The following is a 1,076,245-nucleotide window of genomic DNA, read 5'->3' on the forward strand; positions in this document are numbered from 1 at the left end:
TTTTTAAGAAAAACTGTTGTAGTTCTTCTGAGGTGCTCTTCCATATGGCAAAAATGTCGTCCACATATCTGAACCGAATGTTAGGTCTGGGTATAAAGTTGTCAAAGATACGCTGTTCGAAATGCTCCATGAAGTAGTTGGTAATAGCAGGAGATATTGAATTAACCATTGCTGTCCCTTCGATTTGTTGGTATAACTGGTATTTGACTGAAAAATAACCGGACTTTATTACAAATTCAAATAATTTGACAATGTACTATAAAAATACTAGTTCATAGAGTCCACTCCTTTTGTTCTTCAGAGAAACCTTTACAAAAAGAATTACAGTACAGTATATTAATTCTTCATTCATATCCAATGGCTATAAGAACTCCTTCATAAAAAGCACTTTAAGTAGTCATGCTCCAGCATCCTCTTCAAGTACAGAAGAACCTACACGTATACCTATCTCCTATGTACAAGGGATTAGTGAACGCATAGCTAAGGTGCTAAAACCACTAAATATCTGTGTGGCTTTTCGACCCATCAGAAAAATCTCCACATTCCAAATGTCTCCAAAGGACAAGCTCCCACATCTCAGCTATCCAGGTGTCTACCACATTCCTGCTTGCGTGGATTATCATATTTCCGACAAACAGGAAGAGCTGCTCAGGTCCGGTTAGAAGAACACCAGTCGTACATTCAGTACTTTGAACCCGAACAGTCTGGAATTGCAGAACATGCCATCAACACCAGACATAGCGTTAAGTGGAACAAGACAAAAGTCATTCAAAAAAGTCGGTTCCTAATGGAACGGCTATACAAAGAATCATGTGAAACATTATTTAACTCCCCTAACCTAAACAGATCCGATTGTCTGCATCTTTTCCCCTTGTGGGAGATAGTACTTTATAAAGCAGAAAATCTTTCCTAACATATAATTGTATGTATGTATATATATATATATATATATATTTAAAAAAAATGGAGGGAAAAACATTTTTAAAAAATTATTATAATTGAATAATTAAATAATTATTATTTAATAATTAACTAAATAAGTGAATAATAATAATAATTAAATAAATTTAGGAAATTTAACCTTAGCTACTTAGGTGGCGCTTTGGGAATATAACAATTATTGTTTAATTAGTACTGATGATGCCTGTGATACACAAGTTAAAATTCTACGGATAAAGAATAATTTACGTGAGTTAATTCCGTTATTGTAATATTTAGTAATAATCTTCTCACGGTATTTCCTTACTGAAACTTGCGTGTGTGTGTGTGTGTGTGTGTGTGTGTGTGTGTGTGTGTGTGTGTGTGTGTGTGTGTGTGTGTGTGTGTGTGTGTGTGTGTGTGTGTGTGTGTGTGTGTGAGTGAAAGAGCATTCAACCATGGATTATGAAGGCAGATAGGTTGAACAATTATAAGAATAACTTCGATATAATCCATGAAGCTCTTAAGTCTATAACATTCCAGAATGTCTTCTATAACCATAATGTTTTTATCCGGATAAAAGATTTTTATCTGGTGCTTTTTACGCAGATTCGTGTTCCAGTAGATACTCGGAATTCCACATTCAATGTGTTGGCCGACGAATGGCGGTTTTTACATATTATCCGTCGTAGCCTACGATCACGTTCGGGTGAGTGTGGTAGGTCGTCCACTGAATCACTTGCAGTCTGAGCGATTAGTAATACCATACTGAGAGAGTGCTCCCATCTCAGTATGGTATCACTGATTGTTGACTTGGGAGCATCATATTTCTCAATTTATACCGGCCACAAAAAGCACGTGACTCGTTACATGACACAATACACCTTGCCCATGGGGGATGCTCGTTCACTTCTTTCCAAGCAGTGTATTTTCCCGACGCTGATTGCACAATGGAGGCAGATGAAAAACATCAAAGTGCTCTTGTATCCTGTAATAAAATCAAATAAATATCCTAATGCCTTTTACTTTCAAATGCAGTAGGCCAGTGGTTTCCAAATGTGCTCTACTAGCTCAGATAGTTCACAGTTTCAACATTAGATCGCCGTACATTCCAGTCAATGACGTTCTACGATGTTTTTGTTTACTTCTACTTTCGGCTCTGCCAGTAACTTTCGGAATTTTCTCATTTCTTGGATTTTGTTTATAGATACCTGTCGACACTCCGGGTCCATCAAGAAGCGAAATATGTATATTATTCAATTTTACAGAGACATTAAGGACGCCATGAACCAAGAAATTTTGGGGACCACTGGGGTAATCGAAGTTCTATTAGTCATTAACTTTTTTTGAAGATTTTCTGTGAATAGTAGGGCGTCTTCAGCCATCATTGATAGTGAGCTCAAACTATCATTGAATCAAGACTTTCAGGGAATAGATTACTGCAGACAAGTATTTGTCATATTGTGGCCCTGAACCCTAACAGGTGTATATTTTGTATGAAAACAGTGAACATTCTATTAATTAATTTGAGGGGGGTGACGTTTAAACATCAGTTTCCGGAGGGAAACCCTACTTGCAGGGTTTGCCCTCCGGAAATCAACCAGCTGTGGTGAACTTAATGATAAACAAAAGAAAAGAGAACTAAAATGTATATAAAAGATGAAATTATAAGAATGACAGAAAGTGATTAAGAATGTAGTCGTTATGTCTTACCTTTTGCCAATAATTTCTTTAAATATCTCGATATTGAGTTAGTCAATCTGAGAATGAAATTATGGATTTCTTGATGCAAATTTTTATTTTTATTTTATTTTTTGAGGGGGAACGTTATCCTCACTTCACTATTAATTTGAAAATTTATATTAATTTTAAATTTTGATAATAATCTGGAAAGAAGACTTGTTAAAGTTTCCCTTCGAGAGGCAGGAGATAAATCAATAAATAAATGAGCTAACGCCTAAATTGTAAGTTATATTAGAAAAGATCTGAGTTCGATTCTCGTCATGATGAGAGGAATCTCTGTATGGGCGTTTACATTTGAAGGTGAGTTAGCCGATCTCATATGAAAATATCGGCGTTTTCCTTTCTGGAAAAGCGGGTTTCCCGGGAACTCCTGAAATCTGAAATATGGGCACATCGGCAAGAGAACACACGCAAATAACAGACAAAAATACTATTAGTAGTATTGTATAGTTCAATTTTAAGTTAAGGCATTAATTAATCAATCCTATCAACTTCTTTGCATAAGATAAAAAAAAATGCGCATGCACTTTTTTGTTTTTGTTTTGGGATGAGAAATTTATCTGTGAAATTGGAGAATATCGTCATCGTATATATAATAAAAAAAATCCTCTCTCACTGAAAATGAAAAAAAAAATAGAAAAAAAAATAAAAAACATTATTATCTTGATTATGTATATATTTTATTTATCATTATTTTTTTCTTGGTTCATTCAAGCACGCTCTAGCAGCTTTCATACTAACCACATTTACTTGCAAACTAATTTTAACGTATGTGATTATATTATAAATCATGTTGTGTAAGTTTCTTTGACGTAGTTTCACTTTAGAGTGCGATTACTTACAACCGTCTTTTGAACCAGCAGATCGTATACATAAGGCTATTTGATGTATGTTTCTAGTCCTTGAAAATAAACAATATTTGAATCCTTTTTATCTTGCAATTTAAAGCTTATGGCATTAACACTGCCATCTGGGAAAAGCTGATGCTGATAAAATATCTGTTGAGTAATACGAATATTCTTTCATATTCTGCTGGTTTTATGAAATTCATCTCTTAATTGTGAATGCGGCACGGACGAAAGGTGGCAAAAAAGTCACATTAATTTTGCACAAAGGGAAAACTATTATTAAATCACAGCAAAGGAAAATAAGCTGAAATGCAAAACAGCGTTACAGAAAACTGTAACGTACCAAGGCCTGATGAAGGATGGAGCTGGGTAATAGCTATTGCTTGCTGCTTGATTAATTTTATAACGTTCGGTATCTGTCGACTTTCAGGGATATTTTACGTGGCATTTATGAATGTTTTTAACTTAAATAGAGAAGACGCTTCAAAACCTTTTAGCATTTGTTACTGTCTGAGAAATGGGATAGGTATGTATTTATTCTTTGATTTTACAGATTAAAATTTTAAAATAATTAACATTATTTTCCTTTATCGCTCACTTATTGTTAGGAAATAATGTATACCAAGTTTTAAAAAAAGGATTGTAGCTATGAAGTTATTTTTTACATGAAAAAAAAATTAATGCTACGTTTTTTAACGGCATTGTTATTTCAAAACTAATAAAATAATTTACTCTTAAAAAAAACTTTTGTAATAATGTGATCGGGAGTATAAGGGAACTCTTTGCCCTTTATGACATATCAGTCAATAAAAGAAGGGGGGGAAGGAAATTCTTAGTATTTTCAAATTTCTTTTTTCTTTTCTTTCTTTCTTTCTTTTTTTTTTTTTTTTAAATCTTATCCTCACTATCTGTTTACATTGTCTGGTTGCTTTGTCTATTTACAGGGATGAGAAATCCGAATTTTCGGAAGGAAGAACCGCGCTACTTCCGTATGATATCGACTAACTCAACTTTAGCTGAAAAACCTTTAATAAGATCCTTTGCGCCCTAGACGGGAGTAAATATAGCCCTTTCCAACAGGAAAGGCGTTGTTGCTACCTTTTGATTCATTCATAGTGTTATTCACTTCAACGTCATCTCTAAATAGCGCTAATTTAGAAAACATATTCGGATATTTGCGGCATTATGTCGCTTAGTACACTTTCTAAATTCATTTTCAAATAATATGTTCATCTGGTGGAAGTTATTATTATTATTATTATTATTTATTTATTTCTTTATTTATTTTATTTTTTTTATTAACCTGACTCATGAGAGGTCATAAACTCTAATATAATAGTACAAGGAATGGGCAAGTGGTTCGAGAGAAAGAAGGAATGTGTTAGTATGTTTCTTGAGGAGTTGTTGGGGTTGTATTCATTGGGAAAAACGATATAGGGAAGATTGTTCCAAAGAACAGAGATAGATAGAATTAAGGAAGTGGATGGAGGCCAACGAAAACGTGGAGCTAGGTTCGTGGAAATAACAATAAAAAAAAAAAGCAGAAACAGTGTCTATTAAAAGGTAGTTGCAGGAAGTTTGTGAGACAGAGATTTTTCGGTGGACAAACACAAATATGAGATCAATATTATGAGATCCAGTGGATGTGGACTCATTTGGAGTTGGAGTTGTATAGAAGTAATCCTCTGAACGAAAAAGAATATCATGTTTATTGGAGAATAAATAGCTATGTATGCGATGTGTTCGTGCGATAAGCGAGCTCTGACAGCCAGTCCAATAAGAAAAAAACTGATTTTAACTGGTGATTGGAATGTCACCAAAAGTAAGATGGATCGAAGAATTTTTCTTTCAAGAAATAAAATAGGATTGCGTTTTGATAGCATCGTAATTCACTAGATTACCTTCACCCCACTTGGGCGATGAGAGTATTCAAGAAACATTGGCTTGTTGAATGAAGAGATGAACAAAATATAAGGTCATCAGTGAAACTATGGATAGGATTTGTGGTTAGTGAGAGAGGTTATTGATGGAAAAAGCACACACCCTAAGCACTGATACTGAAATCTGATTAGAGGAAAAAACGGGTCACCATGAAAGTAATGAACAACCAAAAAGAAAACTGGTAATCTAATAATGGGCAAGAGGGGAGAGGATTGCCATAAGATTGTTGCATTGATGAACTGGATATGGAAGTATATTTTCAAGGACCTTTGTTCTGTTTTGTTATTTTGGTTTAGTTTTTTGCATAAAAACTGAAGATATGAATATTCTAGATGTCGAGAGTCACTGTTTTGATAAACTGTTAAATGAGATAAGTCATAGAACAGTGCGACTGAAAATATTAGGAGAAATGAAAAAGAGTTCCTATCAAAAACCATCACAACTGTTAGTGTTTTCTAATGCTTTATGCCTTTTAATTATTACTTCTTCCCTTATTTTTAATTTCCTTCTCCGGACAAATCAATACTATCTCATACATACTTTTGTAAATATGGTTCATCGATAATGTCTGATGTTATTATTAATTCCAATATATCCGCTTTCCTCTAGTAGTTTCATGTGCATGTTGTTTCAAATAATCATCACGAAATTGTTCCAACAATTTTTCTTATTATTATCATTGCTTCTTCCATTACTGCAACACACTCATATATTACCGTAATGGAGGAGGTACTAATTTCAAAACTTCCACACTCGCTGAAGGAATTCAGGGTATATGAAACTTGTTTCTGGATGAGAAAATGGGGGTTTACATTGTTTTAATATACTTATAAAACAATCAGAATGCCTTTTATTGACGAATATTTAAAGATTTTACTCAATCATGATGGAGAGACTTGAATTTGAATCTTCTAGAATATTATTCTACAGTGAATGAGCTAGTCCTAATGATGGCTTGATATTTTTTTCCGTCCAGGAAAACTCACTTTTCTGTTGCAGACAGACATATTAGCGTCAGATCACTGTGCGATAACAGATATTACACCGCCGCTCAAAAACTGGAATTACTTTAATCCAACTAATTATATTGTCATTATCAAGTTCCTCTCCACTGCATACATACAATAGTAGCATTTTGTCGAGTCTTTCATCGCTCAACACATGAAAACTATAGAAATTCCAAAGGTGTATAATCATTCAAACACATATTTCAATATTAGCAATCTCGTTATCTTACATAAGTTATGAATCTAAAAAATAATTAAAAAAACTTTCAAACAATTTATATAATTATATGTGTCTCTTGGTAGGTCCTTTTGTTGGCGTGCTAGGTCATCACTACGGAATTCGAAAAGTTACCATGTTGGGAAGTTTCGTTAGTGCTATTGGAATGAGTCTGTGTTATTTTGCAACAGACTTGTTTGATCTCATTATGTACTTAGGGATAATATATGGTAAGAAAACATTTTATTATGAAAAATAAATCGTATTTTCATAGAAAACCTTTAGGATTTCTTTTTTCTTTATTATACAGAATTCGTCTAAAAATTGAGACTTTAGCGGAAGAATTCATCATAAAATATTAATATCAGAATCACATTTAATGTTTTTATTTGTAAAATTTCGGCTTAAGTTTCATAGCCATTGTCAATGCGTTATAGAAAACTAAAAAGAACAACTTAATTGAAAGCACGTGATATTATAGGCTGCAGGAGAATACCTCCATGCGCATTAATAGATGCATTAATAGATATTCAAATAAATCACAATAACTTAATTTAGTTAATTATTTTTAAATACAAGCAAAATTTAATTACAATTAAGGAACACATGAATGGTGAGTATTAATATAACTTCCCAAAATTGAGGAAATTTTAGGCCTTTTGTTCAGGTTCGTGTTGTGAATGGGTGCCCCACATCTTTCTTTGTAGAGTCTTTCCAGAAGAAAGTAACTTTTGTGTAACATTTAGGTTTGGTTCCACTGAATCCCGTATTTGTAGATAACACATTGCTTGCTAAACCGGATTTGTTGGGTTCTTTAAGAGAAATGTATTCTTGATGTTCTTCAAGACGAATTTGTGCAGATCGACCAGTTTGTCCATAATAACATAAGCCATAAGAGCTGGGAATTCTATAACTCCAGGATAAGATAAAGGAGGATATTTGTCTTTCAGCGAGATAAGGAATGTATTCAGTTTGCGAACTAGATGGAAAGCGACTTGTACGTTAATCTGTCAAAGGAATCTTGCTATTTTTTCTGAAAGTCCCTTAATATACAGAATACAAATTCTGGTAATTTCTTCTTGAGGGGGTTAGAACGATGCCATGATTATTATTTTCTCGATAGCTTTTTTCATCATAAATAATGATGAAACTTTATTGCTAATAACCATTAGCAATAAAGATGGTTATGATAATAAACATTTCTTTGTTTAGGTGAGAATCTGTAGAACAAATTTTATGAGCTCTGTTAACTAGACATTTGATTACACCTGACAATGGTGATGATGAGAGTTATCTAAAGAGCTAAATCAACGTATTTAGCAGTATGAGTTGGTGTTCTATATACAGAACTATAAACTACCATTTGCTTGACGTAGAAGAAAACACCCAGAAAAGGAAGACAATTGTTGTTTTCTACTTCCAGGGTTAATTTGATTTTGGGGTTTATTAAATTAATATTTTCAAGAAATTCATGCAGATCGGACAAGGAGAAGTTCCATACAGCAAACACTTTATCAAAATATCTGTACCAAACTGATAGATAAAGTGAAAAACGTCCAGAATATGTTCTTAAACCCACAGATTCAGTGAGTTTCGATGTAACCTTACCATTTACAAATATCCCTCTGACAGATACGATTGAATTCCTTTATAGACTTTCTTCCTGATATCGTAAAATTATTCCGACTTTGTCATTAATACAGAATATGGGATGAACCCTTTTCCCAACTTTAGCCAATTACTTTATGAAACATTTCGAACCCAAACCATCAGTTTGATACATCTATCGGAGGACTGAAGTAACTTGAAAATTTCCAAACCATTTTGGTCTCTTGAGCAAGCTTTCTGGAATATCTAATCTTTAGCTCATCCACAATACTAATTACAAGACTATAGGCTGGTATCCTATAGTTTTATAATAATGCAGGCTTAAAGGTGCGATCTTATCCCTTCTTAACAGGGATCTCATTCTCAAAACCCTTGGACATAAGGGACGGCATTGTCAAAAAAATATGCATTATTTTGCCAACATATTGGAAGAAAACCAGAAAGAACTCACAATGACTGCCAACATACCCAGGAAAGGAATAGGCTTGTTCACTTTCTACATTTCCAAGACATGAAGAATGTCTTTAAGAAACCAAATATTATACGTCGTGTTAATTTGCGATCTCTGTGCAAGGTACACAGAGTTTCGTTATTCCTGCGGTTGTTATATTCGCTTCTATAATGGAGAACTTAGCGGATTCTATAAAAGTTCTGGGACTTACAAAAGTTGTAAAGGTGGGTTGAAGGTGACTTTGCACCTTCAATGCCCAAGGGAGGTTCGCAGAAAGCTTATGGCTCAAGGAAGCTTAATAAAGTTATGCTGCTGAGGTAACTGAATAAGTTGATAAATATCACAATCAATGCTTTTCAGTTTGTGCAAAATGAAACACTGGACATTATCTATAACATTAAACGTTAGGCTGGGTAGAATGATTTCTTTCGCAGATTCACACTTCAGTACGTTCACTGTGTCATATTTATAACCCGGTGAACTATAAATTAAAGATGCCAAGAAATTATGTTCTTGGTTTTATCCTTTATCCAAGTGTTACCAATCAAACTTTGCGCCTGAAGATATGAAGGCAACGCGTATATAGAGACTAATGACTTCAGATCACTTGCCTTAGTATCCCATAATGCAAAGCACATATCCTTACGAACATGTATAATGCTATGCATTATGGGAAGGATGACCGGTTTCACTATACAAGTGAAGAGAGGTCTCCAAAAACTCAGTCGATCCTCCAGATCACTCTAAACTCAGCAAGTGCGAGCAACCCGAAGGATTATTTTACTCAGCGGTAGTTCCACTCAGTGACAGGCCACACTGCCACCGAGAGGAAACCTCAGCAGTGGCTCTGCCCAATGGCAGGCTCACTCCATAGCGGTGGCCACACTCAGAGCAAGTAAAAACCCGCAAAAAAAGTAAAAGTGCGAGTGATCAGAAGGATCGCTAACACTTACTAAGTTTAGAGTGATCTGGGAGATCGCCTGAGTTTTTGGAGACCTCCCTTCACTTATATAATGAACCCGGTCTGGGTAGTGACCCTTCCCATAACGCATAGCATTATACATGTCCATAAGGAATGTGTTTTGCATTATGGGATACTAAGGCAAGTGATGTGAAATTATTAAACTATATATACGAATTGCTCTGTCCTGAAAATACTTCAGGCGCACACTTTGTTTGCTAATACATAAAGGATAAATCCAAGAATAAAATTTCTTGGCATCTTTAATTTACAATTAAGTACGATTTTGTAATACAATGAACTAAGAACCAGTTCTTCGATGGTTATGTTGTCTCGAATCTCCTAATTTACTGAATCTTCAAAGATTAGGTTGAAAAATCTTGTTCTTGTGGAGACTATTTGAGGAGAGTCAACAGTGTTTGTTATCTCATATCATTTCATCTGTTTAGAGAAAATAATCCACAATTTGTCTAGTTATCAAATGTACATGATTTATCTTTTTGGAAGTATGAACGAACAGACAACTCGCTAAAACCAGGTAATATCATTGCATGACATTGCCATTAAAAAAATAAAAGGGCAATATCTAAAATAATTTAGATACCAAAATAAAGTCACCATTCAATCATAAAGTAACAGAAACGAAACTATTCAAGGTGCAAGACGTAGTCCGTCTTTGAACCTGCAATACACATGTTGATCAAATTTTAAAAATAAGAATAACAACAAGCAAAGCCTGTGTAGCGCAGTGGGAGTGGTTTTTGCATTCTCTGCACTAGACCTCCCGAAGAAAGTCTTAAGTTTGATTCTAGTGGGCGAATAGAGAAACTTTATCGAAGATTTTCTTCGACTGGTTCCTGAGTTAGTCGATCTCTGCCTCGGGATATCTGATTTTTTTTTCCCCCCGGAAATTCTGGTTTTTCGTCTCGTAAATTAAAGGAAGCAGCTGATACTATAATAGGAAAATTTCGCGGGATAATCAAACCCTGCATTACAAAAGACATTTTACAATTATGTGATCAAAGGAAAACATTAAAATCCACTACAAACAAGGATAAAGGTAGCAGGGAAAATATAAAGAACTAAACAAAATTAAAACAGCTAAAATCAACTGGATTCTGAATGAATGTGGAAATGTTTAAGAGGAACTATATAGAAACAACCCTAGAAGTGTAAGTAGATTAACAATGGATTACAATACATCTCATTGGGGAAAAATGATAAGGAGATTAACAAAAGCCTTCATTAACACAAATTGATCATTTAAGGAAGAAAATGGCAAACTTTTGACTGGAAAGGATGAAATCTTGCAGAATTTGCATGATTACTCAGCTAACCTTTCCTCAGCAAACAGCAGCCTTAATAATCAAAACCTTGAAGACATAGTACAAATGGCATTGGATAAAGGAGTGTCCTAGGTTCGATTCCCGTCAACGATGAGGAGCTCAAGGAGCTGCCTCAACCATAGCCAACTTAGCCAGTCTTGGGCGTGGACAGCAAGGTTTTTCCGCCAGTTTATCTGGTGTTTTTCATCCCGCAAGCAGGCAAACCGGTCCAAGGACACACACGGATTACAGCCTCTACCGGTTCCGGAGCCCGGATAAAATTTGGGGGGCCTAGATGATACCATGAACTCCCGTATAAAGGGTGAACGCTGTATTATCACACGGAATTAATTTATTTATCCGAGAACATATCAATAAGTAATTTAGTTACACTATCTCCACTTGGGGAAAGCAATCTTGTGGTCTTGACCTGGGAAATTTTAAGATGTGCTGAATATTCTGTTAAGAAGGGGTATATGTGGAAATACAAAGCTAGTGATTATAAGAAGCCGAGAAGTCAGCTTTCAGGTGTTATGGCATGAGAATTTAAAGGGGAGAGATTTTGATAGTGTGTGGGAGATTGTCAAGGAGTATTTAAAGAAAGCTATATCAGACTGTATTTCCAGAGTCAGAAGGAGAAATGAAGTAGGAATAAGATGGATGAATAATATTATTAAGCAAATAATATTATTTGCTTAATAATAAGTAAATAAGTAAAAGGAAGAGTAATCATGGAAGGATGACTTTAAAAAGTGTTGATGGTAGGGAAATTACAGAAGCAAATCAAATAGTTGAATTACCTTGTGATCATTATGCAAAAGTGTACCATCTTAGTTGTGATATTGCAGTGCGGAATGTGTCATTGACTGATGAGAGTCTAGAGATAGACGAAATAGAGGTGCTTAGTATATTACAAAACCTTAATACTAATACTGCTGTTGGGTAAGATGGCATATCGGTCCATGTGCTACGAGAATGTGCAAGAGAATTAGCACCCCGTCTAAGCAGGCTGTTTAATTTAAGACACAGTTCTGGTAAACTTCCAATAGAGTGGAAAGAAGGGAAAATAACTCCACTGCATAAGGGAGGCTTCAAGAGAGAGGTTGCAAATTATAGACCAATCAATATATCTCGAGTGGTGGTTAAGGATTTGGAGAAATTGGTAAAAATTAGAATTCAGACAGGGTGGACTGCAATATGATACTTTATAAGGCGCAACATGGTTTTGTGAAGGGTAAGTCTTGCCTCAGTAACTTGCTTACTTTCTATAATAAAGTAACAGTGGTGCTGGATAAAGAAAATCCTTACTCAGTGATACTGCTGGACTTTGCAAAGGCATTTGACAGGATTCCACACGGAACTCTGTTGCATAATTTAGAGCAAATGGATATGGATCCGAAGCTAGTGATTTGAATTAGAGGGTGGCTGGTGGATAGATATCAAAGAGTGGTTTATGGAGGAGCTCAGTCCAGGAGAATGCAAGTGACTAGTGGTGTACCTCAGTGCTTGGTCCTCAGTTGTATAATTTGTACATCAATGATATTGGAAATAATATGAAAGGAAATATCCACTTGTTTGCTGATGATGCAAAATTAGGAAGAGCGATAGTCAATTCAGATGATATAGATATCTTGCAAGATGACTTAAATAGGCGCTGATTGTATGGGCTAAGGTAAATGGCTGTCAGTATAACGTGGCTAAGTGTAAGATGATGCACTACGGGAGGATGAGATCACATGCTGCTTACTATATTAATGATACTGAACTGCAAGAAGTTGACGAGGCAAGGGACTTAGGAGTTATTGTATGACAGGGAACTTAAGTTTAAAGGGTATATTGCAAAGGTTGCCAAAACATCACATCAAATTACATGGTTGTTAAAGACCACAGTGACAAGCAGGGATAAGAAAGTTATTGTTCCACTTTATAAGTCAATAATAAGGCCGCATTTGGACTACTGCGCAAAGATCTGGTCACCTGGATTTATTGGTGAAGAAATGGTGGAGGGGATTCAGATGCGAGTTACAAAGATTGTTGCATTTCTGTGGGATGTTTCCTATGAGGATAGATTGAAGATCTGTGGGCTTCAAAAATTGGCTGATAGACGTAGGAGAGGAGATATGATAGAGGCATATAAATTATTAAAGGGATTTTATAGGATTGATACTGATGACTTTTTGAAGACCAGTGCAGGAAGGGAGAGAACGTGAGGCCATCACTGGAGATTGTTTAAGAGTGTGGTTAACAAGGGTGTTAGGACCAGATTTTTTGCTTGGAGGGTTGTGAATGGGTGGAATGCATTGCTAGAGGTGGTTGTGAATGCTTCGTCTGTGAATGAATTTAAGGAGAAGATGACCGGTATTGTGTGAATAATGGTTAATGTACCAACGTAGGTTCTCCCGCGATGAGTCTTTTGACTCCATGGTGATACCGTTATAATAATAATAACAATAATAATTAGTAAATGTAAGAATTGTGAACTCTATGCATCATATGTCAATGTAATGCAACCATCATAAATAACGCTCTATAATCCATTTAGGTAGAATAATTATTTTCAGAACCTATTAATATGATAATATACCCTTATTTCTTCAGTCAGCATGACTTGCTCTTAATGCATACGTATTGCATGGCTGAAAAAAGAACTCGCAATTGTAGGAAGGAACTTGTAAACAGAAAATTTCTTTGCATTAAAGATTTTTATGATGAATGAACAAGTAGTTAGTCATAGACCGTTTTTTTTTTAATTTTTTTTTTAAAAACTATTTTTGTAACTCGCTGGGTCCGGATAAGGGCAGTCAATTCGGAAGAAACCGATTCAAGAATTTTGACGAAAAATCAGTACTTGGATGCTCTAAAAACTGTTACAGATGATAACTCGCTCACCCCGATCCGAAGGTAGTTTGAAAAGGCACTCAGCCCATAGTTAATTCAAAACTTTGGAGGGCTAGGATTTTTGGAAAAGGCAACAGTTAAGTGTGAATGAGATAGAAAATTGGTTAGCTCTACAAGTTGTTTATGAAGATGTAAATGAAGTATTCTTTAGAGACACGAAAAGGAGCCTACCATTGAGGAAATTATCGAATTGGCAGAGCAAGAACTACTGAAGATGATACTGAAAAATCTAATCTACTCCTATTGACTCTAGTCAAAAACTATAAATGAATAAATAAAATAAAATAAATAAGGAATCTGATTATTTAATTTTGTTTAAAACAAATTTTGAATTAAATGAACAAAGGCCTTAGCCACGATCAGGATGCCAACAGCGAAATTATAGAGAAAAGAAGAGAGAGAGAAAAAAAAGGATATTCCTTAATTCAGAAGAATCGACATGTCGAATTTTATTTTAAGAAATTCTAAACAGTGAATCCTGTAGCAGTTTCACTTTCTACATTAAATAAATGCGTGTTTTATTATTTCATTATTTAAATACCACCTCAGTGTGGTATTATGTAGTTCAAACCTTTCAAAAATCGGGAGGGGGGGGATCTACTGTAGAAAGATAAGATGGTGAGGCTGTAATCTCTTCCATGTCGCAGTTAGTATCCGATGTCTGCAGATATCGTATGTTCACGTAGCCAGTTTACCTGTTCTGAAGGATGAAAAAATGGAGTTTCAAGGAGAAATCCACCACCTCTATATGAAATCGGTTACTTTTGAGTGAAAATCCCGACGAAGGTTCCTCGCGTCATGGATGGGATTCGAAACCATGTCTTTTCAACTAAAGGCTCCATCGAATCCAACTGAGCTTCGAAGGCTCAGGGTAGATGCTAGATGAATATGAAATCTTATATTAATGATATCGGATGACTGTTAATTCTGTAGCACAAGGTTTAGTTCAATTAAAGGGATAATACACAATTGTACTCTGCTTAGCATGCCTACTTTGAGAAGTGATCAGAGTAGGCATGTTGTGAGTAGAGTTTTAGTTTATGTGATAAACTAAAAAAAATTCTTTTTGAAAGTGATTTGAATAAACATTCGCTAGTCTTTTATTCCGATATAGAGAGTAGGTCAGGTCGTTTTAGTCCTAACGTTTGGAGACCGAGTGGACAGTTCAATCTCCAACGGTAGCCAATCTGAGATAGCTGGCCCAAGACTATAACTAATTTTAACAGGCATTCAGCGAAGAAACGGCAAACAGCACCGCCATCGCTTGGTCTCCATAATCCTAACATAATATGTTATTGTCTGAAACACTGTGGGTTCTACGGTCAATATGAGAACGGCTTACTTCAGATGCAAGAACCACTGCCACTGAATACACATTGAGAATTGTCAATAACAATTTTTACATTGAATTTTTCTATAATAATATTTAATTTATTATTCATTAGTATGATTATGATTTATTTATTTAGTGAATGATGATGATTTATGATTTTTTTAACTTCATATAATATAATTTATTTAATTTCATAGCTTCATATTATATTTCAGGAATTGGCTTTGGCTTGAATAGTATCCTTCCTCAGGTTAGCATTAACCACTATTTTGTGCGACATAGAGCAACGGCTTCTGGAATCGCCCTATCAGGTAATGGACTGGGATCGTTTATTCTTCCTTTCATACTGACTTTTGTCATCGAGAAATATGGTTTGAAAGGAGCATTTCTTGTGATGGGAGGAATTGCACTCAATGCTGTTGTGGCTTCTGCACTGCTTAAACCAGCACCTTGGATAAGAAAAGGTAAAGCGAAAAGGAACGAGCCCTCAAGAGCAATTCAGAATTCGCCAACAAATGAAAAATGTACAGTGGCAACTATTGAAAAAACAGCAAATGATATATCATTTCAGTGTTTATCGAATGACACCAACAGATCTAATCAGCAAGAAACAAGTTTTATTGAGATTCCCCAAAAGCAAATGGAAGAAATTCAAATAGCATCCCAGAATGCAATAAAAAATAATACGGCTACACAAACTGCTAGTCTATCCAATACAACTTCTTCTACGAACAGCTTATTAAATTATGGTCAAAAAATCTTTAAAGTTCTCCTAAATCCACTGTTTGAATTATTAAGTTTCACTCTTATTATAAACACGTTTTTATTCTTGCCATATATTATAATTATAGATTATGCTTTAGATGTCGGCCTTCAACTTCAACAAGGAACTTATTTGATTTTAGCCTTCTCTGCAGGAGATATTGTTGGTCGCTTGGGACTTGGATGGGTTACAGACAGACGATTTATGACGAGAAACAATTTTATAGCTTTGAATTTGACAGTTGCAGGTGTGATTTTAGCCTTGTATTCCATCATAATCACTTTCTCGGGTCTGCTGGCATTAACGCTTTCTCTAGGAATAGCAGAAGGCTCTGTAAATGTTCTAATACCCGTTTATCTTGCTGAATCAGTATCGCATGACCAACAGCTAATTGCTATGGGTTCTATGAATTTCGCATGCGGAGTTTTCAGTTTAGTAGTACCACCTATGCTTGGTAAGTAATATATATGTTTTTAGTTATGTATTAAGTATTGTTTGATAGTTGGTGATGTAACTTTATTCATACTACTTTTAAATGATTTATACTAATTACTACAAAGCACGATTTTTTTTTGGCTAACCTGCAACAAACGTTTGATGGTCATTAGATGTTGAAGATTTTTGGATCGGGTCAGTGAGTGCCACTGCTTATACGGTTTACCAATCTAGATTTTTCCAATTTATCTCTTTTTCTTTTATACTATTTAACAACTGATTTCTTTTTCTTCTTCCTCTTATCGTGGATTTATACCAAATGTACAGGGTCGTACTTACAGTTTTTTCCGAGGTGGGCGAGGTGCTAGCGTTCTCCACGGTCCATTCCTCATTGTTTGTGGCACCTTAATTTTTTACTCGGCCCCCTAGCTAGCGCCTCGTGCGCCTGTGAATATGTAGAGCCCTGCAAATGCATAACTATATATCGTATTTACTGTAAATACGATATATAGTTATGCATTTGCATAACTATATACAACTCGCAATACAACTCGCACTCTCCTCAAAATTAAATTGACGTTTATAATTAAATCCTCAGTATTTATTATAATTTATAATTGCTAACATTATTTATAAAATGAATGCATTTAAATTTTAATTATCAACGTTATTTACGCGATCGGCTGCTCACCTTCATCACACAACATATTTGAATCTTTGAATGACAATGCTTCTGTAATTAATTAGATAATTAATTAGGTAATTAATTAAAGGGTTGATTTAATTTCTGACGAAATTATGTCCCAAGCTCTCAAAATCCAGTTGCACAACACTTCTAATAATGGTCTCTTATTTTAATCAACTCCCGCGCAATCGAAGGTCGAATGCTCTCACTCCCACATTTCCTCTACTGATTGCTTGCATTTCTATGCATATGATTGGTGCGGTACGAATAAAAGATTGCACGACTCAACGACATAGGAAAGCCGACAATTGTTGGGTAGAAATGCTGCTTATTTTCAACCGAATTCCAAAATATATCTGAAACTGCAATAAAAACATTCATTATTTCTTAAAGATTTAAACTTTTTTTCTTGTGCGAAACTTTTTAATATTTTTTCGTGAAGTAAAGTATTGTCAGGAGTGTGAGATATAGGCGAGGGCGAGTTATTTTCAAATAAATACGGTGTTTTATATTAATTATATTCACTAATTGTCTATCCCACATGGTATATTCAGCTGTTTTTGAGGAATGTCATTTCTGCTGAAATCACTTTTCATATTGGTTCTTCATGTTTCATTTCCATATCATAGAGCTGGTTTAGATGAGTCATTGCAGTCTAATTCTAGTGTTTTTTGGAAGAGGGATGATTTAATGTAGATTTATCAATGACGCACCCAGGGATGGGGCCATAGGGCCCTGGCCCCTATGGCCCCATACCTGGGTGCAAAGACAACTTTCTGTGAGAGGAGCAAAGCGAGGATTTACAATGTGGAAATTTGCAATTTGTCTCTCTCGACTGTGGTACAAAACACATCATCCCATACCATGGACAATGGTCGAAATATTGACATAAACAGAGCACTAACCACAGGAAAAAAAAAAAACATATGTCATATCACGATTTGCAATCACAATGGCCAGTACTAAAGTAATACTTCCTATTTTTTTTTTCTTGGAAAATATAATTTAACAATGACGTTTATATGGATTAATCTTCCATCTTTCGCAAGCATTCTGTCATTTTCCAACATCATTTTCTATGCACTTTTGCCATCGTTATGTGAGATGCTATGTGCAGACCGCGTAGAAGTCCTTCCTCCGTTATAGATGATCTTTCATGAACAATTTCTTTCAGTTACTCGAGTGCAAAATGGCGTCCCCAGAGAGTCCTTCAGAAAGCTAAACAGCAGATAATTAGAGGGTACCAGTCCAGGCTATGGGCAGTATGGAGAATCATCCTATCCCATCCCATCCCAGCTTTCGTTTGTGTTAAGCTCAATGACCTATGAAGCAACCGGGTATTTTTGAAATCTGCTTGCTACTTATGATAAGATGGTTAATCCTACCTGCATGGGCTATTTCTGAAAACTGCTTGTGTTCTTCTGTCTAGTTTGCCTGTTTTGTGGGATAAAAAACTTGAGTTTCTTAGAGGAAAATGCTGCTATGTCAGTATGAGACTTACTAACTCACTTTCAGATGAAAAGCCTTGATAAAAGTTCCTTGCGTCCTAAATAAAATTCGAAAAACCAGGTTTTTAGAATTTCAACCAAAGAGCATCGATACCGACTGAGCTACGAAGGCTCTTTCAAGAACATCATTCACCACTCTTAAAGTTACTCCTCTGTTTTACCACTTTTATATTGTCAATCCAGCATCTTAATGTACCCATGCCAACTTTATAGCACCAAAGACATTTTTTGGATGGGTGTGAATTTGCATGTCTCAAACCTTCTGCCGTAAAGAACTCAATCACCATTCTGTGCTTCATATTTGTATCTCTCACTGTAGTGGAACTACATATGTTATTGTCGAATCAGGAACACGCGAAACTCTCTACCTGGATGGAATCGAAAGGAGAAAGTAAATAAATAAGAGTGCATCATGCTTGTTTGCCAACTATAATGTATGTGTTGTTGCAAAAAAAAAGTGACAGATTGTCCCCTGCAAAGAAGCAGAAACATTTCAATATATGATAATATATACTGCAATGAAGTAAAATAACTTTGGAGTGTAGTGAAACAATGGCAGCCACTGTTTCCTATCATAATTGAAAACATGATTCTGACTGCATGAAATGAAGCTATGTAGAGTACAGTCATTATTGCAACTATGCATGGAGTGGATGTCTCGTGTGCTTCGGAAAAATCACACAATCGGTCTATTCTTTTTTAAAGTAATTATTGTGAACAGGTAGGCTTATTTCCATATGCTGAAGAATTAAATTAACATATTCCTAACTGAGGTTCATTGACAGTAGTTTTTCAGCAAGACGGGAAACCCATCCACACCCTGAGGCTATATTTGAGAATTGTGAAAAGATTTTCCCTGATAGACGAATCAGAAGAGGTGGCCACCTTTACCCACCTAATTTCTCAGACTTGTCTGATAATCTGAATGAGTATATAAAAAAAATCAAAATCAACTAATGCCTTTTATTCCCTAATAGGGAGTAGGCGAGGCCTTTATAGCCTATCTAGCTTTTGGGGACTGAGTTGGCAGTTCAATCTCCAGCGGTAGCCAATCAGAGATAGCTGGTCCATGTCTATCACTAATTATAGCAGCCACTGATGAAGAGGCTGGAAAACAAGTGCTGCCAATCTCTTGGTACCTAACCCTAACAAGATATGGCACTGTCTGAAATAATGTGGGTACTGCGGTCGATTTTCTTGAGTTTACGGGAGGAAAAATTTGCTTGCCTGTGCCAGAGATCGACTAACTCGGGAACCGGTCGAAGATAGGCTTAGAAAAAGTTCCTCCAGTCAGCGACTAGACTAGAACCTAGGTTCTAGTCTAGTCGCTGACTGGAGGATATATATATATATGCACACACACTCATTGTCAGGCCTGTGTAATTCAGTGGAAGTGGCACTTGCATCCTCTGCGCTTGAACGGTAGTTTTCTTAATTGCTACATATTGTTGTAAGCTGTTAATTTTTATTTACTAATACAATAAAATACTGATATACTTATTTTTGCAGGTTACTTTCGAGATGAAAGAGGATCCTATGTGGCCTTATTTTATTTAGCAGGTGGTTTATTAGTCTTCAATGGATTATTATGGCTCATAGTTCCATCTCTTAGTTATTCAAAAAAATTGCTTAAAGCAATCCAAAAAGGTTAATTATTTTCATTTTCATATAAATTAACCATTTCAAAATTATGTGCGTAACTCTAAATACCGAAAGATTTCCTTTGGAATAACTAAATTTATCAGTTTCATAAACTACACATTTAAAATTGCAAAAACTTAAGTTATTTGTTTCCATTTTGATGAAAAAGAATTTATAAATACATTACTTAAAGGATAATAAATCTTCACCAACAATGTGAAACACAATCGATTTCTTCATATTGAATGTTAATAAAATATTTTCGATAAATGACTAAGTGCTAATATTGTTATATCATTACTATCTTCACCAACATGAGATATTTCTATAAATGCAAATACCTCTTTATTTTTTATTTATATTTATATAAATAAATATAATGCTTGCATTTTATATTTATATAAAAATGCTTGCACATTAAGTGAATAAATAAATATTGATATTTAATGGCTGAGTAAATTATGTCATATCATATTCCACATTATAAATTCCTCTCTACTTTTGAAGGAGATACATTCTCTCTCTCTTTATCTAATCATTGCTTATCTTGCCATAAAACTTTCTTTATGAAATAAACATGTTATGTGCTATCAACATTTACAAATAAAGTATATTTTTACATATTCTGGTATGCATGCATACTAGAAAGATAAATTAAAATTTGAACTGGTCATTAATCATATAATTTGTGGATTATTATTATTCGTGATACCTCCAAGGAGTCCGAAGACTCATTGCGGGAGGACACCCATTGTACAACTCTCCGTCTCTCCCCCCCACCACACTCAACCTCTACTACCAATCATCTACATCAGTTCCATCCACTGCCCACCTCCACAGCTAGTATTTTTACTGTAAATTGCGTGTTTTGAAGGGCCGATTTGTCTGTATGCAGGATGAAAAAACCTGCTACCTCTGTATGAGATCGGCTAACTCACCTTCGATTGAAAAAGTCCATCTAAAGGTTCCTCCCATCATGACGAGACTTGAACTTAGGCCTTTTCCAATTGAAGGGCGGGAGCAACGTTCTTCCAATTGCGCTATGGAGGCACTTATGATTTGGGACCATACTCTGTTTCTCAGAAAAAGGTAGTGAAAATAAAACATAAGGACTTTATAATCACAAACAAATTTCTGACAATCCACTTAATCGCTATTGCACCTTTAATAAATTTCATATAAATTCTGCAAACTTTTGTGCGAAACAAAAATTCCATTTATGCTGATTATTGCTTGTTACAATAATCAGCATAAATCAACTATTATGAGAGAGAAATGGAATTTACCTTTTTTCATCAGCATTGCAAAGTATACTGGCATGAAAAAATGAAATATATAAATATTACAATGTATCAGCCAGCCTGGTTGGCCGAGAGTTAGTGTATCTGCTCTCTAGCCAAGAGGCTGTGGGGGATCAAATCCTGCCTAGACATAGATATTTGTGATTTTCTTCCACTTCATACATTCATTCACCAAAGTATAAATACATTCTCCCAAATTGACTCAGTCACCACAGAAGTAGGCCCAACCCTCCTGCAAAGGGAGTGGCCTTCGCCCTGCAGTAGGTAGAAAACAGGCTAACCATCCTCATTACCGCAATGTATCAAATCTTGTCTTGCCAGTTATCAAGAATCATGACATCAACTCTTAAGTGATATGATAGTGAAAAATTGGCCTTGAAATTCGCACTATTTCAGACAATAGTATAAGTGTTAGTAACCACGAGATGGCAGTAGTTATATGCACACTCTTTTCCAGATGCCAGTGGCAATAGTCTTTGGCCACCAATCTGGAATTGGCATTCACTCCCTAGTTTCTAAAGGTTAGTTAAGGTTTCGTGGCTTTGCCTGCTTCAATTGAGGAATAAAAGGTGGGTGGATTGTTATTTGAAACAGTCAGGGCTGGCAGAAGCAAGAATACAGAGCATGTGGGTGCCGCTACGAATGGGGGAGCCACTGCCAGGGTACGGTGCATAAGTTCATTTTTAAGAAACAAAATTTTTATCATAAAAACAAAATTCTTTGAATGATCAATATTAATATAAATAAGGCTGGATACACCGAATAAAAATTAAAAAAATTGTATATTGCCTCCTCTTTGATCAGCTGGCTGGTTACAATTTTGCAGCGAGAGCAGGCTAAATGCTTGCCTGCAGAATGTGTTTACTGCAGTCTATCTAAAGTGAAACGGTAAACGGTTTTTATGTGCAGAAACGAATTTTCGTACAAAACATTTGTTGCTAGTTAACCAGTTATATGGTATGCATCTCAGTAGGCTACTGACAGTAGTGCAGTGCAGACTGTTATTTCATCTCTGTGTCATGTTGTGTAATAATTTCTTGTGGGTATAAAATAGAAATGGAATCAAAAATTTTAAAAGTTATCAGGTGGACAAAATCGCAAGCATCATGCTGTGAAAAAAGCAGATATTAAGAAACAAACCGGGGCTCTTAATTTCTTAGAATATTAAAATAATTATTAAATAAATTTGATAAAATAAATTTGTTAAAATATCCTGATGCAGATTGTAACCAACTTGATACATCCTAAATCAGAGTTGAAGAACCGTGCAGATCAGCCAGTTTGCATGAAAGTACTATTGCAATTGCAACTATTGAACAAAATAACAAGATGCAGGATTTAAGTGAAAAAGTTTGAAGATTAAGATTTAGTTGTAGTTGACCATGAAACTAACACATTGTTAGTCTCTGTAAATTTAGAAGATCCAGGTGAATGGGGAAATATATTGATGAAAAATGACAAGTTGTTTTAATTGAAATGGGGCCTGTTCAAAAGAAAAATATAATATATCCCAGAGATACATAGTCGTAAATTTGGCAACACGTATTATAATAGAAAAATGGAAAATGGGGGAGCTCGTGCCAAGAACATGGCTCATTTATTACGAAACTTTAAATTGTTTTTTGCTCTTGTTGCAAACTTTTTGCACCTACTGAATCAAGTAGTCTTGTAGAAGGTTATAACGATTGGAGAAATGTAAATACAACTTTGCCTAGACATGAGACTAGTTTAACTCATAAAAAATTTCTCAAAATGGAAGGGACTTTATAAAAATTTAAAAAACAAAATTACTGATTGCCAAACTCAAAGCATGTATGAAATGGAAAAGAAACACCAGACCGGACGAGTGTTTTAGAACGCTTGATTGAAATTATAAAATTCCTTGGTAGCCAAAATTTAGCTTGTCGCAGATCATCTGATAAATTATATGAAAGGAATAATGGCAATTTTTTAAAATTAGTCGAATTGTTTGCGAAGTTTGATCCCGTTATGGAAAATCGTGTTGAAAGGGCACTACAACGAAACAACAGAGTACACTATTTGAGTAAAGACAGTCAAAATGAAATATTGGAAACTTTAAGTAACACAATCAGGGATACAATTTTATTATCAATTCGAAAATCTAAATATTATTCCATAATTTTAGGCTGCACACCTGATGCAAGAAAAACAGAACAAATGACCATTATTATATGCTTTGTTTTCTGTGACAATGGAATTGTCAAGATCAGGAAAACGTTTTAGGTTTTGCAGATATCATATTCCACAGGACATGGTTTATGTGCAACAATAATGGAACTGGAAAAATGGAAGACAAGACCTATTAAGCCTGTCATCTCATTTTTCTACAACTAACCATGTCATTGAGTGGGATAAAAGCTGTTCCCCTTACATAGAAGACTATCACTCCCGAATGTTCAAAGAAGCAGCTACAGTTGCTCGCTCTGTTGATGACCTTAACAGGAACCAAGGTTTAATACTCCCAGAGATATGGAAAACCCTAATTAGCTCTCTTAACACACAGGAAATGAACTTCAATGTAACCTACAGAACATTCCTTAGCAACAACTAGTTATTCATGTACACGCGATACGTGTATCACTCACGTTCAATGCTATTTCAGTTTGCAACTATAATTGTTAGAATTTTACAGTTATTCATATTTGTGTAATGTTTTTTAACCTAAGCGCTTGTACCCTGAAGATGCCAATAGCTAAAGTTTGGTGAAACTAGTAGGTTTAATAAATATTTATTAGTTAACACTTGATCCATTGTCCAAATAATTACTCTAAAAGGCCGAATATTTTACTATTTAAAAATAGGAAGCTAACTTTGGATGGCAAAATGCAAAGAAAAATCGATTCAGTTATTGAAATTACAATAAAAGCAAATTACCAATTTGCTTGCTTTGCATGATGAAACTCAAGGAGTATCAGTAGCAGGCATTTCAAGAAGTGACGTGGACAAATCTCAAATTAAGAATTGATGGTCCCACGAATGTTTTACAAAGAAAAGAAGTGGGATAATTTTTCCAGTAATTAGAAGCCACTGAACAACTGTTAAAGACTCACTGATAAAAATACAAAGAAATATTGATTTAGCTGTTGTTTGTAATTGGTCAAAGCAAATGAAGCTAGAGGGCCTGAATATTATGCCTTATTCCTGTTAACTGCATCTATTGTTCGGACCAGTTTGCTTGTTTTGGAAGATGAAAAATCCAAGTTATCAAAAGAAAAAAATGCTGTCATTTTCACATGGTTGGTTTCACATGTTGTTTTGACTGGTTGTCAGCAAAGCAACATAATTTTCTTAGTGTTTTTTTTTTTTTCCGTGCTGGTTTGTCAATGAGATGAAAAAAATCTTTCTTTGGGGAGGGGGGGGGGGGGCTATGAACTCTGTATGAAACCAGCCTTCAAGTCCTTATAAAAGATTCTTTGCATCCTACAATATGATGTTGTTCAGAAGGATAGGAAAAATCCAAACTTCACAGCAGACTCCATAAGAAAAGAAAAGTAATTTTAGAAAAGTAATACCAAAGATTTCTAGCAAGTTGGTATATGCCCTGATTGGTTTAGTTTATGATTCATTGCTGCAAGAACAGCCAAGGTTACAGCACAAGTATGTGTCCTAAGATAATACAGAAGGGAAAAAAAAGCAGGAAAGCTATGCTTAAACATAGATAAACAAATGTCATGGAAAAGCTTGGAAAAATAAGAAAAGTAAATATATATAGCAAAAGTGACAAAATGTTCCTGAAATTTTTGAAAAAAAAAAAAAAAACACAGAAGTGGAAGACAGTTCTGTAAAAGGAATAAAATATAAAAACGACAAAAACTGAAGATAGGTATCCTTGAATCCTTAGTTAAAAACACTGTTACATAAAACAAGCAGCAACAGCACAATGGCAGGAAATATTCAAGAGAAATGCAATAAGTTGAAGGGGGGGGGAGTAAAACAATAAAATAAAACTGAAAAGGCAACTGTAGATTATATTCAACCAGAAATGTTTAAATATGGTAGTATAAAAGTATTAGCAGTATACTGCATAATTCAAATCTCAGCTGATTATACACTGGTTTGCATACAGGAAGAAAAAAAATCATGATAACTCAGGTTGGGGGGGGGTATGAAAGTCACACACACACATGTATACATGTATATATGTGTGTGTGTATATATACATGTATATATATGTGTGTGTATATATATATATATAAATAAAGTGATGCTGATTCAGTATCATATACAAATGAATGGCGCTAGCAATGGTATATGAAAAGAGCCACAATATCAAATTGGGTGTTTTGGAGTGGGTTTTCCATTTCGTGCCTGGGGTAAGAGCAAGATATTTTGTGGATATGACTGCATGTAATTCCAACAGTCACAAGCATCATCCTGAAGAGAAAGTGAATGAAGGCTGGTCTACAACCACAGTGGGCGACTGATGTTTCTTATCTGCTTCTGATTATCAAAACAAGAGCGCTACCCTGAATTAGCTATCTGAACTCGTGTTGGCTGCAGGAACATTGGTATCTGCTTCCACTGTCTCAGAAGGCTTCGTGAAAGCAGTCTGCATGCCCTATCTTCGACTACAGGAGAGAATGTTTAAAATGGGCCAGGCTGCATATCAACTGGACCCAAGAGATTTAATATTGTTTACAGATAAGTCTATTTGCTCTACAAAGCAACACTAGGCATGCTCTGATCTGAAGTTTACAAGGGACATGTTATCATCCCTCTAATATTCACAAAAAGGACTTATGGTGTGATGGTTTGAAAAGGCATCTCACTGGGTGCACACATTGACCTGTATGTGCTTACTAACAGAACCATAACTGCTGCAACTTATGGAAACGAGGTCCTATACACCTATGTTTGTATGAAGGTGTGATAGGGAGACATCTTATAAGACAATGCTCATCCTCATTGAGCAAAACTCACGAACCAATATCCCTGACTGGGATATTGGTTCGTGTTCTTTTTTTGCTCTAGGTAGAGATGTGTTGCTGTTCTGAACTATCCCCAAAACCTTGCACTTAAGAGCTTTGCAGGAGCAATGGTTGTTATTACTAACCGAGCATTTGTACACCATTATAAACAGTATGAAACATTGTTATGAGCACTGCATTGTGGTGAGGGGTGACCACTTTCCTTATTGATGCAGTTTAATAATCTAATTTTGACAATTTTCTTCGTGTACTCATGAATTAACTATTCATTTACAATTTTTGTGAGCATTTCACATCTCATATTGTTTTTTGGCAAATTGCATAAAAATACAGTTTTTATGTCATGATCAGTCATGATAGTTTTTCAGTTGCAGTATTGTGTAGTGGAGCAGTCATAATACCTATCTGTATTATGACAGCTATATCAAAATCAAAAAAGTGTTCAGCTTTATCAAAATTGCTCAATAAAACAGTGTTCATTGTTTTATTTCCTGAGCAACCCACATAAGATTTATACAAGCATACTTAAGAGGCTAAGAAAAATTATGAAAGAGAAACTTCTCGCAAAGTAGACATGATCAGGATCTCATTATCACTCATCTATACCACTTAGTAGTATAGTTGAGTGGTAGTGGAAATCATGGAAAATAAGGAAATGTATTTGTAGAGCTTTAAAAGGCACATAACAAGGTGCCAACCCCCATCCCATTAAAAATATGAATAATTTAAGTGGTAACTGCTAATTAGAACTGAAAGATATGCAGGAACATATGTTCAAAAATTAGGGTGCACACTAATCTCACTCTTATTCATCTACATGAATCACATTAAAATCAAAAGATATTGAACTAGCATTTTACTTTTTTGCAGATGTTATAATCCTAAATGAATTCAGCAAGTCTTAAGTGATGCTTTAACTAAATTGAATAACGACTAACAAATTGGCATGAAAATCAGTAACAGAAAAAAAAAAAAAAACTATGAAAGGACAGGAATAACTGCATTTCAGGAATTTAGTCAGGATGGGAAATTAAATTTGGAAATACAGTGAACATAAAACTAAACCAGTTGAATAAATTCATAAGGAATAACAGAATTTAGCTAGCACACTAAACAATATACAGGGTGTTCGGGATAAATTTGACATATTTATAATTAATTATATTTTTCCGTAAGTTACATGTATTAACACACACTTCTCTTCATTTAAAAGTTTGGACCCTTCTTCATTCATATACAAGATGTCAGAAAGGATGGATAGCTGGAACCCACCTGAATCATGGAAGAGAATAACTTGTATCATGATGATTCGTGCCCGCCATCAAAATAAGGATATTACGACTGCTGCCCAATGCTCCCTGAATACAGTAAAAACAATCAGGCATGAACTAGAGACTTGCAATGGTGACTACGAGGATGTAGCAAGAAGAAAGATCCCTAGCAGACGATCTGATTGCGTTCATACAGCAGAATTCCTCGCAAATCTGCAGGAACAGGTGTTGAAGAACCCTGGCATTGGAATTCGGGCTTTGTTCGTGGAGTTGCTAACTGTAGTCAAGCCCTGGATAACAAGGGTAGCCAATGGTAGGCCGTATGTATGGCAGCAGGATTCGGCCCCTTGCCACACCTCTGGGAAAAGTCAAAAATGGTTGTCTGAAAATTTCTACGACTTCACCAGTCCAAATGTTTGGCCTCCAAACTCCCCAGACCTTAACCCCATGGATTATTTTCTATGGGGCGCAGTTGAAAAAGACACCAATCGCACTTCCAGTAATACAAAAGCCCAGTTAATGGATAAAATTAAAACAGTTTTTGCGGCCCTTCCCAGGGAGACTGTAGCATCAGCTTGTTCGAGGTTCCGAAGCAGAATTGAAGCTGTGATCGATGCTAATGGTGGTTATTTTGAGTAAATCTTGTTGATAGTATTGTAATTAACTCTGCCTGTAATGTTTTTTTGTCAATTCATTAAATTTAATAGATACAAAGAAGATATTCTTTTTCCTTACGAAACTGTCAAATTTATCCCGAACACCCTGTATATATATATATATATAGTGTTTAAACAGATTTTAACTTCTGAATCTGAGTCAAGGATTAGAAATAAAAGCCAATTGAAAAAGACTAGGTAACATATATCAATTGAGAGAAATTAAAGGAATGAACATATATCAATAGCAGAATCATATTTCTCCTGCGATGAGTCTTAGGACTCCTTGGAGGTGTTACGAATAATAATATTTAAAATAAAGATATTACTATCTATTAGCATTCAAGAATGTGAGAACAGAACTAATCTAAAGTTGTGTTAACTTACATAGAATGCCACAAAGTTCAGCAAAACAGTAGTTTGATCCCAGGATAGCACAAAGAAGACCAAGATGTAGTTAGAAGTGTCTTAGAAACACAAAAAATATGACAATACTAGGTGGACTTAAAAAATTAATTTGGAAGGAAAATTATTGATAGGCAGCTAGTACTAATATAAACCAAATCACATACTCTATAGCAGAGTCCCATAGATCCAGTTGTTTGCTTAAATTTATTATTTATTACAGCACAACATCCACTACCTATTCTTATCTCTGATTTGCTATAGTAAAAGTCAACTTTAGTACTTAGCATGGTATCCTGTGTGTGTGTATGTATATATATATATATATATATATATATATAGTAGTAGTAGTCATATATTCTTATCTCTGATTTGCTATAGTAAAAGTCAACTTTAGTACTTAGCATGGTATCCTGTGTATGTGTGTGTATATATGTATAGTAGTAGTAGTCATATATATATATATATATATAAGGAATTTGATGACTTCATTTCCTTGCCACCACTTATGATTCATCTATTTCTATTGCTGGTTTTTCTCCCTCTCTCTTTTTGTTGTAGAAATTTAATAATGGTCTTATAAATTTAAGGCTGTTCTCCAGAAAAATCTGATTGCTGATTATTTATGCAAATTTTTCCTGTTTTGTCTTTTTTGTAATTGTCTTATACTTTCCAAGAGTTGCGAATGCTGATAATTAAGAAATTATCAGTGTCCACAACCCTTTTATTATGGCAAGAAATTACATCATAGGATAGATTACAATAAATGTTATCAACTGACATTAATTGAAATTAATGATTTAGCATATTTATATAACAAATATAATTAATTCCCCCACTTCATTTCAAAGTAAATTTATACTTGTTAAAAAATTAAATTTCTGTTTAATTCTTAATCCAAGTGCAAGCAAAGTTTACACGAGGTATCTCATCACAACTAGGCTACTCGTATAATTGCCTCAGTATCCCATAATGCAAAACTCACTCAACAGATTTGTATATTTAATAAGGATGGTAATATTAGCATACTGCTGAATGTTGGTATTGTTAATTACTGTAAATGAGTTATTAACATTGACATTTTTTAATAACTCACCAAATTTGTTTAATTTAATGACCAATGAGTTTATTAACATATATATATATATATATATATATATATATATATGTATAGAACTGGCAATGTTAAATATGTTTTAATTATAAAAAATGTTTATTGCTAGAAAGGGAGTAGATGGTACTTTTCAGCACTAAATTGGTTATCAAAATGGTTAGTAGCCAAATTCCATGACATTAGAGTGAAGACTATGGACAACAATTATCAGTTCTGAATTACCATACCATGCTATATGCCTGATTTTTGCAAGTTGTAGGATAAAAGTGTTTCTTCCACACATAACCTTAAGCCTGTTGAAAAATTTAGAAAAGGTTCCTCTAGTTATTAACTAAGATTCCAAGCAGAAGTTATAATCCCTCTGTGCACTTAATTTTCCTAAGGCATCTTTCTCTTAGCATCCAATCAAAATCAGAGTGATGAATGTTGATTGACTATTATCCATTTAATGGTGAATGTAATAAAAAAAAAAGCTAGATTGAGTAGTTAGCATTGAATATTTTGCTACTTTTTTTTTATGTGCATATATAAGTAGGGAAAAGAAAAATGAGTATGAAAGGAAATTAGCTTGAGAATGAATAAGTACCAACTATCTATAAGTGTATGCAGAGGGAGGAGTGAAATCTTGAGTGGCATATGTTTATTCTTTATCATACTAATGGTGATATGAATTATCTGCTCTTAATAGATTTCTCCTAAAAAACCAGCTTTGAATATTTCTATAATGTATCACTTCAGTACATGCTAGAATGGCAGTTCATGTGGTTTATTACCATATAGATGAACTGATCTTTTTGTGATAATGAAATTTCAGAAAAATAGATCAATGAAGACGCACTTCACAGCAAAGTACTTGCACATGATGGGAATTATGTTATCCAAAGAGGAGAATAGGGAAAAGTGCAGGAACTTTTTCCCTTAACTCACTGGAAGAGTTTGAGATAGTGTAGTGATGCTTACTAAGCATAAAGGTGTACAGTTGAAAATGGGAGCATACTCGAGTTAGTAGTGATATAAACCAGTCATATGAGATAAAACAAATTATTAATTAGCATTTAATAAGAGATATGATAGAATGAAATAGGTAATAAATTGTTGGTGTAACTTTGTGAGTTATTTGAAACATGTATTGTATATGAACTTGGTAGTGGTGGCACTTTCATACATAAAAAACAATCAGTAAGGAATCATGTCAATTATAGTTCTTTAGTAATCACTTTCCTTGGCAAGGTATTAACTTAAGGAGAAAGGTACAATTTATAAGCATCAATAACAGAATTTCAAAACTCTAAAGAAGTGTATGAAAAGAGAACTCTGGAATATTAGTTGGAGATGGGAGATTCATCCACTGAGAAATATCACCAAATGACTAACATTCTAGGATAACAAAATCTGTATAATAGTTTGTTGTTCATCTGCTATCTATAGGAGAGGTGCCACATTCTGAATAACATAACTGCCAGTTTGGTGTTATCTGTTGAAATTTTATTTTATTTTTTTTTTTTTTAGCATGTTTAGTTTTAGCATGTTGAAGTAATTTGTATGCATAATCTGCCCATATGCATACAAATTACTTCAAGCCTCTAGTTGGGAAGTTTTTTTTAGCATGTTGAAGTAATTTGTATGCATAATCTGCCCATATGCATACAAATTACTTCAAGCCTCTAGTTGGGAAGATTTTACATGAAAGTTGTTAATCATTACAAAGAATATTGGAATGTGTTCATGTAGTTCAGTTTTATTACAAGCAGTGATTATTTTATTTTTTTAATTGGCAAAATTCTTCAAACTTATTCTGCACTAACAGCTCTGACTAGAATTTAATGAAATTTAGGATCAATGTCAAAACTGATCACTTAAATATTTTTACCTTTGTCAAATAAATCTTGCAAAAAAAAAAAAAAAAAAATTCTGGATATTAAGCTATTATCCAATTTCCTGATGCTTTCAAGCATTGCCATGATAATATCACATACATTTACACTACTTACTAACTTCCTACCAACAATTACCTTTAACAGTTGCAACTTGTGACTCCCACCTACAAGATTGTAAATCTACTGTACATTAGTAAAATGGACAGGTTAAGGATTTTTTTTTTTTTTTAATTTGGAGATTTCTGCACATGAGAAAAACGTGCTAAAAGTTTGTCCAGATAATTGGCATAAATTCCATGATAACCCAACTAATAAACTTGAATAAAAGTACAAATATTTTGCATCAGTGTGTAGAAGCAACAACCAAATCAAAGAACTAGGAATACAAGATCTGCCAAACTTTTGGAGAGAGAGGGAGACAATCATTACAATTCAGCTTAGACCAATGTAAAAGGACTTAACAACTTTCTTTGAAAGGCATTTAAAATTGCTTCTATGGAGAAGAAGAACTTCATCCCACAGGATACTGTGTTTAATGTCAATGCTATGCTGTGCCAGACCAGACTTTTGAGGTTTCAAGTATTCAATAATATTGATGTTCATTAATTCTTATTTCCACAGAATGATCAATACTACATTGAATACACAAAACTCTGAATTCTGGTCTAGAACAGCATGATATATATATAGTAGTAACGCTTCCTGTGGAATGAAGCTAGTCTTCTCCATAGAAGCAGTTTTAAATATGAACCTCTTTTCAAAGAAGTTATGTTCATATTTCAAAGTTCAAAGAAGCCCTTTTACATTGACCTAACCTTAATCATAATTGCTCCCCCCCCCCCCCCCCCAACCCCAGTTTGAGAGATTCTAATTTTATGTAAACATCAAAAGCAGCTTTATTAATATTAATTTCTAGCATGGTGTCAATGGGGCATTATATCAAGCAATACTTAGTCTTTATTTGAGTTATAAGTCAGCAGTTAGAATTGAAGTACAGAAAGATGGTTTAATGTTAAATCTGGTGTGAAACAAGAATGTACATTATCCCATCTGTTATTCATTATCTATATGGATCACATTATGAAGGAAAGTGGTATTAAACATGATATCAGAATTGGAGATGTTAATGTCAGCTCTTTGCTTTATGTAGATGATGCTATACTTCTAAACAAATCTACTACAAGTTTGCAAGATTTCCTGACAAAATTGAATAACTGTTGTAATAGATATGGTATGAAGGTCAGCAATAAAAAGACAAAGACAATGAAAATAGGTAGAATCGTTGAAAACGTCAACTGCATTGTGAACGGAGAACCTGTGGAGCAAGTAAAACATTTCAGCTACTTAGGCATGATTTTTAGTGAAGATGGTAAATTAAATATGGAAATAGATAACAGAATCAACAAAGCTGGTATGGTAGGAAGTCAATTGAATAAATTCATATGGAATAAGAGAGAAATTAGTCGGAACACTAAACTAGCCATATACCAGTTTTAACTTATGGATCTGAGAGCTGGGTCAGAGGTACAACACTTGACCAAAGACTGCAGATATGAGAGTCCTGAGAAAGATTAGAGGCATGAACAGATGGCATCAATGGCAATATCATATTAAAAACGAGAATGTTAGGAAAGAACTCGACATTATCAGCATCCAGGAATGCGTTAGCAGAGCTAATCTCAGGTGGTATGGTCACCTAAACAGAATGGGATAGGAAAGATTAGCAAAACAAGTGTTCTCTGTCAAGTTGGCAGGAAAATGACCCAGAGGAAGACCAAGATATAGGTGGATTGATAAGGTACAAAGTGCCTTAGATGACAGAAATATAAGATCTGGTAATGTTGGAGTCTAGACAAGTAACAGACTGATTTGGAGGAAAATTGTAGATAGGAAGTTAGTAATGATGTAAATTTTTCATGTAGTACTATCATATCATATCCTGTACACCCCTTGAGGGTACACGTCAGGAATTTGATGAATTTCTAGCATGCAGCAATCATTTTTAATTGGTAACCCAATTCTTGTGTGTGCGCATTGTATTCCTTGTTTCTACACACTAATGTACTGTTATTCAGTACAAAATATTTGTACTTTCTCTAAGCTCATTAGTGTGGTTATCGTGTAATTTGGTTGTTTTATAGTTATGCCACAGGTACCTTTAAAGATTATCAAGTTTTAATCTACTAATATTGTGTGCATTATAGTTCGCTCCTTTAGGGAGTAAAATAAATTAACTGATATTACATTGAAGCCTTGTTTCTTGCAATGATTAAGGCATTTTAACATTAACTTGAAAATCTCTGCAAAGAAAATGTAATCTAACGTACATAATTTCTGTATATTCTATGGTATTTGGTTTGTTTGTTGTATGTGTTGCTGGTCCTGATTATTTTCTTTTATCCATGTCTCACTGTTCACTGTCTTGTAGCATTGATATAATACTAATATTTTATGAGAGATGGTGGCAAAACTCTGCACAAAGGTATCTTTCCCATTTTCCTGGTTTTTGGCAGACAGAATAGCTAAGTTTATTTTGTTTGGAGACCTCCAGTAAAGTTTAAAAAAAAAAACAGGAATGAACACAACAAAACCCCCCCAACTTACTAGCAAGCCTGGATATCAACTTGTTCACCAATTACCTTGAATAAAAACACTAGGCTACTACAAGAATTGGTCCAGTGGATGCTGTTATCTGAATAATGCATAAAGACCACATTCCTTCAATTCTAAGAAAGATTCTATAAGCAGAAAGAAGGCCTGACACTGGCTTATCACTATCTCTATTTTAAGCTAACTGTTTACTGAATCATTTGAAAAACAAGCCCTGGGGGATTATAACTTATGTGGAAGATGTATTCATATGGCTTGGCAAAACAACCACAACATTTAATTCCCTCATAAAGTTCATCAAAATTAGAAAACAACAGATCCTTTCCCCCCCCCCCTTTTTCCCCCAAGACATTCTTCTGGTGAAATCTCTAAACTGAATACGCTCTGCTATTCAATCAAAAACCAATACATGTGCAAAGATACCACCATGCAAAGTCCCACCACTATCTGTCACAAAAAAAAATAGTATTATAAAAATTAGACCCTAGGACAGAAAAAAAAAAAAAAAAAAAAAAGGAATACAGAGAGCAGTATTACTCCACATGATGTGTCATGGATATGATATCAAAGATGCAGCACAAGAGGTAGACTATGGGAGTGACAGAGTGAAATTGTTGGAATGCATGAAAATGAAAAGAGGAATATGCAGAGTGATATTGGATGTTTCATGGAAACTAATGAAAGGGTGCAAAAGAATAGAATGAAAGAAAAAAGAGTAACAGAGGTGATGAGTGATTCCGGAATAGCAGTGTATGGAGATTCCATCATTAGAGGATTAGTTGATGAGAGAGTCCATAAGGTCTGCTATCCAGAAGGGAGAATGAGCAAGATAATTCAGGCTTTGGACATGAGGAAAGGAGCAAAAGAATTAGTGGTGGTTGTGAGAAAAACTGATTTAAGTGGACATAAGGAGAATTGAAAAGAGAATATCAGGAGGTTATTGAGAAGAGCGAAAGATAACAGTATAATGGGAAAGACTGTCAGTGTATTGCCAAGGTATGACAAGTTGAGACGTAAAGCCAGAATCGTGAATGGTATGCTAGCGGAGCAATGAGAGAAGAAAGGAATACAGTTTGTGGATGCGCGGCATGTGCTTGAGGGAAGAATGGAATTATACAGGCATGATGGGTTGCATTTGAATGACTTTGAAGTGAGTGCACTAGAGAAAGTGTTGCTAGATGGAAGTACAGTGTGTGTGATTCAAGCAAAAGATAAGTAGTAAGAGGTTGTGAAAGATCAGGAGAGTGGTATTGAAGATACAGAAGTGCTTGGCAGTGGAAACGGTAGTAATGCAGGAGATGAAGAGAGAATGGGAATGCAAGACAAACAGGAAGGGGAGCCCAGGTGGATAAGGAGACATGGCCTAGGGAGAACGGGTGTTGAAAGTGGCAGTGAATGTGTGTATGGAGATGAAGCATATTATGATGTGGGTGGGGAAGTTGAGACTGAGCAGATATATGTGGTAAATGATGATAAAGGTGACTGGGCCAGGTGTAGGGCAGAAATTACCACCAATAAGTGGCTTGGATAGGACTGCTTATAGACCTAAAAGTGAACTGTTTGTTGACAAATGCCAGAAGTATCAGAAATAAGGGAGATGAGATGGTTTCACTGAGTTTATTCATCCCAAAATCATTAGAATAAGTGAAACATGGTTGAATGATGATATCCTAATGGGAATAGAAATGAAAGGATACAATATTTTTCACAAGGATAGAAAGGAGAGGGGAGTGCTACTGCTGATAGCAGGGAAATTATGTCGACATAAGATAAGCATGAAAGAGGGAAATAGTGGCAATGGTTATGAGGCAGTGCGGTGTAATGTGGAGGTTTAGAGGAAGACATTTAGATGATGTTATAGACCAGGGAATGTGGAGCATGATGAAGAAATGTATAAATCTTGGATTAGTTGAAAAAGGTAATTATGGGTGATTTTAATTATGGTAGTATAGATTACAATGAAGAGATAGCATATGGGAATAAGGAAAATGAATCTCTCAGATTCTTGAGAGATAACTATCTAGGGCAGCATGTAAAGGAGGGCATGTGAGGATCGAGAATTTTAGATCTGATCATTTCATTAGAGGATGTAACTGGTAACTGTGAGTGGAGTTTCACACTTTCCTCCAGTTGGTGAGAGTAATCATGAAGTGATCACCTGGGTTGTGGTCAGCCATATGCAGATTTCTGTGAGGAAAGGAAGTACAAAGCTGGTGATTATAACAAGCTTAGGAGACAGCAGGGAGCTATAGCATGGAATGAGGAGTTGAGCAGTAAGGAAATAAATGCTGCTGGGAGCTGACAAATACTTAAACAGCATTAATGTGTGAATGTATTCGAAAGACCAAAAGCTCAATAAAGCAGGTGTAAAATTAAAAAATGAGTGGCTTAAGCATGAAATCTGGATGAAGGCTGGTGTCGCCTTCCAAATTTCATATCATGGGATGACATGAAAATAAATAAATACAGATATAGAAACTTTGAAAGTTTCAAAAACTGACAGGAAAGCTTTTGAAAACAATTTTCAGCATCTGAGTTGCCTTAGCTTGCACTACTTAAGACGTGCACTGCTGAGGTGTCCATATATTAATTTTTTTAAAAGTTCTTTTGATAAAGGTTTCACTGGCTTGACAGCTGTTTTGATGAAAACTTGCAGTTTTCATCAGAGATCAGGCAGAAACATTATAACAAAAATTCTCATTCAATACCGAAGCAATTATTTTTCAGAGAATTGCATTTTTCATAAGTGAACAGCAGTCGGTACTTAAATATAATTATCAAAGAGCCTAAATGTATTCATTCCATAAATAAACAGATCAATTCATATTTCATACACTACTGAATTTGGAAAGTTTTTTTTAAGTAGTGTAAGCTAAAGCAACTCCGACGCCAGGGACTGCATTCTTATAAGCTCTCTTCTTTATTTGAAACTTTCCAAAGACGAAAGTAGTTGTACAGTTCATAAAAACATTTTATTTAAATATATTTTTTTTATCTCTCCGCTTCGTCACTTAATCTACTTCAAATATATATATATATATATATATATATATATATATATTGTGAAATGAGTTGAATGACTTAAACTGAGAGTTAGGTAAAAGAGGGTTTAATAGTAAAACAAGACTAATTTTGGCTTATAACAGCCTTCATCAGATGACATTATAAAAGAAAAAACATTAAACACTGAAGGTTAAAAAACTATGAACAACATAGTCTCTGTACATAATTAGTATGAAAACTTAGTTGTATTCAAAGCTTTTCTTTCGTTTGTTGCATTGTTAGGAGAGTGCGTGCTTGCAGCATCACGTGAACGCCAGTACATGATTACAGCTGAATGACTATCTGGGAGGTTGTAGCTCAAGTTATTATTTAGATGTTCAGGGTTGAGGATGATTTCCCTAGATTCTACGATTTTTCTCTCCAATTCATCATGGCAACGAAAGATCTGTCCCAGCAGACTGTATGACTTGGGGTTCATCGTTAGGATTAGCTGAGAAAAGGATATGGCTTGATAAGGCACTGGCTCGCTGTCTCTTGTAAGCAATGTCCCTCAGGTGTTCCTCCATGCGTAATTCAATAGATTTGTCTGTCTGGCCAAAATAAGGAATATCGCAATCACACCAAATTTTGTAGACACCAGGGAATTTAAGATGATGTGGTTTTGGGTGGCTTATTCAGGAGTAGATTTTTGGAAGTGGAGTGAACAAAGTTCTGATACTGTATTTTTTTAGAACCTTGGCTAATTTTGTGAAACTGAACTGATGTAAGGAATAGATATATATTGCCTTTAAATGTATTTATTTCTTCTGTGTGATGACTAGGAGGATTAAGAAGGAATTTTTCAATAATTCTTTTAGAATATCCATTAAGTACAAAAGTAGTTTTGAGATAGTTGATTTCTTTTTGAAGTTTATTTGGGTCATCAAGAAGAGAGCGAGCTCTATATCCCAAGGTAGAAATTATTCCAAGTTTTTGGGGAGGGAAGATGGGACTGACTATGAAGATATCTGTTGGTATGTGTAGGCTTTCTATACATCGAAATTTTAAGTTTACCAGAAGACCGGGTCAGTTTCACATCTAGGAAAGGCAGGGAACTATCAGTTTCAAGCTCTGCTGTGAACTTTATACTTGGATGTCGACTATTGAGATGTTCCAGGAAATCCATTAGGGAATGGATTTACCTCATTTGGAGCAATTTGTCCATTGCTCTAAATGAGGAAAACATCATCTACATAACATTTCCAAACGTTAGGTGTTAAAGCAAAGGAAGAGATAGCTTTGGCTTCAAAATCCTCCAAGTAAATATTTGCAAGAACAAGGGATAAAGGAGTCAATGAATCATCATACATATATATTCAATTACAAAATAAGCATTTATCTTTCATATATCCTATTTCTGTTTATTTTCCCATTGCAAAATGAAGTCTTTTAGGATCTTCTTTGATAAAAAAAAATATATATATATAATTTTGCTTTCCCTAAATACAACAACTGTCAAATTTTTAGGTATAGAGTCAAGACACTTCAATTTGAAATAAGAGATATTGTAATAGAGGATATCATGGATCCATCCATATTTTTAGCCAAAGGTAGAAAAAGTTAACTTTCAAAAATTTACCAGAGTTTGTAAAAATATATTCTTCTCATACGCATTCAGTTATTTTTCAAAAGAAAGGTTTCCTACATTTCTTACTTTTGCTTATTTCCACATATGCTATATAATATTCGAGGGTGGTCTGAAAAGTTCTTTGCCTAACAATAAAAAAAACGAATTTATAATTTCAAAATTATTTTTCAACATAATCTCCCTTAAGACAAATACATTTATTTCAGTGCCATTATCCCATCCCTATAGTGCTTCTCGGTAAGATCTGCAAAATACCCATCTACAGCTGCAATCACCTCTTGATTCAAAGAAAAATGCTGACCAGTGAGGAAGAGGAAACCCTTCCTCACTGGTCAGCATTTTTGGAAACTCTTCTGTTTGAATGGTTGCACAAGATACGGGGAGGGGGAGTAAGACTTTTCTCTGATTGGTTGTGTTTGTTATGATGAAATGTAATAGGACAGCTGAATAGCGAATTCTGATGATTTGCCTGAAGCTGAACATCTGAAAAACACGTCAAATCAGCCAAATACCAAAGCAAAACTGAACATTTGGCACATCCATAGTAATAGATGAATGGACTAGGTTGCTAGAGTCAGCTGTGAGTGCTCTGTCTGAAAATTAGATTAAGGAGAGGTATGAGGGTGGTCTGAAAATTTCTTAGCCTAACAATGAAAAAACGAATTTATAATTTCAAAATTATTTTTTATTTTTCAACATAATCTCCTTTAAGACTAATACATTTATTCCAGCTATGCTCCAGTGCCATTATCCTGTCCCTGTAATGGTTCTCAGTAAGATCTGCGAAATACCCCTTGTAAAGTTGCAGTCACCTCTTGATTTGAAGAAAAACGCTGACCAGCAAGGAAGAGAAAGAAGTAAAAGGGAGCCAAATCTGGGGAATAGTGTGGTTGTTCAAACAATTCATGGTACATATCCCTTAATTTTCCCATTGCCAAAAACAATTTTGTGGACAGGTGCATTGTCTTGATGAAAGATGATTTTTTTTCTTCTGCAAGCCAGGTCTTTTCTCATGAATTTTTTCTTCTAGTCTGGTTAAAAGATTGGAATAATATTCCCTGGTTATTGTTTTACCCTTTTCAAGATAATTAATAAACAAAATGCCTTTAGCATCCCAAAACACCAATGCCATGACCTTTCCTGCTGATGGAACAGACTTTGTCTTCTTGGCACTGAACAACTGGCTTCTGTCCACTGCTTGGATTCTGGTGTGTAATGGTGAATCCAAGTCTCATCCATAGTAATAAATCAATGCACAAAATCAGTTTTATTCTTGTTAAAATGCTCCAAGCACTGTTCAGAGATTTTCATGCAAGTGCGTTTTTGATATGCTGTGAGCAGGCACAGCACCCATCTTGTGCAAAACTTTATCATATGCAATTCTTCATGCAAAACATATCCTACACGTTCTTTTGAAATGCTTATAGTCTCAGCAATTTCACGCACTTTGACTCGCTGGTCATACAATACTATATCGTGCACTTCAATGATTTCTGATGTTGTTACACTTTTTGGACCTCCTTCACATGGATTATCTTCAAGCTGGTATGGCCACGTTTAAACTTGTCAGCCAATTTCTTAATTGTCGAAAATGAAGGAGAAGAGTGCCCATAAACTTTTATGAACTTCAAATGAATTTCTTATGGTGTTAAACCTTCTTTTACAAAGAATTTTATATCCACAGGATACTCAATTTTATCCATTTCAAGGGATACAGACAAAATTTTTGTTTTATACAGCTGTCTGAAGCAAACTACTTGATAGAATGACTTGCAATTTCACATGGATGCTTATGACAGATGTACCAACTTAGAAAAAAAAAATCTTGTCGATAGTGTTGCCATCTATGGTCGAGGTCAAGAACTTTTCAGACACCCTTGTACAATATATACTGTGTGGATAGTTTGGGATTTCTACGATGAGTCTCTTTGAACTCGGTAGAGGTGCCTGTGAAATAACATAATTATAGTTAGGATAGCATGCACGTGGTTTTACATCAGGCCTTATTTCTTTCTGTATATCCTTCAATTATAACTTTCTTAAAGTTATCACTACTAGCAAGTTAACATTTACAGCAATGTATTTATGTCTCATTTACATCATATAACTGAACATTTCAAAAAGCTGTTCTTTTGCATCATTTGCCTTTTCCAGTTATGCAGAATTTAAATATAGATCGCTACTATATTCTCATTATTTTGCACCATTTGCCCTGAAGGCATTTTGGACTGTACTATATGCAAACACTTAAGAGCCGACTATGACTAATTTAGTCTTATACCGTATATTATCGCGTATAATGCGATCCACATATAATGCGAACTAGAAATTTTGTTTGAAAACTAGCCCTAAAATGCCATGTCCACGTATAATGCGATCTGTTAATCTTGTTCCATAACGGTATAATACAATACGAATTAACGAAAGAAATATTTATTTTAAAACAAAATGTCAAAATCCTTTAAATTCTTCATCTTTTGAGTCGTCAAACATTTCATTTATAAATTCATCTGTAGGGATTGCGTCATCAGTGTAGCGGTTGTCATCATCGTCTTCATGCTCTCCAATTTGTTGTGCATCATCCTCGCTTTCGTATATGACGTGATCTTCGGATCCATGCATTGAATTACTTATTCCACATTTAAGAAAGGAGCATTGAATCATTTCAGATGGTATCGAATCCCATGCTTCTTTAACCCAGCTAGGTGACTAGGGTGATCTCAGGCTTCTGAAAATTCCCACCCTTTGTCATCTTCACCAAACCAGATGACATCCATTCTCTCCATTTTTCACGTAAGTGATCTTTAAATGGCTTATTCAAGCTGGCATCAAGCAGCTGCAAAACGGAAGTTAGACCACCCAGTATGACTGCTAGGTCTGTACGTAGCTCACGTGCTTTCTCTTTGCTTGCCTCTGTTAAATGCGCCCGGAACATCCCAGACTAGTATGCTTTGTTGATGTAACAAGCTACCTGGACGTATGTTCCATACTTGATCCAGCCACAATTGTACACCTTCTTCGTCCATCCAACCTTTCTGATTGGCGCGAGCAATTACACCTGGTGGAAATTTCATATGCTTCGGAATTTTCTTCCTTTTAAATATCACTGTTGGCTTTAATTTGGTTCCGTCTGCCATGCATGCTAGAACAACGGCAAAATGTGTTTTTTCATGTCCCATTCTTTTTATGAAGACACCTTTTTCACCAACTGAGTTTACTGTTTGATTCCCAGGCATATCAAAGTACATGGGTGTCTCATCCATATTGCCAATTTGGGCAAGTTCATATCCGTGACACTTCCATAATTTTATGATGAATTTATGGAAGGACTGCACTTTTTCTTCAAGTTGCTTTGGTAACTTCTGCGCAATTTTTGTTTGGTGTCGTAATGTTAATGCTTTGCGTTCCATAAATATGTTTTACCATAAATGTTTCGCATTATATGCGATAATATACGGTATATACAGAGAATTTTTTCTCTGTATATACCGTATATTAGTCAGCCATCAGTCATACTACAAGCATGACTGATGGCTGACTAGCCATCAGTCATGCTTGTAGTATGTTGAGCACAGTTACGCCTGGGATGGATTTCCGTGGTGGGTTGGCAACCTACAACACAGTCAAAAACTCTGATGGAACCGATATAGATGTGAGTGCCAATATTTCGGTGAAGTCTGGAGGGCAATACCCAGGAAGTCTTAGTATCATGCCTCCATGTGGACCTCCCTGGGAAACATGGTGTCGTAATGAGCCAATGCAAAGTTAATACTGAGCAAAGAGGTGGCAGAAAGCTAGAAAATGCATCTCTCTCAAGATGTTATGTGGTCAGCATGGGAGATTAGGCCACAACCCCCTCCACTACAATGCCAAGAAGAAGAAGAAAAAAAGGCCGTAAAGCCCATGGCCAAACACTGGATGTGACTGAATTTCCCGAACTATATGACTACTCTGATCGAACCCATTTATGGAGATCAGAGCATGATGCAGTGGGGAAGCTTTCCCTAATAATAAGCAATACTGGAATAGCCCAAAGAATTCATGAATAACAGTAATCAATACAATCCTCTTTTCGTCTATATAGAAATACTTAATTGTTGAACACGTAAAGAAGAGGAAGACCTTACCATCTTACAGCAAGAACTAAAACATTAAATGGGACATCATAGGTTTAAGTGAAGTTCGCAGGTAAGATGAACATTTAATAAAACTAAAAAATGGAGACTACTTATACTACTATGAGAAAACTAAAGAGCAATACGGAGTTGGATTCCTAATTAAGAAAACAAATGCACACCTTATAGAAAAATTTAATTATACAGATGAAAGAATAATAGAAATCACACTTAAAATAAACTCCAAACTTAAAATCGGGATCATCCAAATATACAGGGTGTTCGGGATAAATTTGACATATTTATAATTAATTATATTTTTCCGTAAGTTACATGTATTAACACACACTTCTCTTCATTTAAAAGTTTGGACCCTTCTTCATTCATATACAAGATGTCAGAAAGGATGGATAGCTGGAACCCACCTGAATCATGGAAGAGAATAACTTGTATCATGATGATTCGTGCCCGCCATCAAAATAAGGATATTACGACTGCTGCCCAATGCTCCCTGAATACAGTAAAAACAATCAGGCATGAACTAGAGACTTGCAATGGTGACTACGAGGATGTAGCAAGAAGAAAGATCCCTAGCAGACGATCTGATTGCGTTCGTACAGCAGAATTCCTCGCAAATCTGCAGGAACAGGTGTTGAAGAACCCTGGCATTGGAATTCGGGCTTTGTTCGTGGAGTTGCTGAATCATGGAAGAGAATAACTTGTATCATGATGATTCGTGCCCGCCATCAAAATAAGGATATTACGACTGCTGCCCAATGCTCCCTGAATACAGTAAAAACAATCAGGCATGAACTAGAGACTTGCAATGGTGACTACGAGGATGTAGCAAGAAGAAAGATCCCTAGCAGACGATCTGATTGCGTTCGTACAGCAGAATTCCTCGCAAATCTGCAGGAACAGGTGTTGAAGAACCCTGGCATTGGAATTCGGGCTTTGTTCGTGGAGTTGCTAACTGTAGTCAAGCCCTGGATAACAAGGGTAGCCAATGGTAGGCCGTATGTATGGCAGCAGGATTCGGCCCCTTGCCACACCTCTGGGAAAAGTCAAAAATGGTTGTCTGAAAATTTCTACGACTTCACCAGTCCAAATGTTTGGCCTCCAAACTCCCCAGACCTTAACCCCATGGATTATTTTGTATGGGGTGCAGTTGAAAAAGACACCAATCGCACTTCCAGTAATACAAAAGCCCAGTTAATGGATAAAATTAAAACAGTTTTTGCGGCCCTTCCCAGGGAGACTGTAGCATCAGCTTGTTCGAGGTTCCGAAGCAGAATTGAAGCTGTGATCGATGCTAATGGTGGTTATTTTGAGTAAATCCTGTTGATAGTATTGTAATTAACTCTGCCTGTAATGTTTTTTTGTCAATTCATTAAATTTAATAGATACAAAGAAGATTTTCTTTTTCCTTACGAAACTGTCAAATTTATCCCGAACACCCTGTATGCTCCCACCTCATCCCACACTGATGAAGAGATAGATACAAGCATTTTATGATTCACTGCAGCACACTCTAGACAAAAAAAGAAACAGCAATCAAAACTTTACTATAGTAATAGGCAATTTTAATGCCAAAGTAGGTTATCCCATTCACCAAATAGACACAATAGGACCATACGTATATGATACAAGCAGCGATTCAGGAATAGCTCTTACAGAATTCTCTATCAGTAACAAGCTTTACATTATGAATACATTTTTTAAGAAAGCCCTCAAAAGAAAATGGACATGGAGAACTAAAAAATGAAATAGATTATATACTGTGTAATAATAAAGAAATAGTTCAAGATACCTCAGTACTAAATCAAGTAAAAACAGGAAGTGACCACTGACTGGTGAGAGCCAAAATTAAAATAAACTCCAAATTGGAAAGAATAAAATGGCTAAACAACAAAAAAAATCAAGAAGTTTTGACTTAAAAAACCTATTGAAAACAAAAAAAGATTACAAAGAAAAACTCAATCAAAAACTAGATTTAATAATTATATTTGAATAAGAAGACATAAATAAAATAAGCAGAAACCTAATGGAAATCATCTCAGCAAGCCAACGAATCAAACAGCAACTAACAACAAAAAGACCATAAACTTTCAGAGGACACCTTACAACTACTAAAAAAGAGACTAAATATGAAACAAGACAAAAACTTAATTTCTAAAATAGAATATGCAGAACTATGCAAAACAATAAGGAAAAAGATGAGAAATGAAATAAGATCTTATAACACTAAAAAAATAAATAAAAGAAACAATTGAAAACAAAAATATGAAAATACTAACAAAACATTTATCAGTTGGCATAAATCAAATAACTGCAGTAAAAGATAAGAATGGAACTATAATAAGGAACCAAGAACAAATCCTAAGCAGGCTAGAAGAATTTTATAAAGAACTCTACAGTGATCCTTCAATAGATAAATCAAATATAAATAACTCTTCTCCATCACATATAGAATTCATCCAGATGAAATAAAACAAGCATTAAAGCAAATGAAAAATGTCCTGGTGAGGACCTAATTCACATATAATTAATTAAATGGGGGGAAACAATATAATTCACCATGTCACAAACTTACTAAATCTATGCCTAGAAAAGGGGAAGATACCAGAAAACTGGAAAAATGCTACTCAGATATTGTTATTTAAAAAAGGGTACAAAGAAGAAGTAAAGAACTATAGATCAATTAGTATTCTCTCCAATCTGTACAAAATTCTCAGAAAAGTAATAACATACAGGTTAACCTCTCTTCTAGACTCAAATCAACCAGTAGAACAAGCAGGATTCCATAAAGGCTTTAACACAATTGATCATATTCATGCAGTAAAACAAATAATAGAAAACGCAGAAGAAAACCAATTGCCTCTCTGTTTAGCTTTTATTGATTATGAAAAAACAAAAAAAAAAAAAGCATTTGATTTCATCGAAACTAATGTAATAATCAAAGCACTCTAGAATCATGGAGTTCCTGGAGAACATATGGACCTCCTCCAGGAAATATACCACAATGCAACAGCAACAATCCAACTTCACACAAGTAGCAATAAAATGTCAATTGAAAAAGGAATCGGACAAGGAGACTATCACCCAAAATCTTTACAGTAGTCCAAGAAATATTTAATAATATAATATGCAGATGATATCAAAATTTTTGCAAACACTCCAGAAGACCTTAATATAATGATAGAAGACCTATATATCATGAAAGCAGAAAAGTCGGTCTAAAAATAAAGAGAAAAAACTAAAATCATGTTTAATAATTTTGTAACACCAAAAAACATAATAATAGAAAACAATTTCTTGGAAAGAGTCTCTTCACATACATACACAGGTCATCTCATTGATCTAAACTGCAGACTCCAAAAGGAAATAAATAGAGTTCAAATTGCCTGGGGTGCATTCAGAAAACTGAAAAGCATTTTTCAAAACAATGATGTCCCACTCTAATAAACTAACAACAACTCAAAGAAAAATGGAGAGGTTGATGCTAGGCATCACATTAAAAGATAAGAAGCAAAACCTGGATAAGAAGCCAGACTCGCACCACTGACATCATTCTTCACCATAAGCGACTAAAATGGAAATGGGCCAGACATCTATCCAGAAGAGAAGATGAGCGATGGATCACCATACTAACAAACTGGATTCCAACAGAAGGGAAACGAAGCAGAGGATGTCCTAAAAAAAGATGGAGTGAGAAACTATCAAATCTTGTTGGGAAAAATTGGTCAACAATTGCCAAGAACAGAGAAAGGTGGAAAGAACTGGAGGAGACCTTTGTCCAGCAGTGGACAGAAAATGGCTGAAAAGAAGATACAAGGAGAGAATTTTCATTTAGGTTAATACCCTTTTTTTTTATTTAATTTTTTTTAAATCAGCAAAACAATTCAAAATGACACTTTCCCCCTGATTGATAGAATTAATGAAATTTGGTATTTAGGTCAGTCTCAAAATTTTGTTTTAATGGCAAAATAAAATTACGTCTACACTACATAATTAAAACAACTCCAGCTCAATTTGTGATGACAGTGAACAGCTGCATATTACAAGAATGCATTTTTTTTTTTTTTTTTTTTAAAGGCTCATCACTTGATATTGTGTTAATATATCAACAGCATGAGACTTAAGTTAGCATGTCATCTTCTTGCCATTCATTCTGGCATTAAACACAAATCAAGGATTTTTGAAGGAAAAACTTAAATATACTTAAGATGATTTTTTGAAATTTCTAGAATAGTATAAAGTAGCCTCTTATAATTTTTAAAAAGGAAGAGATCCTGATAAATACTTCTGAAAGAAAAATCAGCTGAAAATAATTTCATAACCCCTACCATATATCAATCAAAGATTGTCCAAAACTGAATGACAGATGAAAACAGTTCAAAAGTCTTTTAAAAAACCAGAATGAACTATTGTTTTCAACTGCACGGTAATATTCTAGAAACCTAGATAATCATTCTACAGCTCTAATTATGAAAGATGAGAGAATAACAATTTATACATATGCTTTTACACATTTCTTTTAACTCTTGAGCAGTTATGTGGAATACAACAATCTACCCTCCAATTTCACCAATTACCCATCATGATCTTCCTTTTTTTTTTTTTTTTTTTTTTTTTTTTGCGAATACTCACACCTAAATTGCAAAGTATAAAAATTATTACTTGCAGAATTTATCTGCTTGATGGCAATCTTCAATACAATAACAAGCAAACTAGAACACAATATTATTATTATTATGTGACACCTCCAGGGAGTCCAAAGACGCAAGGGAAAGTGTGCCAACAGCATCGAACGACTGATCCCCTTCCAACTATTAACCGCACTCTAACTTGCTATTGTTCGTAAATTTGTTCATAATTGTTCGAACTTGCTATGCAATTTTATTGCATAGCAAGTTCGAACAATTTTATTGCTATGAAGTTCATTTGAAAAATTCTATTCAACTCTGCTTGTTATTACATCTCAGTAACCTGTTTAATGAAGATTGTCATGAGACTTGGATTTGCTGGATTCAATGCAAGTCCAATCCAATTATTTTTGCTAATTCTTCTTTGAAAACAAATGTTGTAGAACAAATTAAGATTCATCTAATCTCAAACAGAAATAATCAATAAACTTTTAATTCCTTCACCTTTCTTTTTTTTCACGATACAAGATACTGTAAAAATGAATAGTATACAACTAGAAAAAAAAAGCTATAAAACAATAAGCTAAGCAATACTATACAACTATGATTTTTTTCATATGCATTTTTCATACATACTGGAAGGATGGGGTGGGATAATTGCTATACAAGAGGAATCACATATAAATAAAAAAATCTAAGAAAGAATGTAATATTTAAATATAGCATTCACATTCCACATATAACTTGCATTAGTATTTTCAGAATTACCATAACTTGTGAAATGGATACCATATTTACTTAAAACCAAGCACTTAATGACAAATGTCTTTAGAAGGATAAATATATATTCAGATCACAGGAGATTAAGATTAAATATCAAGAAAATAAAACACTGTCCGTACCACATTAAATTGGAAATTTGTTTAACCTTACAATACTTTCACACATTCTTTTTCAACCATCACTCAATGTTGTAAATAATGCTTTACATCCTCTTGCTAGAGATTCAGAAAATCCTGTTCTATATATAGTATATTTCCTGAGTATAGTAGGAGAAAACCAAATTCCTTACTGGACAATGCCAACTTTTAAGTTTCATCATAACTGATGAGCTTTTCTTAATAAACACTATTAGTTGTCAAAATCCAATTAGGTGTTTTCCTGGGATGTAAATCAAAAATAATTATGCAAATTTTTAATACAAATTATGAAATGCCCTTAGTTTCAAATAAATATGGTTCTTTTTATAAGTTGTATATCGCTGTGACAAGATAAGTTGCTCATTTATGTCCGATGCCTTACATTTAGTGTAGATACTGAAAATATACAAGAACTGCTGATATCACTTTAGAATTAGTATAGAGTATCATGATATAAATGAGCAATATCTATTAAGCTGTACACTTATATTAAATCTGCTAGGTGTGTATGTATATATAGATGGTTCATAGCAAAAAAAAAAATTCTTTCGGTTGAGAACTCTTAATTCAGTCTGAAATTACAAATGCAACCGAATTACAAAAAAAAAAAAAAACTTATTATAATTATACAAATTTCTCATTTAAATGTTCTATAAATGAACTATTCTTCTAATATCACTTCAAGATTGATATTAATACTTTAATCAGAAAGTTTAATTTTATACACCTGATTTGTGGACTGGCCATTAAAATGTGAATATTAAAAGTAAATAGTACATTTAATTCTTTTTTTTTCTTTTTTTTTGCATTAGTAGATAAAGGAAATACCATGTTTATCAAAATGTTATAAAAATAATACAATGCAATCTGCTAACTAATATTTGCTTAAAATTTAACAATTATGAAACCACTCTCTGCAAACTGCTTCAAGTCACTTAATAAATGGCACTACAATTTATGCAAATTGTGACCTCATGCAGTCCTAAATTGAAAACATCTATTACTCATTTCATTCCTTCCTAACAGGAATGAAAGTACTTAATATGGAGATACGAAAACAAAAGAATAGTAGCAAATGTTAAATTAAATTTGATACTGTCAATATATAAAAGTAAGGTGAATATTTATTGGAAGGAATCAATTCAGATTCTTACAAATGTAACGTGTGCTTAACAAAATACCAGAATGGAGCGTATAATACTTTTCTTGGTATGGATGCAAGTAATTTGTAAGATTTAGACATGCAATTTAATAAATTGCATGAAAATATAACTTTGAATTCCTGGTCATCCTGTAGATACATTGTACATGGTACAACAGTTGGTTGAAACTGACATATGATTTATACATATATGAGCTGAGAACAATATCACTTGGACAAATTGACATGATTACAATGTCTCACTAAACAATGTTTCAGAAAGAAGATCAAAGCTTGCTATTATAGAAAATGCAGCTTGGACTTTCTTCAGAAAACACACAGCTTAAAATTACATGTTACAATTGTATATAAAAAACCTGATTTATAGATAACGATCTTTAATGATCAACGTGACCGACAATCTTCCTTCAGTTGGCATTGCAAAGTTTTTATTTTACTGCTTAACAGCATACATCATAATTATCATAATGAAAAAAAGAAAAAAACATTTTTAAAATATATTCACCATTTATAAGATTAGGAAATATTTTATAGTTTACAGAGAGGAACAATTTTATATCTGATTATCGATGCTGAGGGAAACATTTGAGAATGGGAGACAATGAAAAAACCAATTGGAGCTCATGAAAGTAGATAAAAAAAAAAAGAAGTATTATAAGTACATGGGATTAGAACTAGGTGAAGACTAACATACCTACACATTGAGAGACTTCTAGAAAAATAAGAAACATCTAAAAATATTTACAAAAAAAAAAAAAAAGCTTGAATTCTGAGAGGGAAGGGAAACTGCCATTAATATAATTGTTTTTACAGAAGCTTTTTTATTTTTGAGTCCTAATACTTTATTCAATGTAGAAAGGTTTCCCATACTTCTTTAAATTTTCCAAATTATACCAAAAAAAAAAAAAATGTACACTTTATATTTAGAACAGATTAGGGAAAACCTTTCTACAAGTAAATTATTAGAATTTTCTTTCTCTTTTCAAAACAGACAATAACATCATTTACAATGATGGTAACTATACAAACAAAACTTACTGGAAGATGAAAGAAAAGCATTCACTAAGGATATATATTTTGATAAAATATTAAATGAAAATATAAAATACTCAGTGATATTTGACCCTGCAAATAAGCAGCATGATAGGAATACAGTATTTTTACTCATAACCCATTCAACTAGAAAAATCATTTATACAAAAACTATGCATATTTCAGAAATGTATCAACTTTTTTTTTTCTTTCTCTTTTCCAAATTTTTTAAAATATTTAGTATGCAACAAAAAATTCATTTATGCAGCACAATTAAGATTATAAAAACATTCTATTCACAGAATTGATCACATTTTTATAACACCAAAAAAACTGCACTGAAACTTAAAATTGCATTTTTTAAATGAAATATTTTGAAGATTAGACATGGCACAACCAGAAGAAACTATACCTAAATTACAAATATTTCCTCACATTTACATAATATTGATTGTTACAACCTGCCTGCCTTCCAGCTGACAACTATTATAGCCCTGTGGCCAGCTATATGCATATGAAAACATCATTATAACACTGGTCATGTCTCAACATCTTTGGTGCTAGGTCATATATAAAGTACATTATATACATAAAAATGTGACGCCTACTGCTTCCTTGGACACAACTGTAGTAAAACATGCTAGAAATTGGCAAATATGGATACCAGTCTTTGGGCTCTATAGCAAAGAAAACAAATTTCATGGCAAAGAGGCCCAAAATCTACACAATATAACTGGTGTGGTATGTACTTTGTAGTAAAGGTGCAGCCAACAGGTGATACTTGAGCTGTACTACACAGATGACTCAGGCACTTTCCTGACAATGATGAAGGTCTGATCAAAAGCAGAAGGGCCAAAAACTAGTTCTTTTCTTGTGAATGGAGGATCACATGACTGTGAGAAATTGTTAAATAAGAAATAGTTATTTATAAATTTTATCATATACTGATTCATAAATATATTATAAATTCAAATAATATCTGAAAGCAATGCTAGCAAAAATTAATACTTACTTTTAATATAGTTAATTCTTGTCTATTAACAACATTTTTTCTTTCCTCTTTGGGGGCCTTTCTGTAACTTCACAGTACTATCGTGTGACTGTTGCTGGCGTTCTCTTTGCTCCTTTTTTGTTCTAAGCACCATCCGTGTTATAGAATTAAACATCTATTTATAAATAAAGGAAATCAAATGCATCCTATACACAAAACAGCAAGCAAATTTCCTGTTAAGTTTCATAATTACTAGCTTCCTATTAACAATTTCATTTTAAATTAATATTGTCAGGTCTAATAAGGTCATCTTAAACATTTGGGTCTTCCTCTGGGTCATTTTTCTACTATTCATGTGTCAAGTATCTGATTTGCTTTTTATTCTGTATAAGTGATCATAACACTTCAAATTGGTTCTGCCCCATTGTTTAATACTAGAAGTCATGTTCTTTTCTAATATTTTACTTCTAATATGGTTCTGTCATTGATACCATCTGTTCAGTAATTTTTCTCAGTACTTCACTTGTGATCCTCAGTCTGCAATCAGTTCTAATCTTCACTCACACCTGTAAGTTACATGGTTTGAATACTGTTTTGTGTACTGCTTATTTGGTGTTTCAGTAATTTTTCTTTAATTCCATGTAAGATGATTCAACTGCTGTCAAGTTTTTTTTTTTTTTTACTGGTAATAATGAGTGCTATGATTTTAATTTTTAAGCTTGGTGGAAAGACATAATTTGAAAGGAAAAAATCAGATTATACACATAATAAAACCAAAGAGACAGATCATGGTATCTGGAAACTGACTATTAGCATATAAAATAATCTAAAGAAGACAAGTATAAAACTAAGAAATAAAACCAACAAAATATGAAAAATAAAATGAATTCTAGGATAACTATTCAAAATATTGTACATGACTAACTATAGTAAAGTTGTAGGGACCACAAAAACAATTTACTAGAGAATTTCCTTTAGAATAGTATTCTACTTGGTGGAATTTTCAGTAGTTTGTTATAATGGTGTGCTAGAGTGAGGTCTGTATTTGCTATACAGAAATATGAAGATTAATTAGAAATCAAAGAACTGAGAATATAGAAATATATCCATTACACAGAAATGTTGGGAAGAAACATTTAACTAGATTATAATACAATGAAGAAAAAACAGCAAGGCCTGAAAACTTGAATGATTATTTAGAAATAATATCACATGGTTCACTAATGGGCTAACAATATACAGCCTCTCCAGGTATGGTCCATCTCCACCACAGAGGCTCTTGCACTACCAGTGAGCAATATTGCTATCAAAGGATATTCTTAGTTGAAGGAAATGGTATCTAGACTACTAGGTGGAAGATGACTCATCACCTGATTAAACTGAAACCCTGCTTACTGGGGGGTCTGAAATGGCTGATGCTATTTTTCTGTCTCCCAAATCTCCATGTGAAAATTATTGAAAAAAGGAATTTTATGGATAGTAAAGAGACAATTGCTTCCATCTAAGTGATAGAGCCAGTTCATTTGTTTCAACAAAAACTGAGTAGGCAATGCATGAAAGGCACCAGTAGCTATCTGCACAGCTTGATGATGGATGGAATCCAACCATCGCAAGCAACTTTGCCTTGCAGAACCATACACTTGAGACCCATAATCTAACTTTGAACATTAGGGCATGATAAAGATGAAGCAATAAAGACAGATCCACATCCAAATCAGTAGAGGATAAAGTATGAAGGAGATTCAGTGCTCTCTTTCACTTTTCTCTTGGTTGACAAATGTGTGCAAAAAATGCAAGTTTTCTGTCAAAGATGAATCCCAAGAACTAACTTAGCTTCTGTTGCTACTGGAATAGCAGTTTGTTCCATTCTCAGGATCTGGGTGAAGAGTATGTTTGCAAGAAAAGTGTACAGACTTTTCTGTTGAAAATCTGCAATCATTATTAAGAGTCCATGGAGAGACATGATCACCTGTATGCTGAAGTCATCTTTCAATTACCTCATGTTACGAGAGTAACAATAAATTAAAAGATGACTTATGCCTACAATGGCATAAGCTGTTCAGTGAATGAGTTAACTATGACAGCAAACAGTGTCACACTCAAGATAGAGCCTCAGGTAATACCCTGTTCTTGAATGATATGGCTGGGATAGTATACTTCCTGCTCAGCATTGGAAGAAAAACTACACAAAGTTTTTAATAAATACAGGAAGATGCCCTCTAAGACACAGATTATAGAAGTCTTTTAATATGCCATATCCCCAGACTGTGTCATAAGTTTTTCCATTCCAAAGAACACTGAAATTAGATGTATAAGTGATTCATTCCTGAAACAAACATGTTTCTAAATGAACCAAGCGGTCCAAAGATGAATGATATCTATGAAAGTAACATTGTGTATTGAAGAAAATATCATCGCTTTCTAAATAGCAGAAAAGTCTGGCATTAACTATTTTCTCCTATATCTTATGAAGACAGCTGGTCAGAGCAACAGAATGATAATCGTTTGCTTGTATTAGATCCTATCATAGTTTTGGGATGACAATGACAATTGACTTCTGTTTTATAATAAGAGAAGAGGATCCATAGAAGTTGATAAAAATTGTTTTATCACATAATCATCAGGACCTATTCTGCTGAGGCGAGACAGTAAAAAAGGCTCATTTTTGTTCCTTAATGAATGCTGGTAGAAAACCAGTTTCTCTTGTTGCTCTTCTAATATTAAAAATTCAGGAGGATATGAAGCTGTTGATGATATTCTGGAAAAATTTTCTTCCAAAGTGTCTGCAATACCTTTGAGATCAGAAACAATACATGCATTATGTTCTGATTTCAATGATTTGCACCTTATTCTATAGATTGGGATCTCACCAACTCGCAAAAGAATAAGGTGAACAAAGACACTTCCTAGCCTAAAGAAACAGTTAAACTCAAGTCCTTCCACGTTAAAACAACCAGGATATATTGTGCACCAAAAATTCACAAACAAGGTACAACAACAACACCCTTATGCCCTATTGTGTAGTATAAACAGTCCCACATATAAACTTGCTAGACATTTAGCCAAGCTACTAGCCAATCTCACAAACACTCCCTCTTTTGTTAAAAATTCCACCTGCCTAAAAATATTTTAGAAAACCATACCTTAAAAAGTTCAGACATAATGGAGAGTTTTGATATCACCTCACTATTCACAATTGTACCATTAATTGAAACCCTTGATTTATTTAAGTCACACTTCCCCCCTGATATATTTCAACTATTTAAATTCACAGGTTATTTTATATGGAAAGAGAAAATATATAAACAATTAAATGGGATAGATGGGACAGCAATGGGCTCCCCCCCCCCTTAGCCAACTTCTACATAGAACACTTGAAAAGCTAGCTATCAATACAGCCAAGCTCAAACCAAGGCTCCAGCTATGCTATGTTGATGATGTGTTTGCTATTTGGTCACATGGTCCAGACACATTGGATGCATTCTTAGTGCACTTAAACAGCCAACACCCCAAAATCCACTTTACAATGAAACTGGAAGCTAATTGCTGTCTGCCCTTTCTGGATACAGTAATCACGTTTTCCAGATGGTTCCTTATCGGCTTACAGAAAACCCACACATACAGGGAGATATTTACACAAATAATCACACCATCACCCATCTCAACAATATGGTATCCTAAGAACACTAACCCACAGAGCGAGAGCAATTCGTTCCAATGACATTGCTCTGACTGCTGAACATGGCTATAATCCTCATAAGATAGACAAAATACTAAATGTTCCCCAGAAATCCCACACACACACACACACACACACACACTGTCTACCACAGAAGACTACACAAAACTGTCATCATCCCATACATTAAAGGCATATCTGAAAAGTTATATAGAGTGCTGAATAAACATCAACTATGCACCGTATTTAAACCGTATGTGAATTGGCAATGATACATTGCCAATTCACTCAAGGAGAGATCCTGTCCTTTATCACATCTTATTAATGTTATACATTTCAATCCAACTGCTGTTAGATTTTTTTTTTTGGATATTCTCTAGCGCATTTATTTTCCTGACAGCTTAGGGAAAAAACTTCACATTGCACCTGAATAACTAAGGAAAAATACTTACTTCTTCAACATTTATATTTTCCTTTGCACTTGTTTCAAATAACTGAATACCCATCTGATCAGCAAATCTTTGAGCATCTTCAGTCAAGACAACTTTTCTACTTGGATCATCATTTTTATTACCAACTAGAAAATATAACACACTGCATGTAAGTTATTTAATTTCCTATATGCATATTAAAAAAATGGTTTTAAATAAAAAAATAAACTGGGTTAAAAATTATTTTAGGCACAAAAGCCATATGACCCAGAAGAACAGCAAACATAGCTATAAAAACTACTAAAAATCTTAATCAGTGTCATGCTAAAAGAAATCCACTATAGAACTACTCTTGTAGTCTTCATGTTTACTGTAGTGAGAGCAAAATGTAACATAAGTAAATCAATTAAGTCAAATCTTAATGGACTGAAAGTCAGTTCTGAATTTAATTAATTTGTTTCCTATTTCAATATCAGCTTTAATAGCACTCTTGTGATATGATCCATACTAATAATGAATAACAGCAGAGAAATCACTCATTTCATACATCTGATTTCTGTGTAACGTCCATTTTCAACTATCTGGTTTTTTGACATTTTCTAATTAGCCAAACCTAGCTTTATATTTCTCCAAATCTCTCAGTTTCTTAGCTTCAAGAAAGCTTACCCAGACTGCCTAGTAGTGGAAAATTCCTCGTTCTCATCATTGCTTTCTGATTTTACTTATAGAACTATATGAAAGAAAAGAGATTAATATTATATGGATGATAATTAAGAAATATTTGATGGCAAAAACAGACTATGTGCCTTAATAATAAAAAAAAAAGAAAAAAAAAGGTAAATAGAGTAGATGTCATTTAAATAAACAGATAAAACAAGCAAGAATTATGGAGAAAATAAACCTGGAAGAAGTGAAGGGTTACATGAATCTATAACGTGCAGGCTAGAAAGTGACAGGTACAATAAAGGAGAATGAGAAGAGCAAAACACACTAGGAAAAAATCAGTTTTTCAATTATGCAGCTAACAAGAGAAAGAATAATTACAGGAAGATAACTCTGCTGCATCCAGACAGAGTAAGAGTGACCAAAGCAGAATTTGTAGTGGAAGTATTAAATGTAATTTCATGTAATCTTCATGCAGTTTACATTGCAGATAGACTGGATGGGATTTCACCGAGTCATGAAAGAATGCACTAAGGAGTTAATTTCCATTGACTTAACTGTTTAATGAGCAACCTGGGTCTACAATGATCTCTAATAAGCAGAAAGAGGGCAAGATTGTTTCATTACATAAAGGTAAAAGCAAAACAGACATTTTAAATTAGATATGCATTTCAGGAGTTGTTAAGGGTTTGGAGAGATTTAATAATAGGATACAAGATTGGGTACAAGATTCTGTACAGGGCATTTGTCAAAGGTCTTGTTATAACGTGTAATCTACTTACACTTTATAATAAGTGACTAGAATTGTGGATAGCAGCAATTCATATAAAGTGGTATTTAGATTTTGCAAAGGCATTTAACAGACTTCCACATAATTTCACATTCATGGCAAATGGGGTTGGACAATGAGTTGAATGGATAGGAAAACTGGCTTTCTAAGACATTAAAATATTGTTATCAGAGGAGCTGCATAAGATGGTTACAGGACAGAACCACTGTTTAATCTGATATTACATGCAATTTGCAAGCAGATATCCACTGTAGATGATGTAAAGCTGAGCAAAACTATTAAAAATAACACTGATGTATTGTTGCTTCAGTGAAATTTGAATAAACTGGTATGTGGGCAGATGAGTGGGGATTCAATTTAACACCAACAAATGTAAGTTTTGTACCTTCAAACCCAAAAATATAATGCTGTGTAACACACTGGTGTGTTACAGGTGTGGTGGTGAAAGTGAGAGAGACTTTGGGGTATTGGTGGATAGAGTAGAAGTTTAAAGGACATAACAGTGATGAAAACAGGACAAAAGAATGCCAATATAGGAAGAACATTGACAAGTAGAGATAAGAGGTGGTCATTTTACTTGTACAGGGCTTTTATTAGACCACACCTGGACTACTGTGCAGGTTTGGTCACCTGGATTTCTAATAGAGAAGCATGTCTCGAAAAAGGTTCAGAGGCAAATGGATAGGTGTAAGCCATTCTTGAAAATTGCATAATGTTGTAGAGTGCATAACCGTAAGGCATGTCTTTTTTTTTTTTTTTTTTGCATGGAGTGTGGTTAGCATGCAGACATTGAATTAATTTTAAGTCAAGACAGTATAGTATTATAGATTATTTCTGTTAGGATGTTTCTTACTGTTACCTCCCCCCTAATGAGTCCCAACTACAGGAGGTATTTGTATAATAAAGCAACTACTATCATCTGGAATTTATCTTTGGATGAAACTTTCTAAATTATTCAGTGTCAGCCAATATCTTCATAATTTAAGCATTTCTGCTCTGACAATTATTCCAGCTGTCTTTCCATATTTCTGATGGAGTTTATGAACTCTAATAGTGAAATGTACTCATGACTCATTGTTACACTTCTGTACAGGGGTAGATATTTTCTAACTTATTTTTCTAGTTTGCTTCATTATAAAAATCTCATTCAAATAAATGCTGCAGATGATCTGAACATATATTTTAAACATACCATAACTTAAAATAGATTAAGTGGGTTACAGGTTAATTTTAATATTGCAAATTATGTAGCTTAGTCTCACTACAAAAAAACTGATATGAACCACATTACTAGTTTGTTAAAATATATATTTTACCACAGTGAAATTTTAAAAATATGATTGTGTTTACAGGACTTTGGCCAGGACTTATTGGTTGTCTGTTACAGAGAATGAGATTGTTATAACAGTGTTTGCAGTGAATTGACTACTTATCACACACTTGAAGCTAAAAGTAACATTCTACAAAATAGAACATTACAGATCTTTTCAAACACTTTAATTTCTTGGCTAGAATTAAGTTTTCAACTGAAATGTAAAGCATTATAAACTTACTTTAATAATGCAATAAGTGCCATTTGTTATTCACTGTTGCTGTTATTCATGGATGATATATTTAGAAAATAAATGAATACTAATCAAACAAATAAAATATAGGTTTGCTAAATACTGAGATGTGCAAGGTTCTATGGAAATTAAAGGATATTATCTATGAAAATTTATCATAATCATCAAATTCCTGACATGTACCCTCAAGGGATGTACAGGATATGATAGTACTACATGAAAAATTTACATCATTACTAACTTCCTATCTACAATTTTCCTCCAAATCAGTATATTACTTGTCAAGACTCCAATATTATCATTATCAGATCTTATATTTCTATCATCTAAGGCACACTGTACCGTATCAATCTACCTATATCTTGGTCTTCCTCTGGGTCGTTTTCCTGCCAACCTGGCAGAGAACACTTGTTTTGCTAATCTTTCCTCACCCATTCTGTTTAAGTAACCATACCACTGAAGATTAGCTCTGCTAACATTCCTAGATGCCGACAATGTCAAGTTCTTTCCTAATATCCCCGTTTTTAATATGATATTGCCATTGATGCCATCTGTTCACGCCTATAATCTTTCTCAGGACTCTCATATCTGCAGTCTCTAGTCTTTGGTCAAGTGTTTTACTTCTGACCCAGCTCTCAGATCCATAAGTTAAAACTGGTTTGAACACTGTCTTGTATACAGCTAATTTAGTGTTCTGACTAATTTCTCTCTTATTCCATATGAATTTATTCAATTGACTTCCCACCATACCAGCTTTGCTGATTCTGTTATCTATTTCTATATTTAATTTACCATCTTCACTAAAAATCGTGCCTAAGTAGCTGAAATGTTTTACATGTTCCACAGGTTTTCCATTCACAACACAGTTGACATTTTCAATGATTCTGTCTAGCATATTGAATAGCTTCTCTCTTGGCACCTTGTCATATGCCTTTTCCAGATCGACAAAACTTAAATACAGATCTTTGTTATATTCCCATGCTTTCTCGACTATTTGTTTATAAGTGAAGATCTGATCATGACAGCCTCTATTTAGCTTGAATCTAGCTTGTTCTTCACCAAGCTTTTCTTCCACAATTCTTCTCAACTGTTTCTCAAGTATACTTGCATAGATCTTGCCAGGAACACTCAGTAGGGAAATACCTCTGTAATTCTAACATTCAGTTTTATTTCCCTTTTTATATATGGGCACTATTAGAGCTCTACTCTAATCATTGGGAAATCATCCCTCTGTCCAGGCTTTCTGAACTATGCAGTGCAGCCACTGTAAGACTTATATACCACCATACTTCAGCATTTCTGGTCGAATATCATCTACTCTGCTGCCTTTCCACATTTCAAGCCTTTGAAGGCTTTTTCTACTTCAAGTATGGATATGTATTCCTGACCGTATGCCTGTTGAGTGTTTTTTTTACCACTGTGCTATCACTGCTTGTTTCATTTAGCAATTTTTTGAAGTAATTACTCAATACCTCAAGGATATCTTTTTCTCCTGTTTTCATGTCACCTTTATCATCTCTAACTCCTTGTACAGCACTCTTTCCTCCATTTCTAAGCTTCTTCAACAACCTCCAGAATATCTTACCACCTTCTTGATATTTGTTTTCTATGTTCTTGCCAAAGTCCTCCCATGAGTTTTGTTTAGCTAGTTTTACACAGTGTTTTGCTTTCTTACATTTGTCTCTGTATTCTCTAAGAGCAAAAGCTGACTTATTTGCCAGGAACTTTTGATATGATTGCTTCTTTTCCTTCACTGCCTCTTTAACTTCCTGTGTCCACTGGAGTCCTGATTTTTCTATCCTTGCAGACAACCTCACCACATGCCTCTCTGGCTGAATCAATCAGGGTTTCTTCGAGGCTTGCCAATGAATCTCCAAGGTTTGGTTCCTGTTCTCAAACTCTTTCATTTTTTCTTCAATAATCTTTGTGTATGTTAGTCTACAGTTCACATCTGAGAGCTGCTCAACTTTTATTTGTTTTAAAACTTTCTTACATGTTATTCTTTTCAATATGAAATTCAATTTTATCCTGTTCAAGACTAAATAGCGATCGCTTCCAATTTCAAATCTCTGGTGTCCTGCACCAGGGAGAAAACATCACTATCAACAATAACATAGTCAATGAGACTTTTCTTATTCCTTGCTTCTTCTCTCCATGTGAATTTGTGCACATTTTTATATTGGAACATGGTGTTAGTAATAACCAGTCCATGACAAATCTATGAACTGCAATGGCTGACCAATGATATAGATCATATAAGATGCAAGGTCTCAAATGTGTTGGAGACTTCCTAGGAATTTAATATGCTTAGATAATCAGCTATACACTATATGAACAAACAGTTGTTAAGTATATATTTTATTAGTATAAACTGAGAAGGCAGCCGCTCAATCAGTATTGATGTCTTTCAACTATAAAGACCTGGGCTAAAATCCTATTAGGACAAAGAATCTTTATAAGGGTCCTTAATTGAAAGCGAGTTAGCTTGTCTTGGAGAGGTAACAAGGTTTTTTTCTATTCAGATATGATTAACTGCTCTATCACACTAGTGAGGTTTATATGAAGCCACATTCCTTTGCTGTGATAGGCCACTGAGCCTAACAAAGGGAAAATCATAGTACAAGATCAAATATTTAAAAAAAATAATTAAAAATAATACCTAACAAAGTTTAACTATGCACTGCTGCAAAAGATTACCAGCATGTTAAAACCAAGAACTTTCATGAAGATCACAATATAACATGGAGGGAAAAACAACTATGTCAATGTGGCAAAAGATTACCAAGTCATGCTGAAACGCACTAACTTCCACGCATCAAGTGGCAAATTAGTTAAAAAAAAAACATTAAGCATTGGTAACAACTTACTAGGGTATTAAGCATATTAATTTTTTAAATATATAGTTGAGAAAACTAATCACTCACCTAAAATTCTATTTACAACATCACAATTTTGGTCAATTTCATGAAGCCACCTTTTAACATTTGCAAATGACTCTCCATTAGTTACATCATACACCACTATAACACCATGTGTTCCTCGGTAGTATCTAAAAAAAAAAAAACACCTTCAGAACTCGCATGTTCGGGTACTTTATAGCTGAAATGGTGTAAGTATAAAACGATAAAGAGAAAAGCATTTATCATGACTGATGAATCATATTTAAAATGAAATATGATCTACATTTATGAAAATTTATATACACTAGAACCAAATACTAGTTACACAGACAAAATAGCAAAATAATGTTTCTCTTCTATTCCTTTCAGGTTTTCAAAGCACAAACTTTGTTCTAGTGTTTCTTTAGTGTAATTCTGTACTTAACTCACTCGTACTCTTCACTTCTGTGGCCCAGAGCAGCCAACCCACTTACTATAGGTAGGAATGAATAAGAAGCTCATGACTGTATCGATAAATACCATGTAACATGAATTTTAAAGCATGTGTCACACACACAACTACAGGGTGGTCATAAAATAACTTTCCCTCTTTGGAGGCATCTGTAGCTAAAACCAATAAACAGAATGACCAAATTTTATATTGAGACTTTTGAAGGCATGGGGAAATGATTTCTGCGAAAAAAAGATTTAGTACCAAAAGTCGCCGATGGGGGAAATTTTGGCACTGGCAGAGCCGAAAACAAGCGGATAATTACATTAAAGGCAGATAAAATGGAAAACAAGGGAATAATTACATTAAAGGCAGATAAAATGGAATAATAACATTTCTACGGTGTAAGCAACAGCCACCACGTCACTCATTCCAGCTGGATATGTGACGCATTACAATGATAATAAGAATAATAATAATTAAACTAAAACAACTTGCGAGAGCTACAGAAATTAATGTAGTGATTGAACTCACACGAAATAATGTTTTACTCATCAGAATCAGGGTCCCCTGGACCACATACACGATTTTCAATGTGCTGAGCTTTCTTGTGTACAACAAATTGCATCCAGTGTGCGACATGCTCTACAGCTGAGTGTAAGGAGTCGGATTGGATGTTCATAACAGCCCGTTTTATGTTCTCTTTCAAGACATACAAGTTGGGAATGTGAATCTGTTGTGAATGCCACCAGCATACACAACGGATTTCAAATACCCCCCACAGCCAAAAGTCACATGGAGTGATGTCTGGGGATCAAGGCAGCCATGTCATCAGAAAGAACTGACTGATAACCCTCTCATTACTGAAATGCTGGCGTAAAAGGCGCTGTACCGAACATTCAATGTGTTGCTGTGCTCCATCCTGCATAAAAATTATGGAGTCCAAACATTGTCTTTGCTGCAATGCAGGAATGACAAAATTTTCCAGCAACTTCTTAATCATAGCTCTCAGTGCTACAGCTGACATACGACCTGTACACAGGTTATGAAACCTTCTAAATTCCCGAAGGGCTGCTACGGCATTGCACTGTTTAAGGTAAAACAACTTAACAAGTAAAGCACACTGAGGGCAAGGTAGGGCACATATTGAGAACAATTCATCAGCATTCGAATAACTGGTTGAACATTCCCAATCCCTTTTTAAGTGGAACTGGTAGTGCTGCTGTCACGTACGCACAGTAAAATTTGCATAATCCTTTTTACCTGTGTTTACTGCAAATATTTGACTGCTTTCGGCTCCGCCCGTGCCAAAATTTCCCCTATCTGCGACTTTTGGTACTAAATCTTTTTTTCGTAGAATTCATCTCCCTATGCCTTCGAAAGTCTCAATATAAAATGTGGTCTCATTCCATGTATTAGTTTTAGCTACAGATACCTCCAAAGAGGGAAAGTTAATTTATGGCCATCCTGTATTTATCGGAAACATGCCATCATTTAACATACGAGATAACCGGTATATTGTGTATTTCAGCAGTATTTGAATAACAAAGTTATTTCATTATATGAATTGTAGGATCCAAAATAACACACACAAAGTTTTTGGGATGCTGAAGAGGCTATGTATCTAATGCTTGTCCCAGGAAAGGCTAGAGGTGCAAAAAGTTATTAACTCAATAAGGGAAATACGATCTTGTTTGGAGATGTGAAATAAGAACAGTCTTGTGGGAAAGGACTGTATTTTGATAGCAAAGAAGTTCACAAGGTTATCCTTGCCAAACTGGAGAATGGTAAAGAGATGAAAGATTCTGAATCTTTTTTTGATTACCTCCATTATTTGAGAAGACTAAAGTAAGGGCAATGGGATAAATAGAAGATCTTTCATGCTGGAGGATAGAAGCTGGATAAGATTGAAAAGATATAGAACAGGTATTAATCTGGGTCACAGTTTTTCATTTTACGTTACATCCAAGTAACTTTGCTTCGTAACCAAATCAATGCTATGCATCTACACAGCCTGCCATATCTACTAATTAAGTATATTCTCTGACCAGATGAAAAACATGAGTGTTTTGGAGATAAAACCTTTACACCTCTGAGATCAACTAATTCAACCTTCAGATAAAAACCCTTATAATAGGTTTTTCACATCCTATACAAGATTTGGGCCTGGGTGGTCACAATTAGCGAACATCATCACTACCATCTCATACGAAGGCTCTGAAACAAATATTCTGAACACAGCTTTGGGGGGGGGGGGGGGTAGAGATGCTACCATGATGACTAAAAGACACTGGTAGCCTCCAAGTCTTAAGAATTATTTGGACTTCTTTCTGATGAAAAATAGAAGAAGGCATGACAAGTTGTTCTTAGAATGTGGGAGTGAGTTGCCTTGGTAAACTATGAAGAAGATAGAGAATACTTCCCTAGAGGTTTACAATATCTTTGGCAGATGGTAAGATGTGAACAAGATGGAGCATGAAAAGGCAAAAGTTTCCTACACTGGTCTTGGCAAAGGACCAAAAGGCTCAGTGCTATCATTTCTTTGGTACATTCAAAAGTCTGGTTATTTTTTCTAAATTTTTTTTTTTTCCTCCAATGTAAAGATGGAGTTTTTCTCTCAAGCCATTTGAGACGTGTAAAATTTTTTTTTTACTGTTTTTAGCACGCCGATGAAGTATCATCTAAGGTTTGGACAGCAATCACATTGAGTAGGAATGAAAGTCTTATTACAGCTAGAACTGCTTTGGTTATCTGACCAGATTAAGTGTTTGCATCAGAAGAATAGAAACATTTATTAAATCATGGAAAGAAATAGAAATGTCATTCCATGTGTTACAATTTCTAATATCAAAGGACAGTGACAGAGAAGCTGTATGAAAGATGTCCTACAAAAAAAGAAATGTGGATGCAGTTATGATCTGAGTTAAAGGAGAAAGTTGATACCTGTGTATTTGGAAGGGAACCAAAGAATGCACACCATTCTCTCAACAGCGAAGGGTATCAACATGATGGTGCAGATTGGGTATTCTGTTACAATGATCTAACAAATTAACAGATTAACTTGTTAGATCATTGCAAACATATCAGCATTTCAGTGGGACTTGAAAAGAGAAGACAGTTTGAACTGTAAACGTTGAAGATGTCAAGATAGGTGACCTCACTATTTAGGTACTTGGATTGTAGAAAATCAAACTTCACATATAAAGAGATCAGAGTTGTTATCAGAATTTAGAAAGCAATAAAGACAGCAAATTAATGCAACAGAATGCAAAAAGAAAATTTTGAGCTAAACAGATAAAAAAAGGAAGTGGTGGCATTCTCACATCCCATGTCAGATTATATTATTATTAACGGCATCTCTATGGAGTTCAGACTCATCGTGGGAGACCCAAATCAACCATCATACACACAAATCCTATCATACCATTCTTTGAATCTATTCACCATCAGGAAATTGCCAACCAATTCTGGAAATCCATTCTACTCACTGACCACTCTCTGGTCTGCACCCACCCCCCCTGCTAACCACACTCTTACACAACTTCCATGGATGGGGCCTAATTCTGACTGTCATATATTGAAAAATTTTGCTTGCATCAATTTTATAAAACCCATTTAATATCTTAAAAGTTTCTATCATGTCTCCCCCCCCCCCTTCTTCTGCATATCAACTAAACTTTGTAACTCACAAACCCCCAACCAAACATATTGGTCACTCGTCTCTGAATCTTTTTAACCGTCCTGGTCCCCAAGAAACCAAGATGACCAAATCTTGTGTGCAGTATTCAAGATATGGCTGAATCACCAGAGGCATTTATTTTGAATAAGATCGGTTACAAATCCAAAACAAACCTATTTCTGAACAGTCCATGGATCCACACTTCAACATCAACTGGACTGCATTCAACTATTTAGCTTGAGTCAAATGATCTATTAAGAGAAATTTATCAAAATAAGCCAAGATCCTCAGTTAAAGACCAGCAGAGGGTGAAAAATTTATTTTCTGATGTCAAAGATTAACTTTTTTTCCAACAATGGTCTGATAATCCACAATGTTGATGGACCAAATAGTGTCTCTTGGCTGATTAGCTGGTTGACTATGGTTTCATTGTTTCAAGTAATATAGATGGTAAAATAAGTATGACAAAAGCATGCAAATAAAATATTTAACAACAAAAATTAAATAATAAAAAAATATATATATAAAACTGCCTGGTCAGAAATCAACTCCTTGTAAAAAGTTTAAGCTCTCACGTATCCTCTGTCAGAGTATTAACACCTGTAAACAATAAATCTCATTTTCGATTAAAGTAATGGCACACCAGAATATGAACAACTAATGTTTTTTTGTTTTTTTTTCCAAGTGCCAATGATCCACTTATTTGAAGCCCTAACACTCATATAGCCAATGTTTAATTTCAGATTTGATCTCATGTAATCTATTTGTGTTCCTTCCTGCCATAATGATTATGTGTTTTCTGGTAGTGCATGTAAAGCAGTACTACTACATTATGTAAATATTTATTCTTCAATGCCAATTATCCATGCTGTACACAAGAAAGAGCATATAAGAGAGTAAACTTGTATAACACTGATCTAATTGAAACACTGAGAACAAAGGGTTAACAAGAATTCAAGTAGGTAGATGTACACTTTGCATCAGGTCATTGTTTAATTGTAAAAATCTTCTGTATCACATCCAGCTTGGTCTGTGGTGTTGGAAAAGAGGAGCCAGTTGGAGTGAATATTAATGCCACCTAGGAAGATGACTTCACTCATAGGATAACTATATTGCAGAAGGTTGAGCCTTCGTGGATATGAAGACAAAGAGGTCAGAGCAGTTTTCAGAATTTGGAGAGCAAAGTCTATAGCAGATGAACATTACTAAGTAGGGAAAAGAAACCTTGGGCAAGAGGTCAAAAGTAGGTGATTCTAAATTAGGCACTCTGGCAGGTGATGTTGGATTTCACAAAGGCACAAGTACTGCCACCACCCTTATGGCAAAACAAATCATGAAGCATGTAATTTGGACATTGAAGGTGGAATGTTTAATGCATGCTTATACTATGAATACTGGTAAAGTGGATGTGAATTTTTTTTTTTTTTTTTGTAGGAGTTCTGGCATGTTTTGTATATTTTGTTAAGTTTGGAATTTCTGTTAGGACAGGTGTGAGGGAGATTTATCAATCATGGAAACAATCATTGTTTGTTGTATGTTCCATTTCTGATTAAAATTAGGTAAAAGGATAGAATAGGAAGATGCAATGTGAGGTGATACTCATGACAATCAGAGAGCAACCAGTCACCTTGCCATATTGTGGGTTCAAAAGGAGCTCAGACTTCAAAGTTGACTGTCATAAATGAAATGTTCCGGACTAACAATAACAGTTCTAATGCTATGTTAATCACTGGTTTCGCATATAGCTATCTTCACTCACATAGCATTTAAATGTCATTACATAAATTCTAAAGCCAAGATAGAAATAAAAGCAAAAAACTTAACAGTTTTAGAAAATTAAAACATTTAAATCATAAATGACATTAAGTGATAAAGTGTTAAGCATTTTCAAAGTATAATTAAATTAATTCACAGAACTAGGAAACAGTGATATTTATTTTGGCAATAGCTTTCTCTTCTTAGCTATATACAGTGCTTTCAATGTAATGTTAGCGATATATTTCTAAATTAATATACATATGCACAAATTAAAAGCTATTAACTGCCCCTTAAGCACTTTGCTATTTTTTTTTATTTTTTTTTTTTTTAAATACTGTGGGGACTAACACCACCTCTATGGGGTCAACAGACTCTTCTTCAGAACTCCAATGACAGGTGGTGGCTTTACAAAAGCAATTTCATATACATATTAATATACACATGCGTATATTAATATACACATGTGTATATTAATATTTCATATTAATATACACATGCACAAATTAAAAGCTATTAACTGCCCCTTAAGCACTTTGCTTTTTTTTTTTTTTTTTTTTTTTTTTTTTTTTTTTTTTTTTAAATACTGTGGGGACTAACACCACCTCTATGGGGTCAACAGACTCTTCTTCAGAACTCCAATGACAGGTGGTGGCTTTACAAAAGCAATTTGATTTGATTTAAATTATGAAGCATGATAATTGCACCATAGAAACTCATCTTCAGCTGAAAGCCCTTATAAAAGTTCCTTGCATCCTAGACAGGATTCAAACTCAGGACTTTCCAACCAAATGCCTTTGCAACTTCTATTAAAGGTTAGATAATTTGGGAACTCAGCTGTAAAGAGCAGATAGTAATTTTTTTCCAAGCTACTTCAGGCCTCCAAATAAGCACAGATGACATCCACATGGGCAACCAGGCCAGCAAAGTGACAGTCATTTTTTTTATTCGTGCTTTTTTGCTAAATATCTGAAATATCATTCTCCCCATACTTAACTATGTTAGAATTATGGTGTAAGAAACATTTAGTGAATGTCTAAATAATTGCATTTTCATGCAATTCAGACTTCCAATAACAGATGGTGGCTTCACAAAAGCCATTTGATTTTATTTAAATTATCAAGTATGGTAATTGCACCATACAAACTCATCTTCAGCCGAAAGCCCTTATAAAAGTTCCTTGCATCCTAGACAGAATTCAAATTCAGAACTTGCCAATCAAATGCCCTTGCAACTTCTCTATAAAGGCACTCAACACAACACAAGCCATGATTACTCTAACACCCAAAGATTTCCACAAACAAGAGTAGCATAGTAACTTGCTAGCAGGAAAGCAGAAATGCTATCCACTAAGCTCTAGGTTAGCAAGTTATTATTCAAACCATTTATGGAATGATATCTTAAACTATTAATTTTTTTTTTTACTACAGAAAAAAAAATCTTACGTGGAAGTAATTGTCCGAAATCTTTCTTGCCCAGCAGTATCCCATATTTGTAGTTTAACCCGTTCTCCATCTATTTCAACTGTCCTGATTTTGAAATCTACTCCAATTGTTGTGATGTAGTTACCTAAAAGAGAAAACGCTGTTATTTATGATCTCATTTAAAATCAGTGATTAACCATATATCATACCGCATACGCAATACATGCCATTACCAGACACTAAGTGAAACCATGTTCCAAAAACATTTTATTCTCAAAAGTAAAATAGATTTAATTCATGTCACTAAGTTACATAAAATAACAACGAACTTTCAAAATGAGTATCTTGTAATTATAAACAAAGAAACAATTGAAAACATTAATGATATCATTTAATGTTTCATAGAAGTACATAGTTTTTCCTTGAATAACAGCTGAAAGACATGTGGCAAATGCTGTCTTCAATATACTCAACTCACTATAGCAAACAACATTATTAGAAATTACAAGTCTAGCATAGTAAATTAACTGTAACAAAATCTGTCCATCTGCAATAAATGAAAAGTTACCTGTATTCAATTTCACAGCACTTAAAGGAACTGCTATTCCTCCAATTGTTATTAGCTAGGTACTTGATAATTTCCATTCTTCAACCTACAAGGTGTGGGTTCAAATTCCATTATACTAACAGATACTTGCAAATGTTTGTAAGTGCTAAATGATATTTAGTACCTGGTGCCGTTACCTTGCTTATTGGAATCCTAAAGTGGTTTAAAAGTTCTTTTTTATCCAATATTTCTAGATTTTACTCATTGATTACCCATAGCACTAAGTTTACAATTTCACATGGGGAAAGACTGACAGTTTTCGAGGCTCAATTTTATCTTATTTCTTTTTTTTTTTTGGAGGAAAGAAAAAAAAAAAAAAAGATTTCGTGTAAATGCCAGGTCCGGATCATATATTAAGGCAATACTTTAATTCAAGAATAAGTCTTGAGGATGGGCACTAGCATTGTCAAAGATCAGCAGTGCTTTCAAAGGCAAATTGTTGTCAATGAGGCACTTCTTCATGCTCGGCGAAAACACCTCAAAATCTAATCTTTGAAAACTTGCTGGTCTACCCAGGCTTTTGCACTGATTTCCACATCACTGGCAGTTTGGACTTTAATCATTTTCTTCTCAAAGCACCGAGGATTTTCTGAGTGGTAGACCAGAAGTGGCTTTAGTTTAAAGTCTCCGCTTGCGTTTGTTGCCCAGGACATAAGCCTATCTTTCATAGGCTTATGTCCTGGGAGCTTCACTTCTTCTTGTGTGATGCAAGTTCTATTTGGCAAGCGCTTCCAAAATAACAAAGTTTCATCCCCGTTAAAAATTTGCTGTAGCAGGTAGCCTTCCTTCCTGATTAAATCTTCAAATTTGTTCACAAACTTTTCTGCAACTTCTTTATCGGCACTAGCTGTTTTCCCCTGTCTGAATACTATGGATGCCTGTTCTACCTTGGAATCTGTGAAACCAGCCTCAACTTGCTTTGAATTTCTCAGTTTGATCTGAGGTACATCCTGGAGTTTTCTTCTGCAATTCTTCAAAAAAATTAACCTAGCCTTCTCACAGATCATTGCCTGAGTTACTGGATCTCCCTTCATCTGTCTTTCTCTAATCCAGGTGATAAGCAGCTTTCCCATCCCTTCACTGATTGAAGATCTATTCTTGCCAATAATCTTCACTGCACCAGCAGAAACCCTAGCATCCATAATTTTCTCTCTCTCGGTTGCCAAAAAGTTGCCACAGTTGACCTAGGAATGCCATACTCTTGAGCTACATCCGTAATTGTTCTACCTTCCTGCACTTTATCTACAATTTCTTCCTTCTTCTCTATGCTCAACCAAGTGTGCATCTTTCTTGAATTATTCCTCTGTTCACTTCACTTTTCTAAAATTTCACTCAAAAAAATAATAACTGCAGATGCACAAAATTTTTACTTTCTGAAAAATGCAGAATTTAAAATTAGCACAAACAACACAAGCAAACACCAATGCAGCCCAACAAGAAATGACAAATAACAAATGACATTGCACAGTTCCATGAAGCGCATGCACCAGCCATCGAAATTCAACTGTCGAATTGCAAGGCGCCACTGTATTCTGAACAGCAATTTTTCAATTAATAATGGAGCCCATGATAACTTCAATTCTTTCTCCATTAAGATACACTTGTTTCTCAGGAGCTTTCCTGTCTGTATTTCTTTTGAAAATCATAATCTTTGTCTTGCCTTAGCAAGTCCTAAAGTCCAAGTACTGTATCATCAGCATACCTCAGATTACTGATCAATCTACCACCTATCCTAATTCCTGTCTTGAGCTCATCCAATGCTACATGCATGATGTCCTTAGCATAGATACCAAACAAGTGAGGAGAAAGTAGGAATCCTTGCTTAACTTCCTTTTCAACTTGAAGACAAGTTAATCCAACACCTGTTCTTACCATGGCTTCTTGCTCACTGTACAAGTTAACTGTGAATCTGATAGCATGTTGAGGAAAGCCCATTCTTTTCATTACTTCCCACAGTTTCATATGCTAAACACAGTCAAAAGCTTCAGAGTAGTTTAAGAAACACACTGCCATAGGGAGACTAAATTCTTTATACTTTTTTATGCTCTACCAAAGGCACAGGTTTGATTTCTGGTAGCTAGCTTTACCTTTCCTAAAACCTGCTTGTTCCTTGGGCATCTCCACATTGACTTTTGCCTCAATCCTATTTAGGATGATCTTTAATAAAATGTTGCTTGCATGAGAGATTAATAGTTCTATAGTTTTTGCAATCCTTCATATCTCCCTTCTTATGTAGTGGTAAAACCAACTTCGTCCAGTTTCTAGGCCACAAGACTTCCTCCCATATTCTTGTAATCAATCAATGAAACACTATTATCCCTCCATCTCCTGGAGCCTTAACAAATTCTACTGGGATTCCATCTGTACCCAGGACCTTGTTGCTGTTAATCTGTTTAACTGCTCTTTTAACATCATGTCTAAGTGGAGATTCCAAATTGAAATTTTTCTCGTGAGAGGGCTCCTCCAAATTTTCTTTATCCTCTCTGTTGTAGAGTTTCTCATAGTATTCTTTCCATCTGCTTTTGATTTCCAGTTCTTCTGTTAGTACTGCTCCATTCCTGTCTTCAATGGCATTTAATCTGAGCTTAAACTTATGCTTTAGGCCACGAACCAAATGAAACATTTTATAATTGTGCCTCGTCATCTGAAACTCTCTCTCTTCACATTTATTACCATAAAAATTTTCTTGTGCTGCTTGACAGCTCTTCTGACTTCTCTATGTAATCTCTTATATTCTTCAGTCCCTGTATGTTTCTCCAACCACTTCTTCTTTCGATTAGATCCCACATTGAATCTGCAATCCATGGATCTCTTGGTCTTCTTGAGCTGAGATACTTTTGGCTGTATCCTGTATTATAATCGTGACCCCTTCCGAAAGCATTGTGATCCCAACCAAAAATTATCCAACTGAGTTGATGTTTCTTCTGTGAGCCCACTAGGAATTATTCTAACATTCAGTCTAGTTGGATGTGTCTAACTTGGAAGGTTTCTGAGTCTAAGACTTACTGTGGGTCTTACTAGCTGATGGTCTGTACTAGTCTGCTCCAGAACAAGTATGCACATCAGAGATTCTTGTCTTCCACTGTTGGAGAGTCAGAATGTAATCAATCTGGTGCCTTAATTTATCAATGTTAGATGTCCAAGTATAGGTCTGTTTGGTGCTTCTGGAAAGAGGTATTGTTAACAATAACTAATATATTAACATGGGCAAATTCCAACAGCCTTTCACCATGGGTGTTACGTTCACCCAGACCAAACATGCCACACTCAGGCCTAACTCTCATACTCTTTCCCACTGTCCCTTAAGATGTAAGGTAGATCTCTCCTTAGCAGGCAGTCCAAAACAATTTGCAAGTTTTCATAGAATTCCTCACTCTCTTCATCAGGCTTATCTGTATGGGGTGCATAAACTACCACAATTGACACATTGGTAGGAGAGCCTTAAGTCTAACATAAAGTATCTGTCATTAACAGAATTCTAACCAAGAAGGGTTCTTGCCTGAACTGTCTTCAGTATCACAGCCAGCTACCCCCATGATGCTTTGAATCACCATGTATAGTCTAGTCATAGACTAAGTCAGTAGAGACGAAGCCCTTTGGTTGGAAAGACCAGAATTCAATTCCCGACCATGATGCAAGGAAACTGTCTAGTCTCTTTCGAGAAAAGATGAGTTGGCCAGTTTTATATTTCATACAGAGGTAGGGTTTTTCCCCACCGGGAAACTTGGGTTTTTTCATCCCCCAGAACAGGCAAACTGGCCCCATGAACACACACGAATTACAGTCAGAAATACTTAAGAAATGGTCCCTCTTAGTCATACAGTCAATTCCCCCCCCCCCCCAATTTTTATCTGCTCAGGACCAGCATACAGTCAGAATGCTGGTCCTGAGCAGATAAAAATGGGGGGGGGGGGGAATTGAAATGGTGACATACCTCCCCTCCTCCACAGCCACATCATAAGAAATAAATAAAACCTCCTGAATAAACAACTAGCTTCTCATCTTATTTTCTGAAGTGACCTTCATTCCATCTGGTCTCTGTAATTCCCATGATTCAATTTTATACCTCTCTATCTCTTTACAGCCAATATCAAGTGTACCTATCCATGTGCCTTTTTTAAAATTCCTCTCTAGGATTAATCCTATACCATCCATATTCCTCGTTAAGAATATCACTGACTGGTTGGAGACTGTAATATACTTCTCAAACAGGACCCTCTGCCTAAGCCCTGAATATGCTCTGATTATTCTGCACAGCAACTGATGCAGCATGAGATGTATTATAAGTCACAACCATATTAGCATTCTGGAATGAAGTCACTGCAAGAAAATAAATGGTAGGGTTGCAATGGCTCGTTCCACATTTCTGGGGAGTTTTGGTCCAATTCATCCTATGTTGGCCAGGACTTTTATCTACTGTGTGAGGTAGACTTCCACTGCATAAAATAAAATGAAATAGCAAAATAGGAAAGATTCGGAGTACTATATATTGAATACTCTAACTGCATTTTGGGGGAGGAAAAGAGTAGGAAGAAAAGAAGGAAGGTAAGGACCAGTCTACAGATAATATAACAAATGTATATTACATGAAGTAAAGCATGGTGGTCCAGCATCAGGTACCTTGGGTTTGCCACTGAGCCCTTGAAGGAGTTTTTCTATTTGGCAGAGGTAAAAAAGAAAAAAAACTTGAAAAGATATAAATTATCCTAAATATTCACTAAATGGAGAGAATTGTCCTAGTAAGCATATAAAGTACACGACCAAAATGCATGTTTTCATGTTTAATACTTCATCAGGAAGCCATATTCATGAAGATGCTCTAATTCTGAATTAGAGATAGAAGCAGTAGTAGATATTTTTTCTAGCACTAGATTAAATATATAAGTGATATTGTGGTTTTCAACAGTATCATATTTCCTAATATGTGCATGCAGCATGGCAATTTGCACATGATTTTCAGATGCAAGCTTTAAATACATTATAATGGAGAGCAACATACTGAGAGAAAGTCAATGTAGTCACCCGATAATTCTTAATTTTTTTTTTTTTGTTTGTTTCCAAAATTTATCATTTAATATAATTTTGCCAACTGATATCTTCATACATTAGAAGACAAATTTAAATGAAATGTTAATTCATTTAATACTAATATCTACTTTGATTTTACCTGAGAAAGTATTGTCAGCAAATCTCAGCAGAAGACTACTTTTACCAACACCTAAGAAATATAAAACAAATTTACCAATTATTTCATTATCCACAACTAATGAAACAATAAATTACTGCTAATATTTCAACAATTTAATGTTTCATTATCCACAACTAATGAAACAATAAATTACTGCTAATATTTCAACAATTTAATGTTTCATTTTTCTAGAAATGTATAAATTAAAAGATTTTAAATGAAATATATATATTTCATTAAATACAAATTCCATGACAGAGAAATGGCATTTGGCACTTACAAAATCTGCCTTTATGAGGGCCAAATCAGTCTGATCATCATTCTCTCATTTAAATCACTTTTTTTCAGACATTTGTTTCCTGCCTTATGTATATGCGTTTCATGAACAATGTTTTGCTGAACTGGCAACGATTGTCTCCACTTTCTTCCAATATTTTAAGAGCATAAGGATCTCTTCATACCATTCCATAACAGCTGCAGCTTTGTTCCATGGGGCATTGTTATCTTGATAGTAACACAGGTCCATTCCATAAAAACTCCACAGTGCAGGTAGCATCTGATTATCCAGATATCAAGGTACTAAGCTGCCTTCATGGAACCACTCCAAACCAACTGAATGCACCCCACACCATTACTCCTTCACCAAACTTTACTGTGGTGTACAACACAATGTGATAACAAGTGTTCACCAGGCTGCCTCCACACCCTTCCATTGGACTAGAAACTGGTGAACTTTGATATGCTGCTCCAGAGTATCATTTTCCACTGGTCAATTGTCCAATTCACAGGCTCTCTGCACCAGGCCAGAGCCAACTTGTTCATTGTTGTGATGTTTGGCTTGTGTGCCACTGCTCTTCCATGAAAACCTAGTAAATGGAGTTCTTTTCATACAGTATTAGTGCTCACCATGGTGAGCACTAATACTGTATGAAATTATGGATGGTCTGTGCTGATTGTAGCCAGGTTTTGCATGCCTGTTTGAACATCCTCCTGTCCCTGTCAGTCATTTTCGATGGCTGCCCTGGGTGCTTTCCTGCACTAGTGATGCCAGAATGTCTCACGTTGCCAACCATTGATTTTAGATGCTCCAGTTAAGTGGCAAAGGCATGTATATACATACCGCCAATGTGATGAGAGTCCACGATGACACGCCTCTCGTAGTCACTAAGTTCACGTCATGTTGCCATAACACCTGTATTCAACTGCTATGATGAAATACTGCTTTCTATCTGTACACTGGTTTTTATGTTATTAACAAACCTGTAATGTTCTATAATTTCAAATAATAGGGGTCGGTCTCTGGACAATTATTGATAGATAATGTACAAGAAGATCTTGTTTTAGCAATTTAATTTTACAGTTAGTTGATATCTGCAGGGAACCTGAGAAATGCTTGTAATGAAATTTACTTATATAGGAATTTGACAAGCTGGTATTCAAATTAAAGAAACAGTAGCAGGCAATCAGATTTTAAATCCGATAAAGGAGTTCAGAAAAGATGGCAAGCACCATGCTGTATCTGTTCTTGATCCATTAATGTTTGTCCTAATATATTAATACAGAGCTACAACTTGCAGAAATATCCTTTTTGTTGTTCTCCACTCTGTGGAGGAGAACCAAAAATATCTCTGAAAGAGACATATAAAGGCAGAATATTTTTTTATTTATTTTTACTTAGAGATCAGTAAATTAATTGAAATGCTCCCAGAAAGCAAGTTTAAAACAGTATGGAGCATAGCTCGTAAAATTTATAACAGGAGGAGGCCCTTCTACGAGTAGTCCTGTAACCACATGGAGCTTGATGAATATAAAATAGTAAAGAAAAGCAAAAATTGAAGATTCCTATTTAAAAAAAAAAATGACTACAATCTATGAAAACAGGAAGCCCTTTAATTATGCTCATACAATGCCTTACATTCATTCAACATCTGTAAATTCCCTTCTCATCAGCAACATTTTAATAGCCAACACTGATATAACGCTTAGCATAACTTATTGAAAATATACATCTACATCATCTCTCCAGTTCAAGAGTGCAAAAATCATATGGTTAGTAAATTTAAAATGACATCCCTATAACGAATCCTTCAAATCCACCTGAAAAACAAATTCAAAACATTCTCCATAAATGTCTATAAGCAACCCTTCAAACTATATAAGGTCAGAAGTAGCAGTCCAAACACTGAACCAATGGAAATGAACTTGTGAGACCTTCCAGTAATACAGATACTGTTTTTGATTTCGAACACCTGATAATACAATCTCATGTCGAAAGTTTTTCCACTTGGTTATATTATAAATTAAAGATGACAAGAAATTATATTTCTTGATTTCATCCTTTATCCAAGTATAAGCAAACAAAGTATGCACATGAAGTAACTTCATGACAATAATTTCTTGGCATCTTTAATTTATAATATAACCAAGTGGAAAAACTTTCAACACCTATCTCTATTCCAGAGTATTTTAATAATAAGGTGCAACACCTTTTGGCTACTTATATATGAAAATATGACTTCTGTATTACCTCAACCTTAGTATCACTTATAGGTCTAGCTACCAGTAATGAGACCTCAAAATTCCATATATATATTTTTGGTATTTTGGAAAAATTCAGCAAAAGCAGTGGATTAACTATTAATGCAAATTAGACAAAATTAAAAGTTTTTGGAAAGTGCAATCTTGGAGGCATTCCTTTTGGGCTAACCGCCAAGAGAGAGAGAGAACACCCCTCACTATACTTGGAATTCCCTTTTTTCTTCTTTCCTTTTCTTCTAAAGCCATAGTACTCAAAACCATAATCTTTCCTGCTTAGCTGTACATAATAAATATTACAGACATCACAGAAGCTGAAGAAAAGCAATTATATAGTAAACCTGCCAAATTTTTTGGTCCAGTTGATAACAAGAAGTTAAAAAGGAATTTCTTCAACTATCAAAGAAGCACGGAAGATTAGGACTTCCAGTCTTAAAATTCTGCTATTTAAGCAATACAGCTTAAAAAATCAATAAAATATTGCAGACCAATCACACATGTGAAGATCTTCACAAGACTTCACATCGGATAATGGCAATGATGCAGAGGACACCGACATGCAGAAATAGAGAGGTTATGATGCCATTGTATAAGGCCTTGATCACCTCATATGGATTATTGTGCACAGATTTGGTTGCCAGGTTTTTATGGTGACAAGGATATGTTTGGAAAGGGTCCAGAAAAGATTCACAAAGGTGGTCAGTAGTCTTTGGAATGTGGAGTATGAGGAGAGATTGAGAGAATGTAAGTAACAAAGCCTCATGAATAGGAGGAAGAAAGGAGATACAATTGAGACATATAAGCCAGTCAGTGGTTGTTATTGGGTCAACATGGAAGATTTTTCATAGAATGGGAGGAGGAAGGGATTGAACAAGAGGCCATCGCTGGAAACTGTATAAGGAGGGTTGTGAGCAGAAGGTTCTTTGCATGAAGAGTGGAATGCATTGCTTGAATGGGTTGTGGGTGTAGACATATTGAATCAATTTAAAGCACATTTGGATGAGCATGTGTGTGTGCCTCCCATGATGAGTCTGACTCCATGGAGGTCAAATGTTAATATTTTTGGTCCAGCCGATACCAAGAAGTTAAAAAAGGAATTTCTTCAACTATCAAAGAAGCATGGAGGATTTGGGCTTCCAGTCTTAAAATTCTGCTCTTTAAGCAATACAGCTTAAAAATTCCATAAAATATTGCAGACCAATCACACATGTGCAGATCTTCTCCTGTACTACCTGGGTTTTCATCTTCCCCTGTTTGGAGTAAATGATTATAAAGGTTCAAAAGCTGAAAACCCAGGTAGTACAGAAGAAGATTTTTCCTGAATACTAACAACACTCTAACATTGACATTCCTTCCATTAAAAAAAAAAGAAGTAAAATTTGATATAAAGAAGTCTTTAATCTCTTTTATCACGAACTTCTATGGGTTCTTACTGACAACAAAATTTTGTTTCATAGCTTATTGAAGTTCCAAGGATACCCTAACAGGAGAGATCTTGCTTGGAGAATTGCATATGGCTGCCTTCCAGTCGATACCATCAAATGGAGGTACTTTAACATCAGAGATCCAATCTGTGACATCTGTTTCTGATTGGAAACAGTAGAACATGCATTCTACAGCTGCCCTCTTACCCTTCGTATTTGGAACAGATTATGTAATGTGTTGGATATTCCATTACTTACAACAGAACAGGTTATTTTTATAATTAAAATACCATTTATAGAAGATTAGAAAGAAACCAGCAATATGACATCCAAATGCTTCATAATATTTTATTGTGGAAATTTTATTGTTCAGTCAGACGATTTTTGTATTTAGAAAGAAGCATTCTAGGAGATAAAATTTTTGATTAGATGGTGTAGACCACCCACATTATGCAATAATCACCAGAGGGAGATAAAATTCTGTCTTTTCTTGATATGAGAGGTTTTTTAAATAGTTCCCATCATCTTAATTTAATGTGGTCTCAGTCAATTGCAGGAACAACTGGAGAGCAATCCCAGGCAGAGAAGGCCAACTCAAGGTGGTTAACTCAGATAAGGTTGACCATCTGGGTATCAGTCATCTTTGCACTTAATTTTCAATTGGTCTTTTGGTTGTTCATCTATATGAGACTGGTGAAAATGGGAAAACTGATAGCATTTGTCTGTCTGTCTTTTCTTTCTCCTAATACTATCTATACTACAACCCTGTACTAACTACTCTAGGCCTATGATGAGCACTCCTTTACTTTTTCACCTCAATAAAGGTCAAAACCTTTATTGGATAGTGGCCCATTCCCATAATGCATAGCATTATACATGTCTGTAAGGATATGTATGTGCTTTGGATTGTGGGATACTAAGGCAATTGGTGTGAAGTTATTAGCCTCTATATACAAGTTGCGCTGTCATGAAATTACTTCATGTGCAAACTTTGTTTGCTTACAATTGGATAAACGATGAAACGAAGAATATAATTTCTTGGCATCTAATTTACAATCACATGTTAAAAGTTTAATGGAGTTCACTGGAAAAGGATCAAAAATATTTTTTAATTCTTCCAATATTTCATCTGTTAGAGACATTGTATGGGAGTACAATGAGATTTGTAACACACATGCAACATGGATGAAAGACTAGTCCTAACTAGGTGGGGCAAACTAACAGGAAAAAAGTTATCTTTCTCTGTTTACAGAAAACCCACCACAACGGGAAGATTTTTGAATGATGCTTCACACCACCATCCATTGTAAAAAATAGGCATAATTAAAACTTTACAAGACAGGACATACAATACATCTAGCACACCAATTAAAAGAAATGAAGAATTACACTACTTGGCACAGAACCTTGCACTTAATGGTTTTGAACCCACGATGATCAAAAAAATTCTTAATACAGTTCCTGCAACTCCCTTACTTAAACAAGATTTCAAGGATGCAGTCACGCCGTCATACATCAAAAATGTTACAGACAAAGTGACTATGTTGCTACCGTGAGTACAACATAAAAGTGGCTTTTCTACCTTTACAAAATGTATCAAGATTCCTACATCTACCAAAAGTACCACACCACCCCATGAAAAAAACCAGGCATCTATGAGATTCATTGCTCTTGTGGCATTTGTTATGTAGGCCAGACAGGAAGGTCAGGAGAGATCCGCATGCCTGAACATGTAAAAGATGTTGAAAAAAAGAAAGGAGTACAAATCAGCATTCCACGCAGCTACTACAGGCCATCAAGTACTCTGGTAACAGACAAACATGTCATATATCGATAATAACTGTTTCACAAGAAAATTTAAACAAACCGCACAAATGCTTAGGATCCCCACACACTGCAATAAAAATCGCTGCTTGATTTTACATCAAGCGTGTGGCCTGCCTTCATCAAAAATTTAACTGTCACGGACCTAGGATACAGCACATGTGAGCCACCAAACGCAACAACTAGCAATGTTCCAACATGCATACAGTAATGAATATATCATTTGTATTCTGGTTTCTCAATTATTTAACAGTTGAAGTTCAAAAGAAAAATTCCGATATTGCGACCACGTTTATTGAGATCAAGATAATCAAAACCCGACAAGTTTCGTATATCATTTGACTTACTTCTTCAGGGGTTAAAGGTAACTAAACGTTTAAACACAATAAATGAGGAACTTACTCAAAATAGTCCATTTGATGTTATGGCCATCTAACTGTTCATCAAATTAAAAATTAAAAAATCCAAATGCAGAATCGATACATACATTCATGTATGCTATGTTTGAACAATGCTGGATGTTGTCACGTTCTGTTGTTCACATTCACACTGTCCTAGGTCTGACTTAGGTATATTTTTTATGAATGCTGATCAAACGTGGCTGATCAAATTAAGCCCTTGTTTTTGTTGCATTGGGATTCTAAGCATATTTGCAACTTCTTTAAATTTCCTTGTGAAAAGTTTTTTTCAATACAAGACATGTTCGTTTTATGCCAAAGTACATTACGGCCAGTGAAAGTTATGTGATATGCTAGGCCTGATTTATGTTCTCTCCTTTTTTTTTTTTTTTGTACGTCTTTTTGATGTTTGTTCATACGAATTTCTCTCGATCTTCCTGTCTGGCCTACGTAACAGATGTCACAGGAAACTTTTGAACTGCTAAACCACAGAAACCTATGTCTACAGTTGTGAAGTTATTAAAAACATCTAATATGTATAATTAATTGTCAATAAGCTTTTGTTGTGTAAAATTTTTATGTAACATTATTCCTGATGATGCAAGTCTTACGACGAACGAAACTTGTCGGAACTTTTTTTAATTGTTTATTTTTAATAAACTCTTTATATTAATATGTGGTCTCAATACCGAAAACTACTTACAGAATAACACGCCATGTCAGGACCATGAGATGGCAGCACTTGCTTGCCAATCTCTTCACTGGATGCCACTCAAAATTAGCGATAATCCTGGGCTAGAATTCTCTGATTAGCTACCGGTGGAGATTGGACTATCTCCAAAAGTTAGATAGGACTAAACCACCCTCGCCTACTCTCTCTAAGGGAATAAAAGGCATTAGCAGACAGCATAATTGCAGAACCTTAATGAGAACACCACTATGGGATTAGATGGTATGTCAGTTAATGTTTTACAAGAATGTGCAAGAGAATCAGCATCTCTGATAAAGCAGGCTCCAAGAAAGTAGCAGCAAATCATAGGCCAATTAATATCTCGGGGGGGGGGGGGTTAAGATATTGGAGAAGTTGGTTCAAGACTAGGTGGATGGTAATATTATATATCATAGGAGGCAACATGGCTATATGAAGGGTAGGTCTTGCCTTAGTAATCTGCTGGTCACTGAGTAGCTATTGCTGTCCAATTTAGTGACAGCTGAATTGGACAGAAACAACTACTGAGTGATACTTCTAAACTTAGCAGACCACATTGAACTTTGTTGTATAAATTGGAGCCTATGAAGATGGATATGAAGCTAGTGATTAGGATTAGAAAGCAGCTGATGGACAGATAGAGGGATTTATGGAGAAAGTGAGACCAGGAGAATGCAGGTGACTAATGATGCACTACAGGGCTCAGGACTTGGTTCTCTTCTGCTTAAGTTGTACATTAATTATATAAGAAATGATTTGAAGGAAATATTCTATTGTTTGCTGATGATGGTGCAAAACCGAGAAGAGTAATAGTCAAGTAATTCGCCCACACTGATAAGCAGGGATAGGGAGGTTATTTTCCTTTAGGTTACATCTGGACTATTGCATATGGATCTGGTCACTGGATTATGTGGGGATGAAGTGGTGAAGAGGGATGAGGGATTTACAGGAAAGAGTGACAAAGATTGTGCCAGGTCTGTGGAATGCTCCCTATGAGAATAGACAAAGTCTGTGGGCTTATATATATGTATAAAAAAAAAAAAACACTAATAGACGAAAAAGAAGGGACACAATAGAAGCATATAAGTTATTAAAGGGATTTTATAGGATTGACACAATACTTTTTTCAGCACATAGCAGATAAGGAAATAAGGGCTCACCCCTGGAAATTATATAAGTGGTGTAAATCAGCATGCCTAAACACATAAGAAATGTTGAAAAAAGAAGACAGCATAAATCAGGTTTGCCATTTCATACAACTATTGCAGGCATCAAGTAGTTTGATGACAAACAAAATTGCCTTATATTGATCACGATTGTTCTACAGGAAAAAAAAAAAAGAAGAAGCCTTGCAAATACTAAAGGATCTCCACACAATATAGCGAAAATTAAGGCTTAATCCTACACCAAGTTTGGTCTACTTTCATCAAAAATCTAACTGCTGCAAACCTAGGATATGACATACATAATGTTACAGAACATGATGGCAACAACTAGCATTGTTCCAACAGGTATACAGTAATTAATTAACATATTTATTCTGGTTACTTATTTATATGTACCAGATGTGTGTGTAACTGTTTCTAGTCTTTTTTGTACAACTTATGCTAATATCACTGAAGGTGTAAGAATTTTACTAAACTTGTTATTTATCTAAAAACATGTAGTTTCAATACTGAAAGCCTTCTAAAGAATTATATAACTGTTTAGTAAGGGTGGTTAGGACTAAGTCTTCTGCTTAGATCATGAATGGATAGAACAAGATGCCAGAGGTGACATTTTGTATTTTGTTAGTGAATGAGCTCAAGGCAGAGTATGATCAGTATTGTGTGTGAATAATGGGCCTCCCTTATGGAGTCTTCTTTAGGCTGGCAGCATACCCCATCCCATCCTGTTCCCAGTCTTCTCTGGAAATATTATATGCAGCAATCTCTCAATTAACGTGCCAATGTGTGCTTTAAAACAGGCACATTAATCGAATATAATAACCTATTGGAAAAAGTATAATTCATTCCTCAAATTTCTTTTTTGACCCATAATTTTTTTTTAAAAAAGAATTAGGGTATATCTCAGGGCCTAGTTAAAGGAAAACCATGAAGCTGAAAGACAATAAAACATAATCTGAATATAAATTTATTATTATACTTCTTAATGAAGAATTGAGCAACATCGTTTGTTGGGCTCTCTGTTTCTTTTTTTCATACAACTGATGGTATGGCCCTATTGCCTCTTCTACTACTTTTGCAAATTTTACTGCTTCTCTTTTCATCAGGGTCAGCTTCTAAGCAGTGCTGCTTAAAAACTTTGATTGTACAAAAAATGTTTTCAAATTGTTTCTGTGAAATCTCTTTGGGTTGTCAGTAATTAAATTTTCTTCATATTCTTCAACATCTTCCCACTGTGTATCTCAATTTAGCAGGACAGAATCATTTAATTTCTCAGAATGAGATTTAATTAACTTAGATTCATTTGAAACGACTCTAAAATCATGGCTTGCATATTACTAGCAGTAATCTCAATTGACTTTAAAACCAGGCTGAGATTTCTCTGATTTGACAGGCATTCGCTTCCAAAAAAAGGCCAGTTTCATTGACATTAAATATTTGTTGGTCACAATAGCTCCCCCCGCCCCCTTCTTCCACAATTTTCTTAAAAATCTCTGGATAATTTGCGGCCACCTCTTTATCTGCACTTGCAGCTTCGCCTGCGATTAGAATATTGGATTTTTGCAATATTCGCTGTGTATGTTTTGTATTGAATATAAATACAACAAATATTATAATAATATATGTCTGTAATACAATTTTCTTTTTCGATGGGGGATGTGAAATATCTTAATTTTTCCAAGGGAGCCTTTACATCCAAAAGTTTGAGAAGCACTGCACTATGCAATATTTGTCAATTGCATGTGTTTTCTGGACAATTTGCTGTTTCGTGAAACAAAAAATCCAAGTTTCCAGGAGAAAAACAATTCCTATTCACCACCCTCCCTTCCCAATGAGACTACCTACTTGATAAGCATTCCTCTTATGATAAAAATCAATCTCTTTTCCAATCAAAGAGAGCATGTCCTGTCAGTACAACTGAAAGAACAATAAAGGAATTCTATACTCACAAATTCCTTTATATATAACATATGCTACTGGATTATTTATTTTAGTATGTTGAAGCATACCCAATAAACTAATCTTTGATATAGCTATAAACAAACTATTCATCATTCTTCATAGATGCCACCACTAACAGAAAAGGCAATTCAAATTTTGTGACATCCAATATGAGGTTATTGTTGACCTTTTAAAGGATAATGAAATCTTGCAGCTGAGACCCCAAGACTTAAGCTTGTATTTTGGTAAGATTCAAATCTCTTACAAGATCATTTGTGCTGAGTCTCTCAATGTGATGCTCTCACAGCTGGTAGCTAAAAATATGAATCCAGTTCACAATGGATGCTTTGCCTTCAGATCCATTAATAGTTGTCTTCATCCACAGACCTCAGGTGTTGAGGAATTGATAACATACTATCATGAGACTAATAATGGATTTCATGACAGCATGTTCTGCCCACTTTAATTTCTTAAACAGAATTAGCAATCACTTGCATAGTTTATAAGGCTTCCTCAATAGCAAATGGAACTGACGCATACCCATTACCAAAACTATATGTTATGTAAAACATTTTTTACTTTGTTGGATACATAGTTGCACTATTCATATACTGCGACAACATGCAACTGCAGCGATGGCAGTATCAAAATCACTTAGTCCACCTTTTGCATAAAAAAAGCAATAACATATGAGAAATTATACCAAAATGTCCTCCACAAAGTCAGTTCACATATTATTATTATTATGTGATGCCTCCAAAGATTGTTGTGCGAGGGCACCTACTCTACAACTCTCCATCTTCACCACTCAATCCACTAACTACAGCAAACCACACCAATGCCATCTACTACCCATGACTGCCCCTAGTATTTTCACAAACAATCACAAAGATTCATGCCTACGGCAGGATTTGAACCTGCAGCCTTTTGGCTGGAGAGCAGAAATGCTAACCACTTGGAATAGGAAATGCATCCTACTCTGGTGGCACATGAACAACAATGTCACTATATAGTGACAGCAGTGCACATGACACATCATGTCAATCATCACTCACCTACAGACTCTGAAGAGCATTAACCTTGAATTAGTATAATTTAACAATGTGAATTTATGTCAAAGTTTTTTTTTTAAGTAGCATGTGGATGATAGAATAAAACAGATGTAATTTTTGTATTTAGCACATGGCCAGCCTAGTGACTGATAGAATATCTGCTCTTCTACCAACAAGCTGCAGGTTTGAATTCCTGTAGGCATGGATGTTTGCAGCTATTTTTTGGTGGAAATGAGTTTCACTGCCTGGTGAAAATACAAAAAATAAAAATTAATAAAAACAGAAAAAATCCTTAGTCCATCCACTGTACTAAGATACTACAAGCTAATACAACCTTCTATGGATGGAAGTAACATTAAAATAAATAAATATATATATATATAATTAAATATATACAGTTAGTGATCGACTTTTATCTAATGCAAATTTCAGTACTGCACAGTGTGGATAACCATAATTTGGACAAAGTTTCTCCCACATACACAACAAAATCTCAAAACACTGATCATGTCTTGATACAATATTTTAGAATGTGATGAAATTAAGAATATTAAGATATACTGTAGTTTTCAACACACATATATGCATGTCTGATGAAGTAATATAAAAAAAAAAAATCCATATTCTTGAACTCATATCAATAGACTGCTTATAACATCAATAAGCTTAACAGAGCTTGTAAGGCATATTAGAGTAACATGAAAAACATTGTCTTGCCAATGTTTTGCTTTTCGGTAATGGTGTGCTTCAGATTAAGTCAATGGTTGTTTTGGATGTTAATTGATTCCAGGTTACTAATAACTTGTGAGATAACTTTGACAGGTGTTACCAGTAAGACTAATAAACAAACAATAATCTAGAACCTCTTCTCAAGACCAAATATGTAATATTTGGTCAATTCAATTTGGGTCACTTTCAGTAAACAGGGTGGTGGTCTCAAAAGTAATCAAAACTAATACATGTCTTGAGGCTTAAGTGCTGTGAAGAATTCATGTTAGAGGTTTAATGGAATATTACAAAATGGAATTTTACAAAAAGTTTTTGTAATCCCTGAAGATGTCTCTGTGACGGAGATGAAATATTGGAAGTATTAAAATTCTCTTTCAGTGCCTGGTGTATACAGAGCACCTTGTTCCTGTAAACTTGCCTACTTCGGACAAACAGGCAGATCAGCATCCATCCGATTAGAAGAACAGTTCTTACATCTGCAAACACGATTATGGTCAGTCTGGCCATGCAGACCAGACTGTTTTGGATACATCCCACAGGATCTCCTGAAAAAAACTACCATGCTCCACCATAGTAAATTCAAAAAAGAAAGACTATTCTTTGAATCTGCATCTGCACTCAGGAATCAACCTAATTTAAACAAATATGGTTGCATTAAACTTCCCAAAATGTGGGAAACTTTAATTATCAGAGATCCCTCTTTATATCCCAGGCCACCTGCAAATGCCCATAGAGGGTGCATCACCTAGATAGGACTTTAGTTTCACTTTGTATTGTATGTGTGTGTTGTTACAAAAAGTTTTTGTAATCCCCAAAGATGTCTCCTTGATGGAGACGAAATATTGGTAGTATTAAAATTAGTTTTAATCCTTTCTCAGTACTGTTAATATTCCATTATACCTCTACCATGAGTAATCAAAACTGTTTACCACTGAAAAACATTCACCCAGCTAGCAAGGTCAGTTACATATTAGTTACATATCAGGAATTCAAATGGATGATGTGTAGAACAGTTTATAGAGGTGAATGTTTATTTATGCTAAAGAGAGAGAGTACAACTTCAGCTATTTAAGCATATTACCAATTAGTGGAGGTTTGTGTGTGTGTGTGTGTGTGTATTTTCACTACTTGTGTTTGACTCTGGTTTGCTTCTCTACATGCTGTAGTTTGATTCAAGAGCAAGTAATCTGTCTTTGGCTAGAATAAGAATAATAATGCTTTCTATTTTATTTATTATTTTTTTTTATGTTTTTTAGGCTGACAGTGATGCTAAAGTTCAAATCAGTTCACTACAAACGCAAAGAACATTGTTTATACCTTTGGAAGTGTCTGGTGCCATTCACTAATAGATTAGTTTAGCACTATTTCTTGCAACTATGGAGTTTCATTGTGTAACAATACACAGTGAAGAATAACAGATACATGCAGATAACTCTGCATCTATCTCTTACTGCTGATAATTAGGTTTTATTGCCAGAAAATGTAGGATATTTAATAACATTGTCAAGTGAGCCCCTTTCAGGCAGAAAAGGTTAGAATATTTGGCAGTAGGATAATACACCAGTTCATTGTGAAGCCTTCTGACTCCTTAGTGCATAGGCCTGTCAGTATCTAGAGATCAGCCTCAAAACAGAAGTTTGGGTCTCAAAGTATGTTTAGCATGTGTCTTGAAAGGTATCACTTGCACTGTATGAGAAAGATGTACAGAAACCAGAATTCTTGCTTCTGGAGATTAAACATGGTATTGGCCACTTAAGGCAATAAGTAAGGTGGAGGTGTTTCGATGGGCAATGAAGGTCATCTACCACACCTAGAGTAGTGGTGTCTATAATGTCAATCACAAATATTTGTAGTTGATTGCCAAGAATACATTCATATATTCCTTTTAAGACAATTATCACATATGTATATTGTTGAAACTGTATGGTAGAATTCAAAGCAAGACGCTGCTTGCATCCTAATAACATTACCAAAAGTACATCCATTCTTAGAAATAATTTTGCTTGAATGACTTCACTTGAGGGATGCAACCCTATTCGGTAACATGCACTGTGCTTTGCCTATTAGCAAAGCACAGTGCATGTTACCGTGCATTTCCTGACATAGTATGAATGGTAAAAATTTGCAACAGAGAGCAACATAGTGATGTGCTACACTGTGATTTAGTAGTTAAAAACATTTGATACCGATTTCTATGATGGGACAGATAGCTTTTAGTGTCCCAATGTGAGAAATGCATAGACACAAAACGTGATATGTACCAAACACTTATGCGCTGTGTGATAAGGCCTTTCATATATAAGCTTGTTATCTTTTGAAACATCCTCACAAAATGAGAAATTGGAAGTAGCATTACAGCCAAAGATGAAAGCTTAATTTGTAGACATTATTTGAAAATGCTCCAAGTTCTGATTAAAGCCATATGGGTGTGTGCATATACACAACACTGAAAAACTGTAAATCAGTCTTTCTTTCACTTTGCTAAGACTTTGAACTGGTCCATATAATTATTATTATTAATTAGTAATAAACCTCCATGGAGTCCCATGACTCATAGGAGATCCTCAATCACACACACACACAGCTCAACCATACCATGACTTTAATACATTCACTGTCTCCACAATCACCACACTTCCAAGCAATGCATTCTAACCAACTACAACTCTTCATGCAAAAAAAAAACAAAAAAACTACTACTTACTCTTGCTCACCTCCCTCGATGAGTCCAAAGACTCATCGAGGGAGGACACCTGCTCTATAACTCTCCGTCTCCACTAACCGCAACTACCTTCATCATCTACACCAGCGCCATCTACCGCCAACCACCACCACCACCACCACCATTTTCACAGACAATCACAAACATCTATGCCCACGGCGGGATTCAAACCCACAGCCATTTGGCTGAAGAGCGGATATGCTAACCACTTGGCCAACCCCTTACCAACTTATATGTCCCCCCCCATTGTCCTTTTACCCACTAGACCTGAAATTTTTATTTCTTTAATCTACTTTCACTCTACATTCCAGAGACCAGAAGCTTAGTCAATCATCTCTGAATTCATTCCAACATTACTTCACCATTTTGAAAACCTGGTGACTAAATCTGCACGTAATTCACATGCGGTTTGATCAAAGCCTTTTACAAAGGAATCATAACATCCTTACTCCTACATGTCAGTGTTCTCTGCATTATTCTAATAATGTACTTTGCTGTCCTCACAATTTTAGCAAAATGTGCCCTGAAATTTCAGATCCTTATCCACCAACATTCCAAGATCCCTCATCTCCTCTGCCTACTCTATATATATCTCTATCAATCTTATACTCTGCATCCCATCTGTGCTTTTCAAACTTTAAAACCTTATATTTTGCTATGTTGAAATGGTAACCTCAATCATTTGCCCATTCAGAAAGTCTATTCAAATTTCCTTGTAAGGCTACAACATCCATTGTACTCCTCATAGTTCTTCCGAACTTTGCATCATCTGCAAATGTGTATGCTGCTGTTTACATACAAATTAAACAGCAATGGAGCCAAAAAGACCCCTAGGGCATGCTCCTGGTGATCTGCCTTCTCTGGGATATCACTACACTACAAATCACTTATTTTTCTGAAAATCAAGATTTATTTACTTTAAAATTTGAATATTCACAACTTTGTCTCCAAACAAAATGATTGTTTTAACTGATATTTTATGTTCAACTATCTCAACCTTAAAATTATGGTTGCAATAATTATATATAAATATATATCAACAGATGCTGCTTATAATGGCTTCCACTTGTGTGCATAATTATTCCGTTTTTTTTTTTTTTTAATACTCAATAGTCTGTGTATTGACTACACTTTGTTGTATGCTTTTCCGAACAAAAATAATGTATAACGGATATCGTTCTTACGAAAACAGCCAACATTCACTGAAGCTTGGTTGTAGATTAGTTTTGGTACAAATAAGAACATAATGGATTTTATAAGTAACAGCGGACACCTATCTATTTTGTAATATATATATATATATATATATTAAAAAATAAAAATAAAATAAAAAAACATTGAGTTTCGCGGGAGTGAGGTGTGGGGGTACCTTTATTAACAGCCGCTTAGCATTCATAGGGGAGAATTTATGGAGATAAAAACACACGTGCTGGAGTAATTATTTTACTTATAAAATAACACTCGATGTTTTTGTCTCCATAAAATTTTCACTATGAATGCTGATCACCGTCTAACCTTAAAAGAAAGCAGCTTAGTATAGCGACTGAAAATCACAATGTTCCTCATAGCCATCAGCGAAATTTAACCCGTAGACCGTTCCCACTCGGATACACCCATCGTCAACTCTTATTAAATAGGAAATATTTTTCAAGTTAGAGTTCAGACTAACTTTTAGGTTTCGGGAGGGCGGAAAAAAACTGACTCCTCCCACTTAGAAAAATATGAATACAATAGTCAGAAAATTATCATGTTGTTATCTGTTCTATGAAATTCCTGATTGAGATAAATTATCTTTTTTTATACAGATTGCAATGTATAAGATGAGGTATTAAGGAACACTTTTTTTTTGGGGGGGGGGGAGGACTACGCGTATACCAGACTGAGTTGTGAATAGATTTGAGTGATTCATCACTTGAATGACAACCACAAAAAAATAATCATGTTAATATGTTTTCATGCCAGGAATATTTCACTAATAATTCAATTATAAGATTGCTTTTTAAAAGAAAGAAACTGCATTGATTTTCCTTGAATAAACATTCATCCTAAAGAAAAAATATAACTAAATTCTACAATAAAAAAATAACGACCTACAGAAGCACTTCTGCTATCCACCTGATTAGTATTATAACACTGATATGTAATTACAATCTTGTGACAGAAGCATACTCTCGCTTTACTTACCACTATCTCCAATAATTAACAGTTTAAATAAATGGTCATATTCTCGTGCCATACTATTCGAATTTCACTAATCACCGTTCAGAATTACTTGAGCAACTCAAACACAACTCTTCGAAACTAAATGTAAATCCCCACCTCTTGGACATCGGTCTAAACATGAACGATTGTGGCTCCATACCTGTCATGCTTGAAAAAACATAAACGTCTGGTTTATTTTGGTATATTTATTTAACATCAGAAAGGGAAATACATAATAGTGTTTACTTTTAATATTTGATTCCTAAGAGAACGCTGAGAAGGTAATTATTCAATAAATTATTAAAATTTTATTAAATAGTTTATTTTAATTATTTAAACTTTGTTAGATTAAATGAAGCTAACTTCCAGGTTTGCACCAAAAAACGGAATCTAAAGCTATAATATAAATTTTGTGAGGGAAAACATGTTTACTAATATACCAAAAAGCAAAGTCTGTGAAGGAATTTTGTGCCCATTAGTAAGATACTATTTCGGGGGAGTCATCAGAACTTTAGAGTCAAAAGTAAAATATAAAATATACCTGCGAAATTGGGGGTTACAGCCATAGCGCTAGGTCCGCGAAAAAAGCAGTTCTGACTTGGAATCTAGTTGCTGACTAGAAGAACTTTTCTGACCTTTTCTTCGACCGTTCTTGAAATAGCCGATCTTGAAAACAGGAAGGCAGGTTCTTAGTTTTTCTCCCAGAAACTCAAATTTTTGGTGTTCCTCCCAAAATTGAAAACAGTATTCAAAGGTTACAAGGATTTATAGAGTAAAGTTAGGAATTGTACAGGTGAGAAATAATGATTTCAGTAAGGTTTTTTTGGCGGCTGGTGGCGTGATCATGGATGTTGCCTGTTTGTGTTAGAATAGGTTAAATGTGAAAGACAGTCCGACAAAAGAAAAGAAAAGAAAAGAAAAGTAACCTTGATTGATATCTAAATAAAATCAAAAGTAATATTTATTATATTTTGTTATTATTATTACATGTCCGCGAGGTTAGCCTAGTGGCATTGCGCTTCGCAACCATATGCCTGGGGAAGGAGTGTCCTAGGTTCGATTCCCGTCGGAGACGTGAGGAGCTGAAGGATCTTCCTCAGCCATAGCCAAGTTAGCCGGTCTTGGGCGCGGGCAGTAGGGTTTTTCCGCCAGTTTATCTGGTGTTTTTCATCCCGCAAGCAGGCAAACCGGCCCCGTGAACACACAGGGATACAGCTAAGAATACCTTGAGGCACAGGAGTGACCATTCTATCTTCGTATTTCGGTTACGAAATCCAAGCATGCTTGGAAGGTTGTGGGCCTTAAAGGCCTGTTAAAGCCATTGGGATAGGATTATTATTACATGAAACTTCAATCGACCCAAGAACTCATTGTGAAAAAGAATTCCACTCCACACAACGCGATGTCGCAACTGTTCAACCTATTTACACAACGCCATCTACCTCCCAACAATAGCAGTTTTTGTCATAAATTACGTACGTATTTTCTTGTTGATTTTCCATTATTATTATTATTATTCCTGTGTATAGAGCCTGTGTAGCTCAGTGGATGTGGCGTTTACACACCACGGCGCTTGGCCGCACGAAGGAAGACTTGGTTTTGAGTCTAGTCGGCGACTAGAAGAAATTTTTCTAAGCCTTTTTTCGACCGGTTCCCGAGTTAGTCGATCTCTGGCACGGGCAAGCGGGTTTTTTCTCCCGGAAACTCGGGTTTTTCGTCCCGTAAACTCAAGAAAATCGACCGTAGAACCCACATTATTTCAGACATTAAATATATTGTTAGGGATAGGGACCACGAGATGGCGGCACATTTGAGCCGTCTCTCTTCACTGTCTACCGCTTAATTAGTGATAGCCTTGGGCCATCTATCTCTGATTGGTACCAGTGGAGATTGAACTGCCCACTCAGTCTCCAAAAGTTAGATAGGGCTAAATGGCCTCGCCTACTCCCCGTATACGGGAATAAAAAGGCGTTAGATGATTTTGTTTTATTATTATTATTACAGAACACCTCCAGGGAGTCCAAAGACTCATCAAGGGAGGGCATCTACTCTAGAACTCTCCATTTCCACCACTCCACCAACCGCAACTACTTTCATCATCTACTCCAATGCCATCTACCACTGACCACCACCACCACCACCACCACTAGTATTTTCATATACAATCACAAACATCCATGCCCACGGCAGGATTCGAACCGGCAGCCTTTTGGCTGTAGAGCGGATACGCTAACAACTTGGCCAACCAGGCCTGCATTATGTGAAATATAACGCAAGTTTCCGGGAGAAAAAGCCTTCTACAGAGGTAACAGGTTTATCTATGAGGCAGATACCCAGGGAGAACCCTAGGCTCACACAGAAACTTGGTATCCTCCACAGGAGAGACTGGTTAACTCATCTTCAGCTGAAAAAAAAATCCACATATAGATTCCTCTAGTCACGACAAGAATCGAACACTGAACGATTTTCCAATCGAAGGAATTCAATATTCCACAATTCTTCCAATTGCACTGGAGTGGCACTAATGAAGAGTGAAGTAAGATCATTCTTCAGGAATTATGTTTGGGTAGATTGGAATTCACGATTGTCTTTACTCCTCTAGAATAAACTGAAATGATCTGTGTATAAGACGTTAGATATAGATCTTGAAATTGGAATCATTAAAGCACTACTTTCTAGAATGAACAACAGAAGTGGGGAATACACTCCTTAACAGAACTATGAGGATTTGAAACTAGTGACAGGTTATTAATGTATGGAAGGAAGAGAATGTGTGAAAGTACAGAGCTGTGGGATAACGAGGCATTAAAAGAAAAGCATAATAAGAGGATCCATCTTCCATTTCATGCAGTCAACCAGGGAGGATATTTGCAATATAATTGTGCAGATCATAATACAGCAGCTTGGGAAGGCCTCTTTGTCAGGCTGAATTAAATGGACGTGAAATATATAGTAAGCCTCAGGTTAATAAAGAAATCTGTGATTGACTTTCCCTGTTATTTTCAAGAAGATTGTGGTGAGGGCAACTGTACAATCATTAAACAATAAAGGGACTCTGCGACAGTCACCGTAGTGATAAGATTAGGGAACACGAAATGGCAGCACATATCAGCTGCCTCTCTTCACCGGATGTCATGAATAATTAGTGATAGCCTTGGGCCAACTACTTCTGATTGACTACCAGTGGAGAATGAACGTCCCTGTCAATTTTCAAAAGTGAGAGAGGGCTGAAATGGGCACACATATTCCCTATATGGGAATAAAAGGAGTTACCTAATTATATTATTATTAAATAAAAAAATACGGGAATAAAATCTCGTTTTATTCCCGTATATAGGGCGTAAGTGGGGCCGTTCAGTTCGACCTAAGTTTTGGAGACTGAGTGGGCAGTTCAATCTCCACTGGTACCCAATCAGAGATAGCTGGTCCAAGGCTATCACTAATTAAGGGGCACGTAGTAAAGAGAGACGGTTCAACCAGTGCCGCCATCTCGTTGTCCCTAACCCTAACACTCTTATTTCATGTCTAAAATAATGTAGGTTCTGTGGTCGATTTTCTTGAGTTTCTGGGAGAAAAATCCAGCTTGCCAGTGCCAGAGATCGACTAACTCGGGAACCAATCGTTAAAAGGCTTAGAAAAATTTCTTCTAGACCGACGACTAGATTCGAAACCAAGAAGTCTTCCTTCCTGCGGTCAAGCGCCGTAGTGTACAAACGCCACATCCACTGAGCTACACCGTGGTTTTCTTATAGGGAGCAGGCAAGCCCTTTAACCCTATCTAGCATTTTTTGGAGACTGGGTGTACAGTTCAGTCTCCACTGTTAGCCACTCAGAAATAGCTGTTGACCAAGACTATCACTAATTATTGCCATCTCTTGGTACCTAACACTAACAATATATGTTACAGTCTGAAATAATGTGGATTCTATAGTCGCTTATCTAAAGTTCATGAGACAAAAAGCACGACTTTCCAGGAGAGAAAAAAATGCTTGTCCTTTGCCAGAGACTGACTAACTTGAGAGTGGGTTGAACAAAAGGATTAGAAAAGTTCCTCCAGTTGGCGACTAGACTTGTACATATGTCTAGCTTCGAATGGCCTAGTGCAGAGGATGCAAGCAACACTTCCACTGAATTTTTTTTCTGTGTAGTTTAGTCAGCTAAAAAAATCAGCTAACGCCTTTTTATTCCGGTATATAGAGAGTAGGCGAGTCCTAGCCTTTAGTGGAACTGTCATTTGTTTATTTATTTATTCATATGGAGTTTCCTCCCTTTTCTCCCCCTTCCCTATTGGGGCAAGTTGATCCCCCTCATGGGGGTTAAGTATTTATGGCTGTGGATCCATGTGTACACAGGGCCAGTTTGCCTACTTGTGGGATGAAAACCCCAGATACACTGGAGGAAAAAACCCTGCTGTCCACGCCCAATACCAGCTAACTTGGCTATGGCTGAGGAAGAATCTTAAGCTCCTCATGGCGGCGACGGGAATCGAATCCAGGACACTCCTTCCCCAGGCATATGGTTGCGAAGCACAAAACCACTAGGCTAACCGTCTGGACAAAACTGTCATTTGAATCCTCTGAACTAAGCTGCCTGAAGTGAAATGTAAGTTCAAGTATAGTCGCTGCCTACAGGAACTTTTTCTAAGCTTTTCCTAGACCGATTCTTGAGTTAGTAGAGCTGTTACACCAACAAGCAGGTTCTTTATCCCAGAAATAAGTATTTTTTGTCCATTAATGTAAAAAAAAATTGACCATACAACCCATACCATTTCAGACTATAACATCTCCTTTTAGGGTAAGTGACCAGCAGATGACAGATTTTGTTCGATGTCAGTTTCACATCCGTTGCCGCTTATAATTGGTGATAGTCTTTGACCAGTTATCTGAGGTGACTGAATTGCCCAATTGGTTTCCAAAAGTTAGATAGGACTAAAACAGCATTGCTTAATCCCAATAAAGGGAATAAAAAGAGTTAATCAATTTTTGATTTATTATTATTTTTTTTATTATTGTTGTTGTTATTGTTATTATGAATGTTATAACTATTATGAATTATATTATATATTATGATGAATAGTATGAATTAGAATTATTATGAATTAAGAGCGTAGCTCAGTTCGATCTCTGACACAGGCAAGCGGTTTTTTTTCCCTGAAACTTGAATTTTTCTTACCATAAACTCAAAAAAATTGACCGTTGACCCCACCCTATTATCAAACACTAAAAATATTGTGTTAGGGTTATGGACCACGAGAATTCGGCACTTGTTAGCCGTCTCTTCACTGTGTGCTGGTTAAATAACTGATAGTCTTGCGTCAGCTACCTTTCTAATTGGTTACCAGTGGAGATTGAACTGCATACTCAGTCTCCAAACGTAGGATAGGGCTAAAATAACCTTGCCTACTCCCTATACAGAAATAAAAGGCGTTTCCTGAATTTTTATGAATATAATTCGCAGTCAAATAGTAGAAGAATATGAAACAATATAATTACTTCTTTGACTGGAAAATGTGTCAAATTCCCGCCTTGTTCATAGAACTAGGAAACGACAGAGATACCAGAAATATAGGATATCCCTAATATAGTATATTACCCCTAACAGAAGCATCCATTACTAGTGAAAAAGCAAAAATAAAAAAATCTGCTAACGCCTTTATGTTCTCGTATAGGGAGTAGCGAGGACGTTTCAGCCCTATCTAACTTCTGAAGTCTGAGTAGGCAGTTTAATCTCCAGTGGTAGCAAATCAGAGATAGCTGGCCCAAGGTTGTCACTAATCACTAGGTTACGCAGTGAACAAGGCGGCTAACACGTGCCGCCATCTTTTCGTGGTCCCTAACCCTAACACAATATTTTTAATGTCATGAAAATAGTGTGGGTTCAACGGTCGATTTTCTTGAGTTTACGGGACAAAAACCAGAGTTTCCTGGAGAAAAAACTCGCTTACCCGTGCCAGAGATCGACTAATTCGGGAACCGCTCGAGAAAAGGCTTAGAAAAATGTTCCTCTAGTTAGTAACTTGATTCGAACAGAAGTCTTTCATTGTGTGATCAAATGTCGTAGAGTGGAAACGCCACTTCTACTAAGCTACACAGGCTAATAATGAAGAAGCAATTAGTTTGAAAATTCCAAATTTCTTACTACATGTACTCTGTTGATAAATAAAACTTTGAAATAATACATGCAGTTCATCAACAGTGCACAATATTCATGGCTGCTATTTATACTGTATATGACCAAATACCACCAAATATTTACAAAGCAAAACGAAAAAGGAAATTTTTACTTTAAATTAAAAAAAATCCGCTAGTCTTTAATTCCCTTATAGGTAGTAGGCGAGACTGTTTTACCCCTATCAAAATCTAGTGAGGAGACGGCAAATATGCCATCATCTCATAGTAATTGAACTAAACACAATATATTATTATTGTGAATTACACAATCGGTCGTTTTTCTAGAGTTTACCAGAGTATCAGGGAGAAAAAACAGAGATCAAGTAATGAAGAAATCAGTCGAAGAAAGAGATTTCTTCGACAGGTTTCCTTCATGTGGTCGTAAACGCCAGTTTCACTGAACTATACAGGTCTTCACTGTAAATATAAACATCCTGACACCATCTACATTGCAATAATGCATGAATTTCATCGACAGTACCTGATAACTAAATAAATGAAATAAATCAGCATTCACCATCCTTATCATCATTCAAATTAACGCTGTCTAGCTTTTAGAAACTGAGTAGACAGTTCAATCTCCAATGGTAGCCAATCACAGATAGCCAGCCCATGATTATCACTAAAGATAGACTGCAATCGATGAAGAGACGGGCAAACAGGTGTAGCCATTTCTTGGTACCTAACCCTAGCAGCACCCGATATTAAATGTTATAATTAGCATTTAATAAATGCTAGACACGTAAACTTGTTAGAATTCCTTCATGAAGTAAATAGTTGGCTTTCATATTTAGAACTATTCACAACTGAATACTGAATAATAATTAGTAACATGAACATAAACATTGCTACATATAAATATCATCATCTGTACTACACAATACACCATCAATGACTTCATATGCAGAGGAAGGTGCAGTCGGAAAATCACAGCTTCTTGTATCAAACACAAAAAATACAGTACCACCAACGCACTCATAAAATGCAATCTTTTTGATAAATATTTTAATATCCTAAATTTTGAAGTAGGACACAATCCTAGAATGCCATGAATCTGAGAAACAGTACTAATTAATAAATAAATAAACGAATGAAGTAGGTAACCAATTAATAAGAAGAACTGACCGGAAATAAATTGCATTGGTTGATTCTGTAGATTCTTTGTACTGGAACATTAAATTCACGCTTGTAAAAATATATAAGCAGCTACAAAGATTAACGTGGCTATGTAGGTAGCCATATAAAACGAAGTTTGCATTCGTGACACTAGACGGTCCGATAGACCTAAGTTCGATTCTAATAGCCAACTATAGATGCATTAAGAAATATTTTCTTTAACCGGTTCCAAAGTTAATCGATTTCTGGCATGGGAAATGGATTTCCTCTTGAAATTCGGGTTTTCAACTCGACATTTCAGGAAAATTGACCGTTGAAGCCATTCTCTTAGAGGAAAATAACACGAGGATTGGGAATTAGGACCACAAGAGACCAGCAGTTGTTCGCTATGTGTTTTCTCTCTCTTTCTCTCTCTCTCTTTCTCTCTCTCTCTTTCTCTCTGTCCATAAACGTTTTGATTTTCAGTTTGAGCTCACTGTTAGTAAATTTTGAGGATAGCGACTGGCTGCCCAATCGCAGACATTGTCCAAATAGTAGAGCCATACTTTAGATCTAAAGACAATCTGTAAAGGTACCAATCAGAGATAGATGGCCCAAGGCTATCACTAATTAAGCGGTACACAGTGAAGAGAGAGGGCTCAAATGTGCCGCTATCTCGTGGGCCCTAACCCTAACACAATATATTTAATGTCTGAAATAATGTGGGTTCTACGGTCGATTTTCTTGAGTTTACGGGAGGAAAAACACGCTTGCCCGTGACAGAGATCGACTAACTCGGGAATCAGTCGAAAGAAGGCTTAGAAAAATTTCTCTAGTCGCCGACTAGACTCGAAACCAAGTCTTCCTTCTTGCGGCCAAGCGCGGTGGTTTGCAAACGTCACATCCACTGAGCTACACAGGCTCCCCAATCCTACCCAATGAATTGGAATTTTCTAAACATTAGGTTTTCACCAGAAAATGAATTTCGTCCTCTCGACCTGCATGACATCTGGAACAAGAAGCTCTCTTGAACTGCAGGCTTCACAGCAGACAAGACACAGAATTTACACTATTTCAGACATTAATTTATAGTGTTAGTGTTAGTAAACGAGTAAGCTGCATTTCATAATCGATAGCTTTTAGGAAGTTATATCTGATTGGCTGTCTATTAATCCTCGAAGTAGTTAGATTTAAATACACCTGCCTGCACCTTCCGGGTAAATTGCGTTAAATAATCAACAAAGCATAGCATTTTATCTATATTAATTTCTCTATGCCTTTATGATAATATAAGAGAGAGAGAGAGAGAAAGAGAGTAACTGAGCTTTATTACTCTCTCTCTCTCCTCTTCAGCACAATTCTTGTTAAACTATTTTATTGTTTTTGTGTTCTTTAAGATAATGTCATAATTAAGAGAAAAATTTACGAAAAATAATAGAACTCAAAAGTGTGTAGATATATGGTATGTATCCCAGTTGCTCCATTTATATTTACACCTGTGGGTTTCCATCATTAATCGTAGTACTGCTATCTTGTAGTCCCTCATCCTAACATTATATATATTATCTGATATAGTTGTATTCTATGGTCGATACAAACAACAGTTAGAATTTGAATCATATTATTTATGATTCAAATTGCTCATGAATTAATGACAGTTTCGCTCGTTCGATTGCCCATTAATTACTGCATGTGAGGCGAAAGGTCCTGCTGTTACAGAGCTCCTGAAAGATTTTTGATTTTTGTTGTTTTATTAAGTGTTTTCTTAGATTTAATTGTGTATCTTTCGTATATTATTGTAGTTTTCAGTATAATTATTGTACTACAAGATTTTATAGCATAGTTGCAGAAATATTATTGGTTTTTGCTACTCTTAAAAATGGCACCGAAAACTCGTCGTAATAGGGCAGTGTCTAAAACTCAAGTTCTTGCTACTGAGGAGAGCGTTTGTCCTGATGAACAAAAGTACTGCTACAGTGATGATGATAATTTATCTGAGGATAAGTTGACATTAGAAATATTTCGAGTAAAAGAAATTATTAGATAATCGACCAGGGATTTGGAAAAGGTGGAAAAAGTTTGACTAAACTTAGACAGGTTCATAACGAGAGCAGGCAGACAAGTACTGAACCTGGTAATCAAAATATTAATAACAACATGGTAAGTCAGTTTAAATCTAAGAAAAAAGAGGTGATATGGTATGGCGACTCAATTTTATAATCTGCGCTTGTCGACGGAGTCACCACTTCTAGTTTCCTGGGAGCGAAAATTAAAAATATGACAAACGTAATTGAAAATCAAAAAGCAAAAAAGATAAGGAAAAGAGATTGTAGTTCTGGTAGGTACTAATAATTTAAGTAGTGACACATATAGTATGACATAAGATATGAAAGGTCTGTTGGAAGAAGCGAGAAAGAAATATGAGAGAGTAAACTCATATATGAGTTTACTCTCAGATATGACAGTACTGAGTTAAGAAGGAGGGCAACGATAGCAAATGATTGTACGTGCAGTTTGTGTAGAAGATATGGATGCGACTTTTTAGATGTGTGGGATGGGTTTGGCAGCAGAAAAGACTTGTATAAGAAGGATGGCCTGCATTTGAATTCATTTCTCATCAGAAGCCCGGAGAAATTACTTCTTGGTATGAGACCTAATGCAGAGAGTCGGGGAAATTAGATCATTAAGGGGGGAATTATCAAGGTAGAAGTTCAGTTATGATATGCAAACGTGATAAAAATATGAACTTCTTGAAACACAGTTATGTATGTGGCAAAGGGGTGAGAAAATATGCTTTGGGTTCACTCCTTTTAAGTATGTCTGGGGAGACTGACCCAAGACTTTCATTAATTATACACGAGACCAGTAAAGAGTTACGGCTGATAGATGTTTCCATCTCAACAGTGTTGGTTCTATGGTCGATTTTTTTGAATTTACGGCGCGAATAACCCAAGTTTCCCAAAAACCACTTGCACGTACTAGAAATCGACTAACTTGGGAACTGGTCGATAAAAAGGCTCTAGTCATCGAGTTGAAGAGAAATTGCGAAGTTCGTCCTCTAGGACCATGGACGACATTCATCACTTCCACTGAGCTAGCCAAGCGCTGCTAGTCAATCAATATTCAGATAATTCTTCTTCTTTTTCTTTTCCAGAATCATAGGCCAAGTGGCCTGTTTCGGACTTATTTCCTTTTTCAAAGTCTTCTTCTGCAACAGGTACCTTTTAGGTTGTAATTTAGAATTTGTTTAGGTTATCTGCTTCTATTCATTCTCAGTATGCGTTCTTTCCATTTTTCTGTAGCAAATAACTGTTTCATTAAGGGAGTTTGTAATTCCAAGTTTATTTCTGATTTCGCTGTTTTTCATTTTATCCATTATTGTCACTCCTTCAGTTCTGTGCAGAAATTTCATTTTGGATCATTCAATTCTTCTTTCTCTGCTTTTTTTTATTGTTCATGTCTCACTTCCATAAAGTAATGTAGGTTTAGCTACTGTATCGTAGATTCTTAATCGTGTGTTTTGTTGTACATAATTGGATTTGAAAAGCTCATTTATAATGCCTCTTCTTTTTAAAACGTTTGATAGCTTCGGTTCTATATCAGCTTCCTTTTCATATGTTGTCCATCCTAAATATTTAAATGTGTTTACTTGCTCTTTATTATTTTTATTTATTACTATTCTGTTTCTTAATGGATGAGCTTGGTCGCTCGAAGTCAGACTTAAGTTCAAGTCTAGTCGCCGACTGGAGGAACTTTTTCTAAGCCTTTCTTCGACCGATTCCCGAGTTAGTCAATCTCTGGCACGGACAATCGGGTTTTTCCTCCAGGAAACTCGGATGTTTTTATCATCCTGTAAACTCAGAAATATAGACCGTAGTACCCACATTATTTCAGACAGTAACATATCTTGTTAGGGTTAGGTACCAAGAGATGGCAGCACTTGTTTGCCAGCCTCTTCATCGGTGGCTGCTATAATTAGTGATAGACATGGGTTAGCGATCTCTGATTGGCTACCGGTGGAGATTGAACTGCCCACTCTGTCTCCAAAAGCTAGATAGGGTATAAAGGCCTCTCCTACTCCCTATAAGGGAATAAGGTGAGACTTTAGACAAGCCAAAAGTCCTTTTTAGGACTTCCAGGTAACAAGCAACAAATGGCAATGCTGTAGCCAATGAAGTTTTAACTGAGGTTTGGCTATTGCCGTTACCCAGCCACGACTAGAGCTTTTTAGCTCCATAACACTCCATCCACACAGATTTTCTTCATTCAGATGACGGGATAAAGAGTCAAGGACTCAGTTCATCGTCCAGTTCTTTTAAGAACTTTAAGAACTATAAGGGAATAAAAGGCGCTAGCTGATTTTATTTATTTTGGATTAGCACCTCTGAAGGCCTTGACTTTTGTTTTGTCTGTTGGTATTTCCATATAATATGTTTTTATCATATTATTTAGAGTGCATAACGATTTTCGATTAATTTAAGCCACTCAAAATACTCGTTTCGTTTACATGATGTTAATATGGCGATTCTTTTCTTAAATCCCAGCAATTAACCGTCGGGTCTGTGGTAACATCGCATATTTCATACTGTTTCCCTACACCTTCCACCTTATAGTTTCAAGCTTATTGTTACGTATGTATCGTTATTTATTGCTCCACACCACTGGCATCAACCAGAATATTGTCTAATGATATAGACCGCTGCATCTAAGTGACTGACTGTAGCCTTGTAGTTCGAAGTTGTGCATTATGTGGAACGATGTTTGGCTTGTACCCAGAAACACACCGAGTCTATGAAGCATGCTATGCCCTAACACGCACCTCGGTTTCAGTATGCACGTTTCTCACTTGAGAATTTTTGTGCTTCATTTGGTCTCTCTTAACTCAACGAAGTCACTCAAAAATTGACCTCATACTTGTTATTGTCTTGGGAAGGAATTAGTTTGGATAAATATCTCGGGGATTGGAGCCTCTCCAGGTGATTGTGTAAGAGTGTGGTTAACAAGGGTGTTAGGACTAGATTTTTTACTTGGAGGGTTGGAGGGCTGTGAATGGGTGGAATGCTTTGCCAGAACTGGTTGTGAATGCTACAACTGTGAATGAATTTAAGGAGAGGTATGTCAGGTATAGTGTAAATAATGGATAGTGTGTCAATGTCGGGTCTCCCGCGATGAGTCTTTTGACTCCATGGAGACACCGTTAAAATAATAATAATAATAATAATAATAATAATAATAATAATAATAATAATAATAATAATAATAATAATAAAGATGGATTATTCAGTTCTCTCTTTTGTTATGTACTTGTTGAGTAACAATGAATTATTGAGAGGTTGTTTTGAATTACATTAGAAGCAACTAAGGCTAAAGGGCCTGTATATTAATGTTAGATGTGTGTGGTCTCGCTTGGTTCATCTGTTTTCCAGGTGAAAACGTTTTTTTTTTTGGGGGGGGGGGGAGTGACAACAATTGACCCATCGTATAAAACCGACTAACTCACCTTCTCTGGAAAATCCCTTATAAATATTCTTCACGTCCTGGACAGATTCGATCCTAGGTCTTTGGAAGCAAAGGCCATCAATTCTACCGACTGATGTATACAGAGGTTCATTATTTGAATCAGCTATGTAAATTAGTTCATGTCAGTAAATTATTTATATTATTCGGTCCAGTTTGCTCGTTTTGCTCGATGAAAAAAAAAAGCCAATTTTCCAATAAGAGGAAAAATTCTTCGACCTCCGTGTGAGAGCAGCTGACACAAATTTGGCTGCAATATCATTAGGAAGGTTCCTCATGTCTAACTGTGGATTCGAAGCTAATCCTTTCCAACCAAAGAGCTGATGTTATGGAACTCTGCGTCTATGATACCAGAGATATACGCTGCGAGAAATAGCAGATTTGTAATACATTACCATTGTGTTTGTGTGTGTATGTGTGTAAAGGGGGGGGGCGGTTGTCATGGTACTAAAAGCATTTTTACTTCGAAGACCTCGGTTGGCTCTTGACAGTCTTGCTTTCTTTTGCATGAATTCATTGATGATAACATTGATACCTATAATAATATCTAGCGAGAAGTTGGTTATAGGTAAACCACAATCCATTAAATTTCCAGTATTTCGATAATAACAATCAGTAAGCTTATATACTGAGTTAGCTTTGCATTAGAAACACCCACCTAATAACGCGTTAGTCAGCTCTATGTGCAATCACTGCTCAAAGACGCCCAGGAACAGATTCTACAAGGCGTCGAACATCTATGCGTAGCTCGACCGATGTCTGCTTGCAGCAGTTCCGTCAGTTCCCACACATGTTCAATTGGATTAGAGTCCGGCATTTTTTGGGGGGTGGGGGGAAGGCAATCTGGCGAATTCGGTGTTGTGTTCCTTCAACCACTCAGTACTTGTGTGAGCCAGATGATAATGTGCGTTGTCCTGTTGAAAGATGGCACTGTGGTCGGAATAGACCTCCTGCAGATATGGATTGAGATGGACAGCCAACAGCTCCCTATAGCGTTCACCCTCCAGTGTTTGAAGCATGATAACCAACGGACTTAGGGCATGCCAAGAAAAAGCTCCCCCAGACCATAACACCACCTCCACTTACCTGTTGAACTCCACCTGTGCAACCAGGGCATAGGGTTTCATGCTGTTAATGCCAAATGTTAGCCAGCCATCAGAATTGTGCTGCAGAAAACGGGACTGATCACTCCAGTCGATCTTCTTCCATTTGTCATGGGTCCATCCCGACATTCCTTGGCCCATGCTAGACGTACTTTGCGATGCCTAGCCACATCATGGGCATCCTTGTTGGTCTCCAGCTGTAGGACTGTAGGCAAATCAAAGTAAGCCACATGGTGAATATGCATGTGGAGATGGATTGGACTGCCCTGATTTTGTACTAGTGGGTGAGCTGTGTGAATGTGTAGGATCAGGTACAAATGACTGACCAATGTGAGCCCTTCTGCTGGATGTCTGTTCATTGCTAATCCTGTCCTGCTACCCTCTTGATAGTAGTACGGGATCAACCAACAAGTGCGGCTGTTTCCGAAATACTGGCACCTGCCCTCTGGGCCCCGACTATCTGTCCTCAGTCAAGATGTCAAACTGGCTTACGTCGCTACGTTTTCTCATTACTGGAAATGTTTACTAATTAAATACCGAAGATACGCGTGTCCATTTATACTACCAGCACGTGACGTTGATATCATGTGGAATTTTTTATAGTGCCAAATATGTAATTTGGGAGGGGGTGTTCCTAATGGAAAGCTAACTGTACTCCTTTGTGTTTGTATTTGCTATACCAAGTTTTGTTACTGATATGCAGTATTTTCTGGAAACTCTTGCTGGTCACATGCTTGGCAGGTCAGTCCTATATTATTGCATGCTGGAAATATCAAACTGAAGGCTAAACAACAGCCTTATTATTAGTTTAACTGAAATTATCACCGAATTCAGCGAGGATGATTCTCGACACCATTTGCACATGTTTTGTCGAAGACAATTTATCTCTCATCACCTCTTATCTTTCTTCCTATCTTTCTTCAAAGCTTGTACAAAAGCAAATTTAATGACTGGGGTTTGGGTTATAGAAACGATGGATAACTAAAATAACACGTTTCATTAAAGAACGATAGTAGTGTTGTCATTATGACATGGGCACTTCGATAATGGTGCATTGACTGAAAGACTATTGGAATATACGCTAACCACTCAGCCAACCAGGCCGGTAATCGGTTATCCATTATGTCTACTAGTTGATTGCATAGGATTACCTACTTATTATTTGGCAAAATATCTTTCAAGACTTCTACGAAACTTTATTGGAAAAATCACCTCATATCAATAATAATTTCTTCTCGTGTCATCGGCACTAGACGTAGAGTTCACTGTAACCATATCAAAATGCTACACTACAGTAGGTTCAAAGTTAATCGTCAATTTTTTAAATCATGTAAAGCCATATGCCACCGTCTTAATCTTAATAGGACAGATCGGACTGTATGCCTATCTCTAAGTTTTGGGAAGTGATTGCTGTTAATTGTTTATAATTTTTTAATTAATTAATTATTCCTTTATATCAAAGTCTCTTCAACAACCATTTCATGTAATTGCAGCGAAGATGAGGACTCGACAGTTATTGTGGTCAATGCCATTAAAAAGTAGGAAACAATTCGGTCTCCAAGTATTATTCATGTATGCCATATAAATTGAAGCAAATGCTATTTTAGGCTATTGATTTTTCCTGTATAATATAATACAATATGACTAGATTTCTGTATCGAAATCATTGTTTGGGCTTTTCAGGAATTTGTTGCTGAATACGACATGAATATCCACCTGAAAATATAGGTTCTCGATCTATATTGTGTCTTTTTTTCTAGGTCTTCTCATCTCCCAGCTAAGCAGGTTGATTGAGATAGATACAGTCGCAAGAATAGAATGCAAAGGATATATTTCTTCAAAGGATAGAAGGAGAGGGATTGGGGAATGGCTTTACTAAAGATAAAAAAGAACTGAAGCCTGAAAGAGGAGCAGGAGAACAAGCTTTTAGAGGGCAGTTTATATGAGGCTATTTAGTGTGTGATATAGACTCCGACAGGACAAATGTATATTAAGTTGCTGCTATACGTCAGGAAGCATTTTTCTGTGACGAAGAAAACGTTGTGAATAAATATAAAGAAAAGATGATTAACATGCCTATGAGCAGGCAGGTGGTGTTCGTTACCTGTATATAGTCACGAACGCCAAAGTTAATTATAAGAGAAAGAAAAGCTGATGAGGCCAAAAGAAATCCTAAAAGGTTCCTAGGCTATGTGGCAAGTAAAATGAATGATTATAAAATGGTGATTTTATAAAGTGCTGAAGGTGAGTATAATAAAACATAATAATAAATCAGTTAACGCCTTTTATTCCCTTATAGAGAGTAGGCGAGGCCTTTATACCCTATCTAGCTTTTGGAGACTGAGTGAGCAGTTAAATCTCCACCGGTGGCCAATCCAATCAGAGATAGCTGGCCCATGTCTATCACTAATTATAGCAGCCACCGACGAAGAGGCTGACAATCAAGTGCTGCCATCTCTTGGTGGCTTACCCTAACAAGATATGTTACTGTCTGAAATAATGTGAGTACTACGGTCGATTTTCTTGAGTTTCCGGGAGGAAAACCCGCTTGCCTGTGCCAGAGATCGACTAACTCGGGAACCAGTCGAAGAAAGGCTTAGAAAAAGTTCTTCCAGTCTGCGACCAGACTTCAACCTAAGTCTAATTTCGAGCGACCAAGCGCAGAGGACGCAAGCGCCACTTCCACTGAGCTACACAGGCATCTGAAGGTGGGTAGGTAACAAAATTAGACCAAATAGAGGAATGTCTGTATTTTTCAGGGGTATGCCATCTAAGTCGTGTTTGCAATTTTGACTGATGGGAGAATAATGGTTGAAAAATGGAGGTGTGTAAATTACCACAGAACCTTAATGCGAACACTGTCATGGGATTACATGTTATATCATCCATGTATACGAAAATGTGCAAGGGGACTTTTAGCTCTTTTGATCAAGTTGTTTAATTTAAGCCTCAGTACTAGGAAGGTGCCAATGGAGTAGAAAGAGGGGGTAAATGGTAACACTTCAAAAAGGTGGGATCCAATTATTATTTCAAGAGTGCTGGTTAAGGTATTGGAAAAATTGATAAAAGACAGAATTCAAGACTGGGTGGACAGTAATATCCCAAATTATAGGGAGAACATGGTGTTATGAATAGGTTTTTGGTAGCAATCTGCTTACTTTTATAAAATATTCAACATCTGAGTTGGAAGAAAATGGCTAATCAGTTAAATTGCTAGGCTTTGCAAAGACATTTAAGAGGATTCCACATAGAACTTCTTCTTCGAGTGCCATTTCCTATCGGAAGTCGGCGACCACCTTGGCAAATTCTGGGCGAACCTCAGCCGCTCTGAACAGTTCCTCAGAGCTCATGCCAATTCACTGTCTGATGTCTGCCAGCCAAGATTTTCTTCGATTTCCTTGTATTCTTTATTAGTTTATCTTCCCTTTTATAATCAGTTGAAGTATCTTATATATTTCTTTACAAAGTAGGTGACAAGATATGCAGTTCATATTGATTTTATGTCATCTAAAGTTTCCACATTTGTTCTAGTACTTCTTCATTGGATGTTTTTGCTATTCATGGAATTTTTAACATTCGTTTGTATAACCACATCTGAAAGGCTTCAATTTTTTTTGTTCTTTTTTCATCGATGTTGTCTTCAGGGTCCAAGTTCCTGCACCGTACAGCGATACAAATCATACATAGCATTTATCCATGTGTACTGAAAGCCCTAAATTTAACTGCTGTTACACAGGGTTGGTTTCATCAGGAGAAATGTTTTTCTTGCCATTTCAATTCTAACTTTTATTTCCATTTCTGGATTGCATTCGTCATTTAACCAGCATCCGAGATATTTAAATTTTGTCACTCTTTCTATTTGTTTTTTTTCTAAAGAAAGTGCTGAATTAAGAATTGGTTTCTTGCTTATGACCATGAATTTAATTTATAGATCACATAGAACTATATTGCATAAATTGAAAGAAATGGAGATTGATATGAATCTCGTAATTTGATTTATAAGGTCTCTTATGAAGAGATATCAAATAAACGTTTACAGAGGAGTTCAGTTCATGGAGAGGACAGGTGACTATGGGATACCGCAGGGCAGAGTACTTCGTCCTCCATTGTTTAATTTGCACGTCATTGACTATATCAATGATGTCCGCTGTCACTTAATTGGTATATCAGTGATATAGTAAATGATTTGACGGGGAATATGCAGTTGGTTGCTGATGGTGCAAAGCTAGAAAGAGCGATGGTAAACGAAGATAATGTAGAGATCTTGCAGGAAGATGTAAACATACTTGCATTATGGACAAGGAGTAATAGTTGACAGATTAATCTGGTGACGTGTAAGGTGATGCACTTCGGGAAGAGAAGATATACTTCCAAGCGATGAACTACATTGGTGCAACTACGCTGCAGTAGACTGGGGGTGATGCAGACAGCGAGGGAGTTGATTTTCAGTATATATATATATCGCAAGGATAGCTAAAATAGCACATCAGGCTACATGGTTGTTGAAGAATACACTAACAAGCAGAGAAAGAGAGAGAGAGAGAAAAGAGAGAGAGAGAGAATTTGTTCCTCTTTATATCGCTTCAATATGACCATAGCTGGACTTCTGCATGTAGATGTGATCTTCCGGATTGGATTGAAATGGTGGAGAAGTACCATTTACAGATGCGAGTCATCGAGATTGTGGCAGCTCTATGGAATGCTCCTAATGAGAATAGATAGAAAGTCTCTGGGCTTCAATCTATTCTAATAGGCGAGTAGGCTAATAAGCGAAAAAGTAAAGACATAAAAAGAAGGATATAAGTTATTACATGAGTTTTATAGAATTGACACTATAGACTTTTTTCAGTTCATTGCAGGAAGGGAGATAAGTTAACTCAAAGATTAACTCATGGGAAATGTGTAAGATTGTGGTTAGCAAGGATTTCGGGAGTACACATTTGCTTGGAGAGTGGTGAATGGGTGGAATGGGTTGTCAGAAGGCTGTCGTCAGTGCTTCTTCGGTGAATGAATTTAAGAAGAGGCATAAAAGGTATTTTGGTAATAATGGGTAATGTGTGAATAATGGATCTCCCAGGATACGTTTTTGACTCCATGGAGATCCTCTTTAATAATAATAATAATAATAATAATAATAATAATAATAATAATAATAATAATAATAATAATAATACTCTCCATGAGGGACCACTCTGTCAGTATGGGGGGGGGTTCTGCTCTCTGAAGATGCTAGGGGCTATGCTGGCTGTACCTCACCCCCATTTTAAATCGTGAATAGAAGAAAGAAGTCATTCATATCGGATCTGTCTTCGCCCAGGTCATCAAAACCCGCGTTTGTTGCTATAGCTCCTTGGCATCATGCAAAAAATGGACTGCAAGGCTAAGACTCATCTGCTGGGAAAATGAGTCTGAGCCAGGGTAAAGAACTGAAATGTAACTGGAAGTTGAAATTAAAACAGAAGAAAATGGACTCTATCTAAAAACAAGATAATTATGCAATCTTATTATGAATCAAATTCAGGATCAAGAGCGAGTGTATGAAATTTAGCAACAGAAATTTCCTGATGTAGGAGCAAGTGAACAGCGATGAATGTACCAAGGAAAATTTATTGTAAGAAACAAAGAAGTTTTCAGTGATGTTGAACTTGAAGAATTGCAAAGCCAGATTGTCATGGAATCACAGGACGAACTTGGGTCAGCTGCAAGCCTATGGAAGAAGCCCTTCAGATAAATGTATTGAATATAGATAATCCAAATAATTACCAGCAGGATCACTTAAATGTTACACAACAGGAACCGAGACATATGACTGTAAAAGAAATACAGAGCACCCAATGAAAAAAGCGATCCAAGCTATCCCCAACACGAAAAAAAAAAAAAAAAAATCAAAGACAAGATCTAGCTGCAATATTGGACAATATCAACTTGGTAATATAAACAATTCACACAGAAACAATCGGGGGAACATATCAACTGATACAGCGTTGCAGTTGAGTTACAGGAGAACTTGATTATACAATGAAACAGATTAATAAACCAAAAAGAAGAACCAGGAAGTGGAAATTACGTTTAGAATCAAAATTAAACAAACTTCGAGCAGTTTTCAACAATTAAAAGTATTTAAAACAAGAAAAATTAAACAGGAAAAGAACAAGAGCAGTCTAGTAAAGCAATAAAACCTTGAAAAAAAAAACTGAAGTATCAGAAGGATTAAAACAAAGAATTGTGACTCCAGCAAAAAAGACTAAATGAAAACAAAATCAATTAACATAGGCAAAACATTCATAAACGAACTAACTAGTATCAGTTTTAACAAAATATTGATGGGGAAATCGAAACACAATGTTGAACACCTAAACGCAGAAGAAACACTGAAGTTTTGGAAGCAGCTCTAGGATAGTACAAAAGAACATAATAAACACACACATATATATAAACATAAATAAATACAAATACAACTTATATTAACTGGAAGATGTTGATGGAAATGTTGATGGAAGATGTTGAAAAACAATTGAACCTAACTTAGATGGAAGACCTTATGATAACCACAGAAATCATACAAAGGCAAGCATAGAAAATGAACTGGAGTGCACCAGGCAAAGATGAACTGCATCCATTTTGGCTAAACTACTTTCCTATTACTCATGCTTTATTGGCTCAACAATTTAACGATCTATTGGAAACAGGTTCAACTGAAGAGTGAATGACAACCGGAAGAAACGGTTCTGATTTTGGAAAACAAAGAAAAAGGAACTGTTCTAAGTAATTACCGCTTAATAACTTGTCTGCCAATAACACTTAAGTTACTTATTGGACTCTAGCAACTTTGAATAATCAATATTTATCACGGCACCAACTTCTGCATATTGTATAAAAGAGGTGTTACAGAAAATACACAGGAACAAACGCGAATTATTAATTCACAAAATGATTTTGAAAAATTCGAAAAGCCAACTTATATATGGCATGGATTAATTGCCAGAAGCATTTGACTCTTTTCCTTATAGTTGGATTAGAAAACGTCTAGAAAGTTTTGTGAGTAAAACATCAGAAAATTCCAAACAGCCGTCATGCTTATGTGGAAATCTCAGTTAATAGTTAATGGAGATAATTTGGGTACAGTGAATATCAAGAGAGGAATTTTTTCAAGGTAATTTTCTATCGTCTGTATTGTTTATCCTACATGATTGTTCTAAAATTAATTCTAAAGAAACCAGTTTTGGATATCAAACATAAAATTAAGCAGGAAAAATATCTCATTTATTATACATGGTTTACCTTAACCTATACGGAAAATCATCCAGAGAAGAAAATTGAGTCGCTGCTCAATATTGTCCGAATCTTCAGTGAAAATATTTGTATGGAATTCGGAATTTGAGGAATGTCCAACACTCTCCATACTTTTAGGAAAAACTATACAACAAGGATTCACATATCCAGAATGAAAAAAATCAGCTAACGCATTTTATTCCCTAATAGGGAGTAGGCAAGCCTTTATACCCTATCTAGCTTTTGGAGAACGAGTGGGCAGTTCAATCTCCATCGGTAGCCAATTAGAGATAGTTGGCTCATATTTTTCACTAATTATAGGTAGCTACTAATGAAGAAACCAGTAAATAAGTGCTGCTATTTCTTGGTGCAAAATCCTAACAGGATATGTCGTTGTCTGAAATAATGTGGGTACTACGGTCGATTTTCTTGAGTTTACAGGACGAAAAACCCGAGTTTCATGGAGGAAATACCCGCTTGCCCGTGCCAGAGATCGACCAACTCGGGAACTGGTGGACGATAGGCTTAGAAAAAGTTCCTCCAGTCGGCGACTAGACTTGAACCTAGGTTTAACTTTGAGCAGCCAAGCACAGAGGATGCAAGTGCCACTTCCACTGAGCTACACAGGCCTGATGGAAGGAAAATTAAAAACTTGCCACAGTCCGAATACTATAAACACGTAGGAATTCTTGAGGAAGACATTTTACGTTCAGAAGTAAAAATAAAATAGCGTGTGAATATCTGAGAGAACAGTTCTAATGTCGTCGAAGCTGAGTGGGGGCAATAGCAATTAATACGTGAGCGATCCCTGTAATCAGATACAAAGCAAGGATAATTGACCAGATTGGTCAATTATCCTGTGGGTCACATCACCCACAGAGTGATGTGGTTCGGTTATAACATAGCCTGGAAAAGAGGAGGACGGTGCGTTTTGGAAGTTAAGCAAACAGAAGAAGAAGAAGAAAAGCGAGTGTTCAATGATTACATCAAGGAAAGTGTATAAAATATGTTAATTGAAACTTACAAAGAAAAAAAAATAGCGAATATGGTAGACTCAAAAAGCAGTAGGAGGAGTAATACATGGCAAAACTATTAGAAGGTTGGAAAATTAAAGCACTCCATGGTCAATACTTGCAAGATATTGAAGGGAAAATCGACAGTAGCTTAACTTAGCAATGGCTTTAGTGGGTTAACATCAAGAGACAGATCTCATACTTAGTGCTCATCAACAACAAGCACCACAAACAAATGGAATAAAGGCAAAGATTGAAAAGATCTGTAACAATAGCAAATACCGCTGTGAAAGGATAAAGAAGAGACAGTGGACCATCTAATTGGTTTTTGCAGGAAGATTGCCCATGCAGACTATAAACAAAGGCAATTGGGTAGTAAAAGCTGAACACTTGAGCTTGTGCGGGAAATGTGGTTCTTAATTTGCAAAACGCCTTGGGAACACGCAGTTGAAAAAGTTATTGTAAATGAAAATGCCAAGATATTATATTATAGGACTTGAAATTTCAGACAGATAGACAGCTTGAGCATAATATGCCAGACATCAAATCAAGCAACATGTGCGGTTTATTGATGTGGCAATGTCAGACATGATGAGTAGAAGGAAACAGTGCATGAAACTGACCAAGTAGGGATATGGAGACTGAAATCGGTTTATCGATGTGGCAATATCAGGCATGATGAGTAGAAGGAAACAGTGCATGAAAACTGACCAAATAAGGATTTGGAGACTGAAATTCGACAACTTTCGAAAAAGAGAGTAACAACAGTTCCAAATGTCATAGGAGTGCTAGGAACCATACCACGAGCATTTATGAAATATATCCGGAAAAATTGAGCCTATTAGATATAACACCATCTCAACTCCAGAAAACGGCACTTTTAGGGACATATCAGAATTTACACATCTAACCGATTCCTAGGGATTTCGATAAGGCCCATATTGGACTCATTTGCCAGTCAAATATTTCATTATTTAATTTCATATTTCCTGTTACTCTTTGTCAGTGAACTCTGTTAACTGAATAATAATAACTGTCATCTGACACCAGTGCTCTTGGTAACTGCTTAAAAAATTTTGTATTTCTACGCCACTATGCACGTTCTCTATTTCAGTACTTATGTTTATATAAAGCACTATATTTAAAACAATCATTATGTAGCCCCCTATTTGCATCATTATGTCTGAACACATACGGATCTACAATCATAAAATACATACTTAATCCCTCATTAGGAGGGCTCAACCCGTCGGAAGGGGGATAAACTCATACGAAATAATAATAAAAAAAAATGTCTTAAGTCCTGGTCTGTACTGAGTTTCTCAATGGGAAATATATACGGTCAGTACTGAATGTGAAATGGAAAATACTGGCGTAGGACCAATTACTAGTGTAGTTGATTCTAAATCAGTATGATAATTAGGCTGACCATATGTACCGTTTGAACGGGACAGTACCGTTTTTTTTTTTATATTTCTCGGCCGTCCTGTCGTTTTAATAAAAATGTCAACTTTGTCCCGTTTTTAATAAAAACTATAAATAAATTTTAATATTGGTCAATCATAAATTATTATTCATAACCTATAATCGTTTGTGGATCCTCATAAAGTCTATAATTGTGAGGCAGTTGGATACATGAAATAAAGAAAATATTCCTGTATGTACAGATTTTTTATGAAATGAGCAATAAACGCCTAGACTTTCTAGACTTTTGCAATATTGTAAAGTTTATTCTTTGTCTTCAAGGAAGTACAGCACCCGTTGGGAGAATATTTTCTGTTATGAACAGTATGTGGTCAAAGGAGAAATCTAAGGATTTCTAAGGTCAAAGGAATAAGTGTTGAGACAATGAGGCTATGTTAGTTGTAAAACAAAATTGTATGGAGTGTGGGAAGTTTTATAAGGTGTTGAAAGACCAAAATTTGCTGTGTAAGATCACTTCATTGGAGAAATTCATGGTACGATCGTGGTGAAATACAGTCCCCTCTACGTCTACCTAAGTTTTTGTATGGGTTCTGTCACCGAAGAATAATGGTAAGCTCAATATAATAAAACTTTTTTTTTACTGTCTTACTTTTTCATGCATATACAGAATATTACATAACCCCGTCCCGTTTTTGTCTCAAGGAAATATGGTCACCTGATGATAATACATCCTATCATATTCCAAGGTTGTGCAAAGTGATCAGAGTAAATGGGAGAACAAAAGGTAAGACTTTCCAATCGGATCCTAAACAGTACTTATGAAATCAGAATGTGGATTGAGGGATGGAAAATACGTTCAATTTCAGTATAAATTCATCTCAATATAATTTAGGTGGTAGTAAAAGGCTTTTTTTCTTAATCAGCATTTAGTTGAAACCTATTATTATTATTATTTTTTTTTTTTTTGGAGGATGGAGACGATGATGAAACACTTGGTCTTGGTTTGAAATAACTAAGTTTAAATGCACGATAAAGAGCCAAGAGGCTATTTTTCCAGCAGCGAAAATTAAGTTAAGGGGATAATAAATCCCTCAAACCTCTTTATCGTAGTAATAATAATATATGGGTACACCGCTCTGGCAATTCGTTAGTAGGAGTATATGTAAGTTTGGTTCACTTAAACCCTGGAATACCAGGGTTTAAGTGAACCGAACTGATGAGACCTGGTCTGGGTAGTGACCTCTCCTCATAATGTAAAACAGTAATACATCTCCTAGGAGCTGCGTTTTACATTATGAGAAAATATTAAGGATAGTGACGGAACTTGCTCCACCTTTGCAACAAGTTGCCCTAATGTTGTACTACCCAGGTGATCACTTATGCCTGGACTCGCCGATAGTTTTCGGCATGAAACTCTTAGATTTCGATAAGTGGCGGCCCGTACATAAGCACTGCGACACCCACAAGGAAAAAATGAAAAAAATTAAATTTTGTTTGTGCTTATAAATAATAACAATGCTTACATTATATAAGTGCAGTACATGTTAAAGGTTGCAGCTTATGTTTTGACATTGATTGAATAGTTAATAATTGAAATTGTTCGATTAACGCTTTAGATTACGAAACAAATGCACTGCGATCTAACGTCGATAATCGTTTGCACTTGTCATTGCATGCTACGTCATTCCCAACTATAACTGCTCACGGGGCAGTGTATTTTTAGTATGCTTACGCGCCTTATTTCTGTGAGATATGAAACGTTTATTATTGGTGTGTGTGCATGGTGAACTATTTTTTGTAAATCTTATTTTATTTTGTTAAAATAACATATATTTATTATAGATACAACGCTGAATTATGACCAGTGTCACTGTTGAAAATATGAAAAGAATTATATTTTTTCAATTATCGTTACACGAAACAAATGCACTGCGATCTAATGGCGATATTCGTTTGCACTTGTCATTGACATTGATACGAAACTTTTATTATTGGTGTTTGTTCGTGGTGAGGATGAAATATTTTTAATAAAGCAATTTTTAATATGTAAATTTATTTATTAATAAATTCGTTCCTGATTAGGAAAAAAAAAAGTTTTTTTTTTTTTGTATACCCCCACCCCCCACCCACTTAAAATTTTCACCTGCCACCACTGATTTCGATCTCCGAGTTTCGTATCCGGCTTTAAAATAAAATATAACGAGGGATTTATTATCCCCTTAAGTTTAAATGACTTCGAGGATGGAAGGAATTTTTTCAGAACTTCGACTGAAGTTGATTGTTTCTTTCAAAAGTAAACATTTTTATCACAAAACGTTTTTCCCCCCTATCTCCACACACAGAAAAAATCTAAACATGACAAATTTAAAATAAATTATACTTAAGGAACTATATCGTTTTATATTTTACTCAAGTGTGAGCAAACAAAAGTTTACATGAGAAGTAAATTCTTGGCTTCACATCAAATTGTCCCAGTATCCTATTATGTAGAGCACACATCCTTTAGGACATATACTGATTTTATTTATTTTTATGGATTAAAGGAACCCTACAAAGGTTAGTTAGACCTTTATCGAGTTATCATCAGTGGGTTATATACCATAAATAAATCCTTTGAGATATGAACGCTGAATCAATGGTAGAAGTCATATTTCATATACGGGTTTCAGATTAAGGTACTAATATTCAGACCAATCTATAGAGAAAACCAGTAGATGAAATAAGCGCAAACTTGGTTGGTTCCCTAATCGGATCATGGAGAAAATATTTTCAAACACACACACACACACAAATTAAGTGACCGATATGCACTATGAGCTGTAGAAAATAACATTAATTCGAACCAGAATATGAAATGATTCAGAGTTAACGAAAAACGAAGTTATACGATTATGTTTATATCAGAAAATAATGTGATACATAAAACATCACACAGAGCTGACACGCTGCAAGGAGATTCGAATGATCAATAAAAGTGGCCTTTGTGCAGAACCAATAGTCCATATCACCATATAACATTGGGTACAGTGGAAGGCAACTGAATCTGTCGAAAATTTTCGAATATAGCGATTTTTGTCTTTCAAATTCGCCAGCTGAAAACACCTTTGCCTAGATACACCATGCTTTTGGGTAGGTTTATAAATATCTCGACCTACTACAATAACATCTATGGGTCAACTACAACAAATAATTTAAATAAAATTTTTCTTAACCAAAATCAAAAAAGAAATATTTTTTTTTTTTGCTTTTAGTTAGAACACACTAAAGTAACATTAATACAATGTTTGAGGAAAATAAGTATTTTGTCTGTATTTTAAAATGATACGAAAGAGAAGTATAAAAGGATTGAGATGGGATTAATTTTCTGTATTGAATTTTGATGGTTTGGTGAAATTTTGTTTGAGACATGAAAATAGCTAAGAGAGAGAGAGAGAGAATGTCCGATAAAATATTAATAAAATTATCCTTAACAGCACTAGATAATCATGTAACATTTGTACATGCTACATGATTATTTACACAGCACAATAAAAGTGATTATTTAAATCTCTAAATTTTGTGGTGGAATGGGGTAATGATACAAAGGATATCATTATCCTTTGTATCATTATGATGAAACACTATCGCATTTCCAGTGGGAAATGGTCAGATAGTGCAGGAGTCTTCCACATTACATGACTTCTAGAACAAGACTTGTATCGATATAGGTTACAAGAATTATAACACCGCAGTGCCAAGTACACCTATTCCTAAAAAGGGAAACAGCAATAAATGTAGCAACTACAGAACAATAATCCTTATTAGCCATCCAAGCAAAATCCTGTTAAAAATAGAAAGCAGACTATCAGATGAATAAGCGGGTTTCCGGAAGTCCAATGGACCATATTTTTACAATACACATACTAGGCGAAAAATACATAGAACATAACAAAATAATCTGTCACAACTGTTTAGACCTTCAAAAACCTTTTGATTCAATATGGCATGAGGCATTATGGAAAATTTTAGAAATTATGGTATTGACAACAAAATCATTAGGATTATTAAATCTCTTTATTCCTCATCTGATATGAGAATTGAAATTAAAATTTACAACAGTGAACTGTTCCGGGCAGAATGGAGGGTAAGACAGGGATGCTTCTTGTCCCCTCTTCTTTTTAATTGTTTTCTGAAATATGTCATAGATGAAGCTCTTCATGAATATGACACTGGAATAGTAGTTGGTGGACTAAGAATAAATAACTTACGTTTTGCAGACGATATTGATCTTCTGGCAGAAAGTGAAGAAGAATTACAAGAGATAACCAGCCACGTTTTCAGAACATTAAAAAAATATCGATTATACATAAACCTACAAAAAACAAAAACAATGATAACTTCCAAATCAGACATTGAATTCTTAAAGATACAAATTGGCAATAAACAAATTGAGAATGTAAACAAGTTCACTTATCTAGGAAGCACGTTAAGTCAAGATGTTCAAAATTTAATGTTCAAAAACCAACATTAAATACCGAATTGCTAAGGCAACCGTGGCCCTACAGAAGTTAAAACCATTGTGGGGAGATAACAGAATAGCAATCACAACCAGACTGACTAATTGACACCTTGGTGAATTCTATCCTCTCGTATGGTTGTGAGGCCTGGACTTTATCGAGGGAAGATGAGAGGAGATTCCTGTCTTTTGAAATGAAAACTTACAGACATATGAGAATTCCCTATACCGCTCACGAAACCAATGAAAATGTCCGAAAACTGATTGATTCAATAGACGGGAGAAGAAGGGGAAAATATTCTGACAGTCATCAGAAGACGACAAATGAAATGGTTCGTACATGTGGAGAGGGCTAATGGCATTCCAAAGCAAACATTAGAAGGAATCATTCTGGGACCAAGGGTTAGGGCCGACCTCGATTAAAATGGACTGATAACATCAAAAAATGGACAAATTCCTCCCTTTCCTCAACTGACATCAAGAACAAGAGACCGAGATGATTGGAGGAGGCTAACAAAGAATATCACCTACCAGCCATGAATGACCCCATGGTCCATTTAGGACTATGGGAGAGAAGAGAGTGTCAAGTACAATCAGATAATTAAGGAGAGAGAGAGAGAATAGAGGGATATTTGGGGAAAAAAAACAAAATGCGGTAAGCTATTAAAAGAAGAGGGGTAGATGGAATGAAGAAAGAAAATAAGAAGTTGGTTTTTGATACATTTGGAGCTGAACTGTATATAGATATTCACCAATGAATGTTAACATTTGTAAAGCAGAAACAGAATGCCTATATGAGGTGATTGGAGTGAGTCTGTGTGTGTGTGAGAGAGAGAGAGTGAGTCACCTATTAGGTGAACTGCCCTCTTCTGTATACAATCAAGAATTCTGCACCACTCCTAAATGTGTGAAAAGAATATTCCAATGTCAGTCAGATTTGAGTTGATCAGGAGAGAAAAGCAGTCGAATTAAAAAGATAACTTTTTGGAGCAAGGCTATGTTTATGCCAAGATATAGGATAAAGATATGAAAGTCAGCCAAAGAAAGGAAAACCAATCTTGAATGGAAATCATATGATCAAAATCAAGAGGTAGTATAGTAGAATCTCTTTGGGTAATATGAGAAACCCATGTTTGACAGTATTTAAATTCACTATTTTTCTTTGCTCTACTTGGGAATGGTGAGATCAGTGTTTGGCTACTGGAAGATCTTAAACTTGAATCATTTGGCTACAATGAGGCTTCTCAAATGAAGAAGAAGAATGGAGAGTACTATCACCAGCAGCAAAACTATTAATAGAATTTGAAGTTAGAGGTCATTAATGTATATGAGGAAGAGCATGAGTGAGATTACAGAACCTCGAGATACACTAACATTGATAAAGAAATCTAATTGAGGAAGTTATCTACCATGGATGTGCAGTGAATGACCAAAGAGGAAGCTGACATTCCCATCACAAAGGGTAGGAGGGAGACCACAGGATTGTAGTTTGCTGAGAAAGCCTCAATGCCAGGCACAAATGCCTTGGATCTGGACCACAAGTGTTTCTAAATCTTTCCATGGCCTGTGGCCAAAGATGGTAAGGTGAATGAACAGATCTGCTGTAGAACAATGATAGCAGAATCCATGCTTATTAATATGGGTCTTCGTGTAATTAAGAAGCTGAAATCACTATCAAGAACGGTGAGATAATGGCAATGGGACAATAGTTTAGTTGACTTTTATCTTGCTCTTTAGGGACAAGCTGGACTTGCTTCCATGATATTGGGTAGATGTCAGATAAGTATAACAGCTTATACAGGATGGGTGTTAATTCTGGAACAAATGTTTTGTACACAACTGGGCAGATAACATCTAGATCAAGAGCCTTATTAGTATAAGAACTAATGAGTCTTTTTCCTGATGTCCTTCTAAGGTTTATGGTATTATAGTGATTTATCTTGGTTGTCTGTACAAGAGTTGGAGGAAAAGACTGATGACAAGAGGTCTGCCTTATCTTTTAATGAATGGTACTATCAGGATGTGCAAGAGGTGGAAACAAACAAGGGTAGAAGCCATAGAGGACCAGAAAGCTTGAATGACAGTACAGTAGAGAAGACAAGCTTGTTGCATCTGACACTTATAAAGTCTACTTTCAATTTGTTAATGATTTCCTTACATCTGGTTTAGGCTGAGTGACAAACTGGAGTTTTGACTTGAGCCATTGAACATATATGCTGTATTTTTATCTTGGGCTGCAAATTTTTTTAGAGAACCTAGACCTGGATAAAGGTTAGGGATTTGCAGCAGAGTAGGGAATGATGGTCCTTGTTCCAGTAAGGTTTTTTCAGTTATTGGCTAAAGCAGCTTTTTGAATTAGGAGAGAAAAGTAATCAAACCATTGGAAAGAGGCATAGAAATACTAGAGGTCATCCCTCTTAACAAGGGTAAAAGTATAATTTGTATAGTGCCACAGGGAACAACCTTTATAGATCTACTGTCCAACAGGTCTATAAATACAGGCATAAATTTCCCAATAATAGAAATTTTACTTAATACAAAAAAAAAAAAAATGCAACTTTTCTTTTGTACATAAATACCTTATCTATCCTCTTTTTTTCTTCTGTTCACTTTGTATTCAATTCAGAGTAAAAAGGTCACTTTAGTAACATTATGAATCCTACGGGATGTTATTTATACAAATTCACTGTGATGGGCCATTTTTTCTCCCATCTTAAAGAATTGGGCATTAAAGAAGCTTTAGTAATGTTGAACTTCAGCATGTTTGAAAATATTTATTTCTTTTTTTTTTTTTTAATCCTACACCAAACATTATTACAAATTATCATTTTATTTTATTTTTTTAAACATATGATAAACTTCTGCAAAGCAGATATGAACTAATTAATAATTCATACAAGTAGCAGATTAACTTAAAAGAAACATCAGCGAAATAGTTTAAAACAAGGAGTTGGCAATTTGCAGTTTATCAGCTAAATTTCTTTGAATACTGGCTTTTTTCTTATATCAGAAACAAGACACACTTGATAACTAAATTAAAATGAATAGTAATTGATATGTGATATGAGACAGGACTTTGGATCATCTACATTTCTTTATAACTTATGAAATTTCTTAAAAGGAACTATGATGTGTTTTACTGGAATTAAAATAATTAAATCATGCTTACTAGAATCAAAAGAATTAAATCATGCTTACTAGAATCAAAAGAATCTGCTGATATAGGTAATTATAACAGATTTTCTTTGATCACAGTCACTGACTACAGAATGATAATATTAACACTATTTCCTGCTCTCTATATAACTGTATAATGATTGTATGGACGTCACCAGGAACAATACATATGCATACTGCAAATTTAATTCTAATGGACATCAATCAAACAAATTAGTTATTTAACCTTTTCCCTTGAATTTTGATTGAAGAAAGTATGTTATATATGCTAATTGCTTATGTGTTGCTCTTGAAGTGTTTTGGTCAAAGAAAAAATATCAAATAGTCTTTTTACTCTGTAAGGTTATCAAATCCCTGACTCATTAGACTAGAAACATTTACATACCGTATATTTTGTAAAACTTACACCAAGTTTTGGAATGTAAATATTATTATAAGGACTCATCGAGGGAGGCTGCAAATTACCCAACCTAGCTATCATACTGTCCCTTAAATTCATTTACACTAGATGCACTCACTAAGGGCAAATTATTCCACTCACTCACTGCTCTCTGGGAGAAAAACGTAGCTCTTACTCCTTTCTTGACTGAGAACAACCTTAACTTCCATGGATGCCCCCGTATAAATATAAATATGCAAAAGATTTAAAAATCACACCATCATTGAAATTAAGCTGAAAAACAATTTTAATTATGCTCACTGAATAAATATGAAACACTCAATACACAATCACAAGGGAATATTAGCATCTTTGACTCCCTGGAGGTCTAATAATAATTCTGTTTTCATTCTTATTCCGTTCTCAACTTTCAGGCTGTTTGGTGCTGAGGCAATCAGAAATATCATCATCATCATCAAATTCCTGCCATGTACCCTCAAGGGGTGTACAGGATATGATAGTACTACATGAAAAAAATTACATCATTATTAATTTCCTATCTACAATTTTCCTCCAAATCAGTCTGTTACTTGTCAAGACTCCAACATTATCAGATCTTATATTTCTATCATCTAAAGCACTTTGTATCGTATCAATCCACCTATATCTTGGCCTTCCTCTGGGTCGTTTTGCTGCCATCCTGGCAGAGAACACTTGTTTTGCTAATCTTTCCTCGCCCATTCTATTTAAGTGACCATACCACCTGAGATTAGCTCTGCTAACGCATTCCTGGATGCTGACAATGTCAAGTTCTTTCCTAATATCCTCGTTTTTAATATGATATTGCCATTGATGCCATCTGTTCACGCCTATAATCTTTCTCAGGACTCTCATATCTGTGGTCTCTAGTCTTTGGTCAAGTGTTTTACTTCTGACCCAGCTCTCAGATCCATAAGTTAAAACTGGTTTGAACACTGTCTTGTATACAGCTAATTTAGTGTTCCGACTAATTTCTCTCTTATTTCAGAAATATCAGAAAAGCATCAGAAAAGACTATACTCCAGAAAAGTAGCCCAGAAGATTACTTGGTTATTGAAGAATACTAATAAGCAGAGATAAGAGCGTTATCATTTCTCTTTATAGAACCTTATTTTGACTATCTGGATTACTATGTTCAGGCTGGTCACTTGGACCTTTTGGGGATGAGGAAGTGGTGGAGAGGATTCAGAGGCAAGTGACAAAGATGGTGAGTGGTCTGTGGAATGCTTCCTAGGAGGAGAGATTGTGGGTTTGTGGATTTCAAAAGTTGGTTGGTAGGCAAAAAGGAGGGATATGATAGAAACATTTAAGGTACTTAAAGAATTTTATAAGATTGATGCAGGGGAAATGTTTCACCACTTGGCTAGGAGGAGGAAAATAAGAGGTTATCCCTGGAATTTTTATTTTTTTTATTTATGACATACACAAGAGATACAAGTACAGTACCTATAGCACATCAATACTGTGTGTGAGGTGCAGATGAGGGTTGAGAAAAAAGAAACCTATTAGCATTCTTCTTGAAGAGCTGTAGGTTGAAATTGTTGGGAAACACATCATGGGGAATGCTATTCCAGAGGTAGATGGAATAAATGAGGAAGAGGAGAAGCAGGTTCAATGAGCCGGGTAAGAGTGTGGTTAGCAAGGGCATGAGGGCTAGATTTTTCGCTTGAAGAGTGATGAATGAATGGAATGGGTTGCCTGAATCAGTTAAGTGCTTTTTCTGTTAACAGTTTCAAGGAGAAGTATGATAGATATTGTGTTCATAGTTTGGGTCACCGATGATGAGTATTAGGACTCCATGGAGGTACCTGTGCAATAATAATAATAACAACATCTGAAAGATAGAGAAAAATTAGAGAGGATCTAGAGGCCTGGACTTTAAAATGTTGTGGAATACTCTGCAATACAGAACCTAGCAGATAAGAGGAGACAGTGTGATATGTTTGAAATATAAGCTGGTGAAAAGAAGCTGTCAGATGTAGGGGAAATATTACATATTTACTCGAATATAATTTGCACGTTTTTACTCGAAATTAAAGTTAAAAAATTGTGGTCCAAGATATATGCAGAGATTTTCAGAAACTGTTATAATTTTAATTGCTCATATAGAGCAATGACTCACCACAGCTCAGTTGGTATAGACGAAGCTGTTTGGTCAGAAAGACCTGAGTTCGATTCCCGTCCAAGACGTGAAGAACCTTTATCTCATCTCTTTCAACTAAAGGTGATTTAGCCAATCTCATACAGAGGTAGAGGGTTTTTTTCACCCAGAAACTTGGGTGTTTCGTCCCTCAGAACAGGCAAACTGGCCCCCATGAACACACACGAATTTACAGTCATAAAATACATACACTTAATCCTCATTAAGTGGACTCAACCTGTCCTAATGAACAGGGGAGAAAGGGGCAGGAACCCCATACGAATGAATAAATAAATTGCTCACATTATTTATAAAATGAATGCATTTAAGTTTTAATTATCAATGTTATTTATGCGATTGGCCACTCACCGTCATCACATGATATATTTGAATCTTTAGCTACGATGCTTCTGTAATTAAATTAATGCAGATTCGTTATTGCTTGTCCTTTTATCATTTTGGAATCATAAGATCACCATGATTAAAAAAAACTGAAACTGGGTATGACTCACCAAGAATCTCCTATTTGCTACTGCTACTTGTGGTCTCGAGAGCAGTTTTTTCGTGTGCATTGTCAATCTACTCAAATAGTTCCCATCTAGGGCATTAGAGATGTCAGTTTTTAAGAAAACTCTTGGCAATTATTTCTGATGAACTCATGTCACAAGCTCTCAAAATTCAGTTGCACAACAGTTCTAATGATGATCTCTTAATCTTCCTTGGCAGAGTAAGGTTATGGCCACCGGCTGCTGTCCAATCTGTGTAGAATTTTCATATGTAGTAGTCCTTGAATGGTTTGTTGAATGATGCATCCAAGGACTGTAGATAAGGTGTAAGACCACCAGGAATGGCCACATCGGTCTTCACATCCAAAGGTTTTTTTATTATTTCTGCCATAACAGCATTCACTATCTATTTCTTATAGTTTTAAACTTTTTTAGTGTGTGAGGTATATGCAAAACTTTTAATTTATTTTTTTGTAAAGTAAAATCAGGGGTGTGAGATATACGCGAGGGAAAGTTATATTTGAATAAATATGGTAATAATAGGAAGTCGGAACATTTTTTTGCATGTAGATTGGTGAATAAGTGGAATGCACTGCAGAGACAAGTGGTGAAAGCACTAATGCCAAGGTATGATAGATATTGTAGTTTGTAGAGTTTGGCTCCCCTTCCACTCCCCAATGAGCTTTGTAATTATGGGAATGCCTGGAATAATAGCATGCTTATTTTGTGACCTCTCTCTTTTCAGTTAATGGCTACAGTTACACAGTTTTTAAAAAATTGCATTTTCTGAAGTAAATTTATAGAAATGTACTTCATGGTTATATTAAATTAATTTCTTTTGGCAGAAAATAAATTCACATTTAGTAATGCAAAAATACACTACATTTCTAACACTATATTAAACATACTATGCTGAAAATCTTATCTCATATTAGTACTTACAAATTCTATTTACATTCAATATAAAAAGTACTATATAAATATATATAGTCTTGTATTTCATGTTTGTTTTGCATAAGACACAAGTTATATCATAAATATAATTTATAAACTTAATTCTCATTAAAATTTTAGCAACAGTCTACATATATTTTCTTTATCAAATATATATACATTTGCATACAGAAATATTTACATAAAAAGCAGATGAAGTGTAATAAATGCTTCACTTTCTATTTAATTTCAGTTATCATTCACATTTGAAATACAGATGTTTAGTTGAAAATTAAACTTGTAAATGAATCAAGTTTTAGAATTCATCACAAAAAAGGAGCTACTGCTTTTGCAATGCAATGTAATGGCTTTGTTATACCTCTCATAAAACATTCACACAGGATTTCATCAATATAAAGCTACATTTAATTCCTAACCTCCATTTTTCAGCCAGCATCTATTGTTATGTAAAAGGACATTCTAATGTAAATATAGAATAAAGAACTTCATGCCACACTCACTTGATAGAAATGGAAATACTGATGATCACTAATCATTTAGCATACTAATGATTAGTCAGATCATCAGCATGATTGACCACAGAAATGATCTGTTGTTGTATAAACTTGATGAAATACCTTATTCCATACTGGAATTAGGTATATATTGAAAACAATTTGAATTAGCCACATAGAAACAATAAAATAAAATAAAAAAATACTATTCATTAAGTCTAGCAAGTTTTGCATTACTGATTAGAATTTAGACACTCATTACTGAATGAGTGTCTAAATTCTTCTGAACTAAATTCTTCTGAATCAGAGCCAACTACAACATTCAAACAATGAAAATGGAATAAAATGCTTTTGTGCCTGGCAAGTACCACATGCAACTTTTTTTTGGTAAGAAATTACTATTTATTTACTAGTTTCATACAAGAATTTCTTGTACTTCTTCAGATTAAAAAAAAAATAGTACATTATTAATTCAGAGTTTTTTATTTTTTAGAGAGCCAACTGTTAAAAATTTATCAGCATGCTTCTGACTATATCCAATTTATGATGTTCTGCAATGTGGATGTCTCCAGAGTGGCTTGTTTGTCATACACAGCAGATATCACACGAGGAGTAAGTAGATTTTGTAAATGTTTTTTTTTTTTTTTTTTTTTTTAAAAGGTAGGATGTCACAATTTAGATGAATATAAAATTTTCAAGACCTTGTATAGAGAACTACCTTTATTTCATGCGGCTTCAAAATAACTGCTTTCTATCCATCACATTTTATATGATAGTGGAGTATTGTTTCTGTGTGGCTGATCCTGGCACATCTTTGACATGAATTCAAACTGCAGATGCCCAACAGATTTAAAAAAAAAAAAAAACACATTTATTTTATAGTTTTGTATTTCAAGTTATATCACAGATTATTTTAAGTTCTATCACAGATGTCAGGAATTTTTCAAAAATATTCAGCAGCTGCATCAGTCATGGACAAAGATGTATTTTCCCCATCTTGGTATTTTAAATCCTATCACAGATAAAAGAAATTTTCTAAAAATATTCAGCTGCTGAGGTGGTCTTGGACAGAGATGTTTTTCCCACATCTCCATATGTTATACTCACACCCCACAAATCCTTAGCAGGAGCATCTATATTGCAGCCCATAGAGACTAGGGTAATACTGCTAACCAGGTGATGAAAAATCACAATACATATATAAATAACAAAATGAAAGGGAACTGAACAAAACATAGACATCAGTTAAAAACACGATTATATTATTTAACTAAAATTAATTTTCATTAATATTCAGGTTAAATATTTCCAGCCTTGAAACTAAAAAGATTAATAATGTTTTTGAGAGAATATAACAAGTGTACATAGCAAAATATTCAATTAAATAGATTTCTTTAATAAGAATAGACCTTACAATGACTTGATTTTCAAAACATAAATATCTGATTAAAAACTTAACTTGTTTTCAGTAAGGAAACTTACAGACCAATTCAAAAAACAGCTAAAAATCTGAAAGGTTCTTTTTTTTATTTTTTATTTGGATAATAGGAAAATATACCAAATACTTTGGTATCCTAAAACAAATGAATATAAAACATTTGAATGAAAAGAACTTCTTGCGCACTTAACCAGTAAATCATATTCTGATAACTGAGAACGAATCACTCTCTCTCTCTCATTGAAATATAATGGTCAGACCATACAAAAGTAATTACTGAAAAGCTCAACATGGAATTTAATTTAGTGATTAACTTTTTTGTATTAACAACACAAAAACCAAGAAAGTAAGCATAAATATTTTGTATTAAGCTGTGTACTATATATATCGTTATATAGTATGTCTTAACAGAAATAGATTTATTCATCTGTATGCATATATTGTATTTAAAATTTACAAATATTTAAAATAAATATGTTACATCTTATTATCACTTTGTTTATAAAGGAAAATCATCTCCATAATCCAAAGAGCTTTGATTTAGTTCCAAATCTTCTTCTAATATGCTTTGTTTCCTCTAATTCATGATTTTTTAATTTTTTCTTCATTTGTTCTTCTAATAAAGCTTGCAAATCCACCTGAATGTACATGAAAACGTATTTTATTAGAATTCAAATGTTAAAAACAAACTCTTAAATTCAGAAATTTTTTTATTTATTCTGAAGGACAAATTTAAGTAAATCCCTTCATTTGGATCCATTAATACACTACACAGTAGCCAATTTATACATACACTGCTCGGAAAGAAGTCAGCGGATATAGTGAGAGGAACGAACAGCCATGGTGGCCACCTTATTGAGATGTAGGACCTCCTTTTACTATGATGAGTGCAGCAATTCTATGGGGCATACTTTCCATAAGCATATGATAGCAATCAATGGAAATTTTGGACTATTCTTCCTGTAGACAAATAATGAAGTCCTGGACTATTGTGGGCAGATGCCCTTGATCCTGCCTAATACTCCAGTTTATTCCACGACGTTCATGTTCACAAACTGTGTTATAAGGCTGCTCATGACATGGTGCACTGTCTTGCTGAAAGAGACAATGGTCAGTTGTGTAGAAATGCCACAAAGAAGGAAGCACTGTTGTCCAGAATGTTCAGATACCTCTCAAAATTCAGTGTTCAAGGTACCATAAACAGAGGGCCAAGGCCAAACCAGGCCCATACTATCACACTGCCACTTCCAAATTTCATAGTTCGAGTTATGTACTCTGGTAAGAGATATTCACCAGGCATCTGCCACACCCAAACCTATACAACTTGGCTTAGTGAGCAAACATAGGATCATGATAAGTGATTTCAACTACAGCAATATTAATTCGAATAAAGAGACAGCATTAGAGAATAATGGAGAATAAATTTTTGGAGTTCTTAAGGGACAACAATCTTAGCAGTACATAATAGAGGGCACTTTTCTTTGAGGCTTAGATGGTGATCAAAATACATTTTTGAAAATTATGGAGACAACTACTGTGTTTGAATAAAACTTTAGTTTAATATAAACCAAAATCAACACTCTAGAGTGTTGATTTTGGTTTATATTAAACTAAAGTTTTAATCAAACATGGTAGTTGTCTCCATAATTTTCCAAAATGTATAATAGAGGGCACACGAGGATTAAGTCTTAGATCTGGTTATATCATCACAGAGTGTGATTGTGAATGGAGTGTCTAATCTCCTCCTGGTAAGTGAGAGTGACAATGAAGTGATTACCTGGGTGGCAGTCAGTTACATGAGAACTTCTATAAAGAAGGGATATATGTGGAACCACAAGGCTGGTGATTATGTCCTATATCCCAAAGGTGAAAGGACTAAATAAGGTAGGAGTAAAATGGATGAATGAAGAGATTAAGCATGAAATCTGAAAGAAAGAGTCACTGTGGAGGTAACACAAGATGAATGGTAGTAATGATCAATTACATGAGGAGTACAAAGAGCAGGCCAGAAAGGTAACTCAGTTGGTAAAGGCAGCAAAAGTACAGTTTCGGAAGAAGTTAGCTAATCAAGCTAAGAAAAACCCTAGTGAGTTCTTTCAATATGTGACAAGTAGAAGGAAAAATGACTATGTGAGAATGATGCCAGTTGATAACACTTGCAGATGGTATCCAGAGAGTTCATCGAAAAAGCAATTAATCGAAAGACAATTCACCGAAAATTTTAACTTTTCGAAAATGTTATGATAAAAGTGATCCATTTAGAACAAACAGTGAACCGTGCAGAGTATGAAAGCAATGCTACTTTAATAGGGAATAATTATACAACAATATGGTTTCTTATTGTCTTTCTTGTCTGATAACTGTTTCATGTCTGTTCATGGAACTGATTTGCCTGTTTCCGGGAGGAAAAGCCCAGCCTACACAGGCTCCATGATTATTATTGTTACTAGTAGTAATATGCGACTTCAATACAGAATTATTATGGGATGAATAAAAATTTCGAATAGCGAATCTGATTCAGATTCGCTATTTGAAACTTTTACAAGAAAATGTCGAACCGTTCCAGGTTTCAGTTCAGCTATATTTGGGGCAACAAAGAAATAACGTGTCCAAATTATGTATTACAATAACTCTCTGACCTAGTAGAATTAGTAGAAGTTGCGGTACAAGAAGCTGTCTGCACGGTTCAGTTTTTGTTCTAAATGGATCAATTTTATCGTAACATTTTTGAAAAAAAGTTTTGAAATGATATTAGCAATTCTGTCTAGATCAATTTAATGAAATTTTAGTTAAAATTTTCGGTGAATTGTTTTTTTGATGAATTGCCTTTTCAATGAATTGTCTTTCGATTAACTGTTTTTTCAATGAATTTTCATGGAACCCTGGCAGATTGGTAATCAATACAGAGGATATAGTTGAATTATTCAGTGATCAGCTTATCAGTGTATTTTATCCTAGTGATGGCAACCTCAGGAGAAGCTGGAGTTTAGAGGGTATGGCAGAGGAGGGAATGATGGTGAATGAGCAGGAAGTATACTAGGAATTAACAACTTTGATATTAATAAGGATGTTATACTTTTGAATAAATCTAGTACAAGTCTGCAAGATATAACTCATTCATCTTCAAGGCAAACCTTTCCTAATTGGGTTGTGAGGCAGCAGCTGCAAGAGGAACTTCCAATGGTCACGATCCTCTGCCACCAAGCTCAGGTGTTCTGGTGGGCCTCCCAAACGTGGCCACCTAAGGTTTTGGATATAATCTATCTAACGAGTCCTTGGCCTTCCACCCTCTGGCTTGGCAAAGAGGGCCTGCTGGAGGAGCCTATCTTGTGTCATTCAGACCAGGTGCCTGTACCAATGTAACTGTGATCTCTCAACATGGAGAAGCAGTGGTTGAGTATTGAGGGTTTCCCGAATTGCAGAGCTTCTGACTCTGTTGAATCTTGTCAGCCCTGCAACCCCTCGAAGGAACCTCATTTCAGCCGCTTGGATTTGTGTCCACATTCTTTCGGTCATTACCCAACTCACATGACCATAGGTGAGGATGGGGACATAGACCGTATTGAAGACAGCCAGCTTTGCCTTCTGGCTTAACTCCCACTTCAATACTACCGAACGGCCAAGCTCCCACAATACTGCGGTTGCTGAGCCAATCCGAATATCTAGCTCTACGTCCCACTTTCCAATCCTACATCTTCCAATTCTGACACACTCACTGCCTCGGCTGTGCCTATCAATCCAGTCCATAATTATTATGAAAAGGAGGGGGTGACAAAACACACCCTTGGCAGAGGCCAACGGAGACTGTGAAAGGTTCAGACTTTGTGCTGTTTACCTTGACACAAAACTCCGGGCATTCATACAGGGACTTGATGGCAGCTAATAGCTGACCACCCACTCCATACTCCTGTACTACTTGCCAAAGCTTATCCCGAGGAACCTGGTTATATGCCTTCTCCAAGTCCACAAAACATGTGCGGACATTCTTGGCATATTCCCAAGATTTCTCTAAGACTTGCCTTAAAGTGAAGATTTGGTCAGTTGTGCTTTTACCAGGACGAAAGCCACATTGTTCTTCCTGGAACTTTGACTCAACTATGCTTCTGCACCTCCTTTTCAAGCACCTAGCATATACTTCCCCAGGCAGGCTGAGCAGAGAGATGCCTTGATAGTTGCTGCAATCTCTCTCTCTCTCTCTGGTCCCCTTCTTGAAGACTGGTATTATTATGCCTGTCTGCCATCACTTTGGTGCTCGCCCAGATATCCAAGCAGCCTGACACACTCGAGTCAGCCAGAGAACACCGTCTCGACTTGAGGCTTTTAGCATTTCGGGTCGCCCAATTTTAGCGATTTTATTGCTAAATGGACCTCTTCTGCTGTGACACTAGTCATCGCCACGATCTGCACCTCTTGGATGTCCACAACTGCTGGGCCACCTGGGTTAAGAAGGCTCTCAAAGTATTCCCTCTATCTGTGGAGGATATCCTTCTTGGTTGTTAAAAGTGCACCATCAGAGACGTTAATTGCCCTTGCTGTGCACAATTTCCTCCCTCGAAGGCAGCGGATGGTCTACCAGAATACTTTGTTTGCATTTGCATAGGATGAGTCTAATCTTTCTCCAAAGGATTCCCAAGCCTTCTGCTTTGCTGTCTTTACTGCCTCTGCAGCAGCTTTAAGTGCCTCAATGTACCAGAAATGCATCTCAGGTGACCTGACCCTAAGCCATGTTAGGTAGGCCTCCTTTTTTGCCTGGAGCTTTTTGGACCTCTTGGTTCCACCAAGGTGTCCTTTTCTCGTTGTTCATTGCCACGCCAAGCCACTTTCTGCCACAGCATGAGAGTGCAGATATAACTGTTGTAATAAATTTGGTATGAAAATCAGCAATATAAAGACAAAGAAAATAGACATAAATACCGAAAACATCAACTGTATCTTGAATGGCGAACCTAGAACAAGTAAAACATTTCAGCTATTTAGGCAATATCTTTAGTGAAGATGGTAAATTAAATATGGAAAAAGAAAGAAATTAGTCAAAACACTAACCGTATACAAGACAGTGTTCAAACAAATTTGTAACTTATGAATCTGATAGTTGGGTTAGAAATAAAACTCTTGATCAAAGACTGGAGCCCTCTGATATGAGAGTTCTGAGAAAGATTAATGGAGTGAACAGATGGCATCAATGGCAGTATCATATTAACAATGAAGATACTAGGAAAGAACTTGCCATTGTTAGCATTGAGGAATGTGTTAGTAAAACTAATCTCAGGTGATATGGTCACTTAAATAGAATGAGAGAGGAAAGATTAGCAAAACAAGTGTTCTTTGCCAGGTTGGCAGGAAAAAGACCCATAGGAAGAACATGTAGATGGATTAATACAGTAAAAAGTGCCTTAAAAGACAGAAATATAAGATCTGATAATATTGGAATCTTGACTGAGATTCCAATATATAAGATTAATTTGGAGAGAAAAATTGTTGATCGGAAGTTAGTAATAAATAACTTTTTCATATAGTCCTATCATAATTATCCTGTATCCCCCCCCCCCGCAATAGTACACATCAGGAATTTGATGACGATGGTATTAATAAGGCAATAGGATTTGACGGTATATTGGCACGTCTTGGGGAATGCTCTATGGAATTAATGGAGGTATCATTACCTTTGGAACAACTATTTAACATGAGTCTTGCAACAGGGTGAGTCTCAAAGGAATGGAAGGTGGGAAAAATTATTCCACTCCACAAGTTAGGAGATAAGACTAAGGCTAAAAATTGAAGACCAATCTGTGTGTCTGGAATTGTTGTCAAGGTTAGAGAAGTTGTTGAGGACTAGGATTCAGAAGTGGGTTGATAATAGCAGTATTCTTTATGATGGTCAGCATGGGTTTCTTAAGGGGAGGTCATATTTCGGCAAATCTACTTACATATTACAACAAGGTGACAAATTCACTCGATAAAGGAAATGCATATATGGTGGTATACTTGGATTTTTCAAAGGCCTTTGATAGACTGCCACATAACAAGTCAGTAGCTAAACTGAAACAGATGGGATTAGATAAGAGACTGGTAATTTGGATAGCTGATTGGCTGTCAGACATATATCAGCAGGTTGTATGTGGAAGGGTGGTATCCAAAAGAGGAAGTTGGAGTGCCACAGGGATCTGTTTTTGGGACCATTATTATTTAACTTGTATGTTAATGACTTTGGGACCAGCTTAACTGAAGATGTGCAGCTGTTTGCCTATGATATGGGCAATATGGGATATGGGATTGGAGCCTTTCAGGAGGATCTGAATAGACTATGTGAGTTGGTAAATGAGTAGAGCTATCAGTTTAATATTGCAAAGTGCAAGGTCTTGAAATTTGGTAGACAAGGATGGGACATCGAGTATACAATTAATGGTGAAGGTGGAGGAGATGAGAAATCTGAGAGTGAAGATGGACAGAGACTTGAAGTTTAGGAGTTATATAGTAAAACTGTAAGAACATCCCAATGGATTATAGCGATAATGAGGAAGATACTGACATGAAGAAGCAAAGAGGTTACAGTTTCCTTGTATAAGGCTTTGATCAGGCCACATATGGACTACTGTGTACAGATTAGGTTGCCTGGGTTTCAGGGGGATGAGGACGTATTGTGGAAGATCCAGAGAAGGTTACTAAGTGTCAGATATAGATTAAACAACTGTTGTTTAATCTATATATTAATGATACTGATAAGGGGCTGAAAGGAGATCTCCAATTGTTTGCTGATGATTCAAAGCTAGGGATGGCATACTGCTAATATACAACATTTACAGAATGCATTGAATATGATAATGGCTATCAGATTGAGGGAATGCAATTTACAGAGCCTTGTGAATAGAAGGAGGAGGAATATGAGACATATAAGTTGGGTGTGTAAGTGTGGTGAGGGGTTGTTATCAATTGTTATGTGAAGATATTTCATAGAATAGAGGAAGACAAGGAAAGAACTAGAGGCCATCCATGGAAGATGTATAAGGAGGGTATGAGCAGGGAAGTGGGAAGTAGGTTCTTTGTGTGAAGAGCAATTGATGAGTGGAATGCATTGCCTGATAGTGTGGTGAGTACAGAAACTAGGAATGGTTCAAGGCACAGTTTGATGCATGAGAAAGTATAAGACCTCCCACAATGAGTCCTTTGACTCCATGGAGGTCAGATGTTAATAATAATAATTTTTTTTGTTTTTAAGTATATTCTTTGTGAAGACATCTATTGACTGTTTTCTTGTTGTAGTCATTCTTTATTTTTGAGAATATGAAGATTTTAGAGAAGTTGGTAAGAACTTGCATACAGAAATGGGAACAAAAACAATGACCACTTATAGTCATGACCTCCCTTTAATAAACACATGCTGTTCTTTTGCAAGCAACAGCCTGAGTTTACTAAAGGGAGATCATGACTGATCAATTTGCTCATATTTTATAATATTATGGTGGGTTGGATAAAGGGAATGGATACACTATGATATTGTTGGACTTTGCTAAGACATTTGATAGGATACCACATGAAGGGCTGTTGCAATAAACTAGAGAATGTGGGACTAGAATATAAGTGGTCTAGATTTAAGGTGACCACTAGAGTGTCTCAGGAATGGAATCAGTCCTTAGACCACTGTTGTTTAATCTATATATTAATGATACTGATAAGGGGCTGAAAGGAGATCTCCAATTGTTTGCTGATGATTCAAAGGGATGGCATACTGCTAATATACAACATTTACAGAATGCACTGAATATGATAATGGCTATCAATTCGATATTAGTAAGTACAGTCATCACTTTACTTACGTCGAGGTTCCATTCCATCTGCCAGGATGTAAGTTGATACATTAAATCAACAGAGTTATAGGGATTATAGACTTAATAATAAGTATACTGTCATTTTAATTTTTAAACCTTATAAAGCTGTACTGTGCGTTACTGACACTATAAAACAGGAGAATAATTACCCAAATCTTCCTCCATAATCACATCTTCATTACCTTCCCTATGTGAAGGACCAAGCTGTGACGCTTCTGGTGTAACCTTTTTTTTTTTTTTTTTTTTTTGATGAAAATGTCTAATGTGCTTTGCTTATTCCTCTTCTTCTTTTCATCATAAATTTGTTTATAGCAAACAAGTACATAATGCATTTGTTTGTTTATAGCAAACAAATGCATCATGTATTTTCCTTTCTACTAATAAGTAGCATTCAACAATGGGATCCATACCTTCAGCCATTTTGAGAATATCACTAACTGCAGAGAACATTTCTGCAAGACCTTTCACTATGAATTGTTTAACTACCTCTTCTTATTTCTCTTTTCCCCTCTTCCTTTTCTCATTCTTCCTCTTCTGCAGCACGTTGTTCTTCCAGTTAGACCAATTCTTTGTTGGTCAACTCTTCAGGGGCACTTTCTATGAGTTGAACTATGTTGTCATCATTCACTTCGAGATTTGGATTGTTTGCTAGGTTGATTATTTCTTCACTCAATTTATCATGCACAAACCTTTTTAATGTCTTTTTCCATATGCTATTCATACATTGAGAGTTCACTCTGTCCCAAGCCACAACAATATTTTTAATAGTATGATAAATATTGAATGCTTTCCAGAATTGCATGAGAGTGATCATTTCCTTCAGTGGCAGAAATGGCTGGTGAAAAAGTTTTCCGTAGATAATAAGCCTTAAACACTGCAAGAACTCCCTGATCATCAGTTGGATCAATGGAGTAGTGTTTGGAGGGAGAAACATGACCTTCATCTTGGGATGAAGATCACTGATGTAAGATGGATGACCTGAGCATTATCTAGAATTAATAAAATTTTAGGGACTATGCAGAGATCTGGGGTTTAGGATTCTGTTCTATCTGGCTGAGTGCCTTCTTGCTTGGCACCATAGATCAAATACAGGTTATGTGTATCCGTCCCGTTAGCTAGATTATCACCATCCTGGTTGTTAGAGGAATAGCCCCACATGGTATGATGAGAGTTGAAGTCACCAACAGATAGCAGGGTGAGGTGGTGGCTGGTCCATCTGGTCAGGCCAGGTGGTTTGTAGACATTGTAGATGGTAGTATTTTGAATTTTAAACCTATTGAGTATTCTGCTTCAGGCACATGTTACATTATGTCCTTGAGACCAGGCCGAGTGTAAGTTGCCATTTGTAGTTATAAGAACAAGAATTGGGCCTGGGATCTTTAGTCTATTGAGAGCTGTGCCAGGCACATGGGTTTCCTGGAGAGCCAGGACGTCAATTGCTTTGTCTTTGGCTATTTTGTCTAAAGAAGACCATCCTCAAGAGATGTCTAAAGAAGACCAACAACCAGAACCATCCTCAAGAGATTCCCTAATAGCCAGCATTGTCCTACACTAACAGAGAGAGGCACATCAATCCCAATCATCAGTGGAACACCAATCGCTAGATGGAACTTTCGCAGATCCAACTGGAATCTATTTGAGAAACAAATTGAGTAAATAATTACAGCAATACCACCCACCCCTAATTGCTATTCCAGATTTGTTGAACTAATCAAAAATAGAAAGAAAAGATGGATCTCAACCATCCATGAACTTGACTTCACTAAATCTAGCCTAATGAGAAAATTAGGGGGGGGGGAAGAACAACAACAACAACATACACACCACCAGAGATAACTCCTGATCAAATGGCTAATCATTTACTGAAAACCTCCAAGATACGTTCCAGTTCTACCAGGAAAATAACTGCAATCTTCCATCAGAAAAAATATCTGGGCCCTGAGCTTCCTGAACTTGTATGCCCAGTATCTCTGGAAGAGGTACAGGAAGCCTTAAAACTCACCAAGAATGGCAAGGCTGCAGGAGTGGATGATATCCTCCCTGAGTTTCTAAAACATCGTGGCCAACGAGGTCAAACATGGCTGGCCGCCTTTTTCTCAAAAATTATAGCAACTGGAAAACTACCAAAACTGTGGCGGGAAGTCAAAATAATTGCTTTGCCCAAACCAGGGAAAGATCCAAATAATGTCAAATATCTATGACCTATATCTCCTTGCTTTGCTCAACCTTTAAGCTCTTTGAAAGAATTCTCCTTAAAAGAATTTCACTACTCGTCGAAAGAGCACTCCCGATTGAACAAGCTCACCTCAAGCCAGGAAGAAGTTGCTGTGACCAGGTCTAGGCCCTGACAACACAAACTGAAGCAGGCTTCCAGAAGAAACTTAAATCCGGAGTCACTTTCATTGATCTAATATCAGCTTATGACACAGTCTGGATCAGGGGTCTCCTCCTAAAGATTACTCTTAGAATCTGCAACACCCTCAAGAAACTTAAACACAACTGAATATTACTCATTTAAAAGGGTAATTTTACTTTCCACATTGTTCTGCAGAAGTGATTTTAAAAGGGGAGAGAATAAATGAGCAAACAGAAGTGGATAAATGAATGTTAATTAGACTAATTAATGCCATACTGTGTTCATATTTTTTTTTAATGGTGTTAACTAGGTGGTTTTAGAATAACTGTCTCCCAATTAATGCAACTTTACTTGTTGACATTATGGGAGTCTTTCACTGCTGATACTAATTCAAAAAACGGCTCCTTTATAGCACTGTTGTTTTCTTTCATTTCATATTATGAAAGTTGACCAAATTGTGGGGTGATTAGTAGTCCTGATCAACTTGCCATAATGATGGTAATTATACATATTCCTTATGTTTCTGAAGAACAGACATTATGTATTCTTCCTATCTGTCCAACAAAGCAGACCAACTTACAAGCACAAACATTCCCGGATGTTTAAGGAGGGAGTTTGCCTTTTAGAGAATGGACAAAGGCTGCTAGGCTGATGTGTGCTTTAAAAGTGGTGTGAAGATTACATTTGCATAGCACTTTGGTACACTTTGAATAACACAGAAGTGCTGTTCTTGAGACCAAACATGGTACTTTTTTGAAGCCAGCCACTTCAAGATACTATTATATTGTCACGTCTCTAATAAGAATTATACTGCGATATTTTTTAATTATGCAATGCCATGTGGAAAGGTAATTGACATATAAGTTAAAGTTTGTAAAGAAGGGGAGGTACTGAATAGTTCAGATAGGAGAGTAGCTGATCTGTAGTGTACTACTGTTGTGTTCATATGTTTGTATGCCTGTATAGTATAGCCTATCCTTCCTAAGAAATAAAAGCTTTCAGTGTTGTTAACTTGCTTCAATTTCATCATTATCAAATTCCTGATATGTACCCTCAAGGAGTGTACAGGATAGTATGATAGTACTACATGAAAAACTCATATCATTACTAACTTCCTATCAACAATCTTCCTCTAAATCTGTTATCAGTTCTTATATTTCTGTCTTCTAAGGCACTTTTTACTGTATCAATTCACCTTTATTTTGGTCTTCCTCTAAGTTTTTTTTCCAGCCAACCTGGCAGGACAATTGTTTTGCTAATCTTTCCTCTCCCATTCTGTTTAAGTGACCATACCACCTGAGATTAGCTCTGCTAACACATTCCTAATATCCTCATTTTTAATATGATATTGCCATTGATGCCATATGTTCATCAATTTTTAGTGAAGATGATAAATTAAATATGGAAATAGACAGCAGAATCAACCAAAAATTGGTGAAGTGTTTTATTTCTAACCCAGCTCTCAGATCCATAAGTTAAAGATGGTTTGAACACTGTCTTGTATACAGCTAATTTAGTGTTTTGACTAATTTCTCTCTTATTCCATATAAATTTATCCAGCTAACTTCTTACCATACCAGCTTTGTTGATTCTGTTATTTATTTCCATATTTCATTTACCATCATTATCATCATCAAATTCCTGCCATATACCCTCAAGGGGGGTACAGGATATGATAGTACTACATGAAAAAAAAATTTACATCATTACTAACTTCCTATCTACAATTTTCCTCCAAATCAGTCTGTTACTTGTCAAGACTCCAACATTATCAGATCTTATATTTCTATCGTCTAAGGCACTTTGTACTGTATCAATCCATCTATATCTTGGTCTTCCTCTGGGTCGTTTTCCTGCCAACCTGCCAGCCTAAGTAGCTGATATATTTTACTTTTTCTATAGGTTCTCCATTCACGATGCAGTTGATATTTTCAATGTTTCTACAAATTTTCACTGTCTTTGCCTTGTTATTGTTGATTTCCATACCAAATTTATTACAACAGTTATTCATTTTAGTCAGGGAATCTTGCAGACTTATACTGAATTTATTTAAAAGTAAAAAATCATCTACATAAAGTAAATATCTGAAATTAATATCTACAATTTTGATATCAGATTTAATACCGCTTTCCTTCATAATGTGATCCATATAGATAATGAATAACACAAAGGATAATGTACAAGGATATTTGACACCAGATTTAACATCAAACCATCTTCCTGTACTTCCTTGAATTCTAACTGCTGACTTACAACTCAGATAAAGACTAAGTATTGCTTGATATAATGCCCCATCGACATGATATAACTGTAGTGTTCTGAATAGCTTTTCTCTTGGCACCTTGTCATATGCCTTTTGCACATCTACAAAACTTAAATACAGATTTTTGTTATATTCCCATGATTTCTCAACTATTTATCATAAAGTGAAAATCTGATCTTGACAGCCTCTATTTGGCCTGAATCCAGCTTATTCTTCACCAAGTTCCCTTCCACAATCCTTCTCAGTCATTTCTCTAGTATACTTGCATAGATCTTACCAGGAACACTCAGTAGGGAAATACATCTATAATTCTCACATTCAGTTTTATTTCCCTTTTTGTATGTGGGTACTATGAGCTCTACATTAATTATCTGGAATTTGTCTCTCTCTCCAGGCCTTCCGAACCATGCAGAACAGCCACTGCAAGACTTTATACCTCCATACTTGAGCATTTCTGGTCGAATATCATCTACTCCAGCTGCATTTCCACATTTCATGCTTTTGATGGTTTTTTTCTACTTCAAGTATGGATATGCTTCCTGATTGCATGCCAGTTGAGTGTTTTTTTACCACTGGTGCTGTCACTGCTTGTTTCATTTAGCAATTTTTTGAAGTAATTACTCCATACATCAAGGATATCTTTTTCTCCTGTTTTCATGTCACTTTTATCATCTCCAATTCCTTTTACAGCACTCTTTCTTCCATTTCTGAGCTTTTTCAACAGCCTCCAGAATATTTTGCCATCTTCCTGATATTAAATTTCTTTGTTCTTACCAAAGTCTTCTCATGACTTTTGTTTAGCTAGTTTTACACAGTGCTTAGCTTTCTTACATTTGTGTCTGTATTCTCTAAGAGCACAAGCTGACTTATTTGCCAGGAACTTTTGGTATGCTTTCTTCTTTTCCTTCACTGCCTCTTTAACTTCCTGTGTCTATCATGGAGTTCTGATTTTTCTATCCTTGCAGACAACCTCATCACATGCCTCTCTGGCTGAATTACTAAACGTTTTCTTCAGGATTCGTCACTGAATCTCCAAGGTTTGGTTCCAATTCTCAAATTCTTTCATTTCTTCTTGAATAATGTTTGAGTATTTTAGTTTACAATTCATATCTGAGATCTGATCAACTTTTATTTGCTTTAAAAGTTTCTTAAAGTTTTAAACTTTGAGAAATTTTATCCTTGAGCAGGATAAAATTGAATTTCATATTTTCAATATGAAATTTGTCCTGCACCAGGGAGAAAACATCACTATCAACAATAGCATAGTCAATGAGACTTTTCTTATTCCTTGCCTCTTCTCTCCATGTGAATTTGTGCACATTTCTGTGTTGGAACATTGTGTTAGTAATAACCAGTCCACGTCCTGAGCAGAAATCCAACAGGTATTTGCATTATTATTAGCTTTGCTCTTTTCTCTAAATTTTCCCAACATATTTCTTTATGTCTGAAAATTATTTCCTACTCAGCTATTCAGATCCCCAACAAGGACCAACTTTTCCTTTTTCACTGTGTCAGTTGCTTTCTCTAAAGCCTCAAAATATTCCTCCAGTTCTACTTTTATAGAACCTTCTGTGGGACCATAGGCACAAATAAGTCTCATTGTCCAGTTCCCCATTCTGATATTTGCTCAAATCACCATACTTGATATTGCTTGCCTTTCAAGAAGATTAGCCTCATATTTAGTGTTGAATACTATAGCTACTCCTTTTATCTGACTATCATTGCCTGAATATAACATTTTGTATTTATTGTTTAGAAAGATCTCACCAGTTTTTGTCTTGTTTTTTTTTTTGTTTCAGTCACCCCTATTATGTGAATCTGCTATTTATCCAATTCTTGTGTTAGTTATATATCTTTGCCATTCAGGCTTCTTATGCTGATAGTACTCTGATCTTGAACTCTGGTAATGTTGAGTTGGGATGTGTTTCAGGATTTGTTCCAGTAGCTGACTTTTTGCTGTTCACCCTGGTTCTGTGGTGAAAACAATGAGGACCTTGTTTAACTAGGCGAAGCCCCAGCCGGCATTAAATACTGTCTTATTATACCATTGTTAGATCTGAAATAGGCGACTTCAAATTTTACATGACGTCACCATTCCAGAATCTAACAATTAACAAAAAATATATATATGCATACTTATCTTTTAGCGCAGTGTAACTATGTTTTTTTTTTGTAACAACTTCTTGTATGATAAACTGTGAATTATGTGAATTTAAATTAATGTATCTATATGTCCAGCATGAATGTAAGTCAGCAAAAAGGGGCAGATATGAGAGAAATCATTAGTGAAATATTATAATGAAAGGATGCGTATTATTCAGCAACATAGGGCAAAGATTGCCCTAATACTATAAGAGCAGCATAAGCACCCGCGGGCATCATATCTGAGAAGACATCATGATTCAGACGTTCCCGGAAACAAGAAGTCCTGTATGTTGATCAGTGAAGTCACCCAGCCTGAGACCAATGGGTAAGATGATAAGAGAAATTCAAACTCGGAAAGGTGGCGCTCTAGGGGAGCGTATAAAACCTGCGACACGGAAGTAAATCCCCCCCCCCCCCCCGTTTTTTCTTGTTCCTGCATTTCTCTTCATGTGCTCCAAGAGTTCATCGCAGTTCAGCTCTCAATTTTGAGGGCTGACTTACAAAAAGTTCTGGCATGACACCGCAGCAGATTTCGGCAAGATCAACCATAGGCCGTCAATGAGAAGGTCATCGACGTAAAACATAATGAGTTTAATAAACATTTTGATTCCTTACTTACATGTGTTTCTGATCATGATGACTGACCCTTCATAAAACATCGATCCTGTGATCGTGTGTGTGTGTGTGTGTGTGGGGATACCCCAATTGAAAATAGTAGGGCATGACTGCAAATAAAATAAGCCAGAGAACCCAAGGCTTCTAAGAATTCAATTAACATTATTAGTGGCACCTAATATTCTATGATTATCCTAAAAGCTGAGTTTATCTCTAACCTTAAGGCCCAGGCTGGTGCAGATAAAAAATAAATTTTGCCTGAGTGACCAGGATAACTCATGGAATTCAGGGAACAGGTAATTTCTGGTAGCCCTTAGAAGGTTAAATTACGTAAGAAAAGGTATAAGAGAAGCGAGACATAACGTTAAGATTAATATTAATGAAGATCACATAACAATGGCATAACCGACTTAACAAAGAGGTACATGCGATAGAATTTGATATAGCGGCTGAAGTAGGAAAGGATAAAGTTAAATATACTGCCTCGACATATCAATATCAGAGATATAAGACCTAACACCATCATTTTATATTGTGGTTTAAGCCCATAAGAATACAATTTGGATGGCTAAATCCCAAATTGCTAGTCCATCCTCGTTCGTTCAGTATCTAGGTATTTACCTAATAGGGTGCATCATGAGAAGGTGAGGATTGGACATTAAGTCAGTTTTCTGCATTCCTTTAAAGACTATCTGGAGGTCTCTTCTCAGTTATATAGCTTTGACCCGTCAATTTCTAGGTGAGTGAAACAAAAACAAAACATAATAAATGAAAAATGATAACTGAAAGTAGCATACTCACCCAGCTGCCATGTTAGAAACTACCAGACATTCTCTACACAATTATACTTTTTTTTTGGAACAGTATGCAAGGTACAGTGTACTCAGTCATGTTTTTTTTAACTAGCATTGACATAAGCTTAGTTATTTAATAAATTTGCACTTTTTGCTTATTGTTAAGATATTTGCTATATAAAACTTTACAACCATTTTTAGAATTTTATATGACTTTTATGTTTATATGTTAACATATACACCAAGCTGTATCTCATATGAGTTATGCACCAGGCAGAAACTTGCTTGACTATATATCATGTACCTTCTGTCTGCATTGGGCAGGCACATTTTTTGCAAATTGTTAAATATAAATAAATATATATATATGTATGTTTGTGTGTGTGTGTGTGTGTGGTCAATTTTTTCAGTAATTTTTTTTATTTCTAAAATTAGTGTCAATTTTTTTATTTTATTCTAAAACTAAAATCTTACAATTCTAGATCCTAACCCCCCCCCCCCCATATTTATGGACTCCCAAAAATCCTTTAAGAGAATGTAACAATACACCCAATTGTAGATGGTTTAGACTCACCCACCAACAAACAAGCAAACATTTAGTCAAAGTGCTTTCTCATACTACTGGCAATGCCTCATCAAATATAAAAAACTCAGCCCACTTTAAGTTCAGTATACAAAATCTCATCATTCTCAACAGTGACCTAATGATTAGTTTCTATGTCTCTTTCTTATTCACAAATGTTGCAGTAAAGGACACCTTGGCTCTGATCCAAGCAGAATTTCCTCCCAACATCTCGGTGTTGTTTCAATTCACTATGAAATCGAGCTATATTGTTTGACAAGGAAAATTCTAAAACAAATAAGAGGGAACAGCCATGGGCTCCACTCTTTCTCCCTTCCCCCAGTAAACACACTATTTGGATATGCTATGTGGACGTGTTTGCTATTTGGCCATATGGCCTGGACAACTTACACACTTTCCTATCCTTTTTGAACAGCCAACATCCAAGGATCCGATTCAGAATGGAAATATAAAGTAACAACAGTCTTCCCTTCCTAGATACCCAAGTACAAGACAACCAAATGGATGTTTGGTTGTCTTGTATATATACAGGTAAATACATTCATCAACGGTCACATCATTTCTCAATCCAAACAATAAGAAACTATAAAAACCCTAGTGCACTGAGCAAAATTAATTTGCTCAAATAATACTGTGCTCACCACAAAACTCTCCCTGCATAAAAAACATTTTTTTGTCCAATGGTTACATTTCCCACCCCAAAAAAAGTATTCTAACACCACATAGTTCTCCCCCCCCCAAAAAAAATAGATTACAGCAAATCCATCACCATCCCATATATTCGTGGTGTGTGGTGTCCCAGAAAAGGTGTGATCACTTATAAACCACACAGAAAGCTAACAAGCCTTATCTGTTCCCTCCCCTCCTCCCCCCAAAAGACCAACTACAACCGCTGGATTTACCTGGAGTGTACCGTGTATCTTGCAGAACTTGCAAGGTACACAGTACACTCCATTGCAACCATTCATACTATGGCCAAACAGGCAGGACAGCCAACATTCATATGTCTGTTCTGTTCCATCTTTGTTACTGAAGTGTGCCTGCTTGTAAGCATTTAATACCAATGTATTAATCCTTAAGATGCCAATTTAACTTTGACAAAATATAGGCAGTAATAATTATAATTTTTAGTTATTTTCTAGTTTTGTCAATTTCCTGAAACAACACAATGCACTGTGCAAGTCCTGCATATCAGCAGCACTCCTCATTACCTTACCTATCTCTGTCATCAGCAAATAGCTGATGACAGAGTATGTTGCACGTCAAACATTCCTAATGTCATTTGTGGGACACCACTGGTTACTTCGAATCTTGCAGACTCGCATCTCTCCCTCCATTTATACCACTTTTTGATATCTATCAGTCACCCATCCTCTTATCCATGCCAATAATTTATAATCCAATCCCATATTTTCCAATTTATGTAAGTCTTTGACACTGTATTTTGTCAAATACCTTAGAAAAATCCAATTATATAGCCTGGTCAAAGGAATAGCTACTTCAGATGAACACTTTTTCAGCATCTGTGCTGATATCCCATCAGTCCCTACTGCAGAATTCTTATTTAGTTTATGCAACAGCTCTAGTACTTCCTGCTCATACACCTGAGTTTCTTAATACAGTGAAGAAGTAGCAGTGAGCACAATGTTTATTCCACACCAGGATGATAGCTTTTAGCAAAATGGGCAATCATTATGTGAACAATCTCTTCTGCATCAGTCACTGCATATCATCTGCATTCAATAGTTATTCTTTCATATTCATTCTTTCTATTATTTGCAGCATAATGATAGAATTCATGTATTAGGGCTTAGGTGCTGGGAAAAACTCATGATAAAAGTTTAATGGAATGAAACGCACTAGGAAAATTAAAAGAAGTATTTAATGCTTCCAATATTTCATCTCAGTTACAGAATCATCGTCAGAGAGTGCAAAATGAGACTTGTAACACACCTTTGTGTGTTACAAGTCTCATTTTGCATTCCCTGACAATGTCTCTGTAACTGAGACAAAATATGGGCAGTATTAAATACTTCTTTTAAATGTTTCCTAGTGCTGTTTCATTCCATTAAGCTTTTATCATGAACAATAAATTCTTATGGATTGTTTCTAGCTTGCAGAGCCAATTTCTCTTCATACCCATATTAAATACAACAGTTGTAACTCTTCTGGCTTGCTGCTTATAATTTTCATAACTGACATCATCCTTATGCACACAGTATTCATTTGACATCATTATTTGTTACAAATCTCTTGCTTAATGAGATTACACACCCATTTCACTTGTACCAATTTGAATTCTAAGGACACGTTCTGATACTGCATCATTTAAGTATTTTTTTTAAACCCTACTCATGCACTGTCAATATCCGTCCCACCCAACAACTGATACCATGGTGCAGAACCCAGAATACACCTTAAGTGGTCGTAATTTCCTGCTTTCATAAATTTAGCCACCTCCTAAGTGAGTACTACACAATCAATGTCACCATCCAGAAGCAGTAAAAGTTACATCTTTAACTAAAATTTCCTCTGACAGTATCATCAGATCTAACACTCTTTGACCTCGAGTTCCTTCTGTCACATGCTGCTTGAAGAAGCTGTCTCACAACAACTCAATAAATTCAGTTTCAATCTTCTCATCTCATGAGATATCAAACTATCCAATGAGTATTCAGATAATTAAAGTTCCCCAATTATGATTACCAAAATCTCACCCATCATCTTTATTTGGTAATGCATTTCTTCATCAAGCAACATGTAATCCACTGGGTCTGTAACAACACCCCACTATGTATTTGATCCTGTTAGACTCCACCTCACAGCAGATGGCATCAAACTCACTGCTACATGAAAAACTGTTACTAGTATTTAAGTAATAGGTCTCAACTCTAACTGGATTCAAGTCATCTAACATCATTAACAGCCCCACACTCTCCTGTCTATCCTTCCTAAAAATACTGTACTCTTTACACTCAATACCAGTTAGTATGTCTGCTTCTGAAAGCCAGGTCTCACTAGTGCCTACAATATGAGATCCCAATATATTGATTACAGCAACAAACTCTACCCCTTTGTTTCTGATACTCCTAGCATTTGTGTACAGACATAATAAGTTACCAGCATGTTTTTTGGTATACTCTTGTCTGTTTATTTATTATTTATCAATAAAATATATTATGTATTAAATAATATAAAGTATATTATTTATGAATAAAAATGTAAATTATATATAATATTCATCTTATTTAGCTAATAATAATATATGCTAAAAGAAAACTATAAAGGAAATAACTATGAATGGGAGTTCTATTAAAATGACAAATAAGATGACTGACACCTATTGTTTTTTATTAAAAAAAAGTACTGGCCATAACCAACACATGAGCTTTACATTGTATTATATATATGTGCAAAAATGTAAAAACTGCTACCTGGAATTGAACAAACATAATTTTACCATAAAAGAATTCACACTTTCATAAAGCTTGGCAAGACAGTCCAGCCCACTTTGTCATTTTAAAACTGAATTAAGACATTTTAATTTATAAACAATAGACATAAAAACAATACAAAATAGACTTTTATATAGTCTTTTCAAATGAAGGTTAATAACCTAATATGGAGGTTGCCATTGCCATGAAACTTAGATTTTCATCCCACAAGACACAAATCAGTCTAAGAATATTAGGTTATTAACCTTCATTTGTTCAGTCTAAGAATATGTGTAATGTATTCTGAGACTGAACATTCATTGACACAGAAAGCAGACTATGCAGAAAGGATTAAATGCCTATCAGATCATTAAGTAGGTTTATATGAAGTCAAGTTATTTGGTCATGACAGTTCAGTGAGCTTAACATATTGTAACATGTTGTAGAATTTGAAAAAGGAATAGTTTGCAGTGGGAGGTTTACTATAATGAATTTCCTTAAGAAGAGCAAGGAGGCTGTTAAACGTGGACTGAAACTTTTCAGTAGTTTGTTATAATGAGTTAACTATTACAGTGTTTGCTACAAAAAGTTAACTGGATGTGTTTCATTGCAATTAACACCAACATGCACATATCGAAATATTTAATTTTTTTTAGAATAAAATAATGTTTAACATAAGTGACAGTTAAACAAGAAAAAGTAATTTTTTCACTATGTCACAGTTCCTTAAAACTACTTGAAATACTTATACATTACTTATAAAGCATACACAGAGCTCGACAAATTATGCAAAATCCTGCTTGCCACAAAAAAAAATGTACTCGCCCAAGACCTCCCCATCCCCATTTTTTTTTTTTTTAAAGATGTGTCTCAATAGTCAATAGAGTTTAATAAAGTGATTAGTGGTGCAGTAATAAAAACAGCCAGAACAGTAAAAACAATATTGTTTTTCTGGAAAATATAATTTGTTGCATTCATTTTTGTTACTAGAATGTCCCTTTATATTACACATATTCTGTGTTCTCTTAAAGTTAAAAATAGATTTTGTTCAGAAAGTTATTTTTTTATTAAATCAAAAATATTCTATTTTGTCCAGTCTGTAGCTAATTGCCAGCTGGCAAAATCTATTTGCCACAGGTGAGTGTGAGAGCATATTTGTCGAGCTCTGGACATGCCTCATAGCTTGGAAAATGTTATGTTAAATATGTGTAATAGTTTAGTTAATTAATAATAACTATAGTAATGAAGTTTCATCAGTACTGACCTGCCACTGCTCCAGCTGCTGAGAAAGTTCTATTTTCTGTTGCACAGCTTCCATTAACTGACTGTTAATATGCATTACATCTATTCTTGTTTTGGCTAATTCAATCTCAACTGTATTTTTTCTGTAATAAAGAAAAAGAAACTGTAACAAAAGATCAGCAAATATTTATTTAAAGTATAAATAATAAAGTATAATGCAATATGTTATACATTCTTTTATCTGTAATGATAGTTATAGTCTGAAATAATATAGTCAAGAATAATCTGAAAGATAAGACTTATAAGATGTCAAAAATCATGATAGAAATGGACTTGCTCATTGCAATGCTTCAATGAAGTGTCAGTTAAAAGTAACTTAAAAGCAATTTAAATTATTATCTCTGTCTTCCAGTTTTATTTATTTGCCACACACACAAATGGTAAGACACTAAATGAACATATACTATTCAAATAACTGTGAGAAATAATGTGCATCACTCACCAACTAGAAGTAGGACAAAAATTATGAGACTTGCATTTGATGGCAGTTAACAATATGCACAGACTGTCAGTTATGCACTTAGTGCATAACTGACAGACTGTATATACTGATCTGTTTTTAGGGTTACAAATTTATAACTTTAAATTATATATATAAATTCTTGATTTAAAGTTATAAATAACTTTATAACAAAGAATTTACTAACACTCAAGAAAATAAAATATAAAAGATGCTTTGAACTAGATTTTAAAAGAAACCTTAAGAATATAAAATTTTTATGTCTTCTTAGTTGAGTTAATGTCAAAATACACTCAATCTCAATTGAGCTCAGCAAGTTGCTAAAACTAAAAGAAAAATGTAGAGGCTGCAAATAAGCATTACTGGTGACAAGTTTTTCTTTCTCTCTCTTCCCCCATGTTTCTAATTACTACTGCTTTAGACAGCGAATACCATACATTTAGCTACAGCAAGAGCTTGGAGTTAAGTTGCTGGCCTTGTGTGCACCCCTCTCCCCCTACTTATTAAAAACCTGAAGTGGCTTGAAGTGCACAAGTTTCAAAATGGAGAACTAAACAATGAGACTTATTGTGCCTATGGTCCCACAGAAGTTTCTACTAAGGAGGATATTGAGGAATTTTTCTAGGCACAGAAGACAGCTAACACAACAAAAAAGGAAAAGTTGGTCCTTGTTAGAAATCTAAACAGCAGAGTAGGAAATGATTACCAGATATATAGAAATGTTTTGGGAAAACTTGGAAAAAAGAACAAAGCTAATAACAGTGGCAAGTACCTGCTGGATTTCTGTTCAGGACATGGATTAGTTATTATTAACACCATGTTCCAACATAAAAATGTGCACAAATTCACATGGAGATGCAAGAAATAAAAAAAAAGTCTCATTGACTATGTTATCATGGATAGCCATGTTTTCCCACTGGTTCAGGACAAAAGAGTATATAGAGGATTTGAAATTGAAAGTGATCACCATTTAGTTTTGAGCAGGATAAAATTGAATATCATATTGAAAAGAAAGGTGTGTAAGAAAGTTTTAAAACAAAAAGTTAAACAGCTTTCAGGGGTGAATTGTAGACTCAAGAAGAAATGAAAAAGATTAAAAACAAGAACCAAATCTTGGAGATTCAGTGGCAAATTGAAGAAAACGATTGATTCAACCAGAGAGCCATGTGGCGAGGTTTACAAGGATAGAAAAATCATAGCCCATGGCGGAGTCTGGCAAATCAGCCAGCTTTTGCTATGAGAGAATAAACAGAAGAATGTAAGAAAGTGAAGCACTGTGTAAAACTAGCTAAACAAAGGTCATGGGAAGACTTTGAGAAGAACATTTAAAAAATAAATATCAGGAAGGAGGTAAAATGTTCTGCAGGCTATTAAAAAATCTCAGAAATGTAAGGAGTGCTGTCAAAGAAATCAGAAATGGTAAATGTAAAATGAAAATTGAAGATATTCTTAGATGTCTGGAGTAATTACACTGAAAGATTACTAAATGAAACAAGCAATGACAGCATGGCAGTAGAAAACACTCAACAGGAATATATATATATTAGTAATAATATTTTTGGTTTATTCCATGCTCGTGTGGCTCTAGTTACATCGGACAGACTGCGAGAAGCTTTGAAATCAGGCAAAAAGAGCACATTGGCTATGTCAAAAACAACAGACAGGACATTTCTGGCCTATCATCTCATTTCTCCACAACTAAACATGTCATCGAGTGGGACAAAAGTTGTTCCCCTCACTTAGAGGAAGATTACCATTCAAGAATTTTCAAAGAAACAGCCACAGTCGCCTGTTGTACTCCCAGAGATATGGAAAACCCTAATCAAATCTTTAAAAACAAAAGAAATGAACTTTAATACAAACTACAGAAAGTTCCTCAGCAACAGCCAGCTAATCTTGTACACGCAATACGTGTTTCACGCATGTTCGATACTATTTTATTTGTAATTATTCTAGTCAGTTTTTTACAGTTATTCTTGTCAATTTTATAGTTACACATAATTGTGAGATTGTTTCAACCTATATGTAAGTACCCTGAAGATGCCAACAGTTAACGTTTGGCGAAACTAGTTGGTTAAGTTAATAAAATTGATCAACACTTGATCTGTAAACCAAAAATATCATTACTAATTCTCAGGATCAAGAAAATAAACCTTCATTATGAATATATATATATATATATATATCAATACTTAAAGCAGAAAAAGCCATCAAAAACCTGAAATGTGTAAAGACAGCTGGAATAGATGATATTTGACCAGAAATGCAGAAATGTGGAGATATAAAAGTTTTACAGTGGCTACACTGCATAATTCAGAAAGCTTGGTCAGAGGATAGAATTCCAGATAACTGGAGTAGAGCTCTCAAAGTACCCATCTATAAAAAGGGAAATAAAACAATGTGAGAATTACAAAGGAATTTCTCTACTGAGTGCCTGGTAAGATTTATGCAAGCATACTTGAGAAAAAGTTAAGAAAAATTATGAAAGGGAATGATGGAGGTACAGGAAAATAGAGGTAGCAGGATTCACTTTAAGACAAATAGTTGAGAAATCATGGGAATATAGAAAGGATCTATATTTGAGTTTTACAGATCTAGGAAATGCATATGACAGTTACAGTTATATGCTGTAAATGAGACATTTTATACATAGCATGTATTTGAGTTGCAAGTCAGCAATAAGAATCAAAGGAGGTACAGGAAAATGGTTTGATGTTAAATCAGTTGCAAAACAAAAGTGCGCATTAACTCCATTGTTATTCATCATCTATATGGATCACATTGTGAAGAAAGTGGTATTAAACTGATATCAAAATTGGAGATGTTAATCACAGCTCTTTACTTTATGCATATAATGTTATACTCCTAAACAAATCTAGACAAGTCATCAGGATTGCCTGACTAAACTGAATAACTGCTGTAATAAATTTTGTATGAAAACCAGCAATAAAAATACAAAGACTGGTAAAAATACAATGTCAGCTTGGTTGGCCAAGTGATCAGCATATCCATTCTCCAGCCAAAAGCCTGCGGGTTCGAATCCTGCCATGGGCATGGATGTTTGTGAATGTCTGTGAAAGTACTAGTGGTGGGCCAGTAGATGCCATTGGTGTAGATGATGATGGTATTTGTGGTTCATTGTATAGTTGGTAGAGTAGTTGCCCTCCCTCGATAAATCTTTGGACTCCTTGGAGGTGTCAAGTAATAATAATAATAAAAAAAAAGACAATGAAAATTTTACCTGTCGAGACTCCAACATTACCAGATCTTATATTTCTATCTTCTAAGGCACATTTTTAATGTATCAATCCACCTTTATCTTGGTCTTCCTTTGGGTCTTTTTCCTGCAGGCCTGGCACGAACACTTGTTTTGCTAATTTTTCCTCTCCCATTCTGTTTAAGTAACCATACCACCTGAGATTAGCTCTGCTAACACATTTCTGGATGCTGACAGTGGCAAGTTCTTTCCTAATATCCTCATTTTTAATGAGAATAGATTGATGGCATCTGTTCATGACATCAATAAATTTGATGGCATCTGTTCATGCCCCTAATCTTTCTCAGGACTCTCATATCTGCGGTCTCTAGTATTTGGTCAAGTATTTTACTTCTGACCAAGCTCTCAGATCCACAAGTTAAAATTGGTTTGAATACTGTCTTGTATACAGCTAATTTAGTGTTTTGGCTAATTTCTCTGTCTTATTCCATATAAATTTATTCACTTGACTGCCTATCATACCAGCTTTGTTGATTCTGCGGTCTATTTCCATATTTAATTTACCATCTTCACTAAAAATCGTGCTTAAGTAGCTGAAATGTTTTACTTGTTCTCCATTCACAATGCAGTTGATATTTTCAATATTTCTGCCTATTTTCATTGTGTTTGTCTTTTTATTGCTGACCTTCATACCATATCTGTTACAACAGTTATTCAATTTAGTCAGAGAATCTTGCATACTTGTAGCGGATTTATTTAGAAGTATAACATCATCCACGCGAAGCAAACAGCTGACATTAACATCTCCAATTTTGATATCAGGTTTAATACCTCTTTCCTTCATAATGTGATCCATATAGGTAATGAATAACAGAGGGGATAACGAACATCCTTGTCTGACACCAGATTTAACATTAAACCACCTTCCTGTACTTCCTTCAATTCTAACTGCTGACTCACAACTCAAATAAAAACTAAGTATTGCTTTATATAATGCCCCATTGACACCATATAACTGAAGCGTTTTGAATAGCTTCTCTCTTGCCACCTTGTCATATGCCTTTTCCAGATCTACAAAACTTAAATATAGATCCTTGTTATATTCCCATGATTTCTCAACTATCTGTCAAAATTCTGATCCTGACAACCTCTATTTGGCCTGAATCTACCACTGAGAAATATGAATGTGAGAAATACCTCTGTAATTCTCGCATTCAGTTTTATTTCCGTTTTTATATATGTGTACTATGAGAGCTCTACTCTAATCATCTGGAATTCATCCCTCTGTCCAGCACTTCTGAACTATGCAGTGCAGCCACTGTAAGACATTTATACCACCATACTTCAGCATTTCTGGTCAAATATCATCTACTCCTACTGTCTTTCAGGCTTTTAATTGCTTTTTCTACTTCAAGTATGGATATGTATTCCTGACTGCATGCCTGGTTAGTGTTTTTTACCACTGTGCTGTCATCACTGCTTGTTTCATTTAGTAATTTTTTAAAGTAATTACTCTGTACTTCAAGGATATCTTTTTCTCCTGTTTTCATGTCACCTCATCTTTAATTCCTTTTACAGCACTCCATTTCCTCCATTTCTAAGCTTCTTCAACAACCTCCAAAATATTTTGCCACCTTCTTGATATTTATATTCCATGTTTTTACCAGTCCTCCCATGACTTTTGTTTAGCTAGTTTTACAGTGTTTAGCTTTCTTACATTTGTCTCTCTATTCTCTAAGAGCACAAGCTGACTTATTTGCTAGGAATGTTTGATATGCTTTCTTCTTTTCTTTCACTACCTCTTTAACTTCTTGTGTCCACCATAGCAGTTCTGATTTTTCTATCCTTACATATCCTCACCACATGCCTCTCTGGTCGAATCAATCAGTGTTTTCTTCAGGGCTTGCCACTGAATCTCCAAGTTCTGTTATCACACTCTTTCATTTTTTCTTCAATCATGTTTGTGTATTTTAGTCTACAGTTCACATCTGAGAGCTACTCAACTTTTATTTGCTTTAAAACTTTCTTATATGTTATTCTTTTCAAGACATAAGACATATAAATTATATACTTCGGGTGGAGAAATATCAAGGAGATATGTAGTGTTCATTGTGGAGAAGAAAATTAGTAACAAAATCACTTATGTAATTAAAAAATCAGATCGAGTAATTGCAATTCTAGTGAATGCAAAGCCCAGAGATATGTTTATCATTCAGATATATACTCCTACAGAACAGAATGAAGAAGTAGATGATGATAACATGTATGATGAAATCGAGTGGTGTAAAAAGGTAGGAGGAGGCAAGAAAAATCAAGTTATTTGTGTTATGGGTGAATGGAATGCAAAAGTTGGATCAGAGAGAACATCTACACATGTGAGACCATTTGGACTTGGAATTCAGAATGAGAGAGGACAAAAATTAGTTGATTTCTGTAACAAACACAATCTCATCATAACTAACATTTATTTTGAACAAAAACCAGCAGCAAGACACACCTGGGAAAGTCTTGATGGAAGATACAAAAATCAGTTAGACTATACTGTAATCAGTAAGTGTTACTTCAATGAAATATGGAACTCAAAGGTCATGCCAAGTGCTGATTGTGGATCAGATATCATAGACAAGTTCTAATGATGATAAATATTTGTCTTAAATCAATAGAAATTAAAATAATACAAATCCATAAATGGAATTTACAGATGCTACAAAATGCAACAGCATGATTAAAATTCAATGAAAATGTTTCAGAACTACTGGCTTCACAGTTACAAAATGAAAGTGAATCTTCTCAATGGAACAAACTACAAACAGCTTTCATAACTTTTGCTAAGAACCAGATCAGTAAACATGAAGCAAAAAAATAAAAACCATGGATAACATAAAAAGTAACTGACCTTATTGATGAAAGAAGAGCATGGAAAGGAAGAGCAAATGAAGAAGAAAGATTAAGATATAAATCAATGGATAAGAGAATCAAACAATTATGCAGGAGATTGAAAGAAGAATGGATAAATAACCAATGCACCAAGATAGAAGTGTCACAAAAAAAAGAACAAAACCAGTGAAGCATTCCTGAAAGCGAAAGAACTTAATGGAAAAGCAAAACGAACACAATCTAACAACATCAAGAACAAAGATGGAAACATAATTATAATAAATTTAGTTTAATCCTTTATCCAAGTGTGAGCAAACAAAGTTTGCACCTGAAAGTATCTTCAGGACTGGGGTAAGGTGGTAAAACACCGGGCAACTCGTTGCTAAGGTGGAGCAAGCTAACATCACTCCTATCTCAGTACTCCCATAATGCAAAACACATCTCCTTGCGGATATGTATAATGTTATGCATTAAGGGAAGGCCCACTACCAAGACTAGTTTTGACCTTTATTGAGGTCTCTTCAGTGGGAGCCAGGCCCAAGTGGAGATACCAGGCAGAAGCATTAGCAAGGTCATCTCTACCTATAGGCTCCCACTGAAGAGACCTCAATAAGGTCGAAACTAGTCTTGGTGGTGTCCCTTCTCTTAATGCATAACATTATACATATCCGCAAGGAGAAGCATTTTGCATTATGGGAGATACTGAGATAGAAGTGATGTTAGCTTGCGCCACCTTTGCAACGAGTTGCCCGGTGTTGTACCCAGTCCTGAAGATACTTTCAGGGACAAACTTTGTTTGCTCACATTTGGATAAAGGATTAAACTAAATTTATTATAGTCTAACCAAGTGAAAAATAAACTTTCAACATCTTTCTCTAAATTGAGAGTAATTTAATAAAAAGGTGGCACACCGTTTGGCAACTCCTATAGGTAGAGATGACCTTGCTAATGCTTCTGCCTGGTATCTCCACTTGGACCTGGCTCCGACTGAAGAGACCTCAATAAAGGTCGAAACTAGCCTGGGTAGTGGCCCTTCCCTTAATGCATAACATTATACATATCCGCAAGGAGATGTGTTTTGCATTATGGGAGATACTGAGATAGTAGTGATGTTAGCTTGCTCCACCTTTGCAACGAGTTACCTGGTGTTGTACCACCTTACCCCTGTCCTGAAGATACTTTCAGGCGCAAACTTTGTTTGCTCACACTTGGATAAAGGATTCAACTAAATTTATTATAGTCTAACCAAGTGAAAAATAAACTTTCAACATCTTTCTCTAAATCCAGAGTAATTTAATAAAAAGGTGGCACACCGTTTGGCAACTCTTATAGGTAGAGATGCTTCTGCCTGGTATCTCTACTTGGGCCTGGCTCCCACTGAAGAGACCTCAATAAAGGTTGAAATTAGTCTGGGTAGTGGCCCTTCCCTTAATGCATAACATTATACATATCCGCAAGGAGATGTGTTTTGCATTATGGAAGATACTGAGATAGGAGTGATGTTAGCTTGATCCACCTTAGCAACAAGTTGCCCGGTGTTGTACCACCTTACCTCAGTCCTAATGAGATAAATGAGAGATGGGTGGAATATTTATCAAATCTCTATGATGATGAAGAGAACATGATCGATGATTTACAACATCTTAGGTTATGTGCAGCAACAGATACCACTTTACCTACAAGAAATGAAATACAACACATAATCAAGAATCTTCCTAATAAAAAATCCCCTGGGTGTGATAGCATCCTTGAAGATCTGCTGAGAAGCTTTGACTGGTTACAACTTACTTATTGGACACCATCCAGCACATCTATAAAACAATAGAATTACCTAAATCTTTTACATCACTCTGCATACCAATTCCAAAGAAAAATAATGCCCAAAATTGTGAGGATTACAGAGCTTTGAGCTTAATCTCTCATGCATCTAAAATCATTTTAGCCACTGTTAACAAAGAAATTGAAAGAGCCTTAACTGGTGAACTAAGTGAACAATAGAAAGGCTTCAGAAGAGGAATGGGAACCATTAATGCTATCCTGGAACTAAAAATATTACTAGAAAGATCACTTGAAAGGAACAGGAACATATACATATGCTTCAAAGACTTTCAAAAAGCCTTCAATCAAGTAAAACACAAACTGTTTAATATTCTAGAAAGAATAGACTTAGAAGATCATGTACATACACTTATAAAAATGATTTACTCCAAGCAAAAAATGCAGCTGTTTAACTCTGAGACTTATGAAGCAAAAATAAAAAGAGGAGTTAGACAGGGCTGCATCCTTTCACCAAATGTATTTAATATTTACAGTGAGATAGTAATGAAAAAGATTGAAAAAACAAAATATAGGAATCAGTATCAAGGTATAAAATACAACAATCCTAGATATGCTGATGATACCATTCTAATTAACAAATTAATCAAATTACTGCACGTACTAATTGAAGAAGGTAAAGATTTTGGCTTACATTTAAATGCAAAAAAAGATCAAATTTATGAGAGTCTCAAAAGAAAATAGATCCAGAAATATTCATAAATAATATAAAAATTGAGCATACAACAGAATGCAAATATTTAGGTACCTACTTTACTGCAGATGGAAAACAAGATAAAGAAATAAAAATTAGAACTGCCATAGCTAAAGATGCCTTTGGAATGTGGTGCTACAGAAGAACCATGCAAATCTCATGGGCATAGCACGTGACAAATACAGAGAATGAAAACACAGAAATCTTTATTGCAGGAAATGATCCAGAGAAAGATGAGATTGGCAGGACATGTACTGAGAGGATCAGCAGGACAGAGGACACTAACAGTTTTAGAAGGAAAGATTATGGGAAGAGGATCAAGAGATAAAAAAAAGGACATGGTTTGATGATAAGATCATGTGACTATGCTGAAACAAAAAGAAGAGCTGCCAACAGAGAGGACTGGAAGGACATGGTACTGCACCCTCACATTGAGAAAGCTACATGATGATGATGAAAGAGAGTCCAAAAGATGAGTGATGAGTGGTCTGCAGAATGCTTCCTAGGATGACAAGCACTTTGATTGCAAAATTTGGCTGATGGGGGGGGGGGAAGGCAACATGATGGAAAAGTTTAAATTACTAAAGGGTTTAATAGGATTGACGCAGAGGAAATAATCACCCGGACAGGTAAGTAGAAGAAGGGGTCATCCTTGAAAATTAAGCTAAAGTGTGATTAGAGTGGTGAATGAGTGGAATGTGTTGCCAGAGTCTGCTGCTATTGGTTAATGTGTTCAAGGAGAGGTTAGTGTGTTATTGGTTAATTTGTTCAAGGAGAGGTAGGTAGACATCTAATCAGGATTAACACTGGTTAGTGTAGGTCTCCTGCAATGAGTTTTCAAACTCCATGAAAGTTCCTGTGCAATAACAATAATAAGATTCAAAGCAACAAATTACAGCTTACATAATCTCTAAATATTAAATTAATAAAGGTATTACTATGTATACTTTCATTAAAAAGTTAGTTACATCACCAAGCTATAAAAACATTCATAATTCTTTCATGTACATTCTAAATTTATATTATATATATATATATACACACACACATATACAGGGTGTTCGGGATAAATTTGACAGTTTCGTAAGGAAAAAGAAAATCTTCTTTGTATCTATTAAATTTAACGAATTGACAAAAAAACATTACAGGCAGAGTTAATTACAATACTATCAACAAGATTTACTCAAAATAACCACCATTAGCATCGATCACAGCTTCAATTCTGCTTCGGAACCTCGAACAAGCTGATGCTAGTCTCCCTGGGAAGGGCCGCAAAAACTGTTTTAATTTTATCCATTAACTGGGCTTTTGTATTACTGGAAGTGCGATTGGTGTCTTTTTCAACTGCGCCCCATACAAAATAATCCATGGGGTTAAGGTCTGGGGAGTTTGGAGGCTAAACATTTGGACTGGTGAAGTCGTAGAAATTTTCAGACAACCATCGACTTTTCCCAGAGGTGTGGCAAGGGGCCGAATCCTGCTGCCATACATACAGCCTACCATTGGCTACCCTTGTTATCCAGGGCTTGACTACAGTTAGCAACTCCACGAACAAAGCCCGAATTCCAATGCCAGGGTTCTTCAACACCTGTTCCTGCAGATTTGCGAGGAATTCTGCTGTACGAACGCAATCAGATCGTCTGCTAGGGATCTTTCTTCTTGCTACATCCTCGTAGTCACCATTGCAAGTCTCTAGTTCATGCCTGATTGTTTTTACTGTATTCAGGGAGCATTGGGCAGCAGTCGTAATATCCTTATTTTGATGGCGGGCACGAATCATCATGATACAAGTTATTCTCTTCCATGATTCAGGTGGGTTCCAGCTATCCATCCTTTCTGACATCTTGTATATGAATGAAGAAGGGTCCAAACTTTTAAATGAAGAGAAGTGTGTGTTAATACATGTAACTTACGGAAAAATATAATTAATTATAAATATGTCAAATTTATCCCGAACACCCTGTATATAATTATAAATAATCAACATTGAATTACCTAGATACTGCTTGATCCCTCATGGTCCATACTTTTTTGACTATTTCATCTTTGGCCATTGTGCTACAGCCAACATCTTGACGAAGGTGATCTCTTTCTTCTCGAAGAGCTGCCAACTCAGTTTCCTGAACAGCTAACTAGAAATGGATTTTGATATGATATTTTAATAAATTTAGTTTAATCCTTTATCCAAGTGTGAGCAAACAAAGTTTGTGCCTGAAAGTATCTTCAGGACTAGGGTAAGGTGGTACAACACCAGGGCACTCCTTGCAAAGGTGGAGCAAGCTACCAACACTCCTATCTCAGTATCTCCCATAATGCAAAACCCATCTCCTTGCAGATATGTCTAATGTTATGTATTAAGGGAAGGGCCACAACCCAGACTAGTTTCGACCTTTGTTGAGGTCTCTTCAGTGGGAGCCAGGCCCAAGTGGAGATACCAGGCAGAAGCATTAGCAGGTCATCTCTACCTATAGGAGTTACCAAATGGTGTGCCACCCTTTTTTAATAAATTACCCTGGATTTAGAGAAAGATGTTGAAAGTTTATTTTTCACTTGGTTAGAGTATAATAAATTTAGTTTAATCCTTTATCCAAGTGTGAGCAAACAAAGTTTGCACCTGAAAGTATCTTCAGGACTAGGGTAAGGTGGTACAACACCAGGGCACTCCTTGCAAAGGTGGAGCAAGCTACCAACACTCCTATCTCAGTATCTCCCATAATGCAAAACCCATCTCCTTGCAGATATGTCTAATGTTATGCATTAAGGGAAGGGCCACAACTCAGACTGGTTTCGACCTTTATTGAGGTCACTTCAGTGGGAGCCAGGCCCCAAGTGGAGATACCAGGCAGAAGCATTAGCAGGTCATCTCTACCTCAAGGTCGAAACTAGTCTGGGTTGTGGCCCTTCCCTTAATGCATAACATTAGACATATCCGCAAGGAGATGTGTTTTGCATTAAGGGAGATACTGAGATAGGAGTGTTGGTAGCTTGCTCCACCTTTGCAAGGAGTGTCCTGGTGTTGTATCACCTTACCCTAGTCCTGAAGATACTTTCAGGTGCAAACTTTGTTTGCTCACACTTGGATAAAGGATTAAACTAAATTTATTATACTCTAACCAAGTGAAAAATAAACTTTCAATGATATTTTAACTTTTATAGCAAACATTTACTGATTGTAATTTGTGTAGTAAATTAAAGTGTGTCTGCCAATAGTTTTTGTATGACATTTATTATAGTGTTATAAAGATTTCTGAATCAGTAAAAAATATAAAAAAAAAATCTTAAAAGTGCTTTTCATTAATTTATTCCTGAAGGTGATGATATTATAATATCCATTATGACGTTCGTAACATGGTCTCTCCTGTCCTGTCCAGAAGAACATTGAAGTGACATAATTTTTCTGCAAAACATCACACCAAGTAACATTTATTGGCAGATATAAGGGCCAGAACATCTGTTCATGTTGGAAAATAAACTGATGGTGTAAGCAGCAATTCACACAGGCATGAACAACTGCCAAGAATGCAAAAAGATTTGATTGGTTGAGAATTTAGCATTTTGGAGAACAATATGTAGGATGCTGCTATTCAAAGCAATATGAGAAAATCAGACAATCATTGATGATCTTTATATTTTGTACAAAATTTTTTATGATATCATCCATGACTGTGTAGACATCTAATTGCCATGAGAGAGAACAATTAAAAAACTTGTGAAATAATAGGACAAACATCTTAATAAGGATTGGAGATAATCTTCCTCTTTCATTCATAAATTCTGATATGTTCATAAAAATGTCATACATTTAATAAAAAAAAAAAAAAAGTTGGCAAAGCCTTTTTGACTTACCTTGACACAACTTTCTAACATTCCAGAGGAATGCAAGCTGAGGTAAGGGGAGGGGGGGGGAATACCTGAAATTAGACTGAACATTAGGATGTAACTAATAAAAAAAGATTATGTGACAAGATTTTGGTAGGGAATAAACAGAAACAGAAGGTGAACATATTTCTTAAAAAAATATGTATTTAAATACATTCACTATCAAGTTTTGTTAATAAATAAAAGAGGCACCACTGAGATATAAAGCATTTTGCTATCTACTGAATCAGGAAAGAAGACTTAACCTCCCAACCGGCCGGTGTGGATGAAATATTCAACACTCCCTAGCTTTTTTCATGGATCAAAACTTCGTCAGCATTCTACCTTTTATCATGCCATTACCTTCCTCCGCCGTTAATCTCGTTACGGCTATTCTATAGCATTAGTGGATTAACTGTTGCTGAGTGACCTTTGTGTCCCCTCCCCCTGTCTTTACGTCTATTGTGTTGCTTAGAATTTCATTTACTGTCCTAAGTTATTTGACCTTTCTTGCCTCTAAAATGATTTATTGTATCTCTTCCCAAAAATTGAAACCAATTTCACATATACGAAAAAAAAAAATCAATCCTGAAATGCCCACTGATCAGCTTTTGCAATGAATCTATTTAGTGATAATGAATTTGGTGTATTTTATTCTACAAATCAGTGCACCGGAAGAGATGCACTGATTGTTCTTTCACTTTACATATAATAATTGAATAATTTTTTCTCGAATTTTAAAATTTTCAAATGTTTGCTTTGAAAATATTATGTCAAATATTTATATTTTTAAATAATATTTATTGAAATAAATATGTCCCTTTTCTTTCATTTCTAGCGAAATAGCATTATATGGATCATCACATTTCAGATTTAGAAACGATTTTTTGTTATTCATAAAGACAAATAAAAAAAAATGTTAAAATGCTAAATTGCCTTACTCGGTTTCCGATTGTGTCTTTTTGGTATCAAAAATTTATATCCAATGATATTTTAGCAATGATTCTTCCCCTTCGTCATTTATTTATTTATTTGTATTATGCATATTACGATAATATCTAGTGCATAACCTCGTAGATATGTTGAAAATATAATGTAAAAAATATCATATACGGAATGATTCAACATTTTTGCTCATTTTGAAGATTTTCTAATGCTTCCCCCCCTCCTTATTCTCTCCTGGAACTGAATTGCATAACTACTCTAAATTTCTACACAGGTTTGAAAGCTTTTCTAGACAGCATTCAAAATCAATTACTTCATTTTACCATTTTGACAAAAGCTATACGGCAATCAGATTGTATAGTGAAGCTTCTAAATCTGTTCTATTTATTTGCAATCTAAAACCAGCTGTTCTACTGCCCGCTGAAATTATGTGAAATTTTAGAAATAATATGCTATATTTTCACCATGCAAAATTGTTTATATGCATACCACACAAAAGAAAGTTCAGTAGTATTATTTGTGTTTGTTTTTCTTTTAAAAAAATCTAAATATTACTTCTGCTGCTGCTGGAAGCTATTTCTGAAATAATCTACGTCTTATAAATACTTGGTAATTCTACAAATCAGTGCACCGGAAGAGTTGCACTGATTGATCTTTCACTTTACGTATAATAATTGAATAATTTTTTTTCGAATACAGAATTTTCAAATGTTTGCTTTGAAAATATTATGTCAAATATTTATATTTTTAAACAATATTTATTGAAATAAATATGTCCTTTTTCTTTCGTTTCTAGCGAAATAGCATTATATGGATTATTTCAGTTTTAGAAACGATTTTTTGTTATTCATAAAGACAAAACAAAAAAAAAAATGTTAAAATGCTACATTGCATTACTCAGTTTCCGATTGTGTCTCTTTTTGGTATCAAAAATTTATATCCAATGATATTTTAGCAGTGATTCTTCACCTTCGTCATTTATTTATTTGTATTATGCATATTAAGATAATATCTAGTGCACATCCTCGTAGATATGTTGAAAATATAATGGGAAAAATATCATATATACGGAATGATTCAAAATTCTTTTTCATTTTGAAGATTTTCTAATGCTTCCCCCCCCCCCTCTTTATCCTCTCCTAGAACTCACAGGTTTGAAAGCTTTTCTAGACAGCATTCAAAATCAATTACTTCATTTTACCATTTTGACAAAAGATATACGGCAATCAGATTGTATTGTGAAACTTCTAATTCTGTTCTATTTATTTGCAATCTAAAACCAGCTATTCTACTGCCCGCTGAAATTATGTGAAATTTTAGAAATAATATGCTATATTTTCACCATGCAAAATTGTTTATATGCATACCACACAAAAGAAAGTTCAGTAGTATTATTTGTGTTTGTTTTTCTTTTAAAAAAATCTAAATATTACTTCTGCTGCTGCTGGAAGCTATTTCTGAAATAATCTACGTCTTATAAATACTTGGTAATTCTACAAATCAGTGCACCGGAAGAGTTGCACTGATTGATCTTTCACTTTACGTATAATAATTGAATAATTTTTTTTCGAATACAGAATTTTCAAATGTTTGCTTTGAAAATATTATGTCAAATATTTATATTTTTAAACAATATTTATTGAAATAAATATGTCCTTTTTCTTTCGTTTCTAGCGAAATAGCATTATATGGATTATTTCAGTTTTAGAAACGATTTTTTGTTATTCATAAAGACAAAACAAAAAAAAAATGTTAAAATGCTACATTGCATTACTCGGTTTCCGATTGTGTCTCTTTTTGGTATCAAAAATTTATATCCAATGATATTTTAGCAGTGATTCTTCACCTTCGTCATTTATTTATTTGTATTATGCATATTACGATAATATCTAGTGCACATCCTCGTAGATATGTTGAAAATATAATGGGAAAAATATCATATACGGAATGATTCAAAATTCTTTTTCATTTTGAAGATTTTCTAATGCTTCCCCCCCCCCCCCCCTCTTTATCCTCTCCTAGAACTCACAGGTTTGAAAGCTTTTCTAGACAGCATTCAAAATCAATTACTTCATTTTACCATTTTGACAAAAGATATACGGCAATCAGATTGTATCGTGAAACTTCTAATTCTGTTCTATTTATTTGCAATCTAAAACCAGCTGTTCTACTGCCCGCTGAAATTATGTGAAATTTTAGAAATAATATGCTATATTTTCACCATGCAAAATTGTTTATATGCATACCACACAAAAGAAAGTTCAGTAGTATTATTTGTGTTTGTTTTTCTTTTAAAAAAATCTAAATATTACTTCTGCTGCTGCTGGAAGCTATTTCTGAAATAATCTACGTCTTATAAATACTTGGTAATTCTACAAATCAGTGCACCGGAAGAGTTGCACTGATTGATCTTTCACTTTACGTATAATAATTGAATAATTTTTTTTCGAATACAGAATTTTCAAATGTTTGCTTTGAAAATATTATGTCAAATATTTATATTTTTAAACAATATTTATTGAAATAAATATGTCCTTTTTCTTTCGTTTCTAGCGAAATAGCATTATATGGATTATTTCAGTTTTAGAAACGATTTTTTGTTATTCATAAAGACAAAACAAAAAAAAAATGTTAAAATGCTACATTGCATTACTCGGTTTCCGATTGTGTCTCTTTTTGGTATCAAAAATTTATATCCAATGATATTTTAGCAGTGATTCTTCACCTTCGTCATTTATTTATTTGTATTATGCATATTACGATAATATCTATGCACATCCTCGTAGATATGTTGAAAATATAATGGGAAAAATATCATATACGGAATGATTCAAAATTCTTTTTCATTTTGAAGATTTTCTAATGCTTCCCCCCCCTCTTTATCCTCTCCTAGAACTCACAGGTTTGAAAGCTTTTCTAGACAGCATTCAAAATCAATTACTTCATTTTACCATTTTGACAAAAGATATACGGCAATCAGATTGTATTGTGAAACTTCTAATTCTGTTCTATTTATTTGCAATCTAAAACCAGCTGTTCTACTGCCCGCTGAAATTATGTGAAATTTTAGAAATAATATGCTATATTTTCACCATGCAAAATTGTTTATATGCATACCACACAAAAGAAAGTTCAGTAGTATTATTTTTGTTTGTTTTTCTTTAAAAAAATCTAAATATTACTTCTGCTGCTGGAAGCTATTTCTGAAATAATCTACGTCTTCTAAATACTTGGTAATATCCTCTTAGCTGGAGGAAAAGTTGAAGGCTTATTACTCTCAGTGCTATTGAGAAGAAAGGGGAGAACACTAAAGTGTCCCAGGCTGTAGTGCAGAATATGTCAAGAATGTCTTGTTTCCTTTTCGATTGTTGATTACCTATATTCTAACAGAAATTCTGATATTTCGTTTACATGCTTATACATTATTTATGCCAAAATAATTGCTTAATTTATAATGATCAGTTTCACTTTTATTATCAAAAATTAGAAATTAAATCATACAATTATCTTGAAAAAGAGGATTTGAATTATTTTCAAAGAAAAGGTGCACATGCGTTTCATAATCTTCTTTTTTTGGGGGGGGGAGGGGATATAGACCTAAGCAATCTGCGGATATTTCAGATAATTTATTTCATAAATCGTTCGCAAGACAGCTGTTACAAATGTAAATCACTTGGGGAACATACCCATTCATTTTAGTGTAAAATAGTAGCAAAGGTTCAGTTACTTTAGATATCTAATCTAGAAGAAAATGTTATGTCTGCTGAGATTAGAATCATACGTGAATAATTTTTCTGACATGATATCTCTATTCGTTATAATGTAACCAATTTCCAGATTTTTTTCCCTCCTGCAGACTTCATGTTATATGCAGTGATTTCTTCTTTGAACTATAAGAAAAAAAATCAGATAACAGGAGAAAAATATGTAGTATTTTCTTTTCCACTGGCTGAATTTACAATGTTCTTTCTTTGTGTTTTGAAGAGAAACTGCAAATGACTTTTTTCTTACTATTTTTGCCATTATAACATCTCGTATAATTATAAGAGTGACATTTTACCGTTTTTCTCCCACACGAGAAACAGAAATAAGGTGGTAATAATATTGTTGATTCTGCCAAACTTCATTGTAGCAGAAATTTTTATTACAAAACTTTGTAATATATATATATATATATATCTCCGAAACAAGAAATTTGGAACCCATATCACATCAATGTTGAGTGTTGGCAAGGTGAAAATGTTCCCGTTATTATTTATATATTTCATTTATTAACTAGGGGGGCTATGCCCAACCCCCCCCGTGTTCCGGTATGGTAGACCAGTTCTCCTTCAATTGTGATAACTCGAAAGGGGGTTCAGCCCCTGAATTCTGATGACTCGAATTTTGAAGACTCGACACTCAGGGTAGCCCCTGAGTTTCAAAACGTTTCGATAAACATGACATAAAAAAGCTTATCATTTTATATATATATAGGGTAGATTTTATTTCATTATTTTTTATTGTTTTGATGAAATACTTTACCTGGAATACTCTTTCCAGTTTCTCTGTGTCATAAAAAGAACTTAAAAATTAGCCTTCAAGATGAAAAAGAAACAGTGCATTCGGGTATCCCTCTATCAATATTTGTAGTCCTGAAAAGGACTGTTTTGATGGCCTTGAAAACAAACATTTTTTATTTCATACTGTTCAGAATTTAAAATTCTTGAACAGCATGAAAACAAACATTTTTTATTTCATACTGTTCAGAATTTAAAATTCTTGAACAGCGTGGAACACCTTGAAGCAAGGGTAAACACACAAAGCAGTTTTACACTCAGGGCACCAGATTTTTGTTTCCTTTCTGATATTTTTTTTATTACATACATAATATTTGCGTGGAGGTTTTTTTTTATTAGCCGTTGGTGGTAGATTTTCGGGATAATGGTTGGAGTTAGCAGCGTTCAACCTCAGATGTCTGACAGGATTTCCTGTTTTTCTGCTTGCTGAAGAAGGTGCATGTGCATGCAGCAATGCTTTCGCAATTTCTATTCTGTATTCTAGATATGTTATGGTAGACAAACATTTTTTCTTGTACAGGAGGAAACTGTTCCAAATAACAAAATCCAAACACTTCAAAATTCAAATAACATGTCCAAACACTTTTTTGTAATATTTTTTATGCTGTTTCCTCATTACAGAGTAGAATGATAGCTGCTGATCGCACCTGTTGACTCAACCCATAGTGTCGTTGTATGCACACACAGCAATGGGTTTTTCTTTCTTCAAACCATGCTTCTCCACGGATTCCGCTGATGGATTGTGCAGGGAAGATAGCAGAAAAACATCTTTTTTGTCTTTCCAACATAGTGCAAAGACTTTCCCTCGCTGATAAGTTCGGATTTCCCCCTTCGATAGCTTTCCTGAAGCCAGATCTGGAGGCATATCTCGCCTTTTTGCATTTACAGTACCATAACTATCTGTAAGATGCTGTAAAAGCAAATCAGCGAGTTCAGGACACATATATAGTAATTATCCATTATAATGCAGTAACCTTTTCCCAGTAAAGGGTCTAGTAACTGCATTACTGCACGCATCGACAAGGGGAGATCCGAATATTTATCGTGCTCGATTACAGTTTGCTTTCTCGTATAAGGTTTGAAATCCCAAAGATATCCACTTTCCGATTCGCAAAGCATAAAAAATTTTACTCCATACTTCGCTTTCTTTTTGGGAATATACTGTTACATTTCAGTCCACCTCTGAATGGCATAAGGCTTTCATCGATACTCAAGTCTCTCTCAGGAATGTAGAGTGATCTACATTTTTGACGGATTTTCATCAGAAAATCATAAATTTTGTTGAGGACTGGGCAAGGATGTGTTGCCTGATCGTATTCTTCATTATTCGGAAAATGCAAATACTTCATGATGAGACTGAATTGTTTTTCAGTCATAACATCACGAAACATTGGCGTGTTCAGAATCCAGTCTGTAGACCAATACATTTCGAGAGCGGGCTTTCGAAATGTATTTCGAAACTTCGGGTTTTTCACTTTCTTTATTCTGATATTGCATTTGAAGGATGACAGTGATTTTAAATATTAATTTCACCTGTATCCGAATATCACATAATTTCCTGATTTATAATAATCAGGAAATATGTATATTGTCTGATTTATAATTTGCTAATTTATAATAATCACCACATAGTTTCAGTATCGAAAAATTAAAGTTATGTGGAACAATTACTAGAGAAAAATAACGAATTAAATAAAAACTGTACCTATGTTTCATAACAGTTTTCGGGTGTGTGATAGTTATGCAATGGGGGGGGGGGTAAATTATCAGAGGCGAAATAAAGTTCAATTCTATTGTAAAAATATGGAAATGAAATTTCACATTTGATATACATATTTTGAATGATAAAAATAAGCAAATGTATCGCTTACTTTAAAAATTGGAGAATAAAATATCTGAATTATGCAGAAAATATAAATTTAAATCATAACTGTTAATTTCATTTTGTAATGACCAATTATACAAGAAAACCAAGAAAGTGAAAGTACAGATTACTATACAACATGAAGAAAAAATTTAGTAATATGATTAAAGAATTTCATGTTATTCTCTATAAAGCAAAGTTGCTCAAGCGTGTCCTAAAGGAAATCTGTTAAGTATTATTCAATTTCGATGGTTTTGTACAAAAATAAAATTAATATAACTTGGAACGTCGGCAGCCGGTTTTCTTTTCTTTTTTTAAAAGAATATTCCAAATAATTATCGTGAATTAATTTCTTCGAGAACAAAGAAAAATCTTTTGTCTAGTAGCGATTAGAAAAAAATTAGCGCAAAAAAAATAAAAAATTAAATTGGTTAAGTGAAGAAATTATGCAAGACCTTTATTTTGTCCAGAAATTAAAATTGTATTGTAGAATAAAAAGAGAAAACAAAAATATAAATAATTTCTCTATTTTTAGTCTATCATATATAACTAAAATCCAGTTCACCAGCATGGAACAAGAAAGTCCGTTTCTTGTTATAGGCAACTGAGAGGCAGCTACGAACGGGAGATAATCCGATTAACCTTTCTCTTCAGCGTGAGGGTTTATCACACCTTCTAATGGACATGACAGTCAAATTGCACTTCTTATCCAGGTTCTTTAAACAGGTGGGCTGAATCTTATCCAGATTTAGTTGGACGTCTATAGACGTCCTAGCCGGTAGGAAGGTTAAGGTAGGCTTGAATAATTTTAACATGTTCGCACTGGACAGTGTCTGCAGGTGTGTAAGCCACTGGTGGGAACTAGCTTTACCATACATATGCTGCTTCCATGTCAGAGGGTTGTGTTTTCACAAAGCTTATATGGCATATTAGTTGCAACATTTCCAGTAGAATTTTATTTGCAAAATTGGCATTTGTGAAATGTCTTAATGATAGAGAAATTCTCAAATGAAATTCAAACTGATTTCAATTTTTATGTGTGTGTGTGTATATATACGGGGGGGACAGGAAAGTTCTGATAAATACCTAGAACTTAAAGCAACTAATATAACTACAAGAAAGAACATATGAGGATATAATAATATAAGAACATAAGTAACCTTCAAGGGGTGCTTAAGGGTCAAAGCTGTATAACTGATAGGAGACCTCCACATAGCCTTTAAAGGAATTCGGAGAACCGACCAGGACTTCTGACCTAATGTCCAATCCTCACCTTCTCATGGTGCACCCTGTTGGGTATCTACTTGGATACTGAACGAACGAGGATGGGCTGACAACTTGGGATTTAGCCGACCAAATTGTATTCTTATTGGTTAAACCAAAATAAAAAATTGTGGTACAACATGACAAAATTTCCTACCGGCTGGGGCATCGCCTGGTTAAACAAGGCCCCCGTTATTTTCGCCAGGGAACCAGGGCGAACAGCAAAAAGTCAGCTACTGGAACAAATCTGAAAAGAAACCCCAACTCAACATCACCAGAGTTAAAGATCGGTACTATCAATGTAAGAAGCCTGAATGGCAAAGAAATGGAGCTAGCTGAGGAATTAGATAAGTACCAGATCGACATAATAGGGGTGACTGAAACAAAAAAGACAAAAACTGGTGAGATCTTTCTGAGCAATAAATACAAAATGTTATATTCAGGAAATGACAATCAAGGAAAAGAAGGAGTAGCCATAGTATTCAACACAAAATACAAGGCTAATCTTCTTGAATGGCAGTCAGTCTCAAGTAGAGTAATGTGGGCAAATATGAGAATGGGGAACTGGACAATGAGACTTATTTGTGCCTATGGTCCAACATAAGGTTCTACTAAGGTAGAAGTGGAGGAATTTTTTGAAGCTTTAGAAAAAGCAACTGACACAATGAAAAAGGAAAAGTTGGTCCTTGTTGGGGATCTGAATAGCAGAGTAGGAAATGATTGTCAGACATACAAAAATATTTTGGAAAAATTTGGATAAAAGAGCAAAGCTAATACTAATGGCAAATATCTGTTGGATTTCTGCTCAGGACATGGACTGGTTATTACTAACACTATGTTCCGACATAAAAATGTGCACAAATTCACATGGAGAGAAGAGGCTAGGAATAAGAAAAGTCTCATTGACTATGCTATTGTTGATAGCAATGTTTTCTCCCTTGTGCATTACACCAGAGTATACAGAGGATTTGAAATTGGTAGTGATTACTATTTAGTCTTGAGCAGGATAAAATTGAATTTCATATTGAAAAGAATAACATGTAAGAAAGTTTTAAAGCGAATAAAAGTTGAGCAGCTCTCAGATGTGAACTGTAGACTAAAATACACAAAGATTATTGAAAAAAAAATGAAAGAGTTTGAGAACAGGAATCAAACTTTGGAGAATCAGTGGCAAACTCTGAAGAAAACATTGATTGATTCTGCCAAAGAGGCATGTGGTGAGGTTGTCTGCAAGGATAAAAAAAATCAGAACTCCCTGGTGGACACAGGAAGTTAAAGAGGCAGTGAAGGAAAAGAAGAAAGCATATCAAAAGTTCCTGTCAAATAAGTCAGCTTGTGCTCTTAGAGAATATAGAGACAAATGCAAGAATGCTAAACACTGTGTAAAACTAGCTAAACAAAAGTCATGGGAGGACTTTGGCAAGAATATAGAAAATAAATATCAAGAAGGTGGTAAGATATTCCAGAGGTTGTTGAAGAAGCTTAGGAAAGGAGGAAAGAGTGCTGTAAAAGGAGTTAGAGATGATAAAGGTGACATGAAAACAGGAGAAAAAGATATCCTTGAAGTATGGAGTAATTACTTTGAAAAACTGCTAAATGAAACAAGCAGTGATGACAGTACAGTGGTAAAAAACACTGACCAGGCATGCAGTCAGGAATACATATCCATACTTGAAGTAGAAAAAGCCATCAAAGGCTTGAAATGTGGAAAGGCAGCAGGAGTAGATGATATTCGACCTGAAATGCTGAAGTATGGTGGTATAAGAGTCTTACAGTGGCTGCACTGCATAGTTCAGAAAGCCTGGACAGAGGGATGAATTCCCGATGATTGGAGTAGAGCTCTCATAGTACCCATATATAAAAAGGGAAATAAAACTGCATGTAAGAATTACAGAGTATTTCCCTACTGAGTGTTCCTGGCAAGATCTATGCAAGTATACTTGAGAAACGGTTGAGAAGAATTGTGGAAGAAAAGCTTGGTGAAGAACAAGCTGGATTCAGGCCAAATAGAGGCTGTCAGGATCAGATCTTCACTTTACGACAAATAGTCGAGAAAGCATGGGAATATAACAAAGATCTGTATTTAAGTTTTGTCGATTTGGAAAAGGCATATGACAAGGTGCCAAGAGAGAAGCTATTCAATACGCTGCAGTTATATGGTGTCAATGGGGCATTATATCAAGCAATACTTAGTCTTTATTTGAGTTGTGAGTCAGCAGTTAGAATTGAAGGAAGTACAGGAAGATGGTTTAATGTTAAATCTGGTGTGAGACAAGGATGTACATTATCCCCTCTGTTATTCATTATCTATATGGATCACATTATGAAGGAAAGTGGTATTAAACATGATATCAAAATTGGAGATGTTAATGTCAGCTCTTTGCTTTATACAGACGATGTTATACTTCTAAATAAATCCGCTACAAGTTTGCAAGATTTCCTGACTAAATTGAATAAATGTTGAAATAGATATGGTATGAAGGTCAGCATTAAAAAGACAAAGACAATGAAAATAGGTAGAATCGTTGAAAATGTCAACTTGTTGTGAACGGGGAATCTGTGGAACAAGTAAAACATTTCAGCTACTTAGGCACGATTTTTACTGAAGATGGTAACTTAAATATAGAAATAGACAACAGAATCAGCAAAGCTGGTATGGTGGGAAGTCAATTGAATAAATTCATATGGAGTTTATTCAATTAGTGTAATTGAATAAATTCCATTTATTCAATTAGTGTAATTAGAGAGAAAGAAATTAGTCAGAACACTAAATTAGCCGTATACAAGACAGTGTTCAAACCAGTTTTAACTTATGGATCTGAGAGCTGGGTCAGAAGTAAAACACTTGACCAAAGACTAGAGACCGCAGATATGAGAATGAGAAAGATTAGAGGCGTGAACAGATGGCATCAATGGCAATATCATATTAAAAACGAGGATATTAGGAAAGAACTTGACATTGTCAGCATCCAGGAATGCATTAGCAGAGTTAATCTCAGGTGGTATGGTCACTTAAACAGAATGGGCGAGGAAAGATTAGCAAAACAAGTGTTCTCTGCCAGGTTGGCAGCAAAATGACCCAGAGGAAGACCAAGATATAGGTGGATTGATACGGTACAAAGTGCCTTAGACGATAGAAATATAAGATCTGATAATGTTGGAGTCTTGACAAGTAACAGACTGATTTGGAGGAAAATTGTAGATAGGAAGTTAGTAATGATATAATTTTTTCATGTAGTACTATCATATACTCTACACCCCTTGAGGGTACATGGCAGGAATTTGATGATGATGAAGTTACCTTCATAGCTCTGCTACTAGTATGTTCTTTTGTGAAGTTATATATCAGTTACTTTAATATAATTTTTGTTCTAGGTGTTTATCAGAATTTTTCCATTCCTCCCTCCCACAAATATGGATCTTTATTTGCTTTATATAAATCATATGCTTTCTGTACCCAATGATAGCATCATAAACAGCTGTTACATGTATTTTCTACAACTGAAAATTTGAAAGAGGATGTTAGTACAAATATGTGTTAAGTCTATGTTTAGTGCTACCATAAATCTGTTTTGATTACTTGCATCTAGCATAGTGTCTGTGTCATTCCAGTTATCTCTAATTACACTAATTGTTGTTAAATATAGTACATGGACTAAATGTTCTGTAAATGTCTGTATTTAGTGATACAATAAAACAACTTGTTTTTCTTGCTTCTGCAGTATAGTGTCTGTTGAGGACAGAAGGTTAGAAATTTTTTTTATGCCACAGGCGCATTTTTATTCTACTGTTCAGAAAGAACAGACCGCAAAAATTCATCAATTTCTGAATAAAAATAAATCCTTCTATGTATTATTAGAAGTGGGCTGCATCTGTTGATCTCCAAAAAAAAAAAAAAACAACATATTTATTATTAATAAGACAGAAGAACCACCAAGGAAAAAAAAGTTATGTAATGTACTTAGGATTCACGAAAGGGTGGATAATACTGATTTGAAATTAGTTGGAAATTACTGATGCATCTATTACTATTTAAAATGTGTGTACTGATCATCAGTGAATGAATGAAAATTCTTAGAAAACAAAGTGAAATATAAATGAAACATAAAAATAAATACACGTAATAAGCACAACAAATTGTAAAAGATGATTTGTTGCTGCATTAATTCCCGTGTATTTCTGTGACACCTAGATGAATCACCTGATCAACATTATTTATTTAATGAGCCACCAAATATACATTTTTATATATACAATATATAAAAACTGAATAAAGCATAGAATCATTGAACAAAGCATAGAATTTAGAAGCCCATTATACCTAAATTTCATAGATTTTGCTTAAGCATTTAAGAGTATTAACAGAAACTTTATGGTTAGTTATTAAAAGTTATGGAATTCCTGACAAATATGAGAATAATCAAAGAAATATAAGGGAAGGAAAAGTTGTGTTATTAAGCTGCAACCAACATCAGAATGGTTTGAGATAAGATCTGGTGTAAAACATGTGTAATGCATGGGTTATTGTTTAATATATAAATTAACGATACCAAGAAATTATATTCTTGGTTTAATCCTTTATCCAAGTGTAAGCAAACAAGTTTGTGCCTGAATTATTTTCAGAACTGGGGTAACTCACATAAAGAAGCTAATGACTTCATGTCACTTGCCTTAGTATCCCATAATGCAAAGCACATCCTTACGAACATGTATAATGCTATGAATTATGGGAAGTGTCACTACCCAGACCAGTTTTGACCTTTATTGAGGTCTTAGTGTGAGCCAGACCCAGTGATACTAAGGTTGAGTAATGCAGAAGTCATATTTTTATATATGAGTAGCCAAAAAGTTTCACACCTTATTATTAAAATACTCTGGATTAAAGATAGTTGTAAGTTTTTCCACTTGGTTATACTATAAATTAAAGATACCAAAAAATTATATTCGTGGTTTTATCCTTTATCCATGACATGGATCCCAGAAGGAAAATGGAAAAGGGAAGATCTATATTAATTTGACAGAGAATGACAGAAAAATAAAGAATGGCTGGCTGGCTGGAGAGAAGCCAAACTGGTGACTCAGGATCTAGAAGGAAAGGATTGTAGTCTTATTTGCCATGAGGCATGAAGAGGATAAGTAAGTAGTAAATATATACAGCCACTATTTATTGTTGGTTATTTATATTTCACTAACAAATCTCTTTCACTCTCCTCATAAGTTTTTTTTCAATTATGCATGCCTGGAGCTTACAGAATCATATGATATTCACTCTGCCCAGCAACACATAGGATATAATAATACAAATGTTAATTATTAATAATTCCTTCCCCAGTGATGAAAGTATTTCTATTCACACCTGTTCTTTCTGTCCCTTATATTTCCCATTCTCAATGGATCATTAATGATGGTTGACATATTTACAGCTTTTAGTAATTCAAATATATCAGGCAAATATAGCATTCTCCTTAATTATTGTTTTCTAATATATAATAAAATAAACACATCAGTTAATCTCCCTATGCAGATTTGGTTACAAATGAAGAAATGTCATGATATGTTGAGCATTCACTGATGTGCAAATATGAAATTTCCTCAGAGCAAGGTGTTTTTTTTTCACCCTGCCAGATTGCGAGAGAATCTCAGTCACTGCAATGTAAACAGATTAAGGAAATAACATAATGGAAGAAAGCACTAGGTTAAATAATTTAAGTTATATTGTTGCACTGGATATATCATGATAAAATACCAGAGTATCATAAGTCCCTGTAAAATAGAAATAATTTATTTTATCACCTACCTAATTCTTAGTATATTTTATTATATTATATATAATATGCCAGCTGAGTGGCTAACATATCCACTCTCCAGCCAAGAAGCTGTAGGTTCGAATCCCACCAAGGGCATGGATGTTTTTGATTGTCTTTCTTCATACATTCATTCATCTAAGTATATACACACTTTCCCAAAATGGACTGGATCACCATGGGAAAAGCAGACCTAAAACTCCCACAATGGGAGAGTCCTTCATCCTGTAGTGGTTTAAAAAACCACTTACCATCATCATCAATATATATATAATATATATAATACATGATTGGAGTAAAGCACTAATAGTACCCACATACAAAAAGGGAAATAAAACTGAATGTGAGAATTACAGAAGTATTTCCATACTGAGTGTTCCTAGTAAGATTTATGCAAGTATACTTGAGAAACAGTTGAGAAGGATTGTCGAAGGGAAGCTTGGTGAAGAACAAGCTGGATTCAGGACAAATAGAGGTTGTCAGTATCGAATTTTCACTTGATGACAGTTCAGAAATCGCAGGAATAAAACAAAGATCTTTAAGTTTTGTAGACTAGACCTGTAAAAGGCATATGACAAGGTGCCAAGAGAAAAGCTATTCAAAACGTTAGTTATATGGTGTCAGTAGGGCATTATGAGGCCCAAGACAAAGACAATGAAAATAGGTAGAAACGTTGAAAATATCAACTGCATTGTGAATGGAGAACCTATAGAACAAGTAAAATATTTCAGCTACTTGGGCACAATTTTTAGTGAAGAAGATAAATTATATATGGAAATAGACAACAGAATCAACAAAACCAGTATGGAAGGAAGTCAACTGAATAAATTTATCATCTTCACTAAAAATTGTACCAAAACACTAAATTAGCTGGAATACAAGACATACAAGAATATTTGAATATACATTTGAATACAAGACAGTATTCAAACCAATTTTAACTTATGGATCTGAGAGCTGAGTTAGAAATAAAACACTTCACCAAAGAGTAGAGACCACAGATATGAGAGTCTTGAGAAAGATTAGTGGCATGAACAGGTGGCATCAATGGCAATATCATATTAAAAACGAGGATATTAGGAAAGAACTTGACATTGTTAGCATCCAGGAATGTGTTATCAGAGCTAATCTCAGGAGGTATAGTCACTTAAACAGAATGGGAGAGGAAAGATTAGCAAAACAAGTGTTCTCCGCTAGGTTGGCTGGAAAAAGACCCAGAGAAAGACCGAGATATAGGTGGATTGATATAGCAAAAAGTATCTTAGAAGACAGAAATATAAGATCTAATAAGAAAATTGGAGTCTTGACAGATAACAAATTGATTTGGAGGAAAATTGTTGATAGGAAATATATTATTATTTTCTATCAACCAAACACAAGAGGTAGCAAAATCTAAAGAACATCAGTACAATGCATGGCAGAATCTCTCACTTAAAGACATTAAAAATATCTGTCATTATTATTATTTCTTTTGGAGGAGGGGGCAGAAATAGCCGAAACATCGTATGAAAACCAATCGCAACACTACAGCTCATTATTATTATTTCTTTTGGAGGAGGGGGCAGAAATAGCTGAAACATTGTATGAAAACCAATCGCAACACTACAGCTTAAATGTGGCTAACTTGGTGTTGGATAGGAAGGGGAGAAAATCAGTCTGTAACAGATGTGCATATACTGACCAAAGTCTGACAAAATTAAAACATACAGCACAAGATTTACGTCCCCCCCCAATCTCACCCTCTTGGAGGATTGGCTTCTGCTTATTCATGCTCATAACAACTTCCTCTTTTGCTTAAAATGAAGTAAAGAGAGAAAGTAATTTCTTAATTTTCATTTTTAAAAAAATTTATATATTAAACTATCCATGCATGTTGTTGGAAGTTTTTTCACTTGGTTATAAATTTAATTAAATATACCAAGAAATTATATTCTTGTTTAAGCTCTGGCCAAAAGATTTACTTGGTACCTAAAAGAAGGAAAAATACCATAAAAATGGAAGACATCAGAAACAATTCTTCTCTTCAAAAAAGACATCGAGAATTACCATCCTATGTGTTTGCTATCAACATACATATAAGTTAATGACAATCATCCTTGAAGAAAATAATAGTAAAGAACAAGCAGGATTCAAAAAAAAAAAAAAAAAGGTTATTCTACAATAGACGATACAAAGAATACCAGATCATTCTTTGCTTTCTATTTATTGACTTTAAAAAAGCCTTTGACACCATAGAACATAACACAATTTTACAGGCACTACTAGAACAAGGTACTGATCTAATCTACATCAATCTAATTAAAGAAATTAACACTGGTGGCTCTACACAAATAACCTTATTTGATGACTCTATAACTATCACTATAAACTGAGGTGTCATATCACCAAACCTTTTTACATGTACTCTGGAAAGCACTTTAAGAAAAATTGACTTAAAAGGTGGCATAAACATTGATGGAGAGCTGCTTCAAATATGAATGTTTGCAGATGATATAATACTCATAGCTCAAGATCCTCTGCAACTTGAAATAATGCTTCATCAAGTGCAATGCCTGTAATAATATAGGACTAAAAATTCACCATGACAAAACCAAATGGAAGAAACAAATACTGCCAAACCTACAGCATCCTACCAAATAATTTCACCATAGAAAGTGTAGAATCCTACACATACCTTGGTCAAACAATAAATATGGACAATGATATTTCTGAAGAAATATCAAAAAGAAGAAGAGCTGCATGGACCTCCTTTAACCATATCAAATCTATGATCACAGATTCTAAGCTAGATATCAAAATAAGAGCTAGTATGTTCAACAGCTGTGTCGTTCCACCTTTAACCTACACCTCCAAAACTTGGAGCACCACACAAGAAGATAGCCACCCAGCATGCCATGGAAAGAAGAATCTTAGGGATAAGTAAAAAAGATCACATCACAAATACAACTACCAGAAAATTAACCAGAGTAAAAGAAGTAGCAAAAACCATATATGACAACAAGGCACAGTGGAGAGATTATATTGCAAGACTCAACGACAACAGGTGGACTTACCATGTCACAAACTGGTATCCAAGATCAACCAAGAGAAAACCCAGTAGCCCTCCACTAACCTTATAGGAAACAAACGGAGAAGAATGGCCCAAGATCGCCATTGCTGGAAACTTTGTGACCTGCATTCATGGAAACACCCAGAATAAAACAACATGCCCATCAAGATAATGTAGGAAATGTGACACCTGCATTACTCTAACTTTAGTATCTCTTCTGGGGGCTCCCACTGTTGAGAATGTTTGTCTGAGAATAGAGTGGCTCTGCTTGGTAGTGGTTTTTGCCTGTCACTGAATGGTGCCACCATTGAGTTTCCTGTCCTGAAGTGATTTAGTAGTGATCCTTCAGGGTCACTTAGCGAGATTTAGAGTGACCTTGTAGATCACTCAAAGTTTTTGGAGAGGTACCTCTGCACTCTAATAAAGGTCAAAACCAGTCTAGGCAGTAGCCTTTCCTATAATGCACAGCATTATAAATACATGCAAGAATGTGTGTTTTGCATTGTTGTTAAGGCAATTAATGTGAAGACATTAACCTCTATATACAAGTAGCCTAGTTATGAAGGTACTGCACATGCAAACTTTCTTTGCTTACACTTGGGATTAAACAAGAATATAATTTCTTGGAATCTTTAATTTAATTTATCCATGAAAGGAATAAAGTATCAAAAATTACAGATAATAAAACAAAACTTGGAATGTATATGATCTAGAACATGCAGAAAGCTGAAAAAATGACTAAACAAAAATAAGATATGCAATTTCACCACCAGAGGGGGGAAAAGTTACTAATTAATAGAAATATCAGGGTAACAGTTTTCTTGGGAGGGGGCAATGCTAGTCCAAAAGATATGTAAGGTATGAAAGCTTCTGTGTCACATCATGTCCTGGTAATAACAACCCACAGTCAAATTGGAGCCAGTGGTATCAGGACATGTAAATGAATTTCTTCAAAAATAGAATGATCAATAATGAAGGCGACTGCAAAGTGATATAACTTGCATATAATACATGCCCTGTTCCACTGGTTGTGTTTGGCAATTCAAATTAAGCAACTTCCTAAGAGCAAAGTCATCTTCTCTCAGCAGCTCTCAGGCTCATGTCCTTTGGCATTACAACAGTATCATGGAAGATAACCTCAGAACTTCAACTACTTCTTTCCAAGGTGAGACCATTTCTATTCTTTCCAAATACTTGCTCTGATCAAGTCACAGAAACCATCTATGTTGGAATGAAGACATTCATTCATTCCATACTTCAATCAAAATTCCCATCCAATACAGTTTTTTAATAGTTTTAATTTTCCAACCAGTGTGTTATAGAGTCTAGGGGGGGGGGGGGTTGTCTCAAGCCACTTGTTGCCACACAATAAGTGGCTTGAGACAAAAACTACAGGCTTCATTCTCATCCTACAAAGGGGCCCATTATATTGCAAAGCAACTATTAACAATCTTTTAAAAGAACTAAGTAAATGCAGAAAACTTGCCTCAAGGCAATCACTCACAAAACAAAACTGACCTTTTGGCATTATACTTTTCTGCCAGTTTCTACAAAGATGACCACGGCAAACCATACCAATAATAATGCACTTCATATTCCTGAATATTTGACAGAAAGTTATCAGAAGAATCTTGTATAATTTAGATAAACATATATATAAAAAAAGACTTTGGTATTGATGGTATTCATCTTGTGCCAACTGTGTTCAAAAGATGAGTGCCTGAATTAATACCTGTCCTATATCATCTTTACATTCTATTACACTCAGCTGGTATCTATTCTACAGTACAGAAGCAAGCCTATATTCAACCATTCTTAAAAAAATAGCAGTTTAAGTTTAGTCTACCATTGGAGTACTGACTTACCTTCAGTGTTCTCTCTAAAATAATAGAGAAATTTATCAACTACCAACTTTTCATCACCTGGAACCCCACCAATTAACCCACAACATATATATATATATATATATATATATATTATATTATATCTAACACTAATATACTAAAAAAACGGTACTTTTTTTTTGGAAAACATTAAGTGCTGGTAGGAATTCTTTGTTAGCAGGAAAAGATGAATAAAATGATCCAGCATCTGTATGTCACATGTTACTGTTAGTAAAGGTACACTGTACTGTTGCAGACTATTCCCCCTCCCCCCCAAAAAAACTGCTAAAATACTAAATATACTAAAAATATAGCATATACAACAAGATATAGTATTTTATTTGATCAAAATATTTGATATGATCAGAACTAAATCAAAATAGAAATATCTTTTCTGATTTGGTTTTGATTTTTGTCTCACTTAAGCAGTTTCAGGACAACCAGAGTTAGCGTGGAATGAGGAGTTAGCTGGAAAAGAGATCAATGCAGCTTGGGGGATTTTCAAAAACTATCTAGTAGATGCAATGTCAAAATGCATTCCAAGGGTGAGAAGGTTAAATAAGGTAGGTGTGAGATGGATGAATAAAGAGATTAAGCATGCATTACAGAGAAAAAGGGCATTGTGGAGGCAGCATAAGACAAGTGGAAATAACCAATTTCATGAGATCTACAAAAACTAGGCAAGGAGGGTGACTTGGTTGGTGAGAGTAGCTAAAGAGAGGTATGAACAGCAGTTAGCTAATGAAGCCAAAACGAATCCTAAGGAGTTCTTTCGATATGTAGCCAGCAAAAGAAAAAATAATTATGGAAGGATGACAGTGATTGGAGAAAATGGTATAAAGACAGCTGTTGCAGAATGTGTGGTGGAGATATTTAATGAGCAGTTCATAAAAATCTTTCAATCTTGTGAATGTGACTTCATGGAGAGATTAAGAGCAGTTGATGATGGGGAGGAGAGACTGACTGTAAGTGAGCAAGAGGTGTTTGGGGAGTTGAGTAAACTAGATGTAAATAAGGCTGTGGGACTTGATAATACATCACCACGTATTCTGAAGGAATGTGACAGGGAGTTGACTGCCTTGACATATTTTTTTAATACAAGTCTTGCACTTGGTCAAGTTCCTAAGGAGTGGAAGGAGGGCAAGATTGTGCCACTTCATAACGGAGGTGATCGAACTCAAGCATCAAACTATAGGCCTATCTGTGTGTCAGGTGTTGTGGTTAAGTTGTTGGAGAAGCTTGTGAGAACTAATATCCAGAGTTGGGTTGACAACGATGGTATTATCTTTGATGGACAGCATGGATTTGCTAAAGGGAGGTCATGTTTTAGTAATCTACTTACTTATTACTTATTACTACTGCTTCCTTGGACAGAGGAGAAGGATACACAGTAATATACTTGGATTTTGCAAAGGCTTTTTGATAGAGTACCTCATGATAAGTTGACAGTCAAACTAGAGCAGATGGGGTTGGATATTAGATTAGTGCATTGGATTGGAGACTGGCTATCTGATAGGTATCAACAAGTTGTGTATGGGGATGCGATATCCAGGAAAAGGAAAGTCACTAGTCCAGTGCCTCGGGGGTCTGTTTTAGGGCCATTACTGTTTAACTTGTATATTAATGATATTGGCGAAGATTTGGATGGAGATATTCAGTTGTTTGCAGATGATGCAAAGTTGGGACAAACCATAAAGAGCAGTGAAGATGTTGTGGCCTTACAAGAAGACTTGAATAAATTGAGTGATTGGGCACGGAAATGGGGGATATGAGTTCAATGTTGCAAAATGTAAGGTTTTAAAATTTGGAAAACAAAGATGGGATGCAGAATTTATGCTTGGTGAGAATATATTGTTGGAGGTAGAGGAAATAAGAGATCTGGGAGTGATAGTGGATAAGGATCTAAAATTTAGGGGACACATCGCCAAAATTGTGAAGACAACACAAAGGCTTCTGGGAATGATACGGAGGACATTGACGTGTAGAAGCAGGGAGATTCTTGTTGCGTTGTATAAGGCTTTGATTAGGCCACACACGGACTATTGTGCCCAGATTTAGTCACCGGGTTTTCAGAAGGATGAAGAGATGCTGGAAAGGGACCAAAGGTGACTGACTAAGGTAGTTTCTGACCTCTTGAATGTCGAGTATGAGGAAAGATTGAGAAGATGTAATTTGCAGAGTCTGGTGGACAGGAGGAAGAGGGGAGATATGATAGACACCTACAAGTTGGTAAGAGGTTGTTATAGGATCAATGGTGGAGAAGTTCTACAGAGAATAGTGGGAGATCAGGGGAGAACCAGAGGTCATTCCTGGAAACTGTATAAAGAGAGAGTGTGAGTAGGGGAGTGAGAAGCAGGTTTTTTCGTGCAGAGTTGTGAATGATTGGAATGCCTTGCCTGAGAGTGTAGTGTCTGCAAGGAGTTTGAGTGTGTTTAAGACACAGTATGATGAGATTTGTGTGTGTGATAAAAGGACCTCAGATGAGACTTTGACTCCATGAGGTCTTGGAGTAATAATAATAATAACATACCACAATATTAAAACCATCCAGTTATTGTGAAACTTTTACTTAGCTAGTGCTTTCATGTGAACCGAAAATTTTATTGCTATGGCAACTCCAACGTATGGCAGCTGGGCTAGTTTCTATCCTTTTCCTGACTTAACTGTAAGAAATACTATTTCTTGAAACTATTGGATTTGGACTGCATAGCAGTGTCAATAACATATATTGCAGGTGTTTTCAACATCATTTTCTTGAATCACAATTATGGCACTACTACCATCATAACTACCATTTTTGCAATTAATGTATACACTTTTGCAAGATGAAAGGCATTCTAATATATAAAATACATTATAAGGTGCCATGTTTGCTTGTGATGGTGGTGAAATACTATAATATGCTTTTGTAATTTTCTTCTAATGCTGGACTACACATGCATAAAAATGTTTAATATTATTCTGGACAGCAGCTTCTTGCCAGCCTGGTTGGCCGAGTGGGGCTAGCATATCTGCTCTCCAGCCAAACGGCTGTGGATTCTAATTCCACCATGGGCACGGATAGATGGCATTGATGTAGTTGCAGTTCATTGTAGTTGGTAGATGAGTTGTGGAGAGAGAGAGAGAGAGAGAGAGTTGTAGAGTAGGTGCAATCCCTCGATGAGTCTTTGGACACCCTGGAGGTGTCATGTAATAATAATAATAACTCAGCACTTTCTAATATTTATATACTACACCAATCTTTTCAAGGTATGCCAAAATTTTATTTCTTTAAAACAATCAAGGAATTCAGTAATATAAATAACTGAATGACCAGAGTGAATGGAAATCTTATTTCCAATAATTGATAAAAGAAAACTGCACCATAAACTTTTCCTTCTTTACTTATTGCAATTTTTTTAGTACTAAAACAACATACCTTCTTATTTAGAACAGAAATATCTTCTGATTTATTTCTTAGTTCTTCTGATTTTTGTTTCAATTGTTCTTGAAGAGACTCTATGGCATCTGTTTCTTCTACAATTGTCTGACATGTTAAGCAGTGCTGCTAGAGAACAGAAAATATAAAAGAATTAACGTACACAACAGTTTTGGTTACAAAGTCTATTCAAAAAATGATTTGTAGAAAAAAATGTATATTTAGAACTTTAAACAACATAATAATAATAAATAAAAGAGTCCTTAGAGCTAAAAAAAGAAATGATTACTGAGATACTAAAATACTATTCGAAACAAATAGTTTTTAAACCATTACTCTGTTTGTAGCTCGTGGTAAACTAGCATTATAATGCTTATGGAGACATACTGCAAAAAAATATAATAAATATTTTAATTATACCAACCTTTCCATGCTCATATTTGCCCAGGTTATAAATATCACTGGATATTCATCATCTTAATCATTTGTTGTATATAACAAGGAATGTACCAAATATCATGATAGTCTAATACAGTTAATATTCATTATCAGTTTTAATCAACAACTTACTTCAAATTGGTCTGTTGTTTGTCAAGTCTCTGATTTGATCAGCTCTTTATATGTTGATCTTCTAAAGAAAACATTAAAAAGTTTCTTAAAAATGCCACACTTGATGACCACCAGAAACAGTTAAAAAAACTCCAACTGTTTAGTTCTCTCACCACCTCAGATATATGGATTGCCAAAAATTCATAAACCCAATAAATCCTCTCCATTCCATAGGAGATGCTACTGACTACCCCCTCTTTTAAGTTAGTCAAACAGTTAATTAAATACTTAGCCAGGCTTACAGGTCATTCTTCATCTGACATTAAAAATTCAACATGTTTCAAATCTTCAATTCAAAATTTAGTTTCAGATAATAATGATATCATGGTAAGCTGTGATGTCAACTCTCTTTTTTATCAATATCCTTCTTTCTAATACTTGAAATTTATTAAACATGTTTTCTCCCCTGATACTGATCTTTATAATTTTACCATTCATTCAAGCTATTTCACTTGGAAAGATACCATTTATAAACAGGCTGAGGGTACAGCCATGGGCTCTCCTCCTCTAGCCAATTATTATATGGAGCATTTTGAAAACTATACTCTTGATACTGCTATTCTCAAACTTTCTATCTAGTCATAGATATATTGATGATGTGTTTTCCATTTGGCCACATGACTGATAATGCAGATAACCTTATACTCCTATATAAATCTAGTACAAGTCTTCAGAATTGCTTGACTAAAGTGAATAACTGTTGTAATAAATTTTGTATGAAAATCAGCAATAAAAATACAAAGATACTGAAAATGGGCAGAAAAATCGAAAACATCAACTGCATCTTGAATGGAGAACCTATAGAACAAACAAAATATTTTAGTCATTTAGAATACTAAAGATGGCAAATTAAATATGGAAATAGACAACAGAATTAACAATGCAGTTATTGTATGAAATCAACTGAATAAATTTATATGGAATATGAGAGAAATTAGTCAAAAACACCAAACTAGCTGTATACAAGACAGTGCTCAAACTAATTTTAACTTATGGATTTGAGAGTTCGATTAGAAATAAAACACTTAATAATTAAGGGGATACAAATCCCTTGTTGTTCAACTGCCAGTAAGCAAAACTCTAAGAACGAGAACTATGAATCTATGAGTTTCATATATACCGAAAAACTATCGGTGAATCCAAGTGTAAATGACCACTTGGTAGTACAACACCAAGGCAACTCGAAGCAAAAGTGAAGCAAGCTCCCTCACTATCCTTGATATTTTCTCATGATGTAAAAACACAGCCCCTAGGGGATGTAATACTGTAATTACATTATGAGGAGAAGTCACTACCCATACCGGTTTCAACCTTTTTTGAGGTCTCATCAGTGAGTAGGTAGACCTGGAAGATAACAAGGTTTAAGTGAAAAGAACTTACATACCTTTACTATACGAATGCCATAAAGATGTGTTTGTATATTATAACATAAATTGAAAGCCAAACGGCTATTTTTCTGGCATCCTTAATAATAATTAGATGGTCAGTCGTATTTTCAGGGAGCTCCTGAAAGCTAAGTATAATTTTGAATGAAAATTAGAATATAGGTTAAAATCATAACGTTGTATCTGTGTGATTTTGGTGTGAATTCCATTATTTAATTCAGTATTTAACGATACGTTTCATAGATTTGAATATGGCGGTAATGCGACATAAGATAATGGCGTCCAAAAATATGACGCCATTGTTCAAAAACTATAATGTGAGAGAATTTGTCCAATGCGATGTGTGTGGAATATATGCATTCCCGAATGAGGCTGGAGTTTGGATTGAAAGTGATAGTGGTGGGAGAATGTGCAGAAAGTGTAAGCAAAGTGAGGAGTTGAAGTATGTGTCAGGTTGTGAGACAGTTATGGTTGAAGAAAGCCAGAATGAGAGTGAAAATAGTGGCTTGATAAGGAATTGCAATGTACAAGATGGCAATGAAAGTGCTGATCTAAGAAAGAGTGAGAGCAACTATACAGAAAGAGAAAATGGTTTGAATGATAAAAAAAATGAGGAATTATTTGTAGGAAGTGAGATCGCTAGGTTGCGTGCAGTGATATAAAATGCGCTGCGGCAATTAGAGCACCTGCAAAACTCTTTTCAGAGTGATTTGGCTAATGTAAATAAACAGCGTAAGAGTGGGAGAGTTTCTGAAATGAAGGAAAGAGTGTTGTATGGTGACTCGTTATTAAGAGGAGTGATAGATGGGAGTGTAACTAAATCGCGGGTGCGAAATTTAAGGATGTAAGTGAGAGTATTAGAGTGCAAAAACAGAGGGTGAAAGAATTAATAATTGTGGTGGGTATGAATGAATTGAAAGGTGATAAATTTTTTATGAGAGAGGACTTGAAAGTATTGTTAAAGGTAGCGAAAGAAAAGAGTGACAGAGTTAAAATGGTGAGTCTGTTGCCGCAGTATGACAGAGAGGAGTTTAGAAGGAGGGCCATAATCGCAAATGACATTATGCGCAGGTTATGCAGATGGTGTGGTGTGGAATTCGTGGACATGTGGAATGAGTTTGATGGGCGAAAGGACTTATACATGATGGATGGCCCGTATTTGAGACTTGGTGTGCGGAGACTGGAAAAAGTGAAAATGGATGTGCAGAACCAGGGAAACTAGAACTACCAAGGAGGGGGGGGGAAGTGGATATGCAAACTTCAGTGAGACAGTTGAGTGTAAAAATGTATATAATGTACCTGAGCCAGCACTAAGGACAAAAAATGGGAATGGGACATTTAGAATAACGCATCAAGATAGGGGTGGAACAAAGGGATCACTGCATTTCATGTATACTAATGCCAGGAGTATTAGGAACAAGAAGGAAGAATTTTTGGCCTTGATTGGCTCTTCCTGGCCACAGGTTATTGGCATTAGTGAAACATGGCTGACAGAAGATGATATAGTTAGTGGGATAGAATGTGTGGGTTATAGTGTGTTTAGGAGGGACAGAGAGAATAAAATGGGGGGTGTTATTGATGATAGCTGATGAACTGCAGCCAAGGAGAATTGAAGTTGTATTGCAGGATAGTGAAAGGAGCTCATTTGAGGCTATTTGGTGTGAGATTGAGACTGGCAGAATAAAAATATACAGTTGGGTGCTGTTATAGACCAGGTGATGGAATAGATGGTAGAGATAGTATGCATAAACAAATTGATGAAATGAGTTGAAGAAGGGTAATTATTATGGGGGATTTCAACTATGGTAACATTGATTGGAAGGAGGAGAGGACACGTGAGGAAGGAAATGGATTTTATTCAGTTATTAAGGGATAACTATCTGAGTCAGCATGTAATTGAAAATACTAGGGGTGTGAGAGTGCTTGACCTGGTAATAGCATCTTATAATTTGACTGTAATGAATATGACCATGTTGCCACCTATTGGTGAGAGTGATCATAAGTCTTGACCTGGGAGGTATGGAATTTTTGATTAAGACAGGGTATATGTGGAATCACCATGCTGGCAAGTTTGACAAGCTTAGGAGATTGCTTGGATCAGTGCCATGGCATGTACAACTGCAAGGGCTGGATGTCGATAGAGCATGGGAAGTGGTCAAGGAGCATTTACAGGAGGTTATGGCTGATTGTATACCTAGGGTCCGAATAGTAAAACAAGTAGGGGTTAAATGGATGAATAACACCATTAAGCTTGAGCTGCAAAAAAAGAAACAACTGTGGAGGGAATTTAAAGAAAGGGGTGACCTGCAGGCACATGAATGGTATAAAGTGCAGGCCAGAAGGGTAACGAGTGTGGTAAAAACAGCAAAAGCCGATTATGAAAAGAAACTAGCTATGCAAGCAAAAGAGAATCCCAAACAGTTCTTTCAATATGCTGAAAGCAAGAAAAAAACTGTACATGGCAAAATGATTTTAAGGAATGACGATGGTAAGGAGGTCACTGAACCAGTCGATATAGTGGAGTTACTGAGCGCGCACTTTGCAAAAGTATATCACCCAGGTGGTGACATTGAAAAAATGAAGGAACCATTAGTTTATATGGGAATTGTGATGAATGAAGTGGAGGTGAATAGTCTATTACAGAACCTTAATGTGAATACATCTGTGGGATTGGATGGTATACCGGCACGGGTCTTGCGTGAAACGGCTAAGGAATTATCAGTGCCCTTGACCATGTTGTTTAATCTGAGTCTCGGGTCTGGTTTAGTCCCAAAGGCGTGGAAAGAGGAGAAAATAGTTTCACTGCATAAAGGAGGATCCAAGACTATGGTGGCAAATTACCGACCGATCAGCATATCAGGAGTCGATGTCAAGGTCTTAGAGAAAGTAGTCAAGAGAAAAATACAGGAATGGATTGATGAAAATGGGATACTGTACAGGGGACAGCATGGCTTTGTGAAGGGTAGATCATGCCTCAGTAACTTGCTCAGTAACAAGGTGACGGCAGAACTGGATAAGGGAAATGGGTTTACAGTGATACTGCTGGACCTGGCAAAAGCGTTTGACAGGATACCACATGGAATTCTAATCTGTAAAGTACAACATATGGGAATGGATATAGGGTTGGTGAGATGGATAGGTGGGTGGTTGATGGAGAGATATCAAAGAGTAGTTTATTCAGGAGTAGAGTCCAAAAGACGGCCTGTGACTAGTCGCGTGCCGCAGGGTTCTGTTCTTGGACCACTGCTGTTTAATCTGTTCATTAACGATATAGGGAATTATCTAAGTGGAACAGTTCATTTGTTCGCTGATGATGCAAAGTTGGGTAGGGCGATAGTGAATAAAGAAGATGTCAAAGTCTTGCAGGATGACTTAGATAGATTGAAGTTCTGGGCTAAGGAGAATGGATGTCAATTTAATGTGACAAAATGTAAGGTTATGCATTTTGGTGTGAAAAGATTAGCAGCAGTATACCACATTGGTGGAACTGTACTCCAAGAGATTGATGAGGCCAGGGACTTGGGAGTGTTGGTGGATAGGGAGATGAAGTTTAGGGGGCGCATTGCAAAAGTAGCTAAATCAGCTCATCAACTCACTTGGTTGTTGAAAAATACCTTGACGAGCAGAGACAAGCAAGTTATTGTACCTCTGTACCGAGCCCTGATAAAACCTCGTCTCGACTACTGTGCCCAGATTTGGTCACCTCGGTTCCTTCTTGATGGGGAGGAGGTGGAGAGGATCCAGAGGAGAGTGACTAAGATGATAGCAGGTCTATGGAATGAACCATATGAGAACAGGTTGAAGATTTGTGGGTTGCAGAAACTAGTTGATAGGCAGAAAAGGGGAGATATGATTGAGACATTCAAATTGCTAAAAGGATTCTAGGTGGGAGAACTAGGGGACACCTATGGAAGCTGGGCAAGAGTGGTTAGCAGGGGTGTTAGAGCTGGGTTCTTTACTTTTAGAGTGGTAAATGAGTGGAATAAGCTGCCAGAGTCTGTTGTGGGTGCTATGACAGTGAATGAGTTTCAAGGCAAGGTATGATAGATACTGTGAGAATGTCGAATAGTTGTGTGGACATGATGTTTAGGCCTCCGTCGATGAGTGTAAGGACTCCTTGGAGTCGCCCGTAGTAGTAGTAGTAATAATAATAATAATAATTAAGTTGAACAACAAGGGATTTGTATCCCCTTAATTATTATTAAGGATGCCAGAAAAATAGCCATTTGGCTTTCAATTTATGAAATAAAACACTTGTTAAAAGACTGGAGGGCAGCATAGATATGAGTGTTGAGAAAGATGGGGGGGGTAGGGATATCTTTCTTGGCCATTATCTGATGAACATGATGCAATTTTTTCTGAACAGATCTCATTAATGGCAGTATCATGTTAACAGCTAGGATATTGGGAGGGAACTTTACATTGTTAGCATTCAGGACTGTGTTAGCAGAACTAATCTCAAATGGTATGGGAATTTAAACAAAATGGGAGAGGAAAGGGTAGTGGGTGGGTGGGTGGGCTGAAACAACAAAAATGTGCTTCAGATTATAGAAATATAAGATATGATTATATTGGAGTCTTGGTAGATTGCAGATTAATCTGGAAGAAAATTATCAATAGGAAGTTAGTAATTTTGTAACTTTTTCATGTAGTACTATCATGATATCCTGAACATCATCTCAGAATACATATCAGGAATTTGATGATGACAAATAGTTTAGAAATCATGTGGTATGAGAATTATTTTATCTACAAAAATAAGTTAACTTAAGAAACTGAGTGAGAGACAAAGAAAATTCAATAATATCTTTATTTACAAACAAATAATGTTTGGGAGGGAACTTTAGGTATTGCATGGTGAAATAGTGCGTGAACAAAATGTCAGTTTTGCAAGTACTACACAATTCTGCATTATAAATAAAGACTTATCTAAAAAGAAAAGGATCCACATACAACATCACACATAAAGAATATAAATATCATACAAAGGTTTATTACTTATTCTCTTCAAGATCACAAGATTTAATGAGAACAAACAAACAAAAGCAGTTAACTTCAAACTTTTCTTTCAGTTTACAGTTTCTTTCACTCTCAACAATGGCTATTCAAACATAATTAGTTAACTTATACCTGTTTTTTTTGGAAAACAAGAAAATAATTTTTTGTGTGCAATTTCCTATATTTCTACATATTTCTTATTTCATATCTTCTTTAACATATCAGTTCCTTTATCTAATTGTTTGGAATACAAAGATAATGTTAAAGTTCCTTTTTTCTTTTGGAACTTCTTCCTTATCATTGAGCATGAAAAGTTCACCACTTTCAAGTTTACATCATTTAACTAGAATATGTTTGCTGCATAACATATCAAAAGAAACTGTCCATTGCTTCTAGAGAAACACTTATCTATACCACAACTTAGTTTCTTTTGAAAGAAATTCATCTGTTAATTTGGGGATAATTGTTTGTTTCCCTCATAATGCTCTTTTCCACCTTTTTGGCTTAAGAATTACTTTAAACTATATTTCTCCCCTAAATTTCCGAGTTTCAGAATGTCTTCTGTTCTAATCTACACAACAGCTGTTCTGTTTTTTCTTTCTTGCTATATAAACTTCCTTTTCCGAAGAAGTACAAACTTTGCGCAAATGCATTACTGGCTGGCATGGCAAAGTAAGGGTGGAGCCTACGTCTTCTATTAGTCCACACTAAGGCAACTCATGAATACCAGGAAGTGTATTCCCATAAGCTCTCTGGTCAACTTATTTTAAGAAACTTTACATTCAGTTTTGAAATAATGCTGGATTTAACATCCACTTTAATTATATAATTTTGCTAAACTAAAGCCTTTTGGTTCTTTATTTTAGAAAAATATTTATGATATAAAACACCACAGAATTGACATTACATAACTAAAACTGACAAGTAAACTTGTGATCCTGTTTTAATTGTCAACTAAAAATTCTGACTCGTCATGGACAAGCAGATGAGTGCATTTTTCAGACTCTGTGTATACACAAAGTCTGAAACATATGTTCACAACTGTATACTTAAAGTGAGAGTGTGTTAAATATTGTGGTTTGGGTTTATGATGCTTCTATTTGCACCACTTCAAAATAATGCTGATTGTTTGTAAAGAGAAAAAATATACCGTATTTTTCCGTGTATAAGACGATATTTTTTTTTTTCTAAAATTTTTAGACCAAAAATTGGGGGTCATCTTATATATTGAAGATAACCAGTTGAGAGACCTGCTGTTGCCATGGCGAAACTGCCAGTAGTACCTTGTCTCCACGAACAGGCTTCTGCAAATCACTAGCCTTTGTTAACTCTGTCAATTGATGTCATTAACAGCTGATTCTGAATAAACCAATCAGAACTCTGAAAGTATTCATACGTCTGCAACTCGTTGGTGGGGTAAGTTAATGCATTAATAATATTTTGAGCACTAGTCCATAAAAATGTCCGAAAATAAAAAAATGATTGTCATATTCTTCAAAATTCAAGTTAAAAGTCATCAATTATCACTAAATATCCTGTCCTCACACCATATGCTTTCAAAATCATTAGTGTTCACAGCCTTCCAAAGTCTCCACTCTTAGAGGACATAGGTCATCACTTATCATAAGCAGTACTCCACCACCATGCTTTTCCTTCCTATCCTGCCGAAAAATGCTGTACCCAACAACTTCTATTCCTGTTATTATATCCTCTTCTGTCAGCCACGTCTCTGTGATCCCAATAATCTTTGGCCAGGAATTGGTGGCACTGATGCTATCAGTGCCACCAATTCCTCTCCCTTATTCCGAATACTCCTGGCATTGGTATAAAGCATAAAAATGCCATTGTTTCTATACCCAGCATTATCCCCTCTAGACTCCACTGGGTTCAGCGTTACTTGATGTCATCCCCCTTCCCACAAGAGGCTACCCCTGCTACCATCCACACTAGGACACACTGACTCGTTCAGAACAGCAATCTCTCCAGATGCCTACGCCCTTCCTCATTCAAATGCAAGCGGTCTCTCGCATACAATTCCTCTCTGCTCTCAAACGCACTCCAAGTATCCACATATTCAAATCCTCTCTTCTAACACATTTTCACTATTTATGCCATTCAATATCACTGCTCTTCTGCTCAGCTCGACATTATCATACCTAGGCAACACACACATCTTTCCTCTCTGGGTCTTCTTTCGTACAGCCTCAAGCAAGAATCTCATATCTCTCACTGCCCTATTTACACCACCACTCATTACACCATTTACTTATATCCAAATTTACATACTACAATTTTTAATCTGTGTGTGTGTTTAAGCATTCATGTGAGTGAACTTATACACTTATGGTAACAGTATATACAGGATAAGGTCCAAGGAGACTGGCCACTTTCAGTTAAGAAAGGGAGGATCCAGGCCAACTTATTCATATAATCTTTCCCTCTCACTCAATCTTTGCCAATCATTTATACAGTAAATCATTTAAATGGATTTAAACTATTTCAGTTTTTAAGATGTTTAAAATACTCACCACATCTACATTATTTAATATCTCTTCCATTAGTTCCTGCAGTTCTTTTACAAGTGAAGAAAGCATTCCTATTTTCAAATGATTAGCTTGAATTTCTCCTGGAGTAGAAGATATTCCACTGTCAACAGAAAAACCATCTTTACGTCTTCGCAAATCTTCACACATTCTCCAGAGTTGATGGTAAATGCTTGCAAGTTCATGATGAAGCTAAAAAACACAAATCATCATCAATCATCATCAGATTATTTTCTTAATTTGAAAATAAAATTTTCAAATTAAGCATAATTTGAAAATAAAAGTTCTTTGAAATTAATTTTGCTGTCTTATCACAGTTTGTTCATTTTCCACTTAAATTTCTAGAATACATATGAAACTTAAATTAATACACCTCGTTTGTAGGGTGATTCTTGAAAATGAGAAATAACATGCATGGGAATCTTTACAGAGACCTTTTTTATTTTATTTTTTTAATTGCAAGAGTAGTTTTAACTGTTGATGTTTATTATTATTAAGAGAAACCTCCAGGGAGTCAGGGACTCACCAAGGGAGGCCACATACTACACGCACCAGCTATCATACTTATTCTTGAACTCATTCACACTGCTTACACACAAAACATCCAATGGCCATCTATTCCAATCACACACCACACTATGAGAGGAAAACCTAGCCCTTACCCCTTCTTAGTGGCATTCATTCCCAGCTTCCAAGGATGCCGTCTTGTCCTTTCCCCAAACTGAATAAAAAGAAAATTTCCATCGACTGAAATCCTGTATGACCCTTTCAGAAGTTTGTAAGTCTCAATCATATCATATCAATGTTTGCTAAGGTCTGCATTCCACAAATTCCCCATCTGTCTTCATAATCAGTATTCCATAAACCTGATATCATTTTTAACACTCTCTCCAATATAGCAGAATCACAATGGAAACCAGACTTGAGCACAATAGTCCAAGAAAGGTCTTATCAAGGACTTGTAAACAGGAAAAATGACATCCTTACATGCCAATGTTTGTTTCAACATTGCAATTATCTTTTGAGTTGTATTTGCAATCTTTGCTACATGGCCCATGAACTTTAACTTCCTATCTATTGTCACTCCAAGATCCCTAGCCTCATCAGTTTCTTCAAGCATAACCCCACCAATATAATACAACATTGAATATCTAATCATGCCTCATGTTGGAGGCTTAATGGATTGTATACAGCAGTGCTTCCCAAACTTATGGATGTCAAGGTCCCCTTTGAAAACATTTAAATATTTCACGGCTCCCATCAGAAAAAAAAAATCGTAATATAGACATATGTTATTATAATATTTATTGTATTTATATTCAATACAATTTATATTCAAGATTTTATGTTTGTAATCTTTTTTTTTTGTGTGTTTCTTATCAATACCTTTGAAATGAAACATGAATAGGCATATATTTACTAATATTCATTAATCCCGAAATACGCAAGAAGCAAAATTTGCGAACCAACACCAATGTGTGATTTTTTTTGCATTAAAGTATAAAAAAGAACAAAAAAGAAATAATAAATAATAAAAATTAAACACATTTCTTTTAAGATTAAAAAAAATCTACTTAGTCTTAAAACATTTTAAATTTGTTTTCATTATTTCATGGCCCCCCTCAACAAAACTTACGGCCCCTAAGGGGCCGTGGGCCACACTTTGGGAAGCGCTGGTATACAGCACTCAGAACAGATTAAAACAGAATTTAGTACGTCCTATATTTCGTCTTAGTCACTGAGACATCATCAGAGATTACAAAAAAACTAATGTAACGTATACACAAATACCACACAATACTAAGCCAATCAAGTAGGTGACTCTAAAGTCCTCTCTAGGTGGAGTGCCCTCTATGGGTGGTTATAAGTGGCCTGGAATGTAAGGTGGGATTTCTGAGAGCTGCTGCTGCTGCAGATTCTAAAAATAGTCTCTCTTGTTTGAATTTACTGTGGTGGAGCATGGTGGTTTTTTTCCCAAGAGATCCTGTGTGTTGTATCCAAGACATGGTCAGCCAGGCCTGACTGACCATAGTCGTGGTTGCAGAAGTATGACTTGTGTTCCTCTAGGTAGATGGTTGCTGATCTGCCTGTCTGTCCAAAGTATGCCAGCTTACAGGAACAGGGTACTTTATAAACTCCAGGCAATGAGAGAGTTGATCTTTTGTAGAACAGATAAGAGTAGCAAGTTTGCGATGCTGTGTGGAGGTTGTATTTATTTAAAATCTTGGCTATTTTTTCCAATGTGCCACAAATTTCTGAACTCTTTCTGAAGAGATAGACAGGGAATGGGAGAGGAAATGATTATTTTTTTAACACTATGATCACTGTAGCCATTGGAGAGGAAGGTGTTGTGTGTGGTCAAGCTTAGTTGTAAGGGTAGTTCCACTGGAACAAAGATTGTGGGCTCTCTTAGTTAGTTTTTATAATGCCATATTGTTGAGCAGGGTGGTTGGGGTGTTAGAGTTTGTGAATATATCTGCCTGTGTGTGTAGGTTTTCTGTATACAGTGAAGGAAAGTGTACCATTAGGAAGGCATGTAACTAAGGTGTCTAGGAAAGGTAAACTATTATTCTTTTCCTTTTCCATCGTAAACTGGATTCTTGGATGTAAGCTGTTGAGGTGACTGAGGAAGGAGCCTAATGTGTCTGGGCATGAGGCCAAATAGAGAACACATCATCTACATATCTTAGCCAGATAGAAGGTTTGAGAGGGGGCTGAGTCTATTGCTTGTTTTTTAAAATTTTCCATAAAAATATTGGGAAGAGGGGGGTGAGAGTGGGGAACCCATGGCAGTTCCCTCTATCTGCTTGTAGATTTTGTTCTTCCAAGAAAAATAACCAGAATTGATGGCAAAGGAGAAGAGATCTAAGATGTCAGAAGGAAAAATGTTTTCTAAGAGTGTTAAGGTATCAATTAAGAGAATATTGGTAAACAGTGCGGAGATGTCAAAGCTTACCAATATGTCTGTGTTATTTAAGGTTAGATTTTCTATTAGGGTTTTAAAATGGTTAGAGTTTTTTATATAGGATATGAAAAGTCCAGTGATGGAGGTCAGAGAGTTAGCTAGCTGTTTTGACTGTTTTGAGCAAGGTGCATTAGTGGCATCTACAATAGGTCTTATTGAGCAATTAGGTTTGTGGATTTTTGGTAAACCGTATATTCGGAGGGGACAAGAACAGAAAAGTTTGAGTTTTTTCGTAATGTCTGGAGGCCAGGAAGATACTTTTTTTAAGTAAGTTTTTTTTAATTTTTTTAACTTGTGTTTTTGTGGGATCATGCTCTAGCGGGATGTAGGAGTAGCGATCTCAGAAGATAATCTCCATTTTTCGATTGTATTCAGTGGCATTAAGGACAACTGTGGCATAATCCATTAAGCCTCCAACATGATGTCCTCACAGCACTTAAGCCTCAACACACAGAATCTAATCACGCCAAAGTGAGTAACTTTACTTTTACTGACATTAAACTGACATCCATTTTCCAATGCCCACAGTTCCAGCCTATTCAAATCATTCTGCAAGTACGAGGGTTGTTTGAAAAGTTTGGTAAATTTCCAAGAGACAGCATCACAATTCCTTCATTCATATCAGTGTCGGCACGTATCATCTTTTCATGACCTCTGGCAAAATTTTAGCCATGTGCGAAGCATAGTTCTCATTTGGCAAACATTTAAAATGGCTGTGTTTGCATTTTTCATAAAAATGGAGAAAAACGAGTTTCGTGCAGTGATAAAACACTTTTATTTGAAGAAGTGCACGGCAGCGCAGATCAAAGCCGAGTTACATGCAGTTCATGGGGACTCTGAACCAGCATTAAAGACTATTTATTTTTGGATAAATGAGTTTAAATGTGGTCATAAATCCATCGAAGAGGAAGCACGCGCCAGATGCCCGACTGAGGCCACTACGAAGGAAATGATTTACAAAATCCATGGTATCGGTATGGAAGACTGTTGAAAGTGTGTGAGATTGTAGGCATTTCAACTGAATGAGTGTATAATATCCTGTATGAAAAATTGTACATGGAAAAACTGTCTGTGCGATTGTTGACTGTTGATCAAAAACGCATGCGAAAAGACATTTCAATGCAGCGTTTGGCAATGTTTAATCGCATTTGCAGGATTTTTTGTGTTGATTCATGACTGTAGACGAAACTTGGATCCACCACTACACACCTGAGTCCAAGCAGCAGTCAAAGCAGTGGACCGCCTGGTGAAAGAGCACCAAAAAAAGCAAAGGCCGTTTTGTCAGCTGGGAAGGTGATGGCCACTGTTTTTTGGGAATCCCAAGGAATTATCATGATAGACTATTTGGAAAAGAGTAAGACAATAACAGGAGCCTATTATATGTCATTGTTATACCTTTTAAAAGAAGAGCTGAGAAAAATGGCCAAGATTGGCACACAAAAAAGTGCTCTTTCATCAAGACAATGCACTGTCCTACATATCAGCCATCATAATGACAAAATTGCACAAATTGAGGTTCGAATTGGTTCCCCATCCACTGTATTCTCTGGACTTGGTCCCGTGTGACTACTTCTTCCTCCTAAAATTAAAAATTTGGCTCAGTAGTAAAAAATGTTCTTCGAACGAGGATGTCATCAAGGCTGTCAATGACTATTTTGCACAATTTGACAAATCCTACTTTTTAGATGACATGAAAAAATTGGAAACTCGCTGGACCAAATGTGTAGAGACCTCGATGGAGACTATGATGAGAATTAAAGGTGATTTTTTCCAAACAAATGTGTTTAACTTATTTTTTTACCAAACTTTTCAAACAACCCTCGTATTGCATATCAGCAGCATTCCTGATTACCCTACCTACCTTTGCATCATCAGCAAATAGCTGTATGTCGCTTGTCAAATCCCTCCCAATATCATTAATGTATAACTTGAATAACAGTGGACCAAGCACTGATCCTTGTGTTACACACCCGGTTACCTTAAATCTTGCAGACTAACATCTCCCACATACCACTTTTTGGTATCTGTCAGCCAGCCATCTTTTTATCCACACTAATATTATATAATCCAAACAACCCATATTCTCCAATTTATGCAACCAATTTTTCTAAAATCTTCACTACCACTCCTGAGATACTAATTGGTCGATAGTTGGATGCATCGGTCTTTGCACCATCCTTGTGTAATGGAATTACCATACATTCTTTCCATTCCTGTGGAATCTTCCCTGTTCTGAGACTCATATTAAACACCCTGGTCAAAGGAATAGCCAGTTCAGCTGAACACTCTTTTAGCACATGTGCTGATATCCCACCAGTCGCTATTGCTGAATTCTTATTCAGTTTGTGCAACAACTCTAATACCTCATCCTCATACACCTGAGTTTCTTCATCCAGTGAAGAGGTAGCAGTAAGCTCAATGTCGCGTACACCAGGTTGATAGCTTTTAACAAAATGAGCATTCATTAGTTGAACAACCTCTTCTACATCTGTAACCCTCATACCATCTGAATTTAGAAGAGTTATTTTTTCATATTCATTCTTTCTTTTACTTGCAGCATGTCAAGAGAATTCTTGTGGGTTGTCTTTAGCATGCAGAGCCAGTTTCTTTTCAATATTCAGACTTTGCTTTCCATACAACAGTTTTGACTATTCTAGCTTGCTGCTTATAATTTTCATAATGCACATCATCTCCTTGTGCACACGGTATTCCTTCCACATCATTCTTTTCTTATGAATTTCTTGTTTAATAAGATTACACATCCATTTGACTCCTACTGTATTTATTCTTCTAACTCCAGGACACACTCTGATCGCATCATTTAAGTATTGTTTAAATGCTTCCCATGCACTGTCGATATTCTTTCCATCCATCAACTGATCCCATTCCACTGAACTCAGTATATTCCTCAGTTGGTCATAATTTCCTGCTTTGTAGTTCACAGCATGTAATCTTTTTTGAATAGGACAGTCATAAACTTAGTCACTTCCCAAGTGAGTACTGCATGATCACTGTCACCAACTGAAGGCAGAATAGTTACCCCTTTACCTGAAACACCATCTGACACTATAATCAAATCGAACACTCTTTGACCTCGAGTTCCTTCTGTCACATGCTGCTTAATAATTCAATAATAATGATAATTCATGACAACTATAAGCTCTGCTTCTCTGATGTAGAGAAAGCTTTGAGATTTCCATATTTAAAAGAATATATGACTACAATGAATAGGATAAATTTAAATAATTTAATTAACTGAACATTAACAAATATTTTCAGTATTAGGGCATCAAAAATAAGAGAACACCATGAATTATAACTATGTGTTATAACAATCTTTTTAATGAAATATTTGTTAATTAATTTTCAATGAAATACTTGATCCTTTTCCTCAGTCATGTATTTCTTTTCGATATGCACTTTTTTTTTCCCCTTTACTTGATTAAAAATCAAAGATGTGGAGATGTATAAAGTAAGGCATGTGTTTGTCAAATGAAGCCTTATTTTATAACTACCTAGAAGTGTTACTATTACGTAACACTTCTAGGTAGTTCAAAGTCTCATCGAGGGAAGGCACTTACTCTATAACTCTCCACCAACTATAACTAACCATAACTACACCAAAGACATCTACTGCCTACCACTACCACTGGTATTTCCACAGACAATCACAAACATCTATGCCCCCGGCAGGATTTGAACCCGCAGCCTTCTGGCTGGAGAGTGGATATGCTAACCACTCGGCCAACCAGGCCAGTAATTTTTTTTTTTTTTTTTTTTTTTTTTTTTTTTTTTTAAATAGGGGAGTGTCTAATCTTTAACAGCTGAGATACTATCACAAATAGTAATGGTCTGCTGTAACAAGAGCTGACAAACAGTTGGAAAAATGTCAATATAAGAAATGCTGACTTATAACAGATTTTAATTCCCCAGTGGGGTGCAAACCTAGCTCGCATCCTCATGGTGCACCCTGGATAAGGCTAAATGAGCTAGAGCAATCATGGCAGCCAGTCTATTTATGGATCTCCTAGCTACTAACTATATGCAGCAATCAGAAGTGAATGGTCTTTACAAGACCCATTTGAAAAACTGACTAGAAATCTCAGACCTCAAGTCTGAATTTGTCATTTTAACATCAAAGGAATTAGAAAATCAAAATGCGAATATCTTTCAAAATTCCTTCTTGACCAAAATATAGACATTGTACTCCACCAGGAAACAAGTCGCCAGTGAAGAATATTTGTACAGAAGCGGGATATTATTATGGATATCAGCTCGGAGGAGCAATCTACCATCACGCGTATGGCATAGCGACATATATCCGTAACAACATTGAGCAAATGAACTTGTTACTGTGTCAAGTGATAATGATGATATTAACCTGGTCGTGACGAAGCTGGGCAAACTAACACTTGTTAATGTCTATAAGCCACCAAACATCCAATGGCCTCAACAAGTCCTCCCTCTTTTGAATCATCCAACAATATACGTGGGAGATTTCAATAGCCATCATGAGTTATGGAAGTACACCCAGAATGATGAATACGATATAGCCCTTGCCGATTGGACTGAGGGCTTCAATATCCACTTGATCTTTGAATGCCAAAGAGCGTGGTACCAAATTCAGCATTATGGAGAAAAGACTATAATCCTGACCTCTGTTTCGTCACCTCTAATAACATAAATGAACCTCTACGTATTCAAAGAAGAGTTCTTAGTGACTTCCCATACAGCCAACACTGGCCGGTCCTCCTTGATGTAGGTATAAAAATACCTCTTGTCCGATCAATTCCCTGCCTGAGATGGAATTTCTGAAGAGCCAATTGAAAAAAATATGCCACTGACCTAGACAAGCGTGTTCGCTTCATATCTCCTGTACCCAATAAATACAACTGATTTGTAGGAGCTGTCATCTCTATAGCTAAATAACATATCCCTAGGGCTATAGAAAGGAGTGTATTTTTGGATGGAACAAATTGAGTGAACAACTTTATGAGAAAATTTTGGAGAGTGGTGATTTGAAAATCGCAAATGATCTCGTTCATAAATTGGATGCAGCAAGACAACAATGCTGGACTGAAACAATTGAGAGACTGGACTTTAGGCACTCCAGTAGGAAAGGCTTGGAGTGTGTGTTACAGAAGCTAGGAAGTGCCACAATGGTGACTACTAAAAAGACAGAAGTTACACCAAACCAAATTGCTAATCACATTATTAAAATCTCGAGATGCCAATGTGACAGAAATCATATCATTGAAGTTAAAAGAGAAGCCAGAGAATTAAAGGGAAAATTACAAGATGAATCAGAATATGTGAGACCTTTCAACGATGAGGAAATCAACAATGCACTAGCTGATACAAATACAGGAAAGGTCCTAAGGTTCGACGAAGTTCACCTGGAATTTTTTATTCATGCTAGCAAAAACAACAAAAAATGGCTTGCCCATTTCTTTTTGGAAATAATGAACACCCGCATGTTTCCGAAAGAATTTAAGAAAGCTAAGATAATAGCTCTTTTGAAACCTGGAAAATCAACTGACGTCAAGAGAAAAGTCATTTGTTGATATTCCTTTTGACCAGCTGGAGGTTGTTGTTGTCCTTGAGAAAACTTCATGACGAAACCTGCTCTATAAAACTGAGACATATGGAATGAAAGACAAATGGAAATAGTGGGTTCAGTGAGTCAGCAATTCAACTGAAAAAGAATGTTGGGCATCGTTACTCATGTTTGTAGTTTAGCAGGAATAGGGGCAGGGATGGGTACTAATTTTGCTGAATAGCACCCATGAATATTTGTAGAAAAGACAAAAGTGTAGAAACCGATCCTCTGTGAGACAACAGCTAGAGTCTGAGGGAGAGAGGGGTCTCTCTTTTCTCTTGACCCTTGCTCACACATTGCATTGATTGATATAAGCTTTGGCCTCTCATATGTATGATAAAAAAACATGTTTAGTAACATTAGCCAAAATGCTCTCTGTTGGAAAGTATGTACAAGAATTTTCTTTTAGATTTCTTAGCTGTGACATCAAAAATGTGAGAGCAGTATCCCAAGGTTGGGCAGATTAGTGTTTTGTAAAGAGTTAGTAGCTGGACAATGAAAAGTAATCCCTTGAGCAAAAAACAATGTCAAATGTTTTGGAAGCTGAGGATGCTATAGAAGTGATGTGTTTGTGCTAGGAAAGGTTAGGAGTAAATTTCAGTCTGAATAGCATCACGTTGAAAGGATGATATTTTATATTTCATATTATATAAAAAATGACAGTTCTCATTTCATTATAACAGCAAACTAGGGAGGCCATTTAGTTAGCCTAGTTTATACAGAGAATAGATGAATGACATAAACTGAAGGAACTCAAAATATTGAAAATCTTCATATAAGGACAAGAATGAATCATAGGTAAGAAGTTTTACTTGAGTTATAAACTGTTCATTCATTTATTTAGATGATGGCTATTAGTAAAACATCAAGTAACTATTAAATATGTTTCCAACAAAAATTAATGCCACATTCCATTGATATCACATCATTAATTATGCCACAGATTTCAGGTGAAATGCCTTTATTCATAAAGCAGACATTTAAAAATTATTTCACTAACAGATGAGTCTTTGACTCCACGAGGTCTTGGGGTAATAATAATAATAATAAAACAGGTGTGGTATTAATAAGCATTATCATTTGGTCATTAGTATGGCAGTGATCAGCAAAGTATTTGGTACAGAAGTAAATGGAATGTATACTTCTACCTGGTTGTGTGAATAGCATCTCCGCATTACAACCTACAGGTAGAATGTGGTTTCAAATTCCTCAGTGGTATGAATGCGAATGTCTTGAGGTAGATAATTTTCATCATCCAGTGTAATATCACTTCACTTACTGAAGCATTGAAATAGCTTGGGGGAAGGGAAGGAAAGCACCATTTTCAGTCTGTACAGTAAGATTACAAATCATTTAACTCTTATCCCACTCATGGTACTAATGTGCAATACGTTTACACCCTTTCATGGGTAGGACTGTCATAAAAAAAAAAACTTGAATCTTTTAAAATAAAATATTAAATAGCTTATATTCAGGAATTAACAGAAAACAATACACTATGTCAAAATGTAACGATTTTGTTACATGAACCATTTATTCAACAACCTAAACCTTCACACATTATTAAAATAAACAAAAGAAATACCTTCCACTGTTCATCTCCTTCAGACAAAGATGGGCCATCTGTGATATCTTGTTCACATCCATCATATTCAAAATCATTTGGAAAATTCTTAATCTGAAAACACCATATGAATAAAGTTCTCATATTCCGATACTGATAAAAATGCTACTATTAATAGGAAGTAGCATTTTTATGTATTTTCTAAACAGAAAATATAAACCTTAATAGTATTTAGTAGTACATTAACTACAAACAATATATACACACATGGTAATGTTGCTGGTTTAAAATCATTATCATTAAAAAAATGTGGGGAGAAGGCTCCACTCAAACACATGAGCATGAAATGTTCATGCATCACCTTCCATATAGTACTGGAAACTAAATAAATAACACAGCTCACAATGGTAATCCACAGATACAAATGAACCATTAATACCTTATTGTATGTATATGGTGCACACACACACATAGGTATCCTTTTATGGTTGACTAAGAAAAAATTTCTACAGTTCTGTTAAATATTAAAATCATTAGAATCTTGAAATTCTCTTGCTTGGGTATGTTCACAACTGAGAAAGCTTATCAAAACTATGTATACATACTTCATCAAGAGAAGAATATCAAGTATTCACTTTAAATTGCAACTCTAGTTTTTAACATTCAAATTTGTGGTGAATCATTATAAGCTAAACTATTTGTTTAGCTGGTTTCTGATACTATAATGCTATAATGTAATCACATCAAATGTCAGTATAGATACTGAATTAAATAGTTATTATATTAATTGCACTTAGTATTTAGCTATGTTTTATTATGTTGCTATTTCAGTGTAAAATCTCTTGCAGTAGATTTTTATAAAAATTTTTTGCGATCGCTTTTACAATGGTAAAATTTCTGATTTCTACATGTTTTAAAACATGTAGAAATCAGAAATTGTAAAGCTTTGAAACAAATGTAACTCTACTATTAAGTTGCAAATAACAATGTACATTGAAAGTCTATGTGTAATGGAAAATACGGGATTAGCCAGGATTATGTTTGACCCAGTAAGAACAAAAGTTCAAAAGATCATACAAATGTAGAAAATTGCCGCCAAAAACGAAGGTAGCCCAAGTGATGTATCATGTATGCAGAAGATCCGGGGAGTTATAGCCAAAGAACAAAGAACGAACTGAGATATAAAAGGGCTCTTGGAGCTCTCTCTCTCAGTTTTGTTCGTGTCAAGACTTTGGCTCCAGGTGTGTGTGACCACAGGCGGGGAATCTAGGAGAGGCCGCTACCATCCAATGTATTTCCAGTAGCTGCCAGATGTGCTATGAATGTGTGGAATTCACGCTGTCAACAGTGGCTCCAGTTTACCGAAGGAGATTCAATCTACACTGTCCCAGAAAAACTGCCACAGAAAGACTGCCAAGGGCCGTACAAATTATTGCTAGCACCCAGGAAGAAAGGCAAAGTGTAGCAGAACTTACGGACGTATCGTCCAAGTTGTTAGGACTGTATGTGAAATGCAATTGTGAGTAAGCTCTGATCTGTTAATGTTACAGTAGTTGTACTTGAGATTGTGTGTGTACTCACTGAGGTTAAATTGTAATTAGTTAATCATTAAGTTATGGGAATAGAGAGAGAGAGAGAGAGAAGGTAAATGTAACTTATGTATGCCTAAATAGAATGCTTATCTAAGTATAATGTAGAGGCAGCTCAAAATAGCTAAGTATTGTAAACGAGTTGATTACGTATTATATATGTGTTATGTCCAATTATAAATGTTGCATGTTGAGTAAGATGGGCCTTTAAGAACTTTTTTTTGGTATGTGTCTAATGCATTGTTCAATTGACTTAGATAAACATGTTTTGTTTGTGTAAATCTCTTGCCTGATCTATTAGCCAATGCACTGTTTCCAAATAAATATCAAACCTGCAAGCCTGATTGCTACGACTAGCTTTTAAGGAATTGAGTATATTAAGATTCAGATCTTACATATGTTCAAACTTAAATTCTCATGCTGTATACATAATTTAGAGTGGCACAGTCATAAAACAGTCCGCGCGGTTAGCCTAGTGGCTTTGCGCTTCGCAACCATATGCCTGGGGAAGGAGTGTCCTAGGTTCGATTCCCGTCGGAGACGTGAGGAGCTGAAGGATCTTCCTCAGCCATAGCCAAGTTAGCCGGTCTTGGGCGCGGGCAGTAGGGTTTTTTCGGCCAGTTTATCTGGTGTTTTTCATCCCACAAGCAGGCAAACCGGCCCCTTGAACACACAGGGATACAGCCAAGAATACCTTGAGGCATAGGAGTGACCATTCTATCCTCGTATTTCGGTTACGAAATCCAAGCCTGCTTGGAAGGTTGTGGGCCTTAAAGGCCTGTTAAAACCAGTGGGATAGGATAGACAGTCATAAAACAAATAAATTTCTCTAAATTATATAGTGTGGGAGTTGGTAACCTGTTATAGTGGACAGACTAAAACTAAGGGTCTTTCACTAATAGAACGAACATAGGTAAGAATAGAAAGGATTAATTGCGGGGCCTAAGATAAGCAGATTATTGCTAAATTAAATAAGGTATTAAATGTGCGCTATATGAAAACTGAATACAACCTAACGGAAATTTTAGAGGGCAAAGAAATAAAGCAAAAATATTTGAAAAATAGAATATAAATTAAAGAAGAGACAATACTTGACATCAGCACATTATAAATGAAAGTTTCAACATTAAAAGTCTATGAGCATATACACAGAGCGTTTCAAATTAAAGTACTCCTATACAGAGCAATTTGGAGAAGTAGACTAAATACTTTCAAACTTGGAGGGTAGTACCCTAACCAGATCGGTTTACGTAAAAGTCACCCCTCACATTTTCCCCCCTGTAGATAATGAGTAGGTTACAAAAATGTAAATACAGTCAACTCTCGATAACTCGAATTTTTATTTAAGTCCCAGCCCCTTCAGTGGAGATTTAATGTTAAACTCTCTCGATTACTCTAACTGAACTTCCGATAACTTTTCCGAACAAATTTTCAAAATTACATTCGTGTACAAATTGTCATGTAGCTTTTAAACTAATTTCTCCCCTTTTGTATGTCTTCAGGGTTCTCTTTCCATTGTGAAAGTATTAACTGGAACTGTTAATCCTTTCACAATGGAAAGAATACATACTCGACCACAAGGGCGATAATCACGTGGCTAGTGACGGACATGGGGGGGGGGGACTGTGGACAGCGCGTGTTTGCTGTTTTCGCCGCCTCATTATTGGCGGTGCATCACGTGAAAAAGCTGAGTGTTGCAGGCAGGGCAATATCTACATATTATTTTTGCATCTTGACTGATTAATCCTGTGTGTACAATAGCAAAAAGTGTTCCGTCAATAAGAGGCAAAAGAAAACTGGCAGATGATAACAACCACATTTACGTGTTTTCAACGAGAACTGTAGATGAACAACATGGAATCTGGGTTTGTGAAAAAATTCCACCTGCAAAAGGTGACAGAGAGAGTTTGGAAGGCCCAGTTGTGAAAGTCGTAACTTAACATAACCATGCAGCTCAAGCTGCAAGGTCAGAAGCATTGCAATTGATTGGTCAAATATGGCAACATGCAACAACAACGAACGAACGGCCACAGCAAATTGTTGCATCAGTAATTGCAGAGGCTCATGCCAATGTCACGGCATTACTTCCTAAAAAGGATTCACTTAAACGAACCATTAGTCATGTTCGATGCAACAATGGTACTCCTGCATTACCGAGTAATTTCCAGGACCTAGTAATTCCACAAAATTATCAAGAAATTATTATCGATGGCAATGTACAACAGTTTTTGATGTATGATTCTCAGGACGAACTGCTCCCGGGTCGCATGCTTATTTTTTCCACTAGTAACAATCTTCAGTTATTAGTGCACAGCCAGGAGTGGTTTTCTGATGCAACTTTTAGCACAGTACCCATGCATTTCCAGCAACTTTATACAATTCATGTGGTTCAATTCAATGCAGTTATTCCAGTGGTATATGCACTTCTGCCAAACAAAACTCGTGTCACATACGTCAAGTTGCTTCAAGACGTTAAAAATCTCCAACCGGATCTCCAACCCCAGAGACTTATGACAGATTTTGAACAAAGTTCGAATTCTTGTTGGAACAGATTTCCAACAAGATTCCAACAACAGATTTCCAACAAGAAACAACCGGTATTGTAAATACCGGTTGTTTTTTTTCATCTTTCCCAAAGCGTTTGGCAAAAGGTACAGAATGAAGGTTTAAAAGCTCGATATGAACAAGACCATGAATTTGCTTGTTGGATCCGAATGATTCCGGCATTGGCATTTATTCCTCCTGGTAACGTTATTCAACAATTTGAAGATTTAGTTGAAACTGATGACTTCCCCATTGAAGCTATGGTGATTGCAGACTACTTTGAAGATACATATATTGGAACGGAGAGGCCGGCAATTACCTATTTTTGCCATCGAATTGTGGAATGTTTACACATGAACACTGAATGATCAGCAACGTACCAACAATGCCATGGAGGGGTGCCACAGGGGATTTCAGGAAACTTGTGCTCCTTTATTCCCAAATATTTACTGATTCATTGATTCTTTAAAGAAACAACAAGGGCTGCACAATTTCGAAATTACACAACTAATTGCCGGTAATTCAGGCAATCAAAGAAACAAGAAGTATGCCGCAATTTCTGCTATAATCAAAACAATAGTCCAAGATTTTCAAAATCGTAATGTAATTGATTACCTTAGAGGCACTGCATACAACTTTGAGTTTTAAACAATAATAATGTGCATTTATTTTATTAAAACAAAATAAATTAGAATTATTAAAAAATTAGGTGTATTATTTACATTTTTGTAGCCTACTCATTATCTACGAGGGGAAAAATGCAAGGGACGACTTTTCTGGATCCCAACCAGATCATGAGGAAGAGATTTTCCCCACGAGCTCTGAAGATGACGCACTGTCAAAATGGCTCGCCTCCCATTATGGGGTGTGAGCCATTTCCCACCGCTGATCTTAGCCCATCATATCTTTCCCTTTCCCCAAAAATTTATATTTTCACCCCCCCCAAAAAAAAATTATTCTCTGCCCACCTTTAATAATAATAATAATAATAAAAAAAGGATTTTTCAAAAAGTTCACATATCCCTTGCCTCATCAATAATTCTCTCATCTCTAACCCCCACATTTTCCAGCCCCCCTTTTCCTTTAACAGCAGATGAATGTATATCGCCACATGCCGGGACAGCCAGCAACATCCTACAAAGGTATGTCTGAATTATTCCACCTATATATTCTTCATATATTTGTCTATATAAAACATCAGCGATGTCCTAAAATTTGAGTAAACAGCCAATGACATTATAAAAGGGGAACTCCTAAACAAAAATAGGCTAAATAGCCATAAAAATAATAGTTCAAAAATGATGATAAGGGAATATGGTGCTGTGAGTGGAAGAAAATTACATTAATGTTAACTGGATAGTATGTGATTGTGAAATGATTCAGAGTCAATGATAAAATTATTCAATGATTTTTTATTTTATTCATTTCATAAAACAATGTGATACAAAAAACATATCACACATATGACATGCTCCAAAGAGATCCAAATGATCAATGGAAGTGACGTTCGATGTATAGGACCTTCGTACAAGACAATAGCTTATATCCTCATACAGCACTGTTTAGAGCGGAATGCAACTGACCTGCCAAAAGATTTCACACATGATGTGTGATTTTGTCTTTCAAATCATCCAGGTGAAGAACTTTACCTGATACACCAAGCTTTTGAGGTAATCCCAAAGTTACAGGGGTTAAGATCTTGTGAATGCAGTGGCCAGTTGATAGAAAATGAGTAACTAATTGCTCTGTGAAATGATGATGGAATGATTGTGAAGCACCTCCCCCACGTCATACATGGGGACGTGCTCCATCTTGCATCAACAGTATTGTGTTCATGCACCCTCTTGCTACAGTTGTGGGATAACAACTGCTCAATATGTCCCAATAATGTGCGGCCGTGACTGTGCAAGGTCACGGGTCCAGTTTGATAGATTTCTTCAAAGAAAAATGGCCTATTCACCTTTAGTGAATGTCAGGAAACTTGTTGAAATGCATGGGAATTCTCTCTGTAGACTAGATATGGCAGTTTTAAGTGTTTACTGCTCTACAAACATAAAAATGTATTTCATCACTCCATAGGATGTTCCAAGGTAATCCTCATCCATTTCCATTCATGCTAGAAACATCAATGCAAACATTTCTCGGATGCTAGCAAATCCCATTTGCAACTCTTGGCTGTGGCTGAGTTTATACAGGTAGCAATGCAATACTTTATAGAAAGTTCAACATACCATTGTGTATGGCAAATCTAATTGTCTTACTACAGCACATGCACTGCATGAACCTAAAGCATTCTCATTTGACTATGCAATGACTGCAGTTGCAACATCTTCAGTCATTTGACAAGTTTCAGATTTACTCTCTCTTCCTGGTTGAACTGTGAAACTGCCTGTCTCTTCAAATCGATGAATCATGCAGCACACCATTTGGTTTCATTGGGCATTTTCACAAAATCTTTAGGATTCTGTATCCATGAAGTGCTGCTGCAGCATTTTCCCCATTCCTATTGAAACATTTCACAAGCAAGGCACATTCAGGCAATGTGAGACCTGTCACACAAAGTCAAATGATTGTAGTCTGTCTTGATGCTTCATTTAAATCGCTTTACGGCCTCATGTAGTATGCAAAATTCACTATCTTATCTCACTCACAGCATCATATTTCCCTTATTGGTAATTTTTTGAAGTTATTTTTTTGTTTTATTTAATGTAAAAATCTCTTCCCCATGATCTAGTTATGGTATCCAGAAGTTTGAGGTATTAAGGTACTTTAATTTGAAATATCCTGTGTATATAAATGTATTGAAAGGCTTAAGTGTTGTTGATTATTCATATTAGTGCTTCACAGTATTAACAACAACAGATGAAAAACTGAAATTAATTTATTGACACTTACTAAAATTTTGCTGGTTTTCTAACCAGCATTTTCAGAGTATAATGCAGATGGTGTTTTTCAATATGGAATGGTTCTCTAACAGATTCTAAACTACTTGTCTCAAAAATAAATATGTTTCATCCTAGAATTCAATTTACCTTGGAGCAGGAGAAAAATTATTAACCAGCCTTTTTAGATACATTAATTCTTCGTCAGCCATGTTTTCAGTTTTTCTAAAAGAAACACATACCGATCATAATGATCAGTATGTGTTTCTTTTAGAAAAAGTTTCTTTTATCCATGCTACTTTTTATCATCATCCCAGCCCAAAAGTTGGAACTATTAAGCCCTTATTACATAATGCCCATAACATATGTTTCACTAACAGCAAGAATTGAATTATATCAAATCTGCCTTTCTTTATAAAAATGAATTTAACAAGTCTTTTATCACGAAAGCTTTTAACAGCTTTAGGCTACCAGTCTCTAGATCTCCTGAAGATATCTTTAAGATTCCACTTCTATATGTTAAAGGAATTTCTGAATGTGCTGCTCAAGTTCTAAGACCTCTTAATATGTCAGTGCCCTTTCATTCTATCTGGAAGATTTCTATCTTCCTTTCCTCATCTAATGACAAGCTTTCTCTGCTCGCCTTTCCAGGAATCTATCAAATTCCTTGTTCCCATGGTGTGTCTTACTTTGGGCAGTCTGGCAGATCAGCAGCTATAAGTTGAGAGACATAAATCATATATCCAGTATCATGAACCTGAGCAGTCTGGCCTAGCAGAACATGCCATCTTGACTAAACACGGGATTCTTTGGAAGGAAACTGAACTCGTACATAAAAGTAGATTCCTTGTAGAGCGGTTACACACAGCTGTGAGATCTTTCTACACCAACCGAACTTAAACAGATTTGATAGCCTTTAGTTAACAACAAGAAGTTCTTACTACCCTCCTCTCCCCAGGTAGTCAGTGCAGAGTTACTTGCCTTTAACTAGTACTGAGATTTCTTTGTCAACTTCCTTCAGCAAATTGCTATATATTACTGCATTGATACTTCTTATTTTGAACTACTGGATTAACTTTCTCACAGCAAATGGTGGCTGAACTTCTATCTGTGAAGCTCATTAAACTTATCAGGCAGTACAAATATCCACAAAAATTGCTTAGACACTATAAATTATTACTAATTTTAATATATAATTTCTAAACATGATATATTGTGACTAATTTTTAATTTATTTATCTGGATATAATTTAATTTTAAGAGTTTATCCAAAATAAATAATCATATCAACAGTAATAATGACTCCTAAATTAAAAGTCTGAAAAAATAATCATGGCTACATTGCATACCTGATCAAAAACCAAATTACTTGAAAGAGAAGAGGAAGGAAGAGATCCCATCTCATTATAAAGGGATAAGAGATGAAGGCCAGCACCTTTACCAAGAACAGCTTCAAGTTTTTCTTGTAGATGACCATTGGCCTGCCGTAATTCTTCTAAATCTCTATGTTGAGTTCTCATCTATGAAATACGAATGGACTTTTATTTACTACGTCACTTATATTATTTATGTAGAGTACAATTATAGTAGATTTGTGTATTCAGTAATTTTGTTTACTTTGATTTCTTACAATCATTTTGATGAGAGTAAGAAAGTGAATTTAAGAATTCAGTTTTTCAGATAACTGATGTATTGCATTTATAATAAATTATTGAAAAGAGGCAGACATTCAGCTAATTTTCATTCTGAAAGTTAATGGAATGTTACTGGGACTTTTAACTGTTGTATACTATTTTTTTTCCCCTCTACATAACTGGATGGATGTGAGGAGATCTAAAACAGGATCATGGTTAAAGTGATAATTTCCTTACTAAAAAAAAAAAAAGGAAGAAAATGACAAAATATAGTAATTTTAAATAAAAAGGACGCTATCCCTTCACATCATATGATATGATGCTCAAATATACAAAGAAATATAACTGAAATAAATATGTATTTAAGAAAGTTATTAAAAGTTATAACAACACCCTTTTTCAATCTGAAAATACTTACTATAAGCTAAAAGAAGGATGCCATAGGTACATCAATTTCACTTTTTCTAGCTAACATAGAATCTTTTGAAAAGATAATACTCAAAAATATCACACTAAGTCCAAATTATGGCTATGTTATGTTGATATTTTCCTCATCTGGCCAAGGTCCAAAGAAACTCTTAATAGTTTAATAACTTCCTGAAAAAATTAAACTCTAAAATACATTTTACAACAGAAACTAAAGAAAATAGAAGACTTTCTTTCTTGTATATACTCATCTCTCAATCACCAAACAAAATAGATCAGCTTCCTAAGTGTATAAATTAAAAAAAAAAAAAATGTAGACTCTACTTCTCATAATCACTTTGCCCAGAAATGGAGTGGCCAAAGCATGCACCATGGGTACTGACAAAAAAACAACAACCACAAAAAGATTGTTTAAGAGAAGTGCTTGTTAAAAAATGGCTACAATCTAAAAACTATTAATGATAAATATATATATATATACAGTAAAACCCCGTTTTTACGTTTTCCTGCCATTTATCATTTTCCGTTGATCCCATCTTAAGGCCTATTCTTAAGATATATTGTTTTCCCGCAATTAACAACTTGATGTGGACGTTATTTCCATGCTTTGCGTTTTTTTATCGAGTGGCAACACTGATATTTGAATCGATTTCCTCTCATTCAAATCGATTTCTGTGCATTTCTGTTCCCAGATGGCATTTCTGCCATCATGGTGACTTGCATGCTTGCAGCAGTGATGTAGTGATGAGCGATACCTTGATTTTTCAATCACAGCACGAATTGATAGTTGCTTTCAAGTTGTGGTGGTGGATGATCCATGTTAGGAATATGGAGAAAGAAAGACAGAAAATGTATTTCGGCAGAAGATGCCAATTCTGCGACGTGTAGATTGGCATGCCGGAACACGTGTGCAATTAGCAAAAGATCTTGGACTCTCCGTGTCCACTTTGAACATGATAGTAAAAAAACAGGTCAAGCATTGAACTCAATGCAAAGCAATCTGGCACTATGTCAAAAAAATGAAAATATATCCGGACATCAACATACGATGAATTGGATAAATTTGAGGTGGAGTGGTTTGTTTCCTTCGATGGGAATACCCGACGAGAGCATCGGGTATTCCCATCGAAGGTACTATACTCCGATATAGTACCATCGAAGGTACTATACTCCAAGCGAAAGGCCTTGAATTTGCTGCGAGGTTGGGAATTAATGGTTTGCTGCGTCAAATGAATGGATTGATCGTTTCAAGACTCGTCACAATATTGTGTATAATCAAGTATGTGGAGAAAGTAATAGTGTTGCAGGGGAAACTGTAAACCAGTGGAAATGAACTAAAGACTATTATTCAGGACTACGAACCGAAAAATATTTTCAATGTTGATGAAACTGGGCTCTTTTATAACATTCTGCCAAGTAAAAAGGAGAGAAGTGTCATGGTGGAAAACTCAGCAAGCAGAGGTAATTGGTAAATTTAAAAAGTCAAGGTGTTTTAAGAATGTGAAAAATCTGCCTACTAAGTATGATGCCAACAGCACAGCATGGATGACCAGCAGCATCTTCACATCCACCATGCATGCTCTGGATGCTAAAATGGGGGCAAATCACCACAAAATACTACTATTGCTAGACAAATGTCCTGCATACCCTGAAGATCTGCAGCTCAGAAAAAAATTTTTCTTTCTATTTATTTTGTCTTTAGGTCTAAAAAAGCAAGAGTATCCAGTATTTTTCTGAAAAATACATTTCAGGATAGGAATTCTGAAATGATTAATTTTCAATGAATCATTTCAGAATTTGAATCATTCGTCATGTAATATGGGCTATGAAAGCCAAGAAAGTTAGTGATTCCAATTGGAATCACTAGGGCAGAAAGGGCTAATTGTACAAGTGAGCTTCAGCCATTAGATCTGGGCATCATCCATGCATTTAAATGAATGGATGATGCCCAATATAGAAAAATGCTTGTTGAAAAAGCTGTGTTTATGCATGATAATGGTATGGACCCAAAACAAATGACCATATCAATCCTTGATGCCATGCATTATGTGGCCAAAGCATGGTTGCATGTTACTCCTGAAACCATATCCAACTGTTTCCGGAAGGCAGGAGTTACGTTTGTGGAAGAGGCGGAACAACTACAGGAGGAAGAAGAAGAAGAAATGTCAGAGCCCAACAACTGGTATGTGATGGATGGGTCTTCCTCATTTCAAGACTATGTTGATGCTGGTGTGATCACATCAACAGTACCAAGTGTAGAAGACATCCTTTTCAACCACCTTGGTAAAGAAGACTGTGATCAAAAACCTACCGTCCCTACTAGTAAAGAAGCAATGGAAGCTATCTCTGTTTTGAGGCGGTATATTGCAAGTGCATCAGGAGACGATGGGGCATTTAATGCCTTATACACTGTGGAGAGGCAGGTGAAACTTATAAGAGTGCAGAAAAAGCAAAAACAATCTACAATTAGATTTTTTTAAATAGATAAATATAAGTAACTGTAAATTCATTTATTTTCAGTTATTAAAGTAATCTAGTATGTAGAGTCACATACTATCAGTAAGTCATCTTTTAGCCTTTTTTAATGTTTTTTGTTACATTTCCTGTTATTTACACTTTTTTCCATCAGTCCCCCCTGGAAAGTGTAAAAAAGGGGTTTTACTGTGTGTGTGTATATATATATATACATATATATATTTTTTTTAATATATTCCTAACATGACATGCTGCAAGGCCTATCAGGTTCCTTCCAAATATCCTCATTTTTAATATGATACTGCTATTCGAGCTTTTTTTTTTAATATCTGACCCACACGTGAATGGTCACATGACCTAAACCAGATAATGCTGTGTGTGTGTGTGTGTGTGTGTGTGTGCGCGCGCGCGTGTGTGTGTGTGTGTGTGCGCGCGTGCGTGTGTGTGTGTGTGTGTGTGTGTGTAAGAGGTGGGTAAGAGTGTGTAAGGGTAGGTGAGAGGATAAGAAGAAAGGAGGAATCTTATGTAAGTGAATATTAGATCCAGCATTATTTCAAAGCCAAATGTAGAAACTATGAAAGTTTCATAAAAATAAGTTGCCCAAAGAGCTTACAGGAATACACTCACTGGCATTCATGAGTTGCCTTAACACAGACTACTTAGAAAAAGTAGGCACCACCAAAGCGTCTATATATTCACTTTCTACTAACCCATTTTGATAAGGTTTCACTGGCCGGACAGCTGTTTTGAACTGGTTGGTTTTCCTCAGACACCAGGCAGAAACCTTAAGAGAGCAAAAACTCTCATTCAGTAATAAGGCTCTTTATTTTAGTAAATACTTTTAAACACCGACCGAGAGTTCACATACAAAAAATACACCTCTCCGACATTTCAAGTTCCTTAGTAATATTTTTGCTCTCTTAAGGTTTCTGCCTGGTCTCTGAGGAGGATGACCAGTTCGAAACGGCTGTCAGGCCAGTGAAACCTTATCAAAATGGACTAATAGAAAGCAAATATATAGACACTTGGGCGGCACCTATGTTTCCTAAGTAGTCCACACTAAGACAACTTGTGAATGCCAGTGAGTGTATTCCCATAAGTGCTCTGGTCAATTTATTTTTATGAAACTTTCATAGTTTCTACATTCGGCTTTGAAATAATGTTGGATCTAATATCCACTTTGCTTATATAATTTTGCATCACCAAACTGAAGCCTTTTGGCTCTTTATTTTAGTAAAAAAAAAGGAGGAATCCCTAAAGAATAGAAGTAGATAGAATGAAAGAGGAGGCAGTGAAATTGGTTCGGTGAGTTTCATGTTTGGACTGTAAAAAGTTGTTAGTTAATGGTGGCCTTGTTCTAATGATTTTGGAGGAAAGTACAAGAATGATAGTGACCAATTCAGCAGAGTAGTGTCCATGAAAGTATCTGTAGAAGAGACACAAGGCAGAAACTGAACGTTTGTGAGAGAGAGGGATTGAAGTGGATAAGCGAGAGAGATAGATCATTAATTAACTGTACTGCCCTCTTCTGGACAGAATCAAGCAATCTTAGAGGATTGTAGTGCATCACCCAAAATATGGGAGCAATATTCCATGGTTCGGATTTGTATAGAGTTAGCAGAGTTAGGCAAAAGCTGTAGTTTAAATGTGTTTGTGCCAGTAAAGGTCAAAGATATAGGTCAGTCCAAGAAGGGAAATTTGATTGTGTTTGGATATCTGGGTATTATTGAAGATGAGGGGGGGAGGGGTGCAAGATCTACTTGCAAGAGATTGGACAGGACTGAGTTTTGGTGGCAGCATTGAAGTTTACAATGTTATCCTTCCCCTGACTGGGATACAGCTAGGAGATCGGAGTTCAGGGAATTAGTGGTTGTGGATCTTGAGGATTCAATAACTGAACACTACAAGATATATACCATCATCAGCAAAGCTATGGATAGAATTGGAAGTATGTGAGAGCAAGTCATTTATATACAAGAATAAGAGAGTGGGTGAAAGAATGGAACCATGGGGGGTACTCCTTCATTGGTGGGGAAATCTGAAGAGATGAAACCATCCATCATGACATGTAGTGAGTGACCAGTGAGAAAGTTGACAATTCAGTTGGATGGCCATTACTAAGTGGCCCCTGTGCCAAACCTGATGAAATGCTTTTGAAATTTCAAGGACAACCATGTGAGTTTCTTAAAATTTCTCCATGGCTTGAATTCATTAAGCTAGAAGATCAACTGTAGATCATGAGTGGTGGAATCTGTACTGCTGGTCACTGATTAGTTGTAGGTCTCTAGGAGGTTCAAGAGTTGTTTGTTGATGACCTTCTCCTTAATTTTAGCAAGAATGGAACTGAGAGCAGTTGGATGGTAGTTTGTTGGTTGACTTTTATCACCTCCCTTTGGGATGGGCTGGATGTAGGCCTGTTTCCATGTTGTAGGGCAGATGCCAGTTGAATAGGATAGGTGTTAGTTCTGGGGCACAAGTTTTTGACGCAAGGTGGAATATAATCAGGACTTTGTTTGTGGAATATAATCAGGACTTTGTTTGTGGAATATAATCAGGACCAAGTTATTAAGGATTCTTCAGATTTCTTTCTGGCAGAAGATTGGATGATATGGAAAGAACCATTCTTGGTGGAGTGGAGGGAACTTTGTCCAGGTTATTAATACAGGAATTGGAAGAGTGATGCCAATAAGTTAGCCTTGTGTTTAGGTAGGTTAAATATAGTACCATCTGGATGTGAAAGTGGTGGAAAGCTAAGTGGGCAAAAGTTGTGCCCAATGTTTTCATAATCAATGTTTTCCTCAGAGTTTGCCACTGAATGTCCAAGTTTTGGTTCTTGTTTTCAATCTCTTTCATTTTTTCTTGAATAATACAATTTACCTCTGAAAGCTGTTCAACTTCAATTCATTTTAAAACTTTCTTACACATCCTTCTTTTCAATATGAGATTCAACTGTATCCTGCTTAACAACAAATGGTGATTACTTCTTTCAGATCCTCTGTATGCTCTTGTGTAGTGAACCAGTGGGAAAGCATCGCTGTCAACAATAACATAGTCAATGACAGTTTTCTTATTCCTTGAATCTTCATTCCATATGAATTTGTGCCATTTTTATGTTGGAACATTGTGTTAGTAATAATTAGTCCATGTTCTGAATAGAAATCCAGCATATACTTACCCTTATTATTTGCTTTGTTTTTTCTTCAAATTTTTCTAAAACATTTCTGTATGTCTGATAATCATTTCCTACTCTGCTGTTTAGATCTCTGAGGACCAACTTTTCCTTTTTCATTGGATCAGCTGCCTTCTGTAATGCTGCAGAAATTTCTCCACTTTTTCCTAGTAGAACTTGCTGTGGGACCATAGGCACATATAAGTCTCATTGTCCAGTTCCCTATTTTGATGCAACCAACAGGTTGCAGGTTTGAATCCTGCTATGGGCATGTATGTTTGTGATTGTCTTATCTTGTGTACTGCTATGGCTTTTGATATGGTATGACCTTTACTGTCCTTGTACCATTAAAACCATAAGTCATCACCACCATCATCACCCATTCTGATACTTGTCTACATCACTGTACTTGATATTGCCTGCCATTCAAGAAGACTATCCTCATATTTAGTATTAAATACTATAGCTATTCCTTCTTTTCCTTGATTGTTATTGCCTGTATATAACATTTTGTATTTGTTGCTTAGAAAGATCTCACTTGTTTTTGTTTTCTTTGTTTTGGTAACACCTATTATGTTGATCTGGTATTTATCCACTTCTTCTGCTAGTTCCATTTTTTTTCCATTGATGCTTCTTATGATGACAGTTCTTGAACTCTGCTGATGTGGAGTTGGGATTTGTTCGAGCAGCTGACTTTTTGGTGTTTGCTCTGGTCCCTAATGAAAATAACAGTGGCCCTTGTATAACAGGGTGATGCTCCAGCTGACATGAAATTCTGTCATGTTGTACCATCATTTGGCATAATGGTTTAAGCCAATAAGAACACAGTTTGGTTAGCTAAATCCCAAACTGGCAGTACATCCCCATTTGTTCAATATTCCAGGAAGATGACTAACAGGATGCACTACAAGGTAAGGATTGGACATTCGGTCTGAAGCTATGGTTGGTTTACCATACAGGTGATATGATTGAGACTTACAAACTTCTGAAAGGATCATACAGGATTTCAGTTGATGGAATTTTTCATTTGATGGAGAGTGGGGAAAGGACAAGAGGGCATCCTTGGAAGCTGAGAATGAATGCTGCCAAGAAGGGGATAAGGGCTAGATTTTTCTCTCAGAGTGGTACTTGATTGAAATGGATTGCCATTGAATCTGGTGTGCAAGCAGTGAATGAATTCAAGAACAAGTCATAGCTGGTGAGTGTAGTATGTGACCTTCCTCAATGAGTCCCTGACTCCCTGGAGGTCTCTCTTAATAATAATAATAATAAAATTCAAGTGCATGAGGGAGAAAAAAAATGAATAAAATAAAAAATAAATTTGACACTGAATATAATACCTATATCAAGAATTTTTTTTTTTGTGTGTGTGTGTGTGTGAAACTGCAAAAGCATAATGGTTGTTTCTCTCCAATAAAAGTTGATTAGCCCATATAATTAAATAATAAACACAGACATTTTGAGAGTGCCAACTGAAAAGAAGGCTTCAATCAGTCAAAAATATAGTAGTATCATCACTACTATGTGAGTAATGATACTACTATATAAAATCATGTAGCTGCTGGATAAAGCCAAAAAGTGATGGCCAACCAGAGAATGATTCTGAATATTTCCTGTACTGTATTCTCAAAGGATGGACAGGACAAAAATAAATGGAAACATTGGCACTGTTAGCAAACATCATAGATAATGTTTTAAATATTAAATCCTTTGTTTAAATATTTCAAAAAGTTATAATACATTCCTGTATATCCAATATGGGTACCATTAAAGATAGATAATAGATAACTTTACTGATTAATAATGAATTGATTTTTTTTAAAATTTTTTAATTAATTTCAGAATCAAAAATATATAGGAGAAAGTGCAGAATACTTTGCCAAACTAAATTCATTTTTGAGATAAAATTTCATCTGACCAATTTTTTAACTGAGTAACTTGGTAGTTTCAGAGATATCTACAATGATAGGAAAATTAATTTCTAACCTGCTGTTCCTGATCCCTATTATTTCTCTGCAGAACAAGGATTCTATTACTAGATTCTTCCAAGGACAAATTGAGTGTTTCTCTATCTCTGGCCAAGGTTTCAATTTTCTGCTCAAGATCTGCTTTTCTTTCCTCTAAAATCTGTATCTAAAATATATTGATATATGAAACCAGGAAAGTGAAAGAGCATCCCTTAATTATCCATACAATTAAATTTATTATTTTATTTATTTTTGTATATGTTTACAATCTCATCGATTAATTTAAATCTGTGTTTGGATATTCATAAGAATATTTGTTAATTAATTTGTTAAATGAAAAAAGTTTTTCTCAGCTTACCTCCTCTTTTAGACCTTCAAGCTGAGTTATGTGGTCATGAAGATTTGAGCTACGTACACTGAATTTATCTTTCAGAGATTGGATCTCAACTTGAAACTGTTTCTCAGAATGTGCAGTCTGAAGAGAATAATTAATAAAATTATACTGCATTAATAATATAAAATTAACTGGATTAACAGCAAAAATTTTATTATTATCATTATTATTATGTACTTAGTTTGCAGAGATGATCATGAGTTCTTCTGTCTCCCACGAGCTGCAAAATTTCACCTGTATCTATATTGTGAGTCCACTGGCCAACTTGTATATTTTTTGACATCTCCTCTCTTCCATATCTATTACTCAAACTTTGAACACACAATCCCTCAGCCTGTCCTCGCTGCGCACAATTTCATAGGCTAGATATCTTGGAACCTCTGCTGGATCATTTCAAATGTCTCATCTACTCTGAACCTAGATGACAATATCTAGGCACAGTAGTCAAGATGTGGTCTTATCAAAGCCTTGTACCCCCCACTACTTGCAAATTCTCATTAATATTATACTTTTCTTACAATGTCCTCAGTTTCAAAATGTATAACCTTAAGCTTGGCAATATTTAACTAATTCTTCTTCTTAGTGAACCTCCTTGTTCCAGTTAAAACATGAATTTGATTCAGACATCTCCAATATGGAGCTTGTCTCTTGAGATGCATAAGAAATATTTGAGGATTCTGTTCTCTACTATGTTTCAGAAAGTCATTTTAAGATTCAATTGGTCTCTGATATTTGAATTGGTTCTTTTCTCCGTCCAAGGAATTGAAAGTATCCATCTTCAGATTCACATTTCAAAAGCATTGGTCTTCTTAAATGCTTTGATTAACCACCCTAATCTTAACAATAATGGTGGCATAAAAATCCCAAGAATTTGGATTGCGCACATTCAGCCCACTTAGTTTTCCAGCAAACCCTGACTTTACAAACTCAACTTTTTTTTTGCCCACAATCCATACTGGCTTGTTGTAATTTACATGTATACTTATACTGTATAAGAGTAATTTTTTTTTGTGTGTGAACATGTTGCTCTTCTGCTTAATTTAATTTCATAACCTAATTGATGATAATAATAATAACAGGACTTGAGCTTTGATGTAGTAAGGTTATTATTATTTTTTTTTTCACCAGAGATCAGGCGAATAGGCTTAACAGTTGATCAGTAACTTTAGCATACCATGTAGATTGTAGTGCAGCTTGATTTTTTTTTTCTTTTGTATATACATGCATATACTACAGATGATGACTTTAATGTGAAGGCTGAAACGTTGAGTGTTTATTTTAGTTTATGTTAAACTAAAGTTCTACTCTAATGTGGTAGTTGTTTCCATAATTTTCATGATGTCTTCTTAATTGCCTTATTCAGTGTCCACGCACAGAACCCCAAGATAATATCAAGGATCTAGCTAGTTTGATCTTTGTACTGATAGATATTTTTCTATCCTTCCAAATCTTTATGAGCTGAGTCACTGTTGCTCTTCCTATTATAATTCATCTTCTTAACTTCCTTCATATGATTTCCACTGACAGTGCAGTGAACCCAAATAGATAAATTGATCAACTTTTTCTATCTTAATACACAGTCCTGAAGTGTTTTTTCCATATGGTTCCCATCAAGGTCATCAGTTTTATTGTACTGATGTTAATCTTAAGTCTGTATATCAAGTTATTCCATTCTATTCTTCCAATGAGTTCATTCATGTCATTTTCATTCTCTGTTATTAGTGCTATGTCATCTGCACATATTAAGTTATTGATTCTTAAGTTAACCATCAATATGCATCCATTCTGGTCTTCCAAATATCTCCTGATAATCTTCTCATCACTGATTTTGAAGACTTCAGGAAATAGAATACAATCTTGCCTTAATCCTTTTTTGGAAACAGAACCAATCTGATAGCATTTTATCAATTCTTACTATAGTTTTGATTACTGTTATAAAGCTGACTTATTAATCAGATAAGATGTTTGGGAAAAACTACACTTAGACACTATTTTCCCACATCAATATCCAATTTATGCAGCTTTGGTGTAGGCGATAAAGCATAAGTAAGTACCGACTTCTCTTGATTTTTCAATAAGACATCTAAGATTTGAGATCTGGTCTTTGGTGTCCCTTCTCATCACTGAACTAATATCCATTGTCATTTGACCATATAACCAGTTTGTTGAAGTCAAGCTGCAAAGATTTTATATCAGCTTTATCCCTTATTACTCTACCATGTCTACCTCTATTTTTTTTTCATCCAGTCCTCTTCCACTCCACATCCTGAGAGCTAATGGGTCTGCCTACATTTTTCTACTATCAGCATTCACTAGATCATTGTTCTTTTTAATTGCTACATACTTGCTCTGATCAAATTCTCTTAGATTTTCCTTGACCAGTTCAGCTAACTTCTTTTCATATTCTACTTTCATCTTTCTCACTATGGACAATTTACAATCTACGATTATAATCCAATTACAAAATAAAATTTTTTTTTATTATACATATGCAACTAGGAATGTTATCAGACCAATATGTACCTGAATCTCTAAGAATTAAAAATACAAATAATTTTGAAAATTATCAATCTATTCTTCTATTCTCCTCTTCGCCTTTAAGAATGGGACTGAAATGGATCAAAATAGCCTGGTTGGCGTATCAGCTCTCCAGCCAAAAGGATGCGGGTTCAAATCCTGCTGTGGGCATGGATATTTGTGATTGTCTGTGGAAATATCAGTGGTGATCGGTGGTAGATGGCATTGGTGTAGTTGCTGTCAGCTGGTGATTGAATGGTGGCATTGATGTTCTCCCCCCCGATGAGTTCTTGGACTCCCTGGAGGTGTCAAATAATAAAAAAGATCTGTGACAAAATTCTTTTAAAAATGTTTTTTCATCCTTTTTTATTTTAAAAAATGTCAGTATCATTCGTAAGTTTTGGAAAATCTAAATAAGAGATTATAAATTTTCTTTGTTATTTAAAGATGACCGATGAACCCAATTTGTTTCACTACCGTTAAGTGAAAATCAACAAAGTCTTAGCAAATTCATGCAATTTTATGAAATCAGACACTTTGTGAAAAGTGTTGACCATAGAGCAAATGTATATGTCTTTTAATTGCACATATGTTCTTTAACTAGGTTGTCAGTTTTGTCTATGTCGAAGTGGGGAGGGGAGGACAAATATTTTCAGCATTACCTCTATACAACATAACTTACTTTCAGCTGAAAAGCCTTTATAAAAGCACTTTACCTCCCAGACAGAGTATGAATCCACATCTGTATAACCAAAGGATACAGCTGATCCGACTACCCTACAGGTGTTTTCTACACAGACATGGTTGGAACCAAAATATGCTTCCAACCATGGGAAAGTTTAAACATTCTGTTTACTAAGTCAAATTACACAAAGCTAAGGTAAATATTTTCTGCAATAATTTCAGCAACTATCATATTTCTAATATATATGTTAAATTATGTGTGCAGGTAAACGTATGAAAGAAAAGGACATATATCATCTTACCTGTTTTAATTCCACTGTCAGACAGTGATTTTGCTCAATCAATTCTTGTATTATCCGGCCCTTTTCTTTTTCAAAATTCCTTATAAATGCATTCTGTTCTGTCAGCTCTTTTTGTAGCTCCAAAACATCACTCTGAAGTTCTCCAACACGACTTTCATATTCTCCTTCCAAAGAATCCAATTTTCTTCTCAAACCATGCTTCTGTTGCTCTAGTATCTATATGAGATATATTATTTTAAATAATTTTTATTTAAAAATTTGAAGTAAAATTTTAATATTAATATTTAGTTTATTCTTTCAAGCAGTTGATTGATCCTTTACAGAGCTGACTTTTGTAATTAGAGGCCCTGGCATGTAGTAATAGAGTAATTTTGTAATTAGAGGCCCTAGCGGTAGATGGCATTGATGGAGATGATTCGTAGTAGAGGTTCGGTGTAGTGATTGAGACAGTTGTAGGTGTCCTCCCGCGATGTCTTCGGACTCCTTGGAGGTGTCAGGAATAATAATAATAATAATGTATGGCCTGAATCCTAAAGCATATAGGAAAATATATAAGAAGATGTATATGATAAATAAGTTTTAAGAGAGAGAGAGAGAGGGGATAATATTAATGGTTACTTTTTAAGATAGACATGCCCAACACCAAAGCAAAAAAAAAAAACTATCAGTAAATTAGCATATACATAAAAACAATTCAGACTGCAGCCATAATGATTTAAAATTCAGCTGTGTTAATTGAATATTAGATTTCTCAGTTTTAAATACCAAATTCAAATATAGATTAAAATGACTGAGAATTTTATTGCAAAATGACAAAAACCTGGGTATTTAAAAGGCTACAGAAGAATGATGTATTCAATAAACAGAACAAATGACATCACAGAATATGCTTAAAAACAGATTGCATCCAGGCTATCCAAACCAACTAGACATTCTAGACTTGTTGGAAGATGTGAGATGACATTAAGACAAGGAAGTTGCTATTAAAATAAGGAAGGTGTTAGATACAAAGTATACACTTGGTAAAAAGTTTCTTACCAAGTGAATACTTTGTATCTCATTGTTACCTAACAAATTTTGGAAATTTACACTTTGCAACATTGAATTGACAGTTCCATACTGTTGCAAACTCATACAATCTATTCTTTCTTTTAAGGTTACACGGTGATCAGCACTCATATTTGTAAATTTAGGGACACAAAAATACACGTGTTGAACAGATTATTTTATTAATTGATGAATTAATTTTAATCATACAATCTATTCAAGTTTTCCTATAAGACCACAGCATCTGATTCCTCATCGCTCTCCCAATTTTGCATAACAGCTATATACCACCATACAAAATAAATAACAATGGTCCAAAAACTAACCCTTGCAGCACACCACTAGTGACTTTCCTCTTTTGAAATAGTGCTTCCCCTCCCCACATGCATAATTTGCTGATACTCATTGGATAGCCATTCACTTATCCAACTAAGTCTATCATCCAATCCCATCTGCTTCAACTTAGTGACAACTTGTGGTGTGGCAATCTATCAAAAGCCTTTGCAAAATCTAAGTATATGCATCTCCTGTGTCCAATATGTTTGTCGCCCTGTTATAGTACATAAGCAAGCGTGTAAAACACAACCTCCCTTTAACAAACTCATGCCAACAAGCACAAAGAATACCACTGTGATCAACCCACTTTTGTATCCGCTATCTTACCAACCTCTCCAAATACCTTAACTACAACTCCAGATAACCTCATCTGGAGTTGTAGTTAAGGTGTTGTTGCCTTAGCCTTATCACCTTTGTGAAGTGGAACAATTTTGCCTTCCTTCCACTCCTTTGGGACTTGTGCTGTTTGCAAGGCTTGTTAAACAGGTAGGCCAAGGCTGATGCTAACTCCTTGGAACATTCCCTTAAGACACGTAGTGATGTGTCATCATGTCTTATTGACATCTAGCTTGCTTAACTCCTCATATACCTCTTGCTCGCTCACCATTAAGTCTTCTCTAATTTCATTTTCTATACTTGAGCTTTTGATTTCACATTGAGGATGAAACACCCTGATGAACTGCTCACTGAACATCTCAACTATGTCCTCTGCAGTAGTCACCAATCTCCCACTTTCATCCATTAAAAGCATCTTACCATAATCATTCTTCCTTTGGCTTGCCATATATATCAAAAAACTCACTGGTTTTTCTTAGCCTAATTTGCTAATTTCTGCTCAAACAGCACTTTTGTTGTCCTTACCAACTGAGTCACTCTCCTGGCATGCTCTTTATACTCTTCATGCAACTGATTATTACTATTATTCATCTTGTGCTGCCTCCTTCCAGATTTCACACTTAATCCCCTCATTCATCCATTTTATACCTACCTTATTCAACCTTTAGCCCTTCAGAATACATTCACATTGATGCGGTTATGTATTTCTTTGTCAGTTCCCAAGCAGCATTTATTTTTTACTGTTCATCTCCTCATTCCATGCCATAGCTCCAAGCTGTCCTTTAAGCTTTTCATAATCACCAGCCTTATACTTCCACATATATCCTTTCCTCACAGAAGTCTTCATATGGCTAACCAGAACCCATCTAATCACTACATGATCATAACAATAACTGGAGGAAAGTGTGAAACCCGCACTCACAATTACATCCTTTGATGAAATGATCAGATCTGAAACAGTCAATCCTCACGTACCCTCCTTTACATATTTTTTACTACCTGAGATAGTTGTCTCTCAATAACTCAAAAAATTCATTTTCCTTATTCCCAAATGCTATCTCTTCATTCCAATCTATACCACCATAATTAAAATCATCCTTTTCTTGTTCACTAACTGAAGTTGCTCATACATTTTTTTCCTTATCACCACTCTCCACATTCCCTGGTCAATAACAACATCCAACTAAATATTTCTTCCTGTCAACCTACCTCCACCTTACACCACACTGCCATTATTTCTCTCTTGAATGCCTACTTATATGGATATAATTCCCCTGCTATCACCAGCAGCACACCCCCCTCCCTTCACAACCTTTCCCACTATACTATTATCTTTGACTCTCCTCAATAACCTCGTAACATCCACCTTTACATTTTCCTTATATTCACTTAAATCATTTGTCCCAACAACCACCACTATTTCTTTTGTATCCTCATGTTCAAAACATGAATTATCTTACTCATTCTCCCTCCTGGATAGCAGACCTTATGGACTTCCTCATTAACCAATCCTCTAACATTGTACCCTTCCATTTCCATTCTTGTTACGATATCTTCATTTAAACATGTTTCACTTATTCCAATGAGTTTGGGGCAAACAAACTCAATCAGTGAAAAAATTTCATCTCCCTTATTTCTGATACTTCTAACATTTGTAAAAAAACACAGGAGTTCAAATTTAGTTCTATAACCAGTTCTACCCAAGCCACTTGTTGGTTGATTTTCCCACCACATCTGTCCTTGCCCAATCATCTTTATTACTACTTACCACATATATCTCCTCAGTCTCAACTACCCCACTTGCATCCCAATCTCTGCTAATCTCCTTGTGCTGCCAAGCATTTCAGTCTCTTCTGTACCACTCTCCTGATCTTTTACTTCAGATCTCTTGCATATAACACACACTGCACTTTCATCTATCAACAATCTAACAGATAAGCTTAGGTGTTGACGGTTATTCATGAATTTTTTTAATGGTATTAACAGCGCCAAATGAATTATTTGTTATTTCATAAAAAAGATGCTTTATTAACTTGCTTATATTTTGTTGAATTTTAAATCAGCATAATCAGAGCACAACACAGCATGTATATGCAACAGTGAGTAAGTGAAACAATACAATTGTAATGGACAAAAGATCTAAAGTCCTATTTTGGCACCCTCTAACGTAAAAAAAAAAAAGAAAAAGAAAAAATTACAGCTATGTGGGAGGTGCTCTTAACACAACAGTCTCCCAAATTTTTGGCAAATTAATACAACCATATTTGTTCAGGTTAGGAGAATTCTTCATAGCCATGGGCTAACTCAAAATATAATCTTTCTGATCTATAACAATTCTGTAACATCTTTGTTCACTTGCTCCAAAGCCATTTAAATGTAATCTGTCACATCTGTATGATTCTATTCTTTCCTCAAATATATGCCATACATTCACAAACTTCACTTCCTTCTTTTCACACAGCTCTGCCAGCAATCATTCATGATTCTGGCTCTCTGTCTCAATTCATCACTGTCATACCTCGGCAACACACTGACAACCTTTCCCACTATACTGTTATCTTTCACTCTCCTCAATAACCTACTAATATCCACCCTTACATTTTCCTTATAATCACTTAAATCATTTGTCCCAACAACCGCCCCTATTTCTTTTGTTTGTTTCCTCCTCATTATCCCTCCTGGATTGCAGACATTATGGACTCTCTTTCATTAACCAATCCTCTAATAATGGAACCTCCATACACTGCCATTCTTGAATCACTCATCACCTCTTTTTTTCTTTCATTCTATTCCTTTGCACACTTCCATTTGCTTCACTAAATGTCTAATGTCACTCCACATATTCATTTCATTTTTCATTTTGCATAATAGTAATAATACAGAATGAATAACAATGGTCCCAGGACTAATTTCTAAGGTACACCATTGGTTATCTTAAATCTGGTAGATTTGCATCCCCCCATACCACTTTCTAATACCTTTTTTAAATAACGAAACCTGTAGTGCGATCATAATTAAAAGAAACACACGTATTAACCACGGGCGAATGATTACAATAGAATCTCATTAAACGTGCATAACATGTTACAGAAAAAAAAAATTAATTATTTGACACAATTTTGTATGACAATTTCCCATACTTTAGGAATAGTAAGAACGTCGTTGCAGTTTAAGTTTGGTCTGTGTAGTAGGGCTTCATAACTTTCTTTGTATAAACGTTCATGTTTATATACAGAGTTATGAACATCAAGACCACATTCGTCTTTTTAAACCACAGAAATCTGGCCTCTCTCAACACAGAATTGAAAATCCAAACCATAGGATCCATTGGGAAAAGTCTAAACTTTTACATAGATCTTTATATAAACATGAACGTTTATACAAAGAAAGTTCTGAAGCCCTACTACACAGAACAAACTTAAACCGCAACGACGTCTTACTATTCCTAAAGTATGGGAAATTGTCATACAAAATTGTTGTGTTAAATAATTAATTTTTTTTTCTTCTGTAACACGTTACGCATGTTTAATGAGATTCTATTGTAATCATTGGCCCTAACTGTATGTTATTTCTATTATTGTTTTAAACTACTGTACTGATGATGTCCTAAGATACTTAGGATGAAATATTTACAATTAAATAATTTTCACTGTGGTTAATATGCGTATTTCTTTTAATTATTTCTAATACCTGTCTGGGAGCTACCCACTTATCCAAGTCAGTAGTTTATTCCAATTCCATATTCTTCAGTTTATGCTACAACTTTGAATACTTTTGGCCACCTTAACATATGCCCTCTGAACATTTACAACCTCCACTCCCTCCCAATTTCTCTAGTTTCATCAATTTCCTGGAGCATAGTTCCATCAACATGGTACTTTGTTCCAAAATGCCTAACTTTACAATTTTTCACATTATATTGGCACCCATTGCACTTATTTTCAGCCTATTTATATCACCCCACAAGATCTTTGCATCACCCTAACAATTATGCTAACAAATTTTGCATTATCAGCAGAAAGAATTTTTCCTTCAAATCATTCCCTATATTGTTTATGTACAAATTAAACAGTAGTGGTCCAAGCGCAGAACCTTGCAGCACCTACTTTCTCTTGGATTATGCTATTTCATATCCTTTTTGGTATATTCCAATCAGCCACTCTTGTATCCATATCACCAGTTTCACTTCCTTTCCCATTTGTTCCATTTTGTGTAACAGAGTTCCACGTGATATCCTGTCAAACATCTTGACAAAATCCAGCAGTATCATTGTGTAGCCATTCTTTTTATCCATCTCAGCTGTCATGTTATTATAAATATTTACAATTAAATTTTTGACAGAAGCTTTAAAATGGACACAATCATTAATGTTAGAGGTATGACCAGTGAGGGGAAGGAAGAAATTTAGCTAATTGTTTGGGTAATCTATAAAAGGGATAGCATCTACTATAGGTATAAAGAAATATACCTATAGTAGATGCCCCTCCCTAAACTGCATATTTGGGGAGGGGCTTTAAATGCCTTAATTTGGTGGGAACATCCATTTTGCAATTACTACTGTCCAGAATTTGTCTGAAAAAATAGCCAGAATTTTTTTAAAATAAAATGTGATCTTTTTACTCTCAGTTTCTGGTGTGCATTGTGTTTCTTCTTACTATGGACAAACTGAAAGATCAACTGCCATCAAGCTTCCAATCACTGAGGGTGCCATATGTAGTTAGGACTAGACTTGTATCCACTGAACATCACTTTGTTTTGTATTGCACTCCCAATATTCTGTCTCTGTGAATGAGATGAAATACTGGAAGTAGCATTGTTTTCACTACATTTAAGTCCTTAACACGAGTTTTACCTGCATTTAAGCTTATATTTAGGTAACATAGTAAATATGTAGAGTAGAGTGCGTGTTTTCAACTGATTACTATAAAAGTTCTAGCAGGTGCAATAGCACATTCTTTGTCCTACAAATTCAATTATAAATTACACATTACCATTAATTAAGGAAACACTGATGAGTGGCAACTTTTATGATGCAATTCGACATGACATGTTCGAAAGGTACGGAATTGCTTGTAATTTTGAAATTTAATTTCAAAAAGGAAACATTATTCTGCATAAAAATGTGGTAATAACCATTAAATTAATAAGGAAAACATGTTGCTTTAATAACATTTAATACTTTTCTGCTAGCAAGATACAATTCAAAACACGCTTACTAATAATTAAAAAATCCTGCTAACACATATGCTCCTACTTAAACAGTTTCAAGCTCTTGAAATATTTATGAATTTCTTCTTTTGGATAAGGTTTTGTAGCTAAACACGTAGGAATATTTTCTGGCTGTTCTATCCATAATTTATGATCAACATTTGCTTCTTGCAAAGTCGCGTCAAGCTTTCTTAAACTCGATTCATCTTGGACCTCTAGCACTACTTTATGCATTCGATCTAAATTAGATGTATAGTTCTGTGTATTTTGATCATCATAAAACATATGGATGACAGCAGTCGTTGCATGACAGGCTTGCGCGATGACAGCACCAATAGGCCATTTTAAACTTTTTATTAAATCACTTCGCACCACTACATACTGCACTAGCAAAGCCATCATACACCACCACCGACGCAACATTAAGATAAGAGTATTATTTCATAAGGTTGGCATTTTGAAGTAGCTCCACCTAGTGTGCCTGTCGGTAAACTTTTATCAATGTCTAATTAACGCTACGTAGAACAAATCAAATTTTAAAATATTGAATTACCTATAAACAGAACTCAGTTTAATTTTAGGACTAGCTGCTGCAATAAACTTTGTCGAAATTCTCTTTTTCAACTCAGTAAAGAGGGTTTTTTTTTTTAATATGGCATCGACTGTATTTAAAACATGTACAATGGATATGGTAAAAGAAAAAAGAAACTAACTGAAAAGACCTGAGTTCGATTCTCGCCGTGAAGAGAGGAATATTTATGAGCTTTTTTTTTTTTTATTAATTGAAGGGGAGTTAGCCGATCTCATATGGAGTTGGCATATTTTTTCCTCCTGGAAACTAGGGTTTTTCATACAAGCAAATCGGTCATGATAAAACACGTAATTTACAAGTAAAAATACTATTGTTGTTGGCGGCGGGAGAGCGATAGATGGCGTTGATGTTGACGGTAATAATGTCGTTGTGTGTAGCTGGAGGATTACTTTTTATTGCATCACTTCGTACAACTGATACTGCATTAACCTGTACTGAAACTTGTACTCTTTGGAGATGTCACGTTTTTTATGACAATTTGTATGGAACTGCTGTGAGGGAGCATCTTATACTACAATACTCAACAACTTGCTACATAATATAAAATATCTGAACACGTATAGAACATTAAAAGCCGAGTTATGGAAATTGTATCAGCACACTTAGAACTGCAACACATTTCACATAAAACATATCAACTACAGTAACAAATGCTAATAAAAAAAGTTTAGTTAATCGTTATTCCCACTGGCTTCAGAAAAGCTAAGTCAGTGGATTACTCCACCTCATCATCCTTTTATTGCGAATATTAGCACCTACTAATTTTCATAAATATATCATTTCCATTTCTTACATCACATTACCCAATATCAGGGATCGGGAACCGGCGGCTCTTGGATGAACAAAGTGCGGCTCTTTTGTATTGAATTAAAAGATACATAATTAATACAAACAACTAAATATTGTTTTTTGATACGCCTGTTCGTGGCGCTAGATACTAGGCATGTGACTTGTGTTTCGCATGAAATTTTATGACACGAACGACTGACAACTACGTTACATTTGAAATAAGGCTAAATGTTAACCCTTCCTAAGGTAACTAGCGCCACGGTGAAAATTTGAACTAATTGATCAACTGTCCTGTCAAACACTACGGATTTTAACTGTCAAAATAAATATTCTATTAGTTAACTTATTTATTGTGGTACTAAACTGGTGTTTAATTTAGTGTCAGGTAATGTTATGCACAAATTAATTTTTATTATGTTATTATGTTGAATTTGTGTTTTTACTTCCAGGTAAATTTGTGATAATAACCCTCCTAATATGAGTTCAAGAAAGAAGAAAACAGAGGATTCAATAAAATGTGGATAGAGAAATTTGCATTTATAGAAGTAAATGGAAATCCGCAAGGTTTAATTTGCCATCTACGACTTCAAAATAACAAATCAAGTAATGTGGAACGATATTTTCGAGGAAAACAGTAACACTTCAGTAAAAAATATCCTGAGGGTAATAATAGAAAAAAAAAAAGCTATAGAAGAATTACAAAAGAAAACATTGCTTCAGCAAAGAAATTTGTCAACTTGGACGAAATCTTCGTCGAATACTACTGAAGCAAGTGTTTTGTTATTCCTTTAAATAGCAAAAGCGGGAAAACCTTTTACCGATGGTGAATTTCTAAAAAATTGCATGTATAATTATTAGATATATGAAGAGCCAAAGGCTTCAATTTGGCATGTATAATGCCTCCGAAAAGGCATGTATAATGTCTCTGAAATTCTATTTAAGGATATGAAAATTAAGGACGAGATACGTAAAAAAATTAAAGATTTATCTCTTTCGGCTGGAACTGTCAATGAACGGATTGTAACAATTTCTGCAGAAGTTTCAAATATGCAAATTATGGATATTAATTCTGCCGATTTTATATCTATTGCGGTTGATGAATCAAATGATATTTCCGATATGGCACAATGCTACGTGATGGTTAAATATATCACATCTTCCGGTATTTGAGAAGAACTTCTTGATCTGCTAACACTTAAAGGACACACTACAGGTGAAGATATTTCAGAAACCTTCTAACAAGTTTACAGAATAAAAATATAAATATCAGTAATACAGTATGCATTGCGACCGATGGCGCGCCTTCTATGATTGCGAAAAATAAGGGGTTTGTTAAATTATTCTCTACTCATATTCCACATGGAGTTATTTCATTTCATTGCATTTTGCATCAAGAGGCTTTAGTTGCAAATTCTTTAGGATTATTACCACAACTAAAAAGAGTGATGGATGTTGTTGTGCCAATGATCCATTTCATCCAATTTCATGTGTTGAATCACAGACTTTTCGACACATTTTTAGAGGAACTAGGTAGTCAATATGAAGATTTAGTGACATTTACATCTGTGCGATGGTTATCAAGAGGAAAAGCATTGAAACTTTTTTTTTTCAGTGCTTAAAAGAAGTAATAGTTTTCTTAACCACTAAAAATTATAACGTAAATCATGTGGAACTTCTCAGTAAATCCGAATGGATACAAAATTTTTGTTTTTTGCTTGATATGACAGAACATTTTAATTATTATTATTATGATGATGATTTAACACCCCCAGTGAGAGTGTGCCAACAGCATCGAACTATTGGACCCCTTCCAACTACTAACCGCGCTCAAACTTACTTAACTGAGCCATTAGTGGCAGAAGTCTACCAATCGACCAACCTTTGCCGGCTAAATAAGCTAAATTTGAAGTTGCAAGGAAAGGGAAACAAAGCCTTACAATTACTAGAGGAAGTCCTCACCTTTGAACAAACTAAGAATGTTTTTCGATGTTACTGAAGAAAAATTTATATATTTTGAAAATCTAAAAAATTATAGATTGAATTTAAATCAAGAAAACGTTGATTGCAAAATATTCGCTGAAATGATTACTGTAATTTTGGATTCATTTGCAAGCAGATTTCGGGATTTTAAAAAACATCAGGAGATGATGAAATTTATATTACATCCGTTAAATTGCAATTTAAAATTAATAGATATTGAAGCTTTTCCCGGAATATCAATTGCAGAAGTACAAATGGAGTTTCTGGAAATTCAGAATAAAAGCATCTGGGTACAAAAACTTCAGGAAATGGTAGCACAAATTAAAGAAAATGAGGAAACTTTGGAAGAAACACCACAGGAAATTATATTTAAATGTTGGAATTCTTTCCCAACTAATTATTCAAATGCCAGGCGACTTGCTTTTGGGGTTTTGACTCTTTTCGGTTCAACGTACAATTGCGAACAATTTTTCTCTTCAATGAATTACATTAAAATTAAGTATAGGAACAAATTGACTGATGAAAGTTTGAAAGCCGAATTATTATTAAAGTGCACGACATACAATCCAGATTTAAGTAAATTGGCTGAGAAGATGCAAAATCAAAAGTCTCATTAGTCAATTTTAAATTAAAACAATTAAATGTGTATTAAATTACATAATATTGTATTTTTGCTCGGATTAATTCTTTTTGCAATACAAATTCTGACTTTTTTTGCAATATTATTCTTACTTAAACATGTTTTGTGATTAAAAACTTAATCAAACTTAATGTTGTTTTATTTATTGAACATACAAAAAAATTTATATGCAAAAATAAAAGTGGTATTTGATATCTGGAAGTACTGATTTAAAAACAAATTTACCTAAGTTTGAACTAACTGCAACTTCAAGTCACCAGGAAAAATCGAATTGAAGTTGCGGTTCCCAAAATTTTGTTTTAATTATTTTTTTTGGTGGAATGGCTCTTTGGTTCAAAAAGTTTCCCGACCTCTGCCCTATATGCATATAATCTAATCTAAAATTATTATTATTGGAGCGACGTGGAGGGAACTCATTTTCATTAATATATCATTTCCGTTCCTTTACTTTAAGTAAGATACACAAACATACTCAAATATACTTAATTATTCAAATAATGTTCTTAGTCTTTTGTTGCGGTTATAGCCTTTCGGCTGTTAAGGGACAGCTATATATATATATGCCACCAGCCAGGGAAATGACTATGAGGGAGGTGGTTTCCCGTTGCCTTCCTTGCCGTACTATATCCTATGATTGGATCCTGTCCACGCCCAAGACCTGCTAACTTGGCCATGGCTGAGGAAAATCCTTCAGCTCCTCACGTCTCCGAAGGAAATCGAACCTAGGAAACTTCTTCCCCAGGCATATAGTTGTGAAGCACATAGCCACTAGGCTAACTGCGCGGACAGCCTTTCATAAATCTAATTTTAAATGAACCAAAATACGAAGTATTTATTGCACAAAACAATTAAATTAATACTAATACTAAAAATTGCTATATATAATGTAATAATATTACTAGATAAAATATGACTATTACTACATATAGTATATAATGCAATAATCTTATTATATATTATATCAATATTACTATCCAGATTATTAATACTATGCATGATGCAATCATATTACTTCGTAATATATGAAATACTGTGTAATAAAACATTAATATTACTAAAAATATTTATAAATAATGCATTTACTTTGTACTGTATGGTAATACGAAATAGTAGGAAAAATAATATTTTAATTGTAAATGTAAATACTGTATTGTGTATAATCATACATTCTCAAATTTTGAAGGGAAAAAAAAGTGAACTACGGCATGTATTATTAATTAATTTATGCAACTGTGAATTATAGATGGTAAATCATTATTGCGATTGTTATTAATAATAGCAATACATAAATGATATATGTATATATATATTTTTTTTTTTTTGCGAGTTGCCCGACATTGTACTACGTACTAGGACTACTTGCATTAGCTCACGCTAGTAATCGCCGATACTTTAATTTTATAGTTTATTATATTCGGCATGAAACTCTCCGATTCCAATCTTTGAGTTTCTTATTCGGTTTTAAAACAATGTGGGATTTAATATCCTCTTAATTTAAATAATGTTTATATCACCGAAATGAAGCCTATTGGCTCTTTATATTTAAGTAACATAAATGATTATTTTATAACAATTGTACGTTATGCAAATTATAAGGATATTATTTAAACTATGTACTGAACCACCACCACCATCAGATTCCTGACATTTACTCTCAAGGGGTGTACAAGATATGATAGTAGTACATGAAAAATTTACATTGTTACTAACTCCCTATCTACAATTTTTCTCCAAATCAGTCTGTTACCTGTAAAGACTCCAACATTGTCAGATTTTATATTTCTATCTTCTAAGGCACTTTTAACCGTATCAATCCACCTATATCTTGGTTTTACTCTGGGTCGTTTTCCTGCCAACCTGGTAGAGAACAATTGTTTTGCTAATCTTTCCTCTCCCATTCTGTTTAAGTGACAATACCATCTGAATTAGCTCAGCTAACACATTCCTTGATGCTAACAATGGCAAGTTCTTTTTTAATATCCTCGTTTTTAATATGATATTGAATAACAAAGAGGATAATGTACATCCTTGTCTGACACCAGATTTAACATTAAACCACGTTCCTCTACTTCCTTCAATTCTACCTGTCAAATATAGCAGGGTTTTTTCTTCCGGAAACTGTTGTTTTTCATCTAGCATACAGACAAATCGGCCCTTCAGAACACACGCAATTTACAGACAAAAAATACTAGTTGCGGTAGTGGTGGAGGTGGGCGGTAGATGGCGTTAATGGAGATGATTCGTAGTAGAGGTTCGGTGTAGTAGTTAAGACAGTTGTAGGTGTCCTCCCGCGATGAGTCTTCGGACTCCTTGGAAGTGTCACGAATAATAATAATAATAATAATTATAATAATAAATAAATAAATAAAGGCTAAGTATTGCTTGATATAATGCCCCATTGACGCCATAATAGTTTCTCTCTTGGCATCTTGTCCTATGCTTTTTTCAGATTTACAAAACTTAAATACCGATCTTTACTAAATTAAAGAGCCAAAAGGCTTCAATTTGGCGATGCAAAATTATCCACTTAAATTATTATATAATTTAAGTGGATATTAAATCCAACATAATTTCAGAGCCGAATACAGAAACTATAAAAGTTTTGTATTTGAAAGTTGACCAGAGAGCTTGCTGGAATACACTCCCCGCCATACTACGAGTTGTATAATTTAAACTATATGTATTATTTGATTATACATTTCATGGTCACTACCACCCACATTAACAGGTCTATAGCAGCACCGAGTATTTCATTCTATTCACCTCTGTGCCACATCATACCTCAAAACCACTGCCACTATTTCCCTCTTGCATCTCTACCTTGTATGAGCATAACTATTTTTCTATCATTAGTATCACTCCACCTCCCTTTTACCCTTTCTGTCTTCATGAAAAACATCATACCCTTCCATCTGTATTCCTGTCAGAATGACATCCTCCTCTAACCACGTCTCACTTATTCCGACAAATTTTGGGTACCAACTTAATCAATGCAATCATTTCATTTTCTTTGTTTCTTATACTTCTATCTAGCATTTGTATACAAGTACAGCAATCATTCCTGGATGTATAAAAAGTTTTACTGATACCAATTCCAGTAATTGGTATCAGTAAAATATGTGATCCATATTTTCCTCGAGCCATTTCTTTTTTTTCCTATTTCTCTCTTCTCCTTCTTACAATTGATACCAGCAGACAAACCCTAATATCGGTATGTCCACTTTTAGCTTTGATCACCCCCTGCACCCTTTGAGGGAGGCTTTCTACTAATGTGTGGCAGACATCAGGTGGAATTTGCTTCCAATCCTCCATCAAAGCAGCACTGAGTTCAGCAACAGATCGAGGACGTGCTGCTTTGGACCTCAATCGCTACTCCAATTCACCCCACAGGTGTTCGATGCGGTTGAGGCCAGGACTCTGTGAAAGCTAGGGCAGTCGTTTAACACCCATCTCTTCATACTATTCCATAACAGCTGCAGTTTGTGGCATGGGGCATTGTCATCTTGATAACACAAGTATCAAAGTAAAAACTCCTGTGTAAGCAGCACCTAATTATCCAGAATATCAAGGTACTGGGCTGCCTTCATGGAACCACGAACAATGACCAGTGGTCCCACTTCAAACCAGCTGAATGCACCCCACATCATTACCCTTCCACCACCAAACTTCACTGTGGGTACAACACACTGTGGTAACACACGTTCTCCAGATTGCCATCAGACTGGAAACAGACAAACCTTGATTCCTCGCTCCAGAGTAGTTTTCTACTGGTCACTTGTTCAGTTCACACGCTCTTCGCCCCAGGCAGACGAACCGCCTTGTTCGTTGTTGTTGTGATTTTTGGCTTATGTTTTGCTGCTCTTCCGTGGAAACCCAGTAAATGGAGTTCTGTTATAGTGCTCAGTATTAGTGCTCACCATGGTGTTACTGGCGCTGTGGAACTCATCACGGATGTTCTGTGTCGGATTTTGCATGCCACCCGTTTTAACATCCTCCTATCCCTGTTAGTCATTTTCGGCTGCCGCCCTAGGTGTTTCCCTGCACTGATGCTAGAAAGCCTCCATTGGTTGATCGCATCGCCAGCCATTGATTTTGGATGCTCCAGTTGAGCGGCAATGGCATGTATAGACCAATGTGACAGCCCACGATAACACCTCTCTCGAAGTAACTAAGTTCACGTCGTATTGCCACATCACCTGTATTCAACTTCTACGACAAAATACTGCTTCCTACTCTCTGTAAGCCGGTTTTTATGTTATTAACAAACCTGGAATTTTCCATAATGTCAAATAACAGGGGTGTCAAGACATTGGTAGGTAGCGTATCTGGGCAACATACTGACTATTTTTTCTATCACACTATTATCTTTTATCCTTCTCAACAACCTCTTGATATCCAATCTTACGTTCTCCTTGTTCCCAGTGAAGTAATTTGATTAAATAACTTTTTACGTGAGTTTATCTCCTTTTTTTATATTTCTGTTTATATTGATGTTTATTCCAGACCTCGTTTAGAGAATAATTTCTTGGCCCTGCACACACCCGTTTCAATTGTCTGTAGCTAACCGATAACTCTTAAGAAATTTTTGTACATATTGTCTCCGTTCACTTTTCAATCGGAGGACAGTGGACTTATAACAAACATTAAATTCAACACATTTTACACAAAATTTGGTAGTTTCAGTATTTAATAAATTCGTACAACTAAATCTCCTTTCTCATTCAAAAGAGCCACGAGGAATTATTTTAGAGCACGTCATTAATGGGATTAAAATGACGTTTAGTGTTGCCTATATACTCTCTGAATTCGTCTTTATAAATTCTCGATAATATATCGGCTTGCCAATGATCATGCAATACCTGTAACTGGGGAATAGTATTTAAAAACATTGGTCTGTAAATGTCTGGATTCGTGGAATGAAATTGTTATTAATAGTAATCTGCTCCTCATGATATTTACAAAACTAGCTGAACGTTTTCCGGATTTATTGACACATATTACCCTAATATATTTCTGTCAATTTTAGGGATTCAAATTACGCTTTCTCAAGTGCACTATCTGTTTCCAATATTTTCTTGCCTTTTTGATCTTTCACTGATTCTATAAACTTAATCGTTCAAAAAAATCAGTTTTTCAGTATGTAAATTTTCTTCTTATTGTAAGAGATGTAGAAAGAATCGGAAGTTTAAATAAACATTTTATATAATCGTCAGATCATCAAATATTACTTTGAGGAAATGCATTTAAAGCTTCGAATAAATGCACGGGGATCAGTTTCGGATTGATTTTTATCACTATTATCACTGACTCAAAATGGTGAAACAATGAAGAATGGTTTCGCTAAATATTAGAGACCTTACCTTACATCTGAGATTAACTTCGCATCTATGATTTATTTCTTAGCCAAGTTCCAAAGAGGAAATACACTAAAAATCTTTGAGATCTCTTTAACTTTTTGACGGTTGACTGTAAAATAAGTGCAGCCTAATTACAAAAATGTGGAAATTATTTATTTCTTATACTTCGAAAACTGAATAGCCGACTAAACGATGATTAAATGAAATACCATATTATAATATTAGACAACATCTGCAATAGCGTTTGCACAGCAATCGGGTAGAGGCTAAAGATAACACTTGTACCGCCACTAGTAACAACAAGAGAAATGCACGTGCACAGTGATACGTCAAAAAATATTCCTTTATACACAAACCAGCCACTGAATTAGAAACTTCGCAGAAATCAGTGGTTTCCGTAGAGGCATGCGACTATAATTACCGATTTTCTTCAATTTTTTGCTCGGCGAGATTCATTAAATGCTTCGGTCAATTGCTGCACACAGGCATTTCTTGTCTGTACAAGCCTTCTCAGATGACGGCGACTCGTTCCTGACAGATAGTCTTAGGATCACAGTTACGCCTCTTAGACAAGCAATGTGGGTTATTTTTACACTGATTAAATACCCAGGTATCTCACCTTTTTAGAAACCACTCGGCTATGTTTTCAAAATCGCGGCTCAAGCCAGACGGGCAATCACAATAAGACCTTTATCGAGTTCCAAAAAATCCTTTGTTGTTTCCATTGTGATCAACACTATTAACGATTATTTACCAGCAGTATTCTTAAATAGTTGCCTAAAATACGTAATGGCGCACGGGACCAAGTATTCTGCATTCTGCATATACGTTGTGACGTTTACGAACATCTGCATAAAGGTTGGGAATCAGAAGCTGCATATATTATAATACTATATTATAATAGACAACCGTATCAATGAAATGCTAAAGTGTAATGGTGATAGTCACCTTGGAAAATTCATCGTCTAATAATAACATCTTGACATTGAAAAATGAAGGAACCATTAGTTTATACGGGAATAGTGATGAATGAAGTGGAGGTGACTATTCTATTACAGAACCTTAATGTGAACACATCTGTGGGATTGGATGGTATACCGGCACGGGTCTTGCGTGAAGCGGCTAAAGAATTATCAGTGCCCTTGACCATGTTGTTCAATCTGAGTCTCAGGTCTGGCTTAGTCCCGAAGGTGTGGAAAGAGGGAAAATAGTTTCACTGCATAAAGGAGGATCCAAGACTACGGTTGCAAATTACCGACCGATCAGCATATCAGGAGTCGTTGTCAAGGTCTTAGAGAAAGTAGTCAAGGGAAAAATACAGGAATGGATTGATGAAAACGAGATACTGTACAGGGGACAGCATGACTTTGTGAAGGGTAGATCATGCTTCAGTAACTTGCTCAAGTTTTATAACAAGGTGACGGCTGAACTGGATAAGGGAAATGGGTTTGCAGTGATACTGCTGGACCTGGCAAAGGCGTTTGACAGGATACCATATGGAATACTAATCCGTAAACTACAACATATGGGAATGGATATAGGGTTGGTGAGGTGGATAGGTGGTTGGTTGATGGAGAGATATCAAAGAGTAGTTTATTCAGGAGTAGAGTCCAAAAGACGGCCTGTGACTAGTGGTGTGCCACAGGGTTCTGTTCTTGGACCACTGCTGTTTAATCTGTTCATTAACGATATAGGGAAGGATCTAAGTGGAACAATTCATTTGTTCGCTGATGATGCAAAGTTGGGTAGGGCAACAGTGAATGCAGAAGATGTCAAAGTCTTGCAGGATGACTTAGATAGATTGGAGTTCTGGGCTAAGGAGAATGGATGTCAATTTAATGTGACAAAATGTAAGGTTATGCATTTTGGGGTGAAAAGATTAGCAGCAGTATACCATATTGGTGGAACTGTACTCCAAGAGATTGATGAGGCCAGGGACTTGGGAGTGTTGGTGGATAGGGAGATGAAGTTTAGGGGGCACACTGCAAAAGTAGCTAAATCAGTTCATCAACTCACTTGGTTGTTGAAAAATACCTTGACGAGCAGAGACAAGCAAGTTATTGTACCTCTGTACCGAGCCTTGATAAGACCTCATCTCGGCTACTGTGCCCAGATTTGGTCACCTCGGTTCCTTCTTGATGGGGAGGAGGTGGAGAGGATCCAGAGGCGAGTGACTAAGATGATAACAGGTCTATGGAATGAACCATATGAGAACAGGTTGAAGATTTGTGGGTTGCAGAAACTAGTTGATAGGCGGAGGAGGGGAGATATGATCGAGACATTCAAATTGCTAAAGGGATTCTATAGGATTAATTCAGAGGATATTTTTGAGATCAGGACTGGTGGTGGGAGAACTAGGGGACACCTATGGAAGCTGGGCAAGAGTGTGGTTAGCAGAGGTGTTAGAGCTGGGTTCTTTACTTTTAGAGTGGTAAATGAGTGGAATAAGCTGCCAGAGTCTGTTGTGGGTGCTATGACGGTGAACGAGTTCAAGACAAGGTATGATAGATATTTTGAGAATGTAATCGCATAATTGTGTGGACATGATGTTTAGGGCCTCCCTCGATGAGGATAAGGACTCCTGGAGTCGCCCGAAATAATAATAATAATAATAATCTTCGAATTGTCTATTACTAACTATTAAGTTGTTTTGATTTCATAGCAGCATTCAGAAATGAACACACGTGTTTGCTAACTCTGCATATTTCTAGTGACTTTAAGATTCAAGAATGTGGGAGGGATTCGAATACTTCCTTCCAGCTAGTGTTTGATAGGTTTAAGTTTGTTTTTACGTCTTTTTGAATATATGAGGATCATTTTGTAAATAAGCATCCGGTCTTTTAGTTGTTGTTTTTTTAAATTCACCTCTTTTTCCGTCAGATAAATTTGATTATCTCATAAGTAATGGTATATCAAATACACCATGATTGCAGTAAATAGCTTAAACTTAGTTGGCAGGCATCTTATTGCACATTAGTTGCTTCAATCTGATAACTTGCCTTTTATGCAGAGAAATGTACGAGGGTGGTCTGAAATGCTCTCGGCCTAACAATGAAAAAACGAATTTATAATTTCAAAATTATTTTATTTTTTAACACTCCCTTAAGACTAATACATTTATTCCAGCGATGCTCCAGCGCCATTATCCCGTCCCTGTAGTGGTTCTCAGTAAAATCTGCAAAATACCCCTCTACAGCTGCAATCACCTCTTGATTCGAAGAAAAATGCTGACCAGCGAGGAAGAGTTTTAGTTTTGAGAAGAGATAGAAGTCAGAGGGGGCCAAATCTGGGGAATAGGGTGGATGTTCCAACAATTTATAGTGCAGATCCTTTAATTTTCTCATTGCCAAAACACCTTTGTGGGCAGGTGTATTCTCCTGATGAAAGATGATTTCTTTTCAAACGCGATCTTTTCTCACGAATTTTTCGTCTAGTCTGGTTAAAAGATCGGAATAATATTCCCCGGTTATTGTTTTACCCTTTTCAAGATAATTAATAAACAAAATGCCTTCAGCATCCCAAAACATCGATGTCATAACCTTTCCTACTGATGGAACAGACTTTGTCGCTGAACAACCGGCTTCTGTCCACTGTTTTGACTGCTGTTTACATTCTGGTGTGTAATGGTGAATCTAAGTCTCATTCACTACTCACAAAATCAATTTTAATCTTGTTAAAATGCTCCAAGCACTGTTCAGAGATTTTCATGCGAGTGCGTTTTTGATCTGCTGTGAGCAAGCACTGTACTCATCATGTGCAAAGCTTTTTCATTTGCAATTCTTCATGCAAAATATATCCTACACGTTCTTTTGAAATGATTATAGTCTCAGCACTTTCACGCACTTTGACTCGCCAGTCATCCAATACTATATCGTGCACTTGATCAATGATTTCTGGTGTTGTTACACTTTTTGGACGTGGGTTGATGCTTATGACAGATGTACCAACTTAGAAAAAAAACCTTGCCGATAGTGTTGCCATCTATGGTCGAGGCCGAGAACTTTTCAGACCACCCTCGTATGCCCAGATAACATTCAGTCTTCGAATAAGCATGACTGTAACAAATAATTAAATTGTTCTGCTATTTGACTATGTACATTGGACAGGTGCTTGAACGAAAGTGCTTGTAATTCGTCTTTGGAGGTGTGCTCTAGGTTTTCAATTTTTTAGCTTGTGCTAGGAATAACGACAGTTTGCATTCCATTACCCCCCCCACACCCTTCTGATTACATTTCCTTAACCCATGAGGCATTTTATTATGTACAATAGATTGTCCCAGACTGACTTCCAAAATTCGGGTATTTCTTCTTTTCTGGCGACTCATTATTTGCATTTTTATATTTCCATGTACAGATTGTGGGAAATGACCTCCGTTCAGACGAAATGGAATATTTTGTACATATTGGTTGATTATTGCTTTATATCTTTCCCACCAGATTTTCCATGGTGCAGATGGTTTCATCTTTTGCTTCTACTATTTCAGTTTGTAATGAAGCTTCGTTGTAATCGCAAATGTTGTAATATATGACTCATTTGTTTCCTTTAAATTTTTTGTTGTGAACGTTTCTGTTACAGTATTTGCGTCTAACAAATGCCCTGATTTATATGTTCATATGCTTCCTGAGTTCATATGTTCCAATATGGCTGACTTCAGTTTACATTTTTGCTGCAGAAAATAAACTTATTTTGATCTATGATCTAAGTCTTTGTTTTGTTATTGCAGATTCTGGTTTCCAAATCATGTGCCTACGGTTTCTGAAACTGATTTTCTAGTGTTGATTTGTAAAAAAAAAATATATATTTCATTACTTCCTTGCTTTCTTTGACAGTACATTTTGTCCGTTTAGTTTCTTCCAGCCGATTTTCAGCTTTCCAGTTTCCCAGCAAGGGCTATAGGTCTCCAAGCTGGAGGCCCGCAGCCACTTGCCTTATGCCCAGGTTCCCTGACATCTGATGCAGTCCTTGATGACCCGGACGTCAACTAATCTGGTATTACCTCCTTACTTTTCACCATCAAGACGAGGATGAAACACTGTCAGTCTGTCTCCTCGTTTGAGATTCGTCTGACTTGGGTGGCCCAAATCAGAAGGTAGCTCTGGTAGCTATGCCACTGCCAGCATAGTTCTCAACATCACCGAAGCATGCAATTCCCGCCCCCCCCCCACTCTCCATTACAAGGACATGTTCCTTTGGAAGGGAAAATAGTTGGGATCAGGAACCATGCGATAGCGCCACTTGTCTTTTTCATGTGGTTGCCATTCGTGTACTCTAAGCCTATAGTACATTAGTACCTTAAGTGGGCTAAAAGATTTTTATTCTATTTTTAAAAATTAATTAATTTTTTGTATTTTTTATTTATTATTACATAGTCCAGAAACATTAAAGATGAAACATACAGACTACAGACCTCCACTAAGTACGGCAGTGGTCTCACACCAGGCAATGAAATTCATCTCCCACCTAAAGACAATCACAAACATTCACAGCGAGATTCGAATTCGCCACCTATTGGTTGGAGAACAGGCACGCTAACCACTCGGCCAACAAGGTCTGCCATACTTTCTTCATGGGATGGCGTTAAAATTAGTGACAGTCTTGAGTCAGCTATCTGTGATTGGCTAATGGTGGAGAATGACTGCCTTTCAGTCTTCAAAATTTAGATAGGGTTAAAACTTGTCTAGTTTCTATGGGGAATATAAGGCGTTACTGGATTTTTATTTTTATTTTCCAGGATTGCTAGTGGTGAAATAGAGGAGTGATTTTGTAAAATATTAAACTAAAAATTCATAACTCCATAACTCCGTGTTTGGAAATAATATCAATATTTGATACAAATAAAGTATTATTACATTCTTGTTTTTTGCGAATGATACTGAAAAACTTCTACAGCGGCCTGAATAATAGATTGTTGCAGCAACAAAGAAAGGTTGAAGAAAATTAGGTTTCATTCTAGGATTGCCTGAAGAACATGCACTTTATCAGGAAAATCGGTTTGACTACTTGAGGATCAAAATCCAAACATGCAGGCTACGGTGGTGATGTAGAATATGCAGGAAGAAAACGAAATCGTCCAATACAATGGACAAAGACCAAAAACAAAACAAAACGGCTCAGAGAAAGATAACTTACCAGAAACATGTCATTTAAATTTTGATTTGAATGTAGAAAAGGGACATAACTTAAAAAAAAAAAAAAATCATCGAGAAACTTTTCACGAACCTCATGAAAAATATTACAAAAAAATAACAGCGTAGAGGACATCAACATAACTCAAAGGATGTAGATCGCGTACTGTAAATAGGTAAGCTAAATTTTTTTCAGACTGTTAAGGGACATAAAGAGAAATTATAATAATTTAACAGTATCGCAAACTAAACTTGTTAAAAAAAAATAGCAAATTGGTATATGGAACTGAATGTATTTTAGAATTAGAAACAGATCAACTAAATCAGGAAAATCTTAACATTAACCTACAGATAGATGACATACCGAACAATAGAAAACTTATTAGAAACAATAATGACAAATAAATAACGGATTATAAAATAATAAAGAAATTGAGGATATCAAAGCAAACAAAATAATATAAAAAACTCGAAGATATACAGAATAAAGAAACTCAGAAAATTCAAAAACTAGAAATCGTCCTTTGCCAATTATAATAAAGTTTACGCTTTTATTTGTTCTATAGCTTCCAGGCAAGCTGTAGAACAAATGCTAAAGAGAGAGCCAGTAAGCTGAAAAGACAACTGCGATGCATAATACTGGCGAGTAACTGCCATTCGACTCAGAATATTTAACGCCATATTTCAGATATCACTATTTTTAAAATGATAAATGTTTTTAAATGTTCAAAAAATGATGTTGTTTTTCAAATGAAAAACGAGATTACGTTTTATGGTTTCATCATAAATAGTTTTAGGTATAAAGCTATTTCTGAGGAAACAAGGGATGTAATTGAAAATCAAAACTGAATACCTTATATATACAAAAAAAAAGTCTATGCGTATAAAATTTTACATATCATGGTAAATTCTGCAGATCATATTCATTTTGGTAATATTATTAATTATTATTATTATTATTATTATTATTATTATTATTATTATTATTACGGGCGACTCGAAGGAGTCCTTAGACTCATCGACGGAGGCCTAAACATCATGTCCACACAACTATTCAACTATTCGACATTCTCACAGTATCTATCATACCTTGCCTTGAAACTCATTTACTGTCATAGCACCCACAACAGACTCTGGCAGCTTATTCCACTCATTTACCACTCTAAAAGTAAAGAACCCAGCTCTAACACCCTTACTAACCACACTCTTGTCCAGCTTCCATAGATGTCCCCTAGTCCTCCCACCACCAGTCCTGATCTCAAAAATATCCTCTGAATTAATCCTATAGAAACCCTTCAGCAATTTGAATGTCTCAATCATATCTCCTCTTTTCCGCCTATCAACCAATTTCTGCAACCCACAAATCTTCAACCTGTTCTCATAAGGTTCATTCCATAGACCTGCTATAATCTTGGTCACTCGTCTCTGGATCCTCTCAACCCTCCTCCCCATCATCTACTGATGATGGGGAGGAGGGTTGAGACAGTATTATCTGGGCACAGTAGTCGACTGTGAAGCATGAAACTCTAGCCCCGACTATTTTCAAGAATTTAAATCAAAATTTATTTTTATGGCTAATATAGCCTACTTTCGTTTAGAAGTGTCCCTTACAGCTGGTAAAGGGCATTCCTAATTAAAAGTAGGCTATATTAGCCATAAAAATAATAGTTTATTTCACAGGAGTAACATGGAAATTTTCCTAGAAATAATACCTCAAAACTTTATTATTCAGAAAATTGCATCAACCTGATTTGTGCAATATGCGAAGAAGTAAAAAGTGCTGGCTAAACCAGCATGCTTCTTTGTCCAATATTAAGGAATATGAGATATTTTAATCCTAAATGAAATCGCATGTACAGAATGGGGAAACAAGTCACTATTCACGGATCCATTACCAGCTGTATACTTACTGCAGAACAACAAAAAAAGGTGGAAGAATACGTGTCCATTTTAAATCAGTCTACAGTGAGAGATGGCACTGTTTCATTTCCAGCATATTGAAATTAGAGGAAAACATCAGATTTCATACAGAGAGGTTTCATAGTTTTAAAAAAATACTATGCAAGTAATCAAAGTAATTGTGTACGCAAGTAAATTAAATAATTAATTACATGTTTAGGGCATAATCCTAGATATCTTTCAAAACTTACTCAAATATCTTCATATTTGATTAATTACCATTGGTTTTATTTACATTATTTAAACTCTTGTAGGTTGCAGCTTGCAAACTTTCGTTTGGTAACATTTCCCTTACTTAGATTTACAAAAGCGGAAATACGAAACAATATTCTTATTTCCGTCAATTTTGAGTAAATGGTTGTTCTTGTTTCTTGAAGAAGAAGAAGAAGAAGAAGCTTTCCTGTCTAGTTGCTGGATAGGGGGAGGAGGGGGAAGAGCAAGGGCAGCACGGAAGAAGGACTTAGTACTGGCATGTAAGAAATATACATTGCTCCAAAGAAATCTTATCACTTGTTCCGATCATATTATTCTGCACTAGTGTCTTACTTCCTTCCTTAATATATTTTCACCCAACGTAAAACAGGAAATTCTGCACGTGCTTTTAAAATGCGCGTTACGTTTAGGGTTAGTCACCTGTCTCTACTGTAGTAGCGACGTATCAAAATTGTTTCAGTCTTGTATGTGGAACGAAAAGAATTTATTGCTACTACAAGGAATACAAATAACGACAGTTGTAAACCCGACATATTTACGTTCTGAAATGCACGTTTCTGGCCTCCGGAAATAAGTCAATAGGCAAGACAAGAGATCACAGACACCTCTATATAAAAAACAAACAAAAAAAAAACGGTTATTTGGGATTGATGCCAATATCAATAAAGTGGATCATGTCTATTGGCATGCATCCAAAGGCTAATTTGTCACTTTTGCGAAACAAAATCAATCCATCCCACGAAGAGGGCATTTCCAGTTGAAAATTCATAGAAAATCTTGAATCAGAACCACGGAGATTTGAATGAAAGAGACGCAGCCTCACATACACATGACTTACCGTATAGAATTAAGATGAAGACTTTGTGATTTCTCATGCCTCAGAAAATATAAACGAAAATAACATTAATCGTCACTTGGAAATGGAGTGAACCATATCATTCAGCTTATGAAAATCATATTTATAAATAAGTGTGATTACTTTCCTTGTCGAACAGTTCAAGGAAATCCGGTCTTCTGAAAACAACAATTTGAAACAAGGCTGTCGAAGCATCGTCAGTTGGATGTGCAATATCTCTGCATGACTATCCCCATGGCATCCTCGTATAAAGTGTATCGACTCATCATCATCAAATTCCTGATATGTACTCTCAATGGGGTGTATACAGAATATGATAGTACTACATGAAAAATTTACATCATTACTAACTTCCTATCTACAATTTTCCTTCAAATCAGTCTGCTAAATGTCAAGACTCCAATATTATCAGATCTTATATTTCTATCTTCTAAGGCACTTTTTATTATATCAATCCACCTATATCTTGGTCTTCTTCTGGGTCTTTTTCCTGCTAACCTGGCAGAGAACACTTGTTTTGGTAATCTTTCCTCTCCTATTCTGCTTAAGTGACCATGCCACCTGGTGTATCGACTCTGGATAGCTTAAATAGAGTAGAGCGAGAATGAAATCTCCGCTGGGTTCTAAAAACACCCATAGTTTGCAGTATAACCCAAAGTTTAAACAACAACAACAGACTTCGATGATGGTACCCTATTATGTTATTGCTATTCTGATCTTCTCGTCCAAAACTATTTGCCACTATGCAGAGAAATTCCTATTTCTATTTCACAGACTGTTTGTCACTTTGAAAGATTTTTTTTTTTCTATAATAACATGACAACCGATAAATATCCTTTGGACAGATTAAATTCGTAAAATTCAACAGTTCTGTTACAATGTGCTAATGACTTTAGTAAACTCTCTCATATTACGCACTTATTACCTTCGCTATATCAGGAACTGACAGTATTGTCTATATTTAATACTTCTAATACCCATAATGTGTCTCCCTTTAAATAGATTTCAAAGTAAGAAATGGCTATTACAAAATGACGAAGTTCTGCCATATTACAATTAATAAGTCAGTTGATTTAATTGTAAAAGAAGCTTTCTGAACAGATACAAATATGAAAGCGTGTGATAAGTACATTGTGCAAAATTTGGGCTTCTTATTCCTATGAAAGGTGGGTAAACATTTTAGTCAATCGATGTTCATGAACAGTAACTGACAGACCATACTATCATCATTCTTCCGATTCTATACAGTTTTCTTGTGGGTTTTTATTGTGTAATACACGAAAATCCTAAAACACAAAATCTTCAAAAAAGTTTCTTGGGCCGTAAAAGACTATTGGGCCTAATACGAAAGGGAAGATGGGATGGGAGGGATTTATGTTTGAATTGTTGTTAGAATATGACTTATTTGAAAGATGGAGGGGGGGGGGGGGGTTAAAGGCACAAACTAGTAAAGGCCTCCCTATACTTGCGGGGCCCTGTGTAGAACTATTTGGTTTGTGATATGAAAGCAGTATCTGTTGTCATTTCTTTAAATATGTTTGTTTGTTCAAAGCTTGATTTCATCTTAAATGTTTTAGTTCTCCAAGAAAGAAATAGTTTTAGATATTATACATCCCGCCTCTCCTTTACCAGAACACTATAAAGAGCGAAACCCAAACATCTGAATTCAAGTTGCCTGATCAGCATATAACTCTCCCTGTCAAAATTAATAGTAATTTAACTGGAAAAAAAAATAATAAGAAACATCAATGTATAATCAGCAATTATTGCTAATATGTAGATTTTATAACGTGTGTTTAAAGCTATAATTATATTACGACATATATAATTAAAATAATTTTAAAATTCCACCAGGTTATTATAAATACTGTATCTATATGTCCAATTAACCTCAGGAAAAAAAAAAACACTGCCATACATTTCAGATTTTAAGTCTTTCTCTGTTTGTTTATTTTAAAGAATGTACACGTTTCGCAGGCTTTATGGTTGTGCTGCCAGATAAATCACTCTTTTCTTATACAAGTTTGTTTACAAGCAACGGACAAGTAAAATTGATGACGTGTTGACTGAGGGAGTGTGGCTGTAGCAGATGATTATCGCATGTTCAGTAGTTTACATTTTTGTAATTATTCTTAAGAAAGAATAAACACATGAAATGTAACCCTAAAACAACAACACCAAAAAATAATATATATATATATATATATATAAACGTTGTTTAGTTATATTTTGAGCAAAAATTTCAAAGATATCCCGTTCAAAAGTAATTCAATTTGTTTTAGTAACTGATCAGGTACCGCTAACTACTCTATTAATTTGAGTACTGAGTGCAAACACTATTAATTTTTCACACACACACACACACACAATCCTTTGGCATTTGCCAGTCCAGCCATTTTTTTTATTTAGCTAAGAACCAATGTAGCATTGGACAAAGAAGTATATTGCATGGATTCTGGGGATGTCTCAAATCCGCTGGGAACACAATGTAAGTCATAAGCTGAAAATTCTTTGGAATTTCGTTAAAATAAATGACTGAGAAATAGAGTATATTTGCACGGAGAAAAGATGACTGTTGGTATTGATAATGAATAAGTATATAAGGAGAATAAAAAATCTAATAATACTGAAGATCATTACAACGAATATTCACGTGTGTTAAAAGAAATTATTATTATTATTATTATTGGCGGAGGAATAATGGACTTATTTGTCAGCAGGTAATGAATTTATCTCACCTGGAGTTAACTCATTGCAGTGTGAAAAAGAACAAAAGCTAAATGTCGCGCCTCGTTTGCACGCTCTCCTGCCAGAATGAACAATGGTAAAGAAGCAACAGTGCAGTAGGATGTATTACGAATTCCATTGAACTTTGAAAAGAGTATTGTGTGAAACAGGTTTTTTCCTTTCATTTATTCTTTCTGCCTTCTCTTTTCTTTGTGTTCCAGCTAAGTAAATTAATGAGAATGAAAAAGGGATTTAAAAGAATAAGAGCTTGAAAGGATGTTAAACAATCATTGGGCAGCACTGTAGGGATTCCATTAAAAATTATGTGCTGTGTGCCGTATAATTATTATATATCTAGCCTTTTGGCACGTGGGCGCAGCGGGCTAAAATTCCCCTCCTCCCACACACAGAATCCCAGGAATACTATAGATTTTTTAGCCTTGCATGCGCAAGGGTGTGCAACAAAAATATATAAATAATAATTTTTATAACTGTAAACTTTAGAACGAAAGGAATATTATTAAGAATAATAAATCCTCTACTGTCTTTTATTGCCAAAGGGAGTAAGCGAAGCTCCTTTAGCACTAACTTCTGTGAAGAAAGGTAAGAAGCCAATCTCCATTCTTCAGCCTTTACTGAGAGTAAGCTCAGGCTATCAATGAACCAAGGCTTTCCAGGAGGAGAGAGAACGACAACGTCCCCTATAAACTCTAAACCCGAATACCCGTATTATTATTTATAATACTGGGAGTTGTACGGTCGGTTTTTTTTTTTTTCGTTCTTTTTCTTTTTCGTTCTTTTTTTTTTTTTTTTTTTTTTGAGATGTGGAGTTAACGAAGTTTCCAGAAGGGAAAAAAAATCCTACTTTCCAAATATCAACTAAATCGAGAAAGGCTGAAAAAAGAGCCTAAAAAAAGGTTCCTCCAGTCGGCGACTAAAATCGAACACATCATAGGTTCGATTGATATCTAACCGTGAGGAGGGAGAGGAAATAGTATAATGTCGCTCTGTAATTCCACACAAAAAGATCCAGTTCACACTTTTCCATGCAGAATTTCTCAAAAAGAAACGCGCGATCAAGTAGTCTTGTGCGAGGATGATAGATTTTACTCATTAAAACAATAAAACTCATTCGTGGGAAATTCTTGAAGGGATAATGGAGAACGTTAGATTTCAACGAAATCTAAGTAAGCAATTATGACATATAGATCATTGTTATTTACAGCTTCCCTGTTGAAACTCAATATATATCCATGGGGATTAAGTTCATCGAGCACTGAGGCGTTTGGCAGGTTGGAGTTAACAATTCAGTGTTAGTTTCTTCTTTTTTGTAAGTCCGATAGGTTTTTAGTTTCCGTGGTTTGTGAAGTGAAAAGTTTGCTTAATGAATACAAACAATTTTCGGTGTTACTAGAATCTGGGTTGGGTCACACATGATGCAGATATTTGGTAGTGAGGCGGGGGTGGGAGGAAGCTGTACACTGTTCGTAATGGTGAGGACTACCCTTACGGAGGGTAGTCCCTCCGTAAGGATAGTCTAAACTAAAGATTTTCCAGTTCCCGGAGTAAATTTACAACCAACATTTACAAAAAAAAGAGACTGATATAGTCCAATTTTTATTTTGTTTTTTATCCGAAATATTTTAAAATATCTTCTCAAATTTGACGTATTATTCATAATATTTATTTCTTAGAATTTGATGATACTTCAATTACTTTTATATATTAATATAACTTGTTTTTTCTTATATTTATATATGATTGGAAGAAATATTAGTTTTCATTAGAATATTTCGTCGTAAGTAATTTACTATTTTTTATGAACTGGTTATATTTTCATAAAGAACAATTTTATCATAATGATAAAAATGTTCAGTTTTATTACATATATAATTATGCATGGTTGATTTATTGTTATATTTTTATCATTACATTTTAATTTTTATAATTGCATTATATGGTTTTATATATATTAAATGAAAAAAAGATTTATTTTTACCACTCTTTAACGTATTTTTTGTTAGTGTGTTTTACGTGATCGTTCATTAGCAGGTCTAATTATTGTTGGGGTGATGGACGATAGTAGAATGGCCTTCACGGAGAGAGGACGATGCGGTGGAATGTCTCTAAAATCGGACAATAAGAAATCAAACTCTCGTCTTACTCAACTGAAGCCAGTCCTACTGTTGTCTATCAAGAGGTGAGTGACGTTATTATAGCAGGCGTTTCGTTATCTGCCAAGTGCTAATGTTTCTCAAATGGAGATTAGAATTCGAAAATTGAATTAAATATGTAGAAGAATGCATTTTTTTTCCCTCAGAAAATTTGATTTTGACTTCCATTCATAAAGTTAGGAACACAAGCACAGGTGAGGTTTATTATAAGCAGGGGCAGCTCGTGCATAGGCACTGCGGAACTCCAGCACCCCCAACTTTTCTCGATATATAAATATATTAATTAATTTAGTTATATTTGCTTGTAATATTTAATTTTATCATCAACAATCCTATACAATTCTCTTATTTTGTATAAAAAATAATAAAAATCCATCTTGTAGCACTTAGGAGGGCGAAGGACGCTAGCAGCACTGCGTTTACCATAGTGTCATATTGCTAAGCGCGCAAGCATATGCACATCATAGTGAGATTCGAGCTATTAGCGTAATGCGACACTGTCCGTCGCACAGTTCCACTGTTGTTTATATGCAGTTTGCGCCAATAGTAGAGTGTTCGTAGTGCTTATCGTGTTTACTCCGTCTCTTTAAATATTTGGACATTACAATTAAAGAATTTAATTGTAAAGTCCAAATATTGATTTTATTTTTAAGTAATTTTGAATTATACCAAATTGTATAATTTTATCGATAATGAAAAATATTTTTTCATGTTTAATTTATTTTTTTAATTTTTACCATAATTTTGATATTTTATCCAAACACTATACTTAAGTGTATACGTAACAGATCTTACAGTGTGTATGTATATTTCGAAAGTTACAGCACCTCCACGATTTCAAGTCACGAGCCACCACCGATTATAAGCCCTATTATAAGCTGGCATCAGATTTCTAAAAGAGCTTTAAAGATTTGAAAAGAAAAGGCGATGTAATAGGCTTATCGTTACTGAATCTCAATTGATACACACAGCGACATAATTTTTACTGCGTTCATCACATTATTCTACTGGTCCAAGTCACAATAAGTTATTTTTTTATTTTATTATTGTTTTTTTTTTATGAATTTCGAATTAGATGTGGTTCCTTACTAGCGAAATCTTGGAACAGCGAACAGCTTTATCAATTACAACAAACATTTGTAAATATATGCATGGATTTTTGTTTTCTTTTCACTCCAAATGAGAGTCCACACTTGAATAGGACGAGGTACTCTCTTTTCAATAATAGAGGCAAGACCATTTAGAATCATTTAAAACTGCAGAGTGGACAGAAGAGCATTTTGTGTTTTGAAGACACTACGCTATTATATAAAATATAAAACAGAACAGGAAAATTACATTCTTTTTCGCAGTATTTACTCATGGAGATGAATATATTTTCAGATGGAATTCATACCATTTTCAGATAAGGTTATAAACTTATATTTCTACTATTCTCACAATCTAGGATGATTAAATGACGTACTACAGTGACGCTATTTTTTTTTTTCCATGATGGGAGAATTACTTCTTAATGTACGAATTAAATGAAGATGGATGGTCGTTTACTGTTCGTGGCCATTTTAGCTGATGTTGACTGATCAAATTATCCATGTGAAACATTTCTATGTTGTCTTTTCGTACTCGAGAATCGCTAATTGCATCATGAAGAATTTAAGATCTTTTATCCCATGGCAAACGACATATCGCTGAATCCTTTCCCAAGTGTTATATGCTCAGGAATGTGACTTATATTCTTATCTCCAGAAGAAAAATTGGGTTCCTTCCTTTCATCTGTAGTGCTGTGAACGTAGCATTGTAAATGTCTATGAACATACCATTATAATGCCAGCGAGTATAGCATATGTGAACCTCATGCTACTGTAACCTTAGCTATTGCATTCATTTTGTAGTAGCATAATAAAGAAATTGCCAGACTAGAATTAACTCACCTAACTGGAAAACCACTTTAAAAATCAGATGTTATTTAACGATGGCTTCGGATTTTTGAAATGCATTGAAGACCTTCAAGACCAACAAATGTTTTCTCCTGAAACAGATTTGTTATTGAAGTTCATCACTAGAAACTTCCACATAATTTTCATTTTGTGGATAGAATTATTAGGAACAGCTATCTCTTCGCAAGTGCTCCAAGTAACAGTAGTCTACTGGGCCACTGAAGCTAATAAAACAGTACATCGAAAGAAAGAAAATTTAAAAGATATAATGGAATATAACTTGATTAACTAGAGAAGTTAAAGAGGTCTGCATAAGGGAAGAAAATAATAATATAATATGCTCCTTATTACGGCTGACATCTGCTGAAAGGATGAGTGGTAAAAGTTTATTAAATTAAAAGCAGCGTGCTCCTAATATCAATATATCATATATAGAGCTTATCTGAAGGCCATATCGATATCTATCATTCACAAATATTAGCGTGAATTGATCTCTTTTTAGATCCCCTCCCAAGTGGGCTGCAAAAGCGATCATATTCGCATTTATATTTCAACATTGCGAAGAACTTTATTTCCAGTAGTAGATTTTTTTTTATTTTATTCAGAACACGATGGAAGAAAAATTCTCCCTCGTGATCTGAATAAAGTAATTCTCGGAAATGTCAGACGTGGTTTGAATTGCTTCGGAGAAATTAGAAACACCCAACTACACCTCTTTATTGGGGATAATACTGATTCTATCCTGGAAATATGATCTTTTGGACTGAAGAGCATTACTATCTTTCATAGTAAATAAACAGGACGAGTTTTCCTGCAGTATTTTTATGAAGACACAAGCTGATTTTCTACCCTCTTCAGAATGCAAGGAAATGCTGATTTTTTTTTTTTTTTTTTTTTTTTTTTTTTTTTTTTTTTTTTTAATCATGGTCTCCATTCTGATCGAGTCTCTGGGCTGCAATGGCGCCATCCAGTTACAATAGTGTCCAATTTAATAGAGTTAAACAGCTAGTCTTGACACCCAACAGTTTTATCTCTCCGGTTAACAATGGTGGTGCAAGAACAACATTTGAATTTGGTTGGAATTCTTTTCAAATCCTGCATAGAAGCCAAGGGCCTTTTCAATTCATTTCAGCAGGAGATAAATTTTCTGGTCTCCAACAGCTGCGACAGGGTTTTTCCTTCCTTTGCCCTCTGCCTTGAATTGCAATTCCCTATTCTTTTCATTTCTTCAGTGGTGCAAGTGGGGTATGTGGATTTGTTTCGTGGAGATGTTTCGAACCCTGTTTAGAAGCAAAGAGCCTTTTCAAGTTATTTCAAAGGAAGAAGAACTTTCAGTGCTTATGCAGCAGCGGCAGGGTTTTTTTCCTCCCTCGTGGTTTGAACTGTTCGGAGAAATTCTACGTACTCAGATAAACTTCGTCCGGATTAAACCAAATTCCTTTCACAGGCATAGGATTTCTCTTGCAAAAAACAATATGTAGTTGTATAATATCACTTTGAGATATGTTCAAAATAGTATTACAATGGTGATAAATAAATGAAGTTGAACCAGAATTTTAGCTGAAACAGTTGATGATGATGTCATATATTTTTATGCCCTGCTACTTCTATGTCTTTAATTTGATAGCTACACAAAAAATCATCATCAGTCATTAGAAAGGATATATAGAATTGAAATATTAAAAACACAGAGAAAATTTCTCATGTGGTCGAGTAGAATCGAACTTATAACGGACTTTCTTCGAGCCGTCTAGCGCTATGGACAATGATGCTCAAATCTATAAGGACGCCAAGATAATAAAATGTATAAATAAATAAAAAAGAAAGAAAAAAACGATAAATGCGAATTTAGTGATCAATGCAAACATTGCCATCACATTGTTCAAAGACCGAACTTTAATTTCGCTCTGACGATGGGCTGGGCCTGAGATGAACTTCTTGGAGCATCCCTTTTGGCCTTATAATAAAAAAAGTTCTTCGTCTATACTGCAGGAAGAATATTTAAGTAGAAAAAACGAACTGGTAATACATTCTGCAGCAATTTCCTGATAGATATCTAAAGCCACATGTACGAAAACCTGCTAGAGAGGACAGTGATCTTGGATTCTGTATAGATTTTGGATAGAGATCACTTGGAAGAAGATGATAATTAGAAATGTATCGTTAGCGAAATATTAAAACATTGCTCGCTTTGAAGAGTAAGAGAATTACGAAGTATTAATTGGAAGACATTATTTAATTGAAGGGATATAAATGCAAAATAGATAGTACCGAGGAACTCTCCCTAGAAGCAAGGACGTACTTACACTTTTCCTGAGGCGCTAGGGTGCTCCTGAGTCCTCTCCCTCAATGTTTGTGACCTTAAATTGATCCTAATATTTCGGATCCCCCATCTAGAGCCTCGTGCGCCTGTGCATAAGTACGACCCTGCCTAGAAGTCAGCTGGATGAGTAAGCAGGTTCTTAAGGAAACCTGCTTACTCTTTCTTATAAGAAAGAGTATTGAAGGAGCATCGATATCCGCTAAATCATAAAACTGGTCATCTGAAGAGAAAATACTGCTCTCCAGGGACAAGATTTAACTACTGACATAACACGTGTGGAAGATATTTTTGATATCATAAATTACTTAGCAATTAATAAGGTTGAAGGTATGAATAATTTCTTTCCTTTTTTAGTTAACAATGATAAGATTAATTAATCAACTTTTTATCATTTTTCAATGCATCAACGAGACTGGAATAGTGGAGAATTATAGACCAGTGTGTGCTTAGTTATTGACAAAGAAACACGCAATTTAGGAATCGTATCGATGATATTATTGACCAGGAGTATGGGTAAGCACTGTACAACATGATTTCATTAAAGATAGATGTCGGAAGTTTTTCCACTTGGTTATACTATACATTAAAGATGCCAAGAAATTATATACTTGGTTTAATCCTTTATCCAAGTGTAAGAAAACAAAGTTTGCGCCTGAAGTAACTTCAGGACTAGAAAACTCGTATGTAGACGCTAATGACTTCACATCACTTGCCTTGGTATCCTATAATGCAAAGCACATATCCTTAAGGACATGTATAATGCTATGCATTATGGGAAGGGCCACCGATGAGACCTCAATAAAGGTTGAAACTGGTCTGGGTAGTATAACGTGTATAATGCTATGCATTATACATGTCCGTAAGGATATGTGCTTTGCATTATGGGAAACCAAGGCAAGTGATTTGAAATTATTGGCTTCTATATACGAGTTGCCCAGTCCTGAAGTTACTTCAGGCGCAAACTTTGTTTGCTTTCACTTGGATAACGAATTAAATCGAGAATATAATTTCTTGGCATCTTTAATTTATATGATTTCATTAAGGGGAGATCGGTTATCATAAATCCACTTACTTTTTTTGTGTTGAAGTAACTAGAGAAATAGACAAGGTAATGGCTGGGATGTGATTTATTTAGATTTTATGAAAGCGTTTGAGAGCATTCCACCTAAGTCTATTCATTAAAAGGAGTTAAGTAGTTTTAGGCGATTATTACCTTGAGATGAGTAGGAAATTGGCCGACAAGAAGGGGTGTTCACAGGAGAATCCTCAAAAAAAACCCTGCTATTAGGAGCAAGGCTACTAGTATCATATCATTCATAAATGATATTAGTCTCAAATAACTTTTTTTTCCCTGGTGATGTGAGGATACTCTTTTGATGGAAAGACCTGGGATGCAAAGAACCTTTTAGGAGCCTTTCAAATGAAGATGATAGAGCTGATTTACTACGGAGATAGAAAATTTTCTTTCCGAAACACCAGTTTTACATCTAAAAAACCAGCAAGAACACTCGTGATCAACAGATATAATAAGTAGTATAATATTTTCTTATAGTCACGTTCGTTCTGCTGTAATTCGAAAGGACATCATCAACAGCAACCGTGTATAAATGATGGTCTTAATTGAGATTTTGCAGTATGTGGTTCATCTGGTGTTGGTGTGTTTCTTTCTGTTTTTAATTCCTTCATTGAGTTGCTCGATCTCAGAATGTGGCTGTTGAATTGTTTCGTCCAGGTACTCCAGAGTTTCCTTCACAAATATAAAAAACAGCCTCGAACTTATATGATAGTAATTATTATTATTTTTTTATCTGACCCACACGCAAACGGTCACAAGACCTGTAGCACATTAGTGCCATGTGTGAGCTGGAGGTTGTATTCTTTGGGAAGGGTAGAGTTGGGGGGAGGCGGTTCCAAAGAACAGAAGATGAAATGAAAGAGGCCGCAGTGAAGTTGGTTCAGTGTGTTTCAAGATGGACTAAAAAGGGTGTTGTTTAGTAGTGGCTCTTGTTCTAACGATTTTGGAAGAAAGTGGAGGAACAATAGTGGCCAATTCTGCAGAGTATGAAAGTATAAGAGGCCCAAGGAAGAATGTGAACGACTGTGAGAGAGGGGTCATTAAATATCAATTATAGCTACTATATAACTATTCTTAAAATTAATTTAATTTGGTAATTAATTTTAAATTATTTAATTAGAATTATACTAAAAAGTACTTTTCTAAATCAGCAAAAATGCAAACTATAATCCACTATAAAAGAAAGCGCATAAAATGTGTATAAAATATATACAATAATTATATTCATAATGGAATAATATTACAATGTACATGTGTTTATAGATTTTCATACACTTCATCGACATATGGAGCACACAAAAAACAAACAGATGCAATTAATTCACCATATAAGAGTGTTTATTTCAGTAAACATCAATATTCGCTTTCACAATGGAGAAGGGGGGGGGGAATCAAGTATGACATGGGAGCAGTTTCCAGACCTCGTAATTTTTTGAAGGTTATTTTAGTTACGTAATGCACAAACCGGAGAAACAGTCTTTAGACTTGAGGCACGTTCAAGCTTAAAATGATCCTCTCTGTGTGACCTAAATACTCAAGCTATGAATCATGTCTATTCACTGTTGTGTGCAGTTCAGTTCGCGAAAGAGGAAATATTCAATCCCTCAGTAGAAACGAACATTACTTTTCGCCTTTTAATTGCAATTCATCGCTTTGTTGATTACGTGATACACTTGAGTTAAGCAATGCAAGAATGATGACAACATCGCAATGCTTCACAATTTATTAAAATTGTCTAAGAAGAGTAAGAATGATATGGTCTGTGTGTTGCTGGCAACAAAAAGTGAAAAAAAAAACAAAAAAAGGAAACGATTTCACACTTGAAATGAATGAAAATTATTCATTATTATTCGTAACATAAATACGTATGGGCATTATTATTATTATTATTATTATTATTATTATTATTATTAAATAGAGAGATAAATGTTAAAATAATTATCCTACTTTGCTTAGAAATCCCATATTACATGATGCGATATCAAATCACGCTACAGGATCCATCGTCGACACTGCGCCATCTACTATCCAGGACATAGTATTTTAGTACGAAATATTAATTATTGTATAATAATTATAAAGAACCAAAATAAAATAAAGGCATACTTTTGTAAGCTTTATTTGGAACTGCCAGCATATTCACGAATTAATTTACTTGGATTAAAAAAAATAAATCTTCTGCCCATCTCCTCCTGGGTCTTCCTCTTGGTCGGTTTCCCTTTGGTTTATATTGCGAGGCAATATTCGGCCATCTGTTTTCATTCATTCTTTCTACATGCTTCTTTCAGTTCTTTCTATAGTTCGTGATGACTTCTGTTATGTTAATTATGCTTCTTTCAGTTCTTTCTACATGCTTCTTTCAGTTCTTTCTATAGTTCGTGATGACTTCTGTTATGTTAATTATGGATAATTGTTTTCTTATTTTTTCATTTCTTGTCTTGTCTATTCTTTAATAACCTGCGAGTTGTCTTAGGAACTTCATTTCTGCAGCTTCCAGTTGTCTTTTATCTCGTTCTCCCCAAGTTAATGTTTCAGAATTGGTTGGTTTGGCTATTGTTTTATATAGTTTTATTTCGTTGTTCTAGACTATTGTGTTTGTTTGTTCAATACGTGTAGATTTTTCTGTAATTGGTCTTAATTTTCACAAAAATAACTTGATCGTCAACATACAAAAGGCTGGTAAATTCTTTATTTCCTATTTTAATTTCTATGGTTTTGTTTTTCCTCCACTCTCTTGAAATTTTTTCCATATAAGTAAGCAAACAGACAAATAAGTCAAGTTGCGCCTGCAAGTGTTGCAAGTCTAGCTGACCCTACACGTAGTGCAAAACCAAGGTAACTCATGGTAAAAGTAGAATAAGCTCTGATCACTAATCTTAATATTTACCCTTAATGCAAAGCACATCTCCAGGAGGAGATGTATGATGCTTTGTATTAAAGGCAAGGGGCCACTACCCAGACCGGTTATATATATATATATATATATATATATATATATGTATGTATATATATATATATATATATATATATATATATATATATATATATATATATATATATATATATATATATATGTATGTATATATATATATATATATATATATATATATATATATATATATATATATATATATATATATATATATATATATATATATATATATATATATATATATATATATATATTTAAAATTATTAACTGACTTAAACACCGAGAAAAAATACAAGAGATTTAATAAGGTTTCACTACTAGTTTCATCGGAAATGCCGACTTCGTCAGGTGAATACAATACCATGGAGAAAACAACATCTTAAAAATATATTGTACTTTAGACAAAACAGAGTTTAGAACAAGTAGTAGTGTTTGAAATTGAGTCCGGGCGTTAGTTCTGGCGTGAAGCACTGTGCGTGTGAATGATATCATGAGTCCGCCAAAACTGGATTACAGCGCTATGTGAATCGGGCAGGCTGTAACTGAGATTGCTGTGTAGATGGGTAGAGTCTACAGCTATCTCTTTGGATTCCAAGATACGTCTTTCTAATTCATCGCAGCATTTATGGATGTTTGAAGTTGAGTTCCAGTCTATCTGATGTTGTTGTCCTTCAACATTAGTACTGGCCGAGAATAAACCTGGCTGTATAGGGCACACGGACTCTGTTATAAGAAATGTCACATTGGTGTTCTTCTAATCGGAGAGAGAGATGGACTTTTCTGTCTACCCATTATATTGTTTGCCGCAACTGCAAATGATTTTATATATTCCTGGGAACTGAAGAAGGTTGTGTTTTACTTTAGGTTGACTGAGGTAACATCGGAGTTTTGGAAAGGTGGAGAAATATGTTTTAACATTAAATTTCTTCAGGATTTTCGCTAGTTTAGGAGAAAGAGAACTTATATACGGTAAGGAGATGTAGGCTGTTGGGCTTGAGTTATTTTCATTACTATGTTGATTACGTACATTAAGACGATTATAGATATTTTTAGGAGAGTAACCGTTATTTAAGAAAGTCCTTTTGAGGTAACTAAGTTCTTGTTGAAGTTCCTCTTCTTCTGACAACAAGGATCTATCCCGATGAGCTAGTGTGGAAATAATTCCTAATTTCTGAGAGGGGGGGGGGGTAGTGGTGAGACGAAGCATGTAGGTATGTATCGGTGTGTGTGTTGGCTTTCTAAAGATAGACATCTTGAGACCATCCGTTGTTCTAGTAAGTTTTATATCTAGAAAAGCTAAACACCATTAACTTCTGGTTCGGATGTGAATTTTATATTTTGATGAAAATTATTTAAATGATCCAGAAAGGTTTGTAAGTTTTCTGGGCCGGGCTCCCAAATTAGGAAAATATCTTCTATGTAACGTAGCCAGATTTTAGGTTTCAGTGTCATTGAGGAAATGGCCTTTTCCTCAAAATCTCCCAGAAAAACGGCTAGAACCGGAGAAAAATTTCTCCGGTTCTAGCCGTTGTCTCCGGCTAGAACCGGAGACAACGCGTCTCCGGTGCTTCTGTTGATTTAATCGTATGCTCGTATGCATCAACATAGTGGATTTGTTGTGGAACAAAGAGAAAATTCGCTTGCATAATTGACGAAGTGAAAACAATCATAATTATAAAAACTTGTTAAATAAATGAAGTGGGATGACTTTCACAAGTGTGTGTGTGTGTGTGTGTGTGTGTGTGTGTAAATCAAAAAACAATATTAGAAAAGATACATTCTTCTGAAAAATCATAAGATACGAAAACATCAGCCACTACAGCAAATTTAAAAGAAACAGAAACTGCTGGGATTTCAGTTGAGAAAAGCGGTTGTTGTTATCATCATCATCATCTATGGCAAGGCTAAATTTTGAAATATTTATGTATTTTTATAGAAAATTCACTTTATTATTTTCAAAAAAATAATGCCAGTTTATGTTTTGTTTTATTTACCAATTTAACCCTCAATTACTTATGACTGCTTAATTTGTTGCTGCTACAAACACACGACATTACGTGGATATAATGTAACAGGCCACATAGGAGGCATTTTTAAATACCCAGTTTTTAAATTTGCATTAATGATTTTTATAGTCAAAATGGGACTTTTACTTGTTGAAATTTGTTTAGGAAATCTTAAATTCTTCTCCTCAACAGTTGATGTCCCATTTTTTTTTTAAATTATGGGTATTCTACATGTAGAGCAATGACGTCATAGCTGATAGAGAAGCAATAGCAAATTAAATACGTTATCTAACGCCTTTTATTCTCCAAAGAGAGTACGCCAGGCATCGTTAGCCCTAAATTTCTAAAGATCAGTGGGCAACCATATATTATCAACCTGAGCCATCATTTGATAGCTGGCCCAAACTATCAATGATTTCATAGGCATCTGAAGAGTAGTATAGCAGATAATTGTCGACTTACTGTCACCCATAATATTAAACTATATATTATTGTCTGAAATGTCAATAATATATAGTTTTATGATCGTTTTTTTTTTTTTTTTTTTTTGACTAGCAGGGCTAAAAATTCGAGTTTCCGACAGGAAAAACCGACAATGCCAAAGATTGAATAACTCGCGAAAAAGGCCGAAAAACGTTCCTATAATCGTCGATTAGAATATACTTATAACAGTCTTTCTAGTAGTAGTCTTGCACTATAGAGCTCCAGAGGAATTCATAAGAAAATGAACGATTTTTTTCTTAACTTCGTATGATGAAATGATGTCTCAAAAATGTTTGAGGCCAATGGAGAATTTTTGTTAAGTGCTTTAAATATTTAGATATTTAAATTAAACTGAAATTTTGTAATAATTCATTTTTTTGTTGTTGCTGTTATTATTATTATTATTATTATTATTATTATTATTATTATTATTATGAGGATGATGATCGTAACTTCCTGGAGTCCAAGATTCGTCGTCATTATGAGAAAATTCTAGTCTGTAAGTTTTTAAAATTTATTATCTCGATAATAAATTCTAGAAATCTAAATAATTATGAGTTTTCAAATTAGTATTGGTAACAAAGAACTGAATGCCAGGAATTATTATGAATTCTAGAAGTTGCAAGGACAGATCCTATCATTAGATATTTGTAGTGAAGTATCAAGAATACACTTTGGTTTATCACTAGGATTTTTTTTTTTTTTTTGGAAAGCTACTGTTCCATTCCACATATGATTATTCAAAGCAAATATTTGTGTTGTTTTGCGATAATATTCGCATTGCTAGATCGGTAGATATGAAATAATATCTTATAGATAGAATAGATTTTAGAACTTCTTTCTGGGCTTAATTTCTATCAGTTCCGAGTTGGCAGATCTATGGCACAACGAAATGGAGATTTTATTTTTCTCTGAAACCTAGATTTTTGATCCTACAACTCAGATTTAGGGACATATAGCGGAAGTCATATTCTCGTGCGCTTTCATCTATGCGTGCTTGGCCAGATATCTCACTAATCTTACCGCACAAAATGTTTGGTTTGGTCTGTCTGTTTGATATTATAAGCCTCAACTTAAGACTATGTCAGTGTATTATGTCTGTATGTTCTTCTTCCTGGTTTGCATATTTTGCAAGTGAAACATCCAAACCCTTCAGCCAAGTCATGAAATGGGCTAAGCTGCCTTCAGTTGATGATGAAGGTAGATGGTTATCTGGTTATCAAGTGATGTTCAAAACGTCAAAAATCAAAAATTTCCGCCAACTCTGTAATATCGTATTTTTTAAAATAATTTAATCATTTATTTTTACTTAAGCAAGCTGATAGGTGCTAAACAAGTAATCATCATGGGCGACTTTAATTATCCTAACGTTCATTGGGTAGTGGTGAAATTTCATGTGAAGAATGAAACTGAATTTATTGAGCTGTTGAGAGGAAACTTCCTCAAGTAGGATGTAACAGAAGGAACTCGAGGTGAAAGAGTGTTAGATCTGATTATAGCGTCAAAACGGGGGGAGGGGGTTCAGTTAAAGACGCTCACAAACATCTGTGCTACGATAGAATTAAATATTTCATCATTTTTGATCATACATCACTCCATTTTACTATTGGTGTATGATCGGTGTATAAACATCGATCATACACCAATAGCAAAATGGAGCTGTGTAAGAACAGACAGTGTAGATACTGAGCAATGGCCATATCATACAACGTGGAGCAATTTTAGCACATTTTTAATGTAATTCATCAGAAGAGAAAACATTGCAGCATGTATTTGTTAATCTATCAATTTTCTCTGGAACTAAAAATAATATAAATATGACACACATTTTTTTAAAAAAAATATTGTATTAATGTTATTTAATAAACATCGATCATACACCACTCCATTTTGCTATTGGTGTATGATCTGTGTATAAACATCGATCATACACCAATAGCAAAATGGAGCTGTGTAAGAACAGACAGAGTAGATACTGAGCAATGGCCATATCATACAATGTGGAGCAATTTTAGCACATTTTTAATGTATTAATTCATCAGAAGAGAAAACATTGCAACATGTATTTGTTAATCTATCAATTTTCCGGAATGAATATAAAAGAGATTTACTGCAGCAATCTCTACATTTCATGATGCAGTAATTGTTCTTGGATGAAGGGATGGGATCTTATTCCATGATAATGCTGCAGTCACAAAAAGTGTGGAACTACCGGTTGGTTTCTGGAGCATAAAAATTAACTTATCCTACTCCAATGGGTTTGTAATCATGTAAAGAATTTGTAAAACTTTCTGAAAAACTGCGTAGGCCAGCAGTTTCCACTTCCATTAAACCTTATAAAATTGATGGACTTTCCCATGGAAGTTTTATGGAGAATCAGAGCAATATATTCTTAGCGAATATTTAAATACTTTGGTTTATTCTATATATCATTGCATTCATGCAATCCCAAAAAGAGTGAGAGAGAGTATTCTATTATGGCATTATACTGTATTGCTGTGTTTTTTCAACACACACACACACACACACACACACACACACACACACACACACACACACACACACACACACACACACACACACACACACACACACACACACACATATACTGTGAGCTCCGTAACTCAGTCGATATCCATGACGTCCTTTAGTTCGAAAACTTGAGTCTGAATTATGTCTAGGACGCGAAGAATCATTAGCTTTTTCAAATGAAGGTGAGTCCCATAAGGAAGTGGATGATTGTCGTATCCCAAACAAGCCTGCAGGTAACATGAATGAACAGAATATCAAGTTTCATATTGGACATAGTCGAATGTGTATTATAAGAACATTGTTCAGAAAGCTTCCGTCACACAACACACACACACGCAAATATATGTGTGTGTGGGTTGCAGTTTGAAAAATATAAAAAAAAAAAAAAAAAAATACACACACATATTTGTCTGTGTGTGTTTTATTTATTTTATTTTATTTTTTAATTCTTATTTGTTCTTTAGGTTCTCCAAAATAAAACCTTTCAGGGAAGAACAGAGAAAAACACAGACATACAGACATGAGAATTTTGTGTGTGTGTGTGTGTGTGTGTGTGTGTGTGTGTGTGTGTGTGTGTGTGTGTGTGTGTGTGTGTGTGTGTGTGTGTGTGTGTGTGTGTGTGTGTGTGTGTGTGTTGCAGTTTGAAAAATATGAGACTACTCATAAATTCTCAAAGACATTATGCGAAAAAGTTTTGAATATCAATGAGCACTATTTGATCGGTTTCAAGTATCCAACTGTAATGCATGACATTCATAGTATGTCAATAGATCAATTAATAATTTAATATATGACGTAAATAGAATATTATTCAGACCATAATGCACAGTTTATACTGAAGTTGTAAGTATGCAGTGACAATTTGAGAAATAAATAGAGAAAGATAGTTTGATGTAAAATATATGTATTACATTATGAAGAAAAGTGGCATAAAACCTGTTATCAGAATTGGAGATATTTAACTTCGATCTTTACTTTATGCAAATAATATTATACGCCTGAATAAATTAACTACAAGCCTTTAAGAGTGCTTTGCTTTTTTTACTTTTATTTGTTATTTAGGTTCTTCAAAATAAAACATTTCAGCGAAGAATAGAGAAAAACACAGACATAAGAATTTAAAGTACAGTTAGGGGAGTGAACAGATAGCATCGATGACAAAATCCTATTAAAAATGAAGATATTAGAAAGTAATTTCAAATCAGTAATATTCATGTACGAGCAGAGCTAATGTAAAGTTTAGGATCACTTAAACAGAATGGAAAAAGAAAGATAAGCAAACAGATTTAAGTGTTTCTGAACTTCGTTTCTGAACTCAAAGAAGAGTTCAGAAACGAAGGGCAAGATTTAGATGGAGTAATGGTAATGCATTTAATAGTGCCTCCGGCACCAAAATATAAGATCTGACAATATTGGGCCATTAATAAATCACAGATTAATTTGAAAGAAAATTATTGATAAGACACTAGTAATAATTTAAACTTAAGTACTTGTGTGCAAACTTCATTATGTAAATAACGGCCACTTTGTTAGAATCCCAGTCCGGGAATCGATTTCTGTGTACGTCTTTAGGTGCTAGATGAATTTCATCATCCTGGAGTGAAACTATCGGCTTGCTTATTAGGAACCTGAAGTAAGTTGAAAAAAAAAATTCCATCATTGGTCTTTATTATTATTATTATTATTACGTGACACCTCCATGGAGTCCAAGGACTCATCGCGGGAGGGCACTCTACTCTGCCTCGCTAAATACATTTCACGCTCTCCACTACTACTACTTAATTCTCCTAATACGACGCTACTACCGTCAACAGTATTTTTTGTTTGCAAATTGTATGTGTTCTGAAGGCCAATATGTCTGTACGCGGGATGAAAAACCCGAGTTTACGGGGGAAAAAACTCTGCTCTCTCGGTATGAGATCGGCTAACTCACCTTTAATTGAAAAATCCATATAAAGATTCCATATAATCATTGATCTTTAGAGCAGGTTTTTCTTGATTATCTCTCTCTCTCTCGGATCTCCTCATGTCTGAGGACTCGTGACCTTACATCATCACGAAGGTTATCATGGGATAATAGTAGAGTGGTTTCCCGTTGCCTTCTCTACTGCAGTATCCTGGCCAGAGAGAGAGAGAGAGAGAGAGATTAATCGTTCGTCATAGCCCAAGGTTATCACGTTTGAGCCAAGTCAGTCCTCTGGATCTCCCCCTCATATAGCATGTATACTACAAGAGGTTACAACTAGTAGCGCTGCTGCCCACTACTAGATATGTTAGTGGTTAGGATGAAAAGCCAAAACGGCTATTTTTTTCTGGCGAGGTTGATATAAGTTAAGGGGATAAAAATCCCTTATTGTCTTTCAGCCAGTAAGCGAAACTAAGATCGAAAACTACGATCTGTAACGTTTCATGCCGACGAACTGTCAGCGTATCCAAGCGTAAGTGACCACTTGGTAGTGCCACACCACGGCAACTCGTTGCAAAGGTGGAGCAAGATCCCTCACTGTTCTTGATACGAGTTGCCGTGGTGTGGCACTACCAAGTGGTCACTTACGCTTGGATACGCTGACAGTTCGTCGGCATGAAACGTTACAGATCGTAGTTTTCGATCTTAGTTTCGCTTACTGGCTGAAAAACAATAAGGGATTTTTATCCCCTTAACTTATGTTAGTGGTTAGTTGGAAGAGGAGGAAACACCCCTAGCCCTAGAATACTCTAGTAGCTTCGGGGAGAATGGAGGATCTCCTCCTAGGGTTAGTAAGAGAGACAAGAGATAGATAGAAAGCTGAAAGTAAAGAACCTTCGTTAGGAGGAATGTTAGTATGATGGTAGAAGCAATGAGTGGTTCTTGATTATAAGCCTCGGCAAATTCATAGTATTCATGTATTCTGGTTTACAACCATTTGTCTGTGAGATTCATATCAAAAATTTGAAAGAAAAAAAAGTATTTTGTCATTTGCGTGATTAATATGGTTGTCCAATGTAATGATTTTTCATTTGATATTCGACTTGTTGATAAACTATCCCCCCCCCCGCCATAAGTGACAAACGATTCGAAATTATATTAATACCGACTCCCCCATCTGTACATGAATGAAATTTAATACAATATGTATCAAGTCATTTCAATTTTGGTATCAATGAGGCAATTTTAATGGCAAAAATAAACAAAACATAAAATAAAATAAAACAAAAAAATAAATAAGTTTATAGTTGTTACAATGAATGCTGTCACTATCCAAGAATGTGATTACAAAATACACCATTTGATGATTGTTTACAAAATTATTTCCTTATTTTTTTTTTCTCCATCGTTCAGTCACTGATGGTGATATGTAGAGTGTGCAATACTGCACACACATCAGATTTTTCTTAGTGTACAAATTCCACGAGGTTCGATTAACAGATTAACGTCTCATTTTGTTGTTGTTTTTGCTTAGAATTTGTGTGTGTGTGTGTGTGGTAATGCATGGTGTCGGTATCTTTAAGTGCTTTGTCATTCGTATGAGGGGGGGGGGATGCTTCTTTTGAGAAATCAGAACAGTAAGAATTCCCTTTGAACTCCTCTGGTCACCAAGTTCGAATTTCTTGTAGGATGTAGCAGGAACTTTTCTGTGTTTTCACTTAGCCTGAGTTCGGTCTCAGACGGAGGTCACATGATTTTGTTCTGAAAACTTCCTGACATAACTTTACTAGAAGATAATTGCAAACAACCCAGTCAAAAAAAAAAAAAAAAACCTTACGATTTGGCATCGTGGAGATATCTATTCCTTTCTCTAACCCTTGTCTATTAAACGACGTATTCTCCTTACTTTTTTTTAACTAAGATACACTAATGAAATAACTATTCATGGTAATAGCAGGAGCCTCCGTAGCTCAGTCGGTACAGACGAAGCCCTATGGTCGAATAACCTGGGTTCGATTCCTGTTTATCTGGTCTCTTTCGACTAAAGGTGAGTTAACCGGTTAAGAAATCAGAACAGTAAGAATTCCCTTTTAATTCCTTTGTTCACCAAGTTCGAATTTCTTGTAGGATATAGCACTAACTTTTCTGCGTTTTCACTTAGTCTGAGTTCGGTCTCAGACGGAGGTCACATGATTTTTTCATCCATCAAAACAGGCTAACCGGTCCCGTGAACACACACGGCTACAGTCATAAATGTCAATACTACGGCAAGGAAGGCATGGGAAACCACCTTGCTCACAATCATTTACCTAGCATGGTAGCATATAGCTACCCCCACCAGCCGTATGGCTGAGGGAATAGGATAGGATAGGTAGTAGCAGAATATGCAGTGCGTGTCATCCAAGGACTCGTGACCCTGAATTTCTCTTCTCTGGTATGTTATGACAGTACACTTGAACTTTTCACCCAAACTATTTCGCTTTTTTTTTTTATTTAAATAATGCAGCTATATATCGTTCAATTATGAAATTAATTAATGTGTGTGATTTCAGTGCAATATCCCCCCCCCCTCTGTAAACCAAAATCTTTATATCCTATACAATTTCGTATAATGATATTATTTAAAATAATTTGTTACTCATCAGTGTCAAGATAAAAAGAAAATAAACTTGAACAACGTGACGTAACAGCATGACGTAATAGGTTAAGTGCAATGAAGCATGTTTTAACCTTTGCATCTGATAACAGCTGATACAACAATTAGTCATGTTATGTAAGTAAGCAAATAAGATACCTATTTACGTGTAAGCTAGACGTTGGATACCACATGATGACAGAATAAATAACGTGAGGTGGAAATTAAGGTAATACGATAACAATCACGATTCCTTCAGAATGGAGAGGATGATAATGAAAACCTCTTTTATCACAGTTTTGATTGAAGTGTATTATAATGTTGGTAAATTTACCAAAAGATGCCGGATCGTTTAACAGTTATTGTTTTTTTAATAAAGAAAAAAAAAAGCAGCAGATACATATGCCACCTGGCGAATTATTCTAACGACAAGAATTAAAATAAAACGCAGACGACTGAATTTTTTTATACATCAAAACTAAATTATTATGTAGGCCAAAGCAGAAAAATATTCAAGAACTGTAATTGAGTTTAAATAATGCAGTTATTTCAGGATATCAACAGATAAAAAGAAAGAAAAAAATAGCCACCATTGTTCCAAAATTTAATTTATAATGTAATCCGTCATATTGTACTAAAAAAAAACTTCATAAAATCTAATTGAAAATGCAATGAAGAACTGATTTTGGTGAAAAACTACCCATGTTTCATGGAAAATTCTTGGAATTTTTAAATATCTTTAAAAATTTGTTCAAGACAACACTTTCTCTGGTGTTACTATAATCATCTTTTTGCATTTATCTGATCTTCAACTGCTAGAATTCTATTATTGTCTAACTGGTATAAAAGTTCCAGGTTATGTTAAGTCAAAATAGGTTCAATTTGTTCATGATACTGGTTATATTACGATTATGGTAGTTTATTGATTAGATATTTATCACGGTTTTGTAATAGCTTTTATAGACAGATTTTTTTTTCCTTCAAGAGGAGGCACACATATATTTCCGTTATTATTAAATTGCTGTGAAAATACTATTACTTTAAAATATTATTTGAATAAATAATATACTGTGTTATTCAAAATTTGCATGTATGATCGGGTCGTTATTTATAGACCTGAATAAATAAAATTGAAATAAATCAAATAAAAAGGGCGTAATTTGAATAGTTGCGCATGCCATCAAACGGTGTTGCAATAATATCCCGAGCCATATTTACCTTTGCAATCAGACTATGACATTGAGGCCACTGATGTGAGGAACGTTTCTTAGAGGGGGTAATCACACAAAACCTAATGCAGATAAATACATAGCTTTTGCACGACAGGCTACAACCTACTTTTCATGGTCGGATAATTTTATTTTTTTGTTATTTTTTTTAACGACGCATAACCTTGGTCAAGTAATATACGAAAAATATAAAAACACTTAACAGACGACAGAAGAATAAGAAGAATCAATTGCATACACATACTTTGCTAGATGTCGCTTCGCAACTTATTTTCGCTAAAACTGTAGTAAAGGAAAAATAAAATACCAAACAGAATTCAAAAATTATTAAATTTTATTGTCGATGATGCGTGTCGTTAAAAAAAACCACGCAAACAAATAAAAAAAGAAAGAAAAGAAGTTGGATTTGTTAATTTCATTATATTTAGGTGACCAAGATGGTGTCAGGCGTATGGAATGCTTTAATAGGCATAGAGTGAAGGTTTGTGGGTTAAAACTTGGTTGGCGGACGGAGGAGAAGGGGGGGGGGGGATATGATCGAAACATATAAGTTGCTTAATGGGGTTCCATACAGCAGACCACAGAAATTTTTTCAATACATGGCAAGAAGGGGAAAGAACAAGGTGGCTGAGTAAAAGTGTTAGCGTGGACTAGATTTTTTGCTTAAAGGGTAATGAACGAGTGTAGATTGCGGAGATGATGGTGAGTGCATTGGCAATGAATGATTTTTTGGAAAGGTATGATAAGTATTGTGTGAATAATGATGTTAGTGTGAGCCTCCAAAGATTAGTCTTGGAACTCTTTGGAGATGACTGGTTAATAATAATAATAATAATAATAATAATAATAATAATAATAATAATAATAAATTGCGTTTCACAATATATTCAGAATTTCTAAAATCTTTGGAGATTTTTCTTTTTTCGCAAAATTGAACGTAATAGGTTTCTAAACGATATATATATATATATATATATATATTTCAAAAAATAGATTTAATGACTCCAAGACCGAGATAACATATAAAGATTTTAATGATAAATACTACTAGTTTCGGCATATAGCAGCCTTCTTCAGGTATTTATAAAGGAAAGGAATACTAATAAACATTGAATTATTTAAATAAACAAACTGGAAATTACAGGTACAAATTGCCTCACATAATCGATACATAAAAACGTTGTATTTTTCAAGTTGTTCCAACTGGCGTGCCATTGTTTGTTGCAATTGTGCGTGCAAGTTCACGTGAACGCCAATATTGAATAACTGCAGCATGGCTATCTGGGATGTTATAACTTAAATTATTATTTAAGTGGACCGGGTTCAGTAGGATTTCCCTTGATTCTACGATTTTTCTTTCAAACTCATCTTCACAGCGAAAAATATTTTCTGATCTATTCCAGCATACAGAGTGGCTTTGTTGGTCATCATTAGGATTATTTGAAAAAAGAACATGACTGGATAACGCAGTTGCATGAGATCTTTTGTATGAGATGTCTCTCTTATGCTCTTCTATGCGTTGTTCAATAGCTTTGTTAGTTTGACCAAAGTATGGGATATTGCAATCACACCACAATTTATATACTCCAGGGTACTTAAGGTTGTGATGAGTAGGTTTTGGATGGCTGATTAGAGAGCGGATTTTTGGAAGTGTGGTGAAGAAGGTCCTGATATTATATTTTTTAAGGACTTTAGCTATTTTCTTAGAGACTGTGCTAATGTATGGAATAGAGATGCTACCTTTAAAATTAATAGTCTCTGTTGTGCACTGCTTAGGAGGGTTCAGAAGAAGTTTCTTAATTGTGTTTTCAGAGTATCCATTTTGTTTAAAAATAAGAGTGAGGTGATTCATTTCTTTTTGTAGTTCATCTTGTTTATTTAAGAGAGAACGTGCTCTGTGTCCTAAGGTAGATATAATTCCAAGTTTTTGTGGTGGAAAATGATGAGAAAGATTATGCAGATATCTATTGGTATGCGTAGGTTTTCTGTACATAGAGATTTTTAATCTTTCAGAGTATCGTGTAAGCATAACATCCAAAAAAGGTAAAGAGTTATTATTTTCTATATCAGCAGTAAATTTTATATTAGGATGTTGGATGTTTAGATGACGAAGAAAATCTGTGAGAGCTGTGTGCCCGTGATTCCAAATAATGAATATATCATCAACATATCTTTTCCAAACTTTTGGTTTAAATGAGAAGGAAGATATGGCTTTCTTTTCAAAGTCTTCAAGGAAGATGTTAGCTAGCACAGGGGACAAAGGGTTGCCCATTGCCAGGCCTTGTTTTTGTTGGTAAATGGAGTCCTTATATCTGAAGTAACCAGAATGAATGCAATGCTTTAATAAAGTGAACATTTTTTTGGATAATTTATCCTGTAGTAATGTAAGTACCTCGTCCGTAGGAACGTTAGTAAATAAAGATATAATGTCCAAACTAGCTAGAATATCATTATCATCGATGGGAATATCTTTAATATGAGAAACAAAATCTGTGGTGTTTTTGATGAAAGATGAAGATTTATTGGAGAAACACTTGAGGTACTTTGCTAAATATTTTGAAAGTTTATATGTAGGTGAATCAATTCCTTCCACAATTGGGCGAAGAGGGATGTTTTCTTTATGAATTTTTGGAACTCCATAGATGCGTGGGATAAGAGGATGTAGAGAGCGTAATGAGAGGCGAATATTATGAGGAAGTTCACTCGCAGTCTTTAACAAGTTGTTTGTACGGTTTTGTAATTCTCTTGTAGGATCTTCCTGAAGAATTGAATATATTGAACTATCTTCAAGTAATTGAAGCATTTTGTTGTGGTAATCTTCAGAGTTGAGGATGACCGTAGAGTTGCCTTTATCTGCAGGTAAAATAATAATGTTACTGTTCTGTTTTAGATTTTTTAGGGCTTTTGATATGTTATGTACCTAAAAGATATGTTGATGATATATTCATTATTTGGAATCACGGGCACACAGCTCTCACAGATTTTCTTCGTCATCTAAACATCCAACATCCTAATATAAAATTTACTGCTGATATAGAAAATAATAACTCTTTACCTTTTTTGGATGTTATGCTTACACGATACTCTGAAAGATTAAAAATCTCTATGTACAGAAAACCTACGCATACCAATAGATATCTGCATAATCTTTCTCATCATTTTCCACCACAAAAACTTGGAATTATATCTACCTTAGGACACAGAGCACGTTCTCTCTTAAATAAACAAGATGAACTACAAAAAGAAATGAATCACCTCACTCTTATTTTTAAACAAAATGGATACTCTGAAAACACAATTAAGAAACTTCTTCTGAACCCTCCTAAGCAGTGCACAACAGAGACTATTAATTTTAAAGGTAGCATCTCTATTCCATACATTAGCACAGTCTCTAAGAAAATAGCTAAAGTCCTTAAAAAATATAATATCAGGACCTTCTTCACCACACTTCCAAAAATCCGCTCTCTAATCAGCCATCCAAAACCTACTCATCACAACCTTAAGTACCCTGGAGTATATAAATTGTGGTGTGATTGCAATATCCCATACTTTGGTCAAACTAACAAAGCTATTGAACAACGCATAGAAGAGCATAAGAGAGACATCTCATACAAAAGATCTCATGCAACTGCGTTATCCAGTCATGTTCTTTTTTCAAATAATCCTAATGATGACCAACAAAGCCACTCTGTATGCTGGAATAGATCAGAAAATATTTTTCGCTGTGAAGATGAGTTTGAAAGAAAAATCGTAGAATCAAGGGAAATCCTACTGAACCCGGTCCACTTAAATAATAATTTAAGTTATAACATCCCAGATAGCCATGCTGCAGTTATTCAATATTGGCGTTCACGTGAACTTGCACGCACAATTGCAACAAACAATGGCACGCCAGTTGGAACAACTTGAAAAATACAACGTTTTTATGTATCGATTATGTGAGGCAATTTGTACCTGTAATTTCCAGTTTGTTTATTTAAATAATTCAATGTTTATTAGTATTCCTTTCCTTTATAAATACCTGAAGAAGGCTGCTATATGCCGAAACTAGTAGTATTTATCATTAAAATCTTTATATGTTATCTCGGTCTTGGAGTCATTAAATCTATTTTTTGAAATGTATAACAACCGAGTAAAAACTAATCGCCACATATATATATATATATATATATATATATATTATGCCAAAAAAAAAAAAGAGATAAATCTCGGATCACTTCCACACTAATTTTAAAATTAAAAAACTTTAATAATCCATGTAACATTCGGATTGTCGAAATGTATTCCATAAATGTTTTATGGAATATATCATTTGTATGTATTCCATAAATGTTTTTGTACGGCAAAAACTTATCCCATCGACATTTCATTTTGCTGATAATAATTTACGTTTTAAGTAGGTTGTAAGTGCACTTAAGCATTCATATGAAAATCAAATTAGTTTTGATGGCAGCTGTTGGTTTTCTACCATGACGAGAATCAAATGGTCTGGGAATTCTTCAAGTGAGAGACGGCGAGGTACAGCGTATGGTAATATTCTAGAAACTCTAGAAATTCTAGATATTCTAGAAACCTGGTCCTTTCAGTTATAAAAATTCCTAAAATTGAATTATTATTATTATCGCATTAACAAATAATTTCAGGGCTATTAGGAATGCCAGTGATTTGAATGTAAATTTAGAATTTTTGGGTTCAGGCAATTACTAATGTTATTATCTTACATTTAGGATCATCTTTAAACAATGACACAGTTTTGGGTAAGGAGCAGGTCTGGAAATTGTGACATTCCATGACAAGACGATATCTAAAATTATGCCAAATTATCAAGAAGTCAAAGCATCTTTGTGAAAGAGAAAAAAAAAATCCTTAACAAACAACAGAAATCCATCAAACCACCTCCGTAGATTAATATTGATCATTATGAGAGACTATTTCATGCACTACATTCCATTCATTAAATGCATTTTTGTCTGTAGACTGTACACGTGTGCTTCGACCAGTAGTATCTGTGTTGAGGGGGGAAAAAAGAGGTTCCAGACAGCGGTGAAAATCTTGTCATTTTCACATGAGACCACAGCCCTTTTATTTTTTTAATGTCATGTCACCCATGATATTATATTCTACGCATAAGCGTTAAAGTCCAGAAACCCTTCGCTTGAAACCAAACATGAAACTGCTAAATCAATTTGCGGTCTCCAATAAACAGGAAAACGGTCTCACACCGAGCCACGAAAATCGTCTCTCACCTAACGACTTTTAACAAAGATCCATGCTCCAGCGGAATTCGAAACTACAGCCTTGTTTTATGATTATAAAATATGAAAATATCGATATTATTACCTCTGAAATAAATTTAGAATGGATATTTTAAAGACAAAATTTTATATATTTACATATATTTTTTTTCTTTTCTTAATATGACATTTTTAATAAAGTGAGTTGAGGCGTGTTGAAAACTCGGCGACACACACATACAGTCAACAAATCTAAATGTAGTGAGTCGGAAGATCTGACAAGTTTAGAAAACGTCAGATAAATTTTAAAGAAATTGGTAATCTCCCTCTCCTTCCCGAAGCTAACAATTTAAAGCCCGAGCTGAATACTAATGAAATACGCAGTAAAACAGTTTAATAATAAGAATAAGAACACTAATAAAAGAACATTACGAGATTCATTACTGAGCAACCATTCAGTCATAAAGATAGCACGACAGATTTCAGACAGAAATACTTCAAAAACACTTATTATATGATTGTTTATGCTATACTAATAAACAATCTTTTGTGCATAACCATTTATCTTCACTGAAATTTAAGATGCAGAGTTCTCCTCCTCTTGTATATAAATGACCCGCTCTTACATCCTATTTCCAATTCTATCCATAGCTTTGCCGATGACGGTACACTCCATTCCTCCTTTTCATTTGACAAACCTTGTAGTGCTCAAGTATTAGAATCCTCAAGATCCACCACGACCAGTGGCCTGAAGTCCTATCTCCCAGATATATCACAATGGCGGGAAGGTCAACCTTGTAGACTTTAAAACTCAATCCTGTCTGATCTCTCGCATCCCTCCCTCTTACCTTCAATAATACTGAGATATTCAAAGACAGATTTCCCTTCTTGGACTGTTCTCAGAACAACTGTTCTACAGTTCTCAGTATATAGAAAACCAATTCATACTGGTAAGTACATTGATTCTAATACGCATCACCATTGTCAGAAATATGGTATCATCAAATCATTAGTCGACAGAACTCATAAAATATGTTCTACAGATTCTCTTCTAAACAAAGAACTGTTTATTATCAGAATTACCTTTATTACTAATGGTTATAATGCAAAAGCCACTGATGAAATAATCAATAATTATGGCCTATCTCAAGAAGAAATTACCAGATTTGTATTACGTATATTAAAGGACTTTCAGAAGACAAGCCTACTTCCACAGATTAACTTGCAAGTCTCTTTCCTGCCAGTTCACAAACTTAATACCTTCCTTATCTCACCTAAAGACAAATATCCTCCCCTTTCTTATTCTGGAATTTACAGAATCCGCTGCTCTTGTGGCTTATGTTATTATGGACAGACTAGTCGTTCTGCACAAATTCGTCTTGAAGAACATCAGGAATGCATTTCACTTAAAGAACTCAATAATAATAATAATAATAATTAGAAGCCAATGATATTCTCCACTTGAATGTTAAACAACAGGCGGCATCAGAATACATCAAAAGAGTTAGAAATATTCTGAAAACAAAACTAAATGAATTAAACACAATTAGAGAAATGAATTCTTGGGGTATACCAGTGATCCGATACACAGCTAGCATAATAGATTGGACAAAAGAAGACCTGGACAAATTGGAACGCAAAACTAGAAAACTGATGACTATGCATCATGCATTACATCCACGAAGTGATGTTGACCGGTTGTATCTACCGAGGAGAATAGATTGACGGGGTCTGTTGCAAGTCAGACAGACTGTGGAAAAAGAAGAAATTAGTTTAAGTAATTAAATGACAATAGCTCTGAGCCAATGCTTCAAGCAATTACACAAGAGGGCCTTCTAAAAGCAACAAGAAACAAATGCGATTACAAAAAGGAACAACAAAATAATCGATATGTGCGCTGGAAAAATAAACCCTTCCATGGCCAATTTCTTCGGGATATGGAGGACAAAATTGAAGTGAACAAGACGTGGCAATGGCTACAATACGGATACATTAAAAAAGAAACAGAAGAATTTATTCTAGCAGCTAAAGAATAGGCATTACAAACTAATGAGATGAAAGCAAAAATTTGGAACATCAATAATAACAGCAAATGCAGATTATGCAATTAGAAAGATGACACTGTAGAATATCTAATCAGTGCCTGCAGCAAGATAGCTCAAACTGATTATAAATACCGCTATGATCAAGTGTCCAAAATAATTCAGTGGCATGTATGCAAAAAAATATGGCTTTCCTTCTAATAACTGGTGGCAGCAAAAAATAGAGACTGTATTGGAAAACGAAACAGCAAAAATTCTCTGGGACTTTCGAATACAAACTGATCGGCATTTGGAACACAATAGACCCGACATTACAATTATCGAACATCGACAGGTTTGGATTATCATCGCAGTGCCCAGTGCTAATAAAATTAACAACAAATAACTGGAAAAAATTACTAAATATCGAGATCTGGCAATCGAAGTTGGCCGACTGTGGCTTAAACACACCAAAGTCATCCCAGTAGTTATCGGTGCATTAGATGCAACTTCAAAGAAACTATCCAACTATTTACAGCAATTAAACATCAACGAAGTGACCCCATATGAACTACAAAAAACAGCATTACTTGGAACAGTCCATATTTTACGACGCTACCTGACGGACTATTCTTAGATTTTTGGGATCTGAGTTGTTCTGTATCACCAGTCAAATTTTTGTTTACATGATATCTTGTTTTGACTGTGTATCAATTATGTGAATAAAATAATAATAATAATAATAATAATAATAATAATAATAATAATAATAATAATAATAATTAATGAAATAGAGCCAAAAGGCTTCACTTCGAGATGTTAAAATTGGCTCTTTATTTCATTAATTTATCTGTGCACCTTTTTGACAACTCGTACTGTAAAGTATTAAAGTTATTATCACTATATCTTGGTATTATTTGGTCTACCTACTCACCGATGAGACCTCAATAAAGGTTGAAACCGGTCTGGGTAGTGACCTATCTCTCTTAATGTAAAACAACATACATCTCCTAGGGGATGAGTTTTACATTAGGACAAATACTAAGAATAACGATCCTAGCTTTATCCACCTTTACAACGAGTTGCCCGGTATTGTACCACCCAGGTGTTTGCTCACGCTTGGACTCGCCGAACTTTTATAGTTTGCTATATTCGGCATGAAACTCTGATTTCTATCTTAGAGTTTTCTTATTCGGCTTTGAAATAATGTGGGATTAAATATCCCCTTAATTTAAATAATAATAATAATAATAATAATAATAATAATCATAAATTTTTTACATGTATACACAAATACAAGTGCGTGACAAACACCGAACATGCAAATACAAATACTGCAAGACATGAATAAACAGACAACGGATTCAGTTTATAATTTGCCACTATAAGTCACTAACAATAATGATCATTAGTTGCCACTAATGAACCCAAGTACAGAACAGTCAACTCAGTAGAGAATGCCCTGGAGCTATTTACAGTATAACACGGTGCAAGCAATGATAACGGTTTGTGCGTTCACAGAAAGTAGCATCAGCAGTGACAAAAAAAAAAAAAAAAAAAGGAAAAGCAAAGAAGGAAAGATTTTTTGACTGTTCATTCTTGAGAAGTTGAAGTGACAAGTACAATAAAAACGGAGGACTATTATAAAGTTGTCTAAACTGGTTTCCTCTTGGACTTTCTTCTATGACAGCGAATGCTTATTTTGAGTAGCATGGTGTTTATTTTAAGTAACACGTGCTTATTTTTTAGCTTGCTTAATATCTCCAGCTCATCTTTCCCTAAGTATTAAACTTAATGGTCTTTTAACAGCCAAGTCTTATTTTTTAAAGCTAATTTTAGGTTTATAAAATAAGAAAAATGCGTTTAACCTATCTACAAAGTTGCAATATCTCTTCACTATTGTGTTGGTGTTCGTAGTTAAGAGGATCATGTAATAATAGAGAACAATACAGAAGCTGGGAATGTTTTGAATCTGTTAGCGGTGCCATACTGCTGGTAATAGTCACAAATCATTGTCATTTGTGCTCATGTTTAGTCGTAAGTGCAACGTAAAATGAACCAATTAATAATTCACATTGCGATTTCACTGACCGCCGTATGGTTATTAAAAAAAAAAAAAACCCTCTCGTATATCATAGGGTTTTAGGAATGAAGTGTTCTGCTAGAAGAAGTAGTAGTAGGGTCGCAGATTCCTTTTATGCAGAGTCAATAGACAATCACAATGGCGGAATTCGAGTCAGAAGCCTATTGGCTGAAGAGCGGAGCCGCTAACCACTTGGTCAAGCAGGCTGGCAAGGAACTAATTCTTATGAAAATTCATTGCCAAAAACTTGAGGGTTTAAGCTACAGAAATCCATTAAAAGACTATTTAAATAATTAAGTAATTCATTTAAATAGCAATAATTTAAGCTAATAAGTATACTTTGATCCGAAAGTGGTCCGAATATACTGAATAAGGACTCGTGGACCAACAGGGCCATAAGGGGCAATCATCTTGATTGTAAGGGAAGCGGCACTCCCATGGACCCCTAGCTGGATCTATCCTCTCCTTCTTCTACTTTGAGGAAGACCCACTTACTTTAATCTTTCCTATAAGGCCTTATCAGCCAACTCTTCTTACTTTATGACCCTTGTGCTATTAGAGTACTCGAGGGCCATGGGGTCTTTTCATTTCTGGCCTTACAACTATGTCCTCTCTATAAACCTTACTATATTTCTTCTATAATCTACCCTTTCCCCTTCAATATACCCTATTCCTCCTATGGGTTTAAATTCGGAAGAAGGCCAATTCAGAAGCCTTAAGGTAGCAGCCCTACCACTGAACTATTCCATCGTCAGGCTAGTCCCCTGACATGGAGAACATAACCATACTTGTAAGCTGACAGAAAAAGATAATCGGATTGAATCTATGGGAAACGACCCTGGAATGGAAAAGGGAAAACGAAAATGGAAACGACAAAATATAATACACATAGCAAACTGGAATGTAAGAGGAATAGCATATAAAGAAATAGAATTAGACAAGTTATTAAATGAAAGAAATTTTAAAATATCAGTAATCACTGAAACAAAAAAGAAATGAAAAGGAACTATGAGAACTGAAAATTTTAATGTGATATACAGTGGAGTCGACAGAGACCAAAGAGCACAAGCAGGAGTCATGATTTGGATTCATAACTCCCTTTCAAAACAGTTAAAACATTATAAATTATGGAATGAAAGAATAATAGAAGCTAGAATAAAAATAGATAGAGGCTATTTAACAATAATTAGTTTATATGCCCCAGAAGAAGGAAGAGAACAGGATAATATTGATTTTTATAATCAGCTACAAAACATATATAATAAAATAAATAAAAATGATTACATAATTTTAGCAGGAGACTTAAATGCAAGAATTGGAAACACGAAAATTAATAATAATATAGGAATACATGGAGAACATACTCTAAACAGGAATGGTAAAAAATTGATTGACTTTGTAGTTTATAATAACCTAAAAATAATGAATTCCTTCTATAAACATAAAGACATACATAAATATACTTGGGCAGCAAGAGGATGGAAATCAATATTAGATTACTTCATCCTAAATGAAAAGACATCAAAATTTTCACTAGATGTTAGAGTTCACAGAGGATATGAAATAAGCAGTGACCACTTCCTTGTTAAAATAAAATTAAGATTACCACCTAAATGGCTACAAGTAACAAGAACAGAAAGAAAAATTGAAACATTTGTTTATAAAATTAGACTATTGAATGACACAAATGTACAATGGCTATATGAACAAAGAATTAACCAGTATCTAGATAAAATAAAACAAAATGAAGAAATAGAAATAGAATGGCTTAATATAAAAATGATACTAAATACAGCAGTAAATGAAAGCGTAGGAAAGACCAAACAATTCAATAAAAGAAAAAAACTGAAGATCTGGGATGATACAATCAAAGAAATAATCAAAAAGAAAAAAGAAGCCTATCACAAATGGTTAAGCAGTAAAAGATTAGGAGATGAAATAGAATATAAAAGAATAAGAGCCATAGCTAAAAGAGAAGTCAGAAAAAGACATAGAGAATCATGGAATAAATTTGTTTCTAATTTAGAACATGATTTATATAAAATAAGACCCAATGTATATAAGATTTTGAAACACCTAAATGCAGATACCAAAGAAAACATAAAATTAAACACTGAATTGAAATTAGAAGAATTTCTAAATTACTACACAGAACTGTGGACAGACAAATATTTTAAAAAAGACAACTGGCAAACAATTAACGAAAATGAAAAGGAAATAACTGAAGAAGAATTAGAAATCAGCCTGAAAGAAACAAGAAACGGAAAATCACCTGGAGAAGATAAGCTAGGTTCAGAACTATATAAATACGCAGGAACAAGATTCAAAGGAAGACTCTTATTATTTTTAAATAAAATTTACTCAACTGGTATCCTCCCAATAGAATGGAAAAAAGCAATTGTGATTCCTATCTTTAAGAAAGGTAATAGAGATGACCCTAAAAACTATAGAGGTATCAGTATACTAAATTCCTGTTACAAAATATACAGCATAATCTTAAATAACAAACTAATGAAATATTCCGAAAACTTTATTCTAGAGGTACAAAATGGATTTAGAAAAGGACGATCATGTATAGACCCAGCCTTCTGCCTAAAATTAATAATAGAGAAAAGAAGAGAATATAATTTAGAAACACATATTGCATTTATTGACTTTGAAAAAGCATTTGACAAAGTTAAAAGAAACATATTATTTAACATATTAAAAGAAAGACAAATACCAAATAATATCCTAAAAGCTGTCACAAGCATATATGAAAATAATCAAATACAAATAAGATTAAATCATGAGCTATCATATACAAGAGAGATAAACCAAGGGGTCCGACAGGGATGTCCCCTCTCAGCAACTCTTTTTAATATCTACTTAAATGAAATAATAATAAAATGGAGTAAAAATTTACATCAAGGAATTAAACTTTCACCTACAGTTAACTTAAACACTCTCCTCTTTGCAGACGACCAAATAATAATTACAAATTCTGAAGATAACTTACAGAAAGCTATTTTAAATCTAAATGAGATATCCAAAGATTATGGTATGATAATATCAACGGAAAAATCAAAAACTATGGCCTTTAAAGGACAAGATCCAGCAAGAACTAAAATAGTATTAGATAACAAGATCTTAGAACAGGTGAATTCATTTAACTACCTAGGATGTATGATCACTTATGAAAATGAAAAAGATATAAACAGAAAAATTACAAAATATTTAAAAATAACAGGAGTAATTAACTCTATATTTAAACCAAACCTAGTTCAAAAACAAACCAGGCTAAAAGTATACAATACATTAGCCCTACCGGTCTTAATGTATGGAAGCGAAATCTGGACAATAAAACAAAAAGACAAACAAAGATTAACAACAGCAGAAATGAAGTTTATGAGAAAAACTGCAAAATATACCTTATTTGATCACAAAAGAAACGAAGATATTATGAAAGAATTAAACCAAGAACCAGTAATTGAAAAAATTAAAAAATATAAACATAGATGGATGGAACACGTTCAAAGAATGAAAACAGAAAGATTACCAAAACAAGCCTTAAAGTACAAGCCATTAGGAAAAAGAAAACCAGGACGTCCTCTTAAACGATTCAACGATGACTTCTAAGGCCGGAACAGGCCATACTAGGCCTAAATCCTTGATACTTATGATGATGATGATGAAGTATACTTTGATTGCAAAATCTTAAAGAAATTCTTCGCTTTGTTGAATATCACTTTCCGGTCTTATTTACTAGTTGCAGCACTGAGAAAGATCTTTCTTCAGAGACATTTATTCAAATATACATTTCTCACTTAAATGACGTCCCATGTGAGAAAAATGCAGCATCGAGGCCAATATTATACTTTGAGCTAATTATCGTGTTTAATTTTATTATAAATCCGTTCATGACGTTATCCTTATTTAGGTAATTCCAGAAAAATATGAGAAACACGAAAAACAATCCTGACCTGAAAAACACTTCCCTCTATTTTTCACGGCTTATACTACCCGTATCAGTGTTGATTCAAAGAATATGGTAACTCCATGCAAACTGTAAATAGGTCGTCTCTTCTAAGTATATAAAATATCGATATGAAATTTGAAGATAATTTATTTTATTATCTCATAACAGAAGTAAAATTATGCAGCTTACTGTCAAAATCAAAATCAACTCCAAAATATATGTAACAAACAACAACAACAAAATACTGAATAGAATCGAAATGATTGCTATTTGATTGCCATCTGGTGGAGATTTTAAACTGACAACATCTTTTGATTTATTCATATCGTTTTAAGTCCTGTGTTAACAGACATATATATGAACCTCAGAAATCATGGTGGTATGCATATGCAAAGGCTGGTTTGATTAGAATTATTGCAAAAGCAGCTAAGGCTATGAGAACAATTTCACCTCTGTTTGAGAATAGCTCACCCATCCTCACTTTGAAAGCCTTTAATAGCCGTTTAAAAAGCTCCTCATATTAGCAGGTCTTTCCAACCGAAGGACTAAATATTGCGTCGTTCTCGTGACTACACTGAAATGTAAAGGGAAAGGGCATCTGGAGTAACAAATGAATAGAATATACCGCATATTCAGCATTTATTACTATTTTCTTTAATAGTATACAAAAACGGTCGGAGAACGACAAATATCCGTTCATACCTAGCCTAGTATCGTTGTATAATGATATCCAGCTCCCTGACACATTTGTTTTATTTTTATTTTTTTCAGGGATCACCAGGTGAGCTGTGATAATTTAGTTATCGTCTTTCTCGAAGAGGATTTCATTGATGAATATTCGGCTTCTAGAGTATGTAGTACAATTTCCGGAATGGTATCCATTTACATTTTCTTTGCGCCTCTCAATTTTTGTGCATAATTTGACTCATTCTATAACTTTCCAAAGCCATGATTCATTTTACCATTCATGTCGACATAGTAAACAAGGATCCTTCTTTCCATCATGTTTAGTATATATTTTTACCATCTCTCTCTTAAATGATAATAATAATAATAATAATCCGTGGTACTTACGGCCCACGACCTACTTAGAGTGGCTTTTGTAACCATAATTTTATGATATCATGGTTAGTTTTATGTCTAAGTATATATTCTTTTATGTAAATTGCGTGTGCTCCTGGCCGGTTTGAGGGAAGAAAAACAAAAATTGGATCAAGTTTCCTCCAGGAAACTTGATCCAATTTTTGTTTTTCTACCTTCACATGACACTAGCTAAATTGCCTTCAGTTAAAAAGTTCTTATAAAGGTTCTTCGATTCCTATACGGGATTCGAACCGAGATGTTTCCAAAAATAGGGCTTCGTCGAAACTTACCTAGTCTCTCCTTTCATAATACAGAATTTTACTTCACTGTAGTCTTCTTGGAAATTTCAGTACTGATTTCGATTTAATTTCTCTGGGAGACACACCTCAAGTACCTAGACTTTTCTATTCTTATTATCTCACTCACATTTAATAATTAGTCTCCTAGGTTCCCTCGTAAGTGGGAACTTGGGAGATGACGTACAACAGGACCATCCTCGAAACTTTTCCGAAATTGTGTGACAAGTATCTCATTTTAGCCTTATATGATATCATATATGATATCATATATATCTCGTTTTAGCCTTATATATATCATATATATATATATATATATATATATGACTGTGAATCAATCATGGGAGGGCGCTGGTGCGTAATGGCGGTTGCCAAGTGTATATGTGATCAGTGATTTAAATAGTTATGAATAATTCGGAGTGTTGATTCAGATTTTTGATATAAGCAGAAAGCGAAGGTAATCAAGTAGCTGATGATTATGTTGTTAATTAGTGATTGCGGTCTCGCGATAGTCCTTTAGTGTGTTATATTTTGTGTTTGTGCACTATACGGAAATCCTTGAGATCCAGCTCAGGTAAGCATATAAGCATATATTTGAATATTTCAAACATGACCAGTTTAAGTCCCGATGACTTTATCCAATCGTTGGATAAGAAGCTAGCGCTCGACCTCCTCAAAAAACTGTTGAAGAAATTTGAGGTAGAGTGGCCAGGGTTTCTAAACCTATATTCAGCGACAGACGACTCCACAGAAGGGGACAACTCAACATCAGGCGAAGAAGGGAAAATGAACCTGATAATCTCTGCTCCCACTCCAAAACATGATATACAGAAACCCATGCACGGAAAAAACGTAAAACAGCGGAGACTCAGATAAACGAGGGGATGGAAGAATATGCCCCCAACACTGACCTCCCCACGCCCAACAACGAAAAAGTTCCCCCAATTGTTCTACTATTTGTTGCAAAACCACCAAATTGCCTATTCTTGGGCAAAAAACGTAGACGACGGAGTTAAAATCCAGCCTACCACAGTAAGCGACTACAGACTCCTCACAAAAACCATGGACGAATCAAATATTAAATATCATACTTACTCACTGAAGTCGGAGAAAAACCTAAAAGTTGTACTCAGGGGAGTAACAGTAAACATCTGCACAGATGAAATTACTGAAGACCTCTGCCTCCACGATCTCCCACCTGTCAAAGTTAGCACAATGCTACGGGCTGACAAGAGTCCAATGCCCCTAGTACTCGTTGAGATACCTAACACACACAAGAATATACAACTTAACAACGATCTGTGGCCTGAAAATCACAACAGAACCACTAAGAAAAAGCCTCGTCAGGCCAGTGCTACAGATGTCAGAAGTACAGACATGCACAGAAACTCTGCAGAGCAGACTACAAATGCCTCAAATGTGGGCAAAACCACCCCACAGCAACCTGCTCAAAACCCAGGACCTCACCAGCCAAATGCGCGAACTGCGGGGGCCTCCCCCACCCGGCAAACTACAGAGGCTACAGTCACTACCCTAAGAATAAAACAGACAACAAAAGGAAACAGATCTCTGAACCCTGCCCACAGGCACCTGAGTTGACTGCTCCCCAGTTGCCTGACACGCAACAAAATACCAGCTCTCACAAGTGGAAAATACTAACAGTCTGGAAAGCCACCGTCGAAGCAGGACATATGCCGAAGTAGCTCGCTCATCCAAATATATCCAGCAGGACCAAATTCTTCCAAACATGACAACAGTCATCACAGCCTCATTGGCAAACATGCTTCAAGACTTCAGTAAGTCAAACCCTTCACCAAACTCCACAAAAAGATTTCTAAAAGAAACTCAAACCATATTATCAATGCTTGTTAATGAATAAAACTAGAATTAATGCCAGACTCACTACAGATCGCCGCTTGGAACGCCAATGGCCTAAAAAACAAGACTCTGGAACTTCAAGAATTCTCTCACAGATACAACCCTGACGTCATCCTAATTAATGAAACTCATCTAAGACCTGCAGACAATCCAAAACTGAGAGGCTACACACTATACAGTAAAGACCGACTGGACTACAGAGGTGGTGGTACAGCCATATTTATCAGGAACTGCATCAGGCACAATGGAATACTCACCCCTCCAACCTAGAACTCACCAGTGTCGAAGTCCACACAAATTCAACTGGAAGACTTAAAATCTATGCCGCCTACAACTCTCCTGCTAAGACCCTGCTATTTTCTGACTTGGATGCTGTTCTAGGCACAAATGAATCCATCATCGTCGCTGGGGACTTAAACTCCAAACATCCCTCCTGGAACAGCAGAACCACAAATAAAAATGGCCGTATCCTCTTCAGCTACACAGGATTAAACAACGCTGTCGTAATAGGACCCAGTGAACCAACCCACCACAGCCCAACTGGCACAGCCGACATCCTAGACATCGCCATTCTACACAACATCAAATTTCAGCACAGCATTCAAGCACTGAACGAATTATCATCAGACCACAACCCAATCCTACTTCACTTAGGGAACAAAGATCAGTCACCTCCCCCCCAAACCTCCATCATCTGGGAGAAACTCAAGAAAGTGCTACCAGAACACATTGGTCCGGTTCCCATATAAAAGCCAAGGAAGAAATAGACACGGCAATAAAGAACCTCACCAATCAAATCAATAAAGCCATAACAGCAGCCACAGTATCCACGATTACCCACAAACAAAATCGTCTCCCGGAAGAAATCATGGACTTAATAAGGGAAAAAAACAGACAAAGAAAAAGATATCACAACACTCGTGCTCCCCAGGACAAAACAGCCCTCAACAGATTAAACAAATCTGTCCGAGAAGCTCTTCAGAACCACAGGAACCAACAATGGGACAACAAGCTCACCTCCATCTCCACAGCAGATCATTCTATATGGAAATTCCTAAACAACCTCAGGATCAAGCGCAAATCCCTCCCCCCTCTGCAAGCAGAACAGCACCTTGCATACACAGATGCTGACAAAGCCGAAGCCATAGCAAGAAACCTAGAGAAACAATGCAGTCCTGCATATGATAACCTAAACATCAGCCACGTATACAAGATCCATCGTAAAGTCAGGTTCACAGTAAATCGTCCCGATGTCAATCCAAGTCCTATAATGCCTACCTCTCCTACCGAAATAATCGGCATCATCAACCATCTCAAGATCAAAAAAGCCCCAGGTCCGGATGGCATCACTGACCAAGTCATCAAAGCACTACCACGCAAAGCCATAGCACATCTGACAAACATCATAAACTCCATCCTCAAATGGCAGCACTTCCCCCAGTCATGGAAAATAGCTGACATCATCCCAATTCACAAACCAGGCAAAGACCCACACCTACCTAAAAATTACCGTCCCATCAGCCTGCTATCCAATTTAGGGAAAATAGCTGAGAAAATCATCCCCATCAGACTCCAAGATCATGTCAACCAATTAAATATTATTCCAGAAGAACAATTCGGCTTCCGTCAAAATCACAGCACCACCCATCAAATCCATAGACTGGTAGAATACATCACCACAGGATTCAATTGGAATCAACACACTGGAGCTGTCTTCCTAGACATCTCAAAGGCCTTCTCTACAAACTTATCATCGCTAACCTTCCACTAAACATGATACACCTGATCAAATCATACCTCTCCAACAGGAGGATGCAAGTCAAAATCAATGAAACAGTCTCAACCCAACGGAAAATCCTCGCTGGAGTTCCTCAAGAATCACTGCTAGCCCCGATCCTGTTCAACATCTATATGGCAGACATCCCTCAAAATCCTCTCACATCCACCATCGCCCTTTATGCTGATGACACGGCTATTCTAGCCAGATCTCGTCAACCACTTCTCGTCACCAAAAAACTACAAGACACCATCCTGAATCTAGAAAAATGGTTTAAAGACTGGCGACTACAATTAAACCTCCAGAAAAGTACAACGATACTCTTCGCAAGAAGACGAGCATCCCCCAAAGAAGACATCACCCTGTTCAACTCTAAAATTCCCTGGAAAACTGAAGCAAAATACTTAGGAATACTTCTCGATAAGCGATTATGCTTCAACAGCCACATCAAGAGCATATGCACCAAAGCTTCAAAAGTTATCGCCCAGCTATACCCCTTGATCAACAGACACAGCAAACTAAGCTCAACAAATAAAATACTACTGTACAAGACAGTGATCCATCCCACAGTCATATACGCCTCCCCAGCCTGGAGCCATACCTCCAAGACAAACATCCTCAAGCTACAAAGACTACAGAACAAATGCCTGCGAATGATTCTGGACGCCCCGTGGTTCATCAGGAACGCCCAGATCCACCGGGACATAAATATCCCCTACATCTCTCCACTACTACGCTCCCTAGCAGAAAAATTCTTTATGAAGACATCTATCCATCCAAACCAACTGATACAACAAGCCGGAAACTATGACGGTAATGACTACTGGAAACATAAAAGACCGAAAGCAATCCTAACACCCAACGACGAATAACCACTTCTGCCCACTCAGGGCGAGCTAAAATAGCTCACAAATCTCTCCCATCACTGCTCCCGAAACAGACAACAGGGAATATGAAAAGCATCAAGCTTCACCCTCTGCGCCATATATGTCCTGCGTCCTGCATCAATCTTGGTATCTCTCCCGGGTCTGGCTCCGACTGACGAGACCTCAATAAAAGTCGAAATTGGTTGGTAGTTTCATTCCGGGGAACAGAGTTTTTACTCTCTTAAGGTTTTTGCCTTAAGGAGCTTTTGAATATCCAGGGATTTGGATCCGTTGGGGTGGCCTGTATTAGGGCTTCCTTGGCTGATGCTTTTCCCTGGAATATGAGCAGTTCTGCTTGGTGATAGGATGAGCCTGTCAGTGAGCAGAGGCGCCGCTGAGTTAAATGATCCTTCAAGTCGCTCATTATTGGGTGATATGAGGGACTGTACAGGGGGATAGCTCTCCTTACGTAAACAGGGAAACCGGTCTGAGGAATGACCTTTCCAATTATGCATTGTATTATACATGTCCGAAAGAGGGTGTGCTTTGCTTTATGGGATACATACTAAGGCAAGTAATATGCAGTCATTAGCGGCTATATACAAGTAGTTCAGACGTGAATATATTTCACGCGCAAAACATTGTCTTATTTCCTCGGGAAAAGGATTAAAACCAAGTATAAAATTTCTTAGTATCTTTAATATCTATTCTATATATATATAAAAAGATAAGCCGAAATTTTGAAACGTTTTTTGTCTTACCGGCTTACCAGCCCGGAACTCGGGGGAGGGATCCCCCTAATATATATATATATATATGTGTGTGTGTGTGTGTGTGTGTGTGTGTGTAATCATGGACTTCTACTCGGTTGTTCTGATACATTTTTAAAAACTAGATTTAATGACTTAAACCGAGATAACTTATAAAGTTTTAATGAGAATAGTACAACTAGTTTCGGCTTATAACAGCCTTCATCAGGTATTCATTAAAGGAAGAGAATAGAAATAAACATTGAAGTATCTAAAAAACTGGGAATTACAGGTAAAAATTGCAACACATAATTGAAACAAAAACGTTGTATTTTTTAAGTTGTTCTAACTGGCGCGCTATTGTTTATTGCGTGTGTGCGTGCAGGCTCTCGTGAACGCCAATATTGAATAACTGCAGTATGGCTATCTGGGATGTTATAACTTAAATTGCTGTTTAAGTGTTCAGGATTCAGGATGATTTTTCTTTCTAACTCATCACCACAGCGAAAAATATTTTCTGATTTATCCCAGCAAACGGAATGACTTTGGAGATCATCATTAGGATTGTTTGAAAAAAGAACATGACTGGACAACGCAGTTGCACGTGATCTTTTATAGGAGATGTCTCTCTTATGCTCCTCTATACGTTGTTCAATAGATTTGTTGGTTTGTCCAAAATAAGGGATATTGCAATCACACCATAATTTATATACACCTGGATATTTTAGGTTGTAATGAATAGGTTTTGGATGGCTGATAAGAGAACGGATTTTTGGAAGTGTGGTGAAGAACGTCCCGATGTTGTATTTTTTAAGGACCTTAGCCAATTTGTTAGAGACTGTGCTAATGTATGGGATGGAGATGCTACCTTTAAAATTATTATTAGTTTTGTGGTTCACTGTCTAGGAGGATCCAGAAGAAATTCCTTAATCGTTTTTTCGAAGTATCCATTTTGTTTAAAGATAAGAGAGAAGTGATTTATTTCTTTTTGGAGTTCATCTGGTTCATTCAAAAGAGAGCGCGCTCTGTGTCCTAAGGTAGATATAGTTCCAAGCTTCTGTGGTGGGAAATGATGAGAATGACTATGTAGATATCTATTGGTATGAGTAGGTTTTCTGTATATAGAGATTTTTAATCTTTCAGAGCATCGTGTAAGCATGACATCCAGGAAAGATAAGGAATTATTATTTTCTAGATCAGCAGTAAATTTTATATTAGGATGTTGGTTGTTAAGATGATGAAGAAAATCTATAAGAGATGTGCGTCCGTAACGCCATATAATGAAAATATCATCAACATAACGTTTCCAAACTTTTGGTTTAAATGAGAAGGAAGATATAGCTTTCGTTTCAAAATCTTTTAGGAAAATGTTAGCTAGAACTGGGGACAATGGGTTGCCCATTACCAGGCCTTGTTTTTGTTGGTAAATGGAGTCCCGATATATATATATATATATATATATATATATATATATATATATATATATATATATATATATATATATATATATATATATATATATATATATATATATATATATTATAGTCATTATGACTTGTTTCGTATACACAAATAGAGGAGATTTACAGATACTAGGAGTTAGCTTAAAATGTGATTGTAGAAGATCACTATATCTTAGAAGAATCCATGAATATATATACATATTGAATTCGAGCTAGGATAACTGTTTCATGGAAAGACATTATGCTAGAAAAATCCAACTGTAGTAGCCATAGTAGAACCGGTGAATACAGTTCTTTACATATCTGGAGATGACCGATCAACCCTAATCAATTGTAATTTTGTCTAGGCAGTAGTCTTTCACCACTGATTCGTACAGTTTTTTTTTTTCTTCTTCTTCTCCAAAGAGAGAAAAACTATCCTCTATTACAAAATTATGTTATAGTATTTTTCAGATATTTCAAAACAAGGAACTGGAATAAGTATTTAGACATAACGAAAAATTTGCGCTTCCCTTGGTTCAGCATGTAATGCACATGCTAAGTTTCAAATAAGCTACGTGAGAGTTCCTCCCACCCGTGTCCCGTAAACTGAAGATTTATTTTGACTAAACATACAAATCGGATCTTAGAATATATGCAGTTTTTGGAGATTATATACACTCCCTATCACTGATATAATTGACGTTATACAGCATATGTTTAGAAAGCTTACTAGATGTGTTTTTTGCTTTCAGAAAATAATCTATATTCGTATCCAGATTTGAGGAAATCACAAGGAAAGTTTATTTAAAAAAGTGGAGACCAAGAATAAATAATAAATTTATGAAAGTTATTTTTGTTCTTCGACTTATTTTAAAGCATTATTTTTTTCGTCAAAAATGAAGCCTCCATAATTAATATGCTACTTTAGTTATTAATTCAATTATAGTATTTATTATATTATACGCATCTTGAGGAACAGGAAATTATTTGACACAATAACCAGTAACAAACCTAGTAATGGAACGCCGGTAGAGGGCGATGCAAGGATTACAGAATAAGTACCAGAAGTTTTCAGAATCAACATTTTCTTAAGTTGTTTGTGATCCGTGCGTAAGTTACGAAAGCGTCTATTTCTTACTACGGCAATATCAAGAAGCTATACGAAGAAAGTCAAGTGAATCTGAAAGTTTTCTCAAGATCTAATAAGGGATTATCGATGTTAATCAATACGATAAACGTATGCATATTTAAAACAATGTGTAACACTCGAAGACTAATGGTGCATGCCGCTTTCATTGTTCTGAAAGCTATATTATGTTTCAAACCGGTTTAAAAAATGTTTTTAGTAGAACAAGATCCCATTCTGGGTAGACTGGTTAGGCTACTCTGTAATCTGATGTGTGCAAGTATCGCTTTAATTCTATTCGTTTTAAATAACCACAGGAGGCTTTTAGGTCATGAGGTTTTCGTTGTCACTTTTTCTTTCTGTACGTTTAATGTACTCTTCAGTTTTCGATAGATATATTTGGAAACTTAAGCAATATCTTAAAAACTACATGACTACATTTAAGTGAAAAGTTTTAGATCTCCATCTATAACAGTAATAATAATAATAATTCCATGAAGTTGAACAAAACAAACCCGCCCATGAAATTAGCTGCTGTTTTCGTCAGCGTGAATGTTTCAGCAATGTGATGTGTCATGCTCTAGAAAACATGGAATTTTCCTATTCTGCGTCTGATAAAAACGGTAGTTCACTGTCCGGTGTGAAAAAAATATTTTTAAAAAGTTTATTCCCCTCCACATTGAAAGCACATCTAGGAAAGCAGAGCTAATTTAATATTTCAAGTGGTATCGACATTTTAAATATCAAAAAGAAAGATTACGTAACACTACGTAGATAACGCCACCTGTAATTAAAATATTTACCATATTAGGAATAATTTTATTAAATATTTAAATTATTTCTTGTTTATTTGTTTTGCAACTATATGTTGCTATTTATCGAATTAAAATATTAGTTAAATTATCACAGTGATCAACAGCTTTAAGAGTCCTTTTTTTATGAGGGATGAGGGGGACCCTTTAAAACTGTTTTTGTTCATCTTTTATTTAAAAAAAAAAGCGTTTTGGTCTTTAAAGAAATTTTGTCAACAAACACATTAACTATTTGCCGTTATTAAAGTTTCTAGATAAATTCATTATGCTGTATGGTCCTGTGAATGCTTACCTGCGTAGCGGTAGACTTGCAGAAGGACCATTATTCGATTATAGTCACTGACTAGAAAAAACTTTTGTTTTGTTCTGTTTTGTTTTGCCAGTACTAGAGTAAGTCTATCTTTGGCACAAGCAGGTACGATCCTAGCAGCCGAGAATTGGGAATTTACCTCCACAACTCAAAAATCGACACACTCTGTCAGACATATCTCGCTACCATTTCAGACAATAAAATATACAGTACCTGTTAGGGGGACAGGATGGTAGCAGTTTTTGTCGTACTTGGGATCTGATATTCTCAGGCTTGGCTATTAGTAACAGCTTCTATAACGTACTAGTATTAGTATGCGGGTTGGCTAAGTATTGCATAATTCAAAACCCTGCTTTCTAGAGATCAAATACGTAACTTCTTCTAGCAGGTAGTGGTAGTCTCATCGTGGGTAATGAAATTTACAAACATCCGCAGTAGGATTCGAATATATAAACTGATGACAGAGAATAAGTACGCTATCCACTCGGCAAACCGGTAAAAGTTTTTCATCATATAGTCATCAATAGATTGGTGAACAATAGTAGAGGACTGTCTCTACTAGGATGTCATGTAAGTTGTTGGAAAACCAAACTTTGGATAGTCTGGGCTTTTGGGTGGAGGAAGAGATGAAGCGTTTCCATTCTAGTAAGAATTATTTTGGTTATCCGGTTGGAGCAGATGTTTGAATCCGAAAACTGCAGTAAACTCAAGAAGAGAAGTAAAAGTCACATAGATCATCCCATTTCAAGCTATCATAGTGTCAAAGAACATGCGGTTGAGAATAACTGGATGAAGAGCTTTTTTTCTGGAAATGAGACTTGATAAGGTTATGGTGTGAATTACCAAAAGGAGAGCTGACATCTACAGTGTAATTATGAGGTAAAATGATTAAGAAGAGACAAGGGTGTTGAAGAAGTGAAGAGGATTACTGAGCATTCTGGTGGGCAGGTGGACAATTTGTGATTGTTACTGATAGCGAAAATCTCAGAATCTCTACCAGCCTGAACGGTTGGAATTGGAAACGAGAAGTCAATCTGAGTTATGAATGTTGACATTTCCAAGAAAGACGACCTCACTGTTTGTATATTTGGATTGTAGTGATTTATCTTCACAGATACATTGTGGAAAAGGTCAGTGTTTGTCAGAATTTGAGAGCAACAGAGACAGCAAATGAGTAAAACAGGATGGGACAAGGAAATTTTGAGCCACAGAAAATTAAAAACAGTATCTCTGGGGATAGACTAAAATAAAGTCGCCCTTCACAGAGTAAAGTATCTGCCAGTATCAGAAAAATCTTCTGGGCTTAGGTGGCGGCGTCCTGGCTGAGATCATTTTTGATTAGTGTCACTTTTTCCAAGATGGCCCCCATGTAGACTATTCAACCGACAGAATTCAAAATGGAATTTGCTTTCACTTCACATTTAATTGCATTTTTTTCTCATGGAATTTCTTCATATTCTAAATTCAATACTGAAAAAAAAAAAAAAAGTTTTATGCTGAATGTTTCTGTCCTTCCTCTATATCACTGACATATTGATCCTAGATTGTCAGTAATAGTGGCCTTCAGCAATGTTCGGGAAACTCAGTTCTGCAGAAGGCATTCTTGTTTGCATTAAAATAATTATACAGTGGTATGAAGTATGATATTACTGTGGTTTAATAACAAGCAAAAATAATTTACTTTATAAAAAAAAACATGATTAGGTTTGTTAAGTTATCGAACTTCGTCATCAGGAGAATGTTATATTAACATTAACAGGCATTAAGAAAGTATAATCACGCATAAAAAATTACGAACTTCAACAATCTAATACATATAATATTGTGAAAACAGTTGAATTAAACAGTATGCGCGTAAAAGAACAAGAGAATGCTGTCATGTTTTTCTGACATAACGCGTGTCATATTCAAGGTCCACGGATCAGATTTTTATTAGCTACAGACCATAACTATCATATCAGAAATTTTATGGAGGCTTCAGAAAGGCTCCACAAAGAGTAACCTAGTCGATTTTTATTTATTTGTATTTTTTAAATGAAGCTAATTCTCCTTGTTAAATATGTGTCGCTGTACCAGCATCCTAACGAATACTATAGTATGGTTGCGCATTAAATTCTAAATAAATCACTTGTGAAAATGATTGCAAAAACAATTTTTTGCAAAAATTATTTTTAATATATTTTTTATTTACTGAAATGTAAAATAAAAATCTTTGTCGTTAAACTAATTACCGGTCTATTTATATAAGTTATTCAAAATGTCTTTTGTCTACTAATGTTGTTTTGGAAAATAAGCAATAAAAAAAGAGAATTTATTTGATAAATTTTTATTGTTGCCTTTTTAACTCCCTAGAGTGCGCTTCAGAAATATCCACTCAGTTGCTTGGACTTTTGACGAGAACAGACGTGTTATTTTAGATTGAGCCTGATTAGATTTCATACAAGGTTTTTCGGGAATTTCACATTGCACTGGCGGTGACACAGTTTGATTCCTACTGTCCCCCCCCCCCCACCTCTGCATGAAAAATTCATGAGGTCTGATGGCCTTGTAGGTTCCATCCAAAACGAGGACAGCAGCGGATTTATGGTATTTTAGGGAGGTAGGTTTTCACTCTGTGGCCAAGTGAGTTCTTGACACTCCTTTCCCCTTTCAGTAAGGCATTACAAACTTGTTTTACTTAGCTAGTAGACTTCCGCGTGAGTCTACAGGATCTGATCGTAGGATACAGGCCTACAGGATTACCTGAACTGAACTGAAAAAGAAGTATTTCTACCAAGGCGCTCTTTATCCCAGTATGGACATCACGGACGACATTGTTCCAGCCTTTAGCAAAGAGAATTTGCTTGACCTGTTCAAGAAGATATTAAAAAGGTTTGATACAGAATTCCCAGGATCTATAAACATATACGCCCAGGTCAATGATCAAGAAGGAGAGGATGAGGATACAGAGGGCAAAATCACAACGGTCCCATAGCCGAAGAACCCTCGACAGATTGATTTCCAGGGTGCACAGGCAACCAAAAGACGGAGGACATCTGAAGATCATATGGAAGAAGATTTAACACAAGTTTCAGAAGATAAAAAGGAAAAGGTCCCACCAGTGATCCTCCATGACAAAGAAATGTGGACATCAGTTTCAAGGATCCTCGGTGAACAAAACATCAGCTTCCTCCAGGGCCAGTAATACAGATGAGGGAGTTAAGATTGATCCCGCTACTGTCTCAGATTATCGCAAAATGACAAAAATGCTGAACAATTCCAAATTGCCCTTCCACACCTTCGCACTAGCAAGCGAGAAAAATCTTAAATTGGTCCTCAGAGGGGTTGTCGAGGGCATCGCAACAGATGAGGTCACTGCCGATGTCATCACTTACCCCAATCAAAGTTAGCAGAATGCTGAGATTTGACAAAAGGCCAATGTCTTTAGTATACTAGTAGAAATCACCAATACCCAGAAAAGGATATATGAGTGACAGATATCTGCAGGCTCAAAATAACAACTGAGCCTCTTAGGAAAAGGGCATCGGCAGGCCATGCCCAAAATCTGTAGTAAAAGTTTGGGCATGCCCAAAATTCGTAGTAAAAGTAAAAGTTTGGGCATGCCCAAAATTTGTGAAGAGCAGCCTACAGATGTCTAAAATGTGGTGAAGGACACCAGACCAATTCCTGCACCAAGCCAAGAACTACACCTGCCTGTTGTGCTAATTGTAGAGGACCTCACCCCGCAAATTACAAGGAGGTGCCTTTTCCAACCAAAAAATCGTGGGTCAGCAAGAGTGAACCCTGCTCCCCCACGTAATGACATCATAATCAACCAAGCAGGTTGCCTTCCTGTTCGAAATACCTCACCTTCAGCAGCACAGGAAAGAACGCGATCTAAAACATACGCAGAGGCGGCTCGAACTCAGATTCCTTCATCTCATGAGTAAACAAGCTCCAACTTAACATCAGTTCTAACAACTTCTCTTGTCATCATGCTGCAGGAATTCAGCAAAGCTAGTTCTTCACCATCTTCCAGAAAGAGATTCTATCTAGAAACCCAATCCATACTGACAGTTCTATACACTGTATAAAAAATTCAAACCGAACTCACTCTTGATAATAGCATGGAATGCTAATGGTCTGTTAAACAAAATCCTTGAACTGCAAGAGTTCACTCACAGATACAATCCTGGCATAATCTTAGTTAATGAAACACATCTTAGCTCAGCTAATAACCCTAAATTACGGGGCTTCGTGATGTATAAAACAGACTCACTGCCAGTGGAGGAGGCACAGCCGTATACATCAAAAATCATTTAAGCCATAACGTCCTGACTAACCCAGAAACCAAGAACCTTGAGATAACAGGCATTGAAGTTCATACTAACAATACCGGCAGCATCAAAATCTACGCCGCATACAATCCACCTAGCGTCCCACTGTTGGCATCTGATTTGGATTCCATTCTCAGCTCTACTAACTCCATTATTATGGCTGGAGATCTTAATGCCAAACACACAGCTTGGTTCAGCTCCACAATGAACAATAAAGGTCGTACACTAAACAATTACTCAACCCAAAACTCAATAGTTATAGCCGGACCTAAAGAGCCCACTACAGAGCCCAATGGAAACTCAGATGTACTTGACATGGTCATCCTCAGAAACAGATATCAGTATCAGCTGGAAACACTAAATGAACTGTCTTCCGATCACAACCCCATCCTGCTTAAGCTCGGTACGCTCAAGCAACTCATTACTCCGCACTCATTTATATCTTGGGACAAACTTTCTAGAATTCTCTCAGAGCACATTGGCCCACCCCTGTCAATCACAATAAAGAGGAGATAGACTATGCTGTAAACAACCTAACCAGTCAAACCAAAAAAAACAATAAATTCATTTATCCGATCTACAGTCTATCACCCGATCAGTCGGATCCCAGAGGAAATCATGGACCTAATAAGAGCAAAAAACAAAGCTCGCAAAAGATACCACAACATAAGAGCCCACAAGATAAAATAATACTAAACAGATTAAATCGCAAGTCCGCGAAGCTCTTCAAAAGCCCCGAAACCATGATTGGGAAACCAAACTGACCAATTGAAACCCAGACGACAACTCCATCTGGAAATTCTTGAGATCTCTTCTCACTAAAAGGCAACTTATACCCTCAATACAGACCAAGAAGGGAGTAGCCCACACTGACAAAGAAAAAGCAGAAGCTCTAATATACAACTTGGAAACACAATGCAACCTATCTTATGAAAATTTAAACATCAACCTTATCTACAAAATTCACCACCATGTCAAGCAAGTCTTAAGACAACAAGGGGACAATTCTGAACCTATCACACCTACCTCTCCAGCAGAAATAACAAATATTATAGCCCATCTGATCAACAAAACGGCTCCAGGTGCAGATGGCATCACCAACTGAATAATCAAATTACTACGCAGAAAAGCTATAATTCATTTAGTCAACATAATCAACGCTACTCTCAGATATCAGCACTTCCCACAACCCGGAAGACTGCCGACATCATCCCCTATCAAAAAGATTGGAAAGAACCCCCAACTCCCAGAAAGCTACAGACCTATCAGCCTTCTACCCTGTGTTGGTAAGGTCGCTGAAAAGGTTATACTCACAAGGCTTCAATCTGAAACAGTCAAGTTAGGAATCATTCCAAATGAACAATTTGCATTCCGTATAGACCATAATACTGTTCAACAGATATACAGATTGGTTGAGCAAATCACAAAAGGCTACAATTGGAACTCCATACAGCTGCAGTCTTCCTAGATGTTGCAAAGGCTTTTGACAAGTGTGGAATCAGGACCTGCTCTATAAACTCATAGAATTCAACCTAACCAATTAAGCTAATAAAAATAATAGATGCATACTTCAAAGATTTATGCAAGTCAAAATAAATGAAATCACATCAACTAGGCGCAAAATCCTGGCTGGAGTGCCTCAGGGCTCTCTCTCTCTTGCCCCCCCCTGTTATTTTCAATTTACATAGCTGACATTCCCCAAAACCCTAGTACAGCCATCGCAGCATTATATGCAGATGACACCGCTATACTAGCAAGATCACCCCGTCCCCGACTTGCAATCAGTAGACTCCAAAGCAGTATTCATATACTAGAAAAGTGGCTGATGGACTGGAGGATTCAAGTAAACCCCCCCAAAAAGTACAGCTATAATGTTTTCCAAAAAGAAGGTCCAGAGCAAGAAGGACATTCACCTATTATGAGTCAAGATTCCATGGCAGACCGAAGTTAAATACCTAGGCGTGATACTTGACAAAAAAACTTAAATTCAACAATCATATAAAACACATTAGCTCGGAGACATCTAAAGCAATCGCGCAACTCTACCCCATGATCAACAGAAGCAGCAAGCTGGATGTACGTAACAAACTACTTATATATAATTATGATGGTAATACGCCCAGTCATCACTTACGCATCTCCTGCACGGAGCCATACCTCGAATACAAATATTCAAAGACTGCAAAAGATACAGAACAAATGCCTGAGGATGATTCTGGATGCCCCATGGTTCATTAGAAACTCCCAGATTTACAGAGAAGTCAATATTCCTTATATTTCCTCCTTTCTCCACGATCTAGAGGAAAAGTTCTTCATCAAGGCAAGTAATCACCAAACCCGCTGATCAAAGAAGCTTCGGACTACAATGAAGCGGAATACTACAAATATAAAAGCCCAAATCAATCTTATGCTGAGATGAATACAGCTCATCTCCATGCCCTCACAGGGCGAGCCTAGAACTCAATAAGGCACCACTCAAAGAACCTCCCTCACAGACAAAGCAAAGGGGAATATGAAAAGTATTAGTGCTTCACCCATCATACCAGCAATGTTCTGCGTTCTGCTGCTCATAGCTAGACGAAATACAAGTGCTTAGGATAAGCTGTTATCTCCCATGCACCCATATAACACTTACAAAAATAAATAAATAAAAGCTTTCTGTGATTCATATTATAACATGCTAGTAAAATTCGTTAATAAGATTTTTTTTTTTTAATATTAATAAATCAGTGAAATTTGATTAACGGAAATGAGGTTTTCAACTTGCGTAATTATTAATTTTTCACTTTCGTCATATGAACACCAACTCTAGAAATATTGTATAGCAATTGAGGTTTAATTTGTCTTCGGTCATTGACAGTAAAAATCATCTTGGCCACAAGCAGTACACAATTTTCCGCCAAGTGACAATGTTTTATTTATCGTTTGAGTAAACAAACATGCTTCCTTTTCACCTATTTTTATTTATCAGTTTGAATAAAATTAAGTATTATTAGTAAGAATACGTTTTTTCTATTAGTGAATAGAAATGCTAATAGAGAACCACAAATTGCTTCCCCAAGTAAAGTAAAATTAGGGCAAAAATGAAGAAAATTTAATCTCTGCTTGTTTTTCAGATATAAGGATATTTTAGTTCGAAATTTATAACACTGTTAAGTGCAAATACGATTTTTTGATTTTATTCATTTGCTTATTTTTTCATTTTTATTTATTTTTTTAAAAAAATATTTTTGACACGCCTCTTAAGTCAGTCATCATGATTAATGAATTTAGGTCTGTTTAGCCAAGGGTTTTCATTTCAAACCAGTCGATGCTCATACTTCCTGATCTGCAATGCTCACAGATACATTTTGATGTTTTTTTTTCCCCCTTGTAGCATTATCACATTATTCCTTTTCTCAAAATCAAATTTATTTCCATTTCCACGTTGAAGGTTCTTGAACAGACACACATTTACTCCTCAGTGGTATTCAGCAGTGATTCAACGATGCAAACTCAATTATTGCAAAACATTTTAGCCTGGAAGGTTTCACAGCGGGTGACGAAAACTGTTAGACCCGTAAAGTCGTTCACAAATTCATGCAGTAGTGAGATTCGAACACACAGCACGTTGATTGAGGATGCTATAAAGGCGACCAACCAGACCGATTTACTAGCGTTTCAATACTTGAGGGGTTTTTAAGTAAAATTTCGCAAAATGACATATTACATCAAACATTAACAACCAAAAAGATAGTTAAATTCGCCTTCATTAATTAATAACATTAGTAAGGTCAGTGCCAAAATTTAAAATCCCTTGAATAGCGAAAAACTGTTTTCAGGTAATAACACGGAAACACTAAAGTTTTGTCATTTCTTCAGCTAATCGGAGCTTTATTTTAGGAAAGAAAGAGGGTAAAAAAGAAAAAAAAATAGAAGGAATAAAGTAAAAATTAGGAGAAAGAAATTACCCGAAGGGGGGGGGGGAATGATAAGATGATACTTTTCTAGAACAAGTAATCGAAAAAATATGCTTACTGTAATGTACACCTTTATAATGATGATAGTAGAAGCAGAAGCATTAAAACAATAACAAATAACAAAAAAAAACTACTGTTGTTTTTGTGCACTATTAACTTAGTGAAGATTTTATTTGTGGATAATTTATTCAGCACATTTTTATTTCATTATTGTCCATGTTCTTATTTCTGTGTTTTAAAGGGAAGCTGGATTTAGGAGTCGGAACATTCTGGAGCCCCCTGTCCTTACTACTACTACTACTAATAATAATAAAACATTCAAGGTTGAAAATTTAAAATCTGACGGCAAAGAACTGCACAGCAAACAATATATATTTGTTGTGTAGTTCATTTTGAGTTTTATTTTTCTCCGCGTAATATAAGTTTTTCGAAATTTAAGACAGATGAGGGATAAAACAGAGAATGTACTCTTCCTATTTTATTATTATTATTATTATTATTATTATTATTATTATCATCATCATCATCAAAGTATTCAGTAATGAGATATTGGTTTTACAACATGATACGTGGAAAACTAGTTGGAGTTTAAAATTACACCAGAGAGGCTTCTTTATTAAAAACCATATGTATTTAATTATTTTATTACCCATAAAACACAAAACGATATATCTACTATAAAATATAAAATGATAAGCCCTTTTATGTAACGTTTTTGTATCACGTTTCTGTGTCACGTTTTTTGTCAAGTTATTTGAAACTCAGGGGCTACCCTGAGTGTCGAGTCTTCAAAATTCGAGTCATCAGAATTCAAGGAGAACCGGCCTACCAGTCCAGAACTCGGGGGGGGGTGCCGTAGGCGCCAGGGGGAAAAACCCCCCTTTGAAGACTCGACACTCAGGGGCTACCCTAAGTGTCGAGTCTTCAAAATTCGAGTGTCATCAGAATTGAAAGAGAACCAGCCTACCAGTCCGGAACACGGGGGGGTTGGGCGCCGTAGGCGCAATCCCCCTAGTATATATATAAAAATAAGCCTCTTTATGTCACGTTTATATGTCACGTTTTTTGAAACGTTTTGAAACTCAGGGGCTACTTTGAGTGTCGAGTCTTCAAAATTCGAGTCATCAGAATTCAAGGAGAACTGGCCTACCAGTCCGGAACTCGAAGGGTTGGGTGCCATAGGCACCGGGGGAGACCCCCTTTTGAAGACTCGACACCTCAGGGTAGCCCCTGAGTGTCGAGTTTTCAAAATTCAAGTCATCAGAATTCAAGGAGAACCGGCCTACCAGTCCCCAGTCCGGAACACGGGGGGGGGGGGCGTATCTCCACTAGTGTGTATATATATATATACAGTATACACACTGGGCGATTGTTGGTTCTTTATAACCTTTAATACTAATTGGCTTTCAATACCAATCGATTTAGTTACGCACAGCGACTCTATCTAGCTATCTATCTATATGTTCACTGGTCATCCACAGATGCTGTATGGTCAACCCGATGCTCGGTGATGCGCAACACCAGGCCTCGCCATGTAGTCCTGTTGTTTGCTTTTCTGGAGGCTTAAACTTTCTGAAGATCAGTCACTCCATACACCACACACACACACACACACACACACACACACACACACACACACACACACACACACACACCATCCATCCGTCTCATTGATGGTCTGCCACTTCCTCCTTTTCCAGGAACTTTACCTTCTGTTACTGTTCTGAGAGGTCCCCTTCCATCCTTTCAAAATATTTTAACTTTCTTCTGTCAATATCCTTAAGGAGCCTTACAGTTCTACTGATCTATTCTAACACCCATTCATTTGTACGCCTTTCAGTATATGATATTCCTGTAACACTACATCTCAAAAGCAGATATCCGTTTCTTATCTGACTTCTTTAGGTTTCAAGTCTCACATCCATAAGTCGCTGTTGGAAAAACAACTGCATCAAAATCCTCAACTTTGTTCCCATGGAGATAGATCCATCCTTCCAGATTTTAGACAAGTCTCTGACTGTTGTTTTAGTCATTCCTAATATTCTTCTGGCGTCTTCTGAACAGCAATTCTTCACATTAATAATGGATCCCAAGTATTCAAACTTGCAGACTTCCTCAATTCGAGGAAGTACAGTAACTGACACTTGGAAACGATAGGTAAGAGTGCAACGTTATACCAAATCAGCAACATAACTCAGTTCTTATTGTTTGAACTATTTAAAGAAGGAAAAACTGAATTATTGTGATCGAAATGTTTCGAAGCAAACAGATATGTTTTCTCGTTGTGTTTCTTAAAGTACTTTAAGTACAATGGGCCCTTCTTCTTTTTTTTTTTTTTTGAACAGTTGCTAATCCTTAGTTAAACTTAATAAGAGAGAGAGAGAGAGAGAATAAATTAAAAATATTACACTCACGTGATCGGCACAATAGACAAATTCGTTGTCTATTAGATCATGTATTGGCTTCATGATGTCTTTCGTTCCTACCAATCCTAATCTCATTAACATCTTTTTTTTTGTACAAATTCTTTCACATTTCTGTTGGGTCCAACTTATAAAAATTTCAAAATGGCTGTGAATGGCGAGAGATAATTAATCTCAAACAAATTAGCAATTTTAATTTGTCTGGTCTAGCACTGGCTAGGTGGTCTCCGCGAAGTTCTACAGTGTATTTACTAGGGATAGGTTCAAATCTCGTCTGTGAAGTTCAGCTTGTCACAGGGGAATAAATACTTTTGAGAAAGAGAAGTTAATTTTTTTTCTTTTATTTTAAAAAAAATGCTAATACTATTTATAAATGGCAATGTGCTAATTTTCTTTGAATGATTTACTTGAGTTTTTTAAATTTACTTTGCAATAAGGGGATGACTTGAAATTTTTCCCCACCCCATGAGTTTGCCGTCAATGTTCAATACGAGATAATGAAACCAATCTCACGATGCTAGGATTTTAGAAGTAGATAGGAAGCTGAGGCCAGTTCATATATATATATATATATATATATATATATATATATAACGCGACGAGACCACTTGCTTTCGTCTTTTTTTTACGTTATTTTCTGTGATATTTCGTAGCAAAGATCACAGAAATCTTGACAATTTAGGTGACAGCCAATTATTTTATTCGATCGGTCTGATGTTAATTAAAGTGTTCTACCTTACTTAATATAAAACTAGCTATAATAATAATGACGATAAAAGAAAAAATTTTGAATATCGATAATAACAGCAAATTCAGATTATGCGATCAGAAAGATGACACTGTAGAATATCTAATCAGTGCCTGCAGCAAGATAGCTCAAACTGATTATAAATACCGCTATGATCAAGTGTCCAAAATAATTCAGTGGCATGTATGCAAAAAAATATGGCTTTCCTACTTCTGATAATTGGTGGCAGCATAAAATAGAGACTGTATTGGAAAACGAAACAGCAAAAATTCTCTGGAACTTTAGAATACAAACTGATCGGCATTTGGAACACAATAGACCCGACATCACAATTATCGAACATCGACAGGTTTGGATTATCATCGCAGTGCTCAGTGCTAATAAAATTAACAACAAATAACTGGGAAAAAATACTAAATATTGAGATCTGGCAATCGAAGTTGGCCGACTGTGGCTTAAACACACCAAAGTCATCCCAATAGTTATCGGTGCACTTGGTGCAATTTCAAAGAAACTATCCAACTATTTACAGCAATTAAAAATCAATGAAGTGACCCCATATGACATACAAAAAACAGCATTACTTGGAACAGTCCATATTTTACGACGCTACCTGACAGAATATTCTTAGATTCTTGGGTAGAATCTGAATTGTTCTGTATCACCAGTCAAATTGTTGCTTAAATGATATGTTGTTTTAACTGTGTATCAATTGTGTGATAATGATAATAATAACGAATACTACTATTGTTAAATAGCAGTACTCTCTTGAACTTATATTAAAGGAAGATATAGAGGATTATACAGAAGATATAGTTATGACATGTACCATTCTCTACTCGTTCACACTTCTGTTTTAGAGCATGAATGGAGTTCAGAATACATAATCATTTTTACAATAATTTGTAAAGATGATTTCTAAGAAGCAGGTCGATCTATATATAAAAAACAATTAAAAATGAAAAAAAAATGACTCACAATAATAATAAATTTGGATGAAAGCTCACCACTTCACATGGATGCATGAATTTGTAGTCATGTGAAGTGGTGAGCTTCACATGGCTGCAAATATCCAACTTTAGAATATTCAACCGGATATTCTAAAAAGCTGCATTCTACACCATTTCAGAATATCGCTTGGAAGATGAGGCTTCTGATTCACAAATGAATTTTTTTTTCCATGTCAAAGCTACCCGTGAAAGATAGTAAACGTTTAATACGTTTAATACAATAGGTAGGCTAACGGTGTTACATAATCTGGGAACTTTGCTTTTGAGAGCAACGTGAAACTTCAATCACTTCAGGCTTCCAAGTAAGCACGGTTGGGGTCTCACACCGGTCAATGAAAACCGTGTACCACTTTCAAAAAGACTTTTATAAACAATCATGCCTCAGTAGGGTTCGAACCTACAGTATGTTGGTTGAAAAGCAAAACTATTATCCGCCCAGTCAACCGGACAAGCTGAAGATCGATATTACCTCTGCAACGCACACCCAACAATGATCCACGCTGTAGATCATCGCCTGTAGTTCCCAAGTCAGGACGTTATACGAAGTATAACTTCGTGACAAGTGCTGTTAGCTGTGACAACATCCCCTGAATTTTATTATTATTATTATTATAACGGTGTCTCCATGGAGTCAAATGACTCATCGCGGGAGACCCAACATTGACACACCAACCATTATTCACACAATGCCAGTCATACTTCTTAAATTCATTCACAGACGAAGCATTCACAACCACCTCTGGCAAAGAATTCCACCCATTCCCAACCATCCAAGCAAAAAATCTAGTCCTAACACCCTTGTTAATCATACTCTTACGCAACCTCTAGGGATGGCCCCTCGTTCTCTTTCTTCCTGCACTGGTCTTAAAAAAAGTCATCAGTATCAATCCTATAAAATCTCTTTAATAATTAATATGCTTCTATCATATCCCCTCTCCTACGTCTATCAGCTAGTTTTTGGAGCCCACAGACCTTCCATCTATCCTCATAGGAAACATCCCACAGACCTGCAACAATCTTTGCAACTCGCCTCTGAATCCTCACCACAATTTCTTCATCACAAAGAAATCCAGGTGATCAGATCTATGCGCAATAGTCCAAATGCGGTCTTATTAATGCCTTATAAAGTGGGACAATTACTTCCCTATCCCTGCTTGTCAATGTGTTCTTCGACAACCATGTAATTTGATGTGATGTTTTGGCAACCTTTGCAATATTCTTCTTTGATTGCCATCTCCTATCGGAGGTCGGCGACCACCTTGGCAAATATTTTCTTCGTCTTCCTTGTCCTCTGCTTCCATTTATCTTCCCTTTTATAATCAATTGAAGTATCTTATATTTTTCATTACGAAGTAGGTGACCAAGATATGCAGTTTTCCTTCTTTTTATGGTATCTAAAAGTTCACGTGATTTCCCCATTTGTTTCAGTACTTCCTGATTGGACGTTTTTGCTGTCCATGGGATTTTTAACATTCGTCTGTGTAACCACATCTCAAAGGCTTCAAGTCTTTTTATTGATGTTGTCTTCAAGGTCCAAGTTTCTGCACCGTACAGCAGTACAGACCATACATAGCATTTAACCATGCGTACTCTAAGCTCTAAGTTTAAACTGCGGTTACACAGTGTTGATTTCATCAAGAGAAAATTTTTTCTTGCCATTTCAATTCTAACTTTTATTTCCATTTCTGGATTGCAATCTTCATTTAACCAGCATCCGAGCTTCATTTAACCTTTGCAATATGTCCTCTAAACTTTAGTTCTCTGTCCACAATAACTCCAGAGTCCCTTGCCTCGTCAACTTCTTGCAGTTCAGTGCCATTAATTTAGTAAACAGCATGTGATCCCATCCTCTCGAAGTGCATCACCTTATCATTTATCATTTGTTTATAGCTGCCCTATTATAGACAAAATCTTTTATTGATTTAATCATGCTATCATCGTGCTTTTTTGTTGTTGTTCAGAACGCATTCTTTTCTTAAATAAACGACAACAAATATATAATACGACAAGCGACATTGGTAACATGAATTTAACTATATATAATTAAATCAATACATTTTAGCACTCCTTCCCCGTGTAAAAAAAGAACCAAAAAGAAAACAAAATCCATGTCCACTTTTTTTCATTGCATGGAAAGTATCAACCCAAATCCCAATTTCTGAACCATTTTCTGGAAGTCATTATGTGGGCGGAGTAGCTATGCGTGGGAAGACAAGATAAATTACAATGGATACCAACAAGGTTGCTTTATATGTATCATTTGGGACGAAAGCGGTGTCTAATCATACTTCACTGAAAACCTACTTATACTCTCTCTCTCTCTCTCTCTCTCTCATGTATTTTCCTTGCTATAGCATCTCTTACATTAGTTTAAAGGAAAGGTAAAACATAATTACTGAACTGAGCAAAATCTCCGTAGCTATGAGACATACTAACATGACAGTAAGACATGCTATAGCAAGGACATTATCTAAGGAAAGAGAGAGAGAGAGAGAGAGAGAGAGAGAGAGAGAGATTGCTTTTCTTTTGCACACTATTTTATTTTATTTTATTTTTTGGCGTGTGGGAGAGATGCTGTTGGAATGTTACACGGAAATAAATGATGCATTTCAGGCTATATATGTCGAGAAGTAAGGAGATAAAATGTAACTTGTAAAGCTTCTTTTAAGTAAGTCAAGTGCATTTTACATATATTAAAATAGCTGATCAGTGCTTTTTTAAGGCTTCTAATAACTTTTATACAAATAAGAAGTTTTATGGCTTCCGTTTTGTCAAATAAAGCCCTTAATATAATTTACTCTTCTACTTCAGCTATTCTGAACACAGTACCAACCTAATTATAATTCCCCCCCCTTTAATCGTAATCAAATATGGAATCTAAAATATTCGCCACAGTACAGAAATCTGTTATGAAAAATAAATCATTGCACGCAAGAGAAAAGAATTATCAGAAAAATTTCTTATTTTAAATTGATCAGTTTCATGTAGATCTTAATTGCGTTCTTTCTTCCTATTTTACAGATCTGACAGAATAGGGTGGTTTATCTTTATTTCCGTTGTCTGTATATTAGGTGTGTTATTGTGGCCGGTTTATCTGTTTTCCGGAAGAAAAAAAACTTCCACCTCCCTATAAGTTCGGCTAACTCACCTTCAAATGAACAGTCCTTAAAAAAAAGGTTCTTCGCGTCTAATTCACATTTTCAATAAAGGCTAACTCACCTTTCATTGAAAAGCACTGATAAAGGTTCTTTTCGTCATAGACTAGGTTCGAAATCGAGTATTTCCAACCAAAGGGCACCGTCTAAACAAACTGAGTCTTAAAAAAAAAAAAATTCAAATCCGACATTGCAAGAGCCGCCCAGGCGTACAAAACATCTTTTCAAATGTCCCTTGGTCCTGTCCCCATTTCGTTTTGTAGTCTAGCAACTTTTCCGTCTGGTCTAGTCAGGATAGTTTCCTTCTCCTCCATGCTTCCATCTCTTATCTAAAATATAAAGCTGAGCTGGCCTCCTGGTATCATTCCTCTCCTCCTGCATGAGTTCCTGGAGGTCAAATCATATGGATACCACCACTTTCAATTCACAGCGGATCTCTTAGCCAACTTTACCCACCTTTTGAACATACGCCAAAGAAAGGTTTGAAGAAACTCATGTGGTATCACGCTTTTAGGATTTGATGGGATCTTATAGTCTGCCCTTTTACATTTGGATTGGCAATTTCCTTCCTGGTCGTTCACTGCACGTTCTAGTGGACGACTTCCTCTCTTCATATTTCCCTAAAAGTTTGCTAGAGTATCCAAAGGCTCCGTATGATTTCACTATCATCTTCCTCCTATACATAAATAGCTTTCCTTACTGACTTAAAATCCTATCCATTGTTTTGCTGACTGTAGTGCATTTCATTCTTCATTTGACAACTCTTTTAGCTCAAACGTTCTTTTCCTCAAAAATAGATCACCTTGCAATTCACCAATGGGGTGAAATAACCTTGTTAATTTTAGTATACCAAAAAGCAGTCTTATTTCTTCTAAGAAAGGTCTCACTTCACATCTCCTTACCTTTGATAAAGCCCAGATTTCTGGGGAGGATCAGATTTTAATTCTTGTACTGACATATACCTCTAATCTTTCCTGGTACAAAACACATCACAGCAGTGGTTTTCTCAACTTCCGAAAAACATGATATTCCTTTCCACTCAAGACATTTGTATAGCTGTTTTCAATCAGTACATTTGTATAGGTGTTTTCACATTTGGGGTATGTGATCTATTCGGAAGAGGATATTCCTGTTAATAGATGATCTCTCTCTCTCCCATATATATATATATATATATATATATATATATATATATATATATATATATATATATATATATATATATATATATATATATATATATATATATATATATATATATATATATATATATATTTTTTTTTTTTTTTTTTCAGGCATTCGCTTTTTCTGTTTTACTGATCTGTCTTCTAAAATATCTTCACTCTCCTCTAAGCCTAGACATCATCGCTTCACAGTTCAGTTTCAAACACTTACTGAACCAACATCTTCCTTTCCTTTCATTTATCCTTGTCTTCTGTAACATTCTTGACACTATTCCTTAAGGATTACAGTCTCCAGCTCTTCAAGAACCACACCATCGGTCCCTTCTTTCGTTTTAACCACGTCCACGTTTTAATCATCTGGCCTACACACGATAGTAATACGCTACGCATTTTCAAAATCTTACGTGCTGATTAATAAAAAATTCGGCCTGTGCTGACTAAGAAACTGTCTATTTGTGTAAATCAAATCAGCAATCTTTCGATAAGTTTGGAACTGTTCAACCGCAATGCGTGTAATATCATATAAGGAATGCTCAAACCTCATTTTTAGGCCGTATACAAGACACTCATAACTCACAGGGAACTTTATCTTTGTGTACGCTGATATAATAAATATATAGTATCATTTTATATCTTTCACTGTATATTCTGATAAAAGCTGACAATTTCGCTATTGATTTTAGATGGGCATATTTTCTGATAGTCTACCAAGTATTTATTTAAGGTTTATAGTTAGTTGTGGATTATTTATATAAATTACTTAGACTTTCGTGTAAATAATTGTTTTTTTTTCTTTCTTTTCAGAAATGGCAGTTATATTTAGCATGGACAATATGAAGTGAGTTCTGCGGGAGGAGCTGTGAATAAAAGAACACAGTTGTAAAACTGTAGGTCAATTAATCCTTGCCGAAAAATTCGATGTGAAAGAAAAAAGACAAGTGCAAAGGAGGGTGATGCATGCATAATTAAAAAAAAAACAAACTTAGGTATACCAAAAATAATAACTGAGTTCCGGAAGAATTTGGCTGGTGCTGGACTAAAATACATCTTCGACAGTTCCAGAAAAGAGAGTGGTTTCCAACAAAACTCAAACTCAAACTCAGCACGCACGCACGCACGCACGCACGCACGCACGCACACACACACACACACACACACACACACACACACACACACACACACACACACACACACACACACACACACACACACACACACACACACACACACACAAGGAAAAAAAGTTATGGAGAAAAATGGCATTAATACTCAGAGCTCATGAATTCTGCCATCTAGACCTATTAAAAAAAAATCCATGATCCATTTGTAAAGATAAACTTAAAAAAAAAAAGATTGTACAATCAAAGCCAAGATGACGTATGCATCAGTAGAACCATAGTTCATGACACCTACAAAAAGTTATGGACATATTACAGAGGTTATTTAAAATCTAAAAGCGGAAATGTGTGTGTGTGTGTGTGTGTGTGTGTGTGTGTGTGTGGGAAGATGTGGATGATATCATTCATTCTGCTTATGCTCCTTTGATAATATGAACGTAATTCACCTACCTTATAGCTGTACCATATCTGCCATATCGCAGATAGCATAACCGTAAGGTTTTCTGTTCTTAAAGATTTTCAAAAAAATATTTAAGGCCTAACATAAATAAAAACTCGAAACTTACAACATATTAAATGAAGGTTAGTCACAACAACAAAAGAGGCACAAATTGTAAATTACGAGTTATAAACGAATTAAAAACTATGAATGCAGACAATGTTACAAAATACCATCCAATGCAAAACAAATAGCTGATTAGACCAGCGAGGAATTGGGGCCTTTTATAACACACAGTGCGATCTTATGCATACGATAAGCGTAACTCGAAGATGCTCTCTTGAAAAAAACCTAGGTTCGAATTTCCTCTGGGATGCGAAAAACCTTTATAAGGGAATAAATTTCATATGAAGGTAAGTTAGTTGATGCTCCAAGAACTGCTAAGGGCCATGATGAGAACCGCGTGAACATCAACTTCGTTGCTTAAACGACAGATGGAAAGCATGGAGCTAAGTTAATTAATTAGATTCTTTAAAACGGACTTTTAATATTATTTATTCAAACATTTATTTTAAGACGTGTATTTACTTTTACAGAAATTTCAACTGGAGATCCATAAAACGTCATAAAAAAGTCAAAGAAAAGAACCAGAAGCCACATAATATTGCAACGACTTGGGAAGACAAAATCATATGTTTACTTTGTAATGCTATGATTGCAACAGTGAAGGGCTATAATACAAATTGGCATTATGAGATTCTCAGACATCACAAATACGCATCGTTGGAAGAAGAAGAACGAGAATTTGAACTTTTGAAATCAAAATATAAGAAAAAAACAACAGCAACATTTTTTTTTTTTTTTTTTTTGTAATAGTTACAGGACTAAGTGATCAAACTACTGAAGCAACTTATGAAGTTGCACATTCAGTGTTTGCACATGGTGAGAACCAATGGCTTTGCGTGCCATTTAGGTCGGGTGTGTGCTGTCGTGCGGCGTATGCAGCCCGTGTTACAAAATTCACATCAGTTTGACCGTATGATTGCATTATTATTGATGTATGAAAAGAGTGCATAGCGCATCGGCACTCATCTTAATTGGTCCAATGCAATTAACTGTAGCATTCTCCTTCATTATTGCTTTGAATACCTGAATTTATCAATTAATTGTAACCAAATCTACGCCGAGTTTGGGATAAGGTGTTTGTTTTATGATATATTAGATAACAATAATGAAGGAGAATGCTGCATGAAGCAGTGGACCAATTAAGATGAGTGCCGATGCGCTATGCACTCTTCTCATACATCAATTTTTACGAAAACAAATGACAACCTTTATCAAAGACGCGAACCTAGTGAATTATTGAAAGACGGATTTTGAAGAAACATTGTAATTTTGTGGGATAGCATATCATTTGAATACTTCTCTACAAGTGAATCAAAATATGAAATGTGTCGGCAAACTTAGTCATTCAGAAAAAAAAAAAAAAGATATTTTCAAGATTGGCCTTTGAAGATCATTTATTTCACTCGCATTTTCCTGAAGTGACGAAGGTAATTGATGAACAAAATATACACGAAAATTTAAGTTGGAAAACGAATAAATATATTCATATATTTATTCGTTTATGGAATGGGGAATACAATGATTCCATATTGAAAATTGCATTTTCAACCACATCTCGTTAATGTCCTTAATGTACCTAAAGATTTGCAGATAGCGTTGGCTGAGCTCAGAAAAAATAATTCTGAAATCTCAATTCGACAGTAAGAACCAGTCGACTGAAATATAGGAGGATGATTGAATAACTGCTCCAATGACTCGTCACTTATCCTCTTGTTTGGCCTAAATTATTGTTGTGTTTTTGCATTTACATTTAATCAAGACGTATCGAAGATCACAAAACAAAAAGCAGATACTTGGCTTCGTCCTTCTGAACTTCGTTAAGAAGCACGAAGCATGAACCAAATACTCATCGGAAAAAGTCACAAGTGATTGAATTATATTTGCTTCATTTTGATATATATGATGGGACGAGACATTTAAATTACGATTTTGATTAAGGTTTTACCTACGTTTTTCTAAATATTAATAGTGAAAACTTTTTTTTTTTTTCGTGGCTCCCACCTAATTTAAGGTTTTGCAAACTTATAGCACATTCATACTGCGGGTGAAATAAGTTTTTTTTCTTTTATTTTTATTAATTATATATTTTTAGAGCCTCCGTAGCTCAGTCGGTATAGACGAAGCTCTTTGGTCGGAAAAACCTGGGTTCGATTCCCGTCTAGGACGTGAGGAACCTTTATCTGGTCTTTTCGACTAAAGGTGAGTTAGCCGGTCTCATACGGAGGTAGGGATTTTTTTCTCCAGGAAACTCGCGTTCTTCGTCCCCCCAGAACAGGTGAACCAGCAAACCGTGAATACACATGGATTACAGTCAGGAATACTGCCTTTAGGGAATGCAGCAAGGAGTGACAATCCGGCTGCATTAATTAGTCGTAAGTCCCTCATTAAGAAGGGACTCAACCCGTCCTAGAATGGATGGATGAGTAGGAGGATATATTTTTTGATACTTTTATTTTTCCTTAGTCCGAAAACCCTACTCTATCGACCAAACAAATGGAACTTTTCAAGCCACTTTAGGTCTCCGATAAGACGGGTGGTGGTTTCACACCTGGCGATGAAATTCATTCCCCCCCCCCCCAAAAAGGCAATCAAAAACGCCCATGCTCATGGCGGGATTCAAATCCGTGGAGAGCAAATAACCTAGCTACTCGGCCAACGAGGCCAGCATTTGCAATAAACCAGCTAATAAAAACTTCAGTACGAGTATAACAAAAAAAAAAAAAGTGATGCGTTGAGTCCACTACTGTTCAATATTGAAAATGCAGAAGTATTTGAATGATTATTTTTCGCCAAACCACTTTTGATTTTGAAGAAAGTTTTTTTGAAGTGCACAAGCTATTTAATTATATTATTCTTCATCCGTTCCTTGATGATTCTCGAACGCCATGAGCTTACAATTCGAATTAAAATAAGCAATACTAAATTAGGAGGAAAGGTTATTTATTAATTACTTAAATAAATCTTAAAGTGCCTAAATTCTTTTCATATCAGTTTGTGTAAAAAAAAAAAGTCACATTTCACATCTCATTAATCTCTCGCAGAACTCAGTTTGAAAATTGATGTTCCGATAGATGAAATAATAAAATAACTAAAAGAGAAAAAGTTAAAGAAAATAACATTGATAATAATAAGCAAATCTAATATGGAGACGACATAGTTATAATTGTAGCAGACGTAGATATTCACAAGAACGTTTTATTTTCAACATCTTTATCATCATATCAATATATGTTCACTGGGCATCCACAAATGCCGTATGGTCAATCCAATACTTGGTGATGTGCCACACCAGGCCTCGCCATGTAGTCCTGTTGTATGATTTTCTGGAGCATTCAACTCTCTGAAGATAAGTCACTCCACACACACACCATCATTAATCTCATTGAAGGTCTACAGTATCCTCTTTTTCCAGGAACTTTACCTTCTATTACTGTTCTGAGACGCCCTCCGTTCAATGTGTCCAAAATATTTTAACTTTCTTCTGTCAATACCCTTAAGGAGCTTTAACGTTTCACTGATCTTTTCTAACACACATTCATCTATCCGCCTTTCAGTATATGATATTCTCAACAGCCTTCTGTAACACCACATCTCAAAAGCAGCTGCCTTTTCTTATCTGACTTCTTTAGGTTTCAAGTCTCACATCCATAAGTCCCTGTTAGGCTTCAAGTCTCACATCCATAAGTCCCTGTCAGATTTTAGACAAGTCTCTGACTGTTGTTTTAGCCATTCCTAACATTCTTCTGACGTCTTCTGAACAGCTAGCCATTCCTAATATTCTTCAGCAATTCTTCACATTAATAATGGATCCCGGGTACTCAAACTTGTTGACTTCCTCAATTCTTTCTCCATTATGGTACACTTGTTTCTCAAGAGCCTTCCCGTTTGTATTTCCTTTGAGAACCTTTGTCTTTCTAGGATTGAGTTTAAGTCTTCTGTTATTACTGATCTTGTTAACTTTATCAAGAATTTGTCCTAGTTCTTCCTTGTCATTACAGAGAAGTACGGTATCATCAGCATACCTCAGATTACTGATCAATCTATCACCCATCTTAACAGTGATGAGAAAGTAAACATCCCTGCCTAACTCCCTTTCCAACCTGAAGCCAATCAGTCGATCCAACACCTGTTCTTACCGTGGCTTCTTGCTCCCTGTACAAGTTTGCTATCAACCTGAATAGTGTGTTCAGGAAAACCCATTCTTTTCATTACTTCCCACAGTTTCACATGCTCAACACAGTCAAAAGCTTTAGGGTAGTCTAAGAAACACATTACCAGAGGAAGTTTGAATTCTTTATATTTTCTATGATCTGTCTAAGGCAAAGGATCTGATCTCTGGAGCCCTTACCTTTAATAAAACCTGCATGTTTCTCTGGGATCTCTGCTGCAACTTTGGCCTCCATCCTATTTAGCATGATCTTCAATGAAATTTTGCTTGCATGAGATATTAGATTAATAGTTCTTGCAAGACTTCCTATCTCCCTTCTTATGTAGTGGTATGAAAACCGACTTCTTCCGTCTCTAGGCCATGTTCCTGTGTTCCATATCCTTGTAATCAATCTATGAAACACTCTTATCCCTCCATCCCTGTGGCCTTAATTAACTCTGCCGGGATTCCGTCTGCACCTGGGGCCTTATTGCTATTAAGCCGCTTAACTGCTCCTTCAAGCCTAAATGGAGGAAGTTTCAAATCGGAATTTTTCTGGTGAGAGGACTCCAGATTTATCAAACATTTAATGTGAAAATAAGATTAAAAACATCAAAACACTTGTCATTAGTAGGCAACTAAATTATATACATACATATTTTAATATATCGAATATTGGCTATTTGGTTTTCGTTTTCTATACAGTTCCGTTTATTTTTATTTATTTTTTTTTTGAAATGATTTTACTTTTAATTTTCATTTCTTTCTCTCTCGATCTAGAATATATATATATATATATATATATATAAATGCCAAAAAGAAAATCCCACGATTGCTAGCTTAAAACTATACCAAAAACAAAGTTTTCTGGTACCAGTAGGGCGGTGTAATGAGGCGCTGGCACAATATATCCTAAATAATTCATTATAACTAGCCATACTGCTCATTCGTTTGCTTCTAGTTCCTACAAACATTCAGTGGAGTTTAGAAACCACTCAAATGATTCTTTATGCTATTTAGTTTCATGAGTAATCGACGTTGCCTTATTACAATCTTTTCTGAAACCACTCGTCCTTGGCACAGACTGCATCCTTCTGTGCACTTCGCTAGTTATTATTATTAATTTCAAAATTACTTCAAAGACTATTTTTTTTTAGTTTCAATTTATGTTCTTCGTTTCCTGGTGATTAAATGCTAATGAACACAACTCTAACATGTTTCAAATTTCTCTAAGGTCGACTGGTAGACAAACGGTACGTGAAATTGGGATATATCCCTTTCATAGACGATATGCTTTAATCCAAATACTCTCGCTTGATGTGAGTTTCTTTCCAGAGCAAATATCTACAGCCAATTCATGTTTAAGGGCTGGTCTTTTTACTTGCAGATTTTCACTAGACTTAAAACATCAAGATTGCTAGAATTTTTGGAGTAAATGACAAAAAAAAAAAAGTTATAAATTTCCAGAAGTGAATTACAATCATTTAAATATCTAGTTGCTGCGATGGATTGTTTAGAATTAATACTGAAACAAATAAGGCCAGGAGATATCAATGCGCGCGCATGCGTGTTTGGTTTTGAGAATTAAAAAAGACTGCCACATCAATCGAATATTAGCTTACTTGGTGGCGTGGTCAGCAGAATGGATATTGTTCACTTTCGAACCAACGAGTTGTGGATTCGAATCCGAAGTTGACATAGATGTTTCCGAGTCTTGATGTGGTGGAGAATTTTTGTCGCATAGTATGATTAAGGTTATCATCCTGTTTATTAGAGGTTCCCGAGTGCTTGAAAAAGTACTATGTTCGGTTTCTAAGAGTATATTTCCTAGATTACCTAACGCTAAACCCACTGAAGATATTAATGTAGTATAATTTACAGTCTTTCGTGAGTAGAATTGACATAAAAAAAAAAGTCCCACTGAAATGATTAGCCAACGCTCCTAGCATGAATCCATAAAGAACTATTAGTTAACTTTCAGTATTAATTCAGTCTAATCCCTTTCAAGCAACAAGTCATTCCAAACAAATGACTATGTTATTCAATTGTTTGCATAGGAGTTGAAATAACGACAGAATCCACCTGGAATCTAGTATCCGTATTTGTACTCTTGTTAACACAGTCCATCGTTCGTGGCAAAGAACTGAGCTGGGATTCAGAACTCTCTCTTTCTGCGGGGATTCGGTGCCCTTATTAGGTGAGACAGCCACCCTGCTTACTGGGGACCTGAAGTATCGTATGAAGTGAAGTATCGTGGAACTGGGGAATTACAGAATTATGTAACCAGTAGACCACCAATAATACCAATTCGCACTGTACATTTTAAAACTGTCGTGAGTGATGTTTAAAAAAGTAATAATATATAAATAAATAAAAATAGTTGAATTTTGAACATAGCTTTCTCTTAAGTTTTTTAATAATTTTCTCAAATACAGTACTTGTGATATTTTAGACCCCACTAAAACTACCCTTAGAGTTCATTTTTCCGTTTCGGAGTGGGTATTTGTGTTGATTAAAGAAATATTTAGGATCTGAATTGCAATCCGAGATTTAAATCTGAAGATTTAAAACTGAAGTATTTCAATTTTCTGAATTTTATCCAAATTCAAATAGTCAACTCATATTAGATAAATACAAACAACTGCGCATGACACTTGAGTTTCATACACGTGATCTCTGTATCTTGATATTTTAGTTCTCTGCTGAGTGTGCTGTAGATTTCGGTTACTTGAGAAAGTAGACTCAATGGGAGCCATTGCGCACGACATTTGAGTTACAGGTGATCTCTTTATCCAGATATTTTAATGTTTCTTTGTGGGCGTATGAGCTATACGCCACATACCTGATTTTTCCTGAAATTATAAAATAATAATTGAAAAGTAATATCTGCATGTAGTGTTATGATAATACTCACTTTTGGAAATAGTGATACAATGTTTGATCATTAAATAATAACAGTTCTTTATGCACGCTTCTAAATAATCATTCATTATACAGCATAATTTTCTAGGCCTTTTAATGTATTTAGTAATTACTTTAAGCATATTTTTCCTAAATTGCTTAAAGACCCTAGTATCGTCCTCGTTATGAAAGGTAATAGAACTTTTATGGATGGTAATAATGAAGGTTTCAAAACAAGCTGTACCTGTTATATAGGGCATTATTATAATTTCAACCTTGGATATTTCATATTTTAGTCCAGAAAAGCTGGTTTGGAAGGAAATCGCACATCAGTTGGGATGACTGGTTTGAAATATTTTGGATTAACTTTAAATATGGTCGCGTTTTTCTTTTTCTTTTTTTTTTTCAGAACTTTTTGTAACTCATCCCTTCTCCTCCCACCCCGTCATAAACCTTACCTCTTCTTCGCGTAATGTCAGTTCAGCAAACGACAGATTAAAAATCTATAGAACATTTAATATAACGGAAGTTAAGATTCACATGATCCAAGAGTGCTGCTCCACAAACTAAAATGGTAATTTTTAAAACACTTGATCTACAATAAATTGGAAAATAAAATGAAATATATTTTTTTTTTTCAAAAATTACGAGGAATTTTTGAAAAAAATGCTTATTTGTCCCCTTCCCCCACCCCAGAACTTGTACACACACGTTGACAGAAGTATTTGGACACCTTCCGTGCCATGCAAATTTTGGATCCTACTGCAAAGTTCAGGGAGGGTCTGCCAAAGATTGTCTGGCAATAAAAAAGTGGGATATGCTGCATGCTTTGCATTGTACTCGATGTTAAGATACCACGTTCAGCTGAACTGACAGATTTCCAACATGAGATAGTAATTAGATGTATCAGTGGCCTTTCTGCTGTGACATTGCTACCCGTGTCAGTATAGCGAAATCCATTGTTGCTTATGTCTTTCGTAGATGGAAAGTTGGTATCATCACAGCAGGAAAGGCCCTGAGAGGCTATCGACACTCACTGACCGAGATCGACGAGCTTTTTTCCAGAATGTGCGAGCATCCCGCACGTCATCAGCAGCTGGGGAACTCGTAGCCAATCTGGAAAATGTTGTAGGGACATCTGTCAGCACTAGAACTGTTCTGCAGAGAGTTGCATGCCTTAGGTTACCACTGCCGATGAATATGCTACACATTACCTCCCCCCCCCCCTCAACGCCAAACGACGTTTGGGCTGGTGTCTTTCACACTGTTCATGGAACGTCGATGATTGGAAAAGGGTTCTGTGGAACGACGAATGACGCTTCCAAATATTTCAATCTGATGGTCTTGTTTTTATTTAATTTTTTTTTTTTTTTTAATCTGGAGATTACGTGGACGGTTCCGGCAGGACTACATCATTCCGACTGTCAAGTTTGGTGAAGGGTCGGTAATGGTATGGGGGAGGAGGCAGGGGAGTTTCAATTGGATGGAGCTTGGTCCATTGGGGGGCATGCCCAAAACCATGACGTCTGATACCTACCTGGACAACTTGATGCTTCTGACGCTGAGGAAGTACTTCTGCAGTGACTCTTGCATGTTTCAGCACAACAATGCTTCATGCCATACTGCATTAAATGTCCGAGACTGGTTTCCACAAAACAACGTTGAAATGTTGGACTGGCCGGGTCAGAGTCCAGACCTCATCCCCATCGAACATCTTTGATAAGAATTAGAACGCCGAATTCGCTCCAGACCACAGCAACGAGCATCAGCATTCGGGGTAGCATTGAGCGAGGAATGAAAGAATATTCCTGTCGCGACGTATAAGAAATTGGTTGAAAGCATGCTCCGAAGGGTAGTTGCCGTCATTCCGGCCAAAGATGGTTCTATTCGTACTAGAAATATAATTAAAATGCATTCTCTGACCACAACTAAGTATATATGTAATTTTATTTTCAGCGTAAGACTGGCTTTGAGAGCTGTTACAAAATTCTTGCAAAATGCCGGCGTCGTACTGAGAACAAATGCAGATATTTTATACACTGTATTGATCTTTATTAATGCTCTTCGTTTTCATGAAATAATTTTACTAATATAAATTTAATTAATTTTAAGACTAAAATTATACTAAACTTTATGAACTTTAAAATTAATACGTCAATGTTTTACGCAATGTTAAAATTAAGACATTTAGTTTTATATCATTTATAATATTTAGTCTAATAGACAATTTTTTTTTTATATTTGAAAAGTACGTTTTTTATTTTATTTCATTTATTTTTATTTTTTGCACAACGTTTTCCATGTTCCTGGTGTGTTCTTAACTTGTAAATTTAGGTGTATAGTTTTGGAATTGTACTGAGTTGCAATATAACTGAACTTTACATTAAGCATTTCTTTGCTTCTCTTTCTCTCCCGCCCTCCGAAACTGGATATGAAAAGTGTGCTCTCCCAGTTATATTTTGGAAACCATTGCTCTGTTATTGGGTAGTATATAGCGCTACGAATAGATTGTCACAAGTAGAATCTTTTGGTATTCAACATTTTTTAAAACTGTGTTTAACGACTTCAAAGATTTTAAATTTTTTTTCTGAGAAAATACTTTGACCTCATTATGACAAAACATTGTTCTAGATACCTTCCTTTCCAACATAAAATGTCACATTTTCCTCAGTCTGCCTCCTCGATAAATGTGTCACATCTGAGGGTGACAAAGACTTCCTTGCCAAACCCACAATTGCCACTGTTTTCAAAGAAACATTGGGCTTCTGTGTGTAAACACAACTGTGTTTTCATAATATTAACTATGAAAATGCTGTCAGAATCCTTCACAACACAACAAATGCTCAGTCTACGGTTAAGAAGGTCGATCCCCGGTCTACTTCCTTCAGCTCAGGAAATCACGACACGGATGTCTGTGTGCTGTGACTCACCCAGTTTTATTCACAGGAATTTTCCTAATGTAGTGAAACTTGTTTAGGAGGAACACCTTTCTACAAGAAAAAAAAATCTACATTGAACAGGTTTATTTACATATATTTTTTTTTTAAATGCCTTTCCTTCTATACTAGCAAGGAAAGCATACAATTTATTATTTTTATACAATTGGATACTACTATAAAATGGGTATGGAACTAAAATCAGCAACTGGATGCCCATACCCTGCAAAATATTTGCAACTGGAAGCCGGAAGTTTTCATTACATTCTCAAATTCTCTTATATGCATGATACAGCGATATATTATGCCATAATTTCTTCTTACCATAAGCACAGAATGAAATTAACAGTCGGTACCAGCTGCAATTTTATTTTTATTAAATCCTTTATAGTAGCTGTGATATATGCAAGTCGCTTAATCAAGTACACTGCGCCACCTGCCACTAACACCTTAATTTAGTTGATCCAGAAAGGTGTGTGTATTTTGGTGGTGTTAGTTTTATATCACGTATATTTTAGTGATTATATTAATAGCATTTCAGTATTGATTTACAAATATATTTTAGGTGGTGAATAACTACAAGTATTATGGGTGAGCAATGAGTAGTTTTTAATGAATTTTATGAAATTCTTTGTAGTATCAAGTATTGGTATCGCCCAGCTAAGTCTAATTTCAGGGCGTTGCGATATGCACTTCTAATTAGGAATGATTACTGGGATTCTTCAGTACTACTTCACAATTTTTTTTGTATTGAAGGTAATTAAAGGCAGTTTGGTCTAGAGCTACTTAGTGTATAATATATAAAGTGATTAGCTGATTTAATCAATTGAGGTGGATTCAATATTGCTATTTAATCTAATGTTCTTAGTTAGGAACCTGCAAATTTAAATTAAGATTTGAATTGTAGTGCTAATATCTTAATTAGTTTTGATTTGAGATTTTTCAGGTGTTTATATTGCTTATGAAGATATGTGTAGAAATTGATTCATATCTGCATATAAGAGCATATAAAAATTAATCAGCTAATAAATAGCTGATTAATTTTTATAATATGGAATTATCAGCAGTTTTACTTAGAATAGAGAAAACAGGTTGGTTACCTATTTTGAGTATTTTCCAGTAATTTATTGGTGGATGTCATTACTCTGAGGAGTTGAGCCTAAAGGCTCACGTAGTTATCAACAAGTAGCCCGTGATTGTACAGTTTAATTTTAGGAAATCCTTGTAAACATCCTATTGTAATAATGAAAGGTATGGTATACAAGGATCTGAAAGCGGTTGTTGCCATATCATGGTAAAGTGAACGTTTTGCATGATTGTCTGTCTTCTCTTCTAAAAACAACCAAGACACTAACTTTGAAAAGTTTAACAGAAATATCTTATCGTTTGTTGTATGGCACCACAAGAGATAATTCCGTATGACTTAAACCACTCAGGTCTTAGCAACAGTGTAGAGCCGAATCGCAATTCTTAAGAAGGAAATGTATGAAGTACGAGGGTGGTCTGAAAAGTTCTCGGCCTAACAATGAAAACACGAATTTATAATTTCAAAATTATTTTTATTTTTCAACGTAACCTCCCGTAAGACTAACACATTTATTCCAGCGCCATTATCCCGTCCATGTAGTGGTTCTCAGCAAGATCTGCAAATTATTCCTCTAAAGCTGCAATCACCTCTTGATTCGAAGAAAAACTCTGACCAGCGAGGAAGAGTTTTAGTTTTGGGAAGAGGGAGCCAAATCTGGAGAATAGTGCGAATGTTCCAACAATTCATAGTGCAGATCCCTTAATTTTCCCATTGCCAAAATACCTTTGTGGGCAGGTGCATTATCCTGATGAAAGATGATTTTTTCCTAATGCAAACCAGGTCTTTTTTCACGAATTTTTTCGTCTAGTCTGGTTAAAATATCGGAATAATATTCCCGGTTATTGTTTTACCCTTTTCAAGATAATTAATAAACAAAATGCCTTTAGCATCCCAAAACACCGATGCCATGACCTTTCCTGCTGATGGAACTGACTTTGTCTTCTTTGGCGCTAAACAACCGGCTTCTGTCCACTGTTTTGCCTGCTGTTTGTGATTCTAGTGTGTAATGGGGAATCCAAGTCTCATTCATAGTAATAAATTGACGCGCAAAATCAGCTTTATTCTTGTTAAAACACTCCAAGCACTGTTCAGAGATTTTCATGCGAGTCCTACACGTTCTTTTGAAATGCCTGGTCTCAGCAATTTCACGCATTTCGACTAGCCGGTAATCCAATACCGTATCGTGCACTTGAATCAATGATTTCTGGTGGTGTTACGCTTTTTGGACGTCCTTCACATGGATCATCTTCAAGGATGGTACGGCCACGTTTAAACTCGGCAGACCATTTCTTAAATGTCAATGAAGGAGAAGAGTGCCCATAAACTTTTATGAACTTCGAATGAATTTCTTTTGGCATTAAACCTTCTTTTACAAAGAATTTTATAACCACACGATACTCAATTTTATCAATTTCAAGGGATACAGACAACACTTGCTAAAGCAAACTACTTGATAGAATGACTTGCAATTTCACATGGATGCTTATGACAGATGTACCAACTTGGAAAAAAAAAACTTCCCGATAGTGTTTGCCATCTATGGTCGAGGCCGAGAACTTTTCAGATCACCCTCGTAACATTCCCATGAACCCCTTCAAAATTAAAATACAGCAGTGATTTTCGAGAGAATTATATGAAATGAAAAAATCAATAAAAAAAAATGTACCAGAGTAGCCACAAATCTTTCTGAACCGAACTTTGTTCCATCTTCTGCCTTCGAAACAGAGGTGACAGTCATCCAAATCCCTCATAACTTACTAATGCAATCACTCACCAGTAGCCTAATTGGAACCACCGGCAGCGAATGTACAGTAATGTGGAGTAATCTGTTAGGCAACTCACCAGACAACGTGCATTCTTGTACAGTGACATCATTCGTTACCACAATAACAGCACCCCAAATATGTTTGAAGTATAATACTATAGTATAAAATTTTGTATGCGTTTGCATAATTTGGATATATTAAATCGCAATTAAATTAGCTATAAATTTCAGTGAAGATCCCAAATGCTTGGATAGACGGATTTCGATATCTAAGCCGAACAAAGCATCCATAATAGTACTTGCACAATGCAGTTCTAAAAATAGACGAAACTTCCAAATTCTTAGCAGCATTCTCACTGGTCAAGGATATGTAATTTCTTTCCTCACAAGTGAAATTTTAACATGATCCCATTTTTACATACTGCAATATTTGAATCATAATCGGAATAATAATCAGCCAGATTAGGATAGATGGCTATCCTAACCTCGGATTTTAATCCAAGTGAGAATGCACAGTATGTATTTAAAGTCGGAAGCCTTTAGTGGTTCTTAGCAATATATTATTTCTAATAAATCCATAATATCGGTGTCAGTGACTTGTAATGAGAATCTGTTTCGCTCTGAAGGACTCATCACGCCTTGAATGGCAATTTTCATTGAATTCAAAATTATGAAAAGTTGGTCGTTTACAATGCCCCTCCTTCTAAGTTCAGCGAAAGCAGGTCGTTGACTAGAAAATTGGATAAATCATGCTAGGAGAATCATAAAAAGTTGGTAAACATTAAAATACTCTCCCAAGCGGTTAACAATATTGAAAACGAGGTCACATATTTACCAATCGACAATTACCAGTTTGTTCGTGAAAACCATTTCACGAACAAACCGGTATTCAGAATAGTTGATAATAACATGAAATATTACCTACAGTTGAAATTCCTGTTTGGAATTTGTCTACATTTTGAAATTGTCATTCGGTCGAACAGTATACCACTATGACTACGTTGTTGTGTTGTTCCCAATGGAAGAATGATTAGTCATGTTTCCACTGCTTAATGCAAAGTTATGGGTGTGAAAGTTTATAGATATCTATGTATTTATTTATTTTAAGAATGAGGTCTCATAACTATATCGAAATATTTCCTTCGGTATGCATATCCTCACCTATGTTTTTTTCCAACAGAGGTTGAGAATGGTGTATATTGCAAAGCCAGCATAAAACAATACAAACTGGTAACACCATACTCTTAGGATATACAGTAATTAAGACTTCATACAATTCCGTTTTCTGATTTATATTTCCAAACGAATTTAAAGAGATGAAATATGTCGTTTTTAAAGTTCTCGACTTTTAATCAATTTGGAATCTTAGATATCGTAACCTTATCTTAATCTTGGATAAGGTTACAAAATTACAAAATTTCATTTTAAAATATTAGGACATGCTTGTTATTCATCTCGAAATCTAAGAATATCCTACGCTTTAGAACTCCAGATATGGTCAAACCATTTAATTCATTCATTTTATTTCTTATAAATGATAGAATGCTGGGTCTTTGAAACAGGTTTCAAAGATCCATTTCAAAGACGTATAGTCCAGTAACGCACTCAGGATTTAATCTTGAAGGGGGGGGGGGGTTGAGTAGGCGATTTGGGAATACACACTACGCATCGCATATGACCTATGACTGAGCATCTGCAATGATTGCTAATTCATAAGTAGTATAGAAATAAAGACGACATAAATTTAAAAAGAATTTTAATTAGGAAAAGATTTTTGGAAAATTTTCTAGTGCTTTTTTTGGGGGGGGGGCAGTGCGCCACTGGTATAGTCGAGTATTTTGAATGTGGAGTGGTCCAAAAATATTTCTCAATATTTTTTTTCAAGTTACCAAGTTTTCTGTATTTTCTTTTGTTAATCATTGCTCATTAACTGTAAATTAATACTCGACTTAAATATTTAGAAGTTTTTTAATTTTTCTCTCTGATAATATTCTAGAATTTTAAGAGGTCTGATTGCAAGGTATCCATGACTGGCACTCCCAGTTCTCTCTTCTATTTCTGATACATATCATTTAAAGCTGTTAAGATATAAGTTAAAGATATAATCATGAATGGCTAAATTGAGTTATTTCACGACTGGTCCTAGAAATATACACATTTAGTCTGGTCCTAGTTTATGACAAGACCCATTCGCTTACTTGGCTTATCACGTTAGACGTAGTTTTTATGATATCCTGATAAAGGTGTCTCCAAGGGTAAAAAATGTCATCAGCACATAAGGTCAATAAATGTTCATTAGGTCTTTAATGATTTTGGAAAGTCATTAAAGGCCTAAATAGTATCTCTTTGGGGGGAGTCCGAATCATATTTCTAAGCTGGATTAATATTCCTATTAATAATAATAATATTAATATTCTTGTAGAAAGTGTACTTTTGCACAGAATGTGGCGATTACTTATACGCCTGTTTATATCCCACAAATACTAGATGCAATTCTTTATCAAAAAGAGTATTGGAGTTTAAATTCATATAATTAATTTCAACAGTTTTTTTTTTTCCTTGAGGGGTAAGAACATCTGTCTAGTTGCCAAGAAAACTTATTGTGAAATAGATACATGGGATCACTCAGAAGAAATAGGCTGTAATATGTATGCGAAATAGCATTTATCATTCTTCATATACGAAGATTATTTCCCCAACATACTGTACCTTTATGGTTTTTCGTATTACTCACGCTCATGGTAGGGGAAGGCGCATGAAGTCCTTTTTGTAACAAGAACCTGTATTCTTTCATCTGTAAATCTCTTCCGGTAAAGTTAATACTCATAGGAAGTGGATGAAGTTTGTTCAGTTCTTTTTAAAATTTTACGTGGCTGTCACCTGCAGTCACGCACAAATAGACAAGTCACCAAGCGTGTAAAGAGAGCAAATAAAATACCTGATTATGGGATTGTTTTGTGCTGAGAAAAAGGAAGCAAGCAGACACTCTGTTATTAGATATTTTTTTTTTTTTTAGTTCAACAGGGTTAAATAAAGAATCCGTATAGTAGATCAAAAGGGTAAAAAAATTTTGAAACTACATTACACAGCGTTATTTTCAGCTATTTCTAGCTGACTAATCTTTTGCTATTTACTCCTTTTTATGATTTCAAGCCCTTATTTATTTTTCTCAGTGTTCCGAAATTCAAACAAATTAATGCAAGTGGAATAGAGTGCATATCGTTATTACAAATTTTCAAAACTAAATCTCTTATATATATATATGCATCGTTCTGTGTATTGTTTACGAATTGATTTTTTATTTTAATACAAATAAATAGTATTGTGTTCATCTTAACATCAAAAAGATTACCATAGGGTTTTTACAAATGACCATTACACTCTGAAACATTTATTAAAGAAAAACGGATGTAACTATTACGAATCGTGGATCCACGTGTTACTGCAAGTTCAAATCAATGAATAACTTGGTCACTGTTGATGGTTTTATTTTTATTTTTATTTTAAATATCGATATATTATAATAGCAAGTGACTGCTTTCCACACACTGTAGCCTTTGAATAAGCAAGCAACCGTTATCTGTTAAGTTAGAATCAAATGGAAAGTCTAGATGGTGGTTTTGCACTAAACAGTATTAAAATCAACTTTTGAGACATGAACAAAATGCTAATTATATGGCCCTCCACATTTTTGTAGACATGGTAAAAATTTATGCTCCCTCTAGTGGAAGGATGCCCCACAGTTTTTTTAGTTTTCGTTTCGAGATAATTTTTAACAAAGATACATTAATAAATATTAAAATATAAAATGACAAACATTTTATTTTCATTTATTTTCGATACTGAAGTTTGGTACAAATTGTTTTTCCTCTGTTATACTTTTCGCAGATTCATGAAAACACAATATAGAATGCTTTTGGTACAAATTTGGTTCCCAGGAAGAAAATCATTTTCTTCCTGGGAACCAAATTTGTACCAAAAGCATTCTATATTGTGTTTTCATAAATTTTCCTTTCCTTTTCGAATAATCGCATTCCTATGTTCATTTTTTCCTAAATTTTCTAGTTATAGTATAAATAACTATCCTGATAGTTTCTTAGTAATTAGTATATATAGTAATTAATGAATTTGTCCACTATTTTAGAGAACTTATCTGAGGACTGTGGGTTTTTAATAACTCGGTGTAGAACTGCCGTCTTTTAAATCTAGAGCACAGATTGAGAACAAATTAAAAGGGATGTCTGGACTAGAAGTATTTTTGGTGCAGTAGCTGATCGTGATTTTTTGGATAATGATATGTCTGACGAAACAGTAAGGAAAATATTAAATCCAATAGGATGATAACTAAAATGTTTACCAACAGTCAATGCTAAAGTCCGAAGAGAAATAAGACACAAAATATCTACGTTGTCTTTTAACAATAAAAAGTGTCATAATGTAAAAAAATGGCCAGGTTTACCTGAAAACATAAGTTTCTGATAGGAAAAACACTTTCGCCTCCGTATGAGACCGAGAAACTCACTTTAAGTCAGTCCTGAAAAAGGTCATCACGTCCTAGACGAGATTGAAATCCAGGACTTTTCAAGCAAAGGGCATCGTCAGGAGAGAGAGAGCTGAGTCGATCGTGGTATAATTTGATTTCTGTGAACTGACTTTCATCAACTTGTTAGAGGGCCAGGAATTGGATCAAAGGACAAGACTTTAAAGTGAAACAAAAGATAAAACCACAAACAGTTGAGAATGGTTTTGGTATGCCTTCAAAACAAGTTCTGGAACTTGAAGATTGAAACAACATTCTAAATAGAAAACGTACACATTCATGAAATTGTCTTTTAATATTATGAAAAACTTTCCAGAAATCTTTTTCTCTATATATAATCTTATTCCATTAAAGGTATGAAGATGTGAAGCGGTTGAAATGTATATCGTCTTATACAAATGAGTACATCTCTCGATTACCATCAAAAAAATTACTTAAAATACAACATCCACCAAAACTATTCTACACTCCAGTTTAAAAAAAAAAAAGATAGTGTGGTTTTTTCATTAGTCGACCTTTTGATCTTGAATGAAATAAACTACATTAATTTCTATCTGCAGTAAGATTTAGCCAGATTAGCATAGTAATATTCTACAAAACAAGTTATAAATATATGAAGAAGCGAAATAATCACGTTACAAACTGAACTCGCGTTCTGTTTTATTTTTGCGAAATACATAGAATTTTGCGAAAGACTTTTACATATATATTTACTTTAGAGAGTTGATATTAGATTTCGAGAATCCAACGAATAGTACTGTATATGCAACAGAACGTCAATTCCGGTAATTGACGTACATTAGTTTCTTCAATTATTGAAGTGAATCAAATCAACAGCCATTAAAATAAATGAAATAATTATTGAAAATTGTATGCGGTCATAAAAACTAGTTTTTATGACCCAAGTTCGAATAAAGCTGGTAAGACCCAAGTTTGAATCAAGTTCAGAAAGCGAAGAACCTGCATGATTTTTTCCCCCTTTCTTCTTTCTTTCTTTTCAATTGAAGGTGATTTAGTCAGTCGACGGAGTGATAGGAATTTCCCTTCCAGAAAATAGTTTTTCATCTCACAAAACAGCCCAAAAGAGCGCGCATGCACACACACAATTTACATAACACTCGTCTCCATAGCCTTGCCTGTAATTCCAAATAATCATGCTATGCAAAATTTCCGTTTCACAGAAATAAACAAAAACAGATGTTCAAAGTGGTCCAGCAATCCTTTGTCCGAATTCTCTTGCTTACATCGTAGGTGGTCCTTGGCTTGTGAATTAGCACTGCCCATTCCCATGAGTCTGCAAAATATAATTTTGAAAAATAATTAAAATGAAAATTACTTGCTATTGCTGAAAGACCGACATCTCAATCTCCTGCATCTTATTTTCTGCTTCCCCACCTTCTTCCGGTTAGATGAAGGGGAAAAAAAAAAAAACTACAGTACAAAATGTAATGTTCTTATTAGCAGAACCTAGACCATGACACAAGCATAGAATAGCCTTGACGATGTGGACTTCCTTGAATAAATTATCAAATGCATTTCAACTACTGTTGCTGTACTCCAATTCGGTTATTGTAAAGAGCACAAACAAAAATACTAAATTTTGTTGTTATTCTTAAGGTCAAGCCACTTTACTTACTCCTGCATGAATTCTTCCACTTTACTGTACATGTGTTGCAAAACGCAATATAATAATAATCAAATTACGCCCCAAAGTGCAATTGGTAACGGAAATTGTTTCGTCAACGGAATGCGTCCGAAGAATTCTTCGAAGCGTGAAGAACGAGGTATTCACAAATGTTTTGCCGTCAAATGACGATTTCTTATTATGAAACATTCAAAACGCATGTACAAGTATCTCAGGGTTGCCTTAAAAAAAATCGCACAAAGCTGAAACGATATTTCTGGGGAAAAAAAATACACACACATACAGCACTATAATATATGAATATACTCTAGAACAACAAATATAACGTTACTTTTTTAAAACGAATACTATCCCCAAATGGATTTCAGTTTTTAGTATATTAATATTCGTACTTCGAGTGGAATAAAGTTTAGATATGGAGAGACTTTGCTCTGCAGACCAAATATGGAACTTTTTCTAAAGCCATTTCACGAGATTCCAACAAACGGAGTAGTCTCACACCGGACAATGAAATTCATCTCCTAACCTAATGACATTGTCAAAGCATCCATGCTCACGGCGGGATTCCAATCTACAGCTTCTTGGTTGGAAAGAGAATATGCGACCCATTCGACCAACAAGGCAGGGGTGAAGATTCGCATTTTTTTTTTTTTTTTTAAATACTGTTATAACCGATCCTCAAAACTACATGATTGCATACTAAGGTAGTACATGAGTGTTTCAGAAACTAATATACCATTTACACATCTTCTGTAGCTATTCCAGATTGCCGGTCTTATAGAGACTGACTTTCCACTAAATGTTTGATATATTTTGGTCTACTTGTCCACTAAAATGAGTCATATCACATGCTTGTTTCCTCCTTGATTAGCATTTTTATTCTTTCCACAGATGTTTTCTACAGAGTTGAGATCAAGACGCTACTGGATAGCTAAACCTTTGCACATTCATTTCATTTACACTCCTCACTTTCATTTGATAAACCTTACCCTACACAACTTACCTCAACCTACAGAACATTAACCACTACCATCCTCAATTCCGATCTTCAAGCCATCCTACAATGGGGTTCGGATAACCTCATCAATTTCAATGCTAATAAAACCTAGTTCTGTCCTATTTCCCATAAAAAAGAACCATTCTTTTCCCAGTATCCTTTTTGATGATATCCAAATTTCCAGACAGTTTGAGATATCTCTTCTTGGAATTACCCTCGATCAAACCTCTCCTGGCATAAACACATAACAATCATTGCATCCTCAGCTTCAAAAAACAACAACAACAAAAAAAAAAAACAGGATTTCTCTTTCGCTCAAGACGTTACTTCACCCCTGAACAGCTGTTAACATTATACAAATCACAAATCCGCTCAGCTATTGAATACTGCTCCCACATATGGGGTGGGTCCCTAAAAGCTCCCTCAAAATGCTTGCCTCGATACAGAGGAGAGCAATTAGACTTATTAATGACCCATCCCTTACCAACTCTCTACCCCACTTTCACACAGACGTTTGGTTTCTGCAATATGTATATTCTACAAGCATTTCCATAGGAAATGCTCATCTGAAATAACATCAGTAATTCCATAACTCAGTACTAAGCTCGTTGGAACACGCGCAGATGCTGCTCAACACCCTTCATAGTACACCTAGAAACAAACAAAACAAGTTTCTTTTCCTCCTCCTTCATCCCTGCACTGTGGAACAGTCCCCCCTGCTGTGTTTCTCAAGGAATACAATTTAGTCATTTAAATCAAATGTAAACAAGTTCCTCCTTTCCCAACCCACTATCCGTACACGGTACTAACGTACTATAGTTTGATCAACCAACCTCTTGTTTATGGGCACAACATAAAAAAATATGCAAATGATATGGTGTGCATTATCATGATCATATTATGAGTTGCTTTCATAGAACTGTCACATCACCGACAATATAGAATTGTCTAGAATATCGATGCATTGTTCGATTATCATTGCTAGACTACGACAAGATTCATAGTCGGAATAGGGGATTCTTCTCCTAGCAGCTATCATACTAAAATTCGTCTATCATATTTGATGCCAAGATGTCATCATCCATCTCATAACTTTCCAACAGTATTGTCCAATGACAGTAAGCTCTACACCACGCAAGTGGAATTGAAACACTATTTGGAGTGATTTAGTTTGCATACACCAACTGTTTTACGAAACTAAGACTGTGAAGTTCAGCACGTAATTTTCTGATACAGACCTCTACAGCTGCGGACATCCTGAAATTGTGGTTGAAAGAATCGAATGAAGCAGTGACCAGAAAAATGCACAATCCTGTTTCTTTTCACCGTCACTTTGACATCCATTCAGTTGATTTTGGATGCTGTACTTGTTCCTTAATTTCACAAATCGAATGATGTCAATTAACGAGAAACGACTGAACTCAAACCCCATTTTCAGTATATTGCATACATTAGTTCCTGTGACACGTGCTTGTTACAGGTAGTTGGGAGTTGAGAAAGATAGGAATGTCCGTATAATTTTTAAAACATAGGGTATAATTGTGTTCCATTCTCGTATGCTGGACTTCATTGCGCTGACAATTTATTTTAAGCAGGCAATTTCTTCTTCTTTTTTTTTTTTTTTTTTTTTTTTTTTTTTTTCCCTAGACTAGTTTGTCCAAACTTACTAATTCATTTTTGGAAGGGAGGATAGGTTCAAAAAGGTGACTCTGTAAGTGAAGCTTACAAAATGGAAGAAAATGGAAAAAGAGAAAGAAAGATTTCTTAATAACTCGTCTTTCTAAATAACTATATACTCCTAAAATGTTTAATCTCAGTGACCTTGTTCAACAAGTTTTCATTTTGCCGATGAATTTTGTCAAGTCTGATCAGATCGCAGACTTACCTACCTAAACTGTTACACAAACACTGAAGTTCTCACAATTACGTGCAATCTTCTCTGCTTGGATGCTAATAATACACAACGCCCCCCCTCTTGAACTGAACGATGTATAGTCATGATTATTTTGGGCAGAGATTTTTTTTCCCCCATCCTGAATGCACATTCTGACCGAAGAGCATCACACACTATAGGTTAGGGTTCTCCAACTTTTTCTACGACGGAACACGTTGGCTATTTTGTAATGTATTAATTAATAATTAATTGGTAATTTAGAATATTTTTATTAATGAATAATTGATAAGTAATTAATAATTAATTAAACAATTAAACCATCATGAAATTAATTTGTGCTGATTTTCATTGACATATCCTATCTGATCACAAAAATTTATATTTTTAATTATAAAAATGTATGATAACTATCAGCACACAGGAGACTTTTTCTCCTGTGTGCTGGTAGTTTTCCCCTCCTTTTGTACATCCTGGAGATCTTTGTAGGCTGGTGGTAGATGACTCACTATCTGTTCCGTCACAAACACCTTCAATAAGAGATTTCTTAATATCAAAATTAAACAAAGTCCATTGTCTCTTATTCATATTAGAATTTAAATCTGTATTCCTATTACTTTTAAAAAAATCACGGCACTCCGGTTTCAGAACAAGCACTTACACACTGCAATACGAACTTGCGAAAAAAGTATTCAGTATTAATAGATTTGAGAACCGGATACAGACTACCTTGATCTTCAATTTTAGTGGAAAATTTTTCTTTATACTTCCTTGCTGATTGGTCACTGACATTCGTAACACAGATGTTATTTCGTTCAGTTTTGAGAACACGCCGCCCATTATTGTAATCGGCTTGCAGGCAATTTTTATGATCGATCATAAACGGCGGTATTCTCTTTCCCGATTGTTGAAAGATTTCGATGCGTGAAAATTAACAATAATTCATGAATATTTTCATGTTTAAAAATATGCTGCTTGGTCATTGACATTTGCTACACAGATGTCATTTCCTTCAGTTTTGAGAACAGAGGATATGCCACCCATTGTTATAATCCGCTTGCAGGCAATTTTTATGACCCGTCATAAACAGCGGTATTCCCTTTCCCAAATGTTGAAAGGTTTCGATCTGCGAAAATTAACGATACACAGGTGTTATTAGGCGTTCTGGGTCTGAGCTTTTCGATATATTCACGAATATTATTCTCCTCAGAATATTTCTACTATAAAATATTTATTCATGAAAAATGCTTAGAAAACTAACTAAAATGACAAATTCCAGAACTTCTCGCGGAACACAGTTTGAGAAACTCTGGGTTAGATGATATGCTTACTGGTAGTACCGAAACTGCTATCACTCGAAAAAGAAAGCTACAACGCCATAAACTTAATTTTCATTACCTTCCACAGTTTTTTGAGATCAGTATAAAAAAAAAAAAAAACATTAAGGAGAGGGTTTATAATAAAGGGAATAAGAGAAATTCTTTCATTCTTAACCCGGTTATTTAAATACAAATCTTTATGCATTATATCTAGGCTTTTAGTGCCCTCAACAAATTCGTAAGCAAACGCCTTTCATAGTGTGAAAATTTCCATAACTGATGAAATATCCTGCCACTGGGCCATTGCGATACTTGGGCCCTTGGCAGCTTTCCCAGTACCAAGCGTTCTTAAGCCATTGCTTCTTTTGCACAAGCTATTTCCTAAGGCACCCACAATTAAAGTTATTACTCCTTTAAGCTAAAAACAAACAACAAGAATGACATATTCTAATCCGTTCTTTCATAAGTTGGATGTTATTTATTACTGCTTTGTTTATAACAAAATTAAAATTCACCGTAGGCTCCAACTTTGCGCGCGCGCGCACACACACACACACACACACGCACGCATAACCTTACAGATACATGTTCAAATAGACATACTCAAGATGTTTTGTAGTACACCATCAAGAACATAATGGATTTGTTAAGATCAATGATTTCTGGTTTTGATAGCCTCTGTAGCTCATTTAGTATCGACGATGCTCTTCGATTTGAAAGACGGTGGTTTAAACTCCGTCTAACATGCGAAGAACCTCTTGAAAGGGTTTTTTTCTTTTTCAAATGATGGCTGGTCTCATATAGAAATGGATGGATTTTTGGTCCCTGAATTTTTTTTTTTTTTTCCCACAAGGCAGAAGCCAGTGAGAAGAACACGCAGTTTACAGACACAATACATATTCTTTGTTCCGGTCTTAATTCCAAACAATTTGAATTTCCGTCTTTCTTCGAGATCAGTATGTAAATTACGTACAAAGTGTCTATTTCTCCTCTTCACACACACACACACACACACACACACACACACACACACACATTTTCTGATCATCTGAGATAGGTATTGTTCACTGCTTATGGCATCTCAGCAAGTGCGGTTAAGTGGATCGAGCTCATTTCACACCGGATTGTTACTGTACTTTGAGCAACAAAGACTGATTTCTTCTCTATCTCATTTTAATCATAATCAATTATGGTTGTAGTCATTAACAAATGGAAGGCAACTTCGTCGAACTACATAATGTACATTTTAATGCATTGTTCTTTCTTCGATACAATTTTCCAACTATTATTTCTTACTATTATAAGCTTGCGATAGAAATGGTGTTAGCTATGCTTAAAGCAGGAGAGAACGCTTACAATATTTCATTTTATTTAATGAGTAATCACGCTTTATAAATAGAAATGACTAAAGACATTCTGCATATTATAAATTCTTTGGTTTTGGTCTAATTTTTAAATTTCCAAAATAGTGTCATTTTGCATATTTCGCGTACCAAATTGTCAAAACAGATAAAATGGCCAAATTTTAATGAACTATATTAAATTTCATAGCACATCCGCAGTGCAGTGGATTTTAATGACCAGGGTTCGAGTCCTACCTAAGATTCATGGAAAATTTAAGGATTTTTACACTGAGGTGGTCGATCTCATACGGGTGTAGCGGATTCTCCATGATCACATGTAACAGATGCAGCACTCTCGACAGGTGGCCTGAGTTGTGTCAATGTAATGTAAACAAACCAAATTTCATAAAAATCCATCCATCCAGAATTTGTTTTATATTCCAACAGACAAAGCGATCCCAACGCGTACTTACGAGTTGTGACGAAATTCACCGAGTCGCTTTTGTTTTCTAATATGGTAAAGTCCGTATTTCAGAGTTACGCCCCCGTATTTAGACAAGCCGATGAAATTGTACGAAATCATAATGCGGCAAATTAATCTGACTACTACTGTTTCGAATCAGCCGGTTTAGCAAGTTATGAAATAATATAAGGGTGTGCTGAGCCGCATTTAAGAACTTTTTTTTATTCTGATAAAGAGCCAAGAGGCTATTTTTCCGGCGATATAAATTAAGTTAAGGGGATAATAAATCCCGTATTATTTTACAGCCGGGTACGAAACTCGGAGATCGAAATCCATCGAAATCTAAGAGTTTCATGCCGAAGAACTATCGGCGAGTCCAAGCGTAAGTCATCACTTGGGTAGTACAACACTATGGCAACTCGTGTCAAAGGTGGAGCAAGCTCCGTCACTCCTTAATATTTTCTCATAATGTAAAACGCAGCTCCTAGGAGATGTATTACCTTTTACATTATGAGGAGACGTCACTACCCAGACCGGTTGCGACCTTTATTGAGGTCTCATCAATGAGCAGGTAGACCTGACATACTAAGGTTTAAGTGAACCGAACTTACATATAAGTTCGGTTCACTTAAACCTTGGTATTTCAGGTAAAACAGTAATACATCTCCTAGGAGCTGCGTTTTACATTATGAGAAAATATTAAGGATAGTGACGGAGCTTGCTCCACCTTTGACACGAGTTGCCCTAGTGTTGTACTACCCAAGTGATGACTTACGCTTGGAATCGCCGATAGTTCTTCGGCATGAAACTCTTAGATTTCGATCTCCGAGTTTCGTACCCGGCTGTAAAATAATACGGGATTTATTATTCCCTTACCTTAATTTTTGTTTATTCTGTTTAAACACCGTTATTTTATAGAAGAACAACTTAACATCTAATTGATACGTTAAGTTACGTGGTTCTCAGTGAATATGTTTACTAATACTAAGAAGAGAAACACTGTTTTAATATGTATGTCAAGAAGGACAAAGAACAATAGACAATACCAAAGCCTTACTGCCTGTATAGAGTTTGTTTTCCAAATATTTTCAGTACTAAAATTCTTCTGAAACTAAGGATGTATCTTTGATGGATATGAAAAGTGTTTTAAAGACTTATCAGCCATGTTTATCCCGTGGTTTCCTGCAGCTTTTTGATTTCTTTCCCCCGTCGCGGACAAAGACCAGTACACCCCTAGACTTCAAATAAGCGTTAATACTACTACCGAATCACAATTATATTCGGTACTTGTATTTATTGATGCATGGACAGGCCACCTGTTATTATAACGGTGTCTCCATGGAGTCAGAAGCCTCATCGCGGGAGACTCTACATTGACACACCAACCATTATTCACACAATACCTGTCATACTTCTTAAATTTACTAACAGACGAAGCATCCACAACCACTTCTTGTAATGCATTCCACACATTCACCACTCTCCAAACAAAACATCTAGTCCTAACGCCCTTGTTAGCCACACTCTTACACAATCTTCAGGGATAATTCCTCGTTCTCCCTCTTCCTGCAATATTCAGAAAAAAAAAGCATTAGTATCAATCCTATAAAAACCCTTTAATAATTTATATGCCTCTATCATATCGCCTCTCTGACACCTCTCAACTAGTTTTTGGAACCCACAGACCTCCAATCTTTCCTCATGGAAAACATTCCGTACTTGCAACAATCTTCGAACTCGCCTCTGGATCATCTCCACCATTCCATCACCAAGAAATCCAGATGACCAGATCTGTGCACCATAGTTCAAATGCGGTCTTATTAATGCCTTATGAAATGGAACTATAACTTCCATATCCCTGCTTGTCAGTATTCTTCAACAACCGTGTAATTTGATGCGATGTTTTGGCAACCTTTGCAATATGTCCTCTAAACATTAGTTCTTTGTCCACAATAACCCCCAAGTCCATTGCCTCGTCAACTTGCAGTTCAGTTTCATTAATATAGTACACAGCATGTGAATTTCATCTTCCCGAAGTGCATAATAATAATCAGATATTCTTGATTTACTACTAATATTTGCAGTTGTCTGCTATAGGAAACAGACGAACCTCATTGTGGATTCCTGCTCGCAGGAGAGCTGAAATGTCACGAATTATTTTATAAAGAAGTTTATCATCGGTTAATATTATGTTAACATTAATTAACATAATATCAACCCTATGAGATATTAACCCTATGAAAATTATGAGATAGAAATTAGTTTTTTCTATTAGTGAAATGAAGTTTGAATTTAATGAGTCAACCAATTAAGACCTAGCTTAGCTTCATTGAAATTTATTTATGTAAATGAGATTTTTTTTTAATATATTTTTTCTTTAATTGTATCTAAATACACATTTTTAACGTGTTCGGTAATTTATTTTCATTTTGAATTATAAAACTTTCAGTCGCTGTTTCCATAGCTACTCCATAACGGAACTAATTTTAAAATTTTTAATGGTTTTAAAATTAACACGCTGAGGTTAAAAGGTAAACTTCTTTACTTAGTGCCTGGGTTAACAGTTAAGTAGCTTAATTGTAGGTTTATCAAGAAGCATGATTGCTCTGTCATCCTGATATAAACATCATATCCGGAAGAAAATGCGACACGCGCTTTCTCTCGAGAATTTCGCTAAATCACCCGGAAATTTTTGTACAGCTACTAAAGCAGTGTTCAGCTACCAGGAAACGCTTGTTCATTGAGCTATTATTAACTATAACAATTCTAAAGATCGGCACAATTTTGAGTTAACTAGCTTTACAAGCAGTAGTTCGCTCGGATAGCGATTAAAATGTATAATCAATGAAAAAAATTAAATCAGTCCGGGTGATTAATACGTGCTTCGCGCGACTGAACTTCATTTATGATATGCTTATTTTAAAAGATGATAAAATTAAAGGCGCCAAATACTTAAATATCTTAAATAAGATATTTAACAACAGCAATTAAAATGGCCTTTTTTTCTCCATATAATACTGTATATTTTGAATTAAATGTTTTGCGCTTTCTAACAAAATAATTTTGTTTTGATATCAAATACGGCTGCGAGTTGATGTTTCCATGGCAACAATAGGTTTTGCTTAAGGATGTTATCTAACTTCAAAAGACGATAATTTTAGAACGGTAGCAAGAGGAATATTATTACTTTCCAAAGTTCAATGTTAAAATCCAACTTACCGATAATTTTTTAAATTAAAATAAAAACGAACAAAGAGATGTTTTAGTGAGCTAAGCGTTAGAATATAAAATTACATGTAAACAACTGAGGCAGAGAACATCAAAGACGACTATGATATGTATAGAATAACAAAACTGGCAGAAGCAGCTAGGCTCCGTAGTAGACTAAGAAAAGTAGAAAAAGAAATAAATCTAAAGCAACCACTGCCATCAGCCTTCATAGACAGTTCAAGGACGCATACGCAGAGGTGAAATGGAAAAAATAAAATCGTTTTATGAGAACCTTTACTCATCTAAACAGGTAGTCACAGCGCCGATGAATTAAAAATGAGTGGACAAGTACTCTTTAAAACTCTAGCAGAAAGATTTACTCGATATATACAATTAAGGAAAGCACCTACTGAATGGAAAACATCAAAGACCATAATTCTGCATAAAAAGGGTAATAAGGCATAAGTAATTACAGACCCATCTGTCTATTATCGCGCGCACACACACACACACAAAATATTCGCCAGAGTCATTCTAAACAGAATACAAACCTCCGTCAATGAAAATAGCTGCAAAGAACAGGCCGGTTTCAAAAAAGGCTTTTCGACAATAGATCACATTCAAACTATTACTCAACTAACAGAAAGATGCAGAGAATACCAAATTCCACTTTGTCTTCTTTTTATAGATTTTAAAAAGGCATTTGACACTGAACATAATGCAGTATTCCAAGCTTTAATAGAACAAGGGGTAGAAATAGCATACATCCAGCTCATAAAAGATATCTACAAAGAGGGTACAACAAATATCACTCTCAATCACCCGATTAAAATTAACTTGAGTAGAGGAGTACGTCAGGACGATGTCTTATCACCTAATCTCTTCACATCTACTCTGGACAGCATCATTCGAAAAACTGACATGAAAAGTAGTATAAATATTGATGGTGAAATGTTCAATATCCTATTATTTGCCGACGATGTGGTATTAATATCTGACTCCCCCGAACTATTAGAATCAGTGCTGAATGACATAAGCCGTAACTGCCAAAAAATTGGATTGGAAATACATCCATACAAAACAAGATGGATGAAAAACGAATACTGTAAAGATTACACAATCACTCTAGAATCCCACACCATCGAAAAAGTTGAAGATTACATCTACTTCGGACAGTCCATAAAAATGAATAACGACATATCATATGAAATAGCAAGGAGAAAAAGAGCTGTTTGGATAGCCTTCAACAAAAAAAAAAAAAAAATCAACAATTACCAACCAAAACATAGATATAACAGAACAAAGCTTAATAACAACTCATCGTGCAATAGAAAGAAGAATGTGCAATATAAATAAAATAGACCACGTAAGGCACACAGAAATCAGGAAGAAGTCTGGACTCACGGATATAATAAAAGCAATGTACAACAGCAAAAGTAGATGGACAGGACACCTCGCCAGAACGAGAGAGAACAGATGGACAGTCAGAGTAACAAATTGGCATCCGAGAGATACCAAAAGGAAACCTGGAAGATCAGCCTTAAGGTGGGAAGACCCATTGATTAAGAAACTTGGAAGAAAATGGAAAAGAAAGCCCCGAGACAGGAACAGCTGGACTCTTTACGACCTGCAGTCATGGAGGAATCCTGATTGAAATCACAGGTCCATCAAAGTGAAGTGCTTGACAAAAGTTTTTAGCAGACCGTGAAAATATATTTGTAGGTAACTTGACGGATCACGAGTTTTTTGACGTAGCCGATGAAAACTTGTAGCTAATATTAGTATATTGTGGATTAGATAATCCGGGGACCCTGCTCTGCAAATCAACCGTAATTTTTAAAACCACTTCAGGCCTCTCATAAGCAGGATTATGGTCGTACCACCAAATTCAACAAATAGTTTCAATTGTCATAATGTAAAAATACTGGAAATATAAAATAAATATATAAATAAATGACTATAAAATAAATGGGAAAATACTGGAACAAGTAATGAAATTTAAATTTCTGGGAACAAACCGTTTACAGTGAAAATATAACAGAGTGAAGTAAAAACAATTCTTGATGGTGATAAAATATCAGGATACCTAAATTTAACTATATGGATAAATAAAGATCTAACAGAAGAAATAAAAAGTAAGAATAAATAAATCAGTAGTCTGACCAATACTGGCTTATGCGTGTGACTACTGATTTTTATATTCAGTTGTTTGCACGTATGATATGCATTTGCAATAACAGTAATTAAGATTACTTTGTATATGAATAGATCGTCCAGCTATGCCTGATGGCTAGACCATATATTATACAAGCTAACCATTGTGTGTTATAACGGAAGCATTAAAAACCATTTAATTCTAATCCCTAAGGACAATACAGAACTGGTTAAGAACGACTGTTATACGAACATCTAAAACCATAACAATCTCCTGTGAAATAGTTGGGTAATTCTTGGATCCGGTGATCCTCAGAGATATTAAGGATAGTAAAGGCTTTTCCTTAACTTGCTGGGCCTCAAATAGATATAACTTTTTTGCTGTTGCCTATGAAGCAGAAAATTGGTAAATGAATACATGCAATTGACATTTCATGGCCTTAGCTGTCATGATACTAAACCTAAACAGCCCAACACAACCTTAACATGACATGTCGATTGACCTGAACCGACTGCAGGACATTCGAGGCCAGCAAAAAAGTGTTTACAGTTCCTGTAGTTTATTGTTCAAAGCCATTCTTCAAGGTCGCATTTCATTATCAAAGATACGTGACTCATGAAGCCTACTTTCCGTATAGCCCTTCAGCTAATTGAAACCGGATATTATTAGTGATAAAAACACAACTGCATCTCGCGACGTGTGCGCTGTACTGTATGGAACTTAGTAATGCAAAGGTGAGGGAACGATCACTCAGAAGAACTCGAGGGATTAGTGAGAGTCGTAAAGGCCTAATCAATGCTTAAATTCTAAACGAATAAGCTCTGGAGCCCTTAAAGTAAGGATCATAAATGTGAGACTATTGCTAGATTGGCTATCAGGCCTTCTCTTCCACGCCACCAGAAACATTAAATACAAAATTACAAATTAATATAATACGTTTAACATATTAATAGATAATTCAATTTAAGATAACATTAGATTATATGAACGATTACAAAACAGTAGGCCTATTCAGCTTGTAAATTTCTTAATAAATTCCTTAGTAATTACTAAGGAATTTATTAATTTAACTTTTTTAACTTATTTAGAATGTAAAACATTGAACAATTCTTGTCTTATTGATATTCAAAACTGTAAACAATTGTTGAATAATAACACAATAAGGTAGGCATACTTAACGTAAAAGAAGAAAAGTCACAAAACAGAAAAAAGTTCCGGGGTCGGACCCCGGCTGAATTTAACCACTGGGCTTAATGCATATGTTCGATGAGTGATTCATACGAAGAGAATTGTATTTTTAAAAAATACAATTTTTGCTATGCAAATTATTAAAAATAATTTGTATAGCAAAAATAAGAATTAAAATATACTAAAAGACTGCTTATGCATAATTTTCGAATTTCAATTACATTTAATAATTCATGTCTCAATTCATAATCCTTTTGGTGGTATTATGGTTCACGGCTTTCAAGTTAGCGAAATGGGATCTACCACAGGAATCTGATTGTTATCTGATTGTCTATTTTCCTAACAGAATAATAAAAGTTAACATGGCCAACGCCAGCCTGGTTGGCCGAGTGGTTAGCGTATCCACTCTCCAGCCAAAGGCTGCGGGTTCGAATCCCGCTGTGGGCATAGATGTTTGTCTGGAAATATCAGTGGTGGTTGGCGGTAGATGGCGCTGGTGTAGTTGTGATCAGTTGGTTGAGTGGTTGAAAGAGAGTTTGTAGAGCAGGTGCCCTCCCTCGATGAGTCTTTGGACTCCCTGGAGGTGTCAAATAATAATAAATCATATATCTGGGCTTAAAAAAAAAAAAAACAGAATTCGAATTTTTTTTTTATTTTTTACACAATAAGAATACTAAGTGGGCAAATACAATATTCTGTTTATAAAAGCATTGCCTGTTATTTTCAAATGAAGGCTTTTTTAAGGTCTTCTAAAATCGTGGTAATCTGTTACCGGTATCCGTTTGGCTGTGTCCAAGTATTCACCTCAGCACTTCCTCTCTCCGCGATCGCCTTACAGTGAGCCGTGAAACACTTCGGGAAGGGGGGGGGGGGCGGGGAGAGTGACCCAGAGTTGGCGAAAGCTTCTAGTTGTGTGAACGGGGGGGGGGGGGGTAAGGAAACAGACTACTTGTTCTGATTTCCATAGGTGGTACTATCGGGCAGCTACTTCACTATTAGGAACTTGGTTTTAGTATCATTTCATTAATTTCTTGCATGTCATAAGTAGTAAGACACTAAAATGCAATCGTGTATGTTAATTTGTATTAATTCGTTTTTGTCATTTATTTTTTATGATATCTAGGTAAGGTGGCCTGGATTCACTTAGGAAATGCCATGAATTCGTCCTAATTTTCTTATTTTATATATTGGGATTCTTGCTTATATATATATAAAAAAAGCTGATTCTTCTCTCATGAAAGTACCTTATTGAAAATGAATAACAAAGCTTTGATGCACAAATATAGATAGCAATTATTTTTTTATTTTATTTTTAAATGTATAAAATTTGCTGGATCTGTATGTGCGCACTATCTACCGAAAATTACTGTACTTTGATTTCTATTGAGAGCACGCTTACTGCGTACAAAACTGACTAAAACGTCCCAACCATTTAATGAAACAATAATAACTTAAGTACAGAAGCCGCGGAAAATTTTTCTTCTTTCAATACTAAAATGGAGAAACAAGACGAATTCTTATGGTAATCGTACAAATCTGTTCTAGTTTTCAAGACAGAGAAAGTAAGATAATACTTTATGGAACACTGTCGTTTTTGAAATACCTAACGATCATCTGCATTCATTTCAACGGAGTCTTTGTTTTGAATCAAAACACAGAATCTTCGATGTTTATAATCGTTCTTGTTTTAAAGGGGAAGTAGCAGTTTTTGAAGTAAAAGGGTCACTGCTCGGCTAATGCTGTCAAGCGTGCCGTCATCGCAAAGCGTGGCCTTATTCCCTTGGACCCCCCGGGCTATTTCATTTGCTTGGTTTATGAATCACGCTGATGGAATTCCAAGGTGTGAGTGTTATTTTTTATTTTTTTGGTTCTGTAATTGTCGTGACACACAACAGGTATTTCCATAACAGATTGTACTTGTTTCATGCATTTTCCTCTATCCCCCTTTCCTTTTCGATACTTTTGTTTTGTGTGGTATAAAACAGCGGTGCTTTTTCGAAGTTAATTAACAATAACAAATTAAACTAATACACATTGTCAAACTGTGTTAGATAGAAACTGTAAAATAAATAAATTCTGCTTCTACACCAACACAACACAAAAGGATAAGTAATGTATACTAAACAAGGATAGTTAGGTTAATTTAGTGCGCATTGATAATTGGGGAAAGAAAAAAAAAATAGACCAGCTATTTCAGGATTCGCTTTTCAATAGACCTAAATAATAAAAATCACACCAGTTTTGCTTAAGGCGTTTATTGAGATTAATCAACTTCCCTGAGCTGATTGATCTAACGAAATCTTGAGTTTGATTAATGAAATCTTTTAATAAAAAACTCAAATTTAGTTCGAAACATAAGCATTATTTAAATACACGCGTTTTTGAAAAATATTTACTGATTTTTAAATGGGGCAGCCCAAATAAATTTGTCTAATTTTCTTCTCACAATACAACACGATCTGGGAAGAATGGAGAAGAAAATTAAAAAAAAAAAAAAAAAAATCAGTCAATCCCTTAAACGATAATCTCCATACAATTTTCTGAGAGAGCACATCCTTGCAGGATGTCGATCCTACTAAAACTCCATTTGCCATAGTCCTTACTAAAAAGAATCAGCTCCGCTCAATCATATTCAAAATCAAAATAATATTTTGATGCAACAGCACACACGCACTACATACAAATAAATAGTGGTTCGTGTTGAATATCGTCTCGCAAAGGTAATGGACATTGCCTTAGTAATAAAAGGCAACAAATGGTGCTGGGCAGGACAGACGATGAGAATGTCTGACAGATGGACAAAGAGAACAGAATGGACACCAAGAACTGGTTATCGGAAACCTGTTGTGAGATGGGATGATGATATAACAAGATATTGTGGACATTTATAGTGGAGAGATGCACAACACGGGTTAAAATTGGAGAGGCATTCGTCAATCAGTGGAGTGAGGCTCCTATTATCTTTTTTTTTTTTTTATCACACTGCATATTGGAAGTTCGCTATATAAGGATATATACTGATAATGCCATAATCCAGAAAAGCACCATTCGATTGGTGCAAGATAATCGCTTCTCGCCATGCAGAATTTGAAGGAAAATTATAAAACATTCACAGAAATACACAGGAAGAAGTCTTGGCAACGAATTCCATTCCATAAATCAGTAAAGGTGCAGATCTGTTACTAAAACTCATTAGTTATAAGTTAAATCTTGGAATATTGGAACATCAGAGAATATTTTTAACTGCCACTTTGACAGTAATACGTTATAATGTACGATGAAATTAATTATATGCTGAGTGGCTAATTTATTAGATACTCATTTGACAAAAATTCACTGTCACTTGTCCATCTATTTCAGGCTCTCTGAAGCAGGTACGCAGAAAGGTGGGATTATGTGTCATGCACGCGTGAATTCTGTGCGATGTTGAACTCTGTATGATAGTTGGCTCCAGATTTGCCCACTGTGTAACAAGGAAAGACTCCCTCCGTCTTTATCCATAAGTATTGCAGAGTATAGCGAGAATGTTTCAACAGCTAGAAAACATCCTCCCAAATTTCTGGAGAATATCTGTGAGAGGTTAGTCTGCACGATAATTGTACCACTATCAACTCCTTCAACCCTCAGACCAATATTAATTCATGGCACATTGATTTTACCCCAAGATTAACTACGATACTAATAACATTTTGTAGATAGGATTGTCATTATTTAAATCATTTCAACGTCATTTTCGTTATGTTAGGTTTAACCACCCATTTCATTGTCAAATTAATGCTATGATCGGGCAGTTAATTCTATCTGCATAATCTATTATTATTATTACAGGAAGTGTATTCTTTGGCCAGTTTGTCTATCTTACGGGATAAAATCCCCCTCCCCACATTCACTTCCGTATACGACGTTGGAAGGGGAAGGAGTTAACCAAATCCAATAGTGGTTCTTCGCAGACCGTAATCAAACCTATGTCTTTCCAACTTATACAATATAAGTTCTGAAATATTTTATTTGCTTGTACAAAAAATAAAAATGCACGCGTTCCGGAAGTATTTCAAATAACCACAAGGACTGACTGGTACAGGAAATAAAAATTACGAAATATTTATTCATTATTTTTTTAATAACAGCTCCCAAATATTTTTTTCTCCTTTTGATATTCCTACTGGTTCAAAGCTTACATTTTATCTGTTATCAGTATAATAACAGTAGTGTTTCTATTTTAAAAATGAGTTCCCTATCTCTTATCGTTGAATTCACTGAACAATTCTTTCTATATTCTTATGTTGCTCTGTTTCATACTTTATCTTTCTGTTATTTGTATTCGGATTCTCAATGCTCTTCTTTTCCGTACTGTACACTTATTCAATAAGACTATTTCTTTCTCTTTGTATGTGTTTCCTCCTCGACTGTGTTCGGTATACTGTTCATATCCCTTATTTCTTTGGCATTCATTAATAAATTAAAAAAAAAAAAATTTATCGGGAACGAGTAAAGATTTTATTGTCTAGCGTGCCGTAGCGTGAATATCACAAACCGATGTTTGCATTGTGCAACTTTGATTTCTAGAGATCACTCGAATTTTTATTATACATTTTTAATTGTGTTTTCTTACTAGGAAGGCTATATTTTTTCACGGAATGAAAACAAAATGAACCGGAGAAGCTCGGTCTTTAAGAAATATATATATATATATTTTTTTTTTTTACATAAAATCTATGCAGTTTCGCTCGTGGCAATCAAACGAGCAACACTGATATGATAATGTCATCTTGAATATACGTGTAGATACAGGGCTGGATGTGGGTTCAGAGAAACTATGATACATATATCTTAATGTTGTTTTAGAACCCACAACATTAGAGTTAAAAGATATGATTCAATATGTCTTTTAACTATTATAAACAGCCGACTAGAACAAAGGATGATTAGTCACAAAGGAGCTAAATATCAGGACTGAGGTAGGCATAAGAAGGCTTGATCTTTTGGCATCAAGAGATGGTAATGTTGTCTTCCTGGATATCCTAGACTGCGGATCGAACAGAGACCGTGATCGGACATTTAAGATAAGATAGATTATGCTTTAATCCGGTATTAAGACATTGTTTAGAAGAATATGGCTCGCAACTTATTTTTGCTATAACCATCTCAAAGAGGCGTGTGTTGTGTAAAGTCCTATAAGGATTCACAAATGTTAGGTATTAGTGCCCAAGACATCAAAATACTTCCCCTCTAAGCCCTTTAAGGATGATGACAATGCTGAGTTAAGATAATGAGCGATGATAATGAATGATATGATTGCAAGAATGTGTAGAAAAACCGGAGCTTGCTCCACCTTTTGACACGAGTTGTCACAGTGTTGTACTACCCAAGAGATGACTTACTCTTGTACTCGCCGATAGTTCTTCGGCATGAAACTCTTAGATCTTAGATTTCGATCTCCGGCTTTAAAATAATGATGGATTTATTATCCCCTTAACTTAAATCTAGAACATGTTGATATTTGGTGGTAGAAGATCGCTGTGTACAAAGGATGGGTTGTATCTGAATAGAGAACGACATAAGCTTTTGGAGAGGTTGCTGTTCTCTAAGCAAGTGGAAGTGTTTGGACAGGGAAACTAGAATTGAAAAGGTTGAGAACAGGAAGTACAGCCTCATTTGGGGAAGATGATGGAAGAGATAAGGTAACGTTTAGTGCATTGGAGATTACTGACAGTGATATGGGCCAAGAGTAGTGACTTAGCTGGCGCTTGTAGAGAGGACTGAGGAGTTCCTTTGTCTATATGCCAGGAGCATTAAAAATAAAGGGAATGAATTAGTATTACTGACTGACTGCAATCTCTCCTAAAATTATGGTATTGGTGAAACATGGTTAACGGAGGCTGTCTTGATGAGGTAGAAAGATATACTATTTTCCGGCAGGATATGGGGGAGAAACAGGGCGGTGGAATATTGCTTATGATAAATGATGAGATGCACCCTCTAAGGATAGCGAGCCAGGAGAGATATAATGCGCATTGCTCAGAGGGTGTATGGTTTGAATTAGAGGTTGGCAGAATCAGATATATATAGTTGGATGTGGCTTTAGGCCAGGGAATGTAGAAGGAAATGAACAGGAAATGTTCAGACAAATTGGCCAGGTGGGTGGAAAGCGGATGATTTCAATTATAGAAATAGAGTTTGGACAGAGGAGTGAAGTAGCCTGTGGTATTAAGAAAACTTAATTTTTGATGGATTAAACAGCATGTATTGGAGGGAAAGTTTTTGATTGATTATAACGTCAAAGGATTTGATGGTGACTATTATAAGGCAGTGATTTTAATGGTCTTAGAAATCAATTTTGGGCAGTACCATGGATGGAGGAATTAAAGGGCAAAGAGGTTACTGGTGCTTGGAAGCAAGTTAAGGTCCATTTGTTAACAGCAGTAGCAAAGTGTATACCACGCGTAAAAAAATTGAAAAATTTGGGATAAAATGGATGACCAATGAGATTAAGAGGTTATAGAAAAAGTATAGAATGAGAGGATGGCGAAGAGTTGCATGAGGAATAAAAAGTTCAAGCAAGAAAGGTGACTAATATAGTCAGGAAGGAAAATCAGAACATGAAAGGAGGCTAGCACTCATTCAAGGGACAACACGAAGGAATTTTTTTTATGTGACTAGCAAAAGAAGGAATGACTGTGGATGAATGGTCTTTTTAGATGAAAAAGGTGGTCTGTTGGCCAAGGCGAATGATATTGTAGAGCTATTCAATGATTACTTAGTGTTTCATTCTGGGGATGCGAGTCTTATGCCAAAGAGGATGGAGAAGGTTAATGGATTAGAAGTTGAAATGGATGTATTTACAATAAGTACTCTTGATGTCAACAATGCTGCGGGACTGGATGAAATTTCGCAACGAGTCTTAAGGGAGTGCGCTAAAGAACTAACAGCTTCCTTGACTTGGCTATTCAATGAAAGCCTTGCAACTAGCCCTGGGGAAAATTATAGAGCAGTTTGTGTTACTTCTGAGGTTAAAGTTTTAGAAAACTTGGTAAGAGTTTACAGAACTAGGCAGATGATGATAACTGAAGGTCAGCATGGATTTAAGGGGCGTTCTTGTTTCAGTAATCTCTTTAACTCTTACGATTAAGCAACAAGAGTGGTGGATGAGGGAAATGCATACACTAATTCTTTTTAGATTTTGCAAATGCCTTTGCAAAATCTAAAAAGTACCACATGATAAACTGATCTTTAAGCTGGAACGTATGGGTTTATATATTAAGTTGGAGTATATTGGGAATTGGTTGTCTGATAGATATCAAAGGAATGTGCATGGAGGAGCAAAGGAGAGTTACTAGTGGAGTTCCACAGGGCTCTGTGATGGGACCACTACTTTTCATCCTTTATCAATGATACTGTCACTGAAATTCAAGAAGATATTCAACTGTTTTCTGAAGATATGAACGTGGGGAAGGTTGAGAGTAGTGCTGATGTAGTCGCTCTTCAGAAGAATCTGAATAAGCTCGATATGTGGGCAGATAAATGGGGATGCCAGTTTAAAGTTGCCAAATGTAAGGTTTCGATTGGGAACTGCAGATGGAACACAACACTGCATACTCGATGTGGAAGTATGCTGGAGGAAGTTGAAGCGTAGGATCTTGGGGTTATGGTGGATCGACATTTGAAATTTAAGGGGCATGTTGCAAAAGTGATTGAGACAACTCAGAGGATTGTTGCATTATTAAGGCGAACAATCAGCAGAGATAAAAGGGTAGTAATTCCACATCTGGACTATTGCGCCAAAATTTGGTCACCGGGGTTTAAAGGGGGTGAAGATACTTTGGAGAGGGTGCAGAGGCGGTTGGTAAAAATGATGTCAGGACTGCGAAATGTTAGCTATAAGGATATATTGACATAAATCTGCAGAGTTTGGTGGATAGAATTCGAGAGAGATTTCTCAGATTGATGGAAAATAAGGAAGGGACGGGAACTTTAGAGGCTATCCTTAGAAATTGCACAAGGAAGTGGTGAATAAGATGGTGAGAAGTATTTTTTTTATGGAGAGTAGTGGGCGAGTGGAATTCATTGCTTGAGTGTTGCGTGAATGGGTTTAAGCTTCAGTATGATAAATTATTATTATTATTGAGTGACACCTCCAGGGAGTTCAAAGACTCATCGAGGGAGAGTGTGCCAACAGCATCGAACGAATACCCCCTTTCAACTACTAACCGCGCTCAAACTTGCTTAACGTTTTGCTTGAGCCATTAGTAGCAGAGGCTTTAACAATCGACCAACCTTTGCTGGCATGTGTTACATGCAGGAGAGATTTTCCGTAAGTCTGGACTTTTGTAATATATGTATACTTATTCAAATTGTAATGTAATACTTATTCAAATTGTAATGTAATATAATGTACATTTTTTATTGTTAATGGTATAAACCTCTCTCTCCTTCCTCGAGTCTTTGACTCTAGGAGAGTTGATGTAATATATGTATCAGCGAATGACGAACAGGATACCCAGGGATGCAATTGATGCATGCTTTATAAATATATCTGGACACCAAACCATCACTGTATGTGTCTGTGTGCATGCAGATGTATGCTACTTATTGCCTTACCGTTAGGGTACTGTAACGCGAAGAATTAAAAAAAAATATATATATATATATACAGGGTGTTCGGGATAAATTTGACAGTTTCGTAAGGAAAAAGAAAATCTTCTTTGTATCTATTAAATTTAATGAATTGACATAAAAACATTACAGGCAGAGTTAATTACAATACTATCAACAAGATTTACTCAAAATAACCACCATTAGCATCGATCACAGCTTCAATTCTGCTTCGGAACCTCGAACAAGCTGATGCTACAGTCTCCCTGGGAAGGGCCGCAAAAACTGTTTTAATTTTATCCATTAACTGGGCTTTTGTATTACTGGAAGTGCGATTGGTGTCTTTTTCAACTGCGCCGCATACAAAATAATCCATGGGGTTAAGGTCTGGGGAGTTTGGAGGCCAAACATTTGGACTGGTGAAGTCGTAGAAATTTTCAGACAACCATTTTTGACTTTTCTCAGAGGTGTGGCAAGGGGCCGAATCCTGCTGCCATACATACGGCCCACCATTGGCTACCCTTGTTATCCAGGGCTTGACTACAGTTAGCAACTCCACGAACAAAGCCCGAATTCCAATGCCAGGGTTCTTCAACACCTGTTCCTGCAGATTTGCGAGGAATTCTGCTGTACGAACGCAATCAGATCGTCTGCTAGGGATCTTTCTTCTTGCTACATCCTCGTAGTCACCATTGCAAGTCTCTAGTTCATGCCTGATTGTTTTTACTGTATTCAGGGAGCATTGGGCAGCAGTCGTAATATCCTTATTTTGATGGAGGGCACGAATCATCATGATACAAGTTATTCTCTTCCATGATTCAGGTGGGTTCCAGCTATCCATCCTTTCTGACATCTTGTATATGAATGAAGAAGGGTCCAAACTTTTAAATGAAGAGAAGTGTGTGTTAATATATGTAACTTACGGAAAAATATAATTAATTATAAATATGTCAAATTTATCCCGAACACCCTGTATATATATATATATATATATGCAAAGCAATAATAAAACAAGGTATCCAATCAACAAGAATTGTTGTTAATGCAATGAAAATGATGAGATATTTCAAGATATAATATATTACAAGACGGCTTTCAAAAATCAGTTTTTGAATTAAATAAAACAAGTCAATAATACAATCTAAAGATGTCATAAAAAATTCACAGCATTTTAAAACCAAACATATTTTGATACCTAGTACAACTATTTTGGATCTAACAATAGATCCAAAATAGTTGTACTAGGTATCAAACATTAGATTTGATATAAAAGATGGAGTTACATACAGGTGGGAAAAAAAATGCAAACATTTTGCGGCAGTTTAGTAGATGTTGATTAATAATAAGAAACTTTGCTTAACATTATGTAAATGATAGTTCCGTATTGTTATATTTCAAAAATATACATATTACAAGTCATTTATAGTTAAAGGGAGAAAATCAAGGAAGAAGCGGGAAAAAATTTGTATAGAATAGAATGATATCGACTGTCAAAAGCAGATAAATATACAAGAGAGGAAGATTAATTTCAAGATGGAAAAACTTGTAAAACCGACAAAAGTAAATACTTAATCCTTGATTACAGCAAAAATCTTCTCTTTTTAGGTTGGTCAATATTATCTTACTATTAAACTATTAATTTAAATTAATAGTTTAAGTGTTCATTTAAACTCTTTTATGCACAAGAAGAACGTAAATTACTTCGATTTTTTTTAACACTGTCGAACGAGTTATTACAGTTGTATTTTATTTTTTAAGAGGACTGCTTGTAATATTTATATTCCCTAAATGCTCTGATTAATTGAGCACATATCGCTCGGTGTTCAAATTGATTGTTATCAGTATTTTCTCCTCTAATTTTTTGGCACATAGACTTATCATCTTTGTCTTATTAATATTATTGGTTTCAAATGCCAAAGTAATGATGAGGCAACTCAATTTTAAACTGTATATAAAAAACTTAATTGTTTGGAATACTTTTTTTTGATCATGTTGCATCTGAGTGGCAGTTGCATCATTTTGTGTCGCTTATATTTACTAGAAAAACCACACTGAATATACGCATGATTTATAACATATAAATTTGATATAGCTAAGTTTTTGTATGAAATCAAATAATTTACTCACTCAAAACTATCAGAAAGCAAATATTACTGACCCTTTTTGATAACATATATGGTGTGTGTGTGTGTGTGTGTATTACTTGGGATTAGGAGTTAAAATAACCAAGTTTATAAAATTACTTGGTTATCCTAATATGTGTGTGTGTGTGTGCGTGTGCGCGCCTCCCCCTTATGTTATTTGATTATCTGAAAGACTTCATTGTTCAGATCAGTCAACTAAAATTTCATTTTAATCTTTCATAACTGTTTTAAAAATTATCTAGTCGTTGTTTGCATCTTGTCATTTACGTTATGATTATAGGCCGTTTCGCCATTACTAATAATTTTTTTCTTACACGCTCTTTAATATCTCAGTCGTATGTTTTATATAAAAAAAGTTCTATTTATATACCTTTTGTTTGAATTTTTTAAAACTCCAAACAGCACACTTTCCTTACCCCCGCCCCCAAATAAGAATAAACTGGAGGATTAGACTTGCACTTTGACTTGAATTAGTCAATTTCTATGATATTTGGACTGGTTACCCCCTCCCCCCCTCCATGAATCTCCTTATAAATATGTTATGAATATATAAGAAAAGCATGTCAGTTATTAGAATTAAATCTAAGTTTTTTTTTTTTTTTTTTTTTTTTTTTTTTTTTTTTTTGACCAGCCGAAAGAACACACATAATTTACAGACAAAATTTACTATTGGTGGGTGGCGTTGTGTGTAGATTTTTTTTTATTTTTATTATGTGATTCCCACACACGCAAGGTTTTTAGTAAATCTATAGCACATTTGTTTCGTGGGTGGGGTAAGGATTCTCCCCATTTTTATATCTACTCTATAATATAATATGATAAGCCCTTTTATGTAACGTTTTTGTGTCACGTTTTTTGTCAAGTTATTTGAAACTCAGGGGCTACCCTGAGTGTCGAGTCTTCAAAATTCGAGTCATCAGAATTCAAGGAGAACCGGCCTGCCAGTCCGGAACTTGGGGGTTTGGCGCCGGGGGGAGCGGTATCCCCCTTTCGAATTTCAAAATTCGAGTCATCAGAATTCAAGGAGAACCGACCTACCAGTCCGGAACTCGGGGGGATTAGGCGCTGCAGGCGCTAGGGGGAGGGCACCCCCTTCCGAGTCTTCAAAATTAGTCATCAGAATTCAAGGAGAACGGGCCTACCAGTCCGGAACTCGGGGGGGGGGGAGGATTCCCCTTTCGAGTCTTCAAAATTCAAGGAGAACCGACTTACCAATCTGGAACTCGGGGGGTGAGGGTTGCCGTAGGCGCCAGGGTGAAGAACCCCCTGGCGAGTTCGAGTCATCAGAATTCAAGGAGAACCGGCCTACCAGTTCGGAACACTAGGGGGGGGGGGTTGGGCGCCGTAGGCGTCAGGGGGGGGGACGATCCCCCTAGTATATATATTTTGTAATTTATTTTTACATGGAGGATTAAGTAGTAATATAGACAGTGGAGTGTGTGGAATGGCATCCCATGATAAATCTTCATAATTTCTTGGTATTATGTAATAATATCAACAACGATGATGATGATGCTAATACATGAATTGAGGAAAGCTCAATTCATGCTATAATTTTTCTTCTGTGTTTGTCATATTAGATTTTTGCATATATTTTAAGCATTTCTTATATAATATTCAATAAAACGTAAAATATGTTAAATTTAATATTTGATATATTTAAGTTACTTGATTAAGTGTTCGCGCGGTTAGCCTAGTGGCTCAGAAACAGAAAAAAAAAGATAACAAAACACCAATGGCGGAAGACAGGCCATATCTCTGATGAATATGAAGAAAACATACAAATAATAGAAATAAAAGACCCACCATAAAGAAAAAACATGAAAACAAGCCAATACAATTCACTCTGAAAGGAAAAATAATGGAATAGAAAACTAAACACATAATGTAAATATGTATATATAAGTGTAGAAATATTGTATAGTAATGAATATATCTATTTGCATAAGAGGAAGTATATGTCTTATAATTTTCAGATAAGATAAAAATATTGTAATATTCCAATGGATGTTAAATGGCAAAATAACTGCCCAAAAGATTGCACAGGATTTTGGTGAAAATAGATATTGGGCATGTTATCATGTTGTAAATAAAAAATTGTTAACTGAAATAAGCGTGCCATGTACTTATTGCATATATGTTATTGTATATTGTATTATTTTATTGTATATATTATCATGTTGTAAATGAAAATTGTTAACTGAAATAAGCATGCTATGTACTTATTGTATATATGTAAATAGTTCGTCTGAATGTACATAGATGCTTTTGAGAAAATAAAATATTTTTGACTGTGAGCTTCGCAACCATATGAATGGGGAAGGTGTGTCCCAGGTTCGATTCCCGTCGAAGACGTGAGGAATTTGACGATCTTCCTCAGCCATAGCCAAGTTAGCCGGTCTTGGGCGCGGGAGGTAGGGTTTTTGCCACCAGTTTATCTGGCGTTTTTTCATTCCGCAAGCAGGCAAACCGGCCCCGTGAACACATCTACAGCCATAAATACTTAACCCCCCAAGAGGGTGCTCAACTCGCCCCAATAAGGGAGGAAACTCCATACGAATAAATAAACTTGATTAAGTACCATTTTTAAGATTTGGAATTTTAAAGTAATTTAAAAATTATACTACACAAAGATTTTTCTCAAAAACGTTGCTTGTGTAGTCTATATTTCCATTTCAACCTTTTCTACCTCAAAATATGAAATGTACAAATTATTCTAAAATTTTGAGTTTTAAAATTGTAACTGTATGATAAATTAATAAATATGACATATATTATTCATTAGCATTAAAATATATTTAAAATATTAACTCTTTCGATTATACATCTCTTTTCTCATTTATTATTTTTAATTGTGAAAGGAAAATTGTTTTACCTCTAACTGATGGGAATATTCTTCAGTAAGTCTTTCGTTGGTCCGGCTTAATTCTTCATTTTTTTCTAACAGAGCTTTTCCAAGCTCTGCAGCCAAGATCAGCTCTTTTTCTTTTTTAGCCAGTTGTGCGAAAACGTCATCGCTCTCTCCAGAACTATGTGCCTGTTGATGTTCTATTTCACTCACGTAATCTTCAAGATCACAGTAAAATCCACGATTTATTGACATTTGTTGCAAGTATTGCAGGTGGCACCATGAACGCATTCTTCGCTATGATCAGACCATTTCGAAGGATGGTTAATACATTTGTTTACCACCAGTCACAGATATATTATTCTTCATTGAGTATATTTCACATATACATTATTGCAAATGCGCATGAAGGATGGTTAAGTATAAACAACAGTATTAAACATTTAATATTATTTTGAAAGTTGAAGTTTTGCAATTATAATTTAAACAATCACTTTTATCTAGTTTTAAGTTATTTGTGAAATCTTCGTGAAGAAATATGATACAAGCAGAAAAACACTGAAATGCTTTCAGTAGGTCCAAATCGAAACTGTTGTATTCCAGCAAGATATCCTCTTTACTATAAATACTGTCAAGAGACGTCACTTGACACCGAAAATCTGAAGTGCAACACGAAACGCACGCAGTGAACTAACAAACAAGTAAAGCGAAACTTCATCACAGGTACACATTTTTAAGATTATAACTATGACGTCATATTTGTTGTTAGCCAATGACATAATTTTTCACTCTTAATATTAGTTGTGTGCTGCTCAAACTAGATGGCGTTATTCGGCGCTATTTATGAACGAAAGTCTTAGTCGCTGAGCGGTTTATTATTAACTGTGTTTACGTTAGTGGCATAGATAAAATATTGTCAAAGTGATAGCGAATGTTTTGAGAAAAGTGTTTTGAAGACACTTTCAGCACATGCTAATATGCTGTAATTGCTTCTGATAATTTTTCCTAAAAGGTAGCGTTTTTGGTAATTTTTATCGAATAAGTTATTTATGGGCGGAATTCGGTATGCATAATTAGTTATACCGTGTTTTCGATCATTCATATTATTAGTTTATAATTATTTTATACATAAAATTATTGAATTCAGTTTTGAAGTTCTAATTCCGAAGAAAGGAATAAAATTTTGGGCGCGTAATGTTTAAACATAATAACGAGAATTCCGTTAGGATACTGAAATAACGACATGGAAACAGTGACCCTAAGTGGGAGAAACTGCAGAAGAAGTAGAATATTTGGGAGTCTTGCATTGTTAACTGATATAAATTGCTTCATATGCCAATGCCGCTAGCTTAAAATTGCGAGTTAATGAAATTGTCGTTATCGTGGTTGGAAATGATTTTCCAACCACGATAACGACACATAAAATATATAATTTCCGAGAAGGGAAGCCACTGTACTTATTGAATTGGCTTCCCATGTGTAATTTGTAGTAGTATGATAGTTTAACTTGACTGGTTAATAATAGCGTAGCCCAGAGGGAAAAAAACAACTAAATTATAAGGATCTTATAGGTTACACATCGTACATTTAGTAATTAACAGCTGTCTTCTGTATGTAGGAAGGCAGATGAATTTTTTGCTAAATTTAACAATTCATGTAAATCATTATTACTACTACTATGTGACACCTCCAGGCAGTCCAAAGACTCATCGAGGGAGAGTGTGCCAACAGCATCGAACGATTGATTCCTTTCCAACTATTAACCGCGCTCAAGCTTGCTTAACTTTTTGCGAACTATTAGTAGCAGAGGCTCTACCAATCGCCCAAAAGCTAAGTATTTGTTCAAGTCAACCTAAGAGAAAATAGGTTAATATATCAATTGTGATTTTTAACACTGAAACAGGTTCTTATTATTGAATGAATATTAGAATTGAAAATAATACCGAAATTTTGGTTGATAGTTATAAGAAATGAAGTAGCCCTTGTGTGAATATTTAAGTGTTGTATGTCTCCACAGTGCTAGAAGACTCATCGTAGGAGATCCACACTAACCATTGTTTATACAAATTTACACAATGTATATCCTACCTCTCCTTAAACTCATTCACTGTCAAGCCACATACTACCTGTGGCAATTCATTCCAGTTGACTATTCACCATTCCCAAGCAAAAAATCTAGTTCACTCCACACACCCTTATTAACTACTCTTACACCGCTTCTATATATATATTGTATTATATTTATATTGTATGCAACATGATGCATAGTGCTAATGCTACATTGGATGATGAAATAAAAGCTTATGAGAATGAGGTTGAAGAGCTGCTGCATAACCTGAATAAGAATTGGGTAGTAAGGATAGACAGAATATTAGCACATATACTAAAGGAATGTTCAGCTAAATTGTCTAGGCCTTTGACATGTTTGTATAACTTGAGTCTCAGCTCAGGAAAGATTCCACAAGAATGGAAAGAATGGGTGATAGTTCCGTTGCACAAGGGTGGTGCAAAAACTGTTGGCCAACTATTGACCTATCAGTATGGAGTGATGGTGAAGACTCTGGAGACAATAAGAATTTTGCATACAAAAATGGGTTGACAGACAAGGTATACTCTGTAAGGAGCAGATGAGTTTATTAAAGGGAGATCATGTTTTAGTACCATAATAGCCGAGTTGGATAAAGGGAATAGATACACCATGAGGTTGGATTATTATGTGACACCTCCAGGGAGTCCGAGGGCACACTACTCTACTTTACTAAATACATCTCATCCTCTCCACTACTACTTAATTCTCCAACTACAACATTACTACCATCAATGCCATCTGTTGCCCATCCTCATCAACAACAGTATTTTTGTCTGTAAATTGCATGTGTTCTGGAGGCCGATTTGTCTGTATGCAAAATGACAAACCCGAGTTTCCGGGAGAAAAAAATCCTGCTACCACCGTATGAGATCGGCTAACTCACCTTCAACTGAAAAAGCCCATATAAGGATTCCCCTCATCAAGACAAGAAATTACTAAGACGAGATTTTACTAAGACATTTGATTGAATACCACAGAAAAGGCTGTTGTATAAACTGGAGATCATATGGTTGGAATATGAATTCTTGATTTCGATAGGTGGATGGTTGATGGGTATCAAAAAGTGGTATATGTGGTTGTGAATTTCCCAAATTTAAGGTGACCAGTGATATATCTCAGGGATGAGTTCTTGGACCATTTCACTGATGACATTAGGAAGGATCTAACTGGAGATGTTGGATCGTTTGCTGATGATGAAAAGATAAGCACCATTATCAAGGATGCTCTTGATATCCAGCACTTGATTTGAATAGCGTGGAAATTTGGGCAAATGGTAATGGCTCTGAGTTGTATTAGTGATGAGATTTCCAGTGGTATATTAGCATGGTTATGCTACAAGAAACTGATGAGGCTAGAGATCTTGGCATTATGATAGATAGGAATTTGAAGTTAGTTCAGATAGAAAAAATTACAAATAAAAATCAGGCTATTTGTGATATTGAAATGAACATATTGAGGTTCATTTCAAATCTACTGAGTGCAGAATTGGTGTCCTGGTTCCAGGGGGATAAAGATGCTGTGGAATGGGTACCAAGAAGAGTTAAATTATATTGGGATTATGGAAGTAGATTGAGGACAGATTAGCAGTATGTGGATTAGACTCTGGTTAATTAACAGGAAAAAGAGTGCTGTTATAAAAGGTAAGAGCTAGATTTTTCTCACAGAGCAGTGAGTAAGTGGAACAGTTTGCTCTTGTGGTGGTGACTGCATCTAATGTGAATGAGTAAGAGAAAGCATGACAGCTGGTTTAGCTGATGTATAGCCTCTCTTGATGACTCCTTGACTCTCTTGAATAATATTTGATAACAGATATTGCATAAGATGGCTAGAAACCAGACTGCCAAAACCAAGTAGAACATCTTGTTCATCATTGTGATAGTTTTAATCCAATATTCTGGAAATCTCATTATTTTTTTGACCATTTGCTAAAATTTGTACTGTTGTCTTTTAATAGTTTTTTCCAACCTTCTCTGTATCTTCATCTGAAATCTTCATCTGAAAAAAAAAAATTAGTTATCCTGTCATTGTCATAGTTAAATTTACAGTATTTCAGTGCTTACTGAGGTCACAGATTATTTTTACACTCAAAATTATACTAATTGGTAATGGCTTATAAAAAATATCACATAATGCGGTTTGATTAACATAGACTTTAAATTCTGGATAAGCATTGAGTTTGTATTGCATCACTAGTACAAATTTTTGCTGAATTATTTTGAGTTTGATTTAACTTGCATTTTTAATTAAATCAAGTTTGCCTAAAAGTTATTGATTTGCTTTTGTAGTAGCGATTACTTTTGTTATATGATTTTAGTTCAATTCTGATGTGCAAGAGAAATGTTTAACTTCTTGACTAAAGATGAGTTATCATAGGTGCCAAATGGAAGTGGTAGTCTTTCATCCCATATTGCATCTAGACTAGTTAGAGAACAAATGCAGTTTATAGGTATCTTTTCTTCATAGTCTTAATTGATTTAATGCAATTAAGTGAAACAGCTGACTAGTGATGTTATTGAGTATTAGATATGAATTAGAAAATGTGACTGCAATGTCCATTTTATACCTCTTTTAAATGCAAGATTAACTCTTACTGTATCACAATGTAACCACTTAGTGGACCCAGTTAATGCTATTTTTATTTTCTTTGGCTGGGTGTGAATCTCTCCCTTGGCAGAGTGGAATAGCCTCCAGATATGGAGGTTAGTTGTGACATAAGAATAGATCTCTCTGATAAATAGGCAGTCATGGACCAACAGTGGTAATTGCTACCAGAGTGTAGGGGAACAGAGTCAGCAGCTCTGCTCAACTTAAAACCTCACAAAAACCCAAGGACAGCACTATGTCATGGTGAGTCAGTGCCACCATAAAAGTACTTGTTCTAGTAGTGAGCAGAGCATTACCAGTACTGGATTGAGGTGGCTGAAAAATAATTCATCAAGGCTCAAGACTAGACAGATGTCATGGACAATGAGAGTCTTTAATATCTTCATCATTGTTAAGTGGAAGGAAATGGGAACCCACGACCTTCTTTTCCCAAGACCACATAGCATGGAAACTGAACTAAAGGCTTACCAAGTAAGGGAAACTAGCTCTCTTGAGAATTGGAAGGCTATCCCTGGCATGAGAGGAAATCATTGCAGGGTCTCTGTCTGTCAACCAGCAGAATAGGTACTTGGAATGCAAGATCTATCAAGCAATGTGGAATACTAGAAAACTTAAAGATGGAAATGACATGACTGAACATTGACATTCTTGGAGTTAGTGAAGTAAGATGGCCAGACACTGGAGATTACATAATGACCAGGTTCACCAAATGACAGAGGTATTAGTTTTCTGGTAAATAAGAAATTAGGACATACGATTAAAACTATTTTGGGATATAATGAAAGAATAATCATTATTAGAATTCAAGCAGAACCAAGAGACTTAGCCCTTGTACAGATATATATGCCAACAAAGATACTGTGATGAGGCAATAGAAATATATGAACAGATTGGAGAAGTCCTGATGAGAGTTCTGATAAATGATCAAGAAAACTTAATCTTGATGGGAGATTGGAATGCAGGTGTTAGCAAGGGAGAAGATTATTGGCAAATTTGGACTAGCCAAATGGAATGGCAGAGGAAAAACTCATTGAATTCTGTAAAAGTCACAACCTAACCATAGCAAATACTGTATGAACATCCAGATAGAAGATACACATGGATTGCAACATGAAACAATATCAATTAGACTGTAACCAGGTGAAAACATGTAAGTTATCTTGGAGCAGATCGTTATCCTGTGACACTTACAATATCCCGGTCATCATGACAAGTCAGTTATGATTTGATGATCATGCTTAAACAAACGTACAAAAAATTAAATATAGCTAAAATAAAAAGTGATAAATGCTTTCAAAGACTTTAGAGAAGAAACAGGCAAATTTAATAAATTCCCAGAAGCCACATTGAAAAGAAATTAATGAAAAGTGGGAATCTCTAAAGAGGAATAAAGTTGCAGAAAAACTTTTGAAAAGAAGAAAATACAATATGTCATGAATCACTGGAGAAATATTAAAACTAATGACACGAGGAAGAAAGTGCAAAAAAAAAAAAAAAAAAACAACCAAGAGGAGTATAAAAAATATAGAAACACAGTGAATAGAGAAGCCACGAAAGCAAAAAGCAAAATAGATTGAATAAACATGCAAGGCATTTGATATAAATATGAGTAGAGGTAACACAAAAGGCAGACAGTGGAAATCAACAGATATTCAGTGATGTGCCACACCAGTCCTCGCCAGGTGGTCCTGTTGTATGCTTTTCTGGAAATTTCAACTCTCTGAAGAGCAGTCACTCTAGACACACGCCCATCTCTTGATGGTCTACCCTTTCCTCTTTTTCCAGGAACTTTACCTTCTATTACTGTTTTGAGAAATCCTCCTTCCATCAAGACACCAGTGGGTTAATGCACTCTTTACAGATGAGTCATTTTAGTCTTTCCTGTGATTCTAGACACTTGATCTGATGTGACAATGGTACTGCTTATCATCCTGAGAATGTTCTTGAAAGGGATAGATTCAGAGGTCTGTGGGCTTATGGTGTAGTGGAGACATTATGCACTGAGCTACAATTGCTGGAAAAAGAGACTTGTTGCTTAATCCTCCCTATGCACACAAAAAGCCAGTTTAATGAACTTTTTTATAGACAATGTTCTGCTGAGCTAGCCACCATCTTTCTTTTACTTTCTTCTAAGGCTAATAATGAGTTGCTTGTTAACATCCATTTCCTTTTAAGTTTCAAACTTGCCAAACTAACTTTTCTTCTTCTTATCTTTTATTCCATACCTCCATCCAGAATGGCATCTTTCCCACTGTATTCCCTAAAGACCACCATCTCCAACTGTTCATGAAACATAAGAGTGGATTTCACTTTTTTCCTGAACCATTTTCCAACATAACTATAATGTAATTATAGGTTTTGTAAACTTGTTTATTGATTTACACATATATAAATCAATATATCAAGATTAGAAATGAGATAATGGCAGTTGTCTGCTCTATTGTTTTCTTTTTATCTTTATCAAGCTGTCATGTTGATATTGAACTTGTTATAATAATGGATGGAGATTAGCTGTCAAAAAAAAAAAGGAATAGCTGCCTTATTCCTCTTTTTTATTTTAATTTAAAAAAATGTTTTTAAGGATTAAGGAACGAAAGGGCATATATGGAGTTTTTAAATAAATATTAAAAAAAAGTTATTGTAATTATGTATTTTATATAGTATGTCTTAAGGTTGCCCCCCCCCACACACACTCCAGTGTTTATTTAAACACACTTAGAACTTTGTTTAAAAAAAAAAAAATAGTTTGAGGAAACATCACATAAGTAATATGAGATCTGTTAATTTTATGAGGAATTAATAAAGCATGCATTCATCATGCATTTTATAGGAAATTCTTTAATTCTCCATGCCTGAGGACTCATGACCTTACATCATTTGGATATAATTAATTGTTAAAAAATCAGTTGCAAGTCACTATCACCAAATTAGCAAAATTATATTATTATAATGCTTGACTCACAAAATAAATTATTCATAATACACTATAGTTGATAGCAGTAGCAAAAAACAATGTACAAAAAATAAACATGCTGTTAAATAATAAGTAAGCCATAAGCAAGCAACTGTTTATTTGCTGGCTTATATAGATAAGTGTATAGCATTTAATCCTGTGGATGTTGGTAAATTGTCTTAAGGTGGTGGATGACTTCTTTGTGTGATGGAAGGCTGAAGTGTCTTGAAAAAAAAAATACATTTTATATGTGGAGCAGGTTGAAATATACAATATTTTAGCTCTAGAATAGGATAAGAGTTAGATGTGGGTTTATTTAATCATATTTATCCTATTCACTAGTATCAGTGTTATAGGTTGCTGTCTGTTAAGTAGGATTGTTTTTCTAACTTTCTTTTGTTGTCAGTCGGGTATGACCAGTTTTCTTTACTCAGGCAATTTTGTTATTGCAGGTAAGGCTTTGTCATAATACATTGAATTATATCATTCAGAAATGTATATGAAAAACTCCAAATTTTCAAAGTTAAAAACAATCTTGCTTTAATTTCATTCATACACAAGAATGTTTCTCATCTGTATGATTTTGTATTTTTCAGATTGCAAGAAAATAGCAGTTAACTGAAAATGTCATCTGATTTGGTGCAAGATACTATAGCCAGTAGATTTACAAAACTGAACCAACTGATCCTGGGAAAAAGTGGCATTAGTATTTCTGGAAAACATCTTATTAGCAGGGATTGTTTACTAGATGCATTATTTGCACTGTTCGATGATTGCAATAATGATTATATGAGAAAGGAGAAACATATTGCATCCTTTGTAGATAAATGTAAGTATTCTGTTTATCTGTATACATCAGCTATGATCGGATAAGTCAATCATAAGTTTTACAGACTTATCATAATGATCATAGCATTATGGTTTTAAAAGTAAATTTTCATTGTGTGAAACATTCTAACTTCTGAAATCATTTCATTTGATATTTAAAACTACTATACTTGTTAAAATGGCTCAATGGCTTAATTATTATATATATGCTGTTTCAAATTTCTTAAAATTGGTTATAATTATGATTCCTCATATAAGAGGAATCATGATAAAGGAGGTATACTATGCATTACAGGATACTGATGCAGTCGATGTAACGTTGCCCTCTATGCAAGTAGCCTAATCAAGATGATACTTCATATGCAAACTTCTTTGTTTAAGCTTAAGATTTGAACGAGAATATAATTTCTTGTATAGTGTAATTTTCTAGATATCAAACTTTTTGACAGTATTTTAAATTTAAATATAAGCTGGTAGAGCAGTACATTTTATAAATAGGTTTATAAGTCTACAGTACAGTTTTTGTACTATGTGCAGGTTAAGGGTTAAATAATCTGGGAACACTGCTCTAGTGACCAAACATGGTATGTGAAATTATATATATATATATATATATATATATATATATATATTTTTTTTTTTTTTTTTTAAGTGACTTAAGGCTGCTTATAACCTGTTGGATCTCACTGCATAATGGTATCCAACTAAAGGTAGATGGGTCATTGTCCATGTGAATGTCATTTAAAGATATTTGCAAACATTGAAGTTTGAATGCATAGCCTGAGGTTGGAGAACAGAAGATACTATGCACTATTCAGTCAACCCGGCTTCCTGTTTAGAAAATTTGATAATCGTTTGAATAGATGATCGTTGCTCATCAAGTTATATGTTATCAGTTTAATAGGAAAGCTTAGAACTCAGAAAATCCAAATTGCTTTTTGCTCTTGAAGTGCAGACTGTTTTTACAACATATGTTTATTAGTATTTATGGATTATTAATTTGGATGTGAGAGATCATATTAATTGTATAAGATTTATGGAATCAACTACCATTTTGAGATAAATAACTTTAGTGTGCTTGATCTTTACACTGTCATCTTCAGGAATGTATAAAGCATTACTTCACATAAATTTCAAACAGTTATAATGCAATTTGTAACTATTACAAAATGGGTTGCAGTATATTTTATTGCAATTTCAGAAAGTCAATTGTATCAATTACATTTTATGCTAAGTTATGCATTGCATCTGGAGCAGCAATATGTTACAGAATTAAGGTGGAACATATTTTTTGGCATTCCAAAAGTTATTGAACATTCTTGTTCCTGTTTATTGCATTGAAATATCTAGTCATAGTTCAGTGTTGTAGTAAAGACATGGCTACTTTATAAACTTAACACTTTTATCTGCAAGTATGAGCAAGAAAAAGGAACTTAGAGGTGAAGAACCTAAGAAGTGTAAATGGTTAACATAAATGTTTAGAACACATTCACTAAAACCCATGTTAATGCTATGTTCAGTGCACTTTCAGTTAATACAATATAAAAATACTCTGTACTAACTGCACTACTTGAGGTATTGTTATATATATTCAATGCCACTAATACATATACTTTTCCAAGCCACATGTTTAATTCTGATTAGCAGCCAAGCCTGACCTCTTGTGATGGGGGGAGAGGAATTATGAATTTATTATCAGCCACACAAATTCCTTCCTTAAAATCCTTTTGTCAATCCTTGTAACTGGTCCTTCCACTTTATGTTAATGTAATAATTCATAGCTGAGACTTGCTTATCCTTTATTAAAGCTATCAATAGCTGATATGATCTTTATTTTAGTTGGTAAAGCTAGATGAGCCTGAGATAAGTGTTACTGTAGTTTTGATACTCAAAGCACTCCTTTGAGGGCATGCATTTTTGGCCAAATCTTTTAAAGAACATTTAAGACCATCATAAAAATCGTTTATTTTTATGATGGTTGGTAAATTTGCAAGATTTGGCCAACACAGGTCTGACCCTGAAAACCAGGTCAGATGTGTTTGGTAGAGTATCAAACTACAATAACACTAATGTTATGCTTATCCAACTCTACAAACTAAAATAATCACATTAACAATAGGCAGGCTTACAGCAGTAATAAAAGATGCCTATGATTTAGTAAAATTTCCCAGTTAACTAGACTTCAGGCAGAGGATAAGCAGGACTCTAAGCTATGAATTATTTCATAAAATGCCAGGACAAATGAGGATGAACAGAATGTCAAAAAAATTACGAATAGCAGTTATAATAAATTTGATTGTTTATTTTAGATCCTCCACAACTCAGTCAGCTTTGTCAGTGCTGTTTAGTTGTAAAGATGGGTGTTTGAAAGCTGTCTGGGATGTAAGCAACCTTTATCAGGGCTTTTTATTTGAATCTGACTTAGCAGGTCTCATATGAAAATGGCAGGGCCAAAAGAACATGAGTGACAACCATAATAAACTCTGCAGATAGGATTAACTGCTCTATCAGAGCACTAATTGCATTTCCAAGAAGCAAAGTTACTTGACAGTGACAGGTCACTGAGCCTGACATGCAGGGAGAAATGGAATTTATTTTTTCATAACAAGAGGTCAGGCTAGGCTTGTTAATTAGATATGTAGCATATAACAATATGGTGTCAGTTGCTCAAAACATAATCATTTTAATGTTATTCAAGTGGTTCTATGTTCAAATGGTAGTTCATTGCATCTATAAATCTAGTATGAGTGCTGTTCACTGTTTGGTTACACAGAAAGGATTACATTATTATAGAAACTAAATGAGATTTACATTAACAAGTGAGGTCATAATGCATAATGTCGTTCTTGATAAATTGTCACCTCAAGGTTTAAATATTATTTTTCAGTGGAATATTAGTACATAAAATCTGGATTACCTTCAGTATATGCAGGGAAATGTTGGTATTTATATGTATTCTTTGGGCTGTGTGTGTTATATACATACAGTATTTCAAGACTCATTTCATAACTAATTTTTTTTTTTTTTTTGTTAGATTTTTAGAAATAATCTGCCAATTATGCTAACACTTATTTAAGTTAAGGGATATTACATCCCATATTGTTTCTTAGCCGAATAAGAAACTCAAAGAGTTTCATGCCGAATATATAAACTATATAAAATTTGACGATTCCAAGCGTAAGCAAATACCTGGATAATGCAACTGACCCATTTTGGTAGTGCAACACTGAGGCAACTCATAGTAAGGGTGGAGCAAGCCCAGATCACTATTCTTGGTATTTTTCCCATAATGTGAACCTAGCTCCTAGGAGCTGTATTACTGTTCTACATTATGAGAGAAGGTCACTACTCAGACAGGTTTCAACCTTTATTGGGGTCTCATCAGTGAGTAGGTACACCTAGTTAATACCAAGTTTGTAGTGAACAGAACTTCCATACCTACTATGAGAATTTCCAAGAAAGTGTCCTAATAAATTACTAATTATATGAAGAGCCAAAGGCTTCAATTCGGCGACATGAACTTATTTAAGTTAATGGATATTATAACCCATATTGTTTCTTAGCCGAATAAGAACACTCAAAGAGTTTCATGCCGAATATAGAAACTATATAATGTTTGGAGATTCCAAGCGTAAGCAAATACCTCGATAGTGCAACTGACCGATTTGGTAGTGCAACACTGAGGCAACTCATAGTAAGGGTGGAGCATCAAACATGGACAAAGCTACCAAACAGTCAAACTAACAGCACAAAATAGACCATTATCAGCAACCCATGCTGCCCACAACCAGTAAGATGGAGAAAGAAGGGGTTGAATGTTATTAGTCAAGGTTGACATGAAGACTAATAGAAAGATATATGATGTAACAATAACTCTTAAAGCATCTTTATAATTCCCGTTAGATCATTTGGTTATTCATTCTTAGCAACTGTTGCATTTTAACATAGATTGATTATACTGCTATGCTGTCTGACTATTGATTATAGTCAGACAACATTAAAGTTACCTTCTATGACATGGTGATGCTTGATTATCTTTTTAATATCAGAATACAAAATAAGATTATTTCAATATTTCCTTCGGATTTTCTGCTACGGGTCTTTCCTGCTATCTTGGCATCAAACACCTGATTTGCTACCCTTTTCTCTTTCACTCTAAGTGACCATACTATCCTAGATAAGTGTAGTCACTCATTCCTGAATGCTAACAGTGGCAAGATCCATTCTAATATCTTCATTTTTAATATGATCCTACCACTGATTCTATCTTTGCTTTTCTCAGAATTCTCACATTTGTAATCTTTGATTAACAACTTTATTTCTAACTCAACTCTCAGATTCATATGTTAAAATCGGTTTTAATATTGTCTGTATACACTGGTATCTGAAACCTAAGGGCAAACTATTTCTGAAGATTACAACCACAAATTCAGACAAACTTAGGGCAATTTGTATAACTGATTTCTAGTAGAAAGTGAGTCGCTGTCGTCCGGTAGCATCCTCTAGCATGAGGGTTGCAGCTGATGAGCAGCTCTTCTCCATTTCTCTCTGTCTGTCGCCTCCGTCATTCTTAAACCAGTCCATTCCACGATATCATTGAACCACTCTCTAGTTGGTCTTCCATGTCTTCTCTTCCCCTCAACTTTCCCTTGTAATATAGTTCTTGCCAGGTGTCCTGAAGAACCTCTCAGAAGATGTCCTGCAAATCTGGTCTTTCTTTGCATAATATTCTTGAGCAGTGTTCTTTCCATCCCAACTCTTCTTAAAACTTCTTGATTTGATATTCTTTCCATATCTCTCTTTCTGAATGTCTATGACTCACTTCCATAACTTGCAATACTCCAAACTGTTGCTTTAACTATTCCAACTCTAACACCTATTTTAATATTCTTGTTTATTAAAATTCTCTTCATTTCCATAAATGCCGATTTAGCTTTGCCTATTCTAGTTGTAATGTCCAACTCTGAAGTTCCTTTCTCTGAGATCCAGCTACCTAAATATTAACAATATTTATTATTATTCAGGCCTCAATGGAGTCAAAAGACTCATCGCAGGAGGTCCTTCCTAAGAAACACAATCTATCAAGACTCATCGCGGGAGATCCCTTCTAGGAAACACAGTCTATCATACCACTCCTTAAACTCATTGACCATTCTCGCTCTCACCACTCCATCAGGCAATGCATTCCACGGTTCAACCACCCTCCATGCAAAGAAACCACTCCTCACCCTCTTGCTCACAGTTTCCTTTCATTACTTCCAGGGATGGCCCCTTGTCATCACTCTTTCCCGCTGTTCAACCAAGGGAAAGAACTCCCCAGTGTCAACCCTGTAGTAACCACCTCTCAACAGTTTAAAAGTCTCAATCATATCACCTCTCCTTCTTTTATCCACCAAACTGTGCAGTCCACATTCCCTCAGCCGATCCTCATAACGAACATTGTACAGTCCTGAAACTATCTTAGTTATCTGCCTTTGTTCCCTTTCCACAGTTAAAATATTCCCTTCAAATCCTGGAGACCAAATCTGAGAACAATAGTCTAAGTCTGATCAGAGGCTTGTACAGGGTGTCCCAAAATTCACGCAAGATGTAATTTTGATAGAAAACACAGGTTTTTAATTAAAAATTGTAATTTCTTATTGATTCATAAAGTATACAGTATAGGGTTATGCATGGAATAGCATATCGGGTAAATGGCCTCCACAGCTTTGCTGGCACATACGCACTCTTTTGTCGAAATTTTCCATGACCGTTTTGCATAAATGTGGCTGAATTTCATTGATACAGCGCTCAATTTCCTCCTTCAAGGCATGGATGGTCGTGGGCTTGTTGGCATAAACCTTAGACTTCAAAAAACCCCAAAGAAAAAAGTCCAACGGCGTTAAGTCACATGATCTGGGCAGCCAATTCTGATCACCAAAATGGGAGATTACACGACCAAGAAATGACTCATGTAATTGAATTGTTTCTCGGGCTGTATGGTATGTGGCACCGTCTTGTTGAAACCACATGTCGTCCACATCCATATCTTGCAATTTAGGCACAAAAAACTGGATTATCATGTCATTATCATAATAAGGCAATAACAGTTAGTGAGCACCATTAACTGTTATTGCCTTACTAGCCGCATTTTCGAAGAAGAATGGACCGATGATGCCTCCAGCCCAAAATCTGCACCAAACAGTGACACGTTGTGAATGCATTTGTTTCTCAACAATCATTCGTGGATTTTCTGAACCCTAAATGCGATAATTTTGTCGATTAACAAAGCCATCAAGATGAAAATGAGCCTCATCGCTAAAGATGATTTTGTTCGAAAAATAAGCATCCACTTATTGTTGTTCCATAATCCATTCAACAAACTCTCTTCGCTGTGTGTGTGGTCAGTAGGCTTCAGTTCTTGAGTCAATTGAACTTTGTAAGCATAAAGATGCAAATTGTTCGTGAGAATACGCTGTAGAGAGCGTCTCGAAATGCCGAATTCAAGACCACAGTGCCGAATTGATGTTCCTGGACTCTCGGCAACACTCCCACGAACTGCTTCAATGTTTTCTGTTGAAGGACGGCCAGAGTGTATAAGATCACTAATTCATCCAGTTTCCTTGAATTTTTTAATTAATCTTTTCACAGTTGATGAAGTTAAATCACTATTCTGACCATATTTTGTACAATAATTGTGAACTGTAGCTGCCAAACCTTCATTATTTTTAAAATATTGCTCAACAATGAAAATGCGTTGTTCTTTCATGTAGCGCTCCATTTTTAATAACCCTGAACTGTCAGCTGTCACGCAGTCTTTTTTTTCTCGTTGGCAGCACTTTACCGCACAAATGACGCTAAATTTAAATCTTGCGTTAATTTTGGGACACCCTGTACAACGGAATGATAACTCTTTTATCTCTGCAGGTCAATGTCCTTCTCGTTATTGCAGCAATTCTCTGTGTTACTTTCATCACCTTCGCAATATGTTCCCTAAATTTCAGGTTTCTATCAATCATCAATCCCATATATCTAGTCTCCCCTACTTCCTCCAGTATAACTCCTCCCATAGAGTATGCAGCATCCCATCGATGTTTCCCAAACCTCAAGACCTTACATTTTGCTGCATTAAACTGATATCCCCAATTCATTTGCCCATCTGCCTAGCTTATTCAAATCCTGTTGCAGGACTACCACATCTGTACTATTACTAATAACCCTTCCCAGCTTTGCATTATCTGCAAACAACTGGATATCCCCCTGCAATCCACTGACAATGTCATTGATATAAAGGTTAAGCAATATAGGTCCCAGTACTGAGTCCTGTGGGACCCCACTTGTAACCCTCTACCTCCTTGAAACTGCCCCACCATACACAACTCGCTGATACCTGTCAGACAGCCAATCCTGAATCCAGTTGACCAACTGACATCCAGACCCCCTCTGCTGCAACTTAAATATCAGCTTATCGTGTGGTACCCTGTCAAATGCCTTTGCTAAGTTTAACAAAATGGCAATATATGACTTTCCCTCATCTACTGCTCTTGTAAATTTATTATAAAAGGCTAGCATATTGCTAAAACAAGAGCGCCACCTTCACAAATCCATGTTGACTCTTACAAATAACATTACCCTCATCTGCCCAATGCTATATAAGGTCGCTCACTAATTTCTTTAAGATCTTAACAACTACTGATGACACACAAACTGGCCTATAATTAGACACTTCCAGTCTTCTTCCACCGTTATGCAATGTCACTATCTTACCTTCCTTCCATTCGCTGGGCACCTTTCCTGCAGCCAGACTTTCATTGAAAAGCCAGGTCAAAGGCTTTTTCAGTTCTTTAGCACATTCTTTCAAAACTCGTAGTGAAATACCATCCAGTTCTACTGATTTACTGACATTCAGAATACTCAGTATTTGGAACACACTCTCCTCCTGCACCTCTAAACCTTGAGCATGCGCTATCCCTCTAGTATTATTAAAATTTACTCCTCCAGGATGAAATACTCCAATAAAGTGTTCATTGAACAATTCCACTATGTCCTCTGCATCAGTCACTCTATTCCCATTTTTATCCCACACAAATGTCATTCTTTCACAGTCATTTCTCCTCCTACTGGCCACATAGCTAAAAAAATTCCCTAGGATTTTCTTTGTATCTTGGGGCTAATCTCTTCTCATATTCCAGTTTTGTCTTCCTTACCATATTAGTCACTCTCCTGGCCTGTGTCTTATATTCTTCATGCATCTTCTCTTCACCTTTCTCTTTATATTTCTTCCCTAGCCTCTTTTTCGCATGCAGTTCCTGTTTAATATGGGGGCTAATGGGGGTCTTAAATTCTTGTTCCTAACACTAGGAGTATTAGGAACAAGAAGGAAGAGTTTTTGGCCATGGTTGGCACTTCCAGACCACAGGTTATAGGTATTAGTGAAACATGGCTGACTGCAGATGATATAACTAGTGGGATTGAATGTGATGGGTATAGTGTGTTCAGGAATGACAGGGAGAATAAAATGGGGGGGGGGAGGAGTATTGTTGATGATAGCTGATGAACTACAGCCAAGGAGAATAGAAGTTGAATTGCAGGATAGAGAAAAGAGCACATTTGAGGCCATTTGGTGTGAGATTGGCTAGCAGAACTAAATATACAATTGAGTGCTGCTATAGACCAGGTGATAGAAAAGATGGTGGTGACAGTATGCACAAGCAAACAGAAGAAATGAGTGGAAGGAGGGTGATTATTATGGAAGATTTCAACTATGGTCGCATTGATTGGAGTGAGGAGAGGACACACGGGAGGAAGGAATTGGATTTTATGCGGTTATTAAGGGATAACCATCTGTGACAGCATGTAATGGAAAATACTAGGGGTCAGAGAGTGCTTGACTTAGTATTTACATCTGAGGATTTGGCTGTAACAAATATGACCACATTCTCACCAATCGGTGAGAGTGATCACAAGGTCTTAACTTGGGAGGTGGCTAAAGGTGTAGAATTTTCAATTAAGACAGGGTACATGTGGAATTATCAGGCTGGAAAGTATGAAAGCTTAGGAGTTTGATTGGTTCAGTGCCATAGCATGTACAACTGCAAGGACTAGAAGTTGATAGTGCATGGGAGGTAGTTAAGAAGTGCTTGCATGAAGCAATGGCTGACTGTATACCTAGAGTCCGAATAATAAATCAAGTAGGGGTTAAATGGATGAATAACACCATTAAGCTTGAGCTGCAAAAAAAGAAACAACTATGGAGGGAATTTAAGGAGAAGGGTGACCGGCAGGCACATGAACAGTATAAAGCGCAGGCCAGAAGGGTGACGAGTGTGGTAAGAAAAGCAAAAAAGGATTACGAAAGAACATTGGCCATGCAGGCTAAAGAGAATCCTAAACAGTTTTTTAGATATGTAGCAAGTAAAAGGAAAAATGTACATGGCAGATTGATTTTAAAGAATGCCGATGGTAGGGAGGTAACTGAATCAGTTGAGATAGTTGAGTTACTGAGTGAGCACTTTCCAAGAGTATATCATCCAGGTGGTGATATTGCAGAAACGAAAATAGATTATACGGGAATTGTGGTGAATGAAGTGGAGGTGAGTAGTCTATTGCATAACCTCAATGTCAATACATATGTGGGATTGGATGGTATACCAGCTCGTGTTGTACGAGAAGCAGCTAAAGAATTGTCAGTACCCTTGACCATTTTGTTTAATTTGAGTCTCGGGTCTGGGTTAGTCCCGAGCGGGTGGGAAGAGGGGAAAATAGTTCCACTGCATAAAGGTGGTTCCAAGACTGCTGTTGTAAATTACCGACCAATTAGCATATCAGGAATCATTGTCAAGGTCTTAGAGAAATTAGTCAAGAAAAGAATACAGGATTGGATAGATGAAAATGGGATATTGTATGGGGGACAACATGGTTTTGTGAAGGGTAGATCATGCCTCAGTAACTTGCTCACGTTTTATAACACAGTGACGGCTGAACTGGATAGGGGTAATGGGTTTACAGTGATACTACTGGACCTTGCCAAGGCCTTTGATAGGATACCACATGGAACCCTAATCAGTAAACTGGAGCAGATGGGGATAGATATAGGGTTGGTGAGATGGATAGGACGGTGGTTGAAGGAGAGATATCAAAGAGTGGTTTATTCAGGAGTGGAGTCTAAAAGACGTCTTGTGACTAGTGGAGTGCCACAGGGCTCTGTTCTTGGACCACTGCTTTTCAATTTGTTCATCAATGATATTGGAAAGGATTTGAGAGGAAGTGTTCACTTGTTTGCTGATGATGCAAATTTGGGTAGAGCAATTGTGAGTGCACAGGATGTCAAAATTTTACAGGATGATTTGGATAGTTTGGATGACTGGGCTAGGAAAAATGGATGTCAATTTAATGTGGCAAAGTGTAAGGTTATGCACTTTGGAGCGAAAAGAATAGCAGCAGTATATCGCATTGGTGGAACCATACTCCAGGAGATTGATGAGGCCAGGGATTTGGGAGTGTTGGTGGATAGGGAGTTGAAGTTTAGGGGGCACATTGCAAAAGTAACTAAAACAGCTCACCAAATCACTTGGCTTCTGAAAAATACTTTAACATGCAGAGACGAACAAGTTGTTGTTCCTCTGTATCGAGCCTTGATAAGACCCCATCTGGACTTCTGTACCCAGTTATGGGCACCAGGGTTTTTTCGTGATGGGGAGGAAGTGGAGAGTGTCCAGAGATGAGTGACCAAGATGATAGCAGGTCTGTGGAATGAACCTTATGAGAATAGGTTGAAGATTTGTGGGTTGCAGAAATTGGACGATAGGCGAAGGAGGGGTGATATAATTGAGACATTCAAATTACTGAAGGGTTTTTATAAGATTGATCCAGAAGATATTTTTGAAAATATGACTGGTGGTGGGAGGACTAGGGGCCATGCATGGAAGCTGGGCAAGAGCTTGGTTGACAAGGGCTAGGTTCTTTACTTGGAGAGTGGTAAATGAGTGGAATAAGCTTCCAGAGTCTGTTGTGGGTGCTACGACCGTGAATGAGTTCAAGGCAAGGTATGATAGATACTGTGTGAATGTTGAATAGTTGTTCTTGACATGATTTTAGGGCCTCCCTTGATGAGTCTGTTGACTCCTTGGAGTTTCCCGGAACAACAATAATAATTATAATATTGTTTGTCATCCACTTTACTCCAAATTGTGTCCTCTTCTTCACTCGTGGAATACAGCTTATTATTGCTGCTAACAAATATTACTTCACAATTTCCCAAGCACTGATGATATTCTGTCTTTCCAATTCCTCCCTCCATGAAACTTCCCCAAGTTGACGTCTAAGGCTATTATAATCACCTGTCTTATAATTCCATATACGTTTCTGTCCCTTTGATACTCCTCATGTCTATTCATTTTCCAAGTCAAAACCATATGGTCACTCTCTCCAACTGGTGGGAGAGATGTCATCTCAGTTATTATCAACTCTTCTGATGCTATGACCAAATCCAAAACTCTTGAACCTCTTGTTCCCTCTATTACATGTTGCCTAAGACATCTGTCCCTCAAGAATGCTAGAAATTCCATTCCCTTATTGCTACATGCATCTTCCTCTCCCCAGTTTATATAACTGTAGTTAAAATCTCTCATAACAATCATTCTTCTTGCCGTTGTCAAACTTAACTGTCTAAACATCTCCTGGTCCCCATCCCCTGTGCTCCTGGGTCTGTAGCAACATCCTACTAAATATCCTATCTTGCCCACCTCTTCCTCACACCATATTCTTTCAAAATCATTAGTGTCACTGCCTTTCAAAGCCTACACTCTTAGAGGACATAAGTCGTCACTTATCATAAGCAGTACTCCACTACCACGCTTTCCCTTCCTATTCTGCCGAAAAATGCTGTACCCAGCTACTTCTATTCCTGTTATTATATCCTCTTCTGTCAACCATGTCTCAGTGATCCCAATAATCTTTGACCAGGCTGATGCTATCAGCGCCACCAATTCCTCTCTTTTATTCCGAATACTCCTGGCATTAGTATAAAGGATAAAATTGCCATTGTTTCTATATCCAGCATTATTCCCTCTAGACTTTATTGGGCTCAGCATTACCTGATGTTGTCCCCATTCTCCTAAGTACCTACTCCCACAAGAGGCCACACCTGCTACCATCCACCCTGGGACACACTCACTCGTTCAAACAGCAATCTCTCCAGATGCCTGCGTCCTTCCTCATTCAAATGCAAGCGGTCTCTCTCATACAATTCCTCTCGGTTCTCAAATGCCCTCCAAGCATCCACATATTCCAATCCTCTCTTCTGACACATTCTAGCTATTATGTCATTCAATATTACTGGTCTTCTGCTCAGTTTGTCATTATCATTCCTAGGCAACATGCACGCTATTTTTCCTCTCTGTCTTTTTCCATACAGCCTCAAGCAAAAATCTCATATCTCTCACTGCCCATCTTATATTACCACTCAAGTCCTTTGTTCCTACCATCACAATCATCTCATCCACCCTTTCACCTCTCTTAATTGCCATAGCCACCCTTTCTACTGTTCCTCCTGGCAAACTCTCCTCACGCATCCTATCTTGAACACCACGGATCATTGAGTCCCCATACATTACACTTCTTACCACTCTATTCCTCAATTGCTCACATGCATCTCTCTGTCTCTCCCTCTAACAGTTTCTGTGTGTTCCCCTACTTACCTGCCCTCCTGACATCAATCTATCCCTGGTTCCAGTGCTCCCTTGCATTCCTCTCATTCCCTCTCTCCCACTGTTTCTATTCTCTCCTCTTCTTAACTGGTAATTAGTTTATGGAATTAACAACGCATATAAAGTATATTAATTAAAGGTAACTTTAATGAATAACTTCTATATTTCGGCAATGTCACATTGCCATCTTCAGGAACATAAAGATATGGTATGTGCACTCAGGAACTAACACAAAGCACAATTACACAAAGCACAAAATACAGGGGGGGAAGGGGGGTTGTGGTTTACAGGTTTTAGTATTTTTTGGATTTTTTTGGGGTTATAGCCATTGGCTAAGAAAGTGTTGAGGATGTGGTTTAGAAGTTATTCACTAAAGTTACCTTTAATTAATATACTTTATATGCGTTGTTAATTCCGTAAACTAATTACCAGTTATGTCTAACCAACGTATAAGTCTTACTACCAGAATCATGATCATCCACGGAGATGCAATTGCACGAAAGGCCCGTCAATACGGCAAATTGAGATTGAAGATATCGAGGCAAATAAATCGTCTGACGTTCCTAAAACGCTGCCGGGATAACAAAGCGATCCCTAATTGTGTCAAATTGAAGCACTGTTTCACTTCCGAGAAAGCTCTACGCATTTATAACCGCACTAGCTTTGCCCTGTTAAGAGAACAAATTACCGCGACGCGCGTTCTCCTTGCCGATGAAAACAAAACCTTACGGGTGCTAGAGGAAGATCTGTCGAATACACTCGGCCTTGATCTGTGGTCTATACTTCATGACATCTCATGCGCATCGGCAAGAAAGGAATTCGAAAAAATACGTAGTCGGCACGTGAAAAAATATGAAAACCTGACAAAGACTTCTACTTCCATACCTCAGCCACCACTCAACACTGTAGTCAACCTCTTGTCGGCAGTTTTAAAGCCTGAAGAACTCGCAGCACTTTCACGTGGTCACAATTTCGCCCTAGCTCCTAAAAGGATACCTGCTGAAGAAATCATGATCCAAATAGAGCGTGGAATTCGCAACCTGCCTAACCATATCGCCAACAATGTGAGACTGGATGTAGTCAGTGTTCTCACCAGAGCCAAACCTCCAAAATCCAACTTATCCAAAAACGAATATACAGCCCTACAAGAATTGAAAAACAACAAAAAAAAATAGTAATCACCAAAGCTGATAAGGGAAGCGCCACTGTGGTAATCAAAAAGACTACAAAGGTAAGCTAAATTCTTTAGTACTAGACCGTACTACTTACTTCCTCATTGAATATAATCCGACCAGCTCTCAGATTAGAACTATCCACAGACTCCTTAAGAAAGTCACTTCTTGGCCTGTGGAAGTCACCAACAAACTTAAACCTTATAACTCTAGACCCCCCCCCCCCCCGATTATATGGACTCCCAAAAATACATAAACAAAATGTGCCATTACGTCCCATAGTGGATGGCACTGATCTCCCCACATATAAGTTAGCCAAAACGCTCACACACTACACTGGCAACACACCATCACACATAAAAAACTCAGCCCACTTTAAAGCCAGTATAGAAAACCTCATACTCCAACACACTGACATAATGGTCAGTTTTGGCGTCTCCTCCCTATTCACTAATGTCCCACTCAAAGAAACCCTTGAGATCATCCAAGCCAAGTTTCCTCCCGATATCTCAGCCCTATTTCAGTTCACAATGAACTCAGGCTATTTCGTTTGGCAAGGAAAGTTCTACAAACAGATAGAGGGGACAGCCATGGTTTCACCACTTTCCCCACCCTTGGCCAATTTCTTTATGGAGACATTTGAAGAGAAAGCCTTAAACTCCGCCCCACAAAAACCCACTATTTGGCTTTGTTATGTGGATGATGTGTTTGCTATTTGGCCACATGGCTCAGATACACTCCACTCCTTCCTAACACACTTAAACAACCAACACCCCAGAGTCCAGTTCACCTTAGAAAAAGAGGAAAACAACACCCTCCCCTTCCTAGACACTTTAATCACCCGCCAGCTTGATGGATCTTTGGTTTTCTCTGTTTACAGAAAACCCACCCACACTGGCAGATACATTCACCAGCAATCCCACCACCCCCCCTCACAACAATATGGGGTGATAAAAACACTATATAACAGGGCAAAATTAATCTGCTCAGATGACAAGGCCCTGACTATTGAACTAAACCACATCCTCAACACTTTCTTAGCCAATGGCTATAACCCCAAAAAAATCCAAAAAATACTAAAACCTGTAAACCACAACCCCCCCTCCCCCCCTCCACAATAAAGATTACACCAAGTCTATCACCATCCCCTACATCCAGGGCACCTCTGAGAAAATAACCAATATCCTCAAAAAATATGACCTTACTTCCTGTTACAGACCATATAAAAGGTTGGTATCCCTTATCCACTCTACCAAAGACCAACCACTTCCCCTAGACCTACCTGGTGTATACCAGGTCCCTTGCAGCTGCAAATTGTCCTACTTTGGCCAAACAGGCAGAACAACAAATATCAGGATTTCAGAACACCAAGACTACTACATCCGGTTTCACCAGTACAGCCGCTCTGGGCTGGCAGACCATGCCTTGGATACCCACCATAAAATTCGTTGGAAGAAAACAAAAATAATTCATCGCAGCAAGTTTAAATACGAAAGATTATTCAAAGAATCTTCAGCAGCTTTAAAAAACGTTCCTAACCTCAACAAATTTGGGTGCATGAAACTGCCCCAAATTTGGGAGACTTTCATTACGAGAACTTCAGCCCAACTGCCAAGACTACCAAATTAGCCCGCAAGAGGGCACCATTAGGACTTTAGGAACAATATTAGTTTCTTGCTTTCTTCCTCATTTGCTTTGTGTTAGTTCCTGAGTGCACATACCATATCTTTATGTTCCTGAAGATGGCAATGTGACATTGCCGAAATATAGAAGTTATTCATTAAAGTTACCTTTAATTAATATACTTTATATGCGTTGTTAATTCCATAAACTAATTACTAGTTATGTCTAACCAACGTATAAGTCTTACTACCAGAATCTCTCCTCTTCTATCATTCCCATAACTCTCTCTCTCATTCCATCTCTTCTACTGTTCCTATTCTCTCCTCTTCTGTCATTTCCATATCTCTCATTTCCTCTTCCATTTATCCTATTCTCTCCTCTTCTGTCATTCCCTCTCTTCCACTTATCCTATTCTCTCCTCTTCTATCATTCACATAACTCTCTCTCATTCCTTTTCTTCTACTGTTCCTATTCTCTCCTCTTCTATCATTCCCAAAATTCCCATTTCCAACTGTGGGAATTTGGGGAATGATAGAAGGGAATGGGAATTCAGTGATAAGGAAAGAAGTAATAAATTGACCAACTCTAATAAAAGTACTGTAGAAAAATTTTATGTTGCTGATGTTTATTTACCACAATTAATGAAGATGAGATGTTTATTTACTTATTATCAGTTTTGGAAATATCACATATATTTTTTTAATCATTATTCACTGGATAAGATTTTTTTTAAGAAGGGTATGTAATATGCTCAAGTTTGAGATCCATTGTTATGAGTTAAATTGGCTTTTGAGATGTTCACTGCTTGTATCAGATGTTTGCAAGGATTTTAATTTCTGAAAAATATTTTTTTTCCAAAATCACATACAAATGGTTGATTAACCTATTGTCCATTTAATAGTGTGGTTACATGTTTTATCTTTTGAGGGAATCCTGCTCAAAGACCAGGCCAACATGGAACTTTTTGAAAATGTCTTTAGGCCTCCAGTAAGGAGGATACAGGTCTCACCCCTAGATGACAAATTGTTTATCACTTAGTTTCCCAGCTGTCCAAATGTGTCTGCTTGGTCAACTGGTTTCGTCATTTGGAATCTTCACCTTTTTATATTGCACTCCTAGAGAAGCATATGAATGTGATATTCAAAGCACATTGCTTGTTAACCTTGATCTACAATATGAATAGCTTCTCCATAGTTTCCACCGGAGCCAAACCAAGCACCTGTACAATTTTAATGCCTCTCCTCCCCAAAAAAACAATGTTTTTTTAAATGCTGAAATATGCAGTGTATTAAATGCATTTCTGCAGCAGAATTTTATTCTGCAAAAATCATACACAGAAAAATTAATTCTGCTTATAAATTCGAAATCAAAATGGATCAATTTAATTTTTTGTTTTAAAATTAGCAATTTAGAAATGTTTTTAAATATTGCTGTTATTTTACTACTTTATGATGTAAATTTTCTTTCTATTTCAGTTCGCAGTTTAATAATGGAATTGCGTAACATGCGTGTCAACATTGGCGATTTTGAAATAAAAAAAATCATTGGGAGAGGACATTTTGGAGAAGTTCAAGTTGTCCGAGAAAAGGTTTCAGGTGATGTATATGCAATGAAAGTTCTTCGAAAGAGTGATACACTTTCACAGCAGAATGTAAGTTATCAAGCATATTTTAAATATGTGTGATTGATTCATTCATTAAATTTGAATTGAGACAACAGTCACTACTTTGAGCTTTCTTGGAGCAAAAATTAGGGATATCTTGAGTACATTGAAGGAGGGGGGATGGAGGTGGAGAGAGAGATCATAGTACTCATAGGAACAAATGATTTAAGTAATGAAAGGTTATGAGAGTATATTGAAAGGATTGTGGGAAACAGTGAGAATGAAAATTCTTAGTCATAATGCTAAGATATAATAGTACTAAGTTAAGGAGGAGGGCTATTATTGCAAATAATTCATTGCACAGGCTGTGTAGAAGAAAGGGTGTGACTTTTTAATGTATGGATGAATTTGATGGTAGAAAAGATTTGTGTAAGTGGGATGGCCTGCATTTGAATAAATTTTGCACCAGGAATCAGGAGAAATTATTTATTAGGGTGAAAACCTAATTCAGTAAGTCAGAGAAACTAGATCATTATGGGAGAAGTGGTAAGAATCTAAGTACAGCTAAGGTATGCAAAAATGATAAATGCCATAGAAAGTTGCCCAATTGTATCAAGCAACCCGCACCTTTAAGGATATGAAAATTTAGGAAGTAACTTTTATACACACATATTATAGAGTATCTGGAACAAAGGGATTGAGATTTATTGCCTTGTTAATATATTAAGGGCCTAAGATTGTTAGCAATAATGAAACCTGGATCTCAGTCAAATGTAAACTGGAATAGTGATCATAGAATGAGAAGTAGTCTCAAATATGTGATTTTTGTTACCAATTGGTGACAGTGATCATGTTGTACTGACTTGAGAAGTGGTGGGGCATAGTCAGGGCCATTCCATGGGTTTGCAGCACCTGGGTGCAAAATTTTCGTGCCCCCTTCCATTAAAAATTAAACGATCCTGAAGTACAATAACATATTCCAAATCATTTTATTATACTGCACATTAAGAGGAATGTGCATTATAATATTCAAAAGTGAAAAAAAGTAATATCCAATTTGTCACATTCAAAGGTGACAAATATGCACAAACAATTCAGTCTATTATTTATTCCCTATTTTTTATGAACATATTCAATTATACTGCCCCTAAATTGTGCCGTCCGGGTTCATTGCATCCAGGTACGGAATGGGCCTGGCATAGTATATGGATGTTCCAGTTAGGACAGGTTAACGCTAAACTACAAAGTTGCTTTGTTCAATGGTGGAAGTTAATAAATAAGAATTTGGAGTGCATGGGAAGCTTGATAAAGGTACTTAAGTGTGGAAGTATTTAAATGCATTCCTAGAGTTCGAAGACCAAATACGGTGAGAGTGAAATGGATATGCAACTGTATTAACCCAGCGTTAGTAAGGTGGCGGTGTCACAGTTATTTCTTTCTGTATGTTTAGGGTCTGTGATACCCCACCTTACTAACACTGGGTTAAGCAAGAGATCCATAAAAGGAAGACGATGTGGAAGGAATAGTGTGAGAATGAGGGAGAGGAGTCATGAAATATATACAGCATGGACCAAAAAAATTAGGAGTATTATGCAAAAAGCTAAATTGGCTGGACAGGCTAAAAAATATTAAGCTGCAAGAAAATAAAAGAATTGTATATGATGTATCAACTTGTGTATGTGAGTGAGAGGGACTTAGCGCCATCACATTTAATGAAGAAATAGAGATGTATGAGGTTCTAGAGCTGTTGCATAACCTTGATAAGAATTTGACAATAGGGACAGATGGGTTACCAGTACATATACTACAAGAATGTTCAAGTGAACTGGTTAGTCCTTAGACTTGGTAGTGTAATCTGAGCTGAGGAAAGATTCTACAGGAATAGAAAAAATGTATGATAGTCCTTATATAAGGGTAGTGCAGAAACTGATGGTGTCTAATTGTTGACATATCATCTCTGGAGTGGTGATGAAGATTTTAGAGAAGCTATCAAAATTTCTTATATGAAAATGGATTGACAGACAAGCTATACTTTGCATGGAATGATATGGTTTGGGCTTATTAAAGGGGATGATATGTCTGAACAGTTAGCCCATTTATGATGATGTTAGAGCTGAGTTGGTTAAAGGAAATGGATACACTGATACTCTTACTTTGCTAAGGGAAAAGAATTTGATAGGATACCACTTGAAAGGCTGTTAGTATTAAAGTCAGTAAACCTTTTTATTTTTTCATTGATCTGTTTATTTTACCACATCTATTTATAAACCCTATATTTATGTTTAACTTATAGGTTATGTAGGTTAGGTTCATACGAGTATTTATCTATTTCTGGTTTCTTCCCAATATGTTCATTTACTGGAAAACAATTCTAGTTTTCCTTAAAACATTAAAACTCATTACATTCACTTTTATCTCTAAAATAAGACAAGAGAAAATGTAATATAAAAAACAAACGTTTAATTAAATAAATATACAAACATAATTATTTCAATTAAGAAAATTGAAAGAGATTACACTTCTCACACACTCATCCACTTGAAATTTAAATTCAGGAATAAAACAAATTCAACAGCAAACAAAGGAAATTCATTCCTTTTAAAATGCATCCCTATAAAACAAATATTTACACAATAGGTGGCATGAGTTAAACATAGCTCATTGTGTGAGCTGCAGCAAGATATTTAAATTTTATATTTAAATGTGTGCTGATAGTGTCTAAATTGTAGATTAATTATTACTGTGAATATTTGAATGTGGAATGCAGTGTTTGGATAAATTTCTTAGGTGATATTATCATAAATTCATTGTTTTTGTTAGTACACTGATGCAACATGGTGGTGAAAGGCAAATCGATGCGTAGGTCAGTGTGGAAGGCAAAGTAAACAGCGTGGAGTTCTCAAAAATGGGAAGGTGCCATGAATGTAATATGCATGTGGGAGATGTTGTGGATATTTATGTAGAGAGGCTAAATAAGAGAAAAGAATGAGTATGGGTATGTAGGAAGTGTGAGATTCTGATGGCCCATGATGCTTAAGTATGATTTTAAATAGTTTAAATATCAGTAAGGAACATGGCAGTTGAAGATTGTGCAAATGTTCAGACAGCTTGTGTGGAAATAGCGAGAAAAAAGTTAGATTGTTAATGTATGCTACATTGAAAAAAAGTATAATTAATGATAGAGTGGGCAAACAGTGCAATTAGCGGTAAGATGACAAGTGTGTGTGACTGGTAATAAAATGGAGTGAATGATAGCAAAAGGACACAAAATTTGAAAGCTGAGTTGAAGATGGAGCAAAAGATGAGGCAGATGTAGAGTGAAATGAAGTGAATTGGAGATATGTATGGAAGAGTGAAGAAGACGAAAACAAATGATGTCGGTATGAAAAAGGCGACAAAAGACTCAAATGGTGTTGTATGGTAACTCTATTATTATTATTACATAGCACCTCCAGGGAGCCCAAAGACTCATCGAGGGAGAGCATCTACTCTACAACTCTCTGTATCCACCAACCGCATCTACCTTTATCTACACCAACGCCATCTACCGCCGACCACTACCACTAGTATTTTCAGACAATCCATGTCATTTCAAACATCCATGCCCATGCTTGGATTCGAACCTGTAGCCTTTTGGCTGGAGAACGGATACACTAACCACTCTGCCAACCAGGCCGACTAAATTAGAGGTGTGGTAAATAAGAAGATGCACATGGTTCATTTTTCTGGAGGTAAAATGAATAGTGATTGAAACACTCGATGTGAGGAGAAGCGAGCAAAAGAGTTGGTAGTAGGAACAAGTGACTTGACTGGGAATAAGAAGAATGTGTAAGATTGCTATCAGGAGGTTGTTGAGGAAGATAAAAGATAATAGTGTGATAGGAAACTTACTCTGTGTGTTGCCCAGGTATGACAGATGAGATGAGGCAGAGAGCAAGAATTATGAATATGTTAGCAGAAATGTGTGAAGAGAAAAAGAGTGCAATTAATGTGTGGAATGAGTTTGAAGGACAAAGTGAATTGTATAAGCATGATGGACTGGATTTGAATGATTTTGGAGTGTGTCATTTGGTGACTGCTTCTGGAAGGCAGAATGAGTGCAGAGAATGAACGTGAACAAGCGAGTGATGCGATGAAAGAGTAAGAAAGGAGAGATTGAAGTGGTGCTTATGAAGAAGTGGGATGTTGTTATAAATGAGGTGTCAAATTTCTCTCCTATTGATGAGTGACCATGAAGTGATTACCTGGGTGGTTGCCAGCCTTGTGAGGACATCTGTGAGGGAAGGGCATTTGTGGAGCTATAAGTCTGGTTATTATGAGAAGTTCAGGAGACAGCCTACAGCTACAGCATGGAATGAGGAATTGGGTGGAAAGGAGATCAATGCTACTTGGGTGATATTCAAAAACTATCTAGTAGAAGCAATGCATAGATGTATTCCAAAGGTCAGAAAGTTAAATAAGATAGGTGTGAAATGAATGAAGAGATTAAATATGCAGTATAGAGAAAAAAAAGCATTATGGAGGTAACATATGAGTGGTAATCAATTCTATGAGGAATACAAAGAATAGGCAAGGATGGTGACTAGTTGTAAGGTGTTAAGTTTAGTATGAGCAGCAGTTAATTAATGAAACCAAAAAAAAATCCTAGTGAGTTCTTTTGATATATGGACAACTACTGCAGAGAATATAGTTGAGATATTTAATGAACAGTTAAAGATCTTTCATGCTTGTGAATGTGACATCATGGAGAGTTTGAAGCAGTGGGTGATGATGAGACACTGAGTTTAGAAGAGGTATATGGAGAATTAAGCAAACTTGATGTTAATAAGGCTGTGAGACTTGATGATGTATCATAGTGTATTTTGATGGAATGTGGCATGCAGTTGACATTTGCATTGACATATTTGTTTAATGAGTCTTACATCGGGTCAAATTCCAAAGGAGTGGAAGGAAGGCAAGATTGTACCGCTTCATAAAGGAGGTGAAAGAATTCAAGCATCAGATTATAAGCCAATCTGTGTGTCAGGTGTTGTGATAAGAATCAGGATCCAGAATTGGGTTGACAACAATGGTATTATCTTTGAGCAGCCCAGTTTTGCTGAAGAGAAGTCAGATTTTAGTAATCTACTTCATCATGTGCCATCTGTCTAGGAGGTTGATTACCATGATGTTACTCATGGTTGACTACGGGTGTAAGGAGAATGTGGTGAGGATCCTACCTCTTCCACATTGTTATAATAATTCATAATTGTATCTGTGTGTTCACCGGGCTAGCTTGCCTGTTCTGGGGGATGAAAAACCCAAGTTTCTGGTTGAAAAAAATCCCCTACCTCTGTATGAGACCAGCTAACTCAACTTTAGTCAAAAGAGACCAGATAAAGGTTCCTCATGTTATGGATGGGAATCGAATCCAGGTCTTTCCAACTGAAAGGCTTAGTCTATACCAACTGAGCTACAGAGGCTTCCAGTAATCTACTTATTTATTACAATAAGGTGACAGCAACATTGGATGTGGGAGATGGATACACAATAGTATACTTAGACTTTGCAAAGGTTTTGATAGATTACTTCATGATAAGTTGATTAGTCAAACTAGAGCAGATGAGATTGGATATTAGACTAGTGCATGGAGAGTTGTGAATGATTGGAATGCATTGCCTCAGAGTGGTATCTCAGAGAATTTGAATGTGTTTAGGGCACAGTATGATGAACTGTATCTTAAACACATGAACTGTGTTTGACAAAAGGGACCCTCTAAATAAGTTTGACTTCACAGGGTCTTAGGATAATAATTATATAGTAATACAATCAGTTCTCATAAGGAATCTTTTCACGCTGGCTCAAAGATAACTCATTACAAATTAAGGCACACATCTTACCTTTATAACTTGAGTACAAATTTTCTTCAGGAATATTTACCTCACTCCAAAAAAGTTCAATATGAAGACAAATTAAACTGTCTGCCCTACAGTTCTCTAAACACAATCTTCATTAGATGTATTCATTTCCTATCCTTATCAGAATAATTTTCTTCTCGTCTTCATCTCATCTTCCTTTTACCTTACAGTGTCAAGGGTTTATTCATCATCGGACCTCAAACCGTTCACAGGATAAGGTGGTTAGCTCTACACCCTGGAGTATCCTATGTCCTGTGGTGTTGAGTTCTCAAGGCCAGTTTGCCTGCTTTGCAGGATGAAACCCCAGGATAAATTGGGGGGGGGGGACCCTACTCTCCACACTCAAGATTGATTAACTTGGCTATAGCTTAAGATCTTTCAGCTACTCACGTCACCGATGGGAATCGAACCTAGGACGCTCCTTCCTCAGGCATATGGTTGCGAAACGCACAACCACTAGGCTAACTGCGCGGACTTCTTGTCTTCAGTATTCTGTAATTCACACACTATCACAAAGAATACAGTTTAGAAGAAACAGCATCTTTCTGCTCGATAATGTTCTGTCTTCATTCCATTCATTGATATGAACAAATGCAGGGTTATATAAACAAACAGTAGACTTACCTTGTAATGGACCTTGCTTTCTCTAAAAATAAAAGTACTGTTATTCCTTACAATAAAAACCTATATTCAAGGCTTTCTTCTAGATTATCTTCTGGTGGTCATACACTGTTTGAAAGAAATGAACACTTTAGATAAATGCATTGTTTTGTGAATATGTTCATATAACCCTTTCTGTCAAAAATGGCTGCCTTTTAAACACCTGTTATTCTGCCATGAGTTTTTTCCTTCTATTCTCTTAATTCTCAGTCTGTGTATATGCATACCAGCTTCAAATATGCTGTTGTTGGTTGAAAGTGCTACGCAGTACTTGAACTACACATGCTGCCAAATTCACACTTGTCGTTTGCGACAATTATGTAATGTTGCCAGAATAAGCAATACATCACAACAGAAAAACAGTTAAAATTCATTTTAAAAAATGAATTATGACTTTAAATCTCATTCAGTTGTTTGCTGATGTGAAATTGGGTATAATAATATGCATGTAAATATTATATATATTTAAATCTTCCTGCATGCTCTCATACATCAAAGTGATGTTGAGAGCTTACAGGAAAAAATATGGGTGTCAGTTTAAAATGTAAAGTTATGCATTTTGGGATAAACAGATTACAAGCTGTGTATCACATTGATGGCCCTGTACTCCAGGAAATAGGTGAAGCTAGATTATAGATTAAGATTACTCGGTTATTGAAGAACACATTAACAAGTACAGATAAGGAAGTTGTAATTCCTCTTTATAAGCCTTGATACGTCCGCATCTGGATTACTGTTCTCAAGTCTGGTCTCTTGGGGGATGAAGCAGTGGAGAAGAATCAGAGGCAAATGACCAAGATGATGGGTGAGTGGTCTGTGGAATCTTCCTTATGAAGATAGATTGAGGGTGTGTGGATTGCAGAAGTTGGTTGGGTAGAAGGAAGAGGGGGTTATGATAGAAACATTTAAGTTGCTTGGTTTTATAGGATAGATGCAGGGGAAATATTTCAGCACTTGACTTGAGGAACCAGAACAAGGGTCATCCCTGGAAGTTGAATAAAGGTGTGGTTAGTAGGAGAGGTTTGATGTCAGGGTAATTGCAAGAAGAGAAACCTCAAATTGTCTGGAAATTTGGGTATCATCAAAAGGAATACCAGGAAAAAATGGTTGTTTTTTATGAGAAATAGGATAGAACTGGGATTTATTAGCATTGAAATTGATGGTTATCTGAAAACCCCATTGGAGAATGGCTCAGAGATCAAAATTGAGGATGGTGCTGGTTGATGTTCTGTAGGTTGAGGTGAGTTGTGTAGTATAAGGTTTATCAAATGAAAGGGAAGAGTGCAATGTGCTGTTGTCTTCAAAACTGTGTATTGGGTTGGAGATCAACTGAAATAGGTCATTGATACATAACAGGAAGAGGGTTGGTGAGAGGACAGAACATTGTGGAACCCTGGCATTAGTTGAATGGTGCAAGGATAAGGAACCGTCCACCATCGCACAAAAGTGTGCATGCGGTCAAGCGCCGTGCACACCACGGCGCTTGACCGCACGAAGGAAGACTTGGTTTCGAGTCTAGTCGGCGACTAGAGGAAATTTTTCTAAGCCTTTTTTCGACCAGTTCCCGAGTTAGTCGATCTCTGGCACGGGCAAGCGGGTTTTTCGTCCTGCAAACTCAAGAAAATCGACCTTAGAACCCACATTATTTCAGACATTAAATATATTGTGTTAGGGTTGGGGACCACGAGATGGTGGCACTCGTTGAGCCGTCTCTCTTCGCTGTGCACCGCTTAATTAGTGATAGCCTTGAGCCATCTATCTCTGATTGGGTACCAGTGGAGATTGAACTGCCCACTCAGTCTCCAAAAGTTAGATAGGGCTAAATGGCCTCGCCTACTCCCGTATATACGGGAATAAAACGGCGTTAGCTGATTTTTTTTTTTTTGATTATTGGTGGTGACCAATATATGAAATAACAGCCAAAATTATTTAGTCCTGAAGCAGGAGTTTGCTGGTTTCCTTTTTTTTTTTTTAAGTAATGTGAGCCATCCATATCCTTGGGATTTTTAGGCCACCATTGTTTAGATTAGGATAGTTGATCAAAATTTCATAAGCTTCTTTAAATTTGTGTTCTTACCAAGTTTTAGTATGATGTAAGGGACAGATTCCTTTCTAATCAACTTGGTTTGGTGTTGAGAGCATGATCAAAGAGGCCTGATTTACTGAAATTGTTTAAATTTATGTTTGTGTTTTCCAGATTGGAATTGTGCATCATGTTTCACCAGTATGAGGTAAGTTATGTGTGCAGTGGATATAGTGTACCTCAGGGAGAGTGTGTGTGTGTGTGGGGTGGATATCCTTTGAAGAGTTGATTGTTTTTTAATTTTGTAGAAAGTTTAAAGGTAGCATTTTATTTTCTCTAATAACCCTTTAATGTGTGAATGGCTGTTTTAATATAATCCATATTTCCATTTTAATCTTTAAAGATACCTGTGGTATAACTAAACAATAAAATTACAATCTAACCAAAGTAATAAACTTTAATGAAAGTACAGATATTTTGTACTAAAGATATCAGTACATCACTGTGTAGAAACAAGCAAATCAAATAATAACAAACATGCAACAGTCAGTTACCAATTAAAAATGGTTGTTGAGAGCTGCTTCAGGACTAAATAATTTCAGCTCTTATTTCATATATTGGTCACCAAGGGTTCCAATCCCTTATTTCTAGGGTCTCTGAACCTATTGATAGAATTTGAGAAGTATCACCTTATTTCCACATTTTCCTATCAACCAAATTTCTCATCTGTTACCACACAAGACAAACTGTCACCTCTATTTTTGGATATTGTTTACCAAATTCCTTCTGAATGTAATTTGACATACTTTGGGCAATCAACAAACCACAAAAAAACAATCAACTGCAAAGGATTCCCCTCCTCTCTCTGCTGTTCTGTGGAAAAAAGAATTAATGACCATTAATACTACATTGAATACATGAAACCTCAAAAGTCTGGTCTGGAACAACATAGTACTGACACTAAAAACAGTATTTGGTGGGATGAAGCTAATCTTCTCTATAGAAGCAGTTTTAAATACAAACATCTTTTCAAAGAAAGTTATGAAGCCCTTTTAAACTGGTCTTACCTGAATTGAAATAATGTACTCTCCCAAAAGTTTGTGAGATTCTCATTTTATGTAAAAAAAACAATAGTTTTAATATTATTTATTAATTTCTAGCAGTTTGCTGGTGAATTTAAGTTAACTTAATTAATGGGGGCAAAATGTGTGTCATCCATATTCTTGGAATTTTTAGGCCACCATTGTTTAGATTAGGATGGTTGATCAAAATTTCACAAGCTTCTTTAAATTTGTGTTCTTACCAAGGACTGATAGAGGCAACAGTTTGTCTTGTGCATACAGATGAGATGTGGTAACTGATAAATTTTGTTGATAGGAAAATGTGGGAATAAAGTGATACTTAAAAATTCTACCAATAGGTTCAGAGAACTTGTTCCCTAAATATAAGGGAATAGGTTCCGTTCCCTTATATTTAAAAATATAAGGGAATGGAACTCTGCAGTCTGTAGAAAAATCCTTAGGTTTTGGAACTTTGGAGTTGGTTATCTGCTGGATTTGATGATCATAACCATTCAATTCCATTCCAGTTTTGATGGTGAGAAGTTCTTGTTGTAAACTTGAGGGAAAGCAGCATGCATTATGTGCTCTACATATTAATAATAATTATTATTACGGGCGACTCCAAGGAGTCCTTAGACTCGTCAAAGGAGGCCCTAAACATCATGTCCATCACAACTATTCGACATTCACGCAGTATCTATCATACTTTGCCTTGAACTCATTCACTGTCATAGCATCCACAACAGACTCTGGCAGCTTATTCCACTCACTCATTCACCACTCTAAAAGTAAAAAAGACAGCTCTAATACCATATTACTAACCACACTCTTGCCCAGCTTCCATGGATGTCCCCTAGTCCTCCCACCACCAGTCTTGTTCTCAAAAATATCCTCTGAATTAATCCTATAGAAACCCTTCGGCAATTTGAATGTCTCAATCATATCTCCCCTTTTCCACCTATAAACCAATTTCTGCAACCCACAAATCTTCAACCTGTTTTCATAAGGTTCATTCCATAGACCTGCTGTCATCTTGGTCACTTGCCTCTGGATCCTCTCAACCTCCTCCCCATCAAGAAGAAACCTAGGTGACCATATCTGGGCACAGTAATCAAGATGGGGCGTTATCAAGGCTTGATACAGAGGAACAATAACTTGCTTATTTCTGCTTGTCAAAGTATTCTTCAGCATCCAAGTGATTTGATGAGCTGATTTAGTCACTTTTGCGATGTGCCCCCTAAACTTCAACTCCCTATCCACCAACAGTCCCTGGCCTCATCAATCTCCTGGAGTACAATTCCATCAATGTGATATACTGCTGCTAATCTTTTCACCCCAAAATGCATAACCTTATATTTTGCCACATTAAATTGACATCCATTCTCCTTAGCCCATACCTCCAATCTATCCAAATCATCCTGCAAAATTTTGACATCTTCTGCATTCACTATTGCCCTACCCAACTTAGCATCATCAGCGAACAAATGAACCGTTCCTCTCGGATCCTTCTCTATATCGTTAATGAACAAATTAAACAGCAGTGGTCCAAGAACAGAACCCTGCGGCACACCACTAGTCACAGGCCTTCTTTTGGACTATACTCCTGAGTAAACTACTCTCTGGTATCTCTCTATCAACCACCCTCCTATCCACCTCACCAACCCTATATCCATTCCCATATGTTGCAGTTTACGGATTAGACTTCCATGTGGTATCCTGTCAAAGGCCTTAGCCAGGTCCAGCAGTATCACTGTAAACCCATTACCCTTATCCAGTTCAGCCGTCACTGTGTTATAAAACTTGAGCAAGTTACTGAGGCATGATTTACCCTTCGTAAAGCCATGCTGTACCCCGTACAGTATTTCATTTTCATCAATCCATTCCTGTATTTTCCCCTTGACAACGACTCCTGATATGCTGATCAGTCGGTAATTCGCAACTGTAGTCTTGGATCCTCCTTTATGCAGTGGAACTATTTTCCCCTCTTTCTACACCTTCGGGACTAAACCAGACCCAAGACTCAGATTAAACAACATGGTCAAGGGCACTGATAATTCTTTAGCTGCTTCACGTAAGACCCGTGCCTGTATACCATCCAATCCCACAGATGTATTCACATTAAGGTTCTGTAATAGACTATTCACCTCCACTTCATTCATCACAATTCCCGTATAAACTAATGGTTCCTTCATTTTATCAATGTCACCACCTGGATGATATACTCTTGCAAATTAATCCTATAGAAACCCTTCAGCAATTTGAATGTCTCAATCATATCTCCCATTTTCCACCTATAAACCAATTTCTGCAACCCACAAATCTTCAACCTGTTTTCATAAGGTTCATTCCATAGACCTGCTCGCTCAGTAATTCCACTATATCAACTGATTCAGTGACCTCCCTGCCATCGCCGTTCATTAAAATCATTCTGCCATGTACAGTTTATCTTTTGCTAGCAGCATATTGAAAGGACTGTTTGGGATTCTCTTTAGCTTGCATGGCTAATTTCTTTTCATAATCCGTTTTTGCCTTTCTCACCACACTTGTTATCATTCTGGCCTGCGCTTTATACTGTTCATGTGCCTGCAGATGACCTTTCTCCTTAAATTCCTTCCACAGTTTTTTTTTTTTTGCAACTGAAGTTTAATGGTGTTATTCATCCATTTAACCCCTACTTGATTTACTATTCGGACTCTAGGCATACAGTCCGCCATAACATCCTGCAAATGCTCCTTGACCACTTGCCATGCCCTATCAACATCCAGTCCTTGCAGTTTTACATGTCATGGCACTGAACGAAGCAATCTCCTAATCTTGTCATACTTGTCAGCACTGTAATTCCACATGTACCCTGTCTTAACTGAAAATTTCGCACATTTAGCCACCTCCCAGGTCAAGACCCTATGATCACTCTCACCAATAGGTGATAAAATGTCATATTCATTATAGTCAAATTCTCAGATGCTATTACTAGGTCAAGCATCCTTGAACCCCTACTATTTTCTTTTGCATGCTGTCTCAGATAGTTATCCCTCAGTAACTGAATAAAATCTAGTCCCTTCCTCACATGTGTCCTCTCCTCCTTCCAATCAATATTACTATAGTTGAAATCCCCCATAATAATTACCCACCTTCCACTCATTTCATCAATTTGCCTATGCATACTATCTCCACCATCTATTCCATCACCTGGTCTATAGCAGCACCCAACTGTACATTTTGTTTCGTTAGTCTCAATCTCACACTAAATAGCCTCAAACGAGCTCCTTTCACTATCCTGCAATACAACTTCTATTCTCCTTGGTTGCAGTTCATCAGCTGTCATCAATAACACTCTTTCCCCCATTTTATTCTCTCTGTCCCTCCTGAACACACTATACCCTACACATTCTATCCCACTAACTATATCATCTTCTGTCAACCATGTTTCACTATGGCCACAGGTTATTGGCATTAGTGAAACAATAAGGTCAAGGCCAAAAATTCTTCCTTCTTGTTCCTAATACTGGCATTAGTATACATGAAATGCAGAGGTCCATTTGTCCCACCCCTATCTTGATGCATTATACTAACTATCCCATTCTGATTTCTTGTCCTTTGTACTGGCTCGGGCACATTATAAACATTCTTACACTCAACGGCTTCACTGATATCTGAATATCCACTTACTCCCCTCCTTAATAGTTCTAGTTTCCCTGATTTTGCACATCCACTGTCACTTCACTCAGCAACACTTTTTCCAGTCTTCACACACCAAATCCATTCAAATGTAAGCCATCCATCTTGTACAAATCCTTTTGCCCATCAAACTCACTCCACACAAACTCCACACCACACCGTCTGCATAACCTGCACATAAAGTCATTTGTGATTATCGCCCTCCTTCTAAACTCTTCTCTGTCATACTGCGGCAACAGATTCGCTATCCTAACTCTGTCACTCATTTCTTTCGCAACCTCAAATAATTCCTTCATCTTCTCTCATTTCAAATTTATCTCCTTTCAAATCATTCGTTTTCCCGCTACGACTATAATTTCTTTCACCCTCAGCTTCTGTGCACTAATACTCACTTACATCCTTAATTTTTGCACCTGGTAAGTACGATTTAGTCAAATTCTCATCTATCACACCTCTTACTAACGAGTCACCGTGCAACACTCTTTCCTTCATTTCTGAAACACTCCCAATCATACGCTTATTATTCCTTTCATACATTTGTTTATTACCATTTGCTGGGGCACTCGGGAAAGAGTTTTGCAGTCTCTCCTACTGCCGCTTCGCCCTATGTATTACTCCAAGTAACCGTGCGATCTCACTCATTACTGCTAATTTCTCATTTTTTCCATCATTCAAACGATTGTCTCTCTCTGTATAATTACTTCCACTCTCTCTTTCATCTCTGCTCTCATTGCTATCTTGTACAACATCACAATTTACTGTCAAACCACTATTTCCTCTCGCATTCTAGCTTTCTTCTACAACTATCTCATGACCTGACCCACACTTGAATTCTTCACTTTCCTTGCACTTACGGCACAGTCTCCCACCGCTATCATTATCTATCCAAACTCCAGCCTCTTTCGGGAATGCATACATACCACACGTCACACTGGACGAATTCTCTTACATTAAAGTTCTTGAACAAAGATTGCGAAGTCTTGTTTGCCATTGTTTTTGGTCGCATTGGCGCCACGTGCTATCAATTGTATCTTTAAACTACTAGTTTAATTAAGGCGGAACACCAAAAATCACACACACACACCAAGCCACCAAAAGCAAACAATACCACGTCAAGATTAAATCAATATTGCCAATTTATTCTCAAAATATTTATCTTTGCGGGAGCTCTCTGCAAACACTACACACTGCGTAGCCCTCTAGCGGACTTGAATTGATAATGATTTGATAATGCCAATTTTTTGAGAGGTGTGATGAGCAGACTTTGAATGTTTGTCAGTAAAGGTAGGTTATCAATAAACATTGGTTAACAAAGTACTAGAGGCTGTGCAAGTAAGAAGGATGCCTAAGAATGTAAACTGCGAGCATTTTTGACTGAGTTGGCTGAATTAGTATACTTCAGCATATTATAGCTTGTCCATCTGTGTGTCTACTCCTGATGACCTTGATATGAAGGTCAGTCTTTGATATTTATTTTGATTTATATTAAATTGAAGTTATTACACAGTAGTTGCCTTTCATTATAATTAAATCATGGAGACATCTTGGTTTTACTGATGATTAGTTATTCATTATAGTCATTCATACTGACCCAGTGAAATCATGCAAAAATGTAATTATAAATTGAATAAATTGACTACTTTTAGTATAGGATGGAAGGCAAGGATTAAATTATTAGTGACAAAAATAATTACTGTCTTTGAAGATTTTTAATCATTTTAAATTTTAAGACTTGACACACTTTTACCATTGCAAACTCATACAGACCATAGGTGGATTGTAGTTAATAGTTTACTATAGTTAATTCCTGTATTTTTTGCATTTACAGGGTTTTTAGTCATGACTGTTTTTTTTTTTTTTTTTTTTTTGGTAATTTGTTTGCTGTAGTGAGTCATCTCATACTGATATACACTTATAAATGCCTTGTATTTCATTTAAGGTTGCATTTTATGAGGAAGAACGTGACATTATGGCAAAAGCAGAGAGCCCCTGGATTACTAGATTGCAGTATGCTTTTCAGGATCGGCAGCATTTGTATCTAGTAATGGAATTTCATCCTGGAGGTGATATGTTATCTCTTCTTCAGCGTTATGATAACATACTGCCTGAAGACACTGCCAAGTTTTATATTGCAGAACTGATATTAGCCATCAACAGTTTGCATAACATGGGTTATGTTCATAGGTAATTTTGTAGTATTTTTGAAAATGTTATATTAATTATATTATAATAAACAAGCAAATATCAATCTTTCTTGTCCCTTGCTAATAATGCAGCTGACTTGTTAATATCATGACCTTCACTCTTACAATGATAGCTTGGGAAATTTCTTTGCTAGAAATTTCCAGAAGCATGCATCATGATATTCCTGATATTATGATGCATACTAACTCACAATCACTTAGTGATATAGTATTCATAAGCAGTAGTGTTTATACCAAAATATCACAAAAAGTGAAATATTTCCAGTGGGGAAACAAATTTTAGTGGGACTTATTTGATAATGCCTTCATTTATCACAAAATACTTTTTGTGTTCAGTATTCAAGGTAACTTTTATCATTAAGTAACTATCTTTTGTATTTTCCCATACGTAAAACTGCTTTAATTCTTCATAAACTCTGCAATTTCACTTTAAATTTGTGGTTTACATCAAACCATTAATACTGATATAATATTCATTTATTGCATTATATTTCTTAAGTTTAGAAATGTCTGCACATGTGAATTTTCACAATGTGATTCATAGAATCTTTTTTCCTTTCTGTTTAGAGATATCAAACCTGATAATGTTCTTTTAGATAGAACAGGACATGTGAAACTTGCTGATTTTGGTTCTGCAGCTAAATTGAGTTCTCAGAAAACTGTAAGTACATAACTTTAATACTTATTTTAATATTCCTTAGCAATAAATGTAACTTGTTAATGGAAAAAATCAAAGAGCTGTATAAGTTAGATATTATAATATGTTGTGATGAATGTGCAGGAAGGTACAGGATATGCTATTTTAAGCTGGAAGAAGTATTAATTGCATGCAGTATTCTTCTAATCTGATTCTTAAAATGGAATGCTACATAAATACAAAATGGTTGAAGCATACATGTTAAATATGGTTTTCAGTGAAACACCTTTTATGTAAAGAATCAAAATTATGATCAGTTATAATTTACTACATCAAATTCCTGATATGTGCTGTGGGGTGGGGGTGTTCAGAGTGTTATAATAATATTATATAAAAGTTTAAATCATTACTAACTCCAATTGACAATCTTCATCCAAATCTTATCTGTCAGGATTCTGGCATTGTCAGATCTTTATATTTTCTCTTTAAGCCACTTCTTACTGTATCAATCTGCCTAGATATTGGTCTTCCTGTGGATCCGTTACTATCATCCTTGTGAAAAATAAACTGGTTTTGCTAATCTTTTCTCTCCCATTCTGTTTAAGTGATCATACCTACTGAGATTTGTCACACCTTTTGTATGCATTCCTGAATGCATACAAAACAGCTCCATTTCTTTGCCATTCAGGCTTCTTATGTTGATGTTTATGTTGGAGATAGAAAAGTTGACTTGAATAATCAAATCCTCAATTTTGATTATTCCAGCATTTCTCTATAAAACAAATAGCACTTACAGTTTTTTAATATGGTCATTTTCTCAAAAATCACCATTCCTGCTTTACTCCTTCATGGTTCAAGAATTTTTTCCCTCTTCTTATATGAAGGATTTCCAGGGAAAAATGAGAATTTAAAAATCAATTTCTATATCTATTCTCCGAAAAACAGCCACAAAATTCATTACTGTTCTGATAGAAATTTTAATATCTGTTAAACATTCTTCCTCCTATATGAAAAAACTTCATAATGTATATCAGATTCTGAAGTTTCTTTAAATTTTTTTCCAAGTGGTTTCCTTTGTAATGCAATAACTAAAAAGCTTTCAGATGTTTTTCTTTATGAAAGACTTCTAATGGCACCTTACACTAACTTGTTCCCAAAATTCTTCCATTTGTTTCTATATCTTTCTGACAGCTGTTTTCGTGTTGGGTATTCTCTTCATGCATTCCAGCATGCATAATACTTCCAGTTTCCTTTTTTTATGAAGTACGAAAAGAGCCACCATTACATGTTATCCTCACTTTCCCCACATCTTGCACTTTCAGTGTCATTAGCAAGTCTTATGTGTTTTAATGATCACATCTGAATATCAAATTATGTTCATTCTGTACACTGACATTTTAATCAAATAAATTTTTTACTTCATTCACTTCTTAAAAATTTAATTTTAAAAAATTTATTTTAATTTAATATTAAAATGCCCAATTATATATATAAAAAAAACAATTGTGCTTTTTTCCCCCACAATATATTTACATTGACAAAAGAATCTGGCAATTAGAAAAGTTTAAATTTACACACATTTAATGACATAAAAATATTGTAGAACATCTGGATACATATACTGATGTGTCATCTATCTTCAGAGCAACATGAACAAAAGAAACCTGAAGTAAAACTGATTTAATCCACTTTTGCATTAATTAGAACATAGTGTTATTAAATATCAGTGTACTTGCCAAAGCATGTCATCACTGAGCTTTGTATATCCCAACTGCATCTCACATTGTTTTATGTGCCTTTTTAATTTTGTACCTTCTAATGGCTCTGTTCTCTATTTTGCATGAAGATGAATATTACATAAAAAAAATATTAGCAATAAGTTACCAATATATATATGATTGTCTATTATGCTAGTTACTAATATCGACTGATTATAACATGTAAATGTATGTTGCATGCTAGTTTACATGAATATGTTGAGGAACTTAAAGTAGAAATTGATTACCACTACTTCAATTAAGTGGTGTTAATTTATAGCATCAAGTATGGTGTTTAAACATTTCCTCATTTAAGCAATAGTTTTTTGTATATGGGGAGAAAAGTACTTTATGATTTTTATTTTAATTCTGTTATTTTTAAATAAAATATTCTAGGTTATAAACAGAATGGCTGTAGGAACTCCAGAATATATTGCTCCAGAGGTACTAATGGCAATGAATGGTAGACCAGCTTCTAATGCTTATGGAATAGAGTGTGACTGGTGGTCCTTGGGCATTATTGGTTATGAGATGCTTTATGGTAATACACCCTTTTCAGGTGGTGACAAAGTGGCAATAACTTATAACAACATTATGCATTTCAAGGTGATTGTTTTAATTTTAATCATATAAATAATATTTTTTTTTTAAAAATTAGTTCTTTACTTCCATTATTCATGCTCAAGTTGCTCATCCAGCTTTAAACAGTCAGATGGTCTGTGGTACTAGAGAAAGGAAACTAATATTAAAAAGCTTGATATTGATTCCTTTTTGTATTGTGATAAAAAAAAAAAAATTCAAAATCATTATGTGAGTAAAGAAATTCAGTGTGAGATTTCCTGATCAAGATAAATACTTCATCCATCCACTAAATAATCATGATAGGTTATGTACTTTGTAGTACATAACCCCTCACCTCTATAAAACCAGTTTTTTTAATGATCAGTTCAGCATGACTTGCTCCATTCAATTTAGAAAAATAAACTAAATTCAGAATTACTTCTAAAATGTTAATTCGTACAGGATACACGAAGTTGAAGTTATGACCAACTTTCGATCAACAACTGTTTGCATATGCATGTACACTAATCCAGGAGATCCTAAAGTAGTCTGGATGGCCAGGTCTTTCTAGCTCTTTAGCATTATCCAGGGTGCACCACGTGGAAGCAAGCCAGAGTTACACCCCAGTTATGCATGCATATGCAAACAGGTTACAATGACGGAAACTAGGACCCATCCTGCTAATCAGAAGTGTCCGAACACTCGGTCCCTTGGACAACTGCTTAGTCTGCCAGCTGAATATAGAAAGTGTCAGCAGGGCTAAGAGTGAATGCCTTATTAGACTTCTTAATGACAACAGAATTAATATTGCCATCATACAAGAAACCCATGCTAGCAATGAATCGTAACTAAGAGAAAATGGCTCTATTCCAAGTTTCAATCTAATAGGAGCAACATACCATCAGATGTATGGGGTAGCCACCTATGTCTGAAATTCACTTTCTAAGGTTCGTTTCATTTCTGATTGTAATGTTTCAAACATATTTACCATTATTATAGACGTTAATGACTTAAAAATAATTGTCTACAAGCTGGCCTGATGAAGTTGTACTTGTACCAGCCTTGATACATCCTACTGTTTATATTGGAGACTTTAACAGTCATTATACCCAATGGGGTTTTAAAGAAACTGATGCAAATGGTGCCAAGTGCAAACAACATATAGCTGATTTTTGATCCCAAGGATAATTGCACTTTTAACTCTGCTAGATGGAACAGTGGCACCAGTCCTGACTTATGTTTTGTTACAACCAGTCAAAGGGGGCCTGGATGGAACCATTACATAAATTGGAAGGATGAATATGAAGTTGGTAATCTGGATAAGAAGAGTGGCTCGCAAACATCAGAGTAGAAATGGAGAAGTAGATATAATCCAGAAGATGCGTGACCAAGAGTGCCACAGGGTATTCTACTCAGGCTACTTTTTTGTATATTAATGATGTAGGAAGGGGTGCTTAAGGGTCAAAGCTGTATAACTGAGAGGAGACCTCCACATAGCCTTTAAAGGAATGCGGAGAACCGACCAGCGCTTCTGACCTAATGTCCAATCCTCACCTTCTCGTGGTGCACCCTGTTGGGTATCTACTTTGATACTGAACGAACGAGGATGGGCTGGCAATTTGGGATTTAGCCGACCAAATTGTATTCTTATTGGTTAAACCAAAATAAAAAATGATGTTACAACATGACAAAATTTCATGCCGGCTGGGGCGTCGCCCGGTTAAACAAGGCCCCATTGTTTTCGCCAGGGAACCAGGGCGAACAGCGAAAAGTCAGCTACTGGAACAAATCTGAAAACAAACCCCAACTCAACATCACCAGAGTTAAAGATTGGTACTATCAACGTAAGAAGCCTGAATGGCAAAGAAATGGAGCTAGCTGAGGAATTAGATAAGTACCAGATCGACATAATAGGGGTGACTGAAACAAAAAAGACCAAAACTGGTGAGATCTTTCTGAGCAATAAATACAAAATGTTATATTCAGGCAATGACAATCAAGGAAAAGGAGTAGCCATAGTATTCAACACAAAATACGAGGCTAATCTTCTTGAATGGCAGTCAGTCTCAAGTAGAGTAATGTGGGCAAATATGAGAATGGGGAACTGGACAATGAGACTTATTTGTGCCTATAGTCCCACAGAAGGTTCTACTAAGGTAGAAGTGGAGGAATTTTTTGAGGCTTTAGAAAATGCAACTGACACAATGAAAAAGGAAAAGTTGGTCCTTGTTGGGGATCTAAATAGCAGAGTAGGAAATGATCGTGAGACATACAAAAATATTTTGGGAAAATTTGGAGAAAAGAGCAAAGCTAATAATAATGGCAAATATCTGTTGGATTTCTGCTCAGGACATGGACTGGTTATTACTAACACCATGTTCCAACATAAAAATGTGCACAAATTCACATGGAGAGAAGAGGCTAGGAATAAGAAAAGTCTCATTGACTATGTTATTGTTGATAGTGATGTTTTCTCCTTGGTGCAGGACACCAGAGTGTACAGAGGATTTGAAATTGGAAGTGATCACTATTTAGTCTTGAGCAGGATAAAATTGAATTTCATATTGAAAAGAATAACATGTAAGAAAGTTTTAAAGCGAATAAAAGTTGAGCAGCTCTCAGATGTGAACTGTAGACTAAAATACAGAAATATTATTGGAAAGAAAATGAAAGAGTTTGAGAACAGGAATCAAACCTTGGAGATTCAATGGCAAACTCTGAAGGAAACATTCATTGATTCTGCCAGAGAGGCATGTGGTGAGGTTGTGTGCAAGGATAAAAAAATCAGAACTCCCTGGTGGACACAGGAAGTTAAAGAGGCAGTGAAGGAAAAGAAGAAAGCATATCAAAAGTTCCTGGCAAATAAGTCAGCTTTTACTCTTACAGAATACAGAGACAAATGTAAGAAAGCTAAACAGTGTGTAAAACTAGCTAAACAAAAGTCATGGGAGGACTTTGGCAAGAATATAGAAAATAAATATCAAGAAGGTGGCAAAATATTCTGGAGGTTGTTGAAGAAGCTTAGGAATGGAGGAAAGAGTGCTGTAAAAGGAATTAGAGATGATAAAGGTGAAATGAAAACAGGAGAAAAAGATATCCTTGAAGTATGGAGTAATTACTTTGAAAAACTGCTAAATGAAACAAGCAGTGATGACAGCACAGTGATAAAAAACACTGACCAGGCATGCAGTCAGGAATATATATCCATACTTGAAGTCGAAAAAGCCATCAAAGGCTTGAAATGTGGAAAGGCAGCAGGAGTAGATGATATTCGACCAGAAATGCTGAAGTATGGTGGTATAAGAGTCTTACAGTGGCTGCACTGCATAGTTCAGAAAGCCTGGAAAGAGGGACGAATTCCCGATGATTGGAGTAGAGCTCTCATAGTACCCATATATAAAAAGGGAAATAAAACTGCATGTGAGAATTACAGAGGTATTTCCCTACTGAGTGTTCCTGGCAAGATCTATGCAAGTATACTTGAGAAACGGGTGAGAAGAATTGTGGAAGAAAAGCTTGGTGAAGAACAAGCTGGATTCAGGCCAAATAGAGGCTGTCAGGATCAGATCTTCACTTTACGACAAATAGTCGAGAAAGCATGGGAATATAACAAAGATCTGTATTTAAGTTTTGTCGATTTGGAAAAGGCATATGACAAGGTGCCAAGAGAGAAGCTATTCAGTACCCTGCAGTTATATGGTGTCAATGGGGCATTATATCAAGCAATACTTAGTCTTTATTTGAGTTGTGAGTCAGCAGTTAGAATTGAAGGAAGTACAGGAAGATGGTTTAATGTTAAATCTGGTGTGAGACAAGGATGTACATTATCCCCTCTGTTATTCATTATCTATATGGATCACATTATGAAGGAATGTGGTATTAAACCTGATATCAAAATTGGAGATGTTAATGTCAGCTCTTTGCTTTATGCGGATGATGTTATACTTCTAAATAAATCCGCTACAAGTCTGCAAGATTCTCTGACTAAATTGAATAGCTGTTGTAATAGATATGGTATGAAGGTCAGCAATAAAAAGACAAAGACAATGAAAATAGGCAGAATCATTGAAAATGTCAACTGTGTTGTGAATGGAGAACCTGTGGAACAAGTAAGACATTTCAGCTACTTAGGCACAATTTTTACTGAAGATGGTAAACTAAATATAGAAATAGACAACAGAATCAGCAAAGCTGGTATCGTGGGAAGTCAATTGAATAAATTCATATGGAATAAGAAAGAAATTAGTCGGAACACTAAATTAGCTGTATACAAGACAGTGTTCAAACCAATTTTAACTTATGGATCTGAGAGCTGGGTCAGAAGTAAAACACTTGACCAAAGACTAGAGGCCGCAGATATGAGAGTCCTGAGAAAGATTAGAGGCGTGAACAGATGGCATCAATGGCAATATCATATTAAAAATGAGGATATTAGGAAAGAACTTGACATTGTCAGCATCCAGGAATGCGTTAGCAGAGCTAATCTCAGATGGTATGGTCACTTAAATAGAATGGGAGAGGAAAGATTAGCAAAACAAGTGTTCTCTGCCAGGTTGGCAGGAAAACGACCCAGAGGAAGACCAAGATATAGGTAGATTGATACGGTACAAAGTGCCTTAGATGATAGAAATATAAGATCTGATAATGTTGGAGTCTTGACAAGTAACAGACTGATTTGGAGGAAAATTGTAGGTAGGAAGTTAGTAATGATGTAATTTTTTCATGTAGTACTGTCATATCCTGTACACCCCTTGAGGGTACATGGCAGGAATTTGATGATGATGATGATGATGTAGGAAATGATTAGAGGGGAAATATCCCACTTTTTGCTGATGCAAAACTGGGTGAGGAAGTAGTTAATAAAGATGTAGAGATCCTGTGAGATGATTTAAATGGACTGACATTGCGAGATAAATTATAACTGTTGTCAGTTTAATGTGGCAAAATGTAAGGTTATCCACTTTCTGATCAAAATATAAGCTGCATATTACATAAATGGTACTGGAGGCAAGAAACTGAAGTTAGGGATTTTGGGGTGATGGCTGACAGGGAGTAAAGTTCAGAGCTTATTGTATAACTGACAGAATGATGCCTAAGGCCACTTTGATGCACTGACAAGCAAAGATAAGGTGTTTATTATCCTTTTGTGTAAGGCTTTGATATGACAACATCTGACTGTACACAGATTTGATTACCTAGGTTTCTTGGGGATGAGGTAAGAGAAGATTCAGAGGTGATGATTAAGATGATGACAGATCTATGGAATGCTTCCTTTGAGGATTGATTGAAGATCTGTGGGTTATAAAAATTTGTTGAGCAGAAAAGAGGTAATTAAAAAATTTAATTGGGTTTTATATAGAATTGATGCAGACAAAATGTTTCAGTACATGACCAGAAGGAAGACAACCAGAAGTCACTCCTGGAAATTGTGTAGAAGCGTGATTAGTAATTGTGGTGACTAGATTTTTTTTGCTTGGATATTGGTAAGTGAAAGTAATTGGAGTCAGTCATGAGTGTTCTGTCTGTGAATGGGTTTGAGAAGTATTGGTGGATATAGGGTGAATGAATAATGATTAGCATGGGCTTCCTGCATTGTGTTTGGATCCCTTGACAGTGCCTATGTTATAACAAATTACTGATTAATCCTGACTAAAGCCCTATAATGTTGTTGTATAACATCTTTCTGTAGTTCCTATAGGTGGCTATAGCAAGAGATAAATGACAAAGAAATAGAAAATACTGATATATTTTATAATTATAACAATGTTTTGGGTTTTCTGATATATTTATAATTAAGGTCTGTGTTATCTGCTAAAAATATTAAAAAATTAGAAGAGATTGTGCTTTTTACTGGGGTAAATTATTTTATTTTTTTTAGCAATCATTAGAGTTTCCTGAAGAGATTGAAATATCTGAAGTTGCAAAAAATCTGATCAAAGGGCTCTTACAGGAATCGTCTGTTAGACTGGGATATGAACAATTATGTTCTCATGAGTTTTTTTCTGATATTGATTGGAATGGCATACATCAAAGTAAGTATTTTTGGTTGTTTTAGATAAGTATAATCTCTACTGATACTTGTAAATGTAAGATATTGAAAATCAGAATGCAAAAAAACTTTGAAAATTAATATTTTTGGTAATGTTCATTTTCAAGTTCAGTGATGTTCATTAAAGTAAACCAGTATGGAGCAGTTTATGGCACAAAACTTACTATTGTGAATTTGGGAAAAATATTCCTCCCCATCAATTATTTCTTATGAACAACTCTCAGAAAGCACAGCATTCAGTAATGACAAGAGGCACAACGAAGAACTTCATGGTGTGATCATTAGTAGCTACATGATTGTTGCATAGTTGTAGCATTTTAAATATAAGGCTAAGTTTTGATAATTGCATATTTAGTATTATTCACATACAAATAAATTTTGAATATGAAATTAGCAACATTGTTTATTATTTTCTGATTTATTTAAATAAGAAATACAGTAATATCTTGTATACCATGATTAATAGGTGCCGAAAAGGTTCTGTGCTATGCAAAGTGCACTGTTTAAAATGCTTATTACGATGTAATGTTTCAAACAGACAATTAGAGTATTGGTGAAAAAATGTTATGCATTTGTTCACTGCAAGTTCACCAGAAATACTCATTAATGTGTACAGGATTACCGTAAAATGAAAAAATAATAAAATTTTTTTATTATTGATGATTGAACATGGTTTTATTTGGGAAAATTGTATTTAAACAATGTAGTTTGCACAGGGTTTGTTCATTTTCTCTGCATGCCTATCTTCATAATGCCAAACAGCATTTTGCAATGCTTGCTGAACTTTAATGCTTCCTTCATTGATAGGATTGGTATCCATAAAAAAAAAAAAAAAATCAGAAGCATAATGTGTTTTTCCATAGATTACAAGTCCTTTTCCTGTAATGCTTGAACTGTGAAGCAAAAAAAAAGTTGTAAAAAACCATTCTTCAAACATTTGTCACCCATGAAGAGCACTTTTAGCATAGACCTTAAGAGTCCATGGATTTTCAGTTCAGTAAACAAGCAAACACTTTAATTTGTAGAGCAACTACGACTATACTTTAATTGTTAAAAATTATACTGTAATATAGTGAAACCCATGCTATTCAAAATATTGTTATGCAAGTTATTGCTGTATGCATATCCTATAATTTAAATCATTAACAGAGTTACTATTCACTTGCTAAATGGGCCAACCAGAGAAATAACATGGTTGATTCCAATGAGTATTCTTCCTTCATGGATGGCATTACCATAATAAAAAATAATTTGGCAGAAATTTCATGTATAAGTTTTCTAGTATGTTCATGATTTAAATTCAGTCCAAGTTATATTTGTGAGTTTGAATTCCACTGTTCCTTGGATATTGGAGCAAATGGGGTTACAGTACAGATCCTAGTAAAGGTCCTAGTAAAGAACCTAGTAAAGGTTCTAGGTTTACAGGTCCTAGTAAAGAACCTTGAGTACCTCAAGGTTCTTTACTAGGACCACTACTCTTTGATTTGTATATCAATGATATAGGAAAAGATTTATGAGAGGATATTCAATTTTTTGCTGATGCAAAAAATTGAGAGCAATAGTTGATGAAGGTTGATGTAGATATCCTGCAGGATGATTTAAATAAATTGGCATTATGGGCAAAGGATAATGATTGTCAATTTAATATTGCAAAATGTAAGGTTATGCATATAGGTTGAAAAGGCTGCATATAGTGCATCAAATTGAGGCTAGGGACTTGGGGATAATGGTGGACAGAGAATTGATGTTCAGAGGATATTGCAAAAATTGGTAAAATGGCTCAAAAAATTATCTACATCAAAAAGATGCAGCCAAATCATAAGACTCTGATTTGGCTGCATCTTGACTATTGTGTGTAGATTTGGTTACCTGAGTTTCTTGGGGACAAAGAGATAATAAGAGATCACAGACGACTAATCTGATGACAGGTCTGTGGAATGCTCCTTATGAGGATAGGTTGAAGATTGTGGGTTACAAAGCTTAGTTGATAGGCAGAAAACAGGAGACATAATGGAAACTTTTACAATATTTAAAGGAGATTTATAAAATTGATGAAAAGGAAATTTGTCAATATATGACAAGTAATCAGAGAACTGGGGCTATCCAAGGAAGTGGTGAAGAATGTGGTTAGTAGGAGTGTGAGGACCAGATTTTTTGCACAGAGGAATGGTGAGTGGAATGGATTTCCAGAATTCAAGTTTCTTGACAGTGAATGAGTTTGAGGGGTATGATAGGTTTTGTGTGTACGATAGTTTGGGTCTCCCATGAGTCTCTGGACTCCATGTAGATCATCATCAAATTCCTGCCATGTACCCTCAAGGGGTGTACAGGATATAATAGTACTACATGAAAAAAAATTACATCTTTACTAACTTCCTATCTACAATTTTCCTCCAAATCCAACATTATCAGATCTTATATTTCTATCTTCTAAGGAACTTTGTACCATATCAATCCACCTATATCTTGGTCTTCCTCTGGGTCATTTTTCTGCAAATTGGCAGAGAACACTTGTTTTGCTAATCTTTCCTCGCCCATTCTGTTTAGGAGACCATACCACCTGAGATTAGCTCTGCTAATGCATTCCTGGATGCTGACAATGTCAAGTTCATTCCTAATATCCTCGTTTTTAATATGATATTGCCATTGATGCCATCTGTTCATGCCTATAATCTTTCTAAGGACTCTCATATCTGCGGTCTCTAGTCTTTGGTCAAGTGTTTTACTTCTGACCCAGCTCTCAGATCCATAAGTTAAAACTGGTTTGAACACTGTCTTGTATACAGCTAATTTAGTGTTCCAACTAATTTCTCTCTTATTCCATATGAATTTATTCAATTGACTTCCCACCATACCAGCTTTGCTGATTCTGTTGTCTTTCTATATTTAATTTACCATCTTCACTAAAAATCGTGCCTGAGTAACTGAAATGTTTTGCTTGTTCGACAGGTTCTCCATTCACAACACAGTTGACATTTTCAATGATTCTGCCTATTTTCATTGTCTTTGTCTTTTTATTGCTGACCTTCATACCATATCTATTACAACAGTTATTCAATTTAGTCAGAGAATCTTGCAGACTTGTAGTGTATTTATTTAGAAGTATAACATCATCTGCATAAAGCAAAGAGCTGACATTAACATCTCTAATTTTGATATCATGTTTAATACCACTTTCCTTCATAATGTGATCCATATAGATAATGAATAACAGAGGGGATAATGTACATCCTTGTCTCACACCAGATTTAACATTAAACCATCTTCCTGTACTTCCTTCAATTCTAACTGCTGACTTACAACTCAAATAAAGACTAAGTATTGCTTGATATAATGCCCCATTGACACCATATAACTGTAGCATATTGAATAGCTTCTCTCTTGGCACCTTGTCATATGCCTTTTCCAAATCGACAAAACATAAATACAGATCTTTGTTATATTCCCATGCTTTCTCGACTATTTGTTGTAAAGTGAAGATCTGATCCTGACAGCCTCTATTTGGTCTGAATACAGCTTGTTCCTCACCCAGCTTTTCTTCCACAATTCTTCTCAACCGTTTCTCAAGTATACTTGTAGATCTTGCCAGGAACACTCAGTAGGGAAATACCTCTGTAATTCTCACATTCAGTTTTATTTCCCTTTTTATATATGGGTACTATGAGAGCTCTACTCCAATCATCGGGAATTCGTCCCTCTGTCAAGGCTTTCTGAACTATGCAGTGCAGCCACTGACTTTTATACCACCATACTTCAGCATTTCTGGTTGAATATCATCTACTCCTGCTGCCTTTCCACATTTCAAGCCTCTGATGGTTTTTTCTACTTCAAGTATGGATATATATTCCTGACTGCATGCCTGGTCAGTGTTTTTTACCACTGTGCTGTCATCACTGCTTGTTTCATTTAGCAGTTTTTCAAAGTAATTAGTCCATACTTCAAGGATATCTTTTTCTTCTGTTTTCATGTAACCTTTATCATCTCTAACTCCTTTTACAGCACTCTTTCCTTCATTCCTAAGCTTCTTCAACAACCTCCAGAATACTTTACCACCTTCTTGATATTTATTTTCTATATTATTGCCAAAGTCCTCCCATGACATTTGTTTAGCTAGTTTTATACTGTTTTGCATTCTTGCATTTGTCTCTGTATTCTCTAAGAGTACAAGCTGACTTATTTGCCAGGAACTTTTGATATGCTGTCTTCTTTTCCTTCACTGCCTCTTTAACTTCCTGTGTCCACCATAGAGTTCTCATTTTTCTATCCTTGCAGACAACCTCCCCACATGCCTCTCTAGCTGAATCAGTCAGGACTTTCTTCAAGGCTTGCCACTGAATCTCCAAGGTTCGATTCCTGTTCTCAAACTCTTTCATTTTTTCTTCAATAATCTTTGTGTATTTTAGTCTACAGTTCACATCTGAGAGCTGCTCAACTTTTATTCGCTTTAAAACTTTCTTACATGTTATTCTTTTCAATATGAAATTTCAGTTCTAGTTCCTGACTAGAGGATCTTCTGCAGACTTAGTATAGCTGAAATCGACATTATGAAGGCATCATCTATTTCGGTAGCTTAGAGACCTTTCGACAGGAGAGAGTAACAAGTGCTTGCAGGGGAAAAATAAAGTAACTTTTTTACAGTTTGTTAGTCAACCAAATGTGATGACCCTAATGGGACAAATTAGGGACTTGCACAAATTTAATTCTGCTTCTTATGCATTCAATAATTAGCATAGTTAGACTTCATGGAAATCAGTTGCAGAATAATAATAATAATGGTATAGTATTTTAGAGTACTTATTTGTTCGGTGGTCAGTAAACTGGTAATGGCTAGGACCACCAAATTTGTATACAAAGGGGATTTTGCAACAGAAAGGTTTGTTTCGCATCTCACTAACCCACAGGCATTTAATTAGGTTCCCATACATGTGGGGGGAAACTAAACGAAACAATTTTATCCTATTAAAATTTAAACCATCGTAAGAATTTGCTTTAAGCCCTTCCTATGTAGACCTAATCAAACTCTTGCAGAAAATAAGTGCCACAATGCAAATTTTTAGTTTTTACTTTCATCCAATAATTATAAAACTTTTACGTAATAACTAATTTAAGCTTTAGATCTTTTACTAAGAGCTAGACTTTAACTTTCAGTCATTCTGAACCACTATGGAGAATGGAAATCTTAAGTAAATTTTACTGATTACAAGTTTAACCTAGTTATGAAGCTCGTCAGTTTTATCAGATGACCTTCAGATATCGTGACCATTGAAACAGTCTAAAAATACTGTTGGTTTTACAATTTGTAACAGCTGTCAAGCCAATGAAACCTAATAAAATGCAAGTATACAAACTCTGCGCAGAGTGTTTTAAATAGTGCAATCCAAGACAACTGATTCAAAGGTTCTATTCTCATAAGCTTTGGTAAACTGCAAATTTGTTTCTTTTCTTTTAGTGTTACATAGTGATCATCATTCATTTGAGAAAAATTATGGACTCTACAACCATGTTAGAAATAATTTTAATTTCCCGACGTTTCGACCTTCATATTAAGGTTATCATATCTGGACTACACACACGCATACACACACACACACACACACACACACACACACACACACACACACACACACACACACACACACACACATATACAGGGTGTCCCAGAATTCACGCAAGATTTAAATTTAGCGCCATTTGTGCAGTAAAGTGTTGCCAACGAGAAAAAAAAAGACAGCGTGACAGCTGACAGTTCAGGGTTATTAAAAATGGAGCACTACACGAAAGAACAACGTATTTTTATTGTTGAGCAATATTTTAAAAATAATGAAGGTTTGGCAGCTACAGTTCGCAATTTTCGTACAAAATATGGTCGGAATAGTGATTTAACTTCATCAACTGCAAAAAGATAATTAAAAAATTCAAGGAAACAGGATCAATTAGTGATCTTATACACTCTGGCTGTTCTTCAACAAGTCGTTCAACAGAAAACATCGAAGTAGTTCGTGAGAGTGTTGCTGAGAGTCCAGGAACATCAATTCGGCACCATGATCTTGAATTGGACATTTCGAGAAGCTCTCTACAGCGTATTCTCACGAAAGATTTGCATCTTTATGCTTACAAAGTTCAATTGACTCAAGAACTGAAGCCTACTGACCACACACAGCGAAGAGTTTATTGAATGGATTATGGAACAACAACAAGTGGATGCTTATTTTTCGAACAAAATCATCTTCAGCGATGAGGCTCATTTTCATCTTGATGGCTTTGTTAATCGATAAAATTGTCGCATTTGGGGTTCAGAAAATCCACGAGTGATTGTTGAGAAACAAGTGCATCCACAACATGTCACTGTTTGGTGCAGATTTTGGGCTAGAGGCATCATTGGTCCATTCTTCTTCGAAAATGCGGCGCTGGTAAGGCAATAACAGTTAATGGTGCTCACTAACTGTTATTGCCTTATTATGATAATGACATGATGATCCAGTTTTTTGTGCCTAAATTGCAAGATGTGGATGTGGACGACATGTGGTTTCAACAAGATGGTGCCACATGCCATACAGCCCGAGAAACAATTCAATTACTGCATGAGTCATTTCCTGGTCATGTAATTTCCCATTTTGGTGATCAGAATTGGCCGCCCAGATCATGTGACTTAACGCCGTTGGACTTTTTTCTTTGGGGTTTTTTGAAATCTAAGGTTTATGCCAACAAGCCCTCTTTTGAAGGAGGAAATTGAGTGCTGTATCAACGAAATTCAGCCACATTTATGCAAAACGGTCATGGAAAATTTCGACAAAAGAGTGCATATATACCAGCAAAGCCGTGGAAGCCATTTACCCGATATGCTATTCCTTGCATAACCCTATACTGCATACTTTATGAATCAATAAGAAATTACAATTTTTACTTAAAAACCTGTGTTTTCTATCAAAATTACTTCTTGCGTGAATTTTGGGACACACTGTATATACATACATACAGAGACAAGCTATATTACATTTCACACAGAAAGCTGAAGAGACAATGATTTGATCAACAGTTATTCTACTGGCCTGACCTCTAGTGAAAAATTTGATTAAATAACTACATCAAAGCTATATTCTATTTAAGACAGCATCAGAGAATTTTTTTTTCCCCTCTAGATTCATTAAAAAATGATATCCTAATTTAACATGAAAATTGTTACATTAGATTTAAGATCCTGGATTACCTATAATCCTATTTATAAGCAACTCTTAGGGAGAGAGAGTATGCAGGTAGAATATGCACCTTCCTTATTCTTGGGATTTTTAGACCATCATTTTTGTTTTGATTAGGGTGGTTGATGAGAGTTGTTATCACACCAAAACATGGTATGAACGTAAATTTAAGGAGGCCTGTGAAATTCTTATTAATCACCCTAATCTTAACAATAATGATGGTCTAAAAATCTCAAGAATTATGGAAGGTACATATTCTACCCACATACTCTTTCTCCCTAAGAGTTGATTATAAATAGGATTATAGGTAATCCAGGATCTTAAATCTAATGTAACAGTTTTCATGTTGATTTAAGACATCATTTTTGCTGTAATGAAACTATCTAGAGGAAAAAAAAAATTACCTGATTCTGTCTTAAATAGATTATAGTTTTGTAGTTATTATTGTTATTATTCAGGCCTCCGTGGAGTCAAAAGACTCATCGCGGGAGATCCCTTCTAGGAAACACAGTCTATCATACCACTCCTTAAACTCATTGACCATTCTAGCTCTCACCACTTATCAGGCAATGCATTCCATGGTTCAACCACCCTCCATGCAAAGAAACCACTCCTCACCCTCTTTCTCAGTTTCCTTCCGTAACTTCCAGGGATGGCCCCTTGTCATCACTCCTTCCTGTTGTTCAACCAAATGAAAGAACTCCCCATTGTCAACCCTGTAACCACCTCTCAACAATTATATCAACAATTAAGTCTCAGTCATATCACCTCTCCTTCTATCCACCAAACTGCAGTCCACATTCCCTCAGCCGATCCTCGTAATTAACATTGTACAGTCCTGAAACCATCTTTGTTATTCGCCTTTGTACCCTTTCCACAGTTAATTTATCCCCTTCAAATCCTGGGGACCAAATCTGAGAACAATAGTCTAAGTGTGGTTTGATCAGGGTCTTATACAACGGAATGATAACTCTTTTATCTCTGCATGTCAGCGTCCTTCTCATTATTGCAGCAATCCTCTGTGTTACCTTCACCACGTTTACAATATGTCCTCTGAACTTCAGGTTTCTATCAATCATCAACTCCAGATCTCTTGTCTCCCTTACTTCCTCCAGTACAGCTCCTCCAATAGAGTATGGTGTGTCCCAAACCTCAAGACCTTACATTTTGCTGTATTAAACTGACACTCCCAGTAATTTGCCCATCTGTCTAGCTTATTCAAATCCTCTTGCAGGGCTACCACATCTACACTATTACTAATAACCCTTCCCAGCTTCACATCATCTGCAAACAACTGAATATCTCCCTGCAATCCACTGACAATATCATTGATATAAAGGTTAAACAATATAGGTCCCTGTGGGACCCCACTTGTAGCCCTCTGCCTCCTTGAAACTGCCCCACCATACACAACTCTCTGATACCTATTGGACAGCCAATCCTGAATCCAGTTGACCAACCTGACATCCAAACCCATGTGCTGCAACTTAAATATCAGTTTATCATGTGGCACCCTGTCAAATGCCTTCAGAGTCAAAGAAAATGGCAGTATAGGCTAGCATCTTACTAAAACAAGAGCGCCCCTTAACAAATCTATGTTGACTCTCACAAATAACATTGCCCTCATCTGCCCAATGCTGTATACGGTCCCTCACTAATTTCTCCTATATCTTAACAATTACCGATGATATGCAAATTGGCCTATAATTAGACACTTCCAGTCTGCTACTGCCTCTATGCAATGGCACTATCTTACCTTCCTTCTGTTCCCTGGGCACCTTTCCTGTAGCCAGACTTTCATTGAAAAGCCAGGTCAAAGGAGTTGTCATTTCTTTAGCACATTCTCTCAAAACTCATGGTGAAATACCATCCAGTCCCACAACTTTACTGACATCCAGAGTACTCAGTATTTGGAACACACTCTCCTCCTGCATTTAATTTAATCAAAAATTTCACTAAAGGTCAGGCCAGTAGAATAACTGTTGATCAAATCATGTCTGTTTAGCTTTCTCTGTGAAATGTAATGTAGCTTGTCTCTGTATATATATATATATGTGTGTGTATATAGTCCAGATGTGATGACCTTAATATGAAAGTTGGGAAATTAAACATCAGGGAATTAAAATTATTTCTAACATGATTGTAGAGTCCATAATTTGTCTAAAATGAAAGCAGATTTGTTTCATTTCCATTTGGCTATAAAAATTGATTGATCTTCTTGCTAAACAGATTATAGCAGTAAAGTACTTATGTACAGTAATCCAGTTAAATTTTTGAAAAGCTGCAATGGAGAGACATTGTATCAGTTTTCTCAGCAGTTAATTTCAGTTGCCAGTCAGAATGTGCATTAGTGGAAGCTACCTTTCCATCTAAGATGGGAATGATTTCTTTTCAATTTGCTATTGCACAAGTATATCTCTAATTATGACAATTGTACTGGCTAGATCAATGCATTGAGGCTTAACAATTTCCAGTTGTGGATTTTGATATTATTTGCCAGTAAATTCAATTCACTGTACCACATTTTTCAGATGCCTATGCAATACAGAGTTTAAAAGTAACATTGCTGTTTATGTGGCTTTGGTCAAAACTTTCTGATAAATTATAGTGCTAAATTTCAGTTTTCTTTAGTGCAAGTTCGTTTTATTGGATATAAATGTCTCCAATGCATAAAAATTCTAGCTGCATATTTAATCTTATTGATAAGTTATGTTATGTCGTGTTGTCACTAAGTTTTCTAAGCAAATTTATACTTCTGAGAGGTTACTATCAAGAAAATGGTGAATTTAAACACACATGATTGAAAAATTAATTGAAAATGTGTTATATCAAGCAATTAATTAACACATTCATTATGTGAATGTCTTAATTGGTTACTGATTTCTAAAAATTAGGGTTAGTGCTTTGTTTCTTGGAAAGAATAGTTTTATGATAGAACAAAAAAAAGTGAAAGTGATTGTGGAAGAATAACTTGAGTGCTGAGTAGTGTGATAACAGAAGCAGGCAAAATAGTAGTTACTAAAGATTTTTTTAAGGCTGTCATTCAAGTGAAGATATTACCTTGATTTGACAAACTGATGTTGGAATAGTGAATTTGGAAGTACTTTGGATATTGAAAGATGTACAATCCATCGAATTAGATGGAATATCAGCTTGTGTATTAAATCGAATGATTTAATACTGATTATAAAAAAAAACTTATACATAATGTTGCATCTGTAATAATGCACATTTTAAAATAAAGTAATTATTGAAACAAGTCTGTAGCACATTTGGGAGGATGCTTACCTTTTTGAATGTGATGCACCTCTGTGTAGTTGAAAGAGTTGCTTGTTGGACAACTAAGATTTGAATTCTGTGGTGGGGTGGGGGAGAGAGAAATATTCAATTAATGTTTCAATTTCCGTTGAAAATCAGTTTCAATTAATGCTAACCAGCTGTGAAAATAAAATTCAATTAAAAAAAATTCTGCAGAGTCCCATCAAGTGTTATTGAAAATGATAGCTGGAGAACTAGAAAATACATTAGAAATAAAATTAAGGAAAAGTTTTTGCAATGGCATTTTAATCTAGTATTTATATTTAAGTGCAATAAAAAAAAAATCTTTCTTTTAAAATATCTTAACTGCATCATTGTATTTTAGCACCTCCACCCTTTGTACCAAATGTTACTGCTCAAGATGATACGTCAAATTTTGATGATTTTGAGTATGAAGCACCTCGCCCCTCAGTGAGTGATATTAAGCAAAAGAAAGAGTTTAGTGGAGAAAATTTACCTTTTGTTGGCTTTACTTATACATCATTTTTAGGTTCTAATTCAGATAGGTAAGTTTTAGATTAGGTGAATATTAATTTTAGTTAATCGATCAAAAATGATAATGTTAAATGGATTATAGTAATTATGCTAATATTTAGGAATAAAAAGGAAAGTTGGATTTTTCAAGTGTCAGAAAGCAGCTGATATAAAGAAAAAGCAGGTAATTATTGGAAATTTAAACATCAGAGTAGGAAATTAATACTGGATATAAAAATGTTTGTGGAAATTTTGAATAAAAGATAAAGCAAATAATGGTAAGTACCTGCTGGATTTCTGTTCAGGACATGGACTAATTACTAACACCATGCTCACATAAAGATATGCAAACACACAGAGAAAAGATACAAGAAGTTCTCACTATTATTGATAGCTGCACTGGTTCAGAATTTAAGAGTATACAAGATATTTGAAGCAGGAAGTAATCACAATTTAGTTTTGAGCAGGATAAATGTGAATATCATATTGAAAAGAAAAATAGGTAAGAAATTCTTAATCTGTCAACTGATTTTCAGAGATTAACTGTACTCATATACAAGTATTAAAGAAAAAATGAAAGACACAAGAAATAGTCTGATTAACTGCTACTATCTGATAGTCAAATCTTCCCACTTGTTTTCAGTATGCAGTAATACAAGATTTGAAATAGGAAGTGATTACCATTTAGATTTCAGCTGGATAAAATTGAATATTATATTGAAAAGTATATAAGAAAGTTAAAAAAAAAAAAAATAAAAATAAAAATAAATGGATGGAACACGTTGAAAGAATGAAAAACAGAAAGATTGCAAACCGTTAGCAAAAAGAAAACCAGGACGTCCTTTTAAGAGATTCAACGATGACTTAAGACTGGAACAGGCCACTCTAGGGCTAAATCCTTGACAGGCATGATGATATAAGAAAGTTTTAATTAGTTGAACAGCTTTCATCACAAATATTCAAGAATGAATATTCTTGAATTCAATAAAAGAATTTGCAAACAAGAACCAAACCTTGGAGATTCAGTGATGGATTCTGACAAAAACATTGACTAAGAAAATGTTGACTCATCCAGTCATAGACAGCGCATTATAAGCTGTTTTCAAGGATATAAAAATTAGAACTCCATGGTGGATTCAGGAAGTTAAAAGGGTGTTCAAAGAAAGAAAGCAAGTTGAAAGTTCTTAGCAAGTAAGTCAGCATGTGCTCAGAGAATACAGTGAAAAATGTAACAAAGGAAAGCAGTGTGTAAGACTAAATGAAAGTCCGGGGACAGATTTGTAAATGGAAAGTGGCAGAACAGTAGTTGAAAATATTCAAGACAGATAAATCAGGAATACATATCAATGCTTAAAAAAAAAAAAAAAAAAAAAAAAAAAGCCATCATAGCTGAAATGTGGAAAAAGCAGCTGGAGTAGATATAAAAACATACTCAAATCTGGGGATATAATAGTTAGTGACTGCATTGCATAATTGCAGAAGACTGGGTCAACCAGAATTAAAATTCTGGTGATTGGAATAGTTTTCATTATGCCTATCGAAAAAAAGAGTACTGAATGTGAAAATTCAGCAATCTTCTACTTAATATTCCAAGTGAGATTCATGCAAGTATACATGAAAAGAGGATAAGAAAAATTGTGGAAGAGAATACTTGGTGAAGAACTGGATTTTAATATATATATTATTCTTAAAATATATATATATATACATATAGTGCATTACATAATCTATATTTAAGTTGTAACTCTGTAATTGAAAGAAGGTATAATGTGTTTAAAATTAGGTATATGACAACTTGTTCCTCTATTATTCATCATTTACGAGGGTGGTCTGAAAAGTTCTGGCCTAATAATGAAAAAACAAATTTATAATTTCAAAATTATTTATATTTTTCAACATAATCTCCCTTAAGACTAATACATTTATTCTAGAGATGCTCCAGCACCATTATCCCATCCTTGTAGTGGTTCAGCTGCAGTCACCTCTTGATTCGAAGAAAAATGCTGACCAGCGAGGAAGAGTTTGTTTTAGGAACAGATAGAAGTCAGGGGGAGCCAAATCTGGGGAAATAAGGTGGATGTCCCAACAATTCATAGTGCAGATCACTTAATTTTCCCATTGCCAAAACACCTTTGTGGGCAGGTGCACTGTCCTGATGAAAGATCATTTGTTTCTTCTGCAAACTGGGTCGTTTCTCACGAATTTTTTTCATCTAGTCTGGTTAAAAGATCGGAATAATATTCCCCAGTTATTGTTTTACCTATTAATAAACAAAATGCCTTTAGCATCCCAAAACAGCGATGCCATGACCTTTCCTGTTGATGGAACCGACTTTGTCTTCTTTGGCACTGAACAACCGGCTTCTGTGCACTGTTTTGACTGCTGTTTGGAATCTCGTGTGTAATGGTGAATCCAAGTCTCATTCATAGTAATAAAGCAATGAACAAAATCAGTTTTATTCTTGTTAAAATGCTCCAAGCACTGTTCAGAGATTTTCATGTGAGTGCGTTTTTGATCTGCTCTGAGCAAGCATGGCACCCATCTTGTGCAAAGCTTTTCATTTGCAATTCTTCATGCAAAACATCCTACACATTCTTTTGAAATGCCTATAGTCTCAGCAATTTCATGCAATTTGATTCGCCAGTCATCCAATACTATATCATGCACTTGATCAATGATTTCTGGTGTTACACTTTTTGGGCATCCTTCACACGGATCACCTTCAAAGGCGTACTGGCTACGTTTAAACTCGCAGCCCATTTCTTAATTGTCGAAAACGAAGGAGAAGAGTGCCCATAAACTTTTATTGACTTCGAATGAATTTCTTTTGCCGTTAAACTTTCTTTTACAAAGTGTTTTATAACCGCACGATACTCAATTTTATCCATTTCAAGGGATACAGACAACACTTTTGCTTCAGACAGCTGTATATATATAAAGCAAACTACTTGATAGAATGACTTGCAATTTCACATGGATGCTTATGACAGATGTACCAACTTAGAAAAAAAAAATCTTGCCGATAGTGTTGCCATCTATGGTCAAGGCAAGAACTTTTCAGACCATTCTCGTATATGGATAACCTATGACGGAATTTGACATGAGATGTGATATCAAAATTTGAGATATTCAACTTAGCTTTTTTACTCAATCAAATTAATATAAAAACAGAGGAAAACTCACAATTTATTTAATGTGAAATTTTTGCCTAAGCATCTTCGTTACACTTAAATTAAAGATGCTAAGAAATTGTATTCTTGGTTTAATCCTTTTTCCAAGAGTAAACAAAGTCCATGAAGTAACTTCATGACTTGGCAACTCATAGAGGCTTCACATCACCTGCCTTAGTATCCCACGTTGCATCCTTACAGACATGTATAATGCTATGTATTATGGAAAGGATCACCATTCAGACCAGTTTCAACCTTTATTGAAGTCTCATCATTGGGAGCCAGACCTAGAAGTGATACTAAGGTTGAAGTGATGCAGAAGTCATATTTCCATATACACGTAGTCAAAAGGTATCACACCTTATTACTAAAATACAGTCATCCTTCAACTTACATTGGGGTTCTGTTCCATCTGGTAGGACGTAAGTCAATACATTATATCAGCAGTTTTACGGGTTAGGGACTCAACTGTAATAAGTATACTGTCGTTTTAATTTTTAAACATAAAACTGTACTGTGCATTACTGTTACTATAAAACAGGAAAATAATCGCCCAAATCTTCCTCCACAATCGCATCTTCATTATCTTTCCCACGAGAAGGACCAGGCTGCAGCTCTTCTGGTGTTACTTTTTTTTTAATGTTCAATGTGCTTTGCTTATTCCTCTTCTTTTCATCATAAATTTGTTTATAGCAAGCAAACGCATCATGTACTTTCCTTTCTACTAATAAGTAGCATTCAACATTGATTCATGCCTTCGGCCATTTTGAGAACATCACTAACTGCAGTGAACATTCCTGCAGGATAATTCACTGTGAATTGTTTAACTAACTACTTGTTTCTCTTTTCCTTTTCTTGTTCTTCTTCTGCAACACGTCATTCCTACAGTTTGACCAATTCTTTGCTGGTGAATTCTTCAGGGAGCACTTTCTATGAGTTGAATATGTTGTCATCATTCCCTTTGAGATTCAGATTGTTTGCTAGGGCCGCTATTTCTTCACTCAATTTACAAAGATCTTTATTTTTTTCAAAAATCTCAAAATCGTGCATAAACCTCTCATACCATTGAGAGGTCACTTTGTCCCAAACCACAGCAATATTTTTAATAGCATGATAAATATTGATTGCTTTGCAGAATTGCATGTGCGATCATTTCCTTCAGTGGCAGAAATGGTTTGTGAAAAAGTTCTCTATAGATAATAAGACTTAAACATTGCAGGAACCTCCCTGATTCATTTGTTGGATCAATATTAAATTATTAAACATTGTAATTTAGATATTTCTTGTGAAAATTTTGAGATGTTTTGTTGATTTTCAGTATCAAAATAAGTTGTTTTATAATTTAGGACTTTCCAGTGTTTGGATACTAGTGTCAACTCTCCAGCATTATCTGCAGGCTCAGATGTTGACTCTTATGCAAAAATGAAAGACTTGACAGTAGAACTTCAGCAGAAGTTAGTTCTGGTAGAGAGTAGTAAAGCTGTTCTAATAGAAGAAAATGAAAAGTTGAAAAGAAAGGTTAATGAATTGGAGAATGCCAACTCCTTGTTAGAGAAAGATTGTTATACTTTAAAAACGGCTGAATCTCAACATATATCTTACATTAAGGTATGCAGTGTTAACCACATATTGATATTTCTTTATTGATAATGTATTTAAAATTTGACAAATTCTTTTGAATAAATCAGTAATAAAAGAACAGCATTTTTGGATTTTTATACTATCATTTTTAAAGTTTTGCATTCTAAATTTATTGTATTATATATTTATAATGTAAATTTTATAAATATAATATTTCTAAATATATAAGATGTCCATAAATCTACAAATTTCATTTATGTAACTTATAAAAGAAAATGACTTTGCTTTATATTTATCTTACAGAAGATAAATTTAAAGTACGATTATAGTTTACTTGATTAACTTAATTTTGTGGTTTTAATATATCATTTCAGTTTGTGTTCTGTGTAACAATAGCTAACTCCTATATTCCTACCATTTTTTAGTGTTTCCTCACATGATCTGAAATCATTATATATAACACCAAGACTGATTTGTCTTTAGGAAGATGATTTAGTTGTTATTTGCTACATACAAAAGTGAGATGCTTCACCACCCATAACCACTGAATGATTATCTCCTGTGAGATAGCTTCATTCATATGCAGAGGTTGCACTATCATGAAGACTAAGAATAGGCAGTAATACAACTATGCTGAGTGCCATGTCTGATTGGAGAACATGTCATTTAGTATATGCTTTCTATTAGTCAGTGTTATGTGTGTTTAAAGTGACTTTGTGGAGAGCATCTTGGTGTAGTTGCTCATTTAATTTACAAAAAGTAGACTGATTTTGATTGCCTTTGGAAATTAGTTTGTACGATGTTTTGTAAGCTTATGAATAGTGCACGTTCATTTTGTGGTATGTGGGATGAAGTGACATTAAATTGTGCAAAACAAGTATTTGTGCTTCTGATCGGGTAAACATATGAATTGTACTTTGGATATAAAATGTGAGTGGACATTGGCTTCCTACATGCTGTAGCAGGAGTACAAAACATTTAATAAGATGATCAAATGATATGTTAATCAAGATCATGTGCTTTTCCAGTGGTATGGAGGGAACCTACAGATGCAAATGCGACTTCCGTTATAATAAATATTTTTAGGTCCTAAACATGCAATAAAATGCACAAATTAACCATGAAAATAGTAACTCATGGTTAATTTGTGGATGTTCCTGGATGTTGACAATGTGAAGTTCTTTCCTAATATCCTCGTTTTTAATATGATATTGCCATTGATGCCATCTGTACACGCCTATAATCTTTTTCAGGACTCTCATATCTGCAGTCTCTAGTCTTTGGTCAAGTGTTTTACTTCTGACCCAGCTCTCAGATCCATAAGTTAAAACTGGTTTGAACACTGTCTTGTATAGCTAATTTAGTGTTCTGACTAATTTCTCTCTTATTCCATATGAATTTATTCAGTTGACTTCCCACCATACCAGCTTTGCTGATTCTGTTGTCTATTTCTATATTTAATTTACCATCTTCAGTAAAAATCGTGCCTAAGTAGCTGAAATGTTTCACTTGTTCCACAGGTTCTCCATTCACAACACAGTTGACATTTTCAATGATTCTGCCTATTTTCATTGTCTTTGTCTTTTTATTGCTGACCTTCATACCATATCTATTACAAGAGCTATTCAATTTAGTCAGAGAATCTTGCAGACTTGTAGCAGATTTATTTAGAAGTATAACATCATCCGCATAAAGCAAAGACCTGACATTAACATCTCCAATTTTGATATCATGTTTAATACCACTTTCCTTCATAATGTGATCCAAATAGATAACGAATAACAGAAGGGATAATGTACATCCTTGTCTCACACCAGATTTAACATTAAACCATCTTCCTGTACTTCCTTCAATTCTAGCTGCTGACTTACAACTCAAATAAAGACTAAGTATTGCTTGATATAATGCCCCATTGACACCATATAACTGTAGCGTATTGAATTGCTTCTCTCTTGGCACCTTGTCGTATGCCTTTTCCAAATCGACAAAACTTAAATACAGATCTCTGTTATATTCCTATGCTTTCTTGACTATTTGTCGTAAAGTGAAGATCTGATCCTGACAGCCTCTATTTGGTCTGAATCCAGCTTGTTCTTCACCAAGCTTTTCTTCCACAATTCTTCTCAACCGTTTCTCAAGTATACTTGCATAGATCTTGCCAGGAACACTCAGTAGGGAAATACCTCTGTAATTCTCACATTCAGTTTTATATCCCTTTTTATATATGGGTACTATGAGAGCTCTACTGCAATCATCGGGAATTCGTCACTCTGTCCAGGCTTTCTGAACTATGCAGTGCAGCCACTGTAAGACTCTTATACCACCATACTTCAGCATTTCTGGTCGAATATCATCTACTCTTGCTGCCTTTCCACATTTCAAGCCTTTGATGGCTTTTTCTACTTCAAGTATGGATATGTATTCCTGACTGCATGCCTGGTCAGTGTTTTTTACCACTGTGCTGTCATCACTGCTTGTTTCATTTAGCAGTTTTTCAAAGTAATTACTCCATACTTCAAGGATATCTTTTTCTCCTGTTTTCATGTCACCTTTATCATCTCTAACTCCTTTTACAGCACTCTTTCCTCCATTCCTAAGCTTCTTCAACACCCTCCAGAATATTTTGCCACCTTCTTGATATTTATTTTCTATATTCTTGCCAAAGTCCTCCCATGACTTTTGTTGAGCTAGTTTTACACACTGTTTAGCTTTCGTACATTTGTCTCTGTATTCTGTAAGAGTAAAAGCCGACTTATTTGCCAGGAACATTTGGTATGCTTTCTTCTTTTCCTTCACTGCCCCTTTAACTTCCTGTGTCCACCAGGTAGCTCTGATTTTTTTATCCTTGCACACAACCTCACCACATTCCTCTCTGGCAGAATCAATCAATGTTTTCTTCAGAGTTTGCCACTGAATCTCCAAGGTTTGATTCCTGTTCTCAAACTCTTTCATTTTTTCTTCAATAATCTTTGTGTAATTTAGTCTACAGTTCACATCTGAGAGCTGCTCAACTTTTATTCGCTTTAAAACTTTCTTACATGTTATTCTTTTCAATATGAAATTCAATTTTATCCTGCTCAAGACCAAATGGTGATCACTTTGAATTTCAAATCCTCTGCACAGCCTGTTGTTCTGCTCCAGTGGGGAAAACATCACTATCAACAATAACATAGTCAATGAGACTTTTCTTATTCCTTGCCTCTTCTCTCCATGTGAATTTGTGCACATTTTTATGTTGGAACATGGTGTTAGTAATAACCAGTCCATGTCCTGAGCAGAAATCCAACAGATATATGCCATTATTATTAGCTTTGCTCTTTTCTCCAAATTTTCCCAAAATATTTTTGTATGTCTCACAATCATTTCCTACTCTGCTATTTAGATCCCCAATGGCAGTTTCGGATTTAGCTAACCAAATTGTATTTTTTTTATTGGCTTAAACCAAAAGATGATGTACAAGATGAAAAACTAGTCTGCTGAGGTATTGCCTGGACTTGAGGGACAAGGCCTCACTGTTTTCATCAAGGAACCAGAGTGAACAGCTACAGGAACAAACAACATCATTTCAAGATGTCCACAATAAACAGAAGAAGCATCAATAGAAAAGAAGTGGAACTAGCAGACGAATTTGTGATGTATCATGTTGACATAATTATTGTTACTGGAACAGAGAACACTAACTATAACAAGTAAGATTCTTCTAAATAACTACATGTTATATTCAGGGAAAAGGAGTAGCTGTATAATCTTCAACACTGAACATGAAAAACTTCTTGAATGGCAGGTAGCATTAAATAATGTGGATAAACATCAGAATGGAAAATTGGACAGTGAGACTTATGCCTATGAATTTCACAGAAGGTTAAAGTAAGGAATTTTTGCCATTAGAGAATGCAGCTGATATAAAGAAAAGAGAAGTTGGTCCTCACTGGGGATTTGAACAGTAGAGTAGGAAATGAATGACAGATATGCAGAAATGTATTTGGGAAAAGGGCAAAACCAATAATAATGGTAATTACTTGCTGGATTTCTGTTCAAGACATAGACTAGTTAACACTGACACAATGTTCCAACATAAAAATTTGGAGAGAAGCCACAAGGAATAAGAAAAGTCTCATTGACTATATTATAAATAGTGCTGGTTCCAGATAAGAATATACAGGGAACTTGAAATAGGAAGTGGTCGTTTAGTTTTGAGCAGAATAAAATTGAATATCATATTGAAAAGAAAAATATGCAAGAAACTTTTAAAAAAAAATCAGTTGAGCAGTTTTCAGAGGTGAACTGTAGACTGAAGTATAGCCATATTATTGTAAGAAAAATGAAAAATGCATGATAGAACAGGCCGGTCTCATCTGCATTGTAAACTTGAGATAAATAAGACCCTCAGATTCAATGACTTCATTAATGTATTTTCTGAATGCTCAACTTGTTCAATATCGGCACTTAGTGCTTCACCACATGTTTGCCTGTTTGTAATGCCATGGTGTTTACGAAAGCACCAAAGCCACCCATCACTTGTTTGGAACTATATGCCCAATATGCCAGCTGACCTTGGTTCAACACCAAGAACAGCAACGTCATTAGACCATTGTTGAACAAATCACTTGTAAACTCCTTCTTCTAAATTCTTATGCTTGGCCAACTTCACGTTTCTTATCTGCCACAGTGGAACAACTTTTGGTGCTCTCAATGCTATATTTTAGCAAAAACCAAAATATAGGTTTTTTTCAAAAAATACCTATATTTGAAATATAGGTATTTTTTTGATACCTATCAAAAAATACTAATATTTTTTATTATTAAAAAATATAATAAAGTAAGTTTGTCTTTATTTTTGTGTATGTCTGAAACTGTTTGCTTTTTCACTCCATAAGGTTCACAAATATGAGCAACACATGCACCGTTTTTCAACTTGCTTATTAACTCAAGTTTCTGTGCTATCGTGAAGTTTACTTGTTTTCTTTTAACACCAGACATTAACTGTTATTAATAATGATTAATAACGGTTTAACTAAAAATTACTCCAGCAACAGCCTAAACACCATGTTTTGCTCTAGCAATGCTACTGACACTATGTCGTCGAACCAAAGCACATGCACCATGCGAACTGTTACGCACGAATATATGCGAATGTATCCGAAGATGCAATTTATAAATGCTGCCGATCGCTTCTGATTAACCATCATATTATTTATTTTTTTATTAATTATTTCATTATCTGTACTTATTTGTCAAATTATGTTCATTAAATCTGAAGTCCGTTGAAGCAGGGTCCGTTAAATCGACATTTTACTGTATGTTAATTCTTGAGGTAGAAAAAGCCATCAAAAACCTGAAATGTGGAAAGGTAGCTGGAGTAGATATTTCCATAATACTGGAGAACAGAAGTACTCCAGTATTATGGAAATACAAGTTTTAGTTCAGAAGAGAGAATTCCAGATGGTTGGAGTAGAGCTCTCATGATACTCATCTGTAACAAGGGAAATAAAACCAATTGTGAGAATTTGAGTAATTTCCCCACCGACTTTCAGGTAAGATTTTACACTTATGCTTAAGGAAGAGGTTAAAAAATATTTTCAAAGAGAAACTTGGAGAAGAACAAGCTCAATTAAAGTCAAATAATGGTTGTCAGGATCACAGTGTAGCTAGAGCTTTTGCCGCCCCTCTCAATACACACGAAAAATACTACAAAAAGTCAAAACGACATATAGGGAAATAAATTAAAACACTATTTTTGAAGTAAAACTTTAATTTCAACGTTAAAAACGTTATTTTTCTTGCTTTTCTGTTCGCAAAATCATCGATGACATTTGCGAAGTCTATTTCATAGTAATGTAGGTAATTCTTAATCAGTTTTATTTAGAAAAACTCCTTCCACAACTAGCAACATTTACAGCAATTGTGAGGAAAATTCGCAGTAGCATTACAATATTTGGAAATGAGTTCTCGAGACTGTATTTTAGAATTAACTCCAAAAGTTCAAAAAGGTTCAAAGTGCTGCCCGAGGTGGACCGTCCCCCCCAGCTATGCCTCTGCAGGATCATAAGACAAATAATTGATAAATCAGAGAAATATAACAAGGATGTCTGCATTTGAATTGTAGAGCTGGAACAAACATATGACTAACTTCAAAGCATTATGATTATGTGGAATAGGACATTGTATCAAACAATACAGTTTATATTTAAGTTGTAAGTCAACAGGAAGATGGATTGATGCTATATTAGGAAGAGGATTTATTTTATTTTATTTTTTCATTGGTTAGTGTAACTTTGCCAAAAGTTCGACATTAGTGAGACTTTGCTAACAGCAGATGTAGTTACAGGGATAGAATTTTCGTTTTTTCGTTTTTTAATAGAATTTAGTATTTTCAGGAAGGATAGAGCAGAGAGCACAGTGGATGGGGTAATGATAGACAAATAGCAACCAACAAGAGTAGGAGTCAGTCAGGTAGACGGCAGTTTTTTTGAGTCAATATGGTGTGAGATGGGGTCAATAGGACAAATATAAAATTGATTTACTGCTATAGGCTAGGTGGTGGTGCCAGAGATGGTGTGGAAGACATTCATCAGCAGATTGGTACAATGAATACAAGTTGAATGATGATTATTGCATACTTCAACTTAGGAGACAGATTGGAAAGATCATTTGGCAGGAAGGAAATGGAATTTATACACTTACTGAGAGATAATTACTTGAAGCTGAATGTGATGGAGGAGATGGGGTACAAGAATGTTTGATCTAGTTATAGGATCATAAGACCTGTTCATAACTAAGGTGGCTACATTGCCTCTAGTTGGGGGAAAGTGATTACGTGGTCTTGACTTGGAGATATAAAACTTGTGGACATTCTAGCTAAGAAGGAGTATATGTGAAACTACATGACAGGTGATTATGATACTTAGGAGGCAGCTTGAAGCGGTACCATGGCATAAATATCTGCAAGGGAATGAGATTCACAGTGCATGAGGGATAGTCAAGAGGTATCAGGAGGAAGCAATATTACTGTATACACAAGGTCAGAAGGGTAAATCAGATAGGAGTTAAATGGATGAATAACATCTTTTTTTTTTTTGCAGCTCTTGCTTAAGCAAGAGCTGCAAAAAAAAAAAAGATGCTATAGAAGGTATATAAGGAGAAAGGTGACCAACTGACTCATGAATAGTACGAGGAATAGTCAAGAAAGGTGACCAACATGATCAGATCATGAAAAGTTAGCTGAGCAGGCAAAAAAATCCCAGAGTTTTCATTATGTGGCAGGCAGAAGGAAGAATGACTATGGAATGATAATATAACTTTAATATATAACAAACTTTAATTAACTTTAATGAGTGCAGATAGTAGAGAGGTAACAGGTAGACGAAATTGTTGAGCTACTGAGTTACCATTTTGCAAGAGTATATCATTCAAGTGAAGATATTATGGCAGAGAGGACAGGAACTGATGTGAGAACATGTGAAATTGGAGGTATTAGGATATTGCAGAATCTGCATGCAAATATAGCTGTAGGATTGGATATCAGGTCATGTTTTAAGAGAATATGCAAGGAAACTTGCGATACCTTTGACTAGGCTGTTTAATTTAAGTCTCAGTTCTGGCAAAGTCCAAGAGAGTGGAAGGAGGGCAAAATAATTACTTTGTATAAAAGATGACCTAAATCTGTGGTAGCAAAGTATAGACAGATCAGTATCTCAAGCATGGTGGTAAAGGTTATTGTTATTATTGTTCTGGGCAACTCCAAGGAGTCGGCAGACTCATCGAGGGAGGCCCTAACATCATGTCAAGAACAACTATTCGACATTGACACAGTATCTATCATACCTTGCCTTGAACTCATTCATGGTCGTAGCACCCACAAAATGACTCTGGAAGCTTATTCCACTCATTCACCACTTTCCAAGTAAAAAACCTAGCTCTAACACCCTTGTCAACCACGCTCTTGCCCAGCTTCCATGCATAGCCCCTAGTCCTCGCACCACCAGTCATATTTTCAAAAATATCTTCTGGATCAATCTTATAGAAACCCTTTAGTAATTTGAATGTCTCAATCATATCACCCCTCCTTCGCCTATCGTCCAATCTCTGCAACCCACAAATCTTCAACTTATTCTCATAAGGTTCATTCCACAGACCTGCTATCATCTTGGTCACTCGTCTCTGGATCCTCTCCACTTCCTCCCCATCACGAAGAAACCCTGGTGCCCATAACTGGGCACAGTAGTCCAGATAGGACTACTGTTGTTGTTCCTCTGTATCAAGGCTCAATACAGAGGAACAACAACTTGTTTGTCTCTGCATGTTAAAGTATTTTTCAGAAGCCAAATGATTTGATGAGCTGATTTAGCCACTTTTTGCAATGTGCCCCCTAAACCTCAAATCCCTATCCACCAACACTCGCAAATCCCTGGCCTCATCAATCTCCTGGAGTACGGTTCCACCAATGCTATATACTGCTGCTATTCTTTTCACCCCAAAGTGCATAACCTTACACTTTGCTGCATTAAATTGACATTCATTTTTCCTAGCCCAGTCCTCCAAACTATCGAAATCATTCTAAAATTTTGACATCCTGTGCACTCACAATTGCTCTACCCAACTTTGCATCATCAGCAAACAAGTGAACACTTCCTCTCAGATCCTTTCCTATATCATTGATGAACAGATTGAAAAGCAGTGGTCCAAGAACAGAGCCCTATGGCACTCCACTAGTCACAAGACGTCTTTTAGACTCCACTCCTGAATAAACCACTCTTTGATATCTCTCCTTCAACCACCCTCCTATCCATCTTACCAACCCTATATCTATCCCCATCTGCTCCAGTTTGCTGATTAGGGTTCCATGTGGTTTCCTGTCAAAGGCCTTGCCAAGGACCAGTAGTGTCACTGTAAACCCATTACCCCTATCCAGTTCAGCCGTCACTGTGTTATAAAACGTGAGCAAGTTACTGAGGCATGATCTACCCTTCACAAAACCATGTTGTCCCCCATACAATAGCCCATTTTCATCTATCCAATCTTGTATTCTTTTCTTGACTAATTTCTCTAAGACTTTGACAATGATTCCTGATATGTTAATCGGTCGGTAATTTACAACAGCAGTCTTGGAACCACCTTTATGCAGTGGAACTATTTTCCCCTCTTTCCACCCCCTCGGGACTAACCCAGACCCGAGACTCAAATTAAACAAAATGGTCAAGGGTACTGACGATTCTTTAGCTGCTTCTCGTACGACACGAGCAGGTATACCATCCAATCCCATGGATGTATTGACTTTGAGGTTATGCAATAGACTACTCACCTCCACTTCATTCACCACAATTCCCATATAATCTATTTTCGTTTCTGCAATGTCACCACCTGGATGATATATTCTTGCAAAATGCTCGCTCAGTAACTCAACTATATCAACTGATTCAGTTACCTCCCTACCATCGGCATTCTTTAAAATCATTCTGCCATGTACATTTTTCCTTTTACTTGCTACATATCTAAAAAACTGTTTAGGATTCTCTTTAGCCTGCATAGCCAATGTTCTTTCGTAATCCTTTTTTGCTTTTCTTACCACACTCGTTACCCTTCTGGCCTGCGCTTTATACTGTTCATGTGCCTGCCGGTCACCTTTCTCCTTAAATTCTCTCCATAGTTGTTTCTTTTTTTGCAGCTCAAGCTTAATGGTGTTATTCATCCATTTAATCCCTACTTGATTTATTATTCGGACTCTAGGTATACAGTCAGCCATTGCTTCATGCAAACACTTCTTAACTGCCTCCCATGCACTATCAACTTCTAGTCCTTGCAGTTGTACATTCCATGGCACTGAACCAATCAAACTCCTAAGCTTGTCATACTTTCCAGCTGATAATTCCACATGTACCCTGTCTTAATTGAAAATTCCATACCTCTAGCTACCTCCCAAGTCAAGACCCTATGATCACACTCACCAATTGGTGGCAATGTGGTCATATTTGTTACGGCCAAATCCTCAGATGTAATTATTAGGTCAAGCACTCTCTGACCCCTAGTATTTTCCATTACATGCTGTCACAGATGGTTATCCCTTAATAACCGCATAAAATCCAATTCCTTCCTCCCGTGTGTCCTCTCCTCACTCCAATCAATGCGACCATAGTTGAAATCTTCCATAATAATCACCCTCCTTCCACTCATTTCTTCTGTTTGCTTGTGCATACTGTCACCACCATCTTTTCTATCACCTGGTCTATAGCAGCACTCAATTGTATATTTAGTTCTGCTAGCCAATCTCACACCAAATGGCCTCAAATGTGCTCTTTTCTCTATCCTGCAATTCAACTTCTATTCTCCTTGGCTGTAGTTCATCAGCTATCATCAACAATACTCCTCCCCCCCCCCCCCATTTTATTCTCCCTGTCATTCCTGAACACACTATACCCATCACATTCAATCCCACTAGCTACATCATCTACAGTCAGCCATGATTCACTAATACCAATAATCTGTGGTCTGGAAGTGCCAACCATGGCCAAAAACTCTTCCTTCATGTTCCTAATACCCCTAGCATTAGTGTACATGAATTTAAGACCCCATTAGCCCCAACCCTACCTTGATGCCTTATATTAACTATCCCACTCTGATTTGTTGTCCTTATTCGCTCGGGCATATTATATTCATTCATACATTCAACTGCCTCCCTAAGAACTGTATATCAAATCCCCCCCTTTAATAAATCTAGTGTCCCTGAATTTGCACATCCACTACATTCAGCAAAACTTTCTCAAGTCTCCTTACACCTTACATCAAATGCAAGCCATCCATCTTATATAGATCGTTTCGCCCATTGAACTCGCTCCACATATCCACAAATTCCACGCCACTCGTCATACATAACCCACGCATAAAGTCATTCGCAATTATGGCCCTCCTTTTAAACATTTCACTGTCATACCGTGGCAAAAGACTAATCATTCTCTCTCACTCTTTTCTTTTGCTACCTCAAACTATTCATTCAGGTTTTCTATCATTTCCATTTTATCATCATCATCATCAAATTCCTGCCATGTACCCTCAAGGGGTGTACAGGATATGATAGTACTATATGAAAAAAATTACATCATTATTAATTTCCTATCTACAATTTTCCTCCAAATCAGTCTGTTACTTCTCAACACTCCAATATTATCAGCTCTTATATTTCTGTCGTCTAAAGCACTTTGTACCGTATCAATCCACCTATATCTTGGTCTTCCTCTCGGTCGTTTTCCTGCCAACCTGGCAGAGAACACTTGTTTTTGTTAACCTTCCCTCTCCCATTCAGTTTAGGTGACCATACCACCTGAGATTACGTCTGCTACCACATTCCTGGATGCTACCAATGTCAAGTTCTTTCCTAATATCCTCGTTTTTAATATGATACTGCCATTGATGCCATCTGTTCACGCCTATAATCTTTCTCAGGACTCTCATATCTGAAGTCTCTAGTCTTTGGTCAAGTGTTTTACTTCTGACCCAGCTCTCAGATCCATAAGTTAAAACTGGTTTGAACACTGTCTTGTATTCAGCTAATTTAGTGTTGCGACTAATTTCTCTCTTATTCCATATGAATTTATTCAATTGACTTCCCACCATACCAGCTTTGCTGATTCTGTTGTCTTTCTATATTTAATTTACCATCTTCAGTAAAAATCGTGCCTAAGTAGGTGAAATGTTTTACTTGTTCCACAGGTTCTCCATTCACAACACAGTTGACATTTTCAATGATTCTGCCTATTTTCATTGTCTTTGTCTTTTTATTGCTGACCTTCATACCATATCTATTACAAGAGCTATTCAATTTAGTCAGAGAATCTTGCAGACTTGTAGCGGATTTATTTAGAAGTATAACATCATCCGCATAAAGCAAAGAGCTGACATTAACATCTCCAATTTCGATATCATGTTTAATACCACTTTCCTTCATAATGCGATCCATATAGATAATGAATAACAGAGGGGTTAATGTACATTCTTGTCTCACACCAGATTTAACATTAAACCATCTTCCTGTACTTCCTTCAATTCTAACTGCTGACTTACAACTCAAATAAAGATTAAGCATTGCTTGATATAATATCCCATTGACACCATATAACTGCAGCGTATTGAATAGCTTCTCTCTTGGCACCTTGTCATATGCCTTTTCCAGATCGACAAAACTTAAATACAGATCTTTGTTATATTCCCATGCTTTCTCGACTATTTGTCGTAAAGTGAAGATCTGATCCTGACAGCCTCTATTTGGCCTGAATCCACCTTGTTCTTCATCAAGCTTTTCTTCCACAATTCTTCTCAACCGTTTCTCAAGTATACTTGCATAGATCTTGCCAGAAACACTCAGTAGGGAAATACCTCTGTAATTCTCACATGCAGTTTTATTTCCCTTTTTATATATGGGTACTATGAGAGCTCTACTGCAATCATCGGGAATTCGTCACTCTGTCCAGGCTTCCTGAACTATGCAGTGCAGCCACTGTAAGACTCTTATACCACCATACTTCAGCATTTCTGGTCGAATATCATCTACTCCTGCTGCCTTTCCACATTTCAAGCCTTTGATGGCTTTTTCTACTTCAAGTATGGATATGTATTCCTGACTGCATGCCTGGTCAGTGTTTTTTACCACTGTGCTGTCATCACTGCTTGTTTCATTTAGCAGTTTTTCAAAGTAATTACTCCATACTTCAAGGATATCTTTTTCTCCCGTTTTCATGTCACCTTTATCATCTCTAATTCCTTTTATAGCACTCTTTCCTCCATTCTTAAGCTTCTTCAACAACCTCCAGAATATTTTCCACCTTCTTGATATTTATTTTCTATATTCTTGCCATAGTCCTCCCATGACTTTTGTTTAGCTAGTTTTACAGTGTTTAGCATTCTTGCATTTATCTCTATATTCTCTAAGAGCACAAGCTGACTTATTTGACAGAAACTTTTGGTATGCTTTCTTCTTTTCCTTCACTGCCTCTTTAACCTCCTGTGTCCACCAGGGAGTTCTGATTTTTTTATCCTTACAAACAACCTCACCACATGCCTCTCTGGCAGAATCAATCAATGTTTTCTTCAGAGTTTGCCACTGAATCTCCAAGGTTTGATTCATGTTCTCAAACTCTTTCATTTTTCCTTCAATAATCTTTGTGTATTTTAGTCTACAGGTCACATCTGAGAGCTGCTCAACTTTTATTTGCTTAAAACTTTCTTACATGTTATTCTTTTCAATATGAAATTCAATTTTATCCTGCTCAAGACTAAATAGTGATCACTTCCAATTTCAAATCCTCTGTACACTCTGGTGTCCTGCACCAGGGAGAAAACATCACTATCAACAATAACATAGTCAATGAGACTTTTCTTATTCCTAGCCTCTTCTCTCCATGTGAATTTGTGCACATTTTTATGTTGGAACATGGTGTTAGTAATAACCAGTCCATGTCCTGAGCAGAAATCCAACAGATATTTGCCATTATTATTAGCTTTGCTCTTTTCTCCAAATTTTCCCAAAATATTTTTGTATGTCTCACAATTATTTCCTACTCTGCTATTTAGATCCCCAACAAGGACCTACTTTTCATTTTTCATTGTGTCAGTTGCTTTTTCTAAACCCTCAAAAAATTCCTCCACTTCTACCTTAGTAGAACCTTCTGTGGGACCATAGGCACAAATAAGTCTCATTGTCCAGGTCCCCATTCTCATATTTGTCCACATTACTCTACTTGAGACTGACTGCCATTCAAGAAGATTAGCCTCGTATTTTGTGTTGAATACTATGGCTACTCCTTCTTTTCCTTGATTGTCATTGCCTGAATATAACATTTTGTATTTATTGCTCAGAAAGATCTCACCAGTTTTGGTCTTTTTTGTTTCAGTCACCCCTATTATGTCGATCTGGTACTTATCTAATTCCTCAGCTAGCTCCATTTCTTTGCCATTCATGCTTCCTATGTTGATAGTACTGATCTTTAACTCTGATGTTGAGTTGGGGTTTATTTTCAGATTTGTTCCAGTAGCTGACTTTTCGCTGTTCGCCCTGGTTCCCTGGCGAAAACAACAGGCGGGCCTTGTTTAACCGGGCGACGCCCCAGCCGGCATGAAATTTTGTCATGTTGTACCATCATTCTATATTTTGGTTTAACCAATAATACAATTTGGTCAGCTAAATCCCAAATTGCCAGCCCATCCTCGTCCGTTCAGTATCCAAGTAGATACCCAACAGGGTGCACCACGAGAAGGTGAGGATTGGACATTAGGTCAGAAGCCTTGGTCGGTTCTCTGCATTCCTTTAAAGGCTATGTGGAGGCCTCCTCTCAGTTATACAGCTTTGACCCTTAAGCACCCCTTTTCCTTTCCATTTTCATTTCCATTTTATCTCCTTTCAAATCATTCGTACCTCCCACAACAATCATTTCTTTCACTGTTTCCTTTTGCTCTCTAATAGACTCAGTTACATCCTTTATGGTTGCACCAGGTTGGTACGATTTTGTCATATCCTCTACTAACACACCTCGTACTAACGAGTCTCCATACAGCACTTTATCCTTCATTTTGTTCATGTTCACACTCATACGCCTATTTTTTCTGTCATGCTTTTTATTATTGGCTGGTTCATTCAGTCGACTTTTGCTCATATGCTCTAGCTGCTGTTTTGCCCTTTGTAGCGCACCATTCAACAACGTGATCTCACTCATTGCATCTATCTCATCTTTTTTATTCTCTGTAAAACCATTAATACTATCATTCACACTTTCTACATTCACACTCTCACAATTCTCTGGTACAACCTCGCCGTTTCTTTTCATATCTCTATTTTCTTCATTCTGAAGTTTGACAAAAATATCATATGATCCGAAATACACTTCATTTCCTCATTCTTCCTACATTTTCTACACACATTCACTCCTTTATTATCATCTAACCACACTCTTACCGCACTCTGCAAAGCATACATTTTGCAGATAGTACACTGAATCATCTCCTTTACATTACCGTTCTTGAATGAAGATGGCGAACCATCATTACTGGCTGCCATTTTCCTTCGTACTGGAGCCATACTTACTAGTAACGTATTTTATCAAATTATAAATTATAAACACCAAAAACACACAAACAGACGCATTAAGATACGCAAGACAAACAAAACTACACAATATTAAAGTAAATTTATCAACGATAACTGAAAATAACGTTTATCTTATCAGGAGCTTTCACGAACACTACACACACTATGAATCCCTCTAACGGTGACTTCCCCAAAGTACTGGAAAAGTTGGTCAAAAAGAGAATTTAGGAATGGGTGGATAATAATGATGCTCTGAGGGGCGGCATGGCTTTGTGAACGGTCAGTCATGCCTTAAAAATCTAACTATTTTATAATAGTGACAACTGAGTTGAATAAAGGGAATGGCTACACAATGATACTGCTGGATTTTACAAAGGTGTTTGACAGGATCCCACATGAAACTATTATTCAAACTGCAACAAATGGGGATGGATAGGAAGCTGTTATATAAAAGTATATTTAGAAGGAGAAGGCAGGTGACTAGTAATGGGCTGCAAGGCTCTGTGCTTGAACTAGTGATATTTACTTTATACACTATTTACCAATAATTGTCCTGCCACTAGCAATTTACAATTGATACCAGCAGGCTAATCCTAATATTGGGTATGTCCACCCTTTGCTTTGATCACCTCCTGCACCCTTTGAGGGAGGCTTGCCACCAATGTGTGGCAGATACCAGGTGGGATTTGTCTCCATTCCTCCGTCAAAGCAGCACTGAGTTCAATGACAGATCGAGGATGTGTTGCTCTGGACCTCAATTGCTACACCAATTCATCCCGCAGGCATTCGATTGGATTGAGGTCAGGACTATGCACAGGCCAGGGCAGTTGTTTAACACCCATCACTTCATACCATTCCATAACAGCTGCAGCTTTGTGGAATGGGGGTATTGTCATCTTGATAGTAACAATGACCCATTCCATAAAAACTCCACAGTGTAGGCTGCACCTGATTATCCAGACTATCAAGGTCCTGAGCTACTTTCATGGAACCATGGGCAACGACCAGTGGTCCCATGCCAAACCAGCTGAATGAACCCTACACCATTACTCCTCCACCACCAAACTTTACTGTGGGTACAACACGCTGTGGTAACAAGTGTTCCCCAGGCTGTCTCCATGCCCTGCCATCAGACTGGAAACAGGTGAACCCTGATTCAATGCTCCAGTACCAGTTTTCCACTAGTCAGTTGTCCAGTTCACACACACTCTTTGCACCATGAGCTGCCTTGTTCATTGTTGTGATGTTTGGCTTTTGTGCAGCTGCTCTACAATGGAAACCCAGTAAATGGTGTTACTGGCACTCTAGAACTCATCACGAATGGTCTGTACTGATTGTAGCATAGCTGGTTTTTGTATGTCACCCATTTTAACACCCCCGCCCTGTCCCTGTCAGTCATTTTTGGCAGCCGCTCTGGATGTTTCTTGCACTAGTGATGCCAGAACGTCTCCATGTGTTGATCACATTGCCAGTTACTGATTTTTGATGCTCCAGTTGAGCAGCAATGGCACATATCGACATGCCACTTGTGTGATGGCCCCTGTATTCACCTGCTAAGATGAAATACTGCTTTCTGCTCTCTCTGTACACCATTGTTTGTTTGTTATTAACAAACCTGGAATGTTCCCTAACTTCAAATAACAGGGTGGGGTGTCTGGACAATTATTGGTAGATAGTATACATAAATGATATAGGAAATAATAATTTGTAGAGAGATATTTAGTTGTTTGTTGATGATGCAAAGTTGGGTAGAATGATAGTTAAATGATGGATTGAATAGGCTTACAGTATGGAGCAAAACATAATGAATGCCAATTTAATGTGGAAAAGTGGAAAGTTATGCATTTTGGGATACAAAGATCACAAGCTGTGTACTCCAGGAAATGGAAGCCAGGAATTTGGGGGTAGTAGTAGATTAAGTTTAGAGGACATATTGCTAAAGTAGCCAGGGTAGCTCACAGGATTACTTTGTTATTGAAGAACACACTAACAAGCAAAAATAAAAGAGTTACCTTTCCTCTTTATACAGTATTGATAAGACCATATCTGGATTTCTGTGCTCAAGTCTGTTCACCTGGGTTTTTTGGGGGATGAGAAAATGTAGAGGATCCAGAGGCAGGTGACCAAGATGGTTAGTGGTTTATAGAATGCTTCCTATGAAGATAGATTGAGAGTTTGTGGATTGAAAAGTTGGTTGATAGGTGAAAAGAGGCAGGTATGATAGAAAACATTTAAGTTGCATAAAGGATTTTATATATTGATGCAGGGAAATGTTTCAGCCCTTGGCTAGAGGGGATAGAACTAGAGGTCATCTCTGGAAGTTGGGTAAGCGTTATTAGCAAGGGTGTGAGGATTGGATTTTTTGCTTCGAGAGTGGTGAATGAATGGAATGGATTGTCTGAATCAGTTGTGAGCTTTGTCTGTTAAAGGGGTTTTAAGGAGAAGGAAGATATTGTGTTGATAGTATGGGTCTCCCACAATGAGTCTTAGGGTTCCAGAGGTGTCTGTGCAATAATAATAAATCAGTTGAGACAAGGGTGCATGCTATCTCTTCTGTTATTCATCACCTACATGGATCGAATTATGGAGTGGCATTAAACCTATATCAGAACTGGAGATGTTAATCTCAGCCCTTTATGTAGATATTATAGTATACTCCTGAATAAATCCAGGACAAGTCTATAGGAATTCCTAACTATATTGAATAACTGCTGTAATAAATTTGGTATGCTTTGAAAATTGGAAATAAAAATACAGGCTCAAAATGGGCAGTAACACTGAAAACAGGAACCGCTTCCTGAATGGAGAAAAAGGTAAAACATTTCAGCTACTTAGTCACAATTTTTAATGAAGTTGGCAAATTAAATGTGGTAATAGACAACAGAATTAACAAAGCTGGTATTGAAGGAAGTCAGTTGTATTCACCTGCTAAGATGAAATACTGCTTTCTGCTCTCTCTGTACACCATTGTTTGTTATTAACAAACCTGTAATGTTCCCTAACTTCAAATAACAGGGGGGTGTCTGGACAATTATTGGTAGATAGTATACATAAATGATATAGGAAATAATAATTTGTAGAGAGATATTTAGTTGTTTGTTGATGATGCAAAGAAACACTGAACTAGCAATAGATAGTGTTTAAGCCAATTTTAGCACGTTCATTGCCAAGCTGAAAATTGGAATTTTGTGTGGTGGCCAAATTTTTTTAATTTTTTTATTTAGTTTTTATTGTGCTCAAAATAAGTTAATATATTATTTATATGCTTTTATTATTATGTACATAGATATTTATGTACTCTAAATATCTATTACGTGATATCGCGTGATATGTAATTCGGTCAAATAAGTTATATATTTTACAAATAAAAAAACATTTAAATATAATAATTATAACTTTAATTATCAGTCTTTTATAATCACTTAGAATTTTTAAAAATAACGTACAAATAGAAAAAAATAATTATCAAAAATCAACATTTATAGGGAACTTACTAAAAAAAAAAAAAAAAAAAACAATACTCAAATAAATAAAAACCAAACTTCAAGCACGCTAAATCAACGAATAACTAAACAAAATCGTCGCGTCGTCGCCTTGTCCAAATGCCGCCACTGTGCGCACTGGCTAACATAAACAATAGACAATGGCTGGCGGCCATCCCCACTCCACGAAAGTCAATTCCTTCTCTAGTGGCCAATATAAATATTATGCGCCGTTTTGCTGTGGCCGCTATACTATTCCGCTTAGAAACTTGATAGCGACGTCCACGCGATAACGCATGATCGGCCGCTTGGTGAGAACTCGCACCACGTGATATCGCGTGATTGGCAATGAATGCGTTAACATACAGATCTAAAAGCTTGGTTCAAAATAATACTTGTTCAAAGACTGGAAATCAGAGATGTTAAGTCTTGAGTTAGGGGAGTGAAAAAATGGCATCAGTGATAGATGCATATTAAAAAAGAAGATATCAGAAAGGATCTAGACATTGTTTGCATTCAGAAATGTGTGAGTAGAGACAATTTATAAATCTCTGGTGGTCACTTCAACAGAAGAGGAAAGATTAGCCATTTAGGTGTTTGATGCCAAAACAGGGAAAGCCCCAGAGAAAGATAAAGATGAGGGTATGTTGATGGCAGTTAGAAATGCCTTTGAAATGGCTGCCAATATCAGTCTTGGTAGGTAACAGACTAATTTGGAGGAAAATTGTCAGTAGCAAGTTACAAGAGTGGTCTGAAAAGTTCTCAGCTTCGACCATAGATTGCAACACTATTGCCAATATTTTTTTTTTTTTTATTAAGTTGGTGCAATTTATGGGCATTCTTCAACTTCTTTTTCGACAATTAAGAAATGGGCTGCCAAGTTTAAACGTGGCCGTACCAGCCTTGAAGATGATCCATGTGAAGGACGTCCAAAAAGTGTAACAACACCAGAAATCATTGATCAAGTGCACGATATCGTATTGGATAACCCGCGAGCCAAAGTGCATGAAATTGTTGAGACTATAGGCATTTCAAAAGAATGGGTGAGATATATTTTGCATGAAGAATTGCAAATGAAAAAGCTTTGCGCAAGATGGGTGCCATGCTTGCTCACAGCAGATCAAAAATGCACTTGCATGAAAATCTCTGAACAGTGCTTGGAGCGTTTTAATAAGAATAAAACTGAAGACTTTTATCTCTTCCCAAAACTAAAACTCTTCCTTGCTGGTCAGCATTTTTCTTCGAATCAAGAGGTGATTGTAGCTATAGAGGGGAATTTTGCAAATCTTACTGAGAACCACTACAGGTACAGGATAATGGCTGTGGAGCATTGCTGGAATAAATGTATTAGTCTTAAGGGAGATTATGTTGAAAATTATATATGATAATTATAATTTATTTCAAAATAAATGATAATTTTGAAATTATACATTTTTTTTATTGTTAGGCCAAGAACGTTTTAGACCACCCTTGTAGTAATATAAACTTCTCATGCATATCATCCTGTATGATCTGTCCTTATCTTTTTAATTAACAGAGTGAATTTTCATTCTTAATTTTTTGGTGTGGCTCTAATTTTTTTTCATAGAACTAGAAATTATAGCTAAAACCTAAATCTACTTTTTCTTTATTGCAATATCTTATTTTCTGAAGATTTAAGATTTGAAAACATTTTTGAAATTTTGTCATGTTGTACCATCATTTTCTATTTTCATCATATTTTTTCAATTTTTTCATGTAGTACTGTCATATCCTGTACACCCCTTGAGGGTACATGGCAGGAATTTGATGATGATGAAACATTTTTGAATTTTTTTTTATTGGAAAATAAAATAAAGCAGCATTGCTAAATGTAGTAGAAATTTTTAATTTGCCAGCATTTCATTTTATGAATCTACTTATAGTGAATGAATTTACTTCATGTTGTCATTTAACCTTTTTTTAAATTTCACTTATCTTTTATGTGTCTTGTCTTATGTTGTAGGTTGTGTTTGGTTTGATTGGAATTATGACTGTATCAGCTAAGGATTTGAGCCTATCCAAATTGTTTTCTTAATTATGTGTTCTCTAGCTATTTTCTCTTTTGCAGAATTAAAAAAAAAAAAAAAAAAAAAAAAAAAAAAGAAGTTTCTGAGAGTGTGTGTGGGGGGGGGGGGGAGGGGGGCACAACTGTTGTCACCATAAAAGGTTTCTCATATCCTGGATAGGATTAAAATCCATCAGTTTTTCAAACTGAAGGGCAAATATCACTATCTTTCAGACTGCTACAGGAAGACTTATTTTGGATATCGCTGATTTGCTTGTTATGCAGGTGTCATTTCAAGAAGTTAAGCTGGTGCAAGCCATTGCAAATATATAATAAATTCATTAGTAAAGAACTTAGTTGCATATAGACATTTTATTATGACTTATTAATACTCATGTCTGCGCAGTTAGCCTAGTGGTTTTGCACTTCTCAACCATACCTGGGGAGGGAGCGTCCTAGGTTCGATTCCCGTCGCCGACGTGAGGAGCTTAAGGAGCCAAGTTAGCTGGTCTTGGGCAAGGACAGCAGGGTTTTTTCCCCCAGTTTATCTGGGATTTTTCATCCCGTAAGCAGGCAAACCGGCCCTGTGAACACACGCATCTACAGCCATAAATAGTTAACCCCCCATAAGGGGGGGGCTCAACTCGCTCCAATAGGGACGGGGAGAAAAGGGAGGGAACTCCATACGAATAAATAAATAAATACCCATTACAACAAATTTGCTGGCTATAATAAATGCTGAAAAGTTCTGACTGAGCACAGTGGTATTCTAAAGAAATAGTTTGCGAGTAGAGAGTAGACTGTCCTGTGAGTCAGCTGCAGTAAGTAACTTAACTGTATATGTGATATTTTGCCATATTACTATAATAATGCAGTGGCAAAGCAACTACTACAGAGGATGTGGTGGAACTGTTTACTTCTGCTCCCTAAAGCATTTATCTCCTCTAAAGGAAGCAAATCTTAAAGGGACAAGAAATGAATTAAAGTAGCATTTGTTTCCTTCCTAGAAAACAAATGTTAATAAGGCTTTGGTGTTTGCTGATATGTCACTATATTTTTGAAGCTGTGCAAAACAGTTAACTAATTGAAATCTGATAGTTCAATTCTTGCAATAGGGAGGTTATTGAGGAAGTAGAAGGAAGATAGAGCCACTGCATAAAATTGATGCATTTATGGACCAATCTGTACATGTGGAGATAACCAAAAAAAAAGTCTGTTCATGGAAAGTTCAGAAGTACTGTAAGAAGAATTTAAATCTGAACTTTCCTTAAACATATATTTTTTTTTTGATCATTTCCATTCTCAATCTTAAGTTTGGTAATTTCTCATTCTTAGCAAATATAAAAAAAACTATTAATCATTTGCTTGATATTACTTTTCTAGCAGCACTTATTTATGGTTTACTAATTGTTGTATTTACCTTATATTCATCTTACACTTATAAAGTTTAAGGTGTAAAATTGTTTGCTTTGTTCCATTAATGTATTATTATTTTCAATATAAAATATCAGTTGCTAATTTTCAATAAATGATTACTGTATTGAATGCATTTTTATAATCTGTTAGTATGTTATTAAAACTACAAATGTAGGACACCGATTAGGAATGGAATATAGGATTGTGTTGTGGTGATAGATTGGATGATTCTTTTAGATTATCAGTATGGGCTTGCACATTGTAGATAATGTATATAAATTTTTAAAAACTTATGCCGCTTTGGGAAAAAAAAATGGATAAAGGTAGGTTGGTGTATAATCTGAGATGGGGGATGCCTGAATAGATTAGTTTGTCTAAACAATACCATCTATTATCGTTACCACATGGTATTGATATGGATAGGGAAGCATGTCTGAGAGAAGGAAAGTAATGTTACAGAGTTCTGTTCTAGAGCTGCTTCTGTTTAATTTACTTTTTAATGATAGTTCATGTTGGTATCTATGTCTTGAAAAAGTTAAAATAAATATTGCTGTCACATGACAAGCTGTTAAATAAATTGAAACAGATGGGATTTGATAACAAATCAGACTTCTGAGTTGGATCAGTGACTGGCTGTCAGATACTTTTAAGAAAGTAGTTATGTGTGGTGGTGGTGCAGTATCCCAAAAGAGGAAAGTCACTAGTGGTATGCTTCAGGGGTCAGTTTTGGGACCATTGTTCAATTTGTATATTAATGATATTGAAATGGGTTTAACTAGTGATATGTAGATAATACAAAATTGGGAAAGCAATGCAGAGTCAAGCAGATGTTATGGCCTTACAGGATGACTTAAATAGATTGCATGAACCTGCAAGTAAGTGGAGCTGTCAATTCAGTGTTGCAAAGGGTAATGCTTTGAAATTTGGTAAGCAGTGATGGGATGAAAGTATACACCTGGTGGGGAAACTTGAAAGGAGGCAGAGCAGATGTGAGAGATCTGGGAGTGATAGTGGACAAGGACCTGAAATTCAGGTCCTTGTCCACAACATCGGATAACAGCAATGATGCAATGGACCCTGACATACAGAAGTAAAGAGGTTATGAGGTGATCAAAAGGTAATGTTACAATTTTATCTCTTAAATATTTGTCAATTAATTCATGATCTCTTGTATGTATCCACACTGTATTGTACTGTGTTTAGTTATATCTACCCAAGTAACTTTGTAGGTTTTAGTTCAATGAAATGTTATCATTTGCAATCTGATTTTAAAATTGAGTTAATATTGCAAAGGATTTTATGGTCCATTGATCTTTACATTTGTTTCACAACTAATATTTCATTCAGGAGGAAATTATTCTATTGTTATTTTAATAATAAGGTGCATTTATGACATCTCATATTTTTTAGTATACTGTGTTGTTATTATGTGATGCCTCAAGGAGTCCAGAGGTGCATTGAGAGAGGGCACTTACTCTACAACTGTCTCCACCACCAACTACAATGAACTGCAATTACCATCATCATCTACACCAATGCCACCTACTGCCCACCACCATAGTATTTTCAGACAATTGCAAACATCTATGTCCACGGTGGGATTCGAACCCACAGCCTTTTGGCTGGAGAGCAGATAATGTTGGCCACTTGGCCAACCAGGCTGGTGTGCTGCCTTTTTTTTTCTTCCCCATTTTAATGGAAACCATTTTAATCTAAGGTTGGCCTGGTAGCTGAGTAGATAGTGCTTATGTTCTTCTAAGTATACTATGAGTTTGAATTTTGCTGTTGAATTGCTTTTTTTGAGATTTGAAGTGGCATGTGAAAAGTTCAGTGTCTGATCTCTAGAGTAAGGTTCTGGACAGACATTCAGGAATCCTTGCTATAGTAAGCGTTCTAGATATTCAGGGATCTCATAGGGCTTATGTGACAGGTTTGCAATCTTTTATCGGTGGGATACATATTAAAAAAAAAAAAACTTCCAAAGGGGCTTTTAGTCTTCCCCCCCCCCACTTCCATTTCTCATTCTTAGTGAGTCTACAAAATTTTTGGGATCATTCTGGGGATTCATTTCTCATGTCCAAAAGAGTTACGGATAGATTTTTTTCATTTATGTGAATTATTCTAGAGAGATTTCAGTCTGTCCTTTTTACCAGATTGGCCATTTGTGACCTAGAGGCTTCTTACATTTACATTTTTGACTCCCACTTATGAAGATTAGCTTATGGTACAATTAGTACCATGAGTGGGCTAATGATTAAAAAAAAATATTTTTTTTCATTGATTTTTTTTTGCACAGTCTGGAAATTCTGCTTTAGTGACCAAACATTGAACTTTTTTCAAGCTAGTTCAGACCTTGAGTAAGTTGAGTGGTGGTCTCACTTGACGATAATGCATTTCCTTCCTCAAGACAGTCAAATATCCATTTCCACAATGGGATTTGAACCTGCAGACTGTTGGTGAGAGAGCAGATATGATTTACCATTTGGTATTTGCTAGCCAACAAGGCTAGCAAATACATAATGGCGCATTTAACTTTAAATATTTTGTATTTAGAGATTTGTCATTTTTTTTTGCAGCTAAGAATTTGAAGGTTCTCTCAGTTTGTTGTTTGAGTTTTAAGTTACTGAAAAATCTATTTGATGTTAAAAATTCCTTTAAAATGTTATAGCAAATACCATTATAATATTCACTCACTGTTATAATCTATTGGAACCATCCTGACCAAAGTCCCATGGGTACGATGTTTTTCTAAAATAAATTCAGTATAGTCCACTATGCACTATTTTTTTTTTTTTCCTTATGCATTTTATGTATTGAGAATTGACTTATTTAATACATTTGCATTTCAAATAAATATTATTAAGTGAAAACCAATTTGTATTGGAGTGCCATCACTCCCAAATATCCTCTTTTGTCCAAAATAAAAATGTGATCTACTGTCATATTAATGTATATCTTTTGTTTTCTTAAATCTCTTCATTAAATTGTTTCTTTATTAGAGTTTGAAGAGACGTCTTGAACAAGAAAGGAAGGAACGTGATACAACAGAGAAGAAAGCTGTTGACCTTACCAAAATTTATCTAGAACAATTTAAAAAGAAGGATGATTTGAAATCTATGAAGTATGTATAATGATAATGAATATAATTATAATGTTTATACATTGACATATTTGCCTTTAATGTGTTCAAAAAGAAAATGCAGCCCAATGAGAAGAAGAGCATAGATATTTGTTGGAAAATGGATATGCTATCCATTTTCCAACCAACAGGTCGTGAGTTTGAATCTCATTATGCACATAGATCAGTGGTTCCCCAACTGTGCACTACAAGCATCTCGGGGTGCAGCGGCACACAGTTTGAGAAATTTTTTGTCAAACTACTACTGAGTTTTTAGGATACAAATATTTAGTAAGTAGTCTGGACCTAAATAGTTAGTAAACAGAACTGTTACGTATTTCTTTTGGCCCAGGGATGCTGTGAAAAAATTGACACTAAGGGTGCTATGAATTGAGAAAGTTTGGGAACCTATTACATATGTTTGTGAATGTGTAGGTCTTAGATGAGTTTCATCACTTAAAGTTGAGATTGTCACCCTTCATGATGGATCAGATTAAAGTGGCATTAATGTGCAAACATTTATGCAATTGTTATACTCTTAAATAAATCCAGTACAAATCTGTGGCCTTCCATAACAAAATTGAATAACTGCTATAACAGGTTTGGCATTAAAATCAGAATAAAAGACTATGAAAATAAATTAGAATATTGGAAATATTAGCTGCATCTTCAATGCAAAACCTATATAAAATACCTTAGTTATTTGGACAATTTTAATTTTTTTATTGAGGATGGCAAATTAAATAAAGCAAAGCTAAGTATCATAGGAACTGAACTGTGAATAAGTTTATATGGAATAAGAGAAATTAATCAAAACACTAAACTGAACTAGCTGTGTACAACACCAGTTTTAACTAGTGTTATCAGACTAGAGACTGATATTGAAGTTCTGAGAAAAATTTAGTGTTGTGAACATATAGAAAAGCTTACATGTTATTCCAGATGGTGCTTGATGGTATATAAACAACACCAAGAGGGAAAAAAAAAAAAAAAATTTTTTTTTTTAATTACTTGGATGCCATTCTACATCCTCATTGTAACACTTTTTGCAGCAGTATAATGTAGGTTTAATGTTTGGGGTTATTTTAGTGAAATATCCTGTTTAATAAATAAGTGTTAATTTTGGTAAATCTAAAAACCTAGTTTTCAGTAAATTGAAATTGAACTATATCCTTAATAAAACATTCATTTACCTAGTGCATTAAAAAACTGAAAATCTATTCTAGATTTCTGTGCGGATTCATATGTTAATTTTTTTTAAAGAAATATTTTGGAAAATAACATTCTTATCTTCTCACTGTTGTCTCTTGCACACTGTACAATGCCATTTCCCTAACAAGCATTATATAATTTGTGGTTATGAATGCTTTACAGCCACCAGACTGATTTCAAATCTCACTGTGGCATTGAAATTTGCATGTCTTACATAGATGATTCACATTGCTGTGTGACCATCGCCTTATTATTATAAGCCTGAAGAAAAAAGTGGCATGTTAACTCTTTTAACATGGAAATTAGCTCTCTTCCATGCAGAACTAGTGTGAATGTTACTTTGTGTTCTAACATTATCAGTGTCCTAGAAGAATTTGGCAGCTCCTTTTGCCAAGGTACAAAAAAAATATATCAAAAATTATCATACAACATTGAAAATATTTGCAAATGCCAAGCAAAAATGAAAATATCAGTGTGATTTATCTTCAGGTTGTCTTTTTCTTTTTTAAATTCCTTATAATAGTTGCTTCTCTGAGAAAACACCTTCAGTAAATTGTTAATGATATAAGAATTGTGATATGTTAAGGGGGGTTGGCAACTTTTTTTAGCTGAAGATCCATTTTAGTGAAAAGGGCATTTAGTCAGATATTTTGAGGTGCACTTGAAAAAAAGCTCCAGTAATAGAAATAAGCGTTACTTCTGATTTTAATTAATTTATATATATTAACCTTAAAATAAAAGAATTTTCAAATAAAAATATAAAGATTATTGCCTAATTTTTTTTTATTAAAAAAATCAAATTTCTTTAGAGCTGCAAAAATTTTAATGTGCCATGTATGGCTTGTGAACCACATTTTGCCAGCTCCTTCATTAGGGCATACAGATAATGGACAAAAAAATGGAAAGCACTGAGTTATTGGTAATTGCAATGCAGCATCTACAAGTCACCAAACAGATGCAGTTGATATATAAGTATACTCCCAACATTCTTAGGGTGCCAGGGATTTGTGTATAAAGGCAAACAGAGGCCTGCTGCTGTTTATTGCGTGTTAGAATGGAATTCAAAGAGGACCTCAACACCTTTGAATGGGGCTTGATTGTTGGAGCCAGAGTGACAGGTGCATCTGTGACCAGAAGAGCTGAAATTGCACATTAGTTGAGGAACAGTCTCTAAGGTTATGTCAACCTGGCAGTCGATAGGCTAAGCATCATCAGTGAAATGCAATAGCAGATATAAATGCTTGCAAGAGAGAGATGTTCGAGCATTAGTGCACTGTATCACAAAAAAATAAGTGGGCTACTGCTGAGCAATTGCAAATTCAACACTGGTTGTGAGAAACCCATTTCAACAAAAGCTCTGTGCCAAGAACTACACAGTTGGATATCACGTTCAGGTTGCCTTACACAAGCCTTTGATCACTCCTGTCAATGCACATCATGTCCATATCACATCCCTCCACTACACAAGAGTGGAGGGATGTGATATGGTCCGACGAATTCACTTATTGCTGCAAACAGATGAATGTGTAGCATCAGCCGAAGGAAGCTTACTAGTCAGAGTTCTTTTTTTCAACTGTAAAAGTTTTTGGTGGTTCTGTAATGATCTGGAGCACATTCTCATGGCATGATTTTGGCCACTTATTGTATTGGAAGGCAGTTGATGTTACACGTTATCTTTCAATCATAAGTGATCATCTTCATCCCATGTTGAGACACTTTTCTCTTACGCAGCCAACAATGTTTCAACAGGATAATGCTCCCATTCATTGAGCAAATGTGGTCACCCAGTGGTTTTGCAGAACATGTTAACAGGACATAGTGAGGTGTCCTGTCTGCCATAGCCATTTCAATCAGCAAACTTAAATCCTACAGAACATTTACTGGACATTTTGGAGTGAGCTCTTAGGCAACGTTTCTTACCTTCATAGAACAAAAGCAAATTGATCCAGTTTCTGTGGGATGAATGGTGTAAAATGCTTCTTGTTGAGTTCCAAGCACTGATAGTCTCTCCCTCAAAGAATACAGGCTGTACTTAGATGCCCACAATGGACAAATCCCATTTTAATCAAAACATTCCACTATTTCCATTTTTTGTCCATTACTATATACACAGTTGTAATAGTAACACTGAATAGTAATAGTATCAGCGATCTGTATATTTTAGGTTCATTGAACAGTCTTAATTTAAATTGACATCTGATAAAGGGGAGGGATTGAGATTGAATGTATTTGTAAATTAACATGTTGCTCTTTTATACATATCTTAGGGTGGATGATCTGAACTCTAAGAATGAATCTTTAAAGACAGAATTGGAAAATGCACAGTCACAGCTGGACGATTGTAAGAAAGAAATAGTTAGCCTTACTGATGAGTTATCTGCTGCCAAAAATCTTATCTCCAAGTATCAAGAAAGTTTGAATAAAGTAATTGCAATTAATATGTATTCTAATATATGATTAGTTTTAAAATAGTAAAACTTCCATTCTATAAGTAAAAAACTTGGACCATTATCAAAAGATAATCCTTAAAGATATGCTATAAACTGATTTACTGTTTAAATGATATTAAATAATAATTATTTAAATAATTAATAATAATATAAATGAAAAGTGATTTATTTACTCATCTAGCATTCAAGGAGTGCTTGAGGAGAATAACTTCTTGTGTCTACATTGGGATTCTTATTTTTGTCTTTTCAGACAATTTCATCACAAATTTAGTCACTGTTATCTTCAAACTTTTTCAATCAACCTTTAAGATTTGTTCTTGTTTTTGCTTTTAAATTTTTTCCCCAAATCATATTTGCATATTTGTATCTACACTTCACTTCTGAGCACTATTCAATTTTATATTAAATTTCAGTACATGTTTTCTTTCAAAGAAATACTCATTTTATCTGCTCCGTGGCAGTCGCTTATTTCAAATCTTCTGTATACTCTTGTATTTTAGACTAATATGGAGTTATCACCATCAGCATTAATGTTTTCACAAGACTCTTGTGTTCTCCATGTAAATTTGTTTCTTTATTTTATTGTATGCTGTCTTTTATTTTTGTTTTATTGTATGCTGTATTGCATGTCATGGCACTAATGTGTAAAACAATGGTGATTTCAATATGTGTAATTTTGTTTGTTGCAGCATATGAGGAAAGTATGCACTTTGTAGAATGAGAGGTATATTGAAGAATTTATTTTATTTATTCGTATGGAGTTTCTTCCCTTTTTCTCCCCCGTCCCTATTGGGGCGAGTTGAGCCCCCTCATGGGGGGGGGTTACACACGGGGCTGGTTTGCCTGCTTGCAGGATGAAAAACATGAGATAAACTGCCAGAAAAAACCCTACTGCCTGCGTCCAAGACCGGCTAATTTGGCTATGGCTGTGGAAGATCCTCAAATTCCTCACGTCTTCGACAGGAATCGAACCTGGGACACTCCTTCCCCAGTCATATGGTTGCGAAGCGCATAGCCACTAGGCTAACCGCGTGGACTATTGAAGACTGAAACTAGAGTAAGAAGAATAAAACCAGTTAGTTGGAAATGTGATTGGCAAGGTTTGTTACAAGCAGTATGCATCACTGTAACAATGAAATGGTTGAAAATAAAGAGTGACCAGATGGTAATGGAAAAGATGTACACTTACATAGTTTTCAACAGAACAAAATGCAAGATTGAGTGGTTGGAAATACCTGGTGGATGATATAATACAGAAGTGAAAGGAGAGGAAGATGCAAGGGAAAAGAAAGCGTATGAAAGAGCAATAGCATGAGAATAAGGATTGAATTTTGTTTAATGATTCATTGATAAGAGGAGTGCTTGAGAAGAGTGTGACAATTGTGTTTTCCTTGTGCCAAGATTAAGGATGTTAGTAATTCTGTAAGATGCAGAGAGTAAAGATGAATGATCTTTATTTTGACTGATACAAAGAGTTGCTCATACCTGTGAAAAAGGATCTGTGTGATAGAGACAAGCTGAGACAGAGCTATGATTGCAACTGAGTCAGTGCACAGATTGTGCAGGATGAATCAGATGGAGTGAGTTTGGAAGGGAGGATTTACATAAAGTGGATGACTTGCATTTGAATGGATATGGGGGTCAGAATTTTGAGAAAGTGTTGTTGTTCAGTGAGAGTTTGAAAATGCAGAGTCAGGGTAAACTAGAATGTTTAGGGGAATGTAGATGAGCATGGATCCAGGCAATCTAGTGGTTAGTAAGTGGGAAAGTGAACACATGATGCTAAATGTAAAACCCCAGTTTCTTAACTTTAGTGGGCTAAGCAGCACAAGGTATAAGGGAAGTTGTGGGATGAAGATATTGCAGTTTGTGTGCTAATGCCAGAAGTATTTGGCATTAGTGAGACTTGGTTTACTGAGAATGATAGTCATAAGAATAGAATGCAAAGGATATATTATCTTCACAGAGGACAGAAGGAATAGGATGGGTGTTGTTCAGTTTTCAGTAGTGCCTAGGCATAATTTGGAGAGGAGTGATATTGGGGATTGCATGGGCAACTAAGAAAGCACTATTAGAATGTATACCAGGAGTCAGAAGGATAAATCAGATAGCAATTATATAGATGGATGAGTAGCAACATTAAGCAGGTGTTGCAGAAGAAGAAAAAATTTGTGGAGGAAATATAAAGAAAAAGATGATCAGCATGTTCATGAACAGTACAAGGCACAGGCAAGAAAGGTGACCTATATGGTAAGGAAGACCAAAGCTAATTATGAGAAAGCTAAATGATGAGGCCAAAAAAAAAAAAAAAAAAAAAAAAAAAAATCCTAGTTATTTTGCTATGTGAAAAGTAAAAGGATAATGACTATAGAAGGTTGACTTTAAAAAGTGCTGATGGTAGGGAGGTAACAGAAGCAAACCAAAGTAGTTGAGTTACTTAGTGATCATTTTGCAAGGATGTGCTATCTAGATTTTGCAGAAGATGCGACATTTAATGATGCAAGAATATTTCAGAATCGATGCTAACACAGCCATGGGATTAGATGGCATATCAGCCATGTATTATGAGAATGTGCAAGCAAATTATCATCTCTTCTGACTAATGCCTTAGTACTAGGAAGGTGCCAGTGGAGTGAAAGGAGGCAAAATAATCTCACTGCATAAATGAGGCTTCAAGATAGAAGTAGCAGATTATTGGCCAGTCAGCATCTCAAAATGGTAGTTAAGGTATTGGAGAAATTGATAAAAGACAGAATTCAATACTGGGTGGTTTAGGAATATGATATTTTAATGGTCAACATGTTTTTATGAAGGGTAGGTCTTCTCATAGTAATTTGCTTACTTTTTATAATAAAGTGACAATGGAGTTAGATAATGAAAATAGCAACTGAGTGATGCTACTAGACTTTGCAAAACCATTTGACAGGATTCCACTTCGAACTCCCCATAATTTGGAATGAATGGGGATGATATGAATCTGATTAGGATTAGAGGGTGGCTGATGGATAGATATCAAAGAGTAGTTTATTGGAGGAGTTGAGTCCTGCAGAAGGCAAGTAGTCGATGGGGTATCAGTATTTGATCCTCTGTTTAATTTGTGTATTAATGATAGAGGAAATGATCTGATGGGAAATATTCAGTTTGCTTATGATGCAAAATTGAAAAGAGTGATAGTAAATGAAGGTAATGAAGAGATCCTGCAAAATAACTGTAGTAGACTATCAAAATGGCAAAGATAAATGGCTGCATGTTTAATGTGTGTCATATATAATTTGATGCACTTTGGGAAGAAGAGATCACAAGCTGTCTACTATATTGATGGAACTGAACTGCACCAAACTAGTGAGATCAGACTTGAGGATGATTATGAGCAGGAAGTTTAATATCAGAGGGTATGTTGCAAAGGTAGCCAATACAGCACATCAAATTACATTGTTGTTGAAGAATACACAAGGATAGTGAAGTTATTTCCCATTTATAAGGCTATAAAGCCACATCTTTATTGCATGCAGGTCTAGATACCATGATGAAAGTGCTGGAGAGAATCCAGAGGCAAGTGACAAAGATTGTGGCCAGTCTATGGAATAGAATATGAGAATAGATTGCTCTTGTGGGCTTCAAAAACTAGCTGATAAGAAGAAAAGAGGAGTCATGATAGCTTTTAAGTTATTAAAGGGATTTTATAAGATTGACACTGAAAACTTTTTTTTCCAGTACATGGCAGGAAGGAAGAGAACAAGGGGGTCACCCATGGAAATTGTGTAAGTGTTTGGTTAGCATGGGTGTTAGGACTAATTTTTGGCTTGGAGGCTCATGAATGGGTTTGATAAGTTGCCAGAATGGTTGTGAATGTTTCATCATGAATTAGTTTGAGAGGTATGATACATTTTGTGTGAATAATGGATCTCCTGCAATAAGTCCTGACTCCTTAGAGATCCATATATAATAATTTATGGACATCTTTATGTTAGAGCATGGAGTTAATGACATTTCTTTCCTAAGCCACCAAGAAGCATCCTCTCCCACAAGAAATATGAATGACTGGCTGAGATGAGCAATGAAAGCAGATAAGGATAATCACTGCCAACGTGATTATACAGACTTGCCCCTTTACTTAAATAGCTCTGTACTTACCACCCTTGAATTATGAGTGTACTGACACACACACACACACACACACACACACACACACACACACACACACACACACACACACACACACACGCACGCGCGCGCGCGCACACCAGAGCCCTCCACAGGCTCTTTAACCACCTAACCAGCCATTATGGATAAAATACGCATCCTCATATGCTTCGTATCCATCATGTATTACAATTTTAATATGCACTTCACATCCATGATAACCTTGACGTCTATAGACGTCTTGGCTGGTAGCATGGTTAAAAAGGTTACCTGCTGTGGAAATTACGAGTAAACTTACACCATAAGTTTCAGACCTCCCTGTATATATGGGCTGCTTACAATCCACAAACACTTCCATTACACCCTATTGTGGATGGGCCAAAGTGCTAACCCAATATACTGCCAACACCTCTTCACACATTAAAAGCTCTATCTGCTTTGAACCTAACATATTAACATAATAGTCAGTTTTGATGTCTCCCCCCTCTATTCATTAGTGTTCTGTTGAAGGACACATTAGATCTTATCCAAGCACAGTTTTCTCCATTATATCTTAGCCTTGTTTTAGTTCACTATAAACTCAGGCTATTTGACTTGGCAAGGACAATTCTACAAACAGGAGACAGGCACAGGGTCTCTCCCCCCCTCCCCATAAAGTACTTCATAGAAAACCTTTGAAGATAGACTTAATCTCTTCCCACACAGACCTACAGTTTGGTTATGCTGTTGATGATGTTCTCCATTTGTTCACAAGACTGTAAGGCTCTTAACTAACCTTAAATAATAAGCACTCTAGAATTCAGTTTACCTTGGGAAAACAGAAAAAAGCAAACTTCCCTTCCTAGACACTTTGATTGTATGCTACTATGATGGATCCTGATCCTTTGCATTCTCAATTTACAGAAAATCCACACACACATTTATAACCCCCCCCCCCAAACAGTAAAATTATTAAAACCCTGTACAATAGGACAGAATTGAACCACCCTGATTATGCCTCGCCACTGAACTCAAACCCATTCACAACATCTTTTTAACCAATAGAAACAATCCCCACTAAATCTAAAGAATATTAAAACCACCTCCTGAACAGACTACACCAAATCTATTACTATCCCATATGTATGAGGCACATCTGAAAAACTAACAAAAATTCTAAAATGATACAACTTTCCAATACAAGCACTTACAGATCTCTCTCTCTCAACCGTGGCTAGTATTTTTATCCCCAAAGACTAGACATCTGTCAGGAGTCTCAGGTTCCAAGCAGTTGTAAGCTGTTCATTTATGGCAGAACAGCTGACATCAGAATTGCTGAACATAAGGCTACATCTGGTTCCACCACTACAGCCACTCAGGGCTTGCAGACGAAACCTTTTGATACCCACTGCAATATAAGATGAAAAAAAAAAAAAAGACACCTTGCTCCAGAGGAGCACATTTAAATATGAAAAACTTTTTTTTCTGGAATCTGCCTCAGGCCTTAAGGAACTACCTTGAACCTCAGTGAATTTTTTTTCTGTGAAACTCTCAAATCTGGAGCACTTAAAGCCAAGAGCACTCATCCTTGCCCACTAGGAGGTACTATTTAGAACTTTGGACTTGCCTTTGTTTCTTCTCTAATCATACCTTCCTTATGTAGTGTCTGAGCAGTTCAGCTTTGCCAAAATATTGGAAATATTAAGTTTTTTCAAATATATAGTAATGTTAATTTCTTTGAGTAATATTATGTTATGATAGCAAATATATCAGCATCTCTGCTGGCTTCATTGATAGAATTGGAGAATGAAAGGCATTCTGAATTGTAAATGTCGAAGACCACAAGAAAGATGTCCTCACTCTTTGGGCATTTGGATTGCAAATGATGAAGCATTTGGTTGAAAAGGTCAATCATCAGAATTAGAGTGATAGAGACAGCAAACGAATGTAACAGAATCAGGCAAGGAAATTTTGAGCTGCAGATCATGAAGAGAGGATTCGAGGTTTGTCATCCTTTGGTATCAGATGTCACTTCACCAATTGCACCCTTGTGATTGACGAAACTGTGCAAAGTGTAGTTAGGAAAGTTGAGGGGACGAATAGAAGTGGAGGCTACTAGTTGATTCTTTCAAGAATAGATCTGTGCTATAGATCTAAGTGGTAGTGTGCATTATTTAAATATGTTGATCCCATGACTTCTGAAGTAGATATGAATCCCTTATTGAAAGTTTTATTTTATTATTATGCATATGTACCAACTTAAAAAAAAATTCTTGCTGATAGTGTTGCCATCTATGGTCGAGGCTGAGAACTTTTCAGATCAGCCACTTCATGCTCCCAGCAAGCAAACTGATTGTGTTTCACTGGATTAAAGTATCTACTATGTTGAGGAGATTTAGATGGCATTTCCTCCAAAGCATACCTTACCACTAATAGGGTATGCTTTAAACAGTCCTGGCAATACTTGCCAGGGTTGCTTGAGCTCCATTTGTGAAAACAGGCCATGCCATCGGAAGGTAAAGCTGGCTTTGCTTGGAGAAGCTACAAGGCTGGTCTGAAAAGTTCTTGGCCTCGACCATAGATGGCAACACTGTCAGCAAGTTTTTTTTTTTTTTTTTTTTTTTAAGTTGGTGCATATGCATAAGCATCCATGTGAAATTGCAAGTCATTCTATCAAGTAGTTTGTTTTATGCACCTGTCTGTGTTGTCTGTATCCCTTGAAATAGATAAAATTGAGTATCGTGCGGTTATAAAATTCTTTGTAAAAGAAGGTTTAACTCCAAAAGAAATTCATTCGAAGTTCATGAAAGTTTATGGGCACTCTTCTCCTTCATTTTCGACAATTAAGAAATGGACTTCTGAGTTTAAACGTGACCGTACCAGCCTTGAAGATGATCCATGTGAAGGACATCCAAAAAATGTAACAACACCAGAAATCACTGATCAAGTGCACAATATGGTATTGGATGACTGGCGAGTCAAGGTGCGTGAAATTGCTGAGACTTTAGGCATTTCAGAAGAACGTGTAGGATATATTTTACATGAAGAATTGCAAATGAAAAAGCTTTGCGCAAGATGGGTGCTGCACTTGCTCACTGCAGATCAAAAACGCACTCTCATGGAAATCTCTGAACAGCAGCGCTTGGAGTGTTTTAACAAGAATAAAACTGATTTTGTGCATCTATTTATTACTGTGGATGAGACATGGATTCACCATACATGCCAGAATCACAAACAGCACTCAAAGCAGTAGATAGAAGCCAGTTGTTCAGTGCAAAAAGAAGACAAAGTCGTTTCCATCAGCAGGAAAGGTCATGGCATTGGTGTTTTTGGATGCTTAAAGGCATTTTGTTTATTAATTATCTTGAAAAGGGTAAAACAATAACCGGGGAATATTATTCTGATCTTTTAACCAGAGATGAAAAAATTCGTGAGAAAAGACCTGGTTTGCAGAAGGAAAAAATGATCTTTCATCAGGACAGTGCACCTGCCCTCAAAGGTGTTTTGGCAATGGGAAAATTAAGTGATCTGCACTATGAATTGTTGGAACATCCACCCTATTCTCCAGATTTGGCTCCCTCTGATTTCTATCTCTTCCCAAAACTAAAACTCTTCCTTGTTGGTCTTTGTTTTTCTTCGAATCAAGAGGTGATTGCAGCTGTAGAGGGGTATTTTTCAGATCTTACTGAGAACCACTACAGGGACGGGATAATGGTGCTGGAGCATCGCTGGAATAAATGTATTAGTCTTAAGGGAGATTATGTTGAAAAATAAAAATAATTTTGAAATTATAAAATCGTTTTTTCATTGTTAGGCTGAGAACTTTTCAGACCACTCTTGTATAAGTTGCAGGTTGCACTTGAATTGGGTGTCAGTATGTAATCTTGATTCCTGGAGGATGATTAGGGCATTCTAATCAGATTCACTTAGTTTTGCTTCAAAATAAAACATATCTTCAATTTGTTGAGTGTTGTTATTCAGAAATTTAAAGTTATTATAACCACAAACTGCATCACTGGATGCAGTTTGTGGTTATAATAACTTTATGTATGTACTGAATGTATTACTATATCATGTGTAGATATGTATCCCTCTCCCCCTCCCCTTTCTGTTTAGCAGATGAGCTATTTATGAGATTCTTATTCACTCTATGTATTAATGATCTTCAGAAATTAATCACTAATTTCTACATAGTGGAGCCTCTCTGAGTATCAACAATTTCCTTTGGTTGAAAAAAAAAAAACCCTACTTCCTGTGTAAAATGTGAAGAACCTTTATCAGGGCTTTCAGACTGAAGGTGAGTTAACCAGTTTTATGGAGGTGATAAGGTTTTTTCTCCTTGAAACTGGGTTTTTTATCCCATACAACATAGAGAGTAGGAAACATACAAATGCAACTATAATATTATTATTGTTACGTAACTCCTTCAGGGAGTCCAAAGGCTCATTGAGGGAGGACATCAACTCTACAACTGTCTCTACCCAATCCACTAATTACAACGAACTGCAACTACACCAATGCCATGTACCGCCCACCACCACTTCTACTACTAGTATTTTCACAGACAATCACAAACATCCATGCCCAAGGCAGGATTCAAACCTGCAGCATTTTGGCTGGAGAACAGATAGGATACAGATACTATAGAAATGGGATTTATCACCCTACAAGAGCATTAATTTAAGTTTCAAAGAAGCCAAATTACTTACCAATGGCAGGCCATTGAGCCTAACACAAAACAGAAGGTGGGATAGGATTTATTACAGGGCCAAATACAGTTCTTTAGGTTATAAATTTTTAACCACATTCTGTACCTTTTTAAATGTTTTCGAAAAATATTGGAGTATTATTGTAAATGCCATATGAATGCTAACAGCTTGATATTGAAGTTATAACAGCACTTTGCATCCTTGCATTTTTTCCCCTCAATCATAACATTAGTGGCTACCTGGTTCTCTTAGTATATTAGTCTGTATTAGTATATAATATAATATAATATATTAGCATATTCACACTGCAACCACAGTATGAATACACATTGCTATTGTAGAATGGATGAGAAATTGATCGTAATACATTTCCTGCAAGTTTTGATCAGAAAGAATAGGACTAGCTTTTGGATTGGCCTAGGTTATTATAGTAAACATAACAAGAATTGCTGAGCATAAATCCTATGGGCTTAATAGGCTAAGCTCAGATATACATTAATCATGACAACTGAAGTTTTAATATTAATTTTTTTAATTTAAACATCACCTTTTTCTACATATAACAGTTTGTTGAATGCAAATTAACTTCTTTTTTAACTGCTGCATCCTTTTTTAGACTAGACGAAGTGCAGAAAATGTGGAAGAGCTTCAGCAAAAGTTTTCAAAATTGACTGAAGATTCTCTTAATCAGACAGTAGAAATAAAATTGCAACTAACTGGGGTATGTTTTATTTTCTATATAGAAACTTTTATAGATAGTATCACTTCATATTTATAGGATAATTTTTAGAATTATCACCATCACTACAGCAAAAATTCTTTTTTCAGAGTTTGATCATTTAATAAGAATTAGGCAGTTTACTAGATAAAATATATATATACTTGTGTGTGTGTATATATATATATATATATATATATATATATATATATATTTTATATACAAGAAAATCCACAAACTAATCTTGTGATCAGAGACAGATTATGAAGAAAGTATTATATAGAGAATAAATCCAGTGTGTGTGCTTATGACCAAACTATAAATATTTGACAAAAATACACCTTTCCAAAGAAATTAAAATCAAAGATGAATTTTTAATGGAACTTGTGCCATTATAACATTATTATATATACACATCCACAAGAATATAGTAATTTTATTATTGCAAATATTTCAACCAGGAACTAACTGATCATCAGTGCATGCATCAGTAATCACAAGGTGAAGAGAAACCTATCCACCCTCTTGAGTAACAAAGCTAATAAACTCTGACTTGTAGTCTCTTCAGCAAAGGATAAGTAAATAAGATGTTAATCCTATTTACAGAGCTGAGCCATGTTCTGGTTGCCACTTAGTGTTGTGGTTGCCGCTTGGAAGCCAGTGGAAAAAATATGTAGAAAAAACTCAACAACTATCTCTAATCCAGAGTATTTTAATAATAAGGTGTTGACACCTTTTGGCAACTCTTATATCAAAAATATGAGTTTCAACCTTGGTATCAACTCTAGGTCTGGCTTCCACTTTTGACCTTTATTGATGAGACCTCAATAAAGGTCAAAACTGGTCTGGGTAGTGACCCTTCCCATAATACATAGCATTATACATGTCTGCAAGGATATGTGCTTTGCATTATGGGATACTAAGGCAAGTGATATGAAGTCCATACCACCTTTAAGAGTTGCCCCAGTCCTGAAAATACTTCAGGCACAAACTTGTTTGCTTATACTTGGATAAAGGATTAAACCAAATATATAATTTCTTGGTATCTTTAATTTATAGTATAACCAAGTGGGAAAAAACTTTCAACAACTTTGATTTTGTTTGAATGAATTCTGAATTTTGTAGATAATATATGGCTTTCTAAACCAGATTTCTTGGATTCTTTAGCTATAGACAGTGGTTATGAAACTTAACTGAACATTTTACAAATAAAGACATTTGAAATAAGCTTAAGTGATTCATATCTGGACATACCCTCACTTCTGAAGAAGCTTTTCATGAAAACATGATTTTGCTGGAGTGCCTAAAAGGAATTCCATATCTGGATTTCCTACATAACATTGAGAGAAACCTGTACACCCTCTTGAGTAATAATGCTAATAAACTCTGACTTGTAGTTCTCCTCGGTACTCTTCATAGCTAAACTTCCTTATTGAGATATAATCATTTCGCCATAACGAAAGCAGAAAAGGTAAAGCTGTAGTTATCATGGACACCATTGAGTACAACAACAAAAAAAAAAAAATTTCTTCTGTTACAAGATCAGTCCACTTACCAGGAGATTCCTCAGAACCCTACCAACAGCCATATGAACAAACTTAATTCCCTCCCCAGCAAAGTGATTAATTGGGATGAAAAAACTTATCAAAAAAATCGAAGATCCATTTTGGTAGGAATCCACATTTTTATGGGCTTCCAAATATGAGGTTATCACTAGATACCCTCATTTTTGGACTATGGGTCTAACTCAGACCCATAGTGAACTGCATAGATTCCCCTCACCTATTGCTTATCCAAAGTCCTAGCTCGTCTTTTAAGCTCCTGCATACTGGTCACACACAAACCTCCACGAAGAATTCATCAGATTCTTTGACAAAAATAAACTTAACCCTTCAACCCACAGACCTCATGATTAGCTTTGATATCCAGTCCTTATATACTAGTGTACCTCTGGCTGACCCTCTCCAACTGTTATCAGTTGAGTTTCCCTCAGATGTAGTTGAACTGTTAGACTGTCATGCACTCGGGCTATTTCATCTGCAGGAACCAATTGTACAAACAGATTGAAGGAACTGTTATTGGAAGCCCCTTTTTACCTCCACTTGCTCATTTCTGTTTAGAGCATCTTGAATTCCTTTTCTGTTCAATACAACCCCAACTTTCCTTTTGGATTCGATATGTAGGTGATGTGTTTACCATCTAGCCAGACTCTGAAGAATTTCTACTTGTCTTTTTAACCAAAATCAACAGCCTACACCAACACATCAACTTTATTATGGAAAAAGAAAAGGATGGACAATTAGCCTTCCTGGACATTTTCCTTTCCAGTACCCCTTCTGAAACACTTGCTACTTCTATTTACCATAAACCTACCTTCATAAGCCACTACATACAGCAAAATTCAATACATCATCTTTCTCAAAAATAGGCATCTGAAATCTTTGGTCAGTAGAACACATGTTATATACTCCATTTCCCAAGCTCTTAGACAAGAACTGAATACCATCCAGTGCATCTTATTACAGAATAGTGTCACTTCAAGGAAGTTTAAATGCATCTTACTCTTACAATCCCATCACCAAAAACTCTGAACCTGTATGGTAGGTCCCTATCTCACATATTGCAGGTATCTCTGAGACAATTACTAAGATCCTGAAAAGATATAATTTAGTTCCTTCTTTTTCCCTATCAACATCTCCTCTTGGTTACCATCCATAAAAGATACAGCTCTCCTTCTCCCCCCTCCCCTCCCAGTGTTTACCAAGTTCAGTGTGAGTGCCTCTGCTCGTACTTGGGACAATCAGGGTTTTCTGTTGAAAACTGACTACAAGAACACAAAACCTTATATTAACAACAACAAACCTGAAAAATTTGGCCTTGCTTAGCATGGAATGGACATAGACCACGATATCCTCTTTTTATATCAGTGCAGGTTTAGGTTTCAGTAGTTATTGAGTGCTGAAGCACTTTTACACCGCCCAAATTTAAATCGGAATGACTATCTCTCAACAAGATTTTGAAGAGTTTCATCCTCAAATGGCAAGCAATAATGTTTTCTCTCCCACCCTGTTTTAATTATCATTTTATTTTTAAATTTGATTTAATAATATAATTCCATTTTATTATGTAATTAAATTTAATTTTATTTCAAATTGCTTCATTCAAATTTGGACCTTAATTGTAATTTTATTTTATTGTAACCACCCACTAGGTGGTATCTGGCATGTTGCTGAGTCCTGTAAATAAAAATTAAAATTCTTTGTAGCTTCACCTTGTATTATGCTGATGCTCTGACGATGAATTAGTTTCTGGTTGAAATATTTGTAGCAATAAAATTACTATATTCTTGTGAATGTGTGTATAACGTTAAAAACAAAGTATATAGCTCAGTTGTACTCCCTGCAGTTCTCTATGGCAGAAACTGTCCATACAAAAGAACAATGATTAATAGGCTTTGAAAACAAGTTTTTGAAGAAAAATCAAACATGGGCTGAAATGAAAAACCAATGAGATAAGAAAAGAATTACACAACCATATTTCAATATCATCATCACGAACCATGGGCTCATTGCCTGTTTGTATTTGATGCCTCCTTCACTATCTTCTACCTTTCTTTGTCTAGTGCACAGTGTTGCAGTTTCTGTAAACTCATTCCACACCAGTCCTTTGTCATCTGTCCATTCTCTGTATGGTCTACCGCTTCTGTTAACACCATCTGCTATACCAAACATGAATGTCTTTATTTTCTGGTCCTCACTCATTCTGCAGATGTGTCTAAATAAATGTATCTTCCATAGTATACTCTTCTGCATTAGATTCTCCTTTGGTTGTATCTTCCAATAGAGCTCTTCATTTGTGATTTTCTGTACCCATCCTATTCTTAGAATCTTTCTGTAACAAGTTCTATCAAATACCAAAATTCTTTTTCTCGATTCCTTATTACCCACGTTTCAGATCCATACAGTACACTGCTAACGATGCATGTTTCCAGTACTCTTAGTTTTGCTTACAGGCTTTCCAGATGCTATCAATCGCCTTCAGATTTGTTATTCCCATTGCAATCCTGATCTTCATTTCTTTTTACAGTCCAAATCATATGTCATTTTATTTCCCAAATATGTGAATTGTTCTATATTTTCTGTATCAGTTCCATTCATTTATCTTTTGTTTCATGTTCTTCTCACCAAATACCATTATCTTTGTTTTTCCAAGTTCATAAAGTCCAAATCTCTTCCATTTCATTTAACAGTTTCAATGTTTCTTTTGTAGTTCTCTTTCATCTTCTTCAATAATAACAATGTTATCTACAAAATTCAGATTGTTAATTTTCATCTCATGTACTGATATTCCTTTTGTATCTTTCTTCATTTTATCCATTGCTCTTTCTAAATGTGCAATGAAAATGCTTGGTTTAGAACAAGCAGAGGTAGATGGGGGACTCAATATCACCATTTCCCCAAATCTTCGCTTATTTTAACTGCATTCTTATAAACATCTTTTAATATAGTTATTAGTTTTCTATCAATTCCATAGGATTCTAGCACGGCTGTCATCGTTTTCTGGTCGATACTGTCAATTGCCTTCTGAAAATAAACACAGCAAGTATATTCATTATTTAGATTATATTTGGTCATTCAAACATACAATTAACATGAAATATATATATTGATCTTTATGTGATCATGATTTATAAACATCTAATACCAACAATTATTAAAACAGTTAAGGAATTGAACAACGTAGTTAAGGATATAAATTAAATTATACTTTAATAAATATTTTCCGATATTTCGGCAACGTCACGTTGCCATCTTCTAAAGGAACTTACAAAAAAGTTATGTGCACGTAGGCACTACAACACAGAAACTGGGAATGAAGAGATGAAGCTATTGTTCTCCTAACAGTCCTGATGGTGCCCTCTAACGGGCTAAGTAGGTGTTCTTGGCCGTTGGGCTGAAGGTCTGCTGATGTAGGCCTCCCAAATTTGGGGCAGTCGCATACAACCAAATTTGTTGAGGTTTGGAGAATTTCTTAGGGCTGAGGCTGATTCTATAAATAGTCTTTCAAATTTCTATTTGCTACGGTGTATCACTGTAGCTTTCTTCCACCGTATTCTGTGGCGTGTATCCAGAGCATGGTCCGCAAGCCCAGAATGACTGTACTTGTGGAAACGGATGTAGCCCTTGTGTTCCGAAAGTCTGATATTCGCTGTCCTGCCTGTTTGGCCAAAGTAAGACAGTTTACAACTGCAAGGGACCTGGTATACACCAGGTAGGTCTAGGGGAAGTGGTTGGTCTTTAGTGGAGTGGATAAGGGATGCCAATTTTCTGTAAGGTTTGTAACAGGAGGTCAGGGCATGTTTTTTTAAGATTTTGGTAATCTTTTCCGAGGTGCCTCGCATGTAGGGAATGGTGATGGATTTAGAGTAATCCTTGTTGTGGAGGAGGGGGGGGGGAGGGATCTGTGGTTTGTAGGTTCTAATATTTTTTGGATTTTTTTTGGGTGGGGAGTAGCCATTGGCTGAGAAAGTGTTGAGGATGTGATTTAGTTCAGTGTTTAGGGCCAAGTCGTTTGAACAGATTAGTTTAGCCCTATTGTAGAGTGTTTTCATTACTACATATTGTTGTGAGGGGGGGGGAGATTGTTGGTGAATGTATCTGCCTGTATGGGTGAGTTTTCTGTAAACTGAGAAAACCAAGGTTCCATTAGGCTGGCGGGTGACTAGTGTGTCTAGGAAAGGGAGGCTGTTGTTTTCCTCTTTTTCTAGGGTGAATTTGATTCTGGGGTGTTGGTTATTTATTAAAGTATAATTTAATTTATATCCTTAGCTACGTTGTTCAATTCCTTAAGTGTTTTAATAATGCATAACCAACGTATAAGCCTGTCTACGAGAATCAACATCATCCACGGAGATACAATCGCACGGAAGGCCCGCCAATACGGTAAATTGAAATTGAAGCTGTCTAGACAATTAAATCGTCTAGCGCTCCTGAAACGCTGCCGGGATAATAAAGTAATCCCGAACTGTGTAAAATTCAAGCGCCGGTTTGTGTCACAAAAAGCTCTCCGAATATATAACAGCGCTAGCTATGTGTTGCTATGCGAACAAATCACTGCCACGTGGTCTCTCTTAGCGGACATTAACGAAGCTCTTCGTGCCGTCGAAGATGAGCTTTCGTGCACTTTAAACCACGAACTTTGGTCGATTTTACATGACGTCTCATGTACCACTGCCGAAAAAGAATTTAAAAAACTATGAGGCTGACAGATGAAAAAATTCGAAAAAATTGAAAAAGAACTCTACCGTCTTTCCAAAACCTGCTACCAACACCGTAATCAACCTTTCTTCAGTCACCGTGAAGCACTCAACGCGCTGTCACGTGGACACAACTTTGCCATTGCTCCCAATAAAATACCTAGTGAGGATATTATGATCCAGATCGAACGCGGAATCCGCCACCTTCCACATCAAGTCGCCAACAGTGTAAGACTGGATGTAGCCTGTGTCCTTTCCAAAGCAAGACCACCAAAAACCAACATATCCAACAACGAATATAAAGCTCTACAGGAAATGAAGAATAATAAAGAATTAGTTATCACCAAAGTGGATAAGGGAAATGCAGCTGTAGTACTTAACCAAAAGGACTACACAGGTAAGCTGAATGCTCTTCTATTAGATTGGGCCACTTGCCTCCCTATCAATTACAATCCCACCAACTCTCAAATTAGAAAACTTCACAGGCTTCTTAAGAGAGTCGCTTCTTGGCCTGTAGAAGTTACCAACAGATTAAAGCCGTTTAACTCTATACCCCTCCATATTTACGGACTCCCAAAAATACACAAAGAAAATGTGCCATTATGTCCCATAGTGGATAGCATTGATTCCCCCACATACAAATTAGCTAAACATTTGGCCAAAGAGCTCACACACTATACTGGCAACACACCATCACACATAAAAGAAACTCAGCCCATTTCAAAGCCAGCATAGAAAACCTTACACTCAAACATACTGACATGGTCAGCTTTGATGTCTCCTCTTTATTTACAAATGTCCCACTCAAGGAAACTTTAGAGCTAATCCAAGTTAAATTTTCTCCCAATATCTCACCCTTATTTCAATTCACAATGAACTCAGGCTATTTCGTTTGGCAGGGAAAATTCTACAAACAAATAGAGGGGACAGCCATGGGTTCACCACTCTCCCCACTCTTGGCTAATTTCTTTATGGAGACCTTTGAAGAAAAAGCCTTAGCCTCTGCCCCACAAAAACCAACCATATGGCTTCGCTACGTTGATGATGTGTTCGCTATTTGGCCACATGGCTCTGAAACACTTCTCTCCTTCTTAACACACTTAAACAACCAACACCCCAGAATCAAATTCACCCTGGAAAAAGAGGAAAACAACAGCCTCCCTTTCCTAGACACACTAATCACCCGCCAGCCTAATGGAACCTTGGTTTTCTCAGTTTACAGAAAACCCACCCATACAGGAAGAAACATTCACCAACAATATGGAGTAGTGAAAACACTATACAACAGGGCTAAACTAATCTGTTCAAACAACTTGGCCCTAAACACTGAACTAAATCGCATCCTCAACACTTTCTCAGCCAATGGCTACCCCCCCCCCCCAAAAAATCCAAAAAATATTAGAACCTACAAACCACAGACCCCCCCCCCCCCCCTCCACAACAAGGATTACTCTAAATCCATCACCATTCCCTACATCCGAGGCACCTCGGAAAAGATTACCAAAATCTTAAAAAAACATGACCTGAACTCCTGTTACAAACCTTACAGAAAATTGGCATCCCTTATCTGCTCCACTAAAGACCAACCACTTCCCCTAGACCTACCTGGTGTATACGAGGTCCCTTGCAGTTGTAAACTGTCTTGCTTTGGCCAAACAGGCAGGACAGCGAATATCAGAATTTCGGAACACAAGGGCTACATCCGTTTCCACAAGTACAGTCATTCTGGGCTTGCGGACCATGCTCTGGATACACGCCACAGAAGACGGTGGAAGAAAGCTACAGTGATACACCGTAGCAAATAGAAATTTGAAAGACTATTTATAGAATCAGCCTCAGCCCTAAGACATTCTCCAAACCTCAACAAATTTGGTTGTATGCGACTGCCCCAAATTTGGGAGGCCTACATCAGCAGACCTTCAGCCTAACGGCCAAGAACACCTACTTAGCTCGCTAGAGGGCACCATCAGGACTGTTAGGAGAACAATAGCTTCATTCCCAGTTTCTGTGTTGTAGTGCCTACATGCATGTAACTTTTTTGTAAGTTCCTTTAGAAGATGGCAACGTGACGTTGCCGAAATATCGGAAAATATTTATTAAAATATAATTTAATTTATATCCTTAACTACGCTGTTTTAATAATGCATAACCAACGTATAAGCCTGTCTACGAGAACTAATACCAACAAGTTTCGCTGACGGGGCTGTCCGGCTTCTTCAGGGCTTATAACGATAAGAGAAAAAACTCAAAATGGCTAGTAGAGAGAAAATGGAGTAACACTATCATATAAATTAAACATTAAAACAGAACACATAACATTACATGCATGGAGCGAGTTGTATTAGTCACTGATATGAGCGAAATTGAATTCTGGCAAACTGAGTGATCTTATTAAGTTTTTCCATATGTCAGCTATTATCATTCCCTGGTTTCTGTTAAGATTTTCTCCAGAACGGAGGACTACAATGGCTTCTTTGAAATTTCTATAACGGAAATCTTGTTCTAGGTAAGGCATGGAGCTGCTATCCCAAACAACAGTATAGTTAGTAATCGTGAAACGATGGGCTAGACCCGAGTTGTCTGTTCTGTTATTATTAACATCTATATGTTTTTTGGATTTCGAGGCTTCTCGATGTCTGTCCTATATAGTTTAGACCACAAGCACATGGGATGTCATACGCTCCAGCATGTTTAAAAAAAAGGATTGATGTCTGTGAAGAATCTTGTTGATTAGATTCTTTGGATAGCCATTTTTTTTATTAATGTCTCTGACATATGAGTAATTTCATGACATATGAGTAATTTCCATTTCTTTTTCTTCCGAAATGATGTTCGTAGCTCTATTTCTGAGCATATGTTTTATGCTGAGCTTCTGCGAAATATGGTGAGTTGATTTGAAATGAAGGTAGCGTCCAGTATGTGTTGGCTTCCAGTAGACTGTCAGTTTGATATATCTGTCTGCTAATTTCTTGATTAACGTATCCAAAAATGGTAATTGATTATCTTTTTCCAATTCCAAAGTGAATTATATTTTTTGATGGAGAGAATTAATTTTGGTTAATCCAAAAGAGCTGTTTTTGTGTGCCTACAAATTATGAAGACATCGTCTACACACCTTCACCACACTGAAGGGTTTGGGTCTAATTTTGAGAGGATGTCTGTTTCTAGCCTTTTCCATGAACAGATCTGCACAGGTTGGCAAAAGGGGATTGCCCATAGTTAAGCCATTTTAAGTTGCTCATATATCATTTCATTTCATTAGAAATAATTAGATTTAAAGCAGTGACGAAAAAGGTGAGCTGTATCTTCAGGGAAGAGATTGTGTAGGATACTGGTAACTTCTACTGGGATGTTGATAAATAAAGATACCACGTCCAAGCTAGTGAGATTGTCTGTCAATTTTTTAATAAAGTGCTTTGAATTCTTAATGTAAGTGTCCAATTTCTGATATGTCCTTTTAGGAGGCCGCAGAGGTGTTTGGACAATAAATGTGAGAGCATTTCTTCCATCAACGATCAGGCGTAGTGTAACTCCACTTTTGTGGGCTTTCGTGGCTCCATAAAATTGTGGTGTCAATGGGTGTAGTGACTTCAGATTCCTTTGCAAGTCTGTGGACCAACTAGTCATGTTCCATAATAAGTTGTCAGTGTCCTTGTAGTTTTTCCATGTTGGGTCCGACTGTAATATACGATACATTGATGGGTCTGATAGTAATTCTGCAATCTTGGCTATGTAGTACTTAGTGTTTAAAATGACTGTGTCATTACCTTTGTCTGCTTTTAAGATAGTTTTGTTTATCCTTTTTCAAGTTTGTGAGAGCTCATTTTTTCTTGGGGTATTATGTTTAGGTTAGGTGGCTTTGAAGTTGAAAGGATAATAGCACTTTTTAATCTCAGATCATTTGGCATTGTTTCTGGAAAGGATGAGAGTGTTTTCTCTATGTTGATGATGATGTCGAACTTAGGAATATGATCTTGGGTGATGGCGAATATTTCAATTTCTGGTTGTGTTAATATATGGTCCAAAAGGTTAAAAATCACTTTTTCATCAGGGAGGCTCGGTCTGGAGTTGTAATACTTTTCATATAGTGTGTTGAATTTTTTGATTTGAGTTTTTTTACTAATTAGAAAAGCTTTACTGAAACTGTTCTAAATCATCTTATCTAGAAGTGTCCATAAGTTGCTCTCTATGTTATTAGAAATAACTTCAAAAAGTCGGAAGCATGAAAGGTCTATTCTGTTAAGTTCAACTCTTACGTGTTGTATTCTTCCACTTAGTAGAGCCAGGGATGCCTTAGTATATATTCGTTTCGCTCTTCTTGAGTTTAATTGTTCTTTGAATGTTAAAAACTTGGGAATAATGTTAGTTTCTACATCTTTTTAAGAAAGTTAGATGATTAAGAAGTCAAACTTTTTTACATTTGAGTTTCTCAAAATAACGTACCATTTGCTTCATATCATCATCTAGTCTGTTCATTGTTTAGATTATATTTGGTCATTCAAACATATTATTAACATGAAATATATATTTCATGTTATCAGACCCATCAACGTATCACATATTAGAGTCAGACCCAAAATGAAAAACCACAAGAACACTAATAACTTATTATGAAACATGACTAGTTGGTCCACAGACTTGCAATGGAATCTGAAGCCACAATTGTATGGAGCCCCGAAACTCCACAAAAGTGGAGTTACACTGCACCTGATTGTTGACGGAAGAAATGCTCCCACATATTTGTTGTCCAAACACCTCTCCAGCCATTTGAAAGGACATATCAGAAAATTGGACACTTACATTAAGAATTCAATGTGCTTTATTGAAAAATTGAAAACATCTCGATCTTAAAGACAGACATTCTCGCTAGCTTGGACGTTGTATCTTTATTTACCAACATCCCTGTAGAAGAAGCCATCAGTATCCAATCTCTTCCCTGAAGATAGGTGCAGATCTGTTCATGGAAAAGCTAGAAACAGACATCCTCTCAAAATTAGACCCAAAACCTTTAGTGTGATGGAGGTATGTAGACAATGTCTTCATAATTTGGAGGGACACAAAAACAGTTCTTTTGGAATTTTAACCAAAATTAATTCTTTTCATCAAAAAATACAATTCACTTTGGAACTGGAAAAAGATAATCAACTACCATTTTTGGATATCCCAATCAAGAAATTAGCAGATGGACATAACTAAACTAAACTAAACTAACAGAGTACTGCAAACCAACACATACTGGACACTACCTTCATTTCAAGTCAGCTCATCATATTTCCCAGAAGTTTAGCATAATACATGTGCTCAAAAATAGAGCTATGAACATCATCTCAGAAGAACAAGAATTCTATCATGAAATTACTCATACCAGAGACATTAATAAAAAATGGCTATCCAAAGAATCTAATCAACAAGATTCTTCACAGAACGCCCCAACAACAACAACAACCTACCATCACTTTATATATATATGTATCCATAGTTATTCCTTATGCAGGTACAGTGTCCGAGAAGATCACAAAACATTTTAAACCCTTCAGTATCAGTGCTGCGTTCAAACCAGTCAAAACTGTCCGTCACTTTTTAAGATCGCCAAAATACATTAATACTTTTTTCAAACACTCTGGAGTGTACAACATCCTATGTGCTTGTGGTCTGAACTATAGAAGCCTCAAAATCCGAAAAAATAACATATAGGAGATGTTAATAACAATGGAACAGACAACTCGGGTCTAGCCCATCGTCTCACAATTGCTAACCATACCGTTGATTGGGATAGCAGCTCCATGTCTTACCTGGAAGAAGATTTCTGTTGTAGAAATTTCAAAGAAGCCGTTGTAGTCCTCCGTTCCAGAGAAAATCTTAACAGGAACCAGGGAATGATAATAGCTGACATATGGGAAAACCTTAATAAGATCACTCAGTTTTGCCAGAATTCAATTTCGCTCAAAACTACAGAACGTGCTCTCATAACAGTGACTAACACAACATGCTCCATGTATGTGTAATGTTATGTGTTCTGTTTTAATGTTTAATTTATACGATAATGTTACTCCATTTTCTCTGTTCTAGCCACTTTTCGTTTTTCTCTTACCGTTGTAAGCCCTGAAGAAGCTGGACAGCCCCACTGGCGAAACTTGTTGGTATTAGATGTTCATAAATCATGGTCAATTAAAGATCAACATATATTTCATGTTAAAGCAAGTATATATGTTTTGGTTTTTCTCCTACTTTTCTCTGCTATTAACCACATTGTCAAAATCTGAATTGTACTTCTATCTTTCCTAAATGTTTATCGTCTGTAAGGTATGCTTCCAATTGCGTTTTCAATCTTTCTATCAGTATCATCATTTATAATATCATCATTCATTTATAGAACAATTGCTTTTGTCAAAGCAATTGTTCTATAAATTTTACATTCTATCTTATTTCCTTTCTTATATAATGCCACTAATATCGATTTCATCCATTCCTCTGCATTTTCCTTCCTTCCATACCATATTACATAGTTGGTGCCTTTCAATAACCATACTTTTGCCAACATATTTAATCATTTCTCCAATGATGTTATCATTACTAGGACTCTTGAGTTTTAACCGTACTATTGCTTTTTCTACCTCTTCAAGTGTTCATGTCATACTCATTACCTGGTGGTGATATCTGCTTCAGTTTTTTAGTTTCCCAACACCTTATCTTGTTTTTCTTCATGCAACTCACTACAGTATCTTGTCAACTGCTGTATAATTTTCTTTATTCATCAATACTTTGCCTTTTTCATCTTTAGTTGCGATATGTTTTTGGTTGCTACCTTTTATTAATGGTTCTTTTCATTTTATACACTTTTAGTTTTATACTCTCCATAGGGCTGTTTTGTATTTTTGCATTGGGCTTCTAACCATCTCACCTTATCCCTTTTGACTGCTTTTTTCACCTCATTTTTTCTATACTGCTTCTCTATTTGTTCTGATGTATCCCTTATCTTCAACATTCTCTTCTCCTGTACTAACTTCAGTGTTTCTTTTTCTCCTTCAATAATTAGTATATCTTGCTTTGGTATCGTTTCTGTTGTCTCTGCCAGATCTTTGTAAAATAAGTTAGTATCCTCATCTGTGCTGTCAGATGTGAGTGCATATATCTGGACTATTTTAATTGCCAGAGGTCAGGCCATTAAAACTACTGGCCTGACCTCTGGTGAAAAAAAACTTTACTACATCAAAGCTAGTGTCCTATTATTATCTATTAGGTTGCAAAATTAACCTCCCCACTGGCTGAGGTGGATGAAATAGTGAGACCACTACTTATCTATGTTATTCAACAGATGTTACAGAATCATATCCAGATTTAGCTAGACGTCATGGCTGGTTGGGGGGTTAAATTAAGCTGGAGAATAACATGTTCTCTCTCTCTCTCACTCACTCACTCACACACACACACACACACACACACACACACACACACACACACACACACACACACACACACACACTAAAATAGAAATAAAAAAAAACTTTATATATAAATTACAACAAACTAGCATGGATAGTGGCCAATAAATGTTGAAACTTGCTTAGAGGTCAGGCCATTAGTTTTAACGGTTGATCAGTAACTTTAGCATACCATGTAGATTGTAGTGCAGCTTGTTTCTTTGTATATATGTGTATACTCCAGATGACCTTAATGTGAAGGTCAAAATGTCGAGTGTTTATTTTGGTTTATATTCAAATTTTGCTGTAACATGGTAGTTGTTTACATAATTTTCATAATGTTCCACAAGAATAGCATTTAAATTTCTTATTACTTATTCACTTCAAAAAGTAGTATTTTAATTGTGGGGGTGCCTTTTAGTTGGTTAGCTAAATGTTACATATCCAGGTGGTAATCTGAGTTAAATACTGTTAGTTATTTTTTAACTAAGTTTTGTTATATTTTAATATATGCATAATGAGTTTGCTCATTATAGGAAAATTAAAGTAAATTCTATGTGAATCTGGTTATGTCTTGTAATTGGAAAAATGGAAGCATAAATAGTCATTTGCACTGGTTGTGTCAGATTTAATGAAAGAAGAAACTAGAATTTTTTTTAAAAAAATTCATTGATACACTTGGAATTATGCTCACAAAACATTTCTTTTGGTGTTTTATGGTTGATTACAACAAACGGTGTGTAGTATTAATAAGACAGATTTTCTATTGATATGAGGATTCAAAAGTGGAAAAAAAAAAAAAAAGCATAACTGGAAAATTTTATTAGATTGAGGAATGGAGCAGGAAGAGAAATGCTAGTTTTAGTTTTGTGTTAAATGATTTCTTTATTGCAGACACTTGCTTTCAAAAACAGTGCAAAAAAAAAAAAATTGTATGGACTTTACCAAAAAGCATATACAGAAATTAGATATTTTTGGCAACAAGATCTAGAGAACTACTCTCAAAGCAGCAAAAATGGCTACCTGTTGAAGACTGGTACAGATCATGAATTACTGATTGCTAGAGTTGAATTTAATATAACAGAAAATAATTGAAACTTAATGGAAACAAAGGATTAGACATTTGACTGCTGATTTTCAGAGATAGGGTAGAATATGTAAGTAATCTAAACAAAAGATATAACGAAATCTAAAATAACATCAAAAGAACAAGAGATCTGTTCTTATTGTAATGAAAACTTCATTTATCTTTCTAAAAATAAAGATAAATGAAGTTATAAGTTATAAGTGGGGTGCTTAAGGGTCAAAGCTGTATAACTGAGAGGAGACCTCCACATAGCCTTTAAAGGAATGCGGAGAACCGACCAGGGCTTCTGACCTAATGTCCAATCCTCACCTTCTCATGGTGCACCCTGTTGGGTATCTACTTGGATACTGAACGGACTAGGAAGGGCTGGCAATTTGGGATTTAGCCGACCAAATTGTATTCTTATTGGTTAAACCAAAATATTGAATGATGGTACAACATGACAAAATTTCATGCCGGCTGGGGCGTCGCCCGGTTAAACAAGGCCCCCGTTGTTTTCGCCAGGGAACCAGGGCAAACAGCGAAAAGTCAGCTACTATAACAAATCTGAAAATAAACCCCAACTCAACATCAGAGTTAAAGATCGGTACTATCAACGTAAGAAGCCTGAATGGCAAAGAAATGGAGCTAGCTGAGGAATTAGATAAGTACCAGATCGACATAATAGGGGTGACTGAAACAAAAAAGACCAAAACTGGTGAGATCTTTCTGAGCAATAAATACAAAATATTATACTCAGGCAATGACAATCAAGGAAAAGAAGGAGTAGCCATAGTATTCAACACAAAATACGAGGCTAATCTTCTTGAATGGCAGTCAGTCTCAAGTAGAGTAATGTGGGCAAATATGAGAATGGGGACCTGGACAATGAGACTTATTTGTGCCTATGGTCCCACAGAAGGTTCTACTAAGGTAGAAGTGGAGGAATTTTTTGAGGGTTTAGAAAAAGCAACTGACAAAATGAAAAGTTGGGCCTTGTTGGGGATTTAAATAGCAGAGTAGGAAATGATTGTGAGATATTCAAAAATATTTTGGGAAAATTTGGAGAAAAGAGCAAAGCTAATAATAATTTCAAATATCTGTTGGATTTCTGCTCAGGACATGGACTGGTTATTACTAACACCATGTTCCAACATAAAAATGTGCACAAATTCACATGGAGAGAAGAGGCTAGGAATAAGAAAAGTCTCATTTACTATGTTATTGTTGATAGTGATGTTTTCTCCCTGGTGCAGGACACCAGAGTGTACAGAGGATTTGAAATTGGAAGTGATCACCATTTAGTCTTGAGCAGGATAAAATTGAATTTCATATTGAAAAGAATAACATGTAAGAAAGTTTTAAAGCGAATAAAAGTTGAGCAGCTCTCAGATGTGAGCTGTAGACTAAAATACACAAAGATTATTGAAGAAAAAATGAAAGAGTTTGAGAACATGAATCAAACCTTGGAGATTCAGTGGCAAACTCTGAAGAAAACATTGATTCTGCCAGAGAGGCATGTGGTGAGGTTGTGTGCAAGGATAAAAAAATCAGAACTCCCTGGTGGACACAGGAAGTTAAAGAGGCAGTGAAGGAAAAGAAGAAAGCATATCAAAAGTTCCTGGCAAATAAGTCAGCTTTTACTCTTACAGAATACAGAGACAAATGTAAGAAAGCTAAACAGTGTGTAAAACTAGCTAAACAAAAGTCATGGGAGGACTTTGGCAAGAATATAGAAAATAAATATCAAGAAGGTGGCAAAATATTCTGGAGGTTGTTGAAGAAGCTTAAGAATGAAGGAAAGAGCGCTGTAAAAGGAATTAGAGATGATAAAGGTGACATGAAAACGCAAGAAAAAGATATCCTTGAAGTATGGAGTAATTACTTTGAAAAACTGCTAAATGAAACAAGCAGTGATGACAGCACAGTGGTAAAAAAACACTGACCAGGCATGCAGTCAGGAATACATATCCATACTTGAAGTAGAAAAAGCCATCAAAGGCTTAAAATGTGGAAAGGCAGCAGGAGTAGATGATATTCGACCAGAAATGCTGAAGTATGGTGGTATGAGAGTCTTACAGTGGCTGCACTGCATAGTTCAGAAACCCTGGACAGAGGGACGAATTCCCAATGATTGGAGTAGAGCTCTCATAGTACCCATATATAAAAAGGGAAATAAAACTGCATGTGAGAATTACAGAGGTATTTCCCTACTGAGTGTTTCTGGCAAGATCTATGCAAGTATACTTGATAAACGGTTGAGAGGAATTGTGGAAGAAAAGCTTGGCGAAGAACAAGCTGGATTCAGGCCAAATAGAGGCTGTCAGGATCAGATCTTCACTTTACGACAAATAGTCGAGAAAGCATGGGAATATAACAAAGATCTGTATTTAAGTTTTGTCGATCTGGAAAAGGCATAGGACAAGGTGCCAAGAGAGAAGCTATTCAATATGCTGCAGTTATATGGTGTCAATGGGGCATTATATCAAGCAATACTTAGTCTTTATTTGAGTTGTAAGTCAGCAGTTAGAATTGAAGGAAGTACAGGAAGATGGTTTAATGTTAAATCTGGTGTGAGACAAGGATGTACATTATCCCCTCTGTTATTCATAATCTATATGGATCACATTATGAAGGAAAGTGGTATTAAACATGATATCAAAATTGGAGATGTTATTGTCAGCTCTTTGCTTTATGCGGATGATGTTATACTTCTAAATAAATCCGCTACAAGTCTGCAAGATTCTCTGACTAAATTGAATAGCTCTTGTAATAGATATGGTATGAAGGGTCAGCAATAAAAAGACAAAGACAATGAAAATAGGTAGAATCATTGAAAATGTCAACTGTGTTGTGAATGGAGAACCTGTGGAACAAGTAAAACATTTCAGCTATTTATGCACGATTTTTACTGAAGATGGTAAATTAAATATTGAAATAGACAACAGAATCAGCAAAGCTGGTATGGTAGGAAGTCAATTGAATAAATTCATATGGAATAAGAGAGAAATTAGTCGAAACACTAAATTAGCTGTATACAAGACAGTGTTCAAATCAGTTTTAACCTATGGATCTGAGAGCTGGGTCAGAAGTAAAACACTTGACCAAAGACTAGAGACCGCAGATATGAGAGTCCTGAGAAAGATTAGAGGCGTGAACAGATGGCATCAATGGCAATATCATATTAAAAACGAGGATATTAGGAAAGAACTTGACATTGTCAGCATCCAGGAATGCGTTAGCAGAGCTAATCTCAGGTCACTTAAACAGAATGGGTGAGGAAAGATTAGCAAAACAAGTGTTCTCTGCCAGGTTGGCAGCAAAACGACCCAGAGGAAGACCAAGATATAGGTGGATTGATACGGTACAAAGTGCTTTAGACGATAGAAATGTAAGATCTGATAATGTTGTAGTGTTGACAAGTAACAGACTGATTTGAAGGAAAATTGTAGATAGGAAGTTAGTAATGATGTAATTTTTTTTTCATGTAGTACTATCATATCCTGTACACCTTTTGAGGGTACATGGCAGGAATTTGATGATGATGATGAAGTTATAAGGTTTATTCTTAGTTTACTGGGAGTAGTAAATAGTAAATTTGGAAAGTTTAGAAAAAAAAAAGGATGGAAAGAGTATGTAGATGACTTGTACAAAGATTAACTTTTCACCACTAAACACAGGTTATCTTGAGCAGTTTAAAAATGGCCTACTTAAGTGTTGTTGAATGTGCTTTGCATTTTGCACTGAAATATCTCCAACAACTTGTTTAAATTTCACAGCCATATGCTAGTCACTATTATGAATATATTTCAGTTCAACTGAAGCACTTCTCTGTCTACACCTGTTGTCTGGAAGAAAATATTTGTACTGATGCATGTTGCAGAATAATTCTCCAGCTAATGTCTCATGATTCCAGAATGTGTGGTGGAGATACTTAATGAGCAGTTCATAAAGATCTTTCAATCTTGTGAATGTGACTTCATGGAGAGATTGAGAGCAGTTGATGATGGGGAGGAGAGACTGACTGTAAGTGAGCAAAGGTGTTTGGGGAGTTGAGTAAACTAGATGTAAATAAGGCTGTGGGACTTGATAATATATCACCACGTCTTCTGAAGGAATGTGCCAGAGAGTTGACACCTGCCTTGACATATTTTTTTAATACAAGTCTTGCACTTGGTCAAGTTCCTAAGGAGCGGAAGGAGGGCAAGATTGTGCCACTTCATAAAGGAGGTGATCGAACTCGAGCATCAAACTATAGGCCTATCTGTGTGTTAGGTGTTGTGGTTAAGTTGTTGGAGAAGCTTGTGAGAACTAGGATCCAGAGTTGGGTTGACAACAATGGTATTATCTTTGATGGACAGCATGGATTTGCTAAAGGGAGGTCATGTTTTACTAATCTACTTACTTATTACAATAAAGTGACTGCTTCCTTGGACAGAGGAGAAGGATACACAGTAATATACTTGGATTTTGCAAAGGCTTTTGATAGAGTACCTCATGATAAGTTGACAGTCAAACTAGAGCAGATGGGGTTGGATATTAGATTAGTGCATTGGATTGGAGACTGGCTATCTGATAGGTATGAACAAGTTGTGTATGGGGATGAGATATCCTGCAAAAGGAAAGTCATTAGTGGAGTGCGTCGGGGGTCTGTTTTAGGGCCATTACTGTTTAACTTGTATATTAATGATATTGGCGAAGATTTGGATGGAGATATTCAGTTGTTTGCAGATGATGCAAAGTTGGGATGAACCATAAAGAGTAGTGAAGATGTTGTGGCCTTGCAAGAAGACTTGAATAAATTGAGTGGTTGAGCACGGAAATGGAGATGAGAGTTCAATGTTGCAAAATGTAAGGTTTTAAAATTTGGAAAACCAAGATGGGATGCAGAATTTATGCTTGGTGAGAATATATTGTTAGAGGTAGAGGAAATAAGAGATCTGGGGTGATAGTGAATAAGGATCTAAAATTTAGGGGACACATCGCCAAAATTGTGAAGACAACACAAAGGCTTCTGGGAATGATGCGGAGGACACTGACGTGTAGAAGTAGGGAGATTCTTGTTCTGTTGTATAAGGCTTTGATTAGGCCACACATGGACTATTGTGCCCAGATTTGGTCACCATTTTTTCAGAAGGATGAAGAGATGTTGGAAAGGGTCCAAAGGCAACTGACTGAGGTAGTTTCTGACCTCTGGAATGTTGAGTATTGAGAAGTTGTAATTTGCAGAGTCTGGTGGAGAGGAGGAAGAGGGGAGATATGATAGAGACCTACAAGTTGGTAAGGGGTTGTTATAAGATCAATGGTGGAGAAGTTCTACAGAGAATAGTGGGAGATCAGTGGAGAACCAGAGATCATCCTTGGAAACTGTATAAAGAGGGTGTGAGTAGGGAAGTGAGAGGCAGGTTTTTTTCGTGCAGAATTGTGAATGATTGGAGTGCCTTGCCTGAGAGTGTGGTGTCTGCAAGGAGTTTGAGTGTGTTTAAGGCATGGTATGATGAGATGTATGTGTGATAAAGAGACCTTCCAGATGAGTCTTTGACTCCATGAGGTCTTGGGGTAATAATAATGATAATCCCAGTCTTCTGTGGAATAGTAAAAATAGCGAGAACTGACTACAAACATGCAAGTTGCAGGATTGAGAGACAGGCAGACCAGTCAGCTAGTGTCCATTGGATAACAGAATACATTAAGAATATTGGAGCATTTGGCAGGTTAGACATGCATTCTGCTGTGCATATGGTAAGTGGTATAGAAAGTTTTTTTTTGTTTCTTGCATATAATAGTTAAATTTTGAACAGTTTTCCAAGCAGATGTGATATCCAAAGATTCGCATGACATTTGTACAGTAGTTCTCCATACAGGTTGTGTAGATTTGTTTCTGAGTAGCTCTGTGAGAGAGATCTTCACATATGGGCAAGTCACTGTTTTTAATTTTATTCCACTGCTTGCCAAGATCATCTACTGAAATGGGAGGTGCATCACCTTGTGAACAAATTTTCATGTTGAAGGAAGACGCTTCCCATCTTTGGTTCTACCTGTAACAAAGAACAATCTCACAAGGTATTGCGATGTGTATTCGAACACTTTTTGAAGAAAAAGAGGGGGAAGATCTGTGAGAAATGTTGCATTGTCCTAGGTATATATCACTGCTTTGAAAAATATCATCATCATCATCATGCATATCAAGGATTTAGGCCAAGCATGGCCTGTTCTGGCCTTAGGAGTCATCATTTAAGAGAACGTCCTGGTTTTCTTTTTCCTAATGGCTTGTACTTTAAGGCTTGTTTTGGTAATCTTTCTGTTTTCATTCTTTGAATGTGTTTCATCCATTTATGTTTATATGAAATATATCATACAAAGACTAAATTTTGAAAGGATGGAGGAGGTATAGAATGGTCAGTATTCTATCAGAATATTGAACAAAGTTTTCAATAATACCTAAGTGTCACAATTTTGGTTAATGTTAATTTGAAAACACATCAGATGTATTATTTGTGAAAGTCAAAAGATTTGTAGAAGAAGAAAGAAACTGGTGAGTGAGTATGTAGTAAGTGTTTTGAGAGTGCCAGTTCGGTGCAGAGGACAAAGCAACATAATGGTAGAATTGACAGTAGACCTGAAAATGTTATTAGAGATGATGTTGAACATGCAGTGGGTAGGTGGAAGGTCAGGAAAATGAAGAGTACTTTAATGTGGAAGTAGCATACTTATGTGTAATTCTTCACAGAACATCATCATCATCAAATTCCTGCCATGTACCCTCAAGGGGTGTACAGGATATGACAGTACTACATGAAAAAATTACATCATTACTAACTTCTTCCTATCTACAATTTTCCTCCAAATCAGTCTGTTACTTGTCAAGACTCCAACATTATCAGATCTTATATTTCTATCGTCTAAGGCACTTTGTACCGTATCAATCCACCTATATCTTGGTCTTCCTCTGGGTCGTTTTCCTGCCAACCTGGCAGAGAACACTTGTTTTGCTAATCTTTCCTCTCCCATTCTATTTAAGTGACCATACCACCTGAGATTAGCTCTGCTGATGCATTCCTGGATGCTGACAATGTCAAGTTCTTTCCTAATATCCTCATTTTTAATATGATATTGCCATTGATGCCATCTGTTCACGCCTCTAATCTTTCTCAGGACTCTCATATCTGCAGTCTCTAGTCTTTGGTCAAGTGTTTTACTTCTGACCCAGCTCTCAGATCCATAAGTTAAAACTGGTTTGAATACTGTCTTTTATACAGCTAATTTAGTGTTACGACTAATTTCTTTCTTATTCCATATGAATTTATTCAATTGACTTCCTACCATACCAGCTTTGTTGATTCTGTTGTCTATTTCTATATTTAATTTACCATCTTCAGTAAAAAAATCATGCCTAAGTAGCTGAAATGTTTTACTTGTTCCACAGGTTTTCCATTCACAACACAGTTGACATTTTCAATGATTCTGCCTATTTTCATTGTCTTTGTCTTTTTATTGCTGACCTTCATACCATATCTATTACAACAAGTATTCAATTTAGTCAGAGAATCTTGCAGACTTGTAGCGGATTTATTTAGAAGTATAACATCATCCGCATAAAGCAAAGAGCTGACATTAACATCTACAATTTTGATATCAGGTTTAATACCACATTCCTTCATAATGTGATCCATATAGATATTGAATAACAGAGGGGATAATGTACATCCTTGTCTCACACCAGATTTAACATTAAACCATCTTCCTGTACTTCCTTCAATTCTAACTGCTGACTTACAACTCAAATAAAGACTAAGTATTGCTTGATATAATGCCCCATTGACACCATATAACTGCAGCGTATTGAATAGCTTCTCTCTGGCACCTTGTCATATGCCTTTTCCAAATCGACAAAACTTAAATACAGATCTTTGTTATATTCCCATGCTTTCTCGACTATTTGTCGTAAAGTGAAGATCTGATCCTGACAGCCTCTTTGCTTCTCTCTCTCAGAAACAAGAGAGAGAGAAGCAAAGATCAAATACTAAGAAGACTGCATGAACAAAGGAGAGAAAGAAGTTATGGAGAAAATTTTGTACAGGACTTCTCTGATGAGAAGTACTTAATGAGAGCATGAAAAAAAAAATCTTGTCTCCCTGGTACAAAAATTAATATTAGTGATGCTGTTAGGATGCAAAAAAGTAAGGCTAAAGAATTGATTGTTTTTTTGCTGTACTAATAACCTGAGGCAAGAAGTATTGTATGAGGGATAATGCAAAAGAGTTATCGGAAGAACCGAAAAAGAAAAAGGAGATAAAGATTCAGAGTTTCCTGCCATGCTATGATAGATAGGAGGAGGAGGAGGAAGATCTATAGCAAGTGAATCAATATGTAGGTTGGGTATAAGAAATATATAAATATGTACATGGCAATTTTCTAATTGCCCCCTCCCCCAAATATTCAAATCCACCCCCTATGGGGCATAGGCCCCCACATTGAGAAACACTGATTTAGAGGTATACTTAAGATATTGCAGAATCTCTTTGTAAATATAGCTCAGGGATTAGATGGGATATTAGCTCTCATTTTACAAGAATGTGCAAGGTAACTGGCAATGCCTCTGACTAGGCTGTTTAAGTCTCAGCTCTGGCGAAGTCCCAAGGGAGTGGAAGGAAAGCAGAATTATTCCATTGCATAAAGGATTAAGATTGCAGCAGTAAATTATAGATCAATCGGTTTCTCAGAAGTGGTGGTAAAAGTACTAGAAAAATTAGTTAAAAAAATTCAATAATGGATGTGATTCTCTGAGGGGCAACATGGCTTTGTGAAGGATTGGTCATGCTTTAATAATTTACACACTTTTTATTATAGTGAAAAATGAGTTGGATAAAGAGAATGGCTACACAATGATACTGCTGGATTTTGCAATAGTGTTTGGCAGACTACCACTTGGAACTCTGTTACGCAAACTGCAACAAATAAGAAGAGATGTGAAACTGGTGATATGGATAAATGGTGGATGATGGACAGATACCAAAAAGTAGTATATTTAGTAGCAGAATTCAGGAGCAAGCAGGTGAATAGTGGTGTACTGCGAAGCTCTATGCTTTGACCATTTAACTTGTACATAAATGATATAGGAAATAATACATGGTTTGGATAGTTTGTTTCATAGGTATTAAAATTCAAAATACCACCATCTACAACGTCTACAAACCACCATCGCAATCCTGTCCTGAACAGATGGACCGGCAGCCACCTCACCCTGCTATCTATGTTGGTGACTTTAACTCTCATCATACCATGTGGGGCTATTCCTCTAACAACCAGGATGGTGATAATCTAGTTAACTCGATGGATACATATAACCTGTATTTGATCTATGATGCCAAGCAAGAAGGCACTCTTCACTCAGCCAGATGGAACAGAACCTATACCCTGATTTGTGCATAGTCTCTAAAGACTCTGAAGACCACCCTCTGCCAACAACCAGAACCATCCTCAACAGATTTCCTAACAGCCAGCATTGTCCTAATAGAGACAGATACATCAATCCCAGTCATCAGTGGAACACTAATTGCTAGATGGAACCTTCGCAGATTCAACTGGAATATATTGAAAAGCAAATCGAGCAAATCGTTAGAGCAATACCACCCACTCCTAATTGCTATCCCAGATTTGTCAACGTAATCAAAACTGCAGCCAAAGCCTCTATTCCTAGAGGCTACAGAAAACAATACATCCTATGCTGGAGTAGGGATATGAGGAACTTCTAGCTACTATTGCTAAGGAGCTCATAGCAACGCTTGAAAAGAAAAATGGGTCTCAACCATCCATGAACTTGACTTCACCAAATTTAGCCGGAAAAGCTGGTCACTTCTGAGGAAATTAGGAGGTGGGCAGAACCAACAACATACAAACCACCACCAGAGGTAACTCCTGATCAAATGGATCAGGAGTTACCTAATCATTTACTGAAAACTCCCAAGATAAGTCCCAGCTCTACCAGAAAAATAACTGTGCAAACTTCATCAGAAAAAATCTGAAGATGGCCTCAAAGCTTCCTGAACTTGTACAGCCAGCTTCTCTTGAAGAGGTGCAGGAATCCTTAACTCACCAAAGTAATGCCTCTGACTAGAAGAATGACAAGGCTGCAGGAGTGGATGGTATCCTCCCCGAGTTTCTAAAACATCTCGGCCAATGAGTTCAAACATGGCTGGCTGCCCTTTTCTCAAATATTATAACAACTGGAAATCTACCAAAACTGTGGCTGGAAGCCAAAATAATTGCTGTGCCAAAACCAGGAAAAGGTCCAAAAGGGGGGGGGGGTGGGCAGAACCCGCCTTTCGAGTCATCAGAATTCAAGGAGAACCAGCCTACCAGTCCAGAACTCGGGAGGTTGGTCGCCGTAGGCATAGGGGGGCAGAGCCCCCCTAGTTAATAATAAAATAATAGAACAGATAAATACTTTTAATTAGCTTGGATGTGAAATGTCATGTAAAGGAGAAAAAGACATAAAATTAAAAACTTCAAAATTTTTACAGATTATAGGCCTGATAAATAGAACACTCAACCCAAATATAGTACAAAAAGAAACATGCATTGAAAATATACAATGCTTTAGAGTGCCCACATTATTATATGGCAGTGAAATTTGGGCAATAAACAAAGAATAAAAACAAGTGAAATGAGATTTATGAGAAGAACTGCAAAATACGCATTATTAGATCAAAAAAAGGAACGAAGACATTTTAAAAGAACTAAAAACAAAATCAATAGAAGAAAAACTAGACGATTATAAACAAAAATGGATTGAACGTGTAAACCGAATGGCTAACACCCAACATCCTAAACAAATACTGAAAGAGAAGGCAGGGTAGACCTCAAAAAAGGATATTGGATCGATAACGAGACTGGAACAGATCAATATGGTCTGTACCCGTGTTTAGTGTTATGATGATGAATCATTGAAAAAAGCAGTTATGTTTTAGAAGGTTGAGGCATGAAAAGGAGAGGAAGCAACAAAAGTTGGATATACAACATGAAAGAACTTGCCAATATGATATTGGCCTGCTGAAAGAGAATACAAGAAACTGAGTTCACGAGATCACTAGAAGCTGAAAACAGTTAAATGGCATATAACTTTTTTACATTTTTTTCTTTTGATATATTCAGATTTTTCAGATATTTTATTTGTATTCTTTCTGAATATTAAATAATATTCTGTTTTATTATCTTAGGTGGAACTTGAAAATGAAAAGCTAAAGGAACAACTAGAAGAGTTAAATAATGTAAATAAAACTTTGGAAACTCGGTTAGTGATTTCAGATAATGAAAAAATAGAAGTAGAAGAACAATTAGAAACCTTAAAGAAAGCTATGTTCATTTTGGAATCTAAATTGCATTATCAGGAGGAGAGCCAGACAAAAAGAAAGGACACCCAGGTAGTTTCGATATATTGTGTGTAATATCAATTTAAGTGAGACTTAAGTTGCATATCCTAGGTTTAAATGTTTCCTGAAAGTTATTGAGTGATCATTTGACATGTATCCCTTGAAAGAGGGATACGGAATATTACAATAATACTACTGTTAAATTATAATATTGGTTTATAATTGAATTGTTAATTGATGTAGACTGCACCAGTCTAATATTCTATGTCTGTTATCAACTTTGTATTTCTATCAAACATGCCTTTGTTATTCTTTTATATGTGCGCCTTAGGCCTAACTTACTTCTTCTACTCAGTCATAACTATAATCTTTATGTTCCCACTGTTAGTGAATGACCTTTGTTATTAGTCTGTCCATGATAAACAGGTTACCAACTCTCAAACTATGAATTAGAAAAATTTATTTGTTTAACGATTTACTTTATACAAACAGTTCTTTATACAAATTAGAATGGAGTATATATAACTTGATAATTAAAGTATGGAACACAGGCAAGATCAGATTTAACATACACAATCTCTTATAGCTAGTTGTGATGAATTTTAATCAAACAAGCTTGCTGGCTCGCTAATTTTTTTGGGAGACAGTGCATTGGCAATAGATCAGGCAAGATAGTTATACAAACAAAACATCTTATTTTGATATAATAAATTTAGTTTAATCCTTTATCCAAGTGTAAGCAAACAAAGTTTGCACCTGAAGTATCTTCAGGACTGAGGCAACTCGTAGTAAAGGTGGACCAAGCTCTCATCACTCCTTGTCTCAGTATCTCCCATAATGCAAAGCACATCTCCTTGTGGACATGTATAATGCTATGCATTAAGGGATGGGCCGCTACCCAGACCGGTTTTGACTTTCATTGAGGTCTCGTCAGTGGGAGCCAGACCCAGATGTGGTAATACTAAGGCAGAAGCAATGGAAAGGTCATATTTACCTATACGACTTGCCAACATTTTTTTCTAAGTCCAGAGTAATTTAATAATAAGGTGGTACACCTTTTGGCAACTTGTATATGTAAATATGACCTCTCCATTGCTTCTGCCTTAGTATCACCACTTCTGGGTCTGGCTCCCACTGACAAGACCTCAATGAAAGTCAAAACCGGTCTGGGTAGCGGCCCATCCCTTAATGCATAGCATTATACATGTCCACAAGGAGATGTGCTTTGCATTATGGGAGATATTGAGACAAGGAGTGATGAGAGCTTGATCCACCTTTACTACGAGTTGCCTCAGTCCTGAAGATACTTCAGGTGCAAACCTTTGTTTGCTTACACTTGGATAAAGGATTAAACTAAATTTATTATAGTCTAACCAAGTGGAAAATAAACTTCCAACATTTTATTTTGATCTTAGTATGAAACTACAAATCACAATGTAAGAGGGAGGAAATCTTTCTCAACCTAGTCTTATACACATTAAGTGCAACGTATAATTAACTTTCTCTTACATAACATAACACTTGCTTAACGCTTTATATTGTTAACTCATCTTAATTTAACCTACAGTTATTCCTTATGTGCTAACTTAGCTAATCTCCATTCATTCTATATACAAAATTTACATTTCTTTCCTTTCATGACCATAACTGTTTCATTACATACATAAATTTCAACAGTAAGCTTTTAAAACATAAACAAAACTTATGCTTACTTACAGTAGCCTTTATAGATACAGTCCAGTTAAAATGAACAGTTCTTCAGCTAGTTTTGTTTATCCTTGTGACCTTTTCCTGGAATATGACTGTTGACTGAATGATATGGTGGTTCTTCACTCTTGCAGTTGCCAGGAAATTTAGGTACACATCTCCGTTGGAAACAGGAAATGAACAACGATGTCTCCCGCTTTATTTAGCCCACTTAAGTTCAAGTTTTCTAGCAAACCCTTAATTTCAGCTCTTTTGGCCACCATCCATACTTTTTGTTCTTAATTATGTGAGAACATGTTTCTCCCTAGCTTAATATATCTCTTAATGATTTGTAACCAAATATATAATAGTAACAGGATTCTACATGTAGAAGTGTGCAAAGGTTACCCTCCCTTTTCAGATTTAAAAAAAAAAAACTTCATTTTTCTCAGATTGAACAGGTTTAAATTCTCAGTGCATAAAGAATATGAAGAATAATTTTACTTGGAATGGCCAAAATTAGTAGAATGGTTTGGTCTTGCAGAATTGTTTGCATAGGATGCCTCTGTATTTCCCCTTCATTTTTTAGTTTGATTTTAAATTTCTCAAGGAAACTTTAGTAAGATTAACTAAATTCTAGTTAAATTAACTAAATTTCAATACAATTTGGAATATACCTTCCAAATTGGATTGAAATTAGTTGAATAACTTGTCCTACAGGATAGAAGAAGAATGCTTTATAGGTATTTCTTACTATTTTTAAAAGGCTTCTTTTATTAACTGGATTTAACACTTCAAATTCAGCAAGATTATGTCCTGTTAATTACTGTTGTTCAAATAAACATAGCATATCAATAGAACAAGATTTTCCATAGGCTATATTTTTATTATTGTAATAAGCATATTTTGGTGATTTGCTGCAATATTTTGCTTTATTCACTACCATGACTCTTGATATTGGGATAAGACATATGTATCAGGTAATGATGCAAAATAACACCATCAAATTCCTACCACAACAGATGTACAGGTATGTAGTACTATGATTGTACTACATGAAAAATGTGCATAACTTCCTATCAGCAATTTTTGCCCAATTTAATGTTATCTATTAGAATCCAATATTATCAGATCTTACATTTTGGTCTTCAGGCAGTGGTCTCCAAAGTGTGGTACGCGTACCCCAGGGGATATGCAAGTCGATACGTGGGGGTACATCAAAAAGAGTTTTATATTGATAGGAAAAAAATTAAATAATTAACTAAAGATAAAGAATATTACTTTCTTTCATCAATTAAACATATATATAATATAGACAAAGACGTTATAAAGATCCTGTAAACTTAAATTTGCGAGTAGCGCACGGTGGGCGACTTTGCACACATAATCATCCGTGGCAAAGCCGTCATGTTTTTTAAAACTAGGGAGTAAATCTCTTACTTCTTATCATTGCCATTGTTTGTAAAACATCCTAGTGTTGACAAGCCCAACTAGAGAAGGAAAATTGCTTGGTTATCCTGCTATCTACAGATGACACCACAGTTGTATTAATTATTTGACTATTAGTAGTAAGTTTAATGATTTTTTAGTATACAGTGGTATCTCGCTAATCCGAACTAATAAAAACCGTGCTCGTTCGGATTAGCGAATTTCTCCCCAAGAGACAGCAATAACTAGCGTTTAAGACAAAAATAATCAGATTCTAATGGTATATTAATTTAATTCTGTAAATAAATTAACTGATAGAAAAAAGCTACTGTACTGTAATATAAAACAAAAAAAAATAATAATACGGTATACAAGTTTATTTTAGTAAAAAATTTAATTTGTATGTACCTGTATTGTTGAGGATTCTGATTTAATAAAATTGCATAGTTCAGTACGTAACTTAATTTACGTACAAAAATATCACTTTCTTGTACACAATACAAAAAAGTTTCACAAAATAGCACAAAAAAGTTTTTTTTTTTTATTTCTTTGTAAAAAAAAAAGTCCCTGATTTTCTTTTGCTTCTTTGAAGCTAAACTTTTTTTCGAATGCTTCTTCATGGAGCTGCATTAGCAACAAAATTTTGTGCAATGGCTTATCATTCTGCTTAGTCCATTCTATACCTCATTGTCTTCTAATTCATTCTGTAGCGTCATATTTATAATTTCATCATCTGATTTGATTTCGAATTCACTTTCGGTTCTATCTGTAATCCAGTCTGCAACATCTGTTTGTGAAATTTCAAAATCTGGATTTATATTTTTAACCAAATTATGCACGTTTTGAATTTCCTCTTTTTGTGTATATTTGTGATTCATGCCGAAAATACAGTACGTATACTGTACAGCATAAAAAAAGCAAACGTGAATACACAATAAATCAAAATAGTCCTCCAGTATTAACCGTACAATCGACAGTATGAAAAAAATACTGTACTGTAATAATAATAAAATAAATAATAATAGTTAAAATAATAATTAAAAAAAAAAAAAAATCAGCTAACGCCTTTTTATTCCCGTATACGGGAGTAGGCGAGGCCATTTAGCCCTATCTAACTTTTGGAGACTGAGTGGGCAGTTCAATCTCCACTGGTACCCAATCAGAGACAGATGGCCCAAGGCTATCACTAATTAAGCGGTGCACAGTGAAGAGAGACGGCTCAAATGTGCTGCCATCTCGTGGTCCCTAACACAATATATTTAATGTCTGAAATAATGTGGGTTCTACGGTCGATTTTCTTGAGTTTACAGGACGAAAAACCCAAGTTTCCGGGAGGAAAAACCTGCTTGCCCGTGCCAGAGATCGACTAACTCGGGAACCGGTCGAAAAAAGGCTTAGAAAAATTTCCTCTAGTCGCCGACTAGACTCGAAACCAAGTCTTCCTTCGTGCGGCCAAGCGCGGTGGTGTGCAAACGCCACATCCACTGAGCTACACAGGCTCCAAAAAATAATAATTAATTAAAAATAATAGTACACAAAATTATAATACATAATAAATAAAACTTTTTTCTTTCAAACCGCAGTTCGGATTACTGGAGGGTTCGGACTAAAGAGATATCACTGTATATTGCTTCTGTGCAATTCCAACGCCTTTTTGTGCTTACTTTTACGTTTACACTAGAAATAGTGAATTAATATTATCAAAATTGCTTGCATTCTTTAAAAGTGTTTGATATTATCAATAATAAATGAATTATATTTAAATTTTACAAATTAACCCTCACAAAATGGATAAATGGTTAAAAAAATTTCCTCAGAAGAAACTGAGAATTGAAGATAATTATGATAGTACTTCTACATCAGACGAACAACAATGAAAAGATAGGATTGATTCTTCTATTCAAACAAGTTTGTTATCAGTCAAATTAAGTGATAAAAACATTAATCTGAAACTTAACAAAAACTTGCCCAAGAAAGTTCAAAATTATCAAGAAGACTACTTGAAATGGGGATTTACATCGACGATAGTCAACAATGAACCTCGTCCTACATGTGTATTGTGTCATGAGATGCTATGTAATGGTAGTATGAAACCATTATTATTAGTAAGACACTTAAAAACTAAACATCCTGAACATGAACACAAATCTTTACAATTCTTTGAACGATGTTTGAAGACATGTAATTCTCAATCCAACAACTTAAAAAAATTCACTAAAATAAACGATAAATATTTGGAGGCATCTCTTGAGGTTGCATTCTCGATTGCAAGAGACCAAAAGCCACAGACCATTGGGGAAACACTTGTACTCCCAACCACCATAAAAATGGTAGAAATAATCTATGGAAAAGAATATGCAGATAAACTAAAATGTATTCCCTTATCAGCAAATACTATTGGTAGACGTATAGAAATCATTGCAGATAATTTAAAGAAGCAACGTTTCGCAGTATCAGAAGCCATCAAACCAGAATTTCAAGAAATTATGAAAGAAATGCAAGGCCATTGTTCACATTAAATATTATTGATGATGATGCTGTTAATAATAAAAATAATGAGTAAAAATATCTAGCATTTTTAATTATTATATGATGATACAAGGTATATTTCCTCTTTATAATACTTATTACAATAGATTTTTGCTCAATCAATTGGGGGTACGCGATCAAAAAAGTTTGGAGACTGCTGTTCTAAGGCAATTGTAACTGCATCAATCAACCTAAATCTTGATCTTATTGTAGGTCTTTGTTCTGCCTTTTTGAACTCAAACATCTGTTTTGCTAACCATTCTGTTAAAGTGACCAATACCACCTGAGATTCTCTTTACACATTCCTGAATGCTAACAATGCTGAGTTCCAACATCTTCAATTTTAATGATTCTGCAGGTGATGCAGCCTGATCATTCCAAAATTTTTCTCAGAAATCGCATATCTGTGGTCTTCAGTCTTTGAAGTGTTTATTTCTAATCTGTCCTCAGATCGAGAAATAAAATTAGTTTCAACACTGTCTTATGTACAGCTTCTTTAGTGTTTTCACTAATTTCTCTTATTCACTTGGCTTTCCATGATACCAACTTGCTTATTCTGTTTATTTCTATATAGTAATCTACTATTTATCTGACCTTCAAAACACTTCAATTAACTGACCATTGCATGTCAACTGACCTGGTATTGCACTATAGTTCTACTTTAATTATCCAACCCTTCAGTTATCAGAATGGCACATTCTCTTTCTAATGATGGATAAATGGTAGATTTTCTGTATTTAATTTTCCTTCTTCACAATTTTTAAATCGCACCTAAATAGCTGAAATGTTGTTCTTATTCTATGGTTCTCCATTCAGGATGCAGCTGATAATGTTTCGTGGGACTATTTTCATGGTCTCTTTTTTATTGCTGATTTTCATACCAAATTTATTACAACTGTTGTTCAGTTTAGTTAGGGAATCAAGCAGACTTCTACTGGAATTATTTAGGAATACATATAATAAATAAAGGTGCTTACCCACACCTTTATTAACATTGACATGACATACTGGGGTACATTTAGAAATTTGTAATATTCAATAATTTTTGTAACATTTATCTAGTGTGCATGTTATTTAATGAAATTTCTATCTTCATTTGCTATATAAAACTGTTATATTTTCTATATAAACTTGTTCAAATAATACATTTCACTTGTGACAAATTTCTACTAATACTGGGTTTAATAGGTTGTGATAATATAGATAGTTAAATAAGTGGTAATCATGAACCATTACTAAAACTGAACATGTAGGAACTGTTATGCAAAAGTAAAAAAACAAACACATGGAGCATGGAAGCTAGCACAGATCAGTCATTGTTCAATAGGTATGCATGATAGTTGGCAGAAGAGTTAGTCTGATGTGTGGAAAGATCTAATAAGTGACTTCCAAATATCACATGAAATCATTGCTCGGTTTCTGATAAGTGTGCCTTGTTCTAGCTTCCAAACTTCTAGATGTTTGCCCTATGTAAGTAAGGCCACAAGAACATGAAATATTGTAAACTACAGGATGTTTGATGAAAGGGTTGTCGTCCTTAAATGAACATAACAGAGCTTGAATAGTCACAGTAGGTTTGAAAGCCACTTATGTCATGAGATTTCAGGAGATTAGCAATTTTGAGAGAAAGTTTGCCAATATGAGATGGAAACTGAGGCTCTATAGCGAAATGTAATGGATCTGTTGTGGAGCAGTAGTAGAAAATATTCTTTGTACCATTTTTGTAGAATTGCTCACCAATAATTGAAAAAGAATGCAATTCTTTTAGTTTATTCATCTTCTGTAATAGTTTTTTTTTTCAGCACAATTTTTGTGATATGTGGTGCAATGAAGAGAAATGTAGGTAACGACCTGTATGAGTGGGCACAGTATATGCTAAGAAAGAGTCCTCCTGCTTTTTTCGAAATTAAAACATATAGGAAAGGTAACATTCCTTCATTTTCAAGTTTTAAAGTGAATTTAATTAAATTGTGTAACTTAGCCACACCGTGTTTCCAGATTATAAATGTCATCTAGGTATTGCCCACCAAAGTGACTGTTTTGGATTTGTAGATAGCAAAAAATCTTTTTTCAAACTTTTTCCTTGAATAAGTCAGCACATGGAGGAGATAGAGGGCTTCCCATTGCAAGGCCAAATAGTTGTTTGTAGATTTTCCGATTCCATCAGAAATAATTTTTGTTGAGACAATATCTAAATAGTTAGATGTCAGAAGAGAACAGAACATCTACAAGTTCCATAACTTCATCTACAGGAACATTTGTTGACAAAGGTACAATATCTAGACTAGTTAGAACGTCTGTTGGTAAGATAGAAATTTTTCTCCTAGTGTTTCTACAAAGTGTTGAGTTTTTGATTGATTCTGTGTGTCTGGTGTGCTCCTTCAGGAGATTAGCCAGATGTTTGGATAACAAATAAGTAGGTGAGCTAATACCATCTATGATAGGTTGAAGAGGAATATTGGTCAAGTGTACCGTGGGCATTCTATATAATCGTGGAGTTAAGGCAAAGTTAGGGCCAATAGATTTCATTCGTTTTTAAGACCCATAGGCCACAGTCATTTTGCATAAAAAGTTAGGATTTCTTCAGGGTTTGTCCAACTAGGATCATGATTAATGGAGTGTAAGTAGAAATATCAGTAGTATCTTCTCATCCTCCTTTTAGGAGGATGAGAAGACAAGAGAAGGATTGCAGTCTTTAATCTGATGTCATTCAAGGGCCTTTTTCACATTTCAAATAATATTTATTTTAGAAATGTGAATGTGCTCTGTCATGACAGCAAAATTGAATCCTTTCTTTCAAATGCTAGTTTCAAATGTTAAGTTATGATTGGAAATGTTGAATAGTATTTTTTCATCAGGTAAGGTAAAATCTTGGGACAAAATTTTCTTGTACATAGTGTTAAATTTTTTTTTAATGGTTATCCACCTACTGAGGCACACACCAGAAACCAAGGAATGAATTTGTTATATTTGGAAGTTGCTTATTAGATCTTTTCACATGTCAGACTTAACTTCTCTGCCAACTATCATGCATACCTACCAAACAATGACTAAACCTCTGTCAGCTTCCGCTATCCTTTTTTTCTGATTTTTTTACTTTTGTGCAACAGTTCCTGTGTTTGGTTTTAGTTATGCAATTATTTTTATTTATAGTGTATGATGACATAACAGCTGTGGGGCCCCTTTTACAGGGAAGTACAGCATCATCTCAATTACCTTCCCCAAATTTTATCCAGACTTGGGACCAGCATAGCTGATGAATCAGGCCTATGACTGGGACTTAGGTATTCCTGATTGTAATTTGCGTGTGTTCATGGGACCAGTTTGCCTGCTTGCTGGAGGAAAAACCCCAGATAAACTGGGGAGAAAAATCCTGCTGTCCACACCCAAGACAGGCTAATTTGGCTATGTCTGAGAAAGATCCTTAAGCTCCTCACGTTGGCGACGAGAATTGAACCCAGGACGCTCCTTTCCTAGGTATATGGTTGTGAAGCGCATAGCCACTCTACTAACTGCGTGGATGGTTCACGTTTACTGCTTATTGTATTTTTCTTCCTAACCCAGAAGAAGCCACTAGTATGTGACAAAACTAGTCGGTTTAGCTATGCATATTATCATGACCTATGAAACCCAGTGTTAGTTATTTGTCATGATTTTTTTGTCAAAAAATCTACATATTCATAATACATCTTATATATATATATATATATATATATATATATATATATATATATATATATATATATATACATACACACACACAGTCATCCCTCGATTTATGTCGGGGTTCCGTTCCATTCAGCTGGACATAAGTTGGTCGGGATGCAAGTCGATATATTAAATCAATAGAGTTATAGGGGTTAGGGACTAAAATACAATAAGTATACTGTAATTTTAATTTTTAAACTTTATAAAACTGTACTGTGCATTACTGCCACTATAAAACAAAGGTCTTCATTTTTTTTCAAAACTTCCAAAATCTTGCACAAACAAACCTTTTTGTCTTTTTTCCATATGCCACTCATACACTGAGAGGTCACTTCATCCCAAGCCACAGCAATATTTTTAATAGCGTCGTCATCTTCCTATCCAGGTTCTAGGTCACATGGCCTGTTCCGGACTCAGTCCATCTTCTTGGTCGTCCCCTATTCCTTGTTCCTCTAGAGTTATATGTTATGATCTTTTTTTTGGTAATCTTTCTCTCTGCATTCTTGCTATATGCTGATGAATTCTCTGTATATCTCTTTCTCAGAAGGTCCAGATCTCACTTCCATATAATAGTGTAGGTTTGGCTATTGTTTTGTAGACTCAGTCTTGTGTGTTTCTATATGTAGTTAGGTTTAAAGGTTCTGTTAATTACTCCACTGATTTTTATAGAGTTTTTCATCTTAAAATCAATATCTATTTCATTTATATTAGATAGTTTATAGCCTAAGTTATTCATGACTTATTTTTTCACGGTATTAACAACACCACAAACACTTTTATTAACAAGGATGTTTTATTAACGCTAATATTTCGCTGATTTTCAAATCAGCATCATCAGAGCACAACACACATGTAAACGCGACAGTGAGTGAAACAATATAATTGCAGAAAGACAAAAGATCTAAAGTCCTATTTTTGGCGCCCTCTAACGAAAAAAAAAAAAAAAAAAAAAAACGCAGCAGTTATCCAGGAGTTTTTCTTAGGATAACGGTCTCCCAGATTTTTGGCAAATTAATGCAACCATATTTGTTAAGGTTGGGAGAATTCTTCAAAGCCATTGCTGACTCAAAAAATAGTCTTTCAGATCTATAACGACTCCTAAATAGCACATTCGTTTTTCTCCATCTAATCCTGTGTGAAGGAGTGTCCAAAGCGTGGTCTGCCAGTCCCGACTTGCCATAGTAATAGTAGCGAATGTATCTTTCATGTTCTTCCAGGCGGATGTTCACTGATCTTCCTGTTTGCCCATAATAGGCCAAGTCACAGTCACATGGAACTTCATACACTCCTGGGTGTGCTAAAGGGTGAAGTTTATCCTTTGGTGAGCGGATCAGAGTTGCCAGCTTGGCATGAGGCTTGAAGGTGGTGCGAAGGCCATGTTTCACCAATACTTTGGCTATCTTTTCCGATGTACCTCTAATGTAGGGAATAGAAATGGTCATGTTGTATTCTTGTGTATTGGGGGGGGGGGGCAAGGTAATGGGCCTATGTAGTATTTTTTCTATTTTGTAGGGATTGTAGCCGTTGGCTAAGAACGTATGGCACAGGTACTGGAGTTCAGTGGTCAGAGCTGTATCGTTAGAACAAATGGCTCTGGCTCTGTGTGTCAGTGTTTTTAAAATGCCGTACTGTTGGACTGGATGATGATGTGATTGTTTATGTAGGTATCTTCCTGTGTGTGTAGGCTTCCTGTAAATAGAAAAAGATAGTGATCCATCTGAAAGGCGGGTGACTAATGTGTCAAGAAATGGTAAACAGTTATTTGATTCTTTTTCTACTGTGAAGTGAATTTTGGGGTGTTGGCTGTTTAGGTAGGTGACAAAAGCATCCAAAGTGTCTTGTCCATGGGGCCAGATGGCAAACACATCATCTACATAGCGCAACCACACTAGTGGCTTGTATGTAGCTGTGGTAAGTACTTTGTTTTCAAAGTGTTCCATGTAAAAATTTGCTAACGGGGGGGAGAGGGGGGAACCCATAGCAGTACCATTAATTTGTTTGTAGAATTTTCCCCCCCCCATGTAAAGTAACCTGCATTCATGGTAAATTGAAATAATTCAAAAATATCTGGGGGAAATTTAGACTTGATTAATTCAAGAGTGTCTATAAGTGGTACATTGGTAAATAGGGAGGTGACATCGAAACTAACCATTATGTCTGAATTTTTTAGGATTAGATTTTTAACTAGTGTTTTGAAATGGATAGAATTTTTTACAAAAGTAGAGGAGTTGCCAGTAAGAGGGGCAAGCGACTTAGCTAAATGCCGGGCCAGTTTATATGTGGGACTATCTATGCTATCAACTATGGGGCGTAGGGGAACATTAGTTTTGTGGATTTTTGGTAATCCATAAATGCGGGGTGTTTTAACATGAATTGGTTTTATTTTCCTGATGATTTCTTTGGGCCATGATGTCACTTTTTTTAGTAATTTTCGGACTTTTTTCTTTCGCGCCATTGTAGGGTCTCGATGTATACTTTGATATGTAGAACTGTCACATATGAGATCTTGCATTTTTTTGTCATACTCTTCTTTATTCATGATAACTGTTGCATTTCCTTTATCGGCTTTTGTAATAATAATATTTTTATTATTGTATAACTTTTTTAGGGCAGTTATTTGCTTATGTGGTATATTACTTTTTGGAGGCTTAGCTTTGTTTATAATACTTGCTATGTCTAGTCGCACGTTGTTGGCCATTGCTGGCGGAAGATCGTGGATACCCCGTTCTACTTTCATCATAATTTCAAGTTTAGGAATTTGTTTGGGCGCGACGGCAAAGTTATGTCCTAAACTGAGGGCGTTCTTGGCTTCTTCAGTGAGTGTTTCCGACGATAGGTTTACGACCACGTGGTCTCGTCGAAGTTGCGGTCGGGACTTCGTATGTTGGCGCTGTTGTAGTAGTTCAAATTTTTTTAGGTGCTTGCTTTTAACTTTTGTGAATTCTTTTTTTGCTGCAACTTCGGAGATCTGCTGTAGGACCGTCCATATTTCAGGATTTAACACGTTAGATAGTTCTTGTTGTAGAGCTGTGATAGAGCTGTTTAGCTTACTAAGCTCTATGCGAGTAGCGGCGATTTGTTCTCGAAGAAGCGCTAAACTCGCCCGTCGATAAATACGATGTGCCTTTGCCGATTGCAACTTTTCTTTGAATTTCAGAAAAGATGGAATAATATCGTTGTCGCGGCATCGTTTAAGGAAGGCTAACCGGTTCAATTTTCTGGACAATTTCAGTTTCAACTTACCGAACCATCGCGCTTTGTAAACAATATCTTCTCCGTGCAGAATCATTATTCTAACTGATAAGCTTAGGCGTTGCTGGTTATTCATGACTTATTTTTTCACGGTATTAACAACACCACAAACACTTTTTTTAACAAGGATGTTTTATTAACGCTAATATTTCGCTGATTTTCAAATCAGCATCATCAGAGCACAACACGCATGTAAACGCGACAGTGAGTGAAACAATATAATTGCAGAAAGACAAAAGATCTAAAGTCCTATTTTTGGCGCCCTCTAACGAAAAAAAAAAAAAAAAAAAAAAAAATGCAGCAGTTATCCAGGAGTTTTTCTTAGGATAACGGTCTCCCAGATTTTTGGCAAATTAATGCAACCATATTTGTTAAGGTTGGGTGAATTCTTCAAAGCCATTGCTGACTCAAAAAATAGTCTTTCAGATCTATAACGACTCCTAAATAGCACATTCGTTTTTCTCCATCTAATCCTGTGTAAAGGAGTGTCCAAAGCGTGGTCTGCCAGTCCCGACTTGCCATAGTAATAGTAGCGAATGTATCTTTCATGTTCTTCCAGGCGGATGTTCACTGATCTTCCTGTTTGCCCATAATAGGCCAAGTCACAGTCACATGGAACTTCATACACTCCTGGTTGTGCTAAAGGGTGAAGTTTATCCTTTGGTGAGCGGATCAGAGTTGCCAGCTTGGCATGAGGCTTGAAGGTGGTGCGAAGGCCATGTTTCACCAATACTTTGGCTATCTTTTCCGATGTACCTCTAATGTAGGGAATAGAAATGGTCATGTTGTATTCTTGTGTATTGGGGGGGGGGGCAAGGTAATGGGCCTATGTAGTATTTTTTCTATTTTGTAGGGATTGTAGCCGTTGGCTAAGAACGTATGGCGCAGGTACTGGAGTTCAGTGGTCAGAGCTGTATCGTTAGAACAAATGGCTCTGGCTCTGTGTGTCAGTGTTTTTAAAATGCCGTACTGTTGGACTGGATGATGATGTGATTGTTTATGTAGGTATCTTCCTGTGTGTGTAGGCTTCCTGTAAATTCTTCCTGTAGGCTTCCTGTAAACTGTTGGACTGGATGATGATGTGATTGTTTATGTAGGTATCTTCCTGTGTGTGTAGGCTTCCTGCTTTTGTCACCTACCTAAACAGCCAACACCCCAAAATTCACTTCACAGTAGAAAAAGAATCAAATAACTGTTTACCATTTCTTGACACATTAGTCACCCGCCTTTCAGATGGATCACTATCTTTTTCTATTTACATTTTCTATTTTCTATTTTTTTTTTTTTTTTTTTTTTTTTTTTTTTTTTTTTTTCACTTCACAGTAGAAATTCACTTCACAAATTCACTTCACAGTAGAAAAAGAATCAAATAACTGTTTACCATTTCTTGACACATTAGTCACCCGCCTTTCAGATGGATCACTATCTTTTTCTATTTACATTTTCTATTTTCTATTTTTTTTTTTTTTTTTTTTTTTTTTTTCCCGTTAGAGGGCGCCAAAAATAGGACTTTAGATCTTTTGTCTTTCTGCAATTATATTGTTTCACTCACTGTCGTGTTTACATGTGTGTTGTGCTCTGATGATGCTGATTTGAAAATCAGCGAAATATTAGCGTTAATAAAACATCCTTGTTAATAAAAGTGTTTGTGGTGTTGTTAATACCGTGAAAAAATAAGTCATGAATAACCAGCAACGCCTAAGCTTATCAGTTAGAATAATGATTTTGCACGGAGAAGATATTGTTTACAAAGCGCGATGGTTCGGTAAGTTGAAACTGAAATTGTCCAGAAAATTGAACCGGTTAGCCTTCCTTAAACGATGCCGCGACAACGATATTATTCCATCTTTTCTGAAATTCAAAGAAAAGTTGCAATCGGCAAAGGCACATCGTATTTATCGACGGGCGAGTTTAGCGCTTCTTCGAGAACAAATCGCCGCTACTCGCATAGAGCTTAGTAAGCTAAACAGCTCTATCACAGCTCTACAACAAGAACTATCTAACGTGTTAAATCCTGAAATATGGACGGTCCTACAGCAGATCTCCGAAGTTGCAGCAAAAAAAGAATTCACAAAAGTTAAAAGCAAGCACCTAAAAAAATTTGAACTACTACAACAGCGCCAACATACGAAGTCCCGACCGCAACTTCGACGAGACCACGTGGTCGTAAACCTATCGTCGGAAACACTCACTGAAGAAGCCAAGAACGCTCTCAGTTTAGGACATAACTTTGCCGTCGCGCCCAAACAAATTCCTAAACTCGAAATTATGATGAAAGTAGAACGGGGTATCCACGATCTTCCGCCAGCAATGGCCAACAACGTGCGACTAGACATAGCAAGTATTATAAACAAAGCTAAGCCTCCAAAAAGTAATATACCACATAAGCAAATAACTGCCCTAAAAAAGTTATACAATAATAAAAATATTATTATTACAAAAGCCGATAAAGGAAATGCAACAGTTATCATGAATAAAGAAGAGTATGACAAAAAAATGCAAGATCTCATATGTGACAGTTCTACATATCAAAGTATACATCGAGACCCTACAATGGCGCGAAAGAAAAAAGTCCGAAAATTACTAAAAAAAGTGACATCATGGCCCAAAGAAATCATCAGGAAAATAAAACCAATTCATGTTAAAACACCCCGCATTTATGGATTACCAAAAATCCACAAAACTAATGTTCCCCTACGCCCCATAGTTGATAGCATAGATAGTCCCACATATAAACTGGCCCGGCATTTGGCTAAGTCGCTTGCCCCTCTTACTGGCAACTCCTCTACTTTTGTAAAAAATTCTATCCATTTCAAAACACTAGTTAAAAATCTAATCCTAAAAAATTCAGACATAATGGGTTAGTTTCGATGTCACCTCCCTATTTACCAATGTACCACTTATAGACACTCTTGAATTAATCAAGTCTAAATTTCCCCCAGATATTTTTGAATTATTGCAATTTACCATGAATGCAGGTTACTTTACATGGGGGGGGAAATTCTACAAACAAATTAATGGTACTGCTATGGGTTCCCCCCCCTCTCCCCCCCGTTAGCAAATTTTTACATGGAACACTTTGAAAACAAAGTACTTACCACAGCTACATACAAGCCACTAGTGTGGTTGCGCTATGTAGATGATGTGTTTGCCATCTGGCCCCATGGACAAGACACTTTGGATGCTTTTGTCACCTACCTAAACAGCCAACACCCCAAAATTCACTTCACAGTAGAAAAAGAATCAAATAACTGTTTACCATTTCTTGACACATTAGTCACCCGCCTTTCAGATGGATCACTATCTTTTTCTATTTACAGGAAGCCTACACACACAGGAAGATACCTACATAAACAATCACATCATCATCCAGTCCAACAGTACGGCATTTTAAAAACACTGACACACAGAGCCAGAGCCATTTGTTCTAACGATACAGCTCTGACCACTGAACTCCAGTACCTGCGCCATACATTCTTAGCCAACGGCTACAATCCCTACAAAATAGAAAAAATACTACATAGGCCCATTACCTTGCCCCCCCCAATACACAAGAATACAACATGACCATTTCTATTCCCTACATTAGAGGTACATCGGAAAAGATAGCCAAAGTATTGGTGAAACATGGCCTTCGCACCACCTTCAAGCCTCATGCCAAGCTGGCAACTCTGATCCGCTCACCAAAGGATAAACTTCACCCTTTAGCACACCCAGGAGTGTATGAAGTTCCATGTGACTGTGACTTGGCCTATTATGGGCAAACAGGAAGATCAGTGAACATCCGCCTGGAAGAACATGAAAGATACATTCGCTACTATTACTATGGCAAGTCGGGACTGGCAGACCACGCTTTGGACACTCCTTCACACAGGATTAGATGGAGAAAAACGAATGTGCTATTTAGGAGTCGTTATAGATCTGAAAGACTATTTTTTGAGTCAGCAATGGCTTTGAAGAATTCTCCCAACCTTAACAAATATGGTTGCATTAATTTGCCAAAAATCTGGGAGACCGTTATCCTAAGAAAAACTCCTGGATAACCGCTGCGTTTTTTTTTTTTTTTTTTTTTCGTTAGAGGGCGCCAAAAATAGGACTTTAGATCTTTTGTCTTTCTGCAATTATATTGTTTCACTCACTGTCGCGTTTACATGTGTGTTGTGCTCTGATGATGCTGATTTGAAAATCAGCGAAATATTAGCGTTAATAAAACATCCTTGTTAATAAAAGTGTTTGTGGTGTTGTTAATACTGTGAAAAAATAAGTCATGAATAACCAGCAACGCCTAAGCTTATCAGTTAGAATATAGCCTAAGTATTTGAAATTATTAACTTGTTCAATTATTTTATTATTTATTACTATTTTGCTTCTGACAGGTTTGTTTCCATAAAAAGCCATGCCTTTAGTTTTCTCTGACATTTCTAGGCCATATTGTTGTATAATATTTAAAGTATGAACTGATTTCTGCAGTTCATCTTCAGTCTTTCCAAAGATGATCTGATCATCGGCAAAGAGTGAATACAGAACTAGTATATAGTTCTATATTTCTATTTTCTTTTGATTTTTTTTTCCTTCTCTCCCATCTTGATTTCCATTTTATTTTCCCTACCAGTAAGTAGTGGTCTGACTATCTTTACTCCTCTATATACTCTGGTGTCTATGATCATATTTGATAATTTCGTATTAACTATTATATAGTCTATAATGCTATTTGTATTTCTTGCCTGTCAGGTAAATCTGTGAATATCTTTGTTTAAAGTAGATATTTGTTATTCTACACTGCTCAAAACAATTAAGGGATATTTTAGTTTCTATTGGATAATTATAAATTTTTGCAAATAATTATAACTATTGGGTACTTTATATAAGAATAAATATTTCTTACTTATGGATAGGGCTTAATTGATGAGATATTGTTTAAATAATCAATATTTATTACAAATTGTGTTACATTTGTAAATTATTTTTATAATTTACAAGAAAACCAAAATATCTGCTAATCGTTTTGAGCAGTATATAATTGTTGTATAGGGTGAATGCTCTTAATCTCTTCCCATTATTATCATATGTTGGTTAACATATTGGTCCTATGTTATGTTTATGTTGAGGTATTACCAATTCTTGCATTTAGGTCACTCATTATTATAATTTAATCAGAAGGATTTATTTGATCTATAATCAAATTTTTGATTATAGATCAAAAATGTGTATATATGTATGTACACACACAGACAATCTGATCAAAAGTATCCTGACACCTACTTGAAGCTGTAATCAGACTTTCCCTGTGACACACTTTCCAGTAGTGGACATTAATATGGGGTGGTCCACCCTTTGCTTCTATGAAAGCTCTAACTCTGCTGTGGAGACTTTCTACCAAGTGTCAGAACATCTCTGGAGGAATCGCAGCCGATTTTTCCTGAAGAGCTGTAGCCAGAGCAGTTATTGATGTGGGTCATTGGGGTATGGAGTAAAGTCGGCATTCTAATTTATCCCAAAGGTGTTCTATGGGATTCAGGTCAGGGCTCTGGGCCAGCCAGTACATTTCTGGAACATTATTGTCCACAAACCCATTCCCTCACAAAATTTGTTTTATGGCAGGTAGTATTATCATGCTGATACAGACAATAGTCATCACCAAATTGATCTCTTACCATAGACAGTATACAGTGGGTCAAAATGTCCTTGTACCCTTCCACATTTAGATTTCCGTGTAGTGTTACAAGAGAGAGAGCCAAGTCCATTCCATGAAAAACATCCCCACACTGTAACGCCACCTCCAAATTTCAATGTTGGCACTACACACGCTTGCAGGAATCATTCTCCAGGCATTCACCAGACCCCTCCCATTGGACTGCCACATTGTAAAGCGTGATTCAGCACTCCAAATCGCGTTTAGTTGCCCACTGTCCGGTTGCATTGCTCTTCACACCACTGCAGGTGGCACTTAGCATTCTCAGAAGAAATGTTTGATTTATGGGCAGCTGCTTGACCATGTAACCTCATTCCTCTTAACGCACAGTCATGGTGCTGGCTGGACAGTTAGTAGCACTGGAACTCCCGTGTGATTGTTTCACTTGATATCTGGAGACTTCCACAAACTGCCTTCAATGCTCGACGGTCCCTGTCTGTCATTAAATGCGGCCTACCCGACCATGGTTTTATTGTGGTTGTGCTTTCACGTTTCCACTTCAAAATCACGTCACCAACTGTTGACTTGGGCAACTTGAGGAGGGTTGAAATGTCTGACAGATTTCTTACTGATGTGGCAACCAATAACTAGTCCATGTTCGAAGTCACTGAGCTCCCTTGACCTACCCATTCTGCTCATACTTATCACTGAACAACACACAGCTCTCTGCCTCCTTTTATACTGGTAAGTGAGGTCGTAGCGACATCTAGACATCAGTTTACAAATTAGAGGGGATACTTTTGATCAGATAGTGCGTGTATGTGTATATAAATGTGCAGAAAGGTTTTTTTTTTTTTATATCTTTGGTTTATTATACGTTAAAGATACCAAGAAATTTTATACTTAGTTTTAATCCTTTTCCCAAGGAAGCAAAACAGCTTTGTGAGTGAAATATATGCACTTCTGAGCTACTTGTATATGGAGGATAATGATTTCATATCACTTGCCTTAATATGTATCCCATAATGCAAAGCACACCCCCCTTTTGGAATTGCATAATGCAGTATAATGCAAACATTGCATAACTAATGCAATGCAAACAAACTGTTTTGCTTCCTTCCTGTACTTAAATTCTAATTGCCAACTCATAGTCAAATATGCTATGTATTGCTTGATATAATATCCTGTTTATATTGTATAAATTTGTGTTTTGAACAGTTTTTCTCTTACTTTTGTTATATTTCCATGATTTCTCAACTATTTGTTAAAGTGAATCTCATTTTGACAACCTATTTGGCCTGAACCCAGCTTAATAATTGTACAGTGTATATTGATTTAAGAAAGATTTAACTTCCTCTGCATATAAATATTTGTTCTTATATGCATACTTTAATTTCAGTATATGATTTTTACACTATATTCGTTTATGTTCTTTAGACAAAAAGCACAATGACAACTGAAGGTGAATTGAAAATAGAGGAACTAAATACTCAGTTGAAGGAAGAAATGGGAAAAGTATCAGCTCTACTAAAACAAGTCAATGTAGGGGAACAATTTTTCATTTTTATATATATACATACATACATACTGGTTTTTTTATTGTTTCTCTAAATTTACTTCCCTTATAAGATTGCAAAGTTCATTTTGATTTCTTTTCTGCAAAAAATTTATGAAAAAGAGTTAGCCATTAAAAATGGCATGAAATTGGAATAAATAAGATTGTAATATATGGTCTGACACAGAAAAAAACGAGACTGTGCCTGTATCTCTTTTTATTTAACAAATTGAGAAAATCAACTACGATCTCCTTCAAAATAGTTCCATTCTGAGTGTCAACTCAGAAGAGAACACACAGCTGCATGTGATGCAGCATTTCTGCAGATCATTTTCTTGAAAGGCCTTGATCTGTCATTTTTGCTTTCACATCTTCTACTGACAAAAAATGGGTTCCTTTGAGCACTGACTTGATCTTTGGGAAGAGGTAGAAGTCGCAGGGAGCCAAGTCTGGTGAACAGGATGGGTGCTCAAGCATAGTGATGTTGTGATTAGCTAAAAACTGCTTCACAGACAAAGCGTTGTGGACTGCGTGTTGTCTTGATGCAAAATTCAACCATTTCTCCACAATTCTGGTAGTTTTCGTTTGCACATTTTCAACAAGACTTCAAGGTAATACTGCTGATTTACTGTCTGGCTGCTGGGAACCCACCCTGCCATTATAATATCTTGGATATCAAAGAAAACAATCAACATGGCCTTGAACTTCAAATGACTTGTGCTTTTTTGGTCTTGGAGATGTTGCTGACTTTCACTACACTGTCGGTTGGTTTCCGGATCATACATAAATATCCAAGTTTCATCCCAAGTAATTACCAAATTCAACAAATCTGGTTCATCCTTAATGCATTGCAAAAGGTCCAAAAACACAGTTCCTTGTGACATTCTTTTTTTCATGTGACAACATTTTTGCACAAACCTTTCTCATGTTCAGTTCTTCTGTTAAAATGTGTCGAACACTTTCCCTGTCTAAATGAATTTTCTCAGCTACAGCTCAAACATCCGACCTTCTTCTTTTCCAATCATATCTCGCACTTTTTTAATGTTCATCGGTAACTGCTGTGCATAGGTGGCCTAGGTGATATCACGATTTCTGATTATCATCTTTCACGATTTCTCTGCTTTCTGAAAATCGTTCTGAATGTTCCATTCAAAAACACATGCTCGACATTCACTCTTCACCGTCAGCCTCAGTCAATAATTAAAAAGTTTCCATCGTGGATTTCTTTACGATGGAAACTTTATGTTAACTCACTGTTCAGTCTTGCACTCCAGCATTTTCCAACTGAGGGTAAGAAAATGTCTATATTTGAACATGCGTTCACTCATACTGACTAAAGCTATGGAGTTGAGCCTTGTCTTACAGTAACAGGTTAGAACATGCTCTATAACGATCCCTTTGGCTCTTCCCTTCCACTGTCTGTTTTAGTCTCGTTTTTGTGTCAGACCTCGTATTATGCATGTTTTGATATAATTGGTATGGCATCTTGATGAACCCTCCTAGACATTCTGTAGTTGCATATTTTCATATAGTTGTAACCATAACATTTTGATGCATACTCTCAAGGGATACTAGGTACTCTGACAATCTAATTTTCTAGTTTCCAGTGAACTTTCATCCAGATTTTGCCTGTTATTTCTCAAATCTCTGAAAATCGGCTCTTTCATTGCAATCTTCAAAAGTACTCCTAATTTTTTTTATTTTATTTTATTTTTTTTATCTAACACATGAGAGGTACAAGAACCTATAGCACGTTAGTTCTGTACGTATGTTTTTGGGAAGGGATAGGTAAGGATAGAGAAAGAAGAGGAAATCTGTTGGCTTTTTTGTTGATGAGCTGAAGGTTGTTAAAAAAGCACGTTATGGAGAATGCTGTTCCAGAGACAGTGGTTGATGAAATAAATTAGTAAGAGGAGAAGCAGGTTCAGTGTGTTTGCAGTGGTACTGAGCAGGCCTCGTTGCCAGACACAATCAGAAGCCATAGAAATGTCAAGGTTGATATTGCATGCTTCTCTGAACCTTTTTTGTGGCCCGTGTCTACTGGTTGGTGATGGAGATCACCTCTGGATCTGGATTCGTGGAATCCATACTGGTAGTTGCTGATTAACCATTCTCCAACCAAAAATAACTGCAGGTTCAAATCCCTCCATAGTCATGTTTGAGTGATTGCCTTTATGTGGGAATTGAATTTCTTTGCTCAGTGTGAGAAGACCACTGTAGCTTATTTTGGAGGTCTGAAGTGGCTTGGGAAAGTTCCATGTTTGGTCTCCAGAGAAGGGTTTCCAGATTATGTAAAAAGTAATAAATAAAAATACAAGAAAGAAATATAGATTTGTATATACTGTCACATCAGCTGGAACACCTCTTGAAGATGCATGCCAGGAAATTAATGATGATAGTACAGTTATTTCCATGGGTGGGCTAAGGATTTTATTTTTATTAATTTATATTTCCTTAGTCTACTCATGGAAATAACTGTACTATCATCATTAATTTCCTGGCATGTATCTTCAAGAGGTGTTCTAGCTGATATGATAGTACTATATGATTAAGTTTACATTATTAATAATCTCTTATCAACAATTTTCCTCCAAATTAGTCTGTCACTTGTCAGCATTCCAATATTGTCATATCTAAAATTTCATTCTTCTAAGGCACTTCTGAATGAATTAATCCACCTAGACCTTGGTCTTCCTCTAGTCTCTTTCCTTCCATCTCAGCATCAAACCTGTTTTGCTACCTTTCCTCTCCCATTCTTTTTTAAGTGACCATGTTCACACATTCTTGAATGCAAATAGTGCAAAGGTCCTTCCTAATGTCCTTATTCTTAATGATTCTCCCATTGATGCCATCTGTTGAGCCTCTAATTTTTCAAAGAAATCTATCCGTGACCTCTAATCTTTGATCAAGTATTTTATTTCTAGCCTATCTCTCAGATCCATAACTGGTTTGAATGCTGTCTTATATATTGCTAATAAATGTATTACAGATTTGTAGAATTTTTTCTGTGGGTGAGAGCCACATTAAAAAAAAAAAAAAAAAAAAAAAAAAAACCTAGTAGGTCTCTAGGTAATGGAGAAGTTCACTGTTAACCTGCTCCATTATATTGGAGAAGATTGAGGTGGTGATTGGTCAGTAGCTGGATAACAGGCTTTTTTTTTTTTTTTTTTTTTGAATCAGTTGGATATATGCTTGTTTCCATAAAGTTGGTAAGTGCTAGCTGAGTATAGAAGATCGAAGAGGCAGAGGATAGATACTGGTTAGCTCTAGAACATAATTGGAGATGCCATTGGTATCACAAGACTTTAGTGTTCAATTTTTTTAAATATTTTGGCTCTTTTGTTGTAAAAGCACAGGAGGAGTGCTTGATTTTTGGTATGGTAGTAGGTATTTTTCCTTGATCAACTATGCAGGAGTTGGAGGGAGTGAGGTCAAGAGCTCAGCTTTATTTTTAAGGCTTTAACAGTGTGCTGTCTGGTTGAGAGAGTTGGAAGTGCATGTGAGCAGACATTGCATGTGGTTGTCTTTGTAAGAGACCAGAAGGCATGGCTTTCATTTGGGCAGGAGGTGAGTTTTCTGTTATTGGCCTTTATGATGCTAGATTTGTATTGGCTGATGATTTTTAGCATTTATTATGTGTTTCAACATTGGCTGAGTATGAAACTGGGGGGTTCTTGTTACAAGCCATTTGCAGTAAGATGAGTTTTTTCCCCTTCGCTTTCTTTGGTACGTCTTCTGTTGAACCACGGCTGGGAAAGATAATAATTTTGGGTGGAATGGGAGATGAACTTCATGCTGGTAAAGATAATTTGTCTCTTATTCAGTGCATGTCTGGATCAGAATAGCAAAAGCAGAAGTCAAACCATGGAAAGGAAGGTAGTAGGTAGTTCCAGGAGGCCATCTTGCTTGGTACTTTGGCACTACCAAAGGACATGAATTTGGGAGGGTGCAATTCTCCATAAGACCAAATTGAACTAAGAGGATGGAACCATTTAAAAAAAAAACCTCTCACAGTGAAAATAGACAATTTTATTTCCCCCTGATGAATATTGCATAACATGGGTGTCTACACCAGTGCTTCCCAAGCTTCTGGATGTTGAAAAAAAATCGTAATATAGACATATATTATTATAATATTTATTGTATTTATATTCAATACAAAACATACACAGCGAATATTGCAAAAATCAAATGCAAATATTACATTTTTAGCATTTTACATACACATTTGACATGGCACATTATCTCATATTTTTATATAGATAGATATATTGTTATTGTACATTTGCAGTACAAGCACATGAAACGTAAAACGTTAGTAATAAAGAAAGAATTAAAAACATAAAAGAAGTTTAATAACAATTTAATGTGATAGATGTGTTTCAATACTGCTACACAAAAAGTCAATATCAGGTGAAATATTTGAAACCGCAATTCTTAGATTTCACATGAAAAAAATCACACATTGGTGCGGGATCACACACTTTGAAATGAAACTTATATGAATAAGTATATATTTACTGATATTCATTAAGCACCGAAATACGCAGGAAGCAAAATTTGTGATCCCGCACCAATGTGTGATTTTTTTCCATTAAAATATAAAAAACAAAAAAGAAATAAGAAATAAAAATTAAATACGTTTCTTTTAAGAAAAAAAAATCTACTTAGTCTTAAAACATTTTCAATTTGTTTTCATTATTTTCATGGCCCCCCTCAGCAAAACCTACAGCCCCAAGGGGGCTGCGGCCCACAGTTTGGGAAGCGCTGGTCTACACCACCTAGCGAAAAATTTATCTCCTAGAATGCTTCTTTCTAAATACAAAAATCATCTCACTGAACTGTAAAATTTCCACAATACAATATTATAAAGCATTTATATACCATATTGCTGGTTTTCAAATCCATGTTTCTTCTTAACTTTTCAGAAATGGTATTTTAATTCATTAATTATAAAAATCAAAATTCTCTTCCCATTGCTGGCAGGTGGTGGGTACTGAAAAAAAAAACTGTTCTAACCTTTATTGAGGTCTCATCAATGGGAGCCAGACCTAAAAGAGATACCAAGGCTGATTTAATGCAGAAGTCATATTTCCCATATACAAGTAGTCAAAAGGTGTCACCTTATTAATAAAGTACTCTGGATTAGAGTTAGTTGTTGAAAATTTTTCCACTTTTTAAAGATGGCAAGAAATTATATTCTTGGTTTCATCCTTTATCCAAGTGTAAGAACAAAATTTGCATGTGAAGTGACTTCATGACTGGGCTACTTGTATATTGAAGCTAATGACTTCGCATCGGTTGCCTCAATGTGAAGTCATTAGCCTCTGTATATACAAGTAATCCAGTGATGAAGTCACTTCACGTGCAAATTTTTTTGCTTACACTTGGATAAAGGATGAAACCAAGAATATAATTTCTTGGCATCTTTAACTTATGGTATAACTAAGTGGGAAAAACTTTCAACAAGTGTTCCAGTGTATTAATTTTTATTTAAACATCTACTTACTTTTCATTTTGGCAGAAATATTTTATGTGATAGAGATTTTTAAATAACAGTGGAGATAATCTACAAGCTCTGCCTTATGCTTGATTTTATTAAAAATTTTTCTGCATATCATTCAATTTACTAAAATTGAACGATATGTAGAAAGATGTTACTGATTTGCATCACAGATATTTGCAATGTGTTGTTTTCTATAAGGTTCCACTTGTATAGATATGTTTCAGTTTTTTGAGATTAATGACTTTGAGATTATTATTATATTTCCATGAATTCTTATTTCTTTGTTGAAACTAGAAATCTGATATTAGCAATTCCTATTTTGCCTAAACCCAGCATGTTCTTTACCATTTTCTCTCATCATAATTTTTTCTTAACCCTGTCCTCTATTTTTTTTACATGTATGTGCATAAATCTTTCTGGAAACATTTGGTACTGAAATTCATGTATAATATTTGCATTTTAGTTTCGTTTCCTCTTCTTATAAATTAGTAAAGTGAACGCCACTCTACTGAGATTCAAATTTCTGTGCTTTCTGAATTATGCAGTGTAATACTTAAAATGATCATTCCCCATTTCTTTCATATTGTCTTATCTTTCCACATTTCATTTTTTTCCCCTATAAATCAGTATGATTTATTAAATTCCTAGAGACCTTGAACAGGTTTTATAATTAATAATTTTCTGTGGTATTGTTCCACTGCCAACCAAAGATCAATAGGTATGCACTTTTCATTTAGTTTTAGAAAATTTTTGTTTGGTCACAAAGTAAATTTTACTGGACAAGAAATTATGTTGTTTTAATCGTTTAACTATGCATGAGCAAACGAAGGTTTGCACGAGAACTGTCTTTATAGTGTCATGAAGATACTCCATACACACTTTTGAGCGCTCACACTGGATTAAAAAAATGAATATGATTTCTTTTCTAGTATAACTGTTTTCAGTAAATGGCTATAGTGGAGTTTAATTTAGTGAAAATTGACTGTACTACCTTGTATATTAAAATACACTCAATTCCAAAACAGTTGCCATCTTTATGATATTTATCTTTTATATTCTTTCTAAAATCTTCCTATGATTCATTTAGTTTAGCTTTCCAACATTTTATCTGTATTCCAGCCTGGTTAGTCAAGTACATAGTTTCTGCTCTCAAACCATTAATAGTTCTTGGTTAAAATTCCACAATGGGCATGGATCTTTGTGAATCTCTAGGTGATAGAGGAATTGTCTAGAGTGAAATCACTTTTCTTATTGGAGGCCTGGAGCAGCTTGAGCACAGAGCATTCTAACATGATTGATCATTACAACAACCCATTCAAGTCCCAGTCCAGCACCATAGATCTATATCTATAGTGCAGGACTGGGCTAAATATCTATGCTTAAAAAGCATTAAACTGTAACAAACAATTTCTGTAGTCCCAAGTTTCTATAGTGTAATTCAGCTGTATCTAACCCTCAGCTTGCCCTGCTACTTATGTACAATAGCTCGTCTTTCATCAGCGGAATTCACATAAAACATGAGCATTTACTTATTCAATTTTCTATGATTTCTTTTTGTGACCACTAGGAGATTCTTATTCTTCTATCTCTGCAGAAAACTTCACTAAATCCTCTCTGCCTGAGCTAAGCAATATTCTTTAGATTTTTTTTTTTTTTTTTTTCATAATTCATCATCATCATCAAATTCCTGCCATGTACCCTCAAGGGGTGTACAGGATATGATAGTACTACATGAAAAAAATTACATCATTAATTTCCTATCTACAATTTTCCTCCAAATCAGTCTGTTTTTCATAATTCACTTTTTCTAAATATTTGGGAAAAGTGAAATAATTTATCATATATTTTCTTGATATTATCAAGTATAGGTTTGCATGCAAAAGTTGTTTAGCTTTGATTTTTCTCACATTTTGTATCCTTAACTAATCTGAAGATATCATTCTCTCAGTAATAATGTCATCAGTATCTTGCTCTTTTTGTATTATTATTACACCCTCCATGGAGTTGGTAAATTCATCATGGGAGGTTCATTCAACTGACAACATATTTATCATATAGAATCTTAAAATCCTCTCCTTCCATTAAAAACACTTTGCATTAACAACACATTTTGGTAATGCATTCATTCATTGATAGTTCTCCATGTAAAAAAATCTACTCCTTGCATCTTTCTTTCCCACACCATTACATGCCTTCCAGGGATGACTTCTGGTTCTTTCCCTCACCTTCTGCTCTTTTTAAATCCACTCTGGATTTAAAAAATCCTCTCACTAACATAAATGTCTCTATCATATCACCTCTCTTCTTAATATCCACCAAACTTTGTAGTCCATATCTCTTCAACCTCTCTCCATAGCCAGCATTCCAAACTCCTGACATTGTCTTAGTCACTTGCCTCTGGATCCTCTGCAATGTCTCTACATTGCATTGAAAACCTGGTGACCAGATTTGAGCACAATAGTCCAAGTGTGGTCTGACCAATGCTTTATACAGTGGCACAACCTTATCCCTACACATTAGTGCTTATCATAGCAACGTCACTACAATATGCAGCCTTTGCAACACTAGCACTATGCTCTAAACTTCAGTCTGTCGACCATCACTCCCTAATCTCGAATTCCACCTACTTCTTGCAGTATGGCACTGTCGATATAGTACTCTGCCTTACAGTGGCACAACCACTTCCTTATCCATACATGTTAGAGTACTTCTTATCATCGCAGAACTATGACGTGCAGCCTTTGCAATACTAGCAGTATGCCCTCTAAACTTCAGTCTACTGTGAACCATCACTCCCAAATCTCTAATCTCATCCACTTCTTGCAGTACAGCACCATCAGTATAGTATGCAGCCTTATATTTCTGCACTCCAAAATGCAACACCTTACACTTATTGATATTAGAACTATAACCACTCCTTTCTCCAAGTAAAAAAAAGTCCACTCAAACCTTCCTGAAGGGAATTAACATCAACAGTGCTACTTAATTCTTCCTAACTTTGCATCATCAGCAAACAACTGAAGACCCACTTTATCCACATGATATATTATTTACAAACAAGTAAACATCAGGGGCTCAAGAATAGAACCCTGGGGCATGCCACTGGTTACCCTCTTTTTTTTGAGACACTGCTCCATCATACACAACCTGCTGGTATCGTTCAAACAGCCAATCTCCAATTGATCTAACCAATCTACTATTTATTCCCATTCTCTGCAGCTTGTACACTAACTTATTATGTAGTAATCTATCAAACGTGATTGCAAAGTCCAAGAATATCACTGTATAAGTTTCTCCCTTATCTGACACACTTGTTACTTTATCATAAAATACAAGAAAATTTCTAAGATGGGACTTACCCTTTACAAATCCCTGCTGACTATCATAAAGAATGTTACGTACATCAGCCCAATCCTGTATTCTATTCCTTATCAATCTCTCCAGCACTTCGACTGCAACTGTAGTTATGCAGACTGGTCTATAGCAGACTTTTATCCTAGAATCATGCTTGTGGAGATCTATCTTGCCTTCTTTCCACTCCTTAGGAATCCTACCCACTGCAAGACTTTCATTAAATAACTAGGCCAAGTGCATAGCTAACTGTGGTGCACATTTCTCAGAATATGTGGTGACATATCATCCATTCCCACAGCCTTATTGATATCTAACCCAACCAACATCTGATACAACTGATTCTTTCACTTCCAATTCTTCTAAATTTGTCTCTCATCTATATATTGCACTGCATCATTTACACCAGTATGATATACACTGATCAAGTGCTCATTCAATAATTCCACTATACCTTTGCAGCTGTTATTCTGCTGCCATTGACTAAACACCAGTGTTAACCTGCCATAATTATTCTTTCTCTTGCTTACCATATAGTGGAAAAATTCCCTTGGATTAACCTTGGCCTGACCAGCCAATCTCCTCTCATACTGCATCTTTTTCTTTTACTATGCTTGTCACCTTTCTAATCTGCCCTTTATATCTTCATGGATCCAATTGATACCAACTGTCTTGTACCTCCTCCATAGCCTTTTCCAGCTCAGCTTGTTTGATTTCACTGTTCATCCATTTCACTCCTACTATATACTCGCTTAATCCTTGGTATGCAGTTATACATTGCTTTTGTCAGATACTGCCTTGTGAGCTTCCGTGCATTGTCAGCATCTTTTCTGCTCAGTTCATCTACCCAATGTACTGATGCTAACTGACTACAGAGCTTTCTATAATCACCTGCTGGATCACCTTTTTACATGCTCAACTTTTTCATGTTTCATCACTTTCCAAACAAATACCTCCTGATCACTCACCAACTGGCAGCAGTGTCAAAACCTCTTTAACAATTACATCTTGAGAAGTTACTAAATCCAAAACATTAAAGCCTCTGATTGCTTCAATCACATGCTACTTAAAATACTTCTCTCAAAAATTCCACAAACTCGCTCTCCTTGTTCCCATACACTGTCTCCTCCTTCCATTCCTAATTCCTAAAATTAGTCTCCCATCAGGATACCTTTTTACATGCCTAACTAATTTGCTTAAACATTTCACAATTGGCATTCTATGCATTTTCTGACCTACAGCAGCATTGCAGATATACTAACCTGTTTATTTCAACATTGTACATCGGTTGATAGTACATGCACAGATTCAAAATCTGTGCATGTACTATCAACTTCCACACTTTGCAGACACAACTCCTCTGCAATCATTAACAGCACTCTCCCTCTTATTTTCACATTGCTATCCTATTTCTATTCCCAACATCACATCCTCCTCAGACAACCAAGTTTCACTTATTCCGGTTATCTTTGGGCATTCTGACCTAGTCAATACCACAAATTCCTCTCTTCGAATACTCCTTACGTTTGTGTACAAACATAACAATCCCTGCATGTTTGAGGCCATTCTATACTAGCACCAACATTCTCTTTTGTATCTGCTATACCACACCTCTCTTTTCAGTCTGACCACTCCCATTTGCATGATCCTGATTGATTTCCATTGCTACCTGTCTCATCCCCACCTTTATGCATTCTGTCATCTTGTACTGCTGAAACCACATCTTCAACCTCATCCATTTTCCTCCTATCATACAATCTGTTTAGTTGTGCTATCCTGGTTCACAAGTAGACTCTGATCACTTACGTTAAATTCTTAAATCGGTGTCTTCTTAGAAAACAATAGCCTTTCTAAATGCCCAACACCAAATCCATTCAAATGTAATCCATCATTAAATGATTCAGACTTCCCTTCAAATTCACTCCACAGGTTTACGAATTGTGAACCCACTTTTCCTCACACAACTCAGCCATCTTACTATTTATCTCTGCTGTCCTTCTCAGTTCACTGTTGTCATACCTGGGCAACATGCCTACAACTTTCCCAACATTATTCTGCAACAACTTAGTCTCCATTAACATTCTTTTTCTCCCCAACCAAGTCATTTGTGCTCGCGACTGCCACTAATTTTGACACCCGGTCTCTCCTTTTCTGCAACGCATCAATTTGCTTCATTGTTCCACCGAGAAAGTATGTTATATGCCCTTTATTTGTAATTACACCTCTAATGATAGTCCCTGATACAATGATATACAACTATCCTTTGACTCTTTCTTCATAATACTAACTTCCTCCTCATTCTCATCAGCCATATAATAAATTTAGTTTAATCCATTCTCTCATCAGCCACCCTCTTCTTTAGATGTTTAGTATTCTCTTCCAGATGTTTCATTTTGCTTTTCATTTTCACTAACTCTTGTCTATGCTCTTCTACCATGGTCCTGATGCTTTCTCCCATTTCTAATCACCCTAATCTATTAAATCACTTTTCACATACATTAATGCTTTCCTTCTCGTTTACCCAAACAGTCCACTAATCTTTCACATTTTTCAGTGCATACACATAGCAATTTTTGCAGTGTATCCACTGCGAAAAATCCAAGGCAGAGCCAGACTTTCCAGAAGCCTTCTGTGCAACTGACATAAGTTTCTTTATGGACTCAATTTTCAGAAGCAGTATGAACAAACAAGTAGCAAAACTCAATATAAACAAAAATTTTCAACAACACTATCACTGAAGAACACTTGGAAATTTAGGTTTCTCTTGGAACATGGTGCTAGTAATATCCAGTTAGAGAGCAGAAATCTGTTAGACCACCTCACATTATTGTTAGTCCTACTGCTTTCCATTTCCCCATCAGTTTTCTGTGTGCGATTCACACAGAAAACTTTGGGCATACTCTGCTGCTTTGATATTCAATAAGAATTTGTCTTCATATCTGTTCTTTCTTTCTGATAACTCAGAATTTTCCTTGAGCACTGTTCAAGGTTCTGCTCACCTTTGGCTTAATGTAGTATGACCTTTGCTGTTCTTGTGACAAACTCATAATCAATCTTTTAATTCCATATAAATTTATTTGACTTCTTGCCATACTAGCTTTGATAATTCTGTTTCCTTTTTTTTTTTTTTACTATCTTCACTAAAAATTGTGCGTGAATCTTGCAGACTTGTACTGGATTTATTTATGAGGATAACATCATCTGATGTTATCCTCATAAATAAATATATATATCCCCATAAATGTCATGCCTCTGCATTTCCTTCATAATGTGATCCATATAGATGAATTAGTGGAGATTGTGTGCCACCTTATATCACACCTGATTTTACATCAAACTTTCTTCTTGCACCATTAACTTAAATGAGTCCCATTTTGCAATTCACCACATCACTTTTGTTTCTCTCATTCTTAGTGAAAAATCATGTTTTTCTTTTTTAGAAAAACTAGCCTGTTTTGGTTCTCTTTATCTCAATAATGCCACATGATATTTTTATAATTCTGCTAGTTCTGCCTATTTTCCATTGTTGCTTCATATAGAACTGAAGATAAACATCAGTTATGCCTGTCTTGAGTTCTATTTAAAGTTGTTCCAGTAACTGATTTATGTGTTCATCCCAGTTCCCTGAAGAAAATAATGGGTATATTTTTAAACAGAAGGATGTCCCAGCAGGCATGATGTTTGACTTGGAATATGTGCTTGTAGCCAATACATTTAGTTACCTTACTCTTCTTATACCATGCATCAATGGAAGATAAAAATTAGATGCTGGGCTAAAGCATGGTTGATTTTCTGCATTCTTTATAGGCTGTATTGAGGTCTTCTCTCAGTATATAACTTCTGACTCCTTATATGACTTAAGTTTTCTTTTCAGTATTAAGAAACTAATTTTCTTTGTTTTAAATATTATTGATTATAATGTCTCAACTTGTGTCAATTCATTGTCATAAAAAAAAAAGTACTCTTAGAGCTAGACTTATAAGAGCATTCCACACATGGAATAGAGAATTGTAAAATCTTCTGTAAGAGTTGAAACAATTTTGCAAGATTTTTTTTTGTCAGAAGTTATGAAAATTGTTTATAATGCCCAATTTTTTTTTTTTTTGCAGGCTTTTTTACTTATATTACAGTAGGATTTGATATTGCTTAGATCTCAATACCTCAGAAAAACTTATAGATAATTAACAAGTACATCTTTAGGCCCTCTTTTAAAACTCATACAAAAATCTGAATTTTTATCCATTATGTATGCATAGTATGCCACACAGCATTCCACGTTATTCAAATACTTATACACTAGATGAATACAAATATACCAGATAAATTTTTGTAACAGAAGTCTGATATTGCAGAACATATCTTCCTTTGATTACAATCAGCTAAACGTAAGCCAGGTAGCCATAATGTGTTTAAAGCAAATATAAATGAACTATACATAGAATGTTTATAGCAAAGCATCTTTTTAAAGTCATCGTCAGGTAGCATCCTCTAACAAGAGGGTTGCAGCAGATGAGTAGCTCTTCTCCATTTTTCTCGGTCTGTCGCCTCTGTCATTCTTAAACCAGTCCATTCCACAATGTCATTGAACTACTCTCTAGTTGGTCTTCCACGTCTTTTCTTCCTCTCAACTTTCAATTTTAATAAACAAGAATATTAAAATAGGTGTTAGAGTTGGAATAGTTAAAGCAACAGTTTGGAGTATTGCAAGTTATGGAAGTGAGTCATGGACATTCAGAAAGAGAGATATGGAAAGAATTAATGCATTGGAAATATGGTGTTATAGAAATATGGAAAAGATTAGCTATACAGAGAGAATATCAAATCAAGAAGTTTTAAGAAGAGTTGGGATGGAAAGAACACTGCTCAAGAATGTTATGCAAAGAAAGACCAGATTTGCAGGACATCTTCTGAGAGGTTCTTCGGGACACCTGACAAGAACTATATTACAAGGGAATATAGTTCTTGTCAGGTGTCCCGAGGACCCTTATAGATGTAGGTGGGAGAACCACCACACCTGTCCTGAAAAATTTCCTCTGAATTAATCTTGTAAAAAGGTTTATTCCATAGACCATCTACCATCTTGGTCACTCGCCTCTGGATCCTCTCTACCTCCTTTGCATCACCAAGAAACCCTGGTACCTAGATCTGTGCACAGTAGTCAAGATGGGTCTTATCAAGGCTCGATAAAGAGGAACAATAACCTGATTGTCTCTTCTTGTCAAAGTATTCTTCAGTAACCAAGTGATCTGATGAGCTGATTTAGCCACTTTTGCTATGTGCCCCCTAAATAACAATCTCTGGCTTCGTCACCTGGAGTACAATTCCACTAATTTGGTATACTGCTGCTAATCTTTTCGCCCTAAAATGCATAACCTTACACTTTGCTGCATTAAACTGACATCCATTTTCCTTAGCCCAGTCTGCCAATCTATCTAAATTATCCTGCAAAATTTTTACGTGTATTCACTATTGCTTTATCCAACTTTGCATCATCAGCAAACAACTGAACAGTTCCTCTCAGATCCTTTCCTATATCATTAATGAACAAATTAAATAGCAGTGGTCCAAGAACAGAACCTTGCAGCACACCACTAGTCACAGGCCCTCTTTCGGACTCTACTCCTGAATAAACTATTCTCTGATATCCCTCCATCAACCACCCTCCTATCCATCTCACCAACCTTATATCCATTCCCATGCGCTGCAGTTTACTGATTAGAATTCCATGTGGTATCCTGTCAAAGGTCTTTGCAAAGTTCAGCAGTATCACTGCAAACCCATTACCCTTATCCAATTCAGCCGTTGCTGTATTATAAAACGTGAGCAAGTTTCTGAGGTATGATCTACTCTTTACAAAACCATGCTGCCTCCTATACAGTATCCCATTTTAATCCATCCATTCCTGTATTTTGTTCTTAGCCAGTTTCTCCAATACTTTGACTCCTGATATGCTGATCAGTCAGTAATTTGCAACAGCAGTCTTAGTCTCCTTTATGTAATGGAACTATTTTCCCCTATAATAAATTTACTTTAATCCTTTATCCAAGTGTGAGCAAACAAAGTTTACGCCTGAAAATATCTTCAGAACAAGCAAGGTGGGGCAACTCGGAGCAAAGGTGGACCAAGCTCTCATCACTCCTTGTCTCAGTATCTCCCCACCATGCAAAGCACATGTCCTTGCGACATGTATAATGCTATGCATTGAGGGAAGGGCAACTACCCAGACCAGTTTCGACCTTTATTGAGGTCTCATCAGTGGGAGGCAGACCCACAGGTGGTGACACTAAGGCAGAAGCAATAGGAGAGGTCATATTTACCTATATGAGTTGCAAACTGGTGTACCACCTTATTATTAAATTACTCTGGATTTAGAGAAAGATGTTGGAAGTTTATTTTGCACTTGGTTAGACTATAATAAATTTAGTTTATTCCTTTATCCAAGTGTGAGCAAACAAAGTTTGCACCTAAAAATATCTTCAGGACTGAGGCAAGGTGGTGCAACTGTTGGCAACTCGGAGCAAAGGTGGACCAAGTTCTCATCACTCCTTGTCTCAGTATTTATTATAGTCTAACCAAGTGCAAAATAAACTTCCAACATCTTTCTCTAAATCCAGAGTAATTTAATAATAAGGTGGTACACCGGTTGGCAATTCATTTAGGTAAATATGACCTCTCCGTTGCTTCTGCCTTAGTGTCGCCACCTCTGGGTCTGCCTCCCACTGATGAAACCTCAATAAAGGTCAAAACTGGTCTGGGTAGTGGCCCTTCCCTTAATGCATAGCATTTTATACATGTCTGCAAGGACATGTGCTTTGCATGGTAGTAGATACTGAGACAAGGAGTGATGAGAGCTTGGTCCATCTTTGCTCCAAGTTGCCAACAGTTGCACCACCTTGCTTCAGTCCTGAAGATATTTTCAGGCGCAAACTTTGTTTGCTCACACTTGGATAAAGGATTAAACTAAATTGTAGTCTAGCCAAGTATAAAATAAACTTCCAATATTTTCCCCTCTACCCCTCTCAGGACTAACCCAGAGCTGAGACTTAGATTAATACAATATGGTCAAGGGCACTGACAATTCCTTTGCTGTTTCACGTAAGACTCAAGCTGTTATACCATCCAATCCCACATATGTATTCATATTATGGTTCTGTAATATGCTATTCATCTCCGTTCCCGTATAAGCAATCGATTGCCTCATTACTGCAATATCAAGTGTTCACTTAGTCACTCTACTGTTTTAACTGATTGTTACCTTCCTACCATCGACATTCCTTAAAATTATTCTGCCAGATACATTTTCTTTTACTTGCAGTATATTTAAAACATTGTTTGGTATTCTTTTTAGCCTGCATTGCTAACTTCCTTTCATGATCTACTTTTGCTTTTCTTACCACACTAGTTACCCTTCTGGCCTGTGCCTTGTATTTTGTGCCTGCAGGTCACCTTTCTTTTTAAATTCCCTCCACATTTTTTTTTTTTTTTTTTTTGCTCAAGCTTAATGGTGTTATTCATCCATCTAACTCCCACCCCTGATCTACTCTCTAGGTATGCAGTCAGCCATTACCTCCTTCAGAACACTCCTTTACCACTTCCTATTCACTATTAACTATAAAAGGAAATAAATTAGAACAGGTGCAAAAATACATATACCTTGGACACTTGATCACAGAAAATGGCAGGACAGATGAAATTAGAAAAAGGATTGAAATTGCAAGGTCAACTTTCAACAGGATGAAAAATTACTAACATCTAGAGAATTAAATCTGAAAATAAGACCAAGAATCTCCAAATGCTACATATGGTCTACATTATTATATGGAGTAGAGACATGGACACTCTCCAATCTTAGTGTGAAAAAACTGGAGGCCTTTGAAATGTGGATGCTGCAAAGAATAATGAGAATATCATGAAAAGACAAATGAAGAGGTACTAGAGATGGCAGGCATAAACAGGAACCTCATGAAAGAAATTAAAAAGAGAAAAGTCAGATATTTTGGACATATTCCGAGACATAACTGCCTACAAAGGACACTTCTTGAAGGAACTGTTGAGGGAAAGAGGAAGACAAAGACTGGAGTGGATTAAAAATATAGAAGACTGGACCTATCTCTCATATGAGGAATGCAGCAGAGAGGCGCAGAATAGGACATGGTGGAGACACATGATAGTCAATCTCCTGGAGGGAGAAGACACCTGACAGGACAGGATTCACTATCAACATCTGGTCCTTGCAGTTTTAAATACCATGACACTGATCCAAGCAATCTCCTAAGCTTGTCATACTTACCAGCCTGGTAATTCCACATATATTGCAACATTTTGCCACCTCCCAACTGAAAACCATGTGATCACTCTCGCCAGTTGGTGGCAATGTGGTCATGTTTGTTATAGTGAAATTCTCAGATGCAATTACTAGATCGAGCACTCTCGAACCCCTAGTATATTCCATTACATGCTGTCTCAGGTAATTATCCCTTAGTAACTGCATAAAATCCATTTCCTTCCTCCCATGTCTCCTCTTCTCCTTCCAATCAATGTTGCCATAGTTCAAATCTCCCATAATTACCTGTCTCCTTCACTCATTGAGTCTATTTGCCGATGCATACTATCTCCATCTGTTCCATCCCCCTGGTTTATAGCATCAACCGACTGTATATTTTGTTTTACCTGCCTCAATCTCACACCAGATAGCCTCATGTGTGCTATTTTCACTATCCTGCAGTCAGGCTTCTATTTTCTTTGGTCTCAGTTCATCGGCTATCATCAATAACACTTCTCCCCATCCCCAATCTTTTTTCTATCTTTTCTGAACACACTATACCCTTCACATTCTATTCCACTAACTATATCATCTTCTGTTAGCTATGTCTCACTTTTGGCTGGGATGAGTCAACCAAGGCCAGAAATTCCTCCTGCTTGTTCCTAATGCTACTGGCATTAGTGTACATAAAGCGCAAAAGCTCCTTAGTCGCATCCTTATCGTGACGCCTTATACTAACAATCCCATTCTGGTTTGTTACCATCGGTACTAAATCAGGCATATTATACACATTCTTACTCAACTGCCTCGCTGTCTGCATATCCACTCAACAGCTCCCCCCTCCCATTCCAAAAAAAAAAAAAAAAAGCGCTAGTTTCCCTGATTCTGCACTTTCACTTCATTCAGCAACAGCTTTTCCAGTCTCCATACACAAAATCCATTCAGATGCAAACCATCCTTCTTGTATAAGTCCTTTTGCCCATCAAACTCACTCTTCACATCCACAAACTTCGCACCACCCCTCCTGCATAACCTATGCATAGTCATTCACTATTATGTTTTTCTTCTCAACTGTCATACCACAGCAATAGACTCACTATCTTAACTCCCTCACTCTTTTCTTTTGCTACTTCCAGTAATTCTTTCAAGTCCTCTCTCATACCATACTTCTTTTAAATCATTGTTCCGGTCACTATGATCATTTGTCACCCTATGCTTTTGTGCTCTAATTGCCTTGTTTACATCATTAATTTTCACACCAGGAAAGCACGATTTTGTCAAACTCTCATCAGTCACACCTTTTATGATTGAATTTTTCTTATCTCGTAGTTCTTTTTTGTTAGCTGATCCACTCGGTAGACATTTTTGCAATTGCTCCAGCTGTCGCTTTGCCCTATGTATCACTCCGTGCAACTGAGCTCTCCCTGATTGCAGCTAACGCTTCATTTTTTCTATCAGTCAAACCATTCTCTTGTTCTACAATTTTACTCTCACTTTCAACCGTGTCGCATGTAATCTCACTCTCAATGCTATCTGGCATTACATCACAATTTTCAATTGCATACTGACTTTCATCCACTACGTCAGTCTCTCGACCTGAGACGCACTTTTTATCCTCGGTTTCATGACATTTTCGGCACACTTTCTCACTACTATCGCTCTCAAACCAAACTCCAGCTACTCTCGGCAAAGCATACATTCTGCAGACTTTACACTGGACGAACTCCCTTTGATTAAATTCTTTAAACAGTGACAACTTAGATGCCATTGCTGTACTTTGTCACATTAAAACCTTAAAATGGCTTTAATCTTGGCATTTAAATTATTTGAAAGGAAGGATGATAAAATATCAGTTTTTGATTGATTAAAAAATAATCCTCTGAAAATGTTTTTAGATTTCAGTGTCTTGAGATCCTTACTATATAAATAATTCTCATAGAATAAACATAATACATAAGTTATATTATGTTGGAATTTTGAAATTAGTATTAATTTACTTTTTTATTATTGAAATTCCTTATGCAGTTACAGATAGTGCTCATTAGACTAAACATCGTTATACCAAACTGCTACAAGGTGAAAGTTCCATAGTTGTATTTTAGTTTTATTTTAAAGGAAATTCACTAGTAAACTTTCCCTTATGATGAACTTGTTTCAATCCTCCCACAGTGAGAGTTAACTAATTTATTCTGTGTATGCCTTAATTTGTTCTGTACTAAAAATAAACTAAAATTTCTCTTGTAGACGTTACAGGATGAATTAGAAGAAGCTAAAGCAAGTAAGGACCAGCATGAACTAGATGCACAGGTAAATAATTTAATTTTAGTTAGTGTTATACATGTTATATATTTCTAACACTACTAACAATATGCATGTATAATACTGTTATTGTGTGAACACTAACCACTGCTGCTTTCCCCATAGTGTCAAATGCAGCAGAAAGGAGTTATTTCCTCTTATGAACAAGATGATAAACTTGTTAAGATTGTTTTAATGAATATTAGCCAGTAATATAAATTTCACAAAAACTAACTGAATTAAAACAGTTTCATTAGTACATATAGGGTGTTTCACTAGTAGGAAGCCCCAAGTTATTGTTCATTATAAACATACAAGATTGGCAAATGTATTTGTGGTACATACCTTGAGAGATGTCTAATGTATTGCACTTGACAACTTAGTGTTCCACGTTTGCTAATGTCTCCATTAGCTGAGTATGGGTGATGTTGTCAATTGCTGGAGTGTGTGTGTGTGGTTTATTGGCATAGACCTGTCCTTTCAACATGCCTCACAAGAAGAAATCTGGGGGACTGAGATCTTAGGAACCTTGGTGGCCATATTTCTTTGGAGAGTATGTGATCTTCGAAGAAGCTGGTTACAACTGACAGACCTTTTTGACACATTACAGGTCACTCCATCTTGCTGGAAGTAGCTGCGTTGTAACTCAGTGTTGTCTAACTGATTACGAAATGTGTCAATTTCGCAGTACACTTCTGTTTTCACCATTGTTTCAAAGAATATGGACCCTATGTAGCACGTGCATGCATGTCATAGGGCCCATGTGTGAGATGGGTCACCACACTCCAATCTTGAGGTCATGCAGCAGATGTTCATGAATCACATGTGGATTCACTTCAGCCTACAAGTGTGTATTCTATGAATTGACATACCCAGACAGGCAGAACCATGCTTCATCCAGGATGTTATTGTTTTCAGCCACGAAGGTCTGAAAGGTGCAATATGATTCTCTTTTTGCGAAAATCAGGCCCCTGCATTATAGACACTTGATGCAGGTGAATGCTTCCCCCCCCTTTTTTTTTGCTGCTCTGTGACAAGTCAAAGGTGACAAGCTAATTTCTCGGGACATTCATTGTAAGGACTTACTTGATGAGTTAAGTAAACTATTATGCACATCCTGCACTATTTCCTCAATCGTTGTGGGACTGCTGCCCCATGGGCATTCACCAGTGTGCCTGTTGTCCTCAGTTTTTTTCACCATCTTCTGTATCACACTTTTTCAGTGCACTGCAACATTAAACTGTTTTCTGAAATTCGAACACGTAACCTTGAATGAACCCATAGTCCCATATGATTTGATCAAGAACACTTTCTGCTCAATCTTGTATGTGTTTATTGCCCCAAGACTGGCCACGAACTGAGCTTACCAGGGTGTGGGGGAACCCAGCGTCGGAAGTTGGTGACATTTCCTATGGCAGCCGCAATGCGGCAGCATGCAGGTGAGACATGCCAGAGCTGTGTTGCATTTACACGTCTATCCATGTCGGTACTCCCATAGTTGCAACAGTCTTGCTTGTTTATTAGGTCTTTAATAACGATAACTCTGGGCCTCCTACAAATGAAACACCCGGTATATGGGTAGGTTGGTTTTCAGAAGTGCTATATGGTTTAAACAACACCAGAAGAAAAAATAATTTTTATTCTTATTGATATTTTACTAGATTTCTAACCAGAATCCTCAGAGCACAAAATTGCAAATGTGTTAGACACCTCACTTGAATACTAATAGAAACAATTCAAAAGTATATTATATAACTGCATATTATTTTGGTGGGATTATGCTTAAAGAAACTGATGTTATTATTATTATTTGGGCATCTCCATTGCGTTTAGTAGACTCATTGTGGGAGACCCAAACTATCCACACTATCTATTATTGATAGTATGGATAGTTTTAACCTCTTCTTAAACTCATTGGCAGATGAAGCACTCACAACTGAGTCAGTTGAGTGCTTCATCTGTCAGGCAACACGTTCCATTTATTCACCAATCTCCAAGCGAAAAATCTAGTCCTCAACCTCCTTGTTAACCACACTCTTACTTAATTCGGAAGGATGACCTCTTGTTCTTTCACCACTATCCCACTGAAATAGTTTCCCTATATCAATCTTATAAAAAACTATTGTTTTTGATATTACTCTATAAATTGATATTGATATTACTCTGTAAATGCTGTATATTAGTAACATCTTTGATTGCCCTGCCTGTCTTTGCATCAACAAACAACTGAAGATCTCCTGATCCTTTAATGACTGATCCCAGGGGCACTCACCACTGGTCACCTTAAATCTGGCAGATTCACATTCCCCATATACTGCTTTCTGATACCTGTCTATCAGCCCCACTTATCCAAACCAATAGTTCATATTCCAATCCCATCTTCTCTACTTTATGTGACAGCCTTACATGTGGTATAACTATCAAATGCCTTAACCAAGTCCACCAGTATCATAGTGTATCCATTCCTTTTATCCAATTCAATCATAACATTATTATAAAATATGAGCACATTGCTCAGACATGATCTCCCTTTAGTGAACCCATGCTGTTCCTTGCAGAGTGTATGCAAGTTCTTACCAACTTCTTTAAAATCTTTACAATTACTGTACTCAAATACTGATAGGTTGATAGTCAGACACCTCAGTCTTTTCACCACCCTTGTCCACTAGGATTATTAGACATACTTCCCATTAGTGGCAGATCCTTTCTGAGATGAGACTCAAATTATACAAATGTGTCAAGGGCCTAGCCAGTTTGGCTGAACATTCCTTTAGTACATGTGCTGATATCCCATCTGTCCCAATTACCAGATTCTTATCCAGGTTGTGCAGTAGCTCTAGAACCTCCCTGTCATGCACCTCTGTTACATACAGTTGATAGATCTCGGTAAAATGAACATTTATTATTTGAACTATCTCATCTATTTCTGAAGCTAGAGTACCATCTGAATTCTGTAAAGTTATTTTTCCACAGTGATTCTTTTACTTGCAGCATAATGATAAAATTCTTTTGAGTTGCCTTTAGCCTGTTCAGCCAGTTTCTTTTCACTCTCAAAATTAGCTTGTCATACAACACTCTTAACTTTTATGATTTTTATGGTCTGAGCTTTATATACTTCATAACTCCACTCACTCTTATTCTCACAGTATTCCTTCCACATAATTTCTTCTTATGGATCGCTTGTTTAAATGAGATTGCACATTCATTTGACTCTGATTATATTTATTTTTTGAACTCTAGGGGCACATTTGGATACCAAATCATTTAAGCATCTTTTCAAGGTTTTCCCATGCACTGCTGTCCTTTCCATTCAACAACTGATACCATGGACCCCCAAGACAATATTCTCCTAAGTTTTTCATAATTTCTAGATTTGTAGTTCAGCTTATAACTTGTCCTGATTGGAACATCCATATAGTTGGCTTCCTTCTAAGTCAGTACAGCATGATTGCTGTCACCAACTAGTGGCAAAATAGTCACATTCTTAACTGAGACACTTTCTGATGCTATGATTTCAAGCAGCAACTCGAGGAGTTGCTGCTTGAGAAAGTTGTCACACAACAGCCAGATTAATTCTCATTCCTCATCAATTTTTTCTGATATCCAATTATTGGGTGTCAGTAATTTAACACCTATAATAGTTACTTGTTCTGGGTAATTTGGCAATGCATTTTTTCATCCCCCTCCCCAGCAAATGAACTGCCATGCCTATAGCAACACCCCACCATATATTCCATCTTGTTAGCCTCCACACCAGACAGCTTTAAACTCAGTGCTACAGAAGAAATTCTTACTATTATTTCTTTCATGTGTTCTATTCTAACTGGTTTCAAGTCACCTGATATTATTAGTAGCACTCCACCCCCTCTCCTCTTCTGTCATTCCTAAAAATACTATTTATCCTTTGCTCTCGATTCCAGTTACATCTGACTCTGAGAGCCAAGCATTCACTAATGCCAACAATTTCAGGGCACAACTTATTCACGAAAGTAACAAACTCAACCAATTTGTTTCTAATGTTTCTTGCATTTGTTTATGGATAGAACAAGTTACCTTCTTGCTTTTTATTTTGCTTCAATGTGTCTGGTCCAGTTGGGCAACTTTCTCATTTCCCTTTCCACACTGAAAATGCTTGAACTCAGTATGTAATTCATCCATTCAGCAGATTCGTAACCATGCTCATTGACATTTCTGTCCCTTATGTCTATACGTTATAGTTGCAATCTTACACATCTTCATCATTCCTCCCAAGATGATATAATTTCCCTGACTCTCTGCATTAGGTCTCATTCCAATAATTATTCTACGCTTCTGATACCAAATCCATTCAAGTGCAGGCCATTCCTCTGCTACAAATATTTTTTACATTCAAACTTACTGCACACATCCAAAACCTCACAACTGTTGTTTCTACATAGCTTTCGCATTCATTCATTTACTATCATTGCCTTCTTTCTTAACTCATTATTACTGTATGTTGGTAACAACTTCTTTCTTGCTTCTTCCATCAAGTCTCATATCTTCTCTTAGTATTATATTTGTCACTCCTTAGCTCATTAGTGCTGACTAGCACTATCATCTTTTACTTTTTTTTTTTTTTTCTGTTTCATTGTTGCCTTTGTTACATCCTTCATTTTAGTTCTCGAAAGATTGATGTAGTGACTCCTTCGTCAAGTGCAGATTTAATTATCAAATCACCATACCTTAACTTCTTTTTTCTTAGATTTTAATTGACTTACCTTATTATTATCAGCATTATTACTATTGTTATCATTATTATTCATTCATGACTTATGACTTACCTTGCTTCCTTTCCTGTTATTTTTTTCCACAGTTCTCTTTTCCTGTCTTAGTTCTTGTGATTATTTTTCAACTTTCTCCAACTCTCTGATCAGTTTCATATTAATTTTAGTTCATTTATGTCATCAATATAAAGTTCTCTTTATTGGGTTCCTCACTATTGTTACCCTTGTCTTTCATTGCTGCTCTCTATTCTTCTGTGTTTTTGGTGCCATTTTTTAAAAACTACCTTAATTTAACACTGTCTTAAGATATTAGCAATGTACTAAATGCAATAAAAACCACAAGAAGAATATAGTAAAATACACAATGTAATCTAAAAAATATGCAATAAAAAAAATCGCCTGTTTTTATGGGAACTTCAAATCTAAAACACCTATTCTTGAGATATTTAGACCATCATTATTGTTTAGATTAGAATGTCAGGCATTCATTAATGGCAACAATTTTTGTGCTCATACCAGGCTTCAGAGTGATGGAAGGAAAGGAACTACACAGAACTGACTGAAAGGAGTACCTTTTCAGTCAGTTCTGTGTAGAGTATCCAGGGTATTATCAGAAATGCCAGATTTTCTATTATTAATGTTTTTTTTTTTTCAGGTAGAAATTGGGAATTGTGTATAAAGTTTCACCTATACAAGCAAGTTACTGGTGCAGTGAATGTGGTACACACAACATGATGCGCTGTGGGGAGGGGATCCTTTAAATTTTAGAGAACTTAATCAATTCATCTAATGATTTGAATAAGCCACCTTTTAAGTTTTAAGGGAGATTTAAAGATGGCATTAAGGTTATGTTTGTGTAATATTGTGCTTATTTTATACCAAATCATCCAATACTCTTTTAATGTATGGAATAGCTACAGTTTAGGTACAGTTTTGAATTTTGTTGATATTTTTACTGTAGCATTTAGAAAAGTATTGTTAATCATTTTAAATTCCATCTTAAGCCCTTTCTCATCGGAGCAAATCTTTATAGCTGTTTTTTTACTGTGAATCACACCTAGTTTTTACCTGTCCTATTCTCTGACCATTGGTTATGTTAAACAGGATATAGCTTTGATTTTTGCTGGGTAACACCAGCATAGTAATGGTTCATGAAATTAGTGTTACTTGAGCATACTGTTTGAACTGTAATGTCACTTGTTTCTCTCTGTATGTATTCCGATGATGACCTTAATATGAAGATAGAAATATCAGTAATTTTAAATGCTTACTTTTAACGTTGTATTAGTAGCACTCTCCATAATTTTACAAAAATGAATGTGATTACCACGTAAAATTAAAGAAAGGATTCTCATAATCCATAAATTTGCAATTATCACAGTAAATTTAAGATGCATTTCTTTTTTTATCACTCAGCTGACATTTTTTAAAAAAATGCAGACAGCAATCTAATTAACTGCACGAAGCTAAAATAAAAAAGAAAATCAACTTGAAAAAAGCACTCGGAATTCATGAATGTTTGGGGAAAGATACACTCGGAGAACAGATTCAAACTACTTCCAAAAAAGTTAACACAAGCCCCCAGTTCAGGTTCTGAATTTAAAATCAGAACTTTTCAGTTATATAAATTGATATTTGGGATATCCTTGAGAGCTTTCTTGATAACTCAGCTAAGCCTGTTATAGAAACAAAGTATAACTTAGTCAGATTTCTCAGATTGAAACAGCAAGATTTAAATGGCCAGCAGACATGTTTAAGCAATTTGAATATCTCATCATCACTGGATGACTTTGCCAACAAACAGGGGATAGGAGCAACCAACTGCCTTCAGTGAACAGCCATGTGATAACCTGTCAGGCCACAGCCTGAACAATAAACTCTTGCTAATTATAGGCTTAGAATTTACTGTGGCACCTAGGATAGTTAACAAATTGGATTTTACATGATTATTGAAAAAAAGTATAGGGTTTGTTTCATCTAACATAGCTGATAAAATACAATTAGAAACTAACATTTAAAAAAAAATATTAAAGCAATAACTAGCAACAAAATTAGCAACATTGAAATTATTAAAAAGCAAATCAGGATGTTATATTGCTGCAATTATCAGGATATTGTGATTTGTGAAAAGGGAAGATTATTGCAGGCGTAGACTTCTGTGGCTAATTGTTTCAAAAGATTATTTCGGCGATTACACCACATTTTTTTATTCAGTTATATAAAACACTGAAATAATAGTTCCCGACAAGTTTCGTAAATCGTAGGATTTACATCTTCAGGGGGTAAATTGTATAACTTAAAGTTTAAACAAGAGAATTAATAAACACAAATCATAACTGTCTGGCTATTCATAAAACTCAAATAACAGAATGCAGATATATAACATTGTTGACATTGAACAATACTGGACAATGTCACGTGTTCTTGTTCTCGTTCATACAGTCAGAGCTCAGATTGAGGTAGATTTTTTATTAGAGCTGACCACACTTGATGAAGAATTAAACCTTGATTTTTATTGCATTGGGTTGGGTTTTTTAGCATATTATCATATCTTGCGGGATTTGTTATGTAGGACAGACAGGAAGATCTGGAGAAATACGCATGGCTGAACACCAAAAGGACGTACAATACAAAAGAGAACAAAAAACGGGTCTTGCTTTCCATACCACTTCCACTGGACACGATGTACTCTGGCAAAAAACGACGATGTCATACATAGAAAACAACAGTTATATAAGAAAATTTAAAGAAGCTGCTAATATGCTAAAAAAAACCTAACCCAATGCAATAAAAATCAAGGTTTAATTCTCCATCAAGTGTGGTCAGCTCTAATAAAAAATCTACCTCAATCTGAGCTCGGACTGTATGAACAAGAACACGTGACGTCGTCCAGTATTGTTCAACGTCAATAACGTTATATATCTGCATTCTGTTATTTGAGTTTTATGAATAGCCAGATGGTAATGATTTGTGTTTATTAATTCTCTTGTTTAAACTTTAAGTTATACAATTTACCCACTAAGATGTAAATCATACGATTTACAAAACTTGTCGGGAACTATTATTTCAGTGTTTTATATAACCGAATAACTGAATAAAAAAATGTGGTAATCGCCGAAATATATCTTTTGAGGGAAGATTATGTCAAAACTGACTAATAAATCACTTTTTTGTCAAGTGTGATGTTTTTAAGTATGTTTGAGAAAACTGTAGAATTAAGTCAGTCACTTCCTGTTCCTTAGACACGATTAAACAAAAAAAAAATACTACTTTTGCACTTCAGTTGCTTCCTTAGAATTTATGGGTCACTAAGATATGCAAAGAAAATGTACTGCTTCTGCCGATGGAGGGTATTGACAGCCCAAGAAATTATCTTCAGCACTCAAGTTGGTAGGCTGTTTCCCCTTCCTATATAAAAAAACACAACATTTAAACATCACATGACTAAAATGTGATTTATTAGTCAGTTTTGACATATCTCCTGTTTTTACAAATATCCCAATCAGTGACACAGTTCTTCTTTTACAGGAGTTTTTTACTTGATACCGCAGGTCTTCCTTGCTCCTGTATTAAATTTTGTGTATTTATCATCATCAAATTCCTGATAGGTACCCGCAAGGGGTGTACAGGATATGATAGTACTACATGATAAACTTACATCATTACCAACTTCCTATCTACAATTTTCCTCCAAATCAATCTGGTTCCTGTTAAAACTCCAACATTATCAGATCTTATATTTCTATCATTTAAGGCGCTTTTTACTATATCAATCTGCCTATATCTGGGTCTTTCTCTGGATCTTTATCCCGACAATCTGGCATTTGTTTTGCTAATCTTTCCTTTCCCATTCTGTTTAAGTGACCATACCACCGCAGATTAGCTCTGCTAACACGTTCCTGGATGATAACGATATCAAGTTCTTTCCTAATATCCTCATTTTTAATATGATATTGCCATTGATGCCATCTGTTCACTCCTCTAATCATGACTCTCATATCTCTGGTCTTTGGTCAAGTGTTTTATTTCTAATCCAGCTCTCAGATCCGTAAGTTAAAATTGGTTTGAACATCGTCTTGTATAGAGCTAATTTAGTGTATTGATTAATTTCTCTCTTATTCCATATAAATTTATTCAGTTGATTTCCTACCATACCAGCTTTCTACATTCTGTTATCTATTTCCGTATTTAATTTACCATCTTCACTAAAAATTGCACCAAAGTAGCTGATATGTTTTACTTATTCTATAGGTTCTTCATTCACAATGCAGTTGATATTTTCAATACTTCTGATAATTTTCATCGTCTTTGTCTTGTTATTGCTGACCTTCATACCAAATCTATTACAACAGTTATTCAATTTAGTCAGGGAATCTTGCAGACTTGTACTGGATTTATTTAGAAGTATAACATATGCATAAAGTAAAGAGCTGAGATTAACATCTCCAATTTTGATATCAGGTTTAATACCCCTTTCCTTCATAATGTGCTCCGTATAGATAATGAATAAGAGAGGGGATAATGTACATCCTTGTCTGGCACCAGATTTAAATTAAACCATCTTTCTGTACTTCTTTCAATTCTAACTGCTGACTGACAAGTCAAAAAGACTGCGTATTGCTTGACATAATGTCCCATTAACACCACACAACTGTAGCATTTTGAATAGCTTCTCTCTTGGCACCTTGCCATATGCCTTTTCTAGATCTACAAAACTTAAATATACAGCTTTGTTATATTTCCATGATTTCTCAACTATTTGTTTTAAGGTGAAAATCTGATCCACACAGCCTCTATTTGGCTGAATCCAGCTTGTTCTTCACCATGCTTCCCTTCCACCATCCTTCTCAATCGTTTCTCAAGTATATTTGCATAAATCTTACCAGGAACACTCAATAGAGAACTACCTCTATAATTGTCACGTTCAGTTTTATTTCCGTTTTTATATATTGGTATTATGAGAGCTCTACTCCAATCATCTGAAATTAGTCCCTCTGTCAAGGCTTTCTGAACTATGCAGTGCTGCACTGTAAGACTTCTATACTACCACACAGGAGCATTTCTGGTCAAATGTCATCCACTTCTGCTGCCTTTCCACATTTCAGGTTTTTGATGACTTTTCCTACTTAGTATGGATATGTATTCCTGATTTCATGCCTGTTAAGTGTTTTTTTACTACTGTGCTGTCACTGATTGTTTCATTTAGCAATTTTTTGAAGAAATTACTCAATACATCAAGGATATCTTTTTCACCAGTTTTCATGTCTCCTTTATCTCTAATTCCTTTTACAGCACTCTTTCCTTCATTTCTGAGCTTTTTCACCCAACTTCCAGAATATCTTGCCAACCTTCCTTATATTTATTTTCTATGTTCTTAGCAAAGTCTTCTCATGACTTTTGTTTAGCTAGTTTTACGGTGTTTAGTTTTCTTAAATTTGTCTGTGTATTTGCTAAGAGCACAAGCTGACTTATTTGTCAAGAACTTTTGATATGCTTTCTTCTTTTCCTTCACTGCCTCTTAAACTTCCTGTGTCCACCATGGAGTTCTGATTTTTCTATCCTTGTAGACAACCTGATCACATACCTCTGACTGAATCAGTGTTTTCTTCAGGGTTTGCCACTGAATCTGCAAGGTTTGGTTCCTGTTTCAAATTCTTCCATTTTTCTTCAATAATGTTCGTGTATTTTAGTCTACAGTTCACATCTGAGAGCTGCTCAACTTTTATTCGCTTTAAAACTTTCTTACATTTTCTCCTTTTTAATATGAAATTTAATTTTATCCTGTTAAAGACTTAGATGTTGATCACTTCCAATTTCAAATCCTCTGTACACTCTAGTGTCCTGCACCATGGAAAAGTCATCGCTATCAACAATAACATAGTCAGTGAAACTTTTCTTATTCTTTGCCTCTTCTGTCCGTTTGAATTTGTGCACATTTTTATGTTGGAACATTGTGTTAGTAATAACCAGTCCATGTCCTGAGCAGAATTCCAACAAGTAGTTATTATTAGCTTTGCTCTTTTCTCCAAATTTTCCCAAAATATTTTTGTATGTCTGACAATCATTTCCTACTCTGCTATTTAGATCCCCCAACAATGAACAACTTTTCCTTTTTCATTGTGTCAGTTGCTTTCTCTAAAGCCTCAAAAAATTCTTCTACTTCTACATTAGCAGAATCTTCTGTGGGAGCATAGCACAAATAGTTCTCATTGTCCAGTTCTATCTCATAGCCTGGATTTTATACCAAAATATAAAATGATGGACAACCTGACAGAATTCGTTTATTTAATGAAAATATTTTTAACCTACAAATTACAAGACACAGCCATGGGCTTACCATTGTTCTCTCCTGTTGCTAACTTTTATATGGAAGCTTTTGCACCAAACATGCCCTTAGATACCTTCATTCTACGTACTTTTGTTAGATCTGAAATGGGCAACTTCACTTGCAGTGAGGTCACCCATCCAGAATCTAACAGAATATGCCCCACTAAGAAAGCATACTTGTCCTTTCAGCAATTAAGTTCATGTCATAGAAGAGTTAATATCATGATCAATAAGATGAAAGAAATATTTAGTATAAGTTTTGATGGATCTAAATTAGAATTGTAAGTGTAAAATAATCAAAGAGTATGTGTAAAGATAATTACTAGTGATTTATAACTGCACATGCGAGAATGTCAGTACACTGCCTAAGAGAGTGCAAAGGTCGCTCAAATGCTACCGTAGCATTGTAAGCACCCGTGGGTGCTAGTTCGTGAAAATATCAAGAGGGACGCGTTCCTGAAAATGGGAAAACCCCGTATGCCGGTGCGATGAGGTCACCCAGTCGGGGATGAATCGAAAAGCCGAATATGAAAAATCTAACTCAAAAAGAGGGCACTGGAAAGGGAGAATATATATGCAGCAACACTGGTCTGGATTGCCCCCTCATTTATTTGTTCCGGTTTTCTCTCCGTGTGCTCCTCAGTGGTCAACGATGTCCAACTCCTACGTTCCCGGAGTTGACTACCGTAAGTCCCGGCAAGGCATCGCAGCAGAGTACAGCAGATAAAAATGCGGGCCATCGGCAGAGAAAGTGCACCGATATAATTCGTGAAGAAGTGAGCGCCAGACTCGAAGAATACACGTGATTCCCACGTGGCAGCATACCTTGAACAACAAAGTTTTCCGCAACCTGTGCACTGTAGATAAGTACTTTACATATACTTTGTCCCTTAAACATTAGGATGATTGCGAACGGAAGAAATTTTGTGTTTCAGAATGAAAAGTGAACTTTGGAGATTAAGCAGATTATAGAACATTTTGAATCTCATTACACTGACTGTCTGAGAATCGTGAATTTGTTAAGAACCAGTGTTTTAACTCATACGAAAAGGAAACAAGATGTGTTTTGTGCTTAACGAGCACCTGATCAATTGTACATAGTATTTTAACCATTTGAAGGAAACATTCTATGTAAATGAGAAATTGTATATTTAAAGTATGAGAGAGTGAGTGAAACCTTAGATGATTTTAACTTAGTGTTGCTTACATTATATTTATGTCTTGTATTACTTATGAATTCATTAAATATGTTTTATAGTATCGTGTGTATCTGACCATATAGACTGACTCTTACCACTCATAAAAATTACGAACCTATTTATCTGTATATGCACACCAAAGTAAGTTAAGAGGAAGGGCTACGACTGCAAAATAAGAACACCTACGGTCTCTAATTTAGTTGTAACCACGTTAGTGGCATCTAATTTCTGTGACCCTCCCTAGGTTAAGATATACTCTGTACCTAAGCTCAGGCTGACACAGTATATAAATTCGTCTGAGAAAAAAGGGAATGCCTCACACAAGTTAGAGAGTAGGTAATCTAAGGGCCCTACATAGTATTTGATAGACAAAGTTTTAGAGAAAAGTTTTAGGAAAAGAATTAGAGCAAAGGGCCACGAACGACCATAGCGAAGGCAACATATTAAAAACAGACCATAACACTTTAAAACCCAAGTTCAGTAGCTTAGGAATAAGCTGCTGAACTTAAAGCATCTTCCTCAGCTACATGAATAAACAGAAGCACACACACCATTCATTGATGGAATTGAAAGTCAAAACACTTCCATTTCTGAATAAGCTTAATACAAATCTTTCCTTCACTGTTTACCATAAGCTACACATGCCAGCCAGCCAATGCATTAACACATAAAAGCAGCTATAAAAATTTGCTCCTGTAAGGAAGGACTTAAGCAGGAATTTAAAATTATCAGCAATACTTTCCTTAAAGCTATAATAAAAATACTAACGACAAAATTCAAGATGGCACCTGAAAATAAACTAATTACAATAAAATTGTAGCCATTTGGAGGGAATATTGAATAAAACAGAATACTACACAAATACCACCTTAATGCCATCTTTAAAGGTTGAATTAAGGTGTTTTTTTTTTGTTTGTTTTTTTTCAATAGTAGTAAGAATATAGAAAATATCAGGAAGGTGGCAAAATATTCTAGAGGTTTTCCATGACTTCTTAAGGATATGTGCTTTGCATTATGGTATACTTAAGGTAAGTAATGCAAAGTCATTAGCTTGTATATAGGAGTTGTCCAGTCCTGAAGTTACTTCAGGTGTTGTTTTCTTACATTTTTCTCTGGATTCTTTGAGTGCATAAGTTGACTGACTTGTCTTATTGTTAGTACTCAGTCTTTTTCTTTGACTGCCTCTTTAAGTTCTTGAGTCGACCATGGAGTTCTGATTTTTCTATTCTTGCAAACAACTTCATTGCATTCATCTCTGGCTGAATCAGTTGATGTTTTCTTTCAGGTCTACTACTGAATCTCTAGGTTTGGTTCTTGTTTTCATAATATTTCATTTTTTCTTGAATTATATTTGTGTATTTGAATCAACATTCCACCTCTGAAAGCTGCTCAACTTTTATTCTTTTCAAAAATTTCTTACACTTTTCTTTTCAGTATAATAGAGGAGTACTGTATTATACTGTACTGTAATATTCAGAAGAGTACTGTAGATTTAAATATACAGATATTGGAGAAACAGTAAGAGTTTGAGAACAAAAAGGTTGAAATTGTTCTGGATAGTGACCCTTCCCATAATGCATAGCATTATACAGGTCCGTAAGGATATGTGCTTCGCAGTATGGGATACTTAAGGCAAGTGATGTGAAATCATAGCTTCTATATAGGAGTTGTCCAGTCCTGAAGTTACTTCAGGTGCAAACTTTGTTTGCTTACACTTGGATAAAAGATTGAACAGAGAGTATAATTTCGCAGATATATATATATATATATATATCTGCTGATTCTGATCCAATAATGTGAAATGCTTTCAAGTAAAATGTTAGTATCATTTTACAAAATGGAAAACATTCTTAGAATGTGATGAGGATATATTACCAAAGTAGAATCCTAGCCTTTATGCACAAATATCAGCCATGCTTTTCAGTCTTTTGATAAAGTTTGATTATTTTTTCTACACTCCCTTTCACTTGTTTTTGCTTCCAAATTTTTCTTTGCTGCTCTTTCCCAAAGATAATATGTTGATCTTCACATATCTTACTTCTCTTCCAACTCCTTCCGTGATGTTAGTCATACCATCACGGAATACCAATTTATTCTATACTAGATGCTTCACACTTAGTGCTTTTTTCTTAGGAAATATGAAAATAGTATTTTTAACTGAAAAGTTGTTTGTGTTAATGTTCATCTTAATTTATCTTTAATTTTTATTTTACTTTAAATTGATCTGGAAGTGTATGCCTATAACTAACACATGGAATTTGTACATGCCTCATATTTTAATAAGATAATTTTCCTCCAAAAACTTGTTTTCAGAAACATAATGCATTTTAATTATTTTATTTTAATTATTTAATGCATTTTAGTAGTAAGACTTATACGTTGGTTAGACATAACTGGTAATTAATTTACGGAATTGACAACGCATATAAAGTAAATTAATTAAAGATAACTTTAATGAATCACTTCTATATTTCGGCAATGTCACATTGCCATCTTCGGGAACATAAAGATATGGTATGTGCACTAAGGAACTAACAAAGCAAATGAGGAAGAAAATAAGAACTAATTTTGTTCCTAAAGTCCTAATGGTGCCCTCTTGCGGGCTAATTTGGTAGTCTTGGCAGTTGGGCTGAAGTTCTCAAAATGAAAGTCTCCCAAATTTGGGGCAGTTTCATGCACCCAAATTTGTTGAGGTTAGGAACTTTTTTTAGAGCTGCTGAAGATTCTTTGAATAGTCTTTCGTATTTAAACTTGCTGCGATGGATTATTTTTGTCTTCTTCCAACGAATTTTATGGTGGGTATCTAAGGCATGGTCTGCCAGCCCAGAGCGGCTGTACTGGTGAAACCGGATGTAGTCTTGGTGTTCTGAAATCCTGATATTTGTTGTTCTGCCTGTTTGGCCAAAGTAGGACATTTTGCAGCTGCAAGGGACCTGGTATACACCAGGTAGGTCTAGGGGAAGTGGTTGGTCTTTGGTAGAGCGGATAAGGGATGCCAACTTTTTTTATGGTCTGTAACAGGAAGTAAGGTCATATTTTTTGAGGATATTAGTTATTTTTTCAGAGGTGCCCTGGATGTAGGGGATAGTGATAGACTTGGTGTAGTCTTTATTGTGGAGGGGGGTTGTGGTTTACAGGTTTTAATATTTTTTGGATTTTTTTGGGGTTGTAGCCATTGGCTAAGAAAGTGTTGAGGATGTGGTTTAGTTCCATAGTCAGGGCCTTGTCATCTGAGCAGATTAATTTTGCCCTGTTATATAGTGTTTTTATCACCCCATATTGTTGTGAGGGGGGGTGGTGGGATTGCTGGTGAATGTATCTGCCAGTGTGGGTGGGTTTTCTGTAAACAGAGAAAACCAAAGATCCATCAAGCTGGCGGGTGATTAAAGTGTCTAGGAAGGGGAGGGTGTTGTTTTCCTCTTTTTTGACACAGCCTGTGTCAAATTAAAGCACCGTTTCACTTCCGAGAAAGCTCTACGCATTTACAACCGCACTAGCTTCGCCCTGTTAAGAGAACAAATTACCGCGACGCGCGTTCTCCTTGCCGACGAAAACAAAAACTTACGGGTGCTAGAGGAAGAGCTTTCTAACACACTCGGCCTTGATCTATGGTCAATACTTCATGACATCTCATGCACATCGGCAAGAAAGGAATTCGAAAAAGTACGTAGTCGACACGTGAAAAAATACGAAAACCTGACAAAGACTTCTACTTCTGTACCCCAGCCACCACTCAACACAGTAGTCAACCTCTCGTCGGCAGTTTTAAAGCCTGAAGCACTCACCGCACTTTCACGTGGTCACAATTTCGCCCTAGCTCCAAAAAGGATACCTGCTGAAGAAATCATGATCCAAATAGAGCGTGGAATTCGCAACCTGCCTAACCACATCGCCAACAACGTGAGACTGGATGTAGTCGGTGTTCTCACGAAAGCCAAAATCCAACTTATCCAAAAACGAATATACAGCCCTACAAGAATTAAAAAACAAAAAAAAAAAATAGTAATCACCAAAGCTGATAAGGGAAGCGCCACTGTGGTACTCAATCAAAAAGACAACAAAGGTAAGCTAAATTCTTTAATACGAGACCGTACTACTTACCTCCCCATTGAATATAATCCGACCAACTCTCAGATCAGAACTATCCACAGACTCCTTAAGGAAGTCACTTCTTGGCCTGTGGAAGTCACCAACAAACTTAAACCTTATAACTCTAGACCCCCCCGATTATATGGACTCCCAAAAATACATAAACAAAATGTGCCATTACGTCCCATAGTGGATGGCATTGATTCCCCCACATATAAATTAGCCAAACATTTAGCCAAAACGCTCACACACTACACTGGCAACACACCATCAAACATAAAAAACTCGGCCCACTTTAAAGCCAGTATAGAAAACCTCACACTCCAACACACTGACATAATGGTCAGTTTTGACGTCTCCTCCCTATTCACTAATGTCCCACTCAAAGAAACCTTTGAGCTCATCCAAGCCAAGTTTCCTCCCGATATCTCAGCCCTATTTCAGTTCACAATGAACTCAGGCTATTTCGTTTGGCAAGGAAAGTTCTACAAACAGATAGAGGGGACAGCCATGGGTTCACCACTTTCCCCACCCTTGGCCAATTTCTTTATGGAGACATTTGAAGAGAAAGCCTTAAACTCCGCCCCACAAAAACCCACTATTTGGCTTTGTTATGTGGATGATGTGTTTGCTATTTGGCCACATGGCTCAGATACACTCCACTCCTTCCTAACACACTTAAACAACCAACATCCCAGAGTCCAGTTCACCTTAGAAAAAGAGGAAAACAACACCCTCCCCTTCCTAGACACTTTAATCACCCGCCAGCTTGATGGATCTTTGGTTTTCTCTGTTTACAGAAAACCCACCCACACTGGCAGATACATTCACCAGCAATCCCCCCCCCCTCACAACAATATGGGGTGATAAAAACACTATATAACAGGGCAAAATTAATCTGCTCAGATGACAAGGCCCTGACTATGGAACTAAACCACATCCTCAACACTTTCTTAGCCAATGGCTACAACCCCAAAAAAATCCAAAAAATACTAAAACCTGTAAACCACAACCCCCCCTCCCCCCCTCCACAATAAAGACTACACCAAGTCTATCACTATCCCCTACATCCAGGGCACCTCTGAAAAAATAACTAATATCCTCAAAAAATATGACCTTACTTCCTGTTACAGACCATATAAAAAGTTGGCATCCCTTATCCGCTCTACCAAAGACCAACCACTTCCCCTAGACCTACCTGGTGTATACCAGGTCCCTTGCAGCTGCAAAATGTCCTACTTTGGCCAAACAGGCAGAACAACAAATATCAGGATTTCAGAACACCAAGACTACATCCGGTTTCACCAGTACAGCCGCTCTGGGCTGGCAGACCATGCCTTAGATACCCACCATAAAATTCGTTGGAAGAAGACAAAAATAATCCATCGCAGCAAGTTTAAATACGAAAGACTATTCAAAGAATCTTCAGCAGCTCTAAAAAACGTTCCTAACCTCAACAAATTTGGGTGCATGAAACTGCCCCAAATTTGGGAGACTTTCATTTTGAGAACTTCAGCCCAACTGCCAAGACTACCAAATTAGCCCGCAAGAGGGCACCATTAGGACTTTAGGAACAAAATTAGTTCTTATTTTCTTCCTCATTTGCTTTGTTAGTTCCTTAGTGCACATACCATATCTTTATGTTCCTGAAGATGACAATGTGACATTGCCGAAATATAGAAGTGATTCATTAAAGTTATCTTTAATTAATTTACTTTATATGCGTTGTCAATTCCGTAAATTAATTACCAGTTAATGCATTTTAATATGACTGCAATTTTAAATCTTCATTATTATAGTAACTCATAAGTTATTCAAATTAAATGGATATTGAATCCAACGTTATTTATATCATAACTATTTCATATTAGCATTCCATTTTGTCTTGTTTATATCATTATTTTCATAAATTTATATACTCTTTCCAGAAACTTGAAGAAAAGTTACAATTAAGCCTTGGTCTAAGAGAAAAATTGGAGAAAGATTTAAAAAATACAGAAGAAAAAAAACTGAAGCATGAATTATTGTTAGATGAATTACAGTCAGTAAGCATCAACATTTTCTTTGCAATTAATGTTCTACCAAAACTGTTGCCTATCTTGTTTTTGCTTCATGATCGGATTCAGTTGATGTACTGTTTGTAGTTTCACAAAATGCAGATTTTTTTTTTTCATGAATTTCATAATTCCACACACAAAACTTAACAGTCACAGATGATATTGTGAATTTCTTTCAGCATAACATCATTATACTTATAGGCTTTTGTCATGACTTTTCATTGGTTTGTTATGGTGGGTCTCTATAGGTTTGACTATGTCATGCCATTCATTGGGTAGGCTAAGGGTTAGGTAATCTCAAAGTGTCCTGCTCTTGATCAAACAGAAACTTTTCAAGCTACATTAGGATCTGCAGTAAGCTGGATAGTGGACTCAAACTGGAAGTGAAAATCTGCCAACATGTAATAGCATTCTGTTCTGGCAGAACAGAATGTATTGTATAGATCTATTTGTATACATGTGTTTGTTTTCTTCTATTGTTTAATTAATTAGGCTGTGTTCTGTTTAAATTAAATTTGATATCTGTTGAATTGGATTTAAACAGTATTGATGCAAATACAGATTGATAAGAAAATAACTATTTATTAACTTAAAAAAAAAAGCTAATATTTTGCTGGTATTATATCCAGCATCTTCAGAGCACACAAACAAAGGTTGTTACAAATGCGAGACAGCCACAATCTGGTGTAACAGTGGGGCTAGTATAAGTTATTACTTATACTAGTCCCACTGTTACACCGTAACATAAGTTATTATACTAGCCCCAATCTGGTGTAACAGTGGGGCTAGTATAAGTTATTACGTATACTATCCCCACTGTTACACCGGATTGTGGCTGTCTAACATTTGTAACAACCTTTGTTTGTGTGCTCTGAAGGTGCTGGATATAATACCAGCAAAATATTAGCTTTTAAGTTAATAAATGGTTATTTTCTTATCAATCTGTGTTTACATCAATACCGTTTAAATCCAATTCAACATGTGTGACGAACACATAAGCCTATCCACGCAGTTAAATTTGATATCTGTATATAAAGATGTATACTAATGAGCATCATTATGACATGCTACTGAAAAGTCCTTACAGAAGGAAGTTCCATTGCAGTAATTCTATTTTCAGTACAATATTGTGAATGGCAACAAGTTGAAAGAAAATTTACTGTAGCAAATTTCACATACTACTGATAACATCACTGGTTATATGAATTTGATAACATCAAATTCCATGCTCCAAAATTGAGCTTTAGTAGCATATGTAAAAAGATTATCATATCTTACTTAGATGACATTATTCACTTAATGATTGCAGTAAATATCTGCTGAAAACTACTATTTTTGTTGAGCTTAGAACTAGAAACTAAAACAAAGTTAAGCATCATGCATAATTAGAACCATCTCAGTTCTTATGTGCAAAAGTTTGAGTGACACTCAGCTTTGTTACTTTATGATGAGAAGCAACTTTAAAGAAAAATTTGGTAGTTTGGTTCTTATGGGTTATACAATCAAAAAAAAAAAGTTTGCAACTTCTTTGTGTAGATAGGGTTCTAATCCTAATGGTCTTTTTAATATACTGATATGAAGAAATTGTATATCTAATTTGATAATCTTATCTCAGCTTACAAAATCCACTATTGTTCATTTTGGAAACCCAGTAGGAGGTCTCAGCCAAATTTTTAAGTTGCTTGGACAACAAAGCATCTTTAATCTGTGGAAGGAAACAGTTACAGTGCAAAATAAAGATAAATACAAACTTAAAACAAAAATTATGTTAAACATTAATGCTTTAAAATACTCATGAAAAATGTAATCTGATACATGAATGGTTATTGCACTCTGCAGAGTTAAAGGCTATCCTAAAAACAGATAAATATTTTTAAAATATGTTTAAAAATCTCACTTAAAGTTCTTAAAGACAGTATAAACAAAAATGGCTAGAACATTTAAATTGAATGGACAACAGCAGACTTCCAAAAATATTATACAGATACAGAATAAGTGGAAAAATAAGAATCGGAAGACCAAGAAAGAGGTGGCATGAGACCGGAACAGGCCACTTGGCCTAAAATCCATCTTAGGAAGAAGAAGACTTCAAGTTCTTAGCAAGGAACAAAAACTTAAGAAGTTTGTTCCATTGAAAGCTTGTGTGGGGGGCTAGTAATCCTCCTGCACTGAATTTTATACATCTAAGTATTCTTTCTTTTAAGGTTACACGGTGGTCAGAATTCATAGTGAAGAATTTATGGAGATACAACACGTGTTAGAATAATTACTTATCACCTCTGTATTGAGGTCATCAGGAAAACATATGTACATGATACAAGCTACATGACAATACACTACACAAAAGTAAGATGAATCTAAATGTTCATTTACTGTAGCCTTAAACGAAATTTTAGTTAGATATTAGGGTGTAATTATGATATTGTATGAGCTTTCCGATGTTGAATCGTTAGTACTGTTTTGTATCATAAGAGCAAGCCACTGTAATACATAAATCGATAAATTAAGTGAATTTACTTCATTGTTAATGTTGTGAATTTAAGAAATGTTAATTTCTACTACTTTCACTGAAACAGTAAAATTGTTGAATTTCCTACACTCTGAAGTGGAACTTATCACTGTTTCAAGCAAATTTCTGTAACCAGTAATGGCAGCCCACTGGAGTGAAGTTACTGTGCTGTTTTTCTGAGGATGCACATAATTGAAGAACATTATTATATGTTGCTTAGCATTCATCTATTCAGAAGGAAGGAAAAGAGATCACAGCAGGAGAGGATTGTCGAATTTGTATCTTCAATATATAAAGATTAAGCAGAAATTAGAAGAAAGGTTAGAAATGGAAGACTGAAAGGAAATCCTTTGAAAGAGAGATAAGTGAAAGTTTATTGTAGTAATTAATCCATATAGGACTTTTTCAGTTAAAACTAAAATGAACTTTATTGCTCTCCAGTTCATATAGAAATGAGCATAAAGTTTTTGTTTAGGATGCTCAGTCTGAAAGAGCAGTTTGAAACTATTGATATGGTCTTAGTTATTTCTTCTTCAATGAAGTATGATGAGACTTTCATGTATTAACTTTCAAATTAAAGTTAATTCATTCTTAAGTGATATTGTTAAGGTTTTAATAGTTAATTCAATTGAGCTTGCTATTATTTCATGTAGAAAATGAATAAGTTGTTCAAGTGTCTTGGATAAAGATGTATTTTATTCAGTGTTCTATGATTATGAATGCAGGAAGAATTTGGCTCACTTATTGTTGGAAGTTTTACCACTTAGTTATACTATAAATTAAAGATGCCAAGAAATTATATTCTTAGTTTAATCCTTTATCCAAGTGTAAGTAAACAAAGTTTGCACCTGAGGTAATTTCAGGACTGGGCAACTTATATATAGAAGCTGACTTCACATCACTTGCCTTAGTATCCCATAATGTAAAGCACATATCCTTACAGACATGTATAATGCTGTGCATTATGACATGGGTCACTACCCAGACTGGTTTTTGACCTTTATTGAGGTCTCATCACTGGGAGCCAGACCCAGAAGTGACACCAAGGTTGAAGTAATGCAGATGTCATCTTACTATTCAAATACTCTGGAATCGAGACAGATGAAAGCTTTTCCACTTGGTTATACTATACATCAAGGTTGAAGTAATGCAGAAATATGACCAAGTGGAAAAGCTTTCGTCTGTCTCTAATCCAGAGTATCTTAATAAGGTAAGATGACACTTTTAGCTACTCATATATGGAATATGACTTATGCATTATTTCAACCTTGGTATCCCCTCTGGGTCTGGCTCCTACTGATGAGACCTCAATAAAGGTAGACTGGTCTGGGTATCGACCCTTCCCATAATGCATGTCCATAAGGATATGTGCTGTGCATTATGGGATACTAAGGCAAGTGATGTGAAGTCATTAGCTTTTTCATTACTTCAGGTGCAAACTTTGTTTGCTTACACTTGGATAAAGGATTAAACCAAGAATATAATTTCTTGGCATCTTTAATTTATATTTGCTGATTTATATTGCTGTCACATAGGAAGCCGTTTCGAGCTATATTCTTTTGTGAATTCAAGAAAGAAAATAAAGTTCTTTAGGAGGCAAGAAACTAAATTTCCAGAAGTTTAATCCATAAAGGATAATAACTGATAAATTATATGGTTGAAAGGAAGTTGTGCACATTACCGTTTTCCTTGTTGTGATATGAAGAAAAACAATGGTGCTTGCATTGTTAAGCTATATTGTTTTTCTTCTTTCGCTATGCCTTTATCCCGTGTTAAACGGGGTCGACGTTCCCATCTTTAATCTTCTTCCTCCATATCCTCCGGTCCAGGGCTTCTTCCCAACTCCATCCTTTCTCCCTAAGATCCTCTGCCACTTTATCCCTCCACCTGAACTTGGGCCTGCCTCTTTTCCTCCTTCCCTCCACCTCCATGCACTCCACTCGTTTACCAACATACTCCTCCTCTCTACATGACCGAACCACCTCAGCCTGCTTTCTTGTACCTTCTTACTGATTGGTCCCACCTTGACCGTCCCTCTGATGTAGTCATTCCTTATCCTGTCTTTCTTGGTCACACCACGTATCCATCTCAACAACCCCATCTTCGCCACCTCCATCTTCCTCTCCTGTGCCTTTGTTATAGGCCACTTCTCCGTGCCATGAAGCATCGCCGGCCTCACCACGATCTTATACAGCTTTCCTTTCTTCTTACAACTCACTCTCTTGTCGCACAGGACCCCACTCATCTTCATCCATCCACATGTTATTTGATGCTGTATTTCCTCATCCAGGTCTCCATTCCTCTCGACGACCGACCCGAGGTACTTGAATTTCTTCCCTGAAGTTAACCTTTCACCCTGGAGTCGTATGACCATATCCTCGGCACTCCCCGTTGACATATATTTGGTCTTCACCCAGTTAATTCTCATGCCGCTCTTCTCCAATATCTTTCTCCACTCTTCCAGGGTCTTTTCAAGCTTCTCTCGGGATGATTCACAAAGAACAATGTCGTTGGCAAACATCATGCTCCATGGCACCTCCCTCTTAACCTCCTCCACTATTTCATCCATATATTTACATTACACACATATATATATATATATATATATATATATATATATATATATATATATATTTACATTATTATTACATTATATATTTGTATTCTATTTTATAAATTAGATTTTTATTTTGGTTATAAGGTTTGTGAAGACTAGATCTTTTAATGAGTTAAATAGTTAAGATTAATTAAGAGATTAAGTTATGCAATAAATTAAAGATACCAAGAAATTATATACTTGGTTTAATCCTTTATCCAAGTGTAAGCAAACTAAGTATGAGCCTGAAGTATTTTCAGGACTGTGGAAACTCATGGTAAAGGTGGTATGACTTCACATCACATAGCCTTAGTATCCCATAATGCAAAGTACATCTCCTTGTGGACATGTATAATGCTATGCATTATGGGAAGGGTCACTACCATGACCAGTTTCGACCTTTATTGAGGTCTTATCAGTGGGAGCCAGACCCAGAGATGATACCAAGGTTGAAGTAATGCAGAAGTCATATTTTTTATATACAAATTGCCAATAGATGTCACACCATATTATTATAATACTCTGGATTATAGATAGTTGTTCAAAGTTTTTCCACTTGACCAAGCATATAATTTTTTGGTATATTTAATTATAAGTATAACCAAGTGGAAAAACTTTCAGCATCTATCTCTAGATGAGACCTCAATAAAGGTTGAAACTGATCTGGGTAGTGACCCTTCCCATAATGCATAGAATTATACATCTTCACAAGGAGATGTGCTTGGCATTATGGGATACTAAAGCAAGTGGTGTGAAGTCAATACCACCTTTACCATGAGTTTCCCCAGTCCTGAAAATTCTTCAGGCGCAAACTTTGCTTACACTTGGATAAAGAATTAAACAAAGTATATAATTTCTTGGTATATTTAATTTATAGTATAACCAAGTGGAAAAACTTTCAACAACTAAGTTATTCAATATCTTGGGGTACAACTCTGTGGAAAAATTGGATTTGTAGTTTAGTAATTTAGTTGGTAATAGTTTTGTAGTAAACCACTGAGTTGAGGGAGAAATTTACTAATGGTGCAAATGATGGGATTACATGTATAATAAAAGAAGTTAAAAAAAAAAAAAAAATACTCCCTCCACCCACAGTATTCAATTCTTAAGAAGTATTCTCATAGAGGAAGTATTCCACTTCTAAATTTATTATAACGAACTTTATCCTATAATAAATGGGTTGTTATAGCATGGGTTCACTATTATGAAGACATAACTCAGCATTCAATAGGAGTTAAAAAGGAATGGGCTGAAATGATAAACTGATGCTTTACCAACATTTATGTAAAATATCTTTTCAGTCTGTAAATTTAAGGTAGCAATTAATGTTCCTCACTCAATAGATGTGAAGAAAGCAACATGCATTAGTTGCAGAGATTTGATGTTGCACATACAGAAAGAGTCTGACATGCATAAGAATTTTGTAGCAAATCATAATGTAACACAAATTTTATGTACGTTGGATTTAACTTACCCCACTACCTGTTAATCACAGCATATTACATTAGTATATTAACTTATTTTAAGTTATTTCTGTTAGTTTTATTTCTCGGGAAACTCAGAAATTTCAGTATGATGAAATTAATTTATTGCTGTTATTAATGCAGAGTAATATACATTATAAATAGACTATTCTATAGCTTTCTAGGATTCAAAAATTAGCTGATAGACAAAAAAAGAGGAGACATAATAGCTTTTGTTATTAAATTAGTTTTATAAGATTGATACTGAAGACTTTTTTCAGTACATGGCAAGAAAGGAGAGAATAAGTCACCAGTTGAAGTGTAAGAGTATGGTTTGCAAGGATGTTAAGACTAGGTTTTTTTGCTTGGAGGGTGGTGAATGGGTTGATAGAGGTGGTTGTGGATTCTTCATCAGTGAATGAGTTCAAGGAGAAGTATGATGTGTATTTTGTGTGAATTTTTTTAATGTTGGGCCCAACATTAACATGAGAAGTTGGTTGATCAACCTATAGTACTTTGGTACTGTATATGGATAGTGGGTTGGGAAAGGAGAAACTTGTTTACATTTGATTTAAGTTTGTATATTGTATTTCTTGGAAAATACATTAGAGGGAAGATTGTTCTACAGTACAGCAGTAGCAGGGATGAAGGAGGAGGAAAAGAAACTTGTTCTGTGGGTTTCAAGATGTACTGCGAAAGGATGTTGGGTAGCAGCTGTACACATTCCAATGGGCTTAGTACTGAGTGGGGGAATTATTGATGCTATTTCAGATGAACATTTGCTATGGAAATATTTGTAGAATGCACAAATTGCAGAGATCAAATATACACATTCAAAACTATGTGGAAGTGAAGAGAGCGAGTTGGTAAGAGATGGATTATTTATCAACCTAATTGTTCTCTGCATTGAGTCAAGCATATTGAGAGATCTTCTAGCATCCCCACTCCAAATATGAGAGCAGTATTCAATAGATGGGCAGATTTGTGATTTGTATAAGGTTAACACAGTGGTTAAATTCTAAATGAATAAGCTCTGTGGCCTTTAAGTAAGGGTCATAAATGTGAGGCTATTGCTAGAGTGTCACAACATTTTTAAAAATTTTATTTATATATTTATTCTGGTGGAGTTAAAGCTATCAGGCCTTCTCTTCCATATCACCAGAAACATTAAATACAAATACAGATACAAAATAATATAATGTACTTATCCATAGTTGAAATAGTAGGCCTACATAAACACAAAAATATTAAATGATTTTCTTTGTGCTTCTCGCAATCACGAGCTCTGATAAACAACTGTTAATCTGCTGTTTTGTTGTTGGTTGCTGACAGTGTTGCCAACCAGAAAAGACAAAATATCGCTAAGAGTCTGTTAAAAATTCAGCTACACTACACTCCAATAATGTTTGCTTGTCAATCACTGCAAGATAATGCATTACAGGAAGCTCCAAACCTCCCCGTCCCTTTCATCATGCATTCGTAATCAGGTGACTTGATATTGACTTTATATATACATTCAAAGCTGTAAACAATTGTTGAATAATAACACAATGCAGGCATAATTACCTTAAAGGGAGAAAAGTCACAAAACAGAAAAATGTTCCAGGCCCGGTGCATAAAAAAGTTCTGGGGCCAGGCCCCGGTTAAATTTAACCACTCCTCTTTTTAGAGGTGAAGTAACATCTTGAGCAAAAGAGAAATCCTAGTTTTTTCGAAATTGAGGATGCAATGGTTGTGATGTGTTAATGCCAGGAGAGGCCTTATGTTGGGTAATTCCAAGAAGAGAAATCTCATCTTGTCTGTAAATTTGAGTGTTATCAAAAATAATATTTTTGAGAGAAATAAGACAGAACTGGGTTTTATTAGCATTGAAGTTGATGAGGTTATCTGAGCCCCATTGAAGGATGACTTGGAGGTCAGAATTAAGGGCAGTGGTGGTTGATGTTCTGTAGATTGATGTGAGTTGTGTAGAGTGAGGTTTGTCAAATTAAAGGAGTGCAATGTGCTGTAATCTCCAAAACTGTGTATTGGGTTGGAGGTCAACTGAAGTAGGTCATTGATATACAGAAGGAAGAAGGTTGGTGAGAGAACAGAACCTTGTGGAACCCCCAGCATTAGTTGGTGAGAGGATAGGGAGCCATCTACCATCACACAATGTGCATTCAGACAAAGCTGGCAATCCAACTGCAGAAGTCTAAGACAATCTAAATTATGGAAGTTTGCTTAGTAAGCCTTTGTGCCAGACCCGGTCAAAAGCTTTGGAGATATCAAGTGCAACCACTTGATATTTGCCAAATTTCTCCATGGCATTTGTCCAGAGTGGGTGATATGTGAGAGTAGATCTCCTGTTGATCGGCAGCAACAGAATGCATACTGGTGGTTGCTTAATAGCTGAGTGCCTTCAAGGTAGCGTAGGAGTTGAGAATTTGATGGTTTTCTCCATCACTTTAGATAGGAGTGAGGCGAGTGAGAAAGGGTGGTAGTTAGATGGCAGTGATTTGTTACCCTTCTTAGGAATGAATTGAATATAGTCGATTTCCATGCTTTGGGATACTACCAGTGGACTAAGAGATCATGTACAGGTGTCATAGGATAGGAATCAGTTCTGGTGGTGCACAGACCTTCAGGACAATTGGAGGAATGCCATCAGGGCCAGGTGATTTTTTGTTTAATTTAGACAATAGGTTTGTTTCTGATCTTTCTGGCAAAAGAATATAGGAGCATTATATGTTGGGTAGTTGGAATGACTAGGGGGGCATTTGCCATTGTCAATTATGCATGCATTGGAGACAAAGTGTGAAACCAGGAGATTAGCTTTTTCTGTGGGTGATGATGCAATAGAGTCATCTTGGCATGATAGGAGTGGGAATAGTGTTGGGCAGAAGTTATGACCAATTGCTTTGGCAAGAGACCAAAAGGCACGGCTGCCATTTGGGCAGGCTGCAAGTTTCCTTTTTTTTGCCTGTTCAAATTCTGTTTTGGAAGCATTGATAGTTTTCTTGCATCGGTTTCAGACTTCAGTATAAGCACTGATGGTGGATGGAGTTCCTGATTTGAGCCAGTTGTGGTATGCTTGATTTTTCATTAGTACAGCTTTGGCACATCTTTTGGAGAACCAGAGTTTAGATAGTGGATGGCAATTCAGAGTAGTGTGGGGAATGTATGTTTCTATGCCAGTGAGGATTACTTTGATATGTTTGGTGCATATGTTTGGATTGGAAGACTGGAAACAATAGTTCAACCATGGGAATGAAGTATAGTAGTCTCAGAGGCTGTCCCACTTGGCAATGTTATAATGCCAAACTACTCTTGTGTGGGAGTGACTGTAAGTGTTGTTGCATGGGGAAGAAGCTAAGCACTAGATTATGGTCAGAATTACCCAGGGACCTCATTACATTCACTGCATATTTGGAAGGATCATTGGTAAAGAAGAAATCTAGGGTATTTGGGGAATGGTTCTGGTTATCTGGTATTCTTGTTGGCATGTGAACAATTTGTGTGAGGTCATTTAGTGATGGCATATGTTTCTGCATCTGTGTGCAAGATCGGTACAACTGGAGGAAAGCCAGTTGGTGTTATGGACATGAAAATCTCCTAGGAGAGTGGGACTGGAGAAAATTCATTTTTAAGGAGAGGAAATTAAAGAGCTCAGTGGCATTAGGAGAGCGATAGATAGCAGATGAATTTGACTGAGTGGGGAAGGGATATTTACAACCAAAGGTCAAAGTCAGGTGATTCTAGGTTAGGTTCTCTCTGGCAGGGCATGGCAGAGTGGATATATGTGCAGATGTCACCCTTGGGTCAAAAGCAGCTAAAGAGTCTGTATTTTGGAAAGTACAGATGGATACTGCTGGGAGAGATGAGATTTGAGTTTCTGCTAAAGGGTCAGTGGGGTTTTGACTACAGATAGTAGTGAATACTATTGAGGTTGGAGTTGAGGCCACAGATATTGAAGTGGATTGAAGGGTCTTGCACATTTCCTATGCAGTGCCTGCATACTGATCTCCTTGGTAGCTACTAGAGGTGTCACTTGATTTTTGTACTAGTTTGGCTTGTTTGTAGTCTGATCCAACTGTTGTCTCATTGGCGTTTTTCTTCTAGAAAAATGCCAAATGAGACAACAAACGCAAATGAGACAACAGTTGGATCAAACTACAACAGTTTGCCCAGAGGGAACAAAAACTCCACCTTCTGCGAAGGTGGAGTTTTTGTTCCCTCTGGGCAAATGTTAAGTCAGGTTGAGCACGTATGTGTGATTGGGGGTAAGTGTCCTTTAACTTGTTGTTTATCAGCATTATTAATTTGGATGTGCTTATCGGTGTGTCACAGGTCCCTTTGAGAGATTGAAAGTTCAGTTCATCCTTTCTTTTGTTTATGGGTCCGAAACGATGGTATTCGACGATGTTTCTGGAATCAAAGTTGCATTCTTCCGCTAATTTGTTGACGTCTTCTTTTAATGATTTACCATTTTCTATCGGAAAGTTCAGAATAACCGGCGTTAGTTTCTTGTTTTCAGCCTCATTCAACTTGTGTACCGTTAATTCAGTTAGGTCGCGGAGTTTGTTAGCAAGCAAGGGTGCACTTGCAATCAGTCTCTGGTCATCTAGTATCCCAAGCTTAGTTTCCAGTGCTTGGAATTTCTGTTTCAATCATAGTATTAAGGTGTTGTTCGAGGCTTCCAACTTGTTGACCTAAGTTCATCATCATAACTAGATCATATTGGTCTATTCTGGTCTCATTATCCATCCAGTATCCTTTTTTGAGATCTAACCTTTCTTCTTTTCCCAATTGGCTTATATTTTAGTATTTGTTTAGGATATCAGGTGTTGGCCATTCAGTATACATTTTCTATCCAGCTCTCAGATTTTGGAAAAGAAAATTTCGATCATAGTATTAAGGTGTTGTTTGGGCTTTCGACTTGTTTGCCTGAGTTCAGTAGCTGTTTTACAGAAGGAAATCACATCCAATAGAAGAAAGGCTTGTTTAGATCAATAAAAAGCTTGTGTGCCAATTCATCTATTTTTGCACAGGAAACATGTAGCCAGTGGCAACAAATTGAATACTATACTTATTTTTTTTTGTCGGTACCTTCGGTTTTACAACTGCGGTACTTCGTATTGTCCTTCATTTTGTTGGCAATTGACGATACTACACTGATGGGACTCAAGGTACTCTTTCATTGTTGGCCTTTGTTGTTGCCATCGTTACTCTAGTACAGTAGGCATAGCGGGTGCTTTCACGTGGATCTTTTTTAATTATAAAGATAACTGATTTGATGGACTATGGGTATTTACAAGTTGTGCAGAAGTAAATTTGATCACTTGGATTTCTTGGTGACTAGGAGGTGGTAGAGAGGATTCAGAAATGAGTGACCAAGGACAGGTCTGTGGCATACTTCCTATGAGGATAGATTAAAGGTTTGTGGGTGATAAAGTTCAGTTGATAGGTGGAAAAGGGTGTACATGATAGAAACTTAAGATATTAAAGAGGTTTTATAAAATTGATGCAAGTTAAACTTTTCAATATACAGTGGACTATGGGTATTTACCCATAGTCCATATCTGTGATGTCTTTTTAAACACTGAATTGAAAATCCAAGCCATGGGATCCATTGGGAAAAGTCTAAACTTTTACATAGATCTTTATATAAACATGAACGTTTATATAAAGAAATTTCTGAAGCCCTACTACACTGACCAAATTTAAACTGCAACGACGTTCTTACTATTCCTAAAGTATGGGAAATTGTCATACAAAATTGTGTAAAATAATTATTATTAGTTTTTTTTTTTTACTTCTGTAACACGTTACGCACATTTAATGAGATTCTATTGTAATCATGTGCCCTAACTGTATGTTATTCCTATTATTGTTTTAACTACTGTATTAATGATGTCCTAAGATACTTAGGATGAAATATTTACAAGTAAATAATTTTCACTATGGTTAATATGTGTGTTTCTTTTAATTATAATCTCACCACAGGTTTCGTTATTTTAAAAAAAAATGAATATAGTATAACACATTTATATGAACAATGTAAACATTTCCCATCAAATATTAATTTTAGATTAATGAGCATTTTTTGTTAAACTGATATTTAATTTTTTGTTACAGAAAGTGAATATACTTCATTGCAAAATTGAGAAGCTAAACCAGGAAAATATTGAATTGAGAAATGAAAAATCATCTATTACGAAACAAGTTGGGAAGCAAAAAGAGTATGTATTTGAATATGCACATAAAGAGAATATTAGAATGGGAATTAAATGTGTTTTACAAAATTGTTTAGGAGAATATTTCTTAGTATAGCTGTTCAGTGTAATAAAATCTTACATGTAGTTACTTGCATAAGGGTATGAGAGATTGTCAGACTTCTTATGAAAACATTTATGCTCCCTTTATATTCAGCTTTTGGATAATAAAAGATGTATTTGCTCATGCAATTTAACAAACTTGCACTAAAATGTGACACACGGATGCAGAGAATTTAAGGATGTTGAATATTGAGTTTAAGCATATTTCATGTATTTCTTTTTCCATTTAGAGTTGTTAGTTTGTTTTGAAGGTTATTTAAAGAACAATTAAGTTAACAGTTATGTAGTGATGTGCTGTTAATATTCTAATTGGACATACACTTAGGACATACCTTATCTTTGGCCTTAGTTGTTTCAGCTATAATTCCAGTCTAATCAATCATCATCATCATCAAATTCCTGCCATTTTACCCTCAAGGGGTGTACAGGATATGACAGTACTACATGAAAAAACTACATCATTACTAACTTCCTATCTACAATTTTCCTCCAAATCAGTCTGTTACTTGTCAAGACTCCAACATTATCAGATCTTATATTTCTATCGTCTAAGGCACTTTGTACCGTATCAATCCACCTATATCTTGGTCTTCCTCTGGGTCGTTTTCCTGCCATCCTGGCAGAGAACATTTGTTTTGCTAATCTTTCCTCTCCCATTCTATTTAAGTGACCATACCACCTGAGATTAGCTCTGCTAACGCGTTCCTGGATGCTGACAATGTCAAGTTCTTTCCTAATATCCTCATTTTTAATATGATATTGCCATTGATGCCATCTGTTCACGCCTCTAATCTTTCTCAGGATTCTCATATCTGCGGTCTCTAGTCTTTGGTCAAGTGTTTTACTTCTGATCCAGCTCTCAGATCCATAAGTTAAAACTGGTTTGAACACTGTCTTGTATACAGCTAATTTAGTGTTCCAACTAATTTCTCTCTTATTCCATATGAATTTATTCAATTGACTTCCCACCATACCAGCTTTGCTGATTCTGTTGTCTATTTCTTTATTTAATTTACCATCTTCAGTAAAAATCACGCCTAAGTAGCTGAAATGTTTTACTTGTTCCACAGGTTCTCCATTCACAACACAGTTGACATTTTCAATGATTCTGCCTATTTTCATTGTCTTTGTCTTTTTATTGCTGACCTTCATACCATATCTATTACAACAGTTATTCAATTTAGTCAGAGAATCTTGCAGACATGTAGCGGATTTATTTAGAAGTATAACATCATCCGCATAAAGCAAAGCGCTGACATTAACATCTCCAATTTTGATATCAGGTTTAATACCACTTTCCTTCATAATGTGATCCATATAGATAATGAATAACAGAGGGGATAATGTACATCCTTGTCTCACACCAGATTTAACATTAAACCATCTTCCTGTACTTCCTTCAATTCTAACTGCTGACTTACAACTCAAATAAAGACTAAGTATTGCTTGATATAATACCCCATTGACACCATATAACTTTAGCGTATTGAATAGCTTCTCTCTTGGCACCTTGTCATATGCCTTTTCCAAATCGACAAAACTTAAATACAGATCTTTGTTATATTCCCATGCTTTCTCGACTATTTGTCGTAAAGTGAAGATCTGATCCTGACAGCCTCTATTTGGCCTGAATTCACCTTGTTCTTCACCAAGCTTTTCTTCCACAATTCTTCTCAACCGTTTCTCAAGTATACTTGCATAGATCTTGCCAGGAACACTCAGTAGGGAAATACCTCTGTAATTCTCACATTCAGTTTTATTTCCCTTTTTATATATGGGTACTATGAGAGCTCTACTCCAATCATTGGGAATTCGTCCCTCTGTCAAGGCTTTCTGAACTATGCAGTGCAGCCACTGCATAGTTCAGAAAGTGTATAAGTGTAAAAGTGTATAAGACTTTTATACCACCATACTTCTGCATTTCTGGTTGAATATCATCTACTCCTGCTGCCTTTCATGGCTTTTTCTACTTCAAGTATGGATATGTATTCCTGACTGCATGCCTGGTCAGTGTTTTTTAATCACTGTGCTGTCATCACTGCTTTTTTCATTTAGCAGTTTTTCAAAGTAATTACTCCATACTTCAAGGATATCTTTTTCTCCTATTTTCATGTCACCTTTATCATCTCTAACTCCTTTTACAGCACTCTTTCCTCCATTCCTAAGCTTCTTCAACAACCTCCAGAATATTTTTCCACCTTCTTGATATTTATTTTCTATATTCTTGCCAAAGTCCTCCCATGACTTTTGTTTAGCTAATTTTACACACTGTTTAGCTTTCTTACATTTGTCTCTGTATTTTGTAAGAGTAAAAGCTGACTTATTTGCCAGGAACTTTTGATATGCTTTCTTCTTTTCCTTCGCTGCCTCTTTAACTTCCTGTGTCCACCAGGGAGTTATGATTTTTTTTATCCTTGCACACAACCTCACCACATGCCTCTCTGGCAGAATCAATCGATGTTTTCTTCAGAGTTTGCCACTGAATCTCCAAGGTTTGATTCCTGTTCTCAAACTCTTTCATTTTCTTTTCAATAATCTTTCTGTATTTTAGTCTACAGTTCACATCTGAGAGCTGCTCAACTTTTATTCGCTTTAAAACTTTCTTACATGTTATTCTTTTCAATATTAAATTCAATTTTATCATACTCAAGACTAAATAGTGATCACTTCCAATTTCAAATCCTCTGTACACTCTGGTGTCCTGCACCAGGGAGAAAACATCACTATCAACAATAACATAGTCAATGAGACTTTTCTTATTCCTAGCCTCTGCTCTCCATGTGAATTTGTGCACATTTTTATGTTGGAACATGGTGTTAGTAATAACCAGTCCATGTCCTTAGCAGAAATCCAACAGATATTTGCCATTATTATTAGCTTTGCTCTTTTCTCCAAATTTTCCCAACATATTTTTGTATGTCTCACAATCATTTCCTACTCTGCTATTTAGATTCCCAACAAGGACCAACTTTTCCTTTTTCATTGTGTCAGTTGCTTTTTCTAAAGCCTCAAAAAATTCCTCCACTTCTACCTTTATAGAACCTTCTGTGGGACCATAGGCACAAATAAGTCTCATTGTCCAGGTCCCCATTCTCATATTTGTCCACATTACTCTACTTGAGACTGACTGCCATTCAAGAAGATTAGCCTCGTATTTTGTGTTGAATACTATATCTACTCCTTCTTTTCCTTTATTGTCATTGCCTGAATATAACATTTTGTATTTATTGCTCAGAAAGATCTCACCAGTTTTGGTCTTTTTTGTTTCAGTCACCCCTATTATGTCGATCTGGTACTTATCTAATTCCTCAGCTAGCTCCATTTCTTTGCCATTCAGGCTTCTTACGTTGATAGTACCGATCTTTAACTCTGGTGATGTTGAGTTGGGGTTTGGTTTCAGATTTGTTCCAGTAGCTGACTTTTCGCTGTTCGCCCTGGTTCCCTGGTGAAAACAAAGGGGGCCTTGTTGAACTGGGCGACGCCCCACCGGCATGAAATTTTGTCATGTTGTACCATCATTTTTTATTTTGGTTTAACCAATAAGAATAAAATTTAGTCGGCTAAATCCCAAATTGCCAACCCATCCTCGTTCATTCAGTATCAAAGTAGATACCCAACAGGGTGCACCACGAGAAGGTGAGGATTGGACATTAGGTCAGAAGCCCTGGTCGGTTCTCCGCATTCCTTTAATGGCTATGTGGAGGTCTCCTTTCAGTTATACAGATCAAACAAAACATTATTTGTGAAATTTGTCTTGAGAAATCTAAGCGCACAGCAGTAATATTGACTTTTTAACCTGCCGTTAGTAAGGTGGGGTGTCACAGAGACCCCAAAGATTTTAAATTGGACTATAACTTTTTAACATGTTGCAGTGAGTCATGCTTCTGTATAGCTTCCCCTCCTGTAACTCGCTACTCGACGCTATAGACAACAGTCTGTTGCACGCAAGCAAGTTTAATGTGGAGAGATGTAAATTGTGCTGGGATCCACCAGCCTCCACCTTACCGAAAGTGTGACTATATTTACTTCAGGAACATAAGTTGTTTTCATGTATATTCTACTAAAATTTTATCATTACTGCTGTGTCTTCTATATTTTTACATACTGACTATTAAGTTTTCATAAATATTTAGAGGGTATTTTCAGAGTAATATCTTTTTTTTACCAGATGAGTTATGAGCAGGAAGAACATGTCAACTTATAGATGATGCATTGACATAGGAGGAGCTATTTAGCAGAGATGATGATAGGGAAATTGATTTAGAATTAGTCAGTAACCATGAATTAATTTTGTGGATCTGCATTTTTATTCTGTAAAATTACAGGACTTAAACAATACATAATCTAATATTGATTAAAAAGATGTGGATTTCTATTTGGATGGTTCTGTGGGACCCACCTTACCACTTTTGTTATATTTTCTCTCCTCACCAGCGCCAGATAAAATTATTTGAATTTTATTAATATATCGAGAGCAACATTATGAGGATGGTCTGAAATGTTCTTGGCCTAACAATGAAAAAACGATTTTTTTTTTATTTTTCAACATCGTCTCTTAAGACAAATACATTTATTCCTGCGATGCTCCAGCGCCATTATCCGGTCTCATTGTCCTGTAGTGGTACTCAGCAAGATCTGCAAAATACCCCTCTACAGCTGCAATCATTGATTTGAATACCCCTCTTGATTTGAAGAAAAATGCTGACCAGTGAAGAAATGTTTTAGTTTTGGGAAGAGAAGTCAGAGGGATCTAAATCTGGGGAATATACCAACTTGAAAAAAAAAATCTTGCCGATAATATTGCCATCTATGGTCGAAGCCTATAACTTTTCAGATGTTCCACCAATTCATAATGCAGATCCCTTAATTTTCCCATTGCCAAAACACCTTTGTGTGCATTGTCCTGATGAAAGATGATTTTTTTCTTCGCAAACTGGGTCTTTTCATCTAGTCTGGGTAAAAGATCGGAATAATATTCCCCAGTTATTGTTTTATCCTTTCCAAAATAATTATTAAACAAAATGCCTTTAGCATGCTAAAACACCGATGTCGTGACCTTTTCTGCTGATGGAACCGACTTTGTGCTGAACAACCAACTTCTGTCCATTGTTTTGACTTCTGTTTGGATTCTGGTGTGTAATGGTGAATCCAAGTCTCATCCATAGTAATAAATCGACATACATAATCAGTTTTATTCTTGTTAAAATGCTCCAATCACTGTTCAGAAATTTTCATGCGAGTGCATTTTTGATCTTCTGTGAGCAAGCACGACATCTTTGTAATTCCTTCATCCAAAATATATCCTATATGTTCTTTTGAAGTGCCTATAGTCTCAGCAATTTCATGCACTTTGACTCGCCGGTCATCCAATACCTTATCATGCACTTGATCAATGATTTCTGGTGTTACACTTTTTGGACATCCTTCACATGGATCACCTTCAAGGCTGGTATAGCCACGTTTTAACTCGACAGCCCATATCTTAATTGTCGAAAACGAAGAAGAGTGCCCATAAACGTTTATGAACTTCGAATGAATTTCTATTTGTGTTAAATCTTCTTTTACAAAGAATTTTATAACCGCATGATATTCAATTTTATTCATTTCAAGGGATACAGACAATGCTTTTGCTTCAGACAGCTGTAAACTACTTGATAGAATGATGTGTAATTTCACATGGATGCTTATGACAGATATACCAACTTGAAAAAAAAAATCTTGCCGATAATATTGCCATCTATGGTCGAAGCCTAGAACTTTTCAGACCACCCTCGTACAGTAACGAATTTACCATTCGTGTTCTGGTTTATCAATTATATTTAACAGTTGTGAAGTTATCAAAAACATCTGATATGTGTATTTAATTGTTAAAGGGTTGATATGTAGGAAACTTGTCAGGTTTTAATTACTTATTTCTTTTTATTAAACTCCTTATTTATATTATGATGTGGTCTCAATACCAAAAACTTCTCACAGAACTACTAAACCATAGAAACTTACTATTACTTTCCTGGATTTGCATCATTAGCAAACAACTGAATATATTCCTTTGGATTATTTCCTACATCTCTTATCTACAAATTAAACAATTTTTCTAGCACTGAACCTTGCAGGACATCACTAGTCACGTGGATTCTGCTCCTTCATATACCACTTTTTGATATCTGTACAGCAGCCACTCTCTTATGCACATGACACTAGTCATGTGCATAAGAGGGTGCTGCTGGACTGCTTTGTGACAAAATATCACAAAGCCATGTTGTTCCTCATAGAATATCACATTCTTATTCACCTATTCTTGTAAATCTGTTTTTGATCAATTTTTCCAATACTTTTACCATCACTCTGGAGATACTGATTGTTCTGTGATTTTCTACTGCAGTCTTAGAACTTTCCTTATGCAAAGGAATTGTTTTGCCTTCTTTCCCACTCCCTTAGAACTCTCCCAGACACACGACTTAAATTAATGCACTTAGTCAGAGGTGTTGTCATTTCCCTGGCAAATTCTCATAAAACGCAAGTGATATCCCCTAACTGTATTTACATTGAGATTCTGCAGTATCCTAAGAACCTCCAATTCCCATCCACCTGTTTCACGGCAGTAACCTCACTTGATGATATGCACTTGCAAAGTGGTCACTCAATAACTGAACTATTTTATCTACTTCATTGTGTAGAGAACTTTTTTATCTCTTCATAATGAAAATGGCTAAAAAAAAAATGTTCGGTTACATTCCTAATAGTGAACCAGGTTAGTAACTTTAGTTATTCAAGGAATATTTTAGTTATTCAAGAGATGAAAAAGGACGATGTGGAAGGAATACCGTTTGTCATAAAGAATACATCCGTTATGAACGTTATAAACAGCAGGCTAGAATAGTCACAACCATTATACTGAAAGCAAAGTCTGAGTATGAGAAGAAACTGGCTCTGCGTGCTAAAGACACCCCCACAAGAATTCTATCGATATGCTGCAAGTAAAAGGAAGAATGAATATGAAAGAATAACTCTTCTAAATTCAGATGGCATGAGGGTTACAGATGCAGAAGAGGTTGTTCAGTTAATGGGTGCCCATTTTGTTAAAATCTATCAACTTGGTGAAAGCAACATGGGCTCACTGTTACCTTTGCACTAGATGTAGAAATGCAGTGTGTGTGAGGATGCGGTATTAGAGCTGTTACACAAATTGAATAAGAATTCAGCAATAGGGACTGATGGAATATCAGCATGTGTTCTAAAAGAGTGTTCAGATGTACTGGCCATTCCTCTGACCAGGCTGTTTAATAAGAGTCTCAGAACAGGAAAGATTCCACAGGAATGGAAGCAATGTATGGTAATTCCATTGCATGAGGGTGGTGCGAAGACCGATGTATCAAACTCTCGACCATTTAATAGCTCAGGAGTGGTGGTGAAGATTTTGGAAAAATTGGTTAGAGCTTGCATTCTGAAATGGGTTGACAGTGAATCTCTACTTTTCAATGAACAACATGGATTTACTAAGGGAAGGTCATGTTTTAGCAACTTGCTCACGTTCTATAACAACGTTACCATTGAGCTAGACAAGGGGAATGGATACACCATGATACTTTTGAATTTTGCAAAGGCTTTTGACAGAATACAGCATGGAAGACTTGCATAAATTAGAGGAAATGTGTTTGGGTTATACAATATTAGCATGGATAAGAGGATGGCTGACTGACAAGATATCAAAAAGTGGTATACGGGGGGGGGATGGGGGATCTGAGTCTGCAAAGTTTAAAGTAACAAGTGGTGTACCACAAGGATCAGTACGTGGTGCACTGTTATTTAATCTGTACATTAATGATATTGAGAAGGATTTGGCAAGTTACATACAGCAATTTGCTGATGATGCAAAGATAGGAAGGGTAATCAGGAATGCTGCTGATATGCAGTCTTTGTAGAATGATTTCAATAGGCTGGAATTGTGGGCATGGGAAAATGGGTGTCAGTTCAATGTCAGTAAATGTAAAGTCATTCACTTCGGCATAATTAGATATCCAATGTTGTATTATATTGGTGGAATTAGACTAGAAGAAACCAATGAGTCTAGGGATCTTGGAGTGTTAATAGATAGGAAGTTGAAGTTTAGGGGCAATGTGACAAAGATTGTGAATACAACTCAAAAGATAATTGCAATGCTGAAACGAACATTCACATGTAACGATAAGGATGTTATTTTGCCTCTTTACAAAGCATTAATAAGACCTCACTTGGACTATTGTGTGCAGGTCTGGTCTCCTAGTTTCCATTGTGATTCTGATATATTGGAGAGAGTACAAAAGAGTGTTAAAAATGATATCAGGATTGTGGAATACTGATTATGAAGATAGATTGAGAATTTGTAGACTGCAGACACTAACAAACAGGAGAAAGAGGGTTGATATGATTAAAATTTACAAACTTCTAAAAGGTCATACAGGATTTCAATTGCTGGAATTTTTCACTTTATGGAGGGTGGGGAAAGGACGAGAGGGCATCCTTGGAAGCTGAGAATGAAGGCTGCTAAGAAGGGATGAGGGCTAGATTTTTCCCTCAGAGGGTGGTGCATGATTGGAATCGATTGCCTTTGGATGCTAAGTGCAAGCAATGTGAATGAATTCAAGAATAAGTATGATAGCTGGTGTGTGTAATATGTAGTGTTCCTAGAGTTCACTCTTATTAATAATAATTTTTATTGACGAATGAGAACAAGTTTGGCAGTTCGGTGAATAAAAGTTGAGAATAGTGAGGTAATCAGCTAAATAAATTTATATGGAAGTAGCTGGCATTCAAATCACTGAATATATGGATCAGTTTGATTGAAAACTAGTGGTTATTGGATGTGAGCACTGTGCATTGTTCTACCCCCCCCCCATCTTTTAAGAAAATTGTATCCTCCCCTCTTGCTAAGGATCATGAACAAAACTGGATGGATGGAGCACCATTTTATCTATTTGATTTTAGGAGATTTTAACATTTAGTTACTTTTTGAAAGCATAGTGGAAGATAGTGGTCGGTAATAAACTATTAAAAATGGACAAAACTAATGTTAAAACTTATTTATTTGTAGACTTTTCACATAAGTGTCATGGGTTCAGTACAGAATGTCTGATCAGAAAAATTCTACCTTGCTTCTCCTAGGGATAAGCTTTTGCCTGTAGGTTACCTAGGTGTCTACCAGATATCTTGCTTTTGTGGCTTATCTTATTTTGGATAAGTCTTATTAAACATCATGAGCCTTGAACAGTCTGGACTTGCTGAGCATGCTATATGCACTAAACATAGTTCACTGGAATACGATAAGCCTTTCATAAGTCATTTCTTCATAGAACTCTTTATAAAGAAATGTGAAACATTACTCCATTATCCTAACTTAAACAGATCTGTGTCAACATCCATTCCCTTTATGGGAGATAGTATTCTTCATCTGCTAATTTGCTAATTTTTCCTAATATTTTATTTATATTTATATATATATATAAAATCAAGGGCATATATTCTGGGTGTGCTTTGTGTGCAGTGCACACACCCACTGATTGGCAATATCATCGATATTATATTTTTGCATTTATTCCTGTTAAAGACTCTCCTAACTGTTTACTGGCTTTGCGTGATTCCTAAAATTAAACACTATATACTAATACTTAATGAAGAGGACACTTTTCCACATGTAAATATTGCATTTATATTAATAGTCTGGGTGCTCTTTGAACAGATGTACAGATCACATAGCAGGTAAAATTTTCATCTTTCCAGTATTTTAAACCACTCAGAAGGCGAGGCAGGGTGTGAGCTTTGGCAACAGCACCCAGAAATCAGTGGCTGTGATTGGTTATTGTCTCAACCAATGCAATTGAATGTTGTCATTCGTCATGAGTTGCTATTTTTGTTTTCTGAGTTTCATCACTGCACACCTAGCACTATTTTTCACCCGTGATGTGTGAACTGATGTTTAGGACGCCAATATTGATGTTCTTAATATATAATTTTCTATAAATAATTTAACTTTCTTGTCCATATTTGCAACATGAAACAGTGTTGACAATCTACCAAACGTCCCATTTTCTGCCAGAGCTTTCGAGGATTGTAATCAAAGGATGTTGGAACTTGTGTATAAATAAGTGAAATTAGTTATTTCAGCCTTTCTTTGGTTCAGTAATAAAATAATACAAAATAATTTCCCAGGTTATTATTTTTCTGATTTTTGTGTATATTATATGGCTGTATTCGAAAATTCTATCAAAATTCAAATTATCTGTGTGTCATTTTAGTATATGCCAGTGATAATGTAATCTCACCATGAAGCATAAACCCTTTGTGCTTCTCATATAAAGGGTGTGCATGAATCACAGCTGTTATTTATTTGACCTTTATGTTTTTCATATTTAAAATTTTATTAATCGATAAATGAAAGTATTCGAAGTTATCCTACAGTTAATTTCATTGGACCAATTGAGATGAGTGCTAATGCACTATGAACTCTTAAAGCTTTCGTACATCAATAAAAATGCAATTGTATGATCAAATTGGCCACATAAGCCACACGACAGCACACCCAACCTTAAATGGGCACGTGATGCCATTGGTATATATTTTATTTTCTTTAGTTAGGGAATTGACTGTTTCACTTATTTTACATTAACTACTAAGATGGCACTTTTTTAGAATTCTTTTACTACTTGATTGCTGTTATATAATTCTGTACTGATGCTGCCTATGACACTTAGGTGGAAAGTCTACAAATAAGTTTTAATGAGATTTCTCCTTTTTTTTGGTTTATTATGAAAAAACTCGTGGTATTCCAATATTGAAACAAATAGTGGTTGATTGTTCAGTAGGAGTACAGAAAACAGTCCTTATATCAATTTTCTGAATTGATTTTATCTAGGCACCTATCTATCTATCTGTCCTTGTTACAGCCCCTAACATAGGTTCCTAACTTTCTTTTGTCTGTCGTTAGATTATGCTTCTACTACTTGAATCCATAATTCACTTCTACCTAGTTATCCTTTGTCATAAATCTTGGTCCTCTGTCTCTTAACCCCCACCCCCAGTTATCATTCTGCATTTGGACCACCTTTTCATGGCAGATTATATGGTTTGATGTTTTTTTGTCTAACCATTTTATGTTCTCGGACTTCTTTGTCTGACTGGAGGGATGGAAAGCCCTCCTATCACCATATGAGACCAGGTAACTCCTTTGGCTAGAAAAAGCCTTTTTATTTCATAACATTCATGTTGGTAGTGAGAATTAAAGCCTGGTATTTCTGACCAAAGGACACATCTGGCATCATCCATTCAACTGCTCTACTTGAGGTAATAAGAAGAAAGGTTAGTGGATAAACTTGGTAAATCAGCAAGTAAATTGCTCTTACTTCCTCTTCCCCCCCCCCTCTCTCTCTCTCTAAGAAAACCAGATCCTGACTTTAGAAAAATCTATTTTGAACTGTTTCAGTTATTTCTAGTAGAATTATATCATTGTTATAATTTCTTATTTCTTGACTTAAATACAATCAACAAGAATGTTAACTACATTCTCCTCCCCATTTCCCCCCCCCTCAAATGTTAGACTCAATCACTTGTCGCAGCCAAGTAACTTCTTTTAATGTTCTGATAATGCAGTTTATCCTATCTGCATAGTGTATTATGATTGTGTGTGAACGCACATGCTTCTGGCTAATTGACCTCTTCTGTTTGGTTTAAAAAAAACCTTCTCACCTCCATGTGAGACTGGCTAACTCAGTTTCATTTGAAAAATTGATATTCTTTGAAAAATTGATATTCTAGATCTGGGATTGATATTCAATCCCAGATCTTTCTGGAATTGAATCACATCTAGGACATCTGGCTGAGCTACAGAAGTGCCCTTTCTTTTTTTTGTGTCTCTGTGGACCTTTCACCTATAAATGATTTTAAACATGTAGTAGATTAATACTCAGGTCAAGCTAAGAATTTTTCTAGTTTTATTAATTTTATGTAATTTCACTTCTTTTCTTTTGTAATTTCATTTTTACATAATCCAAAAACCACACTCTAGACACCAAACATGGAACTTTTTCATGCCTCCAATAAGTAGGGCACTGGTCTCATGGCAAGAGATAAAATTCATCCCTTAAAGACAATCAGAAACATCCATGCCCATAACGGGAATTGAACCTGCAGTATGTGGGTTGGAGAGCTGATACGATAACCGCCCAGCCAACCAGTTTGGCTGTTTTTTATTAGTTCATTTTAATTTTTATGTGGCAGATACAATTCATTTCTTCTGTGTATGTGTGAGACCTGTATCCTGCACATTGGAGGATGAAGTTTGTCATCCAGAGCAGAACTTGCAGATTATCTAATTCTGAACCCACACTATCCATAGTAGTAAATGTATGACATGTTTGCATTATTTTGTGGAGGAGATTCACATAAATGGAATTTTGATGATTATTCAGAGTTTAATATTGATATTTTTATAAGTCTACATATAATTATTTTGTAAATAAATTGTATTGTGATTATATTTGTTCATCTTATTTTTGTTTTCATTATAGAAGAGCTGTAAAAGAAGCATCATCTGATCTTATACAAGAGAACTTGTATTTGAAAACACAAGTACAGAAAACTGAACTTCAGCTAAATGAACAAAAGCAAAATGCAGCTGCAAATCTGTTACAGTGTCTGAATTTAAAAGAGGAATTAAAAAAGGTTGCTTTCATTTCTTGATAGAAATATATATATATTAATGTAAATACTATCTTCTATTAAAGAAATCCAAATTCCAGTAATCTCTCATTCTGAACTTACAGGTATCAAAGGTGCAATTTCTTATAGTGGAAAGGTTTTACTAGCCAATTTCTTTTAAAATAAATAGCATTGATAGTTATAGTGGATGGTTGCAATGAGTTGAGTGCACTGTAATCTTTGCTATAGTGAGAATTGACTGAAAAATTAACATTTAAAAAAAAAAGAAAAAAATGTTTTTTACTGTTAGTTTTTAGAATAAAAGGATAATTTGTTTTTTCATATATTCCTGAAAAGATTCACTATACATTGAGATAAAATTCCCAATTTCTGCCATTATCTTTAGGTTTTATATTGTGTATGACTTCAGTAATCTCATCCTTGTGAAGAGTAAAAATTTATGTAATAACATTGGAAAATATCTCCTCTTTCTAATGTTATGCTGTGGATGTGTGAATGTCCTCATATAATAATTTTTAGCTTGGATTGAAGTTGAATAATTAGGAGAAAAGTACACATAGCCTGTAAAGAATTCAGTGAAGTGATTAGATCTGTTATTCATTTTCCATTTCTCACCTTTATATGCTGCACTCATTGCTAGATATTTACTTTGCTTCTGAATGTATAGGGATGAACCATATAGAATATACTTGGTTTGGAACTTGCCCAACCCAACAGTATTCTGTATTTTTTTCACCATTAATGTTACATGGTGATCAGCATTAATTTTGATAAAATTATGGAGACTACTACCATCTTAAGAATAATTAGTTTAATTTCTTGACATTTTGATCCTCATATTAAGGTCATCTGGAGTACATACACAAAGACAAGCCATATTACCAATTATGTATTTGGTTTAATCCAAGTGTAAGCAAACAGAGTTTGTGCCTGAAGTATTTTCAGGACTGGGGCAACTTGTGGTAAAGGTGGAATAAGTTCTAATCACTTGCCTTAGTATTTTCCATAATGCAAAACACATCTCCTTGCAGACATGTATAATGCTATGCATTAAGGGAAGGGCCACTACCCCGGTTTCGACTTTTATTGAGGTCTCATCAGTGGGAGCCAGACCCACAGGTGGTGATACTAAGGTGGAAGTAATGCAGAAGTCATATCACCATATAAGTCACCGTACATATATCACATACCAGTTACCGTACACCATATATAAAACATCAGTAATGCCCTAAAATTTGAGTAAAAAGCCGGTGACATTAAAAAAAAAAAAGGTGGGTAGGGGTACTCCTAAACAAAAATAGGCTAAATAACCATAAATATATTTACTTAGAGGAATGATATGGGAATTTTCCCAGAAAAAACTTCCATCAACTATCTCTAATCCAGAGAATTTTAATAATAAGGTGTTGACACCTTTTGGCAACTTCACAGCACGTTATTAAAGGTAAATTACAGGTATACTTAATACGGTATACTTTGGTGTGGGCCATTGGAGGAAGTGAATCCTTGAAGAAGTTGAATAAGTTCTTTGGTTTGGCAGGAGGTTTAAATGTGTCGCTTTGGTTATATTTCTGTAATCTGTTTATTTAATCAGAAATCCCTTTAATGTATGAAATGGTTACAGTTTTCTTGTATAGTTTATTTTTATTATAAGGTGCAGTCTTGTGAAGAATTTTGTTGATACTATTTTTGCTGTAGCCATTTTTTAGGAAGGTATTGCTGATAATTTTTAATTCATGCTTAAATGTTTGCTGATTGGAGCAAATCTTTAAAATAAACTTACAATTCACAATTGAAATTCGAAGTCAGGACATACTTCCATTTCTGTATTCTTCTAATCTTCACTGGATGAGGAAATTCAGGTGTATGAAGAGGAGGTATTAGAGCTGTTGCACAAACTGAATAAGAATTCAGCAATAGGGACTGATGGGATATCAGCATGTGTGCTAAGTATTAAGCTGAATTGGTTTATTCCTTTGACCAGGCTGTTTAATATGAGTCTCAGAACAGGGATGATTCTGCAGGAATGGTAAGAATGTGTGAGGGTGGTCTGAAAAGTTCTCAACCTCGACCATAGATGGCAACACTGTCGGCAAGATTTTTTTTTTTTTTTTCTAAGTTGGTACATATGTCATAAGCATCCATGTGAAATTGCAAGTCATTCTATCAAGTGGTTTGCTTTATGCAGCTGTCTGAAGCAAAAGTGTTGTCTGTATTCTTTGGAATGGATAAAATTGAGTATCGTGCAGTTATAAAATTCTTTGTAAAAGGTTTAACGCCAAAAATTCATTTGAAGTTCATTAAAATTTATGGGCACTCTTCTTCTTTGTTTTCAACAATTAAGAAATGGACTGCCTAGTTTAAGTGTGGCCGTACCAGCCTTGAAGATGATCCATGTGAAGGACATCCAAAAAGTGTAACAACACTAGAAATCATTGATCACGTGCACGATATGGTATTGGATGACCAGCAAGTCATAGTGCGTAAAATTGCTGAGACTATAGACATTTCAAAAGAAAACATGTAGGATGTATTTTGCATGAAGAATTGCAAATGAAAAAGCTTTGTGCAAGATGGTGCTTCGCTTGCTTAGAGCAGATCAAAAACTCACTCGCATGAAAATCTCTGAACAGTTATTGGAGCATCTTAACAAGAATAACAATGATTTTGTATGTCGATTTATTACTATGGATGAGACTTGGATTTGCCATTACACACCAGAATCCAAATGGCATCTTCTTTGGTTCCATCAGCAGGAAAGGTCATGGCATCAGTGTTTTGGGATAAACAAATAATTAATAAACAAAATGCTAAAGGCATTTTGTTTATTAATTATCTCAAAAAGGTTCAAACAATAACTGGGGAATATTATTCCGATGTTTTAACCAGACTAGATGAAAAGACCCGGTTTGCAGAAAAAAAAAAATCATCTTTCATCAGGACAATGCACCTGCCCACAAAGGTGTTTTGGCAATGGGAAAATTAAGGGATCTGCACTAAGAATTGTTGGAACATCCACACCTATACCTCAGATTTGGCCCCCTCTGATTTCTATATCTTCACAAAACTAACTCTTCCTCGCTAGGCAGCATTTTTCTTCAAATCAAGAGGCAAATTGCAACTGTAGAGGGGTATTTTGCAGATCATGCTGAGAATCACTACAGGGATGGGATAATGGCGCTGGAATAAATATATTAGTCTTAAGGAAGATTATGTAAAAAAATAAAAATTTTGAAATTATAAATTCGTTTTTTCATTGTTAGGCCGAGAACTTTTCAGACCACCCTCGTATGGTAATCCCATATCACAAGGATGGTACAATACTGATGTATTCAACTATTGACCAGTCAGTATCTCATGAGTGGTGAAGATTTTAGAAAAATTGGTTAGAGCTTGCATTCAGAAATGGAGAATCTTTGCTTTGCAATGAACTTGCAAAGCAAAGTTCAACTTGCTCACATTCTATAATGTTACTGTTTAACTAGACAAAGGAAATGGAGACACCAGTATACTTTCGTTTTGCTAAGGCTTTTGAAAAAATAGCGTGGAAATCTGTTGATGAATTGGAGAATGAGTTTGAATTATAAAATATTTACATGGATAAGAGAATAGCTGACTGACATCAAAATGTCATCAGTTCTTGGTCCACTGGTATTAAATCTGCACATTAATGATGTTGGGAAGGATTTGACATGTGATCAGTGGTGGCTCGTTGCTTTAAATTGTGGGGGTGCTGCAACTTTCAAAATATACATACACACTGTAAGTACAGTGTATACGTGTTTGGATAAAATATCAAACCTAAGGTAAAAATTTTAAAAAAAAATGAAACATGAAAAAATATTATTTATTATTGATAAAATTATAGTTGGGTATAATTCAAAATTACTTAAAAATAAAATCCACTATCATAACCCCCAATAATGTTCTAAAATAAAAACTATAACAATTGTAATGTCCAAATATTGAAAGAGAACGAGTAAACACGATAAGCACTAGGAACACTCCATTACTGTCGCATTACGCTAATAGCTCGCATCTCACTATGACGTGCATATGCTTGTGCACGTAGCAAATACTAGCAATATGACACTGTGGTAAACACAGTACTGCTAGCATCCTTTGCCCTCCTAATTGCTACAAGGTTGATTTTTATTATTTTTTTATACAAAATAAGAGAATTGTATAGGATTGTTGATGATAAAATTAAATATTACAAGCAAATATAAATAAATTAATAAATATATTTATATATCGAGAAAAATTGGGGGTGCTGCAGTGCCTATGCACGAGCCGCCCCTGCAGGTGATATACAGCTATTTGCTGATGATACAAAGATAGGTAGGATAATCAGGAATGCTGCCAATGTGCGATACTTCCAGAATGCATGGATTGCATCTGCATCCCACAACTTTTTACAAAACCACTAATTTGGTCATATAGTAACAATGTTTTTTAAATGGCATTAATTATATATTCAGAAATCTGTATGGTGTGGCAGAGGTAACAAATGGGGTGGTAGTTAGTGCAGACAATGTCACCTTTGCCTTTCCAAATGGGTACTGTAGTGCTAGTCTGCCAGTCAGATGGGATCTTGTTTTGCTTGATGCTTTTGTCGAACAGTCCTGTCAGAAATTCCACTCCCTCATTGTCCTAATGTTTTCCATGCTTCTATAGGTATATTATCAGTCCCAGCCACTTTGTGGTTTTTCATAGCATGGATGGGATGACATTTGCAACATCTGTGGGTGCGAAAAGTGATAGCCCCAAGATCAGGATCAGCAATGGGAAGTGGTGGATGCAGGTATTCTTTGTTACATATTGTATTAACATAATCAATGCCATTGTTGGATCTGCTGGTTTTTGCAGTAGCTATCCTTGTGCAAATTTGACATGTATGTTTTTGTATATGTTAGGCCCATATACGAGAGGTTGGCTGCCCAACCTATAGTACTTTAGTACCATATATGGGTAGTGGGATGGGAAAGGAGAAACTTGTTGACATTCGATTTAAAAGCCTGTATATTGTATTCCTTCGAAAATACAGGGTGATTATAAAATAACGTCAAGTGTTCACACTTGATGTATTTTATAATCACCCTGTATTTTATATATACTTTATATATATAAATTATAAAATACAGGGTGATTTATAATCACCCTGTATGGTGTGGACGAAACACCAATATTCGGTAGACGTACACAGTGGAACATGGGGATTCGATTTAACGGGAAAAAAAATAGTACCAAAAGTCGCCAACAGGGGAAATTTTGGCGCTGGCAAATTAATTTTAGTAGGTGACTAATGACGGACTAAATTGCAAATAAGAGACAGCACACATCAATTTCATGACGCTTGTTGTTAATTACAAATGAGGTTCAATATGACCACCATTCTGATGTTCCAGGAACTGCATACGGTGCACGACATTTTCCACAGTGGCTCGCAACATATCGGAATTGATTTGTCTCATGTGTAACGTTATTCGATCTTTCAAAGTTGTAATATCGGATACATGTGCTTGATGTACAATGCTTTTAAGAATCCTCACAGCCAAAAGTCGCAAGGATTGAGATCAGGCGATCTCGGTAGCCATGGCATGGGAAATGCACGACTAATGATTCTTCTGTCAGAGAAATGTTGTCGCAAAACATGATGTGCCTGAAGTCCGATGTGGGGTGGTGCACCATCCTGCATGAAGATGGTCGAATCGAGACATCCTCTTTGCTGCAGTTGTGGAACCACAAAGTTCTGTAGCATATTGGCATACCTGTTAGCATCGACGGACAGGTCACTGGTCCATTTTGGCGATTTTCCTCGTAAAAGTGTGGACTGATGATAAAAGATGCTGTAAATCGCTCCACACTGTGACTTTGGGCGAGTGGATAGGCATCTGCAGACACACGTGCGGATTAGTTGCAGCCCAAATGCAAACAGTTGCATGTGTTAATATTGCCGTTCAAATAAAAGTGCACTTCATCACTCCATAAAATCTGCCACAGCCATGCATCATCCACTTCCATGCACGCTAAGAATCTTAAAGATAAGTCTATTTGTGTGGTCGCATCACCAGAGCGCAATTCTTGAACACAACTGATTTTATAGAGGTAAAACTTCAACATCTGATGTAGGATTTTCCACACCGTTGTGTATGCGATATCTGTTTGCCGGGATATTGCTCGTGCACTGCTGGTACCCTGCACATTCGTCATCACCTGTTCCACAATAGCAGTTGCAACTTGTTCAACTTGTTGGTGATTGGTTTGCGTCCCCTGCCTACCTGCACTGCTAGAGTTCCAGTAGTTTCAAATCGCCGAATCAGTTTTTGTAAGTTTATTACGCTAATCGGTCCTTTTCGTAAATTTTTCATACGCCGAAAATCACGAAGGCAAGCACTGGCATTATTGTTCCGCTGATAATAGAGTTTGACTAACAAAGCATGCTCACGTAAGGTAAGAGACATCGAAAAGCAGTTTGTCTACGAATGATAAGAAATCTCACAGGCTTTCCTTTTATTGCATGATCACTCACAAGAAATGCGATAATGTAAAGTAATGCATTTTACTCGGTAAACAGCGCCAAAATTTCCCCTGTTGGCGACTTTTGGTACTTTTTTTTTCCGTTAAATCGAATCCCCATGACTTCTACTGAATATTGGTGTGTTTTGTCCAATACATTACTCGCTAGAGGGCTTTGAACACTTGACGTTATTTTATAATCACCCTGTACATCAGGGGGAAGACTGTTCCACAGTATAGCAGTAGCAGGAATGAAGTAGGAGGAAAAGAAACTTGTTCTGTGGGTTTCAAGGTGTACTGTGAAAGGTTGTTGGGCGGCAGCTGCACTTGTTCCAATGGACTTAGTACAGAGTGGGGGAATTATTGATGATGTTTCAGATGGATATTTTCAATGGAAATATTTATAGAATATACAAATTGCAGAGACTAAACATCCATGTGAAAGTGGGGAAGGAGTGAGTTGGTAAGAGATTGATCATTTATCAGTCTAATTGCTCTCCTCTGTATTGAGTCGAGCATTTTGAGGGAACTTTTAAGAGCCCCCACTTCAAATTTTTTATTTTTTTGATTTTGTATCCAAACACAAGTAGTACGGTAGTAAGTGGTACAACATGATGTACCACTCCAAATGTGAGAACAGTATTTGATAGCTGGGTATTTGTATAAGGTTAACAGCTGTTTTGAGGTGAAATAACATCTTGAGCGAAAGGGAAATCCTAGTTTTTTGGAAGCTGAGGATGCAATGGTTGTGATGTGTTTATCCCAGGGGGAGGCCTGATGTCAAGGTAATTCCGAGAAGAGAAATTTCATCTTGTCTAGGAATTTGAGTGTTATCAAAAATATCACCGGGGGAAAATGGTTCTTTTTTGTGGGAAATAAGACAAACTAGGTTTTACTTGCGTTGAAGTTGACGAGGTTAACTCAGCTCCCATTGGAGGATGGCTTGGAGGTCCAAATTAAGGGAAGTTGTGGTTAATGTTCTGTGGATTGAAATGAGTTGTGTAGGGTAAGGTTTATCAAATGAAAGGAAGAAGTGCAATGTGCTGTAATCTGCAAAACTGTATTGGGTTGGAGGTCAGCTGAAGTAGGTCATTCATATACAGAAAGAAGAGGGTCTGTGAGAGAACTGAACCTTGTGGGACCCCAGCACTAGTTGGATGGTGAGAGAATAAGGAGCCATCTACCATCACACATAGTGTGCATTCAGACAGAAAGCTGGCAATCAATCTGCAGAAGTCCTGAGACAATCCAAATGATGGAAGTTTTCTTAGTAAGCCTTTGTGCCAGACCCAGTCAAAAGCTTTAGAGATATCAAGTGCAACCAGTTGGGATTAGTCAAATTTTTCCATGGCATTTGTCCAGAGATGAGTGATATATGAGAGCAGGTCGCCTGTTGATCGGCATTGATAGAATTCTGTACTGGTGGTCGCTTAATCGCATGGGTACCTTCAAGGTAGAGCAAGAATTGAATGACTGATATCTGGATTTGTCTAGTCTGTATATGTCATTGGCTCCTTCAGGTTTGTAAAGGTGAGTATCCAGGTTGGGTAGAGCTCAACTTTTGCTGCCGCTACTTCTCATTTAGCAATTGTCTTGAGTTGGCGATAATGAATGAGGTCCTTATCAGTTCTAGATTGTAGCCAGTTCTTCTGTGCATCTTTCTCGGCCTTCACTATGTGCTGGACATTTTTATTCTACCACCAAACTTGCTTTTCTGTGAACTGGCAGCCTGGTTTAGTTGCACCTAGAATTTTCTTAGTGCTTGCTTGGATTTTCATGATAGTCTCATTTCATATTTCTCTGGTTATAGTTTCTATTTTCAGGGGACCAACAGCATATATAAGTTGTTGCAAATGGTTAGCAAGTTTCCACTACTTAATTCATTCAGTAGATGTTACTAGTTGCCTGGGTAGTCAAATTTGGAGAAGAAATCAAGGACCAAGAGTCTATGTTGGGGAGCAATATTGTTATAAGGAATGACATTGCAGTCTAATACTAGTTTCAGGTCTCTTCTCCCTATCATCAAGTAATCAATTTGTTTTATGGCTACCACTGTAATAGGTGATGAGGTGGGATGGGCGTTTCCTAAAAATGTGTTGCTAGTGTCAGATCACATGCTTCAGCACATTCCAAGATGTTTGTCTCCGTCATTGCATGTGCCATATCCACAACCATGTATACGGTCAAAACCATCTTAGAAATGGCCAACATGGACATTTAAGTCTCCACCAATAATTAGCGGTTCATCATATTTGGCATCGATGACTAATTTCTTTCTTATTCTTTGTAAATTTATTCAGTTGACTTCCTACCAACTTTCCCAATTTTGTTGTCTATTTCCATATTTAATTTTCTACCGTAATTTGACATTGCATAATATATAGTGTATTAAAATGTTCAAATATGTGAAGAAAGTATAATTGTTTTCCTTAAATCAGTTATGTTTTAATGGAGAAATTCCAATTATATGTTAGCACATCTCAGTATGGAGAGCAACATTAGTCTAATTACTAATGGAAATAATGTTCTCCAAAAACAATATTGATTAGTTTTTTAGATAGAGATGGAGATTACATAAAGATGGTATGAAAATTCCAAGGATCTGGATGGCACACATTCAGCCAACCTAATATGAAAGATTCAACATAAGTCAGGACGCTAGCCAATCCGCTAGTATTAGAAACCATTCCACTCCAATTGGCTGGAATGATGTTAATATATGTATGTAGTAGACAACACAAATAATAGGACTCTTGCGTTGATGTATAATTTTTTTTTTTTTTTCCACCAGAGGTCAGGCCAACAATTGTGGTAGCGGTTAGTCAGTGTCTTTAACGAACCAGTATGATTGTAGTATAGCTTGTTTCTTGTGTATATTTGTATGCTCCAGAAGATGACCTTGACATAAAGGTCGAAACGTCGAATTGTAAAATTTTAGTAATATTAAACTAAAGTTTTTATTCAAACACGGTAGTTGTCTCCATAATTTCCAAAAATGCATTCGGATCACCGTGCAAGCCTAAAAGAAAGGATTAGTTTTTTAGATTTATATCTTCTTGTGGTTGATCACCATTGAAAGAAACTTCATATTTATCTGAAATTCATTTGTGAATTATTACCACAATATATAAATTTAAAAAAAATTCACTAATATTGCTAGTATTTGGTTTCCGTTTTGCATTCTTTTAATTTTTTTTGTTTCCTCTTAAAAAAAAAAAAAACCTTGCATTCAGTTACCAACACAGTACATTTACAACTGTTAACACAAGTTACACTGCTTCCTCTAGTCTGAATGTATGCACATTCACTTCAAACTACCATCTAAACTTATTGAAGTTCATATTATATGAGTAGAACAAATGTGTAAAATGAATCAAGGTAAGGAAAAAAAAATAAAGCTTTGTTTATATGATAATCAGTCTGTTAAATTAAAAGGTGACAAGTTTCTGACTTTTGACCAAAATAAGTTCCTCCCTGTTTGGGCACCTGTTCATGTTGAGGATAACTCCTTATGATGGTACTATCTGTTCCTCTGGAAAGGGAATCTTAATAGTCTCGCACTACTTTGCTTCTGTTTCTCCAAGATTGGTGGTGTAGGGTGGAACAACCATGATGGTTGGTTTAGTGGGCTTGCTTGAAAGGACAAATAGTGTTTCAGTGCTATCTTTCTCCCATGGGCAGAGATTGAGCCTAAGTCTTGCTGTATGTGCTAGTATGACTCCTGGATAGCTTTGGCATTCCACTTGTCATTGCAATCATTGCTATCATCAACTGAAAAAAAAAAAAAAGCATTCTACCCCTACAAATATACCATCTGTTTTTATACATGTAACAAGAATGTCCAATCACCCCTTTTTTTTTATCCAAAAGGGTTTGAAAAGGTTGGCAGTTCCCCAAAATCAGTGTGTGGGGGGGGAGTCTCCTTTCACGATATATTCCTGTCAGATCATCCTCCAAGGAATAATTGGATCAACTCTTTTCTGTAACATTACATAGGAAATAAGGAGAAAATTATAAGTACCCCCCCCCCACACACACACAACTTTTCTTGAGGAGTAATATCAGAGTGGGGCCTCATTGTTCGTGATGAGATTTGCTCTGAATTAAAAGATCTGGGAGTGATGACATAAAATTCTCATATATAGGAATGGTAGTACCCACCACAAATATCTTTTTCATTTAACAATCCTAAACTCACAATAGCAAGATATCTTCTAAATTCCTTGTTAGGCTCTGTATCCTAAACCCTTGTCACTGCTTTGTATATCAGAAACATATATCTTCATCCATCCTCAGATTACCTGTCATAGCTCTGCCTATGCAATGTGGCAGAAAAGAGCATGAGAATAGATTGCAATTGCAAAAAAAAACTAAATGTGCTAATTGCAAGGAAGAACATCCAGCTACTCTTCAGTTTGCCCAAGGTAGAAGGATGAAAAGGAGATCCACACTATTGTAAAATTTATATATCTATGATATATAATGTGTAAGAATTTATTTTTTGGTTGTTTACTCCTCTATGATCTTATATCCTTTCCTTAAATCTTGGTTTATGTTGTATTATTTTTTATTTTTTACTTTTTATTTCTTCAACTCCAAAATTTTGTCCTATACAATTCTTACAGACTCTACCCTTATTATTACCTCTAACCCTTGGCTGCTATTAGTGTATTGCCCACGTGTGCAAAACTCGATAGACAAAGGAAATTCCTCTGGCCAGAGCCAATTTCTTTGTTAAAATACTAGTGTTAACCCTGTTTCAAATTTCGGAAAATTTATTTGTTTACTCTGCACTACCAAAATTCTATAGATAAGAGAAATTTCTTTATTTAAAAGCAAACACCTAGTATGGCACATGATCCTGTATCCTTTCCTTCTCTATTTCTAAACACAATAATCTAATATATTCATATTTTGCACTGCAGTCGTGACTATCCCCAATATATTTATGCATAGGTTCTCTTTGAGTGGTGCATTGAGATTAGCGATCAGGCAAGTTATTTGGTTGACAAGAAAAATTTTATTCATTACTAATAAAGCAAGTAACAATTATCTTCATGGACACTAACTTAACTAATGTTGGTAAATAAGATAACTCGACGTAACATGAATGATAACACATGAATATTCTAGTTCCCTTACAACATGAAATATTATCAATTACTATTAAAATGGGATGTCCTTCTAATTACTTAACTCCTACATTATTTTCACACAATTATTTGTTCAAGAAATACCCAACAATGACAAACTAAATTGTTTTCACGCTACACTTTTCCAAGTTTTCTGACTCAGATTAATCATTCCCTATTCATGGTTCAACTCCTAAAATCCTACAACACTTCATAAATCACAATTCTAATTAGTCCCTTTTACCGTCACAATCTAACTTTCTTTGTATACAAAAAATTCTTACTTTACCAAGGTGTCGGGATCTCACTGGCATATACTTTCAATCATCAATTGAAATTATATGGCTTGGGTTTTCTTCATCTGGTCCCTTTTCGACGAGGTTACCTGGCTGATACGTTCCTTAGGTTCTTGCTTCTGGAAGGTAGATGTGCGAATATGATCACGATTCATCGCCTACAATGTTCACGAAGAACTGCTGCCGATGTTGGTCCACGAGGTTCCGCATTTCCTTCTCGTCATACACTGACCTTCTGCTATGCCGAGACCTATACACACGTTGGCATTCTACTTAGCTGCATCGCCGCTCTCATTCATCTCACCCCAACCTCACTGGAACTTCCTTTCTCCGGGAACGACTGGAATAAAAGCCTCGTTTTCGTGTCGCAAAAAACTATAATACCCCCTTGATGACCTTCACACAGCACCTCAATTCCTCTGCACTCTGTTCCGATGCTTCTCGTCCATGGGAGATCCCCCTCCACACGCAACGTAGACCTTTGTGTATGTGATGGCCTCAGGTCATGATTTAATCTTCTTATCTTGTCTGAGATTTTAGCCTAATGTTCGCATACTAACACATACTTCACCCATTCCTAAATTGCTTCCCCTCTTTTTTTTTTTTTTTAACGTAAGACATTTGACAATACAATATTCAGCAAATTTCAAATCAAGAAATGTTATTCTCATTTCATTTACATTCAATTTCTTTTTATTAATATACAAGTATTACATCGAGAATTTAGACACTTGTTAAATCTGAATGAAAGGTAATACATTATAAGTTCTCTTTCATTCAAGATTTAACACTATAACATCTAGTAGAGATTCTCTTATGCTTAAAAGATGGCAGTAAATAGTGTCAAAGGGGATATTAACATGTATGTCTATCTTACTTTCTTGCAGTTTCATCATCATTGAGCGGTATGATTCACATTCTCCATAGAGCAAATTAGAGAGAGAGAGAGAGAGAGCATCACTCCTGAAAATGCACCAAAAATGGTTTTGCTACAGTTCATTATTATAAATAATAAATAAACCGCTAACATTTGATTTCCTTACAGGGAGTAGGCAAGGCCGTTTTAGCCCTATCTAACTTTTGGAGAGTGAGGGGGGGGGGGAGTTCGGTCTCCACCGGAGGCCAATTAGAAATAGCTGGCCCAAGACTATCACGAATACTATCCAGCATCCGGTAAAGAGAGGCAGTTGGCAAGTGCCACCATCTTGTGTTCCCTAATCCTAACGCTATGTTTATTGTCTGAGATAGTGTGAGTTCTATGCTCGATTTTCTGGGAGAAAAAACCACTTGCTCATGCTAACTTGGGAACCAGTCAAAGGAAGGCTTAGAAAATATTCCTCTAGGAATACTATGGCTACTAAGGAGTAGCCATAGTATTCAACACAAAATACGAGGCTAATCTTCTTGAATGGCAGTCAGTCTCAAGTAGAGTAATGTGGGCAAATATGAGAATGGGGAACTGGACAATGAGACTTATTTGTGCCTATGGTCCCACAGAAGGTTCTACTAAGATAGAAGTGGAGGAATTTTTTGATGCTTTAGAAAAAGCAACTGACACAATGAAAAATGAAAAGTTGGTCCTTGTTGGGGATCTAAATAGCAGAGTAGGAAATGATTGTGAGACATACAAAAATATTTTGGGAAAATTTGGAGAAAAGAGCAAAGCTAATAATAATGGCAAATATCTGTTGGATTTCTGCTCAGGACATGGACTGGTTATTACTAACACCATGTTCCAACATAAAAATGTGCACAAATTCACATGGAGAGTGAATAAGAAAAGTCTCATTGACTATGTTATTGTTGATTGTGATGTTTTCTCCCTGGTACAGGACACCAGAGTATACAGAGGATTTGAAATTGGAAGTGATCACTATTTAGTCTTGAGCAGGATAAAATTGAATTTCATATTGAAAAGAATAACATGTAAGAAACTTTTAAAGCGAATAAAAGTTGAGCAGCTCTCAGATGTGAGCTGTAGACTAAAATACACAAAGATTATTGAAGTAAAAATGAAAGAGTTTGAGAACAGGAATCAAACCTTGGAGATTCAATGGCAAACTCTGAAGAAAACATTGATTGATTCTGCCAGAGAGGCATGTGGTGAGGTTGTTTGTAAGGATAAAAAAATCAGAACTCCCTGGTGGACACAGGAGGTTAAAGAGGCAGTGAAGGAAAAGAAGAAAGTATACCAAAAGTTCCTGTCAAATAAGTCGGCTTGTGCTCTTAGAGAATATAGAAACTAATGCAAGAATGCTAAACACTGTGTAAAACTAGCTAAACAAAAGTCATGGGAGGACTTTGGCAAGAATATAGAAAATAAATATCAAGAAGGTGGCAAAATATTCTGGAGGTGGTTGAAGAAGCTTAAGAATGGAGGAAAGAGTGCTATAAAAGGAATTAGAGATGATAAAGGTAACATGAAAACGGGAGAAAAAGATATCCTTGAAGTATGGAGTAATTACTTTGAAAAACTGCTAAATGAAACAAGCAGTGATGACAGCACAGTGGTAAAAAACACTGACCAGGCATGCAGTCAGGAATACATATCCATACTTGAAGTAGAAAAAGCCATCAAAGGCTTGAAATGTGGAAAGGCAGCAGGAGTAGATGATATTCGACCAGAAATGCTGAAGTATGGTGGTATAAGAGTCTTACAGTGGCTGCACTGCATAGTTTAGAAAGCCTGGACAGAGGGATGAATTCCCGATGATTGGAGTAGAGCTCTCATAGTACCCATATATAAAAAGGGAAATAAAACTGCATGTGAGAATTACAGAGGTATTTCCCTACTGAGTGTTCCTAGCAAGATCTATGCAAGTATACTTGAGAAACGGTTGAGAAGAATTGTGGAAGAAAAGCTTGAAGAACAAGCTGGATTCAGGCCAAATAGAGGCTGTCAGGATCAGATCTTCACTTTATGACAAATAGTCGAGAAAGCATGGGAATATAACAAAGATCTGTATTTAAGTTTTGTCGATCTGGAAAAGGCATATGACAAGGTGCCAAGAAGAAGCTATTCAATATGCTGCAGTTATATGGTGTCAATGGGACATTATATCAAGCAATACTTAGTCTTTATTTGAGTTGTAAGTCAGCAGTTAGAATTGAAGGAAGTACAGGAAGATGGTTTAATGTTAAATCTGGTGTGAGACAAGGATGTACATTATCCCCCTCTGTTATTCATTATCTATATGGATCGCATTATGAAGGAAAGTGGTATTGAACATGATATCGAAATTGGAGATGTTAATGTCAGCTCTTTGCTTTATGCGGATGATGTTATACTTCTAAATAAATCCGCTACAAGTCTGCAAGATTCTCTGACTAAATTGAATAGCTCTTGTAATAGATATGGTATGAAGGTCAGCAATAAAAAGACAAAGACAATGAAAATAGGCAGAATCATTGAAAATGTCAACTGTGTTGTGAATGGAATACCTGTGGAACAAGTAAAACATTTCATCTATTTAGGCACGATTTTTACTGAAGATGGTAAATTAAATATAGAAATAGACAACAGAATCAGCAAAGCTGGTATGGTGGGAAGTCAATTGAATAAATTCATATGGAATAAGAGAGAAATTAGTCGCAACACTAAATTAGCTGTATACAAGACAGTGTTCAAACCAGTTTTAACTTATGGATCTGAGAGCTGGGTCAGAAGTAAAACATTTGACCAAAGACTAGAGACTTCAGATTTGAGAGTCCTGAGAAAGATTATAGGCGTGAACAGGTGGCATCAATGGCAGTATCATATTAAAAACGAGGATATTAGGAAAGAACTTGACATTGTCAGCATCCAGGAATGCATTAGCAGGGCTAATCTCAGGTGGTATGGTCACTTAAACAGAATGGGCGAGGAAAGATTAGCAAAACAAGTGTTCTCTGCCAGGTTGGCAGGAAAACGACCGAGAGGAAGACCAAGATATAGGTGGATTGATACAGTACAAAGTGCTTTAGACGATAGAAATATAAGAGCTGATAATATTGGAGTGTTGACAAGTAACAGACTGATTTGGAGGAAAATTGTAGATAGGAAATTAATAATGATGTAATTTTTTTCATGTACTATCATATCCTGTACACCCCTTGAGGGTACATTGCAGGAATTTGATGATGATGATATTCCTCTAGTTGGTGACTAGATTTGAATCTAGGTCTTCCTTTGAGGTATCAAGTGTCATGGAGTGCAAACACCACATCCACTGAGCTACACAGGCTCTTTTATTATTTATTTATATATTTATATTATTTATTATTATTATATATGTAAAAGAAAATATTGTGCCTTTATTTGGTCGTAAACAATATATAATTAAAACTGACCAGTTTTGCCACTAATACTACTGGCTTCTTCTGAGTTAGAATGATAAAAATGTCATAAAAAGCTAACATGAACAATAACATTACTGAAATATATAAAACACGTATGAACCGTTACAATATAAGTTGAAAATGAAATCACACGGAACGTGTGAGTTGGCATGAGTTAGCTATTGTCCAGCATTGTGTACAGATAGTTGGCTGAGAAATGACATGCAGAAAGATCTGATGAGTGCTTCCCAAATATCACACAGGATCAATCCTTAATTCCTATTGAGTGTGCCTTGTGAAGAGATGACCATAGTAGATTCTTCCATGTTATAAACAGTGAAGTTGTCCTTTATATAGAAGCTCTTATTCCATTCATTGTTATGGTGTGTGTGAGGGGGAGGGGAATGAAAAGCCGAGCTGCAGTTGTTATTGATGCCTCCATTATGTAAAAAAGGCCACAAGAACATGGAATATTATAAACCCCATATATTAATATTATATGTATCTCCATGGAGTCAGAAGACATTGCAGGAGACCCACACTAACCTTTATACGCAAAATACCTATTATACATCTCCTTAAACTCATTCGCTGTCATGTCAATCAACTAATTATGGCCACCCATTCCACTCATTCACCACTCTCCAAGCAAAAAAATCTAGTCCTCCCACCCTTACTAACCACATTTTTGTGCAATTTCCACAAGTGACACTTAGTTCTTTTTTTTCTCTATTTGTCATGTATTGAGAAATTTCTTTGTCAATCTTGTAGAACCCCTTGAATAACAAAAGAGGAGAATCATTTCTCCTCTTTTCCACTAACTCACTCCTCCCACATTCTCTCCAACACTTTTACCATCTTATCTTTATTAATATTAGTTACTTCATTTTCATGCTTCCCACAGGACTAGTTTCTTTCATTCACATGGGAATTTCAACTTATTCACTCTCACTTTCATACCATATCTCTTGGCATAGATATGGTATGAAAGTGAGAAAGAGGTACATTGTTCAAAATCCATCATGCTTAAACTCACTGAACAATTAATCCTTGGCTGCCATTTTTTGTGTATATTATGAGTAACACAGAACTTTTTGAATGATATTGCATATTAATATTACACATACACGTCTGAAGTAAAATACTACCAAAAATGTCTAAAATTACTAATATTCATTAAAATAGCTTATCTGTAAGCCACGTGCAGCACTATTCCAGTTACGCTTAAATCCAATAGTCAGTAACTAACTTAAAAATGGATATGCCTCCCCCACCCCCAAGAATAAAACATTCATCCAAATCCATTAATAGATGAGATGGATACTCTACTCTCCAAGAGGAAAATAAAGCCATTAAAATACCCTGGGCAGAGTAGAATTTTAATGTCTTGGAATTTTTATATTTTTGAAACATTTAAACTTGGAGCATTTATATTTTTGTTTTGGCATACTGTCACAGATGAGTGCATGTCTATTCTATAATTATGTTTTCACTAATTAAAAAAAAATCTAAAGTTTTAAACAAAATGTCTCTTGGCATGTATTAACCGATCTCTGTTAGGGCTCCTTCTAATTCTTGTGATTGCATGGTCACAAGAATTAGAAGGATCATGTGGTATTGTAACTGAATGGTTCTTACTGTTTGCATTAAAATTTAAATTCAAATAGTTTGAACTGTGGTCTGAACTATTCTCTAAATTTCAGAATCATTCATACCTTTATGTTGTCATGGTCCTCGGTGATTGTTGTCTCACAAGTCTTCTTGATGTGGAGCCCGTCTGTGGCTAAAAATAATGAATATAGATCCAGATTTCACCAGACTAACTTCATCCCAACTGAAACAATTTTATTCATCTCATTGAACTTGTTCTATGTATACATTGGATTTGTATAACTAAAAATGTCTAATTAAAAATTTGCCATGTAATTTATTATAATGCAAATATTAAATATACTATATAAATATTCATATATTAATGAAATATTATAACATTTTCCAAATTGCCTTTTCCTTATAGAGAATATGTGGTTACTAAAATTTTAAAAGGATATGTAGGCATTTATTATTATTATATCTGATTCACAAGACCTATAGCACATTAGTGCTGTGCATGGGCAAGATGAATAGAAGAAAGGGGGTATCTGTTTGCATATTGCTTGAATAGCTGAGGATTGTAATCTTTGGAGAAGACGAAGTGGAGTGACTGTTCCTAAGGGGAGAAGTAGATGGAATGAAGGAGGCAGTGAAGTTGGTTTAGTAAGTTTCAAGATAGACTGTAAAAGGAGTGTTGGTTAGCAGCAGCTTTTGTTCTAATGATTTTAGAGGAGAATGGATGAAAAATAGTAGTCAATTCAGCAGAAACTGAACATATGTGAGAGGGGTCATTAATTAATCAGATTACTCTCTTTTGGATAGAATTAAGCAATCTTAGAGGATTTTGGTGCACCATCTCAGATATGAGAGCAATATTCTATGGCTGAGCAGATTTGGTGAAGTAGTGTCTTGTGCAATAAAGTAAGTTTTTTAGCAGCTGCAGAAGCTATAGTTGAAATAGTTGTACCAGGAAAGATCAGAGGTGCAGGTCAGTCCAAAAAGAGAAATCTGATCATGTTTGGATATCTCAGTATTACTGAAGATGGGTGGGGTGATGAGAGCTCTTTCTTGTGAGAGATCAGAGAGGACTGAGTTTTGGTGGCATTGAAGTTTATAAGGTTGTCCTTGCCTCACTGGGATATAGCTTGAGATCTGAGTCCAGGTCACTGTAGATCTTGAGAATTCTTATACTTGATCACTACAAGGTTTGTCAAATGAAAAGGAGGAATGGAGTGTACTGTCATCGGCAAAGCTATGGATAGGATTGGAAGTCTGTGAGAGCAGGTCATTTATATACATTAGGAAGAGAGTGGTGAAAGAAAATCCTGGGATATGCCTATGTTGGTGGAGAAATCTGTGGAGAGAGTAAACTATCCATCATGACACGTAGTGAGAAAGTTGACAATTCATTTGTAGAGTGAGGAAGGTAAACCATAGAATGGCAGTTTGTTAAGTAGACCCTTATACTAAACTCGATCAGATGTTTGAAATTTCGAGGACAACCACGTGGGTTTCTCCAAATTTCTTCATGGCCTGAGTCCAGAGGTGGCTGGTGAAGGCAAGAAGATCAGCTGCAGATCTTCTTGATCTGCAGCTGATCAAGTGGCAAGCTTCATGAGTGACAGAATACATACTGCTGGTCACTGATTAGTTGGTATGTTTCTAAGTGGTTCAGGAGTTGGTTGTTGGTGATCTTCTCCATAATTTTAGAGAACAGAAGTGAGAACAATTTCTTAGTAATTTGTTGGGTGACTTTTATCACTTTTCTTTGGGATGGGCTGGATGTGGAACCTGTTTCCATGTATGGTAGATTCTAGTTGAATACTATAGAGTTGAAGAGGCAATACAGAATAGGTTTTAGTCGGACACAGTTTTTTAACACAATAATAGACAAAAAATAATCTGAAGGATTCTTCAGATTATTTTTGTCAGAAGACTATGGGCAACATGAAGAGACCCATTCTTGGTAATGTGGAGGAACTTTACCCAGGTCATCAGTGCAGGAATTGGAAGAGGAGAGTGATGCCAGTAAATTGGCTTTGTCTGTAGATGAGGTATCTGCAGTAACATCCAGTTGTTGAAAGTGGTAGAAAGTTGGGTGGGTAGAAGTTGCAACCAATGGCTTTGGCAATGGACCAGAAGGAGTGATGCCATTTGGGCAGAAATGAATTTGCAGTATTTGGCCCTTTCTAAGTCTGATTTGGACTTGGTTGATGATTCTTTTACAGCTGTTGCAAGCTGCAGCATTTTTGGTCTTTAACCATTCGTGGTAAGCAGAATTTTTATTCTTTTACAGAATTGGCACATTTTTTTGGGAACCAAAGCTTGGATGCTAGCTGAGAATTTGGATTGGAATTAGAGATAAACTTTCATTCCTGTGAGGATGATTTCTGTTATTTGGTCTGAGCAGGCGGTTGGACCAGAAGAACTGAAGCAGTAGTCATACCATGGGAAGGAAGAATAGAAGTCACAGAGATCCTCCCATTTGGCACCCTTGTAGTGCCAAAGGACGAGACTGAACTGGTGGGTAAAGGTAAAACTCTGGCAAAAGAAACTTGTATGAGGTTGCGGTCAGAGTACCAAGTGGAAAACTGACAACCACAGTATACCTGAAGGGAGATTGTTAGGAAGAGTTCAAGTGTATTGGCAAATTGAAGGGAGGGTAAGTTTTCAGGTAATTCTGGCAACAAGATTGATCTCAGATAAATCCACAATTCAGATCAACTGAGATGATTTGAGTTGTGGACATTGAAATTCACAAGAAAGATGACCTTACTATTGGGGTATTTTGACTGCAGAAAGATGTGCTTTAGACTGGGATAGTTGAAGAAATCAGAGTTGTTAATGGAGTTTGGAGAGTGATAGAGCATATGAAAAGAGCAGCTTGATTTGGTAGAGAAATTTTGAGCCAAAGCAGGTGAAAAACTGAGGATTCAAGGATTTGCAGTCTCTGGCAGTGCATTTCACTGATGAATGCACAAGTGCCACCCTTGTGGCTGTGTAATGTGTAATTTGGGCAGTTGAGATGGACAGTGGCTATTGAAGTTGTCAGTTGGGGGGGTTCTCATAAAAATAGTAATTCTGGTTTAGATGACTGTAAGGGGTGGTGCACATTGTTTATGTTGCTGTTTAGGCCACAAATGTTAAAGTGGATGTGGAAACTTATTTTGGTAAGAATTAATGCTCATGATTTGGTTGGGTTTCTGTTAGATTTTTTTACATTGGTTGGATTTTTGATGTTTTTTTTTTATCTATTTTCTCTGGGAGAATTTTTGAGATGCATGGTAAAATTTCATTTTGTTGGGTTGTGGTCCATTGTATTTGGTGGTAAGAGATAAAAGGTAGTGGAACATACAATGAGAGGTGATAGACTTGTAAACATATTGCCCACACAATGGGGACTCTGTCTCCTGTCCATATGTGGCCTCGTCAGTTACCCCTACTGCCACAGTAATTGGTCTCACTCCAGTCACAAACTGGCAAAATAAGTGGTTGCGGGATTTGATGCTAGCAGATCGGGAAGCCTTCAGATTTGTTACTAACTGGTTCGGTCCTATGTACCAACCAGTGGCTGGCCAGCTGAACTGTTTTATTGCTATATCCTCGAATGGGGGAGGGTGCTGGCCCCTACAGTGAGATTAGTGTGTCATTGAGGGTATCACTCTCATTGCATGTGGGAAGAGTGGGGCAGAAACTAGAACCCTTGCTCTAGCAACCAAACATGACTGTTGCCACTTCAGGTCTATTATGCAAGGTGGTGGTATTTCACAAGGTGATGAAAATCATCTACCTCCTAGAGGTCTAGTTGGCATTTCCTCCAACTAGGGAGATATCCTTTTGCAGTGGCAATGCTCACCATGAAACAAGATATACCACTGGAAGGTGAGAATAACTTGACTGAGGGATGCCATATATCGAGCATTGACAGCCCTTTAGTTACCCATAAGTTACTGAAATTTTAGAAAACACTGGCCTAGAGTATACCTCATACGTGATACTGATTTCCACAACAATAAAATGAATCAGATAATGGCAACATGAAAGTAACTAGAAATCTGTAGTTCCCCTTCCTTTTTTAATATCTAAATTTTTTCAAAAAAAAATTCTAGCTTATATACCATAGGTCAAACTAATGAGAGAATACAGGTATCCCTTGCTTAACGAGGATTTGATTATCGCGGCAAGAGTTTTGATTAATACGCCTTTAAATTTACCACGCAAAATCATGCTCACGCCATGAGACTGCTAGCCTCGTGGTCATCCAAATTCTCTTAATGATCTGTGTGAGAATGTGAAAGTTTTATTTTTCCCACCAAATACAACATCATTGTTACAACCTATGGACATGGGAGTCATTGCAACTTTCAAAGCCTATTTTCTTAAAAAGACATTTTCAAAGGCAGTTGAAACAACAATGGGTGAAAATCATGAAAATCACGCCACAAGGCTGGGAAAATTTCGAGAAAATCACGCTACGAGGCTCAGTGCCAGCCAGTTACTTCGCTGCTAGCATTAAGAGTGGGTGCATTACAAGCTCCAGTTGTTCTGTTGTACGTATTTACAAATTACATTCTTCGTAAATTTTACAGCCCATTGATCATGTCGAAGAATAAGAGCAATCCTATAATCAGGTCATTGAGTGAAAAAAAGAAGAGGAAGATAATTACCTTAGATACAAAACTTGATATAATTAAAAGATTTAAACGTGGTGAAAGTAAAAGTAAGATTGGGTGCGAATTTGGTTTTAACGAGTCTAAAATACAGACTATTTTATCCAAAGCTGATGAACATTGCGAGCAAGGTAAAGTGGCATCTACATCTGCAAGTATGCAATGCACACATAACTGGAGTGCTATAATGGTTGAAATGGAAGATCTGTTGATTATTTGGCTGGAAGACTGCAATCAAAAGAGAATTCCAATTAGTGCCTATAATATCACTGCCAAAGCTCTAAGCCTGTTTTCAAGACTTAAAGAGACTAAATATAAAGAAGACAATTCAAAATTCGCAGCTAGCAAAGGCTGGCTTAAAAATTTTAAATCTAGAGCTGGACTAAAGAATGTGAAAATAACAGGTGAAGCTGCAAGTGCCGATGAAGATGCTGCATCCGCATTTCCTGCTGAGCTGCAGAAAATTATCGAAGAAAATGATTACGATTACTGCCAAATTTTTAATGTAGATGAAACTGGACTCTATTGAAAAAAAATGCCATCTAGAACTTTTATATCAAAAAAAGAAGCAGCGCAGCCTGGCTATAAAGTATCAAAAGATCGCTTAACTGTTATGCTTGGAGGGAATGCTAATGGAGATTTTAAATTGAAACCGCTGCTTGTCTGTCGAACTTAGAACCCAAGGGCTTTAAAAGGATGTAACAAGCACTCTTTACCTGTAATTTGGTGGGCGAATCAGAAGGCTTGGGTTAACCAAAGTCTATTCGAAGATTCGTTTAAGTCTTATTTTTGCACAGCAATTGAAACTTATTGCAAGAGAAATAACTTAGCTTTCAAAGCTCTTTTGCTTTTAGACAATGCACCTGGTCATCCAAATTCTCTTAATGATCTGTGTGAGAATGTGAAAGTTTTATTTTTCTCACCAAATACGACATTATTGCTACAATCCATGGAGATAGGCATCATTGCAACTTTCAAAGCCTATTTTCTTAAAAAAAATTCTCAAAGGCAGTAGAAACAACAACGGGAGAAAATGCAATTACGCTCCACAAATTTTTGAAAAAATTTAATATTAAACATGCAATTGAGAACATTCGTGACTTGTGGGAGCAAGTGTCTTCTAGTTGCACGAAAGCTGTTTGGAAAAACCTTCTGCCAGAATGCGCTAAAGACTTAGGTTGTTTTCAAAATCCCGTGAACAATGTGGTCAAAGAAATCGTTGCAATTGGTGAAGATCTCGGTTTTGATGGTGTTGATGCAGAAGATGTTAAAGAATTATTGGATTCAAATTCAAAAGATTTCAGTGACAACGATCTTCTTGAAATTGAACAACGTACATATGAAGACAACGAACAAATGGAATGTGAAGATGAGGTTCCAAAGGAAATAACAGTCAAAAAACTGGATGGAATATTTCGCAGTTTAGAATCGCTTTAGCAGCAAGTAATGGATATGAATCCAGATGTTAATCGAAGAATGCTTGTTTGCCAAGGTCTGGAGAGTCATTTTGCTTATTATCGTAGAATTTATGCGATAAGAAAAAAAAACTAAAACTGTTCAAACGACTCTTTATAACTTCTTTTGATTAAAAAAAATTGCAGTAATTAATGTAGGTTCAAGTATTTATTAAATATTTACTTTGCATTCATTTTTATCTTTCCTAAAAGAGTACCATATAAAACAAACTATTGGTACAGTAATCGATTAGGGACGAATTGTACTTCTTACCATTGATTATTAGATTCGATTAACGCGATTTTGATATATGCTGTAACATCGAGGAATTAATTAACCATGTTAATCGAGGGATATCTGTATAGTAATTTAAAGTATCACGACTAAAAATGAGGTATAAGAAGCAGATGTTATAAGATTATTCTGATTGTTGATTGACTGATGTAATTATTAAGCTTAATTTTTATGTTGGCTATTAATTTTTCAATTTAATATATTTTTATTTGTTTATTTTTTGTACCACAAGAGTTCATGCTAGGCAGGTTTAGTACTATTCCAGTTACACTTAAGTCCAATAGTCAGTAACATAAAAATGGATATGTCCCCCCCCCCCCCCAGAATAAAACATTCATCCAAATCCATTAATAGATGGGATGGATACTCTACCTCTCTAGATGTGCTGTAATTTACTGCACTTGGTTGCTAGTTGCTGTAATTTAATAGTTGTATATAAAAGTGTGTGTGTGTGTGTGTGTGTGTGTATACAGGGTGTTCGGGATAAATTTGACATATTTATAATTAATTATATTTTTCCGTAAGTTACATGTATTAACACACACTTCTCTTCATTTAAAAGTTTGGACCCTTCTTCATTCATATACAAGATGTCAGAAAGGATGGATAGCTGGAACCCACCTGAATCATGGAAGAGAATAACTTGTATCATGATGATTCGTGCCCGCCATCAAAATAAGGATATTACGACTGCTGCCCAATGCTCCCTGAACACAGTAAAAACAATCAGGCATGAACTAGAGACTTGCAATGGTGACTACGAGGATGTAGCAAGAAGAAAGATCCCTAGCAGACGATCTGATTGCGTTCGTACAGCAGAATTCCTTGCGAATCTGCAGGAACAGGTGTTGAAGAACCCTGGCATTGGAATTCGGGCTTTGTTCGTGGAGTTGCTAACTGTAGTCAAGCCCTGGATAACAAGGGTAGCCAATGGTAGGCCGTATGTATGGCAGCAGGATTCGGCCCCTTGCCACACCTCTGGGAAAAGTCAAAAATGGTTGTCTGAAAATTTCTACGACTTCACCAGTCCAAATGTTTGGCCTCCAAACTCCCCAGACCTTAACCCCATGGATTATTTTGTATGGGGCGCAGTTGAAAAAGACACCAATCGCACTTCCAGTAATACAAAAGCCCAGTTAATGGATAAAATTAAAACAGTTTTTGCGGCCCTTCCCAGGGAGACTGTAGCATCAGCTTGTTCGAGGTTCCGAAGCAGAATTGAAGCTGTGATCGATGCTAATGGTGGTTATTTTGAGTAAATCTTGTTGATAGTATTGTAATTAACTCTGCCTGTAATGTTTTTTTGTCAATTCATTAAATTTAATAGATACAAAGAAGATTTTCTTTTTCCTTACGAAACTGTCAAATTTATCCCGAACACCCTGTGTGTATATATATATATATATATATATATATATATATATAGTCATCTTCAGGAATACATATATATTCCTGAAGATGACCTTAATCATTTGAACTGGCTTGATGTGTTTGCACGTCAATAATTACATAGATGCAAAGTGATCCATTGAAGTTAATATAACATTTAGATACTAGTGAAATGTGTTGGATATCTCAAACAGTTGACTCCATAACTCATGAGTGCTGTTCAGTTTAATTTCACGGAATGAAAGGATCCTCATATGCATGCCCAGGGATAAGGGTTATAAAATAATCCTTAGCTTCAAGAATATTGGTCTGGAGACAAAACAGCATATTTTTAAACCTTCAATAAATTGTGGCAGTGATTTCATACTTATCAATGAATCATTATCTAATTCCTAATAGAAAATATTTTCAGTTTTATTTAATGATATTGCTGCTGTAAAGAAGCCTTTTATTTTAGTATTGAAGTTACTTTTAATTTTATTTTTTATTCAATATAGAAAGACAGTGAATTATCTGAAGTAAAGTTGGACTTGAGAATTTCTCGTAGGGAACAAAAACGTACTGAAGACATTGTATCATCTCTAAAGGAAATTAATTCTAATTTTAAAGTGAAACTGAAAGAATTAGAAGACATGGAAACAAGAAGTCGTATTACAGAAAAATGCCTAAAGGATAGACTTGATCTTGTGGAAAAAGAACTGGCAGACAAAAACCAACAACTAGAGAAGCAAATTGTTAATTTTACTGTAAGCTGTAACACATTCTTTATGTTTAACTTATTATTTTAATTCATGGATAAAAATAGTAATGCTTTTTTTTTTTTTTTAATTCTAACCAAATGTGCAATTTATCTTTAGTTATTCAAGAGTTTTAGCTATTACAAGAAATATTCTATGAGGGAGGATGTAAAGGAGTTGCTAGATGGAGAAAAGCTGAAGAGCGAGAAGGTGAAGATTGTAAGTCTCCATCCACACTATGATAGAGACAAACTGAGAAAGAGGACATTGGTGACAAATCAATCAATACTTGTACAGAAAGAAGGATGCAGGATTTATGGATCTGTGGTGTGTGTTTGACAAAAACGATTTGTATAATGCTGATGGACTGCATATAAATGGTTTTGGTGTTAGGTGTCTAAAGAGAGCTTTGTTTGCTGAGCATGCTGAAGTGCTAATTCAGGAAAACTTAAGCAATTAGGGTGGAAGTAGTGAGTTTATGTGAAGGCACCTATGAGGTGAATGAGTGTGAGAATGACCAAGTGCAGAATCTATTTTCTCAAGCAGAAAAATCGAATAGGGTAGTCAATTCAGGAAGTAAGAGAGTTTGGAGAGGAGGGCTACATTGATACTCCAATTTCTGTATATTAATGCCAGAAGTATTAGGAACAAAAGAGAAGACTTTTTTGCATTGGTTAGTGAAACCTTGCCAAAAGTTATAGGCATTAGTAAGACTTGGCTAACAGCAGATGATGTAGTTAGTGATAAAATGTGAAGGATTTAGTATTTTCAGGGAAGATACAGAAGATGGGATGGAGGGAGGGATACTGCTGATGACAGCAAATGAATTGCAGCCAAAAAGAACAGGAGATAAGTGAGAGGGTGGCTGTTCATTTGTAGCAGTCTGGTGTGGGATCAAGGCCATTAATACAAAATATACAGTAGGTTGTTGCTATAGGCCAGGTAATTCCAAGGATAATCTGGAAGACATACATCAGAAAATTAGCATGAGTGAAGATTGCATAATTCTTATGAGGGACTTCATCTGTGTAGATATAGAAGAAGGAAGAAAATGGAATTTGTACACCTACTTAGAAATAATTACTTGAGACAGCATGTGATGGAGGGGACTAGGGGTGTGAAAATATTGGACTTGTCATAGGATCAGAAGACCTGTCATAACCAAAGTGGCCAGATTGGCAAAAGTGACCATGCAGGTCTTCACTTGGGAGATTGTAAAACATGAAGAATATTTAGTCAAGAAGGGATATGTGGAACTACAAGTCATTATGACAAGCTTAGAAGGAAGCTTGGATCTGTGACAGCATGATACACTGCAAGGGAAGGATTTTAGTAGTACATGGGGGGGGGGGGGAGAATTAAGGGGCATATAGAGAAAACAATATTAAATTGTTTACCTAAGGTAAGGTGGGTCAATCAGGAAGGAGTTAGATGGATGAGATATATCATTAAGCATGAGTTGCAGAAGAAAAATGCTGTGGAGGGTATATAAGGAGAAAGATGACCAGAAATAATTATATTGAAAAACAAAGTGCAATTAACAGTATGATGGCGAGTGGGGTTGATGGTGAACAAGTATGTGTGACTGGTGATAAAATAGCAAGAGTGAATGAAAGCAAAAAAAAAGGATGCGAAATTTGAAAGCAGAGTTGAAGATCAAGCAAGAGATAAGGCTGGTACAAAGTGAAATGAAGTGAATTGGAGATATATATGGAAGAGTGAAGAAGACAAAAACAAATGTCAGTATGAAAAAAGTAACAAAAGACCCACAAGTGGCTTTGTTTATTGATTCAATGATTAGAGGTGTGGTAAATGGGAAGATGTGCACAAGTTTTGTTTTCCTGGAGCTAAAATGAATAGTGATTGAGGCATTGGATATGAGGAGTAAGCAAGCAAAGGAGTTGGTAGTAGGGACAAATGACTTGACTGGGAACAATGAGATTGTAAGATTGGATTTCATGAGATTGTTGAGATGGATAAAAGATAATAGTGTGATAGGGAAGGTAGTGTGTTGCCTAGGTATGACAGTGGTGAGATGAGATGAAGAGCAAGAATAATGAATGATATTGGAAATGTGTGATGAGAAAGGTGTGCAGTTTGTTAATGTGTGGAATGAGTTTGAAGGATGAAGTGAACTCTATAAGAGTGATGGACTGCATTTGAATGGTTGGTGTAAGTCACTTGGAGAGACTGCTGCTGGGAGGTAGAGAAGTGAGTGCAGAGAATAATATCAAGTGGGAAGTGATATTATGGGAGAGTAAGACAGGAGAGATTGAAGAGGTGGTTATGAATGAAGAAGTGAGTGGTATGAGAATAGAGAATGAGAACAGGCGTGCAAGACTGACAGGGAAATGGGGAAGCACAGGGTGGACAGAGGAACACAGCGTGAGAAATGCTGTGCTCAAGAGGATGTGAATGCATGTGTAGACAAAGGGAAGGGGATGATTTGATCAAGGGAAAACCGTTGGATTTGAAGAAGGTTATTAGATGAATAAGGAGAAAAAGAAATGGTTTGAGTTAAGTTATCTGTGTGTATGTCAGATGTTGTGGTTAAGGTGTTGGAGAAGTTTGTGAGAATCTAGGAGCCAGGATTGGGTTAACAACAATGTTATTATATTTGATGGTCAGCATGGATATGCTAAAGGTAGGTCATGTTTTAGTAATCTACTTATTACAATAAGGTGATGACTTCATTGGACAGAGGGGAGGGATAGCACAGTAGTATACTTAGATTTTGCAAAAGCTTTTGATAATTACCACGTGATAAGTTGATAGTCAAACTAAAGATGTGGTTGGATATTAGATTAGTGCATTGGATTAGAAACTGGCTATCTGATAGGTATGAGCGAGTTGTGTAAGTGGAGCAATATCCCAGAAGAGGAATGTCACTAGTGGTGTGCCTCAGGAGTCTGTTTTAGGGTCATTGTTGTTTAACCTGTATGTTAATGATATTGGCGAAGATTTGAATGGGGATATTCAGTTGTTTGCAGATGATGCGAAGTTGGGACGAACTATGAAGAGCAGAGATGTGGCGTTACAAGAACTTGAATAGATTGAGTGAATGGGCAGGGGAATGGGGATGTGAGTTCATTGTTGCAAAATATAAGGTTTTAAAATTTGGTAAACAAAGATGGAATGTAGAATTTATGCTTGGTGGTCATATATTGTTTGGAGGTGGGGGAAATAAGAGATATCGAGGTTGATGATGGATAAGGATCTAAAATTTAGAGGACAACACAAATTCTGGGAATGATGCAGAGGACACTGACTTGTAGAAGTAAGGGGATTCTTGTTCTATTATATAAGGCTCTGATTAAGCCACACATGGACTGTGCATAGAGGTGTATTCCTGGAATAGCCTCTCATATTTGTATTTGCTGATGTGCAATAGTGGCCTTCCAGTATATCCTGTGGTGGGTGTCGAAAGCATGATCAAGTCTAGATTGGCTGTAATGGTGGAACTAGATTTAGTTGCCTGGTTTCCAAAAAGATGAAGAGGTGTTGGAAGGGGTCAAGAGGTGACTAAGGTAGTTTCTGATCTCTAGAATGTCAAATATGAGGAAAGATTGAGAAGATGGAATTTATCGAGTCTAGTGGATAGGAGGAAGAGAGCTGATATGATGGAGACAAGTTAGTAAAGGATTGTTACAAGATCAATGTTGAGGTTTTTTTAGAAAATGGTGGGAGATCAGGAGACATCCTTGGAAGCTGTATAAGGTGGGTGTGAGCAGGGGAGTGAGAAGCAGGTTTTTTGCATGCAGAGTTGTGAATGATTGTAATGCCTTGTCTAAGAGAGTGATGTCTGCAGAGAATTTTGAGTGTGTTTAAGGTGCAGTATGATGAGCTGTGTGTATGACAAAAGGACCTCCTGGATGAGTCTGACTCCATGGGGTCTTAGGGTAATAATAATAATACTCTTCCTCCAAACTAAAATCCTCTTACTTCTAATTTTATTGGTTGTAGTTCTTCAGCTATCATCAGCAATACCCCACATCTTGTCCTGTGTCAAGGGTATTCTATGTCCTCTATCCCAGAACACAGAATACCCTTGACTTTCTGTCCCTATAACTATATAATTTTTTCTGCCAGCCAGGTCTCATGATGCCTATAATTGTTGTCCTAGTCTTGCTGACGAATGCTAAAAAATCCTCTCCCTTATTATGAATATTTCTATCTTTCGTGTACATGCATTAGTACATCCTCTTGTATCCACACTAACCAGTGTGTAATGTCATTACCAACCCATTCCATTCTGAAACCTGTGAAATTGCATTCAGCATGGCATAATCACTTCTGTCCACACTCATTTATCACAAAAGGCAACCAAAGTTGGGCTTAGGGTCCTTAATGGCACCACCTTAGTGGGCTTGGCTGTTGGGCTCAAGATCTGAGGATTGAAATGAGTACTTCCCAAATTCGGGCTAGTTTCATGTACTGCACCCAAATTTTTTTAGGTTTGGAAAGTGTCTCAGGGCCGAGGTATATTCCTGGAATAGCCTCTCATATTTGTATTTGCTGATGTGCAATAATGGCCTTCCAGTGTATCCTGTGGTGTGTGTCGAAAGCATGATCAAGTCCAGACTGGCTGTAGTGATGGAACAAATTCTAATATTTGCTATCTTGTTTGACTGTAGTAGGATCTAGGAAATGTGGCTGGTCTTTGGTGGGGTGTATAAGGGATGCCAATTTTTTTGTGGTCTGTAAATGGTTGTGGGTTGTATTTCTTTAGGATTTTTGTTAATTGTTTGGTTGTGCCCAACATATGGAACGATTTGTGTAATCTGTTCTGAGGATGGGGAGAAAGGAGGTTTTGGTTATAAGGTTTAATATTTTTTCGATTTTGTGGGCTTTGTAGCCATTGGATAAGAAAGTGTTGAGAATGTGATCAGGGCTTCAGTAGTTAGAGCACTACTATCAGAACTGATTAATTTTGTCCTGTTGTATAGGGTTTTTATAATCCCATGCTGTGGGAAATGGGTTTTCTGTAAATAGAGAATGGCAGGGAATCGTCAGGCTGCTGTATAATCAGTGTCTAGGAATTGGAGACTGTTCCTTTTTCTGTGGTGTACTGGATCCTGGGATGTTGATTGTTAAGATGTGTTAGGAAAATGTTGAGAGTATCCATGCCATGTGGTTAAATGGAGAACACATCTGTGTCGTGTAGCCAAACGGTAGGTTTATGTGGGGCAGGGTTTAAGGTTTTCTCTTCAAAGGTCTCCATGAAGTAATTGGCTAGGGTTGGAGAAAGTGGTGAGCCCATGGCTGTCCCTTCTGTTTGTAGAATTTTCCTTGTAAAATGAAATAAGGCAAACTGAAACAGGACTGAGATATCTGGTCTCATGAAATATCAGCCTCATTTACCCAGTGACCACATTGTTCTATGATCCCTGATGATGGCAATATAGCATTGCCGAAATATCGGAAATATAAAGTTATTATAATTAACATTCAGTATACATTGTAATTTCCTGAAAAATAATAGTCATGAAATGTCAATGTATAAGCGTTTCTACCAGAATTGCATTATTATTACACTAAAACCTCGATATAATGGACTAATTTGGGCGAGGGGTGTCCATTAAATCCAAAAGTTCGTTATATAATAAAGTAGATTTTCCAAATGCATCAGCTGGCATGCGTTAACACTGCCCAGAAAGTCACGCCATACGATAAAAGAACCAATTACAGTGCGATTGGTGTGATTGCGTGCTAATCATTATCCGAACATCTTTTATGAGTGGTGACTCATTTATGTCGGCTGAATTACTACAGTGTTTTTCCAACATATGATGGCCTATTCGCCAAAATTTGTTTAAAAATAACAGGAAATTAATAACAAAAAAACCTGTTAATTTAATTATTAGCAAATCTTGGTTAAAAGTATTTTAAAATTAACAGGGTGTTAATTTTCACGTTACCTACGGTCCGGAAATTTTGTACGTTAAATCCGAAGTCCATTAAATCGAGGTCCATAAAATCGAGGGTTTACTGTATTGCTAACATCTGACCTCCATGGAGTCAGAGATGCATTGTGGGATGTACACAAAATGCTCATTCAACCATGCCTTAAACTGATTCAGTGTGTCTATATTCATAACACACTCAGGCAATGCATTCCACTCACCAAACAGTCTTCATGCAAAGAACTGTTTCTTCACACCCTCCTTATAGTTTCCAGTGATGGCCTCTTGTTCTCCCCCCTCCCCTCCCATTCTATGAAAAATCTCTTCCTTCATGTCAACCTGATAACAACCCCTGACTAGTCTCATGTCTCATCATATTCCTCCCCCCCCCCCCTTCCTGCTATTCACAAGACTTTGCAGTTTACATTCTCTCAATCTGTTCTTGTACTCCACATTCCAAAGACCACTGACCACTTTTGTGAATCTTCTCTGAATCCTTTCTAACATTGTTGTCACCATGAAAACCTGGCGACTAAATCTGTGTACAGGCACATGCAAGGCCCTTCGATATGGTAAGCTGAAGATTTCTAGACAAACAGAATGAATTAATGTGCTTTTATGCTTTGGGTGTTCTAAGGATTATAATTATTCTTTATATATATATTTTGTATTTATTTTTTTACATGGCCTAGAAACTGTTCTATAGATCAAACGGAATTTCTGAGCTACTTCAAGTCTCCAATAAGCAGGAAAACTGTGTCATATTAAGCAATGAAATCTCCCGACTGAAAGCCATCACAGACATGCATGGCTGGATTTGAACTTGTAGCCTGTTGGTTGGAGAGCAGATATATTAATCACTGGGCCAACCAGGCCAGCTAATTATCAAGGTTGATTTGATTGTTCCTCATATAAGCATACAGAACTTTTCTGAAAAATCTTGATTCACTTGCTATGATTTTTTGTGTTCTGTTATTGCGTTGGCATTGGTGTAGATGATGATGGTAGTTGTTCATTATTGTTGGTGGATTTGAGTGGTGAAGACAGAGTTGTGGAGTAGGTGCTTCCCTCGATGAGTCTTTGGACTCCTTGGAGGTGTCACGTAATAATAATAATAATATCCGGCGATTTCATTTGACAAGGAAAATTCTACAAACAGAAAGAAGGGACAGCCATGGGCTCACCACTTTATCAACCTCTGGCCAGCTACTTCATTGGAGACCTTTGAAGAGAAAGGTTTAAACTCTGCCCCACAAACCTACTGTTTGACTATGCTACATAGAAGGGTCTCTATATGGCCACATGGCATGGATACCCTCAACATTTTCCTACCATGTCTTATCAATCAGAATCTCATGATCCAGTTCACCTTAGAAAAAGTAAAACAGTAGTCTTCCCCTTCTTAGATACTCTGATTAGATGCCAGCCCAATGTGTCCCTGGCATTCCCCATTTACAGAAAAACCACACAAACTGGTTGATACATTCAAAAGATTCCCCCCCCCCTTCCCAAAAGTATGGGATTATAAAAATCCTATACAAAAGGGCAAAATTAATCAGTTCTTGATAGCAGTTCCAACTAGTTAACTTGACCACATTCTCAACACTTTCTTTTATAATTGCTACAATCCTCACAAAATCCAAAAAATATGAATACCCTATAACTACCCCCTTTCAGAACAGATTACACAAAATCAATCGCGTAATATTTCTAAACTACTCTTATTTGCTCCACCAAAGACCAGCCACATTCCCTAGACCTACCAGGTCCCTTGCAGTTGCAAACTGTTCTATGGCCAAACAGGCAGGATAGTCAATATCAGATTTCTGTCTAACAACCAAAACCAGCCAATTTAGAACACTAGGAGGTGCTATTTAGGCCTGACTTTGGTTGCCTTTCTTTAGCCTCATTTACTCAGTGTTAGTACCTGCATGCATATATCATTGTTCTGTACCTTGCCAATATATCGGAATTTAATTCCATAATTAATATTCAATGCTACGTTGTAATTTCCTGGAAAATAATACTCAAGAGGAAGCTGTATATTTTTTGTTTATGCATTCCTATCTGTTGCATCATTTGTGATTCACTCATAATTCTGAATGGTTTGATTCTTAATTTTAAAATACAAAACAATATCTGCAACTGAATGGTACCTCTTTATAACTTAAACTTTAATGTACAAAAACACAAATAATATAACAACAACAAAAAAAATCATTAGGACTTAACTACACAAGTGCCAATATACATTGCTTGGAAAGAAGTCAACGGACAGCCCCATGCGTATGGTACATTGTGGCATGTAGCAATGCACATGCTTGTAAGTATAAATTGGAGGAATATGATGCTCCCAAATTAGTGCAATTATGCCTGGGCGAAATTGCTGTGAGAATAGCTAATAGCTTGAAAGAGGAGTTGTGATAAGATGCCTATCTATTCGGAAAATTGTTGACAAATTTGGCCACCCCAGATCAACAGTCAGTGATTACCATACTGAGATGGAAACATAGTGAGTCATCTGCAAGTGCTACCTTCAGTGGATGACCCACCATGCTCACTGAATGTGACCATAGGCTACTACAAAGGATAATATGTAAAAATCACCATTTGTCGGTTGACACGTTGAATGTAGTTCCACATTGACTGCAACATGAATCTGCACAAAAAAGTCTTCAGAACTGAGGTTCACAACATGGATTTCTATGTTAGGACCAGAATATGCAAGCGCAACGTTACACAAACCAATAAGCAGTGTCTTCAGTGGTGCAAAGAGCATGCACAGTTGGATGTGGAATTTTGGAAAGCTGTGTCATGGAGTGATCAATCACTCTACACCCTCCACTGAGGATGGGTTGAGTGTGACAGATGAGTCTCTTATCAAAGTGAATAACCCCAACTATGAAATTCGGAAGTGGTGGTGGTGTGATGGTATAGTCCTGTTTTTCCAAAGAATCATATTACTAGAAGAATTGGAAAAATTATTGGCAATTTAATTGAAGAAATTGAACAACGAATGTCTATTGATTTACGATGGGGGGGGGAGCAACAGTAGTATGTATTGTACATATATTGTGAATATGTAATACTATTTGCATTAATTTTCTTTCTATTTTATATATTTATGTACTTATAGGATACTGAATAATCAGAAACCTGTTGTGCTTTTAATTGTCATTTGAAACATATTGATCAAAATGCATATTTTAGCACATTCATCTTGTGCAGAAACCTTTAGAACAAATTAACCGTGTAAATCGATTATATTATTGTGAATGTTCTAATTATTTGTTATAGATTTATCTTCTCTTTTATGTTTTATTGAATATTAACATATGTGCAAGTAACCATTTTATACACACGCTGATACATAATACTTGGAGATAATATGCACAATGATGCACATTATTTCTACTGTTCTTCATTATCTATATGAATCATATTATGAAGGCAACCTGATATCAAAATTGGTGATAATCTTATCTCTTTACTTTATATATAGATGTTATATTTCTATATGAATCATATTATGAAGGCAACCTGATATCAAAATTGGTGATAATCTAATCTCTTTACTTTATATATAGATGTTATATTTCTAAATGAATCCAGTACAGGTTGGTGTATTACATGTTCATTTGAAAGGAGCAATAAAAAGACATTGAAATAGGCAGAAGAACACTGAAAACATCAACTATATTGAATGACAATTTCAGTTATTTAGGCACAATTTTTTAGTGAAGATGGCAAATTAAACATGGAAACAGACAACAGAATTAGCAAAGCTGGTATGGTAGGAAGTCAACTGAATAAATTTATATGGTAAAGGCAAAAATTAGTCAAAAGACTGAAATAGCTGTATACAAGATGATAGTGTTCAAACCAGATTTAACGTATGGATCTGAGATCTGGGTTACAAATAACACTTGATCAAAGACTGGAGACTACAGATATGAGAAAGATTAGTAGAGTGAACAGATGGTATCAATGTCACTATCGTATTAAAAATGTGAGGATATTAGAAAAGAACTCAATCTTGGGAGTACTTAACAAAAGTATGACAAAATCGCGTTTCCACAGTGCAAAAATTCATGATATTACCTATGCCATCCAGATGCAAAATAGGTAAGTTGAAGGAAATTATCATCTTGGTTGGTACCAATGATTTTAGAGATGAGAAGTATTCTGTGAGAGAGGATGTAAAGCAGTTCTTAGAAGAGGCAAAACTGAAGAGTGAGAAGGTGAAGATTGTAAGTCTCCTACCTTGCTACGATAGATGCGAACTGAGAAGGGCATTGAGAGCCAATGAGCCTCTACGTAGATTGTTCCAATGAAATGATGTAGAATCTGTGGTCTCTGTTTGATGGAAAGAATTTGTACAATGCAGATGGTCTACATCTGAATGGTTTTAGTGTTAGATGTCTGGAGAGAGCTTGTTCACTGAGCATGCTGATGTGCAAATTCAGGGGAAAATAAGCAATTAGGGTGGAAGCAAGTGAGGTTGTATGAAGGCAACCATGAAGCGAGTGAGTGTGAGAATGAGAGACTAGATTCCTCACTTGGTCAAAAAAAAAACATCAAATAGGTTAGTATGCCGGCTGCGGCATTGCCCGGTTAAACAAAGCCCCCGTTGTTTTCACCAGGGAACCAGGGTGAACAGCAAAAAGTCAGCTACTGGAGCAAATCTGAAAAAAACAACCCAACTCAACATCACCAGAGTTAAAGATTGGTACTATCAACATAATAAGCCTGAATGGCAAAGAAATGGAACTAGCTGAGGAATTAGATAAGTACCAGATCGACATAATATGGGTGACTGAAACAAAAAAGACAAACTGGTGAGATCTTTCTGAGCAATAAATACAAAATGTTATATTCAGGCAATGACAATCAAGGAAAAGGAGTAGCCATATTATCCAACACTAAATACGAGGCTAATCTTCTTGAATGGCAGGCAGTCTCAAGTAGAGTGATGTAGGCAAATATCAGAATGGGGAACTGGACAATGAGACATATTTGTGCCTATGATCCCACAGAAGGTTCTACTAAATTAGAAGTAGAGGAATTTTTTGAGGATTTAGAGAAAGCATCTGACACAATGAAAAAGGAAAAGTTGGTCCTTGTTGGGGATCTAAATAGCAGAGTAGGAAATGATTGTCAGACATACAAAAATATATTGGGAAAATTTGGAAAAAAGAGCAAAGCTGATAATAATGGCCAATATTTGTTGGATTTCTTCTCAGGACATGGACTGGTTATTACTAACACCATGTTCCGACATAAAAATGTGCACAAATTCACATGGAGAGAAGGGGCAAGGAATAAGAAAAGTCTCATTGACTATGCTATTGTTGATAGTGATGTTTTCTCCCTTGTGCATTACACCAGAGTGTACAGAGGATTTGAAATTGGAAGTGATTACTATTTAGTCTTGAGCAGGATAAAATTGAATTTCATATTGAAAAGAATAACATGTAAGAAAGTTTTAAAGCGAATAAAAGTTGAGCAGCTCTCAGATGTGAACTGTAGACTAAAATACACAAATATTATTCAAGAGAAAATGAAAGAGTTTGAGAACAGGAACCAAACCTTAGAGATTCAGTGGCAAGCCTTTAAGAAAACCTTGATTGATTCAGCCAGAGAGGCATGTGGTGAGGTTGTCTGCAAGGATAGAAAAATTAGAACTTCGTGGCGGACAAGGAAGTTAAAGAGGCAGTGAAGGAAAAGAAGAAAGCATATCAAAAGTTCCTGTCAAATAAGTCAGCTTGTGCTCTTAGAGAATATAGAGACAAATGTAGGAAAGCTAAACACTGTGTATTGGCAAGAACATACAAAATAAATATCAAGAAGGTGGTGGAGGTTGTTGAGGAAGCTTAGAAATGGAGGAAAGAGATGTAAAAGGAGTTAGAGATGATGAAGGTGACATGAAAATGGGAGAAAAAGATATCCTTGAAGTATGGAGTAATTACTTCGAGAAATTGCTAAATGAAACAAGCAGTAGCACAATAGTAAAAAAACACTCAACAGGCATATAGTCATGAATACATATCCATACTTGTGGTAGAAAAAGCCATCAAAGGCTTAAAATGTGGAAAGGCAGCAGGAGTAGATGATATTCGACCAGAAATGCTGAAGTATGGTGGTATAAGAGTTCTAAACTATTGCAGTGGCTGCACTGCATAGTTCAGAAGACCTGGACAGAGGGATGAATTCCTGATGATTGGAGTAGAGCTCTCATAATACCCATATATAAAAAGGGAAATAAAACTGAATGTGAGAATTACAGAGGTATTTCCCTACTGAGTGTTCCTTATAAGATATATGCAAAGTATACTTGAGAAACGGTTGAGAAGAATTTTAAAAGAAAAGCTAGGTGAACAACAAGCTGGATTCCGGCAAAATAAAGGCTGTCAGGATCAGATCTTCACTTTATGACAAATAGTGGAGAAATCATGGGAATATAACAAAGATCTCTATTTGAGTTTTGTAGATCTGGAAAAGGCATATGATAAGGTTCCAAGAGAGAAGCTATTCAATACTCTACAATTATATGGTGTCAATGGGGCATTATATCAAGCAATACTTAGGCTTTATTTCAGTTTTGTAAGTCAGCAGTTAGAATTGAAGGAAGTACAGGAAGATGGTTTAATGTTAAATCTTGTGTGAGACAAGGATGTACATTATCCCCTCTGTTATTCATTATCTATATGGATCACATTATGAAGGAAAGTGGTATTAAACATGATATCGAAATTGGAGATGTTAATGTCTGCTCTTTGCTTTATGCGGAAGTTGTTATACTTATCAATAATTCCACTACGAGTCTGCAAGATTCCTTGACTAAATTGAATGACTGTTGTAATAGACATGGTATGAAGGTCAGCAATAAAAAGACAAAGACAATGAAAACAGTCAGAATCGTTGAAAATATTAACTGCATTGTGAACGGAGAACCTGTGGAACAAGTAAAACATTTCACCTACTTAGGCATGATTTTTAGTGAATATGGTAAATTAAATATGAAAATAGACAACAGAATCAATAAAACTGGTAAATATAGTAGGAAGTCAATTGAATAAATTCATATGGAATAAGAGAGAAATTAGTCAAAACACGAAATTAGTTGTATACAAGACAGTGTTCAAAGCAGTTTTAACTTATGGATCTGAGAGCTGGGTCAGAAGTAAATCACTTGATCAAAGACTACAGACCACAGATATGAGAATCCTGAGAAAGATTAGAGGCATGAACAGATGGCATCAATGGCAATATCATATTAAAAATGAGGATATTAGAAAAGAACTTGACAGTGTTAGCAGAGTTAATCTCGGGTTGTATGGTCATTTAAACAGAATGGGCGAGGAAAGATTGGCAAAACAAGTGTTCTCTGCCAGGTTGGCAGGAAAATGACCCAGAGGAAGGCCAAGATATAGGTGGATTGACACGGTACAAAGTGCCTTAGACGACAGAAATATAAGATTTGATAATATTGGAGTGTTGAGAAGTAACAGACTGATCTGGAGGAAAATTGTAGGTAGGAAGTTAGTAATGATGTAAATTTTTCATGTAGTAATATCATATCCTGTACACCCCTTTAGGGTACATGGCAGGAATTTGATGATGATAGGTTAGTCAATTTAGAAAGTAAAGGTAGTTGGGGGAATAAATGGATGTTTCTATTTGACACGTCCAGGCAGTCTGAAGACTCATTGAGGGAGGTCACCTACTCTTCATCTCCATCTCTCAACCTCATCATCTACACCAATGCCATCTACTGTCCACCACAATCACTATTATTTTCAGACAAACACAAACATCCATGCCCACAGCGGGATTCAAACCTGCAGCCTTTTGGCTGGAGAGTGGATACACTAACCACTTAGCCAACCAGGCCGCAAAAATATTGCTATTTTTATATACTAATGCCAGAAGTATCAGGAAGAAGAGGGATGAGTTTTTGGCATTGAAAATTGATTAGTGCAATTACCAAAAGTTATAGGCATTAGTGAGACGGCTAACTGCTGTTAGCCAAATCTCATAATATACAGTTGGAATAGGCCAGGGAATTTCACAGACATGTGTCACAATTAGTATTAGTATATGTCGAGTGATTACTATTGGGGACATCAACTATTCAGATATAGACTGCAAGGAAGAAACATCACATGGCAGAAAGGAAATAGAATTTATACACCTGCTGAGAGATAATTATTTAGCACAGCATGTGATGGAGGGGACTAGGGGTGGGAGAGTATCGGACCTGGTCATAGTATCAGAAGAGCTATCCATAACCAAGTTGAAAACATTACCTCCAATTGGTGAAAGTGACTATGTGGTTTACTCAGGAAATTGTAAGCCATGATGAATATTCTATCAAGAAAGAATATTTATGGAACTACAAGGCAGGTGATTATGACATGCATTGGAAGAGGCTTAAATCTGTACCATGGCATATAACACTGCATGGTAAGGATGATGGTATTGCATAGGTTATAGGTTAAGGGTCATCTAGAGGAAGCAGTATTAAATTGTATACCTAGGGTAAGGAGGATTAATCGAGTAAGAGGTAGATGGATGAGTAATATCATTAAGAATGAGCAGCAGAAGAAGAAAATGCTGTGGAGGGTATATAAAGAGAAAGATGGCCAGCAAACTATGAACAGTACAAGGCTCAGGCAAGAAAGGTGACCGCAAGGCAAGAATCAGATTATGAGTAGAATCTAGCCGAGCAGGTCAAATGAAATCCCAAAGAGTCCTTTCGTTATGTGGCAAGTAAGAGGAAGAATGACTATGGAAGATTAACCTTAATGAATGACGATGGTCACAAGGAGACAGAAGCAGATAAAATAGTTGAGTTACTGAGTAACTACTTTTCAAGGATACATAATCCTAGTGAGGTTATTGCTTTAACCTATGTGACCCACTAATGTGAGGAACAGAGATGGATGAATTGGAGATTCTTAGGATATTGCAGAATCTCAATGTAAATACAGCTGTGGGATATCAGCTAGGGTTTGCAAGAATGTGCAAGTGAACTGGCATTGCCTTTGACTAGGCTGTTTCATTTAAGTCTCAGTTCTGGTAAATATTTCAAGGGGAGGGCAAAATAATTCCTTTGCATAAGGGAAGTTCTAAGATTGCAGTAGCAAATTATTGACCAATTAGAATCTCCGTTGTGGTGGTAAAAGTACTTGAAAAATTGGTAAAAAAGAGAATTCAAGAATGGGTAGATAAAAATTTGATACTGTATGAGAGTCAACATGGCTTTATGAAGGATCAGTCATGCCTCAGTAATTTACTAACTTTTCATAAATGGGTAATAGCTGAGTTGGATAAAGGAAATGGCTACATTATGATTTTGCTGAATTTTGCAAAATCATTTGACAGAGTACCACAGGATATACTGTTATGCGAATTAGAACAAATGGCTATGGATATGACACTGGTTAAGTGGATAAGAGGGTGGCAGATATCACAAAATGGTATATGGAGGGGCAGAATTGAGACAAAAGCAGGTGACTGGTGGTGTGCCACAAGGTTCAGTGCTGGACCATTGCTGTTTAATTTATACATAAATGATATAGGAAATAAACTGGAAGGAAAATATTCAGTTGTTTGGTGATGATGCTAAATTAGGTAGAGTAATAGTTAATCAAGGTGATGTGTAGAGCTTGCAGGATGATTTCAATAGGCTGTTAATATGAGCAAAAGTTAATGGGTGTCAGTTTAATGTCTAAAAATCTAATGTTATGCACTTTGGGATAAATGGATTACAAGCTGTTTATCACATTAATGGCACTCTATTCCAGGAAATAGATGAAGCTAGAGTTTTGGGGTATGGGTAGATAGATTTAAAGTTTTGAGGAATGTTGCTAAGGAAGTTGTAATTCCTCTTTATAAGGCCTTGATACACCAACATCTGGATTACTGTGCTCAAGTCTGGTCCCCTGGGGATGTTGAAGCAGTGGAGAGGATTCAGAGGAGAGTGACCAAGATGGTGAGTGGCCTATGGAATGTGCCCTATGAGGATAAATTGAAGATGTGTAGATTACAGAAATTGGCTGATAGGAGAAAGAGAGGGAATATGATATAAATATTTAAGTTGCGTAAAGGATTTTATAGAACAGATGCAGGGGAAATGTTTCAGCCTTTTGGCTATAGGGACCAGAACAAGGGGTCATCCCTGGAAGTTGAATAAAGGTGTGGTCAAAAGGATGTGAAGACTAGATTTTTTTTTGCTTGGAGAGTGGTGAATGGGTGCAATCCGTTGCTGGAGTCAGTTATAAGTGCTTTTTCCATTAATGGGTTCAAGGAGAGGTATGATAGTGTTGCATAGATTGGGTCTCCTGCAGTGAGTCTTCAGACTCCATGGAGGTGCCTGTATAATAATAATAATAACATGCTATTGTTATCATTAAGAAATGTGTTAGCAGAAGTAATCTCAGATGGTATGCTCACTTAAACAGAATAGGTGAGGAAAAAATTAGGAAAAGAATGTTCTTTGCCAGGTTGGCAGGAAAACATCCCAGAACAAGACCAAGATGTAGTTAGATTAATACAGTAAAAAGTACCTTAGAATACAGAAATATGAGATATGATAATTCTGTAGTGTTGAAAAATAACAGATTAATTTGGAAGAAAATTGTCAATCGGAAGTTAGTAACGGTGTAACTTTCATGTAGAGTACTACATGAAACTATCACCAACCACAGTTGATGTGTATTTCTGTCAGTGTTTTAGATGAGGTGATGAGAACATGATAGATTACTTTCTCTGTGTTCTTCATCATAACTAGTATTATTAGATAAAAATATGGTCTTTTTTTTTTTACGAGTAGCAGAGCTAATTTTTTTTTTTAATAGGAAGAAACAGTCAACTATACCAAAGACTGACTATCCCAGGAATAACATTGTTGGATTCTGATTATGTAGAGATTAGAGTAATTATTTGGTTCAGAATCCAACATGATCTTCCATCACAAAGGCTAGACTTGTAAATATTATTTAATGTAAACAACTTACTTTACAATTTAATATTCATATAACTACCTTAATTTTGTCTAATATTTAATTAATTAAAGATATATGTATTAATAATGAAAAGACTGTATTAAATATTATTAAGCTATTTTATTTATTACTATGTTAATATAAGAGTTTGTATTTGATAATTTAACTGCACATTAATTGAAATGTAAATATTCTCTATTTATTCCTACTTGTAGAAGTTTAACGTTATGCAATAGCTCAATTTTATTATATTTTGTTTGGTTGTCATGGAGACGTAAGTAAGCGAGCACAAGTTTTGGAACACCATGTGAGGAGAGGGTTTTATTGAAAAGAGTTTTAGAAAGAATAACTAAACATTGTAATAACTAAATTTTGTCTCAATCTATACTTTGGATCCGACATTTAGTTATTACGATGTTCTTAACCTAAAATTAAGTTGCTAGTTGATTTCTAATACAAATATAGAGAAAATTTATATTTATAGACTGTGGCACTCTATATCTGAATTAGTTCAAGAATTGAAGATAAATCAACCCTCAACTATTTCTCCTTAATATATTATTATTATATATACTGGCCGAGTATATTTGACTTACTTAATTTACCCGCTTTGGTTCGAATATTTTATGAATGGTGCAGTAAAAGAGATTCAGGCAAAATACAGCTTTTGATTAACAAAAACAAACATTTAATTTTAAAATCACAAATTTTACACTTAACCTCAAATCAGTAATTAAGATATCACAAACATTTTAACTCCTCAGATAAATTCAATCATACAACTCATACAATGATAAATCTGTTATCTCTATAATACAGTCTTCTCACAGTTCTTTAAGTTCCAAATACGACAAAAATTGCAGTAATATCTCTTCACAAACAAACACTTTTAAATTTACACTTCAGCTAATTTCCGCAATAGTTACTGTTAGTATAAGGAAATTCTAGGATGAACCTCACACACTTCTCTGCAAAGGAATATTAATGGTTGGAATAATCTTACCGATAATCTTCTTTCTTCATAAACTTACACACAAACATTTTTTTTATACTGTAAACACTTTGAGCAGTATAGCACTCATTAAGATAAATCTTCTAAGCAATAACTGAATTAATCATCGGTCACAATACACATAAACAAACGTTCTTGCATGAAGTACTACTGATCACTCATGAATTAAGGCAATACACAATAATTCCTTATCTTGAAGTTTTATATGCACAGTTGTTCATTCCTCCAGTATTCAATTAATTCTTTAGGCATTATAATTCTAAACACAGCTAACGGTAAACTTCAATTTTACAGCCTCTACTATTCTCTAGTTACTTGATGCTTTATTTCAAGATTTTGTATGTCCTTGACAGGTCGGCCCTGAAATTAAATCTCAACTCAAGTATTGCTAGTCTATTTAGTAGCTGTCTTCCGTAGCTATAATTGTCATTCTACAACTTATTAGCTAACCGCCTCTCAACTAGTAGACTTTATTTAACTGCTTGAGTGACTTGCCAACTCGCTATTATCGCACTGTGATTCCCGAATGCCGAATGCTCCGATTCCAACCTAATGCCAATCCTCTCCTTTCTCTCTCTCTCAATCTATTTAATCTCTCCATATTTTCAGCATTCTTCCCTTTTTATATCCATCCACCAGTCTAAATTATTCTAGTGATTTCTTTCTAAAACTCTTTTCAATAAAACCCTCTCCTCACGTGGTGTTCCAAAACTTGCGCTCGCTTATTCACATACGTCTCCATGACAACCAAACAAAATATAATAAAATTGAGCTATTGCATAACGTTGAACTTCTACAAGTAGGAATAAATAGAGAATATTTACATTTCAATTAATGTGCAGTTAAATTATCAAATACAAACTCTTATAATATTAACATAGTAATAAATAAAATAGCTTAATAATATTTAATACAGTCTTTTCATTATTAATACATATATCTTTAATTAATTAAATATTAGACAAAATTAAGGTAGTTATATGAATATTAAATTGTAAAATAAGTTGTTTACATTAAATAATATTTACAAGTCTAGCCTTTGTGATGGAAGATCATGTTGGATTCTGAACCAAATAATAATTACTCTAATCTCTACATAATCAGAATCCAACAAACATCGTAATAACTAAATGTCGGATCCAAAGTATAGATTGAGACGAAATAGGATCCAATAACATCAAATTCCTGATATTACCCTCAGAGGATGTATATCAATATCCTATACACCCCCTGAGGAATATGATGAATATCAGGAATTTGATATTCCTGGTTTAGTCAATGATATTTCCTGGATTTTGATCTGCCATGCAACACCTCTCTAAACAGGATTAGGATGGGTGCCATGGAAGATGTAAATATCTATTATATAAATGGAAAGTTGCCATCAGTCATATTGTGAATGCTCTGTTCTACAAACCATGTCTCATAGTGGAGTCCCATTTCCTGGGGAGGGGGGGGTAGCAGAATTACATCAGGCTACAAAGGGATTAGTGCAGTGGCTGTCCAATTTAAAACTTGATTTGTAATAGGTGTAAATAGCCCTATTTTGCTGTATTTGACTATAGTAATAAATAAATGACTAGGTTTCTGATTTTTCTAAAATTAATTTCTATGAAACAATGCAATTTAGAAACTGATACAATCCTTTCTTTCTGCTGTAATATGAGAAACATTTAATCTTTAATTGATGTAATGTTGAATTTTTTTCATTTTTAATTCTACATATTTGAAAGCACTATAAGCACAATTCCTCCAGCCTGGTTAGCTGATTTATTAGCATACCTACTCTCCAACCAACAGGCTGCACTTTCAAATCCCACTGCGGGCATTGATTTCGCAATTTGTTTTTGATCTTTAGGTTTCAGATGAATTTCATCTCCTGGTGTGAGACCACCAGCCTGCTGCTTGGAGGCCTGAAGTGGCTTGAAAAAGTTCCATGTTTGGTCTTGCGCAGGGTTTCTCAGCTATGTAAAAAAAAAAATAAAATTACAAAAAAGATATATATGTTCATATTATTTACTGACTGAATTCCGAGAATTAGAAAAACAAATTAATTTAATCTAACACACAACATGTTTTGTCATGTTATGTGTTAGATTATTTTTATTTATTTTTTTCTAATTTCTAAATGTTTCTTTATATTTTCTAAATATAAAGAGACATTGTACACTACAATAACATACTATGAACTGAAGCTACAGTCTGGGCTAAAGTTCTATTTTTAGGCATATGCGAGCATGTGACTTCATGAGTGCACCAGTATCTGATGGCAGAGCTATGTGAGTCTGGCAAACTATAACTAAGGTTACTGTTTATGTGAGAAGTCTAGGATAATTTCTTTGGATTCAACTATGCAGCATTCTACTTCATCGTGGCATATATGAATGTTTGATATTGTATTCCAGTCTATTTTGTGTTGGCGGCCTTCATTATTTGTGTTCACTGAGAACAGGACATGGCTTGAGAGGGTGCTTGCTCTGATTCTACTATAAGCGATGTTTCTCTCTGATGTTCTTCGAGACACGGGAAGATGGACTTCTCAGTTTGGCTATAATATGGCTTCCCACAGTCACATATGATTTTATACACACCTGGAAACTGAAGATGGTTGTGAGCTTGTGTTGGTTGATTTAGAATTGACCTGAGTTTAGGAAGAGTGGAAAAGCACGTTTTTATATTAAATTTTTTTCAAAATTCTTCTTAGTTTCTGGGAGAGTGAGTTGATATGTAAAGTAAAGAGATATAACCCTTGGGGTTGTCCTGTGTCTGTGTTGTTTTGAGGATGGTAGTATAGTTGTTTATTGATGGTTTTTGAAGAGTAACCATTATTTGTGAAGGTTCTTTGGAGAAGATGATGTAGTTCATTTTTCTTCTCCTCCTCATCTGACAATATAGACTTGGCCCTATGAGCCAGAGTGGAGATGATATCTAACTTCTGTGTTGGATAGTGGTGTGAGGATGCATGCAGGTATCTATCCATGTGCATTGATTTTCTGAAGATCAAGATTTTTAAGGAGTCAGACATCTTAGTAAGTTTGTCTAGAAACAGCAGAGATCCATTTTTTCAATTTCTTCAATATGTACACACACACACACACACATAAAATTGATTAAAAAAAATAATAAAAATCCTTAGTTCACCTACAGTACCAAATGTACTGTGGGTGAACTAAAAGATTATTTGCAAATCTTTTGTGAGTGGGAGCAACATAAATAAATCTGTGTCTATAGTGCTTAGGATTAAGACTTCACAGTAATTTGTTATAGCAGTTTTTACAATTGTGCATCATCTGTATTTGCAGGGAAATTAGTAACAATTCTTCATGTGTATTTTATTGCATTTAATATAAAATTATTTAACCAGTATCCTATACTTTTTTTTTTAATAATTTCTCATTCCTCTTTTAAAGTGTCTAATTTATTTTCTGTAGAAGGTTAAAGAGCTTGACAATAAGCTCACTGAAGTTCAAGACAAATATGAAGAAACCAAGAAGGAATATCAGGTATAACTTTCACTAAACATGTATCTGGAGATCAAGCAGAATATCTTGTGCATAATTTTATTTTTTAATTTCGTGAAATTTGGACCTACTTTTGGGACTCACATTTGATAGAAATCCATAAATGTACCAAATTCAGTGAATCTTGTACATTGTACAGTTATGCATTTTATGTTCTCTGCAATAGAAAATACCTTGCTAGAAAATATCAAGTAGGAAATGACACTTTGTCCTGTGAAATTTTTTTGAAGGATCGGCATGCATGTTTTGTTTTTTTTACTATATTTTTATTGTAGATAAACAAGCATTTCACAAAATGCTTACCTAAATATTGTGTGCGCCAGCACTTCTTTCAGATAGAAATTTTTAATTTGTTTACCTAAACTATGCAGATATTTCTAGTACATCCTGCTTCTCATTTTATTACAGCTGACTTTATTTCAAGGTTTTACTGAGAATTCATCTTCTGCACTCTTAAAATAAGTAAGAAAAGGAATGTTTGCCTAAACAGTAAATAAATCATGTCACTAAATGGTTAATACTGCATAGCTGGGAGAAGCCTTCACATAGCTTATAAGGGATGTGGAGATTAGAGTGGACATCTGACATAATATTTAATCCTTACTTTACCATGGGACTACAAACCAAATGTAGTTTCAGCCAAAATTTTTCTTTAAATTTACTGAGAATCTATAGTCTGTGGGTATTTTGCACTTGGGGAATTTGTACTTAAACATAATATTTTATTATAGTTCTTTAGTATTCTGTGTGCAATGTTTGAATAATAGCAGCTGCAATTCAGTTTGCCAATTTAAGGACTACATTTTGCACAGCATACTTTGGGATTTTGTGGTATGCAGTACTCACAGCATGCATGCATCCTGGCAGAAATGTGGGAGTGTATTTCTACGTAAAGAATAGAAAATGGAAAGAACATTGATTTAGAAATTAGAATAACAGACTTCAGCAGCATTTCATCAGAAATGGGTGAATACTGACAGAGATGATTAACATGGTCAAGGGTGAAGAAATTGAACAGCATGTGAATGAGAATATAAAATTAAGTAGTGCACCAGGTTTGAAAGATGGTGTAGTTTTGGTAGATGGTGTTAATTGGGAAGATGAATGTTGAGAGAGTAGGTACTTGCAGAGATAGATACACTAAAAGAAGTAGAACGAGAATAAGAAGCATGAAAGAACAGATTAGTAGACTAGAAACAATGTATGTGAAGTGAATCAGTAGGAACAAGTGGGAGTTATGGGAATGATAGAGGGGGAGAGAATAGGAGAACCAGTGGAAGAGAAGAAATGAGAGGAAGGTGAAACAGTGCAAGAACCAAGGATGGAGAGATGGAAGGTAAGTAAGTGGGAAGAGAGAGTTAGTTAGGGATACAGATGAACAAGGGAGGAACAGGGTGGTAAGAGGTGTGATGTATGTAGATTAAATGATCTATGGTGTGTAAGACAGAATGCTGGAGGAGTGTTTGCCTGAAGGAATGGTGTGGCTATGGCAGTTAAGGGAAAGACTGGATGAGATGATTTATGATAGGAGAAATGATTTGAGAGACAGTGTGAATCGAGAGTTTAGAGATCTGAGGTTCATGCTTGAGCCAAGGAAAAGAACATCAGTAACAATTAGTATGATATCCAGAATGTGTGAAAGAGGATTGGATTATGCAGATGCTTGCAGAGCATTTCAGCACAGAAAGGAACTGTATGTGAGAGGTGGCTTGCATTTGAATGAAGGATGTAGGCACCTGGAGAAAATGTTTGTTCTCCAAACAAGTCAGCGTGTCAATGTAGGGAAACTAGAATTATCAGGGTGGATGGTAGCAGGGGCGGCCTCTTATGGGAATAGTTTCTTGGGAGAAGGGGGGGGTAATATATCATGTAATGCTGAATCCAATGGAGTCTGGAGGAAATAATGACAAAAGAAATAGTGACAGTGCATTCATGATTCTTTATACTAATGCCAGCTGATAACCTCAGCCTGTTTAAAGGTTATTGGGTTTGCTGAGACAGTTGACAGAAAATGATATACTGACAATAATAGAAGTAGCAGGGTATAAGGGAAGATAGGATGGGGAGAGGAGTACTGCTGCTGATAGCAGATGAATTGCAACCAAAAAGAATAGGTGAGAGGATGGCTATTCATTTGAAGCAATCTGGTGTGAGATTAACATGAGTCAAAATATACAGTTGTTGTTGTTGCTATAGCCTAGGGAGTTCCACAAATGACCTGGAAGACATGTATTGCCAAATTAGTATAATAAGTACAGGTCGAGTGATTATTATGGGGACATCAACTATGGGGGGATGTAGACTGAAAGAACACATGGCAGGAAGGAAATATAATTTATACACATGATGAGAGAGAGAGATAATTACTCAAGGCAGCATATAATGGAGGGGACTAGAGGTGGAAGGGTATTAGACCTGGTCATAAGATCAGATCTATCCATAACCATGGTGACAACATTGCCACCTTGTGAAAGTAATCATGTGGTTTTCTTGAGAGATTGTAAAACATGAGGATTATTCTATCAAGAAGGGATATTTGTGAAACTACAAGGAAGACGATTGACATGCTTAGGGAGAGGCTTAAATCTGTACCATGGCATATAACACTGCAGGGTAAGGATGATAGTAGCACATAGGATATAGGTTAAGAGTCATCTAGAGCAGCACTTCCCAAACTGGGGGTCCGTAAGTTTTGTTGAGTGGGAGGGGGGAAATAATGAAAACAAATTTAAAATGTTTTAAGACTAAGTAGATTTTTTTTTTTAATCTTAAAAGAAACGTATTTAATTTTTATTATGGGACCTGTTCATGAAAGTTTGCCAACAGGAAAATATACCCGAGGAATGGAGGGAGAGTACTTTTGTTCCCATCTACAAGGGTAAAGGGGATGCACAAGACTGTAAAAATTACAGAGGAATAAAGTTGATGTCCCACACAATGAAGATCCTAGAAAGGGTTCTTGATGGTAGATTGAGGGAGGAGGTGGAGATTGCAAAGGAACAATTTGGCTTCATGCCTGGTAGATCAACAACAGATGCTATCTTTGGGTTACGACAGATGATGGAAAAATATCGAGAGAAACAAAGGGAGCTACATCTGGTATTTATTGATCTGGAGAAAGCATACGATAGAGTGCCAAGGCAAGAAGTCTGGAGGTGTCTGAGGGAGAAGAAGGTGCCGGAGAAATATGTCAGGTTGGTGCAGGAAATGTACAGAAATGTGAAGACAAGTGTTCGGACCTGTTTGGGACAGACAGAAAGTTTTCAAGTAACAGTTGGCTTGCATCAAGGGTCAGCATTAAGTCCGTTTCTGTTTAATATTGTGATGGAGGTGGTAACAGAGGAGGTGAGAGAAGATGCACCTTGGACAATGTTGTATGCAGATGACATCTTGCTGTGTGTAGATACAAGAGAAGAAGCGGAAACTAAACTGGAAAGATGGAGAAAAGTACTGGAAGAGAGAGGTATGAGACTGAGCAGAAGTAAGACAGAGTATATGTGTTGCGCAGTGGGCGGTGGCCAGGAGACAGACCTGGAGCTGGAAGGAAATGTCATCAGGAAGGTGAGAGACTAGATACTTAGGTTCGACAGTGGAAGAAGATGGAGGAGGTGAGAAGGAAGTGGGATGCAGGATATAAGCAGGTTGGAGGAACTGGAGGGAGATGGCTGGAGTGTTATGTGATAAGAGGGTGCCGATCAATCTGAAAGGCAAAATTTATAGGACAGTAGTGAGGCCAGCTATGACATATGCTATAGAAACTGTGGCCCTGAGGAAAAATAACATCAGCAGGATGGAAGTAGCAGAGATGAGAATGCTTAGGTGGATGTGCGGTGTGACCAGAAAGGATCGTCTGAGAAATGACTATGTCAGGGGAACAGTGAAAGTTACGAACTTAGGAGCGAAAATACAGGAGGCAAGGTTGAGATGGTTTGGTCATGTGATGAGGAGGGAGGACGAATATGTGGGAAGAAGGGTCATGCAGATGGATGTGCAAGGAAGGCGGAAGCGTGGGCGGCCAAAGAAGAGATGGAGGGAGCTGGTAGAAGAGGACTTGAAGATGGAGAACTTGGATGTGGTGACAGCCCAAGACAGGAAGGTGTGGAGGAGACTCATAACAAACAGTGACCCCACTTAAGTGGGAGAAGCTGCAGAAGAAGAAGAAGATTATTTCTTTTTTTGTTCTTTTTTATATTTTAATGGAAAAAATCACACATTGGTGTTGGTTCACAAATTTTGCTTCCTGCGTATTTCCTGCGTATTTCATATAAGTTTCATTTCAAAGGTATTGATAAGAAACACAAAAAGATTACAAATGCAAAATCGTGAATATAAATTGTATTGATTATATTTATGTTTATATTAAGATTTTTTTTCAATGGGGGCCGTGAAATATTTTAATTTTTCCAAAGTGGGCTTTGGCATCCATAAGTTTGGAAAGCACTGATCTAGAGGAAGCAGTATTAAATTGTATACCTAGGATAAGGAGGGTTAATCAAGTAGGAGTTGGATGGATGAGTAATATCATTAGGAACGAGCAGCAGAAGAAGAAAATGCTGTGGAGGGTATATAAAGAGAAAGATGGCCAGCAAACTCATGAACAGTACAAGGCTCAGGCAAGAGAGGTGACCAGCAAGCAAGAATCAGAGTATGAGAAGAATCTAGCCAAGCAGGTCAAACGAAATCCCAAAGAGTTCTTTCATTATGTGGCAAGTAAGAGGAAGAATGAGTATGGAAGATTAACCTTAATGAGTGATGAAGGTCACCAGGAGACAGAAGCGGATAAAATAGTTGAATTACTGAGTAACCACTTTGCAAGGATACATAATCCTAGTGAGGTTATTGCTTTAACCTATGTGACCCACTAATGTGAGGAACAGAGATGGATGAATTGGAGGTTCTTAGGATATTGCAGAATCTCAATGTAAATACAGCTGTGGAATTAGTGGGATATCAGCTAGGGTTTTGCAAGAATGTGCAAGCGAAATAGCACTGCCTTTGACTAGGCTGTTTCATTTACGACTCAGCTCTGGTAAGGTTCCAAGGGAGCAGAAAGAGGGCAATATAATTCCTTTGCATAAGAGAGGTTCTAAGACTACAGTAACAAACAAATTATAAGCCAATCACTATATCCGGCATGGTGGTAAAAGTACTAGAAAAATTATTAAAAAAAATCAAGAATGGATAGATAAAAATATGATACTGTATGAGGGTCAACATGGTTTTGTGAAGGGCTAGTCATGCCTTTAGTAATTTACTAACTTTTTATAATAGAGTAACAGCTGAGTTGGGTAAAGGAAATGGCTACACGATGATTTTGCTGGATTTTGCAAAGCTATTTGACAGAATACCACATTGAAGTCTGTTACACAAATTAGAAGAAATGGGTATGGGTGTGACACTGGGTAAGTGGATAGGAGGGTGACTGCTGGACATATATCAAAAGTGGTATATGGAGGAGCAGAATGAAAGTGAAAGTAGGTGACTAGTAGTGTGCTGCAAAGTTCAGTGCTGGGACTATTGCTGTTTAATTTGTACATAAATGATGTAGGAAATGACCTGAAAGGATACATTCAGTTGTTTGCTGATGATGCAAAATTAGAGTAATAGTTAATCAAGGCGATGTGGAAAGGTTGCAGGACAATTTAAATAGGCTGTCAGTATGGGCAAAAGTTAATGGGTGTCAGTTTAATGTCGAGAAATCTATAGTTATTACTTAAATAAAGAGCCAATAGACTTCATTTTTGGCGATGTAGCATTATTTAAGTTAAGGGGATATTAAATCCCACATTGTTTCAAAACCGAATAAGAAACTCAAAGATCGGAATCAAAGAGTTTCATGCCGAATATAGTATAGTAAACTACGAAAGTATTGGCAGATACTAGCATAAGCTAAAGCACGGAGTACGTAGTACGTAGTACAAACTAGGGCAACTCGTAGCAAAGGTAGGTAAAGCTCTGATCACTATTCTTAGTATTTCCCATAATGCAAAACACATCTCCTAGGAGATGTATGATGTTATACATTATGGTGGAAGGTCACTACCCAGACGGGTTTCGACCTTTATTGGTGCCCTAGTTTGTACTACGTACTCCATGCTTTAGCTTATGCTAGTATCCACCAGTACTTTATAGTTTACTATACTATATACTATATTCGGCATGAAACTCCTTGATTCCGATCTTTGAGTTTCTTATTCGGTTTTGAAACAATGTGGGATTTAATATCAACTTAATTTAAATAATGTTACATCGCTGAAATGAAGCCTATTGGCCTTTTAAGTAATTTAATGGGCGCACCTGTTTGACAACTCGTATAGCAGAGTATCTACGTTCTTTTCGCTATACCCTCAGTATTAATTTGGTCTACCTACTCACCGATGAGACCTCAATAATCAAAGGTCAAAACCAGTCTGGGTAGTGACCCTCCACCATAATGTATAACATCATACATCTCCTAGGAGATGTGTTTTGCATTATGGGAAATACTAAGAATAGTGATCAGAGCTTTACCTACCTTTGCTACGAGTTGCCCTAGTTTGTACTACGTACTCCGTGCTTTAGCTTACGCTAGTATCCGCCGATACTTTTATAGTTTACTATACTATATTTGGCATGAAACTCTTTGAATCCAATCTTTGAGTTTCTTATTCGGTTTTGAAACAATGTTGGATTTAATATCCCCTTAATTTTAATGATGTAAAGTTATGTATTTTGGGATAAATAGATTTGGAATACAAGCAGTCTATCACAATTATGACACTGTACTCGAGGATATAGATGAAGTTAGAGATTTAGGGGATGGTGGTAGACAGAGTTAAAGTTTAGAGGACATATTGCTAAGGTAACCCATAAGATTCTTGACTGTTAAAGAACACCTTAAAATGTAGAGATAAGGAAGTTGTCATTTCTCTTTAACTTGGCATTAGTAAAGTGGGCTGTCACAGACCCCAAAGATTTTAAATTGACTATAACTTTTTAACGTGTGCCAGTGAGTCATTCCTCAGTATAGCTTCCCCTCCCGTAACCTGCTACGCGACACTATATATGACAGTCTGTTGTGTGCAAGCAAGTTTAGTGTGCAGAGATGTAAAGTGTGCTGGAGTCCACCAGACCCCACTCAAGGAATTTTCATGATGTGGCCAGTAGGAGGAGAAATGATTATGGGAGAATGACATTGGATAAAAATGAGATAGTGACCGATGCAAAGGAGATGGTGAAGTTGTTCAGTGAATACTTTATTGGGGTATTTAATCCTGGAAAAGTAGGTTTTAATACTAGGGGGATAGGGCAGGTTCGAGGTTTAGAAGTGCAAGAAGAGTGTGTTTCAAATACTGAGTCCTCTGAATGTCAAACCAATGGGACGGATGGATATGGATTTATATGATACACTACATTATTTGGGTGGGTCTTTGAGACCCCACCTTACCATTTTTGTTACTTTTTCCCACCTCACCAGTGCCAGGTTAAGACTTAGATAAGTTCACATCTGGATTACTCTGTTCAAGTCTGGTCCCCTTGGTTTCTTGGGAATAAGGAAGCAGTGGAGAGAATTCAGAGGCAAGTGACCAAGATGGTGAGTGGCCTGTGGAATGTGCCCTATGATGATAGATTGAAGGTGCATTGGTTGCAGAAGTTGGTTAATAGGAGAAAAAGAGGGGATATGATAGAAATATTTAAGTTGCTTAAAGGGTTTTATAAGATATATGTAGGGGCAGGATTTGTAGGGCGATGGCACTAATGAGAGCATATGGTTAAGGTGGACAGGGCAGGATATTTAGTGGGTGGTGATATAGGCCAAGGAGCCTAGAGGGTGAAGTTCAGGATGTTTAGTTAGTTGAGTTTGGCAAGTGCAAAAAAGAATGATTGTTATGGGAGATTTTATCATTAGCAGTATAGATTTGGAAAAAGAAACTGCATGTAGTAGTTAGGGAGTGGAATTTTTGATTGGTAAATGTCTTATGCAACATGTAGTACATTGCATAACACAGTGTTCAAGAGTTTTGGATTTGGTCATAGCATCTGAAGATGTAATGTAACTGAGATGTGAGAGTGACCATGTAATTTTGACTTGGAAGATGAACAGACATGCAGGAGTATCAAAGAGAAAGGAACCTATGTGGAATTATAAGGCAGGTGATTATGATGATTTTAGAAATCATGGGGAAGTTCCATGATGGAGAGTCTGGGTGGGTGATGTCATCATTGCTCAGGAACTGGTGAAGAAATATTTATCAGCAAGGTCAAGTTGTATACTGTGAGTGAAAAAGAGAACATAATTTGGTGTAAAGTCAATGACAATCAATATGAAATTGGAACTGTAGGTGAAAAAGAGGTTATGGAAGAGATAGGCATGGAGAGCAGATTCATGAGAATATGACTTAGACCAGTAGAGTAACAAGTGTGGTAAGGAAATCAAAACTGGAATATGAGAAGAGATTGACCCTGAGATCGAAAGAAAATCTCAAGGAATTTTCATGATGTGGCCAGTAGGAGGAGAAATGATTATGGGAGAATGACATTGGATAAAATTGAGATAGTGACTGATGCAAACGAGATAGTGAAGTTGTTCAGTGAATACTTTATTGGGGTATTTCATCCTGGAAAATTAGGTTTTAATACTAGAGAGATAGGGCAGGTTCGAGGTTTAGAAGTGCAAGAAGAGTGTGTTTCAAATACTGAGGCCTCTGGATGTCAAAGCAATGGGAATGGATAGAATTTCCCCATAGGTTTTGAGAGAATGTGCTAGAGAACTGAAAGATCTGGTGAACTGGCTTTTCAGTGAAAGTCTGACAATGGGAAAGTTGCCCAAGGAGTGAAAGGAGGGTAAAATACTGCCCTTGCTAACAGTTGTAGTTAATGCAATTGCACTATTTCTCATTAGTAGTTAAGATTTTGGGGAAATTAATGAGCAATCATTAACAGCATTGAGCAGATGAGGTTATTGCTATCTGTGAGAGTCGAAATGTATTTGTTAAGGGATTCTGATTGCCTTTTATAATAATAGAAGTTAATGAGGGGGGGGGGGGGCATAATCTGCCTTTTATTTTACATTCATTTGACATAGTTCTACGTGATTAGCTCATATTTAATTTGCAGCACATGGGTTTAGATGTCAGGTTAGTGAATTGGATTGGGGATTGGCTGTCTGATAGGTATCAGTTGTGTATGAGAGAGAGAGATTTGCAAGAGGATTTGAATAAGCTGAACAGATGTAGGAAAATGAATGGGGATGTCGGTTTAATTCAGGTTTGGGACACATCAATGGGAAGCTGCATACTCTGGAGGAAGTGGGAGAGGCAAGAGATATTGTGGTGATATTGATAGAAACCTGAAATTCAGGGAACATATTACAAAGGTGTGAAGCTAACCCAGAGGATTGCTGCAATACTGAGAAGGATGCTGACCTACAGAGATAAGAGTTGTTGTTCCATTTTATAAAGCATTGATCAGACCACACTTTGACTATTGTGCTCAAATTTGGTCCCCAGGATAAGAAGGGAATAAATTACTCATGGAAAGAGTGCAGAGGCAGATATCAAAGATCAGGACTGAACAATGTTAGTTAGGAGGGATAGGCTGAGGGAATATGGACTGTGCAGAGTTTGGTAGATAGAGGTGATGTGTGAGACTTTTTAACTGTTGATAGGTAATTACATGGTTGACACCGGGGAGTTTTCATTTGGTGGAACAGGAAGAAGCGAGGGCAAGGAGCCATTCTGGAAGTTGTGGGCAAGAGGATAAGGAGTGGTTTCTTTGCATGGAGAGTGGTTGAACTGTGAAATGCTTTGCCTGAGAGTGGTGTCATTGGGTACAAGAAGTGGTATGATAGACTGTTTTCTCTGGTGGGCCTCCCACAATGAGTCTTGTGACTCAACAGAGGCCTGAATCATCATAATGTTTCCACTACTTCTGGTGACATTAAAATGGAAGACATCTGAGAATATCTATATTGGCATATATCTTTGCAATGTTTTGAGAAGCCTGCCAAATATGGAAATGGAGCCATCATCCATTTCATTCTTATTTAAAACACAAAAGCCATTTGAAAGTCTTTCAATTTATGAGAATGTGGAAAGAGTGTGCATAGGTAGGTAAGAAAAATGATATCAAGTTATGACAATGGAATGAGGAATATGAACTGCAAAGTTTGGTAAATAGAGGTGATACAATTGAGACATTCACTCTGTTGAGAGGTATTTGGTGTCGAAACTGAGTTCTTTCATTTGGTGGAACAGGGGGAAGGAACAAGGACAAGTAGGGGACCAACCCTGCAAGTTGCAGAAGGAAACTGTGAGCCAGAGGGTGAGGAGTGGTTTCTTTGCATGGAGGATGGTTGAACTGTGGAATGCATTGCCTGATAGGATGGTGAGAGCACAAATAGTGAATGAGTTCAAGGAGTGGTATGAAACTTTTGTGCTTTCTAATGTGAGCATTTCACAATGAGTCTTGTGACTCCATGGAGGTCCTGAATCATATATCTTTTTATTTATTGACTGAAATTAGCTATCATATTAGCTGGGATGCTGTCCATTTATGATGAATAGCAAACATTCATCTCTTGGAACAACCTAACTTCACTACAATTGAAAATAGGCACCATCAGTGTAAATCCCTAATCTTCTGAACAGGAATTCTTCACTGTTTAGATTATATTTGGTCATTCAAACATATAATTAAATTGTAATATATATTGATCTTTAATTGAACATGATTTATAAACATCTAATACCAACAATTTTTGCCAACGGGACTGTCCGGCTTCTTCAGGACTTATAATGGTAAGAGAAAAAACTCAAAGTGGCTAGTACAGAGAAAATGGAGTAACACTATCGTATAAATTAAACATTAAAACAGAACGCATAACATTACACGCATGGAACGTGTTGTGTTAGTCACTGTTATGAGAGCACATTCTGTAGTTTGAGCAAAATTAAATTTTGGCAGACTGAGTGATCTTATTAAGGTTTTCCATATGTCAGCTATTATCATTCCCTGATTTCTGTTAAGATTTTCTCCAGAATGGAGGACTACAACGGCTTCTTTGAAATTTCTACAACGGAAATCTTCTAGATAAGGCATGGAGCTGCTATCCCAATCAATGGTATGGTTAGTAATCGCTAAATGATGTGCTAGACCTGAGTTGTCTCTTCTGTGGTTATTAACATCTCCTATGTGTTCTTTTTTTTGAGGCTTCTCAACGTCTGTCCTATATTGTTTAGACCACAAGCACATGGGACGTTGTACACTCCAGCGTGTTTGAAAAAAAGGATTAATGTCTTTTGACGATCTTAAAACGTGACAGACAGACAGACTTGACTGGTTTGAACGCAACTCTGATGTTGAAAGGTTTAAAAAGTTTTGCAATCTTCTCGGACATTGTACCTGCATAAGGAATAACTAAGGATGAACTGTATCGAGATGATGGTAGATTGTTGTGCTGGTGGTGGGGGGTTTGTATGAAGAATCTTGTTGATTAGATTCTTTGGATAGCTATATTTTATTAATGTCTGATATATGAGTAATTTCATGATAGGGTTCTTTTACCTTCTGAGATGATGTTCATAGCTCTATTTTTGAGCCATATGTATTATGCTGAGCTTCTGGGGAATATGGTGAGTTGACTTAAATGAAGGTAGCATCCAGTGTGTGTGTGTGTGTGTGTGTGTGTGTGTGTGTGTTGGTTTGTGGTAGACTGTTAGTTTTATATGTCCATCTGCTAGTTGCTTGATTAGGGTATCCAAAAATGGTAATTGATTATCTTTTTCCAATTCCAAAATGAATTATATTTTTTGATGGAGAGAATTAATTTTGGTTAAAAATTCAAAAGAGCTGTTTTTGTGTGCCTACAAATTATGAAGACATCATCTACATACCTCCACCACACTAAAAGTTTTGGGTCTAATTTTGAGAGGATGTCTGTTTCTAGCTTTTCCATGAACAGATCTGCACAGGGTGGCGAAAGGGGACTGCCCATAGTTAAGCCATTTAGTTGCTTATATATCGTTTCATTCCATTTGAAATAATTAGATTTAAGGCATTGACGACAAAGGTGAGCTGTATCTTCAAGGAAGAGATTGTATAGGAACACCGATGACATCTTCTACTGGATGTTGGTAAATAAAGATACTATGTCCAAGCTAATGAGTATGTCTGTCTTTAAGATCTGTCTTTAATCTAAACAATGAATAGACTCGATGAAGATATGAAGCAAAAGGTACGTTATTTTGAGAAACTCAAATGCAAAAACGCTAGACTTCTCAACCATCTAACTTTCTTAAAAAGATGCAGAAACTTTAACATTCAAAGAACAATTCCACTCAAGAAGAGTGAAAAGAATATGTACTAATGCATCTCTGGTCCTATTACGTGAAAGAATACAACACGTAAGAGTTGAACTTAACACAATAGACCTTTTGTGCTTCCGAACTTTTTGAAGTTATTTCTAATAACATAGAGAGCAACTTATGGACACTAATAAGATGATTTACAACAGTTTCAGCAAAAGCTTTTCTAATTTGTAAAAAAAAACTCAAATCAAAAAATTCAACACTATATGAAAAGTATTACAACTCTGTACCAAGCCTTCATGATGAAAAAGTGATTTTTAACCTTTCAGACCATGTATTAACTCAACCAGTAACTGAAATACTTAAGAAAGGATTCAATTTCGTTATCGTCCCAGATCATATTCCTAAGGTCGACACCATCAGTAACATAGAGAAAGCACTCTCATCCTTTTCAGAAACAATGGTAAATGATCTGAGATTATCCTTTTGCTATTATCCTTTCAACTTCAAAGCCACCTAATCTAAACATAACACCCCAAGAAAAAAGAGCTCTCTCAAATTTGAAAAAGGATAAACAAATAACTATCTTAAAAGCAAACAAAGGTAATGCCACAGTCATATTAAACACTAAGGACTACATAGCCAAGATTGCAGAATTACTATCAGACCCATCAACATATCACATATTAGAGTCGGACCCAACATAGAAAAACTACAAGGACACTGACAACTTATTACAGAACATGACTAGTTGGTCCACAGACTTGCAATGAAATCTGAAGTCACTACACCCATTGACGTCACGATTGTATGAAGCCCTGAAAGTCCACAAAAGTGGAGTTACACTACGCCCTATCATTGACGGAAGAAATGCTCCCACATATTTATTGAACTCTTACATATGAATTGGACACTTACATTAAGAATTCGAAGCACTTTATTGAAAAATTGAAAAACATCTCGATCTTAAAGACAGACAATCTTGCTAGCTTGAATGTGGTATCTTTATTTACCAACATCCCAGTAGAAGTTATCGGTATCCTATACAATCTCTTCCCTGACGATACGGCTCACCTTTGTCGTCACTGCCTTAAATCTAATTATTTTAAACGGAATGAAATGATATATGAGCAACTAAATGGCTCAACTATGGGCAGTCCCCTTTCGCCGCCCTGTGCAGGTCTGTTCATGGAAAAGCTAGAAAGAGACATCGTCTCAAAATTAGACCCAAAACCTTTAGTGCGGTTGAGATATGTACACGATGTCTTCATAATATGGAGGGGCACAAAAACAGCTCTTTTGGACTTTTTAACCAAAATTAATTCTTTCATCAAAAAATACAACTCACTTTGGTACTGTAAAAAGATAATCAACTGACATTTTTGGATCCCCTAATCAAGAAACTAGCAGATGGACATATCAAACTAAGTCTACTGCAAACCAACACACACACACACTGGACCGCTCCCTTCATTTCAGGTCAACTCACCATATTTCCCAGAAGCTCAGTATAATACATATGCTCAAAAATAGAGTTATGTATTATGCTGAGCTTCTGGGAAATATGGTGAGTTGACCCGAAATGCCACAGTAAATTTTAAAGGCTAGATATTAATCATCATCTCAGAAGGATCTTTCCTCTGAGATGATGAGTAATTTCATCATCTCAGAAGAAAAATAACTCTATGATGAAATTACTCATATATCAGAGGCATTAATAAAAAATGGCTATCCAAAGAATCGAATCAAGAAGATTCTTCATAGAATTTCCCCCCCCCCCCAAAAAAAAAAAAAAAAAAAAAACACAACCTACCATCACTCAATACAGTTCATCCTTAGTTATTCCTTATTCAGGTACAATGTCCAAGAAGATCGCAAACCTTTTTAAAACTTTCAACATCAGAGTTGCGTTCAAATCAGTCAAGACTGTCCATCACATTTTAAGATCGCCAAAAGACGTTAATCCTTTTTTCTAACATGGTGGAGTGTACAACATCCCATGTGCTTGTGGTCTAAACTATATAGGACATACGTCGAGAAGCCTCGAAATCCAAAAAGAAGAACATATAGGAGTTGTTAATAACAACAGAACAGACAACTCAGATCTAGCCCATAATGGTATGGTTAGTAATCACATTTAGTGATTACTAACCATACCATTGATTGGGAAAGCAGCTCCATGCCTTACCAAGAAGAAGATTTTCATTGTAGTTCTGGAGAAAATCTTAACAAAAACAAGGGAATGATAATAGCTGACGTATGGAAAACCTTAAGATCACTCAGTCTGCCAGAATTTAATTTCACTCAAAACTACAGAATGTGCTCTCATAACAGTGACTAACACAACATGCTCCTTCCTTGTAATGTTACGTGTTCTGTTTTAATGTTTAATTTATACGATAGTGTTACTCCATATTCTCTGTACTAGACACTGAGTTTTTTCTCTTACTGAAGAAGCCAGACAGCCCCGTCAGCAAAACTTGTTGGTATTAGATGTTTATAAATCATGGTCAATTAAAGATCAATATATATTACAAAGGAATTCTTCACATTAGTAATGGATCCCAGGTACTTGAACTTGCTGACTTCCTCAATTCTTTCTCCATTAAGGTACTCTTGTTTCTCAGGAGCTTTCCTGTCTGTATTTTAAGAATCATAATTTTTGTCTTACTAGGATTGGGCTGAAGTGTCCTGTTTTACTGATCCTAACTTTGTCAAGAATTTGTCCTAGTTCTTCCTTGTCATTACAGTGGAGTATTGTATGATCAGCATACCTCAGATTGCTGATCAATCTACCACCTATCCGAATTGCTGTCTTGAGCTCATCCAATCTACACGCATGATGGCCTTAGCATAGATACTAAATAAGTGAGGAGAAAGTAGACATCCTTGCCTGTCTTGCTTTCCAGCATGAAGCCAGTTAATTCAATACCTGTTCTTACATTGGCTTCTTGCTCCTTGTACAAGTTAGCTATCAGCCTGATAGTGTGTTGAGGAAAACCCATACTTCCCACAGTTTCACATGCAAAATACAATCAAAAATCAACACTAAGAAACACGTTACCAGAGAGAGTCTGAATTCTTAACACTTTTCTATAATCTATCTAAAGCAAAGGTTCTGATCTCTGGTGCTCCTATGTGTTTCTAAAACCTGCTTATTCCTCAGCCATCTGCCTAGACTTTGGTCTCAGTCCTATGTAGAATAATCTTTAACAAAATATTGCTTGCATGAGATATTAAACTAATAGTTTTATAGTTCTTGCAATCCTGAGTCATGCTTACAATCATTCAGTGATGCATTCTACAGAGACCAGATTTGACTTTTCTTTCCATATGCTTTATAGACTACATTGCTTGTCTCTGTTGTCTACATGTAATCTACGTTGCTTGTAGACTTTGATTCAGTAGACAGAAACTGTATGATGGAAGCACTGCATATAAAGGGATTGAAGCCATACTTAATCAGTATAATAAAAAAAGTGCTATGAAGATGCAGGCAGTAGTAAAATTCAGGAATACTGAAACAAAATTCCATTCAAGAGGGAAGAGTCGTGCAGGTTTGCCCTCCGTCCCCCCTTAAAAAACATCACCTACTTAATATATGCAGATGATATGATGATATTGTTCTGTTTGTATATAATTTAGAGAATCTTTTTAAGCACAGAATACGTCTAGCATTGTACTGAACAAGTTAGCAAAATATGGGGAAAAAAAAAAAAGTCATGGTCACCTAAAAACTGAACTTTTCAACTATTGTGTAATTTGGACAAAATGGCAATGGATATGAAGCAAGTAGCATGGATCGGAAGTGCTGACAGACATCAGAGGCTGGTGTATGTTGGCATGGAATCAAGGCAAACGAGAGTGACCAGTGGAGTATCCTAGGGCTCTGTACTCATTCTACTACTATTTAATTCATATATTAATCATACAGAGCAGGGATTCCCAACCTTTTCGTTTCCTAGAGCACATTCTAAAATACCGATAGGGCGACAGGCACAATCTATTTTTTTGGAATTGCAATGCTACTGTTGCACAACAAACAAACACAATTCTCTTTAAAATAAACAAAATAATGTTTCCTCCCAGTCAGTGATAAAATTATAGGTTCGTTGTCTTTTACTTGATTCACTCATTTTAGGATTAAAAATCAAAATATTTCAAAAATTTAAGTACAAGACACCGTTAAAATTATGCGCATATAAATAGCAACAGATAATGAACAACTTTGAATGCGCGTCTACATTGTATGCTAATTGTATGCATTTTATGTAATTTACATTGTATGCATTTAATACTCGTCATGTATCATTAACGCATGCGTCATATAGCATGCCATGAATTGTTGTGTGATGTGCATGTGATTATTTCAAACTATACGGCACATGGTTGAACAGCAGCAGGCACACACAAATTGGTCGACGGATGCCATGGTGCCCATGGACATAGGGTTGGGAATGCCTGGAATAGAAAATAATTTAAGAGGAATTTTAATTTGTTGATGATGCAAAACTTAGAGGGTTTGGTAAACATGTAGATATCTTGCAGGATGATTTAAATAAAATTAGCTTCATCTTGAATGATGGGTGAAGAATGATGTTTGCAATTTAATGTTGCAAGATGTAAGGTTATCACTTCAGGATGAAAAGATTACATGTTGTATAATGTTGATGGTACTGCATTGCAGGAAACTGATGCTAGTAATCTGGGAGCGATGGCAGACAGCTGAAGCACAAATTGCAAAAGTTGGCAAACTATCTCGAAGGATTACTTAGACGTTGATATCATCCAAATTAGAAGGTGGAAGTTAAAAGTTTGAGTTGCTGTTAATATCTTAAGTCTATTCCACGATCTGATAATTTCACCATACCTGAACTTTATAATTGTGAGTGCTTCTCAGTGGAGCATGTAAATGGCACAACCTACTTTCTCTCACTCCAAAAATTACAAAATTATGGCAAGGATATCAGTGAAAGATCAACCACCAGATGTCCTCTCAGAAAAATGGATACACCTGTATCCACTGAAACTAAACTTACCAAATGATCCTGACACATCAGGTTTTGTATTAAATATTTTTCCAGAAGAAGATATGCACTGGCATCCATCATCATCATCATCAAATTCCTGCCATGTACCCTCAAGGGGTGTACAGGATATGACAGTACTACATGAAAAAATTACATCATTACTAACTTCCTATCTACAATTTTCCTCCAAATCAGTTTGTTACTTGTCAAGACTCCAACATTATCAGATCTTATATTTCTATCGTCTAAGGCACTTTGTACCGTATCAATCCACCTATATCTTGGTCTTCCTCTGGGTCTTTTTCCTGCCAACCTGGCAGAGAACGCTTGTTTTGCTAATCTTTCCTCTCCCATTCTATTTAAGTGACCATACCACCTGAGATTAGCTCTGCTAACGCATTCCTGGATGCTGACAATATCAAGTTCTTTCCTAATATCCTCATTTTTAATATGATATTGCCATTGATGCCATCTCATCTGTTCACGCCTCTAATCTTTCTCAGGACTCTCATATCTGCAGTCTCTAGTCTTTGGTCAAGTGTTTTTCTTCTGACCCAGCTCTCAGATCCATAAGTTAAAACTGATTTGAACACTGTCTTGTATACAGCTAATTTAGTGTTCCAACTAATTTCTCTCTTATTCCATGTGAATTTATTCAATTGACTTCCCACCATACCAGCTTTGCTGATTCTGTTGTCTATTTCTTTATTTAATTTACCATCTTCAGTAAAAATCGCGCCTAAGTAGCTGAAATGTTTTACTTGTTCCACAGGTTCTCCATTCACAACACAGTTGACATTTTCAATGATTCTGCCTATTTTCATTGTCTTTGTCTTTTTATTGCTGACCTTCATACCATATCTATTACAACAGTTATTCAATTTAGTCAGAGAATCTTGCAGACATGTAGCGGATTTATTTAGAAGTATAACATCATCCGCATAAAGCAAAGAGCTGACGTTAACATCTCCAATTTTGATATCAGTTTTAATACCACTTTCCTTCATAATGTGATCCATATAGATAATGAATAACAGAAGGGATAATGTACATCCTTGTCTCACACCAGATTTAACATTAAACCATCTTCCTGTACATCCTTCAATTCTAACTGCTGACTTACAACTCAAATAAAGACTAAGTATTGCTTGATATAATACCCCATTGACACCATATAACTGCAGCATATTGAATAGCTTCTCTCTTGGCACCTTGTCATATGCCTTTTCCAAATCGACAAAACTCAAATACAGATCTTTGTTATATTCCCATGCTTTCTCGACCATTTGTCGTAAAGTGAAGATCTGATCCTGACAGCCTCTATTTGGCCTGAATCCAGCTTGTTCTTCACCAAGCTTTTCTTCCACAATTCTTCTCAACCGTTTCTCAAGTATACGTGCATAGATCTTGCCAGGAACACTCAGTAGGGAAATACCTCTGTAATTCTCACATTCAGTTTTATTTCCCTTTTTATATATGGGTACTATGAGAGCTCTACTCCAATCATTGGGAATTCGTCCCTCTGTCCAGGCTTTCTGAACTATGCAGTGCAGCCACTGTAAGACTTTTATACCACCATACTTCAGCATTTCTGGTTGAATATCATCTACTCCTGCTGCCTTTCCACATTTCAAGCCTTTCATGGCTTTTTCTACTTCAAGTATGGATATGTATTCCTGACTGCATGCCTGGTCAGTGTTTTTTATCACTGTGCTGTCATCACTGCTTGTTTCATTTAGCAGTTTTTCAAAGTAATTACTCCATACTTCAAGGATATCTTTTTCTCCTGTTTTCATGTCACCTTTATCATCTCTAACTCCTTTTACAGCACTCTTTCCTCCATTCCTAAGCTTCTTCAACAACCTCCAGAATATTTTTCCACCTTCTTGATATTTATTTTCTATATTCTTGCCAAAGTCCTCCCATGACTTTTGTTTAGCTAATTTTACACACTGTTTAGCTTTCTTACCTTTGTCTCTGTATTCTTTAAGAGTAAAAACGGACTTATTTTCCAGGAACTTATGATATGCTTTCTTCTTTTCCTTCACTGCCTCTTTAACTTCCTGTGTCCACCAGGGAGTTCTGATTTTTTTATCCTTGCACACAACCTCACCACATGCCTCTCTGGCAGAATCAATGTTTTCTTCAGAGTTTGCCACTGAATCTCCAAGGTTTGATTCCTGTTCTCAAACTCTTTCATTTTCTTTTCAATAATCTTTGTGTATTTTAGTCTGCAGTTCACATCTGAGAGCTGCTCAACTTTTATTCGCTTTAAAACTTTCTTGCATGTAATTCTTTTAATATGAAATTCAATTTTATCCTGCTCAAGACTAAATAGTGATCACTTCCAATTTCAAATCCTCTGTACACTCTGGTGTCCTGCACCAGGGAGAAAACATCACTATCAACAGTAACATAGTCAATGAGACTTTTCTTATTCCTAGCCTCTTCTCTCCGTGTGAATTTGTGCACATTTTTATGTTGGAACATGGTGTTAGTAATAATCAGTCCATGTCCTGAGCAGAAATCCAACAGATATTTGCCATTATTATTAGCTTTGCTCTTTTCTCCAAATTTTCCCAAAATATTTTTGTATGTCTCACAATCATTTCCTACTCTATTTAGATCCCCAACAAGGACCAACTTTTCCTTTTTCATTGTGTCAGTTGCTTTTTCTAAAGCATCAAAAAATTCCTCGACTTCTACCTTAGTAGAACCTTCTGTAGGACCATAGGCACAAATAAGTCTCATTGTCCAGTTCCCCATTCTCATATTTTCCCACATTATTCTACTTGAGACTGACTGCCATTCAAGAAGATTAGCCTTGTATTTTGTGTTGAATACTATGGCTACTCCTTCTTTTCCTTGATTGTCATTGCCTGAATATAACATTTTGTATTTATTGCTCAGAAAGATCTCACCAGTTCTGGTCTTTTTTGTTTCAGTCACCCCTATTATGTCGATCTGGTACTTATCTAATTCCTCAGCTAGCTCCATTTCTTTGCCATTCAGGCTTCTTACATTGATAGTACCGATCTTTAACTCCGGTGATGTTGAGTTTGGGTTTGTTTTCAGATTTGTTCCAGTAGCTGACTTTTCGCTGTTCGCCCTGGTTCCCTGCCGAAAACAACGGGGGCCTTGTTTAACCGGGCGACGCCCCAGCCGGCATGAAATTTTGTCATGTTGTACCATCATTTTTTATTTTGATTTAACCAATAAGAATACAATTTGGTCGGCTAAATCCCAAATTGCCAGCCCATCCTCGTTCGTTCAGTATCAAAGTAGATACCCAACAGGGTGCACCACGAGAAGGTGAAGATTGGACATTAGGTCAGAAGCCCTGGTCGGTTCTCCGCATTCCTTTAAAGGCTATGTGGAGGTCTCCTCTCAGTTATACAGCTTGGACCCTTAAGCACCCCTACTGGCATCCATACTTCTCTAAATCAGTAGATAAATAAGCCTAATAATGGGAAACTCTCAACATCTTGTAAATTAGATAAATCTACAAAGCCAAAACAATAAGAAAATTTTCACTGTGAACAGTTGTGGATTTTCCCAGAATAGCTACTATATCAAGGTTCTGCTGCAGAAATGCGAAATCTTCTGTCTGATCCTGATTGCAGGAACATATATAAAACCCTGTGAGACCCTACCTTAATGTATTTCACTGTCATTCTTAAGGACGGAACTGCTCATAGTGGAGTAGCTATCCTAGTGGGCAATCATACTCCTTTCCATCATGTCTAACTTAATACTGCTCTGGAAGCAGTAGTGATTCACCTATCCGTGAGATTTCTTATTACAGTATTTTCCTTTTGCTTACCACTCGGTTATAAGTTAAATAAGATTGAACTTGATAATCTTATATTAAAACTGCCTCAGGCTTCTTCTCACTGAACGAATTTAATGGACACAACACTATAGGGTAGTGCTTACACAATTGGGCAAGGTCATATCATTGAGTGAATGCTTGACAGTCATTACCTCTCTTTTTAATAATAGTCAGTACCCTCTTCCATATGTCTTCCTTCTTGTATGTGCAATATATTGTAGATCTTACAGCCTGCATCCCTGCAATTTTTCTACTGCTCATGTGGGACTTTGAAGATAGCAAGAATAGCACCTATGGAAGCGATCAGTTTTCTGTTATTTGCTCTGGTTTCACAGGAACCATGCTCCCCAGATCTCATGTGGAAAATGGACTGACTGAAATACTTTTCCCATCTTGCAAAATTTAATGGTGTAGTAGTCAGTCAGTCAGACACTTATCAATGAAGCATGTACCAGGTAGTAGCAACACTAAGCCGCATACTCTGGCAGATCTTATCAGACTCAAATAAATTGCATGAATTTTTAATTTTTTAGAATTTGTACAAACTCATTTGATTATAAATTCTGTATATCTAAAGATTCTACTTTGCTTTACTAATTTTTTTTAAAAAATTGCTTTTTGTACATAACTTGTTATTTACTAATTTATCTCTTTATTACTATTTATTATTACAGGGTATTATTAATACCTTGGACTGCTATAATCTTTAGTTTTGCACAGTATGACCTTTGCTGTCCTCACGTACGTGACTGCCTGGGGTCATTTCTTTAAGCCGATTGTCTCGTTGTATACTTAAATCTCTCTTTCTCATGTTAACATAACTTTTACAAAATTTCAGCTCTTTATTGGTTTTACAAGAACAGTTAGCATTATATTACATAGGAGAATTTACAATTAAATGACTCTTTCATTATTTCTTATCAACCATTTCACTTATACCTATATACAAGCATTTTCTCCAGGAATTTTTGTACCTGTTAAATCTGAATGAAATATTTTACAATTATAATGAACCTTTCATTCAAGATTTAAAACTGTGAAGTATGTCACAGATTATATTGTGCATGCAGCCACCATAGCAATTCCAAAGACATCATCCCAATTTCCACTCTATCCAAAGCCTTGGTGGAACTGAGAATTTCAACCAGCCAAAGTAGATCAAGATAGAGCATGGGATATTTTGTAGATATCCTACCACAACAAACCTATAGCATCTAAATGTGCTCTGGGACAAAGCTCCTACATTAAATTTACATCATCAATTTATCAAACAACCAGTGCAAAAATTGTATGTGATAATCTGACAAGGATCCAGCCCAGGCCAATGGTTATGGTTCCATTATTCTGACAAGCTGTCTTCGTAATGTCTTGGAAAAATGGTAAACACAAGGGTTCTCTGGTATTTAAATAGGCAAGCTTCTTTCCAACACACAATATAGCTTTCATAGACACTGATCAACCTTTTGACCATTAGACCTGTTTCAAAACATGTAATAAGAGACACTTTCCTGAAATTGAGAATATTGTGGTTTCAGTCTGCTTCGACATGGTAAAAAGCCTATGACAGCCTGGAGATGGCATATTAAAACATGTTTAATATTGGTCTGAGAGGACACCTTCCAGTTTTTATTAAGAACTTTCTATCCAGCCATGTGTTCCAAGTCTGAGTGGGAAGCACATTATTTCAGTTATATCATCAAGAAGAGGATTTCATCTTAAAGCGAACAATTACTGAACAGCTTCCTCCCATAGTAGACAATTGTCTTTATGTTTATGTCACAATTTATTAGCTCTCCTGCAATATGAAGGTCATTGAAAGACAATTTCAACATGTAATCGATTGTGTATGTCCATGGGCTCTTTATGATGGGGTCCAGATTATCTGCAGAAAAAAAAAAAAAAACTGTGTACAAGTCTGTCGGAAATGCACTCTACACCCCGATCCTGATTTAAGATTGGGACAAACTATTATCATCCATCATTCAAGAGGCCAAGTTTTTGGGACTAGTCTTTGACAGAATACTAACTTTCTTTACACAAATTTGTGTAACGAAAAATGCAAAATTAAATGCAGAGAAGCATTAAATATCCTTTATAGAATGGGATTCTGATCTATGTTATCACTCCATATTTATCGTGCACTTGTATGTTCAAAGCAACCGAATAAGAAACTCAAACCCAATCTTTGAGTTTCTTATTCGGTTTTAAAACAATGTGGGATATAATATCCCCCTTAATTTAAATAATGTTTATATCGCCGAAATGAAGCTTATTAGCTCTTTATATTTAAGTAACTTAATGGTTGCACCTGTTTGGAAACTCGTATAGCAGAGTATATAAGTTCTTTTCGCTATACACTGTGGTATTAATTTGGTCTAGCTACTCACTGATGAAGCCTCAAAAAAGGCTGAAACCGGTCTGGGTAGTGACCTCCCACCATAATGTAATAACAGCATACATTTCCTAGGAAATGTGTTTTTACGTTATGGGAAATACCTAAAAATAGCGATCAGAACTTTACCACCTTTGCTGCGAGTTGTCTGGTATTGTACTACGTACTAGGGTCACTTACATTAGCTCACGCTAGTGATCGCCGATACTTTATAGTTTACTATATTTGGCATGAAACTCTCTGATTCCAATCTTTGAGTTTCTTATTCGGTTTTAAAACAATGTTGGATTTAATATCTCCCCTTAATTTAAAAAAACATGGACTATAAGCTAGTATTCACCACGAACCAAAAATTAGCAACTCTCCTAAAACCCACTATATCTCTCGCACACAAAGAAATGCTAGAACACCACAATGTAGTCTACAAATTTCCTTGCCAAAAAGATTGTGATATCACCTACACAGGTTCTACTATCAGGTCTTTATGGGATAGACTACAAGAACACTTCCGTGACTGTAACATCTCTATTCCAGAACATTTAAACACAAAAAAAGCAACATCAAAAATAAAAATAAAATACAGAGTACAGGGAAGACAGAAATAGCAGTTCATGCCCTTGAACAGAAATGTACCCTGCAAATTGACAAGGCCATAATAATAGACAAACAAGACAACGAAATGATGCTTAGAATATCGGAAATTATAGCCATAAAATGTGACGAAAAACTCAATGTCCACTGACCCTACCTAATTTCCAAGTGTTGGAAGATCCACAACATAAAAATTAGGTCACAACTCTGACCAATAAGCGAAAACAAAAGTCCTTCTAAGGCAGACACCAAGCCGACATGACATAGCCTACACTTTTCCCGAAATGTTCTGATGACGATACATGATTGAAACACGAATACATGAAAAAAAATACATGAACAGCGTTAACGGCTCACACCCTGTTAATGCTCTTCCCCAGCCCTGTTTCCCATAAATCCCTTCCTTTTTCCCCAAGAAGTGCCCTTAAATACAATAATATGTATATATATGTATATACATAGGCTGTTCAATAAGTAATAAGACTGTCGTGAAACCACTCATCACAATATTAATTTCTTTGGAATAAAGAAATGTTGCTGTCTGTATTAACAAAAGAAGTTGATAGATGATGTATACGGGCTGATGTGCCAGAGTGTCATGTGACTAAACGCAAGCTTGTTTCGGTGCACCTACGAGCAATTAAATTTTGTGTGCATTTGCAAAAATCTGCATCGGACAAGCTTAAGAAGTTGTCGCCTTCTTGTTCCAGTCTTTCTTTCTATTCTGTGCACACATCCACTCGATGCTGCATTTGCTCCGGTGTCAAGAGTTTGGGAATCCATCGGGCGCAAACACGTTTCAGTCCCAAATGAGTGAACACTTCCCACAGAAATATTCAGGACAACATGCAGCTGGCGTACTGTAATTCTGCGATCCCCCTTGAATATAATCGCTGCAGTGTTGATCATTGTCTCTGTGATGGATGTTGAAGGTCTTCCCTCACGAATCTTCCACATTTTGCCTTCCTTCCTTAAAAGTTTTATGCCAGCGAAAAACATTTGCCCTCGACATTGCTTCATCGTGGAAAGCTTCGCGTATCATGTTAAAAGTGTCCAACGCCGATTTTTGCAAACGCACACAAAATTTAATCGCATAATGCTGTTCCAAGGACGCTTCCATTTCGACGACTGGTCCCGGTTTGTAGGCGCATCGAAACAAGCTTGCATTTAGTCACGTGACACTCTGGCACATCAGCCCGTATATGCCATCTATCAACCTCTTTTGTTAATACAGACAGCAACATTTCTTTATACCAAAGAAATGAATATTGTGATGAGTGGTTTCGCGACATTAAAATTAGTCTTATTGAACAGCCCTCGTATATTATTTTTAAAAACTACCCAGGTTTTCTAATTTAATCTTCCCACCCTGCCTCAAACAGCCCTCCCATACGTTTCCTACCCCCTTTATCGGCCTAACAGCAGAAATATGCAGAACCAAGTCATCCTAACATCCAAAGAATGTATGTGCAAAATCTCTTCCTCTATTAGTCTGCGTTAGAAGTGCATTTTATTACCTCTAAAATACACTTATAATGCCCTAAAAAAATTCTTGAGTAAAAAGCCGATGTATTTAAAATAAGGGACACTCCTTAACGGAAATAGGCTAAAAAGCCATATAAATAATAGTTTTTTAAGAGGAATAACATGAAAATTTTCCTAGACATAATACCCTTAGTTTAATCCTTTATCTAAGTGTAAGCAAACAAAGTTTGCGCCTGAAGTATTTTCAGGACTGAGGCAACTCGTGTTAAAGGTGGAACAAGCTCTCCTCACTCCTTGTCTCAGTATCTCCCATAATGCAAAGCACATCTCCTTGTAGACATGTATAATGCTATGCACTAAAGGAAGGGCCACTACCCAGACCGGTTCTGACCTTTATTGATGTCTCGTCAGTGGGAACCAGACCCAGTGGTAGTGATACTAAGGTTAAGTAATGCAGAAGTCATATCACCATATACCAGTCACCCACATACCACATATCAGAAAATGCCATTTCTCTCTCTCATGTGAAGTGCTCGCACTCTACCAGAATGTCTAATGGTAAAACAGGTGTTGCATTTCTCACCTATAGTCAAGTCATCATCATCTTCTTTTCAGCCATTTTCTGTCCACTGCTGAATGAAGGTCTCCTCCAGTTCTTTCCACCTTTCTCTCTTCTTGGCAATGGTTGACCAATTTTCCCCAACAAAATTTGACAATTCATTACTCCACCTTCATTTAGGACGTCCTTGGCCTCGATTCCCTTCTTTAGGAATCCAGTTCATTAGTATGGTGGTCCATCGCTCATCTTCTCTTCTGGATAGATGTCTAGCCCATTTCCATTTTAGTCTCTTATGGTGAAAAATGATTTCAGTGATTGAGAGTCTGGCCTTTTATCCAGGTGTTTTGCTTTTTATCTTTTAATATGATGCCTAGCATCAACCTCTCCATTTTTTTTTGCGCTGTTAGTTTATTTGCCAGAGCTTTTGTTAGTGACCAAGTTTCACGACCATATGTGATGACTGGAAGTATACCCTGGTTAAATGTCTTCCATTTTAAAGAGATTGGGACATCATTGTTTTGAGAAATGCTTTTCAATTTTCTGAGTGCACTCCAGTCAAGTTGAATTCTCCTATTTATTTCTTTTTGGAGTCCACAGTTTAGCTCAGTGAGATGACCTAAGTATGTATATGAAGACTTTCCAAGAAGTCATTTTTCTATTATGTTTTTACAGAATGATTAAACATGAGTTTAGTTTTTTCTCTGTTTATTTTTAGACTGACTTTTCTGCTTTCATGATATAGGTCTTTAATCATTATATTAAGGTCTTCTGGAGTGTTTGTAAAAATTATGATATCATCTGCATATCTTAGGTGTGTTAAGTTTGTTATTATTTTTATATCAAGGTTTGTCCAGTTTATATTATTAAATATTTCTTGAAGGACTGCTGTAAAGATTTTGGGTGATAGTTTCCTTGTCGGACACCTTTTTTCAATTGATATTTTATTACTACTTATATGAAGTTGGATTGTTGCTGTTGCAGTGTTGTGTATTTCCTGGAGAAGGTCCATATATTTTCTAGGAACTCCCTGATTTTGGAGTGTTGATGGATTCAAATGCTTTTTCATAATCGATAAAGGCTAAACAGAGAGGCAATTGGTTTTCTTCTGCTTTTTCTATTATTTGTTTTATTGCATGAATATGATCAATTGTGTTAAAGCCTTTATGGAATCCTGCTTGTTCTACTGGTTGATTTGTGTCTTGAAGAGGGGTTAACTTGTTTGCTATTACTTTTGTGAGAATTTTGTACAGATTAGAGAGAATACTAACTGGTCTATAGTTCTTTACTTCTTTGTCCCCTTTTTTCAATAACAGTATCAGAGTAGCATTTTTCCAGTTTTCTGTTATCTTCCCCTCTTCTAGGCATAGATTTAGTAAGTTTGTGACATGGTGTATTATATCGTTTCCTCCCTATTTAATTAATTCTATGTGAATTAGGTCTTCACCATGACATGTTCCATTTTTCATTAGTTTTAATGCTTGTTTTATTTCATCTGAAGTGAACTTAGGATTTGTTCTTGGTTCCTTATTGTAGTTCCATTTTTATCTTTTATTGCAGTTATTTGACTTTTGCCAACTGATGAATGTTTTCTTAGTATTTTCATATTTTTATTGTTTTCAATTGTTTCTTTTATTTTTTTAGTGTTATAAGATCTTATCTCATTTCTCATCTTTTTCCTTATTATTTTGCATAGTTCTGTCATCAGTCATCTTATTTACCAAAGCCAAGTCATCAGCCTTCGGTAAATAAGAATGTGTGAGATGACTGATCTATGTGGAGCCTACACTGACCAGAGGAATGCTTAACCAATGCTTGATTTCAGGCTTAATCTCAAACAATTTGTTAGTGCTTCCTGCTAGGAGTATTGCCATTGAGCAATTAATTTTGATTTTATTACTGGATGTAGCCAGTATAAGGGATTTACAAACAGTATATCAAAAAAAAAGTATGAGCTGCACCTACATTAAGTGCAAATATGACTATGACAAAACATATAGTATTTTCACCAATATCCAGTATCATACACCATTTTGACATAAATCAGGGAATCATCACATTTTTAGTATAATCTGTTGTTCACTCATGTCATTAAAAAATATTTCCTTCGTCAACTGCACAAATGAAATTGCATTTTATTTGGTTGACAGAAATATCAGCAAGTTGACAGTAATGTGCAGAAAAATTTCTGAAATGGTTGTGCAAACTTTCGTTTGCTGTTACTTCACTGAATCAAGATGGAAGTAAAATTTTTTTTAATGAAATTTATGATGCAACCAAGAATGCTAATATTTTTGGATAATAAAACTAACATATCTGATAAATGATGTTGCCACTTTAGCTCACTTATGCGTCATGGGGAAAATGTTTCTAGAGGCCTCTAGTATGCAGAAAAATTCAGCATTTGAAATATGCTATTTCTCAAGCTATTCTGATAAGAGTTCATTTATTCCATATAGAATTCACATAATTTTCATATTAAATGATATCATACTTATTATATCATATTGAATGATTCTCTGCTCTTGTAAAGAGATAAATTAGTAAATATTATTCTTATAATAAGAAGAATAATAACAATACTATAATGGCTCATATGTGGTAATAATGAATGATGCCATCTGGCATCTTTCCGAGCACTTATTTCTAATTTTGTTTCCATTGTAATCACCTTTCTCTTCGCTGCAGGCTCACTTGGACTTGCAGCGGACTTTTGTTTTGGAGGCGTGGTCATAAGGGTAATCACAAAATTGAATAAAGTTGAGACGAATGTGCTGTGCATAAGCGACCGTATAAACAATGAAGCTGGCCGCTAGCATAAAGACTCTGTGCCAACAAACCGCTTATGCCATGTGGGTTTGTTTACATGACAAAGTTCTGCTCTCATAGCTGACAAAGTATGAGATGAATAGCTGCATCCTATTTGACATAAAGCAATTTATCCTGATTCGTTCTGTAAACAGTTGATATAACCAAATTAACATTAGGTGTTAATGATATTTTAGTAGGCCACATATAAACATTGTTCTTTCTTTTTTTATGTTGATATTAATTTTGGTTAATTTCTTAGACTTTAAAGGAAAATCTGAAAGCAAGAGACTCAGAAAAGCTTCAGTTCATGAGAGATCAAAAAACATCAAGAGATGAACTCGATAAAGTTAAATGCTATAATGATAATCTCCAACTGGTAAATATATCTTTAGTTAATTTGAATTTTTTGTTTTTCTATTATATGTGTATTTTTTTTTTTTTTAGAAATCTTTGCTTATATTATTCGTGGGATCCTATTTCAGCTTTGTGTTATATCCAGTGACTTGTTACATGTAGCCAAGTACAATACTTTTACTGTAGAGAACTCAGAAACCAAACGCATAGGTTGTTACTATAAAATGTGGCTGATGAACTTGGTATAATGGCATTTGCTATGGCAAGTTCATTGTGTAATCCATATTCAGATGTCTCTTTCTTTTAAGGTTACACGGTGATCAGCATTCATATTTGTGAATTTAGGGACACAAAACACACGTGTGGAAAAGATTATTTTACTGATTAATAATAAAATAATAACTTTATGTTTCGACCCCTGTATTGAGGTCATCTTCAGAAGGATACATTCAGAAGTATAAGAACAAGCTACATGCTGTTGCACTCTATACAAGTAAATTAGATCTACGTTATTAACTAATCTTTTTTCTTAGCCTACCCTCTAGTGAAAAAGAAAAAAAAATTAATTAAATAAATAAAATAAAATAAACAAAAATAAAATAAAAACTACAATAAACTCTGCTAAAGTCCTCACGTACTAGGATTCTTCTGGATTTATACAGTTTATATTGTTATATTACGATTATCTTCTGGATTTGTACAGTACACGTTGCTATTGAATGTTCAAGAAAAAAAAAACACTTCACTAGGTCTTGTATTGAGATTTTTCTTCGTGGTTGCTATGAAGGTTGTAGATGGGTCCTCCACATTCTTGGAATTGTTAGACCATCATTTTTATTCAGATTCGGATCATGCCTCCTTGAATTTTCACTCGAACCAGATTTTGGTGCGGTGTAAGGACTTGGTACCTTTCCAGTCAATTCTGTGGTATGTTTGGAGCGCGTGGTCAGAAAGGCCGGTTTTTCCAAAATGGAGATATTTTATGTGACATTTGTGTTCATCCTTTCTGATTGGGATGGTTTGCCCTGTTTCCCCTATGTATGGTATGTTACATGTGCAATCTATTTTGTAAACCCCTGGGTGGGCTAAGTGTGGCAGGGGATCCTTGGAACTGAGTAGGTGTCTTAATTTTGTCGGGGGCTTAAAGGTGGTTTTGATGTTGTATTTGTGTAGTGTTCTGTCTATTTTTTCTGAAATGCCTCTAACATATGGTATAGCAATAGCATTCTTGAAAGCTTTTTTGTTATTAGTGGTATCTTTGTGGAAGATCTTGTGAATGGCTTTTATACTGTATCCATTTTTTATAAAGGTATGTTCGATGGTCTCATATTCATGGTTAAGAGCTTGTTCATTTGAACAAATGGTTTGAGCTCTATGTTTAAGGGTGCTTATAACCCCTAGTTTTTGTGTTGGGTGGTGATAAGAAGTTTTGTGTATGTACTGGCCTGTGTGTGTAGGTTTGTGGTAAACTGAGAAGGAGAGACAGCCTGAAGGAAGACGTGTGACAAGTGTGTCTAGGAACGGAAGAGAGTTGTTTTTTTCAATTTCAATGGTGAATTGGATGCTTTTGTGTTGTTTGTTCAGGTGGCTAAGGAATATATCTAGTGCTTGGCCGCTGTGGGGCCAAATGGCGAAAATATCGTCGACATATCTGAGCCAAATTTTGGGCTTTAGGCACGCCGATTCTAGAGCTCGTTGCTCAAAATCTTCTATATAAAAGTTCACTATTTGGGGGGGGAGAGTGGTGAGCCCATGGCGGTACCCTCTTTTTGAAGGTAAAATTGTTTTGCCACACGAAATATCCGTAGCGGAGTACGTGGCAAATAGGGCCGTGATGTTGTGTGGAAATATGTTTTGTAAGAGTAGGATAGTATCATTGATTGGGACATTGGTGAAAAGGGAAGTTATGTCAAAGCTGACTAATAGATCTTGGTCGTTGAGTGTAATATTTTAAATTTTGTTTATGAATTGTTGTGTATTTTTTATGTAGGAAGGGGAATGACCAACCAATTCCTTGAGTGTGGCCGCTAATTTTTTGGCCAAGTAGTAATTCGGACTGTCAATTTCTTCCACAATTGGACGTAATGGCATGTCTGTTTTGTGTTTGGCAGGCCATAAATTCTGGGTGCGCAGGCATACTGCGGTATTAATTTTTTGATTGTTTCTTCCTGCCACGTGTTAACTGATTTAAGTAGTTCAGTAGTTTTCTTTTTGTTACGTTGCATGGGGTTGTAATTTACCATTTGGTAGGTGTTGTGGTCCGATACCAAATGGTTCATTTTTTCAATGTAGGTTGTCCAATTTAAAACAACAGTTGCGTTCCTTTTATCGGCTTTAGTGATAATAATGTCACGGTTATTTTTTAGGGCTTTGAGGGCCAGTTTATCCGCTTTGTTTAGGTTGCTGCTTAATTTTTTGGTTGAATTTAGTAAATAGGCAGTTTCCATCCGTATTTTGTCAGCTACATTGGCGGGGAGGGATCTTAAACCCCTCTCGATATGATATATCTATAATAAATTTAGTTTAATCCTTTATCCAAGTGTGAGCAAACAAAGTTTGCGCCCGAAAGTATCTTCAGGACTGGGTTAAGGTGGTACAACACCAGGGCAACTCGTTGCAAAGGTGGAGCAAGCTACCTATCTCAGTATCTCCTATAATGCAAAACACATCTCCTTGTGGATATGTCTAATGTTATGTATTAAGGGAAGGGCCACTACCCAGACTAGTTTTGACCTTTATTGAGGTCTCTTCAGTGGGAGCCAGGCCCAAGTGGAGATATCAGGCAGAAGCATTAGTAGGTCATTTCTACCTATAGGAATTGCCAGTTGGTGTGCCACCCTTTTTTAATAATTTACTCTGGATTTAGAGAAAGATGTTGAAAGTTTATTTTGCTAATGCTTCTGCCTGATATCTCCACTTGGGCCTGGCTCCCACTGAAGAGACCTCAATAAAGGTCAAAACTAGTCTGGGTAGTGGCCCTTCCCTTAATGCATAACATTAGACATATCCACAAGGAGATGTGTTTTGCATTATAGGAGATACTGAGATTGTAGTGTTGGTAGCTTGCTCCACCTTTGCAACGAGTTGCCCTGGTGTTGGTACCACCTTAACCCAGTCCTGAAGATACTTTCAGGCGCAAACTTTGTTTGCTCACACTTGGATAAAGGATTAAACTAAATTTATTATACTCTAACCAAGTGAAAAATAAACTTTCAATATGATATATCTAGTTTATTTACTGACCTCGGATCAATGGCGTAATTTAAACCTTTCTCCAGTAGCGAGAGTTCACCTTGTGTGAGGTTGTATTCCGATTGGTTGATAACCAGACAGCGGTTCGATGGTGATTGGCTGCTCCTTCCGTTATGGCGTCGTAATTGTCTTGTGCTTTCCTGTAGTTTTAATGCTTGAAACTTTATTATTAATTGTTCTTTGTTTTTGAGTAGTTGGTGATTGGCCGAGTCTTCTGTGATCATGTCTAGAATATTCCAAATTTCCTGATTAACGTAACTGGATAGCTCAAATTTCAGTTGTAACACTTTGGTTTGGGTCGATGCTAAGTTCTTTCGTGTCAAAGCTTTTTCTAGCCTGGCATAGATATGGAACGCTTTAGCTGATGTAAATTTCTTCTTTAGTTTAATGCAGTTCGGTATTAAGTTGCTGTCTCTACATCATTTCAAAAAGGCCAGTCGATTAATTAACATGGAACTACGTATCTTTAGTTTACTGTAGAGGCTGCACTGCTTGTGGGTCACATCTCCATGGATTATGATGACTCTTTCTTTTAAGGTTACACGGTGATCAGCATTTATATTTATGAATTTAGGGACACACAAGCAGTGCAGCCTCTATGGTTTGAGCTCTGTGTTCAAAAGATTATTTTACTGATTAATAATAAAATAATAACTTTACGTTTCGACTCCTGTATTCAGTGTTCTGACTAGTTTATTGTGTTTCCAGGAGGGAGAACCTTGTTAGCACTTTATGAGACTGGCTAACTCACCTTCAGTGTTATTCATGTCTTTACATGAGATTTGAAAAAGTATTATTGTTACCAATCATGTTATGGAAACACTCCATGTCACATTTAATTATCACCACCCAACACAAAAACTAGGGGTCATAAGCACCCTTAAACACAGAGCTCAAACCATTTGTTCAAACAAACAAGCTCTTAACCATGAATATGAGACCATCAAACATACCTTATAAAAAATGGATACAGTATAAAAACCATTCACAAGATCCTCCACAAAGATACCACTAATAACAAAAAAGCTTTCAAGAATGCTATTGCTATACCATATGTTAGAGACATTTCAGAAAAAATAGACAGAACACTACACAAATACAACATCAAAACCACCTTTAAATTCCCTACAAAATTAAGACACCTACTCAATTCTTCCAAGGATCCCCTGCCACCCAGGGGTTTACAAAATAGATTGCACATGTAACATACCATACATAGGGGAAATAGGGTGAACCATCCCAATCAGAAAGGATGAACACAAACGTCACATAAAATATGTCCATTTTGGAAAAACCGGCCTTTCTGACCACGCACTCCAAACATACCACAGAATTGACTGGAAAGGTACCAAGTCCCTACACCGCACCAAAACCTGGTTCGAGTGGAAATTCAAGGAAGCATGTGAAATGCTCAAACATGATCCAAATCTGAATAAAAATGGTCTAACAATTCCAAGAATGTGGAGGACCCATCTACAACCTTCATAGCAACCACGAAGAAAAATCTCAATACAAGACCTAGTGAAGTGTTTTTTTTTTTTTTTCTTGAACATTCAATAGCAACGTGTACTGTACAAATCCAGAAGATAATGTAACAATATAACAGTATATAACAGAATATAACAATATAAACTGTATAAATCCAGAAGAATCTTAGTACGTGAGGACTTTAGCAGAGTTTATTGTAGTTTTTATTTTATTTATTTAATTAATTTTTTTTTTTTTCACTAGAGGGTAGGCTAAGAAAAAAGATTAGTTAATAACGTAGATTTAATTTACTTGTATAGAGGGCAACAGCATGTAGCTTGTTCTTATACTTCTGAATGTATCCTTCTGAAGATGACCTCAATACAGTGGTCGAAATGTAAAGTTATTATTTTATTATTAATCAGTAAAATAATCTTTTCAACACATATTCAAATGTGTTCCTCTGAATATAATTTTAATAAGAATAAGGTTGATCCTATTTCCATAGTCTGCTATATCAATCCATCAGTGTTCTGACTAGTTTATTGTGTTTCCAGGAGGGGAAACCTCGTTAGCACTTGATGAGACTGGCTAACTCACCTTCAGTGTTATTCATATCTTTGCATGAGATTTGAAAAAGTATTATTGTTACCAATCATATTATGGAAACACTCCGTGTCACATTTAATTATTATTACATGATATCATTAATGTATTATTAAATAAATGTAATTATTACATTATTATTACACAATTCTCTAAGAAAATATTTCTTTAATGATCATGCTCTTACTCCATTTACAAGTATGTTTGTTCCACTTCTTTCCCACATATTATACAGCATCTTCGTAGAGTGTAAAGACTCATCATTGAAAGTCTGCAATAACCATTATTCACATGTCTATCATACTCCTCATTCTGACAAAGTACTCTCATCCTAACGCTCTAGTCCTTATGCTCTAGCTAGCAACTCTTATAAGTCCTCGGAGGACTGGGGGGGGGGGACCTTCTTCTTCTGAATCCGGTCACATATTAAATATTTCTTTAGCATCTACTCTAAAACTGTTTAGTAACTTGTTTCTATATCACCTCTTTTCTGCCTGTCTGTTAAACTTTGTAATCAATAAACTTTCAATTCCTCACATAGCATTCCACAAAGCAGTTACCATTTGGCTGCTCATATACATCACTTCACATCACCAAGAGACCTAGGCAACTAAATCTATGTACAGTATACCAGATGCAGTTGTTTCAAGGTCTTAAAAAGAATACCAACTTTCTTGTTGCTGTTTGTTAGTGTTTAACATTCAAATCATCCTTTGAGCTATTTTGTCACTTTTGTAATATGCTCTGAGTTTTGTATGTCCTTACTAAATGGACAATAATATCCAATAATAACCCAAAAAATAACTAACCTCTCTACTACAAATCAACCCAGAAGAAGAAAAACAAGAAGCCCATAGGATTTCCATACCATATAATAAAGGCATCTCTGAATGTGTGGCAAAAATTATGAAAAAATATCGACTCATTGCTACATTCTTCAAAAGACACTTTCACCAATGATGCATCCTGGTGTTATATGAGGTACCATGTTCATGTAACTTGTCTTACTATAAACAAACAGGAAGATCTATAAATAAACGCATCTCTGAACATCAAAATGGAATTTTCAATTCCATGTTGTGCAAGGATCCAATGGCAAAACACTAAGCTGTTATGTATGTCCACGTATGAACATTTACATAAAGAAAGAGCTGAAGCCCTACTTCATAGACCTAATCTTAATTGGAATGACTCACTATTCCAAAAGTTTGGGAAATTGTTATCCTCAGTTGTATTAAATAAATTTGTTATATTATATTTAATTTAATTAGTCTTAATTTCATTTAGTTTTAATTTCAGCCCATTAGGTTTAATTCATGAACATGTGACTGTATACGTAAAGGATTCCAATTTAAGTAGCACACTACTATTTTTAATTCAATTGTTATTTTTTTGTTCGATAATTGCACTGATGTCTTATGAGACATAAGACGAAATATTTATATAATGACTATGAGAGAAATGCACATAACATGTGCAACAAATTTTCCGAGATGATTTGCTGCTCCATCAAATAATATTTATTCCTGCCATTCTCTGTCGGGGTGCTTAAGGGTCAAAGCTGTATAACTGAGAGGAGACCTCCACATAGCCTTTAAAGGAATGTGAGAACCGACCAGGGCTTCTGACTTAATGTTCAATCCTCACCTTCTCGTGGTACACCCTGTTGGGTATCTACTTGGATACTGGACGAACAAGGATGGGCTGGCAATTTGGGATTTATTCAGAATACAATTTGGTCGGCTAAGACCAAATTGTATTCTTATTGGCTTAAACAATAAGTTTAAGCCAATAAGGGAGTGATTTAAGCCAAGCAAGTGAGTGATGTGAGCAAATATCAGAATGGGGGAACTGGACAATGAGACTTATTTGTGCCTATGATCCCACAGAAGGCTCTACTAAGGTAGAAGTAGAGGAATTTTTTGAGGATTTAGAGAAAGCATCTGACACAATAAAAAAGGAAAAGTTGGTCCTTGTTGGGGATCTAAATAGCAGAGTAGGAAATGATTGTCAGACATACAAAAATATATTGGGAAAATTTGGAGAAAAGAGCAAAGCTGATAATAATGGCCAATATTTGTTGGATTTCTGCTCAGGACATGGACTGGTTATTACTAACACCATGTTCCGACATAAAAATGTGCACAAATTCACATGGAGAGAAGAGGCAAGTAATAAGAAAAGTCTCATTGACTGTGTTATTGTTGATAGTGATGTTCTCAGAAATGGAGGAAAGAGTGCTGTAAAAAGAATTAGAGATGATAAAGGTGACATGAAAACAGGAGAAAAAGATATCCTTGAAGTATAAAGTAATTACTTCGAAAAATTGCTAAATGAAACAAGCAGTGATAGCACAGTGGTAAAAAACAATGACCAGGCATGCAGTCAGGAATACATATCCATACTTGAAGTAGAAAAGGCCATCAAAGGCTTGAAATGTGAAAAGACAGCAGGAGTAGATGATATTCAACCAGAAATGCTTAAGTATGGTGGTATAAAAGTCTTACAGTGGCTGCACTTCATAATTCAGAAGGCATGGACAGAGGGACGAATTCTCAATGATTGGAGTAGAGCTCTAATAGTACCCATATATAAAAAAGGGAAATAAAACTGAATGTGAGAATTAGAGGTATTTCCCTACTGAGTATTCCTGGTAAGATTTATGCTAATATACTTGAGAAATGTTGAGAAGAATTGTGGAAGAAAAGCTTGGCAAAGAACAAGCTGGATTCAGGCCAAATAGAGGCTGTCAGGATCAGATCTTCACTTTACAACAAATAGTTGAGAAATAGTCGAGTTGTAAATCTACAGTTGGGATTGAAGGAAGTACAGGAAGATGGTTTAATTTAAATCTGGTGTGAGACAAGGATGTATGTTAACCCCTCTGTTATTCATTCTCTATATGGATCATATTATGAAAGTGGTATTAAACCTGATAACAAAATTGGAGATGTTAATGTCAGCTCTTTGCTTAATGCAGATGATGTTATGCTTCTAAATAAATCTGCTACAAGTCTGCAAGATTCCCTGACTAAATTGAATAACTGGATTCAATTTAGTCAGGGAATAATAGATATGGTTCATACCATATGTAATAGATATGGTATGAAGGTCAGCAATAAAAGACAAAGACAATGAAAATAGGCAGAATCGTTGAAAATGTCAACTGCGTTGTGAACAGAGAACCTGTGGAACAAGTAAAACATTTCAGCTACTTAGACACGATTTTTAGTGAGGATGGTAAATTAAATATGGAAAAAGACAACAGAATCAACAAAGCTGGTATGGTGGGAAGTCAATTGAAAAAATTCATATGGAATAAGAGAGAAATTAGTGAGAACACTAAATTAGCTGTATACAAGACAGTGTTCAAATCAGTTTTAACTTTTGGATCTAAGAGGCTGGGTCAGAAGTAAAGCACTTATCCAAAGACTAGAGACCGCAGATATGAGTCCTGAGAAAGATTAGAGGCATGAACAGATGGCATCAATGGCAATACCATATTAAAAACAAGGATATTAGTAAAGAACTTGACATTGTCAGAATCCAGGAATGTGTTAGCAGAGCTAATCTCAGGTGGTATGGTCACTTAAAACAGAATGGGCGAGGAAAGATTCGCAAAATAAGCAAATCAGGTTGGCAGGAAAACGACCCAGAGGAAGACCAAGATATAGATGGATTGATACGGTACAAAGTGCCTTCGACGATAGAAATATAAGATCTGATAATTTTGGAGTCTTGACATGTATCAGACTGAATTGGAGGAAAATTGTAGATAGGAAGTTAGTAATGATGTAAATTTTTCATGTAGTACTATCGTATCCTGTACACCCCTTGAGGGTACATAGCAGGAATTTGATGATGATAGTAAAAGTTATTTACTGTATATCATACTGCTATACAGTAAATAATCAGTGTAATCAGTGAGATGGATGCACTTGTTTATGCTTGCACAGTTCATCAAAAATTGCAAGTCATCTTCAACATCCAGCCTGTTCCTATATTTATTTTTCAAAGCAGTTAAAGATGAAAAACCAGTTTCACATAAGTTGTTGTGAAAGGTAACAAATGTTTGACTGCAACGTTTGACGAAGTCAGATATTCCTTCTCCATTCCAATCCCAAAATTAATCAATGGCTTTTTGGAATGAATGCATTTTAAACTATTGTCACAAGATATTTCAACTCTTCTTTATTTATTGGACAATGGGAAGTTTACATTTTTCCAAATCAAATGTGAAGGGGTGTCGAATTCATTCTTGTTTCATCAGGGAATGGAAAATAATGCCTTTTAAGAGTGCTTAACGAACAATTCTTTGTTGTCTATCTTCAGGGTCAGCAATCCTTTGCTCATTTTTCTTTAAGAAATGAATCTAGTTGCTGAAATTGGTCACAGCTGTTCTTTTTAATTCTGTTTTCCAGAGATAAATTTTTTTACCATGGCCTCTGTTTTTTTCTCAACATAGAATGCATTCTTGTCTTCTTACAAAGATAAGTTCCAAATATTCATTTTTTTCAAAAATATCAGCTAAATATGCTAACTTTAGAAGCCATTCTAAGTTTTGTAGTCTCAAAGAAAGTGAACTCATGATCCATGGGAAAAAAAGGTGTACTTCATTTTGGAGTTTAAGTAAATGACAAAGAAAAAATGACAACTAACGTACTTCTGTGTGAAGCAGCAACCTCTTATGCAGGCTAGCCATTTCTTCACAGGTAATTCAAAGTCGAGACTTCAATGGTCGGGTTTTAATAAAATTAACCATTTGTACACTTTCATCCAGAACTCTTTTTAAATTTTAAAAACATGGAGAAATTTAGCTATCAGCACTTAATGGTGAAGACAACAATGAGTGAACTTGCATTCTGTGCAACTTGTTTTATATGACCTGCTGATCCTGTGATATAACCATCCATTGCTTTAGCTCTGCCAGTACATACAGAAATACAATTTTTCCATTCAGTGTTGTTTTCGGTAAAAAATGAATCAATTGTATTAAAAATATCCTCACCCATAGAAGAAGTCTTGAGAGGCTTACAAAATAAAATATCTTCAAATATTGCATCCTGTAATTTTTCACACACAAAATGATTCTGACAAGGTTTGCCTCCTTTTGACCAAACATTCAAAAAAGCTATTTCTTCTGTTGCTGGAAGAATCAATGACTCTCCTATTGTGTGATCCTTTCTGGCTTTGGCAATTTGAAGGCCAGTTTTTTAAGATGCTTTAAGTGCACTTTTATTTTCTTCTACACCAGAAAAATGCTTAATTATGGTTTTTCTACTATCAAGTCTTCCAAAAGATGTTCAAAATAGCTTAAGGACTTATTTTTTAAATTATTATTATTATTATTGCTTGACACCTCCAGGGAGTCCAAAGACTCATCGAGGGAGAGCACTTACTCTACAACTGTCTCCACCACTCAATCCACCAACTACAAGCTGCAACTACACCAATGCCATCTACTGCCAGCCACTACCACAACTATTTTCACAGACAATCACAAACATCCAAGCCCACGGTGGGATTCGAACCTACAGGCTTTTGGCTGGAGAGCGGATATGCTAACCACTCGGCTGGCTCATGTTTTGTTTCAAAGTGTCACTGTAAAAGAGTTTCACAGATTTTGTGACATGACTTCAGCGCAAACAATGCGCTGTGGATTTGCTTCTAAATTTCCTGTTCATGTAAAGCCATATTTTAAATATAATTCATGATATTTATGTATTTTAATTTTATCACTTGATTGTTTAACATTTAATGTTCTTTTAATTACTGCTGAATCCACCTGTTTACTCACATGGAATGATGATGATGTAGTCGTAGATGTAGAAGCATTCAGCTCTAGCTACATGTTACTTTTCTTCTTAATTATCCATTTATCCATGTTTCAAGGCACTTCAGAAACATGTTCATTTAACTTCACTGTAAACTGAAGACTAAAAATAACTTGAGAAGCACAGCAAGTGAAATAAATCACAACAAATACATAGAGCAGTAAAAAGGCACATTCACTCACTTAGAATGGATGTTATGACTAGGTGATCAGCTTTTCTGGTAGGTTCGGCTCTCTCTCTCAGGTAGGGAAGGGGAAGGAGGATTGACAAACTTGTATAGACATGGACTACAGTGCTGTGTTTCATCACTTAGTTCTCAGAAATTAATCAGTATCAGTGTTCTCAACTTAGTGACTTAGTTACTAGATATAACAAGTTTTGAACTCTCATGGTGTACCCCTCAAAAATTTTACCATGTAGCCATAAGGGATAAGTGTTAAGAACCCCTAATCTGTACCTACACAGTGGTACAGATATGTGGATGATATTTTTGTAATTTGGAATGGCTCTTCGTTTGAGTTATATCAGTTACTTTCTAAATTAAATGCATTTCATCCCAGGATTCAATTCACCTTAGAAGAATTAGTAAATAATGAATTATCCTTTTTTGATCTGCTAATTCTTTGTCAACCAGATGGTAGCCTACATTTTCCAATATTTTGGAAGAAGACTCATACCATCTATCATCTGCACTGCATCTCATCACCATCCTAGTCAAAAGGTGCTGGAGCTATTAAGATTTTAGTATATTATTATTATTTGACACCTCCAGGGAGTCCAAAGACTCATTGAGAGAGGGCATCTGCTCTACAACTCTGTCTTCGCTACTCAATCCACCAACTGACTGCAACTACACCAATGCCATCTACCACCGACCACCACCACCATTAGTATTTCCAAAGACAATCACAAACACCCATGCCCATGGCGGGATTCGAACGTGCAGCCTTTTGTCTGGAGAGCGAATACGCTAACCACTCGGCCAGCCAGGCTGGCATATCTTGCCCATTTATGTTGTGCAGACTAACTTTTACAGAATACTTTACTAATGGTGTTAAGGATTCTTTCATCAAAAAAATCTTAACAGTTATGGTATCTCTAACTTTTCCAGTACAGGGGAAACAAAAAAAAAAAAAACTTGTATTCCTATCCCTTATGTGTGTTACATTCCTGAATGCATAGCGAAAGTGTCAAAACCACTGAATACTTTTGTTGCCTTTTGCCCCATTAGAAAAATCTCCACCATTCCTTGGTTCTCTCAGAACAAGCTTACACCTCTCAGTTATCCAGACATCTATCAAATTCCTTGCTTTTATGGGTTATCTTATTTTGGACAGACTAAAAGATCTGCTTTTATTCATCAAGAACACAATTTTTATATTAGACTGTTCATGAGCCTGAAGAGTCTGGACTTGTGGAGCATACTATCAACACTAAACATAGTTCGTTGGAACAAATAAGAGTCCTTCATAAAAGTTGCTTCCTCATTGAACATTTTTATAAAGAAATATGTGTAACTTGACTTCATTGTCCACTTTATTATTATTGTACAGGTACCTCCATGGAGTCTGAAGACTCATTGCAGGAGACGCAATTTACCCAGACAATCTTCCCTACTTAATGGGGAATTTTCCACAGACTACACACACTTTTAGTGGTTCATCTCTGAATCTTCTCCCACTTTGTCATCCCGAAGGAGACTAGACCAGAGCACAGTAATCCAGATTTGGACTTATCGAGGCCTTATAACAACCTTCTCTACTTGTTAGTGTGTTTTTCAATAGCCAAGTAATCTTATGAGCTACCTTAACCTTAGCAATATGATCTCTAAACTTCAGCTCTCTATCTACCAGCACTCCAAAATCTCTAGCTTCATCTATTTCCTGGAATACATTTCCATCAATAGGGTACATAGCTTCTAATCTACTTATACCAAAATGCATAGCTTTACATTCACCCACATTACACTGACATCCATTATCTTTTTCCCATACTGACAGCCTATTTAAATTATCTTGCAAGCTCTCCACATTACCTTGAATAACTATTGTTCTACCCCATATTGCATCATCAGCAAACAACCTATATTTCCTTTCATGCTATTTCCTATATCATTTATGTACAAATTAAACAGTAGTGGTCCTAGCACTGAACCTTGTAGCACACCCCCACAAAAAGTAGTTCAAAATACTCATTAAAAAGAAAATCCACCAACAAAAACATCAGAAATCAGCCACCAACAGTGATTCTTTCAAAAAAAAAAAAAATCCATATCCACATCACCAACATTTGTGGCTTTAACAGCAATATAAACAATGTGCACCACCACCACCTACAGTCATGTTAACCAGAATTACTATTCTTATCAGAATCACAACTGGCAACTTCAGCAACTGTTCACCTCAACTGCCCAAATTACACAGTTCTTTCTGCCTAGTGAAAGAACTATGTAATGTACACTTGTGCATATTACATAGTTCCTGTGCATTCATCAGAACCATGCTAGATACTGTAAATCCTTGAATCCTCACCATTTGATCTGCTTTGGCTCAAAATTTTTTTACCAAATCAACCTATCCTTTTTCACATGCTCTATCGCTCTCCAAATTCTGTTAACTACTCTGGCCTCTTTAACTGTCTCACTCTAAAGCTTGACTTTCTGCAGTCAAAATAATGAGGTCATCTCTCTCTCTCTTGGGGATTTCAATGTCCACAACTCATATTGGCTTCCCTTCTTCAGATTCACCAATTAAGCAGGCAGGATTGCTGAGGTGTGTGCCATCAGCAATGACTTATCTCCGATCATCAGTCTTCTAACAGACTACCTGACAACCTTCCCCTCCAATTTGCAAACACACTTGGCCTCTCTTTAACAAGCTCCCTTTCCAGATATACTGTGGTTTTCAGTTCTCCTCTTGGTACTCAGACCACAACCTCATACAAGTCTTTTGCCACAGAACAACCTTCACTCACCAGTTCACAATCTTGTGTCCTTTGGCACTACAAGGGGACCAACTGGGAGGACCTCTGCAACTTCTATTCCTTCTTCCTATGGTCTGAATACTGCTTCAATTTTTTCAATCCAAACACTTGCTCATACTGAATAACAGAAATCATCCTCACAAGACTGAAAGCTTTCATCCCTTACTCCACTCCAAATTCTCAGCCACCATCCAAGTCTTGTTTCTCAAAAAAAAGTATGCCAATGCTCTAAAAGAAAAAAAACCACTGCTTACCATGAATTGCTCAAGACCAAAACTCCAGCTGCCCACTTTGCCTACACTGCAACTTGCAAACATTGTAAAAGAATCATCACCAAGTCAGGCTTTGAAAGGGCCCAAATGCTGTAAGTTCATCTCATGCCCAAATGGCAGTCACTCCTTCTTGTCCTTTTCCAAGGCCATTGGGTGCAACTTTTGCTCACCCAAGTTTCTAGCACTCTCACAACCGGACGGTACTGTACTTACCTCACCTAAGGACAAGGCCAACTTACTGGCATCACTCTTCTCTTCCAATCCTGCATTGATGACCTGGGTAATATTCCTTCCACACTATACCAAAATCGGCTTCCTTCATGTTGCCCATAGTCTTCGGAGATAAAGAAATCCCATGAATCCTTATTAACCTGAACACAAAGCAGCTGGTTCTAATGATAACCCACCTGTTGTGTTAAAAATTTGCCTCAGAGCTAACACCTATCCTGTATTGCCTCTTCATTCTATCCTGTTCAACTGGTATCTACCCTACAACATGGAAACAGGTCCACATCCAGCCCATTCCAAAGAAAGGTGATAACTACTGTCCAATTGCTCTCACTTCTGTTCTCTCTAAAATTATGGAGAAGGTCAAAAATGGCCAACTCTTGAACCAACTAGTCAGTGACCAGCACTATGATTTCTTCAGATCACTTGCGAACTACAACTGATCTACTTGCTTTCACCACCTACCTCTGGACTCAAGCCATTGAGAAATTCAGAGAAACTAACATGGTTGCCCTCAACATTTCAAAGACATTTGATTGTGTTTGACACAGGGACCTACTTAACAAACTGGCATCCATGGTCTGCCTTCTTTGCTCTACAACTGGATTGCCAACTTTTACTGGTTTCTCACATCATGTCATTGTGGATGGTCTACTCTCCTCAGATTTCCCCACCAACAGAGGAATACTGCATGGTTCTGTTCTTTTGCCCACTCTCTTCTTGTTTATAAATGGTCTGCTCTCTGACTTCCGATCCTATCCATAGCTTTGCTGATGACAGTACACTCCATTCCCCCTTTTCATTTGACAAACCTTTTAGTGCTCAAGTATTAGAATACTCAAGATCTACCATGACCAGTGACCTGAACTCAGATCTTAGCTATATCTCAGTGGACCTTGTGAACTTCAGTGCCACCAGAACTCAGTCCTGTCTGATCTCTTGCAAAGAAAGAGCTCACATCACACCCACTTCAGTAATACTGATATTTAAACACATATTTCTCTGTGTAGACTGAGTTGTACCTCTGATCTTTCCTGGCACAACCACATTTCAACTATAGCTTCCACATCTACCAAAAAACTTAGTGTACTTTTTTGCACAAGACACCACACCTTCACACAACTGCTGACCCTATATGAAGCCTAAATCCACCTAGCCATGGAATATTGCCCCCATGTTTAGAGTGGAGCTCCAAAATCCTCTCTAAGATTGTTTGATTCTATTAAGAAGAGGGCAATCCAAATAATTAATCACCCCTCTCTCACATATCAACTTAAATCCCTCTCTCACTGATGTTCAGTTTCTACCTTGTGTCTCTTCTACAGATACTTTCATGGACAGAGCTTTGTTGAATTAGCTGCTATTGTTCTTCCACTTTCTTCCAAAATTATTAAAACAAGAGCCACTGCTAACCAACACCCTTTCACAGACCATCTCAAAACTCACAGAAACAACTTCACAGCAGCCTCCTTCATCTCATCTGCTTCTGTTGTTTGGAACAGTCTCTCCCACTCTGCCTTCCCCAAAAGTTGCACCCCTCAGCTGTTCAAACAAAATGCAAACAGATTCATTCTTTCTTCTATTCCTCTTGTATATACACACACACACAACACTAATGTGATATAGGCCTTGTGGCCTTTCGTGTGTGATCAGATTTTTTTTTTTTTTTTTTTTCCAAAAAAAGCACCATGGGTCATCAACTTTTGCTTGGTTCAACTGGTTCCTGAGTTACTAGATCTCTGCACGGGTATGCAGGTTTTTCATCCTGTAAACTCAGAAAAATTGACTGTAGAACCCACGTTATTTCAGACAGTAACATATCTTGTTGGGTACCACGAGATGGCAGCACTTGTTGGCATATCTTCTCATCAGCTGCTGCTTATAATTAGTGATAGTCATGAGCCAGCTATCTCTGATTGGCTACTGGTGAAGATTGAACTGACCACTCAGTCTCCAAAAGCTAGATAAGGTTAAAAGGCCTTGCCTACTCCCTATCAGGGAATAAAAGGCTTTGGCTGATTATTATTATTATTAATGGATGGAGAAGGAAAAGAAACTACACAAGATAACAAAAAACAGTCTTAATAAACCATTTAAATTAGTGCCTTTCTGCATAAATTACTATTTGACCAAATGATTCAGTAAATTTCTTTTTTTTTTAAGGCAGTGAAAATATGTAAGTTAAATATCTGTGGGTAGGAGATGGATATTCTTATGGAACACAATAACACTAAAGTGATATTGATAAGAATACTGGATGAATGATCTCATTGAATACAGAAAAACATTTGTGTAATCTAGATCTGAGTATGATATAAATATGAACAAACTCGTTCAGATGAACACAATAAAACACTTGAATGTGGTTATCACTTGCTGAAAACTTCTTCTTCTGCAGCTTTTCCCACTTAAGTAGGGTCGCTGTTTGTGGTGAGTCTCCTCCACAACTTCCTGTCTTGGGCTGTAGCCACATCCTAGATCATCCTCAAGTCCTCCTCCACCATCTCCCTCCATCTCTTCTTTGGCCTTTTGCGCTTCCTCTTCCCCTGCACACATCTGCATGACCTTTCTTTGCACGTACTCTTCCTCCCTCCTCATCACATGACCAAACCATCTCAACCTTGCCTCCTGTATCTTTGCTCCTAAGTTCATAACTTTCACCGTTCCCCCTACATAGTCATTTCTCAGATGATCCTTTCTGGTCACACCGTACATCCACCTAAGCATTCTCATCTCCGCTACCTCCATCTTGCTGATGTTATTTTTCCTTAGGGTCACAGTTTCCAAAGCATACGTCATAGCTAGTCTCACTACTGTCCTGTAAATTTTGCCTTTTAGATTGATTGGCACCCTCTTATCACATAGCACTCCAGCCATCTCTCTCTCTCCATTTCCTCCATCCTACATCCCACTTCCTTCTCAGCCTCACCATCCTATTTCATTGTTGAACCTAAGTATTTAAAGTCACTGACCTTCCTGATGACATTTCCTTCCAACTCCAGATCTGTCTCCTGGCTGCCATCCACTTTGCAACACATATACTTGGTCTTACTTCTGCTCATTCTCATACCTCTCTCTTCCAGTACTTTCCTCCAACTTTCCAGTTTGGCTGTCACTTCTTCTCTTGATTCTGCACACAGCACGATGTCATCTGCATACAACATAGTCCAAGGCACGTCTTCTCTCACTTCCTCCATCACAATATTAAACAGGAATGGACTTAATGCAGACCCTTGATGCAAGCCAACTGTCACTGGAAAACTTTGTCACTCCCAGGCAGGCTTGAACACTTGTCTTCACATTTCTGTACATCTCCTGCACCAACCTGATATATTTCTCTGGTACCTTCTCCCTCAGACACCTCCAGACTTCTTACCTTGGCACTCTATCATGCGCTTTCTCCAGATGTAGCTCCCGTTGCTTCTCTCGAAACTTTTCCATCATCTGTTGTACCCCAAAGAGAGCATCTGTGGCCGATCGACCAGGCATGAAGCCAAATTGCTGCTTTGCAATCTTCAAGAACCCTTTCTAGGATTTTCATTGTGTGGGACATCAACTTTATTCCTCTGTAATTCTTACAGTCTTGTGCATCCCCTTTACCCTTGTAGATGGGGACAAGAGTACTTTTCCTCCATTCCTCGGGTATATTTTCCTGTTGGCAAACTTTCATGAACAGGTCCCACAGCAGGTCAATTCCCTCTTCCCCCAGAGCCTTCCATCCATCCATCCACTGGAATCCTGTCTGGTCCCACTGATTTTCCATTCTTCATCCTCTTCATGGCCTCCTTCACTTCCACTCTACTGATGTTCTGCACCATCCCCTCAGAAGGCTGCCCATCTTCTCTGCGAGTCCTCACATTTTCCTCATTCAAAAGTCCCTCAAAGCGTATTCTCCATCTGTTTCTTATGTCCACATCCCTCCATAATATTCTTCCTTCAGCATCTTTGATCTGCCTCACATGTACGATGTCCTTTGAAGCCTTATTTCTACATTTTGCCAATCGATAAATCTTTCTCTGTCCTTCCTTTGTTTCTAATTGATCATAAAGGTCTTGATATGTCATGGCCTTCACCTGTGCAACAACTCTCTTGGCTTCTCGCTTTTTCTCTCTGTATTCCTCTCTGTCCTCTTCCACTCTTGACTCATCCTACTTCTGCTTTGCCTTCTTCTTAGCCGTCACTGCTTCTTGTACATCATTATCACTTGCTGAGAACTCCAGAATATATTTGAAAGATATTTTAAAAAAACAAACTAACCTATATCATTGTTTAAGCATAAGATCACTAAAATCAAATTTTCATAACTTAAGTAAAATAAGAATCAAGCAGTTTGAAGTTAGTTGATACCTTAATGTTTCCTGGACTCGGATAAAGGACGTGTGTCAGCAGTGCTGTAAGGATGCATAGAGTGAAGGTGAAAGATGTTTATTTTGGCTAGTACAAATGATTTAGCAAGTCACAAGTGTGGTATGCAAGAAGACATGAGTTGCTAATGTGTGCAAAAAAAAAAAAAAGTGTGAAAGTTGAATCTGTTGCCCCAGTGTGTTAAAGGCAGCTGAGACAGAGCTATGATTGCTATTGAGTGAGTGCACAAATTGTGTGAGAGAAATAGTGTGGAGGGAGTTTGATAGAAGGAAGGATTTATATAAGGTGGATGGCTTGCATTTGATTGGATTTGGAGTCGGGAGTCTTGAGAAAGTATTGTTCAGTGAGTTTGGAAATGCAAAATCAGGGAAACCAGAATGTTTAGGGGAATGCAGATGATCATGGATCCAGGCAACTGAGGTTAGTAAGTGGGAGAGTGATCATCACATGATGCAAAATGTAGAACTCCAGGTTCTTAACTTCAGTGGGTCAAGTGTGAGATAGGTTTTGGAAAGAAGGGGATATTGCAGTTTATGTATACTAATGTCAGAAGCATTTGAAATATAACATAGAGGAGTTTTTGGCATGCATTAGTAAGACATGGTTAGCTATGGATGATATGGTCATAGGACTAGAATGCAAAGATATAGTGTCTTCAGAGAGACAGAAGGAACAGGATGTGATGAGGGGTTTGCTAATGACAGCAGAAGAATTACAGCCAAAAAGAAGTACATCAGGATTACCGATTCAGAGGGCAGTTCATTTGCTATCTGTTATGAGATAGACCAGTAAGACTAAATATGTAATTGGTTGCTTCTATAATCCAAGGGATATAAGGGAGAATGTAGATGACATGCACTCACAAATAAACATAAATACAGGTCAAGGAATTATGGGGAATTTCAACTATGGGGACAGATTGGGAGGAGGAATGGTCACAGGCAAGGAAGGAAATGGAATACATCTGCTGAGAGATAATTACTTGGTATGGAGGGAACATGATGTTCAAGAGTGCTGAATCAGATCATTCTATCAGGGAACTTAATGCTAACCTATCTAGCTAGGCTGCCATTGCTTGGAGAAAGTGATCATGTACTAATAGTCTTGACTAGGGAGATGTCAGTCATGCAGAATTTTCTATTAAGAAGGGATATGAGGAATTACTAAGCAAGTGATTATGATGAGCTGAGGAGTCAGCTTTCAGCATAATCATGGCATAGGAAGTTGGGGGGGGGGGTTGTTAGTTGTGTGCATGGGATGTAGTCAAAGAGTGTTTGAAGAAAGCAGTATCTGAACATATACCTAGAATCAGAAGGATAAATCAGGTAGGAGTTAGATGGACGAAGAGCTTCATTAAGCAGGAATTGCACACAAAGAAAAAGGTTGTGGAGGCATTATAAAGGAAAAGGTGATCAGCATGCCCATATGAGTAGTATAAGGTGCTGGCAAATAGGGACTGGTATGGTAAGGAAGGCTAAAGTTAATTATGAGAGTAAGCTAGCTGATAAGGTTGGAGAAATGGAGGTGCTTAAAATATTGCACAACCTCAATACGAACACAAACATGGGATTAAATAGCATATTAGCCCATGTATTATGAGAATGTGCAAGGGAATTATCAGCTCCTCTGACCAAGTTGTTTAATTTAAGTCTCGGTACTGGGAAGGTGCTAGTGGAGTGGAAAAAGGAAAAAATAGTCCCATTATATAAAGGATGCACCAGGATAGAAATGCAAATTATAGGCCACATCTTAGGAGTGGTGGTTAAGGTGTTGAAGATATTGATAAGACAGTTCAGGACTAGGTGAACAGAAATATAATACTCTATAAGGGACTACATGGTTTTGTGAAGGGTAGGTCATGCCTTAGTAAATTACTTTCTATAATCAAGTGAGAGTGGAGTTGGATAAGGGAAATGGCTGCTCAGTGATATTGCTATGCTTTGCAAAAGCATTTGACAAAATTCACATAGAACTATTTCATAAATTGGAGAAAATAAGAATGGATATGAATCTGATTTGGATTAGAGGTTAACTAATGAACAGATATCAAAGAGTGGTTTATGTAGGACTTGAGCTGAAGAAGGCAAGTGACCAGTGGTGAACTACAGGTTCACCACTGGTCATTGATGATTGACATATTGATGATTGGTGAATCATTAATTTAATGATTTGATAGGAAATATTCAATTGTGTGCTGATGATCCTAAACTGGGAAGAGCAATGGTAAATGAAGGTGATGTTAGAGATCCTGCAGAAAGATATAAACATACACCAGTATGGTAAATGGCTGCCTTGCCATCAATATTATAGCACATAGCTTCTGATCTCCTCCCAATGTGACCAAGTGTAAGGCATTGCACTTTGGGAAGAGATCAAAAGCTATTTACTATAATATTGATGGAACTGAACTGCAGGAAACTGATGAGGCCAGGGAATTGGATTTGATTGTGGACTGAGAGTTGAAGTTTAGAGGGCATATTGTGAAGGTGACCAAAACAGCACACAAGGTTATGTGGTGGTTGTAGAACACTACCAAGCAGGGATAGAGAGGTTATTGTTTAACTATATATATATAAAGAGTCCTGTGATATTCTTATTGACCACCCTGATCTTAACAATAATGGCAGTCTAAAAATCCCAATATGGGTGTCACGTATTCTACCCACATAACTTTCGGTCTAAGATTTAATTATAATTAGGATTGTAGTAATCTAGGACCTTAGCTTTAATATTATTGATTTAAATTATTGATTAGTCCACCAATTTTGCTGTATTAAAAGTACTTATATGAATTTGTTCTCTGATGATGTTATAAATAGGATATAGCTTTTGGAAGTTTATTTTGCACATTTTGACTATAATAAATCTAGTTTAATCCTTTATCCAAGTGAAAGCAAACAAAGTTTGCGGCTGAAAATATCTTCAGGACTGAGGTAAGTGGAACATTCCTTGGCAACTCGTAGCAAAGGTGGACCAAGCTCTCATCACTCCTTGTCTCAGTATCTCCCATAATGCAAAGCACATCTCCTTCCCTTAATGTATACTGCTATGCATTAAGGGAAGGGACACTACCCAGACCGGTTTCGACCTTTATTGAGGTCTGGGTAGTGTCCCTTCTCTTAATGCATAGCAGTATACATGTCTGCAAGGAGATGTGCTTTGCATTATGGGAGATACTGAGACAAGGAGTGATGAGAGCTTGGTCCACCTTTGCTGTGAGTTGCCAAGGGATGTTCCACCTTACCTCAGTCCTGAAGATATTTTCAGGAGCAAACTTTGTTTGCTTACACTTGAATAAAGGATTAAACCAAATTTATTATAGGATATAGCTTCGATCTAGTTTTTTTTCACTAGAGGTCAGACCAGTAGAATAATGGTTGATCAAATCATTGTCACTTTGGCATACTGTTTGAAATGTAATGTAGCTTGTCTTTGTATATATGTATGTGCATGTGTGTATACTCCATTACTGCATTGCAACTTTTCTAGCACGTTACCTTTTTAAATGATTTGGTTTACTGTTTGATGTTCTAAAATTTTATAAAACCATCTCTGAGAATAGATGTTTTTAATATTGAGTGGATGCTAGGAGAGATAATGAAAATGGTTGCTAATATTTGTGACTTTGTTGGTTTTTGAATGTGAAATTTTAATTTTTCAGGTGTTAGAAAATTCATGGAATGGTTTTGCACATATGTATAGAATTTGAATACATGTATCGAATTGGTTGCATGATTGGAAAAGATTGCTCCTTAACTCCTTGCATGAATCTTTAACACATTCACATTGTGGTGATTGTCACTCTCACCATCACCCTAACTATCTGACAGGGCAAGAGAAAATGCTGTGGCTTGCAAAAATTCCATGTTTGCATTTGAACTGACACTCTATATATCGTGATGGTTCTTTAAATGTAACCAAATCTGCAGGGGGTGGGAGTGGGGCGATTGTTTTAGGACATATTAGAAAACAGTGAAGGAGAATGCTATGTTTGTTTGGTATATTTGAATTACTAAACTGTTAATATGTGAACCATCTTAATTAGCCATCTGAGAATGGGAAATGTAAAGGAAAAAACAAGTGAAAGAAAATATTTTCATTACTGACAAACAAATTATTAATGATTAACATTTGTATTATATGTATGTCGTATAATTTGCTGGTTGGAGTGAATAGCATGCTCTCCTATAAATTCTGGACATGTAAGTGAATGTCCTCTTATTCTCTTCTGTTTAAGAGGTTAAGTCTTCCCTTGAGCAGGATCTTCCAGTCTTTTCTATTCCTTGCTGTTCGAAAAATTTCCTTATATGTTATGCATTCCGAAATGTTCTTTATTAATTTCAACCAGGTAATTCTTGGTCTTCGGGTCTTCTTTTTTCAGTTGGAAAAATATTGATTAGGATATTAGGAAGTCTGTTCGCATCCATGCGTACAGTGTGTCCAAACCATCTCAGTTGTTGTTTTCTAATTTTTTCTATTATTGTCTTTTTATACAATAGTTCTTGTCTGACTGTGATGTTTGTTTTCTTTTCTATCCAACTTGTTCTATTTATTTTTCTTAAGCATTTCATTTCAAATGCCAGCAGTTTTTTCTCCTCACTTTTTTTAACTGTCCATGCTTCTGCTCCATAGATGACTGTTAGTATAATTATTGCTTCATATAATTTGATTTTGGCTTGCTTAGATATCTTGTTTGTTTTACAGATTTTCCGTAATTTTTCCATGGTGGTGGATCCTATTGCTATTCTGTGTTTGATTGCTTTAAGTTCATCTATTGTTTCTGTTAGTTTTGATCCAAGATATATGAAGTTGTCTACCTGTTCTATTTGTTCTCTGTTTAGGGTGGCTGAGATGGTAGTTCTATTCCTTCCTATTTTCATCACTTTTGTCTTTTGTATATTTTGCTGGCTTGGTTGGCTGAATGGTTAGCATATCCGCTCTCCAGCCAAAAGGCTGCGGGTTCAAATCCTGCAGTGGGCATGGATGTTTGTGATTGTCTGTGAAAATAATAGTGGTGATGATGGACAGTAGATGGCATTGGTGTAGATGAGGCAGTTTGTGGTTGAGGTTTAGTGGTGGAGACAGAGTTGTAAGTAGGTGCCCTCCCCTCGATGAGTCTTAGGACTCCCTGGAGGTGTCAAATAATAATAATATTTATTGTCATGTTATATGTTTTACAGGTTTTGTTGAGTTTGTTTATCAACCTTTGTAGTTCATTTGGGGTTCTTGCCATAATGACGAGATCATCCGCATATTGGATATTATTTATGTTTAAACTATTGACATTGATTCCAGGCTCATGGTCTATTGCCTTCTTTACAACTTCGTCTAGATATATGTTGAATAGGCATGGAGATAATGAGTATCCTTGCATTACTCCTTTTTGGATCTCTATGGGTCCTGTTGTGTGTCCTTTTTAATTATTGCATTTGTCTTAGGGTAATATTTTATTAGAAACTGTATTATATATTTGTCTATTGCTTTTTCTAGTAGAACTTTAAGGATTTCTCTATTGATGCTATTATTGAAAGCTTGTTTAAAGTCCACAAAACAACAATATAGTTCTTTTATGGTCTTCCCAGGTGAGTTCTGCTAGTTGGTGCAATGTGAAAATCTGGTCTATTGTTGAATAGTTTCCTCGGAAACCAGCTTGTTCTATGCCTATCAGTTCTTCATAGGTGTTTTTTAATCTATTTTGTATAATTCTTATGAATATTTTATAAGTGTGGGAGAGTAAATTGATTGATCTGTAATTTCTGCAGTCTTTTTTGTCTCCTTTCTTGTATATTGGGATGATCTTTCCAGTTCTCCAGTCATCTGGGATCTCTCCTGTTTGTAGTATTTTATTGAATAGGGTTGTTAAATATTCTATTGATGTTGCTTTATTATTTTTCATCTCTGTTTTATTGTGTATCTAACTTCTTGTAAAAATTTTGGGTGGTCATTATTTTCTTCTATTGTTAGAATTGTAGGTTTATTTCCTAGGTGAAAGATAGTCTTAAAATGTTTTGACCAGATTTTTCTTATCTTCAATATTTCCGGTTTTGGTCATCTTGTTGTTTAGCATTGTTACTGCTTTTGCTGAGAATTCCTTTGTAATTTCTCTTATAGTGTCATGGAAGAGTTTTAGGTTGTTTTGTTGGTATGCTTCTTGGCTTTTTCTTCTAACCATTTTTCTTTGGCTCTTTTGCACAGGTTATCAACTTTATTTTTTTAGTGCTCTGTATTTTTCTCTATTCTCTTCATTGTTTTGTTGGTTTACAAGTATCTTGGTCTCTTATTTTTCTTCTATTGTAGCCAAGATTTTTTGAGTTATCCACTGTTTGTTTATTTTGAGTTTGGTACCCAGAGTGTCTTTTGCAATTGATAACACTGTTTCTTTTCCTTCTTCCCAGTATTTTCCACTGTGCTGGAAGACGGAGGGTTTTAATTTCAAGCACATCTGTTCTAAAAATCGACTTCTGCTTGAGCTGTCTTTTAGTTTTGATAGGTTGATGTTTTCTTCTTTTCTGATATTGTTTTTCCTGTTGAATTTTATCTTCATTTTGGCAGTTAATATTTCGTGGTCAGTGTCGAAATCAAAGCTTCTTAATGTTCGTACATTATTTACTGATCTTTTCCATTCTTTGTTTATGATGATATAGTGTATGCAGTTCTTTATATTACCATCTGGGGATGTCCATGTAGAGATATTATTAGGGCATTGAAAGAACAACGTGTTTGCAATCATTAGATCATTTGCTTTACAGAAGTGGAGTAATTGTTCTCCTCTGTCGTTAAGTTCTCCGTATTTAAATTTCCCCATCACATCTTTGTCTGCTTTGAACTGTCCTATCTCCCATCACTATCATGAGTTCTCTATTTTTGAAATTACCTATTTCCTCTCATATTTCTTCATAGAAATTTTCTATTTCTTCCTCTGAATGGCTACTATCTGGTGCATATATTTGGATTATTTTAATTGTTTGACCTTTTTCTTTTGCTTGAAGTTTGGCTGCTGTAATGAGACACTGGTTTTATTTCAGTTACTGAGTGTGTAAGTTTCTTCTCAATTAATAATGCAATTCAAGAAATATAAACATGTTAACACAAGAATATTTTAATATTTGCCAAATATTCCAGTCTCAAATTAACAGACTATCCTCAGTGGCTTGATAGGAATGGTTTTTACAAGTGTACAAACAATTGATCATTGAAAAGTTGAACGAGCCGCGTGATGTTACATTGCTAAACACTAAAGAGAGGCAAATTTCATAAGAGTGATGAATAAATTATAGGGATTAATTAAAAATTTCATTCGATCATCTTAATTTATAAATTTAATTAAAGATAACATTAGTCTCAATTTTAAAAAAAAAAAAAAACCTAGTGTGTTATCCAGATTAAACTTTCCCATATTTTTGACAAGGATAGGTAATCATTTCGATTCAAGTTAGGGCATTGAAGTAAGGCCTCAGCACTCTCTTTGAATAGGCATTCAGATATATAGCGACATCTCTGTAGAAGGCGAGTTTTGGACCAGAGTGTGTTGTCTCTATCCCTTGCTGTGCCAATCCAGACTTGTCAGATTTGTTTTGAAGAATGTATGATTGATGTTCTTGTATTCTTTTTTCTATAGAGCGTCTGGTTTGTCCAAAGTACAACAGATTGCAGTTACAAGGAACTTGATATACACCAGGCAGCGACATAGTTGAGTATTTATCTTTAGAAAATGGGAAATATGTGGATATTTTGTTAATAGGGAGATATAAGCAGCTGTTAAATCCTATTTCTTCAGAATTCTTGAAATTGGTTCTGAGATTCTGGAAATATATGGAATTGGTACTCTGTATTGATTCTTGGTTGTTCTGGATAGGATTGTAGGAATCGAACAGATGTTGTGTAGTCTTTTTGGAGAAGCCATTTAATTTCATTTGATGTTTGATAGTTTTTGAAAAACTATCAAAAGTTTTTTTAAAAACTCTTCTGATTTCTTAAACAAATTAAAAAAATATCTCATTACAACACCTACTGATCTTATGGTGAGCTTCGACAGTACCGTATATTATCACGTATAATACAAAACATTTATGGTAAAAATTTATGGTCTAAAGTTAAGGGTTTGCATTATATGCGGATCTTAAAAAATATAACATCTTATTAGACTTGCACACACAATATATATACCACCTAATGCCTATGCAACCAAATCTACTTGACCCACTCGCATTCGGCATCCAAGCGCGCATCGTATCTGCGCATAAAGCCAGTAATGTAAGTAGTGCTAATATCCCACCAAGGGGGCGGGATATTAGCACAGTTATATCGGTTTAACCACAGTTCATTTTAAATATTATTTGTTAAACAAACCTAGCCTGAAAATGAGCCAACAGAATCGTAAATGTTCATCTTTTGAAACAGGATTTAAATTGCATGTCGTGCAGTTTGCAGAAGAACAACAGTGTTGCTATGAGAGAATGGCATGAAAATTCCAAGGATCTGGATGGCTCACATTCAGCCTACCTAATATATAAGATCCAGCATAAGTCAGGACTCTAGCCAATCTTCAGCTAGTATTAGAAATCATTCCATACCAACTGGCTGGAATGTACATGATGTTAATATATGTATATAGATAGATACTTGTTGTTGTGCCCAATGTATGTGTACAACCAACAGATAACACTAATAATAGGACTCTAGCGTTGATGTATAATTTTTTTTTTTTCACCAGAGGTCAGGCCAGCAATTGTTGTAGCAGTTGGTCAGTATCTTTAACAGACTAGTTTGATTGTAGTGTAGCTTGTTTTCTGTGTATAGTTGTATGCTCCAGAAAATGACCTTGACATAAAGATTGAAACGTCGAATGTAGATTTTAGTTATATTAAACTAAAGTTTTTATTCAAACATGGTAGTTGTCTCCATAATTTTCAAAAATGCATTCGGATCACCATGTAAGCTTAAAAGAAAGGAAAAGAGTAATATTAGACTTTGGGGTAAGCAAAAAGAGTCTTGAAAAAAATCCCAAAACAAAACGTGCCCGTCGTGGATATGTAGCATCCTTTCCAGAACTCGAAGAAGAGCTAAATGAATGGATTTTGACGCACTGACAAGATGGCATTATAGTAACAAGACATGCATTTCTTTTTCGAGCTCTACAACTCAAGAATGATAAATTCAAGGACACACCAGGTATTTCATCTTTTCTTGCTTCGCCTTGGTGGTGCAACAGATTTATGGAACGCAAAGCATAAACATTACGACACTGAACAAAAATTGCGCAGAAGTTACCAAAGCAGCTTAAAGAAAAAAGTGGAGTCCTTCCATAAATTTATCATAAAATTACAGAAGTATCACGGATGTGAACTTTCCCAAATAGGCAATATGGATGAGACGCCTATGCACTTTGATATGCCTGGGAATCGAACAGTAAACTCAGTTGGTGAAAAGAGTGTCCTCATAAAAACAACGAGACATGAAAAAACGCATTTTACCATTGTTCTAGCATGCATGGCAGATGAAACCAAATTAAAGCCGACAGTGATATTTAAAAGGAAGACGATTCCGAAGCATATGAAATTTCCACCAGGTGTTTTTGTTCGTGCCAATCAGAAAGGTTGGATGGATGAAGGTGTACAATTGTGGCGGGATCAAGTATGGAACATATGTCCAGGTAGCTTGCTACGTCAACAAAACATGCTAGTCTGGGATATGTTCTGGGCACATTTAATGGAGGCAAGCATGAGCTATGTATACAGACCTAGCAGTCATACTGGGTGGTCTAATTTCCGTTTTGCAGCCGCTTGATGTCAGCTTGAAGCCGTTTAAAGCGATCTTTAAAGCTTCTTTAAATAAAAAAGCTTGGGATTCCATACCATCTTAAATGATTCAATGCTTATTTCTTAAATGTGGAATAAGTAATTCACTGGATGGATCCGAAGATGACGTCATATATGAAAGCGAGGATGATGCACAACAAAATGGAGAGCATGATGACGATGATGCAATGCATACAGATGAATTTATAAATGAAATGTTTGATGGCTCAAAAGATGAAGAATTTTAAGGATTTTGACATTTTCTTTTAAAATAAATAAAAAAATAAATTTCTTTTGTTAATTCGTATTGTTTTATTTATAATGTTAGGGAACAAGATTAACAGATCGCATTATACATGGACATTACATTTCAGGGCTAGTTTTCAAACAAAATTTCTAGTTTGCATTATACACGAAAATATACGGTAATTATGGATTCCTCAAATTACAGAAGAAAAATTTCTTTTTTACTTAGAGATCACTCAACATACCAAGAACTTGATCACAAACCCACCATCAGGCAACTGAAGAAATTAAATTCCCATCTAAATGAGGTTATAAGTTTAGATGTAGATACTATAGAAAGGTTAAAAACACATTTTGCAAGACCTCCTAGATTTTATGGTCTTCCAAAAATTCACGATACAGACATTCCTCTCCGTCCTATAGTTGACTGTATCGATTCACCTACTTACTGCATAGCCAAATATTTAGCAAAATTATTGAAATCACATAAAGGCAAATCACGCTCTTTTTTGAAAAACTCTTCTGATTTCTTAAACAAATTAAAAAATATCTCATTACAACCTACTGATCTTATGGTGAGCTTCGATGTAGAATCTCTTACCAATGTACTTCTCAAAGAGATCTTACATTTACTGGCTGACATCTTCCCACAAGATATCATAAACTTATTCAATTTCATGATGTACTTTGGATATTTCTTGTGTCAAAACAAATTCTGCAATCATATGGAAGGAACGGCCATGGGAAGTCCACTTTCCCCTGCTCTAGCCAACTTTTATTTGAAACATCTAGAAGACATTTTTTTTTTTTTCATCTATATACCCTCAACCATCCTTTACGGTTAAATATATAGACGACATTTTTTCAGTGTGGCCTCACAACAGAGATTCCTTACCTTCCTTTTTAGCCAAAATCAATTCTCTACACCCTCGTATTAAGTTTATCATGGAGATTGAAAAAGACAAGTTATCCTTTTTAGACATCATTCTCATCCCCACCTTCTGGTATTCTGACAATAATTTACAGAAAACTGCTTTTATTGGATGTTACATTCTCAAACAATCTTCCCATCATCCTTATCAAAAAAACAGGAATTATAAAATGTTTAATTCGACGAGCTAGAACTAATTATTCAACTCCCCACGAATTACATCAAGAACTTTCAATTATCAAACATCACGTGAAATTAAATGGCTTCTCCGAAAAGGCTGCACAACATCTGTTCGATTCCTACAATCCTATCCAGAACAACAAAGAATCAATACGTAGAGTTCTAATTCCATATATTTCCGGAATCTCAGAACCAATTTCAAGAATTCTGAAGAAATAGGATTTAACAGCCGCTTATATCTCCCTATTAACAAAATATCCAAATATTTCCCATCTTTTAAAGATAAACGCTCAACTATGTCGCTGCCTAGTGTATATCAATCTGCAATCTGTTGTACTTTGGACAAACCAGACGCTCTATAGAAAAAAAGAATACAAGAACATCAATCATATATTCAGCACAACAAATCCAATAAATCTGGATTGGCTCAGCATGGGATAGAGACAAGCCACAACATCCTCTGGTCCAAGACTCGCCTTCTACACAGATGTCGCTATAAATTTGAACACGTATTCAAAGAGTGCTGAGGCCTTACTTCAATGCCCTAACTTGAATCGAAATGATTACCTATCCTTGTCAAAAATATGGGAAAGTTTAATTTGGATAACACACTAGGTTTTTTTTTTAATTTGAGACCTAATTCCTACATTAATGTTATCTTTAATTGAATTTATAAATTAAGATTATTAGATGAAATTGAGAATTAATACCTATAATTTATTCATCACTGGTGAAATTTACCTCTCTTTAGTGTTTAGCAGTGTAACATCATGTGGCTCGTTCTACTTTTGTATGATCAGTTGTTTGTATTCCACCTTGTAAAAACTGTTCCTATCAAGCCACTGAGGATAGTCTGTTAATTTCAGACTGAAATATTTGTCAAATATTTAAAATATTCTTGTGTTAACATGTTTATATTTCTTAATTTAATGTCACAAGTATATCTCAAGAATAGAATAATAATGCAACTCCATCTCTGTATGTTATCTTTTCTTCCTGAGAAGTATAGTCATCCTTCTGGTAAATCCATGAATCCATCTCCACACTAATGTGTCTGATAAACCTCCATTTCAGTCTTTTTAAATTTTCCTGGACTAATTGTAATTTTCCAGGTCTGTATAATGATCTTTTTTTGAAGAGTAGGATTATACACAGGAGCCAGTACCACTGGAGAGTGAAGTGAGGTGGGCACTGCAACAGCTATCCAGTAAGAAGGCACCAGGAGGAGATGGAATACCTATTGAGCTGCTCAAAGCCCTGGGAGAAGAGGCAGTTAAAATTTTAACAGCTCTATGTCAGCAAATTTGAATTGCAACTAAATGGCCTAGGGAATGGAAAAAATCAGTTTATATACCTTTATTGAAGAACGGCGATGCAAGAGAGTGCGAAAATTACAGAATTATGGCACTGATTTCTCATGCAAGTAAAGTCTTACTTAAGATCATTCAGAAAGACTGGAACCATTCGTGAAGAGAGAAATGCCTGATGAACAGGCAGGATTTCGAAAAGGCAGAGGAACAAGAGATGAAATCGCAAATGTGAGATGGATAATAGAAAGAGAACACAAATATCAAAAGAATGTCTATCTTTGTTTCCTTGACTATAGCAAGGCTTTTGACTCTGTAGATCATGTGAAACTGTGGAATGTGTTAAGAACAATGGGAATACCAGAGCATTTCATTATCCTTCTGAGGAATCTTTATTATGAACAAGAAGCTACTGTCCAAACAGATCTTGGAGAAAGAGTATTTTGCAATAAGTAAAGGAGTGCTACATTTTATCTCTGAACCTGTTTAACTTGTACAGCAAATATATTTTAAGAATGCCAGGGCTGGAGGAGTCTTCAGCTGGAATTAAAATTGGTGGAAGAAATATTAATAATTTGAGGTATGCAGATGATACCACCTTGCTAGCAGAATGCAAAGAAGATTTGGAGGAACTTATTATGAAAGTTAAAGAAGAAAGTGCTAAATATGGTCTTAAACTTAACCTCAAAAAGATAAAAGTTATGGCAACATGTGAACTTAATGATTTTGAAGTAAATGGGGAGAAAATGAAAGCAGTTAACAATTTTGTGCTCCTAGGATCCCGAATTGATCAAGATGGTTATTGTACTGAAGAAGTAAGAAGAAGATTATTACTCGGAAACAAAGCAATGACAAATTTAAGCAAGATCAAGATATTAGCGCAACAAAAATAAGAATCATGAAAGCAGTGGTGTTCCCTGTGGTACTGCCTGGATGTGAAAGTTGGACCCTGAGAAAGAAGGAAGATAGATGCATTTGAATTATGGGTTTGGAGACGCTTACTAAGAATACCGTGGACTTCAAAGCAAACCATTAAATCAGTGATAGACAAACTAAAGCCAGATTGCTCCCTCGAAGCTATGATCATCAAGCAAAAATTGTCATATTTCGGACATATTATGCGAGCAAATGATAGTCTAGAGAAGATGATGATGCTTGCTGAAGTTGATGGAAGCAGGAGAAGAGGAAGACCAAGAATTAGATGGGTGGATGGAGTTAAAGAAGCAACTGGAATGCGCTTGGTAATTCCGAGCGACAGATCTGAATGGAGAATGTATGTTCATAGAATCACCAGGAGTCAAAAACGACTTGATGGAACATAATAACGACAACAATAATGATCTTATGTTGAAGGTGGCTACGTGCTTCACATCCTTGGCTGACTACTGATTTCTCACCTGCTCTATGTGGTCTTCGAGTAGGCACGCTGGCTGTCCCGTACGCAGTAGCACTATTTCAGTTTGTAGATTTTCTCTGGCTCATGGAAGTTGCTGGCATAATGTAGCCAGCTTGCCATGCCTCTGCTACATCCTTTGGCCCACGGCTCTTTATTCTTTATTCAGAGCAACCCATTTGGGTTTCCCCTATTCGCCACCCAGGGGACACACCTGATAGGAGTGTGGTCTCCTCAAATGAATGTAAGATGGCATAATTAAAATTGCAAGAAGAGCAGAAGAGATTTGTTTGGAAAGTATGAATTTAAGTAACCAGTAATAAACAGCTGCTGTATACAGTGATGGGCTAATCCAATGAAATATTGATCGGGTGATTCATTTAGGCATGGCAGGAATGCACATTGGTTGATGGAATAGCAAATCATCTTGTAGAATTTATTGTGCCTGTTATATGTATTTCTTTCTCTTGGTTTTCTAAGAATTTTCATTTACTGAGGATCAGTATACATTTTATATAGTAATGGGATACATCACTGGCCTTCTTTTGGACTCTACTCCTGAATACACGACTGTTATCTCTCTCTCTCTCTGTCAACCACTGTACTATCCTCCTATATATTAAAGGATCAAAATCAGTTATTTATTTAGCTGTTAATATTTCACTAGTTATCTAATTGGCATCTTTGGAGCACAATTGGTTCATCTTGCACAAGCATTGGCAGTTGGTTATTAGTGAAAACAACTTAAAATTGTAATTGACATGAGAAAGTCCTAATTTTTGCTGTGGCAAACCATTCTTTATGTATTCCTCCATACAAGATTAGATGGGAAAAAAACTGAAGTGCTATACAAGTAATCATGAATTTGAGAGACTGTTTCTTGGGTCATCAGTAGTAATGAAGTACTCTACGATGTCATGTATGGCTATATTAATTTGAAATATGGGAGAGTCACTTTTAAGACCAACTCCAACTAAACACTTGTAAAATTCCTCTTATTCCACACCTGGTTTATTGATGTATTGGTCTAACCAGTATCAATAAATAAGAATAATAAATTTTTTCTTTTGGTGTTGTAAACTCTAATAAATGAACATAACTTAACATACTTGGGATTAGGAGTAAATAACCAAGTTTATAAAATTACTTGGTAACCCTAATATACATTATTCCCAAGGTAAAAAAAAAAAAATTATTTATATATATATATGTCATGATAGGCTTCTACTCGGTTGTTGTGATACATTTTTTAAAAATAGATTTAATGACTTATAAAGATTTTAATGAGAATAATGCAACTAGTTTCGGTTTATAACAGCCTTCATCGGGTATTCATAAAGGACTAGAATAGTAATAAACATTGAAGTATCTAAAAACTGGAAATTACAGGTAAAAATTGCGACACATAATTGATACATAAAAAACGTATTTTTTCAAGTTGTTCTAACAGGCGTGCCATTGTTTATTGCAAGTGTGCGTGCAGGCTCACGTGAACGCCAATATTGAATAACTGCAGCATGGCTATCTGGGATGTTATAACTCAAATTGTTGTTTAAGTAGACAGGATTCAGCAGGATTTCCCTTGATTCTACAATTTTTCTCTCAAACTCGTCATCATAGCGAAAAATATTTTCTGGTCTATCCCAGCAAACGGAGTGGCTTAGTTGATCATCATTAGGATTGTTTGAAAAAAAGAACATGACTGGATAACGCAGTTGCGTGTGATCTTTTGTAAGAGATGTCTCTCTTATGCTCTTCTATATGTTGTTCAATAGATTTGTTAGTTTGCCCAAAATAAGGGATATTGCAATTGCACCATAATTTATATACACCTGGATATTTTAGGTTGTGATGAGTAAGCTTTGGATGGCTGATTAGAGAACGGATTTTAGGAAGTATGGTGAAGAACGTCCTGATGTTGTATATTTTAAGTACTTTAGCTAATTTGTTAGAGACTGTGCTAATGTATGGGATGGAGATGCTATCTTTAAAATTAATAGTTTCTGTTGTGCACTGCCTAGGAGGATCCAGAAGAAATTTCTTAATCATTTTTTAGAGTATCTATTTTGTTTAAAGATAAGGGAGAGGTGATTTATTTCTTTTTGTAGTTCATCTGGTTCATTCAAGAGAGAGCGTGCTCTGTGTCCTATGGTAGATATAGTTCCAAGTTTTTGTGGTGAAAAATGATGAGAAAGATTATCAAATATCTATTGATATGTGCATAATCATACTATGAGTAGGTTTTCTGTATATAGAGATTTTTAATCTTTCAGAGCATTGTGTAAGCATGACATCCAGGAAAGGTAAGGAGTTATTATTTTCTAGATCAGCAGTAAATTTTATATTAGGATATTGGATGTTAAGAAAATCTATGAGAGATGTGTGCCTGTGATTCCAAATAATGAAAATAACATCAACATATCATTTCCAAACTTTTGATTTAAATGAGAAGGAAGATATGGCTTTCGTTTCAAAATCTTCAAGGAAGATGTTAGCTAGAACTGGGGACAAAGGATTGCCCATTGCCAGGCCTTGTTTTTGTTGGTAAATGGAGTCCTGATATCTGAAGTAACCAGAACGAATGCAATGTTTTAATAAAGCAAACATTTTTTTTTGGATAATTTGTCCTTTAGTAATTTAAGTGTCTCGTCTGTAGGAACGTTAATAAATAAAGATATAATGTCAAAACTTGCTAGAATGTCATTTTCATTGATGGGAATATCTTTTATATGAGAAACAAAATCTGTGGTGTTTTTGATGAAAGATGAAGATTTATTGGAGAAACACTTGAGGTACTTTGCTAGATATTTGGAAAGTTTATACATAGGTGAATCAATTCCTTCCACAATTGGGCGAAGAGGGTTTTCTTTATGTATCTTGGGAACTCCATAGATGCATGGGATAAGAGGATGTAGAGAGCCTAAAGAGAGACGAACATTATGAGGAAGTTCACTTGCAGTCTTTAACAAATTGTTTGTACGGTTTTGTAATTCTCTTGTAGGACCTTCCTGAAGAATTGAATGTGTCGAATTATCTTCAAGTAATTGAAGCATTTTGTTGTGGTAATCTTCAGAGTTGAGGATGACCGTGGAATTGCCTTTATCTGCAGGTAAAATAATAATGTTACTGTTAACATTATTATTTTAACATTAACATTATTATTAATAATGTTAACGTTTTTATGTATCAATTATGTGTGGCAATTTTTACCTGTAATTTCCAGTTTTTTAGATACTTCAATGTTTATTACTATTCTCTTCCTTTATGAATTCCTGATGAAGGCTGTTATAAGCCGAAACTAGTTGTATTATTCTCATTAAAATCTTTATAAGTTATCTCGATTTTTTAAGTCATTAAATCTATTAAAAAAAAAAAAATATATATATATATATATATATAAAAATTAATTAATCAAAATTTAAAGAGTGCCTCATACTACTAAAGACTTTTCATATATCCATGGAGTATGCTTACTACACTTCAGGAAGCATGAATATAATACACCAAAGTATTAAAGTAGATTGATTTGATGATTAGCTGTTATTGTGGGTGGTGACATGAAGGCTGCTGCATCTGGCCTTTTAAGTAGTAACAAACTATCTTCAAGATAAAATGAATTTGAAATAGCAAAGCTTTTAGAAAAAATATATATATTTACATCATTTATTTAATGTCAGTAATTTCAGAATAATAAATTCTGACTGAATAATTAATTTTGATATGAATTAATATTAATTCATAACTAAGAAAAAGTAAACTACTTAAGTCTTGCACAAAAAAAAAACAAAAAAAAAAACCCAGCTACTTCTGAACGGTGGACAGTAGCTGAAAATCATTTTCAGTGAATGTCTAATTTTTTATATCAAATGCATTAAGATATTTGCTATATAAAACTTTTTCATAATTGCATTTATAATTATTAAAAATTATTGTATACATTTACTTCTTCTTTATTCTTCCACTGTTCATAACATTGGTAGTGTCAGTAATCTCTGTCCTATAGACTAGTGTTTTCCAAACTTTCATTACCTGCATATCCTTTTAAATTTTTTCATATAATGGCATACCCCCTCTCAGACAAAAGCAAATTTGGGAGAAGTTATATTTTATTCACACATAAATAATTCTAAACACATTAATAATTTTTAGCATATTATTATTAAGGGACTTGATGAGTCTCTGACTCCATGGAGTCAGAGACTCATCAAGGGTGGCCACCTACTACACACACACAAGCTATCAATCATATTATTCTTGAATTCATTCACACTGTTTGCACTCACGACATCCAATGGAAATCCATTCCAATCACGCATCACCCTACGAGAGAAAAATCTAGTTTTCACCCCTTTCTTAGCAGACTTCATTCTCAGCTTCCAAGGATGTCCTCTCGTCCTTTCCCCACCCTCCATAAATTGAAAAATTCCATCAATTGAAATCCTGTATGATCCTTTCAGAAGTTTGTAAGTCTCAATCATATCACCCCTCTTTCTCCTGTTTGCTAGTGTCAGCAGTCTACAAATTCTCAATCTGTCTTCATAATCAGTATTCCACAATCCTGATATCATTTTTAACACTCTCCTTTCTTCTCTCTCATGGAAACCAGAAGACCAGACCTGTGCACAATAGTCCAAGTGAAGTCTTATTAATGCCTTGTAAAGAGGCAAAATAACATCCTTATCTTTACATGTGAATATTCGTTTCAGCATTGCAATTATCTTTTGAGTTGTATTCGCAATTTTTGCCACATTGCCCCTAAACTTCAACTTCTTATCTATTAACACCCCAAGATCCCTAGCCTCACCAGTTTCTTCTAGCCTAATCCCACCAATATAATAAGACATTGGATATCTAATTATGCTGAAGTGAATAACTTTACATTTACTGACATTGAACTGACACCCATTTTCCCCATGCCCACAATTCCAGCCTATTCAAATCATTCTGCAAATACTGCATATCAGCAGCATTCCTGATTACCTTTCCTATCTTTGCATCATCAGCAAATAGCTTTATGTAACTTGCCAAATCCTTCCCAATATCATTAATGTACAGATTGAATAACAGTGCACCATGTACTGATCCTTGTGGTACACCACTTGTTACTTTAAACTTTGCAGACTCAGATCCCCCCCCCCCCATACCACTTTTTGATATCTGTCAGTCAGCCATTCTCTTATCCATGCTAATGTATAACTCAAACACATTTTCTCTAATTTATGCAAGTCTTCCATGCAGTATTCTGTCAAAAGCCTTTGCAAAATCCAAACGTATCATGGTGTATCCATTCCCCATGTCTAGTTCAATGGTAACATTGTTACAGAACGTGAGCAGGTTGCTAAAACATGACCTTCCCTTAATAAATCCATGTTTTTCATTGAAAAGTAGAGATTCACTATCAACTCATTTCTGAATGCAAGCCCTAACCAATTTTTCCAAAATCTTCACCGCCACTCCTGAGATATTAATTGGTCGATAGTTGGATACATCGGTCTTTGCACCACCCTCGTGCAATGGAATTACATACATTGCTTCCATTCCTGTGGAATCTTCCCTGTTCTGAGACTCATTAAACAGCCTGGTCAGAGGAATGGCGAGTTCAGCTGAACACTCTTTTAGCACACATGCTGATATTCCATCAGTCCCTATTGCTGAATTCTTATTCAATTTGTGCAACAACTCTAATACCTCATCTTCACACACTGCATTTCTACATCTAGTGCAAAGGTAACAGTGAGCCCAATGTTGCATTCACCAGGTTAATAGCTTTTAACGAAATGGGCACTCATTAACTGAACAACCTCTTCTGCAACCTCACGCCTTCTGGATTTAGAAGAGTATTCTTTCATATTCATTCTTTCTTTTATTTGCAGCATATAGATAGAATTCTTGTGGGTTGTTTTTAGCACATAAAGCCAGTTTCTTTTCATAATCAGACTTTGAACTATATGTTATAATATATTAATTTAACATTTGTTATAAATTACAACTGTGAAGCATTTTTTAATTATTAAATGCTTTTCAGTAATATGAATCTAATATGCATATAGTAATCCAATATACAGACTGAAAATTTCAATTTCATGGTTTCATCATGAAATTTAAATTTTTAGTAATAAAGCTTGAGACAAATGAAATCCAGCAGACCCATGTGTTGAGGCTTAAGTGCTGGGAGGATATCATGTTGGAGGTTTAATGGAATATTTACATCACTAGGAAAGGATTAAAAACTAATTTTAGTGCTTTCAATATTTAGTCTGTCACTGACACAATACTAAGAACAACACAAATCATACATCTGTAATTAAAACTATGGTCAGTCTGCCCTTGCAGACTTTTGGATATAACCCACAGGATCTTCTGGAGAAAAACAACCATGCTCCATCATAGTAAATTCAAAAAACAGACTATTTTTAGAATCTGTGGTGGCACTCTGAAATCAATCTAATTCAAATAAATACAGTTGCATAAAACTTCACAAAATTTGAGAAACGTTAATTATCGGAGGGCACACCACCTAGATGGTGACCTTAGAGTCACCCACATGTTTCACTTAGTATTGTGTGGTATTTAAGTGTGTTACAAGAATTATTTGTAATCCCTGAAGATGTCTCAGTGACTGAGATGCAATATTGGAATCATTAAAATTAGTTTTTAATCCTTTCCTAGTGCTGTAAATATTCCATTAAACCTTGAACATGAAATTCAGCAGCAGGTTCTTCCTTTGCAATTTGAACTATTTGAAATTTCAGAGATGATATAAAAGTTATTAGTGGAAGTGAACATGAAGAGCAAGAAAGTGAAGATTGTCAGTCTCCTGCCTCAGTATGGTAGGACAGAACCGAGAAGAACCATGCTTGTTGATGAGAGAAGATTCTGCAGGAGGAATGGTGGGCAGTTTATTGATGTATGGAGTAAGTTTGATGGATGAAAAGACTTGTATATGCCTGACTGACTACATTTGAATGGTTTTGGAGTTAAATGTTTGGAGAAAGTGTTGTTTACTGAGAATGTAGTAGTGCAAAACCAAGAAAACTAGAGATATTAGAGAGGATGAAATCTAGCGTGTGTTGGCATTTACTGCGATAAATGAGTATGGGTACAGTAATGATTGTGCAACGCTGAATGGGATTTCACAGGTCTGCAACTTAAAGGAGTTGGTATTGATATTACACAAGGATAACTATGGGTACAAAGGGACATCGAAATGAGTGTGCATGAATGCAAGAAGAATAAGGGTGAGGAGTTTTTTGGCATTGGTAAGGTTAACTTGGCCAAAAATTATAGGTATCAGTGAGACCTGGTTGACTGAAAGTGGAGATATTAGAGAGGACCAAGGAAATTAGAGAGGATGAAATCTAGCATGTGTCGGCCATCTCTGCGATAAATGAGTATGGGTACAGTAATGATTGTGCAACGCTGAATGGGATTTCACAGGTCTGCAACTTAAATGAGTTGGTATTGATATTACACAAGGATAACTATGGGTACAAAGGGACATTGAAATGAGCGTGCATGAATGCAAGAAGAATAAGGGTGAAGAGTTTTTTGGCATTGGTAAGGTTAACTTGGCCAAAAATTATAGGTATCAGTGAGACCTGGTTGACTGAAAGTGATAGCTACAGTAATGGAATGTAAAAGGTATTGTTTCTTTTAGTGTTACACAGTAATCAGCATTCATTTTAGTAAAATTATGTAGATTACAACTATATTAGGAATAATTACTTTAATTTCCTGACATTTTGACCTTCATATTAAGGTCATCTGGAGTATATATATATATATATATATATATATATATACATACATACACACACACACACACAAAGACAAGCTACATTACATTTCTAACATTAAGTCAAAGTGATAATGATTTGAACAATCGGCATTCTACTTGCCTGACCTCTAATGAAGAAGAAAACATCAAAGCTGTATTCTATTTATAACATCAGAGAACAAATTCATATAAATAGGTTTAATACACAAAGGTGGTGGCCTAATCCATAATTTAACAAGTATGTTATGTTAGAGTTATGTTCCTGGATTGCTTACAGTCCTAATTATAATTAACTCTTAGACCAAAAGGTTAAGTGGGTAGAATATGTGCCATTCATATTTATGGGATTGTTAGACATCCATCATTGGTAAGATTAGGGTGGTTGATTAGAATTTCACAGGACAAAGCCTCCTTAAATTTATGCTCATACCATATTTTGGTCTGATATAAACAGGTGCCTTTCTAGGCAGTTATATGTAGAGTATTCAGGGTATGAGTACAGGGTATTATATTTTCAGGGAATATAGAAGGAACAGGCTAGGAGGTTGGTATTGCTGATGATAGCTACAAAATGACAACCAACAAAATTAGAAGTTAAAGATGATATTGAGTCTGAGGGAGATCATTTGAGGCTCTTTGGTGTGAGATAGAGGCAAATAGGACAAAATAAATTGTTGGGTTTCCCCCCCCAACAATTTATTTTGTCCTGTTGTCCTATTTGTCCTATTAAATTGTTGGGTTACAAGCCACTAGGAAAAAGAAAACCAGGACGTCCTCTTAAACGATTCAACGATGACTTCTAAGGCCGGAACAGGCCATGCTAGGCCTAAATCCTTGATACGTATGATGATGATGAAATTGTTGGGTGCTGATGTAGACCAGGGGATCCCAGGAAGATGTAGATACCATGTATCGGCAAATGAGCACAATGTGGCTAGGCCAAAGAATTATTATGGAGACATTGATTGAAGGGGGGAAAGGGGCATAGCAAGATGGAAGTGAGATTTATACAGTTGCTAATGGATAATTACATGAAACATGCTATAGAGGGGACAAGGAGTTTGAGGGCATTGGATCTGATAATAGCATCAAAAGATGTATCCATAACTAAGGTAGACACTCTGCCTCCAGTTGGGGAGAGTGATCATGCTGTCTTTTTCTGGAAATTGCCAAAATGTGCTCTCTGTCAAGAAGGGATTTATGTTCAATTATGAGGCTAGTGATTATGAGAGACTTTGGAGTCATCTTGCAACAGTGCCATGGCTTGAGAAGCTCCAAGGGAAGAATGTCTAGTGCGTGGCAAGTGGTCAGAGATTGCTTGAGGGTACCAGTATCGGACTGCTTACCCAAGGTCAGGAGGATAAACCAAGTTGGAATTGAGTGGATGAGTAGGGGTATAAAGCAAGAGCTGCAAAAAGGAAAACATTATGGGGAAAATATAAAGAAAAAGTGATCAGCATATTCATGAGAAGTACAAAGTGCAAGCAAGAAGTTTGACTTATTATGGTAAGGAAGACCAAATCAGACTATGAGAAAGAATTAGTCAAACTGGCCAAAGTAAACCCAAAAAGAGTTTTTTCGTTACGTAGCAAGTAAGGGGAAAAATGACTATGATAGAATGACTTTAAATAATGCTCATGGTAGGAAGGTGACTGGACTGACCAAAAGAAATGTTGCAGAGATGCATATCAACATTGAGATAGATGAAAAGGAGGTATTCAGCATATTAAAAATATAAATGCGAACATGGCACATATAAAATATATCAATCAGGTTGGTATATCAGCCCATGTACTACATCAATGTGCAAGAGAATTGGTATTGACAAATCATCTCTAGCTGGGTTCCAAGGTAGCAGAAAGAGAGTTTACTCTTTCCTTATGCAGTGGTAATTATGCAATTACCATTGCGTGAAATTGGCTCCAAGACAGAAGTAGCAAACTGCAGACCAGTTAAGATATTTGCTGTATAAAACTTTTTTATATTTGTTTATATAAAACTTATCATATATATTTTACTTATTTTTTTTGTATACTTCACAATACATTTATGCTTTATAAACTGTGTTATATGCTTAACGTTTTCTTGTTCTAAAACATTAATATTTTTGATATCTGTCGATCATTATGCTAGGAAGTAAAAATATCAGTAAATGACTTTTTTTAGTTTTCTTTTCATATCAGAAGTGATTGTTAAAGTATTTGAAAAGTTGGTGAAAGGTAAAATACAACAGTGGGTGGATAGGGATGTGATACTCTTATAGGGCAGCATGGCTTTTTAACGGGTAGGTCCTGTCTTAGTAACTTATTCACATTTCATAATAAAGTGACAGCAGAATTGGATAAAGATAATGACTACACCATGATACTGCTTGACTTTGCCAAGGCATTTGACAGAATACCACATGGGGAAAACTATTACAAAAACTGGAGAGAATGGAAATGAGGCTGGTGGGGATGGATGGGGGCACTAGACACCAGAGAGTACTATATAGTGTAGTGTAATCTAGGAGAATGATGGCGACTAGTGGAGTACCTCGGAGTTTGGTATTAGGGCCACTATTATACTTCCTTGATAAAGGTAATATAGATAAAGGTGATGTAGGATGATTTAAATAAACTGTCATTGTGGGCAAAGAATAATGATTGTCAATTTCATGTTGAAAAATGTAAGGTTATGCACTTTGGGTTAAAAAGGCTGCATGTGGCATTTTGATGGTATTGGATTGCAGGAAATTGAGACTTGGGAATAATGGTGGACAAAATTAAAGTTCAGAGGGCATGTTGCAAAAGTTGGTAAAGTAGCTCAACGAATTACTTGTATGTTGAAAACATGCTGCTGAATAAAAATAAGGAAGTTATTATCCCTCTTTATAAGGCTATGATTCGACTACATCTTGACTACTGCACACAGGTTTGGGTTTCTTGGGGTTGAAAACCGTAAAATGGTTTTCAACCCCAAGAAACCCAAACCTGTTTCTTGGGGTTGAAAAACTGGTTGAAAAGATTCAGAGCCAAGTTACCATGATGTTTTGTGGAATATTCTGTATGAGGATAGGGTGAAGGTTTTAGGGTTACAAAGTTTAGTTGATTGGCAAAAAGAGGGTACATGATAGAAACTTAAGATATTAAAGGGATTTTATAGAATTGATGCAAGTGAAAATTTTCAGTATATGACAAATAGAGAAGTAGAGGCCATCCGTGGAAGTTGTGTAAGAGTGTGGTTAGTAGGGATGTACAGTCTAGGTTTTTTGTATGGAGAGGGGTGAGTGAGTGGAATGGATTGCCAGAATTGGTTGCAGGTTCCCTAGTGGTGAATGGATTCAAGGAGAGATATGATAGGATTTGTATGTATGATGGTTGATTTGGTTCTCCTGTGATGAGTCGTTGGACTTCTTAGAGATGCCATAAATAATAATGAATTAAACCTTTGGTGCAAATAGTTCGAACTAAGCAGGTTGGAACACCAAGAGACATATTTTGTTTAAAACTTCCTTTATTTTTATATTATATTTATATTATTGAAAAATTAATTATGTAATTTTATGTGACATAAGGTATGGGAGTAATCAAAAAACATTTTTAAAATTTTTAAAATGGTGCCTCATACTTCTCTAAGGCCATTCTTGTTTGCAATATTATTTAAGCAAATTCCAGATGGGACTCTATTGTAGTTCCTTTATTGTCATCCTTCTTTTAATTATTGCTTCTCTTTGTACTTCATATTATTACTTATTGGACAGTTACTTTCCTGTACAGTGTACCTAGTTCTTTTTTGAGGATGATACAGCATACTTACATGCAACATACAGATGTTGGTGCATGTAGAAATTTTCAGTATTCAGTAATTTTTTACACATTTATCTAGTATTTGAATGAGCTTTGTTATTTAATGAAATTTACATGTTTCAACTGTGTTAAGATATTAGCTGTATAAAACTTATCATATACATTTTATTTATTTTTTTTATATGCTTAACGTGTTCTTGTTCTAAAACATTATTACACTAAGAAGTAAAAATATCAGTAAATGACTTTCTTTAGTTTTCTTTTCATATTCTCTTCTTTAGCAATTTCTTTACTTCACTCTTTCCTTTTTTTTTTTTAAAAAAAAAGGCTATCACTTTAATAAACTTATAGGAAGAAAAGGAAGGAGTAGTTTAGTGAATTTCATTTAGTATTAGTGTTGGAAGCTTTGGCTGGTAGTTTCTAATAGCAACTGAATTTGCTATAGCACTTTTCTGTAGTGGGAGTTGACTGCAGATTGCTAAAATGAGATTTTCCCCAACAAAAATGTTACAATTTCTGAGTATTTTCCCATCTCATTCCATAAATAAGCACTTTTTTTTGCTATTAATATAATGATTGGCATTCCATGAGTTGTAAAAATATATCTCTGATCTTCTCAGCCTATAGGCCATGGTTTTAAATTCACCTGTGGCACAGGTGTTTGTGAATTTACCATTAGAGGGCAAACAGCTCAATTGCCTGTGACATAGTCTATGAAACAGAAAAAAAAAGTTTTAATAATTGGTGATATATTATAGTTTTAGTGTAAAATTAGCATAATTGTAGTCTTGTTTTGTTGTGATTGAGTGTGGTGTATCAGGAAATTAAAGTAATTATTCCTAATATGGTTGTAGTCTCTATAATTTTACTAAAATGAATGCTGATTACTGTGTAACACTAAAAGAAACAATACTTTTCCATTCCAGTACTGTAGCTATCACTTTCAGTTAACCAGGTCTCACTGATACCTATAATTTTTGGCCAAGTTGAGCTTACCAATGCCAAAAACTCCTCACCCTTATCCCCATACTTCTTGCATTCATGTACACTCATTTCACTGTCCCTTTGTACCCATAGTTATCCTTGTGTAATATCAATACCAACTCATTTAAGTTGCAGACCTGTGAAATCCCATTCAGCGTTGCACAATCATTACTGTACCCATACTCGTTTATCGCAGAGATGGCCGACACATGCTAGATTTCATCCTCTCTAATATATCTAGTTTTCCTGGTTTTGCACTACCACATTCTCAGTAAACACTTTCTCCAAACATCTAACTCCAAAACTATTCAAATGTAGTCCATCAGGCATATACAGGGTGTTCGGGATAAATTTGACAGTTTCGTAAGGAAAAAGAAAATCTTCTTTGTATCTATTAAATTTAATGAATTGACAAAAAAACATTACAGGCAGAGTTAATTACAATACTATCAACAAGATTTACTCAAAATAACCACCATTAGCATCGATCACAGCTTCAATTCTGCTTCGGAACCTCGAACAAGCTGATGCTACAGTCTCCCTGGGAAGGGCCGCAAAAACTGTTTTAATTTTATCCATTAACTGGGCTTTTGTATTACTGGAAGTGCGATTGGTGTCTTTTTCAACTGCGCCCCATACAAAATAATCCATGGGGTTAAGGTCTGGGGAGTTTGGAGGCCAAACATTTGGACTGGTGAAGTCGTAGAAATTTTCAGACAACCATTTTTGACTTTTCCCAGAGGTGTGGCAAGGGGCCGAATCCTGCTGTCATACATACGGCCTACCATTGGCTACCCTTGTTATCCAGGGCTTGACTACAGTTAGCAACTCCACGAACAAAGCCCGAATTCCAATGCCAGGGTTCTTCAACACCTGTTCCTGCAGATTTGCGAGGAATTCTGCTGTACGAACGCAATCAGATCGTCTGCTAGGGATCTTTCTTCTTGCTACATCCTCGTAGTCACCATTGCAAGTCTCTAGTTCATGCCTGATTGTTTTTACTGTATTCAGGGAGCATTGGGCAGCAGTCGTAATATCCTTATTTTGATGGCGGGCACGAATCATCATGATACAAGTTATTCTCTTCCATGATTCAGGTGGGTTCCAGCTATCCATCCTTTCTGACATCTTGTATATGAATGAAGAAGGGTCCAAACTTTTAAATGAAGAGAAGTGTGTGTTAATACATGTAACTTACGGAAAAATATAATTAATTATAAATATGTCAAATTTATCCCGAACACCCTGTACAAGTCTTTTCATCCATCAAACTTGCTCTATACATCAATAAACTGCACACCATTCCTCCTGGAATCTTCTCTCATCAACAAACATGGCCCTTCTCAGTTCTGTCCTACCATACTGAGGCAGGAGACTGACAATCTTCACTTTCTTGCTCTTTTAATTTTAATAATTAAATAATTTAATAAAATTAATCAATTTGAAGCATTTTTCAGAATAACAGTTAACAATGGCGATAAGAGCAAAGACACCCAAATGCATGGCACGAAAGTGGAGTGTGTTGATTTTACCAAGATGGTTCGTAGCTGAGAATGTAATATGTGTGAATGTGGCAGATGCATTTGAGAGATTAAAGAAGAGAAGCGAGAGAGTGGGGGGTCTGTAGAAAGTGTGATATGTTAATGGATTGCAGTGATTTGAATGAAAGTCTCGAACGGGAAGTGAAGAATACCAGGTGAAAGGCAGTGATGGATGTAAGACTAAGAATGATAGCCAGAAGAGTGAGTGTGAGAATATGAGTAGGGAGGATGTGATTATGAATACAGAAATAATTAAAAATAATTTTTTAAATTAAGAAAGGAAAAGTGGACATAATTACAGAAGCATGCCTGACTGATGAAGTAAGAGCTGATGTCACTGTGGAAACAGAAGTTAGACTTACAAGAAATAGCGGGAGTGATTGCTGGAATGCAAGAGTTGAAAATTTTAAGATGGATGATATGAAGCATGTACAGGATGAAATTAGGTATATATGAATGGAAGAGTTCAGAAGAATAAAAAGAAAGAAATAAAAAGAAAGATAGTAGAGAAAAAGAGACACCGAATGATTTGAGAATAGCACTATATGGAGATTGTTATAAAAGGTGTGGTGTATGAGAGCGTGCCCAAGGTATGTTTTCCAGGAGGGAGAATGAACAGGATGGTTGAGGCACTATATATATATGAGAAGTAAGCATGCAAGGGAGTTAGTGGTTGTAGTTGAGATGAATGATTTGGTTGAGCATAGGAAGATCATGAGATTGAATTTCAGCAGATTAGTCAGGAGGAAAGACAACAGTGTGGTAGGAAGGGTAGTTTGTGTGTTGCCAAGGTGTGACAATAATGAGATGCCACAGAGAGGAAAGATCTCGAACGGAATGGTAGTAGAAATGAGTGCAGTTTGTGAAAGTGTGGCACGAGTTTGAGGGATGAATGGAGCTGTAAAAGAGCGATGGACTGCATCTAAATGGTTTGGGAGTGAGTCCTCCTGAAGGTTGCTGCTGAAAGGAAGTGTAATGAATGATGCAAACAAGGTATCAGTGGACGTCAAAGATGATGTGACTGAACAGGAGCATGGACTAGGTAAGACTGATGTGGATGGAGAAGAGAATGTGACAACAGGAAAACAGTGGGCTAGGGAGGTCAGGGGGACATGGTGCAAGGAGAGCGGATTCTGGAAGTGGTTATTAATGCACATGTGTATGGTCAGCATAGGAATGGAATGGCCAGGAATACATGGAGGGGAAGGGAAGGTTGATTCTGGGATGCTATGTGAGATACAAGATGAGCAGGTGAGGAGAAATCAAGATGGGAAACAGCATCAGTTGGACTGGCTATTGACCAAGAAATGAATTATGTTTATTTATGAATGCTAGAAGTGTCAGCAATAAGGGAGATGAAGTTGCATTGATTGATTTTGTGCCTAAAAATAGTTGGAATAAGTGAAACTTGTTTGAATGAGAATGACATCTTGATGGGAATAGAAATGGAGGGATAAGATGTTTTTCGTGAAGATAAAGGCAAAAAAAAAAAAGAGAGGAGGAGTGCTGATGATACCAGGGCTCTGGTGTCTGTACATAAAAAAACCCTTACTCAGATTCTGCCTTTGACTCCTCAATTTATGGTAGCTTTGACTCAGACTCTACTTTATTTATATATCAATATAAGAAATAATAAATATACAAATTATTTATTTCCTATATCGATTGAAAAAACTTAAACTCAACATACACAACATACATTGGCAGTGATACACTTCATCACTGCCAATGTGAATTATCAGGCTATTTTTTAGAACTTTAACCTGTTCAAGTTTGTGTTTAAAAGCTATAGCTATGCCATTGTGGCTTTTTTATTTCATTTATTAAAGAAATTACAAACATTCAGTAACTACTAATATAATATAATTTATATCATAAAAGTTGCACATTTTATGATATAAATTATCATAAAATGTTTTATTTTGAAATTTGCAAAGAACTTGAAATTAATATATCCTGATATATTAATAAAATATAATCTGAAAAAAAATAGGTTAATCAAATTACTGTCTCTAAAATAGGAAATTTTAATGTATTATTTAAGTTAAGGGATATTACATCCCATATTGTTTCATAGTCGAATAAGAAACTCAGAGTTTCATGCCGAATACAGAAACTATATAAAGTTCGTCGAGTCCAAGCGTAAGCAAATACCTGGATAGTCCATATGGTAGTGCAACATGGGGCAACTCATAGTAAGGGCGGAGCAAGCTCCGATCACTGTTCTTGGTATTTACTCATAATGTGAAACCCAGCTCCTAGGAGCTGTATTACTGTTCTACATTATAAGAGAAGATCACTACCCAGACCGGTTTCAACCTTTATTGAGGTCTCATCAGTGAGTAGGTAGAGCTAGTTAATACCAAGTTGTAGCGAACAGAACTTACATACCCTATTACAATTTAAATTCATTGAGTTGGAGTTGGTAAAAATGTACTGAGTCAGATTCCACAACTCTGGATGATAGCAGGGGAATTATGTCCATGCAAGGTTGAGATTCAAGGAGAAAAAAAGTGGCAGTGATTTTGAAGCAGTATGATGTGAAGTGGAGGTGGATAGAATGAGATGTTTGGTGAGGTGTTGCTACAGGTCAGGGAATGTGAATGGTGGAGATAAAGAAATGTATAGGCAGCTTGGCTGAATGATCAAGCAAAGGGTAAGGGTGATCATTATGGGTGATTTCAACTATGGCAATGTTGATTGGAATGAAGAGATAGCATCAGGAAATAAGGAGAATAAATTTTTTGAGTTCTTAAGGGACAACCGTCTTATTCAGTACATAATGGAGGGCACATGAGGGTTAAGAATTCTTAGATCTGGTTTTAGCATCAGTGGATGTGAATGGAATGTCTAATCTTTCCCTAGTTGGGGAGAGTGACCATGAAGTAATCACATGGGTTGCAGCAACCAGTCATATGAGAACTTATATAAAGAAGGGATATATGTGGAACTACAAGGCAGGTGATTATGGATGGCTTAGGAGACAGCTGGGAGCTATAGTATGGGGAAAAAAAGAGTTGAGTGGGAAGGATATAAACATCGTGTGAGCATTGATCAAGCTATTTAACAGCAGCAGTGCGTGAGTGTATTCTAAAGGTGAAAAGGTAAGAGTAAAATGGATGAAGAGATTAAGCATGAAATCTGGAAGATCCTATGAAGGTAACACAATATAAATGTTAGTAATGATCAGTTGCACAAAGAATAGGCCAGGAAGGTAACTTGGTTGGTAAAGGCTGCAAAAAAAAATTAGCTAATCAAGCTAAGAAAAATGCTAATGAGTTTCTTTGGATATGTGGCAAGTAGAAGGAAAAATCACTATGGGAGGATGATGTTAGTTGATTACACTGACATATTGGTAAACAATGTGGAGGATATGGTTAAATTATTTAATGATCAGTTTATTTCATCCTCATAAAAGCAACATGAGAAGTAGTGTTGAATGTTTAGCAGAGGAGGGACTAATGGTGAATGAGCAGGAAGTATGAGGATGCAGTAAACTTGATAATAAGACAGTAGGATTTGAGAGTATATTATTATTATTATTACATAACACCTCCAGGGAGTCCAAAGACTCATCGAGGGAGGGCACCTGCTCTACAGTTCTCCATCTCCAAGACTCTATCAACTGCAACTACCTTCATCATCTACATCAGCACCATCTACTGCCGACCACCACTATTTTCACAGACAATCGCAAACATCCATGCCCACAGCCATTTGGCTGGAAAGCGGATACGCTAACCACGCGGCCAGCCACATTTCTTGAGGAAATGCCCTTCAGAATTAATGGTACCTTTGGCACAACTATTTAGCAAGTCTTGCAACAGAGCAACTCCCAAAGGAATGGAAGGAGGGAAAAATTATTCCACTTTACAAAGGGAGGTGGGGGTTAGATTAAGGTGACAAATTATAGACCTGTCTGCATTCTGGGGTTGTTAAGGCATTAGAAAAATTGGTGAGGGTTAAGATTCAGAATTGGGTTGCTCATAGCAGTATTCTTTATGATGGTCAACATGGATTTGTTAGGGGAGGTCATGTTTCAGCAATCTGCTTATGTATTACAACAGGGTAACAAACTCACTCGATAAAGATGATGCATACATGACAGTGTAATGGGATTTTCAAAGGCCTTTGATAGTCTAGTAAGTTTGGATAGCTGATTGGCTGTCAGACAGGTATCAAAGGTGGTATATGGAGGAGTGATATCTCAAAAGAGGAGGAACACTAGTAGAATGCTGCAGGGATTTGTTTTGGGATCATTTTTAACTTGTATGTTAATGTCATTGGGATCGGCTTAACTGGAGATGTGCAGCTGTTTGCTGATGAGGTAAAGTTGGGAAGGGCTATGAGAAGTAGAGCAGATCTGAATAAACTATGCGAGTGCAGAAATGATTGGAACTGTCAATTTAATGTTGCAAAGTCTTGAAATTTGGTAGGCATGGTTGGGATGTAGAGTATACAATTAATGGAGAAATTTTGAAAGAGGTTGGAGAGATGAGATATCTAGGAGTGATGGTGGACAGACTTGAAGTTTAGGGACTCATATTGCTAAAATTTTAAGAACGTCCCATTTGGTCACCTAATTTTCAGGGATATGAGGATGTATTGGAGAAGGTCCAGATAAGGTTTACTCAGTTAGTGTCAAGTCTGAAATTTCATATGCGATGAGAGATTGAGATAATGCAACTTAGAGCCTTGTGAATAGAAGAGGGAATATGATTGAGACATAAGTTGGTAAGGGGTTGATACTAGATTAATGTGGAAAAGATATTTCATAGATTAGAGCAGCGTTCCCAAATTTTTCCTACGACAGAACACTTCACAAATCCTGAAATTTTAACAGAACATCTTGGTTAGAGTTGAGTATCTTTGGTCTCATATTCAATGTAAAGCTAAGCACACACTATCACTGAAGCAGGCAGTATTGCATCGCAAAAATGCGACGCCGCACACTACAGGCATGCTGGGTCGCATTGCATCTCATTGACCTTGTTTGTGACCACAGGTTTACTAGAATAGATATCTCCATAGTTCACTTGTGCTTGGAGGTGCCGACAACCACTGGCAGCTGAGTCAAGGCCAGCACATGCTTGCCTTAATAGCACAGTCCACATGCAAAATGAGGAGCACCTGATTTTGAAACATGTTTGAACTTGTAGCAGCATTTAAAAGCATTCCAGGCTCATATTAATTTTGATAATTTTTCACAGAACACTTATTCACTTTCCACAGAACACAGTTTGAGAAACTCTGGATTAGAGGGTGGTAAGGGGTAGAACTATAGGCCATCCATGGAAGCTATATAAGGAGGGTGTGAGCAAGGGAGTAAGAAGGTTCTTTGCATGGAGAGTGATTGGTCATTGAAATGCATTTTCTGAAAGTAAGGAGAGTGCAGAAACTGTGAAGGGATTCAAAGTATGGTTCAATGATCTTTTGGCATAAGCGAGTATAGACCTTCCATGATGAGTCCTTTGATTCCATAGAGATCAGATAACTATAAAAATGGAGAAACTTTCATAAAACTTATTTATTGTAAAATTTTTGCTTAAGTATCAGGATTTTCAATAGAGGATTATAAAACAATTTAAACAAACATGCTTTTTAGAATTGTGTGTTATTGTTTAATTGCTGTTCTATAATCCTGTACTGAAGATACCTGTGACACTTAAGTAAAAATTTTACAATGAAGTTTTTATGTCCTGTACTGAAGAATTTTGCAATAAGATTTTTATGTGAGTTTCCTCTTTTTATAGCTATTATGATAAGCGGCTAAAGAATTGTCAGTGCCTTTGACCATTTTGTTTAATTTGAGTCTCGGGTCTGGGTTAGTCCCAAGGGGGTGGAAAAAGAGGGATAAATAGTTCCACTGCATAAAGGGGGTTCCAAGACTGCTGTTGAAAATTATCGGCCGATCAGCATATCAGGAACTGTTGTCAAGTTCTTGGAGAAAATAGTCGAGGAAAATATAAGATGGGATACTGTATGGGGAACAGCATGGTTTTGTGAAGGATAGATCATGCCTCAGTAACTTGCTCATGTTCTATAACATAGTGACGGCTGAACTGGATAAGGGTAATGGGTTTACAGTAATTCTACTGGACCTTGCTAAAGTCTTTGATACGATACCACATGGAATTCTAATCAGTAAACTGCAGCATATGAGAATGGATATAGGGTTGGTGAGATGGATAGGAGGGTGGTTGATGGAGAGATATTAGAGAGTGGTTTATTCAGGAGTAGAGTCCAAAAGACTGCCTGTGACGAGTGGTGTGCCGCACGATTCTGTTCTTGGACCACTACTTTTCAATTTGTTCATTAACGATATAGGAAAGGATCTGAGAGGAAGTGTTCACTTGTTTGCTGATGATGCAAAGTTGGGTAGAGCAATTGTGAGTGCGCAGGATGATTTGGATAGTTTGGAGGACTGGGCTAGGGAAAATGGATGTCAATTTAATGTGGAAAAATGTAAGGTTTTGCATTTTGCGGTGAAAAGATTAGCAGCCGTATATCACATTGGTGGAACTGTACTCCAGGAGATTGATGAGGCCAGGGATTTGGGAGTGTTGGTGGATATGGAGTTGAAGTTTAGGGGACACATCACAAAAGTGGCAAAATCAGCTCATCAAATCACTTTGTTGCTGAAAAACACTTTAACGAGTAGAGACAAACAGGTTATTGTTCCTCTGTATAGAGCCTTGATAAGACCCCATCTAGATTACTGTTCCCAGATATGGGCGCCAGGGTTTCTTCTTGATGGGAAGGAGGTGGAGAGGATCCAGAGATGGGTGACCAAGATAATAGCAGGACTATGGAATGAACCTTATGAGAACTGGTTGAAGATTTGTGGGCCGCAGAAATTGGTTGATAGGCATAAAAGGGGGTGATATGATTGAGACAATCTTATTTAAGACAGATTTAAGTAGAAAAATTAAAATATCTGGAAATGATCTAATTGAATATATTCCATTGCACAGGATTTGGATCCAGATTTTTATCTTAAGCAACTGTTGCATGCTGTGAAGTCATGGAAATGCACCTGATATCTATTCATGAATTCAAGCCCTATCCAACTTTTCCATAACTTCAATCACTTTTCCAGAAAATATGAAGCATCTACAGTGGTACTATTACTTTTCTTTGGGATATTTTCATTGGAGGCATATTTTTTGTTCATTATCTGAATTGATTGTCTGTTTCAGTTATGGTCAGTTTTCTACCAAATAGGTCTACAGTTAAGTTTTTTTGAAGAAACTAGTTGCACTCTTGATAATATAGTATGGTTAAATCTTTTCCCAACAACAAAAAATGGACAGAGAATCTCATATTAGATATGGACTGGTTGACGCCGCTCATGAGGCAACATTAGCGGCGGTGTGTAAGAAGTGCTCCGGCAGATAAGTTATTCTTGAAATAATTGTATATGAGTGATTGTTTGAGTAAGAGGTGCTATAAAAGTTGTGCACTACTAGTGTTATTAGTGTGTGGAATGTTTTGCTTAAACTTGATTACAAATTTGTTCTTATGGGCTCTTAGAGTTGTAACCAGCAGAGGAAAGATGGCGGCAGCTTTTTCAGTACATGATTTTAAACACTTCAGTCTTTTTGTGAAGTGTGAGGTGTGCTATATACAGGGTGTTCGGGATAAATTTGACAGTTTCGTAAGGAAAAAGAAAATCTTCTTTGTATCTATTAAATTTAATGAATTGACAAAAAAACATTACAGGCAGAGTTAATTACAATACTATGAACAAGATTTACTCAAAATAACCACCATTAGCATCGATCACAGCTTCAATTCTGCTTCGGAACCTCGAACAAGCTGATGCTACAGTCTCCCTGGGAAGGGCCGCAAAAACTGTTTTAATTTTATCCATTAACTGGGCTTTTGTATTACTGGAAGTGCGATTGGTGTCTTTTTCAACTGCGCCCCATACAAAATAATCCATGGGGTTAAGGTCTGGGGAGTTTGGAGGCCAAACATTTGGACTGGTGAAGTCGTAGAAATTTTCAGACAACCATTTTTGACTTTTCCCAGAGGTGTGGCAAGGGGCCGAATCCTGCTGCCATACATACGGCCTACCATTGGCTACCCTTGTTATCCAGGGCTTGACTACAGTTAGCAACTCCACGAACAAAGCCCGAATTCCAATGCCAGGGTTCTTCAACACCTGTTCCTGCAGATTTGCGAGGAATTCTGCTGTACGAACGCAATCAGATCGTCTGCTAGGGATCTTTCTTCTTGCTACATCCTCGTAGTCACCATTGCAAGTCTCTAGTTCATGCCTGATTGTTTTTACTGAATTCAGGGAGCATTGGGCAGCAGTCGTAATATCCTTATTTTGATCGCGGGCACGAATCATCATGATACAAGTTATTCTCTTCCATGATTCAGGTGGGTTCCAGCTATCCATCCTTTTTGACATCTTGTATATGAGTGAAGAAGGGTCCAAACTTTTAAATGAAGAGAAGTGTGTGTTAATACATGTAACTTACGGAAAAATATAATTAATTATAAATATGTCAAATTTATCCCGAACACCCTGTATATTCTTTTGATTGCATAGATGGTTTGGGGATGATGGAAGGAGGCTGTGTGCGAAGCGTGAGCTGAACAAGGAATTGATGAGTGCTAATATGAATTTCATAACAAAAGGTGTTAGTAGCGAGAGTGTCGCGGGAAGAATGAGTGGTCATTCGAAAGAGAAGCATGGTGTGAAAGAAAGGTGAAAAATTGTTAAGAAAGCATTGAAAAAAGAAAATGAGTGATTTAAAAACCATACGGATGGTAAAAAGAATGAAAGCGAGGCGAATGTGTTGGAAGGAAACAAAATTGAGAGAATGAAAGAAACCGGAAATAGCGTGACGAAAGGATCGAAAGTGAGGAAAAATGGAAAGAATGAATGAAAGCGAAAGTTGGACGCATGGACCAAAAGTACATAAATATGAATGAGAGTGAAAGTGTGAAGCAGGAGTCGAGAGTTCAAAAATTAGAAAGATTGAATGATAGAGAGAATGCGATGCAAGATTCAAAAGATGAATTGGGTTGGATGCAGAGTGAAATTAAGAAAATTCAGGTGAAAACAATTTTAAAAAATCAAGTAGGTACGAAAGACGAGTGAGTGGCGTTGTATGGTGACTCTATTATTAAAGGCGTGCTGGATGATAGGATGCACAAGGTATGTTTTCCAGGCGGTGAAATGAGTAGAGTGATTGAGGCATTGGATATGAGGAGGGAGGGAGCAAAGGAGTTGATGGTTTTAATGGGTACGAATGACTTGACAGAGGACAAAGAGCACATCAGAATGGATATCAGGAGACTGCTTAGAAGGATAAAAGAGAATAGTGTGACAGGAAGGGTAGTAAGCCTGTTGCCTAGGTATGACTGTGGTGAGATGAGACGGAGAGCAAGGATTATGAATGGGTATGTTTGCTGAAATGTGTGAGGAGAGGGGGGGGGGGAGTACAATTTGTTAATGTGTGAAATGAGTTTGAAGGACGAAGTGAACTGAATGGGAGCGATGGACTGCATTTGAGTGGTTATAGTGCGAGTCATTTGGAAAGACTGTTGCTGGAAAGTAGAGAATGGATCAGATCAAGTGGGAAGTGATGTAGAAAAGCAGGAAAGTACGACAGGAGAGATTGAAGACGTGGTTATGAATGAGGAAGTAAGTGGCATGAGTATGGAAAATGAGAGAATGGGTGTGCAAGATGAACAGGGAAACGGGGAGGCTCAGTGAACAGGGGTACACAGCGTGAGAAAAGTGGATGCTCCAAGAGGATGTGAGAGCATGTGTGGAAAGGAATGGGATGACCTGGGATCAAGAGGAAACAGTTGGAATTGAAAAGGGTTCTAAAATGAATAAGCAGAAAGGGAAATTGTTGGAATAAGTGAGACATGGTTAGATGAGGACAACATCCTGACAGGAATAGAGATGGAAGGATATGATGTGTTTTGTGAGGATAGAAGGGGTAAAAAAAAAATGGAGGGAAAGTGCTATTGATGATAGAGAAAGAAAGTTATGTCCATACAAAGTCGAGATGCAAGAGGGAAATAGTGCTAGTAGTTTTGAGGTAGTATGGTGTGAGATAGAGGTGAAGGGAATGAAATATTTCGTTGGATGTTGTTATAGACCAGGAAATGTTGATGATAGTGATTATGAAATGTATAATCAAATTAGCCAAGCAAATAATAAAAGAGTGATCATTATGGGCGATTTTAATTATGCCAATATAGACTGGAATGATGAGATAGCAACTGGAAGTAAAGAAAATGAGTTTCTTTAGTTTTTGAGGTGGGCACACAAGGATTTGAGGGTCTTGGATTTGGTCATCTCATCAGAGGATGTAATTATAAATGATGTGTGAAATCTCCCACCAATTGGTAAGAGTGACCATGAGGTGATTACCTGGGTGGTTGCCAGCAGTGTGAGGACCTCTGTAAGAAAAGGGTATATGTGGAACTAAAGGGGGGGGGGGGATTATGAATTCTGGAAAAGAGATCAATGCAGCTTGGGGGATTTTCAAAAACTATCTAGTAGATGCAATGTCTAAATGTATTCTAAGGGTGAGAAGGTTAAATAAGGTAGGTGTGAAATGGATGAATAAAGAGATTAAGCATGCAATACAAAGAAAAATGGCATTATGGAGGCGGCATAAGAGAAGTGGAAATAACCAATTCCATGAGGACCACAAAGACCAGGCAAGGTGGATGACTTGGTTGGTGATCTAAAGAGAAGTATGAACAGCAGTTAGCTAATGAAGCCAAAAAAGAATCCTAAGGAGTTCTTTCGATATGTAGCCAGCAAAAGAAAGAATGATTATGGAAGGATGACGTTGATTGGATAAAATGGTATAAAGACAGTTGTTGCAGAAGGTGTGGTGGAGATATTTAATGAGCAGTTCATAAACTGCTTTCAATCTTGTGAATGTGACTTCATGGAGAGATTGAGAGTAGTTGAGAAAGAGAGACTTGACTGTAAGTGAGCAAGAGGTGTATGAAGAGTTAAGCAAACTAAATGTAAATAAGGGCTGTGGGACTTGATAATATGTCACCATGTATTCTGAAGGAATGTGCCAGGGAGTTGATGCTGGCCTTCACATATTTTTTTAATATGAGTCTTGCACTCATATTAAAAAAATATGTGAAGGGCAAGATTGTGCCACTTCATAAAGGAGGTGATAGACCTCAAGCATCAAACTATAGGCCTATCTGTGTGTCAGGTGTTGTAGTTAAGTTGTTGGAGAAGCTTGTGAGAACTAGGATCCAGAATTGGGTTGACAACAATGGTATTATCTTTGATGGACAGCATGGATTTGCTAGAGGGAGGTCATGTTTTAGTAATCTACTTACTTATTACAATAAGGTGACTGCTTCCATGGACACAGAAGAAAGATACACAGTAATATACTTAGATTTCGCAAAGGATTTTGATAGATTACTGCATGATAAGTTGATAATCAAACTGGAGTGGATGGAGTTGGATATTAGATTAGTGCATTGGATTGGAGACTGGTTGTGTATGGGGGAGCAATATCCAGGAAAAGGAAAATCACTAGTGCCTCAGGGGTCTGTTTTTGGATCATTGCTGTTTAACTTGTATATTAATGATATTGGCGAAGATTTGGATGGAGATATTCAGTTGTTTGCAGATGGAGCAAAGTTGGGACGAACCATGAAGAGTAGAGAGGATATTGTGGCCTTACAAGAAGACTTGAATAAATTGATTGGGCACGTGAATGGGGATGCGAGTTCAATGTTGCAAAATGTAAGGTTTTAAAATTTGGAAAACAAAAATGGGATGCAGAATTTATGCTTGGTGAGGATATATTGTTGGAGGTGGAGGAAATAAGAGATCTAGGGGTGATAGTGGATAAGGATCTGAAATTTAGGCGACACATAGCCAAAATTGTGAAGACAACACAGAGGCTTCTGGGAATGATGCGGAGGACTCTGACTTGTATAGGTTGTCCCAAAATTCACGCAGGATTTAAATTTAGCACCATTTGTGCGGTAAAGTGTTGCCAACGAGAAAAAAAAGACAGCTGACAGTTCGGGGTTATTAAAAATGGAGTGCTACACGAAAGAATAACGCATTTTCATTGTTGAGCAATATTTTAAAAATAATGAAGGTTTGGCAGCTACAGTTCGCAATTTTCGTACAAAATATGGTCGGAATAGTGATTTAACTTCATCAACTGTGAAAAGATTAATTAAAAAATTCAAGGAAACTGGATCAATTAGTGATCTTATACACTCTGGCCGTCCTTCAACAAGTCGTTCAACAGAAAACATCGAAGCAGTTCGTGAGAGTGTTGCTGAGAGTCCAGGAACATCAATTCGGCACCATGATCTTGAATTGGACATTTCGAGAAGCTCTCTACAGCGTATTCTCACGAAAGATTTGCATCTTTATGCTTACAAAGTACAATTGACTCAAGAACTGAAGCCTACTGACCACACACAGTGAAGAGAGTTCGTTGAATGGATTATGGAACAACAACAAGTGGATGCTTATTTTTCGAACAAAATCATCTTCAGTGATGAGGCTCGTTTTCATCTTGATGGCTTTGTTAATGGACAAAATTGTCGCATTTGAGGTTCAAAAAATCCACGAGGGATTGTTGAGAAACAAATGCATCCACAACGTGTCACTGTTTGGTGCGGATTTTGGGCTGGAGGCATCATCGGTCCATTCTTCTTCGAAAATGCGGCTGGTAAGGCAATAACAGTTAATGGTGCTCGCTATCGCGACATGATAATCCAGGTTTTTGTGCCTAAATTGCAAGATATGGATGTGGACGACATGTGGTTTCAACAAGACGGTGCCACATGCCATACAGCCCGAGAAACAATTCAATTACTGCATGAATCATTTCCTGGTCGTGTAATTTCCCATTTTAGTGATCAGAATTGGCCTCCCAGATCATGTGACTTAACGCCGTTGGACTTTTTTCTTTGGAGTTTTTTGAAGTCTAAGGTTTATGCCAACAAGCCCACGGCCACCCATGCCTTGAAGGAGGAAATTGAGCGCTGTATCAACAAAATTCAGCCACATATATGCAAAACGGTCATGGAAAATTTCGACAAAAGAGTGTGTATGTGCCAGCAAAGCCATGGAGGCCATTTACCCGATATGCTATTCCATGCATAACCCTATACTGTATACTTTATGAATCAATAAGAAATTACAATTTTTAATTAAAAACCTGTGTTCTCTATCAAAATTACTTCTTGCATGAATTTTGGGACACCCTGTAGAAGTAGGGAGATTCTTGTTCCATTGTATAAAGCTTTGATTAGGCCACACATGGACTGTTGTGCCCAAATTTGGTCACCTGGTTTTCAGAAGAATGAAGAGATGAGAGGGTTCAGAGGCGACTGACTGAGGTAGTTTCTGACTTCTGGAATGTCGAGTATGAGGAAAGATTGAGAAGATGCAACTTGCAGGGTCTGGTGGACAGGAGGAGGAAGGGAGATATGATTGAGACCTACAAGTTATTAAGGGGTTGTTATAGGATCAATGCTGGAGAGGTTCTACAGAAAATAGTGAGAGATCAGGGGAGAACCAGAGGTCAGTATCCCCGGAAGCTGTATAAGGAGGGTGTGAGTAGAGGAGTGAGAAGCAAGTTTTTTTTCATGCAGAGTTGTGAATGATTGGAATGCCTTGCCTGAGAGTGTGGTGTCTACAGAGAATTTGTGTGTTTAAAGCAAGGTATGGTGAGCTTTAAACACACTATGTGTTTGATAAAAGAACCTCCTAGATGAGTCTGACTCCTTGGGATCTTGGGTAATAATAATATGGCAGAAGATCCTTTGTTAGATTTCAGTGATTCATTTAAGATTAAATATTTTTTATATGCTTGTAATTTTTGTATGCAATGTGAATTAAAGAAAAATTAAATTATTCATTCTGCACTACATAGTCACAAACTTTGAGCTGTGTGGTAGATGGTTAAAGGTAGATAGTTCACTGTTGATTTTATCAAATTGATGCGTAATTTTTGAATGTTTATTAACAAAATATCATAATCAACTAGTAATACAAAACGGGATAATTTTCAGCTTTTTATATTTTGCAAGATAAGTGTTTTTTATTTTGACAAAATTCTATAACTTGGTTGCAGAATATTAATACTTTGAAATCTGCGTGCATATCAATGGAAGAACAACTGAAAGATTATGAAGACTTAGTTGAAGCAAATGATGATATTATTGCAAAGAGTAACAAAGAAAGGTAAGTATTATTAATCTCAGTATAATTTTTTTGGGGGTTAATAAATGTGAAGTGAGTTAGTAATGTATAACCTAATCAGTGTTTATTGTAACAACGCATGTTTTATGAGACACTCACATGATTTGTAGTAAAACTGATTCATTTGTTTTTATATTAATGACCAAATAATGGGAGTGCACATGGGATACATACTTATTTAGTATGTATCCCATGAGCTACCAAGACAATGCATGGCAAATGTTAATCAAATATCACATTATTTCTATCTGATATTATTATAATAGACAGGAATATAATTTCTTGCCTATTATAATTTACTCTTTAACCATTTGAAAAAATTTTATCCAGTTGATGCCTTATGCTGTTAGTTTCTCCCTTCATTTTGAATAACCGAATCATTCATAATCACTAAATGTCTTTTTATTGTGACAATTCAAAAATGTCTGTAATTTGTGATGTTTGAATAATTGCATGGACGTTAATAGTCATGCATTTGGTCTAGTAATCAATGCATTATTATATTTAACTTTTTTTTTTTTTATAATCCATCGATTCTATGAAACACAACATAGCTATATAATTGCGTTTAAGCGTAGTGTGATTCAGTGCACAAACTGGCAGTACAGCAGCAGAGTGGCATTTTGGGCCTTCACCTAGAGAAAAAATGGTATAAATTTGGATGACAGGAGCAGCAATTAATAGAAGTAAATTCTAAAAACCACGATTTCCACAGGAAACCTAATGCAAAATGGCCAGAAATTGAAAATGAATTAAAACTTGGATAATGGATTAAAGAAGATCAGGTTGCTGCGCATCTAAAATGATTATTCAACGAGCAAAATTGTTGGCAACACAAAGAAATATCGATTGTATATGGTCGCCATCATGATGCTTCAGATTTATGCATGCATGCAAAAACAAAATATAATGGGAAAATAAACGGATCATACGTGTATTAAAAAAAAAATTAATATTTACATGAAAAATTTCATGCATAATTCACGCAGTATTATACTGTGAAGAATATTTCATTTCCAAAAATTCGACATGAAAAATGTGATGCATCCAATACAACAGTGCGTCTTTATATGGTGAAAAATACAGTAATTTGTCCTCCCACCCTTGGATATGTCTAATACTGCTTGTTTAAAACATCTGACTGTTTCTCATGCACTGCTAACATCTTTCCCCTCACATTCTTATGCCATGGCATTGCTTCACACTGCCCTCCTCTGTAGCTTGTATAATTGCCTGCTCTATAGTTCCACATACAAACTCCTTAACTGTAAATTCCATATTTGGCAACCTCCCATGTCAAAATGCATGATCAAGTAGGTTTCTTACTTATATAAATTAAAGATGCCAAGAAATTATATTCTTGGTTTAATCCTTTATCCAAGTATAAGCAAACACCTGAAGTGTTTTCAGGACAGGGCAACTCGTATATAGAGGCTAATGACTTCACATCACCTGCCTTAGTTTCTCATAATGCAAAGCACATATCCTTACAGACATGTTTGCTATGCATTATGGGTGCATAGCATAATCTTCATCAAATTCCTGCCATGTACCCTCAAGGAGTGTACAGGATATGATGGTACTACATGAAAAACTTATATCATTACTAACTTCCTATCTACAATTTTCCTCCAAATCAATCTGTTACCTGTCAAGACTCAGACATTATCAAATCTTATATTTCTAAACTCTGAGGCACTTTTTACTGTATCAATCCACCTATACCTTGGTTTTCCTCTGCATCTTTTTCCTGCCAACTTTGGCTGTTTGTATATGGAAATATGACTTCTGCATTACTTCAGCCTTGGTATCACCTCTGGGTCTGGCTCCCTCAATGAGACCTCAATAAAGGTCGAAGCCAGTCTGGGTAGTGACCCTTCCCATAATGCATAGTATTATACATGTCTGTAAGGACATATGCTTTGCTTTATAGGATACTGTGGGCAAGTGATGTGAAGTCATTAGGTGCTATATATCCTGAAAATACTTCAGGTGCAAACTTTGTTTGCTTACACTTGGATAAAGGATTAAACCAAGAATATAATTTCTTGGCATCATTAATTTATAGTATATCTTCTGCAGCTTATTGCACTTAGGTAGGGTCACTGTTTTTAATGAGCCTCGTCCACATCCTCCTGTTTGGCTGTAACCACATCTAAGTTCTTCATCCTCAGGTCCTCTTCTACCATCTCTCTTCTCTGGCCATCCATGCTTCCTCCTTCCCTGCACATGCATCTGCATGACCTTTTTTTCCCCCACATACTCGTTTTCCCTCCTCATCACATGACCAAACTATCTCAACCTTGTCTTCTATCTTTGTTCCTAAGTTCGTAACTTTCATTGTTCCCCTTACATAATCATTTCTCAAACGATCCTCTCTAGTCACACTGCACATCCACCTAAGCATTCTCATCTCTATTACCTCCATCCTGCTGATGTTATTTTTCCTAAGGGCCACAGTTTCCATAGCATATGTCATAGCTGGTCTCGCTACTATCCTGTAGATTTTGTCTTTTAGCTTGATCGGCACCGTCTTATCGCATACACTCCAGCCATCTCTCTCTCTCTCTCCAGTTCCTCCATCCAGCTTGTATCCTGCATCCCACTTCCTTCTCGGCCTCTCCATCCTCTTTTACTGTTGGACCTAAGTATCTAAAATCCCTAACCTTCTTGATGACATTTCCTTCCAGCTCCAGATCTGTCTCTTAGCTGCTATCCACACCTCATACCTTTCTTCCAGTTCCATCTTTCCAGTTTAGCTGCCACTTCCTCTCTTGAAAGTTTTACAGAAATATATACGTTAATTTTCCAAATTATGGGATCACAGTCCAGAAAAACATTGAATTAAAAATACTTCCTTGCCTGAATTATCTTTTATAATGCTCAGGGCTTGACAGATTTACTCACCCATAGTGAGTAGATTTCTCTAGCTGGTGAGAAGCTGCAGACAAAACAAAATGGAATAATTTTTATTCCATTTTGTTTAGCACATCCACCTAACCACAGTAAAGTAATTCAGAAGTAATATCCTGGTCAGAGGGTAGAGATATTACTGATATTGTTTTGTGATAGTGATTTGGGCAATTCTTTTTGAGAATTGAATGAATGTTTTCAAAGACACTTATCATGTAAATTGTTAGTGTAGAAATTTGAATCATTAATTGATAAGTCATTGATAATTGATACTAATATTTAGTATACATCATTCATATGTACTAAATATTAGAAATAGCAGAACACTTTCTTGATGCTTAAATTTTTCCCTCCCTACTAGGGATTCTCTGAAAATTGAAGTAGAAAGAATAGAAGAAGACATAAGAAATCTTCATCAGACACTTGCCAAAGAGAAAAGAAAAAGGTCAGCCATTTTGTATTGTTCAAAATTTCATTTATGCATGCATAAATGTATGAGAGATGTCCATATATGCACCTAATCAAATGCAGAACTATTACAGAATTCTGTTGGCATACACAATACCATTATATGTACAGTTGATTCTCATAGCAAACTCTTAGGGACCATAGGAATATTTTATTTTTATTGTAATTTGCTTTAGTAAATTTCTTTGGCATAGTATTGTATCTGTAGAGCTTTTCACGACTTTTATAGTGAGATAGTTTGTTATAATGGTTAGGGCTCGACAGATTTACTCACCCATAGTGAGTAGATTTTTCTAGCTGGGGAGAAGCTGCAGACAAAACAAAATGGAATAATTTTTATTTAAAAAAAAAAAAAAAACTTCTCCAACCACAGTAAAGTAATTCAGAAGGCCTGGTCAGAGGGTCAAATTCCGGATTCAAGAAGAGCTGTCATAGTACCATCTTTATAAAGAGTAATAACACTGAATGTGAAAATTAGAAGTATTTCTTAAACTGGAATTTTTGTTGGCTTTATTAGTTGACCAGAGATTTTTGTAAAATATATACAAGAAAAGAAGAATGGAGTAACAAAGTCAAATAAATTAAACCAGCACGTAACATAAGCATGGAACGTGATGTATCAGTCATTGTTTATTGAGCGTGTTATATAGTTTTCAGTGAAATGAAATTCTGGTAAGCTGAGCAAACTTATTAGGCTTTTTCAGATATCTTTCAGAATCATTCCTTGATTTTTGTTTAGAATTTCTCCAGAGTGGAGTACAACCACGGCTTCTTTAATCGTAGTTGTACTCGATCTCTAACCATTCGATGGTGTGGTTAGAGATCGAGAAGTGATGGGCTAATCCTGAAGTATCTATTCTGTTGTTGTTCACGTCTCCTACATGTTCTTTTTTTTCGAATTTTCAGGCTTCTTGACGTTTGCCCTATGTAATTTAATCCACAAGAACATGGAATGTTGTATACACTGGCATATTTGAAGAAGGCATTAATGTCCTTTGGGGATCTTAAAATATAGCGTATTGTCTTGACAGGTTTCACTGCAACTCTGACGTTGAAAGACTTACAGAGTTTGGCAATTTTTGTTGACACTGAGTCTGCATAAGGGAAAATGATGGGCGATGTATATTGCATGACAGGAGGTTGCTGCTGTGGAAAGTTTCTGTGAAGAATCTTTTTGATTATATTTCTTGGGTAACCATTGTTTACTAGGATATAAGAGTGAGTTCATCAAGGAGATCTTTTTCTTTTAAGATTATGTTGGTTGCTCTGTTCTTAAGCAAATGTATTATGCTGAGTTTCTGTGCAATATGATGAGCCGATCTGAAGTGCAAGTAACGTCCAGTGTGTGTTGATTTTCGATAGATTGTGAGCTGGATTTGTCCATTCTCTTGTTTCTTAATTAGTGTATATAGAAAAGGCAATTGGTTATTCTTTTCAAGCTCTAACGTGAACTGTATTTTTTGGTGGAAGGAGTTTATTTTTGTAAGGAATTCAAATAAGGTTGTTTCTTTGCCTCTCCAAATTATGAAAACATCATCTACATGTCTCCACCAAACCAATGGCTTTGGATTTAATTTGAAAGGATGTCAGCTTCTAGTTTTTCCATGAACAGATCAGCATAGGGAGGTGATAAGAGACTGCCCATGACTAAGCCATCAAGCTGTTCATAAAATGTGTCATTCGATTTGAGACAATGATGAAAAAGCTGAGCTATGTCATGTGGATAGAGATTGACTAGGATCTTGATAACTTCTTCAACAGGTACATTGGTAAATAACGAAACCACGTCTGAGTTTGCGAGGATGTCTGTTTTTAAGACGGAGATGCCTTTTAATTTTTCAGTGAAATTCTTAGAATTCTTTATGAAGGAATCTGATTTTTTTATATTTTCTTTCAATAGACATGCTAGATGTTTAGCTAATAGATATGTAGGAGAATTTCTTCTGTCAACGATCAGGCAGAGTGGAACTCCAATTTTGTGCACTTTTGGGGCACCGTATAAGCTTGGCATCAGTGGACGTAGAGATTTCAGACTTCGTTGTAAGTCTGAAGACCAACTTGTCATGTTCCATAATAGGTTATTAGTCTCTTTTTGATTTTTTAAAGTTGGATTGAAATATAATATGCGATAGGTTGACGTGTCTGAAACTAACTCGGTGATTTTTGTTATGTAGTCTTTGGTGTTCAAGATGACCATAGAGTTGCCCTTTTCTGCCTTTAGGATAATTATATCTTTGTCCTTCTTTAGGTTTAAGAAGGCTTGCTTTTCGAGAGGAGTTATATTGAGTTTTGGTGGTTTTGAAGTTGAAAGGATAATAGTGCTTTTTAATCGGATATCATTTGCTATTGTTTCCGGAAATGAAAAGAGTGCCTTTTCTATGTTGCTAATAATATCAATCTTTGGAATGTGATCTGGAGTGATATCAAAGTTGAAACCTTTCTTTGGTATGTTGGCTTCTGGTTTTGATAATGTATAGTCTGAAAGATTGAAAATGACTTTTTCATCAGGGAGACTCAGTCTTGAGTTGTATTTTCTTTCATAAAGTCTATCGAATTTTTTAATTTGCGATTTTTTACTAGTTAGAAAGACCTTGTCAAAACTGTTTTGAACCATGCAATCAAGAATATTCCATAGGTTGCTACTCCATCTATGCTGTTAGAAATGTCTTCAAAAAAGTTCTAAGCATCTTAGGTCACTTTTGCTAGGTAGAAATCTAATGTGTTGAATTCTTTCATGGAGTAAAGACAAAGATGCCTTTAAAGTAAATATATTTCACTCTTTTTGATTGTAATTGCTCTTTAAAAGAGACTAATAACCTATTATGGAACATGACAAGTTGGTCTTCAGACTTACAATGAAGTCTGAAATCTCTACATCCACTGACGCCATGCTTATATGCATGTCGACATATTGTGCCCCAAAAGTGCACAATATGTCGACAGAAGAAATTCTCCTACATATCTATTAGCTAAACATCTAGCCTGTCTATTGAAAGACTATTAAAAAATCAGATTCCTTCATAAAGAATTTTAAAAATTTCACCGAAAAATTAAAAGGCATCTCCATCTTAAAAACAGACATCCTCGCAAGCTTAGACGTGGTTTCGTTATTTACCAACGTACCTTGAAGAAGTTATCAAGATCCTAGACAATCTCTATCCACATGACATAGCTCAGCTTTTTCGTCATTGCCTCAAATCGAATGACACATTTTATGAACAGCTTGATGGCTTAGTCATGGGCAGTCTCTTATCACCTCCCTGTGCTGATCTGTTCATGGAAAAACTAGAAGCTGACATCCTTTCAAATTAAATCCAAAGCCATTGGTTTGGTGGAGACATGTAGATGATGTTTTCATAATTTGGAGAGGCAAAGAAACAACTTTATTTGAATTCCTTACAAAAATAAATTCCTTCCACCAAAAAATACAGTTCACGTTAGAGCTTGAAAAGAATAACCAATTGCCTTTTCTCTTCTTCTTAACATGGAATATAGGCCATGTGGCCTGTTCCGGTCTCATGCCATCTCTTTCTTGGTCTTCCGATTCTTCTTTTTCCACATATTTTGTATCTGTATAATATTTTTGGTAGTCTGCTGTTGTCCATTCGATTTAAATGTTCTAGCCATTTTTGTTTATACTGTCTTATGTAGTAATTAATTGGTTTTATTTTTAGGGATTGTAAGATTTCTTCATTTGTTTTGTGGTCCCACTTGGTATATCCAGCTGTTTTTCTGAGGAACTTCATTTCTGCTGTTTGAATTCGTTTTTCATCTTTCCTTTTCATGGTCCATGTTTCGCTTCCGTATAGTAGAGTTGGTTTTGACAAGACATTATATAGTCTGATTCTAGTGTGTTTTTGTACCAGGGATGGCTTAAATATATTATTTATTATACCATTTACTTTGACAAAGTTTGATATTTTAGTGTCTGTCTTTTTCTTCTTCGTATGATAGATCACATCCCAAGTATCTGAAAGTGTTTACTTGTTCTAGTATTTTATTATCTATCACTATTTTACTCCTTATTGGGTTTTCTCCTTTGAATGCCATTATTTTTGTTTTTTCTTTGGATATTGTCATATTATATTGCTTTGAGATATCATTTAATGATTTTAATGATCTTTGTAAGTCATCTTCTGATGTAGCTAATACTATTTGATCATCTGCAAATAGTAGTGTATCTATCTTCATTTGCGGGGTCATTTGTATACCAAATGGGTTATGCTGTTTCCAGATTGTTAATATTTCATTTATATATATATTGAAAAACAGAGGTGAGAGGGTACATCCTTGTCGTACTCCTCTTGATATATCTTTCCATTCTGAAGTGTGTTCTAATTTAACTGCTATTTTATTTCCTGTATATATTTCTTGAATAGATTGTAAAAGTTGGTTTGGTATGTTTAAATTGGTTAATATTTTAAACAATTTTTAGAAAAATTGTTTAAACAATCTAAGAAAACGACCCAGAGGAAGACCAAGATATAAGTGGATTGATACAGTAAAAAGTTCCTTAGACGATAGAAATATAAGATCTGATAATGTTGGAGTCTTGACAAGTAACAGACTGATTTGGAGGAAAATTGTGGATAGGAAGTTAGTAATGATGTAAATTTTTCATGTAGTATTATCATATCCTGTACAAGCCTTGAGATTACATGGCAGGAATTTGATGATGATGGAATTGTAGGAAGTCAGGTGAATAACTTTATATGGAATAAGAAAGAAATAAGTCAAAAGCATTAAATTAGCTGTATACAAGATAGCGTTCAAATCAATTTTAACTTACTCATCCAAGAGCTGGGTTAGAAATAAAACACTTGATCAAAAACTTGCAAACCTCTGGTATGAGTTCTGAGAAAGATGTAGAGTGAACAGATGGCTTGTTGGTCTAGGAGTATGATTCTCACTTTGGGTGCGAGAGGTCCCGGACAAGCCCGGTGGGGTTAATTTTTCAGCCTGGTTGGCCGAGTGCTTAGAGCATCCACTCTCCAGCCAAAAGGCTGCGGGTTTGAATCCTGCCATGGGCATAGATGTTTGCGATTGTGAATGAAAATGGTAGTGGTGGTGGACAGTAGATGGCATTGGTGTAGATGATGACGGGTGGATGAGGTTAAGTGCTGGTGAGACAGAGTTGTAGAATAGGTGCCCTCCCTCGATGAGTCTTGGACTCCCTAGAGGTGGCTATTAATAATAATATTAAAAATGAGGATATTAGGGAAGAACTTGCCATTGTTAGCATTCAAGAATGTATTAGTAGTAGTAGAGCTAATCTCAGCTGGTGTGCTCACTTAAGTAGAATGGGAGAGGAATGATTAACATAACAGGTGTTCTTTGTCAGGCTGGCAGGAAAAAGATCCAGTGGAAGACCAAGATGTAAATGAAATGATTTCAGTAAAAAGTGCTTAAAAAAGAAAGATATTGATAATGTTTGAGTCTTGACAGATAAGATTAATTTGGAGGAAAATTGTTGGTGAGAAGTTAGGCATGCTGTAACTTTTTCATATACTTCTATCATTTCCTGTATATCCCCTAAAGTTGATTCAGGAATTTGATGATAAAAATAAAGATCAGCAGTGTCCTGGAAGACATTAGAAGCTTCACGTACCTAGGGTGTGAGACGACACATGATTTAGACTCTAAAAAAACAAAAGAGATAAGATCTCAGATGGCAAAAGTAAACCTGCACACAGGGGACACGATATGGAAAAATAAATTGGTTAGCTTCTCCATAAAGCTAAGGCTGCTCGAAACTGCATATTCACAAGCTCTTTCTTTCAAGTCATGGGTAATGGTTGAAGAATCTGAGAAGATATTGGCTGTGAAAAACATGTTATAGCATGTTATAGAAAGATTCTACTTATTTGATGAGTGCAAAAGGTAACAAAGAACTATAAAGAGAACCTAATGCTGAAAGTAATTCAAAGGGAAGCTAGCATTATACCTTGATTCTTGATACAGTGGATGGTAAAAACAAAAAACTGCCTAGGTGAGAGTGAGTAGTATTGAGAGTTTGTAGGATTTGAATCACATGGCAAATGGACATAGACAAATGGCCAAGAATGGTGAAACAACCATCACACACCAATGGGCATTGGACCTATGGTGATTCTCTAGACCAGCCATCACTGCGATCCAAAACTCTGTTTTTTTTTTTTTTGTTTTTTTTTTTCTTTTTTTTTTTTTTTCTGTGTAGTGAGAGATGTGGATTTGAAAACGGGATCATTGTAGCTTGCATGCATGCATGCATTGCTCTCTCATGATTTGGTCACAGAATTTGATGGTAGCTGTAGTGCTGTTATGACATCTTGAATATCTGGCATTTTGCTTCCGAAATATATCATTACTTGACGTACTTGGGAAGCAAAATTGTGGTAATGGTGGATGGAGAACTCTGGTACTGAATTCATCATCAAATGCCTGACATGTACCCTCTTGGGGTGTGCAGGATATGATAGTACTCCATGAAAAACTTACATCATTACTAACTTCCTATCTACAATTTTCCTCCAAATCAATCTGTTACCTGTCAAGACTCAGACATTATCAAATCTTATATTTCTAAATTCTAAGGCACTTTTTATTGTATCAATCCTCTGGGTCTTTTTTCTGCCAACTTGGCAGAGAACACTTGTTTTTGTTAACCTTCCCTCTCCCATTCAGTTTAGGTGACCATACCACCTGAGATTAGGTCTGCTACCACATTCCTGGATGCTACCAATGTCAAGTTCTTTCCTAATATCCTCGTTTTTAATATGATATTGTCATTAATGCCATCTGTTCACACCCCTAATCTTTCTCAGCACTCTCATATCTCTGGTCTCTAGTCTTTGGTGGAGTGTTTCATTTCTGACCCAGCTCTTGATCCATAAGTTAAAATTGACTTGTACACTGTGTTGTATATAGCTAATTTAGTGTTTCGGCTAATTTCTTTCTTATTCCATATAAACTTATTCAATTGACTTCCTACCATACGAGCTTGGTTGATTCTGTTGTCTATTTCCATATTTAATTTGCCATCTTCACTAAAAATAGTGTCCAAGTAGCTGAAATGTTTTACTTGTTCTATAGGTTCTCCATTCACAATGTAATTGATATTTTCAATGCTTCTGCCTATTTTCATTGTCTTTTTTCTTGCTATTGCTGATTTTTATACCAAATTTATTACAACAGTTATACAATTTAGTCAGAGAATCTTGCAGACTTGTACTGGATCCGTTCAAGAGCATAACATCGTCTGCATAAAGTAAAGAGCTGGGATTAACATCTCCAATTTTGATATCAGGTTTAATACCACTTTCCTTCATAATTTAATCCATATAGATAATGTACAACTTTGTCTGACATCAGATTTAACATTAAACCATCTTCTTGCACTTTAATTCTAGCTGCTGACTTAACAACTCAAATAAAGAGTAAGTATTGTTTGGTGTAAAGCCCCATCAACACCACACAACTGTAGCATTTTGAATAGCTTTTCTCTTGGCACTTTGTCATATGCCTTTTTCAGATCTACACGTACAAAACTTAAATACAGATCTTTGTTATATTCATATGATTTCTCAACAATTTGTTGTAAAGTGAGAATCTGATCCCGACAGCCTCTATTTGGTCTGATTCCAGCTTGTTCTTCACAAAGCTTCCCTTCCACAATCATTCTCAACTGTTTCTCAAGTATACTTTCATGAATCTTACCAGGAACACTCAGTACAGAAATACCTCTGAAATTCTCACATTCAGTTTTATTTCCCTTTTTATATATGGGCACTATGAGAGCTCTACTCCCAATCATCCATCTGGAATTTGTCCCTATGCCCAGGCCTTCTAAACTATGCAGTGCAGCCACTGTAAGACTTTTATACCTCTATTACTTGAGCATTTCTAGTCGAATATCATGTACTCCAGCTGCCTTTCCACATTTCTGGCTTTTGATGGCTTTTTCTACTTCAAGTATGGATATTTATTCCTGACTGCATGTCTGGTCAGTGTTTTTTGCCACTGTGCTGTCATCACTGCTTGTTTCATTTAGCAGTTTTTCAAAATAATTACTCCATATGAAGGATATCTTTTCTCCAGTTTTCATGTCACATTCTTCTTCTTAATTATAAAGTGATAAGCCTCAAATTTATTGTACCATCATAATACCCCAGCCTATCCAGAAACCATAGGTACTAATGATGAAAAAAAAATATAAGCATACCATTTGTTTTTAATAATTAATTCTAATGTGCAATTATGAAAATATCATCCTTTTATTCAAAGGGGTTTGGAAATATTGACAGGTTCTTCATAATCAGTGAAAAAACTCTGTTCATCAGAAACAGCATAATAAAAATCATTTATAGCACATCTTTGGCACATCTGTTTGTCAGCAATACGTCTATTATGATTAGGCAATCAAACTTTAAACTACTTAGTGATACCAGAGTGGCTTGATGTTCCAGATGAGATTTCTGTGCATTGAAAGATCAAGAGGTAATGAATTAAAATAAATCCTGATATTGTAGTTATGGTAATCTTGTACTAACTTGAAATATTATCCATATTAACTATAAATGATTGGCGTTAAACTTATCTGTGAAAGCAATTCATCTCAACTGCTTTCACAGAACTCAATTTCTACGTCCCAAATTGTTCTCAGATACTTAGTGCCAGAAATATGGTCATACTCAAACTACTCATTGTGGCTTTTATTCCAGCTATGCTGATATGCCATAAAGAACATCAAATGAAAGTGTGCATGCAGAACCTAATCATGAACAATGAGGGAAAATCCTGCTTATTGCCAACTATTTCAAAGATGAAAGGATGAGGAGGAATTTATTCTAAAGATGAAAATGGAGCAACATGTTCCACATGAGGAAGCAAAAAGCAAAGAAGTTTTTAGCAGAAAGACCATGTTACTCTGAGAAGGTAACGGTAAAAAAAAAAGTTAACTCATGGTTTTCCCATCTCACAATCATGTCATTCCTGACTAGAATGGATCAAGGAATCCAATGAATATGGCCTCACTCTTGGACACACGCACGCACACAAAATTATTCCTCTGTATGAAAATCTTCCATTTAGAAGATAGCACAAGCACCTCCAATCAAAGAAAATTCTCCACAGAGGAATCCAAAACTGCTAAAATAAATTGTATCCTTATCAGTTTGATTTAATGACATTGGAGTTTTTATACAAACGATATGTGAACTCTGGCCTTCTACAGTTAACCAAAAAAAAAAATGAAAAATCCAAGAATGAAGAGGGGAAAAAAAGAGGCAAAACTCACAAAATCTTTAAAGCATAAATAACAAAAACATTCCTACAGCAGATTTGTGTATTCTGCCAAACCAGTCTTGTTTTTTGTCTGCAACAGACATCTGAAACCTAATGAGAATCCTTCAGCACTCAAGGACAGGATAGGGGATGGGCCTGGCATTGTGGAAAGAGTTGCTATCTGCCATGCAATGCATCCTCTTATTATGGTATGCTGCATCAATATTACAGATATATCCCAAGATAACCTCATTCTTATTTTGCAGTTGCCATCTTTCCATTCTCCTTGTTGAAGAAAAGAACCTTAGCATTCTGTGCAGTAGTGCAGTGCTTCCCAAACTTCTGGATGTCAGGGCCCCCTTTGCAAAAATTAAAATATTTCATGACCCTCCTCGAAAAAAAATTGTAATAGAGAGAGATATTATATAATATTTATTGTATTTATATTCAATACAAAACATACATAGCGAATATTGCAAAACTCAAATGTATATATTACATTTTTTGCCTCTTACCGTTTGGTTCTGAAGACGATGCGGGGTGTTCTGGTAAAATATGAAATACCGTCTTTTTTTTTTTTTTTTTTTTTTTTTTTTTGAGTCTGTTTCTGCTTCTTCTGATTGTTCGCGGTATTTTTTTTTTATTTTTTATCAGCCACTTATCCATTTCAGGGTTAAATTTTTTAACGTAGAATAGATCAGATAATATCACCACTTACCGATACTGGCACACCACAGACTGATAACATGAAATTAGTGAATATTACATGAATAAGGGAATCCCCGGGCCAGGAACATTTTTCTCTTTTGTGACTTTTCTCCCTTTACGGTAATTAAGCCTAGCGCGAAACAGACAGCAAAGGCAGGTTATTAAAACGTGCATATGATTGGTGCTGTATTAACAAAAGATTGTGCAGCCGAAAGATAAAAGTATAACTGACAATTGAGTTGAAATGCTAACTCTCTTCAACCGAATTCCATATGTGAAACTGCCATAACATTCATTATATATATTACATAGTTTTAACACTTTTACGAATTTTAATACGTTTGGTTGAATTTTATTGTTGCCTTGGGAAATCGAACTCGCACACATCTAATTAATAACAATAGTTTTTAGTTAGATACTGTGCTTGCCCATGCAACATATGGTTTTGTTTCAGTCTATACAGCATAGTTTCTGTATGAGGGGACACGTGATTCATTAATTAGTGTGTTTTTATCCCAGTTGTCTCTAATTGCACTATTTGTTGAGAAATATGTTACACAGACTCCTCATACCTTATTCACTGGCATAATAAAAGTACTTGTTTTTATTGCATTTGCAGTATAGTGGCTGTAAGGGAGGGGTGTCCCTGATTACGAATGCGTGATGAAAGGGACAGGAAGATTTGGAGCTTCCCTGGAGAGCATTCGAAGTAAATACAATTAACCACTGCTTTGAAATGAAACATATGAATAAGCAATATTTACTAATATTCATTAAGCACTGAAATACACAGGAAACAAAGTTTGTGAACCAACACCAATGTGTGAATTTTTCCATTAAAATATAAAAAATAACAAAAAAGAAATAAAAGTTAAATACATTTCTTTTAAAATAAAAAAAAATCTACTTAGTCTTAAAACATTTTAAATTTGTTTTCATTATTTCACGGTCCCCTCAACAAAACCTACGGCCCCCTTGGGGGCCGTGGCCCACAGTTTGGGAAGCGCTGTAGTAGTGTACCCACTATTGTTAGGGGAATGATTATGAATGCATACTTAACAACAGTAATCTTTCCCCTCTTAAAAGTGAGAAGTACAGTCTGTTCTCCATTCTTTTTCCCACTGTTTAAATGAGAGGTTGAAGCAGCATAAGAAAAAGGAAATGAGATAGTTTATCTTATATGTTGTTTACTTTCAAATATTTCCTTTCATGTTATTTCCTATATCATTTATTTACAAATTAAATAGTAATGGTCCCAGCACTGTACCTTGCATCACATGTCACTAGTCACCTGTTTTCACCTTGATTCTGCCCCTTCATATACCATTTTTTTTATATATATATATATCTGTCCAGCATTCCACCCTCTTATCCACATAAGCAATATCATATCCAGCCCCATTTGTTTGTTCTAATTTTCAAAAACCAAGTTCCATGTGGTATTTTGTCAAATGCCTTTGCCAAATTCATCAGAATCATCCATTTCCTTTATCCAACTCACCTATAACTATTATAAATAGTAAATTATTAAGCATGGCTTACCCTTCCTGAAGCCATGTTACCTCTCGTGCAGTATCATGTTCTTATCTATTCTTGTATTCTCTTTTTGATCAATATCACCATGCCTGAGATACTGATTGAACTATAATTTGTTACTGCAGGACTTAGAACCTCTTTTATACAAGATAATTATTTTGCTCTTTCCACTCTCTTGGAACTCTACTAGAGCTGAGACTTAGAGCCAAGTCAGAGTCATTGCCAGTTCCCTTTCACATTCTTGTAAAACCCCGAGCTGATATCCCATCTAATCCCACAGCTATATTTACATCAAGATTCTGCAATATCCTAAAAACCTCCAATTCATCGTCCTCTGTTCCCACATCAATCCCTGTTCAGATGATATACACTTGCAAAGTGGTTGCTCAGTAACTCAACTATTTTATCTGCTTCTGTCACTTCGTGACCATCAGCACTCACAAAGTTTAATCTTCCATAGTGTCGTTCTTGCTCTTACTTGCCATGTAACTCTTTATACAATATAGATTCTTTATAAATTCTTTTCATAATCTGATTTTGCCTTCTTTCCAATGCTGGTCACCTTTCTTGCCTGTATTGTTCATGAGTTTGCTGGTTAATTTTCTCCTTATCTAGGCTTCACTTCATTTTCTTCTTCTTCTACAGCTCATGCTTAATGATATTACTTATCCATCTAACTCCTACCTGATTAACACTCCTTACCTTAGGTATGAAAGTTAATATTGCTTCCTCTAGATGCGCCTTAACCATCTCCTATGCATTACTCACATCATTCCCTTGCAGTTTTTTATGCCATGGCACAGATTCAAGCTTCCTCGTAAGCTTGTCATTATCACCTGCCTTGTAGTTCCAAATATACCCCTTCTTGACAGAATAATCTTCATGTTTTTCAATCTCCCAAACCAAAACCACATGGTCACGTTTGCAAATGGCCACCTTGGTTATGGATACTCTTCTGATCTTACGATCAGGTTCAATGTTCTCACACCAATGTTCCATATTGGTGTGGGAAGATCTGGAGAACCACAATGTTCTCCAGATCTTCCCTGGAGAAATATGCATGGCTGAACACCAAAAAGATGTACAATACAAAAGAGAACAAAAAACGGGTCTTGCTTTCCATACCACTTCCACTGGACACGATGTACTCTGGCAAAAAACGACGATGTCATACATAGAAAACAACAGTTATATAAGAAAATTTAAAGAAGCTGCTAATATGCTAAAAAACCCAACCCAATAAAAATCAAGGTTTAATTCTCCATCAAGTGTGGTTAGCTCTAATAAAAAAATCTACCTCAATCTGAGCTCGGACTGTATGAACAAGAAAAAGCACACGTGACATCGTCCAGTATTGTTCAACATGAATAACGTTATATATCTGCATTTTGTTATTTGAGTTTTATGAATAGCCAGACCGTTATGATTTGTATTTATTAATTCTCTTGTTTAAACTTTAAGTTATAAAAAAATGTGATGTAATCACCGAAATATGTCTTTTGAACCAATTAGCCACAGAAGTTTACGCCTGCAAAAATAAACTAGATTATAATAACTGTAACCATTCCATACATTACAGGGATGGTGGATAAAATAAACAGAATACCACAGAAATACAACCTTAATGCCACCTTTAAACCTCCTGCAAATTAAAGAACATAACTTTCCAAGGATCGATCCATCTCCTCTGCTGGCCACCCTGGAGTATACCATATTCATTGCACCTGTAATTGCCCTACATAGGTGAAACAGGACGTGCATTTACTATCCGAAAAAAGGAACATAAACAGACATTTAATTTAATAACTATGGTAAATCACTGATGACAAATGGCAGGAAAAAATTCAATAGAAGACTAAAATCTAAGTGGTTTGATGCAGTCAAGAGGATCCTTAGAAGACTTAAGTGTAAGATCTGAGGATATTTGAATCCTTACAATTACAGATTAAAACCTATATACTATTATTTGTTTCAGTTAGGTTTCTAACTGAAAGTCCTCCCTAGAGAGTATTGTTCTGGAGAAAAGTAATCCTATTTTCCCAGAGTTCATCCTGCTCACTGCAAATCAACCTAATTAAGCTTTAAAGTAAGATATTTTTGATGATTTTCATCATCATCAAATTCCTGCCATGTATCCTCAAGGGGTGTACAGGATATGACAGTACTACATGAAAAAATTACATCATTACTAACTTCCTATCTACAATTTTCCTCCAAATCAGTCTGTTACTTGTCAAGACTCCAACATTATCAGATCTTATATTTCTATCGTCTAAGGCACTTTGTACCGTATCAATCCACCTATATCTTGGTCTTCCTCTAGGTCGTTTTCCTGCCAACCTGGCAGAGAACACTTGTTTTGCTAATCTTTCCTCTCCCATTCTATTTAAGTGACCATACCACCTGAGATTAGCTCTGCTAACGCATTCCTGGATGCTGACAATGTCAAGTTCTTTCCTAATATCCTCATTTTAAATATGATATTGCCATTGATGACATCTGTTCACGCCTCTAATCTTTCTCAGGACTCTCATATCTGCGGTCTCTAGTCTTTGGTCAAGTGTTTTACTTCTGACCCAGCTCTCAGATCCATAAGTTAAAACTGGTTTGAACACTGTCTTGTATTCAGCTAATTTAGTGTTCCAACTAATTTCTCTCTTATTCCATATGAATTTATTCAATTGACATCCCACCATACCAGCTTTGCTGATTTTGTTGTCTATTTCTTTATTTAATTTACCATCTTCAGTAAAAATCGTGCCTAAGTAGCTAAAATGTTTTACTTGTTCCACAGGTTCTCCATTCACAAACACAGTGGACATTTTCAATGATTCTGCCTATTTTCATTGTCTTTGTCTTTTTATTGCTGACCTTCATACCATATCTATTACAACAGCTATTCAATTTAGTCAGAGAATCTTGCAGACTTGTAGCAGATTTATTTAGAAGTATAACATCATCCGCATAAAGCAAAGAGCTGACATTAACATCTCCAATTTTGATATCATGTTTAATACCACTTTCCTTCATAATGTGATCCATATAGATAATGAATAACAGAGGGGATAATGTACATCCTTGGCTCACACCAGATTTAACATTAAACCATCTTCCTGTACTTCAATTCTAACTGCTAACTTACAACTCAAATAAAGACTAAGTATTGCTTGATATAATGCCCCATTGATACCATATAACTGCAGCATATTGAATAGCTTCTCTCTTGGCACCTTGTCATATGCTTTTTCCAAATCAACAAAACTTAAATACAGATCTTTGTTATATTCCTATGCTTTCTCGACTATTTGTCGTAAAGTGAAGATCTGATCCTGACAGCCTCTATTTGGCCTAAATCCAGCTTGTTCTTCACCAAGCTTTTCTTCCACAATTCTTCTCAACCGTTTCTCAAGTATACTTGCATAGATCTTGCCAAGAACACTCAGTAGGGAAATACCTCTGTAATTCTCACATTCAGTTTTATTTCCCTTTTTATATATGGGTATTATTAGAGCTCTACTCCAATCATCGGGAATTCATCCCTATGTCCATGCCTTCTGAACTATGCAGTGCAGCCACTGTAAGACTTTTATACACCATACTTCAGCATTTCTGGTAGATTATCATCTACTTCTGCTGCCTTTCCACATTTCAAGCCTTTGATGGCTTTTTCTACTTCAAGTATGGATATGTATATTCCTGATTGTATGCCTGTTGAATGTTTTTGACCACTGCTATCACTGCTTGTTTCATTTAGCAATTTTTTAAAGTAATTACTCCACACTTCAAGGATATCTTTTTCTCCTGTTTTCATGTCACCTTTATCATCTCTAACTCCTTTTATAGCACTCTTTCCTCCATTTCTAAGCTTCTTCAACAACCTCCAGAATATTTTGCCACCTTCTTGATATTTATTTTCTATATTTTTGCAAAAGTCCTCCCATGACTTTTGTTTAGCTAGTTTTACACACTGTTTAGCTTTCTTACATTTGTCTCTGTATTCTGTAAGAGTAAAAGCTGACTTATTTGCCAGGAACTTTTGATATGCTTTCTTCTTTTCCTTCACTGCCTCTTTAACTTCCTGTGTCCACCAGGGAGTTCTGATTTTTCTATCCTTGCACACAACCTCACCACATGCCTTTCTGGCAGAATCAATCAATGTTTTCTTCAAAGTTTGCCACTGAAACTCCAAGGTTTGATTCCTGATCTCAAACTCTTTCATTTTCTTTTCAATAATCTTTCTGTATTTTAGTCTACAGTTCACATCTGAGAGCTGCTCAACTTTTATTCGCTTTAAAACTTTCTTACACGTTATTCTTTTAAATATGAAATTAAATTTTATCCTGCTCAAGACTAAATAGTGATCACTTCCAATTTCAAATCCTCTGTACACTCTGGTGTCCTGCACCAGGGGGAAAACATCACTATCAGCAATAACATAGTCAATGAGACTTTTCTTATTCCTAGCCTCTTCTCTCCATGTGAATTTGTGCACATTTTTATGTTGAAATATGGTGTTAGTAATAACCAGTCCATGTCCTGAGCAGAAATCCAGCAGATATTTGCCATTATTATTAGCTTTGCTCTTTTCTCCAAATTTTCCCAAAATATTTTTGTATGTCTCACAATCATTTCCTACTCTGCTATTTAGATCCCCAACAAGGACTAACTTTTCCTTTTTCATTGTGTCAGTTGCTTTTTCTAAAGCGTCAAAAAATTCCTCCACTTCTACCTTAGTAGAACCTTCTGTGGGACCATAGGCACAAATAAGTCTCATTGTCCAGTTCTCCATTCTCATATCTACCCACATCACTCTTCTTGAGACTGCCTGCCATTCAAGAAGATTAGCCTCGAATAAGACTATTACACTTTTTTATAAAATCTTTATCAAGTAGCTTTATTTTTATCCTCCTACATGTTTCGCCAATCTGTTTCTATTGGCATCCTCAGGGAATACAAATCAGTAAGCACAAAATGAAGGTTACAGACTAGGTTATAACCGATGGTTCTAAATCATACAAAAAATTGGTATTGTGCATGACAATGTGCGTGTCTCGTTAACGTGATTTATTCGTGATGACTCATGACGTAATTGTTATGAAAGTTCATTTCTTTGATATTTAATGATCTGATAAAAGTTTTCCAAATTTCTGATAAAATTAGACGTTGTTTTTTGTTTAGGTTTTCAGTTTTACTAATGACTGTAGCTGCTTCTTGAATGGTAGTTAAAGAAGCAGCTACAGTCATCCGTAAAACTGAAAACCTAAACAAGAATCAAGGTCTAATTTTACTAGAAATTTGGAAAACTTTTATCAGATCATTAAACATCAAAGAAATGAACTTTCATAACAATTACGTCATGAGTCATCACGAATAAATCACGTTAACGAGACACGCACATTGTCACACACAATACCAATTTTTTGTATGATTTAGAACCATCGGTTATAACCTAGTCTGTAACCTTAATTTTGTGCTTACTGATTTGTATTCCCTGAGGATGCCAATAGAAACAGATTGGCAAAACATGTAGGAGGATAAAAATAAAGCTACTTGATAAAGATTTTATAAAAAAGTGTAATAGTCTTATGAATAATTGTCAAGAAAAAATTCAACATTAGCCTTGAATTTTGTGTTGAATACTATGGCTACTCCTTTTTCTTGATTGTTATTGCCTGAATATAACATTTTGTATTTATTGCTCAGAAAAGAAAGATCTCACTAGTTTTTGTCTGTTTTGTTTCAGTCACCACTATTATGTCGATCTGGTACTTATCTAATTCCTCAGCTAGCTCCATTTCTTTGCCATTCAGGCTTCTTATGTTGATAGTACCGATCTTTAACTCTGGTGATGTTGAGTTGGGGTTTGTTTTCAGATTTGTTCCAGTAGCTGACTTTTCGCTGTTTGCCCTGGTTCCCTGGCGAAAACAACGGGGGCCTTGTTTAACCATGCGACGCCCCAGCCGGCGTGAAATTTTGTCATGTTGTACCATCATTTTTTATTTTGGTTTAACCAATAAGAATACAATTTGGTCGGCTAAATCCCAAATTGCCAGCCCATCCTCGTTCATTCAGTATCAAAATAGATACCCAACAGGGTGCACCACGAGAAGGTGAGGATTGGACATTAGGTCAGAAGCCCTTGTCGGTTCTCCACATTCCTTTAAAGGCTATGTGGAGGTCTCCTTTCAGTTATACAGCTTTGACCCTTAAGCACCCCTTAGATGATTTTTAAAGGATATAATATCGCTAAGTTTTTATCCAGCTTAAATCATTTAAATCCAAATTCAGACCAGTTTAGTCACATGTATAAAAATCATTGTGAGATAGTTATTGTTATAATATAAAATTTTCCAGAGTCGAAAGTGAACAACAGCTCGAAGAGATAAAAGAAGAACTGGAGTCTCAACAAGCAATATATGATGCACAGATTAAAGCGCTTGAAGAGAAGCTGTTCCAACAAAAAGAAATAGCAACTCAATTGGACAAGCAAGTCACTCAGTTAGAGAAACAAGTAACAATGTTAGATCTCACAAACAAATCATTAGAAAAAAAAAATTCATTATTGGATTATGAACTCCTTCAAATTAAAGAAGAGGTAAGAATATTAAGTTTGAAGGCTAACCTTTTTCATAAAATTTTTTCTTTATTTTCTGGAAAATAGCTTTCGTTTTTCTGTATTCAAATTTCTATAGCTGTTTCACTGATTCACGTTGAAGTTTCTGAAACAGAAACTATGTGGAACTGAAATGAAAATAATTTACTAACTGACTTACTAACTTACATACTACTTACTTACTTACACTAACTTACATAGTGATGTTTTGTCAACTCAAGCTCACATTATATTATCGGAGCCATTTTTAAAAATACACACGTGAAGAATGTGAATGAAATGACATTGAAAATAAGGACAGTCACATCATATGCATAATGACAAGCAGTGTTGGAACTCTCTGGTAATCTGATTACTGCTGCAGGAAGATAGGGCTGTGTCAAAATTTTTGTAGGATCACACCAGTTCTGTTGCAGGTAACAGAGTTCTCTTACTATTAAGAAACTATTAGAAAAGAAATTGAAATTTCGTTACAAAAGAAAGCGCAATGCTCTTCAGTTCTATAATAGTTTTAGGACCAAACTCTGCTTTAAATTGGAATTTTTGTAGTATCCTGGCATTCTTCCATGAAATGGCCCTTAACCAAGGACAAAAAGTACATTTGTTCATACCAAATGTACTTTTTGTATTCTCTTCTTCTGATCATGGGGATTCTTTCTGTCTGTCTAAAATACTGAGTCCATATTGATGAGATATGCTGGACACCTGGAAAGAGAAGATCCTGGTAGTCCTTGAGTGGTTTCAGAAAGGTGGAGACTGTGAATTGGTACCTGACACCTTTGGTTTGGAAGTTTGGTTCCTTTTTTTTATTTTAAGGAATTTGGTAGGGGTTCTTATTTTTGTTGTATCCCTTTTATTTGATGTAAGAAGACTTGTTGTTCCAGATGCAGCTTATTTGGCTGCATGGCATATAGACTAGCTTTTCACAATTACTCAACAATATCTGCCCTGAATTAGTTTTACTGTTCGGGTAGGGGGAGATCTAGCCTTCTCGAATACTTTCGTTACAAAGTAGTTGGATGGGCCTCTGGTGTTAAGCCTTCTACACACACACACAGAGAGAGAGAGAAAGTGAGAGAGATCTACACATCATTTTGCATTACTGTCCTGCCAAGACATTTGGAATTTGCAAAACTTGAGCCTCCAGCACAGAGCGAATTTCATCTTCAAGATCAGCACATCTGGAGCAACAGTGCTGCTTATTTGAACAAAATGGATTAAAAAAAAAAACATTACAAAAAGTCTTTAAATTACACACCTCCAAGGACTCATTACGGGGAGGCAATACTCCACTCTACACAGCTGTTATCTCACCTTAATCCTCTGACTATAACAGAGTACTACAACCATTAATAAATAATGCCAACGTCTTAAAAAAAAAGACTCCAAACCAATCAAAATACACATGAGCCATATTTCTAACCTATCTTATATCAAAGGTACAATGGACAGACTTGTCTCACTCCAAAAACATGGAATTACAACAACCTATAAACAAAGTTTCCACCTTCCTGAGACAGTTTAAGGGCACTCGGGTGTCTACACTATCCACTGCTAATGTGGGAAACCCCTCCCTCCCCCAGTATTTTAGATAGGATGGACCAACTTGGTCAGAAGAAAACAACACAATGGTGTGAAAACCTAAAACTAGACCTAGCAACACTTACGTTAGATAAAGACCAATTTCACAAGAGCTGGAGAAAGGCAAGCTATTACACAAATCCCAATTTAAAGTACAAAAACAAAAACTACTCACTGATGAGACCTCAATAAAGGTTGAAACTGGTCTGGGTAGTGACCTTCTCTCATAATGTAGAACAGTAATACAGCTCCTAGGAGCTAAGTTCACATTATGGGTAAATATCAAGAATAGTGATCGGATCTTGCTCCACCTTTGACATGAGTTGCCTCAGCTTGCACTTCCTTAAGGGTCAGTTGCTGCAGTATCCAGGTATTTGCTTACGCTTGGAATAGCCGAACTTTATATGGTTTCTACTATATTCGGCTAAGAAACGATATGGGATGCAATATCCCTTAACTTATACAAAAACTGTTTTCCTGAAAGTATCAAGTTCTATAGAACCTATAAAAGATCTGATGTTGTGATTGGCACAAATTTTAGTATGCTGCCCTACTTTTTGCCAGAAGTAATTTCAGATTGTGAAGAGTGTCACTTTTGCCTCCATACATGTAACTGTCCTTGTTCTCAAGCATTTTGTCTTTGCTGAGTGTTCTCATGATTGTACTACATGAGAAATTTACATCACCACTTACTTCCTATTGATAATTTTCCTTGGAATTAATCTTATCTGTTAGGACTCCAGCATTATTAGATCTTATATTTCAGTCTTCTAAGGTACTCTTTACTCTATTAATCCACTTAGATCTTAATTTCTATAACATATTTATATATCTTGGTTTCTAAAATCTGTAATAGGAAGCTTCTAAACTGAATTAAACAATATGTAACACCTCTTCTACTCAAAACTCATGCAGGTTTCTTGAAAATCTGTAGCACTGCTGAACATCTCCACTGCCTTAGGTTGCTAGATGGAGTAAGAGATAAAACCTTCCCTTGATCTTAAACTTCATAGATTTCTCAAAAGCCTTCAATTCAATCAGTAGACCAAGGATGTTCAAAATTCTCAGTTATTATAGCAAATGCTTGAAAATAATCAAAGCAATATTAAAACTGTACTAGAATTATCATGCTAGAATAATGGTTAATTGAGAGATGATTGAGAGCTTTCCTCTTTACACTGGAGTTCATCAGGAAGACACTTTGGCACCATGTTGTTTTATTAATATTACCCTTGATTATGTATTCAAACTCACAGGAAATGGATATTGAATAACTCAAGAATTCAGCAGGACCAACCAACATAAGTAGTCTGTTTTGCAAATAATGTCACATTGATTAACTAACATTCAGATTGTCCAAAACTACTAAGATAATCAATGTCAATGCAGCACTGATTGGATTTGCAGTCAACAGCAGTAAAACTAAAGTTGAAGTTGCAAAGAGCAGAATACAAGACAATATTGAAGTAAATGATTTTCAGTATTGGTTCCTACATTGATACTCAGATGTAGTGAAAAGAAAGCACAATGCTCTTCAGTTCTATAAAAGTAACTAATATTTCAAAATCCAAACTCTTCACAAATACCAAAATTAATCTATACCCAAACCACCAGTCAAGCCATATTTACATATGCTGCTCAGACATGGAACATAATACTCAACAAGCAGTTAATATCATCAATAGGTTTGAGACAACATGCCTTCAAACAGTACTAGGATATATATGGCAAGATCACATTCCTAATACTGTCATTCTTCTAGAAAGCCAGCAAATACCCCTAATAGAAACAATTCAAAAAGTCGACTGTTGGTTGGGACACCAACTTAGACATCCATCTTCACCTACCTTCAGTGATCTTGCTCTGTATTGGCTAACTATTTGACACAGAGGAAGACTAAGAAATCAGTTTTGGCAATACATAAGCAAACTTCATCTGACATTTACCATTTGGCGCAAAACAGAGCAACTTGTTTCACGTTCATCCAGTAGACTTTCTCCATGAGTTTTCGTTATGTAAATATTTCTCTATTGTTATGTGAATAAGTGATGATATTTCAGTCTTCTAAAGTACTCCTTAAAGTATTAATCCACCTAGATCATGGTTTCACACTTGTTTTTTTTTCTAGCCTAGATAAAAACATCTGTTCTGTTAGTCTTTCCTCTCCCATTCTGTTTAAATGAGCTGAGTTATCTCTACTCGCATACTCCTGAATGTCAACAATACCACTTCCCCAATATCATTTTTAATATGAGGCTGTCATTGATGCCATCTATTTACTCCTGTTTTTCTCACAACTATCTATGGTCTCTCTTAGATTTTATTGAAAATGGCTCTCAGTTGTTGACCTTCTGAGAATACCCTCTGAATTATGCAGAGGGCCTGGTCAGAAGGTCAAAATCCAAGATGATTGGAGTAGAACTCTCATAGTACCATCATTAAAAAAGGGAATAAAGCAGAACGTGAGAATTAGAGGAATTTCTCTACTAAGTGTCTCAATGAGCTTTATGCAATCATACTTGAAAAGAGGCTGAGAAAAATTGGGAAAGAGAAACTAGAACAGCAAGCTGGGTTCAGGCCAAATAGAGGTTGTCAGGATCATATTTTCACTTTATGACAAATAGTTAACTCATGGGAGTATGACATGGATCTGCACTTAAGTTTTGTAGATTTGGAAAAGGCATACAGCAAAGTGCCTAGCAAAAAGCTTTTCAAATGTGGGTTAAATGAAACATTATACAAAGCAATTCATAATTTTTACTTAAGTCAGCAGTTAGAATTGAAGGAAATACAGGAAGATGGTTTGATGTAAAATGAGGTGTAGGACAAGGATGCACATTATCTTCACTTTTGTTCATCTCTATGGATCACATTATAAAAGAAAGTGGCATTAAACCTGATATTAGAATTGGAGATTTTAAACTTAATTCTTTGCTTTATGCAGACAACATTGTACTCCTAAACACATCCAGCATAAGTATCCAGGATTCTCTAATTAAATTGAATAACAGCTGTAACAAATTTGGCATGAAAATCAACAATAAAAAAGACTATTACTATGAAAATAGGTAGGAACATAGAAAACTTTAGTTGCATTCTGAATGATATCCTATAGAACGGTTAAATTTTTCAGCTAAATAGCTGAAAAATTTTAGTGAAAATGGCAAGTTAAATCTGGAAATAGATATACAAGATGGTGTTCAAACCAGTTTTATGTTATGGATATGAGAATTGGGTTAGAAATAAAATACTTGAATAAAGAGTGAGACCACAGATAGGAGAGAGGACATCAAGTAGAATCATATTAAAAATGAAAGCATTAGGAAGGAACTTGACATTGTTTGCATTCAAGAATAGGGAGATGAAGTTGTTGGATTACTTAGTTGTTGAGGAACACACTGACATACAGAGATAAAGAGGTTATTATTCCCCTTGATAAAGCGTTGATACTTCCACAGGTGGATTACTGTGCTCAGGTCTGGTCACCTGGATTCCTTGGAAATGAGGAGGCTGTGGAGAGGGTTCAGAGAAGAGTGATCAAGTTGGTGAGTGATGTAAAAAATGCTCCCTACATTGATAGATAGGGAGAGCTTGTGGATTGCAGAGGTTGGTTGATAGGCAGAGAAGAGGGGATATGATAGAAACATTTAAATTACTGAAAGGTTTTTATAGGATTAATGCAGGGGAAATGTTTCAGTTGTGTGATAGTGATGGAAGAACAAGAGGTCATCTCTGGAAATTAAAGAGGAGTGTGGTTAACAAGGGTGTCAGAACAAGGTTTTTTGCCTGGAGGGTGGTGAATGAGTGGAATTCATTGTGTGCCTAACTTAGTTGTGAGCTCTTCGTCTGTAAATGAATTCAAGAAGACATATGACAGAGATTGAAAGTTTATTTTTCACTTGGTCAGACTATAATAAATTTAGTTTAATCCTTTATCCAAGTGTGTGCAAACAAAGTTTGCATCTGAAAGTATCTTCAGGACTGGGGTAAAGTGGTACAACAGTGGGCAACTCCTTGCAAAGGTGGAGCAAGATACCAACACTCCTATCTCAGTATCTCCCATAATGCAAAACGCATCTCCTTGCAGATCTGTATAATGTTATGCATTAAGGGAAGGGCTGCTACCCAGACTAGTTTCGACCTTTATTGAGGTCTCTTCAGTGGGAGCATTATTCCCTTAATGCATAACATTATACAGATCCGCAAGGAGATGTGTTTTGCATTATGGGAGATACTGAGATAGGAGTGTTGGTATCTTGCTCCACCTTTGCAAGAAGTTGCCCGCTGTTGTACCACTTTACCCCAGTCCTGAAGATACTTTCAGGTGCAAACTTTGTTTGCACACACTTGGATAAAGGATTAAACTAAATTTATTATAGTCTGACCAAGTGAAAAATAAACTTTCAGCATCTTTCTCTAAATCCAGAGTAATTGAATAAAAAGGTGGCACACTGTGTGGCAGCTCCTACAGGAGGAGATGACCTTGCTAATGCTTCTGCCTTGGTATCTCCACTTAGGGCCTAGCTCCCACTGAAGAGACCTCAATAAAGGTCGAAACTAGCCTGGGTAGTGGCCCTTCCCTTAATGCATAACATTATACAGATCCACAAGGAGATGTGTTTTGCATTATGGGAGATACTGAGATAGGAGTGTTGGTAGCTTGCTCCACCTTTGCAAGGAGTTGCCCAGTGTTGTACCACTTTACCCCAGTCCTGAAGATACTTTCAGGTGCAAAATTTGTTTGCACACACTTGGATAAAGGATTAAACTAAATTTATTAATGACAGATATTGTTTTGCTAGTTTGGGTCTCCTGCAATGAGTCTACTGACTCCATGGAGATACCCATAATAATAATAATAATGTGTGAGCAAAGCTAATCTAATGTGGTATGGTCTCTTAAATAGAATGGAAGAGGAAAGATTAGCAAAACAGGTGTTAGATGACAGGAAGAAGGCCTACAGGAAGACCAAGGTTGATCAATTCAGTAAGAAATGCCTTAAAAGAATGAAATATTCTTCAAGTCTCTTCAACCCTTAGGAGGTTGGCAACCATGTCACGGAACCTTTTTTCTTTCTTTTGCTGCTCTGGAACATTTATGGTAATTAAAGCCAGTTCAGTCCTTAATGTCTTCAAACCACATTCTCCTGGGTCTCCCTCTTTTTCCATCCAGTTTCCCTTCTAATATTAATTTCTAAATGTCTTGTCTAATTAGATGTCCAAAATATTTAAGTTTTCGTTCTTTAATTATTTTCATTAATCTTCTTTTCATTTTTGCTTTCTTTAAAACATTTTAGTTTTTCATTTTCTCTGTCCATGTTATTTTCACCATTCTTCTGATGGTCCACATTTCAAAAGCTAATAATTTTTTCTCTGCTTTATTTAGAGTCCAAGTTTCACTGTTGTAGAGAAGGCTTGACCGATATAATATTTTATTAATCTTTTTCTTGTGTCTATATTAATGTCTCTGGATGTTAACAGTTTTCATATCAATAAAGTTTTTTCTTGCTATCTCTATTCTTTTTATTTCTTTAAGGGAATTTCCTTTGTCTGTAAACATCATCATCAAATTCCTGATATATATACTCTCAAGGGTATGATATGTATAGTACTACATGAAAAATTTACATCATTACTAACTTCCTATCTACAATTTTCCTCCAAATCAGTCTGTTAAATGTCAAGACCCTGATATTATCAGGTCTTATATTTCTGTCTTCTAAGGCACTTCTTACTTTATCACTCCACCTCTATCTCGGGTCTTTTTCCTGCCAACCTAGCAGAGAACACTTGTTTTGCTAATCTTTCCTCTCCTTAAGTGACCATACCACCTGAGATTAGCTCTACTAATGCATTCCTGAATGCTGATAATATCAAGTTCTTTTCTAATATCCTTATTTTTAATATGATGTTGCCACTGATGCCATCTGCTCATGCCTCTAATCTTTCTCAGGACTCTCATATCTGCAGTCTCTAGTCTTTGGTCAAGTGTTTTACTTCTAAACCAGCTACCACATCCATAAGTTAAAATTGGTTTGAACACTGTCTTGTATACAACTAATTTAGTGTTTTGGCTAATTTCTCTCTTATTCCATATAAATTTATTCAGTTGACTTCCTATCATACCAGCTTTGTTGATTCTGTTGTCTATTTGCATATTTAATTTACCATCTTCGCTAAAAATCGTGCCTAAGTAGCTGAAATGTTTTACTTGTTCTATGGGTTCTCCATTCACAATGTGCAGTTGATATTTTCAAAGCTTCAACCTATTTTCATTGTCTTTGGCTTGCTATTGCTGACCTTCATAACATATCTATTACAAGAGTTATTCAATTTAGTCAGGCAATCTTGCAGACTTGTAGCGGATTTATTTAGAAGTGTTGGATCGTAACTTCTTTTCAATCATGTTTTATCGTCTTATAGCTCTCTCTCTCGTTAGTATTCAATTAGTTGTATGCTGATATATCATCCGAACATGAAGAAAATTTACATTATACTGCGCCACTCCATGTTCTGAATCGCATGAGCAACTTTGATAAATCAACCATCAACTGTACTAGGTTATTATAAAGCTGATTTTAGGCAGAGGTTCTCTTTATTGTATAGGGTTCCTGCCAGGATTCGAATTATTTTAATGAGCGGTGCAATGAAAAAATCGGGCAAAATCAAGATTCAATTCAAACAAAATTATTTAATGCAGTGACATAAATTACATCATAACACAATATTCTAACAGGGACATTATGATTGAACGAATATAAAGTTCTCATTAAGTCACTAGTATACTACTCAGCTGAGCTTAAACTTTATAATTAAAGATTATATTTAACAGATCTTATCCTTTTTATTACAAAGAGCTTATATCATAACTCTACTCTGATTAAGGTTACATTTCAAAACAATTTTAAATATCAAATCAGTTCAAGGTATTCAGAAGAATACAACTCATGACCAACTTTCATGAGTTGTATTCTTCTGATTAACTGAGCCTAGAGAATTACAAATTGAATTCAGACATTCAATTTGTAATTCTCTAGGCTCAGTTAATCAATTTTAGTTCATGTAAGTTTGAGATTCCTAAATCACAATGTGTAGGCTTCACAGTATTCTCATTCAGTTAATGAACACTTAATTCAATAACATAGCATTTATCATTTGAAGAGGGAAAAGTCTTAGCACATCACATATTAAATCTTGACTCGCTGAATACTGCAACTAGGAACGATTTCCTTTCGGAGGAATTAATTTTCGATACTTCTCGCTAAGTATAGTAAAGGTAATCTTACCAGGATATAGCTTCAATACATCATAAGTAGATCGAACAACAATTTTTAAGTCCTTGCTGACTTTTACTATGTAGTAACACAAACTTAAAAAAAAAAAAGTCTTCCAATTCCGCGACTGATATGTAGACTCAGGAGAATATAATCTGTATGCACTTGGTTTAAGTTATCTACTTATTCTTATATGTATTAACCTATTATTCTTGCACTATTTCGCTGCTAGGCGTTAGGAAGTTTTGGTAAAATTCCAACTCAGAAAAAAGGTAAGTTAAAATACCAAGTGATTTCCCCCGGTCCTTTAAATACTGTTTTTTGGCACGTCAAAATTCCCCTCCAGTCTCCAGCTACCATTCTCTATATTTCCCTACTCGATTCTGTTTTTACTCACGTTTTTGTATCTACTCCTTCCTTTTTTCTGCCAAACACTGGTTCTCCCCAGTTTAGCTCACATCAACTTCGCCTTGTGCATAGTATAGAGCAAATACGCGCTAACTAAAAATAACATAATTTCTCATAGCAACCAATCAAGTGATACAACAAAGAATCTTCTGGATATATCAAAATTACATATATTACAGTTTCTAACATTATATTAAAGAAATTAAATTCACAAAATTAATGATATTTTAATACACAGCTTTTCATAACTGTAATTTATCCCAAACATATATAAATAAATAAATATTGATTAACATAACTTGAAGAAATTACATAAATAGCAAATTATGAGCATGAGACTATTAATTTTAAAAAAAAAACAAATGTTGCTCAGGGAATGGTAGATTATGTTGGACTCTGAATAATATATTAACAATTTCCATTTCTCTTCATTCAGAATCCAACAGAAGTATAACATCATCTGCATAAAGAGCTGAGATTAACATCTCCAATTTTGATGTCAGGTTTAATAGGATTTTCCTTCATAATGTGATCCATATAGATAATGAATAAAAGAGGGGATAATGTACATCCTTGTCTGACACCAGATTTAACATTAGACCACCTTCCTATACTTCCTTCAATTCTAACTGCTGACTTACAACTCAAATAGAGACTAAGTATTGCTTGATATAATGCCCCATTAACACCATATAACTGTAGCGTTTGGAATATCTTCTCTCTTGGCATATGCCTTTTCCAGATCTACAAAACTTAAATACAGATCTTTGTTATATTCCCATGATTTCTCAACTATCTGTCATAAAGTGAAAATCTGATCCTGACAGCCTCTATTTGACCTGAATCCAGCTTGTTCTTCACCAAGCTTTTCTTCCACAATCCTCTTCAACCGTTTCTCAAGTATACTTGCATATATCTTACCAGGAACATTCAGTAATGAAATGCCTCTGTAATTCTCACTTTCAGTTTTATTTCCCTCTTTATATGTGGGTACTATGAGAGCTCTACTCCAATCATCTGGAATTCATCCCTCTGTCCAGGCCTTCTTAACTATGCAGTTCAGCTATGTATGACTTTTATACCTCCATTTCTGGTATGTATATGTATTCCTGCCTGCATGCCTGGTCAGTGTTTTTTAACCACTGTGCTGTCATTACTCTTGTTTCATTTAGCAGTTTTTCAAAGTAATTACTCCATACTTTAAGGATATCTTTTTCTCCTGTTTTCATGTCACCTTTATCAACTCTAATTCCTTTTACAGAATATGTTGCCACATTCTTGATATTTATTTTCAATGTTCTTGCCAAAGTCCTCTCGTGACTTTTGTTTAGCCAGTTTTACGCAGTGTATATCTTTCTTACATTTGTCTCTGTATTCTCTAAGAGCACAAGCTGACTTATTTGTGAGGCAGTTTTGATATGCTTTCTTCTTTTACTTCACTGCCTCTCTAACTTCCTTTGTCCACTATGGAGTTCTGATTTTTCTATCATTGCACACAACCTCAACCTTACCACATGCCTCTGGCTGAATAAGTGTTTTCTTCAGGGCTTGCCACTGAATCTCAAAGGTTTGGTTTTTATTTTCAAATTCTTTCATTTTTTCTTCAATAATCTTTGTGTATTTTAGTCTACAGTTCACATCTGAGAGCTACTCAACTTTTATTCTCTTACATGTTCTTACTTTTCTTAAAAATTTTAAGAACATGTAAAACTTTCTTTCATGTTCTTCTTTTCGATATGAAATTCAATTTTCTCCTGCTCAAGACCAAATGGTGATCACTTTGAATTTCAAATCCTCTGCACACCCTGTTGTTCTGCTCCAGTGGGGAAAACATCACTATCAACAATAACATAGTCAATGAGACTTTTCTTATTCCTTGCCCCTTCTCTCCATGTGAATTTGTGCACATTTTTATGTTGGAACATTGTGTTAGTAATAACCAGTCCATGTCCTGACCAGAAATCCAACAGGTATTTGCCATTATTATTAACTTTGCTCTTTTCTCCAAATTTTCCCCGAAATATTTTTGTATGTCTGACAATCATTTCCTACTCTGCTATTTAGATCTCCAACAAGGACCAACTTTTCGTTTTTCATTTTTTCATTATGTCAGTTGTTTTCTTTAAAGCCTCAAAAAATTCCTCCACTTCTACCTTAGTAGAACCTTCTGTGAGGCCATATGCACAAATAAGTATTATTGTCCAGTTCCACATTCTCATATCTGCCCACATCACTCTACTTGAGACTGCCTGCCATTCAAGATTTGCCTTGTATTTTGTTTTGAATACTATGGCTACTCCTTCTTTTTCTTGAATTCATTGCCTGAATATAACATTTTGTATTTATTGCTCAGAAAGATGTCAGAGTTTTTGTCTTTTTTTGTTTCAGTCACCCCATTATGTCGATTTGGTACTCATCTAATTCCTGAACTAGCTCCATTTCTTTCCCATTCAGGCTTCTTATGTTGATAGTACAAATCTTTAACTGTGGTGATGTTGAGTTAGGGTGTGTTTTCAGATTTGTTCCAGTAGCTGACTTTTCGCTGTCCACCCTGGTTCACTGTCGAAAACAATGGGGTCCTTGTTTAACCAAGCACTGCATGAAATTCTGTCATGTTGTACCATCATTTGAAATTTTGGTTTAAGCCAATATGAATATGATTTGGTCGGCTAAATCTCAAATTGCCAGCCAATCCTCGTCTGTTTGCTATCCGGGTGCACCTAACAGTACTTATAGCTGAATCTGAAGATTCAGCTATAAGGACTGTGTCATCTGCATACCTGAAGTTGTTGAAGTTCCTACCCCCGACTTTTACACCCTTCAATTCTGAAATGTTTTTAAAAACTTGCTCACTATATATATTTTACATTAAGGGTGATAAGACACGTCCTTGTCTTACTCCTTTTTTTGATTTTAAAGTTGTCAGAATATGCCTTTTTATATCTTATTGAGGCTATTTGATTCCTGTATATATTTGTAATTATACGTAGATCTTTTCCTTTTAACCTGTTATTCTGTAGGATATGTATTCATTTCTTGTGATCTATTGAATCAAATGCTTTGGTGTAATCTAGTGGTTCTCAAAGGGTGAGCCAGGCCTCACTGGTGCTTCCTAGAAGATTTCCAGGTGCGCCCTGTGGTATTCCAGAGAAATATGTGTCCAGATATAAAAATAAATATAGTTACTCTATTATACCTTTTCATTACGGATATATTGCTTTTTTTGTCAACACATCATTATGTTAATTAACAGCGGTTTTTCTTTCAAAGAGAACAAGAATATGGTTTATTCTTGTTGTGTATATTGCTTATTTTAAAAGTATTGGAAGTAGATGTTATGTGCATATTACTTATTTTCAGATAAATACACCCAAATAAAATGGATAGATTTCTTAAAAATAAGCGTGATATTGAAGAATCAGATTCTGGAAGTGAACAAAAGTTAAGTGCAAGTAAGAAAGCAAAATCGCCGCCTACTTGCAAATATAATGAAAGTTATTTAAGCTTTGGTTTCACTTGGACTGGAAGTGAAGATCATCCTTTGCTGCTATGTTTAGTATGTGTATGTAAAATAGAAATGAATCATTGCTTCCTAGTAAATTGAGTAAACATTTTAAAACTGTACACTCTAATTTACAAGATAAGTCTGTAAGTTTTTTCAAGAGATTGTCTGAACAGCAAACAAAAGCAGCAAATTCTTTTAAAAGTATAATGACTGTTTCTGATAAAGCTCAAATCGCTTCTTATCAAGTCTTAGAACTGATAGCAAAAAATATGAAAGATCATACTTTAGGTGAGCCACTTATTTTGCCTGCATGCAAAAAAATGGTCATGACAATGCTAGGAAATGAAGCAGCAATGAAAATAAGCAAGATTCCTCTGTCCAATGATACAGTTCACAGGTGTATTATAGAAATGTCTTCTGATATCGAGAAAAATGTATGCAGTATTAAACTTCAATATTCAAATTTTGCATTGCAAATTGGCGAGTCAACAGACATTACCAACAAGGCACAACTCTTAGCATTCGTCCATTTTATTAATGAAGATTAAATAGTAAATCAGTTTCTTTTTTGCAAAGAATTAAGTGTCTACAAAAGGTGAGGACGTTTTTAACATTTTGAATAGCTATCTTGATAAATGGCAGTTAACATGGAAGTCGTGTGTAGAACAAAATGAGAATGTTATCGTACCTCACTGCTTTCTTCATAGGGAGGCCTTGATGGCAAAAACATTGGGAGAAAAATTAAGAGAAGTTTTAGATCAAGTTGTTCAGATGGTAAACTTTATTAAAACAAGACCTGTCAAATCGCATTTATTCGAAAAGCTTTGTATCGATATGGATTCACAACACAGATGGCTGCTTTTACACTGGGGTGAGGTGGCTGTCAAGGGGGAAAGTACTTACCCGTGTACACGAGCTACGACCAAGAACTTCTTGCGTTTTTTGAAGAGATGAAACAATTACTTTTTTGTAACCTCCTTCGGTGCAAATTTTGGATTGCCAGGTTACAGTATTTGGCATATATTTTAGCAGCTCAATATTTTGAATACTAGCATGCAAGGGAAAGAAGAAAATATTCTCACATCCACTGACAAAATGAAAGCATTTCAGAGAAAACTACAGATTTGGAAAAGAAAAGCTGTTGTAGGTAATTTGGAAATGTTTCCATTGGTAAGTAAAACTTGCATAAATGAAACACTTCCAATAATAGTTGAACATTTAACAAGTTTAGAAGAAAATTTGAGTTCTTATTTTCTATCACTTAACACTGAACAAGACGATTGGATTAGAAACCCATTTATGGAAACTTCAAGTGATTTTGGTTTAACATTAACAGAAGAAGAAGAACTGGTAGCTATATCCACTGATCGTGGATTGATGATTAAACATAAGGAATTGTCTCTTGAACCCTTTTGGATTTCTATAAAAGAAGAATGTGTGTCAATATCTAAAAAAGCTTTGAACAATTTACTACAAGTTTCAACATCATATTTATGTGAATTAGGATTTTCTACCCTCACCACAATTAAGTGTAAAAAGAGAGGAACTCTTCAATGTATTGACGAGGAAATGAGCTTGCCTTTCAAATATATGCCCAAACAATGAAGCAATCGCTAGGCCACATCAGGCTCATGTTTCTCATAAACACAAGAATGAATAAACTTAAGGTATGTTTCAATTTATTTTTTTTATCACATTATTTTTTTTCTGTAATATTTGACTTAATTATTATAACATTTCTCAGAAATTTTTATATAGTGCGCCTACAATTATTTGTAGGATTTTAAATGCGCCCCGACTTCAAAAAGTTTGAGAACCACTGGTGTAATCAATAATACAAAGATATATGCTTTTCTGGTTATCAAGGCTTCTTTCACATAATGTTTTCAAATTCAAAATTCCTTCTCTTGTACCTAGTATATAGTCTGCGCTTTGGATGTTGAAAGAAAGTATTCATTATGCATAAGTTGTTTTGTACGCAGAATTGTATCAATCTCTCGCCTCTTTCATTTCTTCTGCCTAATCCAAATTTTCCAACAACTGGATTTTCTTCCCTGAAATGAAATATGACAATATTTCAGTGCTGACAAGTGATAGACTAATTTGGAGAAAATTGTTGATAGGTGATAAATAATAGTGTACACTTAATCATGTAGTTCTGTCATAATAGCCTGAACACTCCTTAACCCTTTAACTGCTGATTTTATATTCTACTGACATTGTCCCATGTGCTGAATTAATTTTGCAAAAAATTTATAAATAAAATCAATTAAAATTCTTACTGAAGTAAGAAGTCTGGACAGCATCATACATTCTTGATATACACTTGTTCACTCACAAAATTGGCAATAATATTGTTTTATAAAATTTGCATAATCAAGGGGTGTCCACTTGATTAAGCAAATTACACACATTAATTTATGTGGAATTACCAGGATCTTCATCTGAAGTACACAATTCATGCCATCTACCCCTCCACCACAACTAGTATTTTTTGTCTGTAAATTGCATGTGTTCTGAAGGACCGATTTGTCCGTATGTGGAATGAAAAATCCTGCTACCTCCGTATAAGATCGGATAACCCACCTTCGATTGAAAAAGTCCACATATATAGATTCCTCCCGTCACGACGAGAATCGAACTTAGGCCTTTTCCGATTGAAGGGCGCAATGTACCATCATTCTTCCAATTGCGCTACGGAGGTGCTTAATATGATTAGTTGCACCAGTTCAAATTTTTCTCTTTAGATGTCATACAAGGACAGAAACCCAAGTCAAATAAACTTCAATCGAGTTAACTCGATCGTAGCAAGGTCGCCATTTTTTTTCTGCACTTGAGTTAACTCGACCATAGCAGTTAAAGGGTTAAGGGTACATATCACAAAAGTAATAATGATGGCCAGGTCTTAAATTCATATGGTTAAATTTGGTTTGAATTCCTTGTATACAGCTACTTGAGTGTTTTGACTAATTTCACTCGTATAGCTCCTACCATACCAGCTTTGATAATTTTGTTTATTTTCTTATTTAACTTACCAACATTTGAGTGTAATTCACTCTGATTGCTGCTTGACTTAGATTTTTTTAAAAAGTTTCTGGCACACTTTTCTCTTCAATATGATATTGAATTTCATCCTGCTGAAAACTAAACCTCCATTTTAAATGCCCTATATAATCTTGTATCATGAACCAGCATGAAGACATCAACAATATCATAGTCAATGAGGTTTTTCTTATTTTTTGCATCTTCTCTCGATTAGAATTTGTGCAGTTTTGTTGGGATGTGTGTTAGTCATCACTGACACACATCCAACTTTTTCTTTGTATCAGTGCTCTGTCTAATGCCTCTAAAAATTCCCTCATTTCTTCCTTAGTAGAACTTTCTGTGGGCCCATAAGCATAAATGTTTCATCAATCAATTCTCCATTCTGATTTTTGCTTGCATCACTCTACATGATATTGCTTTACCATTCAGATTATTCTTCTATCATCATCATGCCTATCAACAATTTGGGTCTAGAGTGGCCTGTTCCGGCCTTAGAAATCATTATTGAATCTCTTAAGAGGACGTTCTGGTTTTCTTTTTCCTAATGGTTTGTAATTTAAGGCTTGTTTTGATAATCTTTCTGTTTTCGTTCTTTCAACATGTTCCATCCATTTGTGTTTATATTTTTTTAATTTTTTCCATTACTGATTCCTGGTTTAATTCTTTCATAATCTCTTAGTTTCTTTTGTGATCAAATAGAGTATACTTTGCAGTTTTTTATCAAACTTCATTTCAGTTGTTATTAATCTTTGTCTTTTTGTTTTATTGTCCATATTTCACTTCCATACAATAGGACTGGTAGGGCTAATGTATTGTATACTTTTAGTCTGGTTTATTTTTGTACTAGGTTTGGTTTAAATATAGAGTTAATTACACCTGTTATTGTTAAATATTTTGCAATTTTTAGGTTTATATATATGTATTCATACATCCATATGAATTATGGATGTATTCATACATCCATAATTTTTAGGTTTATATATATGTATTCATACATCCAAGGTAGTCAAATGAATTCACCTGTTCTAAAATCTTGTTATCTATTACTATTATAGATAACAAGATTTCTATAGGCCATTGTTTTTTTTTTTTTTTTTTCTCTTCATATCATTCCATAATCTTTGGCTATCTCATTTAAATTTAAAAGGAGAGTGTTTAAGTTCACAGTAGGAGAAAGCTTAATACCTTGATGGAAATTCCATTTTATTGTTATTTCATTTAAGTAAATATTAAAAAGAGTTGCTGAGAGGGGACATGCCTGTCAGACAGACCCCTTGGTTTATCTCTCTCATATATGATAGCTAATTATTTAATCTTATTTGTATTTGGTTATTTTCATATATATGTATAATAGCTTTAGAATATTATTTAGTATTTGTCTTTTAATACATTAAATAAAATGCTTTTTCAAAGTCAATAAATGTAATATGTGTTTCTAAATTGTATTCTCTTCTTTTCTCTATCATTAATTTCATGCAGCAGGCTATACCCAGGACAATCATGTATAGCAGCAGGCTATACATGATCATCCTTTTATAAATCCATTCTGTACTTCTAAAATAAAGTTTTCAGAATATTTTATTAGTTTATTTAAAATTCTGCTATATATTTTGTAACAGGAATTTAGTATACTTATACCTCTATAGTTTTTAGGGTCATCTCTACTATCTTTTTTAGTAGAGGTTTCACAAGAGTATCACAAGCAATTGTGATAGGGATCACAATTGCTTTTTTCCATTCTATTGGGGGGTTACTAGTTGAATAGATTTTATTTAAAAATAATAGGAGTCGTCTTTCTTTGAATCTTGTTCCTGCATATTTATATAATTCTGAACCTAACTCATCTTCTCCAGGTGATTTTCCGTTTCTTGTTTCTTTCATGCTGATTTCTAATTCTTATTTCTAATTCTGATCTCTAATTTAGTTATTTCCTTTTCATTTTCATTAAATGTTAGCCAGTTATCTTTTTTAAAATAGATCCTTCTATTATTATTTATTATATATTATCCTTCTGTTTAGTGTTGAATACTATTGCTACTTCATTTCTCTGATTATAACATATTTTATTTGTTATTTAGAGGAATCTTGCCTGTTTTTGTCTTCTTTGTTTGTTATACCTGTCATGTGTTGACCTGGTATGTCTCCAATTCTTTATCCATTTCCTTTTTCATTGATGCTTCTTATTATGTTGTTGGTGCCAATCTTGAACTCTGCTAATGTTGAGTTGGAGTTTGTTTCAGTAGCTGACTTTTCCCTTTGCCCTGTTCTCTGAAAATAGCAGCCTTCCAGCATGCATGAAATTTCATGATCTTGTACCATTTTATTTTGGTTTAAGCCAATAAGAATATACTTTTGTCAGCTTATCCTAAATTACCAGCTCATCCTCATTTGTTCAGTATCTAGGTAGATAACCTGCTCAGGATACATCATGAGAAAGCAATTGAACATTAGTTCAGAAGGGCTGATCATTTCTTCATTCTCCACATTCCTTGGAAGTTCAAGTGGAGGTCTTCTCTTAGTTTTCTGGCTTTGACCTTCAAATGATGTAAAACAGAGGCACTCAAGTTGGGTGAGTGGACAGCCTATAGCTTACTTGCTCTCCAGCCAGCTGGTTGTGGGTTTGAAACCCACTGTGAGCATGGATGTTTGTAAACTCCTGCTCTGGATGAGCTTGTATAGCTACTTGATTTTATAAGAATTGTCTTATAAACTTTTTTCTTTAAAAAAAAAAAAAGCATTAAATGGGTTTCTATTATGAATAATAACTAGTACTGAAGTCTTTGCTAAACAGCTGTAGTTTTTTGTGAAGTATCTTGAGCAGTATAGAAATTCTCCTCTTTCTCAAGAGCACTTTAATTTCATTTTGTTCTTGATTGAATATTCTCATGTCTGATTGTAATATGTATATAAGATTGTAATATATATAAGATTGTAATGTATATAAGATTGTAATATGTATATAAAGTTAACAAGTATGTAAACTTTACAGGCCTCAAGACACATTACTCACATTGCATCCTTAAAAGCAAGCAATTTGAAACTGACTCAAGAATTAGGAGAAATGACTGAAAAATTAAAAGAAGCTAAGGATGCAATTGAAAATTTACATAGCAACTTGGAAAGTATGCAGGTAATATTATACTGGTAATTTGGTTTTTAAGTTGGATTGCTTACGACAAAAAATAGTAAGTCTATGAATGCCTTTAAATTGAAATTGATATTGTGTCCTCTAAATTGAGTACTGAAAATATGGATAAGCTATATTCCTGCTAACACCTTTCTTCTAATTGAAATGAAATTTGTGTCATTCTGCCTTTTAAGGCACATCACTTCATAACTTGGTCTTCCTCTGGACCTTTTGCTTCAAAAATCTTGATTTGTTAATTTTTTCTTCTCCTATTATCTTTAAATACTTAATATTAGTGTTGCTTACCATCATTAACATTTAACTGTGTTTAAACAAAGTGTAAATGATGTGGTTTAAGGGTTTTATATTTAAAAACCGAAGATGACATTTCACGGTATCTGTTAATGTGAAATGTCCTCTAAGAACTTTTTTTTAACAGCATGAAGTCTGTTGCCTGTAGTAGATTATACAAAGAATACAGCTCATATGTACATTTCTCTCAGTATATATATTTTGTATTTGTTAATAGTGTCATGTTGCCTTGAAATTGAATATAACATTCACAAATCTTAATTCCACCAATAATAAAAGTAATATGATTCATCTTTTGTGAAGGGGGGGGGTGAGAAAAAATGCTCTAGCATCATGAAAGCCATCTTCATAGAAGCTTATTGTAAATCTTGTACAAGTATTTTTTTTTTCTGATCTAATCAAGTTGTGTATGTAGTCCATCTCTCAATAAATAGAATAAATTTGGCATAAACATCCATACATATTAAATCCAACATAATTTCAAAGCCAACGACAGAAACTATAGAAGTTTTGTTGCGAAAATTTAACCAGAGAACTTACGGTAAATATGCTCGCCGCCATATGAGTTGCCCTAGCCGAACCTAATAGGTGGCATGCACGCTATGTAGTGTCCATATATTCACATCCTATTGGTTCATTTTGATAGTGAAACCTATCACATGAACCCTTTGGCTCTTTATTTTTAGTAAATACAAGTTAAGCATTTTTATTAATTTCTCTAATTGTGTAAAGATCTATTTGATGCTAGAAGATCAGGTTGTGCACACACATAAAGTTAATCCTAAGCACAAGTCAAAATTTCTACTGCAAAGACTTAAAAAATAATAGCAACAGCATGGTTACACTTTGTGTAGCATATGATTATTATTGCAAACAAACCATTGCACCCAAAGACACGTTGAGGGATACTCACATGATCCACGCAATATCTATTATACCTCTCCTTCAACACATTCACTGACAGAGCACTAACTACAGACTCTGGAAATTCATCTACCATTCCCCAAGTAAAAAATCTGGTCCTCACTCCCTTGCTAATTGCACTCTTACAGTCAGTTTTCTCCTGTAGGATTATAAAACCTCTGCATCAGTCTTGTGATCCTGTCCTATAGGCCACTCCAATCATCTTGATCACGTGCTTCTGAATTCTCTCCACAGTTTCCTCATTCTGAAGAAACCTAGGTGACCAAACCCTGTGCACAGTAATTCAGATGTAGCCATATAAAGAGGGATGGTAACTTCTTTATTTCTGTTTGTAATTCTTCAATAACCAAGTAATCTTATGAACTACTATGGCAATATGTCTTAATACCCCAGAATGATATATGCACGTAAACACAAGAAAGATATTTAATTAACCAAATATTTCGGTCTGGAAATAGCAAACCATCCTCAGTGGTATTACAAGAACAGTTTTAAAAGAATACAAGCTAGAATACTAACAATAGATCATTAAAAATAGAACACGCCGTGTGATGTTATATCACTAAGTATGAAACAGAATATTTTGAAGTAGAGACATGATTGAAAAAAAAAAAAAAATTAATGAGTAATCTTGATTAGATTTTTTTTTTTTTTTTCTTAATCATGTCTCTACTTCAAAATATTCCGTTTCATACTTAGTGATATAACATCACGCGCCGTGTTCTATTTTTAACGATCTATTGTTAGTATTCTAGCTTGTATTCTTTTAAAACTGTTCTTGTAATACTACTGAGGATGGTCTGCTATTTCCAGACCGAAATATTTGGTTAATTAAATATCTTTCTTGTGTTTATGTGCATATCATTCAGTCTTATGTCACAAGTAACCTTAAAACAGCAAAGTCTTAATATCCCATCTACCAAATCTCTCTAGCTTTATCAATTTCCTGCAGTACAGTACCATTGTAGTACATAGCTAAAATACATAACTTGACCACTTTTCACATTAAACTGATAGCTGTTATCTTTTGCCCGTACTATCAGCCTATTTGTAATTCTTCAAGCTTGCTACATTACCTTGATTATCTATTACACTATCCAATTTTCTATTATTAGCAAACAACTGAATATTCCCCTTTATAATTTTTTGTATCATTGCTGTACAATTAAATAGTACTAGTCCAAGTACAGAGCACTTTTGCACACTGCAAAAACAGTCCTCAAAAAAGTAGATGAATTCTGCTCCTCCATATACTACTTAGAATCTGTCAGCCACTCTTGTATCCATATCACCATCTTCTTATCCACTACTATTTGTTTCATTACTTCTCTTCTTCTCTTATCCACTACTGTTTGTGCAGCTTTTCATATGGTATGTGGCCAAATACCTTTTAAAATCCAGCGGTATTATCATTTACCCATTCCCTTTATCTAACTCAACTGTCACTATTATTAAAAAAAGTGGGTAAATTAATAACACATGACCTATGTTTCTCAGTCATGCTGTCCATTCTTGAATTTTATCTTTGATCAATTTCTTCAATAAATTTAACGCTACTCCCAGGATACCGATTGGTTTATAATTTGCTGTATCAGTTTTGGAGCCTTTTTTATGTAGTGGAACTATTTTTATTTTACATTGCTTCCACTCCTTCGGACTTTACTAGAACTTGAACGTATGTCTAATAGTCCAGTTATATTTTCACATGTGAGCTAATATTTCACCTAATGACCATATTTGTATCGAGACTCTGCAGTATCTCAATGCAGTTCATCAGCCTTTATTCACACATCAGTTCCTGTCACATTAGATGATAGACCCTTGCAATGTGTGCACTGAACTATTTTGTCCACTTCTGCTGCCTCTATCTTAGCACTTTTTCAAGTTATTCTTTTTTTCTCTTTTTCCAAAAGCATGAGAATAGTTTGGGATTTCCTTTGGTCGTCTGCTTAGCTAATTTCATTTCCTAATCTAATTTTGTCTTTCTCGCCATGCTTGTTGCCTTCTTGCCTTTGCCTTGTACTGCTGGTGAGCTTGCTGATAATCTTTCTCCTTGTATATCCTCGTACATTTTTTTATTTTATTAATTTGCAGCTCCTATATAATGATATTGCTAATCCATGTAAATCCTGATTTATTCTCTTCACCTTGTATATATATACAGTCTGATATTGCTTTCTTCAGACACACCTACATTTCCTTTGCAGATTCTTATCATCCATCTCTTTCGTAAAGGTTATATGGAATGTATTTTCCCCTTAGATAAGTTTACTACTTTAGTTTCTGAAGAAGTTTTTATTACTTTATTTACTGGAAAAAAAAAAACTGTTAATGCTAGGAAAAAAATTTTATTGGTCATTAATAGTACAATAGAAAATTAATAAATCTGATTACTTTTGTTAACACCCTATAATGATGAGATATGCAAACATTTTTTTAATAATTTAATTATTTTTTTTTAATTTGCAAACTACTATAGGTGTTTGAGAAACTAGTAAATGATTCCAGACAGTCATAAGGAAAAGTGAATTTCATAATTATATTCTGTTCTAGTGATACCATTCACTGTCAAAACATTTGAACCCAGAATTGTTTTGTCATGTGCATTGTAGACAGCATTGATTAATTTTGCCATTAGCATGCTGTTGGCTTCAGTGGTAAATAGGATTATATATCTCGTAATGTTTGTGTTCATTTCTATTTTTGCTTCATGTCATTGCCCATTTGTTTGATCTGAAGAAGAATATGATATACTCATAATGAAATGTATTTTTACTTTATTTAAATACTTTGTTTTTATTATCTAATTTTATGTAATTTAATGTGTAGTCCTTTATTTTTATTAAATGATTACATTGGCATTCACATCTTTAATGTGTTCCATATAGGTTATAAATAATAGTGAAGATTGCATATAGTCTTATTTTGCCTGATTTAGCAAACTATCTTCCTGTACATCTTTCAGCTATGAGGGTGGGGAGGGGGGGAGATTGTGAAATTTGATGTTCCAGAAACACAGCCCTATATTTCTTTAAAGAAAGATCTTGCATTGTATTTAATTTTGTTTCCTTCTTATTTTTTTGATGATATCCTAATCTCCAAACGTGATCAGGTCTTTTGACTTGGACCAACTTGCACATCTAGTCTAGCCTTTCTTGGCACACTCATATCAGCTGTAGTTTTTTTTTTTCCCCAACCTCCACAAAACTAAGTGTGCTCTTCTGCTCAAAGCACTACCACTGTAGACTCTAAATTCCAAATGTGCCCGACCTTAGAATACTGCTTAATGCTATCCAGAAGATGGAAGTCCAATTAATTGGTGATTGCCCCTCTCACATTTACTTTAGTCGCTGTCTCATGGATCTGTTTCTAACTTATGTCTATGGTCAGTGTTCTGCTGAACTAACCACCATCATTCTTCCAATCAGCTTTTGTCAGATAGCCATCCCTGAATCAAACTACCAATTGCCTATCCATATTCTATCAGACAACTTAACAAAATCACCAAATAAGCATATGTTCTGTCCATATGGTTCTCACCTTTTTGGCCTGCTCACCATAACACAATTCACTAGGGAGTCATTCCCTCCTTTTATTTGAGCAGCCTGGTTGCCAAATGAATACAGCAAACTTGATGTAGTAATTATAATTATTTTCTTAATACCCCATGGGGTTGGACTTATCTATGGGATCCCTTTTGTCATACACATGGCTCGTCATACTTTGCTTTAAACGCATCCGAATTCTCTGCTGATGCCATGCTCATAGGCAGTGCATTCCATTCATTCACAACTCTCCATGCAAAAATCCTGCTTCTCACTCCCTTATTCATTCCCTCCTTATACAGCTTCCAGGAATGATCTCTTCTTCCCTGATCTTTCACCATTTTATTAAAAACCTCTTCAACACTAATCCTGTAACAATCCCTTACTAACTTGTACGCCTGTCATATCCCACCTCCTATCAACTACACTCTATGAATTGCACCTTTTCAATCTTTCCTCACATTTAACATTCCTGAAGAGTTGTATTGGACTGTGTAATGTTCCATTTACACCATATAACTGTTGCGTTTCGAAAAGCTTTTCTCTAGTCACTTTGTTGTATGCCTTTTCTAGAGCTGTAAGACTTAAACACAAATCCTTGTTATATCCCCATGATTTCTCAACTCTAATGTGAAGTGAAAATCTTATTTTGATAAACATCTGTTTGGTATCCTTAATTTTAATATCCTTAGGCAAGCAGATCGGAGTTGCTAATTTGACAAGAGGTTTGAATGTGGTGTGAAGGCTGTTTCTCATTAGTACTTTGGCTATCTTTTCTGATGTACCTCTGACATGGGAAATTGATCTCTGATCTGCTTGCCTAAATTTCACCCTCTAGCACACCCTGGAGCATAGTGCAGCCACTACAAGACTTTTATACCTCCATACTTGAGCATATCTGGTTGAATATCATCTATTTCTGCTGCCTTTCCACATTTCAGGCTTTTGATGTCTTTTTCTACTTCATGTATGGATATATATATATACATACCTGATTGCATTGCCTGTTGAGTATTTTTACCACTATACTGTCACTGATTGTTTTGTTTAGCAATTTTTCGAAGTAATTACTCCATACATCAAGGATATCTTTTTCTCCAGTTTTTATGTCAACTTTATCATCTCTAATTCCTTTTACAGCACTCTTTCCTTCATTTCTAAACTTTTTCAACAACCTCCAAAATATCTTGCCACTTTCCTGATATTTATTTTCTATGAAATAAATATCAGGAAAGTCTTCCCGTGCCTTGCCAAAGCCTTCCCATGACTTTTGTTTAGCTAGTTTTACAGTGTTTAGCTTTCTTAAATTTGTCTCTGTATTCTCTAAGAACACAAGCTGACTTATTCACTAGGTACTTTCGATATGCTTTCTTCTTTTCCTTCACTGCCTTTAACTTCCTGTGTCCACCATGGAGTTCTGATTTTTCTATCTTTGCAAACAACCTCACCACTGCCTCTCTTGGCTGAACCAATCTATGTTTTCTTCAGGGCTTGCCACTGAATCTCCAAGGTTTGGTTCCTGTTCTCAAACTTTCATTTTTTTTTTCTTGAATAATGTTAGTGTACTTTAGTCTACAGTTCACATCTGAGAGCTGTTCAACTTTTATTCCTCTTCCTACTGGTTACATAATCAATGAACTTCTTAGTGTTTCCTTGGCTCACAGTGTTCAACTCCTCAAATCCCAGTTTGTTCTTCATATGGAAAATAGTTGCATTATACTTCTAATGCATCTACTTTTCATTTCTCTGTTTATACTTCTGCCATAATGCTTTTTGATATGCAGTGCTTTAATCCATCTACTTCACACAGTTATTCTGCTAGGAATACAATAATCACTACTGTATTGCTAGAAGAATGCTTCTTTACTAACTTCTATAACCCTAACTTTCTTTACTTTCGTTTCTCCTGCCACACTGTAAGGTGCCAGCTGGCATCTTAATCTGTCAACTCACTTAAGAATTGATTTTCTTATAAGATGACAAATTCCTATTTCCAATTAATTACCTGATTAAAATCTCCAGTAATTGTTTTGCACTGTCTAATCTAATGTTCTTGAACATCTCATGCTCATCACCTACATTTCTTAGTTTGTTGCAATATCTTAAGTGTTCTGTATTTAGTAAGATGTTATACCAACAGAAACAATGCTTGGCAAACATGCATCTCTCAAGATCACAACCAATTTCTCTACTTCCGTTACTTCTAGTATTTGTGTAGTGATAAAACAGTGCATTGCCAGAATTCTTATTACTCTGTTATGTGTATGCCTATTATTGTTCTTCTCAGGCATAATGATATGCTAGTTTTGTTACTAAAGCTAGTCCTCACAAGGCCATTCTTGCTCCTCTCCACTTTAGTGACTTTAGTCTCCCTGGCTTAGCGACCTCTCCAAATTCGTTATTTTGTATGGAGTTCCCTCCCCCCCATCCCTTAGGCCGAGTTGAGCCCTCCTAATGAGGGATGTATTTTATGCCTGTATGAAGTATGTATTTTATGACTGTAGATCTATGTGTGTGTTCATGGGGCCAGTTTGCATGTTCTGAGAGACAAAAAAAAACAGAGTTTCATGGTGGAAAAAAACCTCTACCTCCATACTGGCTAACTCACCTTTTAGTTGAAAGAGACCAAAGGGCTTAATCTATACTGACTGAGCTATGGAGGCTGTACCTCTCCAAATGTCTGTACCCTACAGCTGCATTCTAGACACCTGCATATTCCAAAGCACTTTCTATGCTTTTTTCAATACAATTACCATTCATTATTACTACTCGTTTCTTCACTTTATGGTGAGTGAAGACTATGAGAGATTATGTATTTTATGACCCTCATTGTCTATCCCCTCCTCTCTCTCTCTCTCTCTCACACACGTTTCTTGCATCATCTGTTCAATCCAACACTGTCATTACCTCCACATTTTGATCTTTGTCATCCTTCTCCCCAATATACAAAAGTAATCATGGCTATAAATATTTGCCTTGCCTCCATAGAATGGATATATATATATATCGCACTTCTCATTTCCTTGCTCCCTTCTGCTTGCACTTCCACTCATTCCCTTCTTGTTTTCCTTTCCTCTATCTTTTCACTTTCACTCTTTTCCCTTTTGTTTCCATCTATTATCTTTCTTGCATTTCCATCATTATCAGCTAACCTAATGTCCTTTTGCTCTCCTTGTTATTCCTCAACTGCTTGACTTTCCATTCCTTTATTCACGTGCTCTATTCTTATCTTATACTCATTTTGCACATTGAAATTCATCATCAACTTCACTGCATTTTCATTTATTCTGTTCTTTGTCAGATCCATCCGCTTCTGCATTATCCTCAGCCTTTTGCAATTTATCTTTTGCAATAATCTTATTAGAATTTTTGTTATTGTCCAAAAGAATTTTAAAATATCTACTCTGTGCACTGAATATGAATGAATTTAAATAAATCTCACTCTTGTCTGTTGAGTCAAATTTTACATCTTGCTTTTATATTAAATGAGAAAATATGAAATATGCTCCTTGCTTGTGAGCAAAACAGCAAAAGACCTCCTGAAATATTATTCAAATTACAAAATCTGAATTGTAATTTTTACACTTTTTTTATTATTATTCCAGGTTTCTCATGAACATGAGAAGTTAAAGTTACAACAAACACTTAATCAGCAGATCAAGTTAATTGACTTTTTGCAGTCTAAGACTGAAGGTCTAGAAAAGAAGAAAAAGGTGAGGATTTTTTTCTTTCTGAATTTTGTCATGCTATTTTTATTGTTAAAATAAATATCATGATGGAATGTTCTCTTTTTGTTCAGCATAATATTTAGCTACTTAGTCATTTTTTTAAGTCTTATTTTCTTAATAAGATATATACTTTCTTCCCTAGTGAATATTGTCGACAATATCAATGTAGTAGAAAGTTTTTTTCACTTGGTTAGAAAATAAATTAAACTTACCAAATAATTATATTTTTGTCTAATCCTTTATTGAAATGTATTTAAGTACCCAAGTTTGGATGTGAAGTGTCTTTGCAACTAGTCTATTTTATATAGTGGCTGATGACTTCACATCAATCTTTTTTCTCATCACTTCTCATGCACTGCTGAAAGCATTCAAAGTGCACTAAGCTTTAGTACACTTGGATTGTTTTCAACTTAGATAAAGAATTAAACTAGAATATAATTTTTTGCAATTTAATTTCTAACCAACTGAAAAACTTTCCACAACTATCTTATATTAATAAGGTGATCTTTTTACTACTTCATCAAATTCCTGACATTTACCCTCAAGGGGTGTACAGGATATGATAGTACTACATGAAAAATTTACATCATTACTAACTTCCTACCTACAGTTTTCTGCCAAATCAATCTGTTACCTGTCAAAGCCACAACATTGTCAGATCTTATATTTATATATCTATCTTCTAAGGTACTTTTTACTGTATCAATCCACCTATATCTTGCTCTTCCTCTGGGTTTTTTTCCTGCCAACCTAGCAGAGAACACTTGTTTGGCTAATCTTTCCTTGCCCATTCTGTTTAAGTGACCATACCACCTGAAATTAGACTACTTGTATATGAGAAATATACAAATACTATTTAAAAAAAAAAAAACTTCTAGATTAATTTAACTTTAGGTTTGAATTTTCTCCAGAGGTAAGTACTTTTTTTTTTTTAATGTAGAACTTACACTTGATTGCCCAATTTGAAATGGACAATCCCAGTGGGAAAGCCTAAACCAGGTGTTTGCTCATTTCAGATATGTTTGCATATAAAATGGTTCAACCTCTACTGCAGGAAGAGGACAGGTTCTGCAAAGTTAGCAGGGAAAAAAACAACACAAGGAACCAACATCTAAAGTAACTGCAGCCTGCCCCCCCCCTCCCATGAAAGCAGAAATGAGTCAGAGATGGTAGCAAACTACTGGACACTCTCTAATTTTTTAGATGATAGAAATATAGTTAGTACCAAACAGTCACTTTAAAAAGTGAAAAAAAAATTCATGGTGGTATACTTATGGTATAATAGAATCTGTAGACATCTAGGAAATTGCAAGAGGCCTCCAAAACTGCAGACTAAACCCTGTTAAATTTGGCCAGTTAGCCATTGCTCAGATTGGATAAACAGCCATGGCTGCTTCTTTTCCTAGTGGAAATTACCAAATAATACTAAGAGACCTATTACCTAAAAACCATCTGTAATATGGCTATAAAATTAGAACCATTATGACAAAAGGCAACAATTGAACAATGTCACCATTGTTAAAAATTCAGCCACTCATGATGCGGCCACATCATGAGTGGCTGAATCAAAATCTTGGAAAAGCAGATAACTGCATTAATAGTTGTAATTATGACTTGCCATGCACAAACTTTGCCTGACTTCTGAATGAAATTAAAAGCTTGATTCATGAAAAGAACAGAACCAGGTGCCAGTAATGCAGAATGCTAGCCCATAACATACTGACAAACAGTCAACAGGGCTATGAAGGAAGTTCAATATGCACTCTATCAAAATCAACAGTGAGAGACAAGACTACACTCCTTAAACACAAGAGGATCAGTCACTCTGGAAAATGACCCCAGTTCTATGCTCTGATTGTAAATTCCTTCCCATCACAGTAAACCAGACCATAATGAACATGGTCTGGTTTACTGTGATGTAGACAAAGTTGAAGCTTTTGCCAACAGCCTAGAGAGTCAGTATAGTCCTGACTACACAGATGTGGATTTAGACTTCATCAGTAATGAAGTACACACCTTGGATGCATTGTATGCTAAAACGCACAGGGTATGTAAACTCCATCCAACCTCCACCCATATTGAGGTACATGAAATCATCACTAAATTTAAGAATGGAAAAGCCAGGCCCAGATGAGATTTCTAACAAAATCATCAAATACCTGCTACATAAAGCCTTGTTACACATTGTTGCTATTATTAATGCAATATTAAGATATCCTAGCATTATGGAAAGTAGCCAGTGTAATCTTAATCCCAAAACCAAGAAAAGCAGTGTTTTTGACTTCCCTCCCCCTCCCCAGATGCATAATCTGCCTCATTTTCTATCCAGGAAAAATTGCTGAGAGGGTAATACTAATAAGACTGCAGAAAGTGTTAATAAAGTATTATTTTAATGGCTAATATAGCCTATTTTTGTTTACTAAAGAATTAAATCTCATACCTGATGAGTAATTTGAATTCTGGGAGAAACACTCCAATGAACAACTTCTCAGTCATTGAAAACATCACATAAGGGTTCAACTGGAAGCAGCAAACAGGAATAATCTTCCTGAATGTTGCTAAAGTATTTGATAAATTTTGTTCCAGTAGGCTTCTTTTCAAATTCCTGCAGGTCAAATTCCCACTAGGACTTGCATGCATCAAATCCTGCTTCAATGATTATTGATCCTTCATATTTGTTAATGCTACTCTTATTACTTAATTCATTATTGATTAAATTATGTTATACAGTACTTTGAGAGTAGTTGCATAATTTTTAATTGTACTAGTGCACCTTTCATTTACCAACTGAAATTGGTAAAAATGATTGGTGATAGACGTTTATATCTAAATTTTTACAGTTTTAGAGTTAGGATGCCAGTTAAGATAATGCCAGACTATTCTCTTTGACTAAATTTAATTAATTTAGTCAATAAATTAAAGAAAATATTCATATCTGCTAATATATTATTTACCCTTGATTTTTCCTTTTAATCATTGTATAAGAAAATTAATGAAATATAAACGATAACATTTCCCAGACTATTAGTGTTCAGAAATTATTTGGAAGGAATAAGGAGAACATTCCTCATCAGTGGAAAGATCTGGAAACTATGTTGGAAAAAGAGCGTTCCAAAAGTCGCCGTTTACAGGAACAACTCAATCAGTGTAGAATTGAAATTATGACTTACCGTAATGAAAGTATGTATTGTTATTTGTTTCTTCTTTTTTTTTTTTTTTTTTTTTTTTCTTTTCCCATTATGTTTTAGTTTTATCTTCTGAGAAAATGACTTGTTTTCATTTTCATATGATATATCCAACTATCAGAGGCCACTATGCAGAATAAAAGGAAAAATCAAATGGCACAGTAGTGGGTAGGTGTACAGCATTATTAATATTATTCATGCTATGTTCATTGTAACCATGACCGATGAAAGCAAGAATACAGAATTTCAGAGGTATGTTGATGGTTGCATATCTAAGTTTTCGCAATGGCTTTAAAGTGCCACCAGTAGATGTTGACTACTCAAAAGGAAAGATTAGCATTATTTGTAGTAGGTATAATATTTTACTTGCATGAATTTGAAGCAAAATATACATGTTATTGTAGTAGCATTATTTGACTTCTAGGGATGATTCCTCATACCTTTATTCCAGAAGTGTTAGATCAGCTAAGCATACCTGACTTGAAAGTATCTATTAGAGCAGTGGTTCTCAACCTTTTTATGCTTCAGGTATTATAGATAGATAAAACTATATCTATCAATGGGAATAAAATAACACACGTATGTATGTATGTATGCACATTAAATTTTGTATTCATAAATTACATATATCAATAAACACAGAGTGACATAAACAATTTAACAAATCTTATAAAATTATAAACATTTTACTGGGTAATCAGTGAAATGGTTGCACTTGTTTATGCTTGCACAGTTCATCAATGGTTGGGGTTATCTTGCTAAGGTAGAGTCACAAGTCATCTTAAACATCCAGCCTGTTCCTATATTTATTTTTTATAGCAGTTAAAGATGAAAAACCAGTTTCACATAAACAAGTAGTTGTGAAAGGTAACAAATATTTGACTGCAATTTTTGATAGTCAGATATTCTTTCTCCTTTCCAGTCCAAAAACAAATCAATGATTTTTTTGAATGAATGCTCTTTAAACTATTGTCACAAGATATCTCAATCAGCTCTTCTTTATTGGACACTGGAAGTTTACATATTTCCAAATCAAATGTGAAGGGGTCTTGAATCCATTCTTTCTTGCATTTCATCAGGGGGGGGGGGATTGGAAAATACTACCTTATAAGAGAACTTAAGTGAACAATTATTTGTTGTCTGATGTCTTCAAAGTCTGCAATTGTTTGCTTATTTTCTTTAAGAAATGAATCTAGTCACTGAAATTGGTCACAGCTGTTCTTTTTAATTCCGTTTTCCCAGAGATAAATTTTTTTTGCCATGTCTTCTGTTTTCTTCTCATCATACAATGCATTATTGTCTCCTTGCAATGATAAGTTTCAAAAATATCAGCTAAATATGTTAACTATAGATGTCATTCTAAGTCTTGTACTCTCAAAGAAAGTTGAAACTTGTGGTCCATAAAAAAAAAGGTGTACTTCATGGAGTTCAAATAAACAGCAAAGAACATTTCCTTGTGACAACCAATGTACTTCTGCATGAACCAGCAATCTCTTATGCAGGCTACCCATTTCTTCACAGATAATTGAAAAAAAAAGTCGAGACTTCAATGTCAAGGGTTTTGATGAAATTAACCACTTGTACACTTTCATCCATAACTCTTTTTAGAAATTTAGCTATCAGCGCTTCACGGTGAAGACAACAATGAGTGAACTTACATTCCGGTGCAACTTGTTTTATACGACCTTCTAGTCCTGTTATATAACCACTCATTGCTTTTGCTTTGTCACTACATGCAGAAATACAATTTTTCCATTCGAGGTTATTTTTGGCAAAAAAATGAATCAATCATATTAAAAATATCCTCGACCATAGGAGAAGGTTTGAGAGCCTTACAAAATTGAATATCTTCAAATATTTCATCCTGGAATTTTACATGCACAAAAACAAGTAATTGAGCTAGCTCAGCTCCATCTGTCAACTCATCCACTTGTATGACAAACCCTGGGCTACATGGAATAGCTTGGATGAGTTGGTCTTTAATATTACAGGCCATATCTTTAATTCTCGTGGAAACTATGTCATTTGACAAAGGAATGGTTCTGACAATGTTTGCCTCTTTTTGACCAAACATGCAAGAAGTTATTTCTTCCACTGCTGGAAGAATGAGTGACTCTCCTATTGTGTGAGCCCCTTCTGGCTTTGGCAGTTTGAAGGCCGGTTTTGTAAGATGCTTTAAGTGCACTATCGTTTTCTTCTACACCAGAAGAATGCTTAATTATAGTTTTTCTACTAAAGTCTTCTGAAAGACTGTTAAAATAGCTTAAGGTCTTATTTTTTAAATGTTCATGTTTTGTTTCAAAGTGTCACTGTAAAAGAGACAGTTTCTTTTACAATAAATATCATGAATATAATTCATGATATTTACGTTTTTTAATTTTTTTTTATCAATTTAACATCTGATCTTTTAGTTACTGCTAAATCCACCTCTTTACTCACATGGGATAATGACGTTATCATAGATGTAGAAGCAGTCGGCTCCAGTTCCACATTACTTTTCTTTTTAATTATCCATGTTTCAAGGCACTTCAGAAACACTCATTTAATTTCACAGTAAACTGAAGACTAAAAATAACTAAGCACAGCAAGTGAAATAAATCACAACAATTACATAGAGCAGTCAGAAGGCGCATTCACTCACTTAGAATGGATGTTTTGACTGGGCGAGCAGCTGTTTGAGTAGGTTCGGCTCTCAGGTAGGGAAAGGGGGGAGGGATTGACAAACGTCTATAGACATGAGCTTTGTCACTCAGTTCTCAGAAATTAATCAGTATCAGTGTTGCCAACTTAGCAACTTGGTTACTAGATCTAGTAGCTTTTGAACTCTCATGGCATAACCCCCAAATTTTACCATGTCCCCCCCAAGGGATACACATACCACAGGTTGAGAATCCCTATATTAGAGGGTTGTTGTAACAGATACTGCTCTTTGTTATAGAAATCCATAAATGCAGCATTATATAGAATTTGAAAATACCTCTCCATTCATGGTAGTATCATTAAGTATTAGGAAACTTATAAAAATGTGTATTGTAGCAAAAGGCAGTTTTCTGCACAACATTTAATTGTTAATAATTGCATCAGCTTCTACAGTTATGTTAAAAATTCTGTCAGCTATACCATTGTAAATTGATAGGAGTTTGATCCGATTGGTGCATTGACTTTTATTTATATTTTTAGACTCCAAGAAATGATTGACCAAAGACCAAATAAGAATTAAATTAATAACTGTAAAACTATTTAGTTTTATATAAAACTATTTATAAAAATATCCTTTGGTGATCTCTTTTATCTTAGAGGATAAATTCATTCTCTCTCTCACTCACTCACTCATTCTATTAATAGTTAGTTTTACATGAACTTAATCAGTCTATCAGACTGAACAGTTTGTTTTCCATAATTCCTACAAACAATAAATGTTCATTATAGTTAATTCTTTATTAGGCCTTTTCTAAAAATAAACTTCCTTGGGACTATGCAGTGTTGTCTTATTTTGTTGCATAAATGGTTTCATTCGTCCTTACCTTTTCATTGGAGTAAAAATATTCTTACCTCAGGCAGTTTATTACAAGATGCACAAATCATATATTCATTACCAGAGAAAACAGTTTCCTTTACTACTTTATAAACACTATCAAAGTACAACTCCTCATTAAAACCACATCACAGTTTCAGATTCCTCTAATTATATCACATGTTCCAATAAATTAATATCACTCGCATCAATGAGACAGAAGATGAAACTTCTTGTTTAACATTTCTTTGAACATTAAAATAAAATGTCTACTTAATCTCCTTTTATTTCACTATTCACATGTTGACATATGAATAATAAATGACACCCTTCTGGTCAAAGAACACATCTTGATAGGATTCCCTTTTTGGAATCCACTGTTAATATTCTAACTGTTAAGTTTTCTTAAAAACTTCCCAAAACAAAATACTATGGTCTTCATTCTTAAATTTCCATCCTCTCTCTATATTTCCTCCACTCCTTAGGTACTAGACGCTCTTTCTGTTAGCTGTCAGTCATCCATCAATCTCCTCGGTGAGCATGTGCACTTATTCACTAAGTAGCAATCGAGAAGCTGGTAATGGCTGATATGTTATCATCATTGGTGAAAAGAAAATGTTTTTCGATGAATAACAGATATCTCAGCACTTAACAAATGTGAAGTACAATATTGAACTATAGAAATTATTACTCTCATCAGATATCTGGTAAGTACATCAATCTCAAGTACTTTACATTTCGTTTTACCTATCAATATCAGGCACATTGCAAATGCCAATTATGCATGTTACGAAACCAAAAGTAATAAGTACTAATGTAGAGAAGCAACTGTAAAAAAATTCATAATTATAAATTATGACTGTTTTTTGCAGTATCATTAGGTATTAGGAAACATATAAAAATGTAAATTGTAAAATGTAAATGCAAAAGGAAGTTGCTGCGAAAAAAAAAAAATATTGATTTCATCTGATAATAGGAAAATGGCTTAAAGGATTCAAAGGTGTTGAACCATATCGACCAGAAGATTCTCGTAGTTTAGCATTCCTGCAAATAGTTCCCTTCATTGTTTTCTAAGATATTCTGTCAAACAATGAAAAAAAAGCACAATAACCAAAGTGATAAACTTCAATGAAAAGCATATTTATTTCATACTGAAATTAATACATTGTCAGTATGCAAAGAATAAGCACTTCAAAGAACAGGAATGCAAGATGAATACAGCAACCGGTTTTCCAATTAAAACAGTTGATACTTGCTAGAGAATAAATAAAAATAAATCAGCTAATGGCTTTTATTCCCTAATAGGAAGTAGGCGAGGCCTTTATACCCTGTCTAGCTTTTGGAGACTGAGTAGGCAGTTCAATCTCCATTGGTAGCCAATCAGAGATAGCTGACCCATGTCTATCACTAATTATAGCAGCCACTGATGAAGAGGCTGGCAAACAAGTGCTGCCATCTCTTGGTACCTAACCCTAACAAGATATGTTACTGTCTGAAATAATGTGGGTACTACGGTCGATTTTCTTGAGTTTATGGGACGAAAAACCTGAGTTTCCGGGAGGAAAAACCCTTTTGCCCGTGCCAGAGATCAACTAACTCAGGAAACGGTCGAAGATAGGCTTAGGAAAAGTACCTCCAGTCAGCGAATAGACAAGAATCTAGGTCTAACTTCGAGCAGCCAAGCGCAGAGGAGGCAAGCGCCACTTCCACTGAGCTACACAGACCAACTTGTTAGAGAAATAATATAAAAAATAAAAATTAATGGAATGGTTTCAACCCCTCATCAGATCCAATGGATAATTGTCTTCTACGTCCCAACACCAAAAGATTCTTTGCCACAGGATTCTAATACCATGTATTTCTGGATTCTCTGAACCTTTGGTAGATAGTGTTTACCAGATTCCTTTTGAATATAATTTGATATATTTTGGGCAGACAGATCATTCTGGCGGAGGGAGATTAATGAACATCAGCACTTCATCCAACAGGATACTAAACACAGTATCCTGTTGGATAAAGCTCATCTTCTCCCTAAATGCAGTTTTAAATATGAATGCATTTTCAAAGAAAGTAACGAAGCCCTTTCATACTGGCCTAATCTGAATCGGAATGATTCTCTCTTCCCCCCTCCGGGAGATGAGAATCTCCCGGAGGGGGGAAGAGATTCTCATTTGGGAGATTCTCATCATCATCATCAAATTCCTGCCATGTACCTTCCTATCTACAATTTTTCTCCAAATCAGTCTGTTACTTGTCAAGACCCCAACATTATCAGATCTTATATTTCTATTGTCTGAGGCACTTTGTACCGTATCAATCCACCTATATCTTGGTCTTCCTCTGGGTCATTTTCCTGCCAACCTGGCAGAGAACACTTGTTTTGCTAATCTTTCCTCTCCGATTCTGTTTAAGTGACCACACCACCTGAGATTAGCTATGCTAATCCATTCCTGGATGCTGACAATGTCAAGTTCTTTCCTAATATCCTTGTTTTTAATATGATATTGCCATGGATGCCATCGGTTCGCGAATCTAATCTTTCTCAAGACTCTCATATCTGCAGTCTCTAGTCTTTGGTCAAGTGTTTTACTTCTCACCCAGCTCTCAGATCCATAAGTTAAAACTGGTTGAACAATGTCTTGTATACAGCTAATTTAGTATTCCAACTAATTTCTCTCTTATTGCTTATGAATTTATTCAATTGACTTCCTACCATACCAGCTTTGTTGATTCTGTTGTCTATTTCCATATTTAATTTACCATCTTCACTAAAAATCGTGCCCAAATTAGCTGAAATGTTTTACTTCTTCCACAGGTTCTTCCTTTCACAATGCAGTTGACATTTACAATGATTCTGCCTATTTTCATGTCTTTGTCTTTTTATTGCTAACCTTCATACCATATCTATTACAACAGTTATTCAATTTAGTCAGGGAATCTTGCAGACTTGTATCTGATATATTTAGAAGTATAACATCGTCTGCATAAAGCAAAGAGCATCTCTAATTTTGATATCAGATTTAATACCACTTTCCTTCATAATGTGGTCCATATAGATAATGAATGACAGAGGGGATAATGTACATCCCTGTCTCACACCAGATTTAACATTAAACCACCTTCCTGTACTTCCTTCAATTCTAACTGCTGACTTACAACTCAAATAAAGACTAAGTATTGCTTGATATAATACCTATTAACACCATATAACTGTAATGTATTGCATAGCTTCTCTCTTGGCACCTTGTCATATGCCTTTTCCAGGTGGACAAAAGTTAAATACAGGTCTTTGTTATATTCCCATGATTTTTCAACTATTTGTCGTAAAGTGAAGATCTGATCCTGACAGCCTCTATTTGGCCTGAATCCAGCTTGTTCTTCACCAAGCTTCTCTTCCACAATCCTTCTCAACCGTTTCTCAAGTATACAGGCATAGATCTTGCCAGGAACACTCAGTAGGGAAATACCTCTATAATTCTCACATTCAGTTTTATTTCCCTTTTTATATATGGGTACTACGAGAGCTCTACTCCAATCATCGCGTATTCGTCCCTCTGTCCAGGCCTTCTGAACTATGCAGTGAGACTGTAAGACTTTTATACCACATACTTCAGCATTTCTGGTCGAATATCATCTACTCCTGCTGCCTTTCCACATTTCAGGTTTTTGATGACTTTATCTACTTCAGGTATGGATATGTATTCCTAACTGCATGCCTTATCAGTGTTTTTTTTTCCACTGTGCTGTCATCACTGCTTGTTTCATTTAGCAATTTTTCGAAGTAAATACTCCATCCTTCAAGGATATCTTTTACTCCCATTTTCAGGTCACTTTTATCATCTCTAACTCCTTTTACAGCACTCTTTCTTCTCTTTATAAGCTTCTTCAACTAACTCCAGAATATTTTGCCACCTTCTTGATATTTATTTTCTATGTTCTTGCCAAAGTCCTCCCATGATTTTTGTTTAGCTAGTTTTACACATTGTTTAGCTTTCTTACATTTGTATCTGTATTCTCTAAGAGCACAAGCTGATTTATTTGCCAGGAACTTGTGATATGCTTTATTTTTTTCCTTCATTGCCTCTTTAACTTCCTGTGTCCACCATGGAGTTCTAATTTTTCTATCGTTGCAGACAACTTCACCACATGCCTCTTTGGCAGAATCAATCAATGTTTTCTTCAGAATTTGCCACTGAATCTCCAAGGTTTGATTCCTGTTCTCAAACTCTTTCATTTTTCCTCAATAATCTTTGTGTATTTTAGTCTACAGTTCACATCTGAGAGCTGCTCAACTTTTATTCACTTTAAAACTTTCTTACATTTCATTCTTTTCAGAATGAAATTCAATTTTATCCTGCTCAAGACTAAATAGTGATCACTTCCAATTTCAGATCCTCTGTACACTCTGGTGTCCTGCACCAGGAGAAAACATCACTATCAACAATAACATAGTCAATGAAATTTTTCTTATTCCTTGCTCTCTTCTCTCCATGTAAATTTGTGCACATTTTTATGTTCTAACATGGTGTTAGTAATAACCAGTCCATGTCCTGAGCAGAAATCCAACAGATATTTGCCATTATTATTAGCTTTGCTCTTTTCTCCAAATTTTCCCAAAATATTTTTGTATGTCTCACAATCATTTCCTACTCTGCTATTTAGATCCCCAACAAGGACCAACTTTTCATTGTGTCAGTTGCTTTCTCTAAAGTCTAAAAAAAATCTCCATTTCTACCTTAGTAGAACCTGCTGTCAGACCATAGGCACAAATAAGTCTCTGAGAATGTTCTCCATTCTCACATCTGCCTATATCACTCTACTTGAGACTGACTGCCATTCAAGAATATTAGCCTCGAATTTTGTGTTGAATACTATGGCTACTCCTTTTTCTTGATTGTTATTGCCTGAATATAACATTTTGTATTTATTGCTCAGAAAGATCTCACTAGTTTTTGTCTTTTTTGTTTCAGTCACCCCTATTATGTCGATCTTGTACTTATCTAATTCCTCTGCTAGCTCCATTTCTTTTCCATTCATGCTTCTTATGTTGATAGTACCAATTTAACCCTGGTGAAGTTGAGTTGGGGAGTGTTTTCAGATTTGTTCCAGTAGCTGATTTTTCGTTGTTCGCCATAGTTCCCTGGCGAAAACAACAGGGGCCTTGTTTAACCGGACGACGCCCCAGCCCGCATGAAATTCTATCATATTGTACCATCATTCAGTATTTTGTTTGAAGCCCATAAGAATACAATTTGGTCGTCTAAATCCCAAATTGCCAGCCAATCCTCATTCATTCAGTGTCCAGGTAGATACCCAACAGGTGCACCACGAGAAGGTGAGGATTGGCCATTAGGTCAGAAGCTCTGGTCGGTTCTCCACATTCCTTTAAAGGCTATTTGGAGATCTCCTCTCAGTTATACAGCTTTGACCCTTAAGCATCCTAAACTATTCTCATAATTTATTATTTGTTCAGCACATAGCAACCATTTTAATTGGTGAACCAATTGTTGTGTTTAACTTGTATTCTTATTATTTGAAGTGTTTGTTTCCACACACACAAAAGGTGGTATCGAAAAGTTTCGAGACTAGGTTTGTAACACGCCAACAGATGGCGGCACAAGGCTGCACACAGTCACAGGGAGCACCTACCTTCATAAGTCAGTGTACCAAAATACATCGTACTGTGTACATCAGGAGCTGTGCAACTGATGCTATTCTGACCAACTGCATTACCACATCTGTGATTTCATCATGTACAACAAGTTAGAACAAAGAGCAAACGTGAAATTCTGCATGAAGCTCAGCAAATCTGCCACAGAGACGTTTGACATGATTCGGCAAGTTTACGGTGATGCTGCAATGAGTCTTTCGAGTTATTTTGAGTGCCACACGTGCTTAAAGAGCGGAAGAAAATTAGTGGAAGACGATGAGAGATCAGGAAGACCTTCATTGAGCTCAACCCCCAAAAATTTTGAAACCATTTAGCAACTTGTGCATGAGGATCGTCGTTGAACACTCCACAACATTGCTGACATTATCAGTGTGTCATACAGAGCAGTCCAGGCAATCCTCATGTGGGATTTGAACATGCGACATGTTGCTGCCAACTTTGTCCCCAGGCTGCTGACCCAGGAGCAGAAGGAACACCGCGTTGAAGTCTGCCAAGAACTCCGTCAGCGTGCTGTGGATGACCCATCCTTCATGTCGAGATATTATGGGAGATACTGAGATAGGAGTGATGAGAACTTTCTCTACCTTTGCAATGAGTTGCCTGGTGTTGCACTACCTTACCCCAGTCCTGAAGATACTTTCAGGTGCAAACTTTGTTTGCTCACACTTGGATGAAGGATTAAACTAAACTTATTATAGTCTAACCAAGTGAAAAATAAACTCTCAACATCTTTCTCTGAATCCGGAGTAATTTAATAATAAGGTTGCACACCCTTTGGCAACTCCTATAGGTTAGGATGACCTCTCATTGCTTCTCCTTTGTGTGCCATCCAGATCCTTGGAATTTTCATGCCATCTTTGTTGTTGATATTTGGATGGTTTATCAGGATTTCGCAGGCTTCCTTAAATTTCCTTTCATACCAGGTTTTTGTGTGGTGTAAAGAGCGGGTGCTTTTCCAGTTGATTTGGTGTAAGGTGTTGAGTGTGTGGTCTGAGAGGCCTGCTTCACCATAATGGTTATATTTAATGTGTCTAATGTGTTCTTTCTTTCTTGCATATAGGGATTGTCCGTCCTGTTTCACCAATGTACGGTAAGTTACAGGTGCAGCGGATGCAATAGACTCCAGGATGTGATAATGGGAGGAGAGGATCCTTAGAGGAGTTGAATATGGTTTTAAGTTTAGTGGGTGGTTTAAAAGTGGCATTGAGGTTATGATAGGCAAATATATTTCAGTCATAAAATGTCATCAGGTGTATTTTAGTCATAAATAATATTTTGAGTTCCCCACTTCCTCAATGCTTGACATTAGTGTTAAAGAACACAACAGTCGTGAAATTGTTAAGTGGAACATCTCAAAAATTTAGTTAGAATGATACATCATATTCAGTCTAAATGCACAAATATTTTACTCATCAAGTATATTTTAGTCATAAAGTACATCTCTCAGGTTGTCTTCATTAATTGAACTCTGAGATAAAAAGTGCAACAGATATAATGTTCAAACTTACTGGCAAAGAATGCCATACAATAGTATTTTTCAATATATGTACTGTTTTCTGTTAAAAAGAAATTCTTCGAACAACATATCAACTATTAATGTATTTCATATTTTAGTTTCCCAGAACAACATTTCATACCTAAGTGGTTTTGGTGTAGCTCCTCCACCTGCATCTCCTACATCACGAGCTATGCATTCTGCTCTAGCATTATCTCCTTCAAATGATAGTAAGAATCCAAGAAGTCCTGAAATCATTTCTTCAGAAGAAGTTTCCTTATTTAAAAAGCCTCAGAGTGAAAGAATGAAACATAATATTCCTCATCGTTTTCAAGAAGCCCTCAGCATGAGAGGAACTAAATGTGTAGCTTGCCTTGATTCTATTCACTTTGGTCGGCAAATTGCCAAATGCCAGGGTAAGTAGGAAAAAAAAAAATGCTTTATTCCATTCATAGATATGGTTAGTATATACTCAGATTGTATTAATTATACTAGTAAAAAGGCTATTTTATTTCAGAGTCTTCAAAGACATAGTTTGTAGATTTTGTTGTCCATATGAAATAGCTCCAATATAACCACAGTAGAACAGTAGTTATATAATAAATAGTTTTGTAGCATCCATAGCTCAGTTGGTATAGATGAGCCCTTTGGTTGGAAATACCTGGGCTCAAATCCCATCTGCAATGTGAAGAACCTTCATCGTGTCTTTTCAGTCAAATGTTTGTCACTCATAAATATTTCATGTCTGTAGACATGAAATACTTATCCCTCAAGGGATGCAGTAGACGAATGGCAAGCTGGCTGCACCTAAAGACTCTAATCAGGGGGCCCATCTTGGATGGATGGATTAAATAGTTTTATGAGTGAGTAGGACAGGCCATTTAGTTCTAAAATTTGAAAGACTGGAAAGCAGTTAGTCACCATTCTTAGCCAATCACTGACAGTGGGCCCATAGCTATCAGTGATTTTACTATTCATTTGGGGAGGAGAGTATAGCAGATAAATGCCACCATCTTGTCCTTAATACTATATATTATTATCTAAAATAGTGCAAGTTAGTTCTGTGGTCAATTTTCTTAAGTAGCAGGATTAAAAAACCAAAGTTTTCAGGAGGGGAAACCCCTGCTTGCCCATGTCATAAATCCATTAGAACTTATCAAAGAAAGGCTTAGAAAAAGTCCCTCCTGTCAGTGACAAAAGGAATCTTTCTTCAGGCAGCCTAGCATTATGAATGTGAAATTTCCATAGGGCTACACAAGCCTTGTATTGGTTGTATGTGTGTACACACACACACACACACACACAGGGCGGGCTAAAAGTCATGAAAGGGTTTCAATATTTAATAACTCCTTTATTTTTTGTTTTAAATATACAATACCATAGCATCATATACAGTATATATAGTAAATAAATTTACACTACATGTGAACAATAAAATCTTGTAAGTGGCATCCATTTTCTTCTTTGCACAAACTTGTCCTTTCTAAGGCTTTTTCATTACACCTCTTAGTGTTTCAGATTCCTGTGCTCTGATTTCGGCCAAAATATTGTTCTTCAGCTGTTGGAGGACTTGTTAACAAACTTTTTCTTTGAGATAGCCCCATAAGAAGAAATCAAGAGTCGTCAGATCTGGAGAACGTGATGGCCAGCTTATATCGCAACTGCAGGAAATTATTCTTCCCTCAAAAATTTACTTGAGCAGTTGGATTGTTGGCCCTTGCTGTGTGAGCTGTCACTTTGTCCTGTTGGAACCACATGTCATGTTTATCTTGAACTGCTGGGAGTAAGAAATTTTCAATCAGACCGATATTTACATCTTCTGTAACATTGACAGGGTTCCCAACATGGTCTTCAAAAAAGTAAGGTCCAATCACTTCTTCTGACGTCGCCCCACACCAGACCGTACGCTTAAGGGAGTGCAATTACGTTCAGTGATTTGTCCTAGGATTTTCTGAACCCCAAATATTGCAGTTTAGTCTTTTAATGAAGCCATTCAAATGAAAATGTGCTTCATCTGATGTTATCAGCTTGTGGATAAATTCGGGATCTTTTCTTGCTAATTCTTGAAATCTGACTGCATATTGAAATCTGTGGGCATAATCTGGTGGCTTTAGCTGTTACACCAACTGGATTTTATACACAAACAGGTTCAAGGTTTTCAGAATGCCCAAGTGATGTCTGCGACTCCAACTTGTCCAGACTGCCTTCAAGTTAATGTGCTCTGGTCTTCTGCAACACTCTCCCTTACAAGCTCAACTGTGGCTTCTTTCCTAACCGAGCACAGTCTGCCTGTTTGTGGAAGGTCACTTACTGAACCCTGTTCCTCAAAACGACCGATCAAATGTCTAATTGGTTCACTTGGAGAATCTCTCACGATGTTATGGCGACAATATGCTCGTTGGGTCAGAATTATTGATCCTTGGTTTGGGTAGTAAAATTTCACAATTTGTGTTTGCTGTTTGGTCGTGAATTTTTCCATGGTTAATGTCCAAGGTGTTCTTTATAAAATCTGTAAAGAAAAATTTTAAAAAATTAAACAAGAGTTATTAAAACTTCAGACCCCTTCGTGACTTATATATATTGAATTCTCATATACTTTGATAATAAAATTCTAAAAGGACACATATTAGTATTCAACTGAATGCTGAAAACTTTGGTTTAAAGTGTTTGTCATAGGGAAGCACTAAATGTGTATGCCTGGGGGAAAGAACCTGTCTGCTTAGTTGAAGAGGGAAAAACATATCAAAATAGCTTAGTCCACAATAGAACTAATGTAAGATAACAAAAGTAGTAACTTCATCAAATTCCTGATATATATACCCTCAAGGGTGTACAGGATATGATAGTACTACATGAAAAATTTACATCATTACTAACTTCTTATCTACAATTTTACTCCAAATCAGTCTGTTAAATGTCAAATATTATCCGGTCTTCTGTCTATTCTGTCTTCTAAGGCACTTTTCACTGTATCAATCCATCTATATCTTGGTCTTCAACCGGGTCTTTTTCCTGCCAGCCTAGCAGAGAACACTTGTTTTGCTAATCTTTCCTTTCCCATTCTGCTTAAGTGACCATACCACCTGAGATTAGCTCTGCTAATGCATTCCTGGATGCTGACAATATCAAGTTCTTTCCTAAGATCCTCATTTTTAATATGACATTGCCATTGATACCATCGGCTCATGTCCCTAATCTTTCTCAGGACTCTCGTATCTGCGGTCTCTAGTCTTTGGTCAAGTGTTTTACTTCTAACCCAGCTCTCAGATCCATAAGTTAAAAAAATTGGTTTAAACAGTCTTGTATACAGCTAATTTAGTGTTTTGACTAATTTCTCTCTTATTCCATATAAATTTATTCAGTTGACTGCTTACCATACCAGCTTTATTGATTCTGTTGTCTATTTGCATATTTAATTTACTATCCTCGCTAAAAAGTAGCTGAAATTCATGTTGAAAGGCTTATACGCTGGTTAAACATGATAACTAATAATTAAGGAATTGACAGCGTACACTAGAAATATAAATTAAAAACAACTTTAATAAATACTTTCCGATATTTCGGCAACATCACGTTGCCATCTTCTTGGGAACTTAAAATAAAGAACAGGTGCACGCAAGTGCTACATAACAGCAAATGAGAAACGAAGCGAGGAAGCTACCATTTTCCTCAAGTCTTGATGGTGCCCCTGGCGGGCTATATTGGTAATTATTGGATTTGGGCTGAAATTCTTCTGATATATGTTTCCCAAATTTGTTGAGGTTTGGCATGTTCCTAAGGGCTGAGGCTGATTCCATCAATAGTCTTTCACATTTGAACTTGCTGTGGCGTATTACTGTGGCTTTCTTCCACCTTATTCTGTAGTGGGTATCCAGAGCATGGTCTGCAAGCCCAGAGTGGCTGTACTGGTGAAATCGGATGTAATCCTTGTGTTCGGAGATTCTGATATTTGCTGTCCTGCGTGTTTGGCCAAAGTAGGACAATTTACAGCTGCAAGGGACCTGGTATACACCAGGTAGGTCTATGGGAAGTGGTTGGTCTTTAGTGGAGCGGATAAGGGATGCCAATTTTCTATATGGTCTGTAACAGGTAGTTAAATCAAGTTTTTTTAGGATTTTGTTGATTTTTTTCGAGGTGCCTCTGATTTAAGAGGATGGTGATGGATTTAGAGTAATCTTTTTTGTGAAAGGGGAGGAGGTGGGTCGCGGATAACTGGTTTAAGTATTTTTTTTTGGTGGAGGGGGTAGCCATTGGCTGAGAAAGTGTTAAGGATGGCATTTAGTTCAGTGGTTAGGGCTTGATCGTTTGTCCTTATCTTATCAAAACTTATCTGTTGAAATGATTATCTGATCATTTGAACAGATAAGTTTTGTCCTGTTAAATAATGTCTTAATAACTCCATATTGTTGTGAAGGGGGGGGGTAGTTTTGGTGACTGTCTCTGCCTGCATGAGTGGGTTTTTTTATAAACTGAGAAAACCAAGGTTCCATCAGGTTGGTGGGTGACTAGTGTGTCTAGGAAGGGGAGGCTATTGTTTTTCTCTTTTTCTAGGGTGTTAGTTGTTTAAGTGTGTTTAGAAGAAGAGGAGTGTATCCAGGCCATGTGGCCAAATAGCGAACACATCATCTATGTAGCGAAGCCATATGATAGGTTTTTGTGGGGCTGACTTTAAGGCTTTCTCTTCAAAAGTCTCCATAAAGAAGTTGGCCAAGGGTGGAGAAAGTGGTGAACCCATGGCTGTCCCCTCTATCTGTTTGTAGAATTTTTCCTGCCAAACGAAATGGCCTGAGTTCATTGTGAACTGAAATAGGGCTGAGATATCGGGAGGAAATTTAGCTTGAATTAGCTCTAAGGTTTCTTTGAGGGGGACATTTGTGAATAAGGAGGAGACGTCGAAACTGACCATTATGTCATTATGTTGGAGTGTAAGGTTTTCTATACTGGCTTTGAAGTGGGCTGAATTTTTTTGTGTGTGATGGTGTATTGCCAGTATAGTGAGAGAGCGCTTTGGCTAAATACTTACCTAGTTTGTAAGTGGAGGAATCAATGCCATCCACTATGGGACGTAATGGCACATTTTCTTTGTGCATTTTTGGAACCCCATATATATGGGGGGGGGGACTAGAGTTATATGGTTTTAGTCTGTTAGTAATCTCCACAGGCCAAGAAATAACCATCTTGAGGAGCCTATGGAGTTTTCTAATTTGTGAGTTGGTGGAATTGTATTCAATGGGGAGGTAAGTAGCTCGATCTAACAGTAATGCCTTAAGCTTACCTGTGTAGTCATTATGATTGAGTACCACAGTGGTGTTCCCCTTATCCGCTTTGTTGGTAACTATTTCTTTCTTTTTCTTCAATTCTTGTAGTGACTTGTATTCACTAATGGATATGTTGGTTTTTTGGTGGTTTTGCTTTTGTGAGAACACAGGCTACATCCAATCTAATATCGTTGCTGATGTGGTTTGGAAGGTGGCGAATCCCGCATTCAATCTGGATCATGAATTCCTCTGCCGGTAATTTCCTAGGAGCAATGGCAAAGTTGTGGCCACATGACAGAGCGTTGAGTGCTTCAGTCTTCAAGGTAACTGACGAAACATTAACTACAGTGTTAGTTTGTAGTTTTTGTTTAGACGTCGAGTTCTTTTTTAGTTTATCAAACTTGTTGATATGTCGACTTCGTATTCGTTCGAATTCTTTATTTGATGCAGTACACAAGACGTCATGTAGAATTGACCAAATTTCGTGATTAAGTGTATTTGAAAGCTCATCCTCTAGCGCTAAAATAGCTCTGTTTATGTTGGCTAGGGAACCGCGTGTAGCGGTAATTTGCTCCCGAAGTAAAGCCTGGCTTGCCCAGTTGTAGATACGGAGAGTTTTCTGTGAAACAAAATGGTGCTTAAATTTTACACAATTTGGGATTATCTGGTTATCCCGGCAGCCTTTTAGGAAAGTCGGACGATTCAGTTGGCTGGATAACTTCAGCTTCAGTTTGCCTTAATGGGGGACCTTGCGTGTGAAGGAATCTCCATGAATGATCGTAATTCTTGTTGAAGGGCTTATACGCTGTTTAAACATGATAACTAATAATTAAGGAATTGACAGCGTACATCCCCTACATCCAAGGCACCTCGGAAAAAATCAACAATTTTTATATGGTCTGTAACCACCTGTTACAGACCATATAGAAAATTGGCATCCCTTATCCACTCCACTAAAGACAAACCACTTCCCCTAGACCTACCTGGTGTATACCAGGTCCCTTGCAGCTGTAAATTGTCCTACTTTGGCCAAACAGGCAGGACAGCAAACATCAGAATCTCAGAACACAAGGACTACATCTGATTTCACCAGTACAGCCACTCTGGGCTTGCAGACCATGCTCTGGATACCTGCCACAGAATAGGGTGGAAGAAAGCCACAGTAATACACCTCAGCAAGTTCAAATATGAAAGACTATTGATGGAATCAGCCTCAGCCCTTAGGAACATGCCGAACCTCAACAAAATTGGGTGCATAAGACTGCCCCAAATTTGGGAAACATATATCAGAAGAACTTCAGCCCAAATGCCAATAATTACCAATATAGCCCAGCAGGCGGAACCATCAGGACTTTAGGAAACTGGTAGCTTCCTCGCTTTATTTCTCATTTGCTGTTATGTAGCACTTGCGTGCACCTGTTCTTTATTTTAAGTTCCCAAGAAGATGGCAACGTGATGTTGCCAAAATATCGGAAAGTATTTATTAAAGTTGTTTTTAATTTATATTTCTAGTGTACGCTGTCAATTCCTTAATTATTAATTATCATGTTTAACCAGTGTATAATCCTTTCAACAAGAATTACGATCATTCACGGAGATTCCTTTGCACGCTAGTCCCACCATTACGGCAAAGTGAAGCTGAAGTTATCCAGACAACTGAATCGTCTGACCTTCCTAAAACGCTGCCAGGATAACCAGGTAATCCCAAATTGTGTAAAATTGAAGCACTGTTTCGTTTCACAGAAAGCTCTCTGTATCTACAACCGGGCAAGCCAGGCTTTACTTCGGGAGCAAATTACTGCTACACGCAGTTCCCTAGCTGACATAAACACAGCTATTTTAACGCTAGAGGATGAGCTTTCAAATACGCTTAATCACGAACTTTGGTCAATTCTACATGACGTCTCATGTACTGCGGCAAATAAACAATACGAACGAATACGGAGTCAACATATCAACAAGTTTGATAAACTAAAAAAGAGCTCGACGTCTAAACAAAAACTACAAACCAACACTGTATTTAACCTTTCGTCAGTTACCTTGAAGACTGAAGCACTCAACACTCTGTCACGTGGCCACAACTTCGCCATTGCTCCTAGGAAATTACCGGCCGAGGAATTCATGATCCAGATTGAATGTGGGATTCGCCATCTTCCAAACCACATCGGCAATGATATTAGATTGGATGTAGCGTGTTCTCACAAAAGCAAAACCACCAAAAACCAACATATCCATTAGTGAATACAAGTCACTACAAGAATTGAAAAAAACAAAGAAATAGTTATCACCAAAGCGGATAAGGGGAACGCCACTGTGGTACTCAATCATAATGACTACACAGGTAACCTTTCGTCAGTTACCTTGAAGACTGAAGCACTCAACACTCTGTCACGTGGCCACAACTTCGCCATTGCTCCTAGGAAATTACCGGCCGAGGAATTCATGATCCAGATTGAATGTGGGATTCGCCATCTTCCAAACCACATCGGCAATGATATTAGATTGGATGTAGCGTGTTCTCACAAAAGCAAAACCACCAAAAACCAACATATCCATTAGTGAATACAAGTCACTACAAGAATTGAAAAAAACAAAGAAATAGTTATCACCAAAGCGGATAAGGGGAACGCCACTGTGGTACTCAATCATACCACCAAAAACCAACATATCCATTAGTGAATACAAGTCACTACAAGAATTGAAAAAAACAAAGAAATAGTTATCACCAAAGCGGATAAGGGGAACGCCACTGTGGTACTCAATCATAATGACTACACAGGTAAGCTTAAGGCATTACTATTAGATTGAGCTACTTACCTCCCCATTGAATACAATTCCACCAACTCACAAATTAGAAAACTCCATAGGCTCCTCAAGAAGGTTACTTCTTGGCCTGTGGAGATTACTAACAGACTAAAACCATATAACTCTAAACCTCCCCCCATATATATATGGGGTTCCAAAAATGCACAAAGAAAATGTGCCATTACGTCCCATCGTGGATGGCATTGATTCCCCCACTTACAAACTAGGTAAGTATTTAGCCAAAGCGCTCTCTCACTATACTGGCAATACACCATCACACACAAAAAAATTCAGCCCACTTCAAAGCCAGTATAGAAAACCTTGCACTCCAACATAATGACATAATGGTCAGTTTTGACGTCTCCTCCTTATTCACAAATGTCCCCCTCAAAGAAACCTTAGAGCTAATTCAAGCTAAATTTCCTCCCAATATCTCAGCCCTATTTCAGTTCACAATGAACTCAGGCCATTTTGTTTGGCAGGAAAAATTCTACAAACAGATAGAGGGGACAGCCATCGGTTCACCACTTTCTCCACCCTTAGCCAACTTTTTTATGGAGACTTTTGAAGAGAAAGTCTTAAAGTCAGCACCCACAAAAACCTACCATATCGTTCGCTACATTGATGATGTTTGCTATTTGGCCTGGATACACTCCTCTTCTTCTTAACACACTTAAACAACCAACACCCTAGAAAAAGGGAAAAACAATAGCCTCCCCTTCCTAGACACACTAGTCACCCACCAACCTGATGGAACCTTGGTTTTCTCAGTTTATAAAAAACCCACTCATGCAGGCAGAGACAGTCACCAAAACTCCCCCCCCCTTCACAACAATATGGAGTTATTAAGACATTATTTAACAGGACAAAACTTATCTGTTCAAATGATCAAGCCCTAACCACTGAACTAAATCCCATCCTTAACACTTTCTCAGCCAATGACTACCCCCCCCCCCAAAAAAATACTTAAACCAGTTATCCGCAACCCACCTCCCCCCCTTATACAAAAAAGATTACTCTAAATCCATCACCATCCTGTACATCTGAGGCACCTCGGAAAAAAATCAACAAAATCCTAAAAAAACATGACTTAACCACCTGTTACAGACCATATAGAAAATTGGCATCCCTTATCTGCTCCACTCAAGACCAAACACTTCCCCTAGACCTACCTGGTGTATACCAGGTCCCTTGCAGCTGTAAATTGTCCTACTTTTGCCAAACAGGCAGGACAGCAAATATCAGAATCTCAGAACACAAGGATTACATCCGATTTCACCAGTACAGCCACTCTGGGCTTGCAGACCATGCTCTGGATACCCACCACAGAATAAGGTGGAAGAAAGCCACAGTAATACACCACAGCAAGTTCAAATATGAAAGACTATTGATGGAATCAGCCTCAGCCCTTAGGAACTTGCCAAACCTCAACAAATTTGGGTGCATAAGACTTCCCCAAATTTGGGAAACATATATCAGAAGAACTTCAGCCCAAAGGCCAATAATTACCAATATAGCCCACCAGGGGACACTATCAGGACTTTAGGAAAACAGTAGCTTCCTCGCGTCGTTTCTCATTTGCTGTTATGTAGCACTTGCGTGCACCTGTTCTTTATTTTAAGTTCCCAAGAAAATGGCAACGTGACGTTGCCGAAATATCGGGAAGTATTTATTAAAGTTGTTTTTAATTTATATTTCTAGTGTACGCTGTCAGTTCCTTAAATATTATAAGTAGCTGAAATGTTTTACTTGTTCTATAGGTTCTCCATTCACAATGCAGTTGATATTTTCAAAGCTTCTACCTATTTTCATTGTCTTTAGTTTGTTATTGCTGACCTTCATATCATATCTATTAAAACAGTTATTCAATTTAGTCAGGGAATCTTGTAGACTTCTACTGGCTTTATTTAGAAGTATAACATCATCTGCATAAAGTGAAGAGCTGAGATTAACATCTCCAATTTTGATATCAGGTTTAATACCACTTTCCTTCATAATGTGATCCATATAGATAATGAATAAAAGAGGGGATAATGTACATCTTTGTCTGACACCAGATTTAACATTAAACCTGTACTTCAGTTCTAACTGCTGACTTACAACTCAAATAAAGACTAATAAAGTAGTAACATGAAATGGTATAATTCAACCAGATTGTATCAAGAAATCCTTATCACAAACACCTAAGTAAAAGACCAGCATTATTGAGGAAGCAGCAATCATTTATGCATTCAACAAAATACAGCTCATTTTAAATAGATAAAGCCTTTATTTTATTGCTAAGTTTTAGAAAGTTTTTAAATATTTCTGCTTGGAGATCTAAAATTGAATCCAAGTTATCAAATAGTTGAGAAACATAGTGTTTTTTTTATGAGGAAATAGACTTATTTGGATCTTCAACAAATGTTTAGATTACTTATCCCTCTCCTACCTTGATATGATTCGTTGCATCCCCCCCCCCTCCTTACACAAAATTGTGCAAACATACAAAAATTGTCATTGGAGTACTTTGACTTCAGTTTTTGCATTGACTATTTTTCTGATAAAAACTTTAATAATCATCTGTCATTTTGAATTAAAATTTTTGGCTTAAATTTTTTACCATTTGCCAGGATTTATTATTTTTATTTTAAAAGTAATATACCTGTATAAATGATGAATGCTTTAAAAATGTAATTACACATTGATTTTTATGAAAACTGTTTATTATTATTATTAACATTCAGTTAAGTTTTATTAATTGTTCTGAGTGCACTTGCACACGTTAGAAAAACTGATTTAACTTTTTGGTTTGTGTTATATCCCAGGTTCTTAGGTTCACTTCTCATTGCATTCGGTACCTTTATTAGCACAGTTAGAGGAGTGACTGTGTATCTGTTGGAGAAAGATAAGAGTTTGAAATCTTAATCTAAGACAAAGAATATGCAGGACATACTACACCTGCAGCTTGCAGGTGTAGCATGGAATGAGGAGTTAGCTGGAAAAGAGATCAATGCAGCTTGGGGGATTTTCAAGAACTATTTAGTAGATGCAATGTCTAAATGTATACCACGGGTGAGAAGGTTCAATAAGGTAGGTGTGAGATGGATGAATAAAGAGATTAAGCATGCAATACAGAGAAAAAGGGCATTGTGGAGGCAGCATAAGACAAGTGGAAATAACCAATTTCATGAGGTCTACAAAAACTAGGCAAGGAGGGTGACTTGGTTGTTGAGAGTAGCTAAAGAGAGGTATGAACAGCAGTTAGCTAATGAAGCCAAAAAGAATCCTAGGGAATTCTTTCGATATGTAGCCAGCAAAAGAAAGAATGATTATGGAAGGATGACATTGATTGGAGGAAATGGTATAAAGACAGCTGATGCAGAATGTGTGGTGGAGATATTTAATGAGCAGTTCATAAAGATCTTTCAATCTTGTGAATGTGACTTCATGGAGAGATTGAGAGCAGTTGATGATGGGGAGGAGAGACTGACCGTAAGTGAGCAAGAGGTGTTTGGGGAGTTGAGTAAACTAGATATAAATAAGGCTGTGGGGCTTGATAATATATCACCGCTTATTCTGATGGAATGCGCCAGAGAGTTAACACCTGCCTTGACATATTTTTTTAATACGAGTCTTGCACTTGGTCAAGTTCCTAAAGAGTGGAAGGAGGGCAAGATTGTGCAACTTCATAAAGGAGGTGATCGAACTCGAGCATCAAACTATAGGCCTATCTCTGTGTCAGGTGTTGTGGTTAAGTTGTTGGAGAAGCTTGTGAGAACTAGGATCCAGAGTTGGGTTGACAACAATGGTATAATCTTTGATGGACAGCATGGATTTGCTAAAGGGAGGTCATGTTTTAGTAATCTACTTACTTATTACAATAAAGTGACTGCTTCCTTGGACAGAGGAGAAGGATACACAGTAATATACTTGGATTTCGTAAAAGCTTTTGATAGAGTACCTCATAAGTTGACAGTCAAACTAGAGTAGATGGGGTTGGATATTAGATTAGTGCATTGGATTGGAGACTGGCTATCTGATAGGTATCAACAAGTTGGTATGGGGATGCGATATCCAGGAAAAGGAAAGTCACTAGTGGAGTGCCTCAGGGGTCTGTTTTAGGGCCATTACTATTTAACTTGTATATTAATGATATTGGCAAGGGTTTGGATGGAGATATTCAGTTGTTTGCAGATGATGCAAAGTTGGGACGAACCATAAAGAGTAGTGAAGATGTTGTGACCTTGCAAGAGGACTTGAATAGATTGAGTGATTGGGCAAGCAGATGGGGATGTGAGTTCAATGTTGCAAAATGTAAGGTTTTAAAATTTGGAAAACAAAGATGGGATGCAGAATTTATGGTTGGTGAGAGTATATTGTTGGAAGTGGAGGAATAAGAGATCTGGGGGTGATAGTGGATAAGGATCTAAAATTTAGGGGACACATCGCCAAAATTGTGAAGACAGCACAAAGACTTCTAAGAATGATGCAGAGGACACTGACATGTAGAAGTAGGGAGGTTCTTGTTCCATTGTATAAGGCTTTGATTAGGCCACACATGGACTATTGTGCCCAGATTTGGTCACCGGGTTTTCAGAAGGATGAAGAGATGTTGGAAAGGGTCCAAAGGCGGCTGACTAAGGTAGTTTCTGACCTCTGGAATGTTGAGTATGAGGACAGATTGAGAAGATGTAATTTGCAGAGTCTAGTGGAGAGAAGGAAGAGGAGGAGATATGATAGAGACCTACAAGTTGGTAAGGGGTTGTTATAAGATCAGTGGTGGAGAAGTTCTACAGAGAATAGTGGGAGATCAGGGGAGAACCAGAGGTCATCCCTGGAAACTGTATAAAGAGGGTGTGAGTAGGGGAGTAAGAACAGGTTTTTTTCGTGCAGAGTTGTGAATGATTGGAATGCCTTGCCTGAGAGTGGTGTCTGCAAGGAGTTTGAGTGTGTTTAAGACACGGTATGATGAGATGTGTGTGTGTGTGTGTGTGATAAAAGGACCTCCCAGATGAGTCTTTGACTCTAGAGGTCTTGTTTAATAATATTTATAAGGGTATTCTGACCAATGGTAAGGTGAATTAGCTAGACTCATATAGATAAGGTACTGGGATTTTCCCCTTCTCAAAACTTTTGTTTTTGTACTTCCAGAACACAGTTAAAACATGATTAATCTTCTCTTAGAGTATCATTTGTTTATTTATTATTATATTTTTAATAAACCAATATTTGTTCTTATGTATTCAGCCTGCCAAGTCCACATTGCAGTATAAAATGAGACATTGTAGAGAATGTCTCATTTTATGCTTTTTTTAATATAAATGTTATTTTGATATATTTTGTCATGGGAGATCTTCATGACTTCAAACCTTATTTTGACTACAAGTGATTTCTTTTTTATCTGTTTATTATTTATTGATCTTCCTTTCCAGCTTTTGTCTGGTTTTCTTATCAAAGCCACATTTACCTCAGTGCTTTTAATCTGTTATTTCTGGCTAGTATGCATTTTCATTTGAGCTGTCAAGATAAACAACTGTGACATTTCTCTCTGTCTCTCTTAGACTGGCTAAATAATTCTTGTTTAAAAAAATTCTCATTTTACAAACATTTCACTAATTTCTTTTCCAGGCAACTGATACATAGTAAAGCTACTTAACTACAAAATTTATAATGTAAAAAGCATTATCAGTTATATTCTTGTTACTCTTATACTCTAGTTATGAATAAAATTTAAGCAAATAATCCTATCCTTAGTTGGCATAGTATTCAAAACATACTGGGAACAGTTTATTAATTTCACATCTTCAGTATACTGTTTCTGTTATCTATTTTCATTAATTTTGCAGTGGATTTCCTAACATGTTAAGATGAAATAAATATTGTCTTATAACAAAATGCTAGTTGTATTTATACAGAAACATGGAGAAATTTAAAAGCTTGGATAGAGGATTCTTAATTAAGATTAAAAATAATATGGATTTTAATATACGAAAATGAGAAAATTTTAAACTAGGTATTTTGGCACTAGGTCTTTCCCCGGGTCTACGTATTTGGTGCTGTACTGTGACACACACTTAAAATTAAGTTTTCAGCATTCAATTAAACCAGACTAACATTTCCTTTAAGCATTTTAATATCAATATGTGATGGAGGGAGAGCGAGAGTTTTTTTTTAATCTTCAGATTTAGAGACAAGATTAGCACTTTGAATAAATAAATTCAGCAGATGTAAAATTGTCAATAGATGACTACTCTAGCACTTCTCACTATGTTTCTGAATGGTCGGTATTTGTATTTGTGGAAGTTTTCCCCAGAAGAAAACAAATAGAAAACAGCAGCAGCAAATGCTCTTGCACACAATCATATTGCATGGGAACAAAATAACAATCCATACTTGTTTCATCAGTAGTGCTCTTACCACAAGTATCTTTGGTCTTTTTAAGCATTTAGCGATTACTTTTAAAAGGTTTATCTGTTTAATCACAACATGAAGAATTATTACAGAATGTTTCCTGTTTTAATTCTTGATGGTTTTGCTTTGAAGTTTTAATCACAAGCTTGCACGTCATCCACTACTACGGGTGAATTAACATAGGAAGCTTTGGTAATAATGTGTAGAAAATCTATATTCTTATCTAGTATTTAATTTTTTTTTTCCTTAAGAGAATCTTTCACATCTTCCCCTCTTTTTTGTCTATATTCATTCTTTTTTTTTTTTTGACTTTTCTCCATCTATATTCTTTTTCTCAGTATTTTCAATCATTGCAGCTGTGCCAGTGATGGTCCTGCAGATGATTGCAATTAGCAGTTGAATTATGGTGTACTCGGTACATTTGTAAGTAGTACAATCAGTGCAGAACTTTTTTATCATCATCAAATTCCTGACATGTACCCTCAAAGGAGGTGTACAGGATATGATAGTACTACATGAAAAACTTACATCACCACTAACTTCCTATCTATATCTACAATTTTCCTCCAAATCAATCTGTTACCTGTCAAGACTCCAACATTATCATATCTCATATTTCTTAATTAATATTAATAACTTAACACGTATAAAACCAACAGTAATAACTTTAATGAATTAAAGGTACAAATATTTCGCACTGAAAGTAACAGTACATCATCAGTGTAGAACAAACAGTTGAAGGAATGGAATACAAAGTACAGAACAGTTGGTGAATTACCAATTAAAATCGTTTCTGCGTGCCAGAAAATTACTATTAATAAAATATTAAATAATTCTTAAAAACTATTTCATTGATGGTGCATAATATAAGAATCTCCCAAACTTTTGGGGGAGAGAGAGAGAGTCATTTTGACTCAAATTTACCGATGTAAAAGAGCTTCGCAACTTTCTTTGAAAAGGCGTTCATATTTAAACTTGCATCTGTGGAGAAGACAAGCTTTATCCCACTGGATATTATGTTTAATATCAATACTATGTTGTGCTAGACCAGACTTATGAGGTTTCATGTATTTGATATAATACTGATGTTCCTTCATTCTTTTTTCCACAGAACAGCCTGTTTGTCCAAAGTTTGATTAATTATATTCACATGGTATCTGGTAAACACCAGCTAATGGTGCCAGTTTGTCTTTTGCAGATGGCAAACAGTGAAAATTTTGTTGATAGGAAAATATGTTTATTCACATTTAATTCATTAAAGTTATTACTGTTGGTTTTATGTGTTATTAATTTTAAATATGCCACAGGTACCTCTAAAGATTAGATCTTATATTTCTGTTTCCTAAGGCACTTTTTACTGTATCAATCCACCTACATCTTGGTCTTCTTCCTGGCAGGAAACACTTGTTTTGCTAATTTTTCCTCTCTCACTCTGTTTAATTGACCATACCACGTGAGATTAGCTTTACTAACACATTCCCAGATGCTAACAATGTCAAGTTCTTTCCTAATATTCTCATTTTTAATATGATATTGACATTAATACCATCTGTTCACACCCATAATCTTTCTCAGGACTCTCATATCTGTAGTCTCTAGTTTTTGCGAAGTGTTTTATTTCTAACCCAGCTCTTGGATTCATAAGTTAAAACTGGCTTGAACACTGTTGTATACAACTAATTTAGTGTTTTGACTAATTTCTCTGTTATTCCAGATAAATTTATTCATTTGACTTCCTACCATACCAGCTTTGTTGATTCTATTGTCTATTTCCATATTTAATTTGCCATCTTCACTAAAAATTCTGCCTAAATAGCTGAAATGTTTTACCGTTCACAACCCAGCTGACATTTTCAACGATTCTGCCTATTTTCATTGTCTTTGGCTTGTTATTGACCCTTCATACCATGTCTATTACAACAGTTATTCAATTTAGTCAGGGAATCTTGTAGACTTGTACTGGCTTTATTTAGAAGTATAACATCATCTGCATAAAGTGAAGAGCTGAGATTAACATCTCCAATTTTGATATCGGCTTTAATGCCTTTCCTTCATAATGTGATCCATATAGATAATGAATAAAAGAGGGGATAATGTACATCCTTGTCTGACAACAGATTTAACATTAAACCATCTTCCTGTACTTTAGTTCTAACTGCAAGATCTACAAAACTTAAATGCAGATCTTTATTATATTTCCATGATTTCTCAACTATTTTTCATAAAGTGAAAATCTGATCCTGATAGCCTCTATTTGGCCTGAATCCAGCTTGTTCTTCACCAAGATTCCCTTCCACAATCCTTCTCAACTGTCTCTCTCAAGTATACTTGCATAAATCTTACCAGGAACACTCAGTAGGGAAATACCTCTAATTCTCACATTCAGTTTTATTTCCCTTTTTATATATAGGTACTCCAATCATCTGGAATTCCTCCCTTTATCCAGGTCCTACAAACCATGCAGTGCAGCTACTGCAAGACATCTACACCTCCATACGTGAGCATTTCTCTTCAAATATCATCTGCTCCAGCTGCCTTTCCATATTTCAGGCTTTTGATGACTATTTCAGGTATGGATGTGTATTCTTGATTGCATATCTGCTGTCACTAATTGTTTCATTTAGCAATTTTTTGAAGTAATTACTCCATACATTAAGGATATCTTTTTTCTCCAGTTGTCATGTCATCTTTATCAACTCTAATTCTTTTTACAGCTCTTTCCTCCATTTTTGAGCTTTTCCACCAACTTCCAGAATATCTTGCCCACCTTCCTGATATTTATTTTCTGTGTTCTTGCCAGTCTTCCCATGACTTTTGTTTAGCTAGTTTTATGGTGTTTAACTTTCTTAAATTTGTCTGTATTTGCTAAGAGCACAAGCTGACTTATTTGTCAGGAACGTTTGATATGCTTTCTTTTCCTTCACTGCATCTTTAACTTCCTTTGTCCACCATGGAGTTATGATTTTTCTATCCTTGCAGACAACCTCACCACATGCCCCTCTGGTGAATGAGTCAATGTTTTCTTCAGGATTTGCCACTGAACCTCCAAAGTTTGGTTCCTGTTCTCAAACTCTTTCATTTTTTCTTGAATAATGTTTGTGTATTTTAGTCTACAGTTCGCATCCGAGAGCTGCCCAACTTTTATTCACTTTAAAACTTTCTTACATGTGTTCTTATTTTCAGTATTAAATTCAATTTTATCCTGCTCAAGACTAAATGTTGATCATTTCCTTTTTATTTGATGCCTAATTTATATAGTCAGCAGAAAAAAATCTTCAGGTATTTTTATTCCAACAATGCAAGAAGGCTCGTAAGTTTCACTTATTCTTTCTTTGTGCTGCTAAATGAAATGCTACTTTCCATTAGAACTTGAATGCTAAGCTTCGTTAGACTAATATCTTTACTAGCCTTGTGCTAATAGCAAAAATATAACCACTATTGTTGCATTCTGTTTACATTGGAATATCGTTTAGATGAACAGGCCAAAATCTTTTCAGTATAATGCTATCTGCATTTATCTCTCATTCCAATTTTAATAAAGAAAATAACAAAAATTTATCCATAAAAAAATCATGTAAAGATGTTGCAATGAATTTAAATGTCTTTACAAAACTGCATAACTTTGTGGGTGTGACGGTTAATGCATTCAAGTTTGCCTAGATCTTTACCTTCATGTATCCCAAAGAGGTTATCATGAAGGATGTTAAGGATTAGGTGATGTTATTGAGGTTGATTATACAATACAATCCAATTTTCCATAACTTGGAAATGCTGCATTGTTATTCTTATTTAGGTAATGTGTTTTGCGATTCCAGTGTAAAATTTTTTTAATGTGATGTTAAATCAATCTATCTTATAGGAAGTTCTGTTCCCGTGTTATTATATTTTATAAGGTATCTGACAGTTTAACTGAGCTTAGTATTGAGAAAATAACAAGCTGGCTGCAGTTTATAAGTGATTTAATTTGTTGCCATTTTTATTAATGGTATTGTTGATGCTACTATTATGGTATTACTCAGATTTAGAAAGGACCCTGTGTTCCCAGCAATTAAAATGCCAACCAAGAAGTTCCTTTAAATTTTCATCAAATCTTCTGCTTTACAGTACTTGACACTCTTTTTCACATATGAGATGAGCTTGACATATCACTTATTCTTAGATGAAGTAAGTTACTCCCTTATTAACCAGCCTCCATTTTGATCTAATTGTGCTGATTTTAAATAAGAATTTGTGTATACTGAAATTATCATGGGTCTAAATGAAAGGGAGGATCATAAAGGGAAGTTGTTTCTTTCTTAAGACGTTGTTTAAACAATTTCTATGAACTTTGGAAATGTCCCCCAAAGAATTAACCTCCCTTTACAATTCCCTTTCGTTTTAGTATACTGGGTGGAAATTCTCACTGGAATTGCAGAAAAATGTATTCCCAATATAAACAATAAAAGATACTGTTGCTATAGGTTTCTTTGCAGATAGATGATGTAATCTATCTGCATAGAAATATACTCCTTCCCTTCATTTTACTCCAGTTTGGCTGGAAATCTCAAGGATGCACTAAGTAACACAGATAAAGGTGAATACTGCCTTAATTTTTGATTTATTCATGTTTCAACTTTTTTTTATTGTCTGCAGTATATGAAATGTCGACACAGGTTGTTGCTACATGCAATAAATCATACTTATACTTAATATGATTTATTTCAATGTTTTTATTCAATTTATTGATAATTTCTTTTTTCCTTCTCAAGAATGTAATATAGTGTGTCACCCAAAATGTTCTACCTCATTGCCCAGCACATGTGGTGTTCCCACAGGCTACGTTAAACATTTTGCTGATACATTACATCACCATCCTCCTGCAATTAAAATTCCAGAATCATCACCAGATTTAACTTCACCACTAGAAGGATGGGTTAAAGTTCCTCGGTAAGTTGACCTATAATGTATTTGACATTTTAGTTTAAATTTTACCTCTAGATTGCACAATTAATAAATATTATTATTACGGGCTACTCCAGAGTCCTTAGACTCATCGAGGGAGACCCTAAACATCGTGTCAAGAACTATTCAGCATCTATCAAACTTTGCTTTGAACTCATTCATGCCATGACTATGAATGCCATGAAAACAGACTCTTGCAGCTTATTTCACTCATTCACCACTCTCCAAGTAAAAAACCTAGTTCTAACACCCTTGCTAACTACGCTTGCTCAGTTTCCATGAATGGCAATTTAGTTCTCCCACCACCACACCTGTTCTGAAAAATTTCCTCTGAATTAATCTTGTAAAAACCCCTCAGTAATTTGAATGTCTCAATCATATCACCCCTGTTCTGCCTATGAACCAGTTTCTGTAACCCACAAATCTTCAACTTGCTCTTGTAAGGTTCATTTCATAGACTAGCTACCATCTTGGTCACTCGCCTCTGGATCCTCTTTACCTCCTCAACCATCACCAAGAAATCCTGGTGCCCAGATCTGTACGCAGTATTCAAGATGGGGGTCTTATCAAGGCTCGATAAAGAGGAACAATAACTTGCTTGTCAAAGTATTCTTCAGTGCCCCCTAAACTTTAACTCCCTATCCGCTAACACTCCCAAGTCTCTGGCTTCGTCAATTTCATGAAGTACAGTTCCACCAATGTGGTATACTGCTGATATTTTCACCCCAAAATGCATAACCTTACACTTTGCCACATTAAACTGACATCCATTCTCCTTATTCTAATCTGCCAATCTATCCAATTCATCCTGCAAAATTTTGACATCATGTATATTCACTATTGCTCTATCCAACTTTGCATCATCAGCAAATAACTGAACAGTTCCTTTCAAATCCTTTCCTATATCATTAATGAACAAATTAAATAGCAGTGGTCCAAGAACAGAACCCTGCAACACACCACTAATCATGGGCCTTTTTTTTGTAACTCTACTCCTGAATAAACTACTCTTTGATATCTCTCCATTAACCAGCCTCCTATCCATTCCCATGTGCTGCAGTTTACTGATTAGAATTCCATGTGGTATCCTGTCAAAGTCCAGCAGTATCATTGTAAATCCATTATCCTTATCCAGTTCAGCCGTAACTGTATTATAAAACGTGAGCAAATTATCGAGGCATGATCTACCCTTCAAAACCATGCTGTCCTCCATACAGTATTCCATTGTCATCTATCCATTCCTGTATTTTGCTCTTGACTAGTATCTTCAAAACCTTGACAGTGATTCCTGATATGCTGATTGGTCAGTAATTTGGAACCTCCTTTATGCTATGGAACTATCTTCCCCTCTTTCCACCTTTTGGACTAACCCAGAGCTGAGACTTAGATTAAACAATATGGTCAAGGGCACTGACATTTCCTTTGCCATTTCACATAAGACTCGAGCTGGTATACCATCCAAACCCACAGATGTATTCACATTAAGATTCTTTAATATGCTATTCACCTCCATTTCATTTACCTCAGTTTCTGTATAAGCCTCGATTGCCTCATTCCTGTGATATTCATTTCTCATTGCAAGAGTATATCATTCCACCTGGATTATTTACTCTTGCAAAGTGTTCACTTAGTAATTCTATTTCGACTGATTCAGTTACCTTCCTATCATCGGCATTCCTTAAGATCATTCTGCCATATATATATTTTTTCTTTTACTTGCAGCATATTGAAAGAACTCTCTGGGATTCTCTTTAGCCTACATTGCTAACTCCTTTTCATAATCTGCTTTTGCTTTTCTTACTACACTAGTTACCTTTCTGGCTTGTGCCTTGTACTGTTTGTGTGTCAGCAGATCACCTTTCTCCTTATATTCCATCCACAATTGTTTCTTTTTTTGCAGCTTCAGCTTGATGGTGCTGTTCATCCATTTAATTCCCACTTGATTTACTCTCCTGACTCTAGGTATGCAAGTCTACCATTACTTCCCTCAAACACTCCCTTACCCCTTCAAATGCACTATCAAGATCCAGCCCTTGCAGTTTTACATGCCATAGCACTGATTCAAGTTTGTCATACTTACCAGCCCAGTAATTCCATACATACCCTGTCTTAACTGAAAATTCCACACATTTGACCACCTCCAAAGTCAAGACCATACGATCACTCTCACCAGTTGGTGGCAATGTTGGTCACATCATTATAGACAAATTCTCAGATGCAATTACTGTATCGAGCACTCTCGAACCCCTAGTATATTCCATTACATGTTGTCTTAGGTAATTATCCTTTAATAACTTCATAAAATCCACTTCCTTCCTCCCATGTGTTCTCATCATCATCAAATTCCTGCCATGTACCCTCAAGGGATGTACAGGATATGATAGTACTCCATGAAAAATTTACATCATTACTAACTTCCTATCTATAATTTTCCTCCAAATCAGTCCGTTACTTGTCAAGACTCCAACATTACCAGATCTTATATTTCTATTGTCTAAGGCACTTTATACCGTATCAATCCACCTATAACTTTGTCTTCCGCTGGATCGTTTTTCCCAACGTGGAAGAGAACACTTGTTTTGCTAATCTTTCCTCGCCCATTCAGTTTAAGTGACCATACCACCTGAGATTAGCTCAGCTAATGCATTCCTGGATGCTGACAATGTCAAGTTCTTTCCTAATATCCTCGTTTTTAATATGATATTGCCAATGATGCCATCTGTTCACGCCTCTAATCTTTCTCACGACTCTCATATTTGCGGTCTGTAGTCTTTGGTCAAGTGTTTTACTTCTAACCCAGCTCTCAGATCCATAAGTTAAAACTGGTTTGAACACTGTGTTGTATACAGCTACTTTAGTGTTGCGACTAATTTCTCTCTTATTCCATATGAATTTATTCAATTGACTTCCCACCATACCAGCTTTGCTGATTCTGTTGTCTATTTCTATATTTAGTTTACCATCTTCAGTAAAAATTGTGCCTAAGTAGCTGAAATGTCTTACTTGTTCCACAGGTTCTCCATTCACAACACAGTTGACATTTTCAATGATTCTGCCTATTTTCATTGTCTTTGTCTTTTTATTGCTGACCTTCATACCATATCTGTTACAACAATTATTCAATTTATTCATAGAATCTTGCAGACTTGTAGCGGATTTATTTAGAAGTATAACATCGTCCGCATAAAGCAAAGAGCTGACATTAACATCTCCAATTTTGACATCAAGTTTAATACCACTTTTCTTTATAATGTGATCCATATAGATAATGAATAACAGAGGGGACAATGTACATCCTTGTCTCACACCACATTTAACATTAAATCATCTCCCCATACTTAATTTAATTTTAACTGCTCACTTACAACTCAAATAAAGACTAAGTATTGCTTGATATAATACCCATTGACACCATATAACTGTAGCGTATTGAATAACTTCTCTCTTGGCACCTTGTCATATGCCTATTCCAGATGGAAAAAACTTAAATACAGATCTTTGTTATATTCCCATGATTTCTCAACTATTTGTCGTAAAGTGAAGATCTGATCCGATGACAACTTCTCTTTGGAATGAATCCAGCTTGTTCTTCACCAGGTTTTTCTTCCACAATTCTTCTCAACCGTTTCTCAAGTATACTTGCATATATCTTACCAGGAACACTCAGTAGGAATATACCTCTGTAATTCTCACATTCAGTGTTATTTCCCTTTTTATATATGGGTATTATGAGAGCTCTACTCCAATTGTCTGGAATTTGTCCCTCTGTTTAGGCATTCTGAACTATGCAGTGCAGCCACTGTAGGACTTTTATACCACCATACTTCAGCATTTCTGGTCGAATATCATCTACTCCTGCTGCCTTTCCACATTTCAAGCCTTTAATGGCATTTTCTACTTCAAGTATGGATAAGTAATTACTCCATACTTAAAGGATATCTTTTTTTCTCCCGTTTTCATGTCACCTTTCTCATCTCTAACTCCTTTTACAGCATTCTCTCCTCCATTCCTAAGCTTCAACAACCTCCAGAATATTTTGCCACCTTCTTGATATTTATTTTCTATGTTCTTACCAAAGTCCTCCCATGACTTTTGTTTAGCTAGTTTTACACACTGTTTAGCTTTCTTACATTTGTCTCTGTATTCTCTAAGAGCACAAGCTGACTTATTTACCAAGAACTTTTGATATGCTTTCTTCTTTTCCTTCACTGCCTCTTTAACTTCTTGTGTCAACCATGGAGTTCTAATTTTTCTATCCTTGCAGACAACTTCACCACATGCCTCTCTGGCAGAGCCAATCAATGTTTTCTTCAGAGTTTGCCACTGAATCTCCAAGGTTTGATTCCTGTTCTCAAACTCTTTCATTTTTTCTTCAATAATCTTTGTGTATTTTAGTCTACAGTTCACATCTGAGAACTGCTCAACTTTTATTCGCTTTAAAACTTTCTTACATGTCATTCTTTTCAATATGAAATTCAATTTTATCCTGCTCAAGACTAAATAGCTCACTTCCGATTTCAGATCCTCTGTAGACTCAGGTGTCCTGCACCAGGGAGAAAATATCACTATCAACAATAACATAGTCAATGAGACTTTTCATATTCCTTGCCTCTTCTCTCCATGTGAATTTGTGCACATTTTTATGTTGGAACATGGTGTTAGTAATAACCAGTCCATGTCGTGAGCAGAAATCCAACAGGTATTTGCCATTATTATTAGCTTTGTTCTTTTCTCCAAATTTTCCCAAAACATTTTCGTATGTATGACAATCTCTTCCTACTCTGCTATTTAGATCCCCAACAAGGGCCAACTTTTCCTTTTTCATTGTGTCAGTAGCTTTCTCTAGAGCCTCAAAAAATTCCTCCACTTCTACCTTAGTAGAACTTTCTGTGGGACCATAGGCACAAATAAGTATCATTGTTCAGTTCCCCATTCTGATATTTGCCCAAATCACTCTACTTGCCACTGCCTGCCATTCAAGAAGATGATCGTCGTATTTTGTGTTGTATACTGGCCCCCGTTGTTTTCGCCAGGGAATCAGAGCAAACAGCGAAAAGTCAGCTACTGGAACAAATCTGAAAACAAACCCAACTCAACATCACCAGAGTTAAAGATCGGTACTATCAACATAAGAAGCCTGAATGGCAAAGAAATGGAGCTAGCTGAGGAATTAGATAAGTACCAGATTGACATAATAGGGGTGACTGAAACAAAAAAGACAAAAACTGGTGAGATCTTTCTGAGCAATATATACAAAATGCTATATTCAGGCAATGACAAATAAGGAAAATAAGGAGTAGCCATAGTATTAGACACAAAATACTAGGCTAATCATCTTGAATGGCAGTCAGTCTCAAATAGAGTAATGTGGGCAAAAATGAGAATGGGGAACTGGACAATGAGACTTATTTGTGCCTATGGTCCCACAGAAGGTTCTACTATGGTAGAAGTGGAGGAATTTTTTGAGACTCTAGAGAAAGCTACTGACACAATGAAAAAGGAAAAGTTGGTCCTTGTTGGGGATCTAAATAGCAGAGTAGGAAGTGATTGCCAGACATTCAAAAATGTTTTGGGAAAATTTGGAGAAAAGAGGAAAGCTAATAATAATGGCAAATACCTGTTGGATTTCTGCTCAGGACATGGACTCGTTATTACTAACACCATGTCCCAACATAAAAATGTGCACAAATTCACATGGAGAGAAGAGGCAAGGAATAAGAAAAGTCTCATTGACTATGTTATTGTTGATGGTGATGTTTTCTCCCTGGTGCAGGACACCAGAGTGTACAGAGGATTTGAAATTGGAAGTGATCACTATTTAGTCTTGAGCAGGATAAAATTGAATTTCATATCGAAAAGAATTACATGTAAGAAAATTTTAAAGCGAATAAAAGTTGAGCAGCTGTCAGATGTGAAAAAATACACAAAGTTTATTGAAGAAAAAATGAAAGAGTTTGAGAACAGGAATCAAATCTTGGAGATTCAGTGGCAAACTCTGAAGAAAACATTGATTCTGTCAAAGAGGCATGTGGTGTTTGTTGTCTGCAAGGATAAAAAAAAATCAGAACTGCCTGGTGGACACAGTAAGTTAAAGAGGCAGTGAAGGAAAAGCAGAAAGCATATCAAAAGTTCCTGTCAAATAAGTCAACTGGTTCTCTTAGAGAATACAGAGAAAATTCCAAGAATGCTAAACACTGTGTAAAAGTAGCTAAACAAAAGTCATGGGATGACTTTGGCAAGAATATAGAAAATAAATATCAAGAAGGTGCTAAAATAGTTTGGAGGTTGTTGAAGAAGCTTAGGAGTGGAGGAAAGAGTGCTGTAAAAGGAGTTATAGATGATAAAGGTGACATGAAACGGGAGAAAACGATATCCTTGAAGTATGGCGTAATTACTTTGAAAAACTGCTAAATGAAACAAGCAGTAATGACAGCACAGTGGTATAAAAACACTGACCAGGCATGCGGTCAGGAATCCATATCCATAATTGAAGTAGAAAAAGCCATCAAAGTCTTGAAATGTGGAAATTCATCAGGAGTAGATGATATTCGACCAGAAATGCTGAAGTATGGTGGTATAAGAATCTTACAGTGGCTGCACTGCATAGTTCAGAAAGCCTGGACAGAGGGACGAATTCTGGATGATTGAAGTACAGCTCTCGTAGTACCTATATATAAAAAGGGAAATAAAACTGAATGTGAGAATTACAGAAGTATTTCCCTACTGAGTGTTACTGGCAAGATCTATGCAAGTATACTTGAGAAATGGTTGAGAAGAATTGTGGAAAAAATACTTAGTGAAGAACAAGCTGGATTCAAGTCAAATAAAGGCTGTCAGGATCAGATCTTCATTTTACGACAAATGGTCGAGAAAGCATGGGAATATAACAAAGATCTGTATTTAAGTTTTGTCGATTTGGAAAAGGCATATGACAAGGTGCCAAGAGAGAAGCTATTCAATATGCTATAGTTATATGGTGTCAATGGGGGCATTATATCAAACAATACTTAGTTTTTATTTGAGTTGTAAATCAGCAGTTAGAATTGATGAAAGTACAGGAAGATGGTTTAATGTTAAATCTGGTGTAACAAGGATGTACATTAACTCCTCTGTTATTCATTATCTATATGAATCACATTATGAAAGAAAGTGGTATTAAACCTGATATCAAAATTGGAGATGTTAATGTCAGCTCTTTGCTTTATTCAGATGATGTTATACTTCTAAATAAATCTGCTACAAGTCTGTAAGATTCTCTGACTAAATTGAATAACTGTTGTAATAGATATGGTATGAAGGTCAGCAATAAAAAGACAAAGACAATGAAAATAGGTAGAATCATTGAAAATGCCAACTGTGTTTTGAATGGAGAACCTGTGGAACAAGTAAAACATTTCAGCTACTTAGGCATGATTTTTACTGAAGATGGTAAATTAAATATAGAAATAGACAACAGAATCAGCAAAGCCTGTATGGTGGGAAGTCAATTGAATAAATTCATGTGGAATAAGGGAGAAATTAGTCAGAACACTAAATTAGCTGTATGCAAGACAGTGTTCAAACCAGTTTTAATTATGGGTCTGAGAGCTGGGTCAGAAGTAAAACACTTGACCAAAGACTAGAGCCGCAGATATGAGAGTCCTGAGAAAGATTATAGCCGTGAACAGATGGCATCAATGGTAATATCATATTAAAAACAAGGATATTAGGAAAGAACTTGACGTTGTCGGCATCCAGGAATGCGTTAGCAGAGCTAATCTCAGGTGGTATGGTCACCTAAACAGAATGGGCGAGGAAAGATTAGCAAAACAAGTGTTCACTGCCAAGTTGGCAGGAAAATGACCCAGAGGAAGACCAAGATATAGGTGGATTGATAAGGTACAAAGTGCCTTAGACGATAGAAATATAAGATCTGATAATGTTGGAGTGTTTACAAGTAACAAACTGATTTGGAGGAAAATTGTAGATAGGAAGTTAGTAATGATGTAATTTTTTTCATGTAGTACTATCATATCCTGTACACCCCTTGAGGGTACATGGCAGGAATTTGATGATACTATGGCTACTCCTTCTTTTCCTTGATTGTCATTGCCTGAATATAGCATTTTGTATTTATTGCTCAGAAAGATCTCGCCAGTTTTTGTCTTTTTTGTTTCAGTCACCCCTATTATGTCGATCTGGTACTTATCTAATTCATCTGCTAACTCCATTTCTTTGCTATTCAGGCTTCTTATGTTGAAGTACCAATCTTTAACTTTGGTGATGTTGTGGTGTGTGTTCTCTTCTCCTTCCAATCATTGTTACCATGGTTGGAATACCCCATAATAATTACCTGTCCTTCAAATATTGGTGTTTTATGATTGTGCAAAGAAAAAGTGTTTGAGGTTGAATTCATTTGCCTAAAAAGTTTCCAGAAAAGGTTAAAATTTCAGTAAAACCAGAGCTTATCAATATAGAAAAAAAGAATTTGAGTGGGCATTCTCTTGTTTTAAAAAAATTCAGTTTCTACGGTATTTGCTAAATTTGATTTTGTCTACATTCTTAATGTATGACTTCATTATTTACACACTGAAATACAGTATATCTTTGCTTCTGTAGCACAGGAAGGAAGAATAATGGAATGCACATTCTTGATTTAATTACACCTGGCTTCAGTTCTTCTCATGAGGCTGAGAAGCTTTATATGGGCTTTTTTAATTGAAAGTGAGTTAGACAATCACATAAATAAATAGTTGAGTTTTTCCTCCATTAAACTTTTCTTCCCATAAAACAGGAAACCAACCAGAGAGCACACATGAAATTCACAGACAAAAATACATCTATAGTAGATATATATGGTGTAGAGAATGTGGTGTGTTCTCCCATAATGAGTTCTGGTACTCCAGTTTGTTACTTTTGCAACGTTTGTGTACCTTGTTATCCAAATGAACCTCACAAATTAATTTTTCTTTTGTAAAGATGCCTTTTGCAATTTGATAAAACAAAAAAATGTGGATGAATCTTTACATTTCTGTGATTTCATATAGTGACCATAGTGCAATTATTTTCTAGTGTACTGAACCTCTAAGGCTCTGCAAGTACTAACTTCTTCCATTCATTTCAGTCAGCTGAAATGGGACTTCTGGACAAGTCCCATTTCATTTATCATTTTGGACTATCCTTTAAAAATTCTAATGGTCTTCCTCCAGGTCTCATCTTGAATGCTTATTGAACCATTCTCACCTTATCCATTCTTTCCATGTCCAAGCCACTTCAATCTGCATGCTCTGATTTCATCAGTTAGTAATGGGAATCTGTAGAGTTTGTATAGTTATTTGCTTCATTCACCTGTTATCTTTTACAAGTCCAGTGATTTTTCTAAAAAGAATTTTATTATCAAAAGATTTGCAGAGCTTTTGCATCTTTGTTTGTTATACTCTGGTTTCTGTTTAATATAAAACCTCTTTGATTGTCTTGTATATTTCTATTTTAACCTATTTGTGAAAGAATTTTGGAAGATAATAAATGATGTAGTGAATGATATTATACAATCTATTGGATGCATCTACTAATAAAATTTCCTGTATACCCCTTGAGGGTACATGGCAGGAATTTGATGATGATGACTAATAAAATTAGTAGAGCAATGCAAGAAGTATTTCTGTAATCATGATAATAAAATGTTCAAATATTTCCAAGATTCCTTTCCTTCATGCTTACATGGTGATCAGAATACATGAAAATTATGGAAACAACTACTGTGTTAGAGTAAAACTTTAGTTTAATATAAACCAAAATAAACACTCGATGTTTCGACCTTCACATTAAGGTCATCACCTGGAGTATATACAAAGAAACAAGCTGCACTACAATCTACATAGCATGCTCAAGTTACTGACCAACTGTTACAGCCTGACCTCTGGTGGGAAAAAAAAGCTTACTACATCGAAGCTAGAGTCCTAAATTATTATCTCTTAGGTTACAAAATTAAATGAAGCTGGAGAGCAACATTTTTACACGAAAAAGAGAAAAAATTAATAAATAATTTCACTGATTGGGGCATTTCTGAAAATTTTCACAAATGTCCCAATCAGAGACGCAATTTTTCTCCTATAGAACAAATTTCCACCCGATATTACAACTATCTTTTTCCACGTATTACGTTCTGGTTACTTCGTGTGGCAAAATAAATTTTACCTACAAAAAGAAGGTACTGCCATGGGCTGACCTCTATCCCCACCCCAATTGCTAAATTTTATATGAAAGCTTTTTGAGTAACATGCTCTTGATTCCTTTATTCTAAAACCTACAGTTCGGATTAGATATTCTCACAATGTTTTTGCTATCTGTCCACATGGCTGCCAAACTTTATACACCTTCCTCAGCCACCTGAACAAACATGAGCACCATACAATTTACCAGTGAAATTGAAAATGAAAACTCGCTTCCTTTTTCTGGATACGCTGATCACACAGCTTTCCTCAGACAATATCTTTCACTTCCTACTGCAAGCCTATACATACGGCCAAATATATACATGGTAACTCATATCACCACCCACCCTTTGCAAAAATTCGCAGTCATTAACACCCTTAAAAACCTCTGGATGCTATCACATGCTTTTCTAAAATCTATGAAATATGGATGGGCTTGATTATGAGGGTGGTCTGAAAGGTTCTCAGCCTAACAACGAAAAAACGGATTTATAATTTCAAAATTATTTTTATATTTCAACATATCTCCCTTAAGACTAATACATTTATTCCAGCGAAGCTCCAGTGCCATTATCCTGTCCATGTAGTGGTTCTCAGCAAGATCTGCAATATACCCCTCTACAGCTGCAATCACCTCTTGATTTGAAGAAAAACGCTGACCAGCGAGGAAGTGTTTTAGTTTTGGGAAGAGAAGTCAGAGGGATCTAAATCTAGGGAATAGGGTGGATGTTCCAACAATTCATAGTTCAGATCCCTTAATTTTCCCATTGCCAAAACACCTTTGTGGGCAGGTGCATTATCCTGATGAAAGATGATTTTCTTCTACAAACCTGGTCTTTTCTCACGAATTTTTTCATCTAGTCTGGTTAAAATCGGAATAATATTCTCCGGTTATTGTTTTACCCTTTTCAAGATAATTAATAAACAAAATGCCTTTAGCATCCCAAAACACCGATGCCATGACCTTTCCTGCTGATGGAACCGACTTTGTCTTCTTTGGCGCTGAAGAATTGGCTTCTGTCCACTGTTTTGACTGCTGTTTGGATTCTGGTGTGTAATTATGGATCATGATTACATGGCCAGATGATGGTTGGTCTTCAACTGACATGTCCCCATTTTTGAAATGGGAGAACTACTCAAAAATCTGCATTGTACCTGAAATGTCATCCTTTGAAGCTTGCCAAAGCATAACAGTAGTTTCAGCTGCAGTTTCACCTAAATGAAAACAAAATTTCATGTAGATTTTCTGTTCCTTGTGGTCAGCCATCACAAAATTTCCATACTTGTTTATAAGCACTAACAAAATAACAGCCAGAACATTGAACCAGTTCACACAGGATGGTGCCACTTGCCAGACTTGTGTGGAAAACTACACACTCGGAATGCCTAATGACATCATTCGTAACTGTAAAATGTGTGTGCACCAAGTTCAGATCCTGGTTATTTTTGGGTATCCCCCCCCCCCCTCATAACGTTGTGCATTGCTACTGCTATATTGGATGAAGAGATAGCTGAGTACAATGAGGAGGTTCTAGATCTGTTGCATAGCCTAAATGAGAATTTAGCAAGAGGAACAACATCCCATCTGGTTAGGTCCCTTACATGTTTGTGTAACAATGATTGATCCCATTGCAGGAGTAGTGCAAAAACTGCCATCTGTCAACTTGTCAGTATCTCTGGAGTGGTGAAGATTTTAGAGTGGTTTGTAAGTATTTATTTATTAAAAACAAAGTATTTATACTTTGCCAGGAACAGCACAGGTTTACTAAAGGGAGGTTCATATCTGAGAAATGTGCTCTTATTTTATATTAATTTACAGCCAAATTGGATGAATGGAATAGACATATTGTGATACCATTAGACTTAGCTAATGCATTTGATAGGATAGCACATGAAAGGCTGAATAAATTAGAGGATATTGGATTACAATGTAAACTTTTGACTTGGATAAGCAGTGACTGGTGGACAGGTATCAAAGAAGTGGTATAATAGAGGTGCAAATCTGTAAAGTTTAAGACCTGTGGATCCCAAGGATTAGTCCTTGGCTCCATTGTTCAGTTTGTGTGTTAATTACAATAGGAAGAAACTATCAGGAAATATTTGACTGTTTGCTGATGATGCAAAGATAGTTAAGAATTTATGGAGACACAACACGTGTGTTAAAATAATTACTTTAATTAATATTAGGAAAGTAATATTCGACATTTCCTCTGTATTGAGGTCATCATCAGGAAAATACATGTGTATAAGATACAAGTTGCATGCCACTGCACTTTACAAAGGTAAAATGAATCTGCTTATTAATCTTTTACCTAGCCTGACCTCTTGTGGGGGGAAAAAAACTAAATAATATTAAATTTAAAAAACTATACATAAAAAAATTAAATTCAACAGATAAATAAAAAAAAATAAATTAAAATAAAATAAATAGAAAATAAACACATAAAATATTTTTTAAAAACAAATAAATTAAAAACAGAACTACATTAAACATTTCTAAAGTCCTCTCGTATTGAGATTTTTTTCTTCTGGACTTGTTCTGGTTGCTATAAGGGTTGCAGATGGGTCCTCCACATTCTTGGAATGATTAATCCATCATTTTTGTTCAGGTTTGGATAGTATTTTAGCATTTCACAGGCTATTTTGAATTTTCTCTCAAACCAGGTTTTGGTGCAGTGTAGGGATTTGGTGCCTTTCCAGTCAATTCTATGGAATGTTAGTTAATGATTTCAAATTCTTGGTTTAGGGTTTATTCATTTGAGTTCATTCAATTCGAGCATTGCTTGAATGAACAAGCGCCCTAATCCAAGAATTCGAAATCATTAACTTAAAAAAAAATAGACAGAACACTTCATAAATACAACATCAAGACTACCTTCAAACCCCTGACAAAATTAAGAAATTTACTCAGTTCTTCCAAAGATCCTCCTTTTACCTGGCCCACCTAGGGGTTTACAGAATCCAATGTACACCTAACCTACCCTACATAGGGGAAACAGGATGCACGATCCCAATCAGAAAAGACAAACACAGACAACACATTAAATACTTCCATTATGGTAAAACAGGCCTATCAGACCACACACTCCAAACATACCATAGAATTGACTGGAATGGCACCAAATCCTTACACTGCACCAAAAACGTGATTTGAGAGAAAATTCAAAGAAGCCTGTGAAATGCTAAAACACTATCCAAACCCAAACAAAAGTGACTGATTAATCATTCCAAGAATGTGGAGGACCCTTATAGCAACTGGAACAAGCCCAGAATTAAAAATCTTAATACGAGAGGACTTTAGATATGTTTAATGCACTTGTGTTTTTAATTTATTTGTTTTTAAAAAATATTTTGTGTTTATTTTCTATTTATTTTTTATATTTATCTGTTTTTTTTTTTTTTTAATTTAGTTTTTTTTTCCTCACAAGAGGTCAGACTAGATGAAAGATTAATGAGCAGTTAGATTCACTTTACCTTTGTAAAGTGCAGTGGCATGTAAATTGTATCTTGTACATATGTATTTTCCTGATGATGACTTCGATACAAAGGGGTTACTTTCCTAATATTAAGTAATTATTTTAACATGTGTGTTCTCTCCATAAATTCTTAACTATGAATGCTGACCACTGTGTAACCTTAAAAGAAAGAGATGCAAAGATAGGTAGGGCAAATTTGAGATATTGCTGATATCCAATACTTTTAGATTGATTTGAATAGGCTGGAACTGTGGGCAAATAAATGATAATGGCTGTCAATTCAGTCTTAATAAGTACAAAGTTATGCTCTTTGGCATGATGAGATTTCTGGTGGGATTATGCTACAAGGAAGTGATGAGGCTTGGAATTATTGTATTTTGGAAGTTGAATTTCAAGTTGACATAACAGAAATTGCAAATATTATTCAGAGAATAATTATGATGTGAAATGAATGTAGATACATAATAATGGAAGCATTTTACCTCTTTACAAGGTCTTAATATGACCACACCTTGACTATTGAGGCAAGGGTGCAAAGAATAATTACAAAGATATCAGGATTATAGAATGTAAATTATTAAAACAGTTATAGAGTATGTAGATTGTTGACACTAGTAAACAGGAAAAAGAGGAGTGATATGATAAAGACCTATAAACTTGGGAAGTATTGTAGGATACTGGCTGAAATTTTTCATTATATGTAAGGTAGGGAGAAGATAAGGATTATCTGTGGAAATATACAAAAAAAGGGTGAGAGCTAAAGATTTCTCTCATAGAGGAGTGAATGAGTGGAGCAGTTTGTCTTTTGAAGGGTTGATTGCATAAAATGTGAATTAGTTTAAAAGAAGGTAATGACAACTGGTTGGGATGTGCAGCTTCTCTTAATAAATTCTTGACTCCCTGGAGATCTCTGATATTAGATAATTTTTTAACTTGTGCACAGTGGCAATATCCCTCTCTAATTTTTCTCATTAATTTTTGTTTCTTATATATTAGTGAAAGAATCGCTGATCGTATCATGAGTATCTCCTAGTTTACCCATATTAAATTTATCTGTTTATGTATTTCTGTAATTAATTCACTACCACCATATTTGATGAGCTCAGCTACTATTCTATTTTATCTCTCATAAATATTTGCATATGTTTGTAATTTGTTTTAAGATTATTTTTATAAAACTACAAAGCAATATATAAATACCTTGGATGATTTCTTCTGAGGAAGGAAAAACAATTTTTTTTCATTTCAAGGTTGCAGCTTTAAACAATTACTCTGCAGACTGGCTAGTAGATGTTGCTTACTTGCTGACCTGAAAGTTTCCTAAGGCATTACTGTTAAGCTTGGTCTAATACATTAGGAGACTCAGTAGTGGTGTGTGGAAGGCACCTCCAAGAAACATGTTTGATTGCATCCCCTCCCCCAATATCTCTAGTTTTGCACTTCCAAACTCTCACTAAACAACACTTTTCCAAACATCTAACTCCAAAGCTATTTAAATGTAGTCCATCAGATATAATTTCTTTCATCCATCAAGTTCACTCAATATGTCTATAAACTGCATACCATTTCTCCTGCACAATCTTCTCAATTCTCTCCTATCATGCCTAGGCAGCTGACTCACAATTTTCCTTCCTTACTCCTCTTTTTTGATTCTTTCAACAAATCTCTCATATCTTCTCTCATTTCATATGGGCCATAAGTTTGTGATTCTGAAAGGGAAAGTACATTTATATTGGGGGGGGGGGGGATACATTCCATCATAATGGTATGTAACTAGCTGTTGATACATTTTGTACATCTCCCATTCAAAGCCATTATGTTAAACAAATGAACTTGCTCTGTCACTGATTGAAACTGTGGTTGCTTAACTATACCCTAATGAAGTTATTGCAAAAGCAACAACTCAAATATAAAGATTTTGATCTTAATTACAGTGACTACACACTGCAGTATTCAGAAGGCCTGGTCAGAGGTTAAAATTTTGGAGGATTGGAGTAGCTCTCATAGTTTTATAAAAACCCATTTATAAAAAGGGAAATAAAACTGAACATAATAATTAGAAGAATTCCTCTATTAAGTGTTTCTGTAAGATTTATGCAAGTGTACTTAAGAAAAAAAAATTAAAAATTTTGAGAGATAAGCTTAGAAGAACATGCTGTGCTCATGCCAGATATAGGTTCTCAGAATCAGATTTTCACTTTAAGACGAATACTTGGGAAATCATGGGAATATAACAAGGATCTGTATTTAAGTTTTGTAGACTTGAAAATACATATTACAATGTGCCAAGAGAAAAGCTGTTAAAAATGCTACAGTTATATGGTGTAAATGGGATATTATATCAAATGACATGTGATCTATATTTGAACTGTAAGCCAGTAGTTAGAATTGAAGGGATATAGGAAGATGATTGAGCCTCCATAGCTCACTCAGTATAAACCAGTGTTTCCCAAAGTGTGGTACGCATACCCCCAGAGGTACACAAAAGGTCATTAGGAGGCATGTGGCAATTTTCAGCTATGCATAATTAAAGGCGTCATTATATTTTTTCAACAAACAGTGCAATTAGAGACAACCGGGATAAAATGGCACTAACTAATGAATCACCCCCCCCCCTCTCCAACAGAAACTGTTGTATAGACAAGCAAAACCATATGTTGCCGGTGGAACGTATGGCTTTGCTTGACATCATCCCCGTCGTTAACGTGTTAAAACTAAGAAATATATAGTGAATGTGTTTCAGATATTATGGAATTCGGTTGAAGGGAATTAGCATTTCAACTCAACTGTTGAAAGGCTAATTTGTCTTTGGTTCACGCGATCTTTTGTTAATACCGCACCAATCATATACAGTTCTTCGCTGCTCTACGTATCTCAAGTCTTGTAAATTACTGGTAATTTTTGCTTGAAATAATGGGAAAGAAGATGATGCTATTTGGGTAGATGACTTTGACGATGCACACACAAAGAAACTGTTCTTGATGCCAGAAGTAATGATAGCGAGTAGGAGCTTCTCGGTAAGTCGCACCATTTACAGTTTTTTTTCTGTAAATGGTGTTTTTAAAAAAACTTTAGTTTCCGAAAATTCCCGCACGTATCTCGCAACACGATTTTTTAGCTTTAATTTTGGGAAAAAAGTTAGTTATATTCGAGTAAATACAGTATTTTTTTTTAGCTTTCAAATTCTTATGTATGGATCATTGATTAAAGATTGGATTTATAAAACCCCCAAAAGAGAGCAATATAGCAAATAGAAGTAGCTGTAAGCAACAAGAAAACATTGATATTGCATCTGGATCAAATGAAATTAACGAGTGTGTTGTCTGACATCTCTAGAGAACCAAAATTTAAAAATAAATCATATTTTTTGTTTACATGAACATTATAAATTCAAATAAAATAGATATTTAATTTTAATTAATATTTTAAATTAAGTTATTTTTAATTAATTAGGGGATACTTGGTAATAATGAAAATTTAAGAAGAGGTACGCAGATATCTGAAGTTAGAGAAACACTGGTATAGATGAAGCCCTTTGGTCGGAAAGACCTGGGTTCGATTCCTGTCAGTGATGAGGATCCTTTATCTGGTCTCTTTTGACAAAAGGCGATTTAGCTGGTCTCATACCAAGGTAGGGGGCTTCTTCACCTAGAAACTCAGGTTTTTTATCCCCCAGAACAGGCAAACTGGTCCCTGTGAACACACATGGATTATAGTTATGAATATGTCCCAGCCATATGCCAGTCCCAAGCCCAGATAAAATGGGGGGGAAGCAATGGTGAACTACCGTGTAAAAAATCTCACCATGAACACTTTGTGGGCAAGCCTACAAAGTCTCCTCAGGTTAGAAATGACTGAAGGGATAAACCACCACAGTTAGAGGAATTTGATAAATTAGGTGTGATACAAGGGTGCACATTATCTCCACTTTTATTCATAGTTATATGGATCATATTAGTGAAGGAAAGTGGTATTAAACCTGATATCAGCCTAAAAGTTGGGGAATGCTGTTGATGATGTTATACTCCTAAATAAATCTAGTACAGATTTGCAGAATATACTCACTAAATTGAATAACTGGTATAATAAATTTGGTATGAATATCAAAACATCAACTGCATTCTGAATAAGAGAGCCTATAGAATAAATAAAATATTTTGGCTGTTTAGGCACATTTTTTGTGAGGTGGTGAATTAAATACATAAGTGGATAACAGAATAAGCAAAATTGATATGGGGACCAGGGAGCCAGTTGAATAAATTTATATGGAAGAGAGAAATTATCCAAGACAGTAAACTAGGTATACAAAACAATTATTAAAGAAAGAGCAATATGACTTCATTTTGGTGACATAAATTATGCAGACATAAACGGATAGCTAAGGCAGTTCTGATGGTGAGGATGGTATTCTCAGAAACTGTTCACAATTTCAAAACTTCCAAAGTTTTTACATGTATTTGACTTAGAAATAATGATGGATCTTTAATATCCACTAATTCTCTATAATTTACATTACCGAAATGAAGCTGTGTGGTTCTTTCTATACTATCTTCTCCATCCTTGTATGCCACAATCCCATTTAAAATAGCAAATACTTCCTTTAAACCTGCATTCTACCATAATGCTTCAAAAACACTTTTTCTCTCTACCATTGCTTAGCAACAAAAAGCTTAACGTAGTGAATGTTGCTGGAAAAAAAAATTTGAGAATGAATTTCATAACTTGGATTTTTTGCAGAACAAACAGAAATTTTTCATTAAAAAAAAAAAAAATAGAAGGAATACCTAATTTCCATTCAGAGTTTTTCTTAAACTAAAAATAACTTATAATGGTAAAAGTACACATTATGAGACTTTTTGCCATTGACATGATAGCTGTTTCAAACTGAAACAGTTATCAGGCCAATAAACCTTTATCAAATGCTGCTGATTTGTATTAAGTGTTTTCACCTGTCAGTGGAATTTAAAACTATTCATCTCCTAATGATAATCTCATTTCCAATTATTGCTTTTGAATAATTGGAAATGAAAATGCATCATTTCCTATAATTACTTTAATATTAATGAGAGTTTTGGCTATCTTAAGTGTCCATGAATGTCTCTGCCAAAGTGGTCTCAATCACTGCATTTCATTAGATGCTTGCCTATGGTTTGGCTTCTACTGACCTAGCCTTTATCGAGAATCATCATGGGAGATGAGCGGTTCTGCTTGGCTGTAGGGTGAGCATGTCACTGAGTAGAACCACAGCTGAGTATCTTTGAGTGATCGAGAGTTATGAGTTAAAACGATCCTTTGGATCACTCATCATTGAGGTTAGTGATCTGAGGGATCTACATTTTGGGGAAGACCCTTTACTTATATAGTGATCTCCAAAAAGAACAGTATCTGCTTATTTTGTCTGCTGTTTTGCTGAGTTTGGGCTTGGCATGGTGGCATTGCTTGCATAAGGTTGTGCATGGCTGAAGTTCTGCCCAGTGATCAAGCAGAGCACAGATTCATAAGAGATCCACTTTTGGAGCTACTTGAGAGAGAGACCTTTTAGTTCACTCACAAGTTTTCGAGAGTTGGCAGTTTGAACAAACTGAATTGCCTGGTATCTGAAGAGAATGGTAGGCCAGTGCACTCTGGCTGCTGCTTTGCTGAATAAAGGCAGTAGCAGTACTTACGTTAGTGCAGTAGTAGTACTTACGCTACCCAGCATGACTACTACTTAGTAGTAGTCAGGCTGAGGTGGTTCGGCTTGGTGATTGGATGGAGTGCAGAGATTCAGAACTTTGAACCAAGTAGTTCAAAAATGAGAGAGGAAAGGTTGGCAAAAAAAAAAAAAACAGGTGTTTGATGTAAAGATGTCAAGAAAAAGATCCAGAGGTAGACCAATGTCTAAGTGAATTAAGTCAGAAATATCCTAGAAGGCCAAAATATACAATCTGATAATATTGAAATCTTGACAGATACAGATTAATTTGGATGAAAATTGTTGATTGGAAGTTAGTAATAACTTTTTTCATGTAGTACTATTGTAATATCCTGTACATCCCCCCCCTGAGGATTCACATCAGGAATTTGATGAGATATTGTATGAATTGTTGGCATGAATGTAGACATCACCAGCACTGAACACAATGGACTTCTCCCATTATGCAGCCTCTTGCTGTGTGCTAGCTAACACCATTAGTCTACCTGCACTTGACTAATGCACACCAAGCAGAGTACTCTCATTTGTATCCTGTCTGTGCAAACAGTTTGATAGTGTCTCCATCAGTTCCACTTGAATGCACTAACTGTACTGTTGAGCTGCATGCCATTCATCTTGTGCTTGTACACGTAAAAGAAAACTGTTACCAAAAATATATGATTTATACAGACTACAGGCCATCTCCTTCCTTGTGTTTCGTGATGTTCGTACAATTATTGTATCAAATCAGGGCCATAATTTGATGTTCGATTGTGTTGGGTTCTCGGCCATATTGGAATCAAGGGAAATGAGAGCAGCTGTGTGTTGTTTGTCAGTCCTCTTTTCAGACTACATTCAATCACTGTAATCTGAATTTGTTAATTAAGTAAAGTTATTTGATCAATGACGGTCATCTTGGTAAGAAGCACTAAAAAATAAATTGCATGAGATTAAGCCTTAAATTAAGCATTAGCAGTCTAGTCTATGTAGAAACAGAAGAGAGGAAGTTGTTTTCCTTAAGCTTCACATAGGATACAGTCATCTTACACATTCTTATCTATTGAGGTGTGATAACTCACCTATGTGTGAACAGTATAACACATCTTCCCACTTGCCATGTTCTGGTGAAGTGCCAGCACTTCACTCAAGAGAGGAATGCAATTTTTACTAATCTAGTTAGAACAATTTACACTCTGGAAGATATTCATCATCAGTGGTCCTGACAGGCACTTAAGCACCCATGACCTTTCCAAGTATTCTTGGATTTTGCAATTGCTACTGTATCAAGGATAAGATGGTTAGCCCCACACCTCCCAGTGTGTCCTAGGTCTGTAGATGTGTGTTCATGGGGCCGGTTTGCCTTTCTGGGGGACGAAAAACCCAAGTTTCTGGGTGAAAAAAAAAAACCCTACCTCTGTGTGAGATCAGCTAACTTACCTTTAGTTGAAAGAGACCAGATAAAGGTTTCTCACTTCACTGACGGGAATTGAACCTACTATGGAAGATATCAGACTCAAACTGCGTGAAGATAACTCTTTACAAAAAATTTATACAAATTCATATGATCATGAATGCAAGTTATATTTAGGAATGACATTGCTCTTTTTTTTTTTAACTGGTTTATCTTGTAACTAACATGTTATTTACTTACTTAGCAATTTATTTTTTATTACTTTCTATCCTGCTATAACCTTTGTAATGGTACAGTATGAAGTTTGCTGTTCTTTACATCAATAAACCCCAAACCAACTAACCAGTTCCTCATTTCCTGACTCACATCTTCATTATATGGCAGCTTTCACTGGTGACTTTTTATTCCTATCTTCCTCCAGTCTGTAAAAAATATTATTATTATCTGATACCTCCAGGGAGTCAAGGACTCACCGAGGGAGGCTGTAAATTACCCAACCCAGCTATCATACCTTCCCTTAAATTCATTTACACTAGGTTCACTCACTGCCCCAAAGGGCAAATTATTCCACTCGCTCTGAGAGAAAAACCTAGCTCTTATCCCTTTCTTGACTGAGAACAACCTTAACTTCCATGGATGCCCCCATGTTCTCTCCCAGCCTTCCATATAACGAAAAATTTCATCATTTGAAATGCTATAACACCCATTCAAAAGTTTATAGACCTCTATCATATCACCCCTTCTTTCTTCTGTTAATCAGAGCCTGTAATCCACATACCCACAGTCTGTCCTCATAATCTAAATCCCATAATCCGGATATAATCTTTGTAACTCTTCTTTGCACTCTTTCCACATCTTCTTTATCCCCTTGGAACCCAGGAGACCAAATCTGCACACAGTAATCTAAGTGTGGTCTTATCAAAGCCTTATAAAGAGGCAACATTACTTCCTTATCATTACATGTCCAAGGTTCGCTTTAGCATAGAAATTATCCTCTGAGTTGTATTTGCAACTTTTGTTATGTGACCTTTGAACTTTAAATTCTTACCCACCAATACACCAAGATCCCTTGCCTCTTCAGTTTCTTGTAGCATAACCCTGCTAATATAATATGCCGCTGGATCTCTAATCATGCCAAAGTGCATAACTTTACACTTACTTACATTAAACTGATAGCCATTTTCATTTGCCCAGATTTCCAGTCTATTCAAATCATTTTGTAATTGCTGAATATCAGTAGCATCCCTGATTGCCCTGCCTATCTTCGTATCATCAGCAAACAATTGCAAATCTTATGATAGACCCTGCTTGAAGTCATTAATGTATAGATTGAACAATAATGGCCCAAGGACTGAACCCTGAAGTACACCACTGGTTACCTTAAATCTGGCAGATTCACACCCACTGTATACCACTTTTTGATATCTGTCTGTTAACCATCTCCTGATCCAAGTCAATAGATTATGTTCCAATCCCATATTCTCCAGTTTACGCAACAACCTATCGTGTGGAATCCTATCAAACACCTTAGAAAAATCCAACATTATCATAGTGTATCCATTTCCTTTATCCAACTCAGCCGTAACATTGTTATAAAATATGAGCAAATTGCTAAAACATGACCTTTCTTTAGTAAACCCATGCTGTTCCCTGCAGAGTATAGAATGATTGTCTACCCATTTCTGTATGCGAGTTCTTACTAACTTCTCTAAAATCTTCACTACCACACCAGAAATACTAATAAGTCGGTAGTTAGACACATCAGTTTTTGTATCACCCTTGTGCAATGGAACTACTATATTACATTCCTTCCATTCCTGTGGTATCATTCCTTAGCTGAGACTCAAGTTATACAAATGTGCGAAAGTCCTAGCCAATTCAGCTGAATATTTCTTTAACAAACGGCCAGATATTCCATCTGTCCCTGTTGACAAATTCTTATCCAGGTTATGTAAAAGCTCTTCAACCTCATTTTCATGAACCTCTAACTTTTCATCCAACGTAGCAGTAGCGCTGTGCACCATACTACATACTTCTGGATGATATATCTTAGCAAAGTGAGCACTCATTAACTGAACAATCTCCTTAGCTTCCAACACTCGTGTAACATCTGCATTCAATAAAATTATTCTTCCACATTCATTCTTTCTTTTTCTTGCAGCATAACGATAAAATTCTTTTGGATTGCCTTTAGTTTGCATGGCCAATTTCTTTTCATACTCCGTTTTAGCTTTTCTCACAATACTCGTTACATTTCTGGCCTGAGCTTTATATATTTCATAACTCCTCTCACTCTTATTCTCACGATACTCTTTCCACATCATCTTCTTGTGAATTTCTAGCTTAATAAGGCTGCACATCCATTTCACACCCCCAGCCTATTTATTCTTCGAACACTAGGGATACATTCAGATAACACCTCATTCAAGCACTTTTTCAAAGATTACCATGATCGCTGACATTTTTTCCATTCAGTAACTGATACCATGGGACCAAAGATGGTATTTTTCTAAGTTGATCATAATTTCCAGCTTTGTAGGTCAGCATGTAGCCTGTTAAAATCGGAGCTTCAATACAAGTAGATACTTCCCAAGAAAGAACAGCATGATCACTGTCACCAGTTGGTAGTAAAATAGCTATATTCTTGACAGAGATCCCTTCTGATGCTATGAGCAAATCCAACACTCTTTAACCTCTAGTTCCTTCTTTCACATGCTGCTTGAGAAAGTTATCCCGCAACAATTCAATAAATTCCTGTTCTTTCTGATCATGAGATTTCTCTTCTACCCAATCAATGTTTGGAAAATTAAATTCACCCATAATGATCATTCGCTTGGTACCCATAAGGCTAAATTGGCAATGCATTTCTTTGTCCCCTACAACTGAGCTGCCAGGTCTGTAGCAACACCCAACCACATATTTCATTCTCTTAACCTCCACTTCACACCAAATACGCTCAAACTCATCGCTGCATGGAACATTGTTACCATCATTGTTTTCTTGTATTTCTACCCTAACTGGACTTAAGTCATCTGATATCATTAGTAGCACTCCTCCTCCTCCTATCTCTTCTATCATTCCTAAAAATAGTATATCTGTTACACTCGATCCTGCTCACCATATCTGATTCTGATAGCCAGGTTTCACTAATGCCAACAATCTTAGGCCACATCGTATTCAATAAAGCAACAAACTCAACCCCTTTGTTTTTAATGCTCCTGGCATTTGTGTATAGACATAATAAATTACGACCTAGCCTATTCTTATAATTAGATATGCAATGTATTTTGTCAATATGCAATATATGCAATGTTTTGTATTTTGTGGGGTGCTTAAGGGTCAAAGCTGTATAACTGAGAGGAGACCTCCACATAGCCGTTAAAGGAATGTGGAGAACCGACCAGGGCTTCTGACCTAATATCCAATCCTCACCTTCTCGTGGTGCACCCTGTTGGGTATCTACTTTGATACTGAACGAACGAGGATGGGCTGGCAATTTGGGATTTAGCCGACCAAATTGTATTCTTATTGGTTAAACCAAAATAAAAAATGATGGTACAACATGACAAAATTTCATGCCGGCTGGGGCGTCGCCCGGTTAAACAAGGCCCCCGTTGTTTTCACCAGGGAACCAGGGTGAACAGCGAAAAGTCAGCTACTGGAACAAATCTGAAAACAAACCCCAACTCAACATCACCAGAGTTAAAGATCGGTACTATCAACATAAGAAGCCTGAATGGCAAAGAAATGGAGCTAGCTGAGGAATTAGATAAGTACCAGATCGACATAATAGGGGTGACTGAAACAAAAAAGACCAAAACTGGCGAGATCTTTCTGAGCAATAAATACAAAATGTTATATTCAGGCAATGACAATCAAGGAAAAGAAGGAGTAGCCATAGTATTCAACACAAAATACGAGGCTAATCTTCTTGAATGGCAGTCAGTCTCAAGTAGAGTAATGTGGGCAAATATGAGAATGGGGAACTGGACAATGAGACTTATTTGTGCCTATGGTCCCACAGAAGGTTCTACTAAGGTAGAAGTGGAGGAATTTTTTGACGCTTTAGAAAATGAAAAAGGAAAAGTTGGTCCTTGTTGGGGATCTAAATAGCAGAGTAGGAAATGATTGTGAGACATACAAAAATATTTTGGGAAAATTTGGAGAAAAGAGCAAAGCTAATAATAATGACAAATATCTGTTGGATTTCTGCTCAGGACATGGACTGGTTATTACTAACACCATGTTCCGACATAAAAATGTGCACAAATTCACATGGAGAGAAGAGGCTAGGAATAAGAAAAGTCTCATTGACTATGTTATTGTTGATAGTGATGTTTTCTCTCTGGTGCAGGACACCAGAGTGTACAGAGGATTTGAAATTGGAAGTGATCACTATTTAGTCTTTAGCAGAATAAAATTGAATTTCATATTGAAAAGAATAACATGCAAGAAAGTTTTAAAGCGAATAAAAGTTGAGCAGCTCTCAGATGTGAACTGTAGACTAAAATACAGAAAGATTATTGAAAAGAAAATGAAAGAGTTTGAGAACAGGAATCAAACCTTGGAGATTCAGTGGCAAACTCTGAAGAAAACATTGATTGATTCTGCCAGAGAGGCATATGGTGAGGTTGTGTGCAAGGATAAAAAAATCAGAACTCCCTGGTGAACACAGGAAGTTAAAGAGGCATGTGAAGGAAAAGAAGAAAGCATATCAAAAGTTCCTGGCAAATAAGTCAGCTTTTACTCTTACAGAATACAGAGACAAATGTAAGAAAGCTAAACAGTGTGTAAAACTAGCTAAACAAAAGTCATGGGAGGACTTTGGCAAGAATATAGAAAATAAATATCAAGAAGGTGCAAAATATTCTGTAGGTTGTTGAAGAAGCTTAGGAATGGAGGAAAGAGTGCTGTAAAAGGTGTTAGAGATGATAAAGGTGACATGAAAACAGGAGAAAAAGATATCCTAGAAGTATGGAGTAATTACTTTGAAAAACTGCTAAATGAAACAAGCAGTGATGACAGCACAGTGATAAAAAAAACACTGACCAGGCATGCAGTCAGGAATACATATCCATACTTGAAGTAGAAAAAGCCATCAAAGGCTTGAAATGTGGAAAGGCAGCAGGAGTAGATGATATTCGACCAGAAATGCTGAAGTATGGTGGTATAAAAGTCTTACAGTGGCTGCACTGCATAGTTCAGAAAGCCTGGACAGAGGGACGAATTCCTGATGATTGGAGTAGAGCTCTCATAGTACCCATATATAAAAAGGGAAATAAAACTGCATGTGAGAATTACAGAGGTATTTCCGTACTGAGTGTTCCTGGCAAGATCTATGCAAGCATACTTGAGAAACGGTTGAGAAGAATTGTGGAAGAAAAGCTTGGTGAAGAACAAGCTGGATTCAGGCCAAATAGAGGCTGTCAGGATCAGATCTTCACTTTACGAAAAATAGTCGAGAAAGCATGGGAATATAACAAAGATCTGTATTTAAGTTTTATCGATTTGGAAAAGGCATATGACAAGGTGCCAAGAGAGAATCTATTCGATACACTGCAGTTATATGGTGTCAATGGGACATTATATCAAGCAATACTTAGTCTTTATTTGAGTTGTAAGTCAGCAGTTAGAATTGAAGGAAGTACAGGAAGATGGTTTAATATTAAATCTGGTGTGAGACAAGGATGTACCTTATTCCCTCTGTTATTCATTATCTATATGGATCACATTATGAAGGAAAGTGGTATTAAACCTGATATCAAAATTGGAGATGTTAATGTCGGCTCTTTGCTTTATGCAGATGATGTTATACTTCTAAATAAATCTGCTACAAGTCTGCAAGATTCTCTGACTAAATTGAATAGCTGTTGTAATAGACATGGTATGAAGGTCAGCAATAAAAAGACAAAGACAATGAAAATAGGTAGAATCATTGAAAATGTCAACTGTGTTGTGAATGGAGAACCTGTGGAACAAGTGAACCATTTCAGCTACTTAGGCATGATTTTTACTGAAGATGGTAAATTAAATATAGAAATAGACAACAGAATCAGCAAAGCTGGTATGGTGGGAAGTCAATTGAATAAATTCATATGGAATAAGAGAGAAATTAGTCGGAACACTAAATTAGCTGTATACAAGACAGTGTTCAAACCAGTTTTAACTTATGGATCTGAGAACTGGGTCAGAAGTAAAACACTTGACCAAAGACTAGAGACCGCAGATATGAGAGTCCTGAGAAAGATTAGAGGTGTGAACAGATGGCATCAATGGCAAAATCATATTAAAAATGAGGATATTAGGAAAGAACTTGACATTTGTCAACATCCAGGAATGCATTAGCAGAGCTAATCTCAGGTGGTATGGTCACTTAAATGGAATGGGAGAGGAAAGATTAGCAACACAAGTGTTCTCTTCCAGGTTGGCAGGAAAACGACCCAGAGAAAGACCAAGATATAGGTGGATTGATACGGTACAAATTGCCTTAGACGATAGAAATATAAGATCTGATAATGTTGTTGTCTTGACAAGGAACAGACTGATTTGGAGGAAAATTGTAGATAGGAAGTTAGTAATGATGTAAATTTTTCATGTAGTACTGTCATATCCTGTACACCCCTTGAGGGTACATGGCAGGAATTTGATGATGATGATGATGTAATTTATCTTGTTCTAGAATTTTCTCTTTTCCCTCCCCAGACATACTTAAAAGGTCCGAACCCAAAGCATATTTTCCCACTCCTACGCCACATACATAACCATGTTCAAAGGCATTTATATCATTATCACGTTTGTATACCATAGCTGAATTTTCACACACATTTTTCCCATTCCTCCCTTGATGATGTAGTTTCCCTGACTCTGCATTAAGTCTCATACCAAGAAGTAATTTCTCCAGGCTTCTGATGCCAAATGAATTCAAGTGCTGGCCATCATTCTTATACAAATCTTTTCTGCCATCAAACTTCGGCCATATCTTCCACATTCATCTAGTAACTGTTCCTTATGAACTCGTCTCGATCATATTATCATCCTTTTATTCACAAGCCTGCAAATTCTATTTCCTAAAATCTTGCATTCATACCAAACATTCCAGAGACCTGAAACCACTTTAGTGAATCATCTCTAAACTTTTCTAATATATCCTTATTCTCTTGAAAACTAGGCCACCAGATCTACACATGCAGATCTAATCCATATGCAGCATAGTCTAGGCCTTCTTCCTTACTTCTGTGTGAAAGATTGTATTGTTATCATAATACACTCTGATACCCCCTTGCACTTTTAGCAGTGTGATCACTAACCTTCAAGTTCTTGCCCACCATCATATCTTATCTCCTCCTCCACTCCAGACACTATTTTTCCTTAAAAAAAAAAAAAAAAAAAAAAAGTCAAACCTTGCATTTTGGTCCCACATAATGTTATGGAAGGACACTTAATATCCTCCCTATAGTTCTCCCCAACTTTGCATGTACAAAAACAACTGCATACTCCATTTAGACTTCTTCTAATATCATTAAAATATAAGTTAAAAGTAATGGTCCCAAAACCAATCACTGCAGCATACCACTGGTTGACTTTCCTCTTCCTGGATATCACTTCTAATACACAACTTGCTAACACCTGACAACTAATCTCCTATCCAACTTGCTATGTTATTGAACTTCTTCCATTCCACATTAATTACTAACTAGTCATGTAACAGTCTACTAGAGATTAGAACTATATGGAAAGGAATTAGGACTATTCAGACACTGGTCATTACAGACACTATTCAACAGCTACCTTTACAATCTGAACATGCTACTGTATTATGCATCTTATCTAATGCATTTATTGTTATGCAAGTAGATGTCTAAAACAACTTTTCTTTTACAAACTGATGCTAATAATCACAGAAAGCAGCTATTATCAACTCACTTTTAGATTCTAGCCCTTACCAACCCAACATTTTACCACAACTTCAGACACAGATTAGTATATAATTAAAGTTTGTCTTATCACCCCTTTCATGAAGTGGAACATTTTTTTTTTAACTCCTTTGAGACTCTCCCTTATGTCATGGTTGCCATTAACTCACTGGAACATTACAAGATTTCACTGAGTTCTGTTATGAACATCATATTTACTTAATTCCTCATATACTTCTTTCACTTTCACCATTAGTCACTCTTCCACAATTCCCTTCATATTAAAGCTCCATATGAAGTCAGTTATAAGGATGATAAACTTTGGTAAACTGTTCGTTAAATATGTCAATAATATCCTCTCAGTGGTTACCATTCTATCATTTTTTTTTATCAACTAATATATATCCATTTTTATAATATCATCCTCCCAAATCATTCTTTCTTCTGCTATCCACATATCTGAATAACTCAGAATTTTCTTGGCATGATTTTTCAGATGCTACTCATTCTACACTTCTGTTATCCTTATCATCCAAGTCGCTCTCCTAATCCACTCCTTATATACTCCTCATTCAAGTGATTGCTATTCACCTTATGGTATCTCATTAATACATTCTTCTTGATTGTCTGTTTAGTTTCTTCATTCATCCATTTTTGTACCTAGTTTGTTTGACCTCTTGACATTCCTATTGTTAAGATATCTGTTGACCAGTGTCTGAATAGCACTAATTCCCTTCCTAACTCTCCTTCCCATACAATTATGCTGTGCTCTTTGTAATCAACAGTCTTGTAGTTCCACATATATCCATTCCTCATATGGCTGACTGCCACTCAAGTGACACCTCATGGTCACTCACTAGTTCTAGTAAGATTGGTTACCTCATTCACAATTGCTTCCTTTGATATGACTATCCTCATGTACCTAAGTTACATGTACCAGTGAATACCAACTAAGTAAACAGTGTAGTTCACATTGATTAGCAAAGCATAGTATCACAAATGTAATACTGAGTCTAAACATACACTGTTAGACTAGGAAAGTTTGGATAAACCACACACACACACACACACAAAGAGAGACCTAGATTGTCTGAAATAATAACCTATATTACCAAATAAAGAAAACCTAGAGTTCTGTATCAAAAAAGTAAGGTTATAATATTAATAACTGCTAAACTGAAGAGGCACATTTTACAGCTGTTGTATATTATGTAAGTTTTAGTCGTATATACTTCTTTATTGAAGAACCAAGAAACAATTATAGAGGCATGCACACTAGTTTGTGATAAACTAGTATTTTTTTTACTAAGAAAATACCACTTACTGAATCACTGACCAGCAGGAATGACAATATTTTGAACAAAATAGGAGCATTTATTTTTTTACCTCATCATAATAACAGTTTGATGCATTGCTATTTCATTAATTCTAAAAGAATTTGGTGTTAATCTAATCTTCAAATTAATTCTTTTAGCAATGGAAAACAAGGATGGGAAAAAAAATATGTGCGTCTTGTAGGTACGGTATTATACATTTGCAAGGAACAAGTTGAAACAGATAGTGCTGTTGATGAAATGGATTTGGCCTTCCAAGATGGAGAGGTTATTGTGACTAGTGCAGTGTCTCCAACTGAGCTCATTGGTACAGCAAAATCTGATCTACCTTTTGTTCTAAAAATTGAATATTTGCCTCATACGACCTGTTGGCCATCCAGGTAGTTACATTTTTTTTCTTAAGCATTTTAAAAAATTAGCTTGGTATAATATTTAAAAGTAAATTTGTAACTTAAAGATAAATTAAAGACCTATCTTAAATGTAAAAATTTAATATAGTGCAATTAAAATTGTACACTTTTAAGATGTGGTAACCTTTAAGTTGAATGGCTTATATGCCTTATTTAAAGTGAGCTTATTTTTCATTATTTCTCTTCTTTTGCATTGTGTTTAGAGTGACATTGATTTCAAGACAAAGGTCATGACATTGCTGGAGACCATGATTAATGGTTTATTTGGCATAAAATAAGCCCCTTTATTAACTTGCATGTTGATGTGGAAGACCAAATTTTTTATTTTGTATCACAGTTACAAATGAGAAAATACCAAAGTGTCTTGTCAGTATTTTTGGCAACTATACTGTGATTACATCTATCTATATATATATATGTATATTAGTTAGTTGCACTTTAATAATTATAATGGACGATGAAAACTGATATTTACTTTGCAGATGTCTGTATATCATGACAATGAACTTTGCTGATAAGAAGAGTTGGGTTTCAACCTTAGAACATGTAGTACAAAGCTGTAAAGATAAAGTGGATAATGATGAAAATGCTGTAAGTGTTGCTTTTTTTTTTTGTAGTAGTAGTAGTAGTATTTAAAATTGTGTTTAAAAAAAAGATATTGAGTGATGTATTATTAGGTTATCCTTTGGGTGCTGTTCCTTTTAATCATCCAGTTTATGTAATTGTACATCAGTATTTTTGCCTTTTACAGAGGTTATTGTGTGATAGTTTTGCATGTGCATAATGTATATGCAACAGCTAATTTTTTTTTGGGGGGGGGGGGGTCATTTCCAATTTTTTTATTATTATTTTGTTTTAATCATAAGTAATTTTGGTAATAACATGTATAACCAATGTGTTTTTATAGTGTAAACATTTTAAATTAAATAAACATTTATTTAATTTAAATAAAATAAACAAATATCAAATTATGCAATTGGAAAAATTTTTATACTACAAAACGTATTAGTTATACACAAATCAACCTTCACTATAGCACAGCATACACCTTTATAAAAAAAAGATCATTCACTGTAACAAACCAGAAAAGTTCAGTCCAAAGCCTTATAGGCATAAATCTACAAACATGAAGATAAACGTCTTGAGCAGAAGGCAATTTAAGGTAGTGTTATGTAGCCAAACTTTAAAATGGGGAATTGGACAAGGCCTATGGTCACACAGAAGGCTCTCAGGAAGAAGTGAAGGAATTCTTTGAGTCATAAGAGCAAGTAACTGACATAATGGAAAAGTGGTCTTTGTTGGAGAGCTAAATAGCAGAGCAGGCAATGAATCACATAAGGCATATGGAAAAATTTGGAGAAAAGGGGAAAGGCTAATAATGGTAAGTACCTGCTAGATTTATGCTGAGAATATGGATTAGTCATTACTAACACTATGTTCTAACATAAAGATGTGCCTAAGTTCACATGGAGAAAAGATGCAAGAAATTTTATCTTACATAAATAACATTGACTGTTATTTAGGTAGATAAAAATGAATATTTCATTGGAAAGAACAGTATGTAAGAAAAGAACTAAAGTTGCTCAACTTTAGTTCTTTAAAAAGAACTAAAGTTGAGCAACTTTTACAGTTAAACTCTTGACTTAACTATATAAACATTATGTTGTTTAATTTTGACGGTATATATCAGAACACAGAAAGTAAATAATTATTTATTGACTTATTGCTGATATTTCGCTGATTGTTATAACCAGCATCTTCAGAGCACAAAAAACAGTTTGTCATAGTACACGAGACTACAACAACATGATGTAACAAAGGGACTAGTTTAACAAAATTGTAGCAACAACACAGATTAAAGTCCTAATTAGGTGCCCTCTATCTAAAAAAAAAAAAAAAAAAAAAAAAAAAAAAAAAAAAAAAAAAAAAACAGAGAGAGAAAGCAGGTATTAGTTATGGAGATATTTTAGAGGAAGTGGAGGAGATGAAAGATCTGGGAATGGGATGATGGTGGATAGGGACTTGAAATTTTGTGGACATTTTGCTAAAATTGTGAGGACAACACAGCTGATTATGGGAATGATGCTGAGAACATTGATACGTAGAAGTAAGGATGTTATGATTCCATTGTACAAGACTTTGATCAGGCCATATATGGATTACTGTGTACAAATTTGGTGAATGGTTTTCATAAGGATGAGTTGTTGGAGAGGATTGACTAAGTCAGTTTCTTATCCCTGGAATGTGAAATATTAGGACAGATTGACAATACAAATTACAGAGACTAGTGGATAGGAGGAAAAAAAAGACATGGTTAAAATGTATAGCTTGGTGAGGGGTAATTACCAGATTAATGTGGATTTTTCATAGGATATCTGGGGATGGAGAGAACGAGAGGCTATTCCTGGAAGCTGTATATAAGGTGGGTATGAGCAAAGAGAATGAAGTGTAGATTTTTTGTTTGTAGGAATTCCTAGATTATGTAATCCCTTGGCATGATCAAAATCATCCATATTTACCTTTTTTGTTTGTACTCCAGTGAATGTAATTCTCACTCCTCTGTTACTTCTCTATGTTAATGTGTTTGTAGTGTAATTTGTGTGTACGTGTGACATCCCTCCCTCCCCACTAGTCCCATTCATCAAAGGTTATAAACTTGCGTCACATTAGCACTCTGTGTGCACATGCCAAGGGATTACATAATCTAGGAATTCCCTAGATATCAAGAATATGCTATTTTTAAAACTTTTAGGCCATTAAAATATAGTGGTAGTCTTATGTCATGCAATGAAAATTGCCTGCTGTGAGAACAAAAATCCAGAGCCTGAAGGGGAGAAAAATGCTTTTTTTTAGAAATCAACTTGCACATTAATGTTACAAAACCTATAACACATCAGTGTCATGTGTTGGCAATGTAAGACTTTGGGAAGTTAACAAACTGATATGCAAAAAATCATTTATTCTTGAAAATGAATGAGATTTTGCAAAGTTAATGTGATTATAAAGTAATCCTTTTTACTGGAATGATATCCAGTCATATAGTTGACTGTCACTATAGCAAACACTATAACAGACTCACTATAATAAACTAGCAAACAAATTGCTATAGGTATAACCATCATCAAATTCCTGATGTGTGCCTTCAAGGCATGTATAGGATACCATGGCAGTATCACTACTATTGTATCCTATATCCATAGGTATAATGCTGTGGTACTATGTACCTTAAATTCTGATATTATGGAGTTTGACATAGCCTTAGCAGTTCCCTCAACATCTGTGGTCATAAATTTACTATATACCTCATCTATTTCTTATTATGACAAGCACATCCATGGAGTCGCAAGACTGCACAGGAGACCATTCTACACTCAGTACTGTACTGCACCATCAGCTGTTCACTCCACAGTAATTTTATCTGTTGATTGTGTATTCTTTGGCAGATTTGACTGGTTTGTTAGAGAAAAATTGTAACTACCACTGAAATCATTTAAGTTGCTGTCAATTGCAAAATGCTCAGATTCTTTTTTCCTTGAAGACATTCAAACTGTCTTTTACAATCAAAGGGGTGCATGTTCATTCTAAATGTGCAATAGCAGACTAAAACTAATGTTTATTGCTGTATGCCATTACATCAATAAGCATTCCAAAATTTTTTGAGTTGGTTTTGAACCATCTGTTAATATTGCTCTGCCAACCAACCATACTAATGGCTAATAGTGTAGAATAAAAAATTATAGAGCAATTGAAAGCATGGCAATTGGTTCAATTCCCAACAACTTCTGTATATAGCACTTTGAGCAAAATTCTTTGGCCTGGTTGGTTGATTGGGATCAGGGACTAGTCATTACTGATACCATGTTACAAGATGATGTGCACAAATTCACCCACAAGAAATGTTATTGAAAGAAATATTGTATTCTTTCCATGCTGTGACTGTAGATTGAAATCTCACTGAATGGATGTTTGAGAAATTCATCAGTAGTGATGGAAGAAAGGGAGGAGGTAGCTATAGTATTCAACACTAATCATAAAGATAATGCATTGGCAGGCAATTTCAAGTAGTGATATTAGCAAACACATCAAAATGATGAATAAGTGAGGCATGTTTGTGCCCATAGTCCCATAGAAGAAGCATCTATGGAATTTTTCAAATCATTAGAAAAGGTAGCTGAAGTTAGTCCTTGTTCTCAACATCAGAGCAGTAAATGAATACCAGAGACTTACAGAAAATTTTTTTTTTTGGGGGGGGGGATTTGGAAAAATCGTAATGCTAATAATGGTAATTCGTCCACAGGATTTTTGTTCAGGATCAGGGACTAGTCATTTCTGATACCATGTTACAAGATGATGATGTGCACAAATTCACCCACAAGAAATGTTATTGAAAGAAATATCGTATTCTTTCCATGTTGTGACTGTAGATTGAAATCTCACTGAATGGATGTTTGAGAAATTCTTAGGTGAAACGTGATTTTTATTATCTGGTGTCAAACCACTACCTACTTATTGGATGCCTGAAAAAGTTCCATGATTTGTTAGAATAGGATTCTCAAATTATCTACCTTCAGCCTACTTATGATACTGAAATGCACTTTTAAAACATTAGGTTTTTTTCTTTTTACTTTATTTTTCTTTTTAAACATTAAAAAGAAAAAAAAAGGGTGGTGTGTGTGTCCTGTATCCTGTAATAATGTGTAATATAATGCGTGTTCTTCATTTGGTTGCATAGCTTATTACATTAGAGAACTTTAGCATTTAACATTAGCCAGTCATTGTTGATTCAGAACCTGAATGACAATTGAAAAAAATATAATAATAGTCTGTCTTTCAAAAGAAAGCTTGATCACACACTGACTGAACAGATCCATAACAGTTTACAGGAAACAACCATATGGCTAACATATATTCACAACAATATGGAATTAAAACAAATTAATGCCAAAACTGATTGTTCTAATCAAACTCCCATTACTTCCTATCCTTGAACCTGTCTATGACCCATTTTTAGCCAATGTCCACCCCTCTCACACGATCTCTATTAGTTCATATTCATATCAGGTATATATTGCTATAAAGTTTAGCATTTTGTAACAAAACCTTATTGTAGAATTGAAACAATGAGAGATGGTTGATTTAGATGACCAAATAATATAAAGTACCTATCCTCTTCATTCCCCCCATGGCATATAAAGCTGAGATCCATCTTCTCTAGATTATCTCTTCCTTTGCAACTAAACTAGCTTTTTTCTTCTTTTTTATTTTTTGTCAACTTAGTTGGTCTTTTTTTTCCCCTTTGGGAATCAATAACCAATCCAATTCCATCTGCATCTTATTTTACAGAAAACATTAGTACAACTCAAGATAAGCACCATAATTGTAAGACATATCAATGGAAAGAAAAGTGGATAAGTAGAGAAATGCCACATTGACAAAATTGGTGTTACAGAAACAAAGACAAAATTAGGCAAGATTCTTATAAATGAAAACTACAAGATGTCATTATATTCATGCAGTAGTGATGGGAGAAAGGAAGGAGGTAGCTATAGTATTTAACACTAATCATAAAGATAATACATTGGCAGGCAATTTCAAGTAGTGATATTAGCAAACATCAAAATGAAGAATAAGTGAGGCATGTTTGTGCCCATAGTCCCATAGAAGAAGCATCTATGGAATTTTTCAAGTCATTAGAAAAGGTAGCTGAAGTTAGAGCAGGAAATGAATACCAGAGACTTACAGAAATTTGGGGGGGGGGGATTGGAAAAATCGTAATGCTAATAATGGTAATTTGTCCGCAGGATTTTTGTTCAGGATCAGGGACTAGTCATTACTGATACCATGTTACAAGATGATGATGTGCACAAATTCACCCCACAAGAAATGTTATTGTTGATAGTGATATCTTAATACTAGTTTAGGAGAGGGATTTATTAGATGATATTTGAACCAGAAATGGTGAAATATGGAGATCTAAAATTTTACTGTTTGCTGTGTTGCATAATTCATAATTTCTATGGGGGGGGGAGGAAATGTGAGAATTAAGAGAATATCCATACAGAGTGGCTCGGGTAAGATTGATGTAAGCATACTTGAAATGAGAGTAACAAAAAAAGTGGGGGGAGGAAAGCTTGTAGAAGAACAAGCTTGGTTCGGGCCAAATCAGAGTTGTCAGGATCATATTTTCACTTTATGACAAATAGTTCAGAAACCATTGGAATATAATAGGAATCTATATTTGTTTTATAGATCTGGAAAAGGTCCGCGCGGTTAGCCTAGTGGCTATGCGCTTCGCAACCATATGCCTGGGGAAGGAGTGTCCTAGGTTCGATTCCCGTCGGTGATGTGAGGAGCTGAAGGATCTTCCTCAGCCATAGCCAAGTTAGCCAGTCTTGGGCATGGACAGCAGGGTTTTTTCCCCAGTTTATTCTGGGGTTTTTCATCCCGCAAAGCAGGCAAACTGGCCTTGAGAACTCAACACTACAGGCCATAGGATACACTGTGGCATAAGGCTGACCACCTTATCCTGTAAATGGAGTGAGGTCCGATGATCAATGGACCCTCGACACCGCAAGGTAAAAGAGGGTATAAGGAAGATGATGATGATGATCTGGAAAAGATATAGGACAAGGTGTCAAGATGAAAGTTGTCTTGCAATACATAAGCAACTATTAGAATTGGATTAGTTAAAGATGGTCTGTAAAATCAGCTATAAGACGAGATGCACGCTATCTACAATGTTATTTGTTATCTATATAGATCACGTTATGAAGAAAAGTGATATTGAAAATGATATCAAACTTGGAGATGCTAATCTCAGCTCTTCAGTTTATGCAGTTGATATCTATAGGATTCAATAACTATTGAATAACTGCTATAAAAAGTTTTGCATAAAATCAGAAATAAAATGTGAAAAATGCGTAGAAGCATTGAAAACCTCAACTGCATCCTGAATGGAGAACCTTATAGAACAAGTAAAACATCTTGGCTGATTAGATAGGCACAATTTTTAGTGAAGATGACAAATTAAATATGGAGATAAATAACAGAATAAGCAAAACTAGCATGGTATGGAGTGAGTCAACTGAACAAATTTCTATGGAATGATAGAAATTAATCAAAACACTCAACTAGCTGTGTAAAAGACAGTGTTTAATTAATTATGTATGAACCCTGATAGCTTGGGTTAGAAGCAAAACAGGAAAGTTGTCAAGCAAAGAATTGAGAGCACAGATACTGAATTGTAAGAAAAATTAGGAGAGGGAACAGATTTTTATTATTATATAACCTCCATGGAGTCAAAGGCTCATTTTGGGGGGTGCGTGGAGGTCTATACCTTCTCATGCAAAAAGACCAAACCATGCCTTTAACCCATTCAGTTTCTGTATACACATTATGCTGATACCTGTCTGACAGCCAATCAGCTATTCAACTCTCTAGTATGTTATCTAATCCCATCTGTTTTAATTTAGCTACTAGCTTGTCTTGTAACAGTTTATCAAAGGCTAGGCTAAATTAAAACAGATGGGATTAGATAACATACTAGAAATGTGAAAAATCCAAGTATATCATTATAGACATGCATTCTGAATGGAAAACCTATAGAAAGCAAGTTAAACATCTTGGCTGATTTAGACAGTCACAATTTTTAGTGAAGATGAAAAATTAAATATGGAAATAACAGAATGAGCAAAACTAGAATGGTAGGGAGGGAGTGAGTGCCCTTTATTGAACGAATTTGTCACTTCTTTATAATACTTAAACAGATTACTAGAACATGACCTCCCCCCCTCCCAACAAACCCATGCTGACCATCATGAAGAATACTGCTATTATCAACCCACTTCTGAATCCTAGTCCTCACCAACTTCTCTAACTTCTTATTTCCAGACACACAGACTGGCTTATAATTTGTGGCCTCAGTCAAATCTCCATTCCTCTCCCCTCCCCCATTTGTAAAGTGGGAAAAAATTTTTCCACTTTACAAATGGGGGAGGGACTTGCCCTGTTGCAAGATTCATGTTGAAGAGGTGTGTCAATGATGTCATTAATTCCATAGAGCAGGGGTTCCCAAAGTACAGTATGCATACCACCTGTGTTATGTGAGCCACTGCTCAGTTGATTGGAAATGTAACATACTGTTCAAAAATGAGATAATACAACAGAAACTTATTTCTGTTATTCAAGTTCGTTATTCATTTATTTTTAATGTTATTTATTTGGCATCTATGAATGTCCAATGAAACATCAGTCAATATATATCAGTATGTATTAGTCTGTAGAAATCTTTATGTAAGCACCACCTTTGAAATAGTCACTACTTTTCTTAGAATGTTCCGTATCAACTTAACAGTTAGATCAACACAAGATTCATATTCCACAGTCCAGAATAGAGTATGAGTGTTATATCATGTATATTTTTATTATCATCACTTCATAATTGTTCCATATTTTCATCCATTATTTCGTATTGATATCATTTCATTCCATATAAATACAGCAAAGAAACAGCTTTATATTGACCATGCAGTCTCTATACCCATAAACCTTCAAGGTGTCTAATGACCGTGGGAAAAAAGTAACCTCCCCTGCCCAAGGTTGAAACCCTTTAGTGGTACATCAACTTAGCTTGGTAATGTAGAGTGGTAAATGGTTGAAAAAAGTTTGGGAATATCTGCCGTGGAGTATTCTCTCAAGACACATGGCAATATATTGTTGTGTCCTATTGCTAAAAATCAAGTTTACTTAATTCTTCATATACCTCCTGCTCATTTACATCTGTTTCTCCTCCAGTATACTCTCTACACTGCAGCTTTATTAGATGCACTTCACGAATGAAATATACTAATAAACTGATCATTGGATACTTCAACTATATCCTCCACATTGGTTACCAAATCTGCTAGTATCAACTAGCATCATCCCACCATAGTCATATTTTCTTATACTTGCCACCTATCAAAAGAACTCACTATGATTTTTCTTAGCTTGATTTTTTAATTTCTTCACATCTGCACTTTTGCTGCCTTTACTAACTGAGTCACCTTTCTGGTCTACTCTTTGTACCCTTCATTCAACTGTTCATTACCAACATTCATCTTGTGTTTCCTCAACAGGGTCTTATTCTTCAAAATATCCTGCTTCATCCATTTTATGTCTATCTTGTTTATCCTTTTCACCTTTGGAATACACTCAGGCATTGCTGCTGTTTAATAGCTCTTGATCAATTCCCACGCAGTATATCTCCTTCCCACTCAATTCCTCTTTCCACACTACTCAGTTGTTTCCTAAGCTTTTCATAATCACCAGTCCTGTAGTTCCATGTATTTCTCCTTTCTAGAAGTTCTCATATGTCATACAATTTAGGTGATCGCTTCATGGTTACTCACCAACTGAGGGAAAATTACAGTCACATCCTTCTTAAACCTTGTGTGCCCTCCTTTACATATTGTCTAAGATTGTTGTCCCTTAAGAACTCTAGAAATTAATTCTCCTTATTCCCTGACACTATCTCTTCATTCCAATTAATATTGCTGTAATTGATGTCACCCATAATATCACCCTTCACTTACTCACTAAGCCAAGTTGCCTATACATTTCTTTGTCTCGCATACCCTGGCCTGTTTACTGCTTCAAAATCACTGCCACTTGTTTCCCATTGTTCTTAACCTTGTGCAGACATAATTCTCCTGCTATCATCATCAGCAGCACTCCCCTCTGTCATTTGTGAAGATAGGAAAAACAAGGGAAAGAGGGGGAGTGCTGCTGCTGATGATAGATGATGGATAAATCATATCCATTCATTTCTATTCCTGTCAAGATGTCATTCTGATCCAACCATGTTTCACTTATTCTAACTATTTCTAGGCACATAAACTCAATCAATGCAACAGTTTCATCGAGAGAATGCGAGAAGAGCAGATTCTGAAAGCAGTAATAAATGCATAATGGGATGGTCAGCATAGGATTGGCTGGAATACATAGTGGGGATACAGTATAGGGAGGGGTATATGGGACAGAAGGAGAGCAGACAGAGTAAGTGAAGAGAAGTCTTCTCATTCCCACAAATGAGGGGGGGGGAACACAGGTGATTATAGACCAAGAAATTAATTGCTGTGTTTATTTACGAATGCCACGAGTATCAGAAAAAAAGATACTCCTGGCATTCTTAAATAAGCATAGCAATTAATTTCTTGGTCTATAACTACCTGCGTTCCTCCTCCCCCCCCCTCATTTGTGAGAATGAGAAGACTTCTCTTCACTTACTCTGTCTGCTCCCCTTCTGTCCCATGTATCCCCCTATGTATTCCAGCCCATCCTATGCTGACCATCCCATTATGCATTTATTACTGCTTTCAGAATCTGCTCTTCTCACATTCACTCCATTCACAACCACATCAGTCTCACCTAGTCCACTCTCCTGCTCGCTTACATTATCTCTGACTTCCACTGATACCTTGTTTGCTACAAACTCCTCTTCCTACCACACTGTTGTCTTTCACTCTCCTCAATCTCCTGATAACCATGCTCGCATTCTTCCTATTATTATTATTACAAGCAACTCCAAGGAGTCGATAGACTCATCGAGGGAGGCCCTAACATTATGTCAAGAACAACTATTCGACATTCACACAGTATCTATCATACCTCGCCTTGAACTCATTCACAGTCATGGTACCCACAACAGACTGGCAGCTTATTCCACTCGTTCACCACTCTCCAACGAAAAAACCTAGCTCTAACACCCTTGCTAACCACACTCTTTCCCAGCTTCCATGCATGGCCCCTAGTCCTCCCACCACCAGTCCTATTCTCAAAAATATCTTCTGAATTAATCTTATAGAAACCCTTCGGTAATTTGAATGTCTCAATCATATCACCCCTTTTCTGCCTATCAACCAATTTCTGCAACCCACAAATCTTCAACCTGTTCTCATAAGGTTCATTCCATAGACCTGCTATCATCTTGGTCACTCGTCTCTGGATCCTCTCCACCTTCTTCCCATCAAGAAGAAACCCTGGTGCCTATATCTGGGCACAGTAGTCTAGATGGGGTCTTATCACCCCAAAATGCACAACTTTACATTTTGCCACATCAATTTGACATCCATTCTCCTTAGCCCAGTCCTCCAAACTATCCAAATCATCCTACAAAATTTTGACATCTGTTCACTCACTATTGCTCTACCCAACCTTGCATCATCATCAAACAAATGAACACCTCCTCTCAGATCCTTTCCTATATCGTTAATGAACAAATTTAACAGTTGTGGTCCAAGAACAGAACCCTGCGGCACACCACTAGTCACAGGCTGTCTTTTGGACTCTACTCCTGAATAAACCACTCTCCGATATCTCTCCATCAACCACCCTCCCATCCATCTCACCAACCCCATATCCATCCCCATATGCTGCAGTTTACTGATTAGAATTCCATGTGGCATCCTGTCAAAGGCCTTAGCAAGGTCCAGCAGAATCTCTGTAAACCCATTACCCTTATCCAGTTCAGCCGTCACTGTGTTATAAAACGTGAGCAAGTTACTGAGGCACGATCTACCTTTCACAAAACCATGCTGTCCTCCCATACAGTATCCCATTTTCATCTATCCAATCCTGTATTTTCCTCTTGACTATTTTCTCCAAGACCTTGACAACGATCCCTGATATGCTGATCGGTCGGTAATTTGCAACAACAGTCTTGGAACCTCCTTTATGCAGTGGAACTATTTTCCCCTCTTTCCACCTCCTCGGGACTGACCTAGACCCGAGACTCAAATTAAACAAAATGGTTAAGGGCACTGATAATTCTTTAGCCGCTTCACGAACAACACGAGGTGGTATACCATCTAATCCCACATGATGTATTGACATTGAAGTTTTGTAATAGACTATTCACCTCCACTTCATTCACCACAATTCCCATATAAGCTATTGGTTCATTCATTCCTGCAATGTCATCACCTGGATGATATACTCTTGCAAAGTGCTCGCTCAGTAATTCCGCTATATCAACTGATTCGGTTACCTCCCTATCATCGGCATTCTTTAAAATCATTCTGCCATATACATTTTTTCTTTTACTTGCAACATATTGAAAAAACTGTTTGGGATTCTCTTTAGCCTGCATGGCTAATGTTCTTTTATAATCCGCTTTTGCTTTTCTTACCACACTCGTTACCCCCTTCTGGCCTGTGCTTTATACCATTCATGTGCCTGCCGGTCACCTTTCTCCTTAAGTTCCCTCCACAGTTGTTTCTTTTTTTGCAGCTCAAGCTTAATGGTGTTATTCATTCATTTAACCCTACTTGATTTATTATTCGGACTCTAGGTATACAGTCAGCCATTGCCTCCTGCAAACACTTCTTAAGCACCTCCCATGAACTATCAACATCCAGCCCTTGCAGTTTTACATGCCATGGCACTGAACCAATTAAACTCCTAAACTTGTCATACTTACCAGCCCGATAATTCCACATGTACCCTGTCTTAATTGTAAATTCCACACCTTTAGCCACCTCCCAAGTCAAGCATCCTATGATTACTCTCACCGATTAGTGGCAACGTGGCCATATTCGTTATGGCCAAATTCTCAAATGCAATTACTAGGTCAAGCACTCTCTGACCCCTAGTATTTTCCATTACGTGCTGTCGCAGATAGCTATCCCTTAATAACTACATAAAATCCAATTCCTTCCTCCCATGTGTCCTCTCCTCCTCCTTCCAATCATTGTTACCATAGTTGAAATCTCCCATAATAATTACCCTCCTTCCACTCATTTCTTCTATTTGCTTATGCATACTATCTCCACCATCTATTCCATCACCTGGTCTATAGCAACACCCAACTGTATATTTTGTTCTGCTAGTCTTAATCTCACACCAAATAGCCTCAAATGTACTCTTCTCTATCCTGCAGTTCCACTTTTATTCTCCTTGGCTGCAGCTCATCAGCTATCATCAATAACACTTCTCTCCCCCCATTTTATTCTCCCTGTCACTCCTGAACACACCATACCCCTCACATTCAATCCCATTAGCTATATCATCTTCTGTCAGCCATGTTTCACTAATGCCAATAACCTGTGGCCTTGAAGTGGCAACCAAGGCCAGAAATTCTTCCTTCTTGTTCCTAATACTTCTGGCATTAGTATACATGAATTGCAGAAGCCCATTTGTCCCATCCCTATTTTGATGCCTTATACTAACTATCCCATTCTGATTTGTTGTCCTTTGTACTCGCTGAGGCATATTACACACATGCACAACCAAATCATTCGTTCCAGCCACAACCACTAACTCCCTTGCACAGTTACTTCTCATATCCAGTGCCTCAATCACCTTGTTTATTCTTCATCCTGGAAAACAGACCTTGTCCACCATACCTTTCATAATAGAATCTCCATATAATGCTTTTCTTGGGTCATTTGCTGCTACTTTTTCTCCATGTAACAGCAATTGTTTACAGATCTTTCATTTTATCTTTTGCACTCTTCTGTTTGTATCCACCATACATGTAGTTTCATTCTGTGTCTCATCTCATTCCTTACCTTAATCATTTAATTCTTACATTCCAGGAATCGTTTCCACTATTGCTCCATTGGTCAGACTTTTTTTTTTCTGTTCCCACAGTCACACCAGCTCTTACTTTATTGGACAGGCACACTTCTGCAATTACTCTCTTTCTTTTTTTAATAATTTCCTTATTCACAATTGCATTTTCAACATGAATATTCTCACACTCACTCTTCTGGCTATCATTCTTAGTCTTCTTACATCCATCATTGCTTTTCATCTGGTATTCTTCACTTCTGGTTCCTCACTTTTATTCAAAATACCACAGTCCATTAACATGTCATACTTTCTACAGACCCTTACTCTCTCTCATTTCTCTTGTGTAATGTCTCAACAAACGCATTTGCCACGTTTGCTCATGCATACATGTTACATTCCCAACAATGGACCATCTTAGTAAAATCCATGCCACTAAACACATACTCAATTTTCACACCATGCATCTGGTTGACCTAGATCTTATTGCAATATTTGCCTCTGTTGATTATTATTATACACAAAATTTACTATAAACCTTCTAACAACCTTGATAATTAATATGCTTTCAGTCTCAGTATTACTAATTAAGTAAATTTTGGTGAAATGCAAGAAATTGAAAAATATTCTTGAAAAATGTTCCACAAAATAAAACTGATCTTGGCACTACCAACTAACTTTCATTGTACTCTTCCTTGTGTTTGAAAAGTACTTCAAACTTAATAAATTCCATAAACTCTAGAAGCAAACATGTCACACTCAATCACAACCAATCCAGACTAAAATTTATGGTAAGTTATTTTGCTAATAATTAATATCTGAACTTATCTTTTTTTTTCTCAGACGGTATATTACAAAAGACAACCATTTATATTCTATCAATGAGTCTGGGAGCAGACTCATCATTAGAGGATGAATATCATATTAACATGCTACTTCACATCATCATCATCCATTCAGTGGTTAAATTTAGCCGAGGCCCGGCCGCAGAACTTTTTTATGCACCCGGCCCGAACCCAGAACATTTTTCTGTTTTGTGACTTTTCTCCCTTTACAGTAATTATGCCTACATTATTGTTTTATTATTCAACAATTGTTTACAGTTTTGAATGTGTATATAAGGTCAATATCAACAGTTGCCTGATTACAAATGTGTGATGACAGGGAGGTTTGGAGCTTCCTGTAGTGCATTATCTTGCAGCGATTGACAAGCAAACATTATTTCAGTGTAGTGTAGCAGAATTTTGACAGACTCGTAGCAATATTTTGTCTTTTCTGGTTGGTAGCACTCTCAGCAACAGTCAGTAACCAACAGTAGAACAGCAGGTTAGCAGTTGTTTATCAGAGCTTGTGATTGTGAGAAGCACAAAGAAAATTGTGTAATATTTTTGTGTTTATGTAGGCTTACTACCATATTTACTTAAATATAACTTGCACTTTTTTCCCAAAATTAAGGCTAAAAAATTGGGGTGCAAGATATATGCTAGGATGTTCAAAAACTGAAGTTTTCAGGAAGAAACTGAAAGTGGTATGACTTACCAAGAATCTCCTATTCGATATTGCTATTTCTGGCCTAGAGAGCAGTTCCTTGTGTGCATCCTACCCAAATAGTGTCATTATTTATTTCAAGCAAAACTTACCAGTAATCAAGGCCATCGCCAGATTAGATCGCACCCTGAGGCAAACAATTAAATATCTCCCCTGATGGATTTCAAGACAAAAATATAAGAAAAACTCCAATTATTATTTTGTTTTTATTACAAGAGAAACATTAATGCAAAACAATTACATAATATTAATTATTTGCTCTACGGGGATATCGCACAATAAAACTGTTTATAAGCTCTACTAAATTTAAATTATAAGCTATGTCCGCCTCTATCAATATAGTTGCTAGACCAACCAATCTTTCTTGGGTCATTGCTGTTCACAAATAATTTTCAATCGATTTAAGCTTAGAAGAACCTCTTTCCATGCTTGCTGTGGTAACAGGAATTGTTAATAATATCCTTAGACCAGTGGTTACGTTGGGATAAATTTGTACAAGATTTTGGTTTTTTATATATATATTCATTCATCTTCAAGGCTCACCTTTCCTAACTGGATTGTGGGGGGAAGCAGCTGCAAGAGGAACTTCCAATGGTCACGATCCTCCGCCACCAAGCTCAGTTGTTCTAGTGGGACTCCCAAACGTGTCAACCCAAGGTTTTGGGTATAATCTATCCAGCAAGTCCTTGGCCTTCCACATGTCCTCCCACCCTCTGGCTTGGCAAAGAGGGCCTGCTGGGGGGAGCCTCTCTTGTGGCATTCCGACCAGGTGCCCGTACCAATGTAACTGTGATCTCTCAACACGGAGAAGCAGCAGTTGAATATTGAGGGTTTCCCGAATTGCAGAGCTTCTGACTCTGTCGAGTCTTGTCAGCCCCGCAACCCCTTGAAGGAACCTCATTTCAGCCGCTTGGATTTGTGTCCGCATTCTTTCGGTCATTACCCAACTCTCATGACCATAGGTGAGGATGGGGGACATAGACTGTATTGAAGACAGCCAGCTTTGTCTTCTGGCTTAACTGGCTCCCACTTCAATACTACCGAACGGCCAAGCTCCTGCAATATTGTGCTTGCTGAACCAATCCGAGTATCTAGCTCTTCGTCCCACTTTCCATCACTCACTCGTGAATATGGACCCAAGATATTTAAACTTCTCCACCTGCCTCAGTGGGACTCTACTCACATGTAGAGTGCACTTGGATGGTTGTCTTGAGATCACAAATGTTTCAGTTTTGGCCACACTGATCTTCATTCCAGCTTCTGCACAAACAGCTACAAACCTATCCAGGGTCTGCTGGAGGTCATCTGTGGAAGAACTAAGCAGAACTAGGTCATCTGCAAAAAGAAGACGTCAAATGCTACATCTTCCAATTCTGACACACTCACAGCCTCGGCTGTGCCTATCAATCCACTCCATAAATATTATGAAAAGGAGGGTTACAGAACACACCCTTGGCAGAGGCCAATGGAGACTGAAAGGTTCAGACTTTGTGCTGTTTACCCTGCCACAAATCTCCGGGCATTCATACAGGGACTTGATGGCAGCTAATAATTGGCCATTCACTCCATAACTCCTGTACTACTTGCCAAAGCTTATCCCGAGGAACCCAGTTATGTGCCTTCTCCAAGTCCACAAAACATGTAGACAGTCTTGGCATATTCCCAAGATTTCTCAAAGACTTGCCTTAAAGTGAAGATTTGGTCAGTTGTGCTTCTACCAGGACAAAAGCCACATTGTTCTTCCTGGAACTTTGACTCAACTATGCTCCTGCACCTTCTTTCCAAGCACCTAGCATATACTTTCCCAGGCAGGCTGAGCAGAGAGATGCCATGATAGTTGCTACAATCTCTTTGGTCTCCCTTCTTGAAGACTGGTATTATTATGCCTGTCTGTGATTGCTTTGGTGCTTGCCCAGATATCCAAGCAGCCTGACACACTCGAGTCAGCCAGAGAACCCCCCCGTCTCGATTTAAGGCTTTTAGCATTTCGGGCCAAATTTCATCATCACCAGCAGCCTTGCCCGATTTTAGCGATTTTATTGCTAAATTAACCTCTTCTGCTGTGACACTAGTCATCGCCCCGATCTGCACCTCTTGGATGTCCACAACTGCTGGGCCACCTGGGTTAAGAAGGCTCTCAAAGTATTCCCCTCTATCTGTGGAGGATGTCCTTCTTGGTTGTTAAAAGTGCACCATCAGAAGCGTTAATTGCCCTTGCTGTGCACAATTTCCTCCCTCGAAGGCAGCAGATGGTCTGCCAGAATACTTTGTTTGCATTTGCATAGGACGAGTCTAATCTTTCTCCAAAGGATCCCAAGCCTTCTGCTTTGCTGTCTTTACTGCCTCAGCAGCAGCTTTTCGTGCCTCAGTGTACTGGAAATGCATCTCAGGTGATCTGACCCTAAGCCATGTTAGGGTCAGATCCTTTTTTGCCCGGACAGCTTTTTGGACCTCTTGGTTCCACCAAGGTGTCTTTTTTCTCACTGCCTGTCGCCACTCCGAGCTGCTTTCTGCCACAGCATGAGAGTGCAGAGGCAGTGACAGCAGTTCTGAACAGCTCCCACTCCTCCTCAACATCTGCAGTATGCTTGTGAATCTCTTTGAACCTGGAGGAAATGTCATCTGCAAAATTCTTCCCCACAGTCTCATTTTTTAGTGCCTCTCATTTCACTCAGTATAGCTGCGTAGGCCTACCAGCATTGATGGTAGCATCTGGTTTCTGAAGCCATAGAGTGCAGACAAGGTGGTGGTCAGTTGACAGTTCTGCTCCTCTCCTCACACGAATGTCCAGCACTGAGGGAAATAGGTTTGCTGAGACTATAAAGAAGTCAATCAGAGACCTTTGTCCAACTGTATCCCTATACCAGGTATACTTATGGACTTCTCGGTGCTGAAAGAAGGTATTCATTATGGACAAGCTGTTAGTACAGCAAAAGTTTAATCATTTCAACCCATTTGTGTTAAGGTCAGGGTCTCTGTTTCTCCCAGCCACACCCCTCCACATCTGGTCATCTGTTCCAACATGTGCATTGAAGTCGCCCATTAGCAGGGCTGATTCCATGTCTGCCACCCTGTCAAAAGCCACATCCACTTCCTCTAGGAAGTGGATGCTGCTTTTGACAGGGTGGTAGACATGATCTGGAGTCAGAGTATTCTGACTCCAGATTAGGTGCATAGGCTTGCATCACAGCCAAGTTGTGGTTTTTCATCTGGAGCTTTACCACACATACCTCCCCCAATGGGATCCACTCAGCAACACAGTCTGACAGCTGGGGGCTTGAGTATCCCCACACCTGCCTAAGCAGACATTGTCATGCTCACACCAGAGTAGTAGAGCTTCCACCTCTCCTCTTGGTCGAAGAAAGCCCGACTAAATCTAGTTGGTAGCGCTTGGCTTCCTCGACTAGTTTCTTCTCCTTCCCTATATAAATATGAACATATACAGGTATCGCTCGATTTTACCGCATATATCAAAATTTCGTTAATCAAATCTAATAATCAATGGTAAAAATTACAATTCGTCCATGATCGATTACTGTATTAATAGTTCATTTTATATGGTACTCTTTTAGGAAAGGTAAAAAATGAATGCAAAATAAATGTTTAATAAATACTTGTACCTACATTAGTAACTACAATTTTTTTTTATCAAAAGAAGTTATCAAGAGTCGTTTGAACAGTTTTAGTTTTTTTCTTATCGGCATAAATTCTATGATAACAAGCAAAATGACTCTCCAGATCTCGGCAAACAAGATAAAACATAAAGAAAAAAACATGCAAATATAATACATGATGGTACAAATTAAGTGGATATTGAATCCAACATTATTTCATAGCCGAATATAGAAACTACAAGAGTTTTGTGCCGAATATATAGAAAACTAAACGTTTTGGCAGATGAAAGTAAGCAATATATATATATATATTATACATAGCCCCTTTTCTCCAATACTGGCCAACATTTTTTTCAAGGATTTCGAAGAAAGGGCAATCTCCTCTGCTACACTTAAACCTAAAATATAGCTCCGATACGTTGACAACATATTCCTTATTTGGGAATATGGTATAGATAATCTTCAAATTTTTCTAAATCACTTAAACGACTTCCACTCAGACATCAAGCTGACCATAGAAATTGAAGAAAATGGATTTCTGCCTTTTTTACACATCAACTTACTAAGATGTTTGACTCCATAAAAATCTCGATCTTCAGAAAATCAATGCACACGGATAGATTCCTGCATGTGTCCTCACCCCACTATCCAGCACAGAAGTTAGGTATCATCTCCACTCTAGCGCATCGTGCCAGGTCTGTTTTGTCAAATGAGGAGGAGCTAAAAATTGAACTACAACATCTAAAAAGAACCTTCGCAAATAATGGCTACTCTTCAAAAACTATTGATAAACAACTACACGCCGTCCTCAGAACAACACAAAAACACAGGACAACTCCAAAGGTTATATCTCTTTACCATACATCAGCTCGCTCTCCCAGAAACTAAGAAGAATTTTGAAAAAATTTAACATAAAAACGTGCTTTTCTGCTCTTCCTAAACTCAGATTAATTGTAAGCAAACCAAAACGGGCTCACTTCAGTTTCAAACAAACTTCAGTTTCCAGAGGTGTATAAAATCGCATGTGAATGTGGGAATCCATATTATGGCCAAACTGAGAAGGTCCATCCTCCTACGTCTCGAGGAACATTAAAGTGACATTGCTTACAACAGAATCTCAAGCCATGTTTTGTTCTCAGTGAACACAAATAGTGAAGGCTCCCAACATGAGATAAACTGGACCACAACATCAAACCTTCATATATGCCACGACAAGGTAGAACGCTTCATAGTTGAGTCTAAAGAAATTGTCCTGGACTCTCATCACATAAACAGTAACCTTAGTTATAATTTACCAGACTCATTTAGCTCTGCTATCAGATACTGGTGCACTAATGATGTCATGTGCTTGCAGTTGCCTAACAATCAAACTTAACTGTAGTTTATAGTCAGTTTTGTAATGGTACAATGTTTCTTTATGATGTTTTTTATGTTTGCTTTTAATGTTCTCACGCCTGAAGAAGTTGGCTTTCCAACAAAACATGTTGTGTGTTAAATAAAATTAATTGTTTGTCTAATTCTCGGAATTAAGTCAGTAAAAAATATGAACATATCTTCATACCGAGTAAATAAAATGGATAATCATATATATATATATATACCATATATTATAGAATGATATTATAGCCAGTTTAGATATTATTTCATTATTCACAAATGTACCAACTGAAGAAGTATTAATATTACTAAAGGATAAATTATCCAAAAAAAAGTTTGCTTTATTAAAGTATTGCGTTCAATCTGGCTACTTCCGATATCAAGACACCATCTATAAACAGAACCAGGGCTTGGCGATGGGGATCCCTTTATCCCCTATTTTGGCGAATATTTACCTTGAAGACTTTGAAACAAGAGCTATATTGTCTTCTTTGTTTAAACCAAAAGTTTGGAAGCATTATGTAGATGATGTTTTTATTATATGGAGTCACTGCAAAAACTCTCTCATGGATTTTCTTCATCATCTCAATAACCAGCATCCAAATATCAAATTCACAGCTGAACTAGAACATGAAAACTCCCTTCCATTCCTCGATATAAAACTCTCACGCTGCTCTGGAAAATTTAGATCTCTATATACAGAAAACCAACGCATACTAATAGATATCTTCACAGTCTTTCTCATCATTTTCCACCACAAAAACTCTGAACTATTTCCACCTTGAGACACAGAACTCGATCTCTTTTAAACGATCCAGATGAGCTTCAAAAAGAAATTTATCACCTTTCACATATCTTTGAACAAAATGGATATTATAAAAAAACCATTAAGAAATTTCTTATAGATCCTCCTTGGCACCGCAATACAGAAACTACCAATTTTAAAGATAGCATCTCAATCCCATACATCAGTTCGGTCTCCCAAAAATTGGCTAAAGTCCTTAAGAAGTACAACATCAGGACATTATTCACTGCACTTCGAAAAATCTGATCTCTTATAAGCCATCCTAAGCATCACAATCTAAAATATCCTGGGGTATATAAACTATGGTGTGACTGTAATGTTCCTTATTACGGTAAGTCTATTGAACTTTGTATGGAAGAACATAAGAGAGACATCTCCTTGCCGGCGAAGGTTGGTCGATTGGTAGAGCCTCTGCTACTAATGGCTCAGTTAAGTATGTTTGAGCGCGGTTAGTAGTTGGAAGGGAACCCATCGTTCGATGCTGTCGGCACACTCTCCCTCGATGAGTCTTTGGACTCCCTGGAGGTGTCAAAATAATAATAATAATAATAATAATAATAAAAGATCACATACCAGTGCCTTATCCAGCCATGTTCTCTTCTCTAACAATTCTCATGATGATTTTCAAGGTCAAGTTTCCTGGGATAGATCTGAAAACATTTACTGCTGCCATGATGAATTTGAAAGAAAGATAGTGGACTCCATAGAAATCGTCCTTAATCCTGAACATTTAAACAACAATTTAAGCTATAACCTCCCTGATAGTCATACTGCTGTTGTTCGGTACTGGCGTTCTCGAGAGTCTGCTACCACGCATACTACAAACAATGGCATGTAAAATAGAACAACTTGAATGTTAATACGTTTTTTTATTTTAATTATGTAATACAATTTATCTGTGCTTCTTAGTTTCTTCAGTTTTTATTATTGTTTCCTCTTCCTGAAAAGATACCTGATGAAGGCTGTAAAAAGCCGAAACTAGTTGTATCATTAAAGCTTTTAATTTATTCTCGGTGTTTTTAGTCATTAAATATCTTTCTATATATATATATAATAAAATTTGATGAGGACCACTTTTCTCTTGTATTATTTTTGAGAAAATTTTTAATTCTTCAAATAAATCTATTGCATCTACATCAGATGTAAAACATCTTCTTGTCCAAATACAGCACCTACCACAATGTGGCTGAACAAGTGCCCTTAATTAAGCCGTGAAACAGGCTGCTTCTATGCTACACCCTGTCAACAGTACTGCTAGTAATTTACAAGACTTGATATGTAATGAACAACCCTTCACAAATGACTAGTGAGAAGTGAAAGCAGGGTACGAAACAAACAGCAATGGCAGGTTATTAAGATGTGCATATGATTGGTGTGGTATTAACAAAAGATTGCACTACCGAAAGATAAAAGCAAGCCGACAATTGAGTTGAAATGCTAACTCTCTTCAACCGAATTCTATAATATGTGAAACTGCCATAACAACGCGGTTGAATTTTATTACTGCTTTGCAGCAAGCGGACTCGCATGCATCTAACTAATAACAATAGTTTTTAGTTAGATACTGTGTTTGCTGGTGCAACATATGGTTATACAGCATAGTTTCTGTATGAGGGGACATGTGATTCATTAATTAGTGTCATATTTATCCAAGTTGTCTCTAATTGCACTATTTGTTGAAATATATTACACAGACTACTCGTACCTTATTCTCTGACATAATAAAAGTACTTGTGTTTCTTTGCCTCTGGTATAGTGGCTATTGGGGGAGGGCGTGTTGTTTACCGTGGGGAGCAAGTTACTATCGCCCTGAAGTAAAAACACGTTTAAGCTTTTTTTTCATGTGTTAGGTATATGCAAAACTTTTTTCTTTTTATTTTTGAAAAGTAACATTATGGGATGCGAGTTATACCCGAGGACAAGTTATATTCAACTATGGATAAGTACATTGGTGCCTTCTTTAAATGGAAAAATAGCTTGGATGACAGTGATAATACAAAGTGAGTTTGTAATGATAGTTTGTGTGTAGTTTCTGAAGAGAAAGAGGTCTGTAACGAATCCACAGAAATGCAGAATTCCCATCAGTTGCAATGCGATAATATTAATACGTTGAACGAAAGGAAAGATTTACCAACTTGCTGGCCACTCGACCAGTGGATCGCATTCAAAGATAAATACAATAATAAATTTAGTTTCATCCTTTATCCAAGTGTGAGCAAGCAAAGTTTGTCCCTGAAAATATCTTCAGGACTGAGGCAAGGTGGTGCATCTGTTGGCAAGTTCTAGCAAAGGTGGACCAAGCTCTCATCACTCCTTGTCTCAGTATCTCCCACCATGCAAAGCACATCCCCTTGCAGACATGTATAACACTATGCATTAAGGGAAGGGCCATTACCCAGACCGGTTTCGACCTTTATTGAGGTCTCGTCAGTGGGAGGCAGACCCAGCAGTGGTGACACTAAGGTATAAGCAATGGAGAGGTCATATTTACCTTTAAATCTCTAAATCCAGAGTAATAATAAGGTGGTACACCGGTTGGCAACTTGTATAGGTAAATATGACCTCTCCATTGCTTTTGCCATAGTGTCACCACTGCTGGATCTGCCTCCCACTGACGAGACCTCAATAAAGGTCGAAACCGGTCTGAGTAGTGGCCCTTCCCTTAATGCATAGCATTATACATGTCTGCAAGGAGATGTGCTTTGCATGGTGGGAGATACTGAGACATGGAGGGTGGTAGTTGTAGAACACTAACAAGCAGGGATAGAGGTTATTGTTTAACTATATATATAAAAAGTCCTGTGATATTCTTATTGACCACCCTGATCTTAACAATAATGGCAGTTTAAAAATCCCAAGTATATGGGTGTCACGTATTCTACCCACATAACATTTCAGTCTAAGAGTTAATTATAATTAGGATTGTAGTAATCTAGCTTTAATATAACAAGCACTTACCTTAAATTATTGATTAATCCACCAATTTTGCTGTATTAAAAGTATTTATATGAATTTGTTCTCTGATGATGTTATAAATAGGATGTAGCTTTTGGAAGTTTATTTTTCACTTGGTTACACTATAATAAATTTAGTTTAATCCTTTATCCAACTGTAAGCAAACAAAGTTTGCACTTGAAAATATCTTCAGGACTGAGGTAAGGTGGTGCAACTCGTGGTAAAGGTGGACCAAGCTCTCATCACTCCTTGTCTCAGTATCTCCCATAATGCAAAGCACATCTCCTTGCGGACATGTATACTGCTATGCATTAAGGGAAGGGACACTACCCAGACCGGTTTCGACCTTTATTGAGGTCTCATCAGTGGGAGGCAGACCCAGAGTGGTGATACTAAGGCAGAAGCAAGGAGAGGTCATATTTACCTATACAAGTTGCCAACCAGTGTACCACCTTATTATTATTCTGGATTTAGAGAAAGATGTTGGAAGTTTATTTTGCACTTGGTTAGACTATAATAAATTTAGTTTCATCCTTTATCCAAGTGTGAGCAAACAAAGTTTGCACCTAAAAATATCTTCAGGACTGAGGCAATGTGGTGCATCTGTTGGCAAATCGTAGCAAAGGTGGACCAAGCTCTCATCACTCCTTGTCTCAGTATTTCCTACCATGCAAAGCACATCTCCTTGCAGACATGTATAATGCTATGCATTAAGGGAAGGGCCATTACCCAGACTGGTTTCGACCTTTATTCAGGTCTCGTCAGTGGGAGGCAGACCCAGCAGTGGTGACACTAAGGCAGAAGCAATGGAGAGGTCATGTTTACCTATAAATCTCTAAATCCAGAGTAATAATGTGGTGGTACACCAGTTGGCAACTCGTACAGGTAAATATGACCTCTCCATTGCTTCTGCATTAGTGTCACCACTGCTGAGTTTTCCTCCCACTGACAAGACCTCAATGAAGGTCGAAACTGGTCTGGGTAGTGGCCCTTCCCTTAATGCATAGCATTATACATGTCTGCAAGGAGATGTGCTTTGCATGGTGGGAGATACTGAGACAAGGAGTGATGAGAGCTTGGTCCACCTTTGTTAAAAGTTGCCAACAGATGCATCACCTTGCCTCAGTCCTGAAGATATTCTGGTGCAAACTTTGTTTGCTCACACTTGGATAAAGGATGAAACTAAATTTATTTTAGTCTAACCAAGTGCAAAATAAACTTCCAAAAAGGTAAATACAATTGGTTATTTTGTAAGGACAGTGGTTTGGGATGTATGGCATTGCAGAGGTGCAGATCCTAGGTGCAAGTTCTTTGTATCAGGGTATTCAATTAGCATCAGAGTGGATAAATGGATTAATATGTATTAAAGGGGAAGGGTCTAAACAAACTCCACTAGAATAAATAAATAAAATTTTTAAAAATGTTGCGACAATCTAGCAATCTAGCCCTTAAAGTAAGGACTCCAGAGCTTATTGGTTTAGAATTTAACCACTGCAAAGGTACATGACAACTGGGCGATGGCCAAGTGGGCGACGGAACAAAAGATCAAATATGCAATTCTATTCTGTTGATCTATTACCAGGTAAATTTAAATAATATTTTTTGAGAAATGATTTAAAAGAACAGTATAAACATAAAATTTTAAAAATCTCGCTTATAATTAAGTTTATTTTTATTGTGAAGAATTGCAAATTCTATAGAAGTTATATTGAAATTTCCCATACAAAAAATGACTCAGCTAGTTAATAAATATTTATATTATATATTTTCGTTTATATCTTATATCAAAATTTGTAGAATCATTTAAGAAAGAGTGGTCCGAAAATGATTTAAAAATGAAAAGATATAATTGCACAATATTAAAATAAAGAAAAAATAGTTTTTTAATTCATTTATTGATGTTATTTTGTAATTAACAAACATAATTTGTAGTAACCTAACCAAACTACACAATAAAAATAAACTTAATTATAAGTGAGATTTTTCAAATAACCTAACCTAACTCCACAATAAAAATAAATACATATTTCCAAATAACCTAACTTAATTACACAATAAAAATAAACTTAATTATAAGCGAGATTTTTCAAATTTTATGTTTATACCGTTCTTTTAACTCGTTTTTACCTGAGTTAAAAGAACGGTATAAACATAAAATAGATCAACAGAATAGAATTGCATATTTGATCTTTTATTTGGCCCACTTGGCCATCGCCCAGTTGACTGTGTCCACTGCATCCATTATAAAAGATAGGCATGGTTAAAACATAATGAGATAAAGCTTACAATATTTCTAGTGCATCAATTAACAGTAATGAAGAACTTCTCTACCAAAGCATGCTCTCCCCATCAATGGTGATGATCCCCAAGACAATCAATCCAAAAAAAATTCTTAATACACTTTCAACAAACCCCTCTCAGGCATCATATTGTGAAAGTGGAGAGTTTTCATCAGAGTATGTAATTGTGAGTAGGGTTTTGGACTTTTCTTCAGTTGGTGAGAATGATCATGATGTGATCAACTGGATTGTGGCTAACCATGTGCAGACTTCAGTGGGGAAAGGATATATGTCAAAGTACAAGGTTAGTAATTATGACACGCTTAGGAGACAGCTTGGAGCTATAGCATGGAATGAGGAGTTGAGTAGTAAGGAAATAAATGTTGCTTGGGAACTGACAAAGAAATACATACAGTCAATGTGTGTGCATGTATTCCAGAGGTCAAAAGGCTGAATAAGGGAGGTGTAAAATGGATGAATGAGGGGTTTAAGCATGAAATCTGGAAGAAGGCACTTTGGAGGCAGTACAAGATGAATAATGTTAATAATCAGTTACATGAAGAGTATAAAGAACAAGCCAGGAGAGTGACTCAGTAAGGACAACAAAAGTGCAGTATGAGTAGAAATTAGCAAATCAGGCTGTTAAGTAAATTGAAACTGATGGGATTGGTGACTGGCTGTTAGATAGGTCTCAGAAAGTTGTATATGTTGGTGTAGTATATATCCCAAAAGAGGAAGGTTATTAGTTGTGTGCTGCAGGGTTCAGTTTTGGGTTCATTGTTGTTTGATTTGTATACTAATGATATTGCATTGGGTTTAACTGGTTATATGCAGCTGTTTGCAGATGATTCAAAATTGGAGAGGGCAATGCAGAGTCAAGCAGATGTTATGGCCTTACAGGAGGACTTGAATAGACTGCATGAATGGGCAGTTAAGTTGAACTATTTCTGATGTGCAGAAATAAAGAGGTTATGATACCATTGTATAAGCCCTTGATCAGGCCTCATATGGATTGTGCACAGATTTGGTCACCAGAGGAGATTCACGAAGCTAGTCAGTGGTCTTTAGAATGTGAAGTATGAGGACAGATTGAGAAAATATAAATTGCAAAGCCTCATGAATAGGAGGAGGGGGGGATAGGATTGAGACATAGTTAGTCAGGATCAGATTGACATGGAACAGAATTTTCATAGAACGAGAGAAAAAGGGGGTAGAATAAGTGACCATCCCTGTAAGCTGTATAAGGAGGATATGAGCAGGGGGGTGAGGAGTAGGTTCTTTTTATGGAGAATAGCAGGTGAGTGGAATGCATTGCCTGAGTGTGTTGTCAATGTAGATACATTGAATCAGTTTAAGGCACGGTTGGATCAGCATTGTGTGTGAGAGAGAGAGAGAGAGTGAGATAGTGTACCTCCCACGATGAGTGACTTCATGGAGGTCAGATGTTAATGTTTGATATGCATATTGGGTTTGTGCAGAAAATCTTCTTTGCATTCTGAATAATCTTGCAGATTTAAAAATCATTGATCATAATATAAAATAATAAAGATTGCTTTTCATTGTGTTCCTTTACGTATGCAAGTTATTCTGAGTCCTGTGAAGACTTTCTGCATAAACCCAGCCCAAACACTAAAGATTCAATGCCTTCTTGCATTTTGCAGACAGTTATCTGAAATATTAACATTTAATTTTTATTTAGATCTTTTATGTATATTAACTATTTTCTTTTTTAAAAATGAGGTTGCTTTTCATTCCAGTCACTTCATTTTTAAAAATTATGGAGACGACTACTACTGTGTTATAGTACAACTTCAATTTAATATAAACCAAAATAATCACCTGACTTGTTTTGATCTTCATATCAAGTTCATCTGGAATATATACAAAGAAACATGCTACATTACAATCCACATAATATGCTAAAGTCATACTAATTTGGTCTACCATTAACACTACCAGCCTGACCTCTGGAGGTGAAAAAAAAACTTTACTACATCAAAGCTAAAGTCCTGTTATCTGTTTGGTTAGAAATTACTAAGAGATAAGTTACTAAAGATTACTCATAGATAAAACAAAAACAGTATTGATGGTGGGCACTACATGTAATATGATCTGAAATTATTATTTAGTCTTAAAGTGAGGGTCTGCAGGAGAACTTGAAAGAAGTTATCATCCCAAGACCCCCATAGAGTCAGACTCGTTGCAACTTTTTTGTCTCATAACTATTTTTTGTTTGGAGATTGTAGGTGAGTGCAGTAATTATACAATATGCCCTATCAGCTTCTCCTGTTTATAATTTATAATCAACTTCATATATTTTTTATATTCAGTTCTCCTTTGCTTTATTGCAGTCTTCTATTAACTTAAGTATCTTATTTGTAATCTATCTTTAGTGGTTGTAATTTTGTAAATCCTAACTGATCTTTTAGTTATTTCCTTGATGACCATCCAATCTTTTTTCATTGTTTTTCTCAAGCATATGCAATCTGATGTTTTTTCAATAGTTCAATATTCCATTTCCTCTTCCTCATTCTCTGTATTTTCTTATGTTTTATTTGTCATTTTGTAATGACAAATGAGTGGTCACTCCTTATTTCACTTCTTGAGTAGCTGTAGCATGACTTGAGTTGGTTTTTGTCTCTTTTCTTGACTAGTATGTAATCAATCAGTTGTGCAACATCTACTGGTGATTTTCATGTGTATCATTTTGGTACTTCAAAAAAGTATATTGCCACCTATAAGGCCATGTTGTTTAAGAAATCTAACAATCATTCTCCTCTTGCATTCTTCCTGTCTAATATAAATCGTCCACTTTCTTCACATTCACTGTCCTCTATCCGGTGTGTTAAAGTAGTCCATTATAATTATCTTTTACTGATGTTATTAGTTTCTCTAGTTGTCCATATGCCTCTTCTGTCTCATGATTTTCCGAATTAGTTGTTAGCATGTATACTTGAATTATGGTAAAATCCACTGGAGTTAAGGTTGTCATTCTGGTGATAAGAATTTTTACCTCCTTTTCCCAATCTCTCCATAGTAAAATGCTATTTTGTCCTTTCTCTCCTCCAGTACAGATGATTCTATAGTTCCCACTCCACTAATCACTGCTACCTTTCTATCTGGTTTTACTAACTCCTAGAATTCCTACATCTCGTTTTCTTGCTTGTTCTTTCAGTTCTTATAATTTTGCTACTTTGAACATTGTTCTCATGCTCCAATCTGGATTGTTATTTCTTTACTTCTAAGTTATATATAGTGGAGAATATAGAGCAGTGGTTCCCAAACTTTACATAGTTGGAGACTTTCAGTAAAATTTTTGTGGTCCATGACATACATACCTGTAGTTTGCCATATTAAATAAGTAATCTTATTAGCTTAGCTATGCCTTCAGAGACACCGTTAACATAAGAAATGGTGATGTGATGGAGGACAAATGACAAGGAAACTATATCAATAATTTTCACAACATGAGACTCAGCAAAGCCATTAGCAAGAAAGGAGGTGACCTTTGTGTACATTTTTTCTCCAGAGAGAGTAGTGCTTCAGTAGAACACAGAATGAGCTCGATGTAACACTCTTAATGGTTCCAGATTTTTGACGCATGTAATGATTTGAAAAAGCATGAATGTAAACTCTGTTATAGGTTTTCAGTCTAAAAACTGAGATATTAAAGCCACCTTCTGGTTGATAAAGCAGGTCTAAAAAAAGGCAATCCCAGTTATCCTCTTCTACTTCTAGAGTGAACTTTATGTGAAGGTGGAACTGTTGATCTTAGTGGTGAATGCTTGTAAATCCATAAAGGAATCATTCCCCATTGCAAGGATATTATCCACATATCTGTACCATAAGGCAGTTTAGGATATTCAGTATCCATTGTTCAAATTGTTCCATGAAGTAATTAGCAACACTTGGAGAAAGAGAACTACTCATTGCTGTACCACCTTCAGTATGTTAGTAAAGCTTATTCTGGTATTGAAGTATCCAGGTGAATAACAGTCCAATAGGGGGACCATATCTGTCAGAAAGTAGTTTCATCTAGGGGAACATTGGTAAATAAAGACATCTGAACTGAAAAAGGACCATCCAATGATGAAGTTTTTTTTTTTTTTTAATGAATGCTGAAAGCAATTTAGAAAGGACATAATATAAGATGATATCTTGGCAAGAAGGCAATGTGGAGTGCATGCAAAGCAAGACCATCACCATAGGTGAAGAAAAGGAGGGAAGAAACTGGAGACAAAATGTCAAGAATAGCCATGTCTTCCATAAGTGTGTAGTGGTGTTTTACGAGATCCTATAATGCATGAAATTAAAATTATTAAGAAAATATTAGTCTGTTGGGCATTTTTGGGTTTACTTTTTTTTTCTTTTTTTTTTATCTATAGAATAGTATTTGATATATCATGATGCCATATGATATAATATGCCATTGTGATATACCATTCTGAAGTTTAGTGTTAAACGCTTTGCTCAGCATCAGTTTAAGAGATGGTGAATTTATTTTATGATTTAATTAATTATATAAATTTTTCTGCACTTCCAGAAATTAAATATAAAAAGCATTTTGAAGATAGAAGGAAATAATTTCATGGACATAAACTGTACTTGTGTTCTCAATGAAAAGGTATGTAAACACATCATTATGTAATCCTTATCTATTTTTGATTTTTTTAAATATAAATTATAATTGTGTCAAATATTCATGGATGATGAGTTATTTCAGTCCTTATAAATTTTACATACTGGAAAACACTGTGTAAAATTTTTAAAAGAAGGTTCTAATTGCATACTTTTTCATGAAATTCTAATGAATAATTCACTATATTAGTATATTCACTATACTAATTTTCTTCTGAAAATTAGTATCGTGCTTGAACAAGTACTCCACATAGTCTACAAGGATATTTCTGAAATAGCATTATTTGATACTCCAGCAACAATATTCATTCAGCACTTCCAAGCATGAAAAAAAATAATGCAGGCTGTACATTTTCTTTGATTTTCTTCATGTTTTGTTTTATCCCATTTTAGCTGTAAAATTTCAGATTAGCTGATGTTGACATATGCAGTTTGCAGTTAAGTAAATTTTTAAGAACATTATGCAAAAGAAAGCATTATGTACACGCTCAGCTGTTTTCATATGAATAGTGTTGATACACACACATACTTCATAGCAGATTGTTGCAAGTAAGGGACACTGGTAAACATGATCTTTAATATGGTGGAGTCAACTTTTTTAAAAAACAAAAACAAAATTGTTATGTATGTAGCATTGCAAAGAGCCACAACTTTCCATGTGTTAGTTGTGAATTTCTATCAAAGTTCTGTGTGGCATTGTGTATATTTCATGTAAATTGAAGGTGCCAAGAAATTATATTCTTAGTTTAATTCTTTATCCAAGTATGTAAGCAAACAAAGTTTGCACATGAAGTAATTTCATGCCTGGGCAATTCGTATATAGAAGCTAATGACTTCACATCACTTGCCTTAGTATCCCATAATGCAAAGCACATATCCCTATGGACATGTATAATGCTATGCATTATGGAAGGGGTCACTACCCTGACCCGTGTTTTGACCTTTATTGAGGTCTCATCAGTGGGAGCCAGACCCACAAGTGATACCAAGATTGAAGTAATGCAGAAGTCATATTTCCATATACAAGTAGCCAAAAGGTGTTGCACACCTTATTACTAAAATACTCTGAATTAGAGAGATGTTGAATTTAGCTTCTATATATATATATATGAGTATATAAAGGCTAAATTCAGTATAACCAGACTAGTATAACCAAGTGAGAAAAACTTGTGTATATTTCAGTATATTATAATGAATTTGATATGCTATATGGTTTTATACACACAAACACACAATATACACACACAGGTTGTTGATATGCACCCTTAAGGGTGCATATCAACTATGATATTAATACATAAGCTTATTATTACTAGCTACTTATTTTGAAAGTTTTCTTCCAAATTGATATGTTATTTGTCAGGACTCCAGTATTGTCATATCTTACAATTTAATCTTCCTTCTAGATCTTTTTCCTGTCATCTGCTCTGGTAACCTTTTTTCATGCATTCTTGAATGCTAACAATGTCAAGTTCCTTCCTAATATCTTCATTTTAATATAACTCTGCCACTGATGCCATTTTTTCACTCTCCTAACTTTTCTCAGAACTGCCATGTTTATGCTCTCTAGTTTTAATCATTTGTTTTCTTTCTTGGTCTCTTCTGAAATTCATACATTAAAGTTGGTTTGAAAACTGTCTTGTACACAGTTGTCTTTTCACTAACTTCTTATTCCATATAGAATGTCTTCAGTTGACTCCCTAATATTACCATCTTTGCTTATTTTGCTGTCTATTTCCATGTTTAATTTTCCATCTTCTCTAAGAAATTGTACTTAAATAGCTGAATTATTCTGCTTGTTTTATTGATTCTATATTCCTACCATTTGCATAATCTGTTGTTGCTGATTTTTATGCCAAAGACCAGCCACTTTCCCTAGACCTACCTGGAGTATACCAGGTCCCTTGCAGCTGTAAATTGTCCTACTATGGCCAAACAGGCAGGACAGCTAATATCAGGATATCTAAATGCAAAAACTACATCCAGTTTCACCAATATAGCCATTCTGGACTTGCAGACCATGCTCTGGATACCCTCCACAGAATATGATGGAAGAAATCCACTTTACTACACCGCAGCAAATATAAATACGAAAGATTGTTCATGGAATCAGCCTTGGCCCTAAAAAAAAACTTCCCAAACCTCAACAAATTTGGGTGCATGAGACTTCCCCAAATTTGGGAAGCTTGCATCATGAGAACATCAGCCCAACAGCCAAAACAACCCAACCCAATTTAGCCTGCTAGGAGACATCTTTAAGACTCTAGAAACAACTGTAGTTACTCTCCTCTGCCGCATTTGCTCGTTGTTAGTGCCTGCATACATTTATCATAGTTTTATGTTCCCATGAAGATGGCAATGTAACATTGCCGAAATATAGGAAGTATTGATTAAAGTTTTCTTTTAATTAATATTTAGTATATGTTGTAATTTCCTGAAATAATTTAATAGTCATAGCTCAGCTGTGACAGACAAGTGAGTAAATACATCCTGCATGACATCAGTTTTAAATGTTAACTGATCTTTTATTCTCTTCCTAGTGATGTCCTTGTAACAAAGAAGGAATATAACAGGAAGTAATAAGTTCTGTGTGTTCTAAACTTCAGTTAGCAATTCCTAAGTTGCAGGTTGTTGTTTTTTCCTGAAACTGATTTTTCATCCTACAAAAGAAGCCAGAGAGCATATACAATTTAACAGACATAATACTCAGACTTCATAGTTTCAGTAGGTTTTATTATTATAAAATTACAAAAAATAGTAATTAAATTCATCATCATCATCATCATCAAATTCCTGCCATGTACCCTCAAGGGGTGTACAGGATATGACAGTACTACATGAAAAAATTACATCATTACTAACTTCCTATCTACAATTTTCCTCCAAATCAGTCTGTTACTTGTCAAGACTCCAACATTATCAGATCTTATATTTCTATCGTCTAAGGCACTTTGTACTGTATCAATCCACCTATATCTTGGTCTTCCTCTGGGTCGTTTTCCTGCCAACCTGGCAGAGAACACTTGTTTTGCTAATCTTTCCTCTCCCATTCTATTTAAGTGACCATACCATCTGAGATTAGCTCTGCTAACGCATTCCTGGATGCTGACAATGTCAAGTTCTTTCCTAATATCTTCATTTTTAATATGATATTGCCATTGATGCCATCTGTTCACGCCTCTAATCTTTCTCAGGACTCTCATATCTGCGGTCTCTAGTCTTTGGTCAAGTGTTTTACTTCTGACCCAGCTCTCAGATCCATAAGTTAAAATTGGTTTGAACACAGTCTTGTATACAGCTAATTTAGTGTTCCGACTAATTTCTTTCTTATTCCATATGAATTTATTCAATTGACTTCCCACGATACCAGCTTTGCTGATTCTGTTGTCTATTTCTATATTTAGTTTACCATCTTCAGTAAAAATTGTGCCTAAGTAGCTGAAATGTTTTACTTGTTCCACAGGCTCTCCATTCACAACACAGTTGACATTTTCAATGATTCTGCCTATTTTCATTGTCTTTGTCTTTTTATTGCTGACCTTCATACCATATCTATTACAACAGCTATTCAATTTAGTCAGAGAATCTTGCAGACTTGTAGCGGATTTATTTAGAAGTATAACATCATCCGCATAAAGCAAAGAGCTGACATTAACATCTCCAATTTTGATATCAGGTTTAATACCACATTCCTTCATAATGTGATCCATATAGATAATGAATAACAGAGGGGATAATGTACATCCTTGTCTCACACCAGATTTAACATTAAACCATCTTCCTGTACTTCCTTCAATTCTAACTGCTGACTCACAACTCAAATAAAGACTAAGTATTGCTTGATATAATGCCCCATTGACACCATATAACTGCAGCGTATTGAATAGCTTCTCTCTTGGCACCTTGTCATATGCCTTTTCCAAATCGACAAAACTTAAATACAGATCTTTGTTATATTCCCATGCTTTCTCGACTATTTGTCGTAAAGTGAAGATCTGATCCTGACAGCCTCTATTTGGCCTGAATCCAGCTTGTTCTTCACCAAGCTTTTCTTCCACAATTCTTCTCAACCGTTTCTCAAGTATACTTGCATAGATCTTGCCAGGAACACTCAGTAGGGAAATACCTCTGTAATTCTCACATTCAGTTTTATTTCCCTTTTTATATATGGGTACTATGAGAGCTCTACTCCAATCATCGGGAATTCGTCCCTCTGTCCAGGCTTTCTGAACTATGCAGTGCGGCCACTGTAAGATTCTTATACCACCATACTTCAGCATTTCTGGTCGAATATCATCTACTCCTGCTGCCTTTCCACATTTCAAGCCTTTGATGGCTTTTTCTACTTCAAGTATGGATATGTATTCCTGACTGCATGCCTGGTCAGTGTTTTTTATCACTGTGCTGTCATCACTGCTTGTTTCATTTAGCAGTTTTTCAAAGTAATTACTCCATACTTCAAGGATATCTTTTTCTCCTGTTTTCATTTCATCTTTAGTATCTCTAATTCCTTTTACAGCACTCTTTCCTCCATTCCTAAGCTTCTTCAACAACCTCCAGAATATTTTGCCACCTTCTTGATATTTATTTTCTATATTCTTGCCAAAGTCCTCCCATGACTTTTGTTTAGCTAGTTTTACACACTGTTTAGCTTTCTTACATTTGTCTCTGTATTCTGTAAGAGTAAAAGCTGACTTATTTGCCAGGAACTTTTGATATGCTTTCTTCTTTTCCTTCACTGCCTCTTTAACTTCCTGTGTCCACCAGGGAGTTCTGATTTTTTTATCTTTGCACACAACCTCACCACATGCCTCGCTGGCTGAATCAATCAATGTTTCCTTCAGAGTTTGCCACTGAATCTCCAAGGTTTGATTCCTGTTCTCAAACTCTTTCATTTTCTTTTCAATAATATTTCTGTATTTTAGTCTACAGTTTACATCTGAGAGCTGCTCAACTTTTATTCGCTTTAAAACTTTCTTACATGTTATTCTTTTCAATATGAAATTCAATTTTATCCTGCTCAAGACTAAATAGTGATCACTTCCAATTTCAAATCCTCTGTACACTCTGGTGTCCTGCACCAGGGAGAAAACATCACTATCAACAATAACATAGTCAATGAGACTTTTCTTATTCCTAGCCTCTTCTCTCCATGTGAATTTGTGCACATTTTTATGTTGGAACATGGTGTTAGTAATAACCAGTCCATGTCCTGAGCAGAAATCCAACAGATATTTGCCATTATTATTAGCTTTGCTCTTTTCTCCAAATTTTCCCAAAATATTTTTGTATGTCTCACAATCATTTCCTACTCTACTATTTAGATCCCCAACAAGGACCAACTTTTCCTTTTTCATTGTGTCAGTTGCTTTTTCTAAAGCCTCAAAAAATTCCTCCACTTCTACCTTAGTAGAACCTTCTGTGGGACCATAGGCACAAATAAGTCTCATTGTCCAGTTCCCCATTCTCATATTTGCCCACATTACTCTACTTGAGACTGACTGCCATTCAAGAAGATTAGCCTCGTATTTTGTGTTGAATACTATGGCTACTTCTTCTTTTCCTTGATTGTTATTGCCTGAATATAACATTTTGTATTTATTGCTCAGAAAGATCTCACCAGTTTTGGTCTTTTTTGTTTCAGTCACCCCTATTATGTCGATCTGGTACTTATCTAATTCCTCAGCTAGCTCCATTTCTTTGCCATTCAGGCTTCTTACGTTGATAGTACCGATCTTTAACTCTGGTGATGTTGAGTTGGGGTTTGTTTTCAGATTTGTTCCAGTAGCTGACTTTTCGCTGTTCGCCCTGGTTCCCTGGCGAAAACAACGGGGGCCTTGTTTAACCGGGCGACGCCCCAGCCGGCATGAAATTTTGTCATGTTGTACCATCATTTTTTATTTTGGTTTAACCAATAAGAATACAATTTGGTCGGCTAAATCCCAAATTGCCAGCCCATCCTCGTTCATTCAGTATCAAAGTAGATACCCAACAGGGTGCACCACGAGAAGGTGAGGATTGGACATTAGGTCAGAAGCCCTGGTCGGTTCTCCGCATTCCTTTAAAGGCTATGTGGAGGTCTCCTCTCAGTTATACAGCTTTGACCCTTAAGCACCCCAATTAGATGTAATGAATTAAATTCATTACATCTTTCATTTTAATTTTTTCTAAAATTATAAAATTGTAAAACAATGACATGTATAACCCAAGAGCACAAGCTCATCCAGGTTACAAGAAATATAACAATTACACAGAGCACAATAGTATACAAAAATATTGACAATATATATATATATATATATAGGGAATAATATATATGTACATGTGGAAGAGCATATGTACATGTGGAAGAGCAATACAGTTCAATAATTACTTGAATATTTTGTATTGGTTAATTTCTCCTTTTATTCAATTTCTACTTTTTATACAATTATTTTAAACAAATTTTCAGTATTCTTATAAAAATTTAGGTACTGTCTAATCATTACCTAAATGTTTTCATTTCGTTTTAAGAGCAGTAAGCTGTTGAAGATTTTTGGAGCCAAATAGATATAGTATTTGTGTATTATTTCGTGTTGCGCTTTTAGTATTTAAGCCCGCCTTTTTGCAGAAGTATCTTTTCTAATGTTTACATATGGATTATCAGTCTCCGTCTTTAGTTGTCTAAGTAGTAGGATAGTTAGAGTATATTTAACGTTCATTGTAATGTCTCTATATTAATGTTTATTAATTATTAAAAATATTAATTTATTTTGTAAAGAGATTAATGGTGTCAGTGTTCTGTGATATGTTCCTCCTCAGCTTAGTATATCATACTGTATAACAGTTTGTATCCAGACAAAATATAATGTTCTTAAGATCGTCACAATTAAGAATTTCTTTAAAAAGAAGACTCGAGATAGCATAAATCTTACTCTGTTGCATACTTCTGTAATATGTGGTTTCCAACTTAAGTTGCTGTTATTTTTAATCCTGAGTAGGTTAGAGTATTCACATTCACTCTCTCCATGCAGTTACAATTTTGGTTACTCTTACAATTCCAGTTATGTAGGAATATGTGGATGGAAAATTTCATTTTATTGTAGGTGTATTTTTGAGTTTAAAAATTATAAATTTTGTTTTTTCAGCATTGAGAGCGAGTTTGTTCACATGAAACCAATTTGTCAATATTTGCAAATCTATGTTGACCATGTTTTGCATTTCACTGACAGAATTTGCAGTAAATATCAATGTGGTGTATCATCTGCCAAGGTGTTTACTTTACTTGATAACTGTAGGTCACAGAAGTCAGTGATATAAATTATGAACTGGCCCAAGTGCAGAACCTTGGGGAACACCACATTTTATCTTAATGAAATTGCTATAACTTTTAATTTTTCCTGTTTGTGATCTAGACGTTAAATGACTCATAAACATTCATGTGCACAGCCTCTGATTCCTATATTCTCCAGTTTTTTAATAAAATATTATGTGATACCTTATCAAAAGTCTTTCTGGAGATCTCAAAAGACTTCTAAAGTTAGTGTTGGTCTGGTGATGAATAAATCAAGTTTTTGAAGTTCAGCAGTGCATGCTCAGTCTTTGGTTTCTGTCTAAGCCCATACTGGTTCTTAGAGAAGTTGTTTTTTTTTCTAAAAATTAATATTTTTTTACACTAATTTCTCTAATATTTTGCAGTAAACCAGGGATAAGGAGATTGGCCTGTAGATTTTAAGATCATTTTTGCATTTTTTATGTATTGGTATTACCACAGCTTTCCTAAATTCTGTTGGAAACACAACAGTCATCCATGCCCGTTGCAGGATTCGAACCTGCGACCTGTTGGTAGAGATCGGATATGCTAACCACTCGGCCAACTTCTTCAGCACTACAGCCCCATGTAAGGCCTTGGCCTCCTATTTTTGGTTTTCATAACTCACTACGAGGTGGGTTCATTACCCCCGCACTCAACTGTGTAATTGTCTGTGAAGCATAGTGTTCTTAAGACCAGTTTTCCTGCTTTGCGGGAGGAAAAACCCCCCAGAAAGATCCCTGAGGAAAACCCTGAGAAAGATTCTTAGCTCCTCACATCAGCGACATGCATCGAACGCAGGCCACTCCTTTCTCAAGCATATGGTTGTGAAGCGCAGACACTTGGCCAACTAGGCCAGCAAATTTGGAGAGTGGAGACATTACCCACTCAGCCATCCTGGCTGATTTTTTAATTTATATAATTTTAATATGTATATGTGTAGAATATTTAATTTATAATTTTTTGATATGTATGTGTATAGAAAATTTATATAATATTTTTATATATATATATATATATATATATATAGAATTTGCTTATTGGTGCCATGGAAGGTCTTCATGTTCTGGACATTGAATCATCTCCATGTTTAATGAAAGGCAAATTAGGAATTTCGGCTAGCATATATCAGCTCTCTGTTGTATGCACATTGAATACTCTGATCATGATAGCAGGTATGTTTTTATTCCAGCTCTGATAAAGTGTTGCTTTTTTTTTGCACTTGTAGCTCTCAGTATAATATTAATCAACATTTATTTTTCTGTCCCTTTAATTTTTTACACTGTAAATTATAATGTAAATTTATAAAATTATAATTTTTCACTTAAAATAGATTCTTGTTCAAGATCCTTCCTTCTCTTACATGCAGTTTATTTTTTCATCATCATGCATATCAAGGATTTAAGCCCAGCATGGCCTGTTCCGGCCTTAGAAGTCATCATTGAATCTTTTAAGAGGATGGCCTGGTTTTCTTTTTCCTAATGGCTTGTACTTTAAGGTTTGTTTTGGTAATCTTTCTATTTTCATTCTTTGAACGTATTCCATCCATTTATGTTTATATTTTTTAATTTTTTCTATTACTGATTCCTAGTTTAATTCTTTCATAATTTCTTCGTTTCTTTTGTGATCAAATAGAGTATTCTTTGCAGTTTTTCTCATAAACTTCATTTCTGCTGTTATTAATCTTTGTCTTTTTGTTTACAAAAAAAAAAAAAATCAGCTAACGCCTTCTTATTCCCGTATATAGGAAGTAGACGAGGCCGTTTTTAGCCCTATCTAACTTTTGGAGACTGAGTGGGCAGTTCAATCTCCACTGGTACCCAATCAGAGATAGCTGGCCCAAGGCTATCACTAATTAAGCAGCACGCAGTGAAGAGAGACGGCTCAACAAGTGCCACCATCTCGTGGTCCCTTTTTGTAGTCTGGTTGGTTCAAAAACAAACCAGACTATACTTTTAGTCTGGTTTGTTTTTGAACTAGGTTTGGTTTAAATATAGAGTTAATTACATCTGTTATTTTTAAATATTTTGCAATTTTTAGGTTTATATCTATTTCATTTTCATATGTGATCATACATCCTAGGTAGTTAAATGAATTCACCTGTTCTAAGATCTTGTTATCTATTACTATTTTAGTTCTTACTGGATCTTGTCTTTTAATGCCATAGTTTTTGATTTTTCTGTTGATATGATCATACCATAATCTTTGGCTATCTCATTTAGATCTAAAATAGCTTTCTGTAAGTTATCTTCAGAATTTGTAATTATTATATGGTCGTCGGCAAAAAGGAGAGTGTTTAAGTTCACAGTAGGAGAAAGTTTAATACCTTGATGGAAATTTTTATTTCATTTAGGTAAATATTGAAAAGAGTTGCTAAGAGGGGATATCCCTGTTGGACCCCTTGGTTTATCTCTCTCGTATATGATAGCTCATGATTTAATCTTATTTGTATTTGATTATTTTCATATATTTTTATGATAGCTTTTAGGATATTATTTGGTATTTGTTGAAAGTTTATTTTTCACTTGGTTAGAGTATAATAAATTTAGTTTAATCCTTTATCCAAGTGTGAGCAAACAAAGTTTGCGCCTGAAAGTATCTTCAGGACTGGGGTTAGGTGGTACAACACCAGGGCACTCCTTGCAAAGGTGGAGCAAGCTACCAACACTCCTATCTCAGTATCTCCCATAATGCAAAACACATCTTCCTGCAGATATGTCTAATGTTATGCATTAAGGGAAAGGCCACAACCTAGACTAGTTTCGACCTTTATTGAGGTCTCTTCAATGGGAGCCAGGCCTGAGTGGAGATACCAGGCAGAAGCATTAAAAGGGTGGCACACCATTTGGCAACTCCTATAGGTAGAGATGACCTGCTAATGCTTCTGCCTGGTATCTCCACTCGGGCCTGGCTCCCACTGAAGAGACCTCAATAAAGGTCGAAAGTAGTCTGGGTTGTGGCCCTTCCCTTAATGCATAACATTAGACATATCCGCAAGGAGATGTGTTTTGCATTATGGGAGATACTGAGATAGGAGTGTTGGTTGCTTGCTCCACCTTTGCAAGGAGTGCCCTGGTGTTGTACCACTTTACCCCAGTCCTGAAGATACTGTCAGGCGCAAACTTTGTTTGTTCACACTTAAATAAAGGATTAAACTAAATTTATTTGGTATTTGTCTTTCTTTTATGTATGTTAAATAAAATGCTTCTTTTAACTTTGTCAAATGCTTTTTCAAAGTCAATAAATGCAATATGTATTTCTAAATTGTATTCTCTTTTTTTCTCTGTTATTAATTTTAGGCAAAAGGCCGGGTCTGTACATGATCGTTCTTTTCTAAATCCATTCTGTACTTCTAAAATAAAGTTTTTGGAATATTTCATTAGTTTGCTATTAAAAATTCTGCTATATATTTTGTAACAGGAATTTAGTATGCTTATACCTCTATAGTTTTTAGGGTCATCTCTACTACCTTTTTTAAAGATAGGAATCACAATTGCTTTTTTCCATTTTATTGGGGGGTTACCAGTTGAATAGATTTTATTTAAAAATAATAGGAGTCTTTCTTTGAATCTTGTTTCTGCATATTTATATAGTTCCGAACCTAGCTTATCTTCTCCAGGTGATTTTCCGTTTCTTGTTTCTTTCAGGTTGGTTTCTAATTCTTTAGTTATTTCCTTTTCATTTTCATTAAATGTTTGCCAGTTGTCAAAAAAGTTTAAAAAAAGACAACTGGCAATTTATTTTTTTAAATATTAATATACACTTGACAGTTAAATGCCTTCTTTTGTGAAAAATATGGGATGCTCTACACTCCTGTATACTTATCCAATTCGTTGTGTTCTGGCAAATGAGTGATATGATTAAAAATTATACGGAATTGTGGTTGTTGGTTACTAGTAGCCACCATGGGTTGTTTGTGCATTAATAACAACTTTCTGGTTAAGTTAAAATTTTGAATAAAATAAAATACCTACGATTTGAAAACAAGCAATATAAAATTTTAATAAATACCATAGGTAATAAAGATACATTTTTGATTATTCTTCAGGAATTATGTTATTTGCTTATACTTGCATAAATAGTCATGGAACAAGAACTGATTTATGGAAATACTAAATATAGTTGACACTATTTTTTATACACAGATTTGGTTACATAGGTTTCTTGGAGAGTGGTGGAGAGGATCTAGAGGTAAGTGATCAGACTTGTCACGTCTGGGAAGGCTTTTAGATTACAAAATATATTGATAGATAGAAAAGAGGAAGGGAATGTGATAGAAATATAAAATGAATTATTACAGGTTTTTATAAGATTGCAGAGAAAAATTTTCAATACACAAAGGAACAAAAAGTCGAACCTGGAAGCTATTTAAGAGTGTTTAGTAAGGAGAGGCAAGATTTTATGCATGTGAAATGGATAGTAGCAAGTCTTCAGATGCCATAAAGGTGCCTACATAATATTTAATTATGACATTTTGATATCTTTTAGGTTAAACATATTACCAGTGCTCACTTGACAGCTTGCTGCAATATACAAATTGAATCAAGACTATTTTACTATACTGAAAAATTATGGAACACAATTTCTGCCATATACCCAGTTCCATTCATGGCTTTCAATAGTGATATGATTATTGAGCTTATCAATAATGATAGCTATTTGGTAATCTAGAAGAGAAGATGTTTGTTAATTGTAATATGATCAGTTTATCTATAAATCAGTGTGTCAGTATTCCAGTGCATAAAACAGCAAAATATACATTCAATTTTTGACATGGATATATTTTATGATTACTTATCAGTTACTGTGGAAGGAATCAGTTTGAATGTTTTGCTATATTAATTTGAGTACTTGGCTTCATGTAAACCTAATTAGCTTCACTGCATGAGTTCTCTCACTTATTTGTCTATTTTTTCATGTGATAGCAGGAAATTTCCGGGAGGAAATATCCTTTGCTCTTCATAGGTCATTATGACCATTGACTGTGGTTTAGAAGATATATGAATAATAAATACATTAACAACAGAGTTTAAGCAGTGTCTCTGTAGCACAAATGTGCCTTTTGGTTGAGAAGACTTGGATTTGAATCCTAGTTAGGATATGAACTTAGAAAATAAATTTTCAAGTGAAGGTTGAACTGGACAATACTTGCACACAAGAGGCTTCAGGACCTATAACATGACAGTGTCATGTGTGCAGAGTAGAAACTCGTGGAATACTGAATATTAATACATGCAACTTAAGGACAATATGCTTGCCTACAGCTTTGTTGATTGCATGTGATCTAAACAACAAACCAGCCTTGACACTTTTTTCTTTTGTCGAAGATATCCCCCACCCACAGGGTTAGGAAACTAACATTGTATTTTTATTATTTATGCAGATACTCCATGGAGTCAAGAAACTCATTCCAAACTAACAGTTGCAATCACAGAGTAATATCAGATAGGCTATTTTGATTATTGAAACTTAGAATTATAATGGTTGCATATTTTGAAGATGCTATATATGAAGAGTTTACGATTTTTATTTATTACTGTTGTTTAATTTTTGAAAAGTAGGAACTGGCTAGTATTTTATCAGAAAATAACGTTCTTTATAAAAATAAAATCCATAGTAAAAATGTGGATCTCGCTTCTAAGAGAGAAGACCATGTAGAGAAAAATTTCAAAGCAAGTGCTTTCAATAGCATTAGCATTGCTTAAAAGTATGATATGAACAGCATTGAACTAATAAGGTAGATAATTTTTGCATTATCTCTATAATACAAAAATATGCTGTGCCATATGATGTTCTTCCATTAGGTCTGGACACAAGTGTATACAGAGATTTGAAACTGGAAGTGATATCCATTTAGTGTTGAGTAGGATAACATTGAATTTCATATTGAAAAGAAGTGTGTGTAAGAAAGTTAAACGAATCAAAGCTGAGTAGCTTTCAGAGCTGAATTGTAGACTCGAATACGCAAACATTATTAATAAACAATGAGAGATTGAAAACAAGAACCGACACTTGGAGATTCAGATTGAGAAAACATTGAGTCAGCCATAGAGGCATGTGATGAGGTTTTGAAGTTGAGTGATGCAAGGACAGAAAAATCAGAACTCTGTGGTGGACTCAGGACGTTAGAACCAGTCAAGGAAAAAGAAGAAAACATATCATAAGCATCTGGGAAGTAAGTCAGATGTGATGTTAGAGAATACAGAGAAAAATGTGAGAAAGTGAGCTAGTTTAAAACTAGCTAAACAAGTCATGGGAAGACTTTGGTAAGAGCACAGAAAATAACTATCAGAAAGATGACAACTCATAACAACTCAACAACATAAATATGAAAGAAAGATGACAAGATATTCTGGAGGCTATTGCACAAGCTTAGAAATGGAGGAATAAGTACTGTAAAAGGAATCAGATGATAAAAATAACATGAAATGACATGAAAAAGTTACATCAGATATGAAAACTGAAGATAAAGGCATTCTTGATGTGTGAAGTAATTACGTTGAAAGAATGCTAATTGAAACAAGCAGTGACAGTATGATGATAGGAAACACTCCATAGGAGTGCATTTGTGAATATATATATATATATATATATATATATATATATACATATATATATCGATACTTAAAGTAGAAAACCGCTCAAACCTGATATGTGAAAAAGAACTGGAGTAGATGATATTTGACCAAAATTGTTTAAAAAAAAATGTCTAAAACGTTTTACAGTGACTACACCTGCACAATTCAGAAGGCTGGTCAGAGGGTTGAATTCTGGTTGATAGTAAACCCATAGTACCCATCTATAAAAAGGAAAATAAAACTGAATGTGAAAACATAGAAGAATTTCTCTACTGATTGTACCTGATAAAATTTATGAAATTATACTTGAGAAACAGCTAAGAAAAAATTGTGGAAGGGAAGCATGAGAAGAACAAACTGGATTTAGGCAAAATAGAGGTTGTCAAGATCAAATTTTCAATTTAAGACAAATAATGGAGTCATGGGTTTATAACAAGGTTCTATATTCAAGTTTTCTAGTTCTGAAAAAAAGGCATATGATAAGGTGCCAAGAGAAATACTATTCAAAATGCTACAGCTGTATTGGTGTAAATATGATATTATATCAAGCAATACTTAGTCTTTATTTCAGTTGTAAGTCAGTAGTTAGGATTCAAAGTGGTAAATGAAGATGGTTTGATTTGATGTTAAATAAGGTGTGAGACAAGGGTGTACCATATCTCCACTGTTATTCATCATCTGTGGATCACAGCATAGAGGAAAATGGTATTAAACCTGATATCAAAATTGGAGATACAATAAAACCCCAAAGTTACGCAGTAGGTGGGACCAACAAAAAGTGTGCAAGTTGAATTTGCGTACCTCTGGGTATAATTTTGCATGTAATTTATATATACAAACATACAATTGGGACCAAAGGTTTACAAAAACACCTATATTTTTTAAGAAATATAATCATAATTGTAGTTTTTCGTACATAAAAAAAAAAGTTATTTTGATGTCGATGGTTTCATAAAATCTAATAGATTCGTCTGACGGCATAATATCTTTTTCTTGTCACGCAAAATTTCTTCATAGCAAGCTAATGGTTTTTTTATTCCTTGCCTTGTGGCTACAATTCATTCCTCATTAGAATCTATGTCCTCCAAAATCTGTAAACCTTTCTTTTATGATTGTTCTTACTGTGGATTACTGTAGATCGAACTTCTTTGCTAGCTCACAAATTTTTGTTTCGCCTTCAAAATCCTTAATAATGTTGAGTTTTGTTTCCAAAGTCAATGTTTTTCTTGCTAGCTGTAGAAAAATCGGACTTGCTTCTTTTGGATGACATTATTATTTTTTATGTGATAAAATTTTTATCAAGAACATAACATTAAACAATCGCAAGGTTTGTAGACTATAAAAATCGTGCATGAATGGAGACTGTGCAAAACACGTCAGTGCTTGTTCACAGCATGTGCGACACTGGCGAATGCGGCCGGCACCTGAAAGATGCAACTAGTGGTGAGGCGTGAAGCGGGATGGGAATACATACATATAAGAAACCGCATAAGTCGGGGTATGACTGTATTAATCTCTGCTCTTTACTTTATGCAGATAGGGTTATACTTCTAAATAAATTCGGTTAAGGCTGGAGGATTCTCTGACTAAACTGAATAACTGCTGTGATAAATTTCATGTGAATTTGTAAACATCAACTGCATTCTGAATGGCAAATGTATAGAACAAGTAAAATTTTAATTATTTTAGTGAAGATGGCAAATTAAATATGGAAATAGACAGCAGAATTAGCAAAATTGATATGGTAGGAAGTTAACTAAATAAATTTATATGGAATAAGAGTGAAATTAGTCAAAACACTAAACTAGTTGTATACAAAACAGTGTTCAAATAAATATTAACAAAGATTAGGAGAAAGAACAAATGACATCGATAGCAGTATCGTATTAAAAAATGAGGATATTAAGAAAGAACTTGACATTGTTAGCATTCAAGAAAGTGTGAGCAGAGCTGATCTTAGGTGGCATGGTCACTTAAACAGAATGGAGAGGGAAGGTCAGCAAAAGGAATGTTCTTGCCAGGATAGAAGATAAAACTCAGAGGAAGATCAAGATCTAGGTGGATTGATATAGTAAGACGTGCCATAGAACATGGTAATCTAAGTTTTGATAATATTGGTGTCTTGATAGACAAGAGATTAATTTCGAGGAAAATTGTTGATGGAAGTTAGTAATGATGTAACTTTATCATGTAGTACTATCATAATACTAGGAATGTCAGGAATTTGATTACAATACAAAAGTATTCAGAAGTGGGGTGCTTAAGGTTCAAAGCTATATAACTGAGAAGAGACCTCCACATAGCCTTTAAAGGAATGCAAAGAACCGACCAGGGATTCTGACCTAATGTCCAATCCTCGCCTTCTCGTAATGCACCCTGTCAGGTATCTACCTGGATACTGAATGGACGAGGATGGGTTGACAATTTGGGATTTAGCCGACCAAATTGTATTCTTATTGTCTTAAACCAAAATTTCAAATGATGGTATAACATGACAGAATTTCATGCTGGCTGGAGCGGTGCTTGGTTAAACAAGGACCACATTGTTTTCACTAGGGGAAACCAGGGCAAACAGCGAAAAGTCAGCTACTGGAACAAATCCTAAAACCCACCCCAACTCAACATCACTAGACTTCAACACCGGTGCTATCAACATAAGAAGCCTGAATGGCAAAGAAATGGAGCTAGCTCAGGAAGTGGATAAGTACCAGATCGACATAATAGAGGTGACTGAAACAAAAACTAGCGAGATCTTTCTGAGCAATAAATGACAATCAAGGAAAAGGAGTAGCCATAGTATGCAACACTAAATACGAGGCTAATCTTCTTGAATGGGAGGCAGTCTCAAGTAGAGTGATGTGGGCAAATATGAGAATGGGGAACTGGACAATGGAACTATTTGTGCCTATGGTCCCACAGAAGGTTCTACTAAGGTAGAAGTGGAGGAATTTTTTGACGCTTTAGAAAACGCAACTAACACAATGAAAAAGGAAAAGTTGGTCCTTGTTGAGGATCTAAATAGCAGAGTAGGAAATGATTGTTAGACATATAAAAATATTTTGGGAAAATTTGGAGAAAAAGCGCAAAGCTAATAATGACAAATACCTGTTGGATTTCTGCTCAGGACATGGTCTGGTTATTACTAACACAATGTTCCACCATAAAAAATGTGCATAAATTCACATGGAGAGAAGAGGCAAGGAATGAGAAAAGTCTCATTGACTATGTTATTGTTGATAGTGATGTTTTCCCCACTAGTGCAGGATACCAGAGTGTACAGAGGATTTGAAATTGGAAGTAATCACCATTTAGTCTTGAGCAGGATAAAATTGAATTTCATATTGAAAAGAACATTTAAGAAAATTTTAAAGTGAATAAAAGTTGAGCAGCTCTCAGATGTGAACTGTAGACTAAAAAACACAAATATTATTCAAGAAAAAATAAAAAAGTTTGAGAACAGTAACCAAACCTTGGAGATTCAGTGGCAAGCCTGAAGAAAAAACTGATTGATTCAGCCAGAGAGGCATGTGGTGAGGTTGTCTGCAAGGATAGAAAAATCAGAACTCCCTGGTGGACACAGGAAGTTAGACGCAGTGAAGGAAAAGAAGAAAACATATAAAAAGTTCCTGGGAAATAAGTCAGCTTGTGCTTTTAGAGAATACAGAGACAAATGTAAGAAAGCTGAACATTGTGTAAAACTGGCTAAACAAAAGTCATGGGAGGACTTTGGCAAGGACATAGAAAATAAATGTTGAGTTGGATTTAAACGGTATTGATGCAAACACAGATTGATAAGAAAATAACTATTTCTTAACTTAAAAGCTAATATTTCGCTGGTATTATATCCAGCATCTTCAGATCACACAAACAAAGTTGTGTGCCCTGAAGACTTTCAAAGATTTCGAATTTGTGTGCTCTGAGAACTTTCAAAAGTAAATTCTTCCATCAGTGCACTGTGTAATATATTATCTGACATTTTGAACCTGGGATAGCTATGGGATATCCTGGAGAGAATCTCCGATTCTACAGCCAATAAAGAATTCTCTAAAGTTAAAAACCGGCACCAGAAGAAATTTGAAATCCGCCAGCAATGCAGTGCTACGCAGCGGCTACAATTACATCAAGATGGCGTTGTTGTGAACTTATCATTGTTAACCTTGACCAAAAAGGCCACGAGTGCATTAAGTCGTGGACACAATTTTGCCTTTACTCTTAAAGAAGTTCCAAAAACCAAAATAATGGCTTCCATTAAACAACCTGCCTCCAGCAATAGCCAGTAATATTAGGTTAGATGTGGCCAATATCCTAATTCATTCTAAGCCTCCCAAAAATAATATCCCACATAAAGAATAATGGCTCTAAAAGAGCTAACCAATTATAACCACATTACAATAACCAAATCAGACAAAGGAAATGCAACTGTAGTAATGGATATAACAGAATATGAAAGCAATATGCACACACTTCTCCAAGACCAGTCAACATATCAAATTATAGATCGAGATCTCACAAAAGAATAAGGTGTGCAAGTTATTGAACAAAGTCACTTCATGGCCAAAAGAAACAGTCAACGAACTCGAACCCTTTCACGTTAAAACACCCAGACTATATGGAGCTCCAAAAATCCACAAACAAGGTACACCTTTATGTCCTATTGTAGATAGTATAAACAGTCCTACATATAAACTAAACATTTAGCCAAACTACTAGCCACTTGCACAAACAATTCCTCTTTTGTTAAAAAATCTACCCACCTAAAAAGTATTTTAGAAAACCGCACCTTAAATAGTTCAGACCTAATGGTGAGTTTTGATATCACCTCATTATTCACTAATGTACCATTGACTGAACACTTAACTTACTAAATTCACAATTTTCCCCCTGATATATTTCAGCTATTTAAATTCACAGTAGAGGCAGGTTATTTTACATGGAAAGGGAAAATATACAAACAGTTAGATAGGACAGCTATGGGATTCCCCCCCCCCCCCCAGCCAACTTCTACATAGAACATCTGGAAAAGCTAGCTATCAACACAGCCACTCTCAAACCCAGACTCTGGCTATGCCATGTTGATGATGGGTTTGCTATTTGGCCAGACACGTTGAATACATTTTTAGTGCATCTAAATAGCCAGCACCCTAAAATCCACTTTACAATGGAACTAGAAGCCAATAACTGCCTGCCCTTCCTGGACACACTGAACACGTCTTCCAGAAGGTTCCTTATCATTTTCAGTTTATAGAAAACCCACATTTAATCACACCATCACTCTTCTCAACAATATGGTATCTTAAAAACACTAACCCATAGAGGTAGAGCAATCTGTTCCAATGACATTGCTCTTACTGCTGAACTTTCTCACCTGCGCCATACCTTCCTAACCAATGGCTATAATCCTCATAAGATAGATAAAATACTAAATGCTTCCCAGAAATCTTCCTCGCACTATCTACCACAGAAGACTACAACAAAACTATCACCATCCCGTACATTAAAGGCACATCTGAAAAGATATCTAGGGTGCTTAACAAACACCAACTGCGCACCGTATTTAAACCTTATGTGTTTAAATACGGTTTAGATCCAGAAGTCTATGAAGTGCCCTGTTCTTGTCATCAACCTACTATGGATAGACAGGAAGAACTGTGGGCATCTGCCTCAGTGAACACAAAAAATATATCAGGCACTTTCGCTATGGCAAGTCGGGTCTGGCAGACCATGCTTGGCATACCCCAGCACACAGGATCAATTGGAAAAAAACAAAAGTACTGCACAGGCGCTTCTACAAGTCAGAGAGATGGTTCCTGGAATCAACAGAAGCCTTAAAACATACTCCAAACCTTAACAAGTATAGCTGTATAAATCTACCAAAGATTTGGGAGACAGTTATCCCAAGATCAAATTAATATTTATTTATTTTTATTTTATTTTTTTCAAAACTTTGGACTACTATTTTTCAAAACTTTCAAGGACTACTATTTGGACTGCTATATTTTTTCAAAAATTGGGACTACTGTTTTTTTTTTTAAACTTAGATGGCGGCATATTAGGACTTTAGTCTTCTGTTGCACGCTGCAATTACCTATTCTAGCCCCACTGGTACACCGAATTGTGGTTGTCTTGCATTTATAACAAACTTTGTTTGTGTGCTCTGAAGATGCTGGATATAATACAGGCAAAATATTAGCTTTTAAGTTAATAAATAGTTATTTTCTTATCAATTGGTGTTTGCATCAATACTGTTTAAATCCAATTCGACATGTGTGGTGAACACATAAGCCTATCCATGCATATAGAAAATAATATCAAGCAGCTGGCAAGATATCCTGGAGGTTGTTGAAGAAGCTCAGAAATGGAGGAAAGAGCTGTAAAGGGAATTACAGATAATGACATGAAAACAGGAGAAAAAGATATCCTTGAAGTATGGAGTATTTACTTCGAAAAATTGCTAAATGAAACAAGCAGTGATAACAGCACAGTGGTAAAAAAACACTGACCAGGCATGCAGTCAGGAATACATATCCATACTTGAAGTAGATAAAGCTATCAAAAACCTGAAATGTGGAAAGGCAGCAGGAGTAGATGATATTTGACCTGAAATGCTGAAGTATAGAGGTATAAAAGTCTTGCATTGGCTGCACTGCATAGCTCAGAAGGCCTGGACAGAGGGACTGATTCCAGATGGTTGGAGTAGAGCTCTCATAGTATCCATATATAAAAAAAAGGGAAATAAAACTGAATGTGAGAATTGCAGAGGTATTTTATTACTGAGCATTCCTGGTAAGATATATGCAAGTATATTTGAGAAACGGTTGAGAAGGATTGTGGAAGAGAAGTTTGAAGAACAAGCTGGATTCAGGCCAAATAGAGGTTGTCAGGATCAGATTTTCATTTTACCAAAGCTAGTTGAGAAATCATGGGAATATAACAAAGATCTGTATTTAAGTTTTGTAGATCTGGAAAATGCATATGACAAGGTGCCAAGAGAAGAGCTATTCAAAACGCTTCAGTTATATGGTGTTAATGGAGCATTATATCAAGCAGTACTTAGTCTTTATTTGAGTTCTAAGTCAGTAATTAGAATTGAAGGAAGTACAGGAAGGTTGTTTAATGTTAAATCTGGTGTCAGACAAGGATGTACATTATCCCCTCTGCTATTCATTATCTATATGGATCACATTATGAAGGAAAGTGGTATTAAACCTGATATCAAAATTGGAGATGTTAATCTCAGCTCTTTACTTTATGCAGATGATGTTATGCTTCTAAATAAATCTGCTACAAGTCTGCAAGATTCCCTGACTAAATTGAATAATTGTTGTAATGAATATGGTATGAAGGTCAGCAAGAATAAGCCAAAGACAATGAAAATAGGTAGAAGCTTTGAAAATATCAACTGCATTGTGAATGGAGAACCTATAGATGGAGCAGTATTCATGGGTGTGCGAACTGTGCATTGGCACAGGGCCCTGCGACACCGCACAGTTTTTATGTATTTTCTTGGTAAAATAAACACCGAATTTTTCATGAAAATACATTAAAATTATTCTGATAATGGCGCATCGTTCTTTCATTGGCATTGCACCGCGTTACTGCTCACTCAGTATCTCGTGGCTGGAGCCAGACTGGCGGTCTGGCTCTATTGTTCGATGAAATAACATTAGGATGAACAGTAATTGGTATAGAGAATAAATTTTAAGATCGTAGTGGTAGTATTTGAAACTTCTCTAAGATATATATCAATATCGTACAACATTGTGTTAAATAGGGAAAAGTGCATTTTAAAACAGGTGTTTTTAATCATTTTAAAGAATTTTTTGATTTTAGTTTTTGATTTTATGAACAAGTAAGTATATACACGTACTGTCATGGCAATTTTTTTATGTGACATTACTTGCAAAACATCTTAAAAAGTATATTTTGTAAACTGGATATATTAGATTTATTTATTTTCTAATATTATCTATTTTAGATATATTTTATTTATCAGGTAAGTAATTTTGTTTTAATCTGTTAACTTATTTTATAATTAAATCTATCGTATTTAATTCTAGAGTATGACTAGTCGTGAGAGAGATTGTTATGGAAGAAAATACCCAAGTGGGCATGAAAAATGAAAGCAAAAACAAGAAAAAGAAGCGGCTGAGGAACGTCAAAGAAATTCACTGTTTAAATTTATGAAGTTGAACTTATATATTTGTTCAGATATATCAGTTGATAAAGGGAGCTCTGAAATAAATACAAACAGTTCTTTGGCTTCAACATTAATTAATAATGAGAGAACATGATGCATTTGGTCAAACAATGAGTATTGAAGATCCTAAAACTGAGACACCAGAGGAAGGTGAACTATTTACTATTGATGATCCAGCAACATGGCCCAAAATTTTGAACAATGCAACACTAACACAAATTGTACAACGTAGTCCACTGTCTCCTCCAACTTAAAATGATTTTCCAAAAGATGACAACAAGAGGTGTTTTTCCACAGCTCACTATGTTAGGACAATTGCAAATGGAGATAAGCAAAACAGAAGATGGCTTGTATATTCAAACTCTTCCAACTCTATTTTTTTGTTTTTGTTGCAAATTATTTTCTTCTGATGATACTTTTTTATCTAATAATGGCTTTTCTGACTGGCGACATGTAAATGAAAGATTAAAGTTGTACGAACGAAATCCAGTGTATATGAAATGCATGTATTCATGGACACAAATGGAATGTAATTTAAAAAATCACAATACAATTGATCAGGCAAATCAAAATGTCATAAAATTTGAAGTAGAAGGTTAAGAAATGTTTTAAGACGAATAGTAGCAGCAATTCTTTATTTATCTGAACATAATTTAGCTCTTAGAGGTAATTTGCTACTTTGTACACAGCCCATAATGGTAATTTTTTTAGGAATCATAGAATTAATTGCAGAATTTGATAAACTTTTAAAAGATCATTTAATGCGATGTTCGGGAAAAAAATTATAGGTAAGGAGCAAGATTCGTATCCATCACCCATTGTGCAAAATGGGTGATAATTGTTCATATGGGAACCAAAATTCGACAAAATATGATATGACAGGCAAAGTACTATTCAATAATTCTCGATTGTACTCCTGATGTTAGTCATCAGGGGCAAATTTTATTAATTTTTAGATTTTTACATATATTTGAAGCAGATATTGAAATTCGTAAACACTTTTTGATGTTTTTAACAACTAATGACACTACTGGTAAAGGTATATATGAAAATATAAAATTACTTTTGAGTAAATTAAATCTTACATTGTCAGATTGTAGAGGGCAAGGGTATGATAACAGAGAGAATATGAAAGGAGTATATAAGGGAGTCTGCGTTTACATTTTAAATGAAAACGAAAAGGCATTTTATACTCCTTGCGCCTGTCATAATTTAAATTTGATTTTAGGGGATGTCGCAAAATCATCAATTATAGCAATAAATTTTTTTAATGTTATACAAAAAATATATACATTATTTGCTGGCTCAACTTCAATGTTGGGACATATTAAAGAAATGTGTTAAACAATTAACTCCAAATCTCTTATGTGATGAATAGAATCAGTTAGAGCTGTACGTTTTCAAATTCCAGAATTTTTAAATGCACTAAAAGAATTATCTAAAACTGCATCAGATAATACTATCAAAGTAGAAGTGGTTTCAATATATGAACAAATAGATTCATTTGAGTTTATACTAAGTCTTGTAATTTGGTATGAGCTTTTGTTAAAAGTTAATTTAGTAAGTCAGGTATTACAAAATGCAAAAATTCCCATAGACGTAGCAACTAAGCATATTAAAGAGTTAGTACAGTACTTTGAAGAGCAGAGAATATCAGGATTTCATAACTGTTTTGAGATTGCTAAAGAACTGTCAAATCTATTAGAAATAGAAATTAAATTTAAAGAAAGTCGAGTACATCGAAGAAAAGTATTTTTTGATTATGAAACGCGTGATGAATCAAACATAGGTGATAGGAAAGATAATTTTAGGATAAATTTCTTTTTTGTAATTTTAGATACTGCTCTACAATCTGTCAAAAAAAGATTTGAATTGTATAAAATTCAAGAAAAATCATTTGGATTTCTTGATGGTATGAAATTAATAAGAAAAATCAGAGAAAATGAATTAAAATTTTGCTGCAAACAGCTGTATCAAAAAATAAATACAGATATTGATGAATCTGAATTTTGCAATGAATTAATTATTTTTAGAAATATTGTTCCAGAAGATGCACCCATTAATATTTTAAAATTCATGATTGCAAATAATTTGTTGGATATTTATCCAAATATTAATACGACATTTAAAATATTATTGACCAGTCCAGTTACGATCGCATCAGCAGAAAGGTCATTTTCCAAATTAAAATTAATAAAACCTATTTGCGATCTTCTATGTCCCAAGAATGTTTGTTGTCCCTGGCAATAATATCTATAGAGCATGAAATTGCAAAAAATTTGAATTTTGTTAGCGTTATAAATGATTTTATTGATAAGCGCATTAAGTTAAATAAAATTTAATATATTAAATTTTATTTAACTATAATAATAATATTATTATTTATATTATTAAATAAATCATTGTTCTGGCATATTTATATGATAATGTGTACTTACATAATAAAATAATATATCATGTACATACAAACACATTTATTTTTTAATTAATTTTTTCCCTTTACTTAAATTGATGCTAAAGAGCATACTTGTTTATTGGATAAATGTTTTTCATATTTGATGTAATTAACAAGATATTCTTCCATTTAAAATTTCCATCCATAAATGTTACTAACTTAATGGCCCTCCCTATAGAACAAGTAAAACATTTCAGCTACTTAGGCATGATATGATTTTTAGCGAAGATGGTAAATTCAATATGCAAATAGACAACAGAATCAACAAAGCTGGTGTGGTAGGAAGTCAACTGAATAAATTTATATGGAATAAGAGAGAATTAGCCAAAACACTAAATTAGCTGTATACAAGACAGTGTTTAAACCAATTTTAACTTATGGATCTGAGAGCTGTGTTAGAAGTAAAACACTTCACCAAAGACTAGAGACTGCAGATATGAGAGTCCTGAGAAAGATTAGGGGCATGAACAAGGGCTTGCTAATGCATTCAGGAAGGCGTTACCGAGCTAATCTCAAGTGGTATGGTCACTTAAGCAGAATGGGAGAGGAAAGATTAGCAAAACAAGTGCTTTCTGCCAGGTTGGCAGGAAAAAAACCCAGAGGAAGACCAAGATATAGGTGGATTGATACAGTAAAAGTGCCTTAGAAGGCAGAAATATAAGACCTGATAATATTGGAGTCTTGACAGGTAACAGACTGATTTGGAGGAAAATTATAGATAGGAAATTAGTTATGATGTAAATTTTTCATGTAGTACTATCATATCCTGTACACCCCTTGAGGGTATATATCAGGAATATGATGATGATGAAGTGTTCTGAATACGCTGGCACATGTGCTCGCATGGAGCCGTGGTACGTGAAAATGCAAGTGAAAACACAGGAAGCTATTAGTTTTTTTTTAATGGTGTCAACTTATAAGAATACATAAATGCAAAGAAAAGTGTGTAATTAAAAAAAAAAAAGCAAGCATTGATAAGCACTTAGGGATAAGTACCAAAATTATAATAACCTAACAGAGTATTTTAAAACAATTTCATTATTTTTGCATGAGCAATTTTTGTTTTAAATTACAGATTTTGTGTACAGATGTGCCAGTGATATCCATATTTGTACAGAAATTACTTTTTATAATAGTGATTCATTATTATTATTCATTTGGTTAGCCTATCTAATTAGATAAGAAGCATTAGAAATGAATTTTCTTACTGCATGAATATCTTTTTTCTCTAAAAAAACATACAATATGTCTATACCATAAATATAAATATAAACTTTTCCATATTGTGCGAGTGGTATAATAAATTTCCATTATTATTGTTTTTTAGGATCTGATCGAGAACTTCAAATTGTTGATCTCTCTACCTTAGAAACTAGTTTTGATACCACAGATATACCTCATGTTGTTTCTGCCATGCTTGGCATTAAAGCATGTCATTTATTTGCTATTCAACAAGATTGCATTATAGATTCCCCTTTTCTATGTGCTGCAACATCGGAGCGCATTTTTATCTTGCGTTGGAATTCTAGCATGAAGTCATTCTGTATACGAAAGGTAATGTTTGATTTTTTTACCAAAATAATAAAATAATTGGTAAAATATTTGTGTGTATATTGTTTCCCTCTTTTGTGAATGTACTGTGAATATGAGTTCTGCTCTTGGCAATCCAGACCACCATAACCATGTCATAGAGATTTCCTTTTCTATAAGATGGACATCATTCTTATATTTGGCACTGCAAAGTTATTTGCTGGAAAGAAGTCCATTCTCCATTTCTTTCCAACCACTATCCTTGCCTTGGTTCTCCAACCAGCATACTAGGCAATGAAAAAAAAAAAAATCTAATGTGTCACAAGTGGCTGAAAACCAAAACTACAGCTTCACACTTGATTTGTGTATCAGTTGGTAAAAGCTGTAAATTATTTCATTTGCAAACTTTTGGTTATGGTTAGATAAATGACAAAAGTGAGTAATTTACTTTCTCACCATGCAAAAAAAAAGCCTGCTGCAACTCTCACACTATTTAATAATATAGTGATCTGCATTGATATATATCACAATGTATAAGTCAAATATAGAAAATGACTTTGATTTAGCCTCGATTATTAAGACCTCAATTAAAAGCAAACCTATTCTGGGCATTGCCCCTTCTTTTAATGCATGACAACATGCACATCAGGAAGGAAGTGTAGATATTATTGTATACTAAAGTAATTTGATTTGAATTCAGCAGCTGTTATAAGTAGCCTTGGTATAAAGATACTTCACTTGTAGACTGTGTGCTTATGCTTTGGTAAAAGATAAAAACAATATAATTTCTTGTCATATTGTTATTTTATAATATTGTCATGTTATAAGATATTATCAGCTTGTCATATTATTATAAGCTAAGCCTTAAGTGTAATTTACATTGTCAGGGTGTTTCATTAGATCTAGCGCAGAAGCCAACTTACCCTTAACGCCTAGCTTATACCTTTGTGACTAGTTTACAAGGAAACTAGAAAAACCAGTTACAAAGGGCATAAGGTAAGCAGAAAAGAAATCTGATAGTTGCTTGCTGCTTTTTGTGGTAGATGACTTCAAATTTCCCTACCAAATTCATTAGTATTACAAGCGGCAAAATAATAGAAAGCACACAATCCAATTTGTGTGAAGTTAACACACATGCATACATAAAAGTTCAGACTGTGCAAACATGCACACACACTACATTCTTTAAAATTGCATATTTTTATTGTTCCTATGTTTTTGAACAATACGTAGTCACAAAACCTAACACAAGTTCTCTCTCATTCTCTCTGTGGGTGTGTGTGCAGACAGGAAAAAGGAAGGAAGGAATATGCTGATGTTTCCTTAACCACTGGACTCATTGTGATGATCACAATCCTTTGGTTTAAAAAAAAAAAAACTTACGAGAAGGGATGTTCCAAAGAACAGAGGTAGGTAGAATGAAAATTGAGGATGAGAAGTTGGTTCAATAAGGATGAAGCAAAATTATGTATGGATACACACATCAACTGTTTGTGTTTTATATGTTTAATGGAAAGTATGAGAATCGTAGTGGCCAATTCAGTGTAGTAGTGATCATGAAAATACTTTAAAAAAGGTATGATGCAGAAATATGAGTGATTGGAGGGAATCAGAGAGAGGATTCTTCTGTTGAGATTATCCTCTTCTAGATAGCATCACGTATTCCAAATAAGCAGATTTGCAATTGTGTTAGGATTTGCACAGATGAGAAGTACTGTCTTCAATGGAAGAGAAGCTTTGAATGTATATTTGTGCCAAGAAAAGCTAGATGCATAAGTCATCCCCAAGAAGAGATCTGATCTTTACTGGAAGTCTGAATATTATCAAATGTAAGGAGTGAGACAAAATCTTTCTAATGAGAACCCCTCCATGTGAGGTATCTGTTTGTGTATGTTTTTGGGGGTGGGGGGAAGAGTCTAAAGATTGAAAAGTGTGTTCTTTCCTTCCCATTTTTGCTTTACTTCTGTAAGTCTTTTACTCTCCTATAATTCAGACTGCCAACACTGGAATCCAATGTTCTACTTCCATGTGGTGTGACCTGTGGCTCTTTCAGCAAGGCAGTCCTAGATAGCCTAACTAAGATCACTCAATAGCTTGCTGGACTTACTTCACTACTGTTCATCCTTGCAGGCTCAAGGGAGGAAAAAGTCTCCTTTGTTATGATCTCAGGGACAGGATTCAAAATTTACCCTGTTGCCAGTATTGCATCTGGAATAGCCCTGATATTCCACTTCTAATAGGAATTAGTAGATAACACCTATAGGAATGATACCTACTCTTTCATGTAGAAATTTGTACCACTGGAGTTACAAAGTATATTATACTTGACAAGAATTATATTCTTGTTTTAATCTTTCACCAAAGTATAAGCTTACAAAGTTTATGAATAAAGTGACTTCACAATTAGTCAACTTAGGCTATCAACTTCATATTGATTGCCATATTTCCATAATGCAAAAACATTATGGGAAGGGCCACTACCCTGACCAGGCTTGACTTTTACTGAAGCCTCATCAGTGGGAGTCAAACTCAGGAAGATACCAAGGTTAAATCAATGGAGAAGTAATTTCTGTATACAACTGGTAAAATGGTGCAACACCATACTATTAAATACTCCACATCAAAGATAGTTATTTTATTACTGGATCACATAGCATGTTATACTTTACGAGATTGAGGCAACACTCAGAACCTCTTATTAATGAGCAGTGATTCATATTATCAAGATGCCACAACTACAGTAGTTTAAACATCAAGTATATTTCTGCCTTTCCCTAAACCATGGTGGAATTCAGAATGTAGCAGTCAAAGGCTAAAATAGAATTGGGGGTATCTGTACAAGATACTCCTAGTAATACTACAGTTGGATCACACTTCCTTGTTTTTGATCCGCCATCTTGTTTTAACTTTGTTCTTAAACAAGTAATAAGTAGCTGGTTGATTACTAATTTAAATATAGAGAAATTTATATTTTTAGACTGCACCACTCTATATCTAGATTAGTCTAATGAAATGTAGTGAAACCAACCATCAACTAATTTTATATCAATATTATTTCTTATGTAGACCGAGTTTATCTCTTATGTTTGATGCTCCTGCTAGGTCTGATAATTTCATGAACGGTGAAGTAAAAGAGATTCAGGCAAACACAATGTTAAAATCATCAAAACAAAACATTTAATTCTGGGTTATATATTATACATATAAACTCAATTCTGAGAAAAAGATAATATAAATGTCTTATCTTAACTGGTCACAACATCTTACAGATTATCTATGGGCATTCTGTTATCAGACTTATAGCTTTCACAATATTTAAATAACTTTTAATAGAGTTCAATATCACAAAATCTCTTAGTTACAAATTTTACTATTATCACACAATTAGTAAAGTCTCAATACATTAATGGTGGCAACAACTGCTTCATGGGTATACACTTGCTACTTCATACTCCGGCTGATTTCAGCAAAAAGAAAACGTTATAGTTAATGTGGGGAATAAGAGGAGGAATTACACATATATCTCTGCACTGAAGTAATATAAAATTGGACAATTCTTACTGGATAAATCCTTTGTTCATGGTATTCACTGAGGCACACTTAAAACTTTAGTTATCTATCACACTGGAGCTACACATTTCAAAAGTAATCTTCTTTAAACTGACTTAATCATTAATCTCTGCGCATCACAAATGTAGACACGCTTTCATTAAAAAATTCACTTGTTCCTCATTTACTACTTTGCAATAAAATCAGCTTTTCACTAATCTTCCTTAAAAGCTCTGGAATTCGTCATAACTTTAGAAATTTCTTATCAATATTCTGAGTTGCCAATTTACATCCGGATCCTTCGTAATCTAATTACAGCACTTAATTCCCATTACTACAGCCTCTTACTTTACTCAGTGTTGCTAATAAGCTATCTCCTCATCTCTTTTTAATCTAATTTAATCTAATTACAGCACCTAATTCCTATTACTACAGCCTCTTACTTTACTCCATGCTGGCACGAGTGCTCCCTGCTTCCCTTCTCTCTGCACTGTCCTGAGTTCTTTCCCCCTCTTTCTTCACCTCACTATCGTGAATGCTTCTGGTCTACTGAATCCCCTGTGTACTCTCGCTTTTCGCTTATATACCTTCACTTTCTTTCCTGCCAAAACTTGTTCTCACAGTTTAGCTCATATCAATTCCATCTCCCTTTGAATGCCATAGCTCACGCAATCCATGCACGCGCTAGCTATTTCTAGCCCGTCTCCATACTAACAAACAAAATAAAATAAAAACAGAAATATTGCATAACATTATACCTTGACATACTGGTACTGATAAATAAAAATTCAAAATATTATAATTCACATAAGACATATTAAACTTATATATACAATTCCTCATAATATTAAATTAGGAATAATCATAATAAACAGAATAATATTTCAATACAAGGTCCTATCATTGCTAATACATATTTTAGATTAATTAATAAAATTTAATAAATAAACTCGAGGCAATTACATGAATAATAATTTACAATCATGGGATTAATATCAAATAATTTTTACAATTATAGCCTTTGGTATGGTGGGTTAAGTTGGATTGTGTAAGGAATATTAATAATTTAAATTTCTCCTTAATCAGAATCCAACACTACTACCTCCTAGATAGAAGATACTCCTACTACACAAAACTTAATTGCTTTCAGACATGTATACTTGTACCTGAGCAGATATATTCATCATCAGAGCTAAAAGGATTTATGGATCTGATAACATCTGTTATGAGATAGTTAAACATCTCTTGCCATCCTCCATGGATCAACTGCTCTGTCTAGTCAAATATTCTCTGAAAATGAATTTACAGAATCCTAGCAAAAGGCAGTTATTACCTTTCCCATCCACAAATACCAACAAATTTATCATGGTTAGTTCTCCTCTTTTATAGAGAACTCCCTTCTTTCTGAAATTCTGTTTCCATTAATTTTAGTTTTCTTTGACATGAGAAATACGATGTAACTTGGAGGTTTTGCATACAAAAGTAGCTCACGTAGCTCCTCTATTTTATTCTGTGGAGTGCCCCACATACTAAATGCTTTGAGGGAAAAACTAGTAATTAAGATTTAATATCCCTTAATAATTTTATTGATAGATTGTGTTTCACTATTGAGTATGAACACAATAACTATAAACTTTCAAAACCTAACACACAAATCTGAGAATATCAATTGAAAAATTTGTCATAAACCAACCAACATAGGGAATTCTTATTATTATCAGCAGATCTCCATGGAGTCAAGAAACTTGTTGTGGGAGGTCCCACTCTCACATGAACAGCTCATCAAACCTTAAATGCATTCCAGGAATGTTCTCTTGTTTGCAGATATTTTAAGAAAAATCTCATCCATGCTAATCTGATAATTACTCCTTACCAACTTACACATCTCAATCATGTCTGCCCTCTTCCTTCTGTCCACTAGGCTCTGTAATTTGCATTCTCAATCTCTCCTCATATTCCACATTCCAGAGGCCCGAAACCGACTTAGTCACTCATCTCTGAATTCTCTCCAACATCTCATCATCCTTTTGGAATCCTGATGACCAAATCTGTGCACAGCAATCCATATGTGGCCAGATCAAAGCCTTGTACAATGGAATCAAAAGAAATATTTTTTAGTTCCACATGTTCACAATTTTAACAAAATGTCCATGAAATTTCAAGTCTATCCACCACAATCCCCAAATCCTTCATATCCTACACCTCCTCCAAAATATCCTCACCAATCCTGTACTCTGCATGCCATCTTTGCTTCCTAAATTTTAAAACCTTACACTTTATAACATAAACAAATCCCCACACACTCGCCCATTCAGTCTAGGTCCTCTTGCAAAGCTACAACATTTCTACTTCTCATAACTCTCCCTAGTTTTGCATCATCTGCAAACGTTTACATACAAATTAAACAACATAGGCTCCAAAACAGACCCCTGGGGTTTGGCACCGGTGACTTTCCTCTTCTGGGATATCACTTCCCCATACACAACCTGTTGTGTATGGGGAGTGAATCTACTATCCAACCTCATCTGTTCCAATTTAACTACTGGTTTGTCATGTGCCCTATCTCAATGTACTACTGTATATGCATCTCCCTTGTCCAATGTATTTGTCACATTGTTATAATAAGTAAGCAGATTGCTAAAACACGATCTTCCTTTAGTAAATCCATGCTGTCCATTAAAGAGAATTCTACTGTTGTCCACCCAGTTCTGAATCCTTTTCCTCACTAGCTTTCCAAACATCTTGACCTCAACTCCAGACTGGTAGATTGTCTTATAATTCGATGCCTTAGTCTTAACACCTCCTTTATGAAGCAGAACAATTTCATCATCTTTCCATTCCTTTGTTACCTGTGTTAATCTAAGACATTAAAAATGTACATTAAAGGTGTTAATTCCCTGGAACATAACTTCCAGACACCTAGTGATATATGATATACCATCAGGTGCCATGGTCTTCTTGACATCAAGTTTACTCAATTCCTCATACCACTTGCTCACTCACCATAAGTGGTTCTTATCCCATTCCCACTTCTCTCAAGTTCTGCATTATGTTAGAATCATAAGGATAGAATACTTTAATGAACTACTCATTCAACACCTATACTATATTCTCCTCATTATTTATCATTCTCCCATTATCACTGACCAACATCATCCATCCATAATCATTCCTCCTTGTATTGGCTACATGTTGAAAAAACTCCTTAGAATTTCTTTTAGTGTCATTTGCTAACTGCTGCTTATACGGCACTTTTGCTACCCTTACTAAGTGAGTCACCTTCCTTGCTTGTTCTTTGTGCTCCTCATGTAACTGATTATCACCACTCATCTTGTGCCACCTCCACAATGCCTTTTCTTCCAGATTGTACGTCACCTCTTCAGTCATCCATTTTACACCTATACCTTATTTAATCTTCTGACCTTTGGAATACACTGTCATTGCCTCTGCCAGATAATTCCTGAGTAGAGATCAAGCAGCATTGATTTCCTTCCCATGCAAATCCTCATTCCATGATATTGCTGCAAGCTGCCTCCTGAGGTTGTCATAATCACCTGCCTTATAGTTCCATATATTGCTCTTTCTCATAAAAGTCCTGATATGGCTGGCCACCACCACCCAAGTGATCACTTTATGTTCACTTTCACCAACTGGAGTGTGATGTGACACTTCATTTACAACAATATTTTATGATGAGATAATCAAATTCAAGACCCTCGATCAATGTGCGACTTCTGTTACACATTTACGTTTCATTTACAACAATATTTTATGATGAGATAATCAAATTCAAGACCCTCGATCAATGCGTGGCCTCTGTTACATACCACTTAAGGTAGTTATTCCTTAAAAACTCAATTCATTCTCTTTGGTTCCTGAGGCTGTCTCTTCATTCCAGTCTATATTGCCATAATTGGAATTGTCCATAATGATGACCTTTGCTTATTAGTGAGACCAATCTGTCTAAACGTTTCCTTCTCGCTGCATTCCACATTACCCAGTCTATAGCAACACCCTACTAAACATTTCATCCTCTCCACCTCCACGTCACACCATACTGCTTCAAAACCAGTCAGTTTTTGCTTTGTCTGTCTTTGTAAAAGATTACATATTCCTCCATCTCTATTCCTGTCAGAATGTCATAGTCTTTCAACCATATCTCACTTACACCAACAATTTTTGGGCAACTGAACTCTATCAACAATACAATTTCATTCCCCTTGTTTTGAATACTTCTAGCATTTTAAACATACACACTAGCTCATTTCTGTTTCTATAACAAGTCTCACTAATCTCAGTTCTTAGATATGATTCCTCTACACACTCTACCCCAATCCATTCCTGTCTATCATCTGATATTGCACCCCTCCTCAGACCTAAATATCCCTCCCCACATCGTTGACTGTCTTAATCCTTTCTTTCACACTCACATATATCTCCTGTAATAATCATCTACACTTTTCACTATCCTGTTCACTCTGTGTTCCTTCTCTTATTCTCTCCATTCGTGCCTCTCGCCTCTCCATTCACAAACTTGCCTACCTTACTCTCCTGCTTCCACAACATTTCTTGTTTTCTCAGGTCTTACATTCACTTCAGTCATTCTCTTGCAGCAACAGTTTCTTCAGCTGACTCACATCAAATCCATTCATGTAGCCCATCTCTTTTATTCGGCTGTATCCACCCCTCAAACTCATCCCACACATTCACAAAATTCTTTTCTCCTCACACAACTCTGCGAGCATACCAGTAAAATCTTTGCTCACTTTCTCAACTCATTATCATACTGGGCAACACGCTTGAACCTTACCTACCACACTGTACTCTCCTTAACAGCCTCATGACATCCATCCTTACATTCTTTTTGTTACCAGTCAGATCATTCTTTCCAACTACCACTACCAACTCTTTTTGCTTGTATACTCTTCTTATCCAATGCTTCAACCACTCTGCTCATTCTTCCTCCCAGAAAACACCTTGTGCACCTTTTCATTCACTATACCTCTTATCTATACATTGACATTGCTAACCTCAGATCATTCGATATTGCTTTCAAATCTTTCTTCCCATTCCTCCTCACATTCCCATGCAAATCCATATTTCTCCTCAGTTCGTTCCTCATACATTTCATCTCTTACCTCATATTTTCCAACTCTGCTTTCATATGTTGAGTTAATTTTTCAGTGCTATTTATGCAAATGGATTTTCACTACCTTGCATTTCCATTCTGCTGTCTTACCACTCACAATTCTTCTTACCTACACTTTGATTCATTCCATCCCTACACTATATACAAAAAAAAAAAATAAATCAGTTGCACTCTCCCAGCTCATTGCACTTCCTGGGAATTTAGGAAAATTACCTGTTTGAAGCAGATTTTCTTAAACCAAACCTACTGCTAACAATTAATAAACTGTTAATTTGACAGCCAAAAAGAAAAGCTACTACTCCTGAAGATAAAATATTCTCTATGGTAAAATTGTTAAATTCCCATACATAAGGAAAATTATGTATAAAGTTGTAAAGCTGATTATAAAGTTGCCTTCGAGTCATTCCAAATTATCAAATCTTAAAATTATAGAAAAAACAATGCACAAAATTCTACAATATTGCAGTGTAGTTATCCCTTTCCCAGCAAACCCAAACACAGCAATATTTATATTGGATCTGTGATTAAATCTCTTGATTTCCACTTATATGAACATTACTGTGATTGGTCTGTACCTGTTCCCATATTTTCCACAAAAACCTAAAAAAACAAACTAACCAAACATTATGATATTATATCCTTGTTTAATCCTTTATACAAGTAGCAAACGGTTTGCACATGAAGTATCTTCAAGACTGGATTACTTGTGTATAGACAAATGACTTCATGTTAATTGCTGTTGTATCCCATAATACAATGCATATACACACTTTTGGGTGTGTAATGCTGTGCATTATGGGAAGGACCCAGAGGTGTAGCTGGGGGTGGGGGTCCGTCCCGGGCAGCACTTTGAACCTTTTTTTTGAACTTTTGCAGTTAATTCTAAAATAGTCTCGAGAACTCATTTCCAAATATTGTAATACTACTGCAAATTTTCCTCACAATTGCTGTAAGTGTTGCTAGTTGTGAGAGGATTTTCTAAATAAAATTGATTAAGAATTACCTAAATTATTATGAAATAGACTTCACCAATGTCATCGACGATTTTGCTAACAGAAAAGCAAGAAAAATAAAATTTTAGGATGTTGAAATTAAAATTTTACTTCAAAAATTAACAGTGTTTTAATTTATTTCCCTGTACGTCGTTTTGACTTTTTGTAGTATTTTGTGTGTATTGAGAGGGGTGGCAAACTCAGGGACTGCCCCGGGCAGCAAAAGCTTTAGCTGCACCACTGGAAGGACCACTATCTAGACTGAATTTGACCTTCCAGTGGTATGATTTCTGCATCACTTCAACCTTGCTATCAGTGGAAAGAGATAGCAAGGTTGAAGTGATGCAGAAATCATATCTCCATATACAAGTAGTATAAAATGTAATTCCTTATTATTAAAATACTCTGAATTTGAGCTAGTTATAAATTAGTTGTCAAGAAAGTTGCACATGAAGTATCTTCACAACTAGGCTACTTATATATAGAGACAATGGCTGAATTGATTGCCTTAGTAGAGCCACCACTCAGACTGATAGGTCTGGTTAGTTGCCTTTCCGTGATGCTAAGCATTATGGAACCAAAAGGATGTGTGCTTTGAATTATGGAATACTAAAGCAATTAATGTGAAGTTATTTGCCTCTCTATACAAGTAGCCTAGTCATGAAAATACTTCGCATATAAACTTTGTGTACTACACTTGGATAAAGGATTAAACAAGAATATAATTTCTTGGCAGCTTTATAACCGAGTGAAAAAAAAAAACTTATGTCAGAAGCTATAATGATAAAAATACATTGCAATGCCGTCAGTGTTCACTGCTTCTACATTATCTCTGAGATTTGGCAGTCCCATAATATAAATATGAATGCAAAACTTTCCATTATCAAAACGTCATACATCACTGATGCAGTATATAAATAGTGCACACTACATCTTTCCCATATTGTGAAGATGGCTATTCTGAAATGGTTTCATTTGACCTCGTAAATTGATTTGTTCACCCTTCTTGCATCCTTTTATCATATATTTCATTATGTTAAGTTCTTAAGTCTTTTGAATTTGTCTTTCTTATACTTCAAGTTTTGATGTATCTTTTTATATCCGACCCATTTTATTTTGTTTTCCAGTTTTTTATTCGTGTTCTTTTCTTATCATCAGTATCATATTTATTTGTTATTGATTGATTTATTTGCTTAGTATCATTCATTGTCATCATCATTTATGTCGACTCTAATAAATCTGATTTGATTTATTAATGATATTGATTTGATTCTTGATCGCTTTCTTTAATGTTTTATTTTATTTTTTAAAAAGTCATGGCAAAGGGGGGGGGGCTGCTTAAGTGTTAAAGCTGTATAGCTGAGAGGAGACCTCCACATAGCCTTTAAAGGAATGCAGAGAACCAACCAGGGCTTCTGACCTAATTTCCATTCATCACCTTCTTATGATGCATGCTGTTAGGTATTTACCTGAATACTGAATAAACAAGGATGGGCTGGCAATTTGGGATTTAGCCAACCAAATTGTATTCTTATTGGATTAAACCACAAATAAAATGACAACATGACAGAATTTCATGCCTGGGCTTCGCCTAATTAAACAAGGCCTCCTTTGTTTTTGCCAGGGAACCAGGGCGAACAGCAAAAAGTCAGCTACTGGAACAAATCCTGAAACATGGGATTTGTTCAACCTCAACTCAACATCAACAGAGTTCATGATTGGTACTTTCAACATAAGAAGCCTGAATAGCAAAGAAATGGAACTAGAAGAATTGAATAAGTACCAGATCAACATAATAGGGGTGACTGAAACAAACAACAAAAAAAAGACAGTGTTCACTAGATTTTCCTTACCTCCACTGAATAACAGTCAGGAAATCGTTGTTTAAGACATTGGCTGTGGAAGATTTTAAAACTCTTGAATTATTTGAATATTTCATGGTTTGTCAGATGAAGAGTAAGAAGGGTGCTCTTTTCATCAAAACCATGGATAGGATTTTTAGTCAGTAAAAGAAAGTTGTTAATATAGATAGGATATGGATGAAAGCTTATAGCTCTATGGTAAACATTGATAAAGAAATCCAAAGAGAGGAAACCATTTGGCCATTCATTGTATCATTACATCCAATGAATGGCCAAAAAAAAAAGTGCTAGTTTAATTTGAAAAAGTATAAAGTTATGCATTTGGGGATGAAAAGATTACAAGCTGTGTACCACATTGACAGAGCTACACTCCAGGAAATTGATGAAGCTAAAAAATTGGGAATGTTGGTATATGAGAATTCATAGATATATTGCACAGGTATACAATGTACCTGATAGGATTACTTTTATTGTAGAACACACTAACAAACAGAGATGACAAGGAAGTTGTCATTCCTTTTTATAATGCCTTGATACAGCCTTAGTTTTTGTGAGCTAAAATTATCACTTGGAGAATGGTGAATGCGTGGAATGGGTCACAGTCTGTTAATGTTTTGTCAATCAGTGCACTGAAGGAGAGGGATAGATATTGTTGCATTCCCTGCAATGAGTCTTCAGACTCCACAAAGGTTCTTGTGCAATAATAATATTGGTTATCTGGAAATGCCAAGAATCTATAGAGAAATGGAATCTATACAAATCCATAGAGATGATTTGGTGATCACAGATTAATTGCTGGGCTTCTTAGTGGTGAAAAGGTCGAGAGGAGATGACCTCTGTTGTTTTCAAAGTTATTGATGTAAGGGCAATGAGATGATAGTTTTATGGTCAACTTATATCCCTCTTTAGCGGATATGGTTTCCATGCTGTTGGGAAGATACTTTAAAAAAAAAATCTGATTAGATTAGGCTGTTTATGGTATAGTGAGAGATGATTTTCTTTGGTTATCTACATGAGAGTTGCAGAAGACATCAGGAGGTCACCCTTCTTATTTGGAAGGGGTGCTGTTACCATGGTGCCATTTAGATGTGTGAAAGAGATGGAAGCATAGAAAAGCACCATGGTCTGATTATTAATTATAAAGAAGTTATATTCAACAGCCTTAGTGAGGACCAAAAGGCTTAACTGCCATTGAAGAATGGGACATGTTTTCTTGATTTGCATCCTTCAGAGTCTGAATTGGATTTTTTTTTTTAACAGATGTTGCTGGTTGTACTATATAGGCTGGTAGTGGTTTGGTGGGATGGGGGATGAGTGGAGGGTGAAAGCCCTCATTCCATAAGGATTCATTTCAGTTATCAGGAGAGCAGAAACAATAATTTGACCATGGTGCCAAGAGAGATGAAAATGTTCATTCTAGAGAATATAGGCTAAGGTTGACTGGGTAAAAAAAAACAACTAGTCACCATTACCAATAAAAGACCTAACATCTTCAGTGTATTTGAATTATCAGTGATGAGAATTATCTGATATTTTAGTTGGGAGATGAACTGTTTCAGCTAGATCATTGCTAACAGAAATGCTTCATCTCCTTCATTCTGATCTATAAATCTATAGGAGGAAAGTCAGCTTGAACAATTATACCTCAAGTGAAGATAAGCTCATTGTTTGACTAATTACTGTACAAAATCAACCCTCAGGGATAAGCAATCAGAGGTCATAGTGGTTATCAGAATACCACTATTATTTAATTTGCTGTCTACCTCTGACATAGCAAATGAAAGCAACAAGCAAAGTGTGATGAGGAAATTTTGAGCTATAGCAAATCATAAAAAGGGGATTTCCAACTTATAATGATCTCTGACAAATGTATCTGTACTATTCTTGCAGAATATACACATGCCAGCCACTGAATTTAGAAACCTTTATTCAGATGTACATGAATGTCACTTATGCATAAATGCAAAACACTTGGTTGCATGCATCAGCAAGTTTTAGGCAATTATTTAAGAATGCAGCTAGTCAGTAATCATCAATAGTGTTATTCACAATGGGAAAAACAAAGGATCTTTTGGAGTATGATAAAGAGCTTATTGTTGTGGGTGCCAGACTCGTCTCACTGGAGCCATGATTGTAAAAACAGAGCTGACTGGTTTCTTAAAATGTGAGATATCCCAGGTGTTTAATCAGAGAAAAAAATAATTGACATTGTTTGAGAAAGCGTGTACAGACAAACAAATCGAAGTATTTTTCAGGGAATCGTGCTGCCACTTGAGGTTCTGTATAAAATAAAAGATCAGGTTTTTGATGCCTGGAAGTGGTGGTGAACATTAAGTTTCAAATGAGGCCATGAATTTGGGTAATTTTGTATAGAATTTTTTTTTTTATACTTTGTTACTCTTGTTTTTATAGTGTCTCTTGTGATTGGCAATGGTAGAGAACTTAGTGAATAAGGGCATATGATTTATTATTATTAACATCTGACCTCCAATATGTCCTCAAACGGTTGAACAAATGATAAGAGGGTGCTGGTCAATCTGAAAGGCAAAATCTACAGGACAGTAGTGAAACCAGCTATGACGTATGCTATGGAAACTGTGGCTCTGAGGAAAAATAACATCAGCAGGATGGAAGTAGCGGGGATGAGAATGCTTAGGTGGATGTGCGGTGTGACCAGAAAGGATCATCTGAGAAATGACTATGTAAGGGGAACAGTGAAAGTTATGAACTTAGGAGCGAAGATACAGGAGGCAAGGTTGAGATGATTTGGTCATGTGATGAGGAGGGAGAATGATTATGTGGAAGAAAGGTCATGCAGATGGATGTGCAGGGGAGGAGGAAGTGCGGGCAGCCAAAGAAGAGATGGAGGAGGACTTGAGGATGAAGAACTTGGATGTGGTTACAGCCCAAGACAGGAGGATGTGGAGGAGACTCACTAAAAACTGTGACCCTACTTAAGTGGGACAAGCTGCAGAAGAAGATTCCTAACATGGTTCTAGTCTCCATGAATCCTGATCACTGTGGAACACTAAAGGAAAGGAGACTTTCATGTAGAAAAAAAAAAAATTCTAAACTCTAATATGGAGATAAAAGGAAGAATGTGAAAATAATTGGCTTATGTTAAGACTTTTAGAGAAAGTTGGCAACTAAAATTCCATCTATAAGACTATTACACTTTTTTTTTATATAATGTTCATCAAGTAGCTTTATTTTATTGTCCTACATGTTTCGCCAATTTTTTTTTTTTTTCTATTGGCATCTTCAGGGAATGCAAACTAGTAAGCTATATGAAGGTAACAGACTAGGTTATAACTGATGGTTCTAATTAATACAAAAAATTAGTATTGAACGAGGCAATGCACGTGTCTCAGGAACGTGATTTATTCGTTATGGCTCATGATGTAATTGTCATGAAAGTTCATTTCTTTGATGTTTGATCTGATTAAAGCTTTCCAAATTTCTGGTAAGGTTAGACCTTGATTCTTGTTTAGGTTTTCAGTTTTACAGGCGACTGTAGCTGCTTCCTTGAAGGTTCTTGAATGGTAGTTATCTTCTATATGGGGCATAAGGCTCTTATCCCACTCAATGTGATAGTTAGTAGAGGCAAAGTGGCAAGAAAAGCCTGAAATGTCTTGTCTGTTGTTTCTGACATTTCCACATTTCCTATGTGTTCTTTCTTTCTCGTTTCAAAGCTTCTAGAGGTATGACCTACATAACTAATACCACATGAGCAAGGTATATTATATACTCCAGAGTACTTGTAGAATGGATGAGGATCTTTCAGATCCTCATCCATTCTACATGATCTTAAAAATTTCCGAATAGTGTTGATTGGCTTGAATGCTACTCTGATATTATGTGGTTTTAGAAAGTTAGCTAATTTTTTGGAAATGCTGCTGACAAATGGAATAGTAATAGTACCGATGTATTGGACGTCATCACATTGTCTGTGTGGTATATCAGTCAAGAGAATCTTGTTGTAGAGTCTTTTTGGATAACCATTTAAAGATAGTTCTCTGGATATTGTAGTTAATTCCATTTGTAGGTCATTCTTATCTGTTGTGTACTGTATAGCTCTTTTCTTGAGCATATGGATAATGCTAAGTTTCTGAGCTATATGATAAGACGAGTTGAAATGGAGGTAACGTCCAGTATTTGTAGGTTTTCTATAAACAGATAGGTTGATACTAATATTGGTTTGTTTCTTTATTAGGATGTCAAGGAATGGCAGTTTTCCATCTTTTTCAATTTCTAATGTGAATTTGATGGTATGGTAGAAACTATTGATTTGGTTAAGGTAATCCATTAGTTCTTCTTTCGTATGATTCCAAATGAGAAAGATATCATCCACATATCTGTACCAAATTTTCGGTTTTGGAATGATCTGGGATAAGATTTTTTCTTCTAGATCTTCCATGAATAAGTCAGCACAAGGAGGGGAGAGGGGGCTACCCATGGCTAATCCAGTGAGTTGTTTGTAGACAGTTTTTTTGCCAAATAAAATAGTTAAAAGTTTTTTTGTATGAATTAGAACCATCAGTTATAACCTAGTCTGTTACCTTCATATAGCTTACTTGTTTGTATTCCCTAAAGATGCCGATAGAAAAAAAATTGGCGAAACATGTAGGACAATAAAATAAAGCTACTTGACGGACATTATATAAAAAAAGTGTAATAGTCTTATAAATAATAGTAAAAAAAAAATTCAACATAAAATTCCATCTGTTTTGGTGATTATTTAAAAGAGAATGCTGTATTGTTTGAATTAAGGATTTCAGATCCACAAGTTTCATTTCCAGAGAGTTGGAAATAAAATTACTAATGAATTTGTTGGCAGCCACCTGTGATCAAATAACTTGACAGTGAATGAGATATTTTTAAGAAAGAAAAAAGTGTAAATTATGTGAAATTTTTTTGAAATCATTTAGAACAAGGCTGTGGTGAGCAGATAATTGGATTTCTGGATTTCTTTGTGTGTGTGTGTGTGTGCACACCCGCACACACACTTTTATTTATATATATACACGAAAGAGCTTTAGGAAAGCCAAGTAGGAAAATATAATAAAATTTTCTCTTTTAAAAAAAGAACATGAATAACACTATCACTTTTAATACTATATGTAAAATTTCTTAACTTAATTTCTTAAAAAAATTGAATTATCTAACTCTGCTTTTTTGTAATACTGTTTTCTCATTCATTGCATTTCATTTTAATGTAATATTCTGCAATGGTCTAAATGTGATGGTCTGTCTTCTCCACATAGGAAATAGAAACTGTGGAGCCATGTGGTTGTATGCACTTTACTCAGAATACGGTTATCTTTGGTTCTGACAAATTCTATGAGATCGATCTCAAGGACTATACTATTGAAGGTATATATTTTATTTTTTTGTTTATATTAATGTTCTGAGAGAGTTTGCATTTGTTCTTTATTCAAATATTCTCTCTCAGAGAGAGTGAATGTTTGAACATCATGCATAACTGGAATTTTTTTTTAACTTCAGTGAGCTTAAAATAATTTTGCTTCCTGAACAAGTATTATAAAATATTGCAATATATGGTATAAAAATTAATTAATTTTTAAACTTAATTTTCAGATTTTTTAAGCCCAACTGATACTAGTCTTGCATTCATTATCTATGGTGCATCCCAACTGCGTAGTTTTCCTGTTGCAATTTTTCAAGTCTCCCTGTCAGATGAACCAGAAGAATTTTTCCTTTGTTTTCATGGTAATGTAAACTTCTGTATTTGTATAATTATGATATTGATTATGCAATTTTAAATTCTGTGTGTGTGTGTGCTGTACTGTGCTTGCATATATATGTGTGTGTGTGTGTGTGTGTGTAGAATAATTTTCTTATGAGAAGGGCCTTATAAATGGAATTTAAAATAGCATGATCATTATACTGCTTGGAAAGAAGTCAACTGACATCCCTCATGGGCAAGGTGCATCGTGCCATGTAACGAGTCACATGTTTGTAGTCAGTATAAATTGCAAGAATATGATGCTCCCAACTCAGGGCAACTGTGTCCTGGTTAAATGTCTGCGAGAGGGAACTGACAGTTTGAAAGAGGCATTGTGATAGGATGCCATGTTACAAGCTTATCTGTTTGGCAAATTATTGACAAATTGGGCCATCCCAGGCACATAATCAGTGATACCATACTGAGAGTGAAGTGCAGGGAGTCAACTGCAAGTGTCACCTACAGTGGATGATCTACCACACTCATCGAACATGGCCATAGGGTACTACGAAGGCTATGTAAAAACCACTAATCATCAGCCAATGCATTGAATGTGGGGTTCCAGGCATCGACTGGAACAAGAATCTGCACAAAAATATGCAGAACTGAGGTTCGCAACGTGGGTTTCCATAGTAGGACTGCAATATGCAAGCCCCACATACAAGCCTCGAACCAACATGCAGCATAGTCTTCAGTGCTGCAAAGCGTATGTGCAGTGGGGCATGTAAGTTTGGAAAGCTTTTGTTTTTTTCTATATTTATTATTTGAAAGTCACATTGCTTATTATCTCAAGACCTCATGGAGTCAGACTCACTAGGAGATTATTTTGTCACACACACAGCTCATCATACCACGCCTTAAACATGCTCAAATTCTGTGCAGACACCACACTCTCAAGCAAGGCATTCCAATCATTCACAACTCTGCATGCAAAAACCCTACTCACATCCTCCTTATACAGTTTCCAGGATGACCTCTGGTCATCTGATTCAATATCTATCATATCGCCCCTCTTCCTTCTATCCACTAGACTATGTAAATTGCATCTTCTCAACCTTTCCTCATATTTTCACATTCCAGAAATCAGAAACTGCATTAGTCAGTCACCTCTGGACCCTTTCCAACATCTCTTCATCCTCTTGAAACCAGGTGATCAAATCTGTGTGCAGTAGTCCATGTGTGGCCTAATCAAAACCCTATACAATGGAACAAGAATCTCTTTACTTCTACAAGTCAGTGTCCTTTGCATCATTCCTCCCAGAATTCTTTGTTGTCCTCACAATTTTGGCAGTGTCCCCTAAATTTCAGATCCTTATCTACTGTAACTCCAAGATCTCTTATTTCCTCCACCTCCAACAATATATCCCCACCAAGCATAAATTCTACATCCCATCTTTGTTTCCCAATTAAAACCTTACCTTTTGCAATGGGTGCTTAAGGGTCTAAGCTGTATAACAGAGAGGAATGTAAGTTTGGAAAGCTTTTGTTTTTTTCTATATTTATTATTTGAAAGTCACATTGCTTATTATCTCAAGACCTCATGGAGTCAGACTCACTAGGAGATTATTTTGTCACACACACAGCTCATCATACCACGCCTTAAACATGCTCAAATTCTGTGCAGACACCACACTCTCAAGCAAGGCATTCCAATCATTCACAACTCTGCATGAAAACCCTACTCACATCCTCCTTATACAGTTTCCAGGATGACCTCTGGTCATCTGATTCAATATCTATCATATCGCCCCTCTTCCTTCTATCCACTAGACTATGTAAATTGCATCTTCTCAACCTTTCCTCATATTTTCACATTCCAGAAATCAGAAACTGCATTAGTCAGTCACCTCTGGACCCTTTCCAACATCTCTTCATCCTCTTGAAACCAGGTGATCAAATCTGTGTGCAGTAGTCCATGTGTGGCCTAATCAAAACCCTATACAATGGAACAAGAATCTCTTTACTTCTACAAGTCAGTGTCCTTTGCATCATTCCTCCCAGAATTCTTTGTTGTCCTCACAATTTTGGCAGTGTCCCCTAAATTTCAGATCCTTATCTACTGTAACTCCAAGATCTCTTATTTCCTCCACCTCCAACAATATATCCCCACCAAGCATAAATTCTACATCCCATCTTTGTTTCCCAATTAAAACCTTACCTTTTGCAATGGGTGCTTAAGGGTCTAAGCTGTATAACAGAGAGGAACCTCCACATAGTCTTTAATGGAATGCAAAGAACTGATCTGCACTTCTGACCTAATGTCCAATCCTCACCTTGTAGTGCACTCTGTTAGGTATCTACCTGGATTCTGAACGAACGAGGATGGGCTGGCAATTTGGGATTTAGCTGACCAAATTGTATTCTTATTGGCTTAAACCACAATATAATATGATGTACAATATGACAGAATTTCATTCCGGCTGGGGCATCTCCCAGTTAAACAAGGTCCCCATTGTTTTCACCAGGAAACCAGGGCAAAAAGTCAGCTACTGGAACAGCAGATTGATATAATAGGGATGACTGAAATAAAAAAAAAAAAAAGACAAAAACTGGTGAGATCTTTCTGAGCAGTAAATATAAAATTATATTAAGGCAATGACAATCAAGGAAAAGAAGGAGCAGCTATAGTATTAACACTAAATACGAGGCTAATCTTCTTGAATGGCAAGAAATATAGAGTAGAGTGATGTGAGCAAATATCAGAATGGGGAACTGGACAATAAGACTTATTTGTGCCTATAGTCCCACAGAAGGTTCTACTAAGGTAGAAGTTGAGTAATTTTTTGAGGCTTTGGAGCAGGAGTGTCAAATTCAATTGGACTGCAAGCCATTTGCCATAAAAATGCATCTCAAGTAGGCAGAAAAAATTTTCAACTAAAAAAAAAAGCTGCACTAATTAGAATCGAAGGGAAGTGAAAGAATGAGTATACATAAACCGGAAAATTAATAATGAAAATTTTATTTATTCTAAGTCATTACAAGACATAAAATAACAGTATTATTATTATTACTATTATATGGGTGACTCCAGGGAGGCCCTAAACATCATGTCCACACACGTGGATAGGCTTATGTGTTCGTCAGACATGTTATGGTAGATTTCACGGTAAAACCTATCATAACACATCATGTCCACACAACTATTCAACATTCTCACAGTATCTATCATACCTTGCCTTGAACTCATTCACTGTCATAGCACCCACAACAGGCTCTGGCAACTTATTCCACTCATTTATCACTCTAAAAGTAAAGAACCCGGCTCTAACACCCTTGCTAACCACATTCTTGCCCAGCTTCCATAGATGTCCCCTAGTTCTTCCACCACTAGTCCTGATCTCAAAAATATCCTCTGAATTAATCCTATAGAAACCCTTCAGCAATTTGAATGTCTCAATCATATCTCCCCTTTTCCGCCTATCAACCAATTTCTGCAACCCACAAATCTTCAGCCTGTTCTCAAAAATACTTACAGAGCCTTGTTCCTCTGTTCAGAGCCTTGACAAGACCTCATCTCGACTACTGTGCCCAGATTTGGTCACCTAAGTTTCATTCCATAGACCTGCTATCATGTTGGTCACTCACCTCTGGATCATCTCCACCTCCTTCCCATCAAGAAGAAACCTAGGTGACCAAATCTGGGCACACTAGTTGAGATGAGGTCTTATCAAGGCTCTGTACAGAGGAACAATAACTTGCTTGTCTCTGCTCGTCAAAGTATTTTTCAGCAACCAAGTGATTTGATGAGTTGATTTAGTCACTTTTGCAATGTGTCCCCTAAACTTCATCTCCCTATCCACCAACACTCCCAAGTCCGCGGCCATACAGCTGCTAATCTTTTCACCCCAAAATGCATAACATTACATTTTGTCACATTAAATTGACATCCATTCTCCTTAGCCCAGAACTCCAATCTATACAAATCATCCTGCAAGATTTTGACATCTTCTGCATTCACTATTGCCATACCCAACTTTGCATCATCAGCGAACAAATGAACCGTTCCTCCTAGATCCTTCCCTATATCGTTAATGAACAAATTAAACAGCAGTGGTCCAAGAACAGAACCCTGTGGCATACTACTAGTCACAGGCTGTCTTTTGGATTCTACTCCTGAATAAACTACTCTGATATCTCTCCATCCACCTATCCATCTCACCAACCCTATATCCATTCCAATTTGTTGCAGTTTACGGATTAGAATTCCATGTGGTATCCTGTCAAAGGCCTTAGCCAGGTCCAGCAGTATCACTGTAAACCCATTACCCTTATCCAGTTCAGCTGTCACTGTGTTATAAAACTTGAGCAAGTTACTGAGGCATGATCTACCCTTCACAAAGCCCTGCTGTCCCCCGTACAGTATCTCATTTTCATCAATCCATTCCTGTATTTTCCCCTTGACTACTTTCTCCAAGACCTTGACAATGACTCCTGATATGCTGATCGGTCAGTAATTTGCAACAGTAGTCTTGGATCCTCCTTTATGCAGTGGAACTATTTTCGACCCTCTTTCCACACACCTTCAGGACTAAACCAGACCCAAGACTCAGATTAAACAGCATGGTCAAGGGCACTGATAATTCTTTAGCCACTTCATGTGAGACCCGTGCCGGTATACCATCCAATCCTACAAATGTATTCACATTAAGGTTCTGTAATAGACTATTCACCTCCACTTCATTCATCACAATTCCCGTATAAAACTTGAGCAAGTTTATACTTGAACTAATGGTTCCTTCATTCTTTCATTGTCACCACCTGGATGATATACTCATGCAAAGTGCTCACTCAGTAATTCCACTATATTGATTGATTCAGTGATCTCTTTACTATCGGCATTCCTTAAAATTATTCTGTCGTGTACAGCTTTTTTTTGTTTGCAGCATATTTAAAGAACTGTTTGGGATTCTCTTTAGCCTGCATGGCTAATGTTCTTTCACAATACGCTTTTGCTTTTCTTACCACACTCATTACCCTTCTGGCCTGTGCTTTATGCCGTTCATGTGCCTGCCAGTCACCTTTCTCCTTAAATCCCTCCACAGTTGTTTCTTTTTTTGCTGCTCAAGCTTAATAGTGTTATTCATTCATTTAACCCTACTTGATTTATTATTCGGACTCTAAGTATACAGTCAGCCATTGCCTCCTGCAAACACTTCTTAACCGCCTCCCATGAACTATCAACATCCAACCCTTGCAGTTTTACATGCCATGGCACGGAACCAATCAAACTCCTAAGCTTGTCATACTTACCAGCCCGATAATTCCATATGTACCCTGTTGTAATTGTAAATTCCACACCTTTAGCCACCTCCCAAGTCAAGCATCCTATGATTACTCTCACCAATTGGTGGCAATGTGGTCATATTCGTTACGGCCAAATTCTCAAATGCAATTACTAGGTCAAGCACTCTCTGACTCCTAGTATTTTCCATTACATGCTGTCTCAGATAGTTATTCCTTAATAATTGAATAAAATCCAATTCCTTCCTCCCATGTGTCCTTTCCTCCTTCCAATCAATGTTACCATAGTTGAAATCCCCCATAATAATTATCTTCCTTCCACTCATTTCTTTTATTTGCTTATGCATACTATCTCCATCATCTATTCCATCACCTGGTCTATAGCAGCACCCAACTGTATATTTTGTTCTGCTAGTCACAATCTCACACCAAATAGCCTCAAATGAACTCTTTTCACTATCCTGCAATACAACTTCAATTCTCCTTGGCTGCAGCTCATCAGCTATCATCAATAACACTTCTCTCCCCCCATTTTATTCTCCCTGTCACTCCTGAACACACCATACCCCTCACATTCAATCCCACTAGCTATATCATCTTCTGTCAGCTATGTTTCACTAATGCCAATAACCTGTGGCCAGGAAGAGCCAACCAAGGCCAAAAATTCTTCCTTCTTGTTCCTAATACTCCTGGCATTAGTATACATGAAATGCAGAGGTCCCTTTGTCCCACCCCTATCTTGATGCATTATTCTAACTATCCCATTCCGATTACTTGTCTTTAGTACTGGCTCAGGTACATTATATACATTCTTACACTCAACTGTCTCACTGATGTCTGCATATCCACTATAATAATTATGATCACTATAGCATAATGACTATGACAACTCAAAAAAAAAAAAAATTATTATATTAATATTTACAATATATAGCATTTAAACCAAATTAAACAGAAATTATATTTTATTTGAAAAAATCAAATATTTATACAGTCTATCAAGTATAAAGTCTCATTAATAAACATAACAAAAATTTACAGAGCCTCCTGTTAGTTTGAAATTGTTTGTGTTAAAATAAAATATTTCTATGCTGGGGATGAAATGTCTATATTTTGGGGACAGATAATATTTTTGGGTAAAAAAAATATATACTTACATAATATAATTAGTAATTTAATTGTAGTATTTTATTTTTTTTCCTGCCACTTGACAACGTTTGTTGTTAACCAGCTTCCCAAAATTTGGACTCAAAGAGTGAGAGCATACAGCCTTCATTATGGCAGAAAGATTGACGTCAGTTAGTCTTGATCTGTGGACTGTTTTGCTACATTTTGTACATGAGAATAATTGTTCACATAAATAGGTGCTTCCAAACTAACAGAATATTTGCTGCAAACTTTTATTTCTGGATATTTTTGACCCAAATAAGTGAATATTTTTGGAACACCAACTTCTTGGTATTTCTCTTTTAGAATGGAATCATTTTGGAAATTAGTATTTGAATTCAAATACAAATAGAGCTTTTTCGAAATTAAAGGAAAAAGGACCTGTAAAAAGTGAAAAACTTCTTCTTGCTCCTTAAAATCTTTAAATTACCTATGAAATTCTTCTTTAATCGTTTTTAGTTTGGGACAATATTGAGAAAAGGTAAAATTTTGATTCTTATTATTCAACTGCTCACACATAGGAAAGTAATTTAAAATATTCTCTTTTAAATGATTTTGAAACAAAACCAATTTGCATCTAAAACTTGCCAAGTGCATCATACATGTGTGTTATTAACTGATCTTTCCCCCTGAAGTTTGACATTTAAATTGTTCAAATGTCCTGTAATATCAACTAAGAATGCTAGATCTTGTACCCATGTCTGATCATTAAAAAATGCAACATCGTGATTTTTCATTTTTAGTAACAATTTTATCTCCTCTAAAAGTAGAAAAAAAGCTTTTTTTAGAACCTTATGACAAGATAACCAATGAATCTCTCTGTAATAAGATAGCCCTTCATATTCACTCTGCAAGTCTTTAAGAAAATGTGCAAACTGGCAGTGATTGAGCCCTCTGGATCGGACAAAGTTCACAGTATTTGTCACAGGCTTGAGATCACTGCCCATTTCCAATACTTTGGAGCATGGGACCTGCTGATGAATAATGCAGTGGAAAGATTGCAGTTTTGGAATGTCTGGATACATTTCCTTTAACCTTGCTGCAAGTCTTGGTATAAAACCTTTATTTTTGCCTGATCAGAGGATGTTGGCATTTTTCCAAAATGCTCCACACAGCATCATAAATGTCTTCCCTGTAGTGGTTCCATGGATGGGAATCATTTCCAAGAACTCTTCAGTAATATTCATATTGTTGTCTCAAGCCCGAAGAAACAGAGCAACTTGAACCATGTTGTGAATATCGAAACTTTCGTCAAGGGCAATTGAAAAGTACTGTACGCTTGCGGATATTTCTTGCAAACGGTTATGCTGATTATCTGCCATTTCGGTTATTCTTTCGATCGCAATATTTCTGGACAAAGAAATATCGTGAAGTAGTTGCATATTTTTGGGACAGACGTTTTCAGCTGCTTCTATCATACATTCCTTAAACAAGGAACCGTCACTAAAAGGTTTGGAATGTTTAGCCAATAATTGCTGATTCATTGAATTTTTAATTTTTGAAAATATTTGTTGTTGACTTTGAAGTGAATTCTTAATACGTTTTAATTTTCTTCTCTCAGTTTACCCTCAAAGCATGAATATTGTTCTTTGTGAATTTTATTGTAGTGCCTTTTTATATTATATTATATTATTTAGTGACACTAATTGTTTCATTACAAATATTGCATACAATTTTGTCCTTTGTTTTTTCAGTGCAGAAATAATTCAATTTCCATTTTTATTGAAATTTTCTTCACTCATCAACAATTTTTCTTGTCTTAGAAAGCAACATTCTCTGGATCAATAAATATATTAATAACAATTTTTATAAACATGTATTTATATAATTATTTACATCATTAAAACTAAATTTATTGAATAAAAACGCACAACAGTAGTCCACTGCATGATACTATTGCAAATAAAAATTGATAAAAAAAAGGATTCTCTCACAGCTAGATTACGTTGCCCATGTCGTTGGATAGTGTTCGGCACGCTGAGGTGTGCTTCATAGATCACTGATTAACTGTAGCAGGCAATTATAAACTCATGTAGCCTGGATTCATTTGGCCGTGTATGCTGCGTGTCAAGTGAACAGCTGTTAGACAACAGAATTCAATTTTTTCAGCGCTACCTATAGCCTGCCATACATTAACAATGAAAGCATAAATATAGTTTACGATTGATCAGGATCGAATTGAACATTGAAATTGTGATATACATTTTTATTATTGCAATTATATTATATCAGGATGTTGCATTCATATTGTAAATATAAATGTTGTATGAAAACAAATAAATTGAATGTTTAGATCAATATTTCTGTTTTATTATAAAAAGCAACCATCCTTTTTTCCTACTTACCATAGATGGTTCTACTAAGGTACAAGTGGAGGAATTTTTTGAGGTTTTAGAGAAAGCAACTGACACAATGAAAAAGGAAAAGCTGGTCCTTGTTGGGGATCTAAATAGCAGAGTAGGAAATGATTGTCAGACATACAAAAATAGATTGGGAAAATTTGGGGAAAAGAGCAAAGCTAATAATAATGGCAAATACCTGTTGGATTTCTGCTCAGAACATGGACTGGTTATTACTAACACATATTCTAACATAAAAATGTGCACAAATTCACATGGAGAGAGAAGAGGCAAGGAATAAGAAAAGTCTCATTGACTATGTTATTGTTGATGATGTTTTCCCACTGGTGCAGGACACCAGAGTGTACAGAGGATTTGAAATTGGAAGTGATTACCATTTAGTCTTGAACAGGATGAAATTGAATTTCATATTGAAAAGAAGAACATGTAAGAAAGTTTTAAAGCGAATAAAAGTTGAGCAGCTCTCAGATGAACTGTAGACTAAAATACACAAATATTATTCAAGAAAAAATGAAAATTTGAGAACAGAAACCAAACCTTGGAGATTCAGTGGCAAGCCTTGAAGAAAACCCTGATTGATTCAGAGAGAGAGGCATGTGGTGAAGTTGTCTGCAAGGATAGAAAAATTAGAACTCCATGGTGGACACAGGAAGTTAAAGAGGCAGTGAAAGAAAATAAGAAAGCATATCAAAAGTTCCTGGCAAATAAGTCAGCTTGTGCTCTTAGAGAATACAGAGACAAATGTAAGAAAGCTAAACAGTGTGTAAAACTAGCTAAACAAAAGTCATGGGAGGACTTCGTCAAGAACATAGAAAATAAATATCAAGAAGCTGGCAAGATATTCCAGAGGTTGTTGAAGAAACTCAGAAATGGAGGAAAGAGTGCTGTAAATGGAATTAGAGATGATAGAGGTGAGGTTACATGAAAAACAGGAGAAATAGATATCCTTGAAGTATGGAGTAATTACTTCAAAAAATTACTAAATGAAACAAGCAGTGATGACAGCACAGTGGTAAAAAACACTGACCAGGCATGCAGTCAGGATGAAATATCTATACTTGAAGTAGAAAAAGCCATCAAAAAGCCTGAAATGTGGAAAGGCAGCTGGAGTAGATGATATTTGACCATAAATGTTCAAGTATGGAGGTATAAAAGTCTGTGTCTGCACTGCATTCAGAAGGCCAGGACAGAAGGACGAATTACAGATGATTGGAGTAGAGCTCTCATAGTACCCAAATACAAAAAGGGAAAAAGGGAAAACTGACTGTGAGAATTGCAGATGTATTTCCCTGCTGAGTATTCCTGGTAAGATTTATGCAAGTATACTTCAGAAATGGTTGAGAAGGAATGTGAAAGGGAAGCTTGGTGAAGAGCAACCTGGATTCAGGTCAAATAGAAGCTGTCAGGAACAGATTTTCATTTTATGAAAAATAGTTGAGAAATCATGGGAATATAACAAAGATTTGTATTTAAGTTTTGTAGATCTGGTAAATGCATATGACAAGGTGCCAAGAGAGAAGCTATTCAAAATGCTACAGTTGTATGGTGTCAATGGGACATTATATCAAGCAGTACTTAGTCTTTATTTGAGTTGTAAGTCAGCAGTTAGAATTGAAGGAAGTACAGGAAGATGGTTTAATGTTAAATCTGGTGTCAGACAAGGATGTATATTATCCCCCTTCTGTTATTCATTATCTATATGGATTATGAATATTATGAAATAAAGTGGTATTAAACCTGAGATCAAAATTGGAGATGTTAATCTCAGTTCTTTACTTTATGCAGATGATATTATACTTCTAAATAAATCCAGTACAAGTCTGCAAGATTTCCTGACTAAATTTTTTAATAATTGTTGCAATAGATATGGTATGAAGGTCAGCAATAACAAGACAATGAAAATAGGCAGTAGCATTGAAAATATCAACTGCTTTGTGAATGAGGAACCTATAGAACAAATAAAACATTTCAGCTGTTTCGGTGCAATTTTTATTGAAGATGGTAAATGGTAAATTAAATATGGAAATAGATAACAGAATGTATAAAGCTGGTATGGTAGAAAGTGAATTGAATAAATGTATATGGAGTAAGAGAGAAATTAGTTAAAACACTAAATTAGCTCTATACAAGACAGTGTTCAAATCAGTTTTAACTTATAGATCTGAGAGCTGGCTTAGAAATAAAACACTTGACCAAAGACTAGAGACTGCATTATGAGTCCTGAGAAAGATTAGGGGTGTGAACATATGGCATCAGTGGTAATATATTAAAAATGAGTATATTAGGAAAGAACTTGACATTATTAGCATCCGAGAATCTGTTAACAGAGCTAATCTCAGGTGGTATATCATTTAAACAGAATATGAGAGGAAAGATTAGCAAAACAAGTGTTCTCTGATAGGTTGGCAGGAAAAAGATCCAGAGGAAGACCAAGATATAGGTGCATTGACACAGTAAAAAGTTCCTTAGAAGACAGAAATATAAAATCTGATGTTAGTCTTGACAGGTAATAAATTGATTTGGAGGAAAATTGTCGATAGGAAATTAGTGTGATGTTAGTTTTTCATGTAATACTATCATATCGTGTACACCCTTTGAGGGTATATGTCAGGAATTTGATGATGATATTTTGCGACATTGAACTTGCTTCCATATTCCCATGTGCCCATTCACGTCTATTTGTAAGTCCACAACATCTTCTCTACTCTTCATAGTTTGTACCTGCTTTGAGTCATCTGCAAACACAACCGAATATCCCCATCCAAATCTTCACCATTATCATTAACCTCAGGTTAATAGCAATGGCCCTAAAATAGACCCCTGAGGCACACCACTAATGTGTTTCCTCTTCCTGGATATTGCCCCCCCCCCAAAAAAAAAAAAAAACTTCCTGATACCCATCAGATAGCCAGTCTTCAATCCAATGCACTAATCTAATATTCAATCCCATCTTCTCTAGTTTGGCTATCAACTTATGTGGAAATCTATCAAATGTTTTTGCAAAATCTAAGTATAATACTGTGTATCCCTCTCCTCTGTCCAATGAAGTCATCACCTTATTATAATAGGTAGATTATAAAAACATGATCTCCCTTTAGCAAATACATGCTTTCCATCAAAGATAATACTATTGTTGTCAGCCCAATTATGGATCCTAGTTCTCGCCAGCTTCTCCAACACTTTAACCAGAACAAGTCCTCTCTTATGAAGCAGCACAATTTTTCCCTCCTTCCATTTGACCCAGTGCAAGACTCATGTAAAAAAATGTCATGGCTGATGTTAACTCCATGGCACATTACTTCAGAATACATGGTGATATATTATACAGTCCCACTCCCTTATTAACATCAAGTTTGTTCAATTCTCCATACACCTCTTGCTCACTTAGTCAGTCTCCTCCCCATCATAAACTGCTCTCAATCTCTCCATGATGTCACATTTACAAGAATGAAAGACCTTTATGAACTTCTCATTAAGTATTTGCACTATGTCTTCTGCAGCAGGTGTCCTTATACCATTTTCTCCAATCAATGTCATCCTTCCATAATCATTCTTTTTTTCTTTCTTTTTTTTTTCTGGCTATGTATCGAAAGAATTCCCTAGAATTCTTTTTGGCTTCATTAGCTAACTGCTGGTCATACTTCACTTTTGCTACCCTTACCAACCAACTCACCCTTCTTGCCTGGACTTTGTAATCCTCATGGAACTGGTTATTATCACTTTTACTGCCTCCATAATGCCTTTTTTCTCTGTATCACATGTTTAATCTCTTCATACATTTCACACCTACCTTATTAAACCTTCTGACCCTTGAAATACATTTAGACATTGCCTCTACTAGATAGTTCTGGAATATTCCTGAAGCTGCATTGATATCTTTTCCAGCTTTTCATGCTGCACCTGCAAGCTTCTCACCAGATTATGCACCTGCAATGCATAATCACCAGACTTGTAGTTCCACATATGCCCTTTTCTCACAGAGGTCCTCACACTGCTGGCAAACATCCAAATGGAGGGTCATTTGACACCTCATTTATAATTACATTCTCTGATGAGATGATCAAATCCAAGACTCAATCCTTGTGTGCGCTCTGTTAGATACTATCTGAGGTAGTTGTCCCTCAAGAAATTCATTTTCTTTACTTCCAGTTGCTATCTCATCGTCCCAGTCTATATTGCCATAATTGAAATCATGGTGATCACCCTTTTCTTATTTACTTGGCTAATTTGATTATACATTTCATAAGCACTACCCTCCACATTACCAGGTATATAACAACATCCAACTAAGTATTTCATTCTGTTCACCTCTATCTGACACCATACTGCCTCAAAACCACTGGCACTATTTCCCTCTTGCATCTCTACCTTGTATGGACATAACTCTTTCTCTATCATCAGTGGCACTCCCTCTTCCTTTTTACCCTTTCTATCTTCACAAATCACATCATACCCTTCCATCTCTATTTCTGTCAGTATGCCATCCTCATCCAACCAGGTCTCACTTATTCCATCAATTTTTGGGTGAACAGACTCGATTAATGCAACCACTTTATTATGAAATGAAGCCTGTTATAATAATTGATATTAAAAACTTATAAAGTGCATTTGAATGTGAGCAGTGCACTAAAATATATCTTTGTTTTCATTCATTTCAAGAGAATATTTGAAGCATAAGTTGAACTAAATTGGAAATAGTCATTCATATTATCATTACAACAAGAGTGCTAAAAATACTTAATCTTAAGAAAATACTACATCTGAGACATCAAAACTGCACTATATATAGAGAGAAAATGTATTATTAATTGCTCTTGATTGAAATTTTTTAAATTTTCATATTTGGAAATTGAATAGAAAATAGATCATTGTGCATTTATAAGAAAAATGTGCTCAGAAATACATTTTTAAATTTTTAATTATTGGAATGAAACAATGGTTGATTTCTTAATATTTTTCATGTTTTCATTCATTTAGAATTTGGTGTATTTGTTGATAATTTTGGTGAAAGGACGAGAAAGGATGATGTCAAATGGACAAGGCTTCCTCTATCATTTGGTAAGTTTATATAAATATAAACATACTATATTTACCAATCCTGTTTTCTGTCATTTCCTTTGTCTACTTATTCTCGCATTATTTGCCAAGAAATTCAGGTTGCTATCGTGAAGATTTAAGCTTTTGTTCTTGTTAATAGTGAGCATAGAATAGCATATGTTCTATGGAACTTTTCAGTAGTTCATTTTAGCATGTCATTTCATTATAATGGAGTTTACTATGGTGCAAGTCTACTATATGTAGTTCTGTTACTCAAAATTGTGAGGAGAGTGGGTATAGCGAGAATCCTAAGGTTCCATCCATTATGTGGTGAGAGTCGATAAATGTTGAAGGCTTTGGTGAGGACACTTTAGATTAGTGAAGACTTTTTGAGCAAAATTTGCAGCTTAATTCATATTTGAAGCTTATGCTTTTAAACATTTTTATATTTTATTTTGTATAAAGTTTTCATAATGTTTGGTCAGTCTTGGTTGGCTGAGTTGTTAGCATATTCACTCTCCAACCAATAGATTTGCAATTTGAATCTCACCATGGGCATAAATGTTTCTGATTGGTTTTAGGTGAAAGCTGAATTTCATTGCTTGGTGTGAATCCACCACCATGCTTACTGGAGGGCTAAATAGTCTGAAATTCTATGCTTGGTCTCTAGAGCACAGTTTCTGGATTATATCAAAAATAATAAAAATGCAAAAAAAAAAATAAATTGTAAAAATTAAAAAAAAAAATTAAAACTACCATGTACCCTCAAGGGGTGTATAGGATATGATAGTACTACATGAAAAACTTACATCATTACTAACTTCCTATCTACAATTTTCCTCCAAATCAGTCTGTTACTGGTCAAGACTCCAACATTATCAGATCTTATATTTCTATCGTCTAAGGCACTTTGTACCGTATCAATCCACCTATATCTTGGTCTTCCTCTGGATCGTTTTCCTGCCAACCTGGCAGAGAACACTTATTTTGCTAATCTTTCCTCGCCCATTCTGTTTAAGTGACCATATCACCTGAGATTATCTCTGCTAATGCATTCCTGGATGCTGACAATGTCAAGTTCTTTCCTAATATCCTCATTTTTAATATGATATTTCCATTGATGCAACTGTCTATGCCCCCTAATCTTTCTCAGGACTTGCATATCTGTGGTCTCTAGTCTTCGGTCAAGTGTTTTACTTCTAACCGAGTTCTCAGATCCATAAGTTAAAATGGGTTTGAACACTGTCTTGTATAAACTAATTTAGTGTTTTGACTAATTTCTCTCTTATTTCATATAAATTTATTCATTTGGCTTCCTACCATACCAGCTTTGGTGATTCTGTTGTTTATTTCCATATTTAATTTACCATCTTCACTAAAAATCATGCCTAAGTAGCTGAATGTTTTACTTGTTCCACAGGTTCTTGGTTCACGATGCAGTTGACATTTTCAACAATTCTGCCTATTTTCATTGTCTTTTTATTGCCGACCTTCACACCACATCTATTTTATTCAATTTAATCAGGGAATTTTGCAGACTTGTAGCAAATATATTTAAAAATATAACATTGTCCGCATAAAGCAAAGAGCTGACATTAACATCTCCAATTTTGATATCATATTTAATACCAGTTTCCTTCATAATGTGATCCATATAGATAACGAATAACAGAGGGGATAATGTACATCCTTGTCTCACACCAGATTTAACATTAAACCATCTGCCCGTACTTAATTTAATTCTAACTGCTCACAACACAAATAAAGACTAAGTATTGCTTGATATAATACCCATTGACACCATATAACTGTAGCGTATTGAATAACTTCTCTCTTGGCACCTTGTCATATGCCTTTTCCAGATTGAAAAAACTTAAATACAGATCTTTGTTATATTTCCATGATTTCTCAACTATATGTCGTAAAGTGAAGATCTAATCCGATGACAACTTCTATTTGGCCTGAATCCAGCTTGTTCTTCACCAAGCTTTTCTTCCACAATTCTTTTCAACCATTTCTCAAGGATACTTGCATAAATCTTACCAGGACCACTCAGTAGGGAAATACTTCTGTAATTCTCACAGTTTTATTTCCCTTTTTATATATGGATACTATAAGACCTCTACTCCAATCATCGGGAATTCGTCCCTCTGTCCAGGGCTTCTTAACTATGCAGTGCAGCCAATGTAAGACTTTTATACACCATACTTCAGCATTTCTACTTCTGCTGCCTTTTCACATTTCAAGCCTTTAATGACTTTTCTACTTCAAGTATGGATATGTATTCCTGACTGTATTCCTGTTGAGTGTTTTTTACTACTGTGCTGTCATCACTGCTTGTTTCATTTAGCTGTTTTTCAAAGTAATTACTCCATACTTAAGTATATCTTTTTCTCCTGTTTTCATGTCACCTTTATTATCTCTAATTCCATTTACAGCACTCTTTCCTCCATTTGAGCTTTTTCAACAACCTCCAGAATATCTTGCCACCTTTTTAATATTTATTTTTTATATTCTTACAAAATCCTCTCATGACTTTTGTTTAGCTGGTTTTACACAGTGTTTAGTTTTCTTACATTTGTCTCTGTATTCTCTAAGAGCACAAGCTGAGTTATTTGCCAGGAACTTTTGATATGCTTTCTTCTTTTCTTTCACTGCCTCTTTAACTTCCTTTGTCCACAATGGAGTTCTGATTTTTCCATCCTTACAGACAATCCCACCACATGCCTCTCTGGGTGAATCAATCAGTGTTTTCTTCATGGCTTGCCACTGAATCTCCAAGGTTTGATTCCTGTTCTCAAACTCTTTCATTTTTTCTTCAATCATGTTTGTGTATTTTAGTCTACAGTTCACATCTAAGAGCTGCTCAACTTTTATTTGCTTTAAAACTTTCTTATATGTTAATCTTTTCAATAGGAAATTCAATTTTATCCTGCTCAAGATTAAATATGGTAATCACTTCCAATTTCAAATCCTCTGTACACTCTGATGTCCTGCACCAAGTGGAAAACATGACTATCAACAATAACATAGTCAATGAGACTTTTCCTATTCCTTGCCTTTTCTCTTTATGTGAATTTGTGCACATTTTTATGTTGGAACATTGTGTTAGTAATAACCAGTCCATGTCCTGAGCAGAAATCCAACTGGTATTTGCCATTATTATTAGCTTTATGCTTTTCCCTAAATTTTCCCAATCTATTTTTATATGTCTGACATTCATTTCCTACTCTACTATTTAGATCCCCAACGAGGACCAACTTTTCCTTTTTCATTGTAGCAGCTGCTTTCTCTAAAGCCTCAAAAAATTCCTCCACTTCTTCCTTAGTAGAACCTTTTGTGGGACCATAGGCACAAATAAGTCTCATTGTCCCGTTCCCCATTCTGATATTTGCCCACATCACTCTACTTGAGACTGACTGCCATTCATAAGATTGGCCTCATTTTTAGTGTTGAATACTATGGCTACTCCTTCTTTTCCTTGATTGTCATTGCCTGAATATAACATTTTGTATTTATTGCCCAGAATGATCTCACCAGTTTGTCTTTTTTGTTTCAGTCACCCCTATTTTGTCAATCTGGTACTTACCTAATTCTTCAGCTAGCTTCATTTCTTTGACACTCAGGCTTCTTATATTTGATAGTAACAATCTTTAACTCTGATGTTGAGTTGGGTGTGTTTTCAGGTTTGTTCCAGTAGCTGACTTTTCACTGTTCGTCCTGGTTCCCTGGCGAAAACAATGGGGGCAGGGGTTGACCTTGTTTACCGGGCCATGGCCCAACTGGCATGAAATTTTGTTATGTTGTACCATCGTTTTGTATTTTGGTTTAATCCAATAAGAATACAATTTGGTCGGCTAAATCCCAAATTGCCAGCCCATTCTCGTTTGTTCAGTGTCCAGGTAGATACCTGACAGGGTGCACCACGAGAAGGCGAGGATTGGCCATTAGGTCAGAAGTCCTGGTCGGTTCTCTGCATTCCTTTAAAGGCTATATGGAGGTCTCCTCTCAGTTATACAGCTTTGACCCTTAAACACCCCCCCCCTCAAAAAAAAAAAATATATATATATATAGCTGGGAAGACAAGACATGCTTGGGATAATTAGAAATTTGACTGACTCTGCATTCAGAGATTTTTGCTAACCATGAATTTTTAAATTGTGATACATTATTATATAACTTGTGTTTATCAAAGTATGCAGCAGATGTAATACTGTAAAACTCTGCAATAAAATATAATTTAATTTCAGCCTATCAAAAGCCGTTCCTGTTTGTTACTCACTTTAACTCAGTAGAAGTTGTAGAAATTTTGTCTCAGTCATCCAAACTCAGGTAAATATATGATTTGATAACATGAAATATAAAATAATTCATAACTATTCTTGAGTTTTGAGTTTTTGCATTTATTGAAGAGACATTTTAAGAACTATTATATACATATTTGAGGATAATGAAATAGATATATTTGAACTCTGAAATATCTTTCAGAGACACCCAAGAGGTAGAATATGATGCTTCCTGTCTGCTGCTCTATTTAATATATATATTTAAATGAAATAATAAAATGGAATGGGGGGGGGGGAACTATCAAGGCATTAAACTATCCTCTAAGGTGAATTTAAACATTCATCTTAGAGGGCTGTGTGGGAGTTTAAAGACAAGCTAGGCTAAGCGACAGGTGGGTCTGAGTGGAACTCCTTCCTTATTATTTTTGGAATGCCATAGAAATGTGGGCTCTTACCAAAATGGGTCTTAATTTTTTTGATGGTGTCTTCATCACAACTAATCACTTTGAGTAAGGAATTAAGTTTGTTAATTTGGCTGTTGGTAGGGTTCTGGGAAATCCTCGTAGAAGGGTAATTTTTTGGTTGTACTTGATGAAGTCCATGATGACTACAGTTTAACCTCATCTGCTTTTGTTATGGTGAGACGATTATTATATCTCAATGATTTTAGGGCCTTGATTTCACCTAGAGATAAGTTTGGGGGAGGAAGTTTAGCTTTGAGTATTGAGGACACTTCCAAGTTGGAAGTTATGTAGAAAATCCAGATATGGAATTCTTTTAAGCATTATAGCAAAATTGCATCCTTTGGCAAGAACTGAAGTTTCTGCAGGAGTGAGGGAATGTCTGGATATGTTGACAACCCATCTGTTTATTGCCAGGTTTACCTTGGTTTGTTTTTGCTTCTGAGCAAGTGAGTCAAACTTGGGGTCAAGAATGAGACTGTTTTTATAGTAAGAACATTGGAGACTGCATAGATAATGCATAATCTAAAACCAGGGAGAAAAGATCATTCTTTAAGATAGAAGATATTGTCTCTTGAAGAGAGATGTTGCAAATATTCAGGGTAAGATTGCATTTGGCAGCTCGTAGTTAATTGCATACTATCAAATGATTAGTGTTGACTAAAACAATCAACACTGAAGTCACTTCACGACTGGGTTACTTGTATATAGAGGCTAATGACTTCACATCAATTGCCTTAGTATCTCATAATGCAAATGCATATCCTTATGGACATGTATAATGCTGTTCATTATAGAAAGGGCCATTACCCAGACTGGTTTCGACCTTTATTGAGGTCTTATCAGTGGGAGCCAAATGATAGTAATTTGATTTTTTCTTGGAATTTAGTAAAGTTAGGAATTATGTTCAATTTATGGCATTTTTTTAAAAAGGAAATCCTTGCTCATAGCTTACCTTGTTGAACAGAAAGTTTTCCAAGTTTACTGGTCTTTTTGGTCATTTTTTCCCTATGAAGGATAATTAGACGAATTTTTAATGGAACTTCTGCCATTATAACATTTATTATTACACATGTATTCACAAAAGTATAGTAATTTTATTACTAAATATTTCTGTTTACATATTCTATTTTTATTTGTAAATATTGCTACAGCAAAGAATGTAAATCCTATTTACAGAGCTGAACCATATGCCAGATGCCACCGAGTGGGTGGTTACAATAAAATAAGATTACATTTAAGACCAAATTTAAAATTAAGTGATTTGAAATAAAAAAAATTTAATTTAATTACATAATGAAATGGCATTGTATTAAATTTAAAAAAATCAATAATAATTAAAATGGGAGAACATTATTGCTTGCCATTTATGAGGATGACATTCAATTATTAATTATATTATCATAAAATTACTATATTAACAACAATGCAGATTGTTGTTAATATAGTAACAACAATCTGCATTAATATTGTTACTATATTAACAATACTGCAAATATTTCATCATCATCATCATCATCAAATTCCTGCCATGTACCCTCAAGGGGTGTACAGGATATGATAGTACTACATGAAAAAAAATCGCATCATTACTACCTTCCTATCTACAATTTTCCTCCAAATCAGTCTGTTACTTGTCAAGGCTCCAACATTATCAGATCTTATATTTCTATCATCTAAGGCACTTTGTACCGTATCAATCCACCTATATCTTGGTCTTCTTCTGGGTTGTTTTGCTGCCAACCTGGCAGAGAACACTTGTTTTGCTAATCTTTCTGCAAATATTTCTATGGTCAAATATTCACCTTTTACATCGATGCAATGTTTAAGTTTGAGTGGTTATCCAAATAGAGTAATGAAGCAGTTCTAAACTGCTCAAATTGAAACTGGAATGACTGTCTCTCTATTGCCAAGATTTGGAAGAGAGTCATTCTTATTTTAATTATTTTTGTTGATTTTTTTTTTTAAATTTAATCTTTTATGTTAAGCAACTTCTAGGTGACATCATTTATCTGACTCAGCTCTATAAATACATTCTTTGTTGTAACTTCAACAAACTTAACACACTATTAGGTTGATAGCCAACTTGTATAAGGAACAAGAAGCCACTGTAAGAACATGTGTTGGATTGACTGACTGTCTTCAAGTTGGAAAAGGAGTTAGGCAAGGATGTTTACTTTCTCCTCACTTGTTTAGTATATATGCAGAGGACATCATGCATGAAGCATTGGATGAGCTCAGGGCAGGAATTAGGATAGGAGGTAGATTGATCAGTAATCTGAGGTATGCTGATGATATAGTACTCCTTTGTAATGACATGGAAGAACTAGGACTAATTCTTGACAAAGTTAACAAGATCAGTAATAACAGAGGACTTCAACTCAATGCTAGCGAGACAAAGATCATGGTTCTCAAAGGAAAAACAAACAGAAAAGCTCTTGAGAAACAAGTGTACCGTAATGGAGAATGAATTGAGGAAGTCAGCAAGTTTGAGTACCTGAATCTATTATTAATGTGAAGAATTGTTGTTTGGAAGGATGGATCTATCTCCATGGGAGCAAAGTTGAGGATTTTGGATGCAGTTGTTTTTCCAACAGCGACTTATGGATGCGAGACTTGGAACCTAAAGAAGTCAGATAAGAAATGGATATCTGCTTTTGAGATGCGGTGTTACAGAAGGCTGTTTAGGATATCATATACTAAAAGGTGTACAAATGAATGGGTGTTAGAAAAATCAGTAGAACTTTATGGCTCCTTAAGGATATTGACAGAAGAAAGTTAAAATATTTTGGACACATTTTGGACACACTTTACCTTCTATTACTTCTCAGAAGTAATAGAAGGTAAAGGTCCTGGAAAAAGAGGCAGGGGTAGACCATCAATGAGATGGATGGATGGCGTGTGCCGAGTGACTGATCTTCAGAGAGTTGAGGCTGCCAGAAAAGCCAACAACAGGACTACATGGCGAGGCCTGGTGTGGAACATCACCGAGCATCGGAATGACCATACAGCATCTGTAGATGCCCAGTGAACATAGTAGTAGTAGTTGTAACTTCACTTTGTGATTATGCTGATGAAGATGACCAGTTAGTTTCTACTTGAAATATCTGTAGTAATAAAATTATTATTATATTATGAAAATGTGTGTATATAATAGTTATTATAATGGCACAAGTTCCATTAAAAATTCATCTAGAATAAATTAATTCTTTACATATATAGTATGCATGTAAGGTGAAAAGGACACATGAAAATTCAAAATTCCTAAAAATAGTAGGTGCAGTGGCATGGCTAGAGCTTTTTGCCACCCTTCTCAATACACACCAAAAATAATACAAAAAAGTCAAAAAGACATAGTATTTTTGACATTCTGAGGCTTAGTCAATCACCATCACTACTAGTCAGACTGATGGTGTTTTTGCCGCAGCTCCCTAAACCCATAGCAGTATGATAGATTTGTTTAAATCTGGACTCTAGACCAGGGGTGGACAACTTTTTTAAGTGTACCTGCCAAAATCGCCAAATCTTTGATGCAAAATTTCTCATGTTCCAACCGAAATTTTGAGGAACATATTATTGTTTTGTGTCTTAAGTATTGGGAAGATCTTTTCAAATAATCAAAAATCATACTAGAATGGTAAAATCAAAGAACATTGTAAGAATGATTATTGTAAGTCATGTAAGATTGAATGAAAAAATTATTGACTGAATTTTTACTTAAAAGTCCTTCTACCCTGTTGATGGCGTGAATATTTTTTATTTCCATTTAAGTGTAATTCTAGCTGCCATATGAAGCCGCACAATTTAAAGATGCAATTTTTAACATCAGCAAGAGTAAACGATAATTCTGAATTTTTTTTTTATAAAGATCAATCAGACATAAGTTTTTTCAAGTTTTTCCAATATATTACAGTGCACAATCTCAATCATTTTACTTGACTAAAGCACAATAAAAGAAAATAAAATTAAAGATATAATTTTATTACTTCCTAATCCCTTATGAGTAATACATAAAAATTACAGACAAGATAAATTGTTATTTTACCTACATAACATATTGTTGTGTCGTCCTACCTAGCTAACTATTCCATTTATGTTGGTTATTTATTTTTATCTTTACCTCTTTAATTTCCGTTATACTTGGTTAGTTGTTGATTGATGTTCATCTGAATATAAAGAAATTTATATTATTCAGATTAGTCTAAATAATATAGAGGAATCAATCATCAACTAAACTTATATTATCACTTTATCTTCAGGCGGAGGTTATTATTAGTATATAAGGCTTCTGCAAAAGTCCGAATAATTTTATGAGCGGTGCAATGAAAGAAAATCAGGCAAACACCAAGTTTAACTCAACAAAAGAAAACATTTAATGTGGAAAAGTACAATATATTTAAGTATATCTATCTGCAAAAGGTTATCCAATTAAAATATTATAAGAATTCACATTCATACATTAATAACTTCTCAATTAGGTTTGAGGATCATGACTAATATTAACAACTGTTAAATCACAAAGCATTAGTATTTCTCTGACATATTTCACTCTAACCAATTGGATGAATTACATCATAAATATATTAGCTTTTAAAGTATTCAGAATAATTACAATGCATAAATTATCAAACATTCATTTATCAGTTCTTTATGTTCAGTCAATCAAGTTGAAAATAGTTCTTAAAAGTTCTCCCTTCCATATGTTACAATAATTAATCTTATGACAGGCTACACTATAATTTTTCTCAGTCAACAGAATAACATGAGACTTATTATTTTGAGGGGAAAGTACTTTAGTACATCTAACATCCGACCATTAATCGACATAACACCACAGCTAAGGTTAAAATATATCCGACGGAGTTAACAGTTATAGCTTCACAGGTTACAGAAAGGACAACTCTTACCGGGTTACTGCTTCTACACATCGAATTCGCATAGGCACATTTGAAATTCTTGTAGACTTTTACTTTATGGCTACACAGTTCTAAAGAAACTTTCCACTATAATAACTGAATTATAGACAGAAATATACAAGTCTTGATGCACTAGGTTTCAGTTATCTACTAATTCCTTATTTTCTTCTATGTATTAACTTCGGTTCTGCACTATTCTTCCACAAACCACTCGGAAAATATTGTATTATCAGAACTCCCATAGAAGTAATTCATGATGCCTATTAATTCCCAGTCCTTTTGTAGTCGATTTACAGCATATATCAACCCCCCCCCTTCTGTTACACACAACCGGTCTTTCTCTTGTCTCTAAAGCTTCTCCCTTACTTTCGTTTTCCAATCAACTATGTTCCTTCTTCCCGCCAAAATTCGGTTTTAACCAATTCAGCTTACATCCACTGGCTTCTCTGTTTATACACAGTAGCTCATGTTCTCAGCACGAGCTAACTAAAATAAACTTAGTTTCTCCTTCAGCAGCCAATCAAATTCAATCAGTAGAATTACATAAAATCATTCTTATTTACAGAAATAAAAAAGATATATCACAATTTATATAATAATTTTTACAGAATAAACTTAATAACGAATGACATTCTTATATAGTCTTTTCATTACTATTACATATTCTAAGATTAAATAATTGATTAATAACAAACAAAACTCAATGCATTTATATGAATAATATATTACAAGCAAGAGACTAACAACAAATGATATTTACAAGTCTTGCTTATAACATGGTGGATTATGTTAAATGTGAATGAAATATTAAAATAATATAAAATACCTTCATACAAAATTAAAACAGAAATTGATCTTTACCATTTTTAGCAGAAAACATCAAATCAAAACTAGAGAAGAAAAAATAGTGGACATTTTATTTATTTAGCATCACTAATGACAGATAATTAATATCAGGTTTATATTTTGTAACCTGTATAGATATGCATGTGCTACTAGTTTCATCTGTAAGGCTACTCCTGCTACGAGACTTAATAAAGTTCATCACTGGAAACCATGATTCACAAGAATATGTAGATGCAAAAATGGATAATGATGCTGTTGCAAGGGTTTTTAAACATACAAAAGTTTCGGGAATAGCATTCCAAGTTCTTTGTACCTCTTTTTCCGCACTTCTCCCTGTTACTCCTGTCTCTAATCGCTCCTTTTCAGTATTTTCCAAGTCAACTCTGAGGTCAACAGATTTCTGCCTCCAAATTGAACTACTTTGACAATCAATCAGTTGCATTTCGAAATCTTCCATATTTATCCACAAAAACATCTGCAAGTTTATTTGAAGATGTTTTCATGTCCTGTAGTTTGAAGTTCAAGTCATTTAAATGTTTCCAAAAATCTGTAATAAACATCAGTTTACAAACCCACATGATGTCATACATTTCTTTATAAGACATTTGTTGATTAGTCAAAAAGAGATTTATCTCATCCAGGCATTCAACAAAACTCTCGTTTTGGTCAAGGTCTCGTTTCTGAACAAGACCTTGACTAAGCCAACGAATATTGTTGTACATTGTTAGTCCTTTGTACACCGAATCCACTTCGTTCAATAGATTCTGAAATTGTCTTTTATTCAAAACACATGCAGAAATGTAATTAACAACCTTTGTTACTATTTGGATCACTTCTTGAAGTTCTTTTAGGCCAGCGTTTGCACATAAATTGTCTTCATGTAGGATGCAATGAAAACCTATCAGTGGATGACCAACATATTTTGCAAACATTTACAAATCCTGCTTCCTTACCAATCATGCTGGGCTCACCATCTGTTGTGACAAACTGATATTTTAACATCTGTTGAAATATTAATTTGTCGAATAGATAATTCGTTCATAACTGCTTTACATATTTCAATCCCACTGATACACTCAGGTAGTGTTACAAGGTTAATCCTCTCTTCGCATACTTCGTTATCCCTACAAAATCGAGCAAAGATTGCCAGCCTAGCTGATGATATGATGTCTGTACTCTCATCAACACAAATAGAAAATAACTTACATGAAGCCGCATCTTAATTGCTCTGCTGTATTCCTTTCCAACTTAAGTATTCTATCCTTAATTGTTTTTCTACTCACAGACAATTCTTTAATGTGCTGAATAATTTTTACCTTTTCTGAAAGATTGTCAAAAAAGAAAGGAGCACATTCTAGCCATGCTTCTTTAATATATTCCCCATCACTGAGTGGTTTTCCATGTTGGGCAATAACTTTTGAAACCTCAAAATTAGCAGCAACTAAGTTGGAACTAAGCCTACCTGAAATTTCATCAAAGTATCACTGTTTTTTTGTCTTGTTCAGTTCACTAGAAATTAATTCTCTTTGTTCTTGCTCACTTTTATTACTTAATTTCTTATGAACAGTTTCAAAATTCTCTTTACAGAAGTCTTACAAACAACTGATTTGGAATAAAATGCATAATGCTTTATTATCTTTCTTAATCATGCCAAATTTTTCTTTAAATAGTCTAATATCCTTTTCATTTGAATGTCTGTTTCTTTTGCTGGTGGTTGTGAAATTCTGCTCAATCTGTAAAGAGCAGGAAGCAAATAAATAAATATATAAGAAAGCAATCACTCTCTGCGTATACCAACCAAGTTTAAGCAAACCAAAAATTAATACAATTATAAGCCGACCTACACACATGCAAATGAAAGCGAAGGATACACATGCAATCTAATCACGTGCAGATAACTCTTCATAATCCTAAATATTGATAATACATTTCACATAGCTTTAAAAATAACTTACTATATTTACTCGAATATAACTCACACCCCTGATTTTACTTTACGAAAAAAGAAATTGAGTTTTTTTTTTTTTTTTAAGAAATTGAGAAGTTTTGCGTTTGCCTCGCACAGGAAAAAAAAAAGTTTAAACACGTTTCAGGCTGATAGTAACTCACTTCCCGTGGTAAACCACACGCCCTCCCCAGTAGCCAATAGTGACTGCAGACACAAGTAAAAACAAGTCGTTTTATTGTATCATTGAATAAGGTACAGAGACATTTGCAGTCTGTGTAACATATTTCTCAACAAATAATGCAATTAGAGATAACTGGGATAAAAATGGCACTAACTAATGAATCACGTCCCTTTCCCACAGAAACTATACTATCTAGACTCAAGCAAAACCATATGTTGCACCGGCAAACACAGTATCTAACTAAAAACTAAATGTGTGGGAGTCTGTCCCCCCCCCCCTTCCCCCAGCTCAAATGCAAGGCAGCAATAAATATAAACGGAAAATGTTAAAATTCATAACGTATTAAAACTAAGAAATATATAGTGAATATTTTTATGGCAGTTTCAGATATTGAATTTGGTTGAAGAGAATTAGCATTTCAATTCAAAAATTGTCAGCTTTTATGTTTAACCTCGTGTCTTGTAACTTTAATTCGGGTTTAAGTCTTGTAAATTACTGGTAAATTTTGCTTGAAATAATGGGAAAGAAGATGGTGCTATTTGGGTAGGACGCACACAAGGAAACTGCTCTCTAGGCAGGAAATAGCAATCACAGTGCGAGATATATGCGAGGATTTTACAAAAAAAATGAAACTTTAGTTTCCGAAAATCCCCACATATATTTCGCACCGCGATTTTTAGCTTTAATTTTTGGGGAAAAAAGTGAGAGTCATATTCGACTAAATACTATATTTTTATGGCAATATAAAGGAAATTTGCTTTTTTATCTAATAAGTTAAACATATTAATTGACAATGAATACTTCCAATCCATATTTTAATGACTTACAATTTAATAAAATCCAAATCCACATATATACACACTTTAGAAAATGGATACGTTCTTTACAAAACACGAAAAGATATATCAAATGATGGTAAAGAAGTCATGCCACGTCTGGCTGCCTGACAAATGATGCAACAACTGAACTGAACGAAACTCGTACATCAGTATATTGCAAAGATAGATGGTGTGGAAATAGGATCTTTGTTTCTTATTTTCTTATTACTTATTATTACTAAAACAGTTGGTAGGGTTTGCTTCTTTATTGCATTTTATTTGGTATCGCTGTACTTAATAAAATTGTATTATATTAACTTAAAATATACAAGTCAGCGAAGATGTTTGAAATGTATTTATTTATTTAATTATTTTTTTTGGTGAACCCTGGGTTGCGTGCTGGAAAAATGTCATTGGTGTGCCATGTTTGGCACGCATGCCAAGGGTTGCCCACCCCCTGCTCTAGACTAACCATAGATAAAGAATACAATAAATATGTTTTCAATGGTTTCGATAATGACCCAAATGTTATACTGCCCCAACAGTCTACATCGACCATGCATGAAGAACTTTAAGTCCGGTATGCTATTTACTCTCTTCAAAATTATGTCAAGCTGAAGGGACATTTGGTCCCTGTGAGAATATAGTTTTGAAAATCCTTACCCACACTATCTTGGTGATGAAATTATAAAATTTAAGTGACAAAACAAAACTTTTTGCTGAATGTGTTCATAAATGTTGCAGAAAAAGTGTTCTGAGACATCTACATTTTATGTAATATGTTTTTTAATATGTAATCTTTCTTTCATTGTTTATACACTTTGTTTTATTTTTCCTCAGATTAAAATGAAATTTTGTAACATTCTTTGCTCAAAGCCTAAATTTTGAAGTAGTTTGTGTGTTTGCGCTTAAAAATATCTTCTCAGATTTTTAGATTATTGTTTTTCTTAAGATGTTACACTAATTTCATTTCTTATAACAGAGGAACAAGTGCCTTTTTGGAAGTTCCTAATCCTAGGTATGTTGGACCGGCTCCATTAAATGGTGCCATATATTTGGCATCTGCCCATGACCACCACATGGAATTGCTTTGTGTTCAAAGTAATTTAGCAACTTTTCATAAACAAGAAGATGACGTTGATAGTTCTCAAGGAAGTGAAAGATGTCCAAGGTAGTATTTTTTTTTTTTTTTACCTTTGACATTTGAGAATTGATGTAATATATTGATATGATTATACACATATTTTCATATAATATTCTGTATTTTGCATGCGTATGAGCTAGGTTCCAAAAGTTTCTGGCCTGACATACAAAATTTGTGCCAGTTTTAAAACACCATTCATGACAAATAGCACCATCTATGGGGGAGGTTAGTGTACCGGTTTCAACTCTCTACCTGCATCATTCAATTAGAGGCACTCTTTTTGACTAACACATGGCACACTAAGTTACTGTAATATTAATAATTGAGTACCGCACTGTGCTAGTTTTTCACCAAAGAAGAGCTTTCTCCAAGTGCTATCAAACAGCGATTGGATGGTGTTTATGGTGTCTATGTTCCTTCATATTCCACCATAAAGGAATGGGGTAAACTTTGCCTAGGAAGGGAGAGAGAATTGAAGATAATCCTCATGGTGGTCGGCCTGTGGAAGTGATGACTGAGGAAAATGTCTCTTGTTGAGAATGAACTGCTCATAAGCTTGAAGCTCAAAGAAATCTCAGCAAGGTTGGGGCTTTCTATAACCATCTTTCACATCATGAGAAGCTTAACATGACGAAAGTCAGTGCAAGGTGGGTATCCTTTATCCAAGTGTTAGCAAGTTTACCCTAATCCTTTATCCAAGTGTAAGCAAGTTGTTTGCTTACACTTGGATAAAGGATTAAACTAAATTTATTATAGTCTAACCAAGTGGGAAAAAAACTTCCAACATCTTTCTCTAAATCCAGAGTAATTTAATAATAAGGTGGTACACCTTTTGGCAACTCGTGTAGGTAACTATGACTTCTCCATTTCTTCTGCCTTAGTATCACAGACCCAGAAGTATCACTTCTGGGTCTGTGATACAAAGGCAGAATAAATGGAGAAATGGCTCCCACTGACAAGACCTCAATAAAGGTTGAAACCGGTCTGGGTAGTGGCTCTTCCCTTAATGCATAGCATTATACATGTCTGCAAGGAGATGTGCTTTGCATTATGGGAGATACTGAGACAAGGAGTGATGAGAGCTTGGTCCACCTTTACCATGAGTTGCATCAGTCCTGAAGATACTTCAGGTGCAAGTGTTTGTCCAAGTTTGTCCTAGTGTTTGCTTACGATTGGATAAAGGATTAAACTATATTTATTATAGTCTGACCAAGTGGGGAAAAATCTTCCAATATCCCCTCTTTTTCTCCTAATAATCAACTTCTGCAATCCACACACACACCTTCAATCTATTCTCATAAGGAACATTCCACAGCCATTCACCATCTTCATCACTCACCTCTGATGATTAGGATTATACAGTGTCATCATTGTGATACATGGCTTGTAATCCTCTCCACCGCTTTCTCATCCCCAAGAAACTCAGGGGACTAGACCTGAACACAATAAATCATGTGGATTTATCAAAGCCTTATAAAGAAGAACAACAACTTCCTTATCTCTACTTGTTAAGGTGTTCTTCATTACCCAAGTAATTTTATGGGCTACCTTAGCAATATGTCCTAAACTTAACTCTGTCTACCACTACCCCTAAATCTCTAGCTTCATCTATTTCCTGAGTACAGTGTCATCATTGTGATACACGGCTTGTAATCTATTTATCCCAAAATGCATAAATTTACATTTCTCAACATTAAACTGATACCCATTAACTTTTGCCCATACTGGCAGCTTATTTAATTCATCCTGCAAGCTTTCCATATCACATTGATTAACTATTACTCTACGTAATTTTGCATTTTTAGCAAACAACTGAATATTTTCTTTTAGGTTATTTTCTGTATCATTTATGGACAAATTAAACAGCAATGGTCTCAGCACTGAACCTTGTGGCATGCCACTAGTCTCCAGTTTTTGCCTCAATTCTGCCCCTACATATATCATCATCATCATCAAATTCCTGCCATGTACCCTCAAGGGGTGTACAGGATATGATAGTACTACATGAAAAAAATTACATCATTATTAATTTCCTATCTACAATTTTCCTCCAAATCAGTCTGTTACTTGTCAACACTACAACATTATCAGATCTTATATTTCTATCGTCTAAAGCAATTTGTACCGTATCAATCCACCTATATCTTGGTCTTCCTCTGGGTCGTTATCCTGCCAACCTGGCAGAGAACACTTGTTTTACTAATCTTTCTTCGCCCATTCTGTTTAAGTGACCATACCACCTGAGATTAGCTCTGCTAACGCATTCCTGGATGCTGACAATGTCAAGTTCTTTCCTAATATCCTCATTTTTAATATGATACTGCAATTGATGCCATCTGTTCACGCCTATAATCTTTCTCAGGACTCTCATATCTGTGGTCTCTAGTCTTTGGTCAAGTGTTTTACTTCTGACCCAGCTCTCAGATCCATAAGTTAAAACTGGTTTGAACACTGTCTTGTATACAGCTAATTTAGTGTTCCGACTAATTTCTCTCTTATTCCATATGAATTTATTCAATTGACTTCCCACCATACCAGCTTTGCTGATTCTGTTGTCTATTTCTATATTTAATTGATCATCTTCAGTAAAAATCGTGCCTAAATAGCTGAAATGTTTTACTTGTTCCACAGGTTCTCCATTCACAACACAGTTGACATTTTCAATGATTCTGCCTATTTTCATTGTCTTTGTCTTTTTATTGCTGACCTTCATACCATATCTATTACAACAGCTATTCAATTTAGTCAGAGAATCTTGCAGACTTGTAGCGGATTTATTTAGAAGTATAACATCATCCGCATAAAGCAAAGAGCTGACATTAACATCTCCAATTTTGATATCATGTTTAATACCACTTTCCTTCATAATGTGATCCATATAGATAATGAATAACAGAGGGTATAATGTACATCCTTGTCTCACATTAAACATTTAACATTAAACCATCTTCCTGTACTTCCTTCAATTCTAACTGTTGACTTACAACTCAAATAAAGACTAAGTATTGCTTGATATAATGCCCCATTGACACCATATAACTGCAGTGTATTGAATAGCTTCTCTCTTGGCACCTTGTCATATACCTTTTCCAGATCGACAAAACTTAAATACAGATCTTTGTTATATTCCCATGCTTTCTCGACTATTTGTCGTAAAGTGAAGATCTGATCCTGACAGCCTCTATTTGGCCTGAATCCAGCTTGTTCTTCACCAAGCTTTTCTTCCACAATTCTTCTCAACCGTTTCTCAAGTATACTTGCATAGATCTTGCCAGGAATACTCAGTAGGGAAATACCTCTGTAATTCTCACATGCAGTTTTATTTCCCTTTTTATATATGGGTACTATGAGAGCTCTACTCCAATAATCGGGAATTCGTCCCTCTGTCCAGGCTTTCTGGACTATGCAGTGCAGCCACTGTAAGACTCTTATACCACCATATTTCAGCATTTCTGGTCGAATATCATCTACTCCTGCTGCCTTTCCACATTTCAAGCCTTTGGCTTTTTCTACTTCAAGTATGGATATGTATTCCTGACTGCATGCCTGGTCAGTGTTTTTTACCACTTTGCTGTCATCACTGCTTGTTTCATTTAGCAGTTTTTCAAAGTAATTACTCCATACTTCAAGGATATCTTTTTCTCCGGTTTTCATGTCACCTTTATCATCTCTAATTCCTTTTATAGCACTCTTTCCTCCATTCTTAAGCTTCTTCAACAACCTCCAGAATATTTTGCCACGTTCTTGATATTTATTTTCTATATTCTTGCCAAAGTCCTCCCATGACTTTTGTTTAGCTAGTTTTACACAGTGTTTAGCATTCTTGCATTTGTCTCTATATTCTCTAAGAGCACAAGCTGACTTATTTGACAGGAACTTTTGATATGCTTTCTTCTTTTCCTTCACTGTCTCTTTAACTTCCTGTGTCCACCAGGGAGTTCTGATTTTTTTATCCTTATAGACATCCTCACCACATGCCTCTCTGGCAGAATCAATCAATGTTTTCTTCAGAGTTTGCCACTGAATCTCCAAGGTTTGATTCCGGTTCTCTTTCATTTTTTCTTCAATAATCTGTGTATTTTAGTCTACAGCTCACATCTGAGAGCTGCTCAACTTTTATTCGCTTTAAAACTTTCTTACATGTTATTCTTTTCAATATGAAATTCAATTTTATCCTGCTCAAGACTAAATAGTGATCACTTCCAATTTCAAATCCTCTGTACACTCTGGTGTCCTGCACCAGGGAGAAAACATCACTATCAACAATAACATAGTCAATGAGACTTTTCTTATTCCTAGCCTCTTCTCCATGTGAATTTGTGCACATTTTTATGTTGGAACATGGTGTTAGTAATAACCAGTCCATGTCCTGAGCAGAAATCCAACAGATATTTGCCATTATTATTAGCTTTGCTCTTTTCTCCAAATTTTCCCAAAATATTTTTGTATGTCTCGCAATCATTTCCTACTCTGCTATTTAGATCCCCAACAAGGACCAATTTTTCATTGTGTCAGTTGCTTTTTCTGAAGCCTCAAAAAATTCCTCCACTTCTACCTTAGTAGAACCTTCTGTGGGACCATAGGCACAAATAAGTCTCATTGTCCAGTTCCCCATTCTCATATTTGCCCACATTACTCTACTTGAGACTGACTGCCATTCAAGAAGATTAACCTCGTATTTTGTGTTGAATACTATGGCTACTCCTTCTTTTCCTTGATTGTCATTGCCTGAATATAACATTTTGTATTTATTGCTCAGAAAGATCTCACCAGTTTTGGTCTTTTTTGTTTCAGTCACCCCTATTATTTTGATCTGGTACTTATCTAATTCCTCAGCTAGCTCCATTTCTTTGCCATTCAGGCTTCTTACGTTGATAGTACCGATCTTTAACTCTGGTCATGTTGAGTTGGGGTTTATTTTTCAGATTTGTTCCAGTAGCTGACTTTTCGCTGTTTGCCCTGGTTCCCTGGTGAAAACAACGGGGGCCTTGTTTAACCGGGCGACGCCCCAGCCGGCATGAAATTTTGTCATGTTGTACCATCATTTTTTATTTTGGTTTAACCAATAAGAATACTTGGTCGGCTAAATCCCAAATTGCCAGCCCATCCTCGTCCGTTCAGTATCCAAGTAGATACCCAACAAGGTGCACCACAAGAAGGTGAGGATTGGACATTAGGTCAGATGCCCTGGTCGGTTCACAGCTTTGACCCTTAAGCACCCCTACATATACCACCACCTTGATATCTGTCCAGCAGCCACCCTCTTATTCACTTGAGTGTCATATCCATGCTCATTTGTTCTCATTTGCATAACAGACTTCCATGTGGTATTCTGTCAAATGCCTTTGCAAAATCATTGTGTAGCCATTTCCTTTATCCAACTTAGCTGTTACTCTATTATAAAAAGTTAAATTACTAAGGCATGACCAAACCTTTATAAATCCATGTTGACCCTCATACAGTATCATATTTTTATCTACCCATACTTGATTTCTCTTTTTTACCAATTTTTCTAGTACTTTACCACACCTGAAACCTCCCTTATGCAAAGGAATTATTTTGCCCTCTTTCCACTCTCTTGGAATTCTGCCAGCACTGAGACTTAAATTAAACAGACTAGTCAAAGGCATTGCCAGTTCTCTTGCAAAGTATCTCATAATGCAAAACACATATCCTTACAGACTAGTATAATGCTATGCATTACAAGAAGGGATGCTACCTAGACCGGCACCTACCTTTATTGAGATCCCATCAGTGGCAGCCAGACCCTGAAATACATGACATTGTTCCTGGAATCAAAAAAAAAAAAAAAAAATGCTCATCTGTGATTGTGAAAATTTTTAGTTGAGTAAAGAAATCAACAGTTTAGTTGTAATTTTATTTTCATTATGCAAATTTTATAGTGAATGCTGATGTAAATAGTTTTGTTTGTTTCATCTTACGTATTAGGGAATGCAGGTCATGATAATTGTCTGTTTTGTTGATTGTCAATTTGATGTTGTATTAATGGAATACTACCAATAAGAGGATTATATGCATGCATCAGTTTATCTTTTGAGAGTGCTCAAATGTAGAATGAAGTAATAACCTAAAATAGATTGCACAGAGGACATCATAATTGGCTTATTTCTTCTAATAATGGAATATGTGAAATTTTAACTGGTACTAGTAGAAATTGAAAAAAAAAATTAGAGTTTTTTATTTTCCTGAAATATGTGATTTCTCTATTTATTCTAAAAGGTTGGTTGGCTTACAATGTTTTTCAATTGTTTTCTTGTTTGCAACCACATCATACATCACGTTTTGAAGTCGATCAGAAAACTTGTTGCTGTAATTTATGCATATATATGTAGGCATATATGCATAAAAATTCAATATGAAAACTTATGATGATTTTAATGTTTTTTCTTCAACACTTATTTAGAATCAACTGCACAAAAGAAATTGACTATTTTTTTTGTAAAAGTGGTCCAAGACATAATATTAGAAACTGAAAACATATTGGAATATGATCATCAATAAAGGGCCTGATAAAATGTGTTTTTTCTTCATTTCTCTCTCATGATAAATACACTATATATGGGATGCTTAAGGGTCAAAGCTGTATAACTGAGAGGAGATCTCCACATAGCCTTCAAAGGAACGCAGAGAACCGACCAGCATTCTCACCTTCTTGTGGTGCGCCCTGTTGAGTATCTACCTGGATACTGAACGAACGAGGATGGGCTAGCAATTTGGGATTTATCTAACCAAATTGTATTCTTATTGGCTTAAACCAAAATACAAAATGATGTTAGAACATGACAAAATTTCATGCCGGCTGGGACGTCTCCTGGTTAAACAAGGCCCCCGTTGTTTTTGCCAGGGCGAACAGCGAAAAGTCAGCTACTGGAACAAATCTGAAAACAAACCCCAACTCAACATTACCATAGTTAAAGATTGGTACTATCAACATGAGAAGCCTGAATGGCAAAAAAATGGAGCTAGCTGAGGAATTAGATAAGTACCAGATCAACATAATAGGGGTGATTGAAACAAAAAAGACAAAAACTGGTGAGATCTTTCTGAGTAATAAATACAAAATGTTATATTCAGGCAATAACAATCAAGGAAAAGGAGTAGCCATAGTATTCAACACTAAATACGAGGCTAATCTTCTTGAATGGTAGGCGAGTGATGTGGGCAAATATGAAAATGGGGAACTGGACAATGAGACTTACTTGTGCCTAGTAGAAGGGGAAGAATTTTTTGAGGCTTTAGAGAAAGCAACTGACACAATGAAAAAGTAAAAGATGGTCTTGTTGGGGATCTAAATAGCAGAGTAGGAAATGATTGTCAGACATACAAAAATATTTTGGGAAAATTTGGAGAAAAGACCAAAGCCAATAATAATGGCAAATACCTGTTGAATATCTGCTCAGGACATGGACTGATCATTACTAACACCATGTTCAAACATTTAAAAAATGTGCACAAATTCACATGGAGAGATGAGGCAAGGAATAAGAAAAGTCTCATTGACTATGTTATTCTTGATAGTGATGTTTTCTCCCTGATGCAGGACACCAGAGTGTACAGAGGATTTGAAATTGGAAGTGATCACCAATATGAAATTCACTTTCAATATTAATTTCATATTGAAAAGAATAACATGTAAGAAAGTTCTAAAGCAAATAAAAGTTGAACAGCTCTCAGATGTGAACAGTAGACTTAAAATATACAAACATGATTGAAGAAAAAATGAAAGAGTTTGAGAACAGGAACCAAACTTTGGAGATTCAGTGGCAAGCCTTGAAGAAAACCCTGATTGATTCAGCTAGAGAGGCATGTGGTGAAGTTGTCTGCAAGGATAGAAAAATTAGAACCCCATGGTGACACAGGAAGTTAAAGAGGCAGTGAAGGAAAATAAGAAAGCATATCAAAAGTTCCTGGCAAATAAGTCAGCTTGTGCTCTTAGAGAATACAGAGACAAATATAAGAAAGCTAAACAGTGTGGAAAACTAGCTAAACAAAAGTCATGGGAGGACTTTGGCAAGAACATAGAAAATAAATATCAAGAACGTGGCAAAATATTCTGGAGTTAGTTGAAGAAGCTTACAAATAGAGGAAAGAGTGCTGTAAAAGGAGTTAGAGATGATAAAAGTGACATGAAAATGGGAGTAAAAGATATCCTTGAAGGATGGAGTAATTACTTCAAAAAATTGCTAAATGAAACAAGCAGTGATAGGTAAAATATAGCACAGTATAGCACAAAGATAGTATAGCACAGTGGTAAAAAACACTCAACAGGCATACAGTCAGGAATACATATCCATACTTGAAGTAGAAAAAGCCATCAAAGGCTTGAAATGTGGGAAGACAGCAGGAGTAGATGATATTCGACCAGAAATGCTGAAGTATGGTGGTACAGTGGCTGCACTACATAATTCAGAAGGCCTGGGTAGAGGGACAAATTCCCGATGATTGGAGTACAGTTCTCATAGTACCATATATAAAAAAGGGAAATAAAACTGAATGTGAGAATTACAGAGGTATTTCCCTACTGAGTGTTCCTGGCAAGATCTATGCCAGTATACTTGAGAAACGGTTGAGAAGGATTGTGGAAGAGAAGCTTGGTGAAGAACAAGCTGGATTCAGGCCAAATAGAGGCTGTCAGGTTCAGATCTTCACTTTATGACAAATAGTGGAGAAATCATGGGAATATAACAAAGATCTGTATTTAAGTTTTGTCGATTTGGAAAAGACATATGACAAGGTGCCAAGAGAGAAGCTATTCAATACACTGCAGTTATATGGTGTCAATGGGGAATTATATCAAGCAGTACTTAGTCTTTATTTGAGTTGTAAGTCAGCAGTTAGAATTGAAGGAAGTACAGGAAGATGGTTTAATGTTAAATGTGGTGTGAGACTGGGATGTACATTATTCCCTCTGTTATTCATTATCTATATGGGTCACATTATGATGGAAAGTGTTATTAAACATGATATCAAAATTGGAGATGTTAATGTCAGCTCTTTGCTTTATACAGATGATGTTATACTTCTAAATAAATCTGCTACAAGTCTGCAAGATTCCATGACTAAATTGAATAACTGTTGTAATAGATATGATATGAAGGTCAGCAATAAAAAGACAAAGACAATGAAAATAGACAGAATCATTGAAAATGTCAACTGAGTTGTGAACGGAGAACCTGTGGAACAAGTAAAACATTTCCGCTACTTAGACATGATTTTTAGTGAACATGGTAAATTAAATATAGAAATAGACAACAGAATCAACAAAGCTGGTATGGTAGGAAATTTATTTGAATAAATTCATATGGAATAAGAGAGAAATTAGTCTGAACAATAAATTAGCTGTATACAAGACAGTGTTCAAACCAGTTTTAACTTATGGATCTGAGAGCTGGGTCAGAAGTAAAACACTTGATTAAAGACTAGAGACCACAGATATGAGAAAGATTAGAGGCGTGAACAGATGGCATCAATGGTAATATCATATTAAAAACAAGGATATTAGGAAAGAACTTGGCATTGTCAGCATCCAGGAAAGCGTTATCCGGAATGGCCGAGGAAAGATTAGCAGAACAAGTGTTCTCTGCCAGGTTGGCAGGAAAACGACCCACAGGAAGACCAAGATATAGGTGGATTGATATGTTACAAAGTGCCTTAGATGATAGAAATATGACTGATGGTTACCCTGTGTAATTACACCAACATTAAAGCAAATTATAATATATATATATATATATATATATATATATATCATCATCATCAAATTCCTGCCAAATACCTTCAAGGGTGTACAAGATATGATAGTACAACATGAAAAATGTACATCATTACTAACTTCCCATACAGGCACAGCCACATCGATACAGACAAGCCAACTAGCTGAATGATTCTTGCTGGGTCATCCATGACTGCCATCCTGCCAAAACAAAGGCCAAAGTAGTGTGATAGAGACTACCAGGATTCCCCTTTCTGTGTGTCCATAGATCATCACTGCATGGTAAACAATGTGGCATGGCATTGGATCCCAATGATGGTGTTCCAGAAGAGATGATAGAAAAAAAGACTCAGTAGAAATAGAGTGAAGAATATATGTGGATTGACCAAGACCAAGATATAGGTGGATTGATATGTTATAAAGTGCCTTAGACGATAGAAATATAAGTTCTGATAATGGAGTTTTGACAAGTAACAGACTGATTTGGAGGAAAATTGTAGATGGGAAGTTAGTAATGATGTACATTTTTCATGTTGTACTATCATATCTTGTACACCCTTGAAGGTATTTGGCAGGAATTTGATGATGATGATATATATATATATATATATATATATATATTAAATTATAATTTGCTTTAATGTTGGTGTAATTACACAGGGTAACCATCAGCCATAGTATTAACAGCTTATGAATTGACCATGATCAGAATTGAACATGTGAATGTGATATATCATGTAGTACTCCTCCAGGCCGACACATGACTAGTGTTCCAGAACAAATTTTTCGACCCCTGTCTATCATACTACCATTTCATAAATTCATTTACTCTTGACTCCTCATAGCATATGTGTTAGCAGAGGACCTCTCAGCAGTGACGCTTGCTCTTCATTCTTCTTCCTCTTCATGTATTCTTCACTCTATTTCTACTGAGTCTTTTTTTCTATCATCTCTTCTGGAACACCATCATTGGGATCCAATGCCATGCCACATTGTTTACCATGCAGTGATGATCTATGGACACACAGAAAGGGGAATCCTGGTAGTCTCTATCACACTACTTTGGCCTTTGTTTTGGCAGGATGGCAGTCATGGATGACCCAGCAAGGATCATTCAGCTAGTTGGCTTGTCTGTATGGATGTGGCTGTGCCTGTATGGCATCCTGGATAATCCTGGTGTTCTCCTCCCGAATGCTGTCATTGCTTGTCAGAAAGTGGATGTGCATGTGTGGCTCTGTGTGTGTGTGTGGGGGGGGGAGAACTCTGGTCCTGAATCAAATTCTTCCTGAGAATGAATAATGAGTCTTTTTCAACCATGGAGTAGCTTCTTCACTGCAATAACAACCCATTTTACCGCAGAACGGTTTCGCCGTACATGTTATGACGGACTCGAGAAATTTATTATCACACACTTGAAATAATGAGTTTCGAGAAATATATGTATTTTTTTTTTTCATTGTCTTGCTTATTAGTATCCTCATCAAGCTTCAACCATATTCAGAAACCATGAAATTTAACAGCAAACCAAAGGGAAAAATTAAAAAACATCAGAGGCTGCAACAAATACACCAGATCTTACATTCAACATGTGAACATCCATTTGGAAAAGTGTTGCCCTTCTTTATCTAGAAGGGTTTGGAAGAGTTAGTACAATCTCAAAATCTATAAAGAAACTGCATTCAGGAGATATCCTTATTGAAGCAGTTACAGTAACATACTTGGAAAAATCACTCCATGCAATGTCTATCAGAGGGAATACTAATTATGGTTCACCTCTCACCCACATATCCACCCACCCACACACAAAACTTTAAACTTTTCTAGAGGCATAACAACAATGGGACCACTTGATATTCCTGATGAGATCTGCTCTAAACTTAAGGACCAAGGAGTGACAACCATGAGAATGGGCATCTGGTTCCCACCAAAAGCATCATCTTTACCTTCAATAAACCAAAGCCACCAACATCTGTCAAAAGCAGGTTATCTCATCCGTCCTGTAAGACGCTATATATCCCAAACCCTTTGTGCTTCTTTAAATGTCAGAAATTCGATCTCTTCAAACTGCCTGTTTTGTGTCTGCCATTTGTGCCCAATATGGCAGTAAAAATCATGAGAATAAAGAGTGCAAGAGCAAAACACCGAAAGCTTTAAATGTGTTGGAGCCTATCCAGCATACTCCTGAGCCTGCCAAAGGTGGAAGATGAAAAGGAGATAATACAAAAATTAAAAACAGAGCAATGTATCAGGTGATGAAAGAGAGTATACTAGAACAGTAGCAAAAATCATTGGCTAAACCCTCTTACGCTGAAAAGGCAACTGTAAAGGTGTCAGTCAGAACATTGACAAGGATGTCAATCCTGCCATCTCACATTTACAACATCCCTGAAAGGTATAATAAATTTAGTTTAATCCTTTATCCAAGTGTGAGCAAACAAAGTTTGCGCCTGAAAGTATCTTCAGGACTGGGATAGGGTGGTACAACACCAGGCACTCCTTGCAAAGGTGGAGCAAGCTACCAACACTGCTATCTCAGTATCTCCCATAATGCAAAACACATCTCCTTGTGGATATGTCTAATGTTATGCATTAAGGGAAGGGACAACCCAGACTAGTTTCAACCTTTATTGAGGTCTCTTCAGTGGGAGCCAGGCCCAAGTGGAGATACCAGGCAAAAGCATTAGCAGGTCATCTCTACCTATAGGAGTTGCCAAATGGTGTGCCATCCTTTTTTAATAAATTACTCTGGATTTAGAGAAAGATGTTGAAAGTTTGTTTATTTATTTTTTATTATTTTTTTTTATTTTTCACTTGGTTAGAGTATAATAAATTTAGTTTAATCCTTTATCCAAGTGTGAGCAAACAAAGTTTGCACCTGAAAGTATCTTCAGGACTGGGGTTAGGTGGTACAACACCAGGGCACTCCTTGCAAAGGTGGAGCAAGCTACCAACATTCCTATCTCAGTATCTCCCATAATGCAAAACGCATCTCCTTGCGGATATGTCTAATGTTATGCATTAAGGGAAGGGCCACAAAGCAGACTAGTTTCAACCTTTATTGAGGTCTCTTCAGTGGGAGCCAGGCCTCCACTTGGGAGGCCTGGGTCAGGGGCCTGTGTGTGGCCTTTTGATCTGTCAGAAAAATCTCCACATTCCTCACGTCTCCAAAGGACAAGCTCCCACATCTCAGCGGTTTAGGTGTCTACACCAGATTCTCTGCTTTTGTGGGTTATCATATTTAGGACAAACAGGAAGATCTGCTCTGATCTAGTTAGAAGAACACAAGTCATATATCCAGTACCTTGAATCTGAACAGTCTGGACTTGCAGAGCATGCCATCAACACTAGACATAGAGTTCAGTAGTCTGAACCCTATGTCTTTTTGTGAATGACTTTTCAACAAAAGTCATTCACAAAAGTCAGTTCCTAATGGAACGACTTTACAAAGAAACATGTGAAACGTTACTTCACTCCCCTAAACTAAACAGATCCGATGGTCTATGTCTTCCCCCCTTGTGGGTGATAGTACTCTATAAATTAGCAAATCTTTCCTTACTTGTAATTGTATACACATATATATTTTTAAAAAAAATAATTTCTTTTTCTTTTTTTAAATAAATTTAGGAAATTTAACCTTAGCTACTTAGGTGGTGCTTTGTGAATATAACAGTTATTGTTTAATTAGCCTTTGTACCTGTACTGATGATGTCTGTGATACTCAGACGAAAATTCTACGAATAAAGAATATTTTGCGTGAGTTAATTCCATTATTATAATAATAAGTAAGAAATAAAATGTTCCAATAATGAAGATGTCATGGATTCCTGACAAAGCACAGATGACATCAAAGCTCTCTTCCAGAAATATAAACCATTATGCTTCTGCTTGGCTTTCAGAAAACATACCGAGGATCTGGCATTCTGTAATGTTACCAAAATTGTTAAATTTAATGTAATTTGTGTTCTTTTCTACAGATAGAAATTGTGACCAGTTTCACCAAAAGGTAAGGTACAGAGCAATGCATTTGCAATACCAGAGTGGGGAGGAGAATCCTTGGAGTTGTATATGTTTTTTTATTATTATTATTTTATAGGTGGTTTTAAAAGTAGCATTTCTTTTTTTTTTTTTTTTTTTTTTTTGTTAATACCAGTGGTCAGGATAATAATGTTAACAGTTGGCCAAATTTCTGTGACTTCAGCATACTATATAGATTGTAATATAGCTTGTTTCTTTGTATATATGTGTACACTCCAGATGATAATCTTATGAAGGTCGAAACATCAGTTAATTATTAGGTTTATATTAAACTGAAGTATTATTATAACATGGTAGTTGTTTCTATAATTTTTTTTAAAAAAAATTAATTCTGATTACTGTGTATATATGAAGGAAAGGATTCTCATAATGCATGGAGATGTAACTCCCAAGCAGTGCAATCATTAGGGTAAGCTAAAGATACAAGTTTTGCTTTGATCAGTCAGTTGGCTTTTTTGAAGGGATGCTGAGACAGGAATCTTATTTCTGACTGCATCAAGCTGAAAAGAATTTACTTTGTCCAAAGCACTTTGAATTGATGCCATATAGAAAAAGCAATATTTAAGGAGTAAATTCACACAGTCTGCAAAAACCTAGAATTGTCCAAAATCAAGTTTTAAATTTGCAATCTGAACTTGAGTTAAATGCTAATATTTGGAATTTGCTTGAAAGGATCACTGATAAATTTAAACATATTCTGGAAATTAAAAAGAAAAACTTACAACTAAATTTCATATTAAAACAATGGCAAAATTTGAACAGCAATCATACAAATATAATCAATTGGAATATCCCTGCTCCTCATCTCCTCTACAAGGGAGATGGAGCAACCAACCACACAGGCCATATGATCAGCCTCACCCTAAATACTGGTGAACTTTTGCTACTTAATAAAGGCATAAACTTCACAGTATCATCTAGAACTCTTGATCAACTGTATGTTATATATACCACATAGAAAGAGCCATTAAATTTCTTCCAAATATAGCTGATAAAATTCATTTAGAAACCTGTAGTCTTTTGAATAATATGAAAGCTGTATGTAGCAATCTCACCAAAACAGAACTAAAAGATATCAAATCATTAAAAGTGAATAAGAATATAGTTATAACAAAGTCCTACAAAGGTAATGCTTCGGTTGTCCTAAATAGATTTGCTTAGTCATCAAATGAATCAATTAGTCTGATAATAGCACTTACCAACTTATATAATCTGACTAGTAGAATTAAGAAGAAAACTGTCAAATTACTTAAGTCTTACTTAGTCAAGAAATTAGCATCAACATTCAGGGAGTTGGTAGGTCATTCTCTCTCTGCTATACATACTTCGTAAACAAAATTAAAAACATAATGCTCATCCAAGATGCTTTATTACTATTTATTATTGATGTTTCTGCCCTTTTCACTAATCTCCCAATCAGTCCTTTGTTCTGTCTGTAATCACTTACTGAATAAATTTCTACCCAATATTACAATGCTTTGCTCATATACTGCATTCTAGTATAGCAAAAAAAATAGTTTTTACTTACAAAAAAAAAGGACAGCCATTGACTCAGCACCCCCCCTCTCCCCAATTCTTAACTTTTACATGGTAGCTTTTGAGCAACATGCTCTAGATTCTTTTACTTTAAAATCTACAGTTTTACTTAAATATGTTGACGGTGTGTTTACTATCTGGCCACATGGCTGCCAAACTTTAAACACCTTCATCAGTCACCTGAACAGACAACATGAGCACATACAATTTAACACTGAAATTGAAAATCAAAACTCACTTTCTTTTCTGGATACACTGGTCATACAGCTTCCCTCAGACAGTCTATGCTTCACTATCTACTGCAAGCCTATACATACCAGCCAATGTATACTTGCTAAATCTTACTACCACCCTTCACAAAAACTTGGAGTCATTAACACCCTCAGAAACAGAGCTATAACAATTTGCTCCAATGAACGAGCTCTTAAACAAGAATTACAAATCATTAGCAATACATTTATAAACAGTGGCTATAGTAAAACTACCATCAATAAATGAATCCATTAATGCCTCTGTAGTACTGGAAGAACAGCTGAACATTGCACCTTTCAATTGGAAAAGACCTGGGTTCGATTCTGTTCATGAGGGGAATCCTTGTATGGGCTTTTTTCAGTTGAAGGTGAGTTAGCCAATCTCATATGGAGGTAGCAGGGTTTTTTCTCCTGCAAACTCAGATTTTTCATCCCACATACAGATAAGTCATCCTTCAGAACACACAATTTACAGACAAAAAAATACTGTTGGTGATGACAGGTGGTAGATGGCATTGATGGTAGTGGTGTTGTAGTAGGAGAATTTAGTAATGGAGAAGGTTAGGTCTATTTAGCGAAGTAGAGTAGAGTGCCCTCCCATGACCACGATGAGTCCTTCGACTCCCTTGATCTGTCACGTAATAATAATAATAAGGTTCTTCATAAAACTTCAGCAAAAAATGCAAATAATATAGATTTCATTAAAACCATAGTTATCCCATATGTTCAAGAATTGTCAGATAAAATAAATAGAATTCTACACTGTTAAAATCTTAATGCTACTTTTAAACCACATAAAATTAAAAACATATTCAACTCTTCCAAGGATCTCCTTCCCACTGACCCACCCTGGGGTATACTGAATCCATTGCACCTGTAACTTACCTTATATCGGTGAAATTGGATGCATAATTCCTATCTGTTAAAAAAAAAAAAAAAAAAGACATTAAATTTTATAATTTTAGTGAAGCACGCCTCTCAGATCATACTTCTAACACCCTGCACCAAATTGATTGGAAAGGTACTTGTTTCTTACATCATACAAAAACCTGTTATGAATGCAGATTTAAAGAAGTCTGTGAAAGTTTGATCAACTATCTTAATCTGAACAATAATGGTGGCATAAAAATCCCAAGAATTTGTATAGCACACATTCAGCCCACTTAAGTTCAACTTCTCCACAACACCTTATTTTAAGACTCTAAGCAATAATTTCAGTCCTTATTAGCCACCATCTATACTATTTTGTGCTAATTTATCTGTGAGTAATTATGCGAGTATGTTGCTCTCCAGCTTAATATATCTATTAATGATTTGTAACCAAACAAATAATAGCAGTTGTTTAGCTTCGATGCAAGTTTTTATTTTCCGCCAGAGGTCAGCAAAGTAGTATTAATGGTTGTCCAAATTGCTTTGACTTTAGGATACTATACAGATTGTAACATAGCTTGTTTCTTTGTATATATAGGCTGTTCAATAAGTTATAAGACTATATTTATACAGAAAACAGATTACCTTTAATCGTCATCATTTACATGGTCTTTTTTGAAGTAACTACCATGAGACGCGATGCATTTGTCCCAACCTTGCGTCCACTCCTTAAACACATGTGAAGTCTGTTTTTTGAGAGTTCTTTCAAAACCGCCTCCACAGCTTTTACACATGCTTTGTTGCTTTCGAAATGGCGGCCTCTTAGTGGTTTCTTGAGCTGAGGAAACAGCCAGAAATCACACTGTGCGAGATCAGGACTGTATGGAGGGTGTGGTAGGATATCTATGTTGTTCTTCTGCAAAATGTCCACTACACAACCAGCAATATGTGGCCTTGCATTATCGTGGTGCAATAAGAAGCCATTCTTCAGCAATGGACGCTTCCTTTTGACATGCTGTACCATTGTTCGTAAAACATCCGCATAGTATGAGCCGTTTACAGTATTCCCGGGTTCTACAGCGTGTTGGTAAACAATGCCTTCGTAGTCAAAAAAACATTATGGTCATAACTTTACCAGCCGATTTTACAGTTTTTGCTTTCTTGGGGGTAGGCGAAAACGGATGCTTCCATTCACTGCTTTGTTGTTTCATTATAGGGTCATAGTGATACAACCAAGCTTCATCTGCTGTAATGATGCATTTTAAGAAGTTGTCGCCTTCTTGTTCCAGTCTTTCTTTCCATTCTGTGCACACATCCACTCGATGCTGCATTTGCTCCAGTGTCAAGAGTTTGGGAATCCATCGGGCGCAAACACGTTTCAGTCCCAAATGTTCAGCCATGATTGAGTGAACACTTCCCACAGAAATATTCAGGACAACATGCAGCTGGTATACTGTAATTCTACGATCCTCCTTGATGATAATCGCTGCTGTGTTGATCATTGTCTCTGTGATGGATGTTGAAGGTCTTCCCTCAAGTTCAAGATCTTCCACATTTTGCCTTCCTTCCTGAAAAGTTTTATGCCAGCGAAAAACACTTGCCCTCGACATTGCTTCATCGTGGAAAGCTTCGCGTATCATGTTAAAAGTGTCCGATGCCAATTTTTGCAAACGCACACAAAATTTAATCGCATAACGCTGTTCCAAGGACACTTCCATTTCGACGACTGGTCGCAGCTCGTAGGCACGCTGAAACAAGCTTGCGTTTAGTCACGTGACACTCTGGCACATCAACCCTTATACGCCATCTATCAACCTCTTGCTAATACAGACAGCAACATATCTTTATTTCACAGAAATTAATATTATGATGAGTGGTTTCGTGACAGTAAAATTAGTCTTATTGAACAGCCCTCATATGTGTGTGTGTGTGCTCCCAGATAATGACCTTGGTATGAAGATTGAAACGTTGAGTGATTATTTTCGTTTATATTAAACTGAAGTTTTACTATAATATGGTAATTGCTTCTATAATTTTATTTTAAAAATGTAGACAGAAAGTATAGTTCTCATGATTGCTAATCGCATTTCTTTACAATTTCCAGAGGTGACAAATCTTGTTCTTTTCCATTATCATGTATTGAAAAATTCTTCAGCGTCATTCCTATAAATTCCTTTTAGTAACTTGTGTTTCTGTCATGTCTGTTTTTGCTGTATTCATAACCTTTGTAACCCACAAACCTCCAATCTGTTCCAGTGTAGGACACACTACAAATTAGTCATCTATAAAGGGAGCACTCTACAAGTGGGTCATTACTTTGAGCAGTTTATGGGGTGGATCCTCCAAAGACGTACAAGTAGTCTAGATCAAAGCTTCTTAAACTGTGGGTTGCAACCCCCATGTGGGGGTCGCGTAACTGAATGTGGGGGGTCGCAAAAAATTTGGCAACAGTAAAAGGTTTTTGAACATGCAACAACCAAAAATTAATTCAAAATCAAACACATAATGAATCTGAGGTGTTTCTAACAGTGCTCATCCATGTTGGATTGTGCACTTTCACTGCAGCCTTGGTTCTGAACATACAACATGCACACTTTGAACGGTGCATGCCATCAAGCAACGCCCAACGAACGCTGCCAGAAACACCTTGGCTCAGATTCGAGACTATTGTATATTATGAATTGCAGTGTTTTTACTATACATAGAAAGTTTTCTGCTCTTAAAGAAACATAATAGTTTGATTATGGAAAATAAAGACTTAATATTTTTCTGTTATGGATAAATGGCTAAATTTAGACAGAAGAGATAAAAAATACTGATGACAATATGGCAGAGTCTTTGCTACCAGGTTGTAGTACACCTAAATTGACAAGAAAAAGAAAATATGTTGAATCATTTTTGCAATATGGATTTACTTCTAATAATCATGATGGTTTGGAAATATCTCTTTGCTTAATTCATAATGGCGTTTTGGCTACAGAGAGCATGAAACCAGCAAAATTAGAACGACATCTTAATACCAAGCATGCAGCGTACTGCAATAAACCAAAGGAATATTTTGAGCTACTTTTAAAATCTTCAAATAAAGAACAACAATGTTTTGAGAAATTTGTTACTGTCAACGAAAAGTATTTACTTGCATCATATGAAACTTCTTACTCAATTGCAAAAACTAAAAAGCCCTATGCTATAGGAGAAGATCTCGTGATAACCTGCTGCTATTAAAATGTCAGAAATGGTTCATGGGAAAAAGTATGGAGATGAAATTCATAAAATTCTTTTATCAAATGATACTGTTTCCAAAAGAATTTCTGAAATTAGTAATGACCAATTCCAGCAGCTTATCACCAGGCTTAAGGGCAGCCAAGTTTGCTATTCAGTTAGATGAAACAACTGAGATATTTCTAACATGGCACAAATTTTTTCACAAATGAAGGCTTTATGGAAAAATTGCATTGGAGTCTGTACAGACAGTGCTGGAACAATAATGGGTGAGAATGTTGGATTTGTAGCAAAAGTTAAAGCTGGTGGCAATGAACATATCACTTTTACTCACTGCATGATCCATCGGGAGGCACTCATAGCCAAAAAATATCACCAGAGTTAGATGTGCTTCGAGATACTATGGAAATCATGAACTTCATTAACCCAGCATTAGTAAGGTGGGGTGTCTCAGACCCCAAATATTTTAAATTGACTATAACTGTGACACCCCACCTTACTAATTCCGGGTTAAAAGTTGTGCCCTTAACAGTCATTTGTTTTCAAACCTTGCAAAGAGATGGACTCAGATTACAAAAGCTTATTATTACATGCAGAGGTAAGGCGGCTCTCAAGAGGGCGAAGTTTAAACAGTTTATTGAAATTGAAAGATGAAATTGTTATATTTTTGACTGAGCAGAAATCCAATTTTGTTAATTTTTTTCATAATGACTTATGTCTTTCAAAAATGTGTTATTTGTCAGATATTTTCAAGAAATCTGTGATTTAAACATTTTGCTTCAAGGAAAAAGATGTAACATATTTATGTTAAAAGATAAAATTGAAAGTTTTACTAAAAAATTAACATATGGAAGAATAGAATGGAAAATGGTTCTTTAAAAATGTTTACTGCTACAGATGATTTTATAATTGAAAATAACCTTCCCAAAGATTTAATTGTAAGAGTTATAATTGATCATCTGAAGTGCCTGGAGACACAGTTTCCAAAATACTTCCCTTCAAATTTTGATTCTAAAAACTAAGTTGGGTTCATAAACCATTGAAATCAAAAATGTCAGTCATCCGCCACTAAAAGTTCAAGATGAATTTGCCTAGTTATCAAGTGACACTGGTTTAAAATTTGAGTTTCCTAAAAAATCGTTAAATGAATATTGTCTTGGGATTAGGACAGAATTTCCATCTATTTCTGAAATGGCCTAAACATACTTATGCCATTTTGTACTACGTATTTATGTGAAGCGCTGTTCTCAGCATTGACGATTATAAAATCAAAATATCGATCAACTCTGAAAAACATTGAAGATTCTCTACTTCCTGCGGCATCAAATATTCAGCCAAGATTTAATTCTTTATGTAAAAATAAACAAGCACATCCATCTCATTAGTATGGACATTTGCTTTTGTCTTTAATAAATGGTAAAATTATATGTATACCAAAGGTTTTAAAATAAATTTCTTTGATTTATTAGCAGTAAATGTTTGATTGTATACCCGGGGTTGCGTAAAAATTTCTCGGGTGTAAAGGGGTTGTGAGTGGAAAAAGAAGCCCTTTTTCTAGATGTGGCTGTATAAAGAAGGATAATAACCTCCTTCTCATTGGCAATCTGTTCAACATCCAAGTGCTTTGAGATGTTATGCTCATTTCTGTGGTATACTATCTGAACTTCAAAACCTTTTCCACACGGAAATCCCTAAACTCTGTTTACTGCAGTCCATTTCTATCATTCTAATACCCAACTTGTAATCTCTTTCATCTAAAGATGCATAACCTAACACTATGCCACAAACTTGCAGCCATTTAAATCGCCCTGCCGTAAATCTATATTACCTTTAACTGTTACCTTCCCAAGTTTATATCAGCAGATAACTGGATGTTCTCACTCAAATCATTCACTATATCATTAATATACAAATTAAATAGCAACATTACAGAGTTGGACACACCACAGGTCACCTGATTTCTCTTGGATTTTGCTTTGCTACGTACCACTCTTTTCCTCTCTCATCCTCTTTTCTATGTCACCAGCTTCATAATCTATCCTCATTTAATCTATTTTACATAAGAATTCCAGGTGACAAATTTCTTAGCAAAATCTTCCATCGTGGTATAGTCTTGTCCATTATCCTATTCAGCTGTCTTTTAAAAAATATAAATATAAAAACCTACCCTTCAGAAATCCATGTTGCCACTTCATAGAATACGTACTCTATTCACCCATTCCTGAATTCTGCTGTCAACCTACTTTTTTAATACCTTAACACCACTCCTGATATGTTGATCACACTTTAATTTGCCTGCCTCTGACTCAGCGTCTCCTTTACATAATGGAACTTTGGGTACTGTCAGAGCTTGGATTTAAATAGCCCAGTCAGTGGTACTTATTGTGCCTATGGTCCCACAGAAGTTTCTTCCAAGGAAGAAGTGGAGCAATATTTTGAGTCATTAGAACAGCTAGCTGACATAAAGAAAATGGAAAAAGTGGTTCTTGTTGAAAGAATAGAGTAGGAAATGAATCCCACCAGACATATAGGAACATTTTGGGAAAATTTGGAGAAAAGGCCAAAGCTAATAATAATGTTAAGTGAAGTTTTTTCACTTGGCTGTGCTAGTAATTATATATTGGGTTTTATCCTTTATCCAAGTGTTAGAAAACAAAGTTTGTGCCTGAAGTACTTTCAGGATTGGGGCAACTCATGGTAAAGGTGGTATAAGTTCTCATCACTTGCTTTAGTATCTCCCATAATGCAAAGCACATCTCCTTGCAGACATGTATATGGTAAATATGACTTCTCCATTATTTCCACCTTAGTATCACCACTTCTGGATCTGGCTCTCACTGATGAGACCTCAATAAAGGTCAAAACCGGTCTGGGTAGTGGCCCTTCCCTTAATGCATAGCATTATACATGTCGGCAAGGAGATGTGTGTTGCATTATGGGAGATACTAAGGCAAGTTATGAGAACTTATACCACCTTTACCACAAGTTGCTCCAGTCCTGAAAGTACCTCAAGCACAAACTTTGTTTGCTAGCACTTGGATAAAGGATAAAAGCCAATATATAATTAATAATGTTAAGTATTTACTGGTAAATACTTAACAGTCCTGCTCAAGACATGGACTAGTCATTATTAACACCATATTTTAACATAAAGATGCTCACATGGAGAAAAGCCTCATTGACTGTCATTGTTGATAGTCATATCTTCATGCTCGTTCACTATACAGTAGTGTGTGGAGGATTTGAAATTGGATGATGACTTGGTACTAATCAGGATAAACATGGATATCACATCAAAAAGAACAGTATATAAGAAAGTTTAAAAACGCTTTAAAGTTGACTAGCTTTTACAAGTAAATTGTAGGCTTGACTGTACAAATATTAATGAAGAAAAAAATGAAACAAATTCAAAACATGAACCAAACCTTGTAGTCTCAGTGGCATACTCTGAAGAAGACATTGATTCAACTAGGGAGGTATGTGGTGAAATTGTCTTCAAGAATAGAAAAATAAGAATGCCATGGTGGACATAAATAATCATCCTGGAAAAGAAGGCACACCAAAAGTTCTTAGCAAATAAGTCAGCAGATACTCTAATAGAACAGAGAAAAATGTAAGAACTAAACTGCATGTAAAAGTAGTAAACAAGTCATGAGGAGACATATAGGAAATAAATATCAGAAAGGGGACAAAATGTTATGAATGCTATTGAAGAAGTCTAGAAATTAATAAAAGAGTACTCTAAAAGGAATCGAAGAAAAGGTGACATGAACACTAAAAATAAGGGTATCCTAGATGTCTGAAGTAATTATTTGAGAACCTGTTAAACTAAGAAGTGACAGAACCATACTAGAAAATTTTCAAGAAGAATGGTTGGCCAAGTGGTTAGCATATCTGCTCTCCAGCCAAAAGGCTGTGGGTTCGAATACAAGCGTGGGCATGGATGTTTGTTTGTGAAAATACTAGTGGTGGTCGGCAGTAGATGAAGGTAGTTGTGGCTGATGGAGATGGAAAGTTGTAGAGTAGGTACTCTCCCTCAGTGAGTCTTTGGACTCCCTGAAGGTGTAATGTAATAATAATAATAAAAATGCAAAGAGGAGTACATATCAATACTGGAGGTAGAAAAAGTCATCAAACTTGAACTGTGGAAAGGTAGTTGCAGTAGATGATATTTGACCAGAAATACTTAAGTATGGAGGTATAAAAGTTTTCAGTGGCTACACTGAATAATTCAGAGGGCCTGGTCAGAAGACCGAATTCCCAGTGATTTGAGTAGAGCTCTCATAGTACCTGCCTATCTATAAAAAAAAAAAAAAAAAGGGGGGGGGGCGAGCGAGGAATAAAACTGAATGTGAAAATTACAAAGAAATTTCTCTAAGTATTCCATGCAAAATTTATGCAAGCATACTTGAAAAGAGGTTGAGAAAGTTGAGAAAGTGGAAGAGAAATTTGGAGAAGAACAAGCTGAGTTCAGGCCAAATAGAGGTTGTCATGATCAGATTTTTACTTTAGGATAAATTGTTGAGAAACTGTGGGAATATGACAAGGATATGTACTTAAGTATTGTAGATCTGGAAAAGGCACCCAGAGAAAAGCATTTCAAAACATTGGGGTGAATGAAACATTATATAGAGCAATTCATGGTCTATATTTAAGTTGTCAGTCAGCAGGGTAAATTAAAGAAAATACAAGAAGATAGTTTGATGTAAAATCAGGGGTAAAACAAGAATGCACATTATCTCCACTGTTATTCATAGTCTGTATGGATCACATTATGAAAGAAAGAGGCACCAAGCTTGCCTGATATTAGAATTGGCAATGTGAAACTTAGCTCTTTGCTTTATGCATATGATGTACTCTTAAACATAACTAGTGCAAGTCTCCAGGATTCTCTAACTCAATTGAACAACAGCTATAACAAATTTGGCATAAAAATCAGCAATAAAAAGGCCAAAACTATAAAAATAGGCAGGAGCATAGAAAACTTCAGCTATATTCTGAAGAAATCTTATAGAAAAAGTAAAATATTTTGGCTATTTAGGCACAGTTTTTAGTGAAAATGGTAGGTTAAATGTGGAAATAGACAACAGAATAAGCAAAGCTTGTTATCGTGGGTAGCCAGCTGAATAAATTTATATCAAATAAGAGAGAAATTAGCCAAAACACCAATCTAGCTTTACAAGACAGTGTTTAAACCATTTATGAATCCAAGAGTTGGGTCAGAAATAAAGCACTTGATCGAAGACTAGAGACCACAGAAATGAGGGTTCTAAGAAAAATTAGGGGAGTGAACTGATGGCATCAATGGCAGAATCATATTAAAAATTCATGACCTATTTTTAACGGTATTAACAACACCAAATGAACTATTTTATAAAAAGATGTTTATTAACTGTGTATATTTTGCTGAATTTCAAATCAGCATTATCAGAGCACAACACAGCATGTATATGCGACAGTGAGGAAGTGAAAAATACAATTGTAGCAGACAAAAGATCTAAAGTTCTATTTTGGTGCCTTCTAATGGTTAAAAAAAAAAAAAAAAACTATTTGGAGTTGCTCTTAAATTTTGCCAAAAAAATTGGGAGACTTATCTTAAGAGCAACTCCCACATAGCTTTGATTTTTTTTTTTTTTTTTAAACATTAGCGGGCACCAAAATAGGACTTTAGATCTTTTGTCCATTACAATTGTATTGTTTCACTTACTCTCACTGTCGCATATACATGCTGTGTTGTGCTCTGATGCTGATTTGAAATTCAGCGAAATATAAGTACTGTACACTTAATAAAACATCCTTTTATAAAATAGTTTGTTTGGTGTTATTAATACCATTAAAAATAAGTCATGAATAACCATCAACACCTAATCTGATCTGTTAGATTCATATTAAAAATTAGGATATTAGAAAGGAACTTGATTAGCATTCAAGAATGTGTCAAAGAGCTAATCTAAGGTGGTATGGCCACTTAAATAGGATGGGTGGAGAAAGGTTAGCAAAACAGGTGTTTGATGGCAGGAAAGAGTCCCTCTGGAAGACCATGGTCTAGGTGGATTGATTTGGTCATTAGTGCCTTAGAATCATGGATTGATTTGGAGAAAAATTATTAATAGAATATTAATAATGTAAACTTAATCATATAGTGCTGTCATAGTAACCTTGAACACCTCTGGGTACATATTAGGAAATTGATGACATGCTTTGTGTGTAACAGTGTTTGTCTCCTGCGATGAGCTGTTTGACTCCAAGGAGGTCTGGTGTTAATAATGTAATCTAAACATTTTTCTCTTTATTCTCTAAGGGCACCTGATGATTTACCATCAGGTAAATCAGCATGTGCAAAAAATAGAAAAACTGTTATAGAAGCAGTCCCAATATGATTTCTTTTCTGGGACTGCTTCTGTAACAATTTTTCTCTTTTGCAGATACTTTCTGCATACTTCTTTGGATGGTGTCACTTGGTTCCTAAAATTTAGTGCATATTTTCAAACTCACTATCCCCCATAATGGGTGTGTATGTTTGAGTCTACATCTTAGAGTTCAACTTTGCTTTTTAAAACTTTCTTATACATTTCACTTCCAAATAGGATACTCATTTTTATCCATGGTGGTCACTTTATTTCAAATCCACTCTTGTATCTTGGGTCATTCTGAAGACATTGTCTGTGATTAAAACAATGTGTAATCTAAAACTAAATCAACTGTTTTATTGTTCTATAATGACGACATAAAAAATGCCTGGATGAATTTACAATAATTGACAAACAACATTAATTACCTACATTTTTTTTGGTAACAGTACTCAAGCAAATAAATGTTTTCTTACTTCTACTTTACTTCCCCTAAATAATGGAAAAGTGCATGCTCTAGTTAAGTACTGCTCCAAAAACTCCAGCTCTTTCAATTAGCTGCTCAGCCTACCCAAATCTGGAGTGAGTGAATCATATACAGTATTTGACAGTGTATAAGACGCACCCCCTTTTTTGTACACATTTTTTATGAAAAAAACTTTATCACTGAATATTATAATGAATTTACAGTATTTCAAATATAAAGCAATAAGTAGGTCTACTTTCAACAAATACTTAATCTAACTAGGAAAGAGTACCCATCTTTTTAATCTTCTTCATCAAAACCCAGAAATTCATCTACAGAGCTAAATGAAGAGACACTTGAAACTCTTCTGAATCAGAATCTGAGTCCTCATACAACAAATTGTCCTCTGTACCATCCAGTGTATTACTAATGCCACACTTCTTAAATGATTTAACCACTGTCTCAGTTTTCACAGCATCCCATGAAGCTTTGACCCACTCACAAACTTGCAAAATGCTAGGCCTCTTCCTTCTTTAGAGAAAATTTAACGGCAAGAATTTATCACCATTCACAACAATTGCGACAACAGTTGGAGAGTTTAAACGAACAGGAACACAGCTGTGATCGTCGATGACGGCACATACGCATCCACTGAACTCTCCATAACTGGAATGCTCTCACACACCGCAAGGAAGCAAAGAAATCACGTAACTCGGAACAGCGAAAATTTCCAGAAATGAAAGTAATAAAAAACTGAGTATCAGCGTATAAGACGCACCCTGTTTTTCAGACCTATTTTGAAAGGAAAAAAGTGCATCTTATATGCCGGCAAATACGGTAATTGAGAAAATACTGTTATGTGTGTCATATATTTAATTATGTAGTATCACTGCTATATAATTAAATACATTAAGAGTAATCAGTGGTCATGAAAGAGATAGTATCAGGTATTACTTTAACAGTTGAGCAATCACTTCTTTGTGTTTATGCATATAAATTTTTTTTCCTCAGATTAAGTGAGCCTGAAAGTAATGACTCCGAAGGAACAGACTTTTCTTTTACAACATCTTTAATGCAGTCTTTGAATGCTCCTTCATGTGACACACTTTCACTCTCTTCTCAGATGGGTGGCATTGTATAATAGGTATAACTAAAAGTGTAACAAAAATTGAATTATTCATTAAAAGAAAGTTAAATTATTAATAATAAATAAAAAAATTAATAAATTATTTTTTATTAATTTCATATCATTTATTTTGACATTATCTGTAAAAACATTATTTAAAATTTTATTTAAAAAATTTATTTCCTACTGTAAATTCTTTCTCTGTGTCGATAGAAGAAAATTAGTGTGTTTAAATGAATATTTTCTGTTTGTATTAGGTGCATAAGTTTCAGATTAAGGTGTGATTTTGATAAGATTTTAAGTATTTGTAGTGCAAGTGGTTTTTAAACTGTAAAAACCACTTTCTAAAGTCATCTTTATGATTTCAAACTTTGATATTTATATGCATCAGATGATCATGTAAAATATCACACCTTTTGTACATAATGTAAAACTAATAAGTTACCATGAATCAAAAATATTTATCTGCATTGCAATGCTGTTCCTTGTTAATTTTTTATCAAATATTTTTTAAAATATTCTTGGAAATTTGTCTAAAGTTTATTAAAATAAATATACAATTTTTGTTCTCATTTATTGTTGAAAAATATGCAGTGTTTATATCTTGAGCATGATATAACTTATTGATTAGAAAAAAAAATTAAAATATTGCAATTTAAAAATATTTAATGTATTAAGATGACTGAAATTATGAAATCTATTAGGTATTTACCAACTCATCTTGTTCTGGTATATGCTGTCATGGTTATGCCCAGATATTTGATTGTTCACAACTAATGTAATGATTAGTTTCCCAACAACTTTCTTCCTGACTGGTATTACTTATCAGGTTTATAATTTGAGAAGTTCTTACATTTCATCCCTGTTACTCCTATGCTGGCATAGGAGTACTTTCATTATCAAGTTTCTGGTGGCTTTTCTGCATCAGGTAGTGATGTAATTGCATTCTTTCTGAACATTTCTATCAGTTTCTGTTGTGTGTTACCTCATTAACTCAAATAGTGACCCCTAAATGACCAATAGAAATAACAAATGATTCTAGCAGTTAGTGTGATATAGTTGATGAGCCAAAACATCAACATAGAAATTGTTTTGAACGGCGGAGTATTATTTTTAGTATTATGAACAAATTTATGAAATTAAAAAAAAAAATTTGTTAAATGGATTTCATATATGAATTAATTTATATTTCCCATTGTATAAGTCCTTGATTAGGTCACATATGGACTACTGTGCACAGATTAGAAAAGGGGATTAGGGAGGGGAAAAAGGAAACACAAAGGGTACTGAAATAAGCATTCCCCCAGCTGAATTTTCCATGTCTCCTTAACAAGTGTATCACCTAAATGCTGCCATTGTGGATTGAAGGGCATTTTTTTTCCAGGTTTTAACCATTGTCAGTTTAACAACTGGCTTGCAAAATTCTTGGATAATTAACAATGGGCTTAGGTGAGCCAGCTCAAGCACATCACTGTGTATATACCTGTATAGCTCATGCCACGAAAATAACCTGGATGTCGAGCTTTTTTTTTTTAATGACACACTCAAAGTTTGCAGGAATTGCCTTGATTCCATCCTCATTTAACATATTCTTCAAAATCTCGCTATTTATTGTATTCTGTATGATCACTTACTTTGGACTTGAGTGAGAGTTTCATAGGGCTGCATAGTTACCCTATGTGTGAATATTTACCATAAGTGGAATACTTTTATCTAATAATCACTTTTTCTTTATTGATGGTTTCTGTGGAAAATAAGTTTTGTTTCATGATTAACTAATTTATTTGATTATGATTTGTTATATAATCTTAAATCATACAATTAGTAATGAAGTTTTGGATTTATTTTATAATGTGTATTATCTTGAGGAAAATCAGAGTATTCTTTGTCTTAAATATCCATAATTAAGAGATGAAAAGTACAGGAACTTTCTGGTAAGCCAGCTTTTAAATATTCTTGTTATGAAATCATCTAAGCATCTTACTAAGAAACCAATAAACAACTGATTACTGAGTGAGCATCCAATTCTAATTAAAGTCAAAGGTTATTGAATATGTGACTAATATAAATAAGAAAACCACCTACTCATTAGCACATAAAACTCAGATGGATACATTTCTTGAAACTCACTATGAATTAATGATACATCAGTTATGAACATAGTTAACTTACTCAGATAGGTTTCAACTTATTTTTATCGTAGATATGGTGTACTAAGGGAGTTATGTGGTCTGTGTGCCAAATTCTTTAATGAGCAAATGATACTTGTATGCTAAAGATTTTCATTACTTCATATGAATAATTTGGACAGAGGCTGGACTTTAAACTGAGTAGTATCTGATGTGTGAAAAACTAGTGTCATTTTTGTAGCACTAGTTTGAAATGTAGTATGACAGGATATTATCAGGACTCAACTTTTTAGTTATTGATATACATAAGAGGGTTGTTTGAAAAGTTTGATAAATTTCCAGTATACGGCGACACAATTCGTCCATTCATACCAGTGTCGGCACATATCATTTTTTTCATGACCCCTGGCAAAATTTTAGCCACGTGCAACTCGTTCTCATTTGGCAAACATTTTAAAATGACCGTTAATTGCATTTTTCATAAAAATTGAGCAAAAAGAAAGTTTCTTGCAGTGATAAAACACTTATTTGAAGAAGCGGATGGCCATGCAGATCAAAGCTGAGTTAGATGCAGTTCGTGGGGACTCTGCACCAACATTAAAGACTATTTTTTGGATAAATGAGTTTAAATGTGGTCGTAGGTCCATCGAAGATGAAGCAGGCTCTGGAAGCCCTGCTTCTTCTTCGATGGACCTACCATTTCCTTCATAGTGACCTCGACTGAGGTCACTACGAAGGAAATGATCGACAAAATCATGGTATTGTTATAGAAGACCGCCGAGTATTGATCAAAAATGCATGTGAAAAGACGTTTAAACGCAGTGTTTGGCGATGTTTAATCGCAATTCGCAGTATTTTTTGCATCGATTTGTGACTGGTAGACGAAACTTGGATCCTCCACTACACATGAGTCCAAGCAGCAGTCAAAACAATGGACAATGCCTGGTGAAAGAGCACTGAAAAAAGCAAAGACCGTTTTGTCAGCTGAGAATGTGCTGGCCACTGTTTTTGGGATTCTCAAGGAATTATCGTGATAAACTATTTGGAAAAAAGTAAGACAATAACAGGAGTCTATTATGCATAATTGTTGGACCGTTTAAAAGAAGAACTGAAGAAAAAACAGCCAAGATTGGTGCACAAAAAAGTGATCTTTTATCAAGACTATGCACCATCCCACACATCGGCTGTCGCAATGACAAAATTGTATGAATTGAGGTTCAAATTGGTTCCACATCCACTGCATTCACCAGGCTTGGCTCAGTGGGAAAAGTTTTTCTTAGAATAAGGATATCGTCAAAGCTGTCAATGACTATTTTGCACAATTTGACAAATCCTACTTTTTAGATGGGATTTAAAAAATGGAAACTTGCTGGCCCAATTTTTTAGACCTGGATGGAGAATATGTTGAGAAATAAAGGTGATTTTTTTTTAAAATGCGTTTTAACTTATTTTTTTACCAAACTTTTCAAACAACCCTCATATGTCAAGAGTTCTGTTAAAGCCAAAGAATGATTGAAACAGATATACATATAGTAGTGTTTCATGCATGATGGGGATGATTTTACAAAGGCAGGCATTTAACAGAGTACTACATGATAAACTGATATTTAAGTTGCAGCACTGGATTTGGGATTGGCTATCTGATAGGTATATCAGCTAGCCAATGGTGTATGATAGTTGCATATGAGGGAGTGGTATCAAGGAAACAGGTTACTAGTAGGATCCCACAGGGCTCAGTTCTTGGACCTGTATTGTTTAACCTTTATGTCAATGGGATTTGAATAAACTTGACAGATGGGAAAATGAATGGGGATGTCACTTTAATTCAGCTAAATGTAAAGTCTTGAAGTTTAGGATATATCGATAGGAGACCGCATACTCTGTTGGAGGAAGTGGAGGAGGCAATGTATCTGGGGTGGGTGGGGTGATTGATAGAAACCTGAAATTCAGGGAACATATTGAAAAGGTGGTGAAGATAACCCAGAGGATTGCTGCAATACTGAGGATAGTGTCTTTCAGAAATGAATTGTCATTCCATTGTATAAAACCTTGTCTGATCAGGATTTGAAAGGGATAAATTAACTGTGTAAAGAGTGCAGAAGCAGATAATGAAGATGCTATCAAGATTGTACAATGTTAGTTATGAGGATAGGCTGCGGGAATGTGGACTTTAGAGTTTGGTAGAGAGGAGAGGTGATATGATTGACTCTTAAACTATGGAGAGGTGGTTACAGGGTTTGACACTGGGGAGTTATTTTATTTGGTGGAATGGGGAAGGAGTTAGGACAAGGGCCCATCCCTACAAGTTACAAAAGGAAGTTGGGAGCAAGAGGGTAAGGAGTGGTTTCTTTGCATGGAGGATGGTTGAGCTGTGGAATGCATTACCAGGTAGTGGTGAGAGCACAAACAGTCAATGGGTTCAAGGAGTGGATGATACTCTTTTCTAGGGTGAGCCTCACACGATGAATCTTGCGACTCCACAGAGGCCTGAATAATAATTAATGCGAGAATTGAAGAATGATGCCAGCTGATCATTTCCTGCAGGCAGTACTAGGTACTACAGTAAAACCATAGTATCTAGAGAGTTGATATGAGTCAGAAGATATAATTACTATCTAGACAACACCTTTTTTCCTGCTTTGGGAATTTTTCCACAGCAAACATAAATCAGGTTGAATATAAAGTTCCAGATGAAAAGAGACATCTTGGTCCTCCAGGTTAGGAAGGGTGGAATAAGGGTGTTGTTGTTAGCCTTACCAAGTGAAAACTGATTATTCCTCAGCTTGAAAAGAGAACGTCTTCAGATAGTGAACAATCGTGAGAAGCTTGAGTATTACAAATTTATCAACTTTAGTGATGTGAAATGAAGGTTAGCAAGAAAAAAGCAGAGCTATTAAAACTTTTTAAAGTAAGTTTCAGAGTTTACACATTTAACAAAAATTATATAGAATTCATTCAAAAACTCTAGTATATTTCATCCAATAGTATGTGGACATCATCAGGGAGATACTGTTAACTGCATTCTGAAGATGAATCAAAATGAGTCATAAATCATAAGTATATTAGCTTGGTCTTAGTTGCAGCTGAAGTATGTGATATTATTATTTTATAGTTCAAAGGAACAATCGTAAGTTGTGCATATTTAAAAAAAAAATTTTTAAATAATAAAAACCTTATGAATAATCAATAGTGATTACTTCCTAAAACTTGGATATTGGTATAGTCTTGCTTCCTTAAAGCATGTGAAGCACTAAGAAATTGTTTGAACCTAAATCGATTGGTCTGTATGCCAATATCCAAGTTTTTGGAAGTGATCATTATTAATCTTTCATAAGTTTTATTATTTATTTATATTTATTTAATCTATGCAACTTAGTACAATTGTTCCTGTGAACTCTAATAGTGTAATATCATGTATTTCAGCTGCAACTGAGACATGAACTAATATACATATGATTTATGACTCATTATTTTGATTCATATTTTAAATGTAGTTAATAGTATCTCCCTGAGAATATCTACATAACGTTGGATGAAATATATTGGAGTTTTTGAATAAATTCTATGTAAATTTTTGTTACATGTGTAAGCCATGAAACTTACTTTGATAAGTCTAGTGCACATGTTCCATTAAAGCTTTTATTAAAACTTTTTTTAACATCTCATAAACATATGAGATGGTGAGTAAAAGGATAGGAAGTAAGATTTTTGCATGGAAAGCGGTAATAGCATGGATTGCATTGCATTGCCCAAGAGGGTGGTGAATGTGCAGACTCTGGATGATTTTAAGGAGTAGTATTATACTGTCTTTACTAGTGTTAACCTTTTGCAATGAGTCTTGACTCCATGGAGGTCAGGAAAATAATATTAACATAGCACTTATTACAGAAAAAATGATATAGGAGAGATTCCTATCTAGAATGCAGAAAGGTCAACAATAAAAAGACATTGACAATAGGCAGAATCGTTGAAAATGTCAAGTGGGTTGTGAACAGAGAATCTGAGGAACAAGTAAAACATTTCAGCTACTTGGGCACGATTTTTAGTGAAGATGGTAAATTAAATATGGAAATAGACAACAGAATCAACAAAGCTGGTATGGTACATTGAATAAATTCATATAGAATAAGAGAGAAATTAGTTAGAACACTAAATTAGCTGTATACAAGACAGTGTTCAACCCAGTTTTAACTTATGGATCTGAGAGCTGGATCAGAAGTATGACACTTCACCAAAGACTAGAGAGACCACAGATATGAGAGTCCTGAGAAAGATTAGAGGCATGAACAGATGGCATCAATGGCAATATCATATTAAAAACGAAGATATTAGGAAATAACTTGACATTGTCAGCATCCAGGAATGTATTAGCAAAACAAGTGTTCTCTGCCAGGTTGGCAGGAAAACAATCCAGAGGAAGACCAAGATATAGGTGGATTGATATGGTACAAAGTGCTTTAGATGATAGAAATATAATATCTGATAATGTTGGAGTGTGGCAAGTAACAGACTGATTTGGAGGAAAATTATAAATAGGAAGTTAGTAATGATGTAAATTTTTCATGTAGTACTATCATATCTTGGCAGGAATTTGATAGTCCAGGGACTCGTCGAGGAAGGGCACCTATTCTACAACTCCATCTCCACCACTCAAATCCACCATCTACTGCCCACCACCACTTTTATTTTCACATCACACAATCACAAATATCCATGTCCACGGTAGGATTTGAACCCACAGCCTTTTAGTTGGAGAGCAGATATGCTAACCACTCGGCCAACCAGGCCAGCAACATAAAATTGTAAAAGTTGGTCAAATCCATAATTCACAAACATGTAGATAAAAATGTGGTACTCTCTGGAAGTTGCATGGCTTTCAGAATAAGTCATTCTTAGTAATTTATTCACTTTTTATAATACAGTAGCAGTTTTTTTTTTTTACTTCTATGAAGTTCCTCATCTGTCCCTTAGGACTGGTTGAGCCCTCCTAATGAGGGATTAAGCATTATTTATGACTAAATCCATGTGTGTTCACAGGCCAGTTTGCCTATTCTAAAGGACAAAAAAACCTGAGATTCCTGTTGAGAAAACCATCTACCTCCATATGAGAACAGTTAACTCACCTTTAGTCAAAAGAGGTCAGATAAAGTTCCCATCATAGACAGGAATCGAACCCAGGTCTTTCTGACAAAAGGGCTTTGTGTATACCAACTGAGCTATGGAGACCTTACAGTAGCAGTTAAGTTTGATAAAGGAAATGGGGTACATGATGACACTGATGGTTTTTGCAAAGGTATTTGGCAAATACCACATGAAATTGATTAAGCATTATTTATGACTAAATCCATGTGTGTTTACAGGCTGGTTTGCCTATTCTAAAGGACAAAAAAACCTGAGATTCCTGTTGAGAAAACCATCTACCTCCATATGAGAACAGTTAACTCACCTTTAGTCAAAAGAGGTCAGATAAAGTTCCCATCATAGACAGGAATCGAACCCAGGTCTTTCTGACAAAAGGGCTTTGTGTATACCAACTGAGCTATGGAGACCCTACAGTAGCAGTTAAGTTTGATAAAGGAAATGGGGTACATGATGACACTGATGGTTTTTGCAAAGGTATTTGGCAAATACCACATGAAAGAAATGTTGTTTCACAAATTGGCACAAATACAGGTTGACCTAAACCTTGTGGAATGGCTGATAGATACCAAAGAGTAGTATATGGAAGAGCAAAATGAAGAGAAAGCAGGTGACTAGCAATTTGCTACAAAGCTCTATGTTTGGACCACTGCTGTTTAATTTGTACATAAATAATATAGGAAAGAATTTTAAGAGAAATATCGTTTGCTGCTGATGCAAAATTAAGTAGTGATATTGTTTTAAGCAATACTTGTGCCATAAGGTTTCAAAAGTTCCTGTCCCATACATTTCTGGCATCTCACCATTCTGTAAAATCTTTAAAAAAGTATAATCTTGTGGATACATTCATTCCTTTCAAACTGTCAGCATGGTTGTCATCTAAAGTTAATGATCCACTCTTCTTGGCATCTACCAAATTCCTTGTGATTGTCACCTTTCCTACTGTGGAGAAAAGAATGCAGAACACCAATTTTACATCATTAATAGGACATCTGAAAAATCTAATCTTGCACAACATAGAATGGATACAACCATAATATGCTATGATCTGAAACAATTGCATTGTCCGAATCAAAATCGGAATCACTGCCTATCACTATCAAAAATATGGGAAAGTCTTATTCTGATCACACATTAATTTTTTCTTTAATAATACTGTTTTCTGAGGCCTGTGTAGTTCAGTGGAAGTGATGCTTGCATCCTTAGTACTAGGCTGTACAAAGATAGACTTATAGTTCAAGTCTAGTCACCAACTCGACGAACTATCGGCGATTGGTTTGATCACGTCTTAATCATTCGGCGAACACGTTTTATGAGCAGTGGCTCATTTATGTCGGCTAAATTACTACAGTGTTTTTTCAACATATGATGGCCTATTCGCCAAAATGTGTTAAAAAAATAACAGGAAATTAATAACAGAAAAAAAAAAACCTTGTTAATTTAATTATAAGCAAATCTTTGTTAAAAGCATTTTAAAATTAAAAGGGTGTTAATTTTCACATATGACATACGGACCAGAAATTTTGTCAGTTAAATCTGAAGTCCGTTAAATCGCGGGTTTAGTATTTAGGATTCAGAATTACATTTAATTTAATACTGAAACTGTAAGCGACAAAAATTTAATAATTTCAAAAAAAAAAAAAAAAGTGAAATAATAACTAGAATCTTGAAAGGTAAAACAGAATTAAAATTCCGTCAAGTAATAGCCATGCATATATTATTATTCGTGACACTCCAAGGAGTCCGAACACTCATCACAGGACACCTATTGTACAACTTTCCATCTCCACCACTTACTACACGAAAACTCTACTACCAATCATCAGCGCCATCTACTGGACCCCACAGCAGCTTTTTGTCTGTGAATTGTGTGTTCTGATGGGCCGATTTGTCTGTATGCGGGATTGAAAACCTGAGTTTCTGGGAGAAAAAACCCTGCTACCTCCGTATGAGATCGGCTGACTCGCCTTCTATCTATTGAAAAACGTCCATACATATGAAGACAGTACGGTAACGAGGGTAAGAAGCGGCTGGACTTTCTATTTATTTTTAATATTTTTTACGTTTTGCGCCTCTTTCGCCACGCCCTCGTTACGGCACTATAAAGATTCCTCCCGTCATGACGAGAATCGAACTTTGGCCCTTTCCAATCGAGTTCTTCCAATTGCGCTACGGAGGCGCTTTCAAGGTTAAAAAAAAAATAATGCGTGAGTTAACCATGTTAATCTCTGAAAGACAAACAGAAAATAAGAAATGATAATGTTAAAAAAGAATTATATCTGCAACCGCACGAACACACACAATTCTAACATATTTGGGGCATATGTGTATATGTTACCGCTAAAGTGCGAAAACCGTTAATGTGCACATTACCTAGCTAATTTGCAGATTAACTGATTTGCTCCGTTAATGTGCGGAATCAAGAGTTTTCCGCATTTTACCTAGGTAATGTGCACATTAACGGCTTCCATATCGTTTAAGTTCAAAAGTTTGTTTCTCTCATTTCCTTTCCCTACTCCTTCCCCCCCCTCTCCCTCCACTTTTAGTTTGGTTTTTTAATAAGTAAACATAATTTTATCATGTGTTTTTTTTCTTAATTGTAATAATATTTTAAACCGTTTGATTCCTTGTATTATATTAATTGATTGATGATTGATTCTATCAACTAATTTGTTGATTGTTTGATTGTATTAACTTGATTCTTTAGATATCAAAAAATAAATAAATAACATTATCTTAATTTAAACATACAGAAACGTTGCTGTTGTTCCAGCAAAGGTCTTATTTTCCCTTTAACGAGTGCCTAGTAGGTAATGTGCAGATTATCTAGGTAATTTGAGAAATGAAACAGTTTTCTGCACATTAACGGATCACCGTAGTTAATCTGCAGAATAACTGCACTTTAGCGGTAACATATATACATATACACCTGCGAATCAAAATATTAGCATAATGATTTACAGTTCTAATTTATTGCATAAAAAATAATTATTACCAAATATGAATTAGTATCATCTAAATCTACGTACAGGTAACCCTCCTATAACGCGGTACTACAGATTGTAGTATCCCTTGTTGAACGCTGTACTTATACAACGCGGTTTCGATATAAAACAGTCTAGAAACTGTATCTTTTCATATATTTTTCAACGCGCAACTTTCAAATCTTCCTTAAATTTGCATCTGCTCGTATCGCGCATGTAGTTATATGTAGCGAATTTATATTAGGGGAAATACCCTTTAGCATGTACGTCAATTGTTTATCGTATAAAGTGTTTATTATTGAAAATTGTCTTCTTTTTCTGCCAGGAAAGCGCATTAAAAAAATCATAAGTGTGTTAATCTCAAGCTGAGCGCTTTGTTTTTTGGCGAGTACATACAATATGTAATGCTTTTTTTTTTGTGTAAAAAAAAAAAATATTTTTTTATAGTAATGGCCACTTAGAGCGCTTTTGCGATATACGCGTTTGTTAATAGGGATAAGCCCACCCACTGTTAACTGCCAAGGTAACAATTGAACAAGACTGAAGATAGTGACTATCTTAATAAATCTGTAGATTTATTTATTACTAATTAGGAAAAAAAAAGATTTAATTATTTTGTATAGGCATCACCCCCTGCTTAAAACCTCACGGGCCGCCACTGGAAAATACATTCGGTTTTGATCAGCACATGAGACTCCACCTTTGTGAACTTCATAAGTGCTTCAATAGTGAATTAATTGATTGGGAAATAGATTTAAATGAGGCGGGACTGGTACAATTAATACACGACGTCGAACCAAATGACGGGGAAAGTTCTGCCGAAGATTTTGATTGTGATGAATCCGTTAAAGAAATTAGTATAAGGAATGGACTTGGCAAGAAAGTTATTTTATAGCTAATGAGCTCTCAATGGAGCGCCCCGGAAAATTGACGAGACAATTAAATATTTGTTTAGCTCCGTATTATGAACTTAATAAAAAATTGTAGCATAGTCGTAAGCAAGGTCCTATTACTGGCCTCTTGATATCTAAACCAGCCGAAGTATTATGCAATGAGAATTATACAAATGATGTCCAAGAGATTTCGAATGATGAAGACGTCTGGCCAATTGTAAATAAAGAACATTACGAAATGTATGAATGTTATTTTTGAAGAGAGTGATGACGATTAAAATATATACTTTATTTTATTTTGCCTAAAACATTTATGTATTATGTGCAATGAAGTTTACTTACAATTTATAATTTTTTAGAATTTTATACTGTGTATTTGTTTCATAGTTTGTTTTCTTAACTACAGATGAATTACCTGAATTAAATAAAAATATATTTTTGTTGGATATGTCATTGTTTATGTAATCCCCCCCCCCCCCAAAAAAAAAAAAATCAGTGGATGCGGCCAAGCACCGCGACACGAAGGAAGACTCGGTTTCGAGTCTAGTCGGCGACTAGAGGAAATTTTTGTAAGCCTTTTTTTTTTTCGAACGGTTCCCGATTTAGTCGATCTCTGACACGGACAAGCGAGTTTTTTCTCCCGTAAACTCAAGAAAACCGACCGTAGAACCCACATTATTTCAGACATTAAATACGAGTGTTAGGGACCACTAGATCGCGGCACCCGTAGCGCCGTCTCTCTCTCTTCACTGCGTGCTGCTTAATTAGTGATAGCCTTGGGCTAGCTATCTCTGATTGGGTGCCAGTGAAGATTGAACCGTCCACTCAGTCTCCAAAAAGTTAGACAGGGCTAAAAACGGAATGAAAAGGCGTTAGCTGAATTTTCATTTTTTATTTTTTAGAGATTTCGGAACCTAACCCTACTTTTTCTATGTGATCTGAGTCTCGCATAACGCGGCATTTTTGTGAAACCTAACATCCGCGTTATACGAGGTAACCCTGTAGTTTGTAGATTACATAACTATGTAAACATAAAAATTGTGATATAAATCATAGGAAAACTTAGTGATTGAAAACGATCACAAAAATAGAATAATTTTAACTTGATTCAAAATATTAGAATAATGCAAAAATAAATGCACAAAAATTACAGTCAAAGGGAAACATAATAATTAGTACTTCATCCCCCCCCCCTAGCCTTTATGACCGTTCCTAAACGGTTGACCATATTATTTACTAGCGGTTCACGGCCTTTTTTTTTTAAATAAAAATATTTCCATATGTTTGCAGACTAGAAACATGTTCATTTTTGTCTCTTGAGGCAACTTTATAATTCCCCACAAATTCTCAATGGGGTTTAAATCTGGTCGGTTTGTCGACCAAAGAATTACACTGATTTGCCTTTCTATGACAATTCTGTGACAAGAAGCTGAATCTTGCTGAAAAAGGAAATCACCATCACATATATCTTCCAATACCCATAACCTAAAGTCCTCAAGAATTTCTTAGTACACTTTTAAATTGACTCCTTTGCAAACATTACATAGTCTACCTGGACCCCCCCCCCCCTGCATTCATACAAACCTATACCATGACAGAGGTTGAAAATTTCACCAAACGTTTGTGCATTCTTTCTCAAATGCTTCTTGCTTAAGATGCCAAATACCTATCCCTTGATAACCAGGACACACAAACATACTTTCATCTCTAAAAGGTACCTTTTTCCAGTCCTCTTAACCCCACAACAATCTTTGCTTACACCATCGCACTCTAGCTGTCTTTTGCTTGGAAGTCATAAGTGGCTTTGTCTTAAGCACACGTGATTTCAAAAACTTGGATATTCTAATATTTTGAACCACAGTAAATATTCTAAATTTGTGAATGTTTTGAAATAACAGTTGTCTTATAATAATAAGCTAATTCATTTTATTCTCTTATAAAGGGAATAGGCGATACCTTTTAACCCTATCTAGCTTTTAGAGACTGAGTGAGCAGTTCAAATTCCACCTTCAGACAGAGATAGTTGACCCATGACTATCACTAATTATAGGCAACAACCAGTGAAGAGACCTGCAAACAGTTGCTACCATCTCTTAGTACCTAACTCTAACAGTATATGTTACTGTCTGAAATAATGTAGGTTCTACTGCAGATTTTTCTTCAGTTTATGGGACGAAAAACCCGCTTGCCTGAGCCAGAGATCGACTAACTTGGGAACTGGTGGAAGAAAGGCTTAGAACAAGTTCCTCCTCTTGGCGACTAGACTTGAATTATAAGTCTATCTTCGCGCTTAGTGCAAAAGGATGCAAGTGCCACTTGCACTGAGCTACATAGACCTTATAATTATATTACATTGTGTATGTGTGTGTATATATATATATATATATAATTACATAATGCCAATTCATATTTGGTGATTATTTTCTATGCAGTAGATTAAAGTTGCAAATTATTCACATTTATTTTGATTATTCTAATTTTTTGATTCGGAGGTTATATATATAATACACATATATGTATAATTAAAACAGTTACACCCTAAATTATAAAATAACTCAAACCATATTGACAGATTTAAAGCCATGCAGAAAGAATTACATGATTTTCAACAGAATTTCTACCTTAAAATCTCAGAGGAAGGTGACACCTTAGAGACACATGATGAGAGATTAATTCCTTTTTTTCTTGAATGATGATATTGAAGCAAATTCAATATCCACCCTACCTATGTAATTTCCCCTTTTTTTCTCGCAAAGGCATTGCACTTTGCTTTTATCAGTTGGCAGCAGGTTTTCCCACCTGTCACGGTAATAGTGATTGAGTGCATTCTGCATCATGTTACACACACACAAAAAAAAAATAAAAATAAAAAATTACAAATTAAAATTCTACAAAAACTACAGTATATTTCATTCTTCATCTTCTTCAAACAAATTTCGTATAATATTTGTAGCTTCATGATGTCCATAATTCATTTATTTTCGATATACATCGACAATGTCCTTTATCTGAAATCTGCATAAAAGATGACTGCCTAGATAAGAATTTTAGCTTTGACTTTAGGCAAGAGTTATATCATTAATTCCGTTAGTTCAAATATCTGAATCTGTGGCAGAAGAATCTGATAAGAGAACACAGAAAAAAAAAAAAAATTCCACTAATAAAGAAAGAGCCAAAGACTTCATTTCGGCAATGTAAAATTAAAATTAGGTAGAGTGGATATTAATTATTAATATTATGCTATTATTACGTAACACCTCCAGGTAGTCCAAAGACTCATCGAGGAAGAGCTCCTACTCTACAACTCTCCGTCTCCACTAACCGAAACTACTCATCATCTACACCAACAGTAGTATTTACACAGACAATCACGAACATCCATGTCCACGTCGGGATTCGTCTCCGCAACCTTTTGGCTGGGGAGCGGATATGCTAACCCCTCGGCCAACTAGGTAGACAAAATAGACCTCGACGAGGATAGGATTCGAATCCACGCGGGGAAACACCAGTGGATTTGTAGTTCATCGCCTTAACCACTCGGCCACCTCGTCAATTTATGAAAGTTTCTATGATACTAAGGCAACTCTGGGATGCCAAGAACAGTATTCTCGTAAGCTCTCTGCTTTGAAATAACGTTGGATTCAATATCCACCCTACCTGTGTAATTTTCCCACTCTTTTTTTTCTCCAAAGGCACTTTGGAAAAAAAAAACACTTTGCTTTTATCAGTGGCAGAGGTTTTCCCACCTGTCACGGTAATAGAGATTAAGTGCATTTTGCATCATGTTACACACACACAAAAATAATTCTACAATAACTACAGTATATTTCATTCTTCATCTTCTTTAAACAAATCTCGTATAATATTTGTAGCTTCATGATGTCCATAAGTAGTGATTGATACTATGATTACCTTGTGAATCTACAGTGAGATGATGATTCTGTTGTAAATTTCTTGGAGATTGAAGAATATTGTAGAGTTGTTGTTCTCGAGACCACTGAACAGTTTCTAGATATAACCGTGATCTATAGAACTGTTGTGTCAATCTGTCGAACTTTGATGGAGTAGAGCTTTTATCTTGGGTTATTGTCAATTTTCTGTAGAGCAGCAACAATTGCTGGACAAGAATATTTATGGGTAAATATGTCCAGGTGCTAGTTCAAGTCCTGGACAGTTTTTGCATGTTTCATAGCTCCTACTACCGTCTGGCTGAATTTTCATGCCTTTAAAATGTTCCATCCTTAGTCTGGTGATGAATGTAGTTATTTTTCTATTTTCATTAATTTCACTGATTTCAAACTTCTTGATAGCTTGTTTTACCAATCTTATTCTGGCGACAGAGTTAGCATCAATTAGTGATAGTGGGTGTAAGTTTTGAGGTAAGTATCTTGCTTCTTTGGCTAGTCTGTCTGCTCTTTCATTGCCTTCAATATTTACATGGGCTGGTATCCATTGCAGTGTGCAGTTCTTATTTTTCAAATTTAAGGTTGTTAGTAGTTCATGAATTTCCCGTGTGAGTTTTGTTTTTCCATTTTTTAATGCCTTAAGTGCGCATTTTGAGTCACTGTAGATGGTTATTCTTTCTGTAATGTTTATTACTGGATTTGAGAGCTGTTTGTATGGCTGTTAATTTACAAGTGAAGTTTGAAGCTATTTTGCCAGCTGTGGTTTTGATTTGCATTTCCTTGCCCTCAGGTAGAGTTAGAAAATCCCCTGAACCTCCTTGCTTGAGTGTTTCATCAGATGATCCATCAGTGTAGGCAATGACATGGTTTGGATTATTTAAGTGATGTGTACTGTTAGGTACTCTCTTTTATTTTCTTGCTATGAATACTTTTTTGAACAAGGTTCGAGGAGATTTAAGTTTATCATTGTGTTTTTTGGTAGAATAGTGGAAAAGAATGGCTCTTTGCTTATTTCAAGATAGGTGCTCTAAGTCAATCTGTTTTCTAATTTCTTGATTATATTGTAAATAAATGATCACTTTAGTCTAGATTTTCTTGTCCGAGCATCGAAAGTCCTGAGTGAGATGAGATCCCTCCTGTTGGTAGCTCCTGATTCTGTTAATGAATTTAACTATGGAGAGTTTTCTTCTGTCTCTAGTATGTGAAGCCCACACTCTTTTTGAGCTTTTAAATTATTTGTGGATGAAGACTGCACTATGATAATTTTTGCTGCTCTTGATTTTACTCTGTCAAGTTTTTCTTTTGAGCTAGGCAGAAGCTGGAGCCCAGATTGATGAAGCATATTCCATAGTGGGTAGTATGAGTGCAGTATATGTAGTTTTGAGTGTCTTCGGTTTTGCACCCTACTTTGTTCCACAAAGCCTTTTGATGATATTAAGCTTTTTAAGAGCTTTATTAGATATATTTGTAATATGAGTTACAAATCTCAGTTCAGTGTCTAGGGTTAGGCCCAGTGGTGAGCTATAAGGGGCTTGTGCGAGCCCTTTGTTAAATTTTTCTCAAATTTGCGAACCTCTTGATATTGTTTACTTTTTTCAAAAAAAAATTTTTTTTTTGAAACATATTGAGCGACAAACTCATACGGTAACCTAACAAACATTACTCTATTCGGCAGTGTATAGATTATTTGGAATTATTGTTTCAACTCCTCTATAACGAATGTGACCAAGTTTGAAAATAATATAAGCGCATGCGCTATCTTTACCCTTCTCCCTTCTGGTAGACAATCGTATAGTAAAACCAGTAGCCAATCAAATGTTTTAAAAGATTATAAAATATTTCATTCTTATTATATTTTGATAGTTAAAAATGTTTTTCTTATGTAAGATACATTAACACAGTTGATTGTGTGCAAATATTTCATATTTAGATCATGAAATATTTGTTTAAAAATGACAGCCTTCAGAGGTTGATTGTCCTCTCATACTTTTTTTATTGGAATTTTTGCACAAGTTGTATTAATATGTTTTTGTGTGAAATATAGCTTTTTTTTTTTTTTTTTTTTTTTTTTTTTTTTTTTTTTTGCTCGTCGATGCGAGCCCTTTGTTTAAAATTTCCATAGCTCACCATTGGCTGACTAGGCCTAAGTATTTTGGAGACAGTGTTTTCCGTTTTGGTATTACATATTTTGATTTGAGAGTTGTAGTTGTGTCTATTTTTAATATCAGTAAAGAAGAAAAGAAGATGCTCAATTTTTTTTTTCTGGGTTTATCTGTAGTTAAAGTTTCTTTACCAATCTTCTTAAGCCTTTTATTGAATTATTTAGGACTTTTTCAGATTGTTGAGGATTACTGCTTGTGTGCAGATTGCTATATTATCTGCATAGCATGCTATTTTGATGTCATTTATTATGTGAAGATGGATATTGTTCATATAGATGAGAAATAAGAGTGGGCTTAAAACAGAACCTTGTGGGACTCCAGCCCAAGTTATGCATGTTGGAATAAATTCCATTGACTTTTACGCTCATTTTTCTTCCTTTCATGAAATCTGACATCCAAATTAATGCGGTCCCATTTATTTCAGTATCGCATGAATTTTTTATTAACTTTCGTCTCCTGACGCGATCGTGGGATGCTGTGAGATCCAAGAATATTGCTGTTGTCTTTGGTGGTTTTTCTTGAAAGCTATCTATGACTGATTGACAAAGATAAAATAATTGATCTTCTTTACTGTGTTGAGACCTGTATGAAGTTTGGTAAAAGTTGATCTTGTTGTTTTCTAGGAGCCAATTCATGTATGTTATGTATTATTCTTTCGTTTAGTTTACAGAGAGTGCTAGTCGAAGCTATTGATTAGAACCTCCAAGAGGTGCTAAATATCTTCAGAAGGCAGTTTTCGGCTATTTTCCTCATGTTTTTAATCACATGTTCAAAGATAAAATCAATTCCGGGTAATTTGTCAGGGTCAATTTTTGACTAAATGTTGTTTCTAATTCTGTCATTGTGAGGTCCTGAATAAAGATGTCTTCAGAGGAATAGGTTCTGGATTGTATTGGCAGCTGCTTTGCAATTTTCCTGCACTTTTTGTCATCTTTGTTGTATTGAAGCTTGCTTGCATTAGAGTAATGTTTGGCTAGTAAATTTGCCATCTGTTTGTTTGTTGCTTCTGTATTGGTTCCTGAGGAGATTGTGTTTGAAGAGTGATCCGTATCCAGAAGTGTTGCGTTGTATAATAATCTAATGAGGCTCGAGAGTTGTAAATCTTTTCTTAGATCTAGTCTATTCCAGAATTCTTCCGACTTCTTTTGTTTGCAGTTAGAAATTTCATTTTCTATATTTTGAGTTAATTCTATTAACTTTTTCCCGTTGTCTTCTGTATTATTTTGTTTTAATTGTTCGTTGATATCTCTTTCAGTGATCATAGCACTGATATTGTGATCTTTCCAAAATGGAACCCAATTGTTTTTTTTTTTTTTGTGAGACCTCTGGGAATTGAATTTTGCAGCTTTCTGTATGTTTGTTTGTTCTAGCAGTTGCTGATCAAGTTATTTTTCTAGTGTGTGTGCCAGTGCATTATGTGTATTAATTAAACCAATTTGCTTTTCTGAAGTTCCAAGATCTCTTTATCCGTGGTTTTTGGTCGAGCTGTAAATTAATGGTTGTGATAATAGGTCTATGATCACTGATGGCATTCTTTAGTATTTTCAACTCGGTAAGACTCGCTGTTTCATAATCTACTGCTGTGATGTCTAATGTTGATTCTGTGCCTGTTGTTATTGATAGGTATGTATTTTACTTGTTGTTTATGATTTCAAGGTTTAGATCATCAATTATGTCTTCTATTTGTGCTCCATTCCGATCTACTTGTGGGCAGCCCCAAGTTTTTGCACTTAGATCTCCTAAAAGGATCTTTATGTCCGTCGTTATTTGATTTACTTGTTGAAGTAATTCTTTATTTATATCTGTATTATCTGGGTCTTATGCATTGACTATTGTAATAATGCGATTTTGGTAGAAATATCTTGACTGCTTGAGCCTCTGTGTTACTATTTATACTACTAATAATAATCATCAAATGATGATACACGGCCAAGAGTCCCCTTTACGGGGAGGTACGGCCCCATCTCAGTCGCCCCAAATTTTATCTGGGCTCCGGAACCGGCATAGCTGACGAATCAGACCTATGGCTGGGTCAGCATTCCTGACTGTAATCCGTGTGTGTTCACTGGACCGGTTTGCCTGCTTGCGGGATGAAAAACCCCAGATAAACTGGTGGAAAAACCCTGCTGTCCACGTCCAAGACCGGCTAACTTGGCTATGGCTGAGAATGATCCTTAAGCTCCTCGTGTCGTCGACGGGAATCGAACCTAGGACACTCTTCCGCAGGCATATGGTTGTGAAGCGCATAGCTACTAGGCTAGCCGCACGGACTGTTTATACTACTGTTTGTAGTTGATACGATTTCTTCATATTTGATGTGTTTGGTCCGTAGGAGTATAGCTGGACCTCCCACCAGAGCGATCCGGTCTGTCTTTCTTTAATATTGAATGGCCTTTTATTTGTAGCTTCAGATTTTGATTTAATTTCGTTTCTTGTAAATACAATGTGGATGTTATTTTTTGTATAAAATGTTCTTAAGTTCTTCCATTTTTTTTTTTTTTTTTTGAGTGCCATTGATGTTTAGCTGAAGTACGTTGAGAGTCCTTGTAGCATAGTTCTCATCGAGATGCCGGATTGCATTTCTTGACGCATCGGCAACCCCGGACGCGGTAGTAAGTTTGCGATTAGAACAGACGGTCTTCATGGAATTGGGTTTGCCAGAGCCTTGCTAGCCAGGTGAATTTTCAGGGTTTGATGTAACAATCCAAGTGAAAAAAAAAAAAGGTGGTAGCAGGATTAGACAAAAGAAAATTTTGGTAAAATATTAAAACGTTTTTCTGGGTTTGATGCAATCATCCAACTCTGAAAAAAAAGAGGCAGAGGCAGGATTGAGCAAAAAAAAAAAAAAAAATTCATGCTACCCATTGGCTCTTCAAACGCCTACTTCTTGCCACTTCCGCCTTGCATGTGATAAAATGCCTCAAACGTGGGGTTGGACTTCTGCAAGGCTAATGTAGAGATAATGCCAGAGAAGTCAGAGGTTGGCCAGAGAGAGAGAGAGAGATCTTATGCTTGGCGATTGTTGGAGATATCATCGATAAGGAGAAGTCAAGTGAAATATTTCTTGAAACCAGTTTTCTTAAGCAGTGAGTTTTGGAAATATATCATCATCTCACGGTAGATTTGGCAGCTGATCATAGTTTCAGTCACTGCTTATGGATATCTTGAGACGATAGATGATTGTGCAAGATAAGATGAAGAAGCAGTGCACTGTGGTTTTTAAGCTATCAAGAGAAGCCAGCTATGTACAGGTGAAAGAACATGTGTAAGTACAGAGCTTTCTGGTTCTACAGTTATTTCGCATGAGTCTCCAAACCTTTCTATAGCTTTCATTTGTTGAATATTTATTTAAATAAAATACACATTGACTTCATTGTTTAAAAAGTATTTTAATAACACACAGGTCTATAGAAATCTATTTTATTATTTTATATACAGTATATAAGACCTGTAGAGAAAGGTGTTTATATTAATTGTGATCGGCCAGCCTAAGAAGCTGTTCTCAGTTCAAATCTAGGTGCTGTCTTGAGAAATATTCTTTCTTTGTTTGACCAGTTTCCGGGTAAGTCTATTTCTGGCACAGGCCCTAGTTGCCATAAATTAGGAATCAAAGATTAATAACGAAAACTGAAGGGAGCAGGACAATATCTTGAAGTCAGGTATATTATGTAAAAAGGGACACAAAAACGTCTAGTCATTTTATACAAATGAGTGGTATGGTCAGTGATATATGCAAATCAGCCAATGCAAAAAAGTGCATTTCGGAGTGGTTTTCCTGTTTGTTTCAGTGAGAATAAAACATTTCTGATAACGAAATTCTTGGATATGGCTGCAAGACATAATTTAACACATTCATTGCCAATCACGCGATATCGCGCGATGCGAGTTCTCACCAAACGGCCGATAACGTGTTATCGCGTGGACGTCGTTAACTAAATAAAAAAAAATAATAAAAAATAAAAATAAAAAAAAGTTGGCCACCACACGAAATTCCAATTTTCAGCTTGGCAATGAACAATATCACGCAATGCGAGTTCTCACCAAACGGCCGATCACGCGTTATCGCGTGGACGTCGCTACCTAAATAAAACGATACAAAAAATTTGCCCACCACACGAAATTCCAATTTTCAGCTTGGCAATGAAAGTGTTAACAGATGAATTCAGGTGGCGAGCCATCGTAAGAATAGCGTTTGGATAAAGTCCGGCAGAAGTATCCAGATAGTTGCCTGATCACTTCGTAGTTCAGAGACTGTGGAAATAATTCCAATTGTCACAAACAGTACCTTGGAGATACGGTGAAGAAAGACACCATGTTACGATTACAACACAGTAAGATGTCTCCAATTAAATGATCACTAATACACTAGTTCTACCTCAAATCAACTACGATCCGTTCGCGGGTAACTACCGGAACATAGGTATATGTTTCCACTGTGTGCAAAACGCTTCCCGAAGGTGCTAGGCGACTAGCAGTCTGTATACACTGATTTCCATGCCACATGAGAAAACACTTGAAATGACCCATTTCAAGTGTTGGACTGAAGTCCAATAAGGTTTATTATTATTATTAGGTGACACCTCTAAAGAGTCCAAAGACTGATTGAGGGAGGGCACCCACTCCACAACTAGCCGACTGTACCACTCAATGAACCAACTACAGCAAACTGCAACTACCATCATCATCATCTATACCAACGCCATCTTCTGCCCTCCACCACCACTAGTATTTTTACAATCACAAACACCCATGCCTACGACGGGATTCGAACCAGCAGCCTTATGGCTGGAGAGCGGATACGCTAACCACTCGGCCAACGAGTTCACTATTATTTTTTAGAAGTGAGTTCCGATTTGTTCTACAAACTAATACCATGTGTATTGTAATCTGGAGATAACCAGGGCACGTTATCACCCTTATAATATCTGTGAAAGGGAATATATTATGGAGGTACTGTGAGGGTTTGTGGATGAATGTGTGCTAAGTAGCAGAACCATGAATGTTGCAATATATTCAGATGAGGTGTGCACTCGTATTCGTCCATATGTGCCTGCGATAGGGGGGGATACATTTAAACTGCTAGATGATACTTCTCGTCCACATAGAGCGACACCCTTGGGCCAATGTCTTCAAGAGGAGACTATCATAAAGCATGAAAGGATCTCGTGACTTTTATCATATACAGCAGGTCTAAGATACCCTATATGCATCTGTTGCTGCTATTCAAAACTTTGAGGAAGTCAGAGAAAGAGAGAGAGAGAGCTTTGCAGCGGCAATGGGTGTTATCCCCAGCTGAGCTCCTGGACACTATTATAAACAGCAAGAAACATCAGTGTGAGAGACATATAACTATCGTGAGTTGACCATAATCCATGTTGATGCAATTTGAAAATTTCATTTTGACCTCATGTTTTTGGCAATTGTCATTATAGTTACTTAAATATAAAGAGCTAATAAGCTTCATTTCGGCAACGAAAACATTACTTAAATTAAGGGAATATTAAATCCCACATAGTTTTAAAACCGAATAAGAAACTCAAAGATTGGAATCAGAGAGTTTCTTGCCGAATGGATAACTCGTTCGCAGAGTATACAAGTTCTTTTCGCTATACACTTTGGTATTAGGTCTAGCTACTCACTGATGAAGCCTCAAAAAAGGCTGAAACCGGTCTGGGTAGTGACCTCTCTCCATAATGTAATAACAGCATACATTTCCTAGGAAATGTGTTTTTACATTATGGAAAATACCTAAGAATAGCGATCTGAACTTCCCCCACCTTTGCAACGAGTCGTCCGGTATTGTACTACGTACTAGGATCACTTGCATTTGCTAACGCTAGTGTCGCCGATACTTTATAGTTTACTATATTCGGCAAGAAACTCTCTGAATCCAATCTTTGAGTTTCTTATTCGGTTTTAAAACTATGTGGGATTTAATATCCCCTTAATTTAAGTCATTATAGTTATTTGATTCTGAATTAAACTATTTATAATTTTTGTATGTGTAGTTCGCACCTAATATATTACTGCTTTTCACCGAAATGAATCAAAATTTATAGTACCGTTTACCAATTATCATGATTTTTCTTTCGTTTTCTTAACTTATGGAAACCAATGTTTTTGGTGCTAGATTTAATTCGCCAGAGATGGCGGCTCTTTCCTGCCACCTCTTCACAAGTTGCGATTTATAACTAGTAATAATATTGGGTCAGCTTTTCTGATTGAACTCTCTCACCCACAGCGCAAAAATGTTATGGCTAAACCTGCCTCACCTACTCCCTATTGGGGAAAGTGGAGAAATGCATATACAGGATTTGTGTGTGCATTTTGTCAACTTTGGTATCTCTCCCGGGTCTGGTTTCTACTGATTATACCTCAATAAAGGTTGATACCAGTCTGAGTAGTTGCCCTTTCCATTATGTATAGCATTACACTCGTTCGAAAGGGATGTGCTTTGTATTATGGGATTCATACTAAAGCAAGTAATATGCAGTCATTAGCCACTATATACAAGTAACTGAGACGTGAAATATATATTACTTGGGAAAAGGATTAATATCAAGTACATAATTTCTTGGTGTGTGTGTGTGTGTGTTATTAGCGGATGTGTGTTTGGGTAAACACACTATTTGAAAAAAAAAAGTCAACGAACACTATATATACAAGTAACTGAGACGTGAAATATATATTCCTTGGGAAAAGGATTAATATCAAGTACATAATTTCTTGGTGTATGTGTGTGTGTGTGTGTGTTATTAGCGGATGTGTGTTTGGGTAAACACACACTACTTGAAAAAAAAAGTCAACGAACACTATAAAGTGAGTAACAAACAGTCATGGCGCCCACCTTAATAAGATCTAGGACTTCCTTTTCTGCTGCAATTTGATTACAACAATTCCTTGGCATACCTTCCAGAATAGTACGATAGTGATCAACTAGATTTTTGGACTATTCTTGCTATATGCATGTAATGAGGTCCTTTACTGTTAGAAGGCAGATGTCCCTTGACCTCATCCACGCTCCAGTTTATTCCACAGATGTTCAGTAAGGTTTAGATCAGGTCTTTGTGATGTGATAGTAGTTGGCCACTTCCCGGGTTAGTGTGCCATGTAGACTGTCACCAACTTATGTCAAAGTACTCTTAACTTCTTAACTGAGACACTCCTGACACTATGATTAGATCTAACACTCTTTGTTTTCCAGTTTCTTCTTTCACATGCTGATTGCGAAAATTGTTACACAACAGCTCAATAAATCTGCTTTGTTTGTATCACGAATTTTATCTGATACTCAATCAATATTCAAAGAATTTAAGTCACCATTAATAACTGTTCATTTTGTGTACTGCTCTGGTTAGCAGTACACAAAATGACAAGGTGTTTCTGGCATTCTTTCTTTTGTTAATGGTTTCAAGGAAAGGTAATGATAGATATTGTATTGATACTTTGGTCCACCATGATCAGTCTTAGGACTCCATGGAAATGCCGAGCAATACTGATAATCATAATATACCAGAAAATGAATCCTCAGTTCAATGTTCAACACGAAACCAAATATTTCGTCCTGCTAGTCGCTAAATTACACCAAATAGTCTCAAACTCATTGTTACACGGGAAATTATTACCATGATTACGTTCATGTTCTTCTACCTAAGTTGACTCAAGTAAGCTGATATCACAAGTAGTAATTCTTCTGCTCCTTTCTTTTCTCTTCTGCCATTGCTAAAATACTTCATCCTTTGCATTCGATTCCAGTTACTACTTCCGATTCTATGAGCCACGTTTCAAGAATTCGAACAATTTCAGGCCAGACACACACACACACACATACAAACACGGTATGTGTATATATGTGTGTATATATATATATATATATACACACACAGGGTGTCCCTGAATTCATGGCCCAAACATGAGGGGATGGTAGTACTCACCAAAACCAGCACTATTCGTCATAGCATATGCGGCCGCAAACGCAGTGAGGAGTCGAAAATGAGGGACAGACAACATAGGTTTCCAGAGTCACATTTATTGGAGATAATTACAACAAATGCTGTAAAAGTCCGTCCACCAACGTTGATACACGCGGCACAACGGCGGAGTAGTGATTGGCGTATCTGCTCGTAAACACCGGGCTTGTCGCGCACATCGCCGGCTGCGACTGACAGTTGGACGTCTTCCCCCCCCCCCCCCACCGGCACCGGGCTGCTTTTGCGGTCGCATATTCTATGACTATTATTGATGGTTTCGGTATGTACTACCATCCTCTCACGTTTCCTCCATGAATTCAGGGACACCCTGTATATATATGTTAAAGATACCAAGCTATTTTAAACCTGGTTTTACTCCATTTCCCAAGTAAGCAAACAGACAAACAAGTCAAGTTTGCCCCTTCAAGTGTTGCAAGTCTAGCTGACCCTGCACGTAGTGTAAGACCAAGGCAACTCAGGCTAAAAGTTGAATAAGCTCTGATCACTACTCTTAATGTTTACCCTTAATGCAAAGCACATCTCCTGGAGAAGATGTATGATGCTTTGTATTAAATTAAAGGCAAGAGGCCACTACCCAGACCGGTTTCGACCTTTATTGAGGTCTCATCAGTGGGAGCCAGGCTAAAAATACCAAGATTTTAGTAATACAGAGCTTATAAGTATTTTACCAGAACAAGTTACCATAAGGTGTTTTAAACTTATTAAATAAGAAACTCAGGAGGAGATATAAATGTAGAAAGTATTTTACCCTGGGTATAATAGCTGTTCAAGATATCTCCTCCTGAGATTTTTATTTAATAAGGTTAAAACACCTTATCATAACTTGTTCTGGTAAAATACTTATAAGCTCTGTATTACTAAAATCATCTTGATTTTTTTTAGCCTGGCTCCCGCTGATGAGACCTCAATAAAGGTCGAAACCGGTCTGGGTAGTGGCCCCATGCCTTTAATACAAAGCATCATACATCTCCTCCAGGAGATGTGCTTTGCATTAAGGGTAAATATTAAGATTAGTGATCAGAGCTTATTCAACTTTTACAATGAATTGCCTTGGTCTTGCACTACGTGCAGGGTCAGCAAGACTTGCAACACTTGCAGGTGCAAACTTGACTTGTTTGTCTGTTTGCTTACTTGGGAAATGAATTAAAACCAGGTTTAAAATAGCTTGGTATCTTTAACATTTATTATACCCAAGGTAAAATACTTTCTACACACACACACACACACACATATATATATTGTGATAGGATGCCATATTATAGGCCCATCTCTTCGGCAGACTGTTGAACAAATTGATCCCTTCCTGGTCAAGAATGAATGATACCATTCTGAGATGGAAGCGCTGGGAGTCAGCTGTAATTGCCTCTGCAGTGCACGACCGATGGCATTCACCGCACGTAATCGTAGGATGCTATGAATGATAATACACTGCTTGGAAAGAAGTCAACTGATATCATATTGTGAGGAACAAATAGCCATGGCGCAACCTTAAAGAGATCTAGGAATCAATTCTGATGCGATGACTGCATGGCATACTTTTCATAAGCGTACGATAGCGACCAATGACATTTTGGATCATTCTACCGGTAGGCATATAATGAGGTCCTGGACTATTGTAAGGCTGACGTCTCTAGATCTCACCCTACGCTCCGGCTCATCTCACAGATGCTCAATAGGATTGAGATCAGGGCTCTCTGGAGACCAATCAAGTGCGAGGACTTTCATGTCCACACACTATGCAGTTGCAGCCGCAATCTTCTGACACCTTGCATTGTCTTGCTGAAAGAGACATCGGTCCGTTCTGTAGAAATGCCACAAAGTAGGAAGCATTACAATGTCCAGAATGTTTAAATACCTTTCAGAGTTCAACATTCGTCATACCACAAACAGAGCTCTGAGACCAACCCAGGAAAAACAGAACCATACCATCATGCCGTTATCTCCGAAGTTCATAGTTGGGATTTCGCACTCGGGTTAGAGGTATTCACCTGGCATCCGCCACACTCGCAACCGTTTATCTGCTCGACAGAAGACGCAGCGTGATCCATGACACAGCTTTCAGTGCTCTCACGGACCACTCTACATGCTCTTTGCATCACTGAAGACTATGTTGCTTATTAGTTTCTTTAATGTTTGGCTTACATAATATGGTCCTACCATGGAAAGTTGTGAGCCTCAGTTCTGAATGTTTTTGTTTAGATTCGTGGTCCAGCCGATTCCCAGAACTTTGCTTTTAACCTCCCAACCGGCCGGTGTGGATTAAATATTCAACTCTCCCCAGCTTTTTTCATGGATCAAAACTTCGTCGGCATTCTACCTTTTATCATGCCATTACCTTCCTCCGCCGTTAATCTCGTTACGGCTATTCTATAGCATTAGTGGATTAACTGTTGCTGAGTGACCTTTGTCTCCCCTCCCCCTGTCTTTACGTCTGTTGTGTTACTTAGAATTTCATTTACTGTCCTAAGTTAGTTGACCTTTCTTGCCTCTAAAATGATTTATTGTGTCTCTTCCCAAAAATTGAACCCAATTTCACATATGCGAAAAAAAAATCAATCCTGAAATGCCCACTGATCAGCTTTTGCAATGAATCTATTTAGTGATAGTGAATTTGGTTTATTTTATTCTACAAATCAGTGCACCGGAAGAGATGCACTGATTGTTCTTTCACTTCATGTATAATAATTGAATAATTTTTTTTTCGAATTTTAAAATTTTCAAATGTTTGCTTTGAAAATATTATGTCAAATATTTATATTTTTAAATAATATTTATTGAAATAAATATGTCCTTTTTCTTTCGTTTCTAGCGAAATAGCATTATATGGATCATCACATTTCAGATTTAGAAACGATTTTTTGTTATTCATAAAGACAAAATAAAAAAAAATATTAAAATGCTAAATTGCCTTACTCGGTTTCCGATTGTGTCTTTTTGGTATCAAAAATTTATATCCAATGATATTTTAGCAGTGATTCTTCCCCTTCGTCATTTATTTATTTATTTGTATTATGCATATTACGATAATATCTAGTGCATAACTTCGTAGATATGTTGAAAATATAATGTGAAAAATATCATATACGGAATGATTCAACATTTTCGCTCATTTTGAAGATTTTCTAATGCTTTTCCCCACTCCTTATTCTCTCCTGGAACTGAATTGCATACCTACTCTAAATTTCTATACAGGTTTGAAAGCTTTTCTAGACAGCATTCAAAATCAATTACTTAATTTTACCATTTTGACAAAAGATATACGGCAATCAGATTGTATCGTGAAGCTTCTAAATCTGTTCTATTTATTTGCAATCTAAAACCAGCTGTTCTACTGCCCGCTGAAATTATGTGAAATTTTAGAAATGATATGCTATATTTTCACCATGCAAAATTGTTTATATGCATACCACACAAAAGAAAGTTCAGTAGTATTATTTGTGTTTGTTTTTCTTTTAAAAAAATCTAAATATTACTTCTTCTGCCGCTGGAAGCTATTTCTGAAATAATCTACGTCTTATAAATACTTGGTTATTCTACAAATCAGTGAACTGGAAGAGTTGCACTGATTGATCTTTCACTTTACGTATAATAATTGAATATTTTTTTTTCGAATTTCAGAATTTTCAAATGTTTGCTTTGAAAATATTATGTCAAATATTTATATTTTAAACAATATTTATTGAAATAAATATGTCCCTTTTCTTTCGTTTCTAGCGAAATAGCATTATATGGATCATCTCATTACAGTTTTAGAAACGATTTTTTGTTATTCATAAAGACAAAAAAAAATGCTAAATTGCTACATTGCATTACTCGGTTTCCGATTGTGTGTCTTTTTGGTATCAAAAATTTATATCCAATGATATTTTAGCAGTGATTCTTCGCCTTCGTCATTTATTTATTTATTTATTTGTATTATGCATATTACGATAATATCTATTGCACATCCTCGTAGATATGTTGAAAATATAATGGGAAAAATATCATATACGGAATGATTCAAAATTCTTTTTCATTTTGAAGATTTTCTAATGCTTCCCCCCCCCCCTCCTTATCCTCTCCTAGAACTCACAGGTTTGAAAGCTTTTCTAGACAGCATTCAAAATCAATTACTTCATTTTACCATTTTGACAAAAGATATACGGCAATCAGATTGTATTGTGAAACTTCTAATTCTGTTCTATTTATTTGCAATGTAAAACCAGCTGTTCTACTGCCCGCTGAAATTATGTGAAATTTTAGAAATAATATGCTATATTTTCACCATGCAAAATTGTTTATATGCATACCACACAAAAGAAAGTTCGGTAGTATTATTTTTGTTTGTTTTTCTTTAAAAAAATCTAAATATTACTTCTGCTGCTGGAAGCTATTTCTGAAGTAATCTACGTCTTATAAATACTTGGTATATATCCTCTTAGCTGGAGGAAAAGCTGAAGGCTTATTGCTCTCAGTGCTATTGAGAAAGAAAGGGGAGAACACTAAGTCGCACTAAATTGCCTCAAGCTGTAGTGCAGAATACACCAAGAATGTCTTGTTTTCTTTTCGATTGTTGATTACCGATATCCTAACAGAAATGCTGACATTTCGTTTACATGCTTATACATTATTTATGCCAAAATAATTTCTTAATTTATAATAATCAATTTCACTTTTATTATCAAAAAATTATAAATTATTTCATACAATTATCTTGAAAAAGAGGATTTGAATTATTTTAAAAGAAAAGGTGCATATGCGTTTCATAATCTTCTTTTTTTTGGGGGGGGGGTATATACCTAATCAATCTGCGGATATTTCAGATAATTTATTTCATAAATCGTTCGTAAGACAACTGTTACAAACGTAAATCACTTGGGGAACATACCCATTCATTTTAGTGTAAAATAGTAGCAAAGGTTCAGTTACTTTAGATATTAATCTAGAATTAAATGTTATGTCTGCTGAGATTAGAATCTTACGTGAATATTTTTTCTGACATGATTTCTCTATTCGTTATAATGTAACCAATTTCCAGATTTTTTCCCTCCTACAGACTTCATGTTTATGCAGTGATTTCTTCTTTGTACTACAAGAAAAAAAATCAGATAATAGAAGAAAAATATGTAGTATTTTCTTTTCCACTGGCTGAATTTACAATGTTCTTTCTTTGTGTTTTGAAGAGAAAGTGCAAATGACTTTTTTCTTACTATTTTTGCCATTATAACATCTCATATAATTATAAGAGTGACATTTTACTGTTTTTCTCCCACACGAGAAACAGAAATAAGGTGGTAATAATATTGTTGATTCTGCCAAACTCCATTGTAGCAGAAATTTTTATTACAAAACTTTGTAATATATATATATATATATATATATATATATATATATATATATCTCAAACAAGAAATTTGGAACCCATATCACATCAAAGTTGAGTGTTGGCAAGGTGAAAATGTTCCCGTTATTATTTATATATTTCATTTATTAACTAGGGAGCTATACCCCCCCTGTGTTCCGGTATGGTAGGCCAGTTCTCCTTCAATTGTGATAACTCGAAAGGGGGTCCGCTCCTGAATTCTGATGACTCGAATTTTGAAGACTCGACACTCACGGTAGCCCCTGACTTTCAAAACGTTTCGAAAAACATGACATAAAAAGGCTTATCATTTTATATATATATATATATATATATATATATATATATATATATATATATATATTAGGATAACCAAGTTATTTTATAAACTTGGTTATTTTTACCAAGTTTATAAAATAACGACTTTCCCTCGCTGCTAAGCTCGGATTTCTCCCTTCGATAGCTTTCCTGAAGCCAGATCTGGAGGCATATCTCGCCTTTCCAGTTATTTTGAAATTTATAACCAAGTTTATAAAATAACTTGGTTATCCTAATATGCAATATCCCCAAGTTTAAAAAAAAAAAAGTTATTACATCTATCTATCTATCTATATATATATTTAGGGTAGATTTTATTTCATTATTTTTTATTGTTTTGGTGAAATACTTTACCTGGAATACTCTTTCCAGTTCCTCTTATATTTTATTCCTTCGAAAATATCATTCTGTGTCATAAAGAGAACTTAAAAATTAGCCTTCAAGATGAAAAAAGAAACAGTACATTCGGGTATCCCTCTATCAATATTTGTAGTCCTGAAAAGGACTGTTTTGATGGCCTTGAAAACAAACATTCTTTATTTCATACTGTTCAGAATTTAAAATTCTTGAACAGTGTGGAACATCTTGAAGCAAGGGTAAACACACAAAGCAGTTTTACACTCAGGGCACCAGATTTTTGTTTCCTTTCTGATATTTTTTTTATTACATACATAGCATTTGCGTGCAGGTTTTTTTTTTTATTAGCCGTTGGTGGTAGATTTTCCGGATAATGGTTGGAGTTAGCAGCGTTCAACCTCAGATGTCTGGCAGGATTTCCTGTTTTTCTGCTTGCTGAAGAAGGCGCATGTGCATGCAGCAATGCTTTCGCAATTTCTATTCTGTATTCTAGATATGTTATGGTAGACAAACATTTTTTCTTGTGCAGGAGGAAACTGTTCCAAATAACAAAATCTAATACATGTCCAAACACTTTTTTGTAATATTTTTTATGCTGTTTCCTCATTACAGAGTAGAATGATAGCTGCTGATCGCACCTGTCGACTCCACCCATAGTGTCGTTGTATGCACACACAGCAATAGGTTTTTCTTTCTTCAAACCATGCTTCTCCACGGATTCCGTTGATGGATTGTGCAGGGAAGACAGCAGAAAAACATCTCTTTTGTCTTTCCAACGTAGTGCAAAGACTTTCCCTCGCTGATAAGCTCGGATTTCCCCCTTCGATAGCTTTCCTGGAGCCAGATCTGGAGGCATATCTCGCCTTTTTGCATTTACAGTACCATAACTATCTGTACGATGCTGTAAAAGCAAATCAGCGAGTTCAGGACACATATAATAATTATCCATTGTAATGCAGTAACCTTTCCCCAGTAAAGGGTCTAGTAACTGCATTACTGCACGCATCGACAAGGGGAGATCCGAATATTTATCATGCTCGATTACAGTTTGCTTTCCCGTATAAGGTTTGAAATCCCAAAGATATCCACTTTCGGATTCGCAAAGCATAAAAAATTTTACTCCATACTTCGCTTTCTTTTTGGGAATATACTGCTTACATTTCAGTCTACCTTTGAATGGCATAAGGCTTTCATCGATACTCAAGTCTCTCTCAGGAATGTAGAGTTATCTACATTTCTGACGGATTTTCATCAGAAAATCATAAATTTTGTTGAGGACTGGGCAAGGATGTGTTGCCTGATCGTATTCCTCGTTATTCTGAGAATGCAAATACTTCATGATGAGACTGAACTGTTTTTCAGTCATAACATCACGAAACATTGGCGTGTTCAGAATCCAGTCTGTAGACCAATACATTTCGAGAGCGGGCTTTTTCACGATATCTTGCACAATCAAGAGTGCTATAAATGTAAGGAGCATGTTGATATCTATTGGGCTCCAAAGTTTACTGCGAGAATGCGGACTGTACTCAACTTGCTGATGTTGTTGGCAAGCATAAAGGTTAGTCTGTTCCACTATGAAGGAAAGAATATCATCGTCTAAAAATAGACGGAAAGAACTTAAAATATTACTGGAGTCAAAGTCTTCAGTAATTCCTGGCTTACCTATGAAGGAAAACCGTGGACAAGCTGGTGTACGTTCAGTGGCGATCACCCATTTTCTGCACGAAGACATATCTAAAGTACAGGCAGAATCGCTATCTTCAGAGCTAGAAAGATTTCTCTCCTCATCAGTAGAACAAGAGCTGCTCGAAAGGCGAAGGCTCCAACTTTTCTGCATCCCACGAAGTTTTCTTTTCTTACCATGAGTGTCACTGCTACTGCTGCTGCTTGCCATCTTGTAAATGAATTGTGTCTTGAATATACTTACTAATTATTCTTTTCTGCCCAGTAGTTCCTTTCTGCCCAGCTCAAAGCTAATGGAGATTACTAACCCCCCAGTGAGAAACAGAACAATAGAACATGCAGCACACTGAAGAGCCTCAAGCAATATCTGAATATTTTACAGGCAGAAATTTCTTGTTTCGTTTTTCACTTTATTCTGATAATGCATTTGAAGGATGACAGTGCTTTCAAATATTAATTTCACCTATATCCGAATATCACATAATTTCCTGATTTATAATAATGAGGAAATAATATGTATATTTTCTGATTTATAATTTGCTAATTTATAATAATCACCACATAGTTTCAGTATCGAAAATTTAAAGTTATGTGGAACAATTACTAGAGAAAAATAACGAATTAAATAAAAACTGTACCTATGTTTCATAACAGTTTTCGGGTGTGTGATAGTGATACAACCGGGGGGGGGGGTTAAACTATCAGATGCGAAATAAAGTTCAATTCTATTGTGAAAGGAAGTGAAATTTCACATTTGATCTACATATTTTGAATGATAAAAATAAGCAAATGTATCACTTACTTTAAAAATTGGAGAATAAAATATCTGAATTATGCAGAAAATATTAATCATAACTGTTAATTTCATTTTGTAATGACCAATTCTACAAGGAAACCAAGATTGTGTACAAAGAACAATAAATTACTATACAACATGAAGAAAAAATTTAGGGTTATGATTAAACAATTTCATGTTATTCTCTATAAAGCAAAGTTGCTCCAGCATGTCCTAAAGAAAATCTGTGAAGTATTATTCGCTTTCGATGGTTTTGTGCAAAAATAAAAATAATATAAACTGGAACGTCGGCAGCCGGTTTTATTTTCTTTTTCTTATTAAAGAATATTTCAAATAATTATCGTGAATTAATTTCTTCGAGAACAAAGAAAAATCATTTGACTAGTAAGCGATTAGAAAAAAATTAGCGCAAAAAAATTAAAAAATTAAATTGGTTCTCCAAGGTAAGGCAATATTTAAGTGAAGAAATTATGCAAGATCTTTATTTTGCCCAGACATTAAAATTGTATTGTAGAATAAAAAGAGAAAACAAAAATATAAATAATTTCTCTATTTTATACTATCCTATATAACTAAAATCCAGTTATCCAGCATGGAAAAAGGAAGTGCGTTTCTTGTTATAGGCAACTGCAGCTACGAACGCGAGATAATCCGATTAACCGTTCTCTTCAGCGTGAGGGATTATCACACTTTCAAATGGACATGACAGTCAAATTGCACTTCTTATCCAGGTTCTTTCAACAGGTGGGCTGAATCTTATCCAGATTTAGTTGGACGTCTATAGACGTCCTAGCCGGTAGGAAGGTTAATGTATCCCGACGAATGGCGGATTTTTATATATATTACATATTTTTACTTCGTAGCACCTTATGGTCACGTTGGGTGAGTGACACTCACCCAACTTGACCGTAAGGTGCTACACTCACTGAGTATGGTGGGTCGTGCACTAGCAGTTGAATCCGTGTGTTTTGATCTCAGTATGGTGTCACTGATTGTTGTCCTGGGACAGATAGATGTGGCAACAATTTGCAGAACAGATAAGCCTGAAACATGGCATTCTATCACAATGCCTCTTTCCATCTCCTTCGGTTTCCTTCTCGCAGCTATTTCACTCAGACCCATTTATTCTGAGATGGGCGCATCATATTCCTTCAATTAATACCGGCTACAACCACGTGACTGACTCTTTACATATAAGGATGCGCCTTGCCCATGGGGGTTGTTTTCGATTTCCTTTCCTTCTCATTAACATCCACATTCTCAGATCTCCATGGAGCCCAAAGACTTATCGTGTGGGTCCCGCTGTATCTCATACACAGATAAATTGTATTGAGCCTTAAATCATATGTGTTTTCACTCATCACACTATCAGCCAATGCATTCCACCCATACACCACTCTTTACTATTATTCGTTTTTACGAACCATACCACACTCTTTATGGTCATCGTGTATTTTTCAAAATCTCCGTCTTGTCTTTTTCTCTGGAATTTCTACTTTTACCTTATTATTTTTTTATGCAGATCACATTCAAGAATGGTTGCAGCGTTATCATTTTGTTTACTATTGGGTGGGTGCGTGCGTGCGTGGAGGAAATAAGTTAGACATTCCTGGAACTCAGATGTAGAACCTGTTTAATTCACTTCTTGCCGTAGTGACGGTACATGCGTCAATTCAGACGAGGAAAATCATTTACCACCAAAAGATCTCCACAGTCATCTATGAAACAGTCGGATTATATCCAGGATCTTTATACGGATACTGGATATCCAAGGTCCGGGATTCTTGTATAAGGCTTTGATCAAGTCACATATGGATTACTGTGTACAGATTTGGTCACTTGGTTTTCAAAAAGATGATGTATTTTAAAAGGTTCAGAGACGAATGAATAAGAAGGTGGTTTCTGGTCTCTGGAATGTTGAGTATGAAGACAGATTTACAAAATGCATTTTGTAGAAATTGGTGGATAGAAGGAGGAGAGGGGGATATGATCGAGACATATACAGTATGCTGTTAAGAGGTTATTACCAGATTAATATCGGGGAGTTTTCGCACAGAATCGGTGAAGATAGGAAGAGAACAAGAGGTCATCCCTGGAAGGTGCATAAGCGTGAGGAGTAGATTATTTGCATGGAGAGTAGTGAGTGATTAAAATGCATTGCCCAAGAGTGTGGTGAGCACAGAGTCAGTGAATATATTTAAGGCGCGGTATGATAAACTGTGTGTACTATGTGTATAACAGTTTATCATACAGTGGCTTTTCCACGATGAGTCTTTGACTCCATGGAGGTTTTTTATAATAATAATCTCTATATTCTGCCACAATTTATTTTTAAAGATATATAAGCAACATTTCTCTTGTAGGTGCGCATTTTAGGCTTCTTTTTTTTTTTTTCTGAATTGTATTTAGCGCGCGATCATTTGTAAACAAAATACCGTACTATTGATTACATGATGCTGTCATGCATGTTTGTGACTAGTGTATTTTGTCTAACAGTTTGCATTTCAGAAATATGATTTCCTTCTCATCGACAAAAATTGCCTTATAGCATTAATTATTAGCCCAGAGTAAGTACATTTAAAAAATAACGATTATCCTGATGAACGAGCGCGACAAGATGTTGCATATTCATGAAGTTATAAAACAAATTGAAGGCTTTCTGTTTTTGGTAAGTAAACAGTTAAGGTAGTTTTGAGGAATAGAGAAATAAGTAATACTTATGGTTCGACTTACATTTAAATCTCCATATCCACTCAGAGCCGTTGTAATCCACTAAGTAAAACTAAGGCAATGTCTAGGAGCGGCAAGTTACCTGAGTAAAACCAACAAAATTGTATCTCTCGGCCATTAAAAACATTGGTATTAGTGATTATTTTCTTTAATTTTGAGGAGCAAAAGAGCTTGCCTAGTAGCAGCATATACCCAAATAATGATATAATTATTATTTGATACAAGTATATAACGCACAATAGTACAAAATTGCGGTACCAGAAATACTGTTACCAGCAACCATTAGAAACAAACAATTAATCAGTGACACCACTGATTAGTTGTTTGTTTCTCCATACAAAAAATTAATGAAACACCATTCCCAGCATCAAAAGCAAACCCATTCTATAAACACAATGTAAACCAACTAGTGATATAATTTTTTTTGACACATAGGTGGGTCAAGTGGTTTCTTGATTTCTCAGGGGAGCAGTAGATGTTGTATACCAATGCTTTAAAGGGCGAAATTTGTTGAAAAATTGATACAAGGGAGGCATGTAGTGAAGTTTTTTTTTTTTGCAAGGATGAGCAGTCTTATTATAATGCTATTTACCACCAACCACGAATAGTATATTTTGTCTGTATGTTGTGTGTATTCTCCTGGCTTATTTTCTTATACATATTCACATGTAGGATGAAAAACCTGAGTTCCTGAGCAAAAAAAAAATTCTGCTAATTTATATGAGACCTATATTTCTCTCATCATGACAATCCTAATGGGTAGACTAGTTAGAATATATAGAAGATAAAATATAAATATCACAAAGGTAGCAAAATATTCTGGAGGTTATTGAAAAAACTTTGAAATGGAAGAAAGAGTTTTATAAAAGAAATTGAAGATGATAACAGTGATTTAAGAATTGAAGAGAGATATTCTAAATGTCTAATTACTTTGAAGAGACTGCTAAATTAGATTAACAGTGACATAAGAGCTGTCAGGACCAGATGTTTACTTTATGACAAATGGTTTGGACATCATGGGAATTAGAAGTCCCAGAAGCCAGTCGGGTGTAAATGGATTGATATAGTAAATAGTGTTTTAGGAGACAGCTGAAAAAAATTGTTCTTAGGAAGCTATTAAATAATGTGAACTTAATATCATCAATGTAAACTTAATATCATCATATTCACATGTACATATTAGAAGTTGATTATCAGTAGTAGCATCAGCTTTCTTTAGTCCATTTCTGGACGATTGCTTCACCATACTTCTTCCATTTTAATCAGTCATGCATCTCTCCACCATAAATGTCCACAACATCTCGTTATTTCACCATCCCATCTTACCACGTCTTCCTGGTTTTCAGTAACCAATTCTTGGTGGCCATTCTGTTGTTCTCTTTGTCCATCTGTTGTCAGACATTCTCAGCACATGTCCTGCCTAATATCATTTGTTGCCTTTTATTACTAATGCTTTGTTTGCTTCCTTATTCAAGTATTATTCTTTGTGTTTTCAGTTTCTCTAGATGTTTTTTGGTTAGACTCCAGGTTTCACTACCATAGGTCAGTGTTGAGAGTACATACTTGTTGTAGATCTTTCTTTTTTGGCAGTTTGGCAAATTGCTTTTAAATATCTATTAAGTTAAAAACTTTCCACCCGGCTATTTTCTGTTGAATAGCTGAAATTTCATTATCAAGTTTATGGTTGTTTTCAATGATTTGTCTTAAATATTTGTATGAATTCACTATTTCAATTTTGATTTACTTCAATTTGTTTTTGTTCTGAAGTATATCCACCCTACATAATTTTTGATTTATCCATATTTATTTCTAGCCCTATATCTTGACTTACTTCATTTAATTCAATAATCATGTGTTCTAGTTCTTTTGGTGATGTTGCTATTAAAATGATATCGTCAGTGAATCGTAGATTGCTTAAGTATTCTCCCATCAATATGCAGACTTCTTTTCTCCCAGTTCAATTTTCTCATAGCATATTCAAGGACTGCAGCAAATAATTTTATATTTTTTAATATAATTTTATAATAATAATAATAATAATAATAATAATTATTATTATTATTATAAAATTATATATATATATATATAATTTTATTAGAATAATTTTATAATATATAATTTTATAATAAGAATTTATATATATATATATATATATAAATTCATTTTATGTCTTCTTATATATTCTAAATGAGAAGATATGTTTTGAAAAAAAAATTTTTTGTTGTTGGTGTTTATCTGAACTGACTTGTGTGTGTATATATATATATATATATATATATGGTTAGCTATTTATTAGTTATTATTTATTTTTTCTGCTGACTGATCATTGAAGAATATAACCCTCAATTTTAGTTATTTTGTATATAGATAAAATTTCTCGGTTCATGTATAAAATATGTGAAGTGAGAAATTTTATCTATAAAAAATAACTGAGAAAATTATCACTCAAAGTTTTACTTTAAATGATAATTTTCAGGAGTGCATCTTGCAAACTGTTCATTTTTATTTTTGAAAAATTGTTTTTTTTTCCCCCTACTAAAACGTTAATGATTTGCTGTTTATTATATCTTGCCAGACAAAAGGAATTGGTCTAATAAAGGATTATACATTGGAGTGTAATGAAACACGTTTGAACCATGAACAACTATCAAAAATATATGATGCATTTATTAATTTAACTGCTAACCTTTCTTCAATTCAGGTAATTTTTTTATTTATATTTTGATTTTTGATAGCAGTAAAATTTGTTTTATTATTTTTCATATATAAATAATAAATCAGCTTATTTCTTAATTAATAGGTTGACATAATTTTTTATATATTTATATATGACATGGTATCTTTTACAGTAAGTTGCACAGCATTCATGTATAATAAATTTAGTTTAATCCTTTATCCAAGCATGAGCAAACAAAGTTTGCACCTGAAAATATCTTCAGGACTGGGGGTAAGGTAGTATAGTACAACACTGGGCACAAACTTTGTTTTTCAGGCGCAAACTTTGTTTGCTCACACTTGGATAAACGATTAAACTAAATTTATTATAGTCTAACCAAGTGAAAAATAAACTTTCAACATCTTTCTCTAAATCCAGAGTAATTTATTAAAAAAGGGTGGCACACCATTTGGCAACTCCTATAGGTAGAGATGACCTGCTAATGCTTCTGCCTGGTATCTCAACTTGGGCCTGGCTCCCACTGAAGAGACCTCAATAAAGGTCGAAACTAGTCTGGGTTGTGGCCCTTCCCTTAATGCATAACATTAGACATATCCACAAGGAGATGTGTTTTGCATTATGGGAGATACTGAGATAGGAGTGTTGGTAGCTTGCTCCACCTTTGCAAGGAGTGCCCTGGTGTTGTACCACCTTACCCCAGTCCTGAAGATACCTTCAGGTGCAAACTTTGTTTGCTCACACTTGGATAAAGGATTAAACTAAATTTATTATAGTCTAACCAAGTGAAAAATAAATTTTCAGCATTCATGTAACAAGCTTATTCTGCGCTTACCAGAGTGAATGATAATCACTAAGGGAATGCATGCACATTTTGATGTTTATGGCCATTTAAACTTTTCTCATCTTTCTAATGAGAATTTTTTATTGTTATTTATTTGTTTGCTGAAAATATTGCTGATATGTTTGAAATTTAAAAGAAAGTACAGGTAACCCTTCTATAATGCAGTACTTATACAACGCGGTTTTGATATAACGCGGTCTACAAATTGTAGTAACCCTTTATCTTTTCATATATTTTTAACCGCGCGACTTAAAAATCAAAATTTATCTTCGTTTAATTTGCATCTGCTCGTATCGGGCATATAGTTAGAAGCAGCGAATTTATATTTGGGGAAATGCCCTTTAGCATGCATGTATAACAATTGTGTTACCATATAAAGTGTTTATTGTTGAAAATTGTCTTCGTTTTCTGCGAGGAAAGCGCATTAAAAATCATAAGTGTGTTAATCTCAAGTTGAGCACTTTATTTTCTGGTGAGTTACATACAATATGTAATGCGTTTTTTTTATGTAAAAAAATTATTTTTATAGTAATGGCCACTTAGAGGGCTTTTGCGATATGGTTGAAAACAAAATTAGTGAATTAGTTGATGGGGAAATAGATATAAATGAGGAGGAACTGGTACAATTAATAGATGACGTCTAAAGAATGGCAAGGAAAGTTCTGCTGAAGATTCTGATCGTGCTGAATCTGTCAAAGAATTCAGTTTAAAGAAATTAGCAGAAGGATTAGACTTGGCAAGGAAGTTAGGAAGTTAATTTACGGATAATAATCCTTCAATGGAACCCTCCGGAAAATTCACGAGACAATTGGATATTTATTTAGCTCCATATTATGAACTTAATAAAAAAAAATTGCTGCATAGTGGTAAGCAAGGTCTTATTACTAACTACTTGATAACTAAACCAGCCGAAGTATGCAATAAGAATTATAGAAATGATGTCCAAGAGATTTCAAGCGATGATGACATCCGGCCACTTGTAAATAAAGAACATCTACGAAATGTTATTTTTGAAGACAGTGATGACGATTAAAATATGCACTTTATTTTATTTTGCCTAACATTTATACATTATGTGCAGTGAAGTTTATGTACAATTTATACTATGTATTTGTTATACATAAACTATGTATACATGCTATGTTTATACATAAACATATAAACATAGTTTATATGTTTATGTATAAACATATTATATAACATATAAACATAGTATATATGTTTTCTTAAATTACATGAATTACCTGAATTAAATAAAAAAAATGATTTCCGAACATAACCTTACTTTTTCTATGTGATCTGAGTCTTGCATAATGCGATTTATATAATGCGGCATTTCTATGGAACCTAACATCCACATTATATGAGGGTTACCTGTAAATGTTAAGTGTGGCTTTCAGCAGACAGGCTACTTTCCAGTGCTAAAATATAAGCACAACACTTTCCAGCAACTGAAACACTATATAATCAGTAAATAGAATGCAGTAATAAAGTATATTTTCTTCTCTTATATTGTTTATTTGGTTACTGATTCCTTTCAAGAATGTTTTTGTTTAAAATTTTGAAAGAATGGTGATCTACAAAATTTTTAAATATAGCAAGCATTGATATTTAAACATCTATAATCTTGAGACCAGTTTATTCTTCTGAGAGTTGAATGGAAGCCACAAAACAAAACAAAAAACAGGAGAAAGTTGAGGAATAATAACTTGTGAGAGATTAGTCCGTTTTTTTTTTGAAATTCTTAAGAGCACTATCTCAAAATGTGTAAACAGTATTTGATGATTAGTAAATGCTTGGTTGTTGTTATGTGCCATTGCAGTCATTTAACGACTTTTGGTGATCTTGTAAACAAAGACACTTCATCCCACATGGCCGCTTTTCTTTTCTTTCAGCAATTATAAATTGAAGAAATAATCTTTTATATTGTCAATTCAGCTCTCTTGCATTCTTCCTCTCCTTCTCATGTCCTCTGTCTTTACCAACTTAACTGCCTTTTCTAATTATTCATCTGCTCATATAATATGTCCCCAGTACATTAGCTTATGTTTAATAATCATTGCCTCCAAGGAGCATTCTGTCTTCATTCTTTCTAAAACCTTATTAGTCATTCTTGCAGTCCATGAGATTCTTAATAGTCTCCTCCATTCCCATAATTCAAATGAATCAATTCATTTGCTGTTTTTCTTCTTAATAATCTAGCTTTCATATCCATTCATCACTACTGGAAATGCCATTTCTTTGACATTTGTAACTTTTGTGGCCTTTAAATTTTTGTCAGGTTTAACATAGCTTTTTTTTTCTCATGACTATCCTTTTAATTTCATCTTTACTCTGACCATTATTTCTTATTCTGACCCCATCATTTTCAATTACCTCTGTTTTGTCTCTCTCTATCATAAATTCATCTAAATTGCCAGAAGCCATCACTTTTGTTTTGCTGATGTTTAAATTAAGCCCAGCTTTGTTGCTTTCCTTCTTTACCAATAGAATCAACTATCGAGTTTCTGCTATAAGAATTGTATGATCTGCATATCTTAATTTTTTTTTTTTTTTCTGCCACCAGTGTTAATTCCAGTGGGATCTTTGTCTAAGTCAGCCATTCTCATAATGTAAATAATAATAAATTTAGTTTAATCCTTTATCCAAGTGTGAGCAAACTAAGTTTGCACCTGAAAGTATCTTCAGGACTGGGGTAAGGTGGTACAACACCAGAGCACTCCTTGCAAAGGTAGAGCAAGCTACCAACACTCCTATCTCAGTATCTCCCATAATGCAAAACGCATCTCCTTGCGGATATGTCTAATGTTATGCATTAAGGGAAGGGCCACAACCCAGACTAGTTTCGACCTTTATTGAGGTCTCTTCAGTGGGAGCCAGGCCCGAGTGGAGATACCAGGCATTTCATCATTCTCATAATGTGTTCATTATAAATATTGAAAAGATAGGTCAACAGTATACAACTGTGCTGAAATCCTTTTCCACTCATATCTGTGTGTTTCTCTAAAGACTGATTTTTCTGAAACTTCTCTTGGTTGTCATACAGCTCTCTTATCAAGAGAATTAGATGCTCAGGTATTCCCATTGATCTCATTACATTCCATGGTCTGTTGTGATTCACACAATCAAAAACTTTCTTATAAATAAAACAGATGAGTACTTTCTTCTGAAATTCAGAACTTACTGATTTTGATAGTTATGTTATTTTCAATCCTTTTTATTGTAATCTAAAATTATTAAATGTTGATATATTTATTGTGTTTTGTAAAGGCATTCTCGTTATGCTAACGGAGACGTGTCAGCCATTATGCATAACTTCTTGCTTGCCATTTACATGGAGTACGCATCCTCACCAAGGAGATTGACGGGTGATTGGCATCGCTAACAGAGAGAGTGTTTGATATCGGAATAATGAGGAAAACAAGTAGAGAGAATGGAAATTTGAGAATGGCATCTGGAGAATTGTTCTTAGGAAATTTTTAAGTTTTTAATATGACAGTCGGGAGAATATTAATAGAAGATTCCAAAAAGGAATCATAGAACTGTCTTTAAACTGGAGGAGTTGAGACTGTCAACAAGTATTTAGTAAATTAAAGAAGATATTTAAACATGTAGAAAGGCTTATGTGTTCGTCGTACATGTTTTATTTTTGACGGTATATATCAGAACACAAAATTATAAGTAAATAATAATTTATTGGCTTATTGCTGATATTTCGCTGGTGTTATAACCAGCATCTTCAGAGCACAAAAACACAGTTTGTCACAATGCGAGACTACAACAACATGGTGCATAACTTCTTGCTTGCCATTGCTCGCCATAGACTCCTGGATCTGATAAAGGAGGGATGCTGTCCTTGGGTAAACAGATGAGAGTTGCTAATTTGACACACATGCAGGATATTTCACACATGGAAGGGGAAAATATACAAACAATTAGATGAGACAGCTATGGGCTCTCCCCCCCCCCCTAGCCAACTTCTATATAGAACATCTGGAAAAACTAGCTATCAATACAGCCACTCTCAAACCAACACTTTGGCTATGCTATGTTGACGATGTGCTTGCTATTTGGCCACATGGCCCAGGGACATTGGAAACATTCTTAGTGCATTTAAATAGCCAACATCCTAAAATCCACTTCACAATGGAACTGGAAACTGATAACCGTCTGCCCTTCCTGGATACGCTTATCACACATCTTCCAGATGGTTCCTTATCATTTTCAGTTTTTAGAAAACCCACACATACTGGGAGATATTTGCACAAACAATCACACCATCACCCTTCTCAACAGTATAGTATTTTAAAAACGCTAACCCACAGAGCAAGAGCAATCTGTTCCAATGACAATGCTCTTACTGCTGAACTGGTGCACTTATGCCACACCTTCTTGGCCAATGGCTATAATCCCCATAAGATAAACAAAATACTAAATGCTCCTAAGAAACCCCTCCCACTATCCACCACAGTGAACTACAACAAAACAGTCATCATCCCATACATTAAAGGCACATCAGAAAAGATATCTAGAATTCTTAATAAACATGAACTACGCATAGTATTAAGACCGTGTGTCAAATTAGCAACTCTCATCCTTTCACCCAAGGACAGCATCCCTCCTTTATCACATGCACGAGTCTACGAAGTACCCTGCTCGTGTGATCAAGCTTACTACGGTGAAACAGGGAGAACTGTGAACATCTGCATCAGTGAACATAAAAGATACATCTGGCACTATCACTATGGCAAGTCGGGTCTAGCAGACCATGTTTTTGGATACCCCTGCACACAGAATCAACTGGAAGAAAACAAAAGTACTGCACATCTCTTACAAGTCAGAGAGATTGTTCTTAGAAGCAACAGAAACTTTGAAACATACTCCAAATCTCAACAAATATGGCTGTATAAATTTGCCTAAGATCTGGGAGACAGTCATCGTAAGGCATAACTAGTACTGGCTTTTTTCTTTGTTTTTTAGGACTTTAGTCTTTGTGTAGTAACTGCAATTTTTATTTTTTTTTCCAGATAGAGGGTGCCTAATTAGGACTTTAGTCTTTGTGTTGCTGCTACAATTTTGTTAAAGTAGTCCGTTGATTACACCATGTTGTTGTAGTCTCGCATATTGTGACAAACTGTGTTTTTGTGCTCTGAAGATGCTGGTTATAACACCAGCGAAATATCAGCAATAAGTCAATAAATTATTATTTACTTATAATTTTGTGTTCTGATATATACCGTCAAAAATAAAACAACATAAAGAAGCTATTGTAGTCAACGTTTTAATTGAATGTTTGAGAAAATGCTGAATGGAAAGTTTCATCTTTTGTTCTGATTACTATGGAAAAAGCAATGGGTGAAATTTGAAACTGTAAAGTGGCTTAACATGAAGAGTTCAAATTAAATATGTTGTTCATGAAGTAGTAAAAGAAATTTCTTTCTCTAGTACAAAAATTAGTAATTTGTGCATCACATTGAACTGCAGGAGGTAAGAGTATTTATACTTCAGCGAGATAGGAGGAATAATTTTGTATGCTACATAAGAGTGTGATAAGAAAGGATCCCATAGAAAAGAAGAAGAAAATTTTTATATTTTGGGAAAGGGTCTAACAAAGAAACCAACTCTGAACATTTTTGTTGTTGTACAAAAAAGGTGTTTAGTCTGGTAGACATGATTAAGTATATGTCAAACAGTCCAATAATAGAATGAGTCAGAGAATGAATGATTTTAATATTTTGGATAAGAAAATCTCTTAAGTGTAGATTTATTTTAGAAGCCCTTGGATCCAGTTAATTTTACATTTATTTATGTGATTTTATTTAAAGTGTATATATTGTTTTAGTTTCATTATATATATATATATATATATATATATATATATATATATATATATTATTTCATCTTGAGTCAGCAATTTTCTGGATTCTAAAAGAAATAGTTAAAAGTCATTGAGCCCTTGTGTAATTAATAAACACTTGGAGTATAAAAACAATCTCTTTACAGTGGAATCATCTATATGCTGAATTGCTCTCCTCTGGACAGTCAAGAATTTTTAAAAGGTTTTAAGTGTGCTAATCTAAATGTCAGAATGTTATTCTAAGGAAGGAGATTTTGGATTTATATAGTTAGTAGCAAGATGGCAAAAATAGCATCTCGATTGGAAAAGAGTGGATAGTTCTTTAAGAGCTGAGGAAGCTCCTAAAGAACTATCCTAAAGAAGTATTGCTACAGATAAAAGAAGGTGAGGTGAGATTGCTTCTCTGAGAGAAAAGGCAAGACTGTTTTGGTGGCATTAATTGTCAAGTGCTGTAACGGTGGTGCTAGATGGCACCACTGTTATAGCACTTGAAGATAAAAGCTAAAAAATGAAAAATAATGCTGATTATTGCCGTATATTAAATTAAAGCTACCAAGATAGTATTTCTTGGCAACTTTAATTTAATATACAGCACTAATCAGGCCATTAAATTTAATGGCCTGATTATAATAATATGGACTGCAGTGCTGTTGTAGACCTAAATTACTGGAATTCAAACCAGACTCCCATTGCTTCTGATGTAGTATTCTAGTGATTTCATGGCTTCTTGCATTTTTTAGCATTTTTGTTGTTATAACTTTTTGTAATTGTGTTATAACTTGTATGACTTTTGTTTGCATTCTTTTTAAAGAGTATTCAGTGGAATTTAAATGCTGGCTTCTTCTATATTTAAGTTTACTAGAATCGATAACAAATAGTTGAAATCTAAGTTTTCTTTTCTGTGTGCAAATTTACTGTATCTTTCTGATTTTAATAATATTTTGACAAATACATGTCTGTTAAATATAAGGTGGTCCTTTTCTTTTGCATGTGATAATTTCCACAAAAACTACGTTCATATTTAATTGTAAACATGCATAACACGAATGTATTGTCTATTACATATGTTAATTGCAATTTCAGAAAATGTGTTCAAACCAAAAAATGTCTGAAGGTCAGCCAAAACAAAACTGTATGCCATGCAAGCAAGAACTTGATCCAAAATTGGTACAGATCCGAGTAGATCGAAAAGAGGTTTGTACATGCATTTATTTTCAAAATGTTTTATGTATATGTGTATTATAAAATTTCATAGTTTACACACACTATGAAATTTTATTTTATAGTGTGTGTAAACACAGAGAGAGAGAGAGAGCATTACCACAGGTTAAGAAGGAATGCTGACTGGACCCAATTAAATGCCTTGAAAATATGATGAGCAGCTACACAAGTTTCTCCAAACCTTTCCATTGTTATGGTCAGAAATAAATGGTGTGCAGACTAGGTAATCTACTGTGGACAGAGATGGAATACTGCCAGGATGTAAATCTCTAATGTTGGTGAAGAAGCTCACTTTTGATGAATTCCATTATTTTTGAGAGATAGATCTAAAGTATGATAATGGAACTATAGTTTGGAAGACTTCTTTCTCTCTCTCTTAGAATGGTTTAAATGTAGACTTGCTTTCATATGTAGACGTGAAAGCATGCGGAGACAGTATAGGATAAATTTTAATGTCAATATAAGATTCCAAAAAGGAATTGTAGCACTGTGAATCCTTAAAGTGGAAGAGTTGAGACTGTCAACAGGTGTTTAGTAAATAAAATAAGATATTGGAATTGATGTTCGAATTCAGTGTTTGAGGAAATGACACCAGATCTATTTTATTATTCTATTGGAAAAACCATCGGAATTAGTAAAATGCTGAAACTGTAAAGTGGCTTAATATGAAGAGCTCTACTTAGATATGTTGTTTATGAATTAGTAGAAGAAACTGTCTTTCACTGGTACAAAAATTAGTAACTTTTGTGTCAAATTGAACTGTGAGAGGTAAGAATATTTATACTTCAGTGAGACAGGAGGAATAATATTGTATGCTACATAAGGAAGATAAAAAAAAGAAGGATCCCATGGAAAAGAAGAAAATTTTATATTTTTGGAAAGGGCATAACAAAGAAACTGGCTCTGAAACATTTTGTTGTTTACATCTAAACAAGATGTTTTGTCTGGGAGACATGATTAAGTATATACAGGGTGTTCAGGATAAATTTGACAGTTTCGTAAGGAAAAAGAAAATCTTCTTTGTATCTATTAAATTTAATGAATTGACAAAAAAACATTACAGGCAGACTTAATTACAATACTATCAACAAGATTTACTCAAAATAACCACCATTAGCATCGATCACAGCTTCAATTCTGCTTCGGAACCTCGAACAAGCTGATGCTACAGTCTCCCTGGGAAGGGCCGCAAAAACTGTTTTAATTTTATCCATTAACTGGGCTTTTGTATTACTGGAAGTGCGATTGGTGTCTTTTTCAACTGCGCCCCATACAAAATAATCCATGGGGTTAAGGTCTGGGGAGTTTGGAGGCCAAACATTTGGACTGGTGAAGTCGTAGAAATTTTCAGACAACCATTTTTGACTTTTCCCAGAGGTGTGGCAAGGGGCCGAATCCTGCTGCCATACATACGGCCTACCATTGGCTACCCTTGTTATCCAGGGCTTGACTACAGTTAGCAACTCCACGAACAAAGCCCGAATTCCAATGCCAGGGTTCTTCAACACCTGTTCCTGCAGATTTGCGAGGAATTCTGCTGTACGAACGCAATCAGATCGTCTGCTAGGGATCTTTCTTCTTGCTACATCCTCGTAGTCACCATTGCAAGTCTCTAGTTCATGCCTGATTGTTTTTACTGTATTCAGGGAGCATTGAGCAGCAGTCGTAATATCCTTATTTTGATGGCGGGCACGAATCATCATGATACAAGTTATTCTCTTCCATGATTCAGGTGGGTTCCAGCTATCCATCCTTTCTGACATCTTGTATATGAATGAAGAAGGGTCCAAACTTTTAAATGAAGAGAAGTGTGTGTTAATACATGTAACTTACGGAAAAATATAATTAATTATAAATATGTCAAATTTATCCCGAACACCCTGTATATATATATATATATATTTTTTTTTTTTTTTTTTTTTGATATGATAATAATTTTATTGATCTGCTAAAATATTTACACTTACAATGAACATCTTGAGTGACATTGCAACTTATAATTTTAGAGAATTCAGCACAAAGTGCTACATTTTTTACATTGGATTTCAATTAGAAATTTTTTTTTTACAAAATACTTTTTGCCTCTATATTATGTATTTACAACACATGTTCTTCTAATATTTACAATAAGGATTATACAGAATTTTTGAATTTAGAATATACATAATTATAATAATAATAATTTATTTTATTTATTTATTTATTTATTGTTATTTTTTTTATGTCTCAGATGAATTGCATACATAGTTGCTGTAGTAATTATATATATATAATATTTTAACGCATTACAATTGCGTATAACAGATACTTGCAAGTTAATAATTTTCTTCCTCGAAGCTTAGCAGAGCTTATCTGAGGAAGATAATAGATGATAGAGGGTGGTGGCTTCATGGTTATGTTCCTATACTGGTCACAAGCCAGGTGTTGATTTTACTGTTTGTTGGTACGTGCTTGGAAGACTTCAACTGCTATTACAGTTTAACTCTTTTGGTGCAAATAGGGTGGATTTAGACATGGTGTGTTTGTTTCTTTGTGTTCTTGTAGTGATAGTTTTTGAGAGGGGGGAGTTTGTCATAGGTTTGTGTGTGTGTGCATGTGTGGTGGGGGAGAGAGAAACAGGAATTGCTCTAATTTTCATTCTCGCTATAATATTTATATAGTGCCTGTTTCAGCTCTCTGTATGTTCCTAGGTTTCTGTTGTCGAACAGCAGTTTGTTTATTATGTCATGTACATAGAAGTTTCAGGTGGCTTTGCTGTAGTGATTGTTGTACTTATATGTTATGTAGTTTGTTGACTGTGGTCTTGTTATTTGATATGTTGTTCTGGTTACTCTATATGTTGGGCTGTAGTAGTGTTTTAACATGACTGTGTAGTGGCATAAGTGTTTCACCTTAAATATTTTGTGTTTTGTCCATGCTTCCTGCATAAGAGTGGGTTGTTCCCAGAATATCAGTTTTATCATTTTATCTTGCAACCATTGTAGCCTGTTAAGTCTGCAGTCTGTGCAGAATGCGTATGATGTGATTGCATATCTTAAAATGTTTTCACATAATGCTTTATAGATTAGTATTTTTATGTGGTTTGGGGCAATGTCTTTTAATCTGTATAGTTTGCTTGCTATTATCCTAAGCTTGGTATGTAGGTAGTTTGTATGGCTATTCCAACTTTATTCAGCATCGAAGTGAAGTCCAAGATAGCGTGTTGTTTTCACCTGTGTGATGGTTGTGATTTTAGGTTCTGAACTTTGTGTATAGGAGGATGAATGTTTGATAGTGAGATAATTTAGTTTCTATGGGCAGAGTTTGGGGGTTTTTGAATATCATTAGATTTGTTTTTCCAGGGTTTATATATATGCCGCTTTTGGTTAACCAGTTAGTGATTTGATTGATGTCGTGTTGCATATTTGTGTGAGCGATATTTGCATTGTTGTGAATGGATACTATGACCGTGTTGTCTGCATACTGGAAGATTTTACTTTTTAGGGGGAGTTGGCTTATGTCGTGTGTGTATATGTTAAATAGAATGGGAGATAGGACAGCTCCTTGCGGTATTCCACAGGTTACATGTACCTCTTTGCTGTATGCTAATCCTATACGTGTGATGTGCTTCCTGTTTTTCGTGTATGCTTTAAACCACTGGAGTAGACGACCTCCAATTCTGATATGGGTAAGTTTCGTTAACAAGGTTTTATGTGTTAGTGTGTCAAATGCTTTTGTTAGGTCAATGAATACCACTAATGTTGTTCTGTTTTTATCCAATGCAGCGTTTATTAGATCTGTGAAATCTTCCAGGAGTGTTGCTGTTCCTTTATTTTTTTGAAAGCCATATTGTGTTTTGGGTATGATTTGAAATTTTTCAACGTATGTGGAGAGTTTCTGATGTACAATGCGCTCCATGATTTGGTTGATTACGGACAACCTGGCGATAGGTCTGTAATTACTTATTATGTTTCTTTTTCCCTGTTTGTGTATGGGTGTGATTAATGCAGTCTTCAGTGTTTCAGGTATGTGTCCTGTTTTGAAGATTTTATTTAACAGTTTTTGTATAACTGGAAGTAGGTCGGTTGAGTGTTTCTTGATGTCTTTTGGTCTGATTCCGTCTATCCCCGGTCCTTTGTTAGGATTAATTTCTTGAATTGCCAGTGATAGTTCTTCTTTTGTTACTGTGGGGAACCACATCGACTGGGTTGCTCGTGGACCTAGTGGAGAATGTTCATTTGTGTGAGGAAAGGTTGTTTCTTGTAGCTTTTGAACAGAGTTCACGAAGTGCTGATTAAAGTTGTTTGCCAGCTGTTTGAGGGATTTGGGATCGCAGGCAAAGCTGTGTTATATTGTTTCTGAGGCAGTGGTTCTGTGTATATTGTTCAGCATTTCATTAATCAGGTGCCAGGTTTCCTTTATGTCATTCTGAGCTGTTGTTAATTTGTTGCTGTAATAGTTTCTTTTTGCTGTTCTAATCTGGGTTGTTAGGAGATTCCATTTTCTTTTGTATTCAGCTTTTAAAGCGATATTGTTCAGCGACTTCTTAAGTTGTTTCCATAGGGCATCTTTTCTTTGTATGTCTGTTAATATGTTGTCTGTTATCCATATATGTTAAATAATCCAATAATAGAATGAGTCAGAGAATGAATGGTTTTATTTTTTTAGGATAATAAAATCTCTAAAGTGTAGACTTATTTTGAAAGACTTGGATCCAATTAATTTTGTAGTTATTTATGTAATTTTATTTAAAATGTATATAATGTTTTAGTTCATTAAATGTATATATTTTTTATTTGGTACTTGAGTGAATAATTTTCTGGATTCTAAAAGAAATAGTTAAAAGTCATTGCACCAATTGGAATAAACTGTTGTGTAATTGTTTTAAACCTAATACTTGGTGTAAAACAATCTCTTTACAGAGATGAAAAATGATAAATAATAAATATATTAAATAAACACAACCAGCTGAGTTGATTTCGATGGGGCCTTATGGTTGTTAAGACCTGCATTTGAATCCTGTTTGTGATGATGCAAGGAACCTTCATCAGGGCTTTTGAGTCAAATGTGAGTTAGTTGGTCTCATATGGAAGTGGAGAGCATTTTCTTCCTGGAAACTGAGGTTTTTCATCTCTCAAAACAGGCAAATGGCCCAATTAACACACAGATCTACAGACATAGGATACTATTGGACATGGAAGGCAATGGGAAAACCACTTTGTTCTATAATAATTCCCTAATAAAAAGTATCATTGCTATTCCATCAACCATTGGTTTAGGGAAAGCTGCAGAATCATGCAAAAAAAAAAAAAAAAAAACTACTGCAGCCATGGCATCTATAATAGTGTACATTACCTTATGGCCATGAATGTTGGTGAAGAGGTGGAAGGCTCTTTTTTTTTTTTATTTCTGGTTTCTGTGAGCAGTTTTTTTTTTTTTTTTTTACCAATCTGGATCATTACTGTAATTATGTTGTTTTGCATGGTGTTTGAGAAGAGGATTTAGAGTACGTTTCTTCATTGTAGGTTGAGAGATTTGCATGTTTTCCATTCAGAGTACCCAAGCGTCTAGCCATAACGTAGTCTTGACATTGTATCTCTTCTCCATATACATATGAGAGTATAATTGAAAAGTTGTGATAATTACCATGATGGAATTGAGGTAGAATCATGTTCTAGGTGTTTATCAGAACTTTTCAGTCCCCACTTGTATTAACATGATACTGTACTAGCAGTTGGGAAGCCTACTAATGCATTACCATAAGGTTTATTTCCACATATTTTCTAGAAACTGACCCATAGAACTCTTTACTGTTGCTTTTCCCTTGAATAGAGGAAGTTCTGAGTCATGACTGCATGTTTAACTTCCTCAAAGGGTGTAGCATTCTACCTGGGTGATGGTCATCCATCATCTGGAGTTCAGTTTGTCATTTCCTCCAGGAAAGGAAAACTTTTATGATGGCAATACTTGCCAGGCACTTTCATGGCCAGAACCTGTTTGTGGAAATAGACCACTCCAATAAGAAGTTAGGGTTGGTCTGGCTGAGAGATGCAACATATGCATCATCATCCCATTAGTAGTCCAATTCAGTTTGGATGCCAGTTCAAGCTTTCTTTCAGATCATCTCATAATATGGTAAAGAAATATGAAACATACTCACTTAACTCACATTATAGTGAACACTGCAAAAACAACTTGCTCACTGTAACGAACAACTAAAAAGTTCCAACCAAAGCCCTGTAAGTACAATGCTATGCTAAAAGAAATTCACAGCGGCAACTATCCACTATAACAAATTATTCTTGTAATCTCTACAGACCTGCTGTTTTGAGAGTTGACTGTCTTTTACACTTTTGGTTTGCATTATAAGTTGTTTCTACTAACACAAGCTGCTTTGACAGTAATTTTTTTTTGCTTTATATTATGTCATAATGATCCCAGGTAGTGTAAGAATTATGAAGAGGTTTGCATATCATTAGCATAATGGTGAGGATATACAAATAACAACTGGCTATTAGTCATAGCTAACACTGACATCAGTGAGGTGAAAGCGAGTTTTTTTAGAATTAATACAATTATTTCAATGGAAGGATGAAATGTTCTTGGTAGGATGCAGGAAGAACAAATAAGATGGACAAATTCACTAATAAAAGGCAAATATGTGGTAATGCATGTATTTTAAGTAGTTTTTGAGTTAAGAACTATTTTTGATCTAATTTAAAAAAAAAAATCTGAGGAGTCACACCTCAACTCAATTTGGGAGGAGAAGGAGGGGGTATTTTTAAGAAATAGAATAGAATGGGAAGATATTTTATTAAACAAAATTTTTTTTTGAAATATTATTTATCATCATCATCAAATTCCTGCCATGTACCCTCAAGGGGTGTACAGGATATGACAGTATTACATGAAAAAATTACATCATTACTAACTTTCTATCTACAATTTTCCTCCAAATCAGTCTGTTACTTGTCAAGACTCCAACATTATCAGATCTTATATTTCTATTGTCTAAGGCACTTTGTACTGTATCAATCCACCTATATCTTGGTCTTCCTCTGAGTCATTTTCCTGCCAACCTGGCAGAGAACACTTGTTTTGCTAATCTTTCCTCTCCCATTCTATTTAAGTGACCATACCATCTGAGATTAGCTCTGCTAACGCATTCCTGGATGGTGACAATGTCAAGTTCTTTCCTAATATCCTCATTTTTAATATGATATTGCCATTGATGCCATCTGTTCACGCCTCTAATCTTTCTCAGAACTCTCATATCTGCGGTCTCTAGTCTTTGGTCAAATGTTTTACTTCTGACCCAGCTCTCTAGTTTTTGGTCAAATGTTTTACTTCTGACCCAGCTCTCAGATCCATAAGTTAAAATTGGTTTGAACACAGTCTTGTATACAGCTAATTTAGTGTTCCGACTAATTTCTTTCTTATTCCATATGAATTTATTCAATTGACTTCCCACGATACCAGCTTTGCTGATTCTGTTGTCTATTTCTATATTTAGTTTACCATCTTCAGTAAAAATTGTGCCTAAGTAGCGGAAATGTTTTACTTGTTCCACAGGTTCTCCATTCACAACACAGTTGACATTTTCAATGATTCTGCCTATTTTCATTGTCTTTGTCTTTTTATTGCTGACCTTCATACCATATCTATTACAACAGCTATTCAATTTAGTCAGAGAATCTTGCAGACTTGTAGCGGATTTATTTAGAAGTATAACATCATCCGCATAAAGCAAAGAGCTGACATTAACATCTCCAATTTTGATATCAGGTTTAATACCACATTCCTTCATAATGTGATCCATATAGATAATGAATAACAGAGTGGATAATGTACATCCTTGTCTCACACCAGATTTAACATTAAACCATCTTCCTGTACTTCCTTCAATTCTAACTGCTGACTCACAACTCAAATAAAGACTAAGTATTGCTTGATATAATGCCCCATTGACACCATATAACTGCAGCGTATTGAATAGCTTCTCTCTTGGCACCTTGTCATATGCCTTTTCCAAATCGACAAAACTTAAATACAGATCTTTGTTATATTCCCATGCTTTCTCGACTATTTGTCGTAAAGTGAAGATCTGATCCTGACAGCCTCTATTTGGCCTGAATCCAGCTTGTTCTTCACCAAGCTTTTCTTCCACAATTCTTCTCAACCGTTTCTCAAGTATACTTGCATAGATCTTGCCAGGAACACTCAGTAGGGAAATACCTCTGTAATTCTCACATTCAGTTTTATTTCCCTTTTTATACATGGGTACTACGAGAGCTCTACTCCAATCATCGGGAATTCGTCCCTCTGTCCAGGCTTTCTGAACTATGCAGTGCAGCCACTGTAAGACTCTTATACCACCATACTTCAGCATTTCTGGTCGAATATCATCTACTCCTGCTGCCTTTCCACATTTCAAGCCTTTGATGGCTTTTTCTACTTCAAGTATGGATATGTATTTCTGACTGCATGCCTGGTCAGTGTTTTTTATCACTGTGCTGTCATCACTGCTTGTTTCATTTAGCAGTTTTTCAAAGTAATTACTCCATACTTCAAGGGTATCTTTTTCTCCTGTTTTCATTTCACCTTTATCATCTCTAATTCCTTTTACAGCACTCTTTCCTCCATTCCTAAGCTTCTTCAACAACCTCCAGAATATTTTGCCACCTTCTTGATATTTATTTTCTATATTCTTGCCGAAGTCCTCCCATGACTTTTGTTTAGCTAGTTTTACACACTGTTTAGCTTTCTTACATTTGTCTCTGTATTCTGTAAGATTAAAAGCTGACTTATTTGCCAGGAACTTTTGATATGCTTTCTTCTTTTCCTTCACTGCCTCTTTAACTTCCTGTGTCCACCAGGGAGTTCTGATTTTTTTATCCTTGCACACAACCTCACCACATGCCTCTCTGGCAGAATCAATCAATGTTTCCTTTAGAGTTTGCCACTGAATCTCCAAGGTTTGATTCCTGTTCTCAAACTCTTTCATTTTCTTTTCAATAATATTTCTGTATTTTAGTCTACAGTTCACATCTGAGAGCTGCTCAACTTTTATTCGCTTTAAAACTTTCTTACATGTTATTCTTTTCAATATGAAATTCAATTTTATCCTGCTCAAGACTAAATAGTGATCACTTCCAATTTTAAATCCTCTGTACACTCTGGTGTCCTGCACCAGGGAGAAAACATCACTATCAACAATAACATAGTCAATGAGACTTTTCTTATTCCTAGCCTCTTCTCTCCATGTGAATTTGTGCTCATTTTTATGTTGGAACATGGTGTTAGTAATAACCAGTCCATGTCCTGAGCAGAAATCCAACAGATATTTGCCATTATTATTAGCTTTGCTCTTTTCTCCAAATTTTCCCAAAATATTTTTGTATATCTCACAATCATTTCCTACTCTACTATTTAGATCCCCAACAAGGACCAACTTTTCCTTTTTCATTGTGTCAGTTGCTTTTTCTAAAGCCTCAAAAAATTCCTCCACTTCTACCTTAGTAGAACCTTCTGTGGGACCATAGGCACAAATAAGTCTCATTGTCCAGTTCCCCATTCTCATATTTGCCCACATTACTCTACTTGAGATTGACTGCCATTCAAGAAGATTAGCCTCATATTTTGTGTTGAATACTATGGCTACTCCTTCTTTTCCTTGATTGTCATTGCCTGAATATAACATTTTGTATTTATTGCTCAGAAAGATCTCACCAGTTTTTGTCTTTTTTGTTTCAGTCACCCCTATTATGTCGATCTGGTACTTATCTAATTCCTCAGCTAGCTCCATTTCTTTGCCATTCAGGCTTCTTACGTTGATAGTACCGATCTTTAACTCTGGTGATGTTGAGTTGGGGTTTGTTTTCAGATTTGTTCCAGTAGCTGACTTTTCGCTGTTCGCCCTGGTTCCCTGGCGAAAACAACGGGGGCCTTGTTTAACCGGGCGACGCCCCAGCCGGCGTGAAATTTTGTCATGTTGTACCATCATTTTTTATTTTGGTTTAACCAATAAGAATACAATTTGGTCGGCTAAATCCCAAATTGCCAGCCCATCCTCGTTCGTTCAGTATCAAAGTAGATACCCAACAGGGTGCACCACGAGAAGGTGAGGATTGGACATTAGGTCAGAAGCCCTGGTCGGTTCTCCGCATTCCTTTAAAGGCTATGTGGAGGTCTCCTCTCAGTTATACAGCTTTGACCCTTAAGCACCCCAATATTATTTATTAATACTGAAAAAACAAATATTCACTTGGATATGAATTAATGTGACTTTTGCTGCTGAACTTCTTCTGCAAGTCTCTCAACATCAGGTGAGTATCCCATAATTTTCATCTTTGAACATGCTGAGAAACTCATATCATTTAGACAGTTTGATTTATATTCAGTATGGTTCATGTTCAAAAATATTTGCTCTCAGTAGTATGTTGAACCAAAAACTGATAGAAGTTCAAATGCAAATATTTTCAAATTTATGTGTGTCCTGTAAGCTACTTCATGTATTAAACATAGTCAACTCATCTATCACTGTTTGTTTATCATAAATAACACATGGATTCTATTTTATACTCGCTACCACAACAATTCACTATCAACACCTTGCAGTAATTTTGCATCACAATGCAGTAATTACGATCAAAGCTAACGCTGCATGTGCTACAAATGAACACTGAGAAGTGTTTGCAGTGCATGCTTGTCATACCTATAGGCTAAAAGCTAAAGCTGCAGTTACATGTTCAAAGAGCAACATGTTGCTTATGCCTGTTATAGCAGAACTTTTAATCCTAAGGTGGGGAACAGATTAGAAATTCCTTTCACTTTATAGCGATTCCAAAATAAATATAATCAACTCTCACTATAATGAATTCACGGAGATCAAAGAAATAGTTTGTTATAGCAGTAGGGATTTGCTACATTGAATTTCATTTCAGATAGCATTGCTGTTATTAGGTCTTTGCTGAGATTTTTTGGCAGTTTATTATAGTTAATGAGTTTGCTGTAGGCTAGCTGCATATTGAAATAAATGAGGAGGATTTTTTTTTATATTTGTAATAAATTAATGCTCATAATATTACGATAGACTAAATCAAATACTTTTTTGTTTTTATTTATGTTTAAATTTAAAATTATATTAATTTTAATACTGAACAGGAAATATTTTCCTGTTCAGTATTAATTCCAAAATATGTTTAATTAAATTTTGAATTTTCAATACATTCAACACTTAGTGAATTCATAGATGCCATACGAATAGTTGTATTATGTTACTGTATAGAGAGTTTTCCTTAGAATTGATATTATGAGAATTCATAGCAATTTGTTAATGAATGAGGGAGTTCACTATAGTGGTTTATTTGTAGAGAGAGAGTTGACTGTATTTTATAATTGTTAAGTCACTTGTGAACTTAAAAATATTTGAACCATTCATATATCTGGTTGTGCAATTGTTGGATAACTTTTTGAACAGATAGATCGGAGAATTGCAGCCTTCATAAGCAGAAAAAGAAAAGAAGTGGATGAGTGTAATATTCAGGAATTCTGCAATCGTTCTGTCATCGATGAAGGGAGTCCAGCATGGGGTAAATATGTTGCTATTCATATGCAGATTTCTAAGTGAAAATAATTAGGATGTAATTTTTTAAATGAATTCTTGTTTTTGTGAAAATGGATGAACAATCTGAAAGCACAAATTCTAAATGTATGATTAATTATAAATAATGTACTATTTCATCATTTTTGTGGATCACATTATGAAAGGTGGCATTAAACCTGATATCAGAATCAGAGATATCAAACTTAGCTCTTTGCTTATGCAGATGATGATATACTTCTGAACAAATCCAATGCAAGTCTCCAAAATTCTTTAACTTAATTTGGTCTCCCAGGTTCCAAGGGGATAAAGAAGAATTACAAAGATTATATTCAGATTATGGGATTTATATTATGAGAACAGATTTCAAGTATGTGGATTACAGACTCTGGTTAACAGGAGAAAGAAGGGTGATATGATAGAGGTCTATACATTTTTGAATGGGCGTTATAGAATATCGTCTGATGAATTTTTTTATATGGAAGGTGGGAGAGAGAACACAGGAGCATCCATGGAAGTTAAGTTTGCTCATAGTCAAGAAAGGAGTAAAAGATAGATTTTTCTCTCACAGAGCAGTGAGTGAGTGAGTGGGTGGATTAGTTTGCCTTTAGGGGATAGTGAGTGCATCTAGTGTGAACGAATTTAACAGGAGGTATGACAGCTAGTTTGAGTGATTTATTCTTTAACGATACTTGTGACATAATGATTAGAAATATATACACGTTTACACAAGAATAATGTTTAATTTGCCAAATATTTCGGTCTGAATATTACAAATCATCTTCAGTGGCTACATAGGAATAGTTTTAAAAAACAAGGTGGAATATGAACAATTGATCATTCACATATAGAACGAGCCGCATGATGTCATATCGCTAAGTATTAGAAGAGTAAATATTTTTAAAGTCATAATTAAAGATATTAATTCAGAAATTCATATAATAATCTTAAATCACATTAGACTAATATAGAAAATATACATTAAAAAAAAATTAATGTGTTATCCTGATTAAACTTTCCCAAATTTGTGATATAGATATACAGTCATTACGATTCAAGTTAGGACGTTGAAGTAAGGCCTCCACACTTTCTTTAAATAAACATTCAGATTTGTAGCGACATCTGTGTAGGAGGAGAGCCTTGGACCAAAGGATGTTGTGGCTTGTTTCTAATCCATGCTGAGCTAATCCAGATTTCTCTGGTTTGTTGTGTTGAATTGATGATTGATGCTCTTGAATTCTTTTTTCTATAGAACGTCCAGTTTGTCCAAAGTAGGAAAGATTACAGTTACAAGGAACTTGATACACACCAGGTAGAGACAAGGTTGAGCGTTTATCTTTAGATGAAGGAAAATGAGTGGATAATTTGTTAATAGGTGTATAAGTGGCTGTTAAATCATATTTCTTCAGAATTCTTGAAATTGGTTCTGAAATCCCGGAAATGCAAGGAATTGGAACTCGACATATTGAATCTTTGCTGTTCTGTGTTGGATTGTAAGAATCGAAAAGATGTGTACTCTTTTTGGAGAAGCCATTTAGTTTCATGTAATGTTTGATAGTCGAAAGTTCTTTCTGTAATAAATGAGAAGTTGAACAGTTAGTTTTGGCTCGTCCGATTAAAAAAAAAAAAAAAAAAAAAAATTTGTATTCCACCTTGTTTTTTTAAAACTATTCCTATGTAGCCACTGAAGATGGTCTGTAATATTCAGACCGAAATATTTGGCAAATTAAACATTATTCTTGTGTAAATGTGTATATATTTCTAATCATTATGTCACAAGTATCGTTAAAGAATCAAATTTTATTCCTTCACGGGGAAAACTTCACCAAAAAAACGGTAAATTAGGCAAACTATCAGTAACTCAAGGTAAGTTGCGAGCGAGGATCATCTTTTTAAAAAAAATGCCACGACAACAAGATAATTCCTAATTTTGCTAAGATTAAAGAAACCATTAAATCCCCTGGAGCTCATAATATTTACAAGAACACCAGTTTATCTTTAATCAGTAATCAACTCAGAGCAGCTAAACACGATCTAGCTATTAACATTCATCAAGTTTCTGATCTCCGTACCTACAGGGTGTTCGGGATAAATTTGACATATTTATAATTAATTATATTTTTCCGTAAGTTACATGTATTAACACACACTTCTCTTCATTTAAAAGTTTGGACCCTTCTTCATTCATATACAAAATGTCAGAAAGGATGGATAGCTGGAACCCACCTGAATCATGGAAGAGAATAACTTGTATCATGATGATTCGTGCCCGCCATCAAAATAAGGATATTACGACTGCTGCCCAATGCTCCCTGAATACAGTAAAAACAATCAGGCATGAACTAGAGACTTGCAATGGTGACTACGAGGATGTAGCAAGAAGAAAGATCCCTAGCAGACGATCTGATTGCGTTCGTACAGCAGAATTCCTCGCAAATCTGCAGGAACAGGTGTTGAAGAACCCTGGCATTGGAATTCGGGCTTTGTTCGTGGAGTTGCTAACTGTAGTCAACCCCTGGATAACAAGGGTAGCCAATGGTAGGCCGTATGTATGGCAGCAGGATTCGGCCCCTTGCCACACCTCTGGGAAAAGTCAAAAATGGTTGTCTGAAAATTTCTACGACTTCACCAGTCCAAATGTTTGGCCTCCAAACTCCCCAGACCTTAACCCCATGGATTATTTTGTATGGGGCGCAGTTGAAAAAGACACCAATCGCACTTCCAGTAATACAAAAGCCCAGTTAATGGATAAAATTAAAACAGTTTTTGCGGCCCTTCCCAGGGAGACTGTAGCATCAGCTTGTTCGAGGTTCCGAAGCAGAATTGAAGCTGTGATCGATGCTAATGGTGGTTATTTTGAGTAAATCTTGTTGATAGTATTGTAATTAACTCTGCCTGTAATGTTTTTTTATCAATTCATTAAATTTAATAGATACAAAGAAGATTTTCTTTTTCCTTACGAAACTGTCAAATTTATCCCGAACACCCTGTATATCTCCACAAACTTAGAACCACATCTTTCAAACATAGTTCTGAATGTAGCTAAACGCTCTTTACAACATTTGTATAAAAAACAGAATCAATATCTAAACCACAAATATGATGTTCTTGTTTCTAAACAAATCAAGCCGTTCCAAGTTCCAGATAATTGGATCATCAACGTATCCAGTCGGCCTTTAACTAATAGTGAAACACTCGCCCTCTCAAAAGGACATGATTTCTCTATAGTCCCTAAAAAGATTCCATATCTAGATTTTCTAGTTAATATCAAACGGAACCTCATTCATCTGTCAAGTGAAAAAGCTAATGCTCTCTGTCTAGAAGTTGCTTCTTCGCTACTTAAAGCCAAGCTTCCTCCTTCGAACATATCTCCTTCTGAAAAGAAAGCTATACATTCCTTAAGAAACAACAGTCACCTCATCATTACTAAAGCTGACAAGGGGAAAGCGACAGTAATTATAGACTCTTCAAACTATAGAAAAAACTTTCCCTTTTACTTCGAGATCGCTCAACATACCAAGAGCTCAATTACAATCCAACCAACAGACAACTGAAGAAATTAAATTCCCTGCTAGATGAGGTCATAAGTTTTGATGTAGACACTATTGAAAGACAAAAAACTCATTTTGCAAGGCCTCCTAGGTTTTATGGTCTACCTAAAATACACAAGACAGATATTCCTCTTCGCCCTATAGTGGATTGTATTGATTCTTCTCCTACTTATCGCATAGCCAAATATCTATCTAAATTATTGAAATCACACATTGGCAACACATGCTCTTTTTTCAAAAACCGTTCTGATTTCTTAAATAAATTGAAAAACATCACTTTACAACCTACAGATCTTATGGCTATCTTTGATATAGAATCTTTATATACGAATGTACCTCTCAAAGAGACTTTAGAATTACTTGCTGACATCTTCCCACAAGATACTATAAAGTTATTTGATTTTGTAATGCACTCTGGATATTTCTTATGTCAAAACAAATTTTACAGCCATGGGAAGTCCACTCTCTCCTGCTCTTACCAACTTTTATTTAGAACATCTAGCCATCCTGTTCTCATCTATATTCCCTCAACCATCCTTTTGGGTTAGATATATAGATAACATCTTTGCTGTATGGCCTCACAACAGAGACTCCTTACCTTCCTTTTTAAGCAGTATCAATTCCTTACATCCTCGTATAAAGTTTACCATGGAGATTGAAAAAGACAAGTTATCATTTTTAGACGTCCTTCTCATATCATTTTTAGACGTCCTTTCATCCATTCACCTTCAGGTATTCTTACAACAACAGTTTACAGAAAACCAACTTTCACAGGTCGTTATATTCTCAAAGAATCTGCTCATCATCCTTGTCAAAAAAACAGGAATCAATCTTACGAGCCAAAACTAACTGTTCAACTTCTCATTTATTACAGAAAGAACTTTCAGCTATCAAACATCAACATGAAACTAAATGGCTTCTCTGAAAAGAGTACACAACATCTTTTCGATTCTTACAATCCAACACAGAACAACAAAAGATTCAATACATTGAGTTTCTATTCCTTACATTTCTGGGATTTCAGAACCAATTTCAAGAATTCTGAAGAAATATGATTTAACAGCCACTTATACACCTATTAACAAATTATACACCCATTTTCCTTCATCTAAAGATAAACGCTACATTGTCTCTACCTGGTGTGTATCAAGTTCCTTGCAACTGTAATCTTTCCTACTTTGGACAAACTGGACGTTCTATAGAAAAAAGAATTCAAGAGCATTAATCGTCAATTCAACTCAACAAACCCGAGAAATCTGGATTAGCTCAGCATCCACAACATCCTTTGGTCCATGACTCTCCTCCTACACAGATGTCGCTACAAATTTGAATGTTTATTTAAAGAAAGTGTGGAGGCCTTATTTCAATGTCCTAACTTGAATCTTAATGACTGTATATCTATATCAAAAATTTGGGAAAGTTTAATCAGGATAACACATTAATTTTTTATTTATTTATTTTTTTTATGTAAATTTCCTATATTAGTCTAATGTTATTTAAGATTATTATATGAATTTCTGAATTAATATCTTTAATTATGACTTTAAAAATGTTTACTCTTCTAATATTTAGCGATATGACATCACGCAGCTCGTTCAATGTGTGAATGATTAATTGTTCATATTCCACCTTGTTTTTTAAAACTATTCCTATGTAGCCACTGAAGATGGTCTGTAATATTCAGACCAAAATATTTGGCAAATTAAACATTATTCTTGTGTAAATGTGTATATATTTCTAATGGGTGATTTATATCCTCCCTTGATAAGTCCTTGACTCCCTGGAGGTCTCAGACAATGATAATAATAAATAATAATAATAATATATAGATCGTGTTATAAAGCATAGTGGCATTAAATCTGATATCAAAGTTAGAGATGTTAATCCTAGCTGTTTACTATACTTTATGCAGATTATATTATATTATACTCTTTAAACATACAACCATGTTCACACCACTTTTTAACTTATGGATCTGAGAGCTGGTTTAGAAATAAAAGCTTCTTCTTAAGTTTCACAAACCCTTAAGGTTCTTAGCTGCAAGCACCACAGTTCTCCATTTTTTCCTATCTTTGCCAACTCCTTCCAGTTTTGCAGGTTCAACTCTTTCATGTCCATTTCGATGTTAACCATCCATCTTCTGCTAGGTCTTCCTCTAGAATGTCTTCCATTTAGGCGATATAAAAAGGTTCTCCTCACTACTCTGTTATCCTCCGTTCTTTCCAGGTGACCTAACCATCTGATGCGACTAGCTCTGATTTCATTTATTATTAGTGGCCTCTTATAAAGTTCATAGAGTTCTTTATTTGTCTGCCTTCTGCATTCATCTGTCACAGGATCTTTAACTGAGCCAAATATTTTTCTTAAGATTTTGTTTTTGAAGTGTTGTAGATCATTTCAAAGCAATGAAGATCAACATCAGCTTTTGTTATATTCCATGTCTCTGTACCATATAATATGGCTGGTCTAATTAGCATTCTGTAAGTATTTATTTTAGATTCATATGACAGAATTTTAGATGAGAGGAGGTGCTGAAGTGAGAAATATAATTTATTACCTGCTTGGATTCTCATCTTTATTTCTGTTTGGATCTTATTATCTTTAGTTACTCTGGAGCCTAGATATTTAAATTGTATTTAATTTTTTCAATATCATGTCAGCAAACTGAATAGTTGATGGCTTATTGAGATCATTATCTCTAGATACTTTGATTATATATTTTGTTTTATTTTGGTTAATATTAAGCTCTATTTTTTTGGAACAGGTTTTAAGCTTTATAAAAGTGTCAGTTATATCATCTGCACTTTTTCTATAATATCAGTATTGTCTGCATACCCCAGGAATGATGCAGAACATGATATAGTACCTTTAGTTGTTTCTAGAATTACTTTTTCTAAAGCTATGTTGAATAGTGTAGGCGATATCACATCTCCTCGTTTTAAACCTGTGGAGATGTTGAATGGCTCTGACAATATGTTGTTAGTGAAGACCCTACGTTGATTTTCCTGTAGACACATTTTGACCAGGCTGATTAATTTTTCTGGTATTCCAAATTCCTTTAAGATATTCCACAGACTTTCTCGGTGTATGCTATCATATGCTTTTTGGAAGTCAATGAAGAGATTATGACTTTCTTTATTATATTTCCAATTTTTCTGCAGAATTTGTCTCAAGATAAAAAGGTGATCAGTGGTTGATTGATTTCTTCTGAATCCTGCCCGATATTCTCTGAGAATCTCCTCTGCATATAGGATAATTCTTTTTGGGATAATATCAGATAGGATTTTGTAACTAGTATTTAAAAGTGAGATGCCTCTATAGTTTCACATTTCCTTTTATCACCTTTTTTGTGGATGGGGATTATTATTGATTCTTTCCAGTCTTCTGACAGTTTTTTCATTTTTCCATATGAGTTTAATTAGTGGGAACAGTTTGTTAGTTAATTTTTGTCCTCCATATTTAATTTGTTCAGATGTGACTTATCAAATCCTGCAACTTTATTATGTTTAAGATTTTTAATGCTTGGTTCTATTTCACTAAATGATGGCTCTTTGACTTCTGGTTCACAAGTAGTAGATTCTGGGTAGAAATGTTACTTGGGAATTTTGGCAGTTTAGCAGCTGTTCCCTCCACCTTTCAGCCATCTGTATGTCATTTGCAATAATGTGTCCTTAATTATCATTAATTATTGCAGTTCTTGATTGATAGTCTGTCTTTAGTTTATTTATACCTTGAAAAAAGTTCCTTGCATTTTTATATGTATTCTCTTTTTTCAGTTTTATCAATTATTTCTTTTAGATATCGTATTTTTTCTTGCCTAATAATTTTGTTTGATTCTCTGCTAGTAGATCTGTAGTTTTGATAGTTATTGTTGTCCTGTTGGTTCTGTAACCATTTAAGCTTAGATTCTTTTTTCATTTCTATCACTTCTTTGCATCTGTTATTAAACCATTTATTATATATGAAATATTTTGGAATCTTAAAACTTTTCAGATGCTCTGTTTATACAACACTTAATTTCATTCCATAGAGTATCTTCAATATTATTAAGCTCTGCTTTTATTTCACTAGAGTAGTTTGATCTCATGTTATTGTTTTTCAGGTTATCAATATTGAGTTTAGAATGTTTTATTATCTTTATTGAAATAGTTTTTGTTAAGTTTTATTTTCATTACTGATCCTACCAATGATGACCTACTTAATAATGATCTGAATTACAATCAGCACCTCTGTTTCTTCTAACAGTTTGAATATTGCTTCTAAATGTCATTTTAGAAATTATGGACTTTACAACCGTGTTATAAATAACATGGTTGTTTTACAATGTAACAATTTTAGCAATGTAAAGTCCATAATTTCTAAAATGAATGCTGATTACCGTGCAACACTAAAAGAAACTGCTTCTAAATATTCTTTTTATTAAAATATGATCAATTTGGTTGTGTTTATTCCACCAGGTGATGTCCCTGTTTGCTTATGAATGTCTTTCCTCATAAATGTTGTGCTTCTTATTATCAGATTCTTGGATATTGCTAAATTTATTAACCTTATACCATTATCATTTGAGATCTCATGTAGGCTGTTATTTCCAGTTGTTTGTCTGTAGATTTCTTCTCTTCCTATTTTTGCATTAAGATCTCCTGAAAGTATAATTATGTCATTATTTGGTATTTCATCAATTATTCCTTCCAGAATATCATAGAATTCAACCTTGGTATCTTGATCAGTTTCCTCTGTGGGTGCATGTGCATTAATTAAGGTTATTTTGAACTTTTTTGTAAGCAGTCTTATTTTACTGAGTCTTTTATTGTTGGCCTCAAAACATACAAGTGAATCCCATAGCCTTCTTTGTATCATAAATCCTGTTCCTAGTGTTAAACCTTGATAAATGGGAATCCTAAAGAATTCCACATCTATCATCGTTTTGTTGTGTCCCAATTTATGATTATTATTCTATCTAGTGAAATTTTGTTTATCTATATTCAACTTTTATCTATGTACGAAATATCACCCCAAAATACATATATTTAAGCTATTTCTCCCCTTAGTGTCCCTAATATTTATATTATACTGCGCCTTTTGGGACATTTAGTTTGAGATATTAAATACAAAAACAAGGAGCAATTACTAAAATATGTCTGAATGTGAAACAGTATTGCAGTCGTGACACTTTATCTCATTTTTTTTACACATTAATTTCCCGCGTGATTAGGTTCGTACGTTTTTCAAGTGGTGCATTGGGCAGCAATTTCAGACAACTGTTTTATCAATGAACAAAGGTTTATTAAACTCATTAGTATGGTACAATTCAATTTCTATTATAATTCAATTCAATACTAAGAAAGCATTTACAAAATAACATTAGCTTATCACAAGTAATTTGGCTATGATCCTATATGAGTATTGCGATCATGCCACCATAACAAATTCAACACATAGTCATATGTATAATCCCAGATCTAACTAACACTTTAGTTAACCCTATATTAGTCTGAATACGCTATATGCTGTAGCACCTGGACATATGTGATCAACACACTCTATTTTACTATGTAGATTAAATTATCCTTTCACTGTACTAACACATAACTTTGACATTTAAAACTTTCCTATACGTTACAATACACATGCATAATTCTCAGGACACATGAATTACTTATATAATATCAATATTAGCAAGCATACTTTCATTATAATCAGTCATGTACTAAAGTCCTAGTATAATTTTCCTTAGTCTCTTCAACAGTTCAGTAATAGAATAATGATAACAATTACAGACGATTTTCAGTTAACACGAGATTTTTACAGTACCTTTTTCTCTTGAGTTTTCTATATTGGCCTCTACCTTTTTCCGATTGAACTATCCTGGTATGATCTCTCCTATAATCGGTCACTCCTATGTTCTTTTGGCATTAAACTGTGCTTATGCAATCTTTACTTTTCGTACTTGAATTAAGAACACGCTTTAGAATCATCTATACCATGGCTGTGAAACTCACCACGTGGACACCGACTTCTTTACAGATTTCCTTTTTTCATCACTGGATGATGAAACACATAGATAATACCTTCTTTCCTTTAGCTAAATGGCATTCCTCGTTTCTTACCATAGGAAATATGGAATCGAAATCCCGCTCACTTTTGTTTCCTTGTTGTGATGACGGAGATAACTCCAATCCCGCCACTCAGGAAAACCATGTGAAAACCTATCCGAAAAACTCTTTGGGAAGAAACTCTCCGGAAGAAAAACCTCCTTGGGGGGGGGGTCTAACCCTTTTATACCTTGACCCCTACACCTTCTTTAATTTCTTCCGCGCCCTTACTGGATTCGACTTCACCGACCAATTAGGGTGGCGTTTTTCTGCCAAACATCCTGAGGTCGGTGAGCACGTGATGATGTCTTAAATCCGGGAATTGACCCTGAATATATTCCTTCTTTTATTAGTTAGTTCAACAAACACTTTTTTTTTTGTTATATATTTTACTTAGATGCAAGAATATTTTTCTTTCTTTTAAATAATTCATCTATTAGCTTTTATACAGGAGTTTTATTTTATTTTCTCTTCATGTTACACCATGATAACTGAAAATTCCACATAGTGAAGGTATCGTGGTGTAACAGTTTAACAGACAGAAAAATGAGATACAAAATTTTATGTAGGAAAATGCTTGCGTCTAAGTATGTGCTATATACATGTGATATAATATAAAATTATGTTAGCATAAAGAAAAGAGATTATAAGTTGTTAGAGGAAATAATACTTTTTTGATTGTGCAAGGCCATTAATAATGTATAAATTGAACAAAGATTTACTAAAATTTGTAATACTTATCTGAGGAATGACTTGCATAAAATATTGTGAATAAAGGTTCAAAGGGCAAAGGCACGCCAACAGAAGGAGAGGTGGCCTCAGGCAGTTGCGTGCTCATAGCACGTGGTGGAGCATGATCAGAAGAAAATCAGAAACAAACGGTATGAAGCGAGACCCACATGGGTGAAGTGCTACACATTGGGTGAGTTACGAAGGTTACAGTGATTACTGGTAGGGGAGATAGAAATAAAAGGGTTAGAAACCCCCCCCCCCGTAAAGTTTTTCTTCCCTTGACTGGTGGTCAGAGGTAGTCTGGCAGATAGAAAGTTGCACAGAGGAGCGGCTCTGTCCCGAAGTGCTCGGACTAAAAACAGCGGCAAGCTATGTTCAAAGTCCGGTGAGCGATAGCAGGAAATGCCGTCCAAGTGCTGGCGATGTTATAAGCTCTTGATCGTATGCTTTAGTAAATCTCCACTCATATATCCGTAGTCCTTGGAAACACTCAGTATCTAGGTAGAAGATATCGTGAAAGAGAAATCGCCCAATGCCACAGTTATGCCTGGAACAAGTCGGTCATGCCAGAATCGTGTGAAATTACAGAATGATCGGAGAATCCAAGGTACCTCACCGACTAAGTAAACAAGAAGGAAGACAGTCCAAATTGAAGGAATAAGTATGAAAGCCTTAGTGTATGGTAACGTTAAAATTTCCTTTGTCTGTGCTATGTGTGTAACTTACTATGGTGTTAATTGAAATTAAGAGACATTAAGGATTGAGGACTTTGATTTATTTAGAGCAGGACTGTAGCATGTTAACATTAGAAAGTATAGTGAGTTAGCTCATATACAGGTTAATTTAATGTGTATGCTTTAGAGAAAGCTGAGATAAATTAGTCTGAGTAACGAGATATATAATGAATGTTTAATGAGAAAATATTACTCTAGAACAATCTTCTTTGTGAATGATTTATTTGGAATGCTGTTTTTGATACTCTTGTTTCATTAAGGATACATGTAATCTTATCTGATTAGTATTGGAATTTAGTATGAATGTTAATTGTATTGTAAACGTGTTAATGTGTTTAATAAACCTTTGCTATTTTTAACCTAAGTGTCTGAATTCTAGAATCCGATGCACCAGTTGTAAAAAGTTCGAATCTGAGCAGGGAAGAATAGGTTACATTGTAGGTCATGACTGCAAAACAGTAGTCACTTGTGTCGTCTTGAAATCACTTCTTGGTTAAGATAACTTTACTTAATCTAACAATTTTAGGTGATGCAGCAAAAAAAATAAATATTCCTAGAGCTTTATGAGAAGATAGATTTCAAGAACTTTGCCATGTTGGGTTTGGCTCGCTCCTGAAGCAATCCCTTTGTGTCTTGGAGGTACCACGTGACTCTTTAGGGAAGATCAGAAGTATAGAGCATAAAATTAACAGTTTAAGAGATTGCGACACAACAACACTAGTTCATGTCTTCCTGTGATATTTCCACCATATAATAACAAATAAACTCTTAATTTATGTTCGCCACTATCAATCCATCTAGTTTCTTGAATTGCCACTATATCCATTTTATATTTTTTTTAAGTTCATCACTTAAAGTTTGCAGTGCACCTGCTCTTTATAAGCTTCTGACATTCCGCGTTCCAAATCGTAATCCTTTATTCCAAGCAACAGGTCGAGTTCCATCTTGTACAGTCCGATATTGAGGATTATTTGGTGCTTGGTTCCTGAAAAGTAAGGTTTTTACAAGATGAGGTTGTCAGCCTCATGCTCAATCTCCAACCTGGAGGACCAGGGTGTCTCTCTTAGTCTAGACCCTCACCTTTGACCAGTCCGGCTTAGGTGACCCTACTGGGCATAGCTACCACTGGCATTGCTCTCAGGGTCACTGGGACATTCAAGCCCTGCCATCACAATGAGGTGAAGACACCATCAGGGAGAGAAATAAAAACAATTGATCAAAAATTAGAGAGACCACAGATATGAGTACGTGTTCTGAGAAAAATTAGTGAAGTGAACAAATGGCATCAGTGGCAGAATCATATTATAAAGGAAGATTTTAAGAAGAAATTTGTATTAGCATTCAGGAAGCCATGAGCAGAGCAAATCTCATGTTGTAATGTCACTTAAATAGAATAAGAGAAGAAAGATTAGCAGGTATTTGATGGTAGGAAAAAAGGCCTAGAAGAAGATCAAGATCTGAGTGGATTACAACTTTGTTGTAACAAGCAAGGAAATAATGAGACCATGGCTGTAATGAGCAAAAAAAATCTATGTTTTTAATTTACACATATTCCCATGCATTTGCCCACTTTTGTAATGAGTATACTACATGGATATACTGTACAAATTTTGGTAACTATGCAGACATTCTTAACTGCTCAAGTAGTTCTTGGAATAGCCAAAAATGAACAGAGTGACTTAGCTATTATGACCACTTGCATCAGATTACAGGCTTATAAGTTTATAACCTAATCTTGTCCTTGGGGGACATCCACTCGCTATCTACTTCTCCAGTGTCTAGCCTCCAGCCATTCTCTCTTGCTTTACCCAAACACTGCCACAACTATAAAATCAGTTAAAAACAAACCTTTCCTTCAGAAACATGTCTACTAAAAGAAAATGTGTCTCTTGGTTCACGAAAAGTCAAAATTATTCTTGAGTTAGAACGTGGTGTGAAAAATGTTGAAGTGCATAAAAAGTTTTCTTTGTCCTCTTCAACATTATCAACATTATGGAAGAATGAAAATGTTTACAATCAGAACTGGAAAACAATATAACTAAAACAAAAAAAAAATTTAGAAATTTGAGCTTACAAATGTCAATGAAGTTGCTTCAATGGTTCACTACATAAAGTGCTGAATTCTCAATAGACAGTCCAATCTTGAAGGCCGAAGTGTAGAAATTTGCTAAGCAATTTGTGGTTATGATTATTTATGTAATAACAGTTGGCCCGAGTGATTTTAAAAAAAAAATAATTGAAATCGTGTTTATTAGTATTGCTTTTAATTATGTAGAAATAAACTGTTGAGTTTTAAGTGTATGGTTTTAAAACTATGAACAGATAAATTGCATTTAATATTAAGCAATTTGTCGTGATTGTTTATATACATATAAACAATTAAGTATATTGTTTATAAAATCATATTCACACAAATAATATCTAGGTATGTAATTATATTATTTTTATTCTTGAATACCTTTTTGAATCTGTTTTTATTGAGAATTAAAAAAAAAAATAAGTAGATTTTACTCATCACTTGTATAATGCATAATGGTTATAACATGAAAATTTTGTCAGTCTCTGGTGCTCATTATAAAAACCCACAGTTGAACCAAGTTCAACTGTGGGTTTTTTTTTTTTTTTTTTTTTTTTGCATTTTCCTCCCAATAGTAAAGCATCATATTCCTGCAATTTATAGCCAGTATAAATTGGAGGAATATGATGCTTCCAAGTCAGTGCAATTGTGTCTGGGTGATATGGCTGCGAAAAGAGAACTGACGGAGTTTGAAAGAGACATTGTGATAGGATGCAATGTTGCAGGCCTATCTGTTCATCAAATTTTTGATAAATTGGACCATCCCAGGTCAACAGTCAGTGATACCATATTAATACAGAAGCACAGGAAGTCAATTAGAAGTGCTACCTGCAGTGGATGACCCAACACACTCACCGAATGTGACCGTAGGGTGCTATGAAGGATAATATATAAAAACTGCCATTCATCAGCCACCACATTGAATGCGGACTTCTGGGCAACAAATGGAACACAAATCTGTACAAAAACATTCAAAACTAAGATTCATAGCATGGTTTCCATGGTAGGACTGCAATATGTAAGCCCCCACATGACACGAACCAACATGCAGTGTCATCTTCAGTGGTGAAAAGAGCATTTATAGTGAGTTGTGAAAGCTGTTATGGAGCAATGAATCAATCACATTACATCCTCAACTGAGCAGATGGACAGATGTTGGTGTAGCAGATGCCCAATAAATGTCTTACCAGAGTGCGTAATCCCAACTATGAAATTCATAGCTGGCAGTGTGATGGTATCATCCTGTTTTTGCCTGATTTGGCCTTGAATGTGGTACCATGAACATTGAATTACCAGAGGTATCTGAACATTCTGGAGAATGCAATGCTTCCTACGGAACTGACCATTGTCTCTTTCAGCAAGACAATTAACTGTGTCGTAAGGCTGCTGCTATAACTGTGTGGTTTGTGAACATGAACATCACCACACTTGATGGGCCTCCAGGGAAAGCCTTGATCTCAACCCTGTTGAACATCTGTGGGATGAACTGGAGCATTGAGTGAGGTCAAGGGATATGCCCCACAGAGTCCAAGACCTCACAACTTGCCTACAGGAAGAATGTGCCAAAATTCCCATTGATTGCTATCATATGCTTGTGGAAAGCATGCTCCGTAGGATTGCTGCTGTCATCACAGTGAAAGGAGGTCCTACATGTTATTAAAGCTGGTGCTATGACTCTTTATTCATTACTGTATGGTGTCTGTTGCCTTCTTTTCAAGCAGTGTATATATATATGTACAGCAATCCCTCGATTAATACACCTAATGCGTTCTTTAAAAACAGGTGCATTAATCGAATATAATAACCTATGGGGAAAAGTATAATTCGTTCCTCGAATTTCTTTTTTGACCTTTAATTTTTTTTTATAAAAGAATAAGGGTACATCTCAGGGCTAGTTAAAGGACAACCATGAAGCTGAAGGACAATAAAATATATTCAGAACATAAATTTATTATGGGGTGCTTAAGGGTCAAAGCTGTATAACTGAGAGGAGACCTCCACATAGCCTTTAAACGAATGCAGAGAACCGACCAGGGCTTCTGACCTAATGTCCAATTCTTACCTTCTTGTGAGTGCACCCCTGTTGGGTATCTACCTGGATACTGAACGAACGAGAATGGGCTGGCAATTTGGGATTTAGCCGACCAAATTATATTCTTATTGGCTTAAACCAATATAGAACATGATGGTATAACATGACAAAATTTCATGCTGGCTGGAGCGTTGCTCGGTTAAACAAGGCTCCCGTTGTTTTCACCAGGGAACCAGGGCGAACAGCGAAAAGTCAGCTACTGGAAGAAATCTGAAAGCACACCCCAACACAACATCACCAGAGTTAAAGATCAGTATTTCAACATAAGAAGCCTGAATGGCAAAGAAATGGAGCTAGCTGAAGAATTAGATAAGTACCAGATCAACATAATAGGAGTGACTGAAACAAAAAAGACAAACTGGTGAGATCTTTTTGAGCAATAAATACAAAATGTTATACTCAGGAAATGACAATCAAGAAAAAGGAGTAGCCATAGTATTCAACACAAAATACGAGGCTAATCTTCTTGAATGGCAGGCAGTCTCAAGTAGAGTGATGTGGGCAAATATCAGAATGGGGAATTGGACAATGAGACTTATTTGTGCCTATGTTCCACAGAAAGTTCTACTAAGGTAGAAGTGGGGGAATTTTTTGATGCTTTAGAAAAAGCAACTGACACAATGAAAAAGGAAAAGTTGGTCCTTGTTGGGGATCTAAATAGCAGAGTAGGAAATGATTGTCAGACATACAAAAATATTTTGGGAAAATTTGGAGAAAAGAGCAAAGCTAATAATAATGGCAAATACCTGTTGGATTTCTGTTCAGGACATGGACTGGTAAACATGATATCAGAATTGGAGATGTTAATGTCAGCTCTTTGCTTTATGCGGACGATGTTATACTTCTAAATAAATCCGCTACAAGTTTGCAAGATTCCCTGACTAGATTGAATAACTGTTGTAATAGATATGGTATAAAGGTCAGCATTAAAAAGACAAAGACAATGAAAATAGGTATAATTGTTGAAAATGTCAACTGCGTTGTGAACGGGGAACCTGTGGAACAAGTAAGACATTTCAGCTACTTAGACACTATTTTTAGTGAAGATGGTAAATTAAATATGGAAATAGACAACAGAATCAGCAAAGCTGGTATGGTGGGATGTCGATTGAATAAATTCATATGGAATAAGAGAGAAATTAGTCAGAACACTAAATTAGCTGTATACGAGACAGTGTTCAAACCAGTTTTAACTTATGGATCTGAGAGCTGGGTCAGAAGTAAAACACTTAACCAAAGACTAGAGACTGCAGATATGAGAGTCCTGAGAAAGATTATAGGCGTGAACAGATGGCATCAATGGCAATATCATATTAAAATCGAGGATATTAGGAAAGAACTTGACATTGTCAACATCCAGGAATGTGTTAGCAGAGCTAATCTCAGGTGGTATGGTCACTTAAACAGAATGGGCGAAGAAAGATTAGTAAAACAAGTGTTCTCTGCCAGGTTGGCAGGATAACGACCCAGAGGAAGACCAAGATATAGGTGGATTGATACGGTACAAAGTGCCTTAGAAGATAGAAATATAAGATCTGATAATATTGGAGTCTTGACAAGTAACAGGCTGATTTGGAGGAAAATTGTAAATAGGAAGTTAGTAATGACGTAAATTTTTCATGTAGTACTATCATATCCTGTACACCCCTTGAGGGTACGTGTCAGGAAATTGATGACGATGATGATGATGATAAATTTATTATTCTACTTCTTAACAAAGAATTGAGCTAACATAGTTTGGCAATCATTCCTTTTCTTTTTTTTTTTTCATACAACTGACGGTATGGTCCTATTGCCTCCTCTACTACTCCTGCAAATTTTACTTCTCTCTTCATTAGGGTCAGCCTCTAAGCATTGCTGCTTAAACACTTCGATTGTACAAAAAATGTTTTCAAATTGTTTCTTTGAAATCTCTTTGGGCTTGTCAGTGATTAAATTTTCTTCATATTCTTCATGATCTTCTCGCTGTACATCTAAAATTAGCAGGTCGGAATCACTCAAAATCTTTTGCACACTGTGGAATAATGTACTTCCAAACGGCTCGCAATATGCGAGCCGTTTGGAATTACATTATTCATTCGATTTTTGCAACTTTCTAACCAGGCTGAGATTTCTCTGATTTGTCCAGAAAAGTCTTGGAAGACATTCGCTTCCAAAAAAGGTCAATTTCATTGACATTAAATATTTGTTGGACACAATAGTCCCCCCCCCCCATCTTCTTCCACAATTTTCTTCAAAACTCTTTGGATAATTCGCAGCCATCTCCTTATCTGCACTTGCAGCTTCACCTGTGATTAAACATTATGTAGGCTCTTTTTGAAACCTCAAACCACCCAGCACTAGTGTGGAATTCTTCTTTTCCATCATTGATAGCCCTTTCTTTCCAAAGGTTGCAAACAGATAAATGCTTTTGATTTAATAATGTCAGTGCTTAGCGGAATGTGATTTCGGTTACATCTTCAATCCATGTAGAAAGAAATCTTTCGAATTCAATCATTATAATACTTTGATTTCGAGTGCATGCACGATGAACTTCAAGCAGTCTTATTTTCTCTTTTTGCTTGCAGTAGCTTTGCTTAAAATTCCTCTTATAGTTGATTCACTCGTTTTTGTGTTCCTGTCCTATCTTTGCTCTGGACTTGGCTTGTTCATTTTTCTTTATTATTTCAAGTTTTTCTTTAAACAAGATTACTTTTCGAATCTTTTTACACTTCCACTTGTCTGCTCACTTATTCTTTACTCGTGATGAAAAATACTTTAAAATAAAAAAGTAAGGAAAACAATTTCAAAGTAGGCACAAGTTATGATCATCAAAATTTTTGGCAGTAAATTTGGAACATAGTATACATGGAAATAGTGTAGTATGCTATTAAAAAAACTTTGTAAAATGTTTTAAATCAGTAACTAAAGTACTTCATCCTGGTTAGTGATTTTTTTAAAATAGTTAGCCATAAAAATGTATAGATAAAAATGTTCAAAATCTGTAATATTATTTTAAAGATGTATATAGGTGCACTAATCTAATTTTAAAGCCGCACTAATTGAATTTGGGTATAGAAAAAAAATTATGCATTAATTGAGGAATTGCTATATATATATGGTGGAAATATTAAAAACAGATTTTTATAGATAGTATTTACTGAATATTTTAACAGTAAACTCTTTATCTAATAAATAATATATTATCCTTTTATAATGTAGACATGATAAACATGTTACATATTCACAGATATATTTAGTATACCAACTCATAGTTATTATTCAGTTTCAGTGATAGGGTAAGATTAGAAAATAATAAGGCTGTGATATTTGTATTAAAGCAGGGATGTCCAACCCACAGACTGCCTGCAGCCGTTGACTGTTAGCAATGTGGCCCCATAAGATCTTAAACTTTTAACATGATTATGTGATGCGAAAAAAATGATGTCTTTCTTTCTGTTTTGATACAGGAATTTGAGAATAGGTTTCAAGATTTCAGAAAAAAAAAAAATTTTTTTGTATATTTGCGACTCCATTTTCAGTCCATATAAATACATTATCTTCGAATTTTCAAATGGAATGTATAGAGTTGCAATTAGATATTCAACTCAAAGAAAAATTTGATCATGTCTCTATGCTAGATTTTTATAAGACCTATCTTCCCAGAGAAAAATATCCTTTGCTTCACAGTCACACTTTATTCATGTCATCGTTTTTTTGTTAGTACATGCATTTGTGAACAATTTCAAGAATGAAGCATGTGAAGAGTAAAGTTAGATCAAAAATTTCTGACGAGAACCTTGAGAGCTCACTACAAATTGCAACCATCGAACCAGACATTGATGCATTGGTTTCACGTAAATGAGGCCAAATATCTCACTAGTTTTTTAATTTATGCTGCCCTCTTTTTTTTAATGTTATAATAAAAAATTTAAAAAAATAAAGGAAGTTTTGTTACTTATATATATTAACTATATTATACATTTTATATGTGGCCTAAGATAGTTCCCCTTCACTCAACATGGCCCAGGCAAGCCAAAAGGTTGGACACCCATGTATTAAAGCATTCTTATATGTTTTCCTGTATTATTTGTTTTTTGTTGATTAAAAATTTTTTTTTTTAATTGATGAAATTTAACTGTCTCTTTGTCTCATCCTACTCACATTTGATTATTTCTGCCTTTTCAGAAGCTAATACCACTTGTGCAAGAGTAGATGCTGTTTTTATTCCTAGGTTAGGTGGTTCAAGTCATGTTAGAGGTAAAATACTTAACATTCCGAAAGTTGATCATAAGCTTTTTATATATTTAATCTACTATTTACATCTAACCATTGTTCTTTTTTTATGGTAATTCTAATCAGAACTAGACTTGTACACACTGCTATTATGGATTGGCAAATATATCTACAAAACTAGCATCAGCCATATATAATATTAGTGATATTGATATTCTGTGGATGAGCACTGCACACCTAGCATGCCCTGATTATTTGCCCGTGACATATATATTCTTCAGAGGTTTCTTATATTTATCATATGCTGATATTGCAGATTAAAAAATCAAATGAGATTTGATTTTTTAAAATTATTTTTTTAAGAGTAGTACTTTATATTATATGAAGACAAAATTAACTATGAATTTATTAAGCTTCTTATATTTTGTTTCCATTAATTTGTGGAACAGAACATAAGCAGAAACAATTCAGATTATAATGAAAAAAGCATGCGCCTACTCGGCCTAGATATAGATGGCCAATCAATTGAAAGTTGTATTAGAATAACAGTCTTCCAAATTTTAGGTAAATGAATGCAGCCGTGCTTTTCACAGTTAATATAGGCGTCATTACTGATGCTGATTTCAAAAATATCTTAATAGTTTGTGATATTGTGTGGTTTTCTATTCCCGACTTGCCATGGTGGTGGTAGCATATGATTTATTTTGTTCTTCAAGGCAGTTAGCATTTCTTCTGTAGTACACCAACTTGCAACCACAAGCGCTGGATATACCTTTAGATGTATCAAAAAATAGACCTGAGGCGAACAGATGATTGTTAGTTTGTTGTGTAGTTTAATAGTGAATGCAGATATTTGTTGGGGATGGGGGTGAGGAGTAATACATGCATGTTTTCAGAGTAGGCTAGTAAAAATCTGTCTTATGTGTAGGATTCAAACTCATAGTTTGTCGGTTGAAGCACAGTGTATGTTATCCATTTAGCCAACCAGGCCAGTTCTATATTTATGTAGCACTTCACCTATCCTCTCACATATTAAAAAGGCATGTCCCATTCCTTATATCTGAAATTTGTCTGAAAAATATAGCCAATGTACCACATAAAACATTCTCTTAAGTACCAACCCCATCCTTTGATATATATATATATAGTACTTTATATCTGCTTTGGATAGAATGAACTGTTGAAATGTAAATATATAGAATATGTAAAATACTTATGTTACCATCATTATGGCAAGTCAGAAATAGATCATGCTTTAGGCACTCCTCTGCATAAGATTAGATGGAAGAAAATAGCAAAATACCACATTGAAATAGAAAACATTACAAATCTAGGAAGGAAGTCATTTTTGGAGTCAACGACAACACATTGCCCACCACTAATATAGTTAGTGGAGGGCAATTAAAGAGAGTATTATTCTAAGACCAGTTTTCTCGTGCTCTCTATATATCTAGTTCCAGAGGATGCATGTGTTTTTCCATTATAGTATTTCCACTAGTTATATGATCTTATATTTTAGCATAAGTGCCTTTGTGCAGCAAGAATGCTTGTTTGAATCGAGTGAAATATATGTAGCTTAATAAATTCAGTTATGTTATTCAGCTATTAAATTAAATGATTAGTAACTAGCATAGTTTAAGGATGATGTTTAAGTGTGTCGAGCAAGAAACTCATCTTAAAACACCGAATGATTTATTACACAAGAAAAAAAAACACTTTCTAAAGTACATATTAAAATACATTTTTTTCACACAGAGTAAAATATATTTATATAATATGAACATAGGAACCATTGAAGTATAATGCTTCTGTTTTATATATAGTGTTTTTTGAATTGTGAGTCTTCAAGTTCACTGTCCAAATTGAGAACTGTGCTGCTCAGTGCAAGTAATTTGAGTTGAAAAACACACACACACACACACACACACATATATATATATATGCATTGATAGATGCAGTTCTTTAATTATTAGTTCTGGCAGGCGGGTGGGGGGGAAAGAGAGAGAGAGACTATATGAAGATGTGTTTTAGCTAGCAGCTGCTTGTTAATAGTGAATGTGTAGTTAAAAAAAAAACTACATATTTGCATGAGCACGTATAATGATAAACAGAAAGCTACTAATTTTTCATTGACTTAAGTGAATATCCTGAAGTTTATGTATGCCATGATTATTTTTATTTTTTAATTACAAATCCACTTAATATTGGGAAATAGGAGCATAAAGCTGGGTTGATAATCGTTTAGCTAGCTTTATGCCAGCTTATCTATGTGGAGTATATGCTTCTGATCTATTGTTACAGATGTGTTTACATGATGATGTCAGAAAAATAATTTTGAAGACGTTCTACTCATGAAAGCAAGTTCATTTGATCACTGATATACAGGGTGGTCATAATTAAAGTTCCCCTATTCAGAGTGTTATATAACTCTTGATCTAACAACTGGAATGTCACCAGATTTGGTAGGGGAGACTAATCAAGACATGGAAGAAGGATTCCATGAAAAAAAAATTTTGCCAAAAAGTTGCCAATGGAAGGGGGTGGGTGATATGGTGCTGTACAGTGTTAACACGTTCGCTGCCACGCTACTTTGGCATGGTCTGTTCCCCTACGCCGAGCAGTTTTACTTCTTCAAGGTCAGTACGATAATCTCATTACCGGAGGTAAACGTCCTACGAGTATACTCGTAGTTGGCTTGTACAGAGCATATACGGTCTATGAGAATACACAGTTTTGAAGCTAGCCCCACAAGCCAAGCATTTTCACTTCTTCAAGGTCACTAAAATAATCTCGTTCCCGGCGGTAAGCGTCCTACGAGTATACTCGTAGCTGGCTTGTGAAGCAGGTTTACCCACTACGAGTATACTCGTAGTTGGCAGCGAACGTGTTAAAAAAAAATCAGTAAAATAAAATGTATAACAAAGGCTAAACTGAAATGAAATATTACCTTTATGTGTTGCACTTATGATAACGTTTAATATCAGTTTAATTTAGCATAGTAATTATGGTATTACAGTTTCTTGAATGTAAATATTGTCTCAAACCTGTTGCACAACTAAGCACATTGAGTTCACCTATGTGAAAGAGGACCTGGGTCTCTGTATCCACCATTCTCGTGGACCAGAAATTGCATCGTGTACACAGCATTCTCAACAGCAGAACCTAATATGCCTGAAGCAATGCTTGTCACAGTCTCTGATACGTTGCTTGTCCCTTTAAGGCTGCCAAGTTTGAGACTGCCACCTTGGACATTGGCTTTAAGGTAACCCTACAACAGGAGTAGTATCAGAGGAGTGAGGTGGCCATGCAGCTGGAAAGAAGCGACTAATCGCTCTTTCTTCTGGGAAGTTTTGCTGTAGAAGCTGCTACCAGTTGTGTAATGTGGGGAGGTGCTCCATCTTGCATAAATGGTCTCCTCCAGACATCATCAGTGCTGAAATTGTGGAATAACAAAACTTTCAGCATATCATGATATTTCTGCTGTGGAGCCACATCAAACAGTAATTTTCAGTGAACTTAATGGGAGTGCATGGAGTGATTCGGAAGCCCATTGACAATTACGGGTGTTTAACAGTCCTGTTCAGATAAAAATGCACCTCATCTCCCCACAGAAATTTCCAGTAGCAAGCATCGTCAACTTCCAATCTGACCAGAAGCATCAGAGTAAATGTCAATCACTTATCATAATCATCATGTAGCAGCTACAGTACATGGCTGATCTTGTATGGATAAAATGTAATAATTTTGCATAAGACTATCCATACTGTGGGATAAGGCACATATAGACATATCCAGACAAAGACATCTTTGTTTGCAGTTTTATACTAGAAGAAATAATTCTAAAAATATCATGACTATTGTTTGGGCATCACCATGAAGTCCAAAGACTCATCGCAGGAGATCCAGACTGTTCACATTATCTATCCTGCTTCTCCTTGAGCCAATTAACAGGCAAAATGTTCACCACTTCCTTACTCAACTTCCAAGGATGACTTCTTGTCCTGCCCCCCCCCCCCACCACCACACACACACAGCCAAGTCGTGACGCACTTCCTCTGCATCAATCTTATAAAACCTTTTAAGTAACTTAAATGTTTCCATTATACTTTCTCTTTTTCACCTGTCAAACAACTTCTGCAGACCACAAACCCTCAATCTACCCTCATAGGGATACATTGGTCAGCATCTTGGTCACTTGCTTCTGGATCCACTCCACTACTTTCTCATCCGCCAAGGAAACCCAGATGACCAGACCTGAGCACAGTAATCCAGATGTGGATGTATTAAGGTCTTATAAAGAAGAGTAACAACTTCCTTATCTCTATTTGTGTGTTCTTCAATCCTATGAGCTAGTTTTGACAACCTTAGCAATATGCTCTCTAAACTTCAGCTCTCCATCTACTACCTATCCTGAATCTCTGGCGTCACCTATTTCCTGGAGTACATTTCCATCAATGTAATACACAGCTTGTAATCTGTTTATCTTAAAATGCATAACTGTATATTTCATCACATTAAATTGATATCCATTATATTTTATCGTATTGACAACCTATTTAAATTATCCTGTAAGCTCCCCACATCACCTTGATTAACTATTACTCTACCCAATTTTGCATAATCAGCAAACAACTGAATATTTTCCTTCAGATTGTTTCTTATATTATTTACATGCAAATTAAACAGTAGTGGTTCTAGCACTGAACCTTGTAGCATACTACTAGTCATTTGCTACTGTTCTGGATTTTGCTCATCCATATACCACTTTTTTGGTATCTGTCCATCAGCGACCCTTGTATCCATATATACATTATATCCATCCCTATTTATTCTAAGTTGCATAACAGAGCTCCATTTGGTATCCTGTCAATGCCTTTGCAAAATCTAGCAATATCATCATGTAGCAATTCCTTTTATCCAACTAAGCTGTCACTATTATAAAAAGTTAGTAAATTACTGAGGCATTACTGACCCTTCACAAAGCCATGCCTCTCATTCTTATCTACCCATTCCAGTGAATTATTATTATTACCTTTTTTTTTATCTAGTACTTTTACCACCACTCTTGAGATACTGATTGGAGATCACCCTTTATTCAAAGGAATTATTTTGCCTTCTTTCCACTCACTTGGAACTCTGTTAGAGCTGAGGCTTTAGTTAAAGACCCTAGTCAGAGGCATTGCTTGTTCTCTTGCTCACTCTTGCAAATCATGAGGCTGATATCCCATCTACTTGCATGGCTGTATTTACATTGAAATTCTGCATTATCCTAAGAACCCTTCAATTTGTCCACCTCTGTTCTCACATCAGTCTCTGTCACATATGTTACAGCATAACCTCGCTTGGATGATATACTCTTGCAAATTAGTCACTCAGTAACTCAACTAATTTATCAGCTTTTATCACCTCACCACCATCAACACTCATTAAGATTATCCTTCCATAGTCATTCTTCCTCTTACCTGCAACACACTTACCTGATAAACCCTCCTGCCCTTGCATATACAATTTATTGCTTCCTCCAGATGTCCCTTAACTATCTCCCTTGCACTACTAATATCCCTTTTCTTGCAAGTTTTTATCCCATGATATAGCCTCAAGCTTTCTCCTAACCCTATCATAATCACCTGCCTTATAGTTCGATATATATTCGTTCTTGACCACGTCCCTAGTCAAGACTGCATGAGCATTCTTCCCAATCAGAGGCAATGTGGCCACCTTGGTTATGGCTAGCTCTTCTGATCCTATGACTAGATCAAATATACACGTGTTAAGGCTAAAGTACTGGGGAAAACTTAGTAAAATAGCACTAGTAATTGATTAAAAATAGTATTTAATGTTTTCAGTATTTCATCTCAATTACAGAGACATCATCAGAGAGTACAAAATGAGATGTTACACGCACACACAAAGGCAGCACAAAACTAACTGAAACACGTGGATGAAAGACCAGAGTCCTAACTAGATGGGTATGGACACCTGTCAGCAGCCTAGGATGTAAACTGGGATCTCGAAGTATTAGTGTTTCTTATATTTTGGGAAGTTTTAAGTGGGGCTTGAAAGTGGTGCAAAGCTTGTATTTCTTTAAGATTCTGGATATTTTTTTCTGATGTGCCTTGGACATAGGGAATGGTGATAACATTACTAAAATCTTTCTGAAGAGAGGGTTGTGGATTTGGGAAAAGATTGATTATTTTTTGATATTGTGGGAACTGTAGCCATTACATAGAAAAGTGTGTGTATATGATTGAATTTGTTGCAAGAAATGTCTCATTGGCACAAAGGTTATAGGCTCTATGGGTTAGTGTTTTTATGACACCGTATTGTTGAGAGGGGCGGACAGTCATAGGAAAGTTTGTGAATGTATCTGCCTGTATGAGTGGGTTTCCTATATACTGAAAAGAGCAGATGACCGAGATGTCCAGAAATACCAGACTATTATTAGTTTCCTTTTCCATTGCAAATTGGATTCTAAGGTGAAGACTATTGAGATGACATAGAAAAGTATTTAATGTGTCTGGGCCATGAGACCAAATAGAAAAGGTATCATCTATATATCTCAACCAGCTTGGTTTGAGGAGGTCTCAGTCAAAAGCTTGTTTTTCAAAATTTTCCATAAAAAATTGGCAGGAGGGGGAGACCCTATAGAGGTACTCTTTATCTGTTTATAAATTTTGTTCTTCCAAAAGAAATAACTGAAATGGATACCAAAGGAAAAGAGATCGCTGATATCAAGGGGGAAAACATTTTTCAAAAGCAATAAGGTGTCATTTTAGGGAATGTTACTGAACAATGAGGTGATGTCAAAGCTCACTAGGATATAAGTATCGTTAACAATTATATCTTCAATGGAGCTTTTAAAATGGGAAGATTTTTTTATTTTATGTAGTATGATCAGTGAGGGTGGGGAGGGCTGATTTTGTTAAGTGTTTGGATAATTTATAGCATGGAGAATCAGTGGTATCTACTACGGGTTGTGGAACGGGGGGAATTGGGTTTATTAATCTTAGACAAGACTAAGATTAATCTTGGGGGGGGTTGAGTTTTTCAGTTATACAACTGAGGGGTTTGAGTTTTTTTTTTTATTAATCTTGGGCAAGCCATATATATATGGGGAGGGGGGGGGGTGTTGAGTTTTTTGTGTGGTATCATTAGGCAAGGAAGAAACTTTTTTGAGTGGGCATTTTAATTTCTTGATTTGTGAGTTTGTGGGATATAATCTAAATCTATAGGTGGAGCAGTCTCTAAGAATGAGATTCATTTTCTTATTGTATTCACTGGTGTTGAGGATAATGGCAGCACTTCCCTTGTCAGACCTAGTAATAACTATGCTGTTATTTTTACTTAGTTTATTTAGGGCATTGAGCTGGCAGGGAGATGGATTTCTTTTGGGAGGCAGAGATCCAGAAAGTGAACTGGTGATGTCAAGCCTTATCATACATCCTGTTAACGTCCTTCCCTTGCAGATTCTTGTGACATGGAGCTCTTCACACTACCATCTAAGATTGCTAAAATCATAGTCTTAGCGCCTGAGATAGCTCCATGTCACAAGAATCTGCAAGGGAAGGATGTTAACAGGACATGGGAGATAGTCAAGAGGTATCTGATGGAAATAGGAGTTAGATGGATGAGTAGCATCAGAAAGGTGATCAGCAAGCTCACAAGTAGTCCAAGGAAAGAAAGATGACCAGTGTAGGAAGGAAGGAAGGCAGAATCAGATTTGAGAAGAAATTAACTGAGCAAGCCAAAGTAAATCCCAAAATGTTCTTTCACTGTGTGGCAAGTAAAAGAAAAAATGACTTTGGAAGGATAACTTTAAGAAGTGCTGATGGTAGTAAGATGACAGAAGCATGCAAAATATTGAAAGTTTATTTTTCACTTGGTTAGCGTATAATAAAATTAGTTTAATCCTTTATCCAAGTGTGAGCAAACAAAGTTTGCACCTGAAAGTATCTTCAGAGCTGGGGTAAGGTGGTACAACACCAGGGCAACTCATTGCAAAGGTGGAGCAAGCTACCAACACTCCTATCTTAGTATCTCCTATAATGCAAAACACATCTCCTTGCAGATATGTCTAATGTTATGCATTAAGGGAAGGGCCACTACCCAGACTAGTTTCGACCTTTATTGAGGTGTCTTCAGTGGGAGCCAGGCCCAAGTCGAGATACCAGGCAGAAGCATTAGCAGGTCATCTCTACTTATAGGAGTTGCCAAATGGTGTGCCACCCTTTTTTAATAAATTACTCTGGATTTAGAGGAAGATGTTGAAAGTTTATTTTTCACTTGGTTAGAGTATAATAAAATTAGTTTAATTCTTTATCCAAGTGTGAGCAAACAAAGTTTGTGCCTGAAAGTGGTACTTTCACCAGGTGGTACAACACCAGGGCAACTCGTTGCAAAGGTTGAGTTATTGAGTGACCACTTTATAAGGGTATGTTATCCAAGTGAGAATATTGCTGTGATGGGAACTGATGTGGGACTAGAGGTTGATGAATTGGTGTACTTAGGATATTAGAGAATCTCAGTGCAAATATGATTTTGGGATTAGATGGGATATCACCTTGCTTATTACAAGAATGTGCAAAGCAATTGGTATTGCATTTGACTTGGCTGTTTAACTGAGGTCTTAGCTCTCGTAAAGTTCCAAAGGAAGGAGGACAAAATAATTCCTTTATATAAAGGAAATTCCAAGATTGCAGTAGCAAATTACAGACCAATCAGTATCTCAGAAGCTGTGGTAAAAGTATTGGTAAAGTTGGTCAAAGACAGGATTAAGAATAGGAGACTATATGGTGGAGGGGGCATCTTTGTGAACAGTTGGTCTCATTTAGTAATTTACTAGCTTTTTTTATAATAGTGAAAGCTGAAAGTCATTTGAAAGGATGCTGCATTGAGCCCTGTTATTCAAATTGAAACAAATGGGGGGGCTCTTCATTTTTGACCATTACTTGTATATATAAATGACACAAGAAATGATTTGTAAGGAAATGTTTAGCTGTTTGCTGATGATGTAGAGAGCCTGCAAGATGATTTAAATAGGCTGACAGTATGGTCAAAAGATAATGTGAGTAGCTTTAATGTGGAAAAGTCTAAAATTATGCATTTTGGGATAAAAAGACTACATGTTGTGTAGCACATTAATGGAATTGTATTCCAGGAAATTGAAGAAGCTAAGGGTCGAAGTAGGTTTCAGAGGACATACTGCTGAGGTGTTCAATGTATCTCATAAGATTACTTGATTACTGAAAAATGCACTAATGAGCGGAGATAAGGAAGATGTCATTTCTTTTTTATAAGGCATTGATATATCCATATCTGGATTACTGTCCTTGGCTCTGGTGAACTGGGTTTCTTGCTGAGGAAGAGATGGTGGGAAGAGAATCTGTAGCAAGTGACTATGAGGATGAGTGGCCTTTGGAATATTCCTTTGACAATAGATTGAGAGTTCATGAGTTCAAAAATTGGTAGGTAGGTGAAAAAGAGTGGTGTGATAGAAACATATAAGTTACTAAAAGTGTTTTATAGGATTGATGCTGAGAAAATGTTTCAGTACACATTTTAATGGTCAGTCATGAAAATTCAGTATAACCATGGCTACAATGGGTGTTGGGACTTGATTTTCAGCTTGGAGAGTGGTAATGAGTAGTGGAATAGGTTGCATTGTGAGTGCATTGCCTGTCAGCGAGTTCAAGGAGAGATACAGTAGGTATTGTGTGGATATTAGTTAGTTTGGGTTTTTCTGTAGCAAGTCTTTCAGCTCCATGGAGGTGTCTGTGCAATAATAAATAATAATCTGTAGAATTTTCTTTGTTTTTTTTCTGGTTTTATGCTTTAAAGTTCTTTTTTGTATCACATATTTCGATAACTAAAATCTATTCAGTTTTTATCTGTATCAGTTTTATTCTTAAATACAGCTAAGTTTCGATTAGTGTGGATAACGAATCCCCATGGAGTGGTCACATTATTCTAATTTACAGCTATTCAAACTTATAATTATATGTAAAATATGGTAATTGATTCCAGCTCAACAGAAATAGGCAGTGAAAAATTTTAAACATAAGTTTTTATGTTTATTAACAAAATAGTACAGTAAAGAATAAAAAAAAATATAGTTATTTAAAAAATATTCTTTGGCATTATTGTTGGCTTCTTCAAATGCTCTATGTTAATCAGATCGTGAAAACTAACATTAGCACATGCACACATGAAGATAAACAAGTGCAAACTGAAGTAGCAGCATCTAAAACCCTAACGGTTTTAGGTGATGTTTTGATTCTAATGGTAACCTCAACTGTGTATATCCCATGGAGTGGTCACATTATTCTAATTTACACTATTCAAACTTATAATTATATGTAAAATATGGTAATTGATCCAGCTCAACAGAAATAGGTAGTGAAAAATTTTAAACATAAGTTTTTATGTTTATTAACAAAGTACAGTAAAGGATAAAAAAAAATAGTTATTTAAAAAATATTCTTTGGCATCATTGTTGGCTTCTTCAAATGCTCTTTGTTAATTAGATCATGAAAACTAACGTTAGCACATGCACACATGAAGATAAACAAGTGCAAACTGAAGTAGCAGCATCTAAAACCCTAATGGTTTTAGGTGATGTTTTGATTCTAATGGTAACCTCAACTGTGTATATGCTAGCCTCTCATTAGATGAATTTTGGTTTGCATTAAATGTGACCTGGTATCATTGTACAATTTACACTAAATATCAATGGAGATTAGCTTTCTGATACAGGTTTTGTATGGGAAGTGATATCCTAGAAGAGGAAAGTCACTAGTGGCATGCCCTGGGATGGGAATTTGTTTTGGGATCATTGTTTTGTATGTAAATAACATTGGAAAAGGGCTTAAATGGTGAGAGTTATGAGAAGTATAGCTGATGTAGCTTTGACCTAAATAGACTTTCTGAATGGGCAAATATGTGTGTGAGGATATCAAATTAATCTTGCAAAGTGTAAGGTTTTAAAATTTGGGATGCAGAGTATAGGGTTGGGGGGATATTTTACAGAAGGTGGAGGAGATGAAATATTTGGGGTGATGGTGGATAGGGACTTGAAAATTTCCAGACCTTTTGCTAAAATTGTGAGGACAACACAGTGGATTATAGGAATGATGCGGAGAACACTAACGTTTAGAAGTAAGAATGTTTTGATTCTATTGTACAAGGCTTTGATCAGGCTGCATATGGATTACTATCTATCTATCCCAATGGCTTTAACAGGCCTTTAAGGCCCACAACCTTCCAAGTATGCTTGGATTTCGTAACCGAAATACGAGGATAGAATGGTCACTCCTATGCCTCAAGGTATTCTTGGCTGTATCCCTGTGTGTTCAAGGGGCCGGTTTGCCTGCTTGCGGGATGAAAAACACCAGATAAACTGGCGAAAAAAACCCTACTGCCCGCGCCCAAGACCGGCTAACTTGGCTATGGCTGAGGAAGATCCTTCAGCTCCTCACGTCTCCGACGGGAATCGAACCTAGGACACTCCTTCCCCAGGCATATGGTTGCGAAGCGCAAAGCCACTAGGCTAACCGCGCGGACATATGGATTACTATGCACAGATTTTTAAAAGGATGATGAGATGTTGGAGAGAGTTCAGAGACAATTGACTTTGGTTTCTGGTCTCTGGAATGTGGAATATGAAAACAGATTGAGAGAATACAAATTACAGAGCCTGGTGATAGAAGTGTTGGATTCTGAATATATAGAGATTTGAGTAATTATTATTTGCTTCAGAATCCAACATGATCTTCCATCACATAAGCTAATCTTGTAATTGTTATTTAATGTAAATCACTTGTTTATAAATTAATATTCATATAACTACCTATAAGTTGATTTAATATTTAGTTATTTAATCAAGTATGTGTACTAATAAAGAAAAAACTGTATTAAAATATTAAGTTATTTTATTTATTGCTATGTTAATATTATAGGAGTTTGTATTTAACAGCGTATTAATTGAAATGTAAATATTCTATTATTTGTTCCTGTTTGTAGAGGTATAACGTTATGCAATGCCTCAATTTTATTATATTTTGTTTTGTTGTCATGGAAACGTATGTTAGATAGCTTGCACGAGTTTGGAACAGAGCGTGAGGGAGAATGTTGAAAGTTTACTGGAAAGGATTTTAGTTAAGGAGACCACGAGAACAATTTAGGCAGGAAGAAGGGATATATAAGCTAGGAACGCTGAAAAAAGAGGAGATATTCTAATTTGGCATTCGGAGGAAGGAAAGAAAAAATGAGATTGATTTGAGGAATCAGAGTGCGATATTGACGAGTCACTCAAGTAGCTAATTAAAGTCTGCTAGTCGTGGAGCAGGTTAGCTAGTAAGTTGCAGAATAACAAATAAAGCAACGGAAGATAGCTAAGTGACTACTGAATGACTAGCTGTACTTTAGTTGAGATTTAATTTCAGGGCTGACTTTTCAAGGACACATGGAAACTTGAAGCATAGCACGGAGTAACTAGAGAATAATTAGAGGCAACAAGGTTAAGTTTAACGATAGCTGTGTTAAGAATTATAGTGCCTAAAAGATTAATTGAATGCCAGAGGAATAGGCAACTGTGCATGAAAACTTCAAGTTAAGGAATTGTGTGTCACCTTAGTTCATGAGTGATTAGTAGAATACTGAATTGGTCAAGTAATGTCTAAGATAGTACAAGCGTTTTACTTCATGCAAGAACATTTAGCCATGTGAATTGTGACCATTAATTAATTCAGTTATTACTAGGAAGATTTGTTTTAATGAGTGCTGTTAATTCTTTAAAGTGTATAAAGTTATAAAAAGTGTTCGTATATAAGTAGATGAAGAAGGAAGATTACCGGTAAGAATATTCCAACCATTGATATTCCTATGCAGAGATATGTGTGTGTTTCTTCCTAAAATATCCCTATGTTAACAGTGACATTTTTGCGGAGATTAGCTGAAGTGTGGATTTAAAAGTGTATACTTGTGAAAAAGTGTTGCCGCCATTATATTGTATTTGAAACTTAAGTAACTGTGAGATATTTGTGTAAGTGGTTACCAAGGGACTTTATGACTTTGAGCTTTACCAAGTGTTTAATTGAATTTTGTGAAGGCTGTGTTTCGGACAACAGATTTACCATTGCTTAAAATTATATGACTGTATAATCAGAAGAGCTAAAATGTTTATAATATCTCATTTAGTGATTTGAACTTAAGTGTATAATTTGTGATCCTAAATTAAATGTTTGTTTTTGTTAATCTAAAGTTGTATTTTGCCTGAATCTCTTTTACTGCACCATCCATAAAAATATTCGAACCAAAGCGGGAGAGATGTGTAAGTTAAATAAACTCGGCCTGTAAACATAATAACAACATATAAAGGAGAAATAGTTGAGAGTTGGTTTTTCTTCAATTCTTGAACTAATTCAGATATAGAGTGGCGCAGGCTATAAATATAAATTTTTTCTATATTTGGATTAGAAATCAACTAGCAACCTATCAATTGTTTAAGAACATCGTAATAACTAAATATCGGATCCAAAGTATAGGTTAAGACGAAGTAGGATCCAACAGAAGGAAGAGGGGAGACATGATTGACATGTATAAGTTGATAAGTGGTAATTACCAAATTAACATGGGTGAGATTTCTCATCGAATATATGGAGACTGGGATAATTGGAAGCTGTATAAGGTGGTTGTGAGCAAGGGGATAAGGATAGGTTTATTACATAGAGAGTGAGGGGTGATTTGAATGCATGCCTGAGAGTGTGGTGAGTGCAGGGACAGTGGATATATTTAAGTCGAGGTATGATGAGCTGTACATGTGAGAATGGGACCTCCTACTATGAGTCTCTTTTGACTCTATAGGTCTGTTTTTAATAATAAATAAAAATAGTAATTATTTGAAGTTGCATTAATCATGACCTAGCTGTTTGATGTTCTTAAGTATAATGTACTGTGGCATTTGTTCACTTATACAATTATCAATAGCTGTTTTGGTCCTGGGAATTTCCAATAACAGCTGTTTTATTAGTACACAGAATTAGTTTGATGTCATTTTTACAGTGTTGTATAAAATTTTTAAACAGGTTTAAAAATTCTGCAGTTTCTTAACCAGTTTTAAAATTGAAATATTAAAACAAAATAATTATTTATCCATATTTATAATTTATTTACAATTAACTGAGACTTATCTTATGCAATTATTAGAATAAATACTTACATAGGCTAAAAATATGTGTAAAACTTTTATCAAGCAGAATTTTAGGTCAATTGCTGGCCTGGTTGGTTGAGTGGTTAGTGTATCTGCTCTCCAACCTACAGGCTGCTGGGTTGAATCCCACTGCAGGCCTGAATATTTGTGATTATACTGCTTATCGGAGGCCTGAAGTGGCTGAAAAACTTACATGTTTGATCAGGGTTTTCAGACTATGTAAAAAAAAGTGTAAAAATACAATAAAAAAATATAAAAATCAATATTAAAAAATTCCACAAAAGGTTTACAAATAAACCTTTTTGTGGGTAGGAGCCACATAAAATTTAGGTGTTCTTATGCTGATGACTTATATCTCTGGCTTTCATCTTTATACAATAATCACTTCTGAATAGACACTATTTTGAAGAATATTATAGCTTTAAATATAGCACCTACGTCCAGTTTTCTCTCACAGTAATGCCACTAAAATGTTACTTGCTTTTTGTGCTTTGCAAATATTATATATGCTGTGTAGCAGGTAACTATAAAAGCATCTTTCCCATATCAAAATCTCTATTGTAAGATGAGAAAAATTTAATGTTGCTCTGATGGTTTATATTACCCATTTGTTATGGTTTTTGTTTTTTAAAGTATGTCTATATAAAATTTGCAACCTTTCTCTGTATACCATTTTCAGTTTCCCGAGTAGTAAATCAGTGGGGCCCACAAACTCATCTGTATAGACCACATCAGACAAATGAACCAAATTCTCCTAGCAAGATACAAAAGGTGTCTGGTGATGAATTACCAGTAAGTGTAGAAGAAAGGCTAAAAAATGCAGAATTGCATTTAAAATTAAAATCAGGTGAGGTGAAGTCATCGTACTTTTCAGCATTGTTCCGATAACATTTTTTTAAAATGAATTAGGATAGTGTTTTTGCTTTTTATTTTTGTAATGAATTTAAAAGCAGCAGTTACTTTCTGTAATTATGAATCCTGACATCTAAATTACAGAAAACTAATCCTGCATTTATTTTATAGCTAAAATGAACTGTGTTTGAGAATAATTGTAATGTATGAACATTATAAGTGGTCATAATTATTGCATTAGTTTATAAGTTATCCACTAATTTTACTTGTAGTGATGTATATTCAAATGTAACTTTATAGTTAACAGGATCAATGATATATCCTACACCATGTAGCTGTGAATTTTTCTGTTCCAATTTCTGACTTGGTCTTTAGGTGAGAGATAATTTTCATAACTCAATTTGAGACCACTACAATCCTGCTTATTGAAGCCTGAAGTGGCTTGAAAAACATTCCATATGTGGTCTCAAACTATTATAGTATAGCTCTGAGTGATTCAACACTGTTGAATCACTCAGAACTATACAAACCATCTTGCAAACCACTGGCAACCATCGTTTTTCTGCTTCCTGTTGGGCTTGTATGAATGAGCTGAGTGAATTTCATATAAGTGAATGAAGGCTGCTGATTCTCTTATATGAAATATATACATTCATCTCAGTTTGCACCCAAGCTTTTTCTGATATTTAACTGAATTATGGTATGGTTTTACAAGTAACTCTTCATGATTTTTATTTTAGAGTCATAAACAAGGAAATCATAGATATAAACATTGCCACTATCTTGAATAATGGTTCTTCTCTGTATGTAATTGGGTGAGCATCAAATACATTAGAGATTCATATTATTTTCCCTGATCACTTTTTCATCAGAGGATTTCTAGCTGTTGAGGTATTTGATTCAACTTATGCCAAAAGAACCCTTACAGATTTCTGGGGCTGAAGAATGCCATATTCGTGATGCTTAGATAATAGAGATGCTCATATTAAACATTTGTGTCCTTGAAAGGTGTCATATCATTTTCTTACATTTAGTAATAATAATTGCTTTCTGGTGTATTGAAAATAACTTTCAGATTTCTGAAAATAGTAGTTCTGCCTTCCTTGTTCAGTGATTCTGAGATCCAGCTAATTCACTTGTAAATGCATTTTTTAATATGCTTAGCTGTCATCTTGATATGGGAATTTTCCATCATCGTCTAGCCCTTACATCAGGTGTATCAAACTGGCGGGCTGTGTGCAGCCCCCAAAGCAATTTCGTGCAGTCCCTGACGCCTCAAGAAAAGATTTTAAAAAAAGGATGATTGCTTTTTATAATAAAACAGAAATATCGTATTTACTCGAATATAACTCGCCCTCGCATATGACTCACACCCCTGTACCATGATTTTACTTTATGAAAAAAGAAATTAAAAAGTTTTGCATGTACTGTACATCGCACACGAAAATAAAGTTTAACCACTTTCGCATCAGAACAATAACTCGCTCCCAGAGGTAAACAACATGCCTTCCCCAACTGCAATTAGAGACAACTGGCATAAAAATGGCACTAACTAATGAATCACATGTCTCCTCCCACATTAACCATGCTCTTTAGACTTAAGTAAAACCATATGTTTCACCTGCAAACACAGTATCTAACTAAAATCTATTGTTTTTAGTTAGATGTGTATGTGAGTGCCCCACTAACTTAAACACAAAGCTGCAATAAAATTCGTAAACATGTTAAAACTAAGACATATAGAGTGAATGTTGTTAAGACAGTTTCAGATATTATGGAATTTGGTTAAAGAGAATTAGCATTTCAGTTAAAAAATGGCAGCTTGATTTTGTGTTTTGGTAACGCAATTTTTTGATAATACCACACCAGTCATATCCACATCTTCATAGCTGTTCTATCTCTATTGGCCTACCATTGCTGCCTATTTCACGTTCTGCTTTCACTTCTCAGACATTTGTGAAGGGTGTTCATTAAGTATCTAAAATCTTGTAAATTACTTGTAATTTTTACTTCGAATAATGGAAAGAAGATGACGCTATTTGGATAGATGACTTTGACAATGCACACAAGGAAACCGCTCTCAAGGCCGGAAGTAGCTCTAACGAAGAGGAGATTCTTGGTAAGTCATCCCCATTTTCAGTTTTTTTTTTTTTTCTGAAAACTTTAGTTTCTAAAAATCCCCGCATATATCTCTCACATTGATTTTTTAGCTTAATTTTTTTGGGGAAAAAAGTGCGAGTTATATTTGAGTAAATACGGTATCGATTTATTCGTTTTCATATGTCATTTATAGTCACAATATGGATGCAACGACCTGCTGTAATATTATTGCAGTAATAAAAATTTATATCGCAATTTCAATGTTAGATCCGATCCTAATCAATCATAAACTATATGGTTACAATATGGATGCAACAATCTGCTATAATATAATCGCAATAATAAAAATTTATGTCGCAATTTCAATGTTAGATCCGATCCTAATCAGTCATAAATTATATTTATGCTTTAATTGTTAATTTACAGCACGCTGCTGGTAGCGTACTGAAAAAGTTGACTTCTATTGGCTGCCAGCTGTTCACGTGATGCACAGCATATGCACTCATGGGAATTCAGCTATGAGTTTATAATTGCCTGCTACAATCAATCAGTGATCTTTGAAGTCAGTGTGCCGAACACGATTCAACGACAATCTAGCAGTGAGAGAATCCCTTTTATTATTATTTTTTATTTTTACTTACAATAGTATTGTGCACTGGTCTACAGTTTTGTGCAGTTTTATTCAAACATTTTTATAAAAATTGTTAATAACATTAATACTATATTTATTCACCGAGGCAATGTCGCTTTCCAAGCCAACAAGAAAAAGAAAAATTGCTGATGAGAGGAGAAAATTTCAAGAAAAATGGGAATTAAATTACTTCTGTACTGAAACAAAGGACAAAATTGTGTGCATTATTTGTAATGAAACAATTAGTGTCGCCAAAGAATATAATATAAAAAGGCACTACGATAAAATTCACAAAGAACAATATTCATGCTTTGAGGGTAAACTGAGAGAAGAAAAATTAAGAAATATGAAGAATTCACTTCGAAGTCAACAACAAGTATTTTCAAAAATTATGAAAGATAATGAATCAACAGTGAGAGCCAGTTATGAAATCAGCTATTTATTGGTGAAACATTCCAAACCTTTTAGTGACGGTTCCTTGGTTAAGGAATGTATGATAAAAGCAGCCGAAAACATATGTCAGAAAAATGTGCAAGTATTTTGCGATATTTCTTTGTCCAAAAATACTGTGATCGAAAGAATAACCAAAATGGCAGATAATCTGCGTGACCAGTTGCAAGAAATATCCGCAAACGTACAGTGCTTTTCAATTAACGAACGTTTCGATATTCACGATGGCTCAAGTTGCTTTGTTTCTTCGGGCTTGAGACGACAATATGAATATTACTGAAGAGTTCTTGGAAATGATTCCCATTCATGGAACCACTACAGGGGAAGTCATTTTTGACGCTGTGTGGGGCATTTTTGAAAAATATCAACTTCCTCTGAACAGGCTCATAGCAGTGACAACCGATGGTGCTCCAGCAATGACAGGCAAAAATAAAGATTTTTTGTCAAGACTTGTAGCAAAGTTAAAGGAAATGTATCCAGACATTCCAAAACTGCAATCTTTCCACTGCATTATTCCTCAGCAGGTCCTGTGCTCCAAAATGTTAGAAATGAGCAGCGTACTTAAGCCTGTGACAAATACCGTGAACTTCATCCTATCCAGAGGCCTCAATCACCCAACCAGTTTGCACAATTTCTAAAAGACTTGGAGAGTGAATTTGAAGGGCTACCTTATTACACAGAGATTCATTGGTTATCTTGTCATAAGGTTCTAAAAAGTTTTTTTTTTACTTTTAGAGGAGATCAAATTGTTCCTAGAAATGAAAAATCATGATGTTGCATTTCTTAATGATCAGACATGGGTACAAGATCTGGCATTCTTAGTTGATATTACAGGACATTTGAATGATTTAAATGTCAGACTTCAGGGGAAAGATCAGTTAATAACACACATGTATGATGCACTGGCAAGTTTTAGATGTAAGTTAGTTTTGTTTCAAAATCGTTTAAAACAGAATATTCTAAATTAGTTTCCTATGTGTGAACAGTTGAACAATAAGAATCAAAGTTTTACCTTTTCTCAATATTGTCCCAAACTAGAAAAGATAAAAGAAGAATTTGATAGGCGATTTAAAGATTTCAAGGAGCAAGAAGTTTTTTCACTTTTTACGTATCCTTTTTCCTTTAATTTCGAAAAAGCTCCTATTTGGTATTCAAATGGAACTTATTGATTTCCAAAATGATTCCATTCTAAATGCGAAATACCAAGAAGTTGGTGTACCAAAAATATACAGTTATTTAGGTCAAAAATATCTGGAAATAAAAAAGTTTGCAGCAAATATTCTATGTTATTTTGGAAGCACCTATTTATGCGAACAATTATTCTCATGAGTGAAAGGTAACAAAACAGGCCCACAGATCAAAATTAACCGACGTCAACATTTCTGCCTTAATGAAGGTCGTATGCTCACAATCTTTGAGTCCAAATTTTGACAGGCTGGTTAATAATAAACTTTGTCAAGTGTCAGGAAAAAAATAAAATACTGAAATTAAATTATTATAATTATATTATGCAAGTATATATATATATATATATATATATATATTTTTTTTTTAACCTGAAAATATAATTTTTCCCCCAAATATTTTCAGTAACATTTAAAAATTCCTTTAAAAATTCAAAATATAGCCCCCCCCCTGCCGCCGCCCAAAAAAAAAAATATATATAGAAGTATTTTATTTCAACAAAAACACAAAAAATTTCAAACTAACAGGACGCTATGTAAATTTTTAACTAATATTTAAGGAATTGACAGCGTATACTGGAAATATAGATTAAATAAACTTTAATATACACTTTCATAATGCCAGGGGGCACCATCAGGACTTTAGGAAAACGCTAGCTTCCTAGCTTCAGTCTCATTTGCTGTTATTAGTACTTGTGTGCACGTGTCTTTTTAGTAAGTTCCCAAGAAGATGGCAACGTGACGTTCGCCGAAATATCGGAAAGTGTATATTAAAGTTTATTTAATCTATATTTCCAATATACGCTGTCAATTCCTTAAATATTAGTTATCATGTCTAACCAGCGTATAAGCCTCTCAACAAGAAATATGTAAATTTTTGTGATGGTTATTAATGAGAGTTCATACTTTTTTTTTAGAATGTATAAATATATAAATATTTGATTTATTTAAATAAAATTTAATTTCGTTTTAATTTGGATTAAATGCTATCTATTGTAAATATTAATATAATAAAAATATTCTTTATATTATTTTTTTGAGTTGTCATAATCATTATACTATTATTTTATGTCTTGTAATGCTTAGAATAAATAAAATTTTTGTTATTAATTTTCCAATTTATTTATACTTATTTTTTCACTTCCCTTCGATTCTAATTAGTGTAGGTAGATGAAAATTTTTTGCAGCCCACTTGAGATACAGTTTTATAACAAATGGCCCACAGTCCAATTTGAGTTTGACACTCCTGCCTTAAATAATAGACTTGGTAGCATATCATGGTAAGGTAGCCTGGCTTCATAGAAACCTAATTAATGTTATAATGAATGCGAGAAAATACACGTGATTTGTGTATTCTCTGATGATTTTATCTATACTGTGGGATGAAAAACTTGAATTTTTGGGAGGGAATCCTTGCCCACTCTATGAAACTGGCCAACCTCGCCTTTGGTTGAAAAGCCCACTTAAAAATTTCTTTGCATCCTAGATGAAGTTTGAATGCAGTTGTTTCCTATCATAAACCATCATAATAAACCCATCTCAAAAGGCTGGGATTTTCTACCTCCTAAGCTTTACATATATATACTTTTATTTTTACTTTTCACTTTTACTCAGAATTATTTTTTTTAGCACATTTTAAATTTCCAGAAACAAATTTCAGAATATAATGGAATAGAAGAATAAAGAAATTAACTAGTTTTTGAAACTTTTTTTTTTATATAGGAAGTCCAGTTCCTGCAGATATTTATTCAAGGTTGAAAAAAGTGGAAGATAGGATTCTTTATTTGGAAGGTTTATCTCTTGATTATTTTGACAGTGTGGTAAGCAATAGTTGTTTTTTTATCAATAAGATATTGCATAATTTTTTTCTTGCTTTTCTAATTTCAGTAACTTTTATATTGCTTTTATTGTTGTTGTTATTGAAATTTTATTGTTCAGTCAGATGATTTTTGTATCTAGAACGAAGCATTCTAGGAGATATCAAAATTTTACATAGGTGGTGTAGACCACCCACGTTATGCAATATTCACCAGGGGAAGATAAAATTCAGTCTATTTTTATTATGAGAGACTTTTTAAATGGCTCCATCCTCTTAGTTCAATGTGGTCTTCTGGTGAATTGCAAGGATGATTGGAGAGCAATCCCATGCAGAGAAGGTGAAGTCAAGGAGGGTAACCCAGATAAGGCTAACCTACCTGGGTATCAGTCATCTTTGCAGTTTAGTTTCAATGGTTTTTTGGTTGTTCATCTGCATGATATCATTTTCTTACATTTAGTAATAATAACCGCCTTCTGGTGTATTGAAAATAACTTTCAGATTTCTGAAAGTTATTTTTAGAAAACTCTATGATATAAAAGAGCTGAGGCCTATCTGTCTTTCTTTCTCCTAATACTATCAGGCTCTTTTACACCCCTATACTACTCTAGGCCTATGATGAGCACCCCTTTACTTTTTCACCTAAATAAAGGTTGAAAGGTTCGGGAGTGGCCTGTCCCATAATGCATAGCTTTATACACATCTGACAGGATGTGTGCCTTGCATTATGGGATGCTAAGGGGATGTGAAGTCATAAAGAGACTTCATGTCCAAACTTTGTTTGCTTACACTTGGATAAAGGATGGCCAAGAAATTATATTCTTTATTTATCTATAATTTATAGTATAACTAAGTGAAAAAAAACTTTCAACATAATATCAGTTGCTTTTCAAAATTTCTTGAAGCTTTTTTAATGCATTGATTACTTTCTACCTGGCCATAATGTGTGGATAATATTATCATTTCCTAGATCCTTTAAAAGTGTTATTTAACAACTGTTTTAGCATTTTATTTTTACTCTGAGTTAGAAAGTGTGTTATACTTAATAAGAAGTTATTAAATTGTCCATTATATCCCATAATGAACAGCACACTTTGTTCAGAGGACATGTAGATTGGTGTACATTATGGTTGGTCACATAACACTGGTTTTCACCTTTACTGATAACTGACTCTAAACATAATATGTGGCATATGCATCTTCAAGAAAGTGTTTTGCATTATGGGATACAAAGAGTAATTTGATTGGAAATCAATGCTAAGAAGAAACTTTATGCATAAATGCTGTGGTCTGTGAATGAAAACAAGAGTACCAGTATTGTAAAAATATCTCTGCACTCTATCATAATTTCATCATTATTTCTGTCATTCGTATAATTTTATGATATATAATAAACTCATGATTAATGAAAAGGAATTTTCTAGGTGCTAGGCGAACTTTACCAGTGAAATACCACCTTTCATAGGAGAAGCTTGAAGTGATGATGCTGTGTTTGGTCTCCAAAGCAGAGATTTGTATTTCTGTCTATGCATGAGTTCTGTACAATATTTTTACAAGTCTGTCTTCTCCTACATCATGTATCCCTGCTCTTTTTCTGTAACATGGCAGTAAATTCAAATAGACATATTGTCACTGCATCTAAAAGAAAAACCAAACCTTTCAAAAATGCCATAAAAAATCTCTTCCACATTTACTGTACCATCACCTTACATGCATCCAGTGCTAATCTCCTTTTTTAACTGAATCCCAGATTACTGCTACAACAACCATAATCCATCTTAATTGTATGTACATAGATTCTTCATTCTATGTACATACAATCTGTACAATTTCTTCTCCCATTGGTTGTTCCTTGCAAGAAGATGCCTAATCTTTAATCTCCTCTTTTTGATTTCCTGTGGCTTAAGTTTTCCTTTCTCATTATGTATCATTTATCTGCTGTCTTACCCCCCAATTCTGAAAATCATTTTCCTCTTTGATTGCTTATCCTTGGAACTTGATTTTCTAATTTCACTTGACTGATTTGGAAGAGAAGTTGAATTTGCTGTAAGCCATGACCTAAAGAAAATCATTCACCTACCAATCAGAATACTCAGCCCATTCCACTGACTCAATGGTAGGTATTTTCTTAACCAGTGCTTCTTCCAGGTATGCTTTTAAGGCAACCTCCCCTCTTTAGAATCCAGATCCTGATCTCCTAGAAGTTTCACCTCTAGTGGAATGTCTTCTCCTTAGTCATTTACAATCTCACTTCTCTGTATTTAAGTTTTGTCGATTTGGAAAAGGCATATGACAAGGTGCCAAGAGAGAAGCTATTCAATACGCTAAAGTTATATGGTGTCAATGGGGCATTATATCAAGCAATGCTTAGTCTTTATTTGAGTTGTAAGTCAGCAGTTAGAATTGAAGGAAGTACAGGAAGATGGTTTAATATTAAATCTGGTGTGAGACAAGGATGTACATTATCCCCTCTGTTATTCATTATCTATATGGATCAATTATGAAGGAAAGTGGTATTAAACATGATATCAAAATTGGAGATGTTAACGTCAGCTCTTTGCTTTATGCGGATGATGTTATACTTCTAAATAAATCCGCTACAAGTCTGCAAGATTCTCTGACTAAATTGAATAACTGTTGTAATAGATATGGTATGTAGGTCAGCGATAAAAAGACAAAGACAATGAAAATAGGCAGAATCATTGAAAATGTCAACTGTGTTGGAAATGGAGAACCTGTGGAACAAGTAAAACATTTCAGCTACTTAGGCACGATTTTTTAGTGAAGATGGTAAATTAAATATAGAAATAGACAACAGAATCAGCAAAGCTGGTATGGTGGGAAGTCATTTGAATTAATTCATATGGAATAAGAGAGAAATTAGTCAGAACACTAAATTAGCTGTGTACAAGACAGTGTTCAAACCAGTTTTAACTTATGGATCTGAGAGCTGGATCAGAAGTAAAACACTTGACCAAAGACTTGAGACCGCAGATATGAGAGTCCTGAGAAAGATTAGAGGCGTGAACAGATGGCATCAATGGCAATATCATATTAAAAACGAGGATATTAGGAAAGAACTTGACTTTGTCGGCATCCAGGAATGCGTTAGCAGAGCTAATCTCAGGTGGTATGGTCACTTAAACAGAATGGGCGAAGAAAGATTAGCAAAACAAGTGTTCTCTGCCAGGTTGGCAGCAAAACGACTCAGAGGAAGACCAAGATATAGGTGGATTGACATGGTGCAAAGTGCCTTAGATGATAGAAATATAAGATCTGATAATGTTGGAGTCTTGACAAGTAACAGACTGATTTGGAGGAAAATTGTAAATAGGAAGTTAGTAATGATGTAAATTTTTCATGTAGTACTGTCATTTCCTGTACACTCCTTGAGGGTACATGGCAGGAATTTGATGATGATAATGATCTCATAGAAGTTTCACGTCTAATGGAATGTCTTCTTCTTAGTCATTTACAATTTCACTTCTATGTTCAGACCATGTTTTATATTCTCCATATCTAGATACTTTTTTTGTGATTGTGTTACAGAAATTATCCATGTAGAAATGAAGGCCCCTATTCTGTTCAAACTTCATACATAATATTCAAGCCTAGTTTTCCCAAGAAGCATGTCAGAGCGATCCAAGAAAGGAGCAGGGGACATATATTGTCAATTTGGTTGGCCAAATGCTTAATGTACCCACTCTCCGACCAACAGGGTTTCATCACTAGAGCAGGTTTCCAGATTATGTAAAAATAAATAAAAAAATACACAAAAAACAAATAAAATAATTATTAAAAATGATTTTATTTATTATAGTCCACCCATAGTGCTGAAGTACTATAAGTTTGCAAAATTTTGTGGCTAGGAGACAAAAAAAAATGTGGCTTGAGACAAAAAGGCCACCTTCATTTATGAACACTATGTCTACAACTTGCAATATAATGATTAACAAGACTAAGTCTGACTTTGGAATGATTAAATGTTGGACACTTTCCCCTGCACCACCGACAGTCATGCCTTCTGGTATGACTGTCCTTTGCAAAATCTGGCACAGTCCATCTCTACTCTCGCTCCTCTCTCTCAACTCCCAGGTGACAGTATTCAACCATTACCTATAAAGCTGACCTCTGGTGTCATTTCTTCTCATCCAACTCCTGCATAGATGATCAAAGCAACATCTTCACCTTTATCTGAAACATTTCATTGCATGCTTCCTTGCCTTCCGACAGAAAGACATCAGAAAAATATTGAAAAAATGTAGATACTGAAAAGGCTTCTGCTCCTCATGGTATTTCATAAATTATGCCTAAGAGAGTACTCTTTAACTATAACTCTTGCCTTTAATATCTCTGCACTATCTTATACTTAGAATGCATTCAACCCCTAGAGCAGTGGTGTTCAACCTTTTTTACTACGTGAGCTACTTTTCTATAAAAAGTTATTCGGCGATCTACTCTCTCTCTTATATAGATCACATTCCCAACCTGATATCTGATTACGCACAAATAAACAACTAAAAACTTTATTTGTGTATTTAAAAATTTATTTATTACTTTTAATTATTTTAATATAACGAAAAAAAACAAATATATTGGAATAAAATATTTATTTCTCTACTTTGGAAAACCAAAGTTAGAAAAAACAGCAGATTGATTACAAACTCACAAGTTACAAGAAATGCTGGTTGATTAAAAGAAAAAAATGTTAACGTAAAATTTGGCATTGTTTGGACCTCGCAATATTTTCATAGTCAAGTTGATATGAAAAAGTGGCCAATCGCAGACAATCATCCAAATGATCATTTGTAATTTGGTTTCTTAATCGATTTTTTATGACGGTCATATTTGAAAAAGTGGATTCTGACAAGTATGTCGATCCGAAACACGGCAGAATTTTTCACGTAATATCAGTTAATATTGCAAATTTTTCATGTGCATACTTCCAAATGATTTCATTGTTTATTGATTTTAAATGTAAACTATTCTGAATGTTTATTATCTCAAATTCTACTTCAGCTTGGTTTATATCAAACAGCCCGCTAATTTTATTTGAAATTTCTGTGATGTTCAAGTTTTCTTGAAATGGATTATAGATAAAAGATACAATCGTTTCAGTTTTATTAAAATCTTTAAATCTTGAATTTATTTCTTCCTCAACTAATTTTATTTCATGAATAAATTCTTTTAAATCATAGCAAAGCATTTCTTGTTTTGTTCAAAAAATTTTAATAAATATGAATCTAAATTTGCGGTCATTTATATTTTTCTTTAATAAAAGTAAGTATTGTTGGAAAGTTTTATTGAACTTAGCATGTCAATTAAATTTTTATCTCTACTTTGTAACTCTAAATTTAAATTGCTTAATTTCATTTTATCACTCAATTGTGCATAAATATCTCCTTTTTCATCAAGTAAATTTTTTATATCGTTAATTAATACAAGAAATCTTTCTAAAAATTGACTTCTGCTGAGCCAGCAAACATTATTGTACAACAGAAGTTCCCTATCATCATCTGCCTGTAATTTAAATTTGCCGTTGCAGGGCTTTTCCTCAAATAGAATTTGCAATTTTAAATGTAATATCCAAAACATCTTTTGTGTTTAATCTTTTACTAGACAGTACTTATTGGTGAATAATACAGTGGTATGTTAAAAAATCTGGATATTTGTTATCGTTTTTACATAATGAAATGAAGCCCGATTTATTACCTATCATTGCAGGAGCACCATCAGTAGTAATAGCCACAAATTTAAAAAGCGAAAGTTTGTGTTGTTTCACAAATTCATCAAATGCCGAAAAAATGTCTTCTCCTCTAGTCCTTCCCAATAATGGTATAATTTTCCAAAGTTCTTCTTTATTTGAATAATCTTGAAATACCATGCGAATAAATACCATTAAATGAGCAATATCAGTGAAGTCGTTTGATTCATCAAATTGTAATGAAAATGCAACACAGTGGTGAATGTCTAACCTGGCCTGGAAATCTTTCTCCGGCAATTGGAACTCTTCCTTTCAGCAATTTGAAACTTTGTCTGCGGCCTAGAAGATGTCTCGAATTGAGAAGCTCCTTTCTGAAAGCGGGAAACTCCTCTCTCAAGCAACATGGATCCGGGTAGTCTAACGTCGACTCTGGACTGGGTGGCCTCCTCTCTGACAGCAATTCTGGAACAGGGACCTCTTCTGCTTGCTTCAGTCCCTTTTTATTAGGCCTCCTCTGACACCTCGCATGAAGTTTGGCAAACCCCCCCCCCAAAAAAAAGAATCAGTATGATGCTTTCATCTTAAGTTTCAAGTTCGGCATGACTTTTGTTCTCCTCCGCTTTCTTTTGATTGTAAGTTGCTGGCCATCGGAAAGTTGTTTGAACTCTTTCTGACTGACTGCGAAGATAAATTGAAAACCAAACGGCTATTTTTCTGGCATCCTTAATAATAATTAAGGGGATACAAATCCCTTGTTGTTCAACTGCCAGTAAGCAAAAACTCTAAGATTGAGAACTACGAATCTATGAGTTTCATATATATATATATACCGAAAAACTATCGGCGAATCCAAGTGTAAATAACCACTTGGTAGTACAACACCAAGGCAACTCGAAGCAAAGGTGGAGCAAGATCCCTCACAAGGGATTTGTATCTCCTTAATTATTATTAAGGATGCCAGAAAAATAGCCGTTTGGCTTTCAATTTATGTCATAATATACAAACACACCTTTATGGCATTCGTATAGTAAAGGTATGTAAGTTCTTTTCACTTAAATCTTGTTATCTTCCAGGTCTACCTACTCACTGGTGTGACCTCAAAAAAGGTTGAAACCGGTCTGGGTAGTGACCTCTCCTCATAATGTAATTACAGTATTACATCCCCTAGGGGCTGTGTTTTTACATATTTACCGATATACCGAAAAACGACAGTTTTTCGGTGTGTATATATATATATATATATACATATGAAACTCATAGATTCGTAGTTCTCGATCTTAGAGTTTTGCTTACTGGCAGTTGAACAACAAGGGATTTGTATCCCCTTAAGGATGCCAGAAAAATAACCATTTGGCTTTCAATTTATGTCATAATCTTATGACTTGGATTCGCCGATAGTTTTTCGGTATATACATATATATATATATATATGTGAAACTCATAGATTCGTAGTTCTCGATCTTAGGGTTTTGCTTACTGGCAGTTGGGCAACAAGGGATTTGTATCCCCTTAATTATTATTAAGGATGCCAGAAAAATAGCTGTTTGGATTTCAATTTATGTCATAATATACAAACAACACATCTTTATGGCATTCGTATGGTAAAGGTATGTAAGTTCTTTTCACTTAAGCCTTGTTATCTTACAGGTCTACCTACTCACTGATGAGACCTCAAAAAAGGTTGAAACCGGTCTGGGTAGTGACTTCTCATAATGTAATTACAGTATTACATCATCTAGGGGCTGTGTTTTTACATTATGAGAAAATATCAAGGATAGTGAGGGAGCTTGCTCCACCTTTGCTTCAGGTTGCCTTGGTGTTGTACTACCAAGTGGTCATTTACACTTGGATTCGCTGATAGTTTTTCGGTATCGGTATATATATATGAAACTCATAGATTCGTAGTTCTCGATCTTAGAGTTTTGCTTACTGGCAGTTGAACAATAAGGGATTTGTATCCCCTTAATTATTATGATTTCAGAGATGTTTGCACTTAGAGCCTGCAAGCCTTTCTCATATATACATACAAGTTTCAATAACAATCTTTCTAATGCTGCCATGTACAGCTTCAGCGACAAAAACATTGCCTTTATTTTTAACACTCTAACTATTCTTATTAAAGTAGTATATACAGTTAGTTTCAAAAGAGTTATTTACAAAAACATCTAATTCAAACTATACCGAGACAAATAAAGTTTATTTTTTTTACAATATTCACATGGGACTTAACCTAAGTAAAAAATCGATGTAATGTGCTTTGGAATATTTAATATTAAGGTCGCTTAAATTTAATATTAAATTTAAGTGACAATAGAGTTTTTACACTTTGCTTATAATCGTATTCACTAGGCTTGCTCTTTGACTTCCACTGATCCAAATTAATTCATTTACCTGGACTTATAAGAAAATTACTGATTTGACAATTTTAACGAAAAATAAATAAACAATAGCAATACACTTAAAGCGAATTAAAAATAATACAAAATAATGATAAATAAAATTATGTTTTCAGTTTTAATTAAATTTGTAAGTAAGGAGGAATACACAAGAGTTCGATTGCGATCGACGGGTTGAACACCCCTGCCCTAGAGCATGGAAGTAAACCTCTATACAGCCAATTTCACCCTCCACTTCCTTTCCAAAAAAAAAGTGGCTATCATCAAACTATTGAACATATTGCATCCTGCCTTGATGCTGAAGTAATGGAGAAGCCTGAACAGTCAACTTCAATACCTAGAGAATTGTCAGCTAATCAGTGACCACTTGGATTCTGCCAGTCAAGACCTCCACAGATCTCCTCACCTATATCGTCCACCTCTGGATAAATGTGCAGATAGGATTCAGCATCAAGAGCTTCTCAGCAAATTGCCATCTTATGGTCTGCCTTCCACTCTTTGTATTTGGCTTGCGAGTCTTCTCTCAGGTTGTTTACTGTGTATAATGGTGGAAGGTGTGTTCTCTCTTCAGATTTTCCTACTGATTCAGGTGTTCCTCAGGGCTCTATATACATAAATGACCTTCTCTCACTGATCTCAAACCCTATTCACAGTTTTGCTGAAAACAGCATGCACTATTTCTCCTACTCATACAAATATTGCATTGCTGTGATCTCCAGCTGCTGGCTGTTGTCACCCAACCAATCAGTTTCAGTTGTCTCTTCTGCAGATATTTCCATGAGCACTGCTCAACACAACTGACATCAATCATGTTCTTTTTCCGTTTCTTTTAAACTCTCAATATTATGAGCATCAACTGTCTACATCTTTTTACAGTTGAATGACTGCTTCATCAAGCCTGCTACTCCCATTCATCTTTCATTCCATTCACCTCAGTTCTGTGGAATGGTGTAAACGGGGGAGGGGGTCTATTATTTATCTTCTAGTGCTTTTTTATTAATATCTATTTTATCTCTTCAATATCTCTTTAAGCTATGCTGCCTTCCGCACTTGCCTTCTTATTCTTTGAACACCAGAAAATTTATTTGAAAAGCTGTGCCACTGATGTCCGTTTTCTAGTAACAAGAAATGTTAAGTGAATCCAGTAGTTTTCCCATTACATTCAAATTATCCTTGATTAATTAATATCTGCAGTCGTGGTCTACTATCTATCCTTTCTACTGGGTTCCTGCTAATAGGCTCTAATATTTTTTTTCGGAACAGTGCATCAAAAAATTAAGTATCAGGCAGCACTCTGTTAACATTTAAACAACACATTTATTTTACATAAAACAATTTACACTATTATTGCAATAAAGAAAAATTTGTTTAGTTCAGCTCTACATAAAACAATTAGCTTAAAATGTCCTTTCAATTCATGAAAATTATGTCACATAAATAACCATTCTCTTCCAAATACAAATTACTATCCTAAGTAATGGTACCTATTAATAAACTGTTACTTCTTAACTAACAGTTTATCTTTTATATTTTTTGTTTAACAGTTTATCTTTTTATATTTTGCACATAAAAAAATATTATTATGTGCAAAAGCTCTTTCCTTCCGATGCTAAGATAATTCTATAGGCAAAATGCACCATTGACAAACAATTACTCTCTGACTGTTACACATATAAATTTCTATTAATTATCAAACATCTAATTTTCAACCATTAACTCTGCTCAATTTTATCAGCCTCAACTTAACAGTCCACTAATAAAGTTCTCCTATTATTCAAGAAAATTGAACAAACGGATCAACTCACTTTATGGCTGCTACCCACTGTGTACTTGGCTTCGAACTGGAGTCCTGATCCTTTTCTCCCCCTGCTTATTGCCGGCATTAGACTTGTTGACGACTTTCTGAGATGGTGTCCTTCCGGTGCACAGGCGAAGATTCTTGGCTCAGGAGTATTTGCATGCGCGTTGAATGTAACGGAGCAATTCTTTCCCGCTCGAAAATTCCTTCTCCTCGGACAATAGCTCTCGGCGAAGAGTTGTCATCAGGTCTATGCTTTGCCTGGCAGATCAGCTCCTATCATCTTTTCTTTCAGGCCTCTGGCATGATTCCTGCTGAAGTCGCGTCCTCGATGGCTTACATCTGACAGACAACCGCTGCCGACTTCTCAATAACGACCTCTGGACAACCAATGAGAACTCCTGGAACTGATACTCGATCTTCCGGCCAACACCTTTTATTCGCCTTCTTTCGTATCCCTGCACAAAGATATGAGACCCCGAACATTTTTGTGCGGTCCCTTGTTCTTCCACTGACGATGACCCTTTCTTTGTTCTTCTCGTGTACTCCTTTAATCCTATTTGTTTCGGGCAGCGGACATTCGTCTGAAGTTTGTCGGTCCGTTTAACACTGACCTTGAGTATTTACAGGTGGACTTCACAAACAAATTTTATGTCCTTATAAGGAGCTAACATATACGGTTTTCTGGTAGCAAGGTATTGTTAGTTCAACACATTCTAGAATTTTCGTTTCAGGGCAGCAAGTATGGACAATTCCCATAGGGATTATTTACATTAACCAACTGTTTTAAATATACATAGACATACAGGTTATTTTTATAACATCCTTACAGGGCTTGACTTCTGTAAAAATTGATGTAAGGCTTTCTGGCATTATTAAGCTACATCAAATTTTTACAATGGCTTCCCTATGAAGTATTCCCCAAGGACTACAGCCCCCACTTCTTCAACATGAATATTAGCAGATTACTTTTTTTGTGATCCCTGCCCACACATAGCACCAGTTTGTTATAGATTTTGTAGCCTCTTATTTGTGAGAGTGATATTAAATAAAAATGTCTGATTTTATCACAGATTTTTTTTTATTGGTTATATGCACTGATGCAGATTTTGTTTTTTTATTATCATTCATTTATTTAAAAATGAATATATGACTAGTTTTGCTCTCACTAAAACTGGTGGCTTCATCAAAGTTTAAATAAAGCATAAAAAATATATAAAAACAACAAATTGTCGAAATGAAAAATTGTTAACAAAAAGAAGATAAATTGATTCATCTTAAAACATAATGGGAAGTTATGTGCCTTGCATTAGTTGTCATCAGGCAAAGACTGGTGGTGATTGTTGGCAAAATTGAAAGCTGAGATGTCAAAGGATTTAGTAAGAGATTATCAGATTTCATTTAATATGAGACCTTGATTTCTGTTCAGAAATCCATAAGTGGATAACTGTAACAGATTCTTTTAGAAGTCTGGCATAAATGTGTTCTTCCAAATGCAGCATAGTGAAAATATCTCAGTTTACTATGCAGTTAGTGGATGAGATATGGGTGGCCAGATTTTCTTTTCTTTTATATTCAACATCTCCAATAGTCTTTCTTTTCCCACTTCATATCTATGGCTTATATGGATATGAAGTGATATATGGATAGAATACCATATATCCCTGGGGGTTTGTAAGAGGTGATCCTTAGGAGACCTGAGTAGGCTGTAATGGTCTGATGTTGTGTTCTTTGAAAAGAGAAGCAGAGAAGGGTGGTTTGAAAATAAAATCTTGTCAACTGGTTTTTTTTTTTTTTTTTGGAATAACTATTAAGAACAAAAATATGACAGGACTTGAATTTCCATCTTAAGTTTATTTCCATTTTGTCAAATTAAACATGATAGATTCTTGAGGGTGTGAATGATGCTTAACTTGTAAGAATGATAGTGAAGGGATGTATTCCTTAATCATTCCCTTGGAATTCACTGGCCAAGATAACTGAGAAACTTTTGCATGGAGAATAAAATATTTTCAATATAAGATGTCCAAATGGCTTCTCATCAAAAGCAAATTAACACACACACAGAGGGTTAGTCAGAAAAATGTGAGCAGCTGAAAACATTTATTGAGAAAAAAGTAATAAGCACACAAGATTACATATTCAGAACAACGACCCAAACCATTTTTTTTTATCATGCTATACAAGTTCAACATGTTCACCCTGCATGTGCCAAAATAGTACTGCACATCTTTTGCCAAACAGTCGGGTGCTCTATCATTACATCTATGCAATTCGGGTCATCATCTCCTGCATAATCACTAGATCTAACTTCTTTTGTGGTTACATAAATGATTTCATATTCCACCGCAACCACAAAACACAGATGACCTTAAACAATTTCACGTAAGTCACTATAAGTCTCATTTGGCCAGGCAATTGCATATTCAAAAGGGTTGTCACAGCATGATAGATGTGAAGGAGGTGCTCTATCTTGTTGAAGGATAGCTTTTCAGTAGACTTTCAGACTATCTCTTGAATACTCAACAGCTATGTCAGATTATCATATTATGTCTATTCACTTTTTGTAACATGAAATGTTGCATCATTTTCAATTTAGGCTATCATATGCATGCAGAATGTGTAGCAGGCTAGTGTTGTTTGGTGTAATGTCATGCAGTAAGTCTAAAAAGGTGTTTTTGCAGAGTTCACTACACAATTTTCTGTAGTTCATTCTTCTCACTTGGATACACTGTTATGATGACTCCTGTGGGTTTTGTGTAAACAACTATCAAACATGATCCATTGTTTCATCATTCGCACATAGTTTGCCAGGACTCTTCCCTTTGCAGATGTGATCATTTGGTCTCCTGAAATTTGTGATACCACTGAAAAATGGACTATGCAGTTAGAAGGATCTTTTCATACTTTTTTTTTCTCTAAATGCTTGCCAACAAGACAACAGATTGGTGAAATAACTCCAAGGCACAAAAATCATATCCCTGTACATTTATTATTGTTCTCTGCATTAAATCGGCATTTTAGTACATTATGTGATCTAGCAGCAATTGTGGAAACTAATTCTTCTGCTTACACCAAAACTCTGAGTTTTCAAAGGGTATTTTAAATTATGCATGTTGCATTTCCTTCCTGCTGATTGTTTCTTGGTAAAGAATTTCATCATAGATCACTTGTATATATGTAGCAGATAGTATATGCTCCTGGGTGGAGATCATCATGTTCTTAGAGTATATTCCTGCGATGAGGGGGGGGGGGAAAGCTCATGCCAGAGGCTGTGTTTTACTAAGTACTCAGTGAGTTTTGACTTCTTACGTTTCAAAGACAAATATTGTTTTGCTAATCTGATTATAAAACAATAATGATTCTTGTTGTCATCAGTATTTTTGAATGAGAATTTGAAAACCAAATGATTTAAACAATCTGTTTAGTACAAAATGTTTAGTACTTTGGATGAAATTGTTGGTGTATGATCATTTTGATTTGCCTGGCATGTGTTTATAGCTCGTCTTTATATTGGTCTGTTGCAAATGTATTTAGTTTTTTCCTTTTTGAGTGCACATACAAAAACAGTTTTTCACAGACAAAAAAAAAAAATTATTGTGTTAAAAATGGTAGATATCAGGTTTTTAACAACCACAAACAAAAAACACAGCAGTAAGTTACTGCTATGGTTTTTTATTTTATTATTATTTTATGTTACTGCTATTGTCACAGAAACTTAAAGCAGTCTTTAAGTTGCTGTGAAAGGAAGTATATTTTTTCTATATATTAATAACAATGCGAGGTAATATAAAATTTTTGAATTAGAGGTGCACTTTTGTTTTGTAAATGCAAAAATTTTGCATTTGTATCAACATAAGAAAATTATTAAAGTATTGTTATTAAAATCTCATTTTCTAATTTCCCCTCCTAGGGTCAGAGCCTTACCAGCACTTCAAAATTAAAAGTAAAGAATGCCAAAGATATAAAATATGAAGTAAGTAGTAGTTTCTCACACATGTAAATAGTTTACATAATAAACTTGTGTAGGTGTGCAATTTAACCAATTAAAATACTGCTGAAATAAATTTGCTTAGATTATTATTATTATTATTTGACACCTCCAGGGAGTCCAAAGACTCATTGAGGGAGAGTGTGCCAACAGCATCGAATGATTGGTTTCCCTTCCAACTACTAACCGCACTCAAACTTGCTTAACTGAGCCATTAGTAGCAGAGGCTCTACCAATCGACCAACCTTTGCCGGCATGACATTCATATTTCTGAATCCAAGTCCATACATTTTCTGCAACGATCTTCATATAGGTCTGTATTATCATGTCATAAATATTGTGCAAATAAACATAATTGGCCATCATACTGACTTATTAAAGAAACTTATACAATGGTTATGAAGGATGTGTTAACAACACTAATCATGAAAAGGCTCAAATGAAGTGAGAAGCTAAGGAAGGAAGATAACCCCAAAGCTGTCATGCTGCTTTTGTAAGAATATTTTGCCATAACATTATAATATTCTGACTTAGCAATGGAAATTTCCTCTTTCTTGTGTAACTTGTGGCCAGTTTTATTTAAAATGTGATGGGCTAAGAAAAGTATGTTATAAAACAAATTGTCATCAAAAGGAAACGAATTCCACATGGATATTAATGATTTAGAGCATTATGTTACCGAGATGAAGTAGTGAGTTATAAAGTTGAGTGCCTAGCATTAGTTGCATCTTTCTCAAAGAGTTTGTTAGTTGGCTGAGCATGGAGTGACTTGAATAATGAATTTTTCCTTCTTATGGTAATGGAAACAATGTAAAGAATCATGATGAAAGAGAATCCAGGAGAGGAAGAAATAAAGAAAGCTTTTTCTCTTTAAAAATGAGGAGCCAACTTGTGTATTATAAACTTACCAAATGGTTTATCAAATTAACCATAAGATTACAAAATAATGTTACAGTTTAATTTGATACTTCTGTGTTGTATCTGGCACTATTTTATTTGTATCTTTCTGTTATTTATTGCATAAAGATTAGCATACCACAGATTAAAATTAGGAGGATAAAATGTGTAGATTGTTGTGCCACAGAAGCTTTTATTTAAAAGATTGCTATGCAGCATGACTTTTTTTTTTTTTTAATTTCATTTAATTTTGCACGCACTGCACATTATTGAATTGCCATATGTAAGTGTACTGAGAATATCTTTCATTCAAAACTAACTTCACTGTCACAGAAAATAAATTCTCAGACACTGAAATGGATGGAAACATTTAGTTGTAGTATGCTTCACAAATGTACCAATGAGTGATAGTTTAAATTAAAGATTCCAAGAAATTATATTCTTGGTTTTCATCCTTTATCCAAGTGTAAGCAAACATAATTTGCACATGAAATCACTTCACACGTAAACCTTGCTTACACTTGGATAAAGGATGAAAACCAAGAATATAATTTCTCATCATCAAATTCCTGAAATGTATCCTCAAGGGGTATGCAGGATATGATAGTACTACATGAAAAATTTACATCATTACTAACTTCCTATCTACAATTTTCCTCCAAATCAGTCTGTTACTTGTCAAGACTCCAACATTATCAGATCTTATATTTCTATCATCTAAGGCACTTTGTACCGTATCAATCCACCTATATCTTGGTCTTCCTCTGGGTTGTTTTCCTGCCAACCTGTCAGAGAACACTTGTTTTGCTAATCTTACCTCGCCCATTCTGTTCAAGTGACCACACTACCTGAGATTAGCTCTGCTAACGCATTCCTGGATGCTGACAATGTCAAATTCTTTCCTAATATCCTCTTTTTTAATATGATATTGGCATTGATGCCATCTGTTCACACCTCTAATCTTTCTCAGGACTCTCACATCTGTGGTCTCTAGTCTTTGGTCAAGTGTTTTACTTCTAACCCAGCTCTCAGATCCATAAGTTAAAACTAGTTTGAACACTGTCTTGTATACAGCTAGTTTAGTATTCTGACTAATTTCTCTCTTATTCCATATGAATTTATTCAATTGACTTCCTACCATACCAGCTTTGTTGATTCTGTTGTCTATTTCTATATTTAATTTACCATCTTCACTAAAATTCGTGCCTAAGTAGCTGAAATGTTTTGCTTGTTCCACAGGTTCTCAGTTCACAACGCAGTTGACATTTTCAACGATTCTACCTATTTTCATTGTCTTTGTCTTTTTATTGCTGACCTTCATGCCATATCTATTACAACAGTTACTCAATTTAGTCAGGGAATCTTGCAAACTTGTAGTGGATTTATTTAGAAGTATAACATCATCTGCATAAAGCAAAGAACATACATTAACATCTCCAATTCTGATATCATTTTTAATACCACTTTCCTTCATTATGTGATCCATATTAAACCATCTTCCTGTACTTCAATTCTAACTGCTGACTTGCAACTCAAATAAAGACTAAGTATTGCTTGATATAATGCTCCATTGACACCATATAACTGTAGCGTATTGAATAGCTTCTCTCTTGGCACCTTGTCATATGCCTTTTCCAGATGGACAAAACTTAAATACGGATCTTTGTTATATTCCCATGCTTTTTCAACTATTTGTTGTAAAGTGAAGATCTGATCCTGACAGCCTTTATTTGGCCCGAATCCTGCTTGTTCTTCACTAAGCTTTTCTTCCACAATTCTTCTCAACCGTTTCTCAAGTATACTGGCATAAATCTTGCCAGGAACACTCAGTATTGAAATACCTCTGTAATTCTCACATTCAGTTTTATTTCCCTTTTTATATATGGGTATTATTAGAGCTCTATTCCAATCATCAGGAATTTATCCCTATGTCCAGGCCTTCTGAACTATGCAGTGCAGCCACTGTAAGACTTTTATACACCATACTTCAGCATTTCTGGTAGATTATCATCTACTTCTGCTGCCTTCCACATTTCAAGCCTTTGATGGCTTTTTCTACTTCAAGTATGGATATATATTCCTGATTGTATGCCTATTGAATGTTTTTGACCACTGCTATCACTGCTTGTTTCATTTAGCAATTTTTCAAAGTAATTACTCCACACTTCAAGGATATCTTTTTCTCCTGTTTTCATGTCACCTTTATCATCTCTAACTCCTTTTACAGCACTCTTTCCTCCATTTCTAAGCTTCTTCAACAACCTCCAGAATATCTTACCACCTTCTTGATATTTATTTTCTCTGTTCTTGCCAAAGTCCTCCCATGACTTGTTTAGCTAGTTTTACACAGTGTTTAGCTTTCTTACATTTGTCTCTATATTCTCTAAGAGCACAAGCTGACTTATTTGCCAGGAACTTTTGATATGCTTTCTTCTTTTCCTTCACTGGCTCTTTAACTTCCTGTGTTCACCATGGAGTTCTGATTTTTCTATCCTTGCACACAACCTCACCACATGTCTCTCTGGCTGAATCAATCAGGGTTTTCTTCAAGGCTTGCCACTGAATCTCCAAGGTTTGGTTCCTGTTCTCAAACTCTTTCATTTTTTCTTCAATAATCTTTGTGTATTTTTGTCTACAGTTCACATCTGAGAGCCGCTCAACTTTTATTTACTTTAAAACTTTCTTACATGTTATTCTTTTGAATATGAAATTCAGTTTTATCCTGCTCAAGACTAAATAGTGATCACTTCCAATTTCAAATCCTCTATACACTCTGGAGTCCTGCACCAGAGAGAAAACATCACTGTCAACAATAACATAGTCAATGAGACTTTTCTTATTTCTTGCCTCTTCTCTCCATGTGAATTTGTGCACATTTTTATGTTGGAACATGGTGTTAGTAATTACCAGTCCATGTCCTGAGCAGAAATCCAACAGGTATTTGCCATTATTATTAGTTTTGCTCTTTTCTCCAAATTTTCCTAAAATATTTTAGGAAAATTTCCTATTCTGCTATTTAGATCCCCAACAAGGACCAACTTTTCATTTTTCTTTGTGTTAGTTGCTTTTTCTAAAGCCTCAAAGAATTCCTTCACTTCACCTTAGGAGAACCTTCTGTGGGACCATAGGCACAAATAAGTCTCATTGTCTAGTTCCCCATTCTGATATTTGCCCACATCACTCTACTTGAAATTGCCTGCCATTCAAGAAGATTAGCCTCGTATTTATTGTTGAATACCATAGCTACTCCTTCTTTTCCTTGATTGTCATTGCCTGAATATAACATTTTGTATTTATTCTCAGAAAGATCTCACCAGTTTTTGTATTTTTTGTTTCAGTCACCCATATTATGTTGATCTGGTACTTATCTGATTCCTCAGCTAGCTCCATTTCTTTGCCATTCATTTATAGTGATAGTTTGTGGCAATGATAATCATACCTCTAATAGAGCTTAAAATTTTGGCACCAAAATACAAATGATTGCTTTAGATTGGAATAAATGATAATTTAAGGAACTGATTATATTTTAGATGGGATGATTAATTAACTATTTAGAACCATTTTGTAAAATAACTTGGTATTTTTTTGAGTGATACATGAAAATTGATTTTATGTTTAATTGCTAACATTTTATTTAACTTTGCAGTATATTACATTTTTATCTGATACTCTGATTGCAACTCAATGTCACAAATATTTATTCTTTCAGAATGCAGAACTTGCTGAAATTGACAGTCACATACGAACTATGAGAGAAAAACTAAAACAGAGAAAGCAAAAGGAAGCAGCTGTGCTTCTATAAGATGATATACATGTACTATAATGAAATTGGTGGCCTGCTAAACTTTAATGTAAATTATCTGTAATTATTTTGTACAGAAATAGTTTTTAAACAAATGTGTTTCACAATGCTACATGGCATTGTAATTCATGAACTTATTTTATGGTTCCAGAAACAAAGACAACAAAAAACATTATACATTCCACTACCTCTCTTCATTTATCTTTCTCAAATCTAATCACAGTTTCTTCAAGAGAAGAAGAAATCCTCTACACTTATATTCATTATACTACATTTATGGACACACTGCTGTTTTGAGTTAAATAATTTTGATTAAAATTACACTCCACATTTTGACCTTTTTTTTTTTTAAGATATTGATACTAAAAAAAAAAACATTTACAAAACTCGTGATGAAAGAAAATTAACTTTAAAAAAGTATATTAGCCCAATTCAGAAATTAAAAGAAAGCTGTTGGAGCATGCAATTAATATTTGTCAAATACTATTATTAATAGCTTATAGTTCTTTCACTTTGTATATTATTATATACACCTTTCTGTAGATTCAGGACAGCTTGGCATCCTATTCTACAAGATAAATCTTAATTATTTTTGAGTTATCTTTTGCCTGACATCCTGTTCATTTATGTTTAGCCTAGAGTCAAGATTGTGATGGAAATCAAAATTGGCACATTTTCACTGGTGTGTGGGAGGAAAAAAGTTTCTGGAGATCACTTGTTGAACTTTATGTAACCCTGCTTCTACCAAAGTAGTCAGTTGCTAATGCTACTGCAGT

At 35.6% G+C, this 1,076,245-nt stretch overlaps 6 protein-coding genes and 1 non-coding gene across 9 annotated transcripts; 3 read left to right on the forward strand and 4 right to left on the reverse strand.

The window, feature by feature from the left end:
- The first annotated feature begins 3,709 nt into the window (after positions 1-3,709).
- On the forward strand, positions 3,710-20,555 carry LOC150101889 (monocarboxylate transporter 12-like). The gene is made up of 4 exons (XM_090400592.1): positions 3,710-4,035; positions 6,761-6,904; positions 15,466-16,467; positions 20,151-20,555. The coding sequence occupies exons 1-4, from the start codon at positions 3,819-3,821 to the stop codon at positions 20,291-20,293; spliced, it is 1,506 nt and encodes a 501-aa protein (XP_090256718.1). The 5' UTR covers positions 3,710-3,818; the 3' UTR covers positions 20,294-20,555.
- Positions 20,556-48,322: 27,767 nt separating this feature from the next.
- LOC150101890 (ras-related protein Rab-35-like) lies at positions 48,323-91,939 on the reverse strand. Its single transcript, XM_090400950.1, has 7 exons — positions 91,757-91,939; positions 75,052-75,102; positions 69,299-69,422; positions 62,014-62,138; positions 56,093-56,217; positions 51,983-52,136; positions 48,323-51,863 (listed from the first exon to the last, which is right to left on the reverse strand). Exons 1-6 carry the CDS (start codon positions 91,806-91,808, stop codon positions 52,008-52,010), a joined length of 606 nt encoding a protein of 201 aa, XP_090257076.1. The 5' UTR covers positions 91,809-91,939; the 3' UTR covers positions 48,323-51,863; positions 51,983-52,007.
- Positions 91,940-122,622: 30,683 nt separating this feature from the next.
- Positions 122,623-363,548, reverse strand: LOC150101891 (bicaudal D-related protein homolog). Of its 3 annotated transcripts, none has more exons than XM_090400412.1 (11): positions 362,994-363,548; positions 226,283-226,498; positions 222,744-222,860; positions 222,405-222,551; positions 214,064-214,234; positions 205,721-205,813; positions 195,557-195,763; positions 186,037-186,162; positions 161,389-161,525; positions 150,272-150,392; positions 122,623-129,629 (listed from the first exon to the last, which is right to left on the reverse strand). In XM_090400412.1, the coding sequence occupies exons 1-11, from the start codon at positions 363,255-363,257 to the stop codon at positions 129,504-129,506; spliced, it is 1,725 nt and encodes a 574-aa protein (XP_090256538.1). In that variant the 5' UTR covers positions 363,258-363,548; the 3' UTR covers positions 122,623-129,503. The 3 variants fall into 3 exon arrangements, with proteins under 3 accessions (XP_090256538.1, XP_090256537.1, XP_090256539.1); XM_090400411.1 differs by having other exon boundaries at positions 186,037-186,165; XM_090400413.1 differs by lacking the exon at positions 205,721-205,813 and having other exon boundaries at positions 186,037-186,165.
- LOC150101892 (putative peptidyl-tRNA hydrolase PTRHD1) lies at positions 233,165-233,608 on the reverse strand. Its single transcript, XM_090400856.1, has one exon. It carries the CDS (start codon positions 233,606-233,608, stop codon positions 233,252-233,254), a length of 357 nt encoding a protein of 118 aa, XP_090256982.1. The 3' UTR covers positions 233,165-233,251.
- Positions 363,549-363,843: 295 nt separating the features above from the next.
- Positions 363,844-958,117, forward strand: LOC150101893 (citron Rho-interacting kinase-like). The gene is made up of 40 exons (XM_090400165.1): positions 363,844-363,978; positions 371,209-371,441; positions 388,397-388,572; positions 403,783-404,027; positions 404,615-404,708; positions 406,838-407,047; positions 412,881-413,034; positions 423,891-424,071; positions 428,556-428,817; positions 453,784-453,905; positions 457,382-457,538; positions 467,012-467,116; positions 493,076-493,279; positions 512,901-513,005; positions 532,383-532,445; positions 550,725-550,841; positions 563,539-563,642; positions 576,278-576,431; positions 602,591-602,839; positions 624,186-624,257; positions 653,519-653,635; positions 714,687-714,796; positions 718,089-718,172; positions 736,055-736,295; positions 755,115-755,255; positions 763,639-763,746; positions 766,782-766,941; positions 777,746-778,042; positions 796,831-797,008; positions 827,165-827,404; positions 827,917-828,025; positions 858,104-858,184; positions 866,520-866,664; positions 884,047-884,273; positions 901,066-901,174; positions 901,400-901,531; positions 915,293-915,373; positions 919,603-919,684; positions 929,791-929,979; positions 957,427-958,117. Exons 2-40 carry the CDS (start codon positions 371,237-371,239, stop codon positions 957,554-957,556), a joined length of 5,940 nt encoding a protein of 1,979 aa, XP_090256291.1. The 5' UTR covers positions 363,844-363,978; positions 371,209-371,236; the 3' UTR covers positions 957,557-958,117.
- Positions 958,118-972,155: 14,038 nt separating this feature from the next.
- TRNAC-ACA (transfer RNA cysteine (anticodon ACA)) lies at positions 972,156-972,237 on the reverse strand. The gene has a single exon. It is a non-coding gene; the product is annotated as a tRNA-Cys (tRNA).
- A 21,457-nt stretch (positions 972,238-993,694) lies between these two features.
- Positions 993,695-1,075,581, forward strand: LOC150101895 (MAP3K12-binding inhibitory protein 1-like). The gene is made up of 9 exons (XM_090400677.1): positions 993,695-993,910; positions 996,548-996,673; positions 1,004,431-1,004,541; positions 1,016,027-1,016,138; positions 1,035,595-1,035,666; positions 1,050,528-1,050,695; positions 1,056,788-1,056,885; positions 1,070,693-1,070,755; positions 1,075,377-1,075,581. Exons 1-9 carry the CDS (start codon positions 993,842-993,844, stop codon positions 1,075,467-1,075,469), a joined length of 912 nt encoding a protein of 303 aa, XP_090256803.1. The 5' UTR covers positions 993,695-993,841; the 3' UTR covers positions 1,075,470-1,075,581.
- The last annotated feature ends 664 nt before the right edge of the window (positions 1,075,582-1,076,245 follow it).

Source organism: Typopeltis vanoorti, chromosome 11 (genome assembly GCF_054136105.1).
Source record: "Typopeltis vanoorti isolate ZY-2024b chromosome 11, IOZ_Tvanoo_1.0, whole genome shotgun sequence".
NCBI classification, from domain to species: Eukaryota; Metazoa; Arthropoda; class Arachnida; order Uropygi; family Thelyphonidae; genus Typopeltis; species Typopeltis vanoorti.

Bases quoted from the DNA above. Each gene is read 5' to 3' on its own strand.
- LOC150101889 (XM_090400592.1), top strand. From the start codon at position 3,819: ATGCAAAACAGCGTTACAGAAAACTGTAACGTACCAAGGCCTGATGAA. The intron at 4,036-6,760 runs GTATGTATTTAT...GTCTCTTGGTAG, and splicing joins CTGTCTGAGAAATGGGATAG to GTCCTTTTGTTGGCGTGCTA. The intron at 16,468-20,150 runs GTAAGTAATATA...TTATTTTTGCAG, and splicing joins AGTAGTACCACCTATGCTTG to GTTACTTTCGAGATGAAAGA.
- LOC150101890 (XM_090400950.1), bottom strand. From the start codon at position 91,808: ATGGCACGAGAATATGACCATTTATTTAAACTGTTAATTATTGGAGAT. The intron at 56,218-62,013 runs GTGAGTGATTAG...TATATTTTCTAG, and splicing joins TGTTGTAAATAGAATTTTAG to TTGGTAATAAAAATGATGAT. The intron at 52,137-56,092 runs GTAAGTATTTTT...ATTTATAAATAG, and splicing joins AAAATATAAATGTTGAAGAA to ATGTTTAATTCTATAACACG.
- LOC150101892 (XM_090400856.1), bottom strand. From the start codon at position 233,608: ATGGCTTTGCTAGTGCAGTATGTAGTGGTGCGAAGTGATTTAATAAAA.
- LOC150101891 (XM_090400411.1), bottom strand. From the start codon at position 363,257: ATGCGTTCATGGTGCCACCTGCAATACTTGCAACAAATGTCAATAAAT. The intron at 205,814-214,063 runs GTATGCAATGTA...TGGTGTTTTCAG, and splicing joins GTAATTTGGTTTTTGATCAG to ATTAAGAATTTTCCAAATGA. The intron at 150,393-161,388 runs GTAATTCAATGT...TCTTTATTACAG, and splicing joins AGGGATCAAGCAGTATCTAG to AAAAAATACAGTTGAGATTG.
- LOC150101893 (XM_090400165.1), top strand. From the start codon at position 371,237: ATGTCATCTGATTTGGTGCAAGATACTATAGCCAGTAGATTTACAAAA. The intron at 884,274-901,065 runs GTAATGTTTGAT...TTCTCCACATAG, and splicing joins AGTCATTCTGTATACGAAAG to GAAATAGAAACTGTGGAGCC. The intron at 915,374-919,602 runs GTAAGTTTATAT...ATTTAATTTCAG, and splicing joins AAGGCTTCCTCTATCATTTG to CCTATCAAAAGCCGTTCCTG.
- LOC150101895 (XM_090400677.1), top strand. From the start codon at position 993,842: ATGAACGAGCGCGACAAGATGTTGCATATTCATGAAGTTATAAAACAA. The intron at 1,004,542-1,016,026 runs GTTTGTACATGC...CTTTTTGAACAG, and splicing joins TCCGAGTAGATCGAAAAGAG to ATAGATCGGAGAATTGCAGC. The intron at 1,050,696-1,056,787 runs GTGAGGTGAAGT...TTTTTTATATAG, and splicing joins GCATTTAAAATTAAAATCAG to GAAGTCCAGTTCCTGCAGAT.